Source organism: Triturus cristatus, chromosome 1_2 (genome assembly GCF_964204655.1).
Source record: "Triturus cristatus chromosome 1_2, aTriCri1.1, whole genome shotgun sequence".
In the NCBI taxonomy this organism is placed as follows: Eukaryota; Metazoa; Chordata; class Amphibia; order Caudata; family Salamandridae; genus Triturus; species Triturus cristatus.
Genome location: NC_140580.1, coordinates 1,024,008,666 through 1,025,162,098, shown reverse-complemented (window position 1 = coordinate 1,025,162,098; position 1,153,433 = coordinate 1,024,008,666). Strand labels below are relative to the sequence as shown.

At 45.9% G+C, this 1,153,433-nt stretch overlaps 1 protein-coding gene and 2 pseudogenes across 1 annotated transcript; 1 reads left to right on the top strand and 2 right to left on the bottom strand.

The window, feature by feature from the left end:
* Positions 1–257,807: 257,807 nt before the first annotated feature.
* Positions 257,808–966,986, bottom strand: PAPPA (pappalysin 1). Its single transcript, XM_085612107.1, has 22 exons — positions 966,368–966,986; positions 814,254–815,322; positions 751,094–751,239; positions 691,059–691,352; positions 658,346–658,538; positions 640,585–640,706; positions 624,931–625,438; positions 544,799–544,927; positions 540,130–540,221; positions 468,793–468,989; positions 398,491–398,595; positions 398,259–398,394; positions 389,539–389,752; positions 377,053–377,221; positions 337,142–337,325; positions 326,350–326,560; positions 323,582–323,747; positions 322,085–322,232; positions 314,214–314,323; positions 282,214–282,285; positions 280,609–280,707; positions 257,808–266,582 (listed from the first exon to the last, which is right to left on the bottom strand). Exons 1-22 carry the CDS (start codon positions 966,741–966,743, stop codon positions 266,475–266,477), a joined length of 4,848 nt encoding a protein of 1,615 aa, XP_085468233.1. The 5' UTR covers positions 966,744–966,986; the 3' UTR covers positions 257,808–266,474.
* Positions 350,846–354,343, top strand: LOC146868615 (large ribosomal subunit protein uL24-like; annotated as a pseudogene).
* LOC146868614 (serine/threonine-protein kinase PLK1 pseudogene) lies at positions 729,190–730,874 on the bottom strand (annotated as a pseudogene).
* Positions 966,987–1,153,433: the final 186,447 nt, after the last annotated feature.

Genomic DNA, 1,153,433 nt, shown 5'->3' with positions numbered 1-1,153,433 from the left:
CCTTTGGCCAAGCTGACCAAGGCTTACGGTTTCTCATTGGTATCCTATGCCGACGCCACTCAGATTGTTCTCTCTATGTCTTCGAGTGTGGAAACTGTGGCTGGGAGATTTCACAACTGTCTGAAGCACATTATGGGTGGATGCATCAGAACTACCTTAAATTGAATACAGACAAAACGGAGATCATGGAGTTTGGAAAAGGGCCACCCCTTTGGAATCAATTTTGGTGGCCAGTAGAAGCAGGTCCCTGCCTGAACCCCTCCGTAAAAGTTAGGAACTTAGGTTTCCTGTCTGATGACCATCTAAACTTTGCAGGACAGATTAACCTCTTGGCTTCTTGTTTTTTTTCTATTAAAGACCCTGCACAAAATCATGCCTTTCATTCCCAGGATCTCAGGAAATCTATGGTACTCGCACAAATTCTTTCACGAATTGACTACTGCAATGCGCTTTTCCTAGGCATAGACAAACGCCAATGAGTAAAACTTAAATCCCTTCAGAATGCTGCAGCGCGAGTGTTGCTCAACATTCCCAAATAACATCATATTTCTAGCAGCATCAGGGAGCCTTACTGGCTTCCGGTCAAGCAGCGCATCAAGTTCAACACACTATATGGTGGAGGGTCGTTGGACATGCAGAATATTTGTCAATGGCACTCCCCATGGCGCAATCTAAGACCTGCCAGTAAAGGACTAGTCCAGGTCCCCCAAAATCCAAAAGCCCAGATGGGGGGATGGGGTGAGGTGTAGAAGCCTTTCCGTTCGAGCGGCTAAGCTCTGGAATGAACTGCCGGTCATCATTAGGATACAACCTACTAGACCCCTGTTCAGGAAAACTCGTAAGACCTCGCTATTCTCCTTATAGGTGAGCAGCCAAAATATCGAAACTAAAATATCTACCTACACAAATATCGAGTTTTAAATATCGAAGGGACAGAATATCGATGTCAAAAATATCTATGGACAGAATCTCGATCCTAAGGTAAGTATTTTAATATCGATGTTAGTAATATCAAAGTTAGTAATATCGACATCAAATATATCGATTTTACTAATATTGATGTTACTAATATCGATATTTATATTATTGTTATGTATTTTATTATGTATTTAATATGTATGTGTTATATGTTCTTAGTTAAGTGTTCTACTGGTTTTAACATATATGTATACCATTTTTATATGTTAACAATGGTTTTTTAAGTCAATTTTGTATTTTAGTACCGTAGCGGGTTGTGGGTTTATAGGGGAATAGGGTGGGAAGTAATTTAATTATGTGGAATTAATTATACATTTTTAGGAATTATAAATTAATTTTAATTAATTTTTGCATTTAAGTTCTGTAGCGGGTTGTGGGTTTATAGGGGAATAGGGTGGGAAGTAATTTAATTATATGGAATTAATTATACATTTTTAGGAATTATAAATTAATTTTAATTAATTTTTGCGTTTAAGTTCTGTAGCGGGTTGTGGGTTTATAGTGGAATAGGGTGGAAAGTAATTTAATTGTAATTAATTAATAATTTATTTTCATTTATTGGTATTGATAATTATATTATTGTTAATTAAGTATTAATTGGTAATTAATTTTTATTAATTGGCAATTAGTTTTAATTAGTTGATTAATTGATAATTATGTTAAGTGTATTATTTTATTAGTGGAGTGTGTCGTGCTTTTATAGGGGAATAGTGTTGGAAGTAATTGAAATCTAATTAAGTAATTATTAAATTAGTTGTTGGGTATTGATAATTAATTAATTGGACAATAATTATTAATTGGTAAATATTTTAAATTATAATATTTTGGTTATGAAAAATAATTAATTGTTGATTAATCATTAATTGTGAATTAAATATTATGCATTGATATTTCTAATTAATATATTAATAAGTAATTATTAATTGGTAATTAATGTGTAATATTTATTATTTTGGCGTATGAAAAATATTTAATAGTTCAATATTTTTAATTGGTAATTAATGTTTCATAATTATTATTTTGCGGTATATCTTTTTTTAAATGGTTAAATATATTTTGATTGGTATTTACTTTTTAATAATTCATATGTTTTTGGTTATGAAAAATCTTGTATAGTTTAATATTTATTATTTGGTAATTAATATTTATTAATTATTATTTATTGGTATTTATTATTAATGTATTGTTAATTAATTATTCTTTGGTAGTTATGTTTGTAATAATTATTTATTGGTATTTGTAAATAATTTTGAGTTATTTAATAATTAAATCACTAATTATTTTAAATAATTATTTTATTTATAACTATGGTATTTTTAACTTCTACGCTATCCAACACTTTCCCTACTCTTGCACCCTCTGGAGTTGGAATAGTAAATTTTATCCCTACGCTATCCAACACTTTCCGTACTGTTGCATTCTCTGGAGTTGGAATAGTAATTTTTACCCCTACGCTATCCAACTCTTTCCCTACTGTTGCACTCTCTGGAGTGGGAATAGTAATTTTTACCCCTACGCTATCCAACACTTTCCCTTCTGTTGCAGTCTTTGGAGTTGGAATAGTAATTTTTAACCCTTCGCTATCCAACACTTTCCCTACTGTTGCACTCTGTGGAGTTGGAATAGTAATTTTTACCCCTACACTATCCAACACTTTCCCTACTGTTGCACTCTCTGGAGTGGGAATAGTAATTTTTACCCCTACGCTATCCAACACTTTCCCTACTGTTGCACTCTCTGGAGTTGGAATAGTAATTTTTACCCTTACGCTATCCAACACTTTCCCTACTGTTGCACTCTCTGGAGTTGGAATAGTAATTTGTACCCCTACGCTATCCAACACTTTCCCTACTGTTGCACTCTCTGGAGTTGGAATAGTAATTTGTACCCCTACGCTATCCAACACTTTCCCTACTGTTGCACTCTCTGGAGTTGGAATAGTAATTTTTTCCCCTTCGCTATCCAACATTTTCCCTACTGTTGCACTCTCTGGAGTTGGAATAGTAATTTTTACCCCTACACTATACAACACTTTCCCTACTGTTGCACTCTCTGGAGTGGGAATAGTAATTTTTACCCCTACGCTATCCAACACTTTCCCTACTGTTGCACTCTGTGGAGTTGGAATAGTAATTTTTACCCCTACGCTATTCAACACTTTCCCTACCGTTGCACTCTCTGGAGTGGGAATAGTAATTTTTACCCCTACGCTATCCAACACTTTCCCTACTGTTGCACTCTCTGGAGTGGGAATAGTAATTTTTACCCCTACGCTATCCAACACTTTCCCTACTGTTGCACTCTCTGGAGTGGGAATAGTAATTTTTACCCCTACGCTATCCAACACTTTCCCTACTGTTGCACTCTGTGGAGTTGGAATAGTAATTTTTACCCCTACGCTATCCAACACTTTCCCTACTGTTGCACTCTCTGGAGTTGGAATAGTAATTTTTACCCCTCCGCTATCCAACACTTTCCCTACTGTTGCACTCTCTGGAGTGGGAATAGTAATTTTTACCCCTACGCTATCCAACACTTTCCCTAGTTTTACACTCCCTGGAGTGGAAATAGTAATTTTTAGCTCTACGCTATCCAACATTTTCTTTACTGTTTTGGAGCTGGAGTAGTAGTTTTATTGTCGGTGCTATTTAATATTTTTTGTATTATTTTAGCTAATGTAATATATAATTAATTTTAACAATATTCAAATTAAATGTAATTTTTTAAATGTGTTTTATATAATTATTTAATTTTTATTCATGTTATTGTTTTATGTGTATGATGTATTTGTAATTTATAATAATTTTTAACAAGTTATAAGTTATTAAAATAATTATTAAAATGTATTATTAAGTAAGTATATATATTATATATTATATGTATATGTTTAATTAATGTTTTATTACATTATATATATTAATTATTAATTTTAAACATTATAACATATATTTAATTATGTTTATTTTATTTCTAAATATTATTTGGTTTATTTGACATATTTTCTTTTAACTAAAAAATACTTTATATTTTTAATAACGATATTTTTGACATTCTATATTTTATTTTCGATATTTTTGTACTTACCATGTTGTAGATAGGATCTCGATATTCTTGTCATCGATATTTTTGTGTCGATATTTTTGTAGGTCGATTTTCTGTCCGTCGATATTCTGTCAGACATTCCTCCTTATAGGGACGAAGCTTTCTCACCAGATTCTTTACACATTTCTTTGCTATTCTCAGCGCCAAGACGCCTCGATATTCGTGTGCTCTATACATTTTTTACTTACTTAGGGGCATATTGTCAAGAAACGGCGTTAAAATTATCGCCGCTTTAGTGGCAGAAAACTGCCGCTAAAGCGGCGATAATGGGCTTGATAATATGCCCTTGAGAATTCCCATAGAAGCCCATGTTCTGGTGTCAACATGGGCTTCTATTGGAATTCTCTGCGGCATATTATCAAGCCCATTATCGCCGCTTTAGCGGACGTTTTCTGCCGCTAAAGCGGCGATAATTTTAACGCCGTGTTTGATAATATGCTCCAAACTTACTTACGACTGGCTAATCATAAAATAGAGCAATTCAATGTGTTGCATCACATCGTTCGAATAAACAGTGAGGTGATAAGAGCTCCTCATTGACAGCTCAGCTCCCATGATGCCAGGCTCTTTTCCATGCCACCATGCTCAAACTTTTACTATGAAACCCCCCACCCACCTTCCACTGCCTCCTAATAACTCTGAAACTATCAGCTGCACAGCCACTACAAGTCCCCTATAGACAAGGCCTAATGATATCCATGACCCCACTACTGCCATCTGCTGGGTGTAAGTCACCCTCAATTTTGTGGCCTCAAAATTGGTTGAAGAAAAACTAAATAGAATGATTCCAGGACCTGTTAGTGTCGTCAAGTACATCTCTATCACCTAAACCCCCTTATCTGTAATGTTGCATGCCAATAACTCATCATGTAATGATGCTGCATAACCCGAGGGAACAACAAGGGACACAGTAAATGCTGCAATCAATTTTGTACCCGCTGGTCAACAAAGGTAAGGAAAACAGCATGACAATTTCATTCACCTATGGGAATGTACAACTAGTAGAATGTTTGCTGAATGAATATCAGACTTTAGTCTGCAAGCTTTTGCTCCACATGCCTTAACTCCAGGGATTGTCCTCCTTCATTTAAAATAATGATAACTGCCTTTACAACAATAGCCTTTTTTACTAAATGTTTTCTTTTTTAAAATTATATATAATATATATATATATATTGTGTGAGTGATTTTGTGGGTGTGAATGGCTGAATGGGTCTGTGAGTGGGTGTGTGATTGGCTTTATGAGTCTGTTAATGGGTGTGTGTATGGCTATATGTGTCGGTGACTGGGTGTTTGAGTGCTCTATGTGTCTGTGAGAGGGTGTATCAGTGTCTGTAAGGGTGTATGAGTGGGTGTGTGAGTAGTTTGGAGGGTTTGTGAGTGAATGTGTGGGTAGATTTGTGAGTTGGAGAGTGGGTGTGAGTAACTGTATGGATCTGCGAGTGGATGCATGAGTAGCTGTGTGGGTATGTTGGTCAGTTTTTGAGTGGCTGTATGGGTCTGTGAGTGGGTTGGAGTTGTCAAAACTCCTGCCAAGCAACAGCTATGTCCTGGGGAGATCACCCTGGGATATGGGGAGCCAGTCCTGGGGAATGGCAGTCCCCAGGGCCATTAATGGCTCCAGGAAGCGGACCGCACTGCTCCCCTCCTCTCATTTTCAAGGGCCTGCTCTGAAGAGGTGGTGGTCCCCGGGGCCGAGGGGGTCCACATGGCGGCCCTCCTTCTAAAAATATAAGAAAGCACTGGGGGAGGTGGTTCAGGGGGCCGTGCATGGCCTGGAAGGGGGTCCTTTGGCCCCCTCCCTCTATTATATACTTGGCTCCCGGGAGGACGGATCCATGATTTCATATGATCAGCACTGCCAGTCGCACACTCTCAGTGGACAGCGCCGAGTGGAAACATGTGGAGATATCTGCAAAGCCAGTAATAACTCGCAATTAAATGTCTATGGATCCGCCAAATAAATGTAAATTTATATTCCAATTAAGGGTGCTTATTCCAAGCTCATCAGTCTTCAGGTGCACCTTGTAATTGTACGTTTATGGCACTGTGATCTCATAAAGTCTCACTTCATCTGCGCGAGGCATCTACCAATAGATCAAGTGGACTAGAACTCAAAACGGGCTAATCCATCAGCGCTATGGCTTCCCACTTATTCATGATCACCCTACATTGGAGGGTGAGGGTTATTGTGGACGCTGCCAGAGCACTGTGGTAGGCATCCCCTTGCAGCCCTCCTGTCCCTTCTCCATGCACATGCAGTGCAGTCGCTGCTACATTGCTATGTGCATTTGCTGGACAGACTTCCTGTCCCCTCTCCATGCACACCTATGGTGCTATGTGCATTAATTCTGTACCCACGCAAACCCATGCACATATTTTGTGAGCACTTCCACAGCACTCTGTGCAATCACTCTGCAGACATCCTGCTATTTATTTGTACACGTGTATTGTGGGCGATGCTACCACGTCTTGGGCATCCACTCTTCACACCACCTGTCTTTTTCCTCGCACTTGCATTGCATGCACAGCCACAGCACTGTGTGCATACACTTTGCATAACCCTTATACTCTAAGTGCACATGTATTGTGGGTACTGGTGCAGTGCTCTGTTCATTCATGCTGCATGACCCACTCTCCATGCACATATATTGTGGGTTGTGTAACAACATTGTGTGCATTCACTCTGCAGACCCGTCCCCCCTCCCACGCATATGTGAGGTGGGCACGACTAAATCGCTTTGTGGATCTACTGTGTAAAACGCAAGTCATTTCCCCATGCACATATGTAATGCACACTCCTCCTGCCCTTTGGGCACTAACTGTTCATGCCTCTGTTCCCCTCCCGTGCACATGTGCAGCACAAGGTCATCACTGAGTTAATATTCAACAAACTCCTTATCAATGCTGATGTCTAGGACAGTTAATGTTGCTGTAATTTGGCACACATACCGCCTAACTCGGCCAGATATAAACTATCTTGTCCTAGGGTGAATGGGGTATTTACATCCTCTTTCTTACGCATCATATCTGCACTGATATTCTCCCATACCCCTTAGTACGTGTGTGGCGCGTCTGAGGAAACGTCTTGTTAAAAGAAGGTAGGTACTGTCTTTCGGGCCTCTCTCTAAATGAAGGAGTACGTCATTGGCGGCTGCTGTGACATAAAAGCGGTGAGGCGGCGTATGGGAAAGTGGGGGCAGTGCGGGGGAGGAATACAAAATAAATAAATAAAAAGACACTAACCTACTGTCCGTCCGTTATTAACAACGCTAACCGCCTAGGAGATAAAAAAATCCAGCGACAGCGGCATTTTGGGAGGTTATCACTGGTAATGCAGCAATAAAACTACAAGGATAGGGACATCCTTGTTGATAGCCCATGGTGGATTTAGCCATGTAATCCACCTCCCATTGGATTACATGGCTAAGTCTGAAAATTAGCAGACGTAAAAAAGCAGCGTTAACCGTGGGTAGCGCTGCTTTTTTTGTCTCTAACAGGGTTAGCGTGAAGCTTGATAATAGGAGAAATGTCGCTTAGCGACATGTTTGCATCTCATTAGAGATGCAAAGGGAAGCTTAGTGAAAAAGGCTGCTAACATGCGATTTTGCATGTTAGCACCCTGTTGTTGATAGGGCGATATTTTTATCTCTGCTTCTTGGCTTTTAAAGCCCTTGTTAATATGCCCCTTATTTTCTAAATGAACATAATTGTATCCACTTTTTGTAGTACACTAATAAGAAATGATTTTGAGCAACGTACGCCAATTATCAGTTTGCCATTTCCACGGCAACAACAAGTGTTAATCCCTTTGTCAAATTGGACTCGTTGCCTTTTAAACTAAATTAACAGCCTGAAAAGCAGACATGTTACTGATTTCTGTCCCAGTAGGAATTTTGAGAGACGCCGTGTAGGTAATGCCCTTGCGAATAAGGCCAAATGTATTGATGAAGAATGTTCAGTTCTTTCCGTGTCAACAAACAGGCAGACATATAGGTGCCAATTACGATCCGGTAAAAAATTCCCCCGTGCGACTCGTATCCGGTCTTTTTACCGTACGAATCGTACAAGTGCCGTACGAACTGGCAATCACGATTCGCATGGGAAAAAGTCCATACGAACCGCATTGGGAATCATTCCCCACACGTCCTCGGGTCGGAAAATGTGTCCGACACGTCCTCGGACGATTTACCGTACATACGTGAAAAGTCAAGTCCGACTGAGGAATCACGATCCATCCCGTGCGTCCGAGGTTACAACCGTATGGAAAAAACACAGTCCGCACCGAACTCCTATAGCAACCATGGAGACATGTGCCTGCATACGCGCCCAACACTCCCCCCAGCCCCCATACGTCCGACACGTACCCCCCCGTCCATGTACACCCCAGTACGTTCGAGTCCTACCCCCCACCCCTGTACGTGTCACACCCCCGTGTACCCACACCCCAGTACGTTCGAGTCCTACCCCCACCCCTGTACGTGTCGTACCACCGTCTATGTACACCCCAGTACGTTTGAGTCGTACCCCCACCCCTGTACGTGTCGTACCACCGTGTACCCACACCCCAGTACGTTCGAGTCCTACCCCCACCTCTGTACGAGTCGTACCACCGTCTATGTACACCCCAGTACGTTCGAGTCCTACCCCCACCCCTGTACGTGTCGTACCACCGTCTATGTACACCCCAGTACGTTTGAGTCCTACCCCCACCCCTGTACGTGTCGTACCACCGTGTACCCACACCCCAGTACGTTCGAGTCGTACCCCCACCCCTGTACATGTCATACCCCCGTGTACCTACACCCCAGTACGTTCGAGTCGTACCCCCACCCCTGTACGTGTCGTACCATCGTGTACCTACACCACAGGACGTTCGAGTCCTACCCCCACCCCTGTACGAGTCGTACCACCGTCTATGTACACCCCAGTACGTCCGAGTCGTACCCCCACCCCTGTACGTGTCGTACCATCATGTACCTACACCCCAGTACGATCGAGTCCTACCCCCACCCCTGTACGTCTCACACCCCCATGTACCTACACCCCAGTACGTTCGAGTCCCACCCCCACCCCTGTACGAGTCGTACCATCGTGTACCTACACCCCAGGACGTTCGAGTCCTACCCCCACCCCTGTACGTGTCGTACCATCGTGTACCTACACCCCAGTACGTTCGAGTCCTACCCCCACCCCTGTACGTCTCACACCCCCGTGTACCTACACCCCAGTACGTTCGAGTCCTACCCCCACCTCTGTACGAGTCGTACCACCGTCTATGTACACCCCAGTACATTCGAGTCATACCCCCACCCCTGTACGGGTCGTACCATCGTGTACCTACACCCCAGTACGTTCGAGTCCTACCCCCACCCCTGTACGTCTCACACCCCCGTGTACCTACACCCCAGTACGTTCGAGTCCTACCCCCACCTCTGTACGAGTCGTACCACCGTCTATGTACACCCCAGTACGTTCGAGTCTTACCCCCACCCCTGTACGGGTCGTACCATCGCGTACCTACACCCCAGGACGTTCGAGTCCTACCCCCACCTCTGTACGAGCCGTACCACCGTCTATGTACACCCCAGTACGTTTGAGTCGTACCCCCACCCCTGTACGTGTCGTACCACCGTGTACCCACACCCCAGTACGTTCGAGTCGTACCCCCACCCCTGTACGTGTCATACCCCCGTGTACCTACACCCCAGTACGTTCGAGTCGTACCCCCACCCCTGTACGAGTCGTACCACCGTCTATGTACACCCCAGTACATTCGAGTCATACCCCCACCCCTGTACGGGTCGTACCATCGTGTACCTACACCCCAGTACGTTCGAGTCCTACCCCCACCCCTGTAAGTGTCGTACCATCGTGTACCTACACCCCAGGACGTTCGAGTCCTACCCCCACCCCTGTACGAGTCGTACCACCGTCTATGTACACCCCAGTACGTTCGAGTCGTACCCCCACCCCTGTACGGGTCGTACCATCGTGTACCTACACCCCAGTACGTTCGAGTCCTACCCCCACCCCTGTACGTGTCGTACCATCGTGTACCTACACCCCAGGACGTTCGAGTCCTACCCCCACCCCTGTACGAGTCGTACCACCGTCTATGTACACCCCAGTACGTTCGAGTCCTACCCCCACCCCTGTACGGGTCGTACCATCGTGTACCTACACCCCAGTACGTTCCGGTCCTACCCCCAACACAACCTCCTAAGTACGGAGCGCACCCCAGGCCCCAACATCACAACCGCATGTACGAGTCGTACCAACCCACACACAAGGACAGCACCGTACAACCAAATGGCCCATGTACACACCGTACACACGCTCAAAACGCACGTACGCAACCAGGCCAAAACTAAACAACACAATAATACACCATACGAATGGCACAAAGCCACTAAACATGGCCAACAAACACTAAAAAAACACCTTCACTGACCTGCAACTGCCAAAGACAAACAGAGGCCCAAAACACCACCACTACTTATAACACACCCACCCAAACTTCAAACACTGCCACACCCACCCATGGACCAATAAAAAGGGCTCACACACACAAACCATGAGCCTTTGCAACAGACTCACTGCTGCCAGACACCACAGAACCATACTACAAGCTACACCACACCTTACACTTGTACACCTTCACACAACCACCTTCACAGACACACCCTCATCACATTCACACACACACACACCCACAACCATCCACACCCCCCCAACATCCACACACACACCCCACCATCCACACCCACACCCCTCACCATGCCCACTACCAAGAATCCAAAGTTCAGTAACCGAGAGTTGGAGGTCCTTGTTGATCAAATCCTCAGAGTCGAGCCACAGATCTTTGGAACATTGGTCAGAAACACCAGCCTGGCAGCAAAAACAGCCATGTGGCAGACCATCGTCGATGCTATGAATGCTGTTGCGGACACCAGAAGGACCAGGCAGTAATGCCAGAACAGGTGGTACGATCTGCGGAGGAGGGTCAGAGCCAAGACGCAGGAGGAACACGACCAGGCCAACGCCACCGGAGGAGGGCCCTCCCGCAGACCCGTACAATACCATCCCTGGGAGGAGAGGGTGATGGCCATACTGCCGGTGGAGGCAGTCGAAGGATTAGAAGGACTCCGCGACCCGGGTGAGTACACAAACAACGCACCTCACATGGGGGGAACGGCATCCACAACCAAACCCACAAACAGGCACGCAACCACCACAAGCTATCGCATGACTCAACCACACTCCATGAACACGCACATGCCACTGCTGCCACCATGCCCCATGCACCCAGCTGGACAATGTCAAGTCACAGGCCACAGAAGACAACAACACATGACACGGTAACCCGGATGGCGGGAGGCTGGGCCCCAATAATCACATAGTGCAACTCCGAAGCAGACAACAATGCACTCTGCCCATATGGCCTAGGTCACAGCCAGACAAACAGTGTGTCCCAACACAGGAATGACTTGCCAGCAAATGGCGGATGCCTTGCATCAACACATGGGGGTGAAGGCACTGTTTTGCACATGACAGCAGCTAATGAACAGGCAACATTGTGAAAGAGTGGCAGCACACACCACCACAGCAGCAGCGCACAGACACACATCACACCCAATGGGTGCCTGGAGATCAGAAACAAACTCACATCAACAAGCCAAGGGCCACTCAAAGATCTGCTAACAGTGTGTGCCCAGGAAGCTGGGCTGAGGTGACAGAGGGTGACACACGGAGGGAGGGAGAGGGGGACACAGAGGGAGGGAGAGGGGGACACAGAGGGAGGGAGAGGGGGACAGAGAGGGAGGGAGACGGACAGAGGGAGGAGGCTGACACACGGAGGGAGGGAGAGGGGGACACAGAGGGAGGGAGAGGGGGACACAGAGGGAGGGAGAGGGGGACAGAGAGGGAGGGAGAGGGGGACAGAGAGGGAGGGAGAGGGGGACAGAGAGGGAGGGAGAGGGGGCAGAGAGGGAGGGAGACAGACAGAGGGAGGAGGCTGACACACGGAGGGAGGGAGAGGGGGACAGAGAGGGAGGGAGAGGGGGACAGAGAGGGAGGGAGAAGGACAGAGGGAGGAGGCTGACACACGGAGGGAGGGAGAGGGGGACACAGAGGGAGGGAGAGGGGGACACAGAGGGAGGGAGAGGGGGACACAGAGGGAGGGAGAGGGGGACACAGAGGGAGGGAGAGGGGGACACAGAGGGAGGGAGAGGGGGACAGAGAGGGAGCGAGACACAGGGAGAGCAAATCAGCAGTGTGGCGTGTGCGAATGTCTGCTCGTCAGCAGGTAGACTGCGTGCATGTAGACAAGGGTGGCCAGTGCCAGAACCCCCCCTCTTCACCATGGCAAAACACAGGGCCATGTCACAATCTGTTCACGAGCACAAGGACAGCTACCTGGATCATATAAGTGTGTGGATCCACTCCATGTGCACATGTACAGTGCTACACGGAAGGCGCCAATGCATGGCTCGCCACACCTGCCCACTCCACTGCTGACTGCAGTCACATTTGACGCAGCAAGTAAGACTGTGCCACACATAGTTAAAGGGGCCAAAGTGGTGCCCAAGGGACACACCCATGCACAAGTGCACTGTGAGTGGAATGCAAGACAGATCCTAATTCCAAGAGGAAATGTGCCAACTTTGAAACTGATGAAACATGGATGTTGCATGGACCAAAATTAACATTGTCTCTCTCACACACAGGTCAACGTCGTGGTGCACCCCCCAACACTGGGGGGGAACACTCACAGGACCTGGATCTGCAGGAGCCCGATCCCACCGGCAGCGACCACTCTCACCACTCTGTGGACGACCCCGACCGACCTGGCCCCTCTGGTGTCCAACCACCTGCAGCACCTGCGTCAGGTACAACTGTGCCAACCACCACCCCCACTCCTGCCACATCCCAGGAGACAACCAGGATCCCTGCCCCACCACCACAAAGCAGCCAGGCTGGCCAGGAGGGACACGGTGTCCCGGGCACCCAGGAGGAGGCAGGCGACAACGCCAATGCCACCCCTCAGGGGTCCCGGAGACCCCATGTGCCCACAAGGGCAGGCCATGCGCAAGTGGGCAGGGGTGGTGGGAGTGGAGGACGGCGGAGGCGCGAGCCTGACCAGTTGGCTGGGGATCCGGTATTTTCCCATGTCCGTAACATCCTGGACTCATACCGGGAGGACACCACGGGCATGGCCCAGGTTGTGTCCGTCCTCGAGGGGATCAAGGCACAGCAGGCCCAGCAACATGCCTGTCTACTGCAACACCAACGGAGGATGGAGGACAGACAGGCTGAGCAAGTGACGGCATTCCAGGGGATTCACGCTACACTCCGTCGGATGGCCGACATCATGGCCGACCCTCCCTGTGCCAGAAGGCGAAGAACATCACCACCCACAGGGAGGGTTCAGGAGGAGGAGGAGGAAACATCCGACGGAGCATCCCAGACGTCGGCACGGCCTGCTGCTGAGGTTCCCCGCAGGAGGCCGGGTCGTCCACGGAAAGGACCGTGAGGGTCGGCGCTACATCACCATCTCCCAGGACACCTGGCCTGGCACCTGGCCCACTGGAGCAACAGCATCACAGCATCAAGAGACATTCTCTGCCACATGGCCCTGCTGGTCACTGGCTGACCAATGTTGACAAAGACTGTGGCATGGACTCTGAGGATTTACAATGGCAAGGACACCAACTCCCCTACTGAACTTTGGATTCCAAAATCCCGGAAATACCCTCACTTTGCCCCCCCCCATAATAAATCACATTATGAACAGTAGATGCCTGCTGGTTGCATAATTACCTAACATGTGTCTTGTAAAGTCTAAACATGCCTGAGTCATCTATTGTCTTCAACCATCCACACCCTGGGGCCTGAGTCTGGCACAGGACACATGGGTCACAGTGTATTAGGCAAGACAGACATGGAGCACCATACACACCCGTGATGGGCCCAACCAGCTGAGGGGGTCGCCGAACAACCGCGCTGACACACACATTGAGTACAGCAACAGTCATGCGCAGAGGTCAGGGATCCAGTCCAGTGTCCTGGGGGGCACCCAGGTATGTGTAGTCAGGTGGCAGAACCATGTCCTGCAAGCTTGAGTCCGGTGGATGCAGAGAATGGGGGCCTGGCCAACGTTGGATGCATGGGGATGGCACATGTCACAATACCCACACAGTCATGGACATCATGCCCAATACACAGTCTCAGCCCACACACACAGCTTGCATCTTGCAACTCGACACATTGACACATAGCCACAATCAGGGAATACCATGCCAGACATGCAGGATGCACCGTGGCAACACACCAGCATTGACTGAGAAGAGGCACCTTGGAGGCATAGGCACAGCTTTATTAGTCATGTATTTGGGATTGCAGAGGCAACTCGAAGTACACATGAACACATCATGTTGAGTAACATGTCGGTCCAACACTGGCACCCCCCTTCAGCAGCACACATGCGTGTTTGCCATGGAACTGGCACACAAGCGTCGGCTAACAGCTAAATACCCACAGCTGCACACGGAGAGCCTGCCATACACCATAGATCCGCTGATGTCGAAGTCCCACACCATGTCAAGCCAATGCTAACCGTATGTGGCCGAGGGCAGTGTCACACACATTGATGCCATCATCACTATCCCCTATCCCATCACTGATGCCTGTCAACCAGGCAGACCATCTATTCAGGTGTACACAGCTGCATGTCGTGTCCCATGGGGATGCAACATGGCTGCAGAGGAACAACACATCGACAGGGGCAGTGTGCATACATCGTGAACAACTGCCACACCCAATACACCCCAGATGCATCCCTTACCCCATGGAGACTTCCAAACGTGTCCGTGCCTGTAACGCTGAGTCAGCCCACGATGTCATGTCCATGACGAATAGCAGTGCCACAACAATGCAACCAGCAGACGGCATGCGCAGGTACCTGGGGAAGAGAGACACACAAGAAGTCAGCCACAAAAAGCACAGCCACTTGCATGTGCATTTACTCGACACATGTATGGATGACAACATGCTAGGTCACAATTATGACTGGGGAAATACTACCATCACTGCCACCATCACTCCAGTGACACACCCACACACACCTCTGACTCACGTGCCATACATGCAGGTGGATACACACATCACAACGCATGCCACACGGGGACCAATGCGTGCACACTCAGACACTGGTACTCACCACTAAGCAAAGAAGTCGCGTATGAGCCGAGTCCGGATGTCCTCTTGCGGCTCCACATCCTCCACATCACTAGCCCCATTGCCAAGCCCTTCGTCCTCCACGGGTGGATGGTCCTCGTCATGTTGATTCAGGATGAGTGGCACAGCTCTTTCAACTGCCATGTTGTGCAGCATGCAGCAGACCATGAAGATCTTGCAGACCTTCGCCGGGGCATATGGGAGTGCGCCGCCGGTCTTGTGGAGGCACCTGAATCGGCTCTTCAGCATGCCAAACGTCCTCTCTATCACTCGCCTTGTCCGGCCATGGGCGGTGTTGTAGCGGAGCTGGGCCGGCGTGATGGGGTTGCGGAGAGGTGTCAGCAGCCAAGGCATGTTGGGATAGCCAGCGTCCCCTACATGGGAAGCACATGGTCATTGTTAGAAGTGGTGAAGCGGTCGTGCTGGTAGGCCATACAGAATACAGGACAGACAGACTGTACCCACCAACAACACATGCCCGTTCGTTGCGCAGCTGCATCATCATATCAGGCATCCCGCTACGCCTCATGATGTAGGCATCGTGTGCTGATCCTGGAAAACGAGCACAGACATGTGAAATCACCATGTTGGACAGACACACCACAAGGGCATTGATGGAGTGGTAGTGCTTCCGATTGCGGTACGCCACCTCCCGTGCGTGTGGTGGTACCAAAGCTACATGTGTCCCATCTATGGACCCAATGACATGGGGCATCCCTCCCAGGGCATAGAATCCACGCTTGACCTCAGTCATCTGTTCAGGGGTTGGGAACTTGATGAAGTCATCCAGGTGAATCAACATGGCCTCTAAGAAATCATGCAGCACACCGCTGAACATGCTCTGGGACATGCCACCAACATGAGCTATGGTATTTTGAAAGGTACCCGTGGCAAGAAAATGTAGGGCAGCCATTACCTTCAGCTGGGGTGTCAGTGCCGTGGGATACCTGTGCAGCGGTTGCAGGTGTGGTGCCAGTCTCGCCGTCAACTCCAGAATCAACGGTTGGGTGAAGCGGTAGAGCCAGATGCTGTCATTCTCCAGCATGGCAGCCAAGTCTGGAATTCTTCGGGCAAGAGGCGGCGCTCTGCAGTAATTTGGAAGTGACAAGGAAGAGTGAGTGCACTACGACAACAACTCATGTGTACTGAGCACATGTTAATCTGGCAATACACACATGCTACATAGGGAGTCAGGTATGTGCTACATGCCCAGGACACGTATGGATGCAAGGTGGCACTCCTTCCAAGACCCAGCTACACACGGAGATTGAGAACCTCCCCATGCCACGCCATGGGAATAGCTGTGTCCCAGTGCAAGAGAACAGCCAGACGCAACACAGGAGTGACATACGCCCACACATCAGCAGCAGTAGGATGCCGATTGCAGAGACTGGTAGCGGAACACTGGAGCCACAGGTCACATGACATTACACTAGGACAGCCCACACACCTTGCCATGAAGGTGCACATGTCATGACTCACCACACATTCCTTGTGAGGATGCTGACATGTCCTTGTCACGCTACTCCGTGTCCCATGCATACATGTGCACCTCACATCCGATCCCACATGTGGCATGGTGTGCGGAACAGTGTGCAATGACAAACTACACACAGACACATGTTGGTTGCTGCAACGGCTGCAGCTTTTGAGGGTGCTCCAACATCAACCTGATGGGAAGCCCCCACACATACATGACATAGTCACATTGTGCACCGTGGGTAGTGACAAGTCAGGTGTCATAAACCCTGTACCGGGCATCAGGGGACACTTCCGTGTGTTGTTGTCCGTGCCATGCCAGTGACGCTCACCACAAGTGCGCAGTACGACATGCACACATGTCAAAGGAGTCAAGGGCATGCCTGGCACACATCGCACCATCACACAGTACATCTGTACACATCTCATCATACATCTGGTGCCTTCTCGACTCAGGAGTAATGTTCCACATCACAGGCCGCCACACCTGTGCCCCACACATGTAGTGATGCACAGACGATGCCTCGATGTCAATTAATGGACAAGTATGTCCATCCATGTACAAGTATGTCCGCCCTATCCCTACCTGTGTGCCGCCTGTCACCACTGTGATGTGTGAAAACCGCAGTACTGCTGCCCAGAGGGCCTGTGTACGTTCCCATATCACTATGGGAGTGCTGCCGTATGTGTACCCATCGTGATGGCGAGCGTACAGGCATGTGTACGGCCCGTACCACTATGGGTGGCCTCGCGTATGCGTACTCGTAGTGGTACAGGCCGTACACACGCCTGTACGCTCCCTATCACTATGGGTGTCCTCGCGTATGCGTACACGTTGTGATAGGGAGCGTACAGGCGTGTGTACGGCCCGTACCACTATGGGTGGCCTCGCGTATGCGTACTCGTAGTGGTACAGGCCGTACACACGCCTGTACGCTCCCTATCACTATGAGTACGCATACGCGAGGCCACCCATAGTGATAGGGAGCGTACAGGCGTGTGTACGGCCCGTACCACTACGACTACGCATACGCAAGAACACCCATAGTGGTACGGGCCGTACACACGCCTGTACGCTCCCTATCACAACGTGTACGCATACGCGAGGACACCCATAGTGATAGTGAATGTAGGCACGCGTGTACGGCCCGTTGCAAGGCATTTGGGGTGCCCTAGGGCCCCGGAACGCACCGTACCTGTGTGTGTGAAGCTCCAAATTACATAGGGGACACATGAGGGACAAGTATTAAGGCCTACATGCATGCTGGTTGTCATGGAGACCAAGTTCAAAATTTGAATTTGTTCTGGAAGGTGCACAGCAGAAGTCAGTTGGAATTAATCTACTTTGTTGCAATGTGTTTGTGGGGCTGACATCATGCAGGAGAATGAAACCGATAGAGAACCCACAGACTGCTAGGTTTGAAGGGATTGGAGGACACATAGGATGCAAATGTGAGTGACCAATCACTCTGTACTCCTGTGCATGAGACAGGGCAGAAAGGCAGATATAAGGCAGCCAGGTCCCATGAGGGAGAACTTGCCTGCACATCTTTGAATTCGTCGACCCAACTGCTGCTACTGATTCCCTGGAACCATGTCAAGGGCTGTGGAGAGGTCACAGCCATTCACCCTGGAGGAGAACCTGGCATTGCTGGATGTGATCCTCCCACAGTACCCCCTTCTGTATGGGCGACCAGGGTATCAGGTGAGTGCATAGGCCACTGGCACAGACTGTCCCTTTGTTGTGACTGTGACTTCTGGCATTGTGTCCTGGTGTGACACACATGCTATGTACTGTAGGGGGGGTCCCAGGGGGGGATGCCTGATGTCTCCCAGCCAGAGCATGCTGTGGTGCATGTCTGCTCTCCTCACTTGTATTGTGTTTACTGTGACATTCACTGCATGTGGCATTACACATTGTGCCTGTCTAATCCTCCAGGGTATGGAGCTACTACAGTCCTCCTGTGATTCTGTGGTTACCCTAGTGTGACAGGTGACTGTACCTACAGATGTGTGTTTGTCCACTGTACCTATGCTGAGAGTGTCCACATGATGTGTTCGTCCCCTGGACATCTGTGTGTGTAAGTCCAATGTCATTTGTGTGGGTGCATATGTGTAGTGGACCACCCCAGATGCATGAGGCATGGATATGCCCTGCACATCTCATGTGAGCAGGGAGCAGTGCTGTGTGTCTGACGTGCAGAGCCAGCCCCACACCTGTGAGCCCCCCCGATCTAGTGGCACATGTGCAGTTAGGTTTGTAACTGCATTTGGCAATGCCAGGTGAATGTCCTGTGTCTGTGTACTCTGCTGAGGTGGCGTCAGTGGCCTGTGGCATGTGACTGCTTTGAGGTGCTGGCCAGACACAGGAGGTGTGTGTGCAGAGTCCTCCCAGCAGTGCCCTGAGACAGGAGGGGTGGGTGCAGAGTCCTCCCAGCAGTGCCCTGAGACAGGAGGGGTGGGTGCCTAACACTCCCAGCAGTGCCCTGAGACAGGAGGGGTGGGTGCTGAGTCCTCCCAGCAGTGCCCTGAGACAGGAGGGGTGGGTGCTGAGTCCTCCCAGCAGTGCCCTGAGACAGGAGGGGTGGGTGCTGAGTCCTCCCAGCAGTGCCCTGACACAGGAGGGGTGGGTGCCTAACACTCCCAGCAGTGCCCTGAGACAGGAGGGGTGGGTGTGATGCACAGTGTGAGCCTTGATCATTGATTGTGACATTGCCATCATCCCACCTGTGTACCTACAATGGCACGTACTGCTCTTCCCTCCCCAGAGGATCATGTCCCCATGACAAAGGTGCAATGCATTGGCTGCATGACATGCCTTGTTGTAACCAGCTAATTTTCCCTCATATGTCTCTCTGTGACATGTGGCTGGTGTATTGATGTGGTGTCACTTGTTCTTCCTCACAGGTAGGCGCCACTGCCAAGGAGCAGATCTGGCTGACCGCCGTCAGTGCCGTGAGGGGTGTGGATGGTCGGAGGCGGAGCCTGTCCCAGGTGAGGAAACGCTGGCAGGATATCCGGTGCTGGACGTGGAGGATCGCACGGGTCCTGCTGGGGGACTCACCTGTGAGCCACAAGAACCGCGGGCGCCGCCGTCTGAGCCACCTCCACAGGCGTGTGCTGCCGGTGGTCTTTCCAGACTTGGAGAGGCGCTTACAGGAGATGCAGCAGCTGGAAGGGGGTAGGTACATGTGTGTTTGTTGTGTGTCACCGGCATTTGTAAGGGCACAGTAGCATGAATTCACTGCCAGGGTTTAAAGGTGCTGTGCAGATCCAGTTTGCCCCAGTATAGCGCAGCGCTCCTGCCACCCTTCCCCTCCATGCAATGTGTTCCCTGGTCTGTGTGTGGTCACTCCTTCACAAGGTAATGTAGGCTGGCGCTTTGTCCACGAGAACTATGCCTGTAGCATCATGTGTGGGGGTGGTGTGTAACAGGTTTTGGGACCTTGCCTGTGCCCGTCCAGTTCACTGCATGTGGGTTCCATGTCAGTTGGCACTGATGCTGAGTCCAGACATGGGAGTTAGTCTCTCAAGTGTCATGCCTTACAGCGCGCATGTCCTATGTAGTGGCTTGTGACATGATGTGCATGAGTGTGCGATACGCATAGTGCAGGGATGGTGGCGTGTGTTGCAGTCATTACCATTCAGGAGCATGGAGTTGTGTGGCCACTACTGTCCCCTGGGGCACCTTTTCCTCGGTGTTGTATGTGTCATCCAAAAACGTGGACACTCTCAGTGTCTACAGCGTAGGTTGTGCTCTGTGCCATTGTCCCCTGGCACCATGTATATAGACGTGAAATTTAGTACAGGTGTCCACTGTGCAGCCTGACCTGAATGTCCTTCTTCATACTCACAGTTGCCAGTGCCTGTGTGTCTTGTTATACTCATCTGAGGATGGGCACTGGTACCTCATTATTTGTAAAGGCGCACGTTGGGTGTTTGGCGTCCAATCTTGCATTTTGCCTGCCCCTGTGTTTATCACCCAGACTCTGAGATGTTGGTGCCACCTGTGTCTCAACAATTTGCCTCGTGTAGGGGGTGGTTGGGGCGGGCAAAGCCTATATGTCAAATCCTGATTTCTACTTGCTGGGTCTGGCCAGTGTGTGATGTTTGTCTGGACATACACTCAAGGTGCAATGACCCAGTCATGTTGGGCATGTTTTCAGCATTACCTATGCAGCATGTGTCTCAAGTTCATGGATATGGTCCCAGGTCATCCCTATTTTCGCCAACGCTGTGTGGTGCAGATGCAGTGCTGGATTGTCCCCAGAGCCTGGGTGCTATGTCAGACTCCGTTTCCTGTCATTTGCTATTGTCTCATGCTCTCCATGGTATTTCAGTGGCATGGTGGCTCAACCAACTGTGTGTTTCATGCCCTACATCGGTACCTTGTTTAGTAGATGTTAGGGATCTTCCTTTTCAGGCTATGCAATGTAACCTATGTAGATTGGACTCATGTGACAGATGTGTACAGGTGTCTGATTACTTTCTGTCTCTCCACCCTGCCCACAGCATCGTCGGGGGACACAGAGGGAGACATGGACACAGACCAGGCGGAGGGACCGAGCACCAGTGCCAGCCGTGACATCGAGGCTGGCACATCGAGTGGGACAGAGGCGGAGGAGAGTGTGGCCGAGGACCTGTCGACTGGCACGTGAGAATACGAAGCTGACAGGTCCGAGGAGGATGTCTCCGAGTGGGCGGAGGCTGCACCAGCAGCTGACAGCGGAACAACACCTCGCACCGCCCCCTCCGTTCCCATCAGCCGCCTCCCACTTGCTCGTGTCCCTTCCCAGCGTGCCCGGTCACTGCATGTCTCCTTCATGCCAGGCACCGCACCCCCTGCCCCTGTCTCCACTGATGCCGCCCATGCCGAGTCTGTGGACATCCAGCGGCAGCTGCAGGTTGGTCAGGCTGCGATCCTTAATGTCCTCCATGCCCACGGCCAGACCCTCAACAACATCGAGGCATACTTGGAGGGCATTCATTCATCGCAGGCTGACCAACGCAGCTTGCTTCGGTCGATAGACTCGACACTGACTGCAGCAGTGGGTCTCCTGCAGCGCGACCTCCCACCACCTACCCCTGCCCCATCCACACTTCCCACTCCCATGCCTGTCCCACGTACACCCAGACGTCGGCATGCACCCACATCAACAGACACAGGCACCACACCAGCAGGGAAGGTCCACCGCACTCCTCCTGACACGCACACACAGGGTGAGGTAGGCACACCCACTGGGTCGGGGGGCAAACGTGTGACACGCAGCCAGAGTGGGAGTCCGCATTCCACCCAGTCCACTCCCTCCAAATCCCCTCCCCTCAGCTCTCCTGGCCACCTCTCCCCCAAAGACTCCTTCATGGCCGCTCTGTCCCTGAGCCCCACAGTGACACCACCCCGCAAGCGGTCAAGGAGGTCCCCGGTCAGGGTGCTTGATTCCCCACCCCTGTCTACACCCTCCCACAGTGGCGCTGCGACCCATCCCTCTGACCCCCCCCCCCTCCTTGGGGCCTGTGGATCCTTCGGGTGCAGGGGACTCCCTGGAGGACCTTGCAAAGGTGTGTAGTGCCATCCTGGCCTCCGCCTTTGGCCCTGCCCCACCCCCTGTGGTGGAGTCCTCCATCCCTGCACCCACAACGCCTACCCTTTGCCCTGATGTCCCTGCGGTGCCTGGTGCTTCCCCCCCCCCTGATGCCCTCACCCCTGTGGAAGACGACGGCATGTAACTGTGCAGCAAGCTAGGGGACACGCATCCCACTGTGTCCCCCATCCAGCTGAGACTTATTGACTGCCCTATGGGCTTTGTGAATATTGAACTGCCACGGACACTGTGATCATGCTGAATAAAGCTTTACTTTTGTTTTCATTCTGACACTACTGCTATGCTGGTATTGGTGTTGGTGGGGCTGCTACATGGTTTTGGGTGGTGTTTATGTGTTGGGTGTGTGGGAAATGTAGTAGTGGGCTGCTCATTGGGGGGACCCTGGGATCTGTGTGCCATCACAAGGTGTTAGCTAACTTTCTGTGTTCATGTAAGCAGTTACTGCATGGTGCAATTGTCCCAGGGTGTATTCCTCCCTCTGTGTACCCTGATATCTTCCCTTCAGGGTGTTCCCAATATTTAGCGCAGAGCTGTGTCTACATGAGCTGTGTGTGTGACGGAGCCCTTCTACTTTTGCCATGCATGCAGGGCCATGTCTCCACCTGCAGCATTCGTGGCATCCTTGGTGATCACTGTACATGTGTATGGAGTCTGTTGACATGAGTTCATGGGGACATGTTCCCTTGTAGGCAGTATGCATGTGTGTACTTCCAGCCTCACACACATGTGTTACACCCCTCCTGTCTCAGGGCACTGCTGGGAGGACTCTGCACCCACCCCTCCTGTCTCAGGGCACTGCTGGGAGTGTTAGGCACCCACCCCTCCTGTCTCAGGGCACTGCTGGGAGGACTCTGCACCCACCCCTCCTGTCTCAGGGCACTGCTGGGAGTGTTAGGCACCCACCCCTCCTGTCTCAGGGCACTGCTGGGAGGACTCTGCACCCACCCCTCCTGTCTCAGGGCACTGCTGGGAGGACTCAGCACCCACCCCTCCTGTCTCAGGGCACTGCTGGGAGGACTCAGCACCCACCCCTCCTGTCTCAGGGCACTGCTGGGAGTGTTAGGCACCCACCCCTCCTGTGTCTGGGCACTGCTGGGAGGACTCTGCACCCACCCCTCCTGTCTCAGGGCACTGCTGGGAGGACTCAGCACCCACCCCTCCTGTCTCAGGGCACTGCTGGGAGGACTCAGCACCCACCCCTCCTGTCTCAGGGCACTGCTGGGAGGACTCAGCACCCACCCCTCCTGTCTCAGGGCACTGCTGGGAGTGTTAGGCACCCACCCCTCCTGTCTCAGGGCACTGCTGGGAGGACTCTGCACCCACCCCTCCTGTCTCAGGGCACTGCTGGGAGGACTCAGCACCCACCCCTCCTGTCTCAGGGCACTGCTGGGAGGACTCAGCACCCACCCCTCCTGTCTCAGGGCACTGCTGGGAGTGTTAGGCACCCACCCCTCCTGTGTCTGGGCACTGCTGGGAGGACTCTGCACCCACTTCTCTTGTGACTGGGCACTGCTGGGAGTGTTAGGCACCCACCTCTCCTGTCTCAGGGCACTGCTGGGAGGACTCTGCACCCACCCCTCCTGTCTCAGGGCACTGCTGGGAGGACTCTGCACCCACTTCTCTTGTGACTGGGCACTGCTGGGAGTGTTAGGCACCCACCCCTCCTGTCTCAGGGCACTGCTGGGAGGACTCTGCACCCACTTCTCTTGTGACTGGGCACTGCTGGGAGTGTTAGGCACCCACCCCTCCTGTGTCAGGGCACTGCTGGGAGGACTCAGCACCCACCCCTCCTGTCTCAGGGCACTGCTGGGAGGACTCTGCACCCACCCCTCCTGTCTCAGGGCACTGCTGGGAGGACTCTGCACCCACCCCTCCTGTCTCAGGGCACTGCTGGGAGTGTTAGGCACCCACCCCTCCTGTCTCAGGGCACTGCTGGGAGGACTCTGCACACACACCTCCTATTTCTGGATATGTACGCTTGGAACATACACGGTGGGGGTACGCTCCATGCATTCGAGGTGAGGGTACGAGTCGTACTTACACTGGTGGGGTGGGGGTACGCTCCATGCATACGGGGGTGGGGGTACGTGTCGTACTTACACTGGTGGGGGTGGGGGTACGGTCCGTACGTCCGCGGGTGAGGGTACGAGTCGTACTTACACTGGTGGGGTGGGGGTGGGCTCCATGCCTACGGGGGTGGGGGTACGTGTTGTACTTACACTGGTGGGGGTGGGGGTACGGTCCGTACGTCCGCGGGTGAGGGTACGAGTCGTACTTACACTGTTGGGGTGGGGGTACGCTCCGTGCATACGGGGTGAGGGTACGAGTCGTACCTACACTGGTGGGGTGGGGGTACGCTCCATGCATACGGGGTGAGGGTACGAGTCGTACTTACACTGGTGGGGTGGGGGTACGCTCCGTGCATACGGGGTGAGGGTACGAGTCGTACTTACACTGGTGGGGTGGGGGTGGGCTCCGTGCATACGGGGTGAGGGTACGAGTCGTACTTACACTGGTGGGGTGGGGGTGGGCTCCATGCCTACGGGGGTGGGGGTACGTGTCGTACTTACACTGGTGGGGGTGGGGGTACGGTCCGTACGTCCGCGGGTGAGGGTACGAGTCGTACTTACACTGTTGGGGTGGGGGTACGCTCCGTGCATACGGGGTGAGGGTACGAGTCGTACTTACACTGTTGGGGTGGGGGTACGCTCCGTGCATACGGGGTGAGGGTACGAGTCGTACTTACACTGTTGGGGTGGGGGTACGCTCCATGCATACGGGTGAGGGTACGAGTCGTACTTACACTGGTGGGGTGGGGGTACGCTCCATACGTACGCGGGGGTAGGGTCCGTACATATCCGTCCCCACGCTATGTGATGCTTGTGCGGGCCGTACCCAGGCCTTTGCCACGTGGGTACGATCCGTCCCGCCATTGTTGGGGTGACGTGGGTGTGGGCGTGGTACGTCTCGTACCCACGCTCTTCAGGCGTGGGTACAGGACGTACCGGTCTGGTTGTGTTGCCGGTTCGCGTGGTGACGGACTTCCGTTGTGGCGGTCGCTGGCTTAGCTGGACACGCCCCCACCCCCTCGTAGTGACCAGGGCATGGGTGTCAGGTATGTCCTGGGCATGTGTGGTGTGTGACTTTGGTGGGGGTTTTGTGGCCTGCCCTGGTCCTGCCACCCCCACCCCACTTTCCCCCCTCCCTTAGTTATTCTGACCTTCTGCGGCGTCTGCGTCGTAACCTGTAGAGGAGGTGGACTGCTATGAGGGCCGGGATGACACGTAGGTTCGGGTCCATGTCTGTCCGTCGCGTACGGGTCCTCCTTGTTTGCGTCGTCCTGTGTGTCCGTCGCGTACTGGTCCTCCTTGATCGCGTCGTCCTGTGTGTCCGTCGCGTACTGGTACTCCTTGATCGCGTCGTCCTGTCGCGTACTGGTCCTCCTTGTTCGCGTCGTCCTGTCTGTCCGTCGCGTACTGGTGGTCCTTGTTCGCGTCGTCCTGATTTCCCGGCAGTTTTTGGCAGTCGGAAAATATTCACCGTGCGGGATGACGTCGGTGCGAATCGTGATTCCTGGTTCGTGAATGGCAGGCTGCGAGCGTCCCGACGTCAGGTCGGCGCTTTCCCGGATCGCATTGGTAGGTTTTTTTTGTTCGGTCGGGCTTTTTTACGAATCGTACGGAAATGGTGTTCCGTGCGAATCGTAATTCCTTGTTTGTAAATTTTGACGACCGGGTACGCGTCGGACGGAGAATATGCTCCGTCCGACGGTTCGTACCTGGTTTTTGCCGGATCGTGATCGGCACCTAAGTAGATGAAACTCCCAGTGCTGAAAACCCGAAAACCAAGCAAGAGTGATGTAAACATTTATCCAGGAGATATTTTTCCCCATCTGGACCACTAAACGTGACGGAACGCAAAAAAAAGTCTATTGTGTCCACATAAATACATCACATTTACTTCCCATCCCCTACTCAGTATCTCAGTGATATGAACACCTGCTGCAGGGACTTCAGTGTAGTAATGTGCAGGGCAGGAGTTCCATTCCAGGCTGGCTGGGCTGGTTTTGTCTGTCTGTCATAGTGGTGACAGGCAAACGCGAGACATGCTGAGTTAGGTGGCTGCTGCCCGAATTCAGACTCCAGTTGGCATGTGTATAATGTCAGTGCCATTGTGATTAGTATGTGATATGTGCACTGCTTCCTCACTGTACCTCGGGTGCCCTCTATACACTCTCCCTTTGGTCTGAGGCTCAAGAGAGGTCCCTCGCTCTACCTTCCCCTTGCTAGAGAGGTCTCTGCAGTCTTGTAAAGTGCCATTTCATGACCTTTGGCAGAAAGTGTGAAGCTGGACTCATTAGGGCAATTGGCAATAACCACACTACATGCTGTTGTTGAAGCGTAAAAGACCTTTTTTTGGACAAGGTTGCAAATAAACTACAAGCTTTTATAACTTTAACTGAATCCAACTATAATTCCTGACATCAGACCGTACTGTTTCATTCTTTCTCCTCGTGCCATTCACAACTCACCACCTCATTCGCTTCGCTCCTCCCCCTTTTACTCGCTGACCTCATTCCATATACCCAATCTTCTCTTTCACTTGCCCTCCGAACATCCTACCTTGAAGTTCCTTCCGTTGCTCCTTGCATCCCGCGCACTGCCATCAGTAACCTGTGCACCCTCCCCCCCCAGGGGTGGATCTGCTCAGATGTGACTCACCACCCCTCCAAAGTACCACCTATGCCCTGCAACCTGCCCTAAACTGGCAGCGCTGTAACAGAAACTTTTCCCTTACCCATCTTCCTAAAACATATAGGGTGGGCGGGAGGACTACATTTTTCACAACCCTCCCAGTGGTGCCAGGTATCAGGAAGAGGCTGAATGTCCCTCTCCTGACACCTTTTTTAACCCTAGCTAGCACCCTCCCCTTCCCCTACCTCTCCCTATCCCGACCCTGTTCTTCCGGCCTATGCAAGAAACACCCCTGGAGAAGACTTGTCTGTGACCTTCATTTCCCCCAGAGGCCAGCATCGTGCAATAACCACACTCCACGCTGTTGTTGAAGCGTAAAAGGCCATTTATTAGGATAAGGTTTCATACAAATTACGAACTGTTATAACTTTAACTAAATCCAACTAAAAATCCTGACATCAGACCGCATTGTTTCATTCTCCTCGCGCCATTCGCAACTCACCATCTTATTTGATTCACTCCTCCCTCTTTCACTCGCTTACCTCATTCCATATACCCAATCTCTCTTTCACTTGCCATCCGAACATCTTCCCTTGAAGTTCCTTCCGGTGCTCCTTACATACCGCGCATTGCCATCAGTCACCTGTGCACCCTTCCACCCGAGGGGTGAATCTGCCCATATGTGACTCACTACCCCTCCTAAGTAGTACCGCCAACCAGGAAACCCCAGCAGGGCCGTTTCCTGCCCCACCGGTAACTCCAAAAACCCGTGCACCTTTCACCTCTCAGCAATAAGACCTGCAGCACCAAATGGACTCATTCCACAACTTGCTTGCTGCATCACGCTTTTCCATCATATAATATGCGTTCTCCATTTGCGAAAGGTGCACACCATCATCCCTGAAAAGAGCAGACTCCTCCTCTTTAATCCCCACATGAGCGATCACTTTGATATCCAGTGCCTCTCAAGGCCCCGTTCAACTTCCAACGAGCTTTATTAATTGCCCCATGCTTGAGGGCCCCCGTCCAGACTCTGCGGGGCACAATGGTTAGAGCGGCAGACCTCGATGCAGAGCACTGGTCCGGGACCAGGGTTCGATTCCCGTCACGGCAGGGTCTCGGGCTATAAATTCCTCGGACCTGATATTCTCGCCTCAGTGCCTATTCTAATCATGGGTCCCACGCTGCAACTCTGGGCAATAACTTGCTTAATCTCCACAACGGCCCCAACAGCGCTGGGATGCCTGGCTTCACCATGGGGGTGCCCAGGAGTGGACACTTCACACGGATAGCCAGGAAGGGTTTCTACAGCAGTATGAGTACAGCGCTGAGATACCCCTAGGGGTGATTCGGCGCTATATAAGCACATACACATTTACATTTACACAAACTCAGTCCACACAACGCAAGTTTCTGAGAATTTCCGCTTGATCGCCTTCAAATCCCTTTGCATATGCTGTAGTAGTGTCCGTCCAGACAGCCGCACTAAGGGGCAGATTTACAAGCCCCTTGCGCCACTTTTACATCACTTTTCCCATGTTAAAAGTGATGCAAAAGTGGCGCAAGGGGCTTGTAAATCTGCCCCCAAGTAATTTTCCCCCAGATGGATCAAGAGCATGACCGGGAAACCCCAGTGTGGGACCAACTTTGTCAGCCATGGTAGCAGAGCACCCCACCACGTCCCTCCTTTTCCCTACCAATGCACCTCATGGTGACTGCTCCTCAGTCCCAGGTTATGACCATTCACGTGTTGATCTGCATATTTTGCTGCCCAATGCACAAAGGAATGTCCCACAATTCACGTTACCGTCTCGGTTCCCGTCCCTCTCACGCATGCTGCTGTAGAAAATAATTAGCTTAAGAACAGCTCCTACCCCCACACCCTCTCTCTCCTCCTTGGCTTGACACTCCCCCCTCTATTACGCACATGTCATTCGCAGCACATCGATTTCCATCTACCAATCTGGCGAATTCTTCCCCAAGACCACCCCAATCCCACTGCTGCCGTAGCTGCTCCAATCCTGAAAGAATGAGTACTGAAATTAGCCGGGTCCCAGCCTAGCTTGTGCAATGCCATGTGTAAAACCACCAATAGCTGGAAAGTGGTAATCCTACTGCCCGTTGCATGACAAAAAACCCTTGATCCCTGCCTTCCTGGCAACAAAAGAAAACTCTTCCATTCCCCGATGGGGCACACCTCGCTACACCCACTCTCCACCAGCCATACCCAATGACCCCTGCCCAACTGGTCTGCCTTAGATTGACTCAGCCAGATGCCCAAACTTCCCTGGTCTAAGCGCACCTCCTCATACAAAACCCCCCCTTGACGTGCCGTCCCCAACAGTTCCGAGACCCGAAAGGCCCCAAAAAACTTCCAACTCATGCAAAGTCTAAAAACCGCCACTTCAAATGAATCATCACAACATAAAGGCAAACCCCCCAACAGCTCCTGTAACAATTCAAATGTAATAGCTTCATGTGGTGCTCCCCTCCCCCACACCCTGTTCCCTGCCCCACTCCTTCAACATTTTGCCCCGGGTCATAACTCCAAAACAGCTTACCATAAAAAAAAAAAAATCCTGGGTAATTTGCCCACTATAGTTGTATGTGACAAACTTTTATCAATGCAACTAAGAACAATTCACAAAACTCTCTGTTTGGGGTCCTGTCGCTTAAGGCGCGTTACTTCTGGCCAAAGATTTCCCCAAATTCGTTCCATGCCAACCTGTAGCTCTTCCTGGTAGATTCAGCCAGTGACTTCTCAACCAGATCGATCACTCTCTATTCCCCCAGGCCCAGATGTCCTCTGGCAGCTCTGTCTTGAACTACTCTCCTCCTGGCGCCAAACCACGGAAGCGATGCCACTGCGAATGAGACAAGTAATCAGCTATATCATTGTTGACCCCCGGTATGTTCTTTGCCCTGAAAACCACATTGAGTCACAAGTACACCAGCATAAACCTCCGCAAAAGCCATAACAATCTCAGATCCTTTGCCCTCTGCCTCTTCACCAATTCCACCACAGTCATATTGTCAACATGGAAAAGCACCATCCTGTTTTTTAGCTCAGCTTCACAAACCGTCAAAGCCACCAACAGCGGAATAACTCCAAAAAGGCAATGCGCCAGCCCTGATTCAAACAATGTGGTGGCCATTTCTCTGCACACAATCTCCTATCCAAAAACCTGAGGCTCCTGCCGCATCCGAGAATGTCTGAACTAGTAAGATCATGTTCTCCTCCACAAACTCCAAGGACAACCCGTTGAACTCGTCAAGAAATGTCTGCCACACACTCAAATCCGCCCTGACCCCCAGAGATATTCACACCTTGTGGTGCGGCATCACTGCCCCTGACATGGCCGTGCCAAGATGCCTGCAAAAAGGAAACCCAGCAACTTCTGCACCGCACGTAATTCAGTCTTTAGCTCACCCACCACATGCAGCAGAAGAGCTTGTATTTTGTCTACATTTCCCTTCAGCAAGCGGGCCAACCAATGCACAGAGTCAAGTTCAATCCCCAAGAAAGTCAGCACGCAACTAGGACTGGCCGTTTTCTCAGGCGCCAATGGCACCCTGAACTCCTATATTAAGGCCTGAGATCCATGTAGTGCCTGACCGCATTCACCAGACTCTCTTCTCCCCACAAACAAGATGTCATCAAGGTAGTGTAACACTTCCCAGTGTCCACTGCTTTTGGTGAAGGCCCACTATAGAAATATGCTGACTAGCTCAAATAATGCACATGAAATGGCGCAACCCATCGGCAAGATCTTATCGAGGTAGATGGCACCCCCAAATTGCATCATGAGCAGGTGGAAATCAACTGGGTGAATGGGTAGTAAGCGGAAAGCAGATTTGACATCACATTTTACCATTTCAGCTCCCCCCGCACCCTCGCACGAGGCGGAAAGCATCATCTACTGAGGTGTACAACACGCTGGAATCTTCCTCATCGATAAAGTCATTGACCGACTTGCCCTCGAGCCAGGATAGGTGGTGAATCATCCTGAATTCTCCGGGCTCTTTTTTGGACACCACGCCCAGAGGGGAGATGATCAAATCTGCCAGTGGCCATTTGAAAAACAGACCAGTGATCTGCCCTCTGCCACTTCTTTCTCTAGCTTTGTTGCCACCACTTGTGGAACTTCATTTGCTGACTTCAAATTATCTGCTCATCTGCGCCCAATAGGGCCTTGGTACCCCACCCGAAACCCATCTGTGAAACCCCACTGTAACCACAATGCCGCCTCTTTGTCAGGGTAGATCAAGAGCCATGAACCCAGCACCACAATTGTAATTGGGTTAGGGGTCCTTCGCTCCAGACTGCCCCTGGCCTCTAGAGGCCTTCCATTGCTCTGCGGGGTTGGGCAAAGTGAAGCACTGTGTAATAGGGTGGCGTCCCACGCACCTGGAGCATTCGTGTTTGGACTTGCAGGGATGCCTTGAGCAGAAAACCTTGTTGAAATTCCAACAAGCCCTTGTGTTGGGCCCTGTGAGTTTTTGTGTATATCCAGCACCCCCACCTCTGTGCAGCAGGACGTTACTGAAATTACCGATATGTCATGGGCAGGCCACTCGTTGTGTGTGTGGATGCCGAGGATGGGGTGGACGACATCCACTGCATCCAGAGCTCCGAATTCACTATCCCCCATGGTGTGTCTGGGTTAATGCTGACCCTAAATTCATCATAGCTCAACCAGTTGTATCCCCCAAATGCATCTGTGCCTTGTGAATAATATTCATATATTTCATCAAGGCGAGTGCCTTATCTAAATGGCACTCGCAGTAGATGCCAGCGTAAATCAAGAAGGAAGAAGTTCAATTTTTAATGTTGATAGTCTCCCTCGGCCTCCTGGGCAATTCCCATTGCTCTCCCTTAGAACCCTCTTTGACCTGTATATCCCTATGCAGGAGTTTGAAAACATCAACATATTCATGTTTCCAAACCCTATTTTTAGTCTTTTTTGACAAAGAGACCCTAACAGCATCGCAAAGCCCATGTAGCGCAATTTTTTGTAATGCTTCTCCCCTGCCTTTTCAACTTTCCCTTCTGCTCCCACCGTACTGTCCATATGGACCCCTGTACCTACTAGCTACTTACCAATGTCCCCCTTCTTGCCTTCTTCAGGCGCCGCTGTTGCCCCCACATTTGCGGGCCTTGGCTCCCCCACCAACCCATCGCCCACCCCCACTGACCTGCATGCTTTTCCTTTGTCACCCTCTTCTCCCACATCCCATGCCGTCCACCACTCACCTTTACCAGTCGTCATGTCACTGCCGACGGATCTGTCGACCACCACTGCTCTGTTGCCCCGTGGGCTTGGCATTCCCCTTGGCCGCACCTGCCACCTGAAACACACCAATGTCTCCCTCTGTCTGTGCCGCTGCCCCGGGTCGCCCCACAGCTTCATCTTCATCATCACCCAATTCGCCTTCTTCCCATTCGTCACTCTCATCCTCATAATACAGTACCAGATCTGCCTCAACTTCAAGTGCACCACACACAGGCTCCTGCCCCACTCCTTTCTTCCAATCCACAGATGTATCTTTCCGTGACCGACCGTCTTTAACCCCGATCCTTGTGCACGTGCCCTCGACGGAGGGTAGGCCGCTGCAGACCTCTCTGCTGCTTTGAGCCAACGTCCTGGGGCAGTCTTGCACCTCGCTGGCATCACCACCTTTCTTTTTTTTTTTTTTTTTTTACATTTTTTTATTGAATGTTAGCATCACCACCTTTCTGCCGACCTCAATCACTGGTTACGCTCCCCCCCGGCTGCTCCAACCTGGGGGGTCCCCTGCAACACTGGTCTCCCCAGCGGTGCTGGCTGTCCTCTTCACTCCCTCCCTGGCATGCTCATCTGGTACCCACATCCATTGCCCTCTGTCCCCTGGTCCGCCTACCAAGCCTGTCTTTCGCTGAGTCTCCATGGGTATGGGGGCCCCATCGTTGGAGGGATGGCTGCCACCCTCTCCATGGCCTCACACATGCGGGCCCACCTCTCCTCTGTTTGCTGGATAATGAGGTGCTGTTCTCTTATCTTCACCTACCCTGCCATTTGGTGCCCTGCAGGACTCAGGGCGGCCTCCCCTTCCTCCCTTCTGGGCCCCCTGCCCTACACCCTGATGCCTCAGATGGGGGCCCTCTCCTGTGGCCCTCCCATACCAGGCCCAGGCATGACCCATTTGGATTTTTTGAGTATTGGGCCTTGTGGCCCTGCTCCCTGTGCTGCACCACTCCCAGGGGGGGCCTCACTGACAGGTATAATGGCCCGCTCCCCCTGGGAGGGGTTTGGCATATGAGGCCTTGCCCGCGGCAGCAGCAATCTACCTGCCTCTGCTTAGGCAAGCCCCACCCTCCCTCCATCTTCCCCATCATGTATGTCTCCCAGGGATTCGCTCCCCTGTGTTCGCTTACTGCCCTGCCCACGCCTCCCGTCGTCTTAGATACTGGTGGCGGCTCAGGAAGACAAGCCGCCACTGCTAATGCGACCCGACCCAAGCCTTGTCGAGGACACCCGGCAGCAACAGGTCTGCCCTGCCTGCTTGGCCTAAAGTGATTAAGGCTGCCCGGCCCGCGTCGCTTTCTGATGCAGCCATGACTGCCTCCTGCACTCAATGCACAAAAGAAGATAGGCCTGCAACGTAATCTCCACTGTTATCCCACGGACACAATTTTCAACCACTAAACTTTTCACAACCCTCCCTGTGGTGCCAGGTATCAGGAAGAGGCAGGTTGTTCATCTCCTGACACCTTTATAGCCTTAGCTAGCACCCTTCCCCTACCTTGCCATATCCCCACCCTGTCCTTCCGGTCTATGCCCAAAACACCCCAGGGGAAGACTGGTCTGTGACCTTCACTTCCCCCAGGGGTCAACAAGGGTGTCATTCTCTGTAACAAGTGCACCCCGCGAACTAGCACGGGTGCTGCTAAGCCTGGCCCTAAGAAACGCGCAATGCAGTGCCACGGCAGATCAACTAGCAGACGTGCCGAAAATATCAAACAATGTGAAATGGTGCGTTCAGAAGAGCATGTCAGCATCTACAGTGCTATGGAAGTCATAGCCGAAGGTTCAGGTTAGACTGGGTCAAGTGATCGGCAAACCTGGTGCTTTTAACGGGGTCTGTCCAGCATCTTGGTTTCACACAAACAGGCTGCTTGTTCAAGTCATGTCATACTGGACTTGGGGCAGACTTCTAACAGCCCTGGCACAGATCGGTGTCTGACCGCTGGCTCTCTGTACAGGCCCCATAACTAGGGCAGACCCTTTTTAAAAAAAAAAACACTTGGCCCAGAGGCATAAGTGGATGGCCCTCCTGCCTATCCCCACTAGGCTACAGGCCCGAGAGAGCTGCTATCAGCACAGGATTCCCTAGCTTCACCCACGTATCCACTTTTACTTCAGTCAGCCAGCCCCGGGGAGGTGGCAGTTACCGGGGCCAAGATTGGCCATGGGGAGGGGAGTCTTGTGCACCCTCCTCCCCTATTTAAAATATAAAAAAAGCACACAGGACTTGGTCCAACTGAGGGCCCATGTTTAAACAAGCATGGGATACCATGATTTATTTTTAGAATGATTTTTGCAGCGAGTTCGCCAATATTCGCAATTTCACAGCAACATTTCTTTTTTTAAAAAGAAAATGCTTATTTTGCCATGGAGGAGACCCTGGGGGACCCCAGCACCAGAGTTAGGGGGTCAGGGTATTCCTACCTAGCCCTCTTCTTTTTTTTTGTTTGTGACTCGAGTCCCAAAATGGCAGCCAACACTGCCTGGTTGAAGTGTTGGCAGCCAAACAAATGTCTGCACTAGATCATCATCATTCTCGAAGGCTTAACGACCTTAGATATACAAATTTGGATTTTCTTTAATAGCTCCAAAACTACTGAACAGATTTACAAAAAAATAACAAAAAGGGAGCTTTCTAGACCATGAGCTACCTTTCTGCCACATTTGGTGTAATACAGTTCAGTGGTTTGGACTGTAGTCATGTCTAAAATCTTTATTGGAATTAACACAGGGAACTTTATCCCCCCTGTTCTCGGACCCCGCTTGACAGATCAGCCCAAAACTTCCCATGCACAACTAGAATCAGCGGCGTAATATGTTTGGAAAGGTTTATGAAGATTCATCTAAAGGCACCAAAGTTATCTCTCTCAAAATATATATATATATATATATATATATATATATATATATCTTCACTTAAAAAACCATAGGTTTCACACATGTTATAGTTAGCTGGACATTTCACTCGTAAAAAACCAATGAAATTCCCCCGTTATAGTTAGTGCAGGCAACTATAACTCACGCGACCGCAATCCTCTGCTGATGACGTCAGATATTACATCACTGATGACATATGTGTCTTCATGAAAAATAAATATTTGTAATATATGTATAGCTAAAGATTAATGGAAGAAGACATGGGTAAATAAGTGTCTAAATACAGTGATGTAATATCTGACGTCATCAGCAGAGGATTGCGGTCGAGTGAGTTATAGTTGCCTGCACTAACTATAACGGGGGAATTTCATTGGTTTTTTATGAGTGAAATGTCCAGCTAACTATAACATGTGTGAAACCTATGTTTTTTTAAGTGAATTTGCAAGGTTTTTTAAATGCTAATTCGTAACATTAACGGTTGTGAAACCTATGGTTTTTTCAGTGAATATATAAACATATAAATATAATCTGCACATCTATATAAATATAAATTCATGCAAACATATACATATATGCATACATATGCATGGTATGTACATGAAAGTTTGAAAAACTCTAATACAAGCAAAGCTAAAAAGCCACCTAATTACAAACAGAATTGCTTTAACTTAAACGAGGGCGAGACCTATTGCATTTTCAATGCTTGTTTACTTTGATTCCATCAAGAAGGCATTCAGATGTGTCCCACATGTTCCATAAATTCTGAATGGTAGCACTCTAGTTGCTCATTAGATCACTGTAGTAAAGCTACTGCTCACCAGGGAAGTCTGCTGCTGGTATTGAAAGTGCATGTTTCAGTCTGCATGTCAGAATTTTTTAATGAAATAGAAGAGGATTTGATAAGTCACTCAAAATGTGCCCTCATTTTTCTTTTTTCCTCACTAATCATAATTTCTATGGCAAAATGAACCTCCTCATTGTGTTCCTTTTAAATTAAACTACTCACTCTCTACTACTCACTCGCTACTACTTTCTACTACTCACTCTCTACTACTCACTTTCTACTACTCTTTACTACTCTACTACTCTCTACTACTCACTCTCTACTACTCACTCTCTACTACTCTCTACTACTCTCTACCACTCACTCTCTACTACTCTACTACTCACTCTCTACTACTCTCTACTACTCTCTCTCTACTACTCTCTCTCTCTACTACTCCCTCTCTACTACTCTCTCTACTACTCACTCTCTACTACTCACTCTCTACTACTCACTCTACTACTCTTTACTACTCTCTACTACTCTCTACTACTCACTCTCAACTACTCACTCTACTACTCTCTCTACTACTCACTCTTCTACTCACTCTACTACTCTCTACCACTCACTCTCTACTACTCTCTCTCTCTACTACTCACTCTCTACTACTCACTCTACTACTCTCTACTACTCTCTACTACTCTCTCTGCTACTCACTTTCTACTACTCTCTACTACTCACTCTCTACTACTCACTCTCTACTACTCTACTACTGTCTACTACTCTCTCTACTACTCACTCTCTACTACTCACCCTCTACTACTCTCTAATACTCTCTCTCTACTACACACTCTCTACTACTTGCTCTGTACTACTCACTCTACTACTCACTCTACTACTCACTCTCTACTACTCCCTACTACTCTCTACAACTCACTCTCTACTTCTCCACTACTCTCTACTAATCACTCTCTACTATTCACTCTGTACTACTCTCTACTACTCTCTCTACTACTCTCTACTACTCACTCTCTCTACTACTCTCTCTCTACTACTCTCTCTCTATTACTCACTCTCTACTACTCACTCTCTACTCACTCTCTACTACTCACTCTCTACTACTCTCTCTCTACTACTCTCTACTACTCTCTACTACTCACTCTCTACTACTCTCTACTACTCACTCTCTACTACTCTCTACTACTCACTCTACTACTCATTCTCTACTACTCATTCTCTACTACTCTCTCTCTGCTACTCAGTCTCCACTACTCACTCTCTACTACTCTCTACTACTCACTCTCTAATACTCACTCTCTACTACTCCCTCTACTACTCACTCTCTACTACTCTCTACTACACCCTCTACTACTCACTCTCTACTACTCCCTACTACTCTCTACTTCTCACTCGCTACTACTCTCTACTACTCACTCTCTACTACTCACTACTACTCTCTCCTACTCACTCTCTGCTACTCTCTCCACTACTCTCTACTACTCTCTCTACTACTCTCTCTCTACTCTCTATTACTCATCCTCTACTCTCTACCTCTCTACCTTTCTCTACCTCTCTCTCTACTACTCTCTACCTCTCTACCTCTACCTCTCTACCTCTACCTCTCTACCTCTACCTCTCTACCTCTACCTCTCTACCTCTACATCTCTACCTCTCTACCTCTCTCTACCTCTCTCTACACGCACACACACGCGAGACCTATTGCATTTTCAATGCTTGTTTACTTTGGTTCCATCAAGAAGGCATTCAGATGTGACACATTTGCCATTAATTCTGAATGGTAGCACTCTAGTTCCTCATTAGATCACTGTAGTAAAGCTACTGCTCACCAGGGAATTCTGCTGCTGGTATTCAAAGTGCATGTTTCAGTCTGCATGTCAGAACTTTTTAATGAAATAGAAGAGGATTTGAGAAGTCAAAATGTGCCCTAAGTTTTCTTTCTGCAGCACTAGTCATAATTTCTATGGCAAAATGAACCCCCTCATTTTGTTCCTTTGCAAATTAAATGTTTTAAATGTTACCACTTTATTCCAATCAAGATGGCTGCAGGTGTGCCATACCTTTGTCATAAGTAAGACTGTTAGCGCTCTAGTTGTTCTTTAAAACACTCTGGGATTTCTGTCATTGGCCTATACTTGGGCTACATCTCGGTGATATTTGTGCTACATTTGGGCTCTTTTGTCTCTGGTGGCCATCTTGGGAGACTTGTTATGAAGTTTCCTAATTTCCTCATTTACTGCAGTCTCCTCATTAGGCATACTGTCAGTTTTTTTACTTTGATTCAATGAAGAAGGCATTCAGATGTGTCACACATTTGCCATAAATTCAGAATGTTAGCACTCTAGTTGCTCATTAGATCACTGTAGTAAAGCTACTGCTCACCAGGGAACTCTGCTGCTGGTATTGAAAGTGCATGTTTCAGTCTGCATGTCAGAATTCTTTAATGAAATAGAAGAGGATTTGAGAAGTCACTCAAAATGTGCCCTAATTTTTCTTTCTGCAGCACTAATCATACATTCTATGGCAAAATGAACCCTCTCATTTTGTTCCTTTTTAAATTAAATGTTTTAAATGTTACCACTTTATTCCAATCAAGATGGCTTCAGGTGTGCCATACCTTTGTCATAAGTAAGACTGTTAGCGCTCTAGTTGTTCTTTGGAACACTCTGGGAAGCTGCAGTAGAACACAAAGGAATCAACTGACAGTCTCTGCCCTTGTTGGATGTACATGTTTTACTGAGAATGTCAGACTTCCTTCTGACATGACTGAGAAAGATAATGTGAATTTACAGAAAATATGCTCTCAGTTTTGCTTATAGATCACCTTCCAAACCTCTGTGGGAAAAGCATGTGAAAATAGTTTTCTCTCAAACATGATTCATGATATCCCAGCAGAAGGCTTTTTCACATGGTAAAATCACCTTAGAACATACTACAATTCCTAAAATGAGTATGGTACCATCAACAAATGATTTATAATGTAACTAAAGTCTTAAAACCTTCTATTAACTGCAATGCTTTTTAATGAGGTGCTATCATGTATATTGGTCCCACGATGGCTGCCAACACTTCTTGGATGAAGTGCTGACAGCCAATCAGATCTCACAATGAGATGTGTGGTTAGGCTCCGCCCAGATATGTATATGATTTTACTTTTGATTTTCTCAGGAACTACTGAACGGATTTACACCATATATGCAAAAGTCACATGCCTGACCTGAGGACTACCTCTTTGCCAAATTTCAAGTAATTCTGTTCAGCCGTTCTGGCTGTAGCTGTGTCTAAAGGTCCTACGGAAAAATGCATGGGGAAAATGCGTTTTGGGACCCCCTTTTTTCTCGGCCCCCGCTTGACGAATCACCCCGAGACTTTCAGGGTAGGAGCTGAACGGAGCGCCCCATTAGTTTTGAAAATTTCGCTAGGATTCGTCAACCGGCGCCAAAGTTATTCAAAATAGAATTTTGAGATTTCCTATGGAAACTAGGTTGTAACTATAACTATCTACTGGCGGTCAACAATAGGTTGCCCTTGAAGGAACGCCAACACATAGGGTAAGTAACTCCTTGCTATATTTTCAGACTGCAGGCACACTAATTTTCCGCCAAAAATATCGCCAAATGCATTTCGGGCTCCATGCCCTTGTTCACTGGCTTCTTCACAACAGTCCCGTCAGCCATGTGGACTTTTTAAATCTATGACCCCGCCCCTATGGGTCTTCATGTTCACAATGCCTTCTGGGTATGGAAGTCCTCTAACTGCTCCAATGTGGATGCTGTTCGGTATGTGTGAATAAAACTGCATTCCCCATGTGGGTTACATGGGGGAGACATGCCACGGGCACCTGCAAGTGTCCACATCTGAAAATGCTGGATTTACCCTCTCCTTGCGGCAACCAAGATACCAACTGCCGTAGGTCCGCTGTGTGTGTGCGGCGGGGCGTTCCTGAGACGAGGCGCGCCGCAATTAATATTCCAAACAATAGGTTGCCCTTGAAGGAACGCCAACACAGAGGGTAAGTAACTCCTTGCTATATTTTCAGACTGCAGGCACACTAATTCTCCCCCAAAATATCGCCAAATGCATTTCGGGCTCCATGCCCTTGTTCACTGGCTTCTTCACAACAGTCCCGTCAGCCATGTGGACTTTTTAAATCTATGACCCCGCCCCTATGGGTCTTCATGTTCATAATGCCTTCTGGGTATGGATGTCCTCTAACTGCTCGAATGTGGATGCTGTTCGGTATGTGTGAATAAAACTACATTCCCCATGTGGGTTACATGGGGGAGACACGCCACGGGCACCTGCAAGTGTCCACATCTGAAAATGCTGGATTTACCCTCTCCTTGCGGCAACCAAGATACCAACTACCGTAGGTCCACTGTGTGTGTGTGGCGGGGCGTTCCTGCGACGAGGCGCGCCGCAATTAATAGTCCAAACATGTCATGAGTGATGTCACTGACCATGTCATGAGTGATGTAATATGTGACATCATCAGCAGTGCATTGCGGGCACGAGTTATATTTAGCTGAACTAACAATAACGGGGGAATTTCAATGGTTTTGTACGAGTGAAAAGTCCAGCTAACTATAACGCCCCTGAAACCTATGGTTTCTTCAGTGAATTTCTAAGGTTTTTTAAATGCTAATTCCTAACTATAACGTGCCTGAAACCTATGCTTTTTTCAGTGAATTTCAAAGGTTTTTAAATGCTAATTTCTAACTATGCCTACAGAGATAGGACATGTGAAGAAAGAAGAAAAAACACACAGAAAGAAAAAAAAGAAATGCAGAAAGAAGCAACAGAAGTTCTCAAAGACGAAGAAAAGTGCAGGAAGAAGGATAACGTGCAGAAAGAACAAACAGAAGAGCAGAAAGAAGCCTTGTTGCAAAATTATCCTGTACCCTCAACTTTTTCAGACGGATACTGGTGGTAACTGAGTCTGACTAAACAGTCCTAGAGCCAGTGCTATGTTAAAAGACACTCAGAATACCGTGAAAACACCTACATACACTAGGGAACACTATGCGTTGGGGTCCCCCTGTGGTAAGCCCCTAGTATATAATAGGGCAGGGGATTAAAACTACCTCTTAAAACGCGCCACAGGGCGTGTTTGCACACATCACCTCAGACCCCGTCCCCTCCCTTCCACACTGTGTAAACACGCCCTGTGGCCGTTTTAAATTGGTAGATTAAGTCCCCTTGAATCCTGAGGGTCCCTAGGGTCCAACTAGACCACTAGGTACCTCCAGTAAGCGCCACAGAGCTGCGTTGCAGAGAGATGTAAAAAGGGGCACCACCTAGACCACCTCTCTCCAACGCAGCGCAGTGGCGCTTACTGGAAGCACCTGGTGGGCTAGTTGGCCCCCAGGGTCCCTCAGGATTGAAGGGGAATTATTTCCCCAACTGAAAATGCGCCACAGGGCGTGTTTGCACATGTCACCTCAGGCCCTGTCCCCTCCCTTCCCCACTGTGTAAACACACCCTGTGGCTGTTTTAAGTTGGGAGATTAAGTCCCCTTAAATCCTGAGGGTCCCTAGGGGCAAAATAGCCCACTAGGTACGCCCAGTAAGCGCCATTGCAGAGAGGTGTAAAAAGGGGCACGGCCTGCACCACCTCTCTGCAACACAGAGCAGTGGCGCTTACTGGAAGCACCTGGTGGGCTAGTTGGCCCCCAGGGTCCCTCAGGATTAAAAGGGAATTATTTCCCCAACTTAAAACGCGCCACTGGGCGTGTTTGCACAGGTCACCTCAGGCTCCGTCCCCTCCCTTCACCACTGTGTAAACACGCCCTGTGGCCGTTCTAAGTTGAGAGATTAAGTCCCCTTGAATCCTAAGGGTCCCTAGGGACAAACTAGCCCACTAGGTACCTCCAGTAAGTGCCACAGAGCTGCGTTGCATAGAGGTGTAAAAAGGGGCGTGGCCTCAGAACACCTGTCAGCAACGCAGCTCCCTGGCGCATACTGGAGATACCTGTTGGGCTAGTTGGCCCTCAGGGACCCTCAGAATTGAAGGGGAATTAATTCCCCAATTTACAACTGGCAAGGGGGCGCATTTGCAGAGTGCTGCAAGGAGGGGGTGTGGCCTCCGGCGCGATGCCGGTCTTTTATTTATTTAATTCTTTTAAGAAGGAGGGCTGTGTGGCCCCCCTTCTTTTTCTAATGTATTGGCCCTGGGGACCCCATCCCCCAGGGCCTGCACCCTCATTTTTTTTGTTGGAAAATATATATTTGGAAGGGGGCCGCGTGGCCCCCCTCCCAAGGCCTTAATCGGCCCCGGGGACCCCAACCCCCGGGTCATGGCCTTTTTTTAAAATGTATTCTTTAGGAGGGGGGCTGCATTGCCACCCTCCTCAGGCCACTTATGGCCCCGGGGACCCCATCCCCCGGGGCCGGCCTTTGTTTTTTATTATTTAAAAAAATATATATATTTATAAAAACACCTAGGAAATACTGGACAAACCGTATGTATCTATCACCATGACGATTTGCGTGATATTCATTAAAAGGCGACTGTGCATACAATGAATCCACGTGGAATGTATTTACACCGCTAGTGAAGCTCTGGCTTGTCTGACGCCCTACCATGCCTAATCCCGGCTCCCCCGCCGGTGGGTACTCGCCAAGTAGACACCCTTGTCGTTTATTTATACAAACAAGGGTAGCTATTGACGGGCACATTTAATACACACGCACACCAAGCCATTCAAAGGGTATTCGACAAAAATTCGACCAAACTATGCAAGAAATCCCCCTCACAGTTAATAAAACACACATCCACCGCCGGATGTGTAATACTTTTTATTTTACTCTCTGGAAAGGAGACGAACCTCACTTGAGAGTCACAGCGTGCTCCTGGCTGAGCCCAATGCTGTGTTACACCCACCAGTGCCCGCCGAGTGCCACGCACCTCTGTGTTGTATTCCACCAGCTAGTGCGTATGCTATGACACTCTCTAGCCCATGTGCACTGTAACACCACCCCGTGAATATGTCATGCCACACTTGCGTTTGCACGGGTTATATTGCCCCATCTAACGTGCCTTCCTTGATGCCTATGTTATAACGCACAGCGCTATGCCATACATATTACAATCTGGAATCCATATCTTTGTCATAGTGCATATGCAACGTTACACTCCCCAGCACATATTTTATATTACAACTTTAGAGACTAGTTAGGTTACACAACACTGCCCTGTGCATATTACACTCCAAGGCGCATATCGCATAGCACGCGCTAGTGCCTGTGCTATCTCGCGCTCTCCAATGAATCTGTCATTGCACACAATGTATTGCATATTATATTTCACGCCCCGGTTCATCTTATATCCCACTTTTTGGTGCATAGTTTATACCATATACTATATCTAGTTTTCATTTTCATTATGCTCTCAGGACTATGGTCTATATAACACTGCTTCCACCTACCCTTTTCACGGGCATTACATTTTGCGATGGGGGGTGGAGGGTCAGGGGGTGTTTCTGCCAAGTGAGCCCGGAGTCACAGTCACAAACGTCCTCTTCTTCCTGAATAAAAGTGAGATTATGCTGCATACTTGTTCATATTTTAAGTAGTTCGCACAGACAAACATTTTAAAAACAATAAAGTTCCTAATACCCACCTTCTCTGAACAGTTAGCTTGCTGCCCCATCCACCTCCTCCCTATCCTCTGTTGTCTGAATCCATGGACTAGCCTCCTCCCTCCAGCCATGCATGGTCTGATGTGCTGTCACTGCCCTCCATTTAGCATGATGTACCAGTCCACTCCTCCTGCCCTCCATTGCCCAATTCTATGGCCCATCATTGACCTCCTGCTTAGCCTCTGTGCTTAGCTTGCTGCCCCTATTCTCCTTCCCCCTGCCCTCCGATGTCTTTGTGCATGCCCCTGCTCCATCCTTTTTGGCCACCATGTTCTATGGACCTGCCACTCCTATCTACTCTGAGTGTTCTGTTGAGCTGCCACTCCCCTCCCACCTGCCTAGCATTGTCAGATGACTGTAACCTGTCCCTGCCCCCTCCACCCTGCCTGTCCACATGCCATGCCCCTATCCCCTTCCTCCTGTCCTCCATGGTCCATTTTACTGCCACACCCTTCTGCCCTCCCTGGTCTGTTGTGCTGCAACTGCTCCTCCTGCCTGCCCCGCGCGGTCTGTTGTGAGGCCCCTTCCCCTGAACTCTCTTGTCTGTGCCCAGGTCCTGACCCTCCCTTCTATCCTCCATGGTCATTTGTGCATGCCCCTGCACCCTCTTTCTTGCCCATCATAGCCATTGTGCTGCCACTAACCCTCCCGCTTGCCAAGCTGCCATGGCCCCTCCCACCTTCCCTGTGTGGTCAGCTAGCTGCCCCTGACCCCCTCCCACCTTCCCTCCATGGTCTGTGTGTATGCCATCATAGTCTCACTGTTGCTCTCCATAGTGTGTCTTGTTTCTAGTGCCCATCCTGCCTGACATCCATGGTCATCTTGCTGCTCCTGCCCTGCACCCTTGCCCCCAGCCCTCTGTTTCCATGTGCAGACCCCTATTCTCTCCCTCCTGGTTTGTCTGTTCCATTGTAATGCCCCTGATTCATCCCTCCTGCCCTTTATGGTCTGTTATGCTGCAGCTTTCTCTCCTGTCTATCCATTATGTTCAGCTAGCTACCATTGCCTCTTTCCCCTCTGTTCTCTGTTGTCCATGTGCATGGTCCTGTCCCCTCCCTACTGCTTTCTATGGATTGTTGTGCTGCACTCCCGTCCCGCATGCCCTGTGTGGTGTATTGTGCTTCAGCAAACCCTGATGCCTGCCCTGTAGGGTCAGTTTGGTGCACCTCTCCATGTCCCTCCTGTCCTCTGTTATCGGAATCCATGTCCCTACCCCAATTACTCCTGCCTACCATGATCCAATGTACCATACTTGCGAACATTTTGAACTTGGTAAGAGTGAGATTTTCGAAAAAAAACTGGGTATTGATTTTCCCCTTTGAGTTACATTGAAAAAGAGGAGATTGTAGACAGGAGACAGATCAAATAAAGCCCATTTGAGCTTAAAAACATTGGACGTTTCCTGGCTGAAACGGGTCTGTTGGCATGTATGGTTATACTACCACTGCCTCTTCCTTATGTCCACAATGGTCTATTATATTGCCACAGCCTCTCTTGCCAGTCCTGTATTGTTGGTTTGTTGCCCCTGCCCCCCTTTCCACTGCCCTCCATAGTCTGTTGTGCTGCCACTGCCCTTCCTGCCTGCCCAGTGTGGTCAAATTGTTGCCTCTGCACTCTCCTACCTGCCTTCAATTTTCAGAGTCCGTGCCCCTGGCCTCTGCCTCTCAACAGTATCCCAATGAACAACTACATTGCTAACATTCTATATTTATTACAAAAGTGTGGAATGCCTGATGTCATCTTGATGTAATCAAAACTGTAATACCTAGAGCATTTCCTTTAGAAATTACATATATGAGAGGGTCTTATTTGCATCAAAATTATGGTTAGTGCTCTAAAAACCTAAAATGAGGACATATTTTCTGATTTCTCAAATAGCGACAAAGAACTTTTACATTATTTGTAATCTTTATGTTCTTTTATCCAGTTGACCACTTGATTAAATGTTGCACTTAGGGGAGAGGATGTCGTGTTACTTCCAGAGCTGCAGACTTTGCAACTGGTGAACCAGGTTGGAGTTTCTGCTTCAGCTCAACATTCTGTGATTCTGGTCAAATCACTTAATCTCCCTATGTCTACAACCAAAATGAATTTGATCTTGTGTGATGTAACCAATGCTCATGTAAAGCACTCCAATACCTGACAAGTCTGCACTATATAAAACTGCAAATACACAAAAAATAAGTGTTTTGCACACTTCTGTCATTGGGCTACATGTGGGCTACATCTGGGTGATATTTGTGCTGCATTTGTGCTCTTTTGTCTCTGGTGGCCATCTTGGGAGATTTATTTGTTATGAAGTTTCCTAATTTCCTCATTTACTGCAGTCTCCTCAGTAGGACATGCTTTCAGTTTTTTACTTTGATTCCATCAAGAAGGTATTCAGATATGTCACACATTTGCCATAAATTCTGAATGTTAGCACTCTAGTTGCTCATTAGATCACTGTAGTAAAGCTACTGCTCACCACGGAAGTCTGCTGCTGGTATTAAAAGTGCATGTTTCAGTCTGTTTATCAGAATATTTTAATGAAATAGAATAGGATTTGAGAAGTCACTCAAAATGTGCCCTAATTTTTCTTTCTGCAGCACTAATCATAATTTCTATGGTAAAACAAACCCCCTCATTGTGTTCCTTTGTAAATTAAATGTTTTAAGTGTTACTAGTTTATTCCAATCAAGATGGCTTCAGGTGTGCCATACTTTTGTCATAAGTAAGGCTGTTAGCGCTCTATTTGTTCTTTAGAACACTCTGGGAAGCTGCAGTAGAACACAAAGGAATCAACTAACAGTCTCTGCCCTTGTTGGATGTACCTGTTTTACTGAGAATGTCAGACTTCATTCTCACATGACTGAGAAAGATAATGTGAATTTACAGAAGATATGCTCTCAGTTTAGCTTATAGATCACCTTCCAAACTTCTGCGGGAAAAGCATGAGAAAATAGTTTTCTCTCAAACATGATTCATGATATCACAGCAGAAGGCTTTTTCACATGGTAAAATCACCTTAGAACACACCACAATTCCTAAAATGAGTATGGTACCATCAACAAATGATTTATAATGTAACTAAAGTCTTAAAACCTTCTATTAACTGCAATGCTTTTTAATGAGGTGCTATCATGTATATTGGTCCCAAAATGGCTGCCAACACTTCTTGGATGAAGTGCTAACAGCCAATCAGATCTCAGGATGAGATGTGTGGTTAGGCTCCGCCCAGATATATCTATCTTTTTAACTCACATTTTCTCAGGAACTACTGAACGGATTTACACCATTTAAGCAAAAGGAACGAGTCTGAACTGAGGACTACCTCTTTGCCAAATCTGGTGTAATTCCGTTCAGCAGTTCGGGCTGTAGCTGCGTCAACATGTCCTATGGGAAAATGCATGGGAAAAATGTGTTTTGGGACCCCCCTTTTTTCATGGCCCCCGCTTGACGAAGCACCGTGAAATTTGCAGGATAGGAGCGGACCGGAGCTGGCCAAAAGTTTGTAAAATTTTGTGAAGATTCGTCAATCGGTACCAACGTTATTCCAAATAGAATGTTGCGGATTTCCTATGGAAAGTAGGTCCTAACTATAACTACCTACTGTCGACTGCCAGTAGGTAATATATATATATATATATATATATATATATATATATATATATATATATTTACATACATATATATATATATATATATATATATATATAAATATATATATATATTATTCTGCAACTTCGTGTGTGTGCTCTCTGTCCATCAGGAATGGGAGGTGTTTTGTTATATGGATAGCTGGATAGATAGATAGATAGATAGATAGATAGATAGATAGATAGATAGATAGATAGATAGATAGATAGATAGATAGATAGATAGATAGATAGATAGATAGATAGATAGATAGATAGATAGATAGATAGATAGATAGATAGATAGATAGATAGATAGATAGATAGATATGGGTGTTTCCTCCAAACCACCCTTTTTACAGTGCATTTTTCAGAGGATAACCTCGCAAACCTCTTTTTTTGTAAAAAGAAAAAAACTCCCTTTAGCTCTACCCTAGCGAACCCTTTCCCCTTTTATCTATACCCGTCTCTGAACCCTAAATTCACCCTTTAACCCTAAAATCACACTTGCCTTCCTTTACCTCTACTTAACCATAAAACATAAAATCACCCTTACCCCTTTACCTCTATCCACACCTAAATCCTAAAAATACACCTGCCCCCTTTACCTCTACCCACTCCTTAACTCTAAAAAAGCATTTACCTGCAGAGTAAAAGCATGTGGAGAAAAGGGAGGCAGTGTAAAGTCAGCATATCTATCACTGCGATATATAATCTATTCCTGGACCATGAAAATGAATTCCAGATATAGTGCAGGTCCATTACTTCCATTTACTTTGTAGGCAGGTCGTGAAAGCTAGAAAATTTAAATGAGCTACATAAGATGTCCCAAAATATAGTGTGATGTTTGAGCTTACTATGAGATCTGATAAGCCAATGAGAGGTTCCAGAGTCATGGTTATTACTGTCTTAATTTCAGTTAAATCAATCACGGAAAGTTAGACCCATCCTCCCGGGGGCCCAAAACCTTTCTAGGTTTGGAGCCTGTGCAATTCTGCCTAACCTGTATTTCATTGCAAAAGTCGATCATATGCCTAAAACTGAATCCCACCAACATAATTCATATTCATATCAACTGTAAAAATACGGTGAGGTATAGTTACAAGCCCCTATCACCACAAGAACGCCACTTTTTATGACGTTCCTGTGGCGATAAACCCTTCGCCTTATTTACAAAGCGGCATTAAGCTACGTTAAGTGGCTGAATGCCGCATTGTAAATAAAGCCCCATTTTAGGGTAAAATTAGCGTGAAAGGGGCATGCCATGAGTATTGCGGTGGGCCACAACACCCATTGATTTTGATACTGTCCCCTATTTACAAGGGTGGCATAAATAGGAGGCAGCGCCAAAATTAAGACCAGGAAAAATCTAGTTTTAACATGGTGAAAAGAGGAGAAATGCTTGATTTCTCCTTGTTTTTGCTGTTTCTATGTGTGAGGCCATGTGCAGCACACATAGAAATAACAAATCGCATCAATGATTGTTCATGTGCAGGAAGGTGTCCCTTCCTACACAAGTACTGCGGAAGAGGAAGGGTACAGTCCTCAGTCTGGTTGCTGTGTTATTGGTCATCAAACAGGATATGGCAGTCCATGTCGCTGTCCAAGGTGAGTGCATCGGAGTGCATCGGGGGTCAGTGGAAGGTCATGGGGCCATGTGCGGCACCAAGCAGGAACAGGGCAGGTGGCGGAAATGAATGCTGGTGCCTCCTGAACACAAACCCATCCACGTCCTCGTCCCCGAATGTGTGCTCTGCCCCACCTGTGGGTGTTGCAGTACTGGCTGAGGCACTGTGTGGCAGTGACACATCAGGTGCCGAAGTGGATACGTCTGCCGCACTGTGAGGCAATCGCACACCAGGGGGCAGAGATGTGGATGGTGTGGGGGCAGCAGCATTCATCTCTGCCACGCCTTGTAGCAGCAATGCCATGATGATGATCTGCATGGCATGGTAGATCCCAGCTATATTTCGCTGATGTACAGCGGTGGCAGCAATCCTTTCTGCCTACATCCGCACCATGTCCTCCATGATCCTCCGCATGTGTGCCAGCTCACGGCTGGTATCGCTGGTGCCCCTCTGAGCGAACAGGTGTTCTTCTCTCCGCGTCACAACTCCAACAATGTTAGTCAGGGCTCATTGGAGACCATGGAGCGGGCCTAGACACCCATGGATGGTGTCCAGTTTGGTGGCCATGGGGTGAAATCCCACCCGCATCTGCACAGCCTTCTCTCTCTGGGCCTCAAGCACACGGTGTTGGAAGGCAGTGTGTTGTTCCTGGGAGTCTTAGGAGACTGCTGGGGCCGTGGGTGCCTCCTGCTGGGTGGTTTGGGTGGTGGGTGGGGTCTCCTCGACGCAGCTGGTCGGCCCTGATCCTGGAGGTGAGTCGCGGATGATGTCAATGATGTCTAGGAGGGCTTGTGCGTCGATGCTGGGTTTGTCCTCCTCGTCATCAGTGAAGAGTGTCTGGGACTGCTCTGCAGGGGGTGTTGACGGTGGCCCTGCAATGTGAAGGGGAGATGGTGCATTGCAATGAGTCCACATGTATGTAGCCGCATGGTACATGTTGACATTCAAACAGCATGGCATTGTACATTGTGACAGTCTATAGATCTGGGTGATGACCCAGAGTCATTGAGCGTGTGCACTGTGCTCTGCTTGATTGTGCATGTGTGCCATCGTGGCCATCTCCACCCGTCCCCCCAGTACCTGGTGGTCACTCACCCTGTTGTGGTTGTGTTGTGTCCTGTCGAGCAATGTCCGGTCCCCTGACTCCGGCCACAGTATCCACACTGATGACTGTCGACACCAGCTCCTCCATGTCATCCAGCAAGAGCTGTGGCGCTGGGCCCCCACCTCCATGACTCTGGGTCATCGCCCAGATCCATAGACTGTCAGAATGTAAAATGCCATGCTGTCTGAATGTCAACATGTACCATGCGGCTACATACATGTGGACACATTGCAATACACCATCTCCCCTTCACATTGCAGGGCCAGCATCAACACCCCCTGCAGAGCAGTCCCAGTCACTGATGACGAGGAGGACAACCCCAGCATCAACACCCAAGCCCTCCGAGACATCATTGACATCATCCGCGACTCATCTCCAGGATCAGGGCTGACCAGCTGCATCGAGGAGACCCGACCCACCACCCAAACTACCCAGCAGGAGGCACCTACGGCCCACCAGTCTCCCAAGACCCCCAGGAACAACACACGGCCTCCCAACGCCATGTACTGGAGGCCCAGAGGGAGACGGCTGAGCAGGTGCGGGTGGTGTTCGACCTCATGGCTACCAAACTGGATGCCATCCATGGGTGTCTAGACCCGCTCCATGGCCTCCAACGGGCCCTGACTGACATCGCTCGAGTCCTGACGCAGAGAGACGAACACCTGTCCGCTCAAAGGGGCTTCAGCGATAGCAGCCATGAGTGCTGGCACACATATGGAGGCTCATGGAGGACATGGTGTGTATGGAGGTGGAAAGGATGGCAGCCACCGCTGCACACCAGCAAAATGTAACTGGGATCTACCATGCCCTGCAGATCATCATCATGGAATTGCTGCCACAAGGCGTGGCGCAGATGAATGCTGCTGACCCCACACCATCCACATCTCCGCCCCCTGGTGTGTCAATGCCCCACAGTGCGGCAGACATATCCACTCCGGCACCTGATGTGTCACTGCCACACAGTGCAGCCGACAACCCTCCTCCTGCCCCTGATGTGTCAGTGGCACACAGTGCCCCAGCCGGTACTGAAACACCCACAGGTGGGGCAGAGCACACATCCGAGGACATGGATGGGTTAGTGATCAGGAGGCACCAGCTTTCATTTCCACCACCTGCCCTGTTCCTGCTTGGTGGCGCACATGGCCCCATGACCTTCCACTGGCCCCCCGATACACTCCGATGCACTCACCTTGGACAGCGACATGGACTGCCATATCCTGTTTGATGACCAATGACACGGCGACCAGACTGCGGACTGTACCCTTCCTCTTACGCAGTACTTGTCATCCCCGGATGGACTCTGGCTGGTCCTCCACGGGTCCATATTGTGTAGTGTGCTCGGCATTGCCCTGTACCGCTCCAGCTGCAGGACTGCACTGGATGTGCAATAAACATTCAGTGACGCACTGCTGTGTTATGTCTTTCATCATTCATGTATGAATGTGTGGGTGAATCTAGTGACAGTGATTTCCCTTGCGTCAATGATGCTCATCCTGTGGGATGCCAGTCAGAGGGTGCTACATTGCATATTGTGTACCGGGTCCCATGAACACTACAACAGGGAGACACGCATCAGTCACTTCCATGTCCAGACATAGACTGAACCACGCCCAGATCCCACGAGTCATTGTTGAAAGCCCTGCGCTGGTCCGGCATACGGCAGGTCAGACCACTCCTCTTACGCTCCGAGGGGGGGCCCTCATTGCTACCCGTTGCAGGCATACTCGCTGGTGGTGTACAGGTCACTGGTCTAGTTGTCAGCATGTCACAGCCACTCCCTGAGGGCAGGTTTGCACGCACACCACATGCATCCGGCACAGGCATCACAGGCCATGTGACTCCGCCAACATAAGCGGCCGACGACGTCACATTCCCCTCTGCCATGGAGTAATCAAGACCCAGCACCAAACGTGAGACCTGGTTGCCTGCGGAGCGGGGCTGCATGGTGTGGAGGGTGCCATGTCCACGGGCCCGGGCTTGTGGCTTGCAGCGGCATGTGGTGGGACCTCCTGTCTACACGCCGGTGGTGGAAGGTGAGCAGTAGGGTCTGTGTGTGCATGGGCGGGCATGCTCCGATGGGCGGCGGGAGGGGCTGGGGTGCCTTTGCCTGGGTGTGTATGGGCGGGCAGGCGATGTTGTCTTGTGCAAGTGTGTGTACTGTGCCAATCATGTATCTGGACTCTGTTTCAGATGACGGCTCTGTCTCAGATGAGTGACCTGGTCTACTGCTATACATACCAGCAAGTGGTTGGAGACACACCGGTGGCAGCAGGTGAGCAGTGTGGTCTGGGTGCGCAGGGTTGGCACTCTCTCTCTCTTTCCCCCTCTCTCCTTCTCTCTCTTTCCCCCTCTCTTCTTCTCCTTCTCTCTCTCCCTCTCTTCTTCTCTCTCTCTTCCCCTCTCTTCTTCTCTCTCTCTCCCCCTCTCTTCTTATCTCTCTCTCTCCCCCCTCTCTTCTTCTCTCTCTCTCCTCCTCTCTTCATATATCTCTCTCCCCCCTATCTTCTTATCTCTCTCTCTCCCCCTCACTCCTCTCTCTCTCCCCCTCTCGTCTTACCTCTCTCTCCCCCTCTCTTCTTCTCTCTCTCTCCCCCTATCTTCTTCTCTCTCCCCTTCGCTCTCTCTCTGTACTTTGATGTGCGCAGGACACACCTTCTCATCATGATTTTTGTCTTGCAGGCTGTGACCTATGGATTGTCCCAAGTGGAACCGCCATGTGTCTTCATTTTATTTCAGTGCTCATTTTAATAAAGTTTCATTTGTTGCTTCGAAAGTGAATGTGTGATGCTCATTTTTGTGACGACACATGCATGCCACCAGTTGTGATTGTGCGACTTCAAGCGGATTATTTTGCACATGTTTAGGTGTAGCTGATGTGTCATGTCTTTGGTCGGGGGGGTGCCGGGGAGGGGCGGTGCGGGGAGGTCAGGGGTGGTTTTGTGTGTTGTTGCCCTTTCGGCCCTCCGGGCTGCATGTTCAGTTGCCCGGGTGCATCTGTTGTTCTTTAGGTGTGGGTCTGGACTGGGCTCCCTTTTGTGGTGCAGTTTGCCGTCCAACTTTGCACCAGGTCAGAGCAGGTGTTATTTTCCTGCTGCTAACGCGCCTTGTCACCTGTTTTGTGTTCTTATCGCTGTTCTGGCTGGTCGTTGGGAATGTTGTGGAGTGGTGTTGTCGCGGCTTTTGGCACGGGAACGCCTACTCTGCATCTCATTAGCAATAGTTACGGGGGTCATCTGTGGTGATGTTTTTTGCGGCTGCTATCGCAGGTAAACTGGTGCTGTGGGCTGTTAACACCAGCTTGTGATTGGGGCGATAAGTTTATCGCAACTTTGGCTGCGATAATGTGCCGTTAACTCGGCGATAGTTCCTTGTGAATATCCTCCTGGATAGGGAGGTACAAGGTAGAGAGAGCAGTGAAATGAGGAAGAGTGATAGGTGAGGAACAAAGTAGTGAAGCTAAGAGAGAAGTGAGAGAAAGTTAAAAAGAGAGGTGACGTTTAGGGAATGCGAGAGATAGAGAGGTAAGGTAAAGGGAGAGATGAGGCTGAGAGAGAGGTTAAGTAGATGGAAGAGAGAGCTTGTACCATGAGAGTGAAACAGAGCAGTGTGTTGGCGAGAGAAAAGTGAAATAAAGAAATAGACGTAAAAAGAGAAGTAGAGAGATATAGAAGGTTTTAGAGATATAGAGGAAGGCAGAGCATGGTAGAGGGAGGTAAAATTACTATACAGAGGTGGAAGACGTATTTGAGAGAGATCAAGAAGATGTATTTGAGAGAGGGATCATGTAAACAGGGATGAAATGTGTTGAGACAGTGAGAGAGAGTATAGGTAGGCCATAGAGATGTAGGTATACGAAGGGAAAGAAGTGAAGAGAGAGGAGTGAAATAGAATAGGTGTGGTGCTTTAAAAAGAGAGACAAGAAACATAAAGAGAAGTTATCTAGAGGGCAGTAGAGAGGTGTGACATTGAGATTGACAGAGAAAGGGGTAAATGTAGAAGTGTTGTGGAAAGATGGGTGGGTTTTTAGACAAGTCTGGTAGAAAAGATAGGTTGAGTAGAGAAAGGTGTGAGAGAAAGAGAGGTAGAACTAGACATGCAATGTAGACAGAGGGCTGTGAGGTGAAGATTAAGTCAAAACGATGTAGACCGAAGAGTAGAAAGAGATAAAAGAGAAGAAAAAGATTGGTAGATGAGAGATAGAGAATGGTGAAGTAGTGATAGGTAGAGATAGGTAAAAATAGAAGGAATCAGAGCTGAAGTGAGGTTGAGCGAGAGAAAAAGAGAATGATCACTTTACCAAGTGGTGCCTGAGAAGGTGGGGGCCTTCAAACATTGCGCATTTTGTTCATACTTTAAAGTGGCCTTAATGGCCTGGAGCCCTTCCAAGCAATTTGCAGTTGATTTAAAGGTGAAACCAGAGAATTTGAAAGCACCAGTTTAAATGTGCTTTACATGGGGCCACTTGACATGTGTACTCTACTGGGGTCATTTGGACCCAGCCAGATTGTCTGCCCGTACTCTAAATAGACCTCATGCTCTATTTAGAGATCTCCGCCTGCCTGGCAGGGATCTCACTACTCTGAAGTGGGTTATAGTGGAGTCTCCGTTCCCCGCCCTAAAGGTTTGCTGAGTGGGTGCCATGTTTAAAGCAACTGCTTGGCAAACGTTTTTGTATTGATACATCGCTTTGGAAAGTCGCAGCGGGAAGAATGCTTGTTGCTTTTATAGTGAATGCGTGCCAGAGCATGAAAAAAAATGTGAGGGAAGAAAATTTAAGGAAGAGCTATATAATCGCTTACCGCCAAAAGGAGAAGTGAAGGAACAAGCGTGAGTAGGATGCTAACTGCACTTGTTGGACTCTGCATATCAATATCCAACAAAAATACATGCACCGCTTTGGACCTGGCTTACTACTCGGTGCTCTACATCCAATAATGTATCTAAACAGCACTGATAAGGATAGGATATGGTTCTTTATTCCGGGAATGTATGAATTGAAACAGCCATAATAGGTTAGACATGAGTTTACATTACCACTATGGGTGTGTGGAGGCACAGTGTATGCCATTTTTCTAGACCAGTGCTTACTATGTTTTTTCTTTCTCACTGAACACAAGCACATTGGAAAGAATTCCCTCAGTATGTACTACAATAATCCCACTTGTGTAAGAGATTAAGGGCCATATTTATCATTCTTTCACACAACAGAATGCAGCAAGACACCCGGCTGCCATGCATGAAATAGAGAAGGCAGGATTGTGATATATCTATCAAAATATGGCACATTCTTGCTCTCTCCTTGCGCAGGCGCATATTTGGCTGCATAGCTCCAACACAGGCACACTTGCTCCATGGTGCAAGGGTGCCTCCGTTGCAGGCATTATTGTTTCTGTGCATGAAGGAACATCTTCCTGCACAAAAACAATCCTTTGAGGCTTTCTCCTCTTTCTATGTGTGCCGCAGAATAAAGAGACTTCTTTTAGTTAGGCGTCCCCTGGGCCGGCGTAGCATTTTGATGCATCCCTAGGTCTACCACTCATGGTAAATCTAGGAATGCGCCAAAATCCATTGGTAAATGCACGGGAACACCCACGATCCACCATAGTATGCTTACCTGGGGATGAGTAATGCTAACTGCACTGCCTTGACTTACTTCATATTTACCAATCGCCGCAGGGCCATGCAAGGTGACCTTGCGAGGCTTCTTAAATCTCATCTAGGTTTTGCGTTGCTCTTGCGTTACCTTGCAATGGGCAAGGGTGATGCAAAACTTTAATAACTAGGGCCCTTAATTTGTTTCCCATTTAATATTGATTACTGTATCATTTATGTTTAGTGTACTACCATGAAAACAGGGAGCCACCCTGAGGAAGACATCTATTTAAGATTGTGTCCCACGTTCAGGAGGTCAAAATGCATTGGTGTGTACAACTCTTTGAGGAGGTTAACATCACTGCTGGACATTTCCCCATAAATAAAAGCGTAAAGCCCTTGCACAAATGGGCTTAGAGGACTTTTTGAATGAGAACACCTCTCTTGGGGACGTCATAAACTACAGATAAAGCAGACCCAAATAAGGACTTAACATGTGTGTTAGCTGTTGGACACTTTCATTTATTGTTTGTTTAATTTCTTTTGTGCATCAAGGGGGTTATTTGCAAGCCCAGTGTGCTGCTGAAACATCACTTGAACATCACTTTTCTTGATGTTCCAGCGACGGACTGGGCTTACCCATATCTACAAGGCCACAGGAAGCCACCATGCATGGGTTTTCGTGGCTTCACAGATATGGTGTAAGGTAACACAGCGCAGTCCCTACGATGCCTCACACTGTGTGGGGGAGGCATGCCATCGGAGTTGTGGTGGGTGTTCCAACTCAACACCCATGGTTTTTGGTACATTCCCAAATTTACAGCATAGCTTAAAGTTGGGAATGCATCAAAACTGTGCACCTGCCCACGGCAGGCGCACTGGTTGTTTTTGTGAAGAAAGCTGTCCCTTCCTGCACAAACACAACCTGATTTCGGCGCAGGCAACGCATGGTGCAAGGGTGCCTGCATTGGCGCATGGCAGCTATTTGTCCACCAATGCTGTGAAATAGGACAGGAATGCCGGATTTATCGGGCCGGACTAAGGATGCTTGAATACATCAGGAAGACAACTATTGTGATTATAGGAGAGATTTACACAACATAGACCAGAACAGAGGACTATATTTGGAGGAAACGGTTATATTGAATCTGGTTGACTTTTTATAAAGGAATAGTTTTCTATAAAAGATTGGTTGCCTGACCAAGAATAGGATGATGGTATAAAGACTTCACAGATTAGTGTCCTGATGATGTCCTAAAGGAGGACGAAACGCGTTGGCTGTATTAACATTAATGTTTGTGAAGTTGGATGACATTTGATGGCATGACTCTCATTCAAAATAAAGATCAGAACATGAAGCAGGTATCCTAAGGATCTTCCTTTATTTTCTTTTGGACTTCAATATTTGATTGTTGAATTTATATATATATGTGACATTCCTTCTTGAATATTGAAATCTTTGGATGTTATTGTGGTTTTGACGGTGGGCCACGAGGAGTTGAGCGTTCCCATCCACAATAATATTTGTTTTGATAATAGACTCTCCAGTGCACACAGGGCTTGACCCCTATCGTCTTATTTTTAGTTTATTCTCACAATTTATATTGATTGTACATGTTGTCCTGCCTTGCTTGCATTGGCAGATAAGCAGGGAAATTGAGGGGCATATTTACAAGAACTGACACATCAGCATCAATGTGTCAGATTTCTTTCACCTGCTGCAAATTCCCGAACAACACCATGGATCTGCTGTATTTACAATACAGTGCTCCATGGCGCAAGGATTCATGGATCTGTCAGAAATTCTGACAAATCTTTTGGTGCTAATGTGACGCATTGCTGGGGAAGGTCATAAGACTGACGCAACTCCAGTAATGTGTTAGAACACAGAGGAGAGTCCCATGTTAAAAGCCTTACGTCAACCCTTCCCCTGGTTTCACAAGGCACAGGGATTTTGACACAGACAAGTCATAGAGTGAAAAGCAGTGAAAAGCTGTACATTTCACTGTGTCAGTCCCACGTGGCTTTTAATGTGGGAACGCCTACCCCTCATTCATTGTACCTGGTGCAGGTATAATGTGATGCAGGCCTCTACAAACATTGGGCCCAATGCATCAGTAGTGTAGAGAACTGATTACGCCCCCGCTGCATCACAAGAAATGATGCTGAGGCGGGGGTAGCTCCTTGTAAATATGCCCTGAATGAGGTTCATCCTGTCCTCAGTAGAGCAGGAAAGCGGTCATTGTGACCTGGTGGCTCCATGTGGACAGGTCCCAAAGTTAGACCTTTACACTGGCAGAGCCAGCCAAGGCTCCACTGGTGTGAACACAGCATTTCCCATGCCTCTATGTAGAAGTACAAAAAGTTTCAAACCTGAGATTGAAAGGCACTTGAAGAACAGTAGTTAAAAAGTTTTTTAAAACGTCTCCCAATTACATATGCAAATGATTGGACATGAGTCCTAATATCAGGCAATACATTTTTGAAATACAGCATAAGTGACTTCCAATTGGGAGATCTTCTAACACTTCTTAATTTTAAAAACGCACTTGGGTCTACTTTTGGATCCTGTAGTTCCTCTCTGCTAAAAATGCTGGAATGCAAAGTGATGCTGGATAAATAAAACATAGGACCTCATCTACAAGAGGCCTGCTCCACCGGAGCTTCACTTTTTATGACGTTCCAGAGGTGCAGGCGTCTCAATCATATCTATGAGGCGATGCATGGCCTCTGGATATGGAGTAAGGCAAGGCAGTGCAAGTCCCTGCATTGCCTTACTTCACATCAAGAAGACATTTCATGGGCGTTTCTGTGGGTTTTCCCTCGCAACACCAATAGGTTTTGACACATTCCCAGATTTACATCTTTAAACCTGGGAATGTGTCAAACTGCGCCGCACCAAGGGAGGCGTAACACGGAGAAATATCTTTATTTCTCCTCGTTTGTTCTTCTTTCTATGTGTGTTGCATTCTGCAGCACACTTACAAAGAGGAAAACACCGCCATTGATTTTTTTTGAGCAGGAAGTTCTCCCCTCCTGCACAAAAACAACCATGCCAACAATGCAGACACCTTTGCACCATGGTGCAACAGTGTCTGCATTGGCGTTAGGCACAAATTTGTGAACCCGCACGGGCACAGAGGACGTGACGTGAATTTCATTAATATGGCACATTCCTTCCATTTTCTCTTGAGGAAAGGCAGTGCAGCAATGGAGACTTGCAGCGCTGCCGTGTGTCAAAAAGTAGTAAATGAGTCCAATAATATTTGTAATGTGTGAGTTGGTTTTTGTGGCTGGTTTATTTCATTCTTTGCTTTCTGATAATTGCACTTTTAGATTTTCACCGTACCGGTTCAAAACATAATGCCTTAATTGTGGGGTTATGGCGTAGGGCAGAGCAGCAAGTCCACTTGCTGTGCTGCCTGCGTCAAAGTGAAAGGGCAGGAATGCACTGTATTTATCCAATATGGTGCAATACTGTCTTTTCCCACTGTGCTGCTGCAGATCCCTCAGCCTAGCGCCAATGCATGCACCCTCGCACCATGGTGCAAGGGTGCCTGTGTTGTAAGCAGGATTGTTTTGTGAAGGAAGGGGCACCTTCTTGCACAAAAACAATCCATAAAGGCATTTAAAAAAGGAGAAATAAACACATTTCTCTTCATTACGCCTATTCCTGGGGAGTCGTAAGATTTTGACGCATTCCCAATTTTACAAGTCCTTGTAAATCTGGTAATGTGTCAAAACCCATGGGAGTGTGGTAACACCTACCACAATGCCCATGGAATGCTTTGCTTGTGGAGAGTAAGGTGACACAGCGATTTGTGCTGCGTTGCCTTACTCAAGATTTATTAGGCCACTCACAGTCATGCAATGTGGCTTTGCAAGGCTTCATGAATCTGACTCAGAGCCTTGCGTCAAGCATGTACCAGGCAAGATTAAAATGCATGTACCACTTTTGCACTTTTATCACTTTCGACGTGCAAACGTGACAAGGGTTTCATAAATATGCCCCCATTTGTCTCAGAATGCATTAAAATGTAAAACAGGACTAGATTAGCTTCTCACCACCAGGGTGAGACACCTTAGGCAGCATAAAAACAATACATTTTGAAGCATCTTTGTCCTGCTAATATTTGAAATATTTACAGCACAGAAAATCTGATGCAAAGCATATATCTTGCACCGTTAGACGACAAAAAGACAGACACTAGCCCTGTTCTTATAGCTATATTTCATTTACTGAGCAGCATTTATCCTGGAGAACTTGGTCAGATCCCAACACGAACAGCTTCATAAATTCAAACAAAAATACTAATGCTATAATAGGCTCCGTCAACAGTCAGTCAGCATGTTTCTGTTACTGGCACTCAGTCATAGAAGGTTTACTAAGCAAGCTTTCACAAATCTAAGAAATTTATAACTCAATATTGAATACAAAAATATTTTGGTACACAAACTATTGTGTTAAAAATATTGCTAACCATAATATCGACTTTTCTAAACTCCTGTTGGTAATAACAAAGGATCATCTACGAAATTATCCTAATTCAAAATATCGGAAATCCAACAATATCGAAAATAAAAACATATACTGCCAAAATAAGGATAACACACTAAAACAAATGTAAAACAACAAAACTATTGATAACCAACATATTGACTACTATAATATCAAAATAAATAATAAAACGTTACTTGAAAACAAATTGCTTTAATTAGCATCTTTCATATATGGAATAGCTAAGAAAGAGGGACGCCTAACTACATTTTTAACCAATGAAATTCAAATACAAAATGTTAACAAAAGCGAGCAGAGAGCTAATTACAGAACACGAAAAGCAAACACACTGCTGCACAGCTAGCCCAGCTGCACAGGAAGCCCACAGTAAAGGAGACTGTTACTGCCTGAGTGGAAGCCCTTCAGCACCATCAATCCACATAAGGAAAGGATCTGTATCGTGTCAAAAAGCAAGCTACGAGTTCTATATCTAAAGAACTGTAATCAAAAGAACCTTTTAAAACCAGAAAATAATTATAATCAAAACTAATGATATACATTTTCCTTTTGAATATATTTACAATACAGAACTGCATGTGTGAAACCTTAAAAACAACTTTAACAAAACTGAAAAAACTGTGAATTACAGCACAAACAAAGACAAACGCAGAAAAGAAGAAAATTATTTACCTTATGAAATCATAAAGGGGTTAATTACGATGTTGGTGAGTCCGACACTGACGACACGTCGGTGTTGGACCCACCAACATCTGCCCCTATGGTCCGCCGGCTGCGTTACCATGTGACGGACGGAGGCATCAGGCGAGGGGACCGTCCTCGCCTCTTCCGACAAGCCCGTCGTTGCTTCAGAAAGACACCATAATCCCATAATGACGGTGGCTCCTCCGTCAGGGTTATGATGTCCTTTTCCAAAGACATTTACATGTCGGCTTTTCCGAAAGGCGGGCGGAAAATAACTTTGTGGGCCCTGCTTCCCCCCTGGCCCTCCACTATTTGGCTTGGGGGGCACCTGTGGTGCCTTCCTAAACATCCCTGCACCGTGTGGAAAGCACCATGAGGTGCCTGCCACACGGTGCAGGGATGTTTACAAACATCCATTTGTCAATGGAATCTTGCGCTGTGGGCATTTTCCACCCGCCACACAAGCTTCCAATGACAAATGGATGTTTGTGACCGCCCTATGGGGCATATTTACAAGGCGGCGATAGAAAATTATCGCCGCTTTTGCGGCCGTTTTTGGCCGAAAAGCAGCGATAATTTTATCGCCTAATTAGCAAGGTCACGCTAACGCGTGAAACCTTGCTTTAGCGCACCTATTCTTAACGCCCAGCTTTGCATCTCTAATGAGTAATGAATAATCTTCCTGACCTGACATGACAGGAGAAATGTCGCTAAGCGACATTTCTCCTATCATCAAGCCCCATGCTATGAAGCATAGCGGCAGGAAAAGTAGCAATAAACTCTGTTATCGCTACTTTCCTTACGCCTGCTTCAGGACTGACTTAGCCATGATATCCTATGGAAGGTGGATATCATGGCTAAGTTTGTGAGTCTCTATCAACAAGCTAACGCCACATTTCGTGAGATTATCGCTGGGTTTCCAACGATAATCTCACGTTAGACAGTTAGCGCTAGGATTTTTATCGCTTTTGAGATAAGCACTAATAGCACGCTATCTCAGTGATAAAAATCCACGCTAGCTGGCGATAATTATCCTAGCGCTAAGTGCGCTTAGTGATAATTATCGCCGGTTGTTGCTGATATGCCCCAATGAGCGGTCACATCATAATCCTGTGGAGGAACCGCCAACCTAAGGCTGGGCGGTTCCAGACTGCTACGTCGTCGGGCGGACGTAAGTCCGCCAGACATTGTAATTAGCCCCAAAGTTATTATATGACCTATATTTAATTTAGATTTCACATATTCACATATTTCAAAATGTCCAGTACAATTAGGGAAACCTTCTAATATCATATATGGATTAAAGATGATACCAATAAGAAACTTACTCAAAGTGTATTAAGCACTAAACTAATGGCTGTTATGGTTGATCAGTTGCCAATAATGACACAGATGAGAACCTAAAAGAGATGGGCATGGTTCCTACTCCAAACAGCCAAGCAAAAATCTGTGGTGCATTGTTGATGGCGATCTATCACTGAAACCTCAAAGCAGAGCCATAATCTCATTGAGTTTTGTGATGTTGAAAAAGATAAAAAAAAATATTGCTATGTTCCTTAATCGAGGTGCTCTGAAAACAGCAATAATGGCCTTATTCGTATTCAAACAACAAAAGAAAGTAACCCCTCAAACAAAGGGGACAGGGTCGTTGGACCAATAATACCAAAACTCCCCTAGGTATACTAAAAAAGGCATTTTTCCCTCTTATATTGATTCTAACTCATTCATTCACTCTTTTCCATGCATTCATGAGTCAGATCTAAAATATGAAAATATGAAGATCAAAATATCTACAAAAATATAGACTTTTTATTTCTCATTTTAAATAATTTTCGTTTAAAAAGCATTTTTTAACAAATGTTCATTAGACATCACACCCTATATCACATATACCACATATAACCACAGAAAAAATCATATCTGTCTTTAAAATCAATTGCATCTACCAAAACTATCACTGTCAATTTATAACTCCTACCAATCATATAGAAATGTTCAAAGTAGGTAGAGAATTACACAAAAACTAGTCTATGTGGTTCAGTGGATTAGTTTTGTAGTTTCCTCCTTCTTTAGGACATATAGAATGTGTTATCTTCCATCAGTTAAAAAGGGAATACATATAAAAAATATATAATGAGGATCATAAATTCATATAGTAATTACACATAGTAAGGGCAACATAAAGCTTTTTTGACTCATAATTGTTTTTTAGAACTGTAATTCCAGTCGCAAACCATTGAACAGTTGCCAACTCCCAAGTTGGGATAGTAATTGAGTCCCAAATGTGAATGGGTCCTTTTTGGTCCCTTTTACTTTGGGAAACCGGGTGGTAACTCTGGGAGAAATAGGGTCTCGGGGTCCACTGATAACTCTCATTGCCATTTTTCAAATTAAAAACGTTTTATTTAAAGCAGCCCTCTTTAAGGACATTTTGAAATCCTATCACACGGATGGTGGTCTGCTGTCCATTGCCGGCCACCATCCCTGTGATTGAAGCCAATGGTAGGGGTTGCAACTTGAGACCTGCATGATTAATATTAATTTGGCAGATTATTATCTGACTCCATATTTTGCGAACGTGCCAATTTGTTCATAGGTCGGTTTGCAAATTTAGGGCCAGATGTGTGACTCTTTTTTGTGGCCGCAAATGGGAGAACTTCCCATTTGCGGCCGCAAAAAAGTGTAATAGCTTGAACAAATGCTATTTTGCGAGTCCTTGACCCGCAAAATAACATTTGCAACTGTTACTATTAGGAAGAGCCGTCCCTTCCTTCTTTTAAATGCATCCCGTTTTCCTTTAAGGAAAACAGGCTGCATTAAAAAAAAAAAAGCTGCTTTATTGTTAAAAAGCAGTCCCAGACATTGTGGTCTACTGAGACCAGCATGCCACCATCCCTAGGAGGGCTATCATTCCCAATGGGCTTGCAAATTGCGAGAGACTCATTAATATTAATGAGCCTTGCAATTTGTGACCCCATTAGGAATAACAAACAGTGTGAAATACACTGCTGTACATCGGAAATTGCGCCTCGTAAATTGCGACTCACAAAAGAGTCGCAATTTGCGATGGGCAATTTTCATGGTTGTACATCTGGCCCGTAAATACTTGTTGCAAAGAGCATGACAATTTGCAAATCTGTGCGTGCCTAGTATCTTAGTACATCTAGTCCCATATTCTTAATAGGAGGTAATGGGAAAGTTACACTCAAAACCAAATTCAAAAAGACGAATTACTAGACCAAACAAACCCTAACGCAAGCCACAGGACCCCATAAAAATTTGATGAGATAGATATTCCCAACCTCCTAAAAATAACTCGCAAAAAGGAGGAAACATTCAAATAGGCCTTATTGTTTTCTTGTCAGTAACTAACCTATAAACTCTGATACAATGGACTTCCTGCTTAATGGGTAGTACTTTTTAATCTTGTCCACCACCCTATATACACAATTCACGAGAAGCACCAAAATAACAATATACAACTATTTTATGCACTTTCAAATAAAAACAGCACCATAATAAGAGAAATTAATACCAACTATAACATAAATAATAATAATTACTACCCCCAAAAATTGTTCTTGATTTTGATTTTCAGGAAATGATTCAGTCGATAAAGTATCCTCACACAACAATAGGAGGTCGTTAATACAATTTCAATCAGGCCTTATGGTGAAATATCCAAAAACACATACTAAGAGGGTCATTCTGATGGTGGTCGGACCGCATCCGATGGGTCCAACTTCCATTTGCTGGTGCGGTCTGACCGACGCATTATAGTGCTTGCAATCGGAGGTAGCAGGCGGAGGGACAGTCCAATGTCAGAAGGTCAGTAATCCCTACAATAGGGGCGGTGCCTGCTCAGGCACCACCGTAGGGATTGCAGTGTCCCTTTCTGTCTGCCCTTTCATGGCTGTATGCCCGCCATGAAAAGGCATGCAGAAAGTGACTTTCCTACCTAGCCCCCGCTATGAAGCTTGAGGGATACCAATGATGCCCTCCCTAAACACCTCTGCACCTTGTGGCAGGCACCGCATGTACATTTTCTATAGCGGCTTGTGCTGCACACCTGAGTACAAGCTGCAATCGAAAATATACTACTTATAGTATTACAGTCTACCTCAACACATACAAATAAAAAGCAAAACCAATCAAACAGACAGAACAATCCAAACAACACTACTTTATAATTGAATTTTAAGTACTATTATTTTTAAAACATTTTAACTATTAAAGCACAACTGCAAAGTAAATACCGGAATGATTTAAAATATCTATGTATATTGTTATTATATTATTTATTGCTATTATTTAAAACTAGAAATAATGCATTCAAATTTAAATAAAATGCACAAAATATTTAGAACTTTAAAAACTGAAATCAATTCTTAACAAACTTTTAAATTAGCCTCAACTAAACCATACCAATATTACCGTAAATGACAATATACAAAATAAATAGTAATAGTTAGAACTGCCACATAATAGCAACATAGAAAAAGTCACACAAACTACATAAAATATTTAATCAAGAAAGATAAATCTATCCTAAACAAAATCTAAATTTTGATAAAAGAATTGGAAAGTTATTAACTGAAGATCTCAAATCAGAAATCCAGTTCCAAAGAAATCAAAGGTTAAAAAGTCCCCCATAATACTGATAATAAATTCCATCATATAATAATACTTTGCAAATACCCTCCAAACACTGAAAGTGTTTAAAAAAAAACATTACAGGAAAAGAAAGAAAATGAAATGTAGGACATTGTGTATAAAAAATATACTTTGAATCATTATAAAATAAAGTAATCACAATCATAATATCTTTTTTTCAGAAGTCATTAATTGTAAAAAACAAAATTGAATCCCATCTATAAATTAGTTTCCAAAGTTAAAAACCCAATATTCATAGATACCCTACATATCATCAGTATAATGTTCTATCTAAAAAACGATCATTTACAAATTCACTGCACAGAACACTAGGCCTAGTATCATGATTGCCTTAACCTGAGTAACTGGACCACTTTAACTAAATATTTTAATGAACACTAGCCTTACTTCCAGCCCACTGAAACCGTTCCTAATACTTAAACTTGGAAACGCCCTTACCTGAAATGCAGAGCCACATACCTCAATCAACTGGAAATCTTGCTGCATACTGAAGATGAAATAAAATTCAAAAATGCACTTCCCAGCATAAAAATAATGGCAAAAATTCAAATAAAAAGAAGGAAACCTTTACAATGAAAATGAATGTATAAATTCATTAAAATAAATGTTGAGTAAAATTCAAAGTTTTATAATAATAAATACAGTTTATACAAATGTTAAAAACATTAAACAATGTTTAAAAATGTAAATATATTAACAATACTAATTAAAAATGACAAATTATTTAATACCAGCATTAATTATTTATTCATATGTTATGAAGCAATGCCTATTTTTATGTGATAACTGCTCTCTCCGAAAAATAGTGCTTCATTTTTTCAAATCTATATATGTTTTTTGTTTAACTAAAGAAATATGATAAGATAAAATATTTTGTTTATAACTTTTCTTATTTAAGTATTAATGTTACAAATGGCTTACTGTCTCTGTAATAGTGTACATATATGAGTTAGTTTAATAAAAAAAACTCACAGCAAAGTGTGTCAAATTTTTCATACATGTATAAAGATCCTTTGAAATATTATTGTTTTTTAAAGTTTAATTTACATATATCACAAATTGTGACTATCTTAAAATGTTTTAAATTATAAATATACATTATTTGCACAAAATAAAACCAATAAACCCAAATTTTTTGAACCATATTAAATAAATGCTTATATTTAAAAACACATTAGAGGAGGAGCCAAGCGCCGGAGCAAGATGGCCGCTTGATCTCCGTGCTCCGCCGTCACCACCCCCGGGACCTTACATCCTGCCTGTTATCCTGCCCTGAATGACCCGTGGTAGGGAAATATAAGCAACGTGGTGCCGAGTCCCGAAAAGCCGAAGTCTGTGTCCCGCTCGGAAGCGGAGTTCTAAGCGCCGCTTGTCTGGGCCTGCTCGCAGGACTCGTGCCGGGGGCTGGAGTGCTGGAGAGGCGGCGGAGGTGCAAGGCGGAGTCGGCAACACAGACCGGAAATCGCCGGACGGAGCAGCGCCATTAATCAGCACGTGATCGAAGTAGTGTGGGGCGCTTTGTACCTCCTCCCTCCCCCCCCCCGAAATGTGCAAGGGCCAAGACCTTCCCCTGAGGATGAAGGTAAAATGACACCTGAGGCACCGGATTATACAGAAGGACAGAGTTAAATGCGCAGGGTGCCTCGGGCGGCAGCGCCTCTCTGTGAGGGAGTACATGAGGCTATATGCATTGAGGTCTGCACACTAATTGAGAGTTTCGGACGCACTGTGACCAGGGGGGGCAGCTACGCCCATCCCATTCTGCTACTGGCGGCTGATTGACTGGGCCCGCCTACGAGGCTCACGTGGGGCCGGTGTGCCAGGAAAGTGACTGAGGCGTGTGGCAGAGCCAGAGGCTTGGACCGGAAGTCGCCGGTCGGAGAAGCGCCATCAGGAACGTGGGCGCAGAAAAATAATAGCAATGGCGGGGGGTGCCTGTGCTCCCCCCCTCGCTCCCCTGGGCCGCGGCTGCCCCGAGACATAGAGCTGAAGTACCGGTGAACAGCAGTGGACCACAGCAGACATTGGGCAGCGGTGAGACACGTCGGAGGCGCGGGGGCTACTTCGGCTCCTCTCGCCCCCGTGCGCGAGAGTGTGAAGTATTGATACCGAGCGACCGCAGCTGTCAGCGTGACACAGTAAGGGCATATAGGAGGTGATTTCACTCGGCCAGGGGCACAACCCGAAAGACGAAGCTGCCGGGGGAGTGCGTAGGTAGAGTGAAACCGACCCGCTCAGAAACAGATCCTCCGGCCACAGAAAAGCGGAAACCAGCACCAGCTGGAAAATCCAGAGGCCCGTTGGAGAAATGGCGAGCAAGGCAGAGGCCGAGAAGTCCCAGCCTAGAGTTAATAAGGGGAACAGGCAGGTCCAGACCAACAAATTAGACCGCTACACGCTGCCTAAAGACTCACCAACGGATCAGCGACACTGAAAGCCCGGGGAGGGTACCATGAGCCCCTCTTCGGAGCTGACCCTGCAGGATGTAATGGCCGCCATAGACGGGGTCACGTCCTCCCTGGAGCATAAGCTGGAATCCCTGGAACATAAGCTGGACACTGTCTCCATAGAAGTAAACCTAATACGGACCAAGGTAAACGAGAAAGTCAAATCCTTAGATATTAAGACGGCCAGCCTGACAGACGCGTGCCGCAACTCCAGTGGGAGGTCCGAGATCTTAAGGGTTTCTGCAAAATGGCTGAACGCAAGTTGGACGAATATGAAGGGAGGTCTAGACGGAATAACATCGGCATCTTGGGAGTGGCCGAAAAATCAGAAGGACCCGCGCCTGACCTCTTCGTGGAAGACTTGATTCTGAATCACCTCAAGCCTAAGGGCCTCGGAAAATTCTTCACCATAGAGCGGGCGCACAGGGTCCCGGGTGGACGACCCAAACCCAGAGCGCCCCCGCGCCCACTGATTGCACGAGTCCTCAATTTCAGAGATAGAGATGCTATCTTGCAGTCTGCCTGAACGACATCCCCTTTACGCTATGAGAATGCCGCCCTCTCCTTCTTCCCGGACTTCACTCAGCTGGTGCAGAAACAACGCAGGACCTTCCTTGCAGTCAAGAAAAAGCTCAGGGACAAAGGGATTAAATACGCCATGATGTTCCCGGCGCGTTTGCGAGTAGAGACCGAGGGGAGGGCGTGGTTTTTTAACAACCCCAAAGTGGCAGCGGACTGGCTGGACAGTCGTCACACCCACGGAGCTGGAGGGCGCAACAGAAGCGAGGAAGAAGCGCTGCAGGAACAGGCTTGAAGTCGGCGAGCAGACTTGTGGACAATGTAAACGCGGTCAGGTACGGGGGTCATGGACCCCAGAAAGGGACATAATCGGTTGACATATGGCATCGCAGCAATGGACTGCTGAGAGACATTCAGGGGACAGTTAACTTTAGCGATGGGGGTCCCAGGGGCGGAGGGTGGGCCGCCTCCTCGTTACTACATTTAGTTATTCCTTAGGGATACGGTATAGGGCGACAGGCACTATGCCAGTTTGTTATGGGTGGACCCAATCCGCATGGGTGCAGGGTGGTGGGGAGTTGGGGGGGAAGTGGGATTTGTTTTACAGTTGAGTTTGTTATTGCACAGTGTTTTTCGACTCGGTCAAATTGGTCAGCAGAGCAAGAGCGACTTCCGCAAAGACATGACGATGAGCAATGAACGGGGTTCAGGTGTCAGAGTCCTCAGTTGGAACGTAAACGGGCTGGGAGATAAACTTTTTATTTTTTTATTTTTTTAAATTAAGTTTTAGTAACTCAGTACAACGTTCATACTCATAATGAATTATCAGATACATTACATGACTACTCAGTTAGCAGTACAGATCGTAGGATGACATAATTACATAGAACCTTCAGGCAGATCGTGTTTTTCATCAATAGTCTCATTAACAGTTTTTAAGACAGGCAAATGTGATAGCTGACAATTTTAACGACTTTCAATACCACTTATTCACTTCACATCTCTGAATTAGGGCCAAATATATTCCTACAGTGACAGCCACCCATCGGTCTAAGTAGCTTATGACAGGGAGTTGTTCCGGTAGGTACAGTGTGCATAGAGTAGTTGTGTATAGCCAAAACCTGATATCCAACTATGGCAAAGTGCAGGGGAATCCCCGCAGGGAGGCCCTAAGACGCCGTCGTCTCTGGAGCGTCTCTCTAGGCGTTGCGCGGGTGTGCAAGGAGATAGCTTGTCAGTGGTCCCCATATATCTCTGGGCCGAGAGGCTCCGGGCAACATCTCTGCATAAGTAGAGAGCTGCTCCTGACAGAATATCAAGTCATTAATCCAGTCCTTAAATTTAGGTGCCCTCCCCCTGCCCCAACGACAAGCCACCCGTCTTTTGGCCATCAGCAGTGTGAATGCAATGTATTTGCTGTGTGAGGCCGGCAGCGGTTTGACAAACCCTAGTAAGGCTAGCAATGGTGAGCGCTCTATGTGGATTACTGTCATTAAGTCTAAGGCTTCAAAGACGCTGCTCCAATATTCATGCACTTCCGGGCACTCCCATGCTAGATGAAGAAAATCAGCACCCGGGTTACGGCACCTGTCACACCTGTCCGAATCTCTGAGCTTATACCTATGCATTTTAGCTGGGGTATAATATAGTCGATGAAGGAACTTGTAATGTGTGATACGTAATCTGCTGCTGGCTGAGATTGGGCTGGGAGATAAACTTAAGCGGGGGATGGTCAACCAATTCGTTAGGAGACACGCCCCGGATATAGTCCTCTTACAGGAAACACATCTAGTCGGAAATAAATGCATGGCCCTACGTAGGGGAGGGTACAAACTGGTGGCACACGCGGGATTCACATCTGGGTCCCAGTGTGTGGGCATACTCATTCCCTTTGACAATACAGGCCTCGTGGACGGATGTACGAGGCAGATATGTTCAAGGACCTAGGCTCAATCTTTTTAACATTTCCGCTGGGTATCCTGGTAATGGGGGGGATTTCAACGCGGTGGTGGCCGGAGAGATAGATAGACACCCACCGCGTGAACTTCAACCCGCCCAGAGGTGGCTGTCAAATTTTCTGGAAACGGTGGGGATGGTAGATGGGGGTCGAACTTACAACCCCGACAGGGCACAGTACACACATGTATCGTGTGCACATCACAGTCTGTCGCGCATTGACTACATCCTTGTCCCAGCATCACAGGCCCATACTATCCAAGAGATTTGTCACCTGGGACGGGGTATCTCCGATCACTCTCCTGTGTGGCTTCGAATGGAAAAGGATCGCACAACTGTAGGCAGGGTAGCCCCAATAAACCCATGGTATCTGAAGGATTCAAACATCCATAAGAACACTATCAAGTCCACTGATAACTACTTTCAGGAAAATGGGGGCACGGTTGACTCTGCGCAGACCCTGTGGGAGGCGTACAAAACAGTCATTAGGGGAGAGGTTGTCTCCTTGATAGCCGGGTAAAAGAGGGACAGACAGGCGGATCTGGCGAGAGCGGAGGAGGACGTGTTGAAGTCAGAGGAGGAGATAGCCCAAGGGGTGACCCCTGAAAGCCTTCACCTGTTGAAGTTGAGGCAGGACGAGTTTAATAGCATTGCCAAGGATAGAGCAAAGGAGCAGAGTAGAGAGGTCCAGAGCAGAGTGTATGAAATGGGGGACAAAGCTGGAAAGCTGATAGCGTGGTTAAACAGAAGAGAGTGGGCGTCGCGTCTGGTACTCGAGATACAGGGGGGCGGCTTGACTCCTATTACCGAGCCGCAGGCCTTCGCAGACACATTTGCAGACTATTACCACTCGGTGTATAGTACATCCGGTAGCTACACGGAAGAAGAAAATAGCGAGATGATCAAGGACATACGACTTCTCACACTCTCTGACGAAAATAGGGCCTACATGGAATCCCCACTGACAGACGAGGAGGTGGCGCAGGCGATCAGAGGAGTGAGGTCCGGGAGAGCCACGGGGCCCAACGGTATTCCAGAAGAATTGTACAAGCTAAAACCTAATAAACTCGCCCCTCACATCCGTGCTATGCTGGAGGAGAGCAGAGAGAGAGGAATGCTTCCATACGACCAACGGGTGGCCAACATAGTCGTCATACATAAAGAAGGAAAACTCAGAATGAACTGCGCATCGTACAAGCCGATATCGCTCCTAAATGTGGAGCCCAAAATCCTTGCAAAACTGCTAGCCACGCGACTGATTAAAGTAATCAATACACTTGTCCACCTGGATCAGTCGGGCTTTATGCCACATCGCAACACAGCCCTCAACCTGCGCCGCCTGCATGGAGTACTGAGTAGAACACCTACTATACTGGAACCGGCGGCTCTGGTTTCTTTATATGCTACCATGGCATTTGACATGGTTGAGTGGCCCTATTTGTTTGCGGTGCTGGGCAAATTTGGGCTTGTTCCAGAATTCCTGAGCTGGATCCGTCTCCTATACTCCGACCCTATGGCCGTATTGGTAGTGAACAACCGGAAATCCAAGGACTTCCAGCTGAGCCACTTCTCTTTGCGCTGGCTCTCGAACCGCTGGCAGCCTGGATTAGGCAGGACCGATCTATCCGGGGAATGAGGTGGACTCATGACTGGGAGGACAAGATCTCCCTGTATGCAGACGATATCCTACTCTACGTCACTGCTCCCGGGGCATCCCTGACCTGTCTCTTGGATGTACTAGCTATTTTTGGTAGATATTCGGGTTTCACTGTTAACTGGTCCAAGTCAGTAATATATGTACTAGCGGGTGACCCGCCTGCGATACCACCGAGTTGCCCAATACAGATTGCGCCTGATGGCTTCCGATATCTCAGGTTCTATGTGACGCTGGACTCAAAACTACGTTTCGCCCGTAATTTGGACCCACCCCTGCAACGACTTAAAATTGATGTTGCACGCTGGAGGTCCCTTCCTCTCTCCATGCACGGTCCTCTTTAAGATGAAGGCCCTCCCTCGTTTCTTGTATGCTCTCCAAAATACGATGGATTTGGTCCCAATGTCCTACATCAAGGAAATTGAGAGTCTCCAGAGGAAACTCCTCTAGGATGACAGACCCCGAATAGCGTTCTCAAAGCTGACCCTGAACTGGTACGATGGGGGTATCAATCTCCCCGACCTTAAGAAATACTATTGGGCGTCTCAGCTAGTGGCGGTCAATCACGGGATACATTGCTGCCCAGATGATCCCAGATACGCCATGGATAGGTGGTTGCTCCCGGGGGGAGACTATACCAGGGCTTTGTATGCCAAACCCGGCAGGTTCCCACTGACTGGCCCTACCGCGCACGCTGTCCGGACATGGCATGTTGTCAATAAGCACCTATGGAAGTTGGGGAGCCTCTGAAAATCCAAGGGTTTTGATAAGTGGGATCTTATCGGGATCTCACGACTCAAGGACATTTACCAGGAGGGCACTGTTCTTCCATTTGCACCCCTCAAAACACAATATAGCATGATGGACACTGAATATTACCGTTATCTCCAGGTCCGCTATCCGTTACTTGCACAGATCCCTAGGGACACGACGCTTCCAGAGGCCTCCCCACTGGAGGCTAGAGTTCTAGACGGACACATCCCAGAGAAGCCCATTTCCCTTATTTATAGGAAGTTAATTAACAACATGGATGATCCGCTGCAGATTCTGAAGGGAAAGTGGATCAGTGAAGGCCTAGAGCTGGATGACGAAGACTGGCAAGAGACAGTCTCCTCCCCGAGGGTAGTGGCAACCCAGGCCAGGCTTAGACTAGTGCAGCTTAAAATACTGCATAGGACATATGTAACAGGACCCGGACTGGTTCGCATTGGACGGGCAGAAAGTGGAGAGTGTAGACGGGGGTGTGGAGAATTAGGGACATTTATCCACATACTGTGGAACTGTCAAAGGATAGAAGCATATTGGAGAGACATCCACCACACAATGCGGTCAGTACTAGGGGTCGATATACAGCCAGAGGCGCGGAGATGCCTACTAAATGTCTCGGAGCCTACAGACCTCAACACGTACACTAAGCAGTGGGCTACACTGGCGTTTATGATTGCAAAAAATAAACATTGCACAGTTGTGGGGCGCTGCTCGGCCACCCCTAATGGGGAGGTGGAAGGAAGATTTAGATTGGTGCATGTTTAGGGAAAAATCAGTTTTTGCAGCCAGGGGATGCCCCGGGAAGTGGAGCAAGATATGGGGAGCCTGGAACCAGTATAGAGGTGATATCTGTCCCCCACCTTGTCAGCGAACCGATGAAGAGACTCTCGATGCCCCCTAACCGCAAAGAAATGATAATTGTAACATATTTTGAAATGTATAAATTGCTACCGAGAGATGCTGAAGTCGCCTGCTTGTCTGTAATCGATGTGTCTCAGTCTAAATGGTTTAATAAAAAGAAATATAAAAAAAAACACACATTAGTAGTATATATTTTACAGACTTCTGTTATTTAAAAACATAAATAGCCCCCCAATATGAGTAGCCTCATAATCCATTGAGGCTGGTGTTTAATGGGCCAGTCATAATGAGTTCCTGGAGGCATATTAACAAGGACCAGCGATAAATATCGCAAAGCGCGCTTAGCGCTTGCACATATATCGCCGTCTATCTCTGGAATTTATCGCCCGGTTAGCGCGTTATCAACAACGCGCATCGCCGAGGCGATAAAAATTCCAGAGATAGTGTGGATATCGCCATTTTCCATGGTGGAAAACGGCGATATTCTAAATGACAGGGCCTGTGGTCTTAGCCACATAATCCACTCCCTATGTTAAGTATGCCTTAGTCAGGAATTTAACAGACGTTAAATTCCTGAGTTAAGGCATACTTAACACGATTTAAATAATCGCTACCCTTCCTTGGTAATATCACAAAGCTGCCTTCGCGATATTTTCCTTGGTTGGTTTCACAGCCACGCCTACTTTGCATCTCATTAGCGATGCAAAGTTAGGTGTGCTGGAAACGGGCGCTAAGTCAGCAAAACACGCGATAGCGTGTCTTTGCTGATAAGGCGATAAAATGATGCCGCTTATCGGCCGAAAACGGCCGCAAAAGCGGTGATAGTTTTATAGCGCCGCCTTGTTAATATGCCCCCAAGTACCATAAATGTAATGCCTTTCCAACATCAAATTGCATACCTTCTTACATTAAATGAACAAAATATTTTTAACCAAACCAATAGTCATTATCTAAATTAATTCTGCAAACAGTTATTGCAACTCGAAACACTGAACCCTTAAAAAAATTGTTTAATTTTGGGGTGTGCAAATTTGCTATTTTCACTCCAACCTAACTACCATTGGGGAAAGTGTTTGGCTTTGGGGAGTGCAGATTTACTATTCCAACTCCTACACATCCAACATCTGGAAATTGATTAAATGTGATTGCATTTGGGAGTGCAGATTTAATATTCTATTTCTAACTCCACACCCTGGAAACTTTTGATTTGGGGGATTTAGGATTTAATATTCTCACTCCAACCCAAGAACCACTGAGAAAAGTGTTCGATATTCGGGAGTTCAGACTAACTGTTCTCACTCCAACCCAAATGTAATTCGGCAACGTTTACATTTTGGGGTGCACAAATTTAATATTTAAACTCCACCCAAAATACCATTGGGAAAATATTTCATTTCAGATGTTCTACTACATTTATGTAAAACCCAACAATCACTGGGAAAAGTGTTTGATTTTGAGGAGCTGGGATTTACTGCTGTATCTCCAACCCAACTACCATTGGTGAAAGTGTTTCATTTTGGGAAGTAAAGATTTACCATTCTCACTCCTCCCTAAATTCCAATGAGGAAAGTGTCTAATTTTGCTGAGTGTTTATTTACCTTTTTAATCCAAATCCACACCCATTGTTGAAAATAAGTTTGAAAAAATATTTATTATTTTTTAAAATACCAAAATCGAACAATTATTGCTTTATTAGTAAGCAATAATTATACATACATTATGACCACACGGACACACGCAGATAGTTTGTGAGACTGGCTACAGGCACGTGCGCCCAGCCCCTTTATTGGCAGAGTCACATGTACAGTGACACCTGTGCTGGATGTGTGTGGGTTGAGTGTAAGCCAGCCCGCAAGGAGTGGCTGGTGCTGGCAACAACTACAACAGTGAACACCATTAAAACAGAGACAGAAAACACTAGCATTACTGAGACAACTGCAGAGCATCATGGTGGTAGCCAGAGCAGGTACAGAGGTCACCCAATGAACAAACAGAAGTGTCCATGAGCTGTGGTGCACTGAGTTAGTGGCACCTGCAGTGCTGAGCAGGGTATCAGGCAGATGATGGCATCCACGACAGGGGTGAGCAACTCTGATAGTCTGGCAGTCAGACATTTTCGAATCTGGCAGTTGGCGTTTGGAGGTGGCCCTAGCAGTGGTGGCATGTGCCTCCTGCGGTGATGCAACGTCTGGGCCGGTCAGGGCTCAATTTGATGTGTGAGCCCTGGAGGACCGCTGTTGAGGCCGGAGGCAGCGGACAGCGCGGGGCCACATATACATGGCGTTGATGACCCAAGACCATCGTCTCGGAGGCCATCCAATATCTCAGCAAACAGGGTCCCTGACTTGAGCTGCACAGAGTTAGTGGCCCCGGATGCACTGCGGCCGGCACAGGCACACCGCCACGGGAAGGTGACTTGCGGTGCAGTGAGATAGGGCCATGTGAGCTGAGCGGGTCCTCATCGATGTCGAAGGTGAATGTGGCGGAGGGTTGCGGGGGACAGTGGAAGTTGTCCTGCAGGACATGATGCAGGGGGTAGAAGCTGTCCAGAAGCGGCAAATGGAGGAGTGGAATTCTACTGCCTCGTTTTTGCCACCGAGTCAGTATCACCGACATGATGATGACGACAACCCCCAGTCCATAGACTCAGTCGTCAACAAAGTTCAACCAGAAAGTGTCCATTGATGTCGGGGAACAGACTTAGTGGCACCGGAGCTGAAAGGGGATGCAGTCTGCGATGAGGCCTGTACAATGATATCAAATTTGCCATTAATGAATCAAGACTGAGTTCTGAAAGTGTGACCTACTCGACTGCAGTGTAGGCCCGAGGCAGCGGTCAGCGTGGGCCAACCGCTGTCCAGCGAGCTCCTCCTGGAACTCTATCACACGATGTTGAAATTGCATGTGGGAGTGACTTGGGGTTTACGGAGGTAGAAGCACCAGAGCTGAGCGGGTGTTCAGTCAGCGATGATGCCGTGTCCTGCCTGGTACGGACTGGATTGGTGTGAGGCATGCTGGACCCCAGTGTAGGCCCAAGGCATAGTCATCAAGGGCCCCCAGACATGTGTGGTTAGGATGCTATGCACAGACTTGGTGTCACCACATCGAAGGGAGTATAGTGATTTAAACTCTGCATTAATGTGTGTACTCGGACATTGTATAATCAAGACTCAATCCCAAATGTGTGACCTACTCAACCGCAGTATAGGCCGGAGGCAGCGGTCAGCAGGGGCCCACAAGCACGTGTCGTGACGAGTTAGTGACACCAGGGCAGTTGTTGGTACTGCTCGGTCACCTCCGTTGAGATGATACTTTTTTTCTCCAGACTGAAACGCGTCTTCCTCTTACATCTCTCCTGGCGTGCAATGATATGAACTCTGCCATGATGAAATCAAGACTCAGTTCCAAATGTGTGACTTACTTGAGTGCAGTGTGGGCCAAGGGCAGTAGTCCGCGAGGGCCCACAGACACCTGTGGTTGGAATGCTATGCACAGACTTGGTGGCACCACATCGAAGAGAGTATAGTGACATAAAATCAGCCATAAATATGTACTCTGCCACTGTGTAATCAAGATTCAGTTCCAAATGTGTGACCTACTTATCTGCTGTGTATGCCGGTGGTGTACGTCAACGAGAAAGGAAGACTGCGGGCCTTGCTCGAGGAGGCTGTGATGGTCTGAGCAGGCTGCCAAGGTCACGGGCCTCAGGCTTGGAGGTTGCATCGGCATGTGGTGGGCCCTCCTTGACACACGCCGGTGTCGTCAGGTGAGCAGTGAGGCCTGGCTGCGCAGGGGCGGGCAAGACGGCTCTGGGGACCAGCGGCCTGGGGTGCAGCAGGTGCACAGGATCGCAGGCCCCACCGCACATGGCGTCGGCCTCATGGCGGGGTGAGAGACGCCACCCTGGCAGAGATGTTGGGCATTCCGGAAGAGAACCACGCCCAGGGCTGTGTGCTTTTTATTCACACCCATACGCTGGCCTGGCATATGCCGGGCCAGCCCACTCCGCTCACGCTTACGGGGGGGCGTAACAAGCTACATTCCTGCGATCTTCCCCACTGGCTGGGGTGACATGGTTGCATCCACTGTCCACTACACTCCATACACCAGCAGTGTATGTCGACATGGATATAGGTGTAGTCTGCATACTGCAGTCTGGCCATCATATCCACGCCACACTTGGCATTGTGTACATTCTCATTCATGGGTCACTTGCCTCATTCACACATGATTGATTCCCACCTCTCCCCACAATCTGCTATTGTGTGGCTGATGTGCCATGTCGTTGAAGGCTCATGTACATGGCTAGCCCAGGTTGCCACAGTGAGTTGTGCTGTCGTGTCTGGTGGGTGAGCATGTTGTTGGGCATGTTGTATGTGAGTTTGTAACATGTGCATTCCCAGTGTTGTGAGTTTCATAGTTGTGGAGTTGAGGTGTGTGGTGTGTTCATTTGGTACTTCCCAATGAGCAGTGCATTTCCATGGGTGCCATTCTGGTAGTGCTGGTTGTTGATGGACTGTTGGTAGAAGTGGAATCATGCACACTGCCTGGGTAGTTGGCGACGACGTTGGTGGCGATTCCCCGGTGGTCAACTGTAGCCTGCACAATGATGGAATGCGTGTGCTTTCCGTTGAGGTAATTGTGTGCAGTTTCACCAGGGGGCACAAGTAGGACATGTGTGCTGTCGATTGCCCCCAACGCGTGCAGTAATCCAGCTATGGAGTATAGTCCTTGCTTGGTCTCTAGCTGTTCCTGCGCATTGTGGGGGATGTATAAGTACTGGGGCACCAGGCTGATGATGGCATGCAGGACAGGTGTGAGGGACTTGGATGGGGCTGGCTGTGAGACTCATCCGACTCTGGCGGTTGTTGGTTCGGAGGTACCAGAGGCCAACAGGTGCACCACAGCCAGCAGCTTTGTCTGAGGTGGGATGTTGGTTAGCCGCTGTGTTGGTGCCGTCAGCCTGTTGGGCGATGACGATCAGGATGTGTAGGATGGTTGTCCTTTTGAGCCTGTAGTGGGCAATGACATTGTCTGGTGTTAGGTCTGTGAGGCTGGTGCGTTTCCTGATGCTCCGCTGTCTTTGTCAGCGCTGCCTCTGTGGCGGTCCAGGAGGGTCCGGGGGGGCGGTCCTGGGGGTGGTGGCGGTGGGTATTGAGGCCCTGTTGGGGCTCCGAGCTGCATGATCAGTGGCTCCATGACATCTGTTGGTCTTCAGGTGTGGCTGTGGTCTGGGCTTCCTTGTCTGGTGCCGTTTTTCGTCCAAATTTGCACCAGGTCAGAGCCGGTGTTAATTTACTGCTGCTAATGCGCCTTTTTGCATGTTTTGTGATCTTATCGCCGATCCGGCTTGTCGATGAGAATGTTGAGGTTTGGTGTTGTCGCGGCTTTTTGCTCGGAAACGCCTGCTCTGCATCTCATTAGCGATTGTTGCCGAGGTCATCTGTGGCGATTTCTTTTGAGGATTCTATCGCCGGAAATCTTGTGATATCGGCTGTTTGCTCCAGCTTGTGAATGGGCGAGAAATTTATCGCGACTTTGGCTGCGATATAGTGCCGATAACTCAGCGATACGTCCTTGAGACTATGCCCCCTTGTTTTTCCTTTTTCTATGCATGCTGCATTCTAAAGCAGCATAAAGTGAAACAATAACATAACAATTTAAATAACATACACTTTTTTGCTACATTTGAATAATACAACATATGACTGCATTTTTAGTTTACAAATAGATTTTTTAAAATTAATTAATTATTCTATATTTAAAATCAATGTTAATAAAGAAAATGATTTCACACACTGTTAGATATTTTTATTTAAAACACTTCTCATCATACTATTCTACAATCTCAACAAACCAGAAATAAACAATTACAAATTATTCAAATAATTAATTTATCGAAATCATAAGCCAATACATATATTAATAAATCATTTAAAATATCCATATCACTAATTTATTCTTTAAAAAAAAGACCTTCCTAATGGATTCCTCAATAACAAAAATTAAATCATTCAAATCTAAAAAATACATTATCTACTTAGCGCAGATATTAATCAATTAACAATTAATTAATTAATTAATTAATTAAACACACAACAAAATAATTTTTGTTTTAAAACACTTCCCCCCAAATTGCCCTTCATACCCAACTACCCATAAGAAAATTCAGAAACACATATAGTTCATTTAACATAAAATATAACATAAAATTGGTAGTAAATGAAATTCAACAAATTTAATAGATACAGAAATTAACAAAAGTAAATATAATACTAAGGGGTATATACACAAGAACGTGTGATAACTACCGCAAGAGTAGCCTAACGCAACTCTCAACATCGCAGCCCATCACGGGAAAATTATGCTGCGCCAACCAAGTGCGATAGTCACCAGATAACACGTCAAATGGCGGCACAAAATCCAACGCCACACCGCAGAAATGCAAAACGCGAACGCCAAAAAACATGCGATGAGGCCAATCTCGGTACAAAAAGTAGCGATAACCAGCCACACACCTGCAAATACCACGCGTCTAGCGGGAAAATGCACCATAAGAACCACAGAATCAAGACACCAGAAAAAAGCTAAAGCACGTAGCAACATGGATGCAGCCTGACCCAGCGCAGAGACCAACGCGAACCCCACAACCCCCACAGACCACCAGCAAGGAACAACGGGGTCGGGGGAAGGCTAAGGAGAAGAGGGAGAGGAAGACAGGGTGCAGACCGCAGGAAAACAAGACCAGCGTCACGGAGGTGACAGAACACTACCAGCAACTGACCCACAAGCAGACCACCTGGACTGCAGTCGGAGAGTGTCGAGGAGGCCAATCCAGGAGGCCAAGAGGCGTGGGCATGACATGACAACCTAAACCAGGCACAAACCCGCTGCCAACAGGAAAGCAGCAACGGCGACAGGAGTTGGCAGTCCTGCGACACAGGAGCACATGGAAGAAACCGAGACCACAGTCATCACTGTGGAGACAGTACAAGGAGTAGGGAGTACGGACACAGATCGAGAGGACCTGACCCAACATCAACAGGGAGAGTAACCAACAGGGAGTGGGGGGACCGGGGAGATGGGCACAATGGCACAGATGCACAACGAGGCGTAGCACATTGCACACCCACAATTACCCAGGATCATGTCCCTGATTCCCTTGGCACACACACATAGCAAAAACAGCACACCCACATTGACGACAATGTGGTACAATGCCTGCTACATCTGACAGAGCAGGAAACTGTGAAATGGAAAAGTATGAGTACGACCTCACATCCGTCATGTAGTCCAAATGTACACTATCCCGCAGCAGAATTCAGCACCTCACAAACAGTCACAATGTCCATTGTCATAGAGTCTGCATGAAGACCAGAACAATGCGCAAACATACATGTCAACACAATGTCAACATGCATCTCCCCTTCACATTGCAGAGGGGCACACAACACCTCCAGCAGAGCACAGAAGACAACACATCTGTGATGCCGGAGAGGATTACCAGATCTTCGACAATGATGCCCTACAACAGACCATGGACATCCCACGCAACACAACACCAGGACCCGGGCAGCCAAGCTACTCAGAGGAGGACACAGAGCCTACAACAGACCACACAGCAGGAAGCACCCGCAAGCACAGCTGGCTCACGACACTTCACCCACCCACACATGGCACCCCATTGCCATGTGTCAGCACGCCAAAAGGAGGTGGCCGAACAGGCGTGGGTGGGGTCCAAACCCATGGAAGGAAGGTGAACTAGATCACATACGTTGGTGTCCATTACACTCCAGAGACCACCCACACCCCGCAAAGGAGACCCACACAGCCATAGAGACACATGCAGATGCACATTCACAGTAGAGAACCACGCACAGAGGCACGCAAATAGCAGTCACACACCCACGTTGGCTCTGCCTACGACTGCCCAGCCCATTCCCCTTAGGAATTGAGTGGGTGACGACAAAACTACATGTCCAAGCTCCAATCCGCTGGCTGCGGTGACATGTCTGCATCCGCTGTACACAGCACAATGTAATGCCATAGGGCCCAGGGCCCTCATGCATACAACAAGAACACAGGGATGCACGCAGATATCATGTTGAACTGGCTACGGGCACGTGCACCCGGCCCCTTTATTGGCAGGGCCACATGTACAGTGACGCCTGTGCTGGATGGGTGTGGGGTGAGTGTAAGCCAGCACGCACGGAGTGCTTGGTGCTGGCAACCACTTGAACAGTGGACACCATTGCAACGGGAAGTGACAACACCTGCATAACAAAGTCAACTGCTGAGCAACATGGAGAGAGCCAAAGAAAGTCCAGAGGACACACAACATGCAAACAGAAGTGTCCGTGAGTTGCAGTGCACTGTGTTTGGGGCACTAGAGATGAGCGGGCTCATGTGAAGAAAAAGTCTCGGATTGTGTCCCTTCTAGATATTCCTGATGCAGATGCAGTGAGGTGTGTTAGACCTGCATCAGCTTCCTTGACAACGTCCCAGGTCTCCCACAGTGCTTGAGATGACATTGCTGCGCAGCCTCTCTGCGCAGTTCGGGCTGGACTGTTCCCATGGGGCACAGGGTCAAGACTGATTTGCATATGGCTGGGTTCAAACTGGAATGGCATGGTGAGCAAAAAAACGATGGATTTAGGCCCAGATCTCTGTACTGGGGTGAATGTATGACATTGTTCTGCATTCTGTCCATCAATTGTTGTTTTCGCGCAGCCTCTCCACAGCACAAAACACAATCAGTAACGGATGATAGCTTGCGGTGTACTGAGTTAGTGGCAACTAGAGTTCTGAGCAGGGTATCAGTCTGATAATGGCATCCACGACAGGTGTTTTGCAACTCCGTAGGTCTGTCAGGACCACCGTTTCGACTCTGGCAAATGGCGGTTAAAGGTTGTCCTGGCGGAGGTGGCATGTGCCTCCTGCGGTGATGCGATGTCCGGGCCGGTCAGAAGTCGATTTCATGTGTGAGCCCTGGTGGACCGCCATTGAGGCCGGAGGCAGCGGACAGCGCAGAGGCCACAGACACATGGCGTTGATGACACTAAGGCCATCGCCTCAGAGTCGATCCAGTACCCCAGAAGAAGGGGTCCCGGACATGACCAGCACAGAGTTAGTGGCCCCGGATGCTCAGCGGCCGGCACAGGCACCCTGCCACGGGACGGAGACTTGGGGTCAGATGGGCCATGCGACCTGAGCGGGTCCTCATCAATGTCCGAGGTGTATGTTGCAGAGTGTTGCGGAGGACAGTGGAAGGTATCCTCCAGGGCATGAAGCGAAAGGTCTGATGTTTTCCGAAAGCAGCAAATGGTATATTGGAATACCACAACCACGTTTTCGCCACAAAGTTAGTATCACCGCCATGATGGCGACGACAACCCCAAGTCCATAGGGTCAGTCGCCCCCAAAGTCCAAACAGAAAGTGACCATGGGTCTCGGGGAATAGACATATTGGCACCGGGGCTGAAAGGGATGCAGTCTGCGATGAGGACTGCACAAAGACATAAAGTCTTCCATAAATAAATCGAGGCTGAATTTGAAGGTGTGTGTGACCTATTCAACTGCAGTGTGGGCCGGAGGCAGTGGTCAGCAAGGGCCCACAGCCACCTGTCGTTGGTATGCAATGCACATGGTTGCTGCCACCTGACCAAAGGGAGTATAGTGAAGTGGAATCTTCCTTTTCATGCATACACGGACAATGTAGGATCAAGACTCAGTTCCAAATGTGTGACCTACTTGTCCGTAGTGTAGGCCGAAGGCAGTAGTCAGCAGGGGACCACACACACCTGTCGTTGGCTCGTGATGCACAGAGTTAGTGGCAACAGGGCAGTTGTCGGTAGTGATCGATCACCTCTGTGACGATGATCCTATTCCCTCCGGACAGCAACGTGTCATCCTCTCATGCCTCTCCTTGCATGCAAAGATATGTAATCTACCTTTGAAAAATCGATGTTCAGTTCCAATTCTGCGACCTACTCGTGCGCAGCATAGGCCGAGGGCAATAGTCCGCGTAGGCCCACAGACACGTGTGGTTGTAATGTTATGCACCAAGTTGGTGGCACCACGTCGAAGGGAGTACACTGATGTAAACTCTGCAATGAACATATGTACTCTGCCATCATGTAATCAAGACTCAGTCCCAAATGTGTGACCTGCATGACCGTGGTGTAGGCCGGAGGCGGCAGTAGAGTACGTCAGTGTGAAAGGACTACAGTGGACCTGTGTCGTGGAGGCCGTGATGGTCTGAGAGGCTGCCAAGTACGCGGCCCTCGGGCTTGGAGCTTGCGCAGGCACATAGTGGGCCCTCCTTGACACACGCCAATGTCGGAAGGTGATCAGTGTGGCCTGGCTGCTCAGGGCCTGGCCTGGCGGCTTCGGGGTCCAGTGGGCCAGGGTACGGAAGGCGCACAGGATCGCAGGCAACTCCGCTCAGAGGACGGCGTCAGCCTCGTGGCATGGTGAGTGGCCCCGCCCTCGAAGAGACGTTGGGTTTTCCAGAAGAGGGCCACGCCCAGGGCTACATGCTTTTTATTCACCCCCCTACGCTGGCCTGGCATACGCCGGGCCATCCCACTCCGCTCATGCTTATGGGGGGGACATAACAGGCAACATTTCCATGAACTCTCCCACTGGCTGGGGTGACATGGTTGCGTCCACTGTCCAGTACACTCCATACACCAATGGTGTATGTCGCCATGGATATGGGTGTATTCTGGGTGTATTTTGCATGCTGCAGTCTATCCAGCACATCTCCGCCATTCTTGGTATTGTGTACTTTCCCAATCATGGTTCTCCTGCCTCCTTCACACATGCCTGGTTGCCACCTCTCCCCACATTTGGCTATTGTGTGGCTGTGGTGCTATGCCGTTGATGGCTCATGTTCATGGCTGGCCCAGGTTACCGTTGTGAGTTGTTCTGTCGTGTCTGGTGGGTGGGCATGTTGTTTTGCATGTTGGTTGTGATTTTATGTTGTGTGTATGACCAGTATTGTGAGTTGCATGGTTATGGAGTTGAGATGAGTGGGGTGTTCATTTTGTACTTGCCAAGGGACTGTGCATTTCCCTTGGTGCCATCCTGGGAACGCTGGGCGCTGATGGACTGTCGGAGGATGAAGGTATCATGCACACTGGCGGGGAATTTGGAGGCTACATTGGTGGAGGTTCCACGGTGTTCGGTTGTTGCCTGCACATTGATGTGAGACGTGTGCTTTCTGCTGCGGTGATTGTGTGCTGTGTCACCAGGGGGCACAGGTAGAACATGTGTGCTGTGGATTGCCCCCAACACGTGCGTGCATCCAGCTATGGCGTATGGTCCTTGCTTGGTCTCCAGCGGATCTTGCTCATTATGTTGGATATATGGGGACTGGGGTACCATTCTGATGGTGAAGTCCAGGACAGGTGTGAGGGACTGGGATATGGCTGGCTGTGTGACTCCTCCGACTATGGCGGGTGTTGGTTGGGGGGTACCAGGTGCCAATAGGTGCAGCACAGCCAGCAGCTTTGTGTGGGGTGTGTGTTGGGTTGTCCACTGTGTTGGTGCCGTCGGCCTGTTGGGCGTTGTTGATCATGATGCGTGCAATGGTTGTCCTTTTGAGCCTGTAGTGGACAATGACATTGTCAGGTGTTGGGTCTGTGAGGCTGGTGAGTTTCCTGGGGGTCCGCTGTCTTTGTCTGCGCTCCTCTATGGTGGTGTGGGGGGGTGTTCCGGGTGGTGTACGGAGTCCTGGGGGTGGTGGCGGTGGGTGTTGTGGCCCTCTTGGGTGTCCGGGCCGCATGACCAGTGGCTCCATAGCATCTGTTGCCCTTCCGATGTGGCTGTGGGCTGGGCTCCCTTTTGTGGTGCAGGCTATGGTCCGACTTAGCACCAGGTCAGAGCAGATGTTATTTACCTGGTGCTAATGCGCCTTATCGCCTGTTTTGTGTTCTTATCGCTGTTCTGATTGTTCGTTGTGAATGTTGTGGAGTGGTGTAGTCGCTGCTTTTGGCACGAGAACGCCTACTCTGCATCTCATTAGCGATAGTTGCGGGGGTCATCTGTTTTTTGCGGCTGCTATCGAGTATGTAAACTGGTGCTGTGAGATGTTAACCCCAGCTTGTGATTGGGGCGATACATTTATCGCAACTTTGATTTGTGAGTATGGCCCTAAACATTTTTTTTCTAAACTATACATATAAAAATAAAACAAAGAAGACATTATATACAATAATATTAAAGTAAATTATGTTATAAACATGAGTAATTTTACAAAGTTAAAAAAAAAAAACATTCTTACCTTTGATACTATGTCCTCTGATGTTCTGTACACCATCATACTCTAGAAAAGATAATATTGTCCAACAACATTTTTAAGTCGATTTTAAGGTGGAAATCCGTTCCAAGGCAGGAAAAAAAATGAAAACTCAACAAGTAGCAGGTCATGGTAACCTGGCATCAAATATCAAACGCATTCATACTTTTAGTGAATCTCACATATTCCTAAAAACCCCACAAATGGTTCAACTTTGTGGAGATTGTATTTACATAAGAGTATTTATAAATCTTCACCTGCGAAGGTGTCTGTGAGATGTGATGGACCAACACGTTTCATAGTCCTATGTACGTTCTATTCCTCCATGCCTAAAATAACAAGCATTGGCATAGCCAATAGGTCTCACCTTTGGGACCTTAGAAGTGTTTAGTTATCCAGCACAATATCCTTGGTGCAACAACATCAAGTGTTGCATGGCTAAAGACTTATAAGGTCCCAAAGGCGAGACCTATTGTCTATGCCAATGCTTGTTTAATCTATTTGCGTAGTCACAAAAACATCTCTAGTAGTGTACAAAGCGAACAAAGCATTTTTAGCGGTGGCGACGATATTGCAGTTGCATTTAATGACTGGACGTTTAGATGAAAGAGGCACCCTGACGTAGCAAAATTGGCTAAAACAAGAAATGCTTTGGGGCATATTATCAAGAAACGGCGTTAAAATTATCGCCGCTTTAGCGGCAGAAAACTGCCACTAAAACGGCGATAATGGGCTTGATATTATGCCCTTGAGAATTCCCATAGAAGCCCATGTTCTGGTGTCAACATGGTTTTCTATTGGAATTCTCTGCGGCATATTATCAACGCTGTGCTTGATAATATGCCCCTCTGTTTTTAAATTAACCCGATCCTTAATGAAAGATTGAGTAAGGTAGAGCTCTACTGTCTAGTGTGACTAGTACTTGCTCTGCCACAGTGTAGCAACCACACCCATCCAGCGTTAGAAACATTAAGAAATAGAGGGCCATATTATCAAGGACGTTAAGATTATCGCCGCTTTAGAGGCAGCAAACTGCCGCTAAAACGGCGATAATGGGCTTGATATTATGCCCTTGTGAATTCCCATAGAAGCCCATGTTCCGTGTGCCTTGAACCTCGTGTTCTCCTAATCTGTGGACGCTTTTTCAGAACCATTCGAAATGTAACTGTTTCTAAAACAGTTTTACGTGTCCTTTAGTCCAATTAGGTTGTGTAATCTTGGGCGAGGAAGTCCGTGACTTAAGTGTCTTGTCACGACAGAGGTTGTGATATCTCCACTTAAATCAGATAAGCCCTGCTTTATCATTCGCTTTTCCTCTGGAACTTCTGCATTGCAACAGCTTTATACATGGGGAGTTTTATTGATAGCGCCTCTTTGCAGTTTTTGATAGCGCGAGGGCAGGGGGGATGAAGCGATTTTTCTCAGAATCACACGATGTTGCGGATTCGAGCCTGGTTCCTTCCCAGCGTTCTAAGGTCTCAATCCTTGGCCTTTAAGCCACATCTCCTCCTTTGACTGTCAGGCTGTCCACCGATCGAGGAAAAAACGTGATGGATCTACGTTTAGATGTTACCGATGTCCAAAGAATATCTTCGTTGCTGTTATGAAACGTAATAAATGTCTTAAAAAATCTCTGTCTTGGTGTAAATTTCGGAAAACTGGCTAACAACTCAGTCATCCTTCGATCTTGTTGTTGCTGCTTCTTTAAGGCCCTTAGCTGTCTGTATTTAAAAGGAGAAAAACATTCATGCTATTAGCACCTGAGGGGCAGAGGTTATATGGCCAACTGCCTCCAGGAAGAAGCAACAGAAAACAACATAAACAATTTTGTGATTTTACTTAAAAGGCTTCTAAAATGTTTTTTCGCCGAACAACATAAAGTCTGTTCATGAACTGTAAAACAGCTTTGAAGAAATAGCTTCAACTTGTGGATTTGTGTGCTCGCAATGTAGCGACCGCTTTAACGCGTTCCGTGCTCATGACGGAACCACTCCGTCATGAGCCACAGGCGCCGTGTGCTCATGACGGAGTGGTTCCGTCATGCTGCGGCCGTTGGCGGCCGCTCCGCCCACGCGGCGCTAATTCCCCGCCTGTGCGGGCGATTAGCGCAGTGGGCGGAGTCGTGACGGAACCACTTCGTCATGAGCACAGCTCGCCCATGACTCATGACGGAGTGGTTCCATCACGAGCACGGCGGTGCCGCACTGCCCCCAAACACCCCCAGCGCCGCGGCGGAATTCGTGCCGCGGCGAAGGGGTTACCACAAGGATAAAGGAAAAACCGGTTTAGTGAAATATAAACACTGTCTCATTTGTACAATCTTTTGAACACTCTTCAGCAAAAGTGACAGTTTACCTGCTCTATGTATAAGTGAAGCTTATGGTAAGGGTATGTAGATCGTAGCACCTAGAAAAAACAAGCCTCCCCAGCAGCTGCGGAATTCTAAAAGCACGTGAGTGGTGCACGCACGCCACAAAGAGCGATCTGTTTTCAATTATTGCGCCCGTGTCTGGGCACGATAATTCAAAACAGATGCCGCCCGTGCGAGTACCACAATCAATAGGCCGAGTGCGGAGCAAAGGCGGGACATGCATCCGCCTTTGCCCAATTGCGTGCTGTCTTTCTTAGAAAGACACACGCAAAGCCCAATAGCCTGTGCGAAAAACAAAAACACACGCACAAGCGTGTGGTGAGCTTGGTGAGCTTTCTGAAGCCCCTTACTAAAAGTCTCGCAAGCAGCCCATGCCCGCTGCTCTAGGCTCGGTTTCCTCCTGCTGTACACTTCCTAGAAATACTCCACCCCTTCTTATGCGGGATATTTGATGCTGAATCCATGCTTGCTCAGACTCATTAACCCATTTTAATACATCAAACCCAAGTTCATATTTTTAGACAGCAGTTGAAGTAATATGACAATAGGCAGCTGTATGTTTGGAGAAGCCAACATCATCTCAATAGAAAGGCCATTTCATTCTACATCCACATGCAGTTGTTTCCTCGTTATTCTCCTTTCTCACAGCAACTCCAATAGATACAGATTTTTTTTATTGCTGAATTTTTTATTAGATTTTTGAGCATTTACGTTTTTTGTCAGCAATGCAGTTTTAAGACAGACTAGTATTTTATGCATCATATATCAAAACAGGATGAAGATGAATCGTTCACCTACAGTACCAGTATATTACTCCAGAACACGTATGCCACTTTAAATCATCGAAAGTGTAATGCAGCAAGCCACCTTGCTTTGCTGAGTGAATGGGCAGGAATGCGCCGTATTTGACGTCCTACATCCTCCTTCCTGACCTTTCCTTGTGCTGGCGCACTTTTGGCGTACGGTTGACTGCATTGTGTTTAGTATAGTTTTTGAGAGGCATTTTAATTTTTCTACGTGTGCTGCAAAATTCAGCACATGCAGAAAGAGGAAAAAACAGAGGAGAATTAAAGCTATTTTTCTTGTCCCATTTTGACGCATTCCCAGATCCATGGGTGGATGCGTGGTAACACCCATGCTCCACCACAGGAACGCCTCCCCGGGGCAGAGTAAGGCAAAGCAGCGGTTTGCACTGCTTTGCGTTACTCCAGATTTATCGAGCCATGCAGGGTCTTGCAAGGTGGCATTGCATGGTTGATGAACCTGACTTTAGTGTTGGTTGCTCTTGTGCCCCCTTGCATGGTGCAAGGACGATGCAACACTATGATAAATTCTGGCCTTAAATATGCACGAACTATGCCATCGTGATGACTTTGGGTGAAGTAGTAAATTCCTAGAAAGTATGAAATAGAATGATGGAGAAAACACCAAGCTGAATTATAATTATGGGTACTAGTTACTTTTATAACAAATTACAAAGAAGAGACAAAGAAGAGACGCATGTCAATAGTTGGTTGTAAAAATACAAAGGATACCTGCAGCCTGGTTCAAATTATTCCTGTTCTAAGAAGAAAGAGATTGAGATCGAGATCAGATGCTATACAAAGAGATTAACTCAGTTTGAAGATCCGCACTAAAAACATCAGAAAACAATTTCGGGGCATATTATCAAGAACAACGTTACAATTATCGCCGCTTTAGCGGTAGGAAACTGCAGCTAAAGCGACGATAATGGGCTTGACAATATGCCCTTGAGAATTCCCATAGAAGCCCAGGTTCACACCAGAACCTGGGCTTCTATGGGAATTCACAAGGGCATATTATCAAGCCCATTATCTCCGCTTTAGCAGCAGTTTCCTGCTGCTAAAGCGGCGATAATTTTAACACCGTTCTTGATAATATGCTCCTCGGTTTTGTGCCAAATACTATACTTCACTAAAGTCTGATGACTTGAATTCCAACCCTTATGGTCCTGTAACCTTTGATCCAGCGTGGAGGACAAAATTTACATATTCTCCTTATGTTACAGATTCTTATTCACAACAGCTCATTCATACACTCATTCATTGGTGGGGCCCATAACATAATTACTCTTAGACATAGATTTTAGGAAAATACAGTGAATCATTACCAATTAACAGGTGACGATAGCTTCAGATCAAATGGGGAGTTATCTGCATTCTCAAATGAACGCTCCCTTGCACAGGCAGTCCAACCCTCATCAAAGGATCAAACCATTGTGCGAAATACAGGATGCAGCGTAATAAAGTTCAGAATTTCAGCAAAGTCCGAACATCAATCCGGAGCATGGACCATTTCCACACTCAGAGTGATAGCATAGAATTTATTTAGGAAACACAAAGAAATAACCCAAAGATAAATGCAGCCGCAACTCCAACTTCAATGCAGCCACACCCGCAACCCAACGCCACCAACTCAGCAGCAACGATCGAATGCTGTCAATCCACCAATGCCGTAATGACTGATGAGAGAGTTTTTATACCCTTTTTCGCCTTACTTCATACTAGATATGGCAACTTTAGGGGCAGACCAAATGTTCTGATTGGACAGTTCGGGGTTATCAATAGTTCATTGAATTTTTCCCAGTGCAAACTGGTTCTCCATAGTGACTTTGCACAAAGTTCTCGAATTGTCACTGTACTTTCAGTTCCCAGGCAGGGAACAGTAGTTGTATCTTTTTCAAGGTAAAAGGGTCCGACTGACATGTTCTCTCTTTCTCTCTTCCTTGACTCTCATTTTGTCATCTTCTGGCTTGCGGTCAAGTTCCCAACTCTCTGTCCTTGGCAAAGAACACGATGTCAGGAGTTCAAGCTACCTCGTGATTTCAAGAGCCATCTGGGCATGCGCAGAAGTCATCGAGCGCACATGGTAGCATCTGCTTCAGAGAACGCCATCTTGGGTACTGCGGCCTAATAGACACGAATATCAACTTAAGCAGAAATAGACATAACAGCAATTAAAATATAGAAATGAAAGTTCTGATGTTTATATATATGTATTTTCCTAGCTGTAGCAACATTTAAAGCAATAATACTTACCATTTGATAACTTTTAAGGCACAAAACGATCACAAAGCAACATAAATCATGCAATTTTACTATTTCACCACAATCTAAGGTTAGTCTGCGTACCATAGTTAATTAATTAATTTTGCCATGCAATTCGCATTTTAGTCCCATGTATATTTGTGTTTATCAAGGTGCAAACGTTGATTAGTATTACTTCCACTTCAAACAAGTTATGTAAATTAATTTTAATATGATTACATAATTAATTTCATGCAAATTAGAGGAGGTATACAACATTTTGTTCTACCTGCTCCATCACCTTCATGCAGTGCAGTGATTACCACTATCCCAATCCAAAAACTGTCCAAAATGAAACCCTCAAAAGCGACACATTTCCAGCCACAAAGGGCCCAATTATGAATTTGGCGGTGTAGGGGCAGGACACCACATCACCACCCTGCTTCCACACCACCAAACGGCACCACCGAGCATATTATGACATTTCTCACCACCAGCGGTCTTATGCAGGTTCTTACTCCATGAAACTGCTGGCGGTGAGGAAAGAAAGGGGGCCCTTTAGGGCACCCTCTTGGCCCTGTGCACCTGGGTGCATGCACCCCATTCCTGCACCGTATGGACTGCACAGTGCATGCTGTGCAGGAATGTGCACTGGTAGTCCAGCAGCAGTGCATTTTAAGGCTCACACATGAGCCTTTAAACTGCACTGCCACAGGACTGCCACCCCGCCCGCCCACTAGACCAATATTATACTCAGAATCTAGTGGACAGGCCCTCTTCAATTTTAGATAAAAACCTTGGCTAAAAGCAAAAGAGTTTTTGGTCAAAGAGGCACATACAGTCAATGGTACTGAAGGGAACTACTTTGTGTGGCTACAAAATGGCAGAATGCTATCACTCACAGTTAGGTTAGTCAATGGTTGAAGTTGACTGACCTATTGTCCCATGAATCACACAATTAGAGACCATTGGATGAAGCCCATATAAGTATATTTTTAGTAAAATAAAAAGGTACTCTCTAAAGGCAGACCCAAACATTACAAATACATGTTGGTAAATGAGAGCAATTGCCCCATCTGGCCCTCCTCCCTCCCCCTACTTGTAACGACTCTGTTGAGAAGAAACTATAATTCCTTACTTAGTTGGTTCTAGCTGGACATGAGATCTAGCATTTTCTCAGATGGTTAAAAACAACTTAATGTAAACAGACGTCTGCTAGAGTGCAATTTGTTAAAATGTGGCCAATAGGACTCAGTTGTGCACATTCTTTATTTAAACTTTTACTTTTTGTCTGGAATCTCTAAGTGCAGCAAGGTAGTTCTCACCTCTGCAGAATGAAAGTCATGCCAGCTACTCCTTTTGCCTCCTATGGTGAGCCCCTGAGGTTGCTGAATGTAAGAGCTAGGGGTGCTGGTGATTCCTGTCCTTGCTGCCCTGCGACGGCTGCAGTTAAGAGTGGAAGGGCAACGCCGTACCCCCTTGCTTCGTCACTGAGCCATGCATAGGTTTTGAATTACAGCACGCCTATTGATGCACTCAGTGATACCCCATGCAGGTAAGCGAGTCTGCGATGCAGTGAGCGAAAGGTAAGTGGTTTTATTTATTCATGTAATTTTCACTATTCCGTCGTTTGTCACTTCCACCCCCCAATCACCCCAATTACCTCCACCACCTCACCACACTTATCTGCATGAGCTGCCACTGGATGCAGTATCAAAGGCAGAATAGGTTTTTATACATAAAATTAATTCCTTGTCTCGGTTTCGCTATTAATTATGCCATTCAATTCCCATCCTACTGCTTCTAAAAGAAACAGTATATCATAATCTGATGATGCAACCCAAAGAGACTACAATTATAATCGCACACCTATTAATAAAACCGGCACAAATATGTCATTTTTAATACAAATATAATCAATGAATGCTTGGAGGGAAAGCACAAAAGCTTGTAAATTATAAAGATTTACAAAAGAATAAAACAAAAAATGGTTGCGTATATACACTTCTCTCTTAACAGATAAACCATGAAGTTACTGCTTTTTGTTTCAAACCCTGTAGCAGTGGCGGCTCCTCTATAGGGACGTTGCCCCACTGCTTTCTCGCAGTTCGAGAAGCAGAAACATAAAATGGTAAAACTACCAGAAGTGCCTGGTTGTGGGTGGGCGGTCCTGCTCGAGGTCGGGGGGGGGGTGGCTTTCCCACGGTTGTGGGCCCTGACTGATTTGGTCTAGGGCCGACCAAAGCAGTCATGCGCACTCTCCCTTTTCTGTATGTAGGCTGCATGCAGCCTACATACAGAAAAGGGCCTCCCATTAGGCGCCTCAACAATCACAATGCTGCCATTGCAGCGTTGTGATTAGCGGAGGGGAGGGAGGCTGCCTGTGGCTGCTTCCTGTTGGAAAAATGCATTGGGACCCGGCCAGGAGCATGAGGCAGCATGTAGTGGGCCCCGTTGAGGAAAGTTTTTAATTTTAAAATTTTTAATTTTAACTCCCCCCGCCGCGAACCCCCTGCTCGAGCCCTACCCACGAGTCATGCTGTTTTAAGCCTACACTCTCTCTTCCTCAAAGCCCTCCTTTCTCTCCCTCTCACCGCCTTTGGTCCTGGCATCATCAGAGCATGTGAATCTGACTGTGAAGGGTCCCAAGCTGCAGAACGTTACAGATTTTGTAACGAAGTGCAACACTTTCAGACAACATCAAAAATAAAACACCCGTGGGTGGAATAGCCTACCTCATCGGTTCAGGTGTTGATGGCCCATTTATCTCTTGTATTTTCGTTTAGATGGCTCGAGGTCACGTAGCAGCCTCCTGTTTGTGGCAAGAAACGCTGCTTTTAGTCGCTGCCACATTAGAACGGGAACTCGACGACCAATCTGCCGTCACGTGCAAGGCCCCATGCCGTGCCACAACCCACGATAACCAGCCCCTGTAGGAGGGGATCCGCTCTTTAGCCTGGGGCCCCCTGTTGGGCTTTTGCTCCCCGCCCCCTCTGCCGCACCTCGTCAGGCTCACTGCTGACACTGTGCAAATTAATAAGCAGAGACATTCTTCCCAGGTCGACAGCACCGGGGCCATTTATCGCAATTAAGTAGATTTCTCACAGAGCTCCTTCCCAGGCAGCGGGTGCCGGAGGCCTCTACATCAGCTGTACCTCCTGCTTTATTAACCTTCCTGATTCCTCAAGTTTGCTGGAAAATGCACCATTTGTCCACTCTTTTAAAAAAAAAAATCCCGGGGGGAGAACAACCCTGAACCCCCTGTGGGTTGTTCGGGCTCGCGCGCTATGCTCGCTCGCCGTAGTGTAGTATGACAATTTTACGCCCCTACCACTTTCAAATGTCACCAGCCGCCACTGCCCTGTAGTACTTTCAAACCCTGACACTAATATTAAAAAATATAATATGAAAATACTTGTTGGTCTAGAAGGAGACCCATGTAGTGTATATGATCATTTTACTTTTACTTCCCCCTTTAGTAGCATGGAAACATTTCTACGGAATAAATGATATACTTATGAACAGTAAAGAACATAATGGGTGAATAACATGAAGTAACACTGTTTCCATGAGCTATGAAATCTGTTGTATAAAAAGTGAAGAACATAATGTTTTTAGACTCTCATGTAGTAGTGTAAATTGCAAATGTTTCTAGAAAAGTAATACACTGTGTGGTGAAAGCATAACGTTTAGATGTTTTGTGGACAGTGAAAACTGTAAGTAGAATTATTACAAGCTTGTAAAGGAAAAACAAATGCAACTGATAATAATGACGGAAATTAGATGATTAATTGAACATAATGAATTGAATAAAGTTACAACAATTTGTATTGGTTGGTATACCTAAAAAGGCTTAAAGTTACCTGTTACCATCATTTATGTACACACAAGTACCTTATCATACTACAACCCCCATTTAGAACTTCCCTCAATGAACTGAAAGTAAGGTGGTTCAGTTGGCACACACTGCTAAGGGTTAGTAAATTTCAGAAATGAAATTGAGCCAGAGAGGTTAAAAATGCCAATAAACAATTGTAACGATGTTTTTCTGTATCTTGAACAATCAATATTATTCTGAGGTCTGTGTGTGAACGAACTTTCCAGCAGAATAGCATACTCAGGATCACAGCAAGGTTTTCCAACTTCCAAAAGGATCTGACGGGAAGCTGATTCAACAAATAGGCTTTACGTTGGCTCATGTGTCTTAATCAGTTGGGTATGTGAAATACCGTTAAAGATTTGCAATGTGACATGAAAAGGCTTATTTTATTACTTTTAAATAGATGGAAATAAATGGATTTTAACCCTCATTCTCACACTTGTGACTTAGGGCCTGATTACGAGTTTGGCCCTCCTGGGATCGCCGTGGCGGCAGTGTCAGATTAACCACTGCACCGCTGGCAGTACGACCGCCGTATTATGAGGCATGCGGTTACATAGATGAAAGATGGTCCCCCCACCACCACCAGGAAATACCTAGCACGGCAGGATAGGCCAATGTGCCTGTCAGAGGGCGGACCACCAGCGTTACCGTCGGCCCAAATACGAGGTGCCTTACAGCCGGTGTGAACATGGTGGTCTAACCACCACATGTGAGCTGGCGGAAAGGGAGGGATATAAGGCCGAAACTCACCCGTACTCACCTCAGCACATCCTGTGCCACCATGGATCCAATCGTTCTGCTGCTTCTGTACCTGCCGGATGACGTCCAAAACCATCAGTATCGAGGACACAACCGACGGTAAGTTTTACTCTTACCTGTTTCCATAGACTCCTCAGCAAATAGATGCCCCACCATGGATCTGGCAAGGGGGTTTGGGGTCACTGGGCCAAACAGATTTCGTGGGACCCTGCTAGGATTCGTTTGTAATGTATAACCCAAATACTGATTGATGATGCCCCCTTTGGTCAGGTTTCTAAGAGTGCATAGTCACATACTACACAAATAGACATGTGTTAACATCTCATAATCAGTGATAGTGATGTGTGCATCAAATTGTGTCACACAACAGCACCTTCTCATCAGTATCACACCTATCAATCTCTGTGACACCCTCACATTGCACACATCCTAGGTCCTGTTGTGAGATCAAAGATACATCTGCAGGGATGTGTCATGAAAATCCAACACACCTTCGCTACTACAACTCTGTATCAGTATATGGGATTACAAATAACCAGTGTGAGAAGCATAGAAAGGGCACAATGTAAACACTCTCTGCATATTAGATATGCCTCTACCAGGGGGTAGCCAGAAAGACTGGGGGCCTTGGCCACAGTACATTTTGCACATGGCTTAAAACCTCTATGTGCACAGGACCTGAGGATTGAAGTATATCAGGGACAACCAATAGCATAACCAAGTGCCATGCATGTGTAGGTGATGTGTAAGTGCAAGTCATGAAAGCAAACCCAGCACTAACCCATTTGTCATACATCTAGAGAAAGTAGGTGTAAGGTACACACAGGAAAATGGACACATGTCCATTCAAATGCCCACAAAAATATAACAATTTAACATCCTACATGTATGGATAACCAAATATCTAACTTGAACACATCAAACACATATACAACCTACATCTTGGGAGAAGTGCAACCTAAATGATGTTGACATTGGCAAGGGAAAGCTGAAATACTTGCCATATAATATAACACCCAATGCAATGTCAGCCACAATTGGTTTCATCCCACATAGACATCCATTCAGACATACAGACATCCTGTGGCTGGGTTTACCGGGGTGGGAAGCAGGTTTCTCAGGGGTGGATTGGGATATGGAAGAGATGGGTTGGAGTTTGAGAGAGGTTTTTTTGACTTTCAAAGTGGGGGCATCGGTTGGCACAGGGTAAAGGGCAAGGGCAAACAAGACATTTTCCGGAGAAAAATGGGTAGGATGTTCAGGAGGGAGTTGGGTTTGGGAGGTAGAGGGAGCGGAAGTGTGTGTGCTGTATCATCTGTGTGTTCTATAGGTGTCTGTTGTGTCACTGACTGTGAGCATTTATGTTTTTTTTTGTTTCTGTGAAGTGGACATGTTGAATGTTGTGAAGGGGTCTGTGGGTGTTGGTGTGAAGTCTATGTGAATGATGAGTGTTGTGGAGGGGTCTGCAGCTGTTGTTGTGGTGTTTCTACATGAATGATGGGTGTTGTGAAGGGGGTCTGTGTATGTTGGTGTGGTGTATGAGTGAATGATGGGTGTTTTGGAGGGGTCTGTGGGTGTTGGTGTGGTGTCTGCATGAATGCGGTTGTTGTGGAAGAGTCTGTGGCTGTTCCTGTGGTGTTGGCGTGAATCCTGGGTGTTGTGGTCGGGTCTGTCGCTGTTGCTGTGGTGTCTGCGTGAATGTTGGGGAAGTTCATTGTGCCACTGATGCGTCACTTTCTTTGAAATATTGGCGACGCAGTGTGCCTGCCCATATTTACAAGGCCATGTAAAGCCACCCTGCATGGCTTTTCATGGTCTTGCAAATATGTCCCCATGTCATGCATTACTCTGTGTGAAAGGGGCATTCCATGGGTATTGCTGTGGGTGTCCCCATGCAACATCCATGGAACCTGATTCATTCGCAGATTTACAAGGTTTTGTAAACCTGGGAATGTGTCAGATTCCTACTTCTTCCCAGGAGAGGTGTAAGGGAGACGCAGCGAGGAAAAATACCTTTATTTCTCCTTGTTTTTCCTTTTAAAATGTGTGCTGCATTTTGCAGCACTCATAGAACGAGGAAAACACCTCTTGTGATTGTTTTTGTGCAGGAAGGTGTCCCTTACAGGACAAAAACAATCACCCCTACAAGGCAGACACCATTGCACCATGGCTCAAGGGGGCCAGCGTTGGCGGAAGGTAGCTTATTGTGCACTAGCACAGGGGAAAAGTACAGGAATGTGCTGTATCTTTTAGATACCTTTTCCTTTGATGCACAACAGTGCAGCAGGAAGGCTTGCTGCACTCCTGTGTGTCAAAATATTGTAAATGAGGTCCTTCGTGTTGTGGAGGACTCTCTTGATGTGGTATCTAGTGGTATGTTGGTAGTGGAGATGAGGGGGTGAGTGTCTGGTGAGTGGTTGCATGCCTGCCTTTTTGTATGTGGTTTTTATATGGGTGTGGTGCTTGGGTCTGATGAAGTGTGTGCAGACTGATGTGTGCCTGTGCTTGGGACAGGTATGGGAATGGGGAATTTGGATAGGGAGGGGGCAAGAGGTGGGATGTGTAGGTCAGAAATAGCACAGTGAATGTCTACCAGGTAGGCCACCATCTTTGTCAGCTGACTGCCTTGCACCTGGATGGCATTCGGGAGTGCCATCTGACCCACAGAGGTCAGGGGGTTACCTAAGTCACCATTCCAAATGTAGTCCATGTAAAATTGATCAGGGCTAGTAGTGGTTCAGAAAACTCCTTTTGGGAGCATCCAAGAATCAGCAGGTCTACAGGGAGATTACTCTGTGCATCATCTGTATTGCCACAGTTACTCTGGCCCAGCCTCATTGTCAGGCCTTGCTCTCTGTAGGCTGTGCATATTGGTCCCACATGATCCTCACATTTCAAGCACCTCAAAACATAAATGTACATCATGTGGCCATCCAATAAGTGACCTCAAGGTAGTGTGACACTCTGAAGAGGTCTGTGATGTATAGTTAGCTCCTGCACAGCAGTTTGGAGAGCCCTGATCACGGCTGAGTGAATTCTGGTACTGTACACACAACTAACATCATCTTCTTCTGCGTCTTCCAGTATACATACACAGGTCATGCTGTGAACCCTATACATTTGGATGCACATTTACCATGATCTGATTCGCCAATATATCATAGGTACCATGAAAAATATACATGCATAGTTATGTCAATGCCCTACAAGTGGAATCTAGAGCTTAACTCACACCACACACCACACGCCACAATGCTGATGCTAAGGCCACAAAGTACAATAGATGCACAATTAATTCCATGATTGTCCTATATAGGCATCCAGAATTTTAACAACAGTAATCATAATTCACTCTGGGAATCAGAAGCACACTGTAGCCTGTAGGATTGGAAAGGATGGAGTTGAACAGAGTAAAATATGAATGTAAAATATGAATGTGAGTTAGTTACCTGCTCTTCTGGTGAGCCATAGAGCTGGCCATACAGGGGAAATACCTCTTCTACAAATTTCTCCATCTCCTCTGGAGAGAAGGCAGAGCCCTCTCACCTGCTTGGCCTTGCATGATTGCTCCCCGAGGTGTCAAACAACAGCTAAAATGGAGGAGGTGTTGATAGCAGCAGTGTCGGGAGGCAAGTATGTTGCTTTTTAAACTGCGGCGTACATTTACACCATGTACGCTGTCATCAGCGTAGCCGCGCACAGACATTGGACCGCGACCGTCACAATCACCAAAGTTAGCCTTAGCTTCCAGCTTCCAGGTCCAAACTAAGAAAGAGGCAGGGACTTGTTTTGGTATATTGCGGGGGCTCAAACCGCTGTTGGGTGTTTTCGATCTGTCCATCAGGATAGGGACGTGGCAGAACACTGACTTCAGGTGACACTGCTAGTTGTGCTTGATGTTCTATCTATTGCGCATACTTTTTAAGAATACTTTTGTTTCACCAATTCTTGGAAATTTGCACTGATCTTTTTTATATGTTGATGCTCAAGTTTTAACCAGTACCCTGCACAATTTAAACTTACCTGCACCAGATCACTCCTACGCCCCGGTCTGACGTGGCAAGTGACGTTGAGCGGAGGGCTTCTCTGGAGTCACATTTAGGGCAGGCACTCCCGGTAGCAGTTGGCCCGCTAGTCTTCCGCGCTTCACTACTATTTAAATTCATGCCTGAGAGCACGCGCAGCGGACGCGGCAGAACCCTGACCTCAGGTGACGCTGCTAGCTGTGCTTGATGTTCTATCTAATGCGCATACTTTTTAAGAATGCTTTTGTTCCACCAATTCTTGGAAATTTGCACTGATCTTTTTTATATGTTGATGCTCAAGTTTTAACCAGTACCCTGCATAATTTAAACTTACCTGCACCAGATCACTCCTACGCCCCGGTCCGACGCGGCAAGTGCCGTTGAGCCGAGGGCTTCTCTGGAGTCAAATTTAGGGCAGGCACTTCCGGTAGCAGTTGGTGCGCTAGTCGTCCGCGCTTCACTACCATTTAAATCATGCCTGAGCGCAGGCGCAGCGGACGCGGCAGAACCCTGACCTCAGGTGACGCTGCTAGCTGTGCTTGATGTTCTACCGATTGCGCATACTTTTTAAGAATACTTTTGTTTCACCAACTCTTGGAAATTTGCACTGATCTTTTTTAGGTCTCGCTGAGCCCAGTGCATGCGCTGGCTCGGAGAGACATTTTGTATGTGTGTTTTTTAAGTACTTGTGTGCACGTGAGCGTGCACACGCGCAGCCGCCATGCGCTAGGCCAGCCAGCAGCACTCAGGAACGCCTTTAGCACGTCATCGCGATGACTTTCGCTTTCACAGCAATCGTGATCGCGATGACTTTCGTGTGGCCGTGCGCGCACACAACTCCCGCTTCTCCCCCTCCCCCACCACATATCACGTTTTGCGGCCGCTTGTTTAAAGCGTTTTCAGTATTGCATACAAGCCATAGTTGCTGCTTATTTATCTTACGCAACTACCAAACATTGACAAGCCAATAGTTTTTTGTTTTGTGTAATGTCACATTGCATCGGATTTAACGGGACGCTGGCGGCATTGCCTGGGACTTCCGTAATGTAGTTACTATTTTTAAACGTGCGTGCTGTGCATACAGCATGCTGTAAATGGACTTCCAATGCGTGGCACTGACCACACCAGAGTTCAGAGTCCCAGAGGTAAGCACGTGAATTCTGCAGAGGCATCCAGTGTCGAGAGGGGATTCTCGCCGGGCAGGCCAGGGGCTTGAACGCACACCTGATGTGTTTATTCTTATATACCCATCTCGTCCGATTGGGAGGGACTTAATGCCCGTAGTTATCAAGGAGATGCTGTTTTCTGGACTTTTTTCTAGAGGAGTTTTCTTTCATAGTGGATCGTACAGGCTGCACCACCACAGCCTGTGCGGAAACTCATGGGCACGAAGAAAGCTCAAAGCTTGAGTAACATGACTGACTATAAAGTATCAAAGATGGCATTATCACCAGACCTTCTGCATGCAACGCCAGTGTACAAGAGAATAAACAGACAATTGTCTTCTTTAATAGAAGTGCACGTAAAGTTGTCTCATTTAATAGAAGTACACGTACAAATTGTCTTATTTAATAGAAGCGCACGTACAATTGTCTCTTTTGATGGAAGTGCACGTACAATTGCCCCGTTTTTTTTCTTCAATGTTGAGAACAAAAGGAGCTTATGAGTGGGAAGAAATAATATTCATTCCCCGCCGAGGTGGACAACCCTGAAAATGCATTGGGAAAGCGGAGCCTAAGTGGGATCTTCCTCGGCCCCCAGAGCCAAAACCTTGCTGAGCCATGACGAATCCGCAAAAAAAAGATATAGCAAAGATCGTGTAAAATATGTTTAAGATTCGTTCATTTTAAAAATGGATTATTTCTTGAATTTGTGTTTCACTTGATCAACTCATAGGACCGCATCGGCTTCTTTCAAATCAAACTTTTAAAGTAAAGTAAGTTAAGTAAGTAAAAAAATTTTTTATTGTATCAATTAACAAAAATTGTTACAAAAATATCTCCAATACAATATACAAAAACTTAGTTACTACAATAGACACAGTTAAATACTACAAATCTAGTCAGTTTTAAAGTATGAACGCTTCCCCCAACTCCGGTGCCCGACGGCACTGGTGTAAGTGAACCAATGCATGCAAGCTTGCCGTGTGCCAATATCGTATTATATGAAGAACAAAACTGTCCCATAAACCTACTTACATAATGGGGGTGATCTATACCTCTGATCCTGACCAGAGTTTATCCAAGGTTGCATGTTTGCATCATACCTAAAATCCATCTCAGTTAAGTAAATGGATCTCACAAATTGAAGGTCAAGTGAGGAAGCTGGGTTTTGAACCCAGGTTTCCTGGTTACACATTGCAGAGATAAAATACTATATTATTATCTCCTCTCTCCTGTTTACCACTAAAGGACAATGCTTTGTGTTTAATTATTTCATGACCTAAATAGGTACATCATATTCAATAAATTCATGTTTATTCTGTCTGATAGGATATGTCAATGTCTTTCTTGGGGTGGGGGTGCAACCAACGTTGTGCGAGTGGAATCAGATTGCTACTATAATCTAAAAAATTACTACCTTCCCCTCACTAAACAAATGGTAATGAGGGATAGGGCCAGGCATAGGGTCAGCACCTCAGTGACTGCAATTATAAGGACAAGCAAAACGGAGGACTGACTTCTGTAGGTTGTCAGTGAGATACATGGTAATTGCTGCTAAGCCTACCAGCACACAAATACGCACTCACAGATACATACGCTCGGTCTCCCCACATACCTACCTTTGGAAGATCCTATGCTACGCTTTTGTGCATATTCTGGTTTTTGTCTCTTAAAACTGCTGTAGTGAGTGAATAGGGTAGTGCCAGAGTTGTAGGGCTGGGCGATATCTTAGCTCATGGGTACCTATATTATAATGGCCGAGCCACAGCCAAAAATTCAGCCTGAGTCGGGTAGGAGCACTGCTTTGTTTGCCATTTTTTAATTCCTTAGGTAATATACACATATCCCTGTGGCGTTAATCGTGGGTGCTACACATTGTGTCACTGTATCGGCCTTATTGGAACAACCGAGATCCCAGCTAATGTTCAGAATAATGTCTCAATTCCTACTTCCAGCCCAGAGGTAAGTTTGCTTATGTATTGGTTTGTTTAGGGTACGGCTGGGATGTGCCATAGATGCTTTCTTTTCACTCGCAGGTTGATCTATTCAAGTTCATTAGGAAGCTTCGTCTTCGATACTTTTTTTCCACTATTGAAACTACTCCCAATCCCACTGTGGATGAGGGTTATCTTGAATTCAAACCCAAAAGCTCTTTTCTACCACCTTTTTCACACAAAACCATTGATTTATTTGAGAATTTGGTCAAACAGGATCTAAAACACATTCCATGCTCAAAATCAGGGTCATTCAACTTGTCAAAAGGTGAAAAAATGGCATTGAATTCATTAAGATGTAATACCACTCTTCACTTTACAAAAGCTGATAAGGGAGGGGCACTTGTTGTAATGGATCGTACTCACTATGAAAATAAAGTTGAACTTATGTTACAAGACCGGGATACATACATCCCACTTACTGAAGACCCTACGAGTTCTTTTGTGTCCCTATTGAATTCTATTCTGCAGAACGCTGTGGACATGTGCTGGATCAACAATAAAACCAGGGAATTTCTGTACACGAGATTTCCGCGTAGACCTTCTCTGTACATGTTACCCAAGATCCATAAGAATGTCAACGACCCCCCGTTGAGACCGATCGTCTCCGGGTGTGGGTCAATCCATGATCCACTAGGACGATATTTAGACACTTTTTTTCAACCAATTGTGCAGTCCAGTCCATCATACTTTCAGGATACCACGCATCTATTGAACATCATTGCTGGTATGAGCTTACCGCATTCAGCTGAAGTCTTTTTGTGTACTATTGACGTTGTGTCATTGTATACTTCGATTCCTCATAGTGAGGGTATCGAAGCTGTTGAATGGTCTTTATTGAAGCAGGATTCCATCAGAGCCAACAAAGTGTTTTTACTCGAACTTTTACACTTTTGTTTATTCCACAGTTACTTCCAGTGGAAGGGCGATTTTTTTCTTCAAGCCAATGGCACGTCTATGGGCTTTTCTGGGGCACCTAGCTATGCCAACATTTTCATGCTTAAATTTGAAACAGAGCATATTCTATCTAATACATTGTGGTCATCTAAGCTTCTTCTGTATCGTCGATATATTGATGATATTCTAGTTGTATGGCAGGGGTCCCAAAATGAACTAGTGTCATGTATACAACAGCTCAATGTGATTAACCCTAGAATTCAATTCACATATTCAATTGATTCTCAAAGCATCGCATATCTTGATGTCATCTTAACGAGGATGGGCACTAACATTAAGACTGCGGTGTATAAGAAACAAACTGACCGTAATAATGCTTTGCACTATCAGAGTTTTCATCCTTGGTCTTTAAAAAGACATCTACCTTTTTCTCAACTGCTAAGAATTAGACGTATTTCCTCTGACCCAGAGTCCAGCGTGCAGACCATGCATGAATTCAAAAACAAATTTCTAGCTAGGGGTTATCCCCCCAAAGTGGTGAATGAGGCTGCAAGCCGAGCAATGATGAAGAGTCGTGAATCACTTTTACTTAAGCAAGATAAACCGGTTTCCTCTAGCCGAGAAGTATTTGTATCTACTTTCTCTAGTAACTCCAATTTCATCAAAAAAAGCATCCTACAACGATGGGATCTACTTCAAAATGAAGCTGATTTCCAAAATCTCTTTACTGAGCCACCGCTATTTGCGTATAAGAGATCTAATAACTTAAAAGAGATGCTTAATCAGACCACAGCTAAACCCAGTACGATATTCAAAGGCATGACAACTTGTATGAATTGCTCACATTGTCACAACGCCATCACTGGCAGATATGTAACACATCCATGGACAGGCAAAAAGATCATTCTTAATTTTGATGCCAATTGCAATAGTCATCATGTTATCTATTTCATTAAGTGTCCATGTGAGCTGTATTATGTTGGCAAAACAGAAAGGTCAATACGTGTTCGAATTACCGAACACAAGAGCAGAATTCGTACAAAAACTACAAGTTCACCGCTTGCAGTTCATTGGGCAGAAAAAAAGCATTCTATAGCTCAATTACGTTTTGGTATTTTAGAGTAAGTAACAGTACGTCCTGACAGGGATATCACAAAGTTTCTGCTACAGCGTGAAGCTCATTGGATCTGGTTTATGCAAAGCCTCTTGCCCAAGGGGCTTAATGATAAGTTTGAATTGGCTTGTTTCCTCTAAAACTAACCCTTGGGTAATGTACATCTATCTATGACTGTTCATGCACTGTGTTGACTTTATTTTTTAACATTACCCTGACTTTTTGTAAAGCATTATAGGTTTCTTGCACCAGTGGCTTTTCATTTTTTCGTTTCCTTCTTCTTTCAATTATTTTTTCGTTTCCTTCCTCTTTCATTCATCTTTTCATTCATTTTTTCGTTTCCTTCTTCTTTCCTTCGATTTTGGATGTAATGAGTTTTCAATATCATTTCTAATTGCATTTGCTTGTAGTGTTGGTGGAATTCTCAAAGATGGCGGCTTCGTGTCATCGTATTAGGATAGTGCACTCGCTAGTCCTGTTTCTATGACTATTTTTGTTTTAAACACGCTGACACGGATAGCTTTTCAGAAGCCAGTGTTGGTGGTTGGTTTGGGTGGACTACAGTTGGTTTAGGTAAGCGTTTTTTCTATATTCGGAAACTTTAACTTTAGTGAGTGTTTTTGAGACCAGTATCCTGATATTTGGGTCTCGTTATTTTTACAGCTAGAACGCTGATCATTACTGCAACCGCAGTTCTAAACTTGTTGCGTGTTGTTACTTGTGAGAGTAAATGGAGGCTTACTCGGATAATTTACCCGACATTGAGATATAGTGCTGGTAAGTGGTTTCCACATTGGTTTGATCGGTGTTCATCCATCTGGGACGATGTTCTGAGGTTTCGTTTTTATTTCTTGCAGCGTAACTTCAGGATTTGCTTAGATACACTCAGTCCTTCGTTTTTGATTCTCTAACTGTGTCTTACTCATCGTAGTTTCTCAAGGTATGATTTGTTTCTTTGTAGAGCACATATTGTTTTCCATAATGATCACAGCGCTTTTGCTTTCCTGTTCCCTTTCACTACTTTAGTGGTGGTGGTATTTTGCTTCTGTTGCAAAGACCAGAATGCTATTCCCCAGAACCCTGCCTTTCCTTGAGCAGCATAATTTTACATGTATTGATTATGATAATCTATGATGTTTTTGTGTTAATTGATACAATTATTGTTCGTTCTTATAGATTCCCCTGATGAAGGGCTGAATTGAAAGCCCGAAATGCATTGGGATTTGTCATATGAAATTGGAAGTACAGACTTTTTTGCTGAGAACAAGCAACGTTCTGTCAAGCTTTTTTATCTTCATTGATTGAATTAAAAAGATACATGGATTCAGTTCCACTGAAAACTTGCTTCTGGTGTGGAGAATTATCTATGTCAATGTATTCAATGTTTTTTATTGTGGTGTCTTTGAAAGCAATTGTTCATTTTTGATTGAGACATATGTCACATTTAAGTTATTCGTTCATGTTTAATTACGAATACGCCCCATTTGGGCATTAGTAGTGCATTTGTTTTTCTAGACATCTGTCTAGATTCCTTTGCCGTGTTGGTCTACATAGGTGGCTGGCAGTGCCACTTCTCAGGTGCACACAAAATTAGTTGAATTATTAATCATTTCTGATTAAGATTGAGACAATTATTTGAATTGGGTTTAACTGAGTGCATACCTAGCTGCTTTTGTATAACTAGTTCTTTTCATGTGGGGCAGTATGGGGGTCTGGGTTTGTGAATCCCTTCTGGTGAGAGGTAAACCTAAGCTTAGGCTTTTTGGTGATTTCTCAGCCTCCCATTCAATGCCATTGTCTAAAGGACCTTCCCTTTTGTACTTAGTGAGCGACAGAAGAGTGCTCAAATTATTGAAGGAGCGAATGGAGGTGAGATCACCACTGTAGACAGCAAGGTACCAAAATACCTGATGCTGTGGTGGATTTGTGACCCTAAATAGTCTCATTAGGAACCCACTGGGGACACTTGTTTTCTCATCTTTCGGTGAGGTGCATCAAAGCTAAATAACCCTCAGAGTAAGCTGGTGTTTAACTTTGGGAATGGAAGATTTGGGCACAAGAGTACTATGCTTAGTAATGACTGAACATACGAATTGTGTCCTTTCTATCCATCCTGTAATTAAATTAATCCAAAGGTGATGGGTGTTGCCCGTGGTAACAGTTGGCAGTGTAGGTAATTCCCCGAACTCATGAAACAGTACACAACAATGGGAAACCTTTTTTTTCTTTTATTTCCACTTATGCTGAAGAGGACCTTCTGAAAGCATCGTACCAGTAAGTGAATGCAAGGGCCATTTGAGGAGTGATTGAATGTGATGTAAGGTGCTTCCTCACCCATATTTGTACGTAGGCAAGTCACTCGGAGCAACATACGCTCTTAGTGCATTTCAGTGGCTGTCTTTGGAGTCAGAGCATGGCAATGTGAGTACAACCTATACCAGCCAATATGATCAGGTGTCCCCATGGATTTCTTTCAAGGATTTCTATTGTGGTGTAAATTAGTTTGTCTTATTTATTGTCACCTGTTAGAGTTATCCCATTTGATTATTGGGCAAATATCCATGAAATGGTTACGCAAAATGTGCATAGTGCCAATAGCCCACTGCACACCTACTGCTATGGTTGAATGGATGAATGTACTAAAAGAGTAAAGACGGAGCCAAAAATGGACGAGAATGGAAAAGCAACATTGCAATATGTGCACACCTTGCCCATTCTGTACATCTGAGATCAAGGGTAAGTAATAGGGTGGGTTCACACTGAAAAACCACAGATCAAGTGGAAGCCTTATGGCAGCAAGTACTTATACCTACCCATCCACCCACCACACCCTAGAAGTGACATCACACAACCCAAGGGGTTGGTGGTGAGCTCAACTTCTCCCAGTGCATTACTGAACTCTCCCTGCGGTAGAGGTCTTGGGACAGGGGTGTGTGAAACTGCAGTGGAATACAACATTAAGCCTCTGCCCGCCAAAATGTCATGCTGGCAGCCTTAAATGGGCCTGGTCCCTTTGAAAGATGGGTGACTGAGTCTTTACAGATTTGGCTAACCATTGATGACCCTTTATTCTGTGGTCCAGCGACTGATACTCATTACTCCTTTTTTGTCATCCAAAGGTGTCTATCTGATCCACATTGACATCTCTCACCTTGGCATGGTGCATCTAATGAGGTCTTCTGAGATTTTTTTTCTTATTTTTTTAAGTGGTTGAGGTATGGGTTGCAATAGGTTGTGTGAGCTCCTGGTCTTTGTGAGCCACTGAGTACCGACTCTCTTGAAAAGATAAATGGGTACTGTTCCTCCTCTTTCATGCTGAAGAGACGAGCAGTGTTCTTGTATTTTCTCCTCTTCATGCGTTTGCATTCACCAAGATTGTCTACCACAGTTTTCATTTCTTCTATTACAATGTGTTCTGTGCAAGTTTTTGTCGTTTTCCATCACTTTAGTCTGTGGGGGAGAGAATAGGAAGTGCAGCTGCCATGGAACATGGCTAAGCTGCAAATTGCTCTCGGACATACTTGGCTCCACTGTTTTCTGTGCCCATCTGCAAGAGTCACAGAAGCTAACCCACACCATCGCGGTCAGCCTGATCGTTTGAATTTGTCCTAGTCTTGGTCGACCAGAAATCTTAAACTGTGCTTTCTGTTCTAGGAGCTCTTTTACCTAAAAAGTTGAAATTCAATATCTGAAGTTCTATTTATTGTATTTTTGTTGGTTGCATCATGTATTATTTATTAAAAAAAGGGCTATTTTTTAGGTCTCGCCTGACCCAGCGCATGCGATGGTCTGGCGAGACTTTTTGTTAGGGCTCAAAAAAATGCTACCATGGCCAGCCTAGAGTTACAGTGCATGTGCGCGGGCGCGCGCTTAGGAGAAGAGGCTGGCAAACCTCGTCATGCTCATTAAGCGCCCGCGATCACTTTCACTTGCGCCCGCGATCACTTTCGCGGTGCCCCTTTGATGTTCTCGTTCAAAGAACATCAAACATCAAAGAACATGTTGTGTTAATGCTTTGTTGCGCCCGTTTGACTTACAATGTGCTTTCTCTTTCCACAAACTCGATGTTTGTGTTCCTTTATTTTGAGATGCTTTTAGTATTACTGTTTTGTGACTTAAAGAACATTAAGGAAATGTTACTGTGAAACTGGACAACATTCACAGTGTTTATTTCTGATCGCAGCGGCTGCTTCATGTCCGTTGCACCATTCAGGGAGTCCTTTCGTTGGCGCTTTCATGAGGACATGATGAGAAAGTTGGAAACTTTTGGCACATTCTCTTTAAAAGCACAGCATGTTGGCGACTGGTTAATCGATTAGACCTATGTAGCGCGTTAGATCTCAAAGCGATATGGTGGGTGCAGCAGTTACAACTCATGAAATATGGGGTGCACCTCACAAGGAGGGGGCAGGTTTGAGTGCACATTGGCTGCAATCGAACTCTTAAGATGATGGACTGTATGTATCCATTATCAGCACTCAGTCTTCGCTAAGTCATCTTGTTTGTTTTGTTGTTGTGTTAATGCTTTGCTGCGCCCATTTGACTTACAACATGCTTTCTCTTTCCACAAACTCGGTGTTTGTGTTCCTTTATTTTGAGATGCTTTTAGTCTTACTGTCACACACACAACCACACACACACACACAACCACACACACACAACCACACACACAACCACAACCACACACACAACCACAACCACACGCACAACCACACGCACAACCACACGCACAACCACACACACACAACCACACATGCACAACCACACACACACAACCACACGCACAACCACCCGCACAACCACACACACACAACCACACACAACCACACACACACAGCCACACACAACCACACCCACACAGCCACACACCACCACACACAGCCACACCCACACACACAACCCCAACCACACACAACCCCAACCACACACACCCACAACCACACCCACACACACATCCACACACAACCACACACACAACCACACACACACACAACCACACACACAACCACAACCACACGCACATCCACACACACACATCCAGACACACACATCCACACACACACCCACAACCACACCCACAACCACACCCACTACCACACCCACAACCACACCCACAACCACACCCACAACCACAAACACACACCCACACACACCCACACAACCACACACAACCACACACAACCACACACAACCACAACCACACACACAACCACACCAAGCATTGGCATAGCCAATAGGTCTCGCCTTTGGGACCTTATAGTTGTTTAGCCACGCAACAGTTGATGTGGTTGCACCAAGGATATTGTGCTGCATAACTAAATACTTAGAAGGTCCCAAAAGCGAGACCTATTGGCTATGCCAATGCTTGTTAAATGGTGATGCTCAAGTTTTAACCAGTACCCTGCACAATTTAAACTTACCGGCACAAGATCACCCCTGCGCCCCGGTCCAACGCGGCAAGTGCCGTTGAGCGGAGGGCTTCTCTGGAGTCACATTTAGGGCAGGCACTTCCGGTAGCAGTTGGCACGCTAGTCTTCCGCGCTTCACTACTATTTAAATTTATGCCTGAGTGCACGCGCAGTGGACGCGCACAGCTGGCGCACAAAGCGGGCGCGCCGGTGGCAAGCCCGTCTGCGCCCATCTGCGACTGGATCGGGCCCAGGGTCTCCCCCCAGGTCAAACTTCACCAGCCCTAACCAGCAAGAAAATATCCTACTCAAGCACTCAATTGAAAGACTACCGCCCGGCAATTAAAGTACATACCTGCCCCGCATGAAGATAGATTCGTTACCGAGCTGTCTCCCCTTTATCTGCCCCAAATGTGCTTTTAAATTGGATACTCAGCTCAATCCTGCCCCACCCCAGATTACCTCCATCCATTTTAAACAGGAAAACATTAACGCAGCGCTTATAAACGCACGCTCACTAGCCAAACATAAGTATGAGATATCAGACTTCTTAAAAGATCACAATCTGGATATACTCTTCATTACTGAAACGTGGACTGACCCTTCGTCTGGATCCGACCTTAGCGCTGCCACCGCAGATGGCTATTTAGCCTTTAGACAAGCTAGATCTATTAAAAAAGGAGGTGGATTAGCGATAATTTATCGCAGTAAATTCACAGCTAGGATGGAGACCATCCCCTCTCGGGCCTGTGAAGCCCTTAAGTTTTCCATCATGCTTACCCCTTCTCAATCTTTTTACGGCATTCTGCTATACCTCCCACCAGGCTCCCGGGCAGAGTTTCTTTCCACCTTGGGCAATATGCTGGAGCCCTTAGCAGCCGAATCCACGTCCACCATTTTAGGCGCTTTTAATTTTCACCTTGAAATCTGTTCTGACCCTGGCACCAGGTCGGAGGAAGTAGGCCTCACGCAATTGGTATCCAGCCCTACGCTCTCAGGCGGACACACTCTAGATGGCCTGTTTTCTAATTGCCCATCTATTATCTTGAAGCGCATTCTACCTCTGGTCTGGACAGACCATTGTGCGGTCATATTTGATATCCATATCAACAAGAAATCGATAGTAAACTCCATCTCACACACGCCTGTATTTATTAAAGCCTGGAAGAGCATAGATCCGCAGCTTCTTAAATTACATCTGCTCTCCACGCAACCAGATTCCTCTCCAGACCCGAACCTTGCTTCATCAAATTATTAAAACTGGCTGCACAAGACATTCAATCTCCTGGTCCCACAAAAAAAGTATCTAAAAATCGTTGCACCCCCTCTGCTCCTTGGTTTTCAGAAGTCCTCAGATTACAGAAGCAATTATGTAGAAATCTTGAGAGACATTGGCGAAAAGACTACAACAATAATGAAAAAATCCGCTATAAAGACGCACTCATTAAATACAAATTGCTCATTGTACAGGAGAAAAGTAAATATTATATTGGACACATAGAATCTGTGCAAGACTCTAATAAACATCTATATCAGGTATTAGCTAAACTATCAGGACTTACATCGAATCTCACCCCAACCCCCTCACAGGCCTTATGTGACTCACTTGCCAGCTATTTCTTTGAAAAGGACAATGACATCTATACCAACTTCTCTTCTCAACCCAAGACTGATGGTCAGCCCTCAAATCATGGCATCACTGAACCCTCTCCTTCCTTCTTAGAATTGATAGTACATCATCAGACCAGATCTTAAATCTAATTTCCTCCATCAAATCAGGATCTGCCACTGACCCCTGCCCACCAACCATTCTAAAATCCATAGCCGAGCTCATCGCGCCCAACCTCTCTAACATCTGCAACGCGATGTTTATGACAGGCATATACCCGCGGAACTGGAAAAAAACAATCATTAAACCTCTGCTAAAAAAACATAATCTTGACCCTAATGATACTAAAAATTATAGGTAGTCTGCCATTCCCAGCAAAAATCTTAGAAAAGGTGATGAATACACAACTATCTAAGTACATCGAAGATCATCAGCTCCTGGATGATACACAATTCGGGTTCTGTAAGGGCCACGGAACCGAGACAGCGCTTATTAAAACATCAGAGGATATCAGGATGATACTCGATCGGGTGGTGCCGCTGTTCTTATACTGTTAGACCTTTCAGCGGCATTTGACACGGTTGATCATGCAATCCTGATCGACCGTGTCACAAAAATAGGTATCAGACATACAGCTAGAGCCCTTCTGACCTCTTTCCTAACAAATCGCACGCAATCAGTGAGTCTCGGCACCTTCAACCCTCCTCAATTGGCCCTCCCGTGTGGTGTACCGCAGGGATTCTCACTGAGTCTGACACGATTTAACATCTGTGTGTCGGACTTGGCCAAAGTTATCAAAGCACACGGGATGGGCCTCACGTCTTACGCCGATGACACACAATTGGTGCTGGCAGTGCATAATGATGGTGATGAAGTAGCAGCCAATTTCCAGAAAGGCATGTTGGCCATCAGCAGTTGTATGACCAACAACTGCCTAAAACTTAACTCTGAGAAAACAGAGGTAATGATATTTGGCAAATTACTGCCAAATTGGTCCTCCTCCTGGTGGCCGTCCTCATTGGGTCCCCTTCCACTTCCGGTAACCAAGGTCAGAAACTTGGGCGTTATATTTGACGACAGGCTGTCCTTTGTTCCTCATGCTAATTCTGTGGTCTCATCCTCATTCCATAAACTGAGAATGATAAAAAAGCTCTTACCTTTTCTACCTCTCAGTGCTGGAAAGACACTAGTAAGCACTTTGGTCATGTCTACTATTGATTACTGCAATAATCTCCTCATTAATGCTCAGACCAAAGTCCTCAATAAACTCCAATTGGTCCAAAATTCAGCAGCCAGAATTCTATTGGGAACTCCTAAATACAAATCCATCTCACACATACTTCGACAGTATCACTGGCTCCCAATAAAAAACTTATTAAGTTCAAGGACCTCTGTATTGCAAATAAAGCTTCACGCAACTCTGGACCATTTTTCTTGAATGAGGCCCTAGATGCCTACATTCCTAATCAGGCCTTATGCTCATCCACAGCGAACCTGCTAAGGGTCCCCTGCACAAAGACAGCATCGTGGGGTGACAAGCGATTCACTGTTGCCACAGCCAAGCTGTGGAATTCTCTTCCAATTCATATCAAAGCCAGCCAGTCTTTGCTTGCTTTCAGAAAAATGACAAAAACATGGCCTTTAGCCAATAGTCTATCTGTCTTTGGTTCTTGCTCGTTGTCCCAAGCGCCGAGACACCCACGGGTATTTGCATGGTCTACAAATCGCATAAATAAATAAATAAATTGTTCAGGCCTCCGTTCTGTTGAGACTGGATAACGCTAGCTCGGTCTACCTGGGGACGAACAAGACTGAAATCCTGAGATTGCAGAGGTTCCAAAACGCAGCTGCTAGAACTCTGCTTGGCCTCCCTAGAACCTGCTCCACTACCAGTGCTATTCGTCGGCTACACTGGTTGCCGGTGACCAGATGTGTAGCGTTTAAGTCCCTCTGCATTGCTTTTAAAATTTTGAATTTTTTGCTCTCCTGGCATCTTGGCGAACCTGCTTTCATCGTGTACACCCACCCGCCAACTCCGCTCGATGGGTCATCATCTAGCAGTTGTTCTCCGGGTAAGGAGGGTGCTGGTGGGTGCTCCTGCCGCACACTGGCAGCCAAACTCTGGAATTCTCTTCCAATACATATCCGTAGCATGAACAACTACCTGGAATTCTGTAAGGCTATTAAAACCCACCTCTTCCCTCCACTATAGGCCCTGCTTTTGTTAGTAGCCTCCTAATTTATGCTATTAGCACAGGGACGCCTATTTGCCCTTTGTAATAGTATAACATAACATAACATAACATATGTCTGTGTCTGCCAAGGATGCAACCTTCCACCACAAGGTCAACTTCCGGCCTATGTCCTATATGCGAGGTCAGGCTTCCGCGATTTTAGCGGTGGGAACTACAGTATTGGTGACTGTGAGAAGATGGTTCTGACCATCGGAGCCGCCCAGATTTTTTGCTTATTGAACACCTGATTTTTGAGGTTTTACTGTGGGAGAGACTCATAAGCTGGGACTTACCCACAGTGAACTCATGATAAAATGGACTGCATGTGGATTTCACCGGTGTCCGCCTTGTGAGATAAGGCTGCTGTGCTGCACTGCAGCCAGGGTAAGGGCATCGAACTGGTTACATGTGGACATGTGTAAGGGCTGCGCAGGGGAGATTCCTATTGTGCGCAGCCCAGGAGCTGGTACAGATAGAATAGTGTGGCAGGGATTATGCAGAGTTGGATGGTGACATGGAATAGGCTTTATAATATGGGGAGACACATGTAAGGGAAAGTCAGTGTGCTTTACTGTTTCACTGTAGGAACACTCAATTACTCTCATATGGAGACAGGGACCACATGGGGTAGTTTCAGTTCCCTAGGGCCTACAAACTCCAGACACGCACCAAAGTACACGGTAAGGTGTGTAAAAAGATGTATTCTGCTGAGTCCAAAGCCATATCTGTACTGCCCATGGGTCATCCAGAAATGTCATATTCCTCTGACTCAGCTCATAACCTTAGCCCGGCCGGGTGTGACCCTGCCAGGCTGGATTAATTACCTTCCTTCCAAAGCTGTAGCATCAGAGGCCTAGCCCTTCACTGCAAGCATTCCCAAGGGAGAAGGTCTGCTCTCCAGGAGAGAGAGATGGGGTAAAGCTGCAGGGAATCAATCAGCAGCTATCACCAAGTGCCAGGTACCAGGCCAGCTCCAGGTCCGGGCCATGAAGTCAGCAAGGGGGAACGGGGCTTTTGAGAGATCATGTGGCATGAGACCACTGGACGAGGCCATCTCAAAGTATCCAAGAGGCCAAGTGCAGGAAGGAGGGAGCAGGGGCAGAGAGGTGATGTGTCGCTGCAGGATAGGGCAGAAGTGCCTTCCTGGCAGCCCCCTCCAATTTCTCTTAAAAGGTCTTGCACAGGAAGAGGAGCTCTCTCTGGGGTGTGGTCTTGCTAAGGAACAACTGCGGTCGGTGCATGTAACAGCGGTGGTGCGGTAATAATACATTTTCCCTATGCATCGTCCCTCAAAATCCCCCCCAACATGGCCCTACCGCCCCACCTCTGTTACCTGCACGGACCGCGGCTGCTGAGGAAGACTGGTGCTGGAGCTTGGCGCCAAGGGCAGCTGGAAGGAGGAGCCTCCTGACTGTCCCTGGACTGCGCCTTTTGAGGGAGCCCAGGGCCATTGAGAGGAAGCTTGTGGCCTCTGTGCAAGGAGAAGAGAGGCCCAGAAGGAGAGCCAGGTGAAAGGCTGGCGCAGGGAGCCCGTGAAGATAGCTCCTTGCCGAGTCACCATTTTGAAGGCCAGGAGGGTGGTGAAAAGTGCTCCAGATGGCTAGGGCTGGCCACCAGGAGTGAGAGGAGGCCAAGATTGTTAAAATCCACCCACAGGAGCTGAGATATGCCCCCGAGAAGGTAGGCGACCTTTGGCCTTTTCTGGGACAGGCGACGAAGTGCGCAGGGCTCCACCTCTAGAAGAAGGAGATGGCAGGGAGCACCGTCCTGCCCCTCATGAAGGTGCCTATGGGGTCCAGGCTCTCAAACCTGGATCCCCAATAAATAAAGTAAAATGCCCCCCCAGGGGCCCAGGAGCCTATCCTGGGCCCCGACAAAACCTGAAGCCAGGGAGTGCCATCGCCCCCCGTAAAGAAGTGCCTGGTACCCCCAACTCCAGGCCCTGCTGAAGAGGAAGCTGGGGAGTGCCGTCAGGCCCCCTGTGAAGAGGCTCCAGGGGCCTAGGAACCCCAACTCCGGGCCCCACAGAAGAGAAGCCAGGGAGCACCGTTGCACTCCCCATGAAGGTGGGTGGGTCCCAGCACTCTTCCTCGGGCCCTGGTGTCAGCGGAAGGGAGGGGGGAGTGCCGCTGCACTCCCCCGTGGCAAGAGCAAGGAGAGGGGAGTGCTCTTGCACTCTCCCGAGGCCCCGCCTAACCGGCTGCAGCATCCAAGTCTGCCCGCCAGACCAGAATGAAGAGCCGGCTCCTGCTAAAACATGCAAGGGTGCTGGCCAGTCGGGGAGGTGGAGAGAGCAGCCAGTGGTGGGCTCCCTGAGCTGCTCGCCAACCCACCTGGATGCGGGGTGCCCGGGTGGGACCAGGTCCCCAAAAAGTAGAGATGCGGCGTGAGGCCGCCAGGAAGGCAGCATGGCTCTCCCCGGAGAAGCAGGAGTGCCGCTGCTAGAATATTCACGAGCAGGGGGAAAAGCGCCCCATAGTGCCTTGAAGGGGACGTTTAGGCCTGCAGGAAAACCTGCTTGTTGTGGCGTGTGGTGGCCCCAGGAGGATGGGGTCACCACCATTTGTTGGCAAAGGGGCAGGGGAGCTGCAGGAGAAACGCAGACTCCCCCAGCACAAAAGTAGAAGTCCCCACCCTCAGTCTCTGGGGGACATGAAGGAAAGAACCCCTCAAGGGTTATTCAAGTTACTAAGCCAATCTTAAGCCAATCTATTGCTGGAACTTTTGTTTTGCATCCGGGTGCTAATGTGTAGGGCTGCACTGATGTGTGAAAGGCTGAACATGGATTGTCTTCGTAGAGACATTCCCTGGAGAGGGAAAGGTATAATTGCACAAGTGGTGCATATACAAATGGTGTTCCTTAGGGGGAATGGAAGTCACATGCAATATGTGAAATGATGAGTATTTTGGGAATATGTTGCTAGGCATTCTTGCCAGGGTGCCTGGTTGTAATTGCATAATCATGTATTTATAAATGTGATGACTTTTAGGGGCTTGCCTTATACCTGTTATCAGATATGATACCTGACATTCTAAGTGATGCCTAGACATGTATTCTTGCTACTGAGTTAGTTCAACAACCAGACTGTCATCCACTGTGATTTAAGTGTGTATACTGTATGGCCAGTATGTGATGCTCAGTCAGGGTTATGTGTCACTATGGCAGGTGTTCCCATTATAAATGCTTGTTGAGATAATGGGGTGGGCCGCCACTGGGGTGGTGCCAGTGGGAAGGGCCCTCGCTCCAGGTTATGGTCAACTCACTGCATTTGAGGGCAAGATGATGTTCATACATGTGGATGGTGGTACTCGACCCCTCCTTGAGGGAGGGGTGGGAATGTGTATGCAATGTCAAGAAGTATTTCCAACCTCTTATGTATAATTGTAAATTGATGCATAGTATTGAGTAGTGTGTGTGTAATAAATGTACTCTTCCTTTTATAAAGGAAAGTAAAGACTGGACACTCAATTACTGAGTGTTATTTCTGCGTACCTGTAAATGTCAATTACTAGTCCACACAACCTCCCTTGAGTAAGCCTTAGACTGCTGTACAAGGCTACCCTCTGAGAGTCAGGCACTAGAATGGGGTGTTTGGTTCCCAGTGAAGGACAAATGTAGACCCATTATTTGTGCAGGCTTCACAACTAATGCCTCGTTTTCCAACAGTGACTCTTAAGTGTGTCATCACCACTACAAATGAGGGCTCACCTGTTTCCATTTGAAATACTCCACTTCCATGTAATGTCCAGTACAAAAAATCCTCTGTGTAGTGCATTACTGTGCATTAAGGGAAAATGTGCATGGTGTACTGTACATCACGGTTTAAGGTTTTTGACCTAAAATTTCATGAAATCATCATTATTGTGCACATTTCACATTCCTGAATGGATGATCTACACATTTATGTCACAGACATATGTGAAGCCCACAATCGAGAACATTGTTGTATGTTGAACAGTAGACAATGATCATGTGAAGTATATGTAATGCTTTCTGAAGCAGGTATGTTTAGTCACATGGGTTGTATGATGCAACAATGCATTCCATCGTAACGTATGCAGTTACAACATAGCCATTACAACGCAGTCATGACAACGCTGATGCCTTTACCCCGCATAACCTTTACCATGCATATTTTTACAACGATTATGCCTTTACCACCCATGCCTTTAGAACAAATGTCATTGTAAAAGCATTAACGTTAAAGGCATGCATGGTAAAGGTTTTCCCTGAACCCTGCCCTGAGCCTCAAAACCAGCCCCTGGTGCAACCTCTCCGACCCCATCCCCACCTGGCCACAGCTTTGAGCCCTAAAACCGGACCCTGGCACAACCCCCCTGGCCCCAGCCCAGAAAGAAAAAACACCCGCTTCCCTGGGCCCTAAAAGCAGACCCCTGGCGCAATCGCCCCCCCGGCCCACAGCCCTAAAACAAACCCGTCTCAGCCCTGAACCCTAAAACTGGACCCCGGAGCTACCACCCCTAAGGCCCTCAGCCCTAAAAAATACAGCCCTGAAACCCCCCGCCGCAGGCCATCTTGTGCAATCCCTGTTACCTCCATGGGGACAAAGCAGTTCTTCAATGTGCCGCGCAGGTTTTTTTTTCTAAAGTGGAAGTGGAAAGGGTCTCTTTGTCTTCTTAATGACACTGATTGCCACGCATATGCCCTTATAATTCATACCTTTACAACGTAATTAGTTGCAAAGGCATGCGTGATAAAGGTATATGCATTGCAAAATCATGCGTGGTAAAGGCTATGCGTGGTTAACTGTACACCCGCTAAAGCAACCTCATGATAAAGGCTATGTGTGGTAACAGACGCGTTGCATTGGCTGTTTACCGCCATATGACTTTTGGCTTATGTTTCATATATAAGTTGCTCTGGACCCTAAAACCAATGTTCTAAATTGTTTGCACTCCTCACGTAGGTAGCCTGGGAGAGGGAGGAGATGAACGACTCTAGTGTACCATGCATTTCCAGACCTTCAGACCATGGAAGAAAGGCATGTAATCAGGAAGTTTCATTTAATCAAGCAAACAATACAGGATTTTTGTCATCAGTTGGAGCCTGATCTGCATCCTCAAATCACTTATCCTACATGTATTCCACCTATAGTGAGTCTTATGGCAGTATTACATTTTCTGGCTACAGGTTCCTTCCAGTACAAGGTGGCTATATCGGTGGTATGTCACAACCAAAGGTGTACTCCTAAAACGTGCTTTCAGCAATGATTAATCACATTTACAGCTACATACAGTTCCTCAGACATGAGGATTTAGCACATGTGAAGGAGACTTTCTATGGATTTGGTCACCTCCCACATGTGGTTGGAGCCATTGATGTCACCCATATTGCTTTAGTGGCACGGCAAGCCAGGGAACAAGTGTACCGTATCAGGAAGCACTTCCATTCTATCAATGTGCAAGTTGTCTGTTTACCGGATTTGAATATTTCAGTCATCTGTACCCAGTTCCCAGGATCAGCTCACGATTCCTTCGTACTGTGAAATAGCACCATACCCCAGCTGATGTCACAACTGCTACTGGAGAGGACCTGGCTTATTGGTAAATTTGATCTGTCCTAACTTCGCATGGGTCATGTTAGGTAGTATAATCAGAAAGTGTGTAACGCATTGTCGCACTTCTGCCTGACTTCCATCTAGGAGACTGAAATGCCAAATAATGATGATAGTAGTGAAGAGGAAGGAGTTGACTTGCAGCAAGATCTAATCGGCAACTTCTCATGAGTGTAAAAATGTTGTTATATGTCAAGACTCTTTAAGCAACTCTTATTGTGATGATGTGAGGAGTATGTTTATGGGAAATACTAGGAAGATAAAGCTCTTGCAAAATCTGGTGAACTGTGTTTGTTTTGTTAGTGTTGCTTTGGTTAGCATCACGTTTTGTCTTGGACTGTGTTCTCTAGAAGTTGACTATGTGAATTGTATCATATGTATTGTTTCATAGCAAACCTCTTTGATTTGTTCTAGTTTAGATACCTTCACCATGGCTTCTTCATTTGGACATTTCACACATGTGACATTAGCAGGTATTTGATGCTGTTCTGATGTACGAAGTGGACATGGATTGTTCCTGGAAATGTCTGTCACAGACTTTGGGTGTTCAAAACCTGCACCAAGACAGCTTGTACACCGATAGGATGGACATTAAGAGGGTTCCATTGGACTTGTCCTTCTGGTGTGATGGTCCTAATTCAATACATGTGCCATCATTGTTGTGTTGGGCCCAAATCATGCTATTCTGCCTTCACATTGGCTAAATCCTCATTGTGTATTAACCATGTGTAGCTGTTGAGGTGTCTCCTCATTGTAGGCCAAAGTGCTTGTGGCACATAAGTGACATTTGCTTGTGACATTCCACCAGATGCAGCAACACTGGATTGGAATGTACCTGTGATCAGAAACTGTTTTAGTGCCATGTGTCTGTTTATTGGTTTAAATGATGTGGAATTCCTTTTGTGAGGGAGGCAATATGACTCCAGCTGATGATGTAGACCTAATTTTATGTTGATGATGTAGACCTAATTTTATGTTGTCTATTGTATAGGAAATTGTCTGATGTATCCCCTCCTTCCATGTTGTTAAGGTCTCCAACTTAAAATGCCATCATTGACACAGAATATTTGAGTGATGTCTGATGCGTTTTTGACATGTCAGCCTATGATTGGAACAATGGAATAAAGAGGTTTGGTTTTCAGAGCAGACACTTATAGGTATGTGTTGGTGTGGCATGGTTTGTGATCCTAAGTTAAACATTGTTTACATTCAACATATCTATGCTTGGCATTGTAAAGTTCACATGGAACTATATATACATTGCTAGATGTGAGAGATACTACAGGAGGTAATGGGTTTGTGACTAGTGTATGTATTGCGATGAACAAGTTGTAAATAAACAATGTGCCAAACAAAACAAGGAAAACCAAAAGTGAAGAAGTCAGTAATGGTGGATGAAACCATAGTTGTAGATGCAAAATTGCCTGGAGTCCAAAGTCAAAAATACTACTCCCATCAGAAATGGAAATGTGTCCAGGAATAGCCCACAAAGCGAATGTTTTGCAGACACAGGAGAAGATTAGGTGCGAGGTTTCTTGCTGACAGTGGTGGGTGGCTTGCCATCCACAAGTCCTGGATTTTTTTGTGCACATCCACTCTTTTTGCTGAGGGGGATCAGCTGTTACTAAGATGGGGGCTACAGGTGTGTCTTCCTCTGACAGGACCTCCCTTCCTGTGACTGCCACAGATGTCGATGAGCTGGATGTAGGTTAACCACAGGATTGGGTAGGCAGTGGTGCAAAAGCCCTGCAGAGGGTGATCCTGATGTCCTGCAGCACCCCAATGATCTGGCCCATTTTGGTGTTGTGGGTGGCCAGCTCCTGGTGTATGCCCCTCTCAGCAGCGGCTCCTCCGCAATGGTGGAGGAGTGTCACCTCACTGAGAATGAAAATAAAACAAAAATAAACAATTTTATTGTTTTATTTTTCACTGGCAGCCGATGCTGCTGTGTGTAGGGTGGGCCAGGCAAACCTCTCAACACTAGCGAGGGACTGGGAGGAGGAGTGGAAGGCACTTGTAAGTGTGCATGTCTGTTTGGCCGACTGTCTTAGGCTAGCCAAACAGACATGTGCACTTAGAATTTCTCCACTCATCTGTATTGAACAGCTGGGTGGAGAAATTGCACAGGCTCCCAGTCCCTTTGTGAGCGCCTAACCAGGCTGCTCAGGCCAATTCATGAGCTGCTCTCACAGCATGAGATCAGTGTCTGGATTGGGTGGGGAGTCTGGAAGCCTGTGCCCAGGACTTCAGGAAGAGGAGCACAAAGGCGTCCAGAAGATGGAGCAGCAGCGGGAGAAGCAGGTAAGTGAATTTGTTTTTATTATTTGCCCACGCGCTGCCTCACCATTTTATTTTGTCAGAAGCAGCTGCTGGTCCCTCTGCAGCTGCTTCATCTCTTGGATTTCTGTTAGTACCTGGCCTTGGGAGTCCTGATATGTTCCCAAGACTTGGTGGATCGCGGCCCGAGTGTGAGTGGCCCCAGTGGACTCACTCAGCGGGCCCACAGTCACCCTCCCATGAACCTTAACTGCAAGGCCCTTGCCTCAGGCTTCACCCTCCCACTGGGTCCTGGTTCCTCCGTGACTGGGACACCGCAGAACCCAGGACTGGGGTGCACAAGATGTTACTGACTGTGCTAGGTTGGGGGGGCAGAGGTTGGCTTTGTTGTAGCAACTGATGTGGGAAGTGTTGTTATGGGCACAGTAAGACCCACTGTTGCCATCTGCCCAGGTTAACCAGATGTGCCAGGAAGGTCACCTACCTCCACATCTCCAGCAGTGTTGTCATCCCTGAGGGCTTGATCATGAGCTGGACTGGGAGTCTGCTCAGTGGACAGGCTCTGGCAAGGTTCTCTGCCAGATGGATCTGTTGAGAAATAGAGAACATTGTTATTGGAGGAAATGTGGTATGTACATCCACATAGTTTGTGTCACAGTAAGTAGAGACCTAGGAAAAACCAAAATAAGTAGAGATTACTAATGTGATCAATTTTAGTGGTATTGAACTTGTTAACAAGACATTTGGAGACATTCGATACATGTAGTAGAATTGAGCAACTCATTAGATGTGCAGATATGTAGCATCTTGGAATGATAAATGAACATGTCAGCTCCAGAACATTTCAGCCAACACAGTGTAGAAGTAATGTGTATTTGGCCATTTCAAGCCCTAGTTGTGTAGAATACAGGCCAACACACAACTTGGTTGTACATCTTACATCTAGCATTACTCATCATGTGCCACTTCTTATCAGCTGAGTTACCTTCATGCCTTACATATATTACAGATATACACTTGGCATGATGTCACTCATGCCATCAATAGTTTCAGTTGAGGAGACTAGGACAACATCAAGCAAACTAGTCAGACTCATTGTAGCATTTTAGGTACATTGCACAGTCCATGAGTGGTGAACATCAGTTGTAACAGGGAAGACTAGTGAGAATGGGCAAAATCACTATTGCATCTTGTGTAGAGTTGCAGTAATATGGCTTCATGGTAGTTGTAGTCATTTCAATCTGAACTCCCCTACACTTGGCAAATGGTAACCTACATAATAAGGGAACATCGGTTGTAACAGGGCAGACTAGTGAGAATGGGCAAGATCACTATTGAATCTAGTTTAGAGTCATAGTAACAGGACCTCATGGTAGGTGTAGTCATTTCACTCTCGACTTCCCAACACTTGCTAAATGGTTGGTGTAACATGCCTGTTGGCAACATGCATTTGGGATGGACCATACATTTGCAGATTAACACAAATCATTGGTCCTGGGATTATATATTTTATATTTATACACTTACACACAGCATTCCAACATGTGGCATTTAATGGAGATTGATACATGTGATCTTATATGCAACAATAAACATTTACACTGAAAAACCAACATCTCTGATACTTGTAGGATTGAATGTTAAGAAAGTAGGTAGACAACACAATAGCAAAAGCAAAGTTTGGAGCCCACAGGACATTAAGGTATTGTGAGAGTTAGTGAGGTGTAACTTACCAGACTCCACTCCACCAGCTATTCCTGGCATGCCCTTAGTATGCAGGTTCACCAAGACCACCTCATCCCAAGGAAGGAGTTGTAATGGGGTGCTGGGAGGGCCACCGCCAGTCCTCTGGGCCTTCAGGTGGCGCTTGGAGGCCATGGAACACACCTTGATCCTGAGGCCGTTCCACCTCTTCCTACTTTCCAGCTGTGCGCAGAGCGGTACCAACAGCATTCACTTTGTCAACTATCCTGGTCCACATTTCCATTTTCTTACTGAGGGGAGTATGTTGGACTTTGGCTCCAAACAATTGTGGCTCTTGTCTTATGATCTCATACACCATGACAGACAACTCTGCCTCTGGAAAACATGGATTTTTTTGAGACAAGGCATCACTACCAAATATTAGAGAAAAACACATGAAACAAAAAAGGTGTGGAGAGTAGAAAATAGGATGAGGACAAAATAAGGGCTGTCTTACATAAAAAAAAACACAAAACGGTGGTGGCTGTCTTGTGGGCTGCAGTTGAGAAACAACGGATCATGATCATGGATGTGGTGTGTTTAATAGTGTGATTTGCAGGCATGTCCATTTGGCCAAAGGACATCAGCTCTGTAGTTTTTTAATCCATCCAATAGGCACGGTTGTGGTGCATTACTGCGAGTGTACCGCAGCGGTTGACCGCCATTGAGGAACCGCGCAAGAGGACCGCCAGTGCAACTGCGTTGTCGTAATAGGGTCGGCAGGAAGCCACAGCCCTACGGCGAAGGAGTACGCATTGGCAACATTGCAGACTGCCGCAGCCCAGGTGGGAACCACACTGTCGACGCAGTTAGTGTTTCAGGCTGCATGCCTCGTAGTACAGCAGGCAGAAGATCGATGGTGCAGCCGTCTTCTAGGGGCCGAGGCAGTAGGCAGTCGAACCACCAAACTCGTCATCACGACCTCAATCTGTGTATCATGAGCTCATCCACAATGTCACAAATGTAATGGGTTGCATGGCAAAACCAACTATAAAGATATAAAAATATTTTTGTCAAAATATAAAAAAATAAAAATATTAACTTTACATATATATTATATACAAAGCAAAAATGTAAACTACCAAAATATTATGGCCCAAATTATCGGCATTATATTGGGAGCAATCTGTATTTAATTGTATTTAAAACTATTATGTTTTAAAATGAATGTTAAACATTTCTTTAAACTGTTTAAAATAGTAATAAAATAATTAATATAAAAACCATTAAACTATTCCTGAGTGAACTGTTAAAGAATTCCATTTAAAAACAACTGCAATAAAATGAGTTATTCAATTATATAGTTCAATAAAATTGCTATACAAATAAAAACAACTGTCAAAAGTATATTATTCATGTATATTAAATAATGAAACACAATGTAAATAGATATAATTATAGTTTATACAAAATAGAAGCATATCTGTCGGTTGGAGTTGCCTACCGTTTCAGGGAAGGAATCGCCCAACCACAGGTTGGTGGTACAGACAACCCCATACTTCCATTTTTCAATGAGAGCATGTGCGGCGGGTCGAAACCGCTCACAGCACAAGCACCCATTGAAAAATGTGAGGGGCAGATTTACGTTCTCTGGCGCATCCCTGCAAATGAGCAGGGATGCGCCAAGGAAGATGTGTCGCACAAGCTTGCCCTTGCGCCACCACAGATGTGCCGCATTTACAATGCAGTGCATCGTGGCGCAAGGATCAGCAGATGCGTGACGTATCTGCCGGCGTAAGGTTGGCGCAGTGCTGAAGTTGTGTCGCGAGCGCGACACAACTCCAGCACTGTCCCAAACTGCCCTATCCCTAACATGGTGCGTCACACCCTACGCCTACTTCAAGCAGGCGTAAGGATTTGACGCACCAGCGTCGGAAAAGTGACTGCGTGAAATCCTGTAGATTTCACTGCGTTACTTTTCCAAGGCAATCCTGCGCCGGAACGCCCCCCCCCCACGCCGGAACGCCCACATGAAACCTGACGCAGGTTTCATGTGGTGCAGGGCTTTACAACGTGACGTCACGTTGTAGATGGGGCGCAACGTGGCGCATAGTTTACGCTGCCGCTGTTTCACAAAAGTGACACAATGGCGGCGCAAGGGCATTGTAAATCTGCCCCAAAGTTTGTAAACATCCCTGCACCGTGTAGCAGGCACCTGCAAATGCACAGGGCCAGGTTGAAGGGGGCCCCCAAAGTCAGTTTCCGAAAGTCAATTCATATCAGAAAGGCCGACATGGGTTTGGTTGTCAGAAACCTACATCATAATCCTCACGCCGAAAACGCTATCCTTAAGTGAATATGATGCAGTTCCGACTGACCGACGGGCTCCTTGACCCCGTCACAACCGAGTCGGAGTCCCCCGCTGGTTTAAACTCTGACTGCCATCATCCTATTGCGGCGGTCGGAGTTTAAACCTAGAATGTCGGTCAGTAAGCCTCCGACCAGCAGTCGAAGGCTTTCAGAGCAACATTGGGGCATATTATCAAAAACGTGTGGTAATCATCGCAAAAGTAACTTAACGCAACCTACAACATCGAAGTCCATCACGGGAAATTTACACCGTGTTAATCAAGTATTCACAACACGGCGGTGCCATGAGATAGTCACTAGATAACGCGTCAAATAGCCATGTTAAAAACAAAGCCATGTCACAAAAATGTGAAACACGAACGCTGCGATGAGGCCAAGCGCGATACAAAAAATTGAGAAAACCAGCCACAGGACTGCAAATCCCACGCGTCTGGTGGGAAAATGCACTATAAACGTCCCAGGTCTCCCACTCTGCCTGAGGTGACATTGCTGTGCAACCTTTCCACAGCACAAAACTCAATCAGTAACAGTCCATGGGTTGCGGAGCACTGAATCAGTGGCACCTGCAGTGCTGAGCAGGGGATCGGGGAGATGATGGCATCCACGACAGGTCTGAGCAACTCTGTTAGTATGCCAGTACCATTGTTTCAACTCTGGCAGATGGTGGATGGAGTTGGCCCTTGCGATGGTGGCCTGTGTTTCCTGTGGTGATGCGACGTCTGGGCCGGTCAGGACTCGATTTGATGTGTGAGCCCTGGTGGTCCGCAGTTGAGGCCGGAGGCAGCGGACAGCGCAGGGCCACATGCACATGGCGTCGATGACCCCAGGACCACCGTCACAGAGGTCATCCAATATTCATTCAGACAGGGTCCCTGACGTGAGCTGCACAGAGTTAGTGGCCCCAGAGGCACAGCGGTTGGCACGGGTACACTGCCACAGGACGGTGACTTGAGGTGCACTGAGGTAGGGCCACGCGGACTGGGCGGGTCCTCATTGTTGTCTGAGGTGAATGTGGCAGAGGGTTGCAGGGTACAGAGGAAGGTGTCCTCCAGGGCATGATGCAGAGGTCTGATGTTATCCAGAAGCAGCAAAGGGAGGAGTGGAAAGCCTCGTTGCCACCACCAATTCGGTGACAGACACATGAGGATGAAAACGACCCTCTAGTCCATAGACTCAGACTGCACCAATGTACAACCAGAGAGTGTCCATGAATGTTGGGGAACAGACTTAGTGGCACCGGGGCTGGGAGAGGGTGCAGTCTGCGATGATGCAGGTAATAATAATAATAAAAATAATATAATAATACACATTTGTAAAGCGCGAACAATCACCCGTAAGGGTCTCTAGGCACAGGGGGCTGTCGGGAAGATTAAGCAAGCTATTGCCCAGAGTCACGTGGTGCTGGGCTAATCGGCTGCCGGCTCCGGAGATCAAACTGTGATCCCCAGATTCCGGAGTCAGTCATCCTGGCCGCGGCGCCACACCTCTTCCCTCCCTATGAACTCTGCCATTGCTAAATCAAAACTGTGACCTACTGGACCACAGTGTAGGCCAGAGGCAGCGGTCAGCAGTGGCCCACAGCCACGTGTTGTTGGCTCACGATGCACAGAGTTAGTGACACCAGGGCAGCTGTCGGTAGTGTTCGATCACCTCCGTAATGATGATCCTATTCCCTCGGACTGCAACGCGTCATCCTCTTATGCCTCTCCTTGCGTGCAATGATATGTATTCTGCCTTTGAATAATCGATGTTCAGTTCCAATTCTGCAACCAACTTGTGTGCAGCGTAAGCCGAGGGCAGTAGTCCGCGTAGGCCCACAGACACGTGTGGTTGTAATGCTATGCACAGACTTGGTGGCACCACATCGAAGGGAGTATAGTGACATAAACTCTGCCTTAAATAATGTTCACTGCCATGGTGTAATCACGACTCAGTTCCAAATGTGTGACCTACTTGACCGTAGTGTAGGCTAGATGCAGCAGCAGAGTACATCAACTGGAAAGGAGTAAAGCGGGCATGTGTCGTGGAGGTAGTGATGGTCGGAGGAGGCTGCCATGGTCGCGGGCATCGGGCTTGGAGCTTGCGCTGGCATATGGTGAGTGCTCCCTGACACACGCCGGTGTCGGCAGATGATCAGTGTAGCCTGGCTGCGCAGGGGTGGGCCTGACGGGTTCGGGGTCCAGCGGGCCGGGAGACTGCAGGTGCACAGGATCGCAGACAACTCCGCTCACAAGGATGGCATCGGCCTCATGGCGGGGTGAGACGCTCCGCCCTGGCTGAGATGTTTGGGCATTCCGGAAGAGGACCATGCTGAGGGCTGCGGGCTTTTTGTTCACACCCCTACGCTGGCTTGGCATACGCCGGGCCATCCCACTCCGTTCACGCTTACGGGGGGACCTAACAGGCAACCTTTCCGCAAACTACCCCACTGGGGTGACATGGTTGCATCCACTGTCCACTACACTCCATACACCAGCGGTGTATGTCGCCATGGATATGGGTGTGTTATGCATACTGCGGTTTGTCCAGCACATCGCCGCCACTCTTGGCATTGTGTACTTTCCCAATCATGTTTCACTTGCCTCCTTCACACATGCCTGGTTTCCACCTCTCCCCACATTCAGCTATTGTGTGGCTGAGGTGCCATGCGTTGATAGCTCATGTTCAGGACTTGCCCAGGTTACCATTGTAAGTTGTTCTATCGTGTCTGGTGGGTGGGCATGTGGTTTTTCAAGTTGTATGTGATTTTTTCACATGTGCATTGCCAGAGTTGTGAGTTGCATGGTTGTGGAGTTGAGGTGTGTGGGGTGTTCATTTAGTACTTGACAACAGCCAGTGCATTCCCATTGGTTCCATCCAGGAAGCGCTGGTTGATGATGGACTGTCGGAGGATGAAGGAATCATGCACACTAGTTGGGTATTTGGCGACGACGTTGGTGGAGATTCCATGGTGCTCGGATGTTGCCTGCACATTGATGTGAGACTTGTGCTGTCTGCTGCAGTGATTGTGTGCTGTGTCACCAGGGGGCACAAGTAGGACATGTGAGCTGTGGAATGCCCCATCACATGCGTGCATCCAGCTATGGCGCATGGTCCTTGCTTGGTCTCCAGCGGGTCCTGCGCATTGTGGTGGACGTATGAATACTGGGTTACCAGGCTGATGATGGCATCCAGGACAGGTGTGAGTGTTGGAAAGGCGTCCGCCGGAAGGGGGTTCGAACACGTCTTGCCCACCCCTTTGACCCACCTCTCCCAAGTAAGCCGAACCAGGCGCGCACACCCTGAGCTGCACTGTGAACAGAGGGACACCACACGTATTCTTTGTAGGACGATAAGTTATTTTATCGATGATTTCAGGGATCTTTATGACCCAAAAGGCAAATAGTACAGCAGTGGCACAACGTACCACAATTCAGTCGTGGGGAATGGGGGTAGCGGGACAGTCTTTCAAGATAGTGTCTCTGCGAAATACCCTGCGGAAGCTCACAATCCTCGAGCTGGAGGGTGTCGTGTCTCTGGGCGATCTCTTATCGAGTCGTCCTCAAGGGGAGCGCCGCGAGTCTCTCAGCAGGCACAGGTGGTCGGAGTTCAGGAGCCGCGATTCCGTCAGCAGGCTCAGATGGTTCAATGCTGGGGGCCGCGAGTCGCTCAGCAGGCCTAGGTGGTTCAGTGTTCGGGAGCCGCGACCTCGTCCGCAGGGCTCAGATGGTTCAATAGCAAGAGGCCGCGAGTCACTCAGCAGGCCCAGGTGACTTCAGCGTTCAGGAGCCGCGACAGCGTCAGCAGGCTCAGATGGTTCCAGGTCTTCTTTTCCTTGTTCCTCCGGCACCCCTTGTTATACTCCGCTGGTTCTTTGAAGTCCGGAGTGCTCGCAGAGGGGGGACTGGCATGACGGAGGGGGTTCGGCGGGATTTCCTGCCGCTCACTTCTTGGTCTTTTCAGGTGGGTCTGGGAGGGACCCCAGACGCTCGGTAGGGGAGGCGCCTGCTCCCCAGGGGCCTGGTGGCCGATTGAGTCCTCCCGGGGAAGGCGACCCGAGGTGTGACTGGGCTGGCGCCTCTGGGTCTGGCTCGAGGGTTCCCGCTCCCTCGGTTGGGCATGCGTGGTAGGGTGTTGAGTCTGTCAGGTCTCTGGCCGGCCCGTGGATCGGGGGTGGCTGGGGCGGCCGGAGTCGGGGATGTCGGGTCTTGAGGGTGGTTGCAGGTTGGCGGGATGATGGAGAGGGCCACGCCGTGAGGCCGGTCTCACACGCGTCCCCCCCAGCTGAAAGGCGGGGAGAACTACCCATCCACTGGGGGGGTCTCCTCGCCGAAGCGGAAGAACCGGGACAGGCCGTCGGCGTTGGCATGATCCGTCCCGGGGCGATGTTCGACAGTGAAGTCCATCCCTTGGAGAGAGATGGACCATCGTAGTAGCTTGGGGTTCTCCCCCCTCATCCGCATTAGCCACTGCAAGGGCCGGTGGTCCGTCTGTACTCGAAAATGGGTTCCGAACAAGTAGGGCCGCAGTTTCTTGAGGGCCCAGACTACGGCAAAGGCCTCTCGCTCTATAGTGCTCCAACGCTGCTCTCTCGGCAGCAGCCTTCGGCTGATGAAGGCTATGGGCTGATCAATGCCCTGGTCGTCGAACTGCGAGAGCACGGCCCCGATGCCATGTTCGGATGCATCGGTCTGGACCACGAACTCTCGGGAGTAGTCGGGGGCCTTGAGTACGGGAGCGGTGCACATGGCGGTTTTCAAGGCGTCGAACGCCTGCTGGCACTGGGGGGTCCACTGCACCTTCTGCGGAAGTTTTTTGGAGGTCAACTCTGTGAGGGGCCCTGCGATACTACCATAACTTTTAATGAACCTCCGGTAGTACCCCGTAAGGCCCAGGAAGGCCCGAACCTCTGTCTGCATGGTGGGGGGCTCCCAGGACTTGATGGCATTGATCTTCGGCTGGAGAGGGGCGACCTGGCCGCTGCCCACCTGATGCCCCAGGTAGACCACGGAGCCTTGTCCGAGCTGGCATTTGCTGGCTTTCACTGTCAGGCCCGCTTGGCGCAGGGCCATCAGTACTTGTCGGAGGTGCTGGAGATGCTCGTGCCATTGAGAGCTGAATACGGCGATGTCGTCAAGGTACGCTGCGCTGAACTCCTCGAGTCCGGCCAGGACCTTGTTCACCAACCGCTGGAACGTGGCTGGGGCGTTTTTCATCCCGAACGGCATGACCCTGAAGCGGTAGTGGCCATCTGGCGTGGAGAAGGCAGAGCGCTCTCTCGCCCCTTCCGTGAGAGCGATCTGCCAGTACCCGCAGGTCAGGTCGAAAGTGCTGAGGAACTGGGCGGCCCCCAGGCGGTCGATGAGCTCGTCGGCTCGGGGAATAGGGTGAGCGTCTGCGCGGGTGACCGCATTGAGCCCCCGATAGTCTACACAGAATCTTAGTTCGGGGGCGACCCCTGGGGAGGCAGCCTTCGGGACCAGAACCACCGGGCTGGCCCAGGGGCTGTCGGAGGGCTCGATGACCCCCAGGTTGAGCATTTTCTGTACCTCGGTCTTGATGCAGGTGCGGACCCGGTCAGGCACCCGGTAGGCTCTGTGTCTCACAGGCGGGCAGTCGCCGGTGTCTACGTCGTGGACACACCAGTCGGTCACCCTTGGAATGAGGGAGAAAAGGTCTGCGAATTGTCCGAGCAGCTGGCGGCAGTCGTCGGCCTGCTGGGGAGTGAGGGTGTCCGACAGTTTCACACCCTCCACGGAACCGTCCAGTTCTTTAGTGTACAGGAGATCGGGCAGGGGTTCAGTGTCCTCTTCTGCCCCCTCATCGGTGGCCAGTAGCAAACTCAGTTCTGTCCTTACGAAGTGGGGCTTGAGACGGTTTACGTGGAGGACCCGGAGGGGGTTCCGTGGGGATTGTACGTCGACCAGATACGTGACCTGGCTCTTCCGTTCGACCACCTTGAATGGACCAGTCCATTTGTCTTGTAGGGCGCAGGGTCTCACCGGAGCCATGACCCAAACCTGCTGGCCCGGCTGGAACTCGACCAAGGTTGCGTTCTGGTCATACCAGCGCTTCATTTCTTCTTGGCTGGCCTCGAGGTTAGCCTCTGCAAGTTCCCTAAACTTCCTCGTCTGGTTGCGGAGCGCCAGGATGTAGCGGAACACATCTGGGGGTGTTCCCCGAGGGCTCGTCTCCCAGCCCTCTTTGACCAGGCTTAGGGGCCCCCGAACGGGATGTCCGTACAGCAGTTCGAAGGGGCTGAACCCCAGAGACTTTTGGGGAACCTCCCGGTACGCGAACAGGAGGCAAGGGAGGAGGACGTCCCATTTCCGGCGCAGGGGCTCTTCGAGGCCCAGGATCATTCCCTTCAGAGTTCGGTTGAAGCGTTCCACCAGGCCGTTGCCCTGGGGGTGGTAGGGGGTCGTGAATTTATACGTGACTCCGCACTGCTGCCACAGGGACTTCATGTAGCGGGATATAAAGTTCGTGCCGCGATCACTCACAACCTCGCGGGGAAATCCGACCCGGGAGAAGATCCCCATGAGAGCCCGGCCCACCACGGGAGCCGTCACGGTGCGGAGGGGGATGGCCTCGGGGTAGCGAGTGGCATGGTCCACCAGGACGAGGATGAATCTGTGGCCCTGGGCGGTCTTCGGATCCAGGGGTCCCACGATGTCGATGCCGACCCGCTCGAACGGGGTACTTACAACGGGGAACGGTTGTAAGGGAGCTTTGCGTTTTCCGCCACTCTTCCCACTGCCCTGGCACGTGAGGCAGGACTTGCAGTGTGTTTCTACATTCGCTCGCATCTTGGGCCAATAGAAGTGGGTCACCAATCGCTGGTATGTCTTGTCTTGGCCTAAGTGTCCTGCCAAGGGTACATCGTGGGCCAGGCCCAGGAGGAGGCTCCGGAACCGCAGGGGTACCACCAATACTCGTGCTGCGCCTAGCTCGGCGGACTTTTGCTCGCTGTAGAGGAGGCCATTGTCCCAATAAACCCAATGGGTTCCGGTTTGATCCCCGGCGACCTGGGCTTCGGCTTGTTGTCTAAGTCCCTCGAGGGAGGGGCAAGTGGTCTGTTCCTGGCAGAACTCTTCGCGGGAGGGCCCCCCTTCGCAGTGCCACTGGGCCAACTCGGGCAGTTCTTCGGGTTCCATCGGGGCCTCTGGGGCGGAAGGTTCCGGTCCTTCCCCTGGGTTAGTGTCTCCTACTTCCTCGGAAGGAGGGTTGTCTGCTTCTGGTAGGGGGTCCCTGTTCTCGGGGAAAGTGTTCGGTAAGAGGGCTTCACCGCCCTTGGAGGGGGCCACTCGTGCGGTCATGGAGCGCGTGGTGGCGCAGACCCACTCCGGTAGGCCCATCATCTCTAGGTGGGCTCTTCGTTCCACCTGCCCCCACGGGGAATTTTCCAGGTCGTTGCCCAGGAGGCAGTCTACGGGCTGCGAGGTCCGGACCGCTACCTTCAGTTCTCCGGAGACCCCTCCCCACTCGAAGGGCACCAGGGCCATCTGGCAGAGGCTCTCAGAATTGTCGGAGGATACGACCAGACAGAGGGCCCCGGCTAGGATCTGGTCTTCGGCAATGAGGCTGCGGTGGACCGCGGTGACACTCGCCCCGGTGTCGCGAAGGCCCTCGACTCGGTGGCCGTTGATAGTCACCTGCTGTCGGTATTTCTCTGTGTTGGCGGGCAAGGGTGTCCCGGGGACCATTTCTCGATCCCCAAGGGAGACCAGGGCCATGGCCGCCGGTTCCCATTCCTCGGAGTCTTCCATTTCTTCCCCCAGAGCCACGGAGGCCATCTGCCGGGTCGTGGGGTTGGTCGTTGTGGTTCGCTGATACTGGGGACACTGGGGGTCATTGGCGAAGTGTCCGGGCTGCTGGCAGCGGAAGCAGGTGATCCTAGCTCGTGGACCTGGTCGTCCTGGGGCCCCGGTGCTGGCTGGAGACTGGGCCGAACCCGCCGTTGGTGGGCTGCTGGGGGGGCTGGTGGAGGACCCCCCGGCAAAGTCTCTTGGTCGGCCGTGGTTCCCTCCGCCCCTCTGGCGGGGGGGACCCTGACTGTTGCGGCCGTAGTCCCCCACGGGGCCCCGGGCGGCCCGGGTGTTCACCCAACGATCAGCCTCAGCGGCCAGCTTCCGAGGGTCGGTGAGTTTACTGTCTAGGAGATGCTGGCGCAGTTCTATAAAGCAATTGTTCTTCGAAGGTGGAGACCTTGCTGCCCTTGATCCACCCGTCCAGAGCTCGGCTGTAAAAGTTCACGTATTCGACCCACGTGGTGCCCGGTATCTTTTTGCAATCTCGGAACCGTTGTCGGTACATTTCGGGGGTGAGTCCGTACCGGCCCATGAGGGCTTCCTTCATGTGGCTGTAGGAGTTCATGACCGCGGAGGGCAGATCGAGCAGAGTGTCTCTTCCTTCGCTTAAGAACCGGCCCCATAGGCCAGCCCCCCAATCCTTCTGCGGGACTCGGTGAGAGGTCATGGCGACTTCGTAGGCTTTAAACCACTGCTGGATATCATCGTTCTTATAATACTCCTTGACCATATCCTTGGGGATGTGGACTTTGGTTTCCCCGGCGGGAGCGGGCTGGGGATTCCCGGGCGGCTGTGACTTTTCGTGTCTAGCCCGCCACTCAATTTCCTTCAGGCCGCGTTCATGTTCTAGCTGGAGTTTCTTTTCGTCGTGCTCCCTTTGGAGTCTCTTCTCTTCGAGTTCCCCTTGTAGCCGTAACTGCTCGACGGCTAACTTCTTCTCTGCCAGTTTTATCTCTCCCTCGATTTTTAGTTTTGCCAGTTCCAGTTCGTGGTTGCGGCTTCTCTCTCGGTCCGCTAGTTCCTCGGCGGACAGGTTCCCCTCTGGCCCGTTGTTTCTCGCCGGGGTGCTTGTTTGTTCATGGGTAGAGTCTCTTTCCGTTTGGGTCGGGGGCGCCCCCGTCTCGACCCAGGCTTTCAGTACTTTCTGGTAGTCTTCCTTTGTGCTCAGTCCGGTGGTAGCGATGCCAAGGTCTTTGCAAAACTGTTTTAGTTCTCTATGCGTGTAATAGTCCAATTGATCTTCTCGGAACAGTGAGCTTATTTCGGTACCTGTGGCACCCAGGGAGGTTTCTCCTTCCATTTCTGTTTGGTAGTGCGTCAGTCGTTTACTGCACGCTCTCCTTCGGTGTCGGCTCAGATCCCGTCGTCTGCCACCAAATGTTGGAAAGGCGTCCGCCGGAAGGGGGTTCGAACACGTCTTGCCCACCCCTTTGACCCACCTCTCCCAAGTAAGCCGAACCAGGCGCGCACACCCTGAGCTGCACTGTGAACAGAGGGACACCACACGTATTCTTTGTAGGACGATAAGTTATTTTATCGATGATTTCAGGGATCTTTATGACCCAAAAGGCAAATAGTACAGCAGTGGCACAACGTACCACAATTCAGTCGTGGGGAATGGGGGTAGCGGGACAGTCTTTCAAGATAGTGTCTCTGCGAAATACCCTGCGGAAGCTCACAATCCTCGAGCTGGAGGGTGTCGTGTCTCTGGGCGATCTCTTATCGAGTCGTCCTCAAGGGGAGTGCCGCGAGTCTCTCAGCAGGCACAGGTGGTCGGAGTTCAGGAGCCGCGATTCCGTCAGCAGGCTCAGATGGTTCAATGCTGGGGGCCGCGAGTCGCTCAGCAGGCCTAGGTGGTTCAGTGTTCGGGAGCCGCGACCTCGTCCGCAGGGCTCAGATGGTTCAATAGCAAGAGGCCGCGAGTCACTCAGCAGGCCCAGGTGACTTCAGCGTTCAGGAGCCGCGACAGCGTCAGCAGGCTCAGATGGTTCCAGGTCTTCTTTTCCTTGTTCCTCCGGCACCCCTTGTTATACTCCGCTGGTTCTTTGAAGTCCGGAGTGCTCGCAGAGGGGGGACTGGCATGACGGAGGGGGTTCGGCGGGATTTCCTGCCGCTCACTTCTTGGTCTTTTCAGGTGGGTCTGGGAGGGACCCCAGACGCTCGGTAGGGGAGGCGCCTGCTCCCCAGGGGCCTGGTGGCCGATTGAGTCCTCCCGGGGAAGGCGACCCGAGGTGTGACTGGGCTGGCGCCTCTGGGTCTGGCTCGAGGGTTCCCGCTCCCTCGGTTGGGCATGCGTGGTAGGGTGTTGAGTCTGTCAGGTCTCTGGCCGGCCCGTGGATCGGGGGTGGCTGGGGCGGCCGGAGTCGGGGATGTCGGGTCTTGAGGGTGGTTGCAGGTTGGCGGGATGATGGAGAGGGCCACGCCGTGAGACCGGTCTCACAGTGAGGGACTTGGATGAGGCTGGCTATGAGACTCCTCAGACTCTGGCGGGTGTTGGTTGGGGGGTACCAGAGGCCAACAAATGCAGCACAGCCAGCAGCTTTGTGTGGGGTGGGATGTTGGTTGTCTGCTGTGTTGTTGCCGTGACACTGTTGGGCGATGATGGTCAGGATGCGTAGGATGGTTGTCCTTTTAAGCCTATAATAGGCAACAACATCCTCTGGTGTTAAGTCTGTGAGGCTGGTGTGTTTCCTGTGGGTCCGCTGTCTTTGTCTGTGCTGCCTCTGTGGTGGTCTGGGAGGGGTTTCTGGGGGGGGGGGTTGTGGTCCTTGGGGGGATGGCGGTGGGTGTTGTTGCCCTATTGGGGCTCTGGCCTGCATGTTCAGTTGCTCAGGGGGATATGTTCTTCTTGTTTGGCTTTGGGCTGTGCTCCCTTGGCTGCTGCCGGTTGTCATCTGACTTTACACCAGGCCAGAGCAGGTGTTAGTTTCCTGCAACTAACGCGTCTTATTGCATGTTTCGTGCTCTTTTCGCAGATCTGTCTGCTGGTAGAGAATGTTGAGGAGTGGTGGTGTCGCTGCTTTTTTGCTCGGGAACGCCTACTCTGCATCTCATTAGCAATAGTTGCCGGGGTCATCTGTGGCGATGTTTTATGCGGCTGCTATCGCCGAAAATCTGTTGATGTCGGCTGTTTGCACCAGCTCGGCGATAGCTCCTTGAGAATATGGCCCATTAGTCCAATAGTTTTTTCTACAATATAGCTCAAATTATCTTAAAATGTCCAGGAAAACGAAAGCAGTAGTAACCAAATCCTAAATCACTAAACTTGACAAATAAAATACAATTCAAATCACTATACAAACTACAATTCTACAAACATTGCAAATGCATTTACTGTGTGTGGGAGGGAGTTGTTTGGCATAACCCAATCCTCTCTACTTTACATTAGGGAAAGAGCGTACATTTGGAGGGGGGATTCAGATTTACAATTATAGCTCCAGTCTAAAAAGCACTGTGGGAAGTGCATACTTTGGGGAGTCATACTTCTTATTATAACTCCAGTTTAACTAATGTTAGGCAAAGTGCATACATTGTGGAGGCTGATTTACCATTCTAACTCCCATCTAACAAACATTAAGGAACATGTACACGTGGGATTTGGGGGGTGTCACATTTACTATTTTAACTCCAATCTAACTAACACTGTGGAAATTCATACCTTGGGAGTCAGATTTACCAAACCCAAACTATAAAAATAAATGATCATGAAAAAAGTATTTCAGAAATTTAAATACAAACTTAAAAACACTTTGGGCCTGATTACGACTTTGGCGGTACAGTAATGGGGCCGCACCGCCGCCACACCACCAAAGCTGTGGTCGGGCCGCCTGCCAGATTAGGAGTTTTCTCCTGTCTGGCTGGCTTTTTTGGGGCGTTCCCACAGCGGCACTTCTAAAAAGGGGCACCACAATGAGAACGCCAAAAACAGTTCCTAAACGGAATGGCCTAAAAAGTCAATGCCAGGCAGGAACCGGGGTGCATGCACACAGAGGGGCACGTGTTGTGCCTCCCTGCATGCACCCCAGGGCGCAGATGCACAAGGGGGCCCTGTGGGACCCACTCTGTTTCCTCCATGCCAGGGTTTTCATGTAGGAGGAACCGCCATGAAAACCATGGTGGAGAGGAAATTCCTATTAAGCTTGGTGGGACCGCAGCGGTCCCGCCAAGCATATTGATGCCTCCTGACCACCTCAACAGCACCAGGGAAAGGTGGTTCCCTGGAGGCTGCTGCAGGTAAATGGTGGTTCCACCGCTATAATCATAATAGGGCAGTCGGGAGACGTCATTTGAAGGATATTTAGCTTTTCGAAACAAATAAAACATGTTATTTGTGTTTGACACAGCATTTAGGGGCATATTTACGAAGAAGTAGTGAGTGCAGCATTAGCCTCCTTGGCTTAACGCCGCTCTCCGCCACGTCTGAAATGCAGGGCTGCACCGTATTTACAAAGATACAGTGCAGCCCTCCATTTCTCCCTGCGCTATCGCTAATTTAGCCACCTAGCGCCAACGCAGACACCCTTGCGCCGTAGTGCAAGGGTGCCTGCATTGCAGGGGAAGATTATTAATGTGCAGGAAGGTGTCCTGCACATAAACAATCTGAAATGGCGTTTTGTAACTTCTATGTGTGCTGCATGATACAGCACACATATTTGTTGCAAAACATCATTTTTTTTATTTTATTGTTTATGTGCAGGAAGTGACACCTTCCTGCACATTAACAATCAATGGCCTTTTTCTGTTTCTATGTGTGCTGCACAACGCCGCACACATGGAAACAGCAAAAACAAGGAGAAGTTAAACATTTCTCCTTGTTGTGCCAAGGTAAGACCAGCTTTTCCATGATCCTAATTTTGGTGCTGCCCCATATTTACGCCACCCTTGTAAATATGGGACAGCATCAAAATCAATGGGCGTTGCGGCAGAACACCCACCACAACACCCATTGCCCGCCCCTTTCCTGCTAAGTATAGCGTGAAAGGGTGCCTTGTTTACAAGGCAGCGTTAAGCCACGTTAAATGGCTTAACGCTGCCCTGTAAATAAGGCAAAGCCCCTATCGCTACCACAACGTTAGAAAAAGTGACGCTGTGATGCCAATATGGGCTTGTAAGTATATGGCCCCTAGTCTTTTTTTCAATGCAGTTAAAAAACACACACTTTCACAATGACAGTGCTGCTCTCAGAGCATTAATCAGCATCCCAGACAAGCCTACTTAGGTAGGCCCATATACCTATAAATCTTTCTCATTGTGTGAAAATAAACATTGTAGGATTAGACCCTGCCAACTAAAAGCTATGCTGTTCCACATTTTCCATTATCTATCGGTATATTTGTCTTGTTAAACATACTTTATAGTGTCAATGTGCTACATAAGGAGAGCACATTTTAGAATTCATTCTTTACATTTCCCTACAATATGCTTTATATTTAAAATCCGACATATAATGCTAATCATTGTTGCATTAAACACATTTTGAATATCAGCACATTATTCCCAACAGAAACATATATTTCCCAGAGCATTGACAGGCATATCTGCAGTCTCTGGCAGTAGGAGCCTGTGCATGTTCCCCACCAGGCTGAGCTTTACAGCCTGGTGGAGAACATGCAAAGTGTGCATGACTGTTTGGCCAGCCCAAGACGGCTGGTCAAACAGTCATGCTCACTTATAGTGTGCCACCACTTCTCCCCTAGTGACACCAGCCCTGCCCACCCTAACCCTGCCCCACAATAACATGATAATACGAAGTTATCATTTTATTTTTTCACTGCTCTGAGAGAGCAGTGGGTTTATAGGGGTAAAGGGTGGAAAATAATTTTGGATTAATTAATAATTAGGGGCCGATTCCGATCCTGGAAAAACCGGGTACGAATCGTCGGACGGAGCGTTTTCTCCGTCCGACTCGTACCCAGGAAAAATACCTTACAAACATGCAAGTACGATTCGTACGGAAACACCATTTCCGTACGAATCGTAAAAAACACTGAACGGCTAAAATATACCCACAATTCCGATCTGGGACACCGCGTACAGGACATTCGCATGGAGTCAGGCAGCGTTTTACAGACCAGCAAGTACGATTCGTACCCACAGCACTTCGCACGGCAATATTTTTACGGGACCCAAAAAGTGCCGGAAAAGCTAAGTACGCCACAATGCACGGCAAAAAGGGGGCCCGGTATGCACCGTACCCCCATCCCTACACGTCCGCGCCGTACCTAAGCACCCCCCCATGTCCGCACCGTACCCCCACCCCCGTATGTACGGTGCGTACCCCTCGTATGTACGGTGCGTACCCCCACCTTCCGTATATACGGTGCGTACCCCCACTCCACCCCGTAGGTACAGAGCATACACCCATCCCCCGTATGTACGGTGTGTACCCCTCGTATGTATGGTGCGTACCCCTCACATGTACGGTGCATACCCCCACCCCCCGTATGTATGGTGCGTACCCCTCGTATGTACGGTGCGTACCCCCACCCCACCCCGTAGGTACGGAGCATACCCCACCCCCCGTATGTACGGTGCATACCCCTCGTATGTACGGTGCGTACCCCCACCCCCCGTATGTACGGTGCGTACTTCTCGTATGTATGGTGCGTACCCCCACCCCCCGTATGTACAGTGCGTACCCCTCGTATGTACGGTGTGTACCCCCACACCCCGTATGTACGGTGCGTACCCCCACCCCACCCCGTAGGTACTGAGCTTACCCTCAGCCCCCGTGTGTACGGTGCGTACCCCTCGTATGTACTGTGCGTACCCCCAACCCCCTGGGGGTATGCACCGTACATACGGGGGGTGGGGGTACGCACCGTACATACGAGGGGTACGCACCGTACATACGGGGTGGTGGGGGTACGCTCCGTACCTATGGGGTGGGGGTACGCTCCGTACCTACACGGGGTGGGGGTACGCTCCGTGCCTACGGAGGTGGGGTGGGGGTACGGCGCATACATGGGGGGCTGAGGGTACGGCGCGTACTTGGAGGGGTGGGCTGGGGGGGTGTTCGGCGCGTATGCGGGCACATGTTTGGATGTCTCCATGGTTGCTATGGGAGTTCGCTCCGTACGGTGTTTTTTCCATACGGTTGTGCATTCGGACGGACGGGACGGATCGTACTTGCGCGCTCGGACTTCAGTTTCCCGACTCGTACGTAAATCTGTCCGGGGACGTGTCGGACACTTTTTCCGACCCGAGGACGTGTCGGGGAATTTTCCCAATGCGATTCATATGGATTTTTTAACATACGAGTCGTACTTGCCAGTTTGTACGGGACTTGTACGATTCGTCCGTAAAAAAATCAGGATACGATTCGTACGGGGAATATTTTTAACGGATCGGAATCGGCACCCTAGTTGTTAATTTATATTAATTAATTTATTGAAAATTAATTATGGAAATTTTGTAATTAATTTTAGGTGAGGGTTGTGGGGTTTATAGGGGTAAAGGGTAGGAAGTAATATATTTGTAATTAATTATTAATTAGTTGTTCATTAATATTAATTAATTAATTAAATATTCAGGGGCCGATTCCGATCCTGTAGTTTTTTTTTCCCGTACGGCTCGTATCCGTATTTTTTTACGTACGAATCGTACAAGTACCGTACAAACAGTGAAGTACGATTCGTACAGGAAAATACATGCGAATCGCCTCGGGAAAAGTCTACGAGACGTCCCTGGACAGTTTTCCGTACGAGTCGTAAAACTGAAGTCCGATCCGTACCGGCGTTCCGAATGCACAAGCGTATGGAAAACGTCCCGTACGGAGCGAACTGTGTACGACCCCTACCCTGGGTACACTTGTGCCCGGGGTACGAGTCGTACGGCCCCCCCACCCCAGCCCCGTATGTACGCGCCGTACCCCCAGCCCCGTATGTATGCGCCGTACCCCCACCCCAGCCGCGAATGTACGCGCCGTACCCCCACCCCAGCCCCGTATGTACGTGCCGTACCACCACCCCAGCCCTGTATGTACGCGCCGTACCCCCACCCCAGCTCTGTATGTACGTGCCGTACCCCCACCCCAGCCCCGTATGTACGCGCCAGCGCTACGTACGACCATTTGTACCCGGGTTTTACAGGATCGGAATCGGCACCTAAATATGGGAATTGCGTAATCAATGTTAGGTGTGGGTTGTGGGGTTTATAGGGGTAAAGGGTGGAAATAATGTATGTTTCATCAATTAATAATTAGCTGACCGTTATTATTAATTAATCAATTGATATTTAATTACGGTATTTGTTTATATCGTTGTGTATGGGTTTTACTTTTATAGGGGTAAAGGGAGGGGAGTAAATTAATTTTAGTTACTTTATAATTAGTTGTTGAATACTATTAGTTTTAAAAGTTGAAAAGAAGTTTCAATTTTGTAATTCATTTTTTTACAATTTAATTTGAGCTGTGCGTTGTGGAGATTATAGGGGTAAAGTGTGGAAAGTTAATACATTTTTATGTGTTTTAATTTGTTTTTTAATTAATAATGTTTTTTTATTGGTAATTAATTATGTTAATTATGGAAGAACATTTTGTTTAATTTAGATGTGGTTTCTGAATTGTGTGGTGTTATAGGGTAGAGAATAAAAAAGTATATTCATGTAATAATTAATGTTTTTGTTTCTAAATAATTTGTACTTAAAAATATTTATTTGCTTTAAAATTATTTTTTATTTTATTTAATATAAGATTTGTAGATATTTATCATATGTATTTAACATTATAAAATGTTTTTGAATTATTTTAATATTAAATATATCTGTATTTTAATTTTTAATATAGTTATTTTTTTATTTTATTTTTTGTAAAATATTTTTGTTGTTAATGTTTTGTCTGTTTTTAATTTTGAACTGACTGTAGTTAGAATATTAATTGTTACCCCTCTGCAATCCAACACTTTCCCTACTGTTACAATTATCGGAGTGGGAATAGTAATTTTTACCCATCTGTAATCCCACAATTTCCCTACTGTTGCACTCACTGGATTGGGAATAGTAATTTTTGCCCCTCCGCTATCCAACACTTTCCCTACTGTTACAATTATCGGAGTGGGAATAGTAATTTTTACCCATCCGTAATCCCACAATTTCCCTACTGTTGCACTCACTGGATTGGGAATAGTAATTTTTGCCCCTCCGCTATACAGCACTTTCCCTACTGTTGCACTGACTGGAGTGGGGATTTTTACCTCTCCGCTACCCAACACTTTCCCTACTGTTGCACTCACCGGAGTGGGAATAGTAATTTTACCCTTCTGCTATCCACCATTTCCCTACTGTTATACTCACTGGAGTGGGAATAGTAATTTGTACCCCTCCACTATCCAACACTTTCACTACTGTTGCACTTACTGGAATGGCAATAGTAATTTTTACCCCTCCGCTATCCAACACCTTCTTACTGTTGCACTCACTGGAGGGGGAATAGTAATGTTTACCCCTCCACTTTAACTACTGTTGCGCTTACTGGAGTGGGAATAGAAATGTTGAACCCTTTGCTATTTTAGATTAGATTTTATGTTATTGTTATTGTGTTTTCATCGATTGATCTTAAACACGTGGGCCACATATGGAAATAGGCATTCATGATGTTAATGGTTGCTTGCTTTTATGAATCAAAATTGAGTAATCAAAATCTTTTTATATTTGTATATTGTATAAATTGTAAATGTATTCCCCTCCAAAAATTAGTTAATGCACTTGCACTTTCTGCCATATAAAAGTGACTAAATGTACCTCACAGATAACATAGTTAACAAGCATTGGCATAGCCAATAGGTCTCGCTTTTGGGACCTTATAAGTATTTAGTTATGTAGCACAATATCCTTGGTGCAACAACATCAAATGTTGCATGGCTAAACACTTACAAGGTCCCAAAGGCAAGACCTATTGGCTATGCCAATGCTTGTTTTCTTTGCTTCGTAACACTCCATACAGTGCTCGTGGTTTCAGTTCACTCACTCTGTTCTCCCTCTCTTTTTTTTTAATGCAGTTTTATATCGCGTGAACCCCACCCCAATGTATTATTAAAGCACTTTATATGAGCGCCAGTTACTCTGCACAAGACCATGTTCTTTTTTGTAGGAGAAGGGAGATCAAGTAACTTGCTGAGTTGCCCAAGATCACAGGATGTTGCTCCAATGCCGAAAGAATGCTTTACGTGAGTGCCAGTTACTTTATGCAAAGTACACATTCTTTTTGTATAAACAGGGAGATTAAATGATTTGCCCAAGATCACAGGATGTTGTGCCGACGTCAAGACTTGAACTGGTTTTCTAGCTCTGTAGTCGCCAGATCTGTGCATGCAAGCCACAGAGCATCCTCTGGTGCCATCTGTTGTCTGTGAGATAAGGCTCCCAGGCTTACAAATTAAAAATCGTCTGTCCCCCATTGAAACCCAGCAACGAGTTTTAAAGCTCCACCTCGTGTGTGTGTGACTACATCGAGCAGACTGTGAGGCTGCCACACCTTGTGGTTTCAGTTCTGTACTTCTGTCAGCCGAAAGGCTCACGGATTTGTGGTCCGTGCTTCCACATCCCAAGTGATGCAACCCTCTTTTACTCAGCAATACCACACATGCTACAAACAAAACATTTTCTCCAGCATAACGAGAGACTTCGATGGCTTAATAAATGCAAGGTGAGAAGGAGTGCTCCCTTAAGCAAGAGGTGGCTGAATGAAATCTGTAAATTATGTACTCTCTCCCGCAACTGTAAATATCAAGTTGTGACTGAGATGTGCGCTACTCGTAGCATTGGAAAACAAGACAGGGTGATGTTGAAGAGCAAGAGGAAATGGGAGAAACAGACAGGATGGATTGGGTGAGAAGAGAACACTGGATAGATGAGGCATGCGGAGGAGCAGGAGACACGTGGATAGGGATGGGAGAGACTGGATCTGGGGGCAGAATGAAACTGGAGAGACAGACATGGGAGGGGAAGAAGATGGATACGCAGAAGACTTAAGAAAACAGAGTGAAAACTATGGGGAAAAGGTAAAACTGGAGAGGCTGGAGGTGGGCACGGAAGACACAAATATACGGATGGAGGTGAGGCGAGAGGAAGAAACCCTAGGAATCTGGGGATGCAGGCATTTAGAAGGACACGGACAGGCCACGCGTGGGAGAGAAGGCAAAGTGATCGATAAGGGGACACTGGAGAGATACATGGGGAGGGCTGAGAGAAATAGGGGCGGGGAAAGAAGGAGAGAATACACGTGGGGAAACGAGCTTTGAAGAGACACACGAAAGGGAAAGAGAAAAAGATGCGAGACGCGCTCTGTGGTGGGGGAGGGGCGAGCAAGACAGAGAGGCAGAGCGAGGCATGCGCACGGGTGGTGGAGGAGCATGCTGTAAGGCTTAATGAGCCATGAAAGAAAGGCAGATGGTGGCTGCGCACATGCACACGTTCGTAACCGCAAGCTTGAGGCCAGCAAAAGCCTCTAGTAGCACTGAAAACCCACTAACTAAATGTCTCTCAGAGCACCACATGCGCTGGCTCAGGCGAGACTTAAAAATGGCTGATCAAAATTCACATTGTTTTAATTTGAGGGTTAGCAGTCTAGAATTTGTAAAATAGTAGAAAGCAATAAGGGATCAAAAGCACTTTTGCACTTTAAATGATGCTCTATGGTGTGCTGAATAAACACTTTAAAAAAAAGGAAAATTATCTGTTGAGTTCATTCCTTATGGTGCTGTGAAATACTCACCATGTGTAGATATATATCCCTGTGACTTAAAGTATGTAGGGAGTACTATTCACCCCGCCAAAAAGAGAATTTTAGAGCACATGCGTGCGATAAAGAATCATGATGTTAATTATCCGGTGGCACGCCACTTCAAGGAGTTTCACAAATCCAATCCGAACCTTCTGAGGTTCTTCTGCCTGGATCACGTCCCAAAAGATGAGAGGGGTGGGGACAGAATTAAGAAACTCAGAAAACTCGAATCGAAGTACATATTAGAGATGCAAACCAAAAACCCCTCTGGGTTGAACAACGAGGAAGAACTCTGGGTACACATTACATAGTAATCTGAGAGCAGCAAATATTTACTATATCGGGACTACCCTAATTTCTCCTCTGTGAAAAGGTTTGGCAGGCAACAAAAGGGGTGGAACAGGGGAGACACTGAATAATATGGATATGAGTTTAGATTACAGGGGTTACTAATGATGACTATAAAGCAGCAACGACATTAACCTCTGGTGTGCATGCCCATTCAGGGCTAAAATTCAAAAGGTGTATTTCATGAATTATTATGAATAACTAATGTATATATGTATTATAAGATGTGTAAATACACGGAACTATATATGACATTGAAGCACGTTACAAGATGTCTGCCCATCAAGAGATCTTGCAAAATGATACAATGTTTCCTTCCTCTATTTCAATGACTTAGGAAGTAGCGACCTCCTCTCTCGATGTCAATGAAACTTTATTATTTGATTTAAATGACGAAAAAAATGTAACCTTACCGACATTGACAAAGGCGTGTAGCCGAAACGCGTCTGTCGGGTGTTTTTTGTTCTGTTGCCAAATAAATTCTTATGAAGATATTCCCATGGAGTGCGCCTCATTCATGATCCGGGATAGGATCAACGACTTGGAATATATATATATATATATATATATTTTTATTACCTACTGGCGGTCGCCAGTAGGTAGTTATAGTTAGGACCTATTTTCCATAGGAAATCCGCAACATTCTATTCCCAATAACTTTGGCGCCGATTGACGAAGCTTCGCAAAATTTTCAATACTTTTGGCTAGCTCCGGTCCGCTCCTATCCTGAAAATCTCGGGATGATTCGTGTAGCGGGGGCCGAGAAAAAAGGGGGGCCCCGAAACGTGTTTTCCCAATGCAATTTCCCATAGGAGCTACAGCCCGAACTGCTGAACGGAATTTCACCAAATTTGGCAAAGAGGTCCTCAGTTCAGATTCGTGCCTTTTGCTTAATCTGGATCAGGCTGGATCCGCGCACCCTGAGCGCACCCTCCTGATCACGCGCTGAATGCTAATTGGCTGTCAAGTGGTTGTCAACATTCGAAACTAGGAACTAGGAGCTATTTTGTGCCTCGGTAGAAGCGAGGCTGAAGAAGTCTGTGGAATAAGTGTGCAAAACGTATAAAGGGGCAGGGTAGAAATACCCTGACCCTCTAGACCTGCTTATGGGGTCCCAGAAGGACTCCCAGGGCCCCCCCAATTAGTTATTTTTTTTTAAAAAGCCGCAAAGTGCACGCAGGGTGCGCGGATCCTGCTGTAAAAAAACCAAAAAACTGAGCTTTTTTTATAATTAGCCCCCGGGTGGCCAAATCCCCGGGGCAAAATTATTCAATTTAAAGGGGGCCCAGAGGGGCCCCCCAGCCCCGGGGACCGCCACCTCCCCGGGGCTACAAAATAAATTGGGAGGGGCTCGAAAGCCCCTCCCAGTATAATTTGTGGGGGGGCTCAGCAGCCCCCCAAGCCCCAAGGACCACCACCCCCGGGGCTTTGTGTATTGAGCCCTCGAGGGCCCTGGGGACCGCCACCCCCCAGGGCCAGCTCCTGCAGTGTCCTGGGGTGCCCACCCCCAGGACACTGTTGTTTGCTATGAGAGGGCGGGAGTCTCCCGCCCTCCCACAGCAAACTTGGTTTGGATTTTGAAAGAGAGAGCAGGGAAACCTGCTCTCTCTTTCAAAATCCAAACCATATTGCTTTTCCACACGGGGAGCTGCATGTCAGCAGCTCCCCATGTGGCAAAGCAATGCCTGCTCCCGAAGGACACGGGGAGCCGGCTGGGACCGTGGGGGTGTTGGGGCTCCCCCCACGGTCCCCAACATTTTTTTATAAGCCCCGGGGATGGGGTCCCCGGGGATAATAAAAATTAGTAATAGGGGCTTTTTGGTAAAATTAGGAGACGCGCATCCAGCGCGGCTCTCAGTGCAGCCCCCTGGTGTGCACGCGTGGATGCACAACTACTAACCTGTAGGGTGCGTTACTCCAGCGTGTTTGGTGCATGAATTCTACGTGTCGGATGCACAATTCTAACGCGTTGGGTGCGCGACTCCCAAAAAAAAGAAAAAAAACAATAAAAAAGCATAAGTATATTTAAAAGAATATAAAATGATAAAAATATATATATATTTATTTAAAAAATATATTTAAAAAAAATATGTGGTGTAATTTAAAAACAAAATAAAAAATACGTAGATTCAAAAAATGTAGTTAAAGAATATAAAAAAAATAGAAAAAGAAATACATTTTAAAAATATCATTTAAAAAACCTTTGAAATTCACTGAAAAAACTATAGGTTTCAGACATGTTATAGTTAGGAATTAGCATTTTAAAAACCTTTGAAATTCTCTGAAAAAACCAAAGGTTTCAGACATGTTATAGTTAGGAATTAGCATTTAAAAAACCTTAGAAATTCACTGAAAAAACCATAGGTTTCAGGGGTGGTATAGTTAGCTGGACATTTCACTCGTACAAAACCATTGAAATTCCTCCGTTATAGTTAGTTCTACTAACTGTAACTCGCGCTCCCGCAATCCACTGCTGATGATGTCACATATTACATCATTCAAGACATGGTCAGTGACATCACTGATGACATCACTGAAGACATCACTGATGACATCATCTAGTAGATGTAATTTGTGACATCATCAGCAGTGGATTGCGGGCGCGCGAGTTATAGTTAGTAGAACTAACTATAACAGAGGAATTTCAATGGTTTGGTATGAGTGAAATGTCCAGCTAACTATAACACCCCTGAAACCTATGTTTTTTTCAGTGAATATATATATATTCAGCTCCAAGGTTGTCCACCAGTCGAGCAGCACTCAGGCAACAGCAGCAAGACAACAGCCTTTAATTGGTACGGACGGATTCCTCCAGCGTTTCGAAGTTCCTCAACTTCTCCTCAGAGGCTTTAACAGAACGGATGGGTGCATATGCCAATCCCATTCACATTTGAATATTACACGCCCTTCCATGGGCCCCTCTTATGAGACTGTGCATGATGGGTCTGCAACACCCTGGGAAAAAAAAAGGGGGGCCATGGAACCCAAGAAATTGGCCGTTCATGATGTGGGGTGTGATCATGGATTGAAGGCAGTGGTGATCTCTGGGGCTCATGTGTGAGCCAGAAACCTGCACTTATTGAGGGCGCATCCATTCAGGAATAACGAGGACTACAACTCCCACAAGGCTACGTGGGAAATCAATGCAGCCCATTGGGGCACACCATAATGCCAAATGGAGGGGGATTGGTGGACCTACATGCACCCTTCTGACTTTAAAGCCCAGGAAGAAGATGTTAATCGAAACGCGTTGGCGATGTCAGGTGCTTTGAATTACCAGTGCGCACTGCCTGTACCAAATAAAAGCGTTTGGGGAAAGCTTCTCACACTCAAGTGCGGCTCGCTTCTTGGACATTTCCCCAACAAGTTAGATAGATATATAATTTGCTCGTGACAAGAACGATTACGAACAGGGGCAGGTCTTTACTTTCGCACGAAAATACGACCACGTGAAAAAACAGAAAGTGTTGGCCCAGTCCCAAATTCATCAGGTAGATGTGAATACTGGTAATCTTGCCGCTGCCTCTATCTCAGATGTCAGCAAAATACCCAGTGACACAGAATCCGATCTCAGCAGCAACTCGAAGGGCAACTTAAGACCAAAATGTGGTCCCTTATCATATGCAGAGGAGATGGATTTTATCTAGGAGCAAAGGAAACAGTCCTTACGACCGAGAAATGCGCCAGCACAACCAACAGTCAAAGAAACCGCCGCAGGCGCGAGAGGCGTAAATGTGCAAGGCAGGGGGCAACAGAAAAAGAAAACCTGGCACTCACAACAACGACAGTGAACCAAACAATAGTGAATCTAACAGACATCCAACTCAACGATGCCGAAAAACAACTCTTGGCGTTGGATCTAAGTTTCTGTCCTGAGAGCAACTTCAATTACGTGCAGACAAGAGTTGATGTTTATAAATTCATTCGGAAGCTTAAATTGAGGAAATTTTTCACCATCAAAAATCCTGTCAAAACAAAACCAGTTCCCCTCATGCAAGCCGCAGGCGGCGGCCTCACAGCGGGAGAAATATCTTTACTTACAACACTACATGCTCTTCGAGAGGAAGCCACAGAATCGAGTGGCGAAGAGCCTAGCACACAAGATATTGCCCAAGCAGAAGGCATCAATATTTCGTCTCCAGGCCACAGTCCATTCAAAGCACCGTCTTCTTTTGTGCCAATCATGCCACGAGACGCTTTGGATATCTTCCATGATCGTATCACAGACGAACTGAAAATATTGTATCGGAAGTCTCTAAGGTATAAACATAGTCGGAACAGTAAGACCAATGAATACTTTCAACTCATGGAAAAACTCAAGAACAATGATGCTGTGGTCATTAATAATTCAGACAAGGGAGGCAACATTGTTTTGTGGGACAAGCAGCTCCACAGAGCAGAGTCTTACCGGCACATCAACAATAAACAATGTTAGGAACAATCTAATGCCTCGTTTGTCAGAAAAATTAACAGAGACTTCAAGAGTGACCTTATGTCTTGGCAAAGGAAAGTCTTATATCTAAAGATGAATTCAAATTTCTATTCAAGGAATTCCCGACCTTACCTACGTTTTATCTAATTTCCAATGTGCACAAGGGCATTGATCCGATGCCCGGAAGACCAATAATTTCAGCGAAAAACAGCACATTTGAGTGCACCTCAAGCTATGTAGACTTTTATCTCCAAGAGCATGTTACCAATCTGCCTTCGTACTTACGTGACTCTAGTGACTTTTTATTGAAATTGAATTCAGTGCAATGGTCTAATGAGTATCTGTTTGTAACGTTAGATATCACCACTATATACACAAGCATAAGACATGATGACAGGTTAAAAGCAGTGGACTTTTACCTTAGACAAGGATACATCTCTATGTATAAACATAACGCTATGCTGATAAAAATTATACATTGGTGTCTACAATAACGTGTTCATGTTTGATGGCAAAATCTTCAAACAAAAGCAGGGCGTGGCTATGGGGGCATGCTTCTCCCCCAGCTATGCATGTTTACATGTAGGCTGGTGGGAGGAGCATGTCCTCAAGGTCAAACATAGAGCTTTATTTGACAAACATGTAATGCATATGTGGCGATATATTGATGTCTTCGTTGTGTGGAAGGGAACCCATGCTGAAGCCTGTAACTTTATTAATGTAATCAACACAAATGATCTCAATTTGAATTTTACGGCACACATTGACCCTGTTACCACCAATTTTTTAGACATCACAGTGTTCATTGAGAAAGGGGCCATTGAAACTTGCTTATTCAGGAAACCCACAGCAGGCAATACTATATGACACGCATCAAGTTTCCATCCCCACCATACTATTTCTAGTCTTTCCTACGGAGAATTTTTGCATATTCGTATGGCGTGCAGTTCTAAAACTACACTGACAATTGCACAACAAGCTGCCAAAGTAAGGCTAATAGAACGTGGCTATGATCCTAAAAAATTGGACACTGCTTTGCAGAAAGCCAATGACAAGGACAGACTAGAACTTTTAAAACCTGTGAATAAACGTAAATATGTGGCCACTCCAACATCTGTTAGCACTGATGACACTGTTAGAGAGAGTGGCAGGATGATATGTCTTGCAGATTCATCTCAACCTACAGCAAACAAGCCAATGCTATCAAGAATATCATTAACACATAATGGCCCATAGTACTTACCGATGTCACCTTGCAACAGGTACTTCCCAATAAACCTAATTTCACGTATCGTAAGGCCTACTCGATGCTCAGTGATCTAGTCAAAACCAGTCCAGAACTTAATACCAAAGGCAGTTGGCTCACCCCTAAAAAAGGTTTTTTTAAATGCAGCACTTGCCGTGCATGTAAATTTGGGGTCAACACTACATCGTATTCCACTGCCTTTACGGACATACCTGTCCAATTGACTGGGCACTATACTTGTCGCACAGAGTTCGCGGTATACGTGTTAAGATGTATCTGCGGGTTACAGTATGTCGGCAGCACAAAGCTACAAGTTTTCACACGTATATTGCAACACCTCCGGGCAACTGTCAACTCAGATCCCACCTACCCGGTAGAGAGACACATCAAGCTGGGGCACAATAACAATCTGAATGTGCTCCAATATTTTGTTATTGACAGTGTGCCCATTAACAAACGTGGAGGCAATCGGGAGAAAAAGCTTAGACAGTTAGAAACCAAGTACATCATTGAACTTGACACTAAAGCCCCCCGAGGTCTGAACATCTGCGAAGATTTGCACTACTATCTATAGATACTTGGCCTTTCAAACATCATTTTAACATCTTTTTTTACTTACCTGTTTTTCATGGTTTTACACATAATATGGTTTTTAATGGTTCGGTCTCTGCGATTCGCCCATATTTGAGTCTTTTTACCATCAATTTATTTGTTTTCATGTGTGTTCTTGGTTTTAAGCTATTTATTGGCGTTTTTGCACAGATCGATCATTGAGCCAGTCACTTGAATTAGTTTCGACATGGTACATAAAACAGTGATGCACATTTCATCCATCAGACTCCCTTAGTTCGGGAGTGATTTCTTGTGTTTATCTGGGGGGCTCCCCGGTCTTAGACGTATTTGAAATAAGTTTCAGAAATGACAGACAGTACACATTTGCATTTGAGCATTTATTAAGTTGATGTACATTGGTCATTTGATGCTGCTATTTCATTGAATTTCTTTATTAAATTTGCATTTTTTATTTTTTTCACCAGACAGTATCTTTGCACTGTTTTGCACTTAGCACTTTTCACTTTGACTCTGTCAGCCGCATGCATTCCTACAATGGCACATACAATAATGTTTAACATTGGTGCAGTTTAATTGAAATGCATATGATTCTTTGATATCACATGTTTGCTGCTCAATCGCAAGAAGTATTTGTACTGATATTATTTGTCACATATTTTATTCCTGGTGTTCTCAGAATTTTTTAACATAATATGGTTTTTAAATTCTGGAGTAATTTTGGCATGTATTTTATACTATCTATTTTTCTGTGCATTTTAGATGTTAAGTCAATTTGGGCGATAGAAGATATACCCAAATTCTATGACTCGCTTGTTTTGTTTCATTTAAATTTATTTGGACAAACATCTACGCATTACATGTATTTGGAAAACTGACCTAGTTTTAGCATTTGAGCGGGCACTGTATTTACTTGCTGACATTCTAGACCAAAGTCGCTAGTATTTCACATTCATGTTTACATAGTATTTTTTCTATGTTTATCATAGCAACTGACAGCGCATCACATGGTACTCTCGGACCATACAAAAGTGTTTTGACTCACCCGTCAGGCGCTCATGTGATCAAGGCCACTGCGTTGGCCGAAACGCGTTATGACTGCTTTGCACCATTTATTTATTTAATAAACACAATATCCTGAACAGCAGAATACAGCGTATTCAAGAGTCCGTTTTTCTGTGTGTGGTGCCTGCATGCATCTTGGAGCGTAAACTGATATAAATATATGTATACATATATTTGTACATTTTTATATAATTTTAAAATTAGAAAGTAAATTAATAGTTTATTAATTGTTTCAAAGTAAATATATATATTGATTATGTATGTGTGTTTAACGTTTTTTAATCAAGTTTATTTGTTGTTTGCTAAAATGTATATTTAATCTACTTAATTTTTTATATAATTTTTTTATTTGACATATTTAATATTTATAACTTTATTTTATATATAAAAAAAAAATATTTGGTACAACTATATCTTTTACATCAATATTTTGTTTCTCGATATTTTTGTACTTACCTGTTTAAGTATAGGGAGTCAATATTTTTGCTTTCTATATTTTTTCATCGATATTTTTGATAACTATGGGGCCTATTACAAGGATTACCACTCTGCTTGACTGACTGTTCTAAGGACATGCTTCACTGCTTTGCTGAGCTGCCCTAATGCCTGTTGATCTCTGACCTGCTGGGAATAAGGCTAGACCCATCTCACTTGAGCCCAGAGTGACTCTAAGGGCTTGCTGGATTGCCTCCTATCCTCTGAAGTCTCTGGATCATAAAAGACTTCTTGAAATTCTGCTGGTGCTGCTGTACTCTGCCATCTGTGATTCCTACTTTTGCCTGAGGTGCCCCATACAGTCCTGGGTATCAGAAGTGGGTTTTTGCAGCTCTTTCTACATCAATGTCAGCGCAGCAGCGGCTTTGCTCCGATTGGAACCAACGAATCTCCCTTCGACACCGACGCAGCTGATGCTTGATGACAGTGGCTCTACAGCTGGAGCAGCTCAAAGACAAAAGGCTTGACGAAGACACCATACCTGCATTGTACAGGCGTTTGTCAACAAAGCTTCCATCGATGGCGCGGATCAGCATTGTTGCTCACCTCCATCCACAGGATCAACTCCTCGCCTCGAGTCTTCAACGTCGACACTCTGCCAGTCTGGGTCCTGTCGCTGGCCTTCCCTCCATTGCAGTCAGCCTGAACTTTGGATTTTCCCCAGTCTAGTGCGACTTTAGCGCTATTGACATCTGAGCACTATTTTTGGTTTATTCTTCAAAAATTCATAACTCTGGTTCTACTTATTGGATTTTTGTCGGTTTGGTCTTGTTTTACTCAGATAAATATTCTCTATGCTTCTAAACCTGTGTGGAGTCTTTTTGTGGTGTTTTCACTGTGTTACTGTGTTACTGTGTGTGGGCATTGCACAAATACTGTACACATTGCCTCTTTAGATAAGCCTGCCTGTTCTGTACCAAACGACCATAGTGTGAGCACATGTTATTTTTTAGTTTGTATCTAGCTTACCCTGACTAGAGTGTTGGTTTCTGCTTGGACAGGGTGCATACCTCTGCCAACCAGAAACCCCATTTCTGACAAGAGCTAAGTTCTCTTCAGGCACATCATCAGCATAATACGATAGCACTAAGGTTTACCCCCCACATACCGTCCCCACCAAGAGTGAACTTTTCTGTAGAAGCAGACTAGCGGCTCTACTGCCTGTGCAAAAATTAAAGGCAATATCTGGCACTCGGTGTGTGCCCTTGCAAATAGGTATTAGCCCTGAGTGCAGTCAATCAACTTTAACTCTTGCTTGTAGAGTAGGGTGATAAATTTCAGGAAGTATGCATTGAGGTCCATATAGTGGAGGACATCATGCATAAATGACCACTCAAGAGCTTTTTCTGCACCAAAATATATCCGCACAGATGGGAGTTGTGGGCCTACTTGGTGTAATATAGCCATTAAGATGCAAAGATTGATGGCAGTGGATCGTTGGGGTTTTGCATCTTTGGGGTATAAAACTCTACTTCTCTGTTAATACAAGAAAGTTGGAAGAGTGGAAACAAATGCTGTGCCAGAATTTTAGCAAGATATTCAATAAGCAGTTTATATGAAGAGCATTGGGTAGGGTTCCATCCTGGTTTCAGCCTTATGATGATAGTAGCCTCCATCACTGACTGAAGAAAAACACCTATAGTAATAGCAGCATGGCAAACATCCAATAGCCTAGGAGCCAGGATTTCAGTGTGCCCCCAGTGGGTGTCTGGGCATCTCCAACATCTCGAGTGTGGCAGGAGGCCAGACCTCTGCAACTTTTCCGGGTCCTGTACCACTCGTGGAGTGTCCTAAAAAGGCAGAATTTCAACTGGGCTTCCCGGGCTCCCCTGTCCAGGGCCACAAGCACCTCAGCCCAATCTGCCTCTTCGACAGTGATCTGTAGGCAGCCTTGCCACTTAGCGCTGAGGCCGCTCAAAAGGGGTTGGGAGAAGAGGTGACTTGTGAGCGTGGCGTAGAGCCCCAACATCACTCCCCTATGTCAGCCCTATATGGGCAGATATTCCACTAGCGGCGAGGGCTGTAGAGCCCAAGGACGAGAACCGAGACAGCGCCGCAGGCAGTGATCTAACTGCAGGTACTGCCAATCCTGTTGTGGGTGTTACCCAAATTCCTCCCATAGGTGGTCAAAAGGATTCAAGTCGCCTTCCAATAACACCTGGTCCAGAGTCTGTTTGCCCGCTTCTCTCCATCGCGGCCAGCATAGGTTCTGGGCGTTTACGCGGATGCTGTCATTGCCACACAAGGGCGCCTTGATGTGCAGTCGGTGGTCCACGCCTAGTAAGCAGTGGACATAGTACCAGGCTTTATGCGTGGCTAGTATCACAGGATGCGGAGAAAATAATCGGGGGCATGGTCTCTGTAAAGAGGACCAAGGCCGTTGCCGCAGAAGAGGAGTGAGCGTTCCATTGTAACCTACTGCGGGGGATCCGGAGTCCCCAGTAGCAGATAGGCAAGCTGGTAGAGATGAAGAACCAAAGAGTAGTGCTTCACAGATGGGAGACCCAGGCCATCGCAGGAGGACACGGCCAAGTGGGGTGGGTGGAGCCTCACACAAAGTCCCAAATCTCGGAGTTGATGAGGAGATGAGTAGCATTCCTAACACGTAGGTAAAGCGCAGCTGTATGACCATCCTTACCGCTTGTACTCTGCCCCACATGGAAAATCTCAGAAGGGACCATTTGTCAAAGTCCGTTTTCATCTGCGCGATCAGGTTTGTCAGGTTGTCCATGACCTTCCCTTCTGTTGACCAGGATCCCCAGATATTTGAGCCATGAGGGTTTCCATCGGAAGGAGTAGTGCCTAAGGAGAGCGAGAGGGCCTCACTCTTATCCCAATTCACTTTGTATCCGGAGAGGGGAGCAAAGTCATTAATGACTTCCAGTAATGCCGGCAGGGAGTATTGGAGATCACAAAGGGTAAGCAAAATGTCATCGGCATATAGGTACACTCTGGAAAGGCCTCCCTCGATGGGTACGCCTGCTTTGAGCGGCCAGTGGTGGATGACAGAGAGCAGGGGCTCCTTGGCCAGGAGGAACAAGAGGGAAGAGAGCGGGCAGCCCTGAAAGGTATCCGAGAGGAACCCTCCACAATTGACCTGGACCATGGGGCAGTCGTAAAGTAAGCGCACCTTGGAGATAAATAGATCTCCCAGGTCGATGCATTTCATAGTGGTGAAGAGTTACCCACACTCAATGCGATCAAATGCCTTTTATTTTTTTTCCTGCGTTCAGGGAGAGGGCCACTGCATCCTCTGGTAGGCCCTTCTCAGACCATAGAGTGTATATTTGCACATTCAGGCGCCATGGCTTGCAACCTGGAGAGGACAGGCCCACATCAAGGGATAGCAGGATCGGAGAGTGGTCAGATAGTGTAGCCTCCAAGATGCGGTAGTCCCCGACGAGTGCCACTGCTGAATGAGAAATAAGGAAGTAATTCAGCCTGGACTGGGTACCATGAACCGCGGACAGGAAAGTGTATTCCCTGTCCGTCGGGTGGCAGAGGCGCCAGTGGTCCACGAGGCCGTGATCCGATGCTACATCTCCCAGCAGGGCTCTGTCACGTTGTTCCCCCTGTCCAGGGGTCCCGTCCTGTCTACTACTGTATCTCAGGCAAGATTACAGTCTCCTCCAATGATGTACCGAGATGCACTGATCTCGACGAGCAGGTTCAGTTGAAGAAGGGACATTTGGCCCCTGTCAGAGAATACACTGAGCCCACACATAGGGAACTGTCTCCCACTCTCAGCTTGGCAAACGTGTACCTGGCATCCTAGTCTGACCACGTTTTCCTGATAGTGACGGGTAGCAATTTACAGAGAAGTATCGCCATCCACACTTACGTGACTGGCCGCCCTCAGCAGTGGTTGGTGCTGAGACACTGCTGTGGATCACCCTGCCCACCCAGTTGTGGCGTAGTATGTCTGATTCTAGTTTGCCCAGATGCGTCTCCTGCAAGAGAGCCACATCGGCTATCTTTGCCTGGAGGTAGGAGAGCACCTTCTTCCATTTAATTTAATGTGTGAGGCCATTGACTTTTCAGGAGAGGACACGTGTGGCGGGTGCACACATCTGTGGGCCATGAGTCCGTGAGGGCATCCAGCTGCTTGTAGAGACAGAGTAGGGAAGGAAAACCAGGCAATGAGGGTGGGGAAATAGGGGTATGTGCCGCGGTGCAAAGGATATACAGAAGGGAGTGTGCTGTGAGCAGGCAGAGGGTCTAGGGGGGGAGCAGGCAGGGAAGATGGGGGAAGGGGTGGGTGCGTGACCAGGTGGAGGGTCGGGAGCGGCCAAGCGGGGGTAGGAGAGGGTGGGTAAAGAAAGGGAGGAGAAAAAGAGGAAGAGAAGGGGTGAATGGGGAAAGACAAGAGGGGGGAAATGAGGAATGAACGGACAAGGGAACCGGGCATGCAGGGGAAAGCTACTACCAGTAGGCACTAGTCAGTGCTGAGCACAGCTTAACGGGGAGCACCAAGAAATGTGTCAGAGTGGGAAGTGGGGAGCAAGAAGCAGAGGCAGGTGGGGTGGGCTGCGCACAAGGAAAACGTGGGTCTAGACTTGTGGGCTGTGGCATTCCAAGAAGACCCCTTCAGGAAGCAGGGTAGGCCAAGAGGCGCAAGGGTGCGCAGGTATAACCTTGGCTAAGATCGAAGTCTAAGTCATGTGGAGGGCAGGGGATAAGCGCTAGAGTCCGTCAGAGGAAGGAGGGGGGTAGCGGGGGGCACATCTGATCATGTATCAAAAGGGGAAGGGGAAGCCGAGCCGTTGGAAATCTGAGAGTCCGGGTGTCTGCCTACAGGATTGGGGGCATAGACCCGCTGTTCCCACCGGGGGGGGGTGTTGGCACCCATACCCATATAACGGACATGGCGAGTAAGGGTCAATGTAGAGGGCGAGTCAGGCCTCGTTAGAGGCATAAGAGCAAGCTGCCTCTGCCCGGGCCTGGAAGGGCCTCCAGTGTGGGTCTAGGCGAGGAGGCAGAGTGCCAGTGACAAGGAGCAGGCCCAAGTCACGAGGAAGAAGAAGGGGAGCACATCTATGCCTTGGGTGGGTACAAGACAGGCGGGACATAAAGGAGAGACACACAGCCTAAACCCCCAGGGCCTGGGGAGTGGGTCGGCAGCCTCGCGTGGGTCAAATTTCTTAGAACAGGGTATTCAAATATTAGGAAGTAGTGGCGCTCTGCTGACACACTAACATACGGAATTGATGCCGCCAGGCCGCTCGGACGCTTCGCTTCTATTATAATGGATGTCATTGACTTGTTTTGACGAACACGTTGCCAGACTACTACTAGCGGGAATCTCTCCCTTAAGATATTTTTTATATATATTGGATTTTTACGCGACTGGCGGTACGAAGTTATTTCTGATCGTGGCTGTTTTATTTTGAAGAGACAGTACTAATCTGTGCAGTCCGACTGACCCTGTATTGACCCTACCGGGTTGGAATTATCACCGGTAGTGGGCATCTACTGCTAGTTTGGCATTAGCTTCAGCCCTGAAGATTCGTGGTTCACACTTCCACGATGAAACACGTGTCGGCTGGTTATGCTTATTAAACGGAATTTTCAAATCATATATGAATGTTTTCTTTGTTGCATTGCACTTATCTGTATCGATCAGTGATTATATAATTGTATGTGTGCACAGGACCGGTCTTTAGCCTCGCGTGGGTCGTTGATCACTGCTGAGTTGCAGGAGACGCGGTTCTGTGAGGGGAAATGATGTGGGTAGGGGGAGACGGGGTTGGGGTGGGGCCAGTCCTAGCTGTGGAGCCATTGCAGCTGCGTGCTTGCGCTTGGCAGGCATAGAAGGAGTCAGCTGAGGAGAGGGGAATCCAGGATTAACCAGCCTACAGCACACTTCGCACATAGCAGACAAGATCCATGCATATGGCAATCAAACAATGATAAGGTAAACATTGAAATAAACAAAGAAACAGTCTATAAATGAAGCAAGCTGATACTTAGCCATCCGTCTTCTTCTCCGTGTCTCGGCATTCCTGCCACAGCACTCGTGCCTCGCCATGGTAGGTTCAACTTGTCAGTCCTCAGGGCACGCCCTCCATGGAAATGTGGGTTTCAGGGGGGAGCGTGACTTGTCCCTGTCTTGCTCTTGTGTGAGTGCTGCAACCGCCTGGAGAGCCTGGTTCCTGTCACCCAGGGAGCGGGCCACCCTGTCAGGGTCCCTGCCTCTGTGTCAGGAGCCTCCCGAATTCCACCGGAGCCTGCTGGAAGGGGCAGGGAGGGAGAGCGGCGGCAGGGCGGAGCTGCCCACAGGGGCAGGGGAGACAGTTTCCATGTCCTGTGTGGTGAGTCCTTCCAGGAAGTGGCACAGTTCCTCCGGATTTAAGAATTGCTTAGAGATGCGATTGTTGGTGATCCGGAGGCGTGCAGGTTCAAAAAGACCATATTTAATGTCCAGTTGGTGGAGGAGTGGCTGAAGAGAGAGAAATGCCTTGCGGTGTTAGCTGGTTTCCTTCAAAAAGTCTGCCGCTATCTGAATCTCATGCCCCTCTAATGTGTACAGGCCGTGGGTGCGGGCTGCTGATATGTTTTGTTGGGCTTGTTCGTGGCATAAGAAGCAGGCTATGAGAGGTCCCAGGCGTGCGTCGTGGCGGGCCTATGCGATGGGCCCCCTTCATCTCCAATGGGGTCAAAGAGCAGCCCTGTGAGCTTCGGGAGTGTGACCCCAAGGAAGGATTTGGCATCAGGACCCTCCACGTTCTCTTGGAAGCCGAAAAAGAGGATGTTGACCTGGCAGCTCTGATCCTCCAGGTCTATGACTTTGGTGCACAGAAATAAGAGTTCTTGATCCTGTTCCAGCATGGTGTTGAGGTGGTCTTCTAAGACGGAGACACGCTGGGTCAGGCTGGCCACAAGGTTCTGGAAACCGGCGATGTCTGTACAGATAGACTTGGTCTCAGTGGCCAGGGCAGAGATAATTGCGTCCATGCCCTCCAGCCGTGGGCCCGCGGCTGAGATTTCCTGCAATATTCACTCCATGGTGGCATCTGGGGTACCGGCCGTTGCGGATTGAGGCAGGCTCGGCTCAAGGGTGGGGGGTTGCATTCTGAGGGCCGGTCGTGGAGCGGCCCTGGTTAAGGGCTTCAGTAAAGAGAAGCTGTCGTGCGGGTTTACACATCGTCTTGCCAGGAGGTGTCCTCAATCCACATCCCAGAGATGAGGGCCTCAGCTGTTCCTATTGCAGCCGCGGCATTGGCTTCCGATGGGAGCCCCAACATGAGGGTGGCGGAAACCCGGCGCGCCCCTCGAGGTCAGATCACAGTGTCTCTGGGTGGGTCCCCCTGTAATTCGCCCAATGGCGCCGATGCCTCCACTGCCAGGTGGTAATGGTGGCAGGACTGGGGTCAAGCCTTGCATTGTAGTTGGAGGGTGTGGTGGGGGAACAGGTCACAGCTCCCTCACCAACCCAAGGGAACAGCGACCAAAGAAAGGAAGTACGTCAGGTAGGTTGCCCCGCTGTAGGCAGCCCAGCCGGTCGTCTCTGCTCACCGTAGGCTGCTGCTTCTCCTCACAGTAGAGGCCCACCTGGGATTGGGCCGCAATGTCTAATTGGGTCGCTGGCTTGGAGGGTGCCCTGTCGAGTCGATGCCCTGGCATAGTGGCAGGTCCGGCATCAGGCCTTATGTTGTAGGCATGCTGGGGGGAACAGACCTCAGGACCCGCACCATCCTGTGGAAACAGGAGCCAAGTGACGGGGTTCCATCAGGCGTGGTGCCCCGCTGCAGATCGGTACGACCGGGTGGTTTGGCTTGCTGTGTTTTACGGTCTCTCCCCACAGCGCAGTTTCATTCAAGGTCATCCCGCAATATCTCTGTGGACCGCCGGCCCGTGAGGCACCCGATGGCACTGTTGCCTCCACAGGCTTGGTATCGGAGGTTGCGGATCTGAGATTGGGGCCTTATGGCATGGATGTTGGTTGCGGTGGCAGGAACAGACCTCAGGGCCCCCACCAGCCCGCGGGAGAAGTGACTGAAGAAAGGAGGCCTGCCGTGGTGGGGCACCTCACTGTTGGTCGGCCCGGCCAGGCGTCTTATCTCATTGTGGGCCGCGGCAGTTTGGTTTCTGTGCAGGCCTGGCCCGCTTCAGTTAGTGAGGTACTGGGAAGGAGCCAACATCTCATTCCGCAGCCAGTCGACAAGACAGGGAGGCATAATTGGGAGCCCCCGCTATGCTGGGAATGCAGTAGACACCGCCCGGTCCTGTCTCAGCATGAAGCACCGGCGTTAAGCGGCCTTCTTCATTCGTGGCCAGACAACACCCCCTGTAGCATGTGCAAGGGGTTTGACTCAAGGTCATGCCCTCATCCAATCCCTCATTCGCATGGCTAAAATCCATGCACTGCAGAGGTTCACTGCCAAGTGCAGGCTGGCCAAAGGGCCAGCAGCCAGTCCCTACTGCACAAAGCCAAATTTCCTGGACAATGACTGTAAGCCGTAAACAGAGGCTGAGGTCCAAAAAACAGAAATACACTAAAAAAATGTTTAACGATAAGTATTGGCTAGCTTTGCTTCTAGGAACATAACATATGCTTAAAGAAAACCTCTGAAATTCACAGAGAAACTCACTTCAAGAGCATTTAAGGCTACAAATCAAAAACTTAAAGCCAAAGACTGAAGTTCCCTAGTTATGGCTTGGTGAACTAACCACACCATGCGCCACTATCATGCACTGCTACTCATTGCATATATTATATCGTTCATTACATGCTAAATGACATCACTGCCGACATCTCAACGACATCATTGGTGGCATCACTGGCTATAAACTCTTACTTATCGGTAATTGTAATGTCTAGTTGAATTCATGTCATAACTGATACTCAAAGTCTTGATCCTTGGTGATTTTTTACCTTGAGATTATTAATTTTCCTCTCTTTTTCCCTTTTGCATGCCTGTCTCCATTTCAAATTATTAGATTTCTCTGTGGGTACAAGTGTTTTGTTTCCCACTGTTATTTAGAAACCATGGACAAAATGGGGCAATACTCTGTAGTTTCTGAATATCTTGTATTTCACTGGAGTTGGTCTTGTATGAAATGCATAAACTAACCACAGATTCGTCTTCAGCACTTTAAAATACTTTCTGTAAGAAATGGTTCAGAAAATGCCACATTACCAGGGAGGATTGGTCTGGCTCTGTATCGTCGGATCATAGGGGCTTCCTAAAACAAGGAACAGGGAAAATTAACGCTAAGGGCGCTTAGCATTAATTTTTTTAACGCCCGCTATCGCTGGATAATATTGCCTGGTTATCGCGTTATTAACAACACTAACCGCCTAGGCGATAAAAAATCCAGCGAAAGCGGCATTTTGGGAGGTTATCGCTGGTAATGCAGCGATAAAACTACAAGGATCGGGATATCCTTGTTGATAGCCCATGGTGGACTTAGCCATGTAATCCACCTCCCATTGGATTACATGGCTAAATCTGAAAATTAGCAGACGTAAAAAAGCAGCGTTAACCGTGGTTAACCCTGTTTTTCTTGTCTCTAACAGGTTTAGCGTGAAGCTTGATAATAGGATAAATGTCGCTTAGCGACATTTCTCCTATTATTGTGCTCTGGAACGCCCACTTTGCATCTCATTAGAGATGCAAAGGGAAGCTTAGTGAAAAAGGGTGCTAACATGCGATTTTGCATGTTAGCACCCTGTTGATAATAGGTCGATATTTTTATCTCCGCTTCTTTGGCTCTTAAAGCCAAAAAAGCGGAGATAAAGCCCTTGTTAATATGCCCCTAAATTATTACAGCAGATGCTATTAGTTCCCCTTGAGAGGAAGTAGAGCTAATCCTCAACAAGTCCTTAGAACACTCTTTTAAAAAAAAAAAATATTTCTTTTTTTTAAGTTTATTTATTTTATAAAGAATACAATCGCAACCACTGTTACAGGGTTAGCCAAGAGTGGATAGTCGTTTATACATTGGTGTATATATAGCTAGCCCCTATTGTTTGTTTTTGAGAGCGAAAGAGATGTAAGAGGGAAAGGACAGAAAAATGAGTGGTGAAACAGAAGAGGAATAGGACACTCTTGATTTAAAATATGCCACTATCCCTGAACAACTCAGAATGCAGGTGAAAGACGTCCTTACAGGAGTTATGAAACTATCTAGCAGATACTCTACCCAGCAATACTGTGAGGTGCATCCATGTTCAAATCTTTCCTCTCATGAGCTGGCAGAAGGAAAGGGTATCATTTCTTTAGAAGACCACGGGACACAATCTATGTCTGTTCTGTGTAATTTTGTTTGGGGACATCTCCTCTCTACACATATTCCTTAAAATAGAGGTTTTTAATATCCTACATCATGTCATTTATTTCATCCATGAACGTCTCTGCTTCAGTGTTATAATATCTATCTTCATTCCAACTGTACAATACTGTACTGTGTCACAATATTGGGGTCTATTAACCTCTTTCCTAGTGGACCATGAGTGAGATCTCTTCAAACTGATTGATGCCTAATAATATTTTCTCGTTTTTCATGAGGATTTTATACACCACTGGGGATATTATATACCTAAAGGGGAAAGAGTAATTGGCACTTTCAGTCAGGGAGAAACCTGCACATTTTCTGATCCCTCAGAAGGTTGCAGTGGAAAATATTCCCTTGATACATTGTAAAACTCTCAGCAGACTTCTCTACACATGTTAAGGGCGTGATCAAATGTATGCTGTAAATGTGTCTGAAGTTTCTCCACAAATTCCTTAGGCATATATGTACTTAGAAGAGTCTGCTCTTGAGTTCAGTATAGTAGATGCTGTAAAACTTTCATCTTTCGCCCATTCATGAATTCGAGTGAGATATTTTGGTCACTTATGGGGAGTACTTTACGGGGATATTAGTATTAGCAGAAGTGTAATTCTCAATTAGCATCAGTGAGGCAGAAATGTCTTATGGATGCAATCGATAACATATGAGGGCCCTACAAGCACTTTTACACTGGCGTAACATCACTTTTTTGATGTTACGGTGGTTCAATGTGCCATAGCATATTTATGATGCCACGTAGATCCACTTTACGTGGCTTTTCATGGCCCTATAAATATGTGCCCCTTTTATGCGGAAAACTGTGTGAAAGGGGCGTTCCATGGGTGTTGCTGAGGTTGTTCCGAGGCAACACCCATGGAACCTGACACATTCCCAGATTTACGAGAAATTGTAAACCTGGGAATACGTCAGAAAGTAGCAACACCCCAGGAGTGGCGTTAGGGGTGCGCAACGAGGAGAAATGTTTTTATTTCTCTTCGTGCTTTACTTTCTGCATGTGTACCTCATTCTGCAGCACACATATAAAAATGTAATCACCTCTGGTGATTGATTTTGTGTCCCCTCCTCCACAAAATCAATGTGCCCCGCAATGTAGGCACCCTTGCACCATTTAGCATGAGAAAACTGTGCGCTTTTCAAGTAGGCATACGGAAGGAGAAATGCTTTAATTTCTCCTTCCTTTTCTGACTTTGCATGCATGTTGCATTGTGCAGCACGCATACAAAGTGGGAAAAGCTTTGCATCGTGTCTGGGCATCGTATTTTGTACAGGAAGAGTACCCTTCCTGTCCAAAATCTATGCTAGACTAATGCACACAGCCTAGCGCTATGGCACTAAGGTGTGTGTGTGGTGCACGGGCACTGAAATCAGTGCCGGTGCAAGAGAAAGGAGAGAGCCAAATCTCTGAAGATATGGTGTTCTCCTTCTCCCTCCCTGTCACACATTGCAGTGCAACCTCGCGGGGGGCTGCGCTGCGTGACGTTTTGTTAAATCTCCCCCTTCGAATCTCTGACATCTTGGGCATAACTAGTAAACTAACTTTATCATTTGATTTGAAATATCAGAGTCAAACGGAATCTTGGGGAAATGTGGGCTATTGTCAAGATGGCCGTCTTTCCCGTATTAAAAATCAGGCTGGTGTATGCTTCATTGACTTATTGAAATAAAGGTCAAGGCCAACCAACACTTATTTCCCTTCACTGACCTGATGAAGGGACCTATAAAAAATACCTGCAATTCATATAAAGGTGTGGTCAAGCCCCCCTTCTTCAATGGTGCATGGAGAGCGAGACAGGAATTTGGCACTGCCAATGCACACGTACCTGCCTCATTTGAGGCCAAACTATACTTCCCTTAGAAGTTCAAAGACATAATGGACAGGGGAAGTTATGAGATGAGCTTAGCTATGGAGGGAGCAGAGGAACTTTGAGCAGGTGATATCCAGTGGCAAGTCTCACATCTCATCAGGGGCTAGTGCTGAGAGTGGGGGCAAGAAGCATGGAAAAAGCTCCCGAATGACTAACATTGACCCACTGCTCAAAGCAGCCTACAGTGGTAGCTGAAATGGCTCCTGCTACCATGAATAGCCACTAAAGTTGCCATTTGTTGTCCTCTTTACAAGCTTTGCATTTCACAAAGTTTGTGAACTTTAAACAAAAATAGGTTAAGTTGTGAGCCTGCTGACTTGACAGGTTTGCAGACCTCCAGTGTTATTTAGTCACTTTATAGATACACACACACACACACACACACACACACACACACACACTCTGCCCTCTCCCGTGCTCCCAAACAAAGCATTTACCAAAATCCCACTTGCAATTGGTTTAAGTTGCAAACATAGGGGTATATTCTCAAGAACGTGTGATAACTACCGCAAGAGAAGCTTAACGCAACTCTCAACCTCGCAGCCTATCGCAGGAAAATTACTCCGTGTTCACTAAGTACTCACAACACGGCGGTACCATGCAATAGTCACCAGACAACGCATCAAATGGCCGCAATAAAATCAACGCCACGCCGTAAAAATGCGAGACACGAACGCACAAAAAGCTGCAATGATGCCAATCGCGATACAAAAAGCTGCAAAAACTAGCGGCAGGCCTGCAAATCCCACACGTCTGGCAGGAAAATGCACTATAAAAGCTACAAAAACAACTCACCAGAAACAATCCAAAGTGTGTAGCAACATGGATGCACCCTGACCGAGCGCAGAGGCCAACGCGAACCCCACAACCCCCACAGACCACCAGCAAGGAACAACGAGCTCGGGGAAGGCCAAGGAGCTGAGGGAGAGGAAGACGGGGTGCAGTCTGCAGCAAAAACAGATCAGAACACAACCATCAACTGACCCACAATTCGACCACCGGGAATGCAGTCGGAGAGTCGAGGAGGCCAATGGAGGAGGCCAAGAGGCGCTGGCATGATGTGAAAATCTAAATCAGGCACAAAGCAGCTGCCAACAGGAAGGCAGCAACAGCGACAGAAGGTGGGACTCCTGCGCCACAGGAGGAGCTGGAGGAAACGGAGGCCACTGTCAACAGTGTGGAAACGGTGCAAGTCGGGAGTGCAGACACAGGTCGGGAGGACCTGACACAACAACAACAGAGTGAGTAACGACCAGGGACTGGGGGTACGGGGGAGACGGGCACAATGGTTCACATGCACAATTAAGTATAGCACACTGCACACCCACAATGACCCAGGATCATGTCCCTCATCCCCGTGGCACACTGCAGCACACACACAGCAATAACAGCACATCTGCATTGATGACAATGTTGCACAATGTGCAATCCCGACACTGCAGAACAGAGGACACAACTGGCTCCGGACATGCGCAGAAACAGGCCAACTACATCTGACAGAGCTGGAAACTGTGAAATGGAAATCTACGCATACAACCTCACATCCGTCATGTAGTCCAATTGTACACTGTCCCGCATCTAAATCCTGCACCACCAAAATAGTCACAATGTACATTGTCATACAGTCTGCATGTAAACAAGAACAATGTGCCAATGAAATCCAGATTCTCTGGTCATGGTAATAGGAGAATCGCAATTTCATTACAAGACCGGAGGCTGCCATTATGCATGTTGGTAGTCAAGAAGAACTACGTCAGACATGTGTTCAACAGGTTTGCAGTAGTATTTAACAAAGGTATATGAATTTGACCAGTCTGCTGCTTTGAGGATGTCGTTTAACTTACCTCGGAGCATTGCAACAACAACTGGCGATAATTATCGCTGAGCGCACTTAGCGCCAGGATAATTATCGCCGGCTAGCGCCGATTTTTATCGCTGAGATAGCGTGCTATTAGCAACGCTTATCTCATCAGCGATAAAAATCCTGGCGCTAACTGGCTAACGTGAGATTATCACTGGAAACCCAGCGATAATCTCACGTTATCTTGTTAATAGGGACTCACAAACTTAGCCATGATATCCACCTTCCATAGGATATCATGGCTAAGTCAGAAAAATGCCAGACGTAAAAAAGCAGCGTTAACCACGGTTAGCGCTGCTTTTTTTGTCTCTAACAGGGTTAGCGATATTCTTGATAATAGGAGAAATGTCGCTTAGCGACATTTCTCCTATTATTTTACTCTGGAACGCCCCCTTTGCATCTCATTAGAGATGCAAGGGGAAGCGTAGAGTAAAAGGGTGCTAACATGCGAATTTGCATGTTAGCACCCTGTTGTTGATAGGGTGCTAGTTTTATCTCTGCTTTTTTGGCTTTTAAAGCCAAAAAAGCAGAGATAAAGCCCTTGTTGATATGCCCCCTCCTTTCCAAAAGGATTGACTGGCCATAGCCCCTCTCAAAGAGTGAGCTTGGAATCTATGGAGGTCAATGCCAGCCAATTGCATTGATAGTTTAACCCATCTAGCTATAGTAGAAGAAGAAACAGGTTTGAAGGGTTTAACAAAGGATATAAGGAGTTGGTTAATACCAGTGGTGCGACGTGGGTCCATTCTGGAATCATATTCCTTCATGCAGTCAACTACACACAATTTTTTACAAGCATCAAACCTAGGGTAAAAGATCATGTCAGACATAGTTTTAGTTCTCTTGATTATTTCGAACGTGACGCCGAAAGCATCATAGTACCTGTTGGAAATCTCCTGTGCTTTAACGTCTGAAACTCTACGGCAGGATATTAGGCAAAGGAGTGAAGCTAATTTGATGGAAAGAGACTTATTATCTAACAGGTTATTATTGGGCCACTTACAAAAAAGATCGAGAAGTAATTTAACGTCCCAAAGGGAATCATATTTAGGTTTGGGAGGTCTTTTAAGTCTGATACTCTTCATAATCCTGCAGATTATTGGGTTTTTACCGATAGTTCTACCATTAAGGAGTGAGTGACCCGCAGAAATGGCGGATCTATAACAGTTAATTGATCTATATGAGAGACCTCTTTCAAACTGTTCCACGAGAAAATTCGCTATGTGGACGATAGGAGCCTCCACGGAATCCAGATTCCTTTCCAGGCACCAACGAACCCATCTTTTCCAGATGCCGTTGTATCTATAGTGTGTGCCGGGGGCCCAAGATTCTTTGAGGAGAGAAGAAGCTTGTGACGAAAGACCAGAGACTTCGTTGGATCGCCTGACCCCTTCCAAGCAAGAAGGTTCAAAGTCCCGTTCATAAGAAGTGGGTGATCCGAGTCGTTTATGTCTTTTAGGAGGCCTGGTGAAGCTGGAAGTAGAAAGGGTATTTTGTAAGATAGTTCCAAGGTTGTCGGGAACCAAGCTTGGGACGGCGAAAAGGAGATCACTAGGACTATTGAGGAATGTTCTGATCTCAGCTTCTGAAGGACACGTTGAATCATTGCAAAGGGGGGAAAGGCATATCCCCGAATATTTTTCCAGTCTTGGAGAAAGGCGTTCACTGCCAGAGCACCCGGGTCGGGCATCCAGCGGAAGTAGCTGGGAAGTTGGGAAGTGAGTCTGCTGGCAAAGAGATCAACTTCTAGGGGACCCAGGAGATAGGCGAGACTGTTGAAAACGATGGCGTCTAACTTCCAATCGGTGTGATCTACCAGGAACCTTGAATTCCAGTCCGCATATAAATTTTTTAGACCGGGAAGGTATTCTGCTCTTAGAGAAATTTGGTGTTCCAGGCAGAACAGCCAAAGTTTCTTGGCAAGGTTGGAGAGGTCTGGGGATCTGGTACCGCCTAGGCGATTGATATAGGCGACGGCTGACATGTTGTCCATCTTGAGTAGGACTGATCTCCCTTGGAGGGAGTGTTTGAAGCTCATTAAGGCATAGAGGCCCGCGGTTAGCTCTAGAAAGTTTATGTGGTGTAATCTCTCCGAATAAGACCATAAACCTCCCGTGTTCTGATTTTGAAAACAGGCACCCCAGCCATGAAGGCTCGCATCTGATTCCAGAATATAATCTGGGGAAGTACCGAAAATGGTTTTCCCGTTCCATACATCTAAATTCTCTAGCCACCAAGTCAGTTCCTCTCTGGCTTTCATGTCTAGGTGAATCGTGTCTCCGTACCAAAGCCCGGAGCGGAGGGCCTTCCCCTTGATTCTTTGAAGGGCTCAATAGAATAGAGGGCCCGGGAAGATAGCTTGAATTGAAGAGGAAAGGAGGCCCAAAAGTCTGGCTAGTTCCCTTAAGGTTATGAGATCTAATTTTAGAATGTGACGGATTTCCTTCCTGATTTTTGAAATCTTCTTTCGGGGAAGTAAGAGCATTGATTTTAATGTGTCGACTGTGAAGCCTGGGAATTCTAGAGATCTCGAGGGAATCAGGATGGATTTTTCTCTGTTTATAATAAAACCTGTACTCTCTATTAGATTCATCGTTGTATTCAGATCTTTCAGGATTTGAGAATGGTCTTGGGACATGATGAGAATGTCGTCTAGATAGATTATGAGACGGACACCCCTTTCTTGAAGGGTCGTGGTGATCGCCTTCATTACTTTGGTGAAACACGAAGGAGCTGAGGATAGGCCGAAGGGTAGGGCCTGGAATTGATAGAGTTGGTTGTTCCATGCAAAATGAAGGAAGGATTGGGATTCTTTGGCCATAGGAATGGTGAAGTATGCGTCTTTTAGATCTAGTTTCACTAGCCAATCTTTTTCTAAGAGCATATCTTTGAGGAGATGTATACCTTCCATCTTGAAATGGTTGTAAGTGAGATATTTGTTTAACTCTCTTAGATTTATTACAGGTCTCCACCCTTTGTCCTTTTTTTGGACAAGGAAAATATTGCTCAAAAAATTATTTTGTTGCCAAGGGACTTCTATGATCGCGCCCTTGGTTAGCATAGAATTTATCTCTTCCGTGACTATGGAGTGTTCTAGAGGCAGGTTTAAAACTTGTGGAGTTGCGATCTGAATGGGTAATTCCGAGAAATCTATTCTGAATCCTTGAACGGTTTCTAAAACCCAAGGATCGTGAGTGATTTGTTTCCAAACATGTAGGAAGTGTTTTAGTCGACCCCCTACTCTCTGAATAGAAGAGGAAGGAGGAGGAGGAAATGTACTTACTTGAGGTGTTAGATGGATTGGCTCCTCTGCTCTTAAAACCTCTGAAGCGTGAAGATCGACCTCGTTGAGGGAAGAATGAATTGTTGTTTTGGAATTGGCGGCTGGAACCTCTCTGTCTGAAGAAGGGTCTTTGAAAGAAACAGCCGGCAGAGCGACCCCTTCTGCCGGCCCTTGCAAAAGCACTAGGATTAAAGACTCTTCGGATGTTTGATTGTGCTCTGTCCAGGGCAGTAAAGGTGGAGACATATTTTCCCAGGCTTTTTATCAAATCTTCTCCAAAGAGGAGGCCATTGGGATTAAAAGAGGATTCTTTATCTCCCATGTCGCATAATTTAGGGTTGATTTTTGATAAAACTACCTTCCTTCTCTCGGTATTTAGAGCTGCGTTAGTGTTTCCGAGGAGGATCAGAGTTCTTTGGCTCCATCCTCGAAGGAGGTCGATATTAGGATGAGAGGCATTGGTGTAGCTTTCTTCGATTAGGTCGATAAAGCGACACAATGGTCCCAGCATATCAAGCATGCGGTCTTGGCATGTTTTAAGGGAATGTTCCATGCCTTTCCGAGGGTCCCTGCCCAGTTTAAATAAGAACTTGATGAGTTCGGGGTCTAGGTTGGGAGTTAGGCAAAATTTATCTTCAATGATGGGGCGAGTGCATTCTGCTCTCAGAATATTTCTTGTCTCATTTTCTAAGGGGTTCTTGATCCACCTCTTAATAAACTTAGAGACATGTTTTTGTGGCCACCATTGAGAGCTCCTTGGATGTTGTAAGTTTTCAGGGGAAAACATTTCTCCACCGAGAGGATTCAAAAATTGTATCTTTAGAGGAGGAGGGGTTTTCATCATCGGATAAGTCAAGGTTGATATCGTCGTCAACTTGATCAAGGTCCAAAATGTTTTCATCCAAGGATTCGTTAGAAGTATCTAGATCATCAGGTAAGAGGGGATTTGAAGCACTTAAAGGATGTGAGCCGCTTGGGGCGTCCGAATGAAGTATGTCGTTGTTGGCAGGTAATTTATTTGGGGCGCGTAGGCCTCCCGAATTATTTGGGGCGCGTAGGCCTCCCGTATTATTTGAGGAGCTTAGTCCTCCTTCGTTAGTTGAGGCACGTAGACCTCCCAATATGTTTGAGGTGCTTGGACCTCCGATAGTGCTTATTTTTTCTAGATTGTTAAATTTTTTAATTCTCTTACCTTCAGGTTTGTTTAGTAGGTGGTGAGAGGGGTAGATCGTGGGGTCTGAATGCGATCTCTTCCCTGCAACAATTTTGTTAATAGTTTCTCTCATGCAGGAGTGTAACTCCTTACGAATTATTTTTTTAATACTTTCCTCATTGGAAAAGGAAGGGGGTATTTGGATTTGCGAATCGTTGGAATCAGCGTCAGACATATTAAAGGTTTTTTTTTTTGGGGTATTAAAAATATTTTATAATAATAATATTGTATTGGGTGCTAATCTAGGGAGATTTCTGTCACAGGGCTCAAAAGAAGCAAAAATATGGAGGAAAGGCGAGGAGTAAGTCAATCCACGAGGTAAAACAGCTGTTGAGTGTCTGTTGCTAAGGAACAGGGAGATTAGCTTGAATAAACGTTGGAAGTGTGGTTCCTAAGGGTTTCTCCTCTAATGAGAGCCCTGTAGCCTTTTACTTCCTGGTTCTCCCCTTTTTTAATTTTTTTTTACTCATTTCCGTGATAGACAATGGGGAGGAGCGGCGCGGCCAGCATTGGCCGTGCCGTAATGTGAAAAGAAGCTTGAGGCATAATCGCCGGAGGAAGCGTGAAGGGCGTATGAGCGCCGATCGCTAAAGACAGCGAAGCACTCCGGGGAGCGTGTGGGAATGAGGGCGGGATGATCGCCGGTCGGGGATGAGAGCAGGATGTGCGCCGATCGGGAAAGACGGCAAGGCGTTCCCAGGAGGAAAAAAGTGTAGAAGGAGTTGATAATGAGGTTGTGGTAGAGCCTGAGGGCGTTTTCAAGACTAAACGCCGAAAGGGTAAGGTTCGAAGAATACAGTACGATTATGATATGATGGCGGAAAAGACTGTAGCGTGTATAAGATAATATGAAGGTACAAGGATAGAGAAGGCAGTGGTATTGTCACTAAAGCGTTGAAGGGAAGGCGTGAAGCCTTAGGAGGAGTAAAAGGAGGATTTAGTAGTAAATTGGACTATCATTAGGTATAGATAAATACAGATTATTGATAAAAGGTATTACTTATAATTGTCTAAAGGTAAAACAGAGACAGGAGTAAGGAAAAGTATAACTTATCTGTCTTGAAGCCGCATTTAAAAGAGACTGATCTCTGTATCTATGTTTTCTAGTTACTTGTGTCTTCTAGAACTTTACTTTGTGATGTATCTTTAAAGTGGCTGTACTTGAAGTTGCATTAAAAGATAATGCATAATGGCAGCCTCCGGTCTTGTAATGGTCCGGCATGGCATTTCCGTGGGTGCCATCCTGGTGGCGCAGGTTAATGATGGATTGTCGGAAGGTGTAGGAATCATGCACACTGCCTAGGTGGTTTGCGGCGGCATTGGCGGAGACTCCCCGGTGGTCCACTGTTGCCTGGACATTGGTGGGATACATGCGCTTTCTGTTGCGCTTGTTGTGTGCAGTGTTGCCAGGGGCCACTAGTAGGACATGTGTGCAGTCAATTGTCTCCTGACACGTGCGGAAAGCCAGCTGTGGTGTACACGCCTTGCTTGGTCACTGGCTGTTCCTGTGCAGTGTGTGGGAAGTATAGATAGTGGGGTACCAAGCTTATGATGTCATCCATGACCGTTGTGAGGGACTTGGATTGGCCTGACTATGTGACTCATCCGTCTCAGGCAAATGTTGGTTGGGGGGTACCAGGGGCCAACACGTGCAGCACGGCCAGCATCTTTGTCTGAGGTGGGATGTTGGTCATCCGCTGTGTTAGCACCATCGGCCTCTGGGCAATGGTGGTCAGGATGCGGAGGAGGGTTGTCCCTTTGAGCATGGCAATTACATTCTCTGGTGTTGGGTCTGTGAGGTTGGTGCATTTTCGGATGGACGCTGTCTTTGTCTGCGCTGCCTCAGTGTTGGTCGGAGGGGCGGTGGGTGTCCGGGGGGGTGGGGGTGGTCCTGGGGTTGGTGGCGGTGGGTGTTGTGTCCCTGTTGGCATTCCGAGCTGCATGGTCAGTGGCTCCATGGCATCTGTTGCCCTTCATGTTTGGCTCTGGGCGGGGCTCCCTTGGCTGCTGTCGGTTGTTGTGCGACTTTACACCAGGTCAGAGCAGGTGTTAATTTCCTGCTGCTAACGCGCCTTATCACCTGTTTTGTGATCTTATCACCGATCTGTCTGGTCATTGAGAATGTTGAGGTGTGGTGTTGTTGCGTCTTTTTGCTTGGGAACGCCTACTCTGCATCTCATTAGTGATAGTTGCCAGTGTCATCCGTGGCAATGTTTTTTGAGGCTGCTATTGCGGGTAAACTGGTGATATGGGCTGTTAGCACCAGCTTGTTAATGGGGTGATACATTTATTGCGACTTTGGCTGCGATAAAGTGCCGTTAACTCGGCGATAGCTCCTTGAGAATATGACCCATAACTTTATGGGATTCCACCAGAAGATAAAGTACCTTGCAATCGGAAGGCATGACCTTGCACAAATGCACTGAGGGACAGACTATTTAGTCCACTAAGTGGGTTCAGTAGCCAAACTTGATAGAGGGCGGGTCCCAATGCCCTGATTGCATTTGATTTCTCTGGAACCAGACTTATGGGGCCAAATACAAGTGGGCTGGTCAAGCAGTCACCACTATGTGGTGCCAAGATTATTTCTTGTTGCGGGTGGCAGGGAGAGAGTGGTCTTGTCAAACAGATACATCACCCACACTTATCTGAAGCTTCTGCAGGTCCCACTCAATATTGCTTTTGCTGCAGTGTCAGAGCTGTAGGCAAGGCTTCTGCAAATTGGCTGTGTAAAGTAAATGCAGCAGCCTGGTCTCAGTCTTTGCTATCTCATATGAGGTCAGAGCAGCACTTGAACACAATTCAAAGGCACTGTCTCCGGAGCCCTGTACTCACACACATGTTGGGGCTAGTGAAGGTTTGCAGCTCAAGTTCAGCTACTAGGAGCAAGATCATTAATTCAAATATTTCCAGGCAAACTTGAGAAAGCGTTCTTGCCATGTATGGAATTGTGCATCCCGCCATGACAACTATACGATTCCAGACAGAGAAAAAAAAGCCCACCTATGGTTAGATCCAGGTCAGCGTTATCTCTGGGAGTGATACTGCCCATGCATGGCCTGCTTCTTAAAGGTGAACTACCTACTTACTCACCCGTGATATTTCATGCTTACAGTAATGACCATCATCTATTCTCTGAGGGGAAGAATGTCTGAGAGGCTTCTTGGAATTTAGTGGGGTGGACAGATGTTATCATGCCTGGGGACAACAATCTGTGCTGCTCCCAAGAAAGTCATAAATGCCACCAACCTGGTGACATTCATGCAGCAAGCTAAGTGATGTTGCCCAACTCACAAAGAGGACCTTTGGCTTACCTCAGTTTCACAGCACACACCAAGAATTGCTACCCTGTTGAGTTTAGAACATGCAAGGTAAAGTTAGAACACAGGGAATCAGGTAGGAAGGCGAGAAAAATGTTGAATGTGGTGCCAAGTTTAGAAACTCACGCATTATTCAAATTTCTGCCATAAGGCCAATAATTTTCCCAGATTTCCTATATGGGATCACTATCCAGAGGAAGCTGTAGTTGGGTCTCTTCTTACAAGGGGTTGATTCTTTTTTTTTTTGTTGTTTTTTTTTAGATTTAAACAAACTTTATTGGTTTCCTCAAGATTACAACTTCCGTCATCATCAGTACACTGCATAACATAGCAATATCGACAGATGCTTCGAAGAGGCTCCGACATAGGAAGCCGTGAGACAGATATCTACAGAGTACCAATGGACAAATCTAACACGTGTCACCTGGAAGTGTTCCGGTTGTGGCGGCATCCATAATCCTGTTACTAGGTCTTCATCAATCTTGCCGCACCCCGCTCAACCAGCAGTTCCTTAGTTAGTCCACCTCTATGGAGGCGAGGAAACGCACAGTACCAATATCGAAGAGCAACAATGTGTGGGTGCAACACCTAGGAGAGTCCATTATCTTCAATATTCCCTCCCCCCTTACTGCCGGGTCACTGGAACTGCTTTGCTGTTGTTTGGAGCGCAGAGCAGCGGGACTTGGACTCGAACTACGTGTCCCAGGGGGCTTGGTGTGCCTCACCTGAATCCACTTTCCTGTCGGACCCTTCTTAGCGCCTCGCCGCTCCCGCTGACGCGGGAGCCGCTTTGCTGTTGTTTGGAGCGCAGAGCAGCGGGACTTGGACTCGAACTACGTGTCCCAGGGGGCTTGGTGTGCCTCACCTGAATCCACTTTCCTGTCGGACCCTTCTTAGCGCCTCGCCGCTCCCGCTGACGCGGGAGCCGCTTTGCTGTTGTTTGGAGCGCAGAGCAGCGGGACTTGGACTCGAACTACGTGTCCCAGGGGGCTTGGTGTGCCTCACCTGAATCCACTTTCCTGTCGGACCCTTCTTAGCGCCTCGCCGCTCCCGCTGACGCGGGAGCCGCTTTGCTGTTGTTTGGAGCGCAGAGCAGCGGGACTTGGACTCGAACTACGTGTCCCAGGGGGCTTGGTGTGCCTCACCTGAATCCACTTTCCTGTCGGACCCTTCTTAGCGCCTCGCCGCTCCCGCTGACGCGGGAGCCGCTTTGCTGTTGTTTGGAGCGCAGAGCAGCGGGACTTGGACTCGAACTACGTGTCCCAGGGGGCTTGGTGTGCCTCACCTGAATCCACTTTCCTGTCGGACCCTTTATAGCACATCATCGCCTCCGCAGCGCGGACGCGCGCGGACGTGCGCCGGGCGAAGCCCGGGCAAAGGGCGGGCCCTCTGAGGCCCTCAGAGGACGGAAGAGACTGGACTGGGCCACGGACATTGTATGTATTGCAGACAGTCACGGTGTAGTAATTATTTATAGTTGTGTAACGTGGGTTGAAGATATACTAGAGGGATATATAGTCCCTGGTAAAATAGATAACAAAGCGCTTGGTTCCAAGGATTACTGCGAATATGCATAAGGCCAAGGCGAATAAACCCACTAAGGGGGCCGGCACTATGGATAATTACCTGGTGCAAAAGGTGACCCAAATCAACAACACCCGTAGAGCGTCCCTAGGGCGAGGCAATGATGTTGCAGAACTACCGCCTCCCTTGATAGTGACAGCTCCCATAGATGGCTTGAACGGGGGAAGTGGGGCAGCTATAATTACTACAGCGCAAATACATTTAGATCAGACTGTAGTTGACCCTGAAGGTGTATCTGAATTGATAGAATTAACTGAGGAAGATTCATCACCCTTATCTCCCCTTTCACCAAAGCAAAGACCGATAAGGATGTGCAGGAAGGTACAAGCTAAGCGCACGGGCAACCACTGCAAGAGTAAAACCGGGAGGGGCAATAGAGTCTCTAACAGTGGGGGACAGCAAAAGAATCTAGGGGAGGGTAGTGGCATGGGCGGATCGAGCTCTAATATCGCCCCTGAATCATTAACTCTCCTATTTCACTCTCTGGAGGGAAAATTAGAGGAAAAAATTGTAGAGCTGTTGCAACCACTGCTAGATAAATTAGATACTATGGCCTTAGAAGTTGATAGATTAGGTGGCTTGTTAAAAACCCACTTGGCTGGCGTATCTGGTAAATCAGATGCAGCCATTAACAATCCACTTGTGGCTGACCCGGGATCATCAAAAAGTAGTGTATCTAATATCCCATCAATTAGGCAGATCAACACACAGAATAAAGTGGTTGTGGTTGATCCTGTCTTATCAGGTCCCATGACAATAACATCGCAGAATACCACTAATACGAGATCTCTTGAGGGAAATCTGATCCATACCCACTCAAAGAAAACTCGTCATGTAAACCTTCCTCCTGATTGTGCTCCCTATGTGGCTGTGCTTACAAATGTCCCTCCTATTCAGCCCCAAGCGCATCAGGTGTCTGAAGAAAATCACGACTCTCTAAAGAATAGGACAGTTTTCTGGCTTAACAAGAATTGTGGGTTTCCCGTTAAGTATGCAGATCAAATATTGACAACAAGAAGGGTCAGCTGGATTGGAGAGTCCAGCAAGACAATAAATGGTGACTGCATTATTATTAATTTTAGGCATCCTCAGCATGCTGCTACAGTTCTACTTAGAGCTGCTGCACTAGCCAACACTCCCAGCAGTATCTGCATACGTCCTCTGGGGTTCTTTTATTCCCATTTTATTAGAAATCCACCAACCCCTGGCCCATTTAGAACACGTATACCCTCACAGTCTCTGCCCCTTAATGATGGGTTTGATTATAACGTGGGGCAACAGAGAGGTAATGTCTTCAACATTGCAACTCATAATAGATTTGATGCCCTTTCGGGATTAGAGCTATGTGACTGACAGGCGGTATCGGGCGGGCAGGAAATTCATGGCTCAATGGATACGGAATGTTCGGAACGTAATTCGGCTGTCAATATCTCTAATAATATAATATCTTGGAACATTGCGGGTCTTGGTTCCAAAATGGAGGATTGCAATTGGATTGAGTATATTAAAAAGTACCAAATTATCTGTTTACAGGAAACTTGGTCAATCGATTGTAATTACTTCCTGGAAGGGTTTAAGGCCTACTACGTTCCGGCAGTAGCAACAAATAGGGGCAGAGCTAAGGGGGGCCTGGTTGTGTTTATATCTATAGCCTTATGTTGTAAGGTTCGGAGAATTGCAACTAACCACACTGGTATTATTGGCTTAGTTTTAAATGGAGGAAACTGCACGGCCGGTCTGGTTAATTTTTATAATTCCACTACTTGTAGCACCAATTCTAGCCAGATAGTTACATTGCATTCTTTTATCAGTAACTCCATGAAGGGTTGTTTTCACAACCTCATGGTGGCTGGGGATTTTAATGTTCATCCCTGTGGAGACCCTCTTTTTAAATTGATCACAGAAATTAATTGTCCGGTCTGTGAGAACTTTCACTTTGAGCATACAACTGAGGGGGAACACTTGAATGAGATGCTTAACGAATTAGAATTAACCCCTATGATGGCATTGATGGCCCCAAATAAGCGCTTTGATACCCCAACGTTTAAGGGGAATGACAGGGCAACTTTTATTGATTTTATCATGTTAACTTCTGCTATGCAGACTTTTGTAGGATCCTTCTCTATTGAAGTCAGTGAATTCAGCGACCACAATCCTCTCACTGCTCTTTTGAGGGGTCCACTGATAGCAAAAGAAAGAGTGGAATCTCTCATTGGCAGGGTGAATACCACTGATGGCAGACGCCGTCTGAGATGGTCCATGGTAACTCCTGACCAGTTGTACACCGAAATAAAAACTACCTGTGCTGACGAGATTTCGTTATGCACGCAAGTAGATGCACTCCCAAACATTGTTTTAAACGCCTTCAACCGGTTAGCAATGAAGGTATCTCAATTACTATCAGTTCCTATAAAAAACTCAGACTCCCTAAAAGGTCCAAAGTGGTTTAATAAGGACTGCACTCTAGCAGCTAAAAACCTAAGAGAAGCATTGTCATCTAAGCCTAGGATAAAAGCTGATGTCCAGCAATGTAGAAAGATTTATAAAAATACCATTGCAAGACATAAGGAACTTCTAAGGGAAGAGGCGTGGTTAGCGATCTTAGATCCTGCCACCCTTGGAAGTAGTACAGCCTTCTGGGCCCTGATAAGAAAACCATTTTTGACACAGGACCCGGGAAATGGTACTGAAAGTTATATATCTAAGGAGGAGTGGGAAGAGCACTTTAAAAAATTATATTGCTGTACAGAGGATAAGGATACTAGTACTGACTGTAGTAAAACTAGTGTGCAGATTGTTTTTAACAGAACCGAGGTCTTAGAGGGCATACAGGGAATCACAGGGGGAAAAGCTCCTGGCCCGGACGGGATCCCCCCTGATTTGTATAAATCTGATCCGAGTTTTTGGGCACCGATTTTAGAATCAGTTTTTAACGCAGCTGTAAAAGAAGGATGCCCACGATCTTGGGGTGTTTCTACAATCGTCCCAGTTTTTAAAAAGGGCGACAAGGGCAGCCCACACTGCTATCGCCCGATCTCTTTATTAGATTCTATGGTCAAGATTGTAGGAAGAATTGTACTGCAAAGACTGATTGAGTGGGTGGAGGAAAAGAATATTATGTCTCTTTCGCAGTACGGTTTTTGTAAAGGCCGATCTACAATTACCCAATGCCTTAATCTCTTCCTGATCTTAAGTAAATATACCATAATACAGAAAGGTACCATTCATCTTGCCTTTATGGATTTGTCTTCAGCGTTTGACTGTGTCAATCGGTGTAAGCTGTGGCAATCCATGAGGTCTAAAGGAGTTGATAGCGGTTTGGTTGATTTTTTGGTTGCCCTGCACTATAATACCAGTGCCAATGTGAGATACTCCTTGGATTTGAGTGTATCTAATAATTTTAGTATTGGAAAGGGTGTCCGGCAGGGCTGCATCCTGGCCCCCTTTCTTTTTAACTTTTACATTAACGATTTGGATGGGGTGCTTCAAGATGTTCATGCTGATTGTCCTAGAGTTGGTAGGCGAGGAATTCCAATACTTCTCTATGCAGATGATGCAGTACTTATATCTAGGACCGAGAGGGGTCTGCAATCATTATTAACAGCTTTTAATACATTTATGAGAGATAGAGACCTCTTGGTAAATAACTCTAAATCCTTTGTGTTACAAGTTGGCCAGCAACCAAGAAAACCCTTCCAATTTAGGATTGGCGGAGAAATAATACCTTCAACTAAAACATTTTGTTACCTAGGAGTTCTCTTTGATACAAAACTAAATTGGGAACCCCATCTTGTAAAGAAAAAAGGTGAAATGGTGAGGGTTAATGCATCAATATTTAACTTCGCAACTAAATTGGGAAAAAAGCCTATCTGTGCAATCTTGAAATTGTACAATGCTAAGTCTGTGGCGACTGTATCCTATGGTAGTGAACTTTGAGGGTATGTTAATGGAGAGCATTTACAGATTGTTGAAAATCGTTTTATGAAGCGTTTATTGTGTGTCCCATCTGGTACAGCTAATTTCGCCGTCCATGAGGAGTTGGGGTCCCAATATATATGTGACTTGCTTTCCTTACGCCCTTTGATGTTTTGGCTTAAAATTTGGATAAATGAGAACATACCCCTAACACATTTAATCATTAAGGACTTTATGTCACTGGACAAGGCATTGAGTTCTCCTTGGTTAAGCTATTTAAAAACAAATTTTGACAAACTTGGTCGCCCTGATCTTTTTTCTAATCCACAATCAATTATCAGGGGAGATCTGGAGCAAATAAAACATTCATTTTTGTGTGATAAGAGGACTACAAGAGAAGATATGGAGCTTCAGAAACCAAGTGTGAGAAAATTTGTTATGCTTAAGACTACCTTGGCCATCGAACCATATTTGGAAGGGTCTTTTTCTTCACATGAGAAATTTTTACTGACCAGATTTAGGTTTAACCAATTTCATCATCTGCTTATTAGACCCAAAGGTGACATTTTTAACAAATTGCCAGCGCCCTGCGGCTGCGACGGAAAGTCTCCGCAGGATATGCTGCATTTTATCTTTTTATGTAAATTTTATGAATTTCCTCGCAAATTATATTTAGTGACTCTTTTAAAAAAACTTGATTTTAAACAAATCAGACCGGCTCTTTTGTACTTGCAGCTTTTGCACAGTGACAGTGTTCTCCAAATGAAGGAATTTTTAAAATTATGTATTAGATTAAGAAACTGTCTGGACCAGTGAAACCATGCCCCTTGCTCTGTTTCTATATAGCAATATTTTTCTTGCACTAAAATGGTTGGTGTTTCTGTAATAATGAATTGTTTATTTTATGTATGTCTTTTATGGTTAGCAATAACCGAAATAAAGATTTGAATCTCTCTCTCACACGGGGCCACCTGCGATCACCCTCTCTTGACCTGGGGTTTCCCCCATTCCAATGGACATTCCAGCTGTACTGGATATAGTGACTTGGGAGGCCTGTCCCGCTATTTCCTGCATCATTACCCCCATGCTAGTAGCACCTCAGGCAACTTGGGGTCTCTCCTGGTGTTCCGTATGTGCCCCTCCTCGGCTAGGGCCCATTCCCGTAAATCTGACCTCCACTTTGCCAGTACAGGTCCTTGCTGCGTCAACCAGTGGATTGCTATACGCCTTTTGGCTATCACTAGCCCCAGGACCAGAAACCGCCTGCTTATCTTGCGTTTCGGGTCTCGCGGAATCAAGCCCAGTAAACATACACGGGGATCCAATGCAATCGTCCAACCGGTTATCCTGGTCAGTTGTCCAATAACCGCCCCCCAGTACGTCCGGATCACTGGGCACGTCCAAACCATATGCAGAAAATCTGCTGGTTCACCACGACATCTGGGACAGTGGGGGTCCCTGGAGCCAACAATGGCGTGCAACCTTCTAGGGGATAGGTATGTCATGTGTATTATGTTGTACTGGATTTGCTTAAAGCGATTGCTCACTGCCACCTTCCGCACACTTTCGTGGATTCGCACCCAGTCTCGCGGTGCAAGCTCCTGCGGGCACACCTGCTGCCATTTTTCTTCAATTTTTAGGGGGCCGGTCTTTTTATCATCCCTTAACGCCTTATAGAGGTGAGTAACACAGTTTCGCCCTCCTGCCATGGCTTTCATAGTGACCAAAGTCTGGGTGTGACCTGGGGCCTCCGGAAACGTTGGCAACAATTGTCGTGCTGTTGCTGCTATTTTTGCATAGTGCAGAAACTGCCCTGCTCCCAACTCAAAGGTGGTCATTGCCTCCTGATACGTAATAAATTTATCGTCTGGGTACAGGTCAGCCAACATCAGGCAGCCCCCTGACTTCCATGCCTCCGTTGACATTACTTGTTCAATCTGCGCAAAGGGCGGCATCTGCCAGAGGTCCGCCTCCGTGGCAAAAGGTCTAGCTTGAATAATTTACGTACCACTCGGTTCCAAATTGCAGCCCCAAGCTGCACCAGAGGCGGGTCCAGCCCCCCAGCCCGCCACAACAAAGCCCCGAGCTGTCGGTCCCCGTACGTACCCTCCAGCAGAGACCTCTCCGAAGAGGGATCCGCGTCCAACCAGTCCATTGCATGTTGCAATTGCGATGCAAAGTAGTAGAGCTCTAGATCTCCAAACCCCCTCTACCCCAGCTACATTTCAGGACTTCCAAACTAACCCTGCATCGCTTCCTATTCCATAGCAGTTGGACCAGGAGCGAATCGAGTTCCCGAAAAACCCGGTGTGGAATTTCGAAAAACGACCCTTGCATGGTATAGAGGCATCGGGGCAGGACGACCATCTTTATGAGTGCAATCTTTGCCATCAGGGAAAGGTTAAGAGTATTCCAAAAGGTAATACTACCCTGTAACCCCCGGATGATCCTCCCCATATTATGCTGATAGAACCCTTCCTCGGACCTAGCAAGCCATATCCCTAAGTATCGGATCGTGTCCTCCGCCCAAGGAAGTTCCAGCTCTGGTCGCTGGTCCGCCTCCCAGTCGATCTTGGATTCAATCGAGTAGAGCTGTGACTTTGCTCTGTTAATATAGAGTCCGGAGGCGTCAGCGAATTTGTCCAGCGCTGTTAACAATATCGGCAGTGATTGCGTCGGTCGACTCAAGTATATTAACGCATCGTCGGCGTACAGTGACACCACATGCTCCGTGTTCCCCACCCGTATGCCCCGTCCCTCGAGTATCCTGCACAAGTGGCACGCCAACGGCTCCATTGCCAGGGCAAACAGCAATGGGGAAAGCGGGCAGCCCTGCCGCGTTCCCCTCTCTATGGTAAATGCATCCAACACGTATCGACCCGTACGGACCCGTGCCATCGGCCGAGCATACAATAACTGGATCCAATTAACAAATCCTGCCCCCAAGCCCATCTTAAGCAGAACCTGCCAGAGACAATTCCATCCTAATGAATCAAACGCCTGTTCGATATCAAGGAACACTAAAGTGTTCCGCTGGGCTCGTCCCTCCACAGATTGCATAACGTGCGCCAGGCGTCGGATATTCCTCAGAGTATTTCTACCCGGTATAAAGCCGGACTGATTATCATGGACCAGCCGCCGAAGATAAGGGAGGAGCCTGGACGCCAACTTCTGACTGATAATTTTAAGATCCCCATTCAGCATGGAAATGGGCCTGTAAGAGCCGGGAAGGAGGGGGTCCTTCCCAGGTTTGGGGATCATTACAATCAACGCTTCCCGCATGGAGTCCGGGAGCACACCGCGTGTCCCGGCCTCCAACGTGATTTCTAGTAATTTGGGGACCAGCAGTCCACCGAACTCTTTATAAAGCTCGGCGGATATGCCGTCCATTCCCGGGGATTTTGCAGTTTTTAGGTGGGCGATAGCTGCCCGTATTGCTTCCCCCCTGAGGGGGCCTCCCAGTGCGTCCCGGTCTTCTACGTCTATGCTGGGCAGGTCCATCCCAACCAAATAGGCCTCCACCGCCTCAAGGGCCGAGGGAGATTGCGACTCAGAGTATACTTTACGTAGGTGGGCCACGAATACGCTATTTATTTCATGTTGGGTATACACCATCTGTCCCAGATCGTTTTTAAGGGCCAAAATCGGGCGTGGCTGAGTCTCCGTTCGAATCAGGCGCGCCAACAACCGCCCTGCCTTATCTCCTTCCGTGTACCAACGACGCCTACTCTCAGTTCTAATATATTTGCCCAACGAGTCCCATAGGTCTCCTATCCGCCGCCGCACTTCGTCCCTTTCAGCCAACCTCTCCTTATGCATGGGGAGTTCCGTTTCCAACTCCTCCAACCGTACCTCCTGCCGCCTCAGGTCACGCTCCAACACTTTTTTGACCCCAACCTCCGTGGACCGACATATCCCCCTAACCACCACTTTCATTGCGTCCCATTCAGTCAATCTGGTGCTGGCGGAGCCCCAGTTGATCTCCATATATTCATTTAACCCAGTCAGAATAGCGTCTTTATAAATCGGGTCGCCCAAGGCTTCAGTATTGAGCCTCCAAAGTGGTATCTTCGATCTCGGTCAGGCCAGCGAGTAGGTGACCAGGAGCGGGGAATGATCTGACAGATATCGGGCTAGATATTGCGTCTCCGTTACCCGGTAGATCGCCGTCTGTTGAATGAAGAAGTAGTCCAATCTGCTAAAGGTGTTGGCAGCAGGTGTGTGGCACGAGTACACTCTGCGACTAGGGTTGTGGTGGCGCCACACGTCCAGTAGGCCATAATTAAGTAACATGCAGCTCATAGCCTCTCTGACATGGGGCTTGGCATCCTGCTTGGGGGGGAATCTGTCGAGCTCCCCATCTAGGGCACAATTGAAGTCCCAAGCCACCACCAATTCCGTATCCGGGTCCAGATCCAGCACTCCCAGTGCACGGCTTAGAAACCCCCCATCGTCGCTATTCGGGCGTAAACGTTCACCAGGCCGATATTGCATCCATCAAGGGTCCCCTTCACCGCAACGAATCTACCCTCTCGATCCTGTGTAACATGTAGAGCCTGGAAGGGGACTCCCGGTGCCACCCATATTAGTGCACCCCGGGCAAACCCTGAGTAGGATGTGGCAAAGAGCTGACCCCTCCACCTGCGTTGGACAAATTTAAGACAGTCTCCCCATAAGTGGGTTTCCTGAAGTAGAGCTACACTGACCCCATATCGCCTTAGGTATGATGCTACCCGGATCCGTTTCACCCTATTATTGAGCCCCCGCACGTTCCACGTAATTAGTTTGTAACTCTGCATATCCCCTGCCATAAGTGAACATTTGTCGGCATCCTAGCTCCCCGCCTGTAATGCGTGGACCCCCCTTCAATGCCATACCTTGCCCCCGCCCGAGACCCAAGACTTTGATCCCCTATATGCCAACATGAACCTGACCCGGCAGCAACCCCAACAAACTCCCAACTGTAAATCCCAACTCCCCCCACCCACTGGCAGTAGCCCGTCATTCTCATAACCGATCCCGGTCTGAGGACTCAGAACCCCGCCCCAAAGCTCCTCCCACCCCTCAAGATATCCCTCTCAGCTTAACAGAACAAAAGCAGCTACAACTTCACTTGGTCAACCAAATCCTCTGGACCTTCTCACCCTCCAATAACTCTGTAAATCAGCCGACTGCCTGGCACCGTGCAACCCCGCCCGACCAAGGTCTAGCCAGGCCGCCTCGGCACTCCACAGCCGGCACACCTAACCAACGTGTAGGCGGAATACAGTACCTTCCTCGAGCAAGTCTTGAACCCCCCCCCTCCCACTAGTTCAGAGGGCTCAATGTTCGTGCTTCAACGTCTCCCAGGAAAGCCAAATGCCCGGTGGGCCAAACCCAGTACTCACAGTGTCCATGTTGATCTATCTCAGAGGCACAGCGTCAGGGTTCACCCTCACTTGTGTTCGGAGCCTACCATGTCTGGGCCGGTGGCACCCTTCAGGTCCGACTGTGTTTCCTGAACCAGACAGAGTGGGGAGAACTGGTCCTGCATCTGGATGCCCACTCCCTCCATGCGGAGCGTGCCATCCGGTCCCACCACAATACGCCCCTCATCTGCACGATCGTGGTCGCGCCTCTGTCGTCCGTCCCCGCGGTGTTGCCGGCTCCGCTGTCGATTACTCCGACGTCCCTGCTCCTGCCATCCCTGATTTTGGTCCGGACTGGCCAGACCCAGCGAATCCATCCAGTCGGCAGCTTCCGACGGAGTACCAAAGAAGTGGACTTTGTCAGCGTGTTGGACTCGGAGCCTGGCTGGGAACATCAGGCTGTATTTGATATTATTGCTACGCATCCGTCGTTTGACACTCAGGAAATCGGTCCTTAAGTCTTGCACTTTTTTAGTGTAGTCGGGATAGATGTGAATGTCATGGCCTTCGAATCGAGGAGGGCCTTTAGCCCGAATATACTGTAAAATCATGTCCCGGTCCCTAAAGTTGAACAGCCGGGCGATCAGGGTTCTAGGCGGGGATCCCGGTTTAGGGGGCGGCCCCAGCGACCTATGCGCCCTTTCCACCGCAAACATTTTGGATAGTTTCAGCTGGGGGAACGCTCTACCAATCCAGTCCTCCAAAAAGAGGTCCACAGCCGGTCCTTCTGCCTTTTCGGGAAATCCCAAAAAACGGAGATTGTTTCGCCGCGAGCGGCCTTCGGCGTCTTCCGCCCTGTCCTCCATCCGGGCAGTATGGTCCTGGAGGGCCGTTACCGTCTCCCGCAGCTGCCTGACCTCCGACTACAGCGTAGCCAGATCTCCCTCTGTAGTGGTAACCCTGTCCGCCACCTTCCTGAGATCCAGGCGTAGATGATTGATGTCCATGGCCATCCCATCCATTTTGGTTTCCAACGCCACCCTGGAGTCTCGGATCGCTGCCACTATATCCGCTTTATCCTGTGCGGCCGCCTCCAGGTGGGCTCCTCGGTCCATATCCGCCCGAGGGCGATCCGTCACCGTCTGCCCCGGGACTGTGTATTGGTCAATTTTGTTCGTCTGGGCGCCTCTCAAGGCCCGGTCCTTCTCCATCTTCCGCACGGCCGTCCTCTGGAACACCGTCGCGGCCCCTCCGTCCAACCAAATCAGGGATAGGATTCCCTCAAGCAGGTCACCTTCGCAGTGGGGGTTCCGAGTCGTCTATACCGCCATCCCCCAGGCACTCCGGGCTGGTCCAGTGGGGGTATCCCTGCGAGTTCGACCCTTTCACACACCACTCGAAGGAGGGAGACCTCTCACCCCATCCCCCAGGGGCACCGCTGCCAGGCACACAGCGCACCGCTGCCCAGCCCTCCGTGCCGTCTTCAAGTCTCGGTGCAGAGACCCCCGCGGTTGTGGGGATCAGCCGGACCGCTCCTCCTCAGTCTCAATCTGGGCTTATCTCCGGCCGCGCGTTTCAACGATGCCGGGCTTCCGAGAGGCCGGCCTGTACGGGCAGCGCTCCTCCGTCGCCGAGCTCGAGATGGAGTTGTCAGGTCTCCGGGGTCCACGACCAGCTCCCCAGGCAGTGTTCACTCCTTCTCGGATCCTGCAGGCCTCGGTGTCTCCCTCCTGTCCTGCAACTCTTCCTCACCGGGGGCCTGCAGTGTAAGCGCCGTTACGCCGCCCGTTAGTTAGGGCAGGAGCACCGTCTGTCCTTGTTCACTTCACCAGCCGGGCCAAGCCGATAGGCCCCTCCTGCCCCCTAGGTATAACAGGGCCCAAACGCCCCTGCAGCAGGACACACCTGTGAGTATCCCCGTCGTTGTAGGCACCTCATGTCCCAGGGCTGAACATCCCTCCGGCTGCCGTCCCCTCACCACGAGGCTAGCCAATGTTCTCCCGGGTCTCCGTTTGGGGCCAGCCGTCCGTCTTCCTCAGGCCTCCGGCCGGGCCTCGCCCCTCCCTCTCCTCGCAGGGAGGACCACCAGAAAGCGACGGCCCAGATCGCCGTGTCCGCTGGGTACCCGTGGGGGTGGTTGGTGCACCACCAAACCTTGAGCCCAAGCCCACAATCCGGACTCTGCCTCTCCGTGCAGCCGCCGTAGCTCCGCCGCTATCCCAGGTGATTTCAGGCTCCCACAGCAGGATAGCGAGTGGGCCCTTCGTGGCGTATCTTCGTCACCGGACTTGCGTGGAGCGCACCCCCGGTCTCTGAGTTCAGAGCGGCCAGCAGAGCCGCCGCATATGCTCTCCTCCGATGTCCGCCTCCAGGAGGGTCCCGGGGACAATGGCACCGCCTGGTTCCCCACTTCGGGTCTCCGCCGTAGAAGCCTGTGTAAGCGGCCTCACTGCAACTGTTCCAAACCCCCGGCAGCGGTCGGCACCGCCATCTTGGGCGCAGGCAGCCCGGCGCGTCTCCGGGTTTCTATGAACGTTTCCCCCGACTTCGGACCGGCTTCCCCCGTTTCATCGAGGACCCTCTGGGCCAGGGGGGGTACCGATGTCAGCGGTTCCAAAATTAGTCCGCTTCCGCCAGGATTTCTGCAGGATTTTTACTTACGGGGCAGGAGCTGCGCTGAGATGCGTCTAGCTGGCCATGCTGTCAGGCCACGCCCCCCACAAGGGGTTGATTCTTACTACACACTCCACAACCTGAAATGTACTGCTGAAAAGGGACACTCACATGAGTCTGAGAGACAAATCAACACATAGTGACTCTCAGCAGTTTGCTCTCTGATCTTAACAACACCTTTATTGCTTTCATCTTTGACCATTGAATTTACTCAAACTGCCCTCAAGCTATAAATACCCCACAAGCCCCAGAAAAATAATTTTTACTGATTTCAGCTCTCATGTGGATGTCTATTGGCGCACTGAACCGGTGATGTCCATATTTGGTCTGTGAGGTATTCTGCAGTTTTGTATCAATCAATCAATCAACATTTCTTAAGCATGGCAAACCACCCGTGAGGGTCTCCAGGCACTGGAGAAGTTGGTTGCTGCGCGATTGCTCATTGGAACAACTAGGTCTTGAGTTCTTTACTGAACTGCTAGAGCAATTTTGCAGTCCTGAGGTGCACGGAAAGGTTGTTCCATGCCTTTGCTGCCAAGTGTGAGAAGGAGCGTCCTCTGCTGTTGCCTCAGTGGATCCAAGGGGTGTCAACAAGAGCGAGGGATGCAGATTGTAAGTATCTGGTTGGTTGGTGGAAGGTCAGTCATATGTTGTGCCATGCCTTGTAAGCGTGAGTCAGTATCTTGAACTGGCATCTCTAATGGATCAGAAGCCAGTGAAGTTTCTTTAGGTGGGGTGTGATGTGGGTCCTTCTGGGGAGGTTGAGGGTGAGTCTTGCTGCTGAGTTTTGCATTGTCTGGTACCTCTTCTGGAGCATGTGGTGGTTCCAACATAGAGTGTGTTTCCGTGGTTTAATCTGCTGGTGAGGAGGGCCTGTGTGACGGTCCTTCTAGTGTTGACTGGGAGCCACCTGAAGATCTTGCATAGCATGTGAAGGTCTGTGGAAACAGGCTGATTAGACTGTGTTGCCTTGTTTCTTCATAGATAGTTTATTGTCCAGGACAATTCTGAGGTTGTGGGTGTGATCTGCTGGTGCGGGGGCTGGGGCCGAGTTCCATGGGCTAACTTGCGTCATTCCATGACGAGGTGTTATTGCCAAAGAAGAGGACTATTGTCTTGTCATTGTTAAGTTTGAGATTGTTGTTCTTCATCCAGTCAGCGGCCATTCACCATGCATCTGTGGAAGTTGGCTCTGGTGGTGGAGGGGATGAGCTAGGTGTTGTCCGCATAGGAGATGATGTTGAATTTGTGTGGTCTGACGGTGTCTGTCAGGGGGTGCATGTAGGTTTTGAAGTGGTTGGTGCTGTGGGACGATCCTTGAGGGACTCCACAGAAGATCTTCTTGGGCTCTGAGGAGAGCAAAGTGAGACAGATCCTCTGGGTTCTATGGGTGAGATATGAGGCGATCTCTTTGAGGGCATCTCCCTGGATCCCGATGTGGTGGAGTCTGTTGATCAGGATGTGATGGGAAAAGGTGTTGAATGTGACTGACAGGTCCAGTAGGACAAGGGCTGGCATGTCTCCACATCTAAGAGGGCCCTGATGTCGTTGGTGGCTGCAAGCAGGGCTGTCATGTGCCATGGTTGGCTCAAAATCTGGATTGGGAGGGGACCAGGAGGTTGTGGTCTTCTAGGTGTTGGGTGAGTTGCTGGTTAATTGCTTTCTTGAGGAACTTAGCTGGGTGGGGGAATAGGAAAATGGGCAGGTAGTTCTTCAGTTCAGCTGCGTCAGCAGAAGGTTTCTTCAGGAGGTGCCTCACTTTGGTGTGTTTCCAGTCCTCGGGGAAGGAAACCAAGGTGATGGAGGTGTTCAGGACTTTCCTGAGCTTGTCGCTAACAGTCTTCTTACTGAGGCTGAAGACGTGGTGCGGGCAGGGATCCATGGGTGCTTCAGAGCGCATGGAATTCATGGTTGATATGGTGTCTTGCTTGGTGAGGAGGTCCCAGTAGGTGAGCGGGTGTTCAGGGTTTGTGTTCGTGGGTGTGAGCTAGTTGATGCTGTCGGCAATGGAAGGTTGTCATTTGAAGATCTCTTAGATGGCTGAGGTCTTGTCGTGGAGGAAGTCATCAAGTTTGTCTCACAGTTCCTAGGAGAATGACAGCAGGGTTGGAGAACTCCTTTATGATGGTGAAAAGTCCCTTACTGTAGTTTGTGCTGGTTTTGATGCGGTCTGCAAGGGTATTCTTCTTAGTTTCTTTCAGGAGGCGGTGGTACTGGTGGAGAGCTGTCCTGAAAGCGGTGCGGTCTTCCATCTTTTTGTTGATGCGTTAATTCCTTTCCACTTGCTGGTAGTTGCACTTGCTAGATTGCAGTTCCTCTGTGAACCAGCTGGCTCTTTTGGTTGGTCCTCTGGACTTGGTTGTTTTAGTGGGAGCGCTTGTTTTGAAACATTCTGTGATCCAGTGGGAGACTTTTTTTTGCTTCTTGTACTAGATCGGCTGTGGAGTCTGGGATGTGGGAGCAGAGAGCGTTGTTCCATTGATCTTTTTATATTTTTATTCTACATTCTAATATGTTTATTCTAAAGCTGCTCCTTAGCATTAGCTGTGTACTTTTAACTGCTCCTACTCTCTTGCATTATAAGTCACACTATCTAATCACCTTCCAAAGTCTATCAAGCACCATTATGACAGTTCTGATATTTCATTAGAGAAATTAATCAGCTCTCTAAACAAGCACAGAACTTACACTGAGGCCCAAAGTTAGCTAGGTTTTGGGTCTCCTTGTGCCGTGCAAGCCGACACAAGGGTGATGCAAAACCTAAACGAGGCCCTGTGTGGCTTGATATATCTAGAGTCACGCAAGGCAGTGCACATCCCTGCCCAGCGTTACTCTGCGGCAGAAAGGCGTGCCATGGTGAAGCGTGGGTGTTCCCACGCTTCACAATGGCACGCCTCTTCCTGTACAAAAACAACCCTGCCTACAACAAAGGCCCCCTTGCATCACGGTGCTAGGGTGCCTGCATTGGCTGATTGGTGGGTGAGGGAATTTGTCCTTAAAATGGAATACTTCACATTATTGATTTTAGGTACACCAATTCTCTCTGCTTTTTCGTTCTCTCTCTATTAGACCCACGTGTTTATTTTGCGGTTAATAGTATTTGGGGAGTCATCTCCTGCTGGTCTTTAAATCCCCCGGCCCTTCCTGTGTGTATTGATATGACATAGATTCCTTCATCCTTAACAGAGTGGCCCCCACTGCTTGCAAGAGAGAGCCACCAGCTTACACATGCTCTCCTGACACCTCAAAGAGGGGAAACCCTCCATGGCTGAACTCTATGATAGGGACACACACTAGGGCTGCAATAGAGGAGCCTGCTTGGGCCCCAAGCTGTAACAGTGATTCCTCCCGGACCATGAGCTGTCAATAAAGGGCCCTTTCTGGACCGCCAACCGAAGTGCCCTGCCGTGCGCAAGCTGCAAGCTGCAAGCATATCTGCCTCGAAACTTTTTTTTAAAAAAACTATTTAATGGATTGCAGATTTACGCGCAGAACAAAGCATACACCCTCAGTGGAAGGCAGGGAGAGGTGCAGCTAGGGTCTGCACACTCTCCACATACCAGAGGCCGTGACAGCTTCTGTGGGGATGAGCTGACAGCACCATTCGCAAAGCGCTGTTCTGAGGAGGCGGGCCCTTGGCCTGTCCATCACCGGGCAGTCAGCTCCTGCCAATGGCGGGGGCTCTCATCTTAAGCAGAGTCAATGGTTGCTCGATTCCCATAAGAGCAGCGCAAAGTCGGTTCAGCAATATCTCATAGGTGCCCTCCCACCCCCGCTCCAAAGTGAGAGCATCGCTTATGGAATTGTCCAAATTCCTCTGTCGTTAATTCATTTTCACCCTTGCCTGCTCTTTTATCCCCTTAGCGCATTCTAAACCTTGAAGGTACCACTGAATGCCAAGCTGGAAGTCCGCCTCGCTTCCAAAGAGCGCCTCGCGCCCTCACAGGCCATTGTTTCATTATGAGTCACCGCATTTTAATGAAACGGCAAGAACGTCATATCCTGCCACCCAAAGATGCAAGTATAGATTGCCGGGGTGCATATTGTATAAATGATTCATATTTTATTAAACAGTCTTAGCATATACAGATTAATCAACATTGGTTTAAAAATGTAAGAGGCAGGGTAAGAAAAACGTTTTAATAGGTAGGTTACTTCCTGGGATGATTTCGCCCCTCCGCACAGTTCAGAAGCCCTTATGGCTTCTTGTAGTGTCTGTGAAATGGAACAGCACAGAAACGAACTTTCTTCAGGGGATATTTTCAAGAACGTGTGATAACTACCGTAAAAGTAGCTTAACGCAATTTTTCACATCACAGTCTATCATGGGAAAATAATACCGTGGTAACGTGGTATTCCCAAGCCGGCGGTACCATGGGATAGGCCCACGATAACGTGTCAAATGTCCGCGATAAAGTCAACGCGACGCCGCGAAACTGCGAAACACGAACGCTTAAAATGTTACAATGAGGCCAATCGCGATACAAAACCAGCGAAAACCAGCCACAGGCCTGCAAATCCCACGCGTCATGCGGGAAAATGCACTATCAAAGCAATGGAAAGAAAAGGGAGAAAAAAAACTGCGTAGCACCATGGATGCCCCTGGACCAATGCGAACCCCACAAGCCCCACAGACCACCAGCAAGGAACAACGGGGTTGGGGAAGGCCAAGGAGAAGAGTGAGAGGAAGACGGGGTGCAGTCCGCAGGAAAAGCAGATTAGCGTCACGGAGGTGACAGAACACTGCCATCAACTGACACACAATTAGACCAACATGAATGCAGTTGGAGAGTCGAGAAGGGCAATGGAGGAGGCCACAAGGCGCTGGCATGATGTGAAAAGCCAAGCCAAGCACAAACCTGCTGCCACAGGAAGGCAGCAACGGTGATAGGAGGTTGGGAGTCCTGCGCCACAGGAAGAGCAGGAGGAAACTGGGGCCACAGTCATCCGTGTGGAGACGCTGCAAGAAGGTGGGAGTCCGGACACAGCCTGAGAGGACCTGAAACAATATCAACAGAGTGAGTAACGACCAGGGACTGGGGGGACAGGGGGAGATGGGCACAATGGTACACATGCACAATGATGTGTAGCACACTGCGCACCCACAATGACCCTGGATCATGTCCCTGATCCCCGTGGCACACTGCAGCACACACACATAGCAATCACAGCACAGCCACATTGACAACAATGTGGTACAACGTGCAGACCCAACACCGCTGAAGAGAGGACAAAACTGGCTGCGCTCATGCGCTGTAACAGGCCAACCACATCTCACAGAGCAGGAAACTGTGAGAAGGAAATGTACGGTTACAACCTCACATCTGTCATGTAGTCCAAATGTCCACTGTCTCGAATCAAAATCCAGCACCTCCCAAACAGTCACAATGTACATAGTCATACAGTCTGCATGTAAACAAGAACAATGCGCAAACATACATGTCAACACAATGTCAACATGCATCTCCCCTTCACATTGCAGAGGGACAAACAACACCTCCAGCAGAGCAGACCAGACTACTCATCAGCGATGCTGGAGAGGACCACCACACCACCGACGGCTGACAACAGCTCATGCACATCCCAGGCAATCCACCACCAGGACCAGGGCAGCCAAGCTACATAGAGGAGAACTCAGCCCATGCACAGATCACACAGCAGGAAGCACCCGCCAGCACGGCTGGCTCCCAGCACCTCACCAACTCACACATGGCATTTCAATGCCAGGTGTCAGGATGCCAAATGGAGGTGGCCGAACAGGTGCGGGTGGGGTCAGAACCCATGGATTACAAACTAGATCACATGTGTGGGTGTCTAATTCCCCTCAGGGACCACCTACACCACACAAGGAGACCAACACTGCGACAGAGACACATGCATTTGCACATTTCCAGTACTGAACCACGCCCAGAGGCACGCAATTATCATTCATAAACCCACGCTGGACCTGCGTACGACAGCCCAGTCCACTCCTCTTATGTATTGAGTGGGGCCACCAACTCTGTGCAGCTCAAGTGATGGACCCTTGCTGTTTATACTTTGAACTTCTGATTGTCTGATCACTGTTGTTGTTGTTGCCAGCACCAACCAACCCCTAAGGGGTGGCTTACACTACCCAACACCCATCCAGCACAGGCGTCACTGGATGTGTGACCCTGGTAATAAAAGGTGCCGGGTGCACGTGCCCGTAGCCAGTTCCACAGATTATCTCAGTGTGTCCGTGTGGTCATTATGTATACATGCGTGCCCCGGGACATGCCACATTACATTGTGCTGTGTACAGCGGGCACAGCCTTGTCACCTCAGGCAGTGGGGTAGACTTGGGACATGTAGCTGTATCGGACCGCCCTGTGAGCTTAAGGGAGTGGCCTGGGGTACGGCAGTATGGCGTAGGGGTGTGCTCATTCAACTCGTGACTCTGGGCGTGGTTAAGTTTAGACCTTGCCAAGGAAGTAACTAATGAGTGTGTCTCTGGTGTAGTGTCGGCGCCTCCTGTCACACAATATACAATGTTGCTATGTAGCATGCCCCCGGAGTGCGGGCCGGGCGGAGGTAACTGAGGGTGCGCTACCCGCTTGGGGTCAGGGATCAGACATGGCAACAGTTGTGTGTGTCGCTATTTCCGCAGTGTAAGCAAAAGGTCTAACCTCAATCGCATGGCTAGTTCAGCCAGGCATGAACTCTACATCTGTGTCCGCCCTGTCCTTACCATAGGCCTACACACACGTGGCCGCCCACCTTCAGCGCACAACATCACTGTGTCATAGTCAGGCTTGTGGTCATGTGCAGACAGGCATGACAATGGTTTGCCCTCGGGGTGCAAATGATGCAACCTCACTGCGCACACTAGTGAATAGTCTCGGGGAGAGGGAGGAGCAGCAGTGAGGCTGCGTAATACACATTGATGCTGCTCATTTGCAAAAAGCAGTACATGTTATACAGGAATCACAAAGTCACACATATCACACATATCACACACCAATGAACCAGTGAGCCGGCCAACACATCATGCAGAACCAACTATTGACTCATGTCTCTCTGCACTGTCACAGGTGACCAAGGATATGCACTCTGCGCCTGGATGATGACACCCCTCCGAGCCCCGAACACACAGGCTCAGAGGCAGTACAATGCGGCCCACAAACGCACCAGGGGCATCGAGAAACGCACATTTGGCGTGTTGAAGTCACGTTTCAGGTGGCTGGACGTCACAGGTGGAAGGCTCCTGTACTGCCCAGACATCGTGTGCAAGATGATCGTTGCATGTTGTGTGTTGCACAACATATATGTACGTGTCAATGCACCATGGATACAAGTTCCAGAAGCACCGGACGATGATGATGAAGGTAAGGCAGGTGGACCACACCCCACTGCAGCCGCAGCAGGAATAGCCCGTAGGGACACCCTCATTGCAAATTTCTTCAGATGAGCACGTCACATTGTGACAGTCCTTTGCACTCCTGGGACAGTACAAAATGACCACAGGCACAGCAAGTGCAAATAAATGCATTCCAAAAACACATTCCTGAGTGAATGCCACTCATCTGTACAGGCACAACACTCAGACAAGTGTTAGTGTGACACGTATTGCTAACGATTTTATGATTTGTTCATGGATGGTGGGTGTGTCACCTCTGTGCAGAGAGGCTGTTTGGGGTGTCATGTATTTGAACTGCCAGTTCTGTGTGTCACAGTTAGTAGGGTATCCCACTCTTTGGCGTTTCACATGTGTAGAAGTTCATTCCATTTTGGCTGCCATTTGTGACCTACAGGTGACAACAGGGCTCCTTTTAGGGTCAGATATGTACCACCATGATGCAGGGTTGCCCCCTATGACTCAAGTCCCACAACATGGGCAACATGTACGTAAGCAGGAGTCACTGCCCCTACATTCGCCCACGCTTTTATTATTGATTGATCATGGTCATGACACGTCTGTGTGCAGGAGGGGTTGCTTGTCCCTCTGCAATGTGAAGTGGAGATGCGGTTTCACAGTGTGTTCCATGCATGTGTCAGCATTGGCGCAGTTTACATGCAGACTGCATGTCAATGTACATTGTGGCTGTGAGGAGATGCCTATTTGATGTGGGACTATGGTCATTTGTTCTATGTCACGGATGTGGGGTTGTGCTCGTACATTGTCGTTTCACCGTTTTTACTCTGCTTTTATGGTGTATTTTCCCGCATGATGAGTGGGAATTGCAGGCTTATCGCTGATTTTTGTATCGTGATTGTCCTCATCGCTACTATTTTCGCATTCGTGTTTCGCGGTTTTGCGGCGTCGCCTTGATTTTAACGCGTTCATTTGACGCGTTATTGTGCGACTATCGCATGGTACCGCCGTGTTGAGAATACCATGTTAATACGGCATTCTTTTCCCGCAATAGACTGCGATATGCAAAGTTGCGTTAAGCTAAATTTGCGATGGTTATCACACGTTCTTGAGAATATGCCCCCATGTTGTCTAGCTTGAGTAGCTCCCTTGACCCCATTGCCAGGCACTGGCTATTGGCAGCAATATGTAGCATTTTGGCTGAAGAAAAGCATGTCACCTATTTTGTTGAAGATTCACCTTCTGACAACCACAGGAGCTCCATCAGAAAGACAAGTTGCATCTTTCCTAGCTAGCAGGTATTTATAAATTTTTCTAGCCCCCAAAACCAGACTTTATATGTGTCTGCTACAAGAATATTTGGAAGACTAGTGGTGTCAGAAGATTGGAGATTAGGAGGAGAAGGTAAAACTTTCATTTCTAATAATCAGTTTCATGCATGGTGCTGGGGAGGTCATTCCAGAGATAAATCTCATGCTTCTATATCAATCAATACAGGCACATCATTGATGACTGTGGAGCCCATATGTGAGATCCCGCCACTAAAGACAAGCAATTACTAGTGAAAAATCAGTATCTTCTCAAGATGCTAGAACTAAGAGCTGTTTACCAAGCTTTGAAGTCCTTCCTTCCGTCCATTTCAGCAAATCAGGCCTTCAATTACACTATATCAATGTGCATTTGGCTGCTATTACTACATATAGTAAGAGTTCCTGCCATGTATCCTTTTTTTGCAATCCCCCTCAAATTGTTAAGAATTTCTTTGAGGTCTCAAGAAGATCTTCTCTTTCTCCAGAAAATCCTCCCAAAGTTCAGTATTGTTCTCTCGAAATTAATTGGTCATTCACATGGCAGACATACAACTTGTTTCATGGAAATTAGCTTTATTTCTGGTTAAACATTCTGCCAGAAGGGTGAGTGAGCTTGAATGCCTGGATTTGAAGGAACCGTATGTGGTTTTCCGATGCAACACAGAGGGGCATATTCACTAACCCCGGCGTAGTACTCCGCTTCGCCCACGGAGTGTACGTAGCGCTGCCTGCTTGGCGGTTTACGAAGTAGGCGTAGCAGGCAGCGCTACGCACACGCCAGGGCAAAGCAGAGCTGCCTGGCGCCCGCCGCCCGCCGCCCGCCGCCCGCCTCCCGCCCGCCCTCCTTTTAAAATAATGTAAACTATGATAAAAAAATAAAAAAAAATGCTTTACCTGCAGCGCGGCATCCCGGGGCTCCCTCTTCTTCGTTGACGATAACTTCTTTTCACAAATGCGCATGCGTGGGCGTCTGCGCATGCGCATTTGTGAAAAGAAGTTGTCAACGAGGGAGAGGGAGCCCCGGGACGCCCCGCTGCTGGTAAGGCATTATATTTAATTTTTTTATCATAGTTTACATTATTTTAAAAGGAGGGCGGGTGGGAGGCGGGCGGCGCGTAGTGGGCCTACGCGGAGCACGCGAATGTGTGTAGATTAGGCCACACTACGCGATGCTCCACGTAGCCCCACTACACCCACTACGCCCAGGGTTAATATTCACCAGAAAGTGGCAAAGCGTATCGTTAAGCCAAGAAGGCTAACGACACGCTTCGTCTCTTTAGAAATGCAGGGCTGCACCATATTTATGGTGCAGCCCTGCATTTACCCCTACGCTAGTGCTAAATCTTGCTGCCTAGCGCCAACAAGGCACCCTTGCACTATAGTGCAAGGGTACCTGGGTTGAGAGGGAGATTGTTTATGTGAAGGAAGGTCCCCCTTCCAGCACATAAACAATCTTGAAATGCTGTCTTGTAACTTCTATGGGGGATATTCTCAAGAACGTGTGATAATCATCGCCAACATAGGTTTACGCAATTTCACATATAGCCGTTTATCGCGGTAAAATAACTCCATGTCAACGTCAAATTCTCAAAACGGCGGTAACATGCGATAGTGTCCCGATAACGCATCAAAAGTCCGCAAAAACATTAGAGGGACGCGATAAAAATCAAAACCCGAATGCGAAAAAAGTGGTGATAGGCCCAACCGCGAGGACAAAATCAGCGCTAAGCTGTGCCAGACCTGCAATTCACACACGTCAGGCAGGAAAAATCACTGTAAAAGCAGAAAAAAACCCACAAACAAAAACAAAACAACTGCGGAGCACAATGGAGGTAGCCGGAGCAGGAACAAAGGACGACCAGAACCCCACAAGCCCCCCGGAGGACCAGGCCAGGACCACAGGGTCAGGGAAGGGCAAGGACAAGAAGAAGCAGAAGACGCGGTTCAGTCCGCAGGAAAACAAGATCCTGATAACGGAGGTGATAAAATACCATCAACAACTGTTTATCACCTCCAATCTGTCATTGGTGACAAAAAATGGAATATGGCAGTCCATGGTGGCCAAGGTGAATGCAATTGGAGTGCTGTTGGCCCCCGTCGACTATGCGCCCAGAGGGAACCCTCCCCACACATCACTAATCTCACAACAAACCCATGCACATGTGCTGAACCCAGCAAAGCTGCGGGTCTGTGACCCACACTGACAATGCAAGTGACTGCATGATGATTAGCATGGCTGCAGTCCAATTAACATGACATGGTGCACGCAACAACACTGAGGTGGCTGAGTGTGGACCACATCTGTAAAGGAGCAGGTCACACTCTGACACATCCACGTGCACAAACAACCCCTGACAAACCATGCCCAAGTCTGCAACATCTCAGCACTGTATAAGCACAAAATTAAAAGGCACACCGCCTGAAAGGGATAAGGGCCAGGAAAATCAGAGCTGCAGGGGCGACTCTCTCACAATGCAGCACACACACATAAGAAGCAGAGCACATCAACATTGACAACAATGTGGTACAAACTGCAACACGTTCACAACAAAACAGAGGACACAACTGCTGCCGTTTGTGTGTAGAAACTGGCCAATCACATTTGGCATAGCAGGGAAATGTGAGATGATGATGTACAAGTCCAAACACACATCTGTGATGTTGTTGAAATGTCCACTGTCCCGCATCAAATAGACAGCTCCTCCCAAACAGTCACAATGTACATTGTCATGCAGTCTGTATGTAAACTTGTACAATGCATCAACATACAGGTAACCACAATGTTAAACTGCATCTCCACTTCACATTGCTGAGGGAGAATCAACACCTCCTGCAGAGCAGACTCAACAACTCTTCACTGATGATGAAAAGGACCTCCCCACCTTTGACACCGACGCCCTCCAACAGCTCATGGACACCCTCAGCACCCCACCCACAGGAGCAGGGCAGCCCAGCTGCATCGAGGAGACCTCAACCCATGCACAGACCGCACAGCAGGAAGTATCAACCACCATGGCTGTCTCCCAGGACCCACACAAACAACACATGGCCTTCCAACGACGTGTGTTAGGGTGCCAGGAGAAGATGGCTGATCAGGTGTGGGTGGGGTCCGACCTCATGGCAGCCCTACTAGATGCCATACGTGGGTGTCTAAGTCCCATCAGGGATCACTTACAGTTTCTAACGGACACCCACAGTCCGCTCCATGCTCTCCAACAATCCATGGATGACATCGCTGGAGTCCTGACTCGGAGACAAGGACAACTGTCTAGTCAGAGTGGCTCCAGTGGTGTCATCTGGGAGTTGGGACACATGTGGAGGACCATGGAGAACATGGAGCGGGTGCAGGCGGAAAGAATAGCTGCCACGGCTGTGCACCAGCGTGATGTAGCTGGGATCTACCATGCTCTGCAGATCCTCATCATGGCATTGCTGCCACAAGGCCTGGCACAGATGAATGCTGCTGCTGCTTCGACATCCAACATCTCCGCCCACTGATGTGTCAGTGCCACACAGTGCTGGAGACAGAACACCACCACCCACATGTAATGCACATGAAACATCAGAGGACGAAGATGTGGATGATTCTGCCTTACTGGCAAGAAGGAAGCAGTAGCACTCATCTCCGCAATATGGCCTGTTTCTGCTTGGTTCTGCCCTCTGCATCATCACCTTCCACTGTCCCCCGATGGACTCTCAGACACTCACCTTCGACCTCGACATGGACTGCCATATTCTGTTTGGTCACCAATGACACAGCTATCAGACTGCGGACTGAGCTCTTCCACTTCTGATGTACTTGTCATTCCCAGAAGGACTCTGGCTGGCCCTCCACGGGCCAACAATGTAAAGTGTGGTTTGCATGGCCCCTTACAGCTCCAGCTACAACACTCCACTGAATGTGCATTCAACATTCAAATTCACACAGATGAGTCATGTCTATGATCATTCAAGTGTGAAAGTATGGATGAATGTAGGGTCAGTGATTCCCCCTTACATCAATGTTGGTCATGTTGTGGGACTTGAGTCACAGGGTGCAACATTACCGATTACGGTCCGTGTGGCGCCGACACTACAACAGAGACACACGCATTAGTTACTTTCTTGTCCATCCCAGAACCGAACCACACCCAGAGCCTCGGAGTCATTGTTCACACCCCTACGCTGGACTGGCATACGCCAGGCCATCCCACTCCACTTACGCTTACAGGGGGGACGACAACGCTACATGTCCCAGGTCTTCCCTGTAGTGATCTGCTGATCACAGGTCTATTTGTCAGCATGCCACAGCCACTCCCTCAGGACTGGTTTACACCCACACCACACCCATCCAGCACAGGCATCACAGGACAAGTGACCCTGTCAATAAAATGGGCCGGGCACACATGCTCGAGGCCATTTCCACTATCTATCCGTGCGTGTCCATGTGGTCATTATTTATGCATGAGGGCCTAGGGCGCTACCACATCATACTCCCCACTGCCGGAGTCCCCACCACGAGACTTAATCATAAAGGGCCCATGACTTGCGGTGCGCAGAGTTGGTGGCATTGGGGTTGGTTGCACAGGAACACTACGAATTGGAACTGTTGTGTGGTGCGGATACAGGGGCCCGCCGTTGCTATTGTGGACATGCATCCAAGACATGTGTGAGGAAGTTTGATAGGGCTGGCTGTGGGACTCCTCCAACTCTGGCAGTTGTTGGTTGGGAGGTACCAGGGGCCAACAGGTGCAGCACAGCCAGCAGCTTTGTCTGCGGAGGAATGTTGGTTGTCTGCTGTGTTGGTACCGTCAGCCTGTGGGCAATGTGGGTTGGCATGCGGAGGATGGTTGTCCTTTTGTCCCTGTAGTGGGCAATGACTTCCTTTGACGTTGAGTCTCTGAGGCTGGTGCATGTTAGGAACGTCCGCTGCCCTGTTCTGCGCTGCCTCGGTGGTAGTCCGGGGGGAATGTGGTCTGGGTGGGCATGGGGGTGGTGGCGGTGGGTGTTGTGGACCTCTTGGGCGCCCTTTCATACTGCAGGTAGTCGTCCTGCTTTACACCAGTGAAAGGCTGGTGTTAAATCCCTGCTGCTAACGTGCCTTATTGCCTGTTTTTGGATCGCATCGTAGATCGGGCTGGTCTTTGAGAATATCGTGAAGTGGTGTTTTCTTGTGTTTTTGCACGGGAACGTCTACTCTGCATATCATTAGCGTTAGTTGTCGCTCTCATCCGTGGCGATGTTTTTTGTGGAAGCTATCGCTGGAAAACTGGCGATAACGGCAGTTTGCACCAGCTTGAGAATGGGGGCGATAATTCTTTCACCACTTTTACTGCACTAAAGTGCCAATAACTCGGCGATAAGTCCTTGAGAATATGCCCCTATGTGTGCTGCTTGATGCAGCACACATAGAATTTACAAAACTGCTTTTTTTTTAAATGATTGTTTATGTGCAGGAAGGGGCACATTCATTGGTGTTTTGCTGTACAACGCAGCACACATGGAAACAGCAAAAACGAGGAGAAATAAAGCATTTCTCCTCATTTCGACTGTGTGAGACCAGGTTTTCCCTGATCTTAATTTTGGCGCTGGCTCCTATTTACGCTGTTCTTGTAAATAGGGGGCAGCGTCAAAATCAATGAGTGTTGCGGTGGAACGTCCACCACAACCCTCATTGCCTGTCCCTTTCATGCTTTGGAGCATATTCTCAAGGACCTATCGCCGAGTTATCGGCACTTTATCGCAGCCAAAGTTGCGATAAATTTATCACCCCATTCACAACCTGGTGCAAACAGCCCATAACACCAGTTTACCGGCGATAGCATTCCCAAAAAACATCGCCTCGGATGACCCCGGGAACTATCACTAATGAGATGCAGAGTAGGCGTTCCTGAGCAAAAATCTGCGACAACACCACACCTCAACATTCACAACGACCAGCCAGATCGGCGATAAGATCACAAAACATGCGATAAGGCACGTTAGCTGCAGGAAATTAACACCTGCTCTGACCTGGTGCAAAGCCGGACGACAACCTGCACCTGAAAAGGGAGACCAGCCCAGAACCACACCTGAAGACCAACAGATGCCATATAGCCACTGATCATGCAGCACGGAGCCCCAACAGGGCCACAACACCCACTGCCACCACCCCCAGGTCATCATCAGCTTGGTTCCCCAGTACCTATAGCCCCCCACACTGCGCAGGAACAGCTGGAGACCAATCAAGGCGCCTACCCCATAGCTGGCTTCCCGCATGTGTCAGGGGGCAATTGACTGCACACATGTCCTACTTGTGCCCCCTGGTGACACTGCACACAATTACCTCAACAGAAAGCACACGCATTTCATCAATGTGCAGGCAACAGTGGACCACCTAGGAATCGCCACCAACGTAATCGCCAACTACCCAGGCAGTGTGCATGTTTCTTACTTCTACCAACAGTCCATCACCAACCAGCGCTTCCAGGATGACACCCATGGAAATGCACAGCTCGTTGGCAAGTACCAAATAGACACACCAAACCCACCAACTCCACAATCATGCAACTCACAACTCTAGGAATGCACACATCACAGACTCACATCCATCATGCCAAACAACATGCCCAGCCACCAGACATGACAGCATAACTTACTGTGGCAACCTGGGCCAGCCATGTACATGAGCCATTAACGGCATGGCACCACTGCCACACAATAGCGGAATGTGGGGGGAGGTGGGAACCAGGCATGTGCGACGGAGGCAAGTGACCAATGAATGAGAAGGTACACAATGCCAAGTGTGGCAGAGATGTGCTGGACAGACTTCAGTATGCAGACCACAGACATAGCCATGTCCACATGCACTTCTGGTGTTTGGAGTGTAGTGGACAGTGAACACAACCATGTCACCCCAGCCAGTGGGGAAGATCGCGGAAATGGAGTCTGTGATGTCCCCCCCCCGTAAGCGTGTTGGCATTGGGCTGGCCCGTCGTACGTCAGGCCAGCGTAGGGGTGTGAATAAAAAGCACATAGCTCTGGGCGTGGTTCACTTCCGGAATGCCCAACGTGTCTGCCAGGGCAGTGTCTCCCACCCCGCCACGAGGCCGACGCCGTCACCGTGAGTGGTCCGGCCTGCGATCCTGTGCACCTGCTGTACCCTGGGCCGCTGTTCCCCGAACCCGTCATGCCTGCCCCTGCGCAGCCAGGCCTCACTGCTCAGTTTCATACACCGGCGTATGTCAAAGAGGGCCACCACGTGCCGGCGAAAGCTCGAAGCCCGAGGCACGCGTCCTTGGCAGCCTCCTCAGACCATCACGGCCTCAGCGACACAGGCTCGCTTTGCTCTTTTCTCATTGACGTACTCAACCGCTGCCTCCGGCCCACACTACGGTCAAGTAGGTCACACATTTGGAACTGAGTCTTGATTATGCAATGGCAGAGTACACACTTCATGGCTAAGTTTATATCTGTGTACTCCCTTCGATGTGGTGCCACCAACTCTGTGCACCTGTCTGTGGTCCCTTGCTGACTACTGCCTTCAGCCTATACTGCGGTTGAGTAGGGCACACATTTGGAACTGAGTCTTGATTATAAAATGGCCGCGTACACATATCAATGCAGGGGTTAAATCACTATACTCCCTTCAATGAAGTGACACAAAGTATGTGCATGGCATCCCAACCACATGTGTCTGTGGGCCCATATGGACTGCTGCCTCCGTCATACACTGCGGTTGAGTAGGTCACACATTGGGAACTCAGTCATGATTTATTTATGGCTGACTTGATGTCATTGTACTGGCCTCATCGCAGACTGCATCCCCTTTCAGCTCTGGTTGCACGAAGTCTGTTCCCCGACATACATGGACACTTTCTGGTTAAAGTTTGGTGGTGACTGAGTCTATGGACTGGGGGGTGTCTTCATCATCATCATGTCAGTGATACTGACTTTGTGACAAAAAAGAGGCTGTAGCATTTCACTCCTCCATTTGCCGCTTCCGGACGGCTTCTGCCCTCAGCATCATGCCCTGGAGGACACCTTCCACTGTCCCCCGCAACCCTCCGCTACATCCACCTTCGACATCGACGAGTACACGCTCAGCTAGCGTGGCCCTATCTCACTGAACCGCAAGTCACCATCCCCTGGCAGTGTGCCTGTGCTGGCCGCAGTGCATCTGGGACCACTAACTCTGTCCAGCTCAAGTCATGGCCCCTGTCTGATAGCATATTGGATGGCCTCTGGGTCGATGGACTGGGGGTCATCAAGACCATGTGTCTGTGACCCTGCGCTGTCCGCTACCTCCGGCCTTAACTGCGGTGCACCTTTGCACACATATCATATTGAGTCCAGACCGGCCCGGATTTTGAATCACAGCAGGATGCACCAGCTTGGTACCCTGCTCAGCTCTTCATGTGCCACTAAATCAGTGCACCACAAATCATGGTCCTTGCATGTTGTGTGGACTCTGTACTTTCTCCGGCTACCAACATGATGCTACACAGTTGTTTCTGTTATGCTGGTGTTTACTGTTTCCGCTTTAATTGTGATCACTGTTCAAGTTGTTGCCAGCACCAACAACTCCATTAGGGCCGGCTTACACTCACCCCACACGCATCCAGCACATGCGTCACTGTACATGTGACCATGCCAATCACGGTGTCGAGCGCACGTGCCCGTAGCCAGTTCAACGAACTATCTGAGTGTGTCCATGTGCTCATGATGTATGCATTAAGTCCCCGGGCCCTGCCACATTACATTGTGCTGTGTACAACGGATGCAGCCATGTCAGCGCAGGCAGCGGGTGAGACCTTGCACATGTAGCTTTGTCGTCCCCCACGCAATATGTAAGAGGAGTGAACTGGGCCGGCATATGCCAGTCCAGCGTGGGGGTGTGGATTATTATCCCGTGGCTCTGAGTGTGGTTCAGTACTGGAAATGTGCAAAATCATGTGTCTATGTCGCAGTGTGGGTCTCCGTTGGGGAGTGTAGGTGGTCCCTGATGGGACTTACACACCCACGTGTGTGATCTAGTTACCCCACCCGCACTTGTTCGGCCACCCCCTTCTGGCAGTGTGACACCCTGGCCTTTGAATGTGATGTGTGCTTCGCTGGGCTGCGGGGAGCCAGCCGGGGTGGTGGGTGTGTCCAGCTGTGCTGTCTGTGCAGGAGGTGGGGTATTGTCGATGCAGCAGTGCTGCCCTGCTCCTAGAGGTCGATTACCTAAGATGTCCATGGACTGTTGTAGGGCGTCGGTGTCTGCAGTGTAGAGGTCCTCTTCAGCATCACTGTAGAGTTGTCTGGTCTGCTCTGCTGGAGGTGTTGTTTGTCCCTCTGCAATGTGGAGGGGAGATGCTTGTTGACATGGTGTTGGCATGCATGTTGACGCATTGTTCAAGTTTACATGCAGACTGCATGACAATGTACATTGTGACTGTTTGGGAGGGCGGACTATTTGATGTGGGACAGTGGACATTTGTACTACATGACGTAGATGAGGTTGTACATGTACATTTTCATCTCACAGTTTCCTGCTATGTCAGATGTGATTGGCCATTTCCTATGCACATGCGGACCCAGTTGTGTCCTCTGTTCTGCAGTATAAGTGTTGCACTGTGTACCATATTGTCGAGCATGTGGATGTGCAGTCATTGCTATGTGTGTGTGCTGCATTGTGGGAGAGTCGCCCCTGCAGCTGTGATTTTGCTGCCCCTTATCCCTTGGAGGCGGTGTGCCTTTGGCATTTGTGCTTTTAAGGTGCATTGATGTTGGCGACTTGGGTCATTTGTGCTCTTGGACGGTTTTTATGCTCTTGTGCATTATTTGTCTGGAGATGTCTTGTTGGCGTCAGTGGTTGTTTGTGCACGTGGATGTGTCAGAGTGTGACCTGCTCCTTTCCGGATGTGGTCCACACTCAGCCACCTCAGTGTCATGGCGTGAACAATGTCATGGGGATTGTGCTCCAGCTATGCTGCTCGTCATGTGGTGTCACTTGCATTGTCAGTGTGGCTCTCACATACGCATCTATGCTGTGTTTCACACGGGTGCATGTGTGTGTTGTGGAATTGGCGATGTGTGGGGTTGGTACCCCTTTGGTCACATGGTGGATGAGGGCCTACTTGATGTTTGTATGTGTGCTGCAGTGTGCCACGGGGATTAGGGACATGACCCAGGGTCATTGTGGGTGTGTGCTGTGCTACACGTCATTGTGCATGTGTGCCATTGTGTGCGTCCCCCCAGTCCCTGTTTGTTACTCACCCTGTTGATGTTGTGTCAGGTCATGTTGAGCAGTGTCCGGACTCCCGACTCCTTGCACCGTCTCCACACTGATGACTGTGGCCACCATTTGCTCCTGCTCCTCCTGTGGCGCAGGACTCCCAACCTCCATTCGCAGTTGCTGCCTTCCTGTTCGCAGCGGGTTTCTGCTTGGTTAAGCTTTTCACATCGTGCCTGCGCATCTTGGCTTCCTCGACACTCTGACTGCATGGAATGCCATTTTTCCGTCTGTGTTGCCAATGACACGGTGGAGGTGATGGACAGTTGTTGTTGGTGTTCTGTCGCCTCCATGACGACGATCCTGTTGTGATGCGGACTGTCCCCCGTCTTCCTCTTACTCTTCTCCTTGGCCTCTCCCGACCCCAAGGTTCCTTACAGGTGGTCTGTGGGGCTTGTGGGGTTTGCGTTGACCTGGGCACTTGTTTCGGGTGCATCCAGGTTGCTACGCAGTTTATTTTGTTTATGGTGTGTTTTTCTTGTTCAGCTTTTATAGTGCATTTTCCCGCATGGCGCGTGGGAATTGTAGGCCTGTCGCTGGTTATCTCTGATTTTTGTGTCGCGGTTGGCCTCATTGCAGCTTTATTCTGGTGGGTGTTTCGCATTTTTGCGGCGTCGCGTTGATTTTATTTTTTTTTGTTAAAATTTTTATTAGAAACCGTTGGTACACAATAAAATACAGACAAGGGCCTACAACCACCAGGGCCGGCCGCTATAGAGCCCGAGGGACCGCAGTGCAACGCCACACATTCAACTGATCCAGAGGCAAAGCTCCCGGCAGTTCGTGAGCACATGTAACAGGCCGTGGCCATAGGCCAGGAGCATTCGGAATAAACAGTTTCATTTTTTATTAAATATAAAACACACTCAAGGCAATGAGAGTCTGAAATAGCAGCGTGCCCTTCCCAGGACGGGGAACAACGTACAGTGTCCAAAGCAGGTCTTGTCTGGAAGCGGTAGAGGGGGGCAACGGGAGAGCAAAGCATGGAAGACACCTCACACCATCCCGCGGAATGCGCGGCTAGGGGGACAAAGCAATATCGATCTCTAATGGCAGAGGCGGGGTGGTCGCGTTGATTTTAATGCGGTCATTTGACGCGTTATCATGGGACTATTGCATGGTGCCGCCAGGTTGAGAATACTACGTTAACACGGCGTTGTTTTCCCGCGATAGACTGCGATGTGAAGTGTTGCATTAAGCTAAATTTGATATGGTTATCACATGTTCTTGAGAATATCCCCCTAAGTGTAGCGTGAAAGGGTTCCTTATTTAAAAGGCAGCGTTAAGCCACGTTAAGTGGCTTAACGCTGCCCTGTAAATAAGTTGAAGCCCCTATCGCCACCACAACGTCACTATAAGTGTCGTTGTGGTGGCGATAGGGGCCTGTAAATATGCCCCAGAATCTCTATGAACTCATCTTTCTGCCCAAAGTGATATCAGATTTTCATGTCAACCGGACAATTTCACTACCAACTTTTTCTCAGATCATTCTTTTCCGTCAGAAGGATTTCTCCATAAGAAGAACTATATTGAGCTCTGAAATACTGCTTGAACAGAACCAAAGAAAACAACAGTAAGTTATGAAGAGGTCTAACCTGCCATGGCTTCATCTAAGCAAACCACGGCTAGATCGATATTGCCCTGCATCATTACTTTTTATCAGAAGGCTAACAGACCCTTCCAGGGTACATCTCGGGGGAAAGTGACCACTGTTGCTTTAATGAGAAATGTGTTCAGAAAAGGTCTGTAAAGGATGATCCTGCCAGTGTATTTTCTCTAAAACAAGCTGCCTCATTGACCTTGAAGTAAAGGATAGAAAGGCTATCTGCCTTGGAATTACTTGAAGGTTCTGTGACAATTTAGCACAATTTGTGCTCAGTCTCTTAGAGTTCGCATTTGAATTTACTTCTGGTTTAAAATAGATTATTTCGGTGGCGTGTTACACTTTATATACTATGTTTTTAATTTGGCTAATTGAATTGTTTTTAAAAACAAAAAAATATAAATGCATACGTGGAGATCCACTTGGAAAATGCAAAAGTGGCAGAATGACCTGTCCAGCCCCGGCTTTTGATGTATCAGTGATGATGTCCACTGTCCTCCGTACATACATCTAATTTAGTAACCTATTACAAATGAGGCGCTTCACGTTTTTTTATGAATGTGGATGACCAAAACCTTATTTATTTTTATTTGAAATAAATGTAACAAACAATGGAATTAGTGTGAGAGGAAGACTGATTGTGGTCATCGTCTATGCCTCATGATGGAGGATGGCTACTGACTACAGAGAAACAAAAAGAAAAGAAAAACCCCTTACCTAGGCCCAGTCAGAGCAGAATACAGAGGGGCAGATTTACAACTCCCTTCCGGCACTTTTGCACCGCCGTTGCGTCACTTTCGTGAAGCAGCGGCAGCGTAAACAATGCACCACATTGCGACACATTTACCAATGTGACGCATCTAGGGAGAGGCGTCATATTGTAAAGCCCTGCCTCACATTATACCTGCATCAGTTATAATGTATGCAGGGTGAGAGTTCCGACGCAAGAAAGCCTTGTAGAAGTGGCGCAGTGAAATCCACAAGATTTCACTGCGCCACGTCTATGACGCCACTGCTTCAAAACCTTACACCTGCTTGAAGCAGGCGTAAAGAGTGATGCAGCACAGTAGGTATAGGCCTTCCTGATCATTGCTGGAGTTGCGCTGTGCTTGCAACACGACTCGAGCAATGCGTGGCCGTTGCGCCATGGTGTGGTGCAGTGTAAATGCGACGCAACCATGGTGGCGCAAGGGTTTTTTTGTGCGACGCAAGTAAATTGAAGCATCTCTGCTATGATGCAGATATGTGTCAGTTTCTTGTGAATCTGCCCCAAAAGATCTCTGGCAAAGCATGCCTAAAATAAGGGGCCTAATTTAGATCTTGGCGGACGGGTTACTCTGTCACGAAGGTGATCGATATACCGTCCGTCGAAATATAAATCCCATGGGATATTATGGGATATATATTTCAGCGGATGGGATATTTATCACCATGGTGACGGAGTAGCCCATAGGCCAAGATCTAAATTAGCCCCGTAGGGGCTTATTTACAAGCCCCTTGTGTTGCCAGTGCATCACGTTGCGTGACTCACCGGCAGTGCAACCTGCTGCGTGATATTTACAAGCACACGTAAAGCCACCCTGCTTGGCTTTGCATGTGATGTGAATATTGCCCCTTTTCACGCAACACTTTGCGTGTTAGGGCCATCACATGGGTGTTGTTGTGGGTGGTACCACTCAATACTCATGTCCACTGATGCATTTCCAGATTTACGAGCATTCGTAAACCTGGAAATGCATCAGAATGCTACACCTCCCCAGGGGTGGCATAGCGAGGCGCAACTAAGAGAAATGTTTTCATTTCTTCTCGTTTTTTTCCTCTTTCAATGTGTGCGGCATTCTAGAGCATGCATTGGAAGAGGAACTCACCTCAATTGATAGTTTTTGTGCAGGAACGTGACCCTTCCTGCACAGTAACTATCTCCCCACAACGCAGGTATCCTCACACCAAGGTGCAAAGGTGCCTGTGACGGGACAGAGAAAAGCACATAGATGCAACATATTGTTGTAAATATCTCGCATCCCTGTGCTTTGAAACTAACGCAACGCGGTGCAGCAAAATGACTTGTGGCACCATGCTGCGTTCGTTTCTTGTAAATAGAGCCCTTAGTATCTACCGGGTATCATGTTTGAACTATTGCCAACTGTGTATGCTGCCAGTAGAGCAAGATCTGTTCAAGCCTCTGGGGAGGGGTTGCAGCATGACGGCTAGAGCGATTGCATTCAAAGCTGGGGAACCAGGTTCGAATCTTGACAAGGGACGCTCAACATCCTGTGATTCTGGGCAAATCACGTAATCTTCCTGAGCCTAACATAATAAATGTGTCTGTCTGTAATGCAACTGGTGCTCATGTAAAGCGCTCTAATACCTTTGAGTCAAGTTTGCACTATATAAAACTCCGAGGAAAAAAAAAGCCAGGCATATCTTTGAGGAGAGAAGCCTATTCCTACCTGATTGGTTGGTATACCAGCCTTTGTGAGCGACTGGCATAGATTGACAGTTTGCTGCTGCCTATCCTCTGTAGACAGAACATAAGTGTAAGTCATATTCTAACTTTAAAAAAAAGTTGCATAGGCACAGACCTTCAGGCATCCTGTTGCGGTGCTTCCTTAATGACAGGATAGTTCAAGTTTAATTACGTTACAACATGGATATAAAATCTATACTTCCACAATTTACAAAGTTCGATGGGACAGATTTATGTAAATGTACATTGGATGCTTGCTGAAAGTCATTTAGGGGTCGCTATAAATAGCATTTAAATTCCCTGCGTTCCTGCTTGCAACCTCTGACCTTCCTCTTATGACCCCAGACTTGTTGCTAACCATCCATTAGCTACATATGTTCAGATGTTTTTTTCAACTTGTGCAAACATGAGTAATTAAGGGGAAAAGGGGAATAGCATGTGGCATATGGCCTCAATGCACTATACTAAAATAAGATGTAGGGCCATATTCTCAATGAAGTGGCGGAGAGCGGCGTTGGCATTCTTGGCTTAACGCCTCTCTCCGACACTTCGGAAACGCGAGGCTGAACCCTATTCTCAAGGATATGGTGCAGCCTCGCGTTTCCCCCTGCGATGGCGCTAAGTTTCACAACTTAGCACCAACACAGGCACCCTTGCACCAGAGTGCAAAGGTGTCTGCAAGCAGGGAGGTTTGTTTATGTACAGGAAGGTGTCCCTTCCTGCATTCACAATGTCACGTTGTTGGTTCTGGACAACACATTTAAACACACACAACACATTTAAACAAGCAGAGATAGCTTATTGGCAACAGCTTTTCAACACAGCTGCCCGCAAGCGTGGCATTGTGAGTTAACTGCAACGAACAAAAACAAGTAGATAGTAACCTGACCCACATTCTACATTAAATGTAAAAAAATTACTTTATTTTTGCACCTCTTATGCTGAGGAATATTGGTGCTTTGAAACTAATATTGTTTACATAGCACTTTCAATTAGGGTACATTAACTGGAGTTCATGCAAAATGATATTCCAGTACTACAAATTACTTCCTTATAGTGTCAGATATATGTTTTATGAAAGATGGCTGTCCAGTGCTCTCAGAAAGAGAATGGAGTTCCCCAGTCAAATGATCGCAAGGACTCACTGTTCCTAGGTTACCTACTCTCATCATTCCAAGATGTTTGCTACTCCGACCCCCACATGTGAGCACCGAAAGGGCACAGTGAGCTACTAAAAGACTTATTGGGGGTCTAAGAAGACATTGCTATAGCAGAACGTTGTTGCTTTCCTACTGTTACCACATGCAGAGCTAAAGCATTGTTGCCGTTAGGGTAGCCCCGTCTAGTGAAATTAATGTTTCCGAAAGGGACAACATTTTTGTAATTGTTGAATGTATGTTTTAGGGAAGGGATCTATGTCTCTAAGCCCCCCAAACCATTATTTCACACTTTGAGTTCATGGCTATGACATATATTTGATATTTATTAATTTATATAGCGCCCGAATGTATGAGTTACTTACGTTCGGTAACGATGTATCTGGTAGAGACGATTCTAGCCACAGATTCCTTCACGTAGAATTATCCCCAGGCGTGAGACTGGATCCGGAAACTTTTTACCACAGCATCCCTGCATGCCGGGGGCGGGGTGACATCACGTGACTCCGCACAGGCGTCGTCCGTGTACGTGACGTCAGCGAGGTCACATAAGATCAGCCCCGTCGCGCCCACGTCACTTTTCTTTGGAGAACTTTTCTGCACCACAACGCGGAACCACCAGATAAAAAACTGTGGAAGCATGGAAACAGTGTGCGAAGAGCAGAAAAATTGGAAAGAAACGGTGACTAACAACACCACCAAGGTAGTGCCAACACCGCAGAACCCAAGGGCAGGGATAGAAGAAAGAAGAAAAACAAGCAGAAACCTGTGCAGTCACCCTGCAAGCACATAGACAACCTCCCATCCCTGTGCCCCGGAGGCAAGAACAGGCGTAAAAGTCATGGCACACGTAGGAAGCCCACCCCCCCCATCCTGAGCAAGGAATGGGACCAGTCCCAAGACAGCCAGGGACAACAAACTTCCAAGCCACCCCAACCTAAAGGGCAACCACCCACAAGGGACAAGTGCAAGACAAGGCCAGATGACCCATAATCAGAGGAAAGCAATGGAAGGAAGGGAGGGGAGGGAGGACAGGGATAGAAAGCAATCCCCCCAAAACCTGGAGTAGCCAGAGCAGCAGGGCACTGGAGCACCGGAACCCCATCCTCCAAGGACCAAAGGAGGAATGAACCGCCCCCAGACTGAGTCACCCACAAGAAGAAGGAAGGCACTCACAGGAGACACAGTCCCCCACCGGGAGGCGCGTACCGAAGACCAACCCATGGGGTCCTCGCAGAATAGGGGAGGAAGGGCGGGCCATGAAGGAATCTGCGGCTAGAATCTTCTCTACCAAATACATGGTTACCGAAGGTAAGTAACTCGTACATCTTATATAGACTACTAGCCGCAGATTCCTTCACATAGAATAGATACCCTAGCAATACCCCCTGGGAAGGAGGGTCTACGAAAGGACCCCACGAGTCAATGCAGAACAGAAGGCCCCACAGGGAACCAGAGCTGTGGACCAGGTAGAACCTCGCCCCTGCCAGGCCAAGGGAACCCCCACAAGCAGAACCCCACTGACCCCAAGGGGATTTAGGAGGGAAAGAAGGCTGAAGAGGCCCGTACACTCACAGCAGAGGAACCAAGGGCAAGGACTGAGAGGCTGAAGCACCCCACTCCCCTCACAAGGCAACACCGCTTCCGCCCAATGCCAAGACAGAAAAGCGGAAGAAGAAGAAGAAGCCTAGAGGACCCAAGGAATCTAGGGAAAAGAAGGCGAACCCACTCCAGATGGAAAGCAGCCAGCCAGCCAGAACAGTGCCGGCAGTCAAAGCCAGAAGCAAGAAGAACAGCCTGAGGCCCCAGGAAGGCCAAGTAGGCGATGCCTAGCAAGGGAGAACACTGGATCATCCCAGAACTCAGGACAGGAGCAGGGAGAGGAGGAGATGCCCGGGCCACCACTACGAGTGGCCGCGCGCATGACCTCAGGAAGCAAAAGCAACCTACCTAAACGCCATGAAGAACAGGCACCCGAAGGCGACCAGAACCCTCTAGCAGAGTGCAAGCCAAATGACAGCTACCACTACCCGACATAGGGAACGTTAAGTTCCAAGATATGGGAACCCTCTTTGGAAGAACTTCCGCCGCAGAGGAAAAAACAAAAGAGCCACGGGGAAAGAAACACCCCCGCTGAAGGCTTGACAAGCAGCCCAAACAAAGCAGAAGACCCAATCTTAGAGCCAAGTCTGCGCAACAACTCCTGCAGAACCACACACAATCAACACAAGGGCCGTCCAGCAGCCAACAATGCCAAAGTCTCAAGGAAGGATGTAAACGGCTAGAATACACACTGGACAGTCAGAACAGCCGGCCTAAGAAGGCCCAGAATCAACCCAACTCAGAAGTCACTGAGGAGGGGACGGAGGAGGAGGAGGATAAGGCGGAGGAGGAGGAGGAGGGCGGAGCCCTGCCAAGAGCCTTTGGATGGCGGTGTCGGCCGGGGCATGGAAAAACAGGCTGCCATCAAACGGAAGGTCGATAAGTCGCTCCGAATATTCTCAGGGAATACCCCATCCCGAAGCCAAGCATGGCGACGGAGAGCGACTGAGGAAGCCATGGCCCAGCCCAGCACCTCCGAGATGTCCAGAGCGGAGCGGAGAATAAATGCCGCAAGCTCCCGGCCATCCAATGCATGATGCCGTAAGTCCACCAGGTCAGACTCCTGGGACGCTGCAAATCCCAGAGACTCCGCCGAGTCCCACAAACAGGAGGAGGCCCTAGCCAGCACACACAAGGTGTTAAGGGCCCGCAGGGCCACGCTGGTCGAGGCGAACATGTTGTGTCCCCAAGAGTCCAGCCAGCGGGCCTCTCGGGACGGCGGAGTCAACAGCGGCGGCAGGGAGGGAAAAGCAGTCCACAAAAGGGGGCTAGCGGCTGAGGGGTGAAGGGAAAGACACGCCGGGAGGTGCCGGTGCAGAAGATGCTGAGGCACCGGGTCCCCTGAGGCAGGACGCCTCCAAGCCCCCGTCAGGGAAGAAAGGAGCGAACCTTCAAAGGGAAGTAAGATTTCCCTCCCACCAGAGCCCTGGTGGAGGACCTTCAATAGATGGTCCGCCGGAAAGTGAGCCACCGGATCACCCATGCGCAGGATGCCCACAGCCGTGGACACTGCATGAGCAAAGGCCGCACCCGCCTCCGTAGGGCCCCACGGTGGAGAAATCAGCTCCTCCGTGGGCGACGGCTGCAAACTAAGGTGGCCGTCCCCAATGCCAAGCGGGGCGGGCAAGGTCCAGACCTGGAAGTCAGAAGGAGCTGAAGAATGAGGGACCTGCCGCTCTTCCGATGAACACCTCTGCCCCAGGAAGGGCGGGGAGCCGCCCTTCGACGCCGGTGAAAAAGACACCACACGCCGACCAGTCTCCGGGGAGGACAACACCAATATGCATGCCTCCGGAGAAGAAGGAGCATCCGAAGACGAATCCGCGGTACGACCCCTGCACGGAGCTGTAGAATCCGCTGCCTGAGGTAGGACGTCGGCACCAGCCGGCGTCGCCGGACAAGGGACCTCCAAGTCACCCCGCACCGGGGACCGGAGTGGAGACCGGAGTAGAGCTGGAGCAGCACTGGCTCCGGGGCGGTGCCGGAGTGATGCCGACCCGACCCCCGCCGAGGCAGCCACCTGTGCGTGGGAACGAGACGGGCCTAGGGAGTGCCACAAAGCCCTCCGGCAGCCGCGGCCCAGAATGAGGCGAAGATCGCTCGGCAACCCATGCGGTGGCGCCAGGGACGATTCAACCTCCGACTTGCCCTCCGACGAGGCAGCCACCTGCGTGGAGGGATGAGAGGGGCCCGGAGAGGGACGAGGGGTCTCCCCTCGGCCTCGACCCGGAGCGGTACGAGGAGGATCCACCCACCTCCGTGGCTCCGCACAGTCCAGCTACTGCCGCCGCCGTAGCAGCGTCACCTTGGCCTTAGACAGGACAACCCTGTTAAAGGGCCGAGAGGGGCTCGGGCTTGCAACCCGAGCCCCGGTGAGCTCCCGTGACACCACAGGGACGCCCGCGGGAGTTTGCGGTGAGGCAGAGACGTCGTGGCCTGAAGGAGGTGACCCAGAGGAGTCGCACCCCAAAAGTACCACATCCTCCAAGCCTGGATCCGAACCAGTCGGCGCCGGAGCCACCGGCAGCGCCGAAGAGGGCCCTGCGCAGAGCGAGGGATCTGCCAACGCCCCAGGAGGGGAAGGAGGAGGAGACGCCAGTGAGGCCTGCAAAGCCGCCGCGTATGTCTCCATTTGGACTCTCGACGCCCCAACACCGGGAAACGGTGGATAGGATGACACGCAGGGCCGCATCACCCGCGGAGAGTCCACGCCTCCGGGAGTCCGGAAACCAGACCCCGGGGACAAACTGCGACACTTACCCACTGGGGAGCGACGCTCACGTGACATTGGAGAAAGGCGAGGACGACGACCACGGGCGAGTCTGATGCCGTCCGTAGAAGCAGACCGAGGGGAGGACGTTGACCTGGAGAGACGCGCCGAGAGAAGATTCTTCCGGCGCTCCCGCCGCGACTTCGACTTCAACTGTTGGAACTGCGTACAGTCTGTGGTGCCGTGATCCTCCCCCAAACACCACATACAAATGAGGTGTGGGTCCGTCGCCGACATAAGATGCCCACAAGACGTGCAAGTCTTAAAGCCCAAAGGCATTCGCACACTGTTCCACTAAAAATGGAAGGAAAAAGGGGCCCAATAGGCCCGTAGCAAGGATCGAATCCGCGTTGCACGCGGAAAAGGAAAAAAAACTGAAGTGGGCGCACCGGGGCGGGTCTTATGTGACCTCGCTGACGTCACGTACGCGGACGACGCCTGGGCGGAGTCGCGTGATGTCGCCCCGCTCCCGGCGCGCAGGTATGCTGTGGCAAAAAGTTTCTGGATCCGGTTTCACACCTGGGGATAATTCTACGTGAAGGAATCTGCAGCTAGTAGTCTCTATCAGATCACCCCATCAGGGGTATCTCTGCGCTGGGACAGCATGTTACAGTCAAACAAGTGGATCTTAGAAGAGATAAGTTTTTAACAGTTTCCTGAAAAGGGGAAGGCTCTGGCAGTCGCGTAGTTGGTGGGGGAGTTCGTTCCAGAAGGTCGGTAAATGCTTTGCCACCCGACCGAGCCTTTTTGATTCTTGGAGTACAAAGAAGTAGCTTGGAACCTGATCGAAGGGGCTGGGAAGGGGTATATTGTAATAGTTTGTCCGATAGGTAGGTAGGCCCCAGGCCATTAAGTGCTTTAAAGACTGTGCAGCAAATCTTGAATTTCACCCGCTTTCTCACGGGGAGCCAATGGAGTTTGTTAAGAAAGGAGGTAGAGGCCGTTCTGGGGGAGGGCATTTTCTACTAGTCTGGCCTACCTGCAGCTTGTTTAAGGAAGCCTCACTGGCCGAAGCTAACAGTGCATTGCAGTAGTCCAGACGGCTTAACACTAGAGCTTGCATCAGTGTTTTTCTCGTGGAGGATGGTAGTACGGGAAACACTCTTCTAAGAAGGCTGAGTGTGTGATAGCAGGTACCAGCGGTGGTGCTGGCGTGTGCTTCAAGTGTAAGATTCTGGTCGATCCTGATTCCTAGGTTCTTGACCACTCCTTTTGGAGTGGGAGCCGATCCCAGCTCCTCTGGCCACCAGCTGGGAGACCAGGTTATTGCTGCACCTCCAAACATGACCTACGACTTTTCAGCAGTAAGTTGCAGGAAGTTAGCTCTCATCCAGGCAGCGATGGTCTTCATGCCCTCCGAGAAGGTGAGTTGTATGTTAGGATTAAACTTATCAAAGGTGAGTAGGAGTTGTGTGTCGTCCTCGTAAGAGATGGGACTAAACCCCAGGGTCCTCATTAGTTTTGCCAAGGGAGTAACATAAATGTTAAAGAGGGTAGGGCTCAAGCAGCAGCCCTGGGGTACTCCCTTGGTGACTTTGGCGGTCTTAGATCAAAAAGTACCCAAAGTGACTGTCTGGGTTCTATCTGTTAGAAAGTCTGTCAGCCATTTCATATATGTGTAGGTCAATATACTGGGGTTGATAATGTGACATGCAACCCTACAAGATGGTTGGAAAAATGTATATATTCATATAGAAAATATTATACAAATGGGGCTCACATCTGATGGTTACTTCTTTCAGTAGACTTGTCATTTTATGAAACATCCACATTCACCACACTAAGTCCAGAAGCTTTTCACAGTGTGGTGTCGGGGGGCCATGTGCCACCAGATCCAAAACTGGGTGTTGAACCGGCTGGCATCAAAATGAAGTGATCTATCGACTCCAGAAGGTCATCCCCCCTGATGTGGATTCCTTTTTCAGTACATCACAGATGCTTCGAATTCTGACCAGGGCTCAAATTGTGATTGCAAGTTGAGAATAAATTGTCCCCCATGCAAGAGTTTGCCCATGCCCATATCGGATATGGGAATATATCACGTGCTATTGGTGCACTAGACTTCATTCGAAGGAGTCTCACAGCTGAGCATGAGTCTCAAAACTAGTGATTGTGGGGTGAGTGACAGTACATGCCCCTTTACCACTGATCCCCTGCTTGTGACTGTCACGTGCTTGTAACCGTCACCAGAAGTAAACAGATCTTCTAGCCTGTTCGCGTGCTAATGGTTGGATTAGAGGGTTGGATTAGGTAGTGGCTGGTGGTCGGGTCATCATGGGGGGGTGATTGCGCTAGGGCCAACCCTTGCATGTTGTTGAATAGACGTTCACAGCGTGTTTTGGCTAGGAATCATTATCAGCCTCGGTATGAGGGAGCGCCTTTCAGCTTCGAGTCCCACTAGAAGGCGCGGCCACCTGGGGAGGCGGGAACAGGTGACTAAACACCCTTGTTAGAAGCTGATGCTGAGGGGATCATGTGTCAAAGCCTCACCTGTCCCTTCGTCCTAAAATGGAAGTGAAATGCTCGGCCTCCCAGCTGAAGGCTTAAAACGCATGCATTTAGTGTGGGCGGGTGGGGGGGAGGTTGTGGGGGGGGGCAGCTCAAGCAGTAGGTCTGCAGGTAGGTGAACTATAGCGTCAAAGGTGCGTGCGTTCCAGCGAGCCACGGCCCGGGCGAGTCACGCGCCTGTAAGAGGCAAACAAAGGGACATCCCCTGCATGACTAACCTGAACTGCCCGCTGCTCTGGGGCGGGCCAACGTGGATCCAGAAGGCAACTTACTATTTGGTTTTTATATTAGTGGGGGTATTTGCATATTACAAACAAAACCGGTTCGGTTTAAAAAATCAACCACCCTTGCAGTCTATGATTGACCTCACGGTCACAGGTTCAAGTCAAGTCCTGTTCGGCCTGCGCAGCCTTTCATCCTTATGAGATCGACAAAACGATTACAATAAAATAATAATAAGCATCATTTATTCCGCGGCAAAGGGCGAGCGTGCACTCTATAAATACACTTAGGAGCATATTTACAATCACTGGCGCATCCCTGCATATCAGCAGGGATGCGCCAGTTATTGTGCGCCACAGCTCCGCCACCCTGGATGCGCCGCATTTATAATTCGGCGCACCATGGGGCAAAAATGGCACAGATGCGTGATGCATCTGTGCCGTATAAGTGGCGCATTGCTGGAGTTGCGTCGCAAGCGCGATGCAGCTCCAGCAATGCTCTCGGGGGCCCTATCTTGTTAATGCTGCGTCAATCCTTACGCCTGCTTCAGGCAGGCGCAGGGTTTTGACGCAGCATGGGCCTAAAAGTGACTGAGTGAAATCTTGTAGATTTCACTCAGCCACTTTTCGGAGGCGTTCCTGCTCCGGAACGTCCCCCCTGTGCAGGAACGCCTACATGTGGTGCAGGGCTTTACAACATGACGCATCTCCCAGATGCATCACGTTGTAAGTAACCGCACCATGGCGCAGGATTTGCGCTGCTGCTGCGTCACATAAGTGACGCAGCGGCAGCGTAAATAAGGCGCAAGTGGCTTGTAAATCTGCCTCTTAATGTTATGCTATGTTACAAACCTGGCTACAGAGATCTGCCGAGACTTGTTACAGGGCAAGGGGGATACACAGAACTGGGGTAAGCATGGCAGTCTTTTTTGATTTTATTGAGGATCCACGAGTATACTAAAGGCATGGGATTATACTCAGTTATTCCTCCGGGGAAGGATGCCAATATAAAGGCTTCAAAACTATACAATAATACACACAGAGAGTCACAATTGTTGCGCTATGCTTCAGTGGTTACAATATTTACATTTCAGGTGATCAGCATTCATGTGTGGACTGATGTGAGGATGTGGGCAGAATACACACACTAATGAGTCACATTATGCTATGACTCATAGCTGCATTTTCCAGGATATCTGGGAGCGTGACGTTACTACTTACAAGGAAGTGAGGGCCTGTAGGAAGGTCAGCTTTGTAGACCAGCCTCGGCCACGAAAATAGCAGAATGATAGATTTAACGAAAGCGAGTGCACCACCGTGCGCAAAGAGGCAAACAGGCCAGTGTTTGGATTGCGTCAGTGCGTGCGTCAGCAGGCCAGCGCGAGCGAGTAAGCAATCCAATGGCTGCATGGTTAATGCACGTAAGTGAGCACTGCAGGCCACTCAATGGTGAGTGAGAGCAACGACACGCGATTGCGTATCAATTGTGAGTGAGCCGTGTACGTGAAAAAGCAAGTAAAACAGCGAATGAGTATTCTTGCAAGTGAGTAAGCAACAATGTGTGTAAATATATTACCACGTGACTGCATAGTGCATTTCTTTCAGCAGCCACTGTGCCAACTAATGATTAGATACAACAGGAGGCAAGTGTCCCTGGAAAAAAACCACTTCGGGTGGAGGGAAAGGTCAAAGGCATAAAAAACCTTGAGGGATGGTGACCAGAAGTAGTAGACAAAAGACCAAGCAGGAGAAAAGGAAACCTGTGGACCGAAGATTTTCAATAAACAATGGCAGAACAAGTACTAAATGGTTATGGGTAAAAAATACTGGCTTAGAAAACAAGCCCGGGAGTGGTGTGCACGCGTGCGCTTGTGCCCGCCGCTGCACGCGAAAAACAGATGGCACACTGCGCACCGCTGCGCGTAACCGCAAGCCGTAGGCCGTGGGAGGCTACAATTCCTGGTAAAGGTGGGACATGCACCCCCCGTTGCCCAATTGCTTGCTGCCTTCCCATGCAAAGACCAATAGAAGGAAAGAAAAAAAACACACGCACGAGCATGTGAAAAAAGTACAGATTGATTTCAAGAGGTCGTTTTCCTAGTGCAGCGCATGCGCTACGCTAGGCTCGACCTAAAAAGGTTTATGTACAGGAGGGGACACCTTCCTGTACATAAACAAACCATGGCATTTTCTTTTTCCATGTGTGCTGCCCAAGGCAGGACACATGGAAAAAGCAAAACGAGGAGAAATAGAGCATTTCTCCTCGTTTCGCCACCTTTTTTGCCAGATTTTTCCTGATCTTAAGTTTGGCGCAACCTCCTATTTGCGCTGCCCTTGAGAATAGGAGGTAGCGTCAAACTCAATGGGTGTTGCGGTGGAACGTCCACCGCAACACCCACTGCACGCCCCTTTCACGCTAAAAACAGCGTGAAGGGGGCCCTCTTCACAAGGCAACGTTAAGACGCGTTAAGCCACTTAACGTGGCTTAACGCTGCCTTGTGAATAGTGCTAAGCCCCTATCGCCACCACAACGTCACTGAAAGTGACGTTGTGGTGGCGATAGGGGCTTGAGAATATTCCCTATAGTGTTTCATTTTTGTAAGTCGTACTTGTTTCCAAGCTCAAGTATACTATCAAATATTTAGAGTTGCATTCTCCTGAGGCTTTGCTGTCATCCGCTAATCCATCCACAATTAACATTGAAGAGAAGGATTTACATACACATGCAATATCTAGCTCACTGGCATTTTTGCCCTAAAGTGCACACCAGGCACATTAAAAACGTGCCGAGTGTGAACTTTCACGCACTGACCAAACAAGCATCTGCAATGCAATAGTCCTCGCATTCACACGAGTTTGAGCTATTGGCATTGTAAATGACAATTCCTTTTATTTATGTTTTGGTTTTTTAAACATTAAAAAATGCATTGTCATTTACAATGCCAATAGCTTAAAAACTCTCAAAAGCGATTGCGAGACCTATTCCATTCCAAATGCTTGAAGGCATCGCTGATTTACCCCATTCTGTCTCCCATGGCCCCTGAAGAGCTCCCTGTTCGCTATGAGTTAAATGAACAAGCCGTTGGTCACAACTGCGCAGGAGAAACCCTCCTGCAGTAAGAGAAACTCATTAAAGAAAATAGTGCTTACAGACTAAAGAAGACGTAAAGTGTAACAACCGAAGTAAAAGGGCCAATCCTCATGGGAGGTTACAAATGAAGACAAGGCGGTACTAAGGAGGGACTAACAAGCCTAATAACGAATCTGAAGCCAGCATTTAGGAAGGACAATGACACAAGCCACTGACAAATATGGGTGGAGAGTAGCCGGGGCTTCAAGTACATACTCCAATACAGCATGGCTCGCAGATGGGTCTAAGTGATGCACAGGAGCAAATAACGGATCTTGAAAGGAACCTCTAAACCAATTTACAGTCACACGGTTCCTTTCAACTAATAGCTTTGTGCACTCTAAAAACTCCCTTTTATGCATTGCAATTGAATGCTGAACATGCACTTCTTTACCTTTCACAGACACAAATGTCATTGCACAAAATGTTTTATTGTACAAGCCTTTAAGGTATGTCATGGGTCCCGGTCTTTTATTGTTGCTTCCTAGGAATCATTCGTAGGGCATTCAAAAGGTACCTGATGCCCCTAGTATTTCAGTGTATTAACATAATTGTTCTGCTCATGGAGACCCCACCCACCACACTGCATTGATGTATTTATTAATGTATTTATTCATTTGTTCACTGTGCATTCTGGTTTTTGAGACCTTAGTACACTATCTACTTTGCCGTGTATAACTGAAGAACTGAAAAACTAAATAAGTAAAAAAAGAAATTGTGACATAAACAGAGAAAGAAACATCCAAAGAGTGCATAAGGCCATTTCTCAAATTTACTGTAACATTAAAATCATCCATAGAACAATGAATATATATTTTGACAGAACACCAAACATGCATTTAAATGATTGAGGGGAATATGTACAAGGAAGTGGCAGAGTGTATCGTTAGCCTCCTTGACTTAATAACACACTGCCACTTCTGAAACGCAAGGCTGCACCATATTTACAAGAATGTGGTGCAGCTTTGGGTTTCCCCCTGCGATGGCGCTAAGTTTAGAAACTTAGCTCCAACGCAGGCACCCTTACACAAGAGTGCAAGGGTGTCTGCGAGTACGGGCGGATAGTTTATGTGTAGGAAGGTGCCCTTCCTGCGCACAAACAACCCTAAAATGCAATTCTGTCACTTTCATGTCTGCCGCTAAATGCATCAGACATGAAAGTGACAAAATGGAATTTTTTAAAGGTTTGTTTATGTACAGGAAGGGACACCTTCCTGTACATAAACAATCCATGGCATTTTGCTTTTTCCATGTGTGCTGCACAAGGCAGTACACATGGAAAACGCAAACACGGGGAGAAATAATGCATTTCTTTTCGTTTCGCCAACTAAAGACCAGGATTTTCCTGGTCTTAATTTTGGCGCTGCCTCCTATGTACGCCACCCTTGTACATAGGGGGCAGCGTCAAATACAGTGAGTGTTGCGGTGGAATGCCCACCACAACACCCACTGCACGTCCCTTTCACGCTAACCATAGCGTGAAAGGGGGCCTTATGTACAAGGCAGGGTTGTATAGAAGGCGCAGCCCCTATCGATCGCCATAGTGGCGATAGGAGCTGTACATATGCCCCTGAGTTTGATAGAGCTCTGCAAGGCTGCCAAATGGGCACCTGTGCATTCATTCATACTTGTACCGGGCATCTATTATTCCAGGACTCAAACCAGATTTGGCAAGGTAGTCGAGGCTCATGACAGCAGAACTGGGAGATGACTGGCAGTGCCGGTAGTTTCACCTCTTTATTCTGGACTCAGAGAAGGACTTGAGGCATATAACAGCACTGATTTAGAAGCAAAAGTCATCATCTGTGCCAATGCTTCGGGCACTGGGATGAAGCGCTCTATGAGAAACTACTTGTAATAGGATGCAATCAAGCAAAATGTCTCTACTGGTGAGGGATGTCCTTATGTACAAAGCACCTGCAAACTTTCCTCCTCAACCGAGTAACATAAACTACGAGGGGCATCTTTATTATAACTGATGCAGTGAGGTTAAACAAGAAGTTCATCTTGCTCTTTAGGCCATTGGGTACCAGATCCAATATCCCTCCCTACCGCAGCATCTGCCCAAGTGCTGAGATAATGCAAACACCGCCCGCTTCCCCTGGCTGTAGGTTCCAACGAAGCTCCCAGAAAATTGGAAGACAGTGTGTCAGATTTGAAACGACTTCAGTTGCTTGACAACAAACAAACGCTTTCTTATCTTAGGGATTCAGATAGTGAGCTAACTTCAGGTTTGAAAAAAGATTTCTCTTGAGCTATTTCTTTCATTGTTGGTCTCCTGTTTTCAGTTTATTTAATAACAATTTCACTAGCTGAAAAATATCTTCCCCGACAGCCAAGGGGGAGTAGAGCCTTATTATACCTGTTGTCCTCCATTTGTAATGGCAAATAAAATCTGGAAGTACCAGATTGGACGAAAAACACACAGTTGCCAATAGGAAAATGACCTTTGGGTATATCACTTTGGGGCACAATTCACCACCTTTAAATGTCTTTTTCCGGTTAAGAAGTGCTAAGATCTACCAGTTAAAATGCAACAGCTCTTCTAACAAGTGTAACACATTCTGCCTTTAACCTCAAGCAGAAATGCTGAGTAGCGCCGCAGCTTGAGGGAAGAGCAGGATGCCTCTGACACATCTTATTCTCATTATATGTGTGCAACAAATTAAAGAACATGGACCCAAAACATTCCTATTCCTTCACATATCTTCTAAGACTATCACCAAGTGAATGTGAACATTTCAGATTCACTTTATACTTTTCTTCATGCTGAAAAAAAAAAAAATCTTTTATAAAATCTAATGAGTTGGGTTTGTCAGTATTTGGTAAAGAATGGTGACTTAGCCTCAAAGCTTGTCATCCACTATTTAATTAAAATCATAACAGTGTCTTATGAAAATAGAAGCTATTGCCCACTAGAAAACGTATCATGATCAGATCTAAATTTGAAGAGATTGGTGCAGCTCATAACCGTCAGCTGAATGTTCAGCATCTCTGTGTCATAACGAACTGAGGCAAAGGGGCTTGGGGGAGGCAGAGCTCAGTAGGAATGGCTTCTCACCTGTAATCCTTGTTCTCTCGCAGGGGAATCTCCATCAAAATCAGAGCAGTTCTTTAAAAATGATGTTTTTTTGACTTCCTTAAACCTTTCGTTTTATCTAGGTAGAACGTCAACACCTTCTAAAACCGAAAGCATGGAGAGATCTCTCTGAAGGAGAAGAGGGGATCTGAAAAAATTGAGGTAATGCACGATTGACATGAAAATCTGAGACTGCTTTAGAAAGGAATTTAGGATAGGTCCTCATCACTACCCTTTTACTATGAAAAATTGCGTAAGGTTCATTGGAACATAGGACCTGTATCTCGCTATCTCTAAGAGCAGAACCCACAGCGTTGAAGAAGGAAGCCTTGCAGCATAGGTGTTGGAGAGAAGCCTTATGAATGGGTTCGAAGGGAGGACCCATGAGATGAGATAGGACAATATTTGACTCCCATGGAGGGGAAGGCCCCCTTAGAGGAGGATATATCTTCTTAATGCCCTCTAGAAAATCCTTGATCACAGGTATGCTGAAAAAGGACTTGTTAAGGACATTTTTGATAAGTAGTGATTACTGCGTGATGCACACTAATAGTGAAGAGTTGTTATTTTGCTTTAGCCAAATGAAGTAGGTATGGAAGAACTGCCTCTTCTTGACAAGTGAGAGGGCTGACGTTGCTCTGAGAGCACCAGAAGTAGAATCTCTTCCATTTTAGTAAATTGGAAGTTTCTAGTAGAAGGCTGTTTGGCTTCTCTCAACTCATCAATGTATTCATGAAGGAGGTTCAGTTAACCATATTGTATGAGTTCAGGAGCCAAGCAGCCAAGTTCAACGAGTGAAGGTTGGAGTGTTGAATCTGACCTCCTTACTTCTGAAGAAGATCCGGTCTGCACAGTACCTTCCGTGTGGACACTCTATCTAAAGGGTGAAGGAGATCTGTGAACCACCATTATCGAGGTCAATCCAGAGAAATGTGAATTATTCTGGCATTCAAGTGTGACAGCTTGATGATTACTGTTGGTAGTAGGAGAATTGGGGTAAAGGCAAAAAGATAGTCACCTGATAAAGCGATCCATAGGGTGTTCCCCAGTGTCCCTGGATAGTAAAATGTCAAGCCAAATGTTGGGCATTTTTGTTTTTTTCCATCTCGGAAAAGATCTATTTGGGGAAAACCCTGTCTGAAAAGTTGTCCTGAAGTACAGAATCGTTTAATACTCATTCATGATTTTCTTGAATGATTCTGCTTAGAGTGTCTGCTTGAGCATTCAGGATTCCTCGCTTCCATAGATTGCTGTAATCTAGAGATTCCTGGATATTACCATTTCCGGATTGCTTGTGCTTCCAAGGACAGAGGTCTGGATCTCATCCCTCCATGCTTTTTTTCAGATAATGCATTATTGTTGTATTGTCCTTCTGAACAAGGAGGACTGGAGAAAAGTCTTTTGGGCTGGATGTACTACCCTCAGCTCCAGAATGCTGATGTGGTAAGACTGTTCCTCCTGAGACAATATGCCTTGTATCTGAAGAGGGTCCAAAGGAGCTCCCCAACCTGTTAGGGAGGCGTCTGTCACTATGGTTTGGGTTGGTATATCTTGATGGAAATTCATCCCTTTGAGTAGATTTTTTTAGCAGCCCCCCCCCCCACCTGAGTGATTGTTTTGCATGAGTGGTTAGCATCACTCTGTCTTTTAGCTTCCTGGGAGTTGATCCCATTAATTTTCTAAACATTGTTGGAGAGCTACATGAAGAGACGTGCAAGCGGGACCAGAAAAAGGAATAATGCTATTGAACCCAGGAGAGAGGAGATGTATCTTACCATTGGTCTGACTATTGGCTTCACTTTGCTCCATATCTGAGGGATAGATAATCGTCTCTCCTCCAAAGGAAACACTTTTGTTTGTACGGTGTCTGGGATTGCACCCAAGTAGTGTGGGAATTAAACTGGAATTGAGATTGATTTGTCGTGATTCACATGCAGACCCAGTCAATTGAGAGTCATGACGGCTAGATCATCATGTTGACGTGCTTGTTGGTACAAAGGTGCCTTGATGAGACAATTGTCTAGGTATGGGCAGATGAAAATATTCACTTTCCTGAGGTGAACTGCAACAACCGCCATGTATTTGGAGAAAGTCCGCAGTGCAATTTGAGACCGAAAGGAAGGTCCTTGTATTGGCCCCTTCCTACAGTGAACCAAAGGAATCTTCAATGTTTCTTGACTATCGTGATGTGCAAATAGGCATCTTGTTGGTCTTAGTATTAGAGTTTGAATGTACTGGGTTAATGGCTAAGAGGATAAAATGGTCGTTTGATACGAAGTTATTGCTAAATCAGGACTATTGTAGCTGGATGAAGAAATGGATCCCTGAGTTTATCCAGTTGAATATTGGCTCTGCCAGGACGGAGGTTGATTGGGATGCGCTCAAGGCTGGCATAAGAGGTGAGTAAGGTTCGTAGCAAGGAAGCGGAAAAATGAGCGTTTGAAATCTATAATGACCTAGCGGCCCTCTCCAGGCTCGAGCAAAAGTTAGTCTTCGAGATAAACCGTGCTGGGAGGGTTAGGGAGGCTCAGGCGGAAGTTGCTGCCTTTCGATCAACTATATACCAAGGGTATGCAGATGTAGCAGCCGCCAAGTATCAAGTACATAGAGGCGAGTTTTATGAGTATGGAGAAAAGGTTGGGAGTGTCCTTGCTAAAAGGCTAAGACAAAAAGAGGTCTACTCTAGGATTGCCAAGGTTAAAGATATGGATAGGAATGTATTAGAGACCCCCTCCCTGATTCATGATTCTTTTAAAAAGTACTATGAAAAATTATACATGGCAGAACCGGTTGGAGGAATTGAACAGTATTTAGAGGAAATGGGCTGTGTGGAATTAGAGGAGGTGGATAAAGATGCATTAGCGGAGGGGATCTCCTGGGGAGAGATTGAAACCGCTATGCTGTCACTAGCCTCAGGGAAGGCGATGGGCTCGGACTCGATCCCTTTAGAGTTTTACATCAAGTTTAGGAAGTATTTAGCAGGGCTATTGATCTTGGTATTTCAGGCTGCGTTTAATGGGGCCCCTCCGGCCTCTTGGTCGGAAACAGTTATAATAGTTTTTAGGAAGAAGGGAAAGGATCCCTGTGAGCTCTCCTCATATCGCCCAATCTCTCTTATAAACGCTGACAACAAAATATACTCGAAATGCTTGGCAAGGAGACTGGGAGGAATCATTACCCCTCTAGTCTCATCACGACAACACGGATTTATAGCTGGGAGAGGGACTACGGATCACATTAGGCGTCTTATATCCGTATTTGATTGGGCACAGGCAACGGGGGTTCCTGTGGGGGCGGCCCTGTTGGATGCCGAAAAGGCATTCAACAGGGTCTCCTGGGAGTTTTTATGGGCAGTGATGAGATGGAAGTCATTCCCTAATGGCTTTATACGGGCAATACAGTCAATGTATCTTATGCCAAACGCAATAGTTCGGTTGGGGGGAGAAGAGTCACAGAGGTTCTTGGTTAGCAGAGGCACTCGGCAGGGGTGCCCCTGCTCCCCACTTCTTTTTGCTTTATTTATAGATCCCCTCATTACTAGGTTAGAGGCTGATATGGAAATTTGCCCGGTAAAAGCGTATACACACTCAGTGAAAGTGTTGGCATATGCCGATGACCTTGCGGTACTATCTACGGATATGAACAAGGCTATGAAAAGAATTGTGGTCATCACTAACAATTTTGGTACAGTATCTGGCTATAAATTAAATCTGGATAAGACACAGGTGCTGCACACGGAGGTTGGACTACCATTGGAGGTGGAGGTAGCCACAGAGGCAATGTATTTAGGTGTGATCATCTCTCCTAAAATTCAAGATATTCCAAGGATTAACGCTGAACCACTGATTGTATCATCAAATAATACTCTGGAGCGACTAAATCGGCTGCATCTCTCTCTATATGGAAGGGGTAATGTCCTAAAAATGTCGATTTTCCCGAAATTCTTATATTTGTTTCGGGCCATTCCAATTATGTTCCCCAATCTTATATTCAAGAGAATAGAGCGAATGTGTTCATGGTTTCTTTGGGGTTACCGTCGCTCTAGAAGAGCGATGAAATGGTTATATTTGCCGGTAGAGCGGGGAGGTCTGGCTCTTCCAAATTTTTATTTATATTACTGCGCTACGTTACTCCAATTTATGGGCGTTGGTTTGTGGGAAGATTGCGGTTTTGGACCCCGCTTTTTCTCCATCTATCTATGAGTGGTGTCTGGGAGAATCGGCGCGAGGGTTACTCCTCAAAACCCTGGAGCCAAGTTACTATAAAAAGACTCGGTTTAAAATTATTCAGGCAGCATATGCAGTCTGGAAGAGGCTTAGGAAACAATTATCTATTCCTTGTATTACATGGTACACACCTTTAGACTCGTTTGCTTTGTCATCTGCCGTATTTCACGATTCGGCTATGTGGAGGTGGTCACAGTATGGTATTAGAACAATTGGGGACCTACAAGAGCAGGGCGATATTGTTTCTTTTCTAACATTACAAGAGAAATTCAGGGTTGGAAAGTCTGATTTTTTTAAATATCTGCAACTTAGAAGCTTCTTGCAGGCCGCAATTGTGAGGGGGAGATGTCAGGTCTCACAGATTCGAATGTTGGATTTGTTAAAAGGGAAATGTAAAATAGGCCAGATATATAGGGAAATTATCTTAATAGAATCTGATGATATCTGTAGACATGAAGCAGTATGGGAGGAGAAATTGTCATTAACTAATCTGGATTTTCAGCTAATTTTGAGAACCGCCAGCTCTATTTTGCTCTCTGGCAGTTTAAGAAGTCAATCTTATATGGCCATGTTTAACTTATACTACACGCCAGCAAAGATTGTAAAGTGGAAGGCGGGAAGGGGGACTAAGTATTCCAGATGTGGTCTTTTTGGGGCAGATTCAATACATATGTTTTTTTCCTGCCCTGCACTTCATCAACTTCTATTGGACATTGAATGTTATATGTCAAGTTCTTTGGGTATATCGATGTCTGTAACAGCATCTTTGGTTTTGTTCGGAATAGAATTTGGCACAGACTCGGGGAGGCAACCGAGATCCCACAGAGCTCTTAAGTTTATATGTATGTCGGTCTTGAGGTTATGTATAACATCTCAGTGGCTCGATCCCGAGACTCCGTCATTTGCTAATTGGAGGGCTAAGGTCATTTCAATATATAATTTGGAATCCGCTCTGTATAAACTAAAAGGTAGGGCAAAGAAAAAATTGGGTGCCACAATATGGGAGCCGATAAGAAATTGGGTACAGTAATGTAATGTAATGACTTTTATTTTGTCATATTCCTGCTAAATCATGGACTGTATATTTTGGTTCTCTGTATGTACTTTTTTTTCTGATTTTTGTTTTTACTTTGTATAATATGAATTGTTAATAATTTATTGTGACTTCACTGAATCGCTCAAAATTAATAAAAAAAATAAAATAAAAAAAAAGGAGAGCTACATGAAGAGACGTGCAATCGGGACCAGAAAAAGGAATGATGCTATTGAACCCAGGAGAGAGGAGATGTAGCTTACCATTGGTCTGACTATTGGCTTCACTTTGCTCCATATCTGAGGGATAGATAATCGTCTCTCCTCCAAAGGAAACACTTTTGTTTGTACGGTGTCTGGGATTGCACCCAAGTAGTGTGGGAATTAAACTGGAATTGAGATTGATTTGTCGTGATTCACATGCAGACCCAGTCAATTGAGAGTCATGACGGCTAGATCATCATGTTGACGTGCTTGTTGGTACAAAGGTGCCTTGATGCGACAATTGTCTAGGTATGGGCAGATGAAAATGTTCACTTTCCTGATGTGAACTGCAACAACCGTATTTGGAGAAAGTCCGCAGTGCAATTTGAGACCGAAAGGAAGGTCCTTGTATTGGCCCCTTCCTACAGTGAACCAAAGGAATCTTCAATGTTTCTTGACTATCGTGATGTGCAAATAGGCATCTTGTTGGTCTAAACATAACCAGTCCCCCTAATGGAGTTGAGGGTAGATTTTATAAAGAGCCAAATTACAGAATTTGTCTTCGCGAATGCACTTGTTTGATTTGATTTGATTTGAAGTGTTATTTATAGAGCGCACGAATGCCGTGGCGTCTTGGCGCTAAACTGTGAAACCTGGATATAAGCCCTCTAGATGTGTATTTAAATTTTTCCAAAAAGCCATGTTTTTAGATCCTTCCTGAATCTCACCCGATTCGGTTGACAGCGCAGAAGGTATGGCATCTGGTTCCATAATTTTGCCGCACAGAAGGATAATGTGCGTCCTCCCCATCTAACCTTCCGTGTTTTTGGAACACAGACAAATCCTTCCGAGGACGATCTGAGCGTTCTAGCAGGGAGGTATCTTGTAAACTTATTCTCTTTCTTTAGGTCTAAAATGGATCTCTACTCATTTTTCGGTCATTTAGTTTTCACTAAGAAGAAATGTGAATAAATTCTCATACCTCGCAGGTGAGAAGGGACTTTTTCCACCGCATGCTTCTGCAAGAGGATGGAGACTTCTTGTTGCAGTTTCTCCCAATGGAGTGAGATGAGTTCTTCGTGGAATAGATGGGGGTGGAAACTTGAATCCACTCTTGTAGATACAGGGCCTCATTTATGAAAAGTGACGCATCGCTGCGTGAAAACAACGATACGTCACTTTTCATTGCGCCCTCCTTGCGACATGCTGGATGCGTCATATTCATATGACGCATCATGTCGCAAGGAGTTACAGATAAATCAGTATTTCTGACGTATCTGTAGGCGTAAAAATGACGCATTGCTGGAGTGTGTCACAAAAGTGATGCAACTTCAGAGAGGAGTCATTTAACATGGACAAGTCCCATTTCAATGTGCCTGTGTCAGTCTTACGCCTGCTGTGAGGCAGGTGTAAGATATTGACACATTTGGGTCCTAGAAGTGTTGCAGTGAAATCTCATAGATTTCACTGCGACACTTCTATGAGGCTTACTTACGTCAGAACGCCACCCCCCCTGCATACATTATACCTGGTGCAGGTTTAATGTGGCGCAGGAGTTTACAAAGTGACGCATCTGCCTAGATGCGTCACTTTGTAAATATGACGCAATATGGCGTATTTTTTTACGCTGCTGGTGCGTCACAAAAAGTGAAGCACCAGTGGCGCAAAAGTGACGCAAGGGCTCATAAATAAGCCCCACAATGTTTTACTTCCCCCTGCTGACCTCCTTCTGCCCCTTGACTGACACCACTATTGCTGATGTTTGCGTGGCTGTTCAGATGATTGCTGTTGTTATTGCCCTTGAATCCAATGAGAGGTTGAACCCCCTGCTGGAAGTACCAGCGGTCATAGGACCTACAGGAGTATCTCCTATATTCCCACCTTACGCTTTGATGGAGTTGAGCTCAGATTTCATTTGAGACATATCATCATTAGCCTAAGAGCCAAATAAGGAGTTACCTGAAAATGGCAGGTTCAGAATTTAGTGTTGGGCTTTAGGTATTAAGCCTGTGAGTCTAGCGCCAAAGTGCTAGGCCTTGACAGTAGACATGCGCTGCAAGAGTGTAAGACTCAGCTACAGCACTGATTACCTAGTTTAACACCATCATGCCCTTAATTGACAATTTCTTGGAAGTCCTGACACTTATCCCTGGGAGGATCATCCAAGAATTGTTGAATAGAGTTTCAAAGAAACCTATCATAATGCCCTAGGAGAGCAGTTGCGCTAGTAGCTTTCATAGAAACTGCGGATTTCCAGCAGACTTTCTGCCCACCGAATCCAATTTTTTGCTTTCCTTGTCAAGCGGGACAGTAGATGGTGGAATTGTGGCATGTAGTTTCTGAGCAACTGAGATGATGACAGAATCTAGAATAGGATCTGAGTGAAGAAAAGATGGATCCTGATCCGGTGGTCTATATTTTTTCTGTATGCATGATGGCACAGTCTTTACAGCAGGTGATGAAAAAAAAAAGGTTCCATAGCTGGTTCTAAGAGCCTTGAAACCAAAGGTGATAAGGGTCGATCTGCAGATCTTTGATGAAGTGTCTCAAAAATTATCAATGTGGATGTTGTAGTCGATAAATCAATATTAATTTTGTTAGCACCCATAATAAGTACCCCCTAGAAGGTGTTGATGTCATCCACAGGTGATATTCTCGCTGGAGGAGAATCTGTTAAGGTTGACAAACACAGAGGCATATGTACAAGCCCCTCTCGCCACAGGAACGTCACTTTTTGTGACGTTTGCGTGGCGATAGGGGCTTTCCAATATTTACAAGGCAGCATTAAGCCACTTAACGTGGCTTAATGTTGACTTGTAAATAAGATCCCTTTTCAGGCTATGATTAGTGTGAAAGGAGAGGGCAGTGGGTGTTGCGGTGGGCATTCCACCGCAACACTCATTGAATTTGACACTGGCCCCTATTTAAAAGGGCAACATAAATTGGAGGCAGCGCCAAAATTAAGACCAGGGAAAACCTGGTCTTAAGTTGGCGAAACAAGGAGAAATGCTTTATTTCTCCTCGTTTTTGGTTTTTGCTTTTTCTTGTGTGCTGCCTTGTGCCGCACACATGGAAAGAGAAAAGACATTTTATTGTTTATGCACAGGAAGGTCCCCCTTACTGCACATAAACAATCTTTAAAAGAAATTCATTTTGAGACTTCCATGTTTGCTGCATTAAGTAGCACACATAGAAATGACAAAATGGCATTTCAAGATGGTTTATGTAGAGGAATGGGACCTTCCTGTACATAAACAATCTTTCCTCTGCACGCAGACACCATTGCGCTACGGTGCAAGGGTGACTGCGTTGGTGCTACACTGCTAAGTGTAGCACCAGCGCAGGGGGAAACGCAAGGCTGCACCATATTGTTGTAAATATGGTGCAGCCTTGCATTTCTGACGTGGCAGAGGGAGGTGTTGAGCCATGACGGCTAACTCATCACTCCGCCACTTCTGTTGTACATATCCCCCATAGTCTAGAAGAAGATGTGGTATAATGAGACCATGATGATCTTGGTCTGGATGTTAAATATCTTGTGCGTGAACATCTATGAGATCTTGGACAATGAAGACAGTGGGATCCTGATCTTGACCTATGGCTGCGAGGTCTGGTGTGACGGGAAAAAGATATAGGGTGGTTTGGTGTCTGTGCCACTGGTACAGGAGACTGTGGTGGCCAAGAAGTAGTGGCTGTTGGTATTAGCAGTGGAGCTACCATTGGTATCATTGGTTTAGGACGTGAAGGAGGAAGTTGAGAAGGCGAATGTGGAGGAGTGGATTCCAATGGAGCCTGTTGTAATGTTGGCAAATCTGGACTGGTCACTGGAGAAGTCAGCCTGGATGGAGAATAGGCTTGTGAGTACTCTGAGTCAGGCACTAATGTAAGTCAGTGTGCCTTCATCCATGAAAGCCAATCCGCTAGCTTCATCAGAGGAATTCTATGATGTCTCGACGTTAAACCATGTCTCAAAGTCAAAGTTCTCAACGTTGTATGGTGCTTCAACGTTGATGTAACTCTTGAAGTCGATGGTGGTCACCTCCTAGATGTTGCATATGTCATTGAAGTCGAACTAGCTCCTGCGATAAAGTAGGCACTGTACCTCTTCTCGACGTCGATGTCCTCGACATCAAACTGGAGCAACGTTTTCTGCCAGATCTTCCTCTGCGGGAGTCCTTAGAACGTGGGATAGTGGCACTGGTAGAAGGAACAGTCTCTCCTCGTCCTTCAGAAGTTTCTTTAGCAAGGGAATCTGGTCTTCTGCGGTGCTCCACTTGGGCATAGAGGCAAATCTTTTCTCTCACCCTTAAAGTGTGCCTGGAAAGGGTCTCGCAATGGTGACACATCTTGGGGTCATTAGAATCAGGCAAACATAAGTTACAGATCCTGTGAGGGTCTGTTTTGCCATTTTTCTGCCACAGTCTGGGCAGTTCAAGAAAAGAGATGTGCGAAAAATCTGATGTATTTCTTCTCTAAAATTACTCTACACCCTAAAGGGTGTTGAGTGAATCACTTTATATAGCGATAGATGGAATTTTTTAGAGAAAGAGACCTTACAAAGGCAGAGCTCTGCTTCAAAAGCCTGTCAGTGGGAGTCAGAAAAAAGAAGGGGCATATTTTCAAGGACGGCGTTAAAATTATCGCTGCTTTAGCGGCAGGAAACTGCCGCTAAAAGCGGTGATAATGGGCTTGATAATATGCCGCAGAGAATTCCAAATAGAAGCCCATGTTCTGGTGTGAACATGGGCTTCTATTGGAATTCTCTGTGGCATAATATCAAGCCCATTATCGCCGCTTTAGCAGCAGTTTCCTACCACTAAAGCGGTGATAATTTTAACGCCGTCCTTGATAATATGCCCCGAACTGATTAAACTGCTACCTCCAGGGCACAATGGGACACTGGAGATCAAACTGCCCTTTAAAGGTGCAGTGTCCTATTCTCATTGGGGCAAATCAGCAAGACAATTATCACCGCTTTAGCGGCCGTTTTAGACCGGAAAGTGGCGATAATTGTATCGCCCTATTAGCAAGGTCACGCTATCGTGTGAACCCTTGCCTCAGCGCCCTTTCCCTTAACGTTCAGCTTTGCATCTCTAATGAGATGCAAAGTGGGCGTTCCTCCCCAGAATAACGGGAGAAATGTTGCTATGCGACATTTCTCCTATTATCAAGCCTCACTCTAAACTGCAGAGCGATAGGAAAAGTAGCGCTAACCTCGGTTAGCGCTACTTTCCTTACACCTGCTTTTCATCTGACTTAGCATGATATCCTATGGAAGGTAGATATCATGGCTAAGTCTGTCCCTGCCCTATCAGCAAGCATTCGCCATACGTTGTGCGATTATCGCTGGATTTCCAGAGATAATCGCACATTTGTCAAATTGTGCCTTGATTTTTATCGCTGTTGAGATGAGCTTTGCTGATAGCACGCTATCTCAGTGATAAAAATCAGCGTTAGCCGGCGATAATTATCCTCGCGCTAAGCGCGCTGAGAGATAATAATCTCCGGTTCTTGCTGATATGCCCCACTGTTTTTAATGATGCAGCCTTTACAGCTACATTGTCATATATCTCCCTTTCTCTTACTTTAAAAAAGAAAAATAATTTGTAAAGGATGTTTTAAAAAGGTAATTTTTCAATTTTTCCTAGTGACTTTGAATTCTTAAGCTTTTTTTTTTCTTCAAAGTGTTAAAATAATTTAATATAACGTTTTAGAAGTAAGACAAAGTGAATGTGATTTTAGAAGAACCCCTCCGAGTACTTATGATTATAATTGAAAACCCCCTAAGAGAGAAGGGACAGGACATGGATCATTAAGAGGGATCCATATTTTTTTCACACGTTGGACTATGGATCACAATTATGCCTCACAAAACTCTGAAACAGCCACTTTGTGGCTAGGGGTGAACCTCATTACTCCCACATATCTGATGTTTTAAAAGGGTTTCTTCACTTCTGAAAGAGTTGTACCCCATTAAGGTGCAGACATATGATCACCATTATTAAAACTTGGAGCGGGCCTTGTGCACCACAATCCAATGCAAAATTGACCATTTATTTACTTACTACTCTGAAGGCCTTGGCCTGCAGCTCTAAATCACTTTGATTTGCTTAGGCACTCATGTAAACTTTGCTAAAGATGTGCCTCAGCTTAAAGATATGCAAGTATTTTACAATGTAGTGAAATTAAAATGCGAACAAATCGTCTTCACACTTCAAGCCATTTCAAAAAAAAAAATAAAGGTAGAAGAACATTCTTACAGAGTATAATCCAGTATAGTGTTCTGAATCACCTAATCAATATGCACATAACCTTCATTGAAAATCAATATATACATGTTTGACTCATACATATTCATAGTAGTTATCCAGAAAAACCTGATTGGATTTTACTATACTGTTGGTTTGCAAGTCTAGGTTTAATTGACATGTGTATGTTCAAACAACTGCGGAAGGCAAAGTACCATGGGGCATATTTATGAGAGGCTTGCATCGCGTGTGGTACCCCCACAAAATGGTACATGCATGATGAAAACTTCTAAGTCAGATATTTGAAGTCAAGCATGTCTCTGAGTGGCTTAAAAAATCTGGAGTAACGCGTTACTATGCACTGGGAAGGTGTTCCATGGGCATTGCATGGGTGTTCCTACGCCACTCCTATGGATTTTGGCGCATTCTCAGATTTACAAGAACTTGTAAATCTAGGAATGTACCAAGCTCTTACACCATCCCAAGGGAGGTATAATGAGGAGATATATCTCTAAATTTTCCTGCACAAAAACAATCCTGCATGCAACACAGGAACCCTTTTACCATAATACAAGGGTGCCTGCATTGGCACTAGGTTGCCAAAAGGCTGCTAGCATAGGAGAAATAACAGGAATGCGCTGTATTGCCATAAATACAGCGCATTCCTGCCCTTTCCCTGTGACGCAGTGCAGCGCAACAAGGTGACTTGCTGCGTTGCACTATGTCACCTTCTCATAACTGAGCCCCCCCATGTTTTATTATATTCTTCTCACCTGGTAAAGTAAGTGAAATTCATGTTTATTTATCACAAAGTGTGAATTCAAATTTTAAGGTAAAGTTTGTTCCAACAGACTTCCTTTTATTGGCTTCTATGTTATTCTTTCATCTGTCACTGGGGTTTTAATGAGGGATATAAACATATTTCATGACCCTTCTCCAGACACACTCATTTCAAACATGCCAATTAGCCTTGTCTAACAAGATAGGCCTAAGCTAACATTGGCTGCCCCTTCTATGTGTATTTGTTATACATCACACTTTGTAAAAAAGTTTGTGAAAGCTTGCCAAGGTGAGTTGCCCTGGAGGTCGTTGGGCCTATGTAGAAGGCTGTAATTATCATGAACTGGAAGCAAGTAGGCAGGCATAAAAGTACCCATTAAAAATATACATTAGCCACACAAAATGAATTTTGTATTTGCGCAGTGTAACATTTTGTTCTCCTGATTATAGCCATGTTATGTGATGTTTTGCAGTGTTGCATAAAAGTATTTTAGCAACTTGCATTACTGGCAGGTGACCAAATACAATTTGCTCCAAACTGAAGTTCTGATCCACTGCTAAAGACATGGAACACACTTCACAATGGCCTGATTCACATAGGTAACTTACACTTAAGTGTAAATTTACTATTTTACGCTATTCACAACGAGTTTGGGGCGGAGAATGCCGCACATCATTATACAAAAGCCAAAACTATCTGCCTATTTGACATGAAAGACGAAAAAATAGTCCAAAATCTGTTGGTAACCTGATTATTCACTGGCCAAGTTTTCATTGTTAAAAATACTATTATACACATAAAATGGTTTATAAGCCATAAAAATGTCATATATTCTTTGCAATTGCTTCTCCATCTGTTGCATCCATTTCCGTTCTGGTATAAAAATATTTTCTTAGTATGAACTGGAAGAAAATGCAATTTTTATTTGCATATGATCACTTGTGTTTGTTTTAGAAGGCTGAACTTCTCAGTCATTAAACTAAAACCAAGTTTGCGAGTTCTTGAACATATTTTGTGCCTCACCATTGGATCTTCTAGCACACACTATGCGCATAAACAGAACACTATTTAGTATACATGCTATCATGCAATCTTGCTATGCAGAGATGTGGATGAGTGATTGTTTTAATGTTTGGTGGACAGGTTACTCTGTCAAAAATGTGACAAACATCTCACCTGCCTTATTACACGTGCATTACATCATATGGCACTTGTGAGAAGGCGGACAGGATATCCCTCATGTTGTGATGAAGTCATTCTAAATCAGGCTCTAAGGGGCATGTTATCAAGAACAGCCTTAAAATTATCAACGCTTTAGCGGCAGGAAACTGCTGCTAAAGCGGCGATAATGGGCTTGATAATGTGCCCTTGAGAATTCCAATGGAAGCCCATGTTCTTATCAAGCCCATTATCGCTACTTTAGCGGCAATTTCCTGTCACTAAAGTGGGGATAATTTTAACGCCATTCTTGATAATATGCCCCTAAGTTTTTATTTGAGCAAAAAAAAAAAGTCCTCGACAAAGTTTAACCACGTTCTGTGATACTCTGTAAATGTCTTTCTTTTCCTGTGCCTTGGGTCCCTTACATTCTGCGATACTCTGTAAATGCCTTTCTTTTCCTGTGCCTTGGGTCCCTTACATATGACAAAAATCAGGAGCTCTTAGAAATTTGCTATTGAATGAAATTAGTGCTAACAATATTATCGAGGACGGAATCACTTCAGACCAGAGGCTTCTTCCCAATGTGGAATTTTGGAACGTCTCACGAGGCATCATGTGGAAACAGTATACTTTGGAAAACAATGCAACATAGTTATACCCCGGCACTCTAAAAGTTATATTCCTTCTAATGTGGAACTTTAATACGTTGACTTCACAAAAATATATCACCAATATGTCACAGGCAAACAACAGAGGTGAGTTTGTACAAAATACTTTCTTTTCTTTAATTTATGCAGATATCTTGAAACATAACAATTTCAGTCAAGACTGTAAAAAACCCTGATTCAAAAAACATACATATGGGGAGATATACAAAGAATTCAATGCTACACAGTCTTGATCAAGAGGTCCGAGAACAGCCGACACGTGTTTCGTCACATCCAGTGACTTCCTCAAGGCTTTCTAGAAAAGATTTAGTACTCGTAATAGTGGCCAACCCTGCTTCTTCATGGACTTTGCAGGACGCGAATACAGTGTGAAACCCAACAGTGTTTTTCATATATTTCCCAAAGAAACTGTGACCTGTTTCACAAGCTGTAGCTCTGGAGATCAACCTAATTCATTGTCTTAAATACTTATATCGTAGACCCTAAATGTATCTGATAGCAGGATAAAACGTATATAACAGTTGTCCAGAGCGTGTTGATAATTGGAAGCCCAAAGACAAATTCAAAAGTATGTTTGTTCCTCTGCGCGTGTCGTAGTTCCTATGTTCAGTACTAAAAGGTACGTGTATCCTCCAAATTTTGTTTGTGAAACCGCATCAGTATTCAGAATTCCGGATTGGGCTACAATAGGCCCCTCATAGTTGCTCGAGCGATTGGACAGCGTGGGCTTCCAAATTCCTATTCTTCAAAGAAACATACATACTTTGGAATTTGTCTTTGGGCTTCCAGTTATCAACACGCTCTGGACAACTGTTATATACGTTGTATCCTGCTATCAGATACATTTAGGATCTACGATATAAGTATTTGAGACAACTAATTAGATTGATCTCCGGAACTACAGCTTGTGAAACAGGTCGAAGTTTCTTTGGGAAATATACGAAAAACACTGTTAGGTTTCACACTGTAGTCACGTCCTGCAAAGTCCATGAAGAAGCAGGGTTGGCCACTATTACGAGTACTAAATATTTTCTAGAAAACCTTGAGGAAGTCACTGGATGTGACGAAACACGTGTCGGCTGTTCTCGCACATCTTGATCAAGACTGTGTAGCATTGAATTCTTTGTATAATATCTCCCCATTTGTATGTTTTTTGAAACAGGGGTTTTTACAGTCTTGACTGCAATTGTTGTGTTTCAAGATATCTGCATAAATTAAAGAAAAGAAAGTATTTTGTACAAACTCATCTCTGTTGTTTGCCTGTGACATATTGGTGATATATTTATGTGAAGTCAACGTATTAAGGTTCCACATTATAAGGAATATAACTTTTAGTGTGCCAGGGTATAACTATGTTGCATTGTATCGCACAGTAACTGTTGGCAGTACCTATGTATTTTGGCACCCAAGGTAGTAGGGTACACTTCTTACCCTTAGTGGCACCGTAACGAATTATTCCATTGCTTAGAGTTATGAGGAGAGTTAACCACATTCGCGATTGTCCAGTCTAATTGCATACTTTTCTGAGGTGTGACCCCCTAGACACTACTACCGCCATTTGTATTGCAACTATACTTTTGAAAACGTTTTGCTTAGTGACTTACCTTCTGTATCATTCTATCTGATTGATATGAATCTTCCTGGAAGTGAGAAACTAAACAAACATGTGCAAAATTCGGAACCCCTAGCTTCAATGCACACAAGCAGCCTTTTTCAGTTGCTCGTCGGTTCCTTCAGAGTTAAGACAACCTCTTCTTTGAAATATCAAAATTTAGGAAGGAAGAAACTCTTAAACAATATTTCTTGAGAGCTGCATCAGTGGTGTGGATCTCCATAGGACAGTTCTCCTATCACTGTGGTGTAATCAGATTTTCTGAAAATACAGCTCAGGCCCAGGTATGACTAGAGTTTGGTCAAGTCAAACAGGATTTAGAAAGTAGGAGTGCTTTTTAGGTCTCACGCCTAGCGCTGCAGTGCATAGCACTGCTCGCGCAGCGAGAGACCTCTTGTAGGGGGTTTGAAAACGGCCCTATGAATCGCACACGCTTGTGCGTGTGCTTTTCCTTTTGGGCCACGCTATTGGCCTTTGCGTGTGTCTTTTTTACAAAGACAACACGCAATTGGCCAAAGGCGGGCGCATTGCTCCGCCCATGGCCTATTGGTGTCGGTTACCCGCACTGCCGGCCATATGGTTTCAATTATCGTGCCCAGACACGGGCGCTATAAGTGTAACCACATGTCTTGCTGTGGCGCGCGCATGCGCACCACTTGCGGGCTTTTTATCCATTAGTTTCCGTGGTTACCAGCCTTCTGCTCGTAGAGAGGCCTGTTTGTCAAGGGTGCAAAAATAAAATGTTTGGACTTGAAAACGACACTTGCATGTGCCCCTAATAAAGCACTGCCAGATGGGTTTACGCGATTCTGAAGAAAATAAAGCGAGTATAGGAAACGGACTGTGGGTCATCCCTGTAAAAAACATAAAATGGTTGGCAGGACTTGCATGCAAGGTACAGCTAAATGTTGACCGAGCACAACCCCGGAGACCTTTGGGAGAGGCTGCTCTGTCCTGTCGGCATCTGTCTTCCATCTCGCGAGCACTGCGCGCGGCATCATTGGTTTTCATTTTACGAAACAGGATGGCTCGGTGGATTCAAAGCGTTCATAAAGAACAGGTGCATCTGCAAGGTCCTGCCAGGGGCAGTGGGCAACGCGGTGGCAATGGCAAATGAGCCCTTATGGCCAGTTGGAATCATGCCAATTATGATTTACAAATAGTGGCTCTGCATGAAGTGCAGCAAGGAGGCCTTCATTGAAAAACTCCCAATGCTGAAACTCGCGTATGGGAAAGAAAAGAGAGTGTCATCTGATTAGCATTTGCAAGTGTAGCCTTCCTCATACCAACCAGTTGGCACCATTTCCCCTTCAAGAGAAACAAAGGGGGATCAGTGGGGCGTTTGCAAAGTCCAGCTCTTTAATTAAAGTTACCAGGCGCTGTAAACCCAACCTCAGCTTAGACTGCGCTCGGCAGCAAAACCCCTGGAAAACGGAGGTGTGCGCCCAGAGCTACACATGAAAACCTGCTCAGGCAGGCCTCCCACTGAGTTCTTTGGTTTGGGACACAATCTGCCCTTCCGGTTTTCAGACAGATGCTGACTTTTAGAAGCGCGTGGAGGTAGGCGAGTCACCCACAAGTTAAGCGGGCGGAAGGAGGCTGCTTTCTCAGTATCGCTTGATCAGGAATGTGGGTAATAAAACATTGATGTGCTCTCAGCGGGCCAGCAGGGTTTGGTGAGTTACGGAAGTCAGAGCGGGAGGACAATGTACAATGCATAGTGAGTAGACGTATTACAATTAGGTTTATAAAACATGTCAATTGTGCATTCCTGAGTCAATAATTGGTGTCATGAGTGTTTGGTGACACCTTGAAAAGTTTTCATTGGTCATAGGCAACAATGGTCACAAGAATTGTTTGATTGTTTTCACATTGCCACCAGAAGCCCATAGCCTTACGGCTAGAGCTGCCAACTTTGGAGCTGGGGAACCGGGTTCGAGTCTCAGGTGCGTCGGTTCAGCATCCAGTGATTCTGGGCAAATCACTTAATCTCCCCGCACCTAACAAATAATGAGTGTGTCCTTGCGTAACATAACTGGTGCTCATGTAAAGCGCTCTAATATCTTCGGGTCGAGTTAGCGCTATATAAATCTGCAAAAAAAACATTGAATGGTAATAGTAGTAGGTTAACGCTGTGCAACGTATATAACATAAAGGGATAGGAGTTGGCAAGGTCTCGTGGCTGACATTTTATTTGCTACAGCTGCTTTATAATTTTCTCCGGACGATGGGGCATTTGCGCGAGCCTAACATGGCATGGGCAAGGTGGTATGAGGGCTACAATATCAGCAGCTGTTGTCTGCGAGCAGTCCATTGCAGATCGATAATGGTTGGGATGAGTTGCATTGCGGTTTTGGGGATCAGGTGGTTTCTCATGCAGAAGCAAGGAATATAATTTCTTCTATGGTCCTTAGACCCGGTAGAGTTTGTAGGCATGTTAACACTGTGGGGTGAACATTGTTTTCCCATGATGACCTTTTAAAATTATGAACAAAGCTGCTTGGTAACAGCGGTTTAGGGTTTCTCAGCTCTGCCCTCAGATAGGAGAATAGCGAGCTGTCAAACGCATGCTGCATTAAGGTATGGACGTGAAGCTCTGCGCACTCTTCGCCCAGTTTTTTTATTGGCTTGTTTCACTGTCCATTGTAAACTGTGGCTTTTCATTAGTCAATAGGCTTAGTAGTCCCTCCTTAGTGCAACCTTTTCCCATTTTGTAACCTCCCATGAGGACATCCCCTTTAACGTGTGTTGTTGCTCAGTAGGCTTTAATTACAACCATCGAGCACTATTTTCTCAAAGAGCTTTGTCCTGCCTGCTCTTGTAAGCAAGAAAAGGCAGGACACGCTCTCTCCTAACAGCTTTTGCAATGCGATAGGTCTCGCATTTGCGATAGTTCAAACTATTTGCATTGTATTTACCTGTTTAAAAAAAACCACATAAATAAAAGGCATTGTCATTTACAATGCCAATAGCTCAAACTCTCGTAAATGGGAGACCTGTTGAATTGCAAATGCTTATTTAAAAATGTACCATAGGCTGCATGCAGCTCTTCTAGACACGCTGGACTTCTTATTATGGCAGAAGATGTCTAAGGCAAGCCCCGCTTTACCTCACAAACATTAACTAGAGAAATCTATAAGTTATTTACACGTGAATCACCTCTGATGCTCTGCCAATAACAACAATAAGCTTTAGAAAAAAAAAAGCCCTGAACAAGCTAATATAAACAAAGTCCTATTTAGAAGATAAAGATCTAATAGCAAGAGGAAAGCACGCCTGGCAAATTTTAAACTCTTATACAATCTTATGGCCACAACCACACTGTGACATTAGCATTCCAAAACATTTCAAAAGAAAATTCATATTGCATAGGTTTGGCATTCACTCCGCCTTATCTAGCTCTCCACCCTTGCAGAAACGTAATGTTGACTTGAGTTGCAAGCTATGTGGGGCAACAGAAGAAACACTGATGAATGTCTTATGCATTTGTCTGGCACTTTTAAAAGACTTGCACTTCATACTTTGTCTATTGTTTAATCAGCTCTCAGTCTGGACTTCCAGGCAAGCCGTCGTGGAGATGCTGAATTCTGCAAATGTAGACTAAACTACAATTTCATAAAATGGATGGTCAGAGGACAAAGGTAGGCCTAGTGCAGGACATTTGAGCACACGTTACCAATTTCAGTATACGTGGACTTTTTAATCTTTAGGGGCTTATTTATGAACCCTTGCATCACTTTCGCGCCGCGGATGCGTCACTTTTTGTGACGCACCAGCGGCGTAACAAATGAGCCTTGTTGCACCATATTTACAAAGTGACGCTTCTACCTAGATGCGTCACTTTGTAAACCCCTGCATCACATTATACCTGCGCCAGGTATAATGTATGCAGGGGGGTGTTCCGACGCAAAAAAGGGTCGTAGAAGTGACGCAGTAAAATCTATTAGATTTCACTGCCCCACTTCTAGGATGCAAATGAGTCAATATCTTATGCCTGCCTCATGTCAGACGTAAGACTGACGCAGGTACATTTCACATGGGACTTGCCCATGTGTAATGACCCGTTGCTGGAGTTGCGTCACTTTTGTGACACACTCCAGCAATGTGTCATTTATGCGCCTACAGATACGTCAGAAATACTGACGTATCTGTAACTCCTTGTGACATGATACGTCATACTGTAAATATGACGCATCATTGGTGTCGCAAGGAGGGCGCAATGAAAAGTGACGCATCGCTGTTTTCTTGCAGCGATGCGTCACTTTTCATAAACGAGGCCCTTCATTTTGGCCGAAAACTGCAGCGAAAGCGGCAATAATGGGCTTGATAATATGCCGCAGAGAATTCCCATAGAAGCCCATGTTGACATCAGAACATGGGCTTCTATGGGAATTCTGAAGGGCATATTATCAAGCCCATTATCGCCGCTTTAGCGGCAGTTTTCTGCCGCTAAAGCGGCGATAATTTTAACGCTGTGTCTTGATAATATGCCCCTACTTTTTTATTTTTGTCTAAGCACCCCATGAAAGTGCACGTTTCTCTCTCACCTGTGTGCTTCTCTGCCCCTGTGCTCTGTGTTGTGATCTGTCATCCGTGAGTTACTGTGGTTTCCTCCCGCAATGTTGTGATCTCTCGACAATGTGCTTGTCTGTTTTAGTAGTTTGCTAACACAAAATTTATTTTATAAATGCAACAAAACGTTGTTTTTTCAGACAAGAGCAAAACATTTTCAGAGTGGGAAACTGAAGGTATGATTGCATTGTAGAAGCCACCTTTATACCAGTGGTTAATTTAAAAAAAATAATAATAAGTGCTGCGGCGTTCATCAGGAGGCAGCCTGCACCAGCCCATTGCTCCTATTAGTGCTACCTATAACAGAACTAACTACTAAACCATGAAACCCTACAAGTGAGAAGAGGATGTGGCTTAATGGCCAGAACTGCTGATTTTGGAGCTGGGGAACCAGGTTTGAGTCTCAGAGTAGGCTCAACATGGCGTAGTTCTGGGCAAATCATTTAAGCTCCCACGCCTACAAAAAATGAATGTGTCCTTAGCTTGTGCTCATGAAAAGCGTTTTGGGTCGAGTTCACGCTATCAGCTCTGGTGTTGACGATTGAGTGCCGGTGCCGAACACCAGAAACGGCTGGCTCAAATTAAGCACTGCTTTATACAGTGATTTGTTATTGACTCCAACATTGCATTTTATTTCTCTGCACATATTTGGTGTCGTCTCCTCAGGTTTAAATATGTAAGGACAATTCCGAAGCGTCTTTCAGGCATCCACTGTCTCCCTCCAACAGTCTATTTTACTCCAGCTACTTTTTGAATATGTTCACTATAATAAATCAGAGAATCTATAACTTTGTCTTGACCTGTCACTAATTTCCACATCATGCTCCCCCGCCTTGTCTTTATGTTGTCCAATTGCACAAACTATGTATATGCGAGGAATAAAGTAGAAGTGTAGTTCTCTGTTTAACAAGTTTAACAAGAGTAAAGTGCCTTGATTAGGGGGGCGTGGCTTGGCGCCCGAGACGCATGGCGGCGCTCGGGTGAAGCTCTCCTGTGCGACCTGGTGGCACCGCGTTATTTGTACATCTTCCACAGAGTGAGCATTGACTGAGGACGTCAGAACACCCGCTGACCGATGCACGAATCTTGCCGTTCCTGTTTCATAGCAGGAAATGTTTTTAGCACAGTGAGTTCCTGTTTAGCGGCGACGCGATATCGCGGCCGCCATTTTGTTTTTTCAAGCTTGCATTATGGAGCTTTTTCAGCTGTGGGGATTCTACTTGAGTTGATGAATTTGCCTGGAAGCGCTCAGCCAAATGTTTTTGCACTTTTTTTTCCCACTTCCTCACCAGATGCTGCTGCCTTCATTCCAAGCCATTTACAAAATCACCTGAGGGAAAGCAATTATGGCAGCCATTTTGTAGTTTGCCCCTTGTTTCTGTGGCTTCCACGTGCACTCATTGGGCTGCAATGTTGTTTTTCGTCTCTGCAATAAGGACCATCATCTACAGATAGTTACATTTGGTTACCATTGGCCTCATTCATTCTCATTTCGTGCAGAAGTGGCCCTTTTGCTTGATATAAAGTTGATGTTGGGTGTTTGGTCAGGACTGTTATATTTCTGAACTATGCCTTTTTCTGCGACCGTCTTTCCTGGTCAGTGACTCATATTTTGTTTTGACCACGTTTATGCCCATTTGGTCTAGATCTTGCGCTTGGTTAGAATTCTATGGGTAGAACAAAAGGCACTCGCTCTAAGCAACCCACACCTAAGCATATCTTGGTCAAGAACTCAATTTTTTTTGCTGCCTTTTCCAAATTAGAGGATTCTTCGTTATCTCCACCTCAAGTCTTTGGGACAAACATGGATCCCTCTCACTCGCCAGCACCCTCTGGGAAATCCATTACCAAGCGTTTAAAACAAAATCCTCCTTTTCCACCTAAAACAATTTCACCTGTTTCCATGGAGATGCTATTGGAGGAGATTAGGGCCCTTCAACCCTTTATGGAGGAAACGAATAACAAACTACAAATTCTCACCAATACTTGGTCTCAACTTGACAGAAGAATTACCGCAGTTGAATCCAACATGTCCTCTTATAAAGATACCGCCACCAATGTTTCTCAACTTCAATCTCAAGTATCTGTACTCCAGCGGCAAGTCGAGGACCTCGAAAATCGCAATAGGCGGAATAACCTGCGCATCTATGGATTGGCAGAAGGGGCAGAGGGATCAGATCCTCCTGCCTTCTTTAAATCTTTCCTACCCAAGGTCCTCCATATGCCAGAAAGCACCACACTCAACATTCAGCGAGCCCATAGATTAGGCCGCCCTCCCTCGACTGCTTCATCTTCGCAGAGACCGAGAGGCGTTATTTTGTACTTCTTGGAGTACACGGATTTGTTAAAGGTTCTGTCAGGGGTCAAATCTTCTCAGCGCATCACCTGGTCCAGCTCAACCTTGTTTTTCGCACAAGATTACGCCAAGTCTACTGCCAACAGACGTAAGCCATTTCTTAACATGAGATCTGATCTGATCCATGGGTGCACGCTATGGACTTTTTCACCCATGCCTATTTAAGGTCACGTTTAACAACAAAACATGAACAAAATATGAAGACCCGCTGCAACTACAGATTTTCATAAACTTTAGCAAAACGAATGCTATGGATTCTTCAGGACCTTCGTCTTCAAATATTACCTGACTTTATGTTTTTTCTTACAGATTTTTCATTTGCTACTTCTTCTCTCTAGCATTATTTATCTAACATCTGCTATTTCTCTAGACTTTGCGATGCTTGTAATTTTGAATTGATTCTTCAATGTATTAAGTCGCTCTGTTTCATTTTATTGTTTGCTTTATTCACTATTTGTTACACTAAATGTTTCATCGTTTTCATTCTTTTTCACTTCCGCAGATATCTTACCTTTATGGCGTGTTGCCCCTCGTCCTCCGTTTGGTCAATCCTGGACATGCCGTCTGTGTCATGTGGCCTCACCCCTCCCCCTTGTTTCCTTGAATCTTGTCCTTGTAAGTATGTTTCATGTTCACATGCTCTTTTTGTTTCTTTTTTGTTGTCTTTTTTCACTGTTCCTTCCTTCCTCTTTTCTCTTTTCCCTTCTTTTCCTTCTTTTCTTCTCCCTCACACTTCCCTTGTTCCTTCTTTGTTTTCTTTCTCCTTTTTATCTGTTTATTTGCAATTCTATACTTTTTGTTCACTGCTCTCCTCTCCTATCACGTTTATCAATGTTAGTGGTTTTAGTTTCATTCTCTTTTACCTTCTTGTTGGTACATTTCTGGGTTCTCGCTCATTTACTAATTTTAAACTTACAACTGATTATCTCATTGTATGTTCATGGTTTAATGATTTTATCCATTTCCAGTTAAATTCAGAGTTACCACATGGAATATTAAGGGATTGAATAATCCTATTAAAAGACAACAAGTATTATCCCATTTGGCTAGATTAAAAACTGACGTTGCTTTACTCCAAGAAACCCATCTATCTGACGCTGAAGCATCTAAATTGAAGAAATGTTGGGTAGGCAATGTGTTTTCTTCCCCAGCTTTGGGTAAGAAAAATGGTGTTCTCATTCTTTCTCATAAAAAGTTTAATGTCTCAGTTGTTTCTCAAGAAATTGACTCGCTGGGTTATTGTTAAGTTACTTATAGATAAAATAACGCTAGTTCTCTTTAATGTTTATGCTCCAGTTTCTGTTGACAATACTTTTTGGTTGCAAATTTCCGATAAGTTACTTTCATTTGATGATGATTATATTATTTTTGGTGGTGACTGTAATAAAATTTTTGATCCCATTTTGGATAGGAATTCCCCAGTCAAATTTGTAAATAATAAAATGCACTCACAATTTACTTCTACCATACATCGAAAATGCTTAGTTGATATTTGGAGACTTTGCCATCCAGATCTCTGAGAGTATAGCTATTTCTCCCCCCCCACATAAATCACAATCTCGTATTGACTATCTTTTTTTAAGTAAATCTTTAACTCAACATGTACTCAACTCTGAAATAGGATCCATTTTAATTTCAGACCATGTCCCGGTTTCTGTTGATTTTGACTTAATTCCCTATAACCCGTCCGCTGGAAGATGGCGATTTAATAATTCCTTGCTTGTGGATCCTATTTTCCCTAGCCAATTCTTTTTCACTATAAATACAACTCCCGAATCCCCTCCTACTATGATTTGGGATTCTTTCAAAGCAGCTGCAAGAGGCTTCATTATCAATTTTGTCACTCAGAAGAAAAAAAGTTTTGAAAGACACTTGACTCAATTACTTGCCAAAATCAAAAAACTAGAATATGCTTACTATCATTCTTCCACCAAAACTTCTTTAAAAGGACTTTTTACTGCCAAGATTACTTTTAATAAATTATCCACAGAGGCGGCCTCTTCTTATCTCCTGAAGAGTAGTGCCCGTTATTATGGAGGTCAGAATAAAATGGGGAAATTACTAGCTAATTATCTAAAAGCAAGCAGAGACAGAACTAGAATAGATTCCCTGACTAATTCCAATGGCGACACTCTTCTTAAAGACGAATATATTTTAAATGAATTTGTCTCCTTCTATAAGAATCTTTACACTCCTGAGACCCAACCACTTCAATCTGATCTATCTTCTTATTTTCAATCAATCAACTCCCCCCCTTCACAACATATTGACTTTGATTCGTTACAAGCAGATATTACTTTGACAGAAATTTCCCATGCTGTTTCAGTACTGAGACGAGGTAAAACCCCTGGTCCCGACGGATTTACCATTGAATTTGATGAAATTTTTTCGAAGCTTCTTCTCCCAAAACTTCTCCTCTTATTCAACTTCTTTATTGCGAATGGATCATCTCAAGGTACCTTTCAAGACGCTATGATTTGTTTAATTCCCAGGGATAATAAGAACCCTTCTTTTTGTAAAAATTATTGCCCTATATCTTTAGTTAATACAGATTACAACATTTTTGCAAAAATCCTTGCCTTACGTATCGATCCTATCTTACCTGAACTTATCGGGCCTGATCAGTCGGGCTTTGTAAAAGGTCGATTATCTTCTGATAATTCTAGAGTCTTTTTTAATATTCTTAGCAAGGCCTCTTCCATAGATTACCCACTTGCTGCCATTGCTTTGGACGCTGAAAAAGCCTTTCATAGGATTGGCTGGGACTTTATGTTCCACGCTCTAAAACGGATAGGGTTCCCTCCTAAACTAATTTCTTAGATTTCTTTATTATATTCTGGTCCCAGAGCATCTATTTTTGCTAACGACAAGTTTTCAGACTTCTTTTCTCTTTCTAGAGGAGAGCGTCAGGGTTGTCCCATATCCCCCCATTGTTTGTAGTTGCATTAGAACCTTTTTTAACCAAAATTAGGCAGGATACTCAAATCACAGGTTTCCAACTGGGTTCCCATCAAGTTAAAATGTCTGTTTATGCTGATGATATTCTTTTATACTGTTCCAACCCAGACACTTCTCTTCCTCCCTTCCTTTCTCAGGTTGATGCTTTTTCGAAACTATCGGGTTATCGCCTCAATCGAGATAAGTGTGAAGTTTTGCCCCTCAAGGTCTTGTGTCTCAAACACTATTTCAGTCAAACAGGATTTTCCTGGCAATCCTCTAAATTGAAATACTTAGGATTATGGTTTTCTCCAACTATCTCAGAAACTTTAAAACTAAATTTTGACCATATTACTAAGAAATTAAATGACTCAATTACTAAATGGAACCCCCTTTTTCTCTCTTGGTGGTTTAGGTTAGACTCTATTAAGATGATGCTTTTTCCCCTTATTCTATATTCTCTTTCAATGATTCCTGTACCTATACCGGGATATAATTTCAAGAGAATAGATCGCATTTTATTAAAAAACAAGCCCTCTCGAATAGCCTTATCCATTCTTAAAAAAGATAAACCAAATGGAGGACTTAAGTTTCCTGACTTCAAGTCCTATTACTATGCGTTTTCTCTAAAACAAGCCTCCCGCTGGCTTTCTTCTGACTCCCCTACGCACCCTCCGGTATGGCTGTCCATAGAATAATTCTTCCCTTCCCCCTTTGATTTTCTGGAAACCCTTGCTTTCACCGCTAACACCTCCTCTTTGCGTCCTTCTGTTATTTCTCATACACAAACTTTTGGCTCCTCTCCTGCCATCCTTCTATCCCTCCCTTATCTCACTATTTCAACAACCTATTTGGCACAATAAATTGTTACGCATTAAAAATCGTGCTTTCTGTTGGAAATCATGGAAAGCCAAAGGTCTGATATGGATTTCTCAACTTTTGTCTGATAATAAATCTTTATCTTTTTCGGATCTTCAATATAATTTTGCTTTTCCTAATTCTTTTAAGAAGCAATATGATCTTTTACTCCCTTCTCTCCATCAATATCTTTCATTACTTCCATCTCTTCCAACTCTCCCTATAACATGTTCTACGTTATTCCCTTTATTAATCTCTTTCCCTTCTGCATCTTCTCTTTACAAATGTCTATTATCACCTTCAGGAAGGCTTAAATCATAGACTGAGTTGGCATGGGAAAGAGATCTATCGCAATGTTGGACTGTCTCTGTTTGGGATAAATTATGGTTAAAGATTCACAAAACCTCACGGGTGGCAAACACTACCCAAACTCTTTATTTTGTGTATCAACGTTTATTATACTCACCTGCGACTTTAGCTTGCTTCTCCTCTACTACTCCATCAACATGCTGGTCCTGTCCCGGCTCAAATGCTGATTTAAAACACATGCTATTTGAATTCCCCAATATTGACAAATTTTGGCATTTAGTTTGGTCTCAAATTAACAACATTTTCACAACTAAGGTCCCCCTTTCCTTACCAAATATTTTTCTACGTTCCCTGTCCCCTTCTTGGCCTCAATTCCTATCACATTTTCAGCTGACAGATTTATTACTAGCTATAGCCCTACACTTAATCACCTCCAATTGGAAGCATGCAGATAAAGTCACTTACAAAGCCTGGTGGAACCCCCTGTGCTTCCATCATAGACTCGATACTAATTATGTTACCCCTATTTCTTTAGCAATTAAAAGAGATTTATTATGGCTTCCTCTCACTACATACTTATCTGATTCTGTCTCTTCAAATACTTGTAGTACTACTATTGTGGGTACGTCGGACAATGTCCGTAAACCGCCATGATTGTGTTGCGTCTTTTCATTTAACAACCTAATGCTGTTATTATATCTCACATTTACATGAATATATAATTATATCTTTTTTTAGATTTTTTATTACATACAATGTTTAACTTCATAGTTTCATTTCTCATTGAACCTTTTCTGATGATAGTTATATTGTTTCCCCCCCTATTGTTTCACCCCCTTTCTTTCCACTTTTTCTTTTTCTTTATTCTAGGATACAGTGTTTATTGTAACCATTACACTTCTTATCCTTTAATATGAACTTGATTGTTAATTATGTTTTAACTGTTTTTGATTGTATCATTGTTCTATTTTCTCTGGCTTCAATAAACTCAAACTTAAATATATATTTTTTTTTTCAAAAGTGCCTTGATTAGTATTTGAATCCCTGCTGTAACAAACCAAATAGCTCTCTCTTTAAAGATTGTTTTGTGACAGCTGAAGTTTTTTTTCATATACAGCTTAAAGTGTGCAAGCTTTGAACAGTAAGGGGCAGATCTACAAGAAACTAACGCAGCGCGGTGCTGCAAGTCATTTAGCTGCGCCGCGCTACGTGGGTTTTGAAGCACAGGATGCGACATATTTACAACAGTATGTCGCATCTCTGTGCTTCCCCCTGCGCTGGCGCACAAACTGCTGCCATGCACCAGCGCAGGCACCCTTGCACCATGGTGCAAGGATGCCTGTGTCGTGGGGAGATTGTTTTTGTGCAGGAAGGAGCACCTTCCTGCACAAAATCAATCAATTGAGGTGATTTCCTCTTCCAGTGTGTGCTGTAGAATGCAGCACGCATTCAAAGAGGAAACAATGGGGAGAAATTAAAACATTTCTCCTCGTTGCACCTTGCTACACCACCCCTAGGGTGGCATAGCATTCTGACGCATTTCCAGATTTACGAATTCCCGTAAATCTGGAAATGCATCAGTGGACATGAGTGTTGCATGGGGAGGGGGTGTGGTCCGTCGGCTAGACTGCCGACTTTGGTGCTGGAAACCAGCGTTCGAGCCTCTGGGTCGCATCCACATCCTGTGATTCTGGGCAAATCACTTAAGCTCCCCGTGCCTGAATGTGTAATGTAGATACGGTGCTCATGTAAAGTGCTCCAATACCTTCGGGTCGAGATCGCGCTATATAAATATGCAAAAAAAAAAAAAACAACACCTACAGCAACACCCATGTCACGCCCCTAACACGCAAAGTGTTGCATGAACAGGGGCGATATTTACAAGCACAGGTTAAGTACGCAGGGTGACTTTACCTGTTCTTGTAAATATCACTTAGCAGGCTGCGCCACCGGTGCGTCACGCAACGTGATGCACCGGCAGCATGAGGGGCTTGTAAATCTGCCCCTTCATATTTGAACATTCATTTTTGACGTAACAGTTCTATATTACAGTGCAGGCATACACAATTGGTGTGACACTCGCTCTGTCACTTCCACGCCAATGAGATATGCATTTAACATTTGTGCTTACTTGTGAATTCAGCTAACATGGTCAGCTGTAATACACTGATTTAAGATTCTCTAATACTGGAATACAAAATATGTGGTATACATTTTAGTATTCTGTTATAGCTGAAACAATTACAGTATCCAATTGTAATAGTCGAAATTATTTTGAGGTACACTATTGGTGACAACCTTTGGCAAAGTCGAAACATCAGCTAATGCATTCTGAAAGATGATACCTCTTGGCTTTGCCAATGCCTGTTTCATTTTGAAGTAAGCATTCCCAAGCTGGAGAAGAATGCCCTAAGAGGCGTCCCAGCCTGCTTTATCTTGCAGCTTGTAGATGAGGCCCAATAAGGTTAAGAAATCAGGGGGTGCACGTGTTTCTGTGCAGAGAAATAGCATTGCAGTTTGAACTGAACTTTTCTGTTTGGGCATGTGGCCAAAATTAACTTAGACATGCCCGGCCCCTTTATAAAATGCCACAGACAAGCTAAATATTTTGGAATGGAATGCTACCAAGAGAAATTCTGTAATTAAGATTGTTAAAACGAAGTCATTGATCTCCTTTCTGCTGTCTTGCCATGCAATGTTGAAAATTAGGTGTCACTAGTATTTTCTTTAACTTGGGGCAAATAATGATTTTGTATGACATAACTTTCACTGGTAGTTTTCACAAGAGAATTTCCTAGATATTTCCTCCCACTAAGCACCCCACAGCTTTGTTTCAATTAATGTGCTATGCTTGGGGAAAACGAATGTCTTTGTCCAAAGAGCACACGATTCTTCAGAGCAACAACAGGGAGCAGGAAAATGTGTGTTTGCCAGAGAAAAAGACCATGAACACCGGCTGGTAGGCTCAACCTAAAGTATTCACATTCTCATCAAGTTTTCTCCTCCCCACCAGACCAGTGATTAGAAAAGCATCGTGGCCACCAAACGCCAGACCTTCCTCTTCTCCCAGTATCTTCAATTGGAATTACTCATCACTGGGTACCATAATAACATCACAAAGAAGATGCTCTTATAGAACAGGTTGGTCGTATGCTTCATGAAAGTGTACACATTAATGTTGGAAATGGGTTGGCGTGGAGGTGTGAAGTGAGGGAAATGTTGAGGTGCTAGTGTACCACATATCATTCAGTTTTTATGAAAGAGCATACAATAATTCCTGCTTGGATGGTTGAAAGTGGTAGGGATGTATTTAATTTTGAGTAATAATGAAGAAAGTATAGCTTGGAGAATAGAAATTTAAGAAAAAACATAGAGCTTAAATTGCTTTGCGAAATTACAAAGTGGTTGAATCTGTAGAAATTAAGTTTGGGTTGAAGATCAAAAGGGTAAAACGACATTTTCAAAACCAAAATGTATCGAGAAAGAGATGGTTGATGAGGTGATAGTTGAGGGCAGTGAATTGTGGAATGTGTGTGTTGCGTACGGGATGACTACATCGGAGAGCAACGATACAGGAAAGGAAGATCTCAACGTGAGAAATATAAAACAAAGAGGAATATTTATGAAGAGGAGATTTAGAAGACTCGGGGATTGTATGTAAGTACATGGTGGCGAATTGATATCAAGGCATTTTGCTAACCGCCTTGCACATTTCTTAGAAGGAATATTTTTGTAATGTTATGGAAGAAGCAGAAGGAGCATGTTTCATGGTACCCAGTGAGGCAATTCTGTAGCAGCCCATCAAGCACTGGAATGGTGGATGCTTATCTCATGAGGATCCGCTTTGAAAGAGGAGGGATATTGACATGTAAAGATGTTATGTCAGGCAGAAGGAGGGTTCTTAATTAAGTGGTTGATATCATGCTTTTATTAACACTTCTAAGTAATGCTAGGAGTAGCAAATAAAGGGTTATGCACCATGCTGGCTTATATGTATTTAATAAAGTCATAATTCTGCAGTCATTGGCCTCAGCTTCTTTAATAGTCTAGATTCCCCTATCAGTAAACCTTAGAGAATCTTCATTCGTATTTTGGCAATTATACCACCACAGGTCTCTAGACAGCAGCATATCTCATTCAAATTCTAATCTTAATTAATATGCTTTATTTCACTTCATCTGAGTGTCAATACATAGTTCATTCTTCCTGTAAACATAAAAGATGCTGGGCGCATGACTGAATCTTTGTTGCGGAAAGTGTCATATGTGCGGCAGGCGATTCTGGTCTAATCAGTGTGTCGCGTTACAGGAGTCATGCAAAAATCAAGCAATACACCAAGACGCAATACGGTCACTGTTGAGGTAATTCCCCGGTTGAAATACGAGCAACAAAGAGGAAATTCAGCTGAGAACCTTTTAATACAAGGTAAATAATTGTTAAGTCATCTCCCTCGTTCTTTGTTTGTATACACATACATATATATATATGTATATATATATGTATATATATACACACATTTATAGCTATATACAAAAATCACATAGTTAAATACTTGCGTATACAAGGCATTATATATTTCTATAATATAGATCTTTAGGTATACGTATGAACAATGGCAGATTTTCCAACACATAAGACATTGCAGTGAAATATGACCTGTATCTGAGGAGCAGAGATTGAGTTGGGGGACAAAAACACCACAAATGGGATTGCATGATATCAGGGGTATAAAAAAATGCATGAACAAAACGACAAATTGTTCATAATTGTATTACAAAAACAATAATAACTTAGATGAACACTGTGTCTTTATAAATAAAAGAGGATGACACCATGAGAATAAATTACAGTACCTGCACTATTTACACCTCAGTCTATTGCTTGGAGACGTAGGTTAAAAATGTTTATGTCTTACAAAAGAAATCCCTTAAAACACCAACCCGAGGAGCGGCATTGCGAGAGCCATGGGGGGAAGCGCGCTGGGATCATATTCAATATTTTTGGAGATATTTCACTTTTTGATTGTTTACTTTTTCTTCAAACAATTGTTGTGTTAATTATGCTAGACATGGAAACTTTACAGTATGATGCCTTCACTATAGAACACGGTTTTCTTAAACAGGGGCACCCCGCTCCACAACAAAAAGGCAAAAACACTAAGGCCAATGAGGACAAGTGAACAGTAATTACACAATAAAATGAAATACATCAATACAGACGAGTAGGTGCTAAATAGTAACATGTTGCTTTACAAGATCACAGTTTTATTTGTAGATATTACTTTTAAATAAATATATATAAAAATATATATACATGTATACGTGTATACAGCATGTGTGAGTGTGAATAAACACATATGTGAACAAAATTAGGATTGATATTTACCACGGTGGCAAAATATCATTTCTAATTTGTTGTGTCTGTGTCTGCGTATGCATGCATAAATATATGTGCATTAACACACACATATATGCATATTATATAAATATATATATATATATGTGTGTATATATATATATATATCTCTACACACACACACACACACATGCTCAAACACACACACACACACTTGCATTACCCTCTATGCAGACAGGCAAATGTCAACTGAACAGAAACAGAGCAGTGTCCAGCCGTTCCTATTCCTCACCCCTTTGAAGGCTGGTGTGAAATGTATTTGATCAAGTATTGGCTCTTTGAGCTCAGAACCAGTTTGTAGATGAATTGTGACCTCACAGTTTGTCATGTGCGTATTTCTCTCTCCCTCTAACCACCCAACAACAATTTGATTATGAAAAATGTCCATACTCTATTTTAGCTTTGATGTGGCCTTGTGCATTAATTAATTTTTTTCAAACAGACTCTCTGGCTCTGCAATCTGATTCCCAGACAGTTCTTCCTACCCTGGAGAAGGTTTTGGGACAAATTTAGACCCTGGCGAACAGGCCACCAGGTCTGAGGTTTACACCACTGGAGGCTAAATCTGTGGAGCTCAGCCTTCAACATATATGGAGCGGGGAACTACATGTTTGGAGAGCAGGCAGTACCACCGATTAAGAGTGAGTCTAAGTAAAGCCCACTTGGACATTTACATTATGTCACATTCACAAAGCCAACTAATCAGCCCAAAACCAAAACGGGTAGGGAACCAGTAACAAAGTAAAAAAAAAAAAGAAGTTATTGGCAAGTAGAAGAGAACAGTGACCCTAGACTGCCGCAAGCCTAAGTTTTCACTACCACTGCCTGAAGCTAATGTAATTTATCGAGCTATAGATGGTTAAAAGGACTCTGTTGAACGTTGCCATGGGGGAAGAAACAGCACAGATATTACAAAACACAGGGGCTTATTTACAAACCCCTTGTGCTGCCGGTACCTCACTTTTTCCCATATTAAAAGTGACACACTGGCGGCGCAAGGGGCTGGTAAAACAAGCCCCACACACTGTCCTGTTCTCACAGGTCTTAACATATCTTCTATTTGGCATTATCGATGAACGAATAGGTTATCATCCCATACATGCAGATGTCAAGCCGCCCGATTGACTTGAGCTCCCATCTTCTCCAGGGCAAGATATCATGCCCAGTCTACTAATGCTCTCAAAATTTCACAGATATGGGGAACTGATGGGCATCACACCCTACGCTGATTTACTACATATATACTATTGGTGTTTCTTTCCATCACCAAAACCGTGTCCCACGTTTCAGGATAAACCCTTCCGGCCTTTACTCCCCAGACAGAAAAATGGAGTCTTGGGAGAGCTCTGCTCTGCCTCAGCAAGCCAAAGAGGAGCAGACCCTACTGAGCACTGTCTCCCAGGAAGACATTCTAGGTGTGCAGGCTCAGTGGGCATGGAGCACACTCAGGATTGTACCCTCCCAACACTGACTCAGGTATGGCAAATGAAACCGGATGTTCCCTCCATCTCGAGTGCCATGAAAATAGACAGTACAGCAGCAAAGATGTGATGCCCAGCCACCTAAAGACAACATCTCCTTCGAAGAAAATTGGAAGGCTTAGATTGGGGGATCACATCTATAATTTCAACAGATTCTCCTCACTATCAGTCACAGCCACAGCTGATTCCTTGGTCTCCAATGAGTCTAAAGAAAATCAGCTCTCAGACCTACAAGTCCAGAGCTATTGACAGGCTTTATGGATGATCTTCTACTGGTAGTGGTCAGAGAGGGAGAGAAAGACTGAGAACCCCCCACGCCACTCGTTGTGTGAGAGAGGGGGCAATCTGTCTGACCAGTTAGCAGCTTTTCAGAGATTGTTGTGTATATGGCTGTACAGAGTGTAGTGAATACTAAGTAAATACAGGAAGTACATGTTTATCATGTAAAAAGCACAAATAAACGAATTTCAAATCAACAAAATAATCAGTCACTGCATTAAAAAAAATGTCGCCTTCCACCCTGGACAGAAAATAAGCACACATATAAACAGACAAGGGTCCATTTGGAAGGCAAATTATACCCACTGTCTCTGGTTTGACTTTGCTGGAAGAAGATGTATTTATCCTTCCTTCAGAACAAACACTGTAGTCTGTGCTTGCGTTTTTTATACCATGCACGTTTATTTTCTTTATTTTTTTCTTTCCTGTTTGTTCGGCCTCCTCTTTGTTTCTTCCATGAACCAGTTGCAAAAGAGAAATTATTTCAACACAGGTAAAACCTATAACACACCGACAGTTACAACCAAGTGAAACGGAAACCGGAAAGGGAGGTAGCTGAAGTCTGCCTGAGAGCGTCCCACGCACAGCATTGAAGATTCCAAGTTACAGGATGGAGGGCAGCAGGAGAAAGTCTAGCAGCTGATGGGGCACAATCCTCCCTGGGCTCGGCATGGAAATATTGTGAAGGGAGCACGGAGAGTCAATGTCACTGAGGAGGGGGGTAGCAGCTCATGGGATATAAGCTGTGAATGGAAATAATCCTTCATTGTGGAAAGAGGAGGAAAAAGAACCAAAAAATGGTTCGGCAGTGCAGGGGCCCACTGATTGATGGGGCAACAGAACCACTTAGAGAACTCATTCTAAACATTGAAATGAGAGCCGAACCCATGGCATTAGTTGGTGCAGCAGCAGACGTTGACATTGATGGGAATAGGTATAATGTGTAAATAAACTTTTCCCTGCAGGCAGGGTATGAAGGGCATACATATGATTGAAGGGACAGTGGAGACAGGCAAGTGATGTGGGATCTGCTTCATCTCTGAATGCCTTATGCTTATATCCCTATAGAACACTGCTTGCAAGATCCCCAGACAAGACAAGTCATTTGTAATGGAATGGTCCCAGTATAAACTGGTCAGACACCCTTTACTCTCAATGAAATTTTTCTTTAAGTGCTATAACCTTTAAGAAGCAAATGTCAGTGCTATTGAAAGGACTAATTCAGGTGTCACTATAATAAAAACATGTCAGCACTCTAGGTACTTGAGGTATTTGTGGGTTCTAGAGTATGAGAGAGCCCATCCTACACTACAATCTTCAGTGCTAAAACAAACAGGTCTTGATCGGTAGAGGCTAAATCCTGATGAAAGATGGAAGTATCAAGATGCTGGAATCTAATTTGGGCTAACATGGACCATAAAATTGGAGGCAGAATGGTGCAATAGAGAGAGGTTATGAAATGATCACCCACAAGGCAGCAGATAAAGCTTCAGATTGTCACCTGTAGGTTGGGAGAGAGAGCTAGATGGACACCTAAAGGTTTGTATAGAGAGCCTACGATGAGTCCAGGTGGTTCACAAGGAGATCAAATCAGATGGGCCATTGGAGGGCGGCAGCGAGAGAAAGGTTCTGAAGGAGATTGGCAGACAAAACTGAATGGACACCTGAAAGGTGGCAGAGGAGAAGAACATCAGATGAGCACCTGGAATTTGGTAAAGAGAAAGAGTGCTTCAAATAGTAGCATCCTGGCGGTTGGCAGAGAAAGACAGGATCAAATAGGCACCAGAATGGTGGAAGTGAGAGAGAGGGAGAGAGAGACAGATGTGCATATATATATATATATATATATATATAGAGAGAGAGAGAGAGAGAGAGAGAGAGAAATTCAGATGGGCACCTGGAGGGTAGGAGAGAGCCAGAGTTTCAGATAGGCACCTGGCGTTGGTCAGACAGCTAGGTCACCGAGAGCATAAATTGGAGGTTGGTAGAGATTATGACTCCTAGAGTACACACAAGGGAGTTGGATAAAGAGAAAGACTCCATCATATGGTAGTTGAGCAGGATACTTTAGTCTAATAATATTGTGTAGAGAGCATAAACATAACTTTCAAGTTATGGAAATTGAAGATTGCTTTAACTATCAACCAAAATGTAAATTATATTCTAGCTTTTATCACAACAGGGATCAGGAAAATAAAAGGTTTCTTCACACAGCGCCAGGACTGCTTGTATAGATATACAATGGAGGAGGAGTAGCCACATGAGATCCTGGAGATTTGAGTGTATGCCTGGGTGAAGGTAGGAATAACATTTTTATGTTTTATTCATGAGGATTCACTCAATGGTTGCGAGTCATCTAGATACTAGGGGTATCACTATGTTGTCGTATCCCACTCCTACAATCCTAGAAATAGGATGCTGGCATATTGGAGGTGGCATACAAATGAGAATTGTGCCTTACTCTAGACCTGTAGACTTTCTTTTCAACTCTGTTGGCACAGATCAGAGTTTTCAAACAAAAGACCTGAGATTAGTAGATGTAGCACCAGTCAGGAGCAGAAAACCAGCCTGTTTTAGTTTTCAGCAGTCTTATTTCTTCTTCTATACAGAAGAAGGGAAATATTGAAAACAAATAACACTTGGATGGTGCAGTTTCTGACAGAAGAGGGACGTTCACTCATATATATATCAAACTAGTCCTAAATTAGAATGGATTGCCTTGGATTACATGACAGCGAGGGGCAAGGAGTTTGTGTAAGAGCTCAAATATAGGGGCCAATTCACAAGGGCAATTATGAGCATGTTAAATAGTACTTCCATAGTTCTATTTCACATACTCTATAATGCCTTTGTGAATTGACCCTAAAACATCTAAAATGGGAATATCCAGTCAGTGAGTACACAATTAGAAAAAGAGATGGGAACGTGTCCCTATTTGCAATTTAATAACAGAGTTGGACATTTTGGGGCCAACTAACAAAGGTATGACTGTGTGAAGTACCATTCCTGTAATACTATTTTACATACTCATACATGCCTTTATGATTGGCCCCACAGTTACTTCTAGCAAAAGGTCCAATGGTTGTAGTGAACATATTTTTGGTGGGTGTTGGCGTTGAACATGCATAGTACACCATGCAGAGGAGGTGAATTGCACCATTCCTAGGAATGAAGTGTCAGTACTAGCACATTTCTCGCTAAGGAGATGTAAACATTTAAATATGCCATTGTTGATATCGGGGGACATATCAAAGTCTTCTGCTGAAGGCAAGACACGATCTAACGTTTTTAAAGGTGCTATTGCTGAAGGTAGAGTGGGGAACATGGGAGAGGTAAAATCTTTAATCCCTTCAATTATATGGTGAAGAATAAAGGCTGTGGAAACAACATTTGTATGGTAGTGAGAAGTGGATATAATGACTTGCATGTACTATTTCCAGGACATGAAATGGAGCACTAAAACCTTCACAAGTAAAATATTTGCAAGCGAGGGTAATAAAAATAGCATGTACTACTACTCAGGGGCATGAATTCATCCAACCATGTGAATGCATTTTTTCCTGGAAACATGAACTTTATACATTTAAAATCTGGAATGGGTGGAGAGAATCAGGAATGTCCTGGTCCTGGAAGTGAGAGCTCTTTAAAAACGTTGATGCACTATCACTTTGGGTAGGGTAATACCGAACACCTAATATGTGAAATATACTACACCTAGAAGACAGATGGTTATTAAAAGCATGGAATGTACTTTTGCTGGAATGGAAATATTATAGAAGGAGCCCGAGAGAAGCTATTGCGTAAGATAAATTTCAGCCGGGTTTAGAAAGAGTTGACAGCACTGGTGAGGATGCCCATGGGTCCTGAAATGAGATCATGACAACTGACTTCCCTCAAACCTAGGTCGACAGGCTAATACTGTGTTTGCAGTGCTCACTCTTTCACAATCCAACTTTTCGCTAATGAATGCCCCTATTATTTCATGTGTTCCACTAGACACAAAAATAAAACCCTTTTTATGTTATGTTAAGTTGCCTACTTGTATATAGCTTTGCACTATGACTGGATGAATATTTTCCTGTGTTTCATGAGATGTTTGCAATAGACTGGCACGAGTATAAAACACCTCGCGTGAACTGAGAGTCTGGATGTGAGTCGAGATCACATGTGCTGCACTAACAACATTTGCCACGTGACCTTAGAAATGTTTGAAAAATACATTGAGCAGGTACCTTATGTGACTTGTGAGTGGAAGGGCATACGTGCTGTACAATTTTCAACAGAAAACTACCCTATTGTCTTTTACATAACATGGGTTATTTTTTGCAAAATATGCTTATTACGTGTGAAACAAAAATCGCATACCCCTACTTTGCACCACAATAAGGTCACCTGAAGGTGGAAAAAAATATGCAAAATGTCCCATCAGGAGCTGTCTGTTGGAGCCAAGCCCTGTGACTTGGCCAATGCAGAGGAGGGAGCCCGAGGATGAGGAAGGCAGGCTGTTGGTGAGCTTTAAGGCAGACTGTTTGGTAGTTTGGTGGTTGATTCCACCCTGTCCTGACACAGTAAGGAAGTTGTTTGTATTGAACATAGCAGCAGGAGTAGCAGCAGTAGACATGCTCGAGCGACGAGGTTTGGAATTTGCCTCACTTTTTTCTTCCCTTGGGCGACCAACATCATTGGTTTGTCTCCCACCAAAAGGCGATGTCATCACCTAGGCCACGTCTCATCACTTTCTAACTCTGCACCATTCCAAATCCATGGCCTTATCCATTTGCTGTAGCTTGGTGCTAAACTGTTTGCAGGTAGAAGGAAGAGGCACAGCCACAGACAAGGAGCATGCCATGGTGTCCTTCAAGGCCCAGGAAGCCATCATCTTTGACTGTTCCACAAAACTGTGAATGCTTACTTCATCAGCACTCTCAACAGTTTCCAGGTAATGTACCACAGCAGCAGAAGGTAATGTCCCTGTGCCATAGATATGAGTCTTTTGTCCAAAATGCCCGTGGTTGATAAAACTGAAGTATTGGGTACCACTCCTGGTTTCACCATGCTTTATTTATGAGGTCCACCTTCCATTTTTATCCAGGTCGAGAGCATTGGTGAGAGGGTATTGTCGTGTTCCAATCTTTATCCCTAGTTATCTATATAAATACATACATATGGCTTGTTTCTTGCCTTCTTCTGTACACAAACTGCTCTAATGAGGTGGGATGCATCAGCACAACGCATGCAGTTTGTACTTCTTCGTGGCCTTCGGCTGTTGTTACTTGATTCTTGCATTATTTAGATAGTATTTAATACGTTATCTCAATCCAAGTTCTTCCTGGTTATGAAGAAGGCAGACTGGCTGTGTTCTGACAGTTCCTGGTGTAGAAATGCCATCCGGCGGAGCAGCTACTATCGACCAAGTATTACCAGAAGGAATGTGGAGCGTCGACCAGTCTGCCTTTGGCGGTATGGTTTGTTTGTCCTCTTTCGTTAACTCTACCCGAGATTAAAGTGACTGGAATCCTTCCGGCTGTTCTCCCGTGCACTGGGATCGAGGCATGCGCACTCCCCCTGGAGGTCACAGTTCAGGGGGAAAGGGGTGACCTGGAAAGAAGGGAAAGCATGGTCAGAAAGATATCCTTTAAGAAAGCGCACCTGTCACACAAACACACAAGTCAAAATTGAAATGCCCATATTTTAACCCTTATGAAGAACGCTTTGAGAGAATAAAGCATATAAATTATCAAAAAAGAAAACACAGAATATTGATAGGTTGAGGATGAGACATTGGCAAAGAAATAGGAAGTGGTTAAAAATCACTTCCTGACAGCGTCTGAACAGATATGATAGAATAGAAGCATATGAATTCGAAGTTTAAATAGCAGCTTTTTTGCCGTAAACACAATAAAGGAAAACATGCAAAGAGCAAAGAGTGCAATTTCCATGGGCTGCTGGAGCCCCTGAATAACCAACACATAAAAAAATCTACAAATATGTCAAGTACACCCAGCTACGCTTTCGGCTGTACAACCCGAATGTGTAGCTTGAATACCCTCAGACAAAACTCATTCATTCTAAAGATGCAAGTCGCAGCATTGTTTGAGTAACGGTAAAAGAATAACAACACGGTTACAAAGATGTGAAATAGCTCAGAAAATATACACATGAATCCGGCCTGCCAAAACAGGACAACTGATGTTCTGACACACAGTTGAGTCTCTAAATGCACCCTGGCAGCAGAGTGGGGAAGGAAGGCGAGCCTACAAGACGAGCCCTGCAACCAATGTAGAACTATAACTCATGGGAAATACCCCGTAGGCCCAAGTTATCTGATGTAGTGATGAATGGATGGATGTTTGTACCCGATTCGATTGTTGTTACATTACATTTTACCCTGCTGCATCGGGGGAATAAACTTCTGTGTGTGACACCCAGACAGATAGAGAGAGTCTTTCATTTGGAAGTCAAATAGTGGAGACTTTTTTGTGGACTCAAACATCGAGAAAGGAGGCACAAGGGGCAGATTTACAAGTCCCTTGCGACATGTTTACGACACCGTTGCATCACTTATGTGACGCAGCGATGTCGTAAACAATGCGCAGCTATGCGAAAGATTTACAACGTGACGCATCTAGTGAGATGCGTCACGATGTAATGCCCTGCGCTACATTATACCTGCGTCAGGTATAATGTATGCAGGGTGGGCGTTCCGTCGCAAGGAAGCCCCATCACTTTTACGTTCCCGCTGCGTCAAATCCTTACGCCAGCTTAAAGCAGGCGTAAGGAGTGACGCAGCATGTTAAGTATAGGGCGCCCCTGAGCATTGCTGGAGTTGCGTTGCGCTTGCGACACGACTCCAGCAATGCGCTGCCCTTACGACATAAGATGCAACACGCATCTGACTATCCTTGCGCCACGGTGCGTCGCACTGTAACTGCGGCACATCTGTGGTGGCGCTAGGGTATTCCTACGTGTTGCATCTTTACTGGCACATCCCTGCTGATAGGCAGGGATGCGCCAGTCCTTGTAGATCTGCCCCACAGAGGAGGTGGAGAACTCACTCGTGCACAGGTTGAAGGTAGGTGGCAGGTGAAGGTAGGTGCCCCTAGAGAATGTTCAATGGAAGCTTTCTCAAGTGAACCCTACCTTCATGTGGGCCTCATTATAGCCCTGTGGTGAAAAAGAAATTAGGTCCAAACAATGTTTGCAGCTAATGTCACAGGCGCACAATTTGCTTGGGTCGCGGGTTTCCCTCATGAAAATCACTCAAAGTGTTACATGCGGGAATATCCTTGGAAAACATTATGGTAAAATCAAAAACACACGATACCCCCCATGATGAGCTTGGAAACCCGGAATCACTCAGTAAAACTGCCAAGGTAATTGCGCAATGTTCTTTACCTCGTTGGTTCTACCTGAGATATCGCCCACAGTATTAAGAACACGCTCCTCCAACCAGTGGGTCGTGCGCTACTGGTAGCTCTTCGGCTAACTGCGAGTAGCTCTACCGTGTGTAGCCCCATCCACTAAATTCGAAACATTTGTGCATCTGAGATGAAAAAATGTGTGTGTTTTCCGACCTCATAAGTTGCTGTAAGAGAAAAAAAGTTGCATTTCCCCAAAAATATTTAAAACTGATATTTAAGTGATAAATTATGTGGCATTATGAGGGTATTATTAATATTATTATTACCTTGGCACCAGGAGTATTGCAACTATGGCTATTATGTATTACCCACGTAAAGGCATTCTATTTTGATAAAGTCTTTTTTACATTGCCCTGTTTTATGCGCTTAGGGGGTCACTGCTGATAATCTCACAGAATATAGTGGCCACAAATTTAGCCCTTGTCACTGTTGCAAGACTAATGCTACCAGTTGCTTGGGATGATTATCATTGAATATGAGGAGCTCTTATTACAGAAAGGTTTGTAGACCCCAGATTTGGAATGAGCCTCTTAAAGGGGAAAACCAGGCTACAAATGCTCCACTGTTTTTGGTCTTTTTTAATTCACAGCATTAATAAAGTGTATATCACAAACCTAGTGTCAAATGTAAATGTCAAGCAACTCTTCTAACATCATTCTCCAACTTGGAGGCAAACTTGTGGAGAAAGCAGTGATTCATTACCAAAAAGATCCTAAAAGAAGTGCAAAACGTATGTTTGTAAATCGAGGGCCATCTCTTTCAGACTTTTGATGATGAAAATAGTTTCCATTTGACTGAAACAGGATCTCTCTGTTCATGGGCATTCTATAATCAAATCAAGCTTTGAAAGAGTAAGGCAAACCATTATGATGCTTGGAAGTTGGTGCATGAAGGAGAGGACAGCTAACTATCAAAATGGGGCCATAGTGGGGGTTCATTCTGAAGTCACCCTGGGGGAGAATATAGAGTTTCTACGCAAGATTGGTGATGACAGTGCCATAGCTATGGTATAGAGCACGACATCGAGTTGTATATCATCCAAAAGGGGTGGATTACCCGACTCACAATCCACTCTCCCACTGTAGCATTCCAAGTCATGGGTTGTTGCCTTGCCAACAGTGTAATGGATGATTAGCCACACACTATCCTTAGTACCAAAAAATGGTGAAACACTTAGGACGGTTTTGTGGCTCTCACAGTGTCTTCTACCCTAAAACACGCATGGTGGGTTGCCCACTTCACAATCCTTATACCTATAATGTAACTGGATACACGCTGTGCAAGTAAATGTTTCATAGTAGTGGCAAAGTATATCAGGTGGCCGAACAATACACGATCTCATGTAAGTGCACTTACCAGAGTGTTGTGTACAAATTTAAAAGAGAACTAGAGAAAGTACATGTACAACATGACCTACTACCAATGCTAGGGATGAAAATGAAAGGATGCCTTAGTGAATGCATTAGGGGCCATTTTTATGAGGTTTGTGGGGCAGGGTAGCTCAACAATTCACCTTGCTGCGCTGCCCTGTGTCACAGGAAAAGGGCAGGGATGTGCCTATTAATCCAATATGGAGCGTTCCTGTCCTTTTCCCTTGCGCTGGCACTGTTCTGGCAGCTTAGAGCCAACGCAGGCACCCTTGAGTGGTGCAAGGGTGCCCTTGTTGTAGGTAGGATTGTTTTTGTGCAGGCACACCTTCATGCACAGAAACAATCCTGAGTGAATTTTTCCTCTTTCTATGTGTGCTGCATAATGCTGAAGTTCGCCTGCTGGTAAACAGACCTGGAACTTTCAACCAAAACTTATTGCAGTAGCCACACTAATCTAGCATGGAACATTCCCATTCCTGCTACTGATGGATCTTCTCTAAAAGCAGAATCAGACTCCGGTCTGTTGTAGAAACCACTAACCATTTAGCAGTCATTCACTAACTGCATAGACTTCTCTGATACCACAATGGTGGCAGACTAACAGACATACAAAGTCCAATAATAATACTAGTTTGGGGTCTATAAACGTCTATGGTAGCCTGAAGACAATGATGGAGTTCCCATAATGATCCATGGAACTATAAGGAAGTGCACCAATGCTTAGGGAACTCCCTATGCCTCAGTACATGGAGATCTAATTCAGAGGCTGGACACACAAGTGGGGTATGTCCTTGCTTGGCATCTCAGGGTAGTAGGAACCATTAAGGTTCAGAGTAGACCCTCGCCCTGACATTGGTAAAGGCCAGAGACTGTATGGTTGGACTTGTGACCTGGTCAAAGATTTTGGCAAAACAGAGTTAGCCACCTCTGCCAAAGGTTGAGGTGTGGTTCGCTGCATGGGCCAAGTGTGGCAAAACCATTGTGTGCATGCAGAATAAATGTGATAGGACCTGGATCAACCAGCACTTTGAGGTGCTTGGAAATCTGCACGTCTCTGGCAGGGTATATTACCTTCGCAGAATGCACTCAAGTACATTGCTTAATACATGCAGCAATCATAAATTCACATTGTTCCGACCTCCATTATCGTTTCAGCACAAGTTTCCAGTGAGGATGGAACTGACGGGGCTTCAAAACTGAGCCAAGTTGTGGTTTCACAAAATCGCTGAATGCTCACTGGAGCCTGGACATCTCATCTCCTGGGACACATTCAGATGGCGCAGGGTCAATGTTTAACCTTTGCTTCCTGGAGGTAATGATTCTGGTTTGGTTAACAATGCCACTCAAGTTCCCTCATCTACCAGGAATGTCACTTGTAATAGATGCAAGAATACTGAGATCTTGCAACACACATTTTTTCCTAGCAGGGGTGACCTTCATAGCTCTGTATGCATAACCTTCGCATCTCCCTACTTGGAAAGAGTGTGCATGGCAAGAAAAACGCTCAGACTGCTGACCCACCATACAGAGACAAAGCGGCACGAGTAGCACACAAAATCCTTCACAAGGGCACACCCTGGTGAAAAACTGGGAACTTAAGGAGGGCAATGCTGCTTTCGTGATGCTGGAACCCTTCTATTGGAGCCTCCTGCATTCAAGAACACTGGGTCAATCTTCTTATGTTATGTTTTATAAGCTTGCATTTACGTCTGAGGTTCTCGATGCTAAGAGGACTTGCCGAAACACAACACAAATTAAATTGCTAGGTGCGTGATCAAATTGCTAGAAGAGCTGAAAAGCCAGGTTTCAGCATTTTATTCTAAAAATTGAGGGGATCTGTGTCTAATCAGAGGAAAAGTATACCACCAAAATGTTGCTGCATCGAACAAGAAAGCTGCACCTCCCATTTTTATTTATCTGGTCTGTGTGGCGATTAGTCAATGTTGATTGGTCGAGCTAAGCAAAACATTTGCTTTGTTTGATGATGTATGATGGGGTTTTGACATGTATTGTGACATCTTTCACTGGATGGTCTCTTTAGAAAAGCCAAAGAGTGTCTTGCTTTTGAATATGTTTATAAACCTCACCATCTTCTTCACACTGCATAAATCAGGACTTGTGAACAATCGTCATCAAAGGAAATCAATCTAAAATTTACTACATGACCCTCTAACATCACCCTAAATAAACATGTTAGTACCCTATCCTTCACAAACTTCTGTTTTGAACGTTCTGTTACTATTAACTGATTTACCCTATCAAGCATTTTATTCTTATATTTGCAGATTCATACATTGTGGCCTCATCTACAAGAAAATGGAGCTGCGCAGCGCCGCAAGCCGTTTAGCTGCGCCGTGCTACGTCATTTTCAAAGCACAGGGATGCATTGTATTAACAACAATACAATGCATCCCTGTGTTTTCCCCTGCGCTGGCACACTATTGATTGCCATGCGCTAGCACAGGCACCCTTGCATTATTTTCCAAGGGTGCCTGCGCTGCGGGTATGATTGTTTTTGTGCAGGAATGCACACCTTCCTGCACAAAAACAATCTTTAATGGCATTTTCCTCTATGTATGCATGTTGAAGAATGCAGCATGCATAGGAAGAGGAAAAAAAGAGGAGAAATACATGTATTTCTTCTCGTTGCACCATTCCAACGCCTCTCCTGGGGAGGCGTAGGATTTTGACGCATACACAGTTTCACAAAATTTTGTAAATCTGGGAATGCGGTAAGTTCCATGGATGTTGCATGGGAACATTCACAGCAACACCCATGGAACGTCCCTTTCATGAATAATAATGCGTGAAAGGGGAAAATACCAGGCCATGAAAAGTCATGCAGGGTGACTTAACGTGGCCTTGTGAATATGGGCAAGCCCATTGTGCCACCGGTGCGTCAAAAAAAGTGACGCACCTGTGGCGCAATGGGCTTGTTAATAAGAATATTTCTCTTTAATTTCCAACGTTCTACCTGTACTAATTACCACGCATTGTGCACTTTTCTCTATTTTAGCACAGTAATGGGTTATCAGTATATGCTGTCTTTCATTTCTCTTGTGTTCTATCAATTTGTATCTTTCCTCTCCCTGTTATCCCTACTTTAACCCTTTTGTTTTATCTTGTAAACACTTATGTCGTTCCATAATACTCTGTAAAGCACTCTCACACCGCCGGGCCTTGTTGATCTATATAAGACAACATATACACAAATAAAATAGAGACTTCAATGCATCAGTGCTTTATTTTAAGGAATAACCAGGTTCAAATGGGGTGCCACACTTAATGCCTCGCTGTCACACTCATGAGACTGGAGCCTGATAGGAACTACTCGAAACGTATCCGTTTTTTCTGGAAGTCATGTAAGTTCACATTCTTTCTGTTAGTAACAGTAGGGTTCTCCTCGGCAGCCTAGAAGAGTTCATATTGCTGCCATCTGTGAGGCCAGTGGTACAGCAATGAAAAGGGAAGGGCAGTGGGGGACTCTTTAATGTGTCTTAAAATGTTTCCTGGAGAATCGGAGTTGAGATATTTGCGAGTACAGATTTCACCCGGAACTACGAGAATTCTTCAACTAATAACAAGGCACCTACTCCTCACCTCTCCTACTGGTTGCTATAACAGAGAAAATTTAACCCCTTCCCAGCTTGCATCCATCCTCTCAAGCGGACAGACCCGCGACATGCTCCCGAGCTGTTAAACCCCACTCCACGCAAACACCCCAGAAACCCTCGGGTACAACCATGCCTGGCAATGGATTCCATCTGTGCGCTAATGACTGCAACAACAGGAACGTGATTAGCTGTGCGGATCTGAGAGGATTTCACCTAGGACCACCCAGCCTGACCGCAGAAAGCACACTCTGCTAAGTGTCGCAATCACTCACTGGCGGCCACACCCACTCTGCCATTGGCTGTAGGGTGGAGTAAATACTCAGTCAAACCTTACTCGCCCCATGGAGCCTTGTGTTGTCCTGGAAGTCAACCTCATTTGAGGCAGAAGGCATTTTTCGCACACTAATAACTTGTTACTTCTCGTTCAACCCCGTAAGAAAAGTAACCGATTAGTCAAACCAGGAGGGGTCGGAGAGCATCGGTGGAGGGAAGCCCAGCAGTGGGCCTTGCCCTTGAAACATTAAGGGCCTCATTTATGAGAAGTGACGCATGGCTGCGTGAAAGCAGCGATGGGTCACTTCTCAGTGCGCCCTCCTTGCGACATGATGGATGCGTCATATTTACTGTATGATGCATCATGTCGCAAGGAGTTACAGATACGCCAGTATTTCTGATGTATCTGTAGGCGCAAAAGTGATGGATTGCTGGAGTGTGTCACGAAAGTGACACAACTCCAGCAATGTGTCCTTTCACATGGGGCAAGCCCCATGTGAAAGGGCCTGCGTCAGTCTTACGCCTGCTGTGAGGCCGACATAAGATATTGACACATTTGCACCCTAGAAGTGGCGCAGTGGAATCTGGTAGATTTCACTGCGTCACTTCTACGAGGCTTACTTACGTGAGAACACCCACCCTGCATACATTATACCTGACGCAGGTATAATGTAGCGCAGGGGTTTACAAAGTGACGCAGCTGCTAGATGCTTCACTTTGTAAATAGGGCGTACCAGGAGGCATGTTTTACGCCACCGATGCATCACAAAAAGTGATGCAACAGAAGCGCAAAACTGTCGCAAGCCCTCATAAATAAGGCCCTGAGTGCCTAGAAGAAAGGTCACACCACAGGCTGGACCAATCGCACATGGGCAGTTGTTATTCCAGCACAGTATCTGCTGGCCATAAAAGCTAGCGCATTGTCTATCTTAGGAATGGTGAATCCTCCACACCTTAGACCTTGGTGTTGCTCGATCTGTCCATGCACAAATAACCATGGACTCTATCCACGGTAGGGAACTAGAGGCTGTGGGGCCTCAAGGGTGAGCTGGCCTCCCTATGTCAACGTATGTCCTTAGTGGTTGCTTTCACATCAGGGGGCAGATTAATGTTGCCTGGCGCATCTCTGCAAATCAGCAGGGATGCGCCAGGAAATATGCGGCACGCAAGTTTACTCTTGCGCCACCCATGATGCGCCGCATTTACAATGTGCCGCATCATGGCGCAGGAATAAACAGATGCATGTCGCATCCGTGGCGTAAAGTTGGCGCAGTACTGAAGTAGTGTTGCGTGCCACACGCAACTCCAGCACTCTTCCAACTTGCCCTATCTGTAACGTGGTGCGTCAAGCCTTACGCCTGCTTCAAGCAGGCGCATGATTTTGACACATCAGCGTTGGAAAAGTGACTCAGTGAAATCTTGTAGATTTCACTGAGTCACTTTTCAGGGGCGTTCCTGCGACGGAACACCCCCCCTGCGTAGAAATGCCCACATGAAACCTGACGCAGGTTTCATGTGACGCAGGGCTTTACACAGTGACGCATCTCCATAGATGCGTCACGATGTAAAAAGGGCGCAACGTGGCGCAGGGTTTACACCGCCGCTGCGTCACAAAAGTGACGCAACGGCGGCGTAAAAGTGGCGCAAGTCCAACATAAATCTGCCCCCAGGTTGTTAGCTGATGGATTGTGGTTTACTGCGCATTTTTTTTAATTGAATTAGAATACAAGAGAATGTGACCTAAGACACTGAAAGTGGTTATGGTATTTTTATTTGTCGTTTAGCTTGTTGAATTGTCTTTGGTTCTGGCAATTTGGCACATTGATTAGTTATCGGAATTCAATGTATTTATTAAGTGTTATGAACTACAGAAAAGCTCGCACATCACGAAAGTCTCCAGATTGTAGTAAACCCTCCAGAGCCTCCAAAGGGGAGTGAAGATGGAAGAGTTCTAGGTGTGCCTGCTATACGTTTTGCTCAACATTATCTTTGGCTTGCAATTGCACATTCGGGGGAATTAACTTTGTGAGGCTTCCAGTACCCTTGGGCCCAGATTTAGTAAGGGCTACTCATGTCATTAAGTCAGATTTACTATGCCACTTAGAGCCACCTTGCGTGGCTTTGCGTGGCATGATAAATCTAGGCTAACACAAGGCAGCACAAGTCACTGCCTTGCCTTACTCTGAGCTGGGAAGGAGTTCCACTGGTGGAGCGTGGGTGTTCCCACGCATCCACCTTTGGTTTTTGGTGCATTCCCACGTTTACTAACATCAGTAAACTTAGGAATACATCAAAATGCCATGCCTTCCCAGGTGGGGCTTAGCGAGAAATATGTTTATTTCTCCTCCTTTTTTTCTCTCTCTACGTGTGTTGCATTCTGCACCAGACGTAGAAAGAGGACAAAGCCTCAGAGGCGTGTGTGTGTGTGGCATTCCCAGAAGTTATGGCACTCGCGGGGCTACAGAAAAGTACTCCTATCCATATCATTGCATATTGAGTTTATAACGTAACCGGGTGCTGTGGATGGATACACAATACTGTACAATAGGTGAAATTGCAAGCCATAATAACATATCTGTGCCCACACTCTACATCTAGAGGATATAGCATGATATTTGTGGCAGCGTAATCGCACACCAGCAGAATATCCATTAGGTATAATGGCAGCCAATGGTTTAAAGCAGAGGTATGGCAGAGTCCACAGGAGCGAAAACAGAGTATCTCTGGGAACAGAATAGCACACTTGCGATATAATATAACGTCTGTGCCAGTATAGTGCCAGGTCAGAGGTCCAGAGCAGAACGCTTTTGTCAGTGTAATTCATTCCTGGCTCTATTACAGAATGTCGGCGTGGGAGTGTCGGTCATATCTAGGAAAAGGAGTAAAAAGTCTGTCATATAATGTCACGCCCGGATGGCAACAGCCGAATTTCTGGGCTAGCTGAATCCTTGCAATATGTTATTACAAATATAACAACATGTTTGGCCTCTACAGCTGTATTTCTGTATCAATATAGCTGCAGAGAATGAACACAATGCCTGTCTCAATATATTGCCAGGTGGACCTTTGCAGAATCGATGTGCCAATATAATAGCAACAGCAGACCTTAGCATGCTTCTCAGTGTAGGAGAGTAGGATCTGCCTCTTATGGTTACCCCCACTTTTGCTGACGTATCACTGTTTTAGACTTAGTCTGACTGGGATTCTGCTATACAGGACCCCAGTCTAGCTGATTTCTCCTCTAAATTGATTGCAAGTACTTTAGGTACACTCCAGATTGGATTCTGGGGTGCACTTACCAGTCCCTAGTATATGGTATACTATGGACCCAGGGCATAGGTACCCCAGAGGCCTCACAGGGGTTGTAGCATGTATTATGCTACCCCTGAGAGACCATTCAAACTGACACCCCAGGTCTGCTACTGCAGCCTGTTTACTTAGATATAGGTTCACTATATCTATTCTAAATCACTGCACATGTAAACCTATCAGTCACCCCTATGGCAGGCCTTATCAATCCTGGAGGCAGGGTGCTGGGTTTTATGTGAGAGGGTGCACCTGCATGAGCAGAGCCCCTCTGCAGCCTTCGGAACCTATTTTCCGGGGTTGTTTGTGATGCAGCCAACCATATATATTTAAGTGCATTATAACCTCGCGGTAAATGCTAACTTTAAAACGGCTGCTAAGAAACATGTTGTGTTTGGTGTCAAACACCTTGGAATCATACCGCCGCGCCAGTAACTGGCGGGGGAGGTATGATTCCACCCTTCTAGAGGGACTTATATGACACACCCGAACACCAGCTTTCTTGACCTGGGCATCACAAAATGGATGCTGCCAGCCACAGACATGAGTCTGCCCTCCTGCTGCTGAGCTAAGCTCGAGCAGGGGAAGGCCTGACAATAGGTTTCCTGGAACAGGGAGGTGGGACCACCTCCCAGACAGGCTTTAGTGCATTGGGGCTGGATGGGTGCACTCTTGAGAGTGCTTTGAAGTCTGCACTGGGGGCACATTTGGTGTCCCTGTGCATAGTCCAGTTCAATCCGCTGGCTCCTGCTCTGGTGCGAAACTGGACAAAGGACATGGGTGTAGCCACCCCTCTGTCCTGACCCTCCGATAGAGTTTGTCCCACTCCTTCCTTGGGTATAAAGTAGGAACCCCAGACTACAGAACTTTAGATTTTACCTGGACTAAACTCTGCTACAGAAACCAAGTATTTCGACGGTCTACACTATGCTGGATGACTGAAGAATCTCCCTTGGAGTAAAGGAGTTACTCCCCTGCAACAGCAGGCACCTAAACGCATCTGAGCGGTTTGCATTTCCCGAGCTCCTGAGGACTCCAAAGATTTCTGCAACACAGGAGGTGGGTTCCCAATGTCTCTGAGGTCGATCTGCTCTCTCAGCAATTCTGAGACCAGAATCCCTCGTGGGGACCGTGCAACCTGTACCCCTGTGCACCGTGTTCTTTTGCAGCAGCATATGCTTTTCGGCGACCCCTGAGGCTGTGCTTTGGGCTACTTGTAGTCCTGACCCTGAGCAGTATTTCCACTGAAGATTTCTGGCCTACACTCCACGAGTGTTCTGTGGGCTGGTATTTCGTGATTCAGCTTGAGGTCCCTTCGCGATCCCTGGTCCGTTGGCTGGTGGGTCCCTGTGAAGGTAACTTTGACTTTCTGTGGGCTTTTCTGGTTGCTCCAGACGTGCCCTGAGTTAAGCATCGCATCTTCTCACCTGAAGCACCCGACATCGGTGGGCATTCGTTTATCGTGCCCCTGGTCACTCTGAAGTGAAACAGACTCTATGCCCTTTGCTTTCAGGTTCTTCTCATCTCAGATCCAGGCTTGGATCCTACCGGACACTTTTCATCTTCCCGGCAGCAGCACTTTTTCACATCACGCCATTGAAAACGATGAAGGTTTCCGACATCACTTGACCCCTATGCACCCAGCTCCTCTGGGATAGGTAACACGAGTATCTCGGTACTCACAAGGGTGCTGGCCTTCTATGTTTGAAAAGGTTTGCTTAAAGTCCTCTCCGAAGTGTCCTTAAACTCTAATATTCTAACCGCGTCTTTCCAATAGAGTTGTACGGAGATCGCGCCTGCGTTCACACACTGCACCCATCCTCCGTGGGTCCCCTGTGTCACTACTTTGGGTGGTCCCAGCGATTCTACGTGCTCTAGGCACTGTGTCTAGTTAAGTCATGGTTGTTATACCTCTTTCTTAGTATATGGTTCGGTCTCCCCCTGGAGCCCGCTGTGTATAGTGCTATTTACTGTCGTTCTAGTGGTTTAATTTTGTGTGCTTTGTGCTCTAATCTCATAAGGAAATTAGTAGAGAGTGTTTAGTAATAAATACATATATTTTATATATCTCTTGTGCGGTTCTCCTTTCATTTGGTCATTCGGGTGGTTCTGATCTGGTAAAACAAGCTGCTTTACATTCCATCGAGACTTAGCCTGAAGACTGCTCTCCATAGCTACCACTAGGATAGCTTTCAGTAAAGGTTGTCTTTAACCTAATCATCAATAAGGGTTGTTTGGACTGGTACACATTAATTAGGGGACAACATATACCAGGCCAACTTCTCACACTCAGTATCATATCATATGGAGTAACCCCTGTCATATGAAAGCTTACCAAGAATATCTGGTAACCATGTAATAAGATGTATCAGCATTGTAGGCAGTGAGGTATGTCTGTCGCAAAATACCTCTGAGTCTTGCGCCTTCAGCAGATATGACTGATTTGCAAACGTTTTTATTAACAAGAAGTTCACCTCGTGGAGTTCCTGATTGGTGCCTTACCCATATTGCACAGAGTTTTCCTGCATTTTCTACAGCTACTCACTTGTCTAGTTTTCTCTGGTGTAAGCTAGCACAGTCAAATCACATTCATTTTGTATGCGAGTGTGTAGCTCGCTTACCTCTTACTCATTAATACTCAGAAACTGCGCTGTGGCAGTAACTCAAAAATGTTGTATACAATTCAATCCCTTATTTAGCTTTTTCATTTGGGCGGCTTAATGCCAACCAACCTTGTGTACAAAATAAATGCGAAAGTCATTATTTTCACACGGATGCCCAATTCATTTGGAACGCTGTGATATTTGTGTACTCTCTGGTACTTTTTGCGAGGCATACCTGATGTCTGTAAGAAAAAATACTTTCTAAAATCATAGACCAGTACATAACACCTTACCATAGGATCTGCAGCAGAATACTTGAGTAAGAAAAGCCCCACCTGTCATTAGAAAGCCAAAGAACCTGGTCTGACTAGTCTTTCCTGCCTCAACCATCAATGTGCAAAGCCCACAAGAGCCTCCTTTTCACTCTGAATGAGACACGTCACATTAAAGGTAATTTTTACTGTGCAATGGCATTATGACACTGGCACTTCATCCTATATTCCAGAGCATCCAGTGGTCCCCCTCACAGCAGTTCGCTCTCACAGAAAGCAGCATTATATGAGATCCTGGCAAGTAGAGTCTCCTGAATGTTGGGTTCAGTGAACAGTAGAAACCAACCTCCGACAGTCTGCACCATTCCTCCTGCAAGCTGGCAAGGCGGCCCTTGCCCTTAGCTATCAAATCCGACCAAAGTCAACCATACATTCAATCTTTCTGAGGTCAGCAAATTGAGTACCATTAAATTGGCAAAAATGCAGCACCAAACGCAGCATTTTAGAGATAGAGTAATATTATTATGAAGAGTTTTCCATTCAAATGCAATCCTGCTCTCTCTCTCCTCCTGTGTATCAGTGACCTGAAGTGAAAGGCAATTAAAGGTGGCACCATTAATATCAATCATTATTCGTCTTTCATGTCCTTGTTCCTCTCCTCTTCTGCATTGCCTTAGCCCTTTCTTGTGATATTCTTAAGCGTTCTCCAATGACATCCCATTCCCCTCCCTGCCCCTTACATGTCCCATATGAGAGGAGTTTTACCTTTTTGGTCTTGACAGTTGAGGCGCAGCAGTCTCCCCCATCATAGTTGCAGAATGCCCAGTTGTTCATGCCATCGCAGTAGGAGTCCGACATGAAGTGCTAAAGAGACAATGAAGAAGTATCAAGACAAATGGACCGGGGCATCAATGGCCAAAGACCTACCATCGGAGTGACAGACCTACGCAGAGGCCAGCCTTCAATAGAACCTCCCTACCTTGCCTTAAGAGTCAAGTTGCTCTCTAAAGCAATAACTAAACACAGAGTAATAAGTGGAGTCTATTGGTAGACCAAATGCACTTCATCAATATGATATAAATAAAGACCCAACCGGTCTCTCAAATTAATAAGTCAAGGGAGTCGCCGCTGGTGCATGGGAACAGTAGACCTTAAGTACTGCATAACTGCTGCCATTACTCGCATTCTGCTACAATGTCAGTTTTTATTGGGCAGCTTCCCTCATCGTCTTCATTTCCAGTTCATTTTTCGCCGCAGTCCTGGCTCATGGTCTTTCTCATCGATATTTCTTCGCTGCCGGTTCCCGCAGGGGCTGCCTGTAAGTGTCTCATCCAACATTTTACCATTCTCTCTTTCACCATTATACTCTGATTGGAAAGTGGGGGCTTTTTTCATTATGCCAGGGCAGGTCACTAATGGGGCATGCTGATTGCACTGAAAACTGAGCCTGGGCTTCGGTGTGTGTGCACGTGCGTGTGTGTGTATGTGTGACTGTGTGTATGGGGGGGTGCTTCTCTCCAGTTTCAATTTAAGTTGAAACAAGCTTCGTTGCAGAGGTTTATGTGATCTGCTTCAAAGTTGTAATTGTGCTGATGTCACTAAAAGTAGCAATGGATGGAGGGCACTACTGTTTTAAAAGATATATATTACCGTGTATTTATTGAGTGATGTGATTTACATGGCTTTCCTGTTATGTGCATTTCCTCCACACTGATGTTTATCTCAATCGTGTCAAGAGATGTTCCTCAAACTGAGTGCAAAGAACAAACCTTTAAAATGTTCTGCTTGTGAAGCGGGAGTGGGATTCTGGTGGAGCAGGAGCGGATTAATGAAAGAACTGGAATTGAGAGTAAAATAACGGGGATAAAAAAAAGTAGTTAAGAAAACGGGGTGAAAGGTAGTCTGCGGGTTTGCAAGCAGCAACAACGCACGCATTACTTCCACGGATACTTGAGGGCTAACCTGGTTTGGGAAGTTTTAACAATATATTGATTTGGGACAGATGTCATTCATAAAGGAGAAAATATCAATGACTCTATGGTAACTAACAAAGAAAACGCTGAGAATGGGGTGGTTTTGTCGATCCGCCTTTATCTGCTGGTGTGAGTTGGCCCTGGAGTGTGATTTGGGGTGAAAGCTCTAGGAAGAGCTGAGCACTGTGCAACATTTATCCGATGGGGCTATCCAGAATACCTGGCATGGTTTCAGCACTCATGGACCAACTTAGGGGATCCCTGTATGATGTGCAAGTATGGGCTGAGGACACATGTATGATGCTCCACAGTACTGTACAGTTCAATGCCATGAATATTTTGCAGGATGCTGGTGCTCGATCAAAACGTATAGCATAGATTATCTTAAACTGCTTACCTCACAGCCTTTAATACAATGAATTGTTTGTGGGTGTGGATACCATTTTCGCTCAGCTGTGCAGACAATTTTCTGGTGAATGACAAAAAAGAGGTGTCAAGAAAGGGATACATGGGGTGAGTGAAATGGTGCATGTCATGATTCACTTTCAAGAGGAAGGGAGAAAGAGGGTAAAGAAAATACAACTCTAGACAACTTGCACACAAAGGCCAATATAAGGTACATTTGTGACAAATGTGGAAGAAAAACACAACACAGAAGCAAAGCAATCAAAATAAATAAAGAGTATTAACAGGGAGAGCTATGAGACAGAGAAGGGGAGATAAAGAAGGACGAGAAAGAAAAAGGAGAACTACAAAAGAAAGGAATAAGCGAATGCTGGAAGAGGTGTTAGTCGAAGGAAGAGACAAAAACGATTTAGGGAAGTGAACCGTACACAGCAAAATACAAAAAACGTATGAGAGAACGACGAGACAGAGAAGTATGTAGGCAAGAATAACGAGTGGGATAGACAGAATAGTAAAAATAAAAATGCCAGGAAAAGACAGAGAATGAGATCAGCGAAGAGGGTCCCTTGTGTGAATTCTGCCTTTTTAAAATTGTTTCTTTTATCCTGCCCTCTCCGTCTTTAGGAAATAGGAGAAAGAGAGCAAGGGGAGGAGGCGTATGAGGGATAAAGAGTGAACGAGGGGGAGAAAGTGAAAGACGGAGTGAACGAGAGAGAATTAGAGAGAGAAAGGAAGGGACAGGCCTTTAACTTCTAGATACTGTGCAGTTCACAAGGCTGCAATCTTACTAAAAAGAGACTAGAGCCCCTCCTAGTCTGTGGAGAAGAAAGCCTCAAACTAGATACAGCTTTTACAGATAAACAAAAAAAAACTACTTCCTAAATCTGCTACTGAAAGCAGCTATCGTAAGTCCTAATACATACATAAACCACTCAAAATCAAGTGTAGCAAACTGCTTGCCAGTCACAAGCCCGAAAAATGTCCGGTGAAATTTAAGAACCCGAAAAACTGCCAACTTATGATCACATAAAAGGTTAATGACTAGGGGCTGTAGATTGAAGACTGGTGGCAGGGACGGGTCTGTGAAGCAGAGCAAGAGTGGCCCTATCAGATATCTCACCTGTGCCACATGTACGAACAGATCCGCTGCACAGAGCTGGCATGTCACCTGTGCCATATGTATCAACAGATCTGCAGCACAGAGCTGATATGCCACCTGTGCCATATGAACGATCAGATCCGCTGCACAGAGTTGGCATGTCACCTGTGCCATATGTACGAACAGATCCGCTGCACAGAGCTGATATGCCACCTGTGCCATATGAACGATCAGATCCGCTGCACAGAGTTGGCATGTCACCTGTGCCATATGTACGAACAGATCCGCTGCACAGAGCTGATATGCCACCTGTGCCATATGTATCAACAGATCTGCAGCACAGAGCTGATATGCCACCTGTGCCATATGAACGATCAGATCCGTTGCACAGAGCTGGCATGTCACCTGTGCCATATGTATGAACAGATCCGCTGCACAGAGCTGGCATGTCACATGTGCCATATGTACGAACAGATCCGCTGCACAGAGCTGATATCACTTGTGATATGTCACCTGTGCCAGGGCTGACATGTCACCTCTTTAAGGTGGACAAACAGATCCACTGCACAGAGCTGATATGTCACCTGTGCCATATGTACGAACAGATCCGCTGCACAGAGCTGATATGTCACCTGTGCCATGTGTAGGAACAGATCCGCTGCACAGAGCTAGCATGTCACCTGTGCCATATGTAGAAACAGATCCTCTGCACAGAGCTATGCCGCCTGTGCCAGATGTATGAACAGATCTGCTGCACAGAACTGGCATGTCACCTGTGCCATATGTATGAACAGATCCGCTGCACAGAGCTGATATGTCACCTGTGCCATATGTATCAACAGATCTGCAGCACACAGCTGATATGCCACCTGTGCCATATGTACGAACAGATCCGCTGCACAGAGCTGGCATGTCACCTGTGTCATATGTACGAACAGATCCGCTGCACAGAGCTGATATGTCACCTGTGCCATATGTACGAACAGATCCGCTGCACAGAGCTATGTCGCCTGTGCCATATGTACGAACACATCCGCTGCACAGAGCTGATATGTCACCTGTGCCATATATACGAACAGATCCGCTGCACAGAGCTGATATGTCACCTGTGCCATATGTATGAACAGATCCGCTGCACAGAGCTGATATGTCACCTCCACCAGGACGACAAACAGATCTGCAGCACACAGCTGATATGTGAACTGTGCTAGGTGGATGAACAGATCTACTCCACACAGCTGATATGTGAACTGTGCCAGGTGGACGAACAGATCTGCTCCACACAGCTGATATGTCAACTGTGCTAGGTGGACGAACAGATCCGCTGCACAGAGCTGATATGTCACTTCCACCAGGTGGACAAACAGATCTGATGCACAGAACTGATATGTTACCCGTGCCAGATGTACAAACAGATCTGCTGCACAGAGCTATGTTGCCTGTGCCAGATGTATGAACCGATCTGCTGCACAGAGCTGATATGTTAACCGTGCCAGATGTATGAACAGATCTGTTGCACAGACCTATGTCGCATGTGCCAGATGTACGAACCGATCTGCTGCACAGAGCTGATATGTCACTTCCACCAGGTGGACGAACAGATCTGATGCACAGAACTGATGTTATCCGTGCCAGATGTACGAACAGATCTGCTGCACAGAGCTATGTCGCCTGTGCCAGATGTATGAACCGATCTGCTGCACAGAGCTGATATGTTAACCATGCCAGATGTATGAACAGATCTGCTGTGCAGACCTATGTTGCATGTGCCAGATGTACAAACCGATTTGCTGCAGAGAGCTGATATGTTAACCATGCCAGATGTTTGAATAGATCTGCTGCACAGACCTATGTTGCATGTGCCAGATGTACGAACCGATCTGCTGCACGGAGCTGATGTGTTACCTCTGCATGTGGAAAAACAGATCCACTGCACATAGGTGATCTGACAGGGAGATATCACTGATGCCAGAGATGTGATACAGGAATACAAGATCTAAATTCAGGGTCACGTCATGGGACAGACAATATATGCGGTAGCTTTTGCGGAATAATGCTGGGGGCATCACAGTCACACCATCCTGCGCTCTCTAGGGCTTGCAATGTCAACTTTATACATTCTGAAGTGTCCACCAAATGTTTCATTGCTGGCAGTTGGACACCTCTCACGCTCCCATACAGCTCAATAAACATTAAGGCGCTCATTTACGAGTTTTTGTTTTTGGAGTAGGGCACCCAAGCAAGGCACCTTGCCCTGCTGCCCTACTCCAAAATGAAAAAGCAGGAATGCACTGTATGCATGCAATATGGTGCATTCCTGTCCTTCCTCCCTGTGCTGGTGCCATTTTGGCAGACTTGTGCCAATTTAGGCACCCTTGCAGCATGGTGCAAGGGTGCCTCTGTTGAATGCAGGATTGTATTTGTGCAGAAAGGGGTACCTTCCTGCACAAAACAAATCCTAAGAGGCGTTTTCCTCTATGTCTGCTGCACACATAGAAAGAGGAAAAACAAGAAGAAATAAAGATATTTCTTCTCGTTATGCCTCACCTCAGGAGGCGTAAGGATTTGGCACTTCCACAGGTTTTTCTGATTTTGTTGATCTGAGGCAGCTTCACAATCCATGAGTGTTGCATGGAAAAACCCACCACAACGCCCATGGAACACCTCCAGGGTGCACAGTAAGCAGATGCAGCAATTTGTGCTGCGATCTATGAGGCCGCTCAAAGCCATGCAGGGAGGCTTTGCGTGGCTTCATAAATCTGATTGACAGCCCTGTGTCATGCATGTATTACTTTATGTGGTGTAAAAATGACATTGGGCTCTCAAAAATAAGCCCCTAATTTTTATTATTTTCATATTTCGTGCATTTAGAATTTTGCATGAATGCTAATCCTGATAGCTCCATGTCACCTTTGACATCTTCAGTCCTGGCTTTTTTGACAACAGCACTTCGACATGCTGGGATTTTTTAGACCATAACTATAATTAGAACATTGGAACGTTGGCAGCTCCATTGAAGACAATGGAGCGCTCCGGGCTAATACTGGCCGGTATAAGCCCGGAGCTCCAACATTCCAATGATTGTCTTTGTTCACAGCTCTGGCTGTGAACAAAGACTTCAGGGAGCCTGAGGGGATTTCAATCCCCTCGCGCTCCCTGAAGGGCTTTGTTTTGGTAGAACATTCTGCCCTCTAGTGGCAGAATGTTCTAATAGCCTTATAACCCTTCGTAGCAGGGCTATACCGCTGTTAATGGCCCGCTGCTGTTGTTAAAGTCCCTCGCCTTCGGCTCGGGCCTTTAACGCTGCAGCGGGCCATTAACAGCCGGTATAGCCCGCTACGGCGGGCTATAAGGCTATATTATAAACACAGAACTACGAGTCCCACCATGCGAAGCCCTGTTTACTAAAAGGCTAAGTGAAAAGGTCACACATGTCATGAGTCCGTTTGGTAGCTAAGCAAAAATAAAATGGTACCAAAAGTGATAGGATTCTCGTATTGTATCAGAGAGCTAATCATAGCTTTCAACAATTCAGGTTCATCTGGTATTCAAATGTTGGTCCAACTTGTTCTGGACTGAATGTAAACTTTGGACCTCTGGTCCTGGCGTGTCTGTGCATTTTCCAGGCTGTGATTGCAAAAGAATAGTTACAGTTGGAAGGGCTAAAAACTAGCCTCTGGGGCCGGCAGGTACTTTTCAGCTGATAGCTTTAAATCGAGGGGCGGCTCCTTCCAGCAATAGTGGAGAGGCATTGCCCCACTGGCGCAGAGCCAGCAGCTGAAACACAAAACAATATTTTAATATTATTTTACTTTTCAGCTGCTGGCTCTGAGCTAGCGCTGTAGGGAGGAGCAGTGCCTGGGCCATGAGAGGAGGGTTGGTTCCTGCACTGTAAATGTGCATGTGTGTTTGGCCAGCCGCTTCAGGCCGTCCAAACACACATGCGCCCTTATGTTCCTCCAACCCGGCTGTATTGAACAGCTGGGCTGGAGAAACAGCACAGACTCCCTGTGCCGAGCGGAACATCAAAGCAGCACGGTCAGGCCGATCCCCATGCTGCTCTCATAGCATGAGAGCAGCGCGGGGATTGCACAGGGAGTCTGATGCTGCCCCAGTGCCTGCTGGGACAAGGAAGTAGGCAGAAGACCACAGAGAAGCGACGTGGGAGGCCGCCAGCAGCTTCAGGCAAGTCTTTTTTTTTATTATTTTAATTATTATTAACCCCCGCGCTATTCCACCTGAGCTCCCCACTATGCCTCCTTCACCCTCCCCACCACTTTTTGTATGTGGCGGCCGCCAGTGTTTAAACAACGTAACTGATGACCTTTTAACTTTGATGGGAAGAACAGTCCACCACAGCCCATATGAAGTGTGTCTTTGAATTCAATTTACTGAATATACTTATAATTTACACAAACCATTTTCGTAACTCTTATTTACTAATCCCATTCTGAAAAAAATCTTTGATTTCCCAGAACATTCTAACCAATATCACAGGCCTAAAGTGCGTAAATAATCACCTTTTGCACTAAATTAACCCAGTGACATGGTGCATAAATCTAATCAGCTTTCGACCCATGCTGATGCCTAATGTGTGCCATTTGCAGCTATAGTTGCCAACAATTCACTGTCGGAGAACACCCAAATTCCCTTGCTTGGCATGTGGTGCATATAAAACAATTCACTTGTTTTCATGCAACTCTTAATACCGCAGTTAAGTAATGTCTTGGGTCTATAAACAGCTGTGAATACTAAGATGAAAGCCCCAGCCTTTCATCACTCAGATATGCTGCATTGACTCATCCTACAGGAAACGGGTATGGGCTCAAGATTCTATATCTTTTTTGGACCAATAAACAGGTGCAAACCCAGCCGGCCTCAAAGGAACGCGTTTTATCAGTCATTGCTACAATGAAGACATCTTCGCAGCAATGTACCCCTTCCAGCACACCGAACGCACAGTGCAACAACATTGACACATGCAAAAAACAGTACACAGGTAGATGAAATTATTCCATAAGCGAGCACTATAAGTGCTTATCTTGGAATGGGCACATAGCGAGAACAAGGTGAAAATAACGTGTTTGTGCCCTACTTTCACGCCCAACACAGAATGAGAGTCTTGGTGCTCGCTACGTCCAGAGTTGGATTGGCCTATGGGGCAGTCAGGCAGCACGTGAAGGCTGGGCTCATAGGTCAATGTGTGGGACTGTGTTTGGCTACTCATGGGCCTATTTTATGATCTGCAGGCTGGGATTTCTGTTGATTTCCCTGATATTGGCACAAACATTGTCAACAAGAAGCACACATGCATGCAGTCTTCCATACCTTGCAAAACACTTATCAATGTGTCTTCCCAAGATCAAAACGGCCCCAATTTGCAAACATGAAGCACTGTCTTAGCTTTCTAATTCACTGAAGGGGTCCCTTTTATTTTGGTGCCGGGGCCTGTTTTCTGTCCCAGTCCGACCCTAGCCACGTCCTACAAAAGTGTGTATGCTATGCATTTTTCGTCGCTGCATCGTCCCTCGTTCATCTTCATGCCTTCAAACATAATGAAACGAAAGAAATAAAAGAGCAACGTGCAGACAAAGGATGCTTATGGTAAAGACAAAAGAGATGGAAGGGCGCGTGTTGGGAACATTGTACAGGGAAGGTGAAAATCAGCATTAACAGAAAGTAATAAGAGGCGAGGGAAAATTGTGAGAACGAGGGGCCCAGGACCGAGAAGCAGATGAAGAAATGGGCGGGGAAGGTTGAGGCGACGGGGCTCGAGGGCTACCCAAGGACTGCTTCCACAGCCAGCACACGTCCCTCTCTATATGTTATTTGCCAGCAGGCCCTGTTTGACATTGTGCAACGCAGGAAGGTCAGAGAATAAAATAATATTTGATATTTCTCGTGAGGCGTCGCATTCAGACGTTCTTTCTGTGACGGGGAAACACTAGCCGCGTTTTGAGCTGAGCCAGGGGTGGCCGAGTTACGGCGAGGCGGGGAGAGGGGCGCAAGGAACCTTGGGAGGCTTCAAATGCGTGCCGCTGCTGGAGGAAATGAGCTGTGCCTTTTTCCGAGTCCCGCCTGGGGACGTATACCGAGGCCGCCGTGTCAGGGAGGCCCATTCAAAGCCTGCCCTTGGTCTCCTGGGGAGGGAAGGGTCAAAGGCTTCCCCTACTGAATGGACCGTGCGCATTGACACGAGCGCCGGCCGCTCTGTTGAAGCCATTGAAGATGACGTCAACAGCTTTTACCAGTGCTGCCCAGGGAATTCTAGCGCTGAGTTTTAGGAAACCCCGTGCCTGATATTTGATGTCTCCTGACGCACAAGCCGTGTTTATCCGGGGGTTAATTTAATCCGTCTGCTGGGGAACCAGCACATGTTTTTACAGTCCTTGTTAAGTAGGCTGCTGCGAGGCTTACCTGACGTGTTAAATGGACTTCTATACTATCTGCATGGAACTGTTTATCTTTCCAGTGCTTTCATTTTTTTCGCTCCTATTAGTCAGGGCTGGCCTGCTCCACCTGTCTCACAACAGGGCGAGTCTGTGTGTGAGGAGAAAAGGGGAGGGACGAGGCCCAATGATGTTAGCCCCATAAGTGGTCACGGGCCTCAAATGTCAAATATACGGCCTTTTCCCTGACAGACAGATGGAAATTTAATAACTGTCTTTAGCTAGATTCTGTTTACTGTTGAGTGTCAGGATTGGACCAATTTCCAAATAAACAGGGAGGCAAACTGATGGTACTGGGGCTAGGGGTTGCAGCCCTTCAGGCTTGAGAATGAGAAGCATCCCGGGTACCTCCTGAACAAGACTCTGGGCCTGATTACGACTTTGGTGGTTTCCCTGTAGGACCGCCGCTGCAGCAGTCCCAGGATGACGGCCAAGCCGTTGGCAATTCCACACTCCGGATTACAACAGTAATCCAGGGCTGGTGGTGCGGCGGTGGTGTCACAACGACGGGAATGTCTGGCTCATAGAGAGCCTAAACAGCAAACCACCGCCGTTACAGTCCCTAGGCACGTCCGTGCATGGTGTGGTATGCACCATGTCGTGCATGCCACACAGTGCACGCATAACTGTGCAATTTTGGGGGGCACATCATGTGCTCCCTCTATGCAACCCATGAGAAGATTTATCGGGCGGTCCTGTTGGGGGCCACTTTACATGCCTTTCCGCCAAGCCTTTCATTGCGGAATCCCCACCATAAAAGGCTTGGTGGAAAGGCAGGTAGTAATCTGCTTGGCGGTGCCAGCATCGGCACCACCGCAATTTTGGCCTGCTTTCCTCACAGCTGCCGCAGTGGGATCCTGACAGTGGCAGCGGTCTTCTGGGAGTCCCACCGCCACCATCATAATCGGGCGGGAGGCCTGATGCGATGGTGGCGGTCAGACTACCATCCACGGGTACAGCGGACGCAGGATCGCCGTACTCGTAGATAGGCCCTCTGTGTTCTGGGATCCATCAAACCTAGGCAGATGTACCAGTGCAAGAGACTACATGCAAAGAGAACGGTATTACACACTACAGGCTCACTTCAATGGAAGAAAGGACCTGAGAGGCCAGAGGAAGAGTAAGGGACCAAGAACCAAAGAGAAAGTGGGCAACAAGAGACTAAGTCCCATGATCAGGGCCACTGGAATTATGCGACTCTGTGCAGCAATGATTTTTGCATGATTATGCATTTGCTGCGTTTGCCACATTCTCCATCATCTGCTGCATAATCTGCAGATTTTAACAAATAAAATGTTGTTTCTACCTCAAACGATTCAAAAGTTACTCAAAATGCCTCACCTTGGGTTGCCGTACGGTGTAAGGCCCCTTTGCAAAGCTCGACCGGTCACCTTTCTGTAGCTTATTGTTATATTTGGGAGTTAAACTAGAACTAGTGAGATGCAACCAATGCCCAGTGTTACCAAGGTAAAAAGTTACAAAATAATGAAGTATACTATTACCAAATGTAGCACATTATTCAGCATAATTTGCCTTTCTTTGCTGCATAATTTATCAATCCTGCCACCTAATTTGGCACTCTCTTGCCGCATAATTCCAGTGGACTTGATTAAGATATAGCTTCTTTCAAATTATTTTCCTTTGTTGGGACCTGAAACAGAAAGGTGTGACATCGCTAGTTCGTGAGGTAAATGCTTTCCATTTTCACCCTTTCTTAGACCAGCCGAAAATCGATACAATTCCAAGTCTGGGTAGCTGACCTCTTCACATTCATTTCTTAAACAGAATCTTTGCTCAGACCAATGCCATCCAGTGGCCAGGTAGCAGACCTCTTCCCATTACTTCCGTTTCCCGACCCTGTTTTAATTATCCGTGTTAGCAATGGAGAGACTTCCCATACCTTCCCTTTCCTGTGCCGATCCCATAAAGAATTGACATCCCTTGCCCATGAAGTACATCTCTGTACATCCCTTCTTTTCCTTGGAACTGCACCAATAGGGAGTTAAATCGCTATTTTGGGAAGCAGGTGTCCTTGGGTTTGAATGCTTACCTGGATTGTGCCAATAAGCAATGACATCCCAGGTCCTCAAAGCAGATTTCTCACATTTCTCTACATCCCTGACCTGTGCCAGAAGCAGAAATCATCACATTTCTTCCAGTGCTTGCCCAGGGATAATAGTGAGAATCTTGTTTCGATAATGAGATCTTGTCAAATTCCTTTGCCTTTCTAGACATGCGCACATTCCCAGTGAGATGCCTATTCCAGAAAACAGATCTCTTCACACTCCTCCTGCTCATTGACTGGCCTGTGCCAATAAAACGTGCCACTCCAAGTTCATGAAGCAGATCTCTTCTGATTGCTTCCCTTTACCTGACCTGTACTAATAAACAGTGGCATTTTTAGGCCACAAAGGATGTCTCTACACGTTACTCTGGTTCTTTGGACTTGTACAAACATGCAGTTACATTCATAATCTGGCAAACAGATCCCTTCACATGCCATCACTCCAGATCCCTTCACGTGCCAGCACTTCAGATCCCTTCACATGCCATCACTTCAGATCCCTTCATGTGCCATCCCTCTCCCTTACCTATGCCAATAAGCAGTGACACCCCAAGTCGAAGCAGCCTATCACTTCATCATCTTTCTTTTCTGGACTTGCTAATAAATAAGTGCATGCCTACTCTGAAAAGCAAACCACATCATATTCCCTCCCCTTGTTGGAACCCAACCAATTGGATTTGCTTATTATATAGTGTGATGCCGATCCCATCAAATGTTTTCTTTTCTTAGATCAGTGCCAATAAAACGAGAGATTCCAAGCGTAGGATGCAGTTTCCTTTAAATTCTTTCCCTGCACAGACACCCTTCACATCTCTAGTCCTTTTCCTGGCCCATTTGTTAAGTCAGTTGAATAATTTAGAATTGTGTGCTTAGGCCATTGTACTCCCTCTTTGCAGCTCATCCCTTAAGCCTGAGGGCGCTAATTGTTTATTATCCCAGATAGATGAGGGGCGCACTGCTTCTGTTTGTAGTTGGTGGTTGAGAGAGTTTGCAGGTTAGTGTTCCAATGTTACCCAGTTACTGAAAGTACAGTTTAAAAACAGAAGCCTGCTTTTTTGCATTTCTTGATTTTGACTCTAAGCATGGCATGGCTCAGTGGCATCTCCAAATGGGAGAGGGAGTTTTTCTGTCACATTGGTTGATCTTGTGGTTGTTGCTACCTTGGAGATGATGCACAAGGTCCTGAAGAAGGTGAGTGCATGGACATCAAGTTTGTACCTAATAGGGCGAGTAATGAGTATTAGTTCCTTTCAGATGTACATCAATGATGGATCTTCTTGAGATGTAGTAGGAAGTGCTTCCAAATCGTTGGAGCATAGCTTGTTAACGTTTGTCTTCTATTCTGCTGCTTCTATGCGTTTCATGACGTCGGCTGCGATGGAGCCATAGCTTCATGTCATGCCATGTCCAGCCAGTTAAGATGGGGATTGTTTTCTGTCATGTTGGTTGCATTGATTGATGTTAGAACTTGTTACTTTGGCAGTTGTGCTGTAGTTACTGAAGACTGTATATGTATGGAGCAGCAGCCCATGCATATATATTTTTGGGGGAGTTTTATATAGTGTGATTTAGACCCGTAGGGATCAGAGAGCTTTACATGCACACCAGTTGTGTTACAGACGGTCACATTCATGTTTTTTTGTTAGCCGCGGGGAGATGAAGTGATTTGCCCAGAATCACAGGATGTTGATTGTCCCTGCCAAGAATCGAATCTGGTTCCTCAGCTTCAAGGAAGACCGTTATAGCCGTTAGACCACATTGTCTCATATGTATCGAGCCGCTCGGAATCTGTCTTGGTCCACGAACTTTGTTACCAGCATTCAACTCACCGGAGGTATCTGTTGGGCGGAGAAGTGCGGGAGTGGTGACTTTCTTCTTCCACACGGGTCCCCGGGACTGCGAGTACCAGCAGCCCTACTGCCTTGCTGATTATTTGCTGCAGCTGCTGGCTCTTCCCGGCCCCTCCCTCCCACTATAAAGCGCCTCGCGGCCCCCGCTTCGCGGGAGCCGCTCGGAATCTGTCTTGGTCCACGAACTTTGTTACCAGCATTCAACTCACCGGAGGTATCTGTTGGGCGGAGAAGTGCGGGAGTGGTGACTTTCTTCTTCCACACGGGTCCCCGGGACTGCGAGTACCAGCAGCCCTACTGCCTTGCTGATTATTTGCTGCAGCTGCTGGCTCTTCCCGGCCACTCCCTCCTCGATTACTATAACTGTCTCCCCGCCTACGCGTAAGCGGGACGCGTGCGGGGCGTACCCCGGGGCGAAGACCGGGCAAAGAGCGGGCCGTTTGAGGCCGTTCGAGGTCTGTGAGGTCCGGTCTGGGCTACCCCCTTTTGTATTGTTCAAACTAGTCTGTGCGAGTGTAATTGTTATACAATTTATTATTATCATATCCACACAGTAAGGTTGGGGGTTGCCCCTGTTGGTTGTTGAGCTATGTCTAGCAGGTTAACACGGAGCAAGGCCCCAATTGGTGGTCTTCCTATCAATGGTCCTATGGACGATTTTATTACTCGTACCAATACAGCTATAGACCATGAAATTTCCAAACTCCAGACTCGTGTTTCCCTGGAATTGGCGTCCGCTAGGAGATTGTCCCAGGTAATCGATTTGTCGAAAAAATCTTCCCTGGGCAATATAGCCACAGCGGTTACCCCGCCACGTCCAGCTATCCCCCATTGTGTAGTTACACATGTTGATGTCCACCACACTCCGGCTTTCTCTGTACTACCCCCCACATTGGAGCCACTGATTCAGGATAGTGCTGCGAACCTGTCCATAACCCCTCTCAAGCAAGATACTGGTTCTAATAATCCTACCTCGGCAATGTTCTCCTCTAGGCACACTCTTAGTAGAGCCCATCAAGCTAAAAGAAAATGCACCTCTCGGTCTGCTTACCGTCGTAAGAAGGCCAAAATTGTGATTACTGAACATCTGAATGCGACTAGTGCTCCGGTCTCAAATCCTATAGGAGGGGGTGTGACCGGGGAACATTCACATTTTGAGGGGGTTAAAGATGAGCCAGCTCCTGCTTCCTTGACCACCTCCTTGGTTATTGAGGCAGGAGAAGAGGGCATACATGTTGAGAGTGGGGACAGGAACGAAGGGGAATTTATAAGTTTAGTTTGGGAAACCCTTAAGAAACTTCTTTCTCCTCTTGATCTTAGACTCTCACGCATTGAGAACCATTTACTCGAGATGGAAAAGAGCATTATTGCTCTGGCCACTCTCGGTCTGAGAAGTCTAGAAAACCAGGGTTTTCCTGTTGCTGAGCCTCTTCCCCATGATATGATCCCTCAAGTTCCACAACCTTCCCCTCCTTTACCAGTTATCGCACGATCGGTGCCTACATCGGGGCCTGCGGCTGGGCATCATAGCTCAACCGCCTCTATACCTAAAGCTCCTAAATGTCCCACCCCCCAACCAGTAGTTAAACCTAATATAGGTGTGTTGCATAGACCCCCTCCTAGGGAAGCGGTGCTCCAATCAACCAAGAGCCCTCCTGCTAAGAATAACTTTAGAGGGGGTTTTATCGATCTCCCTCCAGAGGCTAATGATTATGTGGTTGTGCTGACGAATGTCCCCCAGTTAGGAAATGGCCAATACGAGAACCATTGGTCTCTGAAGAATAAGACAATCCATTGGCTCAATGCGAATAGACCAATCCCTAATGGTCAGAGAAGTAGAATTTTAATGGTACGTAGAACCCCCTGGGTGGGCCCCTCAAGGAAATCTAGCGCTGGGGATTGCATAGTGGTGACCTTTGAAGATCCTTTCATGGTACACCACATCTGTTCCTGGCCCATTGGCGAAGGTTCTCTCGTTATACCTAGGCCTTTGTCCTTCTTTTATCCACCGTGTCTTAGATCTACACGTGATGAGGACTGGTCTCTAGTACACCACCGCAACTGGAGGAGCCACCCCAAAAAATCCCAAGTTTTCCCCATAAATTGGAATGTCTTTTCCACTTCTAATCGGTTTACTGGGCTTGAGGAGGTAGATTGACTGGCATGTCAACCTGTTCCCCAGGATCCTTTACCACTGGTACTAGGGCATAATGAACCATCTTCCTCTCCTTGTGTGACCGAACCCTCGGCTGTTAGCCCACCAACTTCAGAGGGAATGCTGTCTGTTCCATCTATGGAGGCGGCCTCGATTACGCTGTATTCTTCTGATTCTCAACCTGTAATGGACCAACTGGCCCTACCTTGCCCGTTTCCCACAATCTCAATCCAGCATGTTCCTTTAGCTAGGAAGCTGACTGATGTAACAATGGCTCCCTATTACCATCAGATTGAGCCATTATCTAGGCCAAATAGATCTGCTGCGGGGGGGGCAGGTCCTGTGATTAAATTGGCCACATTAGATGACCCTCCAAGACAGACTACCTCTGCCGACCCCTTGATAAAGATCATATGTTGGAATGTGGCAGGGCTCGCCCGTAACTTCGAAATTCCAGAATGGAATGCCTTTCTGGCCCCCTACAACATCTGTCTTTTGCAGGAAACCTGGTGTCTTGAGCCTAGGCATAGAGTGGGCTTCACGACTTACTTTGTTCCAGCTTCCCACCAAAATGGAGGTAAAGGTCGCCCGTCAGGTGGCCTTCTCATATGGGTTAACATTGCTCTAGGTCTAAGTGTCACTCAAAAGCCCACGCATTCTCCTGATCTCCAGAGGATAACCATTCTATGCCCAGGGGGTAGGAAGTTGGAAGTCTTTAACCTTTATCTAAGGGGGGCCAGGGGCGGGTCATCCACATTATCCTCTACAGGTCTGGGCAGCGATTTAGCCGCCTGCAGTATCGACTCTTATGTTCTTCTGGCAGGCGACTTTAATTGCTGTTTTGAGCCATTGGCTGTGGAGGATATACTGGATACTTGGGATGAGGACACAAGGAGAGGTATTCCCATCCTGACCCTAGATCCGATTCCCAAGTGGACCCAGAGTGCGGTAGACATCAACGCGCTCTGTATGGAACATGACTTAAGACCAACTAACGGCCGATCTAAATCGGATATCCTGGGTGCGCACACTTACAACCGGATAGGCCGTACCTCCAGAATAGACTATGTTGTGCTGAATTATAATTTGTGGGCATTCCATTATGATATGGAGGTCATTGCGTCTTGTGATAGTGACCACAATCCTCTCTCCTTATCATTGATTCCGCCCTGGCAGGTGGGAAGTCAAAATAAGATTCCCTACAAGTGGAAAACCTCCCATGAGCTTGTCCCCTCGGCCTGTGGTAGGCGCCTAAAATGGGCTAAAGTAGAAGCGGATGAGGGAAGGATGGCACAGGCAGGGACCGCAATGTTAGCGGCAGGGCAGCGCCTGGATGCCCTGGGTGTCTCCAGCCAATCTGTTTTACCTTTATTCACAGAAACCATTGTGGTGCTAAGCGATTTGTTTATTATACCTCAATCCAGCGCAAAGGTTTCTGTGAAGGGTGCTCCCAGGGCAAGAAATAAATGGTATTCTTCAAAATGTCGGGTTGCCAAGGGGGAACTTATTACCGCAGTTAAAAACAAGGATCCAGGCACCATCAGATTGGCGAGGAATCTCTATAAAAAAGTTGTGGCAGAGGCGAAGGAGGCCCATGACTTTAGCTTTTGGTGGGATTTAGCGGAGGCAAGTACCAGAAAAGACTCCAAAGGGTTCTGGGATCTGCTAAGAGCCAGGGACAAACCCCTTGATTCGCAGTTCACTTGTAATATTTCTGGCGATCTCTGGTTTGCCCACTTTTCCAAATTGTACTCTGTTCAAAGTGGGGTACCCATCCTTAAAACGGGCCTTCATGCCAGCCTACCACCTGAGATTTCTACCAATGCCTCCCCCTTCAGCATAGAGGAAGTTGAAGGGGCAATCAGTCGTATTGTTTCTAGTAAGGCTGCTGGTCCCGATGGAATTCCGGGGGACTTGTTGAAGAAATATCCATCATTGTGGAGTAGATTAATTGCCGCTCTTCTGAATGAGGCGGTGTTGGGTGGTTCTCTTCCTGACTCATGGAGTGGTGCTGAGGTCGTCCCCATTTTTAAGAAAGGCAGTCGGGACGACCCAGCTAACTATCGCCCTATTAGCCTGCTTGATTCAACGCAAAAGGTTGCGGGCAAAGTGGTTCTAGGTAGGATCCTGCAGTGGGTTGAAGAAAACCAGGTTTTGTCAGATTTCCAGGCAGGTTTCAGATCTGGGATGGGTACTATCGAGCAGACGTTCCGTCTTTTAATGATTTACTGGAAGGTGGTTGTGCTGGGTGGGGGCAGCTTGTACTTGGTCTTTATAGACTTGCGAACTGCCTTCGACCTGGTCCCTCGAGCCCAACTATGGAATGTCTTAGATAGGTTGGGCATACCTCCCTATTTGCTGGCCTTGCTTATAAAGTTTCATGAAAGCAACTTTGCCCAGATTAGATGGGGTACCCAGGGGGATAAAACATCTCGTATCTCCGTAGACAGGGGCGTCCGCCAGGGTTGCGTGCTCGCCCCCACTCTGTTTTCTCTATACGTTAACGGAGTGGTGGAGCATCTGCTTCAACAGCCGTCAGATGCACCATCCTTGGCTGGTAGGAAAGTTCCTACGCTCCTGTTTGCGGATGATACCCTCCTAATTTCCAAGTCACCAGTAGGTATCCAAAAGTTGCTTTCTAGCTTTAAGGCCTTTTGTGATACCAAGGGCCTGTCTATAAACATAAGCAAGACCAAATTCCTCGTTCTTAATCCTCCCAGGAAAACGGTTGTTCCCCCTACCTTGGACTCTGTTCCTTTGGATAGAGTCAATGAATTTGACTACCTTGGTATTCGTTTGTGTGCCAATATGAGTTGGAAGGCGCACCACCAGAAGGTGTTTCTGACACACAAGAGAGTTTCAGGGGCCCTGCTCAAGGAACATCGTGCCTCAGCTTTAAAACCTATAGGGGCACTGCTTGATATCTATAGGGCAAGGGTGGTGAGTGCAGCATTGTATGGTGCTGAACTGTGGGGTATACAGAGTGTTGACACCTTGACATACCTCGAAAATAATTTCCACAAAGATCTTATGAGGTTACCCCATAGCACCCCTACTATTCCTCTTTTGTTAGACGCAGGCACACGCCCAATTTGTGAGCAAGCTAGGCTACGTCCTCTCTTATTATGGGCCAGGATATGGAATGTCCCTGAACTGAGTAGTTATGCAGATGCCCTTAGCGAAATTCTATCCTTATCTGGCTGGCATAAGGTTACCTGGCTCAGGGAGGTTAAGCGTCTCCTTTTGGACCTGGGATTAGGAGATGCCTGGGCAAATAGAACAGCACCCTCAAAACAATTGCTTAAGAAGATCTATTGGCTCTGGGTGGATAATGAGAGGTTGTGTAACCCTAACCATTGTAAATCTGTCGCCCAGTTTTTCTTGGTTAAGGAGATCCCTTGCAGAGAACCCTACTTGGATTCAATCCTTAAATCGGGTGACAGAGCATTATACTTTAAATTTAGGGTGGGCGTTCTTCCATTAGGTCTGTTCACGTCTACTTGGAAACCTCCATACCAAACTATACCCTATTGCCCCTTTTGTGATTCTAGGGTCGAGTCTACAGCCCATTTGTTATTTGAGTGCTATGCTTATTCTGTGCCCAGGTCGAGATGGTTAAAGCCCTTATGTAGGTGTCTAGGCACAAGATCCTGTCTGGAAGCTTTACGCATATTACGTTCAGACGCCCGTCCCTTCTATGCCTGTTGCTTGGCTAAATTTTTGGGCTGGGCTTGGAGGATAAGATCTGTAAGAAAACAGTTGTTACAGTAATGTACTCTTCTTAATTTTTTTAGATATTAGACAGTCATCAAATTTAATAACTTTTTACCTTGTAATTGTATATGTGTTATTTATTGATTGTTATGTGTTGTATTGTTGTGCTTTTATGACAAACTGTCGAAATAAAGCTTTGTGAACAATGAACATATGTATCGTCATGAAGAAAACAAGTTACTTACCTGTAACTTTGGTTCTCCAGTATTGGTAACTTTCATAGATTCCCATTGCTTGTATCATTCCCCGTTGTCGAGATGGGAGTCCCCGGTATACATAAAATAGCCATAGAAATAAGTACAAAAAAAGAATTAGGCCTAGGCCCCTTCTAGTTTTGTAGCATAGCCACCTCTTTTTGTAAAAGAGACCAAATAAAATGAACAGCCAGTCAGAATATCCTCACCCCAACCTTCCTGAGAGAGCCTCAGAGCCTCAGATTTCGTAGCCGTTGTGTACCAGTACAACAGAAGATGCTGAAGGCTGAGTTTTCCTAGGGGAGGAGGGTGGGCGCATGGGAATCTATGAAAGTTACCAATACTGGAAAACCAAAGTTACAGGTAAGTAACTTGTTTTCTTACTCCAGTATTGGAACTTTCATAGATTCCCATTGCTTGTATTAGAATAGCTAGCAGTAAGAACTCACATTTTGTGAAGCAATACCATCTTATAAAGCATTGCAAGATGTATTCTGTTCAGTATATATATTTAACCTACACAGTCAAAGGGCAATAGAACAGTACTCAATCATTAGAGAAGAAACATAAAAAGCATTTAGACTTGCAAAATGTGCGAAGCATAAGTAAACAACAGGAAGGAGGGTTAGATGGGAAAGCTCACCACTCATTGGAAGAGGTTCCTCAGGACTGCCTGTCCCACTGCAGCGTCACTACGTATTGAGGAATCCAAGCAGTAATGCCTTGTGAAGGTATAGGTGCTGCTCCAGGTCGCTGCTCTGCAAATGTCCCTGACAGGAACTCCGGCGAAGAGAGCCTCTGAAGAAGACATAGCTCTCGTAGAAGGCTCCCGGACCCGCCCCTCAAGGGGCTTGCCCGCTGCTTGGTGACAATATTGGATAGCACGGGCAATCCAACGAGCAATCCCTTGCTTTGAAAGATGAAAGCCTTTGCGAGGAGCACTGAGGCCACAAAGAGCTGTGTTGACCTCCTGAAGTCTTTGGTACGTTGTAGATAAAACTTCACACAGCGTTGAATGTCCAGAGAGTGGAGAGCCCTCTCTGCTGGAGTAGTAGGCCGAGGAAAAAAGGCCTTGAGAATCACTGGTTCAGTCAAGTGAAAATCTGAAGGTACCTTTGGAATAAATTTAGGATTAGTTCTCAGTATCAAAGTCTCTTTTTTAAACTGCAAGAAAGGTTCCTGAATAGTGAGAGCGTGCTGTTCACCCACTCTTCTGGCAGATGTTAAGGCAAGAAGGAGGGCCACCTTCCATGAGAGGAATTTAATATCCGCCCTATGAATTGGTTCAAAAGGATGTCTCATGAGCTGAGTAAGAACCAAGTTGAGCTGCCACAGAGGCGGTGGAGGCTTAACTGGAGGGCAAACCCTAAAAAGACCTTTAAGAAATAGTTTCACAATTCTTGTCGACCAGAGGGAAGGCCCAGAGGAAGTCCGTCTAAATCTAGAGATGGCCGCAAGATGTTCTTTGAGGGAAAAATGAGCTAAACCTGATTTTGCCAATGCCAGAATGTACGGCAAGATTTGATGAGGTGCAGAAGAGTAGGGATGAATGTTTTCTTGTAGGCACCAAAGGCAGAAACGCTTCCACTTCAAGCGATATGTTTTATTTGTACTTGGGGCTCGAGCCTGAGCAAGTACCTCTCTACATTCTGACGAGATATCTAGATTTAGAAATTCTCGGTGCTCAGGAGCCACACCAATAACTGAAGAGAGCTCGGGTCCGGATGTACCACTTGGCCCTGGGACATCGTCAGCAGGGAAGGAATCGGCTGCAGATGAACTGGACGGTCCAGGGAGAGTAGAAGAAGCTCCGTAAACCAAAACTGGCGGGGCCACGCTGGGGCCACGCCGGGGCCACCAGAATTATTTTGCAGGGTTCCGCTTTGAGCTTCTGAAGAAGTCTGGGAATCAATGGGATTGGAGGAAAAGCATAAACAAAGGCGCCTGACCAGGCCATCGAAAGCGCATTCCCCAACGATCCTGGATGGTGATGCCTGCTTACGTAGAGTCTGCATTTTTTGTTCTCGGGAATGGCAAAGAGATCTATGGGTGGAGTGCCCCAGAGTCGGAAAATCTCCAGAGTGGCGTGGTCTAACTCCCACTCGTGGCTTACAGATTTCAGGCGACTGAGCGTGTCCGCTATCTTGTTGGGGACACCTGGAAGATGCTCCGCTGAGAGCGATATCTCCTGTTGGATTGCCCATTCCCAAATTGCCTGAGCCTCTTTCGATAATCGACTAGACTTTGTACCTCCCTGCTTGTTTACACAGTGCATGGCCGTCATGTTGTCCGTTCGGACCAGGACGGATGACTGTCGTATCCGCGGAAGGAAGGTCTGCAAGGCGAGACAAATCGCCCGGAGCTCCAACAGGTTGATGTGAAGTAGACGATGCTGGGGCAACCAGTGGCCGCTTACTTGAAGGTCTTGTAAGACCGCTCCCCAGCCTTCCAGTGAGGTGTCTGTTGTAATTATTAGAGGAGCTGGGGTGACCCTGAAGGTGAGACCCTGGGAGATGTTGTCCTTGTTCGTCCACCATGCTGCCGCCTCTCTCATAGGCTGAGTGACTAGGATCTTGTCCTGGAAAGATCCGTCTGCCTGCAAATCCAGTTGCTCCTGGACGGGGCGCATTCGTAACCTGCAATGGTGAATTAGAGGAATGCAGGACGATATTGACCCGAGGAGGGACTTGTAGAGGCGAACTGAAAGTGACCCTCTTCATTGCAATCGACGAGCTGAGGTTATCAGCTTTGTCCGTCTTTCCTTTGAAGGGAATGCTTTGCAACGAGATGTGTCCAGAATGGCCCCCAAGAACCAGGCTGATCTGGACGGGCACAGGACTGACTTTTCTGTATTGAGTTGAAGCCCCAATTGACTGAAGAACTGTGTGCAGGTCCTGACAGCGTTTTCTGCTGCGTGATGAGACTGAGCTTTTAGCAACCAGTCGTCCAGGTAAGGGAAGAGCTGGAGCTTCTGCTTCCTGAGAAACGCTGCCACAGGGGCTAGTACCTTTGGACCGAAGTCTGAAAGGCAGATCCTTGAACTGAAAGTGGCTCTTGGCTACTGTGAAGCATAAGAACTTCCTGTGGGCTGGGTAGATGGGTACATGAAAGTATGCGTCCTCGAGGTCCAGAGTGGCCATTTAATCTCCCGGATTGAGGAGCCGCAAAATGTCCTGTAATGAGACCATCTGAAATGAGAGCTTGATGAGATAGGTATTTAGCTCCCTCAGATCTAATATAGGGCGCCATTTGTCTACGGTCTTCTGAACTAGAAAGAACCGGGAGTAGAATCCTTCTCCTCATTGAGATCAAGGGGCCAGTTCTATCGCTCCTTTGAGGAGTAGTTGGTGCACTTCTAGACGTAGAAGATGAAGATGTCTGGATTCAGTGGCGCGAGAGGGCTTGGATGGTGGTTGATGTTGAAATTCCAGAGTATGGCCCGATTGAACTATATTTAGAACCCATCGATATGATGTTATCAGTTGCCAGCTTTGGAAGCATTGGGATATCCTGCCCCCCACTGGTGTTACAGGGGACAAAGGAACAGTAGAAAGAGCCAACAAGCCGCTACTGGTGCTTAGAGGAATCCCTCCCTTGGTGCCCTTGTCGTCCACTAGAGGTTGAACGAGAGAAAGAAGACGATTGGCCTTGCCGTTGAGTATATTGCAGCCGGTATGATTGGGAGGGCTGCGAGTAGGAGGAATAACGCTGTTGTTGAAATCCGCCTCTGTAGGAGGGGAGGCTTCTACTCCTAGCCCCCTGGAAGGTGACCTTGCGGTATTGTAAAGTCCTGAGGGATTTAGCAGTTTCCGTATCCTTTTTTATGTCCTGAAGCGCATCATCAATATGCTTCCCAAAGAGCGCCTCGCCATTAAAGGGAAGGTCCAAGATCTTATTTTGGACTTCAGGCCGAAACCAAGTAGCACGAAGCCAGCCTTGGCATCGAAGGACCACTGCCCCCGCTAGGGAACGGAAAGCTGTTGTGGCAATATCCATTGCGCAGTCTATTATTTTAGAAGAAGTTCTCTCTCCCTCTTGGAGGATTTTCTTCCACCTTAGAATCTTCTGGCAACTGGTACAGATAAGGGGACAGATTGCACCACATCTGGCGATCATACTGACCAAGAATTGCCAAGGCGTTGGCTGCTCTGACAAGAAGGCTAGACATTGAAGAAAACCTCTTTCCGGCATTATCCAAACGCCTACCCTCTTAATCCGGAGGTGTAGTGAGAGGGGACGCCGGATTCTTAGATGTTCTTTGGGCCGCCTGAGAAATTACCGAATCCGGTTTAGGTTGACTGACCAGGCAAGCTGGGCTGTCCTCGGGGGCCTTATATTTCTCCTTATATTTCTTGTTGAATCATTTAGACGCTCTTTCCATTAGATTATGGAAACCCCCAATATCTGCGGGGGGAATCCGGCTTCGGAACAGGAGAGGCGGGACCTGGAAGGATGTAATCATTCCACTCCCTGTCGGGATCCGGAACAGTTGTTGTCCCCTGGTCGTCGTCCGATGTATCATCCTGGACATTAACTACTGGCTGCGGTTCTGGTAACTCCGACAATGAAGTTTGCGGAGGAAATTGGGGTGGAACCGGATGAGCAAGCGGAGTAACTGGTACTTGCACTGTATCCTGGGCATGAGATAGTGTAGGAAATCTCCGCCTATAATCAGACAGCATGAATTATAAGTCTGTGATGAGGGAGGATGGCATACAGACCATATCCTGCGGATAATCTTCCTGAGACCTTAACGGGGGCTCATATTGTTGCTGATACATAAAGTACTCTTCCGAGTCAGAGTCCTGGTATTTCAGCTGTGATGGGCTAACTGCAGCACCGTAAGGCCCATCATCGTCATCAGAAACCTCCTCTTCCAGAAGGAGAGCAGGAGGCAGAGGTGTCACCTTCCTGGGAGAAGTCATCTCTGGTGTAATGCGGCGTCTCTGAATTGAATTTGCCACATTTTGTATCGTCGACGAAGCCGTCGACGACGATGTTAAAGCCGTCGACGGAGCGAGAGTCACCGTAGACTGGATCGTCGTCGAGACCGTCGTCATAATCATGGTCGAAGCCGTCGTCGCCGTCGATGTTGTCGCCGTCGACACCATCACAGTCGTCATTCTCGTCGACGTGGAAGTGGTCAGTGTGGACATTGACGACAGAGTGAACAGGGCATCTGAGCCTGGCGTCGTCGTCGAAGCCGATCCTTTTATCACCGGTGGAGACGAGGAAACTCTTGTCGACGAGCCTGTCGACGGAGCCAAAGAAGACGCTGGCAAAGTCTTGGAAGTTGTCGTCGACAGAATAGATGTTACCGTCGTCGACGAGCGTACTTTTTTCTCAGCTTTTCCATCAGATGGGACAGAAGCTGTTTTTTTAAAAGTCTTCAACTTTTTAGGAAGAGGAGAAGAAGGCACAAAGCTCGCCTTCTTTTCTAGCGCCACTCCTGGGACAAGTCAAGAAGAAGTAGAAGGAGAAGACCTACCCCTTTTTAGAGACCTCCTGGATGAAGTAGCAGAGGAAGCGTCATCACTGTCTCTGGAGACAGGATCCTTTCTTGACTTAAGTCTCTGGAGCCAAGTTAACAGACGCCCCTAACGGTCCCGCAAGGTCTTTGTCGAGAAGGTCCAACAGATTTTGCAGTCAGCCACCTTATGGTCAGGATACAAACAATAAATACAGTCTTTATGTTTGTCCTCTACATAAAGCCTCTTCTTGGAGCAGGTGGCACAAGCCTTGAAGAGAGCCTTCTTCTCCTTGTCTGACATGTTGACCACGTAGTGTAGATTGTAGAAGGAAAACAAAACAGGTTCAAGGTAAGGGTAAATAGGAAAAAACTGAGCAGAGCTCAGTGGAGACTCCCTTGCACAACGTGCGGTAGAAAATATGAGGCTCTGAGGCTCTCTCAGGAAGGTTAAATGGGGTGAGGCTATTCTGATTGGCTGTTCATTTTATTTGGTCTCTTTTACAAAAAGAGGTGGATATGCTACAAAACTAGAAGGGGCCTAGGCCTAATTCTTTTTTTGTACTTATTCCTATGGCTATTTTATGTATACCGGGGACTCCCATCTCGACGACGGGGAATGATGCAAGCAATGGGAATCTATGAAAGTTCTAATACTGTAGTAAATCATGTTCCTCTTGAACCCTTTAATGAGTAAAGAAACCACGTTCGGGACACTCTTTAACAAAGGTACAAAGGAGTTGGGATGACAATGAGTAAGGCATTGCAACCATACAGACAGCACAAGGCCAGAGTTTGTGCAGTGCTCAGAAGATCACCTCACAAAAGGTAACAGTTTTCTCTGTGGAGAAGTGATGGGCTGTACGAGGATCCTTTTTGATTTTCGTTTGCTGCATGTGCTTTGAAAGAGAGGTCGCTATACACGATGCACCCATGTGATGTTGTGCTTCTGTTGGCGTGTCACTCTCTACAGGTTCATGTGAGTCAGTTGGTTTCAGATATGGGCATGCTGTAAGTGGTCTTGGTTGGAAACAGTTTGAGAAAGCCACGTAACAACAAGGCTCGTATGAGGGTGTGGAAATCTTTAAGCCAGTTTGTTGATATTTTCCCAAAGATTTTTATTATCGTCAGCATATTGCTAAATCTGGCTTCTATGGCTGGCAGAAGGACTTTGAGAGGTTCAATATATAAAGACTTCCTGAGAAGGATAAGTCCCTTGGGTGGGTCAGAGCACACTGTTAGCCACTATTAGCAGATGTATTCACCTGGAAGCATTGATATTTGTTAGGGAACTAAGAGGATAAAGAGCTTAGTGTCCTGCGACCAAATACCATACAGGATGTTTAACAGGACTTAATGGTTGATGATGGGTTAGTTGCCAAAATAATTTGCAGGCCCAAGAGACATGGCCCACCATAAGAATTTATAGGAGCAGGATACACAAACATTGAGACACGTACAACTCAACCACTGCATACTAAATTACAGGGAAGCAACAGAGTAATTTTGGACATAACTCAGCAAATGCTAGAGAATTGATCACATGGACCGCTAACTGGGGAGTAGGGAAGACATTGGAGATTCTTTTTTTTTTTTTAGGTAAATTACTATTCAGATACTAAGAGAAAAACAGGAAGACCAGTTACAGAGACAACTCGAGGACAACGGGTAGGACTTGATTGGGAGGACCACAAAGAAGGAATTAAGGAGGCCTGGCTGAAGATTGCCCAATATAAACTAACACCGGCTAAGCACTGGAGCCATACAAATGCGCTATAAAAAGTGGAAAAAAAAGAAACGAGTTGGTAGAGGTGTGCTGCCAAAACACAAGCGTAAGATACTGGAGAACTGCAAATGTGAGCACAACCCTGATGTTCCTATGCAAACTATTAAGTCTTGATTTCATTCTTGATGGTCACTAAGAGTTGGATATCGGAGAAATATGAATCATTAACCGGACTCACCAGTGAGGCAGGAAATTGTCAAAACAACAAGGACATGACCTGAAAAGGGAGCACTTGTAAGTATGAAGATAAGAGCCCACAGAAACCATAAGCTGGAGGTAATACATCATATTTGGAAGATTATGGTGAGAGAATTGGTTGTCACTATCGTGAAATCCCCAATTCAAGCCGTGTGTCTTGCGGTCACCTACTAAGAGGTTAATAAGGTGACTCACCAGTCCTCCAACAGTCATATGACACTTTACAGGCTCATGGCTGGGTGAAATAAAGACAGAAAGCTAGGGACCAAATAGTTTAGATAGACTGATTATACATGAATAAATGTAGAATGTAAAAATCACGACGTTCTGTGACCGTGATGTGACAGGCATGAGCCATGGAGAAATTACTAGTGAATACAAAAGTATCAGATTCTAAATCAACAATGAATGTGACCAACATTTTGCTTTAAATAATTTTTTTAAAGGGTTTACAGGCTTAGTTCTCTGTGAGTGCTTTCAGCTTCACCACAGTGCAGGCACTTTTGTTTTCGGGAAATGCTCAGGGGTATTATGTTCAAAATACGATATGACAGTTACCAAGATGAATATATAAAATAAATGTATTGCATGCACTTGTGTATTGGTGAGCAGGGTGAGTATCACTCAATTATGTTGTGCTCTTGGCATTTGTATAGTACACATATGCCAATGGGATGGCATCATTCCTCCCCTTTCGGTAGACCAAGGGTGACGATCCAAATGGTTCTGAGGTTTTCATTACACAACAGCATGTGTTTCAGATTGTGAAAACGTGCCAAGAGTGATTTGAATGGCATGGTCATGTTTCTATGCTATCTCCATGGGTGCTCTTCTATGAGTTGTGGGTGAATATCCTTGGTGCTTGATAGGTGGGACAAAAGGGCTGTGTTGAAATTCTTAGGCATCATATGGGAGTGTACTGTATTGTATTGTTTTTGATACAGTGATTTCCATATCCACTGCAAACTATAAAGCAACTTCCTCCTCTGTCTTTTCTGCAATATTTATATAGTGCGTTGTATCTCTGGCAATGTCAGACAGTAGGCATGCTCAGTTGCTCGAATAAGGATATGTCCTTAAGGCCATTTTTAATATCCATTGCTGTTGGGTGCCATAATAGCCAGCTAACCGCATATTTTGTCCATGATTTGGTTGATGTAAACCAAGTTCTCAGTGTTCTCTTAATTGCTACTGCATGTTGTGTCCTGGAGGAGATTCTTGTGACCATGGTAATACCCAGCTATGTGGTATAGCTGCACTGTGCCAGAAGTATGCGAGATGTTCTACCTATAGCGTTGTGTTGAATTTTGTGTATGATATATATTTTGCCCGTCATTAGCATGGTGATACCTAATTACATGGTATACCTGTAGAGAGTTGGAAGTGTTCTGCTTATAATGTCATGTTGAGAGTTTGTATATGTGTTATCAATGCCCACAGTGATCTGAACAATTAGGACCAGAGGAGATAACCCATAAACCCAGCTGAGATCTGGGTAGATCAAGTATAGCAATTAACAATGGCTCAACAGGTAACATAGAAATAGGCAGATTTACAAAGTAAAAAATGTAAATTACTGTTGCATGGTAAGAAGGGAAGACACTCAAGATTTATATGAAACATATATATAGCTGTCTATGTTTAGAAAACTATATATACAGCAGTAGTTATATCAGCACTATTTACAATGTATGAGGGTGTGACCCAAACAATCGTGTGCACATACGTGCTCATGCAAGAAGTGATCGGTGCAAGTGACACATGAAATAATGTGAAGAACAATAGAAAAACGACACAGAAGATTTGGAAAATCGGTTATAAAACAGTATATTAGTAAAAATCAATCCACTGATTTAAGGAACGACGAAAACCACAAAAAGTGCACTGAATGGTCGATGGCGTTTTGACTTCAGGTCATCATCAGGACTGGCATACAAGGGATTTGGTCAGTGCTGTTAGGAAAGACTCCACAAGAGGTAGAAATAAGTTCCTATGGCCAGGGTAAGTCTGTCAAGGTGTCAAGGTGTGCCAACACGTCCAAGTATGGTTGTAGGGCATCGCATCAAATCCAAGTTAACAGCTGCATTGCGAGAAACGCAAGCAGGAATCAGTCAAGGTCGAGCCGATGTGTGGTTCCGACTTCAAAAGTGGAGCATCCTGCCAGTGGAAGCTTGGTAAATCAGGACGGCAAACTGGGAAAAATTGGTTCGGCATAAGGGTGACGGTAGTCTGGGCAGCGGGGTCAATGACGCACCTGCCGAGTACGACACGAATTTGCCGCACCAGCCCCGTCGGGTTGAAGACTAACGCTGGATTCACCTACCCAGGCTCCACTCCTGAAGCAGGTGTGGCATTTACCCCGCTGCTCTGACTACTGTCACCTTTACGCTGTGTACTCGTAAAAATACATGCATTACGATAACAAACTGGTTAAAACTTTCAGTTCTCTGGTGAATGGTGGTATGTCTAAGAAAACTTACACTGCTTAAACCCAAGAAGAGTACAACATGCATTTGCAATGCAATAGGTCTCGCATTTGCGAGAGTTTGAGCTATTTTTATTGTAAATGACATTGCCTTTTATTTATGTTTTGGTTTTTGAAACATAAATAAAAGCCATTGTCATTTAAATTGCCAATAGGTCAAACTCGCGTAAATGCGAGACCTATTGCATTGCAAATGCTTGTTATTAAAAGGTCATGATCATTTTCTTATCAGTTCCAAGGCAGCGGGTAATATTATGGGGGCTGATTCTATTTTCCGTGATACGTGACAAAATGATGCACTGTTTGTGAGCCTCACATATGAGGAAGATTACTGTTCTCTGCGACACCAGAATGGTTAAAATGAGAGAATCCTAGCATTTTCTGTGACACGAATAATAGAGTCCCTGCGTTTTCTTTAACCTTGCTTAAGGGGTTGGTATTCTCTGCCACACCTGCAACGGGGAAGGCGGGTCATGGTGGTGTTCGGATCGTTTCCTTAAGGAAACTACAGCCATCTGAATATTCCTTTGCCGGTATCGGAAGGCCCCTCCTTCCCGGTTTTCTCTGGCTTTGAAGGGAAACATGCAGGCTCCAGCCGCCGTTAGAGCGCGCGCTGGTCCTGCCTCTGGGCAGTACACCGAGTCCGGCTGCAAGAGACCCCTTCCCCCACCGCTTCAGTGTTTCTCGCGCGCGCCTTCCCCTCCAGTATTGTTTCTCTCGCGCGGCCTTGACGCTCATGGTGCCCGTATCGCCCCCGTAAGGCTGCGCTGTGCGACGGTGGCGCCTACCCCCCCCACCAATCCAGTTCACACCTTTTCCAGTCACCACGTATCATCTGCCCTTGAGCACCCCCCGCTGCTTGCGCCTCCCCTGGGTAGGAAATGCCAGTGTGACCAGCAGTCTCCACAGAAGAAGCTGGACTAACGCTGGCGGGGCGCCGGGACCTAGTGGTTGTGGCGGGTGGGGCGGAATCCGATGCCCCACCTGGGCCGGGAGGAGAAAGCGCGACGCCCAGTTGCAAGCCCCAGGTGAGTGTCAGACTACCCGTACCCAAAGCACAGGTATTTATTATCAGGTTTCAAATCTGTCGCCATCTTGGTTTCTTTTCTGTCTGTCCTCTCTGCTAAGGTTGGCATACTTTATTTAAGTGATTGAGAAGACCCTTGGCGTTCTACAGGCACTGTTCTATACACTGTCGCCCCCAATGAGTAATCAGTTTACGCTGTGTTTCTTTTCCTGGATAGTCAGTGTGGCGGGCTCAACAGCCTGTGTCCTGTTTTTGTCCCTCACCCCACTTTAGTTCCTTTGGCCTCTGCCTGCACTTCTGGTCTTTAATCCGCTGTTGGGAGTATAAGGAAGGCTCAGTAGTCCTCCTCTGTTTAGTCCGCTTTTATCCTACTTGCAAGGGAGTGGAGTGACATTTACATGCCTGTAATTGTTGTCAGTAGCATGGGTCTCAGCACATTAATATGGCGATGTTATGGCTACTTCCTGTAGCGCTGCCCATACGTCTGTGTCATCCGGGTTGTAACAGTTGTTTCCTGCTATGATTGTGTGTCGCCCGGCTGCTAGGGCCTTGCCTCCAGGGATTACACAGCTCGGTTTGCAGCTGCAGCTCTGGAGCTGACTAGCCCGCCCTTCGAGTCACAAGCTGGCAGCCGGTATCGGGTATAAGTGTGTTCTGACTTTCGTGCCCCCAAAGAGAACAAGCGTGTGTGCTGCGCGCAGTGAGTTCCCGTGAGGTAGCATGCTATGCGTCTGGGGAGGGGGAAAAAGAAAGCATGCCATGGTGCACTGTGTTCACGCGGGGATAGGAGATGTGCACGCCTACGGAGTAGGGGACTGGAGATGTGCACATTACGTGTCTGTACATGCGTGTTCAGGGGCGCATTCACAGTTTTTTATTAATTTTGCATCTTTTATATAGCGCGAACTCGACCCGAATTACATTACATATTCAGGCACGGGGAGATTAAGTGATTTGCCCAGAATCACAGGATATGGACGCGGCCTCGAGGCTTGAACCCTGGTTTCCTGCACCAAAGTCGTCAGTTTAAGCCGACGGACCACATCCTCTCCCACATTTCCAGTCCGGCCTGCACGTGCACATCTCTTGTCTCCCTTCCGAAGCAAGTCAGTAACAATAGATCTCACTAGCGACAGCGCTTTCGCGCTGCGTCGCTAGGCGAGACCTAAAAAGGGAAGTAACTGGACAACTAGTCAATACCTTTTGTAAATATTTTTTTGCTTTGCTCAAATTATCAGTTAATCTGCACATAGGGGGGCTCTTGGATTGCTAAAACAGGATGGCAAAAACAGGGCCCCTAAATCTCTCAAGGGTCAATTTAATTTCAAGCTGATGTATACAACATCTTTAGGCTGAAGGCTCAGGAGAGACGGCTAAGAAGGTCTTCCCGTAACACAGATAGTATAGAACAGGGCTCGAGTCGGGGACCACGTGGGTGGACGGCGTCCCCTACTTATTTTACCAGGAGCTTGATAACTGGACCGAATGGAGTCACACATTCACTCTTTGGCCTCTCTGGGGCGAGATCGGAGCTCATTCAGAACGCTGCTCACACGCTGGCTTCTCTGATGCAATTGCATCTAAGGGGTGAGCGAGGGGAGGCAATGAGTCTGATGGTGCAAGCCACCTTTCGTGGCGTCACTTCCTGTTGTGACGTCAGCATCCCCCCACTTCTTTGTTTAGGACTTGTGCCCTGGTATAGAATATATGATGTTTGCCACCTGACTTCCACCAGCTAGGCTGGAAACGTGATCAGAGAATGTGGGGAAGTGAGATGTCCAGGGAGACCGAGAAGGCCTGACCTGGCCATATCTTCTTTCTCAAGGACGCTTTCTATTACGCTCTATTTGACAAGCAGCACAGCACGTGGGGGGCGGGGCAGAGTCTTGAGGATGAGGCCGGGAGGCGAGCCCCTCCCCCGCCTGAAATGGACAATGAGCTGATCCAGTAACACCAAGGGACGCAACAGGATCATTCATCTCGACTGTTGTGAAAATGATACACTTTCTGTATCAATTTCTTCCGATATATGTGCGCTGATCAGAGGAAAACAGATATAAAATCTTACTTAAAAGTGAAGAGCAGGGAAATATGAAACTCGGACATAAACGTTTGCTCCTTTGACATCCGGCTTAACTTGCTGCTCCCGTCTAACTCTCTTTTCACTAGGTTGTGGTAAAGCAGGGACTAAAATGTGTCATCGGTAGTCAGAGAAGCTTTCAACTGTGGAACAGGCAAAAATAATTCTGACTGTTTAGTAACTGTGTCCTAGAAGGTGACAGAGACAACGACTTGGGTCCTGGAACAAAGAAGCTGCAGCCTGAAATGCAGAACCTCTTCACGCTCGGGCGATGACTCCACAACCAATGGGCTGATAAGCATATCTCCCAAGCACATCCCAACTCGTCCCTTCCTCTAGAACCTGTGTTCTACAGTGGGATTCCGACATCATGGTTTTTGCCGGTATTAGGTTTCCTCATCAAGGAAGAGCTTGAAGAGCAGGCCCTTTTGTAAATAGTGGAGTAAGAGATGAGAAATCAAAACTCTGGGGATCAGATGTACAGAGGAATTCATTAATCTGAACACGAGCGTCCATGAGCTTGCATGGGTGCACATATACAACATTGAATTCACATTGTCCAGATTACACATGGAGATTGTGCCGTTCACTGCTTTTGCAGGAATCATGGAAAAATATTGTAAATTCATTTTATTTTGGATTTGGTCGCAGCATTTCTCTAGTGTATAGCTGTAAAATTTTACAATGACATGTGGAAAAATGCAAGCACTTTTGTTCAATGGATTTCTTTTTTAAATCGCTAAATAAAAGTGATTTTTCTTAGTGAGCTACGGGACACACATCTGGGTGAAACAGAAAAGAATGTGTGGAATGCCTTCATTAGTCTCAGCTACTGGTAAGTCTGCAATTTCGTAGCTCCATGTACTACTCCGGAAGGACCACACGCTTGAAAATCACTCTTAGCCCTGTTTGTTTATGTATAGCATCCTTACATAAGCACTAATGGCTTTTTGGACCAAGTCCTATTAGACCCTGGAGGTGAATCCTGGCAGCAGGGGTAGCTTGTAAAGCTCAGTAAAAATACATTTTCCACGATAAATTCGTAGAGTTCCAGAACCAAGATCCACCTTAAGGAGGTCAATTCCCAACCCCATTACTGATTGTCGTACTTCACTCACTCACTCACTCACTCACTCACTCACTCACTCACAGATGAGAGACATGAAACTGACGGTGAGTGCTAAACAACCGTGTTCTGGAACCAGAGCTCAAATTAAGGAAACATTCTCACTGGGCATTGATGGGGGAAGGGTCACTAACTAGCAACAAATGGAACAGTGGGTTAAATCAGTGCAGTGAGATGAACTGTCACTATGTCTGCATGCATGCAGGCATACTAAAATAGGCCCCGCCCAGAACTGACCTTGATTCTGGGAGGATCCATCCAGTACTGGAGGTCTCGTTCTGTCATGTTTAAAGGCAGCATCACGGAATCCTTGTTGGGAACCACACAGGAGAGCGTGCACTCAGCTCCTTCACAATATATGAGGAAAAAAGAAACAGACCACTGTTACTCTTCACACGAGTGACGTGAAGCACATGCAGTGCCACTGGTACAAAAACACCTCCTCAAAGCACTTCGACCAAACACCGTGGCCTTGCTCGAGATAGAGAACCAACAACTTTACAATGCACATTATTCTAATCTGAGATTTACAGCACATTTTATCTCAATTACAAACCACAACTATGAGTCAAAAGATACAAGCCTTGCTAAGGTAGGTCAATGAGATGGAAATCCACTATGTATCTGTTAGCGATAGTTACCTGCTGGGATCTCAACTAAAAACAGAGGGGCAGATTTACAAGCCCTTTCCATAATGTTTGTGCCGCCGTTGCGTCACTTTTTGTGATGCAGCGGCAGTGCAAAAATGTGGCCCATATACAACATGACCTGTCTGGAGAGATGCGTCACGTTGTAAAGCCCTGCGTCACATTATGCCTGCGTCAGGTATAATGTATGCAGGGTGGACGTTCATACGCAAAAACCCTCGTAGAAGTGGCGCAGTGAAATTTACAAGATTTTACTGCGCCACTTCTAGGGCGCCACTATGTCAAAACCTTACACCTGTTCCAAGCAGGAATGACGCAGCACAGTGAGGATGGGCATCTCCATGCATTGCTGGAGTTGCGTCGTGCTTGCGACATGACTCGAGCAATGCGTGACTTTTGTGCCAACAGATGCGTCAGAATTTCTGATGCATCTGTCAATCCTTGCACTATGAGGCGCCGTATTGTATATACGCCGCATCCATGGTGGCGCAAGCATTTCTCAAGGTGGCGCAGGGAAAGTGACGCAACTATACAGATGCGTCACTTTCTTGTAAATCTGCCCCAGAGGTTTTTAAAAGTCTTGGAATTCCCAGGTGTGCGATTCCTAAGGTCGCAATATTCTTTAGAAGAGTCTTTGTGAAATGGACTGCCCTAGCATATCATTCGTGTGTGGTGAATATCATAGCGTAACGTTTATGAGGTGAGCAGGTCCTACACATCTATTTTTAAGAAAATGCCTTTTAGAGAAAAAGTCTTAGTGTACCCTGCATCTTAGCAGTTCAATACCCCAGAATTTCGTTCCTGGTGAGAAGAAAAATCCCTCTTACACCCTGCATCTTGGGGTTTAATGCCCCTGTCTATCAGTGCTAGTGTTCGGTATTGCCCATTTGTAACAGACTGTGTGATGTAAAATGCACTCGCATCCAACAAGGAGACCAGGGTCAGTTCTCATATTCGTGAAATGTGAATGGCTGCATCTGCGGCAATTCCCTTACCCTCAATAGATGCACACCCCCAGAGATCCAACTTTGCAGAGCTACTGCACATCTATTGCAGGTGCATGTAGTCAAAGCAATTATCCAAAACCCACTTCTTCTATATAACAGGACCCGGGAGAATATTCGACTGCATGTGGGCCAGATAGGGATGAGGTATTTATCAGACTCAGTGAATTTCATTACCCCGGAGAGAGGAATTTACCACTTATGGTAAATACCCTGGAATCCGATTATTTTACTTTGAAATAAGGCATGACAAGTGGAATCGGAGTTAAAAGCACCAAATTCCACAAGTCTTGCATCTTTCCCAGGCCTCTTTCCCAGATAAATTTCTCCAGGCATCTCCTGCAGAAAGCTGTCAGAGAAAACTGCGGCTGGGGGATATTATTTATCACAAAACGTGGGTCTCTATCTCTTTGCAAACAGGAATCGAAATGTAATCTCTTGATTTAATCAAGTCTCTTTTCTCTGGTACTGTCCTGAAAGTAAGCCAGTGAAAGTCCGAAATACGAGTTCTTCTTCAAAATGTATATGAATTAAACGGAAAAAGCACAATAAATGTCTATACTATCGTTGACTTTATAATCATCTTTATTGATCGAGAGACATATTAACTAGCAAATGCCATTTCAGAAGTTTTTCTGAGACCACAGTTCGATTGTGGAAGAACAATAATGTTGTCAAGATTCAGCTAAAGTGTTTAATTGGCAATCACCATTACAGTTTTATGAAAAACACAATAGTTCGCGTAAAACATAGATTTGACCCAGACCTTGAAATTTCATGAGTCTTATTCCTTGGAGGGTGAATGGCGGTGTGGTATTTCAGTCCCGCTAATGTGAAATACATTTCTTCTGTCTACTTCATTTTGCTTCTTCCTGCTTTTTACATCTCCAAAGGACTCTGGCCAGTCCCCCTGGGGCATTTCCGACAGAAGCCTTGTGCTGATACCAACCTATTACGTCAAAAACATGGGTGTAGCCTTAACCTTTGCCCTCCCCCCTTTGTAAAACAGTATGTGCGAATGAATGATTTATGATTGCAAAACAAACTCTACTTATCATCATGATATCCAAACAGGATGCAATGTGCCAAGGTTCAAATCTCCCATCTGTCTTTCTCGGAACTGGCTCTGAACTCATTGCCCTTTAAAAGCTTTGCTCAAGGACCAGGAAGACTAACAAAGAAGGCGAACATTCATTGGTCGAAGTGCCCGACCTTGTCCTCCACGTGCTTCAAAGCCCATCAAGCTCAAACCTTGTTGTGACTATTGAGGGGTGTCTGACTCTGGTCGGCCAAGGCTTCATTCCCATCACCACTGTCTATGACGATGAATCGCAATGAGAATCATTGCACGTAAGGTTCTCCCATCTGGAAAGCTGGCATGGCTCCAGTCCTCAAGGACCAGTGCTTGACACTTCAAGTCCTTCTCCCATCTGCAACCTTTGCGCTATGTCTAGTGATGACTTAAGGACTGACATTTCCGTGTGAGTGTCACGATTGTGCATCATGTATTTATAACTATTTAGAAAGTAAGAACTGCCAACTCCTGCCTATAGAAGGGCTTTAATGTGAGTCGGGTAGCATAAACATTCCTCGGATAGACTGAAGAGGGTTCTATTTTTTAAAAGAAATATAGATTTTGGGCCCTGTTGGGAATCAAAGTGTTAGTTTCGTTTTCCTAGTGCTGCTGTTAAAAACAAAAGTCGTGCTTGTACTCAGTGCAGAGCTTTAAACGTTCATCCAAAGTTGGAGTACTGAAAAGGAGGTGCCACCAATAGATGTTTTTTGGACTCTCTTATGACTTGGGTGTGACGGTAACCGTAAGACCACAGTTGTAAACTGTGAGTATATTACTGTCTTTGCATTTTTCCATGTGTGATTCACCCTGCGTAGACCCTGAGGGATTTGACTCCCAGAAATCAGACACGTTGTCAATTTATGATGTGTACCCTGGAGTGTCCAGGCTAAGGCTGAATGTGTGTTCCCCCACCTAGCTGTTTGTATGGCGATGACATGGTTGGCGACAGATTGTGGTTGCAGCACTGTGTGACACATCTAAGGGAGGTGGTGATACCTTTCTGCTACCTCACTGAATTCCAGGAATCCCAGGTCATCAAGACCTGATCCCCCCTTGAAGGTATGCCTGGGGGATGTCTTCTCTGAATTATTTTACAGAGCTATGTAGTGTGTTCAACTAGCTCCTTCTCAACACAAGGAAGACTGGACATGTCATTCCTGAGTATGAAACCCCCTTTGTGCCCATTCTCCTACAATGAAACAAAGCAGTTGCCTTCACTGAATAAGGAGCATTTTTTCTCTACCTCGAATTACTCAGGTAGTGTAGCTGCATACACAAACTATTCACCAGGAAACCCCTGCCCAGTTTGCCCAGGAGAGTATAAATGAGGTCTGTCATGATCCGGCTCCTTGAATTTAAAATAATACAGTTGCAATCACTTCCTAACTCCACATTTCTTTACAGTAGTAGACTTTTGAGTCCCTTTAAACATGCTTGGGAAGCCTCTATAATGCCTGGTCAGAAATGACAATCCTGGACATGGCGTACTGCCATATTTCCCTGAACTCTCCGATCCCTCTTGACCGGAAGAGGCTGCTTCTGACTGCCTGTCTGCTCTGTGAACTGACCAGCCCAGTGACAAGACAGCCCACTGTAAAGTTCAGCCAACATAAAGCACTGTGGAGATGGACCCTGACATTGAGACCCTGTATGAGCCGCGGCAGAGACTGGACAGCTGTAAAATTGAGTCCTCTTCAAACTCAAAGGTCAGCGTTGGATGCCATCTTTGAATGATGACATCATCCAATCACCTGCACTGCTGAAAAATACTGCACACATGAGTGCATCAGAGTGAAAACTTACGATATGTAATAGTGCAATCTCAGGGAATCGGAGCCACTGCACCAGCTTCCTCCTGCCAGTGCTGTCCCCCACCACACTGAGTAGTTGCCTAGCTGCTTTAGAGTGTTCAACCCACATGCACAATGTGAGTACCCCCAGAAGAACTGGCCATAAATTCAGAGTGCACATGCACTGTGGCTCTCACTAGATTCCCGTATTCACAAAGAGAGAAATTGCTCAGCAGCATCAGTGTCAATAGCCCTGATTTAGAGTTTGGTGGATAGATACTCCGCCACAAACATGACAGACATCCCTTCCCCATTATTACAAGTGTCACAGGCCCCATTTGTGACAGAATATCCTATACACCAATTTCTAAATCAGGCCCAACGTCTGCAAAGTGGACTACGTTGTGCACCGGCTCTGCACTGCGAACAATGTCTGTTGGAACCATACAATCGTTGTGCATCCCTATTTTCCAGTTTGACAACCCCAGACTTTAAAGAACTTGGAGACTTCTTTCCAATGGACTTGGATGTATTCCGTCATTGGATAATGTGAGACCCAGGACTGCTTTGGTTCCTGTCTTCTTAGTTCATCAACCATAATGGTTGTATGACACAATAACAAGGTCATTAACATTGAAGTGCAAATTATTTCATTCACTACCTCGTCAGAGTATGTATAACTCTAACTCCACATCTAGCTATACCAACTATACTTTCCTTGTGATGTAGTGGTTAGATTAATGGAATGGAGGATATATTTTGGGCAAACGATATATCATATGCACTATATTGACGTATCTCCTGGGACTGGTTTCGGGGTAACACCCCTCATCAGTCAGGCTAGCTTGAATCCAGGGGCTAAGTGAGCAAGGGACCCACTTCTGGGCATGTATTTGCTTTGTTTGCCCTAAGATGGCAGGATATGCCCAGACAGGGGCCCCCTGCTCTCTTTGCCACTGGTTTCAAGCTATCCTGGCTTATGAGGGGTGCTACCTCGAATCCGGTCCAAGGATGCTTGTTTCCGGTCCAGGAAAGATCTGGCTTGGCAGTTCAGGTCAGACTGTTCCGGGTCAAGATTGATTTGCATATGGCTGGGTCTGAACTGGGATGGCAAAGTGAGCTAAAGAATGATGATGGATTCAACCCAGATCTGTGACTGGGGGTGAGTGTCTGAAAAGTTTCAGAGCTCCATCCATCATCTCCTTGTGTTTACCAAATAGAGAATTGGCATTACTGTTCCTGCCATAGAAAACACTGAGAGCTCTAGATAAGATTGGCTAAATGGTTATCTAGGGTCGAAGAAAGCATCACCTTGTCACATATGTTTTTGGGGTCAGATTTTTGGAGTAGTTAGAGTAAGGGCCTTCTGTTTTTTTCTTCCAAGTGTCTAAATTTAACTTTAAAATCTTTTTGCTATGCAACAAATGATATATTTACTTTTAAGGTAAATAGCTCTGACAGTCCATTCTTACTTAATGATTTTGGTAATAAATCTGGTATACTGCATTTAGTACCAACTCCATAAATCGTCTACAAAGCTCATGTCCTGATTTCCCAACCACTGCTACCTCAATGAGCCAATAAAGCAAAGCAATTCCAATGTAACTTTTCCACTTCTAGTAACAATTATCATCCAGCCCAGTATGGAGTGCAAGGAAAGATACATTTGCGACCGCTAAGCACTCCAAACTAGCTACCACACTCTTGGGAGCAGTCAGAGAGTAATGTTTGAATCTTTCCTTACAGAATTTGATGACTTAGGTGGGATTTGTATTATGGATCACAGTAGTTGTCTTGAAGGTAACCCTAGCCTTGATGAGCAACCATTGTGGTTTGACAAGAGCGATGTGGACAAATTTGTTTACTTCCCCAGTGGTCTTGCTGCAGCTTTCTGCAGCTTTTGAAGTCAAAAGCATTTTTTCAGAAAGCCAAGGCAGAGAATTGTGCAAAAATCCAGCTCTGATGAAAATATAGCTGTGTTTACTGTACATCGTTTTTTGTTGACGTTGAAATCCTTGTATCTCGAATATATATCTTCAAGATACACAAATGTGATTGTGCTGCATCATATATTTTATCCATTTAATAATGATTGCAACTTCCTTTGAGTATTGGTACGTTACCAATATAAGGCGTAATCTGAGAAAATGGAAGGCATGTGATGTAACTGAACTAGCGCACTTTTCAGTCATTTCCACAGCAAGGAAAGATGTCCCTATTATTGGAAAGTAGAACTTGAAATTAGAAATAATGATGAAAACCAAAGTGCCTAGCACTTGCTTTTTTGAAGATATGACGCAAAATAGGTTTTAAATTGTACAGACAAACATGAAAGAAATCGCGGAATACCCTCTTTACTTCTAATAAGTCTGCGCTCATTTATATACAGGCTTCACAATCACCCAGATGCACTCAAATCACAATCACTAAAAAATCAACCTTCTTCGGTAAATCACTACAATGTTTACATGCTCTGAAATATTCAATTGATTCCACAACGGCCAGAGCAGTATAGCACAGCACTTTCTGTTTATGTCTGGTATGGATTTATAAGGCAGCTCAGTACGTTTTCCTATTGCTGTGTTTCGCCCAGACAAAATTTAAATAATGTTGACATAATTTGTGGAATTTTGGTCATTTCTCATTACTTTTGTTACGCAAAATTACCCAGATTACACCATTACGTCTCATAATTATCAGCCACTAAACAACACGAATAAAAAAAAACGCTCATGGCTGCAGCTCAGTGCACTTTGTTTTTCAAGCAATGTATTTATTTTTGCCCACAATGGGTTCTATTGTCTGAAACGGATATGAGGACACATTTCAAGCTAAAATATAGTGTTAAGTGCTGGCTTTGTGTGTAATGACATGTAATTTCACGTTCAAAATTCAGTATATTTACGTGAAAGCGAATTACAAAAAATTCCTCACACCTCTAATTATGAGTGCCCCAGAGAGTTAGATGCTATTTTTGGGACCTGATAATATCTGGACTCTGGCTATGGTTATGAGTGGGCCAGAGAGTTCCAAACCCTGCAAAAACTCTTGTTTGTGCAGTGATCGGAACTCCAAGTTTTGTAAGTTTACAGCACCCAGTAAGTATCAGGTGCGATGAAGTTCTAGATTATGCATCAGAACAAAATTAAGGAAAAAACAAAAGGGTTTGTTTGAAGAATGGGGGATTTGGAGTTTTTGCAGTTAGGTTTATATATGTTATATTGGTGCCTCACAGTTTCACATGTCTCGGTGTTTCCAGCTCAGTTTACCAGGTGATGCAAAGTGGGAAATATCTTGGAACTGGCTAACAGCTATCACATTTTTCTTGTGGCCCTTGGATTCTGGGAGGACAGGATTGTGAATTACCTATATTTTTGTTATTTAACTTCTTACTCACTGCCTATGAGCATTTATAATCTTACATATTTCAACAGCACTAGATTTCAAAACAGGTTATTTGATTAGTAGGCAATCTGTTACTTCTTATAGAATGCAGCCTTGTAGGGCCACTGCGTAAAAGAACAGTACTGATCCTATGCAGAGAGTTAAATACAATCATTTAGTGATTTCAGAGGAAGGCTGTGAACCTTACCAATTTCAAATCCTTCTGAGCAGTGCATCCTTAGGTTGCTGTTTAGCCCGTTGGGAGGATCACATTCACCAATCATGGTCGGGCACAGCTGGAAGCTGCCACTCCATGTGCCATCTTTCCTGCACTGGATTACATTGTTGTGTGGTCCCTGAAAAAAGGATTCAGAGTAAATTGAAGACATAGCAGGACTGGTCTTCCTGGGTTGCCAAGATACTCTATACAACAGCTCACTGTCAGCTTTTATCCCAATATTGAAGCCATAATTGAGATACAAAACATGAGGGAATGAGAGAGGGAGAATGGACTAGGCATCAAGCCATCTTTAAATAAACAGACATAAAACAACTTTTGGGCAGTGATGAATCTTGAGAAAAGCAGGCAGTTCAAGGTGTTTACAGATTGATCTCTTATGCAAAGTATAAAGGTACCCCTTTTCCTCCATAAAGACAAGACAAGCAGGCGTAAGCAAGGGAACTGACCTGCTCCAAATCGATGTAGAGATCTATTTAAATTCAGGGCAGCAACAGAGAAATTAATACACATGGAAACAAACTTGCCATTGATCCATCAAGTGGCCCAAAGGGACAAAGAATAAATGAACAAAGAGACTGAACTGCTTCTAACCCATTGTTTGTGACCATTTCCCCTTCACAGAGAGGACACAAATGAGTGAGTATGGAGAATTCTCAAATAATCATAGATTAATCCCCAAGAAATGATCGAATATGGATACTGACCTACTCTCTGAAAAATAGAGTATCCACTCCCGGTTAAGACAGGAATGAATGAGAATTGCCAAGGTACAGAAAACACCATCTCATTCTTGAGGTGATGCTTCCAAACTGCAGGCAGGAAATCATAATGTGGAACAGTGTACTTCCTTTAACATATAAAAGTGATTAAACCAAAGCTAAGACAGGACTGGATGGATACGGAGACTAAACTATATTTAAGCCATGGCGACAAAACAAGAATGAATGCACTTTCAGACTAAGTTCTAATCTAGCCCATGGAGGGGTCCTGTCTTTAGCTCATTCTTTAGAGACAGAAATCAGAAATGAAAATATATGAACATGGAGGTTGAGTCTCCTCAGACCCATAGAAGAGATCACTCCAGTCACAATATGACTGAATAAGCTGAGAACCCCATATCACCGGCACCCATAGAGAAACATCCAGGGAGAGGAAATAATGACTAAGCACAGGGATTGAACTCACTTTGACCCACAGAAGAACCCCCATCAGACAGAGACTGAATGCCCACAAAGAATTAGCTTGTCACATAATCCTAGAGGTGACCCATCTGAAAAGAGAACCTACAGTTTGAATGAGTACTTCAAATAACCTCACGTACAACCCTTTTCCAAAGAGAGTTGATGAACTCAACAAGCATTACCCCTCATGATGAAGGGATGGGAGGAACTGTAGTCTTCCCTGCTCTCCCCACTTCTGCCTCCGCTATGTCACACTCGTTTAAATATAGGAGGAGATACTTACGGATTTGCTGTCCTCACACTTGATCCTGCATTCACTTTTGAAGCGGAACTCATTGGTACATTGGTACAGGCCATGGAATTTAGCAGGTGGTGGGCTACAGGTGATGGGGACACAGGAACCTTCCTGCCAACTTCCATCTTCCATGCACTGAGTCTTAAAGGCCTTTCTTTAGTAGAGACAATAAAGACAACAAATAAAAGATGTAAGTACCTATTGCTGCTGGCTAGGTAAATATTTTGTCTAATAAGATCATCTTATTTTCTATGCAGTTGTGCTTTAAAGTGAGTTTTGTCCATTACACAAACCTTTACAAACTATGTGAAGAAGTGTTTCTCTATGATGCTATAATAGCTATTTAAAGGTCTCTCTTAAACGTATTCCATGACAGATATCAGGAAGTCCTCTCTTTTCTGAATTGCATTTTGGGTATCCAAGAGGTCTCTCTCTCTCTATATGGGAATGATTAGATAAGTCTGGAGTACTCTATGCCAGTCCTTAAAGCGATGTCTCTTCTGAGTTCTCTGTGCCTGATCTTAGTGAGACTCTAGGTAGTAGTCTGCAACTGCTACTGAATTGATTTTTCTCTAGAGTACTGTATGTCAACTAAAAAAGAAGTCTACCTCTGGAATACTCTGTGGCAGATGTCAAAAGTGTTTCTCTCTGAAGTACTCTATGTGGTTGTGAGAGGTTCTATTCTGAGGTACTCCATGAAAGGTATGAGAGACATCTCTCTATGAAGCAGGTCCCTCTGATTAGGAGTAAGCCAAGGCAAAATGTAAATTACGCCATTATAATATACGGAATTTTGGTAAGTTCTCATAACCCTTGTTAAGCAAAATTCCCAAAATGACGTCATAACGTCATGTCTCATAATTATTAGCGCTGTAATGACTCAAATTTAAAAAAGGCTCATCTCTGCACCTCAGGGCACCTTTTTTTCAAGCTTTTTATTTTTGTACCCAAAATGGGTTCTCTTGTCTAAAACGGACACGAGGACACATTTCGAGCTAAAATATAGTGTTAAATGCTGGCTTTGCCTTATGTGTAATTACACATAATTTTGTGTATGAAATTTAGTACATTTACGTGAAAGCGAATTACACAAATTCCTCATACCTCTAATTAGAAGTTCCCAACATAGGTAAATGCTATTATGTGGACCTGATAATATCTGGAGATTTGCCATGGTTATGAGTGGGCCAGAGAGTTCCAACCCCTGCACAAGCGCCGGCTTGCATAGTGATCGGAACTCCAAGTTGTGGAAGTTTAAATCACCTAGTAATTACCAGGTGCTATGAAGTCTGCACCATTTGCAAAATTTTGCATGTCAAACCTGCTGAAATTTTATAGATGAAAAGAAAATATGGGGGCATATCAGCAACACCCGGCGATAATTATCGCTCAGCGCTCTTAGCGTGAGGATAACTATCGCCGGGTAACGTGGATTTTTATCGCTGAGATAGCGTGCTATTAGCAACGCCTATCTCCTCAGCGATAAAAATCCTCACGCTAACTGCCTAACGTGAGATTATCGCTGGAAACCCTGCGATAATCTCACGTAGTGTGGCGTTAGCTTGCTGATAGGGACTCACAAACTTAGCCATATATCCACCTTCCATAGGATATCATGGCTAAGTCAGTCCTGAAGCAGGCGTAAGGGAAGTAGTGATAACAGGGGTTATCGCTTCTTTTCCTGCCGCTATGCTTCATAGCGTGGGGCTTGATGATAGGAGAAATGCCGCTTAGCGACATTTCTCCTGTCATGTTAGGTCAGGAACGCCCACTTTGCATCTCATTAGAGATGCAAAGCTGGGCGTTAGGAATCCCCACGCTAAAGCAAGGTTTCACGTGTTAGCGTGGCCTTGCTAATTAGGCGATAAAATTATCGCCGCTTTTCGGCCGAAAACGGCCACAAAAGCGGCGATAATTTTTTATTGCCAGCTTGTATATATGCCCCATGGTACTTACAGTGACTTGAATATTTTGGCACACCAAAATCCTCATGTTATTCCCCAAAAACTCAGGACTGGTGCAATTTATTGCACATGATAAAGTCTGAACCTAAGGAAGTCAGGTTTTATCTGGCTAGATAAATAGTTCATATGGGTTATTTGCCCAGCTACAAACTCTAAATAGGGTAGACAGCATATGTGCCAATTTTTGGTAGATATCCCCCATCCTCCTAACTCTAAGCAACCCCTTCAGGAGAAACACTCATTGAAATGAACTAATATAAAAGGATGTTGAACCTATAGGCAAGCTGTATCAATGTATCTCGTTAATCACAAATTGATCTTACTGGGAATGGAATGAATCACACAATGGGGACATCACATTTCACAAGGTGCTACCATAGCAATCTCATTGTTTAGATACTTGTATCTTAGAGGTATTCAACATTTGTAAACATTACCACAAGTATCCTATTCCACATGCAGATATCGATTCTACTGTGTTTCACTTCTTGCTCGTCAAGGTGAAAATTTAGGTCCACATTGACCTGATCTGAATCTCTGCCCAACTTCGGTGAGTGCCACACCAGCCCTGTACCAAATGTATCATATGTCTAGAGAAAACTACCATAATGCCAATGCCATTAATGTAACCCTTTCTGTAGTACAGAGAGCGGGTTGTGTTCACAGGTGCTAGATGGAAGTGCTGCAAAACCACATATTTTAGGAAAAGAACCCATGGAGAAGACAAGAGATGCCCATCTCTTAACCATAATATCTGTCTGTGAAATCACTTTGACGTTCCATTTTACTTACTTTCTTGTCTTCTTCAAAGGGTCTGGAACATAATACCCCAGTAAGCATTTATATTTGCAGAAGGCTCCCACTTTATGCCCGTCAGCACGACAACGGCCTGTCTGAAGAATCGCATTCGGTACCATGGGTGGCGCTGGACACCTCAGCTCACAGAGGGCTTCGGGGAAGGACCAGAGCCCATCCTCCATGCAAGTCAGCACATTGATGTTGCCTGGTGAGAACAAAGAGTCGCTGTTTGAACCAGCACCTTAAGGCTAGTGAGGGGACACACTTTTATTATTGGAAAACAAACAGCCTCAGCTTAGTGTCTCTTCTAATATACTTCATTAGGACGAACCTTAGAAAAGAAATCCAGATAATTGGTGCATAATTAATCTATGATGCAAATCCTAAACATATACATGATTTATAAAAAACACAAATTCAGCCATCTCTGTGAACAGAAGCTCTGCTTCCATTCACTCTCAGCTAGCAACCTGAGATTGATTGAATGACACATTTCCCCGACCTGAACATATTGGGCCCGATTCACAGAACTAACTTAAGACAAAATCCTAAACTTACTACCATTTTGGTATTCACAGAAGGCACTTACTCATTTTGGTATTCACAGAAGGCACTTACTCATTTCGGTATTCACAGAAGTTAGGAGTCCTAACTTTAGGACTCCTAAATGCCTTCTGTGAATACCGAAAGTCTTAAAATTAGGATTTTTCTTAGTTTAGTAGTAGTAAAGTTAAGACTCCTAACTTTAGGACTCCTAAATGCCTTCTCTGAATACCGAAAGTCTTAAAATTAGGATTTTTCTCAATTAAGTAGTAGTAAAGTTAGGACTCCTAACTTTAGGACTCCTAAATGCCTTCTGTGAATACCAAAATGGTAGTAAGTTTAGGATTTTGTCTTAAGTTAGTTCTGTGAATCGGGCCCACATTCATTTGTTGTGGCAGGTTTGATAGAGTTGCGACCCCACTGTCTCTACTTTTGACATTTCATAGTTAGTTATGGTTTATAACTGATTGCTCAACCCTATCAAGAGTCCTCACAGAATCTTTCGTCCTGAACAAGGACATTGAAAGTGGGTCTGAAAAAGATGCACTGTTTTCCCCGTATGCTCCCAAGATGTTTGTGAACACCACTAGTATTGGCAAATAAAGGAACGTAATCGTTTTGTTATACACACATATTCACAATGTCATGGTTCTAACTATTTTGACATGCATCACCAACCCTATGCAAGGATGTCCGTTAACAGAGCTCTGCGTGGAAAACACAACTAATTGTATGTAGATATTCTATTATTAACTCTGTTTTCTACTATTAACTCTAAAGGCGCTAAGTGTTTGGAGACAATGGGGCATATTATCAAGAAACGGCGTTAAAATTATCGCCGCTTTAGCAGCAGTTTTCTGCCGCTAAAGCGGCGATAATTTTAACGCAGTGCTTGATAATATGCCACAATATTCTAGTGCAGTACGCACCTAGGGGCAGATTTACAAGCCCTTTGCGCCTCTTTTACGCCGCCGTTGCGTCACTTTTGTGACGCAGCAGCGGCGCAAAACCAGAGCCATGCTGCGGGGTATTTACAACGTGATGAATCTGGGAGATGCGTCACGTTGTAAAGCCCTGCGCCAGAAGTAGGCGTTCCTGCGAATGGGGGGCGTTCCGTCGCAGGAACGCCTCTTAAAAGTGGCTGAGTGAAATCTACAAGATTTCACTCAGTCACGTAAATACATTGGCATCTGCACCTAATACAGTACCATTAAAACTGCTCACCATCTCCAAACTTGCAGAGTACTATCACAGGAGGGTGTTCCTATTGTAGCCTAAGGCGGCATGTTGCACATTGGGAAGTTGCAGAGGTTTTGATGCAGGTTTGCTGGAAGTGTGAGGGTGATCCCATTCTAGCCTAAGGTGGCATGTTGCACGTTGGGAGGTTGTAAATGTTTTGATGTAGGGTTGCTGGCAGTGTGAGGGTGTTCCTATTATAGCCTTAGGTGGCATGTTGCACATTGGGAAGTTGCAGAGGTTTTGATGCAGGTGTGCTGGAAGTGTGAGGGTGATCCCATTCTAGCCTAAGATGGCATGTTGCACGTTGGGAGGTTATACATGTTTTGATCTAGGGTTGCTGGCAGTGTGAGGGTGTTCCTATTGTAGCCTAAGGTAGCATGTTGCACATTGGGAGGTTGTAGAGGTTTTGATTCAGGTTTGCTGGCAGTGCAAGGCTGATTCCATTGTAGCCTAGGTGGCATGTTGCACATTGGGATGTTGCAGAGGTTTTGATGCAGGTTTGCGGGCAGTGCAAGGGTGATCCCATTCAAGCCTCTGGTGGCATGTTGCACGTTGGGAGGTTGTAAAGGTTTTGATGTAGGGTTGCCGGCAGTGCAAGAGTGATCCCATTGTAGCTTAAGGTGGCATAATGCACGGTGAGAAGTTGTAGAGGTTATTATGCAGGTTTGCCGGCTGTGCAAGGGTGATCCTATTGTAGCCTAAGGTGGCATGTTGCACATTGGGAGGTTGTAGAGGATTTGATGCAGGTTTGCTGGCAGTGCAAGGATGATCCCATTGTAGCCTAAGGTCGCATGTTACATATTCGTTAGTTGCAGAGGTTTGATGCAGGTTGGATGGCACTGGAAGGGTGATCCCATTCAAGCCTCTGGTGGCATGTTGCACATTGAGAAGTTGCAGAGGTTTTGATGCAGGTTTGCGGGCAGTGCGAGGGTGATCCCATTGTAGCCTAAGGTGGCATGTTGCACGTTTGGAAGTTGTAGAGGTTTTGATGCAGGTTTATTGGCAGTGCGAGGGTGATCCCATTGTAGCCTAAGGTGGCATGTTGCACGTTTGGAAGTTAAGAGGATTTGATGCAGGTTTGCTGGCAGTGCGAGGGTGATCCCATTCAAGACTCTGGTGGCATGTTGCACGTTGGAAGGTTGAAGAGTTTTTGATGCAGGTTTGCGGGCAGTGGAAGGTGATCCCATTGTAGCCTAAGGTTGCATGTTGCACGTTGAGAGGTTGTAGAGGTTTGGATGCAGGTATGCTGGCAGTTCAGGGGTGATCCCATTCTAGCCTAAGGTGGCATGTTGCACGTTTCGAGGTTGCGGAGGATTTGATGCAGGTTTACTGGCAGTGCAAGGGTGATCCCATTGTAGCCTAAGGTGGCATGTTGCACACTGGGGGGTTGCAGAGATTTTGATGCAGGTTTGCCGGCAGTGCGAGGGTGATCCCATTCAAGCCTCTGGTGGCATGTTGCACGTTGGGAGGTTGAAGAGTTTTTGATGCAGGTTTGCGGGCAGTGGAAGGTGATCCCATTGTAGCCTAAGGTTGCATGTTGCACGTTGAGAGGTTGTAGAGGTTTGGATGCAGGTATGCTGGCAGTTCTGGGGTGATCCCATTCTAGCCTAAGGTGGCATGTTGCACGTTTCGAGGTTGCGGAGGATTTGATGCAGGTTTACTGGCAGTGCAAGGGTGATCCCATTGTAGCCTAAGGTGGCATGTTGCACACTAGGGGGTTGCAGAGATTTTGATGCAGGTTTGCTAGCAGTGCGAGGGTGATATAATTTTTTAAAAGAACCCTCACTCACCAACCTAGTTGGTGACATGCTTCATCATTGGGTTCCCACCGGAGAGACCGAATGTCTCCCCGGTGTGCTGCGACGCCTGAAGTACAGCGGAGCTGTTTTTTTTGTGTGTGAATGCAGTGCAAATGGTGATAGTGTAGGTTAAAATATGTCACAGTTTGAACCAATAAGTAATTTTAATAGTGGTAAACCGGACACAATTAAAAACAATGTGGTGGACGTTAGAACTCTGGGGATAATTGGGCCAGCTACGTTCTAAATCTGGTGGAAAGTGATCAAAGTGGTCGACATGTTTCAGCTTCTGGCGTTATTACATGAAGCATTCTTCAGGACCTAGTGTAAGGCCACCACGGCGGTATATGCTCGCTAAGGCGTACCCTGACCTGTCACACTTACTCCAAGGTCACCAGCAGGAGGGCTGAGTAGGTTTGCAGAGGGCTGGTGACCTTGGAGTAAGTGTGACTATAGGTCCCGCCACCCACCCGGCCTCATGTAGTGAAGTTGATTCGAACATCACAACTAAAGCTCTCAGAATTCCTGAAGGGTTACCTTATTTTGACCGTAAGTCTCTAGCGGTTCTAGACCCCACAGGTCAGGGTACGCCTTAGCGAGCGTATACCGCCGTGGTGGCCTTACACTAGGTCCTGAAGAATGCTTCATGTAATAACGCCAGAAGCTGAAACATGTCGACCACTTTGATCACTTTCCACCAGATTTAGAACGTAGCTGGCCCAATTATCACCAGAGTTCTAACGTCCACCACATTGTTTTTAATTGTGTCCGGTTTACCACTATTAAAATTACTTATTGGTTCAAACTGTGACATATTTTAACCTACACTGTCACCATTTGCACTGCATTCACACACAAAAAAAACAGCTCCGCTGTACTTCAGGCGTCGCAGCACACCGGGGAGACATTCGGTCTCTCCGGTGGGAACCCAATGATGAAGCATGTCACCAACTAGGTTGGTGAGTGAGGGTTCTTTTAAAACATAGTGATTCACGTTTTTTATATCTTTCAGCACTTGTTCATACCTGATGGACACACTCTTCCATTGTTTATTTATACCAGCCCTGGGGGACTAAGAGTGGCTCCAAATAATTCCCTCCCTCTCTTGTTGTTAATTTATAGTGCGAGGGTGATCCCATTCAAGCCTCTGGTGGCATGTTGCACGGTGAGAAGTTGTAGAGGTTTTGATGCAGGTTTGCTGGCAGTGCGAGGGCGATCGCATTGTAGCCTAAGGTGGTATGTTGCACGTTGGGAAGTTGCAGAGGATTTGATGCATGTTTGTTAGTAGTGCGAGGGTGATCCCATTCAAGTCTCTGATGGCATGTTGCACGTTGGGAAGTTGCAGAGGTTTTGATGTAGGTTTGCTGGCAGTGCGAGGGTGATCCCATTCAAGCCTCTGGTGGCATGTTGCACGTTGGAAGGTTGTAGAGGTTTTGATGTAGGTTTGCTGGCAGTGCAAGGGTGATCCCATTCAAGCCTCTGGTGGCATGTTGCACGATGAGAAGTTGTAGAGGTTTTGATGCAGGTTTGCGGGCAGTGCAAGGGTGATCCCATTGTAGCCTAAGATGGCATGGTGCACATTGGGAAGTTGTAGAGGTTTTGATGCAGGTTTGCTGGCAGTGCGAGGGCGATCGTATTGCAGTCTAAGGTGGCATGTTGCACGTTGGGAAGTTGCAGAGGTTTTGATGCAGGTTTGCGGGCAGCAGGCGCGCAACACCCATTGGACTCAAAGGGCTTCAGCCCCCCCCGTCGTGTGTGGCAGCCCGGGATGAGACAGCTTCCCGGCACACACACAGCCGCACCCGAGCACTTCACAGGTCTTTAAAAGACCATTTGCATGTTAATGAGGCCTTGCTGTTGTTTCACCCCTTCTAAGAGCCCATGCAGCTCCACTCTGCCTATTTCTTAAAGATTCAGCCCCCCCCGAAATTTTTTCTTAGCTGCCCCCGAAATTTGGCTCTAGTTGCGCCTCAGGCGGGCAGTGCAAGGGTGATCCCATTGAAGCCCACAGTGGCTTGTTGCACATTGGGAGGGTGAAAAGGATTTGATTCAGGCATGACGGCAAGGTCATGCTACTAAAGTTGAATGTTGGATGGGGGAAAGAAGGATTCGTTCCAGGTTTGCTGGCAGAAATAGAGTGATCATATAGGATGTGTGAGACCCGGTAGATGATGATACGGTGATAGGCATGCAGCTGCAGGACAGACGGAAGAGCATAGGTCTTTCAGCAGCTCTGTGCTTCTTTACTCTCTTCTATAAAACAGGCACAGAAACACCCCCCTTGTAGTCCTGGATAAGAAGAAAGGAATCCGATACTGGGTTTGATCAGAGATGACATGAAAGCTGTGTTGATTTTTTCCTTCCCTTTGGACCAGACCTCAAGTCAAGGTCATGGCGAGGTGAAGCTGGCTGGGGTCATTACCATGCGGACGGACGCTGTATATTCCCTTTTGAAAGACATTTCACTGCGGCCCCCCAAGGCCTTTTTTGCTGACATTATCTGCACGGCCTGGTTTTCGTCACTCCAGAAGGGAAGAACACTAAACAAACTCAGGCAGCAAAGAAAAAAAGAGGGAATTAACCTCTAAGGTAAATACAGCTTTTGTGGCATTCCTAAAACCACTCTACATTAACTATATCTTGCCCCTTCTACGTGCACTATCTGTACCCTTGGATATTACCTAAGTTGTAGCATGTGACATCATTGTAGTAAATAAAACACTTATGACATCAGAAATGATATTATTTGCCACAACATAGTGCATGGTACAGTGGCGAGTTATAGTTAATGTAGGGTGGCGAGTGAGGTGACAAGACTGTGTACGGAAGTGTGCGAATGATATTATTTAAAGGTGGTGCCCAAGTATAAACGTGACTTATACGTCTGACTCCTAGTAATGGGAAAGCAGTGCGCAAATGATAATTTCAGCAGATAAGGATAAGTTTTGAATTTGTTATGGTAGTGTCATTTAAGGTGTGCTTAGCACAAATAAGATAGAAATAAGCGTATAAGTGTCATAAATCATACAATTAAGAGATAACTATAACTGTAGAATTTCTACTATTTGTGGAGTTTAATGTGGATTTCTATACCCAATCTAAATAAAGCTTTCCTAACTATAACTTATGTTTAACCTTTGTTTATTGTCTGAATTTCAATGGTTTTTACAATGTTAGTAGCACGTAGAGTGGAGTGTTATCAAGTGTAGTGTGGTCAAATATAGTAAAGTGTACTCTAGTATAGTATATTGTGGTATAGTGGAGTGGAATAAAGTGGAATGAGGTATACCGGAGTAGCGGATCGTGCAATGACATACAGCGGAGTGGCGTAGAGTGGAGTGGCATACAGTGAACTCGGATACAATAGAGTGGTATAAAGTGGAGTGACAGAGTGTAGAGGTGTATAGTGCAGTGGTATAGAGTGGGATAGCATACTATGAAGTGCAGTAATGGGGATTTAAGTGCTGTAAATATTGTAGAGCATATGCATGTTCAGTGTAGTGGCGTTGAGTGGAGTGCTCTACAGTGTAGGGGCCAATATTGGAATATCGTGTACTGAAATAGCTTACAGCGGAGTGGTGTACAGTGGAGTGCGGTACAGTTGAGTGGTGTAAACTGAAATAGAGTACACTGTAGTGGGGCATACTGAAGTGCTATAGAGTAGAGTGGGGTATAGTTGAATGTTTACAGTGAGCTTACATAAAGTGTAGTGTTGTAAAGTTAAATTGTGTAAAATGGAGTGGCATATATTGGAGCGGTGCTGAGTGGTATAGTGTAGACTACAGTGGGGTAAGTGTAATAAGGTATAGTACAATAGCAGAGAGTGGAGTAGCATAAAGTGTAGTGTGATGTAGTAGAGTACTATAAAATGTAGTAGTGTTCAGTATAGTAACGTTGAGTTTAGGTGCGTTAACTGTTCAGATGTACATTCGAGTGCCATATACTGGAGTAGCATACAGTAGAGAGGCGTACAACTCAATAGTGTTCATCATAGAAGCATAGACTGCAAGTCACGTACAGTGAAGTGTGATTTAGTGGAATGGTGTAATATGTAGTCTTGTAAAGTGAAATAGCATATAGTCGATTGCGGTACAGTCCAATGGTGCATAGTGCATTTCAGTACCATGGAGTAGCGTAGAGAGCTGTAGCAGACACTGGAATAGCGTACACTACAGTAGTGTACCATCAAGTGGGCCATAGTGGAATAGTGTACATTGGGTTAGGGTACAGGAGAATAGCATAGAGTTGCAAGTAGTACAGTTTAGGGATGTCCAGTAAAGTAGCATACACAAAAGTGTAATAGAATACTTTGTGGTACAGTTTAATAGCATAGAGTATAATGTTGTATATTGCAATGGGGTACAGTCCAGTTGGGTCGAGTAGAGTGGAGTAACATACAGTTGATTACCGTAGAATGTAGTAGCGTATACTTTAGTGTCATGAACTGGAGTAGCCTCCTGTAAACTGTGTACAGTGGAGTGTCGTAAAGTAAACAGCTAGTGGAGTGGCATAAACTGAACTTTGTAAATTAAAGGAAATGTAGCTTTAAAGTGTATCAAAAGATGTAAGCATTTCTCTCCAAAATATAAATTGTAATATGTAAATGTTGTGGAGGTCCGAAAATGTGCTTAATTTAATGTATTTGACATAAATAGTTTTACTGTGTGTACTGTGAAATCCGTCATTTGGATTTTGTTAAAACTTGCCTGGATTAGATATTATGGTGTGCAGATGCTTATGTTGGGTAGAGCAGATAAGTAGTGTAACTATTTTTTCATTTATTTAAACCTTGTGAGATCTGTTTGTGCGGTATGTTTATGAAATATGGATGTATTTCGCTGAACTACCCCAGTACATAGTGATGCCAAAACATCAGCTGATTGGCTAATGACTGCCTCTACAGAAGTTAAAGGCACTCGTGTTGCTTATAGGTCCACTTTGACCATGTTCTGTGTTATCTCTTCGGATACAGGTAAGTATTTGGTTTGGTATTTTTGCCCTACCTATTACTTACTACTAAAGTGGTAATAGGTTTTGCAGAAAATTTATGTTTCTTTCAATTTTTTTGGATAAATAGGGAGTAGAGCTTTACTACCACTGTACCTCAAATTAATTTTGTGAGGTTACCATTTTTATTTGTAAATTTCTCTATATTTTTGTAGCATTCAACAGGCAATGGCATTTTTTTAAAGTAGAGCAGCCATTTTTAGAAATGTACGCGCTACTCTGTACACTTTATAAAATATATTTAAATATGTAAAAATTGAAAAAAACACTTTAGCACACTATATTTAGCAAACATACTGTCATAGTGTGTTTCCAATTTTTTTTAAATTGTGTTTTTTAAATTTTGTTTGGAACCACTGTACTCAGTAATTAAAAAAGTGTATATATATATATACTTATTAATGTTTTTCCCTACCTATTACCACTTTAAAAAAGGGAGAGTAGGTATAAGAAAACTCCAGCTGAAATCAACTGGCTGCCTTTAACTTTTGTAAAGGCAGTCATTAGCCAACTAGCTAAAGACTTGTCATCTCAATATTCTGCAGTAGTACCAGATACTACAGCGGCCACAGATATAGCCAAGTTTAAACCCATGAAACCTAAAAAATTGTTGCCCTACATACAAGCACTACCCCACAGAATCATCTGCACACCATAATATATAATCCTGCCAAATTCGTAGAAATCCAATGAAATTGAAGAGTCTATGTAAAATGCATTGGATACACGTACAAAATACAGACAGCACTCAGAAGGATCATATGTAAGGTCCATAGAAGTGCCCTCACTAATGTAGGTCAAAAGAAGGTTGAAAGATGTCCACTCTTACTACCCCTGTATATTGGCAAACCCACACTTCGCAGGTCATATCTTGCACTCTGAGATTCCTACGAGGACAAGAAATTGGAACATGCTGCCATGTCCAAAATCATATGACTAACAGAACAAGTTCCTATGTTACTCTGCCACACTACTTGGGCTTAGTGGCACAGCTGTGTTACATTCCTTTTTGATGAGACGATGGTGCTGTACTACTCTGTGCAACACAATGGTGTTGTACAAGTTGGCTCAGTGGGTGAAGTTGTACTTGTCTGTCACAGTGGGTGGTGCTGTGCTACCCATGCTCTGGCCATAGTGGTATATTGCTTTGGTGAGGGGTTATTGCCCTGGCTCTGTAGACAGTGAAGTAGGGATAGAGCTCAGCGAAGTGCTGTACTATTATCCATCTGCGGATGGTGAGGTCCATGCTGGGCTCAGCCGATGGCACTGTACCCCACTGACTCTAGGGTCTGTCTCAGTGGGTGGTGCTCTGCTGCTCGGCTCAGCGAGTGTTGCTGTACCCCTCTGGCTCTGCAGAAGGTGAGGTGCTGGCCTGGCTCATTGGTTGGTTGGGTACTCCTCTGGTTCAGAGGATAGTGCTGAACTACTCTGGCTCAGGGGATAGTGCTTTATTACTCACTGGAAGGTTCTATACACTTTGGGTCAGTGGGCAGTCCTTACAGTTTTTGCTCAGTGGCTGTGGTGGCTCAGAGGATGGTTCCATATAACTCTGTTTCGGAGGCAGACACTGCACTACTCTGGCTCAGGGGAAGGTGCTTTATTACTCACTGGAAGGTTCTATGCACTTTGAGTCAGTGAAGCCTGAGGTACTGCTCTGGCTCAGTGGGCAGTCCTTACAGTTTTGGCTCAGTGGCTATTCTGGCTCAGAGGGTGGTTCCACAGGACTCCGATAGGATACTGTACTTCTCTGGCTCTGCGGGCAATTACATACACCGTTGAGTGAGTGAACGGCGAGGGACTGCTCGGGCTCAGCAGATGGCTTCATATGGTTGTACTCAATATCCGACCCCTCATGGTACAGGGAGAATACGGGACAGGAATAATAGACAACGTGAGCATTGATTCAGATCGGTATGACATATTTAAAGAGCGCAGCAAGTTGTTTGTAGTTGGTTCAATGGTATTCAACTAATTACAATGTATAGATTACTATTGTTTATTTCAAAGTTAGAACTTTTCTGGCCTTGTTTTTCACCGCTGACTCTAAATATTTTACTGTATCACAAGCTTTTTCATTCCAAATGTGTAAAACATACAAAAAGGTGTGCCAGCCAGGTGTTGCACTAGTCATTAACTAATGACATAGAGCCAGACAAGTCGCTGTTTTTGCTTTGCCTAGGGGCATAGGGTTGGCATACCTCTAAGCTGGGCTGGAGGCTGGCACTGGAAGAAGCACTGCTTGTTGAAGGTGGTGCCAAGGGGGCAGGAGAAGGTGGCTGGGTAGACGTGGTATTGATCTGGAATGCCGCAATCCACAGGTTCACAGGTCACCTGCTTGTTCCATTTGCCATCCATGCAGGTAATAGTGACACTCGACCCAGGCTGAAAGACCGAAAGGCAAAGGAAGCAGTCAGCAAGCGTAAGTAGACAGAAGATTATAGACCTCAGAGGAGCATGAGTGTGAGCTCAGGTGTGGTGCAAAGATGGACACTCAAGCGAGCCTGCATCATGCATACTGGGCATTTTTCAGAAGATGAGAGATGTTTTTATCCAGAAAGGGCACACGTGTATCTGAAAGGCTCACAAAAATACAGTTATGGGGACGCATTCAGATGGATATTCACTATATTATGACAGGACGATATTTGGCAAACAGCAATGGGGTGCAACAGCCCCGAAGGGCTTACTTTGTAAATGAGTGAGGGCCGGGTCTTATATACTCCAGGTGATGGCTCTAAACACGTGAAGGCGGTGTTTATACACTGGTTGTGAGTATATACAGTGTATTAAACACCAGGGGGTAATTTGGGGAATTACCGAAGTGTGGTTTGCACTGTGAGGTGGTCATGTCTGTGAATGTGTGAGGTGTCATAGACAACAATGGTCCTTGCTAGAGATTGCGTGATGTATCATACACAATCCATATTTCAATTCCTCTACAATTAATGTGTTTACGAGGAGGATTTAATGAAATCTGACGTGTAGTTCAGCCCTTTAAAACAAGAGTGTGTGATATTTGGGACGTACTGACAGCGGGAAATAAGTGAAACCGGTATACTTTTGACATCAGAATGAGAGCGACATCATCAATCACTATCGCTTTGATGCAACAGCTCTGCTCTGCCTTCATAACACTCTGACATGACTATGCTCTAGTAGACGTCATAATACTACTTGCCTTTGTCTTACCAAGTGATGACATAAAAGAGGCTCTCAATGGGTTCAATGTGCTTCCATGGATGGAAATGCTCTCAGTAAGTTGTCTACCAGGCTCAAAACATTTTTGCTTTGCAGCCATTTTGAGTACTGCAGATTCATGGCCCACTCTGAATGTTAATACTCATTACCACCTTTATATTATACAAGTTGGATAAAGGTTATTGCTTCTGCTTTTTTAAAAAACATTTAACACATTACAATATACAATTATATTATATCCGTTCCATGAGTATAGGCAATATAATTTACATTATATCAATCAGAGGGACAAGCGCAGCACATATTTTTTAAAAAACCATTGAAGCTCAACCTATTACTGATATCTGTAGCATGGGAATATCATTACTCACAGCAATTGAAGACAACAACTTCACCCATAAATGTTTCTAGACAACAGCTCATGATATATTTGGATAGTGTTCATATAAGAGACCTGTCATCTGAGGCTCCTTGATTGAAGTAAGTCCTTTGTGGCGCCCAGATGTCTTGTGGTCTAGAGTTCAAAGAGTGCATGTCTGCATTTACATTACATATAGCTACGCTCCTGCGCCACATTGTTTTTGTCGGTAGGGGGCCTTTCGACCAATGCAACACGCTTTCCCTCTTATTCAATAGTAGCGCTATTGTCCTCAGTCTATGTACCCCCGTATATATTTTTTCAACATATCCTAATAGGGCCACATCTCGGTGTCTCGCAACTGTCTATCCCACTATTAGCGTAATTGAAGCTAATACCTCCTACCAAAATGTTTTCATACGTAGGCAATCCCAGGCTTAGTGTATGAAACCAGTCTGTCTGATGTGGCATTTTGTGCAATCTTGTTGTCTGGTCGGGTCCAGATTGTCGAGCAGGGCAGGTGTGTATTTTAAACCAATATAGTTGATTGAAATAGACCAGTTAATATCTGTAATTCATTGCTATAGTTTGTATTTGTGCAAAGCATTAGGATCACTTTTGTATGTCCCAGAGCTCTCCCAATTGCCCCTCACAGATTCGCATTGCCAGAATATTCACCAAAAGTCTAGTGCCCATGGATATGTTGTATAGATGTGAAACCCAGCACTTGCTATGTTCTAATATCACAACTTTAGAGAACAACTTCTGTAGTTCCTGTGGGAATATGAGGCATTGGGATTATGGTATTAAACACATCAAGCGTGTTTGTTGGTCTCTTATCTGTAAATTATGCAGATGTTTTAAAAAGTCCATTGTCATAGCGATGTCCAATTTCCGGCATCCCATGCCTATTCTATGTGTCTTGTCCCACTTATTCAGCTGTTGGGGTAGCGCAGGGCATGTGGTGAATATAGTATTGGTATTCCGGCCGGTTTACTTAGATTCCACCATTCCTTATTTGTTATTGCAACAGTGTGCATTTCGTTCTGAGGGTGTCTAATAGGGCAAACAAACACATCTTCTGTGTATCCCATTCCATTATCTCTGATTCCACCACAATATGGGGTGGCTGGGGTAGGTACCAGTAGAGAGCAAAGAATGCTTGAACAATCAGGTAATAGCTCACTGGACTGGGCACCGTCAGCACACCATTGGCTATCGACAAGGTCATAATATCCCATCTCAGACTGATCAGTCTCTGAAACTCTGCCCTTAACACCCAGAAAAACTTGCTTTGTTAGGGGATACGAGACATTTATGAACAGATAAAGGAGTTCGGGCCTGATTAGCTTTTTAAATATGGCTATTCTGCCAGTCACAGCCAGGGGGAGTTTGAGCAATCTTGTAATTTGTGCCTGTAGCTTTACCATCATTGGCCCATGATTTTCTCTGATTACAGTTTCTTTGTCTCTATGGATCTTTCTTCTCAAATACCTTACAGATTCCTCCTTTCAGAGCAGGGGATACTCTAATACCATGTATTGAGCGGTCTTCATTAGTGGGCACATTGCCGACTTAAAACAGTTCACTTTTCTTCCTGAGATGGCCCCAATCTTAAGGTAAATCTCTGGATATTTTATAAAAAGCTGGATATCGTCTGCATGTATGCAAGCTAATACATTTCTATTTAGATGGGAAAGACCCTGTGGTGGACCTGGCACGGATGAACCCTGTTTGGGCAGGCAGCAGTAACCCTTTAATTACAAGAGAGAGACTGTTCACTATCGCCTTAGCTAGAACTACAATCTGAATTTGAAAGTGAGAGTGGTCTGTAAGGTTTGGTCAAGTAAGGATCCTTTCCAGGTTTTAGCAGTGTGATCCTACTGGCCTCAATGGTCGTCTTCGGTAGCTCTTGCAATGCCAGGTTTTCATTATGGAACTCCAGTTGTTGACGCACCAGTAATCCCGCATACGTTTTATAAAATTCTGCAGTTAGGCCATTAGCACTTGGGGCCTTTCTGTTGGCAACACTATTGATGGTTATTTTAATATCCTCAACTACAGTGGTTCATTTAGAGGTGTCCTGCCCTGTCTTTTCAGCAAGGCCATCGTTATATCATTCCATTCAGAGTGTTCTCTAACTGTTATCATATGAACAGAGTATAGTTCTTTAGAATGTGTTGTGAGGTCGCCCTGCTGATTTCCCACACTAGCTATTACATTACTCTTGGAACAGTCTCTAAGCAACCACTCAAGTGTTTAGGGTGCTGTCCTTCTCCACTTTTGTCTAGCCTGTGCCTTTTTACAAAGGTACCACACTTCTCTCCTCTGTATCTCTAAATGAAAACATGGTTAAGTTAAATGTGGATCTTAATGGAGGATCACCATTTCTGTCAGCCTCCCTTCTAGGTCACTAAGTTGTTTCTCCAGTTTAAATAATTGGGTCCTTAATGCTTTTAATATATTTGCTTGTTTAGATAGATACAACCCTCTTTTCACTGCCTTAAAACTTCCCATAATGTAGTGTGCATTTCCACTGTGTCACAGTTTAGTGCCAAATACTCCTTTATGGCTTGGACGACTTCAGTTCTGAAGGCTGCATCCCTCAAGGCTTGCAATGTGAATGGCCATGGTTTTGTCCAGTCCTCCAGGAAAAGTCACTGCATCAGAACTCAGTAATGGTCTGACAAAGTATGAGGGAGATACACCTGCTCCTGTACCGACCCCATATTCATAAGTAGGTTGAAGTCTCCACCCCAGATCAAAACTCTGTCCTGGTAGGGATGGCACAAGCCAATGATCTTATTAAATGTGTCTTGTATTGTGGTTTGGGGACCGCATTTTTCTTATGATAATTGTGTGATCATACATGACTCCCATCATTGCAACATACCAAACCTCAGGGTGTCTTATTGCTGTTTCATGTTTATAGACCACCGATTTACACATCCTGCGATGACCTCTGCTTGCCACATGGGCATCTCTTATTTCTTCATATTTCAATTCATGTTGGAGAGCCGCCTTGGCATCCATAAAATTCTGCGACTTCCCATCCAGCATATAATATAGGTGTGCCAGGTACAACATGGCATATGGTATGTTTAATCCATGGAGTTTCTTCTGTACCAGCAGGAAGGATAATCTGGCGTCTTGTACTTGTGCTGTCAAATACAGGTAAAAGAACAATCTAGAGAATACATGAGTTACATCACTTTGTTCATGGGCTAGTCCAGGGACTGTGCCCCTGTCGAAGTAATTTATGATGTGAGCTATGATCGGGCGCAATATGCACCAGGAACTGGCTTGAATGCGAGGGATCTGTGAGCTCTTTCAACAAGAAAGTCTGGGGAAACAAAGTCTCTCTGCCACATATAGTCTCTAGCAGGGTTTCAATAAAAGCCATAATTTGCCAGTGTTTGTCGACTCTACTACTCTTACCATGCATACATTGTTGCACATGGAGTGTGACTCAATGTCTTCTACTCATTTCTGTGTGATTTTTGCATTTCAGATATATTTGTTGTCAAGTTGGCTGTTGTGCCCATCATATCTGATATGCGCTGCTCTGCTTGATCCACCCTTGTGACTAGCATATCCAGCATTTTGCTCACTAGATCCATGCTAAAGATCAGACTATTAATTTTGTCATCAATTGAGCAAAGTGGGCGACACCTACTTTGCAAAATACTTCTGGCATCTGCTTCCTGTTTCCTTTCTGTGTCATCACAGCTTCTCGTCACTTCTTTTTAAGCAAGCCGGCTAGATACCAAGCCTCTCTGTAAGCCATTCTCTAGTCTGTAGCTTCTCCACTGCCAACTCCGAAGAGCCCTCTCACAGTTTGTTAGGTTCCCTTACAGTAGAAATAAGCCAGTCCCATTAGTTTATGGCACCCTCATGGCCTTAAGAGTTTTAAGCTACTTCCGTGAAGCCCGCATGGCTTACCCATTCTTAGCGGCACTCTGGTATGTTATGGGCAGGTGCACGGGGTTGTAAGCCCCCCCCCCCCGTCGGTTGCCTCCTGGAGGATTTGCTCACCTGATCACAACAGCCCTACCCGCGGCCAGTAACTCAGTTTCCAGGTTTGTCTCCACCACCTGGCCCACTACTCTCCCATAAGTTGTCTGCCCTCCATCAGCTCCCTACATTCCTCTGCATTGCAGTGTCCAGCTGGGAAAGCCTTGGTCCTCATCAGAGGCCCCCAAAATAGAATTTGCAGGAAGCACGATCAAATATCCAGGCAGTGTTTTGTTTCCTTGCTCAAGATTGCTTTATTTTACCTGTAAAGCCCTCCAGCTTCTTGTAGATTTTGTTAAATATTTACAAGTGCCACCTGAGCTTTTTTTAAGGTGTGGCCATCTTGTAGTGCCGTTGGTTCTGCCCCCAAATTGATTCTGTATAATGATATAATTGGTAAAATGGTTATAAACCAAACAAGATCATAAGGTGTACTGCTTTTTGTATTTCTTCTGTTGTAGGATTACATATATGTATGAAGGACTTTAGATTTGTGTTTAATGTTTTTAATAGGCAAAAATATTATTAGTATGAATGTAATACATTATATATTTTATACATAAAAGGACACTGTCTTTTGCTTTTGTTTTAAACAGTTTTCACGGCATTAAAATAATTGTTCTTGGCACATGCATCTGTTATTCTTGGATGTAACCTTGGGGAGCTCTTTATTGTTGTTTATACAAAGTGACACTGTTCCCTTGATTTAGATGAGTTGGTCTCTTTTTCTGTGTGACCAATCTGTGATCCTTGTCATGATGGGGCAGGGTTGACAAACATGGGGTTTTGGATAAGCCTGGGTAGTGAACTTCGCTCCATTTGTGTAGTTTGTCGCACTCCGCGTAGCTTGCAGAGTTCTGAAAAACTCATGTAGCGGAGTTTTTTCCTCCCTCGTGCTCGCCAATGGTAAGTTGGTGAGCGTGAGTGAGGAAAATCCAATGCTTGACCACTTCCCAGCAAGATTTCTCAATGCTGGCGGTCGCGCATGGTCACTACCGTTTGCCTTGAGAAACCTTCCATTCATGTTGATGAAGCTGCCGCTCAAGTAGATCTTCTACTCGAGTGGCAGAAAGAAGCAGCACCCTCTTGCACTGTGCAAGATGCCATTCGTACTGATTTTAAAGCATGGGACAAACACCCGGTGCTAAACAGCAGTGCAAATGGTGCAAGGTTACCCACATGGAACGCCCTGTAGCCTGGCAGACTTTTTTTGTCACGTGGCGGATTTAACTCCGCCCAGGCTTACTTTTGGGGGCAATACAGGCGGTATGAAAATGCTTCTCTTTTTAAAACATATGAATTTAAAATAAAATACTTTTCATGCAGTTTCTGGTCCACAAACCAAATATGCATATTTTTGAAGTCACTCTTCAAAATTCTGAAGGAGTTTGCCACCCCCCACGCCGAACAGCACATTCTCCCCCTCACGCAAGAATGGGTTGATACAATGCCCTTCTTTGATGAAAAGGTCAATGTCATATATAGCTCTTTCACTCAAGATAACCATACGAACACATCTTCACCCAGCCGGAAATGCCAATTTCTTTGTGGCAGGGTTTAAAAAAATGTATTCTAGGCCCAGATTTTGCTTCAGGATTGCGCCACTTTTTTGGCACAACCTCGACTCCAAATCTCATTTGTTAAGTATCATAATGCACTTAAATGTACTCATGATGCATCTGATAAACATATGTGTGAGATCTTAGTATCTGATGTCACTTCTTATGATGTCACTTCCAGTTAGGTCACTTCCTATGATGCCACATGGAATGTCACACGTCGTGACGTCATGTGCTTTGATGGCACATGTCATGATGTCACTTGCATACTGCCTAACTTGGTCAGTCCCCCCATTTCTTTTTTTAGAACTTGTGCCCTGTGACAGGGTGTGACTATGCCCCATGGTTGCTGTAGTATCTCAATTCCTCAGGTGCATCTTCTCCTTAGCTGCTCAGCCAAGTTAAATATGATGTCTGCGTGGAATGTTGGAATGCTTGATGACAGAGAGACTGGAATGTTGGTGTGCCTGCTTGTGTGGTGAGACTGGCAGTTGGAGAGAGTGGGCTGAGCGGCAGAGATGCTGCTCCTGGTGGGTCCTGTAACATACTTCTACTAAACCAACCAATAAACCTACTACTTCTGTTATACCTCCTGGCTACCTCTGGTCATCATTGAATCCAACATCTTTAACATTGCAACAATGGCGACGATCTGGAAGAAACCCTGCGTGCTTTGGCCACAAGACTACAGCAAGACTACAGCAAGTGAGGAAACTTACACATTTTACAGAACTTTATTTTACAAGAAACTACTCAAAGCTTAGCAACTTTAAAAAGAAAGGAAAAGAACGCCCCCAAGGTCCCACCAGTGTCCTTCACCATCTGGACAGCCTACCCAGGGCGCTTCACATTCCTCATACTTATGGATTTATACTTCAAAAGAAATTAGATACAGCGTTGATTAATATTTGTTTAAGACTGGCTTACTTTCAGAATCCTGCTTACCGAACCGTGAACTTTAAAAAAAAAAGAAAGAAAATGTTCCACGATTTTTAAACTACTGGCTTCAGCAGTGCCTAGCTACGTGTCAAACATTTTGAGAAACTTGATGTTATTTATCTGATGTCAGAAGACACCGTTTATTTTGCTCTAGCAAGGCTGCGGATATCACCATGGACATTAGTGGGGCATTAGATAATTATTTTACGGTGTTGGAGACAGGCGCTCTTTAACTGACTGACGCGATGGGCTACTGGACAAGTGTTACGTGACCAAGTATGGTGCTCTACCTATGTCTGGGGTGAGTTGTTGTCCGTGTTGACTTTCAAACTTTGAGCCTGGTCAAGGGTGGACTGTTTAGCAGTGCGCGTTGATGTTCACGATTTGAAAATGTGGCGCGTGGTTTCCTCAGCGCGTCCGAACTCACCTGTGTTCTCCGTGAGGCGAGTCTGCTTCCATGCCTGTCAGAGCTGTTCCTTGACGCCTGTGTGCACAGACGTACTGTGAGCCATCCGGCTTGGCGTCATCAAGCGTGCCGCCATATTGAGTTTCCACAAGAGCCACCTAAGCCATGCTGTTTCCCGGTGTTCATTCAGTGTTGCTCTTTCTGCCAGTAAAGTTTTGTTTTCAAAATACACCAGGACATCGGATTCTGCTGTTTCTTCAAATGCCTGCCTGTTCAGATGCTCGGTGATAATCGAGTAGTGTAGCTTGATGAACTGACGCATTCAAAAAAAAAAAAAAAAAAACTATCTTGCAACGAATGAAGAGAAGAATACTTAAAAAAGGATCTACGGTGACAACGTTATTTATTTTAGTTTATTGTGTTATAATGGACATCGTATGCTATATTACAATGTTAGTGACATCTTACAGTTGTGTGTTGCTCACCCTTCATAATTTTTACATGATTATTACTGTTGATATTTACGTTTTTCCTTATTTGTTTTTACTGACTTAGATACTTTCAGGGTATTAGGCATTTTCTTCAGGGTATTTGATATTGGGAGCTGGTCTCCTTACTCTAGTTACATTCTTCAGTGGGGGTAGTGCGCACACCCTTCACACTGATTTGACCCTACACAGTGTTACGCTTGCATTACCCTCTACATTGTTATCTTTCAGTGATTACTTGCGCAGTGGGCTGTGTACCCATCTTTTGTTAAAAGGCGCAGTGGGCAGTGTACCCACATTTTTCTTTAGAAACTAGTAACGGGCAGTGTACCCACCTTTAGTTTTAATGCGCGATGGGCTGTGTACCCATCTTTTGTTTTAATGCGCAATGGGCAGTGTACCCATCTTAAGTTTAAGGCGCAATGGGCAGTGTACCCATCTTTTGTTTTAATGCGCAATGGGCAGTGTACCCATACTTTATTTAAAAATGTGTAATGGGCAGTGTTCCCATCTTTAGTTACAATGCGAAATGGACAGTGTATCCATACTTTATTTTGAGATCCATAAGGGGCAGTGTACCCATCTTTAGTTTTTACGCACAAGGGCGCTGCACCATACGCAGTGAAACCTATATGTTCAATATTTTGTGACGCTTTTTCTATCGCCTTGCACCTTTCTCTTACATCAATTTTTCTGCTTTCTCTTACTTCTATATCACACTTTTAATTCCTTTATTTTCTATTTCTCTTCTCTCTTTACTTTTATGATGCTATAATCGAGTGTTTAACGCGCAGGTTTTACATGCAACGTTTTACATGCAATGCTTGAATTATTTCTATTAATTGTTTTCCCAAGGGAAGGGGATGTGCTATATCTTGAAGCTTTTCACACTGTTTCACCCTCCTTTCATTCTAGTCACTTTCTACTACTTATTCACATCTTTCTAACCTGTCACTAGACTTTCATTCTTCCTCTAATGTTTATTGTGCGCAACGATGCAAGTACCATCATTCATACTTTCATGCTGCAAGGTTGCAAATTATTGTTGTTTATTCTTCTCCAAAGAAAGGGGATGTGTAGTATCTCAATTCCTCAGGTGCATCTTCTCCTTAGCTGCTCAGCCAAGTTAAATATGATGTCTGCGTGGAATGTTGGAATGCTTGATGACAGAGAGACTGGAATGTTGGTGTGCCTGCTTGTGTGGTGAGACTGGCAGTTGGAGAGAGTGGGCTGAGCGGCAGAGATGCTGCTCCTGGTGGGTCCTGTAACATACTTCTACTAAACCAACCAATAAACCTGCTACTTCTGTTATACCTCCTGGCTACCTCTGGTCATCATTGAATCCAACATCTTTAACATTGCAACAGTTGCACACACCCCAATGCCAAAATGATGCCCGATATTCCCTGTGCCACTGTACGAAGAAGGTACAGACCATGGCCATGAATACAAGTGTGTTCTATGACTTTGAAAGTAACAAGAACAAGCTGTGCCTTGTATAAGCACACACTGGGCATAGACACAGATAATATATGGTCCATGTCCTTGTATTCAGTGACCTATGTGAATTAGATACAAGGCTCACCTGCACACCATGTCCATTGTGCCCTATACTACTGTAAGTTGCAAGCGTGTGCTATGTTAAAAGGCGGCATTCCGAGTGTGCTGCATAGTGTGCATGGCGACAGGCCTCCCTGACAGCCCTATTCCCGCCTAAAGCACTGACGGCTGTGGTGAGAGATGTCATTAATAACGAGGTCGAGCACAGTTGTGTGTGGGGTGGGTTATATAAATTCGTAGCTTCCACTGCGCACGTGAATCCTCTTTCTTACAGGCAGCATCGAGTTTGCACGAGATGTTACACAAATCCGTGTTATCCCTTCGTGCCGCGGTGACGCACAGCTCGTGCTCTCACGTGCTCCAAGGCCACAACAGGGGTTTTTTCTATTTTATCTTACACCTCTCTTATGTCAAAGAGGGAAACGCTGCGGTCAAACCCTGGAAACGTGATAGGAAATATTTATTTTCCTTAGAATATAAAGAACAATGTGTGACCTGTGCTGCAGCACAAGGCTGTGCTTCATTCTCAGAGCTCTTCCAGGGCACAGATTACTCAATTGGTGATTATGGCAGCGCAGCTTATCAACTAAAATACAGAAATATGTTGGAGGGCAAACCATGCAATATTAAATATTATTACACCACATGTTAAATTAATATTCTAATTAAATTTAAAAAAACAATAAAATCAAGATATGCTGATATAAAGTGACGTAGTCCATTCCATTTTATTTATTAATGATTTATAACTCATCATACACATCTTTATAAACTGCAGGTATGATAACACATAGTCCATTTTATCCCAAAACAGACTCTTCAAGCTTGTAATGTTTTTTTGGGAAGTTTAACTTGAGTGTTGCTTAAACTGTATTTCTTTCCATTATTGCACAGACGGGTTTCTTCTGGTAATCCTGCCTGTGTTGAGCTATTTCCAGTAATTTTTTTTTTTATTTGAAGCACATTGTTCTAGATGTGGTGGCTGCGCGATTCTGTAGCAGACGCATTAACTACAGGGCCAAATTCACTCTCAGGATCAGGGATCAGAAAGGCATTTTATTTTCTGCTAGATTTTTTTCCATTACTCACTAAGGACTATTTCTGATATTGTTTGCAAAGTGTATTTCCAAAACTACCACGGTTGTTTGAATTCTGATTTTGTACTTATTATGTGCTGACCCTCAGAACTATTCCTACTTTTATATGTGTTTTTTGACCCTCAGTGAAAGAACCAAGCCCAGAGAAAGAGAGAGATAGAGAGAGTCATGTGTATGTTCTCACGTATGTAGTGTGTGTGCATGGGGGAACAACCTTTACAACGCAACTTTTACAACGCACTACACTTACAACACATTTTTTACAACGCACAATCCATTACAACGCATGACACTACAACGCATTTTTAAAAACTACCTTTACAACGCATTCCATTACAACGCATACTACCATTACAACGCATACCATTACAACGCATAATATAGTAATTTTTACCCCTATACTATCCAACACTTACCCTACTGTTGCACCCCCTGGAGTTAGAATAGTAATTTTTACCCCTATACTATCCAACACTTACCCTACTGTTGCACCCCCTGGAGTTAGAATAGTAATTTTTACCCCTATACTATCCAACACTTTCCCTACTGTTGCACCCCCTGGAGTTAGAATAGTAATTTTTACCCCTATAGTATCCAACACTTACCCTACTGTTGCACCCCCTGGAGTTAGAATAGTAATTTTTACCCCTATACTATCCAACACTTACCCTACTGTTGCACCCCCTGGAGTTAGAATAGTAATTTTTACCCCTATACTATCCAACACTTACCCTACTGTTGCACCCCCTGGAGCTAGAATAGTAATTTTTACCCCTATACTATCCAACACTTACCCTACTGTTGCACCCCCTGGAGTTAGAATAGTAATTTTTACCCCTATAATATCCAACACTTTCCCTACTGTTGCACCCCCTGGAGTTAGAATAGTAATTTTTACCCCTATACTATCCAACACTTTCCCTACTGTTGCACCCCCTGGAGTTAGAATAGTAATTTTTACCCCTATAGTATCCAACACTTACCCTACTGTTGCACCCCCTGGAGTTAGAATAGTAATTTTTACCCCTATACTATCCAACACTTACCCTACTGTTGCACCCCCTGGAGTTAGAATAGTAATTTTTACCCCTATACTATCCAACACTTACCCTACTGTTGCACCCCCTGGAGTTAGAATAGTAATTTTTACCCCTATACTATCCAACACTTACCCTACTGTTGCACCCCCTGGAGCTAGAATAGTAATTTTTACCCCTATACTATCCAACACTTACCCTACTGTTGCACCCCCTGGAGTTAGAATAGTAATTTTTACCCCTATACTATCCAACACTTTCCCTACTGTTGCACCCCCTGGAGTTAGAATAGTAATTTTTACCCCTATACTATCCAACATTTACCCTACTGTTGCACCCCCTGGAGTTAGAATAGTAATTTTTAACCCTATACTATCCAACACTTACCCTACTGTTGCACCCCCTGGAGTTAGAATAGTAATTTTTACCCCTATAGTATCCAACCCTTACCCTACTTTTGCACCCCCTGGAGTTAGAATAGTAATTTTTACCCCTATACTATCCAACACTTACCCTACTGTTGCACCCCCTGGAGTTAGAATAGTAATTTTTACCCCTATACTATCCAACACTTACCCTACTGTTGCACCCCCTGGAGTTAGAATAGTAATTTTTACCCCTATACTATCCAACACTTACCCTACTGTTGCACCCCCTGGAGCTAGAATAGTAATTTTTACCCCTATACTATCCAACACTTACCCTACTGTTGCACCCCCTGGAGTTAGAATAGTAATTTTTACCCCTATACTATCCAACACTTTCCCTACTGTTGCACCCCCTGGAGTTAGAATAGTAATTTTTACCCCTATACTATCCAACATTTACCCTACTGTTGCACCCCCTGGAGTTAGAATAGTAATTTTTAACCCTATACTATCCAACACTTACCCTACTGTTGCACCCCCTGGAGTTAGAATAGTAATTTTTACCCCTATACGATCTAATACTTACGTTAAATGCAATTTAATATTATGCGTTGTAATGGTATGCGTTGTAAAGGTAGTATGCGTTGTAATGGAAATGCGTTGTAAAGGTAGTTTTTAAAAATGCGTTGTAGTGTCCTGCGTTGTAATGTCATGCGTTGTAATGGATTGTGCGTTGTAAAAAATGCGTTGTAAGTGCATGCGTTGTAAAAGTGTGCGTTGTAACGACATACATCCATGTGCATGTGTTTGTGTGCATGTGGAGAAGTTATAATAGGTACATTTTCCGGCGGCCATTGTCGGCTGTGCAGCTGACCATCATGAAGTTCAGTTCCTTTGTAAACTCTGACCACAAGAGACACTTCAAAGCGCCGTCCCATGTGCGCAGGAAGATAATGTCCTCTCCTCTGTCCAAGGAGTTGAGGCAAAAGTATGATGTCCGTTCCATGACAATCCGCAAGGATGATGATGTCCAGGTCGTACAAAGGTCAGCAGATTGGCAAAGTAATTCAGGTTTACAGAAAAAAGTATGTCATTTACATTGAGCGCGTACAGCGTGAAGTACGAGTTACTTACCTTCGGTGACGATGTATCTGGTAGAGACGTTGTCTAGCCGCAGATTCCTTAACTTAGAATATCCCCAGGCGTCAGACTGGATCCGGAAAAACTTTGCAGCAGCAGCTCTGCGCGCCGGGGGACAGCCCCACATACCCCGTCCTGACGTCGTCCACGGACGTGACGTCAGCGAGGTCATATAAGTCCCTCCCGGCGCGCTGACGTCAGTCTGCTTTCCCCTCCCTGCCTCCTCTAATGCTTCCTCCCTCTCGGGAGTCCTGATGGCTAGAGTCATGGGCAGGAACGTATTTGCCTTCACTAGTGCGGCCCTAAGATCCTTAAATACAATGTGTGTTTTAGCACGGGCTACTTCTGCACTGTGGGGCTCTGCAGAGTCTTTGCTTTCGGCCACTTCTGAAGGTGCTCGGGTTGATCTCCTTCGCCTCCTCCGGGATGACCGCGACCTTGCCGAATTCACAATCCGCTCAGCTTTAGATACTGCGGATTCTTTGGGACGTGCTATGGCGTGCTCTGTTTCCTTAAGGCGTCACGCTTGGTTATGCGACAGTGTCTTCCCCGAAAATATCCGGGAGCGACTGGTTGACTTACCCTTTAATGGGGTTTTGCTGTTTGATGCTCACGCCGAGTTGGCGGTTCATCGGCTCCTTGCAGGCTTTCGTCCCCCCGCTTAGGTCGTCTTAGACCTTTCTTCCTTGGTGATACTTTTTCATGTCACATCCTTTAGCTGCACCCTGTGTTTTACATGGGCGGTGAGCCTTATGTCTTCTTTTCCTGTGGTCAAGGGTAATTACCCTTTTATTGACATCCCTTGGATGCGTTTTGCTTTGGGCTGCCAGTTGGTCCGTATTCCACAGATTACTGTGTCTGGTCCTCTGACTGTGGTATTGAGCCAGTGGCTCAGCTCGGTAATGTCATACGGCTCGGAACTCATGTTCACGGGTTCGGTTCATTACTGCGCTCTTTTGGCTAGGCTTATTACCCATAAGAGGTGTTCCCCGTTGTTTGGGGTATGTATACTCCATGTGGGGTACTGGTATGCTATTATATAGCCTTGCTTATCCCACCTGGGCCTGGAGATCCTGCGTGCTCCATGCGTCGATTGGTGATCCGTTATACGGCATTCTCTGTTTTTCCCTGGTGCCATATTCTTGCGCCATGGTTATCCTGCCTGTTGCCCATTCCACCTTCTTGGAAAGTTTCTTGCTCTCCTCTTCAAAGACGGCTCCTACCTTAGTGTACTAGGTATGCTCCAGTATGGACATGTTCATGCTCCTGGCTTGTTCTGTCTCTACACATTAATACATTTATACATTTATGTACACGTGCAGGTTGCTTTGGTATTCCTCTTCCTACATCGCCACCTCTTTTCAGGGTTGCAATGTGTGGGGGAGCTTTTCTGACTTGTTGCAAGTTGCCCATAGGGTCCTCCTTGCTTCAGCTTACTGGGGTGATTTCCCCTTTAAGGCTCCTTCCTTTTGTTAAAGCTACACCTGTGGGACAGCTCTTATGATGGCCGTGGTCCTTGACTACTGCCTGCAAGTCTATAGTGTGGGTTGTCTATATTGTGGGTTGTTTCTCGCTTTGGCTTCATACTACCCGGTCGGGCACTCTTAAGCTTTTTGTGCAAGCCACTTTAAGGTCTCTGTGGCCTTTTGCCTGCTGCGTGTTTCTACCTGCTTCAGCGGGTTTAACATTAATGCAATTTGCCCCTATTTCCCCTTTCAGGGATAGGGTGTGCACTTGGCGTGTTTCTTGTCCCGCTGTCTGTTCCAATCACATTGCTCAGGTTCTAGCTCTTGCTTTTGAGATTTTGGCACCTGCTCCTTCAGCCTTCCTTCTATGGGCTGGTCTGTTAGGCTCTGGTTGCATCTCTCTGGTTCTTTTGAACTGAAGTTGGTGTTCTGATTGTGCGCCATTAAGCAGACAGTGTTCTTTCTTTCTGTCTCTCTTTCTTTGCTCTGGTATATGGCTCAAGCCAAGCTACCTGCCCCCCTTTTTTATGTGGGTACGGTGTAGCGCCATTCAGCATTTTTAGGATATCTACCATGCCATTATTTCTGCTCTTCGGAGCTGCTTGGGTTGCTGTCGGGCTGTTCCGCCACAGCCTCCCCCTTTATCCGTCACTCTGTTGCCAGATTGGATGCTTGGCGCAGTCTGTTAATCTGCCGCAGACCCACCTCCCCTTTGGGGTATGGCTGTGGTATCTATTCTAAGTTAAGGAATCTGCGGCGAGATGTCTCTATCAGATGTACGAGTTACTTACCTTCGGTAACGATGTATCTGGTAGAGACGTTGCCTAGCCGTAGATTCCTTAAATGCCCACCCAGCCTCCCCGTTCTGCGAGGGCCTTGCCAAGTGGGGTTCTCCGCTGGTCCCCCTGTTATGGGTGGCATTGGTTTTTTCTCTCATAGGTGCTTACATTGTTGCGTCCCTTTGAGACTTGCCATAATTCCATTGACTCCCTCTCAAGGGTTTCTGTCACAATTCTACCGTTGCCTCCCTCTCGGAGGTTTCTTATCTGTAGAATGAGGCCATTTCGATTGTCCTTCACCAGGAGATTCCTCTTCCTTTTCTTCTCCTCCTGCTGTCTTGCGCTTTCTCTGTTGGCTCAGGGTTCTGGACTGCTCTACGGTAGTCTTCTTTGGGACTCTGTTCGCCTCTGTTTAAGCCCTCCGTTACCACAGGGGCAGTGCTAGACTTTTCATTCCTGCGGTGGACTGTTGTTCTCTCTGTGCTCCGTTCTTGCTGGACGGCACGGTTCTGCAAGGTACTGACAGTCTATTTTTGTCTGATATTCTGCATGGTACTAACAGTCCATTTCTGTCTGTTGAGATGTTCTTCCCTTCTTACACTAGGGAAGGGTCTTTGCTTAGCTTGCAAGGTTCTTTCTCACAGCTCTTTCACCTGATGTAGGTAGTGTGTAATTCTGCCCTTTACGATGGTGTCTGCACCATCCTCCTTATTTATTCACGGATTTTCAACCATCGCACACTGTTCCCATACTTTCATAGTTTTTTTATTGGTGGCTCCGCGTTGTGTCGCGGAAAAGTTTCTCCAAAGAAAACTGACATCAGCGCGCCGGGAGGGATTTATATGACCTCGCTGACGTCATGGTGGTGATCACCAGACTGAAGTTGGACATGGATCGCAAAAGGATCTTGCAACGCAAATCCAAGTCTCGCCAAGTTGGCAAGGAGGGCGGCAAATATAAGGAGGAAACCATTGAAAAAATGCAAGAGTAAAATCGTCTGCGGTATAGAATCAATAAAAAATAGGTAAATTGAAATAGATGGTACAGTGATTAATGTTCATTCTTTTTTCAATTCTTTACTCTCTCTCGCTTTCAATTCCTTCCCTCTGTTTCCCATTTTCCTCTCATTCCTTTCTTGTGATCATCTTTTTAGGTAAAATGTGCTGACAAGGATGCTGGCATTTGGACTATACAAAATACATACAGAAACAGTACAATTAGCAAATAGCCTTAGAGGCTGATTTAGAATGTTGTTGATTGAATTTCCATTTACCAGTGTGGTGGATTTAAGTTCTCTGCTGCTGTGATGGTGGAAGCCCACTACATTTAGAGGTACCTCTCAAGACAACAAATTCTTCTCCAGCAGCAAGTGGGTGTCTCCTCTGCTGGAGGACCCACTTTGGGGCAGTGAGACCTCTGGTGGAAATTCTACCATCTGTTGTGTTGAATAATAGATTGGAAACAAACAGATTGAAGCGATGCTTCCTGATTCGACCAGAGCACATGTTATCACCTCTCATCACGCCATCTCACATCTTGTCATGTCTCATCACATCTCATCTATGGACAATCGCATGCTACTGAATCCATTTTATCTAGCGATCTAAAGGTGAATAGACCTACAATAACGTTTAAAATATATAAAAAAAGACACCGAAATCATAAATCCAGATTACCATCTCAGAAAAGACAGGAGATTTAAAAGCCGGAGTTTAAAGATCCAGAGCTCTGAACCTAAGAACCAGCTGTCACAGAAAAAGGTCCCTTCCAAAGATCACAAAAGTGGATCTGAAGTTCTAAAATGTTATAAAGATAAACAGGTGGAAATCAAAGTGGTGTCTCTGTTAATTTCATATTGCTATTGTGATTGGGGCACTACCCGGGATCGCCCCACAGATGGAGAAGCATCTAGCCTGCAGATGTGCGCTGCATCTCTATCCCGGGATCCACTGGCCCCACAGGGCAGCATAGCCACGCATGGGAAGAATGAGCAAGTGAGGAGAACGAGAAACGAACCATGAAGGAAGCAGAACGAAAGGCCGTGCTTGTGGCTGAAAGAGGCTTGAGGTGGGAGGGAAACGGTGGTGGGTGGTCAGGATACCTGCGCGAGTTGGGACACAACACCAGCAGCTGCCTCTCTGTGCCTCAGTGCTTGCACTGGGCAGAGGAAGCATTGATTTGCACATTTGTCTATCAAGCATCAAAGGGTCGAGAGCTAAAAACATGCTAATGGTTTCTGCAGAAGCTTCAAGCTGTCCATGACTGTGATATACTGGGATCTGTGGAATGGTAAAAACGGTGGGCGGCCCACCCTGTCGCTGAGGGGAGGGGGGGCACACAGCAAAGACTTTCACACTGTGGTCTTCATTGACTCCAGAAGTGAGGCCCATCTTGCACTTCCATTCCCCTCCACATTGCATGGTCAATATGTTTTTTATTGTAGCGAGGCTGCTCAGAGGTGGAAAAATAAGACCAATGATGGGACCTATTTTTAGTTCAATTTAAGATGTTTTAAAGTGAATAGTTGGAAAGGGGAATACTTCTAAAACCATCATTTCAAAGACCTGGAATAAAAACTTGTAATGAGGCAATAGAAAAATATATTAATTGCAAGCCAAAAGGCTTTTGCAGGAATGTCGGCTACGGGGTCATACAAAGAATTCCAAATTAGGCTCATGTATAGTTTGAGGCGAACTCTCTGCAGGATGAGCCACGGCTCTAATCAATGATTTTGCCGAATCTTGCACACCAGAATTTGAGGCGGTATCCTGGTGCCAATCTGTTTTTAGGGCTATCTGGGATAAACGAGAACTACTACTGGATTCACAAACATCCACATAGTAGGTAAAACTGTTGGAAATGCACGTATTCTAATACAGCTCACTAGCTTCTGTACGAAGGAGCGGTTTTCTGTGAAAAGATCCGGTTTTTTATTGGTAAATGAAAGTTTAAAGTATTTTTGTTTTTTTCAATTAATTTTCCTCATCTACTCTGAGTATTCAAATAGAAGTGATGAACTATTCAGTATTTTATTTCCTCTTTTCTGCTGCCCACTGATCATAATGAACATGTCACTTGTTTAAGACTGTTGTTTTTGCAATTATAATCGGGGTGATTTTAATTACCCAGAGAATAAATATTTGTTTATTATTACTAAAGTCTTTGGCACCTTAATTCGAGCTGTCATTCGGTATTGCATTCCTTCCAACAAAAGGGTAAATATTGTCTCAGAACCTGTGACAGAGATACATGTCCTAGAAGAGGATGAGGATGTAACTGGGAGCTGGTCCTATAGCTAAGAGTCCTGTTTGGTCCAGCGAAAAGCATCAACCACGCTGGACACAGTACTGTAAATCCATACTCATGATGGGAAATGTGAAGGTACCAGTACCAGCATGCTTAGTATTGTTGCTGCAAAATAAGAACTAGCTGCGTGTCACCCTAATGTCTTGACAGTTATGTCTGTCAGGCTCAGCAGAACCACACCTGGCTGCAAACCCTCGAGTTTGAAGAGAGTGGCCTGCCCAGGTCTTCACGGTCTTGGTCTGCCAGAGGTTTTGGTGATCCCTTCCTGTAGCCACAACGCTACTCACATTAGCAAGTGCTTAAGCAGATAGTTCCTTCCAGAAAAAGTCCCTGACTGGAGATAAAAAAGACAACTTGGAAAAAACTTCCAGAATCTGTTACCGCAGGCGAAGGCAGCCTGGCATACAGGCAGAAGCAGAAACAGAAGCAGGATGAATTTAGCAGAATAACAGGATAGGAATCAGTACCAGGAAAGCAACAGGAAGCATAGAACCCTTGACAGGACTGAAGAAGCGTTGCAACGCAAGGGCAAGGCAGTTCTGATCTCCTTTTATACACAAAACCGAGGAAATTACATCAGGGGAAAAGGAAACCATGACTGGTTGGGAAAAGACTATAGGGGAGCTAAGGATGACCGCCAGATTGGATAGGGCGAGTATACTTTCTTCCCAAGAAATTCTGGGAGGAAGAAACACCAAAACTATGGCGGTATGCAAGGTACCTCCTTGCAGCAAACCCCCCACGATCAGTATGGAGGCGCTGAGGAAAACAGCGGCGGGCCGGGCGCTGTGAGGTAAGCAGACAAGACGAGATCGGCAGCCCGCCAGAGCTCTCTGCATCCTTACCACAGGAGAAGCACTGCTTGTTGTGCCCACCCGAGTCTGTGTATAAAACCTGTGTCAGGCACAACCATGGCGCTACAGTGTCATGCTAATATTAGTTGTGATGAAAGTCATCAGACAGCATGGAAAAGGTGTGCCAGACTGGGCCACTCGCTCTGAGGACCTGGGAATCTGTGACATCACCGGGGAAGCGCCACGATTTTTCTGATATTCACCAATAGAGGATTAGGGTCCACTGGAAAGAAAGGGGAAGGGGACCAAGCTATACTTCAACCCATGGTCATAGCCATCTTCTGTACTTTATAAGCAGCTGTAGAGAGAGTGGAAGGCTGATAGCATCTGATTCTGTTTCAGGGCCACAGACCTTTGTACTGATGCGGCTTGACAGGCACGGCCCGTGCAGGTAAGAGCAGTGGGGCCGGGGTGGATCTGGGGGGATTTCTGCAGTTGAGGGAAAACTAAATAAAGAATTAATTTTCCCTAGCCGTCGTCTGTCGAAATCCCCTCCCCCCCACCCGGCCCTACCGCTCTTACCTGCATGGGCCATGGCTGCGCCTGAAGGGGACCATATGGTGTGTTGGCTGTGTGCTCCTTGTAGCATCTTACAAGTTTATGACTGGGAGACCTTCTGCCTCCAAACTATGTAATGTCAGTAGTTATCAAACGAGGGGCTTGGTAAACTCCACTTGCACATTGACAGTGGCGAGCACGCCTTAGAAAACACACAAAGATTTTCTTCTCACTCTGTTACAGTATCTCGCTTTCAGATCCTTTGCCTCCTTTGTTGTTCGAGTCCAGAGCCCCAGGACCACTCTTGACCTTCTCCCCAACAAGGTCATTCTGAGATAGCTTCTGTCACGCTCATGCTGTTGGGATGTCTTCAAACTATTGGCCAAGTTACCAGCTGAGCCTGACCCCTTTATGTTGGCTAACCACTTTTCAGTGTTACGAACAACTGTTTGCTATTTTTTTGCACAGTTAAGCCCTCATTACGGGAATCTATACCAGGAGCTTCATTTAAAACCTTTCTTCAATATGATCAAAACAGAGGCTTCATTACAGTTGAGCAGCAATTGTCCACGTATAGGCAATTGTAATTTCTAAGTATAGCTTCAGTGGGTAACACAGCTGATGATATGATAGGGCAATAATTTGTCCAGATCATTCCTTCTACTACATATTTACTTCATGCTAGCCGTTCATTTGATTAGTACTGCGACTTGACCATTAGGTCAACTTAGTATCACTTCAGCTTGGCATTATTCCTAGTATTACTTCAACCTGAATATTATTTCGGCTGAGTGTTAGTTACTTCAACCTATTACTTCATCTCAGTATCCCTTCAAGTAGACATTATTCCGAGGATTACTTCAATATGTTGACTATTACTTCGACCTAACTATTACTTCAACTCACTTTTACTCCAGCCTGACATTATTCTGAGTATTACTCCAACCTGAATTTTATTTCGACTGAGTATTACTTCAGCCTCATCATTAATTCGACTAAATATCATTTTGACCTGACTCTTACTCTGAGTATTTTTTCATACTGATCTTTATTTCAACTGAGTATTACTTTCACTTGATAACCTTAAAATTATTTCAACCAACCCATCATTATGGAAAAATATTCCTTCAACATGACTTCACCAACTAAATATGCTATCCACCTTGAGATTAAATTAATTACAATAACAATAGGCTGCTTTTATACAGTAATTTATACCATATTTTTTTATGTTTGTAAGCACTGTAAATTGTAAGTGTTACTATTAACCAATGTATTGGTAACTCAACCTAAAATCTTCAATAAGAAGAATGGTTGACTTGGCCTAGTCATGAAGCGCATTGGTTGGAAATTACTTTAGCCGTTAGCGGCGGAGGCTTATCTCATTGAGCGAAAGTGCCTAATTAGTGATGATGACACTAACCTGAGCTGGTGCCCTGCATGCTATAGTACATTATCAAAGTTCAGAATGAAAATAAAACCTCACACACGAGGAATCCTTTTGTGATATTTATCATATCAGGATTCAAACTTTTTTTTTAAAATCTCTTTATTGGATTTATGCAAAACTGAAGTACAATAACAAACATCTGAGGATTAAAACGTAACTTGCTTTCGGACCTTTACTGCTGAAAAAATCAGTGAAGCCGGGTCTGGAGGTTCGGTGGGCTACTGCATCAACTCCATAAACATTTGTTTGACCTGATAGCCACAGCCTCACATGCCAGCGGGTTATCTCAGACTTTTATCCTTCCAAGGTCATTAAAATGAGTACCATTGAGTTAGGTAACAACAACCACGTGCTATTCAGTGCCAATAGGACATAAGGAGTGCATGTATGCTTTACCAATAAATGTGTTATGCGAAGGTAATGACCCATATTGCTGGTCGCAAATAGAATATTGGCTTGAAGCATGTATGATCAATAAAGGCAGAAGAGCCTAAGAGAGTTATGCATAAGCATGATCTTAGAGTGCGTAGGCATGTACCACCTTTGTGTAATGAACGCCATTGCTACCATATGGACACTGTCGTAGGCTTTACACGTATATCAATAATAATTTCTTTAGGGTAGTTCAGCATTGCTAGAAATGGCCTAGGCCCACTTCCCAAAGCACTTCATTTACAACTGGATGAACATGGTTTTAATAGGGCAAAAAATAAAGCTAAAAAGCAGCAACGAGTCTCGTGATTGCATCAGGACACCCATTTGAAACGGACCCTACTTCACAGTTTGTTGATGGGCCCCACTGCTGGCTGAACTGCAATTAAGAAGTCTAAACCACATTACTGATAACTCCCTCCCTTCCCTTCGCAGCAGCCAGAAAGCTGCCAAAATATCTGGGTGGGAAACTATCACAGCGCACAGTAGTAGAACTTCCTTGTACCAAGGTAATTCCCCATTTGTCAGGTACCGTCCTGTATTCAACATGGAATACCACATTATTCACTCACCTTGAAAATACCTCTACTAGGCATGGGTAGGGAAACTGACCATGTTTTACAGTGCATACCTTACACCAAGCAGTAAGGAAACGTATGTGAATCACATAAATGTCTTAATTCATGCACCAATATAGTAACTTATGCTACTATTTTCTCTGCGATCCATTGAGAGCTCTCCAAAAGTTCTAGAGTTTGACAGAATTTCTTTTCTGTAAGGCAGTCCTCACATGGCAGAGAAAACCATGTAGCATTCATGACGGATATCAATATTAGGCAGCGCGCGCTAGAAGCCTTTCTTGCTTCTAGATTAGGTGTTTCTGCTACTAAACCTCAGGAGCGCTGAGAGAGGCTCAGACTTTCTTTGGGGCCGCTTCCAATAAAGCTGAGTTCCAGCACCCCACTCCAATTGGGGGGAGCAAGAAAAAATGGACTTTAGGCGGCTGCTATTTTTCCGCGGTCCCTCTACAAACCATCTGAAACCCCCGTGTCGGGATTCTGGAAGGGAATCCCCCTGCGGTGCTCAACCCCATTGCTGTGGGGCACCGTGGGGATCCTGTGAATGTAGGAAATGGGTCATAGGAAAATGACTCACTCTTTTCCTGTGTTTTGGCAGCTGCATACAAAGTGGCGACTGTATCATGGCTGTCATCGTCCAGGTTCAATCCGCAAACACAAGCTTTGGCTACTGCTTGACTGATGCACTTTTATATGCTAAACATTGAAATAGGTGGGGTTAAGGCTATGTGCCTGATGTACTAAGCCACTTAGCGGTCACAAGACCTGCGATTCACTGATAACAGGGTTTGTGGCCACAATATAGCCTTTCACTATGTACTACACCCATTTTGTGATTCAGGAAATGGTTACCGAATTGCAAAATGGTTTTAGAAATGGATAAAGAATTGCAATTTAGAGGGTATGGATTTAGGTAGTCTCTTCCAAATTGTTTGTCGTTGACAGCGGCTGCAGGATTGGTCAACTCCTTCAAGATGGCGAAGAGTTCTTTGCTGTGGTTTGCGCTGACTTCGATCCAGTCTGCTCGGGTGTTCTTCTTTGTTTCTTTCAGGAAGCGGTGGTACTGGTTGAGAGTGGTCCTGTAGGCGGTGTGGTCTTCTGCGTTGTAGCTGATATGCCACTTCCTTTTGAGATGTCAGCAGTTGCATTTGGTGGAGTGCAGTCCCTCGGTGAACCAGCATGTTCTTTTGCTTTTTGTTCTGGGCCTTGCTTGTCTTGGCTGGTGCGATGGCGTTGGAGCACTTTGTGACCCAATTGGTAAAGTTCTTTGCTGCTTGTTCGTGGTCTTGGGTAGAGTCGAGGAGGTGGGAGCGGAGTGTGTCATTCCACTGGTCTTCTGATACCTTTTTTTCTAGTTTCTATGCATGGATCTGAGGGGCCTGGTGCCGGGGTAGTTGGGTCCTGCTATGGTGAAGTGTACACTGTGGTGGTCTTGTGGCGAGTGGTGTGGTGTGCATGTATCTGACTCTGTTGCTGGAGGTGAAGATGGGGTTAAGCGTGTGTCCTGCAATCTTGGCCGGGTCGGTGACAAGCTGCTTCTTAACGATGTTTGCTCATGCTTTCCAGGAGCATGGTGGGGTCGGCATAGCTGAAGTCATCAGAATGGAAGTCGAGGTCTCCTGGGAAGATGTAGTGCTCTGAGTCGATTGCGAGTGGGGCAATGATTTCCCGGGTGGTGTTGCATGGCCGTGGTGGTCTGTAGACGAGGGTATTTCTGATGGTGCCTTTCCGGTCTGTGTGGAGTAGAAAGTTGAGGTGATCCATTACCGGTGTTGGGTCATCGGGGTATGTTGTGCTGCAAATGGTGTCTCTGTAGATGATGGCGATTCCAACTCCATGCTTGTTGGTTTGCTCCTGGTGTGCTATCTTGCAACCTTAAGGGATGGCCGTAGCGATGTCTGGTGCGACCTGGGGTGAAGACAGGTTTCTGTGAGGTAGTTGGTGTACAGGGTGAGGGAGGAGATCGTGTCATAGATCTCCTTTACCCTTACGTGCACTGAGTAGGAAGCACTGGAGAGTCGTCGTGGTGGCTCTCAGTCGATGTAGCGGTGACGTTGGTTGCTTCCATGCTGAAGGTGCGGCATTAATGTCAGCAGAAGAATGGTCCTTTGGTGGTCCATGTGGATGTGCGGCAGTAGAGAATGCTGGTGCGCCCAGGGCTCGGAGATCTGTGGCAGTGTATCTTCGTGGGGTGAAAGAGCTAGGGGTCCTAACCTTGCTCACGGTCCAGTCACGGACGGGCACAGGCCGGCTTGCTTTTGACTTTGTTATCACCCAGCTCATTTGAGCTCATTTCATAATTTCTAGTTAAAAGGCTGAGCCAGCTTGTGACCGAAAGGATACACACAAATTCGTCAACACAGAATTATATTGGCAGCTTAGATTGGGCTTTGCTTGATGTCCAGAGAATTTTCTAGAAACCAGACCTGTACATCAATAGAAAATGCGATATGAATGTCAATTTATCAAAACACCTTTGACACTCAGTGACATCACAGGCTTGACTTCTACTGACACATTTAGCCATTTAACAGATTTCACTTTGCCTCTGAGGGAAAAGGGCAAGGGCATAGATTGGGACTTACAGAAATAAAACTCTGTTTACCTTCTTTTCCTGTTGCTGCCTTAATGACACTTGTGCCAGTAATGTGCTTTTCCAGAGGAACCTAGGCGCAAGTTAGAGGAGGCAACAACAACTGCTGAACACCTCTAATTGTCAACCTATTAAGTCCTTCTATAAATGCTTTGATGAGTGCCACGCTGGATAGTGAAGAGTGTCCCCTGTTTTGTAAATATGCTGCCACTACATTTATTGTAAACAAATGGATGTGTAACATAGTTCCGAGCGTTGCAAATGCAGCAGATCGCATACAATCTCCTGCACTGTTCGCTTTGGAGGGTCAATGGGTTTGGATAGGCAGTAGTGGACACATATTTTCCACTTCCCTGCATAGCATGCTCTAGTGGTGAGATGACGAGCCTCCTTGGGATGCACATACATTGAGAAGGCAAATTGAGAGAACCAAACTCTAAGACCTCAGAAGCCAGATCATCCGGTTGAGCTGCTTGGGTTTGGGTGAAAAGGTCCAGCCTGCTGGGATGAGTCTCGTGAGGAACTACAGACAGCACAAGGTGGGCTGTGAACCATAGCTGCCTGGCCCACGTAGGAGCCACTAGGACGAGGGTGAGGTACATATCCAGAAGTTTCCGAATCACATATGGAAGGAGTGGGAGAGGCGGAAAAGCGTAGGCAAATATCCTTGAACAATTCCTACATAAAGCATTGCCCATCGACTGTTTATGGAAACCTGGAGGTGAAGCTTTGGCATTTGGCATTTTCTGTGGTTGTGAACAGATATATGTTGAGATACTCCCAACATTGGAAGTAGGGGAACAGGACTTTGTGTTGCAGTTCCCACTTGTAGACTTGTTGCTGTATCCTGCTGAGCAGCTCTGCAGCATCAATGTGAACTCCTGGAAGGTACTCCTCTAGCAGGTGTAATCTATAGTGGATCGCCCAATGACAAATGTTCTGCGCTAACGCCAAGCAGTAGGGAGAAGGTTGGGAAAGTGCGTGCCTCACAGTTTCTGCAGGCAGTACATGGCAGTCTTGCTGTCTGTTTTGATAAATACTGTCTTCTGAAATACAAAAGAAGGATTTCCGAGCCAATTGAACTGCCAGCAATTCCAGGTAGTTGATGTTGAAGGACAGCTGAAGGAGTATTCACAGATACTGAATAGTCATGGGCTGTACATTTGCCTCCCCTCCTGGGGGAGAGGCATCTGTGGTAATTGTCACTTGGGGAGCCAGGTCTAAAAAGGGCCTGACCCGCAACAAATTGTTGCTGTTCCACCACTGCAGAGAGCGATGGGTGCTGCCCCAAATCAAAACTCGGTCTCCCCAAAGACCCTCCACTTATGATCAGTGTGCCACTAGGCACTTTTGAAGCAGAAACATGTGTAATCAGGAATGAGGAACATTGACTATGCAGCAGGCCATCATGCCTAGTAGGAGCATCACTGTGCTGACTGTTAGCTAACGATTTGGCTGAAAAGAGGCAGCAGTAACTGAAAGGCTTGGACACTTGTGGGACTGGACACTTGTGGGACTGGGATAAGCTTTCCCAGTGACTGAATTGAGTATTGCCCCTATGAAGTGTTGTACCTGTGAGGGTTGAAGGGGGATTATTCCCACATTGATAGTGATACCCAGATCATGTTGGAGATCTAATGTGATCTGTATGAGAGCCAGACACTGAGGCTTGCTTGCACTCTTTATCATCCACTTGGCCAGATATGAGAGACCGTGGATGCCACTCCTCCTTCGATGAGTGACTTCCACTGCAAGGCATTTGGTGAATACTCTTGGGGCAGCAGGGATGCCGAAAGGCAGAACTTTGAATTGAAAGTGCTGTCCTCATACCATGCACCTGAGATAGCAGTGATGTGCACGATGGATTGGGGTAAGGAAATAGGCGTCCTTCAGCTCGACAGCACTCATGAAGTCACCTTGTTGCAGTAGTGGAATGACATCCTGGAGCGTAACAATGTGGAAATGCTCCGACAGGATGCACTTGTTAAAAGGCCAGAAATCTAGAATGGGCCGAAGACACCCGTCTTTTTGGGGTATTAGAAATTACACAGAGTAGGCCCCTTTACCATGCTGATGTGGCACTGGTTCTATAGCTCCCTTGAGTACATGTACTTCCTCTTAGAGGAGCCTTCGGTGTTATAGTGAAAGAGAATGTGTGCATGGGGGATGTTTGGTGGTGGGGCAGTAAGCTTCAGGCAATAACCTTGCTCTACAAGGGACAGGACCCCTTTGTCTGTGGTGATGTTTCGCCATTGTGGAAGGAACCCCTGCAGATGTTCCCCAATCAGTACAGTGTGGTCGGAGGGAGAGCAAACCACTGTTTAGGGGATGCAGCTCACTTAGTCTACTATTAGCATTGTTTTCCCTGAGGGTAGCCCTGGAATATTCTCAGGAGTCTTGTGATTGTTGTTGCCTCTGGTATGAGGACGAGGCATCTGTGCAGGTATTCTTGGCGCTGCCATGAAATTTAAAGCGACAAGTTGCACGGGACGATGGAGACTAGAGAACCCTCATTGCTTTAGCTGTGTCCATATCTATTTTTATTTTTTCCAGCATCTGATCAACTTGAGGCCCAAAAAAGGTGTTCCCCATCAAATGCTATGTTGATCAGTTGCTACTGGAGCTCTGGCTTAATGGCAGAGATACCGAGCCCAGCATGCCTGCGGATCAACACACTGGAATTTATGCCCATGGCAGCGGTGTCGTACATATCAAGAACACAACTGATGGTCGTGTTAGAGAGTGTTTGACCTTCAACTACAATCACCTGTGCCCTCTGTTTATATTGGTCTGGGAGATGTTGGATTTGATTCCCATTGGTCCCATTCAGCCGGGTTATATCTTGCCAGCAACTCTACGGAGTAGGCCATATGCCAGTGAGTTGCCAATTTTTAGGTAACCTGTATTCCTGCCAAATCAATCTTTTTGATGTCTTTTTCATGCAGCAGGGTATCACCAGTTCCCTGAACATTTGTTAATTTACGAGAGGCATGCACCACCAAAGAGTTTGACAGCAGCTGACTTCTGGCCGGGTCTGGAAGCTCAGTGGAATAATGCGTCCATTGCAGGGGTCTGTGTTCGACCTCTTGGTCACAGGTTAAAATCCCGGTGGGTCCACTCAGCCTTTCATCCATCTGAGGTCGTTAAAATGAGTACCATTGAGTGTGGTAACAATGAACATCTGTTATTCAGCGCCAAGAGACCTCTGGGTGAACGTGCGCTTTACAAATACACATGTTATGTTATAATGTATAGAAGGTCAGAGAGCAGGGCTTGTACTTTTTATCAACCCTTTGGGTGAGAACTCTGGCTGAGTTGGATCTTTAAATACCACTTGCTTTGGTTTAAGAATTCCCTTAAGCATAGATAAAAAATGGGTGACACGCTGAATGTTGGAAAGTGTTTTTACTGAGAAATCCCTTTGGCATAGTATGTAGGCCCACATTGTGAAAGGTGGCTGCCCTGAAAAAAGCCTTGTGATACAAAGTGGAATAATCAGGAGGAGAAGGTTTGGCGGGGACCTCGGCCCAACGTCGAGCCTCCAGAGTTCGCTGATGGAGCTGTTGGCATCGACATTGGCTAGATCTTGTGCAGCTTGCATCACGCTGGGGTTGGAACTGAGATTGACTCTGAAGCCTTAGATCTGTGCTGTTCATGGCTGGGAGGCAGTGGTGTCCTGGAAGGTAGTCTCCTCGATTGTAGGCTGGGCGCCCGTCTTCTGCAGGGGTGGTGAGTAGCTTGATGTGTAGTAGTACTCACAGAAGTCGACGTCTGGTGCTGGCCTGGCGTGAGCTGCAGGTCTTGAGTCCTTCAGAGTCTGAAGGTGATTTGGGTTTCGGGCTGAAGAAAACGATCTGTCAGAAAGGGGCAAACAGCAGTCTGAGGTGGACGGGACGACACAGCGAGGCCCAAGGATCTGGCTTAACTCGAGAATCCTTAAAGCGCTCCAGCGGCGAGTCTGCTTTGTTGCTGAAAAGGCAACGGCCATCGAAGTGCATATCCAACAAAGTTGACTGGACATCCCCCCAAAAGCCAGACGTCTTCAACCAGGCGTAGCGTCTAAGGGCTACCGACATGGTAATCGTTCTGCCCCATGAGTCAGTGGTATACAGTCCACAGCGATTCGTGAATTTTGCTGTGTCCCTCCCATCTACCACTGCTTGGGAGAGAATGGCCGGGGCCTCCTCCGGGCACTGAGGCAGCACCTGCACAACCGTATCCTAAATGGTATGGGAGTATCGGCCCAAGAGGCAGATGGTATTCACGGACCGCAGTGGCAAGATGGAGGAAGAGAACATGCACTTCCCAAGATGATCCAGCTTCTTGGATTTCCTGTCTGGGGGAGCAGAAGGGAATGTGCCCTTGGACGACGAGGATTGGACCTCCAAGCTCTAGGGGGAAGGGTGTTGGTGAGGAAAACTGGGCCACCCGAAGCTGGGCGGTGGCGGCGGGCAACGTCTGTTCCACAGGATCCCCTGTGCAGGCTTGGACCAGGTACCCAGAAGGACATCAGTGAGGGCTTAGTTGAATCGCAAAAGGGGTTCAGAGGAGGTGGCCGCCTGTTGAAGCACCTCTGTCAGGAGGTTAGTGCTGACCACCACTGAAGGGAGCTCCAGGCCCAGAGCCTCGGCTGCCCTTCGCACCACCACAGCATAAGATGCTCCCTCCTCCGTAGCCGCGGCAGGGGGAGAAAGCATGCCAAGTTCTGAAGAAGTGTCCAGACCACTGGCATCACCCAGGTCCTCTCTCCAGTCCGGCTCTTCAAGCTGGTCTGCTAAAGGGTCTAATGACCCCTCCCAATCCTCATCACCACCTTCTGGGCGATAGGGAACACCAGAGATGAACAAGAGAACAAACGTACCCTCCGGCGTCAGATTCGATGTCGGTCCAGCTCTGCGTCCATCTCGGGGGTGAGGTTGAGGACGGCACTGGTCGGGGGCACGACCGACGCCAGGGGAGTCGTCACCAGGATCAGAGCCGGGGAAGGTCGACCAGCATTTATCCGGATCCAGGCCTGGGTCCGCGGAGGTTCTCTGGTGCCGGGGCCGCCGGCATCAAAGGCCCAGGACCCCCAACCGACTCCGAGAGCCCAAGGCCTGGCGGCGGAGTCGGGCTGCCCAAAGATGGAATGGAGGGCTTCGTAAACTGCATGTAGCTGGGAAGGGGATGCTCCGCTCCCAGAAACAGAGGGAGGCGTGGAGTCGTCCCAGAAGGAGGCACCGAAGACGGATCCTTTGATCGACGATGCTCCGGGTCCCGCGTTGGGTCAGCTGACCGACGAGGAGAAGGCGAAGAGCACGGGTGCTTCTTCGCCTTCTTCTTGTGCTTCGACTTACCTGAGGATTTCGAAGACTTGGAGTGGGACGAGGTGTGGGGGCTCCGCTATGGTCTTGAGACCGTCCTCTAGAGCACGACTGGGAATGACGCGGAACCGACTGCCGGGCCTCCAAGAGCTTTCGGGGTCACTCCCGCAAAGAATTAGGATTTATGGCCTGGCAGTCGGAGCATGACTTTGGATTGTGGTCGCGCTTCAGACACCAGAGGCACACGAGGGGCAGGTCCGTCACAGACATCAGTTTGTGACAGGCCTCGCAGGGCTTGAAGCTGGTCCGACGATGGGACATCCCTTGCGCACCAGGAGTCGAAAACACAAAAGTCGAAAAAAGCTTAGTCAAAAAGTGACTAAAGGGGTAGCTCTCTCCGGATCTGCGCTAGGCTGGCTTGGAAAAAGAAAGAACTGACGTCATTGCGCAGGGGCGGCGCCTAAGTAGGCACCGCGACGTCATCCCAGAGAACATGATGGCAACGACGGATGAGGAATCGATGATGCCACCTACCGATGCGCAGGGGTACTGCTAAGAAAAAATTCTCCTGACGCCTGGGGGGAATTCTAAGGTAAATATACGTAACTGTCTCTTTCAGATTGGGAATAATACTTTCTTATTCCTTATTAGCATAGCAAAAAAGGGGGGAAAGATAGGAAGGGTGAGCCTCCACTAAATCCTGTTTACTCCTTTGCTCTCCAGTCTGTTTATTACTATTGTCTATTTCCAGCTACATGGGTTATCAAGACTTTGGTATTACAATATTACACCATACAATGGGAAGGCCCAATCAGTTCAATCACTTAAGCTGCAAAGAATCTGCATGGTCCAATGAATATGAGGAGTTCGGTTTAAAGTATCTCCACCTCAGACAACAAGTTTTTAGAAGGTGCTATTGATTGAGTTCCCGGTTTTGCCATCTAAAGAGCCACCTTGACAAGTATGGGGTACTCATGCTGCACCCATCCCTACTTAATTTTTTAGGTCTTGCCTGACCCAGCTCATGCACTGGTCTGGCGAGACTTTTTGAGAGGGCTCCAAAAAGTGCTACCAGGCCAGCCTAGAGCTACAGTGCATGTGCGCGGGTGCGCGCGCCACGCTTGACCGCGATTACTTTCACTTTCGCGGCCGCACGACCGCTTGGCATAGCCAATAGGTCTCGCTTTTGGGACCTTATAAGTATTTAGTTATGCAACTGTTGCATGGCTAAACACTTATAAGGTCCCTAAGGCGAGACCTATTGGCTATGCCAATGCTTCTTTAACTTGTACCTGTGGCATTCCAGCATGCCCCTCATTCTCCCATGACATCCCATTGCCACCTTGGGAAGAGCAGCATTTCCACAAAAACCATGATACAAACACAGACTTTCCATGCCCATCACGAAGGAGCCTGGTTGAAGCTCTTAAAAGCCATGTCAGTCATTGTGAATATAAACAATTGAGACCACAAAAAGAAGACAGAATTTATAAATACCAACATGACCGGAAATGTGACTACATACTAATCCCAGGGGAATTCCAGGCATTTTCCTCACCCAAGTTATACTTATTGTGGCCATGTCCATGAAAGGGGCCACGAGTAAAAGTGTGGATTAGTATTGCTGTTCTCTTTATACTGTGAACCGCACAACACAACGCATTGATCCTTTTATTCTCCCATCAATCTCATCGTATTTTTTCAGTGAATGTAAGCACTATCCATACCTGTCAATTTATACAGTCACATAGGACTCGACTCCTTACTCACATCACGCCTTTCATAGCGTTCCAGCATGGCCTATTACCATTTTACAACAGTAAGTTTAAATAATATATGCGCAGGAGGGCAAAACAAAAAACATTGGCAAAGACAATTAGTTGACACACTCCTTTTAAAGATGAGAAATATTGGTATTGCCAATACTTGTTTTGTAATTCTAGAAAAAACGTAAAAACTTGACTTTTGCAAAGTAAAGATGTTAAGTTGTAAAGATGGTCCAAAGAGACAGGTTGCCTGCCGAGTACCTAAGTGCACAGTTGCAATGAAAAGGGCACTTAAAAAATACATCAATGGTATTAAACATTGCATATCACCCCATATTTCTCTTAACCAGATCAACGACCGGAAAATGGTCACATCTTCAGTAGCGGTCCGTGGAGGGAGTGACGGTGGGGCAGTGAGGCGGGGCGGGGGAGGGGCAGGGTGGGGAAATGTAACACCGGAATATGGATGAACGGACGTAAGTACACATTTAAATAAATAAAACAAATTCCTTTGCGCGCGATGCATCGCAAAATGCGATGCAGCGCACGTAACGAAATTCGTTTTACTTATTTAAAAAGAGCTTCAGTGGTGGCTCACCAACATGGAAGCTTGGAACGGGAGGGCGATCTTTGGGTCCACACCCGACATCGTTATGGAATCCGACTCCAGCACGTCCGGTTGGGGCGTGAGATGTGGAAAGTTCACCACGGGCAGTGTGTGGTCACCACCCGAACAACAATTTCTTATCAATTGTCTACAGCTCTTGGTGAGCTCGTTCGCGATCCAGTGGTGGACCAAGGACTCGATCCAGTCCTGTGTCCTACTCACGATGGACAACATCTCGGCGGTCCGATACATAAATCACCTTGGTGGCACGAGGTCAAGGGCCCTCTTGTTTCTAGAGGCCAATTTTTGGCAATATCGCCTGGACCATCAGGTCTCTGTCACAGCGGAATATCTTCCCGGGCAGGACAATCAGGTGGCGGACTTCCATTCACGCCATTTCCACGATGTGAGCCTTTGGAAGCTGCACCCGAGGGTGTTCGCGGACCTCCAGAGAGTCTGGGGCCCGTTCTCAGTGGATCTCTGTGCTTTCCGGCTGGACCACCAGTTTCCCTGCTTCTTCAGCTGGAGGCCAGATCCCCTGGTGGAGAAGATGGATGCGTTCCTTCAGGACTGGCGAGTAGAGGCGGGTTACGCCTTTCCCCCATTCGCAATGATAACGAGGGTCTCGGCCCAAGTTCGGCAACAGGGGGCGAGCGTGGTGATAGTGACCCCAATTTGGAGATTTCAAGTGTGATTTCCAGATGGAATTTTCTTGGGATTCTCCAATCCCACTCCCCCGCTTTCCAGCCCTTCTGCTCAATCCAGACAAGGATCCTCACCCGCTAATTGTGCAAGGCTCCCTAGCCCTGATGGCGTGGCAAATTACCGGGACGATGGACGGTCCCAGGCCCTTTGGTAGCAGCTGCGAAGGTTTATACCCAAGGCCTGGGCCGACAGTACCGTTAAACGTTACCGATCCACCTGGAGAAGGTGGTACCATTGGTGTCTGTGCCAGGGTTTCGATCCCGTGACAGCGGATGTAACATCCGTTCTGAATTTCTTGGCTAGTCTGGCAGAGGAGGACTTAGCCTATCGAACGATTAACACCTTCCGCTCTATTTCAGCAGGACACATCATGGTGGATGGCTCCCCCGTTGGGGAACATCCCCTAGTTTGCCGTCTACTACATGGTATACGTCTCTCCTTGCCCCCGAAACCAAGGTACTCTGTTATTTGGGACGTGAATCAGGTCTTGAACCTGTTCCTGTCATGGCAACCGAACAGATTCCTCTTGCGCAAGGAACTTTCAGCGAAGTTGGCCATGCTCCTTTGCCTAGTCTCGTGCAGACGTGTGTCGGATGTCCAGGTGAGCGTCAGCTGCTCATTCCCATCAAAAAGCCTCATAAAGCTGTCTCTTCCCCAACGATAGCCCGTTGTGTGATGCAGGAGGCTGGCATAGATCTCCGGGCCTTCAGTGCCCACTCTACCAGAGGGGCGATGGCCTCTAAAGCGTTTACCCTGGGAGCTCGTCTGGAAGACATTTTGAATGCAGCAGACTGGTCTTCAGACTCTACCTTCAAGCGGTTTTACTTCAAACTGGTGATTGATATTGCTCACTTGGTGGTGAGTAAGCCTTAAACTAGCATAATCCTCGCCTCTGGTCCTGACATAGAAGTAAAAATATCATCATCAAACAAATGGAGGGAAGAGAGGGCTTAAAGTAATAACAATGAATTTTATTGTTATCAAGGTCCAGCATACATGCCCATGAATAAGTGAAAACAGAAGGTATGCAGTTCCTGACGTGAATGCAAGGTGTGACAGAATAACTAAGGGGTACCAAGGTGGTAACAGGGAACTGAAGTGAATAGCAGGAGTGAAAGTAACTCCTTATTTGGAAAAGAATACCCTCACACACCCAACAAGCGGGTGTCTTGCTTCATCACCGGGTCTTTGCTCCTTATCGGGCCGGCGAGTGCAATGCCCGATCAGGCACCTAATAGGGCCTTCCTAGCGGAGATCTTTTATTCCAACGCCGGTGAGTGATGTGTGTGTGGGGGGGGGGGGGAAACAATTTTAAGACATAAGTGAGTGTAGGTGCATATGAGGTTAAAGTGAAGAAATTAAAACAGGGGTAGGTGATCCACTAAATATTTTAATACAGTGTGGTCACCATCCTGGTTAAAAGATGTATAATCCGCACATATGACACCAGTAGTTATGTGAGTGTATGTGCTAACGTGATCAATAGGTCAACATGTTTCTTGCCTTTGTATATAATAAATGGCAATTCATCAGGACCGGGGAATTAATGCGGCTACCTACACCTCTTTGGTGGTGCCCAACGTCTATAAGAGATTAAGTGGTGGGCACGCATACAGCACCCTAAAAAAGTGTGGTACCGTAGCTAAAAAGCACACCCGCTGTAGACTGGACCAGTCTACAGCGGCTGGCGCGTTACTAGGTGGACGGCGTCTTCGGAGTCACGGAACCGACACTAAAATTTAGTGTGTACTCCCCCCCGGCCCTGTATGCAGCACAGCCCAGGAGGGTGTGCTTTTTAGCTACGGTACCACACTTTTTTAGGGTGCTGTATGCGTGCCCACCACTTAATCTCTTATAGACGTTGGGCACCACCAAAAAGGTGTAGGTAGCCGCATTAATTCCCCGGTCCTGATGAATTGCCATTTATTATATACAAAGGCAAGAAACATGTTGACCTATTGATCACGTTAGCACATACACTCACATAACTACTGGTGTCATATGTGCGGATTATACATCTTTTAACCAGGATGGTGACCACACTGTATTAAAATTATTTAGTGGATCACCTACACCTGTTTTAATTTCTTCACTTTAACCTCATATGCACCTACACTCACTTATGTCTTAAAATTGTTTCCCCCCCCCCCCCCCACACACACATCACTCACCGGCGTTGGAATAAAAGATCTCCGCTAGGAAGGCCCTATTAGGTGCCTGATCGGGCATTGCACTCGCCGGCCCGATAAGGAGCAAAGACCCGGTGATGAAGCAAGACACCCGCTTGTTGGGTGTGTGAGGGTCTTCTTTTCCAAATAAGGAGTTACTTTCACTCCTGCTATTCACTTCAGTTCCCTGTTACCACCTTGGTACCCCTTAGTTATTCTGTCACACCTTGCATTCACGTCAGGAACTGCATACCTTCTGTTTTCACATAGAAGTAAAAATGTCCTAGCTATCGTGACGGAAAGTTTCAATTCTATTAAGGACTCGGAGGCAAGGATTATCACACCCAGGGTACAATTTCTTGTAGCTACCTACCCTCGTATCAGGATAAGTAAACTATTTAGCCTACTCAGCTTAAATTTGGTTGTATATACTGTGAATTGCAGTTTTCTTTTGTCTTCTCCCTACAGGGCTAATCCTTAGCCAAGGCTGTTGCCTAATTGTTTTGTTTGCTTCCAGCAGGGGACTCCAACACACAGGATTCATGAGACATTCAAGCTGGCTGGCCACGGGCGACGAAAGAGGGGGACTTGAAGTGGAGAGAGGACTGTGATGTGACTGGAGCCCTGTGATTGGTGGTTTCACATGGACACTCTGTACATGGACTCTATTGTTAAAAACTTTGTGTCATTCCCAATGGTTCATGGGAATTGTAGTTTTTTGCCAATTACTTTAAATGGCTGCTGTTAATAAAGTGGAGAAAGAAGAGCATAATCCTCACCTCCGAGACCTTAAAAGAATTGAAACTTTCCATTACGATAGCTAGGAAATTTTTCATTCCAAACTGCTTAATAATATTTTACCCACACAAAAACCACTTTCCACCATTCCTTTCTGCACCTTCCAAGATTACTTCACTCAAAAATATACTACATCCCAAGGTGAGTCATTGAACAACGCCAAACTACACCATTCAGCACACACCACGCTATATTCAGTGCTTTTTACCATATCGTACCACACTATCAACCACCACATAGCATTCCCCACAATAGATCACATTAATACACACAAATATTGTATAGCTTAGTGGGAAAGGGGTTAAGAATGCCCATACTTGATGAATGTTTTTGTTTAAGCTAGAAAAAATCACAAGTCCATTGAGGGATCACGTGTAGGATGTGCCACTACCAGAGGAGGATGAAATACACATATACCTAACCTGACAACTTCATTGAAAGAACAGTGAATGCTACCGAAGAAACCGAGCGCCATGTCCAAACAACAAAGCCAATAGTGGAACAGGCATCTCCATCCCCACACATGCAAGCTCTCGAATGGTTGCAAGGCAGTACCACAAGGGATGACACAAAACAAATGTTGAACAGTAAAGGAGAAGAGCACATGTCAAATGAAAGCGATAATACATAACCCCTAATAATGCTTGGAACAACAGGGGCAAGAAACAAAACTAGACTAATAGGGTGAAATGCTTCCAGGACAAGGCAGCACGCTTAAAGCAGAGCACTGATACTGACTGAGAAAGAAGGTCACAGGACCCCATACTCCGCACGAGCAGCCAGACATCTGTCCGAGCAAACCCATGACTCGATAGACAAAGCACCAACACCACTGAATGGTTGATTACAATTGTGACAGTTGTGCTGTGTAAGCATCTTGTAACAATGGATAGCATAGCACGGCATGGCTTAACATGGTGCCGTATAATCTACAAAAGCAAAAAAGCAACAAGTCGCATCATTTCTCTCAAACACACATTTCGTGACAACTCACAATTACGCATTTATGTACTTGCTCTTCTATTATTGGCATGCATGCTGATCGACATCTCCCAACGCACTACATAAACAATCAATTCATTCTAGTAACTGTAATTCATAGCTTAATTCTGTGGCCCGTCAGTCAACACAAAACTCCTCTACTACCTTCAGTCAATCACACTCACTTGGATCGTGGATGTGCTCCGTCACTGCTCCACAAACCTGTTCTTGGTGCACTTTCATTGACTATTTGTACCCAGCGACAGCAGATCTCATTACAGTCCAGCAATGGTTTCAAATAACACAAAACCTGCTGAAATACCCAACACTCATGCTAAAGCAACCTACATGCACAACAACCTAAATCCATAGTGCCGCTGGGCGAAATAACATCCAGATATGTCTAGAGGTTCCTGTGTTCGCTAGATCTTGCAATGTCCGTGCTCTCTAAGGGGCAGATTCACAAGCCCCGTGCGCCACTTTTGCTTCACTTTTCCCAATGACGCAAAAGTGGCGCAACGGGCTTGTAAATCTGCCCCTAAGTGCGTCTGAGTGTAATCTCTGCTTTTGCCTAGTAGGTGTTTTTCCTGAAGTCATGTCCACTGGAGTGCTTGAAGGTGTGATCTTTCACCAGATCTGAGCGAGTGTGTTCAGTGGGTTTTGTGTTTTGGATGGGGAGGCACATGCCAGTGTCTCGTTGTCCCATTGTGTGATGCATGTGTATTCTCTTCCTCAGTGTCAATGATTTCTTGTCCCATTGAGCCTCAACACCAACCAGCCCCTCTGTAGCCCACTCAGGGGAGTCCTCTATCGCAGCCTCACTCATTGGTGTAGGATCACCAAGGGACATTAATGCGAATGCTAGTGTCAGTCCCTCTATTTGAAATGTGAATGGCACAACCACAGCCATGGAGCGCTTATGTCATTAAATCCTCTCCTCAAACTCTTTTCGACAGAAATGATGGGGAAGCTCAGGCCATTCCGGGTGCGAGCATGGTGTGTTTTTGGAGTGTGATAGTGCAACAGGAAACAGATCCAACTGAATTGTTCTTCGACGAGAATTCAACAACTGCTTGTATAAATATTTTCATTCTACTAATTCTTGACAATTCAAAGTCAAAGGCCTAGTGCAGTACCAGAGCGTCATTGTCATAGTATGGCCTCACATAAATATGTGTCTTAAGTATTGTCTTTATAAATAGCCGCCAGCTGGAGTTAATAATAGATGCATACACCCTATGCAACCATCTTTTTCTAGATGATAATGAGGTTAACATATTAATGTCAGATGCTATATCTGCAGATGAAATTCTGACACACTACCGGTCTTTACCGAATACGCTATTCCTGTGCTATTACTAGTTTTCCTGCTAGAACTGAGGGATAACCTTTACTTTTTCAGTTTGTGCAATTGCAGGTTTTCTTCTCCTTCTGAGCAGATTTTGCCAACGTCAAAGTGCCAATGGGGACATGTTGGACAAGTCATAAATTCTGTACAACTCTTAATTCCAATTTGGGCGCAAACACCTCTTTGCTCCTGCTCCAATACGAGTGCGCCACTTCAAATGAGGGTCATAGTCTAAATACAGGTTAAGACAATATACAGATTTTGGACATGTATGCAAAGTGTTCTGGGCTGATGATACCTCCGCCTGACGTACCTGGCTTTTGATGAGATCATCGTCTCGATGTATCTGCAGAACGTATCCCAGCTTGCATGTGATGACATACTGGCCTCCATTAAAGTGCCCGTTGCTATTTAGGTTCATGACAGCATTCTCGATCTGCAGTTCCTGGCACTCTGTTGCTTCACACGAATACTGAACGCAGCTGAGGAGATCAAGAGACAGAACTTTTAGTGTGAAACATAAGTGTTGTCTGTGCTAAGGGTTTAGTAAAACCAGGGGTTGGTGAGGCTTGAGGAACAGAAAATGTCTTTCCTTTCTTCACAGCAATGTTTCTGGTGTGATCGCTGTAGAAACAGTCTCAGAGCCCGTTATCTGCCGAAGATCTCATCTCTCTAGTACGGGTTCTGTATGCAGCTCTCCCTATGTGCTCCCCCATACTTTAATATCCTCTGTCTCTAACTTCACGTCTCTTAAACCTGTGGTGAGTAAGTTGCCAGGAGAATGTAGGGAAACCACTTATGTCAAAAGCTAAGATAGGATTGAAAAAGCACTCCGTAAATGGACGCTCAGGTGAGGCGGCTTGATTTGAAAATGGTGTTGAACCCACATAGTGCTGAACCATGCATTTACTCTCAAACGTGACAATGAAACGGTTGGAATTCTTCTTTATATGCCAAAGAAGCATTGTTCCCATGAGCCCAGGTGGCTTTCACATCAGAGTGGATTCATGTTATGTTATGTTATGTTATGTTATGTTATATGACTTTTATATAGCGCAAATCACCTACAGGTCTCTAAGCGCTTCTAGAGAAGAGTGAGCAAGTCACAGGGGCAGAAATAGGATAGTAGCGGGGGAGGCAGAAGATTACGCGGTTAACGCCTCTCTAAATAGAAAAGTTTTTAAACGCTTCCTAAAGATGAGCAGAGCCGGTTCCCTGCGTAGGTACTCCGGCAGATCATTCCAGATCTGTGGGAGAAGAACAGAGAATGCTCTACCCCCTTTGGATTTAGAGATGTACCTGGGGGGAGCTAGCCTGCAAGCCTCAGAAGATCGCAGAGTCCGGCCAGGAACATATTTCTCCAAGCGATCTTTTATATACTTGGGTACCTGACCGTAGATTGCCTTGTGGGCTATACATAGGCCCTTGAACTGCGCTCTCTGTTTGATAGGGAGCCAATGTTTCTTTATGTAAGAGTGGGGTAGCCTGTGTCTTTCTAGGAAGTCTAAAAATAAGCCTGGCCGCATCGTTCTGCACCACCTGCAATCTCCCAATAAGTTTCTGGGGGAGGCCGATGTAAAGGACATTCCCGTAAACCAGCCTGGAGATGACAGTGGCGGAGACAATTGACTGTAGTGAAGATGTTGACAAGAGAGGAGCAAGTTTCCGTAGCTGCCTGAGTAAGCCAGTACAGGTTCCCACTACCGTGGTTCATTGATTACTTTGAGAGCATTTGGAAAGGGCATACTGCAAAAAAGTCACGTCTATGTACTGTTTGACTTGCCGGTCTAGTCACAATTACATTGATGATCAATGCCTGCATTTGTCTCCTCACTTTAGATTTATGGTACTTGGGGCCTCATGTAGGTAGCCAAATACCGGTCGGTAACGGCCGATTTTCGGTAATTATACCGTTACCGACCGGTATTTTGGCTATTGGTATGTAGGGGGACAAGTTTTGGCTTCGGAATTTACCGAATCGGTAAAATTACCGATTCGGTAATAATACCGAATCGGTAATGTTACCGAATCGGTAACTATTCCGAATCGGTAATTTTACCGATTCGGTAAATTCCGAAGCCAAAATCGAGATGTAGGGGGAGTGTGTGGGTGTGTTTTAGAGTCGGTATTTACCACCAACTTATAGTTGGTGGTAAATAATTAATGTATGTGTTTAAGCATTTTTACGCGCGTAGCAGTGTGCAATGTGGCATACATACATGCCCTAAGGGCATGTATGTGTGCCACATGTGCACACATGGCCGAATCAGGGGTGCAACAGGGTGTCAATGTGACACCCTGCCACCCTTTCATGTGTTCCCCCCATTACCGAATCGGTATTTACCGATTCGGTAATGAGGCATACCTTCCCATCAATGGGAAGGTATGCCTCATTACCGAATCGGTAAATACCGATTCGGTAATTACCGACTTGTAACGAATCGGTAAAAAATACCGACTCATTACCTACATACGAGTTACCACTTCTAAAATACCGATTCGGTATCGTTCGGTATTTTAGAAGTGGTAACTGGTATGCTACCTACATGAGGCCCATGGTGAGGAATTGTGGTAAACAAAAGTGGTATGAAGACACATATAAAGGTAAATAAACATTTGTTTTGTATAGCATTCCATGCCACATATCTGCTTTGTCTATGTAAATAACGGATGTTACTCAATTTAAAGCCAATTTAATTACCCAGTTTAATTGCACTTTATGTATTGATCTTGGAAATATGGACGGCTGAGTTGTCCTTACTGGGATGTGTAGATTGTTGCATGATTTGTTGGCGACAGTACAACTCAATGGGCTATTTTCTCAGCTGCAGCCCAACACCCTACAATATCCTGGACATTTATTCTCGGCTTATACACCTGAGATTTGACAATAGTCCCTGTTTTTGATTAGAAATTTTCAGAAATACTTTCAAACAAGTTAGATCATCATTCACTCCCCTGGAGGCTGCTCATTCTGAGATTGAACAAGGAAGCGGAAGGGTGGCTGGTTGTCTTGTCTAACCCCTTCACTCCAGAGCTCACTTCTACAGAAGTGCAGTTAATTAACGAACAAGAACTTCTTTTAAAAAATTAACATTTTAATATTTTCGTCTTTAGCTCACTAACCGGCCACAGTACTGCAACAATACAATTTACCTATTAGCAAAAAGTGCCACACAACTATTCATTTGAGACATTCTCTTGAAATCTTGCAGCGTCATGTAAAGTAACAGATGGGCACTTGCATACATACCACGAAGACCCATTGTAGGTCCTGAAGGCCCAGACAAAGGCAGGAATGTAAGGATAAATTTGTATACAAATCATTTAAATGGACCCCATAAATGTATATCGAGAAGTTAAAATGAAACTTTGGTATGCTTCCTTTCCCCCTGGACTTTCCGTGGAAGCCCCTGGCATGCCATAACATGGCACGGCATACCGTAATGTGATAATAAGCAGTTCCAGTGAAGCATCTTGAACATTCTAAATCCTCTAATTCTGGGGAAGTTCAGCAGGATCGTCGCAGATGGACGTCCACTTTTTTCTACCTCCAGCTTTCTAATACTTGGATTGCATTTCCAGGAACAGGGCTGTGGTTAAGCCTTGTGGTGAGCACACTCAATCTCTGGTTTCCTATGGCCTTTGCTTAACCTTGATCCGCTGCACTCTGCAGCCATGAGAGGTGGCTCTTATCTTACTCTCGCAGTGCCCCGTGGTGTATGTTAACACTGTCTCTTCTCATTGCAGCACAGCAAAGACCTGAGCAGATAGAAACCTCTGCAGGTTTTGCGTATTCTAAAGACCGACTGCAGTGTGTGTGTCTTTTTGGTGCCAGAGAGATTGCTGAACTAAAGGTAAGATAAGATGTTACTGGATGTTTGTACAACTCAGCATACAGAATTTACACACCCAGTAAGTCCCGGTATTATGGCTGGTTTGACTAGTTGAAGCTGCTCTTATGGAGGCATCAGGGGCCTGTAGTTCTAACCTTCAACCAATCCGACGCGTGTGGGACACCAGCATTAGTGTTAGTATTGTCTTTGACCTTGCTTTGCGTGTTGCTTTCCTAGAGTCATGTTTAACCTAACACCGTAGGTTTTCATAAGGAGTGATGTGTTCCTTCTTCATCTTGCATTAGTCCTCTGTTCGCAGTGGCGTTGCCCTCTATTCTGTGGGTTACACTACTGGTCCCTGCATAGTGAATGTTGTGGGTGTGCGTCCTTCCACCAGCCCATGCTGCCACTTGCCCACACTCATACTCACTTGTCATTTCTGTGCAGATAAAAAGTTTGTCCTTTTGAGGGCCTCAAAAATGCCCCGACTACTATCTACATAATATGCCCCATTGGAATTAACAGAGAATGTACACCCACTGAGACGACAAACCAAACACCATGCATAGTGTAACCTGCTACCTGTGTGGGCAAGCATTTCACTGAGCGCATGGGAATAATACGTGCTTAATTAATGCTACAATACAATTTTTAAAACAATATACAGGACACCATTTTTATATGTCTGTGTATGGAGAAGTGTGGCTCAATGGTTAGAGCAGCAGACCTTGATGCAGAGCTCTGGTCCGGGACCAGGGTTCGATTCCTGCCTCGGTGGGGTCTCGGGCTAAATAATTCCTCGGACCTGATATTCCCGCCTCAGTGCCTATTCTAATCATGGGTCCCACGCTGCAACTCTGGGCAATAGCTTGCTTAATCTCCACAACGGCCCCAACAGTGCTGGGATGCCTGGCTTCACCATGGGGGTGCCCAGGAGTGGACACTTCACAGGGAAAGCCAGGAAGGGTTCCTACAGTGGTATGAGTACAAGCGCTGAGATGCCTCAGTGGTGAGTCGTGCGCTATACAAGTACCAAGTTTACAGTTTATGATATTCTGACATACAACCTTCTCTGGCATTAACAGACAGGCTGCGTCCAGTTACAGTCCCACAGACTAACACTAGGATATAGTTAGGAAAAGGATGGTCTTAACACTGGCTTTTGGCACCCTAGGAAAAGAAAAAGTGCTATACTTCTGTCAAATTCTATCTCATTGAAAGCCTGGCTCAGCATAAAACCCATCTTGGATGGACATAACTGCTTCAGTGTGTTTACAATACTCTATAATGGACAAAACACCTACTCACACTTGTGCTTTAATTGTCTGGTCTGGTAGAGTCTAAACCTATAGAATTATTTGCATCTTATTAGGATCCAGCCTTAGCTGTGTGCCTCTGCTTCCTAATCTGCTGGGTGACAGACACCTTAAAACAACGACCTCGTAATGACAAAAATACTAAGAGCAACACAGAGGTCATAGCTAATAAAAAACATGTGAGCACACCGCAGGAAGAACTGAAAAGAGAAGCTGAAAGGCAGGGGAAGGGGGCCTGTGTGAGGAAAATGGAACCCAATGGAACCTCCCTCCATATACGCTCAAAAGAGGGAGGTGGCATGATTACTAGGGCAGCAGGCCTCTTGAATACCACTGTCTAGGGAACTCAATGGCTTGCACCTTAGGAGAGGGTCTGGTGAAGTTCTAAAAAATAAGGAAAGGGAAAAATACAACGCGGGTCAGAACAGATTCTCAAAAGAATCATAAATCTGGGCCGGCCCTCACAAGGTTCAGATTTATGACTATTTGGAATTCAGAAATGTTTTCCACTTTACAGTTGAAACCTGTGGCAGTCATAGGTTTCCAAGAGAAACTTTTCTTAATTCACTTTTTTCTTGAGAAAGTTTCCCTGTACGTACACCAATTTTGGAGGTGTTCCCTTCCCAACTGGGATAAGGAGTTACTCCTGCTCTGAACATGAGTACATTTTTTAAATCTTTTCCATAATAGGAATGGGTAGGAGAGAAGTTTGTGAATACCTGAAATTGTATGTTTTTGGAGAATATTAAAGGGCATTCCCACCCTCTAATGACCACTACACTTCCACCATCCCTGCTCTTGATTATGCTCCTACCAAAGTCTAAACACCCCTAAAAAAGGATGGCTGTATGTGCAAGTCAAACTTGTACGCGCAACAAAACTTTGGGATTCACGGCCAATATTTGTACAAACATCTGAAACGAAGGAAACAATCTAACAGGAGGACCACAGAAGAGATGGGAGCATACACACACCTCAATTCAGGTGGAAATGAAAACTACAAAGACAAACAGACAGAGCTCATTACAGTTGAGAACATGTACTAACAATCCCGAAGAAATTACAGATGAGAACAGTCTACACCAATAGAGAGAGCACATTATGTATCCAAACGGATACTGACCTAACAACTCATTGCAGAAGAGAATTGAGATTCTATAAACGGACAGAGCTCATCACAGACAAAAACAGAGGCAAACAGTGTTCAAGACAGATAAAAAGGAATATTCCAAGACCTCTTTACAGAAAAAGTGCGACTGTCTACATCTCGGATTATGGGACAGATAGAACAGGTACTACCCGAAGGGACAGCACTCAGGATACGAGGACTCTGACCCAACACATAGTGTTGTGCAAAGTAGAAAACAGAGCCTACTCTAACAAACAGAGAACTAACTGGGCAAGTGAAAAAGTAACATTTTAACTAAACATGCAGAGCTTCAGACACAGGCAATAAGAGACTACTCCAACAGGGGATAAATGGTACACTGAGAAAGTACACTGCAGATGAACATAATGGCTGTTAAACATATAGGGCCCGATTCCCAGAACTAACTTAAGACAAAATCCTAAACTTACTACCATTTTCGTATTCACAGAAGACACTTACTCATTTCGGTATTCACAGAAGTTAGGACTCCTAACTTTAGGACTCCTAAAGGCCTTCTGTGAATACCGAAAGTCTTAAAATTAGGATGTTTCTCAGTTTAGGAGTCCTAAAGTTAGGACTCCTAACTTTACTACTACTAAACTGAGAAAAATCCTAATTTTAAGACTTTCGGTATTCACAGAAGGCCTTTAGGAGTCCTAAAGTTAGGAGTCCTAACTTTACTACTACTAAATTGAGAAAAATCCTAATTTTAAGACTTTCGGTATTCACAGAAGGCATTTAGCAGTCCTAAAGTTAGGAGTCCTAACTATACTACTACTAAACTGAGAAAAATCCTAATTTTAAGACTTTTGGTATTAAAGTTAGGACTCCTAACTTCTGTGAATACCTAAATGAGTAAGTGCCTTCTGTGAATACCAAAATGAGTAAGTGCCTTCTGTGAATACCAAAATGGTAGTAAGTTTAGGATTTTGTCTTAAGTTAGTTCTGTGAATCGGGCCCATAGTGCCTAATGTCAAGTATAAACTTACACGTTTGTGTAAGTTTATGATTTTTCAGCCAGGCTCATCTTTTTATGTGCTGATTTCTCCGCCCCAACTGCTGAGTCTCGGTGCTTGTAAATTTACTATTAAAATGCAGTTTATCTTTGTGAAACAGGCCCACAAAGCTGAAAACAGACACAACTCGACACAACCCTCACAAACAGTGCTCAGGAGAGATGAGAAGATCATCCGAATTAGGAGAGAGCAGATTATGTAATTAAGTCTACCCCTAAGGAGTTCATGACAAGCGTGCACAGGAACTATTCAAAAAGATAGGGTTGAGGACTCGTGAAAACAACAGGACAAGAGCAGGACAGCACTGACATGAGATTTAATTCTGCTTCCACCTCACTTCAGAACAAAGAAACTGACACACTCTAGTTATAGATGATGCTTTCCACATTTCAGATATAGGTGACCACTGATCTTCACCTTGGTCAAGCTCTCAGCAATGTTTAACATTGATACCAACACCAGGAGTGTGGGAAATTATGTAATTTATTTTCACAAAATGGTACAAAATTCATTAAAACTGTCATGCAATTATTTGCAATTACGCTTTCTGGGTGCAATGTGGTTTACCAGTATTTCTTGTGATTTATTTTTCATCGTGTATGCATGTGGCATAAAAAAGACTCACAAGGCACTAGCAGAGGGCTGGTTCGATCAAAATGTATCTCTTGGTGGAACCCTTTCTGCTTGGACCAGTCTCCCACTTGTATCTTGTTAGATTTTTTTTTTTTTTTACAAAACACATGCTCTCACTTAAAAACAAAGTCACGCAAAAATTAGTAATGCAAAATGTTGCGAAATTTTGCATATTTCTCGAAATGTAAATGTCAGGAATATCACCATTTTTGCAACATCTGAAACCCTCAAAACCTGACCACCATCCTTTTGCAACTGAATTCACTGAAACAGTACTCCAATGGTTTGCATCCTATCTACCCGATCAACAAATGTCCATTTAGATGCACAGTCCAAGCGCCTACCTTTTGCCAGTTACCTGTCCTGCCAGGAATCATCTCCTTCCTTCTCTACTTCAGCCTGTACCAGGACTTCTCCAAGTTCTCCTTGCCCACTATCGGCTCATGGTTCACTTGTATGTTGATGATACGCAACTGTATCTAAATGTCGCAACACACAAAGGCACAGCTCCTGGGAGATCTTGCCTATCATCCATCAACCATGAATGCCATGTGTCTCACAGAAATGAAACACCACCAAAATAGAGTTCACCCGCATCATTAAAGACGGGAAAGAAGTCCAAGTCAAATACTGTCTCAATGAAGTGCAATGAAACGGATTATCTGCTCTATTCAACGCAAACACAGCTCAAAGGTGGCAAGAAGAGCTTCCTCACTAAGAGGTAAGCTTGCTCCGACACAAATAAGATGGCTGTATCTTTACATTTTAATGTTGCTTAATATTTCCATTTATATTCAGCAAGAAAGAAGCTCTGCGGGAGTGAAGGCCACCAAGGGAAAGCTGTACAGACAGGGTAACACGGCTGAAAAGATTGGAGAAGTGTTAAAGTGACCTTCATTGATTGTTGGCTTGAATTAGTCCCACATATGCAAAAGTTTGCATCATTTCTTGGTCCACTGCGTCACAAATGAAATGAGCTATTTGTTTCGGTACAGATTCCAGAAAAAAACACTGTCCCGACTGACTTTCAGCAAAACTTTGTTGTTGGCCAACCTAGAAGCCAATGACTGACGGAGACCGATCTGTGATCTACGGTCTGCAAGTCCCATTGAAGCAAATGTTTTGTGAGTTGGTCGGAAGCATGGGCACGTGCTGTTTTGGAGGAAAGGCTGCGCTGCTTTCCGATTCTATTCACTTGCGTTACTTCCACACCATTAAGTAATGGCAGAGGCACCTTGAAACAGTTTCAGTTAGCATTATGCGCTACAATGAAAACTCGCTTGTGCATTTACTCCTGCATAAGAGTGTCAAGAGAAGAATCAGCCGCCATCCCGGCAGAAGGTAGTTACACAAGAGCATGCGATGTAATACATGCTCCCTTACCAACTCACTTGGTCTCGAGCGCCCAGTCATGCAAACCACTTTACAACAGTTTACATTAAGACACAAATCTGAACATACATTAAAACGAAAAAGTGCCTGTTTGTCTATAGTTGATTGGACTGGGTGGCCTTGAGAGATGAGAGTGAACTGTGGTGAACCTGCTGGGTTTGTGTACGCGAGGGGGGCCATAGAAGAGGAGCCGAAAGTGTGACAGGACTTCTGGGTGTGGCCGAACGAGCTGGGAAGACCTGGCTCAAGAGTGGAGGAACGGTAGGATCTGAGGGTTGGAGTGGCCTACTGGGATGGGATGACGGGTTTCCAGATGGATGCATTGAGACAGAGTTTACACTTATACAGTCTGGGCTGCCTGCCTCTCACGTTCAGATAAGTGGGCACAGGTCCTGCAGAGGCCCCTCACGGGGTTGCGTTACGCAGACACATAGCCTCAGACCGTGCATGCACTCCAGTATCCGTGGGTGTCCATGATGTGATTATCCGTGTCAGGGATGATTCACACAGGCCCAACTCCCTCCCCACTTTTGGTAGCCCGTTTCATGAAATGTTCACCCCACTGCAGATATTTCCATTTTCCTGTGCTCATTCCTGTTTCGCTACCTCCTTCTCCTATTCTGCTGCTAAGTCATTTTTCCTACCTCACCTCTCTTCTTATAATCTCTTCTGTTCTCTGAACACTTCAGCAATTCAGTTTCTCCTCTCTGTCTCATTCTCTTTCCCATTTCCTCCCTCTGAATCATTGATCTGCCACTTTCTTTCAAATTGTCTTTCTCAGACTCTTTCAGTCATTTTCCCTGTTCTTTTCCTACATTTTCCCCACACTTTTCATTTTTTTCATAAGCAGCTTTTGTCTTCGTCTGTCCTTTCTGTTTACCCCCACATCTTTCCTCTATCTCGTTTGAATCCTCCTTCCCACTTAGCTAATAGTTCTCAGATTCCCCCACCAATATTTCAGTTGGTGCAGGCTCAAATGGGATGGCACAGTGAAGGTCGCGTTGGCTCTCATTTACTAACACTTTGTGCCAGCTTTGTGTCACAAAAATGATGCAAACCAACACTGGTTTGGTTATCATTTTCCTGCGCTGGAAAGTAACCCTACACTACTTTGCCCTACTGCATAAAGGGAGCGTTCCTATGCAACCACCCATGTTTTTTATGCAAATCCCTATCTACTAAAAAGGTTGACGGGAATATCTGTCAAAAAATGGCCTTAAGGCATGAGAAAAATTTTCTGTTCTGAAACAATCATCTGTTTCCATATGCGCTGCAAAGTACAGTACAAATGTTAAAAAACATTTTAACTATGTTTAAGCATAGCATTTTGTACTAGAATGGTACCCTTCCAGTATCAAACCTATGCTTGACATCACACAAGCTCTTGCACTATTGGGTTCAAGGATGTGTGTGTTGGTGCAAAGCAGCATAAAGTGTGCCAGCCCAGAAGAGAGAGAAACTATGCATATCGTAGTAGGTAAGGTGCTGGTCTGCTCTTTCTAAGAAACTCTGGTCCCTGTGCTTTGTGAAAGCTTTGTAAATCTGCCAGTTGTCTCAGTGAGTTAAACACTCGCTGCTGAGAAATGCGGTTATCTGCAGGTCACAGAAAAACCAGCACCACCTGAGCACCTCTAATTTGGGCAATAGTAAGCCCTGTTAAATATAGTGCTTATAAACTGCAGAAATATGGTGTGAAGCTCTATACAAGTAACAAGATATTATTACTGTTCTAATTATGAGATCGTCATTACTCTCTTGGTACTCTCCAACCACATCTTCCATGATGTGTTAACACGTGTTGTCTCAACAACTTCACCTAGCTAGAGGTGGGTGATCCACTGGAAGCCAGGCTTGAGCCTGAAGCCTGGCTCTGGCTGAGCTCGAGGTCCTGCTGGAACCTCGAGCCCATAATGAGCCGAGCTTTCCTGTTGCTTCTGTCCGTCTGCCTCCCTCTACCCCGGGGGTGGCATTACAGCCTGAACTGTCCACAAGGTTGGAGCCTCAGCGTTGCTTAGCATCATGTGTTTCTGAACAAATCACTTAAAATCCCACTGCCTATGAGCAATTAATTGGACCTTCTGTTATTTAACTGACACTCATGTAAAGCGCTCCACTATCTTAGGGGTCCAGTTCATGCGATATAAAAACTGCAGAAAAATGCACAAAGAGATAAAAGCAAAGCCTTAACATAAGGAAAGACAAATAAATACAGATTTCCTGGCTGATTTGTACATAGTGAAACCAGAAACCTGGAAAAAACGTGGCTTCTCTGCTCAAATTGTATGATCTTGTGCAAATATTTCATTTCAACAAAACTTCTTTTCTTCATTAACGCCTATGAGAGCACTTTCACATATGCAAGCTCAGAATACCAGCTGTCTAAAAACCGACTGTGCTTGATTTCATAGACTATAATGTTGCTCTATAATAATCTGGGTCCTGTGCAGTGTTTGCGTGACAGTTATCTTGCCGCTTAGTGCACTATTGGCTCATGTTTAAAAATGTTCACTTTTAATAAGTGCTTTTCAGTGCATTGCTATAATGTGATGTATTAATGTCAAAGCTTCACAGGTTAAGGAAATACACATTCTTGAATTTTGAAGCAGCTTAATCCTATTTTGTGTGATGTTTGTTGTGTGATTTACATACCAAACATGTTCAGGGCTCGGCTCGTGCACAGGCTCTAAGATCCAAGCCAGACCCTTGGCTCAGTTCTTCCTGTAAATCTGTTGGCTCGCCCACCTCTAAGCCTCGCCTTCTCTGGTCCCTCTCAGTGAGCCAAAGACTGTTAAATATTGTGTTAATCCGCGTCTCGACCCCCCCCCCCCTCTTCGTTATCTCTCTCTTTCATGTATCTCTCTCCTTCAAGGTACTTCTTTCATCCACTCGAACGTTTCTATATCGATCCTTCTTTCACTCTCGCAGTCTCGTGTTCACTCTTTTCCTCCGTCTCTTACTGCTTCCATTCCCCTACAGCTCCTCCTCTGTTGCTCTTTTGCTCAGGTCTATTCTCCCCCTACTCTCTCGCCTGTCTGCTCTCTCACCTCTCATCTCCTCCCTTCCCCACCAACTCTTCTTCTCTCAGCTCCTTCTCCTTGCTTTCACATGCGCCGCTCTTTCTCTCCAGAGACTATCTCCATTTTCTCTGTCGTTCCTTAGGTCTCTCTCTCGTATTCCCTCCCCTCACCATGCCTGCCCCCCCCCCCCCCCCCCCCAGCCCCCTCCCTCCCTGCAATGCCTCATCTTATAAAGAGGCGGGTAAAGTGGTGGGTGACAACAGGGGAATATACACTAATATACAGCAGTGCCACTTTACATTCTTTGATTTCCGAAAGGGACTTGGGGATATCCGGGGTCATCAGAGGTCAAGCCCCTCTCAGTAACGACTCCATCGGCTCCTGTGTGAGCTGGCCGTGTGGGTGGCGCAACAGCAGGGAAACCACTTGCAAACCTCACCTCTGCTCCGCCCGGCTGTACATCTCGCCCCTCTGACAGCTGCCCACGGTGATGGGGTCGAAGTTATTGAAGGAGCGGAGGGCCACCCCGGAGATGGCCAGCAGCGGGGAGGTGAAGGAGATCAGCACGGCCTGGCTGTGGTAGAAGGGGTGGCTCAGGTCGTGGATAACCGGGATCACCAGGGGGTTGTTCCTGCAGCTTAGAGTATGGATACCTGCGGAGAAGATACAAGAACAGCAGGTCACACATGTGGAGCTCACAGAGGCGTCAGCAAAGCCTTCGGCGTCCATCACGGAGCCCTGCACTCCAAAAAGACCATAGCAACATGATTTTTCTTAGCAGATATGTCCCTCAGTATCATACACACAGAGTGGACTGGGACATAAAATAACTCTGGGCACCAAAATAAAAGTGGCCTCATTGAAGAACAAGATATCTAAGAAAAAAGTGCCCTCCTCTTGCAAACCGGAGCATTTTTGAGCTTTGAAACGCAGGCTGTATACTTGTTCTTCAAGGTATGGGATACTATATGCATTTGTGCTTGTTGCAGGCAATGTTTGTGGTAATATCAGGGAAATCAACTGAAAAACATTGGACCATCAGAACATAAAAGAGGCCCACAAACCCCTATAAATCGGCCCACACAGTAACCTGTCAGACCAGACCTTCTGACACTGACCCGTATAGGCCAATCTGGCCCTGCCTGCACCCTGACAGCCGAAAGTACTGTCTTTGATCACAGAACAAGTACTGACGTCAAGACCCAGCCCATGCAACCTGTGAGCTGGCAGCACTGTCAATGACCACAGAAGAAATACTTAACATCGAAGCCTGGATGCTGAACCCTGTCAGCTGATAGATAGCACCACTACAGACCACGGGAGAAGGACTGATGGAAAAGCCTGCACTGTGAGCACTGAAAGCTGATAGCACTACTACTGACCACAGAAGAGGTACTGATATCAAAGCGTGGACTCTGAAACCGGAGAGCTGATAGCACCACCACTGACCACAGAATAGGCACTGAGGTCAAAGCCTGAACCATGATAGGTGGTGGCACAGAAAAGGTACTGGTGGAAAAATCAGGCCAAGAAACCCTGAGAGATGACATAACTGCCGATGATCATAAAACATCTACTGAAGGCAATGCCAAAGGACAGCAGCCTGAGACCTGACAGTGTTTTTTTTACATCAAGGCTCTGATATCAGAGCTCTGGCACTGCACCCCAAGGGGTAACCAGACATTTATTCTTTATAGCAGAACTACTGTTCACCCAACCTAGGTGTGGAACCCTCAGAGCTGATGGCACTTTCCGTGCTATTAGAAGTGTTACTGACATTCAAAGCCAAAACCCTGAGGGTTAATAGCAGCTTCTGCATTTGACTCCACAGCCCGACAATTGAACCCTGAGAGGCGGAAGCACTCTCAGGGGTCGCAGATGATCTTCTGAACATACCTCTGAGCCTTGCATACCTAGATCTGATGGCAATGTTTTTGTTGTGGTAAAACGTCTGAAGTCAAAACCCTGAGGGTTAATGCACTTCTGCATTTGACTCCACAGCCCGACAATTGAACCCTGAGAGGCGGAAGCACTCTAAGGGGTCGCAGATGATCTTCTGAACATACCTCTGAGCCTTGCATACCTAGATCTGATGGCAATGTTTTTGTTGTGGTAAAACTTCTGAAGTCAAAACCCTGGGTCCTGCACTTTCAGAGCAGGAGGATAGTCATCGATCATCCACCCTATGAACAGCACCTCAAAGAGCTGATATCAGAATCGGAGAGCTTCTGACATCATACTTGGGGCTTGCAACCCAATAATCCAATGTTGATGGTGTTGAACACCAGACCCTTCGCCCTAGGAGTAGGACATGTTCATTATTAAAGTCCAGATGCCTTCAGAACACACATGGCTTTAACTCTGAGAGATAATATAGCATTTATTTTCCAATGTATGGCAGCTCACATTAAAACTATCACAAAATTGCATTTGCTATTCACAGCATGGTTTCTAAAAAAGCTACTGATCATGGTGGTGCTATCTCTGCCTTGGTCCCTGACAAAGATCTGAGGATCAGAAGCAGACCTGACTAGCCCATTCACTTGGAACCGAAGATCCCCTTCTTTAAAGAATATCTAGTCTATAGCGAAGCAGCCCTAGTCTCTAAAAGCAAAAGACACACAGATGATGGACAGGAATGCAGAGCAAATCAAACATTCAACCCAGTCAAGAGATCAAGGTTAAATCCATCGTTCTTTCGCTCACCATGCCACCCCAGTTTAGACCCAGCCATATGCAAATCAGTCTTGACCCTGTGCCTCATGGGAACAGTCCAGCCCGAACTGCCAAGCCGGGTCCTCCCTGGACCGGAAACAAGCATCCTGTTACCGGTTTGATATTGTTCTGCATTCTGTCCATCAATTGTTCTTTTTGCACTACTCTCCAAAAGCCAGACAATATACAAATAGAGTTGACACCCTCAGTCCATAATCTACACCTGCCCTTCTCTCTGGGATCTCTCTCCCTCTACAAGGCAGCTTTACAGCTAGGCTCGTGCTGTACAAACACACCTCAATCATGCAGCACTCATCGCCTTTATTGATCGTGGCAGGGCTACACTATGATTTCTTTCATTTACACGTCTATTTGCCGCGAGACTATAAGACCACATGGCAAGAGAATGAGATGTATGTAGATTTGTGCTCTTCTCTCAAATTATACGACTGCGTATAAGTTTGAAAATTAGAATCAACTTTTTGAGAGATGCACAGCGAGTTCGAATTTCCATTTGTCACTAGCGTATTTACGGATGATCACAGGAGGTTACGTGGTACCTTATTCTACCACTCTCCAACGCTGTAAAGCCACCAGTAGGGGAATGTTGAGCTGTATCGGGTAGGTCTGTATCCCTGAAATGCCAATGACTAGGAGGACCAGATGGGGGTGAGTTACGTGCTAGGCAAGGCACGTGAAAGACTTTTCCTCATCTCACCTGGCCTATCAATACCCCTGCTTGTCTGTGAAATTTCCAAAATTCCTTATCTGCTAATCAGGCTCTAACATCGTCTCCTTTGCAAACTCGCATGCCCAAACACAATTCAATGTGTGTCCAGAGCTTGTCCCTTTGTCTAAAACCCTGTTATATGTCGTGCGTTATTTCTCATGACAATTGAGTTGCTTCCACTATTCAACATACCAGTACACTGCAAGGTAAGCAAAGCTGCGTGCAATAGGTGAATTCACAGTTATAGCACTAGGATGCTGAAGTAAAGTTAACATAATAATATGGTTACTACGATGATGTAGTGGGATGCACAATAATTATAGTCTAATAGGATTGACCTCAATATAATGTTATAAAGCTCTCTTTGTGAAAGCCCTGACACTGAAAGTCGTCCAGATCTCGCGTTAGCTCCCACACGCACCTGTGTCTTCTCTTTAAGGATTTCCCCTTTTTTTTAGCGTCTACTCTCGTGAAAACTAGCCTTCTCCATAAGGCTGACCCTGGAGTCACCCTGCGTCTTTGTTTACCTCCCACGGGCCCTTTTGATAGGTCGGTAACAGGTACCCCTTGGATGGGCAACGCTGGGCTCCCAGAGCCCCACATACCACAGATGTTTTCATCCCCCTGGTCTGACGTCCAGCCTTTCTTTCATCTTCCGCTCCACATTCCTCCATTCCTTTCATGGCGGCTCAGCGATAAGGGCGTGTGACGCCCATGTCAGCTGAGGTCCTCTGAAAGCAGGGTCGGGGCAGGGGTCGGGGCGCTGTCCCTCACTGCCTGACAGGCCGGCCGCCCTGACACAGAAGCTGGCAGACAGAAGGGCTCCGGGGCCCTATAAGCCGTCCATACTCGGCCGGCACCGTCGTGGGAGGCTCTGATCCGCGCACATTCACGAAGGAAAGCTTAGTGACGTTTCAAGGGGACAAACGGTTACTGCGGGAATGAGGAGGGAATAAGGGGCTTCCAGTGGTTGAGCGTGTGAACGAGCCCCTCAAAGGATCGTTTCCTCAGATGGCGCCTACAATGTGGCGCGCCCTCCCAAGTGTCATCTTTAATTGTCAGTGTGTTGGGAAATGGGAGGGGTGAAGGAGGACAAGAGAAAGGAGAAAACAGACTTCAGGACAGTGTTTAGAGCCAGGTTGTAGGGAGGCTGCTGCAGGTTGCTCCTGCACCCTTCCTTAGGTCAGCGCCCCTGGTGTGGGCCCAGCTCACCCATGCCCCCCACTCTCCAGATACAGTCAGGAGCCCTCAGCCCATGCACAGTGGGGGGCCCCTCCGCACAGTGGGGGGCCCCTCCGCACCGTGGGGGCTATTGTTACACCACTGGCCCTGCTGCTGCCACACCAGATGAGCTCCTGACTTCATGGGAGACTTTTAAAGAAAGGTACATTACCTGTGAACCTGTGCTTAATTTGTAAAAAAAAAAAAAAAAAATAAGTGCCAGGGCTGTCATCAGGAAGCCTCTGAAGCCTGCACCACCCATTGCCCCTGCCATTGCTGCTGGTGGCAGTACAAACACACCTACGAACATCTCACGCCTTCAAGTGTGGCACTGCAGACTATCCCAGGCCCCCACAGCTATAAGAATGGCTTGGGTGACCGGTATTAGCCAGTGTAATGTATATTGAATTAATAAACAACAGTGTTTTAGCACAACAACAATTAGCGCCAAAAGGCCCAGAGACCTTTATGGCCGAGTGAGGAGCTGGGAGTAAAAAGCACAAAGCCAGGAGTGCCAATTATCAACATTTTCACAGGCTGTAGGGGGGTCACGGAGAGGTACTGAGAAGCAAACTACCTTATGAACTTTTGTTCCAGTGCTTCCAATTATTAGCAATACCCACAAGAATTGATGTGGCCAAACAGGCCCACCATCTATTGAAGGAAATAACACCTCATCGTTAGGCTATCAAAATCCCAACCACATCTCAGTGTCACTATGGACACCCCTGAGAACTAAAATACCAACCTGCTGATAGAAGGAAATGTTCACTACCTCTTCGTCCATCTTCCTCGTCCTAGTCCTAACAGAGTTAACTCCTTCATGGGACATTAACATTCCCCACCCACATGCATGGCTTACTCAAGCCACACCCAATCACAGAGCCAGTAACTGTAATTTCATAATGCTTTGGCACTAATACAGCAAAACATTCATAAACTAGAGCATGCATAAACCTGGGTGTAGAACACGCTTCGTTCAGTAAAGGGCGTGAACATTTACTTCTAACTCAAAGAACAACTCATTAAGGAACTGCAGCATCTCCATGCACTGGCAGACTGACTCTCCAGAGACAGATACCATAAGTAAATGAAATAACAAATCCCAGGAACTGCACTACCATACATTCAAGCTCTGGAACATGAAAATCTGACTCAGGCTTTTACCAGCTGAGGTCAGATTGCATGAGATCTTTTCTGACCAGAATGGTCTGTAATGAGTATGCCTCAAGGACCTCCAAAGCCTCCTTGAACCTGCAGGGTATCTTGGTGGAGCAGACCAGACCTACCTACGCCTACTTCATGGAAGGTGGTGTTTGAGCCCAGAAACACCATGACACAATTATTGCAATCTCAGCCAGGTGGAGGCTCAAATCAAGGTGCCTGCTTGTGAGATGTGAGAATAGTCTCTGTCCATAATATCAAGATACTATTGTTGCTCAAGGACACACCTTTTAACCACCAGTCCAAAGACTGTTGATGGATCAGTGCTCACACCATGGCTTACCGAAGTTTGTTGGGGAGGGAGGGCTGACCCACAATAACAGAGCAACACATTTCTGCCAAGGAAAAGCTAGATAGACAGTCACTATTCTTGGTTGTCTCTCAGCTTGATGTGTACATTCACCCTCCATCTCTAATTATTTGCCTGAAAGGTTTCTGGGCTTCTTAGGTCAGTTTCTATAGATTTCCTGGTCTCACTGGAAAGTACCTGGATACGCCCTCGGGTGATTAGTATGCTATACAAATCAATATAACATAACATAACACAACTGGATTTCTCCCGATAGACAGGTCAGCAGCAGACAAGCCAACTCGTCCTCAGGCAGAGCTTCAGGCTAAGGGAGATGAGCAGTTAGCATGTACAGACGAGAGTGGGGCTTCATGCTTATATTTACTTTCTCTGGCAGCAGAGCAGCAGTCCACAAGCAATCAGATCAAAAGACGTGATTTAACTTTTTGACACCAGCCAATTAGGATGTGGACTGAATTTGTGGGTTGCCTCGTCTGAGGATGGGATACAGATGTTAGGGCTGACTCCAAAACCATCTGATCTGATGAGGACTTCTGCTGGACAGAGCAGGCTCGATTGGCTACCAGAATGCACTGTGGTTTTGTTAATGATGGTCATACATGGATACAGAGAAACTGTGCACCTGAAAAGAAACAAAAACATGCCGGAGAACTTCTAGGGCCCAAGTGAAAAATGGTGCGATAAGACAGCTTGACAATAAAGCTCCAGATCTTTTACCTTATACTCAAGAACTGTTTATCTGTCAACACCAATACATAGAAGCACCAGCAGGAGGAACTCTAAGCAAATTTTTTACGTGTTGGGAATTAAACATTCTTACTTCTAAGGAATATGGCTTCTTTGATATAATTGAGCATTTGCAAAACCATGCTCAGAAAAAACTAACCTCCCTTGGGGCTGGCCAGTCAACATCATCAAGGACTGAAGGCCCAGACCCAATATGCACGTGACTGGAAAACCAAAAATGAATGAAAGGCAATACCCCAAAGGAATACATTTTCAATAACTCTGTAGTTCAGTTCTACCAAAGTTTATTTAGACCATTTGGACCTTAAACCACAACTCATATACATTGTCATTTAAAACGTTTACACATTATAAAATCTTATTCCTAACATTAAAAATCATATTTTCCTTAAAATGTCATTCCAAACAGTTTTAAAACACAATAATATTTCATTTTAGATTGCAATACTCTTTTCTGCACTTAAGCCTCTAATGAAGTAGGGAACTTATATACACCCTGCATATATTTCCCAATGGCTATCGCGATATCTAGATTTTCCATATCCGCAAGAAGCTCCCACGCTTGCAAGCGCGCCTTTACATCATACTTTAAAAAGATTGGGCGAAGAAATAATTTACGTAAATCTAAACATTTTCGACAATCCAATAAAATGTGTAGAATGTTACATTTCATCCCCATCTTACACATGCATTTACCATCAGGTTGCATTAGTTCATATTTTATTGCACTATTTGTTACAGCCGGATGAATACCAACTCTGTAGAGTGAAATGTAGGGTCACACCGAGATCTGCAGTCAGAAGCACCACTACACAAGGATTGTAGCAGCCATGATCTCTGGAGTGTTGATCTCTCCCAGGTAGGAAATGGCCTTAACACCACAGGCTCAGCCACTCATACCATTTCCCTGCAAGCCGAACCACGCTTGCCTTAACCACGCATGTGCCTTAACACCACATATGTGTGGTTAAGGTATTGCGCAGTCTAGATGCCGAGTGGAGGGCGGGAGAGGAAGACCGGAAGAGAAAAGATGATCGGGAGAGGACGCGGTGAGGTAAGGCAGCTTGGCCTGGTCTTGGGGCGTAGCTTTTCCGGTGGGGGTAGGTTTTAGGGCTCAGGAGGGGGCTTGGGTTGTCTGTAGGGCAGGGAGCAGTTTTAATGCTCGGGACAGGGAGGGCTGGGTCGGGATACCTAGCAGGTGTAGGGGACAGTTTTTAGGGCTCAGGGCGGGGGCTGTGGTCGGGGTAGTTTTTGGGGCATGGGTTAATTTTTAGGGCTCTGGGCAGGAGGGGAAAAGTGACAGCTTACAAGGCAGGGTACAGTCTTAGGCCTCAGGGAGGGGGAAGGGGGCTGGGTTGGACTACTTTAGGGATGTAGGGGATAGTTTTTAGGGCTGGGGTCGAGGTCGTTTTTGGGGTGTGGGGTTAATTTTTAGGGCTCAAGGCAGGGGGAGAGGGGACAGTTTACAGGGCAGGGGTAGGATCTGTAGCACACATGTCCATTTACCCATCATGTCTTTACTACGAAATTGTGTGGTAAAGGTATGCATGGTAAAGACGCAGTTGTGCTAGAGACTGTGTAGTACATGCATGTGTTGTACCACCATACAACCCACCAAGGTATCCTCAAACAGGTAGTCTTAGGACATTTACATTTATTAAACTAACAAACCAACATGTAGAACCACTCAGAGTACTGTACAGAGATATGATGAAGGACATTTAGTCCTATGACCCAAATGATTGGAATAACATTGGCCCCATTACGTGCAAAACCATCTCCAGTAGAAAATCAAACACTGAAACACAGAATGCCTATAATTCAGACACTCGCAGTCAACCCTTGACATTTAAAATCCAACACACCAGAAACAAAACACACCCATGAAGTGAACCACCTATATTGTAAGGTATTTCAGCACAGATTCCAAAGAGATAGAAACCTGCCTTTTGTGCTTGTAGGAAAGGGACAATGGACATATCCAGGGAATGGAACACCAAAATAATTCAGACAGAGAACGAGTTACCCAAACAAAACCCTTTTCCATCGATGTTACCCCCCATTAGTTTGCATTGAGGTAAACCACGAACAAGGGAACCCTGTGCTTCGAAAGGAAATTCCAACAATGGATATGGGTTACATCAACGACGTTCAGAAGTCAGCTATCCACGTCTAGATTTGGAGATAGGGAAGTGAGCATGGGGCTTCCTACCGATATCGTGGCTTTGGTCCTTGGTGTCAAACAGCTGCACCCGGATTGTCTCCTGCTGCTGATCCGCGTAATAGGTGCCATCACTGACCAGATGGACGATGACAGCAGCAGCCACCATTGGCCGGGAGAAATATGTCTACAAAGACAAGACAGCACGGGTGAAAAAGAAGAAAGCATACTGCTGAGCTGGTCCTTAGCTTCATAACTCTATTTTGATGTGCTACTTCCTTACCTTTAGCCAGAAGTGCCCATGGTTTCCATGTGCAGGGACGGTACAAGGGAACCAGGCATACTGAGCCACTCCGTCGTTCAGATCTGTTACCTTGGTCCGGCACACCTGCGAGTCACAGAGCAGCATCAAGTTAAGGCAAGAAACAACTGGACGGACCCACATGCGATTGACAATTCACAATACATTCTGCACCTCCAGGGTTAGAGGTGCAGTGAATGGGATGCATGTCGAATAGGAACAACTGAACAAGATGCTAAATGCATTGTGGACAATATCTGCCTCAGTGTACATTTACAAAACAAAACTCTATAGACTGAAAAATGTACATGGTTCTTTGGAACTCTCTAGTGAGAAATGATGTACACGTGGATACACAGTGTCTGACGGGTAGCAGGGAGGGGGTAGCCGGAGCAGGTAGCTTTGTAGAGTGGGATGCATTTAGTGTAAACGAGTTGTCTAGTAAGGAACAGGTGACTGTGAAAAGTTCTCACAGATAGAACACGCGTACTGAAGAATCCTGAACCAGTGCAACTGAGATAAGCTTATATATATACTTACAGTTTACATGAAGAACACGCGCTTCCCTGGAGAAGGTGTTTACAGAAATCTCCTGATTAAGGAACATATCCTGCCCCAGTGAAGTGTGCAGCTAAGTACAGTTTACAGTATACAAAGACGAACACATGCTGCACCAATGGGGGCGTCTATAGAGCGTTTCCCCATTTTAGGTGGACATTGATCCCCGTCCGTGCACATAAAATCCTTGCGATATTAACTGATTTAAGTCTGCTAAATGTGCAAAGTGCAAGGACAGGGCACAAGTCACGAGGTAGAGGCTGGTAGACGGCGTCCACCCACTATTTTCGCAGGGTAGACACCGTCCACCCTGCCAAGAAGTTGAGCGCCACTGAAATATGCTGAACTTGTCCCGATATAATTTTCAGACACCAGGACACGTTCATCAGCACCTGCTCTCCATACCCTTCTTTCACAGAGATAGAGCAAGAGAGTAGGAGACCTAGTTGTGTCCTCCCTAGCTCAATCACATACACATACCGCCAACTAGGCTGGATTTACAAAGAGAGATCCTAGGGGAATTCCAAAAATGTTGCATTAGACACCTCACCCACTATATAGTGGCATGCTTCATCATTAGCACCTATCCACACAATGGTACCACCAAGGCGGACTCAACCAAAGTTAGGAGTTCTTATATAAACTGTTACTAGATTTTAAGTAGGGATCCAGAAGAAAAGTAGTAAAGTGACTCGGAAACTTCCTTCATGAGTTGGGTATCTTAGATATGGTTAAAAGCAGGTCATTAGTTGGGTACCTTAGATATGGTTAAAAGCAGGTTGTGAGTTGGGTACCTTAGATATGGTTAAAAGCAGGTCGTGAGTTGGGTACCTTAGATATGGTTAAAAGCAGGCTGTGGGGTTTATCTGAGTGACAATGACTCAATTACCCCTGTATAAGCCAACATGTTTTGGCCAACATTTAAAGCCCATACAAGGCCTGACTGTCTAACGAGTCTTACCATGCGTAGATATGAGGCTATGGCTTTCACCTCCTATTGGAACTCCTACTGGAGATAAGCAAAGAACGGATGCACCAAAGAGTTATTTTAGTGTATGAGCGTAGGTGGCAATTAAAAATAATTAAATAGCTTGTACCAGTGGGGGGACGCCATGTGTTATTGGCCCCCGACTGGCATCAACCACCTATCCACATCCATATCAAACTTGTGCACATTTAAAAACGTTTTCATTTGGCGTGATATACAACAATGCTATAAAGTGAAGCACAGCAAACCACTGCAAAATTACACTGCACACTTGAGCATGCACATCACTCCATTCTGAAAAACATGAGGCTACAATCACACTTCTTACCCTAATTACGAGGGGTTCAGGAATCATGCGCATCTGGCGGGCGGCACGCTCCTATAGTCAAACACTTGTGATAGAAGCATAACATAGTCAGTGGTACTGCTCAGCTATGGGGGGCTGCATGCCTTATGCATTAATATCAAAAGCATGAGTCTTTTTTTCGCTGAATACCCCTGACACACTGGTTGAGGTAATAATCCAGAGGTTTTTGTTAGAACAAGTGTAAAATGCTGGATTATCCTATGGCATCTATTTACATGGTAGTCGAGCTGAAAAAAAGTGATTCCAGGGTTTTAGATGGAAAGTAGTACTCTGAAATCTATTCTGGTGTATGTTAGCACTATGAAAATGTACCTGTTAATTTACATGATGGGTTAGGTGTGGTCACACGCTCCAGGAATTAGCGTTGACAGTCATCTGCCACTGTATAGGAATGACCATATGTGGCAGACAGCCCATGGTACACTGCCTACAGGTTTACTCCGGGTTACAATGATAAACACATCATAGTTGCTTTTTAGTGAACCGGCCCCCAGGGGTGCGCGCCTTAACTGAAATGCATCTAGAAATGCTTTGTGCTGGGTGAGTCACCCTAAAGATAACAAGCATTGGCATAGCCAATAGGTCTCGCTTTTGGGACCTTATAAGTATTTAGTTATGCAGCACAATATCCTTGGTGTAACAACATAAACTGTTGCATGGCTAAACACTTATAAGGTCCCAAGGCGAGACCTGTTGGCTATGCCCATGCTTGTTTTTTTTTTGTTGCAGAGAGCCCATGGTGGAGGGGAAGTGCAAGGTGCTGTTTGGGCAGAAGCTAACTGTGAATGACAGTTAAACAGATCAGTGGATGATGAGTGCTGACTCAGATCTCCTCAATCAATTTATGGTTATGTGTGTATTTTCCATTTATGATTTTTTTAAATTACCTAGGGTCGGTGATACAGCAAATTCTGTGTCTAGTCCTAAGCTAACACGTTATGTAAGAGGAACATAATAGAAGTGTTAAAAAAAAAAGTCTGTTTTGTTTGAGCTTGTAAATTATTTATAGTTAAAAAAAACAAAAGTAGTTGTACTGCTATTATTGGCAGCTAAGAGCACCATGTCCTACACACCTAAGTACCAGCTTACAAAGTGATGGGGACCTTTTGTGAAACTAAACTCCACCACTGATACATGCGTGCATTGTGGCACCCCTGCTCCTCAGATATTAGGCCTCAGTTTGACCACACGCCATGTAGTAACATTGGCAGAGGTGAAAGGTCGAATATTATGTGCGCACTCTGCAAAGTCAAAACTCGTCTCTTAGTCAAGCCGCTGCGGTTAGTTCCTCTGTATTTACTATAAACCTAGTTTTTCCTGTCATTTTAGACCCCTCAGTTGTTTCCCTGCCTCTTCTGCAAGGTCCCACAAGGGGTTGTCAGTGTTCGTTTGTTGCTCTACAAAATAGATAATAATTCTCAGGGTGAGTGGAAGGCTGGTAGGTCTTGAGAGTGGCTTATCGGCTAGAGCGGCTTACTTTGAAGCTGGGGTACCAGATTCGTGTCTGGTGGGAGGCTCAAATATCCTGTGATTCTTGGTAAACTCTTATTCTCCCGTGCCTAGAAATGAATGGGTCCGTCTGTAATGCACCTGGTGCTCATGTAAAGCGATGTGAGACCTTCAGGTCGAGTTCGCGCTATATAAAACTGCAACAACAAAAAAAAAAAATATCCATGTGTCAGGTCTTCCAGTTTTATCATCGCCAGTCTACCTTGTGCCCTATTCCTCGCTTTACCCACCGTGCGGTATTGTACATGGAGCGGCCATTTTAAAAATCCTTTAGAGCCTGCCTAAAATCACATACCCCTCTAAACACACATGTAGTTATTGTATCAGCCCCAAACGCAGGGCGAATATTCAGTATATGTAGATATGTGTTTTTGTAAAGGGTGAACCCAGCTAAAAAGCAGTAAAACACACTATAGGATCCAAGGCAAAGAACACATCAAGGTGTGATTGGAGGGCTAGGTGGTTGTTAAGAGCGAAAGTGTGGTGTTACTCAGTGCTTGAAATTGAAAAATAGAAGTGCAGGTACCAGAGTACCTGCTTGTTTCAGAGAAGTGCCGGTTCTCTCCAATTAAAAGTATAGCATTTCTCTTGAGAAGTGCCGGTACTCTCCCTTTCAAAATAAAAAGGTGCCGGTACGTCGTACCGGACAGTACCGGCCCTTTTAAAGCACTGGTGTTACTGCATCATGCTGTAGTGCTTTTAAAGAGATGGGTGCTCAGAGCTTTCCCAAACTGGTGCATGGGCAGGCAGACGTCGTTCAAGACCCCGTGTGCACAAACAGAGAGGACTGCTGCGTTGTGGATTCCTTGGCACTTCTTTGTTTGCTGGCGGGGTCCATGCTGCGTGGGTGCCGAGAGCCACCAGTCACGGGGAGCTTGTCAGATAGGCAAGGGTGCAGGCTGTTATGGCCCCCTAGCTACGTTAGCTAGTTTTGAAAACACAGTTGGCTAGCAAGGGCAGCTGACTGAGTTCTATCAGGGCGTATTGCATAAAAGACTACGGGTTGGAAAATTAAAAACTTATGGGGTTTAAAAAGTACTATGCTGAATTCGTGATTCTCTGCAGGAAACGTAAGCAGTCAATGAATTTACTGATCGGTGCTAATCTGTTGCAGATTTCCATAATACTGCAAACAGACACTTGCAGGCTTTCGTTCAAATTTGCGCGCAGAATTCTTTGAAAAGCCAGATGGATTATTTTCAAATTTTCGCGAAATTGCATACATGACGGACTTCCTTCCCTGGCTGCACTGAGGCATCCAAATGGGGAAAGAGTCGGGGTTTGGACAGAATTCGGCATGTCCAAGATGGCATTGACCACCAAAAAGAGGGGGCAGATTTATGAGCCCCTTGCGCCACTTTTGCGTCACTTTTCCCATGTTAAAAGTGAAACAAAAGTGGCGCAAGGGGCTCATAAATCTGCCCCGAGATGTTTATATTGCCAGTGAAACGTACCAATTTTTGATTTTCTTCCCTGAACTTTTTTTTCCAGCTCGTAAAACAAATACATTGTTCCAATAAGCAGATTTTAAACTCTCACGCACAGGCTTCTTGCAATTAAAGGTGCACTCCTTTTATTCTGTCTCACTTGAACTGGCCTTCCCCTTGTAGTGTCGCAATCAGCACACAGACAACACTATTTATGTATTCAGTGGGAGCTTTATTTTCACAGCGTCCTCACTCTTTCATTCCCTGCTTCTATCTGACCCCTGACTCCTCCCTTTCACTTTTCCATTCCCCTCCCACTTTCAGATCCCTGGTGCCGGTCCTAGTGCCCGGCCCAGCTACAACATTACATCTCCCCCCTTCTTAAACAACTAGAAACATTTCAGAGGTGTCCATGCATGTCAGAGTAAACCATAAGGAAAACAACATAGTTACAGTTCCTCAATGAGGCGAACGGGTCTTCGATGAGTTCGCTGCGGCCGGTGAGCTACTTCCTGAATCACCTGTTCATTTTCACCAGGAGAAGTGGGAGCCCGATGATCACTTGCTAACTCAGGTGCGTTCCCTGTCAAAGCATTGTTAGGCACAGTCAGTGCATCTCGGACAGTGGACGTGCATTTCTGGAAGTGCGCCGCATTCCTAGTGATCCTTTTGTCTTCTGACTCAGCTGTGATCATGGTCCCTTTTTGTTTTGTTACTAACAGCGGGCAAGGATGATATTGACAGTCTGCTTTTCTCTGTTGTTCTTGCCGCACCAGCACCCAGTCTCCTTCCTGGATGGATGACTGTGGAGCTTTTCTCCGACTGTCGGCGTATTCTTTAATTTTCTCCTTTTTCAGTCTGTCTCGTGCCACTAATTCTTTGTGATCAGAGTCTTGATGAATACCACTAGCACTGTTTTCCCAGGCCGGTATTCTAGTGCGCGCTGTGCGACCCAACATTAAGGTTGTGGGACATTTACCCGTGGTGGTATGAGGTGTGGTTCGATGGGCTCGTAACACCTCATTTAAAGCCACTTTGAAAGTTCTGCTTGCTGGATGGTTTTCTTTAGAGTGGCCATAAATCTTTCTACCATTCCATTTGCCTGTGGCCACAGGGGGGTGATCTTCCTGTGTCTGAAATTCAAGTGGTTGACAAAAGCAGCAAAGTCTTGCCCACTGAACGGTGGGCCATTGTCTGTTTTCACTACTTTCGGTATGCCCCATGCTGCAAAGACCTCATCCAACACAGGTATAGAGGTGGCAGCTTTGGTTGACGCTGTGAGATGTGCAATGGGGAAACGTGAGTACTCGTCCATGATGACCAGGATATACTTGCCAGATTGCAACGGGCCCAAAAAATCTAACGCAACATGTTGCCAGACGCCGTCTGGCAATTCTGACATTTGTAGAGGCGCAGGAGGATACTCTCGACTTACTAGCTGACACTGCGGGCAGTCTTTCAGGGTGAGTTCAACCATCTGGTCCAGTGCAGGGAACCAGACTCGCTCCCGCAGCGCTCTCTTCGTGGCTACGATATCTCTGTGCCCTTCATGCGCTAAGTTGATGACTCCTTGGCGCAGTTGTTTCGGAATGATGATCCATTTGTCTCGTAGTAGAAGACCATTGGATGTGATGGACAGTTCATCCTTCACATGTCTAAAGGAGGACAGTTCCTGACTGTCAACCTGTTCATTTTGTCCGGATTCTTCTAGGTGTCTCCAGCTATTTGTCTGGATGCGCTGCTTCACATTTTGTAAGGTGACATCCTCATTGGTGGCGTCCAGGATGGCCTTCAGAGGGTCTGCCGGTGGTTTGGCTTGGGCCACTACAAAGTGAATGTACTCCTCCGCTAGTGATGGATTTGATCTGGACGTTGCTTTAGGATGCCTAAACATATAGTCAGCTGGATTTGCCGCTTTTCCAGGTTTGTGGACGATAGTATATGTATACTCTTGAAGGCGGATGCCCCACCGCTCTATTCTGGATGGCATTTTGGCTCGGGGATTTCCAAAAATAGTTAACAAGGCCTGGTGGTCCGTGATAAGCGTGAAATGTTTTCCATAAATGAAGATGTGGAAATGTTCGCAGGCCCATAGTACCGCCAAGCTTTCCTTTTCGGGCTGGGAGTACGCTTTCTCTGTGCCAGTGAGACTCCGACTTGCATAGGCTATGATGTATCGTTGATCACCCTTCCTGTCATATTGAGCTAATATGGCTCCAAGTTCCACGGGACTCGCATCCACAGTGATTTCAGTTTTTCGTTGAGGATTGAAATAAGCGAGGTTGTTGGCTGATTCCACGGAAGCTTTGATCGCGTGGAAGGCTTGATCACATCTTGTGGTCCATTGGAATGGGTGACCCTGCTTGGTTAGTTTTCTCAGCGGATAACTGATGGTGGCGTAATCCTTGATATACCGTGCACAGTAGCTTGCCATTCCTAGAAACGAGCGCACATCCCCAGCGTCTCTTGGTCTGGGAGTATCGTTTAAGGTTGCAATCTTTTCCGGATCCGTTCTCATACCTGCACCTGAAAAAATGTGTTCAAAGAACTTTAAGGTAGATTTGTGAAATTCGCACTTGTCTTTATTTAATGTGAGGTTGGCATCCAGTAGGGCATGACAAACTCGGTCTAGCGCCTTGTCGTGTTCTTGCATTGTTGCTCCATATACAAGAATATCATCACTGTAGTTTAGAGCATTAGGGATATGATGTATTACTTTCCTGATGGCCTCTTGAAAGATTTCAGCGGCAGATGAGACCCCAAAGCTGAGCCTTTTGTATCTGAACAGGCCTTGGTGAGTCAAGAACTTGGTGATGTATCTCGATTTTTCGTGAAGTTCCAGCTAGTGATAACCCTTGTTGAGGTCTAGTTTGGAGAATATTTGTGCTCCATTGAGTGACGCAATCATGTCGCTGATGTGAGGTCCCGGGTGTCTCTCTCTTTCAATAGCGGTTTTGGGTGCTCTCATATCTACGCAGAGACGCACTTTGCCCGGTGAGCCCTTTTTTGGTACTACGACCACTGGAGAGACCCAGGGAGTGGGTCCTGATATTCTCTCAATGATGTCAGCCCTGAGAAGATCCTGCAGCTCCTCTTCCACGGACTGTTGAAGGTGAAATGGAATTTTCCTGTGATGTTGTGCAATGGGTGTCACCCGTTCATTTATGTGCAGTCGAACTTGATAATGAGCCATTTTTCCAAATCCATTAAATAATTTTGGAAATTTGTGAACTATATCAGGTTCATCATCAACTCGATATAGTATTTCTACTAGTCGCAGTTGTTCCACCATGGGCAAACTGAGGAGACAATCTGCTTCAAGACCGTCAATGACATGAATGCGGGCGGGAATAGTCCTGTCCTTGTATGTGAGATTAGTCTGAAATTGTCCTAAACACGGAAGGGGTTCCTTTGACATCCATGTGTAGACCCGCACAGCAGTTTTGCGCCGGCGTGGTTGTGGGTCCATTTGATTGTATTCTGCCACGGAAATGTAGTTGAGAGATGCCCCACTATCCAGTACGAACTTGGACATGTGGGTGTCCATTTGAAGATGTAGTCGTGGGTATTTCTTCAGTTGATCAGGATCCACGACCATGCAGACATATTCATCACTGTCTTGAGATACTGGGGACAGCGACCTCGACTCACGACATAGTGATCGCCGTGAGTTGTATGTGCCATGAGACTGACGGCTGGGCCTTGAAGAGCCAGTAGAAGAATCTCTGCGGTCTCGCACTGCCTTGGCATAATGGCGAACGGTGGATTGTCTGGATTGTCTGTAAGTATCTCTGTGAGAGTCTTTGCGAGGTGCTCTGCAGACGTTTTCAAAATGATTGTCCCGGCCACACTTCCTACATGCAGGGCAAGGCTCAGTGTGAGGGAAGTCATATCCACAGCGATAGCATTTGAGTTGGCGCTCCTGACGTTTGTCAGTCCGACTGTGGCTACGACGATGACGGCTTGTATGATGAGACTGCACTTTGGGTCTCGATGACCGTTGTTTTGCAGGGGAAGACCTGTCAATATTGCGAGATTGGAGCCTAAATGCCTGTTCTCGTTTTTCGCCTCTTCCAGCTTCCATTCGCTTTGCATGTTCGTCCGCTTGATCATGTACCCGCGTCATTTCTTCAATCTCATCAAGGGAGTAGCTTTTCTTCAATAGACGTCTACGTAAAGACTCAGACTGGCATCCTTATATGATTCGCAGGCGAAGGGCGTCTTCTGTCGTGAAAGTGTCAAATTCACAGTAATGGGCCAAACGTCTGAGGCGCGTGATGAATGTGCTCATGGATTCATCTTTCTCTTGGGATGCCAGATTGAAAGCGTATCTTTCATACTCGATGTTTCTTTTGTGTAGAAATGTTCGATTTAGAGCGTCACGCACAATAGTATAGGACGACGCAGCATCAGTTGGCAGTTCCTTTATGATCTGCCCAACATCTTTCCCAATTAAATTGCGTAGCGCAATCAGTTGCTGATCCTCCTCAGTCACATGGGACCCTTTCATGAAATCTTCAAAGTCCTCTAACCATTCCTGCCAGCGAAGACCCATGCCTCCCCCAGATATGAGGACTGGGGGTTCCGGTGGATGTAGAAACGGGACTCCAAGCATGCCAAGACCATGGCCTCTAGTCTGTGATGTAGACGTAGGGGACTCCGGCCTATTACTGGTGCCAACGGAAGTGTGACGCTGTCTGGACATTGGGGACCCAGACATGATGCCTGAATATGGGAAGTGTAATTGAGTGGAGGGTTGTCAGAACGGGTCTAGACACTGGGACTCTCACAGCGCCCGTCACGTGGCGCAATTGCAGTAATGTAGACAATGGCAGCACTTGAGGTAGTATGCACAATTCGCAATAAGTAGACTCAGGAATGCAGCAGTCACTTAAGGTATACTTTCCACTATTATCATTGATTACTTATAAAGGCTGCTGCAGCAAGGAAAACTTGTGGCCCCCTCCTCCAGTTTAGAATGGCCAGAAATTCCACTCCAGAATATGTATAGGATGCCCTTGGCAGTGTCATTGACTGAGAGCCATAAATAACAGTCCACAACATGTGTTTACAGCGTTTGTAGGGGTCGTTAAATGCTTTCTCGGCACTTGCCTGACTTAAATATGGCCGCCGGGCAATCCTCGAAGGGGATTCCCTGAGGTGCCTGATTCCACAATGGCCGCCGGTGAGATCTCGCTCCTCGCCAGAGTGCAGCCAGAAGCAAAGGCTCCACAACACGGGAGCAGGCGGGCATTCACACGCGTCGGTACTTTAGCGCGTAAGCAGGCAGGCGCTGAGATTTACCAGCGCTTGTAGCAGATCAGTCACCGGGCCCAGGACTCTTCGTCACGCAGCTCCGCCGGCACTCTTGGGACGACCAGCACATCGGGCACTACGCAGCCCGGATCCCACGTGACCGGGGTGGGCTCCCGGGTCGCAGCAACCACCGACACAGCAGGATACACACGCGACCGGGGTGGGCTCCCGGGTCGCAGCACACATCCACAGCTCCTAGTCAATGGAGCGTATGGCAGGACGGCAGGCACAGCAGGTGCACGACGCGACTGGAGTGGTCGCCCCAGGTCACAGCACGGTACAGTTCCACAGGATACTACTGCACCAGGTAAGAGCAGCGATGGTTCAGGACCATCCTCGTCGCCAGCTGTAGTGTCGCAATCAGCACACAGACAACACTATTTATGTATTGAGTGGGAGCTTTATTTTCACAGCGTAATCACTCTTTTATTCCCTGCTTCTCTCTGACCCCTGACTCCTCCCTTTCACTTTTCCATTCCCCTCCCACTTTCAGATCCCTGATGCTTTTGTGTGTGTACGTTTACATAAGTATATATTTATTTTTAATATTAAATGTTCATTAAATGTATGTAATATACATTGTATTATAGATATGTATTAAAATATTTAGGTGTGCTCTGAACCCCTCTGTTATCTGCCTCCATCTACCCTCAATGGCCTTGCTTTTTACGGTGCAGTTCTTCCACCTCTACGACGCGACCCATCCCCGGATTACGGCTGGGAGCACTGAAATCGGCCCTCTTACTCTAGATGGCGGCCTCGGAATGATTGTCGGCCGGTCGCCCCCTTCTGAGGCTTGACAGCAGGGACGCCTGGGCTAGACTTGATCAGACATCCCAGGGAACGACCCACATTGGGGCCGAGTCACAGACGACCTCATTCTGCCCATTAGAGGTGAGGGAGAGGAGCCACGAGGAGGGAGCTTGCTCCTGCTGATATGGCTCGTGTGGTGTGGAGAGACTGCAGCTGGCTCGGGCCTGTATGGGGTGCTTGCATTTGTAGAGCTGCCCTCTAAGTGAGTGCCGTCAGATGCGCTGAAATCAGCCTTGGGGGAGGGGTGCCGCCACTGGCACCGTTCCTAATCCAAAATGGTGGCCCGCTGTGACTGTCAGTGAGAGATGCAGAAGAGGAGCCCGGAGGAGAATGAATGCTTGCACCTGCTGCAGCGCTTCACGTGATACTGAGAGGCTGTACGTTGGTTAGGCAGACCATTTGGGGCCGTTACAGGTGTGCCTGAGACCACGGAACTGACCTTCATGTGATTGCTACCCTCCCTACCGGGTTGGATCTGTATCCGTCGCATGGTATGTGGGCGTGGAGGCCTGCTTGTCTGTGGTGGAGCCGCCCTTACAGGCAAGTTTAAATTGGAGTGCGGAGCTCAGAGACTGGGGGTGTCCCCTCTCCCCCTCTGGTGACATAGGTTGCCTGTACTTCCAACATGCATTGGGCATGATTACGAATGACTACTCCGGTGGCAGTCCTACCAGCATTATAATCAGGCCCTGTGTTTCAGAGGTTATTGTTTTGTTACCTAACATTGTGTTACATTCCTTTTCATTCAGGTCGTCACATCACACTCACACAACTGTATCCTAGGTTCTCTAATCACACCTTCTTAATAGCGAACTGCACCTCAGAGCCAACTGCTTCGACTCTCTCACAGAGACCACGAATTCCATCCCTACTGCCTGATTCAACATGGCATTTTATCACATTATGTTGGGGAATGTTAAGGGCCTTCTAGACCATCTTAAGCACTCTGCAGTGCTGCATTACGCTGCACCGCTTCCTGTCCTCTGTCCTGATGCTGCAGGAGATGCATCTGATGAGTGCAAAGTGCCAGTTCCGGCCGCACCCGGGCTATGATCGCATCGATCATGCTGGTCATGCTAGAGGGTCCCGTGGAGTGGCATTCCTCCTACGCTGTGCGTTCCCTATGTTGGTTTGCCAGTCCTGGTCTGACTCCTAGGGTAGATACCTCGCACACACTGGCGTAATCCAGAGTCAACCAATGAACCTCCGATGCCTGTATGCTCCTTCCAAGATGCTCGACTCTTTTCTTGGTGCACTCACTGAGGTGAAATTGCAGTTACCTGCAGGTCTTACACTAATAGCGACTGACTTCACCGCGGTCCTTGACCCAGCAGCTTATTCCAGTGGCCCTCCATCAGACCACCTCAACACTGGTGATCGACACTTGTGCAACTGGGTAAACACTTTAGGTTTGTGCGACAGTTGGAGACTCTTGCACCCTAACCAATGACGTCTGCGGCCCAACACACCCACATGAGCTTTGAAACCATTATCATGCCTGCTGTCGCAGGTGCATGAGTGGGGAGATAAAAATGTAAATTGCTTTATTTGTTGGCCTCCAGGGCCCTGGCTGGTAGAATTGTGCCAGAAATAATGTACCAAAATGGCCACCTCCACCATATGTTTCATGCCACTATGCAGACATTTGCTGCATATTACACTTGATTATACACCGCGGTCCCTTGCCCTCTGGTCAAGACCACGTGCCCCCTCAATGAGGTGCCTCTCTCGCAGCTCTCTCCAATGGAGATAGGACCTAGAACAACCCTTCATGATCGAAGAACTCAGGGCTGATATTTTGGCTATGGCAGCTGGTAAGACACCAGGCCCAAGATGGTTATCCTATGGAGTTTTATTCCAAATACAGGGAGATCCTTGCGCCTTACTTACTAAATCAAAAAATGAAGTGGGAAAGACTGGCTCCTTCCCATGGGAGGTTGACCAGGCCATCATTGCGGTCATACTAAAAGTACACCCTCGATGCGTCTCGTGTACAGACGATTGAACCATCTCCCTCTTTAATAGGGAGTTTGGAATCTATGCAACTATCCTGGCCTCACACCTTAGACGTGGCCTTCAGATACTAATACAACCGGTCCAATGTGGATCTATGCCAATAAGGAGCACAAGATACTGCAGCGTCTACACGTGGCCCTCGCTCGTTGTCATCTCCTCACACCCCAATTGGCATTGCTTTTCATTGATTTTGAGAAAGCATTTGACATGTTGGCTGAGGGTATCTCTCACAGGTCCTACAAACGGCCGGGATGGTCCCCGATTCCACAACCTTGTCCAAGTTCATTACTCTAACCCAATCACCCACATGCAGATTAAGGGGTGGTCTTACACAAGATCCCCATCTGTCAGGGGGTTCGACAGGGATGTCCCTTGTTTCTTCTCCTTTTTGAGCTAGTGATCAAGCCCATTACTCAACACATAGGGTGTGACGCACAGGTCAGCGGATAGGAATGGGAAACAGGTCACAAGCACCAGTATTGTGTTATACCTGATGATGTTGTATTGTACCTCTCGAATGCCGTTAGAAGTGGGCCCCATTGTCTCAAGGAGTTGTATGGAATGGCAGGCTACAATTCCAGTGAGTAGTCTGAGTTTTCATTACCTAGGCATACAGGAGGCGCTCCACCCTGAACTGACATGGTCCCTTTAACAATACTCCCTTGACCTGCCAAATTAAGGGAGACCTTAAGAAGTGGCAGTGCCTTCTATTGAATGTAATGGGCAGGATAACCCTATATGAAATGATGGTACTGCCACAATTTTTTTTATCTTTTTCAATAACATTCCACAGATACTGCACTGCCACTGGTTTCATGAGATGGACTCAGTAGCTATCTCCTTTCTCTGGTGCAAATCTACACCACACCTGGTCTATGTCAACTGTCAATTAGCTCCATATGATGAGGTCTTTGCATGGCTTACTGGTACCTATATTATCTAGCATCACAGCTCCTGGTAATCAATGACTGGCTTATTGGGGTTTGGTCTGATCTGGCCTATAGAGTGGAGCTCACCTAGCTAGGATTCCAACGAATCATGGTGAGGCTGTATTGTACCACCAAACCTACTGTGCTAGCGGAGGTGAACCACGTGGTCTTTCTAGGGTGGAGAGCTGCGCTTCACCATACCAGGTGGAGCTCTACGCTCACTTAGAAGATTCCCTTGTGGCAGGGCATGTAGCTGAGGGAGGTGGCGGCACTGAAAGGATTTCATTGTTGGGTCACCGTCTGCATCACACAATTGGGAGATGTTTAGTCAGGTACACATTTGTGGTTATTTCAGGCACTCCAAATGGAATATGCTTTGTCCACAACACAATTTCATAAATATCTATAAATACGGCATGCGCTACACACGCACATCTCCCAGGGCACAACACTCCCGGAATTCAGACCAGTTGAGGCAAAGCATATGATGGGTGCATTCGGGAGAGGTAGTGTCTTGCAGATATATCATGCATTAATCATCAATGCCCTGGATATAGAGAGTCACCTGGGAACCAGGTGGGAGGGCTGGCTGGGACCCTTAGAAGATGCGGATTGGTGGGATGCTCTGATGGTCGTCTAGAGACATCACAATATCCTCTAGACTCCAACTAATGCAAACGTACTACCTTTACTGTGCTTATCTCACTCTCGACCATCTATTTAAGGCAGCTCTCCTTGCAAACCCTGAATGCCCTTGTTGCTCCCAGGCCCCTGCATATTTCTATCATATGGTTTGATCATGTTCGCTTTTAATGCGATACTGGGAAGCAGTGGTCAGAGAGCTATCAGAACTGCTGGGATGAGAAGTGGAACTTTCCCTGCTGCCAATACTGCTGGGGGTACTTGATGGATTAGGAGGCACACAAGCAGACCAAGCTTTAATCGGTCCAGCTCTTATGGTGACCAAACGAGATATTGCATCACACTGGAGGGCTTCAAGGCCTCTTACATTGTCCCAATGAAGGGGTGGGGTGAACTGGTGTGCCAATCAGGAGAGGCTGGTATAAGAGGCCGGAGGTTGTCCTGCTAAATATTACAAAATATGGAACAAGTGATGGAGGGTGGCGGGAGTAGACCTGTTGTACTGAAAATTATACTGAAATGGTTCTTGGGCGTTATGTAGATGCCTTGAATGCTAAATTACACGCTTTGTTCAATACAATGATAGTGACTGTACCATACTACTTTCCCTGAATGTGACCTTTTGTAATGTGCTAAAACCAATAAAATTGTTTATTAAAAAAAATTGTGTTACTATGTTAAACTGTGTATTTATTGAAAACTGTATTTTTTGTCGTATTTTTAATGATATTAGTGTATACAAAAACATTTTCCTCAATATATGTTGTACCTTTATAAGTATAGGAAATCGATTTTGTGTCAACGATTTTTTTGACACAATAGTTCTGTGTCACAATATTTGTGTGGTCGATATTCTGTCACTAATCCTGAATCTCATGGTACTTTTTTCAGTAAAGTTTCTAGAACTCTGAAGGAAGCTTCTCGGGGAATACTTGTGTACAAGGAATCCATGTCAAGGGTTGCGAATAAATCAGTGTTGTAATCAAAATCAATGTTTTGGATTACATCAGGCATGTTTTTGGTGTCTTTATGTATGAAAGAATCAGGGTTACTAATGGTCTCAGAAAATGGTCAGTGAATTTGGAGAGTGGCTCGAGGAAGGATCCAATACCGGATACTGTTGTCCTGCCTGGGGGCGGTGGGTGTACTTTTGCGTATTTTTGGTAAAATGTACAAAATACGGTACTTTGGGATTTTTTTCATAAAGTAAGTAATTCTCCTATACTCTGACCCGCCCATTCTCTTTCTCTTGGGTAACCATAAACTGTATGTTCTCCTTGATTTTTTTGTGGGGTATCTGTCTAGCCGTTTATAGTATATGCGTTCATGCAGAAGCCTTTAGCATTTTGCGCGGTACATTTCTTTGGTAAGGATCACTTTGACCCCACCTTTATTAGCTGGGTTTATGATGATGTTGTCTAGAGTGTCAATTTCTCCCAACACCTTCTGTTCCCTTTTGTTGAAGTTATGGTAAGAATAAGTGTTGCACTCTCTTAAACCATCCATGTTGTGGGCTACTGCCTTTTCAAAGGCCAAGACCTCACAAGGCATTGCACTCAAAGGTGGATAGAATGGGATTTATTTCTGAAACCTGTGTGTTTTTAAGTGTCACTTGTTATGGTGGGCTGGGCAGAAACTTTAGTGCTGGTCCATTCCCAGCACCAAAGTGCAGGCAGGGAGTGGGCTTTAATTTTTTTATTTTCACCTCCAGCTGGGCCAAAGACAAAAGCCAAATGAAAGGGCCATCAGGCCTTCCTTTTGTTCCAATTAAGTGTGGTGTGAAGCCTCGCACTTAGATGCAAATGCTCTGAGGAGAAACAAAGGCACACAGCTTGTTATCACTTCACAGGTACTTAAGAGGCAGCTTTTGACTTTGTTCAGTCCCTGTATATGAGATATGCATGCGCTGTAAGAATGTCAGATGTGTTGGTGTGTCCTGGTATTTACACAAAGAACTTTTATTTCTTTGATAGCTCTACTCATTTCAATGTAGGGTGTCGGAATGCTTTATGTAACATACACATACTTTGACAATAAATCAAGTAAGTGTGTAAATTAATGTACAAGATGTGTTACATAAGACAGTGGGGGTTACAAGGTGCAGGAGTGACATGTCCTTCATAGCTCACTGTGCTATATTAGAAGGATTACAGTTTATGAATTGCAAGTAACAAAAGAAACGTTGTATTAAAAGCAGTAACCCACTTACCTATCTACATAAAATACAAATCTGTCATCTGCTTATTATATGATGTGCTTTGCAGGAGACATATTAACTTTCTATACTACTTTGATTGAAATCTGGGACTAGACCAAACACAGATCTCTCCAGCACTTGCCTTAACCTCCAGAGTTATTTTACCATTATTATTATTCCCTGAGATTTACTTGGCACACATATATCTCTACAGCAGGTGCCTTAACCCCATAAGAGATTTTAAAATGCAGACTTTACAACCAATTAAGCAGAAAATATCTACTGCCATGTTTCTCCTTGTAGTAGATTTCTTTGCGGTAGAGTTTTAAAAAAAAATGTGTTACTTGAGACCAAGGTTTTGCACCAGGGTTGCGACACTTTTTTGGCACAACCCTGACGCAAAATCTAATTTGTTAAATCGCTCAATGCGCTCATGATAGACCTGCTAAACATATGTGAGAGGTCTTAATATATGATGTCACTTCTTGTGATGCCACCTCCTGTAAGGTCACATCCTGTGATGCCATGAGCGATGTCGCACACCGTGACATCATGCACTATGACGTCGCGTGCCATGATGTCGCTTGCATACTGTCTAACTTGGTTAGTCCTCCCACTTCTGTATTTTAGGACGTGTGCCTTGTGTAAGAAGAACTCTAGCAATTGCATTGTTGTCCCATCCTACTCCCCCACCCCCTAAAACGCAGCGCATGCACCACCAACTTGCTGTGTTTCTTTTGAGTCAGGGTGTTTTGTGACCTGGCTCTTGAATGCATACATCCCCTGATAGCCTACTTGTTAAGACCCTCAGAGCTCCTACACTACTTAATTCAGAGGTTCCGAACTGAGCGGCACGCTAGATTGGTCTGGTGGCTCAGTGGACTAATGCGTCTGCTGCAGGGGCCTGTGTTCGACCTCATGGTCACAGGTTCAAATCCCGGCGGGTCCACTCAGCCTTTCATCCATCTGAGGTCGATAAAATGAGTACCATTGAGTTGGGTAACAATAAACATCTGTTATTCAGCGCCAAGATACCCGTAGTGGTGAACGTGCGCTTTACAAATACATGTGTTATGTTATGTTATTGGTGCACTGTCATTACAATGAACTACGGAACCGGAAGCTCGTCGTGAAAAAGCTGGACTGCGGTTTCCGTAGTACATCTGGTAAACTGTGGGAATTGGGGGTCTAATGAGGTAGCCCCCAGTGCAGTCACAAACACCGTACAGCAGTACCGCCGATGGGGTACGTGGGCTTCCCCAGCTGATCGTAAACTGAGCAGGAGGCATAATCACAGAGACGCTTTAACAAACGGTAAACTGCGCTTGAAAGTTCATGCAAGCGCGTCTCTCCCTAGTACACAGCAAGGAGAAGAGGCTTCCTGTCTCTGGAGATTCATAATGCCGCCCTTAACTCATGGCAGAATGGCACGTCGTCCCCGTGGCACACTTGCACAACCCCGGATGTCATTTTGTAGAGCGCGGTGCCCCCCGGGGTGGCCTCTCTCGCAAAGGATGAAGTGCCCCTCAATAAAGTACCCTCCGCTGCCCGTCTGATGTGCCGCCAAGCCACTGGGCCGTGGCATGGTTCGGCTTCAGTTGCCACCTCCCTAAAGAAGACCACGTCAAACGAGAGGCTTCCACGAGGGCTCCCGTTCAAAGGCTTTTCAGGCCCATTCTGTTTCAGCCACCCATAGAATGCCTCAAAAGGCGGGAGAATGCTGCCTACAAGGGGGGCCCCTTTGTACTCCCACTGCACAGTAAAAGACGTTGGGTTTGAATTGAGCCCAGTTCGCCCCCATTGACAGATCAATAAAGGGCTTTGTCAGGTCCTGAGGCGGGGGCAGGCGAGAGTGGAAGAAAAGGTGGTCGCAGCCTTTATGCAGCTCTCTGGCCTCCCTCCCTAATTTCCTTCTCCCACCCAGAACTTCAAATACGAGCCACACATATAGATAGAAAGAAGAAAATACCGAGGCAACTACGGATCCATCCCCCAGGGGCTAAAACAACTTGCATTCCACTCTAGGGCCAACAAAGATTGGTATAAAGATAGCATTTCCACAAGGTAAATCATTTCTCCAAACCACAGGTGTTACCTAGGGTCCCAGTCAGGGCTTTAAGTGGGATGAAAACACTGTGGGGGGTCGCTCAAAGGGGCGTGGCCACTGTAATTATGGGCGTGGCTTGAAAACACTCAAGTTAAAAATCTGTGCTTAGCATAGTGTGCCGCCCGACTTGTATTTTGCTGTTTCTGTCATTGCATCCAGATATATGATACAAAACGTAACATCATACCTACAACAAGTCAGGACTATTGGCTTTGTCAATGGTTGTTGCATAAGATAAATAAGCAACAACTATGGCTTGTACATAATATAGAAAAAGCTTCCACTTAAAGCCCTGATGACACCACGACAATGTTGCTGCTCCTGAGTTTCAAAAAGAGAAGGGAAATCCAGAGAGAAAAACACTCTCTTTAAAGGATTTCCCTTCCCCTACAACGCTCATCTGGCATGACGTCATGCTATAACTTCTCCACTAGTGAGAAGTGAGCAGCGTGAGCAGGCGCACATCGATGTGCCTGCTGTCACAGCACTCTGGGAAAAAAATGACCACCTGTGCCAGGGACCCGTTCCGAGGCCCCCTTTAAAAAACTGCCGATGCTCAGCACGGGTGAGACCCGGACCACTTAAAGCCCTGGTCCCAGCATGTTCGCTCTCTGGTGTCAGCTCAGACTGGTGTCTATAGCAGGCGTAGAAACGATCTATATTGAAGCTTCTACAACTGGAGTAGATTTGTGTTCATGTAATAAGAATGTAGGTGCACAATTGAGTGATTGACAGCTTGTACCATGTGCAATGCCTCGGAAGTACATTTGCCACATATTCCATCATCAGCTGCATAATCTGAAGATATTAACAAAAAATTGTTTCTAGCTCAAACAGTTGAAAAGTTACTAAAGAGCAGAGTCACGTGTTACCACGCAGCGGATGGCCATTTGCAAAGGTTGAGTGGTCACCTTTCTGTTGCTTTTTGCTATGTTTGGGTGTTAACCTGGTCCTAAGGAGGACCAACCTTTGCCCAGACAGTGTTAACAAGTGTAAAAATGACAAAATAATTAACGAATCCTATCAGAAGATATGCTGCATGACGCAGCATAATTTGTCTTTTCTTGCAGCATAATTTATTTAACGATGCTGCGTAATTTTGCCCTCCGCTGCCGCATAATTCCAGTGGCCCTGACTATATAATGTGTACTTAAATAGTACAGTTGTATGCAAGGGGTAATACTTAAACATAGCAAAAAAGTGAAAGTAGGTTTATGTCTGTACAATACATTTTTGTTACAGGTGGTGTCTATAATTAATGTTGCATGAGTATGCTCGTATTTGTGTTGTAAAGCTGACGTTTTTTTTCTTTATAGTGGCATATAGATTGTAGTTCGTGCTCTGTGTATCAATGCTACAGGGACAGATTTGCGTTTATATAGTAAAGCAGGGGGTGCATGTTTATGTCTAAATTGTGACACACTAAAACAGAGTTGCTTTCATTGGTGTCTTATATGAGTAGTCACTTTTATTCTACCTGAAACTCACGAATACTGTTTTTGAAGACAAAATGGTGGCTGCATACTTGCGAAGTTTTACAGATTCATGCTATTATCTCCCACTAATGGCTTTCAGTGGCGGCTCCTTCGCTATGGTGGGGGAGCGTAGCCTCCCCCCCCGCCCCCCGCCAGCACTTCAAAAAATGTGAAAAATAAAACAGGCTTAAAACCCATTTTATCATCGTTTTATTTTTCCTTCCGCTGAGGCTTGGGGGCGGAGCTAGGGTGGTGACAGGCTGGTTGGGGAGTGCTCGGTACTGCCTTCACTGCGCATGTGGGTTTGGCCGGCTGTCCCAAACCCACATGCACAGTGAAGCTCTCTCCAGCCCAGCTGCATTGCTGGGTTGGAGAGAGAGCAGGCACAGACTCACAGTCTGTCCTGGAGCGCAAATTCTCGGCGCTCAGACAAATGCTGAAGCTGCTCTACCATATGGCAATTGCCGGCGAGTATTGGAGGTGAGGACCCTTTGGGTGCATGAATCTGCGCCACCAAGTGTACATCACCATCATCTGAGTCGTCTCGAGCCAGGTACGGATGGAAAGGTCGGACAGCAGGGTGTAGATGCCCAAGCCGTTCAATACCGCTCAGACAAGGGGTAGCTCCAGGCAGGCAGCGATACACAGCCAGGTCATTGCAGCGGCACTGCTGCGTAGTAAAGTTGAAAACAGGGGACCCCGAGTCTGCCCTCCATCAGCAGACACTGGATCATGGTAAATGCAACACGATGACAGTCGCTGCTCCATATCAGTTCAAGTCGGAGGCCATTAAGCATAGGAAAGAAACTCAGCTGAAGCACGATTGGCAAGGCTACAAAAAAGTATAGCAATCTAGGCAGCACCAGCATTTTGGATATGGCCACCCGATCCAGATGAGACAGAGATAACGACCGCCAAAAGTGTATGGATCAGTGGAAAGAGCAAACCGCCCTGTCAAAGTTACCCTCTCAAAGATCCTTCTGCATGTGATAAATCTGCAATCCCAGATATTTAAAGGATTCAAAGCACCACTGAAGGCGCATGCTTATCACCTCTGTCGTATGTTTTGCCAGTCGCAGCGCCAGGGGGAACAGGCAAGATTTGGGCCAGTTCACCCGCAGGCCCGTGTCCTCAAACTCGTCCAGCAGGCGCATGAGATCGGGGAGAGTAGCCACAACGTCCAGAAGGTAAACCAAGGTGTCATTTGCATACAGGGATATAATGTGACCGGTGCCCCATCCAGGCATGCCCCACCGTTGTGCGCTACCCCACAGGTGACACGCAAGAGGCTCCATTGCTAGCACAACAAGCATTGGCATAGCCAATAGGTCTCGCCTTTGGGACCTTATAAGTGCATAACTAAATACTTATAAGTTCCCAAAAGCTAGACCTATTGGCTATGCCAAGCGGCCGTGCGGCTGCGAAAGTTAAAGTGATCGCGATCGCGATCATGCTCAAACATCAAAGCGGCCATGCGGCCGCTAAAGTGAAAGTAATCGCGGTAAAGCGTGGCACGCGCACTCGCGCACATGCACTGTAGCTCTAGGCTGGCCTGGTAGCACTTTTTGGAGCCCTCTCAATAAGTCTCGCCAGACCAGCACATGCGCTGGGTCAGGTGAGACCTAAAAATGTGTAGGAACAGCAGAAAACCCTGGCAGGTACCCCACTGAATATCAAACTCATCTAATATCATCTGGCCAGTCTTCCCCTGTGCGGATGGGTCCTTGTATATGGTGCGTACCCATCGCAGGAACCTCAGCCCAACCTCCATGGCGGTGAGGGTCGAAAAGAGAAACTTCTACCCCAGAGTATCAAAGGCCTTTTCAATGTCCAGTGATACGGCCTCTTGGTTTTAAGCCGCCAGGTGGTGGGGGGTGGGGTTGTTGTGTATGAGGCGTAGTAACCGACATATGTTAACAAATGTGCTGCGACCCGGTATAAAACCGGACTGGTCGTCATGAACAAAAGAGTGAATGATGGGGAGCAAGTGTTTCACCAGGACTTTTCCCAAAATCTTGCAGTCCAGGTTCAGAAGTGAAAGGGGCAATGCCACCTGGCATCCAACGGGTCACAGGCCGGGCTTAGGTAGGATAAAGATCGAGGCCCCATGGAGGGAGTATGGAAGTGAACCACGGTCTTTGGCCTTATTAACCATAGCCAGTAAGTGCTTTAAAGAAATAGTAGAAAGAAGACATTGCGGGTGGGGCACTCATAGCTGAAGTGCATAGCAGGGGTTGGCTGCAGGGATTGCTGTGAACCCCTGCTGCACACAGCAGAAATTCGTGTGCAGCAGGGTTGCCTGCATGAAAAAAAAGGCAAAAGTTGAAGTGGCATTATAGTTAGGTGTTGGAATGAAACACAAACTAATGTTAAAAAAAAGAAAAAACATGGAAAATCACCAGTTACAGTTTAGTGAAAAATGTATAACTATTCCAAGACTTGACTACAATGTCACTTTAACATTAGAATATCTATCTATCTATCTATCTATCTATCTATCTATCTATCTATCTATCTATCTATCTATCTATCTATCTATCTATCTATCTATCTATCTATCTATCTATCTAATACACATATTTATGTATAATATATATTATATATATAAAATATATGCACATATAATGTAGACATATATACTATTTATCAAATCCATATATAATATATAATGTATATGTTATATATGTGTATATATAGACAGACAGACAGCTGGACTGAGACAGACCTGACAGCTCGACAGACAGATAGATAGCTACAGAGCTAGATAGATAGATGGACCCCTCCTGCATGTTACTAAGAACAAGGCATTGGTTACTCTAGAGGAGGGGATTACTTGAAATGTTGGGAAATTACATAAAAGAATCAGAAATCAATGCTTCACACTGATGTTCACATGTTTCCTCTGTTTCGCCCTGGTAATTCTCACCGCAATTACCAGGGCACGCGAAACGAGGCCCATTACGCTTCGCTTCTTTCATTACCTTTCGCTACTTTGGCTCTCCTTTTCTTCTCCAGCTGTTTTGAAGATCGTAAAGTAAATTTCTGTCCAATGAACATACACATGTTCTATAGAAGTCCGTTAGATAACAGTAATCAGTAGTAACTTTCCGAGAATTAAAACCTCCTATCAATTTATGTTTTAATGTTTTAATGTTCATGACGAGGAGGACTTGGTTGACCAAGCCGGACATCACTATCCGCGGTAGGTTTTCTAAATGTACGATCATGCTGCCAACAATCTTCTCAGTTCACTACTACTTTACTTACTAAATGTAATTATACGTTTTTTATTGATGTGTTGCCTTTAAAAATCATAGTCATCATCGCGGTAGAGCTGCCATCTTAACTATGAATGTATTGTGAACCGTAGAAACAGAAAATGAGCTGCCATCATCAATGGACTCGTTTGTCGTCTCATAGCATCCGTGGGAAGGGCATTATGCCTTCGACCCAGACCCTAAATGTAACATTTCTGGCTATCTATGAAACCACAACACCACCTTCCACAATATACTTTTCATCACCTTGCGTGTGGTTTCAAACAGGACGTCACAACTGTGGTGTGTTGTGGTCTGCCAGTGTGGAGTATTGCATGTCGTTCTGTTGCACTGTGCTCAATTGCTCATTGAAGATGTTACTTTATTGTGTGTTGCTGAGTTGCATGGTGTGTTGCACGTTGGGAATGTGCAGGTGTTCCATGTTGTTGTGATTAGTGGGCTAGCTTATGTGATCTTAATTTTTGTGTCCTTTCCTCTTGGGGTTTGTTATGTGTTGTGTTGGCAAGCGATACTCGGTTGTGTAATGTTTGGTGATATGCAGTGTTAGGCTTTAATATTTAGATTATACATCTGATGATACAATACAACGTTGAGAGTGAGCTGTCGATAAATTGTCAAATTAATATCGGTATTTTCCGATATCGTAGACTTTTGTGGCATTTTTCTATACATTTGTGATAAAACAGGTACTGGCCTATAGTTGCACTTGCATCTGATTGTATGTGAACAACGGACAGCTTTTGGGTGCCAAAAAGGGTATAAAGACTGCCTACGCTGAAGGCATAAAGAAAGCCCTGCCTGGAGTTTGACACAAGAGTGTAACCTGATTGGAAAAGGTGGCCAAATTCCTTATGTTTTCACAAAATTGGGGAGAGGTCTGACGGAAGTGGTGACGTGAGCCTCTGACTGCCAGAGATCTGCCACCTCAGCGGAACCGCCTAAATCACGGAAAGGCAAGTCATTCAGGTTGTCACACGTGGCAGCTGGTTAAGGGTGTTTACATTCTGAGGGATCCAACTCGTGTGTGAGAGACAACAGATTACATAAACTGCCAGAGTCGGCACCTGTTCTTAATATTCTCTTTAAAGAAGGAATAGAGCAGACTTGTATGCACTCTTTGTCAGCAGGCTGCAGTTAGGGTGCCCAGGGTAGATTGGCAACCATGTCCATTGCAGAGATTGCTAAACCCATCGGCATTTGCATTCTTTGGAGGAACGTGCGAACCTCCGAGCATCTACTGCTCACATATTTTTTTTTATTGAATTACTGTTTAATGGCTGCCTGACAACTTTTTATTCCAGTCTCTAAATCTGTAAAACAGTCCTTGCAAAAATCCATATGAAGTGTAGCGATCCATGCCTCGCCATTTGATATCCTTGTGAAGATTCGCGCTCTGTAGATGCTTGCCCATCCAAACATTTATTTATCCAACTAGAGATCAGCCTCTCCACTTATTTCTGACTCCCTTTCTTCCACCTAGCCGTCTGTCTGTCAACATTTCAACCATCTTCCTAACGCTGAAGGTATCCGCCCACCACCTGATCCATCGAATTGATTTCCAATGTCAGAAGATGATAAAGTTACAAAAAAAGCAAAGGGGTGAAAAATGGGCCCTGTGAGACAGCAGAACACATTTTTGCTGTTGCCCTATGGTGTCTTCCACTTGGCAGGTACTTTCTGTCAGCTCCTCTGCTGGTTTAGCTCCCCTTTGAACTGCTGTGCAGCGGGGCATGTGATGTGCATGGCTGCTGAGGGGTGGATTGTGTGTTTCCCCCCTCAAGCTCAGATTAGGTTGAAGTAGGAGCGAGTTAAACGGCAAAGCAGCAAACTGCCTACCTGCTTCACTTCCATCCATTTGGGGCAATAAATCAGCTACAGGAAATAGGGACTGGTCAAAACAAAACTTAGCCTCTACTAATGCTCACCCACACCTGGGTACAAGATGGAATTCAATGCGGCACTTTACAGACTATCGTGAACCATAGATGCATGGTGTGTTGGCGCTTATCCGTCGTCCAACGTGAGTGCTATCAGAGACTGTGCTGCTCTGTCTGGCCACCTGCAATGAGATTCTGTCTTAATGGCAATAACTTACCCACTTTATCCGTGGTGCTCAGATGGAATTGGCCTACAGTGCTCAGAATTTCTGAATGAGTACAAACCAAGAGGCAAATTGAACAGGAGTTGCCCCAGCAGATGCCATTCTACCCAGTACCCTTTAGCCCCTGCCCAATATGGCATGAGCATGTACCCATCAGATGCTATTGGTATGGCTGTCAGAAGAGTGTTGCCAGTTTCCATCATGGGAACCCAGACTGCACGGGTCTGTGCAGAGGTCAGCACCCATCGGATCTAGCACCCCAAAATCAAGAGCTCTTGGACTGATGTCAAAGTCTATTTAGGATTCTGGCCAATTTGGGTTTGGCAATGTTTGAGGTTTACATTTTCAAACAGCTCCATCCAAGAGGAACTGCCTAGGAACACATCACGGTTGATGAGGGGTGCCTATCAGCTATAATGCAACATTACTAATATCTTTCATCAAGTTTTTGAGTATGCAAAAGGTATCCCAGAAATGTCCCATAGCTTATAGAGTAGACCTATATACATCTAAATAAATGGTGCAATACCAATCCAAAAAAGAAGACAGTCACTCATTCTCAGTCTCAACGAAGGGCATCATATAGCCAAAATCACTGTGCTCATGAGTTCACTACACTAATCCCTGGATGACATGCCAATAAGTAATAGTGCAGTATTTGAACCTTATTATCACCTCAGATATTATAGCAGCCTCTCTATGGGTTCTATTGCAATCTGGCAATCCACGGACTGCCAGACTCGTGGGGGCACGGCGGTGGCAGTCTCCCAACCACCCTATTATGATTCAGGCTGTCAGACCGCCACAGCCCCGCTGCAGCAGTGTTGTGGCGGTGTAGAGGCAATTATATGCTTGGCGGGATCGCTGCGGTCCCGCCAAGCATATTACAAGTTTCCTCTCTGCTATGGTGGAACCGCCATGAAAAACGTGGCAGAGAATCAACAAAGGTAGCCATACAGGGCCCCCTGGGACCTCAAGCCCTCAGGATGCACACAGGGGGGCCAACATATGCCCCCCTGTGTGCATGCACAACAGTTCTTGGAAGGCATGGACTTTATAGTCCACGCCTAGCAGGAACTGTTTTTGCTGTTCTCATTGCGGTGCTCATTTTCAGGGCACCACCGTGGAAATGTCAAAAACAGAGCCAGACAGACAGTAGTAAACTCCTAATCTGGAAGGTGGCCTGATTACGGTTTTGGTGGTGCGGTGGTGGGGCGGACCCGACGCAGCACCACCAAAGTCGGAATTGGGCCCTAAGAGTCTTACTTGGCAAATGGTTTAAAATATTCTGTTAGAAAACTATTTCGTATGAAATTGTTACTTTTAAACAAATTGACAGACAAAACTGTGTTTACATCGATTAAAGTTTGACAATTACTTCGACTAAACATCACCACAATTTGGCTGTAGCCCACAAATTTATATAAAGCTGGAGCTTCAATAATAAACCTACCCAACTGGAGTAATGGCAAGATAAGGAAATTACAAATTTCCCAGTTATGTCTAGGTTGAGATGGCAACAAAAAATGTAATAATTCTTTATAAATATTTTCAAACTAAATGTTTTTTGCTAAATGTTTCACACTAAATGCACTTCACACTAAAGGTTTCGAACTATCCGCCTAGATTTGTTAGTATAATTTCAAACACAGTTGAAACACCTCAGAATTTGGTTAAATTGGAGCACTATTGGTTTGTGGAAGAATTGAAGGAAGTTTTATTCTAATGGCATAATGTAAGTTTTATGTGAATGAGGGTGGAAAAAACAAGACCTAATATATAGAAACTGGCAGCGAGGAAGACTGACATGAAGGAAAAGCACGTGGTTGAATTTAATCTCCATGTGGAGACACATAGGAAAAATGCTTTGAGCTTCACTTTGGAAACTGGCAAATACTTACAAATATCTATATGAAAAAGTGAAATAAAACCTATTGAAAAACATATTTCTTCGCACTTGACATAAATATGCACTTTTAGACACGATTTCTCCCACAATAAGATTATGAAAAGAGTACTTTTAACAATTGAGATCAGTATGATCGCAAATAAAGATTACACATTAATTTAAATAGTAAATGTAGGAGAGTAGGATCTGCACTTATGTTGCCCACACTTTTTTTCTGATGTATACACTGGTTTCTGGCTATAGTCTGGCTGGGTCCCTGCTAATCCGGGCCCCAGTCTCTCTGTTCTCTCTAAACGACTTGGTGTGCATATTAGATGCACTAGTGATTGGATACTGTGGTACCTTATGAGCCCCTAGTATATGGTACCTTAGGTACCTAGGGCATAGGCACTTCACAGGCCTACCAGGGGCTGAAGCATGTATCATGCCACCCCTGGGAAGCAGACTCAATCTAACACCACAGGCCTGCTACTGCAGCCTGGGTGAGGTAGTGTTAACACTCCTCACTGAGGTATAGGTTCCTATATCTCACCATACACACACACATAAACCTATCAGCCACCCCTATGGCAGGCCCTATGAATCCTGAGGGCAGGGTGCTTGGTTTACAATGTGAGGGGGTGTCTCTGCATGAGCAGGATCCCTCTGCAGCTGGCAGAGTCTATTCCCTGTGGCTGTTTGTGGATGCGGTTAAACCATATACCCTTAAGTGCATTATAACCTACCGGTAAATGCTAACTTTGGAATGACTGCATCAAAACATGTCCTGTTTGGTGTCAAACAACTTGGAATCATACCCCCTCACCAGTAACTGGTGTGGGAGTATGATCCCACCCTTCTAGAGGGGACGACATTTACCTACTGTGGTAACACGGTAGAAATCTGAAAGAGCCCTGGCATCACAAAATGGATGCCACCAGAACAGACACTGGGCTGCCCTCCTGCTGCTGACTGAAACTCGCAGTGGAGGAGGCCCAACAATAGACATCCTGTCACAGGGAGATGTTACTACCTTCCAGACAGGATTTAGTGTATTGGAGCTGGGTGGGTGCACTTCTAGAGTGCTTTGAAGTCCTGCATTGGGGGAGCAGTAGGCTCCTCTGTGCATATGCCAGCTCAAACCGGTTCAGGGGCAACCTGTCCCTGCTCTGGCGTGAAACTGGACAAAGGGAAGTGGGTGTAACCACCCACTACCCTGACCCTCCCAGAGGAGTGGTCCTAGAGCTAGTCCCTCCCCTATCTTCAGTATAAGATAGGAAACCTTGCCATTGCAAAGTAGATAACCCTGGATGACGCTCTACAAAGAAGAATCCTGGCCCTTCGACGTTCCCTACCTTTGGAAGACAGAAGAATCTCCCTTGGAGTCAAGGAGTGACTCCCCTGCTTGGCAGGCACCAAAAACTCTAATCAATGGTCGCAAACTTTCCCACTCCCGCCGCAGTCCGAAGTCCCTGCAGCCCGGGAAGTAAATTTTCTGACTTCTCGACGGCCATTGTGAGTCCCCAGCAGAGCTGAGATGAGTGGACCCCACGAGTGACGAGGAACAGCAATACCCGGGTACCATGCACTATTGTCGAGTGCAACCCCTTCACGACGTTCTATGAACTTGTGCATTGGACAATTTGTGGCCCAAGCCTCCTTCAGGTTTTGCAGCGAAAATCAGAGGCCTACCCCATCCCAAGTGACCGTGGGCTCCTGTGAAGCATTTCCTCAAGAGGCGTCTTCGTGATCCCTTGCCTCAAAGGGCTCCCCTGGTTGCTCCAGACCTGCCCTCACTCACCCTCGCTGGTTGAGTCCCTCAGACCTTGCTGGTCTGCAACGCTGACTTTATTCTTTTCTCACAAGACTTGCTGTTGCCAAGGCTTGTTGGCTCCAATCCAGTTGCCGACACCTCAGTAAGCTGCAGACGTCGTGAGACACTCCGAATCCAGCTGCTGGTCATAGTCGATGCCTCCTGGTCCTCGTGAGCGAAGAGTCAAAATACCCTTGATCACCTGAAATCACCCGACATCCGTGGGCATCCATCTTCCTGGCCCCGGGTCACTGGCAAGTGACTGTGAACACTGTCCCTTCAATTTTCAGTCATCTTCATCTTGAATCCAGCCTTGGATACCACCGGACACTTATTCAGTCTTCGCAAGCAGCAAATCTTCTTTGGTCTCCATAGAAAACAGCGACGCGACTCGACACCAAAAGACACATATGCACCCGGCTTCCCTGGGTGAGGTAACTCGTGAACTCCGGTGCCCTAGTGTGTGTTGGCCCTCGAATTACTTACCTTGTAAGTGGCTTGCTTGTAGACTTCCTCGAAGTACCCTAAAACTTTAAAAATCAAACCGCGACTTGCTCCATTGTAATCAATAGGGAACCCGCGGCTGTGTTCACACACTGCATGCGTCTTCCGTGGGTCTGTTACTTACCTGCTTTTTCTGCATTAGTGAAGCCCCAGCGATTCTACAGGCCCTAGGCCTTGTCATTCTGCAAGTCGACTTTCCTAAACCTCTTTTTTAGTATATGGTCTAGTATGCCCCTTGGGCCCCAGCCATATTTGTGCTTAACTTATTGTGAAACGTTGATATGTGAATGTGTTCCTGACTTCTAATCTCATAAAGAGATTAGTAGAGTGTGTCTAGAAATAAATACATATATATTTGATATATATACCTGTGTGGTGTCCTTTCATTTGGTAATTCAAGAGATTATAAGGTAAAACAAGCTGCTTTACATTCCTCAGAGACTTAGCCTGAAGGCTGCTCTCCACAGCTACCACTAGGATAGCTTTCTTTAAAAGGTTGCCTTAAACCTATCTACTATAAGAGTAGAATTGGACTGGTGCAAGGTGGCCACTACAACTAGTGACCAGCATATGCCAGGCCAACTTCTCACCGTAAAGTTGTGGCACATCATAACCACAACATCAATTTTGATGACTGTTACATAAACTTTCAAGTGCCACACTAATTCACCAAGCACAGTGCATGATTTATTGAGCCAGAATTTTTAACTATATTGTTTAGACACATTTATGCATTAAAATAGGCAATATTTCACAAATATACCAAAAAATGTTAGACAAAAGTTACATTAACCCCTTCAGCGCGGCGCGGAGTTCCGCGCCACGCTGAAGGTTCCGTGCGCGGGCGGGGCCATGATGGAACGGTTCCGTCATGCGCACAGCGCAACCGACGTGCATGACGGAACCGTTCCGTCATGCGCGTCGAAGGGGTTAAGGAAATAGGTTAGAAAGATTGTATTCTATAACTAGTCTTATATTTGAATTGGAACCACGCATATATGGCTGTAATACAAACTACTACAACAATATATTAAAAACACTAATTATATAAACTGCGTTATTTGTCAAACAAGTACTCTATTGGCAAGAACACATGGAATTCAATGAAAGCCAATTAAGGACATTCCATTCCCCTACATTTTCACTGTGATGTTGATTATTATGTGTCATTTTATGTTTGAAACTAAAATTATTCTTTTATGGAACCTCAATGGAAATAGTTTGTAAGCCTGAGACGTGGCCCTTCAAGTTCTCGACATCAGACAGTTGTGCAATGATCAGTTTAAAATATTTTACCCATAAGAACATTCCATTAGGGATGAAAACAGAAGACCAACAGAGCATATTTAGTTGTTGTGGGTTCTTTTAGCTTTTTGACCACAGCTGCGTGAGAAAGCTTTTGATCTCAGCCTGGATGCAAAGATTCTTATGTCATGCTGTGATCTCGGCTGCCTTGGACCCTGCAAAGCCTTCTGGGAGGTTCCTAGGAGGACCTTGAAGACACTCACAATAGAGAGTCTGCAGGCCCACCTGGTTATCATTTCCATGTTCTCACATGAAAGAAAAATAGTCAAAAACGCTAACATCTGGTAATCCCCGCAATTACAAAATGTAGCGCATAAAATGGAATCCCCAAACAGATGGTGTGTGGGTGAATTAACGACACATGCTCTGTGTCAGGCTGCAAAAGATAGTTTGGAAAACTGCCATCCTGCTTATGAGATGCAATGTCACGCCTTTCAAGCTAAGAGCTGCTGCTCTAGTCAAGTTGGACCAACTTTCATTCATGAACACTTATGTCACACCTGCTGCAGGCCTCCCCTATAAGCACCAATTCTATGGGTGCACCCTTTCTAGATGCTCAGACTATGAACAGAGATTCATTTCCTTTGCCACCAAATGCGAGTTAACATCATTGCCCAATACATGACCGTGACAGTAAATCTTTTCACATATTTACTGAAAAACGCCCTTTGAACCTTACTGATTCAAGATTGTTTTTACCTAGCAGATGACTTTTTAAAGACCGACTAGGCCTGTACCCAGCTATTGAAGCGATCTATTGCCAAAGGTACATAAACTGTTGTATGTTGACAGAGCTACACATTTGGCACCTGGAAAACCATCACATACACTCTTGTCACAAGCAAGCTGGACTACGGGAACACCTTCTATGCCAGGATCAACAAAAGACTCACCAGAAGGCTGTGGACCATTCATAACTCAGCGGCCAGAATCACTCTTAATCTCAGACGCCGCATTCAGGCCACACCACATCTGAAGGAGCTTCACTGGCTACCCATTCACAAACAAGCACAATTCATTCTCCTCAACCACATTTTTAAGGCACCATATACCATAGACCCAGCATTCCTCAACAATCACATCCGTTTTCACAAACCTTCCAAACATTTGCACTCATTTTGACTCCTCTTGCACAAATCTCAAGCACATCAAAACCAGGTATGTAGATCAAGCCTTCTCCTACATTGCTCCTAAAGTGTGGAATGACATGCTGTTACACATAAGAGCCTCTTGCTCACTTCTTGAGTTTTGTAAGAAGCTGAAAACCTAGCTTTTCGAGTAGTCCAGCTCGGCCCCTGGTGTGGCTAGACACACACCTGCTCAGAGCCAGGATACCCTCTTGGGTAATAGTGCGCTCTACAAATCTGCATAACATAACAGATGGAAAGAATATTGTTCAAATATGTCAGCTTCCACAAAGCATGAGACTTGAAGTTGGTGTGGAGAGAAATATCATAGCTCTCTATGATAACCTCAGTGAGAACCACTTTGGAACCCTACTTTAGTGTGAATGCACCAATTTGGGAAACTCCGGGTGCTCCAAGCTGGACTAACGATGCCCTGGCAACGACCTTAAAATCAGAGGGTCCTCAGAAATGGGGGGAGTTATTTGTTGATGGCTGTTTGCTGCCATGGTCTGAATGCGATTTATGTTGGGGTCCTAAGTTTTCTAAATTTAAATATCTTCAAATTCAAAGCTGGGCTATTGGAAAAAACCATCTTATTGGTCGCTATAATGACTTTGAGGCAAAACTGGCAGTGGAAGCTTGTTTTAAAAAAGAAGTGGCAACATGGTACTGGGCTATAATTGATTTGGAAGACGGCCCTTTTCTACTGCCGGAGAAACTCTGGGGAGAGAGCTTGCCAAGGATCGCGACAGAAGATCAATGGCAAGTAACTATGTCGATACTATATAAGTTGGTTAAACCTGCAAATTTAAGTAGAAACCACTTGTTCACTCTCCACAGGGCATATTGGACTCCAAAGCGGCTGGCAAAATTTAAAGAAGGCGGTAATGTAAGATGCCCCAAGTGTAATAGCCCAAATGAAGATGATATTCACATGTTTGCAACATGCCCGGTGATCAAGATCTTTTGGGACACTGTAAGCAAATGCTTGTCAGTCATTCTCAAGCAAAAGATCGAGGTAAGCCCTGAGAATATTATTACAGGTAGAATGGATCTACAAGGTAATGGCTTGGACGACAGAGCAAAATTGGTGTTTTATGCTATATTGTTGGGCCGTAGGGAAATCTGTAAACTTTGGGTTTCTCCTGACTCCCCTACAGATTTGACGTGGATTAGAGCTATGAGAGACATTGGTAAATTGGACATGGTAGTTCCCCTGAAAAAGAAGCACAGATTCTGGATGTTATTTTTTGATTATTATGGGTGATGGGTTGGGGGAGGATCTTTTCAGTAATGAAGTATTGTATTGTTGGAAACTTCCAGTCCTATGATTAAGTTGCTTTTTATCTTTTGGAGAATTTTGCGGTGGAAAGTTGGAGTGAGGATCTTGTATCCTCGTTTCTCCAGCTTTCTGTTTAGCAGACCTCCTTAAATATAAGATAATCTACACCCTTGGGCGTTACACAGATAGAACGGGTGGAAAGCAGCACATGAGGACAAAAAAAAACAAAAAAAAACCACTTTGGAACATAGGTATTATAAGGACAACATTCTGACCATATTTGGTAATCAATAAGTCAATACATTCTCTATAAAATCTCTTAGTACATCACCTCCTAACATCAGCTAACATTTCTGATCAATGTTAGGGCTAATTCAACTAAGATATACATATAGAGTGACCCGATGACAGATGGCATTTATGAACTGAATAAAACACAGCAAGTTCAGACTCTGGAAGTAGTGTTTACCATTGAACTAAAATACTCCTGCGGGATGAAGGGGTGGATTGCTCTAGCATTATCTGTACACTTAGTTTCACATTATCACAGCCTCCAGCTCAAGGGAGAGATATGACTATAGTTCCTTTGGGCATCCCCATTCAAAGTGTTCCTCTTGGCACCATTTTAGTGAAAATCATAGAGGTGTAGCAGGTGTCTTTTCATTTCCTATGACAGTAACATTGCTAGTCTACAGAAGAGCATCCACTCCAAAGGCATGCAATGTATCTGATACCAACAACAAAATGGAGCATATCTGGCTTACCATCCGCTAGTCATGGACACAAAGAAAGATGTCCTATGTCTGCCACTCAATAAACTACTGATTTCACTTCTACTGCTACTAAGGGCTTTTATAAAGTCCACTAATGCTATCTGTCAGTACCTATGTACACAATGTCAAGGTCATTTTACTTTCCATGCATGATTTTTGTACTATGCTTTCTGGTGCTAACATGCCACAGGACTGAGTTTTCCATGCCCATATCCCAGTAAATTGTCATACTTGTAAACAGTGCTTAAGGTGCCTTGTGAAACGAAGTATGCTGGTAATTGTGTGCATACACTTTCAGCATCCTCAGATTGTGTAAAATCTCTAAAAGTCTCCTTCTACCTTTAAACCCTGCATGTAAATTAATCCAGCCGCGGCCGGTGCAGGTAAGAGGTAAGAGCGGTGGGGTAGGGTGCAGGACGTGGGGGGATGGGGGGGGGGGGGGGAAATTGCAACGGATGATGATGAGGGAAAATTAATTATTTATACATTTTTCCCTCGTCATCGTCTGTCAAAACCCCCACCCAGCCCCACGGCTTTTACCTGCACTGCCCGTGGCGGACTTAATAATGAACTACATATACATCTCCTTCCTTTGTGTCAAAGGGTCCTCTCCTTACCCTCCAAAGTCTGCATGTATCATTCTCTCTGAACGTGGACTAGTCTGTCGCATACCTGTCTGCTTCAGTTTGTACTGCATTTCTGCAAGCTAGTCACTCAGAAATCACAAACTCTCCTATGCGTAACCATTCAATGCAATCTAGCAAATTGCCAATGACCTATAGCCTATCTATTCATCCCACCTTATATTTGCATGAGTTCACACTAACGACCTCACCTCACTTCTATTACCGTAATCTACCACAAAAGAATTTTGAGGAAACAGTTTCCTGAGAGCACAACACTAATCCCAAAGGACCAACATTAACTATTAGTAACTAATAACAGCTGGAGTAACCAATAACCTTGGATTCTGGAGCAGCATGCTGCCTGTCATAAAGTGCTTCAATACCTCGTTAAGGGTTTTACATTCTGTGTATTAAAATAAAATAAGTAGCAAAGGGTGTCTGTTCACCTGGGGTGTTGTTACTATACTTGCATCAAATACCTCACACAGCTGTGTATTTGTCATGTACTGGGTAGCCTATATGTCTTCTTGTATCGCTGGGATGATTTTGTGCTTTTACTATACACAATGGCATACTCCAGAAGGTTGAGAGATGTGTACAAAGATAGAGTTGCTTGCGTCAATGTCACAGTGTTGTGTGATGTTCTTGTAGAGATGGCAAACGATGGTATGTACAACGAGCTCTGTGTGCTACATAAGTACATGATTCAATACTATCTTTCTCTGCCAAGAATTCCAAATCATACAAAAAACTTTGGCATTCAGCAATATAAGACAGCAGACACAAGGTAATTATGGAGGTTTTCTTATTTGCAGTCAGTAAGGATAAGTTACTTACCTGTAATCCTAGTTCTCTTCCAGGGGTATCATCATCAAAGTCATAAGCACTGAATATTCCCGCCCATGTGTGGGGACCACAGAAATAATAAAAAATATATATGAAAAAAATATATATACATATCTATAAATATAAACATATATCATTTTTTCCCATATCAATGCAGTCTCATATAGGAGCCTAAACAATGCAATATAAATAATATAAATAAATGAATGCATTTGCAGATACACAATGTAAATATATACCACAGGAGTACAAGTGCACTTGAACTCTTTTTAATGAGTAAACTCATGAAAAACTGCGTAAAAATGCAAGCATTGTTAGCCTATAGGCTGCATTGTAAAGCAAAAGCATAGAAACTGAAAGCCATTCTACAGAAAACTGGCACCGTGCCTTTGAGGCAGCCATGACCCCTAACTTCCCATCATGCCTCAGGGGAGATAATTTGGTCAGTTGTTCTTTGCGGAGACCCGAAAGTCAGGGCTCAAAGATAAATCTTAGCCATAAAGAACCATCTCATTTGCCTGGGGAGGTGGGTGGGTTGCTAATGACTTTGATGAAAATACCCCTGGAAGAGAACTAGGATTACAGGTAAGTAACTTATCCTTCTCTTCCAGGGGATCCTCATCAATAGTCCTAAGCACTGAATAGAATAGCAAGCCCAACTTCCACCTGCAGGCAAATGAGAAACAAAGTGACCCAATTAACAACAACTGAAATAATCAGCTGTTGAACAGATTCCTCAAGGAGGCTTGGCCTACTTGGGTGTCCGCTCTGGTATCTGAGTCAAGACAATCGTAACTTGTAAATGTATGCACTGATCTCCTAGTGGCTGCTTTGCATATCTCGGAGAGTGGAACATTATTGAGAAAAGCAGTCGTAGCTGCTTTTCCTCTTGTGGAATGAGCTGTGGGAGCAGGACAAAGAGGCTTCTGTGCTAACTGGTAAACCAACTTGATGCATGAAACTATCCATCTGGAGGTGGACCGCTTTGATGCTGGAAAACCTGTACTGATCGAGCCATAATTAATAAATAGATGATCAGACTTTCTAATTGACTTCGACCTGTCTAGATAAAACTTCAAAACCCTTTTAGGTCTAACGAGTGTAGAGCCCTCTCAGCTGGAGTGGAGGGATTAGGAAAAAAGGTCGGAAGAGAAATGGATTGGTTTACATGAAAATCGGACACCACCTTCGGAAGGAAGGAGGGGTGTGTTCTCAGGACCACTCTATCGAGGTGAAAGACTGTGTAGGGTTCCTTTGAGCAGAGAGCCTGTATCTCGCTCACCCTACGCACTGAGGTTATAGCCACCAGGAAAGCTACCTTCCACGTAAGGTGTTGTAAGGTTGCTTTGTGGATAGGCTCAAAAGGTGGACCTATTAATTTTGAGAGTACCAAGTTCAGTTCCCAAGGAGGTGAAGGAGGTCGGACCAGAGGCTAGACCTTTTTGAGACCCTGCAGGAAGTCCTTCACCTCCTGCAACTGGAAGAACGGGGACTGAGAAGGAGAACGCCTGTATGCACTAATGGCAGCTAGGTGTACCTTAATGGAAGAGAATTTCAAACCTGCTCTGGCTAAATGAAGCAGGTATGGCAAAATTACTTCCTCCTGCCCCTTGGAAGGACTACAATTATTTTGCACACACCATATATAAAAACGCTTCCATTTGCAAGCATAAGAGTGTCTTGTGGGGGTCTCCTCGCTTCTTTCAATATGGTCATGCAGTCCTGTGGTAGCCCTAAATGACCATACTGGAGGACCTCAGGAGCCATGCTGCCAAGTTCAGTGAGAGAAGGTTGGGGTGATGAATCCTCCCGTTTATCTTGGACAGCAGATCCGGTCTGTACAGCAGCCTCTTGTGTGGCCGTATTGACAGATGCAGAAGGTCCAGGTAAAACCACTGCCTCGGCCAGTCCGGAGCAATCAGGATCATCGTAGTGTCTGAATGCGATAGCTTGGTCACCACCTTCGGGATGAGGGGAAGGGGTGGAAAGGCGTACACAAATGCCACTGACCAGACGATCAAAAGGGCATTCCCCTATGATGCTGTCCGATAGTACCTTGAGGCGAAGTCTCGGCATTTTGTGTTTTCGTTGTCCGCAAACAAGTCGACATCTGGACGGCCCCAAGCCTGGAAAATGTCTTCGACCACCTCGCCGTTGAGAACTCAGTCCTGCTGGTCCTCGAAGTGCCTGCTAAGTGCATCTGCTTAAGAGTTCTGCTCTCCCGGCAGATGAACCGCTGTGATGGAAAGATTCCTTGCCAGGAGCCAGTGCCACAGCGTTTGAGCCTCCAAAGATAGTGTCCTCGAGCGAGTTCCCCCCTGCTTGTTCAGGTAGTACATGGTGGTGGTATTGTCCGTCTGTACTAGGATGGAACTTGTCTGAATCGAAGGGAGGAAAGCCTTGAGAGACAGATGAACGGCTCTTAACTCCAACAAATTTATGTGGTACAATTGTTCTTTTGAGGACCATAGGCCTTGCGTCTGCAGAGGTCCCATGTGAGCCCCCCAGCCTTGGAGGGATGCGTCTGTGATCAGAGTCTGAGACGGAGGAGTTTGATGGAACGAACCCCTACCCTCAGGTTGTCCTTCTTCATCCACCACAGAATGGATGCTCTGGCTTTGCGTAATAGACAGATTTTGTCCTCCCAGCGAGATGTCCGCTGATCCCATTTGTCCTCCAGATCCTGCTGTAGAGGACGCATTCTCAACCTGGCATTGGGAACCAGAAAGATGCAGGATGCCATCGACCCTAGCAGGGAGGCGATCTGACGCACTGAAGACAGGTTGCTGTTTAAAATCTGTCTGCCTTTCTGTGTGATGGATAATTGTCTCTCCTCCGAAGGAAACACTTTTCTTAGCTCATAGTCTATCATATCCCCCCAGGTAGTAGATTCTCGGTGTGGGCTGCTGTGTTGACTTCTCGAAGTTCACATGACGACCCGGTTGTTGACAAAGATGTAGGCACTGCCGGAAGTGGTTCCTCACACTCTGGGGGGCGGGACCTTTCAGTAGCCAATCGTCCAGGTAAGAATAGACGAAGATGCCTCTGCGTCGCAGAGCAGCTGCCACTACCGCCATGCACTTCGTGAACACTCGCGGAGCTGATTACAGTCCGAAGGGCAGCACTTTGAATTGATAGTGGGACGATCCGACTATGAATCGTAGGTATTGCCGGTGATGCTGACTTATCGGGATGTGAAAGTAAGCATCTTGTAGGTCCAGCGAACACATCCAATCCCCTTGCCGGAGATGAGGATATATTTGGTGGAGAGCCAACATGTGAAATTTCTCCCGTGCAATGGACTTGTTGAGTGCTCGTAGATCCAGAATGGGCCTGTATTCGGATTTTCGACCTTTTTTCTTTACCAAGAAATATCTCAAATTAACTCCTTGACCTCTTTGTGATCTTGGCACCTTCTCTATGGCTGTCTTGCGAAGAAGGATTGCCACTTCCCTTTGCAGCATGCTGATCTGGTGGCACGATGATGGCACCGGAGGGAGTGAGGGAGAAGATGTCGAAAACGTAGAGAGTACCCATTCTGCAGCGTAGCTAACACCCACTGGTCCTTTGTGATAGCTAGCCACTCTTGCAGATGGTTCGCAATACTTCCCCCCACTGGAGTGGTGAACGGTGATGGAGGAAGCGGGCACTCATTGCTTGGCTGGAGTCTTCGTAGAGGTAGAGGACTGTCAGTTTGCTCCTCTTCCCCTGGAGGATCGACGTCCTTGATACTGGGATCTCTGTTGGCCCTGCTGGTTTTGGTGCCTTTGCCAATGAGGGGTTTGAACCCTCTGTTGGAAGGAGTGTCGTTCATTAGTGCGGTAGCGGCGACTACATTCTTTTTTCTTCTCCAGCCCCACCGCTTTTATGGTATCCAGCTCAGTCTTCATCCGGGCCATTTCCTCATAAGTATGAGTACCGAATAAGGATGAGCCGGAGAATGGAAGATTGAGTATTCGGGACTGCGCTTCTGGCTTCAGTGCTGTGAGACGAAGCCAGGATGATCTTCTGGCGCAAATCCCGTGGGCCTAGGAGTGGGCTGAAAGTGTAGCCACATCCACTGCAGCACTGATTACTTGGTTTGCCACCCAGCTGCCCTCCTGTAATATTTCTTCCTTGGGCAATTTTTCTGAGAAGTGCTGGAGAGAGTCCCACAGAGATCTATCGTAGCACCCCAAGAGCGCTCATGCACTGGAGACCTTAAGCATGGATGCAGACGTGCCACATACTTTTCTCCCCCACGAATCCTGCGTCTTGCTCTCCTTGTCTGGTGGCACTGTAGACGAGGAGGCCACAGAGTGGGTCTTCCTGGCCACAGCTATAATCACCGAATCCAGAGGAGGATCGGACTTTAGGAAGAAAGGGTCTCCCTCCGGTGGGCAATATTTCTTTACGATCCTCGCCGGTGCGGTTTTAAGAGTTGCCGGTTTAAGGAGCCCCGGAACCAATGGAAGTAACGGTCAAGAAGCCGTCTTCTGGTTTAAGGTTTCGAAGATTACCGACGAAGTGCTCTGTGGAGCTGGCATAGGAATGTTCAGCTTGCTAGCACCCCTGGAAAGCACGTCTTGAAATGTGCTAATCGTCCTCCGGAGAGATCCTCGGCGGTGGACTGTCAGTAAGTGTGGGAGAATAATCCCTCTTGGAGGAGTGTGTTGAGGAGGTGGAAAGCGTTGGAGATCTGCGCCTCCTCCTTCTGCTGCGTGATCTAGCTCTGTCCCTGGAGGGAGGTGTAGGTGAGCGAGTGCGAGCTCAACCTCTTGGCGGAGAGAGATCTGCCTCTTGCACCAGGCGAGCCAGAGGGGACCTGCGGGGAGGACTCAGATCCTGCCGAACGCCTGCTGTTTGCGTGGGAACAGCCCAGCGGTGTAGTGGTCGCATCCATCTGGGTGAGAGGTGAATAGATGATGTCCTCTCTGCTCTAACAGGAGAGCGACGTGTGGAGGGAGATTTCTGCCCCTCCGACTGAGCCCTTTCCACTGAAGGCTGATGTCCAGAAGGAGACGTCTGGTTACTGGAGGACGAGATGACCATCCCTGGAGATCCGGACCTGGAGATGGAACGGTAGGAGCCTGCTCTCGACGTTGATGATGGGGACGAAGAGAAACTTAAAGGAATTGCCACCGACTGAGACTTCTGCCTCGACGTCGTACGCAACGGAGATCTTTGCCTCGACATCGACCTTCTTGTTCTCGGCAGAGACCTGTGCCTCAACGCCGACTGCCTTGACGGAGATTGGTGTCTCGACATCAAGTGTCTTCTCCTTGATCTTCTTTTCTTCGACGGAGGGCTCTGCCTCGACGTCGAGCATGCTGACGTCGATGGAATCCTCTGCTTCGACATCGATCGTTGTTGATCCGACAACCTGTGCTTCGACGTCGACCTGCGGTGAGACGTCGACGGAATCTTTGGTCTCGACGCCGACGATGGTGACTTATGTCTAGGCTTTGAAGAGCTCTGCTTCGATGTCGATCGTCGCTGAAGACTCGACGGCGGAGGATCTTGTCTCGATGCCGGACGCTTTCTAACGTCAGTGGAGACTTGGCCCTCGAAGTTGAAGAGTGACGCTCCTGCGCCATTAAAGTCTTCGGCGACGATTGTTTTTCCACCGCCGGTACCTTCGCCGTCGAGCCCGACGCCGAAGGAGAACATATCGGGACCTTGCTCCTCGACGTTGATCGTGTTCTCTTCTTTCTCCTCACTGGAGACCTACCTCTTTCAGAGAGGCCATAAAAACGTATTCTCTCCCTGTCATTGATAGTTCTTTTGGATAACTTCCTGCAGTATTGACAGGAGGCAGGAGAGTGAGATTCAGGGAAGCAGATGATGCACACCTCATGTGTGTCTGACTTGGCCTTCTTTTTGCCACAGGCTGGGCAAGAGTCGAACAAAGAAGGCATTTTTGACAGGAAAAATATCTTTCAGTCACAAACAAATGGATTAAACCTCACCCTAAGGTCAAAAGACGTCGAGTGAAGTTAAAAAACCCAAAAAAATTCAAGGAGTTTTTGACAGAAAAGTCAAAAAAAGAGAGCTGTGAATCCAGGTTCCTGACAGAAGGAGCCGGAAAGAACAACTGACCTAACTGGCTCCCCTGAGGCATGATGGGAAGCTAGAGGTCATGGCTGCCTTAAAGCGACAGTGCCAGTTTTCTGTACAATGGCTTTCGGTTTCTATGCTATTGCTTTACAATGTTGCCTGTAGGCTAATAATGCTTGCATTTTTACACAGTTTTTCATGAGTTTACTCATTAAAAAGAGTTCAAGTGCACTTGTACTCCTGTGGTATATAGTTACATTGTGTATCTGCAAATGCATTCATTTATTTATATTATTAATATTGCATTGTTTAGCCTCCTATATGGGGCTGCATTGATATGGGGAAAATTATATATGTTTATATATATATAGAGCTGTATATAAATATATATGTTTTTCATATATATTTTTGATTACTTCCAGGGTCCCCGCACATGGGCGGGAACATTCAGTGCTTATGACTATTGATGAGGATCCCCTGGAAGAGAACACCATGATGTGATGTGTAACGGCCATCAATGTCAAGAGGAGAAGAAAATAAAAGAGAATTGAGGAACGGTATAGAAATTCAGGGCCTGGTTTAGAAAGCCACTTGTGCTCATCAATCAGGTTTTACAAACACAAATGGAAGTATGTACGGCTGCCAGGTATTCACAATAATGAACCCTACATCCCTAAGTCTATTTACTATTGTGTAATTTTACGCGACAACTGCATACAGTTTCACACACACACGTACATCCTACACAAGTGGTGCATAGTAGCCAAATAAAGGATTATTTTGATTTGTAGGTTGGTGGACATTCCGAAACTCCTCTTTGACCTTTCCCACCCTGCAAATGATTGGAGGTTTACAACAGCCAATGGCAAAAGTAATTACCCTGCAAGATGGTGAATGGGAACAGAGCACCCTCAAACAGGTCGAGGATGTAGGGTAAGGGTCTTTTCCAGGAAGAGAACGATTTCCACATGGAAAAAACAAAACAAAAGAAAAAATGTGGAATTGCACTTTGGGATTGCCATTTCCCTGCATGTGTTTGTGCTCTATATCCCATTTCTCATTCAGTAAATAAGTTACATGACCTTCCAAGCCTGCTGATGGCATCCGGGTGTACTATTCTAAATGTCATGTGTGTAAGAATACTTTTAGAGGTGCAGATTTACGATTGTCTGTATGATTTGAGGTCCTCAGACTCAGCATCAAAGACACGTCAGCATAGTGAGTACATTTGTGCTGAATTTGAAATGGATAAAATCAGCGATCTCTTGAGGAACATTTATGCAGACCTTGAGCAAGTAGCAAGAAAAGATTCAATGAGTTGAGTAGTATGAACTAAGGAAATTAACCCATTACAGAAAGATCCTTGCCAATGGAACTTTATAAAGCATGCCCCCAATCTCACCCATCTTTACTTGAATTTGCACGATTGTTGGGACTCACTTGAACCTCAGCTAATTTACCTTTTATGTCCGGTTTGACTATGCAGGTGTCTGCATACCTACTGTTACCGATTGTTTAAAATATGCACAGAGTGGGCTTTAGCTCCACCCACGGAAGTATTTCTCTCTCATTTCATGCTAGTAGCTGTTCACTGTATCATCTCACCTCATGCACTAGCATAGTGTATCATACCGCTTCCTATTGAGTCCTTGCACTGTAGAGAATGAGGGACTATTTTACATATTAAAGGTACTCTGAATACTAACATAATATATTGTGTATTTCATAAATGCATTCTACAAAGAAAGCAATCACTTTTGTTTTGTTTTGTCACTGCACCATGTTTTTTTCTAATATTTTAGTCAGGACTAAAAATTCAAGCAAGACCAGAGGATCTGGCAATGCTCGTTTTTGTTGTTAGGTCTCGCCTGACCCAGCGCATGCGCTGGTCTGGCGAGACTTATTGAGGGGGCTCCAAAAAGTGCTACCAGGCCAGCCTAGACCTACAGTGGATGTGCGCAGGCGCGCGCGCCGCGCTTGACCGCGATAACTTTCACTTTCGCGGCCGCACGGCCGCTTTGATGTTTGATGACGATCACTTTCACGGCCGCACGGCCACTTGGCATAGCCAATAGGTCTCGCTTTTGGGACCTTATAAGTATTTAGTTATGCCACTGTTGCATGGCTAAACACTTATAAGGTCCCAAAGGCGATATTGGCTATGCCAATGCTTGTTAGAGTTAGAGATGGATCAATCCCCATGTCTGCCTACAAAGGTTTGGATTTTTTTAAAACACTTATTTTCTTTGTTCAGCCGCAGTCCGTGCAGGTAACAGCGGCGGGGCGGTTGGGCAGGGTAAGGGGGGATTTCCAAGGACAATGCTGAGGGAAAATTAATTATTTATTTACTTTTTCACCACCCCACTGCTGTTACCTGCAGGGACCGCGGCTTTCTTTGTTACATGCACTCTTGGGAAGGCAGATTTATAAGTCGACCTACCTGAAATTATATAATACAGTAAAGTAATATATTACTCCACAAATGCATTTGGAGTTATCTGACGTATGAGTGACATTGAGGGTCATTTAGGTTTCAGCAGAACGGGAGAACTGCTTTCAATCAGCAGTTCTCCACTCCACCAAACTTGATATTCTCTCCCCTTATTTACAGTCGGAGCATCTGCCATGTTTCGAATGCAGAGTAGGACCATTTACTTTGTTTGCATTTCTAAAATAAATCCCACTTTCTGAAATTGTTTCCCAAGTACAAAGAAAATGCTGACTGCACAGCATGACATGTCAGCCTCTGGCTGTCGACCTTTTAGTTTTAACTAAAGTGAGCCTGCCAAACTTAAAACGAGCCTCCGTTTGAGACCCATCAAATTTTTTGAATCACATCAATAGATTCATCATGTCCCACAAACCAATAAAAATGATTCTCCAAGGGCTCATCACACACATAAAGTGAAGCACAGGCATTAAAGAATTAACCTATTTATAATCTGAAAAAGTCGTTGTCAGAACCCCGTTCAGAGAGCCACAAGGCAAGCAGGAGTCACTGGGCCCAAACTGTGGGGGTTGAGGCCTTTTACTCCTTATGTCCCGGGACCTGACCTACTATTGATACTGAGCAGATGTGCCATGTACCACTTCAGCACAGGACACTCAATGGTAGCACGGGATGAGTAGCTCAGTGTTTCTCGGGAAGAGGTAGACACAGGGGGTGAACACAGAATAACAGCTCAAAATACACGCAGCAATAAATGTTGACATTAAGGGGTGATGGGGCCGAGCACCACCAAGAAAACAGGTCATTTATAAATACCCTAGAGCATAATGAGGCGTTCTTTGCCAGAGCAGCAAATAATAACAGCTCCTCAGCCAGCACCCATTGTGTGTGCTGGCAGGAGGTGGCAATTTTGTGTTAAGTGGGTGCCTGGGTGCTCACCTGGCGCACTCACAACTCCCTTTTCCATGGGGATTGTGGGGGAAGAACCAGACCCTCCATGGCCCCTGATGGCTCCCTTGGTTGGAGCCAGTCACTTTTATTACTGGTGGTTGCCCCGGTGCCCACCCAGGGCCCTTGCAATGTGTCTGACGCTGAGGGTTGCAGTGGGAGCCCGGTGGCCCCAGCCAGCACCATACTGTGTGCTCATGGGAGCCAGCTCCATTACTTTGCCCTGCCCAGGCTTAGAGCAAAGATGTTCTGCCTGCCTGGAGAGTGCAGGGAAGGAATGAATTTCTATTCCCTACCAGCACTCTCCTGGGCAGGAAATCAAAGTATCCCTGGGGATGTTGTTACCCGGATACTGTGATCAAGCTTTGAGAAGGGGGAGGGGGTCCCCGGAGCTGATCTTGGGGAGGGGGACCGTTCACACCCCTCCCCATTACAGAAATACCAGCCGAGGGAATGGTGTCTCGGGAGCCTCAAGCAGGATCAGGGAGGGGGTGCACACCCCTTAACTAAGGTTAATTTACCAGCCCTGGGATATGGGGTCCAGAAATCGGGAGAATTTCTTTTAAAAAAGGACGGGAGATAACTGTTTTTTTTAATTGGCGCCGCAGATCCTCTACCTATCTACAGCCTCATTAAAAAATTCAGTTTTTGGCACCCAGGGGGGGCTTCTGGGACTGCCCCACCAGGCCTAAGGGGTCAGGGTATCCCTACCCTGCCCCCATATGTTTTATTTTGCTTTTGCCTAGAACATGGGACTGAGACCTCAAGCCCTAGAATGGCTGCCGCCAAATCTTTGTTCATGTGGTGGCAGACAATCAGATCTCATCTTGAAATCTGTTGGCTCCATAGATCCTCCAATGCATGAAATAAACATTTTTTAACCATAATATTTCAAAAACTATTGACTGGAAAAAGAACTCTTTCTGGACCAAGATCTAGCTTTCTGCCAAATTTGGTGTAATTGCATTCAGGAGGTTTTATTATATAATTGTTAAACTTTTCTAATGAAAAATGAATGGGGAAAACATGTTTTAACCCCCCCCCCCTTCTCACCCCTGCCTTGACAGACCACATCAAAACTTTCCAGCTTTCCAGGAAGGAGCTGAGGTGGATGAAACTATTTTAGGTCATTTCCATGAACATTCGTCAAACTGTGCAAAGTTATTAGCAAACCAACAAAATAATTTTCCTATGGAAACCTGGTCCTAACTATAACTACCCAGTAGTAGTATATCAAGAAAGAAATGTATTCCCAAAGGTAATTATGTTGAATGTTGTATGATTGAATCACAATGTCCAGCATCTTATCCTGACGCATTTGGCTACAACAGGCCTTACCCTGTGAACAAGACGCTAGCATTGACTCATAAAGAAGTCAGTTTGGAGGAGAAAAGATGAGATTTTTGAAGTTTCTGACATTTGATAAGACAGGTTTTAGCACAGAGGTTTGAGGGCAGGCATTCAAAGCATTGTTTGTAAGAAGGCTTGCCCTACCTTCATAAGAACCTTCCAAAATTTAAAGGTGTGACATGGTGAGAAGAACCGGAGGAAAGAGACCTAGTAGTAAGGGCTTACAGTGCAAGAAGAGAAGTCCATAAATTGTTTGAAGACGAACAGTAGAGAGCTTTATGGCAAAAGCATGGGGCTTTAATGAGATAGCATTAATGCATAGGGGGCCAGTGAAATTGAATGAGAGAAGAAAACATGCTGGTCTTTTTACCATGTGAGATGCACAACTCTGGTTCATTTTAATTTATTAAGAAGGTAGGAGGGCAGCAGCCAAAAAGTGAATTACAGTAAGAATTGGCAGCATTAAGCCTTTGGAAGCCTAACACATCTAATCATTGTAGGAATGGAAAGACTGAGACCATCATTCTGATTACATTGGATAACAGTAGTTACCAGTTGAATCATAATTAGAATTAACATGGTATAGCATCGCTCCCAGAGCCCAGCAGGCATGTGCATCCACTTTATGCCCTGTCAGGGTACTTGGTATTGCAAAAGGGACCACAGGTGCTTGTAAATTGATACTTGTATAGCGCACTACTCACCCGCAAGGGTCTCAAGGCGCTTGTACGAATACCACTGTGGAACCCATCCTAGCTTTCCCTGTGAGGCATCCACTCCTGGGCACCCCCAAGGTGGAGGCCAGGCATCCTTAGCGTTGTGGGGGCCGTTGTGGAGATTAGGCAAGCTATTGCCCAGAGTTGCAGAGTGGGACTCCATGAATGGAATGGCACTGAGGCGAGAATTATCAGGTCTGTGGAATTTTTGAGCCCAAGACCCGCCAAGGCGGGGAATTGAACCCTGGTCCCAGGCTAGACCTCTGCATCAGGGTCTGCCGCTCTAATCATTGAGCCACACTTCTCCACATGTCTTGTGCAACGTCAAAGGGCACAGAGTCAAAGGTGCTGGCAGGATGCACACTAATTGTGTGCCGCAAACAGGAGAGGTCCCCGCAGCGTCCCTTGGAAGGGGAACAAGTGGGTCCTAGGAACGAACCAGACTTCCACCTGCAGGTAGGTGCATCGACTCACTGTACCCACCTACAGGTAGAACTCTTTCTCCTCCTGCTTGCAAAGTGTAAGCCGGGTCAGCAGTTTAAAGCAGCCAGTATGACTTCCACTTATGCACTGCCACCAGTGCAGACACGTGTTCGTGACTATGTTGGGGTCAGTGCCTTCACTCTGAAAGAGTAAACCGAGCCACCATGCGTCAGCGAACCCAGTTAAAGGTGTGCTGCGGCGCACACCACTGCAGTGCGTCTCATTTATGACTTGGGCCCTGATGTGCTGCCCTGGACATTTCAGCAGCAAAAAAGCAGGTGAAAGATGCAGATGGAAAACGGCCATGATAATGAGAAATTGCTGTTAAAATGGAATTAGAAAACATTGATTTCAACGGTAATTCTTCTATTTCAAGGGGCCAGGACCGGGTATCCCGTTGCAAGATTCCTGGGTTTTTCAGAACGAGTACCTAACTGTTTAGAAAAGGAACGACAGTATACACTATAAAGAAATGAAAATGCATTTGAGGGCTTTATTACAGCACCCCACAGCTTCAAACGTCCGAACAGCCATAACAAAATGGTGCAAGAAAAATGTAATGTGTTTGTCCACGTGTAAAAAGCATGCTTGCAAAAATTCTGGCGTGCTGCATAAGATTTTTTTCCCTTTTGGTTCTGTCAATGGCCCCCACACGGATCGATTTGAGCTCGGACCACGGGCACGCGCTCAAAGCCGAGAGGAAGGATTTTTTCGCTTAAAAACATCTGTGTATCCAAACAACAAAACATACTGGTGTCCAGAAATCTGTCAATTTCCATTTTTTTCCTCCAACTAGGCTGAAATCTTGTTTTCTTGGGTGATGGGGAGTGAGGTGAAGGTGGGGGCGCTGAGGTCTGTAAGGACCGCAACAACCTCTGCTGCCTGCAAAGCACATAGACTACCAGGAGGCCTGGGAAGCATTACTTGATGTTTAGTATAAATCAGGTGACTGGGAAGGGCCACGACTACATTACAGCTCTCCACAGCCTTGCCAGAAATAGCCCGCTATCCTGGCGCATTAGTATCAACGTACATAGATAGTGCATTGCATAGCTGAACTTAATGGCATGAACAAGAAACGCTACTTAGAAGGGTATGCAAGATTCGAGTAATTTGGTTTTACATAATTAAGAGAAGCTTTGTAAAAATTAAGCGAAATAGAGACCAGCAATTGTTGCCACATTTTAGAGGAAAATGCGTCCTTGGGTCCATTTTGGATTCAAAAACGCATTTTATGTACAATATAGTGCAAAAAACACAAGCCTGCAAACTTCAGGCACTCCCGTTCTAGTTGTTTGCTTTGTTCTTGTGTGCTCTATAATTTTTTACCGCGAAAGGCGCGTAATTTAGGCAACGTGGGAAAATAGTGGGAAAATTGCCAATTTCACATTAAAGGTATATCATATTATTACTGAAATTATGCGAGATTACGCATACGTAATGGAAATCTTGCAAAAATAACTACTGATGGACAGAATTATGAGTGCCAAACATTCACCCCCAGTACAGGGCTCGGGACCTAAATCCATCGTGTGTTTTTGCCCACCATGCCATTCCAATTTAAACCCAGCCATATGTAAATCAGTCTTGACCCTGCTCCCCATGGGAACAGTCCAGCCTGAGCTGCTAAACCAGGTACTCCCTGGACTGGAAACATGCACCTGGGACCAGTTTTGGGATATCACCCCTCAACTAGGGGTGGCAGCTCCTTTAGAGCAGAGGAGCGCCACTCCACCCCCTCCACCACAAGCAGAAAATAAAACGATAATAAAACAGGTTTTAAACCCGATTTATAATCGTTTTATTTTAATACCCTGGAGCCTCCCTCAGACTCTGAAGAGTCTTGTGGGGCGGGTCCAGGGGATGAAACTGCAGGTGGGGAAGTGGTGGGCACTCCCTTCACTGCGCATGAGGTTTTAGACCGGCCATTTCAGGCTGGCCAAACTCCTCATACGGGGTGCAGCTCTCTCCAGCCTCAGCTGCGTGGCTGGAGAGCACAGGCACAGGCTCACAGTCTGCCTGGGAGTGCAAGTTGCCGGCACTCCAGCCAATCCTGAAGCTGCTCTCATGCGAAAGCAGCTTCAGGATTGGCCGCAGGGCAGGCTGGGAGCCTGTGCCCAGGGCCAGAAGAAGGACGAGGCGATGCGCGGGAGACTGTGGCGACAAGGTAAGATTATTTTCTTTTTTTGCCCCCCAAACCCTCCCCACCTCCTTCCTCTCCACCTCCATCCTCCGTTCTGGCCCACCCCCTTACTTTGGCAGGGGACGGGCCTCTATTGCCCTCATCAGCCAGGCTAGCTTGAAACCATTGGTATGGTGAGCACAGGACCCACGCCTGGGCATATCCGTCCCACTCAGGGTGGCAAATGAAAAAAGTAATTGATGGACTATTCTCAAGAGGAGCAGGGGCAAGACTTATTTGCATATGGCTTGGTCAAAACTGGGGTAGCATGGTGAGCAAAAGAATGATGGATTTAACCAAGATCACTTGACGGGGAGTAAATGTTTGTTTTGTTCTGTATTCTGTTCACCATTTGTGTCTCTTTTGCTTTCTCGCCCTAAGTGCGCCGGGTATGCCCAGGCGTGGGTCTGGGGCTCACTGTGCCACTGGATTCAAACTAGCCTGGGTGATTAGGGGAGGAGGAAACTGAGATGCTTGTCTGCTCTTCCGTGGCTTAGTATGGAAGAAGAAGAGGAACAGAGCAGTCTACTGATGTACAATGGGAATGATTTTGTGAGCACCTTCAATTTTGCCCAATCTCATACACATGTGAAAGGTGAGCATGAGGCAACTGTGAGGTCAGGCAGGCATTGTCAACAGCTGCAGTTTGTCTAGGGAGTTTAATTGGCTCTCCTTTAACCCTGACATGAGTTGAGGTCCCTGCCTCCTCAGGGGGTCGGAGTGAGAGTAGGCGGTGAGATCTGGAAAGAACAGAGCATGAGGTATCCATTGATGTCTATTCACATCCCTGCCTAGACCGCAGCTAGATACCTCTCAAATCTTGCTACCATTTGCCCCTTCACCCGTTAGTCCGTCCTCAACCCTAGTCCCCATCCACCTTCTTGTTGATATTTGGCCTCCTCGGGTTTCAGGCGTTGGATGGGCTCTTTTGAGGAACTCTCCATTGCCTGGGCCCTGATGACATTGTATATCATATGAAAGCTAACATCAGAGCCTATATCCCCCTCCTCCTACCACCTCTCTGTTGCCACCTGCAGCAGATAGGATTTTGTTGGCTTCGAGGAAAACCTCTGCCAAAAATCAGATTCACCTCCAGTGCCCAGAGGGGAATGGGGAGGGGAGGCTAGTTGTAGGCATGGATCTAATTTGTCTGGGTGCATATGACAGAGTGTTAGGACAATGGGTTGTAAGCTGAGAAAACCTTACATTTTCTACTTTTTGACCTCAAATATCTGTTCCTCTGATGTGGTGTGAGCCTCACCCACTGCAAGCCCTGTTAAAACTGGAGTTTGATTTTTCACCTATATTGTCCATCTTTAAATCTATACCAAGCCACCCATAAAGCTTGGGTAAGGGGCTTTGCGTAGTTTGCAGGGGACATGCATAAAGACTGTGCATGTTGTGTGTCGATGTGAAGTTTGTCTGTTGTGCTTTATTTTTGGGGGCCAGGAACACATCTTGGATCTCCTGTGTGTGGATGTCACTCCCCATGACACGAGGAGTATTTCCTGGCTGTGCCTGTGCCCAAAAGCAGAGAAGAAGTGGAGCAGGCAGGTAGATGATAACGCAGTCTGGTCTTGCAACAAATAGAGTGTCCCTCATGCTAAACTGCCAGTGGGCGGCCAAGAGAGAGCATGGACTGACTGCAGTTAAAGGCAGCAGGTGGCACTAGAAAGCATTGTGGTAGCTACAACAACCCCCACAGCATGGAAAAAATGGTTTTGATACCCTCATAGATGTCCCTGAGTGACAAAGGATACAGAGGAACACCCAAGACTGCTCCATGACTGCAGGAATCTCTCTCTGTGTCCTTGGAATAATCTGGCCATCTATAGGGGGACTCTTAACAACATTTGGCTATCCTTGTTATAATATGGCTGTGTATTGAGGACATTCAGACAGTCCACTGATAACATGCACTCAGCATGCAAGGCTACATTTTGACTATCCCATGCTTAATGGGGGGCATCTTTGACATAATGCTGGCATTCAGGAATAAACAAAATAGATATACCATGCATAAGAGTCCCATCAATGGCATGCTGTCTGCATTCAAACTGAAGGCATAACCGGGCCCATTCATGGCATACTGTGGATATTCAGGGCAACCTTATTGCTCTCGTCGATACAAAGCAGATCAACAACTGAAATATTGTGAACACTGAGAGAGACATTCCAGCAATCCCTTATATATTCGACGCATTTCCATGGGGCACTATGGACCTTTCTGGTAACAGTCTGGCAGTCCTTGCTTAACAGTGGGCATTCAGGGTGACATTTTGGCTATCCCAGGCATATTATCAACATATAGAACACAGACTCTATGTTCATGGTAACTTTCTGGCTATCCTGGGCATAATAGTGAACTTTCCTCGACATACTGAGGGAATTCGCTGTAATGTTCTCTCTGTCCGTCTCATAATACTGTGCACATACAGAGTGGGGTTCTGGCTATCTCAGCTATAGTAGTAGCCCTCCCATGACATATTCTGGTCATTTAGGGAGGCATTCTGATTATAGCTGGTTTAACCATGACTTTGTGTGGCTATTATTGACAACATTCTAGCTATCCCTGGCATATTATAGGCAAAACATGTATGTTGTATAATGAAAATACCTGGTATTTGATAATAATACAAAATGGACATGAAAGGCAGAATCTGTTCAAGCGTGACAAGTGTACATGTTAGTTCTGGGTGAAAACAACTTGCTGATGTTTGAAGGCCAAACATGCACAATGCACCCTGTCTCTGCACTGTACGGTTCCTCTAGCAGCTCTGACTTCTCTCTCGAAAGCGCTAAGAGACCTGCCGGTGTATATGCGCTATACAATTACCAGTTAACATTAACATTAACATTAAATCTGATATTTTGGGACAAAAAAAGTCTATATGCTTTTTTAGGTAAATGAAAGTCTTGTGTTTGGGTTAATTTAGCTTATTCATAAGATTGCAGTACACTGTGTTATGTCTGTATTGCTAGAAACTAGCAAATTGATCTTTCAGACAAAAATACTGTTTCATAAAATGTACTTAAGGTTTATCTTTGTGAGAACATTCATTATGAGTTTGAGAGGCTTATCGCTTTTTCTGTTTTTGGTGCTATATGGTAGCTACTGCTCTAGCTATTATTTAGTCGCTTCTTTAGAGGAATTTGATCATCTATAATGATAAATTGTTCTTGATATTATTACTACTCCATAAGGCAAAACGATGTGAGATTGTTGCATTGTCACCTTCCATGATGCTATAAGTGCAACCTATTTACCAGTTGCATTAGTGCCTGATCGTGTAGGATTTTCATCGAAATGCTGCCTACGGGCTGTTACTGTCAGCTTTGGATAATTTCCCATTCTCCACCCAGCCTCTTCCAAGTAGAATGCTTTCCATAACATATAACTGAAAATCTAGTTGGAAGAGGCAGGATGTAAAATCAAGTACAATTATTTGAATAATGAGCCAAAATTGGACAAGTAACATTGCATAACCAAATTTTGTTTTCTACCTCCTTTGTTACACATAGCTCTATAGCCAATCTTTAGGGAGATATTGCGGGAAAATCCACTGTTTTGCGATAATTCTTTCAAAGTTTTTCAAAGTTTTCTTTTCCTCCCAACCCCTGAAGTATCCTAAGAAAATTAGGGTTCACTCACTTGGCCAGCTTGCTCTGTAATTGTCACACGGCATTTAAATCTCATCATTTTCAAAGTTCAACCATCGCAACTGCTGAAGACTGTGGAATCAGGGCATCCAACCACACTAATTCTCTTGGAACACTCGCACTGTTTTATTATTCCTCAATTAAATTTTCAGTTTACTAGAATCTTCCTTGGAGACGGGAGCCATTTTCTTCCTCCATGGGTGAGCTATCCTACTGGGGTCCTCAAAGTATCAACTCTTTTGCCTCTTCAATATTTGATTTAAATTGCTTCTATACTTCCTAAGAAATCCAAGGCTACATTTTCAATCTTATAACCTTGATAAGGAAATTGGCCAAAAACAATGGAAGACCAGAACAATGTGATGAGTTTCTTTGTATCAAATCTTTGAAGCTTTAAAGCTTCAAGTTGTGACTTCATGCCAAAAACAAACGGAGACAATAAACTTAGTCACGAAATTGCATGTTGCCAAAACATCTCCCCTTGATTCCGTGCTTAAATTCTTCAATCATGAAAATACACTGTTGCAGGGATTTACAAAAAAAATCTTCACAGCTTTCTAGATGAAACATTCTTATCAATGAACCAAAGATGCCATCAAACAACTAGACTGACTAATACTGGTAATCCATGTGATGGTTCACAGCATCTGCCAGAGCATCTCTGGCTCCCTAGTTGAGTGGCGTTGCAAACTTTTTTTTATTTTGGTAAATCTAAAAAGTATATATTACAATAACACCAGGCTCAAAATGCTACGGTTCTCCTTTCAGCTGATGTGTGTAAAAGGGTTTATGCCTTCAATGCGAAGAATAACCTGCACTGGTTCTCTACTAAGAGCCTGATTTCGATGTCGGTCAGAAAGCCTCGACCGACATCGTAGGTTTAAACTCTGACCACCGTAGTACAATGATGGCGGTCGGAGTTTAAACTGGCCAGATAATCCGACTCGGTTCAGACGAGCTCAAGGAGCCCTTCGGCCAGTCGGAAGGGCCTCATAATCCCTAACAGAGGCGTTTCCGCCGTCGGGATTATGATGGCACTTTCAGACAGCAGTTCCATGTCAGCCTTTCTGACATGAAACTGCTGTTGGAAAGTGTCTTTGGGGGCCCCTAGCAGTACCCCCTTCCCCCCCAGCCCTCCGGTTGTGGACCTGGAGGGCACCAACAGTGCCCCCCTTCACATCACTGCACCGTGTGGCAGGCACCGCCATGTGCCTGCCACACAGTGCAGGGACGTGCAAAAACTTCCCTTCTTCAATGGGAGCTTGTGCAGGCAGTTTCAGGCCGCCGCATAAGCTCCCATTGAGAAATGGAAGTGTGCGATGGTGCGGGCACATCCGATTTGCCTGAGGTCAGTCTGTTCCATATCAGTTCCACATCCGCAGTGATGTTACCGACATCGAAATTAGGCACTAAGAGTTTTATTTAAGTGCTTCTGTGCTATCCATATACAACAGACAAAAGCTGTACCATGTATCTGCATGAGGTGAGGAAATGTGACCCTACAGACACAATGCACCGTGAGATCGTCTGAGAAAATCTGTAGAGGTACCTAAAACATTCTGCTTTGCTAACTTAGAAAGTGGCTCTTTCACCACAATATTTTCCCAAGATTTGGAATTCACATCACAGGTCTTCTCTGATCAGAGACCGCATGCTTAACATTTCAGGTACGCATTGAACTTCATCTGTTCGCAGCTTAATTCTTGAATGTTTTAGCCCCCAAATAAGGAGGAAATTGGCACATCAGTGGATAGAGACTGATTCTGAATAGTGATCTTTATAAAGGACACAATTCATGCATTTGTTCACTCCCTCACTCTTCGTTATTACTGTAAAGCTATTCCAGGTACCTGGTGATTGAAAGTAGCTGTGACCATCTGTTATTTTTTATGGTCCACCCTTGGGGAATATTTTGGGATCTCAGCCCATTGGGCCAAAGTAGTTACACTAGTCAACCCTTCACACTTAAAAATACTTTGTGTAAGGATTTCCAAGTTCTAGCTAAACATGGATGCATATAATAAAAGCCAATGGAATCATACAGCAATGGAGCAACAGATTATCGGCACGGTTCAGTAAATTATACGGCAAAACAGTAAAATTACAGGCATAAAGTGCCATACTCTCTACCAATATTATTTTGCGATTTTAACACACATTAATTTTGTTTAGGTAAAAGGTACACCTCATTAGTACCAGTTTAACAGCTAAATACAGTATTTAGCAATTGAAAGGTGCCTTATCAGCTGTTTAGTAATTTTTGGGCCGTTTGAGACAGAAACAATTCCTTAATTATGCAGTGAATGCTGCACCCGCAGAATTACAGAATTACATTGGCCTTTATTTTCTTGAACGTTGGCGCTCCTCTCCTAAGTTAAAAAGTCTGCTCTTTTGTATGGATGAACTGTCACTGTTTCTATTCTTATTGTAAAATTAAGTGTCGGTCTACAAAGCCCAGATGGATCAATGTTGGACAAAGCTGTTGTCCATGGTTTGTGAAAGCCTGGAGGTTCTGTGTCTGGTGCAGTCGAATGAAAACTTTTGCAAACACATAGGCCTAGATTTATCAAAAAGTCATGCAACACAGGGCAATAAGTACAGTTGCTGTGCTGTGTTACGTGAGAGGGAGAGAGTAGAACAGCGCCATGGCTACTAAAATGTGGCGCTGTTCTGCTCTCTCCCTGGACTGGCGCACTTTAGGTAGCCGTGTGCCAACGCAGACACCCTCAGTCTCTACGTTGTCTCTACGTTGTCTGTAGCATAGGTTTTGTACCCCAAGGGGTCCCTTCCAGTACAAAACCTATGCTTTAAGGCTTTTCCCACTATGTATGTCTGCTGTACCATTCAGCGTACATGGAATGGGGACAAATGAGGAGAAATAAAAACATCTCTCCTCGTTGTACCTGCCTTGAGAAGGTGTAGGATTTGAGTGCAAATCTCTGTCTATAATTTGTTGTATATAGAGATCTGCATCAAAATCCATGGGTGTTTACATGGCGACGCCCATGCACCACAGATGGAATGCCCCCTTGACGCAAAGTAACTCAAGGAAGTGCATTGACCAACTTTGTGGTACTTTGATTTACTATCCAAAGCAAATAATGATCTGCATTGGATAGTAAATCCCACCTCAACACTTTGTGTCAGGTATACATTAGAAGAGTAACTCCAAGCAAACATTTGTAAATCTGGGTCTAAATGTGCTACATTAAAAGACAACAAAGAATAATAAAGAACTGCTGGTAAATGAGTTTGGGCAGGGTGGTAGTTCTCTGGGCTGTCCTGGCTTCCCGACACCAGCTGAATTAGGAAAATGTGTGCTTCTCTCCTTTACAACTTGGGCAACAATGGATATTTAAATAATCTGCTGATCCACAGGCTGATCTCATTAATGAGGTGACCTTTCTGGTTGACAACCCTGAGAAATCCTTCTCTCATCTGCATAACAAAGTATGGAGGGGGTACCAAAGAAGACGCATTCCTCTTTAGGCCCTGGGCTTGACCTGGGTATTTTCATGCGTTGCCACAAGGAGGCCCAGTGCCTTCTTGTTGTGAAGGGTTCAAAGCAGTGACCATCATGCACTTCTCAACACATTAAGATGGGTCGGATCATAGGGGCACACTGTTGGACGCTGTAGAGACTCACATTGTGTAGAATGCCAATTCTTCACAGTTAGTGCACTGTAAGCACCAGTGGGGTGTGCAGGGATGCTAAAAGGGCCATTGTTGCTGGGATTCAAGGCCCTCATACCAGATATTTTTGTGGGAAATGCTTAAAAAAGCCAGAATGTGGGAGCTCGGAGATACATATATTATCGGTGTTTACAGCTGGTATGGCCCGGCGTACAAAGTCATTTTGCAGTTGCAATCTCTGAGATTTGCAAAATCCCAGGGTTTGCATTTTGCAATGTGCTAAACTCATTTTTCTAGTCAGAAAACCATTGAGGACTTGAAAAATGGCTCTACAGACCCATTACAGAATTATGAAGGAGGTGTGAAAAAGGCATCAACTCCCACTTGCAATTTGGAATGTTATGATTTGCGACGGCAATAGCGTTTGCAAACCATCGAAAATCTTCTGATTCCTATTGCATTCGCTTAACTCTGGATGCCTGTGGCGACTGACAGCAAAAGTCAGTGACGGAGGGGATACTTAAAGAACTGTGGGAGCAAAAGCCAGTAAAACAATCTCTGGAATATTGCAGACGGAATGTCAAGTGGCCACAATATTGTCACCTAAATATCAAAATATATTGAGAAGGTAAGGGCACACAGGGAGGTACAGATCTACCATTTTCAATTCAACATCTACGTACCTGAAAGATGTATAAATCATCAAGGTACGTAGATTGGGGTATAGAACATCCGTACTAACCAGTCGTTGTTTTGGTCTTCAATACTCTAGTAACAATAGTGTGACCACTTGACATTCGTTTCGTGAAAATCCGGACACACATCAGGAGCGTAACACAGGCCCCCGCATCCCCCCGCAGTGCTGGGGGGGGGGGGCAAGCTCCAGGGGGCACCCTCTGCACTGCACTTCGGGCGGGGAGCTCCTGATAGAGTTCGGAGGGGGCCCCTCCACATACCTTGCAGGGGGGGGGCTCGCAGGGCCGGACTGGGAACCAAAACCGGCCCTGGCAAAGTGCTCGGCCGGCCCCCTGGGGTTTGGGGGTTCCGCCGAGCTCTTTACCAGGGCCGGTGTTCGGCCGATTTTGTTACAGGGCCGATTTTGCAGCTATGCTGCAAAAACGACCCTGTAACAAAATCGGTCCCCTGGGGCCCAAAACCGGCCCCCACCCGTGTGGCGCACCGGGGGATTGCCCGGTGCCCGCTACGGCCAGTCCGGCCCTGGGGGCTCGACTATCGTGACGCCACTAGCACACATCCCATCCAACATGATTCTGCTACAGCGATCAGGAGATACTTACATTTGCTTAGCTGCAGTTAACCCGCTAACAAGAGTTCCGCGTGTATCAAGAACAGCAGCAGACTGGCCAACTCTATTAAAGAATCCCCCGAGGGGCAGAAGTGAGGGGCAGCTGGCTGTATATGAAGAACCCTGCCGTGCAGGCGCGTTCAGTGCTGGGCTGCAAGGCCCTCGGTGCACGCGCAGGCCGCTCCGTCCCTACGTGCTCATTAAACCATCAGGAGCCCTCATGAAATGCCGGCTAAGTGACAGCCATGCTGCGGTGGTTTGATGCCGGCGGCCCCGCAGGACTTACTTCCCCTGGTTTTGTTGCATCCCTTCTGTGTTTATAAGAGAAAGTTTACTTCCCGGCTGCGAACAATGAGCATGTGGTCGACGCTGGCACGCCTCTCCGTGCAGACACAGCACCCTGTATTTCTCGGTATTCCTGCGGCTTGCTAATGACATTAAAAACGTGAATTACTCCGTTTACATTTTTTACATGCTTTCTGGTTGAAACACACAAAACCAAATGATAGAGTGCTGCGCTTTGGCTTCCCTCTTCAATCGAGTGCAGTTCACCCACACATCGCGCGCATAGTGCAGATGAATGGGCTGGAAGTGGTCACACGCCCCCGCCCGCGAGGGGCTTTCTCTGTCATGTGGTGAGACCATGCAGACTTGACACGAGGGTAACCCCTGCTCCCTCCTTCCAAGAAGGAATGACCAGGCAGGCGCTGCGCAGTATCTACTCACCACACAGGCGGCAGCGTAGAAGGGTTGGCAAACCCAACCAGCTACCTTTCAGGCACGAATCAAGGCCTCTCGAGCCCCAGCACTGCAAAGGGGAGACACTGAATCTAATCTCTTTGCATACATCTCCAGTGCTTTATTTCTAATAAAAGTATTTCCTGGGGCAGGAAGGTTTTATCTGAAACCTGCTACTTGTCCTGCCAAACGTCTGAGTTGCTAAATACCAATGTTGATGTCTCGTCTTGATTTCAACACGTCTCTTTTATGCAACTACATATGCTCTCTGCCCTTTTCCTCCAGTGCTTAATTTGTAAAGCAATAAGGGGCATATTATCAAGCACGGCGTTAAAATTATCGCCGCTTTATCGGCAGAAAACTCATGTTCTGGTGTGAACATGGGGCTTCTATGGGAATTCTCTACGACATATTATCAAGCCCATTATCGCCGTTTTAGCTGCAGTTTTCTGCCGATAAAGCGGCGATAATTTTAACGCCGGACCTTGATAATATGCCCCTAAGTGTCGGGCCCAAAGGTTTGCTCAGAAGTCCGTGGCCTGGGCTGCTGAATGTCGGTGTGACGAATACTCAGGCTGCGTAGTCTTGAATCCACCTCACACATCTTTAATCCACCATCAGATGCTCTCTTATCCTCTAATCTCACTCTCACAAGTTCCTGCTTTCTTCTTTTATCTCTTTTTTTCCGTCAACATCCCCCCCCCCCACCCCCAATTGTGTCTTTCTCTCTCCTGCTCTGGGTGTGAGGAGAACAGTTTATGGGAATGAGAGAGAATGTTTCTTGTTTTACTCGGGGTGCATAGAGGTGAAGTTGGGAATAGTAAGTCTATACTGCGCTAGAAATACCTTCTTTCACACTATTGTGGTAGCTAATATTCTGGCTGCAATACTTATGTATGACAATATCTCGGTGGAAGACCGTCGTGTAGAATCCTAGGAAGTGCAGTACACACCCCTAATATAGCACATCTTAATTTGGTTGGCTACCGCCGATATCATATTGCCAGACTAATAATTGGTGCAGGATTTGCTATGCCCACTTTGAGCATCACAAAGATAACCTATAATACATTGAAGTGCCCACAATTGGCATACTGATAGCTTCACAAAGCTTCAGGGACACATTTATCAAACTTTCACGCAACGCAGCAAACCACCTGGCTGCGCTGCCTGAAAGGGACAGGGCAGAATATGTGTCGTATTTAACATTATACAGCGCATTCCTGCCCTTTACCTTGTGTTGGAGCACAATGTGCTGCCTAACGCCAACGCAAGCTCCCATGCAAGGGTGCCTGCATTGTAAGCAGGATTGTTTTCGTGCAGGAAGGAACACCTTCCTGCACAAAAACATTCCTCTGAGGCATTTTCCTCTTTCTAAGTGTGCTGCAGAGTCAAGCACACATAGAAAGAAGAAAATAACGAGGAAAAATAAAGATATTTCTCCTTGTTTCGCCTCACCTGGGGAGGCTTAATATTTTGACTCATTCCCCGGTCTACTAGTAATGGTAAATCTGGGAATGCACCAAATTCCGTGGGAAAACTCACGCTCCGCCCAAGGAACGCCTCCCTTGAGTAGAGTAATGCAACACAGGGCTTTGTCCTCCATTGTGTTACTCTACATTTATCAGGCCATGCAGGGCCACGCAAGGTGGCCTTACTTAGCTTGATAAATCTGACATTGTTGTTGTGTTGCCCTTGCACACCCTTGCATGGTGCAAGAGGACGCAATAACAATGAGAACTATGCCCCTCAATCTGCTTTGTAACCGGGATGCTGCATGAACCAAGATACCAGCCTCACCATTCAACCAATTGCTCAAATGTATTGCAGTGCTTCTTGCTAATGCCAACATGCCAGCTTGAGAAAGAAAGTTAGGATATCGAGAATATAGAATAAAACTGCACTTCCCTTTAGATATTATATTATTATATTATATTTAGTCCTTATATAGCGCAAACTGACACCCTACGGGTATCCTGGCGCTTAGACTTAGATATGACCAACATATGAGCAGGCCAGAGTAACAATAGGGAAACTAGGATCAGTCCTTAGGAAACAGCCAGGTTTTCAGACTGTTTTTGAACTCAATCAGAGAATTGGCTTGTCTGATGCTCTGGGGCAACTCGTTCCATAAATGTGCAGCATCCACATTAAAGGCTCTTCCCCCCATCCTAGAGCGCTTGAAGCTGGTAGTTGTCATCAGATTTGCGCTGGAGGAGCGAAGCTGCCTCTTGGGATTGTACCAGGTAAACTTCTCCTGCAGTGGGACTGGGCCCAGATCGTGTGCTACTCTGAATACAATACAGAGCGATTTGAAGCAAATCCTTTCCTTAATAGGCAACCAGTGGAGATCTCTCAAGGCCAGAGTAGTAGAAGACCTACGTTGCCCATTTAGCACCAGCTTTGCTGCCATGGACTGGACTCTCTGCAATCCCTGAAGAATGTATTGTGGAGCTCCCAAATACAAGGAATTGCAGTAGTCCAGCCTACTCAGCACTGTGTTCCTGACAACAAGGGAGCGCGAATCCTTTGGGAGTAGCGGGAGAATCTGCCGCAGCATGTGCATCAAAGCGAAGCACACGCCAGTGGTTTTGTTGACCTGTGACTCCATCTGGAGATTGTTATCTATCAAGACCCCCAAATTGCATACCGAGTTGACTGGAGCCAGGGTTTCCTCCTCGGGAGTTAGTTTAAATTCCAGTGGTAGGTGCTGGGGCATTCTAGCAGCAGAGCAGTATAGCACCTCTGTTTTCCCCCCATTAAATTGTAATTAATTTTTCTTGAGCCATCCAGCAGTCTGACGCATGCACTCTTGGAATGTATCCATGGATACCGCTTGTTTTCCTTCCAAGGAAAACACCAATTGAGTGTCGTCAGCGTAGTTGACCAAGTCAATACCAAAAGATTTAATAATGGGGAACAGAGGCAGTAAATAGATATTAAAAAGAATAGGGCTGATCGTAGACCACTGCGGTACGCTGTGGTGTACTGGAGACTTGCTGGAGGTGAACGGTATCATGGTCACCACCTGTTGTCTTCCTGATAGATAGGACTGTAACCATTGTAAAGCCCGTCCCTTCAACCCTATCTTCTCCAGTCTTCCCACCAGTACTGTATGGCTCACCGTATCGAATGCGGCCGACATATCTAATAGCACTAGAACGGTAGCATTCCCGGTGCCGGCTCGCATTCGTAAGTTGCCATTACGGTTGCCAGAGCAGTCTCGGTGCCATGACCTGGGCAAAACCCAAATGGATGGTGTGACGTCATGAGCAAGGGGAGTAGTCAAACTACGTGGACAAGCCAGAGGACTAGATCCAATACATTTGAAAACAAGCTATACTTCCAAATTTGGAAATGCTCAAAAACACATTACGCAACACTCTTTTTTCAGAAAACAAGAAGACCAAATGACTTGCAGTATCAGCATCATAGAGCAGGCTTCAGAATGCACAGGATTATTGTTTAAATTATACGCGAATGCACACTTTTTGTATAGCGCATAACATAGCTGTCTACACTATTAATTTTTAGCAGAAATAGATATTATAGAACAGAGAGCAGAACACGCATGAATTGCTTATTCCCCATGATCTGTACAGGGTTAACTGGCATCAGAAAGGGTAGCCTGGAATTTGACCTCAGGATCGAAAACCTAGCCCTTTGATCAGGCTACCTCCATTCAAATGAGCTGCAAAGAAGGTATTGTAGTTGTCAACATTAACAAATATATTCTACTATAAAGTGGCACTGTGCAGGCTCAGACAAGGTGATGGAAGAAAATTAAGTACAGTTTTTGGAAGAGGATCCTAATGAGCGATTTGATAAATTGCGATTTTAGACATTCTGCATAGTTACCAGAAATGCTGGAAGGCCTCATTTGGATTGGTTATCCGGCTGCATGTGCTTGACACAAAATTCTCTAATACTGTCATATGGCAGGCCTATTTTGACCACAGCCCAAATTCCCTTTATAAGCATAGCATAGTAGACTGTTAAAGCTAGGGAAGAGTATGAAACTGGCATACCTGTAACTGCAGTTCTCCAGTATCTTTCATAGATTCACATGCTTGAATCACTCCCTGGTGTCGCAGTGGGAGTCCCACGGTACCATAGTAAAGCTGTATGTATGAGTATAATAGGTTACACTGGCTATGAAAAGTCTTTCTATGTCATTTAAAAAAAAAGACCAAACTTGATGTATAACCGATCAGTCGACAGCACTCTCTAGAATACTCCCAGCAGAGGCTGAGTACCTCAGATTTCCCCACAAAGTGGTGATAAATAATCCCGATCTGTAAGGGGACCCTCTGAGAAGAGGAGAGTGGGTTGCATGTGAGTCTATGAAATAAACCAATACTGGAGAACTGCAGTTACAGGTAATTAATTAATTTTCTTCTCTAGTATTGGATCTTTCATAGATTCACAGGCGTGAATCAGAATAGGAAGCAATTTTGTAGGTAAACATAGCAGCAATAGAAGTACCCTTGAGGATGGTGGGTAACAGTCTAAAACATATTTGTATATATTCATCTATGCATTACTCTGCATAAATTATACATATATGAGAGTAGAATCATATAGTATATAACTGTATCAATACTTCAGCGGAGACATATCAATAATCATTTTAAGTTACAGAGGCTCTCCTTACTGAAATAAATGATATCAAACCACCTGTCCTACAGCTGAATCACTTTTCTGCACCGATTCCATGCAATAGGGCTATGTGAAAGTGTGGGCACTCTTCCACGTCGCAGCATGACATATCTTCTGCAAACAGAGCAGCCGAAGTGGACATTGCCCTCATTGAGTGCGCTTTCGTCTTTGCTGAGAGTAGTTTGCCAGTTTTGTTATTTCAAAGGTGAATGGTAGCCAAAATCCATCTTGTGACTGTTGCTTTCATGACAGCAGTATTTTGGCGAGACTGTGCATAAGAGACAAGCAGTTGATCTGTTTTCCAGACATCTTTAGTGTGATGAAGATATAATTTAAGACATCACTTTATATCCAAGGTATGGAGAGAGACCTTTCTGCTGGAGATGCTGGATTAGGGGAAAAAGTACAAAGTAGGAGAGATGAAATTGCGATGGGAACTCGGGGATACATTTTGGATTTGCCTTTAGAAGCACATATGCAGGAACGCAGGAAAGGTTCCTGCGTCGTGAAAGAGAGAATCTCACTTACTCTTCTGGTGGAAGTGAGAGCCAAGAGTAAAGCACACTTCCACGTGAGATACTTCAGGTCTGCTTTGTGAATGGGTTCGAATGGAGACTCCATAAGTTGAGTGAGAACCACATTGAGAAGGCATTCTGGGGGAGGAGCTCGTACTGTGGGAAAAGCTCGGAACAGCCCCTTCATAAACTGTTTGACTATTCCTGAGGAGTAGAGAGAAAGAGAATGTGCAGATCGTCTGTAACTAGAAATTGGGGCAAGCTGAACTTTAACAGAGGCATGCACCAAACCTAATCTGGCTATCAACAGGAGGTAAGGTAGAAACTGTTCAGGTGACACTTTCAAGGGACACACGTTAGATTTCAGATACCATGAGCAGAATCTTTTACACTTTAACCTGTACATCTTGTTTGTAGATTCAGCTTTTGCTTAAGCCAAAATTACTCTACAGTCTTGAGAGATATCTACATCTCGAAACTCGTTGAATTCAGGAGCCATGCATTTAATTGGAGAGAGGCTGGCTCCGGATGCAGGAATTGGTTGCTGTCCCTCATTAAGAGCGTTTGAATTGTCAGAAAGCTAATTGGATTGGTCTCCGACATCAGTAGAATCTCCGGAAACCAATGCTGCCTGGGCCATTTGGGAGCTATTACAATAAGGCTGCAGTGCTCCATCTTTATTTTGTTGAAAATCCTGGGTAAGACATGAAAGGAGGGAAAAGCGTATACATAAATCCCGTGCCATCTAATTGAAAGGGCATTTCACCACGACCCTGGTAGCGGGTAGAGACTGGCGTAGAACTGGCATTTGGTGTTCCTGTCTGTCGCAAATAGAATCAATGCTGGCTTGCCTCACTGGAAGAAAATGTTGTCCAGTTCTGCTTCATCCAGTTACCACTCGTGGCAACTGTCTCTGGTTCTGCTGAGCATATCTACTAAGGTATTGTTTACGCCCGATACATGCTCGGCTTTCAGCGATATCTTGTGGGTTGTAAGCCATTTTCAAAGTTCTTGGGCTTCCTAAGATAGCATTATTGACCTTGTACCTCCTTGCTTGGGAATGTAGTACATGCTAGTCGTATCGTCCGTACAAACCAGCATGGAGATTCCTGCTTTTCGTGGAAGAAAAGCTTGGAGTGTCAGAGATGTCACCTTTAGTACCAACCGATTGACATGGATTGTCTTTTGAAATATTGACCATTTTTCTACCTGTAGATCCTGTAAGTGACCGCCCCAGGATGCATCAGTGGGGATGATGAAGTCAGGTAGTGAAGTCAAGAAAATGAGGCCTTGAGATATATGAGATATCTGAGACCACCACACTAACATCTCTACCATCCTTGGGGTGATGCTTATCTAGTTGTCAAACGATCCCTCCAACTGTATCCATTGCGCTTGTAGCTCCTCCTGCAATGGCCTCATCTTGAGCCATGCCACCGGAACCGGATTGATTGCGGAAGAGATCATGCCCAGTAATGACTTGTACAGCCATACTGAAACAGACTTTCTTTTGGGGATCTTTAGTGCTACGTTTGTTAGTCTTAGCTGTCTGTCTTGGGAGAGAAAAACTTTGTTTTGCTTTGTATCCAGATTGGCTCCCAGAAACATTATAGTTTGACTTGGAATAGTTGAGGATTTTGGGTAGTTCACAGAAAAACAGTCTGTGAAACAGAGAGAGGCAAACGTTGGTAGCTGTGGAAACTTGCTGAGGGGTTGAAGCTTTTAGCAGCCAGTCGTCTAGGTAGGAGAATACCTGATGACCTTGTTTTCTGAGTGTGGCTACTACCGGGGTGAGACATTTGGTGAAAATGCATGGAGCTGACTTGAGGCTGAAGGGAAGAATTTAGAACTGGTAATGTGTACTGGATACGGTGAAGCGGAGATATTTGCAGTGCTTGGGATTATATGGATGTGAAAATATGCTTCTTGTAGGTACAAAGAGGTCATGTAGTCTCCGTTATTTAGCAGGTGTGGGATATAGGAGAGAGTAATCATACATAAGGATTGTTTGCGCAAGTATTTGTTCAGCTTTCTGAGATCATGGATGGTCTCCAACCCCTGTTTTCTTTCGTATAAGGAAAAAACAGGAGTAGAATCCCATGCCTCTCTGGGAGTAGGGGACCAATTCTATCACGCCCTTGGCCAACATTATAAGTGATTCGTTTTTCAATAATTGAAACAGGTGGGTGCGCTCCCTTTGGAGTGTTGTTTGGTGGCCTATGTACAAACTCCAGTGTATGTCCATAACTTACTAGGTCAAAAAACTAATTTGTACAATATTACCTCTCTACATTGAAGGAGGTAGTTGGAAATATTCGCACCCACAGGATGGGAAGGAGTGAATGTAGCCAGTACCTGATTTAGGTCACTGCTTGCGACCTGCATCCCAATCCTGGGGGTCCCGGGCTGGCCTTGTTTGTTATAGGCTGCTGAGGGTGGTTGACAGTAAGCCTGAGGTTGGTAGGAGGATCTATATTGAGATGCTGATATTGATGGGAGCACTAATAACCTCCTCTGCAATTATAGAAACCTCATCCTCGAGCCCCCCGAAAGGGCAACTTCTTAAATTGAAGGGTACCTAGAAACCTAGCTGTATCTGTGTCCAATTTTATTGCAAGAAGTGCCACATCTATATGCTTCCAAATAGCTTTTCTCCGCCATCAGTAATGTCCAATATTTTCGATTGTACCTCTGGTCTGAACAACGTGGTTTTACTCCATCCTAGGGGTTTCAAGACCGCTGCTTCGGCTAATTGGCGAAAGCCTGTGGAGGCAATGTCCATTGCGCAGTCGATAATCTCCAAGTAAGTGTGCTCCCCTTCCTGGAGAATCTATCTTGCTGCTGCCTTTCTGTCCTCAGGTACTAAATCAATGAGGTTGCTGACATCAGACCACATCTGCCGATCATAGTGTCCTAGGATAGCCTGCGAGTTGGCTGCTCGAATGGTGATGGTAGACATTAGGGAGCACCTCTTCCTTATGTTGTCTAAGTGCCTGCCTTCCTTGACTGGTGGCGCAAAGATGGGGGTGGAAGGGTTTTTGGCTACTCTGTGACCAGCTTGTGAGATTACAGTATCAAGTTTGGGATGACCTGTGAGGCAAACAGGGGAATCCTAAGTAGCTTTATACTTTTTGTCAATGTGGGGTGGTACTACTATAGCAGGGTTTTTCATTATTTTAATCCCCACCTCCTAGTTAGAGTCAATGATGGGGATGGCTCTTATTGACTACCTGCTTGTTCTTTGAAGTCATAAAGAAAACAGTCTGAGTGTTGAATAGAGGTTAGGAGATGAAAACATATTAGAGCCCGATCCATTAGGTTATGGAAATCCTGTATGTCCTCTGAGGGACAATCTGAAAGATGAGGTGGTGGAGACGATGGAGAATGGACAAGGAAGTTGTCCCACTCATCCTATGAGGGTTGCAGTTCAGGGAGCTCGCCTTCCTCCCTTTCATCATCAGAAGATATTGGATCATCTCTAGGTGGCACCGCTATATTTGACGCAGGTTTTATCCTAGGCGTCATAGGTGGTGGAGTGCTTATTGGCGTAGCAGGAGAGGTAGGTTGAGGTGGTACTATTGGCTGGTCCTGTGGAGGGTCAGGAAACCTCCTCCTGTAATCCTGCAGCATGGACTACAGATCTTGAATCAGGGACATAGGCATCTGCACTTCATCATACCTGGGCTGTGGGTGAGGATTGTGTTGATAATACTGATAATGCCTCTTGGAAGGAGCATTATACTGATGGTAATAATGTTTGTCCTGTTAATTGTCATTATCCTCCTGGTATTTGACCTGGAGTCCTGATGGGCTGTGCACAGCCCCAAAAGGCCTGTCTTCATCTGATTCCTCTATATGTAAGAGGTGACTTGGTAGCAGAAGTGAGACCTTAGTAGGGCATGTCAACTCAGGTCTTAGTGCAGTTTTTGTAAATTTTGTAATATTTATCATCATCGAGGCTGCAGTCGATGATGTTGTCGTCAGGATACATTTCTGTGTCGACTGTAGGAATTTTGATGCCACCGTCGTTGGTGTTGTCGTCGACGACAGTGTCTCCGCCGACAGTGTTGTCATTGATGGTGTCTTTGTCGACAGTGTCTTTGTCGACTGTGTCTTTATCGATGGTATCTCCGATGATGATATTACTCTTGTCAACGAAATGGGCACTTCAATAGCAGTCGTCATCGTTTTCATCGACAATGATCTGGTGGAAGAGACTGTGGTGACCGTCGTTGTGGATACTGTCATTGATGGCGAAGTTGTCATCGACAGGGTTCTGAGAGGATTTTTAGTCTTTGACATTGACAGTTCTGGGGAGGAAGAGGGAGGCCATTCCCCAGTATTTAAAGATGGAGTATCGGGCTATGAGGAGGCCTCCTATGTGGAAATTAGTTTTGTTTTTTCCTTTTTCAGAGGGTCTTTATGGCAAATGTTTTAGGACTTCCTGCTCTCCTCAGATGTCCCTAGGTCAGAAAATCTTGACCTTTTGTGGGCTCTCAGAGACGAATCACTGTCTTCCTGAGAAGTGGTGGATTTTTAAGCTTTGGACTTCTGCAGCCAATTGAATTAGCCTTCCCTCTCTGTCCATTAAAGTCTAGAGAAAAATGTGCAACATATTTTGCACTCCTTTACTTGATGTTGAGGGTAGAGACAATAAAGACAGTCCTTTTGTGGATCATCCACATGTAGCCTTTTCATTCCACAGGGTTTGCAGTATCTGAAGAGGTCTTTCTTAGAAATATCCAACATAGTAGCTGTAGATAAATCTGCTACTCTAAAGAAGAAAAAACTGAGCAGAGCTCAGGGAGACTTCCTTCACTCAACGTGCGTTAGAAAATCTGAGGGACTCAGCCTCTGTTGGGAGTATTCTAGAGGGTGATCTAGCTTGATTGGTTATAGTTCAAGTTTGGTCCATATTTAAAAAGGACATAGCTAGACTATTAAACTGACTTTTCATTGCTATTATAGCCTATTATACTGATCCATACTGCTTTACTATGGTACCGTGGGACTCCCACTTCCATGACGTGGAATGATTCAAGCATGCGAATCAATGAAAGATCCAATACTGGAGAAAGTAAATCTACCTGTTGTTTTGTCACATCAGTCCTTCATCTAGGTATCTCCTACTTACAAAACCTTTTGCCCCACAGTGTTTTCTATAATACACTAACTATTCTACTGTAGCTTTAAGCATCTGGAATAAAATAACTTTAAAATGCAGCTTCCTTGCACCAAGTCCCCCTGTCTTGCTCCCTTTTTCTGGTCTGCAAGATGCCACTTTTCTCTTCTCCTTCTCTTGTCTCCTGTTTATGATTCTAACCTTTTCTTATGCTCTCTTTTATTTTGCTTTTAAATAATAATCATATTTACTGTAAAACGAAATATGCTGAAGAGCAAAGTGGAAAGGCTTTAAAGCAGTGGTCCCCGTTGAACAATAGGTGTGTTTGGCAAATATGGGGTCTGTGTGTTGATTTATGTTGTATCATCTTCCAGCATCTAATGGCTAATTTGTTTTTATGGTGCTTGGTAAAGCTGTAAGAATTGTAATAGAATTAAAAAAAAGGTCTATCACTAGCATCTGGCAGCAAAGTCTGCTTCATCAATAACGTTTAAAGTTGTGAGAAAAACATAACACAAGGCAGAGTAAAAGATACGGAAGAGAACATGAACAGAAGTAGTATGAAAGATGACGTAGAGAATGAGATGTAAGTATACTGACCTCAGATGCTGCCGGTTTACCAATGACCACTGATGCTGGGCAAAGATGGTAGCCTGGGTGAGAGACGGACACATTGGAAGCCCACTGGTCCATGTAGCCTTGAGGTGTGTAAACGCCACAATCTTTGATGCTTGTCATTCTCTCAAACTCCTCACAAACACCGTCTCCATCATGAAAGTAGCATCGGCTGGGCTCGTCTGCAAAGACACAACGTTCCACATCAACTGCTGTTACCGTCATTCTAAAAGCATAACTTTTGTGGATGTAGCAATGCTCAAGTGTCCATTGTGAAAAAGTGTACAATAAATCACATCCTACAACAATGCACAGAAAGTCATACCTGGACTTCAGCACACCCAGTTGCAAGCACAAATCACAAACATCTTTTACAATGTACTTGTAAGGGCTCCTACATACACCTCAAGAAAACTATAAATGTATGAACCACTAAAAATAAAGCAGCGAGAAAATCCACAAAACCCCTGGCTTTCTGGAAATTTTTTGTGGGTAGAAAACGTGAAAACAATACAATAGCTACAAGTAGAGTGAAAAAGTGTTGTCGAACACTGACCCAGGAGTCCAGATTTATGAAAGCTTTTCGAGATAGTCATTGACTTTGGGGCTGATTACGATGAGTTAGGAAACGGCTCCGACTGTCAGTCAGAGCTGTTCCTAACGTATTGTTATCAGACGGTTGGATTCCTTTCCGACCATCCCATTATGATGGTGTCGGTCGGATAGGAATCCGACCGGTCATTCCGACTGGCTTCGGCCAGCAGTAATGATTTCAGTAATAAAAAGGGCGGCTCTTTCCGCCCGAGAGATTACAATGTCAGATTCCGAAAGCCTTTCTGTGCCGGCCTTTACTACACAGAAAGGCTGTCGGAAGTCGACTTTGGAGGCCCCCAGCAGGGTCCCCATGTGTGCACAGCCTCCAGTTGGAGGCCGAGGGGGCACCTTGTGGTGCCTGCCAAGGAGTGCAGGGATGAACAGCACCTCTTTGTTTTATAATGAGAGAATGTACTCCGGTCGGAATGCATGCTCCCATTGTAAAGAATAGGAGGGTGACCGAACAGTGTTCGGTCGCATCCTAATTGGTTGATCAGGACCGCCGACAGGATGTCGGTCGGCCCCAGTACTGAAACGATGTTGGGACATCGTAATTAGGCCCTTTGTAAATACATTTTTTATTAAGAGTCGTTTTAAGTTGATGTAGAATATTTGGAAATCTTGAAAATGTGGCATGGACCTAGCCTTTGTAGATGTAAGATGGATATTCCTGATGTATTTTTATTTCATTTAGGTAATTGTTTGAAATTGTACCTCATGTAAATGTTTGAAAATATTGCATGTTCTAGCCATCATGATACACATTTGGACATAAGTGTACTAAATCTTACTTGTGCTCTGAGCAAAAGATGTTGTCAGAGTGTCAAGCACTTGCACATTATCTGCGCATCCATGACTAAAATGGTAGGAAATATTTATGTAGCCATATATCTTTTGTTACCTTCTACATAAACACAAACAATTCACTGAGCTTTTATCAAGGAGTAAGTCACACCTGCTTGCAGAAAACATATTTGTACCTAAGCCCATGGAACCCATGCATACAGAACATACAGTCCGTGGTACTAAAACCTAAAACGTAAGGTAACAAAAAAGAAACAGGTAGTACTTTATAAAACATAAAAACAAATAAATAATATGCACACCTCTCTAAGCTCATGCATATTGGAATGTGGAGCACACACACATATGTCAATGTTTGCAGTTATTTCTAATTAGTTGTAATGCATATGTACAAAAGAGGACAAAAGAAAAACAGAAACATGTGAAACCCAGTGATTGCAGAAGAGTAAATTAAAAGGTTTGACAGAAATGGTCCTTATGTTTACTGTTGCTTTACTTAACTAGCACTTCAGCATACGGGTGCTTAACACTAAATGAATTATAGGTAGCAGTTCCTTTCCAGTAGATGTTCGCCCCAGCAAATGCCCATATTATTCATTTTGCTAAAATGGAAAACATTCCTGATGCATTATATATATATATGGCAAAAGACATTGTCCCTTTCATCTCGGCGTTGATGGCACTGTGCTAATCCTATGCTTAAAGACTTTGAGAGAATAGCAGACATTTGAGGTGAGCAAAGTTAGAGTGTCGCTGGTGTTGAGAGTGCTCTATACTGGAGCTGCTTTCCACCTAAACTTGAGAACTACCCAGAGTTCTCTGCTTCTTTTTTTTGCATAATTTACGCATCACTGTATGCTGAAAGGGTGTTTTTTTAACTTATACTTGGTGCTCCCTTGTATCTGGACCAAGCTATACCTCTCTGAAGAGCTCTAATGAGAGTAAAACAGGGGTCAGGGGTTGCTTTCATTCATTTCATGTTGGTTTGGGTGGTATTTAACCAATCCAAAGCTGTAATACTGTGCCTGGAGTGGTAAAATACTTTGGTCATTTTACAGCTCAGCATGGATAGCACTGTGCTAATCTTAAACTTAAGGACTTTGCTTAAGACTTTGCTGTGGAAATGGCAGAAGACTTTGTCCCTTTCTATCTCGGCGTGGATGGCACTGTGCTAATCCTATGCTTAAAGGCTTTGATAGAAAAGCAGACATTTGAGGTGAGCAAATTTAGAGTGTCTCTGGTGTTGAGAGTGCTCTATATTGGAGCTACTTTCCACCTAAACTTGAGAACTACCCAGAGTTCTCTGCTTCCTTTTTTGCATAATTTATGTGTCACTCTATGCGTGAAAAGGTATTGTTTTAATATATATAAATATATACACCCAGGTAGTGATTTCTCTCTCACTGCCTTTTTCTGCTCCTCTCTCTCCTCGGCTTTCTCTTAATTTCAACATATACACACACATTACCTCAATCTTTCTGCAAGGACAAGTATACACACATTCTCTCTCTCTTCTTTCTGCTAGAATATATACACCTTTTCTGCACCTCTCACCTTCCAGCCCTCTCTCTCCTTATCTCTCACTCTCTCTTTCACCTCTCCCCCACAATAAGTACCCTCTTTGCTCTATTTTTCTGCTTGGACAAGTGCCCATTCACTGTTTTTCTTTGTCTCTTGTTTTTTGTTAAGATAAAGGCTCATGTACTTGACTCCTTCTCTACATATAAGTAGGCTGATATGCTCATTCGCCTCCCTCCCTCTCTCTCTCTCTCTCTAAATATATATATATTCACTTAAAAAACCATAGGTTTCACACGTTATAGTTAGCTGGACATTTCACTCGTAAAAAAACATTGAAATTCCCCCGTTATAGTTAGTTCAGATAACTATAACTCGCGCGCCCGTAATCCACTGCTCATGACGTCACATATTACATCACTCATGACATGGTCAGTGGCATCACTCATGACATCACTGATGACATCATCCTTGTGATAGAGTGGCGGTCGTGCAAGTTATAGTTATTTGAACTAACTATAACGGGGGAATTTCAATGGTTTTTTTACGAGTGAAATGTCCAGCTAACTATAACATGTGTGAAACCTATGGTTTTTTAAGTGAATTTGCAAAGTTTTTTAAATGCTAATTCCTAACTATAACGTGTGTGAACCCTATGGGTTTTTAAGTGATTTTGTACGGTTTTTTAAATGCTAAGTTATGTATGTTTTATTATATTTTTTATATATTTATTTTACAATAAGCTACCTATGTATATAGTTATAGATTGAATGTATCCTGTAATATGGAATGGCTCGTTTAAAATATTATTTTTTTTTAAGGTTTTTCACGGTGCGCGCACCCCGCGATTTTTTGAAAAAAAAATAAAACGTTTTTTTCACCCTTCGGGGTCCTTCAGGGACCCCCTGACAAAGGCTAGGGGGTCAGGAACTCTCTACCCTGCCCCCTTTTTACGTTCTCCACCTTTCTTTTTCACCTTCACACACACAACACACAAAATGGCGGCCGACACTTCCTGATTTCGACCGATTCGAATGTTGACTGACATGTAACCACCAATCAGAATTACGCTCGCGCACGTTATGGTGCGCGCAAGGTGCGCGCCTATAGATATTTATGTACTTTTAACTGCAATTTTCTCAGGAACTACTGAACAGATTGACACCATATATGCAAAAGGCACATGCCTGACCTGAGGACTACCTCTTTGCCAAATTTCAAGTAATTCTGTTGAGCCGTTCGGGCTGTACCTTCGACTAAAGGTCCTATGGAAAATGCATGGGGAAAATGCGTTTTGGGACCCCCCTTTTTTCTCGGCCCCCGCTTGACGAATCACCCCAAGACTTTCAGGGTAGGAGCTGAGCGGAGCGCCCCATTAGTTTTGAAAATTTCGCGAGGATTCGTCAAACGGCGCCAAAGTTATTCAAAATAGAATTTTCAGATTTCCTATGGAAACTCGGTCCTAACTATAACTATCTACTGGCGACCGCCAGTAGATAATATATATACATATATATGTGTGTATATATATATATATTACCTACTGGCGGTCGCCAGTAGGTAGTTATAGTTAGGACCACGTTTCCATAGGAAATCCGCAACATTCTATTTTGAATAACTTTGGCGCCGGTCGACGAATCCTCGCAAATTTTTCTAAATAGGTGGGGCGCTACGCTCCGCTCCTACCCTGAAAGTCTCGGGGGGATTCGTCAAGCGGGGGCTTAGATAAAAGGGGGGTCCCAAAACACGTTTTTCCCATGCATTTTTCCATAGGACCTTTAGACAGGGCTACAGCCCGAACGGCTGAACAGAATTACTAGAAATTTGGCAGAGAGGTAGTCCTCAGGTCAAGGAAGTGCCTTTTGTAGGTTTGGTGTAAATCTGTTCAGTAGATTCTGAGAAAATAGCCTTTAAATCAATATATATATCTGAGCCAGCTTACGGTGTGCTTACGGTACGCTTACCGTGCGCGTACGGTGGCGTGCGCAAGCGCGATTCTGATTGGCTCTTAGATCTAAGTAAACATTCGAATCGGCCGAAACCAGGAAGCGGCGGCCGCCATTTTCTCTCTCGCACTGAGAGTGATTTTTAAAATATAAAGCCCAAAAACATGTAAAGGGGCTGTTTAGACAGCTCCCACACACATAGCCATGTTGAGGGAGTCCCCAAAGATCCCCCAAGGCCAAAAACGGAATTTTTTTTTTTTCGGTAATTTCGCCGATTACGCTTACGGTAAAAAAAATAAAAAATAAAAAATTATCCACACTCTCTCCACCCCGTGTGCAATTGGTGCCCGAAGGGCACCGATTGTGCATGGCTTATTACACATGAGATAAACTAAAATATTTAAAAAAAAATAATAAAAAAAAAAATTATCCACACTCTCTCCACCCCGTGTGCAAATGGTGCCCAAAGGGCACCATTTGTGCATGGCTTATAAAATATACGAAAAATTACAATATTACCTTTCAAAACTAAGTGCATCATATGTCCTCCATGTGCGCACGGTGCGCGAAGCGCATCGTGCGTACATGGCCCATCTAGCGTAACGTGGGCACGCGGTGCGCGTAGCGCACCGCGTGCCCACCGTGCGTGCACGGCACTAACTGCGTAAAGTGGGCGCGCGGTGCGCGAAGCGCACCGTGCGCGCACGGAACGAACTGCGTTAAGTGGGCGCGCACGCCACGAATGGCGTAAAGTAACTTAGCATTTAAAAAACCGTACAAATTCACTGAAAAAAACGTAGGTTTCACACACGTTATAGTTAGGAATTAGCATTTAAAAAACCTTGCAAATTCACTGAAAAAACCATAGGTTTCACACATGTTATAGTTAGCGGAAATTTTACTGATAAAAAACCAATGAAATTCCCCCGTTATAGTTAGTGCAGGCAACTATAACTCACGCGACCGCAATCTTCTGCTGATGACATATATGTCTTTATGAAAAAAAAATATTTGTAATATATGTATAGCTAAAAATGTATGGAAGAAGACATGGGCAAATAAGTGTCTAAATACAGTATTAGCATCAGCAGAGGATTGCGGTCGCGTGAGTTATAGTTGCCTGCACTAACTATAACGGGGGAATTTCATTGGTTTTTTATCAGTAAAATTTCCGCTAACTATAACATGTGTGAAACCTATGGTTTTTTCAGTGAATATATATATATATACACACACACATATATGAATGTGTGTGGGTGTGTGTATAACTGCAGTTTCCACTTTGCTTTGACCAAATTCATCTCAGATTAATCTGTCTCTGATGACAATCTCACTTTCTTTACATTTACAGGTTTCAGGAAACTCTTTCAGGTAGAGCTTGATACAGGTCAACCTACCCAGTGGTAATTTCGTACCAACTCTTTTTTTCTGTCCATGGACCTCTTGGGCCATAAGTGCAGAAACATGTAGACGACTTTAATCACTACGGTGATGGGGTACTAATTCGCCTAATCACCATTTGTTCCATTTTTAATATCATTTTTTTTGGCAATTATATTGGTTTTTAACATGGGAAATCAATATTTTGGGACCCCAGATTTTTCTTGCCTCCTGCTTGACAGATTAGTACAAAACAAAATTTTCCATGAAGAAGCCAAGGTGGATGAGAGGTTTTTCTGGAAAGTTTCACGCAACTTCATCAAACAGCGTTAAAGTTATTAGCAAAACAAAAAACACTCCTCCTATGAAAACTTTGACCTAACTATAACTGCAGAGTAGCAACTTCCAGTGTATAGTAAAAAAAAATCTATACACACACACATATATACATATATATATATGTATATGTAGAGAGGTGGATACATAACTGGCGGCTGCATTTTATGGCTGTATATTGCTAAGGAGTTCTGGAGCCATCTAAACAACAAGTCCAAAGGGCAATTGGTTTGTAAATGTCGCCTGAATCCTGAGATGGCAATACATGTTACACATTACCAATTATGCATTTTTATACTATGTTTATTTGGTCGTTTGATTGAAAACGGTGTTTTTCCAAACATGAAAATATTTATTCAAAATAGTAAGCGAAACGCTGGACTACACCGTTTACCTGTCTACAGTAAAAAGAAGAGAAAGATACTTAATTATGTTGTAGATGTTTAGGAAAAATACGTCCTTCGCGTTGTTGCAAAACACAGTTTGACTCTCAGAGGGAGGGATTGTTCAAGATTTTGCCTGCAGGGTGCAGCTGAGAGTGAGCAGTGATTGGAATGAGAACGTTCAGGTTTTGTGCGCATTTCATGAACAGACTGTGGACTAGGCCGTTGCGTTGAACACAAATGTTCACAAGTTCTCTGTCTGGCAGTATGCAAAGAAAAAAACCCACTGATCCTTTAAACAGAGGTAAAATCAACAAGACATCAAATTTGCCAAGCAAAGTCTTCAGAAGACAGCTGACCTCGTTGTTGAGAGTGCCACGGTGTAAAGATCAAGTGCGGGACCTTACAAGGAGCGGGGTGGCTCCGCCCCGGCTCCACCTATTTACTGCCCTGTCTCGTAATTCTTTCTAAAGTTTTATCACAGGCAGTGACACGTCATTACTCTGAAACGAGGGTCAGGCAGTTTCATGCCACTTTTCATAGGACCGTGTGTATGTATGTGTCCCTGTCGCTGGTTTTGCCAGGCTTAGGGGTCGCCAATGGTCATAGCTGAGACCCCCAGCTTTCCCCGTGCAACCCCTGGCACTCCCTTTGCGACCCCTGACCTAAGAGGGGGCAATATCAGTGCCAGGAGCACAGGGGCAGTTCATCATTATGAACATCGGTTGGGCCTCTCCTTGCTTTGTTTTCTCTCAACTTTTTATTACACCAATAGTGAAAAATGTTACATTATTCAGTATTTGTGTAATAAAAAATGGAGTACAATTAACTGGAGTATGCTATTCCCTGGCATTTAAGTAAGTATAAACAAGCATTGGCATAGCCAATAGGTCTCGCCTTTGGGACCTTATAAGTGTTTAGCCATGCAACAGTTGCATTACTAAACACTTATAAGGTCCCAAAAGCGAGACCTATTGGCTATGCCAAGCGGCCACAAAAGTGAAAGTGAACGCGATAGCGATCAAACATCAAAGCGGCCGCTAAAGTGAAAGTAATCGCGGTAAAAGTGGCGCGCGCGCCCGCGCACATGCACTGTAGCTCTAGGCTGGCCTGGTAGCACTTTTTGGAGCCCTCTCAATAAGTCTCGCCAGACCAGCGCATGAGCTGGGTGAGGCGAGACCTGAAAATGCTTTTAAATGTATGCTGAGTGCGAGCCTGCGGGTGAGTGTGAGTTTATGTAAGAGAGTGGATGTAATTGTGTATGTAAGCACGTGTGTGTGTGCAGGTGCGCAACGCCCATTTCGCTCAAAGTGCTTCAGCCTTCCTCCGCCCCTCACCCCCCCCCGTTGTGTGTGTCAGCCCGGGCGGAGACAGCTTCCCGGGAACACACACTGCCGCACCGAGTACTTCAAAGGTCTTTAAAAGACCATTTACTTGTTAATGAGGCTTTGTTGTTCTTTCACCCCTTCTTAGAGTCCCTGCATCTCCACTCTGCCGATTGCTGGAAGAATTACCCCCCCCCCCGCCGACATTTTCACTCTAGTTGCACCTCTGTGTTTTTGTGTGTGACTGATATTGAAGGTCAAAGGGCATGTGATGTCACTTCCGCAACCCCAGGCATTTTGGTGAATTGACATTCATGTCTGGCCCCATGCAGCTTGCGACGCTGTAGGACCACATCCACTTGTGGCTCACAGCCCCCTCGCTGATTGAACACAGCCAGGGCGCTTTAGGCGTCAGTTGTGTGTTTTCCAAGACCGTGTGTTTATCAGCGAGGGTACACCTTTCCCTTCTTGGCAATCTTCACTGACCACACTACACCCCTTAATAAGCTAGGAAAGAGGTAGGCTCACACAGCCCCTGGGGCAGCCTCTTACTGGACTCCCAGGTTGAAGATGCTTCTCGTCAGGTTAAGGGGGAAGGATCAAGACTAGCCTGCACACTCTGCACTTTCGCTGACTGGCACAGTACTTCCCAGGAGCTGCTAGAGGTGCACAGACAGCAGTAGCGGCATGCACAGGTAAGAGCGGTAGGGCAGGATGGGAGGCGGTGGAAGTCGACAGACAACGGGATAAGCAATATTAAACAAATAAATTAATAAAACCACTTACTTTGCGCTTGCCCCATTGCTGTGTTGGCGATGCAGTGAGTGCAAAGTAAGTGGTTTTATTAATTAAATATTACTTATCCCGTCGTCTGGCGACTTCCAGAACCCCCCACCCCATCGCTCTTACCTGTGCGAGCTGCTACTGATAGACAGGTAAATTAAAGTGGGAGGGTGTCACTGTGCAATATTTTGATTTTACTGCGAGCTAGTAAGAAGCATGCTAGTGCAGGCGATCGAGCACCTGCCGTAATAATCTCATGCTATAACTAGGGTGACCAACTGTCCGTAAATTTCACGGGCTGCCCGTTATTTGGGCCTCTTGTCCGTTGTCCGTCAGGAAATCTTTCACGGACGCCTTTTGTCCGTAATTCTGGGCGTTGGTGCAAGCTGTCCGCGGTTAGCGCTGCTTTTATTGTCTCTAACAGGGTTAGCGACATTCTTGATAATAGGAGAAATGTCGCTTAGCGACATTTCTCCTATTATTTTACTCTGGAACGCCCCCTTTGCATCTCATTAGAGATGCAAGGGGAAGCGTAGAGTAAAAGGGTGCTAACATGCACATTTGCATGTTAGCACCCTGTTGTTGATAGGGCGCTAGTTTTATCTCTCCTTTTTTGGCTTTTAAAGCCAAAAAAGCAGAGATAAAGCCCTTGTTGATATGCCCCTTAGAATCTGGGGTCAGTTTTTCATTATTCGCCATAGTCCTTTCCCGATGCTGCAAAAGTGCTCCATTTTCCAAAGTCTTTTGCCTTCATTTTATTAGGGACTTTTGCCGAAGTGTACACCACACCCAAAGCGGGGAAGGTGTCTTATTTTTTTTTTTAGACTAGGTGGGATGCCTGCTCTTCTGCAAATGCTGACTCAGCAAATATAGGAGTCAATAACAAAGGTTTTCCAAACATTTCCCATTTTCACATGTTTTAAGCATATATGATTTTAATTTATGGTTTGCGACAGTGAGAGGTATGCATGTTTGTGTTATTTTAGCAACTTGTGATGTCATTGGATTTATGTGAGTTCCTACTCTGTGCATATGATGTGGCATGTGTGCGTGATGGTCTGTGTGTGTATGTGAGGGTGCATCTTTATGTGATTATGTATGATGTAGGGTGACTAACCATCCATAAATTTCACGGTCCGCCCGTAATTTGGACCTCACGGCCGTTGTCCGTGAGGATCCCTTTTACGGACGCCTTTTGTCCGTAATTTTGGGCATTGCATGGAACAGCTCTGTTCCCTGCATGAAGCCTCAACTCCCTGTTGGGGCCGCCTTGCACTCCTCCTCGGAGCACAAGAGCAGCCCCACCTGCCCATTGTCATTCTGTATGCTGGCTGATTGCCACATACAGAATGACAATGGTCCAGTCTAGGCTGGTAAAGCATGTGGTGGGCCTCCCACAGGCTCTGTCTAGGGCAGGGCATTCTGTCAGACAGAAGAAATGTGCAAAAACCCCAATGTTGCTACATGAGAATCCAGCTCAACAAAAGGAGCTGGTGAAAGAAGTTAAAAAGAAGGGGCTAGAGTTCCTTCACTGTCTCGTCATTTTAGAACTAATGCATTTTCAATATTATATTCAAGGAAGCCATGATTGCTACTTTTTTATTTTATGCAACAAGCAACCATTGACAAAGCCAATAGTTCTGGCTTGTTACAGGTGTAACATTACTTGTTGTTATATATCTGGATACAATGACAGAAGGGGCAAAATACCAGTCAGGCAGCACACTATACTAAGCACAGATTTTTAGATTACGTGTTTTAAGCCACGCCCTTAATTACATCGAACACTCCCTCTGGCGAGACCCCCCGGTATTTTCATCCCACTTAAAGCCCTATGTAAAAGTCACCTCAGGGCCTGGCACTGTGCATCATGCATGACCCATGAATTTCATGTTTTCAGATTCCCTATGTGCCGGGGCATAGGGAACCCTACCCCCACCCATTGCCTTAGGAACTACAGCAAGGGTGAAATTCTTGATGGGTCTCTTCTGTCTGCAATTCTGCAGACAAAGGCTCAGCTCATAATTAATATGAAAAGGTGGGCGAGTGAGTAAATGAAGGGATGGGTGGATGGCTGGATAGATTAGTGAAAGGGTGAATGGATGAATGAAAGGGTGAATGGATGGATAATGAGAGAAAGGATGTATGGATGAGTGAGTGGAAGGATGGATGAGAAAAACTGTAAAAAGATGTATGTATGGGTGGAAGGGTAGATCGATGGGTAAAAGGGTGGATGGAAGAGTGAAAGGATGGATGGACGAGTGAATGGGTGGGTGATGGGTGGGTTAATGTGTGGATGGATGAGTGAAATGATGGATGGATGGATAAATTGATAAGTAAAAGGGTGAATGGCTGGGCAGATGAGTGGGCGGGTAGATTTAAGGATGGATGAGGGAGTGAAAGGGAGGGTAGATGGACAAATGGATGGCTAGATGATGGAAGGAGTGAAAGAGTGGATGGATGACTGATAGGGTCAATGGATGGATTAATGAGTGGATGAGTAGATGGATGGGTGGAAGGAAGGAAGGATGGCTAAGTGAAAGGGTCGATGGAGACAGAAAGGGAGGATGGATTGATGACTGAAAGGGTGAATGGGTGGAAGGATGAGTGACTGGGTGGATGGATGAGTGAGTGAAATGATGGCTGGATGGGTGAAAGGATAAAAGGCTGGATGGATGAGTGAATGGATGGGTGGAAGAGTGGATGGATGAGTGTACTGATGGATAGTGTGAAAGGATGAATGGATGCATAATGGATGGATGAGTGAAAGGGTGGGTGTAGGGATGGATGAGTGAAATGATGGATAAAAGGATACATGATGGATAGGTTTGCAAATGATGAAATATGTTTTGATATGGATGGGCTTAATTATATTCTATTGCGCGACCTCCTTTGATGTGTCTGTAAAACGTACCTTTTGTCCCGAAGTTTTGTCCTGAATTTTTGTCCGGAATTTTGACCCTTTGTCCTGAATTTTTACACTCACCGTCCTGAATTTGCACCCATGTCAGTTAGTCACCCTAGCTATAACCTGCTCCAAGACATCGGTTAGAATCATCCTGTGAAAACTAGTGTGTTTTTTTTAACTAGGGCTTATTGTTGCTGCACATTGAAGAGTTTCCCTTTCTGTTCATCTGAGGCCCAACACTGGCCCCAAGTGACGGGTTAAGTTTTTGTCTTTGGCTTTAAAATCAATTTCCGTGCTTTCGTTTCTGTTTCCCTGCTAGACATCAGGTGGAAAACTTTGTCATGGCCTGCGGTACTCATAGACCCTGTGGTGACGATTATGTGTCAAGAAAAGGAAAATCGTTAGGCGCAACAGGGCACATTTTGTGATAGTATTAATGACTTTATTATTTCGCCATTTTAAAACTTGTGAGCACTGTTTAAGCATTGGTTTCACCCCTTTAGTACTAGTATAACCCCTAAATATGCCAACAAGCATCAGAAAGGTGGACAGTTAACCTTTGCAAATTCGTTTTTGTTGAAATCTACAGATTTTGCCACAGGTGATGAATTACATGGCTTTATCAGGCCGATCCATAATTATGTGAGAAACACAGCTGCTTTAAAGTTGCATAATTCCAGTGCCTCTGACCTATGCAGAGGAAATGCATTTCTCCTAGTTTTACGGTTTAAACTACATGCCATCGGATAAAACATCCAAGGGCAGTGCAGCTCAAACAGAAACAGGGAAGTGAACGCTCATTGGTCGATGCCAGATGACGTTCAACTTCACGAACCAGTGGCTTTGCGCCTAGATGCAAACTGCAGGTGATTGATTTTTTTTAAAAACCTGTCCTTAGACATCTATCCCCTACTACGCCTTGCTACTTTCAAAGTTTACCAGCCGTCACTTTCACAGTTTACCAGCCGCCACTGGAAGATAGACCAGGGACAGTGGGCGAAGACAGCGAGATTCCATGACCCACAGCCAGGTTCCCGGCTCACTTTCCAAAACATGCTTTTTTTAAGTGCGGATTAACGTCCTAGGGCCCTGCTGATAGCATCAGTTACAGAAGGTTCACAAAAACCTCGGAGCGTCTCCAAGACAATGGCTTCATTCCTCTGTCACAAGCAAAGAGAGCAGCCTCTAAGGCGCTGCGATCCGGGAAAGTGCGTGATCCTCGCAGGGGCTAATCTCGTCCTAATTGTGCAAGAGACCCCAATAAATGTGCGCGCCAGAGCCCACGAGACCCGGGGGAGGATCATGGTGGAGAGGCACGCGGCGCTTGGGAACACGCTGAGGCCGCCTGGCCGGTGGCCAGGGTGCTGGTACACAGTGCTGCCGCGTCCGGCTCCCAACAAGAACCCCTGTGGGTCTGTTGTTCTTGACATCCTCTGCGGTACAGTCCGCTCAAGAACATCTCATGCTATGTCAAAAGAAGATGAGGACGCTGATGAACTTTTCGTAGTCTTTAAAAAAAACGAGGCTGAAAAGCCTAATTTGGTGGGGAAAACTATTACTGAAGGGGGCCTGAGAAAGGGGGGGGGGAGGTGTTTTGTGTGTGAGTAGGATAGAGGGCAAACTGCAGCAGGCCCTCCAACTGATAGGATACGGCTCTTCTTCCAATTCAGAGCCAATGGTGGGTGTTGCAGTTAGCGCTCTAGCGTCGGACGCTAGAGCGCTGCGCCAGCCCCCCCAGAGGCCCCGAAGTCCTCCACGTAGCCCTCGTCTGCCCTTCGCCACGCTGGTCCTCTAGCAGCTGCCCTGCTTCCCAGCGCCACGCCTTCCCTGCCGCACCATGGGAGATGACGGAGCCCAGGCGCCTGCCCACCCGTTTCACCCTCCGACCGGTGTCCTGCCACCCTTCAGCGAGACGGCTGACCCCGCCACGGCCCTCCCACGCTGGCAGACGTGGATCGGCAGGCTTAACAACTACTTCAGCGGTTCTCGGGAGACGGACGTGGCGGTGAAGCGCTCGCTCCTTCTTCACTACGCGGGGGAGGAAGTCTACCTGTTGTTTAAGCACCTTCCCAACACCGGTAATGCGGACAACTACGACGCGGCCGTGACGGCCCTCAATACTCACTTTGACCCCCAGATGAACCCGGATTTCGAGAACTTCAAGATGCGTCAGGCGAAGCAGAAAGAGGGGGAGTCAGTGGATGCTTTTCATGCACGGCTGAGGGTGCTCGCAGACACTCACCTGGTTGGTGACCGAGCTAAAGAAGAGATCAGGGCGCAGATCATCTATGGCATCCGAAGCAAGAAACTGCGGAGCCTCATCCTCCGCCAACCAAACATCCCGATGGCTGACATTCTGGTGCTGGCACGGTCCCACGACCTGTCCGACGCACGTGCGGAGGAGATGGAACAAGCACTCACACGAGGCACGGGGCCAGGAGTGACCGTCAAGACAGAGCGCGCAGACGCAGTGAGGACGCGCGAACAGACGCGCCGACCAACACCCAGGAGGTCGCCCCCAGCGCAGTGTGACTACTGCGGGTATGAAGAACACCAAGGCAAGACGTGCCCTGCGAAAGGTAAAACGTGCACCAGCTGTGGCACCCTGAACCACTTTGCCTCCGTCTGCCGGAAGCGCGCCCCGCGGAAGGATCACAGGGGCAAGAGGCCTGCGAAAGGCATGGTGAGACAGCTATCCCAACTGTCCCTCTCCTCACGTACTGACGCTGAACCCAGACACACGCGAGCCCTGCAGGAGGACGACTCGGAGTCTGATGATGGAGAGGAGACATACGTGATCTCGTTCACCAGAGCCCTAAAAAGCACAAGACGGCCACAACCCCGGTGCGACGTCAGAGTCACAGGGTCAAAGGTGAACGCAGTGATCGACACGGGAGCATCAGTCACCGTCATGGGGGTGCAGCAGTACAACCGACTCCGACCGAAGCCAGAACTAAAGGCATCGAAGGCCCGCATATATGCATATGGCAGCGACGTCCCACTACCCCTTCTGGGAAAAATGACAGTACCAGTGGGAACAGAGGACGCCGAGATCACCATTGATGTACACATCATCAACCAAGAGGTAGATACGCTCCTAAGTGGACACGCCGCCGAGGACCTAGGACTCCTAGTGTTCATCCGGAAGGTTCAAGATAATCAAACGGCCAACCTGCTGGACCAGTTCCCTGAACTGTTCACGGGCCTGGGGAAAATCAAGCGCCCGCCGGTCAGACTCCACATCGACCGCTCTATCACACCCACGGCACTGAAGCACAGACGGATCCCCTTTCAGCTACGCCCTCTGGTGGAAGAAGAACTCAAGAAGCTGGAAGAACAAGGGGTCATAGAGACAGTCACTGGCCCCACCCCATGGGTGTCCCCAATGGTAATCGCGGAGAAGCCTCGCCAACCAGGCAAGATCCGGGTGTGCATTGATATGCGGTTCTCTAACAAAGCCATCAAGAGGGAGAGACACATCACACCCACCATGGACGACATCATTGTGGACCTCAACGGGGCACGGTGGTTTTCCAAGTTGGACTTAAACGCCGGCTACCACCAGCTAACACTAACCAAAGAGAGTAGGTACATCACCACTTTCAGTACACACCTTGGGCTGAGAAGATACAGGCGGCTCAATTTCGGGATATCGTCTGCGGCAGAGATCTTCCAGAACACGATCAGGGACATACTACAAGGCCTGCCAGGAGTTATGAATGTGAGTGATGACATACTGATCCACTCCACCACCATAGATGAGCACTATCGGAGAGTCAGAGCCACACTGACACGCCTCAGGGACTACGGAGTCACACTCCACAAGGACAAGTGCCAGCTTTTCCAGCAGCAGATAGAATTCTTCGGGTACAAGTTCACCAACAACGGCATTCAGGTGGACCCCCGGAAGTCCCAAGCCATCAAGGATGCCCCAGCACCCACATCTGCCTCAGAGGTACGCAGCTTTCTGGTAATGGCCACGTACTGCGGCCGATTCATTCCGAACCTAGCGACGCTTGCCGAGCCCCTCAGACAACTGACGAAGAAGGACGCACCGTGGCAGTGGGGGCCCCAGGAAGACACCGCGTTCCAAGCCATCAAGACAGCGCTCCTCGACCACGCTACTCTGGTTTACTTCGACCCCACACGAAGAACGGAGCTACTAGTCGATGCCAGCCCGGTGGGACTCGGGGCAGTCCTCACGCAGGAACAAGAGCCAGGGCGGTGGGCCACATTGGCTTATGCGAGCAAAGCACTCACAGCAACTGAACAAAGGTATTCCCAGATCGAGCGGGAGGCGTTGGCCATAAGGTGGGGCTGTCGACACTTCCACCTATACGTCTGTGGGAATCCGTTCACGGTCGTGACGGACCACCAGCCCCTGGTACCCCTTTTTAAAGGGACAGCACCACACCCCCCGCCACGAATTGAACGATGGGCCATTGGACTCCAACAATACCACATGGACATAACCTACCGGCCAGGCGCCAAGAACCCGGCCGACTTCCTGTCCAGACACCCGGACACAAGAGAACCCCCACAAGCCGGGAAGGACGAGGAAGACGCAGCTGAAGCGCATCTAGACTTTGTCGCGGCCTTAACCTGCCCGCAGGTACTGACACTCCAAGAGATCTTGCAAGCTGCGGAGCGCGACACCGTAATGACCAGAACTCGGGAAGCCCTCCAACAGGGGTCGTGGACCAACTTCCTACAGTCTGCCAACACGTGGACAGAGGACGAGAGGGCTGACCTGCAGCAGATCTGGCGCGTACGGAATGAGCTCAGTGCCACCAGAGATGGAATAGTCCTGAGAGGAGCGAGGATCGTCATGCCAGCAGCGCTTCGCCACCAAGCCACCCTCCTGGCCCACAGAGGTCATCAAGGAACGGAGAGGATGAAGGCCAGAATGAGAGAAAAGGTGTGGTTTCCGGGAATGGACGCATTGGTGGAAAACATCGTAAGGAACTGCCCGGCATGTCAGATGACTAGCAGACCTGAACCTCCAGCCCCCATCATGACTGAAGAGCCCGGGAGACACCCCTGGGACAAAGTCAGCGTGGACTTTGGGACCCTCCCAGACGGGAGAGTAACGCTGGTAGTCGTGGACAACTTCTCCAAATACCCCCTAGTGGAGGCGCTGCCATCCACCGCCTTCACGTTTGTAGGGCCAGCACTAGAGAAGATATTCCACATGTTCGGGCGCCCCTCAGAACTGAAGAGCGATAACGGGCCACCGTTCCAGGGCCATGAATTCCGCGAATTCCTCGCACATCACGGCGTACGCCACAGGCGGATCACCCCACAGTGGCCCCAAGCCAACGGCGAGGTTGAACGCTTCATGCGGACACTAAACAAAGGTCTGTGAATAGCCAGCGCCGAACATCTGGACCCGGAACGAGAAATCCAACGGTTCCTTGGGGAGTATCGCAGCACACCCCACTGCTCCACCAGACAAGCCCCCTGGGCCCTCATGCTAAAAGGGACACGCCGCGATGGCCTACCCACAGTCCCCGGGTGGGCCCCCCCGCCGTTTGCAGCGGAGCAGGCTCTGCAACGACGAGAGCGGCGGAACCAGCAAGCAAGCCGGGCCAGGGGAAGCCGGGAGCGCGCCCTAGGGCCGGGAGACAATGTCCTCATAAAGACCCGGAGACCCGGGGGGAAATTCAAGCCACCGTACGAGCCCAGGAGCTGGACAGTGGAACGCCGCCACGGGACAATGATCACGGCCCGAAGAGGGCTGAGTCAGCCACACGTAACATTTCGTGGTTCAAGCGCATACCCTCGGCCACAGAACACCGGCCAGAGGCTGCGGAGGAAGAGGAGGAGGACACCAGGATTCCCGAAAGAGAACTTTCATCACCTCTGACCCAACCCGAGTCGACAACAGACCCGGGAGCGGGCCCAGCTCTGCAGCCGACCGGGCGGAACGCGACTGCCCGCCAGATGCCAACACCCGAGCGACGACCAGGTATGGGCTGAGAGGGAACCCTCCACCAAGTAGCCGCCTCAGAGACTTTGCCTGCCAAGTAAGTGACTGAGTGGGGAGTTCGAGTCGGAGTTTCGTCATCCAAGTTGGAGAGGGATGTTGCAGTTAGCGCTCTAGCGTCGGACGCTAGAGCGCACATGTAAGCTACGTGATGCGTACGCCACGACGGTGGCATACGCGTCGAGTTAAATAAAGAGGGGCGTGCCCCGAGTTCGGCAGTTCGCGCCGAGAGACCCAACTGTGTGTGGTCTATTTTATTGCGCGGCGCAGCGGCTGGTACTTACTAGTGACCGATACGCAACAGTGGGGTCGAGAGTGCACGGATGTCATTGTGAAGGGATGGAGTAAATCGTCACAAGTCTGGAAACGTCACAACGCCAGGCTTGCTGGTAACCAATGGGAGTTTGTAGTATAGTTAGATTCTTAGACTACTTCGCTATTTATAGCAGAAATACTGACATGCAGAACTGACTGATGTGTGCACAATCGAGTTGTGTCACATGGCTTGAAAACCACAGGGCAAATGTATCAACAGTTTGTGCTGTTGCAAAGTCATAAATAGTAACGCAAACAGGGGCAGTGTTGAGAAACTATTTTCCAACACAAAACTTTATTTGTGCTGGAAAGTAGCCTGTAATGTAAAGAAAAAAGCTATTTGTGTTACTTTGTGTCAAGGGGCATTCCATGGGTAGAATATGGGTGTTCCCTTGCCACCCCCAATGGTTTTAAATGCAAAGCACTGATAGACAGGGCTCTAGAGGCAGGCGTTAAGTTGGAAACATCTTTTAATTCTCCTAATTTTTCAAATATTGCACGTATACACAACACCTCCTGCCTTGTAAAACACCCTTTAGTATAGCACACATTCTGTCAAAGACCACACCCCTTTGTTGTTCCATATCTCCTGGGTTATATCACATCCCTCCAGTATATGCCCCCCTACCATATACCACACCCCTTTAGTGTACCACACCTTCTGTCCTGACAATGACAACACAGCCTGAAAAATGCCTCAAGATGGAACAGATTATCCACGTCAAAAACAGAGAACTTGAAGCACCCTGAAGGCACAACAACATCAGGATAATAGGTATTATGGAATCTACGAATGTAGGGAACATGGAGGTCTTTGTTGAATGTCTCCTGGCAGATGTGTTAAATAGAGGCAGCTTTTCCTCAGCATTTATATTGGAGAAAGCACATTGGGTGGGTAATAGGTCATCATCTGGCGGTTGTTCCCCGGGTATTAGGGTGCGTGCTGGTGGGCGCTCTTTCCGCACACTGGCAGCTAAACTCTTGAACCTACTTCCTATACACATTCGCAGCATTGATAACTACCTGGCTATTCATAAGGCTATTAAGACCCACCTCTTCCCTCCACGATAGGCCCTCTTTCTGTCGGTAGCCTCTCTTTCTGTTTGCTATTAGCGCTGGGACGCCCCTTTGCTGGGGCAGCTGTGCGCTCTATAAAACACCATAATATAAGAGCGAGTCTGTTGAAATGCAGAGAGCCAGACATGGTACTGTAGCTGACCAGGGAGAAGTTGGACCTCCGCTATGCTGGTTCATCCATTTGACTGATTGGAAATTTTACAGTCACTGTCCAAGAGGCCCGAAGACCCTTCAGCACTGTTGAAAATAAACTGCATACAATGAATGTGCCATATGCCATATTATATCTTACCTTGCTGAGTTTGCTATTGCAATCAACACATATTTTCAGTGACCATCACCAGCACATTCACAGGACAAAGAAAAAAACAGTCTCATCTTATAGTCAACAAAAGGATAGAGAAGCCGGATGCTTGGATAAGGCCAAATGAATGCAGCCTAGCACTAGTTGGGAGGTACTCACAATTGTTGGGGGTTGACTCACAGTTGGGACCCAGATCTCTGCTCCAATGTTCAAGTCAGTCTCTTGCATCTATTATATGTCTTATTTAAATGATTATAATGCTTCTTTGAAGAGTGAAAATCTTCTGCTTGTTGAAGGGTGAGTACATTAGGTTGATGCATTGCACATATATATATATATGTGCATGCTGTTGAAGTGGAGGACAGTCCGGGGCTACTTGCCTGTGAATACACTGGAGCGACCACCTTCACCTCAAAGCAGCAGGAAATTAGCCTTTTCTCACTGTACCCTCGGGGTGTTTCATTCATACAACTCACTAAAGAGAGAGGTCATGCCCCGAGTTTATGAGGTATAGAAAAGGGTAGCATGAACTGATATTTGTAACGGGCAGTGTGTGGAGGGGGGTAATGCTATTTTTTATCATCACGGTGGCTCCCTAGATACCTGTGCTGATTACAGGAGCTGCACATTGACATTGCAACAGTACACTTTGGCCTACATTACTGACACAACTTCTATACAAAAAGACTAATAGACTGTTGGAAAATGGATAACACTCCTTGGCACACGTATATCAATTATTGGGGTAACTTAGGTACGTAATGTGTTCAGTCAGTACAAACATAAATAATGGACAAGAAATAGTTCTTCTTTCTTCTAAATCGCTTGATTTAATACATGCAAGTCTTCACAAGTTGTCCTCTACAGCCAACACGTGTTTTGTCGCAACCAGGAGGTCGTCCCGCGACTTTCTCAAGGCTGTATGATTGTAAAAACACAGAAAAACCAATATCTGTTTAGAGAAACTAACCCTTTCAAAATTCAAAATATTTTGCTACACAAGACGGTCATCGGTGCCTCATGCAAATTAGGCCTGGGCAAAAATTTCGTTCCGTTCGCGGAAATTGCGATAATTTGACATTTTTGCGTTCCGCGGAGAGCGCGAAAATGTCAAAAATTCCGGTTTCCGCAGCTTGGCGATAATTTGTTTCTTGCTCGCGCTGTAAAATGATACATTCTCGCGCGCGCGCGATCGCCTTACCTGAATCCCTGCGTTCGCCGACAAGTTTTCTTGATCCGGTCGCGTTCTCCATGAGATGTTGTATTGTTTTTAGCCATTTGCGCTGTCTCGCGACAGTTCGCGCCCGCAGTGACGTCATGCGTCGCGCGATCACGTCTTTCTTCTCGCGATCATGCACCGCGAGAACAACTCAAAACAAGATGGCCGCGCCCGCAAGCAACCACATGGGTAAGTTGGCGACCCGCAACCATGCAGAAAATCTCGCGAACATGCCGGAAAAAAACTTCCGCATCTTTGCGATATTTCTGCTTGTTTGCGATAATTTTAAACATTCTCGCGATAATTTGCGAAGGTTAATTCCGCAAATTCCGCCCACCCCTAATGCAAATGGTGGGATAGAAGTGAACCATTTCCAATACGGATCAAATCATACAGAAAGTACCACTGTGTGAAAACAGTGAGTCTATGACTCAAAACCAGATGGAGAGACCTAGTCTAAGTGTGTGACGGTTCGGAAAAGATTTCCGGTGTGAGTAGTCTTAGATGTTATCGTTGTGTGTGTGTTTGCAATAAGAGCAAAATTAAAAGTAAGGATTGAGGGTATAGTTAGTAATGTGTTGGGCGTGCAAGGAAATAAATAAATAATAAGAGTGATATAGGGTGTATATGGTTGGATAGTAGTTATAAGTCTTGATAAACCTCATAAATACCTAATTGGTGTGAAGCATATATTTATTTATGTGGTGATAATTCCGACCCACTAAGGGAAGCGTACTCTGCACCCAGACTGAGCGGTGGCGTCGGGAAAGTGAAAATTTACAACACCACGAGCTCTGAGAAGATTTTAACACGAAGACTTATATACCCATTTAACATATTGAACAGTGACGCCACCACCTCAGAAACCCTTTGTGGGTCAGAATTATCACAGGAATCAACAGTGCATGACAGCCACTCCCAAACAGATTACTAGCTGGCGTGGCGGGACGTGTGTGGTGTCATGATAGTCTATATCTCCTGAAAATGTTGCCAGACCATGCCTCAAGAGTACTTGGGCTCTGACTACCTGCTAGGGAACTGAGCTCTCATCTGGCGATTCCCATTGGAGGCCCTACTAGGCAAAGCATTCAAAGAAGAAGTAAGAACTAAATTTATTGATTTCCTCAAAATTCATTCTGGCTCGGTCGTGAGCTATGACACACTCTGTGAGGCATTCAAGTTCTAACTCCAAGGCCTGTGCATGGCCAAGCAATCCAGAATCGTTACAGCCGTCTGGGGTAGCTTAGACACACTAGAAGTAGACCTTCAGAGACTTGAATCTGTCCATGTTGTTGTAGCAAATGGCTAGGTACTTCTTGAAATACACATGAAGCTATATGAGGTTTGAGAAATAGCAGAGCACTAGGGGGCATATGTATCAAAGAATGCATTTGCGAATCTCAAATAGCGATTTTTAGAGAATCGCTATTTGAGAATGGCAAAACAATGAGAAAATAAATATTAGCAATTTTTGCGAATCTTTGGCATTCCTGAATTGCGACTCACAAATTGCAAGTTGCAATTAAGGAATGGCTTCCCATTCATTTCTATGGGCCAAGAGGCCCATAGGAATGAATGGGAATGGCATGCTCAATTTGCGAGTACCCAATAGGTACTCACAAATTGCGCATGCAATTTCAAGGGTGCAAGGGTTCCAAAAGGACACCCTGTTGCACCCCTGAAATGTGCATGTGTGCACATGTGGCACACATACATGCCCTGAGGGCATGTATGTGTGAAACATGGCACTTTAAAAAAAGCAAAAAAGTGCTTTTTTCAAAGAAATCGCAATTTACCACCAACTTGAAGTTTGTGGTAATTTGTGATTTCTTATGCCAAAGTCGCACAACTTGGGTGCTTCATGCATCGCATTTAAGGAATCGCAATTTGTGATTCCTTAAATGCTATTGCAAAATAGCGAATCGCAAATGATACATCCCAAATGGCCTTTTTCCGTTCGCGAATGGGCCGATTCTGAGAATCGGCCCGTTTGCGAACAGGAAAAGGGCTTGATACATATGCCCCTAGGTCAAGTAGCTTGGTAAATACACAACTGCTAAGAGCCATAGTGAAGGTGAGTGACCAGAAAGAGCATTTGTGAGGCTAATCCAACCTGCATGGTCTGAAGATAATATAACTGTCATTGATGACAGCAATGCCCACATAAAGTATGACTCAACAAGCATTGTACAATGTTGCAGCAGCCTCCCTGAGTAATTACACTCACTGCTTCTCTCCTACTCTGTGACTGGGGTCCCGGACTAACTTGAACCATTAACATTAGCATGGATTGAGAACTTGGATAGACAGATATCAGTGCCACCTCTATCAATAGAGGACATAAAGATGATGAATAGGGCTATGCCTATTGGTCGGGCACCAGATACTGAAGGCCTAACGGCAGACTTCTATTGTAATTATGTGGCTATTCTGGCTCCACACATTCTTGAAATGTTTGCTGAGGTGCATGAGCGAGGCAGTCTGCCTTGCTCCCTCAGGGTTGTGGTTATCATTGCTCTCCTAAAGCCAGGCACATCTGGCACTTCTTGCAAGTCGTACAAGCTCTCTCGCTATTAAATACAGACACTAAAATTCACACCAAAATCATTACAAAGAAAATGAGTTCTTACCTGTAACTGTAGTTCTCCAGTATTCATAAATTCACTTTCTTGAATCATTCCCCATCGTCGAACTGGGAGTCCCACAGTACTATAATAAAGCAATCTTTATTACTATAATAGACTTTAATGGCAATAAAACATAGGTTTTATAGCCTGTCTATGTCCTTTTTAAAAACGGACCAAATTATGAACTTCCTCTAGAATACTCCCAAGAGAAGCTGACTGCCTCAGATTTGTGGAATGGTTTAGCATTAGATACAAGGGGAGCCTCTCAGGGGAGGAGGGTGGGTCTCATTTGAATTTATGAAAGATACCAATACATGGAAGAACTACAGTTACAGTTAAGTAACTAATTTTCTTCTCCAGTATTGGATCTTTCGTAGACTCACATGCTCGAATCAGAATAGTTAGCAATAAACCAAGTCAACAACATAAACATTATAGATTGGCGAAGGGTGGGAGAGAAAGGTATGAAAGGGCTCACCTTATTGAAACAGATGTCGCAACACTGCTTGGCCCACAGCTGCATCAGTCTTGTCAGCTGCATCCAAGCAATAATGCCTAGTAAAGGTGCGCCTGCTGGACCATGTCACTGCTCAGCAGATGTGTTGGATGGGCACACCAGCAATGAGAGCTGTAGTGGTGGAGACCGCTCTGGTAGAGTGGGCTTTAACCTTATCTTGCAATGGTTTTCATGCTTACCTGTGACAAAATTAGACGGTGGATGCAATCCATCAGGCAATGGTCTGTTTAGAAACTGGGAGACCTATCTTGAAAACCCCACATGCCACAAATAACTGATCCGCCTTGCGGATTTGATGGGTCCAGGATCGTCTAAATCTGGAAATTGCTGTCAGATGCTCTCTGATGGAAGAATGAGTAAAAGCTGGATCTTGTCAGGTGGTGACTTTGCTCTAGCGGTGATGTGAAAGGGTGGACCTTAGATCCAACACACCAGATGCAGAAGCATTTCCATTTTAGTTTAAAAGTTCTGCTCATGGTGTATGCGATTGCTTTCGCATGTATTTCCCTGTAGTCTGAAGGAATATCTAACCTGGCTAACTCATTGAACTCAGGAGCCGGGCAATAAATGTAGCGATGTCAGGTTTGATGATGGGTGTGGCCTTAGTTCATGGTCAGTAGCATTGGTATCGGTCAGAACAGAATGTGAGGTTGTTCTGACAGGAGCAGGAGCTCCATGAACCAGAACTGCCTCTGCCACTTGGGAGTAATGAGGAGAACCTGGTAAGGCTCTCTCTTCAGTTTGTTGTGCAACCTTGGGATCAATGGGATTGTGGGAAAAGTATAAGCATAAATTCCTGACCATCTCATCGAAAAAGCGTTCCCCCTATTGGGGATGCCAACTTACGAAGAATTGTCATTTTTTTATTCTCCTTTGTCACAATTAAGTCTATGTTTGGCTTGCCCCAATGGTGAAAAAGGTTGTCTAGGATGTGTTGGTCGAGCTCCCATTTGTGGCAGGTGATATAGGTCCTGCTTAGCAAGTCTACAAGGATATTGGAAACTCCTGGCACTTGTCCTGCTCCGAGTGTTATCATATAGAGCTAATGCGCCCTCTTTGAAATTAGAGAGCAACTGAACCCAGCCACTGCAGTCTTTTTGGACACAGAAAAGGCATTTGATTCTCTTGAATAGGGTTACGTGTTGGCAGTCTTGAAGAGAATGGGCCATGGGCTTATGTTGCGGTCCTAAATGTCTCTACTTTACCACAAACCCACTGCCACTGTTAGAATCAATGTTTTAACCATTTACTTTTGGCAGAGACACACGCAAGTGCTGACCACTGTCTTCTTTGCTTTACGCACTTTCACTGGAGCCCTTGGGATGCAGGCTGCAGAATACCATGCGCAGAGGCATCTACGATCTGCGGGCTAGTACATAATTGCCTCATTACATGCAGATGACCAACTGCTATATGTCAGAGAGCCTTCTCCACTATACTACGTAGATAATCAGATTTGGTGGGATATCTGGCCTCACAATCAATTGCAGTAAACATTTGATCTACCCTCTGAATAGCAACACAAATGAATATACATTGGGCACCCCCAGAGGAGTTAGGCTTTGGGGCCAGACTGCATCGCCTGTTTTGCAGAAGCAAGCATTACACTCCTGCCTTTCAGGTGCAGGCCTAGAGACATACGGCCACCACTTACAGGATACGAGTGCCCGAGGTCCCAGCCCGGGGCATGTGCCTTGAGAGACAGAAGAGTGCACCATCCTCCACCCATTCAGCTATGGCTGCCCTGATGAAGTGCAGACGGAAGTAACCAAGATTTATGAATTGCAATGTGCTGCATTCTTGTAAAAGTATACAGTCGCAAAATTATAATTATGTAATGATGTAATGTAGTACTGTTTGCTGATTTGTTTACTCTTGAAAAGAAATGAGAGGCAGAATACTAAGGTTTTGCACCGGATTTGTGTCACAAAAGTGATGTAAACCCATGCAAGATGTTTATTTGTAATTTACTTTCCAGTGCAAGACTTGTTTTGCGATGGAAAGTTGCCTGAAAGTAACGCAAAGCCTTGCCTAGCGCTGCTTTGTATTACTTTGCGTCAGACAAAACCACCCATGGAGAACTGTCGCAAAGCCCTATCTATTAACAATTATAGTCGTAGACAGGGTTTTGCACCAAAAAATAATGCCTCTTTGAGAACAATGTTAATTTGGAGAAATGGTTTTACTTCTCTAAACTATTCTGACTTTGCATGTGTGCTGCACTGTACAGCACACATGCAAAGTGGGAAAGGTTTTAAAGCATAGTAATGTATTCTGCCCCAGCAGCACGAGTTTTGGGGGCGGCGCAATACCCCAAGGTCCCCCCCCTCTCACATTCTCACATTGCAGGCTCCACCAAGGGTGTAGGGTGATCAGGCATCCCTGATTTTCCTGACGGTCCCAGTTTTCACCAGCTGGCCTGGCACATTTGTTGAAATGTAATTCATGTCCCACTTTTTAGAGAGGGTAGCCTGGAAACGGTGGGAGGTGCCTTTTAATATTTTCCAAAGCAAGGATAGTTAGCAGCTGTTACAAGAAAGCAATTTAAATAAACAGGCCTACTACTGGCTTTAAAAGTTGCATTTTATTTATGTTCTTACTGCCTCTTCTGTAATTCTCTGTTGAGGAACGCTGTCACCCTGTGTGCTCGGTTAAAGTACAATTGTAGTCCTTCTTCTATTTTGGTGAAAATTCTGGTCACCGTACACGGGCAGCATAAGGCCTAGCTACGCCACTGCTGCAAGACCATACTAATGACCATGAAGCTCAATACAAATGCCTAGATTAACGTAACATAGCACATTTCTAACACTCTTAGCGCTTTGATGCACATACTGCATATAATAGCGCCAAGTAGACATTTCAGTGCTCCGTTTGAAGCCATTCTCTGGGAGGCCTATACGACGGACCCTTTCATCTGAGACCACGACCAGCTCAGATGGCTTGGAGTCTCCAGTGCGCTACATGCCGTTCCCATTTGAGACACCCCTTGCTCAAAATAGGATATTTCAGCAGCGAGAGTCAAATCTCTGCTGCTCCACAGAAAACAATTGTTCCTCTAACATGCGGAAAACATTTCCTTTTCCCAAAATCAACAACCACCTCGCTTCCCAGATGTGAACTTTTGGGCTCCGTCTGGTTCGCAGGGAAGGACGGAAAATTACAAAAATGTCTTGTACTAACGAATATGTGAATTGACTGGGGAGCTTGAAAAAAGTTACCATAATAATTTCATTCCTATACTAGGAGTACGGAATTTTAGTCATAATCCCTTGCATGTGTATTTATTCTTCAGAAGGTTCCCTGTTTGAACGTCACTGGGTGCCGGGCGAAAGCCTTTCCAAGCTCCAGGGTTCCCAGTGTGGACTACTATGTGAGGACGCCATGGAGGCAGCCCCACTCGTTCTGCCTCCTACACAGACTTCCTCATGGGTGGGCTATTTCTAGTACCATTCACCCACAGCACTGTGAAGCAAGATTGAATTTAGGTGCAAGCTTCAATGGTATTTACAGACCTTAGGTGACTCCAGGGCTGGACGAGTCACATTGATAGTACGTCTTTAGGGCACTGATATCACAGCTCTCTACAGCTGAATGAGAGATGCTTATATCACACTTCTTACAGCTTGTGAGGACAGAGATATCACACCTTTAAAGCTGGATGAGGGACAAAAGTATCACATCTCGAGAGTGCTGAGCAAGCGAAATTGATAGTGTACCCGTCTGAAGCCGACTTAGGGTTCAGATATGACAGGTTTTACATCTAGAAACTGGTCTCGCGCCAGCCTAGAGCCTGATGCTGGGCACAGGATTTACAGCTCTCTAGGTGTGCATGAGGGTCACAGATCTCCCCCCTTGGCAGGATAGTGTTTGTTTTGTCAACAAGAACAAGTTCACATCACAGTCCCTGTGTTTTCAAGGTCTTGCCTACATGCAGTTTTTAGCTGTTTGTTGTCGAGGACCTATTGTGTACAACACAAATCGTTCAAGAGGTATTGCTTGTTGTTGGTTGGCTTTCTTGTCAATCTCATTTGCTTGATTCTTATTTGGTGGTTTACTTCCTCTTCTTGTCTTTGTCCCTCCTCGAGAGCATAGCACTAAACCATCTATTTGATTGGCTGACTTATATACTCCAACAATAGGATACTGCTTCTTTTCTTTGAACACTCCTTGGGAGTGCATATGTTATTTTTCACTCTCTCCCACGTGATACTTTTCGCTCACATCACTAACCCACTGTTTTCTCAGCGTTTCTCCACACCACTCCCACCTTGTCCCTAACCAGTACACTTTGCGAGGTTTGACTAAAGGGCAGAATTTATGGGGTTGCCTTTCTTTTATATCCTACCTTCCACATGTTGTATGAAAGCCCCTGCCTTGCAACACAAATGCAGCATTTATGGCACGGGGAGTGATAGGTTCCTGCACTAACTTAGACTTTTTCCCCAGAAGGAATACTTAGAGTGGCTGAACGTTGTCACTTCCCAGGAAGGTCCATAAATCTGCTTCTTGCATTTAGGCATTGTACCAGCAAGCACTCCACCAACAACCACAGTAAAGTGTCTGCCTGTAAGATGTAACACGTTCTACTGTCAGTGATAGCACCATACTGTGAAGGCACAGGGTGTATCAGACCAAAAACACTTGTTTTGGAGAAGACATTTCAAAATGATAACAAAGAACATGAAACAAAAGCACACGCAGGACTCCTGCCTCTCTGGCCTCAACAGAGGCCCCCAGCACTCAAGTAAAGAAGGGCAATTCGCAGGAGGGCACTGTAAGAAGACTCCATGCCCACTTGAACATATTGCTGAGAGCCAGTGCAGAATGAGGCGGGCCCAAACACAGCGTGTTTCAATGCCCCATCAGGGGTAACAGGCGCTATATAAATACAAACCTTTTTTTTCTCCCCCTCTTCTATCCTTCTGCTATCTTTCCGAATTCAAATAACTGACTAACCTATCCACCACTTAAAATTTACTTGCATGTTTCACTATACTAATTCAACACTAATCATCTATGGGTCCCGGAGTAGCATGCTACTAGCCGAAAAAGCGCTTCGACGCCTCGTCAGGGGTACTAAGCGCTATATAAATGCAATTATAATACAATACAATTAGTGAAGAGAAGAATGCAGCCTGAAGCCTCGGAGAACAGAGAAACACTGAAAGAAGTGAGAGCGTCAATACCTGTCCCAAGGGTGCCAAGACAGAGAATGCCCTGTGAGCTGGCTTTTGCAAACCTGGCTTTTTGACTATGATATATGTACCCTCACATGGTGGCCTCAACTAACTCATGAAACGCCTTTGCTTCTGTGAATTAAATCTTCTACTCATTGCATAGGCAAAGGCTATGAAGAAGGCTCTCTCCAAGTTTGTGGATATGAACAACATTAAAAAGCTCTACATGCTAGCTACAAACATCCGATACTCCCCAAACTTCCTATTCTTCAATATGGCAAACCTTATCTGCAACACCCAAAACACATTCACTAGACTCAACCAATTTTTCACTAGCTTCATTTTTTTTTTTAGCCAACCAGCAATGTCAACTTAAGTCATCAAAGCACCTGATTAGGTCATTTACGAACTTGCATGTCAGTGCGCTCTAGGACGGCCTCTCACTGTTGTGCTTTTACTGCTCCATTGAGATATGTTTCTGCTCATAATAGTTTCCCGTGGGCAAAAATTATGTGAAATTGAAAGACTGCATAATGTAAGAAATCTTCACGAAATTCTTATTACTGCAAATTTCGCAACAATGGCTACTTATTAAGTAATTCGTCCAAGCCAAATGGGGACCTTGATTTTATCGTCCTATTTCACTGCTTCCAGGGATTACGAAAATTGCATAAAAGCACGTTAACTCCATTTTGTCCACCTTTTTGGAGGAGAATGACTGCCTTCATCCAACGCAAACTGGATTTAGACCCCATCAGGGCACAGAAACAGCTCTGATTGTAGTTGTCGAGGAGGCTAGTAAAATCTTGGACTCCGGAGGCTCGGCGGCAATTGTCCTCCTAGACCTGAGTGTGGCTTTCGATACCATCAACCATCAACTGCTGATCTCTAGGACTAGAGAAGCAGGGGTATCCGGAACTGCACTAATGTGGCTGGAGTCTTTAATAGATGTCCGCTCATTTCAGGTCTTTGAGGACAATTTCATTTCTTAGAGTATGCCATTGAGCTGTGGGGTTCCGCAGGGCTCATCCCTGAGCCCCACCCTCTTTAACATTTATATGAGCCCCCTAGCCAGAATTGTTAAACCCTTTGGCATACAGATAATTACATACGCTGACGATAATCAATTGATTGTTTCCCTTAATCAATGTGGGAATAGGGAAAATAATTTGGCCAATTGTTTGGAAAAAGTATCGGCGTGGATGGAGGGCTCTTATCTACAACTAAATGGAGCAAAAACGGATCTGATGTTTTTGGGAAAACCTTCCCTATTAGGTCCCACCTCTCTATGGCCTAAATGCCTGGGCAGCATACCCCTCCCAAAGAACAAATAAAAAGCCTGGGAGTCTGGCTCGATCATAAGCTTGACATGAAGAAGCAATCCCAGAAGGTAGCAGGGTGCTGTTATGGAACACTTAAGATGGTTAGGGAATTTCTCCCTTTGCTGCTGTTTAATGTGAAGAAACTACTGGTCCAAGCACTAATTCTCTCTCGCTTGGACTATGCAAATGCCCTTTATTTGGGCTCCCCACAATCCACGATAAAGAAACTTCAGACGGTGCAGAATTGTGCAGCTCGATTGCTTCTACATACCCACCTCAGAGAATCTGCACGAGCCTCTATAGTATCTCTACATTGGCTTCCAATTGCTGAGAGGATTCAGTTGAAATCTCTTTGCATCACTCATAAGATTATGTCTTCTAAGGGTCTGCCCATTCTACAGTCCATCATTTCTCCTTATTTTCCCAGTAGAGCTTTGCACTCAGGAAATAAACGGATGGCAACAGTCCCTAGAATATATAGATCAAGGAGTGGGGGCAGACTTTTTTTCATATAGTACCTCCAAGAGATGGAACGCCTTTCCAAATCACATACGGCTAGAGGAGGACCATCTGTCCTTTCGCAGACAGCTGAAAACGTTTTTGTTCCCGGCCATCTAAAGCCGCTCACTGGGTGGGTTCAGTTCCTAGCGCTGGGAGGCCTTCAGGTAGCCATGCGTTTTATAAATGCCATTTTCATTTCATTTCATTTTGAAGGTGTGAGTAGGGTGCTGGCACTTCTAGTAAAACAATACAACCAGCACTTTGCATAAGGCTGCAGGCACTATCAGATTATCAATAATTCCCATTCAAGCAGCGAAAATGTTTGTCCTCCGGATGCGGATCTTTGACCGCAAATTTCAACTACGTGACGTAAATGCTGGTCGCCCACAGGTTGGTTCCATGCCTACGAGGGGATTGTAGGTATGAAGTTTAGAGCCTCTTTTCACAGAAAGGACAATCCACAAATCTGACCACTTTCAGCTGAGTGGCTTGCAGGGATCCCTGTCCAGTACAACTGACTAGGTTGATGAAAGTGAGGGTGTGGGGGGCTAGGGAGTGGAGGGGTAGCACCGAAAGTATCCCTTTAATGTCGGACCTTATCTAGGAGCCAGGCGTCCGTTGCATGAAGCGCATCACATTATAGGCTACACAGAGAGGCCAAAATGCTGCTTTCCGACACTCAGGCCGACTTCCTGTTTTCAACTGCTTCTTTCATTTTGCAGAGAATAATATTTATATATAGAATGATTTTTATCTCAAGAGCTAGAGCATAAAAATTGTATTTTTAGGCATGCCTGTTTTCTTAGGGAGGCTTCCAAGGACAACATGCTTCCTGTCCCCACCGTCTTCCTCCTAGAAAGGGAGCAAACTGCTTTGGGCGCTGCACTGTAGTCTGGCTTTAATAGAAAGATGTGGGGGCATATTATCAAGAAACGGCGTTAAAATTATCGCCGCTTTCGCGGCAGAAAACTGCCGCTAAAGCGGCGATAATGGGCTTGATAATATGCCCTTGAGAATTCCAATAGAAGCCCATGTTCTGGTGTCAACATGGGCTTCTATTGGAATTCTCACGGGCATATTATCAAGCCAATTATCGCCGCTTTAATGGCAGTTTTCTGACGCTAAAGCGGCGATAATTTTAACGCCATGCTTGATAATATGCCCAGTGGGATGCCCAATACATCGGCCCCATGAGTTGGCAGGCATAGGACCGGGCTGATTTGTGTGAGGGATAAGAATTATCCTCGGGCGGACCCTCATAAAAGATACCCTCCTTGTCCACTCCCTCCCTCATCCCTGCATCACCCCCCATTCTTCATCCCTCCTCCGATCACACTTCCAGTGCCTCCTCCCCTACAGCTCCACTACCCCACTTTCACAAATCTTATTTTACACGACCTGCACTTTTCACTCCTCCTACCCTCTCCTTCGATTTATACTGACCCTTGGATTCCCTATCCAACTGCACACTGTGTTCTCTTCACCACATCCACACCTACTTTGCTCCGTTGCTTTGCACCCCAAGACCGTCAAGAAATGAGTTCAGTTTAGGAGGCTACTTCGAGATAGCCCATTCCATGCCAGCCGCCACTGAGTCTTCTTCATAGTTAGATTAACAGTTGTTGTCTCACATACCCTATCTCACTCCAGCATGCTCTGCATGAGACGCACCTTCATACTGCAGAGTCTGTACATATGCTGTCATTGAGAGTTTGACAATGGTTTAGCTGAGCTCAGGGGTGGTAGAGATTAAATAAAACTTGCAAAAGGTCGAGAGCCAGGGAAATATGCATAGGACGAGGTAGTGGATCAGAAGGGTTAAGGAGACAGAAAGACTGCAAAACAGAACAAGAGAGATGGCTGAGAAGTGTGATGACGGAGTCGTAAAGAAAGAGAGTAAAGGTGACCAAAATTAAATGCACTGAAGTCGAAAGATTGTCAGTATTGGTGGGAGAAAATACAGAAGGAAGAAAAGAAGAAAAAAGATTAAAGTTGGAAACAAGCGAAAGAGACAAGGAGGAAATGGAGGTAAAAGGGAGTACAAGGACAACGACGCTAGAGAACAATGAAGTAGATAGAAAGGAGGACGAAAAGGAGAGAAAGGAATACACGAGAAAGGAAAAAGAATAGCAGAAAGCAGAGAGAGGGGGATCAACAGAAAGAATGGAGAGATACAGAAGGGAGAAAAAGAAAGAACAATTGATGAAAGAGGGAGAACAAGAAAAAGACAAATTAGGAGTAACAGGCAACAAGTTAGAGAGGAATTAAAAATTCAAATAGGGTTACCTTGGGATGGTAAGGAAGATAGACAAACATGTGAGAAAGAAAACACTGAAGAATAGATTACAGAACCAGAAAGAGGGAAGAGAGGCATGGTTAGGAATGATGGACAAAATGGAGAAAAAGCGAGAGAAGAAAACATATGAAGTAAAACAGGTTCGAGAAATCCACAATAGATCAGTGAAGGTGAATTTATGCATTCATCTCTGTTGTTTGTACAGAGCTTGAACATACAACTTATAGGCTACCCTATTCTCTAGTAAAGCGGGCATACAATCTTTTCGAGTTTCCTCCATTGTTGCAGGTACAATGTGCTTTAATGTACTTGGAGCATACTTTGCAAATTGGTAACTACAGACATTGGCATTGGAATAGAAGGTTCCTGTTGGTCTTGTATTGAATATTCGTGTTGGAATGGTTCTGAGTGCAATCTCGCAGAGTAACAGTCCTCCTGATACTAATCGTCATCATCTTCAAAGTACTGGCATTCGACATGTAGTTGGAACGGACTATGAGCCACCCCAAAGAGACCTTCATCATCGGAGTCATCGACCTCATCTAAGAGGTGTTGCAAAAGATGTATCCCTTTATCAAAGACAATGAAGGAAATGCCATCTTAGCAGTGGTCTTTGCTGTTGGCATCGACTGGTCCATCGTCTATGGTTTCTTCGTCGCCTGTATGGTCGTCGTTAACAGTATCATCGTGGACGGCATCATCGATGGTGTCATTGTCGCCGAGCCCATTGTCAACGATATTGCTGTTGTTTACGGTGTTCGATGGCAACGTGGGTTGCGCTGGTGAGGACTGCGTCATCAACGGGATCTTCGTCGTAAACGATACGATGAGTAGGGATGCCATCGAAGGAATCTTCATCGAGGGGCATTTTAATATCCTCGTCGTTAAAATCGTCGTTGATGACAGTGGTGAAGAGGAGATGATCAAAGTATATGATGACGTTGATGTCATCGTTGTTACCGAAAACACTCCTGTTTTGAAATGTCCTGAAAATGTTGTGCAAGTGAATCTTCAAATTTCCCCTCAAGATATGTAAACGTTTATCAGGCTTGTATTATTATCACTATCCCAATATGCCCATTTCTTATGTCTGACTACAAACAACAATAGTTGTTTGGCAGAAGCTTTGTTACTAATTCTTAACAAGCACTGACACAGCCGATCAGTCTGGCTTGCATTTTGAGTCCTGACTACAACATTACAAAAAACTGCTGCTGTGAAAAAACAAAACAAGGAACGAGTTCTTTCTGAACACACTGCATCTATGACACAAATAATGTAATATATGCTAATACAGAGTACTTTTGATAACTAATATATCTCCCGATATATTGTGATTGCAGGACACCATACAGCCAATATCATGAGGTGAGAAAGTTACTACTCTGGGCTTAGAAAAAGCAGACTCAACAAATAGTTTAAACAATTGGCAGCAATGTATGTGCAGGCAGCAACGCTGTGAAATCAGAACTAAAATGTTCATTTAAAGGGCTTGTGGTCCCACTAACAGTAGTATTACTCTCTCATCTTATGCCACTGGCTGGTTTGTGTATTACTCTATATCTACCATGGAGTGCTTGCATTGTAATGGAAGAGGGCCTATTTTACATGTAAATAGTACAGTCATCACACATTCAATTATTTATGGCATACGTGCATTGTATAAGTAAATAATTCCTTTTTCTTTTTTTCACTGCAGCAGACTCTTTCTAAATGTTTTTGTCAGGCCTCATGTGTGGACCTGACCTTAATTTTGCCACCGATTTTTATTTTCCATTTCCAAATGATGACAGCTGACCACAGGATTTTGAGTGGCAATCTTGTGCTCAGAATTCCTATCAGCAAACACCAGTTCCTTCATCCCTCTGCTATTGCATCTTTTTTCTTCTCACTCCACCTACTCTCCCCTGCAAAGGATCTCACACCTCCTTACTAAGTTTGTGAAGCTCTGTATGTATGCAGATATCCTACACCCAGGCATCATCCCGCAGGGCATGAGATCTTCATACCCATAGTCTTTTGAAAATCCCCCCTCCTTTTTGGGAGAAGGAAAAAGCAGCTGCACTCCGTATGTAAAAAAAAAGAAAACTAAACGATTAAGGAATTGGCAAACCCACATATAATCATAATTTATAAACGACTTTCTTTGTATACATTATCACATAAAAGTCAGATCTCTTGGCTATGCCAAAGCTTTTTTTGAAATGTAATAAAAGGAGAACACACTAACTCGCCTGTAAGTTCCAATATTCAGAGAAATCTTTTTGAATAGTTAACCATGTTCCGGGATTATAACCCCCAAAACAGAAGGGGTGGTTCTTAACATGCTTGGAACACATATTTAACCAGTGGTGGCTGCTCCATACGGGTGTGGGGCATAGCGCCACTGCTTTCTCGCAGTGCGAGAAGCAGAAACATAAAAACGAGAAAGCAGAAGTGCCTGGAGTGCCTGGTTGGGGTCGGGCGGGTGGGCGGTCCTTCTCGAGGGCAGGGGGAAGTGGCTTACCCACTTTTGTGGGTACTGACTGTTTGGTCGGCCCCAGGGCCGAACAAAGCAGTCGTGCGCACTCCCCCTTTTTCTCTATGTAGGCTGCTGCATGTAGCCTACATAGAGAAAATGGCCCGGCTGGGGCGCTCTCGGCTGCGCCTCACCAATCACAACGCTGCCATTGCAGCGTTGTGATTGGCTTAAGGGAGGGGAGGGATGCTGCCTGTGGCTGCTTCCTGTTGGGACCCCGCCACTGCCAGAAGCTGAGGCGGCGCGGGACTCCGGACCCGGACCGGTAAGTTTTCAAAAATGTATAACCATCTCCCTCCCCCACCCCCCCACCCCCTGTGACCCCTACCCGTGACTGCCATGTTCCACCGGCGCGACTGCAGAAATGTAGATTTAATGCTGCTGCATTTTTTAATAATATGCGTCCATAATAACGTCAGCTATAACTGACACATAAAGGGCCAGGGCCTAATGGGGATCCGCCAGGGGTGACCCGGCGTTTGCAAACAGATAGAGAGTTGAGTTGTGCCACTTCCAAATGCCCCCCAACCCCAACGCACCCCAGTAAGAGAACAATCCGGCTATTACAGCCTAAGAGCTGTGTGCGAGCAGTGGTGCACCAAGGGTGCCCTGGGCCCCTCCTGCAGCAGCAGCGAGAAAAGCCCTTTCTTGCTCTGGCAGCAGCTCACGTGTTATGTGGAGACATTCCATTAGTTGCATAGTTCATGTAGCAAAAGCATGCCACGCTAAGGAATGACGATTTGTATTTTACTGGCATTTGCTGATCTAAAATATAGTTCAGGAGCATGTTGAACTTGCGCAATAAGGGAAAAGGATTTCAAAAGTATTTGCTTTATCATGATTTTTCTAATTTATTAATGTTTTACAATGATGTATACGCTGTGTACGTGTTTTTGTTGGTATATGGATGACCTTAGGCACCTAAATAATCTAGTGTTCATATGCAGCGCTGCCAAGTTTGAAAGATAGTGATTTCAGACGCTAAACTCCAGGCCTTTACTATGGATGGCACATTTCGGTTTCTGAAGAGGAGTTTGGGATGTTAATCCTTGTAGGTCGGCACTGCTGTTTATGAGCTGGAGTATTATTTTCATCTCATCAACGTTATTTGAACATTCCTGGGGTTATACAAAAATAGTTTGTAGGAAGAAGATTGCAGCTGGAGTCATTAACAAGGAAGAAAAAAAATTATGACTTGCTGTTTAAATATTATTACTCTTTCGGTACAGCGTATGGCAGATCCTCTCCCTGGATGAGGCTCTAGTTGAATAGATACAAATACTTTCTACTGTTCCTAGCGTTACCACTATTGATCGAAATTAATTCACAGTTATATTTTAATTTTGCAATGACCACGCTTGGTATGAGATCATCAATATGACATGAAGGTCCATGAAACCCATCCGAATTGCACTTTGGTCCTCGTGCAATAATACTCCTCCCCAACTTTACCGCCTCACCTCTTTCAAATGTCACCAGCTGCCACTGTATTTAACAGGCGCATACACAGTGTCAACTGCACAAATAAATCAAGCACCCGTGTGTGTTTGCAGCCACTGAAAGCACGTATGACAGTGACAAACCCAGAAGGCCTAATTTATTTACTGCTAAACATTATTACAAGGGCGGCAAGGAATAATCATTTTGGCACATCCGCAAACAGTAGTCACAGAACCAAGCAGCTATATTATTGGTGCTCGCGGAAAAGGAGGTGCTAAGCTATCAAACACGTTGCTACCAGTGATGTATTAGATGAATTTTAATACAACCAAAAACTCAAAGTACAAATAGAAATGGTAGCACGCACCTGCGTTTAAAGGCTATTAGGTAATGCAAAAGTCAATACTTAAGTGTTTCTGTTAATACAAGTGGCTATTGTGTTTACACTAATCATATCTTAACAATGTGACAACAATCCCCAGTAGGGAGTGAACATTAGTTGTACAGAAATCATATCATGGTAAATGTTGCTCAAATAGTTCGACTGGGAAACAGCCAGCCAAATCTTTTCATACCTGAAAGGACCTTTTCAAGGCCCTGGTAGCTGATTCACAGGCAGTGAAGCTGGAGTGTCTCAAAGAAGTGCACATAACTATTGGGTTAATCTGGTGGCATAAAATGTACAAATATGGAGTATAGAATTGGCACTGAAATTGAGGTTCTGGAAGAGATTTACAGGTAGTAGATATCAAAATGTACTTATCAATAGCTCACTATATTCGGACTTTGGAGTACCGAGGTCACTACTTGTCCTCCCAGACCCTATATTTAAATTCTCTTACATTGCATTAATGGTGGGAGTGTGATTTTGGGCCTAAGGAGATAGCTTGCTCTTTGGCGACTGGGTCAGGTCAGAGAACCCCAATTTTTGACTCTTCTGGTTTGGGCCAGCCATGTGGACTATGGTTTATGCCCAATATTATGCGGTTTTCTCCAGCATTAAACTGGAAGGATTAGGCTTTGGTTGCCCCTTGGTAGGGGGAACCCAGCGGCATGCCTCATGTCACCCAGCCAGTAACAGCAGGATCCTATAACTGTAAAGAGGACTTCTATGCTCATACTTTCAGCACATCATGCCAATTCCATAGCCTCGCCCTATACTAGGAAAACGCCCACTCAAGCAACTCTTACAATTGCACTAAAAACTGACAGCTCTTTATTTCAAAACATTCCTCACAAATTACAGATTTAGATTCCTCACAATTTAGAGCAACCAGATTTGAACCGCTTTCGGTCTACTGAATTGTGCTAGGTTTGAGGTGGTTTCCAGACCATACACAACAAAAGCCCCCTTACCTGTATGTAGTTCCCCACGATTACCAAATTGTTGCCTATTCACTCTTAACTTCTCAAGTCATCAAATCAATTGCTATCACTGTGGACTAACTAAATGAATCTGGTTGACACTGTTGTCAGGCCTTTTCCCTGATCCTTGAAGTCGTACGGATGGGTATCTCATAACAGAATCAAAGACGGGACTGCTAGTATTAACTGTGAAACCAGGATGTTGGGAAATATGTCTGATGGAGAAAGCAAGGCTTTCAAATCTTGTCATTCTAGATTGGCTACGCAGCCAACGCCCAGCTCCTTCAAGGTAGCGTGAAGGTGAAGTCAGATTCAAGCTATATAATACTATAATAATAATATGATATAACAACATCATATATTAAAATATATCAATATATAATATAATAAAAGGTATTGCAATCAAAATAAAGATGAATGGCCATCCTGATAATTAACTGAAATAATAACTATTTATTACAAACATTAAAACGTCAGGAATGTAAACAAAGAAAAATAATGGTGCTAGTCTTCTCTCACTGAACATTCACACGATACAGTCAATATCAGCTTATAAACGGATTCATTGGTCTGATGTTCACGGACTGGTTTTGGCACAGTTCCATGATTTGAGTCGGAGTAGCATTTGTGTTATCAGGGACTCTATGGGGATTTGGAGTGCTGAATCTAGAGCTCCCTTAGAAGAAAAATGTGAGGGTAGTGGATCTTCTGAAAGAGATGCCTTGTTAGGAACGGCAACTTCTCCAAAGTTAAGCTTCTGATCAGTGCCCTGGGAAACAAAGGACAAATATCGTGTAGAACAGCGAAAATAGACTTCTTTAATTAGGCTGCTGAGGTTTTTGGCTCATGATACAGATCAAAATATCAAATGGACAATTTGTGTTTGGTCACAGCTAAGGGCTATACTCTTCTGTTATTGTGACCTTGATCACTTGAAGTTTCACGGCTGGCTTCTCGCTGCAGAACCTGTTAAGCTCCCTAACCCCTTGCTGGTTAACCCTGGATGAGGTAAAACTCTAAAGCAGAATTGATTATGTCAATAAACACTAGTCAAGGGGAGGTAGGTGCTACTTGTGGTCTGGCTCTTGGCACCACTGGAGTGCTTTCGATACAGCTTGTCTCAGGACCATTGAATCATATGCGGGATAGGTTAAAAAAAAACCGAAAAGGGTTTCCCTTGCTTTTCAGTTGACCACTGAACATGAATGAATGAATGAAAGACGATTTATACAGCGCAGACTAAGCCCAAATGCATCAAGGCGCCTAAAGCAGAAGCAGAAAGCTGTTAAGCTTGGTACTAGTAGACAATATTATTGTATAATTGGTTATCCGAACGTGCATTAATTTACTTTAGCTACTCATAGTTTTTTCGGTGATTTGGTGTCCATTTGTAGAACCAACCATTAACATTACACATTTTAGGGCCTGATTGGACAAGTAATGCTCTCCCTGGGCCATTTCTAAAACCCAAACTACAGAACATGGGCTGTTGCACTTCAGAGTGCAGGCGGGTCTGCAGCTGTGTCTGCAGGTCAGGCTCAGGCACGCGATGCCTAATGAGCGCCCTTAGATCTCATTCATTTGGCCACATTTCAGTCAGATGGACGTTTCATTTAGTCAGTAATCAGCTTTGAAATCAAGGAAAGATGCTTGAGCTAGTGGCTCATATTGTAAGACGGAGTATTTTATTAGAATGCCCGCTGCGCATGAGTCTTGCAACCCACTTTGTGGCCGCCTGGCGCGTAGCTGTGGGCACCATCGCCTTCAGCTGCTCTGATTGCAGTAGGAACCCTCAAGTCAGGCATTTCCGGCTCATTAGAGGACGTCTGAGTTACGAGCCGGAGGCAAACCAATCTCTCCCAGCTGGTCATTAACTGTCGGGGAATGCCCTTGTTGCTGGTCGTCAGTCCGTAACTGTTATTGAACTTGGTTACCAACACCAAAGAGGATCGTCTCTTCAGCTGGGGTTGTCTCTACCACGTGTCAGGAGGTGTTTGTGCAGCCTAGTAAGGGAGGCTGCCGCACATCTGCATAGTAATTCCACTTGCTTGGTGGATGCTCTTATTCTCCTCACACTAAAAGATTGTTTGTGCCAATTCCCACGTACACGGGTTGGTTTGCCCCACACATAGGGCCATCTTTACTAATATTTCATGCACCGCGGTGCAGCAAAGGGTACTTGCTGTGCTTTGTTACATAAAAGGGAGAGAGCAGAAATGCTCCATATTTACAAAGATTAGGGGCATTCCAGCTCTCTCCTTCTGCCGGCGCACTGTGTGCTGCCTAGTGCTGACGAAGGGGCTTTTGCACCATACAGCAAGGGTGCCTGTGTCAGGGGCAGTATAGCTTTTGAGCAGGAAGGATTACTTTCCTTGCCCAGAAACAATACTAAGAGATATATTCTTCTTTCCATGTGTGCTGCGGAATGCAGCACACATGGAAAGAGTAACTTGGAGAAATAAAGATATCTCTTCTTGTTGCACCTCTGTCAGGAAGGCACACCATTTTGGAGGAAACCCAGGTTTACAAGTCTTTGTAAATCTGGGTTTGCATCAAAATACATGGGACGTTGGAACGCCCATGCTTTACACATGTAACACCTACCCAAAGCATAGTACTTTGGGGCAGATTTACAAGAACTGACGCATCTCTGCATATTAGCAGGGATGCGTCAGTTAATTTGCGTCACGTAAAAAAAACCCTTGCGCCACCATGGATGCATCACATTTACAATGTGGCGCACCATGGCACAAGGATTGACAGATGTGTGACGCATCTATTAGCGTAAAGGCAATGCATTGCTGGAGTCATGTCGCAAGCACGACGCAACTCCAGCAATGCTTCGGAATGCATATTTCTATTATGCTATGTCACTCCTTACGTCTGCTTTAAGCAGGCGCAAGGTTTTGATGCAGTGGCGTCGTAAAAGTGACTCAGTGAAATCTTGTAGACTTCACTGCGTCACTTTTCCGAGGCTTTATTGCGTCAGAACGCCCACCCTGCATACATTATACCTGACGCAGGTATAATGTGACACAGGGCTTTACAACGCGACGCATCTCCATTGATGCGTCACATTGTAAATGTGTCGCAAAGTGGTGCATTATTTACAACGTCGCTGCGTCACAAAAGTGACGCAACAGTGGCGTAAAAGTGCCGCAAGGGGCTTGTAAATCTGCCCCTTTGTTTTTCCTAACCATGCTGAGTGGCTTTGCATGGCTTAGTAAATGCCACACAGGATTTCACAATGGGGCTGCGCAAAACACAAAGCACAAAACTGACGCAAACCCAAAGCAAAATCATAGTAAATCTGAGCTATAGGTTTTTCAGACATGTAGTTAAAAGTATGATGCTGTCTTTCTTTTATAGTACCTATTGTCACTGTTTTGTGTTTATCAAATTGTCGTTAGCAGAGGCTAGGCCTGATATGATAGTTTTGCTTCTGTGTTAGTACCACCATTGGAGATAGATTAAATGTAGTCACATGTGGGGACTTCCAAAGCGAAACTATAACAGGTGAATTTCAGTGTTTAAAACGTTACATTGTCACAGAATATTTCATCTAACTATAAGGTCACTTTAATCTTTGTTTTTTCCAGTGAATTTCTAGGATGTCTTTTTTAATGCAAAGTGATATTGTATTACCATACATAAAGCCAACTCCCACACACACGCACTTAGGCAGTGTGAGGGAAAGGGTGGTTGGCAGCAGGACCTGGCCAGCATCCAGGCCTGCGGCGAATCCCTCACAGGTAAACAACCCCACATCACGCACAGTCTCTGGCCCTGCAAAGCATGTGTGCAGGCCCATGTGTTCAACTCCCTGCACACTGCCAGCCCCCGCAGCGCATGGCCTTTTGCTGTGCACAGCATGGGGTTGGCTGCAGGGCCTACAACCAACCACCTAAGGCAGCCAACTACACGCCAGGGAGAGGGTCGTGCATCCACCCTGCCCAAGACACTGTTGGTCCGTGGATCCAATCCTCCTGGGCCTTTTGTTTTATAAAAAGGGAAGGGGGTGCACGTGGTCACCCTCGCTGAGCCTCTAGTGGCCCTGGAAAACACATCCCGGGGCCTTTTTTTTAAATAAAGGGGAGAGGGGACATGCTCACCCTACCCAAGGCAGTATTAGCTCCTGGGACCACATGTCCAAGGCCTTTAAAAAAAGAACAGGGAGGGGTGCGTAGCCTCCTCCACAGGCCACTCTTGTCACCAGGAGCCAAAAAGTATATTATTAGGGGAGGGGGGCATGTGGCCCCCTCCCTGAGCCTGTAGAGGCCCCAGGGACCCCATGCTATTTTTATTAGGTAGGCGAGGAGGGCACACAACCCCTGTCCCCAAGTTTAAATAGGCCCCAGAGACTCCATCCAGGGGGACTTGCACTAATTATCAAGGAGTGGGTGAGTGGCTGCCCTTCCTGAACCTGAAGGGGCCCAGGGACCTAAAGCCCTGGGGACAAACACTAACAATATAGGAGAGGGGTGTGTGACCCCCATTCCGGAGCCTTAAGGAGCCCAGGACCTTTTTCAATCTAAGTGGCTGCGGGGTGGGAAGTGGAGTCCCAGGACCCCCACATCCTTAGCCAGCTCCCGCTTGGTAGGAGCAGTTATTTCTGCAGGAGCAATCACAGTTTCACTGCGAGTAAGAGCGTGGACAGGGAAACAGCAGTGTGCTCCCATTCAGCTGGAGCATTTTTAAAACATCAGCTGGGTGGGAAGCACACTTCTTTCCCTACTCACGGTCCTGCAGGCAGGAAAATGCACTGTGTTTAGGAGTGGGCTCTCCGTGGCACAGGCAAAGTGCCAGCCCCGGAGGATGGGGTCTCTGGGGCCTTGTACGTCTTGGGGAGGAGGGCCACGTGCCCCTCTCCCATCCAATTATTGTTTGGCACCGGGAGATGGGCTTAGAGAGGAGGTCTGCATGCCCCCTCGCCTTAATCTAATGTGTTTGGTCTCAGAGGATGGAGTGCCCATGGCCGCTACAGGTATGGGGAGGGGCCGTGCATCTCTCCACCAATCATACATTTTTGGCCCCAGGGGATGGGGTCCCTGGGCCATCCTAAGACTTGGAGAGGGAGGATTCGCACCCTCTCCCCTATAATTATCATTCATCCATGGGCGATGGGGTCCCGGGGCCCATCTGTGGCTAGGGGAGGGAGGTCACATGCACATCTCCCCCCAAAAAATGCATATATATATATTACATATATCCTACTGGCAGGGGCCAGTAGGTAGTTATAGTTAGGACCAAAGCTTTCATAGGAAAATCGTTTTTTGTTTTGCCAATAGCTTTGGCGCCTCTTGACAAATCTTCACAACATTTTTAAAAAAGTCCCCTTTTTGACTCAGTTGCAGAGTTGAAAGTTTCAGGTGATCTGTCAAGAGGGAGCTGAAAAAAAGGGGGTCCCAAAACACGTTTTCCCAATGTAATGTCTCTGGGGATTTTCATTTTTTGAACACGACTGCAGCCTGAATCACAAAACGGAATGAAACCAAATTTAGCCGAAAGCCAGATGTTGGTCCAGAAAGTGAGCTTTATGTGATTTGATGTAAATCCATGCAGTAGTTTCAGAGATATGTAATTTAAAAAAATATTGATATCTGGGGATGTGAGTCCTTGCAGTGGACTCTCAGATCCTACTGAAATTTGATTGGCTGCCAAATCTTCAACCAGGAAGTGTTATCAGCCATCTCGGGACTCAGACTGAAGCAGAGTCCAAAAAAATGCAAACAAACAAGTAAAGGGGGCAGGGTAGGAATACGCTGATCCCCCCAGATATGGGGGTGGCGGGTCCACAAGGACCCCGCAGGGTGTTATAACACTTTTTTAAATCAATTTTGTCACAAATTTGCATGTGGACCCGTGGCAAACATGAAAAAAAAAATCACGAGCTCCTGCGCTTCGTTACTAATTGGCCCCCGGGTGGGCCAGTTCCTAGAGGCATTGCATATTAAAGGAGGATGGACACATGGGACCCCTTCTGGGGCTTACTAGTGTTCCGGGGACCATCACCACCCCAGGACTTCTTTTAAAATAAATATGGGGAGGCCCATATGGTTTCACCGCTACCCTGGGGACCCCCACCTCCCTGGGGCTTATTTTTTTTTTAAAAAAGGGGGGCCACTTGGACAACCCCAGCCCGGGAACCACATGGGGCTTTATCTTTCTATCAAAGTGGGGGCCACGTGGAACCCCTGCAGCCTAGGGGACCACCACCTCCCTGAGGCTTTTGTCAAACTAAATGCGGGGGGACCGCACAGACCCCCTGCAGCACCGGGGACTGCTTGAGTGAATGTTGGGTCGCATATTGGACTTGCTTAACCTCAAGAAGTTCACTTTCAATTGCACGCGAACTAGCATCAATTGCATGCCATGTAGTAGCCCATTTTGCATATTCAAAATTTTATATTCAGGGATGTAATAAGCGTCTAATCACTATTTTGCTCAAGTGAATCCCTGCTTTGGAGCAGCTTTAGATAGCAAAATGCCGAAATGCACTCTTATAGTCTCCAGAAAAAAGGACAGTGTATACCTTGCAGATTTTGCACATTGAATTGACATTTCTGTTTTAAGGTGTAATAAGCATCATGTCTCATTAGCATACTCATAATTAATAGTAGAGATGTTAACAGTATTGAATTCTTAAATTTTGCAGATTGAACCTAAGCTTTGTCGAAGCTTCAGACAGCACAGTGCACTTTTATAATCATCAGAAAAAATAACAGTGTAAACTCTACATATTTAGCACACAGAATCAACTTTGCTGTTTTTAGAAGCTTTAGATGTTATATGTATAAGTACCCACATTTGTGGATTATTTTAATACAAGGAATAAATGGGTTACACGAGGTTACTTCAGCCTAATTTTTTAATCAAGAAATCTGTTGCCTTTGGCTTATTTTATGTTGAATTGTAATGGTTTTAATTAACTACACAATAAAAATTAAATTGATTTCATGTTTGGTTAAGTGAGTTGGTGTGTGAGTGGCTGTATTGGAGAGTACATGTCTGTGTGAATAACTGTATGGGTGAGGGAGCAGATATGTGAGTGCTTGTATGGATCTGTGAATGGGTATGAAAGTGGTTGTGTGGGTGTGTTAGTGAGTGTGTGAGTGCTTGTATGGGGGAGTGAGTGGCTGTGCTGAAAGACTGTATGGGTGAGTGAGTGACTATATATATAAATGAGAGGGTGTGTGAGTAGCTGTATGGGTGAGTGTGTGGTTGTGAGTGGCTGTATGGGTGAATGACTAGTTGTATGAGTAGCTGTATGGGTGAGTGAATGGTTGTGATAGTGGCTGTACGAGTGAGTGAGAGGGTGTGTGAGTGCCTCTGTGGAGCAGTGAGTGGGTATGTGAGTACTGGTATGGGTCTGTGAATGGGTATGTGAGTGGGCATACAAGAGGTTGTATGGGGTATGATTGGGTGTCTGAGTGGTTCTGTGGATGAAGTCATTAGTGATGTCACTGACCATGTCATGAGTGGTGCAATATGTGAGGTCTTAAGCATTGCACTTTGGGGTTGTAAGTTATGTTAGCTCAGGTAACTATAAATGCTGACATTCACTGGTTTTGTAAGAGGGAAATTTGAGCCCAACTATGATGTTCCCGTAATCATTGTTTTTTTCAGGGAATTTCTAAGTTTTTTTTTAATTCTATCTCCTAGCTATTATGACCCTGTAACTTTTGTTTTTTTCAAGTGAAATTCTATTTCCTAACTATAACGTTCCTGTAACCAAATATATAAATATCCTAATCGGTGGTGGCCTTTTTTTAGGTCTCGCCTGACCCAGCGCATGTGCTGGTCTGGCGAGACTTATTGAGAGGGCTCCAAAAAGTGCTACCAGGCCAGCCTAGAGCTACAGTGCATGTGCGCGGGCGTGCGTGCCGCGCTTGACCACGATTACTTTCACTTTTGCGGGCGCACGGCCACTTGGCAAAGCCAATAGGTCTCGCTTTTGGGACCTTATAAGTATTTAGTTATGCAACTGTTGCATGGCTAAACACTTATAAGGTCCCAAAGGCGAGACCTATTGGCTATGCCAATGCTTGTTTTAATTTAGACGCGATCCCACGGGAGTCCTTCAAGTCTCGTGGCAGTTGCGCTGAATCATAACTTTTAAAAAAAATATATATATTTTGGCTCAAGGGGAGGTCCTTCTGCCCCCCTCAACTGTCCTGGGAATCCCTACCCAGCCTTCTTATATTACTTTTCTACCTTAACTTCAGGACAGGGGACTAGGTCACCGAATCCTGTAATGGCTGCCTGCAAACTTTTTCCTCATTTTGCAGGCAGCCAATCAGAGCCTTGCTCCCGCGGGTGCATTGTTCATGTGGGAGCAAGATGCCCCAAGGGCAAAAAAATCTCTGGGCCAGTCAGAATAGTCGAAAACACCATGTATGGAGGTGCGCAAGTTATAATAATTCGAAGGTGTTGCATAATTTATAAAGTGGTGCGAGCACAACGCAACTTAAAAATGAGTGGGCTTATTTACAAGAAACTGACGCATTGGCATAGATGCATCAGTTATCCTGCGGTACCAAGGATGAACCGTATTTACAATTTGGTGCACCATGGCACAAGGATAGACAGATGCGCCAGAAATTCTGACGTATCTGTCAGTGCAAATAGGTGTGCATTGCTGGAGTTGTGTCGCAAGCACGAATGCAACTCCAGCAATGCATGGGGAGGCCTATTCTTAAAACACTTTGTAACTCCTTATGCCTGCTTCATGCAGGCGTAGGGCTTTGACACTGTGGTGTCCTAGAAGTGGCCAGTGAAATCTTGTAGATTTCACTGCATCACTTCTACAAAGTTTTCTCACGTGGGAAAGCAGGTATAATGTAGTGCAGCGCTTTAAAAGGTGACCCATCTCACTAGAGGCGTCACGTCGTAAATGGGCCACAACGTGGAGCATTGTTTACACCGCCACTGTGTCACAAAACGTGACGCAACGGAGGCGCAAAAGTGTTGCATGGGGCTTGTAACTAAGCCCCGAGATTTATGAAGCCATGCAAGGAAACTGCATCGAACTGAGTAGCTCCATAAATTGAAGTAAAGCAAATCGCTGTGTTACCTTACTCTGCGCTAGGGAGACATTCCATGAGCATTGTGTGGGTGTTCCCAAACAACTTCCATGGTTTTTGATGCATTCCCAGATTTACCAAAACTGCCAAAAAGATACGCCTTCCCATGAGAAGCGTAATAAGGAGAAATATCTATATATCTTTATTTCTCTTTGCTACTTCCTCTTTATATGTATGCTGCATTCTGCAGCACATATAGATTAAGGAATATGCCTCTCAGGATTGTTTTTTGTGAGGGTAAGTCCCCCTTCTACGGTGCAAGAGTGCCTGTGTTGGCGCTAGGCAGTCAACAGGGTGCCAGCAAGGCAGGAATGCACCGTATCAACTTAAATACAGCACATTCCTGCCCTTTCCCTGTCACACAGTGCAGCGAAGCAAGGTGACTTGCTGAGCTGCACTGTGCGACAAGCTCATAAATATAACCTTTGTTATTTTCATTGAATATGAATATATATATATATGCACACACACACACACATATATATATATATATATATATATATATATATATACACACACACACACACATAATTAGCTATGCTTGTTTGGATTATAAAATATGTAATTGCTTTTTCAAGTTTGGCCGCTGTAGATTACCAATTCTCCTTTGATAGAATAGTTTCATCAGTTTGGTAATTTAGAGTCTACACTTTTAATTGGGTCCTACTGACATATAAGGAAGAAATCTATGCATGGAAGCATTTTTCCTGGCACCAATTCCTCCAGGCTTGTCCAACCGACTTTTTAATTAGAGAGCACGAGGGTATCGCCAAATGAGGGGAGCACTAGTAATGCCATTTTATTCTGAAACCTTTGTTTCTGCCTAAGATGGTGCTGAGGTCGCTTATAATAAGGGCTGGAGTCCACTCTTTCAGGAAAAAAATTTAAGGGGCTTATTAATGAGCCCCTTGCCCCGTCGGTGCGTCATGTTTCGTGACGCACCGGCGGCCCAACCTACTCCGTGAAATTTACAACCACATGTAAAGCTACCTTGCGTGGCTTTACCTGTGCTCGTAAATATCACCCCCATTTGATGCAACACGTTGCGTGTTAGGGGCATGACATGGGTGTTGCTGTGGGTGTTGTCACATAACACCCATGTCCACTGATACATCTCCAAAGTTACGAGCAATCATAAACCTGGAAATGCGGCAGAATCCTACGCCACTCCCAGGGGTGGCATATGGCGTAGCGAGGCGCAACGAGGACAAATGTTTTCATTTCTCCTCGTTTTTTACTCTTTCAATGCAGCACACATTGGAAGAGAAAATCACCTCAAATGATTGTTTTTGTGTAGTGAGGTGCCCTTTCCTGCACAAAACAAAATTCCCATGATGCAGGGATCCTGAAACAATGGTGCAAGGGTGCCTGCGCCGGCGCATGGCAGCAGTTTGTGAGCCAGCGCAGGGAAAAGCACAGAGATGCAACATGTTGCTGTACATATCTTGCATCTCTGTGCCTCGAAACTAACAGCGCAGCAAAGTGACTTGCGGGAACCAGTCTGCACTAGTTTCTCATAAATAAGCCCATAAGTGTGCACATGGGGTGGAAAATTCATAGGGAATGCCTGTCAATATCTTCAAAAGTACAACTGTGAGGTTTCCCAGTTGGTGCTTCTTCACCCTTCCTTGAAAACATCTATTTTTCCCACCTTGGTACTACATCCCCTGCTATGGAAAATTCTGCCATTGGGGGAGACCTTCTGCTGGAGTAAATGGAGGAAAAGTCTCGAAATCCTGATTCTGTGACTCAAATGTGAGATTTGCAGCCTTAGGGTCTGCCTTTTGCAGTAGTCTGTTACACTTATGATTGTGAAAACTTTAGTGACTCATAGCCTTGGCATCTGTTTACAATCTGCTGTTTTACTCCCATTTGACAACACCTGTAACCATGCCGTGAACCCGATTCGTCATCAGCCTAGCATGTTATAAATAATGAACCAAGATAAAATACTATCAGGCGCCCTGAAGGTCACAGGCTCCATCTCCCTTTAAATTTGTCCCTGCATGCCAACGTTCATTCGCAGCTGCCGACAGGTGTTCTTTGGGGAAATAAAAATATTTCCTCAATTTGTTCATATTAGAATTTAACAGTGCCTGGTCTTATCTTCCTGGCATATAGCACCCACCTTTTATGCGTGTTGTGAGCAAACTAAGAATTGCAGCTGTCTGCCCAAGGTGAGAGAGCTTAACATAACTTGTTTTCTGGCTCCATCTCATTAAAAGTCACTAGAGATGCAAACACTAGAGTCTAGAAGATATTTAATGGCCCGTGTAATGCTCAGTGTCCAATCCCACTGGCCTCTGCATCTTAGCAATGACCTACAACGATAAGCATTTGAACACTTGTTGTCAGTTTCAGCACAGATGCCATGGAGTGAATGGGCATTATATCAGATTATTACATTCAGCTTTCAGTGCAGCTAGGTCAGATTAATATGAATCCATTGAGAACATTTGGCTACTGTGGTCTGTGTCTCTTCTGGGTGTGCACGAGTTAAATTTATAGAAGAGTGGATTTGGTGTTAATTGGTGTGTGTGTATGGGGTTTTAGAGTGCTGTGTTGTAGATCTTTCATAGTCACATAGGAGTCAGTTCTGCTGAACCGTGCGTATTGTTGATTGTATAAGGATTTGTGTGCTTGGATGGGATTTGCAAAACAGACACCATGGGGGTGAATTTATAGGTAATCCGAGACTGGATCTTAATTCAACTCTGCACTATTATGCCCTTCTCAAACTAGGATAGCAGCTCCAAAATATCATCTTTAAATATCTAAATGAAGAGCCTGTAAGAAGCAAAGATACCAGAATCGGACAAGGTAGCTGCATAAGAATTCCTTATGATCAGTAGTTGCCTGTGAGTCCACATCTTCCTGATTGAAGACAAAGCATAAAAAGAGGCATATTTGCAAACCCCTATCGCCAACACAAAGTCACTTTTGGTGACGTTGTGGTGGCGATAGGTGCTTCGCCTTAACGTGGCTTAATGATGCCTTGTAAATAAAGTCCCCTTTCACGTTACACCTAGCGTGAAAGTGGCGGGCAATGGGTGTTGTAGTGGGCTTTCCACCGCAACACTCGTTGATTTTGCCGCTGCCCCCTATTTATGAGAGCAGTGTGTATATGAGGAATCGTAAAAAATTAAGACCAGGGAAAATCTGGTCTTAAACAGGCGAAATGAGGAGAAATGTTTTATTTCTCCTCGTTTTTTCTCTTTCCATGTGTGCTGTGTTGAGCCCCGGGACAATAGAAGTAAAAGGCCTCAACCACCACAGTTCGGCCTTGTAGCTCCTGCATGCCCTGTAGCCCTCTGAAAGGACTTTTGACAGTATCGGATCTGACCTAAATGTCTGGGGGGCACCCTCAGGTCTACAATCAAATTTTCCATGTTTAAGCAAGTTGATGGGTTTGCATCATGACTAGTAAAGTGCACTGTTGCTTATTTGCCCCACATCTAGAACACTGAGTTATTGTTTCAAAAGATGGTCAAACAGTGTTATGTTATGTTATAAGAAGATTTATTGACTCCGCACCAGGCATCTAAATGCTATTTCAGAGTGCCTGGATCAAATAATTTAAAAGGTTGTTTAAAGCAGGGACACAAAATCACATCTCTTTCTTTCCCAGTAGGGCAGGTAAGCTATACGTTTACAAGAGACTGAAACAGGGTGACAAAATGTACAGGGTCACACGCTTAACGGGGTTCAGATGTGGTAGAGAAAGAAAGGCATCTCTATGTCCTGTAAAAGACAAGTGGAACTCCTACACAGTCGTGTACAATCAAGGTAAAACACTCACACAGACAACCACACCTATTTTTCTACTCAATATTTAGGCCACATGATAATCTGCCCAAGAAATTCTGGTCCAAAACCATCCTGGTGAGCTATTTCAACAGATTTGTTACACGTAGAGAAATACTTCACCTACAGGTAGAAACAGGTTACTTGTTCTGAGAGGGCACAAGTTGTAGGATTTCCCACCTATAGACAGGTAATAGGATAAGCTTTGGTAATGGACCTAAAGTCAGGAAATGTCTCTTTAAACATAACAAATTTAAGGATGTGGTGTTTTGAGGCTACATACAAGGTATGTGGTATTCACGAACATACAGCAGGGTAACGTTGTGGCCAGGATATCCCCAGGTTTGCTTAAATGCAATCTGGAAATAATTAAGAAGTGTCTTTTGTTTTCGCACAAGGACGGTTGTTACATTGAGGGTGACCTGATGTCACAACTGGCAGATGGATGTCTGTTAAAGTGGTACATCTTGTCCGCCCTACTGGCGGATGGCAGCGCTGTCTGTGTGTGTGTCTGTGTGTGTGTGGGGGGCGTTCAAGGAGCGCTCTGAGCCAGAGTCAGACTCTGCATGGACTTGGCAGAAACCCATCGGTCATCCATCAATTTATTTTAAGCACATTAGCGATCTGCCAGAAAGGAACATAATTATAAAATCAGATTTCTTTCTGTCACTCAATTAGCATTTTGTCTCTCCAGAGGACAGTTCTCTGAGCAGACATTACAGCTTATGAATGTTGATTTTTTTATCAGAACACCATGCAACCTGTACACAGAATTCGTGCATGACAGACACATAGAGGGACAGACCGAGAGCTGTGCATGGACACAGGGCGTGGTGACAAAACACTCGAGGGCCACAAACCATCACAGTACAGAAATAACAAAAGTGTACTGATTCCAGAGCCATAAACAGAAGCAGACCTATGGCCATGCCCTACAGACAGTCGGAACTTCCTGCCACAGTAGCTAGTGCTAGAAGGTAAACACCCTCCGAGCAATGCTCCACACAGCACCGTGCACTTCTCGCAGCACCCACCCTGCTAGCGATCTCGAACTCCATTGGTGTGAGCGTCCTCCCAGCAGCGCCCTGTCAGTGCTTTGGAACCCCAGCAGTGAGAGCGTGTTTCTAGCAGTACTATCTCTGTAGCAGTCTAGCAGCATGATCCTCGACTAGCAGTATTGTCGGACTCCAGAAACTTCAGCTTAGTCCACCAAAGGGCGAATCCACTGAGCACAGCTGCGTCCCTGTGCTTCCTCTTAGTAGAGTCATGCCGGTGGTATAAGACCCTAGCAGCTCAAACCCCAGCACTGCAAGCAATCTTAATGCACTATCCTATCAGTGTTTGTTACTCAGGAAGCCGTGCTTCATTTGAGTAGTGTCAATCCAGTGCTTAAACTGGTTTTTGAGTACACCATGTCAATGCTGCAGTACTGCAGCAGTGCAAGCTACCTAAATGCAGTATCTCGTCTGTGTTTATGACTCAGGAGGTCTGTGCTTCATCTTAGTAGAGTCTATCCAGTGCTGCAGAGCCCTGGCACTTTAAAGTTCTTCCCATTACTAACTGTTGCTTTGCAAGAGGCCTTTGAGCAGTATCCTATCAGTGTATATTACTCTGGAACTCTGTACTTTCTCTTAGTAGTGTCGTAACGGTGCTACGCAGTGTTGCAGTGTAAACTACATCCCATTAGTACCTGTCAGTGTTTCAGTGCTCCAGTATTGTAAGCTATCTTGATGCAGTTTCCTATAAGGTTATATTAGTCTGGAAGACAGTGATTCCTCTTAGTAGTGTAATGTCAGTGTTATAGGGACCATCACAGTTTAAACTTCCTCCCCGTGGTACCTGTCAGTGTTGTAGGAACTGAATGGTGTGCGATTGTCATCAGCATTGTAGGCTCCTGGCTGCATGAGTCTCTCCATTGGCTCCCAGTCAGAGAAAGAGTTAAGGCTCTCTGTCTGGCCCACAAAACCCTGAACAACAATGGCCCTCCCCTCCTCAAGGAATTCATTATCCCTTACAAAGCAGAAAGGGCCCTCCGGTCCAGTGGAGAAAATCTCATCACAGTCCCCAGAGTCAAAAAAGCCAGGACCGGTGGCCGCCGCTTCTCGGTCCACACGGCCAAACGCTGGAACAACCTCCCAAAACGATTGAGATTAGAACCCAATCTCCTTCAGTTTAGAAAATCACTGAAGACCCTCCTCTTTCCTCATCCATAAAACTCCCCCACTGGTGATACCCTCGGAATTTCAGGTTTAGCGCTGGGATGCTCTAGGGTTACTACGCGCTCTACAAAACCTTTAAATAAATAAATAAATAAATGAGTTTCCTCTACACTGTGCCTGGCAGCCATGCTACTGTAGGGCCCAGTCAGTTTGAGGTTTGGGTCAGCATTCTCCTCTCAGTTCTGTAGGAATCCAGCAGTTGCAGTTTCCACCAGCAGTGGCCCATCAATAATGTAGGATGGTGACAGCATGGGATTCCTCGGCTGCACCAGGAATGAACAGTCGGTGCTGTTGCGGGCTTGCAATGTGAGATTCCACCCGCTGTGAGCTGTCACTGTTGGTGCTCCCAGCAGTGTGAGTTCTTCCAGCAGTGGCCTGTGAGTGTTGTCAGATGCACAGTGTGGCCTCTTACTGCACCTCTGTGGCAGTGTGTAAAAAGGAGCAGAGTGAGCATCCTTCTGAAGGGCACCTTTAATGTTGTATGACCTGGCTATTTGCGAATCCTCCGGCCGTGGAATGTCAATAATGTAGGACAAAGCAGTAGTGCTGGATTCCACCATCAATTGTTGGTCAATGTTTCTGGACCCAGAGCTACCTCCAGCATTGCATTGCCAGTGTTGTTGGCCCGTGCCAATGTGAGAGCCTTCCAGCTGTGGCATGTCAATGATTTCCGACCCAGCACTGTGGTAGTCCTCCATCTATTGCAAATGTGTGCTTAGACAGAAGAATCCGCTTTTTCAGCACTGCCTTGAGCGATGGGCATCCTTCAGCAAAGCTCGTTCAGTGCAGTAGCAAGGTGCAGTGAGCAGCCTTCAGCAGAGCCACAAGTATTGCAGTAAAATTCGTTAGCAGAGCCCTGTTAGTGCTGCAGGAAGACTCGATGGGCAGCCTTCAGCAGAGCCCTGTCTATGTCACAGGAAGTCACGGGCAGATTGTGGAACATTGGAGTGGGTAGATGAGAGTAGAGTGAGGTAGACTGGAGTGGAATGGGGTGGGGTAGATGGGAGTGGGATGGGGTACATTGGAGTGGGGTACATTGGGGTTGAGTGGGGTAGATTGGAGTCGAGTGGGGTAGAGTGGAGTTGGTTAGATTGAAATAGAGTGGAGATTGGAGTGGAAAGGGGTAGATTGGAATGGTGTGGAGTGGGGTAGATTGGAGAGGGGTGTGGTAGATTGGAGTGAGGTAGATTGGGGTGGAGTGGAGTACATTGGAATGGAGTAGGGTACATTGGAGTGGAGTGCAGTAGACTTGGGTAGAGTGGAGTGGAGTGGTGTAGAGTGGGTTGGAGTCAGGTGGATTGCAGTACATTAGAGTGGAGTGGGATAGATTGGAGTGGAGTAGATTTGGGTGGGGTAGATTTGGGTGGGTTGGAGAGGAGTGGAGATGGGTAGATTGGGGTAGACTAGAATGAAGTGAGGTAGACTGAAGTGGAGTGGGGTAGATTGGATTGGGGTAGACTGGAGTGGGGTGGAGTGGAATAGAATGGAGTGAAGTGGGATAGATTGGAGTGAAGTGATGTGAATTAGAATGTAGTGGGGGCAATTTATGGTAGATTGGAGTGGAGTGGGGTGGAGTGGGGTGGAGTGGGATAGCTTGGAGTGGGGAAGATAGAAGTGACGTGATGTGAATTAGAATGGGGTGGGGCAATTTATGGTAGAATGGAGTAGAGTGGGATAGATTGTGGTAGACTGAAGTGGAGTGGAGTAGATTGGAGTGGATTGAGGTAGCCTGGAATGGAGTTGGGTGGACTGGGGTAGATTGGAGTGTAGTGTAGTGAGGTAAATTGGAGTAAGGTGGGGTAGATTGGAGAGGAGAGGGTAGAATGGGATAGACTGGAGTGGATTGGGACAGAGTCAGTTAGAGTGGAGTGGAGTTGAGTGATGTGGGGTAGATTGGAGAAGTTTGGAGTGAGGTAGATTGGGTGGATTGGAGGGAGTGGGGTGAGGTGAGGTAGAAAGTGGAGTGGGGCAGAGTGGAGTGTGGTACAGTGGAGTGAAGTAGAATGGAGTAGATAGAAGTGGAGTGGATTTGGATAGACTGGAGTAGAGTGGGATAGATTTGGGTGGAGTGTTGTATATTGGAGCGGGGGGGAGTGGGGTACTTTGGGGTAGAATGAAGTGGAGCAACGCTTGAACCTGTCACCAGGCAGGTCGCTCCCCTAGCCGCCTCACAGCACCATCTGTGTGCCCTGAGCCCGCTGCTGCCGCTCGCATTTGTTCGTGCCTCGCATATTCTTCACTGCTTGCATTATGCTCTGCTATTTGTTTAGTACTGTATTTAGCACTGTTGTCTTTGCCCGTTTTTTAACTTACATTAGCGCTGTTGTCATTCTCCCTCTGTGCCCTCTATTTTGCCTTCTGTAACCCCCGCCCACTCCCCCCTTCGTTTTCCTGCCACTGCGTCCCCTGCGGCCCGCCCCACTGCTCTCCCATTCGCCGCCCCGCTCCCGCTTCCCAGCTGCTCCTTCCTCCCATATCCCCTCTTATGGAGGCCGAAGGCGCGTCTAAGACAAGTCCGTCTGCGCCCGTCCGTGCCTGGACTGCGCCCAGCGCCAGGACTCCTGGCCCCCGCAAACGCCACGACGCCCGCCTCCGCTACGACTCCAGCATCCTCCACGCACTCAACGCTGGATGATCACGCACCTGCTGCCTGGCCGCCCCGAAGCGCAAGGACCCTTATCCTGCCGGAACTGCAGCTTCACCAGCACCCGGCCCACCAACCCACCTACCAAAGAACCCAACCACCTCAGATGCATCCTTCTCAACACCCGCTCCGCACGCAAACACGCCATTTAACTCTGGGACCTACTCGACTCTAACACCCCAGACGTCCCCTTCCTGACGGAGACCTGGCTGAACCCCTCGTCAGCACCCAACATCGCCATAGCCTTCCCGGAAGGCTACAAGATCACCCGCAAAGACCGCACCAACGGAGTAGGAGGAGGAATCACCATCGTCCACAGGAACACTCTGAAAGTTTTAACAAACACTGACAACACCCTCAACATCGCCGAACACCTGCACTTTCAGATCCACACCAACCCCAACACCACCCTCAGAGGAACCCTTGTCTACAGACCCCGACCACAGTTCAGCGACTCCCTCACCGATTTCGTCTGCACACATGCCCTCGCCTCCACAGACTACATCCTCCTCGAGGACCTGAAATTCCACCTCGATAACAACAACGACTCCAACTCTTCCACCCTGATCGACAACCTCACCAACCTCGGACTCAGACAACTCGTCACAACACCCACCCACTCCGTCGGCCACATGCTGGACCCCATCTTCTCCTCAAGCCCCCACGTCTCCTTCACCCACACCAACGAGCTCCACTGGACCGGCCACCGTTGCATCCACTTCACCTTCCAGAGACCCACCACGCACCACCGCACCCAACAGATGCCTCGCCACTACTGGAGCAAAGTCACCGAAGATCAACTAACCACCACCATCGCCTGGATCCCACCCGCGGACCCGACCGACCCCGACACCGCCGCCCGCAACCTCAGACAGTGGATCAACGACTGCGCCAACACCCTCGCCCCGCTCAAGAAACCCTCCGACAGCCACACCAGAAAGAAAGCCAGCTGGTTCACTGAAGACCTCCAGGCCTCCAAGCAAACCTGCCGAATGCTATAGAAGAACTGGATCGGTGAATGAACACCGGAAAGCTACGCAGCCCACAAGAATGCCACCAGCTGACACCACCACCTCATCAGATCCGCCAAAAGGGCCTCCTTCAAAGACCGCCTAGACAACAACGCACACAACAGCAAAGAGCTCTTCAACATCGTGAAGGAACTCTCCAACACGAACGACATCCCACCTTTGCAAGACCTGTGCGACTCACTGGCCACCTTCTTCCACCGCAAGATCGCAGACATCCACGACAGCTTCGACATCGCGACCGCCCCAGCAACCACCGAGGTCCCCACAACCACCACCCGCACCAACCGCCTGCTCTCCTGGACCAACATCAATGACGACGACACCATCAAGATCATGAACACCGTCCACTCCGGATCCCCGTCAGACCCATACCCACACCACATCTTCAACAGAGCCAGCACCACCATCGCACCCCATCTCCGGAAAAGCATCAACATCTCCTTCGAGACAGTAACCTTTCCAGAGAGCTGGAAGTACGCCGAGATCAACGCCTTATTCAAGAAACCCAAGGCGGACCTCAAGAACTTCCGACCCATCTCCCTGCTCCCATTCCCGTCGAAGGTCATCGAGAAGGCCGTCAACAAACAACTGACCAGCTTCCTCGAGGAGAACAGCATCCTGGACCCATCCCAGACCGGGTTCTGCAGCAACCACAGCACCGAAACCGCCCTCATCGCTGCCACTGACGACATCAGGACCCTGCTAGATAACGGAGAAACCGCGGCCCTCATGCTCCTGGACCTGTCAGCCGCCTTTGACACAGTCTGCCACCGCACACTACGAACACACCTCCACAACGCCGGGATCCAAGAGAAGGCCCTGGACTGGACCACCTCCTTCCTCTCCAGCAGAAAACAGAGCGCCCGCCTCCCCCCCTTCTGCTCCAAAGCCACGAGATCATCTGCAGCATACCCCAGGGCTCATCCCTCAGCCCAACACTGTTCAACATCTACATGGCACCGCTCGCCCACGTCGCCCGTGTACACAACCTCAACATCATCTCTTACGCCGATGACACCCATCTGATCCTCTCCCTCACCAAGGACCCCCACACCGCCAAAACCAACCTCCAAGAAGGAATGAAGGCCGTCGCCGACTGGATGAGAAACAGCCGACTGAAGCTGAACTCGGACAAGACGGAGGTCCTCATCCTCGGATCCACTCCTTCGGCCTGGGACGACTCCTGGTGGCCGACCGCACTAGGAACAGCGCCAACACCCACCAACCACGCACGCAACCTAGGGGTCATCCTCGACTCCATCCTCTCCATGACGAAGCAGGTCAATGCCGTCTCTTCCTCCTACTTCCATACTCTCCGCATGCTCCGCAGGATCTACAAGTGGATCCCCACCGAAACAAGAAGGGCGGTCACCCAGGCCCTAGTCAGCAGCAGAATGGACTACGGAAACGCCCTCTATGCAGGAGCTCAGGCCAAACTCCTGAAACGGCTCCAACGCATCCAGAACGCCTCCGCACGCCTGATCCTCGACATCCCTCGCCGCAGCCACATCACACCCCACCTGAGAAAACTGCACTGGCTCCCTGTCAACAAGAGGATAACCTTCAAGCTCCTCACTCACGCACATAAAGCACTCCACAACACTGGACCAGCGTACCTCAACAGCCGACTCAGCTTCTACACCCCCACCCGCCAACTCCGCTCCGCCGACCATGCCCTCGCCACTGTCCCCTGCATCCGAAGAGTGACCACCGGCGGCAGATCATTCTCCCACCTCGCCGCCAAGACATGGAACACCCTCACCATCCGCCTACGGCAGACCCAAGACCTACTGACCTTCAGAAGACTCCTCAAGACCTGGCTCTTCGAACAGTAACGACACGCCCCACCCCTCAGCGCCTTGAGACCCTCAAAGGTAAGTAGCGCGCTTTACATATGAAATGATTGATTGATTAATTGAGTGGAGTGGGATAGATTAAAGTAGAATGGTGTAGACTGGGGTAGAGTGGAGTTGATCGGAGTGAAGTGGGGCAGAGTGGGGTGCAGTGGGCCAGGTTGGCATAGATTGGAGTGAAGACGGAGTAGATTGAAGTGGAGTATGGGGTAGACTGGAATGGGGTGGGGTAGATTGGAGGGGAGTGAGGTATACTGGGCTAGATTGGAATGGATTGGAGGGGGCTGATTGGAGTGGAGTGCGGTAAATTCGATGAAGTGGGGTAGATAGGAATGGAGTGGAGAAGATTGGAGTCGAGTGTGATATATTGGAGAGGAGTGGATTGAAGTAGACTGAAGTGGGCTAGATTGGAGTGGGGTAGATTGGAGTACAGTGAGATACAGTGGAGTGGAGTGGGGTAGTTTGGGGTAGATCGGAGTGGAATGGAATAGATTGGAGTAGATTGCAGTGGAGTGGGGTAGATTGGAGTGGGGTAGATTGGAGTGGGGTAGATTGGGGTAGACAAGAGAGGAGTGTAGTGGGATAGATGGGGTGGAGTGGAGAGAGGTAGATTGGAGTTAGTTGCTGCACTGCACGAAACTGAAGAGCCTTAAATTGGCACATACTTTGCATGTGCAGCGAAGAGGTGGAATACAACTGAAGCACTAGAATAAGCCACATACTTTGTGTTTGAAAAGGCACTGATGTGCCCAAAATGTTTATGTTGCTTAGTGATAGCCTGGCTAGGCCTGGAAGATGAACTTCGCTCCGTTCACGGAGTTTTCTGCACTCCGTAGAGTTCGCGGAGTGCAGAAAACTCTGCTTCGCGAAGTGCAGCTGAGTGTTTTCCCCGCTCGCGATCATGAACGGTAAGGTTGCGATCACGAACAGTAAGTTCGCGAGTGCGAGCTACCGCTCGGTAAGGATTTCTACCCGAGCGGCAGGAATACCAGCACAAACTGCAGTTCGCACTGCACTCCGCCACTCGCGGAACTTCGCAGTGTTTTTGTAACTTTGCGGTGTTCCGCGTAGCACAACTCCCCGAACTACGCCTAGGCCTAAGCCTGGCCTGAAGCATGTGACTGGACAGCTTGTCTGGAAAGACTATGGGAGGTAGGTTACACTAAAACCAGTGGCAGACAGCATGGTTCGGGGTGGGGATGCTCGTAGAGGTTGTGCAGTGGGAGGGAGGATCACGCGCATGCCGGAGAAGGAAGTGCGCATAGTAAAAAAAAAACGTACCTTGCTGTCGCGTCCTGCTTTGCTGCTCCTGCTCTCCTGGAACTCGAGGAACAGGAAGCAGGCCCCACTGACCAATCACAAAGCAGCAATGCAGCATTGTAATTGGTAAGCCCCCAGGCTCCCTGACCAATCACAATGCTGCAGTGCAGTGTTGTGAGTCTGAGCGTCCTGGTTGGACGCTCAGCCAAGGAATGGGAGCCATAGCGTAGGAGCCGCCACTGACTAAAACAGATACATATTTTGTATGGGCAGAGAAGATGAAGCCTACAAGCACATGCAATCTTACAGACTTCTTTAATACTCGTGGCATTGGTCTGGTGTTATAAAAGGAAGCGCCAAACTAAAACAAAGTCACAAACTGCTTTAAAAGTCTGTGCCATTTGTTTGGTGATGTAACAGAAACCCCCCAATTCCAAAACAAATTTAGGCAACAACAAACAAACCTGTAGGATGGAAGCTAAGACCAACCCAAAGGTGTAGCATGGTAGTGGAAATTGGCAGGCTCCAAGCCCTTTACAGTACACAATGCCCCTCACAGCACCAACGCTGGCGCGCTGTTAGGCGGGACATAAAAATGCATTGATTTCCTGTAAATGCATAATAATAGCACAAAACATAATAGATGGAGAACCAGCTCAATGGGTTGCTGGTCTGCTGCTGAGACCTGGGTACAAGATGTTTGTTACAGGTCCGACTTCCGCGAGGACTGACTCTGAGAGGTTAGCAACATGCGTACCGTAAAGTTGGCTGCTATTAACGCGACTTGCTTAAGCGCCACGAGACAATTTATGTTCTGGGCTCCACGAACGGTCATTCACTATTGTGAGTGCTGCCCAACGAGTAGAGCACGTTAGCCAGGCACACAGTGTACCTGGCAGCCGGACTGGAGGCAGGGAAGGCAGAGAGAGCATCCTCAGGCTGTCTGTAGCCGGGCCAGGAAGGGGGCCGGCTGAGAGTAAAGGGACAGATGTATCCATCTTCTGCAGGCGCGTTTCCACTCCTCTCCCGCCTCGTGTTCACTATTCTGGGTAATGACAGCATCACAGCCCTGGGGGAATATGCCACCGCCACCTCCTCCTCCCCCGGAGTCCGTGTGAGTGAGAGATGATCTCACTGTTTACCTCAGCCGCTGTCACTCCCAACACCCCCCACCTCCCGTGACAGCACGTGCCGGGGGACCCAGCCCAGCCACTGCCTGCCCGAGTGCCCGCCCACAAAGCGTGAGGAGCATCCTCCCGCGGGAAAGGGGGGATGGGGGGAGGGGTGCAGCAGCAGCACAGCGCGCGGCTCAGCAAGAGAGTGGGGTCGCTGCAGCGCGAGCGCACGACTCTGCTCAAAGGCGTCTTTATCCTCCCAAGCGTCGCTCTCAGAGAGATTAAGTCAACGCCAAAGGTTTATTAGGGTGCCAGCTTTACTGTGCTTCAGGGTGGTACAACATTGCGATTCTCGTTTGAGAGACCTGCAATACAGCCATACGCCATTAAGTATGGTAATAGGACGAATGGAGTGCCTTATAATCAAGCTTCTCACACTGGGCATCCATAATGGCTAATGTATAAGAACTGACAAATCAACTGTAGCTGTCGTCTCCAGAGCTATGCATAGCAGTGGTGATAACTTGTATTTGTAATGTATACAATTAAGTTGTAAATAGCAAATGTCACCTAATGTTATGGTACTCAATTAACAGACCACACATGGGCCCTGAAAGTAGGGGGTTCGGGCGTACTGCAACGCCCCAAATATAACCAACCATACTGGAGTTCAGAAGAGGAATTAGCAATAAAGATGCCTGTAAAATTTGTTTTTTTCTTGTCTCGTTTGCTGAGCCTTAGAAGATGGGTATAATGTCTGATTATATTTTCTGACAATTTGCCACTCATTTCTCTAACTCTGCACATTTAAGAGGATTTTGGATAGTGAACTATCTGACAGTCTTGCTGGGGTACAGGGAGTGTGAAAAGAATGGCTGTAGGTAACACACAAAAATATTTTAATACCTATAAATTAAATATAAATATAATATAAATTATATAAACATAGCAGTTAGGGAAGCACAAACAAAACACTTTAAAAAAATAAAGTATTATCAAAACAAATCAGGACAATTTACTTGGCAATGTGCAAATGATAAATATTCAACACATTTCCACTCTCTTGCTGAATGGGCAGGACCCAATTGCTACACTTGTTCCTTGTGTGACACTTGGATTTTTCACAATCTTTACAAGTTCAGTGATGTAACACTGATGGCAGCACCAGGGCCGGACTGGGACCCCAAAGCAGCCTTGTCAAATTTTGTCAGACCAGCCCCCATATATTGCATAGTGAGAGCAGCAAGCGAGCAAGCCTGACGACATCAAGGATAGTTTGGGAGGGAGTGGGGTGTTCTGCCCCCAAGAAAATTTGGGCAAAAGTGTTGCATTCTACAATCCATATTTAACTATATATTCAATTGTATTTGCCTTTAAAGTACAGCAAATGATGACCTTACAGTGCACCAGGACAGGACAATCTTTCTTGGGGGCCTTCAATCATTTCCTCGCTATCACTCTCCAAAAGTGCCCCTCATCTGTCCATAGCCTCTCTCACATGTATTTCATTTGTTTTATAGGGGCACATGCATCAAAGGTTTTTGCGATCGCAAACGGTGCGATTCACAGAAATCGTCCGTTTGCGATCGCAAATTAGCTTTTGGAGATGCATGAAAGTGTTTCCTATGCGCAATTTAAGAATTCGCAATTATTTGTGAATTTCTAAATTGCAATTGCATTTAAGAAATCGCAATTTGCGATTCCTTAAATGGAATGCTAGAAGTACTTTCAAATAGCGATTTCGCTATTTGAGACCGCAAATTACAGACAAATCAAACTTGTCTGTAATCTGCAAAAACTTTGAAAAATGCACTAAAATGCATTTTTTAAGTTTTAGGTTACACACACATATGTCCTTGGGGCATGTGTGTGCGCAACATGGGTGCACATCACAATTTCAGGGGTGCAACAGGGTGTCATTTTGACACCCTTGCACCCTTGAAATTGCATGAGCAATTTGCGAGTACCTACTGGTACTCGCAAATTGCGCATGCAATCTCCCATTCATTATGAATAGGAAGGAGTTGCTTAATTGTGACTCACAATTTGCGAGTCGCAATTAAGGAATGTTTAGGAATCGCTATTTTTATAGCGATTCCTACATGCATAGGCTTTTGCGATTCCTTAATTGCGATTCCTTAATAATCGCAATTAAGGAATCGCAAAAGCCTTCCTTGATGCATGTGCCAGATAGTGCCTCTCAAACTCAGGACTCAGAACGCAACACAGTGGTTAGGGTTGGTTTTACTAATAAGAATTTATTTCAACCCAAACCAACCCTTTTTTGCAACATTAAGAAAATGAAAGAGTAAGAAAAAAATATAACTTTGTAACCTGTACCATGTAGTTTGTATGCAGCTCTCTGATGACACTTCATAGCTCACTGTGCTACATTATGAATATAACTTATGACCTGCACAGCAACAAAAGAGTCTCTGTGACAAAAGCAGTAACCCACTAAGCTATGCACATAAAATACTGTTCTGTGATCTGGATGGTACATGTCCTGTGCAGCTGGCACATTGACCCTCTATGCTACCTTAGATGAGTCAAAACTGACACTAGACAAAACTTTGATCTCTCTCCAGCGGGTACATTACTCACCAGAGTTTTTTTGACACTTTTAGTGCTGCCTCAAAACTACTAGATATACAAGAACCTCTGCAGTGGATGCTTTCAAAACTGCTGCACTGCCACAAAACCAGCCCCCCATCCTTCCGGTCTCCCAGGGAAACGCCCGATTCATGGTCCGGCCATGGGCAGCACCCCCACTCTGAAAATTGTTCGTGCACCACTAAGGCATAGAAGGATGAGAGGCTAAATTAGCTGACCTTGCAGGATGTGAATTTATGATTGACATGTAAAATCTGGTGTCAGGAGTGGCTTAGCCATTTTGACAATTTACAACTGTTCCTGATTCATAAAAGTGTGAGCACATAAGCGAACATTACAATTTTCATAACTTCTCTGGTGTAAGCTTTAATGCACAAGTGTGGATTCTCTGCATTGTGGAAGGTCTGCTTAGGTAAGGAGTAGAATACTGAAAAAAATCACTAAAAGATTTTTCTCACTTTTTCATTTACATGGAAAACATGTCTTGTACATAAAGGATTGCCTTTCCTCACATACAGTTGAAATATGTGGATTTTTTGTGCACTTTCCCCACAAGTACTGCGTGACTTATAATTTAATAAAAAAGGACATATAATTGTGTGAGGAGCATTGCAGACGTTTGCGAATACCCAATGTCATGACTGTCGGTGTTCTCAAGAACTGCCTTGTCTGCTTACTGGCAGCATCTGCTTCTCCTCTCCAAGTATCCCTAATGACTGTATATATGTGTAAAAATAAGAATTGCCAAAGCCAATAGGTCTCACCTTTTTGACCAATTGGCTTTGCTCTTTTTTTATATTGTGCTGATGTGGTGCAACATTGGCAAAAAAAAGAAACGAAATGAAAAAGAGCAAAATAATGTGTGCACAAGTATGCAAATGTATGAATCATGATGCTATGGTGGAGCAGCACAATGACGTAATTGTGCCCCTGCATCGACATTCCAGGGCTCGCATATGACATGATACGGCTATTATTTAAATTATTCTTGTATTTACCATTTAAAGATGGTGGACGCCATTTGTAGTAATACATTTTAAAATATAATTAAAGGTGCAAAAAAGTACATTAAAAAAGGAGCAACCCCATAGCACATAGCACCTGCAGGCCCTCCAAAAAATGACAATTTTATTTTAAGGATTGTACGCATCAATAACACCTGTTAAAGCAATTAAAAACAATATTCTTCATGTTAACCATATTTTATTCATATGGAACATGGAATCTCATGTGTACAATACGTGACATTAGTTAAGCACAATTGTAAAGAGGTGCCCCAAAAGGGAAGGAGGGGTAAGTGCACCAATGTACAGATGTCGGGGTAAGTGAAGGAAGGAGGGCAGTGAACAATATAAACATCTAAATCATGAAAGAAGCCAATCCAGCCTTATCAAAGGCTTACTCTATTTACAACACCATGACACAGGGTCGAAACATCGACAGCTTCACTATTTGTTTACCTTTGTGGACAACAGTGATTGATTCACCGTTTCCCCTCAATCTGTTTTTCACATTATGGTGTTGTAAATAGAGTAAGCCTTTGAGTAGGCTGGATTGGCTTCTTTCATGATTTAGATGTTTATATTGTTCACTGCCCTCCTTCCTTCACTTACCCCGACATCTGTACATTGGTGCACTTACCCCTCCTTCCCTTTTGGGGCACCTCTTTACAATTGTGCTTAACTAATGTCACGTATTGTAAACATGATATTCCATGTTCCATATGAATAAAATATGGTTAACATGAATAATATTGTTTGTAATTGCTTTAACAGGTGTTGTTGATGTGTACAATTCTTCCCTTTGATTAAAATTTGTGTCCACTGGGGCCATTTTTCCTGTACCGTTCCTTACCCAGGTCCTAATGACATGTCTGGGACAACCCCTTTTTCTTGTAACTCAATTTTATTTTAAGAACAGCGATGGTCATGGTGGGGACCAATAAAAGAGCCGGTGACGGCAGAAGGGAGAAGTAAAGATCTTCCGCCCGATTTCCCTACTCCCTGTGTTTTCTAAGATCCTAGAAAAACACGTGAACCAGCAGCTCACACGGTTTGTGGAATCCAATAACATCTTACATGGATCCCAATCAGGCTTTAGAGCTGGTTATTCCACAGAGTCTACTCTCCTAGGAGTTACTGAAACAATACGCCTGCTTTTGGATAAAGGGGAAACGGTGGCACTCATTCTATTAGACCTCAGTGCCGCCTTCGACATGGTATCTCATCCTACCCTTCTAAAAGCACTCCAGTCCCTGGGAATTGTTGGCTCAGCTTTGGAGTGGATTAAAAACTTCCTCACCAACAGGACTTTTCAGGTCTTCTCTCCTTCGGCCTGCTCCAAGACCTTTGCATCTCCTTATGGAGTGCCACAAGGATCGATACTTAGTCCCATGCTATTCAATCTTTACGTCAGCCCTTTAGCTACCATCGCGGAAGAGGCTGGGTTGTCAATCTTCTCTTACGCAGATGACACTCAGCTTCTCTTTTCACTATCCGCCAAGGACAAATCCAGTGTTTCATCCCTACAGGTAGGGCTTTATAAAATCGCCAGCTGGATGCACACTAACTGGTTAAAGCTAAATGGAGGAAAGACGGAGGTCTTGATCATGGAGAAGGATAAGGTTCTTTGGGGCCCACATCACTGGCCGTCTGAAATGGGTGCACTTCCTAAACCGGCACAAACTGTACATAATTGAGGCATAGTGATTGATGATCAGCTGACTATGAAACAGCAAATAGATTCTTAAATGGCTCCGTAAGATACTATGGATGCTGCCTGAATCTACTCAAAGAATGGTTATCCAGGCCCTAATCATGTCGAGGCTTGATTATGGCAACGTCCTTTATCTAGGAGCAAATAGGGAGTTAGTACGCAAGCTGCAGGTGATGCAGAATTCTGCGGCCAGGTTACTTCGTCATGTACCGAAAACATCCTCCATCACAGGCACTTTACATGATCTCCACTTGCTCAGGATTGAGCACCAGATGAAATTTAAAGCCTTATGCTATATGCCTAAGATTAAGCTAGGTACAGCTCCCCACTATCTATGCTCCCTAGCCCAGACATATCTTCCGACCCGTCTACTTTGCTCCTCATCTCAAGCCAACTTCATAGTCCCTAGATTCAAACATTCACGTATGGGCGGACGCTCATTCTCGTATCTGGCCCCAGTGTTGTGGAACTCACTGCCTTCCTTACTCCGCCACGAGGTTTGCCATAAAAGCTTCCGCAAAGGCCTCAAAACCTGGCTATTCAACCAGTAAAAAGCTGTGTGCTCTGTCTACAATCTGTCCTGGGCGCCGGGAAACCTCCAGGTAGCTGTGCGCCTTATACATTTAATATAATAAGAATAAAGATGGGTGTCTGCAACAGGGAGTGAGTGGGGCTTAGAGTAGTCCAAAGCCCATTATTCATCTACGAGTTCCTCGGTTGGTACCTGATAACCGCAAACCATTTACAAAGGATGCCTCTTGCCTGCAGTTTCCCAACCATCCACATAGTCTTGTGACTGAGTGTTGAGTCCCAATATATCATGCATAGATTTGTTCTTGCTGTCCCTAATACTAATCACCTGGATTCATGTAACCCCTGAATGTTTGGGAACTTAAAAATGGCGATAACCTTGGGGGTACCCAGCATAGATAAGCATTATCAGGCAACTTTGATCTACTTACCCTATTTGTCTCCCCAGTAGCCCTACTACATTTCTGAGAGTGAAAAGGACTTTGGGACATGGAATAATATCTAACAACCGTCCAATGTGCTATCTTGACCATGTTGAAATTTGCCCCAGTACACTGACCTTGAGTACTTTCCTGACCTCTTAGATTAAGATAGGTTTGTACTTGGGAGTGTGGCATATCTCACAACCATGAATTCTAAGCCATTTGAGTTTTCATGGTTGATCTATGCAGCATTTCTGTTATTTCATTGTTGTATAATAATTTGTTTATTTTCAAATATCAGTGGCAGGAAAGTAGTAAGTTGTGTGCACCACTGTATCTCAACCTAATCCCCTGTCTGCTATGGTACACATTGAATACTTCATTCACAGCTGCCAACAGAGTCAAGAAAAGCGAGGATGTCTTGCCTAGCTCTGGCAAAGACCAGCACCCAGGATGACGAAAAGTAATAACAGAACCAATATTTCTGAACCTGCCTCACGACTTCCAAAAATAGATTGACAGACCAATACGTTTTCATGATCAGTCATTGCGTACATTCCACAAAGGATTTTGAGAACAACTCTTAAAAATATGTATTCATTGTAAATTCGCTTCTTTGAGAAAACATCAATAAATAAAATAACATTTGTGGCTGGCCAAATACTGTGACATTATGGAACATACAATGAAAACAAGAAAGGTTCCCCCTATTTTGATTTTAGGTCCAAGAGGAAGGGGACAGAGGCCAAAAAAAAATTTTAAAAAGACCTCTAGCTGACCTATATTTCTTTTGGTTGTAGCCAATAGCTTAAAGGTTCCCCACAAAAAGATAACATTTTGTTACTTAATAGAAGTAAAATACATATAACAATATGTAGAGATCTCCAGCCAGGAGATGTCATGGACTGTTACCTAGTTACTTGTAGAATAACATGGGGAAGATTCTAAGTGGGGACAGATGAAGAGAGCCATTGGATGTATGAGAAGTTGCTCTCTGCTGGGATGCTGTACCATTAATAAATCTACAAGAAAACCTTAAAGAAACCTGTGAAGGCTCTTCTTTTCATGGCGACGAGGATGGGATTTTTTATTTTAATTTTTTGTATGTATGTTTTATTTTTAAAGCTAGAGGTCTTTTTTCAATTATGGAACATACATTCATTCTCCAGTATTTTGTGTAGCCAGATCCTATACCCTTTTTCTCAGCCTGAAAAAGAGCTGCAGGTACGGTAGGATAAGGTTACCATGACAGTCAACCGAGGACACATTAGTGCTGTTGGTACTCTTATACCATTCAGCAGTCCCTGATAGGACTGACTGTACACATTTTTTTACACGGCATTGAACGGTATGCACGATCATATCCAGACTCCATACGCTGGTTACAGTTGATGCCAGGAAGAGTTCACTCCGGGACATTTTACAACCACACACCACTAAGGCTGCAAACCTAACCTTTAGAGCACCACAGGAATGCCATCTCTCCGACATTCTATTTAAAATCTGTCAGATCTTTTACTTAACCTAGTTTCCTTCAGTGGCCTCTAAATTGCATCTTATATCTTTATTTAGGTTTCTTTATTTAGTGCTCTCACTGCCAAGGCATGGTGCTGGCAGGCTTATGGACTGAAGTCTGCAATACATGATCAAAACGAACCACACCTTCTCTTCTGGACGGCTTGTAGAATTTTGGCTGTCAAAAATGGTGTTGATATGCCTGCTCGTGCCAATGATTCCTCTTGTTCAGTAAGCAGTGTAAGATGAGATGTGTCCAGGGCCGGCTCTGGGCTGGCGTGACGGGTACCATCGCACTGGGTGCTGACTTCAGATGGGGATAGGGATGGGGGAGTGGGGGGTGTTGGTGACTTTCCCTCAAATATGCTATGGAATTAAAGGCACCTGCTGCAGCTACTTTGCCTACAGCAATTGTCCGGCAACAATAAAAATGTTAAGATTACTCTGGAGATTAATGAAGTGTCTGGAGAGAGATAGAACTTTGTCTGGTGGAGATTTTGACTACTCATACGGTAGGGCAGAGGGTTTATGCTGCAAAGCACGTGTACCCTGCAGATCACAATGTGCATATAACGTAAATAGTTCAGTGGGTTGCTGTTTTTTGTGAAAGAGAGCCTTTTGTTACTTGCAGTTTATAAGGTAAATTCCTAACAATGAGCTCATTACCAGTCATCAAAGATCTGCATGGGAAAATGCATGTGAGAGCGCATGGTTATAGAGACTTGAGGAATGCTGTTAAAGGGTGGTAGTGAGGAAACCCGTGGAGAAGGAGGTCATTGGGGGGTGCCTAGAAGCATTGCCGCACCGGGCACCACCAGCACTAACGCCAGCCCTTGATCTGCCTCTCATGTGTCGGTCTCCCCGTAGGCCTGGCACATAGCTGTGTAGGTGCAGGAAGTGAAAGACGTTGTCTATTTTCTGTTGGGACAGGGAGCCCCATGAATAGCGGTGCTATGGCTCACAGAGGTACCCGACAGCGAGGTCTTCAGGTCTTTCTTCATCACAGGTAGGTTTTGTGAGGATTCCAGGGCGGTGTGGAAGTCGTTTCATAGAAGGTGACATTGCGATGTAATTACTTCGCACTCACGTTTGACCCAATATGCAGACATTGCATTACTTTATATGGCAGTTAATGGGAACAAACCGGTGCACTATCCTTGTTGAGAATCTTAATCAGATAGTGGCCAGGATGCAAGAGTGTTGTTTTCAGTAAAAAATAAACCAAACCAACAACATTATGGACATAAGTAAACATTATTAAAAAACACTATTGATATTATTAGATCCAAAATCCAGGGCCTGCTCTAAGATTTATCAACATATGGGTAGCTTTGATAGCTCTCACCGTCTTGCACACGTAAATTTGTGGCACGCCATCACTTGTGTTGTACTCTGCTGCTAACACTCTCAGAGCTGTCACTTCTCCACTACATGGAAACCTCTCTAAATTTACTCCACTACTCATGCTAGAACTTTACCTTATCTGGGTCCATTAGTACTCGGTGATGCATTGCATCAGCGGTTGGCCTGTGTGTTTTAGCACCTAATGATTCCAAGAAACGTTTATTATTCTGAATCTTTAACTTTTTAGAGCCCTGACACCACTAACATCTTAGATCTGGCTTCACTCACTCTGCTTGCAGCTCTCATGTGAAGCGATTTCTGAAATGTGAAGTGCCCCTTTGGCACTTATATTCCTACAAATGTAACATTTGTGGATTCTGAGCAAACTTTTGGCTCACATGCTCAAAATACGTAGTTGATGGTTCAGTGTATGTGCCCAAATAAAACTCTTTTATTTGTATTTTAGAAATTATGATTGATTAACATAAAAATTGTCTCTGACCATCTATGCAGTGACATCAACACTCACCAATGCAATTGAATGATAACTCCTGCTGGCAAGAGAAGGAGCAGCCATCTCCATTGATCTTGTTCATGTCATCACATTCTTCAGCCAGATCTCTGTAGAAAAGACATATGTTTATGTAATAATATGTTTGAGTTTAGTGCACAGTGATGACAGTATGGGGGTTGCTGATATCCCAATGTGCAACTGGGGGTGTAGAAAACTGCCCATGCAGAAATAACTGTCTTTAGACTTCTCCAAAACTAGGCAGCACAACCTCTAGAAATGCTCACCTTCAGATTATTTTCCATATTGAGAAAATAATATCTATAATAACCTGTAAATAAAGAGGACGCCGTCTTTAGATATCAGCGTTGCTGTGTATCAATGTATTTGTATGTATTGTATTGTATTTTAATTGCATTTATATAACACTTACTACCCTTAAAAATGTGGGATATTTGGCTGAAACTCTGGAATACACATCTTCCAGTGAATGTATCTCTAAATATACCAAGATTTGGTATAACATGCCTAATTGTAAACATCTGCATAACATAAACACCTTTAGCTATAATCAGTTTTAATGTAATCTAATATAAGTTTGATTATATCTCGGTATAAGAATTGGATCAGAGTTGGCATAAATATTCCTCACTGAGAATCCACATCTGTAGAATACAACACCTTTAAACTTCCCATCTTGTATAATACACCACCTCTCTTTATATGTAACTGTTTCTGGCTCACTACATTAATCATCTGCCATGGTTGGTAGAAACCTCTCTTGTTTCTCTGGAAAGTACCAAAATGCACAGTATTTGTTTACTGCCGTTTTAAAAACCACTGTTTTGAATTGTCAAGTATTCTGGTGGATAGTGAAGTGATTGCAATCATCGGATATAGATATCCCCAACCATCGCAGAATGATTATTGGACAAGACGATCTGGTTATGCACACATGCCAGAAGACATATCCATCTTCAGTCCATGGGATATAAATGATGACATTACTATTAGTTTTCGCTTTGTGATATCTCAATACTGGTGATGCTATCACTATGATCAATGCTGATCACTGCACTGGGATACCTAATTCCCGAGGATATTACCACTATCATCAGTATTGGTTACTACACTGGAATACTTCAGTTCTGGGGATATTACCACAACATCAATGTTGGTTACTACACTGGGATACTCCAGTCTTGGGGATATTACCGATACCATCAATGTTAGTCACTGACAGCAAGCTAGTGCTCCTGCCGACCACAGACACTCCTGGACATATTACCTTTATCAGCAATGTTGGTTATTACACTGGAATACTCCAGTCCTGGGGACATCACCGCTACTATTAATGCTAGTCACTACACTAGAACACTTCACTCCGGGGGATGTTAACACTATTATTAGTATTGGTTACTGAACAGGGATACTCCAGTCATGGGGATATTACCACTGTCATCAATGCTGGTCACTGAACTGGGATACTCCACTGAGGGGGATATTACCCCTATCATCAATATTGGTTACTACATAGGATACTCCAATTATGGGATATTGCCACTGTCATCAATGCTGGTCACTGCACTGGGATACTTCACTCTGGGGGGTATTACCACTATCATCAGTATTGGTCACTACATTGGGCTACTCCAGTCCTGGGGATGATACCACAATCATCAATACTGGTCACTCCACTGGGATACTTCACTGAGGGGGAGCTTACCACTATTATCAGTATTGGCCACTACATTGGGATACTCCAGTCCTGGGGATATTACCACTATCATCAATACTGGTCACTGCACTGGGATACTTCACTCCGGAAGATATTACCACTATCATCCGTACTGGTCACTACTTTGGGATACTATAGTCCAGGGAATATCATCAAAACTGGTCACTCCACTGGGATACTTCACTGAGGGGGATATTACCACTATCATCAGTATTGGTCCCTATATTGGGATACTCCAGTCCTAGGGATGTTACCACTACCATCAATGCTGGTCACTGCACTGGGATACTTCACTTAGGGGGATATTACCACTATCATCAGTATTGGTCACTGCATTGTAATACTCCAATCCTGGGAATGTTACCACAATCATCAATACTTGTCACTCCACTGGGATACTTCACTGAGGGGGATATTACCACCTTCATCATTTGTGGTTACTTCACTGGAATACTCCAATCCTGGGATTCTTACCACTCTCATCAATACTGATCAGTGTAATGGGATACTTCACTCCAGGGGATATTACCACTATCATCAGTATTGGTTACTACATTCGGATACTATAGTCCAGGGAATATCAACACTATCATCAATACTGGTCACTGCACTGGGATACTTCACTGAGGGATATTACCATTATCATCAATACTGGTCACTGCACTGGGATATTTCACTGAGGGATATTACCATTATCATCAGTATTGTTTATTGCACTGGGATACTCCAGTCCTGGGGATATTATCATTGTCATCAATACTGGTCACTGCACTGGGGCACTTAGTTCCCAAGGATGTTACCACTATCATCAGTATTGGTTACTACATTGGGATACTCCAGTCCTGGGGATATTACCAATATCATCAGTACTCATCACTGCACTGGGATACTTCACTAAGGGGATATTTCCACTATCATCAGTATTAGTTACTACCTTGGGGTACTCCAGTCCTGGGGATGTTACCACTACCATCAATGCTGGTCACTGCACTCGGATACCTGACTGAGGGGGATATTATCACTATCATCAGTTTTGGTTACTCCACTGGGATACTCCAATCCTGGGGTTCTTACCACTCGCATCAATACTGATCAGTGTAATGGGATACTTCACTCCAGGGGATAATACCACTATCATCCGTATTGGTTACTACATTGCGATACTCCAGTCCTGAGGATATTACCACTCTCATCAATACTGATCAGTGTAATGGAATACTTCACTCCAGGGGATATTACCACTATCATCAGTATTGGTTACTACATTGGGATGCTATAGTCCAGGGAATATCAACACTATCATCAATACTGGTCATTGCACTGGGTGCTTCACTGACTGATATTACCATTATCATCAGTATTGGTTACTGCATTGGGATTCTCCAGTCCTGGGGATATTACCACTACTACCAATGCTGGTCACTGCACTGGGATACTTAACTCCGGGTCATATTACCACTATCATCAGTGTTCATTACTACATTGGGGTACTCCAATCCTGGCGATATTACTGCTACCATCAATGTTGGTCACTGCACTGGGATACCTACTGAGTGGAATATTACTACTATCATCAGTACTGGTCACTACATTGGGATACTCCAATCCTGGGGATGTTACCACTATGATCAGTTTTGGTCACTATATTGGGATACTCCAGTCCTGGGTATATTACCACTATCATCAAAACTGGTCAATGTACTGGAATTTGTCACTGAGGGGGATAGTACCACTATCATCATTATTGGTCACTACATTGGGATAATGGAGTCCTGGCGATATTACCACTCTCATTAATACTTGTCACTGCACTGGGATACAACCCTGAGGCGGATATTAACATTTTCATCAGTATTGGTCACTAAATTGGGATGCTGCAGTCTGGGTGATTTTACCACTACCATCAATGGTTGTCACTGCGCTGGGATACTTTACTCACAGGGGTATTATCACTATCATCAGTTTTGGTCACTACATTGTCATACTCCAATCCTGGGGATGTTCTCACTATCATCAATACTGGTCACTGCACTGGGATACTTCACTTCGGGGGATATTACCACTATCAACAGTATTGTTCACTACATTGAGATACTCCAGTCCTGGGGATGTTACCACTATCATCAACACTTATCAATGTACTGGGATATTTCACTGAGGGGAATATTACCACTATCATCAGTATTGGTTAATACATCCAGTCCTGGCGATTTTACCGCTCTCATTAATACTGTCACTGCGCTGGGGTACAACCCTGAGGGGAATATTATCACTATCATCCGTATTGCTCACTTACTTGGGATAATACCACTATCATCAACAACAGTCTCCCAATTGCTTTCTGCAATGTGTTTATTTCCATGTGGATGTTTTCCATGATTCATCTGCTTTTTTCCAAGTGCCCATTACCAGTGTCTTTCTTCTAAATAAAACACAATGTTGTATGATTTATGCACCCTGTGGTTACTGTCTATTATAAGAATGTTTTTAAAGGCTGTGAACATCTTCATCCTGAATATGCTGTTTGTGCAGTACTGTATGTGTCTTATGTAACAATGTGACCAAAGTTATAACCTTGGCTGTGTTCCTTACTGGCTCCTCCTATGGCCAATGTATAGTGCACTTACATACATACATAGTGTATATATTTCCAAGCACAAGTATATGGATATATAGCAATCCTTCATCAAAACCATCTTGTTAGGTAGACATCATTCTTCCTACTCCACGAGCAGCTTATGCTAACCCTCTCTTTAGCTCTCTAATTGGTATGCTCCTTGTCTATTCAGATGCTTTAGATTTGCGTAGAAACGCCTAAAGAAATATTTTTGTAAAACTCAGTTTAATACAACAAAACATATCATCTACGAAGTTATTTATCATTCGTAATATTTTGCACTGGACAATCTTACTGTGACACCAGGAAGTAATTATTCAGTTTCCACTGACCTTTGGATGATTCCATCACCGCAGTACCCACCTCCATGGACGTAGGTGAGTGGAGGCGATGGTATGCTTTCTTCACCCGCAGACACAGTAATGACCTGGTATGTATATGTGCTGCCGTGGATCACGTTCCTAGAAAGTAGGACACATATATAAGATAGGAGGTGACCAGACGCAGTAAAGTATGTCAAGATGCCAATTGGCTACAATGTATTGCTTTATTCTTTCCCACTGCAAATCTCTAAAAAGTGACTCCTTCACACTGCATTTTTTCAGTGTTGGTGAGAAAGCCCTTCCTTGCCTGACCATGTCTAAAAAAGCATTGGCAAAGCGCTATAACAAGGCCAGTGTTGACTGCATCATAGTGTTATTTTTACCTTTAAGCCATGTTGCACAGCAGCCCACGCTACTGTGTAACTTATATGATATAAATAAAACAGCACGGGGTGTTTAGGGCGAATCAATGGAGGAAGAAAAGTTACTTTTGGTGCAGGACGGGGACGTGGATGAAGGAGAGGGACTACAGAGCATGCACTCTATGAGTTCATGTCGGTAAGTAAAAAAAAAAAGTGTACCTGCTGGCCGTTGGAATGACACTGGCCAAAGGAAAAGAACTTGGTCGATGCTCCATGACAAGGACAAAGACCTCGAAGACTCTGAGGCCCACGAGTAAGCTAGACACTAGGAGGAGCAGCTGACCAATGGTAAGCAAGGAAACAAGAGTGATTTGGGAGCTAACCAACTGTAAGTAAATGTAAGTAAAGGGGGAGGTGCTGAGCCCCCTTAATGATTTTTTTTAAGGGCAATAACTTTTGCCGATATCGCATATGCGTTGTAGGTGAAACCTAAAAATAAGGTAGGCTAATGCCAATGATTTCTTTAAAAGGATACAGATATGAAGATATGTGCGAACACTGCTCTTTCCTCTATTTGCTCCTACCGCAAGAATCTATCCACCCTTCTCCATTTGCTTACTTCAAAAACCTGCATCTGAGTCATTCAACATGTGTTCCAAGTGCATTTCTGCACAGTGCTAGTCAAGGTTCACGGAAGCAAACGTTTCTTTTACAGTATTGATCGTCTACATCCATGTCTTGATGATCCCTTTAATTAGCATAAAAAAGTAGCAAAGAAGGAAACTGGGCCTGGTATGTTATTGATTGCTTGGCATTCGGATGAACAACATAAAATGTTCAGTGAAAAGATAATGTTATTCTCTTTTGGACCCACCAGCCGTGTTCAGAACACTCTTTGGTGAGGAATCATATGCAGGGCATGGTGGTCTGTCAGCGCAAAGGCTGTTTGGGTGGCCACAGTGAGCGAATGAGGGAAATTTGAAAAGTGCAGTAAGATGTGTAAGGAATTCCATCTGGAGAAAAAGATTAGCAAAATAAAGCTCTGTAGACATGCAGAATTACTTTGTAAAACAGGCATCCCAATGATTATTGGGTGGAGCGAAATGGGGCAATGAGAACAGATGTTAGGCCAAAGCATTGAGAACACAGAGGGATGGGCAAGGAGGGAATGTGCAGTGCCAGATAGGTGAGCCGAGGAGGCTAGCTGCTGGAGTGGCTTAGAGGGCACGCTGTGCCACCTGAGGCAGAAGCTGCACCTTGGATGCTGCATCTATCCGTTGCCAGGGAATGTTTACGCATCGTGTCTGGGACAATGGCAGGCAGACTGTTGTCCTTCGAAGTGTGCGTTTGTTTAAACAGCCACTGGGGCTGGGAGAGGTTTGGAGCTGCAGGCTGCCTCCGCCATGTGGAACGCATCAGACGCCAGCTGCCTTCCATCAGGCCGCCAGCGCTCCCAGTGTGGTATTGGGACGGGCGGGGAGGGGCATTGACGTCTTCAAGAACCTGAGTCAGTCACCGGGCACCACTTGTCCAGACCCTCCGAGTGATCCTGAGATTTTCAGTAATTTGATGGTTTTGCAAATTATGCTTTCTGAGAAAGTCGAAGCCCGCTGCAAGCTGCCTCATGTGTCTGACACCAGATACTCCTGCGGGGAAAGACCACTTAAGTGAAAACAATGGCTCCCTTTCTTCCTCTCGTGCGTACTTCACGTCTGTAGCGTGGACGCCAAGTGATTGAAGTGGATTGCTTGACTGGCGAACAACACTACCACTTTCAGGTCCTGGGTGTCCGATGTCCCAGTCACCTACAAGCTGGGGGTCGCTCGAACTATACTCTGTCGACAGGCGGCACCCTCGTGAGGCCATGGCGAGCATGGAAGGGCGCTGAGCTTGCCAGTGGGCCACGGCGTTGCAAAATTGGCTTTCAAGGTGAAGGAAACTGGAACAGGAGTGAGGGGTGTTACAGAGTGGACCGGCCATCTGTCTTTTAGTCTCAGGCTTGTGTTGTCGGTTAACATCGTGGGGATATGAATGGAGTTACTGTCCTCACTCGACAATGTCTGGGATCAGTATAACCTAAAATACGTCACACTTTCATGTATATTGTTTCCCGAGGGTTCTTATATAATGCCTAGTTGATATAAATACCTTACTCTGAAATTCCTAGATAAACAGTAGAAAAAGACCATACTAAGTTGTTATGGGATACCCGTGTCGTGACTGTGGTTGACATAAAAATCCAGACTTAAAAGGCACAGACCAAGGTACGCATTATGCTCCAATGTGGACTTTTTCTAAGAGATGCCTTTACATTGAGTCCGGGCATAGTGCTGTGTCTTCCATGGCTTCCGTGTGGCAGTGATCCTACTTGTTGATGCAGTGGGCCAATGAACTCTATGGCACCTTGATGTGCAGTTTCGCGGGGACCAACCTACAACTGATCAGTCCTAAAGTAAGCAGAGTGTGTGTGCATTCCACATGTGCATGGGTTCATTTGGCTAGACTGTGCAGATAATACCACTGCCACTGGACTGGGAGCGAGGATCCGGCTTGAGGCACATCACCTCACCTGGACGTCACTGGCGTACTTTTTGAACGTAGCCTCCCACTGCACATCGCCTACCCTACACTGTAGTTATGATGAAACATGCAGCAAGTATCTTCTGAGTCTTACTAATTTTTACTAAAGCAAATAATGTGTCATCGTACCGTTCACTCCATCGAGCGACCCACAATTTGTTGTTGGTTGCTTTTCTGGTCATTGCATGCACAATTTATCCTGCAAAATCACTGGATATATTGTCCAACACCAATAGCTGCGTCCCTGCCAGTTGGATACCACGGAAAGCACTCCATGCCCCAATGCAGCCCTGAAATTACATTCACGAACTCTAGGGGTGTCTTCTGATCGTAAGGTTAACCAACGGCAATGACTCCTCCCAGGATCCACTGCTCTTGGCTTTGAATTTTTAAATTATTTGATTCTTCGTTACATTCTAAACCTTACGTTTTAGTAGCACGCGCCTGTGGAACCAGTCCCCTTTGCTCTATGTATCCACTTCTGACTACTCAGTGTTTCATACCTTGTGAATGTGCCACAGTCATGCACAAGGATGCCTGTGACCAAGCATAGCGTCCGGCACTACTGTTGGTTGTGTAGTGTGGAAAGGGGCACTGAATAATAAGTGCAAGGTGGATAACAGAAAATAGAAAGCTGGTGAGATAGATAAGTAGGTTTAATAATAGAAGTACGAAAGATTGCATCCTTTTTTCACGCTACTCTGTGTAAAATATGCAACGTATGTGAAATGTGGATTGATATTTATAAGGATAGAGAGAGACCCCTTTTCCCCTGACAGACCATTTTTTAAAGTTGAACCACGACTGTAATCAAATCAAGTGGTTCATCTTTAAAAAAATCTTTATCTGTGGGAGAGAAGGAAACCTGGATTCTTTAAGGAAAAAAGGTGAACAATGGTTCATGTGTTACCTTGACACTATTGATAAGGGGTTAAATTCACGAGAAGACTGGGTGAAAATTGTGACAAATTAAAAAACGAGGGGGCATATTTACTAGGACGGCGATAAATAAACGGCGATAATTATGTCACCAGCCCTTGATGATATGCCCCTAAATTATTGTCACCCAATTACATCCGTATAACCAGTCTTACGAACACTACATTAGATAGAGTATTAGTGATGTCTTGTGAGGAGCGAGTAAAAACAGACCAGACTGATAATTGTATGGACTGTTTGTACTCTATCATAACTATAGAAATTAATAAATCAATTAAATATAGCGGATTATCTGCAACTTGGAACATAAATATAATTAGTATAACAGCCACGTGAGATATGCAGGACATGCGTAGAATAGAGTGAGAGTCTGATACATGTGAGGCATGAAGTAATCAATATTATAGAAATGTAGATGTCAGTAAATATTAATAAGAAATATCAAGGTCAGTCCAATGGGGGAGTGGTATTTACCGGGAGAATTGTAACGCCGAAATATGCAAAGCGCATGATTTACAACTAAATTACGTTTTATAGGCAAAAAACCATACTTGTTGAAAGTTGATTCGGCGCGCCATCACTTCCGGGTTAAAAATGGCAATGTCCGCTTAAGATAATAATATTATAACTCAAGCAAGACGAGCGCGGCAAATGGCAAGATAATCTGAGCGCTGAGATATATAAAGTGTAAATCCTTTAACCGCAATTAAGCTCTTAAGTATATGTAGTGATCAAAGGAGGCAGGTATATTTAAAAGATTTATTCCAATAATTGAAATACAGATAACAGGCAAGCACCAGGCAGCACGGCCTCCAGCCCCGGGCACCAATTCCAACAGAATGCCCCAGGTTAGAACCCCAATAACACAATTGTATGTTCTATGCCTCGCACTACCCACGAGACATTTAAAGGAATACAATGCATATTAAGGAAATGAATAAATATAAGAACTGCAAAAGTAAATACAACACAACACATCCCCCCTCCTAGGAATACGCAAAATGGTGCGGGCTAATCCAAAAAGGAAGGATAAAATACACTGGGGAAGGGTGCAGGTACAAAAGAGAAATAGGGGGAGAAGGAAGGTGTAAAATAGGAACACTTGAGAATAAATATTAAGATAATCAAATTGCATTAAGTTCCATCACATATTCCTTCAGCCATGCAGGAAGGACTCTTCTCCTCTTGTTATAGTCGCTCTTAACAGCACTATAGTTTGTAGGTTCAACAACCTCCATAGAATTATCACCAGAAGACCCTTCTCCACCCCTCAAGGAAAAGGTAGAAACACCCGGGGTGATATTTGCGGTTGAAAGATTAGGGTCCATTGTGGGACTGCCATGAGTGACTTCATAAGCTCGGTATCCATCCGAACCCAATTGAGATTGTAGAGCACTATTATCAAAATAATCTTCCACCCATTCAAAATTGGAAGAACGTTCATGCTCCTGTGTACCTTCTACACAATGATGATTAAAATCAATAGCAACATTCTTAAGGTTCCACACTCTACCATCACTAAGTCTGACAGAATTCCGTAGAACCTCCACCACTTGTTGTGGTGTATCAAATTTGCTTTCACCTTTGGGGACTTTAATTGTTTTTTTTATACAAACCCAGTCACCCACCTTAACAGAAACCTCTTTTGTGCCATGACATGCATCATAATATTCTTTGCTCTTCATATGTACAAATTCCAGATCATTTTTCAAATCAGTAGGGGACCACTGTTGTACTTTGCCTTTCAGAAGCCAGCCAGGGTTGAATTTACATCTGGGTGTCCTCCCCCTCATCACGATAACAGGGGACAACCCTGTAGTGGTCTGTGTAGTAACTCTGTAAGCCCAAACTGCTTTCTGTATCTCTAGTTTCCAATCCAATCTCTTGCTCATAGCCGCTTGAATTACACCTTTAATCAATCTATTAAAGCGCTCCACAGTGCCGTTGCTACTTGGATTATATAATGATGTCGTTTTGTGCTTCACTCCACACTTCTCAAAATAATCCTTTACCATGTTTGACATAAATTGAACTCCATTATCACTTAACACGCAAACAGGTAACCCTTCCCACACAAATATTTTGTCCAGAAATGCTAAGACCACATGCGTGTCTACTATTTTAGTGAAAATATCAATTGCAACCAGGCCATACTCCTTTAAATCTCCCACAGATCCAAAAATGTAAACCGCAACCGTCTCCCAAGGCAGACTGGGAATTAACCCCTCACTCATTGGAGGTCTCAATGTTTTTAAAGATTTATCTGCAGAGCAGCAAACTAAGCACCCTTTCACAAATCTTTCAACGTCTTTATCGACCCCAGGCCACCAAAAGATGCCTTTAACCACCAATTTGGTCCTAATGATCCCAAAGTGGCCTTCGTGACACAATTGTAACACTTTAATGCAAAAAGTTTTAGGAGGAATAATCCTGTCTCCTCGCATTAACAATTCATTGTCTAGGGACAAATCAAAACGAACGTCCCATAAGGCTTTCAAATCCGCACTAATATTCTGTTTTCTAGGCCATCCTTTACAAATGTAAGTCGAAACCATTTCTAAATCATTGTCCTTATGTTGTTCATCCACTCACTCAGCTTTGGTGATGGCAGGTGCACCAGAATCATGAATGTAGGCTATACTGAAGTTTCGCCAAGGGTCATCCACACATTCTTCCAAAGGAGTAGGTAGTCTAGACAGACAATCGGCCGCCACATTGTCTCTACCTTGTACGTAAATGATCTTTAAATATACTCTTTCATCCTCATAGATATCCTGGCTAACCTGGCCGAAGCCCCCACACTATCTTCAGTGGTCAAAATTTGTACCAGAGGTCGATGGTCAGTGTGAACAACCACAAGCTTACCCCAGACAAAGGCACAAAAATGTTCCAGGGCCCAAGCACAAGCCAGTGCTTCCCTTTCAATGATAGGGTACTTGCTTTCTGCAGGGGATAAAGCTCTCGAGGCAAATAAAATGATTTTTTCCTTACCATCTTTCCCTTTTTGTGAAAGAACTGCACCCAATCCTTTGTCACTAGCATCTGTGGTTAACAAGCATTCTAAATTGGGGTCAAAGCTACTTAGAGCGTTCACACGTTGTAAATCAATCTTAATCAACGAAAATTCTTTCTCACACTCTGCTGACCAATCAAACTTCACATTCTTCTTCAGAAGAGAACGTATATTGTAAACTTTGGCAGCAAAATTTGGTATGAATTTAGCGCAATATTCTGCCATACCTAGAAAAGATCGGACTTCTTCCTTAGAAGTAGGAGCGGTTTATCCAAGATTAGTGTTTATAAGTGAAGGCTTTGGCTTGACATCTTCCTCACTTATGATATGCCCTAGGTATGAAACACTTCTTTGTGCAAACTTACATTTGGAAAGTTCAACAGTCAAACCAGAAACCTGCAGTGTCCCCAACACCTTGTTCAAAACAGAATCATGTTCCTCTTTCCCACTAGCAGCGATTAAGATGTCATCTTGGAAAAAACGTACACCCTTTATTTCACCAAAAAGCCTGTGCATCAAACGCTGAAAAACAGCAGCGGCCGACGCCAGGCCAAAAGGCATGCGCCTAAATTGGTAGCACCCAAAAGGCGTAATGAAAGCTGTGAGCTTCCTTGATTCAGGTTCAAGCATGACCTGATGATAAGCTGTGGAAAGGTCTATGGTGGAAAACCAGGTTCCACCCCTTAGAGAAGAAACAATCTCATTAATTCTTGGCAGAGGAAATCTCTCAATAACAATATTATTATTGAGATGGCGCAAATCAATACATAAACAGATTTTTCCATTGAGTTTTCGTGCGACCACAACCGGAGAAATCCATTCTCAAGTATCAATCTCTTCAATAACTCCCTTAGACAATAAACCCTGTAATTACTTGTTAACTTCATCTCTTATTAGCATAGGAATGGGTCTCACCTTATGCACCTTTGGTTCAGCATTTTTTTTAAGTACAATTCTATGTTCGAATCCCTTAAGTGGCCCTAATTCCTTCCCAAAGACAACTGCAAATTTGTTCATTAAGACTTCTCCTACTTTAGTGGTCTCATCCATTATCAGTACTTTGTCATCACAATTTGGATCCAGTATAATGTGCAAATTTTTCTGATCAAACCAGCCAAGGACAGAAGGTCCAAGTTTGGCAACATATAGTTTACCTCTGGCTGACCTCCCTTTAAAAAGGAAAGTGAGCCATCTGAATCCCAGCATGTCTATCTTTTCTCCAGTAAAACTTTCCGGGTTTACATCAGAAGCATTCAAGTGATGCCCAATTTTGCCCACAAACTTTGTTTTCCAAACCTCTTCATTTACGATAGTGTATGGTGATCCTGAATCAGCATAGGCATTTACAGTAACACCACCTAAAGATATCTTGCATATAGGTTTACCTTTCAATGAATCCTCATTAATATTCAAAAGAAAATTTCCTTGTAAATTCTTAATACAACTCTCTTCCACACCAAGGTCCTCTACAGTGCCCTCCTCATTATGCCATACATACTTCACATTATTTCGCCTACGGCACATTTTGCTAAAATGACCTAGAAGACCACATATACCACATTTTTTTTAAGGCAGGGCATTGTTTGCTGAAGGCCAAATGTTCTTTGCTGTCACATCGATTTCCTGTCTCTGCCTATGTTCCATTGGGGTTGGCTCAACCAACGTCCCAAAGCTTGTTGAATTTAAGTTTTAGCTGGAATTTGTAATTTAAAAACACCCCCATAAGTTTTTACAGTTTCTTTCTCAGATTCTTTGATTACAGTTGCGCATCTTCCTGACATTTCAGACTTCCTCATTATGGCGAATACATCCTCTAGTGGTGCATCTCCGTTCACCCACAACCTGTCCTGTATAGGTGAATTGTTATTATGCATGACTAACTGGTCACGTATCAAATCATCGTGGAGATCCCCAAACTTGCAGTCTATTGCCAATTTCTTTAGGTCATCAAGCCATTCATCTACCATTTCTTCCTTATTTTGCTTCCTCTGGAAGAACTTATGTCTGATTACACCTATACATACTTTAGGAGCAAAATATGTATCCATGTCCTTTAGTGCGCATTCAAAAACATCCAAGTCAGCATCTGTAATCTTTGGCATATGAGAGTATGTTTTTAACCCTACAGGGCCTAAAGAGTGGAGAAGTATTCTTTTCTTCTGTTCTGTTTTTCTTTTCCCTGCCTCATCAATAGCACAAACGTAGTTAACAAAATACTCCTTCCACTCCAACCACACAAGCTCGGTTGAGCACCAACAGCCCAGAATGGATGAGGGGAACTGCTTGCAAAATTCTGTTGTGCTATAGTTTGTTCCTCTCGTGTAGCACTTTGATCCCCTTTTATCCATAAGTGGAAATGTTAAAGAGTATAGATAACAAGAAACAAAATGAATATGTCCAATCAAAAAGTGACAGTACACAAAATGGCACAAAAGAGAATATATATATATATATATATATATATATATAAACTTTTCCCAAAGAAATTAGTTCAGTGAACGTAAGGTAGTTGTGTCCCGACTCTCTCACCTGTTTCTGCTCAATAATGTGAATGTAAACGCTGTCCCCCCCAAAAAAATGATCCCACGTTGCAAGAGTTGTATGCGAGCTCCGATCCAGCTGCGAGCTTGAATAACCTCTTGTTTGTTTAGCTATCTGAATTAAAATGGCCGCTATGCAAGCTCACGCAGCGTGACCTTGCGTGATGACATCGCATCGTGCGTGCTGCTACCGCGCATGCTCCCTGATGTCACGATACAGCATTTGAGCCGGGAATGCCGTCCCGGCTCGAAAGATGCAGCCGATGGCGGTTCCCCCAACAGTCACGAATGCAACAAATGCGATAACAGGTATTATTTTACCTTATCAAGGATTTCGAAATACACTGGGAGTCAAGCGGAGGCTGTCGGACGCAATCCAAACATTAGATGATTCCTCCAAAGGTATTTCAGCCAATAGGGATAAGAAATTGCAGTGCGATGATAATGTCAATCTTCTGAAAATGACCAAATTATGGATCCGTGGTTCCGTTTCTGGGATCGTCGCCAATTGTAGTGATCAAAGGAGGCAGGTATATTTAAAAGGTTTATTCCAATAAGTGAAATACAGATAACAGGCAAGCGCCAGGCAGCACGGCTTCTAGCCCCGGGCACCAACTCCAACTGAATGCCCCAGGTTAGAACCCCAGGAACACATTTGTATGTTCTATGCCTCGCACTGCCCACGAGTCATTTAAAGGAATACAATGCATATAAAGGAACTGAATAAACATAAGGAGAACTACAAAAGTAAATACGACACAACAGTATAGAACAATCAGTGTATGAGACTGACAGAATATACGACTGCTACCGGGTATAAGAGGGTAGCATCAGCACAAAAAGAAAAACATGCAGGAAATTAACATATGAAAGCCGAGAACTAGGGAGGAATTTCCTTATCCAATCAGGACACGCGTATACCAATTTAAATTTGGCGTGTTCCCGGGATTCCTCTGAACCAACATTCGGAAGGGATTACGTGTATGGCCCCGACACTGCTGATTTTAAGGGGAGAGACTCAGGGAGCTTTAGAGAGAGCTGGGCGAGGAGGGTAGAAATATTATGTTACCTAGCAATGCCCTGAGTGTAATACGTTACATATATTGCTCCTTTCTCTCTCCATTAGCTAATATGTGCTACAAGCTCGAGGAGGCTCGTAACCATTGGTCCCTCAGCTGTTGTAAGGGAGGTGTATGGGAGCGCATTTATATGGTGCATGTCTGCCGAGCATCAAGGTAAGGTAGGATATTTCCCGTAAGCATCCAAAGTTAAATTATAACATATGTAGGAATGAGGATAGTAAATGGTTCTCGTTCATTTCAGATTTATGATGGTAAAGGGGCCACGACGTCCTCTCACTACAAGTGCTGTACAAATTAGTTTAACTGCGAGAGCTAACAGTGAGCCCCAACCTGAAAAAGAGGTAGGAATTGTCTCGGGAAATGACAGAGACACTACATAATTATAAAGCGACAAGTCTAATGAACTGAAACTTTTTTACTTCAGGTATATTGAATCTAAAGAATACACACCAGTAGAAAGAAGGGGTGAAGGAACTGTCCTAATAATATAGCTGAACAACAGTAGGGGAAACCCACAAAGTCAAGCCCGTAAGAATATTACATAGTAAGGGGGTGACAAATAAGAAAAAAATGAGGGTAGCCTTTTATTAAGCTCGCAAGCAGACAGACGATGCAAATAGATGAAAAAATGATTTAAATGTTTTTGGAGAATTTTCCGCCATGATAATAAATTCTCAATATGGCCTCAAGTGTTGCAACAATGGTATTGGCCTAGTACATAGTGGATAGATTTGGGCCCAGTCGCAAAGGCTAGCGAAAAAGGATTGGTTGTGAAGGTGTAATAATGAAGTACTGCTAAGCAGAAGTCTGATTTAAAAATGGCAACAAGTACTCTAAATTGAGCCACTATGAGAACACTATAATATTTATGAATTCTAGGATATGATGCTTTCATGGTAAGGGACAATTTCAAATATCAAATGGAATGTATGTGAAGTGAACATGACAATGCTGTAATATTTATAACAGGGTGACATACATTTTTGTATTAAATGGGACAAATATTATGAGACATTACATAGGTTACTGTGATAAAAAAAAGGATGTTTCTAAACGGAATATTTTTTTGTATACATTTGTTTCACACAGGATGTGTACAGTGAATATATAACGAGGTGCAGAGAGAGATTTGAATTATTTATGGTCTTGAAAAAGATGGAAAAGTAACAGAAACCATCGAAACGCGTTGACGCAATTTGTGGCATAATCCGCGGGAATACTTGGCTTTATAGTTGTTGTAAGATTGAGTGCATCAAAGCGAAGTGATTAAATTGTCCCAACGGAGATGCTATACGAAGACAAAGTATATTGTCAAAAATGTTCTCTTCTACTCTCTCCTCTTATGAAATTCTGCATTGTGTAATGTTTTAATTGGATTGTATCTTATGTAAATTGTGTCTTTTTATAAAAAGGATTGTGTCACATACAGTTTGTGATTTTTAAAGATTTGAAAATTGTATTCAAATGTTTTAAATAAAAGCTGTATTTGTGATAAATTTGGAGTGGTATAACAAATATTTCTGAGGAATATAGAAGGGTGTTGAATACATGTGTAGAAACCATTGAATGATGTAAAGGTTTGCTGTACTATTGTACTATTTGTCCTAATTATATTCTAAGGGATAATGTTCTTGTAAACCTACTAAATGTGTATTGATGCCATCTCGAGTAAAATGCTGGAAGTACACTGCTTTCGAGCAGACAGTGCCTTCTAGCAAGATAGTTTCTCGTGAATCATCTATGTAAAATTTCAGAAAATGTTGTGAGTTGCACATAATGTGAAGTTTGCAAATGTGACTGGTTTAATTACATTTGTTCCCAGGCCTAGTAAACACTGTTACTGAGATTTGGCTGCATCGACAATCCATAGAGACCCATGTGGGAAGCCCACTGACCCTCTGAGGCTTCTTAGTTGCTTCTTAGTTTGTTAAAAGTGAGTAAGCACTGTTGATTGAGTTCATACTGATCTTTAGACACAAAAGTGCTTTTAACAGTGTGGTAGCTATTATTATTTTTATTATTATTAATGTTGTTGTAATTGTCATTAGAATATTAGAAAGTTAGGAGCTCCACTGAAAACAATGGAGCGGCAGTGAGCTTATAATGATATGTTAGTATCCATTTGTCCCCAGAGTCCATTGCTAGCTCTGTTTGAGCTCTCCCAAAATAAACAGTAAGACCCTCAATTCAAATGCAGTAAGTTCAAACCCAAAATGACCAGGGTTACAAATTAGGTTACTGGTTGACTGGCGTGTGAGTTTTGGTCAAGCAGCAACCACAATTCTAATCAGTGTAAGGCACAAGCTAACCTCAAATTAACCTGTGCTCAACACCCTGGTAGCTTTGCACAGAGCAGTCAGGTTTAACTTAGAGTCAATGTGTAAAGTATTTGTGTAACACTTCAAAGAGTAAAACAGTAAAAACGCCACACAAAAAGGTCTCACACCAGGTTTGAAAAGTAGAGCTTAATTTAATAAATAAAACATGACCAAAAATAACAGAAATCCAATCAGTAGAACTGGAGTTATGAATTTTTAAAGAATAAACCATATAATAGCACCTAAAAGCGCTAACTGCAGCTATCTGGTCGTGCTGGACCGGGTCAAAGTCAAAGGTTCAGGCCAACTGCGATGGAGCGTGGGTTGGAAACAGTCCCAGATTATTTCTGCTGAAGGTTTATTTTCTTTAAGACTTGTGCCAGGGTTCCCATTCGCCTGGCAGAGGGTCGCAAGGAGCACTGAGAGCGTGGGGGAGAAGCTTCTAGAGGAATGACCTTGCAGTGTACAGATGTCCTGTTTTCCATGCCCTGGCTCCAGACTAACGACAGAGGGTAGACAGCCCTTTGTTTGGAGATAGGACACAGCCTATTCACGTGTAAGTGGGGCTGTACCCAGCTCCTCCCTCCTATCCTGCCAGTGATTGCCCATCCAGTCACAAAGTCTAACTGCCAACTACACCCAGCCATGTGACCAGAGTCAGGCTGCAGGCACCAAATGGCTAAAGCAAGAAAATGACACCTTTCTAAAAGTGGCATTTTCAGTGTGCTATTTAAAATCCGGCTTCACCATTAGTTAGGATTTTAAATTGTGATACCAGAGACACAAAATATGGACTTGTCATTTCTTCCCATTTGGAAACTACACTTACGAAATGTAATAAGGTAACTCTAATGTTATCCTATAGGAGAGATAGGCCTTGCAGTAGTGAAAAACAAATTTAATAGTTTTTCACTACAAGGAGACGTAAAACTTAAAAGTACATATCTAACTTTTAAGTTACATTGCTCCCTGCCCTCCAGGCTGTTCTGTGCCCACCCAAATAGTAACTTATATGTTATAAAAAGGGCGGTTATGGCTTGGTGAAAGGTTTATTTTGCCACTTTGAAATGGCAGTTTAACACTGTACACACAGGCTCTACAGTGGCAGGCTTGGAACATGCTTACAGAGTTACTTAAGTGAGTGGCACAATCAGTGCTACAGTCCGGAGGAGGGTGTCCACCTGACTATACCAAAAAATCTTGCAGAACAGAACATGCAAAATGGCCATCCTCCTAACCTCAGAATTCAAGCAGTAATGCTTTGCAAAGGTGTGGAGGGAGGCCCTATTTGCTGCCTTACAAATATCAACAACAGGAACACCTCTAGCCAAAGCAGAAGAAGATGATTTAGCTCTGGTGGAATGAGCTCTAATACCTTCAGGCGGCTCCTTCTTGGCCAGGGTGTAGCAGATCTTAATACACAAGATGATCTACCTGGAGAGTGTTCGTTTGTGGACAGCTTTTCCTTTCATCCGTCCAATGTAGCCCACGAAGAGCTGATCATCCAGCCTTAGTTCCCTGGTCCTGTCCAGGTAAAAACTGAGGCCCTCTTAGGGTCCAGGCGATGATGTCTCTCCTCCTCCTTGGAAGGGTGAGGGGGAGGATAGAAGGAAGGTAAGGTAACAGACTGACCTATCTGGAAAGGAGTAACCACCTTAGACAGGTAAGCAGCCCTGGTCCTGAGAACCTTCTTTTCTGCATGGTTTCTGAGGTTTTGAACTAAGAGCCTGAAGCTCACATACCCTCCTGGCTGAGGTAATAGCAATCAAAAAGACCGTCTTGAAAGAAAGAAGCCTCAAAGGGCAACTATGAAGAGGTTCAAAAGGAGAACCCATCCGAAATGTAAGAACAAGATTCAAATCCCACTGAGGTATAATGAAGGGAGTGGAGGAAACTTATTGGTTAGGCCCTTAATGAACCTCATAACAACTGAAGATTTAAACAAAGACGGCTGGTCCGGCAAACAAAGGAAAGCCGGCAAATATCCTTTAACTGTAGCTATAGCACAACCCTGCTGAGCCAAAGAAAGAGAAAACGTAGCAAATCGGACAAACGGGCCTTCAAAGGATCAATGGACCTCTCTCCACACCATTTCTCAAATTTGGACCACCTGGAGATATACATATATTTGGTGGAGTGTCTCCTGGATGATAAAATAACATCCATCACATCCGGTGAGAGAGAGAAGGAATGCAGGTTGCCCCGTTCAATCTCCAAGCATGAAGGTGTAGGCTCTGTAGGTGGAGGTGTAGAACCTGCCCCTGCGACTGCGAGAGGAGATCTGCCCGGAGAGGGAGACAGAGCGGAGGGTGCGATGAGAGGTAAAGTAGATCTGTGTACCACACCCTTCTTGGCCAATCCGGGGTGAGCAATATGACTTGGGCCCGGTCTTGACGAATCTTCCACAAAATTCGAGGAATCAAGGGTATGGCGGAAATGTGTAAAGGAGCTGCGAGCTCCAATCCAACTGAAACGCGTCCCCCAACGCTTCCTGCATCGGAAACTGAAGACTGCAGAGCGACGGGCAGTGCGTGTTCTTGCGAGTGGCAAAGAGGTCCAACTGAGGAAATCTCCACATCTTGAAGATGAGATGGACCACCTCCGGATGAAGCGGCCACTCGTGATCGGCCGAGTAATGCCGACTGAGACTGTCTGCACATACATTTAACACACCGGCCAGATGATTTGCCATTACACAAATCTGATGGCCCTGAGCCCAGGACCAGAGTCACAAAGCCCCCCTGCAGAGACGATACGACCCTACACCTCCCTGTTTGTTGATGTACCACATCGTGGTAGTGTTGTCCGTCAGGACCTGAACTGACTGACCGCAAAAGGAAGGAAGGAAGACCTTCAGAGCCAAACGTATTGCCCGCAATTCCAAAAGGTTGATGTGAAGCAATCTTTCCTTTGGAGACCAAAGACCTTTGACCTCCAGATCCTCCAGATGAGCACCCCACCCTAGAGTGGAGGTATCCATGATCACTGTGGCCACAGGTGGAGGAGGCTGAAAAGGCTTTCCTTGAGACAGGTTGCTCTGCACACTCCACCAAGACAGCTCCGCTGCAGTGTCTCTAGAGATTCCGACCTTCTCCCTAAGATCTCCATTGTGCTGATACCACTGGAGTGCCCTCATGTGCCAGCATGCATGGCTGACCAACAGTATGCAGGAAGCGAACAGACCGAGCAGGCATAGGACCTTCAGGACTGGAACAACCGCTCCATCGTGAAACAAAGGAATCCTCTCCTGTATGTTGAGAATCCTCTGCAGAGGCGGGAAAGCTCGACACACTGTAGTGTCCTGTACTGCCCCTATGAACAGGCTGCGCTGAGAAGGCACCAGGTGAGATTTGGGTACATTTATGTAGAAACCCGAGTTGAACAACAATTGCAAGTGGCGCAACACCATCTCTGGAGACTTGGCTTTTAGCAGCCAGTCATCCAGATAAGGGAAAACAGGAACCCGACCTTCTGAGATGTGCTGCCCTCACCGCCATCAACTTTGTGAAGACCCGTGGTGCGGAAGTGAGACCGAACGGAAGGACCGCAAACTGGTAGTGTTGCTACCTTACAATAAACCTGATATACTTCCGTTGCGACTTCAGGATGGGAAGATGAAAATAAGCATCCTGCAAATCGATCGACACCATCCAGTCTTCCTGTTGCAGCGCTAGAAGAACCTGACCCAAGGTCAACATTTTGAACTTTTCTTGCCCAACGTAAAAATTCTAAATCCTGAGGTCCAGGATCGGCCTCAATCAGCCGTCCTTCTTGAGAATCAGGAAATAACGGGAGTTACATCCCTGACTCCTTTCCTGCTCTGGAACCACTTCTATCGCCCCTTTTTGCAACAAGACAAGAACCTCCTGTTGTAAGAGTAGTAAATGGTCCTCTGAACACCAATCCTGGTGAGGAAGGTCAGGAGGTGGAAACTCTAGAAAAGGGAGGGCGTACCCATTTTCCACAAGATTCAAAACCCAACGGTCTGAGGTAACCGATTTCCAATCTTGTAGAAAATGGGACACCCGACCTGCTACAGGACCAACATGCTCCAAGATGGGGGATCTAGAACTGCTTTCCCGTGGTACCAGTGGGGCAGACAGGAGAAGAGGAGGAGTACTGCTGTCGAGAGTCTCCTTGAAGACGGCCTCTATTTTTTACCCTGTATGACCTGTACAGAGGATTTTGCTTTTGTTGTTGCTGAGGCTGCTGACGACCTCAAAAGGAAGCCGCCTTCCCAAAGCCTCGATACCTCTTGCAGCCATACCGTCTAGGCTGAGACTGCAGGCCCAAAGATCTTTCAGTAGCCCTACTGTCTTTAAAACGCTGCAAAGCAGAGCCCGCTTTGGTACCAAACAATCTTGAACCAGCGAAAGGAAGATCCAGTAGAGTAGACTGAACATCTGGCGAAAAACCTGAAGATCTGAGCAGATCAGAACATGCAAAATGGCCATCCCCAGGCATGTCTTCTCGTAGCAACTGAAGAACCCATTATCCGGGAAACCGAGTCTGCAGTGTCCAGACCCGACTGAATGACCTGTTGGGCAGCTGCTTGAGAATCTGAAAGAGCCTCAAGAAAATGAACTCAATCTTCCTCAGGACTCAGGAAGTTTAGGGGCCAATTGCTTAACAGAGTCCATAAGGGCATGAATGTACCTCCCAAGTAAGCAAATGGCGATTGTAGACTTAAGCGCCATACTTGCTGAGGAAAACACCTTCTTGGCCGACTGTTCTTTCTTTTTTGATTCCCTATCCCCCGAGGTGGTAGGGAAGGACCCAGACGACTGCTTGGAGCAAGAAGCCTGAACCACCAAGCTTTCTGGAGTTGGAGGGGCAGAAAGAAAAGCTGGATCACCAGGAGCAGGTCTATATCTTCTTGCTACTGATCTGGAAACGGCAGGAGCAGACAAGGGCTTCTGCCACACCTCCATAATTGGCTCCGTCAACGCCTCATTGAAAGGCAGTAGAGGCTCACTAGTTGAAGAAGAAATATTAAGCACTTCAGTCAAAATATTTGACTTAACTTCAGCTGAAGGCAACTGAAGATCTAACATCTCAGCAGATTTCCTAATCACCACATGATGAGGGGCGACATCCTGAGAGGAAATAGCCTTTGGTGAAGAGAGCTCCCACTCCGGGGAAGTTTCTAAACCACCAGCCTCACTCAGACCTTCAAATTCGTCTACGGAGTCGAGAACCTCCCCTTCCTCTTGCTCTTGCCAGTACTCATCTTTCTCTAGCAACCTTTGTGTTTCCCGCCTGGATCACTGCTTCGGGATCTGTGTTTGCGGCATTAAAGGGGGACCTTCCAAAACAGGCAGCGGTGCCGATCGATTCCGAGACGGTGCCGATTCGACACCAGACAGGTATTGAGATTTCGGAGTCGAAAACCTCAGCACCGGAAACGGCCAAGATGGAGCCGTTGGCATAAAAGGCACAAAGGGTGCCCCGGCATACTTGCTGGGGGATGCCCAAGTTAAAGGCAAGCAGACCCACGGGGCCAGAAGGCGCACCAGAAAGGTTGGATGCCCTGGCAAACATGCTCAACATTGCATTTAGGAAATGCAAAGTATTACCGCTACTGGTCCTGTGAAAGGAGGGTAAGGATCTGAACCTCCTTGGTCTGGATCCATCTGAGGCCGAACTGGAGGCTAGGGCTGCGGAGCCGGTGAGATTGGCGCCTGCACAGGCAAATCCCCAGGTACAGGAGAAGACTCTCTGGAAGCCGAAGAAACCCTGGGTGCCAAAGAACCACTGGGCGTTGAAGAGCCTCTGGACACCGGCGAACCCCTCGGAGTCGGTGAGTGGATCGGAGTCACCTGAGGAGAAGGAGAAGGCGACAGAGAAAAAAAGTCCTTTTCTCAGTGCCGCTGAACAGGTGAGGCTGACCTCAAAGCCTTGACCTTCGAAGAGCGACGTCGAGAACTGTGTCTCCTCTTCGACTTCTAATGATTTTTAGACTTAGAAGTATGCGAGGTTGACGACTTCGAGCGCTTACGACCCCTCCTCTCTTTTTTTGCCCTTGCCATGAAGAGTTTTGTTTCATGCTCCTTCAGCGCCTTTGGGTTCATCTTTCGACAGTAGGAACACCCTTCGACAGAGTTGTCCGAAGAAAGACACCAAAGGCAGTAATCGTGAGGGTCTGTAATAGACATATGGCCCCCTCACTCCCTGCAGCGCTTGAAACCCGACTTCTTCAAAGTAGCCATTCCTACAGAATCACGAAGAAGGTGAGAAGAAATAAAGTAATCTAAGAGAAATGGAGAGTCCCAGAAAAAAACGTATGCGTCGACAGCACGGAAAAAAGGGAACTGACGTCACCATGCCGACGAGGTCTTCTTATGGCTCCAGTGACATCATACAGAGTCGCGAGAGGAGCCGTGCTATTATGACGTCCTTGTCGACGTGGGAGAGCTAAGCGAAGAATTTCTGTGGAATGCTGGCAAAGGGGTTATTTAAAATGTGAGGAATCCAAAGGTGAGGAATCCACAGGCAGGTGTATCCATCAGAAGGTAAGTGCATATAGGTATGTATAGATTTGCCATTTCTAAATTCCCATGTATGTACCTTAAAGATATGCGGACATTCAAAGTACATAGATGTGGAGTTAATATAGTACCTGTCAATATTTTGGTCCTTGATATTTTGGATACGATATTGAAGCATCTTAAAATTCCCTACTTCTCTAACTCTCTTGAAAAAGGTACACAATCAGTCCTTCCTCAATTATATCAGCCTAGAGGATACAAGCTAAGAAAAAGAAACTTTAAAAACAAAATGCTGGGGTGTTCGACATTAAAACCGCTATCAGCCTTCGCTGAAGTCTCATCCTGAAGAAAACTCATGGCTTTACACTGGCTAACACTGATAATCTGATGTACATCAAGCCAACTGATCCACAAGCCCCTTGTATAGTCTGAGAAATCTTTATCACACAACTCCTGGCATACAGGTGGCAACTGGCTGTCTGTAAAACAACCTAGACATCTAGGCCAAGATTTACATAGAAGTCACGCAAGGCAGGGCTGCAAGTAAAGCCATGTTCCAACGCAGAGCGCCATAGTGAAAGGGTGTCTGCTTTGTCTGATTTGTACGGCTTCTACTGGAAGTGATCCCAGTACAAAAACTATGTTTTACGGGTTTTCCCACTTTGTATGTGTGCTTTACAATACATCAGGTTAGTGTTAGAAACGTAATCCAAACCCACGCAAACTATCTGTAAATCTGTGCCCTTCTCTCAGTCTACAGACTCCAATGCAACAATCTCACACAGAAGTAAAATGGTGGAAAGAAAGCAACAAAAGACTCTAAAAAAAGACACTTCTTGAATGTACAAGTTTGATCCTATCTCCAGCAGTTTCCAGGAAAATGTCAACCTCACACTGATGTGCAGTTGTCTCTTAACACACCACTCAATGAAACTATGACACTAAAAGACAACACAACCCAACTCAAGAAAATCCAAAAAGATATTTCAGGCCCAACAATAGGAGAAGTGCATGCCGAAACATGAATTAGCGATATAGAAGAAGCCATAAAAATAGAGATCCTGTCCTGCAATAAAACAAGACCCGACACAAGTAAAAAAGAATAACTTTGAGAACCACAAAGAAAACAACAACTGAGGATTGTTGGAATTCATAAAGGTGCCAAAAGAGATGGTTGCCATGATTTGTTTAAAACATTTCTCCCTAGAGTATTAAATCTCAATTTACCCAGCAATTCAGAATAAAGTGTGCCACTAGAGTTTAGACTAGAGAAAGATCCCAGCATCAGGAAAACCAAATGGATTATTATTTAATATGCTAAAGTATCCCAATCAGGATTCCGCAGCAACCACAGCACCGAGACTGCCCTCATCGCCGCCACAGACGACATCAGGATCCTTCTAGACAACGGCGAGATGGTGGCCCTCATCCTCCTGGATCTCTCCGCCGCCTTCGACACCGTCTGCCACCGCACACTACGCTCGCGCCTCCACGACGCAGGGATTCGAGAGAAGGCCTTGGACTGGACCACCTCCTTCCTCACCGGCATAACTCAGAGAGTCCGCCTCCCCCCATTCCGTTCCGAAGCCACCGAGATCATCTGCGGCGTCCCACAGGGATCCTCCCTCAGCCCGACGCTGTTCAACGTCTACATGGCACCACTAGCACGCATCGCCCGACAGCACGACCTCAACATAATCTCCTACGCTGACGACACGCAGCTGGTCCTCTCCCTAACCAAGGAACCTCTCACCGCCAAATCCAACCTCCACCAGGGAATGAAGGCCGTCGCCGACTGGATGAAGGAAAGCCAACTTAAGCTGAACTCAGACAAGATGGAGATCCTCATCCTCGGGCCCAACCCCTCAGCATGTGACGACTCCTGGTGGCCCGCATCACTGGGGACCCCCCCCCGGCCCCTACCGACCACGCACGCAACCTGGGAGTCATCCTCGACTCAAAACTCACCATGACCAAACAAGTCAACGCAGTCTCCTTCACCTGCTTCAACACCCTCCTCATGCTCCGCAAGATCTAAAGATGGATCCCGACAAACACAAGGAAAATAGTCACCCAGGCCCTAGTCAGCAGCAGACTAGACTACGGAAACGCCCTCTACGCCGGAGCCTCGTCCAAGCTCATCAACAGACTACAAAGAATCCAGAACGCCTCTGCACGCCTAATCCTCGACGTCCCGTGCCGTGACCACATCACCCCCCACCTGAGGAACCTGCAATGGCTCCCCGTCGAAAGAAGAATCTCCTTCAATCTCCTGGTCCACGCACACAAGGCAGTCCACAAAACGGGCCCAGCCTATCTCAACAGTCGACTCTCCTTCTACGTACCCAACAGGAAACTCCGCACCGCTGACCACGCCTTGGCCACGATCCCGCGCATCCGTAGAACCACATCCGGAGGCAGGTCCTTCTCCCACCGCACCGCCAAGACCTGGAACACCCTCCCCCTCAACCTACAACAAACCGAAGACCTGCTGACCTTCAGGAGACGATTAAAGACCTGGCTCTTCGACCAGTAGCATCAGCACCCCCCCCCCCCCCCACTCAGCGCTTTGAAACCCTCACGGGTATGTAGTGTGCTTTACAAATAATTGATTGATTGATTGAAAGTGCCCACATGTTGCAGACATCAGGAAAGCTGTAAAATCTATATGATTGATCAAGTAATCTGGATGTATGCACAAACGCACCAGGACTGCAGAAATTATAGTCAATGTGGGGAAAAAAAAACAGGAATCCAGACCCAGACAACAACTGCCTGGAGACAAGTAGGATCTCTTAGACCAGGCTTCGTTTCTCTGAATCTAAAATCAGACCTTGCTTCTGCGAATTATTAGTAAGACCCTTCTATCATGAATCTTATTCCAAACCAGCCTTCCTTCTTTGAGTTTTGGTACCTTTGACCAGGTTCTCTAATTCCAAGCACTAGATGAAATTTAGCTTCTCTTGAAATTTATGTTGGATGAGCTGGATTGAACTCACACTAGGGCACCTAAAATATCCAAAGTTTCTCCAAAGTCATGACTACAAGTGGACTATGAAAAGGCGGGTTGCTCATCATACGCTGGAAATATTGATACACTTGTGGTGCGGAATCTACATAGTGGAGTACATTTCTCATATTCTGAAGAATTCCAGGTGTATCAGAGTATTACCAGATGATTTAACCAGCTGAAATAAGACAGGGGTCAACTGTGAGTATACAGTGTTTACTGCAAAAACGTCGAATTCTGAGTTGGGGCAAGTTTTGATCTTGGGGCCGAGATCAGAATTTACCCCCAACTCAGAATCAGGGCTTTAGTGTGCATCAAAAGTTCATCTGTTGCCCTTAGTTTTTCAGATTTATATTCTTGATGGGCGCAACACCGTTTGTCGAGGACCCTGCTTTGTGCCTTTTCACAGTGACTGAGTACCAGGGTCATGCAGAGTTAGCCTAATAGGAGAGTAAAATACTCTGATGTGATGCTGCATGTCAGTTAATGGTTTCCTCTTAAAGTGGGAGTCTACTAATACTCCAAGAGTGCATATTTTTGTTTTACATATTTATTGCAAAACAGATCCCAAAGAAGATCTCGAAGTAGTTTGATTTGTATTAAGTTAAAATCGACGCCATAACAATCTCCTGAAATGCAGCAATTTCACGTTTTTGCATACACTAGTGTTCAGATGGCAGCAGAAATGACAATTTATCTAGAAATTTAGCTATAATTTTTTTTAATAGCTAAAAATAACTACAGTAAGATTCTTAACCATTGCTCCAATTTGCAGCTAGTCAACCATTGCTCCTTCAGTCAAATGTACTACTATTTCCAATAAAGTCTTGTCTAAAAATCTACCATATGTTTGCTTCCTCCGCTCGTCATGTGTAAGCCCTTTCCAGATTGGACTGGTCTCAGTGCAATCAAGGCTTGAGCTGCTGTGGCTGAGGGCAAGCTCTGCTGAGTCCCGCTGGGAGCTAGGCGAGTTCATGCTACCTTGCATTCACAAACTCCTATTTCACTTGGCTCAGGGTCATTTTAGGACATGATCCAACCTCAATTTTTTTCTCCTGAACTGCCAGATCCACAGAGAACTGTTTATCTTTCTTGCGTTTTTTAATAAAAAAAGGTTATGAGAAAAAAAATCAGAAAACACAAAAGATAATAAAGAGAATTCCTGTCTGGCTCTGGAGTTTGGGGGAGGGGAAGGAGGGGGGAAGTGGAGGGATTTTGTAAATAAAAGAGCAGAGGCAGAAATCTCAAGTTCTTAGGTTCATCTGTTATTTCAGCTGTACTGAGATCTGAGGCTGTTTGTACAAACCCAGTGAGCAGGCAGGTGTAGGTTGGAAACACACCGTATTCTCTGTCTCCATAAGGCTGGCTGGCCTGCCATGCCCCAAAGGACTGCAACTGAAAACATTCTTTCTAAGAAAGATGGGACACTGTCCCAATGGGGGATGGCTCAAGACGTTGCTCTGGTTGCATCTAACTTGCACTAATACTAACAAGAGATAAAGAAACACAAGGATACAGTGCCAAAGTTAGCACTGCACATCAAGCGGAGCTCGGTGGGGTGGAGATGCAACTGGCAGACACAATGGCTGTCCTCAGAGTAGAGGGATCTATGCCAATCATTGTCTGTCGATCACTCCAGGCAAGAGACAGAAACAATAGATGGATTCATGGAGACAGACAGAGCCAGCATCCTGCCTAGGGGAATCAGAGCACAGAGACTGAGGAACAGCACGCTCTCTTCACATCAGGGCAGGGCTTGTGCAAAACAACTATGGTGCTGGCCCAGCCTGAACCAGGAACGTGCTCTACGGGAAGTCAAGTGTGGCCCTCCATGAAATAGGCAGCATGGATCAACTGGCAAAACTCCAGCTGTACTGGGAAATGGAGACCTTGCGAGAAAAGTAATTAAAACATGCCAAGGTAGGTTCCTGTACCGATGTCCATCAGTGTCTAAAGATCCCATGCTAGAGAGACACTCATAGAGGAAGATGCCCCACCGAAAAAGCTTTGATGACCTAGAAGCCACACTGGATTGATGTGATAACTTGAGAACTGCAGACCCACCATGTATAGCTGGAAAAACTACCACCATATTTAACTCAACCCCTTGAAAATAGAGTTTCTCCTAATCGTTGCCAAACACCCCTCCTTGAGCCCATATCTAGGCTCTTAGATCTGCCAAGAATACAGAACTCATACTCCTAGGTCTCACTGGCTAAACCACAGGTTCCACTACTGACTTTAACCCATCCTAAACGACCACATCAACAGTGACCTCGGAATTGGAGTTAAAGACCTGTTGATCACCAGGCTGAAATGTGGAATTGCCAACTTGCTGGCATCCGAACATAGAGAATCGCAAATTGAGAATGCAATTACAAGGGTGCCAGGGTGTCAAAAGGACACCCTGTGGCACCCCTGAAATGTGTATGTGTGGCACTTTAAAAAATGCATAATAGTGCATTTTTAAGTGAAATCGCAATTTACCACCAACCTGAAGTTGGTGGTAATTTGCGATTCCTTAAGGCCAAATCGCACTTTCTTTTGTGCTTCTTACATTGCATTTGAGGAATCGCAATTTGCAATTCCTTAAATGCAATCGCAAAATAGGGAATCGCAAAATTTGCGATTCCTTATTTTGCGAGGGGGTTTTTGTGTGATACATTGCACACTGCTATTTTGCGATCACAAACGATGAAATTCTGCGAATTTCAGCGTTTGCGATCGCAAATTGGCTTCATACATATGGCCCTTATTTTCTTATCCAATATTGGGGTATCTTTTATAGATTCACATGCTTGAATCAGAATAGCAAGCAGCACTCTAAAGATTGTACTGCCGGTCGTTGATTGAGGGAGACATGTAAGATATGAATACATAAAGTCAGTGTATCAAAAACAGAGACATTTGCAAATATCCATATACCCTTCTAATTCTATCAAATTCTTCACTTGTATGAAATAAGGGATGAGACACCTATACCATGCTACGTACATGAGGAATTCAATGGAATGCTTACAAACATTATTAGAAAGAATTAGGTTACCGTTGCAAACAAGAATCTTGGTTAAAATTCTTACTTCCTTTCTATGTCAAACGTTTTAAAAATAAAGTCTATGAAATTAAAATCAAGCAATGCTATGCAATTTCAACAAATTCGAATGTATAAAAGTCCTCTTGACTTGAAAGAGGCCCACCTTAAACGAAGAGATGATGCAGTACCGCTTGGTCCACAGCTGCATAAATTGCAGACAGTAGTGCTGCGTGAAAGTGTAGAAACTTTTCCACATTGCAGCACGGAAAATCTTGTCTAGGGTTCCTCCAGAGAAAAGAGCTGCAGGTGTGGACACTGCTCTGGTGGAATGTGCTTTAACCCCTTGTGTGCTTCGGACGGCCCCTGGCCGTCTGACGTCATGGTGGGCGTATGTGGAGGATGGCTGGGGCTGTCTGAACCCCGCCCACTCATTAAAAAACGCCCCCACAGCGCGAAAATTCGCACAGCGCGTAAGGGGTTAATTCTTCTTGTTAAAGGCTTGTTAGCGTTGTTGTGGCAGAATTGGATCACTGTCGAGACTCATTTAGCAACAGTGGCCTCAGTAACAGCTGTCCCTTAAGCCACCAGTAGCTGATCAGTCCTTCATATGTCCTTAGTCTTCTGCAAGTAGAATTTGAGACATCTTATTACGTCTAGCGTATGCAACGCTTGCTCTGCTGGGAAGATGGATATGGAAAAAATATTGGAGTATGACCGGTTCGTTAAGATGGAGCTATGTCGGAACTTTTGGAATAAAAGCTGGGTTTGTAGGCAGAGCCACATAATTGTCTGTGAAAAGCAGAAATGGTTCTTTGATGGTAAAAGCCTGGATTTCGCTAACTAGCCTCAATGAAGTGAGAGCCAGGAGGAGAGCTACTTTAAAGTAAGAAATTTTAGCTCAGCTTTGGGAATTGATTCAAAAGGCTGCCTCATCAATTGCGTGAGGACTAAGTTAAGTTAAGACTCGAGGCACAGAGAGACAGAGCTTGAGGAGATCTTCTGTAGCGGGAAATAGACGCGAGGTGCACCTTGACTGAAGAGAATGTGATACTTGATTTTGCTAAGGAGAGGAGATATGGCAAAATCTGTCTGGCAGATGCTTGAAAGGGGTGTAAGTGGTTCCTTTGGCACCAGCAGCAGAACCGTTTCCACTTTAGACTGTACTTCTTATTAGTGCTTTTGGCTCTGGATCTTGCAATGATATCTCTGCATTCCTGTGAGATATTCATGTCCCTGAACCCCAATAACTCAGGAGCCAAGCATGCAAATGAAAAGACTCCGGGTCTGGGTGACATATTTGCTTCTTGTCTCTGGTCAGGAGCGATGGTGACGGTTGTAGGCATATGGGTTTCGATATTGACAACAAAGATGTACTGGGAACCAGTGTTGCCTGGGCCGTTGTGGTGCATTCAGGATGAGACAAAAGCATTGCATTTTCATTTTTGTCAGCACCCTGGGAATTAATGGGATGGGGGAAAGATGTAAGCATATATCCCTGACCATCGCATTAAAGAGGTATTACCCCACGACCCTGGGAGAGGAAACCTGCTGGCATAGGACTTGCATTTGGCATTCTCCCTCATGGCAAAGAGGTCTAAAGCTGGCTTTCCCCATATATCTGAAACGCCTTGTCAAGCTGGCAATGTTCCAATTGTGTTCTGCTTACGGTATCCGCTAGAGTGTTGTGTAGCCCTCAGACATGCCCGGCTCCGAGAGAGATCTTTTGTTGCGTTGTCCAGTCCCAAAGCTCCTGTACTTCCTGTGATATCATGAAGGATTTGGTTCCCGCTTGCATGCTGGTCGTACTGTCCACACGAACCAGCACGGAGGAACCTGCTATCCTTAACAGGAAAGCTTGAAGAGAGAGAAAGACGGCCTTGATCTCTAGCCTATTGATGTGCTGCAACCTTTGCACACTGGACCATTTTGCCCTGGATCTGTAGCTCCTCCAGATTTCCCACCCCCCCTAGACATTCATGGCACTGGTGTAACGAAACTAGAGGGGGCTCCCCTGCAAGGCACGAGGAGGGGCCCCCTCCAGACTCAATCAGGAAATCTCTAGCCAGAGTACTGTGCTGAGGGGGCCCCTCGGAGCTTGGGGGCCCCCCAAACCGAGGGGGCCTGTGGTACGTGACTGATTCATAGAGACATCTGTCATTAAAATGAAATCTAGGATGATTTGAAGGAAAGTAAGGCCCTCTGAAAGATTTGGTCTGTTAAACCACCATTGTAGGGTTTCCTTCATGGGGGTTGTGATCTGTATTATATCCTCGAAGGATCCCGAGGCTTGTAGCCATTGTATCTGTAGTTCTTCCTGAAGAGGTCTCATCCTTAGCCTGATTAGAGGTACCAGATATATCGCTGATAAGCACATTCCCAGGAGCGACTTGTATGTTTGTACTAAAACTGACCCTTCGTTGACATGTTCTGTGCTAGCTGCTGCAATCAGATTTGCCTCTCTTCTGAGAGGAAGGCTTTGCACTGGATGGTATCTGTTGTAGTTCCCAGAAACTATATGACTTGACTGGGAAGGAGGTAAGATGTTTCTTTGTTAACAGTGAGGCCTACAGTCCGAAACAATTTAAGGCAAACGATTGTAGTTTGAGTGGCCTTCCGTGCCATTGGTGCTTTGAGCAGCCAGTCGTCCAGGTATGGAAATACCTGGAGACCTTGAGATTGTAGGACTGCAGTTACCGGGGCCAGGCACTTGGTAAAGATTCTTGGCACTGATTTGAGGCCAAACGGAAGTACGTTAAATTGGTAGTGGGTACCAGCTAACATAAATCTTAAACATTTCTGATGCTTCTGATGGATAGAGATGTGAAAATATGCATCTGCCATGTCGAGTGCGGTCATCAAGTCTCCTCTGTTGAGATGACGAAGAATCTCGGAGAGTGTTACCATTCCGAACATCTGTTTTCTGAGGAATTTGTTGAGATTCCTGAGATCCAGCATTGGTCTACATTCCCCTGATTTCTTCTTTATCAAGAAAAAAACAGAAATAGAAACCTCTTCTCCTTTGAGATAGGGGAACCTCTTCTATCCTTTGAAGAGCCTCACTTGAGCTTCCTTGTGTAGTAAGTAAAGACGGGGAAGCACCCCTGGGTGGTCGTGGAGTGAATTCTAGGGTATGTCCAAAGGTGGCAAGGTCTAACGCCTACTGATCTGTTGGTATATTGTGCCACTGATGCATATAGTTGGAAATCTTCGCACCCACAGCCTGGGAGGGGAGGGAACCTGGTACCGGGACGTGATAATTGTTTTCTCTTAGAGTCATGACCTTGGGAAGACGTTCTTTTGCGGCCTCTTTGGTGAGAGAAACCAGCTGCACAAGACTGGCGGTATGCTGCAGGGTTATAATTTTGCCGGTACTGAGATTGGTAGGGTTTATACTGTGGTGTTCTCTGGTAACCTCCTTTGCATGAGGTAAAACCTCATCCTTTAGCCCCTCTCAATGGCACCTTCCGATACTGTAAAGTGCCTAAGGATTTTGCAGTGTCTGTATTTGTCTTTATACCTAAAAGTGCCTCGTCTATGTGCTTTCCAAACAGGGAATCACCATCAAAAGTCATATCCAAGACCTTTGTTTGCACCTCTGGCTTGAAGGTGGTAGGCTTCAACCATCCTTGCCTTCTCAGTACGGCGGCACCAGCCAATTGTCTAAACCCAGTATTGGCTGCATCCAGAGCTCAGTCGATGGTTTCCAAGGGCGCACATTTTCCCTCCAATAGGATCTTTCTAGCTTCCTGCCTTCTTTCCTCTGGTCTGAGATCCACCAAAGCTCCCATGTCTGACCACATCTGGCGTCATAACAGCCGATGATGACTAAGGCATTAGCCTCTCTGATTGTGACTGCGGCCATCGAGGAGAAGTGCTATCGTAGAATGTCCATCTTGCGCCCCTCCTTTTCAGGTGGAGTAGTGATTGGGGTGGCAGGGTTCTTGGATCGTCTCTGTTCCGCTTGAGAAATGACTGAATCTGGTCTGGGGTGTACTGTGAGAAATGATGGAGCATCCTCTGGAGCTCTATACTTCTTTTCAATCCACAGAAGTACCGGAGGTATGGTTGCCGGTCTTCTCATACTTTTTATACCTTCTTGCGATATGTAGTCGATAATGGGTATGGAGCACACCAACGTCCTATTGTCCTCTTTGAAATCATTCAGTAAGCAGTCACTGCTTAACTGTCATTGGCAAGTGGAACCTGGTGGATTCTCTCTCCATAAAATTTTGGAAACCTCCAATATCCTCTAGGGGAGAATCTGATGGGACGATCATCGCCCTCTTGACATTTTACGTGTAGCTCTGATGAACTATGAGCTACACCATAAATACCATAATCGTCAGAGTCCTGTATGTCCAAGAGATGTGATGAGATTAAAGCAAAAGACACACAATTGATGGACAGAATGCAGAACAAATCAAAACATTCACCCCCAGTCAAGAGATCTGGGTTAAATCCATCATTCTTTTGCTCACCATGCCACCCCAGTTTAAACCTGGCTATATGCAAATCAGTCTTGACCCTGTGCCTCATGGGAACAGTCCAGCCCGAACTGCCAAGCCAGGTCCTCCCTGGACCAGAAACATGCATCCTAGGACCGGTTTCGGGGTTTCACTCCTCTTCAGCCAGGATAGCTTGATTCCAGTGGCACAGTGAGCCCAGGACTCACGTCTGAGCATACCTGGCGCACTTAGGGCGAGAAAGCAAAAGACACAAAATTGATGGACGGAATACAGAACAAATCAAAACATTCACCCCCAGTCAAGAGATCTGGGTTAAATCCATCATTCTTTTGCTCACCATGCCACCCCAGTTTAGACCTGGCTATATGCAAATCAGTCTTGAGATTAAAGGCAACACTTTACTGTACTCTGACATGGCTGGGCATAGAAATGTTTTGGTTACCCTTGTAATATGAGTAACCCTCGTCAATGGTGTCGTCGATGGTAGAGACACAGCTGGAAGAGCTGATTCCATCGTCGACTGTGTCATTGTCGACGTTGTTGCCGCCAACGGTAGTGTAGTTGACGTGGTCTTTGACGGACCACTCGCTGAAGAATCAGTCATAGACTTATCCTCATCGACAGTAATATCTTCGTCGATGATATCTTTGTTGGCGGAAGTGTGTCGACAGCCCTCGACGATGCTGCCGTCGACGGTGATCTAACATCGGCGGGCTCTTAGAGACCAAGACTCTAGTTGACAGTATAGGGCACAATATTACCGTCGTCATCACAGTTCCGATGGTGGCGACAATGTAATGCTTGTCATTGACGACAAATGTGGCAATAGCGATGGGTTTTTTCCAGATTTATGCCTCAAAGGGACTGAGGAGGAGGCTCTGGGACAGTCTTTGTCTTTCTGGAAGGTGTAAAGGGCACAGACAATGTAGACTCTGAGGAGTGTTTCACTCCATACCCCTTTTTTGAGTCCTTGGTCCCATGAGAAGGTTTGTGGTGTTTCCTACCTTCTCTAGAGGAAGTGTCTTGCGATCTGGCCCTCTTGTGGGTCTTGGAGGATACATCATTCTCCTCATCTGAGGAAATTGCCTGTTGTTTAGTGGCTTGGAGCCACAATAACAGCTTCCCCTTTCCATCCTTGAGAGACTCTAGGGAAAAAGTATGGCAGATTTTTCATTCCTTTACCTCATGTTTAGGATGGAGGCAATATATACAATCCTTGTGAGGATCATCCACATGGACTCTTTTTCTGCGACAGGTCTTACATGGGCAGAAAAGGCCTCTTTTGTCAGACATGGTGTCAAGACTGTAGAAAATACAGAAGTTGTAGGAAAAAAAACTGACTTGAAGTGAAAATCTGAGGGAATCTATCTTTGCTTGGAGTGTTCTATAGGTGCTGACAACATATTGGCTGTGTTCAACATTTGTTCCTTTTTTAAAAGGGCATACATAGGCTATCTATAAATGGCCTAGGGCCATTATAGCCTATAATGTTTCTTTAATACTGCTTGATTATTTTACCATGGGACTCCCATTTCGAACAGGGAATGATATAAGCTAGTGAATCTATGAAAGATACCCCAATAATGGATCAAAATAAATAAATAACTCTACCGCAGAGAGCAAACACTAGAATGCAACCCAAATGGTGGGGAAAGGAATATAGCTATAAGTCTTAAATGTGAGCTGAGTAATGCAACGCGGTCATTGCGAACTTCTTGTTTGACTCTAGCCATGCTCAATTCAGAGGTTAGTACTCGGGCACAAAGAGTAAAGAATGGCTGGTAGAATGTGCCTGTGCTCTTTAACTGATAGCAAGCTGACCGTAATGCTTGTTTTCAAAGGTATCAGGCAGGACCAATAAAATAAGCAAAGTAGTTAATCATTGAAAAGAAACAATAATCTTTGACCCAGACAGTTCTATTAATTCTTTTAGGATATTTCTGCCTATGTGTGTTACTACTTTTCTTGTACCCACACGATAATGGAGAGAGCTCAATGAGTGCAGTCTGACCTTTTCCCAAACAAGGAGCATGCATCATGAGGTCCAACATGTGTGGATCTTTAGTCGCCAGGGAAGTGGTATGTGGATTGCAATGACGATCTTGCCGCAATCACCAGCGCTCGGAGGTGGCTACATATCACAAGTTAACACATTACAAAACAATAAATGTTTGAGACACAGTGGAAAATGCCTGCACACTGTCTCAATACACCAGATGAAAGAGGGAAACGACTTTTACAACGTGGTCAAAGCCACGCATGCCATTTCCCCGCAAGCTCAACCATGCGTATGTGTGGTAGTGCGGTCTAGATGCTGGGATGGGCGGGACCAGGAACAGGAAGGATTGGGAGAGGATTCAGTGAGGTATGTGGGGCTGGGGCAGGGTTTTGGGTGGGTGGAGGGCAGTTTAGACGTATTTGCTATTGGGGTCCCGTAGTAGAGGCATTTATGGTTAAGCCATGTGCCCCTCTGTCATACACCAATGGAAGACTCTGCATAAATAGGGAACATTGCACTAGAGGGAAACCTATATCCATACTGGATACGCCATGGGAGAGACCAAGCATTCTTTACCTAAATTTCAAGGACAGAAATGTGGTATGATCACAGCCAGAGTCCAAACTAAAACAGACAAAGACAATGATTACTATGTGAGACTAAATATGTGATAATACTTAAAAAGAAGAAGTAGACAATCAAGGCAAGACCTGGTTAGCATAGAAATAAATCTCTGAACCTGGACACACTCAGTGGCCACTCAGAAGAGAGACAAATACAGTCAGAGGTCCTTCCAGAATTTACACTGGCACTTAAACACAAGTAGCGATGCAACACAAGAGGGAGATTCCTAGGTAGGGGGAAAGTGGGAAACCCTTCATGTGTGCAAGAGAAAGGGTCTAGAAAAGAAGCAACCAGCAGTAGTGCTTTTAGATGTTTCACGTTTTAAACGTAATCTTATCCTGGGATATCAAGCAGCTGTGCATGAATTTACATATACTGTATTTTTTTGCTGTTTTGCATGAAAAAGCCACGCACAGAAGTTCTGATGCAGATGGACGACCATGCGGTCGTGGTCATGTTGATGACTGTGGACACGTATTAGGGGAACACATATGCCACGCCCAGCAGCATTGCAGCTAATTATAACTTAACGCTAAGGAAAGGGAACGGTTGAGTTTGAGTGTGAGTGCATGCGTAAGAGCTTGGCGATCTCGCACCATCAAAGTCACTGAGCAAGCTGCAGGCTGAAACAAAGTTAAAAGAGTCAGACATAGACAAGCACAGAGAGACAGACCATTCAGCCGATAACATCGATCAGTGAAGTGTCCACTGCAGGTATATCTGTGAAACCTGCAAGACCTGTTTGGCTCATGGTATGGCCCATACAACCTTTCATTCTTCAAACCTTTGTCATGAGGATGATGGAAGCTGGAAAGATGGCGAGAGGGTAAGGCTATGAGACAGGGAAACCGCGATGAAACAACTCTTCTTTGATGAGTACCGCATGGGCCATAAATCCAAATGTTTGTGAAGATTGCGCTTGGTGCATTCAATCCACCCTGAGGGTAGACGGCTGGAGCCTCGGAAATCCTTCAGTATCCGAGCAAAGAGAGGAGAAGGGAAGGAACTGGATTTGAACTACTTCATTAGAAGCTGCTGGTTTGTTCTTGAGCTGAGTAAACTCACACCATATGAGATCTTTCCATAAGAAAATAATTTCTTAAACTAAACCCTATTGTTATGCCAGCTAAATTCAAGATTCTGAGTTGTTCATCTAATGCTTGAGAATGGTGCCAAGCTCACAGCTGGCAGATGTACACCAGCTTGCATCTTAAGAGCAGAAAGTATAGAGGCGCAGCAGGGTGGGCTGCGATAGAGCACACATCCTTCGCCAACACCAATTAAAGAGCACAGGCTACAGCAAAGAAAGTTGGCACCACAGAGAAAGGTCCATTCACATCGACCACTTATACAGTATGGACATCTTTGGAAACAGGGTTCCTTTGAGACATGATATTGTTAGCCACAAGTACACCTAGGGACAGACTTTAACACAACGCAGGAAGACACATTGCTTGTCGGCTGTGTGCGAAAAGGAGAGGGCAGGAATGTGACATATTTAACTTATATGGCGCATTCCTGTCCTCTTCTTGTACTGGTGCACGTGCTGCCTTGCACCAACATAGGCACCCTTGCGCCATAGTGCAAGGGTACCTGCGTTGAAGGCAGGATTGGTTTTGTGCACAAAAAAACAATTCTCTAGGGCTTTTTCCTCTTTCTATGTGTGCTGCAGAATGCCTCCTCTGGGAAGGCGTAGCATTTTGATGCATCCCAGGTCTCCCACTCATGGTAAATCTGGGAATGAGCCAAAATCCATGGGTGGATGCATGGGAACACCCACGGTCCAACCATGGACTGCCTCTTTTGCGCAGAGTAATGGAAGGCAGTGATTTGCACTGCCTGCTGTTGCTCAGGATTTACCAAGCACCACAGGGCCACAAGGTGGCCTTGCGTTGCTTTCTGACTTTAGTGTTGCATTGCCCTTGCATTACCTTGTGTGACTCAAAAGCAACACAGAATATGATAAATCTGCCCCCAATTGTCCTCGATGAACAGTGGAGCAATCTTCACTCAGGTATACAACAAAGGCAGTAAAACATCAATCTTTGCATTTTGTTTCCAGAGTTATATAGCACAAACTTGACCCGAAGGTATCAGAGTGCTATACATGAGCTCCAGTTGCATTACAGAGGGACACATTCATTTTGTTAGGCATAGGGAGATTAAGTGATTTTCCCAGAAGCACAGGATGTTGAGCGTCTCTTGCTGAGACTCAAACCTGGTTTCCCAGCTTCAAAGGCCAATGCTCTAGCCATCAGGTTGCATCCTCTCCCCATTTGTATTATTTGTTGTAGGCTGCACACATGAACTATGCACCGGAGGCAGCAGTGGAGCAGACTTCCCTCAGATATACAACAAAGCCAGGAAAAAGAGTTAGCTAAAATTACAAGTCCCATATTTATCAAGGTTTTGCAGTGCATTCACATGCAACTGAAACACAGCATGCAACAGGCTTTCATCCGAGATGCATCATAGGAGCAACAGAGCAAGCTCCTTACAAAGAAAATATTTGAACTTAGCTGTAACTGAGCCAGCATCCTTCACATACATTGTGTAAACAATATGGCTTCAATCAGAGACACGAGGTAGGCAACAATAGAACAGCCAGATTCACATACTCTAAAGACACAACATTCAAAGTAGTTTCTCTTAAAGGGTCTCCGTCACTCAAAAAGTTTCTTCAGGGCAGACCCTGTGTGGCTCATGTGGAGTTTCCTGGGTTTTGCGGAGCACTTGGTAGAAATCGCCCCAGAATACAAATCCTTTGTTGTTTTATCAAAACTGGGAACAGCTACCAACCAGGTGACATCTAAGTCGCCATGTGTGTATGGAAACTTACACGAGAAAGAGGTCACTTTGAGTAGTGCAGCTATGAATGTTCTATGGTGTCTGTTGCACAAAAAAATAACTTTTAGTATTGTCAGTCAGTGTACTCCTTACTACTAATAATTTTTCTGTGAGTTAGTCATTCTCAAATAGATTGTAGGTAGGATAGCTGAGTGCCATATTTAGAATTTGGGGAAGAGGGTACTCTGACAAAAGGTGCAAAAAACTGCTTTATTTTAAGCTAGGCTCTGCCATGTTTCTGTCAGAAACCTTTGCAATTAACAATGGGCTGTCAGTCAATGGACGTGTAAATGTTTGGATCATCATTGTTAGGTAATTAACCATCTTCTTCCAGGTCAAAGTAAGGTGAATCAGAAGAGTCTTCGTCCTATAATTAGGAGTTGGTGGGACTAGTTTTAGTGAAACTGTATTCCCTTGGAGGTGAAGAGGGTGAAGGTGGCGTGGGTGGTGGTGGTGGGGGGGGGAGGGTGCTGCCTCTGGTGGTGATGGGGAAGACAGAGGAGGAGGAGGAACAGATTTGTGCTGCCCAGCTGGCTGCTGAGGAAGAAGTCTTTGAAATGTATCCCTCATCTGTTGCATTGCCATCAAAAAGGTGACAGGTACTCATTATAAGTCTGTGGCGGATCGTCATAGTCTTGAAAAGTATCCTCCTCATCCATTGTGTCTCATTCAAATTCTGATAAATAGAGGACATCCAACAATAAGCAGTCTGTGAAGAATTCTGGTCACTGCATTCACCCTCCAATTCTGAGTCCATTGACTGTGTTTTTGTGAACAGGTTTGATGTTGATGTAAGCGATGACAGGGTCGATGGAGTCAACTTTGGGAGCAAGGAAATTCTTGGTGTCAGCGTCAGTGGTGTTATGATCAACAATGATCTAGTCTTCAAGTGTTTATGACCGTGACACTAGAATTTTCGACTTCAAAGTCGCCAACAACATCCTCGATGACTGTGGATGTTTTTACATTGATGACGACAAATACTTCGATTGAGTCTGGAAATAAGTTGGGTGTCCTGCAAGCCTGACATTTGGGCAGTTTTTGTGCAGGCTGGTAGTCATCACGTTTGGAGCATTTTTCTGTGGACGCTCCATACTTCTTCCATGAAGAGGTGCCTGCAGGCACCTTAAGATAAAGATTAGGCTCAGGAAAATGTGTAAGTTTCCTTTTCAATGCTGCCTTTCTAGAACTGCTTGGAGGAGCAATTTTCACAGAATCATCCCCAGAGGAGGGGGCGTCCTGCTTAAAAGAAGAGCATTTTTTCCTCTCCTGTAAATAGAAGAGCAACCTCCTCTCTCTGTCTTTTAGTGTTTTAGATGGAAAAGTACTCAAAATGTTACAGTAAAAAGGGTTGTGCACTGGATGAGGGCAATAAATACATTTATCATGCGGGTCATCAGTCTAAATTAACCACAAGATGAACAGGACTTAAATAGAGATGTATTCTCTCTGTCAGCTATGGTGACTGCTGGTGACAGTTGAGCTTAGATGACAGGTTTTCCGAGGTCAAAAAAAAAACTTTCCCTAAAAACACCTTACAAGGCTCTGAAAACTAAAGGTAGGGCTGGCTCAGTCCCAGACTAGAAAAAGCATCAGGATACAGGATAAGGTCACGAAAGGTTAGAGCAGGGCTCTGCCTGGGGACTTCCTCAGACATTATGAGGTGGTAAACCTCTGAGCTATGGCGACCTCTAGGCAGAGTTGGAGAGCTGCCACTTCCACCTCATTGGGTGATGTTCAGGTTTCTTCAGATGGGGTCGACGTGCTGCAAAACAAACACTGTTGTTGAAGCCTATGGCCATTTTAACACTCTTTACTTCTATTTAAGATTACTGAGGATTCCCAGCCGAACGACGAGAAATGATTCAGGGATGTGAATATATAAAAGATCCAATGCTGCAGAAGCCCTTTTTTGGTGCCCAGTCTATTGGAAGTTATTTAGGATGCATGTGAAGATAATGAATGCTGGTTTAACCCCTTCGCCGCGGCGCAAATTCCGCCGCGGCGCTGGGGGGGTGCGGGGTGAGCGCGGCGCCGCCATGATCGTGACGGAACCACGCCGTCATGAGTCACGGGCGAGCTGTGCTCATGACGGAGTGGTTCCGTCACGACTCCGCCCACTCGTTAATTCGCCCGCACAGGCGGGGAATCAGCGACGCGTGGGCGCAGCGGCCGCAGCATGACGGAACCACTCCGTCATGAGCACACGCCGCCCGTGGCTCATGACGGCGTGGTTCCGTCATGAGCACGCAAGGGGTTAATGTAGGTTAAAGGTTACAGCATTTAGTACAACCTGTATGTATCTGACTTCCATTTAAGGCAGGGTATAAGCTCGATTTGCAGGTAGCAGTAAATATCCAACGCTCCTAACTATGAAGCTAAGGGAAAGAAAAAATTCACACTACTTGACTAATATTTCTTTGATAGCCTAACATGCATCTTGGGAGAAACAATGGCGCCACAGAGGGCAGCCACTTCATATTTACCTGTCTTATGTTAAGGATACCATTCTTCACCCAACTCTAAAAAGCTTAGGTGCACCAGTTCTCCATAATTACAAAACATTTTAAATAGAAGTGTGTGAAATTCACATCACTTTCCTTTTGAATGACTACATGAAATTTCAAAAAGATTAACACCGACTTACATGATGTTATGAGAAATGGAAATCTGGCAGGGAGCACTATATCAGAGTGAAATGCATCCTCGCATCCATATGGGCATGAGGATGCATTCCGGAAAAAAGAAATTGCGCAAAGGAGACAAGCGCCTCAAACAACAGCCGCTCACGTTTAGTAATCTGATTTGTTCCTGCGCTCCTGTGATGGGATTTTTAAATGAATGGTCCTCAAGGGATCAGGCATAATAGTGTATGCTCAGGAATATCATTTAACCCCTTGAGTGCCCCGCCCTTTCCACGCCCTGTGCCGGGCGTTTCATTAGCGGGCGGGACTCATGACGAGATAGTCTCGTCATGGGCACAGCGCAACCGCGGCCCATGACGAGACCATCTCGTCATGGGCACTCAAGAGGTTAACAAGCATAAGCAATGCCAGATACTACACCAGTGTAATGAAAACTTCACCTGGGCTTAATTGTATAATTCTTTTTGGTCTCCAAGGGTATGCATATGCACCTTAGAACATCTACTTTCAAATGGCATAGTGACGGAGCAATCAGGTACGGTTCATGAGAGAGTAAAAACATATGAGTAGAATTGACAAGATGGCCAGACATCCTGATGTACCAACAGCAGGCAAACTATATTCTCAATATAAAACAAACCGCGGATCTGTTTAAATAACCAAGAGGTGAATGGGCCGAATAATAACACCAATCAGGTGCTCTAGATGTGAAGTGCTCCCAGATCCTGTGCCAATGAGCAAAGCCACGCAGTTCACTAAGAGATGGTATACTCCTACCATTGCCCCAGATTTAAGAACCACTAAGATAACCTACAGATGAAAACTTCCTCCCCTGTCCTATAAAACAAATATTATGTCTTTGGTTCTGCCTTGACAAGAAGCCAATTGACTCTGGGAATGATTCTGTATCTTTAATCAATTTACTCCACCAACATCTAGGGCCAAGCAAGGTTTCCCCAGTAATGATCACCTAAAATACAGCCAGATCATTAATACAATGCTGTGACATCCCAATTCTCTTGCTAATTTGTGCCACACAATGGACCAAACCAGGTGACTTAAAGGTGAAGGGCTTAATAGCTCTGTGTGAAAAATGCTGGAGCCATGAAAGGATGGCACTCTCTAACCTTGTGGCAAATAAGTGTACAAGCAAACTAAGGCCCATATGTATCATGGTGTTGTGTCGCCCTTGTGCCACGCAAGGAGGTGCAGGGGCGACGCAATACTAATGTCAGATTTATCAAGCCACGCAAAGCCATCTTGCACGGCCCTTCATGGCATGATAAATCTGGAGTAACGCAAGTCAGTGCAAATCGCTGCCATACGTAACTCAGCCCTAGCGAGGCATTCCATGGGTGGAGGGTGGGTGTTCTTACGCATCCATCCATGGATTTCTGTTCATTCCCAGATTTACCATTAGCGATAGTCCTAGGGATGCTTCAAAATGCTATGCCTCCCCAGGGAGAGATAACTTTATTTCTACTCGCTTTTTCCTCTTTCTATGTGTGCTGCATTCTGCACAAAAAACAATCCTGCTTACAACGCACAAAACAATCCTGCTTACAACACAGGCACCCTTGCACCCTGCTGCAAAGGTGCCCGCGTTGGCGCTAGGCAGCCCAAAGTATAAGGAAAGGACAAGAATGAGAAATATGGTGCATTCCTGCCCTTTCTCTCTCATGCCGCGCTGCAAGATGGCTTGCTGCGTTGTGCGGCGTTAAAGTATGATAAACATGACAACAGTGATAGGCTTGCTGAAACTATTGAGAATAATGGTGAAAATGAGGAGACCCCTAATGAAAAAAGGATTGTGCATCCTGTGCCTACTCTCAAGGCCATCCAGGTGAGATAGAGTTGGCAAGCTGCATTTAATTCCCCTACCGGCCAAAGCTACCTTATTCTTGCAACAAACCAAGGGGCGAAAGACTGCATAAACAAGTGATAATCCCTACTCACTTGCATCACCTAGAGGTGAAAGGTTCTCTACCCTTGCAACAAACCATTGAGCAATTTAAGGGACATATAGTTAAAAGTCTCCATAACCCTGTATTAAATCCACAGAACCCTTCCAGTGACCTCCCTTTCCCTGTGGTAAACGATCAATCCACTTCATTGTTCTAGGGGTTTCCTATACGTGTCATAAACTATTAAGCCATTTGAGTAACCAAATATGAACGTTCTCTAACCTTTTGATAAAAAACTCAGCCCTTCCACTGACCTAGAAGTGAAAGGTTCCTGGACTTTGTGACAAACTATGACCAAGGTGAAAGGCTCCTGATCCATAGTGTCTCGACCTAGAGTCATCTTTCTTCTTCGCACACTAAGAGGACAACCTTCCGCCTCTGCGTACTGCTGCAACATCAGGCTATTTGAATGCAGGGCTTTTGGAATGCGCATGCCGCGTCTATATGTAACTAATAAACTGTAGCAGACTTTGATATAATCTCCCAAGCATTTGCACTGGGACCAATTTGAGACACAGTAGCAAATTTAATAAAAGACAAACTGTTTGCAGCCAGTCTTAAATGTATTTAATTATTTTTTTAACAACTTTCAGCTCTGTGGAACGTGAATCTGCGTTTACTAGTGGAAAAGTGTGGAAAAAGGAGAAAATTAGGCTAGGGATGGAAGCTGTAAATATGAAGAAGTGGCAGAAGACCAAGACCCGAGCTAGAGAGAACTTGCATCAGATGTCCAACTCAGTGCTCTGCCTGCGATAGAGTGTGTCTGCTAGAGCCTGCTGTGCATGGTGTTAAACACAGTCACTCACTCATTCGCTAACACATTCACCGCAAGGGGGATCTTGGTGATGAATAACAGATTATTTCTAGTGGCCAACCCAATGCTATCATCTTATAGACCTCGGAAATGTCAAAGTCTGATGGTTCCTTGGTGTTCAAACCTGACATCGTGAGGTCAAACACTAGGTCCCTGGAGCCCACAGCCATAGCCACACAGCCACAATGTCCTACTGAAGGGTTCAGGTAGTGATGTAGGTAAGAGCTGTGTCGGGCTGTTAATCATTGGTACATACACTTGTCTCCTAAACGGTGGAGAGGATCAAGCCTCTTACACACAATGTCCTGCTCAAAGGAAAAGACAGATCCTGTACTTAAAGCTTGGTCCCGGTCTGCGATAAGTGGGCATATAGAGTCTATTATATTTAATGTCAGACTCAGCACTATAGGTCAGAGAAGAATCTGATTGAAAAGCTTGCTACTGACTGCTATAGCAGAATGCATAAGGCCTGTTGCGCCCAAAGTCCCGCTCAATGGTTCAGGCACTGGGAAGTTTTGACTGTTAAAGTTTTTCACACACATTGGGTTGCTGTAGGGGAGCAAATGGATCTAGTTGGATGTCATATCCCATTGAAGGGTATAGCCCGTGACACAGTCTAGACTAATATAGTTTGCGACCCACATTGTCATGGTGTAGGCTACAGGCAGTTCACGTCTTTTACACACAAGGCCTTGCTTGAGGATACAGGTGGAGAAGAGCCTGATGACTCTTGCCTGGGCCACACATGGACTCCTGCAGGGTACAGGCAGTAGCTGAGTCTGACAGTTGACACCTGCTTCATCCTGCTCTGTAATAGAGGCTAGGTCTGGCTGTAACTGTTATAATCTGTTACTTACAATGTCCTACTCTAGAATCAAGGCAGTAGCGGTTTTTCACTATGATAGCCTTCTAGACACATGCCCAGCTCAGTGCTACAGGCTGAGACAGAGAGTGACACGTAGCACTATTTAGACACAAGATAACACTCTACACTGCTGATCATAGAGTATAGAGTACACACTGTCCTGCGCAAGAGCATAAGATGGTACAAAGTATGGCTGCTAAGTAAACAGCCATCAGTACACGACTTTTACTCCGCACACCATTACAACACAAGCGTAAAAACGCATGTGCTGTAACAACGCGTAGCCTTTACTATGCATGTTATTACATCGCATGCGCTGTTACAACACAAGCGTTGTAATGCGATCCACATCTTTGTGAGGAAACTGAGGCTCTTCCGTTTCCTCACAACGACGTACACCCAGCACCGCCCCTCTGACAACGCTGGAAGGAGAAGAGAGGAACCACGAGGAGAGAGAGGTAGGAGGGGCTGTGTAGTTTTAAAGAGTTTAGGGTAGGGGGTGGGTCGAGCAGGGGGTAATCTTTTAGGATTAAGGGCAGTGTTATTGTGTTTGAGGAGTAGTGTTTTGGGGTTTAGGGTAGTGTTGTGGGTCGTGCAGGGTAGTGTTGGTGTGTAGGGACAGGAGTGGGGGTTGGGGGAGGGTTGTGCAGGGGGTAGTGTTTTAGGGATTAGGGTAGTGTTGTGGTGTTTGTGTAGTGCAGGGTAGTGTTTTAAGGTTTAGGGTAGTGTCAAGGGTGTCGTGCAGGGTAGTGCTGGAGTGTAGGGAGCGGACTGAGGGAAGGGGGAGGGTTGTGCAGGGGGTATTGTTTTAGGGTTTAGGGTTGTGTTGTGGTGTTTGTGTAGTGTAGGGTAGTGTTTGAGGGTTTAGGGTGCTGTCAGGTGGGTCGTGCAGGTAGTGTTAGAGTGTAGGGACAGGACTGGGGGTGGGGGAAGGTCATGCAGGGTGTGGTGTTTTAGGGTTTTGGGTAGTGTCAGGTGGGTCGTGCAGGGTAGTACTGGGGGAAGGAGTAGTGTCGTGGTCGGGGTAGTGTTTGAGGGATTAGGGTAGTGTTGTTGAGTTTGTGTTGTGTAGGGTAGTGTATTTGGATGTAGAATTTAGCGTAGTGTAGGGGTTGTTTTAATACATAAAATGCGTGGAAAAAGTATGCAGAGTAAAGGGATCCGTTGTAATGACATATTAAAAGCATTTCCAGCAACGTGCTATCTAATGGTATGCGTAGAAAAGAATTGAGTTGTAATGGGACTGTAATGGAACTAATAACTTCGTGGTAAAAGTATAGGTTGTTTTGCATTGCTGCTAGACCCTGATAAACACAACGGCAGCCAGATGTAGTCTTGGACAGTATGATTGCAACAACCTGTCACACCCTATGTTCTCATGCAGGATACAGGTGGATGCAAGTGACAGATCTGTTTCAGCGTTGCAGAGTGTAGCCAGGTGGGGGACAGAATCTGTCAGATAAAACATCTGTTTCCAGTTTAAAAGTAGCCTTTTGTTGCTGTAAGATACTGGCAGTAATGACTGGCATGTATTCCCAAGATTCTCCCAGCATGTTCAAAATACAGTGAAAATGGCTGCTGTCAATATTAAGATTAATTTTTCAGACGTGTTATACATCAGGCCCAAGCGCAGCAAAATATTATTTTATTTGATGGGTGGCTCTAATTGTAGGACCTAAGCATCAATTCTATAGTACACCAGCCAAAGATAATCACCCTAAAACTATTAGCCTCAATGAGTATTCCTGTCAAACGCTGAAGTCTGTCACTTGAAAGCTCGGGCTCTTGTTATAAACCCATCCTTCTTTAACAAACTATCCAGAAAGCTCAACCTCTAATGAAAGATCCTGTGGACTAGTTAGAGACACACCACTCCCACTTGAAGGGGAGGTCTGTTATGAACGATTCCAATACTGGAGAACTGAAGTTACAGGTAAGTAACTTATTTTCTTACTCTAATATTGTAACTTTCATAGATTCACATGCTTAAATCAGAGTAGGTAGCAGTTAGGAGCACATCTTCGTTCTAATTTTCTCTGAATAAAATAAACACAGTAAAGAGTAAAAGGAAAAAGCAAACTTTCCAGTTTAAACTCTTAATTCATGTTAAAACAAAGCATTTAATGATGGGCATCGAAATACAGATAGATATGAATATCCATAACTATATAAATAGGTATCAAGAAGTATTCTTAATGTGGATATTAGAAAAGATAAAGAATAGAGTATGAAAAATATTACAAACGAATGTGCGAGGTTCTTAGAAAGGAAAGGAAGGAGGGATGAGACAGAAAGCTCACCGTCATTAAAACAGGTCGGCAGGACCGCTTGGCCCACTGCCATATCACTGCGAATCAAAGAATCCAAGCAGCAGTGCTTGGTAAAGTGTGGCTACTCCTTCAGGTTGCTGCCCTGCAGATCTCCTGGATAGGTACCTCAGCAAAAAGGGCAGTTGAGGCACAGACTGCTCTAGTGGAATGTGCATGGACTCTTCCCTGGAGGGGCATTCCAGCCACCTGGTGACTGTTAGATGGCACTAGAAATCTAACGTGTAATGCCTCGTTTAGAGAGGGGATAGCACTTATGAGGAGCACTATATGCCACAAAGAGTTGGGGTGACATTCAGAAGGGTTTAGTTCTGTGGAGATAGAATTTCAAACAGTGCTGAATGTCTGGAGAATGAAGGGCTCTCTCCGCCGGCGTTATAGGTTGCGGGAAAAAAGTCTTAAGAACCAGAGTTTCGTTCAAATGAAAGTCCAAAGGAACTATAGGGATGAACTTGGGGTTGGTACGTAACATTACACTGTCATCCTTGAACTGAAGAAAAGGTTCCTGGATAGGGAGGGCCTGCATTTCACCAACCCTTTCAGCAGAGGTTAACGCCAGAAGAAGCGCCACTTTCAATTACAGAAATTTTAACTCCTCCTTTTGGATAGGTTGGAAGGGAAGCTTTTTGAGTTGAGCCAAGGCCACATTAAGGTGGTGGAGGAGGTTTGACCAGAGGAAAAACTCTAAAAAGTCCTTTCATGAACTGTTTGGTTATTATCGCTGACCTTAAAGAAGGGCCTGAAGATGTTCTTCTGAAACGTGAAAAATCTGCGAGATGAACCTGATGAGATACGTGAGCTAGGCAAGCTTTAGCCAATTAAAGGATGTAAGGAAGAATCTCATGAACAGAAGAAGAGAAAGGGTAACGCCCGATTCCTGGCACCAGAGACAAAACCTCTTCCATTTCATTTGATGTTTGTTAGTACTCTGAACCCGGGCGTGAGAAAAAATTTCTTTATACTCCGTAGATAGACTCTTGTGATCGAACTCCCTGTGTTCAGGAGCCTAGCCATTAATCGAAGTGATTTGGGATCCGGATGCAGCACTTGCCCCTGGGACATCGTCAGTAGCAATGGAATGGGATCCAAGAGAATCGGTTGTCTCTCCGAGAGAAGAAGGAGCTCTATGTCCCCATACTGGGGTGGCCAAGCTGGAGCTATGAGTATCATCCTGCAAGGCTTCGGCTTCAGCTTAATGAGAATTCTTGGCAGGAGAGGAATGGGAGGAAAAGCTTAGGCAAAGGTGCCTGACCATGCCATCGAAAACAAATTCCCCCAGGATCCCGGATGGTGATGCCAACTTGCGAAGTACCGGCATTTCCTGTTCTCTGGCATTGCAAATAGGTCTATAGATGGCTTGCCACTCAGCCGAAAAATGCAGTCCAGAGTTTCCTGATGCAGTTCCAATTCGTGGCATGTAGACTTGAGCCTGCTGAGAGTTTCCACTGTTGCGTTGAGATTCCCAGGAAGATGTTCTGCGTTTAGAGAAACCCCATTCTGGATCACCCACTCCCAGATGCATTGAGCTTCCAATGACAACAGAGGGGACCTTGTGCCCCCCTGCTTGTTGACACAATGTATCGCCGTTGTATTGTCCGTCGTAATGAGAACTGATGAGTTTCTAATCCTTGGAAGAAATGCTTGCAGTGCTAAACAAATTGCTCATAGTTCCAGCAGATTGATGTGGAGCAGAGAATAATACTGCTGCCAGCGGTCACTGATTTGAAGATTTTGTAGAAAAGCTCCCCATCCCTCCGGAGATGCATCTGTGGTAAATACTCATGGAGCCGGGATGCCAGAAAAGAGAGACCCTTGGAATGTTTTTCTGGTGAGTACACCAAGAAATGGCTTGTAGCATAAGTAGCGTTACCTTGATGATATCCTAAAATAACCTGCTCACCTGGTGCCATTGTAAGTCCAGTTGTTCCTGAAGGGGGTGCATCCGTAGGCCTCTGAAGGGAATCAGGGGGATGCAGGATGACATTGACCCCAGGAGCGGCTTTTAATGGCAAACTGAAAGTGACTTTTTTCCTAGGAAGTGCTGAGCCATAGACATTAGTTTGGTCTGCTTTTCTAGCGATGGAAAGGCTTTGTTGAGAGACGTTTCCAGTATGGCCCCCAGAGAAGTAGTGCTTTTGGACAGGTGTAAGTTTGATTTCTTCTTGCTTAGGGTGAGCCCTAGACTTTCGAAAAGACCTGTGCAGGCTGTGGTGGAAGCTCGGCCTGCCGCCATGGAAGGAGCTTTTATCAGCCAATCATCGAAGTAAGGAAACACCTGGTGATGTTGCCTTCTGAGGAAAGCCGCCACTGGGGCCAGTCACTTTGTAAATATCCTTGGCACTGATCTTGTGATGGTGGACAAAGACCTGCATGATATGCTGCCGAATCATCATTATTGTCTTCACAACCTAGCTAGGCTAAGGTCAGTCTCAGTTTTCTCAGATAGAAAACCTTACCTCCAATAACGAGCTTTTAGTGACTGCCTAGAACTTTGTTCAGTAACTGCAGCAGTGATATTTCCCTGTGAGATTCCTAGCTCTCAGTCATCCCTCTAAGCTTCAGGTGAAAGCTTAAGTCTTACCTTTGTGTAGGCAGTGTTAAGACAAGAACCAACAGACCACTTTGGGGTGTAGTGTGCTATGTAAATGCTGTACCTTAGTCAGTCACCTTACATGCATAGATGCGGCACCCTTTTCCTGAGGACATCTGCCGGTGTTCAACAATGTGTGGCTGAAGCTATGATCACTTTGTAAAAAACATAAGTGCCAGGGCTCTCGTAAGGAGGCCACTGCAGCTTGCACCACACATTAGCACTGCCATGCTGTCAATGATAGTAACAACTCAACTACTAACCCTCACATTCCGACAAGTGTGACAATTCAGACTCTTTCAGGCCTCCAAAGCTGTAAGTATGGCTTGGGCAGCAGGTAATAGTCATTTTAATGTATATTAAATTAATCATGTCCTGTTGTTGTGATCCTCTCTAAATTAGCGAGACAGCGCCACCTTGTGGCAGAGTGTCACAAGCCCCAGTGTTGATAATTAAGTGCCGCTGCTGAGCACAGGAACCCACCGGCTAAAATTAAGCACTGGTCTGAGCAGGACCAGAGGTGCAATATGACTACAATCTATACTCACAACTTGCACCGCTTAAAGCTGAAACTGAAAAGAAACATTCATGATCCCCAGCTCAGCTTCTGCTCGACTCGCTGTTTTCAATGCGTGACCTAAAGATGCTCATAAGTAGAAGGCTGCCATGGTGACCCACACTATGCTTTCAGCACCAGAATCCTTGGCAGGGTGGCACTGAGAGAGAAAATAGGCTCAGGCACCACAAATAAAAGTGGCCCATATTAGTGAATTGGAAAGCTAAAAAAGTGTCCTATGTTTCCAAATTGGGCAGTTTTGAACTTGCAAAGACCGCTGCATAAGTGTTTTCCAATGTGTGGAAGACATGGAAACGAGCTTGCTGCACGCAATGTTTTCTTTTAATACCAGGAAAATCAACACTAGAAACCAACACAGTAGACTATAAAACAGGCCCACAAACAACCGAAAAACAACCCACACTCTGATGTGTCAGATCAGTCCATCTGACACTAACTGATTGCCCAATAGGCCTGTCTGGCCCTGATCCTTGAGATCCAAATGAGAACATCCCAGTTATCCCAGGGTAGTCTTCCCATGTATTAACCTTTACTCCAGATTCACCGCTGTCCATGCAAAGCCAGTTCTGGGGCTTCCAAATGATTTTGTTAAAGAAGAAGTACATGGTTTAAATTGACAGTTCTTGGCTGCTACCCTACGTGGCAGGGAGCAAGCATGACTCGCCGGTTGTCACGGTTAGATTGTATTATTCAAGATTTTCAGGTTAACACTGATACAAATCTTCAAAAATAAGTGACATTAGTTACATAACTGGTATACTAACAGTGCTTACTTACGAACATTCTCATTTAAATGCACTTTATCCGAATGCATTATCTAATAAAAAATGTCTTATGCCCCCGAGTCTCGGCATATTGGCAAGAGGTCTGTGCAATCATTTCCGAAATCACCGTTTCACCACTTCAGCCTGACCCTGTGATCTGCCTCTTGGGCTTCGTTAAGTTTTGTCCGGACGCCTCCCGCCGTTTGACTGCCATGCTGTTGGTTCTGGTGCGGCGCACGGTCTCCATGTGTTAGGCCCGCGCCCAAGGTGCCTCTCTGGCTAGAAGACGCGTCCCGCTGTCAAACCCTCCTGTCTGAGTTCTGGGATCTCCTGCCAGCCAAGTCCAGTCCACTGGATATATGGGCCCCACTCGTTACATACCTCGCAAGTCGTGACCCTCAGCAATCTGCGACCTCTCCCGCGCTCCACGCCGACTCTCCGTCCGCGGTGGCCACTGGTGTTGGTCCATAAGCTGTCCCCATTCTGTCCATGGCCCTCCCACTCTGTCTGCCCCCTCTATGTTTGGTGCTCCCCCCAAGATCATTCGGCCCTGCTCCCTTACAAAAAGGTTATGTAAACTCTTCATGGCACGGTCTCTAATGTTATACAAATGTGCAACTGCTGTGCTGCAATGTCTTGGTGTGCCTAATATTTTGTATTTGTGGAACTATGTAATTGTACTGTGCATTCTTCTCAAATAAAGGTTTTTGAAACCCCCCTCAAAAAAAAAAAAATCTAATTACAAATGTCAAGTTTAGTTGTATGGTAGTGCCCAGAAACTGGCCCTAGAAGTAAAGAGCTTTACTTGTTGCTTCCACGCTACCTGAGAATGAACCACCACCACAGGATCTGTCCGAGTGGTGTATTTCACTCGTAAACTGTCACTGTGTTCCTTCCTGTGGGTACAGCTGGGCACCAGGCAAGATGCCAGTAGGGAGGAGAGGGTCTTTCTGGCGAATGCCTGACATCAGCGACACCTTCGCTCTGCATGCTTTCCACACATGGCCTGCCAAACCCAAGGAGGAATTCCAACACAGCATGTATAGCAGATGCAAGGGGGTGCATGGCGTCCTTAGATGACTCCGTAAAGGATCCTATCTCTGTAGCACCACAGCTGTAGCGCGTGTGCAGTGCAACCGCCCTGAGGCGCTTTCGTACTCAACACCCCATCTGGCATGCACCGGGTCTCCTACTGACGGAGTGAGGCCAGCAAGGGACACAGCACAAAGCCAGAGCAGAGTGTAAAAGCACCTATATCTCCCTAGCTCACCAAAGTATGTAACAGGGATTGTAAAGGGAGCCTTGAACTCTTTAAGAAAAAACACGGTTGGAGTGGGGCAAGGTAAATATACTCAATATAGCTAAATCCAGCAGGGATAGTAGGTGCTGTGTAAATGCCATTTGAATAGAAAACAATTTTCAGAATGCACAAATCCATTTCTTATTAGTGGCCCTGATTGACATATTGTGGAACAGTGCTACAGAAGACAGGAATGTGACCACACAGTGTGAAATCACAGAGGGAAATCCCAAATTAAGAATAAAGCTCATAATCTGGCTGCAAGAAAGGAACCACTTATTCGCCATTACATTGAGGGTCAATTAGAGCCTTCAAGGATTGATCTTTGGAAGGAAAATGTCTCTTAATAGAGTTACACAACGTATGTACTAATACAATACATTGCACTCATTTCTAGTAATTGCTGGAGCTTGCATTGGGACACGTTGTACCGTACACCTATTGTAAAGTATCATAAATATCAATTGTGGTAGGGAATACCAAGGACCGAATATCAAAGGGTCACAATATCATGATCAAAATATAGACGGAACAAAATATCTAGGGCTGGGAGGAACTTGCGGAATTAGACTCCTCAGAATTCCACGGAGTTACACAAAAACTCTGTGAGATTCTGCAGAGTTTTGCCATTGACTGGAAAATGGCACTTTGCGATACTTACACTGTAATGTAGCACCGGTGAACAATCACAGCAAACAGTACTACATGGTGTGCCATATAGTGCAGCTGCTCAAGTTCATTTTGATGCCGCTTGAGGAGATTTTCTACTCAAGCGGCAGCCTTCTGACCATGAACAGTCGCAACCGCCCACGTTAGAAATAAATCTCCCTGAAATTGCGCTATGGGACCCCAAATCTTGCGCAGTAAGTAGTAGAGAGTGAGTAGAGAGTAGTAGAGAGTAGTAGAGAGTAGTAGAGAGAGTAGTAGAGAGTGAGTAGTAGAGAGAGAGTAGTAGAGAGAGAGTAGTAGAGAGTAGAAGAGAGTGAGTAGTAGAGAGTAGTAGAGTGAGTAGTAGAGCATAGTAGAGAGTAAGCATAGTAGAGAGTAGTAGAAAGAGAGTAGTAGAGAGTAGAGAGTAGTAGAGAGTAGGTAGAGAGTAGAGTGTAGTAGAGAGTGAGTAGTAGAGAGTGAGTAGTAGAGAGTGAGTGGTAGAGAGTGAGTAATAGAGAGTAGGTAGTGGAGAGTAGTAGAGAGTGAGTAGTAGAGTAGAGAGTAGTAGAGAGTGAGTAGTACAGAGTAGAGAGTAGTAGAGAGTGAGTAGTAGAGAGTAGAGAGCAGTAGAGAGAGAGTCGTAGAGAGTGAGTAGAGAGTAGAGTGGAGAGTAGAGTAGAGAGTAGTAGAGAGTGCGTAGTAGAGAGTGAGTAGTAGAGAGTGAGTAGTACAGAGTAGAGAGTAGTAGAGAGTGAGTAGTATAGAGTAGAGAGTAGTAGAGAGAGAGTCGTAGAGTGAATAGTAGAGAGAGAGTAGTAGAGCATGAGTAGTAGAGAGTAGAGAGTAGTAGAGAGTGAGTAGAGAGTAGAGAGTAGTAGAGAGTGAGTAGAAGAGTGAGTAGTAGAGAGTGAGTAGTAGAGAGTGATTAGTAGAGAGTAGTAGAGAGTGAGTAGTAGACGGTAGTAGAGAAAGAGTAGTAGAGAGTGAGTAGTAGAGAGTAGAGAGTAGTAGAGGGTAGAGTGCAGTAGAGAGTAGAGTAGAGAGTGGTAGAGAGTGAGTAGTATAGAGTAGTAGAGAGAGTAGTAGAGAGTGAGTAGTAGACAGTAGTAGAGAGTGAGTAGTAGAGGGTAAGTAGTAGAGAGTGAGTAGTAGAGAGTAGTAGAGAGTGAGCAGTAGAGAGTGACTAGAGAGTAGAGAGTAGTAGAGAGTAGTAGATAGTGAGTAGTAGAGAGTAGTAGAGAGTGAGCAGTAGAGTAAAGAGTAGAGAGTGAGTAGGAGAGGGTAAGTAGTAGAGAGTGAGCAGGAGAGAGCAGTAGAGAGTGAGTAGTAGAGAGTGACTAGAGAGTAGAGAGTAGTAGAGAGTGAGTAGTAGATAGTATAGAGTAGAGAGTAGTAGAGAGTGAGTAGTAGAGAGTGAGTAGTAGAGAGTAGTAGAGAGTGACTAGTAGAGAGTAGTAGAGAGAGAGTGGGAAGTAGAGAGTAGAGAGTAGTAGAGAGTAGTAGCGAGTGAGTAATAGAGAGTGATAGAGAGAGAAAGTAGTAGAACGTGAGTAGTAGAGAGAAGTAGAGAGTGAGTAGTATAGGGTGAGTAGTAGAGAGTGAGTAGTAGAGAGTAGTAGAGAGTGACTAGAGAGTAGAGAGTAGTAGAGAGCAGTAGCGAGTGAGTAGTAGCGACTGAGTAGTAGAGAGTAATAGAGAGTGAGTAGTAGAGAGTGAGTTGTAGAGAGAGTAGTAGAGAGTGAGTAGTAAAGTAGAGAGTAGTACAGAGTGAGTAGTAGAGAGTAGGGAGTAGTAGAGAGTGAGTAGTAGAGAGGGGAGAGGAGAGAGGAGTAGAGAGTAGTAGAGAGTGAGTAGTAGACTAGAGAGTGAGTAGTAGAGGGTGAATAGTAGAGAGTGAGTAGTAGAGAGTAGTAGAGAGTGAGAAGGAATGAGTGAGTAGTAGAGAGTAGAGAGTGGTAGAGAGAGAGTAGTAGAGAGTGAGTAGTAGAGCGTGAGTAGTAGAGAGTAGTAGAGAGTGAGTAGTAGAGAGTAGTAGAGAGTAAAAGAGAGTGAGTAGTAGAGAGTAGTAGAGAGAGAGTAGTAGACAGTGAGTAGTAGAGAGAGAGTAGTAGAGAGTAGAGAGTAGTAGAGAGTGATGAGTAGAGAGTATTGACAAGGTATTCCTGTGCTCATTAGCGCGTAACAGGACTCGCGTGTCTAGCGCTGTGGAAGGCGCGCTCTGCCTACTTTATATTTTAAAAAAGGCGCGCTCTGCCTACTTTATATTTTAAAATTCCCTCGTTTTGTATTTCTGTTCATTATTTATTTATTTTTCCCCCTGTTTTTATTGTTGGGGGGTCGCCCTCTTACCTGCATTCTAATCTGTCATCTCACCGCTGTTAGAGCGGGTCCTGTCCTAGGGGTATGATAACCAGGGTGAATTGGCGGCCATATTGCACTGGGAGCTGTGGTGACGCTTTTTGGGTGCCATCTTTAGCGTACCAGCGGTGCTGCCTATACGCTGCCAACCTATTTAAGGCGGTTTTTCAAGGGGGTCAGCCTTGACAAAGTATTCCTGTGCTCATTAGCGCGTAACAGGACTCGCGTGTCTAGCGCTGTGGAAGGCGCGCTCTGCCTACTTTATATTTTAAAATTCCCTCGTTTTGTATTTCTGTTCATTAATTATTTATTTTTTCCCCTGTTTTTATTGTTGGGGGGTCGCCCTCTTACCTGCATTCTAATCTGTCGTCTCACCGCTGTTAGAGCGGGTCCTGTCCTAGGGGTTTGATAACCGGGGTGAATTGGCAGCCATATTGCACTGGGAGCTGTGGTGACGCTTTTTGGGCGCCATCTTTAGCGTACCAACGGTGCTGCCTATACGCTGCCAACCTATTTAACCCAGTTCCTCAAGCGTGCAGCGGTGACGCGCAGCGGGAGCGCCTTCCCTGCGCCTGAGTCATGCCAGAGTCTTGCCCGTCTGCGCTCGTCCGCGCCGAGGCAGGGCTCGAGCAGGGCCTCAGAGCTCGGTTAGTTGGTGCAGTGACAAGACTGGTCATCACGAATGTATTCGCGAGCGGAGCTCCTGAGTCATCGCGATTCTTCGCGCTGTACTCAGGTACGGCTACACCCTCTCTCCGGTCCTTTTCAGTGCCAGGAGTGCGGTTTTGAGCTTACATCTCCTGCTCTTATTTCTGCCCATAGGATAGCCCCCCCTGAGTGCCCAGATTGTCCAGCTCCACCGCTAGTAAAACTACAGGCCCCTTACGATTTCAAGGTTTGTCATCTTAATGTGAGATCGCTGGTCAAACATCATTTGGACATTCACACTTTACTCATGGAGGAAAGTCCTGACATTCTTTTTATGTCAGAGACATGGCTGCATGAGGAAGCTTTAGCTGCAGTCAACCTAGCTCTTCCCTCTGAGTATGCGATATATACTTATAATCGCAACTCGCGAGGTGGCGGTATTGCGGCCGCTGTCAAATCCTGTTACCCATGCTTATGGACGGTCTTGGATATAGTTGGCTGTGAAAGTGCCCATTTTCGTATCTCTGTTAGTCCGCACTTTACTTTTTCTGGACTACTTATTTATCGGCCACCGGGGCCGGATGTTGCTTTTAGATCTGCCCTTCCTGAAATTGTCAGCGCTTTAGCTTTAAGGGCTGCTAATTTTAGCATCATTGGTGATTTAAACCTTCATCTTGATGCTTCCCTTTCTCCTGCGGCAAGTAGTATTCTCACCGATCTGGAAGCTCTTCAGCTACCCCAGTTGGTTAAACATTGCACTCATATTGGCGGGCACATTCCAGACCCTATTTTCACCAACTTAACTATGGTGAAAGTGCTGCCCCCCAGGCCTATGGCCTGGACTGATCACCATCTCATAGAGTTGCACCTTCGGATCGAGGACTCTCCTCTTAGAGCAGCCGTGCCTGTGTCCCTCAGACGCCCTTGGAAAAAACTAAAGTTAGCCGATTTTCATCGGCTTCTTAGTCTATATCCTTTGGGCCCCTTTACTGATGCTGAGGCGGGCTATGATCTTTTCTGCAGATGGCTGACGGGAGCCTTAGACTGCCTGATCCCAATGACTGAGAGTAAGCGCCACCGCGCCGGACCTAGTCCCTGGTATGATGACTCACTTCTGCTCTTAAGGAAATCCTGTAAACAAGCTGAAAGAGCCTGGCGTAAGTCTTATCTGCCTGATAAAAAACTACTGTATCTTGCCAGGATAAAATCATATCATAGAGCGATCTGTCAAGCCCGTGCCGCCTACTTCTCCCGTGAAATTAATACTAGCACCAATCCTACTAAATTAATATTTAAGGTTCTTAAGGATCTTACAGCCAGTAGAGCCCCAGTCGCGGATATTTGCTCTGCCACTCATTGTGAGGGCCTGGCAGCCTTTTTTGTGGAAAAGGTGGAAACCATTTATCGTTCTTTCCCTGGTTCATCTGCATCTCTGGAGAAGTTGGATTCCGGCCCGAAGACAACTATGTCTTTGCGCTCATTTCCTGAGCTTTCGATGGAGGAATTTAACAAAATCGCGGCGAAAATTAAATCAGGTTTTCCTATGGATCCTCTACGACCCGCCCAATTCAGAGAATCTGCGACATTTTGCTTTCCTCCTCTATGCGATCTTGTCAACTTATCTTTGATGTCAGGCTCTGTTCCTGACAGTTGGAAACAAGCGCAGGTGATGCCTATTTTAAAAAAGCCCGCTCTGGATCCTTTAAAATTTGAGAACTATCGTCCCATCTCCTTCCTTCCTTGGGTGGCAAAACTGACCGAGGCCCATGTTAACACCATTCTATGTAACCATCTTCATTCTGCTAATATCTTAGATCCCTATTAGAATGGTTTTCGACCCGGCCATAGCACTGAGACCGCGCTTCTTTCTATGGTTGAGTACCTGCGAACTTTGGTGGACTCTGGTCAAACGGCGGCTTTAGTGCTTTTAGACCTCAGTGCCGCGTTCGACACCGTCTCCCACGCAATTTTACTACAGCGTTTGGTTGAGGCTGGTGTCGATCACGTGGCACTTGAATGGTTTCGATCATTCCTATCTGGCCGCACATTTAGGGTCGTTACCCCTACCTTTCAGTCTAAACCCTATTCTATCACACAGGGTGTTCCGCAGGGGTCGGCTCTCAGCCCCACACTTTTCAATATCTATGTGCAGCCGCTGGCTGCTGTCGCCAAGCGCTGTAACCTGACTATGGTGTCCTATGCTGACGACACGCAGCTGGCGGTTGCAATAAGTGGGGCGTCCAACCTAGAGGCCACCAAGTTCCGTGAGGGAATCAGATCAGTGTCCTGTTGGATGACAGACAATTGCTTGCAACTGAATGCAAAAAAAAACGAGGTGCTTATTGTTGGCAAACAGAGCCATTTGTGGGGTGATCATTGGTGGCCATCTGAGCTTGGCCCTACCCCTCTTCCTGTCACCGAGGTAAAAAACCAAGGCATTTGGCTAGACTCCAATCTTAGTTTTGTTTCTCATACTAAGAAAATCGCTGCCATGTGCTTCGGGATTCTTCACAGGCTCAGACCTATTTTCAAATTCTTTGATGCTCCAACCAGACAGCTTATTGTACAAGCTACTATCCTGTCTCGGTTGGACTATGCGAGTTCCCTTTTGCTCGGAGCTAATCAGGCCGAACTTTGCAGACTCCAACGCGTTCAAAACGCTGCCGCCAGGACTCTGGTTGGTTTGCCGTGATTTTGTTCGGCAAAAAAACCATCTACGGACTTCATTGGCTCCCCGTTTCTCAGAGGATTAAGTTTAAGTCTCTCTGCCTTTCGTTTAAAATTCTGAAGCACTCTTCCCCTCAGATTTTGGAACACCTTATTTCGCCGTATGTACCAGCACGGTCCTTAAGATCTTCAGGGCTTCATTTGGCTACAATTCCACGCTTTAAGAGGGTTAGGGCTGGGGGCCGCTCTTTTAGTGTGCTTGCTGCCAAGCTCTGGAACTCACTTCCCGCCCATATCCGCGCCATCGATGAACTTCTGACTTTCAGGAAGGCCATCAAAACCTTCCTTTTTCCCCTAGATGCCTAGCACTGTCATGGCCTGTCCATTGGTTTGCTTGTGTGCCGGTTCCTTGCTCATGGAGCGCCGGGACGCCCCTTTGCTGGGGCAGCTGTGCGCTATACAAATCCGGTTAACATAACATAACATAACATATTAGAGAGTGAGTAGTAGAGAGTAGCAGAGAGTGAGTAGTAGAGGGTGAGTCGTAGAGAGGGAGTAGTAGAGAGTAGTTCAAGGCATCCCGGCAATTTACTCCACCAGGGAGTGTTTCCGTGCTGAGGGATAAGTGTGCTGTCTCTGTAGTGCAAGGGAAGTCGTACGGTCCAGAAAGCACCGACTGGGAAGACCTCACAGACTACTACTTACTACATGGCCCAGATTACACTAAAGAGGTGCAGCATGCTTGTCCATGTTGCATACCAGTGCATATGGCTCCTGTTCAACGAACAATACACAGCCCCTATTAAAACCAAATACTGAATGTTTGCCACGTAGCAAACACGCTACCAATGAAAGAAATGGGTCAAGCGCCCTAGAAAAGGATGACGCCACAATCCCAATTGAAGGAATCGAGAACGGGCCATATTAGATAGATAATGCCTAGTTTTTGCTCCACGGACAGTGCACGGCCCAAACTAAATGCAAATTACACTGCCCTGATTTGACTGTGGCGCAGTGTTTCTACTATTCTACGCAGGTCCCCATTGCATATTAGTCACCTGTCCCAAGTAAATGACAATATACGGTCTGTATGCTGGAGCATTCTATTCGGACAAATAGTGAATGGTCCCTAATACATGAACACCGCACAGTCCCCTCCATAGTAACAGGACGAGAACAGAGCAGGGTCCATGTAAACAGATGGCTCACAGAAATATATATAGAGAACGGCGCCGAGTAGTGAACAGTGTAGCGGCAAGATGCTGCTTTCATTGCAATGAAGAGCCGTGCAGGAGCATCATGAAGGAGTAGTTGCATGGGTATTCGATGTGCAACATGATGGAGGGGCAATATGTGCATACCTTGTGATGGGGCTTTGAACGTGGGTAATCAATGAAAAGTATTGTGCAGGGGCACCGTTTAGGTGGACTGAAGAGGGCTGTTGTGCATTAGGCGGAGTGCAGGTGTATTTTTCCGTGAGCATAGCGAATGGGGCAATGCGCAGGTTTGTGATGGGCATTGTGCAGATATTTTTCAGGTGCGTTGTATGGGGGAAATGTGCCGAGGCATTTTTACAAGGACATTGGTGAAGTGGCATTGTGCAGGTGGCATTGCACAGGCTGGATAACACACAAGGAGTTATACTCAAAGAGCAATACATTGGTGCTGGTGCTGGCGGAAAGTGGGAAACTTCTCGAAATTGGTTTTGACATGTTTGAAACTGAGTGATATAGAAAATATATACATTTCCTGCAAGGCCTGTGATGGTTAGAAGGGGCAGTCGGGGACAAGGGAGGAAGCTACAAATAGAGTGCTGTGGGGTGGCAGCTCACACCACCTCAGAGCAGCCCTGGGCTGTGATTGCTGGTTTCTACTTCATGGTTTGAAATCCCAATACCCTAAGCACTGGGTGGGGGTGGGGAGAGAGGTTGGGGAGGGCTGTGCCAGAGAGGCTGGGGGGTGACACGGATGGGGAAGCTCCAATAATGATTCTGTTCTTTATGCCCAGGCCCCATGAGAGCTGCAGAGCTCGTACAACCCTGCAGAGTGAGCGCACTTGACGTGCACTGGATTCAGTTTGCACTTCCCTGCAGCCCTGCAATGAGTGCCAGAGATGTGGGATGCGGACATGTCCTGCAGGTGTGACAGCACCCTTACTGATCAGTCAAGTGTCAGGACAGTGAGGGGCACTGCATGGGCCCTGGCGGGGAACTCAACAAGCTGATCGCAGCAAAAAGACAGAGGTGGATGCCTGCTTGTTTTTGCTGTCAGTTCCCCCGGGGCACAAGCAGGCATCCACTTCTGTCTTTTTGCTGCGATCAGCTGTCCTGCAGTTCCCCCGGGGCACAAGCAGGCATCCACTTCTGTCAGGACAGCTGATCGCAGCAAAAAGACAGAAGTGGATGCCTGCTTGTGCCCCGGGGTAACTGACAGCAAAAATAAAAGCAAAGCACACGCGAAGCGTCATTTTCGTTGCTATGGCAGCAAAATGGCGTGGGACTGTCCACAGTCGCTACGGACACGCGCATGCTGTCTGCTATGGAAAAATGGCAAGAGCAGCCATGTTTGTCCATGCAGACGCATGCACGAAAGCCCTCGGCAGAATCGATTCCAAAAGGTACTCGCAATAGCGAGAGTAGCGCATGCGTTTCTTTCGCCAGGCGAGACCTAAAAAGGTGGCATAGTGAAATAAAATATTTGGCTATCATCACACAATTTGGTCAAGTGAAGTAGCTTGGATTGATCCCAGGTTTTCAGGGTTCACACTGTGTAGTTCAGCCACTAGGGCATCTCTTTCTCTCTCTCCTTTTTTTTTACAAAGGCTATTGCTTTGTCTTTATTTCTTGGCAGATGACATTACAGCAGGTAGAAAACACATGAAGGCTTGGTTCGTTTTGGGCTCGAGGGTCCAAGAGAGACTTGAGCTTAGCCAAAACCAGGCATCTGGATCACGTTTTCAGCTGTTTGCTTACCACTCCTATGCCATTGTTTATTTGTATTGATACGTTGAGCAGCACCGTAAGTTTAACAATGTCCAACCAACCACCACTGCTTGTGTGATCCTCTGACAACACTCAGGCTCCCCCGCCAAGATCAGACCATTCCGGCAATGCTGTGGGCGCCTCAGGTTCTGTTCTGAATTTCATGTCCAGACCGAATTTGTTTGTGCCGCGCCAGCTTCTCATCACTCCTTCACCCATGAGGTCACTTCCTTTTCAACCGCAGGTCTTGCATGTGTTTGAGATGGACAGCCTGCCCAGTCCCCTTATTGCATTTGATTTTAGGGTGCAAGAGATCCAGGGTAATTACTGAGGAGAGTGTTGCTGAGCCTGTTTTACGAGGCCAGTTCTTGCGCTGTTAAGAGCGTTTAATGCAACCTTTGTTCGCCGTGGCTGGGATTTTCAGGTCGCTGTACCTCAATTAAGTGGTGTTGCTTGACAGGAAGGTTATTTTTGAGGTGAGCTAACTTATTAATTACCCGTGGTGAGAGCGCACACATGGACTGGACGGTGAAACTAAGACCTCCCGTCTCACCTGCCGCCAGGGGAGAGATTATGTGTTTTCCATTTCCAGCTTCTTAAAGTTTTCCATTTTAAGAATGAGGGAATGCAGGTCTTTGTTCCATTAAGCATGTAAATGTGGCAAGGTGTTGTGAAAAAAGGGTGACAAGTACAATCTCCATGTATATAACTTGGTATCGATTTACAAAGAAAATACGGATTCAAAAAAAAAAAAATCACAGGTTTACACCAACATAAATGAGTGTCTATTTTTTATTTTCTGGGAATCACAAATATTTTCAGCAATCGGCATGGAAATCTGCACGAGGTACAGATTTCCATGCGTATTCCTAGAAAGGTCATATGACATTGCCAAGGGAAACCCTATTTTGTTGTGTGGAGTTTTCCACAGTAGGAAATCGGCACAATCGGAACATGATCCCCTGTTTTTTTTTCTCTACTAGGAACATATTTTTATCCATGGAGAAGAAATAAATGTGTGCTGGCAAATCCGTAATCATGCAGTAAAAACTGCAAACACAGAATTGCATGAATCCACTGATCCTCACCACTGTCCAATGTATTATGCAATTATTTACAAGAAAGGTGAACCAATGTTCTGACTCCTGTCTTTGCCTATTGGTACTATACTTCATAAAAACAGTGTTATCAAGCTAAATACACCAAAAATAAATATGTAATATAAGAATACATGATGGGTAACAAGTGTAATTTAGTACTATTGTGCGTCTTTTGGGTAGTGGTGACATTAGAAGACAACCTGTCCTTTGCTCTCGTGGTTTATGATGCCACCAGAACCCCTTGGTGGAAATATTTGACTATGTTATTCGATTACCCATCATGTACCACCTCTCACTCTTTCTGTCTCTATAGCAACATTGGCACGAGATAAACACTTTTCACTTCCTCTGGGATTGCATATAGTAATTATTGAGGGAAGGGCATATAATTTACTTGAGGCTTTGCCTCTTGTGAGTCATGGTCATGGCCCAATCCTCAATAGATTAGAATATTACACTCTGTCCATCTGTGTGTGTGTGTGTGTATATATATATATATAATATATATATATATATATATATATATATATATATATGTTATGTTATGTTATGTTATGTTATGTTAATGGTTTTTGTACCGCGCACAGCTGCCCCAGCAAAGGGGCGTCCTGGCGCCAAGAAAGGTGAACACAACATCACAAAATGCAGAAAAGTCAGTTAATGTTATTAAAAAGGAGCGTTTTGATGACACGTCTGAACCTGGTTAAGTCTTCCAAAGCACGGATGTCATTAGGGAGGGAGTTCCAGAGCTTGGCGGCTACTACTCGAAAGGAGCGGCCTCCAGTCCTGCTCAACAGAAAACGGGGAACAACAGCTAAATTCTGGCCCATCGATCTCAAAGAGCGAGAGGGGATATATGAAGTCAGGAGATTCATGAGAATAGGTGGAGCCAGGCCTTTCAAGATTTTAAAGGCCAGGCAAAGCACCTTAAACTCGATCCGCCGCGCAACAGGCAACCAATGGAGTGTTTGCAGTGTTCCGGACACTGAGCAACGCTTGGGCAACCCAAATATCGCTCTTGCGGCGGCATTCTGCACTCGTTGTAACCGCAAAAGTTCAGCCTTGTTCGTGCCTGCAAGCAGAGCACTGGCATAGTCTATCCTGGATAGTACCGATGCCTGGACCACGAGCTGTCTAGTGCTGGCATCAAAAAATTTAAGCACCGGCCTGATGCTCCTAATAATGCCAAAGCAAGACGCAGCCACCTTCTTAGTATGGCAAATAAAACTAAGTGAAGGGTCCAGCCAGACCCCGAGGTGTTTTAACTCCATAGCAGGAGAGGGGATCATTCCTAACTCGGGGGGCCACCAGCTGTCATTCCAACATCCAGGTTGCTTCCCAAACACCATCACCTCTGTCTTCTTTGTGTTCAATTGGAGACAATTCTGGTTCATCCAATTGGCCACCGAGCGCAACCCCTCACAGAAGTTGAGGGCGTCCAAAGCTGAGCCCCCACTTAGTGTGACCGCCAGCTGCGTGTCATCAGCATAGGACACCATTGTCAAGCCCCAGCCTTTGACTACCGCAGCCAGCGGCCTCACGTAAAGATTGAAGAGAGTGGGGCTCAGAGATGAACCCTGTGGGACCCCCAGGGTGAGCGGGTGAGAGGTGGATTTACCGGGAGGTATCGCAACCTGAAAGGATCTGTTGGAAAGGAAGGAGCGGAACCAGCCTAATGCCGACCCCCTAACCCCAGCTTCCTCTAAGCGCCGCAACAGAATATCGTGTGACACCGTATCAAAGGCGGCACTCAGATCTAACAGCAAGAGTGCCGCTGTTTGTCCGGTGTCCAGCACGGAGCGCAGATGTTCAACCATGTATAACAAGGCAGTCTCCGTGCTGTGGGCTTTACGAAAACCATTTTGCGTGGGATCCAAGATGTTAGCTTTATCGAGATGGTCAGCCAGGATCCCATTCACGTGGGCTTCGATGACTTTAGCAGCCCACGGCAGCAAAGAGATGGGACGATAGTTTTCAGGTTTTGTGGGGTCGAGGGTAGGCTTTTTTAGGATGGGGGTGACTACCGCTTGCTTCCACTTGGTGGGTACAGTCCCTGAACCCAGTGACATATTGATAAGGGCAAGCAAGGGTGCACGACATATGGCCTGCATGTTTTTAAATAGGGCCGGTTTGAGGGGGTCTGCAGGGGAGCCAGATTTAATTTTTTGGCTCAGAAAGTCAAAGCCCTCCTCAGATAGGGGGGCCAAAAAATCCAGGATCCTATCATTGAACTTAGGACAATCAAGTGAGTCCAAGCAGTGCACGGTAGTTGGAAAAGAGTGGTAAATTGCTTGCACCTTATGAACAAAAAACAGAGCCAGACTCTCGCAATGAGAGTCAGTGCAGATTTCAGCCGCGGAGGCCCTCTTAGTTATAAGGTCCTTTAGGACCTTAAAGATTAATTTGGAGGGATTAGGGCTGTTCCCGAAACTCCTGCGCATAAAATGCGGCACGTGTTCGACACACCGCCCTGTGATATGCCTTGGATAGAGTGAGGTAGCAGGTCTTAAGCGCGGGATCATAGGCTTTCCTCCATCGCCTTTCCGCTTGCCTACACTCTCTCTTAAGAGACGCCAAGGTCTCATCATACCACGGGCTATGTGCCTTGGTCCGGCACTTAGAACGTACGAAAGGAATAAAGACGTCCAAGGCCGTGCCAATCCAAGTGCAGAATGACTCATACCCACCGTCAACATCAGCGAGGAGAGGTAGGGGTGTTTTTCTTAATAAGAGGTAGAAGTCTTCAAGTTTTAGTTTACTCCACTGGCGGGAAACAGACGTTTTGTTCAGTGCCACAAAAAGAGGATCTACCACAGTGAGAGCTGCTTTCACCAGCATATGGTCTGTCCAAGTCAGCTGAACAGGTTGGCATAAGGTAATCTCCTCTAAGGAGGAAAAAAACGGGTCCAGAATATGCCCACCCGAGTGGGAGGGGGACGTCACTCTCTGTGTGAGCTGCAAGGCTTCTAGATCTGCTAAGCAGCTCTTAATGGAGGATTGGGAAGGACAGTCGAAGTGCAGGTTGAGATCACCTACCACATTAAAATTTGCACAGCCAAGAGCTTCTATACTAATGACGTCCGGGAGAGCGGCCCTAAAGGCCGCATCGCAGCCCGGAGGCCGGTATATTAGAAGACCTGAGAAGCTAAGGCAATGAGACAGAGAGATTCTAAAACGAGCACATTCACAACCTGGGAGTTTTAGGGGGGAAGGCGAGGTTTAAAATCGCAGTATCAGCATCTTGAAGCCATGTCTCGGTCATAAAAAACACATCAGGGGAGTCATTGGTGGCAATATCAAAAATCTCCGTCTGATGTTTGACCAGAGATCTGACATTAAGGCTATATATACTGACAATATTCACCCCCGACACGTTAATCTGCCGGGATGAAATTTGCATAGAGCGGGCGCGAGACGGGGGAGGCAGGCGCCAGCAGCAACAGGTGCACCGATAAGGGCCCCTTAGCGGTGCTACAAGTGGAAGTGGACAGATGGAAAAATGGTCACGTACGGCCAGTAAGTCTGCTCTACCGTACCTGAGAGAGAAAGTAGCCATAGTGGTGATGTAAGAGTCTGCCGCACCCCGCACTTCCTTAGCGCTGACGGGCGCAGACGGGCAGACTCTGGCTTGACTCAGGCGAGAGTCAGGCGCTACCGCTGCGCGTCACCGCTGCGCGGCCCGTACGAGCATTAAGTACCGGCTCACCTGGAGTCCTGGCAAGCGCTAGAGCGCTCGAGCCGATGGCCCAGTAAACAAAGCACCCCCCAAGATGGCGGCCAAGCGCCACGCGAAGGAGCACAGGAGCTACCAGAGGAGGACTACAGACTCCGCAAAATGCGGTGAGAGCACAATTTAAATGCAAGAGTGTGGGCAGAGTAGTTGCAGTATTGCAGTTGCAATATTTAAAAGCAAAAAAAACGTTTTACAGAAAACAAAAAAAACGCTGTCTAAAATGTAAATTAAAAGCGCACCACGCTTCACTAACTAGCAGCAGAAAGCGCGAGCATGCACCTTTCGCCAAGAGCGAGCTAACCGAGTGCTATATATATATATATTTATAGAGAGAGATATATGTGTGTGTGTATTACCTACTGGCAGTCGCCAGTAGGTAGTTATAGTTAGGACCCTGTTTCCATAGGAAAACCGCAACATTCTATTTGGAATAACTTTGGCGCCGGTCGACGAACCCTTGCGAAATTTTCAAAACTAATGGGGCGCTACGCTCCGCTCCTACCCTGAAAGTCTCGGGGGGATTCGTCAGGCGGGGGCTGAGATAAAAGGGGGGTCCCAAAACGCGTTTTTCCCATGCATTTTTCCATAGGACCTTTAGACACAGCTACAGCCCGAACGGCTGAACAGAGTTCCTTGAAATTTGGCAGAGAGGTAGTCTACAGGTCAAGTAAGTGCCTTTTGTAGGTTTGGTGTAAATCTGTTCAGTAGATTCTGAGAAAATAGCCTTTAAATCAATATATATATCTGAGCCAGCTTACGGTGCGCTTACGGTGCGCTTACCGTACGCGCACGCCGCCGTGCGCGAGCGCGATTCTGATTGGCTGTTAGATCTTAGTAAACATTCGAATCGGTCGAAACCAGGAAGCGGCGGCCGCCATTTTCTCTCTCGCAGTCTGAGAGGGGGTTAAAAAACAAAGGCCAAAAACATGTAAAGGGGCTGTTTAGACAGCTCCTAAGCACCCAGCCATGTTGAGGGAGTCCTCAAAGACCCCCCAAGGCCAAAAACGGAATTTTAATTTTTTCGATAATTTCGCCGATTACGCTTACCGTACGCGTACAGTAAAAATTAATTAAAAAAAATTATACATACTCTCCCCACCCCATGTGCAAATGGTGCCCGAAGGGCACCAATTGTGCATGGCATATAAATGATGTGAAAAATTAAAATTTTACCTTTCACAACGAAGCGCATCATATGTCCTCCATGTGCGCACGGTGCACGGTGCACCGCGTGCCCACCGTGCGCACCGCGTGCCCACCGTGCGTGCACGGCACTAACTGTGTAAAGTGGGCGCGCACGCCACGAATGGCGTAAAGTAACTTAGCATTTAAAAAACCGTACAAATTCACTGAAAAAAACATAGGTTTCACACACGTTATAGTTAGGAATTAGCATTTAAAAAACCTTGCAAATTCAGTGAAAAAACCATAGGTTTCACACATGTTATAGTTAGCTGGAAATTTTACTGATAAAAAACCAATGAAATTCCCCCGTTATAGTTAGTGCAGGCAACTATAACTCACGCGACCGCAATCTTCTGCTTATGCTAATACTGTATTTAGAGACTTATTTGCCCATATCTTCTTCCATTAAATTTTAGCTATACATATATTACAAATATTTTTTTTTCATAAAGACACATATGTCATCAGCAGAGGATTGCGGTCGCGTGAGTTATAGTTGCCTGCACTAACTATAACGGGGGAATTTCATTGGTTTTTTATCAGTAAAATTTCCAGCTAACTATAACATGTGTGAAACCTATGGTTTTTTCACTGAATATATATATGTGTGTGTGTGTGTATATATATATGTATCCAAACCCTCCAAAAGAAGAAGTCCAGGGTCGCACTCCGCAAAGGTTTGTGATGTAAAAATTCTTTTATTTCATTTCTTTGCCCATTGGTGATCACAGAAAATCCACAAAATCAACGTGTTTCGGTCTTGACCCAAGACCTTGATCACGATAATGTTCCCCCACTTAACTCTCAACATATAACAATTCTTACAGAGCCTACGGCACTTCCTGTCATGTGATCGGAGGAGCATTGTGGGATTTGTAGTTCTCCAAATTCACTTCAAACACATTGAAACAAGTCATCGATAAATAATGAATACATGGTTTACACAAGTACGAATACTGTTTGAAAAAATACAAATCATCATTAAACTAGTTGTATCAAGTTCCAAATATTTTTTGATGCCCATCATTAAATTCAATAACAGTATTACTCATCCTGTTCTGTTTCCATTATTACAAAAATAGTCCAGAAATAGTCCAGAAAAGAAAGAGTACGACCCTGGACTTCTTCTTTTGGAGGGTTTGGATACATATGGAAACGGTCTGGCTCGACCGTAAGGACACCGCACGGGTGTGCAGCGCCAGAATTTCGACAAAGTGAGCCATATGCTGGGATATATATATATATATACATATATATATGTCTGTGTGTGTGTGTATATATACATATTACCTACTGGCGGTCGCCAGTAGGTAGTTATAGTTAGGACCCCTTTTCCATAGGAAATCCGCAACATTCTATTTTGAATAACTTTGGCGCCGGTCGACGAATCCTCGCGAATTTCTCAAAATAGGTGGGGCGCTACGCTCCGCTCCTACCCTGAAAGTCTCGGGGGGATTCGTGAAGCGGGGGCTGAGATAAAAGGGGGGTCCCAAAACGCGTTTTTCCCATGCATTTTTCCATAGGACCTTTAGACAGGGCTACAGCCCGAACGGCTGAACAGAATTACTAGAAATTTGGCAGAGAGGTAGTCCTCAGGTCAAGGAAGTGCCTTTTGTAGGTTTGGTGTAAATCTGTTCAGTAGATTCTGAGAAAATAGCCTTTAAATCAATATATATATCTGAGCCAGCTTACGGTACGTTTCCGTAAGCTTACCGTACGCGTACGGTGGCGTGCGCGAGCGCGATTCTGATTGGCTCTTAGATCTTAGTAAACATTCCAAACAATCGAAACCAGGAAGCGGCGGCCGCCATTTTCTCTCTCGCACTGAGAGCTAGGTTGTTAAATAAAACCAATAAACATGTAAAGGGGCTGTTTAGACAGCTCCCACACACATAGCCATGTTGAGGGAGTCCCCAAAGACCCCCCAAGGCCAAAAATGCAATTTTTATTTTTTCGCTAATTTCGCCGATTACGCTTACCGTACGCGTACGGTAAAAAATGTAAAAAAAAAACACTATCCACACTCACCCCACCCCCTGTGATTTTGGTGGGCGTAGGCCACCAAATGTGCAGGGCTTATTAGAGGTGTGAAAAACCACAATATTTTAAACAAAAATAATAAAAGAAAAAATTAACAACACTCTCTCCACCCCACTTATAAAAATTACGAAAAATTAAAATATTACCTTTCAAAACGAAGTGCATCATATGTCCTCCATGTGCGCACGGTGCGCGAAGCGCATCGTGCATACATGGCCCATCTAGCGTAACGTGGGCACGCGGTGCGCGTAGCGCACCACGTGCCCACCGTGCGTGCACGGCACTAACTGCGTAAAGTGGGCGCGCGGTGCGCGAAGCGCACCGCGTGCTTACTGTGCGCGCACGGTGCGCGAAGCGCACCGTGCGCGCACGGAACGAACTGCGTTAAGTGGGCGCGCACGCCACGAATGGCGTAAAGTAACTTAGCATTTAAAAAAACGTACAAATTCACTGAAAAAACCATAGGTTTCACACACGTTATAGTTAGGAATTAGCATTTAAAAAACCTTGCAAATTCACTGAAAAAACCATAGGTTTCACACATGTTATAGTTAGCGGAAATTTTACTGATAAAAAACCAGTGAAATTCCCCCGTTATAGTTAGTGTAGGCAACTATAACTCACGCGACCGCAATCTTCTGCTGATGACATATGTGTCTTTATGAAAAAAAAAATATTTGAAATATATGTATAGCTAAAAATGTATGGAAGAAGACATGGGCAAATAAGTGTCTAAATACAGTATTAGCATCAGCAGAGGATTGCGGTCGCGTGAGTTATAGTTGCCTACACTAACTATAACGGGGGAATTTCACTGGTTTTTTATCAGTAAAATTTCCGCTAACTATAACATGTGTGAAACCTATGGTTTTTTCAGTGAATCTATATATATATATATATTCACTGAAAAAAACATAGGTTTTACAGACGTTATAGTTAGGAATTAGCATTAAAAAAACCTTTGAAATTCATAAAAAAACCATAGGTTTCAGGGACTTTATAGTTAGTTGGACATTTGACTCATATAAAACCAGAGAAATTCGCCCGTTATAGTTAGTTGAGATAACTATAACTCGCGCGCGCGCAATGCACTGCTGATGACGTCACATATTACATCACTCATGACATGGTCAGTGACATCACTGATGACATCACTGATGACATCTCAAATGACATCCCTGATGACATCACCGATGACATCATCCACGTGATAATTTGATGCACATATTGCACAATTATTCACACCCCTACGCTGGCCTGGTGTAGGCAAGCCCATCCCACTTTGCGTATCTATAAATAGGATAATGACAAAGCCACATGTCCCAGTTGTTCCACATTGCCTCAGGTGAAATGGCCGCATCCACCTCGCATATCACAATGCGCAATATAAAAAAGGGATCCATGAGGTGTACAACATCCTGGCATTCAAAACTCGATTTGAATTGTGAACCCTGCTGGCCGTCGTGTTTGGACACACAACAATGACAGCAGGTGAGCAGTGAGGCCTGGGTGCACAGGGGCTGCAATTGAGCGCGGTGCGGCGGGAGGGGTGGGGTGCATCAGCCTGGGTGCGCAGGTGCGAACAAGCGATGTTGCCGTGCGTAATGATGTGATCTCTGACCTCATTCAGTCACATCTCTATCTTACTTTAAGGACCTGCTGGACCGTACTATAGGCCTGAGCTCGCAGGCAGCGCTTTCCTACAGACACGTGGCGTTGGAGCTGATTACTAAGTGTACATGCACACAGGCTTGAGCCACTGCATTACACGTTAAATATGTGAATGTTGGCATAACATATTATTATTTAACCTTGTGTATTGTGTATTCTCGTGCACTCCAACTCCTCTTTGAACCACGATTACCACTAACAGTTGGCAGATCGTACTTCAAGAAGGAAGGATGCACTCAACTGGTGTTCTCTATTAAGCTTGAACTAAACCTTCATTTACCTCAAGACGTTTCCAGCATTATATAATTTCTCCCTTTTCAGACACTGAGTTGGTTGCGCCAAAGTGGTCAGAGTGGGTGCTCAGCCCCTGATGATGCCCTGAGCATTCTGACGCCTTCCATCGTGGTATCAAGACACTGTCCCCGACCGGAGACCTGCTGTGCCACCCTGAGAGAGGCACTCCGGAGTCGGAGCTCGCACCGGCACGTCATTGGACACACCGGTGGTGGCAGGTGAGCAGTGAAGCCTCGGTGCGCAGGAGCTGCATTTGAGCACAGTGCGGGGAAAGGGGCTGGGGTGCAGCAGCCTGGGTGCACAGGTGCAGGCAAGCGATGTTGCCGTAGATAATAATATAGGGCCCGATTCACAGGACTAACTTAAGACAAAAACCTAAACTTACTACCATTTTGGTATTCACAGAAGTCACTTACTCATTTTGGTATTCACAGAAGTCACTTACTCATTTCGGTATTCACAGAAGTTAGGAGTCCTAACTTTAGGACTCCTAAATGCCTTCTGTGAATACCGAAAGTCTTAAAATTAGGATTTTTCTCAGTTTAGGAGCAGTAAAGATAGGACTCTTAACTTTAGGACTCCTAAATGCATTCTGTGAATACCAAAAGTCTTAAAATTAGGATTTTTCTCAGTTTAGTAGTAGTAAAGTTAGGACTACTAACTGCGTAAAGTGGGCGCGCGGTGCGCGAAGCGCACCGCGTGCTTACTGTGCGCGCACGGTGCGCGAAGCGCACCGTGCGCGCACGGAACGAACTGCGTTAAGTGGGCGCGCACGCCACGAATGGCGTAAAGTAACTTAGCATTTAAAAAAACGTACAAATTCACTGAAAAAACCATAGGTTTCACACACGTTATAGTTAGGAATTAGCATTTAAAAAACCTTGCAAATTCACTGAAAAAACCATAGGTTTCACACATGTTATAGTTAGCGGAAATTTTACTGATAAAAAACCAGTGAAATTCCCCCGTTATAGTTAGTGTAGGCAACTATAACTCACGCGACCGCAATCTTCTGCTGATGACATATGTGTCTTTATGAAAAAAAAATATTTGAAATATATGTATAGCTAAAAATGTATGGAAGAAGACATGGGCAAATAAGTGTCTAAATACAGTATTAGCATCAGCAGAGGATTGCGGTCGCGTGAGTTATAGTTGCCTACACTAACTATAACGGGGGAATTTCACTGGTTTTTTATCAGTAAAATTTCCGCTAACTATAACATGTGTGAAACCTATGGTTTTTTCAGTGAATCTATATATATATATATATATTCACTGAAAAAAACATAGGTTTTACAGACGTTATAGTTAGGAATTAGCATTAAAAAAACCTTTGAAATTCATTAAAAAACCATAGGTTTCAGGGACTTTATAGTTAGTTGGACATTTGACTCATATAAAACCAGAGAAATTCGCCCGTTATAGTTAGTTGAGATAACTATAACTCGCGCGCGCGCAATGCACTGCTGATGACGTCACATATTACATCACTCATGACATGGTCAGTGACATCACTGATGACATCACTGATGACATCTCAAATGACATCCCTGATGACATCACCGATGACATCATCCACGTGATAATTTGATGCACATATTGCACAATTATTCACACCCCTACGCTGGCCTGGTGTAGGCAAGCCCATCCCACTTTGCGTATCTATAAATAGGATAATGACAAAGCCACATGTCCCAGTTGTTCCACATTGCCTCAGGTGAAATGGCCGCATCCACCTCGCATATCACAATGCGCAATATAAAAAAGGGATCCATGAGGTGTACAACATCCTGGCATTCAAAACTCGATTTGAATTGTGAACCCTGCTGGCCGTCGTGTTTGGACACACAACAATGACAGCAGGTGAGCAGTGAGGCCTGGGTGCACAGGGGCTGCAATTGAGCGCGGTGCGGCGGGAGGGGTGGGGTGCATCAGCCTGGGTGCGCAGGTGCGAACAAGCGATGTTGCCGTGCGTAATGATGTGATCTCTGACCTCATTCAGTCACATCTCTATCTTACTTTAAGGACCTGCTGGACCGTACTATAGGCCTGAGCTCGCAGGCAGCGCTTTCCTACAGACACGTGGCGTTGGAGCTGATTACTAAGTGTACATGCACACAGGCTTGAGCCACTGCATTACACGTTAAATATGTGAATGTTGGCATAACATATTATTATTTAACCTTGTGTATTGTGTATTCTCGTGCACTCCAACTCCTCTTTGAACCACGATTACCACTAACAGTTGGCAGATCGTACTTCAAGAAGGAAGGATGCACTCAACTGGTGTTCTCTATTAAGCTTGAACTAAACCTTCATTTACCTCAAGACGTTTCCAGCATTATATAATTTCTCCCTTTTCAGACACTGAGTTGGTTGCGCCAAAGTGGTCAGAGTGGGTGCTCAGCCCCTGATGATGCCCTGAGCATTCTGACGCCTTCCATCGTGGTATCAAGACACTGTCCCCGACCGGAGACCTGCTGTGCCACCCTGAGAGAGGCACTCCGGAGTCGGAGCTCGCACCGGCACGTCATTGGACACACCGGTGGTGGCAGGTGAGCAGTGAAGCCTCGGTGCGCAGGAGCTGCATTTGAGCACAGTGCGGGGAAAGGGGCTGGGGTGCAGCAGCCTGGGTGCACAGGTGCAGGCAAGCGATGTTGCCGTAGATAATAATATAGGGCCCGATTCACAGGACTAACTTAAGACAAAAACCTAAACTTACTACCATTTTGGTATTCACAGAAGTCACTTACTCATTTTGGTATTCACAGAAGTCACTTACTCATTTCGGTATTCACAGAAGTTAGGAGTCCTAACTTTAGGACTCCTAAATGCCTTCTGTGAATACCGAAAGTCTTAAAATTAGGATTTTTCTCAGTTTAGGAGCAGTAAAGATAGGACTCTTAACTTTAGGACTCCTAAATGCATTCTGTGAATACCAAAAGTCTTAAAATTAGGATTTTTCTCAGTTTAGTAGTAGTAAAGTTAGGACTCCTAACTTTACTACTCCTAAACTGAGAAAAATCCTAACATTATGACTTTAGGTAAGTGCCTTCTGTGAATACCAAAATGGTAGTAAGTTTAGGATTTTGTCTTAAGTTAGTTCTGTGAATCGGGCCCGTAATCTCTGGCCTCATTCATATCTCTGTTTCATTTTAAGGACTTGCTGGACCGCACTCTTTCTCGCAGACCCCAGCGTCCTAGACACATGGGGACGGGAAGTGAACAGTGAGGGCTGGGTGCAGTAGGCCGACGCTCTGTCTCCTCCTCCCTCTGTTCTGTTGACTCTCCCTCCCCTTCCCCCTTCCACACACTCGCTCTCTGTCCCATTCTCACTTTCTTCCTTTCATTCTGACTACCTTTCTTTTTCTCTTGGACATGGCACACATACTTATGTTTCTTTTTGTCTTGCAGGTTTTGTACGCTGCTTCCGGAGGAATCCCACCCACTTATTTCATGTTATACTGTTTGTTCAAATAAAGTTGCGTTTCCATTTATTTGTGTTGTTTTAATAAAGGTTATTTTTTTACCAATAAATAAGTGAGTGTAGGGGTCTTCTTTTTCTGACAACACTTGTCTGTAGCTTATTGTGAAAATCGGCGGTTGATAGGAGGTTATGAGGGAAAACATTTGTAATTTTGCGGTGCACCTACCAAATATAAACCAACAGACTATTACATAAATGAAGCCTGGGTAATTCTACAACTGCAAGGGTTCTATGAGTGTATCACTTTATAACACCATGAGTACAGCTCGTGTGATTACAGAACCAATAAGGCACTGCCTAGGGCTAGGGCCACCGAGGCTTCAGGGACTGGTGAGGCACACCTTGCATATTTAAGTAAAGCCCCGGAGGGTGGCGATCCCCGGACTTGAGTTGGCCTCAAAGCCCCTCGAACAATTACTAAACAATACCCAGGAAGGTGGCGATCCCCTAGGCTGCGAAACGTCTCTGTGCCCTCCCGCGCCTAATATACATGTGAGATTAAGGTCCCCAGTTCTGAAGAGACCCCGCAATATAATAGTAGGATTGGCCCCAGAACATTACCCACCAGGGGGCTCATTTAAATGAACGGGTGAGACCCCGCTTCATTTTTTATTTTTAGCATCCGGATCCGCTTTATTGAAGCGATACAATGTTTTCCTCCTCTCGCTTCAACGAAGCAAACAAGGATTTGCTATCACAGGGTGGAAGCCATGCTCCTGCCCTGTAATAGCAAACATAAATGTCCCGCGGATGCACACCCCGGGACATTGTATGAGCTGCGCCTGGAGGGTGGCGCTCTATAGGGCCATGATGCATTGGTTACTGCATACTAACAGAATTAGTATAAACGAATACTAACACTACTTGCACACGTGTAGTACAGCGTCCAGAGTGTAGTGAAGAGGTAGAGGAAGCCCAAAATCAAAAAGTATATATTCTACCAGAGGTCGGATGACATAGTTCGATGAGCCGACGACCCTGGGATGAGTAGAAACAGCTTCACGAAGAAAACGGGTCTTCAGCAGAACGCAAGGAAGCTCAAAATATTGGTGAGTGCAGCCTTCTTTTTACCTTCTCCCGCTCGTTGCCAAATTTATGTAGTGAAGAGGCAGACAGCAGTGGATCCGATAAGTAGATTTATTGCAGGAAAAGAAGACAGCTTAAACAGCCACCAACAGGAGCAGACAGCAAGGCAACCGTCTTCTCCAGCACCGTGTACAAACTCCCCAAGATTCCCCTCATGACAACATTGCATGCTTACATTCTAGTAGCATTACATACTAACATTCTACTATGACTTACATTGGAATACTACACAGAGCACATGACTTTACAGCAATGAGCTCATGGTTTCATCCACGGGTCTTGAGACTGGTAGGGGTGAGTAGTTCGCTTCCCACTCCCTGTATTGTATAAACGCAAACTAACACTACTTCCACAGGTGTGCTACAGCGCCCAGAGCACATCAATTTACAGCAATGAGCTCACGGTTTAATACCGAGTCTTCAGACCAGTAGGCGTGAGTAATTCGCTTCCCACTCCCTGTATAGTATAAACGCATACTAACACTACTTACACAGTTATACTACAGCGGCCAGTATGCTACAGCGCCCAGAGCCCATCACTTTACAGCAATCAGCTCGGTTTGATCCCCGAGTCTTCACACCGGTAGACGTGAGTACTTCGCTCCCCACTTCCGGTATAGTATAAACGCACGGTAGAGGTCAGTGGTTCACTTCCCACTCCCTGTATGGTATAAACGCCTACTAACACTACTTGCACCGGTATGCTACAAAGACCAGAGCACATCACTTTACAGCAATGAGCTCACAGTTTAGGCTCTTGGTTTCATACCCGTGTAGCAGCATCTCATCTCAGCACCATGTCACTCTGAGCAACACCGCACTGTCAGACCGGTAGGAGTGACTACTTCGCTTCACACTCCCCCACAGAGGTTACAGTGCTCCTATCCTCCTGTTTCCTACTCTTTTTGCCCTTTTTTCCCCTTACTCGTTTCAACGGAATCACAAAATGGCTGCCAACACTTCCTAGTTGCAACAGCTCGCAGCCAATAAGCAGCAAGCTCGTGCTCGTAACGCCTCAGCCAATCAGATGGCAGAATTCCAAAATATCGATATCTGCAAATTTCGATATTTCTCCAAAACTACTGAACGGATTTACACCAAATAAACAAAAGCGTGCTTTCTAGACCAAGACCCTTCTCCCTGCCAACTTTGGGGTAATTCTGTTCACCCGTTCGACCTGTAGCCTTGTCTAAAGTTTCCTATTGAAATTAACATGGAGAAAACACGTTTTGGGACCCCCCTTTTTTCTCGGTCCCCCCTTGACGAATCACCCCCAAACTTCAACATAGGAGCTGATATGAACAAAGAATTTGTTTGGAAAATTTCATGAAGATTCATCAAATGACCCCAAAGTTATAAGCAAAACAATAAATGCTCTTCCTATGGAAACTTGGTCCTAACTATAACTACCTACTGGCGACCGACAGTAGGTAATATATATATATATTCACTTAGAAAACACAGGTAAATACTTGAACACCACTGAAATTCACTAGTTGTGGTTACCTCAGGAATCCATAACTTGCCCAACATCCATCCACGCATACCAAAATTCGCACACCAAATTCAATGCTCATGACGTCCCTCTTAAAGTACCAGATGCAAATACAAATAATATTAACAGTATTACAGGTAAGACTAAAGAGCACATTAGCATTTACACAATCAATGAGACAACACTGAATATACTAATGTATACTGAATATGTGGTGTTGTGTAATGGTGTTGTGCTTGTAGGTGTTGGTTACTTACTAGTATACATTCTGTAAGGTCATAGGCACTTTATTTGGTATGTGAGATATGGTTTGCATGGCTGTTGTGCATGTTTTACATGGCAGACCTAACTACTTTGACCTACTTCATCTTTCTTGAATTATGGCCCTTCACACACTCAACAATATTAATAAATAGTGTATTACGCTCTGTATATCTGTGTATATGGCTCATTTGACTGCCACCAGAATCCTATTACATGTTATATATTTTTATATATTATATGTTTATTTTAGCAAAGCTAACCAGAAAATCTTTATTTCAAAACAGTAGGTCATATACTGAACAATACTGTTTGGTTGTTTGCAATAAAAAAAAGAACAATATTAAATTGCACAGTTTACATTTTAGATTTGGTTTGTTAAATAACCCTTTCTTTGTCTAAAAACAGAGTCTGGTCTGAAAGATTGTAGAAGCTGTTCTCTTCATTGTTCAAATAACAATGGCTGCTAGTTGTATAACTGGAAAAAAAGTTTTGGCTTTATTTAGTCTTCATTAATAGATTATTTATAAAACAATAGCCAATCGTCAGGGTATGGAAATATGTTAATCTGATGCTGTGGAAGTTCCCCACAATTATGGATTTCCTTGCCACATAACTTATACATTAATTGTAGTTTTCAATAAAAAAATATTTGCAGCTCAAATGCATCCAAATAATATTACAAGAGAAAGTGCTATTTAATGCCTCACAGTTTGCTTTTTATTGCTGCATTCTTAAGGTAACACCGCCGCATAATGTGCTCTCTCATTGCCACCTAATTATTGTGTCCCTGACAATGATGAAGGTCTTCACAGTGGTTTGAGAACTATCATGATCATAAACCAAATATTTTACAGGGGCCTACAACATATTTTACGGTTGTCTATGTGTGTCTGGTAAATTACAGTAGATAGAAGTGGCTACTCTAAAGATGACCAGGATTCCCATCTGGGACATTTCTGTACCTCATTGTGTTGCATAAGTTAACACTTGGCGTAACTCTGCAAAGTGTGCTTTCCCAACCATGGGTGGCACAGGTTAACTTAGTTCAATGAACCAGCGATGAAATTATTTGAGCCCCGAACAACACTATTCAATGTGTAATTGATACAGAAGTATTGCTTTTGAGGTTACTAAGAATCCCATAAGGGGATTAAGGACAGCATGGAGACAGCAACAACCTTATTTTGTTATTCAAAGTATTACACACTGTACTTAAAAGAATGAACACTTTAAAGCTAAAAGTATTTATTACTACTGGATCAATCTGTTTCTCAGTACACCTAAAACAATTACACAGAATATTATAAAAACAGCAACAAGACACGTTATAAATAACAAAAATAGAATGAAAATTTCCAGCATTATTAAAATGTCACTTAAAATGTTATCGAAAGCCTAACACCCTTACGCCCACTTCTATGCTCTATACTATGAGAGTAAGAAAAGCAGAGCAACTTGCAAGCTAGAGATGTTTAGGGAGAAGAACAGCAAAGGCTGTCTATATCAGAGGAGGTGTGAAGACAGTGTTCCCCACGAAGGGTAAACACCCACTGCGGTAGCAGATAGTCGGTCTTCCTCTGGGACTTAGCTTTATCAGCTTCAGGGGAGATGTATCATCTGCGTAGTGTGAAGTGTACTGGCAGTCGGCCAGATTCTCTCTGGCAGAATCTCTGGTGATAATCTGGCTGAAGGACCTCTCCTGACAAGTGGTTAAGTGGAAGTCCTTATATACTAAATTTTATCCGAAATTGGAATGTCTGACATACGTTTAGGAATGTCTGACATAGATTAAGTATATCAAGGTAAGCATCCCAGACGTTTCCTTATGAACATATAAGGTAAAATGACGTCAATTCAGACTACGTATTTAATTAATATGGTGGTGTGTGTTCTTATTTGACCTTGATATGGTAAGGAGTAGACATTTGACCCAGACAAATGTCTCATTTGATGTTGTATCTATGTAATTAATCGAAGAACTTGATGCTATTATAGTTTCTAGAAAGAGAAGGTCTGGCAGCATCTGCATTTAAATGCAGACATGACAATGATTCTGCATAAATCAGGGAATATGGCGACTTCCATTGTCTAAGTTAAGGAAGATGGCGGCCTCCATGAACTAAGATGGAATCAGGACCTACATAAGATGGAATCGGAACCTAGGGACTTTACGTTAACTGGTAACCTACTGTAGGTGAACAAACAAGAATAGCTCCTGTTGGAAAATAACATATTCACTTACCTCATGCAGTACAGAATTAGTGCAGGGATGAAATTCTTCACAAGGTTTAAAAATAGCTCCACATTAAGCTCAAACCTACCCGAGAAGAACTCCCAAAGTCACTACAGAGAAGGATTTGTCAGGTAAATGTTAGAGATTTCCCGAAGGGTGTGCACCACAAACGTCAGAAATCGATTGCCTTTCCTTATGTTTGACAAGGAAAGCTCTGCTGTGGACTTTAAAGTGTCTGATTCAGGGGCGCTAGGAAGGATTTGCATTGGTTATCCAGACAAGTAGATTCTTTTCTCTGCTGCAATGATCTATAGGCAGTTTATAGTTCACTAACTAGAATCTCCTATTGTATTGCAACATTTTTATATAACGCTTGCTAAGCCTATGGGGGGCACAGAGTAGAGAAGAGATCAACATTGAATTCTTCCTGTTTCTATCTTATGGATATGAGATTAGCTCTTTTGGGCAGTAGTAACTTTGCTCTGAAGTTGTACGCTTGAAGTGTTTTTTGTGCTGCATTACATTTGTAGGAAAGCAATATTTTCGAGAAATGTATTCCTTGTTTCCAAGAAAGTTTAATCTGAAATGAAAAAGCTGCTTTTTTTGCATGATGTGATTCTGATTAATTTCGCCCTTACGAAACACAATTTACATAAAATAAAACTGAAGGCAAAGCTGACTAACGATAATTGTAATATAATATAGTTGTAAAGATGAAAGTGAATAATTGAATGTCCTAGGATGGGTATGAATAAATGTGTTTTTCATCAAGATCCGTTCATACAAATACACAAAACCTGCTGCTGGCATTGTATTTGCCCCAAGTCTACTCACTGTAACGTAGGAGTCACTTTGCTACTTGTAATTCAAAGCCGACACGCTGGCCAATGCGCGACTAGCTCGGAATCATTTAACCATAAATTACTACCACAGAATGGATTATAACGAGCAGTAACGTAACTAAAATAATGAGACTAGTGCCAAATACATAGGTTATCTTTTCTACCTGCATCCTTCATTTTTTGTTCATCCACGTGCCCCAATGTCCCTACAGCATTACATTTTAGCCCCGGGCTTTACATTTGAGAAAGCACTCTAAGCATCCACTTTGATTCTATTGTTGATATGTTTTTAACTCAGATTACATTCTCTTAATGCATTAGTTTGAAAAATGAAAGACCAGGATTGGAAAAATGGCTTGGCGCCATACATCACCTCCTCAACCTCACCTTTTTGCTCTTTTCCTTTCTTTGCAGAGCAAGCCAGCCAGGGCTTTAAGTGGGCTGGATCCTGCCAGTGCTGAGCCCTGGCAGTTCTAAAAAGCAGGTGCTAAGATGGGTCCCCTTTTGGGATCTCCATTTTTGCCCTCACCCTCAAGGTGAAAAATAAATCTTAACTCTGCAGCTATGCCACCCTTTACTGCCTTTGTTGTAACTTCAAAGAGTCTCATTCTAGTTCTTTCACAGTCTCATCATGTCAGAACTGAAGAATTTTCAATGTTATATATAACGGAGCCGTAGTAGTTGTTTATTTATCTTAAGCAACTAACAACCATTGACAAAGCCAACAGTCCTGAATTATTGTAGGTGCAAACTTACTTGCTATATTATATATCTGGATTCAAGGACAGAAGCAGCAAAATATCAGTGGGGCGGCACACTATGCTAAACACATATGCTAAACACAGATTTTTATCTTTTGTGTTTTTAAGCCACGCCCTTAATTACATCGGCATGACCCCTTTGAGAGATCTCCCATTTTTTTCATACCACTTATAGCCCTGAGGTCAGCTGTTCACACTCTGTGCTTCAGAAGTGATTCCATGCTTTTAATGTCTCGCCTAGGCAGCATTTGCGCTGTCTCTTCGAGACATGCTAAATTTAGGATATGGGAATAAAGTTCCGCCCCTATTTTTAATTGGCTCCTGTCCCTGTCCTTTGTAAATAGTGGCTTTTCATTGGTCAATTGGGTTAGTAGTCCCTCCTTAGTACCGCCTTGTCTCTTCTTGTAACCTCCTATGAGGACACCCCCTGTTACATGTGTTGTTACTCCATAGGTTTTAATTACAGCCTCAGAGTACTTTTCTTAAAGGGCTTCAGGCAGGACACACACTTGGTCTTAAGCAAGGCTGGCAGTGGTTACTTTACTCACTAGCACATCTCACATTTATATGAGACCTTCTTTACATTTCCATTCATCAGGTCCACACAGAGTACAACCTAATCCGGAATTATTATAATAATTATTTTGTCACATTTCCAAGCTACTGATTGTATATATGGACATAGCTATTTGAATGCACTTGTGGTACTGTCTTGTATGCAATGCATTATGGGTAGGATGGATTTACCATATCTTCTCTAGGGTGCAGTACCATATGTGACCAAAAGAGGTCCATAGGACCTGTGGAAGAGGCGTGGCGCAGCAGCCAGTGCAACTGATTCCGGAACCCGGGGGCTCACGGTTCGATCCCCTGTGCCGGCTGCAGATCAGCCCAGCACCATGTGACTTTGGGCAACAGCTCGCTTAATCTTCCCGACGGCCCCCAGCACCTTGACGCCTTCGGGTAATTGTTTGAGCTTTACAAATACTGGACTGCTACATATGGTACTGCACCCTGCAACAAGGTAGGTAATAAACATTGGCATTTATAATGCCAATAACTCCAGCTTTGCAGGGTACAGTACTATATGTGGCCAAAAGAGGTCCCATTGGATCTCTTTTGGCCAAATATGTTACTGCACCCTGCAACATGGCTTAGGTAAAAAACATTGGCATTTATAATGCCAATAACTCCACCTCCAACGAATGCGAGACCGATTGCATTTCCAATGCAATAGGTCTCACATTTTTTAAAGCTAGAGCTGTTGGCGTTGAAAATGACAATGTTTTTTACTTTTGCTTTTTTATACCATGGCAATAGTGCTGTGCAAATATAATAACTCAATTGCAAATAAAAAAACAAAAGTATAAAACATTGTTATTTTCAATGCCAACAGTTCTAACTTTGACAAATGCGAGACCTATTGCATTACAAATGCTTGTTGTATTTTGCTTGGTAGACTAGCATTCACTCTTTGAGGATGTGTTGTACTCACGTGTCTGTGAATCGTCTGTTGAGGTCTGAGAAGCTAGCCGCCTCTCCAGCGCTGAATGGCGGGTCTCGGACAATGCGGTAGCTGACAGGGTGGCAGTTGGCACACAGGGGGCTGTCGGGGACAGAGATGAGCATTGCAGCGTCAATCTCGAGATACTGGTCCAAGGTGTATATCTGAACGCTGCTCACCTCCTCCGTGATGCTCTTCGAGTCTATCTTGATGGTGAGTGGGATGTCACAGAAGACATCCTGGGGACCTAGAGAGATGTGCTTCCCGCTTACTGTCACCAGCCGGACATCATTCACGGCCCCCGTGGAGTCCAGATCTGTGGCAATAAGGGTCACCCAGATAGTGAGGTACTCTGGAATTAATGGGTATTGAAACTCCAGCTCCAGGTGGCAACCCTGTGGCTCTGGGCAGATGGGTGGCACCCTCCGTTGGACTACAGCAGTGCTTGGGCTCCAGGTACGTACACTTGACTTGCATGGCTGTTCCACATCTGGATGACCTGCAGGAAATGAAGACCAGAAGTAATTAAGGAGGTCACGCATCAATTTCCCTAAACTGATGGCTGCAGTACACGGTCCGACATTTTATCTTGCCGGATGATGTCTCCAGTACATCATCTGTGAGTCACACTAGCCTGGTGTTGCCTACAGTACATCAGTTACCAATTTCAAAAGCCTAATGTGGTCTTCAGTGCAGCGGTTATCAGTGTCATTAAACTGTTGCCTTCAGTACACAATCAGTCTGAATCAAAAGCCGGATTTCTTCCGTAGTACTGTATGTGTAAATCGGACTGTTGTTCCCTGCAGTAATCTGCCAGCTTTACATTTCCCTGCAGTAATCTGCAAGCTTTACTTATTTTACAGTTGTTGCCTTTTAGGCAATATTTATCAGTGTTCACACACTTTATGGTGCCAGTGATGAAATCTCTGCGAATGTAAACATTGTTCAATGGCAGCTTGCACGTTGGGGGTTAGAGATAAAAAAAAACACCTGTGCACTTAGTGGACCGTTTCTTCCATCACAGATGCAGTTCAAGCATTTCAGTAAATCAGGACCCCTTAGGGCTCTGCCATACATCTGGGAGCATCTACTTGGCTCTCACTTGTCTAACAGAACACTTTGCTCCCCTGCCCAAAAGGTCGGCTTCCCACTTGTGCCGTTTGTTGGTACATGGAAATAGATGTGGCTAGTGGATAAGCTGCTGAGTGTGGAACCTGGATTCCACTCCCAGCTCTGGCACCAGACTAAAAATCTTGTGAATCTTGTCTAAAAAGTAATGATTGTGAAATGGTTTCGATTTGATAACCTACATTGCCTAAAGTGTTCTTCTTTCCAATGTAAAGTTAATATAAATATGTATTTATTATAAACCAGCTTCTGCAATACTCATCAGCGCCTCTAACTTAGAGTGAAGTAGAGGTTCTTAACCTTTTGACTCCTGTGACCCCCTCCATTGAATCTTTACTGTAATTTGGGACCCCTACTGAGTCATTACTACAAGCTGGGGACTTCCGTCTAAGCAATTTCTATTATTTGAACCTCAAAACAATACACAAAATACAGAAAAAAACATACATCAAAAAAATTATACAATTGTTGAAATTGTTTTTTTAATTCACAAACATACAAAAAAACATTCAATTTTAATGGGAAAGTTGAAGATGTTCTAAATTGTTTTTTAAGTTATACACAATGAAGTAATATGCTAAACTCGAGTAAATCACTATGCCTTTTTTGCTTCTAATCCAAGCTGTCTTTTTGTTGGCGCTTCAGTTGAGGCAAGCCATCTTCCATACTGTATCCTGTTTGCTGAACTTGTGCTGCTCACACAAATCAAGCGAGGGATCTCACTTTAGGGGCATGTTCATATGAAGGTCATGCAGCGCAGAAAGTCATCTTTCTGCGCTGCACCGCGTGACATGGAAAGGGAAGGCATTTGCCATATTTAAAAGAATACAGCGAATTTCTGCCTTTATCCCTGTGCTGGTGTCGTTTTGGCTGCCTAGTGCCAACGCAGGCACCCATGAACCATGGTGCGAGGGTGCCTGCGTTGTAAGGAGGATTGTTTTTGTGCAGGATAGGGCATTTTCCTGCACAAAAATAATCCCCTCAGGGATTTTCCTCTTTCTATGTGTGCAGCGGAATGCATAACACATAGAAAGAGGAAGTAATGAGGAGAATAAGGATATTTCTCCTTGTTACGCTTCCCCTGGGAAGGCGTAGCATTTTGGTGTATTCAGATGTCCACCACTTTTGATAAATCTGGAAATGCGTCAAAATCCATGAAACAGTTCCCTGGAGCAGAGTAACACAATGCAGCGATCTGGACTGTGTTGCATTGCTCCACAGACCATCCTTGTCTGCGGAGAACAGCCACTCCCGCAAGTTGCCTGAATCCAGTAGAAGAGAAATCAATGGCGCAGTCGATTCTCTCTACTGATATTCTTTCACACTACTGTAGAAATTTTCGAGCTTCCAGCTTGGCATTTTCTGTTAGCTAGTCAATGTAAGTGAACATATTGTCTGGAGGGGAGGAAATTAGTGTGGACGGGTTCTTAGAGCAATGTTGCGTCACTTGGGATATCATCGAATCTGGTTTCGGCCCCCCAATCAGTTGGAGAGTGACTGCTGAATGAAACCGGAGCCAGGTTCTTCATGGCTTTAAGTATTTCTTGCCAAATAGAATCAATAGTCAGGATAGCCCTCATCGATGTCTTGGTAGGTTCTTTAAAATCATAGAGGAAACAGTCTGTTTGGTGAGCAGTGGAAGTTAAAATTGTTTGGCTGCCCTCTCTATTAAATTATCAAAGTCGCCAATGTCCCCTGGAGGAGAGTCTACTGGTGCCACCACTTGTGGGGAAGAGGTGGGGATAAGATAGGCATTCCACTCATTGGAAACTGAAGTGTCGACTTGTATTTTGCCCTCTTCCCTGTCTTCGTCCATAGATGGAGCATCGTCAACTGGGGAGTCAGCCAAGGTAACCGCCAACTCTGGTAGAGGGACAACGGGTGCCTCAAGCAATCATGATGGTTGCGGTAACGGTGTAGGAGTTTGCAGCAACTGCACCGGCCTTGGTGCTTGTGGCATAGGAGCCGAAGGTGCAGATCGTGAGAACCTGAAATTGTCTTGGACTTGGAGCATACTTTGCAAATTGGTAACCAGAGACATTTGCATTGCAATAGAAGGTTCCTGTTGGTCTTGTATTGAAAATTGTGCTGGAATGGTTCTGAGTGCAATCTCGCAGAGTAACAGTCCTCCTGGTACTACTCGTCATCATCCTCAAAGTCCTGGCATTTGACATGTAGTTGAGATGGACTGTGAGCCACCCCAAAGAGGTGTGCAGAAGATTTATCCCTTTATCACTTCATCAAAGACAATGAAGGAAATACCATCTTTACAGTGGTCTTTGATGTTGGCGTTGACAGGTCCATCGTCTATGGTTTCTTCGTCGCCTGTAAGGTCGTCGTCAGCGGTATCATCATCGACGGCATCATTGATGGTGTCATTGTCGCTAAGCCCATCGTCATTGATATTGTCATCGATTGAGACGTCGATGGCAACTGGGATTGTGCCGGTGAGGACTGTGTCACTAACGGGATCTTCGTCGTCGATGGTAAGTTGAGGAGGGATACCATCGATGGTCGTTTTAATATCCTCATCGTTATGATCATCGTTGATGACAGCAGTGAAGAGGAGATGATCATAGGAGATTGTGACATTGATGTAATCATTGTTACCGTAGACACGGTCGTCGAGGAAGTCAGCATCGAGGAAGCCGTCATCGACAGCGCCGTCATTGACAAGAATACAACTGAAGAGCTTGACGCTTTCTTCATGGATTTTTTCGTCAATGGCAAACACTGCAAAGCATGTTTGGGAAGTGCTTCTTTAGGGGAAGGAGTGGTAGGTTCGTAGTTTACCTTTTCTGGGGCAATTTTACCTTTTTTGGAGGAAGACGGCAGGTCCTCATGCCTCTTTTTGTGCCAAGTGGTGGTATTTTTAGAATTCTCAATGGCCTTTGAAAGTGGCTCTGAGGCAATTTTTCTTTAGATTTCTGTCTTTTGCAAGAAGATGAAGTCTGTGAAGACTGATTACTAGTTTTCTCAGATAAAGGGCACCCTTTAGTTTTCAGCTTTTAGAGCCACAGCAAAAGTCTACCTTCCCTGTCTTTCAGAGTCTTCTGAGAAAAGATGCGACAAATCTTGCAGTCTCTCACCTTATGCTTCGGTTAGAGGCAAAATATACATTCCTTATGTGGGTCATCCAAATTAAGCCTCTTCTTCCTACAAGTGTCACAGGATTTGAAAATCTCTTTTTCGGTAAGTTGGGATATGTGTCCATTCAGAGTAAGTGATGATCTTTGGAAGTGAAATTTTCTAAAAACTGAGCAAAAAGAAGTAATTTGAGTAGTGCTCAAACAGACTCGCATCACACGACGTGTGGTAGAAAATAATAGAGATTCAGCCAATCTTGGGAGTGTTCTAGAGAGTTCTGCTGCCTGATTGGCTAAAGTTTGTAGTTTGGTCCTCTTTTAAAAATGACATAGATAGGCTATAAAACCTATGGTTCATTGCCATTTTATCTTTTGTAGTAATACACATTGCTTTACTATAGTACTGTGGGACTCCCACTTCGACAATGGAGAATGATTCAAGCTTTGAATCTATTAAAGATCCAATACTGGCAAAATAAGGGTTTTTTGAAAATTGAAGACACCTTACCATATTCTAACATGACGTTTGTTGTATGATTTGCAAATGTTTTCAGGGAGCGGCTCACACACGGACTCTCTGAGCCAGGGCCAACCCTCTGGCTCAGCTCTCTGTTATATGTGTAGTATTTCATTTAGTATATGTAGTATTTAGATCTGGGCTGTAAGCTATGATGTGTACTCAACTTTTGCTGTGCTTGCTGTACTGTCAGTGGGTTCTGAGTTCTATCTTCCCTGATAATTTGTTTCTGTGCAAACCTCTATGCTAAATGTGTATGGTTTGTAAATACTGTTCTGGTGTCCATTACTCAGAGACACACAGAGAGGGTCACGCTGACAAATGCTGAAAGTGGATAAGTCATACATGCCAACAGACCCGATTCAGGCAGGTGTTTTCTAAAATTGTTTCCCACCTAAAATGTTAGAAGTCAGTGAGGAAAATATATTCCCCCTGTTTTTTCCCCAAATCTCCCAGTTTCTACTTGTAAAATGTTGGCACATAGGGCTAACCCTCTCCTTGTACCACTGACTAAGGATGCAGCCGAATGCCATCTATTATACCTCACTGCGCCCTTCATCTTGGCCTGGAAATGCCCTCTAGGGGTGTAGTCCAAAATAAGTTGATCACCAACAGAAGGAATGGGCCCCAGGACTGCAGTCCCCATTAACCAGCGGTGCATCATGTTGCCAGTTATGAGCAAACCAAGCCAGGGCTGTAAAGTTTTTCCTTTCCCAAAAAAGTATTTCATGAAGTTGCCAATATTTCTTTAGAGCTTAGAGGAAGCTGCAAATAAACACTTTGCACACCATACCCTGTTTTGTTTTTTGGAGAAAGAAAGAAAGAAAGAAAGAAAGAAAGAAAGAAAGAAAGAAAGAAAGAAAGAAAGAAAGAAAGAAAGAAAGAAAGAAAGAAAGAAAGAAAGAAAGAAAGAAAGATGAGAGAGCTATAGAGAAAGTTGACAGACAGACAGAAAGAGAGAGAGAGAGAGAGAGAGAGCTAGATAGATAGATAGATAAGACATACAGACCCTGTTTTGGTTTAGAAAGAAAGAAAGAAAGAAAGAAAGAGAAAGAGAGAAAGAAAGAAAGAAAGAAAGAAAGAAAGAAAGAAAGAAAGAAAGAAAGAAAGAAAGAAAGAAAGAAAGAAAGAAAGAAAGAAAGAAAGATGAGAGAGCTATAGAGAAAGTTGACAGACAGACAGAAAGAGAGAGAGAGAGAGAGAGAGAGAGAGAGAGCTAGATAGATAGATAGACACGCAGTGTCTATGATTCAATGCCACCTAACAGCACAGTAGTCCTGAGGGGACAGTTCACTGAATACCCTAATGTTATGCTTCACCAGTTTAATGAGGTGTCTTGTTTGTGACATCTTCTATCCCTCTCCGTTAGAGCCGTTCTCCTCGCTGATGCTGCCTGCAGGCTGTCTTCCAGACAACCCTCATCTCTGGGCTGGGTCCTGCTCCAAGCAACGGAGAGGAAATGGCACGACACCATGCTAAATGTCTTGGTTCCTTTCCATTGTCAATGAGTGAGGTTAGTTTAAAAAAGCCCATTGTGATTCTGGCTGCTCTGTTTTTAGCCTGGCGTTGTTCACATCCTTGGACATATTATTAAGGGGGCGTGTCATTACTTGGCAGTCATGGCCTCTGGACCACCAGAAGCTTGATTCAAGTCCCGGGTGAGGGAGCTAGGGAGACTGCTGGAAGATCGTTGGTAAGTCAGTCCCATGCAAACACATGCCTATTACCAGCCTCCAAAACCTGGGTGAGTCCTCAGACCGTGATCCAAGGATCTCACTCTCCCCATCAGCTCCCCAGCAGCTCAGCGGTGCTCTGCGCCGCCTTGCGTCCAGCCAGCCCTCCTGTGCAGGGTTCGAGCCTGCCCTGGTCTCCTCTCCCTGAGGGCCGATCACCGCGTGATCACTGCTTTTTGCCCGGTCCTGTCTCTGCTGGTCTCCTGCCTGGTACTGCCTTCTGTTATCTGTCATTGTTATCTGTTTCTGTTATCTGGTTATTTTAACTCCCTGACTGCCACTGTACTTTTGTCTTGATTTTGCTCTGTTCCCCCTCGTATTATTCACACCGTTTCCCGCCGCTATCCCTGACCCTTCTCCTCCCGCCCCGCTCCCGCCTCCCAGCTGCTCGTCCCTCCCCCCTCCCCGTCAAATGACGACCGGTGCGCGGGCGCGCCTAAGGAAAGCCCGTCTGTGCCCGTTCGTGCCTGGACCACGCCCAGCACCAGAACCCCTGGCCCCCGCGAATGCCACGACGCCTGTCTCCGCTACGATGCCAGCACCCTCTACGCACTCAACACCGGACGATCACACACCTGCTTCCTGGCCGCCCCAAAGCGCACCCAAGGACCCTTCTCCTGCCGGAACTACAGCTTCACCAGCATCCGTTCCGCCAACCCACCCACCATGAAAGAACGCAACCACCTCAGATGCATTCTTCTCAACACCCGCTCCACCCGCAAACACGCCGTTGAACTCTGGGACCTACTCGACTCAACCTCCCCAGACATCGCCTTCCTGACGGAGACCTGGATGAACCCCTCCTCAGCACCCTGGGATGCCTACTGGTAGCCATGCGCTATACAAATACGTATTCATTCATTCACCCGACATTGCCATAGCCATCCCGGACGGCTACAAGATCATCCGCAGGGACCGCACCAACGGAACAGGAGGAGGAATTGCCATCATCCACAGGAACACTCTCAGAGTCTCGACCAACACCGACGACACCCTCAGCACCGCCGGACACCTGCACTTCCAGATCCACACCGATCCCAACACCACCCTAAGAGGAACCCTCGTCTATAGATCCCCCCCGGACCCCGGCCACAGTTCAGCGACTCCATCGCCGAATTTGTCAGTACATACGCCCTCGCCTCCACAGACTACATCCTTCTTGGGGACATGAACTTCCACCTTGAGAACAACAACGACACCACCCTGATCGACAACCTCGCCAACCTCGGACTCAGACAGCTCATCACAACACCCACCCACTCTGCCAGCCACACGCTTGACCCCATCTTCTCCGCAAGCACCCACGTCTCCTTCAGCCACACCACCGAACTCCATTGGACCGACCATCGCAGCATCCACTTCACCTTCTGGAAACCCACCACACACCACCGCACCCAACAGATCCCTCGCCGCTGCTGGAGCAAAGTCACAAAAGACCAGCTAACCACCACCCTCGCCCGGAGCCCACCCCCCCCGACCCCACCGACCCCGACATCGCTGCCCACAACCACAGACAGTGGATCGACGACTGCGCCAACACCCTCGCCTTGATCAAGAAACCCTCCAACAGACACACCAGCAAGAAAGCCAGCTGGTTCAACAATGACCTCCAGGCCACCAAGCAAACTTGCAGAAAACTAGAGAAGAAATAACACCGTGAACCGACACCGGACAACTACGCAGCCCACAAAAACGGCACCCGCAGACACCATCACCTCATCAGATCCGCCAAAAGGGCCTCCTTCAAAGAGCACCTAGATGACAACGCACACAGCAGCAAAGAGCTCTTCAACATCGTGAAGGAACTCTCCAACCCCAGCTCCAACACCAACGACATCCCACCCTCACAAGACCTGTGCGACTCCCTTGCCACCTTCTTCCATCACAAGATCGCAGACATCCATGACAGCTTCAACGTCACGACGGCCCCGACAGCCACTGAGCCCTCCATCCCCACAGCCACCATCCGCACCGATCCCCTGCTCTCCTGGACCAACATAAGCGACAACGACACCATCAAAATCATGAACACCATCCAGTCCGGATCTCCATCAGACTCATGACCACACCACATCTTCAACAAAGCCAGCACCACCATCACACCCCATCTCCGGAAAGCCATCAACATCTCCTTCGAAACAGCGACCTTCCCGAAGAGCTGAAAGCACACCGAGATCAACGCCTTACTCAAAAAACCCAAGGCTGACCCTAAGGACCTCAAGACCTTACCGCCCATCTCCCTGCTCCCGTTCCCGGCGAAGGTAATCGAGAAGACCGTCAACAGACAACTGACCCGCTACCTCGAGGAGAACAGCATCCTGGATTCCGCAGCAACCACAGCACGGAAACTGCCCTCATCGCCGCCACCGATGACATCAGGGTCCTGTTGGACAACGGCAAAACCGCGGCCCTCATCCTCCTGGACCTGTCAGCCGCCTTCGACACTATCTGCCACCACACCCTACGCACATGCCTCCACGACGCTGGGATCCGAGACAAGGCTCTGGACTGGACCACCTCCTTTCTCTCCGGCTGAACCCAGAGCATCTGCCTCCCCCTTTTCCGCTCCGAAGCCACCAAGATCATCTGTGGCGTACCCCAGGGCTCATCCCTCAGCCCGACACTGTTCAACATCTACATGGCACCGCTTGCCCACGTCGCCCGACTACATGACTTCAACATCATCTCCTATGCCGACGACACCCAGCTGATTCTATCCCTCACCAAGGACCCCCTCACCGCCAAAACCAACCTCCACGAAGGAATGGAAGCCGTCGCCGAGTGGATGAAGAACTGCCGTCTGAAGCTAAACTCGGACAAGACTGAAGTCCTCATCCTCTGCTCCACGTCCTCGGCCTGGGATGACTCCTGGTGGCCAACCGCACTGGGAACAGCATCAACACCTACCGACCACGCACGCAACCTGGGGTTCATCCTCAACTCTACTCTCTCCATGACAAAGCAGGTCAACGCCGTCTCGTCCTCCTGGAAAACCCTCCACATCCTCCTACGGCAGACCCAGGACCTTCTAGCCTTCAGAAGACTACTCAAGACCTGGCTATTCGAGCAGTAGCATCATCCCCCCCAAAGCGCCTTGAGAACCTCACAGGTGAGTAGTGCGCTTTACAAATGTTCTGATTGATTGATTGAAAAGGCCGAAAAGGAAGAGAGTAGAATAAATGGGTAGAGAGCAAGAGGGCGTGGAAGGGAGCCAAAAGCAAAGGGCTAGAGAGGAGTGAGCAAGAGTAGAGGGCGAAAAGAAAATGAATGGATTGACAAACACTGAGCATAAAGATGGAGAGAATTATAAAAAAAATCATATGAGAGACAAATGGGTATTAAGAATAAGGAGAAACAAAGAGAAGTTGCAGGAAAAGAGAGGTGCCAGGATTTGTCGTATTTAACCTCTTCTATGCCCATGACGAGATAGTCTCGTCATGGAGCACGGTTGCGCTGTGCCCAGGACGAGACTATCTCGTCATGAACCCTGCCCGCTAATATAACGCCCGGCACAGGAGGGGGAAAGGGCGGGGCACTGAAGGGGTTAAGTGAATTTTTATATAGCGCAGACTACATGTATGAGACATTGGACTGCTTTACCATTGATCAAGACAGTAAAAAACATATAGCATCTGCAGCAGCCCATCTGCCATTGTATAACAAAACTCGAACCTTTACATTGATCGTAGATATATTCAAGATGCAAAGGACACAATATCTGGACCACCTAGCTGCTTGGAACATGAGGAAGAAGTAGAAATTAGTTGTTCCACCCTGCATTTTTTGTTTTCCTTTGCACGTTCCAGTTGCTTTAAGAGGGACACTCTGAGAGTTCCCAGCAGAGCTCTACCTGCTGCTGTTATCGAGATATGATTCCAAACCTATTCCCGTGCCATTCTACAAGGATAAAACATAGATTAGGTTTAGGCTATTATAGTAGCAGCTGCCTCAGAACAAGGGTGGTGAGGCGGGGGAGATGAAAAGAAATACAAAAATAAACATACCATCACCGCTGCAGGCCTCTCCTCTGTCCTCCTCTGCAGACCTCTCCTCCTTCCTCACTCTGCTGCACACCGGAAGCACCCTGGCTCTCCCAGCCAATAACGACGCTGCATCAGCAGCATTATGATTGGTCTGAGCGGCCTGTTTGCCCGCCCAGGCAGTGCCTGGGAGCCTGGGCATGTTCTCCACCAGGCTGTGTAACACAGCCAAGTGGAAAACATGCAAAGTGCGCATGACTGTTTGGCTGGCACAAGAGGGCAAACCACTCCTGCTCCCTCTGACGGCGGCGAGCAAAGCCCGCCCTGCCCCGCCCTAACATTGCTTTGAGTGGCACAGAAAAGAAATTGATAATAACGTCTTGTAAAGAGCAGTGTGGCATTGCTCCTCCTCCTTAGCGGAGCAGCCGCCACTGGACAATTATACAGGGTTTGGCGGAACATGAGAAAACCGTAAACCAGCAGTTTGCTGAGCTGCTAATTTGAGCGTTTCTCAGTTCCATTTAGAGGTGTGGGGGATTGCTGCATATACTAGCAGCAAGGCCTCTGCTGGCTGATTTGACAGTAAACCCTGACCCACCGGTCCATCAGCCACAGCACTTGTAGATCATAGTCACTGTTGCCCTGCCCAATTGAGGGTAGGGTGGCCATCACAAATTATTTGTCTCCATGGTTGTCATGTAACCCCCGATGCAAAATTCTTCAGCAGGTTCCAGAAATAATATCTGCTCACTTAGTTGATATCTTTCATTAAATGTTCCGCTCAGGTTACTTTCATAAGGCATAAAAAAAGCCTCTATCTAGCACTCAGTTAAATAGGCCAGTCTCTCTTCTGCAGATCGAATCAACAAGATAGTAAAAAAAAAACATGAATTTGGAATTGGCTTCCTTTATAAATACAAACAATCAGCTTGATTATACTCAGTTTGTCTTTAGACGTGAACATAGCACGGAATCTGCTCTAATCGTGGCAGCTGAAGATATAAGATCCATTCTTGATAATGGAGGTAATGCGGCAATGATACTCTTAGAGCTCTCGGTGGCATTTGACATGGCCAGGTATGATCTTCTGATTGGCCGTCTCCACTCCTTAGAGATTAGGGGAGCAGCTTTAGCTCTTCTAAAAAAAATTCTGCCTGAACGGGAACAACTTGTAGATCTTGAAAAATGTGTATCTGATCTCTTTGTGCTCCCCTGGGGAGTGCTACATGGATCCTCATTAAGCCCCACTCTTTTTAACTTATATGTCACCCCAGAGGCGAGGCTTATAAAATCGTTTGGGTTCTCAGTGATATCATGCGCTGATGATACCAAGATTGTGGTTGCAGTGTCCACCCATCCTGACAACACTGCAGCCAGGATTCACGATAGGATGTGGCACATAGGCAACTGGATGAACAATAATTGCCTAAAATAGAACTTGGGAAAAGCAGAATTGCTTTTGTTTGGCAAAGACTCTCCCTGTTGGTCTCCCAGCTGGTGGCCTCGGGAACGGGGTGCATTGCTAACACCTGTCGAGAACGCGAGACACCTAGGAATTTTTATTGACAATAAGTTGACATTTGATTTCCATATCAATTAGGTAACATCGTCTGCTTTTTACATTCTTAAAATGCTCAGGAAGATATTTCTTTACATCCCAAGGAATCAGCAAAAGGCAGATGTTAAGGCCCTAGTCTTGTCTAAATTGGACTACTGCAATGTGCTATATGCTAACTTGCAGTTTAAAGCTTCATAACAAATTGCTGACACTGCAAAATGCGGCAGCCCAGCTTTTATATGGGGTTACCAAACATCTTCGGCACTCAAAGAGCAGCATGGGTTACCCCTAAGGAAGTGCATCGCTTTTAAGGATCTGTGCATTGCCTTTCAAGCACTCAATAATTCAGGCTCTCAATTTTTTAAACACAGCTTCTCTTGGTACATCTGCAGCCAAGAATGAAGTTGTTTCCCAGTCCAAAAAACCTCCTGGGGAGGTAGACATTTTGTCACCTGTACGCCAAGTTATGGAATACTCTTCCTTTCAAACTAAAGGAAATGACAAATCTCCTTCATTTCAGGAAAGCCCTTAAAACCTGGTTGTTAAGCCAATAATTTGGCCTTGCTGAACAGTAACCCCCTTCATTAAGCTGATCATTTTATTTGACTAAGCAATAGCCAGCGCCAAGACGCCTCCGGGCATTCGAGTGCATTATAAATATAATTTTCATTTATCTCATTACATTTATGTATGACACAAGCAAAAAAATTGTATAAAGGCCCTCATGTGCAGGGAGAAAAGCTCCCTGTATGCAAGGGGCCATTTCTTTTTTTATTTAGAGAAAACAACCTCCTGCTATGGAAAGTTTTTTTTTTCTAAACAAAAAGGTTTGCAGACGAGGTCCTTTAAACATGATGCAATTTCAACAGTCCTTCAGTACTGGCAAGGGAGAAGCTGCAGCCCCCATTTCAGCAGTTAGAACCCTGTGATCTTGGCTCTCATTGTTCTAAAAATCACTATCATGAAATATGGGCTCCCATAGGCAGCATTTTACATGTAAATGTAAATGTGGGTGTACTTGTAAAGCGCACTGTGACTCCATGGAGTATCCTGGCGCTGAAGACCGCTGGGGAACCCGTCCTGGTTTTCCCTGTGAGATGGTCCCTTTCTGGGTATGTCCAAGGTGAAACCAGGCATCCCCGGCGTCTGTGGGGGGCCGTTGTAGAGATGAGGCAAGCTTAATGCCCAGAGTTGCCGAGTGTGTTCCTGGTTAGAGTAGGTACCGAGGCGAGAATTTTCGAGTCCGTTTTGACCCTGGTCCACGACCTGTACATGATCCTGATAATCCACATCCTTTACACCCAGTGCACTGGCCCCTAAATGTCTGCAGATGAAAGACATATATAACTGAAAGTTGAGGGAAGATCTGTGGACCTTCAGAAAGTGACCAGATGAGGGAAAAATGTCCACAACTAGATGAGACTCAATTGGCTGTGCCTTGATCAACAGAGAACAGAGTCTGCTCCTTGGTAAATGGACCCCTTACCTTAATATTTACATGGCTACACAAAATAGCCACTTCCCCATATGAAAATAGAAACACACCCAACATGCATGTGTTGCTTGATACTAAAATGAATTCCCAGCCTAAATAGTTAGGACAACAATGGTGACAGTCATTCTTTAACTTTAGCACACTACATTGTGATAGTGCCATTGTAATCCAGTGTATGTAGCACACTTAGGTGCAATAATCCTGTGATAAGTCTAAAACTATTGCACATTGCAGTGCACCCTGCCAACAATTACTCTCAGGACTGAGCACACTACAGTGCAGTGGTTGCAGCCGTATAGTATTGCTACAGCTGCTATGAGCCCCATAGAAACGTATAATCAGGCACATCAAACTTTTTCAAACACTTCCAGACGGAATAAACATGGAGAAAGACTGCTGGAAGTCTAGGGGCTAAAATTTAAATTTTCTTTGAACCCAGGCCTCATTGTGGAATCAAAGAAAAACAGTTTCTGCAGCTGGCCACGTCATCCATAGGCCGACATGGAGGAAACACCATCCTAGTCTTGCTCCCTTGCTAAATAGGATGCAGCTTTGAGCAATGAAGGTAACCACAGGTTGGGAGGGCTGCATCCACTCTGTGTATTGCCCTGTGGTGTCTGTCATAAGGGGTCGAGTTAGGCCAGAAGGGGGTCTTATAAGGGTCAGCTGACAGGGATGGGCCTCTTTGTGGTCCACAAATGAGCTGTCAGTGTCATTTATTGTGTCGCATGCATGATATTATTATGAGTTCTCAATTGTCTGAACATCCTCCAAGGGGCAGGGGTGGCAATGCTAAGTAAATACCTAAACTGTTTCATCATGCTTTTAACTAAACCCACATCTCCGGGGGTATGGCATATCAGACTGAGAAACCTGCCTTCACCATTTGTCTATAACACCACCATTCTGTATATCAACTCGCACTCTGAAGTAACGCAAAAAGATACATAGCTCTCGTTGAAAACCCTAAGCAAATGAATAGCCATTTCCCGAAGGCAGCATATTACAGGGTAATACTCCTGTAGAAAAATCTCTAAATTTGCTCCAGATATCGATGCAGCAAAACTGACAGCCACTCTCTGGATTCGCCACAAACCGATGTGGATTTCCAATATTGACAGTCAGAATATATATAGCATTTAAGAGAAGTCCTTCTAAAACAATTCATCCTGTAATGCACAATATTTCGAACCCCGTCCTTCCAAATTGGTTTTAAACAAAAAAGTGAAACATTCCTACAGCAATTTGCTGCTTGCAAATGTCGCTGGCGACATGTTACATCAGTAATGGATTTGGTATTATGCACTGGACAATTACTAGTGGTGGGCATAAATCGGGTAATTCCATGTGGAGTAATTACGCAGAATTAACTAAGAATCATGTGAGATTAAGCGAAATTATGCAATAAGAGTAAGTCAGTGTTTAGTGCTAATTCGTAGTGCAAAAATGCTCCCTCGCATCTCTAATGGACATAGGGATTCATTTTGTGCTAAGGAATAGTGTAAAAAGCAACAGAACACGAATAGTGAGTAGCCGCTCACGATTGCTAAATGTACTCTTGAGGAAGGATTTTTCCCAACTTATTCCAGGCATTTAGTGCTATTTTCTTAGTGCAAAGTGCGCCCTCGCATCCAAAATGGAAGCGAGGATGCATTTTGTGCTAAGAAATAGCGCTAAGTGCAGCAGGACACGAATAGCTAAATGTTCTGGCATGGTAGGATTTTTCCCCAATTTACGCAAGCAGGAGTAATCAAGTAATTATCTGATATTCTGCATCAAAGAGTAACGCAGAATGACTGAAATGACTCCAATTACTCTGGCATAATTGAAATTCCACCCAGGCCTAACAATTACCAAGTACAAGTCATGCATTTGTCAAATGGTGGCATCACATGCTTTCGGCAATGCTGAGACTTTGGCACGGTACACATGAAGGATGGTAGGCAATTCTCGGAATTTGGAATATTATTGTGCTATTTTAAGGCAGTAGATGGAATTAGGAAATGTCTCACATTGGGCTGTTTGGGGTTTCTTCTTGGTTGCATACTCTGAAGTCTGGTCGTGCAGCAACTAGTTCAATAAGATTTCCATTCAACTTTATTGCTCCTGGTCTTTTTTAAATCCCTACATCTCTCATCTCGCTCTTACCTTCTGCTTCACGAGGGCTCCAATGCCCAGATGGGTTGCAAGGCAACGGGGATGAGGCGTTGATGGCATACTGTACCAGGACCCGTCCCTCCAGACATAGATCGCATGCTGATCCCACTTCTCTAGGAAGCCAGGAAAACAGGAGAAGACATCACCTTAGTAACAGCAAAGGAAATGCAGGGAACGCCACTGACAGAAGAACATTACCACAACTAAACACCACAGGCAATACAATTTCAAACATGCCCTACATTTTTCTCAGTTATTGCTTAAATAGTTGGGCATATTCAACCTGAAGTTGCAGGGTCCCCTGAAAAAATGTTGTTAAATATAGACATTTTTGCTGCTCACTGAAATCATGCCAAATCATTCTTTCACTCTCTGGAGTTTAGGATAAAGTCTCAGAAGGTACATTTCAAATGGTTTCCAAACCTTTAGTAAGACACAATGCCTCTTATTGATGGAAAATCCATCATGTTTATACCCACTCTCTGCTGTCTCACCTGGACATGCGCACTGGCTGGAGAAGCGTCCTACAGACCAATTGCTGGACACTTTTCACACAGAACTCTAGGAGGCAGAAGGCATCATTGCGTGGTTTCGATTGAGATCTCAAGTGCGAAATTTGCACAAAAAAAGACAACCTACTCCTTCAAAGAGCGTTCAGACGAAAGGAAAGAATAGCCTGACTCTATGCGTGTCAATTGTGATGCTACCACAGTACTGTAAAACACTACTGATAGGTGTCGGGTAGTGGTGATGTACTGGCAAGCATCAATCAGATTTTAAAAAGTTGAAAGTTTTAAGACAATGACAACATTATCACACATACTGGCCACTCTTCCATTGATGGACTCAATATTAGCATTCGCACACACAAATAAGCACGGGAGCCAGAGGTGTGACATTTAACCCCTTCGCCGCGGCAGGAATTCCGCCGCGGCGCTGGGGTGGGTTTTGGGGGCAGCGCGGTGGCGCTGTGCTCGTGACGGAACCGCTCCGTCACGAACATGGTTGAGCTGTGCTCATGACGGAGTGGTTCCGTCACGTCTCCGCCCACTGCGCTAATCGCCCGCACAGGCGGGGAATTAGCGCCGCGTGGGCGGAGCGGCGGCCAACGGCCGCAGCATGACGGAACCACTCCGTCATGAGCACAGCGCAACCGTGGCTCATGACGGAGTGGTTCCGTCATGAGCAGGGAAGGGGTTAACATGCATTCAGTGGCGCACTACCCAAAAAGGAGATTCAGAAACATGCCTTTTAGCCCCTCACTTCGATAAGCACAGAAGCCATCTCTTCTTTACGTTAAAGACATTTCCCAGATTTTTTGGACAAGTGTATTACCTGAAGTTATAATTCAAAGAGATGAAATAGCTAGAGGCTTGCCGGAGAATCGCCGCGTCCATTTTCCCTGCCTCCGATAGGTAGTGTGGGAATCTCAAAGGTGCTGTACATGGATATTTGGAGTACATTTACTAATCTTCGACCCAATGCAGGGAGGCAAGCAAAGTTGCTGCGCTGCGTGAATGAGAGAGAGCAGAAATGCTCCAAATTTACAAAGATATGGAGCATATGTCCTCTCTCCTTGCGCTGGTGCACTCTCACCTTATTCCTGCGCAAAAACAATCTTTAGTGGCATTTTCCAGTTTCTGTGTGTGCTGCAGAATGCAGCACATGCAGAAAGAGGAACTATCAAGGAGAAATAAAGATATTTCTCTCTGTTATGCCTCACTGGGGAAGGCATAGCATTTTGACCCATTAAGGCGCATTCCCAGGTTTACTAGCTTTTGTAAATCTGGAAATGTGCCAAAATCCATAGGTGGGTGCATGAGGATTGACGTGAGTCAAGGAAGGATAGAGTAGGGGACAGTCTAGAAAGGGTTATATGGGAGATCATAGTAATAGGCAGCGGCGGCTCCTCCATAAAGGCGGAGGAGCAGCACCCCACTGCAGAATGAAAAATAAAATAAAAAGATAATAAAAACGTATAATCGTTTTATTTTTCACTAGCAGACGATGCTGCTGAGTCGGGACCACGCAATCCTCTCTTTACACTAGCACAAGGATTTGGGAGGAGGAGTGGAGGGCACTTGTAAGTGCGCATGTTAGTTTAGCCAGCCTTCTCAGGCCGGCCAAACCAACATGCGCACTTAGATTTCTCAAACGCAGCTGTATTGTGCAGCTGGGTGGAGAAATGGCACAGGCTCCCAGTCCCTTAGCGAGCACCTAACCAGGCCACTCGACCAATCCAGGAGCTGCTTTCACAGCATGAGAGCAGCATCTGGATTGGGTTGGGAGTCTGGGAGTGTGTGTTGGCCCAGGGATTTCCGGAAGAGAGGAGCACCGAGGCAACGGGCAGCGGGAGAAGCAGGTATGTGCATTTTTAAAAATTATTTGCCCCCGCTGACTCACCACTTTATTTGGGCAGCAGCTGCTGATGGCAATAGAATGGGGTTTAGGGTGAGTCAAGAAGGGATAGAGAATATATTGAAAGAGGTATAGAATGAGACATAGAGTAGTGCAGGAAGTTTTTTCTTTCTTTCTTTGTTTATTTCCTTCTTTCTTTCTTTCTTTCTTTCTCTTTTTCTTTCTTTCTTTCTTCAGCAGGAGTAAAGTAATAAATATATAGATACATAACTACATAGAAAGGGTATACATGTATTAGAAAAAAAACTAAGAGAAATAAAATGGTATTGTATAAAGTTCCATATATACATTATGGGTGTAGATACGTAGACATTCAGACTTTCAGGTGTTGCGGTATGTTGCTGCTCTGGCAGCCCCATTCTGATCAATGCTGTGCAACATTTGTCCATTGTGGGAGGGCAAGATGAGGATTTTTTTAACAGATTGTCCTCCCTGTGTCCCAACAGATGACCAGCTCTCTCCCTCTCTTCAGGAACAATCTCAAAACGTACCTATTTTAATCAGGCACCTGATGTGCTCACTATAAAACCACCCAACGTAGCCAAGCATAACGGTCATTCATCTACAATATCGAGAAAACACTCCCATGTAGTGTTAGTGAATGTAACACTAGCTCATGTGAAGAAGAATACCTACCATAAATCAGCTCTTCAAAGCAACGTTGGGCATAACTTAGGGTGGGGCAATGAGTGATCCCTTTTATAAGCACCTTTTTAACATCTGATTTAAATAGTAGTATGGGGTGGGTGATTCTGTTATTCATAACCTTGTTCTGAGAATATTAGAGGACCTTCTTAAACACTAGGCATCATGTTTACACCATATGAGTGGACCTAAGAGTCAGGAAAATTCAGACCATGGCAGTAACGTACCTTGCCAGCTTCTTGCTCAGATATTAATGGAGATATTACTGCGGGCTGGCATAAGCCATTGCTAAATTAAAGATAGAAGAAGAGGACACAGAGTAGGTACCTGGACACCTAGCTTGCCATTTGCGTGTGGCCTCCAGTTCCTCCTTATTCCATATTGATCCAATGACACGGTAGCTGCCTGGGTTTTCCTAACCTGGTTTTCCTACTTGCTGTTCTTCCCACTACCAGAAGCCCCGCCCATCCCAGGACATACTTAATGTAGGCCGCAGCATGACCACATCGGTAGGCACCTGGACACCTAGCTTGCCACTTGCTTCTGGCCTCCAGTTCCTGCTTTTTCCAGACTGATCCAGTGACAACACAGATGTCCTGGTTTTCCTGCTGGGGTTTTTCCGACCGTGTTTTCCCACTCACGGTTCTTCCCTACGTAAGAACTTCATGTGACTTCCCCTAAACATGAGACCCACCGTGACACAAGTGCTCATCACCAGCCGACTGGACTACGGCAATGCCCTCTACGTAGGAATGACCGCACACATTCTACAGAGACTTCAGACCATACAGAACGCCGCAGCCAAACTCATCCTCAGCCTTCCCCAACAAACCCACATCACACCCCACCTCAGGAAACTCCCCTAGCTCCCCACAGAGAAGAGATGCTAATTCAAGCTGCTGACCCATACACACAAAAGGCCATACACAACCAACCACTGCCTGAACTCCCACCAACCATTGAGAAAACTACGCTGCACCTCCCTTTCACTTGCCCCTACTCCCCGCATCTACTGAAGCAGAAGTAGAGGATGCTCCTTCTCCCACATCATAGCAAAGACGTAGAACGGCATCCCTTATGCACCTTCAGACGATCACCTCACTTTCGGAATTCCGAATGGCCCTCAAGACATGTCTGTTCAAATAAGCCTCTGGGGCCTGCAAGCGCCTGAAATACCCTATTGGGTGATTAGCCATGCTTTATAAATCCTAAAGTGATTGATTGGTTGACAGCAATCAGTCATACTTCCCGAGAGGCAGAGTGTAATTTCATCAGTCAGATCCCATTTCAGATCGTAAGGCGGGAAGTCCGGGGTTATGTTTGTAGGAAGCAAAGTCAAAACTTCTCTTTTGCAGCTAATCATATGAGAAGAATCCAAAGCTGAGATGTTTGAACTTAAAATCAGTATGCAAAAGCCATTTGAAATGGCAAATAGTGAGCTGAAAGCTATAGAGTAATTATTGGCTAGTGTAAAACTCAAATAAGTAGAAGGCCTCACAATTAGGACAGGGTTTGGAGCAAGACAAGAGATCACTATTCATCCAACAGCTTACTGAAATCGAATGGCAATAATTCTAATGGAATCACGAGTGACCTGCAGGTGAGAGAGCTGGACATGAGCTGAAGCAGCACCTGCTCCAAACCACAGTCTCTGCTCTAGGCACCATGGCAGCCGCACTGCGTAGCTTGGGTGACTCTTAACCCCTTGGGTGCCAGGCATTTTCCCCCTCCTGTGCCGGGCGTTTCCTTAGTGGGCGGGTTTCATGACGAGATAGTCTCGTCATGGGCACAGCGCGACTGTGCTCTATGACGAGACCATCTCGCCATGGGCACAGAAGAGGTTAAGCAGGATTTGGTAGATGAGAAGTTGCACAGGAGCTGCACTGGTGGGGCCTTGTGCTGATCAAGACAGAGGTCGAGGAGGATCGTGTCTGACCAGGACTGGAGAAGTTGCTTCATGTGACAGTTTGGTTCATGACCGGCCCCGGTACCTGCCGGCACATACTAATACGGGCCCTGAGAAGTGTAGGGGGTCAAGAGGCAAGACCCGCTGCTGCTCCTGATGTTGACCAGGGGGGTGGAAAGGCCAGGTGAGAGCGAGCTGGCGTAGTGGGCAGTCCAGCTCCAATGGAATTGGTGGGTGAGCGGCAAGAGCTTTATGGAGCCTGGTGGACCTCTGTGGATACAAATAGACGCATGCTGTCCAGTGGCTGCTTCACATGCATAAAGAAGGTGAATAACAGCTTACAATATATGTAGCACTGCACAGCTAGAAAATATTAAGAATTAAATTGACTGTTTGCCATATTGGTGAAAACACTGCTCAAACTGAACTGGGCCACAGAAGATATGAGTTCTCTCTAATGAGCTTGGGGCCTCGAGTAGTTTTTTACCATTTCCATCATGTACAGAGCCAGCTGGCAGGTGTGGAATAAGTTTGATAAATGAATGGGGAGGTGTGTGTGCCAAGTGCTAGGACAGCGGCCCTTGGGGAGAAACAGTTGGGGATGTTCTCTGTTTGATGTTATAGAGTTGGTGTATTCAGGTTATTTTTGAAGAGGAAGCAACACACAGAGCGGCTACAATGTGGGAACAAGGAAGATGCTGGGTAGGAGTATAGGCACAGAATGTTGCTTTGAGGCTTGCCCTGATTTGAGAGTTGACGCTATAGCTCTGTGTTTTTTGATGCTATATGATGACTGATACCTTCAAATATAGTTTGATGTATTGGAATGTTCAATGGTTCGGGAGTCTGATTAAGCAACATAGAATGTATGCCTACATTAAAAGGAGATATCAAAATTGCGTTTCTACAGGACACACACCTTAACAGGGATGAGCTCGAACAATTATGTTGTAGGTAGAGAGGCCAACTATTCAGCGCTACACATTCTTCCTGTGCAAACAGTACACTCACATAGCTAGACTCCTGGCTAATATTTGAAATAATGAAACACATAAGCGATAGGAAGGGATAGTATACAATACTGGATGGCAAACTGGATGTTCAGTTACTTAAGCTAATAAATGTTTACACCCCGAATTGACCTTCTCAATGGGTTGGCCAAACTAACTCTGGATGACCTAAACTACCCAACATTCTCGGGGGAGATTTTAATTGGGACCATTAACATTGATGTGGATTGATCGCTGGCAGTACTCAAGCTGCCCAGCTGATGCGGAATGCATCTTGGAGAACAAATGAATTATTTCGACTCAAGTGTACACTCATTGTACACAGGAGTGTATTTATCTTTATGTCACCCGGAACTATTGGGAACAATTATTCACTGTGAGTGTCTGTGTGAAATGATCTCGTCTCATGGCCTATTAAAAGTGGTGTCAAAATGGAGTACACGTATAGGCAGACATCCGTAATGGCAGCTTCAGCCAGAGGATGTGCTCGACACACCATACGGAACAAATCTCCGCACTGAGATAATGCAGTATTTTCAAGACAATGAGGGCAGCACAGGATGTTGATGGCCATCAAGGACTCAGTACACTTTTGGACTAGATTTCCCGTCTCAGAGTTAGGTAGGCTGACCCTTTCAAAGATGGTTGTCCTGCCTCAACTTATTCACAAATTTGACAGTGGTGGACCGAGCAGGATCCCTAGGGAAATAAACAGTGGGACCTGATATAGGGTGCCTGAAGGAACAACGTGGAGCTTCATAAGGTGCAACTGCCGATAGCAGCTGCTCCTTCCGTTGAGGCCTACTATTTAGCGCACAGTTGTAGCGGGTGGACATATGGATGGGGAGCTCACAGACGTATTACAGGGGAGGTATTGAGCTTAGAGACAAATTGGTAATTAAAACACTGAATACTAGAGCTAAGACGACAACTGACTAGAATCCAGTTTAGTGTGTTTATCTAAATATTGCTTGGGCATAAACATCTTGCTCTCACAAAGACTGAAACAGCATATGCATCTGGGCTCTCATTATGGCTGCACACTAGATTGTTTGAAAAAGGAACAACATTAAGTAGGGAGAGCTGGAAAAGCACCAATATCGGGGACTTGTTTGACAATCATAAGTCGCTGACCTGAACAATGACAGAGTGCGCAAGTGTCATTAGGACGATTTTTATGAAATGGTACATTCGGGAGACAAATGCTATCTAGTTGTCAACAAGTACATACAGAACCGACCATACACGAAACCATGAAACATATCCTTACACAGGGTTGAGCCAAGAGAGCTGTGATATCAGTGTATTAACAGATCTAAAAAGACAAAGGGTGCCTATTTAAGAGCCAGTTTGGGTCACTCTTGCACCACGCAACGTGCTGCAAGAGCAACAGAAACCATATGTCAGATTTACGAAGCCATGCAAGGCCACTTTGTGTGGCCTTGAGTGGCACCATACATCTCGAGTAAGGCAACTAAGCACAAATCGATGCGTTGCCTTACTCTACCCTGGGAAGATGTTCCTTGTGCGTGGCGTGGGTGTTCCCACACAACTCCCATGGTTTTTGACGTATTCCCAGATTTACCAGAACAGGTAAACCTGGGAATGCGCCAACAAGATACGTGTTCCCAGGAGAGATGTGACGTGAGATATGTCTTTATTTCTCCTTGTTACTTGTTGCAACACTCATTGTACCTGCTGGTGTATCCTCGCTCCTGTTGGCTCCTTGACTCTTATTTTGGTGACCCCTTCCTTCCGTTGGCGTTCCTGGTAACCTTGCGACTTCTGCTCCAGCTTGACTTTCAGCTTTCTCCCGATTCTTTTTGGGCTCCTGGTCTTCCAGTGTTTTATGGCTCCTTGTCTTCACCTTCATTCCTGGAGTCTCATCATCAGAGGTTTTTTCCCTCTGGGGTTTTCCTCTTGGGACTCCTTCTGGAGGGCACTGGCTGCTTAGGCTTTCATTGTCGACAGCACCGTGGCTACTGGAAGGGGTCGCCCCTATCTCGGACCAACCAGGACTTACAAGAACCAAAGCCGGGAACCGTCCCAATGCCTCAAGACTGAGGCATCCCCCTGATGAAGGATTGTTTTGGTCCAGAATGCATTGGGGTCTTTGACAGGGGTCAGTAGTATGTGCATTGTGAAAAGGCGAGCATTCTTCTAAAGGATTGACACCACTGCTGGAGGCTACACCTTACCTGGATCTCTCCCTGATTCTTGGCCCGCGCACGCTGTCTGTTTCCCTCCCGCCGCCGCAATACAAACGCGGCCGCTGTGCGGAGGGGAACTACGCTTCCCAGCATCCTCAGCGCTGGAACAGGAAGCGGAACAGGAACCCGCCCACCGCAGTTTCGCGCTTGGAGCCCTTTAAAATCAAACTGTGTCACCGCCACGCGGGGACCGCACGCGGGACTGCGCCGGGAGAAGCCCGGGACAAGGGCGGGACCGTCTGAGGCCGTCCGAGGTTGGACTAGGTTGGGTTGGGCCAGGGACCTTGCCTGAAAATCTATTTGTACTATTCTTGTACATACGAGCAGTTTGGTCTAATTAGGGTAATTATAACATCTATTTGAATCTTGTGTTCCAAGTGTATTGATTACCTTAGCCACCTTATTGACCTTACTCATGCCTGGGAAAAAACAAACCCCAGCTAATAATACTATAGATAATTATCTTATCCAAGTTGTGGCTAAAATTAACAGCGACAGGAGATCCTCACTGGGATTAGATTCATCTAACCAATCCCATATGGCCGATAAAGAGTATGGGGATTCCTCGGCTTTACACAATATTAGTACATCTTGTGTGGCTCATGACCCTCTTTACGATACAAACCCCATTTTGCCTAGTGGCGTAGTTGTTCTTACTGAAGCCAACAGTGATAGCGAAGGGGTGTCAGTGACATCCACCAACATCGAGTCCCCTTTTTCTACTACCCCTGTTCCAGCTCCGAGGGTTACTAGGGGTAAAAGCAAGGTTATCCCAAAACGAGGGGGTCTAAGATCTGGCAGAAACAAAATTGCAACCCCTTCGAGGAAAATATCAGAGGACGAGGAGGAGGAGGTTGATCTGCTTAGTGAAGCTCACGTTACCCTTTCTAACGCTCAACTTACTAAACTATGGAGTATGATGGACACAAAAATTAAAGGTATAGTCAAACCCCTGGTTAGTAAAATTGATAAATTAACCGCCGAGGTCAATAGACTAGGTGGTTTACTAGAGAAAACTTTGGTGAAGACAGGAAATATTACTGAAGTTGTTGTATCTAGGGTAGAGCCAGTAATGAGTAAAACAACACTTGTTGAGAATAGTGGTTCTGTCTCTAATCCTGTACCACTGCCTAATGTCTCTAGTGGTGCCCTTGTAGATACACCCCCTGTCTCTGCCACTAATAATTCTAACATGGGGAAAGGGTCTTTCGAGCTCGTAGTTGAAGCCTCTCCATTAGTTCTTGTCCTTGCAAATGTCCCCCCTTTGGCTTCTGGGGAGGTCGAATCTGCCCCCTCTTTATTAAATAAATCTTTATCGTGGCTTACTAACAACATGGTAATATCACCTTGGGGGAAGCAACAATTATCTGTAGAACTTGTTAATGCCAGAAGGGTTGAGTGGATTGGTAACAGCGTTAAGAGGTTCAGAGGGGATTGTGTTATTCTTACCTTCACTGACCCCGAGGTTTTATCAAACATCTTGCCTAACATCTTGCCTCCACAGCGAAGGTCAACTTCAATTGTACCACTGACCCTGGACTTTTTTTATCCTCGGAAAGGAAGAGGTCCGAATCCTAGCATTCTAAGAACTAAATGGAATGTTGTGACCAATAGGAGTAGTAATGATGCTGGATTTCGCGAATGGGGTCTATGTGTGGAAAATAGGTTTTCTGCCCTGTCAAACCTGGATGCTTGTGATTGACAACCATCCCACCATTCATCTGAGTCACACTGTATTGATGAGCTAGGTCAACGAGTAGGTACTCGTCCTGAGATTGTTAACATGGAGGCCATAGCTGGTTTAATTACTGAAAATGTAAAATACAATGGTTTAAACGATACCGTGATGAATGGGCTTGTCTCTAGCCCCAAACCTGTAATGGCACATGATATTGGGAACTTATTATCCTGGAATGTGGCTGGGCTATGCTCAAAGCTGGATTGTGGTGATTGGTTTAGGTTTGTTAGCAATTTTGACGTTTGTATTTTTCAGGAAACATGGGCTTGTGACCCCGCTTTAGCTTTGGGGTACCTAAATTTTTATGTACCAGCTTCTAAGGGCCCTAAAGGGCGTCCGATGGGGGGCCTTACTATATGGGTCAAACAATCTTTAAAGGTTGTTGTAAAAAATGTGGAGACTGGTCAAAAAGATATTCAGCTCATTAGACTCATGAGTAATTTATCCTTATCCATCGATATTTATAACATTTATGCCAGAGGTGGAAATGTAGGAAAATCTGAGGTTCTTCTTACCCTGTATAATCTCCTTGAGACACATTCTGGTGGGAAAAACATAATAATTGCAGGGGACTTAAACCGTACGTTTGAACCTCTAGACACAGGCGAAGCCTTTTTAGGTGCAGATGAAGACAAACAATGGGACATCCCCTTACTAGATACTATCCCAGTAACTCGTTGGACAGAGGATATTCTGGGTTTGAATGCAATGTGCCTTGAACAAGGGTTAAGAGCTTTGAATGGAAGGACAAAGTCAGATAGAGTACCAGCTATGACCTTTAACAATGGGAGAAGCAAAAGTCGTATCGACTATATTATCTGTAGCTTTTCCCTTTGGCCAACTGTTAGAGATATGGTTGTAACAGAAATGCCAGAGAGTGACCATAATCCGCTATGTGTTACTCATAAATGGTGGCTGTCTGAATCCAATGCTTCTATTCCTCTGGATGATTGCCTACCCCCGCTTATTGTACCAACAAATGATATGCGTAGGCTAAGATGGACAAGTGTTAGGACGGACCAGCAAGCTATAGAAAATATAGGAGTTGCGACCGATAAGGCCATTATGGCTCTAGACGGTGAAGCAGGGATCACTTCAGGTCAAGTCAACACTATTGAAGTACATGAGTCTCTATTCCAAGAAATTAAAAGCTACTTTCTGAAACCAGTAAACTCTAAGGTGACCCGTGTTCATAGAGCAGCTAAATGGTATAACCATGCTTGCAAGGTGGCACGAATTTCTTTGGGAGTTGCAATTAAGAGCAAAAACCTGGGGGCCATCCGCTCTGCCAGAAAGTCATACAAAATTTGTATTGCCAAAGCAAAAAAAGATTGGGACGAAGCCCATTGGGATAAGTTGAAGTGTGCTAGTGATCGAAAAGATTCAAGATTATTTTGGCATATTGTCAAATGGGGGAAGAAAGGTCTGAAGAGGCTTGTAATAATTATGTCCCGCAGGATGCCTGGATAAACTTTTTTAGTGATCAGTATGCTACCAGGGATCAGATTGTAAATAACATCAGCCCTATCTATACAACTTCTGAGGACAATGTCTTCACGAAGGGTGAAATTCTGTTGGCCCTCAAAACTGTACATAGTGGACGTGCTCCTGGCATTGATGGAGTTCCAGCAGACGTTTTCTTAAACGACACTGGAAGGTGGTGTAAATATATTCACTTGTTAATAAACCAAATAGCTAGGGGTGCAGCTATCCCGGTATCATGGCGGGGTGCTGTTATTATCCCTGTGTACAAAAAGGGTGATCGTTCCCAGCCTTGTAATTACCGCCCGATTAGCCTAATCGATACAGTGCAAAAAATCGTTGGGCGAGTGATTGTTAATCGATTGCTCGATTGGGCGGAAGAATTTAATATTCTATCTCCCTTTCAGGCTGGGTTTCGTAAGGCCACTAGTACTGCGGACCAAGTTTTTTGGTTCCAGCTGATCCAGTGGAGGACTGTGGTGCTAGGTGGGGCAGTCTTTATGCGGCTTTTGTCGATTTGCGGGCTGCCTTCGACCTGGTACCAAGGGCGAAACTGTGGGAAGTACTTGTGGCCTTAGGGGTCCCAGGAGTCTTGTTGACTATGATCATGAGATTACACGAAGGCACCTATGCTAAAATCCAATGGGGTGGGTACGGTAAAGACACAGCCGAATTTCCTGTTGAGCGTGGGGTTCGGCAAGGGTGCTCAATGGCACCAACTTTGTTCACCCTTTTTATTAATGGCATTGTCCCCCGCATTCAATCACAGGCAGTGGATGCTCCCTCTCTTGCAGGTGTAAAAGTTCCGATTTTAATGTTCGCCGATGACACGTTAATTTTATCCAAAACTCCAAGTGGACTGCAAAAAGCATTGGACATCTTTGATAAGTTTTGTGGGGATCACGGACTGGAGGTGAACCCGTCTAAAACAAAACTCATGGTTTTTAATCCGTATCAAAATTTTAAATCTAACATTACCATGAGTGGACGCACTCTTGAGGTTGTATCATCATTTACATACCTGGGGATCCTTATTTCTAATGATAATAGGTGGAACCAGCATTTAAATATTGCAATTTTAAGGCATAAGCAATTAGCTGGAACCATTATAAAGGAGCATAGGAAATCATTGACTAAACCAATCAAACCACCCCTGATCATATATGAGGCAAAAGCAATTGGGTCTGCATTATACGGGGCTGAGTTATGGGGGCATGATAACCTACAGGAGTTACAAATCTCAGAGAACAAATTTTTTAGGAAACTAACGGGTACTCCACAGAGTAGTCCGCTATTGCCTCTGAGATACGAGCTTGGTAGGAAAGAAATCTCGGAAATGGGCAAACTACGACCAATTTTATATTGGCGTAGGTTATGGACCACACCTGAGCTCACTCACTATGCGGCCGGGTTCACTGACGTTATTAAAGCAGATTGCTTTAATAGAATTAGATGGTTCAAATTATTAAAACTAGCACTATCTGAACTAGGCCTGAATGCACTATGGTCCGACCCAGCTGGGGCATCATTTCCTAATAAGACAACCCTAAAAAATATTTTTTGGGAAAATGTTGCTAATAAAAATTTGCTCAGTATTAACTGTGGGTCCATGACTGCTAGTTTTCTTGAGGTTAAACTGTACCCCATGTATGAACTGTATTGGGATTATATATCCAAACCTTTGGATAGGAAATTGCTTTTTCAACTAAGGGCGGGCTCTCTTCCTCTTCGTTACCTAACATCTAAGTGGAGGGAAGGAGGCCCTGCTACATGCCCAGCTTGTGGGGAAGGTAATGAAACACTTGGACATTTTTTGTTCTCCTGCAAACCATACTCTACTCCAAGGTGTGTTTGGTTGGCACCTATGTGTAGGAACCTGGGTACTAAAAGTAGTATGGTGGCTTTGCGCATAGTCAGATCGACTACTTTAACTTGGATTATAATTGCCACCGCTAAGTATCTGGGGTGGGCATGGATAATCAGGCAGAGATTGCTAGTCCGGTGACTACTCTCTGCCTAGACGTCCAGAGACTGCTAGAGTACTGTCTATTCTCTGTTCAGTGTAATCTATCGTGTCATCTGGAAAAAAAATTTAAACGATTCTTTTTAGTACAAAGACTTTACAAATTATACTTAATTGTATCATCAATATCAATGAACTTTACACCTGTGAAATGAAATTCTAAATGGTTCTTTTATTAGTACAAAGATTTTACTAACTGTACTTAATTGTATTATCAATATTAATGAATTTTATTCTTGTGATTATGTATATTTCTTTTCCGAAAATAATTTGTATTCTTTTTAGCAATGTGCGTATGTCAATATGACATCTCAGATTTAATTGTTTTTTATTATATGTTTGTACGTTTGCTTTTATGAGTAACACTCGAATAAAGCACTTTTTTGACTTGTTACTTCCTCTTTCTATGTGTGCTGCATTGTGCAGCACACATAACACATAGACAGAGGAATATGCCGCTCAGGATTGTTTTGTGCAGGAAGGTGTCTCTTCCTTAGGGTGACCAGGTGTCCGGATTTGCCAGGACCGTTCCATTTTTTTAATAGTTGTCTCGGCAGATTTCACTAAAAGTGGCTCATGTCCCTGTTTTTTGAGAGGGTAAACTGAAAATAATGAGAGGCACGTTTTAGGTGTTCCAAAGCAAGGCTAGTAAGCAGCTGTTATGAGTAAGCAATTTTATTAACATGTATCATGCTGATTTTTAAAATCACATTTTATTTATTTTCTTAGTGCTTCTTCTGTGTTTCTATGAGGATAAGGGCTGTCATTCTTTGCCACATTATTGATGCAAATGTGTAGTCCTTTCTCTATTTTTGCGAAATGTCCCAGTTTTTGGGTCGCACAATCTGGTCACCCTACCCTTCCTGCACAAAACCAATCCTGCATGTAACGCAGGCACCCTTGCACTATGGTGCGCCGTAGTGCGATGTCATGCCTTAACACAGCGCATTCCTGCTTTTTCCCTGTCGTGCGCGATGACTATGACTATATATTCACACACAGAGTTGGGCATGTAGCCCGAAACGCGTCGGCCAGAAAAGACAGTTGGTGGTTCTTTGTTCCTCATGCTGACAAACCTCCAATAAACAGAAGAAAGTTATCCACTTGTGCGGGCTCTTTCTTTGGGGGCAACTCTGAGAGATGGATTTATGACGGCTGGCCCAGCCGTAAAAGAGCCCCGCCACATCTCAACGGACCTGAGTGACGGCAACCGGCGTGCAATCATTGAGACAGTGGTTTTCTAATTGTGGAGAAGTTATTTTTGGCAACATGAGTAGCGGAGAGGTCCTCCAACCCACTTGGGATTTAACAACTTTTTCTATATGGAATACCAAGACAACTCACACGTGTAAAAATTTAGCGGCACCACAAGTACCAGAAGGCTGTGCAGACGGCCACGCCCACGAGGGCAGGTACTAGAAGGAGCATTCAGGTGCGCTTTCATGTTTGGGACTCCAGTTATGCCTGTGACAAAGGGCGTGTAGCCCGAAAAGCGTCGGCCAGAAAAGACTGGTGGTTCTTTGTTCCTCACGCTGGCAAACCTCCAATAAACAGGAGAAAGCTATCCACTTGTGCGGGCTCTTTCTTTGGGGGCAACTCTGAGAGATGTATATATATATATCAGACAGCTATAGCTTGAAAGCAGGAGTGTCATGGACCCCTCACTTTAGTAGAATGAGACGCGGGTAGGAGCACTAGGACAGTATGTGCTACATAATCCTTTCACATTATTTTCATGGCTCTTTGTCTTTTATTGTAAGCATTAGTATATAAACAGAAGCTCATTAATTCCATTGCAAGTGAATAGTACGATGGAGCTGTAGTTGAGAGACCACAAGAGCACAGAGAGAAGGGAGGTAGAGCGGAATGGAGAGAAATATATATGATGGATGAATGTGGAAAATGATGGAAGGATGGATGGCAGCAAAGATGGTGAGATGGATGGATGAGAAAATGTTAGAAAGAATGACGGATGGTGACAAAGAAGGAAAGATGGTGGATGGAGAGAATAAATTATAAAAGGATAGAAAGAAGGAAAGATGAGCAGCGGGAAAAAATGAAGGAAAGAAAGATAAAAAACAAGGATGAAAGTAGGAAAGAAAGACAAAAAATGATGGAGAGAAGGAAAGAGAGGACATATAGTGTAAAAGGGGAGAGACGGAATAAAGGGAGGCAAGAGAAGAAGAGAAATAAATAAGGTGGAGGAAATTAAGGGAATGAATAAATGAAGTAAAGAGGAAGATAAGGTGTAAACGGAGAAAAACACATGAAAAACGTAGACACGAAAATTGGAATAAAAGATGGAAGGAAAGAAAAAATGATAAAAACAAACGAAGATGAAATAGAACAAGTACCTAACTCGTTTGCATGCTTGCTCACTATGTGCCATTGGGATATGGTGCAAGTGGGGAGTGATAGATTTTTCTGAATCTTCCTTGCTTGGAAGTGTCTTTCCGCCACAGAGCCAAAGTCTTGGGTTGGAGAACTGTTGAAAAGGGCTGAGACAGCGAATGATGCCATAACTATGTTGCAGAAACAAGCTCGGGGAATGGTGATCGTTCCTAAGTGGGATACAATGATCGTTCCACTAAGAAATAAAATGCCTAACCGACCTTCGTAGAAAGCTACAGTGCAAGATTCCCACTTTAATATGGTCGGAAACTATTGTAGTAGGTGAGCCAGCATTGGCCAACTCGTTGCTCTCTGTAGATGCTACTGTATGAGATACAATACAAATGTTTACTTGAGGTATCAGTTGAGAAGGAACCTAGAGGTGCACTTAACGGGTTTGTAATTGTTCCCCACACTGCATTTGTTTGCTGACACAATATGTATAACTGGAACTCCTCCCCTCTGAATATATTTTTCTTCCTTTCAAATTATCCTGATGTTTATTACTGAGGAAACCTAGTTATGTTGTAAGATGGGATTTTTGCTTATGTGCTGTACCTGAAAATATGCGGTTATTGACTATTCTGAACAAAGTATATATAAGCATTAAGCATGTGTATTCATGTTACTGAAAGCTGAAAAAAATTGAAAAAAGAATTCAAGTGCAAGATAATGATTTTGGAATTAGGGACACAAAGTCCTTAGCCAGTGCCCTGCTTAGAATCTAAACAGTAAACCCAGGTGCTGGCACATGCTTTAAACCAGCGGAGAGGTGGCTTAGACAGCAAGTTTAAATTGCAATGATCTGACCAAATAGTCATGACTTCAGGTAAAAGATCCTTGAGAGATACCAGCAGGCAAGTGGTTCGACCAGACAGTGTCTATCAGCAAGACATGTTCTCTACAAGCGAGTCTGCTATAGGCAAAATGAATGTGAAATTGCACAAAGCAAAATTTTCAGAAATCTCGCAACTTTTGTAAAATTTAGGAATTACACGAATGTCCCTGGTAGTCAAAATTTCACCCAGACGTACTCACAAGCTACTAACCTTTTGAGCAACATGAAATAATTAATTTCCTGAAATCAGACTAAATTTCGGCAAAACTATGTGGAATTATGGATAAATTACACACAATGCACTATGAGGTGCCGCAAATGAATATTAAACGTGCTAGCATACCAGGCATTCAGAAGTTTCTAAAGATATATGCATTATATGCTTTGCAGATAAAATGTTTATTGCTGGCATCATTTCTAACAATTTACATAATTGATATAACGTAAAAATGCACAAATTCCGCAAGCATCTTGCGATCATGTCAGGAGCACTGCTTAGCAAGGATATGCATTACAGAAAAGAAGTGATGTAATACCTAGTAGGTGGCCATATCAGAAAGTAAAGGGACTTCCTAATACCCTAGCCCTGATTGGAGTCATGAGTGTGTGTACTAAACCTGTGTCCTATTCCGAAAACAAAGAGCGGCCCAGTCTATAGATTGGCTGAATCAAGGTCAATCACTTGTTTCCATTTACACTACATGTGGGAGGACAGGACTGAAGGAAAATGGGTATGCTTGTGGTCAAGGGTGTTCCAATTAGTTGTTTTCACGATCAGACTATACAGGGAGGACCCAAAAAGCTTGGACCTGGGAGTGATATTGATATGAGGCTAAACACCTTAAAGTTATTTGTTAGTTGCAGAACACCCTTCTCAGTGTTTTTGACCAATTCTCTAATGTATTAAAGCATGAAAGACAAACTGGCCGGCTGCAACCAACATGGTAGATACCCACAGCTCGCTGACAGGTCTGTATCTTGTCACACCTCGCTGATTCCCAGCTGCGAGTTGTCCAACAAGTGTTGACCACAAAACTGACCTCAGAGCCCTTTGCCACACACTCACAATGGAAAATGAGTACCATGCTCACCTTTCAAAGAAGCGTCCATCGATAGGGGGAAACCACTCCAGGGTGACAGAGGTAGAGATGTGGCCCACCACCTGTGGGGCCAGTGCCACCAGAGAAGGTGCTTTGGTAGGCTGCCAGTTGTGGTACACAAGATCCAGGTAGCAGTGCATTCTCGCAACTTGATTGGGCGTGAAGGAGTTGGTGCAGTCATCATCTGATAGAAAGAAAGAGGAAAGGAAAGAGAGAGACAGGGTGATGAAGAGAGAGAGAGGGGTGACGAGAGAAGAGGGTCAAGAAACAGGAGTGTGAGTGAGAGAGATAAAGAGACAGAAACATGCAGCAGAAGAGGAGGAAGAGAAGTAACAAAGAAAAGATGGAAACAAATGCAAATAGAGAGCAAGAAAATTAAGGAAAGCATACGTGAAAGAAAGAAAAAAAGGTGAGCAACGAGAAAGGGAGGCAAAGAGACAGAAAAATTAGGCAAAAAAACAGAGTGAGGAGGCAAAAGATAGAGGGTGGAAGAAAGCATGAGTGAGGCAAAAAGAGCAGTAGAGATTTAAACACAGGGAGAGAAAGAGAGAGATAGGTGGGTGGTGAAATGAAAGTAAAGTGGGCCAGAGTGGGTGGGGAAGATGTAAGAAAGAGAGAGAGAGGAGCAAGGAAGGGGAGGCCGTAGGGAAAACAGAGATATCAATAAAAGAGATGGCAGAAAGAAAGGTAAAGCCACAGAGATGTGGAGACAGGTAAAGAAAGAGAGAAGAGAGATGAAGTGAGAGGCACAGAAAGAGAGGAAGAATGAGGAAGAGATAACAAAAGAGGGTAAGAGTGAGTGAGAAACAGAGAAAGAAAACAGAGAGAGGAGCAAAACAATGAGCGTAAAAGAGAGAGAGGAAATTAAAGCGGGAGGAAAAGAGAGCGAGACGAGAGACCATGGCAAGGGAAAAAGCCGGAGACACCGAGAGAGAGAGAGAGAGAGAGAGACAGATAGAGGGAGGAGAGGGGGAGAAGGGGAGAGAGAAAAGGAGAAAAAGGAGAGGAGAGAGTGAGGGATGAAGAGAAAGAGAGAGAGAGGTGGGGAGACAGAAAGAGAGGAAGAATGATAGAGAGGGAGAGAGAGAGAGAGAGAGAGAATTACGACACGGCATTGCACACCCAGGGCTACCCAGCACGCCCGCAGTTAATGGACTGTGAACACATTAGCACACTCATCACATTTAAAAGCAGGCGGAAAAGGGAAGCAGAAGTAAAAGTTTCCTTTTGACTAGACCTGGAGGTCAGAGCAAGGTTGGCCGCCACAGACACAAATTGAATGAGCCTCAGGGCACTGGCGCAACGCAGCAAGATGCCTCCCCACCGCAGAATGGAATGAGGGGGCTCCCGTATCTCATACATATCCATAGGCTTTATTTAGAATGAACGCGGGCCCCTGAGGGATGGGGCCCCTGGCCCCCCAGATACTACAAGGGTCTGTGTTACGCCCCTGCCTGGGAGGCTGGAGGTAATCAACATATAGAGGACAGCTCAGCATCGCCTGATATTCACGGCCCAGACTCACCTGTTGGTCTGGCCAAGTGTTAAGGCAAGTCCCAGACTCCCATTACAACACTGCAGGCACCCTGTGGCACTGCTTGCTATAGTTTTCCATCTCTTACCTCATGCCGCACCTGTCCTCACTTTTAGTCACATTCTTGCAGCTTCTACCTCATGCAGCTCCTGCCCACGGCACTTCTTACATTTGGCATCTCCTACCTCGCACTGCTCCTTCTGCCCACACTCCCATGCAGCTCCTATCACAAACTGTTCCTTCTGCTCACGTTAGTAAGGTCATGCAGCTGCAGGGCCGGCTTTAGAGTAGTGCGACTGGTGCAGCCGCAGTGGGCGCTGACCTGTGGAGGAGGCGCCGAACTCGGAGGGGGGAGGGGGGGGGGGGGACGCTGTGATTATCAATAGCTTATGATTGGGGAGATGAGCGGCACTTTTGCCCCGTGGTATTGAGAGTGTCCTAGGAGGCGGTCATGGGGTACAGGGGCGCCAAAAAAGATTGTCGCACCAACCGCCACCAGCTCTAGAACCGGCCCTGTGCAGCTGTTACTGCCTCGTAGCTCCTACCTCGCGCTGCTTCTGGCCAGACAGGATTTTACAATCATGCAGCTCCCACCCACACGGCTTGCTACTGCCCTGTAGCTCGCATCTTACACTGCTTTCCTGCCCACCTTGCATGGTACCGTTCACACTGCTGCTGCCTTTACTGTTCCTTGCTATCTTGTAGCACCCACCAGGCACTGCTGGGATGCTCAAGTTGCCACACAGCTCCTCCCTCACACTGCTCCTCCCTCACACTGCTCCTGCTCACACAGCTCCTCCCTCACACTGCTCCTGCTCACACAGCTCCTCCCTCACACTGCTCCTGCTCACACAGCTCCTCCCTCACACTGCTCCTCCCTCACACTGCTCCTGCTCACACAGCTCCTGCCTCACACTGCTCCTGCTCACACAGCTCCTCCCTCACACTGCTCCTGCTCACACAGCTCCTGCCTCACACTGCTCCTGCTCACACAGCTCCTGCCTCACACTGCTCCTGCTCACACAGCTCCTGCTCACACAGCTCCTGCCTCACACTGCTCCTGCTCACACAGCTCCTGCTCACACAGCTCCTGCTCACACAGCTCCTGCTCACACAGCTCCTGCCTCACACTGCTCCTGCTCACACAGCTCCTGCTCACACAGCTCCTCCCTCACACTGCTCCTGCTCACACAGCTCCTCCCTCACACTGTTCCTGCTCCCACTGCGTGTGACAGTCTTGCAGCGCCTGTTCCACTGCTTGTTACTTCCAACTGTGCACGGCTCCTGTCCATGCTGCTTGTTTGTTTCTGTCTTGTAGCTCCTACCTCAAGAGCTCCTCCTCCCACGCTGCATGTTGCTGTCATCCAGCTCCTACCCACTTGACGAGTCGCTGCTTTGTCGTCCCTACCTTACACTGTTCCACAGTGTTTACCTTGTATAATAATAAGGGCTGGTGCCCAAAGTTCTTTCTCAGAAGCCCGCCCGCTGCTATAAAAGATCGGGGAGCAGAATACCAAGGCTGCATAGTCGTGCTCAAGTACCAATCCACAACAATGAGTACCAGTCAGTGCTTAATTTGAACCAGTGGTTTATGGTGCTCAACACTGGCACTTAATTGTCATTACCGGCTCCAGTGACAGTCCACCACATGGTGGCACTGTCATTTTATTTAAGAGATGAGCACAACAACCCTGTTTATTAAGTCAAATCTGTATTGAAAATAAATAATACCAACCACTCACACCGTTATTGAAGCTTTGAGTGGCCTGAAATAGTCTAAATTGTCACACTTATAGGTGTGCAATGGTTAGGTATTATGTTGGTACTGTCATTGGCAGCGATGCCAGGGGCAATGCACGGAGCAGACTGCAGTGACCTTCCGAGAACGGCCCTGGCACTTAATTTTTGTACAAATAAAGAACTGGTGCCAGCGGGCACTACCGGCAAAGACCAGCTTAAATTAAGCCCTGCTGTTCCTGCCAACGCGGCTTTAACTGCGGCTATCCATGTTCACGGAGTCTCCCTGGGCTCTGTTTTAACACAGGGATTATTTCCACAAGGACTATAGGCAGTCAAAGCTTGCTGTAAAAGTCCATAAATATTTCTTAAGGAAGTCAGACAGCGCCTAACATCGTTTAATGGCCACCATAATGGAATAATAAGGTAGAGCCAGCCCAGACCACCGGGAAATGGAAGGAGGCTAACATGACCGGGACAGTGCGTACAGATCAGCTATCTGGGATCACCGAGACCCTGGCTCAGCCTTTCCCAGTCACGTATGGTCTGTGCGGGAGGGGTGACGTGGGGAGCATGTCGCGGTGGGTACCTTGTGCTTACAGCAGAGCAAGAGAACATGGCACTTCAGACATACATAGAGTATACGCACTTTTGTTTTCTCCAATACCCCCAACCAATGTACCAGAGCTCTCCTCAAGCGCCTCTCCACCCGACCCCCGGCTCACAGACCACCTCTAGTAAAACTAACCCAGACACACACGGGGTATCTGGATTCTCTCAGAATCTGAGCCCTACATGATCATGTCCTTCTTAAGTGCAGAGGCCAATGAAGAGACAGAAAGAGGCAGGCATGAGGGGTCAGTGGAACGTCTCATATTATTTCACTGGTATGAAAATAGTCGGTATGAGTGTCGGTGCCCAAACCTATTCTCAGAAGCCGGCAGTAAATACTGCCGGATTTGGACGAATGCCAAGTCTGCAGACTTTATATCACCTTTATTCCACCTCATGCCTCTTTCACCCACCATCATGCACTTCCTATCCCTCCAGCTAACTCTTGCAGGATTTTTCATCCTTGCTTTTACAGTTTGTCGCTGTTTTGCGTCTTTCGGTTCCTCCTTCTTTTCCCAGTGTATGTTTTTCACTCTCTGGGTCAGTAATCGTGCAAAAAAAGGTTCTGGTTCTAAAGAAGACAGCTTGTGGGCCCACCTGCACCCACAAACTCAAATTAAGCCCTGTATATAGTGCATATTTTGCCATGCGTTTGGTCTCGCGCGCTATCGGTGGCCTGTACCTTCTTGCCCTGGTGATTTCGAGCATTTTGAAATAGGCAGTATTCTGGTTGTGTCAATGACATGTAGTGTCAGTAAGATATTTAGGGGCAGATTTACAAGCCCCTTGCGCCACTTTTGCGTCACTTTTAACATGGGAAAAGTGACGCAAAAGTGGCGCAAAGGTCTTGTAAATCTGCCCCTTGCTGTTCTGTTTTTTTTTCTTTTTCTTTTTTACAGTAGGTGTGTTTTAATAGTTGATTTGCCAATGTGTTATTGTGGTTAGTGGGTGTGGCTGGAGGTTTTGATTGAGTGTTTAAGTGCTGTCTGTGATATATCATTTGTATATGATAATAGCAGCGTTGGAGGAGCTGCGACATGACATCCCTCCACTGAATATCGATTAGAGAATATTGTTATTTGCTATTGCTAACTCAATCTCTGGGTCCCTCCCCCAATACCCCATTGGAAATCTGTCTGATCATCTTGCCTCTCCATCACTATCTATGGCTGTTATACACCCAGAAAGCCAAGCGCAGAGCAGCTCCCTTGAGTATTTTTATGACCAATCTCCCTCTTGCTCTTTCTGGGAAAGATCTTGAAACAACATGTCAACAAGATATAGGAATTTATTGAACATCATCACCTGCTGGACCCTGCACAGCCAGGCTCCCTCCCCAATCACTGAAGTGAACCAGCTTTAGTAGAGGATCTGGATGATCTCAGAATGGGAGTGGAAAAGGGCCAGGTGGTGGCTCTTGACCTGCTGGATCTTTCAACCACCTTTAAAATTCTCAGACAGAACATCTTGATCACCAGATTAATAAAATGGGGTGTGGCAGGCGTGGCTTTGAACTGGTGCAACTCCTTCCTATCAGGGGTTAACACATCTCTAAAACAACATAAAACAATGGTGGAGACTCTAGTGCCTTCTTGGTTGCAGTTGACAAAAGGATACTGTCTCTCCAGATGCTAGCCAAGTTTAGTACAGCAGTTTGGTTTCTCTTCAGCTCAAGGAAGCTGGACTGGCTTCAAAATCCTATCCTTAGTATTTGGAAAAGGTGCAGACTCTGTGCTATGGTATAAGTAGTGATAGTATGGGTAAAATAAAACTGTGCCCATCAGAAAACTGCCCTTTGCCAGCAGCGGCTCCTCTGCAATGGTGGAGAAGCGTCGCCCCACTGCCTGGCTCAGAGCCAGAACATAAAAAATAAAACGATGTTCTAACATCCTTTTATTTTTCATTTGCCGGCTCAGAGCCAGCGCTGTAGGGAGGGGCGGGCCAGGCATAGGAGGGGGGAGGCGTAGTGCTATGTGTACTCCCTAAGTGCGCTTATGTGTTGGCTGTCCGTCGCAGGCCGGCCAAACCACACATGCGTATGTAGGTTTCTCCAGCCTGACTGCATTAAACAGTCGGGCTGGAGAAACCCTACAGACGCCCCGGTCTGACCGGAGCGTCTTTCTAGCCTGCTCAGGCCAATCCCGGCGCTGCTCTGATGCACGGGGATTTTATGAGAGTCTGTCACAGGGGCTGCTGGGACCACGAAGAGTAGAGGACGCACAGCGTGACATAACACGGGAGGGGGTCGTGGCTACAGGAAAGTGCTTTCTTTTGTTTAATATAGTATGACTCCCCCCTGCGTGCCCCCCCCCCACCGGGACCCCTCCCTCGATCCCTCCATCTGCCCCACACCCCTTTGTTTGTGGCGGCTGCCACTGCACTTTGCGAGAGTTCATAAAAGACTGAGGGCATCATTTACAAGAAACTGACTCATCAGCATCTATGCGTCAGTTTCCTTGTACCTTGATCAAATGCCCTTGCAACACTATGAATGCGCTGTATATCTAATACAGGGCTCCATGGCACAAGGATTAACACATGCGTCAGAACTTCTGATGCATCCGTTGGCGCAAAAGTGGTGTAGCCCCTTGCGTTGCCGATGCGTCAAAAAAAGTGACGCTGAGGCAGTGCAAGGCACTTGTAAATGAGGCCCAAAGTTAAGTTGCATTTTATCTCTATCCCCTCTTCTAGAATATCCTTCTTGATATAAATAAGCCACAGAAAGGAATACCACCTTAAACCAATGTGTCGAGAAAAGATGCGGACACAAGCAAGCCAAGACAGAAAAGTGAACAATCGTATGACAGGGAAGGTGCAAAGAAGAGACACATGAAGAGTACAGCTTAGGGATGTTATGAGAAACAGAGGGAGATATGAAAGAGAACAGGGCAGGGGAAGATAGAAGAAAGGCAAGAGATGTGATAAAGCTCAGGACAGGGTTTTAATGACCTCAGGGAGTGTCATGATCTCGTGCGGGGGGACTTTCTCTTGCACGCGGCCCTGACAGCGGCTATCAGAAAGCACTGGTGAAAGGGACTATTGGAGCCAGATACGTCTCTCGCTTGTCAATATGTCGTGATGGCAGCGGGCACCTTTAAAGCGGTGACTTGCCTCTACCGCCGGATCACCCGGGATCTGCGGCAGCCCCTCACGGCATTGCGACTCAAGTGGGAGGCGGATCTGGGGGAGCCCGTTGCAGAAAAACCTTGGGAGGTGATTGTAGAGCGGCCGTGGAAATGTTCTCGGAATGCGCGTTTCCAGCTCATTCAATTCTATGTTTTCAAAAGGGCCTACCTCACGCCTGGTAAAATTACTGAATACTTTGGGGTGGCGGCCACTTGTCCCCGTTGTGCCCAGGTTGGGGCGAGTTTTTTCCACATGTTCTGGGAATGTCTGCAGGTGGGAGACTTCTGGAGAGGGGTGACGACTGCTCTGATGGCTGTGACAGAGAGGGAGATAGCCTTGACACCGGGATCTGCTTGTTGCATTGGTTCCCCACACTGCCAAGACTAAGATTACCGGCAAGTTCATTGACCTCGGGTTGGTCTTGGCTAAGAGAGAACTTACTTCCCACGGGAAAGCGAGGCAGGGGCCTAGCCTAGTGCACTGGAATAAGGAGCAGGTGAAATGGGCAGAAAGTGAAGGGAACTATTGGTTATGTATGGCTCAGCGTAATGGGAGTGAGAAGTCACTGGAAATTGCCCGGGCATGGGTGGCACTCCTGGAACTGGCCAAGCATCCGGCTATAGAAGATGAGGATACCCTTGATGAGAGGGATGTGGCATGGGTCCCGTGAGCGACCTTTCCCGCCTGTGGGAGGACAGTGTGGGCTGAGACCCCTGCGATCATGATGCGAAGCTTCCCCCTGTGTCTCTGATCCCCTCACTACCTCGGCCTGAGGGATAGGGAGACTGATAGGTGATATGGGAGACTTATTTGCCTTCCTGCATATCTAAGTAACTGGAGACATGCTTGGGGGGGTGGTTCGGGTGGGGGTTCCTGTTGGGGGTATTTCAGACGTGGGAGGGGAGGGAGGGGGTCGGGGGTTCTATATGTAGCTTCATATCATTGGACAGGATCAAGCATGCAGACGGACTGCGCTGTACCACGAGTGCCTTGTAGGGGGTTGGGTGAGATTTTGTAATCAGCTTGTCATGATATCTATTGCACTGCATGCTGACTTCCTCCCTTGAGCAGGCCAAGGATTGCAGGATTGAATGTATGTTTCTGAAACTCAATAAAAATCTGTTAAAATAAATAAATAAATAAATAAAGCTCGGGACAGGGAAGGCGGATCAAAAGGAGAGAAAGAGATCTGATGTGGCTCACCATGGGGGCCGTGGAAGAAAGGGTGAGAGATTTGAGAGCGAACAGGGATGCCGGCAAAAGGGGGAGTTGTGAGAGAGAACTGGACAGAGAAAATTGGGGAAAGGAACAGAAGAGCAGCCGCGGTCCATGCAGGTAACAGCGGTGAGGCGGTGGAGCCGGGTAAGGGGGGATTTCGAGGGACGATGCTGAGGGAAAATGAAATAAATAATTAATTTCTCCTCTGCATCGTCCCTCGAAATCCCCCCTAACCCGGCCCCACCGCTGCTACCTACACGGACCGCGTTTGCAGAAGAGTGAGAGAGGACAGGACGTAGAAAGCTGGAGAAAGAGATAGAGATGTGAGAAAACAAAGGACAGGTTTAGGTGGAATAGAGAGAGAGAGAGAGAGAGAGAGGTGAGATAGTACGCCGTATGTATGGGAACAGGTTTATGACGGCAAGGACAGGGAATGCGATAGAAAGGAAGAGTTATAAGAGTACCGGAAAGGTATAGTGGAGTAAAGAGAGAGAGGATAATGTAAAAAAGTACAAACCTAGTAGAAAGTGAGAGAGATTTATGAGGGCACAGGACAGAGGTCAAAAGAAAGGGAAATTTGTGAGAGAATATAAGACAGGGAAGGCTAGTGGAAGGGAGAGAAATGTGAGGGAATGGAGGATAAAGAAGGCTGAAGAAAGAGAGAAATATGAGAGAGAGCAGGGAAGATGGACAAGAAATGCAGAGAGATAAGAGAGACTATATCACAAGGAAGTCGGGATAAATAAGCACAGCATTAGAGAGGAGAGGGTGGAGAAAGGAAAAAAGTTGAAAGCAAGTACATTAGATGGACCACTGAAGAAATATTTCTGAGGGAGCATGAGTCGGGCCTGGCCACTCAACAAGAGAAACAGATACAGATACAGAAAATTTAAGTGTGAGACAGCAAGCGTGAGAGAGAGATACAGACAGACAGAACTGAGGGAAAGTCATCGTGAGGCAGAAACAAGTGAAGAATCAGACACATGATATATATATATATATATATATATATATAGAGAGAGAGAGAGAGAGAGAGAGAGATATATATATATACACAGAAAGAGAGAGATAGAGAGAGAGAGAGAGAGAGAGAGAGAGAGAGAGATCATCTCCTTTTTCAGTAGGCTTGAGATACAGAGCAGTCGCTATAAAAGATCCCAGGACAGTGAGGGCTTCATCGAGAGCTCGGTGACCTTAACCAAGATGTTCACAAGTTATGTCCTACGATTAATATCTCACTTGGATTTCTATTCCACTGAGAACTAACAGTAAGCAAACAGAGTAACGCATGGCCGCAAGAGATACAGATCAAGTGGCTTCACTTTTTAGAATAATAATATTGTTCTTCCTAACACCAGCACATCTCATGTTCCCATTCGGTGATAGCATCTTTGTTTTTAAATCTTTGTGCCAAAGTTCTTGCGAAAACTGGCAAAACAGGGTTGCTGCACTTCAGCTTCTCAACATGTCGAACACCACACCTTTCTATATGCTGTGCACTGTCATAAGTTAGATGACGAATACCCCTTCCTGCGTCTGCTTCACACCCACTTCCTCTGGATCTCCTGATCTACACATAGCATTGTAGGGATGAAAGGAATCTCACTTCAGCCCCCTGTACAAGAATGGAAACTCAACCAAACCATGGTGCAAAAACCTTTCCTGGAATCTCTCGTGTACACTAACAGAAACCAAGCACAACCACATTAACTATGACAACTCTATCCAGAGCACAAATAACTTCACTTAGACCACGTTTATTGCAACAGAAAAAGAATACAGTCACAACAGAGTGACTTACCTTGGATATTCTGCACACCAACTCCACTAAAACCACTGCAAAAATGACCTCTCATGGCTCGCTTGTACACAAATAGTATTAATCTAAGTCTGATTTTCATAAACTGCTACATGCCACTTTTCAACACTCTAAATTCCTAGGAAAGCAAGGAAGAAGAATGAGTAATTGACAATGTCCACGTTCCAGAGCTGAGCAGTGAGTATGTTGTTCTGTTTTACTGCACGGGCCTGTCACCCCTAGGTTTAATACAGTGATGTTCTACCAGCTGCCAGTGTCTGATCCCTTCAGTGCAGATGAAAATAAGTTACTTATCTGTAATTGCAGATCTCCGGGCTGCGTGGGTGGCATCATCCGCACCCTCAGCAGCGTCGCGCAACGGGCGAGGGGAAGTCGAAGAGCGACGACGCTTCTTCGACTTTTTTTCAGACTGCTTCGACTTACCTGACCCCGAGTGCGAAGACTTAGATCAAGACGAACGATGGTGACGGCTCTGCGACCAGTCCCTCGACCTCGCACTGGACCAGAACCTTGAGCGGCGCGGAGCCGACTGCCGGACTTCCAGCAACTTTCGGGAACGCTCCCGCAAAGTCTTTGGCGCCATGGCCTGGCAGTCGGGGCACGACTTGGAGCCGTGGTCGCGCCTCAGGCAGTAGAGATACACGTGGTGGGGGTCCGTCATCGACATCATACAGTCCCCGCAGTTCTTAAAACTGGGCATCCCTATGACACCAGGAGTCGATCGACTCAGAAGAACTGAGGTAAAAGGCCTCGAAAAAACTCAGTAAAAAAGTGACTGGGGGTACTTGCTCTTTCCGGATCTGCGCTTGCTGGCGCGGAAAAAGAAAGAACTGACACCAGCGTGCGAGGGCAGCATCTAAGTAGCTGCCGCAACATCATCTTGGCGACTACGACGCCAGCGACGGACGCAAAGCCGCACGACGCCATCTCCCGACGCGCAGGGGTACTGCTGACGAAAAGTTTCCGGATCCAGCCGGACGCCTGGGGGTAATTCTAAGGTAAGGAATCTATCACTATGTGTTTCTTTCAGATATATATATATATATATTTATATGTATTTATTTATTTATTTATTTATTTATCTATAAAACAATCCAATCTCCAGTACCCTGGGGCAGTTGTGCGGCAGTCTGAGCTGAGGCCCGGCAGCCTGTAAAATTCAGCATAAAGTGTCACAGAAAGAAAGGACATGCTCAGACACCCTTGCATGTTAAGTTGTGTTGTTTATTTACAAAGAGGCTCTCCCAAGCCTTTTTCACGGGGCCTGGCTGTTTCGAAATGCGTCGGGAGAGCCTCTTTGGAAATTAACGACACAAATTAACACGCATGGTTGTCTGATGAGCGTGTCCATGTCTTTCTATGACACTTTATGCAGAATATATATATATTTTTTCTATATATTTATATATATTCCTAGTCGTTGACCCTATCCCGGATCATGAATGAGGCGCACTCCCTGGGATATCTTCTTTAAGATTTATTCAGCAACAAAACAAGAAAAACATCCGACAGACGCGTTTCGGCTACACGCCTTTGTCAATGTCGGTAAGGTTACATTTTTTTCGTCATTTTAGACAAATAATAAAGTTTCATTGGCATCGAGAGAGGAGATCGCTACTTTCTATATCATTGAAATAGAGGAGGGAAACATTGTATCACTTTTCAAGATCTCTTAATGGGCAGACATCTTGTAACATGCTTTGATATCATGTATGGTTCCATGTATTTACACAGTTTATAATACATATATACATTCGATGTTCATAATAATTCATGAGATACACCTTTTTAAATTTTAGCCCTGAATGGGCATACACAGCCAGAGGTTAATGTCGTTGCTACTATATAGTCATCATCAATAACCCCTGTTGTCTAAACTCATCTCTTTGTTAATCAGTGTCTCCCCTGTTCCATCCCCTTTGTTGCCTGCCAAACCTTTCACAGAGAAGAAGTTAGGGTAATACCGATATAGTAAATATTTGCTGCTCTCAGGTTACTATGTAATGTGTACCCAGAGCTCTTCCTCGTTGTTCAACCCAGAGGAGCTTTTGGTTTGCATCTCTAATATATATTTGGATTCGAGTCTTCTAAGTTTCTTAATTCTGTCCCCACCCCTCTCATCTTTTGGGACGTGATCCAGGCAGAAGAACCTCAAAAGGTTCGGATTGGACTTGTGAAACTCCTTGAAGTGGCGTGCCACCGGATAATTGACATCATGATTTTTTATAGCACGCATGTGCTCCAGAATTCTCTTTTTGGCGGGGTGAATAGTACTCCCTATATACTTTAAATCACAGGGACAGGACAGGCAGTATACAACAAATTCGGTATTGCAATTTATTGATTTGTTGATTTTTCTTTTTGTGGTTCTGCCTGGAATCGAGAATTCTTTCACCTTGGTTCCATTCTTGCAGGCCTTGCAATTCATGCACGGGAAAAACCCTGTTATTAAATCTTTTCTCTTGGGGTTCGTGGGAAAGTGGCTCCTTACGAGGTGATCCTTTAGGGCAGGTCCTTTCCTATACGTGATCTGTGGGGTCTTTGGGATATGTGGCCCTATAACTACATCTGTTTTTAATATTTTCCAATTTCTTCGGAAAATCTGTACGACCTCTGATGACTGGGCCGAATATTCGATTATCATCCTCACTACATTACTGTTGTCTGTGTTCCGGGGCTTACGTTCTCCCATTATCAAATCCTGTCTTATCAGGTGTTCCCCTTTCTTCTCTGCCCTGTTCAATGTTCTTTCTTTGTACCCTCTTTTCCTTAACCTGCTGAATGCTTCATCTTTTGCCTTAATAAAATCCTTGTCAACGGTACAATTTCTCCTTATTCTGACAAGTTCCCCACATGGGACCCCTTCTATTACACTACTCGGATGGAAACTCTTTGCATGAAGTGTGCTGTTTCCAGCTGTAGGTTTCCGATACAGTGTTGTTTGAATCTTATCGTCTTCAATATAGACTGTTAAATCTAAATAGTGTACCTGGGTCTTACTGATACATTCAGTGAACTTTAAATTGCAATCATTTTTGTTCATAGAGAGTCACCTCCTCATATGACCCCTTCCATATAATGAAGAGGTCATCTATGTAGCGGACCCATAATGCAATTTTGTCTAGCCATTTTTCGTTCTCCCCTGCCCAGGCCACGTGCTTCTCCCACCAGCCTACGAATAAATTCGCATAGCTGGGGGCGAAGCACGTGCCCATCGCAGTCCCCTGCTGTTGATGGTACAATTCTCCTGCAAACATGAAAATATTGTTTTTCAAACAAAATTCTGCAAATTCCATGATCATTGCATTATGCTCATAATACTTTGCATGTCGTTTTTTTAGAAAGAACTCAATTGCCTTCAGTCCCTTATGACGTTCGATACTTGTATACAAGCTGGTGACATCTAGGGTCACAAGCCACATGTCCTGTTCCCATTGAATATTCGAGATTGCACGTAGAAAGTCTTTTGTATCTTTAATGTATGCACTTAAGTCCCGGACTAGTGGATTCAGAAAGCAGTCAATATAAATAGATACATTTTCCAATAGACTGTTCAGAAAAGATACTATCGGTCTTCCTGGTGGATGTTTGTGACACTTATGCACCTTTGGCAAGTGATAAAAGGTGGGAATTTCCGGTGCTTCGCACAAAATGAATTTATAGTCTGTGTCCCTTAAAATCCCTTTGTCATGCCATTTTTTCAGAATCGTATGAAAGTTGGTTATACTCTGCTCATAAGTTGACCGAGTCACAATCTTGTAACATTCTTTATCTGAAAGTTGTCTCCATGCTTCCTTTTGGTATAGCTCCCTATCCATTAGTACAATGTTACCTCCCTTATCCGAGGGTTTAATGATTAGATTCTCATCATTTTTCAGCTCCGTTATTATCTTCCATTGGGCTTGTGTAATATTCTCTTTGCTTAAATTTGGTCCCTTCGTTTGTAATTTTTTGAGGTCACTGATCATTGAGTCATGGAAGGCATCTATCGTATCATATGCCATTTGTGGAATGAATCGCGATTTTATTTCTAGATTGCTGGAGGCACCTACTTGCGTGATTCCTGCTTCCTGCAGTGTCTTAACAATGTCGTGCTGGCTCATCATTGTGCTTTCACATTCGAGTTCATGTAGGGCTTGTTCCAAATCTATTTCCATACTCGTAATGATCTCTTCTCCTTCCAATTCTACATTGTCGGCTGCCGGTTGAGGTCTCGCTGGGTGTAGGAGATGCATTTTCATCAATTTTAGTTTTCTTATATACTTATACAAGTCAATACGCACATTTGCGTAATCAAATTGAGTCGTGGGGCAGAATGAGAGTCCCAATTCCAATACTTTTTCTTCCTCCATTTTTAGTTTCTTTGATGATAGATTAATGATTGTTTGTTTATTCAATGTTACTTCCTTTTCCCCCCACGTCTGCTCCTTGTCACCATATATCCTGATGTTCCGGCTTTTCCCTTTCCCGCTTCTTCTTGTTCTCCGTCTCCTTTTGCTTTTTGCGGTGGGTGTGTCCTTGCAGCCGGTCTCTGCTTCGCCTGTCTTAACAGTTGGTATTCGTGAAAAAAAGAAGGGATTACTTCCTTTTCTATGCATGTTGGTTGCTCGCCTTCAGATAGCTCAGATTCCAATGTCTCTCTGGAGGAGGTTATCTGTGATCCTTGTTGCATTAACAGTTTTCTTGGGCCTTCAAATTTTCTTGCAAAGGTCAATACCCTCCCCGACGCATAGTCTTCCTCATCCCGGAGGTATTTGGTTTGCTTGCGATGTTTAATTATACTCTCATAGTCCATTAAACGTTTTTTCATCCGTTGTTGCAGCTCTTCTTTTAATTTTTCATCCGTTTCTGCTGCTATCTCGCCTTCAATGTTTTTTATTTCCTCCTGTACTTTTAGCCGATCGCTCCACGCATATTTTATCAATATCTTGACCATTCCACTAGATGATGCATGTGTATATTCAATTATGACGTAACAAGCATGCTTTATATGATAATATTGTATGAATGTAAATATAACTATCAATAACATTAAATGAATATCCATAAATACCTCAGAAATAGAGGATCACCTTACTGGAACAGATGCCATTACACCGCCTGTCCTACAGCTCCATCATTGCAGTGTGATGACTCCGGGCAGTAGTGCTGTGTGAGGGACGATGCAGAGGGGGAATTAATTATTTATTTAATTTTTCCTTAGCATTGGTATTCACAGAAGGCATTTAGTAGTAGTAAAATTAGTAGTCCAAACTTTACTACTACTGAATGCCTTCTGTGAATACCAAAAGCAGTAAGTTTAGGATTTTGGCTCAGATTAGTTCTGTGAATCAGCCCCTTAGTGATTTTGCAAAACCTCCAGGGTCTTTCTCCAATGTATCATTACCTGCCTAGTTTAAAGATTATTACAAGTCTTGATTTAAATGTCATTTTATCTAATTGTTGTGCATATTTGTTATAACTCTTCATTTCTGTAAAAGGGGGGAGATGATGTAGTGGTTTAATATTTCCTTCATATCTATTGTTCTTTGCTCGTGCATGCTGGCTGTTAGCTAGCATGCATGCTGTGTTTATCTTTGCACATAGATCCGTATTCTGTGTTCCTTCCCCCTATATTTGCCAACTCCCACTAAGCCAGTTGGAGTTGGGAATTGATGGAGAAAGGATCATCAGGACTTGGGCTCCTAATATTCAATAAAGAAAACTTATTTTTTGCTCGCCATGAGATGTGGAACCCCACTGTATCGTCCGGAGGCAAGTCCACTGGCTGTGAAACTGGTGGGGATAGAGTAGGAGCTAGGCAGTCTTCCCATTACAGGTTTAATGGATCATCAGCAACTTGACCCTTTGAGACTGCACAATGTCATATGGAGGTGTCATCCTAGGAGTTACCAGTGGTGGGATTGGTCTCAGTGTTCTTGGTGATGGGGGTGGCGGAACACTAGGCTGTGCTGGCTGCAGGGCTGTAACTGGCTCCAGGAAACATCTTTAGTAGTTGTGGAGCATACCTTGTAGACCTTGCAGTAAGGATAGTGGCATCTGCACAACAGCTTCTTGTGAAGGCGAGTGTGCATGATGTCTCAGCCTTTCAGAGTATCTTGGTGCATAGTAACCTTGATAATATGTTCCTTCCTCCTCATAGTCGTTTTTATTCTGACACTTAACACGCAATTCTGAGGGACTAGGGGCTGCCCCAAGTTTGTCTGTCACCCTCAGATTCTTCAATGTCCAATAGGTGGCTTAGAGGAAGAGGGGACAACTTACTGGGAAAGGTGTGTTCTGGAAGTAGAAATGTTTTTGCAACTGTAATAATCGTTGACAGTGCGTCTTTCCATATTGACAATGTCACCTTCAACGACAAGGTTGTCATCAACAGCGTAGTCATCGACAGGATGTTCGTCAACAGAGCCATCGTCGACAGAAATGTATGCGCTGTCATCGACTAAACTCTTGTCGACGGGATGGGCAAAGTCGACGGTCTAGAAGGCGTCGTCGATGTTGTTGTTGTCGACGCCGTCGCCAACATCTTGTAAAGGTGGTCATCGTCGTCAACGATGGCTTTGTCGACGGAGAGGTGGTGTTCATCGAAGCTGCGGAGGCCTTAGTTTGGGGCCTTGATGCCGACAGATCGGTGGAGGATTTTAAAGAGCGAACTGCATGTTTTACAGCAGGAGTTGTAGGCTTAGACATAGAAGTACCTGAGGAGATTTATTTGTGTTTCTCCTTTTTTGAACTGTCCTTTCACGACTCATGATGAGACTTTTTTAAGGACTTCCTGGGAGCATCTTTTTTGTGACCTAATGTGAGAGGCCAATAAAGTGTCACTATTCTCTTCAGAGGTAGTCGTTCTGTTTGCTTTTTGAAGCCATAAAAGTAGTCTCACCTCTCTACCTTTTAATGATTTAGTAGAAAAAGTGCGACAGATTCAACAGTCTATCACCTTATGATGAGGGTAGAGGCAATAAATACAATCCTGTGGGGATCATCTGTATGAAGATGTTTCCTCCCACAACTGCCACAGGGTCTAAAGAGCCCTTTTTAGGCATTTCAGAAATGGTAGTTATAATAATGAAGTTTTACAATATCAGTTAATAGGTAACTGAGCAGAGCTCATGGAGACTCCCTTCACACTATGCGCAGTGGAAAATCTGAGAAAACTAGCATCTCTTAGGAGAATTATAGCAGGTGCTGTAGCCTGGTTATGGTTTAAAATTAGTCCGTTTTTAAAAAAGGACATAGATGGGCAACTGAGGTGTCTATACATTGCTAGTATAGCCTATGTGAATGATACATACTGCTTTATTATGGTACCCGGGGACTTCCACTTCGACAACGGGGAATGATTCAAGCATGTGAATCTATGAATGACCCAATACTGGAGAACTAGTCTCTTCTCTTTATTCCACTCACTCACTTATATCCACATCAACAAATTAAGTAAGGGCCTTATTTAGAGTTTAACAGACAGGCTGCTCTATCACAAGCCTTACTGCATTGCATGATAACCGATGGCATGTTGTGACAGTATAGCCCATCCTTCAAACTCTAAATGAAGTTCTAAGCCATATAATGTTCACCTTGAAGATCAGATAATTACTCTCACCCGTCCAACTAGGAATATCTCTCCGTGCCTATTATTTATCACACGGGGGTTTGAATAGCCATAATAGTTGGTGTTCGTCAGTCTTCCCTTGATCTTATTAAGGATGTTTTCCATTCACTGCCAGACTCATTTCATCAACAAGAAAATTCAATTATATCATTCCAATCTTGAGAGACCTACACTGGGCATCCATGAAAACAGACATAATGTTAAAAATCTGCTTTCTGTACATGCATTTGATAGCATTAGCTGGAGTTTTGTGAACAAGACTTTGACTAGGCAGGCCCTAAGATGTGTAATTGGATAACAGCCAATTACAATGCACCTTCAGTGAGGATATAAATAAATGGTAACAAATCTGACACGGTGGCATTATAGAGAGACGAGATAGGGTGCCGTATCTCACCGCTGCTCTTTGCACTTTAAAAAGATAGCATGATTTTATTTCAATACTGAAAAGTCTGAAATTCTTATTATACCGTTTACACAAGAAGAGGTTATTAAATTGTTGGGGGAGTTTACTTTCATATGGGCCACCTCCCGTATCAAATATGTAGGCATAAACAACACCACTTCTCCATCAAAAATTATATATTTCAACTGGTCAGTAAAAAGAGAGACAGAAAACAAGATATGGTTAGATGGGGTGCCCTCCCAGTATCTTGGGTGGGAAGGATCACCATAGTTCTAATGAACATTCTACTGAGACACCTTTAATTATTCCAGGCGAGGACTTACTCCATACCGAAAGAACAAATAACTTCCCTGCAAAAGCAAACAAAACCTTAATACGGAATAAGGAAAAGGCTAGGATTTCGAGGAAAATAATGATGCCACCTATATATACAGAAGGACTGTCATTAACTGACCTTTGGAGATACTGCTGGGCAGCACAGCTATGACTCCTTCAGGCCTAGACCACCAGAGAAACATACACAAAAGGGTGATCATGGAAATAGCAGTGATGGTAGGCCACCCTGAGATGTTTTTGATAGGGCCCAAAAAAAACTTCTCCTAGTGCAATACTGATTTCAAAAGAAATGAAAAAGACAGATTAACATAGCTGCAGCCACACCATTAGACATTACAACCGATGATTAAAGAAGGAGCAAAGAAGGATCTCACAGATTTAGAAAAATATATTAGGACAGGCCCAGAATCCAGGGGAGTCACATCCATTTTTATAGATTACTAAGGCGAGGCCAAAGAAAAGGACATTGGGGTTTTCAGAAAATGTGAGAGGATATCCTTGGAAGAGAAACACTGGATGTAGATTTGGAAAAACCATGATAATGGAGGAACACAAAACTGTGCTACACAGAGAACACAGGTACAAATTGTTCTACCCTTAGTACCTTATTACTCAACAACTTAAACATGTCTACCTGAACATAGAGGGTATGTGTTGGAGATCAGGTGAGGGCCCGGGGTAGGGATCTACCATTCACATTAGGTGATCTTATAATAATGACACTTTTGGAAAGAAATCCTTATTTGAATCAAACGCATCATTGGCCTGATGCCAATCTGGTATCCGATGTATCTGGTATCAGAATAGATACGCTGGAGACCCTCCTGTTAGGGCTGAGAGAAAATTTAAGGTACGTACGAAATACACAAGAACACCTGTGCATCATTTAACAACAGCTGCTATACAGTTAATTGCGTCAGACTGGAAAAAGAAAGGGAAACAAGCATTGGCATAGCCAATAGGTCTCGCCTTTGGGACCTCATAAGTATTTAGCGATGCAACAGTTGCATAACTAAATACTTATAAGGTCCCAAAAGCGAGACCTATTGGCTATGCCAAGCGGCCGTGCGGCCGCGAAAGTGAAAGTAATCGCGGTAAAGCGCGGCACGCACGCCCGCGCACATGCACTGTAGCTCTAGGCTGGCCAGGTAGCACTTGTTGGAGCCCTCTCAATAAGTCTCGCCAGACCAGCGCATGCGCTGGGTCAGGGGAGACCTAAAAACTGATGCATGACCTGAGCAACCAGCGCAAACAGTTTAAAAAGATTCAGCAAATTGAGAATTTTTGGGCATCAGAGTATGCTGGACTAGAAAATATAGACTAAGAGCGTTAGATTTGATTTAGAGTTACTAACTTTGTCGAGGCGAATAAGATGTAAAAGAAAACATGGTCATGGGGAGGGGAGGGGAGGAGTCAAAGCGTGACGAACTTTCTCACACGGACATGACATGGACTCGTGTGTGGAGGGGACAGTTGTGGTGTGGAGGTGGGGTGGGGGGTTGGGTTAGTAGGGAAAACATAAAATAGAATAATTTTGGGGTTTCTTGGACTAAACTGGAATATGTACCAAACAGGATTGCCTCTTCTCTTTGCAATAAAAGTTGTTGTTTTTTAATCTTTTGTGTCAACGTGAAAAATAACCTTTAACTAAATTAACCTTCATTTCTGGCTAACCTTTCTTACCATCTCAGGGTGAAAAACAGATCCCAGCAGCAAAAACTCTTCATATTTTGAGTCATGGACAGTCATTACTTCCCAAGAGCTAACCCAAAGTTTTAAAGGCATCCCAACAATCAGTCAGAACTCTCTTCCAAGCCACACACGAAGACAACTCACTCTGCCCACATTCAGAAAACTGCTAAAAACTAGCCTTGTCTGCCCTTTCTTTAAAAAACAACTTGATATTCTAATATGTATTTTCTTTGTATCTGTTATTAACCTTGAAGCTTCGGTTTACTTTGATAACAGCAATAGTACCATCTGGTGAAGATATGCTGTACAAAACAGATAAATGAGTAAATACAAACATGGCGTCCTCTAGTCTGGAAGTTTTCTCTCACTGCCTTAGTACAAGGTACCATAGCTCATCTCCCCCTCATCCTTTACTTCCGGTATATGATAGATCATTTCTGTCTGTAGAGACAGTTGCCTCTTACTTTAATGTTCGTCAAGAAACCCTTTTCCAAAGAGCACAGCTGTAATTTGTACCAGCAATGAAAATGGCATGGAGTCTGCTGATGATTCCACACTTGCCTTGAAGGTAGGTCTATGCATCCACTATGTTAATGTGAGGAAATATTTTCTTTTGTTACTTTTGACACTCAGGCAGTGGTATTTTCAGACTCCTAGATATAGAAATATTTATGTTTAAAAAAACTTTTTCTGTACAGTGTTCAACTGCTTAAATATTTCACTGTCTTTAATGTGCCCATGTATCCCTGTTCCTTACATCTACAAAATTGGTTTCGATTTTTGGCTGGCTTTTTATTGAACTAGAGTTTAAACAGTGCACATTTCTTCACTTGCTACAAGATTTGTGCGTATTAGGCTTTTAAGATAGTTATGCCATGGAAACATGTAAGATTTGCGTGGTGTATTAAGCTTTCGGGATATACATGCTGCAGAAGAAAACAAGTTAATTACCTGTAACTGTAGTTCTCCAGTATTGGAAACTTTCATAGATTCACATGCCTGAATCATTCCCCGTCGTTGAGACGGGAGTCTCCGGTATATAAAAAAGCAATGCTTAGTTGGATAGCAAACTGAAAAGAGGCCTAGGCCCATTTCCCTTTTGAAACCCATAACCTTAGTTATGTAAAAGAGACCAAACTTGTCCCTAAACCAATCAGAGCTCCTCACCCTCTAGAACCCTCCTGAGAGAACCTTCTGCCCCTCGGATTTTCGTGCACTTGTGCCGTACACACCTTTTGTGCTAAATCCGAGGTGAGCCTCTCAGGGGAGAAGGGTGGGTCGCATGTGAATGTTATGTTATGTTAAATGATATTTATATAGCGCACTGACACCAAGGGTTTCCTGGCGCTTAACCACAGAAGAGTGATAACGGCAACAAATGAAAAATAACAGTAAGCTGACTAACAAGGAAGAGGGAAAAGGGAAGTTTTTAGCAGTTTCCTAAAGTTGAGTAGGGAGGGACTCGACTTGATAGAGAGAGACAATGAATTCCAGAGGGATGGGGCCAGAAGAGCAAAGCAACGGTCACCGAATCTATGAAAGCTTCCAATACTGGAGAACTACAGTTACAGGTAAGTAACTTGTTTTCTTACTCCAGTATTGGAGCTTTCATAGATTCACATGCCTGAATCAGAATAGCGAGCAGTAAAACATAGCACATTTTTTGTTACCCAAGACCTGGAACAAGGGAACATATGTAGCTCGATAAAAGCGGTCTTCACATACCAATACACACAGAAAACACTTTCCAAATTGCATATAATACAATATACAACAAAAAAATGTGCATATGTAACCAACAGGGCCGGACTGGGAACCAAAACCGGCCCTGGCAAAGTGCTCGGCCGCCCCCCTCTCTACACCCCGTTGGGGGTGCCGCCGAGCTCTTTGCCAGGGCCGTTTTTCGGCCGATTTTGTTACAGGGCCGAGTTTGCAGCTATGCTGCAAAAACGGCCCTGTAACAAAAACGGCCCCCAGGGGCCAAAAACCGGCCCCCACCCATGCGGCGCACCGGGGGATTGCCCGGTGCCCGCTAGGGCCAGTCCGTCCCTGGTAACCAATAAAAGGAAGGAGGGATGGTAAAGAGGGCTCACTGTCACTGGAGAAGGTTCCTCAGTACTGCTTGTCCTACTGCCACATCTTTTTCTGCAGGTGCATCGAGGAAGTAATGTCTGGTGAAAGTATGCATACTCTTCCAGGTAGCAGCCCTGCAGATATCCTGGATAGGTACTCCTGCAAATAAAGCAGTGGAGGTGGACACTGCTCTTGTAGAATGAGCACGGACACGTGCATTCAACGGCTTCCCTGCCGCCTGATGACAAAACTGTATTGCAGTTGAAATCCATCGGGCAATTCACGTCTTTGACAAAGGGAACCCCTTCCTGGGGGCACAAACAATTGAGTAGACTTGCGGAATGGCCTTGTTTTCTGCAAGTAAAACTTCAGACAACGTTGAACATCCAATGAATGAAGAGCTCTCTCCGCTGCTGTTGACCGATGAGGGAAAAAACCTTAAGGACCAGCGGTTCATTCATATGAAAGTCTGTAGGCACTTTCGGAATGAATTTTGGATTAGTCCTGAGAACAAACCTGTCCTCTTTGAACTGCAAAAATGGTTCTTGTATCGTGAGAGCCTGTATTTCCCCAACTCTTCTGGCTGAAGTGAGAGCTATTAGAAGAGCTACCTTCCAGGATAAGAACTTTAGATCCGCCCTGTGAATTGGTTCGAAGGGCTGCTTCATCAATTGAGATAGAACAATGTTCAACTGCCAGAGAGGTGGAGGAGGTCTTATGGGAGGAAAAGTCCGAAACAATCCTTTCATGAACTGTTTGATAATCCTTTCAGACCACAGTGATGGACCCGAGGAAGTTCTTCTATATCGAGAAATCGCAGCAAGATGCACTTTAGTAGAAGCATGGGCCAAAGCAGACTTTGCTAACATTAAAATATATGAAATAATCTCATGTGCCGCTGAGCTTAGAGGATGAATATCACGTTCTTGGCACCACAAACAGAATCTCTTCCATTTCATCCTATATGTCTTGTTTGTACTTTTCGCTATGGCATTTGCTAGTATATCTCTGCATTCTGATGAAATATCTAGGTGTTGAAATTCGCACTGTTCAGGAGCCAGGCCGCTAAGCGTAGCGATTTCGGGTCTGGATGAAGCACTTGTACCCGGGACATTGTCAAGAGTGATGGTATTGGTTGCAGACGAATCGGATGATCCTCCGACAGCAGGAGCAACACTGTGAACCAGTGATGCCTGGGCCACCACGGAGCTATCAGTATCACTTTGCACTGTTCTTTCTTTATCTTTGTGAGAACCCGTGGCAGGAGGGGAATCGGAGGAAAGGCGTAGGCAAAGACGCCTGACCATACCATCAAAAACGCATTCCCCCAAGAACCCCTTTGGTGATGCCAACTTGCAAAGAACCGTCATTTTTTGTTCTGAGCTGTCGCAAACAGATCCACTGTCAGAACTCCCCATTTGAAGCAGATGCTTTGTAAAATCTCCTGGTTGATTTCCCACTCATGGCAAGTGGACTTCAGTCTTCTGAGAGTGTCCGCTTTGACATTCTGATCTCCTGGAAGATGTTCCGCTTTTAGAAACACCTTGTGGGACACCCCCGCGCCGCACGGCCACCAGCTGCTGTGTGTGCCCCCTCGCCTTGCCCTCTGCCTCGCTGCCTGCCTCGCTGCCGGCTGACGCCGCTCGTGTCTGTTTTTGCTTGTTTTGTCTAGCATTTGTGCTTGTTTGAACTGCATTTTCCTCCCGTGTTAGCAGCTTTTGTCTGACTTTGTGCTTGTTTTGTCTAGCATTTGTGCTTGTTTGAACTGCATTTTCCTCCCGTGTTAGCAGCTTTTGTCTGACTTTGTGCCTGTATTTTTTCTAGTCAGTTTCTGCATTTTCCTCCCGTGTTAGCAGCTTTTGTCTGACTTTTGTGCCTGTATTTTTTTCTAGTCAGTTTCAGCCCTTTGCGTTCTCCTGCCTGTCTGCCCGCCCACCTCGCCGCCCTCCGCCTTCCCTCCCCGCTCCCCGCTTCCCGCCACCACCGCTGACCACGCCCCTTTTTCCTTTCTGTTCCCTCCCCGCTCCCGCCTCCCAGCTGCCCCGCCCACCCGCGCACTTCGCCTTATATGGCGACCGTGCGAACGCGCAGCGGTCACGCGCAGCGGGCGTGCCGATTGTGCGCCGAAGGCGCGCCAAAGGTAAGCCCGTCTGCGCCCGTCCGCGCCCAGCGCCAGGACCCCTGGCCAACGAAGATCCCGACCGACCCGCCTGACGTACTCCGCCACCACCCTCACCGCACTCAACACCGGCCGACTCCCAGAATGCCATCAAGCCACTCCACGACGTACCCACGGACCTTTCAGCTGCCACGCCTGCAAGTTCACCTGCATCCGGACCAGCCTCGCACCAGCACCCACCAAGTCGAACACCAGCAGCACCCACCTCAAGTGCATCCTGCTCAACACCCGCTCCGTCCACAGACACGCCATCGAACTCTGGAACCTTCTAGACGCCACAGCCCCTGACGTCGCCTTCCTCACGGAGACCTGGATGAACGCCTCTTCAGCTCCCGACATCGCCATCGCTATCCCAGAGGGCTACAAGGTCGTCCGGAGGGACCGAAACGCCAACCAGATGGGAGGAGGCATCGCCATCATCCACAGGAACACCATCCGTCTCACGACCAGCGCCGAACACCTGCATTTCCAGATCCACACCAACCCGAACACTACCCTCAGAGGCACCCTGATCTACCGACCCCCTGGACCACGCACACAATTCAGCGAGGACATCGCCGACTTCGTCAGCCCGCATGCCCTCCCCTCCGCCGACTACATCCTCCTGGGAGACCTCAACTTCCATCTGGAGAACAACAACGACCGCAACACCAGCACCCTGCTCGACAACCTCGCCAACCTGGGACTCAAGCAACTGGTGTCCACCCCCACCCACCTCGCCGGACACACACTCGACGCAGTCTTCTCATCCAGCACAGACATCGCCTTCAGCCACGCCACAGAGCTTCAATGGACGGACCACAGCTGCGTCCACTTCACCTTCAAGAGAACGACGACCCACCAACACCAGCAACAGGCAGCCCGCAGAAGCTGGAACAAGATCACAGCAGACCAGCTCACCACCTCCCTGAACCAGCACCCTCCTGCCAGCTCAGCGAACCCCAGCCAAGCCGCCGACAACCTCACGAAGTGGATCAGCAACTGCGCGGACGAACTCGCCCCACTGAGGACCCCGCCTAGCAGACCCGGCAGCAAGAAGGCCCCATGGTTCACCGACGAACTCAAGAGCTCCAAGAAGAACTGCCGAGCCCTCGAGAAAGTCTGGAGAAGGGAACCGACACCAGACAACAGGACCTCCTTCAAACTTGCCACCCGGAAACACCACCAGCTGATCCGCGCCGCCAAGAAAACAGCATTCAAAGACCGGTTGGACAACAACGCACACAACTGCAAGGAACTCTTCAACATCGTGAAAGAGCTTTCCAACCCCAGCGCAGGAAACAACGACATCACCCCATCGCAAGACCTCTGCAACTCCCTCGCTTCATACTTCCACAACAAGATCGCGGACATACATAACAGCTTCAACAACCAACCAACGCACACCATGACCGAACAACCACCCCCCACCACCACCCTCCACGCCTGGACCCCGATCAGCACCGAAGACACCATCCGCACGATGAACTCCATCCACTCCGGATCACCGACCGACCCCTGCCCTCACCACGTCTTCAACAAGGCCGACGCTGTCATCGCACCCCACCTGCGAGACATCATCAACACTTCCTTCGACACCACCATCTTCCCTGAGAGCTGGAAGCACGCCGAACTCAGCGCCCTACTAAAGAAACCTACAGCGGACCCCACCGACCTCAAGAATTACCGCCCCATCTCGCTCCTCCCGTTTCCAGCCAAAGTCATCGAGAAGACCGTCAACAAGCAGATGGCCGCCTTCCTCGAGACAAACGGATCCCTCGACCCCTCACAGTCCGGCTTCCGAGCCAATCACAGCACCGAGACCGCCCTCATCGCCGCCACCGATGACATCCGAGCCCTGATGGACAATGGAGAAACAGCGGCCCTCATCCTCCTAGACCTCTCTGCGGCATTCGACACGGTCTGCCACCGCACCCTAGTACGGCGCCTCAGCAACATCGGAATCCAGGACAAGGCGCTGGACTGGATCATCTCCTTCCTCGACGGAAGAACACAGAGAGTCCGCCTACCACCGTACAAGTCAGAGGCCTCCGAAGTCACCTGCGGCGTCCCTCAAGGATCATCTCTGAGCCCCACCCTCTTCAACGTCTACATGAGCCCCCTCGCGGCCATCGTACGCAAACACAACCTCAGCATAATCTCCTACGCCGACGACACCCAACTGATCCTCTCCCTGACCAACGACCCCGCCGCCGCCAGATCCAACCTGCACGAAGGGATGAAAGAGGTAGCCGAGTGGATGACGACCAGCCGCCTGAAACTGAACTCGGACAAGACGGAGGTCCTCATCCTGGGCTCCTCACCCTCCGCCTGGGACGACTCCTGGTGGCCTCCCGCCCTGGGCACCGCACCCAAACCGACAGACCATGCACGCAACCTGGGCTTCCTCCTGGACTCCTCCCTCTCCATGACCAGGCAAGTCAACAACGTCTCCTCGGCGTGCTTCAACATCCTACGCATGCTACGGAAGATCTTCTGGTGGATCCCCACCGAGACCAGGAAGACCGTCACCCAGGCCCTCGTCACCAGCCGACTGGACTACGGCAACGCCCTCTACGCCGGTACCACCGCCAAGCTCCAGAAGAGACTCCAGCGGATCCAGAACGCCTCAGCCAGACTCATCCTCGACATCCCACGAACCAGCCACATCTCCGGACATCTGAGAGACCTTCACTGGCTCCCCGTCAACAAAAGAATCACCTTCCGCCTCCTCACCCACGCACACAAAGCCCTACACGACCAAGGCCCGAGCTACCTCAACAGCCGAGTCAACTTCCACGCTCCCAAACGCCACCTCCGATCAGCCAACCACGCCCTCGCCGCCGTCCCCCGCATCCGAAGAGCGACTACAGGAGGAAGGTCCTTCTCCTACCTGGCCGCCAAGACCTGGAACTCCCTCCCGACCGACCTGCGCCTGACCCAAGACCACCTCTCCTTCAGGAAGAAGCTGAAGACCTGGCTGTTCGAGCAGTAGCGGCACCCCCCCCTCGCCCCCCCCCCAGCGCCTTGAGACCCTACGGGTATGTAGCGCGCTTTACAAGTGTCACTGATTGATTGATTGACCTTGTGTTGAACAGCCCACTTCCATATCTTTTGTGCTTCCTGCGACAGGGAGAGTGATCTTGTACCTCCCTGCTTGTTGATATAGTGCATTGCAGTTGTGTTGTCTGTTCTTATCAGAACAGATGCTCCCTGAATTCTTGATAGGAAAGCCTATCGCTTTGAGCTCCAGCAAGTTGATATGGAGCTGCTGTTCCTGCAATCTCCACCGACGGCTGACCTGTGGATCCTGAAGGAACGCCCCCATCCTTCCAGGGATGCATCAGTGGTAATTACCAATGGAGCTGGTTCGGTCAGGAAGGAAAGGTCCACCGAAATGTTCCTTTTGTGGGTCCACCATGTTAGGGCTTGCCCCACAGCAGGCGTGATCTTCACCTTGTCGTCGAAGGATCCCTCTGCCTGGTGCCATTGCCGGTCCAGTTCCTCCTGTAATGGACGCATCTTTAGTCGGCATAAAGGAATCAGAGGTATGCAAGAGGACATTGTCCCTAGTAGTGACTTGTATGTGCATACTGAAAGACACATTTTTCTAGTGAAATTCTTGGCAATCGTCATGAGACCCAGTTGCCTCTCTGTGGAGGGAAATGCCTTGTTTACAGAGGTGTCCAGAATCGCTCCCAGGAATGTGATCTTCCTTGAAGGTTGAAGGGATGATTTCTCTATATTCAAAACCAGTCCTAGTTTGGCAAATAATTGTATGCATGCCATAGTTGACACCTGGGCTGAAGTTTCTGATGGTGCTTTTATCAACCAGTCGTCCAGGTATGGAAACACCTGGTGTCTTAGCTTTCTGAGAAAAGCTGCCACTGGCGCCAGACACTTTGTAAAAACTCTCTGGGCTGATTTGAGGCCAAATGGTAGTACTTTGAACTGGTAATGGTCTCCGGCTACAGCAAACCGAAGATACCGTCTATGAGAAGGATGAATGGGGATGTGAAAATGTGCATCCTTTAAGTCTAGAGTGGTCATATGATCCCCTGGGTTTAAGAGCAGCAGAATGTCTTGTAGGGTCACCATCCAGAAAGACTGCTTCTTGAGATAAGTATTCAGCGACCTCCGGTCTAGAATAGGACGCCATTGGAGAGCATTCCTCCGGACTAGGAAGGAACTGGAGTAAAACCCTTTTCCTTTTTGGGAGATCGGCACCGGTTCGATTGCTCCCTTTCGGAGCATTGTCCGAATCTCCCGACGCATCTGAGATAGACGTTTGATCTCTTGACTTGTCGGTGGTGTGCAAGGAGGGGATTGAAGAAATTCTAAAGTGTGTCCGAATTGTATTATATTGAGGACCCATCTGTCCGTCGTTATTTTCTGCCAATGATGCGGATGTGAAGTAACTCTTCCACCCAGGGGAACTTGTGGAAGGGAAGAAATACATGTAGCCGCATCCAGGAGGTTGTCATTGTCTTCTGCCATTGTACTTTCCTTGACGGCCCCCTCGTCCTCTAGGAGCAGACTTTGTATAGTTCCCTGATTGTTTTTGACCATATTGCTGTCGGTATGGTTGTGATGATGAGGAATAAGAGGGGTATCGCCCCTGCTGGTAACCCCCTCTATAGGATGATTGGCCTCTCCCTCTGGCACCCCGAAAGGGCACTTCACGGTATTGTAGTGAACCTAGGGCTTCTGCAGTATCCGTATCTTTTTTGATACCTTGAAGTGCGTCATCCACTTGTTTTCCAAACAAATCTTCTCAGTCGAAAGGGAGATCTAGAATCTTATTTTTCACCTCTGGTATAAAGGCAGTCGCCCTCAACCACCCCTGACGCCGTAGCACCGCCACTCCTCCAAGCGACTAGAAGGCTGTCGATATCCATCGCACAGTCAATGACTTCAGCCGAAGCCCTTTCTCCTTCCTGAAGGATCTTTTTCGCCTCCTCTCTATTGTCCTCTGGGATGAGGTCCATGTAAGGTGCCATATCGCCCCACATCTGCCTATCGTATCTGCCCAGAATGGCAAGGGCATTTGCAGCTTTAACTAGGAGAGCAGACATGGATGGGAACCTCTTTCCTGCCTTGTCTAATCATCTCCCCTCTCTGTCAGGAGGTGCTGATATAGGCGCAGAGGGATTCTTAGATTTTGGTTGCGCCGCTTGCGAAATCACAGAATCAGGTTTTGGATGGCCCAGTAAACACACTGGTGCGTTCAAAGGAGCTTTATATTTTTTCTCCAATCTAGCAAGCACAGGTGTAACTGTTGCCGGTGTCTTCATCACTTTTAAACCTTCTTCCCACACATGGCTCACAATTGGGATAGACCGGACTGACTTGTGGTATGGTTCCTTAAAATCGTATAGGAAGCATTCCGTTTTTGTTGTAGCCATAGGAAGCTGGAATCCCTTTGCAGCTCTTTCCATCAGATTATGGAATCCGGCGATATCCACCGACGGAGAATCCACAGGTACTGGTGAGGGAGATGCCGGAGATGGAATCTGATAATCATCCCATTCTTTGTTGTGATCTGTTATCACTCCCTCTTCCTGGTCATCATCGTCCGTGGTTACAGGATCTTGGTGGTGTATTGTTTGAGGAGATGTAGGCATAACTTCTTGTAGTGATTCCCTGCTTCTAACTGTAGTAACAGGGATGGAATGGGGATGCAAGACCGGGATTTCCTGAGAAGCTGGTGTCGGCGAAAATGTCCTTTTATAGTATGCTAGCATAAACTGCAGATCCATCATCATGGAAGATGGCATACCCACAATCTCTTTTTGGTACCCTTGGTGATAATGTTGTTGCGGAGGATATTGGTACTCCCCACATCCCTCTTTGTAGTCATCATCCTGACACTTCACATGCAATTGTGAGGGACTACTGGCGTATCCAAAGGGTCCGTCGTCCTCCTCCTCTGAATCCTGCTCCTCTAGCAGGTGTGATGGCACCAGAGGAGTGATCTTGCTTGGGGAGGTGACTTCTGGTGTAATTCTCCTCTTCCTAATGATTTCTGGTTGATCTGGAATTTCCCTCGTCGACGAGCCCATCGACGAGATTGCCGTCGACACCCTCGTCGACACCAGGCGTAAAGAACTATCCGTCATCGACGACATTGTCGTCGTCGATGTTCCCGTTTATGACCCCGTCGTCGTCACCGTCGATGACGATCCCGTCATAGACACTGTCGTCGACGCTGTCGTCTTTAATGCCGCCGAAGTAACCGGCGTCGACGCCACCGTCGACGATGACGTCGTCGACGGAGAGGCTGTAATAGTCAATGATGGTGTCTTTGATATGAGCTTAACCTCAATCTTCATCGTCTACGACGATGGTTTCTTCGTCGGCGATCCCGTCGACGATGCCTGTTTCTTAGATTTTACCTCAGGAGGCATCAAAGACAGCTTCCTGAAGGGTTCCTTGACCTGAGGAGGTGACTTTGACGGTTCAGAACTCATCTTTTTTGATTGTTTTTCTCCAGAAGCATGTCCCTTACTCTCTTTTTCCACAGATTTAGGAGATTTTGAAGGACTGCGCCCAGAAGACCCATGAGTGGTCTTTTTTAGGGCCGTCTCAGGACATTTCCCTGAGGAATGAGTTTGAGGAGATTTTCTTATCTTTTGAGATCTCCTAGATGTTGAGGAGGACTCTTCCTCACTGTCACTGGAGATAACCTCCTTTCTGGCCGCCCTTCACGATCTCTCAGAGTTTTACTTGAGAAAGTGCGACATACCTTACAGTCTTTGGCCTGGTGATCCGGGTATGGACAGTACATGCAGTCAGAATGAGGGTCATCAGTGTAGAGCCTCTTCTTAGAACAAGTTGCACAGACCCGAAATAAACCTTTCTTCTCCTTTCCAGACATTCTCTAAAGAATGTATTTGAAGACAATCCAGCGTAGTACAAAATACAGTTGAATTTCTAAGAACAAAGTTCTTGAAAGAAGTTGAAAAAACAAAATTTGAGCAGAGCTCAAAGGAGACTCCCTAGCACAACATGCGGTAGAAAATCTGAGGGGCAGAAGGTTCTCTCAGCAGGCTTCTAGAGGGTGAGGAGCTCTGATTGGTTCAGGGACAAGTTTGGTCTCTTTTACATAACAAAGGTTATGGGTTGCAAAAGGGAAATGGGCCTAGGCCTCTTTTCAGTTTGCTATCCAACTAAGCATTGCTTTTTTATATACCGGAGATTCCCGACTCAACGACAGGGAATGATTCAGGCATGTGAATCTATGAAAGCTCCAATACTGGAGTAAATATGTGTGTTTATATCAGGCCTCATTAATGATGTCTTAGTTACCACAACATCATTTTTGCGGCTGCGTGGAACCTTTTCACTAGGTATACCAGTATTTCTCTTAAAGACATATGCACTTTTTAAGCCCCTTAGAGGTCATTGACATTTTCTTTATGATTTAATGGTCCGGGATTGGGTAACCAGAATAAGAACTTCTAGAATCCTGACCTACTGTGGCAGTGAACATTTCAACCCAACTCATGAAGCAAATGATAATATTCTGGTATATAAATGCATGACTTCTCACTTGACTGTATTAAATATACATTAAATGCTTCATGTAGGATTCACTCACTTTAAATCTTTAGCGTCATTATATATTTTTCATTATATGGCGGATCATTATGTCCCCCCATAATAGGTCTTTCTTTCATCATCTTTGCATTATTAATTAGCCAGTTATGGAAGGACAGCTCTTCTACCAGGGAAAACATGACAGTCTTAATAGTAAAACAAAAAATACTGGGTGTAAGACCCCATGATAGGCAATTAGCCTTTTACACTATAGAAGAGTCACATTGCACATCAAGGAATGCGACTCTTTCACAGTGAGACATAATATGTCCAAAACAACAGTGACCGCCCAATGGGAATTTCAGGATGAGATTTGGGTTTGTAGTAATTAAATCCAGCCCAACACAATCAAATTCTATAGAATGCTAATCATTCCAGTGAGAAGTGACTATGTGCTGACTCAGACAGTGCCATGGAGAATTACGCACATAAATGTGTTTATAGAAACATTAGAAATGCTCCTACGGTTGTTCAGGAAGGAGTTCCAAAACAAGCAGTCCAGTGCAAAAAAAAAAGATTTCCCTCCAGCCTTTTTCCTCCAATTTTGAGGGATAGAGGGTACCAAAAGGGGTTTACCTGTGGATCTCAACCCTCTTTTAGGACAGTGCCATATGAGGCTCTGTTTCACGTAATTCAGAGCAATGCCAAAAGTGCTTTTAAGTTAACAAAATTGATTTGTGCATCGGCTGCAACCTGAAGCCAGTACATCCATGATCTTATGTAGGTTCACATCAGATTTTATGGAAAGAGCAAATAAATACGAAAATGCAATAGCAGAATACCTGCATAGCTCATGTAGTTGTTGAAAGGAGTATTCACAAAATGCTGGTAGCCACATGTGTCATTCCCAGGGCTTGGGTCGCCACACATTTTATGCTTGGGAGCTGGATTGGTGTCACCACAGAGGTCTCCAGTTTCAAAGGATGGTTCCGTCTCCATGCACGGGTCACTGCAGGATAGAATCTCAGAGATGCCACGAAAGACATGGTAAAGGCCAAGGCTGTGCCCAATCTCATGGATCATCGTGTGTGTGTGACCTGGGATGCCATAAAAAGATGGGTTCAGAACAATTCCACCTGCAAACAAAACAAACATAACGGAAAATTAATTAGAAAAGACATAGGAGACATGGAAATCATTGCCTGGAGAGACTATCAAGAGGAGACGTGTGGCTTAACAACAATAAACACAAAGCAACAACCTGTCAAGGAAAGAAGACAGTTGCATCCAAAATACTGTAGAATTAAGCCACCTCCCAAGTAGTGAATCCATGTCTTAATAAAGACAGAAATGTGCTGAGAGTAGAAAATGGAACAGCTGGTCTGAAAGGAAAAGAAAGGTAGTAACAGAAGTTTCAAAGTCCTAGTGTTCACAGGAGTTAGAGGTATGTTTCTAAGATCAAACCTTAATGTTTTATAAGGGAAATTTTGATACCAAGGTCGATTGATAATAGAAAGAGCGAGATTATTTGAACCATCCAAGCTCACACCTAATGAATGAGGTTTGAAGTATCAGATAGATTGGTGCCCAAAAAGTAGTAGAGGAGAGCCAAAACTGTATGGAAAGTAAACAATAAGGATACATGACATTGTGTAAGAAGCTGTGTTTGCTAAATTGTAAAGAGAAACAGGGGTTAAAAAGAACATGGAACCTGTGTCATTCCGTAGGTGGGAAACATGCATGCATACACGTCACCACATATGTGCGCACCTACAGACATGCATGCTAGCGACTGCTGCATGAGCGTGCCTCTTTTTATTTTCTTCCTCTTTTTAGCTAATAGGTCAGAAAGGCGAGACCTACTGGCTATCACAACGCTTGTTCGTTGGCTAGTTGAATAAATTGCTATGACTCTTGCTTATTATCTTACCTATGTAAATATCTACATTCACTCAGGGAGCGTAAGCGCTGGAAGAAGGAGTGCGGAGGGTGCTGTAGCACCCCCAGAGTTACCATGCTTGGGTTTAGAAGGTGAATGAGGAAGGAATAAATATGCCTTTAAATTTTGTTTTATTTTGTCATGTTTGCTGTGCATTCAAAGACAGTGGTCAAATGCCAGGATATCTCGTCTGTAAACTGCTGCTTATTCCTTTAATATGTAGATTGGTGTTTATGTTTCATTCTCTGACTACAATGTGAGAGGATTTTTTAATCTGAACTATGTGACAATCTTGTTGGGTGTTATTTATTCTCACAACAAAACTTAAATAACCTGTAAACGGACTATACGAATATTCAAAAATATATCAGCAAATAAGAAAGAATAAAGTAGCACTTTTTTATAATTCTGAAGCGAGGTGTAAACAAGCATTTTAATAGGATCAAAACAAATGAAGACACTGAATTTAGTGATGTGCAAGTGATAATTATTCAGTGAAATCCGATTTCCTCACTGTCGTTTGTGAGCTATGTAGTTTTATCAGTAAAATTGCAGGTCTGTGCACATTTAGTGCCCATTTCAATGAGAAATGTGCTGTCTGTAAATGACAGTGCACTACCTCACCATGCTTTAGTAATATATCTGGTAAAGGGTACTCCAAAATGCACCTCCGAACACATTCTACACTCTTACCCCTCTTCTGCTGAATCGGCGTGGCTCATTTACTACACTTTTTCTCGTTGTGACGCTTGGATTTTTCACAATTCCTATCACTTCAGTGATCTAACGCTGATGGCAGCACCCCCACTCTGAAAACTGTTCCAGCACCAGTGTTAGGGAGTCACTTATGTGTTGATTGACGGGCTGCCAAACTACTGATGTGGCAGAAGTCAATTCTCGACACGTCAGCTACAGTCCCTCCGCCAAATGTAGATTTAGCAGTAGGGGTGGCCGGAAATTGCAGAGTTTCACGCTGCAGAATTCTGCGGAGTTATATAAAACCTCCGCGAGATTCCACGGAGTTCTGCGAGTGGGCGGAATATGGCATGTTGTGCTGCTCGTGTTGATTTTGAGTGCAGGGAAATTATTCCACACAGTAAAATCAAAGTGAATGGCACCATACGGCGTGCCAGAGGATACTGCTTCTTTCTGCTACTCGAGTAGATTTTCTACTCGAGCAGCAGCTTTCTCAACCTGAACAGTCACATCCAGCTGCGACGGTCCTCGTTGAAAAATCTCACCGGGAGGGGTTCTTGCACCCGATAAACAAGCTAGGGGATGCCAATTTTCAATTGCACTCACCAACTTAGGGTCTGCGAGTCACGCGCTAGCAAAAAACTCTGCCATGCACTGGTTGGCAGAGTTTTGCCAGAACTCTAAGTTTCAAGCGGAACGCGGAGTGTGCAAAACTTTCCGAACTTCGCTATCTGAGAGGAATGTTTCACCCACCCCTAATTTAAAGTTGCTGCAACAGGTAATATCATCAACAGTTGATGCAGAAGCACTTCTGGTGGCGCTACAGAATGGCATTTTGCTCGCCACATCATATTGGGATGGTGGACGGGTTAACATTTTTTGTTTTTGTTTTCCAAAAACAAACCCTCAAAGTGATGTTTTCTTTTGAAAAGAAAAAATAAGAATACATCTGGTGCACTCAAAGTTTGTCCGAGTGCGCTGGGGGTGTTGTTTCTTTCCTGGCTGGGACTGCCAGATTGTTCAAGAGATAGTAGAAAAACAACTTCACTGTAAATAGAGAAGGCTCTCCAACACTAGTGAGCTGGTGGATCTAACGTAGCTAACTCACAGTCAAGGTGTTTGTCTGACAGCAGAATCGGGTGAGGCATTGTCATCGGAACCATGGCAATTTTTTTAAGATGCCTCATAATCGTCCACCTAAAAAGGAGGTCTTTAATTCAGAAATCCTGCAATAATGCTGTTGCATTTTTATTTATTTTTTACAATTTTTGCAAAATCAGTTTTCTGAACTCATTTTCCCATGTTCCTTCCCATTCTAGAGTTATGGGGACAAGCAGTTGATGTTCGGGATACTAGATCCTTAAATGTTGTATTATGGCATGGGAGTTTGAGCACAGGCATTCATTTTGTGCAGAGATTATGATTGGATACCACGGCCAACAGCGTGCAAAAGGCACCATCTATGTGTTCGATGAGCGCACTAACAGCAAGGCCAAACACCGGCCATCTGGGCCCTGGGTTGAAACACTTTTGTGCGGAGTATGCAAAGCACACTCAAAGCCTTGGAGCGGGATCACATTTTAGAACGCATTCACCACAATTCTTTCTACAGAAACTCAATGATCCCCACCAGGGGAGCGGACTCGCTTTCCCCTTCTCTCTTTTCTTTTGTTAACTTGATTGCCAAAGCATTCTTTTGAATCCAGGACTTCCTGTAAGTCCATGCTTCACATTTACTATTTCAGCAATGTAATTCTCAGCTCTCCTTGCGGCTACGCGCAGAGCTGTCACAACCACCAATGTTTGGCAAGGGGAATTATTTTATTGTATTCAGACACATCCAAATGTTCTACCCCTTCCCTGCCTCACTATTTTGGATTCGTTTCATATTGGTTTGAAAGACGCAGACCGCCTTCCCTCTTGAGGGTCTCCGATTATTTCCCCAGTACCAAAGGGGCCTGAGTCAAGGTTGTGCATTCCCCAGATTCAAATCTTTTGGCTTTCGCTCCAGCCTGAATACCTCAGTGTGGAGGCGTGTGGAGAGCTTGAAAGGCTAAGATGTTTACGTCCTGAATGTTCTTAGTACTGCTCTCGTTGTGGGCCATAGAGGGGATCAGAAACCTCACGTATGTGTCAATGACTAGAAATGATTCATGCATGACCATGGGGTCTGGGGTCTCTGCTGAAGATGTGTGTTACCTGATCTGTTTTCTGGAGAATTTCGGACACTGAGCTTGCAAATTCCATCGTTACAATGAGGCAGGTGTGTGACAAGCATGAGAAACATAAGACCACCATTCTCTCAAAGCTCAGGTCGACAAGGTGGAACATTCTCTTGTAAAGTTGAGAAAGAAATGAGGCGTATTGAGGACCCATCAAGGAAGAGCAAGTAATGGTCACGAACAGTCAAATCATCAAAACCCATGCTTAAAGTGCAAACGGCAGTGATCTCGTGTTCATTGCAAGAATAAGCAGCGCAAAAAGATGATTCATTGATTTGCCAGGAGAAATGTAAAACTGTGTGTGACCTGCTGAAGTGCAGCGAGGAAACTAGAGGAACGGGGCAAAGCGCTACCAAAAATCGAGTACTAGATCGCCAATGATAATAAATAAGATGGTCTTATGAAAATCACAAATAAACCATAAAAATACAAATTAGAACCGTCAGGAAGTGCAAGGGCACGATGAAAGAGTTTATTTAAGATGTGGCAAAAGTTATGCAGGGGGGCAAAAGCACAGTTTATTCATGTGTAATACTCTGTGCAATACACATTGGGGCATATTCACAAGAACGTGTGATAACTACCGCAAGAGTAGTTTAACGCAACTCTCCACATCGCAGCCCATCGCGGGAACATAAACCCTTGTCAACGTGGAATTCACATCAAGGCGGTACCATGCGATAGTCTGCTGAAACCGCGGACAATGTCCGCAATACAACCACCCTGATGGAGATAAAAGCACAAACCACAACACCAAAAAACCTGCGATGGGACAAAGCACGATGAGGAAATCAGCGATAAGCAGTGCCAGGCCTGCAACACACACCTGGCAGGCGGGAAAAATCTCCATAAAAGTAGAAAAAAAAACACAAACACAAACTGACCAACACCTAAGCACCATGTAGGCAGCCGGAGCAGGCGCAGAGGACGAGTGCAACCCCACAAGCACCCTGGACGACCAGCCCGGGGCCTCAGACACAGGGAAGGGCAAGGACAAGAAGAAGAGGAAGAAAAAAGTTCAGTCCGCAGGCGAACAGGATCATAGTCGCGGAGGTGATGGAACACCATCAACAACTGTTCGTCACCTCCAACGTGTCATTGGGCACCAAAACTGGAATATGGCGGGACATCGTGGACAAGGTGAATGCCGTCGGAGAGCACAAGAGGACAATGGACGAGGTCAAGAGGCGATGGAATGACATCAAGCAGAAGACCAAGGAGAAACTCGCTGCCAACCAGAAGGCAGCAATGCAGACTGGAGGTGGGGGCCCAGCGCCACAGCTCGAGCTGGATGACATGGAGGAGCTGGTGTCGACAGTCATCAGTGTGGATACTGTGGCCGGAGTCGGGGGACCAGACACTGCTCGACAGGACACAACACAACCGCAACAGGGTGAGTGGCCACCAGGTACTGGGGGGATGGGTGGAGATGGCCACGATGGCTCACATGCACAATCAAGCACAGCACAGCGCACACCCTCAATGACTGGGTCATCGCCCAGATCCACAGACTGTCACAATGTACAATGCCATGCTGTCTGAATGTCTACATGTACCATGAAGCTACATACATGTGGACACATTGCAATACACCATCATCCCTTCCATCATCCCTTCACATTGCAGGGACACCGTCAATACCCCCTGCAGAGTAGTCCCAGCCACTCTTCACTGATGACAAGGAGGACAACTCCAGCATCGACACCCAAGCCCTCCTAGACATCATTGACATCTTCCGCGACTCACCTCCAGGATCAGGGCTGACCAGCTGCATCGACCCACCACCGAAACCACCCAGCAGGAGGCACCCACGGCCCGCCAGTCTCCCAAACCCCCCAGGAACAATACATGGCCTTCCAATGCCGTGTGCTGGAGGCCCAGAGGGAGACAGCTGAGCAGGTGCGGGTGGGGTTCGTCATGACTACCAAACTGTACGCAATCCATGGCCTCCCACGAGCCCTGACTGACATTGCTGAAGTCCTGACGTGGAGAGAAGAACACCTGTCCACTCAGAGGGGCTCCAGCGATGGCAGCCGTGAGCTGGCACACATGCGGAGGCTCATGGAGGACATGGTGCGGATGGAGGCGGAAAGGATGGCAGCCACCGCTGTACATCAGCAAAATGTAGCTGGGATCTACCATGCCCTGCAGACCACCATCATGGCATTGCTTCCACAAGGCGTGGCTCTGATGAATGCTGCTGACCCTACACCATCCACATCTATGCCCCCTGGTGTGTCAGTGCCCCACAGTGCGGCAGGCGTATCCACTCCAGGCACCTGATGTGTCACTGCCACACAGTGCGGCCGACAACCATCCTCAGGCCCATGATGTGTCAATGGCACACAGTGCCCCAGCCAGTACTGCAACACCCACAGGTGGGGCAGTGCACACATCCGGGGACAAGGACGTTGATGGGTTTGTGATCAGGAGGCACTAGCATTCATTTCCGCCACCTGGCCTGTTCCTGCTTGGTGTCGCACATGGCCCCATGACCTACCACTGACCCCCGATACACTCCGATGCACTCACCTTGGACAGCGACATGGCCTGCCATATCCTGTTTTATGACCAATGACACGGCGACCACACTGCGGACTGTACCCTACCTCTTCCACAGGACTTGTCATCCCCGTATGGACTCTGGCTGGCCCTCCACGGGCCCATATTGTGTAGTGTGCTCAGCATTGCCCTGTACCGCTCCAGCTGCAGGACTGCACTGGATGTGCAATAAACATCCAGTGATGCACTGTTGTGTTATGTCGTTCATCATCCATGTATGAATGTGTGGGTGAATGGAGGGACAGTGATGTCCCTTGCGTCAATGATGCCCATCCTGTGGGATGCCATTCAGAGGGTGCTACATAGCATATTGGGTACCGGGTACCGTGAACACTACAACAGGGGCACACGCATCAGTCATTTCCATGTCCGGAAATTAACTTAACCACGCGCAGATCCCACGTGTTATTGTTGCAAGCCCTGCACTGGTCCGGAGTACGGCAGGCCTGACCACTCCTCTTACGTTCCGAGGGGGTCCCTCATTGCTACCCGTCGCAGGCGTACTCGCTGGTGGTGTGCAGGTCACTGGTCTAGTTGTCAGCATGTCACAGCCACTCCCTGAGGGCAGGTTTGCACGCACACCACACCCATCCGGCACAGGCGTCACAGGCCATGTGACTCCGCCAACATAAGGGGCCGACGACGTCACATTTCCCTCTTCCGGTGGTGACTGGATGACGGACGCCCCACGGTTCTTAGTCATAAAGCACCCGAGGTCTTGCGGCCGTCACGGGCCTGCCACCACATGGCGCTGACTGGGCTTGCACAGGGTTAGTGGCACCCGAGGTGAGCAGTGCAGCCTTGGTGTGCATGGACTGGCATGCTCCAATGGGCGGCGGGGGGGTCTGGGGTGCCTCTGTCTGGGTATGCATGGGCGGGCAGGCGACGTTGTCATGTGCGATTGTGTGTATTGTGCCAAATATGTATCTGGACTCTGTTTCAGATGACAGGTCTGTCTCAGATGTGTGCGACATGCCAGCAAGTGGTTGGAAACACACTGGTGGCAGCAGGTGAGCAGTGTGGCCTGGGTGCGCATGGGCGGCGCTCTCTCTCTCTCTCTCTCTCTCCCTCTCTCTTCTTCTTCTCTCTCTCTCTCCCCCTCTTCCTCTCTCTCTCTCCCACTCTCTTCTTCTCTCTCTCTCTCTCTCTCTCTCCCCCTCTTCCTCTTTCTCTCTCCCCCACTCTCTTTTTCTCTCTCTCTCTCTCACGCTCCCCCTCTTCTTCTCTCTCTCTCTCTCTCTCCCACTCTCTTCTTCTCTCTCCCCTCTTCCTCTTGCTCTCTCTCCCACTCTCTTCTTCTTCTCCCTCTCTCTCCCTCTCTTCCTCTTTCTCTCCTTCGCTCTCTCTCTGCCCTTTGATGTACGCACGACACACCTTCTCATCATGATTTTTGTCTTGCAGGCTGTGACCTACGGATTGGCCCAAGGGGAGCCGCAATGTGTCTTCATTTCATTTCTGTGTTCATTTTAATAAATTTTGATTTGTTGCTTCGGAAATGAATGTGTGATGCTCATTTTTGTGATGACACATGCATGTCACCAGTTGTGATTCTGTGACATCATGCGGATAATATTGTGCGTGATTGGGTGTAGCTTATGTGGCATGTGTTTGGTCGGGGGAGCCGGGGAGGGGGGTCCTAGGGGTGGTGGCGGAGGGTGTTGTTGCCCTTTCGGCCCTCCGGGCTGCATGTTCAGTTGCCCGGGTGCATCTGTTGCTCTTCCGATGTGGCTGTGGGCTGTTCTCCCTTTTGTGGTGCAGGCTGTGGTCCGACTTAGCACCAGGTCAGAGCAGGTGTTATTTTCCTGCTGCTAACGCGCCTTATCGCCTGTTATGTGTTCTTATCGCAGTTCTGTCTGGTCGCTGTGAATGTTGTGGAGTGGAGTTGTCGCAGCTTTTGACACAGGAATGCCTATTCTGCATCTCATTAGCGATAGTTGCGGGGGTCATCCGTGGCGATGTTTTTTGCAGCTGATATCGCAGGTAAACTGGTGCTGTGGGCTGTTAACACCAGCTTGTGAATGGGGCGATACATTTATCGCAACTTTGGCTGTGATAAAGTGCCGTTAACTCGGTGATAGACCCTTGTGAATATGCCCCATTATGTATTAGTGACACCTCGTTATGAAAGTGTATGTTGTGCATAAATATATTGGCATGTGAATGTGTATTTGGTTTTCTGCCTGTAGGTGCATGTGTGTGTGTGTGTGTGCGTGTGGGAGCATCTGAGTTTCTATGTGTTATGGTATCTGGATTTCCAAATTGCCACTAATCACCCTAGCGGCACCCAGGCGCTGGAGCTGGTGTGAAGGTCGTTTGTAAGTTCTAGTTAATGTGGGAGGTCTTCAGCTTCTAGCGGAATCCCGGTGGCAAAATGGAGGCCCATTTGAGTAGCGGCAGGTCGTTCCATGTCTTTGGTAGACGGTATGAGGAAGGTAATAAGGCTAGTCCTCCTGTTCTGCTTTTGCGGGTGCAGGGTGTGAGTGCATGCATGAGAGAAAGAGCGAGGCAGAGCGAAGGTGTCTGGTGGGCTGGTGGAAGTGGAGGCGGAGTTGAGGTATGCCGGCCCAATATTGTGTAGTGCCTTGTATGCGTGTGAGGAGCTTTAATTGGCAGTGTTTGTATATGTGTGAACGTGTGTACACCTGAAAATGTATTTGGTTTTCTGTGTGAGTGTATGTGAGAGAGAGAGGGAAAGGTAGAAAGAAAGAGAGAAAGAGCATTAACAATGGGATTGAGAAATGCAGAGGAGGCCCTTGGACAGAAGATATGTTCCTTCCTGAGGCGCACATTAATCACGTCTGTCAAAGCCTTAAATCAAAAGCAATTGAAAACATGTCCTCCTTTCAGCCAATCTCAGCGCCTAGACCTGGCTTCCAGTCCTAAACATTTCTTTATTAAATGCATATTTGTTTTCTGAAAAAATCCCCACAGAAAACGAAGGGGGGGGAGAACAGAGGCATAATAGGACACAAATAGGATAGCAGGGAGTAGAAGGGAAAAGGAGGGCTGCAAAAGAGAGGAACAAAGATGCATAAAAAGAGAGAGAGACAGACAGGCCTATCAGTAAATGCAAATTCAGTCGTAAGCAAATTTAAAGAACTCAATGTACCTTATCTATGCCTGTAAGGAATTCACAAGCAGATTCATGGCAGGCATAAGCCAATTTATCTGTGTGTCTGCCACAAGGGCGGAGTTATCCGGGCTTGTAGAGCAAGTTACTTACTTACCTTCGGTAACGCCTTATCTGGTAAAGACAGGATCTGGCCGCATATTCCTTACCTTTGAATTATCCACAGGCGCCAGACTGAATCCTGGAAGGTTTTTCAGCAGCACCTCTGCGCGTCAGGAGAGGGCATCATGCGGCTCTGTAGTGAAGTTGACAGCCGGATGTGATGTCGATGGGGTCCATATATACCCCTTCCCAACACTCAGACATCAGTTTCTTTGGTGACTACATTCTGCGCCAAAAACGTGGAGCCACTTACATGAACTGGCCAAGGAAACAGTGCCCGAATAAAGAGATACCCCTGTCTCTGTCAATACAGACTTATCTGCGATAAGGAGTATCCCAGTATCAAGCCGGAGCAATATCCCAATATCAAGCAGGATATGAAAATAGGAATGAGTCAGTTCGCAGAGCGGGGAGGAGGGTGCATAAGGAATCTGCGGCTAGATCCTGGTAGGTAACATCATCTGACAGAGACATCTAGCTTCAGATTCCTTACCTTGGAATTAGATACCAAATCAAAAACATCTCTGGATGTAAACTGATAGTATCAAAATCCTTGATTAGAACTAGCCGATGTCTAGCTGGAGCATAAAGAAGGCAGAAGAGAACCACCGCTCTAAGGCAGGAGGGCTCGGAAGGAATGTTCTGCAGCTCAAGAACTGTGGTAGGGACTAGGGGTACCAAAAGCAGAAAAAAGCATGGAGCTTTGCTCCTGGCAGTGGAATAGAATTGTGTCTGAAGACAACATATGTCATGGAGCTAAAATTAGTGCATTGGCACAGCATAACCAGGGTCAGACGAGGAACTAAGTGTACATCTACACGAACAGTAATTCTGATGTTTGTTGCCATGAAGAACCTACTCTGTTAATTGGTAGCTAGAAATTATAGTTGCGCTCAGGTGTATAATGGTGTATAAGTACAAGTGAAGAATTGACTAATGCTAGAACAGCTTTGTATGGTGGATTTTGTTGAAAAATAGTAATTTTTAATCCAAACCATTAGACTAGCTGATGGTTTCTTTTCTTTATATTTTAACCACAGGGGGAAAGGAAGGGGCCGACTCCAGAAGTGACCTTTTCTTCCCGTCACAGATTAAGTGATTAAGACGGCACGCGTTTTAGAATACAGATAAGAGAACTTTTCTATTTAGAATATTACATTTATGGTATATATTTCTGTAGAAATATTCTTTTACACAGAAGTGAATTAGGGAATTGGGGTATCACTAACATAATTTGTTTATCATTCACAATATTTTCAGTTTGACTTTAAACACCATGTGGAATTTTTTAGAAATGGAGAATATCAGACTTTGTGGCGTAGACAGACCTATGAAGGGCTACTCTAAATGGAACATACAGGCACTATGTCGAGAATGAATAAGTGTAGCATTTTGCATTTATTAACAAACCAACTATTGGAATTGCGCATTATATCAATAGATTCTGAGGCATTAAACTGATAATTTCTACTATACTGTTTGCGCACATATTCTACGGTTTAACAAGTATTCATTGAGTGCAATTTGCTGAACTGAATACTGTTCCAATATGGCCGCCATATGGCACTATGTCGAGAGCAGGTAAATGTTTATAAGAAAAGTAATTTACACTTAACATAAAGTTGATTGAAATTGAAATTGCACATTGTATCAATAGATTGTGGGGAATTATGTCGATAATTTCTAATATACTATTTTGCGCATACATTTCAAATGTTCATTTAGTATTCACAGAGTGCAATTTTAAGGACTGTGTACTGTACCAATATGGCCGCTGTAGAAACTACCAAGGTAGTAGTATTCAAACAAAGTCCTATTTCTATGTTGCGTACTCTACATTATTTCTACAGTATATGTGTAATTCTGTCTCACACCTTAGTGTGTGAACAAGCCTGCTGTGACAGGCGAAACACGTTACTGGGAATTAAAGATCTGGTGGTGATAACTATCTCGTGGGGATCGTCTAATTTGGGAAAAAGGACAGTATATATATTTATATATATATATATGTATATATATATACACACATGCATAGATACATACATATATATACATGCATAGATACATACATATATACACATATATATATATATATACACATATATATACATGCAGAGATACATACATATATATACACGAAAATGAGTACAAAAACATGTCATATGTATACACTCACACATATATACAATATATAGACATATTCTATATTATATATACATCTATATATCTATACATATACATATATCTATATCTATATACATCTATATCTATATTCACTTAAAAAACCATAGGTTTCACACACGTTATAGTTAGTAATTAGCATTTTAAAAACCTTGCAAATTCACTGAAAAAACCATAGGTTTCACGCATGTTATAGTTAGCTGGACATTTCACTCGTAAAAAAACATTGAAATTCCCCCGTTATAGTTAGTTCAGCTAAATATAACTCGCGCGACCGCAATCCACTGCTGATGACGTCACATATTACATCACTCATGACATGGTCAGTGACATCACTCATGACATCACTGATGACATCTCAAATGACATCACTGATGACATCATCCAGTGAATATGTGTCTTTCTGAAAAATAAATATTTTTTATATATGTATATCTAAAGGTTAATGGAAGAATAAATGGGTAAATAAGCGTCTAAATGGATGGTCTTTTTTGTAAAATTAATTGTATAACTGACTTATTAACAGTATCTTAGTGAATACAGTGATGTAATATGTGACATCATCAGCAGTGGATTGCGGTCGCGCGAGTTATATTTAGCTGAACTAACTATAACGGGGGAATTTCAATGGTTTTTTACGAGTGAAATGTCCAGCTAACTATAACTTGTGTGAAACCTATGGTTTTTTCAGTGAATTTGCAAGGTTTTTAAAATGCTAATTCCTAACTATAACGTGTGTGAAACCTATGGTTTTTTAAGTGAATTTGCAAGGTTTTTTAAATGCTAATTTCTAACTATAACGTGTGTGAAACCTATGTTTTTTTAGTGAATTTGTAAGGTTTTTTAAATGCTAATTTATGTATGTATTATTATATTTTTTATATATTTATTTTACAATAAACTACCTATGTATATAGTTATAGATTGACTGTATCCTGTAATATGGAATGGCTCGTTAAAAATGTTTTTTTTTTTTAAGGGTTTTTCACCATGCGCGCACCGTGCGCACACCCCGCGATTTTTCGCGACAAAGGCTAGGGGGTCAGGAACTCTCTACCCTGCCCCCTTTTCACGTTCTCCACCTTTGTTTTTCACTGCCACACACAAAATGGCGTCCGACACTTCCTGATTTCGACCGATTCGAATGTTGACTGACATCTAACCACCAATCAGAATTACGCTCGCGCACGGCACAGTGCGCGCACGGTGCGCGCATATCGATATTTATGTACTTTTAACTGCAATTTTCTCAGGAACTACTGAACAGATTGACACCATATATGCAAAAGGCACATCCCTGACCTGAGGACTACCTCTTTGCCAAATTTCAAGTAATTCTGTTCAGCCGTTCGGGCTGTACCTTCGACTAAAGGTCCTATGGGAAAATGCATGGGGAAAATGCGTTTTGGGACCCCCTTTTTTCTCAGCCCCCGCTTGACGAATCACCCCGAGACTTTCAGGGTAGGAGCTGAGCGGAGCGTCCCATTAGTTTTGAAAATTTCACAAAGATTAGTGAACCGGCGACAAAGTTATTCAAAATAGAATTTTCAGATTTCCTATGGGAACTCGGTCCTAACTATAACTATCTACTGGCGACCGCCAGTAGATAATATCTATATGTCTATATCTATATCTATATCTATATCTATATCTTATATCTTATATATATATATATATATATATATATCTCCAAAATCCAATAACGTACGCTCTCTGGCAAACAGGCAGTGAATTTCAAAGGTTTTTTAAATGCTAAATTTTAACTATAACGTCCCTGAAACCTATGGTTTTTTTCAGTGAATTTCAAAGGTTTATTAAATGCTAATTTCTAACTATGTCTACAGAGGTAGGAAATGTGCAGAAAGAGGAAGAAAGGAGCAAAAATAAGCAAGAGAAATCGATCAGGGAATTGTAAGCGCGCTACTCACCTGTGAGTGTCTAATGGCACCGAGGGGGGGGGAGGGTATCCGCAGGTCTGTTTAGCCGAAGAGCCAGGTCTTGAGGGTCTTCCTGAAGGTGTTCAGGTAGGTGGCGCGTCTGATGTCTGCCGGTAGCTCGCTCCTGGTCTTGGCTGCAATGTGAGAGAAGGATCTTCTGCCTGCTCTGGCTCTGTGGATGCGCAGGGTTTCGGCCAGTGCGAGGTTGAAAGATCGGAGGTTTCTTTTGGGTACGTGGAAGTTGATTCTGTCGATGAGGTATTTGGGCCTGTTGTTGTGTAGGAATTTGTAGGGGTGAGTGAGGAGTTTGAAAGTGATTCTTTTCTCCACGGGGAGCCAGTAGAGACTTCGTAGGTGTTGGCTGATGTGTTCATGTCGGGGGATATCGAGGACGAGTCTGGCGGCAGTGTTCTGTATTGTCTGGAGTTTGCGGAGTTGGGACTTGTTGATGCCGGCGTAGAGTGCGTTTCCATAGTCCAGTCTGCTGGTGATGAGTGCGTGGTTGACTGTCTTCCTTGACTCAGGGTGTCTGGATTACACGGTCCTGCCTAGCATTGAGTCCGTAAACCGTTGGAAAACTACATTTCCCATGAGCCTCCTGCTAGAGACTCATGGGATAAATTAGGGCGTCACGCCGAGAATTACTTGTGTAATTCTGGCTTCCTGTGCTTCCGGGTTTTCCCTCGGGTAGCCTTTCTTCAGACCTTGTTGAGAAGAACTAATCTGGTGTTTGAACTTTGCAACCTTGGAGGAGGTGCTCGCTTGGCCCCCAGGGAGCCATCAATCTTTCCGGAGGTAGGACAGCCTCAGTGGTTCCGGTGATCTGTTTCTGTCCTTGTTTCCAGGACTGGTGCTCTATAGTAATAACTGGATGTTAGGAACTGAGTAGTGTGGCCAGTTTCAGGATTGTTATAATTTTGCTTGTTTCTGATCTGTGGTGTTCTTCGCTCTGCCATATGCAGGAAACATTTTTCTTCCTCGAAGAGAGAGAGGGTGAAAAAGAGTTATTTTCTTTGTTACTATGAACCAGGCTTACCAGGATGTGCTTTTAACATTCTAGGAAGTAAAACTTATTGGAATTGTTCTTTTTCCACGTTTTTTTTCCTTATCTTTTCTTCACTGAATTAGCGTTCAGTGTGAACGTAAAGAGCTGCATCATCTTCAAAAGACTTTATACATATCACAAAACCAAGAGTTCTTGATCTCTGTATTTCTTTATGAATTATGAGGTTTGCATGGAGAATGGTGACTCGCTGGATATACAGACCGATCGTAGTGATAGCAAAGGAGTGAATGACATATTCTGTGTTATTTTATTATCATGGTTACAGGTCTTTCAGCAGGTATTAGATTCCTTGAGAAAAGCAGTTCACATATTGCGGACTTCTAAAGAGTCGTGAGCTGTTTGAGATATATCCAGGTATATTTATTTCTGCTAGCGAGAATTACATGAGAGTAGCCTGTAGTGCCTTGCTAATATGTGTTTTCTTTATTCCTTTCAGATGTCTAATTCCCTGCTGTTCCTCTCCCCTATACCCTTTCCCTCGCCTGCTCTCCCTTCACTCTGTGTTAGATAATTCTCAGAGTCAGGGTTAACAGGAGGTGGACCCCTTTGTGCATCACATCATTCTGGAGAGTGTTCGTCTGAGGATCTGGTCGATCCGACACAGGGGGATCGACTTGAAGGACTTGCAAAGGATGCAGAGGGTGTTGAAGCAGCTGGAGGTGATGGCGTTGACCTGTCGGTTCATGGTGAGTGATGAGTCAAGTACGATGCCGATATTCTTGGTGGGGTCTGAGGGGGTAGGTGGGCTTCCGAGGGCAGTCGGCCATGCAGAATGGGTGGTACCGAGGACGTCTGTCTTCTCGGCAATGAGCTTCAGGCAACTGTTGGTCATCCAGACTGCGACGTCTTGCATTCCTTTCTGAAAGTTGACTTTGAAGTGGTGGTGTCTTTGGTGAGGAAGAGGGTGAGCTGGGTGTCGTCAGCGTAGGACATGATGTTGAGGCCATATTGCCGGACGATGGCTGCGAGGGGGGCCATGTAGATGTTGAAGAGGGTGGGGCTCAGTGATGAACCCTGTGGGACTCCGCAGGTGATTTTCGTGGGGTGGGAGAGGAAGGGTTTGAGTCTAATCCTTTGGCTTCTTCCGGTGAGGAATGATCGGATCCATCCAGGGCTGTTCCTTGTATGCCTGCGTCATATAGTCTGACGAACAGTGTGCGGTGGGAGACGGTGTTGAAGGCCGCTGATAGGTTGAGTAGGATGAGGGCTGAGGAGTGGCCTTGGTCCAGGAGGGTGCAGATGTCGTCTGTGGTGGCGAGTAGGGCGGTTTCTGTGCTGTGGTTGCTTCAGAGACCAGATTGGGACGAGTTGAGGACGGCGGTCTCTTCAATGAATCGTGTCAGTTTCCCGTTGACTCTTTTTTCTGCAACTTTGACTGAGAAGGGGAGGAGCGAGATGGGCTGATAGTTCTTGAGGTTGGTGGGGACTGATGTGGGCTTCCTGAGCAGGGGTCTGACTTCTCCGCGCTTCCAGTCTGGGAAGGTGCCTGTTTTTAATGTGGTGGTGATGGTGCATTGTAGTTCGGGTACGATGGCGGCCGCGATTCTGTGGTAGATGTGAGGGGGGCAGAGGTCAGTGGGGGCCCCGAGTTGATGCTTTTGATGGTCGAGGCGGTGTCTTCGGCCGTGATTGGTGTCCAGTTGAAGATGGTGGGCTGGCTGGTGTTTCTGGGGTGCGGGGGCCGTATATGGCGCCTGGTGGATGGTCGATGAAGTTGTCGTAGAGGTTTTTGATCTTGAGGTGGAAATAGGTTCCAAGCTTGTCACAGAGGTCTTGGGATGGAGCGATGTCTGTGGCTTCGCTGCGTGGGTTGGTGAATTCTTGAATGACACTGAAAAGTTCCTTGGAGTTGGTGGAGTCGACCAGGATTTTGTTGTGGATGAAGTGATCTTGGTGACTCTGATCTGGTTGTGGTAGTCCGTCATGGCGTCCTTGTAGGTGGTGTGGTTTTCGGTTGTCTTGGTGTTTCTCCAGTTCTTCTCTAGGCGTCTGCAGGTGCGTCTGGCTTCTTGTAGAGTGGTGGTAAACCAGGCGACTTTCCTGGGGCATTGTCTGTCGTGGTTAGGTAGCGGGGCGAGCTCGTTTGTGCAGTTGGAGATCCAGGTGTGGAGTTCTCTGGCTGAGTCATTTGCGTCATTTGCATTGGGTGCCCAGGTGTGGTTGTCTCGGGTGAGGGTGGAGTTAAGTTGCTCGTCGGTAACCTTGCTCCAGGGTGTGGGGCTGGTTTGGGTGCCTTGGGTTTGTTGATGGCGAAGTGTACGCAGTGGTGGGTGGTCCATGGCGGCTGCGTTGTGTGGCTGAATTGGACGCTGTTTCCTGCCGCGAAGATGGGGTCGAGGATGTGTCCTGCTATGTGGGTCAGTGTGTTGACGAATTGTTTAAGTCTGATGCTGGCATGGTTGTCACGAAGGATAGTGGAGTTGGGATCGCTGGGGTTGTCGAGGTGGAAGTTCAGGTCTCCAATGAATATGTAGTTTGTTGAGGCGATGGCGTGGGGTGCGATGAAGTCGGTGATGGTGGTGGCGAAAGATGTTCGTGCCGGGGGTCTATAGATGAGGGTTCCTTGGAATGTGGCTTTGGGAGTGGTCTGGATCTGGAAGTGCAGATGTTCAGCGGAGGGAAAGGTTTCGTTGGAGGTGGTGAGGCGGAGGGTGCTATTATGGGCGATGGCAAGGCCCCCTCCTGGGTGGTTGGGTGGTCTCTCCTCTGGATCTTGTATCCGTCTGGGATGGCGGTGCTGATGTCAGGGTTGGAGGATGCGTTGGTCCAGGTCTCTGTGAAGAAGGCGATGTCAGGCAAGAGAGAATCGAGTAGGTTCCAGATTTCCATGGTGTGTTTGTGTACGGAGCGTACATTGATGAGGATGCATTTTAGGGTATCACCGGTGCCGGCGTCTGCGGTGTTGGAGGCCAGGGTGGTGGTGAGGGTCTGGCGGCAGTGGAGGCAGGAGAACTGGCCATGGGTCATGTTCGGCGAGGTCTGTTGGCATTCTCTAAGTCTTCCAGGGTTGAGTGCGAGGAGGGTGGTGGCGTCGTGGTAGTGGGAGGTCCAGGCTTCCTGGTGCTGGCTGCGTTCGAGTCATGGACGGGCTTGCTTTTTGCATGCCGGCGGCGTGACCGCTCAGTGGCTGTCATTAAGTTAGGGAAGGGGGAGGGAGGAGAGGCTGGGAGGTGGGAGCAGGGGAATTCCGGGGGGGAGGGTCCGCAGGGCCAGCAGTGGCAAAAGGCAAAAGGAACAGGCAGGCATGAGAAAATAACAACAGTGGTGGAATTAGAGCAAGACACAGATGGGCACAATAACAGTGGCACAACAGGGACAAATTAAGGCGCAAGAGCGGACAGCAGCCTCGAACCTCCAAAGGAGGAGGTTGGGGTCTGGAGGCAAGAGAGGGCACGGCGGAGCTGCGGGGAGAAAGTGGACCATGACCGAGGGTCAGAGGTCTTACAGAGAAATGCAGAAAGAGGCAACAGAAGTTCAGAAAGACAAAGAAAGGTGCAGAAAGAAGCAAGAGATAATGAATGAATGAAGGAATATTTGTAGAGCGCATGGTTACCCTGAGGCATCTCAGCGCTAAAGGCACCCGGTAAGCTACAAAGTAGTTACTGGAAGAGGAAGGTTTTCACTAATTTTCGGAACTTAAGATGGTCAGGTTCAGAGCGTATATGCAATGGAATACTGTTCCAGAGTCTGGCCCCATTATATGAAAACATTCGGCCTCCACTGCGAGCATGTTTGATCTTGGGCACACAGATTAAACCTTTTCTCCCTGACCTAAGGTTTCGATTGGGAACGTACAGTTGATTCCAGGTGCGGATCAAGGGCGGGCCCGTTCCTGCCAATGATTTATGAATAATACAAAGAGCTTTAAATTGTACTCTTTGCTGGACAGGGAGCCAATGAAGAATGTCAAGGGACGGCCTAGCCGAGGAACGTTTAGGAATGTTCATCAGCATACGTGCCGCACAATTCTGTATGATTTGTAGTCTTCTGATAGTGGCCAGGGGGGCTCCCAGATATATCACGTTGGCGTAGTCAAGCCGCGACAGTACAACGGGAACATTGGAAGTAACTTTCTAAACCTTCTGTGCAATCCGTAACAGTTTGCTGCCACAATACGCGATTGCTCTCTAAAATCCAAGTTGCAATCGATCCAGACTCCTAAACTCTTGACTCGATTTTTGGGAACCGGGGGGGCGCCTAGGCAGTTAGGCCACAGATGGTCAATGTTGGACCTGGCCCTCCCGGGGGCTTAACAATAACGAAGCACGGTAGTCTGTGCTTCGTTTTTTTTTTTCTCGGCAGGCTTCGAGCACCCAGGGCGAATTCTGACATTTTAAAAAAAAAATGTTTTTTGGGCTTTGGAGCTCCCTGTGGGACCCCCTCAGCAGGCCCAGGGGGTCAGGGTGTATCTGCCCTGCCCCCTTTTCTTGTGTTTAGGTCTCGCCTGACTCAGCACATGCGCTTGTCTGGCAAGACTTATTGAGAGGGCTCCAAAAAGTGCTACCAGGCCAGCCTAGAGCTACAGAGCATGTGCTCGCTCGCGCGCGCACCGCGCTTTACCTCGATGAATTTCGCATAGCCAATAGGTCTCGCTTTTGGGACCTTATAAGTATTTAGTTATGCAACTGTTGCATGGCTAAATACTTATAAGGTCCCAAAGGCGAGACCTATTGGCTATGCCAATGCTTGTTTAATGTTTTTTTCACTGTTTACTTGTGACTTATTTACCGATTCCCAAGATGGCTGCCAACACTTCCTGGTTTGGAGTGTTGGCAGCCAATCAGAAGTCAAAACTTGTTCGGGAGGAATCGCGTCTTCTCCTCAGTGCTCAGATATCGAAACCTTTCTTCTTCTAATTTCTCAGGAACTACTGAGCGGATTTACACCATTTATAAATAGGTCGCTTTCTGAAACAAGAGCTACCTTTTTGCCAAATTTGGTGTAATTCCGTTCAGCAGTTCGGGCTGTAGCCGTGTCTAAAGTTTCCTATGGAAATTAACATGGGGAAAATGCATTTTGGGACCCCCCTTTTTTCTCGGCCCCCGCTTGATGAATCTCCCCAAAACTTTGGACCAGAGTGGGCCATTAGTTTTGAAAATTTCGCGAAGATTCATCAAACAGTGCCAAAGATATTGGCAAAAGAAAAAATGCTTTTTGAGTAGAAACAAGGTCCTAACTATAACTACCTACTGGCTACCGCAAGTAGGTAATATATATATATATATATATATATATATATATATATATATATATATATATATATATATGTATATATATATATATATATATATATATATATTATCTACTGGCGGTCGCCAGTAGATAGTTATAGTTAGGACCGTGTTTCCATAGGAAATCTCAAAATTCTATTTTGAATAACTTTGACGCCGGTTGACGAATCTTCGTGAAATTTTCAAAACTAATGAGACGCTCCGCTCAGCTCCTACCCTGAAAGTCTCGGGGTGATTCATCAAGCGGGGGCCGAGAAAAAAGGGGGGTCCCAAAACGCGTTGTCCCCATGCATTTTTCCATAGGACCTGAACAGAATTACTTGAAATTTGGCAGAGAGGTAGTCCTCAGGTCAGGGAAGTGCCATTTGCAGGTCTGGTGTCAATCTGTTCAGTATTTCCTGAGAAAATAGCATTTAAAAGCATATAAATGTCTATACGCGCGCACCGTGCGCGCACCGTGCGCGCACGGTGAAATACCTTAAAAAGAAATATATATGTTAATAAATACCTAACTTGGCATTTAAAAAACCGTACAAATTCACAGAAAAAACCATAGGTTTCACACACGTTATAGTTAGGAATTAGCATTTAAAAAACCTTGCAAATTCACTTAAAAAACCATAGGTTTCACACAGGTTATAGTTAGGTGGATATTTCACTCGTAAAAAACCAATGAAATTCCCCCGTTATAGTTAGTTCAGATAACTATAACTCGCGCGACCGCCACTCTATCACAAGGATGATGTCATCAGTGATGTCATGAGTAATGCCACTGACCATGTCATGAGTGATTTAATATGTGACGTCATGAGCAGTGGATTGCGGGCGCGCGAGTTATAGTTATCTGAACTAACTATAACGGGGGAATTTCAATGGTTTTTTACGAGTAAAATGTCCACCTAACTATAACCTGTGTGAAACCTATGTTTTTTTAAGTGAATATATATATATATATATATATATATATATATATATATATATATATATATATATATATATATATATATATATTATATATATATATATATAAAACCACCTGTGTCAAAATTGTTCCTGCTTTTGCTGTGAAAGAAGGTTATTGTTGCAGCGACCCATTTCAAAATACCTTCTTTTGTTACAGGCAAGCGTTTACGTGGTGCCGAAAAGATCGTAAAAGTTAATTGGACTATGTATGTGTTTAGTTAAGTCCAGATCGAAAGTTAATCACATATTTCCAGTTCACTGGTGGCATTTGAGATGGTGGGAAAACGCTGAATGTAACTTTCAGAAACTCCTTGACTACACTGTGCGACCATATAGATGGCTTGTTAAGTGTACATTTGAAACATGATATGGCTGCAAAATGAACTCTAATTGAGGCATCCTTAAGTCCTGACGTTTCCAGATGTAAAAGGTAAAGAAGTATCTGATGGGTCTGGGTTTTAAAGGGATGGAATTCACTGGTGTCACACCATGCACAAAATATTTTTCTTTTAGCAGTGTATATTCTATTTGCTGGTACAGCTCTGGGCTATCCCAAGATGTTCTTGCAATCCTGCGAGATATATAACTGTCCAAATTCATGGTGCTTAGGAGCCAGACTTTCAATTTGAGAGATTTCTGAGATTTCTGAGAAGGTTGGAGTATCTGACCCCGGCATCTAGAGAGAAGATTTGTTGACAATGCCAGTAGAAGGGACTGGTCTTGCCCTAGTTGCATTAGGTGCGAGAACCAATATTTTCTTAGCCAATAGGGTCTATGAGAATCATCATGCATGGTTCACTTTTCATTGTTGCTATTATTTGTGTAGGAGGGGCAGTGGTGGAAAAGTGTAGACAAACATCTTGTACATCCCTATTAAAAGAGTTACCCCCAGGAATGTAGTTGTGAGTGACTGCTTGCGTAATAGCAGCATGTTGTTTATCATTGCACACAGGTCTATGTTTGGTTTGCCATAGGTCAGGAATATACAATGTTTTTCAACTCCCACTTATGTGAATCGGGCAGGGTTCTCCTGAAATAATTAGCTTGATGGTTATTGGTGGCCAGTAGGTGTTTCGCTGTAAGGGTGATTCTGTTGTGAATCGCCCACTGTCATAGTTTTTGTGTTGCGTTGATAGGATCTCGGAGTGTGTTCCTTCTTGTTTGTGTATGTAGAACATTGTTGTGGTGTTGTATGTTTAGACCAGCACTTTTGAGTTGGAGATGTGTGGGAGAAAAGACCATAATACACTCAAGACTACTCTCATCTTGAGTACACTCATATGAAGGCTCTTCTCTTGCGGGTTCAGAGTATTCTTGTTGATAACTCTTGGAGATGTGCTACTCATCCTTACATTGAGGCATTGCTGGTGTTCACTATCTGCCATTTTTGTTGAATGAAGGTAAGACATATTTTCTTGTGCTGACCACCAGGGAAGTGCTTTAACCATTAGATTTTTGTTGCGTTACCTCCATCCTGTTCTTGAAGTGCCTGGTTATATGTGCCCATTGTCTGTCAAACTCTTCTTGTATTGGCCTCATGTGCAGTCTGCAGAATAGTATTAGCACTATAGAGGAAGACATTGGGGCAGATTTATGAGCCCCTTGCGCCACTTTTGCGTCACTTTTAACATGGGAAAAGTGACGCAAAAGTGGCGCAAGGGGCTCATAAATCTGCCCCATTATGCTTAGTAGTCTTTTTGGGAGACGTACTTTTGCCCCTTTCTGTTTCAGTATTTGCTTTGCTAATGCTGAAAGTGCTATTGCCTCTCCATTGATGGAAATGCTTTCTCACTTGTCTTATCTATTCTGCCCCTAGAAAATTAATTATTCTTGATGGGATCAAGTATGACTTGTTTTCATTCAACTGGAGGTCTCAGTACTTGAAAAGTTGAATACAGGCACTGATTGAGTAGAATTTATGGACGAGCTTTTATCATCGAGTCATCTAGGTAAGTGTAGAATTGATGTCCTAGATGTCGAAAGTGGTCTGCCACTGGAGCTATACATTTAGTAAAGATTCTGGGTGAGAATTGAAGGTGAAAGGAAAGTACTCAAAATTGGTAGTCGCAACTTACTGCCTTGAATTGTAGGAATTTGTGAGGCTTTTTGCCAAAGGTAGATATGGAAATACATCCCTTTGAGTTCCAATGATACCATGCACCTATTTCTCATTAGAAGTGGTAGAACATCTTGGAGTCTGAAGATCCTGAATGTTTGCTTTCTCAGATAGCTTGATCATCAAAGTCTTTGGATTCGAGGTAACATTCTATGCAGATGACACACAGCTCCTGTGATGAAGATCTAGACAAAACTAAAGAAAGTTTTTTTGCCGGTATGATAGCAATTGCTGACTCGATGACAGTTAGCCTTCAGTTGAAGGCTGGCAAAACTGAAATCATGCTGTTTGGTAAGGCCTAACAGCTTTGGCCCTCTGACTCGTGGCCGCCGGAACTTGGCATAGCCCCAAGTCCGAAACTAGCGGTCAAAAACCTGGGTGACCAACTGGACCACACTCTCTTTATGAAGGAGCAGGTTTCATCTATGAGCGGCATATGTTGCTATACAATGATCCTGTTGAGGAGAGTGTTCACCTTCCTCCCCCTTTCTACAAGGAGACCCTTGGTACAGGCATTGTTCATCAGTCGTTTGGATTGTTGAATGTAAGTGTAAAACAGAAAACCTAATAAAAATGGTTTTAAAAAAAATCACTTGTTTGGATTATGGCAATGCCCTATTGGCCTTGACAAATGAGACATTGCTCTCTAAACTCCAAGTGGTGCTAAATTCCACTGCCAGTCTCATCTGCAATCTTCCATCCAGAGCTGCTTTCTTCCCTCTTTAGCGTTCACTACACCTGTTACCAGTCCATAAAAGGACTATTTTTTAAATCTGTGGCCTGACACACAATTCCTTGCTTGGAAAATATGCCAGCTATCTATCTTTTAGACGTTCTCATTACTGCCCTCCCTGGCTGCTTAGATGTAGTGACAAAACATTGCTGACAGTCCCAAGGGTCAGAAAGGCCCGTGCAGGAGGCAGATCTTTGTCTTATCTAGCCCCTCTGAACTGGAATAGGTTACCTTTGCACATTCACATGTGTACACATAATCTCCAATTTAGAAAATGCTCGAAGACAGTGATTCGTGTGCCATATAAATTATATTAACATAACAAAACATAACATAACAATGGGTCTCCACTCCTTTACAGTAATTTTTTTTTTTACCAAGAGGTAACTGGAGTATAACCCCACATTTTGATGTTGCTTAGGGACTATTTCTATGGCTCCCTTATGGATCATAGATCACATTCCTGCCCTCAACAAATACATGTGTTTGTTTTCATTCTGGAAGGTGGAATTGTTTGAGGATATTGAATGAACTTCATTGTATGACTATATGGATAATGTCCTACACCCATTGGTCTCATTGCCTCACACAGTGCCTGATGTTCTGGCTCTACATTTTATGGTATCCAGTGATTGGATACTGTCAATGTAGTCTATAGCCCTGGCCCTGTTGATGAAGCTTATGCTTCAGTGGACACCGTCAAATAGGGCAGCTGCAGTTGTCTACAGAAGTATGGTTGATGTTGGCATGGTGTATAGTCCTGACAGTAGTGTGGAAATTTATAGGCAGGATGATATTGTGTTTACCTGCAACTTTGCAATTAACCTCACTATGGTTGTGCTCTACTTCTTCCTCGAAGGAACGGAGGCCTACATTGCCTGGACCCAGCACCGCTCCTGATCAGAAGCCTACGAACACCCGATGTATACTGTCCATCGCCTGCGCCCTCTGCAAAGATGCCACAGAGATCTGGGATACAAACCCACCCTCTTCCCATACATTGCCTTCATCACCGAAACGTGGCTCAGCCACTTCTCAAAGTCTGACATTGCCACTGCCACTCCCAACGGCTATAAGATCTTACACAGAGACTACACCAACAAGCACAGCAGAGGCATTGCCATCATCTTCAAGGAAACTATCCGATGCACTGTCACCAACAACAACCTGATGCCTCTCATGGAACACCTCAACTTCCGCTTACAGACTGACGCAAATAATAAGCATCCTCTCTTACAGGCCCCTGGGACCCTGACCAGCATTTTGCGACAGCATCTCCAACCTCATCTTCCCCCTAGCCATCGACTCTGACCACTACATCTTGCTTGCCGACCTCTATTTAGACGTCGATGACCCCAACAACGCCAACTCCATCACCATCCTGGAGAGCATAAACAACATTGGCCTCACTCAACTGGTCAATGAAATTACACACAAAGCTGGACGCACACTCAACGCCATATTTACCTCCAATTACAGAGTCAAATTCACCCAAGTCACTGAATTCATCTGGACCGACCACACCATCGTCCACTTTCCCATCTATGACCTCAAGCACACCACCGTCAACCACCACTGTCCCTCCACCGCTGCTTGGGCAAGGTAACCGAGATGCAGTTGACACAGGCCCTGAGCACCACCCATCCCGAAATGTCAACGGACCTTGACCCGGCTGTCTTTGCGCTTTGATCTCCAAAGCCAGTTGGTACACCCCAGAGCTCAGAACCACCAAGCGCAGCTGCTACCGAATAAATAAGCTATGGTGCGCTACTAAAGACCCCAGCCCCCGACAGAGCTGCTCACAAAGCAGCCCTCAGCAACTACCACCTCCACCCCATGGAAGCCAAAGGAGCAGCCATCACGGCCCGCACAGATACCCCGGCCAACCACAAGAAGAAGCACTTCAAAATTAGTCAAAGAATTCTCCGACTCGACTGTCACGGAGTACACCATCTACCACTCCCAAGAACTCTGCGACATTCTCTCGAACTACTTCCACAGCAAAATAGCCACCATCTACAACAACTTCTACACCCAACCCACTTCTTTCAGCCTCGACAACGTCAACCTCCTAGAGAACACCAGCAGAACTATCACCACCCGGTCTCAACTTACCACTCAGAACACCACAGCCATCATCTCATCAATCTACTCCGGGGTGCCCTCCAACCCCTGCTCCCACCATCTTGTCAACCTCAGGATCAATCAATCAGCACCTCCATCTCCACAGCAACCTTCCCGGAAAGATGAGAACATGCAGAGGTCAGTACCCTCCTAAACAAACCCTTCGCTGACACCAGTGACCTCAAAAACTACCGACCGTTCTCCCTGCTCCCCTACCCAGCCCAAGTACTTGAGAAAGCCATCAACTAACAGCTCCCTGAATAACTGGAACACAGCCTCCTCCTTGATGCCTCACAGTCAGGATTCTGTGACAACCACTGCACTGAGACCGCGTTGATTGTTGTCACAAATTACATCAGAATTCTCCTCAACGCAGGAGAAACTGTGGCTCTGATCCTCCAAAACCTCTCTGCAAGATCAACACAGTCTCCCACTACACCCTCATTGACAGACTTTACAAGATCGGCATACAGCAAAACGCCATCAAGTTGATCGCCTACTTCCTTACAGGACGCACACTGAGCATCCATCTGCCTACTTTCACCTCTGCACACAAGGACATCATATATGGCGTACCACAAGGATCATCCCTCAGCCCCACCCAGTTCAACATCTAAATTACCCCCCCCCCCTTGCAGACATCGTCATATCCCATGGACTTAACATAATCCCCTATGCAGACGACACTCAACTAATCCTCTCGCTCACTGAGGACCCCTCAACGGAAAAACCGACTCCTGCAATGCTGTGACTAACATAGAGAAATCGATGAGAGACAACTGCCTCAAACTCAACTCCGACAAAACAATAGTCCTGATCTTCGGGAAGAACACGTCTGCATGGGATGACATCTGGAAAGAGCAGTCAGTGCAGTCACCTCCCTCTGCTTCCACACCCTTTGCATGCTCAGCAAAATCTTCAGATGGTTCCCAATCAACACCAGAAAAACCATTGTGCAGGCTCTTGTCACCAGCCGCCTGAATCATGCAATGCTCTCTACGTTGGAATCTCCACCCAGCTCCTCAGAAGACTCCAGACCTGAAGGGACACTGCAGTCAGACTAATCCTGGACCTCCCCAAATGGACCCACGTTACCCCTCACCTCAGAAACCTCCACTGGTGTCCATCCAGAAAAGATGCCAGTTCAAGATCCTCACACAAGCCTACATACTCTTCACAACCAAGGACCATTCTACATCAGCTACCAACTAAACTCCATCTGCCTTCAAGACACCTGCACTCTACATCACTCACCCTCATGCAAACCATCTGCAGAGGGGGACACAACTTCTCCTCCATCACCGCCAAGACCTGGAGCGACCTGCCCCTTCAGCTCCGAATAGCACACACCCAAGCGGACTTCAGAAAGAAACTCAATATCTGGCTTTTTGACAGAGACTCAGCACCATCAGTGCCAAGATACCCATGATTGATTGCTGCAGAACTCCTAACGATCTGGCAGTTTCTGCATCTGTTTTAATAAAAGGGCATTATCTGCATGCTTCCTTAATAGCAATTTGGTATTGAAAGACATGTCCATGATTTTATTTTGGACCTCTGGTCTGTAAGAGGTAATCTTTGACAAGATGACATTCATGGCAAGAGCCATCCTTGCTGGTGAAACACCTCTTCTCCGGCCAATAGTCTGAAACCTATGCTTGGCACGCCCATTACTGAATTTATTGATGATGCTGAAGCTTTTTCTCCCTCATTGAGGATAGCTTTTACTTCTTGACTTTTCTGCTCCAGTAGCAATTTCACATGCAGAGCTTTGCCAGACCACATCTATTGGTCACGTTTCCCTATGATGGCCATGGCATTAGCAGATCTTATAAACATAGCAGCCACAGAGGAAAATCTTGTCTTCTTCATATTCATTCTGCTGCCTTTCAGATCTGGTTGTGCTGCACACAGTGCCATTGGTTTGCTAGATCTCCTCTGCGTCACATGCAGGATAACTAAATCTGCGTTAGAGTAACTTAGAAGGCATATTGGTAAGTTTTCAATGGTTTTATATGCATTTTCTATTTGCGGCACTACTGCGGCCATGGTAGTCAGAGTCAGCATAAGCTTGAAACCTACTTGCCATATGTGATCCACTAATGGGATTGATTTGACTGACATCTTATCTGATTCCTTAAATTCATATAGGAAACAATCAGTTTCCTTGACTGTCACTGGAAGGTTGGCTGCTCCATCGACAAAAGAATGAAATCTGCCAATGCCATCAGGCAGTGAATCCCACTAGTGATGGAGTTGTTGGGTTTGCAATTGGAAAAATGTAATTGTACCATTAGTCTCCCTTGATTTGAAGAGGGTGAAATACGTTAGTTGAGTATTTCACTTCTTTAACATCAGAAATATCTACCTGGATGGGTTATTGAGGCACATCCAGGAACTGATGCACGGATTGTGGATCTTGAGGCAGATGCTGATCCATCTCCTGAAATTTTTGACATGCAGATGCTGGAGTAGTAGGAGCTTGCTGAAGGGGAGTAGGTGAAGGTAGCTTTTAGATCTAGCCAGGTAGTTCATTATAATGTGTCTTAGGTCTGTAACCAGATCTGGTGGTATTCACCGCATAGTCCTTTGCTCATAATCTTCTTATACAGATTTCTACAGATCATAGTGGGGGTCATAACAGCCTCTATCTTCCTGTCGTCGGGAAGTGAACTGTGAATGGTGTATCTGAGAATGCATTTGTCATCAATACACTTGTTCCTCCTATGCATCTTGGCATTCTATACGATCTTGTCCTGGGTTGTACGCCGTTCCAAAGGGATCATACAGGTCTGAATTTTTCTCTGCTCTTGTGTCCAGAAGCTTTGTCATAAAGTGGTGTTTTACTTGGAGATGCATGTTCTAGGCTTAATGGAGTAGTAGACTGTATTAGAGATGACGTCTGCATCATCAACGGTAGTGCCACTGATGAGAGTGCCATAAGTTTGTGTGTCACTAACAGGATCCTTGTCGACGGAGTGACATCGATAGAAGTGTAGGCGCCGAAGTCTTGGATGCGATCGTCGCTGAAAACATCATCAATGTCATAGGCTTCATTGTTGACAGATCCATTGTTGATGGGTCCAGTATCTTCCCTTAGCACAGACTTCTCATCTTTATCATCGCAGAGGAGGATTCTCCAATGGGGTTGTCAACGACTTTGTCAATGTGGCCACCATTGACAGAAAATTTACATTCAGCTTTTTGGTCAGTGGTTTTGACAGTACGGGCACAGACGTTTGAGAATACATCTTTTTCCTATCTTTCACAGGTGGAGACAATACCTGATGAGTTTTTTTTGTGCCCTTTTTGCCTTTTTTCCTCATGCTCTCCTGAGGTGGAGTCCCCTTAGGTCTGGTCTTGGAGGATCCTGCTTCATCAGGCTTTCTTTTTCTCTAAGATTTAGAGGATCTAGCCTCAGATTCATTCCTTGAAAGAGGTGTTCGGAAGCCTTATTCTTCTTGGCAGAAGAAGTGCTGCATATATTGAAGTCTTTTGCCCTGTGGCCAGAATAGAGGCAGTATATGCATCTCTTGTGAGGATCATCAGAAATTAACTAATTTTCCCATAAGAATAAGATGTCTTAAACAGGTTGCTTTTGCATTTCTCTATAGTTGCCATTTTACAGAGGCAAGAGGCTGAAAATGACACCTAAAGAAAAATAGGATAAAAGTTAACTTCTCTATTCTTGAAGAAGATTAAACCTATTTCATTCCCTTCCACAGGACATATGATAGAAATCTGAGGTGAGATCCCCTCTGGGATGGATGAGTCACACAGCACTCTCACCTTATTGGCTGAAGTTTGAGCCTTTTAAAATGAGGTAAATGTGCTACAAAAGTGGGCCTGCCTACGACCTTTTCAGCAGTCAGTGCATTATACTGCTATTTTAAAGCTAATGAGGGTCTACCACATCAACAACGGGTAATGATTCAAGCATGTGACTGTATGAAAGATCCACTGCTGGAGAATGTCAAATAACCTTGCAAGGAATATGCATGGAAACCAGCTGGAGGAAGTGAGAGAGGGAGAGCAGAAGAAAGAGAGAAAGGAATAGCGAGAGGAATCGTGAGAGGAAAGGAAGCAATTGAAGAAGTGAGGCAAGCAAGTACGGAAATAAGAAAGAATGTTAGAAGGATGGATGATAGGGAGGAAGGTAAGACACAAAGATGGAATAAAGGAAAAGAAAAGGAAGAAAGGCGAGGGAGGAAGATAGAAAGAAGAAAAAATTTAAGACAAAAAAGGAGATAACTGATACAGACAGAATCCAAAGGGTCAGTGTTGTATTGATTAAACTGAAATTTACAGTTTGATAAAACTTAAACAACTTTTTTTCTTTCTTGGCTATAAGTTTAGTAGCGAAGTAGACTCATTAGAGAGTCAGTTATGTTCGCTGAGAGATGTCGCTGAGAGATGTCGCAGTGAGGGTGGAGCTTGCTTTGTTGTGTTGTATCTGCTAATGAAATAATTTCCCTTCAAAGAAACAAGCTCAGCACCCTTCTGCTCCTGACATCCTGCCTTTGCAAGTTGATGGTATTCCCTGACTGGTGTATTGCTATGACACTTTAAACGTACCTTCTGCCCCTCAAAGATCCCCTTTAATGACCTCACTGGTGTCTCCACATTGGGCATGTTGGCTGTTGTCCTGATGCTTGCTGGGGGCATCCAGCATCGCTCCTCCACTTCCTGCCACTTGTCAGCTCTGTACAAGTTCTTGCTGCTGAGGCAGAAGCACCACAAGTGGACATGATTATTAACCTTAAGGGGAAACATCTGTGGTGCAGTTTCCTGCTCTTATGACGTCTGCTGTGTCCAAGATATTCGGAGCCTTGTGAGGCCCTGCTGCACAGTAGGAATGGTGCACGTGATGCAATGTCCCTGACGAGTTTTATGTAAGGCTCCTGGCTTTATGGTATTTCTTTTTTGAAATATTTATGTTTTTTACCATCCTATTGGTATTTCTCCAAGCCATAACTCGTATAGTTTCACATTTATTTAATCACAGGAAATGTCCTAATGAGTGTGCCAGGCTGCTCGCTGTAGGGGAGGCTCTGTAGTTAGCGATGTATGAATGTTGGCTATGGGTGGCGGTGTTTTGAGTGACGTAAAAGTGCTGCCATTGGGTTGTAGCAGACCTGCCTTTTTTAATATCTTTTTTATTAGTTTTCATTAGAAACTGTAAATTACAATCATCAAACAAGCACCAAAAGAGGAGGGCCTCATTATTTTCAGTTCCATGTCACCATCCCATTGTGCAATCATGCAAAGTGTATTGTCTTACTTTATTTGCTATGGGCTGTTTCTTAATCAGTACACTCACTCCTTTCATTGCTTGTCCGGACTTTTGGTTCCGTCCAACTGTTTAATTGTTTATGCACAAAATGTGGATGATCGTCCAATAGGAACTGCAAGATTCTAGACAGTGGCTGCCGCATTTTCAAGTCTTCAAGGGTCTTTCGTCTTTCCCAGTTACTTTCATGATGTTCATCAGCCACACACCATTCCCTCACATATCTCAACCAGTTGGGTACATTCAGGATTTTAGGGCTTAGCTAAAGTATTGTCAATCGCCTCCTTGCCCAAAAAATTCAAAATGTATGAACATTCTCTTTATCTTATTTTTGGGGAAACTTGTCCCTATGCCTAACAGGCATACCTGTGGGTTTGCCTGCAACTCCACTTTGAATCCCTTCATGGTAATGACTTACCACTTGTTCCCATATAGGAGCTTATCTTGATGTCGGGCAGATTTGCGTCTGCCCGACAGAGTCGCAGAAACAGGATCGACCGACCTCTGGTAGGCGGTCCCGAGCGCCTAATCAAGATGCAACCGCACATGGTGCGATTGCATACTCCCATTCCTCTATAGAATCTCGTGTTACAGCCGTTACACAAGCTCCCATAGGGGAATGGAAGTCTGTGTTCATCCCTGCACCCCACCTCAAGGTGCCTGCCACAAGGTGTAGGGATCAACAGGGAGGCACCTATGGCGCCAGCTCGGCACCCAACCTGAGGCTGAATACAGAAGGTATCCCTGCTAGGGGCCCCCAAACATGCTTTCCGACAGGGTTCCCATGTTGGAAAAGCCGGCATGGAAACCCTGCCGGAAACCATGCATCGTAATCCAGAAGGCGGAAACACCTTCCATTTGGATTACAGGCCAGTCTCTGACTGGCAGACAGGCTCCTGAAACCTGTTGGAAGCCAGTCAGAATGACTGGCTGGTTTCAGTTCCGACCGGCTGTATCATAATCAGCCGGTCAGAGTTGAAACCAAAGATGAGTGTCAGGTCGGAGGCATTCCGACACTCATCGTAATAGGCCCCTAAATGTCAGACCTGCCATCTTTAACAACGTTTTACTGTGGGATGGAGACGGTAGGGTCGAGTGACAGGGCAGGGCCCGTGCCAGATACTTTTCATCCAGTTGTGGAGGAGTTTCTGGGGTTTCTGCCCATGGAAAGGGGCCATGGAAAGGGGTGTTGCTTTGTGCTGAGCACTGCCTAAGCATAACTTATTTTCCCTTTCAAAAAATTCAAAAGTTTCTACAGCTGCTGCCGGTGTCCTGGGGAGATTGCAACACCCAAGTGGACATTAGCTGTGTGGATTCGCCTCACATCAGCTGGAAACCCTCTCTGTGCAGAGGGCACCAGTCCACCTTGAGTTCCACTATGCAATACAGGGTATCCACAAGGTGAATGTTTGAAGGGAGTATGAATTGTGTGACACACGGAGGGAGTGAGTTGGCAGGTCTGTTTTAAAGAGTGATGTAAGAGTGTTGACACTGAGTGGAAATGTAATGTGTGACATAACTTTGCTGACATTGTGTGGCAATATAATGAGTGAAGCAGGACTGCTGACTGAGGTGGCAATATGAGTGATGCAAGATTGCTGAAATTGAGTGGCAGATGTGAATAAGGTGGCATTGTATTGAGTGCTGGTTGCATGGGTGACACTGTAGTGAGGGCAGTTTTACAAACCTATTTGATATAAAAAATGCAACTTAAGCCAGTATTTTCAAAGAAGCATGTTTAAAAGAACAGATTAAACAGAGGAAGACCAGGATCTCAACATAAACATGACATACAGGACAGGGGGAAAGTCTCCATAACTGAAATGTAGAGTTCAGCAAGTAAATTCTTGATTAGATGCTGTTTCGGAGGTTAGAGTAGAAAGAAGCAGATGTGCAGCTTAAAGTCACATATACAATTGTGCATAATTAAATTTGAGTGGCCAGCATTAGAAATTCACCAAGACTCACTCCCCACAGTGGTAGGACACCAGTGGAGACAGCATTAAGCTACCATTTGTTGTAGCTTTAGTCCCTGTATTATCTGTCCAGGAAATGGCCCCCTGATCCAGCATGTCAAAGAAGTGATCTGGGGAAATGGAGGTATACCAGTACCTGTTCAAAGTCAGTTGTTGTGTAGCAGAGTGAGACAGTCAACCATGAGAGTAAATATTCTGCCACCTTTACATGAATTAGGACACATCTATATTGCCTGACTGAGAGTTGACCCCCCACTTAATTCATAAAAATACAACTAAATGTTTTTTTAAAAATCTCTTTAATTGAATTTATGCAGTTTTTTAAATTTACATACATATACTATGTCAGTTCCACAACAGGTGCATTTGATACAATGCTTACACTGTAGCAGACCATCAGTATATGACAGAGTATAATGCTGTCAGCTTAGTGCTTACAATATCTATCTGGTGCCTCTTAACAGCAGTTTCAAGTTTAGAAGCAATTACTTTATTTTTTAGTCATCGATGTATATTATGTAAGGCCTACTTAAGTGCAATTATAGTAGTGGTGAATTTATGCAAGAGTCCGATTAATTCTAACACATGTAACATAGAAAAGAATACAACTAAAAACATTGACCCCGCCCGTTATACCTTTTCCGTTTCCCCGCATATTCTCATGTAGTGTTGCCCTGTTGATTTATTTCTCAGGGTCTTCCGTCTGTGGTGCACGCGCCTGTGCAGTCTCATGATTGACACATAGTTGCTCATGGACTACCGCAGGATACGCTCAAGTGATATGCCCATTTATGCCACCTGCCCACATGTCACTCAGTCGGGAAGTCTCTGAGATCCCCACCCACATTTTGCTGCAGCTCGATTAAACAAGCATTTGCAATGCAATAGGTCTCGCATTTGCAAAAGTTTAAGCTATTGGCATTGTTCATGACAATGCCTTTTTTAATCTATTTTATAAAACAAACACATAATGGCATTTATTTATCATTTACAAAGCCAATAGCTAGTGTTGCATTATTATTAGCAATGCCAGCTGCTCACACTTTTATAATGCGAGACCTATTGCATTGCAAATGCTTGTTTACATCTGCCTTTCTTTCTTGATTTAACTCCCTCTACGCTGTATCGTGGCTTAGACTTGTACACAGGGTCTCCAGGTTCACAGATAGCTTAGATGCCACCAGGAATTGTAGTTGTCAAGGTGGCCTTGGTGGACCTGTTTGACCTTCTGATGTAGTTTAAAGGTGTGGTTAAAAAAGGTGTGCTATCTTAACAGACCCAGGTTGCATCATCTGTTTCAAATACCCTGGTTGTCCCAAATATATCCAAGCAACCGCTACTGCTTTTAGCTTCCCTGGAACATTCATATGATAGCGTATATGTGTAGGCATTATTACAGGTCACCGTTATTTGGGCACGGTCCCGATGGTGGTGATAAATTTGTCTGCAGCTTTCCATCTACTCATGGAATCTGAGTGTAAAATGTGCAGAAACCAAATGATAAGGGGGGGTCAAACCCTACTTTTCTTCAGCTAGAGCTCTTCAATCACTTTGACAGATGCAGCTTACCATTCTAGCATCAATGATATTCTGATTGTCCTTTCCCTGTTGGTTGGCAAAGCACAATGCTTTCACCACCTTTGGACCTTGATACATAAAGACTCTTCGGTGTTGGCATTTGTAAAATAAGGCTAGAAACGTAAAGTACCAGAATGCTGCTTTCTCTTTCCTCCTCTGACTAAGAGCATTTTTGCACTTCTTGATGTATAAGTACTCTTGACAATCACGTGCATCGGTCGTTAACTCAAAAATCTTTGAGTGGTGGGTTTGTACCTGTGATATTTCGGGTTTATGTAAATAAACAGATTAGGCCCATTCAGTATTTATATTTGTTAATGTCAATCTGTACCTACTGCCATTTATTAAAATTTAAAAAGGAGACAGTGCTGTGAATTTGGCAGGAGTACTCATTTTGTACTTTCATGTGGGCGAGAGGAGCATCTGCCTCTGTTAACACTTTAGAAGCAGCAGGCTGGCTTGGATTCCCACTACTAAGGTATTACCCAGGGTGGATTAATGTCCCTGCTGCCCTGAGAGAATGGTACAGCACACCAGCTTTTTTCTAAAGCTAGTCTTCAAGTAGACCGTGTCTGACGTCTGCACATGCAAACCATTTTTGTGGTGAAAGATGAGATTTTGCAATCTATTGCATTCATGTTGTACTGCATGCCAGAATCTAAATAAGAGTTCAATTTGCGCTCCGCTTTAGATTAGAAAGAAGAGCCTCAGTCCAGGTGTGTTATGATGAATCCAGTAGTTTCTGGGTGTGGTCTGGGTTTAGCATAGACAGAACATATTATAAGGGTGTCTGCTTGATATCAAAGAGGCACTTCTGAGACGCTTTATTTCAACGGTCTTTCAGAGTCTCATTAGAAGAGAACTAAGGGCCTGATGTACAAAGCCATTTTGCATTTTTTTCAGAATCGCAGAGTTTGTGCCAACAATTCATTAAAGCATTTCCAGACTGTAAAATGGTTTTACTGACTTTCTGAATTGCCGATAGCAATGGGCATCAAAGGGGCTTCCCTCGCAATTGTGAAACACGATGTATCAATGGCTTGGTTTGTAACACCAGTTGGTGTTGCAAAACATTGATAAGTTACTGAATTATCAAAAAAAGCATTTACAATGCAATGGGCTCGCCTTTTGCATAAATTGGAGCTATTGCTATTGTAAATGACAAACTTTTTTATTTACGGGTTGGTTTTGAAAACAGATAAATAAATGGCATAGTCATTTACAATGCCAATAGCTTTAGCTCTCGCAAAGGCGAGACCTATTGCATCTATATATATATATATATATATATATATACACACACACGCACACACACACACACACACACACACACCCCCCACACACACACACACACACACACACACACACACTCCTTTGGTGAATATGTAGTGTTGGAAGGGGTCCACAGGGGGCACAGCGGTGGGGAAACGAGTGGGACAGAGGGCAAAAGGGAAAAAAAACGAGTGGCGCAGAAGGGCACAGAAAAACGAAAGGAACAGAGGGCAGAAAGGCACAAAAAACGAGGAAAAACGAGTGGCACAGAGGGCAGAAGGGCACAAATAAACGAGTGGAACAGAGGGCAGAAAGGCACAAAAAAAAAGAGGGAAACGAGTGGAACAGAGGACAGAAAGGCACAAAAAAAGAGTGGAAAACGAGTGGAACAGAGGGCAGAAAGGCACAAAAAAGAGTGGAAAACGAGTGGCACAGAGGGCAGAAAGGCACTAAAAAAGAGTGGCGCAGAAGGGCACAAAAGACGAGAGGAGCAGAGGGCAGAAAGGCACACAAAAAACGAGTGGAACAGAGGGCAGAAGGGCACAAAAACGAGTGGAACAGAGAGCAGAAGGGCACAAAAACGAGTGGAACAGAGGGCAGAAGGGCACAAAAACGAGAGGAGCAGAGGGCAGAAAGGAACAAAAAAAGAGGGAAAACGAGTGTAACAGAGGACAGAAAGGCACAAAAAGAGGGAAAACGAGTGGAACAGAGGGCAGAAAGGCACAAAAAACGAGGAAAAACGAGTGGCACAGAACAAGAGCGCACTGAAGCTGACGAGGAGGGAGTGGGAGGGGGGAGTGGGGGCGGGCGCAGTGGTGCGGGCTGCAGTTGTAAAAGGCAGGGAGAGGGTGAGATTGAGGAAGGGAAAGATAGGGATCAAAGGAAAAAACAAGGGGGTGGCAAATGGTGTGTACTTTGATGTCCTCAGTGGCCGCGCGGCTCACTGAGGACATCAAAGCAAGTGATCAGGCAGTGCTTTTCAGGCTGCCAAATGGTGCGCGCGCCCAGGGCACATGCACTGTATTTGGAGGCCTGAAAAGCCACTGTTTGCACTTCTAAAACTCGCTTACTATAAGTCTCGCCAGAGCAGCGCTAAAGCGCTGTCTCAGACGAGACCTAAAAAGCATCCCAATAGGTTGCTATGGAATCCTGGCGTAGGCCCAATGTTTCCTCACATCTTATGGTGATACTTTCTGCCTTGGCCCATGCTACCAATGAATGACGCCACGCCTGCGCAAGTGGTGGATCTGTTGCTTTCCACCTTTTAGTTAGCAATCTCTTAGCTACCACCATCCCTAAATCTAGGAACTTAGACGTTACCTCGGTGGCTGACGTTCTCCTGATTTTGTCCAATAAGTATACTGGCCATTCAAAAGGCAGTTTGTGGCCTGTGCAGGTATGTAACATACTGGCTACCTCGCTCCAATATACACCTATCCAGGGGCAGCTCCATAACATGTGTAGTAGATCAGCTCCCAACTCAGCACATCTCGGACACGCTGCATCTGCTCGATTGAAATACCTATTGATCTTAGCAGGTGTGAGGTAGACTCTGTGGATTATATACAACTGAATTTGCCTGAACCGCATGTTTCTGGGTATATGAATTGGGCTTACTAATATCTGAGCCCATTCCTTGTCTACGAGTTGGCGCCCCAGGTCTAGCTCCCACTTGCAGTGGAGGGAATCCAGGCTTATCGCTGCATGGGTCCTAAACGACGCAGCGAACCAGCGTATGAAATGACTGCCGCGTCCCAGGACGTGTAAATACTGTATGGTAAGGTGTGGCTGCAACTCCGAAAATACAACTAAATGTTTTTACAAGTGCAAACTGTACTCACAGGTGAGACAAGGTCTAGGCAGAAGGCTTGTCACATGCAGATCAAGATTGTGTCATTTTGTGCTTATTCACCATGGTATATGCATATCTCAATCGACTAGCTAGCTCCTTGCAGCAACCATGCTCCTCTATCAAGCTTAGCTTGAAGGTGCAGAAGTGCCACTTCTCATCAATGTTGGTGACAGCAGCCATAAGGGGACAGAGTTATATTTGTTGTGATTCTGGAGGAAGTTGATATGTACAGTGCCATTACTCGCATGAAGAATGATTGCACTTCAGGTGCGGAACCAGGTTTGGAGGTAGGCAGTCAAACCAGCTCATCGCCCTCACATGGTGAGATGTTGGCACCATGCCTCAACAAATGCCCACTCATGTAGTTCCTGAGGCACTTCAGCAATGTGATCTTCTTAGTCAGGACTGCGGGTAGGATCTGACATTTGGATAAAACTCTGCCTTATTCCACTCAACATACTGTAGGCTATCACCATCATTGTACATGCTCAACCGGGTGGAATCATTGAACAATACACCAACACTATTATCAGACAACTGGTAGCCCAATCTAATACTTGTCAGAATAATCAAGGCATTGACACTGGTGAGCAGCTGGACCATTTCAGAGAGGTAGCAGTCAATGGCTCTGCAATCACCTCATCATCCTTTCCAGAAACAGCTTGTTTCTGCACCATGGGACTCACAAGACCTTTGTTGAGAACAGATAGAGGTTTATGACTCCTCTCAGTCCTGCTTGGGGCAATGGAAAATTGGGGAGACACAATCAGACAGGTGGTGGGAAGCCGGACAAGGATATATCCAGATGTTAAGAAATCATCTGTCAGCAGATCAACAGCGTGTGTTTGGATCAGACTGTAGCATTTTCTAAATCAGATGAGCAGCTACTGGTTTAATGTGCTTCAGTATAGTGTATTCATTCTTTTCAATTCACATATATGTTTCCTTGAGACAGGTTGTTTCAAATGGCAACTTTCTTACGAGGAGTGTGTACAAAATGCAGCCAAGAGACCAGATGTCCACCTGAAAACTGTAACCCTTTTTTCCGAAAACTTCAGAAGCGATGTAGTTTAGAGTCCCACACAGCGTTTTCTTGTGTTCACCATCAAATTAATTTTTTTTCGCCAAACCAAAATTGCCTATTTTCACCTCTACTTCATTATTGAGGAACAGGTTACTGAGCTTTAGATCCTGGTGGATGATCCTGTTACGGTGTAAATACTGGCAGCCCAGGATGGTTTGTTGCATGTGGTATCTGGCCTCAAGTTCAGTCACTACTTTCCTCTCCTCGTGCACCTCCAGTAAAGACTTTTATCGGCCTAGTTCTAGCACCATGTAGACAGAGTCCTGGTCCTCAAAGAAGCTGCTGAAGCCCACCACCTGCCCATGGCTCAGACTGCGGTGGATGGAAATCTCCATGCTCATCTTCTCCTTCTGGTGCAGTTTCAGCATCATGCTCTTGGGCACAATTTTCTCCTCCAGCACTTCCTAAGTCTCCATGTCCATGATCTCGAAGCACTTGGCGAAGCCATCCTTGTCCAGGAAGCGGTCATGCTTGTAGCACCACTAGGTGCAGTGGTCCACTAGTATTTTGGGGACCTCCTTGTGTGCCGGGGCAAGGGTCTACGGTGACAAGGCTACTTTAACATGGCCAGCGGGACTCCTGCCTTCCCGGGGATGGCTTACATAGCAAGGTGAGGAATTTGGGTTTAAGGATCCAGATGGGGGCTGTCCGCAGGGAGGCAATGAGTGCCCACGCTATGGGAAAAAATGAGGGACCACAAGAGGACATGAGGACTTTTTCAGTTGAGTTAAAAATGTACATGGGTTCGGGCAAACCCTCAGACTTTGCTTCCCAAAACCTTCCTCCTCTCATTTCCCTGTACCTCTCTCTATGACTTCGTTCCAAACTTATTAAACCAGGGCCCTAGAATGGCAATGGTTAGAAAGAACTGCATAGAGCTGTAGTAGCAACTCATTTGAAGGCCCACAGTTCTCATCGAGACAAGTGGAGATCTTCAAATATGGCAGACTGTTGTTCACAGGTAGATCCGCCTGAGGACTACCTGTGAAAAAGAATCCAACCCAAGGATGGGCACAGCGGTCTGGACAGGCATATAACATGGCCCTCTTTTACTGAGTGTGATGACCCAGGCGGTAGTGCACTGAGAGTGGTACCAGCAAGAAATTAAAGTAGCAGAACATGCATTTGTATGTGTCACAGGGCTGAGAGCGATGTTTCCTCCCTCTCCAGTTGTGTTAATGTAATGACCAGTCACTTACAACTGGGTATTTTGCGAGGGCCTCCTTGATAAGGGCCAGTGTGCTGTAAAATCTGAGCCGTCCGCTCCGATGGAAGGTGAGATCACCTTCCATCAGAGCGGACGGCTGCTTTACTTTTGCTCACTCAGATTTTGCAGCACACTGGCCCTTATCAAGGAGGCCCTCGCAGCTGTTTAGCTTATGATCACTACAAGAAGAAGTTCATTGTTATGAACGAAACGCGTTGGCTGAAATTTTCTACATTTGGATCTTCGTAATAAAAGACTGTTTAAAAGACTAATACCAAAAGGCTATGAGACTTATTGGAAACAAATCCATTCACACCTAACAGGTGGTGCACCACTCCAACTTTGGGCTCAACAGGAAAGCAGTTTTGAAGAAGAAGGCCCTTCCCAGCGAACCCAAAGAAATCCTGTGGAAGACAGAAGGTTGGAGTGTCACCTCACCCGTGGATATTCTAGGAACCAGAATATCTACACCAGGGAATCCGGGTGCATAGGTGAGAAGTGACATTGGAAATCGCCGTAGACCACAGTGGAGGACTTCGAAGAAGATGACGCTGGAGTAGACTGTGCAAGAGTCCGGTGGAATTCAAGAGTGGATTCTTGAAGAGGAGAACCTGTAAGCAGAGGGGACAGAGTCAATGCCACTAGGACTCTGAGGAAGACCAGGAGTCGTGCACGAGCTGTCCCACATGGGATGTTGAGAACCAGTGGGTGGTGTCTAGCGGAAGCAACAACATGCCTTGGCACCTGCAACCGGCATGGAGATTGAAGAAGGAAGAAGGAGTAACGTAGGGACCAGCAAGGTCCAATGGACTCACCAAAAGCAGGAGAGTCAGAGCAGGCCCCAAGCAAGTAGGGGAGCCCACTGAAGCAGGAGAAGACACTCAGGAGGACCGACAGGCCAAAGGAACAAGAGTCGCAAGAGGACCTCGTGCAGCTCACCAAGAAGGAAGGCTCGCGGTGCAGAAGATGCGGAGAAGACACTGCACTTAGCAGGAAGAGATGCTGGAGGCATGAGCTTCTTGAAGCCCGAAGAGTGGCAACAGCAAGTTTATGCGGTGCACAGAGGTTCGGTCCCATTGGTTCCAAAGAGGTATATTGGCCTCAAAATTGCGGAGAGGACAGGACAGGCCTCGCCGGAGTTGCAGAACCAACACCTGTGTTGCCGAGCCTTTTGAAGTACGCGGGACGTCAGGAGCAGCAGACCGTTCAGCTCTGTTGCGGTGACTGCAGATGCAGGGGAGTGACCTCTTCACTCTAAAGGAGATTACTTCAGGGTGTCCTTGATGCCCACAGTTCTGGTAAAGATCCTGGAAGAATTACAGCCATGCACAACGCAGAACAGCGATACTAAGAGCAGCAGGAGTCTTACTTGATACAGTCTCGATTCCAGGCAAAATCCAGAAAAGTTTAAGTGTCCAGATGGTCGAAGAGTGACATGGTTTCAGGCTTGAGTCTCGTCCCACGATGAATCTGTAGAGCCACCCACAGGTAAGCCCTTAAGTACCCTAGGGAGGGGCTGGACAGAGGGGAGGATATTCCCATGTCCTTTGTCCAGTTTTCCACCCGGAATCCTGGAAGAGAAGGCGGCAGGGACCAATGCTCCATGAATTCAGAACCGCAACAATTTTGAAGGACAGTGCTAGAATTGGATACATTGTTAAAAAAAAGTGAGACCAACTGATGCGGAATGCGTGGAGGAAGAACTGGTGCTAGACTTGTGGTACAGTGTGCCAGTGATCTTACTTAATAGGCATGATACTCTTGTGAAGACTGTCTTGAATATGTAGACCTCGCCCTAGATACATTTCATTGCCCGTGGGGGGCATTGTTGTTCCTTATACCCTTGTCCTGATGAGGCCGGATGAAAAAGGGCTGAAACGCGTCGACTGTTGGTGCATGGAGGAATCCATTAAATTAAGAAAGAGTTGTATTAAATTGGATATACACAATGCAAAATGTTTTTAGAGGTGTAGCCTTGACCTCATGTGTATATAGGATTACCTCGCAGTGGGTTGCTGTTATTTAGAGCGCAAACACAGAAACTGAAAATTGGGGGGTAGGAAACAATATCTGACTAAATGAGAATATGCAAGTGTTTGTGTAAAAAGTTTTTTTATTTATGTTTTGTTTTGAATTTTCATCAATTTAAGAACAATTAAATGAAGATAATAATTGTTCCGATCAGGAATAAATATTGGTATGTGGTCTTTGATCAATATAAGTAATTGGGATGGGATGATGTACTATTGAATAGGGTAATTTGATGTATCCTATGGTTACTATGAATGTATCTATTCTTCCACATCATTATTTTGTATAGTGTGATTGTGATATTTCTTAGCCCAGGCAGTGGAGGGTGATTAGGGCAAACCCCAGTGATTCTTTACAGTTTTGCACGTCAGCAGCAGGAACCAAGGGCTCCCTGAAATGGCTCAAACTGAAGTATGCAAGGAGGGCACCAAATGTGCCCCTCAAAGCAGTCTGGCGGTGCTGTAAAGCCCCCTACCCCAGCCCACTACACTAAGTCCTGTCTGGGAGTTGGTCACACCTCCCTGTGACAGGAAACCTAATGTTCTACTTTCCCCTGCTTGAGCTTGACTCAGCAACAGAAGGGCAGAATCGTGTCTGTGGTCGGCAGCAGCACTAGCTTGCTGTCAGACCTTGAAAGGCTGTTACCGGTAGTACACGGGGGGTACTCCAAGGGAGCCCCTCAGTGCATGGGATCATACTTCCAATACTGGAATAAGAGTTGGGGTATGATTCCAACATGTTTGATACCGAACATGACTGGGTTCGGTGCAGCTACTATAAATGACTGATGTCCACTTTATGTATTAAAATGGCTGACCACACTTACAAAGCCTGGAGAATCGACTCTGGGGTTTTTAGGGGTGTCCTGCTCATGCAGGGGCACCTTCACACTAATAACCAAGCACCCTTTCCTCTGTACTGAAGAGCCTGCCATATTGGTAAATTATAGGTTTTAAGTATAGTGACCCCTGATATAAGGAAACTTATATCTGTTGTGAGAGGAGCAAGCAGCAACTCACATGGGCTGTAATGGCAAGCCTGGCTCGTAATAACAAGGAGGACACCGTGCTGTTCAGCTGGCTGATCGACCCGTGGACACCTATCAAAGTGCACACAACAGGGTGGTCAATTTTCCACCCATTCTAAGGCCACTTATCATTAGAAGCATGATTTAAGGAACTGGGATCTTTCCAGGAGTTTTCTAGCTGCATGGGTTGTAGTCTCTCTTAATTCTGCTTGAGTTCTACTTGACCTGGACACTGCAACACAATTCTTTACACTTGGTGAGAACATACAGATACCAATCTTTGACGTCATATTTCAAGGAATGTTTTCTGACCTTTGGAAGTTTTTGTCACTAATACATTAAATTATTTCTGCCCTTAAGAAGTCCAAGGTTTTACTGGACAAAGCGCATTGGCTGATGTTTTATGAATTTCAAATGATTCTACAACAAAGTGAAGAAACGCAACTGGATTTGCCAGAGGTTGTCATTTACAAATTGTCTTATACATTGCCTTTTTACTTCGTATGTGGTGCAGCTCTGTTTTTGCTTTAATGGCAAGCCTGTACTTGCTGTGATAAAAACTGAGAAAACCAAACATTAAACAATATTGAATGATAAAGCTAATATTCCAACTCTCCCCAACTCCCCCAACCCTATTCGTCCTCTCAAGAAGTATTAGTTGCCCTAGTCCCAACATTCAAGGCTTTACCTCAGCAACCTAACTCATGGGGTGCGCATGGTCACTTTTCCCTCGCAGCCGGTCCAAAACATCTGAAAAAGTCGCAGTAATAGTGCTGTTAACTATACTGGAGGTACATGTTCCTGCTGTGGTTTTCCCCACGGAATAGTTTATTACGGCATGGCAAACTAGGCAAGCAAACCCACAATCAACAGCAGTGCATTATGATGTCTAAAGGTCCCCCATCACTTTAGTTAGAAATGAATCTCAAGATTCTGGGAGGGGGGATTGGAGGTGGGGCACAATCTGCATGGCCCAGCTTGGCTCTTGCATCTTGACCTGCTGAGTTGCTTGCTTCTCCACCATTACTGTCCCCCATGGGGTAGTCCTCTTCCCTCCCCCTGTGTCACTGAGAACACAGTTTAGTGCAGGACTCTATCGTCATGACAGAGCCTTACACCAAACAGAAAATTCCAGGCCGGATTTTCTTTTTTCAAAATAAACAATAAAATGCATTCAGCAGTTTTTACTGGCCCTTACCACCGGGGACTTCCTGGCATTGACGGGCAATGAAGACTGAGCTCTAATTTCTACCCATCCAAATCAGGTTGGTGGAATTAGTGGTCGGCCTCCAACGTCCCTTAAACAACAGGTCCATCCAAGAGGTTTAATCTCGTGGAGACTGAGTAGTCTCTGCCATGATTAAAACTATGTTGGCGGGGAGGGAACACTTTTACCCTTGTGGAGAACATATACATTAGCCCCTTAGTGTTATCAAGTGTGGCCACTGTGGAAGAGGAGGGTGACATGCAGGCAGCAGAGGTGGTGGTGGGGAGGCTGCTCCACTGTATTGCCCTGTCCAGGCTGCATGCTTCATTCCTGAGTCCGGAAAGCATCCAGACCTGCGAGAACTATGCACTTCAGTCTGCAGCATACCCATCCTGTGCGTAGGCCTGGGCAAAATATACATTGCGATGGTTTAGTTCATGTAATTTCAGAAATTTCGCATTACGCTTGTTACAGGAAATTCCTGAAATTACATTATGCCACTTTGTGTAATTACACGCTATGCACGGTAAAAATTCATTGCAAACACACCATATGCAGTAAACATTTATTGTAAATCAGGATAACAACTGAATGCAAGCATAATAATGAATTTCGCACTAAAATATATCGCAAAATGATGGATTCGGATTTTATTTAATTACACATAAATTCACCGAAATTCCACATAATTATGCAAGAGTAAATTGCACAAATTTTGCTCACTGGCGGGCCCATGATTCTTCCCTTGCATTTTCACGCTTCCTCCTAATCGGCCATACTCCGCCCCTTAAAGTGCTCTGTACTGTGCCAATTGAGTACCTACTATACTGCTGATTATCCCCGCCCCGTGGTCCAGCAGTCCAGACCTGGTGCGTCCTATGGATGTTCAGCTACGCCTCGAGCCTGGTGGAGTCAGGCCTCACATCACATGGCCGGACCCCTGAAGACTCCACAGCACTCTGGCCCATTATCAAGGGGTAGGATGAAGGTGAAGATACTCGTGTTCTGTATGTGTGGAGTCGGGGGAGAAGCCCAAGGCACTCATCAACCTGGTGCGGCACACCCCATTCCCGTTTGCAACTTTTGCATGGTCGGCACCATCTCAGGGCCCTGGCACTGGCTCCGACCCCACAGTTGCCATAGTTCAAGTACTCTAGCACCCACCCGGCTCTCCCCTGTAAGGGAGAACACATGCACGGCACCGGCATTAATCCTCAGTCTCTGTTCCGGTGTTCTAGCCAGCCACCTTGCAGCCCATTTTTCTCTTTTTCAGTCACTTGACGCCTCACAGACTTGATCGTCAGCTCCAGGAGTGTTCCACGACCGCTCTGCCTTGGGATACATAGTTTTTCACCCTTCAGGTGCAAGCAACATCAGGATGATAATGGATGGCGGCGGACAGTAGGGAGATGCCGGATCAAGAATCCAGCATGTTGGGCCACTGGCCACAGGCCTCCCAACCCTCTTGTTTACCCACCCTTTGAGTGATCCCGCTGAATACAACTGAAGCATTTCAGTACACAACCCCAAAACCCAATGCAATTGTCCATGAAGCTTATGGGTATAGATTGATACACAGTGTTGAACGCTGAAGAGTGGTCAAGGAGCATAACTTGGAAAGCCTTTAAGCTGCCCAGACTGGACAAATCATCATCAATGACTGCATTGTCTAAGCCGATACAAATTATCACTTTTTACTTTGTTTGCCTACATTAGTTTATGCATTTATGCAATAGAGGACTGACAGGTCTCCGGTTTCTCTTGGAAGGTGAGACCTGTGGTGTGGTGAAAATTGGCGAAGTCCTGACGGCAGAATCCAGCTTGTTAAAGTAATTGCTATTGCAGTTTTGAAGAGTATGCAATCATTCTAAATTAATAAACACATCTAAATGTTGTTTTAGAAATGTTCCTCGTCACAAAAAGGAGTTGATAGACTGCCGCCAGTACTGGAAGGCAAATTTAATAGCCATCTATCAAAAATGTAAACCAAAATCATTCAGCAGCCATAATGTTAATGTTAATGTTAGGGTTTTGTAGCGCGCACAGCTACTCAATAGAGTGTCCCGGCGTGAGCCCAAGAGTCAAAGGGAACCAAAGCGTAGAAGAACTAAAAACAGGCTAATTGAACAAGAATGTTTTGAGCTTTTTTCTAAACTGAGAAGGATTCTTAAGATTACGCAGATCGAGAGGCAGGGAATTCCAATAAGTTGCTGCAAGGTAGGACAAGGAGCTGCCACCCTTACGAACAGATGTTAGAAGCATATTCGAGGAACGAAGTCACCTGCCGGGGGCGTAGAACTGAAAACGTTTCCTGAGATAGGCAGGGCCATACTCGTAAAGTGCAGCATGAGCAATGGTCACAGCCTTGAACATTATCCTAGCTTTAACTGGCAGCCAGTGTAAGTTACGCAAATGTTGCCCAACACTGAAGCGCTTAGGAAGATCCAGTAGAAGACGAGCGGCAGCATTCTGAACAACCTGTAATTTGTCCAAAAGGTAACACGGCAGACCGACGTAAAGTGCATTCGCATAGTCTATGCGAGAGGTAACCAAAGCACGGATAACCGTTTCTTTAGCAGAGAGAGGCAATAATGGCAAGAATCTGCAGAGGAGTTTTAAAATACCAAAGCAGGTGCCCGTGACTTTGCCAATCTGGTTACCAAAACTGAGTTTCTCATCAAACCAGATGCCAAGATTTTTCACAGGATGGCCAGAAGGAGAAGGACCAGGGGGATTCAGTCGGCCAGAAATTATGCCAAAACAATGGGGGGAACTCCCCAAAGAAAATAATCTCTGTTTTGTCTGCGTTACATTTTTACTGAGCCGACACAAGCCAGCTAAATACCGCAGACAGGCAAACCTTGACATGAGATATGGCGGCCTCGTGTTTCTTCCAGGTAAACAAAAGCTGCGTATCATCGGCGTAGGCAACCACTTTGGCACCCAGGTCCTCAGCCAGCTGAATAAGAGGGGTCATATAGAGATTAAATAGCAAAGGACTAAGCATTAGCAAGCTTATCATTTTGCATGGGCATGTATGCAAAAAACGTAATGCAATGTGGAGACACCTAACACTAGGAGAGACAGCCCAAGTGATATATGTGGGGCAACCTATTTCAGCACCTTCATTTTTTCTCGCTAATTGAGGATGTTCAGATTGCAATTATGCAAAAGGTCTCACAGCGCAATATAAGGACTTTACTATAAGCTACAAAGGCATTGTCTACAACAAGTAAGATGATGTGGAGAGCACATACTCTAGAAGCTATATTGTTCCAGAATCACTGTGAAGGGTTATGTGTAAAAAAAGCACCGTAGAGGGACACAGACAGTCCCAATAAGAGTCAAAAGGGTTGGACCACAAAAATGTGTTTTTTAGCCATATTTTATAATGATCTGTTTAAAGTTTTAGGTGAATATAAAAAATAAGTACAGGTGACAGGGCCTGAAATATAGAAATTTTCAAAGGGAGAAGAAGATATTAATTAAGGAAGATTATTTGTGGAATGTATACAGCACGCCTCAACTGGAAAAGTGTTAGGACAGAAAATAACAGGTACATCAAGATGGGGTACGGATTGAAATGGTGAACAAGCACTGCAGCAGTTGCAATGCAATATAAATAATCTAACTTGGATCTAGACTGACCATTTGTATTTGAACTTATGAAATACCTAAACGGTAGACTTAGAGGTGTTGTCTAAAGGCAGTGCGTGGGGGGTACGTTTTCTTAGTTAAAGCAGAAGAGAGTCCTGTGAGGAAGCAGCAGGCCCTTAGATTTCAGTTATCATGTTTTTTTATTGTTGAGTGCATCAAGCCACACAAACAGAGCACAATGGAACCTGGTTAAGCATTACTGGTTGGTGAATCTCATCATAGTTATCTTTGTAGACTTTTACTGACAACGCAGCCAGGTGTCCCCAGTAGCAGATGATGATCGAGGTGACTCTATGACTCGCTCTTCAACCTAAAGCTACAATACCACTTTAGCTAAGAAGTAGAAGCCATAACCAAGATGGCTGTTCTTGCACTGCCAGATCCTTCAGAAACTGATGCAAGCAATCTTCAGCAGACAATAGTTCACTTACCAAAGTAATGTTGAGCAATTGTCCAGGATGTCGACTCTTTGGCCTACTTTCAAGATGACCCCTGAATTTTAATTTTATTTAGATTCATTGTAAGTAAATTTATCTGATGTGGGTTTCCGGAAAATTTGGCATGACTGTAGAACTCGTCAACAGTATTAGACACTCCTGTGAAACACGTTGATGGTGAGACCTCTAATGGCCGTTCTGCTAAATTAAGTTTGAAGGATGCAGAGAGAGAATTTGGAGAAGCATCTGAATCCAGCAAAGAAGTGGGGCCTGTATTCCGAACTGGAGCCAGGAAATGTTCACAAACTTGGCTCTGGCAAGGCCTGAACAATTCACAGAACTCATGGCATGTATTTTGCGTCTGTAGAGAATATTGCATGGCCTGCCTGGAGATTGATTGTTTATACAGAAACCACTGCAGACCTTCATCGGCCAAGAGTGGAGGATGGTAGGATGGAGTTACCGCAACAGCAGGGCAATAAGCCAAGAAAAGTATCTTCTTCAGTCGACCTGCGTGATATAATATTTATTAATGTCTTTTATTTTTCCTCTGCGTTTTGTTTGTGCCAGACCAGCAGTTTTCTTTTGCTAACTTGCATGTTTTTCCTGCACGGGTAGAAAGAAGAAACTCGAGACTAGAAGCTTCCACTATTCTGTGGAAGTGTCCGGACACAGTGGTTGTACAGGAGCAAAATGCAGCCTTTGAAGAACTCTAAGGACGTGTTTGGATAGTTGTGCAAATGTTCCTAAATAAACATTTGAATGTGCTTAAATACATGTAAGAAAGTGTTCAAACAACATGAAAAGAAGTTCAACAAACACTTGAAGGTGTGGAGGCCAATATGGCCAAACATTCGTATAAATGTGTGAACATGGTGAGATAATAGCCAAAGTGTTCAAGTACAGTGAGAAGGCAATTAGAAAAGTGAGAGAAAGTCTGTGGCCAGGCGTGAAAAGGGCTCGAGTAATGCAAAGTGTCTAAACGACTGATTTAAGATTGGGTGGTAAGAGATAATCTCAGATTTAAGTTGGAAGAGCTAAATCGGAAGAGAATTCACCAGTGCAATTTCCCCTCACTATAGAAAAACATCTGCGGCTATCAATCAATAACTTATATGCTCTCTCCTATGAAAGCCCAAAAAGAATGTGCACATTTATTTCAAAAGTGCCCTCAGCTCTACAAGCATCATATGTAATCCAGTCATTTTAGAAAGTTAAAGAGCCCTTGAACCAAAGCTAGCTCAGAAACTGAAGCCCAACCTTGTACTCCTTTGACTCCCAAAGGGTGCTATTTTAGATCACAACATACATCAGAATCCAAATTCTTTCCATGAAAGTGCAGCACTTGAAGTAAAAGAAAGGCAGCACAACCACAGAAAAACACAACTTCCACAAGAAGCCACAAGCAGGTAACGACGGCTTTTACACAGGTGGGAGGAAACATGTAGTCTGAAATCCACAAGAAAAATATTGATCCAAACACATCTAATGCATTCTCACATGAAGTTGATTACTGTTCTGGCAAAAAACACAGAGACCTCCAAAAACCCACAAGTGATGATATGTACTAGTGTTTCTGTGAATAAGCACAACACAGTCTAACAATGTGAGATGACACTCATGTTGGGGCATTGACCGATGGAGATGTGAAGACAACAGAAGAAACTAGTTACTTACCTGTACACTATGGTTCTCCAGTATGGATATCTTTCATAGATTCACATGCTTGTATCTTCCCCGTCGTCATGGAGGGAGTCTCACAGTAAATGAATAACAACAGCAGGAAAAGAAAAAACTGCATAGAAAACCCATAGGGAAGTATAGTGTTTGGTAACCTATCATCATTATTATGTGGTCCAAAACTCAGCCAATCAGCTGTCAGCGCTGACATCACACTCCCCAGGAGAGCCACCATACCCCAGATTTCCAGCCCAGAGTGAGAGCCAAGGATGTATCTAGAGATAAAAAATGGTCTACCTGAGAAACGGGGAGGCGGGCGGGCCGCATGTGAATCTATGAAAGATATCAATACTGGAGAGCCATAGTGTACAGGTAAGTAACTAGTTTCTTCTCCAGTATTCAATCTTTCATAGATTCACATGCTTGTATCAGAATAGAGAGCAGTATGTATACCATATTGCGTTTCCAGGATAGAACCCCTTTTTTTTCTGAGCTCTGCTCCTTATTACTAGGATATAATAAGTACCTTGAACCAAGAACAAATTAACGACCATGCATTGAAAAAATTATCCAATGAAAGCATCTATATATATATATACATATATAACACAAAATTGTAACAAGAAAAGAATATAGTTACACAATTTATGGTCTGAGAAATACCTTATTGAAACAAGTGTCGTAGAACTGTTTGTCCCACCGCTGTATCCTCTTTCCACACTGTGTCTAGACAGTAGTGTCTAGTAAAGGTGTGCACATTTGTCCATGTTGCTGCTCTGCCGATTTCTGGGAGCGATACTCCCGCGAACAAGGCCGCTGAAGTTGCCAACTTTCTCGTGGAATGAGCACGAACTCTGTCTCGCAGAGGTTTTCCAGCTTTCTCATTGCATAAAGAAATGGTAGAAGCTATCCATCTTGAAATACTAGATCTGGACAGAGCTAAGCCTTTTCTAGGCCCAGAAAAGGCTACAAATAATTGGTTTGTCTTTCGAAATGATTTCGTTTTGTCGATATAGAATTTTAGGCATCTTTTGATGTCCAGAGTATGCAGAGACTTTTCCGCTGCAGAAGAGGGATCCTTAAAGTATGTAGGTAACACCACGAGTTCATTGAGATGAAAAACAGAAGGGACTTTGGGAATCAACTTAGGATTTGTCCTGAGAATGGCTTTATCTTGTCTGAAATGAAGAAATGGTTCTGCAATAGAGAAAGCCTAGATCTCACTGACCCTCCTAGCTGGAGTGAGGGCTAGTAGCAAGGCCGCCTTCCAAGAAATGAACTATAATTCGGCTTTATGCACTGGTTCAAATGGAGGCTTCATGAGTTGCGTCAGGACTGTGTTGAACTGCTATGGGACTAGCAGATGCTGAACTGGAGGGAACACTCTGAAGAGCCCTCTCAGAAATTCCTTTATCACCCTCTGTGACCAAAGAGATGGACGATTAGGTGTTCTGCAATATCTTGTAATAGCTGCAAGATGCACTTTGACTGATGCATGTGAGAGTCCTGCCTTGGCCAAATGTAAAAGGTAAGGAAGAATTTGCTCATGAGGTTCCATGCTGACAAGTTCAGCGATGTCAATTGTGGATGGAGAACTTGTCCGTCGTTCATAGAGATTAGGTCTTGAATCAGGGGAAACTGAACTCTGGGGGCCACTGACAACTGGAGGAGCTCCGAGAACCAGAACTGTCTCGGCAGTGCCGGGGCTATCAGAATTAAATGTCATGGTTCCGATCTCATTATCCGTAAGACCCTCGGTATCAGAGGAAACGGTGGGAACACGTACGCAAACATTCCTGTCCAGCGTAGATGTAGAGCATTTCCCCAAGATCCCGCTTGAGGGAACCTGCTTGCAAAGTGTTTGCATTTTTTGTTGTAGTGGTTTGCAAACAGATCCAGAGATGGGGTGCCCCATAGGCGAAACACTCTTAGTAGATGATTTTGAGATAATTCCCAGTAGTGGGAATCACCGGCTGATCTGCTCAGGATGTCTGCCTGTGTGTTGTGAATTCCCGGGACGTGCTGAATCTGGAGAGAGATGTTGTGCAGCAGGAGCCATTTCCAAATCTCTTGGCTTGCCGATAAGAGCTTTGACCTTGTACCCCCTTGCTTTAACAGATAAAACATCGTCGTCGTCGTACTGTCCGTCCTGACTAGTACCGGTGAATCGTGGATTCTGGGGAGGAACGCCTGAAATCCCAAGAATACTGCTTTTAGCTCTAACAAGTTGATATGAAGTTGATCCTCCTGAGTGGTCCAATGTCCTTGTATTTCGAGGTCTTGGAGGTGTGCTCCCCAACCTTGAAGTGATGCGTCTGTCGTCATGACATAACTGGGGCATTGAGGTTCGAAGAGTAGTCATTTTGTTAAATGTTTCCTGACCCACCACCATGACAGAGCTGCCTGTATTTGAGGAGTGATGGTGATTCGATTCTCTAAGGACCCTTGGGATTGCACCCATTGCATGTCGAGAAGCTCTTGGAGAGGCCGTATGTGTAACCGGCAATTGGGAACTAAGGGGATGCAGGAAGATATAATCCCCAACAATGATTTGAAGATTCTCACTGAAGTGGACCTGTTTGTTTGTAATTGTGACACCAGACTTAGGATTTTTTGAGTGCGCTCCTCTGAAGGAAACGCTTTTGCTTCCTTCGTGTGTAGCCTGGCTCCTAGAAATTGAAGGGACTGCGATCGAATGAAAGAAGATTTTTCCATGTTGATCCGTAGTCCTAGGCAATGGAATCGATCCATGCAGCATTGTAGAGAGTGTAGAGAGTCCTGGTATGGTGCGCCTTTTATGAGCCAGTCGTCCAGATACGGATAAATCTGGTGGCCTTGTTGTCTCATTGCGCTGCTACTGGTTCCATGCACTTTGTGAAAACCCTTGGTGCAGATTTGAGACCGAATGGTAGGAATTTGAATTGGTAGCGATGCCCTGCCACCGCGATACTGCCTGTGTTTGATGTGAATCGGGATATGAAAATAGGCATCTAAGATATCTAGGGATGCCATGTAATCTCCTCTGGATTTCCTGGTGAGACAGCATACGAAACGATATTTTTCTGATGAATTTGTTCAGGCCTCTCAGGTCCATTACCTGCCTCCATTTGGAAGACTGCTTTTTCATTAGCAGGAAGAAATGCGGGTAAAATCCTTTCCCTCGCTGTTGAGGCGGAACTTTCTCTATCACCCCTTTAACAATAAGAGACAACATTTCTGCCTTGAGGGCAGATAGATGTTGTTGTGTCCTGTGAACAGGTGGTTGATTCGGGGGCTTCTGTATGAATTCTAAGGTAGGGCCTTGATGTATTACGTCCAGTACCCATCTGTCAGTTGTTATTGACAGCCACTGATGATAAAAAAGAGAGAGGTAATGGTCTCGCTTGAGGTATGATGAGGTGTTAGGCGCCTTGGTAAAGTCACTGGGCCCGATTCACAGAATTAACTTAAGACTAAATCCTAAACTTACTACTTTGTGGTATTCACAGAATGCACTTACTACTTTTGGTATTCACAGACTGCACTTACTACTTTTGGAATTCACAGAATGGATTTACGACTATTAACTTTATGTCCGCACTCGGGCCGGAAATTCCGGCCCGGAGGCGGAGCTTCTGGCCCGGCGGCGGAGCTTCTGGCCCGGAGGTGGAGATTTCGGGCATGGCTCTGGCCGGAATCCCCATCTCCGGCCCGGAAGCTCCGCCTCCGGCCCGGAAGCCCCGCCTCCGGGCCGGAAGCTCCGCCTCCAGGCCGGAAGCTCCGCCTCCAGGCCAGAATTTCCGGCCCGAGTGCAGACGTAAAGTTAGTAGTCGTAAATCCATTCTGTGAATACCAAAAGTAGTAAGTGCAGTCTGTGAATACCAAAAGTAGTAAGTGCATTCTGTGAATACCACAAAGTAGTAAGTTTAGGATTTAGTCTTAAGTTAATTCTGTGAATCGGGCCCACTGTCTTCTATTGGAGTGCTGTGAGTTTCCTCGTGCAGCAGACTTCCCTCTGGACTGATGCTGGTAGGGCGTGTTTGAAGAATGAAACTGCTGGTTGTTTGAAAACTGACGGTACCCCTGCTAATTGTAAGGTTGGTACCTGTTAGACTGGTAAGCAGATCTCGGATTGTACTGGCCTATAGATCCTCTTCTTCGAAAGGACTGGAACCTATTTTGTTGCAGAGAGCCTTGCGCTCACGCTGTGTCTGTGTCTGATTTGATTCCTTGAAGAGCATTATCTACATGTTTGCCGAAGAGATTCTCCTCATCAAAAGGCATATCCACAATGTTTGCCGGGACTTCTGGGCTTAATGCAGTGGCCTTTAGCCAGCCTTGTCTTCGGCCATCTTTCTAAACGCCACAGACAAAATGTCCATGGCAATATCAATAGATTCGGAGGCTGCCCTAGCTCCATCCTGTACAATAGTGGTCGCTTCTTCCTTTTTGTCATCTGGGAGATGAGCAAATAATGGTGCAATGTCCGACCACATTTGCCTATTGTAACGACTGATAAGAGCTAGAGCGTTTGAGGCTCTAATCGAAGCCGCTGCGATCACTGCAAAGCGCTCCCCCGCGCCATCCATCCTTCTTCCTTATTTGTCGGGAGGAGCTGAAATAGCCGAGACTGGGTGTCTGGAGTGCCTCTGCGCCGCCTGCATTACCACCGATTCTGAACATGGATGCCCAATTAGTCATGCTGGTGAAGACTCTGGGGCTCGATATTTTTTCTCTATTCTGGGTACCGACTACCGAGGCTGCAACCGAGGCTGGATTCTTCATGATCTTTAAACCCTCATCCCAGATATGACTGATCATTGGAATTGTTCTAATAGACTTTCTAGATGATTCTTTGAAGTCATAGAGGAAACAATCCGTTTCCTGTACTGGCAGTGGAAGATCGAATCTCTTGGAGGCCCTTGCCATGATGTCGTGGAAACCTCCAATGTCCTCCGGCGGAGAGTTTGCCGGGGATGGATACGGAGACGGTGTGGTAGGTAATATATATTGATCCCATTCGTCGCTCGCTGGATCCTCCTGAATCCTCCTGAAGAAGTTCCCCTTCTTCTGGCTGTTCTTCTCCATCACTCTCTGCGAAATTATCTCTAATAGTAATTATTGGAGGGGTGCGTACATTTTGCACCATAGGCGGAGGCTGAACCACCAAAGTTTGGGCTGCAGGTTGAGATCTGCCGGAGGTATCCGTGGCAGGGGCGCAAGCATCCGGAAAACAGCGATAGTAGTCATTGATCATGTGTCGTAAATCAGACACTAGAGAAATAGGCATAGACATTGACTCTTCCTTCAGATTAGGATGTGCATCTTCTTCCTCCTCATACTCATATGACTCATATCTTTTAGAGCCAGATACTGGACTGTCTTTAAAAGAAAAATCCCCCTGCCCTTCCTGGCATTCCTCTTAGTCTGTATCCTGGCTTTTAATCTGAAGTTCTGAGGAGCTATAGGCCACTCTATATGATCCTTCATCTTCCGACTCTTGCATATCCAGAAGATTTGAGGGAGAAAGCGGTAAATTCTGTGTTTTTCTTGTCCGTCGACAAGCCCATCGACGGTGGAAAACTCTTGATCGAGATTATCGACATTGATCTTGCCATCGGCGACTTAAAGGTTGTCGTCGTCGACGGAGCTCCCGTCGTCGACGGTGCTCCCGTCGACGAGGTCGTCGATGGAGAAACAAGAATAGTCGCTGATGAGAACATATGCACACTCGTCGTCGACGATCTTCCCATCTACGGTGTTGTCGGCAAACCTCTCTTCGATGGCGTTGTCTTTGTAGATGCCGTCGACGACTGTCGTCTTCGAGATTGTCATCGTCGACAATGTACTCATCGACGAAGTCATCGACGTCTTCACAGAACCAAGCGCCGGAGACGCTCCAGTTTTTGTCGACGGTGCTGAAGACACCACTCTCATCTCTGAAGACTTTTTTAGGGGTGTATGTGGCAGAGAAGATGAAGATAGACTCCTTGTCTTTTATTTTCTGCTTTTTTGCATCCCCTTTCTCCTCAGATGGATATGGAATTTTGAACCATCCTCTGACTCAGTCTCTGAGGTGGCCTTCTTTTTCTGAAGCCACAACAGCAAACAAGCTTCTCTGTCCTTCAAAGTCTTGGCAGAGAAAGTTCTACAGTGCTTGCACTCCTTAGGCACATGTTTTGGAGGAAGATAATATAAACAATCTATGTGGGGGTCTTCAGACTATATTCTGACCTTCCCACAAGATCTGCACAGCCTTAAAAGCCTCTTTTTAGAGCCTTCAGACATTTTGTGATAATAGGTGAAAAAAACAGTACCTCCAATCCAGATGAAAACACTGTAGATAGAAAGTTCAGAAGTTCACCAAAAAACAAACTGAGCAAGGCTCAAGGAGACTCCTTCTCACACGACGGCGGTTGGAAATCTGAGGTATGGTGGCTCTGCTGGGGAGTGTGATGTCAGGGCTGGCAGCTGATTGTCTGAGTTTTGGACCACATAATAATGATGATAGGTTACCAAACACTATACTTTCCTATGGGTTTCCTATGCAGCTTTTTCTTTTACTGCTGTTGTTATTCATTTACTGTGAGACTCCCACCATGACGACGGGGAAGATACAGGCATGTGAATCTATGAAAGATTCAATACTGGAGAAATGAGTAAGTAGGCTATTGGGAATGACATCTAATCTGCCGGTTCCCGTTAAGGATGCAGAATTTCACTGATCATAGATTTAGAGAGTCAAATATATGATGTGGGGGTGTTAGAAACCACCAACACTTCTGTAGGGGAAACATAGTGAGGACGATTGCATGCCTGCGGAAAAGACATGGAGAAAGGTGAAGCTCTGAGTGGGTAACAGTTACAAGAGCCAGGCAGAGGTTGCATGCGATATCACGCAAAGAAAGGGTGCTGAGCCCCATAATTAACTGACAGGTAGTAGTCAGTGTGTTGGGTAGAATACCTTGCTGTTTTTGTCGACCGCCTCTGGTGTTACTGTGTGCACTATTGCTCAAATTACAGCCTCTACGGCATAAAAGCATGTTCCCTCTTGCCCGTCCATCTATCACACTGTCAGTACCTGGCATTCATAGTAATCTTTCAGCCACTTCATCAGGCCTTGTTCCACCTCCACTCTCGATGCATGGTTTATCTGGATAAGGTTGTGGCTTCATTTCCCCTCTCAGTGCAGGTCTGCAGAGATCCACTCTGACAGGGGTGGTAGGGGATTGGTGCAGCAACAGAGATAATCGAATTCTGTGATCTTCATCAGCTAAATGGAGTCCTGGGAGAGGCAGGAGAAGGCAGACGAGACCACCAACTGCCATTAGGCTGCAGCGCTCAAGTCTCCAGCGACGTAGGCAAGGCGGCAAAGCAGAAGGGAAGTAAGGGCTTCCCCATGTGATTAATGGCAGTGATTAACCACTTTGGTTATCCACTATTGCAACATCTCAGCAATGAATTACCGGATTCTGATCTGATTATTTACGCTAATGGCTTTCTATGGAAGCCATATACTACAATGTTGGTATGGTCTTCAGTGGTGGCTGGTAGGGAATGGTGGCAGGGGGATGAGAGGGTGGAGGAATAGTGGGTAGCAGCAGCTAGAAAAGCTGGTCACCAGTCGCCAGCCGCTGCCACTCTTTTGTCCCACACAGCAAACAGGAAGCACCCAGGCTTCCACATTCCCCTAGGCAAGCATGACGCTGCTGTCTCCAGCATGACAGCAGTGACAGCAGCGTCGTGATTGGTCTGAATGCCGAGGTACAGCGCTCTGACAGGGAATGAGAGGCTGTGCATGTTCTCCACCCGGGCTGTGCTGTACAGCCAATGGAGAACATGCTAAGTGCACATGACGGTTTGGCTGGCCCAAGACTTCCGGCCAAACCGTCATGCGCATTTATGGTGCAGCAACCTTTCCTCTTCCCTATGACATCACGGGAGCCCAGCCCCTCCCCGTCCTAACCTGGCTGCAAGCTCAATACTAAAAATAAAATGATGATAACGTTGAGTTATCCTCATTTTCTTTTCTTTGCACTGCTCTTGGAGCAGTGGGGCGGTGCTCCGCCACCTCAGAGGAGGAGCCTCGGCTGATGGTCTTGTTTATTGGTAAGCTGCGCAATCACTGATCCCTATTGTTAGGGGAAAGACAAAGGTGTCATAAATGTTTTTCTTTGCTTATTGTATTAACTCTGGTGTCCATGGGAAGGTAACGCGATGTTGATGTAATAGTGTTAAACAGTGGGACCTAAAAGTGGTCTGATAGGTGTGTAAATTAATAGTATTAACATACATTAAAAAGGGTATTTTACATGAGCCTTTAATGTTTTTCAAAATTATGTGCAAAAGTATTGGTAGGAAAGTAATTGTTTCAAGCTTGTGCGTAAATGTTTTGTTATAGACTTTTATGAAAATGTTCATGTACTTTCTAAAGACTGTAAGACGGTATTCTTTCATGTGTTTATATGGGTATATCCCAATGGGCCTGCAAGCATTCAAATATGCAAGTTGAAGTGTTGAAACAGGCGTACAAAAGTGACCAGATAGTTGTTTTCACAAGTCTGTAAAAGAGTTTTATAGTAATGTAAAAGTCTTCAGAAAAAAGCTATAAATTGTAGATAGCTGTGTAAATCGTGCCCATAAGAGTGCATAGAAGCGTCCACATTGGTAAGAGAAAAGATAGAGATAGAAGCATTTAAAAGGTGTGTACAATTACTCAGATCTGCGTGCAAAAATGTGAAAGCCATGTATAATAAACAATTCGTGGGTAGAAATGCTTAAGTTAAATGTGCTTGTAAACTTGGAAATAGACGCGTCATAAACCGTCTTGATAAAACAGCAAAGAAGATGTGTTTGCTAAAGTGTGTGGTGGATGTGCAAATATTTTCAGCTTATGTGTTAAGGGAAGTGTACATAAGCGTTCTGCTGTATTAAAAATATTCAGATAGATTTATACAAACGTTCAAGAAAGCGTGAAAAAAGTTCAGAAAAGTTTGTAAAGCTTCAAATAACTTGAAAGATTTCATATAGATGTGTAGAAAGTTTCAGAGAGGTATACACTGTTAATGATAAAGAAACTAAAAATTACATAATTCATATATGTGCAAAATGTACAATGTGAGGAAAGGCTTGGGTAGTTTGGAGAAACGGATTTGACCGACGAGAACAGATTTGAACAGATAGTATGATTTCATAGTCTTTGGAAAGTTATCCAAATGCAATTCAAATTACAAAATGAGAATCCCTCCTACAAGACACGTGCTGATGAAGGTACCAAACTAAGAAGCTCATTCCCATTTAGAGAAAGTAGACCTATGGTGCCGCTTGCCCCCACCTCCATAGCTTCATTTGCCTCCTTTGTTGTACCTTAAGCACAAAGTAAAAAAAATAAGTGCACTGAAACATATGAAATACTTTCAGCCTGCCATCAGGAACAATATACTTCGAGCTTGGAACCTAATATTTTCCTGACTGGGAGCCAGGAAATGGGTCTCGTGCAATCTCGTTTCCATGCTTGAAATACAACTCTAGGAGAGATAAGGCAGATACTGAGCTGTTAGCTCACAATGAAGCATTCACCATTATTTTTCCCACTCACCTAGATGCGTCAGAGCTTCCTTGTCCCAGGGCCAAGTAGCCACTCCAGCCAGCTCCTCTTCGGAGGAGTTTGCGAAGAAGATGTTAAGGTGTGTTGATCCATCTAGCTTGAGAATTGTCTTAAGTTCATTGACATCCAAATACGCCCTGAAAAAGAGAAACAGACTTGGTTAGAGTTTGCAGATGGTGCTCTGTATCAGAATGCATTGATGTCTTCCTGTGACCACCATATGGGCAATGTGATTCCCCTTCTCTGACAAACATAGTGCACACAGAACACCAGATACAATCTGTCCAGACTACTTGTTGTTCGACACAGCAAATCACCACCATAAACGAGCAATTCCATGCTAGGCTCCCGCTATCAACAGAAGGTAAATGATACCTGCGAACCTCTCATCACCCAAGACACAATTCAGGACTCACTTGTTTGTACAACAGCCCAACATAAAATCTCCAATACTCCCAATCACAAAGTTTTTGGTGTCTTCTTGTGAATTTAGCACCACATCATTGCACAAACCCTTCTACCATCTGATTCTACAGACAAGAATTTTATCAGTAATGCACGGTCCCAGATCTCTCACATATGCATAGGTAATGCTCAGAGGCACACAGGCCCCAACCCAGCTAAGCCTTATAAATGAATTACAGAATTACATATTTTAGGGTCACAAGTATATAGAATTCCCACATTTGCCTGGGAAATCTCTCCTGAGAGCACGTATGTGTGATAAGGACAATGGATGAATGTCAGTAGTCTCAAGTCAGTTCTCAATAGGGTGAAGGTGGTAGGGTTAAGACACTAGTATATCACTACCAATTTAACCGAGGCACCTACCATCAATGTCAGCATATGGTCAGTGATAGGACTCATATTGTACCAACTTGTGTGATGCAATACCATTCCTTCTGTGCTTGTTGTTTTTAGTGAGTAAGGGGAGTGGGTCCCACTCAGTAGCCAATCAAACAAGAATTTGCAATGCAACGGTCTCGCCTTTAGGATCTTAAAAGTATTTTGCCCTGCAGCACATTATCCTGGCTGTTATATTAAGTCTTGTCATTTAGCCTTACACAACTGCTATAACCGGATGAAAAGAGCATTTGTTTTCAGTAGGGCGCCATGCAAAGGGGTTAAGGTAACTGTTAGTCTCAAACAATAAGGTTTTACAAAAACCAACTTGCATTGACAAAGCTAATGCATTGACAAAGTCAAAAGGCTGGCAGCATAAGTCTGACCAGCTAGACCAAAATGCACAATGCGGCCCTTGTTCCACGCAGACATTGTAGCAAGGAGGGCGGAAAAGAAGCGGGTAGTTGGCATTTTTTTGTTTTAGGCGGAGGAAAAGAAAGAAATAATGAAGCAAAACAACGACAGTGACGTGCACTTACTAGTTGGTTAGGAAGAACGGGGGGTGCAGAGGGAGCTTAGAGGGCTTGAACCGAAGGACGAGGGCGAACACAGTGACGCAGATGCCGACAGACGGCTCATGTGGTCAAACCGAGAAACCTTTTAGAGTATATTAGTTTGTGTTCTAACAGCTGTGATCTTCCAACAAAGAAATCTTGGAGCAAGTGCCAGACAAACAACCCACCCTGCTTAGAACCCGTGATAGTAGCGCCGCGATTTTTGAAGAGAACACCTCCACACAAAACACGCTTGTGGCCAAGCTGAACAAAGACTTTGAGCCTCAAGCTGAGGTATTCACACCAAGTTATCGCACTTCCAGTAAAAAAAAAAGCACTTTCACGTAATAACCAACCCCTCTAAAAAACAGAAAACATGTCCTGTCCCCTCGCCCCAACCCGTACACTATCTGTCAGCCTCCTTCCCAAACAGCCTGATTCCCCTGCAGGGATCATAGGGGCCTTTTGTTATGAACGGGTGACTGCGTGGCTGCTCCCCGGGCCGCAAAGCCCCTCTCCTTTTCATTACTCCCCCCCACACACAAGCGCACCCTGCCCAAGTCAACTACTGAGAGCTGATCCGAGTCCCCGCCCTGTGATGTAGGTTGCTTGCCACGTACATTGTTGTTTTCTTTTTTTTTGCAGTTGTTTTTTTATATAGCGTGAACTCGACCCGCAGATATCGGGGCGCTCTATGTGATCACCAGTTGCATTGCAGACACATTCATTTTCAGGCATGGAGCGATTTGTCCAGCTTCACAGGATGTTGAGCCTCGCGCCGAGACACGGACCCGGTTCCTTGGCTTCAAAGTCGGCCGCTTTAGCCGATAACGCCTCTATTAAAAGCCTCTGCTAGAGACGCTAGAAACGATTGCGGGAAACTATCCGTAAGTGCTTCGAACTGACATTCATGATTTGGAGGAGCTGCATTAATAGGAATTTGAAGAAAGGTACACCCCTGCCCACGTACTAAAAAGAATAATAGGGCAGAGTTTACTACTGATTTCACTCAAAGGTGTAGAAAGTGGACACAGACACAACCCAACCAAACCGCTCACGAAGACATCACCACACACGGGTACACGCAAATACAGCTGCATGTGCGCGTGCCCACACACGTACGTTCTACTAGATAGTCAGATACCTAAATATATTGAAGTACATGGCCCTTACAAATGTTCATACAAGGCATAACTATGGCAAAACATAGGCAAAAGCACAGTCAGAGAGGCAGTGAAGGCACTGCACACAGTCAAACACGCATACAGACAGATGCAGGCAAACAGGTGCGGGCACGTAAGTAGACAATCACTTGCAAAAGTGGCACTTGGGCAGATGAGCGTGCGAACCCACAAGGCACACAAAGACCCCACACGCACACACACCCTGCCCAAGTCAACTTCTCAGGGCTGATCCGAGCCCCCGCCCTGTGATGTAGATTTGATTGCCACGTACATTGTTGTTGGTTTTTTTTTTGCAGTTGTTTTTTATATAGCGAGAACTCGACCCGCAGAAATCGGTGTGCTCTATGTGATCGCCAGTTGCGTTGCAGACACATTCATTATTAGGCATGGAGAGATTTGTCCAGCTTCACAGGATGTTGTGCCTCGTGCCGAGACACGGACCCGGTTCCTCAGCTTCAAAGTCGGCCGATCTAGCCGATAACACCTCTATTAAAAGCCTCTGCTAGAGACGCTAGAAACTATTGTGGGAAACTATCTGCAAGTGCTTCGAGCTGACATTCGTGATTTGGAGGAGCTGCATTAATAGGAATTTGAAGAAAGGTACACCCCCTGCCCACGTACTAAAAAAGAATAATAGGGCAGAGTTTACTACCTACTGATTTCACTCAAAGGTGTAAAAAGTGGAAACAGACACAACACAACCAAACCGCTCACAAAGACATCACCACACACGGGTACACGCAAACACACCTGCACGTGCGCACACACACACACACACACACACATCGTGTGTTCTACTAGATAGTCAGATACCTAAATATATTGAAGTACAAGGCATAACTATGGCAAAAACATAGGCAAACGCACAGTCAGAGAGGCACGGAAGGCACTGCACACAGTCAAACACGCATACAAACAGACGCAGGTAAACAGGTGCGGGCGCGCAAGTAGACAATCACTTGCAAAAGTGGCACTTGGGCAGATGAGCGTGCGCACCCACAAGGCACACATAGACCCTCCCACCCAACTCACATATACTCAAACACACAGATACAATACACAGAGGCGAGGAAGCAAAAAGACAAACAAACACGCTGCGAGGCACACAGATGAATACAAACACAGAAATGCACATAGACAAGCAAGAAGAAACATAGAGACTGACACACACAAATGCACGCACACACAGACACCCCCATACAGACACAGGCACAGCCCATCAACAGTCAACGCCTATCAATCAGACGCATGCCGCGTCTGCCCTCGGCCCTCGCCTTTTCTCCTGAAGTGCCCAGAAGCCAAATGAGAATCGTGCACCCCGGAGGACGTGTCTATTTAGCCAACAACAAGGTCAAGGTATAATTGAACGAGACTGGCTGAGCCAAAAAAACACAACTGTTGTGTAAATTCTGCAGCGACATCTCTCACCTGGCTGAAGCTTCAAACACGTGCTTTAATACGAGCATGGTGTTGTAGAAGCAACAGTGACACGCTGACTTCATTCATTCCCTTTCACCTGCACAATCTTTTAATTATGGCTTGTTTTACAGAGCACGACTTCTCCGGGTGCCCTGGAGCTGTCTAATAACGAGTCAATAGATCGACACAGGGTTGGACCTGTCCTGTGGGAATGCAGTCCTGTGACCTACGGGTCACTCAAAGATCTCTGCAGAGCAAGCATTAACCTACTGAACTGCCTTCCAAATTATCACTTTGAGTTGAAACAAAGCGCGGTGTCTCTGAAGCAGGCACCACGTTTATCTTTAAAGTAAAGGAGCGCTCTGCCCTCAGCAGAACAGCTGCAACGCTCTAGTGAACACAAAAACACCAAATACAATCAAACACGCCCAGAAAGAAAAGAAAAGCTTTACGGCAAACGGAAAGCAGGCGAGCCAGTCCAAGTGGGACGGCTTAAAAAGCCAAAAGGAGGCAACATACATAGCTCATTTTCAATGGCTGGCCACTGTTTAGCATAAACGGTGACGCCAGCCAATGGAAATGAGGGGCGAGGCTTAAAGCCCTTTTGTTAAAGTACTCATCTGCATTAAATCTCTCCGAGCGAGCTGCGCATGTGCGCAGCAACGCTAGGCGAGACCTAAACACATTAAACAGCCTCAAAACTACAAAGACCACACAGCTGAAAACCTATGACTCCCCCAACAAGAGAAGGGTGAATGAAAGCAATGATCTGTTCTGATTCTTTTAAATACTAACTTGGCATGCTCCTGCTCAGGAATAAGGTTTATGCTTGCTGCTGCCGACATGCAAGCACAACATGCAACCCTACCTGGACCACTAATCTAGAGAGACGACTAAACCAAACACCACTTCCTTGCAATTCAGTCAGACAAACATAAAAGAACAGGGCATATACAATCCCAGTCCTGCTGTGTGTGGCACTGTAGAAGAGGGTGAGAAAGATGGAGCGTTTGGTGATGTGTGTTATACACTCCATGGAGGTAAACACCTGTAAAATTAGGGCATGAATGATGCTGGTAATGATGTTGGCAATGGAGATGTCTTCAATGAAGAAATGACTCCTGTTCTGGGTGGGCAAGTGAGTGATTTAGAAAAATATGAATGTTGTGCTGTGTGAGCAGGCTAATGGAATGTGCAATGTATCAGAAATGATTTTGGGCGATGCGTCACTTTTCACTGCGCCCTCACTGCGACTCCAGTGATGCGTCATATTTACAGTATGACGCATCATGTCGCAAGGAGTCACAGATACGTCAGTATTTCTGACGTATCTGTAGGCGCAAAAGTGACGCATTGCTGGAGTGTGTCACAAAAGTGACGCAACTCCAGCAATGTGTCCTTTCACATGGGGCAAGCCCCATGTGATAGGGCCTGCGTCAGTCTTACGCCTGTGAGGCAGGCGTAAGATATTGACGCATTTGCACCCTAGAAGTGGCGCAGTGAAATCTCGTAGATTTCACTGCGTCACTTCTACGATGCTTACTTACGTGGGAACGCCCACCCTGCATACATTATACCTGACGCAGGTATAATGTAGCGCAGGGGTTTGCAAAGTGACGCATCTAGGTAGATGCGTCACTTTGTAAATATGGCGCATCATGGCGCATATTTTACGCCACTGGTGCGTCACAAACAGTAACGCACCGGTGGCGCAAAAGTGACGCTGGGGCTCATAAATGAGCCCCATGGTATTTTGGGTGTCTGGGTGGGTGCTACCGAATGTTATAACGCATGTTGTTCTGGGTGGGAATGTGGGTGCTGTAGATTGAGTAGATGAGTACTGTTGAGCGAGGGACTGATGCTATTCTGGGTGACCAATGAGCAGCTACAGAGGGCATTAACGGGTTGGAGAATGAGTGCTATAGAATGAAGAGATGAATACTGTTCTGGGTATCAAGATGGTGGCTTCACAAAGAGGTTGGGAGTTAATGTATTGGGGGCCTGGTGCATATTCTAAAATGAGGTGGTGAATGCTGTTCTCAGTGGGTAGGTGGGTGTTGTAGAATGTGGATATAAATGATGATCAGGTGGGAAGATGTGTGAGATGAAATAATGAATTTTAGTCTAGGTTGTCAGGTGCCACGACCCTATTTTTTAATGACCAGCTTTTGAGACCCACCTAGTTTTAATGGACATACGATTTTTTAATGTAACTAAAGCATCGTTTGGTAGCTGTCATTAAACAGATAGCACATTTTAAATTGAAAAGGCCACTAAACTTGCACTGATTTACAAGTTTACTGATAAAACTATATTGCACAAAAATGATAATGTGTGGTAGTTGGGTTTCGGTGAATATTTATCATTTGTACAGTGTCTTGATTTGTTTTGATCCTAAAAATCTTTATTTCCATCACAAATCAGAATTATAAGCAAATACACTTCATTTGTGCTTTCCTAATTGCTGAATATGTACAATTCATTTACAGGTAATTAGATTCTGGTGTTTTTCACAAAATAACATCCTACAGACTTTCCTTTCATACAGCTGTACCCCAGCAAGATTATCACTTAAATCAATTCATTTTTCCTTCTCTGACTGCAAAGTGAGAGGAGTTTGCAAACACCAATCCCCTTGTTAAAATCTGTCAGAAGACATAGCCTGACATTTGACCTCTGTCTTTGAAGAAGAGCACATCCGACAAAATAAATACAGATTTTAAAAGCATCATTATTTATTCCTTAGATTTTCACGACCCACCAAAAATCCCACACTTTGGGAAACACTGCTCTAAAGTGTGGTGAGGAACTTGTTTCTGGGTGAGCATCTGTATGCTCTAGACTGAAGTAATGGATGCTCTTCTGAAAGGGAAGATAGGTTTTGTTCATGTGGGACTTAACATTGTTTTCGGTGGGCAGATGGCTGCTGAAGAATTTGGAAATTAATATGTTCTGGATTGGAAGATGGGTGCTGTGCTATGAGGTGTAGAAAGGTGCTTTGGGTGGGCAGGTGGGTGCTGCATGATGAATACTGTTCTGACTAGGCAACTGGCTGGGGCTTTGTTGCTCCATGTTTCTGGGGATTGGTGGAAGAGTTCAATTCAGGACTTGCTTCCTGATCTCTGTTCACCAGGCAAAGCTCCGCCTAAGCTGATGATACACAGCACAGGTATTTGGTTGACCGTAAGAGCACCTCAGACATTGATAATGCCTCTACGCATGCAGGTGTTCAACTTGATCCTTTTGTGAACCAGAAGTGAATGTTGAGTCAGAGCTCCCAGGGGTCATTGGAAAACGAAAGGTCTGATTTAGAGTTCAGCGTCCGGGTTACTCCGTCACAAATGGGACGGATAGCCCGTCCACTGTATTACAAGTTCCATTGGAACTAATGCATTTGTGATAGGGTGGACATGATATCGGTAACATTGGTGATAGAGTAACCCGTCCACCAAACTTTAAATCAGGCCCTAAGTTAGTTAGTTGAAGGGAACTCTTATACATTGGCATAGCCAGGTGAGGCATGGGACCTAATAAATGTACCCCCTATCCAGGTTTCCAAAAATGATCCCTAATTGGGCTGCCGTGTACTGCTCCTATCCATTGGACCATTGAACCCTAGATTCCTGGGCGCAAATGTGCTTCAGCTAACAGGCCTAACAAACATGAATTCGTCAGGGCACAAGACAAGGAGCACAGCAAGTTTTAATCAGAAGAAAGGGGAATGGAGGGGGAGAAAGCATCAAGGACCCAGGGTGCACGCAGCTGCTGTTCTGCCATCGATCGCAGCGCCTAACACATTAAAAAAATAGGGCTGAGTGATGAGTCGAAAAGGAAACGAGAGCGGGCCCACAGAGGTCAAGGGTAATGGGTAAGAACAAAGGCACAGGGATCTAGAGATCCAAGTCATAATCCTGATTCCCTTCAGGGAAATGTTGCGGGGCTCCATACATGAGGACTGACAGAAGGAACTGCCACAGATCACAAATAACAGAGAGGGAACGATGCTCCTAACACAAAGCAGCTGTCTCCTGCGGAAAGGTCTGCAGTGCAGGCACAGGAATTCCAGCATAGCCCAGGCAAAGCAAACTTATCATGTTAATAATTCAAGCTGTCTGCAGCACAGCAGCATACAGAGGTTTCATCTCATCCCGAGCACTCTACACAGAGAAATGCCCTGATCTCTGGGAAGGAACTGTCAGGCACACATGTGGTGTTCCTTTGAAGGCCATGGCACCTTCAGACACTCAATTCTACCTAGAATGAAAGATGCACATCTTTTTGCAAAGGGAACACTTATAAACTGCATTGAGCAGAATACAAACACTTTTCTGCATAAAACATCAATGGAGTAGTTATTCAATCCCCTCTCCTTTACACGCTCCTCCCTCTCCTTTACACGCTCATCCCTCACCTTGTGGAGCAATGTCATAGTACCTTTGCTGTCCGGGTTGCAGTTCGTGAAGATCCTGCCAACCTTCTGCACCTGTGGATATCACTCTCAGCAGAGGCGGAACTGCAACAATAGTGTGCATTCCGCATGGCCCACCAAGCAGGCACGCCAGAGTCTTACCACGACCCAGAAGACAGAGATAGCGCCTTACACTTACAGTCAGCGCCCACAACCTCAAGTAAGTCATGGCAGCCCGAGTCAGTTGAAGGAGCACTGGGGCTTGCAGAGGTCCTGGTCACAAAGATCTTGACGCTTGGGTCTTCCTCGGACCAAGTCACAAGTTCCCTCTCACAGAATGGAGTTCACCTCCGTTGAATTAAGAGACATCCTCAGCCAGAGGTGTCAACAGCTCCTTTCCTATACTCCTTCCGAGCAGTGTCTTTTTGGTTCAAGGGCTCCTGCAGGGCCATCCTCAGAGCAGTCAGTCAGCTCTCTTCCTTGAAGCAGGATGTAGGCAGCCTCTCCAGGCAGGCTTGTTATATCTTTCCCAGGTTACTGGTTCCGAACCTGGGAAGGGGAGTTGGCAGTCCATACCCTAGCCGTGGTTCGCTACGGAATCTCCCGGGCATCGCTGAGCTTCCGGTCAGGAAATCGTGACACTCTGACTGGAAGCTTCTGATGCCATCACTCACAGCGAAGTTAGCCAATGGCTGACCTGTTGCTTTATACTGTATGCTTTTATTGGGTGGAAGCAAAATGTGAATGACACAGTAACAGACCAATGAAGGAGCAGAGGGCTGGCTGAAAGCCACTATAAAGTACATTATACATATAATGTTGGTAAAATTATAAAGCCACATAGCCCGGCTCTCGGTCACCTTCTTTATCATGAAAAGACATCAGCAAACAGGTATAATCGTTTTGTGTGCTCAGGTGGCGGTCAGAAACAATACAGCTTGTCAAGGCAGGGTTGCATGCTGCCCAGAACAATGCCATCACTACAGAACATATCTTCGAACTTCATGCATGGCAACATGCACACTTCTCGTAGGCTACAACTCGAGCCAACACTCTAACATTCCTGCTTAACAAACAGCATAACTACTTACTCGACCACCCAGAAAGCGACTTGAGGCCTCTTTAGGGGCAGGAAAGCAGTATGTAAATGTTACAGTACCAGCAAGGAAGATTTTGGGCATTGATAAGCTTCTGAATGTAAAAGGCTGCTGGGTGCTGCCAGCTGTTTGCTTAGACTGCTCAGCACTTCACACACTGTTAGCCTCGTCTCTGAGTGATCCACTTGAAAGGATGGCCTTTTCGTGGATGATTTATGCCATTTCTGAGCAATTATTTGGTTAAGCGAATAAAACTTGTCTTTGTACAGCGGCCATCTGGTTGATGCTGTTGCCAACTCAGCCCAAGCCCGGCCATCACTCTTCAGGCTGAAGCGACGCAGTTTAAATCTCTTCCAGCAACAGAAAACCTGTTGTGTTCAATGCTTGCTGCTGTTCACCTTCACACTTGTGGTTTACTCGGGTCTCCAGCTTATTATTTGTGCAACAGGTTTAACAGGTACCATTCTGTCATCTTTGCATTTCAGACCTGTTCTCAAGCTTTCTCACGTCAGGCAGGAGGATCGCAGGGCTTACTTCACTGAAGATTTTCCCTCACAAATCTGTAAGTGCAAAAGTGCAAAAGTCCAGAACTGTCACGGGTGCCATCTTTGAGGGCCCTTGCGTTTAATCCCCTCCCTGTTATGGCTGTGAGAACACCACCTAGTGGGTGTCAGCTTTTAGTTAAAAGGACAGTCTTCTAATTGACCTAAAGGACTTTTTCTTTCACACAAAATGGCAAGATAGCTCAGTGAGTTACATGTTCGCTTCTTTAACATGCAGTAATGTGCAGATTACGAGACTGTATACCGGTAAGGTAGATTTCACCGTTGATCACTTATTGATGTATATATGAGTGCCATTAAAATGAGTATTAGAACCAACCAATGTTTATAGCACTAGAGAAAACGGAACTGTGCTATTAAGTGCCATAACACTTAACCGCCTTTGGGACCAATTGGCTTTGGCAATGGAGTGCAGCATGGCTAAAGTATTTAAAAATAAAAAATTCTGACCAGACTGCTGTGTCATTCTGTAGACATGCACACCATGCAAGTAGGTACTTACAAAGTGATATACCCATTTTTCCATTCTTTTAGTTACCCATCTGTGCTGGGTCAGTCAATTAAAAAAAAGAAACACATGCAAAAGTGTATTTTTTAAGCAGAGGTATGCTACACGGTGAGCAAAAGCAACAAAGGCAGAAGCACCACGGGGGATACCAATGGGGTGGAAGCAACACGAGGGAGTGGGTAACAGTGGCGGCTTGTGACATTTGAAAGAGGTGTGGCATAAAAGTCACTGGCAGCTCAATGTGGCGAGCGAGCACAGCAAGCGAGCTTAACCCTATGAAGAAGGGTTCCGGGGGGGTTCTCCCCCAAAATATTTTGAAAAAAGAGAGGGCAAATGGTGCATTTTCAATCACATTTCAAAAAGCAAGAAAGTTAATAAACCATTCTATATATTCGCACCTTTCATCTTCTCCCTTATTATCTTTCATTCTTTCCGTCATCACGCTAACTCCTACTCCAACGCGCGCGCGGTACAGGAGAATCCCACAAACAGGCATGCACGCTTAGGAGACAAGGGGTACACACGTTGTTCCCTTGAAGTATATGCAATGGACCGACCTGGCAGGTTGTCGTGGTAATGGGGCAGTAAATGTGCCGGAACCCTCGCCGAGCATGATTAGATGTAAAGTATTGGTTGCTTGTCACAGTAACTTTCTATGTATGTGCTGCTTTCGGCTGAAAATATTGCAACATGTGCTGCTTTCGGCTAGAAATATTGCAACAAGTGCTGATAGTTCTAAAATAAACAACTAAGCATAACACACACAAAGCAACATAACACCACAATTCAAATATAAGGTGGTGCAAAAAAACAAAACACACTCGGAACACAACGGGACACAAAAATTCGGTAGTACAATTAGACAAAATCACATTGCAGCCCAAAAAGACAGCTGCACAAGAAAAAACAGAACACATCACCGCAAAACAAAATGCTGCACAGTAAAGGGTGCACAAACGTTACTGTCACATTATAAATTCCTGAAGCGTGTTTCTTTTCATACTTTGGTAAAACTGCGGGTTTAAACCAAGCACTACCTTGATAGCATCAGACAAAAATGTTTTGTGATCGGTCCCAGATCTTAATAGTGACTTTCTTAAGTTAACTTATTTTTTTTAACATATTTTTAGATCCACACCCCTTTGAAGAAGGCACTGAGCACTCGCTTTCAAAGCACACATGGCCAGCCGCCACACCCCACGTCCCTTTACATATATGTGATCAAAGCATGATTTTCCATAGCATTTTACATAAAACAATACTTTGCTCAGGGAGGCAGGCAGTATGTAAAGAGAGACCACTCTCCCGCCCAGTACCGAGGTGAGCAAAGACAGGGGGAGACCCTATAAAACACGCTCCCGCCCGGTACCGGGAGACAGTGTCAGCTTAGACAGGGAAGAGACCCGGGGAAACACTTGCCCGCCTGGTACCGAGAGCCAGAGGGAGATCGGAGGACTGACTCTCAGACTGTAATAGACCGAAGAAGGGTATAAATGAGGGAGACCTCTGACTCAGGGGAAAATAAACAAACTCACCAATAGAATTGTTTAAAACAAGGTAGCACAGCTTTGGGGAACTTATACACCGCTCTTACTGCACCAGCCACGGGTGCTATTTAGAAATACTATGTTCAATGAAATCGCAAATGTTCAATTCGCCCTTTTTTCAAAATGAATATTAATTAGGTAAAAACACAAACTTCTGTTGTGTTTACAATTAATGAGCCTGCACCCGGCAAGGGTCTGTGTTGTGGAATGTCAAGAAAGGTGAAGTGATCCGTGTGACTGCCTTTTCAGGGATCTAGAACAGTAAACATTGGTGTTTATCTTTACCTCGTCTTGTGAGCCAGGAAGTTCACAGTTCCAATGTTATCTTGTTCTCTAGAGCTGGCTGCTTGTTTTCAGGCCTCTTTTCCAGGAGACCATCTGCACTCGGCTTAAAAGCTGCGTCTTGGATTTGGTTTCCAAAAATAAATAAAATAAAAATAATCTTATCTGGTCCGCCCCGCCTCGGGTCCGTTGGCACCTTCAACAGCCGCAGTGCTGGCAAGTGAGTGGCAACCCCTCTCAGCCAATCCTGGCACTGGAGCAGCGCCAGGATTGGCTTAGGGCACGGTTACTACTCACCCGCCTGCCCATTAGGAGACCGAGATTTGAGCCTTTGCTCAACCCTCGCTCTCCTAATGGGCATGCGCCAGCCTGAACAGACACCAGTGCGCATGACTGGGCACGGGTGAAAAATTCACAGACCTGATCCACTCATGCGCACTTGTGCTGCTGCCTGCCCCTGACAATGCCTGTCAGTCAACATGATGCCGGACCGCCCACCCCTTCAGACTCTAGACTCTGAAGGGGGTGGGCGGTCAACCGTCATGCTGACTGACATGCATAGTCAGTTCTCCCTCGGCGTCTCGGAACGTAAGTAAACTGAGAGTTTACTTAAGTTCAGAGACACCGAGGGAGCTGCAGGCGGCTGGTGGGGCAACGCCCCAGCACCCTAATGAACGCACCGCTGCTGGTGGGTGAGTGGTGCAAACCCACAGGGGACAGGGCAGAAGTGACATGGGGCATGAGGTAAACCAAAATGTGGACTGTGGGTTGGTGGAAGTAACACAGATGGCATGGGTGAGGGTAAGCAGCACAGAGCAAATGGGCAACAGTCAAATGTGCAGCTGGCAGGCGTACCAGAAAGCAATGCAGAAGGAGTGGGGAGAAGCACACAGGCAAGAGAGAGGAACAAGGAGCAGGGTAAAGGGAGGATGAGAGAAGTGCAAGAGGGAGACAATAGAAAACACAATCTTTTGGAGTGCTTAAACAAAAAGAAAAAGTTGTGCTTCAAAAGCAAGCAGTATAAAAACAAAAGCAATGTATCCATGCTCCAAGGCAGGAATAAACACACAAAGAGGAAGGAGAGCCTAAACAATCTAGCTAATAAGAAACAAGCAAACCAGAGTAACAATAAAGCCAACCAAGGGTAAGCAATGGGCGGGCTATAAACCCATTGTAAGCTAAAAATATGTCTCGCACCAGACAGCGTATGCACCGTCTCAGCCGTTGAGACCTAAAAATAAGTGTATCAAGACTTCAAAAACGTATATCCTGGCCTTAGGAATCTCTGAGTGAACTTTTTGTGACTCCTAGAACCAATTCTTAAAATCGTGCACGTCTAAATACAAAGTTGTTTCATATGAGTGTAGCTTAGTAGACAAAATGCACATCCTGTTAACTAAGAGAAAATTGCCCTAGATTGCCTAGCAGGGGAGTTGAAGAAAAGTGCCACTCTCCCTCCGTGGACAGCTACACAAATGTTCAAATAACACTCTTTCCATAACTCTATTGGAAGCAAAGAAAGGTGGAACCGCAGTAGAGAAGCAGATTCAGTGAACCATGTACAGGGCTACTCTGCTTTTTGGCTAGGTTGGCACTATAAAAAGACCATATACATACATACAGCAGAACAATGCTGCTATGCAGGATGGTAGTCTAGAGTAGTAACTCTGCTCTGTCAGCATAGAACTCTGTAAAAGTAGGCGACCTTTAACCCTCTCCATTTAGCCTACCAGGACAACAGCATATGCGCCACCCTACTGCCATTGAATCGGGTCCTACACTAACTTCCCCACGCTTTGGTGGCTGTGACAGTGTCTGGAGATTTTTGGGGTCTCTGTTGTAACTTATGTTTCCCTGCTGCATGGGAAAAAATGCGACACATACTTATTCTTACACTTCGTAGCATAGGCGTACTCGTCGTCGCTACTACATCGCCCACAGTTCCATGGGGCAACTTGCTGGTATGACGAGCAGTGTGCGGCCATTTATACCTAATTCATTACGGCTCCCCTGAGCTACCGGACTGACGAGTCTTTGACCGGCACCTGCGCGCCTTGAAAGGTACTTTACCTATTTTTAATTGCAGGCAGTCTACACGGCACCCCTCTACACTTACCTACTCCCTGCTGACGAGAGGCAACTACCTCGAAACACGTGTCCAGGGATGGCTAATGCGACACATACTTATTCTTACACTTCGTAGCATAGGCGTACTCGCCGTCGCTACTACATCGCCCACAGTTCCATGGGGCAACTTGCTGGTATGACGAGCAGTGTGCGGCCATTTATACCTAATTCATTACGGCTCTCCTGAGCTACCGGACTGACGAGTCTTTGACCGGCACCTGCGCGCCTTGAAAGGTACTTTACCTATTTTTAATTGCAGGCAGTCTACACGGCACCCCTCTACACTTACCTACTCCCTGCTGACGAGAGGCAACTACCTCGAAACACGTGTCCAGGGATGGCTAATGCGACACATACTTATTCTTACACTTCGTAGCATAGGCGTACTCGCCGTCGCTACTACATCGCCCACAGTTCCATGGGGCAACTTGCTGGTATGACGAGCAGTGTGCGGCCATTTATACCTAATTCATTACGGCTCTCCTGAGCTACCGGACTGACGAGTCTTTGACCGGCACCTGCGCGCCTTGAAAGGTACTTTACCTATTTTTAATTGCAGGCAGTCTACACGGCACCCCTCTACACTTACCTACTCCCTGCTGACGAGAGGCAACTACCTCGAAACACGTGTCCAGGGATGGCTAATGCGACACATACTTATTCTTACATTTCGTAGCATAGGCGTACTCGCCGTCGCTACTACATCGCCCACAGTTCCATGGGGCAACTTGCTGGTATGACGAGCAGTGTGCGGCCATTTATACCTAATTCCTCACGGAGACTGTCGGTGTCACCATGACACCACCATCCCTTTTGTGACGAGTCTCCACTCCAACCTGCCTGCGTCAGTACTCCTGTGTGGCGATTTTGGATACATGTCCTTGCCGAGAACCACCCGGTTCTACGTTAATATGCGTGCCTCCATTTTAGGTGAATAATCCAGATGCACACTGTTTACGGGATCAGGTATTGACGACAATGTCAATGGAGTGTTTCGGATTACCAGGAACTTTACTACGCAGAGATCGGCAGTGAGCCAGAGAGATATGTGGATATATTTTATCAGTTAATTTTCCTGCTTTTGCTGATGGGTATATATCGTTTTTTATTAAGAGCTGAACATTTCTGGTAAATTGCTGTGAGATTATCGACAGCGTGTCCTTGAACTCAAAATGATTAAAACTAGAACACAAGTGAGAGGAATAGAGCAAGCTCTCCTGCCTTTGTCATGATGTGTGATGTGATCTTAGAACCGGGACAAGAGTGAGTCAGACAGCATAAAATAGGGACAATATTCCAGAACTGGAAGCGGTGGATCAGTGAGTCCATAATGGGGACAAATGTCCCAGAAACCAAGTCAGAGTGTGTGAATAAAAACAGTGATAAGTGGCAGAGAGCCCAGAACTGGGACAACGATTCTAGAAGTTAGAGTCAAGTGTGAGCCTGGAACAGGGATAGTAATCCCAGACGTCGGTCATTGAGATAGGATTTTGGAGGGGATAAAGGTCCCAAAACTTGAACCACGACTGCTCAAAAAACGGGGACAAAGAGCCCATGTTGGGGACAAAGGTCCCAGAAATTGAACCACAACAGTTAGCTCTAAATGGGGACAAGGGTCTCAGAAGTGGAAGATTGTTGTGCATGAGTTGGCGTTGAGGTGTTAGGCCACTCATTGGTATGAGTTGTGTATGAGATGGCTGTGTTATATTAAGTCACTCATTATTACAAGTTTGTTGTTGTTTGATTGTATGTGAATAAGTCATCCATTGACTTTGTGAATGAATTTGAACCACGACGGAGAGCCATGTCCCATAATAGGTATGGGGAAGGGACATTTGTCCCAGAATTTTGAAACACTGTTGATGTGGTGTATGTGGTGGTCGTTAATGATTGGGCCACTCATTGGTTTGAGTTGTGCATGAGATGGCTGTGTTATGTTAAGTCACTCATTAGTAGGTACTATTTGTTGTATAATGGTACGTGAATGAGACTCAGTGTCTCAGTGTTTGAGATTTGTGGTAAGGGAGAGTAGTAGTTTTATTGGGAGTGTGAAGTAGAAGTGTTATTAGGGTGTTTGTTTACTGACCTGGGGTGTACACGTTGTTTCCTGATATATATGTATTGTTTTAAGGTTTGTTCCCCGTATGTTGCTCGTCGTACCGGTCTGGCCAACTGGTGTGATCTATGGCATATGGGTTTTGGTGTATGTGGTAGGATGGTGGTTTAATTCAGGAAGTGTTGTGATACTTAGGTCAGAATGTGATGTGGTGTGAAATCTGTGTGCGAGATGAGATGTAGTATGATGTGATATGACGTTTCTTTTATGTGAGTTTGATGAGACGTGGTATGGTGTGACAGGGTATGATGTGGGATGTTTATATTGTAATGCATTATTTTCTTACTATTGGTGCATTGTATTCAATTTCGTGACTATTTGTTATTTGCCATATTGTCATTGTTTTATTGTTTCATCTAATTTATTTTACGATGCACTTGTTCCCCGTAAAGAAGGGAGATATGTTGTAACTTATGTTTCCCTGCTGCTCAGCTAGAATGACTGTGGTGTGGAATGTTGGATGGATGGAATGTTGGATGTCTGTGAATGTCAGTTGGGTGTGGGCTGAGCAGCAGGACAGCTGCTCCTGGTGGGGTTTCTCTTGATTACTTAACAACTTGAATAAAGATCTTAACCAATCTACTTAAGAAGAACGGACCATCTTTCTTTTGGATTACAACAGTCTCCTATGAACATCATAAAAACAGCTGAAAGCTCAAACTTACCAGCGTCCTTCAGCCAAAACGTGCCAAAAGAAAGTATGAACAAGCACTGATAAAGAAATTTTTGTCTAGCAACGATATTTAATGTAGAATTCTGTGTCAAGCAATGCTTTTCCCCCCACCATAGGCGGTAAATGTAGGGCTGGGCGGAGTTCGCGGAGTCGCGCTCTGGGAAGCTCCGTGAAGTGACCAAAAAAGCTCTGCAGTGCTACACGGAGTTCCACGAGCAGGCGGAGTAAGGTCACAGACATAAACCCCTTCACCCTGTGTAGCTGAATGTCACACTTCTGAGCTCGGATGGCGGCAACACACTTACCAATGATGGTGTGAACTGCACTGCAGGCTGCAGCCTATGCCAGCCGGAGCAGCCTGCTCCATCTTCCGCTCCAAATCTTCTGCAGGCTCCGCTCCGATCGGCGTCAGTTAAGAGTCATTTTGATATTATAACACGGTGAAACTCTGGCCTCCCCAAATCCCCTTGGTAAATCTGAGGTCTGCTCTACCGTACCAAAGCCCTCTCTTGCGATGCCCTCCCACTTCCCGCGATGCCACTAGGATAACTGTTCTCGGTTGTAAGCACTCAGAGCCTTCTGAAGTTCTTGGGCTTGGACCTACTGAGTGTGATGTTGGGGTAATGTAGATGGAAGAAGAGAACGGGATCTGTAGGGTCCCTGACACACGTCAACCCATGAATCACAATATCTGAATGCCTCCCCCTTCTCCTCCCCCCAGCTGAACAGTTGGCCCTGACTTACCCGAGGCCTTGAAGTAACATCATCTTTTAATCACAGATCACAAAGAGTGTCGGTAGAGCAGCCGCATCTCAAGCGCAGAAAGCTCACATCACAATGATAGTGGACTTCCAGCCTCTTGCGCGTTTCAGCGGGTGCTCTAACAAGGTGTAAGTGTTGCTGGCAGGGCCCAGGTAGTGTCCTCTGTCCCAACCTCCGCGGAGGTTCCCTCAGTCCAGGAATCCGCCCTGTGATGGATTGTCCACATCAGTCTTCATTAATCCTAGTGAGGAGAGGCAGGCAGCCTAGGCTTTTCCTGGGCCTTGGCTCTATTGGTGCAGTTTGTCTTCGCGACGGTTCGGGAGATCGGCAAGATGGATTGCGTGATATTTCCCATCTATGGATCACCCATCAGATATTGATGAAGCAATCTGTACAGCGGTTGTGTTATGGACCCATGCATGCATTTATAACGCATGCCGGTTCCACGCAGTCTGTACAACGCAAGTCTTAACCACAAATATGCCGTAACCACATATGCCTTTACAACAATTTATGCGTTGTCAAAGCATGCATAGTAAACACATTTCCGTGGTTAAGACTTGACCCCCGCAACCCCTGCGCCTGCCCTGAGTTCTAAAGCTACCCCGCTCCCTTGCCTTCAAGCTCTAAAAACGTCCCTGCCTCCAGTCCTAAATACTACCCCGTCCACCCTACTACTCCACCCTCCCCTAAGCCCTAAAAATTACCCTGAACCCCCGCTCAAAACTACCATGAACTCCCCCACCCCTGAAAAGAACCTGAATTTGCACCTCTGATAATACCACCAACCCCCACCCCTGAAAACTACCCTGAACCCCCACCCCTGAAAGCTACCCCGAACCCCTGAAAACTACCCCGAACCCCCACACCTGTGAAAACGACCCCGAACCCCTACCACCCCTGAAAACTACCCCTCACCCCTAAAAAGTACCCATACCCCTACCCCTAAAAACGACCCCAAACTCCCACTGAAAACTACCACGAACCCCCACCACCCCTGAAAATTACACCAAACCCCCTCACCCCTAAAAACTACTCCGAACACCCCAAAAATTAAACCCAAACCCCCTCATCCCTGAAAACTACAACAAAGCCCCCGAACCCCTGAAATCTACCCCAGGCCCGGCCCCAGCCCCACTTACCTGTCCATGTCCGCTTCCCGTCCCAACGCTCCTCTTTGAAGTCCCGCCCATTCCGAACACTAGAGCGCATTTGCTTTAACCACGCATATGAGTGGTTAAGGCAAATTCGTTGTTACACTTGCGGGCTTCCGGAACTCGTAGCTCTGTCTCCCACCAGCCCACAAGACTCCTCCTCATCCTGTCCCGGGAAGGAAGACAACATATTATTTTCTGTCCCCAGATATTCAATCCGAACTATCACTCTGATCCGCCGGTGGTTGGCGAAGTTTTTGGCTGAATGTCGCGTTTCTTATTGGAGCGCGGAGTTGAAAAACTAGGTAATTCTGACTTGGTGGATGTTTAGTGGACTATTGCATAATAAAATAAGACCTATACTCATAGCACTTTAGTTTGTAGCTTTATTTTCTGGAAATTCATATTCACAAATGTATCCCTGCTGCAAAAGCGAAAATCAAACTAGTGCCTCAAGGATTTTAACCACTAGACTAGATAGATACCTCTGGCTCTACTAAAAGAAGTTGGATGAGTTGGAAGACAAGAGAAGGGTTGAGAGGTAAATGTAACAGTATATTAAGTGAACTGAAGTAGAGGGAAAGGGAAAGTAGTGACAGAAATGAGGTAGAGAGGCAAGGGAGGCAGGGAAAGAAACACAAGGTAAAAGGAAAAAATAAGGTAGCCAGATATAAAAAATAAACAGGTAGCACGAGGTTGAGAGAAAGAATGTAGACTGATAGGTAAGATTTAGAATGATGGAGAAAGGGAGAGAAAGCTAGAGATAGGGAGAAGAGAAATTAAAGAGAGAGAGAGGTTAGTGACACAAAGGTAAGGTAAAGACAGAAGTAGGGTATAACGAGATGTGAGATAGAGAGTAGTAGTGGAAGAGTGCGGTAGAGGTATAAAGGTAAAGAGGTGAATTAGTGAGAGAACAATAGAGAGATGTATTGAAGAGAGAATGGTGAGGTAGAAAGCGTGGCAAAGAGAAGAGACGTACAGTATAGGAAGACCGGTAAAATTAAAGAGAGTAGTTATTCAGATAGAAAGATGCCATAAGAGGGATGAAGTGAAGAAAGTAAAGCTGTGAGAGAGTTGAGAAAGGAAGAGAAAGCAAGATGAGATTGAAAAAGAGAGGGAGTCAAAGAGATGAGGTAGAGAGAGGTAGAGAGGTGAAACGGAGAGCATGAATTGAAATATATTAGGATGTGGGAGAGACTGATGTAGGCAAACATAGAGAAAAATAGATATAGTTAAACAGAAAGATGGTAGGAAAGAGTGAGGTGCGCCAGACATAAGATAGAGGGAATAGAGTAAGAAAGAAAGAAGGGTATGAGGAAAAGGTACTGAATGTATGGATAGGTAAATCGAGATATTGGGTATAAAGAGAAAGAGGTTGGGTAGACATGAGAGGTGTGAGATAGACACAGTACTGAGATAGAGGGTAGTGAGATAGAGAGAGGGGTTACACAGAGGTAGAGAGAACGAGAGATGTAGTATAGAGAGATGAAGAGGTGAGGTGAAAGAGAGAGGAGGCAGATGGAGGAGAGATGCAGTGAGATGGAAAAAGGGCAGGGAGGTATTGGGGATAAGGTAGTGAGCGAGTTAGGGTAGAGAAAGGGGGATTGCAGACAGGGGTAAAGAGTCAGAGGTTCACAGAGAGAGCAAGGGCGTACTGCAGGCCTTCTGCTGCCCCTATGGTACGCGGGGACCCAGCCATTAACGGGCCCCCAGTTCAACCGAGAGGCCCTCACCACATCTTGTAAAGGGGCCACATGATCTTGCGCTATGCCACTGACAAATAGACTGGGAGAGTGTTATGGTCACTTTACCTGGTGACCCATGCAAGATGCTGGCGCAGGACAAATGCCTACTTTGCGCCAGTCTTAAAATGGCTTTGGCTCTCACACTAAACAGCAGCAACAACCGTCCTTCAGCAATGATGAACGCCCTTCAAACATTCATATAGCTCACAATAGATAGCAACAAGGATCCCCATACAGCAATAATCCTTTCCTTTCAGAGACTCGTGCCTCTCACTGTAGACACCGGCTGACAGGGGTGCCAGAAATAAAGCATGCCCTCATATTGTATCTGTCACATTAGACTGAAACAAAGAGTGCCAGAAATATATCATGCCCTCATACTGTACCTGTCACATAAACCAGCAGCAAGGAGTTCCAGAAACAAAGCATGCCCTCATATTGTACCTGCCACATTAGACAGCAGCAAGGAGTGCCAGAAATAAAGAATGCCTTTATATTGTACCTGCCACATTAGACAGCAGCAAGGAGTGCCAGAAATAAAGCATGCCCTTATATTGTACTTTTCACATTAGTCAGCAGCAAGGACGACTACAAAGAATGCATGCCCTCATATTATAAATCTCAGATTGGACAGCAGCAAGGAGGACTAAACATAATGCATGCCCTCAGATTGTACATGTCAGATTGGACAGAAGCAAGGAGGACTACAAATAATGCATGCCCTCATATTGTAAATGTCAGATTGGACAGCAGCATGAAGGACTACAAATAATGCATCCCCTCATACTATAAATGTCACATTAGACAGCAGCAAGGAGGACCAGAAATAAAGCATGCCCTTATATTGTAAATGTCAGATTGGACAGCAGCATGGAGGACTACAAATAATGCATCCCCTCATACTATAAATGTCACATTAGACAGCAGCAAGGAGGACCAGAAATAAAGCATGCCCTTATATTGTAAATGTCAGATTGGACAGAAGCAAGGAGGACTACAAATAATGCATGCCCTCATATTATAAATGTCACATTAGACACCAGCAAAGAGGGCTACAAATAATGCATGCCCTCATATTATAAATGTCACAAGGAGCAGCAAGGAGGACCAGAAATAAAGCATGCCCTTATATTGTACCTGCAAAACACACAAGATGATGGACGGAATGTTGCACATTGGCAAAACATTCACCCCCAGTCACAGATCTGGGTTTAATCCATCGTTATTTTGTTCACCACGCCACCCCAGTTCAGACATGGCCATATGCAAATCAGTCTTGACCCTGTGCCTCATGGGAACAGTCCAGCCTGAAATGCCAAGCCATGTCTTCCCTGGACCGGAATCAAGCATTCTAGGACCGGTTTCGGGGTTTCACCCCTCTTCAGCCAGGATAGCTTGACTCCAGTGGCGTAGTGAGCACGGGACCCACGTTGGGCATACCCTTCCCACATAGGGCGAACAGCAAAACACACAAGATGATGGACGGAATGTTGCACATTGGCAAAACATTCACCCCCAGTCACAGATCTGGGTTTAATCCATCGTTATTTTGCTCACCACGCCACCCCAGTTCAGACATGGCCATATGCAAATCAGTCTTGACCCTGTGCCTCATGGGAACAGTCCAGCCTGTACCGCCAAGCCATGTCTTCCCTGGACCGGAATCAAGCATCCTAGGACCGGTTTCGGGGTTTCACCCCTCTTCAGCCAGGATAGCTTGACTATATTGTACCTGCCACATTGGACAGAAGCAAGGACGACTACAGATAATGCGTGCCGTCATACTTTACCTGCCACAATAGACTGCAGCAGCGAGGAGCAGCAGACAATAATACATGTCATCTTATTGGCCCTGTATTATTAGACTGCAGCAGCGAGGATCTGAAATAATGCCCACCCTAATATTGTACCTGCTGCATTAGACAGCAGCAGCGAGGAGTACCATGCCCCTGGGGTCCTGTTACATGAAATGATCAGCAATGAAGAGTATCTGTGCAATGTTGGGGGACCCCATCCTGACAAAAATATCGACAGCAAGAATGTCGTGGTAAAGAATATCGACTTTAAGATAAAAAATATCGATTAAAAAAAATATAGAAGTCATTAATATCGTTTGCAAAAATATAGTTGTTTAACATATATATTTTTTAATTAGTGTTATGTATTTTAGTATATATTTTAAATGTATATGATGTATTTTTTGTATAAGTACTGTTTTAGGTTTTTAAATACATGAGTTAAATTCTTAGTAATTATTAATTTTATTTTAATTAAATGTTACATTTTTCAGTTTCGTAGTGGGTTGTGGGTTTTAGGGGAATAGGGTGGGAAGTAATTTAATTATAATAAATTGATTAATATATTTTTTTATTTGGGATTTTATATTGTTAATTGTGTTTTTAATTTTTTTTGGGTACACTTTAGGTGTGGGTTGTGGGGTTTATAGGGGTAAAGGATGGGAAGCAATTTATTTTTAATTAATTAATAATTAGCTGTTAATTAATTAACTGACAATTAGTTATAGCAAATGTGTTATTAAATTTAGGTGCGGGTTGTGGGGTTTATAGGGGTAAAGGGTGGCAAGTAATTAATTTTTAATTAATGAACAATTGGGTGCCGATTCCGATCCTGTAAAACCCGGGTATGAACCGTCGGACGGAGCGTTTTCTCCGTCCGACTCGTACCCGGGAAAAACACCTTCCAAACCCGCAAGTACGATTCGTACGGAAACACCATTTCCGTACGAATCGTAAAAAACACCGACCGGCTAAAATATACCCACAATTCGGATCCGGGACACCGCATACGCGACATTCGCACGGAGTCGGGCAGCGTTTTACGGATCAGCAAGTACGATTCGTACCCACAGCACTTCGCACGGCAATATTTTTACGGGACACAAAAAGTGCCAGAAAAGCTAAGTACGCCGCGATGCATGACGAAAAGGGGCCCGGTACGCACCGTACCCCCATCCCTACATGTCCGCACCGAACCCCCAGGCCCCCCCATGTACGCACCGTACCCCAGCACCCATACATGTACGCACCGTACCCCACCTCTGTACCACAGCCCCGTACCTGTATGCACCGTACCCCCACCCCACCCCCGCATGTACGGTGCGTACCCCCGTATGTACGGTGCGTACCCCCACCACCGTAGGTACGGAGCGTACCACCACCCCCATAGGTACGGAGCGTACCCCCACCACCCCCGTAGGTACGGAGCGTACCCCCACCACCCCCGTATGTACGGAGCGTACCACCACCCCCGCAGGTACGGAGCGTACCCCCACCCCCGTAGGTACGGTGCGGACCCCCAGCGCATACCTAAGGGGGTGGGGGTACGCTCCGTACCTACGGGGTGGGGGTACGCTCCGTACCTATGGGGGTGGGGTGGGGGTACGGCGCGTACATGGGGGGACTAGGGGTTCAGCATGTACTTGAGGGGGTGAGCTGGGGGGGTGTTCGGCGCGTATGCGGGCACATGTTTGGACGTCTCCATGGTTGCTATGGGAGTTCGCTCCGTACGGTGTTTTTTCCATACGATTGTGCATTCGGACGGACGGGACGGATCGTACTTGCGCGCTCGGATTTCAGTTTACCGATTCGTACGTAAAACTGTCCGGGGACGTGTCGGACACTTTTTCCGACCCGAGGAATTTTCCCAATGCGATTCATATGGATTTTTTAACAGACGAATCGTACTTGCCAGTTTGTACGGGACTTGTACGATTCGTACGTAAAAAAATCCGGATACGATTCATACGGGGAATTTTTTTAACGGATCGGAATCGGCACCTTAGTTGTTAATTTATATTAATGAATTAATTGACAATAAATTATGGTAATTGTATAATTGTGTAATTAATTTCAAGTGCGGGTTGTGGAATTTATAGGGGTAAATGGTGGGAAGTCATTTATTTTAAATTTTTAATAATTAGTTGTTAATCAACATTAATTAATTGTGTAATTAATTATAGGTGCTGGTTGTGGGTTGTTTAGGGGTAATGGGGTAAAGGGTGGGAAGTAATTTATTTTTAAGTAATTTATGATCAGTTCAAAATTAATATTAATTAATTGATAATTAATTTGTGTAATTGTTGAATTATTTTTGGGTGTGTGTGGGTTTATAGAGGTAAAATTAATTTTACTTTATTTTGTAATTAGTTGTTAAATACTATTAGTTATTTAATTGAAACCTTTTTTTACTTGTGTAATCATTTTTTTACAGTTTCATTTTAGGTGTGGATTGTGGGGATTATAGGTGTAGAGAGTGGGAAGTTAATTACATTTTATGGGTTTTAATTAGTTTTTTAATTCATAATATTTGTTTAATTGATCATTAATTATGTTAATTATGCAAATACATGTTTTGTATGTGAGTTGTGTAGTGTCATATGGTAGGAGATAAATAGACTACATTTATGTAATAATCTTTTTGTTAATAAATAATTTCTACATACAAAGATGTATTTGACAATATTTTTTTATTTTATTTAATATAATATTTGTAGGTATTTGTGATATATATTTAACATTATAATATGTTTTTTTAATATTAAATGTATTTCTATTTTTATTTTTAACGTATTTATATATTTTTATTTACTTTTTTAAATAATATTTTTATTTTGTTGCTGATATTTTGTTACCCCTCCATAATCCAGCACTTACCCTAATGATGTACTAACTGGATTGGAAATTGTAAACTTTGTCCCTCCGCTATCCAACACTTTCCCTATTGATGCACTCACTGCAGTGGGAATAGTACATTTTATCCCTCCGCTATCCAACACTTTCCCTACTTTTGCACTCACTGGAGTGTGAATAGTACATTGTATCCCTCCCCTATCTAACACTTTACCTACTGTTGCCCTCACTGGAGTGGAAATAGTAATTTTTACCCCTCCTCTATCAAAAACTTTACCAACTGTTGCACTCATTCGAGTGGGAACAGTAAATGTTATCCCCCTGCTATCCAACACTTTCCCTACTGTTTCACTCACTGGAGTGGGAATAGTAAACTTTACCCCTCCGCTATCCAACACTTTCCCTACTGTTGCACTGACTGGAGTGGGAATAGTAAATGTTATCTCTTTGCTATGCAACACTTTCCCTACTGTTGCACTCACTGGAGTGGGAATAGTAATTTTTACCCCTCCGCTATCCAAAACATTCCCAACTGTTGCACTCATTTGAGTGGGAATAGTAACTTTCACCCCTCTTCTATCCAACACTTTCCCTACTGTTGCACTCACTGGAGTAGGAAATTTAAGTTTAAACATTTTTAAATATTTTGATGTTTTACTATATATGGAATTAATTTTTAAATAGAGTTTATGTTATTGGTATATGTATATACATATATATTTATTTGCTAAATTTCTATATAATTGTAAAAGTATAAAATACATTAAAAATATTAGCTTAATAATTGTTTCAAAGTAAATGTATATATATATATATATATATATATATATATATATATATAAATTATTATTTATGTGTGTTTTAAAATTAAGTTTATTTGTTATATTTGTCAAAATGTATATTAAATCAAAAAAATAATTTAAAATAAATATTTAATATTTATTAAATTAATTTTAATATGTAAAAAAAACGATCTTTTATACAACTATATTTATGACGGATATTTTGGTCACAATATTTTTATACGGGGATATTTTGGGTGTCGATAATTTGTCAGTGTACCACTGCATGTCACTCAACACAGCTAATGTCACATGGTGTCCCAACAGCCAATAAGAACAATTGCAGCAACATCAATCAAAAATTTCGAAGTATAGCTACAGCTCAGTAGTATAATGCAGCATAGAGCAAGGCGTGACAGGGCCTGGAGTGGCACTTCTAGGGCAGGACAAACGCACCTCAATCATGTGGATTTTGATTTGCACAGGAAGTGAAACCTCACAAGTATTAATTGAGGTAATTGCTTTTGAGAGGAGAGGAACAATAGGGCCATAAAGCATGACTGACATGCCCTCAAATAACCTCAAACAAACAAGGAAAGATAACCAGCTCAGCCATGCAGAAAAGTAAATAAAAAAGAAATGTGCTCATTGATAAAATCAATGCAAACAAAAAAACTGCTGGAACAAGTACCCTGCATGGCGTTGTTTATTGATTATAGTTAGATTGGAAGTTGAATGACTTTGGTTGCTTTAGGATGTGTATTATTATGTCAGTTTGGAACTCTTGAGTGGGATGAATCCATAGACGGTTGATGAAGAGAGGTTGGTTGGTAGAGGAACCAACCTGTATTGGCGTGCCAGGTATCTACAATAAAACTTCATTTTAATCTGAATTACATCAGAGAAGTTACTTCACGTGACAATTCTAGGGATGGATGTTAATGATTTCACTCACGCCTTCTCAAATACTCCCAGGATAATACTTGTTCTCAGGTAAATGCTAGGAAGCACGAGCATCACCAGAACTCATTTATGAACATGACACCAGACATTGTACACCTTGCATTTAGGGTATATACAGGACCACTGGGATATTGAGGCCAGGGAGGACCAAATTATGTGACACGTTTGACTAAATTATGCTGCCACAAAAGTCAAATTATGTGGTGTAATACAGCACATTATGTGATTGTATTATGTAATTATTTTGACATTTTTACACATTAACTCTTAGTAGGCAAACTTTTCACATTGTTTGTATCAAGTTAATTTCTAAATACAACAATCAGCAATTAAAATGTGACAGTTAACCTCTGCAAAGCGCCTTCTGCTGTGTGACAGTACATGTGGCAGAGTTTTAGTAACCTTTGATCTTTTTAAGCTAGAAACTATTTTAAAATCTGCAAATTATGCAGCAGATGATGGATTATGTGACATGTGTGGCAAACCCATAGTTATGTGGAAAATCCTGTGGGCACAAAATCACATAATTACGGCGACCCTGGGTAAATGCAAGAAAAGGGACCGCTGCTTTTGGTAGGTCAGACAATTTTAACTAACACTTCTGGAATGGTGTGGGAGGACCCTGCTAACACCATTGCCAGTGTGACAGCTCGTCGCTAGGAAACTTGACTGGTTCCACGAGCACACGTAGCGGCTTGTTAAGTGTATGGCGGGTGTCCTGTCAGCTCACCATGTCGGTGCAGACCATCACCTTCCATTACAGTTGAAGTTTTCCCACCATACTTTAAGATTTTGACCAAAGTCAACAGTGATGATTTTGGCAATTAGTGCAGTGGAAGCACTTCTGGCAAAATGGAAATGCCAGCTGGCCACCATGTCATGATGGCTAGTTGGCATTATTGTTTGTTAGCAGAAGCAAACCCTAATGTGGGGATTTGTTTTGCAAAAACAAATACAAAATCTATGACCCTGAAAAGATGAAAAATGTTACACTGCACATTGAGGTCATAGATTTCTTCTGTCTATGACAACTACTAGTTTTTGAGGCCCTGCAATAATTAGGGGGCAGGAGGGGGGTCATTTCACTACTCTGAAACCAGTGGTCTTGGGTGGATGGGCTGCTGATGGAGAGTTTACCACTGCAGAGCATGCTCCTCCATGAGAACCTCAGTGATTCCACCATATCTAAATAAGAACCTGGACTCGGGTATGGAGAGGCAGGAGAACCAATGGTTTTTTATCTGTTTTCCCGTCCTACCACATATCTAGACTCTAGAACAGCAGGACAGGAATTTGAGTGACAGCAGCATTTCATGATGTTCACAATACCTCATATTGATTACAGCAGCGCACCTGAGATGACAAAAGGCTCTGAATGAAACAAATCATTCTTGCACGCTGAAATTAAAAATAAATTAATCCTTTGGCACTATGTCATTGGTGATAGAACTGTGTGCCTCTAAAACATTTGAGAGCCACGAATGCCACATGGGTGTACAAAGTCTTGCAAAGTGTTGTGAAGTTGTTTACTATCCAATGCAAAACAGGATTTGCATTAGAAAATTCCTCAAAGTAAGACAATGTTGCACTATGGGCTACTTACCGCTAATTTGCATCAAAGGGCCGTTCCATGGGTGGTACATAGGTTTTGACACATTTTCCCTATCTACTAATATTTGTAGTACCTCGCCAGCGAAGTATAACAAGGACAAATGTTTTCATTTCTCCTTATTTTCCAAATTTGCATGTGTGATGCATTGTACAGCACACAAACAATGTGGGAAAAGTTATAAAGGATAGTTTTTGTTCTGGAAGGGTCGAATTCCAGTACAAAAAAATCCATGCTTTGGAGAATGCACACACCCTTGCACTATAGTGCAAGGTTCTTTGTTGGTGCATGGCAGCCAGAAGTGTGCCAGCGCTGGAGGAGAGAGTCCTTGTGCCATACTGGAGTAGATACGGCACATTTTCTCCCTCTCTCTGGGGCATATAATCAAGGACTGGCGGTAACTAACACTAAGCTAGCTTGGCGCTAGTTTTTCTATCGCCGTCTATCCCCTGTTTCTTCCGCCCTGTTATCACTCTATAATCAACACGGCGCTAACATGCGATAGCTTCCGCGAAAACTGCCGCTAACGGCTGCGAGATGGCGATAGGAAAACTGGCGATAGTGGACAGAAACAAGCGATAAGCTCTTACCGATAAAAAGACGCACGCTAACCCGCAAGTGTGCACTTTGAATAAATTTCTTATCAGTCCACCTACCATAGAAAAGATGTACAATAACAGTTAAATGCAGATTTGAGCACCCAGGGCCAAGTGCAGCACACATCAACAACCCCCCTCAAGCCCCCCAACATCCAGGATTACCATGATGAGATCCTGGATGCCCCGCTGGACTTGCGCCCGTGACGTTTGCGCAGTACCCGCTGTCTTCTTTGTTCCTGCCTCGGGGGTGGTCCTGGGGGGGATGTCATTGGCAGTGGTTGTTGTTGCCTTCGTCGGACCCCTAAACTGCATGATCACCACCTCCATGGCATCTGTGGCTCTTCTGATGGAGCTCTGGTCTAGTCTTTCCTATGTAGCTCCATTCATCACCACAATGTAAGTCATGTTTTTATCTGGTGTTAAATCCCTGGTGCTAACGGAGCTTAGCGCGACTTTTCTTGTCGCTTCGCGGGTCCCGGGGCATCATTGATAATAGTACGATGTTGTGTTAGTGACTTTTTCCGTGAAGTTTTGGGAAGCAACGCCTACTTTGCATGTCATTAGAGATAAATATCGCTGGCATGCAAAGCGATAAAGAATCCGGCTGCTATCGCCTGTAAGCTGTCGCTAAAGCCTGTTAGCGCCAGCTTAATGGCACGATAAGAAAAACGCGTTAGCGGCACGAAATTGCCACTGAAGCGGCAATATCTCGCTTGATAATATGGCCCTCTCTCTCTTTCCCTCTGTCTCTGTGACTCAAGGCAGCACAGCAACTTTGTTTGCTGCACTGCATCAAATATTAGTAAATCTGGGCATTGATTTTTATACTTTATGAAGTATATGTGATTTTGTGGTTTCAATTTACCTTTGCCCATTTAAAGTTTTTCTGTGCTTTGCAAGATAATATACATAGCATTGAGGGATTGTCCTCACAGTAATCAAACTCAACAAAACGGGAAATGCATGTACACTTTTCCTTCCACAAGCTTATTTTTTACAGAGCTGGTATCTGCAAAATGGCAAATACATGGAAAAAAAATTCTACAAATGCACCTTTTGCAACATAAATTGCTGCTCAAGTCACGATTTTAAGTGAAATGTAGAAAGGTGTAAAACACTGCATATTTATTAAGTTAATAAACTTCTCCAAAGAAACCATAACATTTGTAAAAGAAAAATGTAATTTTTTTTTGCAAGTTCACACATTCCTAATATTGAGAAATGCGACTTGATGAAGGCTGCCGTGATAAACATACATTATTTAAATATTTTTTTCTCAACATGAATTTTATACGGCAAGGGAAAACCCTGTGAATTTAACACTCCTCATCTCTCCTATTATTGTTTTGTTTGTCAGTGCAATTCTCCTCTTTTAAGGTGTCTGAAACCTACCCAGCCTTCTCATGTTCAGAATGTTGTCACTTTCCATCTCGATTGTTCGAAATAGAAGAAATACTTTGCTGTGCAAAACCTCTATAGGTAAAACATACCAAAATGGCACTGGATGGCAAAAGAAATACAGCTCTGTGGTTGGCTGGCTTGATTTCTAACACTTTGAGCTAAATCTTATATCATTGTGGCACTTCAGCAACAAGCTTAGGGGCATATTATCAAGACAGGCGATAGAATTATCGCCGCTTTAGTGGCAGAAGACTGCCGCTAAAATGGCGATAATGGGCTTGATAATATGCTCTATGGAATTCCAATTGAAGCCCATGTTAGATGTCATTCACATCTAACATGGGCTTCAATTGGAATTCCATAGAGCATATTATCAAGCCCATTATCGCTGTTTTAGCGGCAGTTTTCTGCCGCTAAAGCGGCGATAATTTTATCGCCTGGCTTGATAATATGCCCCTAATTTCTTTGTTTCTGAGCTCTAAACTTGCCTAGTTCCACCCCGGAGTAGCTCATCCTCTACAGACTTCTGCTTGGCATTCTAGATAGTCGTGACCAACCATCCATAAATTTCACGGACTGCCCGTTATTTGGGCCCCTGGTCCGTTGTCCGTGAGCATTTCTTTTACGGACGCCTTTTGTCGTAATTTTGGGGATGGCACAAAGATGTGCGGTTCCCCTGTGACCATCGGAGCCAGCTCGCACTTCTCTGAGGCTGCAGCAGTCCTTTCCCGACCTCGCTCAGTCTTTGACCAGGCCCATTGTCATTCAGATGTGACTGATTATCACCTAAAGAATGGCAATGGGCTAAAGGTGTAGGGAAGCACCCAGAGTCAGATAAGTGTTTCATGGCCCTTCCTAACTTTGATCTGTGACTCGTAGATCAGCACAGGACAGAATAACAACCAAATGAAATAAAGTTAAATAAAGCAAGAATAATCACTGTCATGCAGCTGTGAGTGTGAGTGTGGGGGAGGAGGGAAGTCGGGGTGTAGAGGGTGCAGAAGTAGCGAAACGCGGGACAGAAAGCGAAATTATGATAATGGCAAATCAAAAAGAAGCACAAGGCAAATGGACTGAGAAAGTGAAGGAAGAATAGAATGCAAATTATGAAAGAAAGCTGGAAAGATAGAGACAGATTTAGATGTAACATTGGAAGGAAGGACAAGAGGATGATCAAATGGAAAAAAAAGGAACACAAAATGAATGTTAAAGTGGAATATGGAAATATGAAAAGAATATTAAATATAAATTTAAAGAATAGTGAGAGAATGAGAGACGAAATGAAAGGATGCACAGAAAGAAGAATAAATGGAGAATGTAAAGAAGAAGGTAGAGAACAAAGGAGGATAGAAAGAAGGACATAAGGAAAGAAAGAAAATGAAAAGACGGAAAGAATAAAAGACAAACATCAATATAGGAAAATGAAGTTTTTGACCATTCTTTCCTGCTGTAAAAAGCATAATTTTGCATTAATTTTGCAAATTTTCATCAGGGGAACAATTTTCACAGACTTCAAAAGGAAAGACCAGGATAGTTCACTTTGCTCCTCTATTTAGTGCCATATAAAGTGGGGGGTATTTTATTTTTCTTGCTACTCAATTGCAATGGGCCCTAGTGTAGTTACAGCATGTGGCGTGCCGTCCTCTGCATAGGCCTAGGGCACAGCATGCTGCTTTTGTGGAGGGGCCGTGCTGGAGGACCAAGCTACATTTTGAAATATCCGACAGGATGAAAGGCAAAGACTTCTGAGTGCTTTGCGCGCCTGCAATTTTTGGGCCATAACAAAAATGTCTATTTAACTCTGGTGATTAATGAATCTCTTGGAGAGATCTGAGGTTTCACTACTCCCGGTTTTGACTCATCATAAAGAACCATAGAGTCATAATGCGCCTCTTGTACAGCACAAAGTGTAACATGCAGAGCAAAGTATTCATTTGTATAATAATTGTAAAGACAACCTCAACCACTATGTTATGTGTTATGGCCTCAGTTTGTATTTCGGTGTCACTGGAATTATGCGATTGTGCAGCTTCGACAGTTTTCGCATGATTATGAATTTGTCGCATATGTCACATAATCCATCATTAGCGGAATATATCTGAAGATTCTAATTTAAAAACAGTTTCTACCTCAAATGGTTAAAAAATAACTAAAAAGGCAGTGACGTGTTGCAAAGGCCCTTGGTAAAGGTTGACTGGTCACCTTCCTTTGCATAATACTATATTTGGGTGTTATACGGGCACTAATAAGGTGCAACCTATGACCAGAAAGTGTTAAAATGTGCATAAAGTAGAAAAAAATATGGTAATACTATGACACAATTTGCAGCATTACGCTGCATAAATTCCCTTTTCTTGAAAAAATAATGTAATCAACCCTGCAGCATAATTTGACCCTCCCTGCTGCATAATTCCAGTGGCTCTGCAGTTAGTACCTAACAGTATGGATGCCTTGTGACGGAAGACAGCCTTTACAACGAAACTGTTACAACGCATGCCTTTACATCACATGTCGTTGCAACGCAAAAGGTTTGCAGCAGTGGGTAGAAGTTGTTGGATTTAACTCCAACACCTTCCCTACTGTTGCACACACTGGAGTTGGAATAGAAAATTTATATATTCCAACTTCCAGCAATCCCTGACAGAAAGTCGGAGTAAAAGTTTGCGTTGCAACGGCATGCGATGTATTAGCATGTGCTGTAACGCCACATATTCCCTTGTGACTCCTACACCTTGTAACCCTCCTTGCCTTAAGTAACATTTCCTATACATTGGTTTACATACTTATATGAGTCATTGTCTCTGAACTATAAGTGTGTGAGCTAAAGCGCTCAACACCCTACATTGGGCTGAGCAGCACTGTAAAATAAATGACATACACATGAGCGAGGGTCTATATAGAGATGAGGGGCACCATGGGAGGTTGATAGTGAGGGTATTTGTGCAGAAGGAGGTCTTTGGTGAAGGGGTGTCATTAAGGTTGATGGCCTCTGCATCCCCTGCAGCATGGGTGGGACAACATTTCAAAGGAACCCCAAACTGCAAACAAAATATCATATGAAATACCACAAAAAGACCTGCACAGTTGCTCAAAGCTGTGCACATACCAAAACGGTGAGGTGCACGATTGTCTCAACATAACATAAACTTATTTTGACGTGTACTTATGTTGGGTGTCTATTTACTTACTTATACACTATTGTACGACCTCCTCTGATGTGTCTGAAAACGTACCTTTTGTCCCAAATTTCTGTCCTGAATTTTGACCCTTTGTCCTGAATTTTTACACTCACTATCCTGAATTTGCACCTATGCTAGTTGGTCACCCTAGTTCTAGAACTTATACTTTTAATCATCCATGAAACTAATACACGTCTCAGAATGCAAGCCTAAACCTAGACTGGATGGCGGATCTGTTGTTTTTGTTTCCTTTATGGAAAATGTGTGAGAATATTACTAGGCCATTTTGTTTAATTTTGGCATTTTCTTTTTACGGACCATTATCATCCGGCAGTTTTAGCTAAATTAGGCAAACAGAAATTACCTAAACTCCTGCTCCCAGACTGCATTAGTTTGGAAGGTGGAAAGCCTCAAATTTTCACCAATAAAGAATGGTGTTACTTCTCCTATGGTCTTCGAAAAGGGTAATTCTAGCATTTAAAAAAAATGCCTTCTGGGCTAACCTTTCGTGCCACACTTGACCTAAAAATGAGCTCCTACGTTCATGTTTATGAGCTCCGAATTCATCTTCCGGTGCCTTAGTCTAACCCTCCCGACTAACCCTTCAATGGAAAGATTTTCTCCTTCGAGGTCCTTTCCCAGGCGCCCCAGCAGTAAATGCAAGAAGGAAACAAAGCGAGCAATAGAAGAGGCATTGTGTCCAGAAATGAAAGAACAGGTTTATTTGGAAACTTCGGGCAAGGCATCGAGTATCACAGCAATGAATGAGTTCACACGTTTCCGCCGCAGTTCAGAGTGAGCCAGCAAAAAGTACATCTAGTACCTTTCAGCAATCCTGGGCTCAGGGAAAGCTGCCAGGAGGCCCTGGTGTAGCCTTCAATGATGTAGAACGGCTGCCGGGCAATGGCAACAGATGGGCCATTGGCAGATGCCTGGGCTTTGAGTAAAGATGCACGTGTTTTGTAATGGACCAGTGCTTAATTTGAGCAGGTGACCGGCACTTATTTTCTTTTTTTCGCATCAGACATTTACCGTGAGCAAAAGGCAAAAAGATACAAAGCAGTACAAGCATTTCCCTTGCAATAGGTCTCGCATTTGCGAGAGTTTAAGCTATTGTAAATGACAATGCCTTTTATTTAACTGTTTTGAAAACCAACACATAAGTAAAAGGCATTGTCATTATAATGCTAATAGCTCAATCTCTCACAAATGCGAGGGCTCACTCTGAGCACACTGAAAGAAAGGGGGGGGGGGGGGGAATGCTGTGGTGGGGAAGGCCTGTGTGTTAAAGGGCGGTGCTCAGCTGTGTAGCAGTGCTGAGAAAGTAAACATGACGCCGCGTCTAAGGAAAGGGGCGCGGCCGCCATTAAAGTGAAGCATTGGGCGTTTTCACAAAAAAGCATTTGTTACAGTGCTTTAAATGTGCCGGTACTCACCGGTACTGAGTACCGGCACTTCCAAATTTTCTAGCCCTCAGTGCCAGCACTTATTTTTAGTCAGGGAGAGTACCGGTACCCTGATTGATCGCACGGCAGGTTCAGGTTCCATATCCCTTCCAACGCTGGACAGATGCCACTCTGCTTCCGGATCTCGCAATCACACTGAGCCTCTGAAGTAGACGCTGCTAAAGTCCAGAGGCGCCCCTTTGAATTTCCCCACACTGCAGGGGTTGGGAGGGCTTGCATCACGCTGTGATTAACAGGCAGACCCTGCACTGTTAATTAGGCATGCAACGAGCAATCAGGTGAAAGTGCTAACTGCCAGCATGAGGTCTACACCTTCCATGTCTAGAAGCGCCTGGCTCAGCTAACTGGCGTCTCCCTGGTGCCTGGGCACCGTGGAAGCCTACGCGGAAGGGTGAGGTTTGGTCGGATGTTCATTTGTTTGTTCACTGGCCTCCTTCGATCCCGTACTTGTGAGCTTCACAAATGCTATTTTGTATGCTGCTTTTCGCAGTGGGACATTGAGACATTTTGGCATTTCCCCTGAAAACGTCAGAGTTGTGAGTTGCCGTTTTTCCTGCTATGATTGCTTGCCAATTACCGGCATAAGGAATTCAATGAGACAATTATGTTTACTGAGGAAATGCGGTTTAGCATTCGGCTTCTACTGAGTTATTTCTATGATAAAATTGCCCTGTACATAAGGCTTATGTTAATTTGCAGTAGGTTATGCCTCATATTTGACTTTTTTTCAGGTCGAGACTTACATAATTTACATAACTTAACCTGGGGCATTATGGGACTAGTAGTCCCGGTCGTGTTATGAATGTTATCATGCAGGCCGACAATTTGGTCTGTTAAGATTACACAATTTGTGTTTTTCAGCCTCTTGCATGTTGTTCATTAAGCTTAATATTAGACTGACCCTACCTGTAGAGTGAGAATGTGTAGTATCTTGTGGCACGCTGTTTATTGGGAGCTTCAGAATATCGCTTCCCTCTACAATGCATTAATAAGAGAGTAAGTCTTATTGGTATGTCATTTTCAGATTTAATCCCAAATGAAATACTGTCTCCTCTTAATTGGTCTAAATATATCAGCAGCATGTTTTTACTATATGTTTTAACACGTTTTTTTACTGAGGTTACATTCACTGAAGGGGTCAGCGCCATTTTATGAGTCCATTCATAAACATTTTTGTGTTTTTAATAGTATATGCCCAACCCTTTGGCAGGCAATTTGGTCATTCATGCGCTCTTTCATATTCACTGGTAATGTGGACTGATTAGTCCCACGCAGTCAAATGTATTTTATAATTTTGCAGTTTGCTTAATTATGTTATTGGCGATTTTTCATCTAAATAGCCACACTATTTGAGTGCCGAGTTGTGAATTGTTCACTTCATTTGTCTGAAGCACTACGGAACGTCTCATTTCTGTTTACCATGCCTAACAGTGGGGGAAGGGCTATTTAAGCTCACATGTGTATGGCGCAGGCTAGATTGAGAGAGGCTGCATTGGTAGCCTAAACGTTTCTCTTCAATTGTAGGGTCGAGGGAGACCCGAGAAAATAAATAGTGCCATTTACCTTCAATCCTGGAGTTCGTGCCTTCTTCTGATGAGAGCGGGATGGATCGTGGATATATATATATATATATATATATATATATATATATATATCCTTTGTGTAATGAGGTAACCTGTTTTGTTTACATAAACACATTTCTCGTGTTTTAATATGTACTGCAACTTGCATAGAGGTTATTATGTATAATTATGTGTTGCCCTTAGCCCCGCCCCTAGCACCGCCCACCTGCCACACCTCTAGCTCATTTTAATGAGTACCTGCACTTATTTTTTCCCATTTAAAGCACTGTTTGTGAACTTCACAAACAAATGCTATTTTTTGTAAAGGCGCCCCATGTTGCGCTTTCACTTTAATGGTGGCTGCGCCCCTTTCTTTAGACGCTGCTCGCTGTATTGAGCTTGACAATAAGCTGAATAAGGTGAGCAGCGTTGAAAGAAAGGGGTTCAGCCACCACTGTAGCGAAAGCGTGCAATGGTGTGCTGTAAAACAAAAAATGTTAAATAGACGAACCCGCATAAAGAAAGGCCCAAGCAATAAAAAGGCGTGTGGCTGCTGTAGTAAAAGCGTGTCTTGCTGCAAAAAAATAATAATAAATTAACGTAGATACAAAGGTGCAATTTTGCCGCCATTGATAATATAAATGTAAAAGTGGGCACCTTGCTGAGGGCGATTGAGCTTGACGAAAGTTTGACAATAGCCAACGCCCCCCGACGGGATCCATGGAGAAGGATATACCTTTGTCCCATATAAGAATTACTTTTCAGAGAACACTGAGAAGGTAAAACTGTAAGTTTGCGGTTTCAATGTGACACAGGGACAGGTGCACCTTAGGGTTTGCATACCTCTCGTGTCATTGTTGGTCCTGAAGAAAGCCGCGCGAATATGCATACTGAGGCTGAAACACGTAGACCGTACTTTTGGCACTTATTTCATCCATTGAATGTCACGGACCAAATTATACCTGACAGGACATCCTCCTTGGTTTTAAACATGCCTTATTACTTCATTATAAAGGTTTAGGGATTAATAAAGGCAATCTTAAGTTTTTTTCACCATTATTCACGTTGCAATATCTAAAAACCAGCTCCGCTGTAATCAGGCGTCGTAGCACACTGGTGGTGACCCTATGATGAAGCATGTCACCAACTAGGTAGGGATTGAGGGTTCTTTTTAAAGAAAATGTTTTCTTTTCTTTTCCTCCTTTCATCCAATGCACCTTTTGCATCAGGTGGAATAACTCCCTCTATTGTTGATTACCTTGCTGAAACCCAAAGCGCGGCGCCCAGACGCAAAGTGGGCACCATTGCAGGGAAGAATGTCGTGCCTACAATAGGAGAAAATCATTAAAGTAAATAGTGCTCACAGACTGTAAATAACACACACCGTGTAACTACACAAGTAAAAGGGCCAGTCCTCATGGGAGGTTACAAATGTAGAAAAGGTGTAACTAAACAGGGACTACTAAGCATATTCATGAATCAAAAGCAACCCTTTAGAAAGGACAGTACCAGAAGCCAATTGAAAAGAAGGGCTGAGAGTGGGCGGAGCTTCAAGTCCATACCTGAATACTGCATGCCTGGCAGAGCAGTGCATGCGCTGACCAGGCTCAACCTAAAAACGGAGGAAGAGAAACGGAAAAAACATCCCAAACTGAGAAATTAGGAACCTGCAAGAGTGGGATAAATGGGCAGTGAATGTCCGGTGGTGGATTAAAGAGGCCTGAGGTGAATTCAGGCTTGCGCAGCCTTGGTATTCGGCACCCAGACACTTAATAACGCTGACAACGGGTTTCTGAGCTATGCTCTGGACAACAACACTCATTATTTTACACATTAAGTACTCGTAATGTAGTTTCCCCACACAAACTACTAATGTTTTCTCTGGAGTGATAGGTGGTGCTAGTAATTTATTTTCTGTTATCTTGCTAGTTACTTTTAAAACCCCTTTCTTAATGATCCTGATTCTAGTTGGTTGTTGTCCTTCTTTCATTTCTTTCATTTCTTGAAGCAACTTAACAGGTGCACGAAATTCCTGGTTTTAACATGAATACCCATTTGCTGGAAAGTTTACAAATCATGGATAGTATACGTGTGACTTGTGAAGTTTACAAGGGAAAATTTGCGAGCTTCACTGATAAATACAAGCTTTAAGAAGATCGAGTTCTGTGCTATTAGAAACATAGCCCTGGTACTGTCCAATTAGCACTAAAGCAGTTCTCTAAGAAGTTCTTTTACTGTCCCAATACATGGATAGTAAATAGGCTGAGATGTATGGGTACTGTTACTTTAGAAATAATGGAGGTCCGCTAAAATGTTCTGGTTCACTATAAACCTAACAGACATTCCTAACTGTGGTATGAGAAGTACAGCTGATCTTGTAAGGGGTCTGGCATTTTTCTAATAGTGCCCCTCCGGAAGTACATCAAAAAAGTTCTATTGTTTCCCCGTTAGACCTACCAGTTGCTCTGAGAGACATCTGGTACTGTCCTACCGGAAGTTTATCTGCAAGTAAAGCGCTATGCTGCAATCCTTTCAGATGTGCAATAGGCGCTGTAAGGAGTCTGGTACTGTCCTAAGGGAATTGTAGCATAACCAAAACATTTTTCTGCTTACTTAGAAGGTACTGAACCCGAACAGTGCTACAACTCCACACCAGAATGAACACCCCAAATATATATAATATAAAAAAACATACTGGACAACTTGCTGACTCTCTGAGAAATAAACTCTGTCACTCTAAGATTAGAAGTAGGTCAGGCATACATATAAATGAGAGTGTTGCACCTTGATTACGAGGTGGTCAGAACTGGCGAAGCTGCCATAAAGTGCCCTGGGCCTCATACACAATCCTCACTCATTCTTGTGAATATGCTTGTTGCTTCTGTGGCTAATCTCGAAGCCTCATGGCCAGAGAGGCGGGTTGGCGACCTGTGAGGGTGGTAGCCTAGAGCCACCCTTGGCTCGATCAAGCTCATTCAGGACGATATGCAGTCCATTAAAGATCCCGAAGCAACGAAAACCAAAGCAACCAGGCTGTCCAGTCCTGCCAACAACACATTTCAAAGACATGAGTGGAGTCTTGGCGGCAGATCAAAGGGCTCGCTCGAGAGAATCCACCCTTTATGCATGGGTCAGCCAGTGCCAGCCGCATACTGCGGGGCAGCTGATGGTCCGTGCTTTGGCCTCAGATGGCGTTCATACAGAAATGTGAATGGGAATCTGTCAAAACGAGCTCGCATTGAGGCAAAAAAAAATAACATTTTTAAACAACATATGCTGCTTCTGGAGTAGTGGAACCCTCTGGGAAAGTGTGATAGTGTTGCTAGCACATCCCAAGAAACTGATGACGCAATCCACACCCGCAGCGCTCTAGCCCATTTGACATGTTTCAGACTGAGGGACCGCTCCCAAAAAGGCGCTGGGGATAATGCTGAATTCAAGAAGAAATCAATTTAAAGTCCCCTGGACTTTCAAGATGGTGTGCGAAATTTGCTGAATTGGCCAGGTGATTGAGCCGTGCATGCATTCATTATGGGCCCCTCTTCGAATACCCATCGCATTGATACAGGGTTGAAACAATTTGAATGGCCACCAATTTATCTGTTACCACACCTGCTGCTGAGACCGCGTGCTCTATCGGACTCATAGATCGGATTGAATGGGCTTACAAGTGTGCAGTGTTTTAAAGCAGGAACGGCGTACTTTAAAGTACATGAGCGTACTCTTGTGTATTCTTTGGCCAACAATATCATGTCCGTCCTTGTCTTGTGCTAGACTTGGTTATAGTAAAAAAACTGTCCTGCTGAACCGTGACGCTGTTCATGCCTAGTGACATGTGTTGGACTTGCAATATCACTGGAATCTCACAAGCTTTTTGTGCATGAGTGCATACCTCCCACATCAATGGTTGATACCGTGTGGTATGGGGACCCCTGCAGGCCGGCGACACCTACTCAGGGGGTCCGCGACTTCTTAGAAAAGAAAATGCTATTAACAGAAATGTATATTAATAAAGAAGTAAAATGTAAAATTGAAAATTTTAAAAAGCTCTGCAGATGTGAAAGAACTGGAAACTGAAGACTACATTTCAAGTAGGTCCCCTCAGATTGATCCGTGGGAGCAGCGCAAGTGTATGAAATAGAATATAGTACAATGTACGGCCTCAAGTGAATTTAGAAAAGCTCCAACCTTCTGGAATTAAATAAAAAAAAATAATCATTTGTGTATTTGTTTGCTGAATGCTTGTTTCCATAATTTTGTGTTTGTGGTTAAAATAATGGAAATTGCTTAGACCTGGGTCCCCAAACTTCAATAATAACTCAGTGTGGGACCCAGAAATCCAGTAATTATTCAGTTAGGGTCCGCAAATTCCAGAAACGAATGTGAAGGGGTCAGCAGAATTCAAACGATTAAGAACCACTGTCCCACATGATGTTCTATCAGATGTCCTCCTTTGTGCAATTAGCAATAATCCATCATTCTGGCAAGAATTACAAGTATTATGCAAGTTAAAAATACATAGATTTTACCACCTTAATTTAAGTCAACAGAACAACAATTCACACTGTTGTTGAGTTTTTGGACCAAGGACAATAGGGAAAGGGCATGTCATAGCAGATTTGCAATACACTATCATGACCCCCATGTTATTTGGTTGCATTATAAAGATCTGCACTGCATGAGGTGGTCAAGCCCTGTCAAATAAAAGGTGAAGATTATTGTCAATGTGTGTTTTCATTGTTTAATCTTTTTAATTTACACTTACTACGGGCATGATTTGGTGCTCCTTAATGTGACATATACATTTTTCATTATCCCCCCCATTGCAGTATCACTTTGCTTTTTATTCAGGAAACAGTGTACCCACGTCAGAGGATCAAGTTTGGCTCAGAATGTATGGTTGGATCTTAGAATAGATTGATTATTTGGTCAGCGGGAAAGTTCTACGGTGCCACATTTCATCTTATACAGCCACACTATCAATACATTCTAAACAAATCCTGTCCCGGCACTCATCGCTTGCTTTTAACTTCATCCCTTGAGGCTGTTCAGTGCCTTGCTATCTTTTCAACCTAGCCATCCAAATCCATGTAACCATACTCTCTCAATACAAATGACTTTACCACCTTCTGTACAGAGATCCAGATGCTCAGACCTCTTGATTGTTCCTTTCATCCACCAAAACATGGCCTCCTTAGGAGATCCGTATTTTTCTCTTCTTTCATTCTCACCACCACAGTTGAACCTATGGCTCATTCTTCTGTCTCTGCAGCTTCCTGTGGCTTCTTACGCCCCCTTTGTCCCAAATCATAAAACCTTTCACCCATTTACACCTATAACACTTTCCCAACCTGTTCTTTCTCTGTGAGGTTCGACTCTCCTGCCTTAGAAGAACCTGTGAATCTTTATCCTAGAAAACACAAGTCGTCTATCCACTCCCCTCAATCTCACCTACTTTACATCCCTGTCTCCTTTTGAAAATTCTTAAAAAGTTGCAGCATCAATTGACTAACATAGTATCTCGCTAAGGACATCATCAACCTCTATTTAACTAGGAAGCCAACAAACATTTAGCCTCTAACCAAATCCTTAACATCTTTGTAGTCTTTGGCACAGTCAGGCACAACAGACGTTTGTCAGCAATGTCAGTTTAAGGCTCTTCGTACATAGCTGACCAATCATAGTGAGTCTCCAGGCAAAGGGCAACACGTAAGCCTATATCCATACCCCCCCTATCTTCTCTCTAGCACAAAATCTGTATTTGGTATCTTAAATAACCGGTTTCAGGATATCATTCAGATTTTTTACTCTCTCCCTGAATACTTAACACACTCACTTCAAATTTAAGTCATGCATGCGCTTTTTGCCGGACCTCATTAAAGCTGAGTTTATCTACTTTCAACTGGATTGAAAACCCATTTCCCTTTTATCCATATTCCTTATAGACACACTCAAAACAGCGGTGGCTACTCTGTTAAGGCGGAAAAGTGTCGCTCCACTGCTCACTCAGCAGTGCAAACATGAAAAAATAAAGGGGCATATTATCAAGCACGGCGTTAAAATTGTCGCCGCTTTAGCGGCAGAAAACTACCGCTAAAGCGACGATAATGGGCTTGATAAAATGCCGCACAGAATTCCAATAGAAGCCCATGTTGACACCAGAACATGGGCCTCTATGGGAATTCTTGAGGGCATATTATCAAGCCCATTATCGCCGCTTTAGCGGCAGTTTTCTGCCTGCTAAAGCGGCGATAATTTTAATGCCGTTTCTTGATAATATGCCCCTAAATGATAAAACAAAGTTACTATCATTTTTTCTTTTGTCTCTCTGAGCTGAGTCTAGGGTTGGGCGGGGCCACCCTGATGGATAGCAGCTGTAGCAGGTAGGAGGAGTGGTGAGCACTGTAAGTGCGCGTGCTGGTTTGGCTAGCTGTCTTAAGACAACCAAACCGAACTCACCTTCTACACCCAGAATCGCCAGCTTCGCTCCGCTGACCTTGGCCTCGCCACCGTTCCCCACATCCGATGAGCGACCACCGGCGGCAGATCATTATCCCACCCCGTTACCAAGACTTGGAACACCCTCCCCTTCCGCCTAAGAAAGACCCAGGACCTGCTGACCTTCAGGAGACTTCTCAAGACCTGGCTGTTCGAGCAGTAGCAGCACCCGCCCACCAGCGCCTTGAGACCCTCACAGGTGAGTAGTGCGCTCTACAAATGGATTGATTGATTGTGTGTGCGTGCGCTCAACTGATGTTATCTTTGATGAAAGTATGCTGTGGACAAAAGGGAAGCTTTCAATGCGCTAGCTATGCTAATACTCTTCTGAGTTACACAAGACAATTATTCTGGATTCCAATGCTGCTCCATCTTTCAGGATTGAGGTCATCTATCTACTACAGGGCTGGTTACCACAGAATTTATGAATACTAGAACTCCACAGACAGAACAGCACCCATGCTCAGGCACTACACCCACACGGGGAAGGGATAGAGTCTTAATGAATGAAACACTGAACTCTATGTGTCAGCACATGTTCCATCACTTTGGACTGATACATATAATTTTTCTCAACACCAATGTATTGGTACTGTCCTCAGTATCCCCTCTCTGAGAGAAACCTACTACATGATGGCAGCTAAGGACCTCCAGATCCATTCAGTTAATCAATTTTGTGTGTCTCGTGCAACACAAGCAACGTTTCTAACTTCACCCTTGATTCCAAAAGCTCTCCTGTGTGTTCACCCATTATTTTGGTAATCGCATTCACTCTTTCTGTCAAAGACGATACCATGGGCCATTGCTTCTGAAACTCTTTCCTCTGCTGGCCCCTGACCTATATATACAGATACAGATATATTTACAAACCAGACTATTGCACACACTATTGATTCAATAGTGTGTGCAATCGTCTGGTTCTCCTCACCCCAATTTATGGCATAGTGCTCAGAGTTCCCCAAGTTCCATTCTTGTGCTCATGCAGAACATTGTGTGGGTATTGCAATTGATCACAACGTTTCATGACTATATAGAAGAACAATACCAAACGCTTAGTTCTTTTAGAAGGTCGTGGTGCTCCGAGGTGAGTGTATGACAGGAGAATATTCTACTCCTCACAATACATGGTTCAACCATCGCCCTTTTCTCAAACATCTCAAGTTCCTGGGCCTGTGGTCATTTATAGGCAGGAGATAGTATGATTGCAGGTGTTTTTTGAGGGACAATACTAACATTTGTAGTTAGTATATTGTTATAAGAACATATATTAAGCATTTAAATGAATGTCACTTTCAAAAATTGAAGATAAATTCTTGCTTTCCTGCAATGAACTAGGGGTGGGCGGAATTTGCGAAATTCACTTTCGCAAATTATCTCGAAAATGTTAAAAATCTCCGCAAACATGCGGAAATATCGCGAAGATGCGGAAGTTTTTTTCCCGCCTGTTCACGGTATTTTCTGCGTGGTCGCGGCTCGCCAACTTACCCATGCGGTTGCTCACGGGCGCGGCCATCTTGTTTTCACTTGTCTCGCGGTGCATGATCGCGAGAAGAAAGAAGTGATCGCGCGACGAATGACGTTACTGCGGGCGCGAACTGTCGCGAGACAGCGCAAATGGCTACCAACAATCCAACATCTTGTGGAGAACGCGACCGGATCGGGAAAACTTGTCGGCGAACGCGGGGATTAAGCTAAGGCTATCGCGCGCACGCGAGAATGTATTATTTTACAGCTCAAGCAAAAAAATTCCAGTAAAATGCGGATTGCGGAAATTTTGACATTTTCGCGCTCTCCGCGGAACGCGAAAATGTCAAATTATCACAATTTCCGCGAGCGAACGGATTTTTAGCCCAGGCCTATAATTAACTGCATCAATTAAAGAACACACACTAGCTAAACTGTCTCCTTATCACTTTTTATTTTCAGGAAAAATGTTCAGGAGAGCGGTAAAGCTGAATCTTCCTTTGACTGTTTAAACTGCAGTTATACTTCTACTCTTCGCCCTGCCTTTCACTTCCCTGCTGCCACTGACAAAGGCTGGCAAAGGCATTAGATGTCACAACTCAACAGTAACTACATTTTACAGTGGAGTAGCCTTGTCATTTTATTATTACCAATGAGTTGACTAGCAAATTAGACACAGGTTTATTGAAGACATCAATGTGTTATTTAATATTACCTCCCATAAACTATTTCTGCCTTCACCACCTTTGCTGGAAGCATGTTCTCAAAGCAACACAAACAATTTTGTGACAATCATATTTACCAAATTTGCTCCTTTTGGGCCAGGGAGAATGCTAAATTACACTAGTGCTGGGCACATTTGTTTTACATTTTGCATCAATTGTGTGAGATTTTCGCTTGAGAGACTGCTTTGCACAGAAAGACTTTTGCCAAGAAGCGTTTTCTGTTTGAACCACTCTTCTGTCAATATCTTGCATTATTTTATTTACACCAGGTATGGTATAGTGTGAACAAACTCACACAAGATACTAACAATCTACATTTCACTCTGAAAGCACAATATCCTGTAATTTGACAAAAGTTTCAAGAAACTTTGCAACAAAAAAGTATATTCAATTTCACACACCCCTTCTCATGATCTGCTTTCTCCTATTTCATATTATGCACCCAATTCTAGAAATACTCTTATGTGTGAACTGTGTCCTCTCTCCAGTGTGTACCATGGACTGGTGTTGAAATTACAGCTTTGCACCATACCTCTCTGTACTTACCGAGAAATCAGAGTCCCTTCCATGGACTTGCAGTTTAAACCATCTGCCTTTTGCTAGCCGGGCTCCGGCAGCGTCCGGTGGCGGGTGATTGGCACAGCAGTGTGATTCCGTCCCACACAGCATGTTCACTCTCTTTAATAGGTCTTTAAAGATGGTCCGTGTTGCACATTAACAGTTTTGAATGAATTTATAGAGTGCTTCCAGGATTCTCACAATTCAATTACAGGCTGCCCGGTGAGAGCATTTGACTGAGAATACAGGGCAAGGCGGACCCTATTAAAGTGATCCCGGGCAGACTGTCAACAAGAAATCTCAAAATGCAATAAATCCCACCCTGGGGAATCCCACCTCCCTTATTAAAAAGAAAAAGCAGCGTATTTGCCGAAGTGACAGTCGTAATGAAAGGTTTCACGTTATGTTTCAGGCTAGGGGCCGCTCTCAATGTGTCACTCTGCATCAGAATACAAAGGCCCCACAGTGCGACTGGAGCTCTGCAGAGAAAGTATCAAGTGAGATGTGCTCCAACATTTATCGAGGGCACGCCATTACAGGGCAGTGCCATGTGGAAATACTTTTCCTGGCTTGTACCATAATTTTGGCTGCACTTGATGACATGTCTACCCACTGCAAACCCAGCAAGATTACCCAGAAATCATAATGGCAGTTGCAGAGACAGCACACATTGGTCCCTCCCTGATTACATCCCAGGAATTAGAATGAATATACACACACCATGAACTTTGAACTTCCTCAAGAACATGACATGACATTTAACCAGGAAGTAGATACACATCGTACTGCAAAGGGTAAACTGTTAAGTGGCTTAAAAAATCCCAGAGAAGCAGAAAAAGACCATCATAGGGGTGGTAAGGAATGCACTTAGGTGACAGATATACCCCAAGGCGCCCCCTTAATATTCCTTTGCCATTTCATGTGATGGCGTGAAGCACTACATTTCTTGGAGCTTTGCACCTCTGAGCGTGAGAACCAGAGGAGCATGGATGAAGCTAGGAATCCCATAGGGGTTGTAAGCGTGACCATTCATTACCTCTACGTCCCTCGTCCTCGACCCAGTCATCACTAATGAGGTATTCCACAAGACAGGAAACAAAACAGGAAACGCTTTTGTAGGCTCCACCCACCCTCCCGTCAGGGGCTATAAGAACCCAGCCAACCAAAAGCACATCCTGTTTTGTTTCCTGTCAGTGGACCTGACGGGGACGCTGGGGTAGGTGCCGGGCACTTACCTGCTGCAAGTTGCTGTTGTCCTGTGGTCTCCTCCTCTGCTGGGCTTTGGGGGCGCTGCTGGACCTCCGTGGGACATCTTGAGTCGGGCTGCTGGGCTTCCTGGACTCTTCAGGTTCCTGGTTGCTGATCCTGCTGGGCTGTGTTGGCTTCCTTTGGTTCCTGCTCCTGCTGCACCGGATTTGCCTCCAGGTTTGTTGTCCAGGGCGGGTCCTTTTGTTGCCTTGGGCCCGCCTTCTGTTTTGAGCGCCCGGGTTGGGGTCCGGGCGCTCGTGTCTCTCTGGCCGCTTTCAGTCTCGGGCGCCCGGGTTGGGATCCGGGCGCTCGTGTATGTCCAGGACCGGCTTCTGTTGGGCGCCCGGGTTGGCTCCGGGCGCTCGTGTTTTCCTGTGCCTGCTTTTGGATGCGAGCGCCCGGGATGGGGTCCGGGCGCTCGTTTATTCTTGCGCCTGCTTCTGTTGCGAGCGCCCGGGATGGGGTCCGGACGCTCGTGCCTTCTGGGCCCGCCTTTTTCGTGTTGAGCGCCCGGGATGGGGTCCGGGCGCTCGGTGCTCTTCCGGGCTTGTTTTTTCTTTTGGAGCGACCTGGTTGGGGTCCGGGCGCTCGCTTTTCCTGGGTCCGAGTTCCCGTATCTTGGATGACGACGGGTGGGCTCCGGTTGAGTTGCTGGCTTGTTCTGCCTTCGGCGGCCGAACTCAGCGTTGTTTTCTGTTCTCCTGGGCTGGCCACGCCCCCTTTTACCTCTCTTTCGGTTCTGCTGGGGGGGGGCGGGGTTTGTCTTGGATTCTTCAAAAGGTGTCCTTTCTCATTGTCTATGCTGCGTGTTGGTCTTACCTTCGGTTGCTGCTCCTGGTTTGCTGCTGTTTGTAATGGGGAAACATCATAGAAAGCGGAGGCATGTGTCTCCTATGTCCTCTTCTTCTTCTCCTCCGGATAGTGAGGATCCTGCGCCTGCGGTGAAGCGTCCCAGGTTGGATGAGGACCGGTTGAAGCTTCTGATACTGAAGACTTTGTCTGACATCCAATCCTCCAAACACTCTGCTGCTGGTCGTTCTGGTGGGGGTGTGGCCATTTATTCTGACATTTCATCTTCTGGGTCCTCTGATGATGCTTCTTTGAGTGCGGTGGATCTTAAGGGGAAGTATGTCTCCAGGGAGTTGTTGCCGGACCTACTTTCTCATGTTCGTGAGAACATGGGGTTTCCAGAGGACGCTGTGGCCAGTACTTCGTCGGATGCTGTTCTGCCGCAGTTTCGGAAACCTGTTGCGACTTCACTTCCTATTCATCCGTTTGTGATGGATGTGCTCTTGAATGAGTGGAAGGACCCTGATCATATTATGTTGCCGCGCTTCATGTCAAAGCTTTACCCGTTGCAGGGCATGGAGGATTCTTTTCCTGAGTCTGTGCAGGTGGACTCCATTGTCGCTAGTTTGGTTGGCCGTCCTTCCATGGCTGATGATAACATTCTTCTCGATGGGGTGGATAAGAAGATTGACTCTGCTTTGCGTAAATCCTATGCTGGTTCTCACCTTGCCATACGTTCCGGTATCTACGGTGCTTATGTGGCTCAATCACTCCTGACTGACTTTAAGACTTTGTTTTCAACTATGCAGGAGGGTGGCTGCTGTCCTGATTTGCTGGAATCTATGGAGCGTCAGACTGAATTCCTTTCGGATATTGCTTTTGATTCTGTGCGTGCTTCTGCTCTGTCTTGTGGTTCCTCTATCGCTGCCCGTAGGAATCTACTGTTGAAGGGTTGGAATACTGATGCCGCCCAGAGGTCCATGGCCTTACGTTTACCTTTTACTGGCCCTCGTCTCTTTGGGGATGCCTTGGAAGACAAACTGCATAAAGTGTTTAAAGAACGTAAACATTCCTTTTCCTTCCGGAGGCAACCTTCCCGTAAAGATTTTTCCTCTTCGCAGGCCAAGTCTTTTCGTCAACCTTCCCGGTTTCAGCAATCCTCCTTTAAAGGTTCTCGTGGAGCCGGTCGTGGTTTCCCTCGGAAGTTCCAGAAGAAGCCTCCTCGAGATGCTGGTCCTGGACCGCAGCGTTCCTGACTATGCCCCTCCGTTCGTGGATCCCACTGGAGTGACGCCCGTGGTTGGTGGGAGATTGAGGTTGTTCCTTCCAGCCTGGCGTCTGTCGACCTCGGATCAGTGGGTGCTGGATGTCCTGGACCGGGGGTATCGGATCGAGTTTCTGTCCCCTCCGCCTCCCTCGGGTGTGGTGCGGACTCCGACTCCCTTGTGCCACTCCCGTCGCCGATCCTTGAGGGACGGTGTTCGTGCCCTGTTTTTCAAGAACGCTATTGTTCCCGTTCCCAGGTTGGAGTGGGGTCTGGGGACCTATTCGATTGTTTTCCTGGTGCCGAAGGTCACGGGGGGGTTCCGGCTTGTCATCAATCTCCGGAGTCTGAACCTATTTGTGAAGAAGATCCCGTTCAAAATGGAGACCTTGCAGCGAGTGGTCCCGCTGATTCAGGCCGGTTGGGTGTTTACTACTCTGGATCTCCAGGACGCCTACCTTCATGTGCCGGTGGCCCGGGAGGATCAGATGTTCCTGCGTTTCTGCCTGGAGGGTCATCATTGGCAGTTCTGTGTCCTTCCGTTTGGTCTCCGGTCCGCTCCCCGGGTGTTCACCAAGGTGGTTGCTCCTTTGGTGGCTCTTCTTCACAGCCGGGGGGTGTCTGTGTTCCCCTACCTGGACGATTGGCTGCTCCAGGCTCCCTCCCCAGAGGTCATGTCTCAGCACCTTTCATTGACCATCCTTACGCTAGAAAGTCATGGTTTTCTGGTGAACTTTCCAAAGTGCCAGCTTCTTCCTGCCACTCGACGGACTTTCATTGGGGCCATCTTCGACTCCGTCCTGGGCAAGGTGTTCCTGCCGGATTCTCGGATTCAACGTCTTCAGTCCCTGTTGCGGATCTTGTTGTCCCAGGCTGCGGCCCCCCTTCTTCAGTGGCTCGAGGTTCAGGGTCATATGGCCGCTACTGTCTTCACGGTGCCCTGGGCCAGGGTTCATCTGCGGCCTCTACTGTGGCATGTTCAGCGTTGGGTGCCGTTTCCAGTTCTGGACTATGCTCTGTCTGTGCCTGTGTCCTTGGGGGTGGTGTCGGATCTCCAGTGGTGGCTGGATTCCGCGAATCTCTCGAAGGGGATGTGGATTCACCTGCCGCCCCCTTTGGTGTTGACGACGGATGCCAGTGCGGCCGGTTGGGGGGCCACGTTGGGTCAGTGGTCTGTTCAGGCTCGCTGGCTCCGGATGGAGTCCCGTCGCTCGTCCAATTGGAGGGAACTGTCTGCTGTGGCCAGGGCTCTTCGTTTCTTCCATTCCCGTCTGCTGGGGTGCAATGTCCTGGTGAGGTCGGACAACACCGTGACTGTGGCTTACATCAACCACCAGGGCAGTACTCGCAGCCCTTCCTTGAATTTGGTGGCTTGTGCGATTGCAGGTTGGGCGGAGCGTCATCTTCTGGCTCTCTCGGCTCAGCATATCCGGGGGGTGGACAATGTGGTGGCGGACGCCTTGAGTCGCAGGTTTCCTTCTTCCCTCTCCCTGTGTCTCTCCCCCGGGGTGTTCAGGTTGATCTGTCGGAGGTTCGGGACTCCCCTGCTGGACTTGTTTGCCTCCCGGGCGAATGCTCAACTCCCCCTGTTTTGTTCTCGAGCCCCGGAGTTGGGTGCTTGGGGGGTGGAGGCGTTGTCTCTTCAGTGGCCCCCTTGGTTGCTGTACGCTTTCCCCCCCTTCCCCCTGATTCCTGCCTTCTTGCTGAAGGTCCAGCAGTTGGGTGCCCAGGTGGTGGCGGTCTTGCCTCACTGGCCACGGAGGTCCTGGTTCCCTTTGTTGTTGAGCCTGGCGGTGGGCCCTCCTTGGATTCTGCCACGTTATCCGTCTCCCCTGAGGTCCCCCTCCCCTTCCCTCCTGGTCCCTCTCACCTTGGCGGTTTGGAGGTTGAACGGCTGTCGCTTGGAGTCCGGGGTTTGCCTGATCACCTCATCACTGTGATGCAAGGGTCTCGTAGGGGTTCCACTTTGTCCTCCTACTCTAAACATTGGGCTTCTTTCTCCTCTTGGTGTGCGGGGCTTGGTCTCTCTCCTGTCTCTTGTCCTATCGCTTCCGTTCTGCAGTTTTTCTTGGATGGTTTTCAGAAGAAGTATGCCTTGTCTACTCTGAGGGGCCAGTGGGCTGCTCTTCGGGCTTTCCGGGATCCGGCTTCTCTTCCTCTTGCGGATGGTTTGTTGGTTTCCCGTTTGTTCCGGAGTTTCTCTCTGTCATCTCCTTCTTCACGCTCTCCGGTTCCTCCTTGGGATCTCTCTTTGGTCTTGGGTGCTCTGCAGTCTGCTCCTTTTGAGCCGTTGGAGTCGGTGGACCTTAAGTTTCTCTCTTTTAAAGTGGCGTTTTTGGTTGCTGTGACTTCTGCCAGACGGTTGGGTGAACTCACTGCTTTGCGTTGTTCTCCTCCCTTTTTGCGTTTCTTGGATGACGCGGTGATCCTTTCTTTGGATCCTGGTTTTGTTCCCAAGATTCGTTCTAAGTTTCATTGCTCTCAGGAGTTGATTCTTCCTTCTTTCTGTCCTTCTCCTTCTTCCCCTGCTGAGTTGTTGCTTCACTCTTTGGATATGCGGCGTGCTTTGTCCCTTTATGTTGCACGGTCTGCGGGGTTCCGTTCCTCGGACTCCCTTTTTGTGACTTTTGGTTTGGCTGGTCAGGGTAAAGCTGCGTCTCGGCTTACTCTTGGTCACTGGATTAAGTCTGTTATCTCTTTGGCTTATCAGGGATCTGGTTTGCCTTGCCCTTCTGGTGTTCAGGCCCGTTCCACTAGGGGTGTTTCTGCTTCCTGGGCTGCTTTTCATGGGGTTTCCCTTGATGAAATCTGTCGGGCTGGGACGTGGGCCTCTGAGTCTACCTTTGTGAGGCACTATCGCTTGAATTGTGCTCTGTCTGACCGACCCAATTTCGGTAGTGGTGTGTTGCGTGCTGTGGAGGTTGTTCCGCCTCCCTGATTCTGTGGTTTTTTTTTTCATTAAACTATTTTTGCTGCACGCCTCTTTGTGTTCGGTCTCTGTTTTCTGTGTGGTTTGCCAAAGGCCTGTTGTTGGGGGTGCTTTGGTATGCCTCATTAGTGATGACTGGGTCGAGGACGAGGGACGTAGAGGTAATGCTATGATTACTTACCGGTAATCCCCATTACTCTTAGTCCTACTCGTCCTCGACCCAGTCATACTTCCCGCCCGCCCTCCCTTTCCAGGCCTTTGTTGCTTGGTATGTCAGGATGTGCTTTTGGTTGGCTGGGTTCTTATAGCCCCTGACGGGAGGGTGGGTGGAGCCTACAAAAGCGTTTCCTGTTTTGTTTCCTGTCTTGTGGAATACCTCATTAGTGATGACTGGGTCGAGGACGAGTAGGACTAAGAGTAATGGGGATTACCGGTAAGTAATCATAGCATTGTAAACCTATGTTTGTAGCTTAGGATTTGGAATTCTCATTAAAACTTAGTCATCCGAGGCAGGCACAATGGGGGTCGTGAAACCTTGCAAGCACAGAAGTCTTTTTTCAAGATATCCAGTCACTTACTAACTTGTGTAAACATTCAGATAATTTTACTAGCCATATTTTGCTGAACAATTGGAATTTATGGCCAAACAAATGTGTGTAAATCGATAGTCTGTTGCATTTTGAACTGTGTTGAATATAGTCACCCATGGCCAACAGAGTGCTAACGTACACCTATCTTCAAAAATAATGTGTATTACTTTAGTAACAATAGTGGGCCTTCTACTTTAGCCCCTCCTCCCAGGTGATCTAGTGAGTATTATCAAGTATGATTGGTGCTGAATTTGGACTTTCGGTGGACCAGATCAGAAAGACTGCCAAACCCCTCACAGTGCTAAAATCAGGTGGTGGCTCTCACCAGCAGATTTTGTTGTCTCCTTGTGAAGTAAAAGAATGGTGCCCAAGGGGTGGTGCGACCTGGTAACAAATAGATCCACAGGGATTTCTCCACTGACCTTCTGCATACGCACTGTAGGCTGAGATGAATATCTGGTAATTCCCTCATCCTGATGGTGCTGCAGATGGCTCCCATGTACTTTGGTAATCCCAAGGATTACCTTCCCACAGAGACGGCTTTAGGGCAGTGCGACCGATGCGGCAGCACTGGGTGCTGACCTGTGGCGGGTGCGCTGACCTCAGGGGGTGGCGTTGTGTTTAACAATAACTTATGATTGGAAAGATGATGGGCACTTTGTCCCCCCAGTGGTAGTGAGAGAATCCGAGGAGATATCATGGGGTGTAGGGGGGAGGGGCAAAAATGATTTTTGCACTGGGTGCCATCAGCTCTAAAGCTGACCCTGCCTTTCCATGACAAAAAGGATCTTTTGTACCGCACATCTGTCATAATATCATGAAGAATTGTAAATAATTCCCAAACTTCCTACATAACATAACATTCATTCCTATTTAAACTGCAAGAATATTAACAAAATTGTACATTTTTAACATTTACACCAAATAGTATGGCTTTGTATTAAAACGTAAACTAGCCACAGATTATATATCCATTCTAAACTAATGTAGGGTAGAGTATTTAAAATATTAATCTTTTACACTATATGAAAAGATTTCGAATCTTAAAAATACAATTGTTATATATCACATAACTCAAACAGTATTCACAGACAAATGTTTTGGTCATATCTAGATGAAGAACACACAGAGGTAAGTTATTCTCTATGTGTGATCTTTTCTGTAATGAGTGAACAAGTATTATATTTCCTTTTTGTTTACCATATTTAGAAAACCTGAGAGGATCCCATTTAAGGCCTTTACTGAAAGGGCGAAGAATCAGCAGCACACGTGCGATTTATCGTTTTTATGCTCGGATTGAAACAATTAAAGAATAACCTTTGTGGTTTCCTAACTTACAAACTTTGCATTATAGGTTGGAATAAAACGACCGACCAATATGATGGAAATGTGAAATGTAGAAATGCAACCAAAATCCAAGGAGATATAGGCCAATGTAGCAAGCTTGACAATGGACCTCCCTAAGGCTTTTCATTATCCACTCCACCCCTCAATGCCAATGTGAGACTATTTGCAGAGGTCACCTAGAGTCTTTCCTTCAAATATAAAATGGTTATTGACACACCCGACTGCTGGACAGTTCGTGCAAACTATGGCTTATTTGGATATTGGGTGACCCTCTACCGCTCCCTACATCTCTGCTTCTCGCTAACCACCTTAGTCTGGACGATCCACCTCAATCTGACAAGTGACAGGACCTCTTTTTTAACAACCAACTCCTGTCTTGAGAGTGGCCACCGTCTCATAACTAGGCAACAATAACTCTCACATCAGACCACTGATATCATGAAAGTGAGACACATCTCCAAAATGGGACATCGTGATCACATCAATGTATTGAAAAATCTCCACTGGCAACAGACAGGATGGAATAGAACTAGAGCCATTATACATCAGTCACAAAACTCTGTAAAGCAAAGCCTTCACATATACTAAGTTCAACTCAACCTCCACAGACGTTCCAGATACCAATTTTTGTCCATTGCAAAACCTATTCTTGTGCCGATATTCCTAAAAAGGCATCATGGCGGACAACGTTTCTTAGCACTGGCCCCAGCCTTCTTCAGCATGTTACATATGAGCCTAACATTAGAGGAGAACATCCCGCAATTCTACCAAAACTGAAAATACACTTATTTTACAAAACCTATCTGTGGCCTTTCTTCCCCTTCATTCTGGGACCTTAGCTTTCTGGTAGTGCAAGTCAAGAAAATAATAATTGGAATTGGAAGGTGTAGATTTCTGAAGTTAGTTAGGGTGCAGTATGGTTACACTGTGTACTTAGATAAATGTGAGCACTTCTGAAGTTGGTATGTTTTTTTCCCCCAAGAATATACCATCTGTGTGATTTGCAAGCTAGTGTCACGTAGTAGTTTAAAGGTTCAATTTTGACCGCTGTCAAAACAGAGTCATAATGGGTTTAATAGTCTACCTCATTACTCAGGTTGTGTAAATTGATCAGTTTTTTGTGAAATTCCATGAAACCATGAAAAGTTTGCAAAACTATGTGAATGAAATATGTTTTGCCATTATCTCTCAGGACTTTTGCTTGAGCTAGCTTGCACCTCGTGTAAAAAGCCTTGTGAAATACTTTCAAGAGACTTGTTCGAACAGAAAATATCTCTTGGTGAAATGTTTTCTGTATGGACCAGTCTCCCACTGGTATATCACATTACTTTCTTAAGTGAGGTATGCGGTCGCTAAAAAAATTGCTCAATGCTGAATTTTGAGAAATGTTGTACATAGCTAAATTGGCAAATGTTATAGATTTTGCAGGCATAATTAAAATTTCACCAAGACATACTCATAACCAAGTTTTTGGCCACCATTTGCTGAACTCAGAGGTCCTGTGCATGCTCAGCATCAATAAAACAAGCACATTTCTGATGGGACATGCTGAATGATAAAGTGGACCTTGAACGTATTACTGTACCCTACCACGTGACAAAGAAGTCAAGTTTTCAAGTCAGACTGGCAGAGATATGGGAAATTTGTACTAATTGATGAACGACAAACCAATGTGTAATTGATTTATGTAGATTGTTGGTATTCAAGGATAGTAAAGGGACCTGGAGCAAGAGGTAGATTCATATTAAGTGATGAATGTGATCGATAATGTACAAATGAACGAGTTAACTGGGCGCGAGAGAGGTCAGATTGGGTAGCTAGGCAAGGAGGTTCACGGCATGCAGGTGCACCAAGAATTATCCTGAGGATAGCATTTGAGGGACTCGTGAGCTTAGGATGCTAACAATTTTTGTCAGTGCCCAGGGAATCTGTTATTTTTCTTGGCTCACAGTTCGTTCCTGTGCCTAGGAAGAAGCCTACTCCCCTGTGAGCTGCTCAATAGTTGAAGTTGCACATAGAAAGCATGATGGGATCTGGTTGATTCGCGTTGTCTATGGTTATCAGGCCGTTCGAGTGCTCCTTACTGATAAGAAACCTGATAGTGGGGATCCACTGGTCCTCTATCATCATTACCTGAGCGAATATTACCGCTCCTGTATTGGCTACTTACTCAGTACCGTATTCCCCCTTTATTAAGGGGTTCTCGTATGCCATAGATGCCTCTGCCTTTCCTTGATTGATAGGAACGCTTGCTTGATTTGAGCTGAATACTTTCTTTCACTGGTTTATTTTCCAGGAACTTCACTTGATTGGTCATATCGGACTTTCTGTATTAGTGCTTTCACACGCCACAAGCACTGAAATGGAATCTTGATGCGTATTCTGAAAGTGTTTGGTTACCTTTAGTGAGCTCTGATGAAGTTCCCGTGGCACTAGGGGACGAAACGCGTTGGCTGTGTGCCGTTTTTAGTAAAACAACTACGAATAAAAGAAGAATCGTTTTGGACTTCCAGTGTATTTCCTATTCTTGACTTTCATTATAGTGCACCTTCCATTTCTGTTTTGGACTGTTCTATTGATTGGCATCTCTCAACAGCGGATGCGGGGACTTGTTGCACTTAATTTGTGATATACAATATTATTGGAATTGAGGTGCTTGACCTTGGTCAGCTGTTGTTTTCTTATTTGCTTGGATCTGGTTGAAGGGTTTAAATGTCTGTTAATGTCTGAGATCACGCTTGTGAGTTAGTTTTTTCATGATGAAACCTGAAGTTTAGAGGGAGGCCACTCTCTACGTTTGTGTTCTTTTGGACTATGGCAATGTGCAGCAAAAGGACACTCTGGAGCAAGAAGAGATGCTAATAGGGTTTCTATTTTGTCTGGTTTAAATAACAATAATAAAAATAATAACAACAACAATCAGAAGAAGAAGAAGAAGAGGAAAAAAAAACGTGCTTTTATACAGTACCTCAGAAAACGTACTGCTCTTCCCTTCTAACAGCTGTACATAACAAGTGTCACTGTTCCCAATTTAAAGGTACCCAATGCATTTCATTTCATTCCACTCTAGAAATAAGTATAGTTTGTTCACATACACAAAGTTCTCTTTAACAAGGACAAGGATCTAAAAAATGTTCAGGCGAGGATTTGCCACCGCACCGAAAGAAAAGAGCATGGCAGTCACTTTAAATAAAAATCTCTACTATTGTAGTTATAGTTTTTGAAAAACAGCTAAGAATGGTTGAAGTGTAATCATAATGATGGATGTGCACAGGAAGAAAGTTATTTTCTTCAATTCACCCACACTTAATGAGATGGACAGGTCTTTCTTTGAAACAAAATCTGTATTGGCTCAATTTTCTGCCCATGGGATCATCTGAGGTGAGGGGTTTAATCATGTATTGGAGGATATACGGAACGCCTTCACTGTAAGGGTGAGAGAGGAATTGATCTTTATGGGTAATTATCCTTTGGCTAACAGACCTGTTGGGACTACTGGCTGGTGGCTGAACTCTCTAAGTTATATTTCAGTTCCTATGATACGTCCACCAGATTTTAACTTTTGCAAAATGTGCCGTGTTTGAAAATTTACCAATTAAGTCCACTCAGGCTAATGAAATTTGGTATCACCTGGTGCAATTGTTCACAATTTTTATAGGGCAAAACAGTCAGATGTTTTGGGCTGAAACTTTGTTGTTATACAGTGTGAGGTTAGCCACAGTAATACACCGTAAATTGTATAAGTATTATGTGCATGCCAAAAACAACCTTTTCAACCATCTTGGAGTTAATAGTTTTACCGTCCACCTGCCTCCACCGGGCAACCCACTTCGTTTTTGACTGTGCTACACTTCGAAATGTTATGATTTGTTATTGTGAGTACTGCCAAGAGCTACATAAAGATCTTATACACTCTTTACACATACATAACAGTTCTATAGAAGGGGCTCTGCTGTTTTAGGGTGAAAGGCCTGACCTATATAAATTACCCTAAATTAAAAAGGGGAAAAAAAGAGGAGGATAAATATAGGAAAACAGTTACATAGGGAGAAATCAGTGATAAAAACCTGTAGAATTAACTAAAAAGAAAATGAGCTTAGGACGGTGAAAGATGGAGGCATAAGGCAGAATCAAAGCAATGTAGCCACTGTATTCGGCAAATCGGTGGAACTTATTTTTGTTTTTCACAATACGTAATGCCCACTTCCCGAATTGCACAGTGCTTTGGTTCTCACATCCCCAGTGGAATGAAATACAAATATATGCTCAAATGCATTAGGATTTCCACGTTGTCTTTAGGACTTTGACAGCCGTATTTATTATTTATCTGAAAGGGCAGAACACCTGGCACTGTAAAGGCCTGGCTATCATTGGATACTCCTTGGCTATCCTGGTCTCCTCTCAAAAGAGGTCAATCCACCCATTCAATCCCCGTTTCAGTGTGTTTCTTTACTGTTATGACATTTTAGCATCATCAAGGAATGGAATCGCACACATCCCTGTCTCGTAATGCATATCATATATCTATTGCTGTCGCTGCCTTTACCATTATAGTGCAGGATGTATGTTTATTTCCACACCACTTTCAATCCAGTGAAGGGGTAGCCACCAGGGGCAATGCCTACACTAGTACCATTGGCTAGCCCTTCACTTTGGAAATGTCTTTAGACCCATACTTGCTAATACACACATATCCCTAGAGGCATGCCAGTTCCATTGTAATTCCTGCAGATATGTTCCGCCAAATCTATGTTGCTCTGAAATATCAATGCACCCGCTCTAGTCTTGACCTACTATTACACTTTATAAAAATATATATTTACATACCTGCCAGCTATCCTCCTGGCATTGCTGCACAGGAATAGTGCAGTTTCCCATCTATTCTCACTTTCTTTGACAGGCATTACTATATCAAAACACTTTACTTTAGAAACATAATTAAAATGCATGTACCTTGGACTAGCCATACACATAATCTTTTCTTTCTCTCTTAAATTAGAGTACACAAATCCATGTACATCTACATGCCTCAGAACAGATCTAAGTCTGTATGTGCATGCCTATCTCAAGTGAAATAACTGTACACCAGTCACTTTAACCTTGGAACAACTGGGCAAACACACGGTTCTCTCTGACCACTCTCTCGGGCAATTAATGGTTCCTTATGTATCCCTTCAATATTGAAGAATCAATCAGTTCTCATGCCAGTGAAAGGGACCTTACCAATTCCATTCCAATAAAATATAAGCACCTCCCTCTTTATCCCTTTACAATGATCGGTCACTTCTTTCGATTAAATTGGATTACTGCACCTCTTTCCTTGTTTCCAGCTAAATACCCAAAAGGTATCCCTACCTTCTAACTACTAGAACACCCATCCCTATTCTTGGAATTGTAAAGACTTCTGCTACACTGAATTCAGCTCTTCCATCCGTGCATTTTGAGCTTAAATACATTATCATGAAATGCTTAACTGGAAAAATGATGTGGTCACTGTTCAGCTTATAAATGAATTTGTCAAAGAATGACCATTTGAGGCATGTGGAAAAAAGAGAGAAATGCATACCAGCAAATAAAAATGAACATATAAATGTTTGAGGATTCACCAATCGGAGCATTACAGGGATAGCCTTATTTTGTGCCAACCCCCAATTGAACTACTATTCAATTTCAATGTGTTGTCTTTATTCGATCTTCCAAAGGCAGATCATAACAGATACACAAAATAAATCATACAGTGAAAACAGAAATGTTAAAAGAATCTACAATAAAAAATCCTTTGATACCTTACCTTCAAAGGAATAACAGTGCTCAGATTTTAGTTCAAAAACTCGAGGTGAGAATAGCAGCATGTTATACGAATAAATTCATATCCCCCAGCAACAGCTTTAAGGGATTTAAAGTGCATAGGTCAAAATTCCAATCATGGTAAGAGACCAAAAACACATGATACAAATAAATATATATACATTACTGTTAAAACGTCATACACATTCTTTGTGCTAAGATGCTCTTCACAAAGCTAGCAACTGAATAGCATGTGTCACAATCATTGAGTTGCAAAAACAAGAATAGAGCAGCTTTGCACTTAGAGAATGTATATCTACACAACAAAGGTAAAAAAAAACTCCTTGTAGATGGCAAATAATATCAACCGAAAAATACAAAATGTGATAGAGTTTGGCTAGATTGCTCATCACATGGGCAGGTACCAACAGTTACTGAGGTGTACTGACCTAATGGAAAACATATCAGCCTGACCTAAATCTAGCCAATAAAGTTCCCTCATACACAGTTGTCACATACAATAAATAAGGGGCAATTGCTGGCACCGTCTGGATAATGCAATAATCTCTAACCAGGGGTTTGGCTACTTCTGTTAATTCCCTGGTGGCCTGTCCATGCTTCCAGAAATTGTCCTGGACCCAATAGTTATTCTTTTTCATGATAGTTTCAGGGTGCTCAAACAAATGTACACAACCAAGAGCTAGAAAGCAGTCTTTGGTATATTTTAAGCATGGAATTGACAAGCCAAAAGTGCTAGACAAACAATCTCTAATTACTGCCCAGTTGAGTTCAGCTTCCTTATTAACCCAAATGGAGCACCAGAGAACAAAAGCGGCAGTATTAATAGTATGCTGCACATACTCTATACCTAACTCCTGGTGCAGGGGGAAATGCGGGATGGAGGAGGGAACGCCTAATAACCAACGGCAAAATCTATTCTCCTCCATCTGCATAGCACCAACATCCCTGAATCCCCAAATGCCAATTCCATAAGTTAAAATTGGCAGACCTTTCCGATTATAAATCTCCAGGATCGGTGCAATAGGTTTTCTGCCAATGGACATGGTGAGCGAGGAAGTAGTGCTGCTCCTTGAGTATAGCGAGTTGCCCTATTTTTGATACAAGCTGACCAGGTGCACCTTTCATCAAACTCCAAGCCAAGGTATGAAAATGAACTTACCCTATCTAATTTTTTACCATCAATATTTAAGGTTTTTGTATTTCTAGGGCCACATGCCATTGTAAATGTTTTCATAAGATTAGTCTCCAAGTCCAGGTCTCTCATAAATCTAGCATAGCTAAAAATTAGGCTCTTAAGGTCATTGGCTGCCCTTGCCAGTAGAAAAGCGTCATCAGCTTGTAAGAGCGCGGACAAGGCCTTTTGCTCAACGTAAGGAACGTTGGCCCATCAGATACCAATGTTCTATCGAAATCATTTGTATACAGTAAAAATGTATCAGGCAAGGACACATCCCTGGCGCACCGCACGCTCAACTCTGAAATGCTTTGTGCAGTCACAAGCATTGTAAAATCTTACAGATGCTGTGGGATCATAGAGTGGGAGTCTTAAGAATTAAACCAACCCCCCATCAACACCTCTGCTCTTTAAAATAGACCACAGCTTAGATCTATATACATAAAGGATCTCGACAAGTCCATAAACGCCAGATGAGTAAAGACACCCTTTTATTTTGCCACAATTAGATGGAGATTGGGGCACTGTTCAATAGTCCCAAGCCCCTCTTTGAACCCATACTGAGTTGGGGAGAGTATGTTATTTGTATTTATTCAGACGAGAAGACAGTCCAAAACTACTCTACCAATGATTTTGGCTGCGGAGTCTAAGAAGAGATATTGGGCGATAACACTTTACATCATGTATGTTTCTTTTTTTTAAAATAGGAACAATTGTTGAGGTGCACCATGACATAAACACACCCGAACAACAAACAGAAATTGAATACACAGGTCACACAGGGGTCCAAAACACCGGGTCCTCCCCGAATAGATCACAGGGGACACCATTCGGAACCCAGAGCCTTCTTATACAGGCTGTCAACAATTGCGTTAAGCACCTCTTGCTCTCTAAAATCAAGTCTTAGATAAGAGGAATTAACCATCTCCACTTCTTCAACGACCCTGAAGTCAATAGCATACATCCCAGAGAAATGCGCTAGCCAAGCCTCTACCCTAATATAAACTGTTACTTTTTCTTGGGACATCGGGGGAGATAAAACTGACAGCACTGCCTTCCAGAAGGCTCGACAATCTTTACGTTGATAAGCTCTAACTCTAGACTCCCATTTCTCCTTCTTCATGGCCAATTTCCTTTTGTTTAATGCCTGTTGATAAATCTTTCTGCTGGCTACAATAACACACTGGTCTCTAGAGGATTGCTTTAGAACCCAACGTAGGAATTCAGTTGCCGCTCTACCCTCTTTGTCAAACCGAGATTTACCATGGGGAAGTGACGGGGCAGTGGGTCTAGATAGTTCACTTTCTCAGCACTGACTTTCAAACACAGAATCCTCCATAATACAAGATGATCACATCTTTGTGGATTTTCAGAAACATCATCTTAAATATGTGATTATAGCCAGAGGGAAGTAGGAAACACATTGGAATCTGGACTACACATTCCTGAATTTATAGAAACAATGTTTAGAGTATGGCTATTTTTATTATGCCACGTGGAGCCCCTTGACAGAGAAAATCCTTAATGTTTTGTAAGTGACTTAGTATACCTTTAAATGGACCTACCTGTGAGGAGAAGAAGGGTTGAAGCATGTCTTGGTGACATCAGTAATGTCTGGATTGCAACAGTCTCCTCCATCAAAGAAGTATTTCTCATTGTTACAATCCATATCGCAGACACCATTTTGCTTTTTTTTGAGGTAATTCCTTCCAGGTAACCTACGGCAGTCCCCACCGTCAAAACCAGTTAGGCTGTGGTTACATTCGCGGTCACAAATCTCATCACCAATCTTGCTGATGTCACAATTGGCCAAAATAAGCCGGCCGCGGAGGGAGGTGTTCTTTACCTCCAACACTTCTAGTTCCCAGGTGATGTTGTACTTACTAAAGGCTTCCATCAGGTGATGGTGCTGTATTTCCACCTGCTCTTTGCTGACCATCGGGTTTTGTTTGTTGTCATCAAAGATGTTCACCACCCGATAGCGTACAACCTTCTGTTGACGAAAGCTTGGGAATTTATTGTAGCTTTGAATGACTTCTACATTGTCACAGACGGTTTGCCCACAAGGCGGGAGGTTGAGACTAGTGTCCAATAAGAAGCCTTGGTGGTAAATGTATTCCATTTCAGGTAGAGTGCCATTTTTCATGGGAGACCAGGAATTTGTCACATTCTCGAAACTGTCCTGTAGCACTAACTGAGGTAGAAGGGTGTCTAGTCTAACTTTCGTCTGCCCCATGTCAAATAATATCTCTTTTTGGGTGCGAGCTGTCCTCCAGAGACGTAGATGCTCAATATAACCCCGAAAGTTCTGGTTTTGGACATTCCCACCAACCATGAGAACTTTGCATTTCCGCGTCAGAAAGCTGTAGATGCCACCCACTTGTTCACCACTTGTTCCCACCTGTGCACCGTTGACATAGAGCTTGAGCAGGCGCTGGTCGTAAGTGGCAGTCAGATGCACCCATTGGTTGGGGAGGTAGCTACGGTGAGCAGTGATGGTGGTCACCTTCCGGGCACGATCTGTCTTGAGCGAGAAGAAGTAGCGTGGATCTCTGTCTCCCATATCACTAACTGTCTGAATTCCCAGGACCCATCCTCGGTCACGTGAAGCATACGAGCATTTGTCGTAAAACCCTAAATTCAATGAAAAAACAAAATAGATGTTAACGAAAATGGATAAAGAAAATAATTGTTAAGTAACTGCATTAAGTATACCATATTAGTATACAAGTACCCATTAACAATACGCATAACAAATATACATCAGTTGCCATATTGCTGCAATTTTTAGGAAATTTGTTAAGGGAAAAACCTGCAGAATATTATTTTACAATTCAAATTTCGCAAATCATTGTATTACTATGCCCACCAAGGGAAAAATGACATCAATATTTCATCCATGGGTCTTGGTCTGACTAGTGAGCCTTCAGGAATGTTCTATGAGCGACCAGAAATCAGACATTCTCTTCAGATCCTGAAGTGAAGCTTCAATTTTTCCATAGTCTAAGGCACGGAATAACATGATTCCTTTAGCTGACTATTTCCTATCTCAAAGTTTCAGATAAATCAAGACCAAAAATGATTTCACAAAACACAAATACCACTTAACAACTGCTTTTGCATACTGAATGTGTTTTATGTTTTATTAAGGACATTTATTGAGTGCACGTACAGCAAGGGGCCTCTTGGTGATAACTGTAGGGTGTGACTGAGCAAAAGTAAGTTAAAGAATGAAGGGGAAGCTCAGCTTTTTCTTAAAAAGGATAGGGCAGGAATCACAATCAATTTTTGCAGAAGCTTATTCCATTGACAACCTGCCAAATAAGAAAATGACTCCCTGCCAGAAAAGCTTTCCAGATACGTAGAACAGCCAAAAGACTGGAATTAAAAGTACAAAGTGGCAGCTTCACTGGACATATTGCAATTTAAAGCACGATTTCCAGAGTAGTACAGCATCTCCAGGGGGGTATTTGTACACAATGCACATGGGTTTCAGAACAAGCCTTTTAAAAATGGGAAGACAGTGGAGTTTAAGCAAAATCAGCTTTGCTGAAGCGAACCGCGGAACTTGAACGAAGACTCAGGCCGCTTGATTTTGTACAGTCTGCAGTCTAAAATGCTGCTGTTTAGATGCCACACCATATAAGGAGTTGCAATTGTCTAAGCGAGATCCAGGTAACACTGAGACAAAGTTTCTCCAAGAGTTAATCAATTGAAGGGGAGGGATCAGCCTAAGACTGTACAATATCATCGGGCAGGCTGGTACAACAGAAGATGGTTGAGAATTAAATTTGTTTTCATTAACTAGCTGGATAAGCACTCTGATGTTCAAAGGCAAGACTGTATGCCTAATCTTAAAACTTAATACACAATCTCAACATTTAGTGGAGTCATACTATGCTCAAATCAGGACGCAACCTTGCTAAACCTGACAACAAACATACAAGCATCAAGGCTGGGTCTAATGGCACAGTGAACCAAAGCATTTACTAGAGTTTTACCCCAGAGTTACAGGAAAAAGGCACAAGGGTTCTAATCAGTGCTTCATCCGCTTGAGACTGATAAAATAGGAATCATTGAGTTGGGTATCAATAAACATTTTTATTAGTGCATCAGCATGAACATACACTTTCGGGCTCATTATGTCGGGCGGAATCACTTCCACTCGACACCGACTCGTTCATGGGACCGACCGACACCCGGTCAGTGGTGCTGGCCGCCCCATTAGGTTGCGAACCAACACTGTTCGGTCACAATCCTATATTTTCGGTTGGGAGTATGCATTACTGCAGTAAAGCGGCCGTAATGCATGCTCCCATAGTGAAATGGGAGGTGCAGTTCATCCCTGCAACCCTTGGCAGGCACCTTAAAGTGCCTGCCACAAGGTGCAGGGATCAACAGGGTGGCACCATAGGTGCCCCCTCGGCCTCCAACCGGAGGCTGTGCACCAAAGTGGGCCCTGTTGGGGGCCCCCTACCACGCTTTCCGGCATGGTCTCCATTTCAGACAGACCGGCATGGAAAATGACAGAAAGCGTGATTGTAATCTTAAGGGCGGAAAGAGCCGCCCTTGAGATTATAGGACGGATTCCGACTGGCAGTCAGAAGCCAGCGAGAAGGACTGGTCGGTTTCCTTTCCGACCGCCTCAATCATAATGAGGCGGTCGGAAAGGAAACCGACCAGCCCATTACAATGCGGCCCTAAAAGCTCTGACCAAAGGTCAGAGCCTTTACGGGCCGTATCGTAATTGGCCCCTTTTGATACAGCATTATGATAGTTTATAGTGAGGTTTGCAGAAAAAAGTGACTGAATAATACAGAGCTGGGTTTTCAAAGGAGGGTAGTATAGGCAAATGTCCAAGGATTTGGGATATTGCTTGCGAAATATACAACAGACTGGTAGTGCAGATTTTAGTGACCTTCGCCACTCATAGTAAATAGTTTTGATGTTACATTATAGGCAGACTTTATTCTGCAAGTACTCTTATGCCATTGTGCCTATGTTGTTGAACATTTATTAGTATAGCAGAAGGCATTTATCGGATTTAATGGTATTTATATAGCGCTTTCAAGATCCCTTTCCAGTCCAAAATGGCTTTTTTGAATTTTGAGTAAGTAGTTACTCCATAGCTACCATTTATATAGAACATGCACTTTCAGGAGAGGAGTACTTCAAACCCTACTCCGTCAACAGCCAGAGTAGTTTCATAGGAAACATTATTGTGGTATCCATTCCTTAAGTGGCATGATACCATTATAGTTTGGTTGCATTGTCTCATCTTTAGAACTAGATGACTTTGGCCATTATAGAACAGCTCTCAACACTCAACAAATGAAATTCAACCACTTAATGTTTTTGCAGACATTCCCCGGTTATTACTTCATTTTAAGGAGGTGGGGATGTATGGCCCTATAGGGTATAGCAAATGTACTTCAGAGATTCATCTTCAATCTATGAAATGATCCTAATCCAGCCCAGTGCATCATACTTGACAGCGCCGAAACGCTCCATGCTGCAGTTTATTCATTCTCTTTTGTTTTGTAAACAGCCTAGCCGATGAATGATGTCACTGTAGGTTTCTTAACCCAAGAAGACAACATTAACCCAAGTAACATTCTAGAATGCCTGCTGGCGGGGATTGTTAGTGATGCACGGTAGAATGCCTGCTGGCGGGGATTGTTAGTGATGCACGGTAGAATGCCTGCTGGCGGGGATTGTTAGTGATGCACGGTAGAATGCCTGCTGGCGGGGATTGTTAGTGATGCACGGTAGAATGCCTGCTGGCGGGGATTGTTAGTGATGCACGGTAGAATGCCTGCTGGCGGGGATTGTTAGTGATGCACGGTAGAATGCCTGCTGGCGGGGATTGTTAGTGATGCACGGTAGAATGCCTGCTGGCGGGGATTGTTAGTGATGCACGGTAGAATGCCTGCTGGCGGGGATTGTTAGTGATGCACGGCTGGGTGAAGAGGGTTTTTTTTCCCTTTTCAGTAGATGGCTTCTTCAAATACGTCACTAATTGAATTAAGGAGCCAGGCCCCTGCTCCTCGCACACCCAGGTGGAGCCTTGGCTTTTGCAGTGTGGGTCGGTGAGCCCGGGTGGAGCGGGCACTTGCTTCCACACTTTAGTGATCTCCCTGCAGGCCGGCAGGGCTGGGGACACACCAGAAAGGGCACCCTGCTGTCCTCAACCACGGTGCCAAGTGGAGATGGTAAGTCTGTGGCTGTGTGCTTTCTTCTAAAACTCTCCTCGGCCGGATGTTTCAATATTGGGTTAATGGTCACAGTAAGAATGTAATAGTTTAACATTGATGTCACACATGCAAGGTTGTACACTGATGTTTACATGTAACCAAACAAGGTTGCTTTATTGTGCTTGTGAGCCCATTTATTGCAGCAAAATCGTTGACTTACAGCAACATTTAAAACTAAAACACACAGTGTGCTAATCGCCGAAAAACGCTTCAACGCCTCGTCAGGGGTAGTAAGTTCTATATAAATACACTTACTATACTATACGGTATTTTTACAAGAGTTGTATATGTCCAGCCCCACTACAATGATAGTGGAAGAGACGCCTCGATACATGTATGGAAAGAAAGGTGCAGGTGAGTGCCAGGGATGTCTGATTATATCATGCTGATCTTGTAACTACAGCTGCAAGAGGCACAAAAAGGTGTGCTTCGCAGAAGTGAAGCTCACATCCCAGGCAGGTGGAACTCTGCGGAATCGCACAGTTTTTATTTAACTCCAGGAGCCCCACCCACCCTTACCAACAGTGCCAATCTGGACTTTATTCCATTGGGCATTTCCCCGGAGAGGCTGGCGTCAGTGAAGGTCGGGTTCTGAAAGCCCAGTGCCACTACTTGTGCCTCTGTTACCTTTCACAGGTCACCAAGGTTCATTGCAGAAGGCAAAGGGGGACTTCAAGAGAGAGAGAGTGGGGCAAGTTTGGAGAGAGAGAAAGAGTGAGGCATGGATGGGATGCATGGATGGAGAGAGAGAGACATAGATGGAACCCAGGCAGTGGGCAGGTATGAGCAGTTTTGGTAGGACTGCTTTTGGGTTCCTGTCTGGCAATAAGGGTGAGGCTAGATTAAACAAAATGAGGAGGAATTGAGCAAGACTAGACAGATTTGTTAATGGCAGTACATCTTTTCACAGAACAGGAGAGCCTCAGGACCGACCCTGACAGCATCACGTCAAAGTTGCTCCTTCAAGCAGAGCAGATTTCAGCTTTTGCTGGTAAAATCGATTCCCAGGGCAGACATTCTCTTCAGGGTGGAGCCATGTGTTCATTTAACTATGGTACCTCCCCGTGGGGGTAGCACATTGTTTCACATGGTCTGGCTGAACGTTGGCAGCTTAAAACATCAAACAGTGCAGTGTTTCCTGGATTTGTGTTTCAAACTGCCCTATTTACGTTTAAAACTGCACCTTCATATTTAATACTGCATTGGACTGTTTAAAAAAGACTCCTACAAAAGTAGGTTTTGGTGAAGGAATCTTACTTTATGTGAAAGGTCAATTAACTTTTGAAAACTTTGCTAGTAGATGTTTTTTTTCTTCTCATGCCGCTAGTTATGTTTAAATACTTTCATGTCTACGCAAATGATTGGGTTTTCAGAGAGCAGAGCGTAAGAGTATATGGCTTGAATGGCTCTGAGTGACAATGCCAGAGATTAAATTATTATGTATGAGACTGTCTGAGTATGCATAACGGCTGAAAAGAATGTGCAAGTTCGGGTCGCCGAATGACGGCGGACCCAGAGTGATTAATATGGGACGTGGTTGATAAGGACGTCTGGCCCTGAAGAATGCGCCGAAAGAATTGCTTTACAGTTGTATCTAACCCTGTGAAAACTCTGAAATCTTGTTTGTGGAGGGCCCTGACTCCCAAGAATTTGCACAACCAGCCTGGGAACACATTTTAAAAAAAGAGGTCATCAGCCACAGGAGTCTCTACAAACAGATTTTGTTTGATGGCTTCCAAGTCATAGGTGCACCTAAATGGCAAACGCAGAACGCAGAGCACACAGGTGCTGAAGTCCAGGTCTTTCCGATTAAACTCTATCTTTTCCAATGCCTTCAGGGAACATCTGACCTGACTTGAATGAGGGTTTAAATTAGGGCACTGACTGGCATAAAGCAAAATGGCCGGAAGCCCTGACAAATTGTGATGAGAGGGAACTGAGATTTACACCAACCACAATGCAACTGCTAGCCATGATCAGTGATTCAGGCTATCCCACAGATTCACAGAACCCTATGGCAGAATAGCCCTCTGATAACGAACAGGGAGTCATACCCAGCAATAATACATTGTGCTGGTCCGTGTTACGCCCTTAAAGACACCAAGTGCACAGTGGCCCAGAAATGCAAACCGCGGAGTTGCAAAATGTGGTTCCACAAACTTGAGAAGGAAAATAAGTCCACAGCCGCCTCCAGAGCTCTCCATCTGCTTGAACTTCCCATACTTGGGATTGGAAAGAAAACAGGGTATCATCCCCGTTTTCGATGTGTATCGCTAGAACTTAGTGCTAAGACAGAACTGGCTAACGGGCCACTGCAGTAGGCATATCGCATTACCATGAACAAGCCACGGAACATAGGGGCATGTTACCAAGCCAGGCGATAAAATGATCGCCGCTTTAGCGGCACAAAACTGCCGCTAAAACTGCGATAATGGGCTTGACAATATGCTCTATGGAATTCCAATTGAAGCCCATGTTAGATGTGAAGGACGTCTTACCTGAGCTTCAATTGGAATTCCATAGAGCATATTATCAAGCCCATTATCGCCGTTTTAGCGGCAGTTTTCTGCCACTAAAGCAGCGATAATTTTATCGCCTGGCTTGATAATATGCCCCTTGGTGTGATAAGTTGAGGAGACACTGGAAATTTGATGCAATTCAAAGGATATCGTGGCCAGAGGCGTGATTGTTGCAAGGTTTTGTAGACATAGGCTGGATTCCAGTAAGTAGCGAGCCTGCTTGTATATATATCCCCATGGAACTACTGAAGCTTTCCCTCTATATCAACAAAACACGTCAACCACTTCCTAGGAAAAAGGAGTGCACGGTATGAATGTTATACTGCAAGGGAATTCTGTTCTTAATAAATTATTGGTAGGACACTAATTATGCAATGTTCATATCCCTCTATTTAGAAGAACCCTAGCGTATCCTTTCTGAGGGACAGCAGCTGCAGGAGGGATCTTGAGAGTCAGCGACTCCATGTGTATGATTTTACTCCTTGACTTCTTTTTCTCTATTAATGGATTAAACTCACGACGACATTCAAGGATTCAGAACTAAATGTTTGGACTTTGGATTTCGAGCCTGCTACAGATGAATGAGATGTTATTCCCATACATATCTATATGGGGATGACATCTCATTCGTTTTTAGTGCTATCTGGGAGTGGTCCATACTTGGACGTGCCGTACTGGTTGATAACTGTCAACAGCTCACTATTAAATATATTGTCACATGTACTATATGGTCCATGGTCTTTCTTGTCTATTTCGGTCAGAGTGGGCAACAGGAAATTATTAGTGGAATCGCTACACAACTAAGGAAGAACCTGAGAAACACAGCACGCATTGCTTGACGCCTAGCAGCCTAATTAAGTGTAAGCATTAATACCCTCTAGCTAGTAAAGCAATAGAAGAGAGTCCTCAAACATCCACAACAATCAAAATTCCAAATGTTACAGAGAAAAAAGTGCAACTGAGTTTAAGAAGTGCTTTCAATGAGGGATAAGTTTAGGTCTCTGCAAGACTACCTGCATTTGTGGCCCACAGCACGTAATCAGCCACTAAACATTTTTAACGTTGTTCGCACAGCTTATGGACATGATTAGCAGGTGGGGCATTCCTACCAGTGGGAATTTAGAAGGGTTGGAAAAAACATGTATTAACAACCATGATTCAACCATCTTGACAAAAAATATACAGAACCAGCATGTGCTGTTATCAGACCTGTAGCCTTTACCCCCTTATTGCAACAGAAACAGAAATGCAGTACTTGCTTGTGTGCAGCCTTCATATCGGGCATAGAACAGTGTGCCACCAATTACGTGATGTCCAAATACTTCTCATGCTTGTCCATGACTGCCAGAAATCCATGTTAGGAATCATATGGTGTTAAAAAAGGAATGATGTGGGCAGTTGTCTTTCTTCATTACGGGAAACATCCTTCACAGCAATGTTTTTATCACACATGCCTTTACCATGTAGCCTTTACTACGTATGCCTTTACCACACATGCAATGTTTTGTGCCTTTAGCACATGTTAGGTGTAGTTAAGGTAAGTATATGTGTGTATGTATATATACACCACCGCCACTAGGTAGTTATAGTTAGGCCAGCTGTTTCATAGGAAAAACATTTTTGTGGTGCTAATAACTTTGACACTGTTTAGTGAATCTTCACAAATCTTTCCAAAAAGGTGTTACTTTTTGACTAGTTTGAGGACAGAAATTTTCAGGGTGATCCGTCAAGGGGGAGGGGCAGAGCAAAAAAGGGGGTATAAAGCAAAATCTTCATGCATTTTCCACAGACTTTTTTAGACAAGGCTACAGCAAAAGATTCTGAACAGAATTACACCAAATTTGGCAAGAAGCTAAATCTTGGCCCACAGGTTGAGCTTTTTGTAATTTGGTATAAATCCGTTTCATAGTTTTTCTTGAGAAATCAAGGTTAAAAAATGATTGTATATCTGGACTGTTGGGTCCGCGAGAGTCTCGACAGACTCTCCCGGGAGAGCCAGTTTAAAAATAGAGCTTTCTGATTGGCCCAGGGAGCTTTATTACCCTTAGGACATCTCGCTCCTGCGGGAGTCAGACTCCCATGGGAGCGAGCACTCTGACTGGCTATGAGCAACATGAGAAAAATGTTGCTAGGCCGTTAGAGGACTATAGGACTCAGTCCCTCTGTCCAGAACTTGTAGATAAAAAAATTTATAAGGGGCAGGGAAGGGATTCACGACACCTCTAGGGCCAATGGGGGACCCAGAAGGACGTCCCCTGGGCCAAAAAGATAAAAAAATGGGATTGAAAAAAACAAAAACAAAATAGCATCTTGAACATATTGTTTAAGGTTATGCCCTGGGGAGCCCACCCCTGCAGCTGTATTCATAAAGCGGAGGGGGCTGCATGACCACCCCCAAGCCTCAACAGCCCTGGGAAGCCCACCCCCAGGGCCAAAATGTGTTCATATGGAAAGGGACGACACACGGCCCCCCTCACCGAGCCTCCAGAGACCACAGGGAGCCCACCCCAGGGCCAGGCGTTGCGGCCAACCCCTCACCACGCACGGCCATAGGCGTGTGTAGAGTGGGTTTGGCTGCAAGTTCTGTTGTTATCCCCGCCGTGCACGACTGAAGGCCATTTTCAGTGTGGGGTTGGCTACCCTTATTGGGGTTGGCCACGAAGCTTGGCTGCCTGGTGTTGTGCGTAGTGGGGGGTTGGCTGCATGCAGGGGGTTGGTTGCAGCGCCTGGCGGGGGTTGGATTTAATTATTGTGATTAGGTATTACTCTACATTAAGAATACTTAGACTTTCACTGAAAAACACACATGTTAAAGTAACGTTATAGGTATTTGTGATAAAAAGATCTGTCTTTGTTTAAAAAACAATCTTACATATTCATTGAAAAAAATAAACGTTAAAGTTACGTTATAGTTAGATACATTTTTCATTGACAACATTAACGTTTTGAACTAATAAAATCACAGAAATTCACTAGTTACCGGAGCTAACTATAACTTGCACCCCTGCCATGCACTGCTTATGACCTCAAATATTACATCACTCATGACATGTTCTATGACATCATTTATGCCATCACTGGTGACATCTCAAATGGCGTCATTAATGATAGTGGAATGTTATAAATAAACAAATTTGATGAAATCAACCGCTGGAGCGCGGAGTTGAAATTTTTGGAGGTAATTAGATGCGAGGCTTGGTTCTGCCTAGTACTCCAGCACCGGTCAAGTTACGCGCTGTATCTGGAGCCAATTGATGGTATATATATATGTCCCCAATTTTTCGTTCCAGCAGCCACACCCACTGGAGGGCATGAAAATGAAGGCCAAAAACTACGAATCCCAGCGTGCCTTGCAGAACGAGGAGTTCCGTCATGGTGGCACACCGGAAGCCAAGTACTTTTGAGCAGCGCAGGGGATGGTGGTAGCTGGCCGATCCTGAAAGGGCTGCAGCAACGGGCCTCTGAAGAGAAGCAAAAAGCTTTGAAACGCGTCAGGCCAGGGACGATATATAAGGATGGAAAGCGGCATGGCTTCAAAATAAAAGAAAGTGGACACTTTATCCTGATGTGGAGTGCCGTCTCAAGTCAAGGGAAACCTTTTGGTGAATCTATTTAACGGCAGTTCCCAGGCCGTAAGGGACTACGCACCACCGATAAATGATCGGCCTGCATGAGTGAATTAGTTACTCGTGAGAGGACACTTTAGGAATACAACTGTAGCCATGCAGTCTTCGACTCCAAAGCCCAATAGAGGGTGATTAATTGTGTCCCCAATTTTTCGTTCCAGCAGCCACACCCACTGGAGGGCATGAAAATGAAGGCCAAAAACTACGAATCCCAGCGTGCCTTGCAGAACGAGGAGTTCCGTCATGGTGGCACACCGGAAGCCAAGTACTTTTGAGCAGCGCAGGGGATGGTGGTAGCTGGCCGATTCTGAAAGGGCTGCAGCAACGGGCCTCTGAAGAGAAGCAAAAAGCTTTGAAACGCGTCAGGCCAGGGACGATATATAAGGATGGAAAGCGGCATGGCTTCAAAATAAAAGAAAGTGGACACTTTATCCTGATGTGGAGTGCGGTCTCAAGTCAAGGGAAACCTTTTGGTGAATCTATTTAACGGCAGTTCCCAGGCCGTAAGGGACTACGCACCACCGATAAATGATCGGCCTGCATGAGTGAATTAGTTACTCGTGAGAGGACACTTTAGGAATACAACTGTAGCCATGCAGTCTTCGACTCCAAAGCCCAATAGAGGGTGATTAATTGTGTCCCCAATTTTTCATTCCAGCAGCCACACCCACTGGAGGGCATGAAAATGAAGGCCAAAAACTACGAATCCCAGCGTGCCTTGCAGAACGAGGAGTTCCTTCATGGTGGCACACCGGAAGCCAAGTACTTTTGAGCAGCGCAGGGGATGGTGGTAGCTGGCCGATCCTGAAAGGGCTGCAGCAACGGGCCTCTGAAGAGAAGCAAAAAGCTTTGAAACGCGTCAGGCCAGGGACGATATATAAGGATGGAAAGCGGCATGGCTTCAAAATAAAAGAAAGTGGACACTTTATCCTGATGTGGAGTGCGGTCTCAAGTCAAGGGAAACCTTTTGGTGAATATACATATATATATATATATATAAGTGTGTGTGTGTGTGTGTTCACTAAAAACAAAGGTTATAGTAACGTTATAGTTAGGGGAATTTGTCAGTGACAACATTAACAAATATCAAATATATACATATTCACTAAAAATCCAAAGATTACAGGTACGATAAAGTTAGGTTCACGTTTTACACACACAAAACCACAGGAATTTAGAAGTTATGATTATGGGTATTTCAAGTATGTCTAACTCATGCACTAAGGCAGGGTTCCTTATAGTACGGCCCGCGGGCCGCTGGCGGCCCGCCCGGCCTTCATTGGCGGCCCGCGGATCTTGATCGATGACAGTACATTTCCTTGGAGGGAGTAAGCAGGGAATATGGCTGCAGGAGCAAACATTGTGAATACGCTACGTATTCACAACGTTTCCTCCTGCGGCCATCGTCTCTGCTTACTGCTTGCATCTGATTGGCCTGTCTGCCTCTGACGTCACACGAAGCTCACGCCCTTTAAAAGTCAGCTGTAACTAGCGCTAGTTACAGCTGACTTTTAAAGAACCTTTTGGTGAGCTGCCTGTGTCCCTCTTCACGACGTCCATCCTGTCCGCAGCCACGGAGAACCTTCACAGCAGCGCCTGCATAGGTATGTTTATTTTCTTTAATCGTTTGTGCGCGAGACCTGGGATACGAGCGTGCTTTTTAATATAGCGAAGCCATGCGACCAGGAAAATTTGTCATGTATATTTTCCTACATTTAGTCCATATGGCTCCTGCGCGCAGCCTCCCCAAGTCCCTATAACTGTGAGCGCATGCCCCGGTGACGGCCTCTAAGCCTCTGAGTCTTCCCTCTCTTTCGGTCTCGCTCCTCAGTTAGGGAAAACCAAGACTTCAGGAAACCGGTATTACCTTCTCTTTCCTCCTTTCCTTTATTTGCTCCCCTGTGAAATGGATCCAAAAAGAAAACATTTTTGCTGGAAACGTCTTTTTCTGACAGCAGTGCAGCCTCGGGGTGGAGAGGAATAAAACATTCCAAATGTCAAAAATAAATAACTAATTAAAGCAAGACAGTGGTTGCAAGGTGGCCAGATTGATTTATTTACACCTAAACACATCAGTGCCACGTTACAGTGTTTGCCAGTGAAGTGATACTTGTGTTTTCTCCCCTCTTTGAACAACATTGCTTTCCCTGTGTGGGAAAGTGCACCTTGCCTGGAGGTACTGAATGGGAATTGGAATTGGAAAACGAAATGTATACAGCGTCTGTGTGTTTACGAATGTGGTCTTTTTAAGCCATACCGCCTATGTTTTGAAAGGTTTTTTTTTTACTCTAGCTCCTCCCCCCACTGATCCCGCCCCCACAGACTCCACCCCTATCAGTGCGGCCCTCGGGCACTAACCACACTGTAATTTTGGCCCCCGACAGAAAGTTTGTGAGTACCCCTGCACTAAGGTAACAATAACTATCGCCCCACCATGCACAGTTTTCTTATTAATAATTTTACAGCAAATGTTGCAGTGATATAATCTATAATGTCATAGAAGATGTCATGAGAGATGTAGTATGTGTGGTAATTAGCAGTACACTAGCCCCAATCCACCCGAGGCCCCAACTGGCTCCCTTCCTCCTTCGGGTGCCGGTATTTCTTCCGCCTGCAAGGAGCAGCTTAAATGCTGCTCCCTGCTGGTGGGAACAGTTTTTTCCTCTGTTTACAGCTGAAAGGCTGCTCCCAGCCGGTGGGAACATTTTGCGTGCTACCATCCACTGGGAGTGGACTTACTGTATGCTCTTGCTTGGTGGGAGCTTTCAAATAGCTCCTGGCAAACGAGAGGAAACAGAAGTTGGGCACTGCGGGCAGGGAAACCACTATGTCCACAGTGTGGACTCCTCAGGACACAGCAAGAGCTGGCCTTGCGGTGTGAAGGTCTCCAGGGCCAATAATGGCTCCAGGAGGGGGACTGTGTGGCCGCCCCACCTTTTCCTTGTGCACAACCATGCCCCTGGAGGGCTGGTGTTCCCCGGGGCCCAAAACAGCCCGGGATGTGGGCTGAATGGCCCTCCTCCCCTGTTTCTTTATTGGGCTGGCCCAGAGGAGCAGGTGGTCTCCAGGGCTGAAATCGGCCTGGGGAGGAGGCACACACTCCCCCCTCCTCAAATTATATAAATAGCCCCTGCCCCCAGGACCTACCCCACTGGGGGGACATATACTAAACAACAAGCTTTTTTAAATTTTATAATGGATTCACGGATCCTCCGCATATTTGCAGTAATATTTCTTTTAATGTTATTGCCGCCCCAGTGGACCCCACCACCGGGCCTAGGGTGTCAGGCTATTCCTTCCCTACCCCCTTCTTTTTGTTCAACTTTTACTTGGGACTTGGATGAGTTCGAGTCCCAAGATGCCTGCCAACACTTCCAGGTTGAAATGCTTGCAGCTGATCAGATCTCAGCATGAGATCTGTCAGATCCGCGGAGGATTTGCGCCCCTAGATAGACAGATTTTTTTTTCTTTAATATCTCCAAAACTACTGAACAGATTTACTCTTTCTGGACCAAGAACTAGTTTTCTGCCAAATTTGGTGTTATTCCATTCAGGGGTTTAGGTTGTAGGCGTGTTTATAATCCCTGTGGGAAATTACATGGGGACCCCCCCCTTTTTCTCAGCCCCCGCTTCACGGATGACCCCAAAACTTTCTCCTGTGCTTGTTTTTTTTATGCCACCCGGGGGGGACAGGTCATGGATGGGATTAATTTATATATTTAGGGAGAGAGAGGTACCTGTGGCCACCCACTCCCCCTTTGGATATTGACTGGGTCCGAGGGGATGTGGTCCTTGGGTCTGAATCGTCCCAGGGCAGGAGACCTTGCAGCCCCCACCCACCCTTGGATATTGACTCATGCTCTAAGCTAACTATAACTCACGCCCTCGCCATACACTGCTAATGTCCCCACATATTACATCACTCATTAAATTTTCTTTGGCATCACTAACATTTGCTGTAAAATTATTGATGAGAAAACTGTGCATGGCGGAGGTTACTTAAGATAACTATAACTGCTTAATTTCTATGTTTTTGTGTGTGTAAAGTATGAACCTAACTGTAACAGCCATGTAACCTTTGGTTTTTTAGTGAATTTCTAGAGTTTTTTAATACTGTTTCCTAACTATAAAGTCCCTGTAACCTGTAGCTTCCTCCTCAGCCCGGAAGCATGCAAAGGACAACGCCACACACAGAGCTCTGGTTTGCATGTCTTTATGCAAGTGCCTGCAACCCATAACTGAAAGTACTGTATAATTAACTTTATTGACCACACCCAGAAACCTGCCAATCAATTACATAATGCTTGTAAGGAGTCCGCTGAGGACCACAAGAGTCCTCGTGCACATAAGCACACAACACATCTCCTCTTTTGTAAAATAAAAAGTGCAGACATATATACATTAGATCTCCTCAATGAGGTGTCGAGGAGCTTGCATCGTCTTCAAGATCGAGTTGTATGAGGTAGAGGAGGGGCACCCTCATCTTGCATCTCTGGATGAGGAACCAGATGCTTAACTTACACACTCAGATGGAATTGCCTCAATGGTGAGGTCTGGAGCTGATGAACATTGAGGCTGTTGATTAAAGTGTTACAACTCTCTGGTTATGGTCTTTCCAGGTTGCTGAGCGTTCACCATGTTTCCTTTACTGGCCGCATCTTTCAGTGGCTCAGCTTCATATGGAGAATCAGTTTTACGGGTCATTTTTTGCTTGACAAGAATCTGGTCTCCTTTTTCAAAAACAGTGTCCATGGCACATTGGCACTTATCGGCAGAAGCCTTGATCTTGCTCTTGTTGGAAGTATCAGTGACCAGAACCTCTTCCAGGTTGATTGACCGGCTAGTGGTCCATTGTGGAAGCTTTGTTCCAAGGGTTCTCCTGAACAACAAGGTGTCAGGACTGTCTCCGGTTATAGAATGAGGTGTGGACCTGTAAACACGGGGGGCTGGACACAGCCATTGCCGGACTCGTCCCTCTGCGGGGGTTGACATGTGTAAAACACTGCAGCTGCTTTTGTTACAGTAAGCCAATATTGCAGGCCCCCGGTAACAAAAACGGCCCTTTAGGGTCCAAAACTGACCCAAACCCTGGTGGCCCACCAGGGTAAGGCCTTGGTGCCCGCTACGGCCAGTCCAGCACAGGACACAGTGGTTACTTGAGATCAATTCCTCTAGCTCAGCACACTGAATTACTTTCTTTAAGGTCGACCACACCATTTCCCTGGGGCCCAAGAGGCATGCTTTTCTTATGCTTAATGTTCAAACGACCCAGAACATCTTTAATTTCTCTACTATTGAACGGTGGGACATTGTCAGATTTAAGAACGTAAGAAACTCCCCACGCTGTGAAAATATCATCCAGCCTCTCAATAACTCTGTCATGGGTTGTTGACGATAATATCTTCCACTAGGGAACAATGTGAGTACTCCTTTATAACTACCATGAGATGATGCCCATCACTCAGGGGCCCAAAGAAGTCAACTGCAAGTCTCTCCCATGCCTGTTTAGGAAGGTCAGACATACTTAGCGGATGCTGGGTCGTCTTGGGTGAAAGGCAGTTACATAGATGGCATATTTTCAGTTCGATTTCAACTAGTTCATCGAGGACCAGAAACCACACTCAATCCCTCAGGACTCTCTTGGTGGCAGCAATACCACTGTGTCCTTCGTATGCTAGTTCAATTACTTGTTGCTTCAGGCTCTCGGGCATAACTATTCGTAACCCTCTCAGTACGATCCCATCTTGCGTGATGGAAAGTTATTCCCAAAAGTTCTTAAGCTTTTGGTATTCAGCATCATCTGTGAGGGGCCGAGTTTGCTTTCTCAATGACTACATTGCAATAATGTCTTTGAGTGTGAGCATGTTTTGATCAGTATTGGTGGCAGTGGTGATTTGTTCAATAGATGAATCTGTAGGTGTGCAGCCTGTACTATGAAGTTAACACACGCTTCTGCTGCCTTAGATGTTGTACTGCGACATTATAACGGCACTCGTGAAAAGTAGTCTGCGAAGTTCTGATCCATCTCTGGCTTATGCACAATGGGTTAGTCATGCTCCCACAGTCGCAACCCCCACCTCTCAATGCGAGGGGGCATCTTGGCCTTCAGATTCCCAAAAATAGTGAGCAAATAGTGAGCAAAGCCTGGTGGTCTGTAATAAGGGTGAAATGCTTTCCATACAGAAACAGGAGGAAGTTTTCACAGGCCCATACTACTGCTAAGCTCTCCTTTACAGGTTGAGAGTAAGGACCTTCAGTGTGAGATAGACTCCTGCTAGCATAGGCCACAATATGTCTCTGTGCATCTGGACGTCCATCGTGTTGGGCAAGGATCGTACCCAATCCAACCAGGCTTGCATCTACTATAATCTCAGTGTGTAGTTTAGAATCAAAATAGGCCATTTCAGTCTCATTTTCAATTGCATGTTTAATTTTCTTGATGCTTTGGTCACACTCAGAAGATCACTTTAGACAGAACATTCTATTTGGAATAACTTTGGCTATAAGCGGGGCACTCACTGTGGCAAAGTCACAAATGTATCTGGAAAAGTAACTGGCCATGCCTAAAAAGAATTGACGCATGAACACATCTTCTGGGGGGCAAGTGAATGACAATGGCACACTTGTGTGAGTGTTTTGTCATGCTCCTTGTGAGTAGCTCCAAATACCAGCATATCATCACTGTAGTTGAAAGCATATGTGACAGTTTGAATCAGTTGACGAATGACATCCTGAAACATTTCTGCAGTTGAGAACACATTAACCTCTTCTGTGCCCATGACGAGATAGTCTCGTCATGGAGCACGGTCGCGCTGTGCCCATGACGAGACTATCTCGTCATGAACCCCACCCACTAATGAAACGCCCGGCACAGGAGGGGGAAAGGGCGTGGCACTGAAGGGGTTAAAACTTAGTAGTTTACATCTGAACAAACCAACATGAGTTGAAAAAGTTGTAATATACCAACAGTTTTCTTCCAGCTAAAGTTGATTGTAGCCTTTGTTCAAATCAAGATGAGAAAAGACTTTGGCGTCATTTAGTTGTGCAATCAAATCCGCAATGTGTGGCTCTGGATGTATCTCTCTCTCGATTGCTATGTTAACCTGGCGCATATCACCATGGATGCACACTGAACCTCCACTGTCCTTTTTGACACCCCCACATTGAGTAGGACCAGTTGAGCATTTGATGATGTCATGCTTTTTTATTCTGGAGGGGAGGGCCGCGTGCTCCACCCTTCCAAGGACCGAGTTCAGCCCCTGGAAACTCCATCGCCCGAGGCTGGACTTTTTAGGATAAAGGAAGGGGGGCCGGGTGGCCACACTCCCGGGCCGATTTCGGCTATGGGGACTCCAGGCCCAACCTCTAGTGTAGGTGCCTGGTCTTACCCAGGGCACCCACTCACCAAAGATGGGGACCGCGGAGTGCCTGAAGGCCCTCACGGTCCCTGAGGGAGCCGGCATTGCTTTTACACACAGGGTGCTGCTAATATGCAGCTCCCTGTGTGTAAAAGCAATTTTTCTCTGCTTTGAGCGAGTGAGAGCAAAATCCTCTCGCTTGCTCAAAGCGGAGCACAGTTTGCTATGGCTTGGTGGGAGCGGTAAAGCTCCCGCCAAGGCTATGTTCTGGGGGTTTGCACTCTGGGACATAGCCGGAGCCAGCCCTGGGAGGTGGCGGCACGCAAGGCCATCTATGGCTCCAGGAGGGGGCTCTTTTGCACTACACTGCCCAGGGGCAGTGGTGGTCACCGGGCCGGTGGGGGGCGCGCGGCCCCCATCTTTAATTATAAAGAGTTGCCCTGGGGAGATGGCAGTGCCCAGGGCTGCAGGTGTGCCCCATGGGCCCGCCACATTCATTTTATTTCAGTCCCCGGGTGACGGCGGTCTGTGGGGCTGCGGGGGAGGCCAAGCGCCAGGGAGGTGGCAGTCTCTGGGGCTGCAGGGGGCCCGCATCCCTCACACATTAACTTCACATTTGCCCTGGGGAGGTGGCGGTCCCCAGGGCACTGGGGGAACTGCTAAATTCTTATTAAAATGAAGACCCGGGGGCGTGGTGATCCTGGGGCATAATAAGCCCTAGGATGGGGGACTCCAGCATGACTCCCATCAATTATTTTTTTAATTGCTTTTTGAGACCTGTGGGACCCCCCACCCCCCAAGAGGCCCAGTGGGTAGAGTGTTTCTACCCTGACCCATGACAAATTTCTCTGTGTCACAAGATGGCTGCCAACACTTCCTGATTTGACATGTTGGCAGCCAATCAGATAGCACGAGCTCGGTGAGGAGTCGCGGACCATTCGAGTCCCCAGTTTTAGATCTGAAAAACCTTTAAATAACTCTGCAGCTACTGAATGGATTTACACCAATTCCAAAAAATGTTGCTTTCTAGACCAACAGATACCTTTCTGCCAAATTTGGTGTAATTCTGCTCAGCAGTACTGGCTGTAGCCTTGTCTTAAGTTTCCTATGGAAAGTAACATGGGGAAAATGCATTTTGTGAACCCCCTTTTTCTCTGCCCCTGCTTGATGGATTATCCTTAAAATGTCAAAAAAACAGCCGCTGAAGTGAGCGTCGAACTAGTTTTGAAAATTTCACAGGAATTTGTCAAACGACACCAAAGTTATTGGCAAATGAAAAAATACTCTTCCTAGGGAAACAACATCCTAACCATAACTACCTACTGGCGAACGCCAATAGATTTTATATATATATATATTCACTGAAAAAACCATAGGTTTCACACATGTTATAGTTAGCAGGACATTTCACTCGTGAAAAACCAATGAAATTCCCCCGTTATAGTTAGTGCAGGCAACTATAACTCAGGCGACCGCAATCCTCTGCTGATGATGTCAAATATTACATCACTGTATTTAGACACTTATTTACCCATGTCTTCTTCCATTAATTTTCAGCTATACATATATTACAAATATTTTTTTTTCAGAAAGACACATATGTCATCAGTGATGTAATATTTGACATCATCAGCAGAGGATTGCGGTCGCGTGAGTTATAGTTGCCTGCACTAACTATAACGGGGGAATTTCATTGGTTTTTCACGAGTGAAATGTCCTGCTAACTATAACATGTGTGAAACCTATGGTTTTTTCAGTGAATTTGCAAGGTTTTTTAAATGCTAATTCCTAACTATAACGTGTGTGAAACCTATGGTTTTTTCAGTGAATTTGTACGGTTTTTTAAATGCAAATTTTTTTTTGAGATTTTTGGTAAAAAATAATATCCAACCTATGTATAAAATAATATATGTACTATATCCTGCATTATGGAATTGTTAATTTTTTTTAAATTAATGTTTACATACAGTTGTACATCACAGTTATTATCTTCTACAAGTCTTGAAACTTGTATTTTTTTTTTTATGCATTTTTTGCCATGCGCGTACGGTAAGCTGACGCTACGCGCTCCGTACGTCATAAGTACGGTGCGCTTACGTGATACGATGCGCGTACGGTAAGCTGACGCTACACGCTCCGTACGTCATAAGTACAGTGCGCTTACGTGATACCTACGTGACGTACGCGTACACGCATGCGCGTTGCGCGGAAGCAACATCGCGGTTACGCAGGGGCGTGTAATGCGCATGCGCGAGTGCGTCTTACGTACGCGCTCCGTAAGCGTCACGTTTGCGCATGCGTACTTGTTTACGAGCGCGTACCGTAAGCTTACGGAGCGCGCACGGTAGGTCATGTGATCCACAAAGAACACTTTTCATTGGTTGAAACTACTTTCAGTTCCAGAAACTTCCCACACCACACCCATTCCCCTCATTACTGCTTGAGATCCCCTAGGAGAAGGAGCTGAATTGTCATTGAGATACAATGGCAGAGCAGCAGACCTCTTCTGAGAGTGAGCCTAGCAGCACCATCATCAGACAGAGAAGGAGGAAACAAAAGGATTCTTTTGTGTGGGAGTATTTTACTTTTCCAGAGGGGCAGAAAAAGGTCAATGCTCCATTGGTCACTTGCACACTTTGTGACCGTGGTTTATCTAGAGGAGATCCAAGGAAGAAGTATTCCTTTGGAAATCACTCTATGATGAGACACCTTAGGGATAAACATCCCGGGACCTTTGCTCGACATACTGAAGAAAACTCTTCAGTAAGTCACCGGAGCCCAACCTCAGAAGCTCAGCCGAGTACATCATCGGCAGCTCAGCTGAGCCCTTCCTCTGAGGTGGGAGCATCACCTTCTTCAGCTCCTCTGGACATTAACCCTCGATTTCGGAGGGTTTCAATGTGGTGTACAACGTGTTGTGGTCTTATTGTTTTTGGGGAGACCAGTGTTTCTCTTATTAACAATAAGATAGACCAGCACGTTTGTAGACGTTCATAATATTCCCATTCTTTCTTTCCTCTATCCCTGTATTAACCCAACGGCTCTTTTAAGAGCCAACCTTACCTCACAATTTTTTTTATTTTTTTTTAAGCTTTCCTTTTTAAAAACTTTTTTTTTGCTGTGCGCGCACGGTACGCGTAATCGCGGAATAGTTACGTGAAGTTCGCGGAATTTTTCCGTTTACGCCGTGCGCGTACGCTACGCGCATTCCGCGATTTTTTGAAAAAAATTAAAATTAATTTTTGCCCTTGGGGGTCCTTCTGGGACCCCCTGACAAAGGCTAGGGGGTCAGGAACTGTCCACCCTGCCCCCTTTTCACGTTCTCCACCTTTGTTTTTCACCCCCTCAGACTGCGAGAGACAAAATGGCGGCCGACACTTCCTGGTTTCGACCGATTCGAATGTTTACTGACATCTAACAACCAATCAGAATTGCGCTCACGCACGGCGGCGTGCGCGTACGGTAAGCTTACGGTACGCGCTCGGAGCGCGCCTATAGATATATATATTGATTTAAATGCTATTTTCTCAGCAAATACTGAACAGATTTACACAAGACCTTCAAAAGGCACATCCCTGACCTGAGGGCTACCTCTCTGCCAAATTTCAAGTAATTCTGTTCAGCCATTCGGGCTGTAGCTCGGACTAAAGCTCCTATGGAAAAATGCATGTGGAAAACGTGTTTTGGGACCCCCCCTTTTTCTCAGCCCCCGCTTGACGAATCCCCCCGAGACTTTCAGGGAAGGAGCGGAGCGGAGCGCCCCACCTATTTTGAGAATTTCGCGAGGATTCGTCAATCGGCGCCAAAGTTATTCCAAATAGAATGTTGCGGATTTCCTATGGAAACACGGTCCTAACTATAACTATCTACTGGCGACTGCCAGTAGATAATATATATATATATATATATATATATATATATATATATATATATATATATATATATACCAACCTCGCACTGGCTGAAACCCCGCGCATCCACAGAGTTTAGAGCAGGCGGAAGATCCTTCTCTCACATTACAGCCAAGACCTGGAACGAGTTACCAGAAGACATCAGACGCACCCCCTCCCTGAACACCTTCAGGAAGACCCTCACAACCTGGCTCTTCGGCTAAACAGATCGGCAGACCCCCCACCCGCGCCTTGAGACCCTCGCGGGTGAGTAGCGTGCTTACAATTACCTGATATTGTTTTGTAAGGCTGTTTTTAGCTTTTAGGGGTGGACGTGTAAGGGTATAGGGTGGTAAGGGAATTTTAAGGCTTTAGGGGTGGGTAGGGTATAGGGTGGTAAGGGTATTTTTAGGGTTATGGGGTGAGTAGGAATATAGGGTGTTAAGGGTATTTTTTAGGGTTTTAAGGTGGGTAGGGTTATAGAGTGGTATGGGTGTTTTTAGAGTTCAAGAGTGGGAAGGGGTATATGGTGATAATGGCAATTAATTAAGCAGGGCTGGGGGGGTTGCCCCACAATAAAAATAAAATTACTTTTTTTTAATTTAGGGGTGTTGAGGGTCTCCCAAAAAAGAAAACAAAACCTCAATTTAATGTGTATATATATATATATTCACTGAAAAAACCATAGGTTTCAGGGGTGTTATAGTTAGCTGGACTTTTCACTTGTACAAAACCATTGAAATTCCCCCGTTATAGTTAGTTCAGCTAACTATAACTCGCGCGCCCGCAATGCACTGCTGATGATGTCACATATTACATCACTCATGACATGGTCAGTGACATCACTCATGACATCACTGATGACATCTCAAATGACATCACTGATGACATCACTGATGACATCATCCAGTGAATGTGTGTTTTTCTGAAAATTAAATATGTTTTATATATGTATATCTCAAGGTCGATGGAAGAATAAATGGGTATATAAGTGTCTAAATGGATGATTTGTTTTTGAAAAATTGAACGTGTAACTGACTGATTAAGTGTATCATAGTGAATACATGGCTTAGTGAGTAATGTTTAAATATGTAAATATCTGTATCAGTCTCTCACTTTGTGTATAAGTGGCTGCATGGGTTGGTGAGTAGCTACATGGGTGTCTATATAGGTTATTAGTTGGTTTTTTGAGTATCAGTCTGAGTGTCTGCATGGTTCGGTGGGGGGGTATTACGTAGTGCATAGGTGCATGAATGAGTGACTCACTGTTTGTATGTGTTGAACACAGCATGTGTGCAGGACTGTATGGGTGGATGAGTGTGTGTATGGGTGTGTTAGTGAGTAAATGACTGTCTCAATAGTGTCTTTATGAGTAACTACATATGTTTTAAACTAGTATATGTGACTATTGGTGTATATATGTGAGTATATGTGAGAGTGAGAGATTGAAAGAGTTCCTGTATGAATAAGTATGTGTTTCTATAAGTGATTGTTTAAAAGACTAAGTATGTGTAAGTTTCCGTAGAAGTAAGTGTGGTGGTGTGTGTATAACTGTATATGCAAGTAAATGTATGTTTGATTCCTTATTAGCATGAGTGACTATGTGTGTGAGTAACTCTATGGATGAGTGGCATTGTGTAACAGGATGTATAGGTGTATGAGTACATATGATGAGTGAGTACATGTATGAGTGACTGTATAGGACTGTTGGTGAATGAGTGGATGTGTATGTGGATCTTAGAATTACTGAAGAGGTTGTTGTAACTGGTATTGGTATGTCCATTGTTTTGAAAAGTTTAGTCTCTATTTTTGAATGTATGTATCAAAGGTTATATTAGGGTGAGAGGAGGTCTGCCACTCTATCACAAGGATGATGTCATCAGTGATGTCATCAGTGATGTCATTTGAGATGTCATCAGTGATGTCATGAGTGATGTCACTGACCATGTCATGAGTGATGTAATATGTGACGTCATCAGCAGTGCATTGCGGGCGCGCGAGTTATAGTGAGTACACCAGACCTGCAAAAGGCACTTCCTTGACCTTATGGCTACCTCTCTGCCAATTTTCAAGTAATTCTGTTCAGCCGTTCGGGCTGTAGCTGTGTCTAAAGGTCCTATGGAAAAATGCATGGGGAAAATGTGTTTTGGGACCCCCCTTTTTTCTCGGCCCCTGCTTGATGAATCACCTCGAGACTTTCAGGGTAGGAGCTGAACGGAGCGCCCCATTAGTTTTGAAAATTTCGCGAGGATTCGTCAACCGGCGCCAACGTTATTCAAAATAGAATTTTGAGATTTCCTATGGAAACTAGGTTGTAACTATAACTATCTACTGGCGACCGCCAGTAGATAATATATATATATATATATATATATATATATATATATATATATATATTTATAGAGAGAGAGAGAGAGAGAGAGAGAGAGAGAGGGAGAGAGAGAGAGAGAGAGAGAGAGAGAGAGAGAGGTTTAACTTACCTTATTTATAGTTATCTGTGTGGCAAAAGCATATGCATGGTGAAGGCATGCATTGTAAAAAAAAGCATGATAAAGGCAAATGTTGTAAAGTTGTACAACCTTCATTACCACTCAGCCAATGATTATGTATGCCAACGTTAAACTTTCTGAACCACTAATGAAAGTGTGAGCCTGAAGTTGTGAGTTGATGTAAAACGCTGTACCATTGAAGCATCCTCGTATTTGTCTGACTCCTAGAAACAGTCGTTTTTCAATGTTCCCCCTTAAAAGCGGAGGGGAGGCATAAGAATACGTCCAATATTTGAAGACGGTACAATAATATACTACACTTTTGTCTTCTACGTGATTAGTAGAAGTGATAGAGAAAGATATGTAGTTTCAATTGAACACCTTCATTCTTCATTAGGGCGCACTGTGCTCCTGGCAAATTGCTTTCACTGTGCGCTCTGGTCACTGAACTGTCACCTACGCGCCAATCAACATCGTGTCCTTGTCCTGACATGCCCTGGCTCCGGAGTGAGGTTTATTCTTTTCACACTACAACTGTTCGAAAACGTCACCGTCCTTGGAGACATCCACCCCAAGAGAAGTCATTAAAGGTTATGCGCATACAGTCTCCTCTCCATGTGGATTAGTAATTGGCTTTTTTAGAGTGCCGTACACCGCTCAAGTACGATGACTAGACTGTGGATGTGGGTGGAGGGGGGTGGAGATCATGCAGAAGGAACCTCTTGTCCTCAAATTACTTTTTAATGGATAGAAATAATGAGGTTTTATTTGTTTGGAGGCACAAACAACTTTCAAACCAGGTTGTCGCACAATATCACCCTAAATTGTGTCACTAGAGTTTATTAATGGAGCAAATATAGTGACACAAGTGTGAGGACCCGTGGCGGATTTTACCTGTCCAACCATGGATCAGGGCATCTCACTTCCCTTGTTTGCATTAGGGCCCAGGACACCCTTCATCCAGGTCCCATGCACCCCCATATTTCAAAGACATGATTTCCAACTGCCCCATGCCATAGAGACTGAATCTAGGATTAGTGTTGTGAAGACCCACGCCCAACTTCTACCTTGCCTTCAAACTGCACACGCTGCCCCCATCTTTTTCCATACGGGGCAAGGTACAAACAACATTCTTTCAATCGCACACACAAATGACATCGAGAAACCCAATAAAAATCAGAAGCAAAACATGACCACATAAAGGCTAGGAAGTGCTATCTAAATGAAACATACAAGGTAGCTATGGCAGCTACTTATGCAGCAATCCAGAAATCACGTAAGACTTTTTTCCCTGCACAAAAAAAAGTAAGACATGCAGAAGTAATTAAAGCAAAAAGGGAGCAAAAATGTTGGTGGATATTGCTCAGTGGATTTTTTTTTAAACTATCAAATGTATATTGTGCATGACAACACACCTGAAAAGTGACACAAATGTAAATTGCAGATGAGTGTTCATGGACCTGGAATTCACACCAACTTGTAAATAGGCACAAAAAGCAATCGCCAATCAGAGTTCGCCAATGGGCGCTATAAACACTTAAAGCCTCTTTAGTATTTTGATGGGAAGCCACTTTTCATGAGATTATCACTTAGGAAATCATGTTTCTTCTATTAAAAAGATGTTAGATTGCCGTCACAGCCCTTAAACGTCTCTCCTGTGGACTACTGTCTAGGTATTTAAATACCAACAGCACAAAAATTCATCTTATCAAACAATTTTTGGACAAATATCGTTTGTGTTTTCGATTTAGGCTTACACTTTTCTGCAAACTGTAATTTGTGCATTTTTTTGGAACACTTTTTGTGGTGCATTATAAACAAAAGTTTTTACTTTTCGTATGGCCTGTAAGTGCATAGGCAAAACGTCAGTAACAGAATAGTTTTCTGCCCTTAATAGGAGTGAACGCTGAAACAGATGCCATTGAACTTCTCAATCTCTGCAACTAGGCATGTGTCACGGATGTCAACTTAACATGGTGTACTTGGCAACTAGGACGACACTATGAGCTACAACACATTGGCTTTCAACCAACAGCAGTAAGTATGTTCAGATGTGTACACTCCCAGATATAAATGGAAAGTGAAAATATAAAACTCAGCATACTTAGGGTGGTTGGTTGGAAAAACAGTACTGGCAGATAGTCACTCCCGTGGCGAGGAGTTAGTTGGCAACTATATAATGGAATAAAACCCTCAAGTCTCACCCACTCTTTTTGGGCTCTGCATCTTATGATGTCAATAGCAATATGACAGGTAAACTCCACATAAGGTAGCGCATGGCTTAGTGCACCCTCCCGCTACTTGGTAGACTCAATGGAGCGTACCTCCGCTACTTGTAAAATGAGTACTCTTTGTTCCGTTTAGCAGGTCTCACTGACCCCTATGGACCGTCCTATGCCATGACACCTTCCGCTAGTACAAGAGTTATTCAGTACAGTCTGTCTTAACTATATTGTATGTAGCATTTCCAACCACTGGTGAGGCACTAAAATTATGTGCAGTCCTAATGGACATACAGAGAGAGTAGCTCCCAAAACCGAAGTGCACTTGGTTGACAACAATTCCAGGAATTGTAGGGCCACTTGGAAGATGTGCTGACAGTCGAACGCACGCACACCTTGTAAGCTCCCATGTGCTAAACTATGTATGAAAGTTGCATAAAAGCCCTCAAATCTCACACTGGGACTTTGTGCATATTCCCGGGGGCCAACGGGTTGACTTCGCCTGGCTTGTCACGGCTCCACGCGCACAAAAATAGCAACCAGGAGGAGGCCTGCATCTGTACCATTAGAGAAAAAACACACAAACACTGCAACCGTGGGCTGGGGCTCCCGCCCGGCCCCCGCCTTCCTCCTGCCTCAGGCCCAGCTTTGAAATCTCCCAATCTGTGTCAGTGTAACCCAAACGTGATTAACATTAGCAGGCTAATATATATTGAAACCTGGTGTCCTGTCCTTGGCACGTCGAAAACACTGCTCTCGGCCTGATTCTGCGCGAGGCCCTACCGCGGCCATGTGCTAACAATCACTCAGCAGCGGCGCGGCCTAGCCTCAACGGGCCGCCGGTTATACTCCGCGCCCCCGGGCCTTTCTTCTCCATTTCGTCTTTTTTCACATTTCCCCCAAAACAGGCTCCGCTGATGGGAACGCTGAAGGTTTTCAAACAGGCTGTGTGTTTTTTCTCCACATTTGTGTTTAGCCAGGGGCTCCGCGCTCCCTCTTTTCCTGTTTCCTTTGGAAGAGAGATCCCAGCGTTAGGAAGGTAATGTGTTTATATTCCTCGTCAGTAGGGCACACTCAGTTCAAAAGCAGACCCAAGCTAACTCTGCTCCTTATGAATGGGGCGGAGTGGGGGGGAGGGGTGCTTCAGAGTTTTTTGGACAGTGCTTAATTTGTTAACAAATAAATTAATACCTTCAGGGTTCTCAACATTTTTCTTAGGAGCCTGCATCCAGTGGAATACCTCAGCCGCCTTGTCTGGATTTTCTTTTGTGCCTTTTTCTTTCACCACTCTGTGCGCCTTCTGTATCTTTATCTCGCTTTTGGAGTCTTTTTTTGATCTCTTCATTCTCCCATTGACACTGTTTTCCTATCTTTCACTTCATTCTTTCTCCTGGGTTTGCCTTTCTCTCTCTTGTACAAGGCTTAATGGGTAAAATAATAAGTGCTGATGCCCAAGATTTCTCTGCAGCCCGCCGTTAGCACTGTTGTATGTCAGCCTTGCGGAATACCAAGAATGCACACTCTTAATGCCACCACGAGACACCCCATGCCCCTCTATCCAACTCTTGCATCTTCTTTTTTATCCTCACTTTCAACACTTCAACCAGGAAGTGTTGGCAGTCCTCTTGGGACTCAGCTTCAGCCGAGTCCCACAAAAAAATCTACAACAAGCATTGGCAAAGCCAATAGGTCTCGCCTTTGGGACCTTATAAGTGTTTAGTCAGAGCTCTTGGTTTTGCTAATGTGTTTCAGCTATAGTGTGGAGCAGCGTGACTGCTGTGCAGCATGTTGGAAAGTTATAATTAAAAAAGTGTTATAAGCATTTTTTTGTTACCTTCTATATAATTAAAATGAGATTATGTCTAATTGAATGGCCTTATTAAAATAAAAATGTATATAAAAAAATGTTTAGTGTTGGCAACTTTTTCCTGTCTGTTCTAATGTTTGTTATAGTTTTTTTGTGTGAGTGGGGCAGATATAAATAACGGAAGAGTAGAGATTGGGACACGGTAGGTGAATTATAATTTGAGTAACAGACAGATATTAGGGGAGAATTAACAGATGCCAGATTTTGAGGGTACTATGGAGCTATAGCAAGAGGCAGCCCTTACCAGCGCTACAAGGCCATGAAAGTCACAGAAGTGCGTTATGCAAAAAGTGATTAACATAGCCAGCAGTGCACTTTTACCCCCTTCTTTACTCTTTTATAGACCCCGCCCTCCGCTTTGTATCCAACTTAGAGCTCCGTCATCACCACTGAACACGAAAACATGAAAAGGGAAAATAAAGAATGGGGGAAAGAAGGAAGAACAGAACGCTAAGATAAATAAGAACAGAGCAAGAAAAGAACAGAGGATGAGAAAATAAAAAAAAACTGACTAGAGCCAGTAATGGCAGGAACAAGAGAAGGAGATTAAAAGTGCCAAGAGGAAGAATAAATAAATAAGAAAGGGGGGGGGCAGAAGAGAAGAGGAAGGGGGAAAGGGCACTATGAGGAAGATAAAGGCAGAAATTAATACAAAGGTTAAGAAGAAAGAAAACAGTGAATACACCACCATCAGACAAAAATGCCCCTCATCTCTCCATAGCCCCTTTCTCACATCCATTTCATTTGTTTTAAAGCGCTGGTAAAGGCTGGCTTTACTAATCCACTCAGCTATCCACATAAAATACAGACCTGTTCTTTGCAGCAGGCATGTTAACCATCTACGCCACTTTAGAGCAAGTCAAAAGTGCCACAAGACATAACTTCCATCTCTCTCTCTCTCTCTCTCTCTCTCTCTCTCTCTGTGTCTAGCAGGAACATTAATCACAAGAGTTATCTTGACATTTTTGTTGCTGCCTGAAACCTGGACGCCCAAGAAACTCTGCGGCAGGTGCTTTTAAATCTTAAATTATGCTAAACACAACACGCCCCCTCAGGTCAGCGCCCAGTGCAGCTGCACTGGTTGCATTTCCCTAAAGCTAGCCCTGGAATGTGACCTCTGTAGTTTGCATAAGGGCACTATTTGGGCCCCTGCGCTCTGCACTAAAGTTGAGTCTTCCATGAAGTGTGGGGTGAAGGTTGGTCTCAGCTGCTGTTTGAGGATGAGCCCTCCGTAGTGTGCTTGAGTGTAATTAATGTTTAGACTCTGCAGTGCGAGGTGAGCTTGAGTCCTGGCAGCAGTCTGGGGTGAGTGTTGGTCCCAGCTGCTGTTTGAGGTGAGTGTGAGGATGAGACCCCTGCAGTTTCCAATAGTGTACTAAGGTTTGTACTCTTCAGTGTGCGGTGCACTTGAGTCCTTCATGCAGTGCTGGGTGAATGCTGATGCCACCTACATTTTGGGCTGAGTGTGAGACTGAGACCCCTGCAGCTTCCATGAGTGTGAGATTTGCACCTGTGCAGTGTGAGGATGAGCACGCTGTAGTTTGCGTTAGTGTGATGAATGTTTGAACTCTGCAGTGTGAGGTGGGCTTCAATCCTAGCTGTAGTTTGGAGATTGTTGTGTGACTGAAACAAGCAATGGTTTCAGTAATCCGACGTCTGTGATTGAGACGGAGAGGGCGGAGCGAGTGAGTGGCCAGGACGTGTGGGCGAGGAGAGAGGCGCGTGCGCGCGCTTTTGGGAGAGCAGTCTGCTCATTTGCAAGCACTGCACTCGTGCTTGTGGCGCGCCTCTGCTCCTTCCCGCAAGGTGGATGCTGCCACAAGCACGAGTGAGTGCTTGAAAATGACTAGAGCGACGGCTAAAGGCCCTCCTATGCAGCGCAAGTGCACTGCGTAGGCGAGACCTAAAAAAGAAAAGGGGGCGGATAGGAATACCTCAACCCCTTCGCTCAGGTCAGGGGTCCCAGAGGGACACCGCCAGGGCAAATAAGTATTTTTTTTAATGCAGAATCGTGCCGCACCCACGAATCCGTGGCAAAATATTTTTTTAAAACAAACGCAGACTCCCGTGCTTGTTTTGAATTGAGCACCTGGGTGGGCCAGGTCCCGGGGCATTTTTTTTAAAAAGGAGGGGGGGCGTGCATGGCCCCCCTCAGAAGGCTCATTGATCCCAGCGGACCACCACCCTCCCAGGACAATCATACCTTGTTGGGGGGGCTGTACAGACCCCCACAGGCCCCAGGGACCACCACCTCCCTGGTGCCAAATATTGTTTGCAACAATGGGAGAGGGGGTGCGCGACCCACCTCCCGAACCATTCCCGGCCCCAGGGACAACCACCTCCCCAGGCGGCCTGTGCAAACAGAAGGAGGGGGGCTGCGGGGACCCACTCCTCGAGCCATACATGGCCCTGGGGTCCGCCAACCCCCAGGGATGTGTGCTGTAGTGTCAAAATTACTGACATTACAGCTCATGGAGTGTGGCCCAATTTGTTGGCCTTGTGCAAAAATATCGCTGCACCAATAGGAGATTGGCAAAGTAATCATGAGAGAATACAGTATCTATGGTACTTCTGATTTACAAAATGTCGAACTTTGGTATAACATTCGCCACCATTTGCTTTTTACAGTTGTGTGCACCCTCGTCACAACATATGCAAGCTTTTAAATACAGCAAATACCCATCAGTGGAGCAATTGTACACCCAATATTCAATGACAGACCTGCCCATGGTAACTCATGCTGCATGTTCACACATGACCAAGACCTGGCAGGCACATCAAGATGTGTAGGTGCAGGCACACACAAGCACTTAGCTTGCCCAGAACATCAGATCTAGATTTCAACCTGAAGACTGAACTCACTTTAACTGTGTTGCCATAAAATGTGGCTAAGCCATCATTTCAGAACATTAATCCTATCAGCAAACAACGGGTCCAGATCATTGGAACATGCCCTCACCCTAAATCGCAGGGATCCCAAGAGAGTAATTCAGAGCACACGTCGAAGGTTCGACTGCTTTTAGTCACATGTCTCTAATAACATGGTAATGGGAGGTAAATGCAGCAACCGAGATTCATTTCGTTATCACAGTCCTGTCATGACACAAGGCCCTCTTTGTAACCGATATCTTCAATCGGACACGGACAATAGGTTATGAGAAATAAATAAATAAAAGAACCAAGGGGCATGTGATCATTGTTCCTAAGATCATATCAACGATTGTGGGAGGACTGCAGCATGTCACTTAAAAAAGAAACGCATTTCATCAGGGTGTAAGTCTTGTACTTTTAAATCACAACTCCACAATAACCTCGAGTATGGAGTCATGTAACTATAAAAACATCTATAATACACTAGAAGACGGGAACATTAAGCCCTTCCCACAAACTCGCGTCTGCTATCAGAGGCATGCAGCTGGGGAATGAAAAGCGCACCTTGCCACATGTACCACAGCAATCACTGACCTCTCACTGTTGAAATCAGGCCCGATGCAGAGGCTTACTGCACGCTGACATCCTACCCCAGGCCTGACAAGTTAAAGAATCGATGCAGAATATTGCAGCACATCATTTTCTTCTACAATTCAAAGGTCCAACGCAGTGAATTGACCTAGGGCATGCATAAGTTAATGTACGTTCATAGCTGGTCAGCGCAGCTCATCGTTCCTACAACAATCCTCGGATCTAAAAAAAACGAATAGCAGGTCAATCTTTATAAGGTATGCACTACAGTACACTTGCACAAGTAAACAGTATACCTTAAATTACAGGTGAATACCGTTAGTGGAATGTACTTATTAAAGTTCAGCATGCCATTTCTAAATGGTCAGTCAATTAGGTCTATAGTTTAACTGAATATGTATGCCATGTAATTTTATTATTTTACAGAGTTTTATATAGCGTGAACTTGACCTGACAATTGTAATTGTTTCTAAACTATAGATCTACAAAAGTAGACATTATGCAGCCTAAACCCAATGAATTGCAGTATGCAGCCAAGATTCCAAAATGGAAGTTTGACTAAGTTACTTTGTTTGATGTAGACTGAAAATATGAAGAGAAAAAAATGTGAGCGAACGGCGATATCTCGTCGTACCTAATGGTTTAAGTGTAGTTTGATCGTGACCAACGTTTGACAAGATGATGAAAGTGCTGTGTACTGTGTTCATAATTTAAGATGTTTGTTTTTTAGCTTAAATAATAAATAAAAAATGCCCATTTGGTAGGACACAAAATAAGCACGTAAATTGATATGGGACAGCAGTCAAGCGTTGTAGTCCACTAGATGCGTCCAAATTCAGAAATAAATAGCACCCAAATTCTTTTTTGGGCGGTGTTACAATTCTAAAAGGAGAAGATTAAAAAACTGACGGGAGGAAAAGTGGGTGCATGGGGTGGTTTGCTCAATGTGGGGATATCCTGAGAAAATGCTTATTGTTAAAGAACACCAGCTGTGGCAAACTGAATCCGTTTGGGACAAGACATGTGCCACAAAAGTATGCTGGTAAAAACAAACAAGCACACAAGTGGTGCGTGTGCACGCGCCACAGCGAGACATCTGTTTTGCATTATCGGCACGATAATGCAAAACAAATGTCAGACGTGCTGGTAACAGACACCAATAGGCCATGGGCGGGGCAAATGCGGGACATGCGCCCGCATTTGCCCAATTGCGTGCTGTCTTTCTTAGAAAGACACATGCAGTGCCCAATAGCCTGCAACGATAACAAAACCACACGCACGAGCGTGTGGTCAGCTTTCAGAAGCCCCTACATAAAGTCTCGCTGCGCGAGCAGTGCTGCGCACTACAACACTAGGCACGAGACATAAAAAGGGGTATGTGAGAAGCCAGTAATAGAGAAGGTACTTGCAAAAGACAGATTTGTTTATAAGATATACTGCTGTATTTCACCATATAAAAGAATGTGCTTTTGCAGTCCCTTGTCTCTCATAATGCAGATGTTGCAGATGTTCATATGGTTGGATAATGCCTCCAGGATTGGGTTATATAAATGAATATTCGGGCATCAGCTATACATGCATGTGTGTTCCATACAGTCCTTGAGCATCAGTACATTAATAGATGAATAAAGTGGAAGTGCGTGTGACTATGAGGAAAATGTATCTAATTAAAAACCCTGAAGTAACACTAGAGATCATGGACTGAGGGATAGCCAAATAAAAAGACAGAAAGAGAGAGGAGTAGGGAATGAAAGCACAAGTGTGAACAGAGAAAGGGATACAGATAGAGATGAGATGAGATGTAATGAGAAACGTGTTAAAACAAAGATAAGAAAATATTAGGGGAAGTATGAAGGCCTGAGGGAGAAATTAGATAAAAAGTGTAGCATCAAGAACACGAGAGGACAGGAATTGACATGGTGAGAGCAGTCATTCAAAGGAATATAGAGATTCGGAAGAATAGTTGGTGACAGTGAGCGAGCCATATCAAGAAATTAATTTTGAGGAGGGCAAGACGGGAAACCATGCTCCATTCCATCTGTAAGTTCGCCCCACTCTCTATAGTTCCGTCTCTTCTCCCCTGTACTTGCTCTAGGGCTGGGCACTTTGTTACAGGGCGAAGGAGGGCTCTGGTGTCTCCTTGCTGACTTCTCCCTCCAAATTGTGACGCGTGGGTCCTTTAACCCCAATCTGTCTGCTCTCATTACACTCCTGCAGAGAGATAGAAAACTTTCTATAGGTTCCTGGCGCATATCTGGGCTGCGCAGCATTCCTCCGCTTCTTTGATACTAAACGAGGAAAGCATGGAAAGCAAGAGGCGGCTGCGGTCCAGCGCTCCCCACTCCCGGCCCCCCTAGTGCCAGCGTTTGATTGCTGACCTAAATTCCCCTCTCGGCGCCGAATCCTTTCACCTTGGCTTCTGTTCTCTAGCCCAGCAAACACACGCTGCTCGCACGAGGCCTGCCCTTTCTGCGCGCGCTAGAGCCTTCCTGTGCTTCGGAGACGCGCGTCTCTGAAATCTGGATATAAACACTAATTCGGATTTTAATTGCGCCTCGTTTTCTTAATTTTGCTTTTTGCAGAAACTAGCGACGTTCGAGCCAGGCGGAATGTTGGGCTTCAGGGTGGATGGCGCTGTGCAGTCTCAAAAGACATTCCATGTAACAGTTTGCAAGAAAGTTTTCAAAATGTGTGGTAATGTCATGCTGAGAGAGCTAGCGCTCGAGGCTGTATTCAGTGCGCCCGAAAGGTCCCTTAACAAAGTAGAGTAAACTACCTTATAATTATTGTTCAGACAGTGGAATCAAAGGTGGTTGGAAGTTGAGCCTAGTCCCTAAACTAACATAGCCTGGTCACTTTTTAAGCCATGTGTGGGAGAAGTAATCAGGGCACAAGTCAACCAAGCATTTGCAATGCAATCGGTCTCGCCTTTGAGACCTTATATGTATGTAGCAATGCAGCACATTAGCCTGGGTGCTGAAACTTCTACTGTTCTTTAACATGGAGGGAAAGTAAGCACCAAACTGCGTGGCACACCAGGTAAGGGAACACATGGGGAGAAATATCGCCTTTCTGTGGGAAATGCTATAGTCCAAAGCTCGGTTTTTAATATAAAATCAGGGCCGTCAGTGATCACATCACTGAAAATACAAGATTTGAAAAAAATATTATTGTCTATGGCTGCTCGTGGAAGACAATTTCTATTGACTGGAATCTAGGGAATGCTAAAGTGATTCTGGTATTTTACTGACTTCTGCTGGTCGTTTTCTATCAAGAAAGTTAAATAGAGGCAGTTGCCAGAAAAATTAAAAAAAGAAAGTCCCTCAGCAGAAAGCAATTCTGGTATTTAACTGACCTCTGCTGGTCGTTTTCTATCAAGTCAGTTGAACAGACAAAAAGCCCCTAAGCGGAAGCAGACAAACCCACAAAGTACATACACATATAAGTATATAATAAGTATATACTAAAGTATATACAAGAGGTCTCGATGCTCGACCTAAAAAAGAAGTGGGGGATCTAACCTAGTTAGGCAGTATGCAAGTGACATCACAGCGTGTGAAATCACGGCGCGCGTTATCGCAGCACACAACATCACAGCGCATGACATCACACATGGCATCACAGGAATTGACATTATAGAAAGTTGCATCACATGTCACGACTTTACAGGAAGTGGCATCACAAAAAGTGACATCAGGTCTAAAGCCCTCACATATATGTTTAGCAGGTCTATCATGTGTACGTTTGAGTGCATTGCGAGGATAATAGTACAGTGAGCTATGTAAGATGAAATGTGATTTCTTTACCTTGTAATCCCCCAGTTTTATGTACACATCCTGTACATTCATTTACAAATGTATATAATTTATTATATATGTAATATGCACGTCTGATGTTAAGCGCTCTGACAAACTGCATTGGGATGAGTAGGGCTATACAAGAAAAAAAAATGGCCCTTAAATTATTTCAACGCCTCCTCGGGCAGTAAGCTCTATATGAAGGAAATTTGTTTTGTGTAAATACTGGAAAAGACCAACACATCTGACATTCTTACAGTGCATGCATATCTCTTAAACAGGGATTGAACAAATTGAAAAGCTGCCTCTTTAAAGTATGTGTAAAGTGCTAACAAGGTGTGAACCTTTGTTTCCCCTCTGCTTCATTTGCATCAGGTGTGAGGCTCCTGACTGCTCCCAGCCAAGAGACTTGAACAAAAGGAGGCCTTATGACCCCTCAAACTTGGCCTTTGTTATGGGCCCAGCAGAGAGTCTTAAATCAGAAAGCCCCGTCCCCGCCTGCATCTTGTTGCCTGTTACAGATGGAAAGCAGACAATGTGCAGGCGGAGCTAAAAGTGTCCCGGTGTTTGGAAATTACATCGGGACGAGTTCAGTGGGGCCCAAATTCTTGGCAGGGTGGACGGCGTTCACCCAGTGAAAATAGTGGGCGGACGCCGTCCACCCGTATTTACCCCCGACTCGTGGCCTGGAAGTAATGCTTACTGTGTAGTGACCAAGTGTGAGAAATCAAGGGCAGAAGTCACAGACGGCATGCGCCAGGTGAAGTGTTTCTTAAGGGGGCGTGGCCAAGGAATCCTTACTATAAATCCATTCCGAGAGGCGTAACCTATGTAAATTAAAGGTGTGGAGTTAAGCATGAAATTAAAGTCCCGTGCTTCACTCAGCATGCCAACTGACTAGTGTTTGTGTGCCACTCTGGGAGCTTTCAGTTGTCGCATACAGAAACATCACACAATCAAGTGCATACCCAAACTAAGTAAAGTATTTGAAATGTAAACTGGAGTAGCGTCACTCACACAGATTACCTTAATGGTTTTTACAGTCATGTTTGAGTTATTGTTGAGATATCAGTCAGTGTTTTCCATGTAAAGGTCATCAATTTAGGGCATGAGGGGAGCCCGTTTCCAAAGCAGATTTAAACTACTGCTGGGTCAAAGACCTATAGGGGACAACCCCACTTGAAGCCTGCACCAGGGGATGTCAGCACAGAAAGTGTGCCAGGCCTGTCACTACAACAGTCGAAAATGTTGACTATATTTTCAGATTTGCTCCAGGCACTGTGATTTGATCACATCATGATCTCAGATTGCGCCTGCACCTGTGCCCAGGCACAGAAGTGAAAAAGTGTTCAAGGATTTGCCATGTCTTCAGAAAAATGGCTGGACAGCTGTTTCCGCACCTGTGCGCAGCCTCATGTATCCAGCCCTCTGTAATCATATACGTCACGGCTCTCTGGGAGTTACGGTAACTGTTTACAAGCACACAGAATAGGGATTTATAAATCACTATTGCCCAAGTCAATGCCATCACCTCCTCATGCTTCAATACCCTGAGATGCTGAGGAAGATTTTCAAATGGCTCCAAATCAGCACCCAGTGAACTGTCACACACTCCCTGGTCACATGCTAGCTGGGCAGATGCACTATGGGAACACCCTCTATGCCGGGATCAACAAAACTCACCAGAAGGCTACAGACCTTTCATAACTCGGTGGAAAGCATCACTCTCAACCTCCCATGCTGCACTCACATTACACACCACCTGAAGGAGCTCTTCTGACTCCCCATTTACAGACAAGCACAGTTCAAACTCCTCACCTACACTTTCAAGGCACTACATAACACTGGACCAGCACACATCAACAATCACATCTGCTTTCACAAACCTTCTGGAGACCTCTGCTCCTCCGGTTTACTGCTTGCAGAAAACTCATGCATATAAAAAATAGTTCTGGCTGTCGATCCTTCTCTTACATCGCCCCTAAAGCATAGAACGACCTGCCCCCCCCCCCCCCACATGAGAGCCTCTGCCTCACTTCTTGAATTCTGCAAGAAGCTGAAGACCTGACTTTTTGAGTGGTCTCACTAGGCCCTGGTTGTGCCTAGACTCACACCCGCTCAGCGCCAGGATACCCTCCCTGGTGATAGTGCACTCTACAAAACTAGCGAAACATAACAGCCATATGGAGGATACTCAATCCTGTCTGGAACAGGCTGATAACCCTTGCTATGCCTGGTGTGTGCATCAGTATTAATGAGGTGTATCTGCCTGGAGATAGTGAAGTTAATGACAGTGCACTAACGTGTCAGATTTGGGGTAAAAATTGTAACTTTTTCTGCTACAGTCAAGGTGTGGAGTGTCTTGAACCATGGGTCGAGGGAAGGGTACTTGAGACCAGTGGGATGTCGAAAATGTGAACCTAAATGCACCTGATTCTGCAATATTGTTGATTCTGCTCCTGGTGAAATGAGATACCTAAAATACCCAAGACAAACAGTGGGAAAGTGTGAAAGCAGTGAGGGTTTCTAGGAATGGAAAGTACGAGGAGTCTTGGATGGCCAGTAACACATCTGTGGAATAATTTCTTCTGTTGACTATGCTAGCCATTGGCCACTATCCTCTGTCTCACTGTTGTAGAGAGCCTGCCTCCCACTGGCGTGGGGTCGAGAAACCCTCTGATGTTTTGACTGACTTGGATGGAAACAGAAAGTGAATGAAAGACTGTAGGATGAATTTAGGACGCTCCTGGTCGTCAGGGCACCATTTCTCCAGGCCTCGGCTTTCTGTTACAAATTATTGTCAGTTCATTTGGTTCAATGAGAGCCACGAATGGCATTAAAAGAGGAAAACAACATCATTAATTGATATATCAAAATAGTTCCATGCAAAATAAATACCGTTCTGTTCAGTTCGAAGTAACTACAGATATTTTGTATTTAGCATTTTTATTTGTTGCTCTGCCTACTCAACGGACATTGAATACTCATGAAAGGTTTGGCCAACATTTCTTAAATGTACCTTCTCAAAAAGGACTTCAACTTAAAGGATGCCAAGGAAAAAGCTGGAGACCACACAGGAGTTTTAGGTGGCAGGATGAGGCCAGCAGTTGATTTTGCCATCTCTTCCTTGGACCCTCTGTAGGTTGCCAATAGAAGGTAGGGTGCTGGTGCTCAGGAAGGAAGAGGGAGTCCATTGATTGTATAAAGTCTGTCTGTGAATTGTCAGACAGACTTACTACACTGAAACAGTAGAGAGTCCAAGGCATCTGGATGCAGGCTGGAAAGACTGGGAAGAAACAGTCTACAATCCAGAGTGTGATTAACTCTACTACTGCGCTACTGCCTTTCGGACCTCTAAGAACTCTCCCAATTCCCGCATGCAGAAAGAGCTACCGCGTTTGTGGGCACTCAGGAAACACCACGGACATCCAGATGCTTTTGGACAAGCCTCAGCTCATTACCACGAATAAACGCAGTGACCCAGCAGCTCCTGCACTTGAAGAAAGTCTTATCTGTGATGCCATTGTGAGAAATGTGTCAAAATCACGTGATAGTATAAACTTCATTGTATTCAGTTTAATTTAAAAGTGCACTTAACTTTATCCCAAAAAAGTGCACTTAACATCACCCAGTCGGTTCTATAGTTGTCACTTTCATCTAAATTAAAATCATCTAAAATTCTATAGCTAACCTTTTATTAATCTTAAAATGAATCGTTCAAATATCGATAATTCATATTTTCATACACAGCCACAGCTCCTTATTTGGTAGAAGATACCCCTACAGTCCACATCAATTTTCTGTTTCTGCCTGCTACCATGTTCATGCACTGCAATGATGTTGTAATATTTGTTCGTCTTTTAGGCAGATCTATAGCTTATGAAATTGGGATTCCCTCCAAAACATCTCTCAGTTGTTCAAACATCCAGGTTGCAAAAATGGGTGCAATTTGCAACCCGACTTCTTTCAACCAGAATCTAATTTTGCGAAGCGACCTATTTACTAACAGGTCAGTCCACAAGATATCAGATTCTAGTGGGCTACAGAACAACCTGCATATTTAATATTCATTAGGAAGGGTGCAAATTGTGACTCCCTCCGTTTGGCTGCCAAGATGGGAACTTAATTTAATGTTAGAAATGCATACAGCACAGGGCTACCCAAATCAGGTATCCAAGCGCTAAGGAAGAAACCCCAAAAAATATATAGCCAGGTCTTCAGCTGTTACGAAATAGTGCCTCTGTTGGATTGAGGCGGTGGTTGAAAGGGTGGAAGCTCCATAGTTTTAGTGCCAAATATCTAAACGAACGCACTCCGTGTGCGGCACAACAGATCTGCGGTATCCAAAGCAGTCTGAGGTTAGAAGAGTGCCGGCATCTAGATTCCTCAGACAGTATGGTCGGGATTGTAAAAGTGCTCTATGGACAAAGCAAAGCAAAGGATTGGATGCATTTGCCACAGGCTGCCAGTAGAGGTCCCTCAGCTCAGTGGAAAGAGGAGCCTATCTAGGAACATGGCCCAAGAGACTTGCTGCTGCATTCTGGGTCGTTTGGAATATTTGAATTGAGACCTGTGAAGCTCCAAAGTACACGATATTGCCATAGTCCAGGTGCAATACGATTAATACCAGGACAGTGCTTGTTTAAGTGGACACATGCATAAGCCAAAGAATCTTCCTGAGGCACCTCAGCGTGCCAAAGCAGTACCCAGTCACAGTGTTGTTCTTATGGTCAAGCCACAGTTACGCGTCCAGCCACATTCCCGAGTTCTCCACTACCTTTTTAGTCTCCAGCATGAATGGGAATGTAGCCAGTGGGAAACAGCAGACGACTATGCATGTCTTTGCATTTCAGAACTATAAACTATTTTTCTGAAGCATCCTGATTTGAAAAGTGTTCAGTTTTGCATAAACTTCATTGAAAAATGGCAGTGGTCCAGAAACCTCTGCCAACTCCACCTGAAGCTGACACCCCAATTTCGAAAGTAGACCCTTTTTCCTTTGCAAATAAGTCGCCACCCTTACTTTGGAGGTGGTAACTTACCAAAAGTTTGATACTTAGGCTACAGGCTTGGAATTCGAAAGGGACTCCCTGTTATGAAGCAGCCACAGCCATTAGATGATTAGAGTAAAGTAGACAAAAGTATTTTGTCTACAGATTTAACAGGTATAAAGGGCCTAGGAGATCTACTTCAACTGACACCACGTTGAATAATCATAGAAGAACATTCACAACAGAACATTATAACAACCAATGGGAACACTGATGAGAAATGCATCATATACACAATTAGTAATGAGTAGGAAATAGAAAAGGGAAATCAGCAATTGCCACACACCGCTAATATGCCCCTTCCAAATTGAAAATCGGTATCAGTTTCTAAACTATTTTAACAAGTCGGTAAAGCTTTTATAAATCAGTTTAGTGCATTCCAAAAATGTTTTTAGCCATCGCAAACCCTACGATTTAGCGGCTTGGACGGATTGCGATTGTTAAAAACATTAGTACATACGGCCGTTGATACCTTCATTTATTTATGCCATACACTACAGTCATTTTCTAAATATGATTCTAATTCTGTGTACAGCATTTAGACGCGTTTGTGTTTAGAATCTGATACATTTTCAACCATTAATTTACATTTCGTTTTTTTTTCCAAAATGAATTTGATACGAACAGAGGAAACATGTGCTTCTGCAGCCATGAAAGATGGCATGTATGTCCAAAGCTCGTGCTCATTCCACGGCTGAAATAAATGCTCTGACGTCACACACCCGAGACGAGGTGCTTCAATGTCCTGTTCCTTCAGTGTTCTTGCCTCTATGTCGATTCATAGTTCACTGCTTCCCTGCAGTTCGTCTGAAATTGCTCACAGGCATCCTATAATTTACCACTGGGAGTTCCAGGGCAGGTGACATGAACATGCAACTGTTGCATTGAGAGGCTGACAATTGTTTCAAATTCTGTGAATGCACTGAATATTTAGTTCCACTACTCTCCAATATCCCTGCTATGGTCCAAGGTTCTCCTGACCTTCAGAGCACTGGTGTAACAAACCTTAAGGGGGCCTCCCTGCAAGGCACCTTGGGGGCCCCCTCCCGGGTCAATCAGGAGCCCTGCAGCCAGAGTGCTGTGCTGAGGGGGCCCCCTGGAGCTTGGGGCCCCCCCCCCCGCACTGCGGGGGCTGCGGGGGCCTGTGTTACGCCCCTCAGAGGCAGCCCAAGGCCAACAATTTTGCATTTGTTTATTTTAACATTGCAGTGGGCAACCGCTCATCACCAGGCTTCAGGATGAATCACCCAAGGTTTATTCTGTGCCAAGAAATCCACTGGGCAGGTTGGTGAGGTGATATTTATCATGTTTGTGGGCAATCCCCTCCGTTTGAGAATCTTTTCTCTCCAAAGTGAAACAAAGTTACCAGATAATCCTGACAAGGCAGGCGTAGTTCGAGCCAGCGCTCACTCCTGCGGCCATTACTGAGAGCTAGCACTTCTGGGCAGATTCACTTACCAGAGTCACTTTTTTTTGTTTTTATTAATTAGAAAGGTAAACATAAAAAAGTAAGTGAAAAAATGTATTTCGTGAATACATGGGTGATTGGGGGTCCTTCATGCCCTGCATTAACTATTTCCATGTAATTTTGTTTTACCAGTTTGTTTACATTGAGTTTCATTTCAAGTACGTTTTGTGGATTCCAGAATACTTTTTATGAATTATTTAGCTTTATTGTTTTGTGCTTCTCTTGTGTATTATTTAAAACGCACGAAAAGGAGCTTAAGCCAGGGAATACCCTCTATAAAATGAAGAAACGTTTGTTGCGCAAAGTAAGGTATAGCGGCCTCGTTAAAGCTCTTAGTAATGGTAGTCCCTACAGTGACTTACTTCCAAAAGGCCCTTCTTTCCCAGTGGTTTACTGTCAGTGCTGCATAGCAGTGGGGTGTGCCTTTGGGGTCAGAGCCTCAGTTTTCCTCTGCAATAACAAATGACTCTGCCAAGAAGAACCAGTCACTTGAACTCCAAGAGAAGACTGGAAGACCTCTTCTGATCTGCCTGTGGATCTAAGGTAACTGAGCAGTTCTTCAGCCTTGTCCACCTCTCCCTCCCTTCTACGGTGCTTAGAAGTGACCTTTCAGCGGCATAAATACAATAAAAAAAAATGAATACATTTTGCTTGGGCATTGTCCTATTTTGATTACTGCTATTGTAAGCAGCAGGAGATTGTGGATAAACCTCAACATCTCAAAGTCAAAGAGGGTTTGTAAATGAACAGGGTTGTTCCCAGATAGCTGAAGAATTCCATAAGTGCCTGCTCATGTCTTTCCACAAGTTTTTTCTTCAAGTGGGAGCATAGAAAGTCCCCCACCAAACAACCAATCAACACACATACAAATGAAGGGAAAGACTGTGATTTGTATTTCCACATATTCTAATCCAGAAATCTGGGGAAAATGAGCTTTAATAATCAAGGTTCTCTCACTTATTTGTTGACGCGCGTGGATAGCCTGGTCCTAGAGTGAGTACGCAACTGAGCATGTTGATTTGGTAATTTGCTTGTTGATTGGTAATCCCTGGGGACAGGAGAAGTACTGGATGAGCATGTTCAATCTTGGTGCCTTTTTAGCAGAACCGCATTAGGATATACAGCTAAGGGATGTTCTTTGAATGTTCCTTGAACAGGGCTGATAGTAGCTCAAAAGCACTTCTTTGGTGGTCTTATCAAATACAGTCATTGCATGTCCTGTTACGACTTATGGAGTTTACCCCATGATCAACTCCGATTTTCATTGATAGGTGAAATGGGAGCTACTGTTCAAACCCCCTTACCATTTCTCCACTTGGGAACTGCATCACAAAGCTCTTTGACTCTGGGTTTTGTAGAGCAGCCCAGATCTGTTGCCTTTCTACTGTAGTCATGGTTGACTAATGGTGCATGACTTTGTTTGCGGCCTCATCTTCCAACTTCTAAAACACCCATGGGTCACACTGGCCAAGTTTTTTTTGGCCTGTCTTCTTGAACAGTTACCCTAAAACGTCTGCCGTTAAGCACAGTAAGGACTGCCAAGCCATTTAGGCTTCAGGTAGGCGCATGGAAAAGTGAGAGCATTCACTCTTGCAGAATAAATGAAATTCTAATAAAGAAACTGAGGATATCATCACATTTGCACTTTATATACAAATATCAGAAGAAAAGAATCAACAAATATGTTTTACAGGGTAAATAATGCAGTGTGCATTTTTGGTTTTCTTTTCCAGAAAAAAGCAGAGCTTCCATAGTTTCTTTCCCTTTTGTTGCAAAAAGATCAACAAATAATTTATTTTGCCATTTACCAGAAAATGATCCAATATAAAAGAAACAACCAGTATAAGAATTGGGCAAAACATATGATTTTAGAATTTCGTTTAGCGCATCCTATACTTGGCTCCTTCTCAAAGTCTATCTCACCTACAGCAATGGCTTCCTGAGTCGGGTCTTAAGGTCAGTTATTCAAGGGCTACCTGTCACTTTTCTGGAATCCTGGTTTGTTACGAGTTATTTATTTTGGTTCAACAATTTCCCTGGTTATTCCAGTATGTCAGGTCGTGTGTAATCACTTAGCATCCTACATTCATTGTTTCCAGCACACATCATCAGCTAACCTGCTGAAGACATAAGCATCCATAACCCAAACCGATGCCCACAGCTTCGCATGTCAGCAAGAGTCTACATTTGTGTGCAATGGAATTGTGGGTGAAATTTGTACATTAGGATTGCAAAAAGGAGAGTACTCCCATTGAGTTGTAAATCTCAGATGCATTAGGTGCCCTACGGAGCTGTAACTAGAAAGTTCGCCAATTTAAAAAGTGATTTTATGCACTAAACTCTCTTGAACGATAACATGTTTTTATGGACCGTGTTTCTCAAAAAAATCCCAGACCCCCTTCTGCCATTTCTTGGCCCTATAAAAGCAGATGGACAGCTTTACTAAAAGAAAAAGTGCTCAATTTACTACTAACAGAAGAAGGGAGGGCTGACCTGGCCTTGCTGCGATTATAATTTGGAACCCATAGGTCAGAGCTGTGAGCGTGCAACATAGTGCACCATCTTATTGGTGGCAGCTATTCTATGGACCCATGAGGTCAGCTCCAAATACAGGAGAGAGAGAGGAGAGGCCACCTCCAGAGACCTCCAATCACATCAAAAAGAGTAATGACAGTTGAGTATGGGACACTGTGGCAACAGCAGAACTGTTCTTGTAGTTCAAGGGGAGAATCAAGGTGCGATTCAAGGCAGGGAAAGGTGTATGGCTTTAGATCACGAAAGGAAAGACAGAAGGCTGGTGGTACCTGTCCGGCATAAATATCTATAAATCTGGATATTATTTACCAAACAGAAGTGTGTTTAGAAGACATAATTTATAAGGAAGGTAGAGTTCTTTTGTCTGATTACCCCATCTCACAGTTCTGGAGATGTTTATGAACCACTTTTCCTTTATTTTCCATCATTCAAAGATGTCATCAGCAGGTAGACAGCAAGCTTGGCTAAATTGACTAAAGGTTAAAACTAATCATTCGGAGCCTTTGGGGAAGTCTGAAGCATCGCAAAGTTCAATCATGCAGTAGCGGTCCGTGGAGGGAGTTCGGTGGGGCAGTGAGGTGGGGCGGGGAAATGTAAACACCGGAATATGGATGAACGGAGGTAAGTACACATTTAAATAAATAAAACGAATTTCGTTGCGCGCGCTGCATCGCATTTTGCAATGCAGCACGCGCAAAGGAATTCGTTTTATTTATTTAAATGTGTACTTACCTCCGTTCATCCATATTCCGGTGTTTACATTTCCCCACCCTGCCCCTCCCTGGCCCGCCTCACTGCCCCACCGAACTCTCTCCACGGACCGCTACTGCAAACACGCAATTCATATAACCTTTACAAAGTCCCAGAAACGATATGTCTCAGTCTGACACCATGGCAAGGCTGTACCAGCATTATACTCGTGCCTCACTTCCAAAAACTCCAGAGGTAATGGGATGCGCAGCTTGAATAAATAGTCCCCCAAACGTGCGAGAAATATGCAAGAAAAAACTGTCTGGAGTTGCAACAGAGAATATTAGCGATCATCAAAGTTCTACTATCACCGTCACGTTGATGTGATGCAATATGAACCAACATCAGTGAAACATAACAGAAATGAAATAAAGGCGCGTGGTGAGTGCATAAGAAAGAGGAATAGAGGCAGATGGGAAGAACCGGGCATCAGAGATGTTTTAAGGATTTTGGGGGCCCTGGGCCAGATGTATTTTGGGGGGCCCTGTTCGGAACAGCTTTGATTTTATGACTCAGTTTCACCTCTTTCATGCCCTCTTTGGTCATATTCTAAGTGTGCTTATATCTAATATTCAGAGATAGTGATGTGTATTTTCAATATTGTAACATCAGCAGTTCATATTGTAAATAATTTCTGTAGCACCCTCCCATTTCTCATAAGATAGGCTCTGTATAGATCTAAAAGAAACTTTTCATATGGATGTTGCATCAATCATAAACACATTCTGTCTGCAAAATATCTGTAATAGACTCTCACACCTTAAAAATAAATAATAGAAACACGCTGTTTACAACAATCTGTATAAAAATTAGTCCAGGTCACCAGGGCAAGACTCTCTGCAGAACAGGGCTGGCTCTATCAGGGGCCCCCTGAAAGGCTGGGGCCCTGGGCCAGAGCCCACTTTGCCCATGCCTTAAAACTTCTCTGCCGGGGATCGATAAAAAGGTGATGTTTGTAAGGTAGAGAATGAAAGACGTTAAAGGAAAAGAGTGAAAAGAAAAGCAACAGAGACCTAAAACGGAAGAACAAGAAAAAACTAAATGAAAAGGAAAGAGAGGGGCAAAAACAACGCAATAAAAAAATGAGATAAAAAAACAAAACAAAAGAAAATAAAACGAAACGGCCAGAAAGGAGACGGAAAGGGTACAGTGACGGTCAGCACACCAGAGTTTACCGCTGGTGCGCGCTAACCCAGGACCGCCCTTGCGCTCACGCCGGCTAGCGTGAGCGCGCATATAAAATAAAAATGGGCGGAGCTGCGGGTCTGTCCGCGCCACAGAGTAATACCGAGTGTGTGCCACTTATTTCACGTGGCGCGCTAATTAGGCCCAGCGCGAACCCTGGTATCGGAAGGGAGGCCTCCCAGATCATAACATTGGCGACGAAGGTGGGGAGAAACACACACTGCTCCTGCCCGGCCCCAGAGGGCTGCATAAGCTGTTTCCAGAAGGCAACAGGCCCACACCCTGTTTCGTCTCAGCCCCTCACAGGCAGCCCTCCCTGGCCACAGATTCAAACACGGCTGCTCCCATGCCAAGCAACAACTGCCACAGAAGCACAGAAGTCCCCAGAAATCTCTGGCCCCACACCACGAGAGGATAATTGCAGGAATCCGGGGGGAGCCAAAGGACAGAACTGGCCCACGCCAGACCAGTGAGTGGAATAGCACTGGAAGCGCACAAGCCATCACGACTCCCACGTTGTGCGCCAACTTCTACGCGCCTAGGACCACCACAAGGCATCAGCATCCTTAGCTAGACGTTTCCCTGCACCTACATCTGGTACAATGGGAGATCAGGATAAGGCCGCCCAGGCCCCTGCGCCGTCAGATCCCCACCACCCGCCCTCAGGAGTCCTGCCTCCATTCAGCGAGTCGGCAGACCTCTCCACGGTTGTGCCACGTTGGCAAACCTGGCTAGGTTGCCTGGAGAATTACTTGATCGCCACAAGGGAAAAGGATGGCGCAGTGAAACGCTCATTGCTACTTCACTACGCGAGGGAGGAAATCTACCTTTTATTCAAGCACCTACTGAACACAGGACTCCCTGACGACTACAAGGCAGCTGTCACCACCCTAAATGCCCCCTTTGACCTGCAAATGAACCCGGCTTTCGAACACTTTAAGCTCAGGCAAGCCAAGCAGAGAGAGGGCGAGTCAGTAGATGCTTTTCACGCACGATTCCAGGAACTAGCCGCCACCCACCTTGCGGGAGACAGGGCCGCAGAGGAGATCAGAGCCCAGCTGATCCTTGGAATTCGCAGCAAGTGCTACGTGGCCTCATACTCAGGCAACCGAACATCCTGAAAAATGACATCCTAGTACTGGCGCGATCTCACGATCTGTCGGCAGCGTGAGGAGAAGAAATGGATATGGCGCTAGTGAGAGGGACGGAGAAAGGCGTCACAGTCAAAACGGAGAAAGCCGACGCAGTCAAGACATGACACAGGACTTACAAACCTCATGATCGCCAACCACAACCCCCAAAGAATCAATGTGGGTACTGTGGATATGAAGACCACCCTACACAGGCATGCCTGCACAAGGAAAGACCTGCACCAACTGCGGCATTGCGAACCACTTCGTGTCAGTATGCAGAAAGAAAACGCAGGGCAGAGAGGGGAACAGACCAAAGCACATGAGGAAGATGGTCAGGCAGCTATCACAGGATTCGCTTGCATCACACCCCGGAGGGAGGAAGAACGAACCACCAACCTACCAACAAGATGAGTCCACATCAGAGGATGATGGAGAAACCTACCTGATCTCGTTCACCCGAGCCCTAAAGAGCCGGAGGCGACCCCAACCTCGCTGCACAGTACAGGTTGCTGGGACATACGTCAACGCGGTAATCGACACCGGTGCCTCAGTAACAGTAATGGGAATCCAGCAATACAACAAGTTAAGACCCAAGCCAGAGCTGAGACCGTCAAAGGCACAGATCTTTGCATATGGAAGCGACTAACCACTACACCTCCAATGTAAAATGACCATGCCAGTGCGGTCATAAGACATCGAGATCACCATTGACATTCACGTCATTAACCAGGAGGCGGACACGCGCCTCAGCAGCCATGCAGCTGAAGACCTAGGCCTGGTAATGTTTGCCTAAAGGATACAAGCAGACCAAATGGAAGAACTACTGAGCCAGTTTGAAGACCTGTTCAAAGGACTAGGGAAGATCTGCCTGCACTTAGACCCTACCGTCCCGCCAACGGCCCTACGACACCGAAGGATCCCGTTCCACCTACGACTGCTGGTAGAGGAAGAATTGCAGAAACTTGAAGACCAAGGGGTCATAGAGAAGGTATCCGGGCCCATGCCGTGGGTATTACCTATGGTGATTGCCGAAAAGCCTCGCCAACCAGGGAAGATCAGACTCTTGACATGCGCCTTCCCAACAAGGCCATTCAGCGGTAACGCCACATCACGCCGACCATGGACGACATCGTAGCCGACCTGAATGGATCCCGGTGGTTTTCGAAGCTGGACCTGAACTCGGGCTATCACCAACTAGCCCTTGCCAAAGACAGCCAGTACATCACCACGTTCAGCACGCACCTAGGTCTCCGGAGGTACAAACAACAGAATTTCGGAATATCCTCTGCCGCGGAACTATTCCAGAACGCTGTCAAAGAGATCCTGGTAGGGCTACCTGGCGTCCTCAACGTAAGTGATGACATACTCATCTACTCCAAGACAGCGGAAGAACACTACCGGCACGTGAGAGCTACCCTCACAAGACTCCTGGATCACGGCGTCACCCTCCACAGAGAGAAGTGTCTGCTGTTCCAACAAAAGATCAAATTCTTCGGATACAGTTTCACCCAAGAAGGCATACAGGTCGACCCACGGAAATCCCAAGCGATCAAGACCTCAGCTGCCCCTCTCTCCGTGGCGGAAGTACGCAGCTTCCTGTGAATGACCACATACTGTGGATGCTTCATTCCGGACCTAGCAACTCTTGCAGGACCGCTCCAAAACCTCACCAGGGCAGACACCATGTGGCAGTGGGGTCCGGCTGAAAAGACAGCGTTCCAAGCAGTAAAGAAAGCCCTCCTCGACCACACCACATTGGTATACTTCGACCCAGCAAAGTAGACACCAGCCCCGTAGGCCTAGGGGCCGTCCTCACACAGGAGCAAGAGGCAGACTATGGGCTGCCTTAGCGTACGCCAGCAAAGCGTTATCCCCGACTGAAAAGCGATAGATACTCTCAAATCGAGAGAGAAACCCTTGTCATCCGATGGGGATGTAGACATTTCCACCTCTACATATGCGGACACCCTTTCACTGTGGTCACAGATCACCAACCACTAGTACTACTCTCCAAAGGCTCAGCACCTCAACCGCAGCCACGCATTGAAAGATGGGCCATTGGGCTCCAGCACTACGACATGGATGTGGTGTACCGTCCCGGTGCCAAGAACCTGGCCGACTTCCTGTCCCGACACCCAGATACGACGGGAGAGAGCGATGAAGAACACAGCAACAACGACACGGAGGCACACCTAGACATGATCGTGACACTGACGTGTCCCCGAGCACTGACGCTCGAAGAAGTGGCTACCGCCGCGGAACAAGACCCCGTTATAATCAAAGTCCAAGAAACAATCCAAGGAGGGCTGTGGCGCCAATTTCTACATGCTGCAAACACTTGGTTAAACCCCGAGAAAAAGAGGTTGATGGACATGTGGCGGGTCCAAAATGAACTAAGCCTCACCCAAGGGGGCATTCTCCTCAGAGGACCTCGCATTGTCATCCCGGCATCCCTACAGGTACGCGCAACGCAACTCGCCCACGGGGGACATCAAGGAATGGAGAAAATTAAGGCGCAAATGAGAGAGAAGGTCTGGTTCCCAGGGATGGACACTCTAGTAGAAGAGACAGTCCAGAGGTGCCCATCCTGCCAACTCACGAGTAGACCAGAAGACCAGCACCCATACTCACTGAGGAGCACAGTCGGAAACAATGGGAAAAAGTAAGCGTGGATTTTGGGAGCTTCCCTGACGGGCGTGTCACACTAGCTCTAATTGACAGCTACTCAAAGTACTCAGTGGTAGAAGTTGTACCGACAACCGCCTTTCTGCATGTCGGCCCAGCTCTAGAGAAGATATTCAGCCTATTCGGGTGTCCAGATGAACTCTGTAGTGACAATTGGCCTCCATTTCAAGGACACGAGTTCCGTGAATTCATGCACCACCACGGCATCCAGCACCGGCGCATCACCCCACAATGGCCCCAAGCCAACGGGGAGGTTGAACGCCTTATGAGGACAAAACCAAAACCCTCTGCATTGCTTTGGCAGAGCAAAGCAACCCAGAAGATGAACTGCAAAGGTTCCTGCGGGAATACCGAAGCACGCCACACTGCTCAACGCGCCAAGCGCCCTGGGCGCTAATGTTTCACGGCACCTGCCAAGACGGCCTCTCCACTGCTCCCGGTTGGTCTCCCCCCCATTTGACGAAAGGGGCGCATTCTGGATGAGGGAACAGCACAACAACGCTGCCAGCCAAGCTCGAAGAGCTGCATTTCGCCAACTACAGCAAGGAGACACCGTCATCATGAAGGACAGGAGGCCAGGCGGGAAATTCCGGAAATCCTCTGCTGAGCACCCGCCTGAGAGACTTTGCCTGCCAAGTAAGTGGACCATGAGACTTTTAAGATCCAGTCAAGGACTGAGTTGAGATGGGATGTGACGGTCAGCGCACCAGCGTTTACCGCTGACACGCGCTAACACAGGTCTGCCCTTGCGCTCACGCCGGCCGGCGTGAGCGCGCATATAAAATAAAAATGGGTGGAGCTGTGGGTCAGTCCGCGCCACACAGTAATACCGAGTGTGTGCCAGTTATCTCACGCGGCGCGCTAATTAGGCCCAGCGCGAAACCTGGTATTGGGAGGGAGTTCCCCCTGATCATAACATGTACCACAGGAAGATGTTCAACGAAGTAGAAACGAACACTGGCTGCAAAAGATACTAAAGAGCCATCCGACTAGTACTTCCTAAGATTTCACCCTGGGGGAGGGGGTGGCACATCCATTCTTAGGGAATTTATAAAGTTCCATTGAATTGTGCAATCTCACCCACCTGCCACCCAAACACATGAGCAGTACTGTGGGAATTTCCTAGCATGAGCGTGTGTTCCCTGTTCTAGTCCAATATATGTGAACACTACCTTCGTCAAACTGAAGGAGGCGTCCATGAAAATTCATTACGGTTGAAACTAGTGTGTAATTTCAATAAAACCACAATGCTAATGGAAGGCACCTCACATGATTTTTGACTACCCGACGACAAAGCAGAATGTGACGTAATACGTACGATCTTTGATTCCAGTTATGTTTACTTGCACTTTTTTTTCAACAGTATGTTTAAACATCTAGACTGCAGCGAACAAGCAAATCGTGAATGATAACAGATACATACATTTATAAAAACAATACAAGTTTAACACATTCAAAATCAGTAGTTAGATTGCTAATATTACAGACAGCGCGCCAAAGCTACTGTCAAATAAAACCCAGAAACAATGCTTTTCTTCTTAAACGAGAGTTCGGTTGTGCAAAGTAGGTCTAATGGATCTGCTTTTCCAAACCGGACCCCAGTGCCACCTTTCATCTAAACAAGCATTGGCAAAGCAACTAGGCCGTGTCGTAGCAAGCTGGTGCAATAGTTCTTTTTTCTTATTGGAAGCGTGCGCCACAAAAATAAAAATAAAATATGCCACTGCCTAAATATGGCAGCCATATACTTGCAATGTACTTTTTACATTATAAAAAATATACCATTGCATATCATTTTAATAGAACATCACGTGGGCTTCCTAGCAGATAGATATGCTTTCAATAAATACGGTAAAAATGCTTTTTAGGTTTAATATCAGGAAAGTATGATTCTTACTGCGCAAAGAAAAGTGCTATTGACTTTTAATTACTATAGATTGAAGACACTGTTTAAACACACAAGAATAGTGAAAATAAAAGGGTAAGCAATGAAAAGAAAATAATAAAGAAGAGGTGAAAACACATCAGTAAAATGTTGGCCCAGCAGCTCTAGTATTGATGTGCACTTCTCTTTAGGCGAATGTGCACATGTGTTCTGGAAATTGCCCCATGTAGTGTTCCTATAGTTGATTCAGAAGAGCTGAGACATTTAAAGAAGTTACTTCACTATAGGAAATCTGATCCGTGAAAGATCCACTATGACATACCACAAGGGAAGTTCCCTCAGAGAGTACACAGTGGCATTACAGTGACAGATGGAAGTATGGAGCAGACACTTCAGGGCTTCTTTCCCAGCGGCTTGGGCAAGGCATGCACGAACAGCAAGAGCAAAAGGGACTATGAGAACCCCTATGGGAGAGGAAGTAAGAGTATAACCAATTCCTTACATGTAGCTCACAATTCATCATCTATATACTTAAATGTCCATGCAACCAAAGATACATGGGCAGCACCATTCATGCATTTAAGAAACATATTTTGGAACATATGCAGGCTATAGATAACTGAGATCCCCATTATCCTGTGCAAGACATTTCAATTAAATGCATTTTGGTGATAGGAATAAACTGATATATTTTGCAATTGAGCAGGTGCCATTCAACAGGAGAAGAAGGAACAGAACACTAATAAGAAAATAATCTAGACACATAATAGATTCGGACGTGGAAGTCCTAAAGGTCTATACATGGAGGAGGAACTTAGGGTACACCGATGGGAGGACGAACCTTGACTTTGTTTGTTCTTTTAGTCCTCTTCATTGTATTTAATACTGTAGGTTTCCCATTTTGTTGATTTATGTTTTTATCCTGTACATGCGTCTCTTCTTTTTTTGTCGGAAGAAGGGAACGGGACCTCCATATGCTGAGGTGGATTTGTCTACTGGGATTCCCCTACCCTTTTCTTCTTGGAGACTGGATGGTGTTCTGCACAACGATTTTGAGATAACAGTTTTGGTGCCTTTGTTTAATGCTGTTCATACACAATGCGATTAGTTGGACTGAAGACCTCTACAATGCACAACTTCTGAAATTTTGGGAGGAATCCTTCATACGGCTGCACACTTGGGCTGGATATATAATAACTTCAAATATTTTTGTTTTCTTAAAATATGTAGGATTGGAAGATCTCCACGACTCACATTATGTATATATGTCTATATATTTTGAGCCCTGGATATAGGAACATTATATGGTTGCCCACTTGGGCTGTATTATTCAATTTTCCTTTCCGGTACACATATCTCTAGGCCATTTTGGATATACTTAGTTTGTCATATGCAAAGAACCCCTTCGTATAGTTTTCCTCTTGGGATATTCACAAATATTTGAAGTCATTCATTATGTTATCCATACATGTCATACACACATGCACCTTTCTAAGATGGCGCCCACTGAAGGCATCTCCGTGAGGCCCCCTCCCTATGCTTTATTTCCTATGTACCTCGGGTGCAAGGTCCATCGGATATTGAATCCTTTATTTATAGATTTGGGGTTTTACTTATATTTCCACTTTGCTAGTTTCGGGGTATATTTATATACAATTTATTGTCATGTGATCATCAATCTTGTTTGCATATTTAATCACCTTTCTGCAAGCCAAAACCCTGAGTTAGCGCCTTCTTTGGTATGGATATGACATTTCATTGCTGGTGTGCTTTGCCATACATATATATCTATATATATATTCACTGAAAAAACCATAGGTTTCACACATGTTATAGTTAGCGGAAATTTTACTGATAAAAAACCAATGAAATTGCCCCGTTATAGTTAGTGCTGGCAACTATAACTCACGCGACCGCAATCCTCTGCTGATGCTAATACTGTATTTAGACACTTATTTGCCCATGTCTTCTTCCATACATTTTTAGCTATACATATATTACAAATATTTTTTTTTATAAAGACACATATGTCATCAGCAGAAGATTGCGGTCGCGTGAGTTATAGTTGCCAGCACTAACTATAACGGGGCAATTTCATTGGTTTTTTATCAGTAAAATTTCCGCTAACTATAACATGTGTGAAACCTATGGTTTTTTCAGTGAATTTGCAAGGTTTTTTAAATGCTAATTCCTAACTATAACGTGTGTGAAACCTATGGTTTTTTCAGTGAATTTGTACGTTTTTTTAAATGCTAAGTTACTTTACGCCATTCGAGGCGTGCGCGCCCACTTAATGCAGTGCGTTCCGTGCACGGTTTTTATCAACTTTAATAAGCCCTGTACATTTGGTGGCCTTCGGCCACCAAAAGCACAGGGGGTGGGGTCAATGTGGATAGTGTTTTTTTTATTTCGATTTTATAATTTCATGTTGCCAAAATATAGTTTTTTTACTGATGTAATAAGCCCTGTACATTTGGTGGCCTACGGCCACCAAAAGCACAGGGGGTGGGGTAAGTGTGGATAGTGTTTTTTTTATTTCTATTTTTTACCGTACGCTTACGGTAAGCGTACGGTAAGCGTACTCGGCGAAATTGCCGAAAAAAAAATAAAACCGTTTTTGCTCTTGGGGGATGTTTGGGGACTCCCTCAACATGTCTATGTGGGAGGGAGTTGTCAAAACAGCCGCCTTACCTTGTTTTTGGGCATCATGTTTGATAAATAACACTCAGTGCGAGAGACAAAATGGCGGACGCCGCTTCCTGGTTTCGGCCGATTCGAATGTTTACTAAGATCTAAGAGCCAATCAGAATCGCGCTCGCGCACGCCACCGTACGCGTACGGTAAGCGTACGGTAAGCGTACCGTAAGCGGGCTCAGATATATATATTGATTTAAAGGCTATTTTCTCAGAATCTACTGAACAGATTTACACCAAACCTACAAAAGGCACTTCCTTGACCTACGGACTACCTCTCTGCCAAATTTCTAGTAATTCTGTTCAGCCGTTCGGGCTGTAGCTCGTTCTAAAGGTCCTATGGAAAAATGCATGGGAAAAACGCGTTTTGGGACCCCCCTTTTATCTCAGCCCCCGCTTGACGAATCCCCCCGAAACTTTCAGGGTAGGAGCGGAGCGTAGCGCCCCACCTATTTTGAGAAATTCGCGAGGATTCATCGACCGGCGCCAAAGTTATTCAAAATAGAATGTTGCGGATTTCCTATGGAAAAGGGGTCCTAACTATAACTACCTACTGGCGACCGCCAGTAGGTAATATATCTATATCCATACCCCCTGTGCTTTTGGTGGCCGTAGGCCACCAAATGTACAGGGCTTATTAATAGGTAAAAAAAACTAAATTTTGGCAACATGAAATTATAAAATCGAAATAAAAAAAACACTATCCACATTGACCCCACCCCCTGTGCTTTTGGTGGCCGAAGGCCACCAAATGTACAGGGCTTATTAAAGTTGATAAAAACCGTGCACGGAACGAACTGCGTTAAGTGGGCGCGCACGCCTCGAATGGCGTAAAGTAACTTAGCATTTAAAAAAACGTACAAATTCACTGAAAAAACCATAGGTTTCACACACGTTATAGTTAGGAATTAGCATTTAAAAAACCTTGCAAATTCACTGAAAAAACCATAGGTTTCACACATGTTATAGTTAGCGGAAATTTTACTGATAAAAAACCAGTGAAATTGCCCCGTTATAGTTAGTGCTGGCAACTATAACTCACGCGACCGCAATCTTCTGCTGATGACATATGTGTCTTTATGAAAAAAAAATATTTGTAATATATGTATAGCTAAAAATGTATGGAAGAAGACATGGGCAAATAAGTGTCTAAATACAGTATTAGCATCAGCAGAGGATTGCGGTCGCGTGAGTTATAGTTGCCAGCACTAACTATAACGGGGCAATTTCACTGGTTTTTTATCAGTAAAATTTCCGCTAACTATAACATGTGTGAAACCTATGGTTTTTTCAGTGAATATATATATATGTATATATGTATATATATATCCCAAAGTTGCCCTGTTAGTAGAGACACACTCACAGTGGATGAATCGCCAGGATACTTTTATTCAAAATCGGCATTCCTTCCCCAATGTAATTCCGTTGCCTGACGCGTTTCGGAGCGGGCTGCTCCTTCCTCATAGGCTCTGAGATGCAAACCACAGTTCAAGTGAATCAACCCTTTCTTCCTTTTCTGATATATAACGCACGGCAGTCCGGCCGTGGGAGACTGCACCGCCGGGAGAATGGAGTCTGGGGCTGCTGGTTTTGAATGTCGGAGCCAAGGCAGCGCAGTGGATGCATAATTGGAATCGGCCGTCTTTCCCTGGGGCCCACTGGAGGGTTCAAATTAAAGAAACAAAGACTGTGGCAAAATCACGGACTCCAATCGAGGAGATGAATTGAAGTGAAGCGGACTCCGATTCCCAGCATGCAAAGGCATCACTCACCTGAGAGGCCCACCAGAGGGCAATTACCGCGAGCATGCAGAAAAGGAAGAAAGGGTTGATTCACTTGAACTGTGGTTTGCATCTCAGAGCCTATGAGGAAGGAGCAGCCCGCTCCGAAACGCATCAGGCAACGGAATTACATTGGGGAAGGAATGCCGATTTTGAATAAAAGTATCCTGGCGATTCATCCACTGTGAGTGTGTCTCTACTAACAGGGCAACTTTGGGATATATGTATATATATATATATATATATTTATATATATATGTATATGAGAAGAAAAGGGTGCCCCCGTTTTGAGAAGCACTCACAGGAGGCACTCGTAGTTCAGGGAAGGCTTCTGCATTCACCGCGCCACCTTACGCGTTTCGGGCAACGCCCTTCGTCAGAGGTATGCTGTGCGCAGCTCACCAAACACATGACTCCAGGTATTTTCCCTCTTTTATTTCATTTACAGAACACGACTCAGGTGAGTGTATCCAGAGCATTATGGGACTTGAAGTTCAATCACATTCAAACCCAAGTGGGCTGTTGGTGAGATACGAGTCACAGTTCTTTACAGCACGATGATCGCACTTTTGGATCCTTCTCCCTCCTCCTGCTCCTTGCCGCTATCATTTCCAATGCCGGCAGAACCAAACTGCATGGCGGTGCTCCTCCCGACCTGGGCTTGGCCGTATATGTGAGAAGAAAAGGGTGCCCCCGTTTTGAGAAGCACTCACAGGAGGCACTCGTAGTTCAGGGAAGGCTTCTGCATTCACCACGCCACCTTACGCGTTTTGGGCAACGCCCTTCGTCAGAGGCATGCTGTGCGAGGCTCACCAAACACATGACTCCAGGTATTTTCCCTCTTTTATTTCATTTACAAAACACGACTCAGGTGAGTGTATCCAGAGCATTATGGGACTTGGAGTTCAATCACATTCAAACCCAAGTGGGCTGTTGGTGAGATACGAGTCACAGTTCTTTACAGCACGATGATCGCACTTTTGGATCCTTCTCCCTCCTCCTGCTCCTTGCCACTATTGTTTCCAATGCCGGCGGAACCAAACTGCATGGCGGTGCTCCTCCTGACCTGGGCTTGGCCGTATATGTGAGAAGAAAAGGGGGCCCCCGTTTTGAGAAGCACTCACAGGAGGCACTCGTAGTTCAGGGAAGGCTTCTGCATTCACCGCGCCACCTTACGCGTTTCGGGCAACGCCCTTCGTCAGAGGTATGCTGTGCGCGGCTCACCAAACACATGACTCCAGGTATTTTCCCTCTTTTATTTCATTTACAGAACACGACTCAGGTGAGTGTATCCAGAGCATTATGGGACTTGGAGTTCAATCACATTCAAATAAAAGAGGGAAAATACCTGGAGTCATGTGTTTGGTGAGCCGCGCACAGCATACCTCTGATGAAGGGCGTTGCCTGAAACGCGTAAGGTGGCGCGGTGAATGCAGAAGCCTTCCCTGAACTACGAGTGCTTCCTGTGAGTGCTTCTCAAAACGGGGGCACCCTTTTCTTCTCATATAAATGTATATATATATATTATTTACTGGCGGTCGCCAGTAGATAGTTATAGTTAGGACCGTGTTTCCATAGGAAATCTCAAAATTCTATTTTGAATAACTTTGGCGCCGGTTGACGAATCCTCACGAAATTTTCAAAACTAATGGGGCGCTCCGTTCAGCTCCTACCCTGAAAGTCTCGGGGTGATTCGTCAAGCGGGGGCCGAGAAAAAAGGGGGGTCCCAAAACGCGTTTTCCCCATGCATTTTTCCATAGGACCTTTAGACGCAGCTACAGCCCGAACGGCTGAACAGAATTACTTGATATTTGGCAGAGAGGTAGCCATAAGGTCAAGGAAGTGCCTTTTGCAGGTCTGGTGTAAATCTGTTCAGTAGTTCCTGAGAAAATAGCATTTAAAAGCATATCAATATCTATACGCGCGCAGGGTGCGCGCACCGTGCGAGCACCGTGCGAGCACCCTAACGTGCACGAGCGTAATTCTGATTGGTGGTTACATGTTAGTCAACGTTCGAATCGGTCGAAATCAGGAAGTGTCGGCTGCCATTTTGTTTGTTTTCAGTGCGAGAGTGAAAAAGGAAGGTGGCGAACGTGAAAAGGGGGCAGGGTAGAGAGTTCCTGACCCCCTAGCCTTTGTCAGGGGGTCCCTGAAGGACCCCGAAGGCAGAATTTTTTTTTAAATAGCGGTGGTACGCGCACGGTGAAAAAAATAAAATTGATACGTAGTTTATTGTAAAATAAATATATAAAAAAAATAATAATACATAAATAAATTAGCATTTAAAAAACCGTACAAATTCACTGAAAAAACCATAGGTTTCACACACGTTATAGTTAGGAATTAGCATTTAAAAAACCTTGCAAATTCACTTAAAAAACCATAGGTTTCACACGTTATAGTTAGGTGGATATTTCACTCGTAAAAAAAACAATGAAATTCCCCCGTTATAGTTAGTTCAGATAACTATAACTCGCGCGACCGCCACTCTATCACAAGGATGATGTCATCAGTGATGTCATGAGTGATGCCACTGACCATGTCATGAGTGATGTAATATGTGACGTCATGAGCAGTGGATTGCGGGCGCGCGAGTTATAGTTATCTGAACTAACTATAACGGGGGAATTTCATTGGTTTTTTTACGAGTGAAATATCCACCTAACTATAACATGTGTGAAACCTATGGTTTTTTAAGTAACTATATATATGTATATATATATATATATATATATATATGAATGAGCAAAGTGTCCTTGCGGGGGGAGCGCTTCAAGCTGGTGCCGGCCGTGAGGTAGGACAGCCTCACAAGTATTTTAAAAAGCAAAGAAAAGCCGCACTCTTTCTGGATCTTCGTTTAGTAAATTTTAATGACCATCTCTATTACCAACGCGTTTCGAACTCCACTGGTTCCTGATCACGGTATTGACCAGTGGAGTTCGAAACGCGTTGGTAATAGAGATGGTCATTAAAATTTACTAAACGAAGATCCAGAAAGAGTGCGGCTTTTCTTTGCTTTTGAATATATATATATATATATATATATATATATATATATATATAATATCAATATGTTAGGTTATATTTATACTTGTAAAGCTCACTGAGCAGGTGTGTGTGGCCAGCACTGTCTATAGTAGGTTGGCTAATTAAAAAGCCAGGTCTTCAGCCTGTTTCGGAATTCAGGAAGAGAGGAGGAGGCTCGGAGGTGTGATGGTTCTTCGCTTTAGAAGTAGTGTTAGAGAATGTTGGTCCTCCGGATCTGGTTCTGTGCAAGCATGGGGTATGTGTGAGTAGGCGTCCTGCAGAGCAGAGGTTTCTATGTGGTTGGTGGAAGGAAATGCAACTGTTCAAATAGGCACAATCTGAGCTGTGTAGTGTCTTAAATGTGTGTGAGTTTCAATTGAGCGTGTTTGTGTACCAGTCACATTGAACTTGTTTGTGTATCGGGAGTCAGTGGAGCTCCCTGGGGTGTGGTGTGATGTTAGTTCTGTGTGAGAGGTTGCGGATGAGTCTGGCTGCCGAGTTTTGGATGGTTTGTAGTCATCTAGTGAGTTGCTTGGTGATCCCGGTGTAGAGGGTGTCATAGTCCTACTTGCCAAAAACTAGGGTGAGTGACAGTTTTTCTAGTGTTGCTGGGAGCAATTTGAAGATCTTCCTCAGCATCTTAATGGTGTAGAAGCAGGATGCAGATATGGTGTTAATTTTTGCAGTCATGCCCCGTTTGCTGTTCATGATTATTTCGAGGTTCCTGGCATGAATGCTGGGTATGGGTCCAAGTTCAGTTGGTGTCCTTTTGTGAGGTGTTCTTGCCAAAAATCACTAGTTCTGTGTTGTCTGTACTGAGCTTTAGACAGTTGGCTTTCATCCAGTTAGTGACTTCAGTCATGCATGGCGGTGAACTTGTTTCTTAAACAGTTCATTTTAACCTGCTGCTGTTCTTATGACATCTGACTATTTTGTGAGTGAGACATCATCAAGGCTAGTTGTTATCATGTCAGAAAACCCCTATGTTAAAAAGTCATAAAATATTGCAGAAATGGCACACCCAATATTGACCTTACTGGCAATATGTTCACCCTCTCTGTTAATTTATTTTTTAGGACTAGTCGGAGGAAACTTTGGAGGAAACTTTGCTTCAACGCGTGGTTACTGCAAAACGTCCCCAGCAGAAAAAGGTTTTCTGGAGAGACCAAAAACATGTACAGAAATGAAGATGAGGTGTGAGGTAATTTCCGGAAACGTTGTTATAGCTCCAGAGAGGGAAATATTGCCAGTAAACCAAATATGGGTCATTTCTGCCTTTACATCTTATTACGGGTATGGTAAAAAAAAAAGATGAACACCATGCTCTCTTTGGGAGCTTGTTGTGAACAACCAACACCGTGCACCACACTGCATCGCCTGCGCTTGTCTTGTTGATATGCTCGGAGGGCGGTGGGACCCAGAAATGACTTGGCAAATGACCAGAGAGGCCGCGTTCCTATACACTTGGAAATGCCTCCACACCTAAGGTTTTTCCGGACCAAATACAAACAGAAGTCAAGGGCTCTTTTTAAACTGTATTTTATTAGCACGTCAGACGTATTTCAGCTGTTTTTGTACATCTGATTTAACAAATACAAGAGTGTTCAGTTAGACCTGAATGGAATTATCCCCTCCAATAACAGGAAGCGCTAACTGTACATAGTACGTCAACTTTTCGCTCAGCACATTCCTTGAACTGTCACAATTAGTGAGTGTGCAAAGTCTTGTGGACTGATCCGTGTGTGTGCGCAATTAGTGGGCGTATTAAAACTGCACATGTACAGAAAGTAAAACTGCTGATGATCAGTACTAATTAATGTTATGTTACAACAAAGTTTTAACCATATTGCAGGTGGAGAAAGACACTCCTAAGCGATTTGATATTCGCCAACATGTGGCAAAAGGGTCATGAACAAAAATTACTGCTGGAGTAAGAAGGGTGAGATTTCACACCTTAAAATGAGATTGTGATGCAAATTTAGGACCTTACATTCTAAGGACACCACACTCCAGACCATTTCCTTGAAACTACCCATCACAGCAAAAAGTAAAGCAGGGCGGCCAAGAATTGTATCAAGCGTCTCCTAGGACACCACACTATCCACCCATCTGATAAATGTTTTTCTGTCATCCACTTTATAGACAAGGTGAATTAAATCACACAGTATGTCAAAGACACCAAACAGTCTACCTCAGTTTGCACATTCGAATATGTAATATTCAAAGATAATCAATTTTTATGGAATGCTCCATTACATATTCAATGGACATCTTCACTTCCCTCAAGACCACCTGACAGGAAGACCACAAAACACTTCCAGTATGGTGAAGTCAGTCACCCAGGATACACTCAAGCACATTCTAAGCACCACACACATCTTACTCAGGTAGGCAAAACCCACAATGCGTTCATTGCAAGACAAACCCTCCCAATCATGAGAAAAGCAAATGCAGCCCCAAATAACCTTGCCAACTAACAGAACATCAGATGCCTAACCTTTTTCAACAAGATAATTGAGAAAGCAGTTAGTTTACAACTGCAGGAGCAAATCAATACCAATCACATTGTAAATGCCTACTAGTCAGGCTCCAGACTACAGTGTAGACAACAATTAATAAAGTAATATGCAATGCCCTACCAAGACAGAAAATAATGACACCTACTCCTATATTCTACTACATCTTCTCAGGATGGTGTCAGCATGCATGGGATTTGTGAACACTGCAATTCATGTGGTCATCTTGACATGTTGTGTTTGTTCGAATCTGTACAGTTCCACAATCACCTCCAATTTCTTCAAGGACCACCTACAAGATCTTCATGTCAATCAAACAATAAACGTCCAGCAGTTAAATAAGGACAGTACTTGAGGGGGTTTTCCATCCAAAACTTCCACTGACTCTGAGACTGGTTGTCCTACATCCAAGATTGTATGTCCATCAGTTGCCTCAGGCTAAAAACAACACTAACTGAATTCCTGCTCAGCTTCAGCAATTCAATGAAAGCTCAAATGTGAGCCATGTACAATAAACTAGATGACTTGATGGCCACATTATCTGGATTCACTATTTTTATGACCATAATTCTCACACTACCAAGACCCCCAGAAGACCAAGTTTCTGCTCTTTATCCTTTGCATGACTGACTTATTCTGCCTTGAAAAATACTTTAAAACTGTTACATCACTTGGCTGGTGCCTCCTGAATTAAGACAAAGTTGTAGTAGACATCCTCCATGATTCCACCCACTTTAATTCTGTCGCTCATGGAGTGAATTCACCTGATAACCCACACAGCAGCAGACGTTTGGGCCAAGCAAATACTTGTTGAGGACAAGCACTCTTTAGCTTGAGAGATTCTAGGACAAATGTGAAACAGGTATCTTAAGGCAATGCCATTACAGACAAATATCTCTTAGAGATGTGCAACAATCACAGGGATAATCCCACATGTGAGAGATTCATATAAGCAGTGCATTGGGAATTTTTGGAAGTAATAATGCTCAGGTGGCACCCACTAGAAGAGACAGTCAAACGAATGATTACTAAAAGAAACCACCCGACTCAGCCAACTGGTGGGCATGTCATAAATATGGTATCAGCCAAAGATCAACCCTAATGATGCATGACACACGTACGGGACCCTGAAAACAACTGGCACAATCTGTACAGCCAGAACTGTACTTCAATGAAGGAAAGAATGAGTGGGGAGCTTCTCTATGTACAAAGAATGAAATCTTTCCCACTTCGCTTCCTAGTGCATAGCTTGCCTCCTTTCCAGCATTATCATTTCTGTTATCTGCAGAATTCCCAATGATATCTCACACAAAAAAGGGAGAGAGGTAATAAATGCTAAACCCTTCTCCTCCCATCACAAGGGAACACATATCAAAGGGTTCCACAACTATCACAAATATTGCCTGTACATCCTAGTGGGGTTTTTTGTTAATTGACTGACCAGAGACTTTAGGTCCTGAAGAAGGCCACTAACCTTGTTAGACATAATTAGGATGGCTGAAACATGTTCATGATGGGATGACAGGGTTACCAATTTCTCCAATTTTCACCCCTTGTTTATGTTTTAAACCTATCAGTGCATCCACTAGCAAAACTAATAGGTTAAGATAACTCTAGGTAGTTTTCACATCTTTGGTTGACCTGGAGGATATTCTCCACTTTAAAAGCACTTTCTAAAAAATCTTTAAAAAACCGTTGCGCCCACCTTGGACTCATTTAGGAACAGGGTGTGTGAAACACTGTTGGACTTGGCCCTGCTTGCAGGGTCATCCCGAAACTTTTTGCCTTCCCCTAGCCTTTTTGCTGTGATAGAATTGGTGGGTTTCAGGGTTCTGGACACTTTAGCGCTGGTTAGCAGTGCAAAGTGTGTGTGTTGTCTGCCTCACACAGGCTTATATTAGGAACCCCCCCTCTTTAGGGGATATCTCCACATGGTAGAGAATATGTATGCCATGTGTGGTGTGAGATGAAAATGACGAATGCTGCGCAATGGTGTACGCATGTATTTTCAATGCTTTAGAAATGTCACTTTTAACCCTTTCACCGCGGCGGGAATTCCGCCGCGGTGCTGGGGGGTGCGGGGGGGGCAGCGCGGTGGCGCTGTGCTCATGACGGAGCCGCTCCGTCATGAGCCACGGTTGGGCTGTGCTTATGACGGAACGGTTCCGTCATGACTCCGCCCATTTGCGTTGTCCCCCCATACAGGCGGGGAAACAGCGCCGCGCAGGCGGAGCGGCCGCCAACGGGCGTGTCATGACGGAACCGTTCCGTCATGAGCACACGGCAACCGTGGCTCATGACGGAACGGTTCCGTCATGAGCAGGGAAGGGGTTAAAATGTCACCCTGTCTGTGCGCTTGTGCCTGCTTGAAGTGGGTTGCAGGTCTAGTGTTCGAAGTGACCAAGGCACCTCCCCTGGGGTGTTTTTCCTTTAGAGTTTTGAAACATTTGCAAGTGAAAAATTTTCTGGAAAGTTGGCAAAGAAACAGCTACATCCATTACCAAGAGGTCTCTCGCTGCGCGAGCAGTGCCGTGCACTGCAACGCAGGCGCGAGACCTAAAAACGACCTGTAGGGACACCTTCCTGCACAAAACAATCCTCTGAGGCTGCAGCACATGCAGAAAGAGGAAAACACAAAGAGAAATAAAGATATTTCTCCTCATTGCTCCTGTCCTGGGAAGGCGTAGCATGTTGACACATTCACAGGTTTACAAGAGTTAGTAAATCTGGGAATGCATCAAAAACCATAGGTGGATGTGTGGGAACACCCATGATCCACCCATGGAACGCATTTCCAGTGCAGAGTAACTCAAGGCAGCGACTTACAATACTTTGGATTTACTATGCTGTGCAGGGCTACACAAGGTGGCTCTGCGTGGCATAGTAAATCTCACTTACGGGCTTGCGTTGCCCTTGCATCACCTTGCGTGACGCAAGGGCGACGCAAAGGCAACGCAAGCCCTTGATAAACCTGGCCCCTAGAATTACCCGCAGGTGAAAACTCAGAACCAGCAGGCCAGATTCAAAATGTAACAGTGATATCTTACTTGTTGAATAGTGCTTGGATAATTTTTGGTGTTCGCAGCGCTTTAAAACCTGCTGTTGGCAATACTCTCAGTGTGTCACATTTAGCTGTGCTTAATTGTCTAACGGGACAAAGAGGAGTAACAATTTGGATGCTTAAGTTTATGTGATGCAAGTGTGAACATGATGGCGGCTGCTCCACGCCCAAACATTTGCCCAGTTCCACACACGCGAACACACACACACGTACGACATGGTGATGCAAACATAAAGCGGGAAGCATGTTTCTTCTCACCAAGAATAAACACAGGGTTGATGAGTATGATGCATTCCACCCAGCCATGAGGGAGATATCCCCAAGTGGACCAGTCACGGTGCATCGCTCAGAGCCATAAATCACTTCCGCCACATGCTACAGGGAAGGCGGCAGCAAAGAGTTAGCTGGATTCCCATGTCCACAGAGAGCACAGGTCGGCACCTGCCCTGAACTGAGCTCTTTGAGAGCCGCCTGGCAATCGAGAAGATGACGGTGGATATTGTGCCTGGGCAGAGTGCGTATCTCACCAGTTCAGGGATGCTCTCTGTGTCAGCTGACTAATAGGACTGACCCGAGGAGTCAAGGGATGTTAGCTTCACGCATGATGCAAGCTCGGCTAATGACAGGGCGTATGCGCACAAGGTGGAAGATGCAAATGATGGGGGTGCGGGGGGGGGGGGAGCGAACTAATAGATTTCGAAGGCACCGGCGTAATTTCATTTGGTGCTTTCAGTGTTCAGATACCAGAATGCGTGGGTTCTGGGGGCCCTAAGCTGCTTACTGTGATTTAGGATGGGCGAGACGAGTTCTTAATAGAATCACCCCCGTTTCCACTCCACTTACTGTTTGTCTTGATGAACTTTTCTGGAGTATAGGAATGGGATATGCTGATAAGGAGTAAATAGTAATCAACAAGGCAAAAGCTATAGTGCAACAAATAGGTAAACAAAACCAAGGCCTGTGATATCTCTCCCTGCGGTCAAATGCACTTCACCCGCCTTGAAAGCAAATATCGCCAAAGTCAATGGGTCTGGGCTGTATCTGTTAAAGAGTGTTTTGTGACGAACGAGACGATGTGGCTTATCTTCTTAACATTATGAGATTTTGACGTAGTTATTTGCAAATGTCTGGTTGTGCACATGCATGCTTTTGTCTGTTGGAGTGTGCATGCATGTGTGCGCGACAGTGTGTGTACCTGTGAGTGTGTGCATTGTATTGCATTATCACGCATGTGCTATTTATTTTCCCTGAAGAGGCCCAAAAAGTTGAGGTCCGGCTAAAAGCTGTGCAGAAATAAATTTTTTGCTTCTAATGAAATTATGACAGGATAGCCGCAACAAATGAGGGCGAAAGATGAACTGTAGTAGACCACGCTTGGTAATGGACGTAGCTGTTTCTTTGCCAACTTTCCAGAAAATATTTAACTTGCAAATGTTTCATAACTCTAAAGGAAAAACTGTTTCAAACACACCTTTCCACCCACAGTGGCTGGTTGCACTATTTTTATACACTTTCTTTCATTAAAGTGCGTATGAAAAATTACACACTCTTTTCCATTAACACATGCACAGCATAGTGAGGCACTTTACTGATGGAGGAACACAGCTGGAATACATAGACCAAACTCCAAATCCTTGTCTTATTTTAGTATATTATCGAAAGGTTTGTGGCAACAGTTACGTAACACTCCTTTAGCCAGACCAAAAAAGTGAACATTTTATGAAATGCACTGCACAGAGACTAGGGTTGGGCGGAATTTGCGAAATTCACTTTTGCAAATTATCGCGAAAATGTTAAAAATCTCCGCAAACACGCGGAAATATCGCAAAGATGCGGAAGTTTTTTTCCCGCCCATTCGCGGTATTTTCTACGTGGTCACGGCTCGCCAACTTACCCATGCGGTTGCTCACGGGCGCGGCCATCTTATTTTCACTTGTCTCGCGGTGCATGATCGCGAGAAGAAAGACATGATCGCGCGACATGCTTTTGTCTGTTGGAGTGTGCATGCATGTGTGCGCGACAGTGTGTGTACCTGTGAGTGTGTGCATTGTATTGCATTATCACGCATGTGCTATTTATTTTCCCTGAAGAGGCCCAAAAAGTTGAGGTCCGGCTAAAGCTGTGCAGAAATACATTTTTTGCTTCTAATGAAATTATGACAGGATAGCCGCAACAAATGAGGGCGAAAGATGAACTGTAGTAGACCACGCTTGGTAATGGACGTAGCTGTTTCTTTGCCAACTTTCCAGAAAATATTTAACTTGCAAATGTTTCATAACTCTAAAGGAAAAACTGTTTCAAACACACCTTTCCACCCACAGTGGCTGGTTGCACTATTTTTATACACTTTCTTTCATTAAAGTGCGTATGAAAAATTACACACTCTTTTCCATTAACACATGCACAGCATAGTGAGGCACTTTACTGATGGAGGAACACAGCTGGAATACATAGACCAAACTCCAAATCCTTGTCTTATTTTAGTATATTATCGAAAGGTTTGTGGCAACAGTTACGTAACACTCCTTTAGCCAGACCAAAAAAGTGAACATTTTATGAAATGCACTGCACAGAGACTAGGGTTGGGCGGAATTTGCGAAATTCACTTTTGCAAATTATCGCGAAAATGTTAAAAATCTCCGCAAACACGCGGAAATATCGCAAAGATGCGGAAGTTTTTTTCCCGCCCATTCGCGGTATTTTCTGCGTGGTCACGGCTCGCCAACTTACCCATGCGGTTGCTCACGGGCGCGGCCATCTTATTTTCACTTGTCTCGCGGTGCATGATCGCGAGAAGAAAGACATGATCGCGCGACGAATGACGTTACTGCGGGCGCGAACTGTCGCGAGACAGCACAAATGGCAACCAACAATCCAACATCTCGTGGAGAACGCGACCGGATCGGGAAAACTTGTCGGCGAACGCGGGGATTCAGGTAAGACAATCGCGCGCACGCGAGAATGTATTATTTTACAGCGCGAGCAAGTAAAAAGTTTCCGGTAAAATGCGGATTGCGGAAATTTTGACATTTTTGCGCTCTCCGCGGAGCGCGAAAATGTCAAATTATCGCAATTTCCGCGAGCGGAACGGAATTTTAGCCCAGGCCTAACAGAGACACAAATCTCTTAATTTAGCGGTTTCCAATGGCGGCTTTCAATCTAGCCACAGTTGGAATTATGGTTCAAACTGCAAATACGGAGAGGTACTGTATGTATCAGAGGGTCAAATCAGAATCAAATTCAACTTTAGAGAAACTTGTCTCTCCTAACCTTTTACCTAGAGTTAGGTATAACAGACTATTTAGAAGTGCTGTTTGCAGGAATAATACAATATTAGTCTGATGCACACTAGTTATTTAATCTATAAACAGACTTCACATTCGGAAAGTTGTGAAAACTACGTAGATGCAGGCACATGTTCCTTAACGGTGGAAAACAAGCCATAAATGATCCATTTGTCGTACATCAAAGTGTATCATGAGACCAAGTCCATCCACACCCACATTAGATCATCATCATCTGAACACAAAGCTGAAGAGTGTGGTTGGTGCAAATGAGAAAAAACCTAAAGGGTGTGCCCTTGGTGATGAGCCTGTTTTCCCATCCCGTGGCCTCCAATCCGGCCTGTGCTTCCTCCTATCCCGTGGGGAATGCACTAAACCATTCGCTTTTTGGATTGAAGCTTGCAATGCATGGAACATGTCTTGAACACATTATGCTTGGAAAGTCCGATGTCACAGATTTCCAGTCCAGCAGTGCGCCCACTCCCAAAATGCGAAAATGCTCCATATTAGCGAAACAGCGAGAATGCTCGATATTAGCAAAACAGGCACCATTCAACTCTGACTGCTGCCCTAAATCCATTCAGATTCTTAGACTGGAGAATAAAACGAAATTGTCTTAAGTTTTAGGGACTTAAGTGTTTTATGAAATTCATGTAAATTTGGACTTTCTGTTTTTAATTAGTAACACAGCAACAGGACAGCTGCTCTACAAAGCAGAGAAATATATCTATTATTCTGCTCTCGCATATTTAGAACTTGTCTGATCAACCACATTTCTTGCATCCTACAGGTGAAATTTGTTTTTGCTTTTAAATGGTGGTTCAAATTGCAAGACTGTTTTGTGTGGGTATGTGGTCAGGGCACGGTGCAGTACAGGCTGTGGTCTGGACTTACCGACACTTAATTAAACCTATCATGTGGCCTCAAGTCAACGTGTATCTTTACAGTAGGACATTTGACATGTGCTTGTTTTTAGTGCTAATGTAATGCATCTGATAGAGCATCACAAGATTCTGAAATTTGTAGGGGTGCATCATATTCACCGTTAGTCAGCACCCGCATATTAATCAATGTATGTTTAGAAGAGTCATAGAAATGTATTGATGTAATCATTTAACCTAGAGGTGATTAGAAATGTAATAATGCTTTTGTGAGGATTAACGTTGCAGGTTATTGCAAATGTGTTCAACAAAACGAATAATCATTAGTTTTCGTACAATGCAATTTATTAGGCTAAACGTGTGCCATGTTAAAGTTTTACGCGTAGGTTGAAAATAGTGAGCTAATGTTTAGAGTGCGATTTAATAGAGTGTTTAATGTGTAAAGGCCTGATCACATATATGCCAAAGAGAAGGTCTGTTCATTCCTTATGTTAGCTAATGTTGTAGGCCGAAAATGATTCCCTTGGTAAAGGATTTGGGTTGCAGAGAAATGTAAAATCTTAAAGATGTGAAATGGCTTTTCTCGTTCCCATGTTTCTGTTGCAGGTGCAAGGACATGTAGCTCGTTAGAGAGAATAAATCTTTGTTTTAGGAATTAGGATGCTGTGAGAAGCCAACAGGGGAGTGCATTGGAATGTGAGATAGATACATTTGCTGCACAAGGTGCCTGGGACCCAAGGTCAAGCTAACCGTGGTTGGATGCAAGACAACTTTGTGGAAAACTACAGAGAGAAGACCTGGCTGAAGAGGTGTGCCGAAGGGCGTGTTCTATGATTTTGAGGTTTTTGTATTAGGGACAGTGCCCCGTGGGTTGAGCAGATGAGGTTTAGACGGGAAGCTAGAAGGAGCATCTTAGAAAGAGCTCTAAGTGAAGGTACTTCTTGAGGGAGTCTTCACTTCTGACACCTTTTACTTGATTCTCTTGCCTGGGATGGGAGTGCTAAGTAGGGATGTCACCTTAGAGGTAGAGTAGGGACAGACTATTGTTTTCCTTTTTGACTAATGATCCCCAATTTAGACATTGGTCTTACAATCGCCTTTTTGATGATTTTAGAATCTGTAATTCTTTTCGTCAGATGAGAATCCTACGTAGGCTTGCGTTTGTATTAGTGCCCATTTACCTTTTACACCTTGTTTTGAGGTGTTTGTATGTTCAGTTATTTTTGGTTGTAATAAAATCTTACAAATTTTAGACTCGGAGTCAGTGGTCCTCTCCAAATGAAGTCCAATTGTGGTAGATATATTTTGATAATTGTGTTCATCCCCTCCATGCTATCTGGCAAATAAAATGATCCTGACGACCGGTGAGGATTCTTGGAGATAACCAGGTAGGCAATAATCCGGCCTTATCACATCTCGCTCTGAATTAAACGTCTTCTGGCTGTTATTTCCATGTATTGAAGGGCATGACCAAGGTGTTATTGAAAGTGACCTCAATGTCTGCGTTTCCAAGGCAATACTATAAAATAAGGCCTAAGCAAATTGTTTTTTAACACCCGTTTATTTAGTGTAATTTTTACAAATGACATGAAAATTTGCAAATTCCACCAGCGTGAAATTTTTCACAACTTTCTACTGCAGAGGACTCGTTTGAGTAGAAAATTCTCTTGGGAGACAGATTCAAGCAGAAAAAGTATACTTTTTGGATAATTAAGATGTCAGTCGGAAAGCCTCTAACCGCTAGTCGGAAGCTTTCCAACCGCGGGCAGAGGCTTTCTGACTGACACAGTCGGTTTGCAGTCTGACCACCGAATTACGATGTTGGCAGTCGGAGCGTAAACTGACCAGTCATTCCAATGCGGTTCCGACCGGTCGGGGCTGGACCGTAATTCCCTACGGACGGCGTTTCCGCTGTCGTTTTCCCACAGCCTTTCCATGCTTTACTTTCCGACACGGAAAGGCTGTCGGAAAGCGACTTTGGGGGCCCCTACCAGGGCCCCTTTGCCTCCGGGCCTACAGTTGGTGACCGAGTGGGTACTTAGGGTGCCTCCCTGTAAATCACTGCACTTTGTGGCAGGCACCATAGGGTGCCTGACACAGGGTGTAGGGTTTTAAACACATCCCCATTTCTCTATGGGAGTCTGTATTACAGCCAGTTTACAGCCGTAACACAAGCTCCCATAGAGAAATGGGAGTATCCGACCAAACAGTGTACGGTCACATTGTAATCAGGCGGTCGGAACCGCCGACCGGAGGTCGGTCGGTCCCGGGACGGTGTCGGTTGGAGGCAACTCCGACTGACATCGTAATAAGCCCCATAATGTGTAATCTCAGGTAATTTTCTCAATTTCACACACCTTTTGAATGTTCTACAAGCTGTGCTATGCCTCTATTTATTGGTTGGAACAGCATTCAGGAGTTGGTACGAAGTGTAACACAAATTATCTGAATGCCTGGCGCCAGTCATTAAGACTATATAATGCACATATATGTGCATGTTCTGTGAAATGTTCAGAACTGAAGCAGAAGATAATACACCAGGATTATATGAAAGAATTTGATAGAATATCTGGAACAAAAATATTGACTGACATGAATATCATGTCAAAAATATCTTTTACCAAAATATCGTGTTTGTATATTTAGAATGTAAATAGTGAAAACCTTGTGTCAAAAGTAAAGCAGAAAAGAGTCTTGCCAAAAAAAGGCAACCATATTGGTTTTGATTTAAAAGTAATCAATTTAAAATATAACCTTATAAAAATATAAAATAACTTAACATAAATAAGTACTTACTCCTATAAAATATAACTATATATCTAATTTAGAAAAATATATTTTTTAACAAATAAAATTCAGAAAAACAACAATATAGTAGAAGTAAAAATGAGCAAATAACAATATTACCCCCCAAAAATTAAAACAATAAAATTAACATACAAAACTCTATCTATATATATATATATATATATATATCGCTTCGCAGCAACTCGTGATGCAATCCCGCTTAAGCACGGAAATCACCAGTACAGACCAACTTTTGCAGCATTATTTTTTATTTTCTATCTCCTCATGTGTCAGGACGCGTTTTGGCCGTCCAAGCGGCCTTGATCACCTGATCGCACGTCACAGAGTAACCCATTTTTAAAGTGCAAGTGCAATCTTCAACAATAAACATAGATGACATACTATGGTCTCATTATTGCAAATCACGGCAAATTTTAGCCATCATTATTCACAAAACATGTTTTTTTAAAATCACAATCATGTTGAGAAAGTCCCCCATTGTTAAAATAATATAACACATACGATAAAAGCCTAAATGCCTCATGTATTTTACATATAAATATGTATATCTCAATAATGTGCTTGTTAGGGGAAATATATAATGAGAGTATCATCGATATGTTAAAATTATTCATAAGTTGATATGTTGCACAATGAACATAAGATATAAAGTGCTCACCGAAATAAAGTGCTATAGTATTATCATTTCAAAGTATACACAATACCTAAAAGCTGAATATACTATAATACAAATAAAAACCATTAAATGTACAGTGTTTGCAACAAAAATCAGGGACATGAATAAGAAAAGAACACTCAACTGAGGATAGCCAGATATAAATTATACTTCATCTTATGAGGAGCTATGGTATACCAATCAATCCTGAAGATTAAAATTATAAATTCAATAAGAATAGCCGGGTGACACGTTTAAAACAACCAATATATAAAAAAAACCATAGATAAAACTACCCATGAAATTCCTTTAAAATTGATTGCTAAAAAACAGCGTCCCCACAAATACAGCCAAATGATGTACAAATATCCACCCAGTATGGGGCACCCTTTGTTTCTTAATATATTTCATAGTAGGGTATGCAAATCTTCCGTTGTATTTAAACCACCTGGCCATATATATATATATATTCACTGAAAAAACCATAGGTTTCACACATGTTATAGTTAGCTGGACATTTTACTGATAAAAAACCAATGAAATTCCCCCGTTATAGTTACTGTAGGCAACTATAACTCACGCGACCGCAATCCTCTGCTGATGCTAATACTGTATTTAGACACTTATTTGCCCATGTCTTCTTCCATTAAATTTTAGCTATACATATATTACAAATATTTTTTTTTCATAAAGACACATATGTCATCAGCAGAGGATTACGGTCGCGTGAGTTATAGTTGCCTACAGTAACTATAACGGGGGAATTTCATTGGTTTTTTATCAGTAAAATGTCCAGCTAACTATAACATGTGTGAAACCTATGGTTTTTTCAGTGAATTAGCAAGGTTTTTTAAATGCTAATTCCTAACTATAACGTGTGTGAAACCTATGGTTTTTTCAGTGAATTTGTACGGTTTTTTAAATGCTAATTTATTTATGTATTATTTTTTATATATTTATTTTACAATAAACTACGTATTAAAAATTATTATTATTTTTTTTTTTGGTTTTCACCCTGCGAATTATTTTTTTTTTTTTGCAAAAAAAAAAATTTTTTTTTTGTGTTTTTCAGGGTGCGCGCACTGTGCGCGCACCCCCGCGATTTTTAAAAAAAAAAAAATTTTTTTTTTGCCTTCGGGGTCCTTCAGGGACCCCCTGACAAAGGCTAGGGGGTCAGGAACTCTCTACCCTGCCCCCTTTTCACGTTCGCCACCTTCCTTTTTCACTCTCGCACTGAAAACAAACAAAATGGCGGCCGACACTTCCTGATTTCGACCGATTCGAACGTTGACTAACATGTAACCACCAATCAGAATTACGCTCGCGCACGTTAGGGTGCTCGCACGGTGCTCGCACGGTGCGCGCACCCTGCGCGCATATATATATATATATGCTTTTAAATGCTATTTTCTCCGGAAATACTGAACAGATTTACACCAGACCTACAAAAGGCACTTCCTTGACCTAGGGACTACCTCTCTGCCAAATTTTGAGTAATTCTGTTCAGCCGTTCGGGCTGTAGCTCGTTCTAAAGGTCCTATGGAAAAATGCATGGGAAAAACGCGTTTTGGGACCCCCCTTTTATCTCAGCCCCCGCTTGACGGATCCCCCCGAGACTTTCAGGGTAGGAGCGGAGCGTAGCGCCCCACCTATTTTGAGAAATTCGCGAGGATTCGTCGACCGGCGCCAAAGTTATTCAAAATAGAATGTTGAGGTTTTCCTATGGAAACGTGGTCCTAACTATAACTACCTACTGGCGACCGCCAGTAGGTAATATAGCTATATGTACATGTGTGCTTGTGTAAAAAAACATATATATATATATATATAATATCACCAATAACTAAATATTTCAATAAAAAAAAAACTCATTGCAACTAAAACATATTCAACAATTATTTTAACAAATGCAATCCATACAATTAAAAAAAAAAATTACATCAAAATATAAATATTAAATATATTTTAAAAAAGAAAACAATTTTAAACAAACAACGATACGCATAATTAATAATGTTAGATTACATTTAAACTAAAAGAGGAAAAGTGTTACACCTTCCACAAATTACTTTTCCTGTTCCCACTTCAATCTAGGCAACAATTGTGAAGGAGTTGGACTTTGGAGGGGTTAAATCAACTATTCCCACTCCAATTTAAGCAACAGTAGGTCAAGTGCTGGATTTTGGAGGGGTTGGAGTTACATACCTATATGTTCTAGGGCTCCAGAACACAATCGGTCTACAATAACCTTTTGTTTGATTTATTTAAATGTATGTTTTTTTATTGACTGTGTTTTAGTTGTCTTGAAAACTGTTATTGATATAAACCTTAAACAAGCATCTCCCTCTATTATAGACACAGATTTGATCTTGACAAAGATGCTGCCTCATGTGTCATACTATCAATGTTTTGAAATGTGAGATTTAAAAATGTTGTCCTCTAGGCTGCACTTGTTGACCACTTTCACTTTCTAGTTTGCATTGTTCACCTTTACCAAAAGTAAAATTGATAAATTACTACCCATCTATGAGACGATACATTTAGTAAACTGTAAAGTGCATTGTAAACATATATGCTGCTCAGATGATCGCCATCTGTGACATTCCCACATTCCCCGTTCTCGATTTCACATAGTTCTGGGGCTCCGAAATAGGGCGAGCATAGACCAATTACCGCGGCATCGCCAAGTTGGAAGAAGACTCGTCCCTACGCTACATTGGTGTGCACGCTCACGCCGCGCTGTAGAATTTCCTTTATCTACCTAACTCGGGTCAGCCTGCATTCAGTGTGTTTGTAACAAGGCAGGATTCTCCACACCATGCAAGGGTAAGAAGTTTGTACTCTCCGCTTGTTCTATTGTTTTAGAACAGATTTCTTTGCATTAGTTAGTGCCTTACATTACCATATCTTATATCTTAAGCCCATTCTTGATGACAATGGAAGGGTCTGTTTACTCGCAAGAGACTTAGGAAGTACTCTCTTTCATTTTTGTGTGGTTGAGATTTTCTTAGACTTCCATACTTTCTATACCTAGACCTACATTGCTGAGGTTGCCAGCCTACAGAAGAGCAGACCCGCAGTCAACATATGACAATGGCTTGTATGACAACGAATATTACTGAAACCAGGAAACACACCAGATATGGTTTTTAATTTAGCCATGTATCCTAACACAGGTTGCCCCACACACACGTCCTGAGGAAGACCCACCAAGAACGTTCCAAGCAACTGCGCTATTTTGGGTCGAAACGTCGACAATCTGATCTCTGGCCTCTACTGAGTCGTCACCCCTTAAGGGCATTTAAGGAGAATTAAGGGTTGCCCTTAAATTATGGGAATATACAGTCAGAATATTCCAGACAGGCCTTGTGGAGGCATCTGTTGTATTGCAATTTTCTTTTTTTTTATGTTCTATGTTCTCAGTCACAATGTTTTCACTTGTTATGCTGCACAAGCACCTTTTGACCCAATAGAGCAACTGACATTATTATGTACTTATATTTCTAAAGTACGATTGGTTTAATGCATGCAAATAATATAAATTCACGTTCTAGTTGTGTATTTCTTGAATACAGTACATTCATTTTTGGATGTGCTTTCTGCAGTTTTCAAAGAATTGCTACTGTTTGTGTAAATCATTTTGTCCTGACAGGACCACATGTTATTTGTACTAAAATATACTCAGGTCCTGAGGTTTACTGGATTACCCTATTGTAGTTTAAGGAACCACTACAATATCAGCAATAGTAGAGAAAGTGTAGAATATAGGACAGGTTAAAATTCCTATTCCCACTATAGTCTAGCCAAAAGTGGGGAAAGAGTTGAAATTCGGGGAGGTAAATATTTACTATTCCTACTCCAGTCTAAGCAACAGTAGGGAAAGTGCTGACCGTCAGACAGGTAACATACATCTTTTCAACATATGACCACTTTTATAACAAATTTAAAAACCTGACAACATCAAAATAATGAATAGCTATTTAAAAAATTAAATACTATATAAATTGATCCTAGCACAAAAAAATGAATACATATTTAAATTATAAAATACTATGTAAAGTTAAAAAATGACAACTTTTTTAAAGGAAAAATGTAGGTCATCCTTTTTTTAAAATTCTAATTACATCCCTCCCTATTATGTGCAAAGAAATCTTAAACCAAATAAATGAATATGAATAAAACAATAACACAATTAAATTACTATTTAAACAAAAACATTTAACACAATAATAAATATCAACTGCAGGTTTCAAAAAATTATTAAACACATTTAACAATTAATAATTAATTCAATTTGAAAAATAATTTATGCAACACATAATCAATTACAAACGTAGAATAACTAACAATCATTTTTATATTCAATTAACATAAAAATAAAGAATTAAAATATAAATTAAATAACTTCCCAACCCAGTCCAACAACCTGATACCAAAATATAAATCACTAATTAAACTTTATAATTAATACATTTTCGCAACTAATAATCAATTAAATTAGATTTAAATATATGTTACATTCAAATATATGTTAATTAATTTAACAACTTCCAACCATATTGCCCTACAAACCCAGTAGCCCGCTATCAAAATATAAATAACTAATTAATCTTACAAAATTAATCATTAAATAAAATAATTTACATAATTCATATATATACACAAATTAATTACAGTAAAAATAAATAATACTTTGATTAATTACCGAACCTATTAACCTTCAAACCCAACAACCCGCAGCTACATTATGAATTTGTAATTAAATAAAATAATTCAAACTACACATTTAAAATGACAAACTATTAGAAATATTATAATAATTTATCTAACAACACCTACAAGTAAATTAAAAATAATAACTAATATCAACTAAATCAATTAAAAAACAAAACTTATTACCACTAAATTACAGTAAAATAATACAAAACACAACAATATTCTTTACAGGACAAGTTACTTACCTTTGGTAACACTCTTCTGGTAGAGAATCTATATAGCTGCAAAATCCTCACCTTTTGAATATTCCCCAGGTGTTAGATTGGATCCGGACACTTTTTTCGTAGTGTCTCTGCACGCCAGAAGGTGGTGCCATGCAGCTCCACAATTACGCCGTTCCGCTACTGAAGTTATGTGTGGGGCCTATAATGGCGCCACTTCCGCACACTGACAAGACTGTCAATGCCTCCAGACGTAGAGCTCCAAAAAGAAATTGGTATATAAGTGTGCATATTCCTAGACTTGGGATCTTATTAAGAGGGGAGTCCAATTACAGAATGGGGAAGATGGAAGGGTCAGTTAGTTAGAGTCTCCACCAGAAAAAGCATTACCAGAAGTAAGTGACTGGTTCTTCGTAAAGCCTTTTAGCCGCAGATTCCTCTACTTTTGAATGAATATGAAAGTAGTACCTATTTAGAGGTGGGTTTGTGAATAGACTCAATACAGAATGCCCTGCAGGAGCAAGTTGACAAAATCCTCCTCTCTGCAAACCTGACTGTCCAGACAATAATGCTTCATAAACATATGGACGGATACCAACTTATCTGCCTGACAGATGTCTCGTACAGGGACACTGTGTGCTACCACAGCGGTGGCAGCTTTGGCTCTGGTGGAGTGGGCTGGTGAAGGCCTGCACTACAGGCCCTCTGGAGAAAAGTTCTGCGACAGGAAGAGTGATGGCGTCTGGCAATTCACCAGGTAACCGGAGGGTCAGAACAAGGCTTAGCTCAAGCCCCTTGTAGGGGATCAGTCAAGACCTCATTTAAAGATAGGAGAGGCTCAAAGGCAGTCTGGCCAGGCTGCATGACCTCCATCAGGACATTGGTTCCCCTCCATAGTGGAGAGCCAGAGACCAAGGACTCCGACCACCCAACACAAAATCATGGCATTGGAAGCAGATTCTTCAGTGGTCGGGCCAATAGGGGAGAAAAGGGTTGACTCCGGGGAAGTGTCCAGACCACTAGCATCTTGTAAATCCTCATACTAATTGCCATCATCATAGGGCTGAGCTAACTCATCACCTTGGTCAGGATCATTGTCAGAGTCTGTACCAAAAAGACAATACAAAGAGTGTTGCCTGCCTGGTGATAAGGCAAGTGCAGAAACGGTCGTATTCGGTTGGGACATTGGTCAAATTCGGGCTGGTTTCGAGTCAGCATCTGAAAGCACAATCATAGCCACCTCTTCAGCTACCAAAGTTGGCATCGGCATAGACATACTCAGGCCTGAATTGAATATGGGTACCGGTGGAAGCATCGGTACTGGAGCTGAGGGTGCAAGCAGTTCAGAAGATCCAGTTGGTGCCGAGCGGAACCCACCAGTTGTCATCCAGGTGGTAGGCCTCTTCACTCCATGGGGCACAAAGGCATGCCAGAAGGAGTCAGTAGAAATCTGAAGAGCCAGACTATATCTGAGCAAAGCTCTTTGTTTTGACACATTCTGGCTTCAGGCACCAGACACTTGGGTTGTGCCGGACTGAACTGTGGAATCAGCTCTGACGTCAGCCGACTTTGGGAGTGGAATCGGAACGTTGGTGCCGCCCTTGTGCCTCATCAGGTGACTGATAATAGCGTGAAGGATCAGAACTCCATTTCAATTTCTTATGTTTCTTGTGCTTACCTGAGGATTTGGAGCATTGCGAAGAATGGCCTTGAGAGCAGCTCTGTCGAATCTGGGAATGTGACCAGGAACGAGGTTTCGGCTTGGAGCAGTCCTGACACTGTGTCTTTTTATACCTCATGGCGTAGTGTTTTCTCTTGCATTCCCTGATGGGCTTAGGGTTCATCAATGTGCAGTCTCCACAGGCAAGCCTGAAGGGGATCTGTCAAGGACATCTGTTTGTGACAGTCCTTACAGGGCTTTAAATCTGCCTTCTTAGGGTGGACATCCCTAGCATACTGTTGAAAATGTTAGAGAAAAATGCCTTACAGAAAGTAGTCTCCGAGAGACAACAGAAGCTCCGGATCCATGTCTTGGGGCATGTAAAGAAAGGAACTGACGTCAGCACACAGGAGTGGTGCTTCTATATGCCCTGCACATCACTTCTAGAGTGGAACGGAGTCAGTACGGAGGTGCACGTCACCACCTTCTGTTGTGCAGAGGCACTATGAAAAAGGTTTCCAGATCCAGTCTTACGCCTTGGGAATATTCAAAAGGTGAGAAATCTGTGGCTAGAAGTTCTCTACCAGAAATATATTACATAAGGAAAAAACAATATTTTAGACTTCGATGTTGCGCTGCATGATATTTTTGTAGTGACAATATTTTTGACATGATATTCATAGTATGCAATATTTAGGATTCCATATTTGGGTCATTCACCCATACCAGTGACCTGGAGAGCCTGGAAAAGCCCCTGTGATAACTTGGGAATACTTGTTAGTAATTATAACCTCTTGATCTTGCTAATGCTGGGTTCCCCTATGCTTTTCTCTTACACTCGTGAAACACTATCACAATTTTTTTTGATATCGGTGGATTTGTGAAAAGTTTTTTTCATCCACAAAAGTGCTGTAACGTTCCTGATTTTCCCCTTTCCTGGTTTGCCTTTGCAAAGTATTTTTTCCACACTGAGAGATATATTTCACCACACAACGAGATAACATTCACAATACTGGCAAATGTGTGCATCTTTACTGTTCCTATTGAACTAGAATATGGCCCTCAGTAATTACGAGTGGCTGAGGGCGCGCAGACTTTGGCCTGCGTTTATTATGCCAATGGACATTTCGACGCCTGCACTGCAGCGCGTAATTAAATGCCTGTGGGTACAGTGGAGAGGGCGGTGTGTGGGGGAAGGGGGGTGAGAGACACACCACTCCTATAAAGAGAAAAAAAAATGTAGTCACTGCATGGCATACACCAGGATCCAGAGTGTGTAGGTGTTGTCCAGCGATGAAATGCCCGCAAATCGTGGCAAGTAAGCATTCCGTCCATTATATTTTTGTTTCCTCAGTGTGATGCCTTAATGATGCCTTAAGCTTGATGCCACTGGAATCATCCTCTTTTTTACTAACTAGAATGACACTGGTTTGCGGTTGCTTGTGTTCCCGTTTAGATGGGACCTTGTCTGGTTTGGTTCGATTGTTGCTACTGATGCAACTGGTTTGATATTGAAGCAAAACTGATTTGCATATGACTGGCCTTTGTTTGGAGTGGCAGAGTGCACTTAAAATGATGGACTGAAATGCAGACCAGACAAGGTACCAGTGGTCAATTTTAATTCAAGCATTACATACATATCCTTTTTAGGTCTCGCCTGACCCAGCACATGCGCTGGTCTAGCGAGATATTTTGTGAGGGCTCCAAAAAGTGCCACCAGGCCAGCCTAGAGCTACGTGCATGTGTGCGGGCGCACGCGCCGCGCTTGACCGGTATTACTTTCACTTTCGCGGCCGCACGGCCGCTTTGATGTTAGATCGCGATCACTTTCGCTTTGATGTTCTCCGTTAAGCTTCAATAGATTGCAGCAGTTAAAACAAGCATTGGCATAGCCAATAGGTCTCGCTTTTGGGACCTTATAAGTGTTTAGTTATGCAACTGATGCATGGCTAAACACTTATAAGGTCCCAAAGGCGAGACCTATTGGCTATGCCAATGCTTGTTCCTTTACTCAGTGCGAAGCACTATGTGTGAAGGATATGCCAATGTATGGGTCTCTTGCTCTCTGCAGGGGACCTGACCTGAAAGTATTGGTTGGATCAGGAGTAAGACTGAGTTGCACGTGGTTAGTCTCTGTGTTCCGGGGCATAGTGTGCAAAAAACAATGGTCTGATATGCAAGCCTGAGTGATCACACCAGTGGCTAGGATTAATTGAAGTATTCCTTTCATTGCTTTGTTGTTTGCCATCCCCTTGATGAGGCCGCAAAGCACTTCACAATGGATGTGTTAGAGACTGCTTCGTTGTGGTTGGTTCCCAGACTGTGGTGGCTTTGTAAGCTGGCCTACGCGGGAAGAGCTTTGGTGTGGATTGCAAGGTCCAGAAAGGTCGCCAGACTATGGGGCATATCTACAACGCGGCGATAGAAAATTATCGCCGCTTTTGCGGCCGTTTTCGGCTGAAAAGCGGCAATAATTTAATCGCCTAATTAGCAAGCTCACGCTAACACGTGAAACCTTGCGTTAGCGCAGGAATTCCTAACGCCCAGCTTTGCATCTCTAATGAGATGCAAAGTGGGCGTTCCTGACCTGACATGACAGGAGAAATGTCGCTAAGCGACATTTCTCCTATCATCAAGCCCCATGCCATGAAGCATAGCGGCAAGAAAAGTAGCGATAACCCCTGTTATCGCTACTTTCCTTGCGCCTGCTTCAGGACTGACGTAGCCATGATATTCTATGGAAGGTGGATATCATGGCTAAGTTTGTGAGGCCCTATCAACAAGCTAACGCCACATTTCGTGAGATTATCGCTGGGTTTCCAGCAATAATCTCACGTTAGGCAGTTAGCGCTAGGATTTTTATCGCTTTTGAGATAAGCGATGCTAATAGCACGCTATCTCAGCGATAAAAATCCACGCTAGCCGGCGATAATTATCCTAGCGCTAAGTGCGCTTAGCGATAATTATCGACGGTTGTTGCTGATATGCCCCTATGTTTTGATGAACTTGTAGCTGAGCTTACATTTGGAGTAAAGCAAATAGAAGTAAGAGATACAGTCAAATTTTGCTTTTGAAGACAGTGGGCAGATTCATTAAAAAGCATGAAAGAATGTGTGGAGATGTACATCTATTCATCATACTTTCATCGTTTTTAAATTCACAAACACCCTCAAACAGAAGCCTGGAAAGATGCACCAGGCGCATGATTCCAGGAGTATTTTTGGCAATGTCATGTGATATTACCCTTGTACTCTTCATCCGCCTGTGTGAAAATCTACAGAGCATTAATGGATATAGCCTGCTGTGCAAATACACATTTTTTTCTTTTTAATTCCTGTGAGGAAAAGTTATTTCCCTGTGCAGAAGGGTCATTTCTCTCAGCCTCGCAGATTATGAACATAACATGTGTAAAGCACAGGTTCACCAGGAGGCATCTTGGCAGTTAATAACAGATGTTTATTGTTACCCAAGAGTACTCATTTTATCGACCTGCCGGGACTGGAACCTATGAACATGCAATAAAACCCAGGCCCCTGCAGGGGGCGAGTCCACAGAGCCACCAGAACCGGCTAATACGTGGGTGTGCCATTCTTCCTTCCTTTCTGGAGAAGGAGTTACTCCAGTCCTTCCCAACTATTTCCAGGCTGGGAAAGTTGCAGGTAGACGTTGATAACGCAAACAAATGTACCATTTTGTGAGCATTCATAAACTTACAAGGCAAACCATGCCCCGTAACGCTCACTTCCCATCCCCTGCGTAGGATTTACTACTGCTGATTGCTCTGCACTCTCAGGTTTATGAAATTCCAAGTCCTTGCTTGGTACGGTTGGGAAAGATGCATAAATGTATGTATTTGCAGAGCGGGTCACAATTTGCACTGTGGCTCTCTCCTCCAGTTCACAGAGGCGGGCAACAATGCCATGTAAACGCGGAGGCTTGAAGCTTTAAGTGTACCGCCACTCCTTGCTTCCACCCGGCGCCTGAATAACAAGAGAGGGGAATTAACACAAACAGGTGGAACCGTTCTCCCGAGGATAAGCCAAATGTCATGTTTAACTGAAGCAAAAAAAAAAAGAAGCCTGTGGTAGAGTGGTGTAACACGACCAACCTGCAGGAAGGTTGCGGTGCAGTTACGCTCTGTTGTTCACATTCATCATTTTGACAGGAAATATGCGATAGTATTGAGTGTGGGATCCGAAGTTTAAAATGTTTAACCACATTGAAGATGTGTGTCTGTACTTGGGGGTACAGCTCTTCCATGTATCCATGATGTTCCCTGGCAGCGTAAAACAGGGCTGCACAGCTGGATTCCTCAATCCCCCCCTCCCTAGTTCTGCCTCTTTGCCCTGTCAGTAACCCTCCGAGGGATTCCAACACACGCCAACACATTTCGGAAAACAAAACACTCCTCTCGTGGAGAGTACGTGTGCAACACAGGAGGCCTACTCTGAGAACAGCAATTGGTGTAGCCCCTTCAGTCGGCACTCCTTCTTTTACACAGCAATTTAGAGCCTTATTTATAAAGGCTTGCACCAGTTTTACGGCCCAATTGCATCACTTTTTAGGACACAGCGGCGGCGTAAATAATGCACCACACTGCGCCATAATTAAAAGTGACGTATATAAGCAGATGCGTCACTTTGTAAATGCCTGGGCTGCATTATATATTGCGTCAGGTATAATGTATGGAGGGTGGGCGTTCCCACGTGAAAAAGCGAAAAAGCCTTGTAGAAGTGGAGCAGTGAAATCTATCAGATTTCACTGTGCCACTTTTAGGACGCTATTGTGTCACAACCTTACGCCTGCTCGCCTGCCTGACAGCAGGCGTAAGGGTGATGCAGTGCAGGTGTAAGGGTGACGCAGTGCAATGGGAATAGGGCTCCCCATGCATTGCTGGAGTTGCATCATGCTTTTGACACAACTCCTGCAATGCATGTGTTTCACACCAACAGATACGTCAGGACTCCTGACGTATCTGCCATTCCTTGCAACAAGGTGCACTGTACAATAAATATGGCGCATCCATCATGTCGCAAGGAGGGCACACTGAAAAGTGTTGCTTCGCAGCTTTCATGCAGCGATGCAACACTTTTCATAAATGAGGCCGTTGGAGATTACGGCCCAGATTCTCAAAGGTTTATTTTTATCGTGGGAAGAGGGTTCATTTTGTGATGCTAAACCGATGCTAAACGTTGGTTTGTATGGAAAATTGACGCAAAGCAGCGCAAAACATTGCTTTGCATTACTTTGCGTCAAGGGCGTGTTACTTGGGTGGTACATGTGCGTACCTGTGCTACCACTTATGCTTTTTGACGCTAAACCCTATTCTCAAACATCGGTAGAAAGAGTTTAGTGTCAAAAAGTGATGCTGCTGTAAAGCAGGCAATAAACAGAGAAATGTTTTCATTTCTGTGTGCTCTTCCGACTTTGCATGTGTGCTGCACTGTGCAGAACACATAGAGAGTAGGAAAACCTTTACACTTGTCTAAGCATAGCGTCGCCCCACTGCTTTCTCGCGGTGCGAGAAGCCAAAGCATAAAATGGTAATAACATTTAGTTATTACCATTTTATGTATGCTTTACGGGGGCTGCTCTGCTCTCAGAGCAGGGCGGTAGAGGAGTGGCTTGGCCCCTCCTGAGTGCGCAAAGACTGTTTGGTCGTCCCTCTCGGGCCACCCAAACAAGTCATGCGCACCTTGCCCATCTCCATGGAGGCTGCATTGCAGCCTGCATGGAGAACATGCACACCCCTCTAGCCCCTGGCTGAGCGCCATGTCACGGCGCTCAGACCAATCACAACGCTGCATGCAGTGTTGTGATTGGCTTAGGGGAGAGAGCCTGGCTGCCTGCTTCCTGTTCTTGTCGGAAGCAGCAGAGCAGGAGCAGTGAAGACGTGGGACCCGGCAGAAAGTTAGGTTTTACATTTTATTTATTTTTAATTATGACCCCCCCCATGCCTGCCCCCACCCCTTTTCCCCCAACCCATACCCCCCCCCGCAAGCCATGCCGGCCACTACTGATGTAGAGAATGGAAAACATAGTTGAATTCAGAATGTACAGACAGTAGAAGGAAACACAAGGGGCATGCGAAAGCAATGTAAAAGCAATTAGGGACTCATTACAAGCGCCCCCTATATTCCGATAGCAGCGTTTCACTCAAAGATCTCAGCTACTCAAACCAGCTGAAAATGTCTAACTGAAGTACCAGAGGAACATTAGGAATCGGCAGAAAAACACAGATGCGCTCATATAAGTCCCAAATTCTCAAAAAAGAAGAATTTCACCACCTTGGAGCTATCAATCGCCCTGGTATCTATAACTGGTAGGGAAGATGTTTCAGGCCAGATTACACCTGCTTCAGAATCCTGCCGTTTGTGCTTAATTCTTGTGCAGACACAGTGCAAAAAAAGCCACGAATCAGGTCTGACTATATATTGTCTGGCGTAAGAGAGAAAAATCAGTAGCCTTTTTGTTTTCATGGGGTGATGCTTAGGAACATCATCTACACTCATGAATGCTCTTTACACACCTTCAGCTGCTCCTGCTTCCAACCACACTTGATGCATTAAGGGACCCGCCTCTTCACGGGCTCTTTGCTGGAATATGGCACCCTACGGCTGGTGTCATTTCAGGATACTTGTTGTAGTGCCTTAAAACTGGCTTGGTTTGGGGCTGTGGTGACCTAGCATGAATCGGTGGGAGCCGATCTGGTAATGAAGCATGGTGCAGTCCTACAACTGCTTGTGATTTGTGTTCATAGATGAGGTGATGGCCCCGTGCTCACCTGAGATTTCCTGGTCGGAATCAGCTGTGTTTTCCTATTATCACCAGGGCTCCAGGGTGGAAGCAGTGGCACTTGAGTGGCCACCAGGGATCACTGGCTGAAAGTGAGAATGAGGCATGGTTTCTAGAAGAACTCATAGGCTCTTGACTTCAGTCTGCTTCTATGAATGTACGTGACTCAGGGCTGCAAATAGAGATGCATGCTTAGAGAGCAGTGGCATGCTGCAGCCAAGCCTAGGGCTCGGGTATGGCTGGCTGAATTAGTTAACTTGGGCTCAGTTCATACGTGACTGCTTTTTCCTTCTTTTAAACCCTTCAAGATGGAGGATACATCAATGGACCCAGGTGCGCATTTACGGACACTCTTATTAAAACACCCAGTGCGGCTTAGGCATACAGTGCTTAGTTATTGAAAAAACATACATGCAGGGAAGGACACAAGGTTTTTCTTAAGAGCTCCCATCCAGTGCTGTAGGATTCTGGGATTGGAGAATACAAAAGCTGCCTAATCATGTATCCTAGTAATACCATTTTCTTCCTTCACCACACACTTCTTGCCCCTTTATCTTCCTCTCATAACCTCTTTGTCATCACTACTTTCTCACTTTGCCACAGTTTTCCTTTCTTTTCCTACTTTCTTTTCCCTTTCATGCCTTTCTCTCTCTCTCTCTCTCTCTCTCTCTCTCGATGTGGGTCTAAGTGTGGTGATGACAAGTATGTTGCAATCCTCAACCATGCGTGCCACTGCTCACTGCCTGCTATCACCAGATTAGGCAGAATAGGAACTTCAAAGTTTTGCAAATGAGAGAACGCCGGAACTCTTTTGGTTCACACTGTACACCTTAGGCCTGTAACGTAAGCGTTGGAGAGATGAGTTGAAGGCAGGCTTAGAATGTTGAGTTCTGACTTACTCGTGTAAAATTACTCTCCGTGTGTGGCATGGTTATTGGTGAGTACCTGAGCTGGCAGGACGCTACAGGAAAAACCAAAATTCTTCTCTACTGTGTGCGGTTTATGTTTTACAGGAGCTACTTGTAAAAATGAAGCTCGAATGCCTCACTGCAAGAATAAATCATTAATTGTGTGGGAATAACATTTTGAATAGGTTTTGCAAAAAGTGAAGAAACTTGTGAGTTCTATAGTACTATGGTGCCTTTTGTGTCCACTTAAAAATGCACAATTGGCCTATCAATTTGTCAAATTTGCAAACTAATCTGGTACTCCATTAGCACATAATTTCAGTAGCCCAACAATGAATGACAGCTGCTAATGAGGGAGACATTGGATTGACATTATAGTGCGTAAATAGTACCTGTGTGGGTTATACCTCTCCTTGTCAATCACTGACCCAGTGAACATCCTTACAAGTGCTTTCTCCCAATCTGGTTTATGTACCATTACCCAGTTGCTATGCACACTGTTTCTTGAACCTTGTGCCTCCCATCTCCTACGTATGGTCTCTTGCACCATCCCGCTCCAGAGAGACTCACAGGGAACTCCCACATCCTCCATGGGGTTTATAATGCAGCATAGAAGAATATTTTTAAAAAGCAGCTTACACCCTGGCATGTTTTGGCACGGATTTTTCATTTTTTTTAAAGTGTAAAACACTTGCCAAGGATGATGAATTGTTAGCCTAAATTGTCGTTTTATGAGCTGGAATTGCATTTTGCCATTATTTGCAACGGTAAATCTGCTCTTGTCTATTTGTGCTTGTTCCCGAATCCCATCCCTGGTTTTCTTTATAGACACATCCTATTTGGAAGATTTTCCTCTTATGCCTTAATTGGCCTTGCTAGCCCACTCATCTGTCAGTGAATGATCAGTGGACATTGGCAGATTGAGGGGTCCTGTGAGCTCCAGCTACCACTCACTTAACCTCTCCTCCCAGATTTTCCAGCTTGATTTTCCAGTTAAAGGTAAGAGAGGTTAAACGTGACATCCTCTGGCGACTTCCTGTTTTAGACCTGTAAGGGCCAGGTAAGGCTTTAGGCCAGAAACCCTGCTCTTTTCTTTCTAACCATTGTCTTTGCACCTTTTTTCTTTCCTCCCACCAATGTTATCTTAACCTAAAGCCCCTTTCTTGCAGATATCCTTAACCGACCACAGAAGTCACCTGCTTACTGTTCAAGCCAAATAGTTCTATTTCTCCTGATTTCTGTAGCCAGTCTGGGATGGAGAGCAGACCCTTTATGTGGCAGCTTCACTGCTCCTCAGTTCCCTTTAAAGACCCTCTCACAATATATCATTATATCATCAGTGCCTCCAAGGATTGGGCTTCTGCCTCTCTTCAGCAGACTCCATGCAGCAGTTACTGGTGACTTCATATTGTCTCCAGAGCAAAGGCTTTTAGGTTCTCTCACATGTAGGTGGACCTTTACTGTATCTGCTGGGGTCTTGACAGTGCCAATAGGGGCTGGGCTCCTGTTTTTCTTGACTGGATCCGTGCAGTATGTCCTGGTGGCTTATAAGTGCTTCCACAGGTTGAGCACCTGTCACTCCAGAGTGGATACCATGCATCATTTACCAGTGGGTTAACAGTGCCTCCAAACATTGGGCTTTTGTCTCTCCTAGGTGAACCCATCCAGTATTTACTGGTGAGTTAACATTACCTCCAGTGGTTGGGCTTTGGTCACTCCTAGGTGGGCCTATACAGGATCTGCTGGTGGCATAACAATGGTCACAGGATTTGGGCTGCTGTCAATTCTAGGTGGACCCGTACATAAGTACTAGTGGCTTATAAGTGCCTCTGGGGGGGGGGGTTCCAGCACCATTTACTGTTGGGTTAACAGAGCTTCCAGGCATTAAGTTTCTTTTGTTTCTACGTGAACTCATACATTATCCACAGGCCTGGGCTTCTCTTGCTCCTAGGTGAACCACCCGGGATCCATGGGTACATTAGGGAGGCTGTGTTTCCATAAAGGAGCTGGGATGTATTGCTGCATGCAGCAGTGGATGTAGTTCCATAAGCACGCTGGCTTGATATCTGCATGCAGTGGTGAATTTCCATAAACTCCTGGGATCCACGGATACAAGCAGTGGTGTGTTTCCATAAACATCTGAGATTATTAGATATATCTAGTCGTGTGTTTCCATAAAAACCTGGGATCCAACGGATACATGCAGTGGTGTGTTTCCATAAACTCCTGAGATCCGTGGATACATGCAGTGGTGAGTTTCCATAAACTCCTGGGATCTATTGATACATGCAGTGGTGTGTTTCCATAAACTCCTGGGATCTATTGATACATGCAGTGGTGTGTTTCCATAAACTCCTGGGATCTATTGATACATGCAGTGGTGAGTTTCCATAAACTCCTGGGATCTATTGATACATGCAGTGGTGTGTTTCCATAAACTCCTGGGATCTATTGATACATGCAGTGGTGTGTTTCCATAAACTCTTGAGATCTATTGATACATGCAGTGGTTTGTTTCCATAAACTCCTGGGATCTATTGATACATGCAGTGGTGTGTTTCCATAAACTCTTGGGATCTATTGATACATGCAGTGGTGTGTTTCCATAAACTCGTGGGATCCGTGGATACATGCAGTGGTGTGTTTCCATAAACTCCTGGGATCTATTGATACATGCAGTGGTGAGTTTCCATAAACTCCTGGGATCTGTTGATACATGCAGTGGTGTGTTTCCATAAACTCCTGGGATCTATTGATACATGCAGTGGTGAGTTTCCATAAACTCCTGGGATCTATTGATACATGCAGTGGTGTGTTTCCATAAACTCCTGGGATCTATTGATACATGCAGTGGTGTGTTTCCATAAACTCCTGGGATCTATTGATACATGCAGTGGTGCGTTTCCATAAACTCGTGGGATCCGTGGATACATGCAGTGGTGCGTTTCCAAAACACCTGGTATTCATGGGTACATGCAGGGTGGCTGTATTTCCATAAAGAAGCTGAGATCTACGGCTGCATGTTGTTAAGTTTACTGAACACTTTGGATCCTTGGTTGCGTGCTGCTGCGTATTCTATACACACTTGGGCTCCATGGCTGAAAGCACTGGTCGGTGTAATAAATAAACACTTAGAATGCATGGCTTTATTCAGGACTGTGCTTCTCATAAATACCTGGAACATTTGTCTGCAAGCCGCACTGACTGTTTTTCCATAAATATCTGGTAATAAAGGATTTACAAAGCAGTTTTATGTTCATACGATGCATGGAGCATGAAACAATGAGCATGAATATAAAGATGCCAGGGCTCCTTGGTTGAATGAATCAGTTGTTTTCCATATGTACCTGGAATCTATAGTTGGATGCTACGTTTGATGCGTTTTCATAAACACCTGGATCCATGGGTACATGTAGGATGGTTGTGTTTCCCTAAAGGACCTGGGTTCCATGAATGCATGCACCTGTCCTTCCATGGACACATGGAATTTATAGTGGAACACAGAACCGGACTGGGAACCAAAACCAGCCCTGGCAAAGTGCTCGACCGGCCCCCGGGGGGTTGGGGGTGCCGCCGAGCTCTTTGCCAGGGCCGGTTTTCGGCCTATTTTGTTACAGGGACGATTTTGAAGCTATGCTGCAAAAACGGCCCTGTAACAAAAACGGCCCCCCGGGGCCAAAAACGGGCCCCCACCCATGCGGCGCACCGGGGGATTGCCCGGTGCCCGCTACGGCCATTCCGGGCCTGGTGGAACACAAGTGTTTCCATTAACGAACAAGTTGCTTACCTTCGGTAATGATACATCTGTATGAAACATTAGTTAGTTATAGATTCCTTACCTTAGAATTACCCCAGGCATCAGACTGGATTCGGAAAGGTTTTCATCAGCAGTACCTCTGCGCGCCGGAAGGTGGCTTCAGTCGGTTCCGCGTCTGTTGCTGGAGTTGTGGTCGCAGGGATTACGCTGCCCTCACTCGCGGTTGTCAGTTCTGTACACGACTTTCCGTGCCAGAAACGCAGGGCCATGCAAGATACTGACCACTGGTGCACAAAACTAGGGCCCTGAAAGGATGACCTTAACCCTAGAAATCAGTTCGCAGAACGGGGAGAATGGGTGGGGCGGTAAGGAATCGATAACTAACTAATGTTTCTTACATATATATCGTTACCGAAGGTAAGTAACTTGTTCATCTGAAAGAAACACGTTAGTTATAGATTCCGTATCTTAGAATAGATACCCCAGCAATAGAAACCCCGGTGGTGGGTCTGCGAACCAAGATCACACCAGAAAGTCCTGGAGAATAGAACGGCCGAAGAAGCTGTCTCTACATTGGATCTACGGCTGTATGCAGTGACTGGTGAATATATTTCTTACACATCCATAGTGCTTGTCTGCTGCAGCAGTGCTTGTAGGACCATAAACACATAGGAAACGTACCTCAAGCAGCAATGTTTTTCCATAAGCACATGGATCTCTGGCTGCATAGAGCAGTGTGTTTCTATTAACAGTTGGGATATGTGGCTGTGTTGAAAGGACTCATGTTCAGTGGGCTGCCAGCTTTCTATTATTTCTCTTGGACCTCAAGGTCGCACAGAACCACTTTCATGAATACATTTCTTCACGCCATTGGCCCACATAGGGGACTAAATTCAAATATTTACCCAAAGCTCTGCCTATCCCAAGATGCTTCTGAGTAATTTTGAGATCCTGCTTTCGAGTAGTTTCATTTCTTAATGTTATTTTTCGGGAGGACAGAGGGAGGGGATTCATTCTCAACCAGGTGGATAATCAGAAACAAGCAACACTTGTGCAAAGATAATTTGACTCACGGGAAAAGTAACTGGGGGGGGGGGGGGGCGTCGTTTAAGAAAATGCCATTTGATATTGTGATATCAGGTGTAGTCCACAACAGCCTAAGGCTTGAAAAGAGGGGTTTGCTGCTTCTATCACTGGAGTTGGCCGTTCCTGTGCTTATCATATCAATCTTGCAAAGCTTGCCTCACAACTCAGGCAGCCATAGGATGGGGCACTCCTCAAATTAATCAGTTTAGATATTATGGTTTTTGTACAGCTGCAGTCAGTTTGGGAGTTGGGGGAAAAGCTAATAGAAAATATTTCGAAATACATTAAAGCTGTGAGCTGTTTGGCTGCTCAGAGGCAGCCCCTTGAAATTCCAAGATCAGACACAAATCTTGCAGCTGGATTTAATGAGTTCTTGTAGGTAAGGATCTCTTTTTTATAGTATCATTTGGGGAGGCGACCTAAGTGGAAGCAGCATTCCAAGTGAGATAAATGGGCATATTTACAAGGATTTATCTCATAGTCATCGGCACTTTATTGCAGCCAAAGTGGCGATAAATTTACCTCTCCATTCACAAGCTGGTGCTAACAGCCCACAGCACCAGATTACCCGTGATAGCAGCCGCAAAAAACATCGCCACAGAGGAACACCGCGACTATCGCTAATGAGATGCAGAGTGGGCGTTCCCGTGCCAAAAGCCACAACCACACCACACCTCAACATTCTCAACGACTAGACAGATCGGCGATAAAACCACAAAACAGGCGATAAGGCGCGTTAGCATCAGGAAATCTACACCTGCGCTCACCTTCTGCCACCGGTGTGTCTCCAACCACGTGCCGGTATTTAGAGCAGTAGACCAGGACACACATCTGAGTCAGAGCCGTCATCTGAAACAGAGTCCATATACATGACTGGCACAGTACACACACTTGCACAAGATAACATCGCCTACCTGCCCATGCACACCCAGACAGAGGCATCCGCCGCCCACGGAGCATACCCGCCCATGCACACCCAGGCCGCACTGCTCACTTTCCACCACCGGCGTGTAGACTGAATGTCTCACCACATCCCGCTCAAGCCACAAGCCCGGGGTCCACGGATATGGAACCCACCACAACATGCAGCCACGCACCGCAGGCCACCAAGCCTCACGTTTGGTGCTGGGTCTTGAATACTCCATGACAGAGGACATACCAGTGCACCCGGCAACACCGCAGGCTGCACACCCACCCAGTTTTGATTTGTTCAGCATTACGTACATCAATTGTGTGTCTTTTGCACACCCGATAAGCCCAATGGGTGCCACTAAGTCTGTGACCCGGAAGCGAGGCCACGTGGCGGTAGGCCTGCGCTGCCTGCAGGCTCTGGCCTACACTGCGGTCCAGCAGGGCACACAAAACCTGAGTTGTCCGGACCGCCGGGAGGGGGCATCATCGCAGGGTGCCCACCCGCTCAGCAGCCTAAGGTGCCACTGACTCAGTGCATCCAAAGTCACCGTCCTGTAGCCGGGTTCCTGTGCCTGCCACAATGCGCAGGGTGCGACTAACCCTGTGCAACCCCAGTCAGCGCCACGTGGTGGTCGGCCTGTGCGCAACAAAACTCTTGGGCCCTTTCTGATTGGGAACCCTTAGCATCCATCATCCAGTCGCCACGAGCAGAGGAGAATGTGACGGCCCCTTATTTTGGCGGAGTCACATGGCCTGTGACGCCTGTGCCGGATGCGTGTGGTGTGCATGCAAACCTGCCGCCAGGGAGTGGCTGTGATATGCTGACAACTAGACCAGTGACCTACACACCACCAGCGAATGATGCCCCCCCCCCCTCTGAGCGTAAGCGGCGTGGTCTGGCCTGCCGTATGCCAGACCAGCGCAGGGATTGCCACCATGACACGTGGGCTCTGGGCGTGGTTCAGTCCATGTCCAGACATGGAAGTGAGTGATGCATGTGTTCCTGTTGTAGTGTCCACGGGACCCAGTACACAAAATGCAATGTAGCGCCCTCTGACTGGCATCCCACAGGATGAGCATCATTGACGCAAGGGTAATCACTGCCCCTACATTTATCCACACATCCATAGATGACTGATGAAAGACGTGACACAGCAGTGCGTCAATGGATGTTTATTGCACATCCAGTGCACTTCTGCAGCTGGAACGGTTCAGGGCAATGACCAGCACACTACACAATATGAGCCCGTGGAGGGCCAGCCAGAGTTCATCCGGGGATGACAAGTCCTGCTGAAGGGAAGGGTACAGTCCGCAGCCTAGTCGACGTGTCATTGGTCACCAATCCGGAAGTGGCAGTCCATGTCGCTGTCCAAGGTGAGTGCACCGGAGTGTGTTGCGGGTCAGTTTAAGGTCATGAGGCCATGTGCGAGACCAAGCAGAAACAGGCCAGGTGGCAGTAATGAATGCTAGTGCCTGGTCCTTCTGACCACAGTACCATCCGCATCCTCGTCCCCAGGTGTGTGCCCTGCCCCACCAGTGGATGTGGCAGAACCGGCTGCTGCACTGTGTGCCACTGACACATCAGGGGCCTGAGTGGATCCGGCTGCCGCCCTGTGTGCCACTGACACATCAGGGGCCTGAGTGGATCCGGCTGCCGCACTGTATGTCACTGACACATCCGGGGCCTGAGTGGATCTGGCTGCCGCACTGTGTGCCACTGACACATCAGGGGCCTGAGTGGATCCGGCTGCCGCACTGTGTGCCACTGACACATCAGGGGGCGGGTATGTGGATGGTGTGGGGCCAGCAGCATTCATCTGCGCCACGCCTTGTGGCGGCAATGCCATGGTGGAGGTCAGTAGGGTATGATAGATCCCAGCAACATTTCGATGATGTGCAGCGGTGGCTGCCATCCTTTCCGCCTCCATACACACCATGTCCACCATGAGCCTCCGCATGTGTGCCAGCTCACGGCTGGCATCGTTGGAGCCACTCTGCAAAGACAGGTGTTCTGATCTCTGCGTCATGACTCCAGCGATGTCAGTCAAGGCTCGTTGGAGACCATGGGGTGGACATAGACACCCAAGGATGGTGTCCAGTTTGGCAGCCATGATGCCGAAGCCCACCCGCACCTGCTCTGCCGTCTCCATCTGGCACTCCAGCACACGGCGTTGGAAGGCCATGTGTTGTTCCTGGAGGTCTTGGGAGGGTGCCGGGGCTGTGGGTGCCTCCTGCTGGGTGGTTTGGGTGGTGGGTGGGGTCTCATCAATGTAGCTGGGCTGCCCTGAGCCTGGAGGTGAGTGGCGGATGAGGTCAATGATGTCTTGGATGGTTTGGGTGTCGATGCTGGCGTTGTCCTCCTCGTCATCTGTGAAGAGTGGCTGGGGCTGCTCCACAGGAGGTGTTGATGGTGCCCCTGCAATGTGAAGGGGAGATGGTGTATTACAATGTGTCCTCATGTGTGTAGACACATGGCACATGTTGACATTCAGACAACCTGGCATTGTACATTGTGACAGTCTGTAGATCTGGGTGATGACCCAGAGTCATTGTGGGTGTGCACTGTTCTGTGCTTGATTGTGCATGTGTGCCATTGTGGCTGTCTCCACCCGTCCCCCCAGTACCTGGTGGTCACTCACCCTGTTGCAGTTGTGTCCTGTCAAGCAGTGTCCGGTCCCCCGACTCCGGCCACAGTCTCCACGCTGATCACTGTCAACACCATCTCCTCCATGTCATCCAGCTCCAGCTGTGGCGCTGGGCCCCCACCACCAGTCTTCCCCTTGATGTCATTCCATTGCCTCTTGACCTCGTCCAATGTCCTCTTGTGCTCTCCGGCGGCATTCACCTTGTCGACGATGTCCCGCCATATTGCAGTTTTGGTTCCCAGTGACACGTTGGAGGTGACAAAGAGTTGTTGATGGTGTTCCATCACCTCCATGACTATGATCCTGTTTGCCTGAGGACTGAACTTCCTCGTCTTTTTGTCCTTGCCCTTCCCTGTCCCCGTGGTCCCAGGCTGGTCATCCGGGGTGCTTGTGGGATTGCGCTTGTCCTCTGCGACTGCTCCGGCTGCCTCCATGGTGCTTGGGTGTAGGTCAGTTTGTGTGTGGGTGTTTTTTCTGCTTTTATGGGGGTTTTCCCACCCGCCAGGTGTGTGTTGCAGGCCTGGTGCTGCTTATCGCTGATTTCCTCATCGCGCTTTGGCCCATCGCAAGTTTTTTGGTGTTGTGTTTTTATCTCCATCGAGGTGGTTTTATCGCAGACATTGTCCGCGTTTCGGCAGACTATCGCATGCTACCGCCTTGTTGTGAATCCCACGTTGTCACGGGGTTATTTTCCCGCGATGGGCTGCAATATTGAAAGTTACGTTACACTACTCTTGCGGTATTTATCACACGTTCTTGTGAATATACCCCAAAGTCTTACTACCATGTTTTAAAGTGTTAACACAATCTGCTCTTATGCTGGTTTTATCTCACTCACCCTCTCTCTGTGTGCCTCACACTCCTCTTGCCTGGAAAGTACTAAGAGGCAGATTTACAAGGTCTGGCGCATCTCTGCAAATCAGCAGGGATGCGCCAGAATACTTGTGACCCGCAAAACCACCCCTGCGCCACCACTGAAGCGCCGCATTTACAATGCGGCGCGCCCTGGCGCATGGATGGGCAGATGCGTGTCGCATCCCCCGGTGGAAATGCGGCACAATGCTGGAGTCGCGTCGCAAGCACGACACGGCTCCAGCAAGGCTCAGGGGTGCTAACATGGCTAACATGCTGCGTCAATCCTTACGCCTGCTTCAAGCAGGCGCAGGGTTTTGACGCAGCATGGCCGTAAAAGTGACTCAGTAAAATCTTGTAGATTTCACTGAGTCACTTTTACAAGGCGTACCTACGAGGGAATGCGCACCCTGCGCTGGAACGCCCACATTAAACCTGAAGCAGGTTTCATGTGGCGCAGGGGTTTACAACGTGACGCATCTCCCTAGATGCGTCACATTGTAAATACGGCGCAACATGGCGCATGATTTATGCTGCTGCTGCGTCACAGAAGTGACGCAACGGCGGCGTAAATGTGTCGCAAGGGGCTTGTAAATCTGCCCCTAAGTTATTTCATCTTTATAAGACTTTATAGCAGGATAACTTTTAGGTGACAAACGTCTGCAGCTGTATGTCCACCTGTCTCACCTCTATATTGAACAGGTTTTTCCACCAAAGTTCTTCTCTATATTTTCACCTCTATATTTTTCAGCTTTAAGTGTTCATCAATAGAGCTTTATGTACAGTGACTATTTTAATCTCAGGCGCAACACAAACTCCACCTCCCTCCTTGAATTACTATGGGACAACTGCCCGATTGATGGAAAGCTTTCAACTATTTAGGGGTACAGCTATTTTCCTGAAAATGCACAGATACCCTATGATGAATCCATGCAGTTTCCAATAACTGAACGTCTTTCTCATTTCACCTCAGTGTCAATATTGGGATAATGAATTGAGGCCTGCTTGCTATACTGCGGGTCTCCCCTAGTGGGACAAACGTTTGGTTGTCACCCTCTTTATCTTTAAATGACTAATAGAAGATGTTATAGCATACGGAGTTGTTCTCGAGATGTCTGGCTTTGGGTTTGAATGTCAAATCTATATTGCTTTCGGACCAAGCCACTTTCCCCAACTCGCCCAGGAAGAACCTGGTGAAAATGCTCTCTCCCCTTAGTCTCTGGCTGCTTAAAATGTCAAATAAATCTTCTTGATGACAGGAAGATAGGTTTACCATTTAATGGCCCTGGACTGTGGCGCAGTGGCACCTGTAACCAGCACATTGTAGAATAAAACCCTAATAACCTCCATACACCTGACCAGTGCTACTTGTATGTGGAAGCAGCAGCATGACCACAGGCTCCCTCCAGCAGGAAGCAAGTCTTTCCCTTGACTAGGTCCTAAAGTGGATGCTTGCATGAAAATGGAGCATCGCCCAGAGAAGAAGGACATCAGTCCCTGCCCAGAACCAGCCTGTCTGCCTTAAAAGAGATCTTGGAGCTCCCTAAAAGCCTAATATATGGGGTTTTAGCATTAGACATCACAGCAAGTCACCTTGCTGCGCTGCCCAACGTCAAAGCGAAAGGGCAGGAATGCACCGACTTTATCCAATGCGGTGCATTCCTGTCCTTTCCCCTATTTGGAGCCGTTTCAGCAACCTAGCGCGATGCTGCGCGCGCTACGAAATTCGTTTTATTTATTTAATTGTTTACTTACCTCCAATTATCCATATTCCGGTTTTTAGTACCCCACACCCTGCCCCTCCCCTGCCCCGCCTTTCCGCCCCACAGAACACCCTCCACGGGCCGCGGCTGTAGGGAACTATCAAACACTTTAGGCTATGCTGGAATGATGCAGTGAACTCATGATCACAGCACAGTGAACCAATATACAGGGTAAAAAACAAGCACTTACCTGTACACTGTGGTTCTTCAGTATTGTTGTTTTTTATAGATTCACATGCTTGAATCTTCCCCGTCGTCATAGTGGGAGTCTCACGGTAACAGTAAAATAGCAGTATTAAAACCTACCATTTAAATGGCATAGGAATTCACTGGCCTTTAGCGCAACCTATTACCATTGTTTTAAAACATCTAAACTCCAGCCAATCAGAGCGTAGATCATGGAGTCTCCATCCCCTGCAGGGCCACCCTACCTCCCATTTCGAGCACAAGTACAATTAGAGGAACAAGAGAGGTATGGAAGGTGAACGTTAATCTATAAAAGATATTGATACTGGAGAATCACAGTGTACAGGTAAGTAACTTGTCTTTTCTCCAGTATTGTATCTTTTATAGATTCACATGAATCAGAATAGCAAGCAGTTATCAAAGGGTCAACAGCGCCGGGTAAGGTAAACCATCCCTCTGTGCGTCCCAGAGATGAAAATACAAACAATAATCATAAAGAGCATACATCCTCAGCTCACATCAATATATACATACAAACATATACTTAATTTAGGAAATATTCGAAACAATAGCACATACAGAGATCATAGCTTTTGCGAACAGTGGTCGCAGAGCAACTTGTTCAACTGCTACATCTGCCTTCTGTCAAGCATCCAGGCAGTAATGATTTGTGAAAGTATGGATGTTCGTCCATGTTGCCACCCTGCACATGTCAGGCAAGGACACTCCAGCAAACAGGGTAAATGGAGCTTCCACTTTGCGTGTTGAATGAGCTGCAACTTTGGAAACGAGAGGGCGGCCAGCCCTCTCATGACAGAAGAGAATAGTCGATGAGATCCAGTAAGCAATTGATGCCCGCGTCAAAGCCTGACCCTTCCTGGGGGCAGAGAAGGCAATGAGCAGCTGAGCATATAATTTCGGAGAGACTAAGAGGCATATTAACATGGGCCAGCGATAATTAACATAGCGGTAGAAATATTATCGCCGGCTATCGCTGAAAATTATCGCCATGATGACGCTATATTAACAATACATAGCGCTATGGCAATAATATTTCAGCCATAGCGGTGTTTACCAAGGAACATCGCTGGTTTTCCAGCGATGTTCCATGGAAAACAGCGATAACATTGCTGATACGACCCTGTGGTCGTATCAGCATAATCCAACTACCATTATTAGTATGCCTTTGTCTGGAATTTAATAGATGTTAAATTCCAGCGTTAAGGCCGAGATAACGCGATTCTATTTATCGCTGCACCTCCTTGTTAATATCACGAAGCTGCCTTTGCGATATTTTCATGTGTTGTTTTCACAGCCACGCCATCTTTGCATCTCATTAGCGATGCGAGGCAAGGCGAGGCTGTGAAAAAACGGGCTCTACATCTAAGAAACACGTGATAGCGTGTCCTTGATGATATTGCGATATAATTATCGTCGCTTATCGCCCGAAAACGGACGCTAAAGCAGCGATAATTATATCGCCAGCCCTTGCTAATATGCCCCTGAGTCCTTTGCAAGTAGAACTTTAAATATTGTTTAATGTCCAGTGAATGGAGGGCTCTCTCAGTTGGGACGATGGAGATGAAAAGAAGGAGGTCAAAACCACTGGCTCATTTAGATGAAATGTAGAAGGTAGTTTAGGAATAAAAACGGATTGGTGTGAAGAATTACTTTATCCTGATGAAACTGCAGGTAAGGTTCCGTTGTTGTAAAGGCCTGAATTTCACTAATGCATCTAGCTGACGTAATGGCCAACAGGACAGCCACCTTCCAGGACAGGTACTTCAAATTGCACTTGTGAATTGGTTCAAAGGGTGGCTTCATAAGCTGTGACAGGACAATGTTCAATTGCTTTAGCACTGTAGGAAGTCATATGAGAGGGTAAGCTCTGAAAAGTCCCTTGATGAACTTCTTTACCAGTCTGTTAGACCACAAAGACAAGTGACCAGAACATCGTCTGTATCTGGATATTGCCACCAAGTGCACCTTGATGGACGTATGTTGCCAGACCAGCTTTGGCGAGAGACAGGAGATAGGGCAAAACCTTCTCAGGAAGCAATGAGAGAGGATCACAAGATTGCCGGGCACACCATGAGCAAAATCTTTTCCACTTGGCCGAGTAGCATTTGATTATAGAAGGAGCTTGGGCTTTCTGCAGTATTGCTTGACATTCTTCAGAAATTGCTATCTCCCAGAATTCTATGCGATGAGGAGCCAAGCCGACATGTGCAGCGTGTGAATTTGAGGATGAACCACTTGGCACTGGTTAATGGAGAGGAGATTCTCCCTTGGCTGGAACAGGATTGGAGAAGACCCTTAGAGGTGATACAGCTCTGTGAACCAGTACTGTCACGCCCACACCGGGGTAATTAGGATGATGCAGCAAGGCTCCTGTGTGATCTTCTGTAGAAACCTTGGGATGAGAGGAAATGGAGGGAATGCATAAGCAAACATTCCCTTCCAAGAGAAGTGGAGGCATTTCCTAGAGAGCCTGGTTGAAGAAATCTGCTGGCGTAGAACCTGCATTTTTAGTTGAGAGGCGTAGCAAACAGATCTAGGACTGGACAGCCCCAACATCAAAAAACCCTATGTAGTTGATCCTCATTTAGCTCCCACTCGTGGCACTGCTTGGCGTCCCTGCTGAGAGAATGGGCCCAATTGTTTTGGACTCCCCGCATGTATTGATATCTCGTGGGCTATTAGCCATTTCAAGATCTGCAGAGCTAGGATTGAGAGGGCATGAGATCTTGTAACACCTTGATTCAGCAGATAGAACATAGTGGTGGTGCTGTCAGTGCAAATTAGGATTAACTACTTTTTGATTCTTGGCAGGAATGCTTGGAAGCCCAGAAAAATTGCTTTTAGTTCCAAGAGATTTATGTGACTGACCAGCTCCTGTGAATCTGTAATTCCTGCAGGGGGGCACCCCACCCGCCCATAGAAGAGTCCGACATAATTACCAACTTTGGATTTGTCGTGAGGAAGGAAAGACCTTGGAAAAGGTTGTCTCTGACTGCCCACAAGGACATTGCTGGTCCGGTGTGATTGAAATTATTTCTTCGAATTGAGCATTGAGCTGCTCCTGAAGAGGCCTCATTCGAGGGCGACAGTGCGGAATCAGCGGATGCAGGATGACATCATTCCTAGTATTGATTTTCATGTCCTCACTGAAACACACTTTTTTGCGGACAGGCATAGCACCGTTTTCTAGAGGCGTAAGATCCTTTCTTTTGTGGGGAAGGCTTTTGAAAGAGTGGTATCCAGAGTTGCTCCTAGGAATACTATCGACCTGGAAGGAGCTAGAGAGGACTTCTGCCGGTTGATTCTGAGACCCAGGGAGCGAAAGAGCCAAACACAGGCATTTGTAGTTCATCTGGTGGCCTGAAGTGATGGAGACTTAACTAACTAGTCTTCAAGGTAAGGGAATACCTGGTGACCGGGTTGCCTCAGTAAAGCAGCCACTTGGGCCAAGCATTTGGTGAAGTCTCTAGGAGCCGACTTTAACTTGAAGGACAACACCTTAAATTGATAATGGCAGCCTGCCACCTCAACCCTGAGAAAACGACGATGTTTTGGATGTATGGGAACATGAAAATACACGTCCAGAAGATCTAGGGAGGACATACAATACCCCACATCCATGAGAAGGAAGATCTCCTGGAGCAACAACATCCTGAAGGGTTGAAATTTGATGAACTTGTTCAATGACCTGAGGTCCATTAGCTGCGTCCAGTTTCCTGTCTTTTTCTTTATTAGGAAGAATTGAGAATAGAATCCCAGATTGCGCTGATCAGGCGGCACCTCTCCAATAGCCTGCTTGGAGAGGAGAAATCTGATTTCCTTCTTGAGAACTTGCAGATGACAATGGGAAGTTCTTTGCTGATGCAAATTCGGGGGCGGTTGAACAAATTCCAGGGTGAGACTATGGTGGAATACGTCTAATACCCATTTGTCGGAAGATATGAGGTTCCATTGATATATGAATTTGGAGCAAGCAGGACGAATTATAATGGGACTATGGTAGCAGCGGCTTTTGGGTCCTCATTGCCTTTTGTTGATGTTGTGAGTCTTTCCCCCGGACGGTGGGCGTTGTCATGATGTTGCTCTAGTGTAGGTTGGTGTTGAGGTTTGTCAAGAAGTGTACTGAGATCGAAACATATGCTGATAATAGACTTGAAAATGTTGCTCGAGTTGAGGTCGAGAGAGATATTGACCTCTGCGTCTTCCCTGAAAGGAAGCAAACTTTTTCTGATGCAGATTCGTCAATGATTTAGCCATTTTCGTATCCGATTTGATCAACAGCAGCGCTTCATTTACATGCTTGCCAAAGAGAAATTCCCAGTCGAAAGTCATATCTAATGCCTTGGCCTGAACTCAGGGCGGAACGTTGCAGCTTTTAGCCACCCTTGCCGTCTCAACATCGCTGCTCCCGCCATCTGCCTAAAGGCAGTCGATGAAATATGAAGAGCCACATCAATCATCTCGGAAGAGGCTCTCGCTCCTTCTGATAGCACCTCCTTTGCCTCCTTCTTTTTGTCCTCGGACCACATCTGCCAGTCATTGTAGGCCCTAATGGCGGTGGCTGCCAATGCAGAGAACATTTTGCCAATGTTGTTTAGTCGGCGCCCTTCCTTGTCAGGCGGAGCTGCACACGGAGAAGAAGGATTTTTAGATCTCCTCTGTGCAGCCTGCATAATAAGCGAATCAGACCTTGGGTGGCCAAATAGGCATGCAGGAGAGTCCTCGGGCGCCGTGTATTTTTTGTCTAATTTCGGTTCCACAGCAGGGATAGAAGCTGGCGTCTTCATCAACTTTAGACCCTCTTGCCATAAGTAGTCTACAATGGGACTGGACCTATTGTAGGTTTAAAATCATATAAGAAACACTCAGTCTGATTGGCAGGCATAGGTAGGTCAAAGCGCCTAGAAGCGTGTTCCAGCAGATTGTGGAACACACAGATATCTGCAGGAGGGGAGTGGGCTAGAGGCAAAGTAGGCAAAGGTAGGAGCCACGTAGTTGTCCAACTCATCATGGACATCCGGGTCCAATTACAATTTACCTTCCTATAGTTCCTGGTCGTCATCATCCTGTATTTGTGAAAGAATTTCCACAGGTGGAGGAATGGTTTTGCTTTTTGGCAACGGGGACTCACCCAGCGACAGGAAAAACCATGGGAGCTTCAAGAGCAGGAGGTGGCTGCAGAGTACAGTTGCCACAGGAAATCTTTTGTAGTAATCATTGAGCATCAACCTAAGGTCAGTGACTAATGAAACAGGAATATTAATGGAGGGTTCCTGAACGTGTTGCTCCTGATCCTCGTAAGGTTAGTGCTCCTGAAATGCGTCTAAGCATTAAACACTGGGACGCCCTGTATCAGAGAAAGATTAGTCCCCCTCCAAATAAGTAGATGGATCATCCATTGCCTCTTCTTCCTCCAAGTCGTGGAACTTAACTCTGAGTTGTGAGGGACTATATGGAGGGCCATATGGACCATCATCTTTAAATTCCCGAAAATTCAGGAGACAAATAGGAGGTAACTGATTTATTTTTAAAAAACGCCTTCAGCAGGGGAGGAATCAGCTTTGAAAGCAAACTGTCCTTTTCAGGGCCGAACTGGGAACAGCAACTAGCCCTAGGCAGGTTGCTGCTCGACTGGCCCTGGGAGCGGGCAGGAGGGAGTGGGAGAATGTGGGAGGGGGTGGTAGCAAAGAGCACCGCTCCTGCTTTTCTTACAGAGGGTCCGATATTGTAGCACTGCTGCAAAACCAGCCCCCAGTAAGAAAAGCAGCCCCGCGGGCACAAAACCGCCCCCACTCCTCTGGCCCACCGGTGAAATGCCCAGTGCCTGCTATGGCCAGTCTGGCCCTGATCTTTTTCGCTCAACGACGAAGTCGTCGACGGAATTGTCAACAGGATCATTGACAGTATAACCGTCTGTGGCAGTTGAAGAGTTGCTGATGGTGATCGAACTTGCTGGACCATCGAGGGTGAAGCCCTCTTTGATGGAAACGATCTAACTGCAGCCGACGATGACCACCACTTCCGTCGTCGATGAAGCAGCTGTCGTCTTGACTGTCGGTGTAGTAGCAGTTGCTGACAAAACCGTTGACGGAGAGACAGATCCTGTGGAGATGGAGGCTGTAGACAGTGATTTCTTCGTCGATGGGATCGTCGACGAGCGGGTTTTCTAAGCTGAGGATTCCCTGGAAGGAGTATGAGGCGTCAGCAGTGGAGAAGAACCAGCTCTCTGGTGAGAAGAAGAGGGACTGGAATGATCTTTTTTTGCTCTTTTTTCCTCAGCCCTCTCTTTACTCTGAGACCTGGATTTCTGAGGGTCTTTAAGCGAAGAGGAAGACCATTCTTCCTTTCTTTTCCCAGAGGAGATATGGGGCTTCTCCTCACTCTGAGAGTCAGCCTTTTTCCGCTTTTTTCCTTTGCAACCAGAGAACCAGCCTACCCTCATTGTGTTTGAGGGTTTTTGTGGAGAAAGATCGACAGTACTTGCATTCTCTGGGCTTGTGGACTGGATACAGGCAATAAAGGCACCCCTTATGTGGGTCCTCAGAATACAGTCTGGACTTTCCACAAGTCTTACAGGGCCTAAACAACTCTTTTTTATTATTATTATTATGAAGAAAAAATAGGCACTCCCACTCCTGGACTGTACCTCAGAAGAAGATATGAAGTGAAGAAATGAACTGCTAGCTGGAAGTTTAAAAGAGTAACAGTAGAAACACTGACTGAGCAGAGCTCAGGGAGACTCCCCAACACACGACGTGTGGTAAGAAATCTGAGGTATGGTGGCCCTGCAGGGGATGGAGACTCTATGGTCTACGCTCTGATTGGCTGGAGTTTGGATGTTTTAAAACAATGGGAATAGGTTGCTAAAGGCTAGTGAATTCCTATAGCATTTGAATATTAAGTTTTAAGAGTGCTATTTTACTGTTACCATGAAACTCCCACTACGATGACGGAGAAGATTCAAGCATGTGAATCTATAAAAGATAAAATACTGTAGAAATAATGCAAGCATTGGAAGGGGATTCTGCAAATGGTGAAGCCATGTTTTCTGGTGTTTACCCTTAGATTTGTCTCACAAAAGCTTTGCCTCAGTATGAAAGGAAAGCGTTTGGAAGCCCCTGGTTTAGCAATGATACAAGATGGAGATGAGAATAGCTTCCCAGACAGTGGAAGTTCATTGCCTGCATTCCTATAGCTTGAGGGAGGAGACTCAGACATTAAAGTTAGGAGGGAGGGACTGGGCTACCTTAAAAAACCAATGATACCTTTGCTGGGGCAGCTGTGCGCCTAATAAAAGTTATTAACATAACATAACATAACATTTAAAAAGGAGATGCAACCTGAGCAATGCAGCACGCGCAATGTAATTCGTTTCATTTATTTATTTATTTACTACACTCCGTTCAGCTGTATGACGGAGTTTACTATCCTCCACCCTGCCCCTCCCCCGCCCCGCAGCACTCCCTCCAGGAGCCACCACTGCACCAAATACATTCTATTTTTAGCATGCAGTGCATAGTCTGTATTAATATCAACCCGGCAGTTGCAGCAGAAAGCCTATTAAAAGTTTCCAATCCACTCAATTCAGCAAACTTGTCCCATAGCAAATGTAAATAGCTCCGTTAGTCCTGGTGTTTTCGTGATATTTAGGTGCGTGTTATTTGCTTATCTCGTATTAAATGTACTCTGCAAAACAACACTGTGCAAGTTACACACAACTGACACATACAAATGAGCTCCTTGGAACATACTGTCCACTTGTGCATGAGCTGAGGGTTGCCAGGGCAGCACTATTCCATTTGCATGTGGAGAAAAACTGCAATGGCTTTATGTATGCCTCAAACTCAGCCAGTAAACATTTAGAATCATTCAACCAGCATCTATTTGTTTTTAAATGATTATTAATATAATGCAGGAGCAACTTTGCTTATCAGTAAAGTACACACACAGATCTATTTGCAGACTAGCGGTTATAAAGTTCCCTCTCCCATTACAAACGTGGTGTGTCTTTATGTTCTTAGGAAGGAATAGTCTAACATTATATTTAAAAAAATTTGAAGATAATCGAAATTTGTACATTTTAATGAAATACACACTCACAACATTTAAGGCACACCTCAGTTTTAAAACCTGTCGTAGAGGGAAAAAGTAATTAATCGAATAGGGAAAAAAAATGCAAATTGGCAGTTACTCGCCTTTCCAAGGAAGACTGGCAGTTGTCTCCTAGTAGGAGCCACAAAGTCCTGCCGGCAAACTGGACAATATGGTGAAAGAGAAAGGGAGTTGCTTGGCTCTTTGGCTTAAAGGGCCCGATTCACAGAACTAACTTAAGACAAAATCCTAAACTTACTACCATTTTGGTATTCACAGAAGGCACTTACTCATTTTGATATTCACAGAAGGCACTTACTCATTTCGGTATTGACAGAAGTTAGGAGTCCTAACTTTAGGACACCTAAATGCCTTCTGTGAATACCGAAAGTCTTAAAATTTGGATTTTTCTCAGTTTAGTAGTAGTATAGTTAGGACTCCTAACTTTAGGACTCCTAAATGCCTTCTGTGAATACCAAAAGTCTTAAAATTAGGATTTTTCTCAATTTAGTAGTAGTAAAGTTAGGACTCCTAACTTTAGGACTCCTAAATGCCTTCTGAGAATACCGAAAGCCTTAAAATTTGGATTTTTCTCAGTTTAGTAGTAGTATAGTAAGGACTCCTAACTTTAGGACTCCTAAATGCCTTCTGTGAATACCGAAAGTCTTAAAATTAGGATTTTTCTCAATTTAGTAGTAGTAAAGTTAGGACTCCTAACTTTAAGACTCCTAAATGCTTTCTGTGAATACCGAAAGCCTTAAAATTAGGATTTTTCTCAGTTTCGTAGTAGTAAGGTTGGGAGTCCTAACTTTAGGACTCCTAAACTGAGAAAAATCCTAATTTTAAGACTTTCGGTATTCACAGAATGCAGTTAGGAGTCCTAAAGTTAGGACTCCTAACTTCTGTGAATACTGAAGTGAGTAAGCGTCTTCTGTGAATACCAAAATGAGTAAGTGCCTTCTGTGAATACCAAAATGGTAGTAAGTTTAGGATCTTGTCTTAAGTTAGTTCTGTGAATCAGGCCCCTAGCCTTTAGCACTACACCAGACTCAACTGTTGCTTGGAAACATATGGAAACGCAACAACTTCAAAAAGTAAATACTATTAAATGAAAAAGGTGAAGTGAAATAGAATGCAAGGCTGACGTGGATTACTTTTGGGATCTGAAAGGGATTCTAAAAGTGTAAAGTGCATCTACTTTACACCAGCAGGGGAGCAGACGGCAATGCAGACAGCCTCCTGCTTCTGAAGCCACATTTTCCCCTTCCAGCGGCCCCCATCAAGGTTGTTGTGGAAGAGCAGGAGCAGTCGCCCAGTTCCCTTGGCGCGGAGGGAAGTCTTTCTCTTGATGCGTGCTCCAGCAGAGACCCTGAGTACCTGAAAAGAGTATGGTGCGCACACATGTGCACCATACAGGCAACATAGCACACAGGCTACACATCTCAGCCGAAGGCACATTGGCACCATGCTTCTTACTGCCATTGGAACCTGCCACATGGAGGGTTTGCAGACATTCGAAAGTAGGTTACACAGACATCTGCTGTAATTTTATTACCCTGGGCTGCTGTACCACAAGGATCAAATTGTACAACCTGGCAGCTACACATAGGCACATATAAGCAGCGCGTGCTTTAGCCTACTTTGTAACATTACTCCTATCGAAGCCTCTGCTATCTATTTTATACAGAAGAGTCTGTGGCATGTGTACATCTCCCTGAGCTGTGTTATTGAGATTTATTTAACTTGTAACCTGCAGGTCAATTCCCTAAGGGCCTTATTTACAGTTTGTCGGATGGGATACTTTGTCACAAATGTGACTGCTATCCCGTCCGCCGCATTACAGGTGCCATAGGCTTTAATGCACGTGTAATACGACAGATGTGATTTCTGTTTCATTTCAATGGAGTATCCAATCCTTAAATTCTAAATAAGACCCTAAGTGACCATTAGTTTAGCTTCTGCTGTCAGTGGAGGGATAGGGGATTGTTATCCATGTCTGAGAACTATGCTATCATAGTAGGGTGCAGATTAAGCTCCGGGAATATTAATGCACAGTGCATGTTTGGATTGACTTGTAATATGCTGACCTTTGGCGTTGTACATGCGCAATGCAAGTCATACTATATGTGTGTTATGTAATATTTAATTACTGGGATATCACTGCATTGTAAAAGACAAATAAACAGGCCTTTTGTGAAACTGATGGACTTTTTGTGAAAGTCAATGTAGAGGTGCACAGGAAGAGCCTTTCAAAGATCTCACTAGTAGTATAGAAAAGATATGTGTAGAGATGCATTGTGCGAACAAAGTGAATGCTTCCGTACGGGGGTATTATTGCATAATGCAGGTCTAAACTGAGGTGTATTTTGGGAGCTCTCAAAATTCCTCAGTACTGGTGTATCAGTGTCTGCTGCAGGTCAGTGTACTGGTGCACCAGAAAAGCAATGAGAACACTTCTGTACTGAGATGTGCTTGCATGATACAGATCATTTTAGGGGTACCTTACAAGAACCCCATAAATGTCTTAGTACTGCAATATGAATGTGAGATGCAAGACAAAACTCATGGTTACTGAGAGCTAACTGGATTTCTCATTAGCAGCATGCCAGTACATACAACAGTGTACTGTGCAAGCGTGGTGGAAATGTCATGCTCGATAACCAATGCTCAGTAAAGGTCGAAATAAAGGTGCTTTGTAAGAGCTCTGTGGATGTTTCGATAATGGAAGAACGGTTTATGATTGGTCAATAAATAGTTGCATTTGCAGACCTCTTTGGATACTTCGGTGCTGGTATGCAGTGTTTCAGGTTAAGCTCTGAAGTCAACAAAGTGATGATATGAATGCTTAAATTACCTCACCAACTGGCAATCCCTTGGATCGCGTTCATCGTTTTTCGTCCATTAAGCTACTCAAGACTGAAACCAGCCACACCCACATCAGTTTTGTACCTGCTTCTATAGAAGCAATCCAGCCTAAACTGCAAGGACAGATCTCCCCTAGACAGCAACACAAGAAGTCCCAACTCGGTTTCAATCTTTTTTGGCCTCATGAGTAAGGTTCAGCTTGACTCCTTTGGAATGGTCAGCAGCAGGGTCCTCGCCTGGCACACCCGTTGCATATAAGTGATACACTGCAACAAACAACAGAGTGAGGGATAGAATGCTTAAATATGAGTCACTGGCTATCCTTCAGGAAGCATTCCAGTCCATTGTTTTTCAGCTACTCTACCCCTCCAGACAGACACCAACAATATGTAAATCAGTCTTGGTACTGCTTTGGTAGGAAGGGCCAAGTTAAACGACCATGCTAGTTCCCCTACAGACAGGGACACAATCAGTCCTGGACCAGTTTTGGCCTATGTGGACCTCACAGTGATGTACAGCTTAAGTTCCATAGCAGAGTGAGCATGGGTCACTATGCAGGTCAGCACTAGCATGTCAAGGCATGAAGTGACATAGAGAATAGAGATGTATTGAACATTTTTTTACACTGTTTGTATTGGCAGCTAACCGGGCTGATCCCAGTGTGTGCCTTTGCATGGAGGTTCATGAATGATCGGTGGACCCTGTATGCCTCCCAAGCATTTTAGATTTTACCCAATTTCTTAGGGCAGCCTCTGCCTTTGTAAATTGTTTTCAGCCAACATGCACCAGTCCACGTCTTTATTCCTTTCTTCAAGAGCTTGAAATTCCCCCATCCCTCCCACAATTTGTGGGCGATATTTTTTTTGCTACAATCAGGCATAGTGCAATCAAGTTTTTTTTATATTTCCTGACTGATTCTTCATCCCATATATCGAGGAGGGCCCTTTTGGGTGAGTCTGCTAGAGGCAATCCCGATATTCCAGCCATGCACCCGAGACTCCCTTCCAATAGTTTTGTATATATGGACACTCCCAAATAATGTAGAAGAAAGACTAAAACAACCCACATCTTCTCAGACATCTGTCAGAGGGGCTCCTCCCCATCTTTTATTGTGCGAACTCTTGGACTCAAATTTACTAAGATTTGGAATTGGGGTTACATCACTTTTCTGACGCAGCCCCTACACAAAATCTATTTTGACATTTACGAAATCATGCAAAATCTAAATTGCTTGGCTTTGTAAAAAAATGTATTGTGGTGGATAACGCATAGCGCCACCTTGCGTCAGGAAGGCATTAAATGGTGTCAGCACAAGCATTCTGAAAACTTGCAAACAAAGGTTTACACCAAAATGGTGTGCCTAGCTGAGACTGGTGCAACAAGGAAAAATATCTTTATTTCTGCTTGTTACTTCCTCTTTGCATATGTGCTGCATTCTGCAATACATATACAAAGAGAAATAAGCCTCAAAGTCTAGATTTTATGTAGGAAGGGACCCCTTCCAGCATAAAAACTATCCTAACCTTAATGCGGGAACCCTCGCGTCATGGTGCAAGGGTGACTGTGTTGGCACTAGGCAGCCGAAATTGCACCAGTGCAAGGAAAGAGCTGAATTGTGTCATTTCTTTGTAAATATGGAACAGTTCTGCTCTCCCTTTTTCACGCAACGGAGTGCAGCAACTTTGTGTGAAATCGTAGGAAATCTGTGCCTTGATGTCTGAGTAGTAAAGTAGGCTTTTTTGTTGCAGGTCAAATAGAAGCACTCTGTAAGAGCTTTGTGAATGTCTCAATTCTGGGATGTCCGTGTGCATGAAGAAGAAATAAAGAGGCTGTATGCATCTGTTCAATTGATTTAATTTGTTAAATAATTTCGGTGTGTATGGTCTGGCCATAGATTAATTGTAGCATGGTTTACATTTCTATATTCTTCCACTTTATAGTACGCAATTAAAACCGAAAGCTTAATGTTAAATGGACTGAACTTTGGAAATGAATAAAAAACAATCTACACCCTGCAATTTCTTATGTTTTTTCCCGTGTTTATATAGATTATTGCGACCAAAAATGCTATTTGCTTTACAGAATATTTCCATACTCCCGCATCTCCTGCCTTCTGGCTATCCCCTCTGATAGTCCCCGATTCTAGTAGTTTTCAGTTTAGTACTCTCTGAGCTCAGCTTGTTTCACAGAGGCAAGTACTTTAAGGCTCTTAATAGAAGCACTTATATTCTTTCGAATGTCGGGAGATGTATTCCCTTGGAGGACTGCAGACGTTTTAATTTGTCGGCATAGGCATTTCTCAAGAGGCAGCACGTTCTCCGATATGGGGAGAGCACTTTAATGCATTTATTCCACGTTTTACTCTTCCCCCTTCCCCGAAAAACAAACTCTTTAACGCATGCGAGGAAGTCTTATCTCCAGTCTACGTACAAAGCTCTCTGCTGCTATTTCCCCCTTTGAAGACATTGATTGAAGTCAATTGAATTTAAATCAGCTGGGGTTAAATGAGGTCAGAAGAGAGGCATGCGGACAACGCTGCTGGCGTCACTCAAAGCGTAAGGCTATTCGGTTTACGCAAAGCAGACAACCATCCAAACACGCTCACGCACTAATACACAAAGGGCCACAGACGCTTGAAACAACAAAGCTTAACTAAGGGCAAGCATGCCACAGTTTAAATCAATAAACAGACATTTAAAAGCAGTGGAGTGGAGCAATTTTCAGAAAGGAGGCTACTTCACTGAAGTCATAGGGTTGTGAAAAATTCAAAAAGCACGCAAAAACCAAGTATAGCAAATGTGCCATGCCCATTCCGCAGGACAGTGGCAAGGCTGTGGTAGGTAGCCTGTTGTGCATTTTGGAGCACTGCTAAGGTAGCGCACTGTCATTTACAAATAGCACATTTTCTGTCGAAATTGCCACTAAATATACATAGAGATTCAGTTTTACTGATTAAACCTTATGTCGTACAGATGATAAGGTATGGAAATCATGTTTTAGCCAATATTTATAAGTTGTTCATCACCAAGTAAAGTGTCTTGATTTGTTTTGATCCTATGAAAATATTTGTTCCCATCACATTTCAGCAGTGCAAAACAATATGCCCCATTTTTGCTTTCTCAAGTGCTGTTATATTTTCAAATATGAGTATAGTTCATTTAGAGGAATTTAAATGTGTGTTAGGAAAAAAAACCTGACATCCTACAGCCTTTCCTTTCACATCCTGTACCCCAGCAAGATTGTCACCTAGATCACTTTTACAAAATCGTCTTACTTTGCAGTCAGAGAAATAAAAGTAAACACCAGTTTCTACATATCAATTTGTCAGAAGACATAGCCTGACATTTGACCTTTGCCTTTGAATGGGCAGCAAGTGACAAGATAAACACAAAATGCAAAGACATCATTATTCCTCATTCACCTTCTGAACTCTTGCATGGTTATTCTGCACAGGCAAAGGAGGTTTGAATTGCGGGCCACGAGCTGTGAAGAATGTGTGACTAAAAGCCGGCCCCCCTCCCGGGACTCATGATGTTTCTCTCTAACAATATCAATCAGAGTACGAAACTAGAGGAAATCATCCTCTTTCATATATCGCACCTTAGCGGGTGCGTCACTTAGTTGGCTAAACACATTTTGTGAACCACCTTTTTAATCCACCCTTCACATAAGGTCCTGATGAAAGCCAGATTTAATGAAAGGCCTGGCTGAAACATGCTGACCACACTGGATGTGGGAGCCCATAGTTACCTCCACACATATCCGCTGCCTTGCTTTTAACACTGCCAGGGGCCCATTATTATTAAAATTACCCTGGGGGACACTAGGACCCTTAGGACAGTTTGTAAACATACACGCTTAACACCATCACCACACACTCACTTAACAAAATCCACTCCGCTTTAAGCAGACATTGCAGCACACCCGAGGCACACTCAGTGCCCTGGGTGGGGCCTGATGATGAAGCATGCCACCAACTAGGTTGATGGGTGAGGGCCTTCATAAAAAACAAATGTTTTTTCTTTGCTTCTGAAACACACACCTTGAACTCCCAACCAATAGCTAGCTCTTCTTTTATTTCTACATATAACAAGTGGAAAGTGAACTAGCTCTTTTCATTCTGCTCTCTCTTATTGATACTCATTATTCTGCAGAACCCCCCCTCGCGCTTCTTCTTAGGGCTTTTACACTTACAAAGACATAGATTCTTGCTAAAATCCTTTCACACGCCTGCACTGGGGCAATTCGAGCGCTTGTGTGACACCATTCAAGCACCATTACACCCATTCATAGGCAGATATCTTCTTACATGAGAATAACCATGTGAAATATGGCACTTGCACAATCCATTCGTAGTATTAGGTCTGGGTTTTGACAGTGCAGGTGCCAAACAGAACTGAGTATTGATAATTATATAAAATAAAAGAGGGGACTCGGGGGCCTCCCCTTTCAACTATGGGCTTTTTTCTACCAGGGATATTCAGCCATTGGCTTGAGACCTTGTCATTTATGGCTTAGTTCAGCCCAGTGACGGATTCATCTCACACCAAATACTATTGGCTGTTTGTTGTATCATTCCACCTCCAATTGAGTGCTTGCATTGAAATGTAGAAGGGACTAACACTTATACCCCTCTCTGACCACTCCTGGTGACTCCAACCTGTTTATTTTGTGGTAATAAACTAACAGGCTTTGCCTTTGCACATTAAACCCAGACCTATTTGCTTTGCCAATGCTTTTTATGAATTTCGATACATTTACATGCAGACATCTACTTACATACAGTAGGAACCGTAAACCACACATATCAAAACACGCTTGCATACAATCATCCGTGTTCACACACATACACATTTAAAATTATAAAACCCCCTTTTTAAACATCTGGGGCCTCATGTAGGTAGCTAAATACCGGTCGGTAACGGGCGAAATTCGGTAAATATCCCGTTACCGACCGGTATTTAGCTATTTGAGATGTAGGAGGCATAATTTCAGGATTCGGTAAATTACCGAATCAGTAAATACCGAATCCTGAAATCATATGTAGGGAGCACTCTAAAGAGTGAAAATTAGTATTAAGAATTCGTTATTTACCACCAAATACAGGTTGGTGATAAATAACGAATACCTTGCAAAAAGTAATATTTTGCAGATTTAAGAGTGCCATGTGGCAGACATACATGCCCTTAGGGCATGTATGTGCGCCACATGTGCACACATGCAAGATTCAGGGGTGCAACAGGGTGTCAATGTGACACCCTGCCACCCTTGAATATGCTCCCTCCATTACCGAATCGGTATTTACCGAATCGGTAATGGTGAATGGCTTCCCTTTGATTCCTATGGGCCTCCAGGCCCATAGGAATCAATGGGAAGGTATGCCTCATTACCAAATCGGTAAATACCAATTCATAATTACCGAATTTTTCCGATTCGGTAACATTTACCGAATTATTACCTACATCACATTTACCGATTCATAAATACCGAATCGGTAAAATTCGGTATTTATGAGTCGGTAAATGTGATGCTACCTACATATGGCCCCTAGTGTGCTCTAATTTAGAACTTATCAGTAAATACAGTGGCTATGCTTTTGGTAGTAAAACATATAACAGCAGCCATTACAAGCTAAATGGAAATATTTGTGACTAACTCATATTAATGTAGGTGCATTTACACATTCTGATGTCATTCTGACATCCTTATTTGGGCAGCCAACGTTTTCTGTGTGTGTGTGTTCAGTATTACTGTCACAACATACAGTAGTACTGTTAAAATGCATTTTTACAGCCACAGATCCTGTGTTTTCCACACAACATAAGTGCTTGCCTAACTGAGTCGTAGTCTTGCAGTGTTTGTGACTTTCTTGCCTGGGTTAGATAATTCCTCAGGTGCTACTGGGCCCAATGTTGCCTGGTTTCTTCATTCTCCTGCCTGTAGTTGGCAAAGACGTCTTCTCTTCTTGGACTGGTTATATTTGATTATTCTTCTCAAATGCATTGTCCCTGGGTCCTTGTTTCTTTAGATTCCTGGCCCAATATCACTGTTTGTGAGAGTCCCTTTGACTTATTATGCACCACTACCACTGACTATAAAACCCAATGGACCTCTACAGCTCTTCTGGTCCAAGTTCCAACGATACGGAAGAAATGAGTATGAGCTTGCTCCACTAAGACTATAATATATTCACCTCCACTTGGAAAGACTTTGGAAATGGCTGTTTCTATCCTATTCTGCACACATGATGCTATTGCATATTATGCATAGGACTATGTGTAATTTTTAAAATGCAAGTATAATTTCATATCTACCTCAAACAATTGCATAATGCAAAATTATGTCACCACTGCTTTGTAGAATGTGATGAGGGGGCCTGAGTCTCGCATGTCTCATAGATATTCTTTGGACGAATGGGGGCCACTGAACGGTTTGTGGTCCCTTGAAGGGTCGAGGCCTCCTCTCACCGTAGGGGCTGCAGAGGCCTGTGTAAGACCCCATCCCAAGGTTTGAGCTTCCCATGGCTCGCGTAGTGCCCTGTTATTAGGTCTCGCCTGAGCCAGCGCATGCGCTGCCCTGCGAGACATTTAGTAAGCGGGTTTTGAAAGTGCTACCACAGGCTTTTGGTGGCCTCAAGCTTGCGGTTACGCGCACGTGCACACGCGCAGCCGCCATCTCTCTTTCCTCCGTCATGGGTCATTAAAACGCGGTGCTCTCACTTTCGCTGCGGCGGGCGCTCGTGCGTGCACCACTTTTGAGGCCGCGCTTGTCTTGTCTTTTACTTTCACGGCCGCACGAGCATTCCTCGCACCGCTCGCGGGCTTGCTCTCCCAAGCTTGTGCTTCAACTTTCACCGTGGCGGGCGCTCACGCGTGCACCACTTTTGAGGCCGGGCTTGTCTTTTACTTTCCCGGCCGCACGCGCATTCCTCGCATCGCTCACGGGCTTGCTCTCCCAAGCGCGCGCTTCAACACAGTCGCTGACCGGACATGACCCCCTCGCTACACATGCGCAATATCCTTAATTTTTCCCCCCACTAGCAGATCGAGCCTGGCAACACCTCTATCCTTCTGAATGGCAACCAAACCGCACAACCATGCGCGCTGCTGCAAGGTTCGTCAGGTGGCCCTGGGCCCAGCCTCGGGTGCAGCCGCACCCTACCTCCCCTTGGAAACCGCACACCCTCTGCCCCACTCCCCCCAAGTTCCCCCCAGCCAGGCTCTATTACCTCCCACCTTTGAGGGTGACAGTCTGCCTGGCACCCCTGCACCCATCACCCTCGACCCTCCCCACATCCTCCCTTGCAATACACCCCTTCACCCCTCCCATGACCATGCCTGGCCCCCCGCCATGTCTCCTGAGCGCCCGCAGAAACTGTAACCAACCACACCGGGCTCAGAAGTATGAAAGGCTATGGCATGAAGGCTACCCAACTCATGCATACGTCCCCTCCTGCAAGCCCCCCCCTGTTGCTCCTGCGCTCTGCCGCTTTCCCACCCGGCATTCCCAGTGTTCTCCTTAACTTCGCAATGAAACCCCTCGCTGCCCCTTCCTCAGACTGTCCAATCAAAGTGTCCCCTCCTTGCCCCCTTCCAGCTGATCCCACCGACGAGACCAATCACCCTGCCCAGGAACCCAGGACGTTTAACCACGCTGAGACTCAAACCCAGCCCCTACCCCCCTCCAAGATCGGCAGCTCCAAGCATAAGCTCACACCCGCCCCGGAAACCACACCATCCCCACTGTCTTGTTACGCCATCCTGTGCTCCCGAGCCCCACCATCTACTCTTCTGCAACCCTCAACTGAGCATCCCACAGCCCGAGACCCACCCCCTTTCTCGAGCGCCCTTTCCTGCACCCAAGCATTCCCGTGTGCACCCCGGAGACCACCCATCCAAAACTTCGCCCCCAACCTCACTGCGGTCCTCCTCATCCCTCTGTCACACTTTATCCCTGAACGATTGCATTCATACACCACATCCAAGCACCACGACCACCCACACCCACAGTCCCCCGCAACCAGATGCGCACACTCCACACCCGACTCCTCCGACCGGCAGAGGCGGCCGCGGATGCAACCCATCAGAGAGTAAACCACATTGTCGCTAGGAGCCGTGTATTCGTTCATTATTCATTGGTAATACCAAATCTTGCAAAAGCTGCTATCATCTGCTAATGGAATGAGGACGCTATTTGTGTATTGCGCTCAGCCGCACCATTGTTCAGCAAGACACCGCGTCTGTTCCAATCACCGTTTACAAATGCATTTGTCGTAATCAAATGCAAGGTGGCATCCGGGCGAAACCGGGGGTGGAGCCCCAGTATGCTGCTCCGCGCTGACCATCTGGCCCACCCCCACAAACCACCTTCGCCTTCCCCAGCATTATTCCCCTTCCAGTGTTATAAGTGTACACTTATAAGTGTTTAACCATGCATCAGTTGGTGCTGTTGCACCAAGGATATTCTGCTGCATAACTAATTACTTATAAGGTCCCAAAAGCGAGACCTATTGGCTATGCCAATGCTTGTTCTTTCGCCTACTCTGACCGTGAAGCTTTCTCTCGAGGGAGAGTTAGTCAAGCATAAATGTCTTATGACAGAGGATAGTCGCGGGGATAAGATATATGAGACCATTTATTCTCACAAACAGATGGTGAAAATGTGAACGACAAGATGAAAAGCGCTGCAAACCCCCTCACTCTCACGCAACCACCCCAACATGCGTAAAAGCTAAAGTCCTCATGAGAATCACGCGTGGCATGTGAAAAAGAAACAGTGCAACTTCGCCTAATGATGCAGGGGTCCTCGCTAGCACAAGGGCCTCTTATGGTGATCTACGCAACGTCACATAACATTTTATTAAGTACACATCCAGGAGACCCCTTGTGGGTAGCTGCGCGCCCTATAAATTCAACACCAAATACCAAGGGCAATCATCTGGAGTGTATAAAACGCGTTGACTGGGTCTAAAGTGTTTTTCAACAAAAAAATGCTTCATTTTGCGAAAGATGCATAACATGCTGGTGCTAATCAACTACATCAATTTACGTGTGCAAACCAATTTCAAGATAGAAAACTGCTGCCGCACTGACTTTTTAACATTCAAATCATAGCGAGGTCACATTCCCCCATAAAAATGACGTGTTAAGAAGCCTTGGTAGGGCGATAAAGGCCAATTATTGAAAAATAATATGACGTGATATCGTTAACGTGACGTAGTATGACAACCAAGTAATATGTGAAAGTGACTTGCTGCATCAGAATCGACAGTGAAGGCCCCTGTCCACACACCGAGATGCGCTGATGGTTGGGATGCAGGAGTCAGCTCTACCCATGGGATATTCTTGAGATAACTCAGTCAAAAGCCGTAGTCATTAGTAATGGGGTGAGGAATAAAGTACTCCGATGGCTAGAAATCAAGGTTCAGATTTACATATGGCCAGGGAGTCGCAATGTCCCATGGGTACTTAACATTCCATACAAATATCCATGAGCCGTCTCTCTTTGGGTCAGGGGTCGTATTTATCATTTACACATCTGAACATTTTTGTCAACAAAATGTGCACAGTAACCACATTAATTACATCTACATTACATTTACAGCATATTTGGGCAGGACTGATGGAAAAGCCTTACATTTTGGCAACTCCTGTGCCGGTGCCTACATGTAGGAATGCATAGTGAAGGGTGAACCACCATAGGCAGCACAGAGTCACCTTTGCATCAAAGCACTAGATGCTGTGTGAAACACAACAGGCAGGTTTAGGGCAAGCACACTGATGATGTCCCAGACAGGTGACTCTTACTAAATAAGCTGCAGAGCTATTTTTAGTACTTGTCTCAAACCAACGTTGCAAATATTCATGTAGCGCTCCCTTGCTTGAAGGGCAGATTATTGGGCTCAACACTAGAACAAGAACGCATAGCAATGAGATCAGGAAGATACCTGTAGACAGACATGGAGAACGTAGTGAAATGCATGTCCTGGTACAGCCAGTGAGGACACACACCTATAAGTTAGTTCTAATACCGCATCCAACACAGGTGCTTTTCCTCTGGCATAATTCACATCTATCAGACTACAGAATGCACATGAGACTTCTAACAGCACCAATCTTTGTGCAATGCAATAACTGAGGGGGTAGTTAAGAGTCTAGCCAACATGGTATGTCAGCCAAACGCACTCCACATTTATAGACCGTGAACCGTCAGTTTTTTGCCGGCCGAGCCCCCGTGGCTCCATGAATGGACACAACCTCAGAAATCCCAACGGAGAAGGGGCCGTTAAAGTAAAGCTATTACACCAACTACTCTATGTAGAGTGTACTGTCAGGTGTTTTTTCTGCCCGTCACTGCCAGGAAAAACCTGGTGGTGAAGTTCAGAAAACAACCTAAATGCCCCTACACCCTTGGAGTTAACTCCCAGGGTTTGGGATCATTATTTTTTTGTTTTCCATCAATAACAAACTCACACTTGGGAAGTTTGTTTCTGAACAACAAAAAAATGTTAACATTTTGTGGACAGCAGTCAAACCATACATTGCCTGTACAGATAGACACAGATCACGTTACTTCGTACCATTAGCACACAAAAATCCTTTTCAAGCTGAGACAGTCCAATCCCTTCATATACAGTGTTGTGATGGAAATTTTCCCTGCATGGCTGTGACAGCATACATTCCAGTCCAATGTTGGTCCGATCACTGGTATATCATTACAGGCTTTTTTATTTTTATCCCAGTGAACATGACAGTCACAAATATTAACTATTCGCCTCTCTGTAACCACTCAGAAACGTAAGCGTGGCTCTGAGGTTGTGAAGTGCACCCAAAGAGTGCCCTTCATAGAGAGTAACTACTGTCCTCTCATTGGCCTGAGAGAGGCTGGCAATGGTAGAGGCATTGATGTATGATGGATGGGGTTGGCATTGTTTACCAATACCCATTGAGAAGTGTGTCTACTGGTCTCCCCCTGCACCAGTCATGCTTAGCTGGGAGCTTTGCTCTATCTGTGTGGGAGATGGTGGAGCATGCATGTACATTTTATATGCCTGAGGTATGATAAAACTTGAGCCTGAGTGTGTGCTAGCCTGGGTGCAGTAAGAATCCATTTTGGGACTGGAATTCCTTTGTGTGCGTGGCAACTCGAAATGGAGGGCTTAGATATGAAACTGCTCAGGTCCTTTGCTTGACCTGAAAGCTTGACCTGGGATATTGCGCCCCCACCATGAATGTTTCTCCATTGCAGAGTTAGTACCTGAAGGGTGGAAGTGTCACGTGCTCTCATCAGAGTCTACTTCCTCTGCCAGAGTGCACCTTGTTCTGGCCCTCTTCCTGCTTGTATTTATCGGGCAAAGGATTTGACTGGCTGATTGGATCCAATATGTAAAGGTCCATGAACTGGCTGAAATCAGCCCTGCGGAGCTCCTTTTGAACACCGTGGCACGAAATGATCATGCAGAATGTGTACAAGCCCAAACTGGAGAAGACCCCGAAAATCTATACAACGCACAGTCCATGATTGGTCAGCTCGTGAACAAATACCGAGCAATTGCCCTTCGTGGTGTGCCAGGTATTAGGTATTCTCACTGACTAGAGGAAGGAATCTCTCAATCAAGTCAGGTTGGGGAGACTACTAAGCGCCAAGGCCAGACTTTCTGTCTGCTAGCTCCCCTGCAGGTTAGGAACTGATCCTTTTGTCCTGCATCCTGCTAGAAGTGTTGGCTAAATGAACGAAGCCAACCTGCTGAAGGGGAGTACGGGAGTTCACACCTGATGAACGAAGCTATCTAGCAAAAGAATCTACTACCCAAATGCGAGGAAGGAAGGCGCATGGCAAGTTCTAGAAACCATAGACATCCTCAAAGACTGTTTTCCAGGGAGAGGGCCACGATGCAAGCACTAAGTTGCGAGCCTCATTTCTCCCTGACCCCATCATTGTGCCCTTAGTCTTAAATCACCAGGGCCTTGGTGTCTAATGTCAACCCTTACTCCTGGCCTGGAGAATACCCATAAGGTTGTTAGGTCAGGTTGGGCAGAGCCCAAGTCTGCAAACCACACACAATTCAATGCAGCAATCAGAGATAGTAGCTTGACAGGTTCCAGCTCATGTGAGACTTTGATCTCTCCCACCTCAGTCCAGATGCAGGCACCCACCAACATGGGAAAAGTAAGTTGATCATGAATGGTGCTTCATTAGCATTAAGCAGCCTTTTGTCTCAGGGACAGCAAACTCATATTAAAATTGACAGTTTTACATATATCCCTTTTACGTTAGTGTGTGCTTTCATTTTCACAATTCTCGTGGCCCAAAAATAGTGTGGAATGGGTAATGGGTAACATCTTTAGTCCTCCATCAGACTCAATTGGGTGCCCCATGGAACCCCTAATTCCTAAGATCAGTATGCTCTGTGAGGGAGGGCACTCCTGTTCCTTTTTGGTGGTGAATGTCTAGGCTACGGCCAGTTCCGGATTACCAAATAGGCAAAGTAGGCACCGGCCTATGGGCCCCACTCCTTTTAGGGGCTACATGACAACAGATCAAAATAAAATTCATTTGATCTTGAAGGACAATTATAATCAAGCTTTCTTAAATATTGTATCCAAAAGATAGAAAAAAATGAATCAACTCAAAGAGACGAAAACTTTACATTAAATACTCTATTGAGAACATACTGTATTACTATATTTTACCCATTAACAACTTAAGGGACATAAACCAGAGACATCAGATTCACATAACCCCCGCACTCTGCCCCACTCCCCCCATATGCAACATTCCCATACTGTATTCCTCATCATGCAAAAAACCAACGTACACGTTTGTCTTGTGGTGGTCATTTGTTGGCCGCAGTTTATTAGGAATACAATGAAAACATGATGTACATACTTTGCATCCTCTGTCATTATTCTTTCCTTGGCAAAATATCGTACTGGCGCATAGTCTCTCTTGGCCCTTCCGGGTCGTTTTCTTTGGTAGGTTGGGTTTGTGCTCTCTTTGCGCGCGAAGGGAGTAGCTTCTGTCCCCGGAGTTAGGCTACGACTCACTACCTTGTCCGATTCTTGTTGTGCCCTGCTGTCCGGCGAGGGCTGGGCTGTGAGCGCCATCTCCGTTTGCTACCCCCCCTCTTTGGTAGGCCACCTCACCCAGCCATGAGGCATCCCAAAGTGAGTGGTCCTACACGCTGCCCTTAGGCCAAATCACCCAGCCGTGAGGCATCCCAAGGTGAGTGGTCCTATTCTGGCACACCGCCCTCCGGTGTGTCTCCTTACCAACCATTATCCACGTAGTTCTTTGCCAAGTCCTATCTGCTCCTCAGCCCTGCGACATTGCTGCCCCTTAGGTGTGGGTGGGTGGGACAAAAAAGGTTCCTGTGTCGGTGCTGCTCCTCGCTCCGTGAAGATAGGAGCTTACCTGGGGGAGCAGCCCTTATATCCCCCCCTTTGCTTTCCCGCCTCGTTGGGTGCCTTCCCCTATTGGGGGGTTCATATGCCGCCTGGGCCCCCATTGGCCGGGGGAGCCGGCGCCTCTTCAGCGGGCACCGCGGGGGGGGAGGGGGGAGGGGGGAGGCAAGGTTGTTTTCGTACCTGGGAGCTTTGCGTGCCAAAAACTGGCTGAAAACTGGTTTGGTCCGGGGGCATGGCGATCATTATGGTGCCGGCTCTCTAGCCCCCTTCGGGGGCAGCCTCTGCAATAACCCCTGCACTCTGACCCACTCCCCCCATGTGCAACATTCCCATACTGTATTCCTCATCATGCAAAAAACCAAAGTACACTTTTGTCTTGTGGTGGTCATTTGTTGGCCGCAGTTTATTAGGAATACAATAAAAACATGATGTATATACTTTGCATCCTCTGTCATTATTCTTTCCTCGGCGAAATATCGTACTGGCGCATAGTCTCTCTTGGCCCTTCCTGGTCGTTTTCTTTGGTAGGTTGGGTTTGTGCTCTCTTTGCGGGCAAAGGGAGTAGCTTCTGTCCCCGGAGTTAGGCCACGACTCACTACCTTGTCCGATTCTTGTTGTGCCCTGCCGTCCGGCGGGGGCTGGGCTGCGAGCGCCGTCTCCGTTTGCTACCCCCCCCCCTTTGGTAGGCCACCTCACCCAGCTGTGAGGCATCCCAAAGTGAGTGGTCCTACACGCTTCCCTTAGGCCAACTCACCCAGCCGTGAGGCATCCCAAGGCGAGTGGTCCTACTCTGGCACACCGCACTCCGATGTGTCTCCGTACCAACCATTATCCACGTAGTTCTTTGCCACGCCGTCCGGGAGGCTTCAGTCTCCCAGTGGCTCCCCCAACACGTCCTACGCTTTGTCACGTACAACCTGCTAAACCATGGCGCCCCAAAGGATGCTCCAAAAAACACCCATGCCTTCATCTGACAGGTGCACTCCATCTTTGGCATAGAATTCCGGGCGACCTGTGTGGATGAGCCCGTGCCTGACAGTTGCTAGACCATTTGTTCTGCAGCATTTGCTCACTGTGGTTCAGCTCCTTACGGGAATTCTCGAGTCTGCCCGCGCCATTCGTGTCTGCTGATCAGCTCTGACCAGACAATTGCGGTATTTCCAAATGCCCTCGCTGTCTCCGTGAGGTCTCTCTGTATATCGTGGAGGAGTGCTTTCCTCCCGAGTCGGGTTAAATCGTTACACCCTAGGTGGATGATCAACACATCCGGATGCCATGCCGTGTCTGCCCGCAAGTCTCTGAGGGTCGCCGGTAGCTGTTCCCATCTCATTCCAGGTTGCCCGAACCACCGTATGCAGGTGTCCCCTGGTCGTCCTTTCTTCGTGTGGCCCCCCTGCCGCCACCAGGCTTGCATCCGAGTCACAAACGAGTGCCCCACCACCCACACCAGGCGTGGTCTCCTTCCTGTCAAAGCAATGAAACAAGTCACTCCCATGCTAAACCTTGGGCGGAGCACTGCCTTTTCCCCACCTGGTGTATCTTGTGGGTCAAAGCAGCTTGGGCCTCACATAGGTCTTGTATGCCCATGACCTCCACCTTCCCACTGCCTGTATTCCTGCTTCGCTCATCCCGTGCTGTTCGTCAGTCGTAGCCGCCCCTATCCGGAATGAATGGGACCCGAAACCTGCTGGGGGCAACCCCGCCTTGCTAAGTGCGAGGCGCATGACTGCAGTAAACTTGAATTTGCTCAGTTGCGTCCCATCCCTGTGTTTGAACATGGGGCCCCCCAGCCGGTCGCACCGCCATAAAGGCGAGCAGGCAGCACACCGCGCAGCAGCTCTGGTCCTCAATGCATTGTAGCCGTATCCTTGCTCCTCTCCCTGCTTGGTCTGTCTTCTACTGCCTTAGTAGAATCTCTACTCCTGTCGCTGAGGGGGTCACATCGCCTGCCTGTAAATATTGCTCTGCCGGGCTCACCTTTGAGGGTGCTACTAGTTCGCTAAGGCGGAATGCCCCAAAGAAAGCGGTGGCAAAAGTGGCCCTAAACAGTAGACGCTCAAAATCGTCCGTTATTACACCCCTCTAGTGTCCCGAGCACTAAACGAAGCCTCATGAAGTCTATTGGGCGTCTGGTATCCTCCTTTGGGCCCTCTTTTCGTCTCCACCCCTTCATAGCTGCCTTGATGTAGTGCGACGCCACTGGATCCTGCCCTGTCTCCAGTTTTGCAAAATGTGCCACAGTGGCTAGGTGGGCCTTCGCCCATGATCTGGACTTTTTGGACTTAAATGCCCACTGTATGAATTGCTCGGAGGCCCTGCGCGTGGCCCCCATATCGCTCAGCGACTGTATCCCCCATTACTGTTTCCATGTATTTCTTATATCTCCTGGCTGCTTCGGGGGTGAGTGCGTGGCGTACCAGCTCCGATAAGTCTACCCCGCCAGGTCCCACAGTTGGCCCGGGAAAGGAGTCATGGTCTGTTCTGCCCTGGGCGCCAACTCCCTGAACTTGTCTGTCTGGGCTCTGGACAGGGCGTCTGACGCCTCGTTCTCCACCCCAGGGACGTTGCATGCTCGTAGGTCTATGTTGCCTTCCAGCTGTAATGTAACCAGTCGGCACATTGGTCGTAGAGTGTCTAGGCATCTAGCCGATCCCGTATTAATGGCCTGTACTACACCCTTGTTGTCTGACCATAGTGTTAGTTTCATGTTCTGCAAATGATTCCTCCAGATTCTCAGTGCCACTATGATGGGGAACAGCTCTAGGAAGGTAATATTGCTGGTTATGCCCTGTCTGTGCCACTTGCCGGTCCACTGTCCTGCGCACCATTTGTCTTCCAGGATCGCCCCGAACCCTGTGCTGCCTGATGCGTCTGTGTACAGCTCGATTTGATTGTTAGACACCCAACCTTCCCTCCAGACCAGTAGGCCATTGAAATCTGCCAGAAAGGTGTCCCACATTGCCAAGTCTTTCTTGACTTCCGTCCCGAGCCTGACGTGGTGGTGCTTCTGTGTGAGCCCGCGTGTCAGTTGTGTCAGTCGCCTGGCGAATACCCTGCCTGCTGGGATCACCCTGGTTGCAAAGTTCAGTTTACCTATTAGCCTCTGGAGGTCCCTCAACGTCATCTTTTCTCGCCCACATAGGCTCCTAATGTCCCATCTGAAGTCCTCTACTTTCTCTGGGGGGAGCCTGGATGTACCGGCAATGGAATCCAGCTCTATACCTAGGAATGTGATTCTCGTTGCCGGACCCTCTGTCTTTTCCCTTGAAAGGGGGATCCCCAGCTCCCCCGTCAATTTCTGGAATGCCATTAGAGTGTTCCCGCACTCGGCTGATGCTGCCGGGCCTGGGAAAAGGAAGTCGTCCAGATAATGGAGCTTCCCGCCCGCCGGATGCCTATTGTGCAGTGCCCATTCAACAAAGGTGCTGAACATTCCAAAGTATGCACATGATACTGAGCACCCCATCGGCATTGCCTTATCTATGTAGAATTTCCCCTCCCACTGGAAAGCCAACAGGTTAAAGCTACAGGGGTGTACTGGTAGTAGGCAAAAGGCGGACTCAATGTCCGCTTTCGCCATGAGGGTCCCTCGGCCAGTTGCCCTAACCAGATCTATGGCATCGTCTATTGTGGTGTAACTCACTGAACAGACTTCTGAGCTAATCCCATCATTCACTAACGTCCCCTCCGGGAATGATAAGTGGTGGATTAGATGGTATTGCCCTTGCTCCTTCTTGGGGACCACCCCTAAAGGCGAGATCACCAACCCTGTGCTCAACAGGGCGGGGAGGGGGCCCTCAATTCTACCTAGTCTCTTCTCCTTCTCTATTTTCTTTGTCACTACCCCCGGGTGCTGCAGTGCGGAGTTTAAGTTTGTCTTGCTGCCTGGGGCGGAGGGGGCCCGTGAACGGGATGGGGAAACCTTCCTCGAATCCGAGTACCAAAGTCTCTGCGTCTGCCTTGTTATGGTATCTGTTGACTAGCCTGCGCAATGCATGTGTATTAATGGGGGACCAAGCTAGCCTGAAACTTTGATGTCTTGTTATACCCCTGGTGCCCCCTTTGTCTGCTTCCCTACTTCTTCCTCTCTTTTTTGTCCCCTTTGTGTTCCCTCTTGCGCTGGCATCCTGTTGCTGGGTGCCCTCCCCTACACGAGGAGCATATGTGCTGGAATTTACATGCTGCCCCGTATGTGCATTTGTTCGCCTCGAATTTCAAGCATATTGCCGGTGGCCCGCTATTGTGCGTTGTTTTCCTTGTGCTAAATTGTTTGGGTATTTGAAGCGGCCTTCCCTTTCCTCTGTGGGAGTGCCCGCGAAAGGACTGCTCGCTCCTGCCTACCCATGTTTTTGCCTGCCTCCCTCGCTACCATCATCTTGTGGATGAAACCGGAGACATTCTCCTCATTCCACTCCATCTCCGGGTGGGTCTGCATCTTTACCCTGAACCCTTTGTCGTACTCTAGCCACGCGTCGCCTGGAAACTGCCTTTGTGCATTGTGGATATTGGCTTCATAAAGCCATAGGTCAGCTGCGCAGCGCGGGAACTTCTCAACTATTATACAAGCCATAATTCGAAATGCATCCAACCATTTGTCAAAGTTCCGCTCTTTATGCTCCTTCCGCCTCTCCCTTTTCTCCTCATCCATTTTATCGCAGGTAGTCAGGTCCAGCCCCTCTAACTGTATTTCTAGCAGCGAGAAGACGTCAATGAACTCTTTTCTCCAGATTCTTTCTTTGACTGCTAGAGGTATAAGGCTTGTTAGCCCTGTGGCCCTGGTGGTCATTGATGCTGGCCCGGGCGAGGGCCGTGCATATGGTTCTGGTGTATGTGCTGCGGTGAGGGGGTTGCTTGCAGTGGTCGCGCCCCATGCTGCTATCGGTGACCCTTCTTCTCACCTGACCTCTGTCGTGGCTTGGCCCTATAAGGAGGCCCGGCACGCCTGCCCTGGGTCTATTAGATACCATGGCAACCCAGACGACCCTTCTTCCGCTAATTCCCCTGTCGCCCCCGTTTCTCCTATGCCATCCTGCCGGGTCTGCGGGCAGGGAGGTGGTAAGTATGGTATCTCACCGGTGTGCTACCCCAGGCGGTGGGAGCGAGCTCTTGAGCCTCCCGCTTCCTTTGTACACTGGGTGGGCTCCGGTTGTTCCTCTACGGAACCTCCCGCTTCCTTTGTGCACCGGGTGAGCTTCAGTAGTCCGTCTACAGCAGCCGCAGACCTCCGCCGCCCGCTCACGCACCAGGAGCTCCCCGCGCTGGATTCCGGCACCAAACTCAGCCTCCTTTGGAGAGCACCGGGATGGCTACCTGGACGTTCTCTTCTCCCTGATGCAGCACGGACAGAGCTTTGCCTTCTGTTGTCGTCACGGCAGGATCGTCCCCAGGTAAAAAAAACAAAAAAGGTTCCTGCGTCGGTGCTGCTCCCCGCTTCGTGAAGATAGGAGGTTAGCTGGGGGAGCAGCCCTTATATCCCCCCCCTTCGCTTTCCCGCCTTGTTGGGTGCCTTCCCCTATTGGGGGGTTCGTATGCCGCCTGGGCCCCCATTGGCCGGGGGGCAGTGCCTCTTCGGCGGGCACCGCTGGGGGGGAGGCAAGGTTGTTTTCGTACCTGGGCGCTTTGCGTGCCAATAACTGTCTGAAAACTGGTGTGGTCCGGGGGCATGGCGATCGTTATTGCACTGGATCTCTAGCCCTGGGGCAGCCTCTGGAAGAACAGTTTGTCTCCTAAAAGCTCATATTCAGGCAGCTGTCAGTTTGTAAACATATACAGTGCATTGGATATTAGGAGATAATTTGTGAAGGGGGGAATTTCGACTGCCTAGGGGCCTCCACAGGGTTTCATCCGGCACGGGTTACTCCAGTGCTGCTTTCGCGAGATCAAGCAGAAGCCACAGAATAATCCTCCTAAATACTCTCAGCAGTGTGCTGTTCTCTGGAGCAATGTCACTTATGAGGGAAATCCACCCTGTATTCAACTGAGACTATTCTGTATTACGACATGGCTTTCTCTGAAAGCGACAGTAACCGCAGGGACACGTGATCAACGGAGAGTGCAAAAACAAAAGTTCAGAGGACTTCTAATGATAGTCTCCACTGCCTCCACGCAGAGCACAGTGTAACTGCAACAAATGTTGGACGGAATGCTGAAGATTTCAAACATTCTCCCCCAGTCAAGAGATCTGGATTAAATCCATTGTTCTTTTGCCACTAGGCCACCCCAGTTTGGATCCAGCCATATGCAAATCAGTCTTGACCCTGTGCCTCAACAGTCCAGACCGAACTACCAATCCAGGTCCACCTTGGACCGGAAACAAGCCTCCTGGGACCGGTTTCGGGGTATGCCACCCTTCATCAGCCAGGCTAGCTTGAATCCAGTGGCACAGTGAGCAAAGGACCCACGTCTGGGCATACATACCCGTCCCACTTAGGGCAAAAAGTGGACGGAATGCTGAACGATTCAAACATTCTTCCCCAGTCAAGTGATCTGGGTTAAATCCATCGTTCTTTTGCCCACTACGCCACCCCAGTTTGGACGCAGCTATATGCAAATCAGTCTTGATCCTGTTCCTAAAGGGAACAGTCCAGACCGAACTACCAAGCCAGGTCCTCCCTGTACCGGAAACAAGCATCCTGGGACAGGTTTCGGGGTATGTCACCCTTCATCAGCCAGGCTAGCTTGAATCCAGTAGCACAGTGAGCAAGGGACCCACGTCTGGGCATACCCGTCCCACTTAGGGCAAAAATTGTAACTGCAACAGCACAGCGCCTGTTTTATGCACCTACAGTGCACAAAGCCAACTAATTTAACCCTATAGTTCTCTGAGTTAGAGCTTCCATTTGAGACAGTATACATTGGAAACAGTGAGCAAGGTTTGCCTCCTTCTATTTCTGACTTCTACTGTATAAAATAATGTACTAACTCCGAGGCAAATGAATTGATTTTAGCACTGCAGGTGCATCAAAACAGGCATTCGCATCAAAACAGGCATTCGGCTCTGGGCTGAAGCACTGCAGTTCATCATTTATTTATTTATTTATTGCGAGTTTTTTAACGTGCGAATATGACCCAAGGGTGAGAGAGCGATGTGCACGAAAAAACATGCAAACAAAAACAAACAAGTTACAAAAGGGTTAGTTGGGCTGGAGCAACCATCACCCAAAAGCAGGTTACAGCGGGCTGGTTACAACTGTTAGAGCAGATTCCAGATTGCCATAGCGTCCATAACTGTTCTTTTTATAAAGTCAAATGAATCACTGCAGTGTGCAGCTTTCGAATGCTAGAGACTTTACACTCTTCTTGATAGCCAGAGGAGGGGGTTGTGTGTATCTCCAGCGGTACAGAGTTCCACTCTTGGGTGAACTACCAGTGAAGGAGTGAGTAGGATCTTGCTTACTTGCAAGCCTGAGGGTCTAAGAGTAGAGACGTTGAGCTTCTCAGCGGGCGGCAACCTACAGAGCTGGTGGGCTTCTATGCTATGTATTTAGCTGTCCCACACTATAAACCTTTGTGTGTGATACATGCTATCTTTAGGATGCAGGGTGATTCAATAGGTAGACACTTGAGTGTGGTCAGAGAGAGTGATGAGGAATCATGACACAGCCCCTGGTCTGCAAAAGTAGTGTTGGTCATGGACACCACAGAATTGCTGTGAACACATGGTCAGGTACAGTAGGCAGGAGCCGGTACATTATGTAAAGCCTGTGATAAATGTAGTAGGCAAGGGATTATATATTGGGTAGAGTGTCCACTGGACTGTTAACAGCAAGATAATGAAGAACGTTGCGTGTAGCTGGGAAACTTCTATTCGGTGAAGAAGGCATAGGTGACTGGATTTGTTCAAGGAATAAGTAAACCCAAATAGCCAGCTGGGGCACCGAACTTCCTGGCATGGGACCTCCTGTGGGTTGTACAGCGTGTGCCAGGAAATGTTGCAGGAAGTAGCTACAGTCCATCCATCCCCTTACAGACAAGAGGTGAAGGGATGGGTGGGCAAAGGAGGCAGATTTGGAGGTGTGGGGTGGTTTCACTGCACATAAGGGGCAGCTCGGGTGGTGGTGACAGGGAGTTGGGGCTAATGATGCTGCAAGCACAGACAGTTCTGAAGGTGACATTTTCCCACAGGTGGAGGGGGGGCCTGGAACATGGTCGGGGAGAGCCCTGCCCTTTGCGGCCCTTCAGAGCAGTGGGAACGGGTTTCCACTGCCAGGAAGGGTCGCTAATGCTCCCCCTTTTGCTTTTTTTTTCACGGCTCAAGTTACACATGACATCACAAATGTCATCAACAATGGATCACATCGAAACTGACCCACTGCATCAGCCATGAAGCCACAACCAGTTGAGCTTTTTCAACTATGTGTGATAATTGGATGAATGTACCGTTTTCCGTGCATGCAATCACTGACAGAGGTACTGCAGATTTACAACTGCATTAAGCATTTTAAGAATGTAAACTTTGTGAGCATAGATGTAAAGGACTTTAATACCGACATGACTTTGACATATTGACAGTGGTGAGCACAACCCCCCAAAAAGCCTTTCTGTTTTATATCTTTCATCTGTGCACACATACAGATTTTGAAAACTGTACTGCAGCATTACAGCTGTGCTTAATGTATGCATGAACTGGGGGAGAAACTGAAGCATCTTTCATCTCCATATAATGTAAAATGTTTTGCCACATCCTACATTGGCACAGGCACTGGTGATGGAGCACAGGGACAGCTGGCAGCTGGCGGATGTCCTGAAATGTGCTACATCAAAACATCCTCTCCAGCAACCCTCCCTCCCCCACCAAGAGAAATAATTAAGTAATAAATAAACAGCAAGTACCCGTATGGATGTACCCCGCCTAAGGGGTGAAAAAGAAAAGCTTTGCATGGGTCAGCTATCCCCCAAGAGGTAACTTCCACATGAGCACTAGCATAAATAATATCACTAAACCCACAAATTATTGGTCTTTTCCACATCTGGCTGTTTAGTGTTGAAATACAGCTTAGTTCCTATTTATTTCCTGCATGTTCAAATAAGTACTGCAGCTTTTCTGCTGCAAGTAAAGTCTATAAGGAAACGGATTGGTAGAGTACTTACAGCTGCCTTTATTGTTTTTACCCATACGCAGATGACATCACAGATTATATCTCGATGATGTCACTGTTGAAACTACTTATGAAGTCATCATCGGCATTTTTAGTGATTTTTAGTGATATCACAAAAGTTTTTTCTTAGGGCGTATTATACCCTCTCACACTTTCAATTTATTTCTGCACGTTTTCCACACTATTTCTTTGTGGTTTTGGAGGCTGCCAATGATGAAAATAAGAGCACACTGATGAGAACCTATCAGTAGCTCCCATGGTGGTGTTTCCGTGAGGTGCCTCCATCACCTTCACACATTTTTTTGGGGTTGTGATGTGCAAAAAGTTCTGGTGTGAGAAATATACAAGTCCATCTGTGTGCTGGGGACAGACACGTATCAGAAATGTTTTAACTAGGGATAGGAGCACCCAGAGTGCGCAGCATCAGATAGCTGGCACTTAACTATTCGAGCCATGATATGGCTTTGGGAATGCTCACGAAGGATGTCCCATTTTAGAGCAGGTCTTTGTTTGTGATGATATTTTGAGTGGAGGGCAAACTGCGCTATATCCCCCTGCAGCTCCTTTTGTGAATGATAACATAATTGATAACATCATGGATGCCATAATATCACTTCAACATTGATGTCATCAATTACATCAATGATGCCACAAGGAATCATGGGTTTATTTCTAAGTGCCTCTATTGTGAGTGTGTCTGAATGTTGAAAATGGCACATCAGCCTTCCATCTGCAATTAGTGTCAATTTAGCGGATGTTTTGTATTAGTGTGTAGTGTAGAAACCTGTATTGTCTATTTGGACAGACAACTTGTGAATTGACTTTGAAATTAGCATCAATCACATTGCTAGAGGTGTTCTGCATCACATCATCAAATCCCACTGTCAATGGTGAGATCTGTGGTTTACTTTAAGTGCCTTTGCTGAAAGTGTGAATGCAGCCTTGAAACCTATATGTAACTATTCCAAGTACAGCTGTATATTAAAAGTACTACTGCAGCCTTATAACTACAATTTATATGTGTGAAGGAAGTTATTACTAGTTGGAATATAAGATTTCCTCATATAGATCGCCTAGAGAGTGAGCCACTGTCACCAACTAGAAGTCCTCACAGAGTTTCTACAGTTAAAAAGACTGCTGAACTTCTCACTTGTAACATGTCTTCCTTTCAATGCAGATGTAAGCCTTCAATGCTAGTGTTACTATATGGATGTCCTGGCAGAGTTTATGTATCAATGAAAGGCTATTGCATTTACATTGTCATGGGATGGACACCCTGACATACTTGAAAAGGAGACGGAAGGCTGCAAAAATACAAGCAGCAACTAGATAGCATGACAGAAATTAAACAGGTAACAAAGTCTGTTTAAATCACGCTCACACGGCATAAATAACTCGGGTGGGCAAAATTAAGAATTAATTAATTCCAACATTTAATGGAAATCGCACGCATTTTTGAGAAATGCACTTTGCTGGCATTTCACACAAAAACTGAATGTAAAGACATAACTCACGTTCCAAATTCAGGTAGGGTACCAGCAAGGACATATCTCTCAAGAACAGCTTTTGTTTCCTTGCGCAACATTTTCTGCTCAAACCGGTCTCTCAGAGACAAATCTTCTCCAAATTCACAAAACTCGTTTAATACTAGAGTTGTTAAATCCGCTTAATTTTACCAGTGTAAAACAAAGCAGTGCGGGCTTTTAAATATTCGTAAACACACTAAATGCATTTGTATGGATGCAGTACCGTTGTCAACTTCAAGATGTCACAGCAGAGATCATTTACAGAAATGGCGCTCCATTTCCTATTTAGCAGGCAGATCTGGAAAAAAGCTATTGTTTTAGGCTATTGTGACGTTGTAAGTGATGGAAGTGATAAAGCTCTATGGGATGTCACAATCATAATTTGTTATGCCATTTCTGGCACCATTTATGAGTTTATGTGCAGTATATTGGGTCTAGTGCAATTTTGAAGCTAAGAACTGAATAATTTGAAACTTTCAGAGGATGTAGTATAACCACACTGTCCTATGAACTGGGTTTATTTTCAGGTTGTTTTTTTACATTGATTAACAGGAAAACCCGTTTCCTTATATTTTTCCAGTGACATTTTTTAATAGGTTTTATAAAGAGATTCTTTGAAAACTGTCCAGACGTCATGCCTAGAAGACACTTAACACTATGGGGCTCATTTATGAGGTCCTAGTAGCGCGTTTGAGCAGGTGGTGCGTCACTTTTTTGACGCTCCAGTGGCACAATATGCTGCAGTATATTTACAAGGCCACGCGAAGCCACTTTACGTGGCTTTTCATGGCCTTGTAAATATGTGTCCCTTTCACGCGGAAAGGGCGTTCCATTCGTGAAACTGTAGGTATTTTCACAAAGCACCAATAGAATCTGAAGCATTACGCGGATTTAATAGGAGTCGTAAACCTGGGAACGTGTCAGATTCCTGTGGCGCAACAAGGATAAATACTTTTATTTCTCCCTATTTTCTTCCTCTTTCTAGGTGTGCTGCTTTCTGCAGCACGCATAGGAGGAAAGAAAATGGCACCAGTGATTGTTTTTTTGCAGGAAGGACCTAAAAGCTGGAAACCATTCTTGCTGTGGCTCTTCATTTGGATGAAAGAAGAAACTAGGTATACCAAACTGATTATACTTAATTGTTTAAAACTGGATTATGCTTTTGGCATTCCATGGCTGGCCTATATAGTTTCCACGTTTCGGTCTATGTTTAATTTGGCAATTTCGGGGAGGAGCCAGAACAGGTTTTGGCATTAACCAAGAGTAACCTTAAGGCCACATAGGTCTATAGCTAGACTTCGTGTAGAGTCACAGAAAACAATGGTTGCCATATATATATGTCCTTGGAGCCAAGGGAGGAGTGTCGGGAGTATTTGATGTGTGTTAAAAACAACCATCACCAATGTGTCCTAACTAGATTTAGATGTGGGATGGTGCACCATTTGGTTGCATTTCCAAAGATGAATGCCTATACTCCTGGCAAAACCCCTGTCCTGTGATGAAATGAGTAAGCAAAGCAGACAACACTTAATGTTATTCTGTATGTTTTATAAGGAGTTGCATTGTCAATATTTGAACCTCCTTTTTATTGTGCAGCATACAAGAAACTATAAAGATGCACTGACATTTCTGCTTGCACTAAACAATTTGTGTGTTTTAGTGGTGCCCTTTTTATTTTAAAAGAAATGTATTTAAGTATTTAAGGAAATGTATTGTGTTTCTGTCCAGAGTTTATGATTGTTATATGATGATATCTTAAAGAATTGTAAGTTCTATTAATTATATTGCTCGAATTGCTTTTTAATTGTATGTAATTTTATGACAGTTTTTACTTATCAGAATAAAGTTCTTGAATTGAATTGACCTCTGTCTCTGAATGCACAGAAAATGTGACAAGATAAGAACTAGATTCACAAGCCTGTTTGAAGAAATAAGCACTCATGGAAGAATACAAGGAGAGGTAGAGTGAAAAGGATTTGCTATTTCAGAGGGATGAACTCCCACTGGACAGCCTAAATCAAATAAAGCCAGCAAATAGAAAGTCAGAAAAGGTGAGTTACAAACCAGAAAGCCAATGGTAAGGAACTCGCAGAATGCAATCCCAGAAAAGCTTTCTGAATGTCCCCAAGACGCCTTTAGCAAACCAGACAGCTGCACTGTCTGGTAGGCATTGACCTTAAAGCCGGCCCCCAGACAGTGAACCAGCCCCTCAACCCTTCCAGCCAGTTAAACCTTGCATATACCTCAGTATTTCTCCTAATCAGTGCATGAACTTTGTACAGTACAAGTAGGAAACAGAGAGAGGCAATCTCTGCTGACTTTCTACGACTTGTTCTGTTTGAAGTTTGTGAATTTGTTCAGAGAAGTGAGACTTATATGTCTGAACGTTTGACAACTCACACACCAAAAAACAGGCGCTCATCTCGGCCCATCATGATACTGTCTCCAGCTCTCTGTCCTAACGGATATCATTGATTATATAGCGGCATTCAGTAAATAAGCATAGTCGACTCTACATGGTAATTAGCAAAACTAAACTAAGGACTGAGGGGCAGATTTATATTTCCTGGCGCATCCCTGCAAATCAGCATGGATGCGCCAGGAAATATGCGTCACGCAAGTTTGCCCTTGCGCCACCGCAGATGCGCCGCATTTACAATGCGGTGCATCGTGGCGCAAGGATAAGCAGATGCGTGACGCATCTGCCGGCATAAGGTTGGCGCATTGCTGGAGTTGCGTCGCAACCGCGACGCAGCTCCAGCAAGGCTCGGGGTGCCCCTATCCCTAACATGCTGCGTCAATCCTTACGCCTGCTTCAAGCAGGCGCAGGGATTTGACGCAGCATGGCCGGAAAAGTGACTGAGTGAAATCTTGTAGATTTCACTCATCCACTTTTCGGAGGCGTTCCTGCGCCGGAACGCCCCCCCCTGTGCAGGTACGCCCACATGTGGCGCAAGCTTTACAACGTGACGCATCTCCCTAGACGCTTCACGTTGTAAATCTGCCGCAGCATGGCGCTGGCTTTGCGCCGCCGCTGCGTCACAAAAGTGACGCAACGGTGGAGCAAAAGTGACGCACAGGGCTTATAAATCTGCCCCTATGTTTTGGTTCGATTTTGGCATATCAGTGTTTCAATTTGTGGATGTCAATGTGGTATCATCTATTAACTAAAAACTTTGTGGAATCTCTGGGTGATGTTGTTGGAATGAAAACCGAATTGGGAAACAGATTCCTCCTAGTAGTTTAGGAAGCAAAAAACAATGTAGCTAATCTACTACAAAGGTTTAGTAATATTCACCTGTTTTGCCTGACTTTCAGTGGAATACCAGTTCTGAAATCTGGTTCTTGACTGCGCCTCAATCACAACAGTGATGTTGTGATGTCAGTCTGGGAAAGTTTCACTTACCTGGCCTTTTGGTTACACCTGAAGGATGCAGAAGAATGTGGGTGGTGGTCTAGTGCCTCAACCACTGTCGTTTCTGTCCTCCATGGGTCTAAACAAACTAACTGCTCTGATGGGATTAGATGCTGGCAGCAGCTCTCTGACAGCATGGAGTCTGTTCACTCACACATTGACTGCACAGATCACATCTTAGTTGGGAGAGTACAGGAGGGTGCCAAGATGGTGTTTGTTTGGGGGAGAGTGTCAGGTCGCCTTGTATTTTAAAATATTCAGAATAAGGTATGGTTCTAGCATCGGGGAAGGGTGGTAGGATGCCAGGTAGTTTGTTTTTCAATTTAGGGCTGGTGTTAGGCAAGAACTTTTGACTATATATTTATAAAATACTTACATTCAACCAGCCCTCTTCATTCATTGGCCTGTTGATGTGTCATTCACGTTTTGTTTGCACTGGCGGCTAATAACTTTTAGGAATATTAGGAAGGCTTGTGATATCAAGGAATATCGGGGCAGGCCACTTAGAACCATCCACTAACAAGCACACACACACACCCATTCACATTTGAGCAAATACATATACATTCAAACATACAAGCATGCACCTAAACATTCAAAAAGTGCTGATTGGGCAGTGACGGCAGGACCAGGGGATGGTAGGAGTGACACAAGCACAAAGGCATCGGAAGGAGCTGGAGGCTTCAGGGAAGGGAAAAAAAGCCCTCTCATTGGCTAACCTTGTCATGGGACCTTCATCACAGAGTGGGAAGGGGTCACTAAGACTTACTGACAGCACCCCACTGTAGAGTCCTTGCTGATTGACAGTAAGCTCTGGGCACTTCAGGACTTAAACCTGGGGCCCTGAGGGCTGACTCTATTGGTGACGCTCCCTCCAGGGCTTTGTCGGGCGGATGCGGTCACTGCCCTCGGGGCTGTGAGATCTTTAGCCTAGCAAACCTTGGCTCAGACAGCCACTCACCTGCGAAGTAGACTTGTAAAACACCTCGTTGACTGACATAGACATAGTGAGTGTCTGTAAGGCTGACCTTTGCTCGGCCTGCAGATATCATCATGCTCTGAACAATGGCGTGGGCGGAGCCACGCCACTGGTAACAGCAGGCCAAACTATTTGTTTACACACACTACAGCATACTGCACGTGGCAACAGGTCAGCCCACTTCAGCCACTGGTTAACTTCACTGTGAGTGATGGCATTCTTCCCTTTCACAAAGTACAAAGTAGTTCCATTCAGTGCCAGAGACTACAAGGACATGTGCTTTTAACACCAAAACTATTTCTGACAAGCAAACGAAGCACTGACAAAGCCAAAAGCCTGGCGGCACTTGTCAGGCCTACTGGCTTTGCCAATGCTTGCTTTACCTGAACAGGATCAGTAGACCATGCTTCTGTTGTTCAGTAAAATGGGCTGTAATTACAAACATAGCAGTCCCTGCCACCAATCAGTCAACCATTGTATAAGTAGGATAAAGGAGGGTCCTTCCTCAAAGATGGTGGATGGCCATTGAGGGCCTCATTACGATGTTGGGCGGAAAGCCTCCTCCCGACAGTCAGAATCTCCTTGAACGTGTCGGAACGCCTCTGACCGACTCGGTCAGTTTACAATCCCCCGACCGATTACAATGTTCGCGGTCGGATTGTAACCCGCACTGTCTTTCAGAATCGGTTCCTACCGGCTCTTGGAGAATTTGTGTCGATAGGAAATGCATTGTACAGCTCTATGGACAGCGTTTCTAACCGAGTGATTATGATGACGATTTCCAACAGCCTTTACGAGTCGGTCTGTCCAACACGAAAAGGCAGGTCCCCCTTTATCCTGCGGCCTCCGCTTTGGGCCCGAGGGGGTACCTAAGGGACCCCCCTGTAAAACCCGACACTGTGTGGCAGGCACAATAATGAACAGATGGACCGAGGGTCACACAGCAAAACGAGGACGAATTGAACACTTCTATCCAGTTCTAAGAGAAATTTTATAACTGGATCTACTACAACAGCTACAAATTATAACAGTAGCTTTTTAATCCAAGAGTGGGCAGTACCTATGGCATAGAGAGCCACTATAGTAAAAAAGAATTGGAAAATTTCAAGATTATATCCTAGTTGGAAGGTATATGACACAGGAGAATATGCCCGAATAATCTCAGAGGCATCTAGACCGGACTGTCGGTCCCATCATTGATTACTATGTAACTGACTAGATTATATTTTACTGATCCCTTTCATTACCTCCGCTGCTCTAAGCTAAAGAAACTAAGCGGTCCTGATGAAGGTGGGCTAAAGTTTAATAATCCACAGAAACGTGAGTCAGTCCGATCGATTTCCAGCTGGCTGCATAAACTTGGAAAATATAGAAGGATTCTGACCGGAAGTTTTTCTGTACAAGCCATTTTAGCTGGAACATTATGAATGTGATGTGTGTATGTGTACGACTGGGATGTGGTGACTGGATGTGAGGTTAGTTTATGTATGTTTATGGAAGGGATCATTTTTCAACATGAAAATTTACATGTTTTATGTTGCACAATTATGCCTTTTTTTTGCACATTTTAGGAATGTTTCCCTTTGCTGAATTATGTATGATTTGCACTGTATATTAGAACACAAACATTTTATGGTTTTATACTCTAAAAAAATATATAAATGAAAATAAATGGCTTATAATTAGCGCATTAGAATTACAAAAAAACAAATACAAATAATAAAGTATATGAATTAATGAATTGTATTTGTATTTAGTCAAATCCACAACAAAGGGACAGCCCGCATAAGCTATTGCTAGTTAATTTGAAAATATTTGTTGGTCGAGTGGAAGGTTCTTTGTATATTATTGCGTGCCTGCAACAGGGTGCAAGGTTTTCCACAAACACTCCATTTCCCCATAGGCGCCAGTGTTGTTGGGTGGAACACGGGCACCTATAGAAGTTAATGGGACTCCGACCGAACAGTTTCGGTCACATCGTAATCGGTTGGGCAGAACCGCCGTCTGCAAGTCGATCCCTTCCCGAATCCGAGATGGTGTTGGACGGAAAGTTTCCACCTGACATCGTAAAGAGGCTCCTAATGTCTATCAACCCGTTTTACAAGCAACAGCTTAACGATCTACTTGCAGACCTAGTGGATGGACCAACAGAGCTGCAAAATAGGGAAGAACTCTCAAGGGAAGTTACCAAAAATAGTGGGAGGGTGAGCTGCAATTACAGCTGTGGACTTTTATACCTACTATTAGAAGGCATAAATTAAGCCTATTTCTGAGCAAGGAGTGTGACATACTGAGAATATTCAACTAGTTGCTAATTGGTATGACAAACTGGGTAGAAGCCCCCAACGTGTGAGGAGGTTGAATGATCCCTGCAGTCAAATAAGAATGACGAAGCAGTGTGACCAATTCACAACAAAATAGGATGATTCATATTAACTGAAGATAGTTCAGGATGGGGAGGCAATTTGACTAGTGCCAAAAGAGAAACAAAGGTGAGGGAGAAGGAAAGCGAGATGATGCCAATAAACTCCACAGCAAGAGGCTAAGGTGATATAGAGTGCTTATATATTCCTTAATTAGGAGGGAGATGCGTATCACAACAGTAGAGTAAGGAGGAGTAAAGAGTGATAATAAATCTCACATCAAGGCAGGTGAAGCAGTGCGCATACAATCACAGAATAGGATAATGTGGCAACGTGGTTAAACTCTACAAATTAAGGGCAGTGGGGTAATGGGGAATAAAATCCGCAGAGTAAGGTGCTTGTGTTTGTGGGTATTTACAACTCTCGATTTCTGAGAATAAGGCAGAGTGAATGATTACCACGAGGTGAGACGGGTGGCAGGTGAGTTCCTGTGCACACAAATACCACAGTTCGGCAAGCAGGGTCAGAAAATGATAATGATTGAGAAACAGAAAGAGGGGGGACTCTACTCTCGAGTTGTGAGGTGCTGTGGACAGCGCCCACATTCAATTTAGGAAGATTAAAGCACTTGAAAGGAGTCCTAGGAGTTCGAAATCCCTGGGAGTGAGTGAGCTTGCTGTCCTGGCCATGCGATATCTGGCAGCCAGAGTTACACATCAGGCTGCAGAGGAAACCACTCTTGTAAAAAGGCTCAGTGGAAACACCATAACTGTCTGCTGACAAGTTCCTGTTTTGGAACAGCTGTACTAAAGTGAATTTCCATTGTAAAGACCTGGTCAGGACATACCCAAAGATCTAACTCTTCCCAGGAGAACAATCCCACATCCCATGTCTATACCCAAACTCACCAGCCCTTCGCTCCTCTCCTCAGTCATCCAATGCCTCAACCCTTGCCCTGGACATGTTTGTGCCCGAATTCCTCGCTCCGTTACAACTTTGAGATCCCTTGCTTGCTGGGATCTAGGGTGACCAGACGTCCCCGTTTTCCCAGGACGGTCCCCGTTTTTGGGGAAGTGTCCCCGTGTCCCGACACTTTTCTCCAAGTGACTCAAATGTCCCTGTTTTCAAACAGTGTCCCCGTTAAACACAGAAATGTCCCTGTTTTTCATTGTTGCGGTTGAGCATGCGCGTGCATGCATGCTCTCTTTGCACTGTTTACGGCATGTGTCGTCACTGAGGTGAGCGCTGTAGCAAGAAGGGAAATCCTTTGAAGAGAGACATTTTACACGCAGCGCCACCTACGTCATCGTGCCAGCCAAAGTTTCTTCTTTGGATAAAACAATATTTCTTCATCCTGTAGCTTGTATTCATAGTCATACAAACTTTTCAGTAGCCCTTATGCATACCGTGCAAGGATTAATGCATTGCTCATTGCATGTTTTATTCATAACCAATTGATGCATGCTTTGTGTTCTCCATATCAAAGCTATGACTTGACCTTTTAAATGAACTTTCAGATCACGCAAACTGTTTAGCTGGAAAGGACTTAAAGGAGCAGGGTTAACGCCTGTGGAAGAGGCGAGCAGCGCTGCTCGAGCTTTTTGCTCAGGTCTTCACACTATTGCACTATGAGATGATACCAATGGCTAGAGTGCACTATACATACCCCAGTAAGGTAACATGACATCCCAGCAGTGACTACGCAAATGTGGGAGGACTGTGTGGTCGGCCAGCCTTTGCCACCCTTAAGACCCTAAGGCAGTAATACCTGGAGAGAAGTTTTTTGTTGTATATTGGTCCATGGCTGCCATTTGGCAATTTAGCATTCCGCAGTTTACCTCCCATGCTTTTCTGTCATGAGCAACTAAGCAACATTGGTGAGTTGTACTTTGTGTGGTGGTGACGTGCAGCTATAGAAACGAGCATTGATAAAGCTAGTAAATCTGGCGTTTGCTAGCCTGTGATGTTTTATTGATTTTTGGCAAATATATGCTATAGTCCTTAAAAGTGTAAATGTAATAAAAAGTACTAATGCTGCTGTGTGAAGGAGAGGGTTGCCAATAAAAGAAAGCGGATTTGTTGTCTGTAATGCTTCATCTCGGTCTGTGGAGTGAGCTGTAATTGTAGTCCTTTTTCTATGTCTATGACAGCTGTCAAATAGTCCTACTTTTATGTCGATGGTTACTGCAAACCGTAGTCCTACTTCTATGTCTATGACCTGTCCCCGTTTTTTGTTTTGAGAATCTGGTCACCCTAGCTGGGATCACACCTAAATCCTGTTGAAAAATTCCACCCTAATCAAACTTCCCGTCCTAAACCAGCCCTTTGTGTCACAGCGTGACCTTAGAATACCTCCCACTGCCCAGGGAGACACCAATAATGTCCCCACTGTCCGAGACACACTGGCGTTCCCCAGAACAGCCTCAGCTTACACCTCACTGTAACACCAAAGCAGCCATTCACTTCTTACCTCCGCCATAGTTTATCATAACATTTTTCATTTTCGCCTACCTGCCCATATAATGTTTAAAGCCTTTCATGTGACAAAAAAAGAATTGCATTCAGTTTTTCTGTTGTTTAGCAGATGCTCTAGGGGGGTACTCGTTCAAGGACACACACCTGACTGTTCCATTGATTAAGCCCCGGAGACGTCCTAACGCACAATAACATCACAGAGTAGACAATGCAGCCCCCCCCCTCAGAATGCTAGTGACATTATAGACCCATGGCAATCATGTTGCAGGCACATCAAGAAAGGACATCTCGGCAGCAGAGGATGCCAACGATGAAAGATGAAGATAAAGGCGCACAGAAGAGCTAAGTCTCACAAAATCTTGCAAGTACAGCAGCGAGAAGGGGGCAGAGATAGAGGCATCATTTTTGCTGGGGGGGGGGGCTCTTGTTGGAACGATGGAAAGAAGTGATCGAAAAACCGCGTACAGGAAGAGAGTATGGGGTTAATGTGTTTCATTGTGTCCAAACTCCCCCTAGGGATACACCACCCCAAGGAGCAGAAGAGCGCCCACACTTTATGAAGCCCTTTGCTGCCAGGCAAAGCAGCTGGTGCTAAGCAAGACCTCAGACTACCTGGTACTGCGAGCCGTATAAACTACCGTAGGAACCCGGATGGCATGAAGATACTCAAAGAAAGTAGGAGGCAAGCAGGGTACCAAGGACCACATACAAGAAGCTAGGATGGCTCGACACCTGTCAGACATGGTGCGCCTGGAATACAAGGAAGCTAGTTTGTAGCTACATTAGCAAAGTATGGGGGTGGCAATATCACTACAGAGTCCTCTTTTAGTGTGAAAACTATTTTTATTGAGCCACAACACAAAATACAATGGAGCATACATGACATAGGCAAATTGGTTCTACCACAGGTGATTAGGAATTGAGAGAGAATCTCATGAATCGAAAATAAACAACTGGTCTATGCTTAAAAAAGAGGCGAGGTTGCAGCATGATAAATAGTGCACTCCTCATCTCCCCAAAACAAAGGCTTGTGAGACTCTCTGGTCCCACTTATATCATTGTATCATCTAGTCAGGCGATCCACCTGTACCTTACCGTCCTAGTGAATTGAGACCACTATGTTGTTCTAATGGTATCATCAAGACAGGTTATATATCTGTGCATCACATACCTTTGTGAGCGTAGACTCCCCATGCACTACCAGTGTACCAGCATGTCAGGGCATGTATCCACACCTTACACTCCTAGCCCCTGATTTTCTGAAGACTTGTGTTGTCGTTGCATGACACAAGCCGTCACAAGGCAATGCAATTCCTTGGGATTGAGACAAAGTCACGCAAGGGGGCGATTTGCACCATCCTGCGTCGCAGTGTAAAGAAAAAGTAATGCAGCACAGCCCCTTGCACTGAGTTGCATTACACTGTGTCTGAGGAATTCCGCGGGTGGAGCTTGGGCGTTCACATGCATCCACCCATGGATTTTGGTGAATTCTCAAATTTGCTAAAGCTAGTAAACCTAAGAATGTGTTAAAATGCAATGCTTTCCACAGTGAGGTGTAACAAGGAGAAATATCTTAATTTGTCCTCATTACTTCCTCATTATATACGTGATGCATTCTACATCACGCACAGCCCATACACTAGAAGCACTGTCTAAGCTGGCACTGCCCTTTTAGCTGTACGTACCCAGCGTGAGTACAGCCCCCATACCTTCAGTGCCATCCTAGAAGCATTGTCGAGGCAGGCACTGAATCTTTAGATGTAAGCACCTAGTGTGAGTGGAGCCCCCCTACCTTCAGTGCCATCCTAGATGAATCATCTAGTCAGACACTGCTCTTCCAGTTGCACACGCCTAGTGTGAGTTGAGTACCGATACCTTCCGTGTCATCCTAGAAGCATTGTTGAGGCAGGCACTGCACTATCAGAATCCCATGCCCAGTGTGAGTTGAGCCCATATCCATTTACTGACTTCTGGAAGCATCATCTAATCAGACATGGCACTTTCAGGTTGTCTATGGTGGAGACAAGTCAGCGCTCAAAGGAAGGGCCCACGGATGGTTCATGCTGCAGAGCTACGCCAGGCCTCTTCCACGGTCCCATTTAGGCGCAGGATTCAACGAAGGAAAAATATTTACGCTTCTGAATGGGCATCTTCCCAATCTTGCCGCAGCTCCCTCCTTGGAAGCGTCTATCGACAGCGACTAAGTGCCGCTTATGTGGGAAAGTGGAAGCGAGTGTCCTACATCTATTATGTATCTGCTGAGAACTGCAACATGAACGCCGACTGCTTCTGAAACCCATCTTTAAAAACAAGAGGATAAGATCCTGTAGAGAAGCAGTGAAGGCAAGCCTTGGCGGTGGAGACATACAGCTGCTGTGTCGTTTTGTACCATTCATGGAGGCGGCGGGGAAAAAAATCAGAGATCTGGCGTACAGCAACCAGAGCTTTAAACCTGGTTTTGTCACTTACCGAAACCGGCCCCTACCCACAATATTGCCTTTTTTCCTCCTTTTTACGGTAATCACACAATGTTAAAATTTAGAACTCATCGGTAGGCTGTTTAACAAATCAAGAGACCCAAAGGCATTGATCTCCAAGCACAAGGCACCAGGCACTTTATGAGATTGCAATACGCAAACTTGTCAAAACACGTTTAAGGTTAATAACGAAACGGTAAACACACGATGTTAAACTTTTAAAATTCATCCGTATGGCTGTTTAACAAATACAGAGTCCTACAGCTATTTATCTGCAAGCACAATGCACCAAGCACTTTACGAGATAGCAATATGCAAACTTGCCAAAACCTGTTTATGGTTAATAACTCTGCTTGTTACCTTAAACTAAGAAAGCATCCAGGATTCAAGTCTAATATCTTAGAACCCAAGTAACTTGTTTTGCACATTGAATGAACTGTCATTCCACTGAAATTTTTATTCTCAATTAGCTCGAGTGGAATGTTTTATGCTTGATCGCAAATTCGAAGCTTTGCCTTTTTTATTGTCTGACATTAACCAGGAATCAATTGTTTTAAGTTATGCGCTTTGATCCTGTACTTACAGATTTTGCTGTATTTTTCTCTTTTATGTGAAAAAAATCGCGAGACTTAGAATCATTTACCTGCATGAACAATGTACTATGCACTTTATGAGATCGCAATTCGCAAACTTGCGAAAACCCGTTTAAGGTTAACATAGAGGTTTGTGCTTACCTTGTCATCCTCTTTACATTGGACTAGCCTTTAGAGGACGCATTTGCTGAGCTACTAAGTAAAACTGTTAATCTAAGCTAATAACGTACACAGGATTTCAGTCTAACAGCCAAGAAACCAAGTATTTTTTGTTGCACACTGAATGAACTGTCCTTCTGCTTAAGTTTTGTACACTTAATTAGCTGGAGTGGAATATTTTATTGCTTGATCGGAAAATCGAAGCCCTAGCTTTTTATTGTCTGACATTGACCAGGAATCAGTTGTTTTAAGTTATGCTCTTCGAGCTTGTAATAACGGATTTGCTGTGCCATGTCGTTTATGTGAATATTGTAAAGGTTTTTATTAACTTATACAAATAAACGTACTTACTTACTAGTGTGGGTTGAGTACCGATACCTTCAGTGTCATCCTAAGAGCATTGTTGAGGCACGCACTTCACTATCAGAAGCACATGCCCAGTGTGAGTGGAGCCCATATCCATTTAGCGACTCCTAGAAGCATCATCTAGTCAGACATTGCACTTTCATCGGACACGCCAAGCTTGAAGTAGAGTCCCCATCCCTTTAGAGCCTCCTAGAAGCGTCATCTAGTCAGACATTCCACTTTCAGCCAGACACGCCTAGTGTGAAGTAGAGTCCCCATCCCTATAGTCCCTCCTAGAAGCATCATCTAGTCAGACATTGCACTTTCATCCGGACACGCCAAGCTTGAAGTAGAGTCCCCATCCCTTTAGAGACTCCTAGAAGCATCATCTAGTCAGACATTCCACTTTCAGCCAGACACGCCTACTGTGAAGTTGAGTCACCATCCCTTTAGTGCCTCCTAGAAGCATCACCTAGTCAGACATTCCACTTTCAGGCAGACACGCCTACTGTGAAGTTGAGACCCCATCCATTTAGTACCTCCTAGAAGCATCATCTGGTCAGACATTGCACTTTCAGCCGGACACGCCTATTGTGAAGTAGAATCCCCATCTCTTTTGTGCCTCCTAGAAGCATCATCTAGTCAGATGTTACACTTTGAGCCAGACACGTCGACTGTGAAGTAGAGCCCCCATCCCTTTAGTGCCTCCTAGAAGCATCATCTAGTCAGACAATGCACTTTCAGCCGCACATGCCTTGTGTGAAAGGGGCGCCCATCTCCTTAGTGCCTCCTAGGAGTATCATCTGGTCAAACACTACACTTTCAGCCAAACACGCCTAGAGTGAAGAAGAGTCCCCATACCTTTAGTGATTCCTAGAGGAATCATCTAGTCAAACACTGCTTTTTCAGCCGCACATGCCTGGTGTGAAGTAGAGTCTGCATCCATTTAGTGTCTCCTAGAAGCATTAACTAGTCAGATGCTGCAATTTCAGCCACACACGACTAGTGTGAAGTAGAGTCCCCATCCATTTAGTTTCTCTTAGAGGCATCATCTAGTCAGACACTGCTCTTTCAGCTGCACCCGCCTTGTTTGAGTTGAGCCCCCATCACTTTAGTGTCTCCTAGAGGCATCATCTAGTCAGACACTACTCTTTCTGCCACACACGCCTACTGTGAAGTAGAGATCCCATCCCTTTAGTGCCTCCTAGAGGCATCATCTAATCAGACACTGCACTTTCAGCCGCACACGCCTACTGTGAAGTAAGGTCTCTATCCCTTTAGTGCCTCCTAGAGGCATCATCTAGTCAGACACTGCTCTTTCAGCTGCACCCACCCTTCTTTGAGTTGAGCCCCCATCACTTTAGTGTCTCCTAGAGGCATCATCTAGTCAGACACTGCACTTTCAGCCGCACACGCCTACTGTGAAGTAGAGATCCCGTCCCTTTAGTGCCTCCTAGAGGCATCATCTAATCAGACACTGCACTTTCAGCCGCACACGCCTATTGTGAAGTAAGGTCCCTATCCCTTTACTGCCTCCTAGAGGCATGATCTAGTCAGACACTGCTCTTTCAGCTGCACCCACCTTGTTTGAGTTGAGCCCCCATCACTTTAGTGTCTCCTGGAACCATCATCTAGTCAGACACTGCACTTTCAGCCGCACACGCCTAATGTGAAGTAAGGTCCCTATCCCTTTAGTGCCTCCTAGAGGCATCATCTAGTCAGACAGTGCTCTTTCAGCTGCACCCGCCTAGTCCGAGTTGAGTCCCCATCCCTTTAGTGTTTCCTAGAAGCATTATCTAGTCAGACACTACACTCTCAGCTGCACACGTCTAGTTTGAGTTAAATCCCCATCCATTTAGTGCCTCCTAGAGGCATCATCTAGTCAGACACTGCTCTTTCAGCTGCACCCGCCTAGTTTGAGTTGAGCCCCTATCCTCTTTAGTGTTTCCCAGAGGCATCACCTTGTCAGACACTGAACTCTTAACCACACACGCCTAGTTTGACTTGAGTCCTCATCCCTTTAGTGCCTCCTAGAAGCATCAACAAGTTAGACACTGCATTTTCAGCTGCACATGCCTACTGTGAAGTAGAGTCCCCATCCTTAAGTGACTCCTAGAAGCATCATCTAGTCAGACATTGCACTTTTAGCCAGACACTCCTACTGTGAAGTAGAGTCCCCATCCCTTTTGGGCCTCCTAGAAGCATCATCTAGTCAGACAATGCACCTTCAGCTGCACATGACTAGTGTGAGAGGGGCCCCCCAACTCTTTAGTGCCTCCTAGGAGCATCATCTGGTCAAACACTACTCTTCCAGCCGCACACACCTAGTGTGAAGTAGAGTCCCCATCTCTTTAGTGCCTCCTAGAGGCATCATCGAGTTAGGCACTGCTCTTTCAGCTGCACACACCTTGTGTGAGTTGAGGCCCCCATCCCTTTATTGCCTCCTAGAGGCATCATCTAGTCAGACACTACTCTCTCAGCTGAACATGCCTAGTGTGATGTGTAAAGTCCCCATCACTTTAGTACCTCCTAGAGGCATGATCTAATCAGACACTGCTCTTTCAGCCACACACTTCTAATATGAAGTAGAGTCCTAATCCCTTTAGTGCCTCCTAGAGGCATCATCTAGTCAGACACTGCTCTTTCAGCTGCACCCGCCTGGTCTGAGTTGAGCCCCCCTACCATGTGTTACCTAGAAGCATCATCTAGTAAGACACTGCACTCTCAGCCACACACGCCTACTGTAAAGTAGAGTTCTCTTCCCTTTAGAGCCTCCTAGAGGCATCATCTAATCAGACACTCTTTCAGCTGCATACACCTAGTGTGTGTTGAGCCTCCATCCCTTTAGTTCCTCCTAGAAGCATCATCTACTCAGACACTGCTCTTTCAGCCGCACATGCCTAGTGTGAAGTAAAGTCCCCATCCCTTTAGGGCCTCCTAGAGGCATCATCGAATCAGATACTGCTCTTTCAGCCGCACACGCCTAATATGAAGTAGAGTCCTAATCCCTTTAGTGCCTCCTAGAAGCATCATCTTGTCAGACACTGCTCTTTCAGCCGCACATGCCTAGTGTGAAGTAAAGTCCCCATCCCTTTAGTGCCTCCTAGAAGCATCATCGAATCAGATACTGCTCTTTCAGCTGCACCCGCCTGGTCTGAGTTGAGCCCCCATCCATTTAGTGTTACCTAGAAGCATCATCTAGTCAGACTCTGCACTCTCAACCACACAGGCCTACTGTGAAGTAGAGTTCCCATCCCTTTAGTGCACCCTAGAGGCATCATCTAATCAGACATTGCTCTTTCAGCTGCACCCGCCTAGTCTGAGTTGAGCCCCCATCCCTTTAGTGTTTCCTAGAAGCATCGTCGTGTCAGACGCTGCACTCGCAACCACACACGCCTAGTTTGAGTTGAGTCCTCATCTCTTTAGTGCCTCCTAGGGGCATCATCTAGTCAGACACTGCTCTCACCTGGTCTGAGTTGAGCTCCCATCACTTTAGTGCCTCCTAGAGGCATCAGCTAGTCAGACACTCCTCTTTCAGCTGCAAACACCTAGTGTGTGTTGAGGCACCCTTCCCTTTAGTGCCTCCAAGAAGCATCAACTAGTCAGACCCTGCTCTTTAAGCCGCACACGCCTAGCTGAAGTGGAGTCCCCGCCCCTTCTGTGTCATGCTACTGATAGCCTTTAGTAAGGCATTGTATTTACGATGGTGCTATGAGCCATTACTCCTTCAGCTGTGCACACCCAGTAGGTGTTAGCTAAGTCCACGCCCATGCATTGCCCTCTTCATCTCGTCAGTCGTTAAAACGGCATTGGTTCCCTCCAAGTGTAAGCAGGGTGACCTTCCGCTCAGTGTCCTCGTGGGTATATCTTGTGATGTATTGGACTTGCACCTGCTCATACCTAGTGAAGCAGACATCCATAAAGTGCCTTGCAAATTGCATATCAAGCCATGAGATTGCACCTGCTCACAGGAACAGTGACATAACGAAACTTGTCGCCCCCCTGCAAAGTACACGAAGGGGACCCCCCCACACACACACACACACACTCCGGACCCAGTCAGGACCTCTCAGGCCAGCGGTCTGCTACCCACGCACAGTGTCGAAGGGGCCCCCTTGGGGCTCGCTACCCCTCACCCCGCACCGCGGGGGCTATTGCTACGCCAGTCTTGTGCCCTGCAAGCTGTACTGAAGACAGGGAAGTGTACCAACTGCACATAGTGAGAGCAGCGCGTGCCGCCTGTGCCTGGGGCAGGCTGTCCTATGCACTGTGACTGCGCAGGGGTTCTCGGACTCCCGCTTCCACACTACGCAAGCTCTCGCGCTTCCAGCTGATGCGTGATTTACTACATCAATGTATTCAATCTTCTCAGGTCAAGACCAAAAGAAGACTGTAAGAGATTCGAGCGTGAAACGGAACTTTCCCAAGGTGCATATACAACATGCGCTTTGAAGCGGGCATGAGGCGCCATAACAAGTAGAGGCGACACATTAGAGAACATCCCTTTAACTGGATATGAAGTCTGCAGCCCTCAACATTCCTCAAAGCAGTGCCGAAGAATTCTGCATTAGGACACACGAGAATAGTGCACACTCACATTCACAAGCTAACACAAGTCTAGTGAACGCCCCATGCACTGACCATAAATCCGCCAAACATACGTCTCTCTTGAACACATACAAGTCACCTGACCGTGCTCCTTATAAGCAACTTTCATTTGACCATATATCCATTAAACGTACGCATACGCAATGAACCTAGTGTTGAAAGTATTCTAGCCACTCAACATGTATGTTTGACACAGAACTATTCAACGTGTATGAGTCAAACGTGTATCTATTAGACAGCCATGTATCAGGAACACACTATTAAATGCTTATCTCCCTGGCCCACATCTACAGAGCAAGGCGCTATCTATTGAATGCAACGTATCTATTCATTAAACATATATATTCTGGACATGCATGTCCTGTGCGTGCAAGTAACAGACACGTATCTGTTATGCGCGCATGCTCCGAGGATATGTCGAGCACAGGAACTTGCATGCGAGCATTAAACGGGGATACTTCCAGCGCATGTCTGTGTGCCTTCCGCAGGACGGCGCATTCCTGAACATGCACCTGTCAGGCGGGCGCTTTTTAGGAATGTTTCGACTGCACCCTTGTAGGGTGATACGGCACAGGCTCCACTGATGTGTTTTATATACAGCTATTTTGCGTGCATTGTTTTTTAATATACTCCTCCTAGGGATGTATGAGTTATGCATGCACGCTCTGAACACGTTGGAGCTGAAATGGCATGTAATAGACATGTATACATTATTCATGCAAGCACTGGGAATGTATTAAAAATGCATCTGTTGAGCATACGTTTATGAAGCATGCATTGCACACAAGATGGAACTATTACAAATGCTGTATATGGCATACTACAACTGGTGCCCATATATGCCAGCATCATGTGCCCACCCGGTGGCACCTACCTGCTATGACGGCCGGTGATCTCTGCCCTCCGTCGGGTCGTAGCCAGACTTGCAAGGTGAAGCTGTCCCTGGGCAGCTCGTAGCCAGCTCGGAGCCGAAGCTGCCCTCCGTGCCCATTGAAGTAGAGCGCCCTCTGCTCCGGAGCGCCCCGAGGCGGTCGTGGTCGGCGATGACTGTGCCGGTGCTCCAGGCCACCGGTGGAGCGACGGCCCCGAGCGAGGCTGGTGGCGCACCCGTCCCGTGGGGCGCTGCTTGGTCGCGGGCGCCGGGTGTCCCGGCGCGCCCGCAGGGACCGCTCGTCCATCCCGCAGCGGTGCCCGGCTGCCAGCGCTGCGCACAGGAGCCCGAGCGGCAGAAGCAGGGCGCAGAGCCGCATCCCGGAGCTTCCCCTCCCCCGATCCCTCCCGACCGGCCAGCTTTGGAGCCTCCCCTGCCCCCGTGACCCTGTGCTGCTCTCGGGGCTCCTAACCGGGTTTCCGTCCCCACGTGCCCCTGTGCCCGCTGCGCCCCCTTGCTGCTCCGTGGGCTTCAGAGCGCACGTACCTCCCGCGCCCCGTTCCTCCTCTCCGTACCCCTGTCCTGTCCTGCCGATTCCCCTATCCTTCTTCTCTGAACTCCCCTCTGCACCCCTCCGTGCTCTCTGTGCTCCCCACCCTACCCCTGTACTCCTCTCCGCGCTCCCCGTGCCCCTGTAGCGCTGGGCTCCCCTGGGGGATCTCGCCCTCATTCACCTGTGCTGCTCCCCGTATCCCGCTGCTCCTGCGGGGCTCTGTCCCCTGGCTCCCTCCCTGCCTCTTGCCTCTCAGTCGAGGCAGCTCCCTCGCGTCCCCTCTCCTCACTACTTGATTTGAATTTCCTCCCTGATGTATTCGCCTCTCCTGGAAGTACAGGTCTCGGAGTCTCTCGCTCTTTCAGTCCCCCATCCCAAAACTAGATGCCCCCTTCCACTTCTTGTGGGGTATTCGCCCCTTTCTTTTTAATATAAGCCACCCCTACTTTTCCCCAGAGCCCACTCCCTCACAGAAGGGAGGGGGGAGCCCCCCTAGGAGGGTGAGTGAAGAAGGGCTTGCTATTCTTCCCGGGTGGCTGGGGCCCCATCACAGTCCACTCACACCAGCCAAATCAAGAAGGATGGAGCGGGCAGCTGTCCTGACAGAGACTAACCACGGACAATCAGACGTCCCAGGGGATCCCCGCCCCCCGCACTGCCCAGGCAGGAGTAACGCGATGATGATGCGGCTAACACTCCGTGCCCCGCTCACAGACCTCCACAAACACAGGCACCGAGAGATCTCAGCACTGCCCTCCCCTGCTCCTCCACAACCCGGGGACGGATGAGGTGATGATGTCAACGGTGGTGAGGCTGGCAAACGGCGCCCCCTTCCTTGCCTTCCAGCCGCCCTTGGACACAAATTGCAGTCCAGACACCCACACTATAGATGCCCCCCAACCCGCGGGGCGCCTCGAGACAGCCTGCTCGGGAACGAGGCGTTGCAGCCAGCTGTGATGCAGTCGAGGCAGGCACTCTGCGCCCCTCTTCTTTCACTTTTTCAAACGTCCCTCAAACAGATGTGATAATAAGTCCGACTTCTTGAGCTACAGCTGCCCCCCCACACCGCCCCGCCACTAATACTGCAGGGGGTCCTCGCACAGCCGCAGCGAGACTGTGGTAGTGATGATGAGGGTAATGATGAAGCCGTCACCTCTCCTTTGATTTCCAGCCTTCCGAGCAGGAGCTGTTCAGGCAGTTAGGCAATGCCTGCCCCTCCCCCCGCTGCTCCACGGGATACCCACGCCTGCACGAGCCAGGGAGCGACGAGGTGTTTGTGGGGAGGGCACCGACACACTTCAGACCCACGTGCCCTTTTTCAACCTTACCCTCAAGCTTTCACGGGCTATACCCCGTCCCCTCCCCCACGCCCTTGCTGCCTCCCGTTACGGGGGTACCCCTACAACAACCCAGGTATGACATACACTTATCTGTCAGGATATCTGCCCGGGGCTCTTAGCCACTCTGGTTCATATCACACCTCCAAGCTTCTTTCAAAACCACAGAAAAGGACGCCGGACGCCTCCCGGTAGCCCCTCTGAACTCTAACCTCTGCACCCCCAACCCGCGAGGCTCGCGAACACTTGCACCTCAACCTGCCTTGAATGCCCTTCACCGACAAAAGCCCGTCCCTTCTTTATCCCCTCCCTGAGCGTGATGCAATCTCGAAAAGAGGTCCCCCTGCTCGGGTGCCCCTCAATGCTTCTGAGCGGCGCTAATCCAAGTGTTCCAGCGTGTCCGGGGCCCCCATCCAAGCGCAGGGAGAGTAGTTTCTGCAGGAGCCTCTGTAGCAGCAGGGCACAAAGTAGAGGGACTGGGAGGGAGCAGAGGGGCCTGGGAAAGGAGCTTCCCTGCCGGGGCTGGGCAGGGACAGGGACAGAGAGCAGAGAGAGGGAGCCTGCTGTAGCAGTGGGGGCAAGGAAGAAGCAAGGGAAGGGAAAGGAACTTATCTGCCGGAGCTGGGCAAGGAAAGGGGTAGAACGCAGAGGGATGGAGGGAGCTGTAGCAGAGGGGGTAAGGAGGGTGCAGGAATAGGAGCTTCTCTGCCGGGGCTGGGCAGGGAGAGGGGCAGAAAGCAGAGGTAGGGAGCCCTCTGTAGCAGAGGAGGTAAGGAGGGAGCAGGGAAAGGGAAAGGAACTTCTCTGCCGGAGCTGGGCAGGGGAAGGGGTAGAAAGCAGAGGGAGGGAGGGAGCTGTAGCAGAGTGGGTAAGGAGGGTGCAGGGAAAGGAGCTTCTCTTCCAGGGTTGGGCAGAGAGAGGGGCAGAAAGCAGAGGGAGAGAGCCCTCTGTAGCAGAGGAGGTAAGGAGGGAGCAGGGAAAGGAGCTTCTGTGCCGGGGCTGGGTAGGGAAAGGGGTAGAACGCAGAGGGAGGGAGGGAGGGAGCTGTAGCAGAGGGGGTAAGGAGGGTGCAGGAATAGGAGCTTCTCTGCCGGGGCTGGGCAGGGAGAGGGGCAGCAAGCAGAGGGAGAGAGCCCTCTGTAGCAGAGGAGGTAAGGAGGGAGCAGGGAAAGGGAAAGGAACTTCTCTGCCGGAGCTGGGCAGGGAGAGGGGCAGAAAGCAGAGGGAGAGAGCCCTCTGTAGCAGAGGAGGTAAGGAGGGAGCAGGGAAAGGAGCTTCTGTGCCGGGGCTGGGTAGGTAAAGGGGCAGAAAGCAGAGGGAGGGAGCCCACTGTAGCAGAGGGGGTAAGGAGGGTGCAGGGAAACAAGCTTCTCTGCCTGGGCTGGGCAGGGAAAGGGGCAGAAAGCAGAGGGAGGGAGCCCCCTGTAGCAGCGGAGGTAAGGAGGAAGCAGGGAAAGGAGCTTCTCTGCTGGGACAGGGAAAGGGGCAGAAAGCAGAGAGAGGGAGCCCACTGTAGCACCGGAGGTAAGGAGGAAGCAGGGAAAGGAGCTTCTCTGCTGGGACAGGGAAAGGGGCAGAAAGCAGAGAGAGGGAGCCCACTGTAGCAGCGGAGGTAAGGCGGGAGCAGGGGAAGGAAAGGAGGTAAGGAGGGTGCTGGAAAAAGGAATTTAAAGCCCCAGATCTCAGGGGTGCAAAGAGGGCGTTCTCTTTCGGGGAAAGGCAGGAAGTGCAAGGAGAGGGTCAGGGAGTTCAGCGAAGGGTCTGCTCCAGCCGAGAGATGTATAGGGTGCGTAGGGAGACATGTAGGGTGCGCAGGGAGACGTATAGGGTGCGTAAGGAGAGGTATAAGGTGCGCAGGGAGAGGTATAGGGTGCGCAGAGAGAAGTATGAGAGGCGCAGGGAGAGGTATAAGGGACGCAGGCAGAAGTATAGGGTGCGCAGGGAAAGTAGATTTTGAAGCATCAAAGTAAAGGAATGCAGGGAGGAGGGCTTTTCTGTGGTGAGGGGTGGGATGAGAGGTGCAGGGGATATAGACTCCGAGGCGTTAGATCCAAGGGTGTTCTTTGCCCGGTGCGGGGAGAGAGGCGGGCGTGCAGGGAGGGTTCTGGTGCAGCAGGGGTTGGAGTTGGGTGCATTTTGAAGAATGAAAATGGCAGGGTTGCAGGCAGAGGAGTTTCTCTGCTGGACCACAACAGATAGAGGGACATCTTCAGTTGAAGGGAGGGCAGCGTAAGGAAGGGTCTACTTAGCAGAGGGGTTTGAAAGGGTGGCGGGAATATGGATTTTGAGGCATTATGTGGAGGGGTTGCAGTGAGAGGACCTCTCTGCTGGAGCAGGGCAGAGAGAGAGAGGCCTTTAATTGAAAGGAGGGCAGAGGACGGGAGGGGGTAAGGAGGGTGCAGGTTCAGTGGACTCTGAAGATTCATAAGGAGGGGTTGCAGGGAGAGGTTCTTCCCTGGCTGGGCTGTACAGGAAGGAATGCCATTTCAGCAGCAAGGAGGGCAATTCAGGTGGGGGGGGGGGGGGTGAGGCTACTATAGACAGGACCACTGGATTTTACCAAATTATGCTGCAAAGAAAGGCAAATTATGCGACCTAATGCGGCACATTTTGAAGCAGTATTCACTACTTTCTCTATTTTACACGTCAACATTGTACCTGCAAAGGTTTCGCCTCATTAATATCAGTTTAACGTCTAAATACAGCAGTCAGCAGCTGAAAAGTGACCTGCCTGAAGAAAGGCCACTCACTGCGGCAACGAGTGGGTGCGTTTATTAAAACTTTTAATCCGTTGAAACTAAATACACATTTTTTTGTTAATTTCTGCAAATTATGCAGAGGACGATGGATTGTGGACGAAATGCGCCAATACCTAAATATGCGTAAAACATTACGGCCGCATAATCAAATAATTCCAGTGGCCTTGACCATGGCACACTGGTAGGATAAGGGCGAGAGGCTGCACCGTGGGGAGTGGGGGCTCTTCATCAGGGAGGAGGGCAGTGCAGGGATTGGGGGCACTGTAAGGGAAGGGTGAGGATGGTGCAGAGTGGTCTTTGAAGCATCATAGCGAGGGGATACTGGGCCTGGGTATTCTGTAGGAGATGGGCAAGGAGTGCACTGTGCAGGGAGAGGGTCGTATGCACAGCAACACAGGTACTTCCTTCAGGATGGACTCACGTGCGGGAGGGTGCAGGGAGTGCGGGGGGAGGATGGTCATCTGCAAGAGCAGGCCAATGGGAGAAAATCCTTCAGGAGCAGGTGTTTCAGGCACAGGGGTGGGAGTGGACATTTTGCAGGACTAAGAGAAAAAGGTATGTAGATAGGCAGACCGAGAGTGGCCGGGCAGACAAGGTGGGGGCAACGCCCGCAGAAGAAAGGCAGTGCATCGCCAAGCCAAGCGCTCCTTCGAGCGCTGCGCATAAACTGCCGGAAGAGCTGGCGGTGAGCAGTCTGGGCATGTCACGCCGCGACAAAGGCACTCGGCAGGAGCCTCGGGCAGTGCACTAGGACTGAGGCTTGCCAGGCTTTCCACGGAGCCAATTGAAAAGCATACAATCTGTTCACTGGAACGCACGCCCTTGAAGGCACGTGTATGTACACTGGACTACACACGCACTCTCAAAAGCACATCTCTATTCGCTACAATGGAGCAGACCCTCGCGCACATGCACGCGTGGTCACACGTAAACACGCACATGTCGTGAAAATATATAAACGTCCAGGACCTATATGTTTTTTAGTAAATTAACTCAAATGAAGTCTGAAAAGCCAATACGCGTTAAGCTGCTGACCCGTCGAGACGCCAGTGAGTGCACCCCGTTATCTGCTGCCGCCCCACGGGCAGAGCTCTCCCAACGTTCTCCTCTCGCTTGGGAACAGAGGACAGCTACACACTATCAAGCTGCTCCGTTGCATGCGCATCTTTCTGAGCCGGGACCTTTGGTTTCTTTCTACGTTTTCCTCTCACTGTCTTATTTCCACTCTCACGGCCTCTGGCGCTCCCCCTCCTGGTCCTACTAGGGAAATTATTATCCGACTGTGAGTCAAGAAGAAATGCTCGCTACTGCACGGTCCCTAATAAAGAAAACCTTGTGGCTCGCGCTCACCTTGCGTACTTAGCCCCAAGGCCAGCCGCCGTTGTCCAGGCCTTTGTATTCTGTACACATCTGAGCCCCGTAAACAGCCACACCGAGAAGCAGGAGCAGCAAGCACACTTTCCAACACAGGAGCTCAGACTGAACCTCAGGAACTCAGGGGCATTCAGCAAGGCGAGGCGATAGAATTATCGCCGTTTTTGCGGCCGTTTTTGGACGAAAAGCGGCGATAATTTTATCACCTAATTAGCAAGCTCACGCTAACGCGTGAAAACTTGCGTTAGTGTAGGAATTCCTAACGCCCAGCTTTGCATCTCTAATGAGATGCAAAGTGGGCGTTCCTGACCTGACATGACAGGACATTTCTCGCATCATCAAGCGCCACGCTATGAAGCATAGCGGCAAGAAAAGTAGCGATAACCCCTGTTATCGCTACTTTCCTTACGCCTGCTTCAGGACTGACTTAGCCATGATATCCTATGGAAGGTGGATATCATGGCTAAGTTTATGGGTCCCTATCAACAAGCTAACGCCACATTGTGTGAGATTATCGCTGGGTTTCCAGCGATAATCTCATGTTAGGCAGTTAGCGTGAGGATTTTTATCGCTTTTGAGATAAGCGTTGCTAATAGCATGCTATCTCAGCGATAAAAATAAACGCTAGCCGGCGATAATTATCCTAGTGCTAAGTGCGTTTAGCGATAATTTTCGCCGGTTGTTGCTGATATGCCCCTCAGTTTTAGCCACACTGATTTTAAATAAATCATTTTTATGAGGTGCTGCGTTTTGGAAAACCAACCTTATTTTTAAGCAATGAGAAAACACCTAAGTTCAGATTGTCAACGAATCGATCTTGAGAAAATAAAAGATGCCAGGGCACCTGATAATCACATCGCACCACTTTGATGGTATTCACCCTGCTACACACTGGCTGGATGCAATCGGTCGCCAGACTGTCTGAAGAGCATTCTGAAGATGCCAAAAGCATCCATCAGCTCACAGGGCGTCCCTAGATCTGGTCCAGTGACTTCCTTTCAGGGGCGTCACCCCAACAGCGCATCGCCTGGCCCTAGGAGTCCTGAGTCAGTCCTCTGATGTCATGGGCTTCCCTCGTCCTGCCAGGGTATCCACCCCAGCCCCCACTCTGGTTCTGCAGGCAAGAAGACAGAGGGACATCCAGTCCTGCTGTAAATTATTCATGTCGTTCACAGCTACACATTTGGAATTTTGGATGATTATTGATCGGACTAAGGGCCAGCTGCCAATCTATGCTTACGTTGGCCTGCGGCGAGGACACCCATCTGCCTGGTAAAGTGTTCTCGAAAAGGGATTTATTTGACTGTGTCGGATTTCAGGTGGTGGTGTGATCAGTCTCTTTAAATCTGACCAACAGTCCATTTTCATCTAAACGAATAATAATTGATTCGTTTTCTATTCTTCTCCAAATTTAAATCAAAGATCGAGGGCAGATTCGTCCGACCGCCCTTCAACACTTCGCGTTGTTTGTGAACCGATAGCTCTTCAGCACTTTAAAACAAGCATTGGCATGGCCAATCGGTCTCGCTTTTGGGAACCTATAAGTATTTAGTTATGCAGCACAATATCCTTGGTGCAACAACATCAACTGTTGCATGGCTAAACACTTATAAGGTCCCAAAGTCGAGACCTATTAGCTATGCCAATGCTTGTTTGCTTTTGTTGCTGTTTTGATTAACTTGTCAGATCTACAATAGCTGGACATTGTTTTTGTTAACAGTTCTTTGCATCAAATGAACTTGTTTTCATAGCTCTGAATGTTGTTTCCATTCTGGTTGTAGGAAGCAGTCATTCCCGGGGGGTGGGGCGGCCTAGCTGATCGCATGCGCAGAACTTTGCACATTAGAAAATGCCTGGTGCAGGCACAATTTGCGAGTGTGGAGTGAGTGAACCCCAGGCAGCGTGACTCACTCACACAGGAGTTCACGCACTGCACCTGCATACTCTGCATGTTTTAAGGAAACTCAACCTACTCCCTCCCAGGCACCGGACACATATTTACCGAGAAACTCTGAGTAGAGCCTGCCTGCTGCACTGACTGCTGGTGGTGTGTGTGCCTGGTGGAAGCGTGCACTGACGGCTGGTGGTGTGTGTGCCTGGTGAAAGCGTGCACTGATGATACCAGTACTGCGCCTGTGTTTGTGAGAAGCAGGGGGTCGTTGCTGGAGCTACATTTCGACCCTGCTTGCCTTGTGGCTGGTGGGCCCTGGGGAGGGTGCATGGCTGGGCCTCTTTTCCAAATGTCCTCCTTTCATATGCAGACTGTGACCAGGCACTTACACACTGTCACACGCAAAAAAAACTTGTAAATTGTAACTGAAAGCAAAAGAGACACCCCATAAAGCATAGATTGTTCCCGGCCCCGCCCCCATAAACCCACAAATCAAGACTTGATGACCAGAGCTGTGGGTAAAAGAGGCCATGTTTATTATAAACCATCACATATAAACATGAGAATATATATCATCAATTAAGCTTCAAAATTACATACGATATAGATTCATCATCTTTAATCACTGTATGATATTTCATATTTATGTTTCTCATAAATTCATAATTTATCCGTAGAAATGACAGATCTTATTTTTATCGACAAAGAATGTTCTCTATCTCTCCAGCACTAAGGGGCCTTCTGGCTCGCACCACCCCAACTGAGACCCACGCAAGGCGCAACCCACCTGCGTCCTTGAGAGGTGTGCCCCTGCCCTCTGGTCCTTGTCCGCCACCTGAGGGGCCCACCCCTCCACCACCAGGCTGCCCATCGGAGCTCGTAGGGAATAACCAGGGGCGGATGCCCCATGCCCTAGATTGTAAACTGGCGCCCTTGCCCCCAGCCGGTGTCTCCATACTCTCTGGGGTGAGCTTACCGTATCTCCCCCTCAGTGCTGGCCTAGGGTGTATGCAGGCGGACAATGTAAGGCAATTTATGTGGCCTCATTATCGCCACAAGGGCGACCAGGGCTAATCGCCCTTCGCCCTCCCCACCACCAGGCCACTCCGGAACCACCAAGTTCCAACGATCTATAGGCTCAGAGCCATGTCCTAACTCAAATGCCCAGATCCATCAGTCTGGGTCCCAGGTAGACATGTGCCAACCATTGCAGTGAACTATACAATTCCCATGCCCAATTTGTGGGCGCATTACCAGGCGGGCCCCTGCCACGGGCACCGCTTAGGCCATTTCGGCATTCCAGCGGAACACTAAAGGAGGGATATGACATTAGCCTTGGCCCCCCAAATTCTCCCAGGGAATATGAGACCACGCTATTCTGGAAACGTCCTATCCCAGCCTTCCACGCGGCCGGGTGACCCAGTCTCAACCTAACGTTACCTCTTAAATGTAGGATAAACATTCTCAGGGAACTGTAGTCCCCCACGGCACATGACGTCTGCCACGAGGTGTTCATGTTAGAGGCATTCCCACAGCCCCCAGAGTCAACTCAGGCCACATCTGCCAACGAGCGATACGGGCCCAATATACGGGCAAGTGATCCAGCACCTACACCACTTTGGCCAATATAATACCTCCCTCCTGCCTGGTGAAACATCTGGCTGGCTGTGTATGACACAGCCCCAATTCTGATTGGAGTGACCAACTACTTCGATCCCCCGGCTGCGGTAGGTAGACCCACATGTGCTACGCACCTACTATGCACAAGGCTGCACCTGATGACGGGTGGGCATGTATGCCCCCATGAGCCGAGTTGTGCTCCACTCGCATCCCCATCCCAGTAGGCTCAGGTTAGAACCTCCTATGGGGAGTGAACTTATCTGCCCACAAACCCAGAGTCCAGGGAATGCAGACCCTCCACCGCCTTGAGTCTCAGTGCCCCTACAAGTTGCCGCTCAGAACAAGTCAACAAAATTGCGGGTGTAGCTGAAAGTGTCCCAGTGAGCACCAGCTATACACAGACACGCATGTTCAGCCTCTCCCCGTGTGCCCTCCCTCCTCTTGGCTGGGTGGACCGCCTCCACCCTACGCAAGGAATCTACCCGCGTGCTCCCTACTTGTGCCCTAGAACCGACTAGCACCCGCAAATCTGTCTTATAGGCAGAAAAAAACAGAGACCCAACCACACAAATGATAAGCTACATAAGTGTGCATCGCGTGCCCTGTTAAATTAAAGGGGGGAATTCTGTCTCGGCCATAGTAAACTACATCAATGCACAAATCCCTAACATGCATGGTCCTTTAGTAAGCTGGGTTAAGCCCTGCAAATTCTGAACCCAGAAGAGGTGTGGCTAATCACAACAGGATCAACTGATGCCTAGGTGAGTGACATCGCAGGAGACTCTACACCCCCCCACCCGAATATCCAATGAAAGGTACCTGACCGACTGGCATTCAGAAGGTGATAGTGAAGGAATCCTGTAACCAGAAAGCACCCTTTATTAGCAAGTATGCTACCTGTCTGTATTCTGCCAATCCTGGAACGCGTAGCGGACCCTGTGATAAGGGCACCTCTGACTCATGAAAGAAAAGGGGGGGGGCAAAGAACGTTCCCTGCCAGCAAGCGTGCCTGCATAAATTAAGCAGCACCACCCTTAGCCCATGAACGCTCTCCCTGGAAGGAGTAGTGGAGCAGAGGGGGCAGGGGACCACGGGATGAACGTGGGCAGTGAAAAGTAAGCCCCCCAAAGTGGGGGCTTACATCCGTCTAGGACAGTATCGCTCATTCAACCCTCCTCGGGCTGTGGTCCCCCGCACAAAGTTTCTGACGCCCTTACTACTTAAACCTACTCATCTCTTGCTGCCACCTTATGTGCCCCTACTGCCCTTTCTTCCCACCTATGCAATAGATGCCATCCTGATGCTGGTGCCGCCCCCTCCCCGAGGCCTAAGACACAAATTGCACCACCATCCCTTCGGAACGTGCACTAGAGCTACTTATTGCACTAACAGTCTTCAGATGAATTTATCACCAACCACTTCGCACAAATTGCTAGATTACAACTGATTGCCAATGAGAGAATCGGAGCACCAGCATCCGCCTCTTGCGTTACCGACCGACACAACACCAGCGATAGCCAAGTGCTTTTGCCCAACCCCACCATGCTGAGCGGACCTGTCGAGCTCTACCACCCAAAATTAGGTTCACCCCTATTCCATTTGTGTGCCAACCCTGTCGTCTTCACTAGCAACGTCACCATGCAAAAATTAAGTGAGTTCCCCCGATTTGCAAGATATTGCGTGCCCCCGTCCAAACTTAAAACCCAATCCGGGGCCCACTACAATCTCGACAATGTTACAAATCGAATTTCCTCACTAGCCCCATTGTCATAATATTACCACCCACCGGTTAGCCATGTGGTATCCGAACCCCTCTCACGAGCTCCAGTGCGTTACAGAACGGCACTCCAAAATCGTGGGACTAAGTGAATTGCACAATGTCGAGCGCTTCCGCCGAAATTCAAGCCCGGCTCCTCAGCAACGCTGACGACCGCCATCACCGAAGGCCCCACCGTCTGCCCTTCAAACCTATGCAAATAACTACCTCTGTCTACATTCATCTCGAACTGCCTAGTGGGGTGGTGTAGTGGGCAAAAGAACGATGGATTTAACCCAGATCTCTTGACTGGGGGAGAATGTATGCATTGTCAGCATTCCGTCCATCATTTGTTTGTTGAAACGCTTTTCGCCCTAAGTGGGATGGGTATTCCCAGACGTGGGACCCGTGCTCACTACGCCACTGGAGTCAAGCTATCCTGGCTGATGACGGCTGATAGTAATATGCAATAAAACTCCTCTGTGACCTACATTCCTTTTATACAAAATTTAATTTATACATGGGCTGATCAACAATTATAAGCCTAAATGCTACACATGTTAAATCATATTCACAAAGACTTTTTTGTTTTTTTATAAAAATATATTTTTTTATTCATTTCACAATGTCATTTTTGTAGTACATAAATCTTCATTATTTTCTAGCATGTGAATAATCATTTTCTATTGAAATCAACATAAACAACAATTTTTTAGAAATTGTACAGAATCTATAAGACCTCAGACAACCTACTCAGCAAATAACCAATCAATGTTCAGAACCACACTCATAACTCAAGTACACTCTCATTCATACTATACACTTATACTTTGTTGGTATAGGGAGTATCAGAATGACAAGACATCTCCAGTAATAGGTATGGATGGAAATAACCTAAATAGGTCAGGGCGCACGTGGTCTACGCGCGTTTCGGTGGGATTACAGGAAGGAAACCACCTTCATCAGGACCTCGCCCAACTAAGGTACAGTGTCGTTGGATTTATACCGAGTAGGGAGACCTAAAAACATGACAAACAAATATATATTATTTTATATTCAGCCCATGTTTGATGCAATAATCATTTTCAAAGACCGGTGATGAGTGGTGTATTACACCCAATGAGTTGTAGTACCCTGAAATAAAAGAAAAAGACACCCTACATATGTGCACTCTAATTCCTATTACAAGTGATCAGCATTAATATAGAACAAGAAATAGTATAGGCCCAAATGCACCCAGTGGTGACCATCCATATGTTAAAGAAAGGATGGCTGGGAATATGATGTACACAGTGCATATAGAAAAATAAAAACTTGTACGATCTATGATCTATACCAAGATGTTCTCAGTTTCTATCCCTTACTGTTAGAGAGCAGGTAGAAATTTCATTCTTCAGATTTCTACTGGAGCAATAGGGCACGTGGCTTCTATTGTGATCAAGGCAAACGCAAATTCTAAGAACAAACGAACAATGGAATCAGTCGGTATGGTGTCTGCTTATTTCGAAGGTCAGTTTGATATGTGACCCTTCTGGAAAGAGGGAAGTCAAATAATAATGGTTGTAATACCTGATAGGTACGTTAGACTAGATTCCACTAATCTGACGCGGTGTTAAAAAGAGAGACGACAATATGTTGTACATCATGGCATTCTACAGGCATAAGGTAGAAGAAAAAAGCTATTTAAGACAAGTGCATTGTGTGTTATCCTTTAAACTGTTTTTAGCGCTAGGCAATGCTCTATTATACAATGGTACTGATGCTGAAAGTTGTCACATTCTCACTGCATGCCAGCTGGATCCTAGGATATGACGACCGGAAAACTGTTCCTTAAACAGATTTTGCGGGGTGTGCAGCAATGGCTGATATTTCTTGGAAGTGCGCAAGTAAAAACCTCCTAGGGATGGAACATACGGAAGTAGAAATTGGCAAGAGTATATTGGGGCATTAGAGGGATGAATGTCGATCTTAGTCTATCATTAAAATACATTGGAAACTGTTGGAAAGGCGTTCGCCGGAGGGGGGTTCGATGCCCGTCTTGCCCACCCCTTTGACCCACCTCTCCCACGTAGGCCGAACTAGGCGCGCACACCCTGATATACACTACGAACAGAGTGACACCACACGTATTCTTTGTAGGACGATAGGTTCTTTTATCGATGATTTTCAAGGGATCTTTATGATCCAAGATGCAAGTAGTACAGCAGTGGCACAAAGTACCACAAATCGGTCGTGGGGAATGGGGGTAGCGGGACAGTCTTTCAAGATAGTGTCTCTGCGAAATACCCTGTGGATAGCTCACAATCCTCGAGCTGGAGGGTGTCAAGTCTCTGGGCGATCTCTTACCGAGTCGTCCTCAAGGGGGAGCGCCGCGAGTCTCTCAGCAGGCACAGGTGGTCGGAGTTCGGGAGCCGCGATTCCGCCAGCAAGGCTCAGATGGTTCAATACCTGGGGGCCGCGAGTCACTCAGCAGGCCCAGGTGGTTCAGTGCTCGGGAGCCGCGACCTCCTCAGCAGGGCTCAGATGGTTCAATAGCAAGAGGCCGCGAGTCACTCAGCAGGCCCAGGTGACTTCAGCGTTCAGGAGCCGCGACAGCGTCAGCAGGCTCGGATGGTTCCAGGTCTTCTCTACCTTCGTTTCTCCGGCACCCCTTGTTATACTCCGCTTGCTCTTTGAAGTCCGGGGTCCTCGCAGAGGGGGGACTGGGGTGACGGAGGGGGTTCGGCGGGATTTCCTGCCGCTCACTTCTTTGGTCTTTTCAGGTGGGTCTGGGAGGGACCCCAGACGCTCGGCAGGGGAGGCGTCTGCTCCCCAGGGGCCTGGTGGCCGATCGAGTCTTCCCGGGGAAGGCGACCTGAGGTGTGACTGGGCTGGCGCCTTTGGGTCTGGCTCGAGGGTTCCCGCTCCCTCGGTCGGACATGCGTGGTAGGGTGTCGAGTCTGTCAGGGCTCTGGCCGGCCCTCGGATCTGGGTGGCTGGGGCGGCCGGAGTCGGAGATGTCGTGTCTTGAGGGTGGTTGCAGGTTGGCTGGATGATTGGGAGGGCAACGCCGTGAGGCCGGTCTCACACGCGTCCCCCCCAGCTGAAAGGCGTGGAGAACTACCCATCCACTGGGGGATTCTCCTCGCCGAAGCGGAAGAACCGGGACAGGCCGTCGGCGTTGGCATGATCCGCCCCGGGGCGATGTTCGACAGTGAAATCCATCCCTTGGAGAGAGATGGACCATCGTAGTAGCTTGGGGTTCTCCCCCCTCATCTGCATTAGCCACCGCAAGGGCCGGTGGTCCGTCTGTACTCGGAAATGGGTTCCGAACAAGTAGGGCCGTAGTTTCTTGAGGGCCCAGACTACGGCAAAGGTCTCTCGTTCTATAGTACTCCAACGCTGCTCTCGCGGCAGCAGCCTTCGGCTGATGAAGGCTATGGGCTGATCGATGCCCTTGTCGTCGAACTGCGAGAGGACGGCCCGATGCCGTGTTCGGATGCGTCGGTCTGGACCACAAACTCTTGGGAGTAGTCGGGGGCCTTGAGTACGGGGGCGGTGCACATGGCGGTTTTCAAGGCGTCGAACGCCTGCTGGCACGGGGTGGTCCACTGCACCTTCTTCGGAAGCTTTTTGGAGGTCAACTCCATGAGGGGTCCGCGATACTACCATAGTTTTTAATGAACCTCCGGTAGTACCCTGTAAGGCCCAGGAAGGCCCGGACCTCCGTCTGCGTGGTGGGGGGCTCCCAGGACTTGATGGCGTCGATCTTCGGTTGGAGGGGGGCGACCTGGCCGCTGCCCACCTGATGCCCCAGGTAGACCACGGAGCCTTGCCCGAGCTGGCATTTGCTGGCTTTCACTGTTAGGCCGGCTTGGCGCAGGGCCATGTGTACTTGTCGGAGGTGCTGGAGATGCTCGTGCCATTGAGAGCTGAATACGGCGATGTCGTCAAGGTATGCTGCGCTGAACTCCTCGAGTCCGGCCAGGACCTTGTTCACCAACCGCTGGAACGTGGCCGGGGCGTTCTTCATCCCGAACGGCATGACCCTGAAGCGGTAGTGGCCATCTGGTGTGGAGAAGGCAGAGCGTTCTTTCGCTCCCTCCGTGAGAGCAATCTGCCAGTATCCGCAGGTCAGGTCAAAAGTGCTGAGGAACCGGGCGGCCCCCAGGCGGTCGATGAGCTCGTCGGCGCGGGGGATAGGGTGAGCGTCTGCTCGGGTGACCGCATTGAGCCCCCGGTAGTCCACACAGAATCTTAGTTCGGGGGCGACCCCCGGGGAAGCCGCCTTCGGGACCAGGACCACCGGGCTGGCCCAGGGGCTGTCGGAGGGTTCGATTACTCCAAGGGTGAGCATCTTCTGTACCTCGGTCTTGATGCAGGTGCGGACCCGGTCAGGCACCCGGTAGGCTCGGTGTCTCACAGGCGGGCTGTCGCCGGTGTCCACGCCGTGGACACACCAGTCGGTGACCCTTGGAATGAGGGAGAAGAGGTCTGCGAATTGTCTGAGCAGCTGGCGGCAGTCGTCGGACTGTTGGGGAGTGAGGGTGGTTGAAAGTCTTACTCCCTCCACGGAGCCATCCAGGTCTTTAGCGCACAGGGGGTCGGGCAGGGGTTCGGTGTCTTCTTCCGCCCCATCATCGGTGGCCAGTAGCAAACTTAATTCCGTTCTCACAAAATGGGGCTTGAGACGGTTCACGTGGAGGACCCGGAGGGGGTTCCGTGGGGACTGTACATCGACCAGGTACGTGACCTGGCTCTTCCGCTCGATCACCTTGAAGGGACCAGTCCATTTGTCTTGTAGGGCGCAGGGCTTCACCGGGGCCATGACCCAAACCTGCTGGCCCGGCTGGAACTCGACCAGGGTTGCGTTCTGGTCATACCAGCGCTTCATTTCTTCTTGGCTGGCCTCGAGGTTAGCCTCTGCGAGTTCTCTGAACTTCCTCGTCTGGTTGCGGAGCGCCAGGATGTAGCGGAACACATCAGGGGGTGTCCCCCGGGGGCTTGTCTCCCAGCCCTCTTTGACCAGGCTCAGGGGCCCTCGGACGGGGTGTTCGTATAGCAGTTCGAAGGGGCTGAACCCCAGAGACTTTTGGGGAACTTCTCGGTATGCGAACAGGAGGCAAGGGAGGAGGACGTCCCATTTCGGGCGCAGGGGCTCTTCGAGGCCCAGGATCATTCCCTTTAGGGTTCGGTTGAAGCGTTCCACTAGGCCGTTGCCCTGGGGGTGGTAGGGGGTCGTGAACTTATACGTGACTCCGCACTGCTGCCACAGGGACTTCATAGTGCCGCGATCACTCACAACCTCGCGGGGAAATCCGACATGGGAGAAGATCCCCATGAGAGCTCGGCCCACCACGGGAGCCGTCACGGTGCGGAGGGGGATGGCCTCGGGGTAGCGGGTGGCATGGTCCACCAGGACAAGGATGAATCTGTGGCCCTGGGCGGTCTTCGGATCCAGGGGTCCCACGATATCGATGCCGACCCGCTCGAACGGGGTACTCACAACGGGGAACGGTTGTAAGGGAGCTTTGCGTTTTCCGCCACTCTTCCCACTGCCCTGGCACGTGAGGCAGGATTTGCAGTGTACTTCTACATTCGCTCGCATCTTGGGCCAATAGAAGTGGGTACCCAATCGCTGATATGTCTTGTCTTGGCCTAAGTGTCCTGCCAAGGGTACATCGTGGGCCAGGCCCAGGAGGAGGCTCCGGAAACGCAGGGGTACCACCAGTACCCGGGCTGCGCCTAGCTCGGCGGACTTTTGCTCGCTGTATAGGAGGCCATTGTCCCAATAGATCCAATGGGTTCCGGTTCGGTCACCGGCGGCCTGGGCTTCGGCTTGTTGTTTGAGTCCCACGAGGGAGGGGCAAGTGGCCTGTTCCTGGCAGAACTCTTCCCGGGAGGGCCCCCCCTCACAGCGCCACTGGCCCATCTCGGGCAGTTCTCCGAGCTCAGTCAGGGCCTCCGGGGCGGAAGGTTCTGGCCCTTCTCCCGGGTTAGTGTCTTCTTCTCCCTCCGAAGGAGGGTTGTCCGCTTCTGGTAGAGTGTCCCGGCTCTCGGGGATAGTGTTCGGTAGGAGGGCCTCACTGCCCTCGGAGAGAGGCAATCGCGCGGTCATGGAGCGCGTGGTGGCGCAGACCCATTCTGGTAGGCCCATCATCTCCAGATGGGCTCTTCGTTCTACTTGCCCCCACGGGGAACTCTCCAGGTCGTTGCCCAGGAGGCAGTCTACGGGCTGTGATGTCCGGACCGCTACCTTCAGTTCTCCGGAGACCCCTCCCCACTCGAAGGGCACCAGCGCCATCTGGCAGAGGCTCTCAGAATTGTCGGAGGATACGACCGGACAGAGGGCACCGGTTAGGATCTGGTCTTCTGAAATTAGGCTGCGGTGGACCGCGGTGACACTCGCCCTGGTGTCGCGGAGGCCCTCGACTCGGTGGCCGTTGATGGTCACCTGCTGTCGGTATTTCTTTGTGTTGGCGGGCAAGGGTGTCCCGGGGACCATTTCTCGATCACCAAGGGAGACCAGGGCCATGGCCGCCGGTTCCCATTCTTCGGAGTCCTCCATCTCTTCCCCCAGAGCCACGGAGGCCATCTGCCGGGCCGGGGGGTTGGTTGTTGTGGTTCGCTGATACTGGGGACACTGGGGGTCATTGGCGTAGTGTCCGGGCCGTTGGCAGCGGAAGCAGGTGATCCTAGCTCGTGGACCTAGCCGTCCTGCGACTCCGGTGCTTGCTGGAGACGGGGCTGAACCCGCCGCTGGTGGGCTGCTGGGGGGGCTGGTTGAGGACCCCCCGGGGAAGTCTCTTGGTCGGCCGTGGTTCCCTCCACCCCTCTGGCGGGGGGGCCTTGACTGTGGCGGCCGTAGTCCCCCACGGGGCCTCGGGTGGCTCGGGTATTCACCCAACGATCAGCCTCAGCGGCCAGCTTCCGAGGGTCGGTGAGTTTACTGTCCAGGAGATGCTGGCGCAGTTCTACAAAGCAATTGGCCGCTAAATGTTCCCAGGCAATCAGATCAAACAGTTCTTCGAAGGTGGAGACCTTGCTGCCCTTGATCCACCCGTCCAAGGCTCGGCTGTAAAAGTTCACGTATTCTACCCACGTGGTGCCCGGTATCTTCTTACAATCTCGGAACCGTTGTCGGTACATTTCGGGGTGAGTCCATACCGGCCCACGAGGGCTTCCTTCATGTGGCTGTAGGAGTTCATGACCGTGGAGGGCAGATCTAGCAGGGTGTCTCTTCCTTCGCTTAAGAACCGGCCCCATAGGCCAGCCCCCCAATCCTTCTGCGGGACTCGGTGAGATGTCATGGCGACTTCGTAGGCCTTAAACCACTGCTGGATATCGTCGTTCTTGTAATACTCTTTTACCACATCCTTGGGGATGTGGACTTTGGTTTCCCCGGTGGGAGCGGGCGGTGGATTCCCGGGTGGCTGTGACTTTTCGTTTTTAGCCCGCCACTCGATCTCCTTCAGGCTGCGTTCATGTTCTAGCTGGAGCTTCTTTTCGTCGTGCTCTCTTTGGCGTCTCTTCTCTTCGAGTTCCCCTTGTAGCCGTAACTGCTCGACGGCCAACTTTTTCTCTGCTAGTTTTATTTCTCCCTCGATTTTTAGTTTTGCCAGTTCAAGTTCGTGGTTGCGGCTTCTCTCTCTGTCCGCTAGCTCCTCGGGGGACAGGTTCCCCTCTGGCCCGTTGTTTCTCGCCGGGATGCTTTGTGGTTCATCGGCAGAGTCTCCTTCCGTTTGGGTCGGGGGCGCCCCCGTCTCGACCCAGGTTTTCAATACCTTCTGGAAGTCTTCCTTTGTGCTTAATCCGGTTGTAGCGATGCCAAGGTCTTTGCAAAACTGTTTTAATTCTCTATGTGTGTAATAGTCCAATTGATCCTCTCGGAACGGTGAGCTTATTTCGGTACCTGCGGCACCCAGGGAGGTTTCTCCTTCCATCTCTGTTTGGTAGTGTGTCAGTCGTTTACTGCACGCTCTCTTTCGGTGTCGGCTCGGATCCCGTCGTCTGCCACCAAATGTTGGAAAGGCGTTCGCTGGAGGGGGGTTCGATGCCCGTCTTGCCCACCCCTTTGACCCACCTCTCCCACGTTGGCCGAACTAGGCGCGCACACCCTGATATACACTACGAACAGAGTGACACCACACGTATTCTTTGTAGGACGATAGGTTCTTTTATCGATGATTTTCAAGGGATCTTTATGATCCAAGATGCAAGTGGTACAGCAGTGGCACAAAGTACCACAAATCGGTCGTGGGGAATGGGGGTAGCGGGACAGTCTTTCAAGATAGTGTCTCTGCGAAATACCCTGCGGATAGCTCACAATCCTCGAGCTGGAGGGTGTCGAGTCTCTGGGCGATCTCTTACCGAGTCGTCCTCAAGGGGGAGCGCCGCGAGTCTCTCAGCAGGCACAGGTGGTCGGAGTTCGGGAGCCGCGATTCCGTCAGCAAGGCTCAGATGGTTCAATAGCTGGGGGCCGCGAGTCACTCAGCAGGCCCAGGTGGTTCGGTGCTCGGGAGCCGCGACCTCGTCAGCAGGGCTCAGATGGTTCAATAGCAAGAGGCCGCGAGTCACTCAGCAGGCCCAGGTGACTTCAGCGTTCAGGAGCCGCGACAGCGTCAGTAGGCTCGGATGGTTCCAGGTCTTCTCTACCTTCGTTTCTCCGGCACCCCTTGTTATACTCCGCTTGCTCTTTGAAGTCCGGGGTCCTCGCAGAGGGGGGACTGGGGTGACGGAGGGGGTTCGGCGGGATTTCCTGCCGCTCACTTCTTTGGTCTTTTCAGGTGGGTCTGGGAGGGACCCCAGACGCTCGGCAGGGGAGGCGCCTGCTCCCCAGGGGCCTGGTGGCCGATCGAGTCTTCCCGGGGAAGGCGACCCGAGGTGTGACTGGGCTGGCGCCTTTGGGTCTGGCTCGAGGGTTCCCGCTCCCTCGGTCGGACATGCGTGGTAGGGTGTCGAGTCTGTCAGGGCTCTGGCCGGCCCTCGGATCTGGGTGGCTGGGGCAGCCGGAGTCGGAGATGTCGTGTCTTGAGGGTGGTTGCAGGTTGGCTGGATGATTGGGAGGGCAACGCCGTGAGGCCGGTCTCACAGAAACTAAGACCAAAAATGTACAGCAAACTGCTTTTTGTAGTTTCCAATGTATTTTAATGATAGACTAAGATCGGCATTCATCCCTCTAATGCCCCAATATACTCTTGCCAATTTCTACTTCCGTATGTTCCATCCCTAGGAGGTTTTTACTTGCGCACTTCCAAGAAATATCAGCCATTGCTGCACACCCCGCAAAATCTGTTTAAGGAACAGTTTTCCGGTCGTCATATCCTAGGATCCAGCTGGCATGCAGTGAGTATGTGACAACTTTCAGCATCAGTACCATTGTATAATAGAGCAGTGCCTAGCGCTAAAAACAGTTTAAAGGATAACACACAATGCACTTGTCTTAAATAGCTTTTTTCTTCTACCTTATGCCTGTAGAATGCCATGATGTACAACATATTGTCGTCTCTCTTTTTAACACCGCGTCAGATTAGTGGAATCTAGTCTAACGTACCTATCAGGTATTACAACCATTATTATTTGACTTCCCTCTTTCCAGAAGGGTCACATATCAAACTGACCTTCGAAATAAGCAGACACCATACCGACTGATTCCATTGTTCGTTTGTTCTTAGAATTTGCGTTTGCCTTGATCACAATAGAAGCCACGTGCCCTATTGCTCCAGTAGAAATCTGAAGAATGAAATTTCTACCTGCTCTCTAACAGTAAGGGATAGAAACTGAGAACATCTTGGTATAGATCATAGATCGTACAAGTTTTTATTTTTCTATATGCACTGTGTACATCATATTCCCAGCCATCCTTTCTTTAACATATGGATGGTCACCACTGGGTGCATTTGGGCCTATACTATTTCTTGTTCTATATTAATGCTGATCACTTGTAATAGGAATTAGAGTGCACATATGTAGGGTGTCTTTTTCTTTTATTTCAGGGTACTACAACTCATTGGGTGTAATACACCACTCATCACCGGTCTTTGAAAATGATTATTGCATCAAACATGGGCTGAATATAAAATAATATATATTTGTTTGTCATGTTTTTAGGTCTCCCTACTCGGTATAAATCCAACGACACTGTACCTTAGTTGGGCGAGGTCCTGATGAAGGTGGTTTCCTTCCTGTAATCCCACCGAAACGCGCGTAGACCACGTGCGCCCTGACCTATTTAGGTTATTTCCATCCATACCTATTACTGGAGATGTCTTGTCATTCTGATACTCCCTATACCAACAAAGTATAAGTGTATAGTATGAATGAGAGTGTACTTGAGTTATGAGTGTGGTTCTGAACATTGATTGGTTATTTGCTGAGTAGGTTGTCTGAGGTCTTATAGATTCTGTACAATTTCTAAAAAATTGTTGTTTATGTTGATTTCAATAGAAAATGATTATTCACATGCTAGAAAATAATGAAGATTTATGTACTACAAAAATGACATTGTGAAATGAATAAAAAAATATATTTTTATAAAAAAACAAAAAAGTCTTTGTGAATATGATTGAACATGTGTAGCATTTAGGCTTATAATTGTTGATCAGCCCATGTAAAAATTAAATTTTGTATAAAAGGAATGTAGGTCACAGAGGAGTTTTATTGCATATTACTGTTTACTTTCCCCTTAAGCTCCTAGACCTTAATTAATCGTGAGGGGGTCCCTTTATTTACAAGTGATGACGGCTGATAGCCAGAAACCGGTCCTAGGATGCTTGATTCCGGTCCAGGGAAGACATGGCTTGGCAGTTCGGGCTGGACTGTTCCCATGAGGCACAGGGTCAAGACTGATTTGCATATGGCCATGTCTAAACTGGGGTGGTGTAGTGGGCAAAAGAACGATGGATTTAACCCAGATCTCTTGCCTGGGGGAGAATGTATGCATTGTCAGCATTCCGTCCATCATTTGTTTGTTGAAACGCTTTTCGCCCTAAGTGGGATGGGTATTCCCAGACGTGGGACCCGTGCTCACTACGCCACTGGAGTCAAGCTATCCTGGCTGATGACGGCTGATAGCCAGAAACCGGTCCTAGGATGCTTGATTCCGGTCCAGGGAAGACATGGCTTGGCAGTTCGGGCTGGACTGTTCCCATGAGGCACAGGGTCAAGACTGATTTGCATATGGCCATGTCTAAACTGGGGTGGTGTAGTGGGCAAAAGAACGATGGATTTAACCCAGATCTCATGACTGGGGGAGAATGTATGCATTGTCAGCATTCCGTCCATCATTTGTTTGTTGAAACGCTTTTCGCCCTAAGTGGGATGGGTATTCCCAGACGTGGGACCCGTGCTCACTACGCCACTGGAGTCAAGCTATCCTGGCTGATGACGGCTGATAGCCAGAAACCGGTCCTAGGATGCTTGATTCCGGTCCAGGGAAGACATGGCTTGGCAGTTCGGGCTGGACTGTTCCCATGAGGCACAGGGTCAAGACTGATTTGCATATGGCCATGTCTAAACTGGGGTGGTGTAGTGGGCAAAAGAACGATGGATTTAACCCAGATCTCTTGACTGTGGGAGAATGTATGCATTGTCAGCATTCGGTCCATCATTTGTTTGTTGAAACGCTTTTCGCCCTAAGTGGGATGGGTATTCCCAGACGTGGGACCCGTGCTCACTACGCCACTGGAGTCAAGCTATCCTGGCTGATGACGGCTGATAGCCAGAAACCGGTCCTAGGATGCTTGATTCCGGTCCAGGGAAGACATGGCTTGGCAGTTCGGGCTGGACTGTTCCCATGAGGCACAGGGTCAAGACTGATTTGCATATGGCCATGTCTAAACTGGGGTGGTGTAGTGGGCAAAAGAACGATGGATTTAACCCAGATCTCATGACTGGGGGAGAATGTATGCATTGTCAGCATTCCGTCCATCATTTGTTTGTTGAAACGCTAGTTCTTGATGCCCACAGTTGTAACCACAAATTAGCGTAAACACCAGTTTTCGGCCTATCAATCTTTTCGCTACATCAGGGTTCCCTCCCCATCTATTCGCAAACACAAGATAGGGTTTCCCAAGCAAGATTTAAGTACCTGCAGCATCCTCAAGAAACACAAGCAGCTGCGAGGAAATCTTGCAGATTTATGAAATAAAGTGCCCCAGAGCCCCGGCTCGGTGGCTGCACTACGAGCAAGCCAGTCACCGTCTGCTGGAAACAACACAGAAACAACTGAAGCATCCCCCCCCCCCCATTCAGTAAGACATTTATTAAGACATCCGGTTCTCCTGACACCCAACCTGCCTGTCACATGGCTGCACTCTGGCCAGCCTCGTCCCTGCATTGCCCTGCCAGGTTAATATTGCTGAAGCTCTCCCTAGTTGATACCCTCTCTGCAATACCCTGTATTCCTAGGACTGACCACAAAAACGCAGTAAAGGGCAGCTGGCCACCCCTGAACCACTCCTAGAAAAATCAATATGACATCGTAGTGAATTATAAATGCGCTGCTCTAACCACACCGATCCCTGATCAACAAGACCCACATTGCTGCGTCTTCTCAGGGCCGCCCCGGTACCGATAAAGGCTGATTCACAGTACACCATCAGTGGAGGAGACGCTGCCAAAATGACACCGATCCCCGTTCGGTCCACCAGAACCTACATAGCTGGGACCCCTCAAGAGTGCTAAGGCTTTCTTCGTGGTATCGTCGCACACCCAACTCGAAAGCTGGGATCCTTATACAAGCAGAAAACTGCTCAGGCTTTCTACGAGGTATCCGCACACACACACCACTCAGAAGCAGGGATCGCTATACCAAAAGGAAACTGCTCGGGCTTTCTACGAGGTATCCGCACACACACGCCACTCAGAAGCAGGGATCGCTATACCAAAAGGAAACTGCTCGGGCTTTCAAGATATCGGCGCACACACAACTCGGAAGCAGGGATCGTTATACCAAAAGGAAACTGCTCGGGCTTTCTACGAGGTATCAGCGCACACACAACTCGGAAGCTGAAACAAAAGGAACCTGCTCAGGTTTCCTTCGCGGTAACAGCGGGCACACAACTCACAAGCTGGGATCCATATACAAAAGGAAACGGCGTTTCAGAAAATCGGCGCGCAAAGCCACTCACTATGGAATCATGAGTGCCCGGAACCCTTCTACTTCGTTGTAATTTGCATTGTACAACACCACCTGCTACTTAAAAACCGTATTAGCCCAATTGGAGCCAGCCTCTCGCCACTGAATCAGTGACCCACCAATTCTTCCAAAATAGCATTGCGCGAAAACGAACACCCTACAACTGATTCGCAGATCACCATTCCCTAGGCGTCGGTACTGCTCCCTGCGACATAGGCCTATACGACAACACCCGATATTTAAACCTTCATTCGCACCCTTGGAGCCTACATCTCGCCACTCAAGTCCGAGTGCGCTCAACAACACTCGCTGTCGTAATCAGTGCACACCCTAATGCCAAATTAAAAGAGAATGCTGGTTATCCCCGTTTATTCTTCACCAAGGATGTATTACCACCCGGAAGAAGTATTGGCAAACCTCGGAACCATCCTCTTCGAACATGCAGCCTATGCTCATGAACTTGGGCCTGCAACCACTCGCCCAGCAATCAGGCATCAGCATGCCCCAAACAAGACCCCGGCGCAATCAGTCCATCTCCCTGCCTTACAACCACAAAGGCGGGAGGGGGTGGCTTACCCGTGCCCAATGCAATGCAGTCCCCCCACGCCTAATCAGCTAAACCTGACCCATGTTACAGAACGCTGCCAACGGCCGCCACCATCGCACTCACCGATAAACTTTGGCAAACCGGGCCAACCTGCCCCCGCATGGAGCCACCGCTGGGCACTTCACTCAAGCAGGGCGAGTGCCACTCAAACCCATGCGGCCCACGATCAACGGGCGGAGCGGGGCGGGGCGCCCCCCCCAACAGATTCTAACCGCCGTGCGTCCGGATGTTCAATGCCCTGTAAGGAGATAATAACCAGAAAAAGAGAAACTCTGGCTTCAGGATACTCTGCTGACCTCTTCAAGACTGCTTCAGACCTCTTTGCATGACATCTCTGCTCCCGCGTTGATCTTCCCGAAGATTCAAGCAGTCTATAGCACACAGGGGCCGGCGCAGTAAGGAAGAGAGGGCAAGGGGCAGGGCAAAGTGCCCTAAATAGGCCTGCCGCCCCCTCCTCCCCCCCATTACCGGCCCCAGCAGAAAGTGATGTTGGGGTTGACCCGGAAGTACTTCTTGTTGATCGCTGCGACCTATCACTGTTCCAGGAGCCACGGGGCGTGACCGGGATCCCGGGGGCCCCGGATCCTAATGGCGCGCTGCCTTATAGTCCGTGCTTTTCCAATTACAGCTGCCCTGGGGGTTCACCTGGCCCTGTCCACCCCTGAAAAACAATCTAAACATCTCACCTCTGCATCTACTGCGGCTGTTAGCATACATTAGCTGCTGAGAACGCATTCCTAGCAGAAGGACCCCGGTGTGTTTGTACAAGAGAAGAAATACGCAAAACAGTAATTACGGACAACGGTGTCTGTGCAGAGCGACAATATACGTCAAAACCACCAGCATCACGTATTTCACCCCCGCATGCGCCGCGGCAGTGGAAATAAACATCACCCAATAATGCATGCTATTGAGAGCAATTGGACAAATCAACGCACATTCACAGATTTATTACACCAGTGGGAAGGTCAGATTCCCGTTTATCACCACAGTTCAATGACATTAACATGAGAAAACAAGCGTGCATGGCCGAGACAAGTGGGAGGGGTGGGGGAGTGCGGCCGAGAGCAGGGACACACAGCGTTTACCTTACAGGAGCGAGTGCGATAATTGCTAACACATGGCGCCACTGCTCGCCCCCACGAGGGAAATGCCAAACATGCATGCGTTGCAATTGAAAGCAATGCAAAGCGGGCACGTTTTTGGGCGAAAAAGCGAATCGATTCCAAGAGGTCCCATCCTTATCAGCGCATGCGTGCTGCATAGGCGAGACCCACAAACACATCTAGGTTTCAAGGTTTCAGGTCGGTCCAATCAGAGGCGTAGCTACCGTTAGTGCAGCAGGTGGAGTGGCAACGGAGCTTCTCGGTGTGTGATGGCCCACTGCAGGCGATTTAATACTCTGTACAACTACGCTAGAAGAGGCTAAGGGGGCCCTTTTCATTGCTTGTGCTGTGGCCCCTGGCTACGCCATTGAATACATTCCTGAAACTCTGACTTCAAGCTTTATGGATTGCATTGTAATTCTATTTATATATCCCGGATGAAGAATTGAGTGCTTAGTGGTGAGTGGCACATTACTCCAGAACTCAAGGTTAGTTGTAAATTTAGTGGATGGATCTTGGTTATTGTTGGTTATTTGGATTAGTTTTGTGTGCTCAAGAACACAATTCCATGCATTTACTACAGTATTTTATGGTAGCAGGAATTAACAAGAGTTTGGTGTGATCATAAGTGGGTGCTATGTGAACTCATGCAGATGTTTGGTAGTATGAATAGCTAGATAGCTTAGGTGAGATTAACCGTTATGTTGCAGGGGAATGGTTTCATAGATGGAAAAGTTGTGATCTACGAAATGATGCGTGGGCAATTTGAAGATATACAATAATAAAGAATAGGGCAGACAGTCATGCAAATAGAGTAAGCTATACTCAGGAAGAGGAAGCATGCAGCAAATAGAATGTAATTGGCAGACTATTTAATAGAAAGAAAAGGGAAACAAATGATGGTTTTACGTCAAGGGCTATATTCATGCAGGGTTTTAGGAATATATGGGGGACTTTTTGAGATACTATGCAATCTGAGGATGGAAATCTGTGTAGATAAACAAAGAAAGGTTGCATATAATATTAGTTTTCTGCTAGGTGGATCCTCATCACAGTCATAAGCACTGAAAAGTATACAAAATGGACCCACAGTACTCGACAAGCTGGTTGCACCCACTATTCAACACATGCCATTTCACTGGCCTAATAGCTCTATCCTTTAGGGCTCTATCCTCTTACCCATAAATAATAAAGGGCTTACATCAACGTCCAGCCAACTATAGGATAATAGATAGATAGAACAGTATACCAGCATTGGAAATACCCATATTTTACATTGTATTCCCCCAGATTTTTTGCCTTCACCATCCTATTTTTGCTGAAAATCACAGCGTCGAGACCCTGAGCACTTTACCCCTGCTAACCAGTGGTAAATTACTTGTGCTCTCCCTCCCAAATGTGGGAAAATAAATGTACCCCTGATTAGCATATTTAATTTAGCTATAAGTCCCCAGTAAATGGTTCTTTATATACCCAGTGGCTGTACATTAAATGCTACAAAGTGGGCTGCATAACTCTTTGTGGCACCCACAAAACAAAGGCTGTAAAACATGTCTCGGGCCTGCCACTGCATCCTATAGCGTAGGTTTAAACCAGCATTTTAGCCTGGCAAAAAAAAAACTTTTGCCAGGCCTAAACCTTCCTTTTTAATACTTATAAGTCATCCCTAAGTAGGCTTTAAAGGCTCATAGTGAAGGGTTCTTGGTATTTAAAAAGGAGGACATTTGTACTTAAGTTTTACCCCCAAAGTCGTTTTCCACTGCAGCAAGGCTAGCTCTCCCATAAACTAACACCAGGTTACCTTATTACATGTAACGAGAGATATATTAGTTTGGGAACAGCTAGAAAAAAAACTTCTTCCATGCATTTGAATTGTAATATAAAATGATTTTTAATGGTAAAGTAGCATATTAAATTACTATTTTGGAAATGGCACTTTTGGCAGTTTTCTGCCTAAACCAAATATATCTTTACGTCAGTGTCGGCCAAGTTACTTACCTTCGGTAACAACGTATCTGATAGAAGCATAGTCTAGCCACAGATTCCTTACCTTTGAACTTCTAGGCGTCAGACTGGATCCGGAAGATTTTTCTTAGCAATACCCCTGTGCGCCATTGAATGGCGTCGGTCAACTCTGCGTGACATTATTGGGGTCGTGTTCATCATCGTTGTGACGTACTCATCGTCAATATAATCACCACTCCTGCGCACTGACGTCAGTACTTTTCACTACTTTCAACACCAGAAGTCCAGAGCCATGAAGTGACTGACCATGGTTCAATAAAAAAGACAATTAGGGCCCTGAAGGGGTACAGCCCTGACACTCAAAACAATTCTGCAGTGCGGTGAGGATGGGAGGGTTGGTAAGGAATCTGTGGGTAGATTATATGTCTACCCGTTAAGGCGTTACCGAAGGTAAGTAAGGATTAGTTACTTACCTGTAATCCTAGTTCTCTTCCAGGGGTATACTCATCAAAGTCATAAGCACTGAATAATCCCCGCCCACATGCGGGATCCCGGAGCAGATAAAAAATATACATATATATGTGTATGTTGGGGGCAGAAGTGCCTAGCAGTTCCAAGACATACATATATACATGTTGAGTTGGACCCTTGCCAGGCTTGCGCCGGGACACTCCTCGGAGTATCCGTGCGCGGTACAAGTGTATATAACATAACATAACATAACATAACATAAATACCTAAATATGCAGCCTAACATAGTTCCAATGGGGCAAAATGCCAAAACTACATAGGTTTTTCTTGTACACAAATAATCTCCTACCAACACCTTGAATAAACATCACAGTACAGTAAAAAACTGGCACCTTGCCTTTAAGGCTTCCAAGACCCTGGACACCGTGCCTTTAAGGCCTCCAGGAGCCCCTCTGCTCCCCTCATGCACCACAGGTGACAGTAAGGTCAGTTCTTTTTTACGGCGTACTAACTTGAAATAACCTTAGTATAAGATGCAAACACCACATTAACATATTACAACAGCTCGTCCGGGGAGGCGGAGGGTTGCTTATGACTTTGATGAGTATACCCCTGGAAGAGAACTAGGATTACAGGTAAGGATAAGTTACTTACCAGTAATCCTAGTTCTCTTCCAGGGGTATCCTCATCAAAGTCATAAGCACTGAATATTCACGCCCATGTGCGGGGACCCCGGAAATAATATAACATTTATATATGGAAACCATATATGTACAGCTCTACATATATATGTATTCATTGAAAAAACCATTGGTTTCAGGCACGTTATAGTTAGGAATTAGCATTTAAAAAACCTTAGAAATTCACTGAAAAAAACATAGGTTTCAGGTGCGTTATAGTTAGCTGGACTTTTCACTCATACAAAACCATTGAAATTCCCCCGTTATAGTTAGTTCAGCTAACTATAACTCGCGCGCCCGCAATGCACTGCTGATGACATCACATATTACATCACTCATGACATGGTCAGTGACATCACTCATGACATCACTGATGACATCTCAAATGACATCACTGATGACAATACAGTCCTGTATTGTTGGTTTGTTGCCCCTGCCCCCCTTTCCACTGCCCTCCATAGTCTGTTGTGCTGCCACTGTTCTTCCTGCCTGCCCAGTGTGGTCAAATTGTTGCCTCTGCACTCTCCTACATGCCTTCAATTTGTGCCCCTAGCCTCTGCCTCTCAACAGTATCCCAATGAACAACTAGATTGCTAATATTCTATATTTATTACAAAAGTGTGGAACGCCTGACGTCATCGTGATGTAATCAAAACTGTAATACCGAGATCATTTCCTTTAGAAATTACATATATGAGGGTCTTATTTGCATCAAAATTATGGTTAGTGCTCTAAAAAACTAAAATGAGGACATCTTTTCTGAGTTTTCAAATAGCGACAAAGAACTTTTAAATTATTTGTAATCTTTATGTTTTTTTATCCAGTTGACCACTTGATTAAATGTTGCACCTAGGGGAGAGGATGTGGTGTTACTTCCAGAGCTGCAGACTTTGCAACTGGGGAACCAGGTTGGAGTTTCTGCTTCAGCTCAACATTCTGTGATTCTGGTCAAATCACTTAATCTCCCCATGTCTACAACCAAAATGAATTTGATCTTGTGTGATATAACCAATGCTCATGTAAAGTACTCCAATACCTGACAAGTCTGCACTATATAAAACTGCAAATACACAAAAAATAACACTTCTGTCATTGGGCTACATGTGGGCTACATCTGGGTGATATTTGTGCTGCATTTGGGCTCTTTTGTCTCTGGTGGCCATCTTGGGAGATTTATTTGTTATGAAGTTTCCTAATTTCCTCATTTACTGCAGTCTCCTCAGTAGGACATGCTTTCAGTTTTTTACTTTGATTCCATCAAGAAGGTATTCAGATATGTCACACATTTGCCATAAATTCTGAATGTTAGCACTCTAGTTGCACATTAGATCACTGTAGTAAAGCTACTGCTCACCACGGAAGTCTGCTGCTGGTATTAAAAGTGCATGTTTCAGTCTGCATATCAGAATTTTTTAATGAAATAGAAGAGGATTTGAGAAGTCACTCAAAATGTGTCCTAATTTTTCTTTCTTCGCACTAATCATAATTTCTATGGCAAAATGAACCCCCTCATTGTGTTCCTTTTTAAATTAAATGTTTTAAGTGTTACCAGTTTATTACAATCAAGATGGCTTCAGGTGTGCTATACTTATGTCATAAGTAAGACAGTAAGCGCTCTAGTTGTTCTTAAGAACACTCTGGGACATTCTGTCATTGGGCTATACTTGGGCTACATCTGGGTGATATTTGGGCTACATTTGGGCCCTTTTGTCTCTGGTGGCCATCTTGGGAGATTTATTTGTTATGAAGTTTCCTAATTTCCTCATTTACTGCAGTCTCCTCAGTAGGAAATACTTTCAGTTTTTTATTTTGGTTCCATCAAGAAGGCATTCAGATGTGTCACACATTTGCAATACATTCTGAATGTTAGCATTGTAGTTCCTCATTAGATCACTGTAGTAAAGCTACTGCTCACCAGGGAAGTCTGCTGCTGGTATTCAAAGTGCATGTTTCAGTCTGCATGTCAGAATTTTTTTATGAAATAGAAGAGGATTTGAGAAGTCAAAATGTGCCCTAATTTTTCTTTCTGCAGCACTAATCATAATTTCTATGGCAAAATGAACCCCCTCATGTTGTTCCTTTGTAAATTAAATGTTTTAAGTGTTACCACTTTATTCCAATGAAGATGGCTTCAGTTGTGCCATACTTTTGTCATAAGTAAGACTGTTAGCGCTCTGGTTGTTCATTAGAACACTCTGGGACATTCTGTCATTGGGCTATACTTGGGCTACATCTGGGTGATATTTGGGCTACATTTGGGCTCTTTTGTCTCTAGTGGCCATCTTGGGAGATTTATTTGTTATGAAGTTTCCTAATTTCCTCATTTACTGCAGTCTCCTCAGTAGGAAATACTTTCAGTTTTTTACTTTGGTTCCATCAAGAAGGCATTCAGATGTGTAACACATTTGCCATAAATTCTGAATGTTAGCACTCTAGTTGCTCATTAGATCACTGTAGTAAAGCTACTGCTCACCAGGGATCTGCTGCTGGTATTCAAAGTGCATGTTTCAGTCTGCATGTCCGAATTTTTTTATGAAATAGAAGAGGATTTGAGAAGTCAAAATGTGTCCTAATTTTTCTTTCTGCAGCACTAATCATAATTTCTATGGCAAAATGAACCCCCTCATTTTGTTCCTTTTTAAATTAAATGTTTTAAGAGTTACCACTTTATTCCAATCAAGATGGCTTCAGGTGTGCAATACGTTTGTCATAAGTAGGACTGTTAGCGCTCTAGTTGTTCTTTAGAGCACCCTGGGAAGCTGCAGTAGAACACAAAGGAATCAACTGACAGTCTCTGCCCTTGTTGGATGTACATGTTGTACTGAGAATGTCAGACTTCATTCTCACATGACTGAGAAAGATAATGTGAATTTACAGAAAATATGCTCTCAGTTTAGCTTATAGATCACGTTCCAAACTTCTGTGGGAAAAGCATGAGAAAATAGTTTTCTCTCAAACATGATTCATGATATCACAGCAGAAGGCTTTTTCACATGGTAAAATCACCTTAGAACACACCACAATTCCTAAAATGAGTATGGTACCATCAACAAATGATTTATAATGTAACTAAAGTCTTAAAACCTTCTATTAACTGCAATGCTTTTTAATGAGGTGCTATCATGCATATTGGTCCCAAGATGCCTACCAACACTTCTTGGATGAAGTACTGACAGCCAATCAGATCTCACGATGAGATGTGTGGTTAGGCTCCGCCCAGATATATCTATCTTTTTAACTCTAATTTTCTCAGGAACTACTGAACGGATTTACACCATTTAAGCAAAAGGCACGAGTCTGAACTGAGGACTACCTCTTTGCCAAATTTGGTGTAATTCCGTTCAGCAGTTCGGGCTGTAGCTGCGTCAACAGGTCCTATGGGAAAATGCATGGGGAAAATGAGTTTTGGGACCCCCCTTTTTTCTTGGCCCCCGCTTGACGAATCACCCTGAAATTTTCAGGATAGGAGCGGACCAGAGCTGGCCAAAAGTTTGGAAGATTTCGCGAAGATTCGTCAATTGGCGCAAACGTTATTCCAAATAGAATGTTGCGGATTTCGTATGGAAAATAGGTCCTAACTACAACTACCTACTGGCGACTGCCAGTAGGTAATATACATATATAATTTTTTCTCATACTAATGCAGCTCCCAAATGGAGGCTAAACAATGTAATTGCACACATGAAGACTGTATTTCCCAATACATAAAAACACAAGAGGGAAAGTAGCACTTGAACTCTGTTTTTTAATGAGTAAAACACTCATAAAGAATAAAAACTGCAAATAAAGTAGACATTGTTAGCCTACAGGCTGCATTTTAAACCAATATTATAGAAAATGAAAGCATTTTCAACAAAAACTGGCACCGTGCTTTTAAGGCAGCCATGACCCCTAGCTTCCCATCATGCCTCAGGCGTGACAGGTCAGTTGTTCTTTGCATAACCCTGACGGTCAGGGCACAAAGATATCCTTTAACACTTCAGAAACAATCTCATTTGCCTGGGGAGGCGGGTGGGCTGCTTATGACTTTGATGAGGATACCCCTGGAAGAGAACTAGGATTACAGGTAAGTAATTTATCCTTCTTTTCCAGGGGATCCTCATCAATAGTCGTAAGCACTGAATAGAATAGCAAGCCCATCAACCACCTGCAGGCAAATGAGAAAATCAAAAGTGACCCAATTAACAACAACAAAAAAAATCAGCTGTTGAACATATTCCTCAAGGAGGCTTGACCTACTTGAGTGTCTGCTCTAGTATCTGAGTCAAGTCAGTAGTGTCTTGTAAATGTGTGTACTGATCTCCAAGTGGCCACTTTACAGATCTCGGAGAGCGGTACATTATTGAGAAAAGCAGTCGTAGCTGCTTTTCCTCTCGTGGAATGAGCTTTGGGAGCGGACAAAAGAGGGTTCTCTGCTAGCTGGTAAGCCAGTTTAATGCATGAGACTATCCATCTGGAGATGGACCGTTTTGTTGTTGGGAAACCTGTCCTGACTGAACCATAATTAATAAAAAGGTGATCAGACTTTCTCAATGGCTTCAACCTGTCTAGATAAAACTTTAAGACCCTTTTAAGGTCCAATGAATGCAGCGCCCTCTCCGCTGGAGTGGAGGGGTTGGGAAAAAAGGTCGTAAGAGAAATGGTTTGATTTACATGGAAATCGGACACCACCTTTGGAAGGAAGGAAGGATGCGTTCTGAGGACTACCCTATTGATATGGAAGACCAAGTAGGGCTGTTTGTCATGGTTTGATGCGCCGTATGCCTGCCTAGGGACCTCAACCCCCAGGGAGCCTTGTGAGGAAAAAGGGGTGGAATCACGACCTTAAATCGGGACGACGCACGCCTGATGGGTGTGCGTTATTCTTGTATGCGACCCTGTCGCATTTACCGAAGAAAGTCTTTGTTTCTTTCGTGAGCAGACGCGCAGACGCGTCTGCCCTGTGCCCTCACAACCTGGTTTTCCTTCCTTGTTGGAAACCGGCAGCAGGCGCTGCAACGCCAGCACAAGGACCCGATCGGAGAAAAAAGCCGGAGCGAACGCCCGGCATCTCTACAGGAGGTAAACGCGGTGGCGCTTCTAATTAGTGGACTCAGCGGCCTGCATCGTACCATGCCATTCAGGCCCCCCAACGCTCGTAGGTAAGAGCGCAAGACATTGCCAGACAGCGCTGGCAGGAACAGCTCTTCCTTAGGAGCACGAGACATTGCCTCACAGCGCTGGCAGATACTGTTCATATTTAGGAGCACAAGACATTGCCTCACAGCGCTGGCAGATACTGTTCATATTTAGGAGCACAAGACATTGCCTAACAGTGCTGGTATACACTACCAAGACCGTGACTTAACCCTTGGTGGTGTAACTCCTCTGTTCCTCTCCAATCACAGTGAGTTGGCTAGCACTTTGTACCTTGGTGTTCTACCTGCTGGAAGTTGACTCCAACGTGGGAGCGTGTTTTTTTTTTTGCTGAATCCAGACCTTACTTGTTGAAGGAAACAGGGAGACACTCGTGACCTTCAACGAGTGGATTCCCCATTGGTCTAGTGGAATCAAGACTATGTGTTAGGACACAAAGAACCATTTCTGTTTCCCAATTGATCCAATACAGGGTGGTCTGAGACTTCTGGTATTTGACCACTCAGTGGGTATGCTGTAATACCGCACTTCGGAGCTTAGGAGAAGCTTGGTGGTTGTTTGTGAGACAGGTCAGCAGTGATACCTACTAGCGAGGCTCATTTGAGAGTAGTGTTGCATGCACTTGTATTCTTTCAATGTTCTGTTCTTTGTTGTTACAGGTTCTACTCCCTGCTGTTCCCTTCCCTTTCCCTTCCCATACTTGATCGCCCTAATACTCTGTGCCTTCAGTGTAGGAGTTGGGGATGTCAAGGAGTGGAACCCTTATTGCCTCGCACGAACCCTGGGAAGTACCCGTCTTTGGACAGGATCGTTACACTCTTTGGAACAGAGGGCCTGTATCTCACTCGCCCTACGAGCTGAGGTGATAGCCACCAAGAAAGCTACCTTCCACGTAAGGTGTTGCAAGGTTGCTTTGTGGATAGGCTCAAAGGGTGGACCCATTAATTTTGACAGTACCAAGATCGTCTCCCAAGGAGGTAAAGGAGGCCGGACCGGAGTGTGGAAATTTAGCTCGCAAACTGAACATTATCTGCGCCATCTTGCCCCTCCCCAGCACCACGCACAAGCGAACGCACGGCTGCCATTTTAGGCACCCCACTCTCTCCCCGCTCACTCTCGACCGCCAGCGCTTTCCCCTGGCGCTGCGAGCATTCCCCCGCGCGCCGGCCACCCCCGCTCTCTCATACAGGCCATAAACCCTCTCCTTCTGCGCGACCCTGCTACGGAACCACTTCCGACCGACAACCCATACATGGTCATGCCTCTCCTTTGATAACCCCCTTCCTCTGCGCCCCATTGTCTGAACTGGTCCCAGGCCATCACCTAGCCCTGCGGATGCAGTTTATTGCCCCTACTGTAAGGGAAACACCCCACATCAAAGGGATTACAGTAGATCAAAGCCCCTACCCTCTGAGACCCGGCCGGCTGCACACACCCCCGGGAATTAGCGGAATTCCCTGCTGCGCGATAGCCATCTCCCACTGCGGGTAGGGTGGGAACTTCTACTGTATCTATGTGTGGGATCGGATCTGAGCCGGGGCTTCAGGGGATGTTCTTTCGGGCATCAAGGGAATCTCAAGAATATACTATGTGTAATAAAGCAATAAACCAGTGTATAAGAGACCAGGTCTCAGAGATGCAGTTAGAGCACCTCGTGACGATACCTTGCTGTCTGATCTGATGTGTTCTGCTCCGACGGAATAAAACTTTGTTTCCTGCCTTCCAGTCTCCAGCGCCTGCCTCTTTTATTGGTAAATTATCGAGTGGTATGAGAGGCGATTACTGCCGGGCAAATACTTGAAAGATTATCGACTGAAACTGCCGCTACCATTTAACAATTGGCGTCCCAAACGTGGGGCCCATCAGCGACACGTGGATCCAGTGGGAGAGGTCCCGACGACAGAGTGAACGACTGCAACGATCGGGAGAGCTCCTGCCCAATAGACCCTCGTCTGGCAGCCGATCATCCGAACTTCACTGGTTCCGAGCAGACCTCTCTCGAGTGATCTACGGTCCTGACTGGGAACCATCAGGAGTGCCGCGGCAAATACGGAGAATAGAGGACGATCGGGCGCTGGAGGCGGAAGACGAGAAACTGTCCACGCGGTCCGGGTAAGGTCGTGAAATACGACAAAAGTGCGAAATAATTGGTTGATTGTTTGAATACTAGTATTGCTCATTGATTGTTCTCTTTGAGATATTCGCTGTCTACAAACGGGGAGGAGTAGAAATACTCTCTCTCTCTCTCCCTTTGCAGATAGTGAAGGGTAGGTAACGCAGACTTTTGTCCCCGTTGAAACCCGTCGTGCCTATCTTTATCTCCCCATTGATTGATTGTCCGAACATTGATTGTTTTGAAGAATAGTGCTTTTTGAGATATTCTCTGTTTGCAAATAACGTAGAATAGGAATATTCTGTCTAGTCTTTGCAAATAGTGAAGGGTAGGTAACGCAGACTTTTGTCCCCGTTGAAACCCGTCGTGCCTATCTTTATCTCCCCATTGATTGATTGATTGATTGTCCGAACACCAGTTGTTCGATATTGGTTCTTTGGAGGTATTCTCTGCTTACAAATAACGAAGAATAGAGATATTCTGTCTAGTCTTTGCAAGCAGTGAAAAGATAGGTAGTGCTGACTTTTGTCCCCGTTGAAACCCGTCATGCCTATCTTCTCCCCACTGATTGGTAGTTGGTTCTGCCCGGACCGCTTATTAGAGGTGAACCACCCGGCTCCACTGGAAGGCACCCCTAATAAGGACATGTTCACTAAATATGGACTAGTCGCCGTAGCTTATAGCAAGCTGTGGCATAAATATACCAAGAAGGACCCCGAAAGTCAGTGGCCACTGATGGGATCCTTCGACGACCATAAGATAGAAGCGCTAGAAATAGCTCTGCGTAGCAATAAGACGACGCCTACTATGCTTGACAGTATCGGCATGTGGCGCAAAGAAGCAACGCAACGGAAAAAGAGGGAAGAAGTAAAAGCAGAAAAGGAATTACGAAAGGCAGCTCACCTTGCCGCTAGAAAGTTAGAAGAAGACATAAAAGAGAGAAGGGAAACTAAACTAAGACAGGAACCCGAAACCTCAGGCCAGTACGCTGTTAGGACCCCTTCTTTGCTCTACCCTGAGTTGTCCTCCAAGCAGCGAACGAATGACGAGTTACTGTTAGGTCCTCCGATCATTTACATGCCCCCTCCGTATGCACCCTCCCAATCAATAGTACAACACCCACAACCCCCGAACACGAGCGAAAGCAGTACAAGGGCCTCGGCCCTCACGGCCTCCGCGCCGGCTGAGCCTCTTGTGCCGAACCCAACGTCGACTACAACGCTAGACGACCATGAGATAGGAAAGAAAGAGTCCACCAGAATGAATCGATTAACTAAGGATGAACGAACAGGAATCGACAAGATAGTAAAGGCACTGGTAGGATCCTTTTTGACCTTACAAAAACTAAAATAACGCTAGGAGTTAGCCCTTTGTGGGACATATGAAACCAAGGGAACGAGTCAAGCTCACGGTCGAGACGACCGCGAGGTAGCCCGACTCCATTACTCTCGCTACCTAAACATGTCTGCCCTACTGCCCACCCCGCCCAATAAGCATGACAAAATCCCGCACAAACGGAAGCCTGCTGACACCCACCATCGACGTCACCAAACTAGGGCTAGATCGCGCACAATTGGGCTATGTTAATTTTCCGATTGCACAGTAACCTCCTTGTGCTCGTCATCAAACTACAAATATGTACAAACACTCCAACGAAGTAATGTAGTTATAACATTTTAATAACTTATAGGATATAACAAACACACCAACAGGGTAAACAGGTTAAAACACGTTTTAAAACAACTATTTACATGACAGTCTGCTGCAACCTCCATCCCAAAGCCTTAACGTCCACGTGACACCGTCCTCGCCTCTCCTTCCTCGAAATTGCAACATTGGCCTGTTTTGGGCGGTCCCTCTTAGTTGACTTTGGGCTATAAAAGCCATGCAAAAATCCATTGACATCAGTGGCGAGCGATTGTGCGAATAGGCCGGAGGCTATACGAAGCGCCGAAGTTCTGGCAACACCAAGGCGGAGCCCGCCATGCTGTGCGGCCCTTTCCGCTTTCTCTTCTTCTTTCTTTAATGAGGGCTGGTGCCCTGGCGGGGGGAAGCGACGCGGACGGGCCTCCCCCACCTCCCCAGGTGGAGGCTCGCCGGGCACCCCAACCGTCTTTAACTCTCCGGCCAGCTTAGCTGCACCCAACCGTCTTTAATTCGCCGACCAGCTAAGCTGCACCCAACCGTCTTTCACTCACCGGCCAGCTAAGCTGCACCCAGCCATCTTTTTCATCGGCCTGCTGAATTTCACCCTGGCACGCTGTGCGGATCTTCCCAGTCACTTCTTCCTTCAATAACGGAGGGTGCCCTGGCGGGGGGAGGCGACGCGGACGGACCTCCCCCACCTCCCCAGGTGGAGGCTCGCCAGCAGATGAGGGCACCCCAAACCACACCTTTCACACGTCGGCCAGCTGAGTTGCGCCCTGCCACTTCATTCGCCGTTCGGCTGAGCCGGCACCCCTGCACGCGGCCGCCAGGCAACCACCCAAGCACCGGGTTCACCAGGACTGCCGCTAGCGCCCGACGTGAGGAGTGGGCCCCCGCAGCAAGGTAATCGGGGACCCACCCCGGTGGTGATACCATCCAAACTGCTGTCGTCACTGCTACTGGAATCACCCCGGTGGCAGCACCACCCGAACTGCTGCTGTTACTGCTGCTGGCTCCTCTCCGGTGACTGTACCGAAGAGCTGCTGCTACTGCTGCCCTTGAACTCCGGCGGTTGACCCCTCCGGTTCCAGGCCTGGCCCACCGTGAGACAATTCAGGACTCGAAAGCTTGTTTGCTAGGGCATGGGCCCCACCCTTGACAGAACGCTCCCCTCAGCCTTGCAGAATTGGTTGGAGTCATTTGACGTTCGACTCCTGCGGACTTCCGGTAAGGACCAAACCACCACCATTGCTCTTTTTGCCCCCGGGCGGCAGCCACCTTGCCTCCGCTTGATACAGTGAGACAGTAAAGCGTCGGCGGAAGAACCCGCCTGCTGCCCCGCCCTAAGAACAAACCGTGGCATTGCTACAAGGTTGCAGTGACGCCATGCTGACGCAAAGTTGACGCTAACGAAAGTTCTCGAACTGCCGAAAGGAATTCTGGTTCAACTGCTAATTCATGGAAAGACTTAGACTGTGCACTGACCCGACCCCGCCCTAAGATGGCGCTGATGTAGGAGTGGCCTACAACTCCTTGTGGCGTTCCAGTCACGTGACATTTGTGTTAAAAAAAAGAGAGATATATATATATATATATATATGCGATGCTTACACACATGATGGTGGGAAAAAAAAGGGGGGGGGGACCGATTTTTATGTTAATCCAGTGTTGCTCATGTTGCTCGACGCCTCTCACACCGTGGCCGGTCTATGGCGGCTGTAGGCCCGTACTTCCATACTGACATTGTTTTAAATAAAGGGCTTCTTAAAAGGGAATTACGAAATCAGTGTCATGACTAATCATCTGGGTTGTTGAAAGTTTTTTTCTTTTAAATAAATGATTGTTACTCCTAAGCGAAAGCATACAGATAACACAGACACAATTTGCCTAAAAATCTTTTTGTTTAACGGAATTTGTACCCATCACGCCTGCCCTTTTTCCAAGAATTGTCAAATCAATAATGAACTATAACTTAAGGTATATGTCGCATGCAAGGTATGGTATCCTGCACCATAATACACGACCAATTGAGAAATACATGCACGACCAGGGAACGCGAATTTAGGAGATGAATGAACTAGAGCATCTTTGCCTCAAACTAAAGAATAATGGGTCCGTGGTATTACCCAACCCTGCGGCTAGCCTGGTACATGGTAGGTAGAACCTTTCGTGTCTGCGCGCGCTGGGGTATTTTGAATACTGCACCTCCCCTCCCCTCCCCTCTTATTTTCCCCTCTATAGGTCACGACGAAGTTCCGACTGAAGAGTGGAGTGGACATGGACCGAACCAAGTTCAATATCAGGGAAAACATAGACAAACGTTGTGAGATAGTGCGTAAAATTACAGACCACCATTGGGAACATGAAAAACTGTATGATATGATTGTGCGTGTGTACTACGATTATACGATATGAATGTGTATGCATTTCATGTTCGGGTCACTTGAAGAGAGCGTCATCGTATGATTGAGGTGCTCGTCCACCGATCAAAGGGAGGAAGAATAAAGGGTCAGACAACCCATAAGATAAACTACAAAATGCTAAAGGTACGCAGCATACATAGGAATAGAGGACAGGAAAGGAGAAGTCCCCGTGCTCGACGCAGCCCTGAGTCTCCGTCTTGATGCATGTACTGTCACACCCTATCTGGCATTTGTGTGTACGTGGTCACCGAATTTATGTCTTTTCCCCTCTTGTGTTTTCTTATATGGAACAGACCCATGCTACTCCATGTTGTGTGTGCACCAAGTGGCCTATTATCTTACCCATCTCTCTCTCTCTCTCTTGTTTTGTGTCGTATGTACGCCAAAGTAGCCTACTTGATGCACACGTCTCTCTCTCTCTCTCTCTCTCTCTCTCTCTCTCTCTCTCTCTCTCTCTCTCTCTCTCTCTCTCTCTCTCTGCACACGTCTCTCTCTCTCTCTCTCTCTCTCTCTCTCTCTCTCCCTCTCTCTCCCCCTCCCTCGCAAAAGGCTCTTTCTTGTCCTCCTTCTTCTTGAATAAATTAACGACATACACCTCTTTGGTAAGTGTATAATTGGCCCGAACACGGTGTTGTTCGAACAAAATTGACAGAAACAAAAACAACCATACTTTACCACGATTACTACCTCTCCTTTCTGCAAACGTTAAGCCTAATCGGCTGAGAAAGAAAGGACAGGTAAGACGACTGATGTCTCCCAATTTGACCCTCGACACGGGGACTATATGTCAGTGGTTTTTGTTCTTAAAGGACACCATCTCCACCACCCAGAATCACTCCTGACCAATTAGCCCGAAATAGAATGTCTAAAGCACCCTGTTCTCCCAGAAATAACTCCAGCCCTATACTAAGCCGTCTCAGAGTATCCCGAACGAAACAACTGATGGCCCTGTTTTAAGCTAATAAAGGGTCACCTACTGTATGAAAAGGATACTCATGAACGCATGACAGTAGCACCTCGCACTTACGGGTACTACCAAACCTTGTATTATAAGGCGCAGGAACCGACACCTAGAAGGCCAGACGATGGACAGGGACACCCACAGAACCCTGCACCACAGCAGTAATTAATAGATTAGTAACACGCACATTAACATCAGAGTTAATAGGCACCAATCATGTAGTAACAGATAAGAGCATTTCCGCAACTACTCAGTGGTTGGGAGAGAGAATGAAGTATGTAAATGTCTTCCCTGCCAAGATCTCTAAGACTTTCGTTTCTTATAACCTATTCAAGGATAACCCGCAGCCATCGGAAGAGAGGGGTCGGATGTGACGCACAGTCTGGCTGCGGATCATAAAACATCTATGACATCGACCAAGGGGGAAGCGACGAAGCAACAAGAGTGTGAGACGAGGCACCATTATCAGAACGATGAGCGCGAAGGGCTACATCGAGGCCCCTGCTCACTGACCAGCGTGCCTGAAGTCTTAACCCGTCGGGCCCGATTGATGGGCCCAGTGCTGAAAAGATTCTGCTCTCCTTGGTCCGCATTTTTGATCCGATCCCATGCCACCCCATTCTCTCTTCCTCTTTCATTTGGACTATGACTTTGACCTACTACCGAGGAACAAAAGGCCGGCACCCTGTCTCAAAAGTACCTGTGGTGAACTGTGTTAAGGAACAGGACTGTGATCAAAGAACAGTGAGTGGTCACACCCTGCCACGTGAAGAAATCGGATTTGAGCTGGACCTTAGTTCCACCGCCGGTGCTCAACAGTGCCAACGAAAGAAGAACAACAATGAGAGCTTACCAGTGATAGCTCTTTATAAACAAGGACACTGGAAAGAAGAACCCATGTCAAAGTTGAAAATCCTCTCCCAACCACCTTATTATATTAACTATCTTCTTATCAAGTTTTCATGATGTTGCATCAATCACTTCCGACTGTACACTGAGAAGTTAAGAAAATGTAACTTTGTATAGTAACATTCATACAACACCAGCCATGTACACAACTATACTGCAACTTTGAATGTACTTCCTCCTCGCCTACTTTATCAAACTGTATGAGACAATGTACAAATGTGTCAGATTACTCCTGCCTACCCTAAAACGACTCTGTATCTTTAAAATGTGTGACGAACATTGACGATACTGTAACTGAAAGGCTAACAAAGGCGAATATTGGCCGGACAAGCTGGCGAGATATGTTAAAAGGGAGGACTGTGGAAATTTAGCTCGCAAACTGAACATTATCTGCGCCATCTTGCCCCTCCCCAGCACCACGCACAAGCGAACGCACGGCTGCCATTTTAGGCACCCCACTCTCTCCCCGCTCACTCTCGACCGCCAGCGCTTTCCCCTGGCGCTGCGAGCATTCCCCCGCGCGCCGGCCACCCCCGCTCTCTCATACAGGCCATAAACCCTCTCCTTCTGCGCGACCCTGCTACGGAACCACTTCCGACCGACAACCCATACATGGTCATGCCTCTCCTTTGATAACCCCCTTCCTCTGCGCCCCATTGTCTGAACTGGTCCCAGGCCATCACCTAGCCCTGCGGATGCAGTTTATTGCCCCTACTGTAAGGGAAACACCCCACATCAAAGGGATTACAGTAGATCAAAGCCCCTACCCTCTGAGACCCGGCCGGCTGCACACACCCCCGGGAATTAGCGGAATTCCCTGCTGCGCGATAGCCATCTCCCACTGCGGGTAGGGTGGGAACTTCTACTGTATCTATGTGTGGGATCGGATCTGAGCCGGGGCTTCAGGGGATGTTCTTTCGGGCATCAAGGGAATCTCAAGAATATACTATGTGTAATAAAGCAATAAACCAGTGTATAAGAGACCAGGTCTCAGAGATGCAGTTAGAGCACCTCGTGACGATACCTTGCTGTCTGATCTGATGTGTTCTGCTCCGACGGAATAAAACTTTGTTTCCTGCCTTCCAGTCTCCGGCGCCTGCCTCTTTTATTGGTAAATTATCGAGTGGTATGAGAGGCGATTACCGCCGGGCAAATACTTGAAAGATTATCGACTGAAACTGCCGCTACCATTTAACAGGAGGGTAGACCTTCTTAAGACCTTGCAGGAAATCCTTCTCAACTTGTAACTGAAAGAATGAGGGTTGAGAAGGAGAACACCTGTACGCCGTAATGGCAGCCAGGTGCACCTTAATGGACGAGAATTGTAAACCTGTTCTGGCTAGGTGAAGCAGATAGGGCAAGATTACATCCTCCTGCCCCTTGGTGTGACTACAATTATTTTGCACACACCATATGTAAAAACTCTTCCATTTGCAAGCATAAGAGTGCCTTGTCGAAGGTCTCCTTACCTCTTTCAATATGGACATGGAGTCTTGAGGTAGACCTAGATGTCCATACTGGAGGACCTCAGGAGCCATGCTGCCAAGTTCAGTGATGGAAGGTTGAGGTGATGAATCCTCCCGTTCATCTTGGACAGTAGGTCCGGTCTGCACGGCAGCCTCTTGTGTGGCTTCACTGACATATGTAGAAGGTCCGGGTACCACCACTGCCTTGGCCAGTCTGGAGCAATCAGTATCATCGTGGTGTTCGAGTGTGACAGTTTGGTCACCACCTTCGGGATGAGAGGCAGGGGTTGAAATGCGTACACAAATGCCCCTGACCAGCTGATCAAAAGGGCAGTCCACCTCGATCCTGGTCGGTAGTACCTTGAGGCGAAGTCTCGGCATTTTGTGTTTTCTTCGTCCGCGAACAGATCTATGCTTGGACGGCCCCAAGCCTGGAAGATGTCGTCGACCACTTCGACGTTGAGAACCCAGTCCTGCTGCTCCTCGAAGTGGCAACTGAGGGCATCCGCTTGAGAATTCTGCTCTCCCGGCAGGTGAACTGCTGTGATGGATAGCTTCCTCGTAGTAGCGAGTGCCAAAGGGAATGTGCTTCCAACGACCGAGTCCTCGATCGAGATCCCCCCTGCTTGTTCAGGTAGTATATTGTGGTGGTATTGTCCGTCTGTACTAGGATGGAACTCGCCTGAATCAAAGGGAGAAAAGCCTTGAGAGCAAGATGAAAAGCCCTGAGTTCCAGCATGTTTATATGGTACAATTGCTCTTTTGAGGACCATAGGCCTTAAGTCTGGACAGAACCCATGTGGGCTCCCCATCCTTGTAGTGATGCGTCTATGATCAGAGTCTGAGAGGGAGGAGTTTGATGGAACAAAACTCCTACTTCCAGGTTGCCCCTCTTCATCCACCACTGAATGGATGCTTTGGCTGCGTGTGATAGACAGATCTTGTCTTCCCAGCAAGAAGACCGTTGATCCCATTTGTCCTCCAGATCTTGCTGTAGAGGACGCATTTTTAATCTGGCATTGGGTGCCAGAAAAATGCAGGATGCCATAGATCCGAGCAAAGAGGCGATCTGACGTACCGACAACTGACTGCTCTTTAAAATCTGTCTGCGTTTCTGAATGAGGGATAATTGTCTCTCCTCCGAAGGAAACACCTTTCTTCGCTCGGAGTCTATCAGCGCCCACAGGTAGTGGATTGTTTGAGTGGGTTGCTGTGACGACTTCTGGTAGTTCACGTGTAGGCCCAGTTTTTGACAGAGCAATAGACACTGTTGGAAATGGTTCCTCACACTCTGGGGAGAGGAGCCCTTCAGCAACCAATCGTCCAGATAAGGGTAGAAGAAGATGCCTCTGCGCCGCAGAGCAGCTGCCACCACTGCCATTTACTTCGTGAATACCCGGGGAGCTGATTTCAGTCCGAAGGGCAGCCCTTTAAATTGATAGTGGAATGTTCTGACTATGAATCGTAGATATTGCCGGTGATGCTGATTTATCGGTATATGAAAAGAGGCATCTTGCAGATCCAGCGAACACATCCAATCCCCTTTGCAGAGGTGAGGATATATTTGGTGGAGAGCCAGCATGCAACATTTTTCTCGTTTGATGGACTTGTTGAGTGCTCGCAGATCCAAAATGGGCCACAGGCATTGACCATGGACTGCACACGACCGTGGCATCCCTGTGCTCCCTGAATTGTGGATTTATTCCAGCATCCAGAATTATTCTGATCCTTTGACCCGCTAAATAGGCATTGTCCTGAAGCTCCAAATCACGATCAGGGTTATATCCCTGCAACTGCCTCGATCCACATCTCAAAGCGATATTTAGCGCTTGATTCAATGCGCTTCAGAGCACTCCACGAATGGGCGACCCAGGTCCTGAGGAGGATCCTAATTAAATAGGATCGAAACGCCATCGACCATTGCCCACCAGCTCAAACGCCTTAGGCGCACTTTGACCCTTGGTTCTTTAACATAACGGAAATTACTAATTGTATAATTGAACAAGTTGATGTTTGAACCTTTTAACCTGTATATATATTGTAAATTCTCTTGCGCCGTATGCTGTGGTGTTTTTTACGTTGTCACCTGCGCCGTTACTTCACTGTCACGAGCACTTTGTACACATTCCACTAGGGTTGCCTTGGTATTTATACCCAACAGTGCTTTAACAACTGTTTTGTGTATTTGTTAATCTTATAATATATGACGCCTACGGGCGCATTGATTGAATTATTTGAAGCCTCCTCTCTTGTGTTCACCTATTGTAATGTCTTGCACATACAAGTTTAAGTAATCACAATAACTCCTGCTGAGATATTGTTGCATTTATACTGTACTTACCCAGATCTCAGTTTGGTTTATGAGTTAAACTCCTGTGGTTTTTCTGAACCGGTATTTATGGCACCATAGTTAACAAACAACCGGTCCGTCTTTCTCAAGGACTTGGTTTTGTCTAGATAAAATTTCAGTACCCTCTTGAGGTCCAAAGAATGGAGGGACCTCCCCGGAGGAATAGAGGGATTGGGAAAAAAAGTGGGAAAAGTGTTAGTCTGAGTGATGTGGAAATCCAAGACCACCTTAGGTAGAAAGCTCGGATGTGTTCTCAAAACCACCCTGTTTGCATGAAAAACAGTATAAGGCTCTCTACAACACAAGGCCTGGATTTCACTAACCCTGCGGGCAGAAGTGATGGCAACTAAAAAGGCAGCTTTCCATGATAAATGCTGCAGAGAAGCCTTGTGAATCGGCTCAAAAGGAGCACCCATACGTTTTGTAAGGACTATGTTGAGCTCCCAAGGAGGAGATGGAGATCTCACTGGGGGGTAAACCTTTTTTATCCCTTCAAGGAAATCTTTTACCACTGGCAATTGGAAGAAAGAGACTTGTGTAGGTGACTTTCTGTATGCAATGATGGCTGCTAGATGCACTCTAATCGAAGAGAACTGCATCCCAGACTTGGGCAAATGTAATAAGTATGGCAAAAGTACCTGAATAGAAGCAAGAAAAACTCCCCTATGACCTATATTTATTTTCCAAAGATTGAATCCAGTATGGGTATAAGTGCATATAAAACATCAAATATTTACAACATACAGAAAAACATTTTACTTTTTGTTTGTTTTTATTTATTATTCTTATTAACTTCTTCTTTTCTTAACCAATGCATTGAATGACATGTTTTTGAAAAGATAAAAACCTTTATTCCTTTTTTTAAATATATGCACATTCTAACAATTTATCATACAAAAATAAATAAATAAATACAAATTTGTTAACCCCCAATTAAACAATCAATCTTCTATCCAACTCAATCATTCCTCACAGTCGTTCACATTCATACAAGACACATATACATATCTAGATTTAAAGGGAAACACAAAGATGTAGACCGTTTCCACACAGGTGACAAGAAAACACAAAAAGGTCTGGACACACGAGGTCGACGCGCATTTCGTTGGGTTAACACTACACATGAACCACCTTCATCAGGACCATGTAGAGTACAGTGTCACACAGGCAGCAGGAACAGGGGGAACCTGAAGAGCAATAAATATGTGTTTATTAACCCATACACTGTAAAACATATACACAAACTATATACTTGGTCAGATTTATTCGTTGCACGGAAGTGTCAACAACAAATAAATAAATAAACAAACAAAGTAAACTAAGACCCCATCACCGTGATAGTGCCAATGTGCTGTATAGACTACATTTTAATTGGTGCGAGCTCTACCATCTTCTTGGAGCCTCTCATACTTACTTAGAAGGGGCTTAAAGTGGTGACACAGAATGTATTGTGCAGTGAAATAGCAAAAAAGCGATCAGTATAACCAACTAAGAAAACCAGCATGCTGTGCCTGCAAGGCTCCCGTAGTGTGATACCACATCTTATTACACGTATGTAATAGAGCAAAGAAAGGGCTGGACTTACAAGATTACTACGTGTTATATTTCAACTCGAAGGATAATACACAAGTTGAAATGATGCAACAAAGTCTCTCTCACGGATGGCTGTCAGTACACTACGATTTCGATAGTAGGTAGAATGACAAGTGTGATGTTACTATAGGCTCATCTTGGTGATAGACCTGTCCTAAATGTTGACATTGTTAATTTGACCTTACCATATTGTTAAATGTGTTTATGGACTTCAACGTTTCTTGTTCTTGTCAGGAAAGGGCCATTGCAGGAATTTAATAAAACATATTTTAAAGAAAAGAATATACATAGTTATAAAAATAGTTTCCTTATACTGCGCTAACCTGCAATGATGATAAGCCGCTTTGCTGTCATACTCACATGAGTGCAAATATTGCTGGATCTACCTCTGTATGCTTTGTGATCTCAAAAGAACGTAGTCAGCTTCAACAAAGGGTCGAACCCCCGCAATGTGGCCCAAGATATAAAACTGGGGGTAGCCTTCAATAAAAAAGTCCTAGAGACCAGATAATCAATAAGACATAGGTAGCAGCATATAGATATAAACACTCATAATTAGTAACATGTAAGTATAAGCCTAAGCGGGTGAATCCTATGATTTAAAAGCTAACACAGATCAAGGATGCCTCATGCGCAATCTCCGACGAGCTCACAAACTATAAAATATCTTAGTCAGAGATAAAATTACAGAGGTTCCCTCTTCTGTATGATAGAAATATACATGCTGCACATGTTTAAACTAAGCGGTAGGTGTAGGAGAGTAGGATCTGCTTCTTATGGTTTACCCCACTTTTTGCTGATGTTTCACTGTTTTTCGACTTTAGTCTGGCTGGGGTCCTGTTATTCAGGACCCCAGCCTAGCTGCTTTCTCTCTGAATTGATTCCTAGTACCTTAGGTACACCACAGATTGGATTCTGGGGTACCCATCTAAGTCCCTAGTATATGGTATACTATGTACCCTGGGCATAGGTACCCCAGAGGCCTACCAGGGGCTGGAGCATATATTATGCCACCCCTGGGAAGCCCTCCAAAATGACACCTCAGGTCTGCTACTGCAGCCTGGGTAAGGTGATGCATGCACCCCTTACAGAGATATATGTTCACTATATCTCACCCTATCACTGCACAGATAAACCTATCAGCCACGTGTATGGCAGGCCTTATCAATCCTAAAGGCAGTGTGCTTGGTTTTGTGTGAGAGGGTGCCCATGCATGAGCTGAGCCCCTCTGCAGCCTTCGGAATATCTTCTCCGGGGTTGTCTGTGATGCAGCCTGACCATATACTCTTAAGTGCATTATAACCAAACGGTAAATGCTAACTTTGGACTGGCTGCACGGAAACATACCCCCACACCAGTAAATGGGGTGGGTGTATGATCCCACCCTTCGAGAGGGAGAGACATGACAGCACCGGTATACCCGGTACCAGCTAACAGAGCCCTGACATCACAAAATGGATGCTGCCAGCCACAGACAGGGGTCTGGCCTCCTGCTGCTGACCGAAACTCCGGCAGGGGAGGCCTGGAGAATAGGTTTCCTGTCACAAGAGGTGTTACCACCAGGGCCGGACTGGGAACCAAAACCGGCCCTGGCAAAGTGCTCGGCTGTCCCCCCTCCCCACGGGTGTTGGGGGTGCAGCCGAGCTCGTTGCCAGGGCCGGTTTTCGGCCAATTTTGTTACAGGGCCGATTTTGCAAAAAACGGCACAGTAACAAAACGGCCCCCAGGGGCACAAAACTGGCCCCCACCCATGCAGCCTACCGGGGGATTGCCCGGTGCCCTCTATGGGCAGTCCGGCCCTGGTTACCACTTCCCAGACAGGCCTTAGTGGATTGGGGCTGGGTGGCAGCACTCCAGGAGTGCTTTGAAGTCTGCACTGGGGGCACATTTGGTGTCCCTGTGCATAGTCCAGCTCAAACCAGTTGCAGGGGCTACCAGCCCCTGCTCTGGTGCGAAACTGGACAAAAGAAATGGGTGTAGCCACCCCTCTTTCCAAACCCTCCCATAGGTAGGTCCCCAGAGTAAGTCCAACCCCTTCCTTGGGTATAAAGAAGGAACCCCTGGCTACAGGACTTTAGATTACACCTGGATGAAACTCTGCTACAGAAATCCCAGAACTTCAATGATCTACACGGCTAGATGACTAAAGAATCTCCCTTGGAGTAAAGGAGTTACTCCCCTGCTTGGCAGGCACCAAAGATGCATCTGTCCGGTCTGCATCTCCGAAGCACCCGCCGAATGCCGAAGACTTTGCAACTCAGGAGGTGGGTTTCCAGACTTCTCAGAGGCTGACCCGAGTCCCCAGCAAAGCTGAGACTCGTAGCCCTCGTGGGTACCGTGGAACCGGAACCCTTGGACACCGTGCACATTTGCAAGTGCATCAGTTTCTCGACGTCCTATGAGGCTGTGCATTGGGTTACTTGTAGCCCAGACCCTGAGCACCTTTTGCACTGAAGATTGCTGCCCTACACTCCACGAGTGTTCGGTGAGCCCACCCTTTGTGTTTTCGCTCGAGGTACCTTCGCGATCCCTGGTCCGTTGACTGGTGGGTCCCGGTGAAGGCAACTCTTATTTCCATTGGGCTTCCCTGGTTGCTCCAGACGTGCCCTGACTTTCCATCACTTGGGGCTTCCACAGGACCTTGCTTGTCCGCAACGAAGCATTTCTTCTCTTCCTGCGTGGGTTGCTGTTGCCAAAGCTTGTTGTGTCCAATCCGGGCACCGACACTGCAGCACTCGACATCCTTCGTGGGACAGCTCGAATCCAGCTCCTGGTCATCCTCGACACCTCCTGGTCCTCGTGACTGAAGAGTCAAGCTTTCCCTCTTTGCACCCAACGCACCCGACATCGGTGGGCATTCGTCATAGTGCCTCTGGTCACTGGTAAGTGACCCAGACTCTGTACCCTCTGCTTTCAGGTTCTTCACATCTTCGATCCAGGCTTGGATCTCTTCGGACACTTCTCTTCACGGCATCAGCACTTTTCAGTCTCCTGACATGGAAACGACAACGCGACCCAACACCATTTGACACCTATGCATCCGGCTTCCCAGGGTGAGGTAACACGATTACTCCGGTGCTCCCGTGGGTGTTGGCCCTAGAACCATCTATGTCCAAAAGGGTTTGTTCCTAGTCCACTTCTAAGTGTCCTTAAAATTTAAAATTCTAACCGCGACTTTCCCCATAGAAGCTAACGGGAGCCCCAGGCTGTGTTCTCACACTGCACACGGCCCCCGTGGGTCCCCTGTGTCACTACCTTGGGTGGTTCCTTGGGGTCCCAGTGATTCTACAGGCTCTAGGCCTTGTGTCAAGTCAAGTCGTGGTTCTTATACCACTTTCTTAATATATGGTTTGGTCCGCCCCTAGGGCCTAACGTGTATTGTGCTAATTTACTGTAATATTTGAAGTGTAACATACATGCTTTTACCTCTAGCCTCATAAAGAGACTAGTAGGGTGTGTTTAGGAATAAATACATATATTTTATATATATACCTGGTGGGATCTCCTTTCATTTAGCCACTCAAGAGATTATAGACTGGTAAAATAAGCAGCTTTACATTCATTCAAGACATAGCCTGAAGGCAGCGATCCATAGCTGAGTAGGGAAGAAGGTTAAGACTCACTGTAGTTTGTCTGCAGTGCCAAGGAATCCTTGGATTGTTTTAAAAGACCCCTCACACACCAACCTAGTTGGTGTCATGCTTCATCATTGGGGTCCCAACCGGGTGGCCGAATGCCGCCCAGTTGTGCTATGACGCCTGATTCCAGCGGAGCAGGTGTGGTGCAGGGGTGTGATGAAGTGAAGTGTGTGTTAAAAATATCTCTGGGAATCCTTACTGTGTAAATTTTATTCGTGGTGACCCAGGGTATGTTAAAAAATGACGGAGGACAACTGACGGAGTAATTGGTCTCGTAGTTGTCGGAATAGGTCCACATGTTTCAGCCCACATGGAAAGGTATGTGGGGCTTTCGTCAGGACCTTGTGAAAGGAGTGAAAAACTGAGTGGCAAAATTACGCCACATTTATAGGATGGCCACAGCACACTCGCTAAGGTGTGTTGGGAAAAAGGAGTGCCTGGTTGGCACTGAGAGCCGATGTATCGGTACCTGAAAAAGAAATGAATCGGTACCTGAAAAAGAAATGACAAGACAAAACACATATGGCAATTTTAAAAGCAACATGAAAAGAGCAATCTTTGGTGTGGGCAAAAAGTGCCTGTCTATTCAGAGTGGGCACTGAGGTGAGTCCAGGAGGTTATAGCCGAGTGATCAGGTGCTATGATGGTACAATGGCATATGGCAAGTAGCCGGCTTATTAAATTGTAAGACATGCCTGTGATATAAGCGGTACGGTTAGCATGCTGGATAGTGAGCCAAATATGGTGGCAAAAGGCTTAGGTTAGATTGCTGAGCCAAGGGGGCATACCTCCTATATGAGTGGGGTAGCTGGGGTGGTATTGTACGGTGTGCATAGTACCAGGTGCCTAATGAGGTTGATGATAGGCTGAGGTAGCTGTGAACTGTGAAATAAATAAAATCAAGTAATAAAGGAACATAGTTACACTAAATTGTAGTGTGAGGGAGTGGATTGGGGGCCTGGGAGAGGAACCGCCTCTGGTCCCACTCTATGAGGAGGGGTGAAAATGAGAGATAGAAAGTAAGGCTGAGAGGTCAGGTGGACCGAGGTGATAGAGCTCCACTTGTTGAGAGAAGCCTAACTAGTACTGAGATAAATATCTCCGCCGCGCCGCGTGGTAGCAGTGCAGCGTAAGTTGTAGAAAAAGCACTGTGAATTCTAAGGCTGGTTCGAGGCTGACCTGGTTGACTATCGATGGTGTAAAGTCTCAAAGATAACGGACGTGGAGACCATCGGGACTGACATACTGATGTTGAGTGTTTTGGCCCCTCTGCAGAGAAGGTTCCGATGTCGTCAATCGGGGACACTCTGGATGGTGGTGTTGCTGACAGAGTTGGTGAATAGTCCTTGATCAACGATCTGGTGGATGTGGACCATGTTGCTGATCTTCGTCTCATCCTCTTGGGAGAGGAAACATCTTGTGTAGCGGAAGGATGGGGACCTTGACCTTCTCGGTGTTCTTTTCGGAGAGACCCTCAATGATGCCTTTGGAGGAGGACCCCTGGAAACTCTCGACGGAGAGTAGGTGCGAGAATACTCAGAATCCGTACTTCCCTGATCAGCACCAGTACCTTCCAGCCATCTTGGTGAAAGATTGAAAGGATGAGACTTCTTCGCCGCAACCGGAGAGCCCTCCGGTGAAATCTGGACAATGTTAATGCCCGGTGATGATGAAGTTCTTCTCGACGTCGAAGATCTTGACGTTGACCTCGCCCTTTCCGTCACCTCCTCCGAGACGACTGCAGGGTTTCTGTTTCTCGACATCGACCGATGCCTCGACGACGACACCAACTGTGCCTTCTCCGACGTCGATCTTATTCGCGGCGAGAGAATGGCAGATTCTTGTCTCCACGAAGATTTCGACGGTGTCCTCGATGTCGAAAGCCCACGCGGGCGAGTGGGAGATTTCAACGTCGATCGTCTGTGGCGCTTCTTCGACATCGACTATTTCGACAGTGAGTGCCTCGACTGCGATGGTGATCTTGACGTCGTCAGTCCGTAAGGTCTCGGCAGAGTCTTCACTGGCGAACCCCTCGACACCGACCTCCAAGAAGGCGGCGGAGTGTTCCTCGCCGCCAACGAATGTTTCGACGTCGACGGGTGCTTGTCAGGTCTCTCAGGATCAGCATATTTCGAGCCTAAAGTATGTCTCGACATTGACTTACTTTTGTGCGACGGAGAGTCTCGTCATCTCGACGGCCATCTGTCCCTCGACGCTGAAGAGCGTTGTGTTTGCATCTTCGATGGCGATCTCGACACTGACGGCGAACAGTTAGGGATTTGTTTCTTTATGGACTCTGGAGAGGTAGATCTTCGCCTTTTTCGATGTTCATGATGAGAGGAGGGTTCTTGGGAGCCCCAAAGACCGCTTTTGTGATGACTTTTACCTCTCTCCAGCAAGGCATGGAGCCTAATCTTCTCTCTGTCACGAAGAGTCCTTTTAGAAAATCGCTGACAATAATTACAAGTATCAGGTTCGTGTGAAGATGCCAAACACACGATGCACACAGAGTGCGGGTTTGATTTTGCCATCTTTTTCCCACATGAAGGACATTTGTTAAATAATGCTAGCATTCTGACAGACAAAGTATGGTGAATTGTCAGAAATGTTTAGGAAAAGACACCCAGCAGTCAAAAAATGTCCAAAAACAAGAGAAAAAAACAATTTCTGACTAAAGATAATCAAAAACTGTCGAGCTCATGCTCCAGGATCCTCACAAAAGGAGCCGGAAAAAAGAACTGACCAAACTGTCACCTGTGGTGCATGATGGGAGCGGAGGGGCTCCTGGAGATCTTAAAGGCACGGTGTCCAGGGTCTTGGAAGCCTTAAAGCCAAGGTGCCAGTTTTTTACTGTACTGTGATGTTTATTCATCTATGCAGCCTATGGGCCGCCTGCCTGCCTTTACCTGTTTTCTGTGTTGAAAATAAAGGTTTTCTTGTATGACACTATTATAGTGTATGTTCTCTATTACAAGGTGTATGTAGGAGATTATTTTTGTACGAAAAAAATCTATGTAGTTTTGGTGTTTTGCCCCATTGGAACTATGTTAGGCTGCATATTTAGGTATTTATATACATGTATATATATGTATGTGGCGGAAGTGCTAGACACTTGTTTCCCCAACATATACATATATATATATGTATATTTTTTATATGCTCCGGGTTCCCGCACTTGAGCGGGGATTATTCAGTGCTTATGACTTTGATGAGTATACCCTGGAAGAGAACTTGTCCATCTGATAGAGACATCTAGCCACAGATTCCTTACCTTTCAACAGATACCAGAGCAATACCTTTCCACGAGGTTGGACTGAGGAAAAGCTTTAGACCAGAAAGCCCTGCAAGACAGAGCGTCCAAACAGGCCCTCCCTGTGAACCTGAGAATCCAGGGAAATAGTGTCTGGTGAACATGTGCAGGGACGCCCACGTGGCTGCTTGGCAGATATAATCAATTGGAACACCATGCTGAAGGGCTGTGGTGGCTGCCTTTGCCCTGGTGGAATGGGCCCTAAGGTCTTTCAGGAGGGTGCTTCTTCGCGAAGGTGTAACATATTTTAATACAGAGGATAACCCAGCGTGAGATAGTCCTCTTTTGAACAGCACGTACCCCAGAAAGAGTTGGTCATCCACCCGGAACTCTTTGGTGCGATCAAGGTAGAACGATCACGCTCTTTTTGGGTCCACATGGTGGAGACACTCCTCTTCTTTAGAAGGGTGCAGAGGTGCATAGAAAGTGGGCAAAGTAATAGACTGTCCCAAATGGAAGGGTGTTACAACAGTGAGCAGAAATGATGCCCTAGTTCAGAGTACCACTTTGTCTGGAAAGACGGTCAGGCAAGGAGGTTGTGATGACAGTGCCTGCAGTTTACTCACCATCCTGGAAAAGGTAATTGCCACCAAAAATACTGTTTTGATACTGAGCAACCTCAGAGGCAAGTTGTGCAGCGGCTCAAACAGTGTGCACATCAAGAAAGTAAGGATCAAATTAAGGTCCCACTGTGGTATAATAAAAGGGGAAGGGGGAAACAAGTTGGTTAGCCCCTTCAAAAATCTCTGAACCAGAGGGAATTTAAAAGTGAAGGCTGATCTGGCAGTCGAAGAAAACCTGAGAGGGCCGAAAAGTAGCCCTTTAGATTGCCCAGAGCAGAGTCCTGCTCGGCCAAGGAAAGGATGAACAGGAGAACATCTGACAGAGAGGTAGATAAGAGGACAATAGTCCTTTCTGCAGAATATTTACCAAATTTGTGCCATCTGCAGGAATATACTGATTTCGTGGAGGGACGCCTGGCTGCCAGAATAACGTCGCAAACTTCGGGAGGAAGGTCAAAAGCTGTCAGCCGTCGCCACTCAATCTCCATGCAAGGAGGCGAAGAGTAGACAGGTTTGGGTGGAGGACCCTCCCCTGCTGCTGCAACAGAAGATTCCCCGGAAGGGGCAGCCTGATCAGAGGATCGATGCTCATTGGCAGAAGCTTGGGATACCGGACTCTCCATGCCCAGCCCGGAGCCACAAGAACGACTTGTGCCCGGTCGCTCCTGATCATCTTGAGCACTCTGGGGCAGGAGTGGTATGGGTGGAAAGGAGGACAGGAGGCCTGAGCTCTGCTCACAACGAAAAGTGTCGCCCAGCGAGAGTCACATTGGACACACAACTAACCAAGTCTCTCCCCACTGCTGAAAGAGACCTTGTATCACCTCCGGATGGAGACACCACTTGTGATTTACAAGGCATTGTTGGCTAAGTTCATCCACTCTGGCGTTCAGAGATCCAGCCAGATGTTGAATCACCAGGGAAATGCCCTGTTGTTCCAGCCAAGTCCAGAGGCGCAGGGCATCTTGACAGAGAGTCCTACCCCACACCGTCCTGCTTGTTGCAGTACCACATGGCGGTAGTGTTGTCCGTGAACGCTTGAATCAGACTTCCCTTGATGGACAATAAAAAAGGCTTTCAGTGCCAATAGGATCGCCCGAAGCTCCAATAGGTTGATATGGAGTCTGGCTTCTGCCGGAGACCAGAGTCCTCTGATGTCCACCTCCCCCAGATGGCCGCCCTATCCCAGAAGAGACACATCCATAACTACTGTGAGATCTGGGAGGGAAGGGAGAGGGGTGTGCCTCTGATCTAATTGCGGTTCGTCAGCCACCACTGCAGGTCTTTTGCAGTTCCCTCCGATATCTGAACCAGGTCGGTGAGATTTCCCAGGTACTGTGCCCATTGGAACTTCAGGTCCCACCACAGAGCCTGCAAGTGCCATCTGGCATGGTCCACTAGCAGGATGCAGGAGGCCATCATGCCCAACTGACTCAGAGTCATTCTCACCGAAATCCAGGATAGAGGCTGAAACATCGGTATCATCGCCTGAATATCCTGGACTCGCTGTTCGGGAGGATAGGCCCAAAACTGCACCGGGTCCAGAACAGCTCCGATGAAAGGGAGTGTATGAGAGGGAATCAGGTGTGACTTCGGCAGGTTGATAGTTAACCCCAGCGAATACAGGAGGTTCACCGTAGTCTGGAGGTGGGAGGCAACTGCTTGGGATGCACCTGCCTTCAACAATCTATCGTCAAGATAGGGGAAGACTGGAAACGCTGATATCCACTGATGGGCTGCGACCACTACCATCCTATTGGTGAACACCGGAGGGGCACTGGTGAGGCCAAAGAAGAGCACAGCAAACTGAAAGTGCTCCTGGCCCAACGTGAACCGCAGGTTGCGATGATGGGCAGGCAGGACAGTGATATGAAAATAGGGGTCCAGCAAGTCCAGCGCTACCATCCAGTTTTCCGCATCCAGGGCAGACAGGACCTGAGCAAGGGTGAGCATGTTGAACTTCTCCTTTTTTAGGAAGTAGTTGAGGGTTCTGAGGTCGAGGATGGGACAAAGGCCTCTGTCCTTCTTTGGAACCAGAAAATAGCGGGAATACAACCACAGCCTATTTCTGGCATGGGAACCTTTTCAATAGCTCCCTTGGCCAAGAGAGGTTTGACTTTCTCGTGGAGTAGGACAACGTGATCCTCCATCAGCTGACCATGAACTGGAGGCATCAATGAAGGAGTAGTCTCGAAGGGGAGGGAGTAGCCCCTTTGGATCATTTGCAACACCCACCTGTCCGAGGTGATCTTCCACCAGTGTTGAAGATGATGGCATATTCTGCCACCAACTGTGCATGAATGATCCTGGGGGATCAGATTAGGAGGGTTTTGCGGTGGAGGAGGGTATTGTGGCTTGACACGACTTCTGGCCTCCCAATCCTCGGGGTCGGGTGAACCGTGTCCACAGCCAGGGAGAGGTTGCTGAACTTGCGTGGTCCTCTGGCTGGAATAGGGTTGGTGCGGTTGGTAGCCCCTTCTGTAGCCACGAAAGGAGTGAAAAGCAAACACAGGCTGGAATGTTGTGGTGAGGCCCAAGGACTTGGCCGTACCCTGCGAGTTCTTAAAACGCTCAAGTGCTGCATATGCTTTGTCTCCGAAGAGACCGGAGACATCAAAGGGCATGTCCATACGATTAGCCTGAACATACCCTGAAAAACAAGATGTCCTCAGCCATGTGTGGCGACGTATGGCCACTATCGTTGAAATCACTCTACCCAGCGAGTCTGTCATGTCCAAGCCACATCTGGTGGCAACCTTTGCTGCATCTGTACCGTCTGAAATAGCTTGAGATCAGAATCCAGTCCTCCTCCGAGACTCTGGGCAGCACCTGCGCAACCGTATCCCATATCGAATGAGCATAACGTCCCAAAAAGACGTGTTCACTTATCGAAATGGTAGACTGGCGGAAGAGAAATTTTTCTTCCCAAAGCTTTCCAATCTTTTTGATTCCCTGTCCGGGGGTGTGGAAGGAAACGCGCCATGGTAGTGGAAGCTTGAACCACCAAGGTTTGTGGGGTGGAGTGGGGTGGGCGGTGAGGAAAGCTGGGTCGCCCAGTGCAGGGTGATGACGGCGGGCAATCGTTCTGTTCACAGGAGCCCCTGTGCTGGGCTTGGACTAGGTGCCCAGAAGAACCTCCGTCAAGGCCTCATTGCAAGGCATCAAGAGTACAGAGGTGGAAAAACCAGGCTGCAGGACCTCTGTCAAGATGTTAGTCACCCAGTTCCTCATACCAGTCCATTTCTTGAGGTTGCAGGATTTCTAAGGGATCCAGCTCCCCCCATATCCTACTCATCCATTCCTAACTCTTCAGAATAGAGCAGGTTCGGCTCCGTTGGTATTCATATACACAGGACTGGGTCTAGGAAGGTATAGTCACAATAAACTGTGGTTCAAATCCCTATGTCTTAGGGTATTTTGTACTCCTCTCCTTTCTCAATCTGAGGTAGTCACCAACAGCCGTTCACCTTCAATTTTTAATTTTTTAATTTTTATAAACCAACTTACTAAAAAGTTTTACTTATGGCAATCCCCTCTGATGACCTTCTCAGTGTAAAACCCCCCACGTCAATTTCACCAGGTGTTTTTACAATCCTTTGAAAAAATGTGAGAGAATAAGATGACACCTCACGTGCGCAACACCAATTGAGCTTGCTGATTGGTACTCACCAGCTCTGCCCACTTTTATCATCATCGGTTGTCATCTTGCCCCAAAAAAATAAATACAGTGTCCACAAGGTTAACCCCAAAATGTGAAGGTAAATAGTGAAATAATCACATACCAAGATGCGACTGAAAAGTGAAGTTAAAAAATGAAAGGGATGCACTTTCTATAGGACCAACTTTATTCCTACTTATATGTGCACCCAATTCAAAACTTAAAAAGGTTGCTTAATATGCATACCATAGTATTATGCCAACATGTTTCATCGCCAAAATATTTGTAGCGATTTCTTCAGGGCAAATACAGTCGCTTGGCACCAGTCGGGGACACCTCTTAGCCTTTCATTCGGGGACCTTATTGAGCCATAGATCCATGTACCAGCTCACTTGTACAGGTCACAACACAAGCTCCATATGTGAGTCCTCGCAGTAGATCCGCATTCAGCTGTAATGCAAATCACCCCAGGTCTCACGGAGCTCTTTCTCTCCACCGGTGAGCTGGTACATGGATCTATGGCTCAATAAGGTCCCCGAATGAAAGGCTAAGAGGTGTCCCCGACTGGTGCCAAGCGACTGTATTTGCCCTGAAGAAATCGCTACAAATATTTTGTCGATGAAACATGTTGGCATAATACTATGGTATGCATATTAAGCAACCTTTTTAAGTTTTGAATTGGGTGCACATATAAGGAGGAATAAAGTTGGTTCTATAGAAAGTGCATCCCTTTCATTTTTTATCTTCACTTTTCAGTCGCATCTTGGTATGTGATTATTTCACTATTTACCTTCACATTTTGGGTTTAACCTTGTGGACACTGTATTTATTTTTTTGGGGCAAGATGACAACCGATGATGATAAAAGCGGGCAGAGCTGGTGAGTACCAATCAGCAAGCTCAATTGGTGTTGCACACGTGAGGTGTCATCTTGTTCTCTCACATTTTTTCAAAGGATTGTAAAAACACCTGGTGTAATTGACGTGGGGGTTTTTACACTGAGAAGGTCATTAGTGGGGATTGCCATAAGTAAAACTTTTTAGTAAGTTGGTTTATAAAAATTAAAAAATTAAAAATTGAAGGTGAACGGCTGTTGGTGACTACCTCAGATTGAGAAAGGAGAGGAGTACAAAATACTCTAAGACATAGGGATTTGAACCACAGTTTATTGTGACTATACCTTCCTAGACCCAGTCCTGTGTATATGAATACTGATTGAGAAGAGGGCGACTTGGGTTTATTTCCCTCTGTAGCTCCTTATTGTTTGCATATCGGCTCTGTTGGTGCCAGTCTCGGCATCGGCAGATGCCTGACCAGCTCAGTGTCATAAGGAATGGGGAGGCACCACCGTTGGGCACCGGTGACACCGAAGACCTCGGCGCCAGACGCTTCACCAGGGAAGGTCGCTGTGGAGGCGCTGTGGAGGTGCGACCTGGGACTGGGTCCAGTAGGAGGCCGGGCCAGAGCAGAAGGCCCAGAACCCACATGCACTCCTCCTTTATCCGAGCCTGTGGGGCCCGAGGGCAGGCGAGCAGTGTCAGGCTACCCAAATATGGTGCACATGGCATCATAAAACTCTTTGAGTTGGGTGGGGGGGCCGCTCCTGGCCCCGGAAAATGAGGAAAATGCGGAGCTGACCCAGGCACCCGCTCCGCGGAGCAGGGGCTCAAACGCCGGGATTTCCCCGTCTCATCACACGACAGACGGGTCAAAGTCGAAGCACATGTCGACTTCTTGTGCTTCTTGTGATGCCTCTTACCTGACCGCAAAGACTTGGAAGAAGAGGACTTCGGTCCTCTGGAGCTGTGCTCGGAACTTCATCTCGAACAAGACCGACGGGGCGACCTCCGAGGCGCCGGGCCATGAGTAGCTTTAGGAACTGCTCCCTCAAAGCTTTTGGTGCCATGTCCTGGCAATCGGAGCACGACTTCATATCCACGCTCCAGGCATCAGAGACATACCAACGCAAAGTGCCAACTGAGGCCTGACACTTCAGCAACCTGCCATCGACAAGCTCCTCATTAGATCCACCTTCCAGCCTCACCACAGGAGACCTCATTGACAAGTGCTTCTCAAGTGAAAACTGGACTAAGTTAGAAAGGAAGGCCTTATTTACATCGAAATGATGCAGGGTAGCGCTGCAAGCCATTTTGCTGCACAGAGCTGCCTCATTTTAAAAGCACAGGGGTGCGCCATATTTACAACAATATGATGCATCCCTTTGCTTATCCCTGCACTGGCACACAATTGGCTGCCATTGCGCAAGGGTGTCTGCATTGTGGGTATGATTGTTTTTTTGCAGGAAGGTGCCTCTTCCTGCACAAAAACAAACACTGATGGTATTTTTCTCTTTCTATGTGTGCTGCAGAATGCAGCATGCATAGAAAGAGGAACAAATAAGGAGAAATAAAAGTATTTCTCCTCGTTGCGCCTCCTTACGCCCCTTAGGGAGGCGTAGGATTCTGACGCATTCCCAGGTTTACGAAATGTTGGAAACCTGGGAATGTTGCATAATCCATGGGTGTTGCGTAGGAACACCCACAGCAACACCCACGCCACGTTCACGCAAAGTGATGTGTGAAATGAGACCGTAGTTACAAGGCCATGAAAAGCCACACAGAGTGGCTTTGTGTGGCCTTGTATAAATAGGCCAGCACACTGCACCACCAGTGTGTCAAAGAAAGTGACGCACCAATGGTCAATCAATCAATCAGAGGTTTATAAAGCGTGCTACTTACCCGTGTGGGTCTCAAGGCGCTGGGGATGAGGGGGTCGGGAGGGAGCATCGGAGGTAGACTGGGAGCTCGTTCCAGGTCTTTGCTGCGACGTAGGAGAAGGCTCTTCCGCCGGCTATGGTTCTGCAGATGCGTGGAGTTTCTGCCAGGGAGAGGTCGGCTGAGCGGTGGTTCCTTTTGGGTACGTGGAAGGAGACTCTCATTGAGGTATTTGGGCCCGATGTTGTGGAGGGCTTTGTAGGCATGGGTGAGTAGCTTGAAGGTTACGGTGCAAGGGTTTTGTAAATAAGCCCCAAAGCACAAGTACATTTAGTGACTTCTGTGGTTCAGCCTCAGAAGAATTGTGTTTATTATTTGAGTGGGACTCTCATCCCTCTCAACTAATGACCGAATTTCTTACAGCCACTCTTCTACTAAAGGATCTAAAAAAAAAGGTGTATGAACTAAACCTTATCCCGTGGGGGCCAAACAGGCTTTAGAGACAGTTATAATACACTCAACAACATCATGAGGCCCTCTGTGGAACCCAAAAAGCACCTGCATCCTACATCCACAAGCATATTTGTGTGTTTTACAGACGTTTGAACTACATTCAAGACAATTAACTACAACAAGGTATGATATAAACTGGCGCAATGGGGCATTAATAGCACCTTGCTGAGACCCAACCAGGTTACTACATACTGATACAAGGGTCTGAGTTAAAAATGGGCAATGGCTCCTTCCTAATCTGTAAAATCCTTACAACTGGAGGTTAAAAGAACAAGTTACTTCCTTCGGTAATGCCTTATTTTGTAGAGACTCTATCTAGCCATAGATTCCTTACATTAGAAGATCCCCAGGCATCAGCCTGGATCCAGAAATGTTTGGTGAACAGTACCCCTGCAATGCTCGTTTTCAGTCCAGCCGATGGAGTCTCTCTTCTTCTTTAGAAGGGTGAGGTGAAGGGTAGAACGTAGGCAGTGATAGACTGGCCTACGTGCAAGGGCATTACCACCTTCGGTAGAAAAGAAGCTCTCGTTTGAAGGGCCATTTTTTCTGGGAAGATTGTAGTGCAGTCCTGAAGAATTTGGATGTTGGAATGAAAAATGTTGGCAGAGGCTGTAATTATTCTAAATTATATGGAATTATTATTGTGGAAGAAAAATATAGAAAATACTAGAATCGTTCAACTATTTCCATTGGAAAAGTTTCCTTTTGGGTGCACCTCTATGCTTGTAACCTTTTATCAGGGTAGATGTTCAAGTACGGAGGATGTGTTGATAGTGCTAACCAAGTGTCTCCAAACTCTTGTAAGAGTTCTTGTGCCACCTCTTGGGATGTCATTCATGATCTGCTAGACATTGATGGCTGAGTTTGTCCGCTTTGTCGTTCAGAGAGCCCACCGGGTGTTGAACCACCAGGGATATGCCCTGGTGGTCCAGTCAAGTCCAGAGGCACAAGGCCTCTTGTCAAGGGGGCCAGAATCCCTCACCACCCTGTTGGTTGTAATACCACCTGGTGGTGGTGATGTTTGCGAACACCTGTACCAGCCTTCCCCAAATGAAGGAAGAAAGGCTTTCACTGCCAATCGGATTGCCTGAAGCTCCAGTAGATTGATGTGGAGAACGGATTATGCTGGAGACCTCTGATCTACACCTCTCTCAGATGACAGTCCCAGTCTTGAAGTAGCGCATCAGTCACTACCGTCAGTTCTGGTTGGGGAAGGGAGAGGGCTCTGCCACTAACTCAATCACGGTGGTTCGTTGGCCACCACCACAGGTCTTTTGCAGTTCCCTCAGAGACGTGGACCTGTCGGAGAGATTCCCCTGATGCTGCGCCCACTGGAACTTCAAGTCCCACTGCAGAGCCCACATATGCCAGCAGGCATGTGTTTCTAGCAGGATGCAGGAGGCCAGGGGGCCCACCAGCCTCAGAGTCAGTCTCATTGAAATTCAGGATGGAGGTTGAAACATCAGTATCATAGCCTGAATATCCTAAACTCATCTCTCAGAAGCATAAGCCCGAAACTGAACCATGTCCAGAACACCTCCTATGAAATGAGGCTTCTGAGAGGAAGTCAAGTGTGACTTCGGCACATTGATAGTGAACCCCTGTGAATGCAGAAGGTTTGCCATAGTCTGGAGGTGGGACAGGAGGGCATGCAGTGAGCTTGCCTTCAACAGCTAATCGTAGAGGTAGGGGAAGACTTGGGAGTGGAACCAGTGACCTCCATAGATGAGCTGCGACCACTGCCATCACTTTTGTGAACATCTGAGGGGCGCTGGTAAGGCAAAAGGGTAGCAAGACCAACTGAATGTGCTCCTGGCCAACCATGAACCACAGGTAGTGATTGTGGACCTGAAAGACAGGGATGTGAAAATAAGTATCCTGCAAGTCCAACAATACCATCCAGTCCTCTGGGTCCAGAGCAGACAGGACTTATGCAAGCGAGAGCCTCTTGAATTTCTCTTTTTTCAAGAAGAGACTGAAAAGGCGCAGGTCTAGAATAGGACAAACATCTCCAACCTTCTTGGGTAACGGAAAGTAGCGGGAATAACAACCATGTTCTACTTCAAATGCTGGCCCCTTCCTAATAGCTCCCTTGGCCAAGAGAGCTAACACCTCCTGACGGAGCAAGGAGAGGTGACCCTATGTCAGCTTCTCGCAAGTAGGTGGCATGGATGGGGGATTTTCACAAAGGGGAGGGAGTAGCCCCTTTGGACGAGCTGCAAAACCCAACGGATGGGTGTGACTGACCTTCAGTGGTGCATGCAATGCCATATCATGCCTTCCACTGGATACCCATGATGGTCAGAGGGAAAGCAACAGGGGATTGAAGACTGCCGGGACGTGTTGGATTGGTCCAATTTTTGGCTACCTGGCTCACGAGATCTATGGGAACTGCATACTCGGACATGAAAAATTGAACAATTGGTAGGCTGGGATCACTGGGTATGTAAAGACATGGTTGCAATCCTCTGCCCTGGCCACAAAAGTGAAAGAAGGCAGACTGGAGTTGACGAGGGGACATGGAAATACCCAAGGACCTAGCCATAGCCCTGCTGTCCTTTAAGCACCCCAGCGCGGAGTCTACCTTCTCTCCAAACAGACGGGAGCCATTAAAGATCATATCCATGAGCAAGGCCTAGACATCCCCCAAAAAGCGATTCTCAACCAGGCATGGCGCCTAGGGAGCACCGACGATTAAGGAGCCCCTGTGCAGAGCTTGACCCAGGCCCCAAGTTGGAATGCAGTCAGGGTTTTATAGAATGGAAGTACTGGGTCATTGGGGACACCACTGGGCTGAAGCACGGCTGTCTTGACTGCCACTGAGTTAGGTCCAGGACCTCAGCAGCTCTCCACCAGACCCTGTGGCCAACCACCCCCGTCAGGTAGCCAACTCTGCGCTGCCCAAAGTCTTTGGCAGTGCACAGCATAGGATTGACCACAGAGCCTGCCATGTGGTCAACCCACCTGAAGGCAGCCAACTCCCCCAGCAGGCTTCAAACCCCATGCCACATACAGCCTTTGGTGATGTGGGGTAGAGTTGTCCTTTGGGCCCTGAGGACTCCATCCCTGGGGCCAAAACACATATATTAAGCGGAGGGGGAGTGCAGCATAATAGGTCCTGGCATCCCATCCCCAGGGCCAAATTCTGCAAATAAATGGAGGGAGCCATGTGGACTTCTTTGCTGAGCCTCACTCGGCCCCTGAAACTCCATCCCCAGGGCTAAATTCAATTTAAAAAGGGGAGAGGGCCATAGACCTCTCTCCAAGCCTCATTAGGCCCTGGGGACCCCATCCACAAGGACAAATACAATTAAGCAGTGGAGGGGGGTGTGCGGTACCCCTTCCCAAGTTTTCTTGGGGCCCGGGGACCCTAATCCCGGAGCAAAATCCTAAAGGGCAGGGGGCACGAGCCCCCCTCCTTTAGGCTTAATAGGCCAACAGGACCCCAATGCCCAAATACAATACAAAAGGGGGCTGGGCCCTGCATAAATTATAAGTGGGTGCCCTGGGGTCCACATGGGGCATTTACCAGCCAAAAGAGGTGCCGGGGAGAGCCCCAGGGCACCCGCTGCCCTAGCCAGCACCCCGCATGGTGAGGGAGCCGACATTGCTCCCACATGGTGGGAGCAGCTATCTATGCTTGCTCCCTCTTGGCAGGAGTAATATGTGCAGAAGTGCAGGCGTGGAAACAGAACACAAGTCTGCTCCTATTTGGCAGGAGATTTTAAAATGCTCCCACCCGATGGGTACAAACACTTTTCCCTGCCTGAAGAAGATGGGAAACTACTGCGTCCCAGGGTGGGTTCCCCAGGACACAGTCACTGAGCCGGCCCTGGGGAGATGGGGTCCACAGGGCCTAATTAAGCTCAGGGCGGGGGGGCCATGCCTTGCCCTTCATGTAATTACCTGGCCCCAGGGTATGGGGTCTCTGGGGCCTTTTCAGGCTCAGTAAGGAGGCCAGCGTTCTCCCATCTCCTTTATTAAAATGATGGTCACATGGGATGGAGTCCTGGTCTCTTATTAGGCTAGAAGAGGGGGCCAAGCGCCCTCCTCCCCTTATGTATGAGCTGTGCCGCCTCCTCGTCCCCTGGCCCACCCCGGGTTATTTTTTAGGAAATGCAAATGCTTTTAAAAAATATTTTGCTCGGAATCGCATATCCTCTGCAAATTTGCTGAAAAATTACAAACGTTTTCGGCTCCAGACAGGCTACTTCTGGGATCCCATCACCAGGCCTAGGAGGTCAGGGTATCCCCACCCTGTCCCCTATGTCATTTATGTGCTTTTTGTAGGACTCAGGATTGAGTCCCAAATTCTAAGATGGCTGCCACCACTTCCAGATTGATATAGTGGCAGCCAATCAGATTTAACCAGGAGGTCAGTCGGCTCCGTAGATCCTCCTTGGCGGAAATTTACAATGTTTTTGAGCATTAATTGCTCTAAAACTGCTGAACAGATTTACACCAAATCGCAAAAAACACTCTTTCTGGAACAGGTCTAACTTTCCGCAATTTTTAGTGTAAATCCATTCAGCAGTTTGAGCTGTAGATGTCTAAAGTTCCTATAGAAAAATGAATGGGGATAACACATCTCCTTTCCTCTGAGCTCCCGCTTGACTGACCACTACAAAACTTTCCACGTGCAAACTAGTCAAAGAGTAGCACTTTTTTCGAACGTCTTGTGGAGATTCATCAAACGTGTCATAGTTATTAGCAATACAAAAAAAGGCATTTCCTATGGAAACACATTCTAACTATAACTACCCAGCAACTGCCACTGGGTAAAAAAAAAGAAATTCTATCATATATATATATAGATATATATATATATGTATTACCTACTGGGGGTCGCCAGTAGGTAGTTATAGTTACAACCTAGTTTCCATAGGAAAAGTATATTTTGATTTGCTAATAACTTTGGCGTCGTTTTACGAATCTTTGCGAAATTCTCCCCAAAAAAAGGCAATCCAGGTCAGCTCCTATCCTGAAAGTTTGGTAGCAGGGGCTGAGAAAAAAGGGGGTCCCAAAACGCGTTTTCCCATGTTAATTTTCGTAGGAAATTTTGCGACGAGCTACAGCCCGAACTGCTGAACGGAATTAGCCCAAATTTGGCAGAAAGGTAGAGCTTGGTTCAGAAAGCAAAATTTTTTTAAATGGTGTAAATCCGTTCAGTAGTTTTTGAGAAATTCTAAGAATAAGAGTCAAAAGATCAATTTCCCATAGGAAACTTTGTGCAAGGCTAGAGCCGAAACTACTGAACGGAATTACCTCAAATTTAGCAAAAAGGTAGTGCTTGGATCAGAAAGTGACCTTTTTTTAAATGGTGTAAATCCATTCAGTGGTTGCTGAGAAATTAGAAAAATAAAAGTTTCAATATCTGAACGGAGCCTAAGTCCCGTGCACGAGCTTCACTGTGATTGGCTGTCAACACTCCAAACCAGGAAGTGTTGGCAGCCATCTTGTGACTCGGTAGAAGCGAGTCACCAGAAAACATAGAAACAAAGGTATAAAACAAGAGAAGGGGGCAGGGTAGAAACACCCTGAACCCCTGAGCCTGCTTCGGGGGTCCCAGAGGACCCTCAGGGCCAAAGAAAGCATTAAAAAAAATATATATATATCGGCACAATTCACGCTGGGGTCGCGGGTTCCCGCGTTTTATTTTAATGAGACCTCAGGGTGGGCTAGGTCCCGGGGGCATTTCTTAAAAAATAATAGCGGGGGCTCGCTGGCATCCCCGCAGACCCGGGACTTCTCTCATGTTGGGAGGGGGGTTTCATGCCCCCCCTCCAGGAGTCCTCCATGTGTTTATAACTTTGGCGTCGTTTGACGAATCTTTACTAAATTTTCCAAAAAGTTTCTCTTTTTTGATCAGCTCCTATCTTGAAAGTTTAGGGGTGCATTGAGGACGGACAAGGTTGGTTGTTGATTGAAAGCAAGTTTATTGCGAGATATTTGCACCCAACCAGCTGCGAAGACACATTACAGGGTGATTGGTCAAAGGGGGGCTGAGAATAAAGGGGGGTCCGAAAAAGGGTTTTCTCAATGCATTTTCCATAGGAAACTTTAGACAAGGCTACAGGTCAAACTGCTGAACAGAATTATGCCAAATTTGGCAAGGAGAAAGGTCTTGGTCCAGAAAGCGCGCTTTTGTTGAAATGGTGTAAATACGTTCAGTAGCTTTTTAGATATTAAAGGGAAAAAATATATATATATATATCTGGACGGTGCCTAACTCCCGAGCACGAGCTTGCCTCTGATTGGCTGTTAACGCTTCAAACCAGGAAGTGTTCTCTGATTGGCTGCTAACACTTCAAACCAGGAAGTGTTAGCAGCCATCTTGTATCTCACATTGAGTGAAAATATAAAAGAAAGATCCCGGGGCAATTTAATATACCGGAGCTCTGTCTGTGCGAGATACCCCTCTCACGCTGCGTCCCCCTACATCAGCAGGTAACGTACCCTTTTCCCCCCATCAACAGCATACCTCCAACAACATTCTTGGGTTCGCAAGTCTCCCTCTGCAAACCACTTGTCAGCTCACAGCTCTTCGGGTGCGAGTTCTCGGGCCCGCAGTTGTATCTGTGAAGCCAAGAGTGGAAATATATTGCAGGTCACTCTCTGCGAGATACGTTCTTCACGGTCCCTCTCCCCACATCACTGTTCCGCAGCTATCTCTTTGGAAGCCGAAGGCCCGCACCTTTCCCTATACCAGTCGGCCCACAGCTGGCTCGCAGCTCTTTATCTACGAGCCAGCCCGCCGGCTCGTAAGTCTCTGAGAACAGATGCAATGGAGGCAACAATCATGCAGGTCGGATACCCAACACTTCTCCGACATCCCCCATCAGGAGCTCCTTGTGCGCCATCCCCCCTCACCCCCACCCCCCACAAACAAACGTTAGGGAATCTGGAACGTAAAAAATTGGGTAATGTTGTTTAATTATTAATAAGAAGATGCTTGTGAGGTTGGATATAAGAATCTTAGTCATGTATGGATTTACATATAAAACATTTTATGAAAACAAAACAACAACAAATAAAACTATGTACAGCCATGTCGTGTCATCGTTGGACCATTTGTGAATCACAGCCTGCAAAACCAAAAGAAAGATAAGATGGTGTGTCATGGGTCCAGCAAAGGAGAAAAAAAAGAGAGAAAGAGTGAGAGAGAGGGAGAGAGAGAGAGAGAAACAAAGAAAGAGTGAGAGAGAGAGGAAGACAAAGAAAGAGAGAAATAATGAGAGAGAGAAAGAGAGAAAGAGTGAGATACAAGGAAGAGAGAAAGAGAGAAACAGTGTGAGAGAGAGGAAGAGAGAGAAAGAGTGAGAGAGAGGAGAGAAAGAGAGAGAGGAAGACAAAGAGAGGAAGACAGAGAAAGAGCGAGAGAGAGAAAGAGTAAGATACAAGGAAAAGAGAGAGAGAGAGAGAAACAGTGTGAGAGAGAGGAAGAGAGAGAGAAAAAGAGTGAGAGAGAGGAAGAAAGAGAAAAAGAGTGAGAGAGAGGAAGAGAGAGAAAGAAAGAATGAGAGAGAGGAAGAGACAGAGATAGAGAGAAAGTGAGAGAGAGAGAAAGTAAGAGATGGAGAGGGAGAGGGAGTGTTGACACTGGAGAAAATCTTCGCAGCTCACCTTTGTGCCACCGGTGTGTCTCCAACCACGTGCCGGGACATCGTGCACCCTCAAGTTTAATCATCTGAAAGATAGTATAGAATTAGTAATTGCAAAGTACATACACCTGCACACGCCTAATTCTCTGTTTCGCCAATGCGCACTCAGGCTGCTACAGCCCATCCACTCCCACTGCTCGGAGGTGTCTGTGTGCTCTTGCGCACCCAGGCTGCTGTACACTATCCGCTCCCACCGCCCAGAGGTGACTGCCCGCTGCTGCGGAAAGAAGCCTCTCTGCTCACCTGCCACTGACATGTGTGTAAGAGGGTCCACCACATGCCGAAGCAACTTTCTCAGGCATTGTCAGGATGACCACGCATCATCGCAGGATCTACACACGTTCAGCTGTGGTGGTGTTGGGGGGGACGTCGATTTGTGAATCACAGTCTAGTAGAAAAAAGCAAGATAAGATTGTGCGCCATGCGTACATCAAAGGACAGAGAAAGAGAGGAGAAAGAAAGAGTGAGGGGAAGACAGAGAGAAAAATAAAGAAAGAGTGAGAGGAAGACAGAGAGAAAGAGAGAAACTGTGGGAGTGAGAGGAAGAGAGAGAGAAAAAGAAAGAAAGAGTGAGAGGAAGACAGAGAGAAAGAGTGAGAGAGACAAAGAGAGAGAGAAACAGTGAGAGAGAGGAAGAGAGAGCGAGAAAGAGAGAGAGGGGAAGAGAGAGAACGAGAGAGAGAGAGGAAGAGAGAGAAAGAAAGTGAGGAAGAGAGAGAGAAAGTGAGAGAGAGGAAGACAGAGAAAGAGAGAAAGAGTGAGATACAAGGAAGAGGGAAAGAGAGAAACAGTGTAATAGAGGAAGAGAGACAGAGAGACACTGTGAGAGAGAGAGAGAAAGAGTGAGAGAGAGGAAGAGAGAGAAAGAATGAATGAGAGAGAGGAAGAGACAGAGAAAGAGAGAAAGAGTGTGAAAGAGAGAAAGGAAGAGAGAGAGAGTGAGAGAGAAAGAATGTGAGTGACAGAAAGGAAGAAATGGAGAGGGAGAGTAAGTGTTGACACTGTGGAGAAAATCCTCACAGCTCACCTTTCTGCCACCGATGTGTCTCAAACCACGTGCCGTGATATAGGGCAGCCCTCAAGCTTAGTCATCTGAAACATAGTATGGAATCAGTAATGGATGACTACATAGAACTGCGCACGCCTAAATCGCTGTCCCACCTTTGTGTATCCAGGCTAGTGTACCCCATCCACTTCCACTGCCCAGAGGTGTCTACCCGCTACTGTACACGCAGGCTGCTGCACCTCATCCACTCCCACTGTCCATAAGTGTTTGCCCACCGCTGTGCACCCAGGCTGCTGCACCCCATCCACTCCCACTGCCCAGAGGTGTATGACAGCCGCTGCGTACCCAGGTTGCTGTACCCATGCACTCCCACTGCCTGGAGGTGACTGCCTGCCCCTGTGCACCCAGGCTGCTGCACCCCATCCACTTCCACTGCCCGGAGGTGACTATCCGCCGCTGCGCAAACAAGCCTCTCTGCTCACCTTCCGCCACCGGCGTGTGTGTCGGAGAGGGTCCACCATGTGCCGAAGCAACCTCTTAACCCATTGTGTACACGTGGCGAAGCCGAGCTCACAATTCAGGTTGAGTGTTGATTGCAGGATGACCACGCATCATCGCAGGCCTGCTAGACAAAAAGCAAGATAAGATTGTGCGTCGTGCGTCCATCAAAGGAGAGAGAAAGAGAGATAGAGAGAGAAAGAAAGAGTGAGAGGAAGACAGAGAAGAAAAGAAAGAAAGTGTGAGAGGAAGACAGGGAGAAAGAGAGAAAGAGTGAGAGAGATGAAGAGAGAGAAACAGTGAGAAAGAGGAAGAGAAAGAGAAAGAGAGAAACAGTGTGAGAGGAAGAGAGAGAGAAAGAGTGTGAAGGAGAGAAAGGAAGAGATGAAGAGGGACAGTGAGTGCCCATACTGTAGACAAAACCCTCACAGCTCACCTTTACACCACAGCTGTGTCCCCAACCACGTGCTGGGACCTAGTGGAGCCCTCAAGCTCCCACATCTGAAACATAGTACAGAATTAGTAATGGCAGAGTATATATGACTGCGTATGCCTAAATCGCTGTGCCGCCTTTGTGCATCCAGGCTGCTGCACCCCATTCACTCCCGCCGCCCAAGACGTATTTGCCCACCGCTGCGCACCCAGGCCTCACTGCTCACTTTTTCGTGGACAGGGCACCCTCCACATCATGCAGCCCCGCTCCGCAGGCCAACAGGTCTCACATTTGGTGCTGCGTCTTGATTTTGCCATGGCCGAGGACATACCAGTGCACCCATCATCATCGCAGGTTGCACACCCGCCCAGCACTTGCGCTGCCACTAACTCTGTGACCAGTGAGGCCACGCTGTTCGATGGCTCAGGCCTACACTGAAATGGAAATGGCGTCGAGCACTGTCGCCTGGTCTTTTTTATTGGGAGGGTCACGTGTCCTGTGACACCTGCGCTGGATGGGTGTGGTGTGGGTGTATACTAGCCCTGAGGGAGTGGCTGTGGCGTACTGACAACTAGTGTGTGACTAGCAGATCACTGCAATGCAAATCTGGGCCATGTAGCGTTGTTGTTCCATGTAAGCGTAAGTAGAGTGGGCTGGCCTGGCGTATGCCAGTCCTGCATGAGGCTGTGAAGAATGACTCCGGAGCTATGGGCGTGGCTCCATCGTGAGCTGTATGAGGAATCAACTGATGCAGCACTGTTGCCATATTGGGCTAGTCACGCACTGTCGCCCGGTATTTTTCATTGGGAGGGTCACGTGTCCTGTGACACCTGTGCTGGATGGGTGTGGTGTGGGTGTATACTAGCCCTGAGGGAGTGGCTGTGGCGTACTGACAACTAGTGTGTGACCAGCAGATCACTGCAATGCAAATCTGGGCCATGTAGCGTTGTTGTTCCATGTAAGCGTAAGTAGAGTGGGCTGGCCTGGCGTATGCCAGTCCTGCATGAGGCTGTGAAGAATGACTCCGGAGCTATGGGCGTGGCTCCATCGTGAGCTGTATGAGGAATCAACTGATGCGGCACTGTTGCCATATTGGGCTAGATCACGCACCATTGGGCTATATTTTTCCCAGTTGTGCGGTAAAATTTTGGTTTGTGCTAGTTGCCACATTATAAATATATATAGAGCGCTCTAGCAAAGTAGTATGTTAAAGCGCTTTATTAGACAAATATTTACTTGGCAGCCTGCTGCAACATCAATTCCAATGCATTCACCGCCTGCTTGATGATGTCCCTGCCCCTCCTTCCTTGAAGTAGCAATATTGGGCTACTTTGGGCTACTTTTTGGCTGGCTTTGGGCCAGAGAATGCTTAGAAAATCTGTTAACACTGGCATGCGGGTGTTCTTGTTGTAGCGCTGCTGTCACCCGGGTCGCAAGCGTCAATGTGTCACACTGTGAGCCAAGTTCCACAACATGGCCAACATGGAAGGTACGGGGAATCACTGACCCTACATTCATTCATAGTTCCACACAAGAAAGATGGTGGACATGACACATCTGTGTGGACGTGAATGTTTATTGCACATTCAGTGGAGTATTGCAGCTGTAGCAATACAGGGCCATGCAAAGCCCAAATTTCAGTTTTTGGGACATGGAGGGCAGCCAATTAGAGACAAGCTCGTTGTCGGAGTTAGGTTGCGCCAACATATGTACTTATACATTCACTCCGCCAATCCTCACGCACTTATAAATTCACTATACACTCTCCTTGCAGTACTCTAATCATCCAGTCTCTACGTAAGTACTTGTACAATGACCGAGACAAAGTTACATAACCAGAGTTTTCTCCCACTGTCAAAGGTAAGTTGTTGCATACGCCGTCCAGATCACAATGTAATGTGGTAGGTCCGAGGGGCAGCATGTTGCATACATAATGAACACACGGACACAGATAGATAGTGGAACTGTGTACGGGCACGTGCGCTTGACATGTCCAGTGACGTCTGTGCTGGATGCGTGTGGAGTGAGTGTAAGCCAGCCCTCCAGGAATGGTTGGTGCTGGTAACAAGTACAACAGTAATCATTGGAACACACATAGAGATTCAATCATAAAGGGTCTATGACTTGTGCTGCACTAAGTTAGGGGCACCAAATGTGAAATAATACACAAAAGATTCTATCGTAAAGGGTTCATGACTTGTGGTACACTGAGGTAGAGGTAGCAGATCTGAAATCATACACAAAAGATTCTATCATAAAGGGTCCATGAGTTGTGGTGCACTGAGGTAGGGGCATCAGAAGCATTCCGCGTGTGCACAGCTAGCGATGATGCGTGGTCCGGGAGGGCCGCACTGGTAGCAATGTCTGTTGCCTACTGGACTGCATCATCTGCAATCACAACTAAATCTGAATTGTGAGCCACACAGTCCGCAATGTAGATGGAAGGCAGTAGTCAGCACAGACATCGAGGAATGATTTTTGTCACTTCCTCCTGACAAAATCCGAGGACATAGAGTACAATTCTGTCTGCAATTATTAAATCATGTCTCAAAGTAAAGCTCTGCTGACCGCAGTGCAGGTAACAAAAGATGAAATATGTATGGAATACATTGTCGAAATGTGTAGGTTTCGGGGACATTATAGTTAGTTGCCTACTGGACTCCAAAATTAATGAAACAAGACTGAATTTGAATTGTGAGCCCTGCTGACCACAGTGTAGGCCAGAGGCAGTGGTCAGCAAAGGCCTACAGCCACGTGGCGTTGACTTTAGCTGCACAGATTGGGAGCATTTCGTTTTCTTAACCGATTATAGTCTCTTACACAATTTGCATCGGTACTAATCTTGAATTGTGAGCCCTGCTGTCCGCAGTGTAGGCCGGAGGCAGTGGTCAGGAAGGGCCCACAGCCACGTGACGTTGACTTGAGCTGTATAGAGTTAGTGGTAGGTGTGGTAGAAATTCACTGAAAAACCATAGGTTTCAGGGACGTTATAGTTATAGATATATAGATATATATTTATACCTCTGCCTCCCCACTCCAAGGACTTGTAGACAGTGGCACCAATCACCACAGGATTCCACTGCAGGTGCTCACGAAAGTTTACTTAAACAGTGCACATGGAGCCCTGTCGGGTGTCTCCAAACATTAGCAAAAGTGCAAAGGTAAAAAGAAAACAGTTCATGGCTGACGCGTTTAGGCGTGATGCCTTGAACTAGGCCTATCAAACCATTATGGCGTTCCAACTTCAATTATATGGTCCTTTCTCTATTCCACTACCACAGAGAACACTAGAGAGTGTATTTTGCCTGACATGACAGCAACATTTGTACGCCATTGGCGTATTGTAACCACAGTTGTTTATTATAGCTCATTGTCCCATTACAATTGCGTAGGAGCTCACAATATGCGCACTCGTCCAATCGCGGCCCCTACATCATACATATCTTATTAATTGCTCACATTGCCAAACAAACATAATCAATTAATTTTGGTTTCGCAATCAGAAAATCTAGCTCCATTACGATATGTATGCCATCAATTCTAATTCTAGGCAAGAAAAAAGTACCCCTAGTCCATATCTTTTTTTGCTCAATTATGTAAACATTTCCCATTAAACATGAGGATAACACCTCAGAGTGGCAGGGGATGGTTGCAACCAAGAATAACCTTGAACATTATAGGCAATCCAAATTTTTCTTACTCGAATGAGAACTTGTGTGATGCAGAGTTGATGGATAGGATTGAAGTGTCACATGCATTGTGCAAATCCCATGCTGGTCCAATGCATAGACCATAGGTGCATTAGGAACATGCGGTTTCGTAGAAGGCATACCATAAAGTGATAGATGCCAACAACTCTTAATATTATGGATTCTAATGCCAAAGGGACCATGGTAGCCCAAGCTATAAACATACTACCAAAGTGACACTTGTGTGTGCAAAATAACATAATTTGTATTAACAGTATCCAGATTGGCAATAATACAAAAAAACTCTTCATTAATTTAAAAAAGAGAGATGGTGGTATTTATCAAAGCATGTTCGCTACATTAGAACAACCCCTTAACCAGAGAAACACTCAAATGCATGTGCTAATACAATATCAATGATAATTACTTGATGGTTACAGTGTAACATGCTCTGGGCAAAAATATCCACTTTACTGGTAAATGTAAACATGATCCTAATAACTGAATAAATAATATAATGGTTAAAAGCTGGCATACCTCACATTACAACATATGGTAGACTTCCATATCCAGTATCACAAAGATATCTACCCAATCAAGATCAATGATGGAACCATTCCTTATCTCTTCCTAAGCACAGAATGACAATCCAGAAACAAATAATATTGGTAATTTGCATTATCAATGATAATATGTGGTCACTCAATGCGCCCGTCTTTATGTACAAAATAGAAAGAGCATATTAGAGAAAATACATACTATCCAAAATTAAAATTCCAATTCATCATATGTACATTGAGGGACCATGATTTAAAACACGATTCAGAATACACAATGCCATGATTCAATTAAAAAGCTGTAAACACTGACAGTACATTTTATAATAGTTGACCACATCATACAACAGTTTCATACAGGTCACTCGGGATTGTTGTAATATTGTTCATTCCAAATAGGATTATAGCACATGGAGTTCCGCATCCATCTTGTGTCCTCAGGGGGTTTCTGTACCCAACATTATAATTAGTCTGGACTCCTCGCTTCTCAATTCTTGTTCCCAGTCAGCCCTAAATTGTTCTTCTTCATATGTTTAATCCTGTATAATTGAAAACATGTTAACGACAATTCATGATATTTCTCAAAATTGCAAGCCATAGAATAGCTCTTGTCCCCATTTTTTTATTGCCCTCATCTGCTGTAATATTCTGATTTTTTGTTTGTTAATCATGTTCTCAATGTACAGCTTTTCACACTCACATTTCAAGTCATACACTACAGGGTCTGTATCACAAGTTATACGATCCTGAATAGTGATTATAAGACCGTCATATGTCTGATAGCTGTTCTGATTTGGTCCATAATGGCAAGATTTACAGGAGCTGCATTTTACAAATCCCATCACTCTTATGGACTGCCAATTCCTTCCTTTGTATCATAATTGCGTGTGAGCTTATCACCCAAGAATTGAGTTTTTTGGAGGTTATGCATGGTCCTGAACTTGTGACATATTTAATATGTTCATCACTTTTAAGGATGTGGTCGTTTTTACGCATAATCTTCTTAATACTTGATTGGGCCTGCGCAACTTCCCAAAACAATCTCTTTATTTTTGATTTCTGGTGGAATTAATTTTTTGTTGTTGGTACAAAACCTCCTCTCCTGTTCTTTAACCTACTCTTTTATTGCATCCATAAATTATTCAGGGGATAACTTAGTTAAGTAAATCTGCCCATCATCATAGTAATCTCTTTCTCGTACTTTTCCTTAGTTGAGCAGATTCTCTTTTCTCTCAACATCTGACTAAGAGGAATACTCCACTTCAATACAGCTGGATGACCACTATTGGCATGAAGGATTGCATTTGTGGTGGTTGCTTTTCTGTGCATTCTCGTTTTTAGCTCACTATTATTGGCTTCTCTATATCTAAAAAATCACAATGTACTTGACTATGTGTGCTGGTAAATTGTACATTTATTTGGTTGGTGTTCAGTTTAGCAATGAACATAATAAATTGTAATATTTCTCCTTCCCAAACAATAGGTAGATTGTCTATAAATCTGGTCCATAAAACAACAGTTTGCATATACTCATCACTGTCTTCGGCCCAGGCCACCTCCTTCTCCCACAACCTCATGAACAAGTTCACATAGGTGGGGGTGAAGGAGTTGACCGAGACGGCCTTGATCACATGGCGCCACTGCATTGTGGGACAAACATATTTAAAGTGACAAGTGATTCATTACGGCATAGGTACTATAAACAGACTACTAACATAAATCAGTCCGAGGAATTTGAATATAATTTCAATAAAAGACATAATAATAAATATTAAATACAATTTCAATTCAATGCCTAAATGCATATCATATAAAAGTATTCTGTATGGTTGTCAGCCTTGACTGTTATATTACATAGACAGGCATAAAATATCCTTTGTAATTACTCATATCCAGAAGGAAAACATAAGCATATATGCTTAAAATGCATTTAAGGAGATTTCACTATAAAAGATGATAACTTTTCCTTCAATCTTTTACGCAATTTTTGTTCCTGATTTACATATATATTCTATTTTGAATAACTTTGGCGCTGGTTGACTTATCTTCGTGAAATTTTCAAAACTAATGGGGTGCTCCACTCGGCTCCTACCCTGAAAGTCTCGGGGTGATTCGTCAAGCGGGGGCTGAGAAAAAAGGGGGGTCCCAAAACGCGTTTTCCCTGTGCATTTTCCCATAGGACCTTTAGTCGAAGGTACAGCACGAACGGCAGAACAGAATTACTTGAAATTTGGCAAAGAGGTAGTCCTCAGGTCAGGCATGTGCCTTTTGCTTAAATGGTGTAAATCCGTTCAGTAGTTCCTGAGAAAATCAAAAGTAAAATCACATATATATCTGGGCGGAGCCTAACCACACATCTCATCGTGAGATCTGATTGGCTGTCAGCACTTCATCCAAGAAGTGTTGGCAGCCATCTTGGGACCAATATACATGATAGCACCTCATTAAAAAGCGTTGCAGTTAATAGAAGGTTTTAAGACTTTAGTTACATTATAAATCATTTGTTGATGGTACCATACTTATTTTAGGAATTGTGGTGTGTTGTAAGGTGATTTTACCATGTGAAAAAGCCTTCTGCTGTGATATCATGAATCATGTTTGAGAGAAAACTATTTTCTCATGCTATTCCCACAGAGGTTTGGAAGGTGATCTATAAGCTAACTGAGAGCATATTTTCTGTAAATTCACATTATCTTTCTCAGTCATGTGAGAATGAAGTCTGACATTCTCAGTAAAACATGTACATCCAACAAGGGCAGTTGATTCCTTTGTGTTCTACTGCAGCTTCCCAGAGTGTTCTAAAGAACAACTAGAGCGCTAACAGTCCTACTTATGACAAACGTATGGCACACCTGAAGCCATCTTGGTTGGAATAAAGTGGTAATTCTTAAAACATTTAATTTAAAAAGGAACAAAATGAGGGGGTTCATTTTGCCATAGAAAGTATGATTAGTGCTGCAGAAAGAAAAATTAGGGCACATTTTGACTTCTCAAATCCTCTTCTATGTCATAAAAAAATTCTGACATGCAGACTGAAACATGCACTTTCAATACCAGCAGCAGACTTCCCTGGTGAGCAGTAGCTTTACTACAGTGATCTAATGAGCAACTAGAGTGCTGACTTTCAGAATTTATGGCAAATGTGTGACACATCTGAATGCCTTCTTGATGGAACCAAGTAAAAAACTGAAAGTATTTCCCACTGAGGAGACTGCAGTAAATGAGGAAATTAGGAAACTTCATAACAAATACATCTCCCAAGATGGCCACCAGAGACAAAAGAGCCCAAATGTAGCCCAAATATCACCCAGATGTAGCCCAAGTATAGCCCAATGACAGAATGTCCCAGAGTGTTCTAACAAACAACTAGAGCGCTAACAGTCTTACTTATGACAAAAGTATGGCACACCTGAAGCCATCTTGATTGGAATAAAGTGATAACACTTAAAACATTTAATTTACAAAGGAACAAAATGAGGGGGTTCATTTTGCCATAGAAATTATGATTAGTTCTGCAGAAAGAAAAATTAGGGCACATTTTGACCTCTCAAATCCTCTACTATTTCATAAACAAATTCTGACATGCAGACTGAAACATGCACTTTGAATACCAGCAGCAGACTTCCCTGGTGAGCAGTAGTTTTACTACAGTGATCTAATGAGCAACTAGAGTGCTAACATTCAGAATTTATGGCAAATGTGTGACACATCTGAATGCCTTCTTGATGGAACCAAAATAAAAAAACTGAAAGTATTCCCACTGAGGAGACTGCAGTAAATGAGGAAATTAGGAAACTTCATAACAAATAAATCTCCCAAAATGGCCACCAGAGACAAAAGAGCCCAAATGTAGCCCAAATATCACCCAGATGTAGCCCAAGTATAGCCTAATGACAGAATGTCCCAGAGTGTTCTTAAGAACAACTAGAGCGCTTACTGTCGTACTTATGACAAAAGTATGGCACACCTGAAGCCATCTTGATGGGAATAAACTGGTAACACTTAAAACATTTAATTTAAAAAGGAACACAATGAGGGGGTTCATTTTGCCATAGAAATTATGATTAGTGCTGAAGAAAGAAAAATTACGGCACATTTTGAGTGACTTCTCAAATCCTCTTCTATTTCATTAAAAAATTCTGATATGCAGACTGAAACATGCACTTTTAATACCAGCAGTAGACTTCCGTGGTGAGCAGTAGCTTTACTACAGTGATCTAATGAGCAACTAGAGTGCTAACATTCAGAATTTATGGCAAATGTGTGACATATCTGAATACCTTCTTGATAGAATCAAAGTAAAAAACTGAAAGCATTTCCTACTGAGGAGACTGCAGTAAATGAGGAAATTAGAAAACTTCATAACAAATAAATCTCCCAAGATGGCCACCAGACACAAAAGAGCCTAAATGTAGCACAAATATCACCCAGATGTAGCCCACATGTAGACCAATGACAGAAGTGTGCAAAACACTTATTTTTTGTGTATTTGCAGTTTTATATAGTGCAGACTTGTCAGGTATTGGAATGCTTTACATGAGCATTGGTTACATCACACAAGATCAAATTCATTTTGGTTGTAGACATGGGGAGATTAAGGGCCATATGTAGGTAGCTAAATACCGGTCGGTAACTGCCGAAATTCGGTAAATATCCCGTTACCGACCGGTATTTAGGCATTTGAGATGTAGGAGGCATGATTTAAGGATTCGGTAATTTACAGAATCGGTAAGGGATCGGGAAAATACCGAATCGGTAAAATACAGATTCGGTAAATTACCGAATCCTTAAATCATATGTAGGGAGCACTCAAGTGAGTGAATTTCAGTAGTGAGGATTCGGTATTTAACACCAACTACAGGTTGATGTTAAATAACGAATACCTTTCAAAAAGCTAAATTTGGTTGCTTTGTGGCAGACATACATGCCCTTAGGGCATGTATGTGCGCCACATGTGCACATATGCACGAATCAGGGGTGCAACAGGGTGTCAATGTGACACCCTGCCACCCATGATTATGCTTCCCCTATTACCGATTCGGTATTTACCGAATCGGTAATAGTAAATGGCTTCCCATTCATTCCTATGGGCCTCCAGGCCCATAGGAATGAATTGGAAGGGATGCATTATTACCGATTCGGTCAATACCTATTCATAAATACCGATATTTACCGAATCGGTAATAATTACCGATTGTTTACCTACATACTATTTACCGATTCATAAATACCGAATCGGTAAAATTCGGTATTTATGAATAGGTAAATATAATTTATCTACATATGGCCCTAAGTGATTTGACCACAATCACAGAATGTTGAGCTGAAGCAGAAACTCCAACCTGGTTCCCCAGTTGCAAAGTCTGCAGCTCTGGAAGTAACACCACATCCTCTCGCCAAGGTGCAACATTTAATTAAGTGGTCAACTAGATAAAAAAAACTAAAGATTACAAATAATTTAAAATTTCTTTGTCGCTATTTGAAAACTCAGAAAATATGTCCTCATTTTAGTTTTTTAGAGCACTAACCATAATTTTGATGCAAATAAGACCCTCTCATATATGTAATTTCTAAAGGAAATACTCTAGGTATTACAGTTTTGATTACATCAAGATGACGTCAGGCGTTCCACACTTTTGTAATAAATATAGAATGTTAGCAATCTAGTTGTTCATTGGGATACTGTTGAGAGGCAAAGGCCAGGAGCACGGACTCTGAAAATTGAAGGCAGGTAGGAGACTGAAGAGGCAACAATTTGACCACACTGGGCAGGCAGGAAGGGCAGTGGCAGCACAACAGACTATGGAGGGCAGTGGAAAGGGGGGCAGGGGCAACAAACCAACAATACAGGACTGGCAAGAGAGGCTGTGGCAATATAATAGACCATTGTGGGCAGAAGGAAGAGGCAGTACTAGTACAACCATACATGCCAACAGACCCATTTCAGCCAGGAAACGTCCAAAGTTTTTAAGCTCAAATGGGCTTTATTTGATCTGTCTCCTGTCTACAATCTCCTCTTTTTCAATGTAACTCAAAGGGGAAAATCAATACCCCAGTTTTTTTTCAAAATCTCCCTCTTACCAAGTTCAAAATGTTTGCAAGTATGGTACATTGAATCATGGTAGGCAGGAGGAATTGGGGTAGGGACATGGACTCGGATAACAGAGGACAGGAGGGACATGGAGAGGTGCACCAAACTGACCCTACAGGGCAGGCATCAGGGTTTGCAGCAGCACAATACACCACACAGCGCATGCGGGACGGGAGTGCAGCACAACAATCCATAGAAAGCAATAGGGAGAGGACAGGACCATGCACATGGACAACAGAGAACAGATGGGAAAGAGGCAATGGTAGCTAGCTGACCATAATGAACAGACAGGAGAGAAAGCTGCAGCATAACAGACCATAAAGGGCAGGAGGGACGGATCGGGGGCATTACAATGGAACAGACAAGCCAGGAGGGAGGGAATAGGGGGTCTGTACATGGAAACAGAGGGCTGGGGGCAAGGTGGCAGAGCAGGAGCAGCAAGATGACCATGGAGGTCAGGCAGGATGGGCACTAGAAACAAGACACACCATGGAGAGCAACAATGAGACTATGGTGGCATACACACAGACCATGGAGGGAAGGTGGGAGGGGGTCAGGAGCAGCAAGCTGACCACACAGGGAAGGTGGGAGGGGCCATGGCAGCACAGAAGACCATGCATGGCAAGCGGGAGTGTTAGTGGCAGCACAATGGCTATGATGGGCAAGAAGGAGGGTGCAGGGGCATGCACAAAGGACCAAGGAGGATAGAAGGGAGGGTTAGGACCTGGGCACAGACAAGAGAGTTCAGGGGAAGGGGCCTCACAACAGACCGCGCGGGGCAGGCAGGAGGAGCAGTTGCAGCACAACAGATCAGGGAGAGCAGAAGGGTGTGGCAGTAAAATGGACCATGGAGGACAGGGGGAAGAGGATAGGGGCATGGCATGTGGACAGGCAGGGTGGAGGTGGCAGGGACTAGTTACAGTCATCTGACAATGCTAGGCAGGTGGGAGGGGAGTGGCAGCTCAACAGAACACTCAGAGTAGTTAGGAGTGGCAGGTCCTTGGAACATAGTGGGCAAAAAGGATGGAGCAGGGGCATGCACAAAGACATCGGAGGGCAGGGGGAAGGAGAATAGGGGCAGCAAGCTAAGCACAGAGGCTAAGCAGGAGGTCAATGATGGGCCATAGAATTGGGCAACGGAGGGCAGGAGGAGTGGACTGGTACATCATGCTAAATGGAGGGCAGTGGCAGCACATCAGACCATGCATGGCAGGCGGGAGGAGGCTTGTCCATGGATTCAGACAACAGAGGATAGGGAGGAGGTGGATGGGGCAGCAAGCTAACTGTTCAGAGAAGGTGGGTTTTAGGAACTTTATTGTTTTTAAAATGTGTGTCCGTGCGAACTACTTAAAATATGAACAAGTATGCAGCATAATCTCACTTTTATTCAGGAAGAAGAGGACGTTTGTGACTGTGACTCCGGGCTCCCTTGGCAGAAACACCCCCTGACCCTCCACCCCCATCGCAAAATGTAATGCCCGTGAAAAGGGTAGGTGGACGCAGTGTTATATAGAACATAGTCCTGAGAGCACGATTGAAAATGAAAACTAGATGTAGTATATGGTATAAACTATGCACCAAAAAGTGTGATATAAGATGAACCGGGTGTGAAATATAATATGCAATACATTGTGCGCTATGACAGATTCATTGGAGAGCGCGAGATAGCACAGGCACTAGCGCGTGCTATGCGATATGCGCCTTGGAGTGTAATATGCACAGGGCAGTGTTGTATAACATAACTAGTCTCTAAAGTTGTAATATAAAATATGTGCTGGGGAGTGTAACGTTGCATATGCACTGTGACAAAGATATGGATCCCAGATTGTAATATGTATGGCATAGCGCTGTGCATTATAACATACACATCGAGGAAGGCACGTTAGATGGTGCAATATAACCCGTGCGAAGGCAAGTGTGACATGAAATATTCACGGGGTGGTGTTACAGTGCACATGGGCTAGAGAGAGTCATAGCATACGCACTAGCTGGTGGAATACAACACAGAGGTGTGAGGCAATCAGCGGGCACTTGTGGGTGTAACACAGCATTGGGCTCAGCCAGGAGCACGCTGTGACTCTCAAGTGAGGTTCGTCTCCTTTCCAGAGAGTAAAATAAAAAGTATTACACATCCAGCGGTGGATGTGTTTTTTATTAACCGTGAGGGGGGTTTCTTGCATAGTTTGGTCGAATTTTTGTCGAATCCCCTTTGAATGGCTTGGTGTGCGTGTATATTAAATGTGCCCGTCAATAGCTACCCATGTTTGTATAAATAAACGACAAGGGTGTCTACTTGGAGAGTACCCACCGGTGGGGGCGCCGGGATTAGGCACGGTAGGGCGTCAGACACGTCAGAGCTTCACTAGCGTTGTAAATACATTCCATGTGGATTCATTCTATGCATAGTCGCCTTTTAATGAATATCACGCAAATCGTCATGGTGATAGGTACATACGGTTTGTCCAGCATGTCCTAGGTGTTTCTATAAATATATATATTTTTAAAATAATAAAAAACAAAGGCCGGCCCCGGGGGATGGGGTCCCCGGAGCCATAAGTGGCCTGAGGAGGGGGGCAACGCAGCCCCCTCCTAAAGAATTTAAATAAAAAAAAGCCCATTACTCGGGGGTTGAGGTCCCCGGGGCCGATTAAGGCCTTGGGAGGGCCAAATTTATTTTTTTCAACAAAAAAATTTAGGGTGCAGGCCCTGGGGGATGGGGTTCCCAGGGCCAGTAAATTAGAAAAAGAAGAGGGGCCACACAGCCCTCCTTCTTAAAAAAATTAAATAAATAAAAGACCGGCATCGCGCTGGAGGCCACGCCCCCTCCTTGCAGCACTCTGCAAACGCGCCCCCTGGCCAGTTGTAAGTTGGGGAATTAATTCCCCTTCAATACTGAGGGTCCCTGAGGGCCAACTAGCCCAACAGGTATCTCCAGTGTGCGCCAGGGAGCTGCGTTGCAGACAGGTGTTCTGAGGCCACGCCCCTTTTTACACCTTTATGCAACGCAGCTCTGTTGCGCTTACTTGAGGTACCTAGTGGGCTAGTTTGACCCTAGGGACCCTTAGGATTCAAGGGGACTTAATCTCTCAACTTAGAACGGCCACAGGGCGCATTTACACAGTGGTGAAGGGAGGGGACGGGGCCTGAGGTGACGTGTGCAAACACGCCCTGTGGCGCGTTTTAAGTTGGGGAAATAATTCCCTTTCAATCCTGAGGGACCCTGGGGGCCAACTAGCCCACCAGGTGCTTCCAGTAAGTGCCACTGCTCTGCGTTGCAGAGAGGTGGTGCAGGCCATGCCCCTTTTTACACCTCTATGCAATGGCGCTTACTGGACATACCTAGTGGGCTATTTTGCCCCTAGGGATCCTCAGGATTCAAGGGGACTTAATCTCCCAACTTAAAAAACGGCCACAGGGCATGTTTACACAGTGGGGAAGGAAGGGAACGGGGCCTGAGGTGACGTGTGCAAACACGCCCTATGGCGCGTTTTAAGTTGGGGAAATAATTCCCCTTCAATCCTGAGAGGTGGTCCAGGCCGTGCCACTTTTTACACCTCTCTGCAACGCAGCTCTGTGGCGCATACTGGAGGTACCTAGTGGGCTAGTTGGACCCTAGGGGCCCTCAGGATTCAAATTAACTTAATCTCCCAACTAAAAACGGCCACAGGGCTTGTTTACACAGTGGTGAAGGGAGGTGACGGGTCCTGAGTTAACGTGTGCAAACAAGCCCTGTGGCGCGTTTTAAGTTGGGGAAATAATTCCCCTTCAATCCTGAGGGCCCCTGGGGGCTAACTAGCCCACCAGGTGCTTCCAGTAAGCGCCACTGAGCTGCGTTGCAGAGAGGTGGTCCAGGCCGTGCCACTTTTTACACCTCTCTGCAACGCAGCTCTGTGGAGCATACTGGAGGTACCTAGTGGGCTAGTTGGACCCTAGGGACCCTCAGGATTCAAATGAACTTAATCTCCCAACTAAAAACGGCCACAGGGCGTGTTTACACAGTGGTGAAGGGAGGGGACAGGGCCTGAGTTAACGTGTGCAAACAAGCCCTGTGGCGCGTTTTAAGTTGGGGAAATAATTCCCCTTCAATCCTGAGGGATCCTGGGGGCCAACTAGCCCACCAGGTGCTTCCAGTAAGCACCACTCCGCTGAGTTGCAGAGAGGTGGTCTAGGCCGTGCACCTTTTTACATCTCTCTGCAATGCAGCTCTGTGGCGCTTACTGGAGGTACCTAGTGGTCTAGTTGGACCCTAGGGACCCTCAGGATTCAAGGGGACGTAATCTCCCAACTTAAAATGGCCACATGGCGTGTTTGCACAGTGGGGAAGGAAGGGAACGGGGCCTGAGGTGACGTGTGCAAACACGCCCTATGGCGCGTTTTAAGTTGGGGAAATAATTCCCCTTCAATCCTGAGAGGTGGTCCAGGCCGTGCCACTTTTTACACCTCTCTGCAACGCAGCTCTGTGGCGCATACTGGAGGTACCTAGTGGGCTAGTTGGACCCTAGGGGCCCTCAGGATTCAAATTAACTTAATCTCCCAACTAAAAACGGCCACAGGGCTTGTTTACACAGTGGTGAAGGGAGGTGACGGGTCCTGAGTTAACGTGTGCAAACAAGCCCTGTGGCGCGTTTTAAGTTGGGGAAATAATTCCCCTTCAATCCTGAGGGCCCCTGGGGGCTAACTAGCCCACCAGGTGCTTCCAGTAAGCGCCACTGAGCTGCGTTGCAGAGAGGTGGTCCAGGCCGTGCCACTTTTTACACCTCTCTGCAACGCAGCTCTGTGGAGCATACTGGAGGTACCTAGTGGGCTAGTTGGACCCTAGGGACCCTCAGGATTCAAATGAACTTAATCTCCCAACTAAAAACGGCCACAGGGCGTGTTTACACAGTGGTGAAGGGAGGGGACAGGGCCTGAGTTAACGTGTGCAAACAAGCCCTGTGGCGCGTTTTAAGTTGGGGAAATAATTCCCCTTCAATCCTGAGGGCCCCTGGGGGCTAACTAGCCCACCAGGTGCTTCCAGTAAGCGCCACTGAGCTGCGTTGCAGAGAGGTGGTCCAGGCCGTGCCACTTTTTACACCTCTCTGCAACGCAGCTCTGTGGAGCATACTGGAGGTACCTAGTGGGCTAGTTGGACCCTAGGGACCCTCAGGATTCAAATGAACTTAATCTCCCAACTAAAAACGGCCACAGGGCGTGTTTACACAGTGGTGAAGGGAGGGGACAGGGCCTGAGTTAACGTGTGCAAACAAGCCCTGTGGCGCGTTTTAAGTTGGGGAAATAATTCCCCTTCAATCCTGAGGGATCCTGGGGGCCAACTAGCCCACCAGGTGCTTCCAGTAAGCACCACTCCGCTGAGTTGCAGAGAGGTGGTCTAGGCCGTGCACCTTTTTACATCTCTCTGCAATGCAGCTCTGTGGCGCTTACTGGAGGTACCTAGTGGTCTAGTTGGACCCTAGGGACCCTCAGGATTCAAGGGGACGTAATCTCCCAACTTAAAATGGCCACATGGCGTGTTTGCACAGTGGGGAAGTGAGGGGACGGGGCCTGAGGTGACGTGTGCAAACACGCCCTGTGGCACGTTTTAATAGGTAGTTTTAATCCCCTGCCCTATTATATACTAGGGGCTTACAGAGGAGGTCATGCTGATCACAGGGGGACCCCAACGCATAGTGTTCCCTAGTGTATGTAGGTGTTTTCACGGTATTCTGAGTGTCTTTTAACATAGCACTGGCTCTAGGACGTCAGACTCAGTTACCACCAGTATCCGTCTGAAAAAGTTGAGGGTACAGGATGATTTTGCAACAAGGCTTCTTTCTGCTCCTCTGTTTGTTCTTTCTGCATGTTATCCTTCTTCCTGCACTTTTCTTCGTCTTTGAGGACTTCTGTTGCTTCTTTCTGCATTTCTTTTTTTTCTTTCTGTGCATTTTTTCTTCTTTCTTCACATGTCCTATCTCTGTAGGCATAGTTAGAAATTAGCATTTAAAAAACCTTTGAAATTCACTGAAAAAAACATAGGTTTCAGGCACGTTATAGTTAGAAATTAAAATTTAAAAAACCTTAGAAATTCACTGAAAAAACCATAGGTTTCAGGGGCGTTGTAGTTAGCTGGACTTTTCACTCGTACAAAACCATTGAAATTCCCCCGTTATAGTTAGTTCAGCTAACTATAACTCACGGGCCCGCAATGCACTGCTGATGACGTCACATATTACATCACTCATGACATGGTCAGTGACATCACTCATGACATCACTGATGACATCTCAAATGACATCACTAATGACATCACTGATGACATCATCCTTGTGATAGAGTGGCAGACCTCCTCTTCCCCTAATATAACCTTTGATACACACATTCAAAAATAGAAACTACAATGTTCAAAACAATGGACATACCAATACCAGTTACAACAACCTATTCAGTAATTCTAAGATCCACATACACATCCACTCATTCACCAACAGTCCTATACAGTCACTCATACATGTACTCACTCATCATATGTACTCACACACCTATACATCCTGTTACACAACGCAACTCATCCATAGAGTTACTCACACACATAGTCATTCATGCTAATAAAGAATCAAACATCCATTTACTTGCATATACAGTTATACACACACCACCACACTTACTTCTACAGAAACTTACACATACTTAGTCTTTTAAACAATCACTTATAGAAACACATACTTATTCATACAGGAACTCTTTCAATCTCTCACTCTCACATATACTCACTTATATACACCAATAGTCACATATACTAGTTTAAAACATATGTAGTTACTCATAAAGACACTATTGAGACAGTCTATCACTCACTAACACACCCATGCACACACTCATCCACCCATACAGTCCTGCACACATGCTGTCTTCAACACATACAAACAGTGAGTCACTCATTCATGCACCTATGCACTACATAATACCCCCCACCGAACCATACAGACACTCAGACACTCATACTGATACTCAAAAAAACAACTAATAACCTATATAGACACTCATGTAGCTACTCACCAACCCATGCAGCCACTTATACACAAAGTGAGAGACTGATACAGATATTTACACATTTAAACATTACTCACTAAGCCATGTATTCACTAAGATACACTTAATCAGTCAGTTATACAATCAATTTTTCAAAAACAAATCATCCATTTAGACACTTATATACCCATTTATTCTAACATCGACCTTGAGATATACATATATAAAACATATGTAATTTTCAGAAAAACACACACTCACTGGATGATGTCATCAGTGATGTCATTTAAGATGTCATCAGTGATGTCATGAGTGATGTCACTGACCATGTCATGAGTGATGTAATATGTGACGTCATCAGCAGTGCATTGCGGGCGCGCGAGTTATAGTTAGCTGAACTAACTATAACGGGGGAATTTCAATGGTTTTGAAGGAGTGAAAAGTCCAGCTAACTATAACGCCCCTGAAACCTATGGTTTTTTCAGTGAATTTCTAAGGTTTTTTTAAATGCTAATTCCTAACTATAATGTGCCTGAAACCTATGGTTTTTTCAGTGAAATATATATATATATATATATATATATATATATATATATATATATATATATATATATATTATCTACTGGCGGTCGCCAGTAGATAGTTATAGTTAGGACCCTGTTTCCATAGGAAATCCGCAACATTCTATTTGGAATAACTTTGGCGCCGGTCGACGAATGCTCGCGAAATTTTCAAAACTAATGGGGCGCTCCGCTCCGCTCCTACCCTGAAAGTCTCGGGAGGATTCGTCAAGCTGAGAAAAAAGGGGGGTCCCAAAACGCGTTTTCCCCATGCATTTTTCCATAGCACCTTTAGACACAGCTACAGCCCGAACGGCTGAACAGATTTACTTGAAATTTGGCAGAGAGGTAGTCCTCAGGTCAAGGAAGTGCCTTTTGTAGGTCTGGTGTAAATCTGTTCAGTAGGTCCTGAGAAAATAGCATTTAAATCAATATATATATCTGTAAGCGTGCTCCGTGCGCTTACCGTAAGCTTACCGTACGCGTACGGTGCCGTGCGCGAGCTCAATTCTGATTGGTGGTTACATGACTGTAAACATTCGAATCGGTCGAAATCAGGAAGTGTCGGCCGCCATTTTATGTCTCTCGCACTGAGAAACAAAGGTGGGGAACGTGAAACGGGGGCAACGAAGAGAGTTGCAGACCCCCTAGTGTTTGTCAGGGGGTCCAAGAAGGACCCAAAAGTACGAAAAATAAATTTTAAAAATTTTTAAAAAAATCGCGGGGTACGCGTACGGTAAGCTTACCGTACGCGCACGGCAAAAAAAAAAAAATAAAGAAGTAACAATCACATTTATTAAATAAATTAAAGGACCCATAAGGGAGAAAAAAACAAATGTTACTGCGTAAAAATATGCGAGGCGCGCACGGCATGGACTGCGCAATGTGGGCGCTCGGTGCGCGAAGTGCACCGTGCGCGCAGGGTGTGCGCATAGTGAAAAACCAGAAAAAAAAATAAAAAAATAAAATAAAAAAAATAAAAAATAAATACATAACTTAGCATTTAAAAAACGGTAAAAATTCACTGAAAAAACCATAGGTTTCACACACGTTATAGTTAGGAATTATCATTTACAAAACCTTGCAAATTCACTTAAAAAACCATAGGTTTCACACAAGTTATAGTTAGCTGTACATTTCACTCGTAAAAAACCAATGAAATTCCACGTTATAGTTAGATCAGGTAACTATAACTTGCGCGACCGCAATGCACAATGTGTCATTTGAGATGTCATCATTGATGTGATGAGTGATGTCACTGACCATGTCATGAGTGATGTAATATGTGACGTCATCAGCAGTGGATTGCGGTCGCGCAAGTTATAGTTACCTGATCTAACTATAACGTGGAATTTCATTGGTTTTTTACGAGTGAAATGTACAGCTAACTATAACTTGTGTGAAAGCTATGGTTTTTTAAGTGAATTTGCAAGGTTTTGTAAATGATAATTCCTAACTATAACGTGTGTGAAACCTATGGTTTTTTCAGTGAATATATATATATATATATAATATATATATATATATATATATATATATATATATATATATATATATATATATATATATATATTCCCCGAATAGATGGCTGTTCCTGAGCCTCTTGATTACGGCGGGCACACGGCAGGGGTAGCCACCCCCAATAGTCACAATAAATCCACTGCGTCTTACTTTCCAGGTGCTGGATGAAAGAACGAACACTAGAGCCGTGGCCACAATACAGAAGTGTGTTTATTTAACCTCTTCTGTGCCCATGACGAGATAGTCTCGTCATGGAGCACGGTCGCGCTGTGCCCATGACGAGACTATCTCGTCATGAACCCCACCCACTAATGCAACGCCCGGCACAGGAGGGGGAAAGGGCGTGGCACTGAAGGGGTTAAACATTAGGTCTGACGCGTTTCGGAGTTTACTGGCACTCCTTTTTCACGGGCAACAGACTGTGTTTGTATCGTAATTTTTAAAGTGCAAGTGCCGGCCACGTGCTATAAACATAGTGGAAATACTTCAACGTGTTCTTTACACACATCAATAACATTCAGATGATATAACATTCAATTAAATGTAAACAATGATTGTTGAATAACTCAATACATAGTGGCATGTCGCTATCCGTGCGCTACACAATATTGTGCCACCTCGTAATATTCCATGTTGGAACATCAACAAATAAAACTTTATCGAGTTGCATATACACGAGCAGACAACGTGGAATACCTTTGTGAATCACTGTGGTTCCCTGAGATACAACTCTAATTCTAGCTAGTGCATTATATAATACATGATAGCGTTTGTCGTCGAGCCCAAGTGGGCTTAATCATCAATCCAGTTATATTCATAAACAGACGAGATTGTAGTAATCATAACCTTAAAGTATTGCGTTGTTGTACCTTGATGGTATATAAGAAAATGATAAAAGTTCAAACAATTGTCTGCAAGAAATTTTCCTCAATCAACTCAGAAAGGTCTTAGCATTTTACATATTTTATCATCATTCCATTACGTCACCTGAAAAAAATGGATAGAAAAGATTTGTTGTAAAAACCATAAAGAGTGCACAAACCAAATTACTAAACTTAGCACAAAATGTTAAAAAACAATCAGGAGAACACTACCTCGATAAGATATTGTATGGCTTACAAATGTACAGATAACTCCTCATCAAGATTCAAACCCATAGGGGCCATGGTATTATATTTGATTATTGTTTTCGATTCCAATCTTCTGACTTCCCTCGTTCTATTGCCACCCCTACATCTCAGTGGGATGTGATCAAGAACAACAAATTTCAGAAGATTTGAATTCTGGCCGTGAAACTCATTGAAGTGTCGAGCAATTGGGTACGTTTTGTCATTTTTGTTTATAGCTCTACGGTGTTCAAGTATTCTTATTTTGCATTTGTGAATAGTGCTGCCTACATAAAATTTATTGCAGGGGCATCTTAGGGCGTAAACAGCATATTCCGTATTGCAACTCATATGTTTCTGGATGACAAAGGGAGCCAAATCATTTGATAATTTGATGGATTTGCAAATATTGCTAAATTTGCACACTTTACAATTGTTACACGTGAATAATCCCTTAATATCACTCTTTTTGTTATCTGATAACATGCTCTTGCATAAAATATCTCCAAGTGATTTAGGTTTCTTGAAAGTGAGTGAAGGGTATTCACCCACATGTTCTTTTAGGTCATCATCATTTCTCAATACTTCCCAAAACTTTTTGAGGCTTTTCCTGACTTCCCAAGACTGGTTGTTAAAAGTAGTAATATATCTTAAGGGTTCTTTTTGTTCATTATTGCTGTTCGTTCCAGCTGGAGATAACAGCTCTTGTCTCTTCAATTTGTCAACTTTGTCAGAAGCCTCCTTAATTAAAGTTGTACCATATCCCCGTGCTAGGAATCTCTCAGTCATAACTGCTTTCTCTGTCAAATACTTTTCCTCACTACTGCAATTCCTGCGGGCTCTTAATAGTTCTCCATAGGGGATACTACGGATAAGGTTTTTGGGATGACAACTCCTTGCATGTAGTAAACTGTTACCAGAAGTGGCCTTCCTGAACAGTTTGGTGCTCAATTTGTTATCCTTGATTTCAAGTTGTAAATCAAGGAATTCGATGTTGGTAGTGTCAATGGTGCTGGTAAACTGCAAGTTGAGATCATTCTGGTTAAGAACATTGACGAACTCTCATGCCAAGTCCTCTGTACCTTTCCAGATACAGAAGATGTCGTCAATGTGCCTCAGCCAGAGGACGACGTGGTCTTTGAATAGTCTGATTTTATTGACTACCTGCTCCTCCCACCAGCCGAGGTATAGTCCTGCAAAGCTGGGGGCGAAGCAGGTTCCCATCGCCGTTCCTTGGATTTGTTTAAACATCTGGTTATCAAAAAGAAAAAAATTATTGCTGAGATATAATCGAATCATGTCTATTAGCATCTCAGTGTGAAAAAGGAATGATAGTGATCTATTTTTAAGAAATAATCTGCATGCCTGAATCCCCAGTCCTTGTGGGATGCAGGTATAGAGGCTACTGACATCCATACTCATCAACATATAATTGACATCCCAGTCAATATTGTTGATGAGTCTCAAAAAATCACTGGTATCCTTCACGTACGATGGAAGTGATTGAACCAACGCTGTAAAAAGTGGTCAATATATTTCGATGTATTTTCCAAAAGACTGTCACGTGAGGACACAATCGGTCTTCCTGGTGGCTGCGTGGCATTCTTATGTATTTTTGGAAGGAGCTAGAGGACAGGGATTTTGGGGTTTTTGCAGTGTAAAAATTTGTACTCTTCGTCACTAATCAGCCCTCTGTCTCTCCATTTAGTTAGTTTGTTGGCAACTTCAATAACAGCTCTGTCATATTCAGTTTTTTTGGAAATATTGTATCTGGCTTTATCAGACAATTGTAGTCTGCCTTCCTCAATATACATGGTTTGTGGCCATATCACCACATTCCCTCCCTTATCAGATTTTTTGATAACTATGTTGGTGTTGGCTTCGAGCTCGCTTATGGCTAATTTTTGATTTTTAGTCAAATTAGACCTTACAGTATATATATATAATCTACTGACGGTCGCCAGTAGATAGTTATAGTTAGGACTTATTTTCCATAGGAAATCCGCAACATTCTATTTGGAATAACTTTGGTGCCGATTGACGAATCTTCGTGAAATTTGCAAAACTTTTGGCCAGCTCCGGTCCGCTCCTATTCTGAAAGTATCAGGATGATTCGTGTAGCGGGGGCCGAGAAAAAAGGGGGGTCCCAAAACGTGTTTTCCCCATGCAGTTTCCCATAGGACCTTTAGCCGCAGCTACAGCCCGAACTGCTGAACGGAATTACACCAAATTTGGCAAAGAGGTAGTCCTTAGTTCAGACTCATGCCTTTTGCCTTTTGGTGTAAATCCGTTCAGTAGTTCCTGAGAAAATGACATTTAAAAGTACATATATATCTAGGGCCGCGGATCCTCCCGTGCACGAGCTGTATGCTAATTGGCTGTCAACACTTCAAACCAGGAAGTGTTGGCAGCCACCTTGTGCCTCGGTAGAACTAAGGCATAAGTAAGCAGAAAACAAATGTGCAAAACACGCAAAGGGGGCAGGATAGGCACACCCTGACCCCCTAGGCCTGCTCAGGGGGTCCCACAAGAACCCCCAAGGCCCAATTTAAAAAAAAAAAAAAAAATTTTAAAAATTCGGGATGCGCCTAGGATCCGCACATCCCACTGCTGATGAAAAAAATAACCCAGCCCCAGGGACCACCACCCCCGGGGCTTTGGAAAAGGTGGGAGGGGGGCCGCGTGGCCCCCCTCCTGCAGCCCTTGATGGCCCTGGGGACGGCCACCCCCCAGGGCTGGCTCCTGCAGTGTGCCGGGGAAACTGCTGTTTGCAATGGCAGGGCGGGAGCCTCTCGGCTCCCACCCTGCCATTGCAAACTGCTTTGCTTCATTGAAGCGAGAGCAGGGAAACCTGCTCTCGCTTCAATGAAGCAAAGCAGATTGCTTTGCATATGGGGAGCAGCATGTTAGCTGCTCCCCATGTGGAAAAGCTATGTTGGCTCCCGCAGGAGGCGGGGAGCCGGCTGGGACCATGGGGGGATTGGGGACCCCCCACAGTCCCCAACGAGAGGCCAGGCCCCGGGGGATGGAGTCCCCGGTGCCATAAGTGGCCCGGGAGGGGGGCCACGTGACCCCCCTCCCCATTAAGAAAAAAATAAATCAATATTAAATAAAACAGGGGATGGGGTCCCCGGGGCCTTAAGTGGCCTGAGGAGGGGGGGCTACGCAGCCCCCTACATAAAAATATTTTAAAATGTGGCCATGCCCTGGTGAATGGGGTCCCCGGGGCCCGGAATTGGCCATGGGAGGGGGGCCACGCACCCTCTTCCCGTAAATAATTTTTAAAAAATGTAATTTGGGGGCGAGGCCCTGGGGGATGGGGTCCCCAGGGCCCCAAAAAAGTAAAAGGAAAGGGGGCCACACAGCCACCCTTTAAAAAAAAGGAAAAAAAAGACACGATCGTCTCTAGGCCCCGCGCCCTCACAAACACACTCTGCAAACGCGCCCTGTGGCACGTTTTAAGTTGGGGAATTAATTCCTCTTCAATACTGGGGGTCCCTGGGGGCCAACTAGCCCACCAGGTATCTCCAGTGAGCGCCACAGGGCTGCGTTGCAGAGAGGTGCTCCAGGCCACGCCCCTTTTTACGGCTCTCTGCAACGCAGCATTGTGGCGCTTACTGGAGGTTCCTGGTGGGCTAGCTGGACCCCAGGGTCCCTCAGGATTCAAAGGGACTTAATCCCCCAACTTAAAACGCACCACGGGGCGCGTTTGCACAGTGGTGAAGGTAGGGGGCGGGGCCTGAGGTGATATGTGTGCAAACACGCCCTGTGGCACCTTTTAAGTTGGGGAATTAATTCCTCTTCAATCCTGAGGTCCCCTGGGGGCCAACTAGCCCAACAGGTACCTCCAGTAAGCGCCACGGTGCTGCGTTGCAGAGCGTTGTAAAAGGGGTGTGGCCTCTGAACACCTCTCTGCAATGCAGCTCCCTGGTGCATACTGGAGGTACCTGGTGGGCTAGTTGGACTCCAGCGGACCTCAGGATTGAAGAGGAATGAATTCCCAAACTTAAAACGTGCCACAGGGTGTGTTTGCAGACATGTCACCTCAGGCCCCGCCCCCTTCCTTCACCATTGTGCAAACGCGCCCTGTGGTGCGTTTTAAGTTGAGGAATTAATTCCTCTTCAATCTTGAGGGTCCCAGGGGGCCAACTAGCCCACCAGGTACCTCCAGTATGCGCCAGGGAGCTGCGTTGCAGAGAGGTGTTCAGAGGCCATGCCCCTTTTTAGACCTGTCTGCAACGCAGATCGGTGGCGCTTACTGGAGGTACTTAGTGGGCTAGTTTGACCCTAGGGACCCTCAGGATTCAAGGGGACTTAATCTCCCATCTTAAAACGCACCATGGGGCGCGTTTACACACTGGTAAAGGGAGGGGACGGGGCCTGAGGTGACGTGTGCAAACACACCCTGCAACGCGTTTTAAGTTGGGGAAAAAATTCCTCTTCAATCCTGAGGGACCCTGGGGGCCAAGTAGCCCACCAGGTGCTTCCAGGAAGTGCCACTGCGCTGCGTTGCAGAGAGGTGGTGCAGGCTGTGCGCCTTTTTACATCTCTCTGCTACGCAGCTCTGTGGTGCTTACTGGATGTACCTAGTGGGCTAGTTGGACTCTACGGACCCTCAGGATTGAAGGGGAATTATTTCCCCAATTTAAAACACACCACAGGGCGTGTTTGCACAGTGGTGAAGGGAGGGGATGGTGTAGGAAAGTGGCTCTATATATACTGGACCGAAGTAAAATCAGCCGAACTACGAATTCCGATTTACTCACCAGTTATCAGGAGAGACCTCAGTGCTGCATCTTTAAGCCCAGTACTGATCCTGAAAAGTAATTCTAACAGTACTTACCAGTAACTTGAATTTCCTTCCATAGGCTAACATTGACTGGTTTCACTTGGAAATTCTTCTAAGTGTGGAATTTTAGAACTTTAAAATATTCATCTAAAATCAGCCGAACTACGAATTCCGATTTACTCACCTGTTATCAGGAGAGACCTCAGTGCTGTATCTTTGAGCACAGTACTGATCCTGAAAAGGAAGTCTAACCGTACTTACCATTAACTTCAATTTCCTCCCATAGGATATCATTGCTTGCTTTTTGCTGAAAAAGTTTCGATTTTTTAAACTTACAAATATTCCTCTAAAATCAGCCGAACTACGAATTCCGATTTACTCACCTGTTATGAGGAGAGACCTCAGTGCTGCATTTTTAAGGCCAGTACTGATCATGAAAAGTAATTCTAACTGTATACCAGTAACTTGAATTTCCTAACATACGCTAACATTGACTGGTTTCACTTGGAAATTCTTCTAAGTGTGGAGTTTTGGAACTTACAAATATTCCTCTAAAATTAGCCGAACTACGAATTCCGATTTACTCACCTGTTATCAGGAGAGACCTCAGTGCTGCATCTTTGAGCCCAGTACTGATTCTGAAAAGAAATTCTAACCGTACTTACCAGTAACTTGAATTTCCTTCCACAGGCTAACATTGACTGGTTTCACTTGGAAATTCTTCTAAGTGTGGAGTTTTGGAACTTACAAATATTCCTCTAAAATAAGCCCAACTACGAATTCCGATTTACTCACCTGTTATCAGGAGAGACCTCAGTGCTGCATCTTTGAGCCCAGTACTGATCCTGCAAAGTAATTCTAACCGTGCTTACCAGTAACTTGAATTTCCTTCCATTGGATATCATTGCCTCCCACCCCTGTTCCTGTTAAATAGTTTAATAGTACTCCCGTGAGTAATTGAGCTGACGAGCTCGTGGATAAAGCACCCGCATGCCTGTGAGAGGTACCTGACCTGAGAAAGATGTTGGCAGCCTACTCAGCAAACCCCACATTTGAAAGACTGCAATTTCTACTGATGACGGTTAAAGAACCAGAAACATGTGTCTAGAGATCAGCACTATCTACGCCAACTGTGGCGAAACACTCGAACACTCTTGAAGCAAGCAAGAAATTGAAACTGCATTTACCACAATGCCAGGGGCGAACCTTGCTGGGAGGTGAAGCGGTGTGTTCCCACCCCTGTTCCTGTTTAATAGTACACCCGTGAGTCATTGAGTTGACGAACTCGTGGATGAAGCACTCGCATGCCTGTGAGAGGTACCTGACCTTAGAAAGATGTTGGCAGCATACTCAGCAAACCCCACATTTAAAGACTGTAATCTCTACTGATGACGGTTAAAGAACCAGAAACACGTGTCTAGAGATCAGCACTATCCGCGCCAACTGTGGCGAAACACTCGAACACTCTTGAAGCAAGCAAGTAACTGAAACTGCATTTACCACAATGCCAGGGGCGAACCTTGCTGGGAGGTGAAGCGGTGTACTCTCACTCCTGTTCCTGTTTAATAGTACTCCCTTGAGTCATTGAGCTGACGAGCTTGTGGAAGAAGCACCCGTGTGCCTGTGAGAGGTACCTGACCTGAGAAAGATGTTGGCAGCCTACTCAGCAAACCCCAAATTTCAAACACTGTAATCTCTACTGATGATGGTTAAAGAACCAGAAACACGTGTCTAGAGATCAGCACTATCTGTGCCAACTGTGGCGAAACACTCGAATACTTTTGAAGCAAGCAAGTAACTGAAACTGCATTTACCACAATGCCAGGGGCGAACCTTGCTGGGAGGTGAAGCGGTGTGCTCCCACCCCTGTTCCTGCTTAATAGTACTCCCGTGAGTCATTGAGATGACGAGCTCGTGGATGAAGCACCCGCATGCCTTTGAGAGGTACCTGACCTGAGAAAGATGTTGGCAGCCTACTCAGCAAACCCCACATTTGAAAGTCTGTAATCTCTACTGATGGCGGTTAAAGAACCAGAAACACGTGTCTAGAGATCAGCACTATCTGCGCCAACTGTGGTGAAACATTCAAACACTCTTGAAGCAATCAAGTAACTGAAAATGCATTTACCACAATGCCAGGGGCGAACCTTGCTGGGAGGTGAAGCATTGTGCGCCCACCCCTGTTCCTACTTAATAGTACTCCTGTGAACATGGAGAGACCTCAGTGCTCCATCTTTGAGCCCAGTACTGATTCTGAAAAGTGATTCTAACACATATAAATTCACCCAGGCACTCTCCTTGCAGTACTCTAATCATTCAGTCAGTATCCAAGTACTCATGCAGCAAGCCAGGCATTAGCACATGGACTTCCTCAAACCCCTATCCACTATGCATGCAGTATCCTAACTAACCAACACATTTATAGTTCTGCACTTATACATTCAACAAAAAAAAACATTTCAGTTTCAATATTTTAAAAAACATTTTTATTTCCATTTATATTAAAAATATATAATGTAATTTAAAAAATAAATTATGTAAAAATAAACAGTTGAAAATTAGTATAAAAAAATACATAGAACTATTATTACATTTAAAAATTATCATTTAAAAAACCTGCGGAATTCACAGAAAAAAACCATAGGTTTCAGACATGTTATAGTTAGGAATTAACATTTAAAAAACCTTAGAAATTCACTGAAAATACCATAGGTTTCAGGGCTGTTATAGTTAGCTGTACATTTCATTCATACAAAACCATTGAAATTCCTCTGTTATAATTAGTTGTACTCACTATAACTCGTGCGCCCGCAATCCACTACTGATGATGTCACATATTACATAATTTATGACATGGTCAGTGACATCACTGATGACATCACTGATGACATCTCAAATGATATCACTGATGACATCACTGATGACATCATCCATTTGACAATCAGGTACACCTCATCATACCCTAGTATAACCTTTCATCACTCACTGTAAAATAGAGTACCATATTTTAATCCATTGACACACCAATACAAGTTTCTAAAAACCCACTCAGTGATTCCTAGATCTACACACACATCTAATCGCTTACCTATAGATTCACTCATACATGTTGTCAATGATCAATAGGACACTATCAAATATACTTATACACCTATATCGACATTACATACCAGCACACATCCTATTCACTTATGCAGTCATCCTACTTATTTATGCAAACAATGAATCATACTTACATTTACTCAGCTACACACTTATACAAACACCACTTCATTTATTCATATAGATAGTAACTCATACTTAGTGTGTTATAAAATCACTATTACAAGTATACAGTTATCCATACAGTCACTCATACAATCACTGAGTCTTATGTATACCTCATATACCTACTGAATCAACTATTCACACATCTTCCGGCAGTCACACCCCCCCCACAGAACCACACACACATTCATTCTCCCATAGAAATAATCAGTTAACTAATCAATAACTAATATAGACTTTCACATAGCCTCCAGGCTGAGGAGGTCTAAGGAGACGATCACTCGGCGTGTAGCACCCATCGCATCCGGCATTTCCCTTTCTTGTGTCATCTCTCCACCGTTATTGAGCCCACAACACCAATCTACCACGCAGGATAGTGTCATCCTGCTTGCCTCATTACTTCCTTTGCTCGTAAGCTCCAAGGCTGGAAGTCCGATTTATTTATTTATTTTTTGTAAAAGTGTATTGCACTTTGATCGTCTCTGATCTGCCGGTGGGCAGTACAATTTCACCATTTTAGGACGGCTCATTCAGCTTCACTACGGACCTCTCTGCAAAATGGCAGAATAATTCAAACTGAGATAGGACTACACCCTCATCACTGAAGTGGGGAAAGAGACAAAAGACTACAATTCTAAGCACCTATGTGAGTTAGAATACAAAGAGAAATAGGACTATGCAACAGAGAAGCCTGGGTCAGTAAAAGAGTTATAGGACTACTCCCCTGTCTGGTGCTCCATGGCAGCCATCTTGGCTGGGGCATATATATATATATATATATATATATATATATATATATATATATATATTTCTTTTTCCTTTTCTCTCTGGCACCTTCTTGTATCAACATATTATAGTAAAGTTTTGAGTAAAGACTGCAGACACGCATGACAGCCTGGACCTAATCATCGGCGCCGCTTCTAAATACAGGGATCTTGACCCTTCCCCGACCCATTCATTCATTCATGCAAGCATCACCAAGGTGAGCAGTTAACATTTAAAAAGTTTATCTTGCCTCACCAACTATGTTTCCTTCGGCATCATCACAGCACGCTCATACCTAGTAGACAGCTCATCACCTGACCCTAAATTGGCTACAGTTTAAGACAACACATTCCCCTCTACGGCCTGACCTCTTAAGGATGAAAATCTGATAGACAACCTTACTATCCTCTCCCTCACTAGTTATTTTCCGATAGCTGCTAGCCACTCTGCGCCCTCCCCCGATACTGACACCCCCCTATTCCTGTTCTCTGCACGGTGAGCACCCCACCTCTATACACGACTGTCTCTACTGATCCTCGAGTTGCCCACCCGAGCCAACATGGCAAATCCTGGCCTCTCCGCTACAGGGGCTAATTCTTACACTCTACTCTACCCCCCCAACCTCTCCAAAACCGCCACTAAACACTTCAAACACTCCACCCTTAAAAGACACCCTGAGACTTTGGTCACTGACCTTCGCTATAGCGTGGACAACGGTATAATCACTAATGACCTCATTTTTTACTCTAGAAGGACTTCTGCTTGGCGCAAAACCTTTACCCTCCTCCTCAATGTATGCACAACAAAAAACATCCCATATGGCACTAAGCTAACAGTAGCACCGTCCCCCACACTGCGCGCTGACCTCACCATCACCCTTTACAAAAATGGCATTATCCTGATCCAAGCCTCAGCCAAAAACTTGGACAAATTTGCCAACCTGTTCACCCTCCTTCGTAACCACGCACATGACGCAGGCAGGGGATCCATGCCACGTCCCGACAAGCCCTCATCTAGCCTACCCAACGTAGCTAACCACTCACAAACTCCCCAAAGGTCTTCCAACACAGACCCCCTCACTCTCCCCAACATGGTGCCCGGCCTTACCCCTAGAATCTCCCCTAGACCCCTGATCCCCCCCCCACTATCCCCCCACGTAGACTATGCCACTGATATGTCCCCAACGCCCGCTGACACCAGTCGGGTTTCCCCTCCAAGCACGCAATTCATCCCACAGAGGAGCCCTAGTTCTGATCCTACGACCCATAACACAGGCCGTACTAGTCCTCCCCCCTTTTCTCCTTCTCATACTGACTTAACTGCCCCGGCACCATTGCCCTTCCGTCCTCTATCGCCCCCACTAGATAGGGACTCCCGCCCTCTATCGCCCCCACTAGATAGGGACATGGCCTCTCTGTTCTCCAGAGCTACCAAACTTACCCAGAACATTCACATCTCTATCTCGGAATTAACGAACCTCCTCCACCTCGCTGTACTTGCCCTAGCTAACCTCACGTCCCCGCCTGTCTGCACATCCCTGCACTTAACTGAGCACCCGAAACAGCCTCTTCCTCTAGTCTTGAGACAGCTTCGTCTCCGTAAACAACCTTGCCACCTCTCAGAGGAAGAATGCCTCGCTCTGGCCCTCTCCTACACCGCTTCTCCAATTCTAAGTCCACTAGACCTCACTGAAACTGAAATACTGGCCATCCTCCGAGATCATAACCCCACCACAGCTACCCCTCTTCCCTTTGACCGGAATTTCGAACATCCCATCCGCTTGGTCACTATCAACCCCAACAGGCCAGCCACCGTCCACAACAGAGCTGTGATCATGAGCAATCTAGCACCTGTCCACCAGTCTGCCCAAACTCCCGAAATCCCACCAAAATCCTCCCTGTCTGGTCTCTTAATCAACTGCCGATCGGCAGCTAAGCATGCTGCTGATATTGCTGATCTCATCCTTTGCAAAAAACTCGACTTAGCAATCCTAACAGAATCATGGCTCAATGATTCCTCATCCCCATACCTGGACCTCCTAGTCCCCCCTAACTACAATATCGCAAGACTGGATAGACAATCTAACAAGAAAGGAGGAGGCATCGCCTGCATCTATAGCTCCAACCTCCGCGTCACCGAACTTCTGGCGGACTCTACCGAATCCTGCGAATACCTCGCTCTCGCTATTTGCAACAACTCCACCCTACTATGTAATCTTCACATCTTCTACCACCCCCAGGTACGAACGACTCTTTCACCGACCACCTCATGGAAATCATCTCAGCTAAGACTCCCACCAACTCCAAAGATATCTTCTTAGGCGATTTTAACCTACACTGGAACGATCCCAAGGACCCACATGTCAACGCCATCAAAGACCTCCTGGCAGATCAAGCCCTGACCCAGGCCTGCTCACTACCTACTCATTCAAAAGGGGCAACCCTTGACTGGATCATCTCCAAAGAATCATCTGTCCAGCTCATCTCTATTGACCCATGCGACTGGTCTGACCACCACGCCATCACCTTCCATCTACCTGGCACCATCAAGACAAAAGCACCGCAACCAACGATTCCTAAACGCTGGATCAGAGACACCAAGAACTTGGACCGAAATGAACTGGTGGCCCGCTGTAAATCCAACCTCCCACCCCCTTCGCATCTCTCATCAGTCAGTGACCTCAATGATCACTACTCTGCGACGATCTCAAACATCCTGGACGATCTAGCCCCACTAAAACTGAAAAGAACCCAAATCAAAGACAGAAACCCCTGGTTCACGGGTTCCCTTAATGACGAGAGGAGAGCCCTCCGGCAAGCTGAAAGAGCCTGGAGGCAACACCCCTCTACTGCACACCTACAACTCCTCCGCCAGGCCAGAAATACCTACAACAGGAACATTCTCAACTCAAAAAAGACTTCTTCAGAACAGAACTTGAGAAAGCTAAGAACAGACCCCACAAGCTCTTCGAATTGGTCAAACACCAATCTAACAAACTGGCCAAATCTTCTAAAGAAACCCCCAAATCTCTTATATCCTCTGAAGAATTCTCCTCTTTCTTCACTGACAAAATCTTGGCCCTTGGAAACGAACTCAACACCATCACATACCCCCAACCCCCACCTGACCCGTCTCCTCCCACATCGACACTCCCACAGGCCACTCCCAAAAATCACGCTCACTGGTCCGTCTTCAAAGACTATGATGAAGACTCCATCTCCAAAATCCTCTCTACCTTAAAACCGAACAACCATTTCAATGACCCGCTCCCTGCCAACTGCCTTACAGTCGTCGCCCAATCCATTATTCCCAGCTGGACTTCAATAATCAATGCCTCCCTTCAGCAGGGAATAATGCCAGACTCTCTAAAAGCCGGCCAAGTCCTCCCCATCCTGAAAAAGCCATCGCTGGACCCAGCCTCCCCAGACAACTTCAGGCCCATCTCCAACATCCCCCTCTTAGCCAAAGTGTTGGAGAAATGTGTGCAACAGCAGCTTAGTCACCACATCAACAACTTCCACCTCCTTGATGACTTTCAATCCGGATTTAGACCGGGGCACAGCACAGAAACCACCATGCTTCACATAGTCGATGATGCCCTCCAAGCCCTCGACCAAGGCAAAACCTGTCTCCTAATCCTCCTGGACTTATCCTCGGCCTTCGACACAGTCAACCATGAAAAATTACTCGAACGCCTCAAACTCAGAATGGGCTTAGATGGCACTGTTCTAGATTGGTTTAGTTCCTTCCTCCATAACCGGTCACAGAGATTCCTGATTGATGGCAACCTTTCTTCACCATCGCCGGTCACAGTTGGAGTCCCCCAAGGATCAACCCTGTCCCCCACCCTCTTTAACCTCTACCTAGAACCGCTTACCGAAGTATTGCGCGCAGCTAACATCTCCTATCATATGTATGCCGATGACACCCAGATCTACATCAAAACCTCTTCTCTCGAAGAGATTATCTCCCTGAACGAAGCCCTGATACTCACCGTACAATGGCTCGCATCCAACCAACTTAAACTCAATGCAAAGAAAACAGAATTTCTCCTGATCTCCCCTCCCAATGCCAACTTAGAGATTCAATCATGGATCAAGGCTATTACAGCCTTAAACTGCCCACCGACCATTGTGAATTCGGCTAAATCCCTGGGCATTACCCTTGACACAAACCTTAACATGAGGGACCACATAAATTCTATGGCTAAAACAGCCAGATTCCATCTGAGCTACCTTAGGAAATTGAAACCCTTCCTTGATGCCCCTGACCTAAAAATGGCAGTTCAAGCACTCGTCATCTCTAGACTGGAATATGGCTGCTCAACCCTCTCGGGCTTACCCAAGATCTCCCTGGCACCTCTAAAAGCCTGCCTCAACGCGGCTGCCAGACTACTGACTGGCACTAGGAAATATGATCATATTTCCCCACTCCTGAAAGCTCTCAACTGGCTTCCCTTGGAGGCAAGAATACAGCTCAAACTAGCATGCATCACGCACAAAGCTTTACACTCTAACTCCCCCGCATACCTGACACAGAAACTCATGATCTCCGGAGGAACCAGAAACTCCAGATCCGCCAGGGATTTCCTGCTCCAACCTGCACGTTTTCGGAAAAATAAAACGTACAATCGGGCCTTCTCAGGGGCTGCTCCACGAATATGGAACTCTCTCCCACCCCACATCAGAAGAATCCCCTCACTGTCTCACTTCAAAAAGGATGACAAAATCTTCCTTATGGGCAAATTTCTCGTCTAACACTACCTCAACTACTTCTTTGGCATAGCCTATGACGGCCCACTACCTCCCCCCTACCTACCGGGTCTCCCGAAACACCAGAATCTTGGGACCGGGTTAGAATTATTGAAAATGAACTCTGTAAATATGGTTTGTCGCTCTTTGTAATCGGTTATGTAAAATGTAAATACATACTTTGTGTATATATATTCCTGCACTATACTGCTACTTGAGCTGTAACTGGTTGACTCTAAATCTGTCTGTATATTGCTTTGCTCCCCTGTAAAGCGCTCTGATACCCTAACGGGTCAAGTTCGCGCTCTATAAAACACATAAATAAATAAATAAATAAATAAGTAACCAACTGGTACAGCAGTTTACACAACTGACAAAGTGATACAGATATTCACACAGTTTAGTAACTATGCAATATATTTAGTGAAACACTATAAACTAGTCAAGTAAACAGTCAATCACACTGCTACTAAATCCTCCATCCAGATATTTATATTTAGATATCCACTCATTCTTCAATGCAGATTGCTATATATATAATACATATTTAACTAACGAACCAAACCACATTCACTGGATGATGTCATCAGTGATGTCATCAGTGATGTCATTTGAGATGTCATCAGTGATGTCATCAGTGATGTCACTGACCATGTCATGAATGATGTAATATGTGACGTCATCAGCCCTGAAACCTAAGGTTTTTTTCAGTGAATTTCTAAGGTTTTTTTAAATGCTAATTCCTAACTATAACATGTCTGAAATCTACGGTAATATATATATATATATATATACCTACTGGCGGTCGCCAGTAGGTAGTTATAGTTAGGACCTATTTTCCATAGGCAATCCGCAACATTCTATTCCCAATAAGTCTGGCGCCGGTTGACGAATCTTCGCAAAATTTTCCAAACTTTTGGCCAGCTCGGGTCCACTCCTATCCTATTCACGGTGATTCGTCAAGCGGGGGCCGAGAAAAAAGGCGGGTCCCAAAACGCGTTTTCCCCATGCATTTTCCCATAGGACCTGTTGACGCAGCTACAGCCCGAACTGCTGAACGGAATTACACCAAATTTGGCAAAGAGGTAGTCCTCAGTTCAGACTCGTGCCTTTTGCTTAAATGGTGTAAATCCGTTTAGTAGTTCCTGAGAAAATTAGAGTTAAAAGTACATATATATCTAGGCCTCGGAGGATCTGCTCACCCTCCCCACACCCTAAGCGCACCCTCTGCGAACCGTGCGCGCACCCTCCTGATCACGCGCTGAATGCTAATTGGCTGTCGAGTGTCTGTCTACATTCGAAACCAGGAACTGTTGGCAGCCAATTTGTGCATCGGTAGAAGCGAGGCTGAAGAAGTAAAGGGAATAAGTGTTTAAAACATATAAAGGGGGCAGGGTAGAAATACCTCCTGGGGCCCCCATTTTAAAAAAAATAAAAATCGGCGAAATGCACGCTGGGTGCGTGGATCCGGACGAAAAAATTAAAAAAACCCGAAGCGCGGGCTTCCGCGCTTCGTTAATAATTACCCCCCGGGTTGGCCAAATCCCTGGGGCAAAATGTTTATATATTAATAGGGGAGGGGGGCTGCGTGGCCCCCCTCCTGGAGCCCTTGAGGGCCCTGGGGACCGCCACCCCCCAGGGCCGGCTCCTACAGTGTCCTGGGGTGCCCGCCCCCAGGACACTGTTGTTTGCTATGAGAGGGCGGGAGTCTCCTGCCCTCCCATAGCAAACTTTGTTAGGATTTTGGTCCTGCTCTCTCTTTCAAAATCCAAACGATATTGCTTTTCCACACGGGGAGCTGCATGTCAGCAGCTCCCCATGTGGAAAAGCAATGCCGGCTCCCGAAGGACGCGGGGAGCTGGCTGGGACTGTGGGGGCGTTGGGGCTCCCCCCACGGTCTCCAATGTTTTTTTATAAGCCCCGGGGGATGGGGTCCCCGGGGATAATAAAAATTAGTGATAGGGGCTATATTATTTTATTTAGGGGCTATTTTTTTTTTTTGCTGTAAAATTAGGAGTCGTGCATCCTAACGCGTTGGGTGCACGGTTCCTCTCGCGTAGGGTGCGCTGTTCCTAACGCGTTGGACGCGTTGGATGCGCGGATCCAAGGGAAAAAAACGGAAGTTTTTGGGAGATAAACATCTAGCTTAAGTGTTTTGTTCTTGAGTGGCTCTAAAAAGAGCTGTTGTGTTCATTGAGAGTTTTTGGTACTTATAAGTAAGTATCTATACAGAGTCTAAAGTTGTTGAGGAAGACTCTGTTTCCTTCATCAGTAAAGTGTACTCCATCTCTCCTATACATCTCTTGCATATGAAAGCGCAGATTTTTATTGTAAATGGACCCCATTCTATAGTCTCGGAGAAAAGCAGAAACAGATTTATTCACGTTTCCTAGCTTTCTCAATCTGTGGACAAAAATTATTGGAGCAGTTCCACTTCTGCCTTTGGCATATGTTAGAATACACAAAAAGTGAAAACAATTCTGCAAAGGTGTCCTTCATAAGCATTTCCAGACCTACCCCAGTCAAAGTGCCTAGGTCATTGCCACCACAGTGCACTATTATGAGGTCAGGGTGTTGGATATGCATAAAGGTTTTTACCAATGGCATCAATTGGTGCCACTTTAACCCTCTCTGTCCAATCCATTTAATGTCTACATTTGGCAAACCTAGGTCTTTGTGAATGCCTTTGTTTTCTGCATACCTTTGGCTCCAGAAAATATAGCTGTGTCCCACAATCCACACTCTAGGCATCTTGAAGGGAGGTCTGGATGCACTCAGATGGTCTCTGTAAATGAAATGGCAGTTTGAAAAGTAAGATTTTTCTAAAATGATGGCTAAAATGCAGTTTTGAAAAAAGACAAGAAATCATTGGTTGTTTGACAACCTTCTACACTGAAAGTTAGGGTGCATGTTTCTGTTTTTTAAACGCATGATTCTTATTGGTTAACAAAAAGTGTGTGAAAGGAACATTATATATGATAAGCTGATATGTTGAAAAGTCAAGCACACTTGCTGTTTTGATTAGCAACATTGTGTGCTGAACTTGTGACCTGTGTGCTCAGTTCAGTGTTCCAAGACCTGTTGCTATGGTAACAGGCAGAAGCCAGAATGGGGGTAGGGTTCAAAAGTATGTGATTTGGAAAGGGTTGAAATGTTTAACCAATAGAAATGTGTGTTTGCTTTTGAATTTATGTGGGAAGGAATGTGATTTGATGTTTACATGTATATGTATGGAAAATGAGAGGGAAACTTTGCCATTCTTTGGTTTTGCTGAGAGGTGCACAGTGCAGAGATTCTGTATAAGAAAATCTGGTGTGTGACTGATATCTGGTGTGTGACTGATATACTTCTTAATCTACAAAACAACTTGAAAGGTGAGTTATTTAATTGTGAGGGGATGCATGTAGACTATTTTGATTTTAATCAGACTAATGTATTTCTCCTGCTAAAGTGTAGGGAGTACTTGTTTTTGTCTACAATCTTATTGACAGTGTGTGTGCATGTAGAAACCATTCTGTGATAAGCATTTGTGTTTTTCATATGTTTGCAGAGAGATAACTGTGCTGTTTTTATATTTTGGTACAATTAGAAACCAGTCATTGTTTATGAATTTGCAAAATGAGTCATGCTTTGACACTAAAGTGCAGTACTTAGATGTGTAGATTGTGTGCAGTCCCCTTACCCCTTGCACAGTAGTGAATGAGGTTTGGTAAACTCCTAGGGATAGTGTTGCTTGTCTAGAATCACACACAGTAAGTAAGATAAGTAAGTGTTTTAAGACCTGTCATGTTGTCAAGTTTTAGTAGCATTAGAAGCCAGTCATGGCTTATGCTTTGATTAAATGAGTCAGGCATTGACACTAAAGTGGAATCCTGAAATATGTGCAGTCCTCTTACCTCTTCCATAGTAGTGAATGAGTTTTGGTAAACTCCTAGGGATAGTGTTGCTTGTATAGAATCACACTGTGAGTCTGTGTGCATTTGGGAACTACTGTGAGAGAAGCATTTGGGAACATCATGTATTTGCTGACAGATAACTGTTTTAAAACCTGCCATGTTGTCAAGTTTTAGTAGCATTAGAAGCCAGTCTTTGCATATGCATTGATAAAATGAGTCAGGCTTTGACACTAAAGTGCAGTACTTAAATATGTAGATTGTGTGCAGTACCCTTACCTCTTCTAGACTAGTGAATGAGTTTTGGTAAACTCCTAGCATAGTGTTGCTTGTCTAAAATCACACTGTGAGTCTGTGTGCATTTGGGTAAGGATTGTGAGACAAGGATTTGGTAACATCGTGTATTTGCTGACAGATAACTGTTTTAAAACCTGTCATGTTGTCAAGTTTTAGTAGCATTAGAAGCCAGTCATGGCTTATGCTTTGATTAAATGAGTCAGGCATTGACACTAAAGTGGAGTCCTGAAATATGTAGATTGTGTGCAGTCCCCTTAGCCCTTGCACAGTAGTGAATGAGTTTTGGAAAACTTTTAGGAATAGTGGTGCTTGTCTAGAATCACACTGTGAGTCTGTGTGCATTTGGGAACCACTGTGAGAGAAGCATTTGGTAACATCATGTATTTGCTGACAGATAACTGTTTTAAAACCTGTCATGTTGTCAAGTTTTAGTAGGATTAGAAGCCAGTGTTTGCTTATGGATTGATAAAATGAGTCAGGCTTTGACACTAAAGTGCAGTACTTAAATATGTAGATTGTGTACAGTACTCTTACGCCTTCTACACTACTGAATGAGTTTTGGTAAACTCCTATGATAGTGTTGCTTGCCTAAAATCACACTGTGAGTCTGTGTGCATTTGGGTAAGGATTGTGAGACAAGGATTTGGTAACATCGTGTATTTGCTGACAGATAACTGTTTTAAAACCTGCCATTTTGTCAAGTTTTAGTACCATTAGAAGCTAGTCTTTGCTTATGCTTTGATCAAATGAGTTAGGCTTTGACACTAAAGTGCAGTACTTAAATATGTAGATTGTGTGTAGTCCCCTTAGCCCTTGCACAGTAGTGAATGAGTTTTGGAAAACTCTTAGGAATAGTGGTGCTTGTCTAGAATCACACTGTGAGTCTGTGTGCATTTGGGAACCACTGTGAGAGAAGCATTTGGTAACATCATGTATTTGCTGACAGATAACTGTTTTAAAACCTGTCATGTTGTCAAGTTTTAGTAGGATTAGAAGCCAGTGTTTGCTTATGGATTGATAAAATGAGTCAGGCTTTGACACTAAAGTGCAGTACATAAATATGTAGATTGTGTACAGTACTCTTACGCCTTCTACACTACTGAATGAGTTTTGGTAAACTCCTATGATAGTGTTGCTTGCCTAAAATCACACTGTGAGTCTGTGTGCATTTGGGTAAGGATTGTGAGACAAGGATTTGGTAACATCGTGTATTTGCTGACAGATAACTGTTTTAAAACCTACTATTTTGTCAAGTTTTAGTAGCATTAGAAGCTAGTCTTTGCTTATGCTTTGATAAAATGAGTTAGGCTTTGACACTAAAGTGCAGTACTTAAATATGTAGATTGTGTGTAGTCCCCTTAGCCCTTGCACAGTAGTGAATGAGTTTTGGAAAACTCTTAGGAATAGTGGTGCTTGTCTAGAATCACACTGTGAGTCTGTGTGCATTTGGGAACCACTGTGAGAGAAGCATTTGGTAACATCATATGTTTGAATATGCATAACTGCTTAAAAACATTCCTGTTCTCAGGTTTTGTTAGAATTAGAAGGCAGGTATTGCTTATGTAATCACCCAGGAAGTGTCCTTGCAATACTGTAAACATTCAGTTAATATTCAAGTAGTAACTAAGTGAGGCAGGCCTTAGCATATGCTTTGATTTAAATGCTTATCCAGTATGCATGCAGTCCTCTAACCATCTACACAGTTCTCTTTCACACCTTTAATTCCACAGTCAGTATTCATACACTTCAAGCAAACACTCTGTTACTCCCCATGTACTCCTCTAGTGACCCATTCAGTAGCATATACTAAACCATTCACTTTGCCAAAACCCAAACACTTATAAATTCACTCAGGCACTCTCTTTTTAGTACTCTTATCATTCAAGTCAGTATCCAAGTGCTCATGCAGCGAGCCAGGCCTTACAACATGGACTGCTTGAAACCTCTATGCATACAGGCCTCTAGTCACCTACACATTTGTCTTTCACTTCTTTAATTAACTAGTCAGTTTCTATATGCTTCAATAAACATCTTGTCACTCATCTTGCACTCATCCAGTGACTGATCCAGTACCATGTACTAATCTTTTTACTGTGCCTAAACTGAAAAACCTAACAGTTTTACCCAGGCACTCTTCTAGCAGTAGTCTAATGATTCAGTCAGTTTCCAGGTACTCATGTAGTGAACCACGCATTACCACATAGAGGGCTACAAATGTCTATGCAGTATGCATGCAGTCTTGTAACACACTATACACTTGTCCTTAACAGCTTCAATTCCCCAATCAGTATCCATGTACTTTCAGCAAACATCCTGTCTCTCCCCTTGCAGTGTTCCAGTGACTTATTCAGCACCATGTAGTAATGCATTCACTGTGCCAAAACTGAAACACTTGTAAATTCACCCAGGTACGCTTCTTGCAATAGTCTAATCATTCAGTCAGTACCTAAGTACTAATGGAGTGAGGCAGGCCTTAGCACATGGATTCATTCAAATGTGTTTCCAGTATGCATGGAGGCCTGTAAGTACCAACACAATTGCCTTTGAGACGTTCAATTTTTCTGTCAGTATCTATAAACTGCAACAAACACTCTGTCACTTTAATTGCACACCTCCACTGACTCATTTGGCAGTAAGTACTAACCTATTCACTGCACTAGAATCCAAAATCTTAAAAAGATTCACTGAGTCACTTTTTTTTGTAGTACTCTAATGATTCAGTCAGTAGTCAGGTAGTTTTGCAGTGATCCAAGTGTTACTCTATGGACTGTTTCAAACGTCTATCCATTATGGATGTAGGTCTCTAGCCACCTACATACTTGTCTTTCACACCTTCAATTTCCCAGACAGTATTCATACAGTTCCTGCGAATACTCTCTCACTCTCCTTATACTACTCCAGTGACCCATTCAGCACCATGTACTAATCCATTCACTGCACTGAAAGGCAACCACTTATAAATTCACCCAAGTAGTCTCCTTGCAGTTTTTTAATCATTCAGTCAGTATCCAAGTACTCGTGCAGTGAGCCAGCCCTTAGCACATGAATTGCTTCAAGCGTCTATCCAGTATGCATGCAGTCTTCTAACCGCCTACACACTTGTCTTTCACATCTTTAATTCCCCACTCAGTATACATATAGTGCAGCAAACATGCTATCACTCCTTTTGTAGTCCTCCAGTGACCCATTCAGCACCATGTACTAATCCATTCAGTGCGCCAAAACCCAAATACTTATAAATTCACCCAGGCACTCTCTTTGCAGTACTCTAATCATTCAGTCAGTACCCAAGTACTCATGCAGTGAGCCAGGCCTTAGTACATGAATTGCTTCAAATGCCTATCCACTATGCATGCAGTCCTCTAACCACCTACACACTTGTGTTTAACACCTTCAATTCCCTAGTCAGTATTCATACACTTCTAGCAAATACTCTGTCACTCCTCTTGGAGTCCTCTAGTGACCCATTCAACACCATGGAGTAATCCATTCACTGTGCCAAAACCCGAACACTTATAAACTCACCTAGGCATTCTTCTTGCAGTACTCTAATCATTTAGTCAGTATCCAAATAGTATTGGAGTGAGACAGGCCTTAACGTATGAATGGATTGAAACATGTGTCCAGTATGCATGTAGGTCTCTAATCACCTTCACACTTGTCTTTCACACCATCAATAATCATGTCAGTATTCATACACTTCTAGGAAATACCCTGTCACACACCCAGTTTGTTTCCTAATAGTATTGTAATCATTCAGTAAGTTGGCATGTACTCTTTTAGTGAGGTAGGCTTTAGGGCCTACACTGTTTCAAAGTAGTATGCACTATGCTTGTAGTGTTTTAACCATCGTCACACTTGTGCTTCATGGCTATAGTTTCTTAGTCAGTTTTTATATAAAATGTGTTTTTACAGTAATAGAATAGTGTGAATTTGAAAGTTATTAATATACTTTTATTTGTGATTCTTTTTTACAGATACTGTTTTTCAACGTTAAAATTGAGAAATCATGCCTGAAAAAAAAAGAAAAAGAAAAGAACAGAGACAGGAGAATTACTTGAAGAAAAGTCAACCACAAGTATTGATTGTACAAGATAATATGGCTAAAAAGAAAAAAATCTTCTGGTAAGATCACAAAGTCATTTATTAAAAATGTTTGTAGGAGGAAACAGAATGTACAGAACGCTGAATCCACTGTGAATGTTTCAACTAGAAAAAAAATTCAAAATAAGAGGAAAAGCAAAAAAACAAATTCAGGTGCCGATTACGATCCGGGAAAAAAATAGCCCGTACGACTCGTATCCGGTCTTTTTACCGTACGAATCGTACAAGTGCCGTACAAACTGGCAATCACGATTCGCATGGTAAAAAGTCCATACGAACCGCATTCGGAATATTTCCCCACACGTCCTCGGGTCGGAAAATGTGTCCGACACGTCCTCGGACGATTTACCGTACAAATGTGAAAAGTCAAGTCCGACCGAGGAATCACGATCCAACCCGTGCGTCCGATCTCACAACCGTATGGTAAAAACACCATCCGCACCGAACTCCCATTGCAACCATGGAGACATGTCCCCGCATACGCGCCCAACACTCCCCCCAGCACCCATACGTTCGAGTCGCACTCCCCGTTAATGTACACCCCCCCTGTATGTACACCCGTGTACGTGTCAAACCCCCACCCGTGCATGTACACCCCAGTACGTTCGCGTCGTACCCCCACCCCTGCACGTGTCCTACCCCCGTGCATGTACACCCCTGTACGTCCGAGTCGTACCCCCACCCCTGTACGTGTCGTACCACCGTGTATGTACACCCCAGTACGTCCGAGTCGTACCCCCACCCCTGTACGTGTCGTACCACCGTGTATGTACACCCCAGTACGTCCGAGTCGTACCCTCACCCCTGTACGTGTCGTACCCCCGTGTATGTACACCCCAGTACGTCCGAGTCGTACCCCCACCCCTGTACGTGTCGTACCACCGTGTATGTACACCCCAGTACGTCCGAGTCGTACCCCCACCCCTGTACGTGTCGTACCACCGTGTATGTACCCCCCTGTACGTTCGCGTCGTACCCCCACCCCTGTACGTGTCGAACCCCCACCCGTGCATGTACACCCCAGTACGTTTGCGTCGTACCCTCACCCCTGTACGTGTCGAACCCCCACCCGTGCATGTATACCCCAGTTCGTTCGCGTCGTACCCCCACCCCTGTACGTGTCCTACCCCCGTGCATGTACACCCCTGTACGTCCGAGTCGTACCCCCACCCCTGTACGTGTCGTACCACCGTGTATGTACACCCCAGTACGTCCGAGTCGTACCCCCACCCCTGTACGTGTCGTACCACCGTGTATGTACACCCCAGTACGTCCGAGTCGTACCCCCACCCCTGTACGTGTCGTACCCCCGTGTATGTACACCCCAGTACGTCCGAGTCGTATCCCCCACCCCTGTACGTGTCGTACCCCCACCCGTGCATGTACACTCCAGTACGTTTGCGTCGTACCCCCACCCCTGTACGTGTCGTACCACCGTGTATGTACACCCCAGTACGTCAGAGTCGCACACCCACCACAACCTCCTAAGTACGTAGCGCACCCCAGGCCCCAACATCACAACCGCATGTACGAGTCGTACCAAGCCACACACAAGGACAGCACCGTACAACCAAATGGCCCACACACCGTACACATGCTCCAAACGCACGTACACAACCAGGACAAAACAAAACAACACAAGAATACACTATTTGAATGGCACAAAGCCACTAAACATGGCCAACAAACACTAAAAAAACACCTTCACTGACCTGCAACTGCCAAAAACAAACAGAGGCCCAAAACACCACCACTCCTTATAACACACCCACCCAAACTTCAAACACAGCCACACCCACCAATGGACCAATATAAAGGGCCCACACACACAAACCATGAGCCTTTGCAACAGACTCACTGCTGCCAGACACCACAGAACCATACTACAAGCTTCACCACACCTTACACTTGCACACCTTCACACAACCACCTTCACAAACACCCCCTCATCACATTCACACACACACACCTGCACAACCACACCCACAACCATCCACACCCCCCCCCCCACCATCCACACCCCTCACCATGCCCACAACCAAGAATCCAAAGTTCAGTAACCGAGAGTTGGAGGTTCTTGTCGATGAAATCCTCAGAGTCGAGCCACAGCTCTTTGGAACATTGGTCAGACAGACCAGCATGGCAGCAAAAACAGCCATGTGGCAGACCATCATCGATGCTGTGAATGCTGTTGGGGACACCAGAAGGACCAGGCAGGAATGCCAATCCAGGTGGTACGATCTGCGGAGGAGGGTCCGAGCCAAGATGCTGGAGGAACACAACCAGGCCAACGCCACTGGAGGAGGGCCCTCCCGCAGACCCGTACACTACCAGCCCTGGGAGGAGAGGGTGATGGCCATACAGCCGGTGGAGGCAGTCGAAGGATTAGGAGGACTCCAAGACCCGGGTGAGTACACAAACAACGCACCTCACATGGGGGAACGTCATCCACAACCAAAATCACTAACAGGCACGCAACCACCCCAAGCTATCGCATGACTCAACCACACTCCATGAACACGCACATGCCACTGCCGCCACCATGCCCCATGCACCCAGCTGGACAATGTCAAGTCACAGGCCACAGAAGACACCAACACATGACACGGTAACCCGGATGGCGGGAGGGTGGGCCCCAAAAATCACATAGTGCAACTCAGAAGCAGACAACAATGCCCTCTGCCCATATGGCCCAGGTCACAGCCAGACAAACACTGTGTCCCCACACAGGAAAGACTCGTCAGCAAATGGCGGACGCCTTGCATCAACACATGGGGGTGAAGGCACTGTTTTGCACATGACAGCAGCTAATGAACAGCCAACACTGTGAAAGAGTGGCAGCACACACAACCACAGCAGCAGCGCACACACAGACACTACACCCAATGGGTGCCTGGAGATCAGAAACAAACTCACATCAACAAGCCAAGGGCCATTCAAAGGACTGGAATAAGTGTGTGTCTAGGAAGCTGGGCTGAGGTGACAGAGGGTGACACACAGAGGGAGCGAGAGGGGGATAGAGAGGGAGGGAGAGGGGGACAGAGAGGGAGGGAGACACAGGGAGACGGACAGAGGGAGGAGGCTGACACACAGAGGGAGGGAGAGGGGGACAGAGAGGGAGGGAGAGGGGGACAGAGAGGGAGGGAGACACAGGAAGACGGACAGAGGGAGGAGGCTGACACACAGAGGGAGGGAGAGGGGGACAGAGAGGGAGGGAGACACAGGAAGACGGACAGAGGGAGGAGGCTGACACACAGAGGGAGGGAGAGGGGGACAGAGAGGGAGGGAGACACAGGGAGAGCAAATCAGCCGTGTGGTGTGTGGGAATGTCTGCTCGTCAGCATGTAGACTGCGTGCATGTAGCCAAGGGTGGCCAGTGCCTTTATTAATCATGTTTTCGTGATTGCAGAGGCAACTTGAAGTACACATGAACACTTCTTGTGGAGTAACATGTGGGTCCAACACTGGCACCCCCCTTCTGCAGCACAAATGCGTGTTAGCCATGGAACTGGCACACAATTGTCGGCTAACAGCTAAACACACACAGCTGCTCACGGAGAGACTGCCATACACCATTGATCCGCTGATGTGGAAGTCCCACACCATGTCAAGCCAATGCTAACCGTATGTGTCCGAGGGCAGTGTCACACACATTGATGCCATCATCACAATCCACTATCCCATCACTGATGACTGTCAACCAGTCAGACCATCTATTCAGGTGTACACAGCTGCATGTCGTGTCCCATGGTGATGCAACATGGCTGCAAAGGAACCAAACATCAACAGGGGCAGTGTGCATACATCGTGAACAACTGCTACACCCAATACACCCCTGATGCATCCCTTACCCTAAGGAGACTTCCAAACGTGTCCGTGCCTGTAACACTGAGTCAGCCCACGATGACGTGTCCATGAGGAATAGCAGTGCCACAACAATGCAAGCAGCAGACGGCATGCGCAAGTACCTGGGGAAGAGAGACACACAAGAAGTCAACCACAAAAAGCACAGCCACTTGCATGTGCATGTACTCGACACATGTATGGATGACAACATGCTAGGTCACAATTATGACTGGGGAAATACAACCATCACTGGCACCATCACTCCAGTGACACACCCACACACACCTCTGACTCACGTGCCATACATGCAGGTGGAGACACACATCACAACACATGCCACACGGGGACCAATGCGTGCACACTCAGACACTGGTACTCACCACTAAGCAAAGAAGTCGCGTATGAGCCGAGTCCGGATGTCCTCTTGCGGCTCCACATCACTAGCCCCATTGCCAAGCCCTTCGTCCTCCACGGGTGGATGGTCCTCGTCATGTTGATCCAGGATGAGTGGCACAGCTTTCTCAACTGCCATGTTGTGCAGCATGCAGCAGACCATGAAGATTTTGCAGACCTTCGCAGGCGCATATGGGAGTGCGCCGCCGGTCTTGTGGAGGCACCGAAATCGTCTCTTCAGCAGGCCAAACGTCCTCTCTATCACTCGCCTTGTCCGGCCATGGGCGGTGTTGTAGCGGAGCTGGGCCGGCGTGATGGGGTTGCGGAGAGGTGTGAGCAGCCATGGCATGTTGGAATAGCCAGCGTCCCCTACATGGGAAGCACATGGACATCGTTAGAAATGGTGAAGCGGTCGTGCTGGTAGGCTATGCAAAATACAGGACAGACAGACTGTACCCACCAACAACACATGCTCGTTCGTTGCGCAGCTGCATCATCATTTCAGGCATCCTGCTACGCCTCATGATGTAGGCATCGTGTGCTGATCCTGGAAAACGAGCACAGACATGTGAAATCACCATGTTGGACAGACACACCACAAGGGCATTGATGGAGTGGTAGTGCTTCCGATTGCGGTACGCTACCTCCCGTGCGTGTGGTGGTACCAAAGCTACATGTGTCCCATCTATGGACCCAATGACATGGGGCATCCCTCCCAGGGCATAGAATCCATGCTTGACCCCAGTCATCTGTTCAGGGGTTGGGAACTTGATGAAGTCATCCAGGTGAATCAACATGGCCTCTAAGAAATCATGCAGCACACGGCAGAACATGCTCTGGGACATGCCACCAACATGAGCTATGGTATTTTGAAAGGTACCCGTGGCTAGAAAATGTAGGGCTGCCATTACCTTCAGCTTGGGTGTCAGTGCCGTAGGATACCTGTGCAGCGGTTGCAGGTGTGGTGCCAGTCTCGCCGTCAACTCCAGAATCAACCGTCGTGGGAAGCGGTAGCACCGGATCCGATCATTCTCCCGCATGGCAGCCAAGTCCGGCATTGCTCGGGGAAGAGGCGGCGCTCTGCAGTAATTTGGAAGTGACAAGGAAGAGTGAGTGCACCACAACAACAAATCATTTGTACTGAGCACATGTTATTCTGTCTATACACATATGCTACATACAGAGTGAGGTATGTGCCACATGCCCTGGACACGTATGCCTGCCAGGTGACACTCCTACCAAGAGCCAGCTACACACGGAGATTGAGAACCCCCCCATGCCATGCCATGGGATTAGCTGTGTCCCAGTGCAAGTGAACAGCCAGACGCAAGACAGGAGTGACATACACCCACACATCAGCAGAAGTAGGAGGCCGATTGCAGAGACTGGTAGCGGAACACTAGAGCCACAGGTCACATGACATTACACTAGGACAGCCCACACACCTTGCCATGAAGGTGCACATGTCATGACTCACCACACATTCATTGAGAGGATGCAGACATGTCCTTGTCACGCTACTCCGTGTCCCATGCATACATGCGCACCTCACATCCAAAACCACATGTGGCATGGTGTGCTGAACAGTGTGCGATGTCAATCTACACACAGACACATGTTGGTTGCTGCAACAGCTGCAGCTTTTGAGGGTGCTCCAACATCAACCAAATGGGAAGCCCCCACACATACATGACATAGTCACATCGAGCACCGTGGGTAGTGACAAGTCAGGTGTGGTAACCCCTGTAACGGGCATCAGGGGACACTTCCGTGTGTTGGTGTCCGTGCTATGCCAGTGTCGGTCATCCCAAGTGTGCAGTACGACATGCACACATGTCCAAGGAGTCAAGGGCATGCCTGGCACACATTGCACCGTCACACATTACATCTGTACACATCTCATCATACATCTGGTGCCTTCTCGACTCAGGAGTAATGTGCCAGATCACAGCCTGTCACACCTGTGCCCCACACATGTAGTAATGCACAGACAATGCCTTGATGTCCATTCATGGACAAGTATGTCCATCCATGGACAAGTATGTCCGCCCTATTCCTTCCTGTGTGCTGCCTGTCACCACTGTGATGTGTGAAAACCATTACTGCTGCTAAGGGGCCTGTGTACGTTCCCATATCACTATGGGAGTGCTGCCGTATGTGTACCCATCGTGATGGCGAGCGTACAGGCATGTGTACGGTCCGTACCACTACGAGTACGCATACGCAAGAGCACCCATAGTGGTACGGGCCGTACACACGCCTGTACTCTCCCTATCACTATGGGTGTCCTCGCGTATGCGTACACGTATTTGTACGGGCCGTACACACGCCTGTACTCTCCCTATCACTTTGGGTGTCCTCGCGTATGCGTACACGTAGTTGTACGGGCCGTACACACGCCTGTACTCTCCCTATCACTATGGGTGTCCTCGCGTATGCGTACACGTAGTGATAGTGAGCGTACAGGCGTGTGTACAGCCCGTACCACTACGAGTACGCATACGCGAGGACACCCATAGTGATAGTGAGCGTACAGGCGTGTGTACGGTCCGTACCACTACGAGTATGCATACGCGAGGACACCCATAGTGATAGTGAGCGTACAGGCGTGTGTACGGCCTGTACCACTACGAGTACGCATACGCGAGGACACCCATAGTGATAGTGAGCGTACAGGCGTGTGTACGGCCCGTACCACTACGAGTACGCATACGCGAGGACACCCATAGTGATAGTGAACATAGGCACGCGTGTACGGGCCGTTGCTATGCATTTGGGGTGCCCTAGGACCCCGGAACGCACCGTACCTATGTGTGAAGCTCCAAATTACATAGGGGACACATGAGGGACAAGTATTAAGGCCTACATGCATGCTGGTTGTCATGGAGACCAAGTTCAAATTTTGATTTTGTTCAGGAAGGTGCACAGCAGAAGTCAGTTCGAATGAATCTACATTGTTGCAATGTGTTTGTGGGGCTGACATCATGCAGGAGAAAAAAACTGATTGAGAACCCACAGACTGCTAGGTTTGAAGGGATTGGAGGAAACATAGGATGCATATGTGAGTGACCAATCACTCTGTACTCCTGTGCATGAGATGGGCTAGCAAGGCAGATATAAGGCAGCCAGGTCCCATGAGGGAGCACTTGCCTGCACATCTCTGTATTCCACGACCCAGCTGCTGCTACTGATTCCCTGGAACCATGTCAAGGGCTGTGGAGAGGTCACAGCCATTCACCCTGGAGGAGAACATGGCTTTGGTGGATGTGATCCTCCCACGGTACCCCATGCTGTATGGGCGACCAGGTTATCAGGTGAGTTCAGTGTCCACTGGCACAGACTGTGTCCCTTTTTTGTGACTGTGACTTCTGCCATTGTGTCCAGGTGTGACACACATGCTATGTACTGTAGGGGGGGTCCCGGGGGGGGAATGCCTGATGTCTCCCAGCAGTGCCCAGAGACAGGAGGGGTGTGTGCAGAGTCCTCCCAGCAGTGCCCTGAGACAGGAGGGGTGGGGGCCTATCACTCCCAGCAGTGCCCTGAGACAGGAGGGGTGTGTGCAGAGTCCTCCCAGCAGTGCCCAGAGACAGGAGGGGTGGGTGTGATGCACAGTGTGAGCCTGGAGCATTGCTTGTGTAGTTGCCCTCATTCCACCTGTGTCCTTTAAATGGCACGTACTGCTTTTGGCCTTCCCCCAGAGGATCATGTCCCTATGACAAAGGTGCAATGCGTTGGATGCATACTATGCCTTGTTGGAAACAGCTAATGTGTTATGATCTGTGTCCCTGTGACATGTGCCAGGTGTATTGAGGTAGTGTCACTTGTCCATCCTCACAGGTAGACGCCTCTGCCAAGGAGAAGATATGGCGGACGCCGTCAGCGCCGTGAGGAGTGCGGATGGTCGGAAGCGGCGCCTGCCCCAGGTGAGGAAACGCTGGCAGGATATCCGGTGCTGGACGCAGAGGATCGCACGGGTCCTGCTGGGGGACTCACCTGAGAGCCATAAGAACCGCGGGCGCCGCCGTCTCTCCCACATCCAGAAACGTGTGCTGGCGGTGGTCTTTCCTGACTTGGACAGGCGCCTACAGGAGATGCAGCAGCCGGAAGGGGTAGGTACATGTGTGTGTTTGTTGTGTTTCACCAGCATTTGTAAGTGCACTGTTCCATGGATACACTTCCAGGGTTTATGGTGCTGTGCAGATCCTGTTACCCACAGTGTTGCAGGCCTCTCCTGCCTCCCTTCCCCACCTTGCAATGTGTTAACTGGTCTCTGTGTAGTCACTCCATCACAAAGTTATGTAGCCTGACACATTCTCCAAGTGTACAATGCCTGCAGCATCATGTGTGGGGGTGGTATGTAACAGGTTTAGTGACCTTGCCTGTGCCCTGTCCAGTTCTGGACTTGTGGGTTCCATGTCAGTTGGCACTAATGCTGATTTCAGACATGGGAGTTAATCTCTTGAGTGCGAGGCCTTCCAGCAGGCATGTCCCATGTGGTGGCCTGTGACATGATGTGCATGAGTGTGCGTTACACATAGTGCAGGGATGTTAGCGTGTGTTGCAGTCATTTCCATTCAGGAGCATGGAGTTGTGTGGCCACTACTGTCCCCAGGGGCATCTTTTCCTAGGTATCATGTGTGTAATCCGAGAATGTCGACAATCTCTGTGTCTACAGCATAGTTTGTGCTCTGTGCCATTGTCCCCTGGCACCATGTTTATTGACGTGAGATGTATTACAAGTGTCCACTGTCCAGCCTGACCTAATTTTCCAAGTACATACTCACGGTGGCCATTGCCTGTGTGTCTTGTAGCAATCATCTGATGATGCCCATTTGTACATGATTCTTTGGACAGGCGCACCTTGGGTATTTGGTGTGCAATCTTGAATTATTGCATCCCATGTGTATTTCACCCAGACTAAGAGATGTAAGTGCTTCCTGTGTCTCCACAGATTTGTCTCATGTAGGGGGTGGGTGGGGCGGCCATGGCCTACATGTCAAGACCTGTCATCTCCTTGCTCGGACTGGCCAGTGTGTGATGTTTGTCTGGACATACACTCAAGGTGCAGCATGCCAGTCAGGGTGGGCATGTTATCAGTATTACCTATCGTGCATGTGCCTCTAGTTCCTGGATTTGGTCCCTGCTCATCCCAATTTCCTGCCACACTGTGTGGTGCAGATGCAGTGCTGTATTGTCCCCAGGGCCTTGCTCCTCAGTCAGAATACCATGTCATCTCATTTGCTATTGTGTCATGCTCTCCATAGTTTTTCCATGGCATGGTGGGTCACACAACTGTGTCTTGCAGGGCCTACATATGTACCTTGTTTTGTAGTTGTAACTCATCCTTTGTTTCAGGCTATGCACTGTAACCTACGTAGATTTGACTCATGTGACAAATGTATACAGGTGTATGATTAATTTCTGTCTCTTCACCCTGCCCACAGCATCGTCGGGGGACACGGAGGGAGACATGGACACAGACGGCGCGGAGGGACCGAGCACCAGTGCCAGCGGTGACATCGGGGCTGGCACTTCGAGTGGGACTGAGGCGGAGGAGAGTGAACCCGAGGACCTGTCGACTGGCACAACAGAGTATGAAGCTGACGGGTCCGAGGATGATCTCTCCGAGTGGGCGGTGGCTGCTCCACCATCTGACAGCAGCCCTACATCTGGCACAGCCCCCTCCATTGGCATCAGCCGCCTCCCACGTGCTCGTGTCCCTTCCCAACGTGCCCGGTCACCACATGTCTCCTTCCTGCCAGGCACCGCACCACCTGCCCCTGTCTCCACTGCTGCCGCCAATGCTGAGTCTGTGGACATCCAGCGGCAGTTGCAGATTGGTCAGACTGCGATCCTTAATGTCCTCCATGGCCACAGCCAGGTCCTCAACAACATGGAGGCATACTTGGAGGACATTCATTCATCGCAGGCTGACCAACGCAACTTGCTGAGGTCCATAGACTCCACACTGACTGCAGCAGTGGGTCTCCTGCAGCGCTACGTCCCACCCCCTACCCCTGCTCCTTCCACAATTCCCACTCCCATGCCTGTCCCACATACACCCAGACGTAAGCATGCACCCACCACAACAGACACAGGCACCACACTAGCAGGGAAGGTCCGCCGCACACCTCCTGACACGCACACACAGGGTGCAGTAGGCACACCCACTGGGTCGGGGGGCAAACGTGTGACACGCAGCCAGAGTGGGAGTCCGCATTCCACCCAATCCACTCCCTCCAAATCCCCTCCCCTCAGCTCTCCTGGCCACATCTCCCCCAAAGACTCCTTCATGGCCGCTCTGTCCCTGAGCCCCACAGTGACACCACCCCGCAAGCGGTCAAGGAGGTCCCCGGTCAGGGTGCTTGAGTCCCCCCCCTGTCCACACCCTACCCCAGTGGCGCTGCGACCCATCCCTCTGACACCCCCCCTCCTTGGGGCCTGTGGTTCCTTTGGGTGCAGGGGAGTCCCTGGAGGACCTTGCTAAGGTGTGCAGCGAGATCCTGGCCTCCGCCTTTGGCCCTGCCCCACCCCCTGTGGTGGAGTCCTCCATCCCTGCACCCACGACGCCTACCCTTCACCCTCCTGTCCCTGCGGTGCCTGTTTCTTCCCCCCCACATGATGCCCTCACCCCTGTGGAAGACAACGGATTGTAACTGTGCAGGCAAGCTAGGGGACACGCATCCCACTGTGTCCCCCATCCAGCTGGGACTCCTGGACTGCCCTATGGCCTTTGTTAATATTGGACTTACGTCATACTAGTTTTTTGCTCATGCTGAATAAAGCTATTTATTTTTTGCCCTTGGAACACTCCTGCATTGCTGGCATTGCTGTTGGTGGGGCTGCTACATGGTTGTGGGTGTTGGTCATGTGTTGGGTGTGTGGGAAATGTAGTAGTGTGCTGCTCATAGGGGGACCCTGGGATCTGTGTGCCATCAGACGGTGTTAGCTACCTTTCTCCATTCATGTAAGCAGTTGCTGCATGTTGCAATTGTCCCAAGGTGTATTCCTTCCTCTGTGTACCCTGACTTCTTCCCTGCAGGGTGTCCCCTGACTTTAGCGCAGAGCTGTGTATCCATTAGCTGGGTGTGTGACGTAGTCCTTCACCTTTGCACATGCATGCTGAGCGATGTCTCCACCTGCATCATTCGTGGCATCCTTGGTAGTCATTGTACTTGTGTATGTGGCCTATTGACATGACTTCATGTGTACATGTTTTCTTTTCTGCGCTATGCATGCATATACTCCCGCCTCGCACACATGTGGTACATGTACTGCAGGGTCTTTGTGCACCTGACTGACATTTGTGGGCATGGTATCTGTGGCTACTCCACCCTTTGCGTTCCATGGGCACTGCTGGGAGTGATGGGCACCCACCCCTCCTGTCTCTGGGCACTGCTGGGAGGACTCTGCACACACCCCTCCTGTCTCTGGGCACTGCTGGGAGGACTCTGCACACACCCCTCCTGTCTCTGGGCACTGCTGGGAGGACTCTGCACACACCCCTCCTGTCTCTGGGCACTGCTGGGAGTGATGGGCACCCACCCCTCCTGTGTCTGGGCACTGCTGGGAGGACTCTGCACACACCCCTCCTGTCTCTGGGCACTGCTGGGAGGACTCTGCACACACCCCTCCTGTCTTTGGGCACTGCTGGGAGGACTCTGCACACACCACTCTTGTGACTGGGCACTGCTGGGAGGACTCTGCACACACCCCTCCTGTCTCTGGGCAATGCTGGGAGGACTCTGCACACACCCCTCCTGTCTCTGGGCACTGCTGGGAGTGATGGGCACCCACCCCTCCTGTGTCTGGGCACTGCTGGGAGGACTCTGCACACACCCCTCCTGCGTCTGGGCACTGCTGGGAGGACTCTGCACACACCACTCTTGTGACTGGGCACTGCTGGGAGGACTCTGCACACACCCCTCCTGCGTCTGGGCACTGCTGGGAGTGATGGGCACCCACCCCTCCTGTCTCTGGGCACTGCTGGGAGGACTCTGCACACACCACTCTTGTGACTGGGCACTGCTGGGAGGACTCTGCACACACCACTCTTGTGACTGGGCACTGCTGGGAGGACTCTGCACACCCCTCCTGTCTCTGGGCACTGCTGGGAGGACTCTGCACACACCCCTCCTGTCTCTGGGCACTGCTGGGAGGACTCTGCACACACCCCTCCTGTCTCTGGGCACTGCTGGGAGTGATGGGCACCCACCCCTCCTGTGTCTGGGCACTGCTGGGAGGACTCTGCACACACCCCTCCTGTCTCTGGGCACTGCTGGGAGGACTCTGCACCCACCCCTCCTGTCTCTGGGCACTGCTGGGAGGACTCTGCACACACCACTCTTGTGACTGGGCACTGCTGGGAGGACTCTGCACACACCCCTCCTGTCTCTGGGCAATGCTGGGAGGACTCTGCACACACCCCTCCTGTCTCTGGGCACTGCTGGGAGTGATGGGCACCCACCCCTCCTGTGTCTGGGCACTGCTGGGAGGACTCTGCACACACCCCTCCTGCGTCTGGGCACTGCTGGGAGGACTCTGCACACACCACTCTTGTGACTGGGCACTGCTGGGAGGACTCTGCACACACCCCTCCTGCGTCTGGGCACTGCTGGGAGTGATGGGCACCCACCCCTCCTGTCTCTGGGCACTGCTGGGAGGACTCTGCACACACCACTCTTGTGACTGGGCACTGCTGGGAGGACTCTGCACACACCACTCTTGTGACTGGGCACTGCTGGGAGGACTCTGCACACACCCCTCCTGTCTCTGGGCACTGCTGGGAGGACTCTGCACACACCACTCTTGTGACTGGGCACTGCTGGGTGGACTCTGCACACACCCCTCCTGCGTCTGGGCACTGCTGGGAGGACTCTGCACACACCACTCTTGTGACTGGGTACTGCTGGGAGGACTCTGCACCCACCCCTCCTGTCTCTGGGACTGCTGGGAGGACTCTGCACACACCCCTCCTGTCTCTGGGCACTGCTGGGAGCGTTAGGCCCCCACCCCTCCTGTCTCTGGGCACTGCTGGGAGGACTCTGCACACACCACTCTTGTGACTGGGCACTGCTGGGAGGACTCTGCACACACCCCTCCTGTCTCTGGGCACTGCTGGGAGGACTCTGCACACACCCCTCCTGTCTCTGGGCACTGCTGGGAGGACTCTGCACACACCCCTCCTGTCTCTGGGCACTGCTGGGAGTGTTAGGCCCCCACCCCTCCTGTCTCTGGGCACTGCTGGGAGGACTCTGCACACACCACTCTTGTGACTGGGCACTGCTGGGAGGACTCTGCACACACCCCTCCTGTCTCTGGGCACTGCTGGGAGTGTTAGGCCCCCACCCCTCCTGTCTCTGGGCACTGCTGGGAGGACTCTGCACACACCACTCTTGTGACTGGGCACTGCTGGGAGTGATGGGCACCCACCCCTCCTGTCTCTGGGCACTGCTGGGAGGACTCTGCACACACCACTCTTGTGACTGGGCACTGCTGGGAGTGTTAGGCCCCCACCCCTCCTGTCTCTGGGCACTGCTGGGAGGACTCTGCACACACCACTCTTGTGACTGGGCACTGCTGGGAGGACTCTGCACACACCCCTCCTGTCTCTGGGCACTGCTGGGAGGACTCTGCACACACCACTCTTGTGACTGGGCACTGCTGGGAGGACTCTGCACACACCCCTCCTATTTCACAATATGTACGCTCATGACATACACGGATGTGGGTATGCTCCATGCATTCGAGGTGGGGGTACGTGTCTTACTTACACTGTTGGGGTGGGGGTACGCTCCATACATACACGGGTGGGGGTACGGGTCGTACTTACACTGTTGGGGTGGGGGGTACGCTCCATACATACGCGGGTGGGGGTACGTGTCGTACTTACACTGTTGGGGTGGGGGTACCCTCCATACGTACGCAGGTGGGGGTACGGGTCGTACATACACTGTTGGGGTGGGGGTACGCTCTATACGTACGCGGGTGGGGGTACGTGTCATACTTACACTGTTGGGGGGGGGGTACGCTCCATGCATACGGGGTGGGGGTAGGGTCCGTACATATATTCGTCCCCACGCTATGTGATGCTTGTGCGGCCCATACCCAGGCCTTTGCCACGTGGGTACGAGCCGTCCCGCCATTGTTGGGGTGACGTGGGTGTGGACGTGGTACGACTCGTACCCACGCTCTTCAGGCGTGGGTACGGGACGTACCAGTCTGGTTGTGTTGCCGGTTCGCGTCGTGACGGACTTCTGTTGTGGCGGTCGCTGGCTTAGCTGGACACGCCCCCACCCCCACCCCCTCGTAGTGACCAGGGCCTGGGAGTCAGGTATGTCCAGGGCATGTGTGCTGTGTGACTTTGTTGGGGGGTTTGTGGCCTGCCCTGGTCCTGCCACCCCCACCCCACCCCACTTTCCCCCCTCCCTTAGTTGTTCTGACCTTCTGCGGCGTCTGCGTCCGAACCTGTAGAGGATGTCGACTGCTATGAGGGCCGGGATGACACGTAGGTTCGGGTCCATGTCTGTCCGTCGCGTACAGGTCCTCCTTGTTCGCGTCGTCCTGTCTGTCCGTCGCGTACTGGTACTCCTTGTTCGCGTCGTCCTGTCTGTCCGTCGCGTACTGGTACTCCTTGTTCGCGTCGTCCTGATTTCCTGGCAGTTTTTGGCACCCGGAAAATATTCACCGTGCGGGATGACGTCGGTGCGAATCGTAATTCCTGGTTCGTGAATGGCAGGCTGCGAGCGTCCCGACGTCAGGTCGGCGCTTTCCCGGATCGCATTTGTAGGTTTATTTTGTTCGGTCGGGGTTTTTTACGATTCGTACGGAAATGGTGTTTCCGTGCGAATCGTAATTCCATGTTTGTATATTTTGACGACCGGGTACGCGTCGGACGGAGAATATGCTCCGTCCGACGGTTCGTACCCGGTTTTTACAGGATCGTGATCGGCACCTCAGTCAAAAGAGACAAAATGTGTTAAAGAAGGCAAAATCAGTATAAGGAATTACGAAAAAAAATATATTACAAGAGAGTAGTACGTAATTTGCTGAAAGATGTGAAGAAATATAAAAAGAGAGCTGTATTTTATAAAAAGAAGAAGCATATTGAAAACATTGTTGAAAAGGCTTTTGAAGTAAAAAGGAAACTATTCATTTCAGTATTAAACAGAATTCGATCACTAGATAAACCAATCAATTTAATGAAGGCCAAAAGTAGGAGGAAAAGAGTAATTAATAGAAAAAAAATGTGTGATATTTTTTGGGGAGAATGGAAACATAGTTCCAGTTCAGAGGCTTTCTTTAATGAAGAGAGTTATTTACTGAGCAAAAAATTACTGTTTGCAGTTGAGAGATGGTTGTCCAATTGAGAAAGAGAAAATGGTTGAAAGAAATGCAGAAGAAGTGATAGCTGATGAAGTTCTAGGGAGACGTGCCAAACACCCTGTGTATGCATGGGATTTCAGTAGTATTTGTAGTGTACGACAGGAATCTATTGATAAATTATGTAGTTTTTTACGAGCATATACTAAAAAAAGTGTTAAACAAAAGATTAAGGTTTTGCAAGGACAAGACCCTTGCAGAGTGAGAAAAAATACTGGTTTGCAAGGTCATTCTCTGGCTTGTCTTTCTAGGAAAGTTTGTGAAAGTGTTTTTCACCATTTCAGGATGCTGGCAGTACATCATACTCAAATGCGGAAGTTAGTGAGAAGATTGTATTATGCGAAAAGTCCAGCACTAAAGTTAAATGAGTTGAACAGTGCTCTTTTACGTGGCTCAGTATCAGATGTGAAGAAGGTTTTGAGGATATTGAGTTTTGTTACTTTGGTCCTCATTAAGAGAGTGGAGAAACTGTGACATTAGTAGAAGAAAATGTTGAAGACAATGTAGAACCTGTGATTATAAAACATTTTTAGAATGAAATCACAAAGTTTAAGGTAATTTCAGGTGAAAGACCAAATGTTTCTTGCATTTGTTGTCGGCGAACTCACTATAAAAATCAGACTGGGGGTGTCAATCTGTATTTAAAAAGTGAAATAGAAGATAATGATAAGTGGATGGAATTTGCAACTTATTTGCTGTTAGAGGATTGGTTTGATTTGGGATCTGAGCAGCGTATTTGCAAATATTGTTATAACAAATTAGATGACAATAAAATGCCTGCTAGAGCAGTTCATAATAATCTAGAGTTGGTTGCTATTCCTCCAGAGCTGATAGATTTAAATACGTATGAGTCTATTCTCATTCAATGTGTTCACCCGTTTCAGGCTATTGTTCGCATGGAGCCTAAAACAGGTAAATTACCTCCATCAGGGTTCCAAAGAGGTTTGAAAGTAAGAGTTGTGTATTTACCGTTATATTTAAGGAAAAATATTGAAACTATTGGTGTTGACCATGCAGAAAATGAGCCACTAGTCACTCTAGTTAATGGTGTTCCTACTAAGAATAAGAAAATCAGGCAAGAGTTAGTGGATGTTAGAAAAGTGCAAAAGGCACCATTGTATCTGTTAAAAAATAATGAGTACTATAGAAATGTGTTTGTAGGAGAAGAAGAAATACATTTAGCAGAAGATACTGAAACATTAAGTGGACAAATTGAAAAAGTGGACATGTCCAGATGTGAAGTAATCTATGAACATTATAGTGTACATCCACTTCATTCCAAAGAGGTGATGGGGAATACGATTGAGTTGTTCCAAATGAAAAAAGCAACAGGAAGTCTCATGAGTGTATGGGAAGAGATTTTGGAAGCTCGTTGTTTCCAGCAGTTGTTTCAAACAGGAAAAGGTGGACGATATGATGAACGTCCTGTGCAGATTTTTGCATCTGAATATCGGACAACAAGATTATATGCAGAAGATCCAAGATTTCGACAATGTATCCCTTATATGTTTCATTTTCTGTTTGAAAGTGACTTGTCTGGACTTTCATATGCAGTAAATCACATTTTAAAAACTGGAATGCATATGCAAAATGTAACTGCTAAGGATTTTATTGATAAAGTGCATCAGAGAGATGATCATTTAGAATCTCAGTTGATTAATCTGATGGCATGTCAGCGAGGGACTAATGAATATTGGTACAGTCGTCATGGAGAACTGAAATGTATGCTACGTAACTTGGGAACTCCTACATGGTTTGTTACACTAAGCTGTGCTGAGTATGCTTGGGATGATTTACTTGAATTTCTTCGAGAGGCAAATTGTAATATAAAAAATATTGAATACAAGACACCTAGAGAATTGTGCTCATTGGATCCTGTTAATGTATGCAGATATTTCAATCATAGATTTGAAGCAATGATGTCTTTCATCTGCAATAAAAAGAATCCTCCTCTTGGAGAAGTTGTGGATTTCTTTTGGAGAAATGAGTATCAAGCAAGAGGTGCTCCTCATATACATATGTTGTTATGGATCAAGGACGCCCCCAAATTTGAAACAGATTCAGATGAAACTGTTTTGTCTTTCATTGAAGATTATGCCACATGTGCTGTACCCAATAGCAAAGAACATAAAAACTTAAAACAACAAGTCTTACGATTCCAAAGCCATCGATGTGGAAAATACTGTCGACGAAAGTATAAGTCAAAGGATAAGTTCTATATCAAATGTCGTTTTGGATTTCCACGTCCTGTATTATCCAAAGGAAGAGTGAACAGTTTTATGTCGGCTGTGCGACATACTAGCACAAGGAAGTCTCAGAAAAATACCTACAACTTAAAAAGAAGTGAAGAATCAAAATACATAAATGACTACAATCCAGTTATTTTATCCATGTGGAATGCTAACATGGATATTCAGTATGTTGTGGACAATTCCATTGCTCTCGCTCGGTATGTAACGTCCTACATTACTAAATCAGAAAAGACGGAATTGAAAGAAATGTGGGAAGAGATTTCTCACGAGAAGACTCTAAGTAAGAAATTATACAGTTTCAGTTTGAAGATGTTATCGCATCGTGAAATTGGAGCATATGAATGTTCAGATCAGTTATCATATGCAAGTCTATATTCAAAAAGTAGAAGAATCATTTGGGTGAGTCTAGGTCTTGCAGGAATGCAAAATCGGGTACTGAAATCTGTTCAAGAAATTGAATATTTAGCAGAAAAAGAACCAGAAAGTACAGATATTTTGAAAACGAATATGTTGGACACATATTTCCCGAACAGAAGTCATCATCTTGAGAGCATGTGTCTCTATGAAGTGCTGCAAAACTACACTTTTACACGGAATACTACAGAGAACATCAATGATGGAAAAAATGCAGTTATTGGTTCTGAAGGATGTCTGGTGAAACAGAGGAAAGGAAATTTAATTAATCACAGGAGACTGAGTTGCGACACTGCTGATAAAAGGGAATTTTACTATTTAGCCCTTTTGCAAATGTTCAAACCATGGCGTTCAGAACTGGAATTACTTGGAGAATTTCAGAGCTATGAAGATTCATTTAATGCTTGTAAAGATAGCATACAATGCAGTGCTTTTGCAAATTATGTGAACATGTTGAATGACTATCTTTAATAAATATTAAAAGTGATGTCTAGAATTAGGTTAAACGTATTTTAATAAATTAATGTTACATTATATATTCATGGACTCATAAATTCCCCAGAGGTTGTTAATATATTTGATATTTAAATAACAAATATAATTTATTTTTAGATTTGATATTAAATTATGTTCGTTTATATTTGTAACAATTTTAAGTAGTTAAATTGGAGTTTTATTTTAAGTCCCTACCTCCATTAGTTTTTATTGGAGGGTGTTGCAGTACAAGTAGTTGGCCATGCGTGGTGCTGGACTTATTACAGCTCTGAGCTAGAATAATTTACTACTGCTTTCCGCAACTTTTTCGCTGCGGTAAAAATTTAGAAGTGCAGTTTATGAACAGTAATGGGCTTACTTTTTTATGGGTGCAAGTCCCTTTCTAAAACCCTCCTTATACCTCCCTAAACCCCTCTTATTTAGTTGTAAGATTAACCCTTTTTCCAGCAACTCCCAAGGTCTCTCCCACATTTACTTCTATGTAGTAAACTTACATGTGTGAGGATTTCCCCATAGAAAAGGTAATAGAGGTGGAGGTGGAGATTTACTCTTGTGGGTTTGTGATTATCTTTGTGTAGTACTATTGTAGTACTATTAAAAGTACAAAACAATGCAGCTTGTGAATAGGCCCGCAGTTGTTTAAACAATATGTTTAATAATACAACATTTCTATGCTACAATCTACTAATTGAAACCTATAATTCTTTAACAGGGTTTATTTACTAATCCTAATCTAAAATAATCTATATTGGGGTAGGTGTTGAGGGAGACGAATTTAGTATTTCCACTCTAATTAAACAAATATTAGGAAACGCATTTGACAATAATGGGGTAAAATTAACTATTTCTGCTCCAATTTACAATTCAGTGGGAAAGGTGATGGACTTCATTAGGGTTACATTTATTATTCCTATTCTATTCTAAGCTACATTGGGCTAACTTTGGACATGTAATGGGTTAAGTATATTATTGCAACTCCAATCTAACCTACATTGGCGAAAGGCTTGGACATTGAAGGGGACATATTTACTATCCCCACTCCAATCTAAGCTCCATTAAGAAAATTGTTAAACATCAAAGGGGATAAATGTACTTTTCCCACTCGTATCTCAGGTATATTGTGAGAAAGCGTTGGACATTAAAAGGGGTAGATTTACTATTCCGCTTCCAGTTTAAGGAACATTGGGGAAGATACAATGGGGGAAACATTGGAATCTAAGGGGGGGGTTACATTTACTATTCCAACTACAGTTTAAGCTACATTGGGAAAGTGTTGGATATTGAAGGGGACACAATTACTATTTACACTTCAATTTGAGCTTTATTGGGGAAGGTGTTGGACATTGAAGGGGTTAAATTTATTATTACCACTCCAATCTAAAGTACCCCAACATTGCTACCGCCGGGGATCCACAATCCCTGGCGGTCTTGCAGCAGTGTGAGGATGGTAATATACTGGTGGTGCCACTGCACCACCACCATGCCTTTTTACTATTTTTCTGACCGCCACAGTTTTCATAGCGGTACGACCACCATGAAAAGTGTGGCGGTGAGGAAACTAATGGGGCCTGCGCCAGGGGATGCATGCAGGGGGGTACATGGTGTGCCTCCCTCTATGCATGCATCTCCAGTTCCTGCAAGGCATGGACTTATCAGTCCATGCCCAGCAGAAATGTGCAGTGGCATTCCCATTGTCATACCTTGCTAAGGCTCACACATGAGCGCTAGGACGGCACCGCTGTGGGCCAGCCGCCGCAGGACCGTTCAACCTAGATTCCAGTTGGAATCCGGCAGGCGGTCTCATTATGGGTTGGTCAGTCTTGGAGCAGCTTGGAGCTGGCATGGCATGCCCGCCCCATGGCCGCCAAACTCATAATACGGCCCATAATCTCCCTGTGCCTAGAAGAAATCTGACCTTGTGTAATATAACTATGCTTTCCTGTTTTCAGTTTCTATTTTTGGTAAATTCTTGTGGGGTTTTTTCAGAGTTTTCAAGTGATTTCCATGCCTTAAAAAAACAGTGGTTATCAGTGGTCACACATTTTCACGCCATTAAAATCAACAGAAACAGTGTTTTTCTGATGTTTATGGAACGTATTGCTTTTATTATTGCTTGCTTTCTATACTGATAATGCATGGTATATATATATATATTCACTGAAAAAACCATGGGTTTCACACACGTTATAGTTAGGAATTAGCATTTAAAAAACCTTAGAAATTCAATGAAAAAACCAAAGGTTTCACACATGTTATAGTTAGCTGGACATTTCACTCGTAAAAAACCAATGAAATTCCACCGTTATAGTTAGTTCAGCTAACTATAACTCGCGCGCCCGCAATGCACTACTGATGACGTCACATATTACATCACTCATGACATGGTCAGTGACATCACTCATGACATCACTGATGACATCTCAAATGACATCACTGATGACATCATCCAGTGAATGTGTGTTTTTCTGAAAATTAAATATGTTTTATATATGTATATCTCAAGGTCGATGGAAGAATAAATGAGTATATAAGTGTCTAAATTGATGATTTGTTTCTGAAAAATTGATTGTATAACTGACTGATTAAGTGTATCTTTTTGAATACATGGCTTAGTGAGTAATGTTTAAATGTGTAAATACCTGTATCAGTCTCTCACTTTGTATATAAGTGGCTGCATGGGTTGGTGAGTAGCTACATGAGTGTCTATATAGGTTAATAGTTGGTTTTTTGAGTATCAGTATGAGTGTCTGAGTGTCTTCATGGTGCGGTGGGGGGTATTACGTAGTGCATAGATGCATGAATGAGTGACTCACTGTTTGTATGTGTTGAAGACAGCATGTGTGCAGGACTGTATGGGTGGATGAGTGTGTGCATGGGTGTGTTAGTGAGTGAATGACTGTCTCAATAGTGTCTTCATAAGTAACTACATATGTTTTAAACTAGTATATGTGAGTAATGGTGTTTATAAGTGAGTATATGTGAGAGTGAGAGATTGGAAGAGTTCCTGTATGAATAAGTATGTGTTTCTATAAGTGATTGTTTAAAAGACTAAGTATGTGTAAGTTTCTGTAAAAGTAAGTGTGGTGGTGTGTGTATAACTGTATATGCAAGTAAATGGATGTTTGATTCTTTATTAGCATGAGTGACTATGTGTGAGTAACTCTATGGATGAGTGGCATTGTGTTACAGGATGTTTAGGTGTATGAGTACATATGATGTGTGAGTACATGTATGAGTGACTGTATAGGACTGTTGGTGAATGAGTGGATGTGTATGTGGATCTTAGAATTACTGAATAGGTTGTTGTAACTGTTATTGGTATGTCCATTTTTTTGAAAATTTTAGTCTCTATTTTTGAATGTTTGTATCAAAGGTTATATTAGGGTGAGAGGAGGTCTACCACTCTGTCACAAGGATAATGTCATCAGTGATGTCATTTGAGATGTCATCAGTGATGTCATGAGTGATGTCACTGACCATGTCATGAGTGATGTAATATGTGACGTCATCAGTAGTGCATTGCGGGCGCGCGAGTTATAGTTAGCTGAACTAACTATAACGGGGGAATTTCATTGGTTTTTTACGAGTGAAATGTCCAGCTAACTATAACATGTGTGAAACCTTTGGTTTTTTCATTGAATTTCTAAGGTTTTTTAAATGCTAATTCCTAACTATAACGTGTGTGAAACCCATGGTTTTTTCAGTGAATTTCAAAGGTTTTTTAAATGCTAATTCCTAACTATAACGTGTGTGAAACCCATGGTTTTTTCAGTGAATTTGCAAGGTTTTTTAAATGCTAATTTTTTTTTTTTCTTCTTTTATTTTTACATATTTTTATTTTAATTTTCTATCCTTTTTTAAAGACTATGGTTAAATTTTTAAAATTCTACAATATGTTTTTTTTACATTTTTTATAAAATAAACAGGTAAAATTTATTAGCAATACATTTTTTCCTTTTTTTTAAATTTTTTTTTAGTGCGCGTACGGTAAGCTTACGGTAAGCGTACGGTTTACGCAATGTCCGTAATTTATCTACGCTGTTTGCGTATAGTTACGCAATTTGCGTAGCCGCGCGTACTCCGCGTGGGGCGCGTACGCGTGTACGCTACACGCGCACGTTACGCGGAAGTGTCGGGGAGTGACTGTTATGCGCATGCGCGCGAGCGCGTGTCTTTTTTACGCGCATGCGTACTTTTGCCGTAAGCGCACCGTAAGCGTACGGTAGGTCATGTGATCATGAAACACAACTTTTGATTGGTTGAAACTACTTTCAGTTCTAGAACTCTCCTACACCACACCCATTCCCCTCATTTCTGCTTGTGATCCCTTAGGAGAAGGAGCTGGGTTGTCTTTGTGATACGATGGCAGAACAGCAGAGCTCTTCTGAGAGTGAGGCTAGCAGCACTACCTTGAGGCAGAGAGCGAGGAAACAAAAGACCTCTTACGTATGGGAGTATTTTACTTTTCCAGAAGGCAAGCAAAAGGTAAATGCACCCTTAGTGACTTGCAAGCTGTGTAAGCGTGTACTTTCAAGAGGTAATCCTGACAGGAAGTATTCCTTTGGGAATCACACCATGATGAGACACCTTAAGGATGTACACAGAAGGACACATGCTCGACTTACTGAAGGTAACCCTTCAGTAAATCAACCAAGCACATCCACAGCAGCTCAGCCTGGACCATCATCTGCAGGGCCGAGTCCTTCTTCTGCAGGTCAGGTGAGCCCTTCATCTGTGGGGAAGGCATCTCCTTTTTCTGGTCCTCTGGAAATTAACCCTCGGTTTGCGAGGGTTGAAGTACGGTGCGCCACTTGTCACGATCTAATTACTTATAGGGAGACCAGTATTTCCCTAGTGAACAGTAAAATAGATCAGCACACTTGTCGTACCGTCTAATATTCCCAATCTTTCTTTCCTCTGTCCCTGCATGAACACAACGGCTCTTTTAAGAGCCAACCTTACCTTTCATCTATTTTTTATATCTTTTTTAAAAACTTTTTTTTTTCTTTTTTTTTTACCGTACGCGTACGGTACACGTAATTTTTTTTTTTTTTTAAAAAAACACTAAAAATCAATTATCACATTACAAGGTCCTTGAGAGACTACAATTAAAAACTGAAAATGTGATTGTAGAGAAGTGGAAAAAAGGGACCATGACATTATTGACTTACCATACCCACTCAAAAAAAGATTTATTCATTTAATTTTTTTTTTAATTGCTTTAAAAATGGTTCTAGTTTTCGAAAATTTTCTATCTCAATCTGAAAAAAAAGAAAAAAGTATTAATATTTAATAAAACATTTAATAATACAGTACACATATTTACATATTTTTCAAAAAATATTTTTGCCTTTTTTTTGCTGTTTTCAGAAAATATTGCATTTCACTATAAATTGTGAAAGCAATTGCATTCATCATTTAACAGCGGGCAAAAAAAAAATTAACAATCTCAAAGATTGTTTTAAAAAAGCCCACAATCTCTTTTTGCATAAACATAACTTTATAGAAATGCATAATATTCTTAAAAAATATCATCTAATATCAATACTTATTTCTTTAAAATACCGTCTGATATTTTTGTTTCAGAAGTATAATCACAATAATATATGTCAAATAACTCCACAATACATCTGGTTCCATTTCCTTTAGGCCAAATAGTAATTTTAAAATTCTATTTTGATTAAATTTCCAATGGTAATCCAATAAAAAACTAAAGTTTAAATTGTACAGATCACACCGATTCACCAGAGCAATACGCAATAAATCTCTGCCTATAATTCCTCTTTGCACACAGAGTCATGTTTTCACATTAGTCACAAAACGAAATTTCTTTGCCAATTTAAAAGCACACTTACTGCTCTTTTTTTTGGCAAGTGATAAACACTTTTACAGACTGACACATTATGAATCCACTTTTCAGATTTTTTAAAAAGCACATGTCCAAACTGCTTTTTCAGACCAGCACCATTTGTAACCTGGGTGACTGCCTACACTCCAGCAAGGGCAACCAGCCTTAGTGATGCTGAATGTATTTGCATTACTGACTGAAACCTCAAACCCCACTCGCTTGTGAATACTGTGCATGATTCCACATGGTAAGCAGCTGGGTGTGTGCTAAGAGTCTGCTTCTGCACCAAAAAATGGCTCCCCCTTTCCATCTAATGCAACTGTGAAATCACCAGAGCAATACGCAATAAATCTCTGCCTGTAATTCCTATTTGCACACAGAGTCATGTTTTCACATTAGTCACAAAACGAAATTTCTTTGCCAATTTGAAAGCACACTTACTGCTCTTTTTTTTGGCAAGTGATAAACACTTTTACAGACTGACACATTATGAATCCACTTTTCAGATTTTTTAAAAAGCACATGTCCAAACTGCTTTTTCAGACCAGCACCATTTGTAACCTGGGTGACTGCCTACACTCCAGCAAGGGCAACCAGCCTTAGTGATGCTGAATGTATTTGCATTACTGACTGAAACCTCAAACCCCACTCGCTTGTGAATACTGTGCATGATTCCACATAGTAAGCAGCTAGGTGTGTGCTAAGAGTCTGCTTCTGCACCAAAAAATGGCTCCCCCTTTCCATCTAATGCAACTGTGAAATCACCAGAGCAATACGCAATAAATCTCTGCCTATAATTTCTCTTTGCACACAGAGTCATGTTTTCACATTAGTCACAAAACGAAATTTCTTTGCCAATTTGAAAGCACACTTACTGCTCTTTTTTTTTGCAAGTGATAAACATTTTTACAGACTGACACATTATGAATCCACTTTTCAGATTTTTTAAAAAGCACATGTCCAAACTGCTTTTTCAGACCAGCACCATTTGTAACCTGGGTGACTGCCTACACTCCAGCAAGGGCAACCAGCCTTAGTGATACTGAATGTATTTGCATTACTGACTGAAACCTCAAACCCCACTCGCTTGTGAATACTGTGCATGATTCCACATGGTAAGCAGCTGGGTGTGTGCTAAGAGTCTGCTTCTGCACCAAAAAATGGCTCCCCCTTTCCATCTAATGCAACTGTGAAATCACCAGAGCAATACGCAATAAATCTCTGCCTGTAATTCCTATTTGCACACAGAGTCATGTTTTCACATTAGTCACAAACAAAATTTCTTTGCCAATTTGAAAGCACACTTACTGCTCTTTTTTTTGGCAAGTGATAAACACTTTTACAGACTGACACATTATGAATCCACTTTTCAGATTTTTTAAAAAGCACATGTCCAAACTGCTTTTTCAGACCAGCACCATTTGTAACCTGGGTGACTGCCTACACTCCAGCAAGGGCAACCAGCCTTAGTGATGCTGAATGTATTTGCATTACTGACTGAAATCTCAAACCCCACTCGCTTGTGAATACTGTGCATGATTCCACATAGTAAGCAGCTAGGTGTGTGCTAAGAGTCTGCTTCTGCACCAAAAAATGGCTCCCCCTTTCCATCTAATGCAACTGTGAAATCACCAGAGCAATACGCAATAAATCTCTGCCTATAATTCCTCTTTGCACACAGAGTCATGTTTTCACATTAGTCACAAAACGAAATTTCTTTGCCAATTTGAAAGCACACTTACTGCTCTTTTTTTTTGCAAGTGATAAACATTTTTACAGACTGACACATTATGAATCCACTTTTCAGATTTTTTAAAAAGCACATGTCCAAACTGCTTTTTCAGACCAGCACCATTTGTAACCTGGGTGACTGCCTACACTCCAGCAAGGGCAACCAGCCTTAGTGATGCTGAATGTATTTGCATTACTGAGTCCAACCTCAAACCCTTAAACTATTCTTTTTTTATACCAGTACACCTTAATTTATTGTGAAAACATAGTCCATATTATTTTACTTGTTCCTCACATTTAAATTTCTCCCAAAACAGAAAATAATAAACACAACTTCAACAAAAAGAATTGCATTTCTATTATTCATTTCTTAATTTACCTTATACATCCCCTCTCAAACTCTAAACTCACCTTTAAAATTAGTTAGTTGTGAAAGAAATGTGGCACTCAAACAGCAGATTATCAGAGCCAGGATCTCTGTTCTTTACACCTCTCTCCTCTCAGCAGAACCAGATAATGGCAAACTTTCCCTCTCTTTTTCCACACATATACATGTTAGTTTCAAATCTCAGTGCTTGCCCCTTTTTTTCAAATGTAATCACACATTTCTATTGGTTGAAAACCAACCCTTTTCCAAAAGTACCCTTCCCCCAACTTGACTTCTGCCTAGTACCCTTCCCCCAACTTGACTTCTGCCTGCTACCATAGCAACAGCTCATGGAACACTGCTGTGTGGAGTTAGGTCAGAAGTTCACCAAACAATGTTTCAATTCCACAGAGCAAGAGTGCTTGACTTTTCAAACCTAACAGCAAATCCATAGTACTGTTCTTTGGTAACACATTTTTCTGTACCAATACAAAACATGCTTCTATTAATTTACACATACAGCCTAGTTTTTATTCTAGAATGGTATGAAACAGCCAATCAGTTCTTTTAAAAAAAAAAAAAATATGTATGCCTCCATTTCCAAACTGTCTTTCTTTTCATATTGCCATTCTACTGAAAGACACCTCCTGAGTGCATCCAGTTCTCCTTTGAAGATGTTCACAGTGTGGATTGTAGGGCACAGCTATGTCTTCTGGAGTGAAAAGTATGCAGAGAAAACAGATATGGTGAGAGACCTTGCTTTGCCAAATGTAGACATTAAATGGATTGGTCAGAGAGGGTTAAAGTGGCACCAATTGATGCCATTGGTGAAATCCTTCATGCACATCCAACACCCTGACCTCATAATAGTGCACTGTGGTGGCAATGACCTAGGCACTTTGACTGGGGTAGGTCTGGAAATGCTTATGAAGGACACCTTTGCACAACTGTTTTCACTTTTCCCTAAAACTGCCTTTGTGTTTTCTAACATATGCCAAAGGCAAAAATGGAACTGGTCCAATCATTTCTGTCCGCAGATTGACAAAGCAAGAAAACACGTCAACAAATCTGTTTCTGCTTTCCTCCGTGACTATGGTATGGGTTCCATTTACCACAACAACTTGCGTTACGACATGCAAGACATTTATAGAGGAGATGGTGTGCACTTCAATGATGAAGGGAACAGAGTCTTCCTCTTGAACCTTAGACTCTGCATCGGTACTTACTTGTAGGTACCACTAAAAAATCACTTCATAAACACAACGGCTCTTTTTAGAGCCCCCTAATATCTAAACACTTAAATCTGATTTTCATTTCTTTTTTTTTTTTTTTTTTACCGTACGCTTACCGTACGCGTACCCCGTGATTTTTTTTTAAAATCAATAAATGTTTTCTTTGTACTTTTCTGTCCTTCTTTGACCCCCTTACAAATGTTATGGGGTCTGTAACTCTCCTCCTTGCCCCCTTTTCAAGATATCACTCTTTTTTTTCTGAGTGAAACACACGAAATGGCGGCCGCCGCTTCCTGGTTTCGACCGATTCGAATGTTTACTAAGATCTAAGAGCCAATCAGAATCGCACTCGCGCACGCCACCGTACGCGTACGGTAAGCGTACCGTAAGCGCACCGTAAGCTGGCTCAGATATATATATTGATTTAAAGGCTATTTTCTCAGAATCTACTGAACAGATTTACACCAAACCTACAAAAGGCACTTCCTTGACCTGAGGACTACCTCTCTGCCAAATTTCTAGTAATTCTGTTCAGCCGTTCGGGCTGTAGCCCTGTCTAAAGGTCCTATGGAAAAATGCATGGGAAAAACGTGTTTTGGGACCCCCCTTTTATCTCAGCCCCCGCTTGACGAATCCCCCCGAGACTTTCAGGGAAGGAGCGGAGCGTAGCGCCCCACCTATTTTGAAACATTCGCGAGGATTCGTCGACCGGCGCCAAAGTTATTCAAAATAGAATGTTGCGGATTTCCTATGGAAACGTGGTCCTAACTATAACTACCTACTGGCGACCGCCAGTAGGTAATATATATATATATATATATATATATATATATATATATATAATGTACGTACAGTGTATATGAGGTCCAAATACGTTTTTGCAAATCAAACTTATTGTAGTACACCATACAATACTTCTTCAGTGAGTCTTTGGTCATGTGCGCTCGCTTTTTCCTTCCCATGTAAACTTTTTTCTGTGAAAAGGCCCTCTCAACATTGGCACTTGAGACGAGCAACATCAAAACAGCCAGTACACAATTTGCTAACTCTAGCCACTGACATAGCTTTCCATGCCAATACTGGTGCACTTGAAGTTTTTTGGGCAGGTTCTGCAACATTTGCGTTGAACTGAGCTCTTATTCCCAAGGACTTATTGTAGTGGTCAAAAGGAAGCAGTACTTTTAAAACTACAGAGAAAATTCCCTTTACTGAAGGGATCTAGAATTTGTACAGAGTACCACACTGAGGTTTCATTGACTTTAAATGCTGTTGTTGGTGAAGGGACATTTCTATGCATAATTGCAAGCAATTTCTCATACATTGTAAAATAAAAGTTCCTGAATTGCTCTTCAACATTGCTTTGTTTACCAAGTGGCAAGCAATCTAACATAGAACATGTTGCAGTGCCAAAGCCACTAAAGGTGTCACCCAGCCTACTCTCAAGGAGTTATGTTTTCCTGTAAAAATCTAAGATGCAGTAGAGCGTACTTTTTTCACACCACTAGCAATATGCGACCAAAGATCCTCACATTTCTTGCCTTTGGCATCATCAATCAGCAAAAATTCTGTAAACTGTTGCCACATGTGTGGTAAATATTTAAATTACCTGTACTATTTTTTATGCGGTAAAGTCTAGTAAGAATAACTCAGTCAAAATAAGAGGCAGAATCCGTGGTATTAGAGGTTCTGAAAAGGGCTTTATTCCTTACAAAGGAATTATGGTTCGAACCAGGCAATCTTATTCCATCACCACGAAGGTTCAGGAAGGGATAGGCAATACATTATTGACAAGTAACAATATATATATGAAAAGCATTGCATTAAGACAGATGCAGGAGGCGTAACAGCTGATAATACAGATAAGAATACACATACGTAATGAAAATAGGCGTAAATACAGGCGTATACTAGAAACGTCATTTAAAATGATGTCACAAGTGGGTGGATCCATAAGAGAATCCTGCAGTGTCAGCAGAAATATTTGGCAGAGATGTGCGCGCAGCCGCATGACGTGTGATTGACGTGCAACTAGAGGGTGAAGGGGAATTGACATTTAGCTCTACATGTGGAGACAGAAGTCTGGGGGGTCAGGTCAACCTAATCCCAAATCGTATCTAATATCTTTGTTTAAGGAACTGTTTTATCCAAAAGGAAAGGTCTCTCGGACGGAATCTATTCTATACTGACTGTTAGTGCATGTACAAGCGTCTATGTGTCTACATGAGATGCGAGGGGGCAGGAATCTTCCATGGTAACAGGGGCTATGAATTACTTGCATAAAGACAGCGAGGCCGAGCCCTTTGCTCGGTAGCTGGAAGGATGTTTACCTAAACTACTAGACAGGAATGCATTGGATGAGGAGCGGAGCAGATAACTTGAAGGCTGAATACAGTTTTTGGCAGGCAACAGGCCGCATCAGGCACCGTTAGCCGCGCAGGGAGTAGGACAAAGTTCATGGATACGGATGCAGGTCCAAGCTGGAGCATTTCAGAGGCAGAAGCAGGAAAAGGCTTGATGGCAGAATTCAGGGCCTACTCGCCTGAACTGTAAAACTAGAAAAGTGAACCATATAAAGTCGGTGGCCAATCATACTTAGGAATGGAATATTCAACCCATTCATGGCGGATCTGAAAGAGGACATGTTGATGTTGGACGCACATGTATTTGCGTCTTCATAGCTGGAACTGGAGGGAACATACATGTACTTGTAGCATGTACATGGAGCCGTTGGGGTCTAAGATAGGGGACACAATTGACCATGAAAATTCATATTTCCTCATTCCCTCCTTGTCCCCTACGGACCCTCATGAAATATCCATCTTCATCAATCCATCAATCTGTTCATATAGCATCATTTGTTCTTCTTTCTTCTTCCGGGATCTTGAATGAAAATTTGAAGGCGGGATACACGATGTGGCACACAGACCACAAATCGCTGGCCCACATTGTAGACACAAGCAGCAACTGAATAGTATGAGAAAGCCAATACCTAGGAAGGATAGGATCCTCCATCCCCAGGCTGACAACACGCTCCAGAACCAACCGGACCAAGTCCAGGTGCCTGGATTCTGGTGTATCTGGCTTACGATCTTATGAAGTCGAGTTATGGCTTTATATACTGACGGCGCGTTTTCTGGTATGAAAACACAGCAACTTGATCCGATGACCCTACAAGCTCCGCCCCTATCGGCCAGAATGACGTCAAGGACAAGACGATTTTGGAGAACAACAATCCGCATCGCAGACTGCTCCTCTGTTAAGTTGCCCAAGGCGGAAGTAGTTTCATTCACTACTGCTTCAAGGGTTCTAGTTAATCTACGTATCAGCTTACTATTAGTGACTGTACCTATGTAGGGAAAGAAACCTTTATTGAAATCTGTTTATTGCTCCCATGCAGTTTCAGTGTAGTCGACAATCGGGAGATCTCTCTGCTGTCTATTGTGTACTAAATGGGTATTCCTATGGTAATCAGGCGGGGCTAGGAAAACAGGTGGCAGAAGGAATGCAATGTAACAGGTACCATCCCAATCTAGGGGTAGGCGTATGTATGCGGTGTGACCACAAATGAAGTAGGAGTGACGAGAAGCTCTAAATGTAGACTTGCCTTTATCACTGAATTCTATTACAGTGGTACATTTACTATGGCCCATGTGTATTGAACCATTCTTTCTTACACATAATTCGCCTCTAACTGGAAATACTGACATAGCGGGCAAGATTGGTGTAGCTTCGGATTCAACATTCAGGATCATGAGATTAAGTGTAAAGTTACCTAATCCATATACTTCATTTTCTAGATCAGTTCCTGTTCTTTTGGGAAGTCCCTCCTTGTTAGGGTAGCAGACTTTAAGTAAAACTAGGTTCAGGTTTCCCCATACCCAGTTGTCTTGATAAACTACTGTATTTGAATCTAGGGAATTAATCAAACTAAACCATGCTCCACAGGAGCCATTGTGTGTGAATGGATACGGAAAGAGGGGCAGAACTCCCTTGTATTTCTGATAGGGAGGGAGTCGGCCACATATCCAACAATTTGTAGCATTGCTGGTCTGATGAGAATGATGTAACATACTAATGAATGTGTTGTTGCGCAGCGCAAATCTATAGGACAACTCATGCGGGGGTAATTCGCTAAAAGAATGTTCGGCAGTAGCATTGAAAGCACGCTTGGAGATAGGGTAATACATGTGTAATAATATACTGGAAATAATAATCAGAAGACTTAGAAAAAACATAATTAACAATGTCACTATGCAGTGACTACGAAGTGATTTACAGTACGCATGTTTCTTGAGCTGTTTCTGTCTATTTCTCTCTCTATTTCGGTCTAGAGGATACATGTCAGAGACAAATTCAACCGATTCACCTTGGAGAGGACTTAAACAATCAAATTGTCTGACTTGCTAGACCTTAGTTTCAGTTTATAGTTTTCCTTTTCTGGCTTGTCAACCAGGGGGAGTTTTGAGTCAGTCTGTGAGGGAATGCAGGGCTGAAAATTCAAGTCGGATGATAGTCCATGAAACTTTTTGATATGGCTCGAGTGCAACCACCCTTTACGTCCCTCAATCTTCACAGCTGTCCTTGTGGTCAATAAGACGAGTTTAGGCGACTGCCAGCGAGGCTCCAGCGGGTTCCTTCTGTCGAAGTTCCTTATAAGTACAAGATCTCCCGGAACCACGTCATGGGGCTTCACCTCAGTGTTATCGGGAAAAGCTGCAGCTACCTGTGAACGACAAGATTGTAGTGCAGACATCAAGGAAGCCAGGTAATCTGTCAGCATATTACAATCAACATCAGTGATTTTACGAGGTATAGGCGTCCCCCACATATTTGGTGGTCTACCGAAGATCACCTCATACGGGGATAGCCCTGTTCGAGAGTGTGCTACCATTCTCATGTAAAAGAGCGCAACTGGTAAAGCTACTATCCAGTCGACACCTTTTTCTCTACATACTTTGGACAGTCTAATTTTCAAAGTTTGATTATGCCGCTCCACGAGACCTGCTGCCTCGGGATGTCGGACACAGTGGAATTTCCATTGATAGCCTAACAGAAGTGAAACATGTTTCATTAGCTCGGATGAGAATGGCTGGCCATTATCTGAGTACACGACACGGGGCAAACCATACCGTGGGAAGAATTCTCGAACTAACTGTTTGGCAGTAGTCGGGGCAGTGTAATCTGAGACGGGATACGCCTCTGTCCACCGGGAAAGAGCGCATACAACTACGAGGACATATTTGAATCCTCGACAACGTTCCATCTGGATATAATCCATCTGGAGGACTTCAAAAGGGTGATCGGGGGGTTGAAATCCACCCTGGTCTACAGGTACGCCTTTTCCTGGATTGAACTGACAATAAATCATACAGGTACGTACTTTCTGTTTAGCTGCCGCTCGCAAGTGTTTATTGAACCAAATGTGTTGAATACTGTCTAGCATAGCTTTCTCTCCTAGGTGCGCTGGACTATGTATTGTGTTAATGATGACCTGAACCATTGAGTCGGGGAGAAACCATATAGATTTTCCCTTCGTCATCCATCCTTGATCTGTTTGGATCCCTCCTAATTCAGTCCATCTCTTTATTTCTTCTGGTGTAGCATGTGTCTGTATGTCAATTACATCAAGGGCGGGATCCTTAACTGTCATGCAGTGTGTTGGTGTCGGAACTATTGTCTTTGTCGTGTCAGTTGGATGAGTCTGATTCTGAGCAGTCTGTTTAGCTGTTCTGTCAGCAAGGTCGTTACCCTGAGAAATAATGTCAGTCACTTTTGTATGGGCTTTACACTTCATAATCGATATTGCCGTCGGCAGATGTATTGCATCTAACAGAGCTTGAATAAGGGGACCGTGCTGGATGTGGGCACCGTGAGAAGTTAAATAACCTCTCTCTCGCCAAAGTACGCCGAAGTCATGGACGACTCCGAATGCATAACGTGAATCTGTGTATATGTTGACTTTCTTCTTTTTGGCTTGGATACAGGCTTGTGTCAGAGCGATGAGCTCTGCTGCTTGAGCTGACAAGGTATCTATACAATTTGTTTCAATAACTTCAGTGTCTGTTGTGACTGCATAAGCGGCCACTAACTCTCCTGTACTTGTTCTCATGCATGAACCATCTACATACAATGTCAGGTCTGGATCTGATAGTGGAATATCTGTCAAGTCTTGTCTGGGTTTCGTTGTAATATTAATAACTTCAATACAATCATGTGCCAATGGGTCTGTTCCACTTAATGGCAAAAGTGTGGCAGGATTTAATGTACTACAACGTCTGATTTCTATGTGTGGCTGGAACAATGTCAATTCATAACCCGTCAGTCTTGCTATAGTCAAGTGTTGTGTTTGGGTCCGGTTCAAGAGAACCTCTACTGCGTGTGGTACTTGTACTGTCAATTGATGTCCTAACACTATGGCATCTCTTTGTCTGATTGCTAAAGTTGTTGCTGCGACTGATTTCAGGCACGCAGGAAGAGCCTGAGCTACGGGATCTAATGTACTAGAAAAATAAGCACATGGCTTGTGTGATCCTGCTTGTTCCTGCGTGAGTACTGACAAAGCAGTACCTTCACGTTCTGTAACAAAAAGTGTAAAACGTTTGCTGTAACATGGTGTTGCTAAAACAGGTGCTTGACATAAAGCTTTCTTTAAGCTTTCAAAAGCTTGCGTATGTTCCTGAGTCCAAGGGAGGACAGTCGGTGTCGCTGCCTCCTGTGTTGTCAACTGAATGAGTGGTTTTGCTAGAAATGCATATTGAGGGATCCACTGCCTACAATACGAAGTGAGGCCTATGAATGCTCGCACCTCCTTTTGTGTCTTGGGTGGCGGCATGTTAACAATTAACTGGATACGGTCGGGTGTAAGCTGTCTTCCCCCCTTGGACAGCAAGTGCCCAAGGTACACAACTTGCTGGACACAGAATTGCAGCTTTGAAGGGGACACTTTGTGCCCCTTGTCGGCTAAGAAATGTAAAACCGTCAGTGATGCTTTTTCACATTCAGGTTCGCTTCGGGTGGTGATCAGCAGATCATCGACGTATTGAAGCAGGGCAGTGTTAGCTGGCATGTGGATATTGTCAAGTTCTCTTTTAAGTGCTTGGCTATAGATGCTGGGGCTTTCTGTGAATCCTTGAGGTGCGCGTGCGAATTTAAAACTTCGTCCATTTAAACTGAATCCGAACAAATATTGGCTTTCCGGATCGATTGGGACGCTAAAGAAAGCGTTCTTGAGATCAATTACAGTAAAGAACGTTGCTTCTGAATCTATGGCTGTTAGCAATGAAGAGATATCTGGGACCACGGGGTATTGTGGTACAATGCACTTATTTAATTCTCGCAGATCAATAACTAATCGATATACGGGTGGTGCTTTTGGATCAGTTCGTTTAAGAATCGGAATTATCGGGGAATTACATACATTGGAGTCGGTTTCCACAACCACTCCTTGTGCAATGAGCTCGTCAATGATTTGCAGCAAAGCCACAACAGCATCTGGTGGTAATTTGTATTGTCGCATTCGTGGTAGTACCACTCCTGTTTTGAGTGTGACTCGATATGGTGTAATGTGCATACAACCTACATCTGTGGGGCCTTGCGCCCATAAATGTGCAGGTAGATTCCGTAACCGGTGATCCATGTCTCTAGACACGTAGTGACCTTTAAAGTCACGCAAGAACAGTCGTACTCCTTCCGGAGAACAACATATTACAGCTCCTAGAGCCTTCAATGTTTTTATACCTAACAAGTTTTCTGGACATGATTTAGTAAGCAATAGATCTGTAGTCCGTGTTAATGGACCGACTGTGAATGCAAGTGGTTGCGATACTTCGTTAATAGTAGGCTTTCCTGAGAATCCAAGGGAAATATTTTGTGAGCCTGAGAGGGGTGCCCCTGGGACTTCGCTGTGACTGATAGTGGTTCTGCTTGCCCCTGTATCGAGTAGAAACTTTCTGTCTTTCCCTAATACTTGACTCTGTACGTAAGGACCCTCTTGATCTACGGGAACCTCAATAAGGGGTAGGCCAACTTCCCTCTCTAGGCTATTTCATGTGTAGCGCTGATACTCTGGATAGTCATTTTGTGCATACTGGTACATTTCTTGTGTCGTGTTTTGTATTGCAGCAATAGGCTGTGGCTGTTGTTGTAGTTGTTGTTGTTGTTGTGGTGCGGTCTGTTGTACAGCTGGCATAGGCTGTATATTCTGAGGTACTTGTTGTTGGATCTGATCCTGTCTAGGCGGACGTGGTCTCTCTTTCGTTATACCCGTAGAGATATTATGTTTCAGAACTGCACAATCGTGTATATAATGACCTGGCTGTTTACAATAGTTGCATGTCCCTCTAACAGGACCTACTGAATCATTGGACTGTGTCGTACCCTTTTTATGACCGTCAGCTGGAACTGACTGAGCAACAAGCATTTTCATTTTCGTGTCTTTCATACGTCTTTGTTCATGTTCTTGTTCTTCTCTAATTCTGTTGTGATGATATTGTAACATTTGTAACATCTGTGACGGTGTGTTACCTTGCCAAGTACTCTCAAATTTTAATACTCTATTCTTAACTTGGGGCAGGGAATTCTCAACTAATTTTGTCACAAACAGATGTGGATACGACTCACTACTTGCTTTTATGCCACTATTAATACCAAAACATTTTTCAAATCGGGAATAGAAATCACTAGTGTCTTCATCTTGTTTTTGTTTACAGGCTGAGATTGCACCCCAGTCTTCCTTTTTCGTAGTTAATAAACGTGGTAGTACCTGCACTAATAATCCTGGTAATGCTGTAGTCTTTTCCCCAAGCCCTGAACCTGCAGCTCGGGCCTTTTCTTCATTTTCTAATGCTGTCCAATCTATCTTTTGGTCTCCCACCTCCCATTCCTTTTCTTTGAGTTTCTCGTAAATACCGGCAGGCAATAAAACTTTCAATATTTTCATGATGTCAGGATAAGTATACTCTCCCATGAGTAACATGTCTTTTATCTCACGGTGGAAACCTGCTGGGTCTTTGTCATGGCTAGGTACTACTTTCTTCATCTCTAATAATTCAATTTTAGTTATGGGCGTTTACACAAACACGCGTTTAAAAGTATTGTCCTCACCTCTGATTGGGTGCACTTCGCGTAAGGGATTCTGCCTATCTATGTGATACGTTTTTCTTTCCTTGGGGGGAACTGAAACATGTTCTGGGCATACGAAGACAATGTACTGGTGTCGATATTCTAGAATTTCTTTAATTAAATCAGTACCTGAACCTCTCCATTTATTCGTGAGTAATTCTATCAGTATATCAGGTAGGGGACCAGGATCGGAGTGTTGGCTTCTATATAATATAACGAGGTGTTGTATCATGTATATACCAGCTAAACGCTGTTCGTCTGGGGTAAGATTCGTATTTTTCAGAACTGTCAGCCCATTGTACTGCTGACCTGGCTAATTCTTGTTCATCCATAGAATCGAGCATATGATACCCCCTTCGGTCTCGGAGTAATTTATCAGCAGCCTGGAATAAGTGTTCAGGGGACTTCGTATTTAGCATAGGGGCTTGAAAATGTCTGTTACATTCTGGACGTATCGGACGTATCGGGTCATTAAAGTATCTGGTATTGTTACAAGGTCTTCCCCTACCTACATAAGCTATCGTTTCTAATTGTCCTGTGGGCATTTCTGATTCTTCCTCCTCCTCTCCCTCTGATTCAGTTTTGTCTGCCTCCAATCTGGCTTTATGTACTCGTTCTACTTCTTTGCGGATCTTTCGGCACATAGCTACTATACACGTCTGTTTATCATGTTTTCCCTCTGATATATTCTGACCCCATCTGGTAAGTACTTGCATTTCATCCTGGTCTACCTCGGACCTATCTCTGTCTCTGATCAAGCAGTTTATGAAGAAGCGTAACAGTAGTCTCTGTATATCCACTTTCTGGTATTCCATGGCTTCGTCAATACTTTCAGGGCCTTGCCCTGTTTGGACAAAGCGATATATATTGTCTAAATGTTTAATCATTCCTGGTAGCGTCGTTAAATATATTGAAGCTCGTCGTATACGTAGTGATGATAGCAGCATTCTGTCATTTTTACCGGGCACTGGATCATATCTACAATCTACAAGATGTTCTTTAAACATGTCGGACGTTGCTATTTGGGGTGTACGTTGGTTTGCTAAATCTCTAAGAGACGATTTACTTCGTGATGGTGGCGTGGCAAAAATTGCTGCCGCACCTCCTGTCGCACCTTCTGAGGTGCTAGGCATAAAAGGATTTGTGGGATGTAAGGTAGAAACTGTGGATGCAGGAAAAGCGATGGAAACAGATGGACCTATTGGAATATGCGGAGGAGTTTGTGGTTGCGGAGTTGGGGGCTGATGATCTCGGGGTTGAGCACCATCGACAGGTGGCGTGTGTGGTGGAACATTAACATATTCGTGAGCTACATCGTCTAAATAGGAAGAAAGAAAAATATCTTTTGCGGTCTTGGGATGTGCTTTAATCGGGAGTAATGGGGGTGGCAAATCTTTCGGTATTTCCGGGGTGGCTTTAGGCAAACCTTCGGCCAAAAGAGGATACATACCATTCATAAGAATGTTTCGTTGTCGGTCTACTTGTTCTGTTTTTACTCGGATACCTTCCTCAACTAATACGTTTTCTCGAGCTTTATTTGAGTTCTCCCTACTTTTCTCTTCCTGTCTGAGCGCTTTCTCTGTGCGCCTATGCGATTCATTACGCCATAACTCAATGGCATCTTTCTGTGACTGTCTGGCTTTCTTTTTCCATAATTCTTCTTCTACTCTCATGATGCAATCTGCATCCCATGTCCCAGCTGCGGGCCACCTCTGACTTTCTGCTAGATCCTTGGTGTAGTCCACCCATAAGTCAAGATATAGTATGGCATCTAGGCCATGTTTATGATACATGAAATACCCTGGAGTGTCCCTAGGTGGAATGGGAACAGCTTCTTCGAGTACTCCTTTTCTAGTTTTGATCTGTCTTAATTTTGAAAAGAACGGCATCTTTAAACCTTGCTACTTGATTCTTACTTGAACTGGACTTGAACACAATTGATACAATAAACACAATAAGGAACACTCATTCATACCACAATTTTAAAACCTATTAAAACATTTAACATTTAACATTTAACGAACAATGATAATTAGAAGAAAACTAGTCACTGACATAATACTAATACTAGATAGTACTGAATTATATACAAAACATACTGGATATACTGCTAAACAGTACAGATACACTGCTAAAACAGTGCAGACCGGATCTGTGTACCCAAACCCGTCAGGACCGGCACAAATTAATGTGCACGTCTAACTGCCTCCCCAGCAACGGTACTCACCGGGTAGCACGGAACGGAAGGCCTCGGAACTGAACTGAACTGGATCGGACTGGACTCGACTCGACTCGGAACTTCGGAACCTGGTGGGCCTCTGTATACCTCGGATCTTGCTCTCTCAGCTAGGCTCTGGTCGGGATACTTCGCACTTCTCACCGCCTCGTCTGGGTGTTGATCGCAGCCTCAGTCACCCCCGCTTGGCCGGAGGGAGATACAGGAAATCCTGCGGGTACGCGTTTTTGTCTGTCCAGCTGTGGCAGGAGACCGGGCCTGCAACGCACCTCCGGCGCGTGAGATGAGAAAGTGTCCCTGTTCGGGCGCCAATTTATGTGGTAAATATTTAAATTACCTGTACTATTTTTTATGCGGTAAAGTCTAGTAAGAATAACTCAGTCAAAATAAGAGGCAGAATCCGTGGTATTAGAGGTTCTGAAAAGGGCTTTATTCCTTACAAAGGAATTATGGTTCGAACCAGGCAATCTTATTCCATCACCACGAAGGTTCAGGAAGGGATAGGCAATACATTATTGACAAGTAACAATATATATATGAAAAGCATTGCATTAAGACAGATGCAGGAGGCGTAACAGCTGATAATACAGATAAGAATACACATACGTAATGAAAATAGGCGTAAATACAGGCGTATACTAGAAACGTCATTTAAAATGATGTCACAAGTGGGTGGATCCATAAGAGAATCCTGCAGTGTCAGCAGAAATATTTGGCAGAGATGTGCGCGCAGCCGCATGACGTGTGATTGACGTGCAACTAGAGGGTGAAGGGGAATTGACATTTAGCTCTACATGTGGAGACAGAAGTCTGGGGGGTCAGGTCAACCTAATCCCAAATCGTATCTAATATCTTTGTTTAAGGAACTGTTTTATCCAAAAGGAAAGGTCTCTCGGACGGAATCTATTCTATACTGACTGTTAGTGCATGTACAAGCGTCTATGTGTCTACATGAGATGCGAGGGGGCAGGAATCTTCCATGGTAACAGGGGCTATGAATTACTTGCATAAAGACAGCGAGGCCGAGCCCTTTGCTCGGTAGCTGGAAGGATGTTTACCTAAACTACTAGACAGGAATGCATTGGATGAGGAGCGGAGCAGATAACTTGAAGGCTGAATACAGTTTTTGGCAGGCAACAGGCCGCGTCAGGCACCGTTAGCCGCGCAGGGAGTAGGACAAAGTTCATGGATACGGATGCAGGTCCAAGCTGGAGCATTTCAGAGGCAGAAGCAGGAAAAGGCTTGATGGCAGAATTCAGGGCCTACTCGCCTGAACTGTAAAACTAGAAGAGTGAACCATATAAAGTCGGTGGCCAATCATACTTAGGAATGGAATATTCGACCCATTCATGGCGGATCTGAAAGAGGACATGTTGATGTTGGACGCACATGTATTTGCGTCTTCATAGCTGGAACTGGAGGGAACATACATGTACTTGTAGCATGTACATGGAGCCGTTGGGGTCTAAGATAGGGGACACAATTGACCATGAAAATTCATATTTCCTCACATGGATAATATAGCTTTCACAGCCCCTTGGACTGAGAACCATCAGCTAAGTGACACAGTTGGGATGACTCTTGATGCCACACAAAGCACAAAATGAGAAATGTTTGCATTTTAGTTTCCGTGCATAAAAAGCCAGTGCACCAGAATTAATGAAAAAGCCAATAGCATTCTTCAATAACTCTGAAGATTGTAAAGATCCTTTTAGCAGACCATCTAATAAGTGGTGAGGATCTCTTACAGGGAAGCACTTCAGCTCAAGTATCGATTTTGACAGGTCATCACACAAGTTTTTCATATTCGTAGCTGAATCACTGCAAATACAAACAATTTCACTCCAATCTTTGTTGAACATGGAAAGAGCCTTTTTTGCAGCAGCATTCCAAGTGACACTGCGTTCCATGTTCCATCCTGTTAAGTTTTTACCACTATCCCAGATGCTTGGTGATAGCGCTCTTTTCACATATACTTGTCCCTATTCCTTGCATTGAATGTTTACAGCCTGAGGTGTTTCAATTCACCTACTATCAATACTGACTCACTAGAAACTGGGGGCTGATATATCAAGGGTTTTTACCCATTCTCTGTGGGTAAATGTGATGGCACATATTGAGAAAGTTTCTTATGAAACCAGCCATTTTACCTATCAGTGAATGAATCAAACACAGCTAAAATATCAAATATGATTTTGATTTTTCCTGATTCTCTACAGTTTATGAAATGATTTAAACAAGACCTAAAACATGCTTCTAAACCCTGCATCTTTAGACCAAAGACCACAAAACTGAAAAAAGAAAAAGGAAGAAGAAACAATATTTTAGTGACATCCTTAAACAACAAAACTCAAGCGGATTAATTTTAGCCCAGTCTTTCTTGCTGCTAGCTCGTATAACAAAGTTACATTGTATTGGCCCCTTCAGGAAGAAAAAAAAATACTCTTTCACTCTCCTTTTCCTTTCTTTGAATGGCATTTAGTTTGTGGTTATGCAGGTGTTTTTTCAGTGTTTATATGTTTACACTGGTGAGGGCTATTTCCCTTTTGGTGGGGTTTTATCAGTTATTATAGGTTTAAACCTAAAACCAGACAGCCTAAATATAACCTTGAGCTCATTTAAAAGATTTAAAGTGCTACAGTGCTCTTGAACCCAGTTCCCACTATGGGGCCGATTCCGATCCTGTATTTTTTTTCCTGTACGACTCGTATCCGTATTTTTTTCCGTACGAATCTTACAAGTCACATCCGACCCGTGAGGTACGATCCGTACGGGAAAAAGTACATACGGATCAGCCCGATCCGTACAAATCGTAGCGGGAAAAGTTGTACGAGACGGACCCGGACACTTTTCCGTACGAATCGTAAAAATACAGTCCGAGCGTACAAGTACGATCCGGACCGGCTTTCCGATTTACGATTCGTACGGAAAACGTCCCGTACACGGCGAATGACTTGTACATATGCAATGTCGGTGTACGCACCGTACATACGCAATGTCGGTGTACGCACCGTACATACGCAATGTCGGTGTACGTACCGTACATACGCAATGTCGGTGTACGCACCGTACATACACAATGTCGGTGTATGTACTGTACATTCGCAATGTCGGTGTACGCAACGTACATAGCAATGGCGGTGTACACACCGTACATACGCAATGGCAGTGTACGCACCGTACCTAGCAATGGCGGTGTACGCACAGTACATATGCAATGGCGGTGTACGCACCGTACATATGTAATGGCGGTATACGCACCGTACATAGCAATGGCGGTGTACACACCGTACATACGCAATGGCAGTGTACGCACCGTACCTAGCAATGGCGGTGTATGCACCGTACATATGCAATGGCGGTGTACGAACCATACATAGCAATGGCGGTGTACGCACCGTACATACACAACATACACAATGCATGGGGGTTGTGTGCCTGTACGACTCGTACCCCTGTACCGTACTGAACCACGGACACTGTAAAACAGCACAAGGAGGGTCTATTCGACTCACACAACACCGCAAAACACGTCTACAGTGCTCCAAAAATGGAAATGACTGACCTGAACACATCCAAACAAGCAAACAGAGGGGCAAACTCACAACCACCCCTTATAACACACCCACCAAAAATTCAAACTGAGGCCCACCCACAAAGGGACCAATAAAAAGGGCCCACACACACAAACCATGAGCCTTTGCAACAGACTCATTGCAGCTAGAGAGCACACACCAACAACTACACCCATCCACCTTAACATATACACCTTCACACAACCTCCTTCACACATACCCCCTCTTCACATTCACACCCACACCATCACATTCAGACCCACACACCCACAACCATCCACACCCTCACCCCACACCATGCCCACAGACAAGAATCCAAAGTTCACAAGCGAGGAGCTGGACATCCTTGTCAATGAAGTCATCAGAGTCGAGCCACAGCTGTTTGGAACATTGGTCAGACAGACCAGCATAGCCGAAAAAACACACCTGTGGCAGAGGATCGTCGATAGGGTGAATGCTGTTGCACCCATCAGAAGGACCAGGAATGAATGCCAAGCCAGGTGGTACGATCTGCGGAGGGCGGTCAAGCGCAAAATGAATGATGACTACGCCCAGAGCAGCATCACTGGAGGTGGTGGGCCCCGTAGACCAGTACATTTACATCCCTGGGAGGAGAAGGTGATGGCCCTGCTTCCGCCGGTGGGAGTACATGGACTGCAAGGACTTCCAGAGCCTGGTGAGTACACAAAGAACTTATGTAACATGGTGGTAATGGCATCCACACCCCAACTACACCAAATGCACGCAACTACCCCCAAGCCCTCTCCAGCCACAACCACAGTCAAAAACAACACAAATGCCACTAACATGTGTATGCTCCATTGAGAAAGCAAGGCCATGCTATGTCCCATGCTACACGAAGCAGCAACCCAAGAATGGACGTCCGGTATGCTGGGAGGGTGGGTGGCACAAAACACATTGGTGAGCTCCACATCAGACACAATTGCCCTCACCCCATATGGCCCAGGTACATACCCATGCACTATGCGCAATGCACAGAGATTGGGAAAGTACTGACAAGATACCTCACACTCGGCCCGGGTGTAGGCAGCACAAGGCCCTCCTGTGACCAGTGCAAACACAAACACCAAGACAACAAGGTCAGATATCTAGGACAGGAACTCACACTCACTGTCAGGGCAGCATGCTCCATGGGGGGACAGCTACATCACCTGGGAGCCCCACTGCCAAATCACACTACACCCACCAGCAGGCCCTGTCACACACACCCCTTACACAAGCAGACACCCCCGGGACAGGCAATGGATTTACCCACTGTCACAATGGACATGTAACACAACAACTCCAATACACAGCCGAAGAAGCATCCAAGCCAAAAATCTACATGTCAAAGACTCAGGACAACATATCAATCTGTCCCCGCAACATACCCATCCACAAGTGAACATGGAGGAGAATGCTAGGCACATACAACTACCTGGAGGAACAGTGCCAACTTGAATGTGTATGATACATGCATGTTGCATGAAACAGCATTAACATTGTATGTCTCTCACACACAGGGCAACGAGATGAATCTACCCCCAACAATGGGGGTGAAGATTCACAGTCCCTGGCCCGGGAGGAACCTGATCCCACCGGCAGCGACGCCTCTCAACATTCTGCGGATGACCCCGACCAACCTGGACCCTCTGGTGTCCAAGCCCCTGCAGAACCTGGTTTAGGACCATCTGTGCCAACCACCACCCCCATTCCTGCCACATCCCAGGAAACACCGAGGAGCCCTGCCCGCAGTGAACAACTGAGCCAGTCTGACCAGGAGGGACAAGGAGCGCCGCACACCCAGGAGGAGGCAGACAACACTGCCACTGCCATCCCTCAGGGGTCCCGTAGACCCGATGTGCCCACAATGGCAGGCCAGGCTTGTGTGGGCAGGGGTTGTGGGAGTGGAGGCAGGTGGAGGCGCGAACCTGACCAGCCAGCTGAAGGGACCGGTATGTCCCACATACACAACATCATGGAGGCATAACGGCGTGACACCAGGGAGTTCAGCCAGGTAGTGGTGAGCCTCACAGAGATCAAGAACCAGCAGGCTGAGCAACACGCCAGTCAACAAGAACACCAAGGACGGATGAAGGCAAGACTGGCTGAGCTCCTGGCGGTGCAAAGGGACATAAGCCATTCACTCCGTCGGATCGCCAACAACATGAGCAACCCTCCCTGTGCCACCAGGCGAAGACCACCACCAGCCACAAGGAGGGAGGAGGAGGAGGATTCGTCCGACGGAGCATCCCAAGCATCATCAAGGCCTGCATCTGAGGGTCCCCCGATGAAGGTGGGTCGTCCACGGAAAAGACCGTGAGAGGCAGCGGCACATCCACATCTCCCAGGTCACCTGGCCTGGCACCTGGCCTTCATGTGCGACAGCATCACCTCATTGACTGACATCATCTGCCACATGGACCTGCTGGTCACAGTCTGACTAATGATGCCAAACACTGTGGTCTGGACTCTGATGTGAACTTTGGATTCTATGGTCCCTGCATTGCACCTTTTTCAGTGCACAAATCACGCCACAGAGCTATAATTAAATAATTAATACATGAAATTTTATGTTGCAGTCATTTAGCATGAGTCCACAACATACGTGTGGGGATATGTCAAAGTATGCCTGAGTGTGGAACTAACTCCAGCCATCCATACACTTGGATCTGAGTCCGGTCGAGGACACACATGTGTCTCAATGTATCACCAAATACAGACATGGAGCCCAATACTCACCCGTGATGGCCTCAAGCTGCTGAGGGGGGGCTTGCAATACTGCTCAGACAGACCAATGTGGAAGAGTATCATGAAGGTGTAGAGGTCATGGGTCATGTTGATGTGCCCGGGGAGGGAGTCCCAGGTCTGTTTGGCGATGTGGGAGAACTATCTCCTGCATGCAGTTTTAATGTGGATGTGATGAATGGTGGCCAGGGCAAGGTGGGCTGCATGGAGTTGGGCCAACGGGGTGTTGGATGACAGACGTCCAAGGTTTGTTTTGGGTCTGGGGTTGTGGACTGCCTCCTGAGTGTAGTTGAGGAGTCTGAAGGTGATCCTGCAGCAGACAGTGAGCCATTCGAGCTATCTCAGGTGGACAGTGATGTGGCTGGGGCTGGGGATGTTGAAGATGAGGTGTGCGGATGCACCCTGGATGTGGACAAGTTCTCCTGCAGTTTTGCTGTTGTTCTACATAGAGGCCGGTGCTGTAGTGGAGCCGGCTGGTGTCATGGACCTGGGGGACGGTCTGTCTTGCCTTGTAGTGGATCTATCTGTGGATCATTTGCAGCATGCGGAGGGTGTTGCAGCATGAGGTACAGATGGTGGTGAGTTGCATGGTAATTGTGAGCAATGGGTCCATGATGAACACCAGCTTGCGTGCGTGGCCACTGGGTGCTGGTGCAGTGCCCAGACCAGTGGGATACAAGGAGTTGACCCAGCCGTAAGGGGACAATCCTCAGATGATGACCTCAGTCCTGTCCAAGTCCAGCCTCAGGTGGCTGATGTTCAGCCATTCGTCAGCGGATCTCATGCCTTCTTGAAATTTGGATCTGGCAATGGCTGGCTCTTTGGTGAGTTTGAGGAGCAGCTGGGTGTCAATGGCATACGAGATGATGAGGTCGTGTGTGCATGTGATGGTGGAGAGGGGGGTCATGGAGACATTGAAGATCGTCACACGGAGAGAAGAGCCCTGGGGCATGTGCCACATGACCCCAGTGTACTACATGCTGCAGGGTGGAGGCCGACTCCCTGGGCCTTGCTGGTGAGCTACTTTCTGATTTAATCCTGGGCCCTCCTCTGGATACCAGTGTTGGAGATGTGTGAGCTGACAGTGTGGTAGCACATGGTGTACAATGCCGTTGAGAGGTCAAGGGGGGTGGGCTCACCATTGTTGAGAAGGGCAAAGTTGTCGTTGGTGGTGGCAATGATGACGGTTGCAGTGGTGTGATTACTGTGGAATATGGTCTGGTGCCGGTTGCCTGGAGCTGGTTGCGTGGAGGAAATTTGTCAGTTGCTTGTTGAGTGTCTTCCGGATGACATTTGCTGGGTAGGGAAGCAGGGTGATGTTCCAGGAGATCCTGCGGTACTGCCGTCCATTGTTTAAGAAGGGCCTGGGTCTCTGCATGCCTCCAGCACCCATGGAATGTAGCTAACTCAAAGGAGACATTCAGGACGCGCTGGACGTGGGCTTCAAGGATGGGGAATGATGTGGTTGAGATGTTGGGCCCGATTCACAGAACAAACTTAAGACAAAATCCTAAACTTAGTACCATTTTGGTATTCACAGAATGCACTTACTACTTCTGGTATTCACAGAATGAACTTACTACTTTTGCGATTCACAGAATAAACTTACTACTTTTGCTATTCACAGAATGGATTTAAGACTACTAACTTTACGTCCGCACTCGGGCCGGAAATTCCGGCCCGGAGGCGGAGCTTCCGGCCCGGAGGTGGGGCTTCCGGGCCGGAGGCGGAGCTTCCGGCCTGGAGGTGGGGATTCCGGCCAGTGGCGGAGATTTAAAATCTCCACCTCTGGGCCGGAAGCTCCGCCTCCGGCCTGGAAGCCCCGCCTGCGGCCCGGAAGCCCCGCCTCCTGCCCGGAAGCTCCGCCTCCGGGCCGGAATTTCCGGCCCGAGTGCGGACGTAAAGTTAGTAGTCTTAAATCCATTCTGTGAATAGCAAAAGTAGTAAATTTATTCTGTGAATCGCAAAAGTAGTAAGTTCATTCTGTGAATACCAGAAGTAGTAAGTGCATTCTGTGAATACCAAAATGGTACTAAGTTTAGGATTTTGTCTTAAGTTTGTTCTGTGAATCGGGCCCGTTGTGTTTTAAGGGGCCTGATGGAGAGCCAGAGTGGATGGTGCACATGAGCCGGGTGGTGTACTTGCTGCTGACGGGAGTCCAGAACCTGAGGGGGATTTGTCCTGCGGATAATAGTGCTGTCTGCCTCTGTGTGCCAAGGCTGTTGTGTATGGCCATGAGCTAGCAGTGGTACAAAGTTGCAAGGGATGTGATCTGCCTTGCAAGGGTGGGGTGTTTTGGATGGAGATCTGCTGTCAGTTCACTCACAATGCTGATGAGCTCCTTGATGTCGTGTGTTTTGGTGTCTCAGCACTATCTGAAGGATCTCCACTTGTCCTTGCTGATGATGTGGTGATGTCTGTGTGTGGTCTTTTCCAGGCCTGTAGGGTAAATGATGGCTCTTTGTGCACAAGAATCCGGCTAGGTCTGTAGGAGTCCAGTAGGTCTGCCTTGTCCCAGGTGCCTTAACTGTTGTTGTGCTTCACAGGAAAGTCCGTCAATGTGGCAAGATTGTTGGATCAGTTGCTGATCCAGTGCGTGAGGTTTCAGGGTGTTGTGTTGATATTGTTTTGAGTGTCCCACACAGCTTGTCTGTGGTGACTTACATCAAGCATCTTTGGGGGATCGTTAGCAGGGTGTGGGGCAGTGTGTTGCTTGTCGGATAAGTCAATAAAATGTTGATGGACCAATGATGGATGGTGGTGTGGTTCTCCTCCAGCCAGAAGTTACTGGCCCCCAGCCACATGTAGCCTGTGGAGGTGAGGGCGTGCGTGCAGATGTACGTGTTGATGGCTTAGCGCAATTGTGGATGTAGGCCTGGATATCTGTAGATGAGTGTTACTCTGAGGGTTGCCAGGGAGTTGCTGCAAACCCGGATTTGTGACTCTGAGGGTGTACTTGTGAATACATTGCAATTCATCCTCCGGGATTGTTGGTGCCGTCCCTGCGGGTGATCTTGTATCCGTCTGAGATGGCAATGAAGAAGTCGCGTGCTGAGGATGCTTATGTCCAGGTTACTGTCATGAAGGTGATGTGTGGGGCTGTTGTGTTGAGGAGGTAACAGAGTCAAATGGCGTGCTGGTGGACGGAGCGGGTGTGGAGTAGGAGGCACATGACTTGGTTGTTCTGACAGGGTCTGGTAGTCTGGGCAGCGCTATGTAGGCAGTTGGAGTTGCACACTCAGCATGCGAAGGTGTTGTGTGTGCGCTTAGGGGTTGCCTGCTAGCAGGCGGATGATTGTCTGGAGGACATTGCTTGGAGGTTGGCTGCAGCATGAGCCTGTTGTGTGACGTGGGTCATGCAAAGACCAGAGGCTCGTGCACTGTGCATGTTGCAGGCGCAGACGGTCCTGCCTTTGGCACGGCGTTGGCGCAACAGTGGCACAGACAAGCTGCTTGCTGCATTAAGAATGGATGGAGGGGGAAGGGAGGAGCATTTTGGAGGCGTGTGGGTTGCAGAATCAGGGCACTCGGCGGGGCGGTGCCGCAGGTGAGGCAGCAGCAGGCGGAAGGGCTGAGAAACTAGGCAAAAAGTAGCACACAAAGACAAGGAGGTCAGAAAGGCACAGTGCAACAGGTGTATGTAAAGGAAGGAGTGTCAGGTAACTCATGGGTCACTACGAGAAAATGTATGACCAATCACCGAAAATGACGGTCACAGGGTCAGGTAACAAAATGCGGAGCTGCGCACAGGAGACACACCATCAGCATGTGTTCCAGTCCCGTTGTGGGGAGCAACCTGCACAAATACATACACAACCAGGGACTTCATGCACAATAGATATTATTAGCCATGAAGAACTGCATGCATGTTGCCGAAGTACACATACGCATATGCTCAATATTTGACAAGTATGCCATAGATGACGCATGCAAACTGGCAAGAGAGCTGCAGTGACAGAGATGAGGCACTTTGGATTGTGCTGAACACCTTTATTCCACATACACACACAAAGGGAAATGCATCCATGTGAACAGACTCACAGGTCAGTTGACAGAACATGTGGGACATACGCTGGACCCCCCCTTCACGACACGGATGATGTCAATCCCAATGAACTGGCACACAAGTCAAGGGGATGAGCCAAACACATCCTGCTGCACACGGAGAGGCTGCAATTCCCCATAGAGCCTGTTGTTGTGATGTCCCACACTATGTCCACCCGTAGCATGCGCAATGTTTCAGGGGCAAGGTTTACACACATTGATGCCTTCATCAGACGCCACACTCCACTACAGACGACAGTCAAGAACGGTGACTATCATGTCATGAGAGTGATGTTACATGTTATATGCTCCATGGTGAGAAGACATGTATGCATGGAACCACAACATGCACAGAAGCAGGCACACACATTCCCAACCCGTACCACCACCAAAATGCCTTGCTGCAATCCTTACCCAAACTGACATTTCCACATGTCCGTGCATGGAACGCTGATTCAGCACACGTTGCAATCCTCATGAGAAATGGCAGGAGGACAACGATGACACGAGCAGACAACATGCGCAAAAACCTGGGAATGACAGACACACAAGAATTCACCTAAAACAATTCTCGCCGCACATATGGACATTTGCAAAACAAGAACAATGTTGGACACATTTCAAAGAAAGTCTCTCCGCAAAACTGTGAGGCATGACATCATCACTCGAGTGACACATCAGAACACACATCAAAGTCACTTTGCATTCAGTCAGCTGGACACACACATTGCAACACATGCCACTCAATGCTACAAGCTTGCACACTCATACCCAGTGACTCACCATTATGAGAGAAAGTTGCGTATGAGCTAACTCCGGATATCATCCTCCTCATCACTAGCCTTGTGAGCAAGCCCTTGATCCTCCACGGGTGGATGTTCCTGCTCATCCGGATCCAGGATGAGTGGCACTGCCTTCTCAACTGCCATGTTGTGCAGCATGCAGCACATGAGGAAGATTCGGCAGACCTTCTCCGGGGCATAAGGGAGGGACCCGCCTGTCTTGTCCAGGCACCAGAATCGGATCTTCAGGAGTCCAAACGTCCTCTCAATCACTCACCTGGTCTGCCCGTGTGCATTGTTGTACCGGTGATCTGCAGCTGTTCTTGGGTTGTGGAGAGGTGTCAACAGCCATGGCATGTTGGGATAGCCAGAGTCCCCAACATGGAAACATCATGTAAAAAAGTGGGTCAGGAGATGCCGTAAGAGCCAAAAATACCGCAACACACAGGACAAACAGAGTATACCCACCAAAAAGACATGCTCGTTCGTTGTGCAGCCACAGCATCATTTGTGGCACCCTGCTACGCCTCATGATGTAGGCATCGTGTGCTGATCCTGGAAAATGTGCACAGACATGGCAAATCAGCATGTTAGCAAGACACACCACAAGGGCATTTATCGAGTGGTAATGTTTTCTATTGTGATAGGCTTGTTCCTGTGCCTTTGGTGGTACCAAAGCCACATGTGTACCATCAATGGACCCAATTACATGGGGCATCCCTCCCACGGCATAGAAATCACCCTTGACATCTGTCAACTCCTCAGGAGTAGGAAATGTGATGAATTCATCAAGATGCTCCAACATGGCTGCTAAAAACATCACGCAGGATACGGCTGAACATTGTCTGTGACATGCCACCAACATCAGCTATGGTGAATTGAAACGTACCTGTGGCAAAAAAATGTAGGGCTGCCATCACCTTTATCTTTAGGGTCAGCGCAGTAGGATACCTGTGTCGCGGTTGGAGGCGGGGTGCCAGCCTGTCGGTCAAGTCCTCAATCAACTGTTGAGTGAATCTGTAACGTCGGATGCAGGCACGTTCCCTCATGGCACCCAAGTCTGGCATTGTTCTTGGGACAGGCAGTGCCCTGCAAGACATTGTTTGTAAGAATGAAGATTGAGAGTCTGCCAATATCAATGTCAATGAACATAGCACATGCTACACTGCTAATACACATCAGGTAACTATGGAGTCGGGTGTGTGCAATACATACAGGACACATATGCCAGCTTGCTGGCACTCCTACAAAAAGCCAGATACACCGTTGATTGTCAAGTCTACATGACATGCCCTGAAATGAGTTGGTGGCCAGTCTGAGTGAAGAGCCATAGATATCACCGGAGTGACACACAACCACATAGCTGCATTGGAAGGATGTCATCTCATCCACACAGCTGACTGCAAGGAACACGCACAGGTCACATGGAATGTCAAATATACATATCAAACACATTGCAATGAAGGGGTACACGTGACAAGAGAAAGACACAGCCGTTGAGACAACACAGACATGTATGGGAAAATATGATGTCCGATGCACACAGACCCTACAGTGGTGGAAATCCACATGTGGCATGGTGTGCGTAGGTGTGTTCCATGCCCATCTCCACACAGACCCATGTTGGATGCACCAACAGCAGATGCAGTTGACGGAACACTGACATCCAGCTCATGGGAACACATGACACACACCTGACATAGTCACAAAGGGGCACGCTGATCGTGACATGTCAGTTGATAGAGTGTCTCTGTCCCTGGCATCAGGAGACAGGTGTGTGTGTTGATGACTGTGCCATCCCACTGCTGCTGTGCATGACACAGTTGGACTACAGACACATATGTGGCAAGTGTCAAGGTGATGTGTGCCACATAGTGCCCCATCACACATGACATGTTTCCACAGGTCATCACACATCAATTGTTCAACTAGATGTGATGACCTGTGCAATATCACTGGCTGCCACACCTAGGGCCTGCACATGACAGTATGCAATGACAAGTACTTGATGGACATCCTTGTACGACTCATTCCTGGCATGTGTGCGCCTGTATTACCATTGTAAGCGTTTGAAATGCGTACCCGTACGTGTGAACTAGTGCGTACCCGTACATGTCAAACGCACTTTACTACTAGTGCGTACCCGTACGTGTGAACTAGTGCGTACCCGTACGTGTCAAACGCACTTTACTACTAGTGCGTACCCGTACGTGTCAAACGCACTTTACTACTAGTACGTACCCGTACGTGTGTACTAGTGCGTACCCGTACATGTCAAACGCACTTTACTACTAATGCGTACCCGTACGTGTGAACTAGTGCGTACCCGTACATGTCAAACGCACTTTACTACTAGTGCGTACGGGTGAACTAGTACGTACCCGTACGTGTCAAACGCACTTTACTACTAGTGCGTACCCGTACATGTCAAGCTATCATCGCGTGTGTACGCTTCGTTTCACCATTGTACTTGTGCCGTAGGGGTACGTGTGAAACGCACCGTACACCCGCTATCATCGCGTGTGTACGCTTCGTTTCACCATTGTACTTGTGCCGTAGGGGTACGTGTGAAACGCACTGTACCTGTGTGTGGATTTAAAAATTACATAGGGGACACATAAGGGACAACTATTAGGCCCTCAATGCATGCTGGTTGTCATGGAGACAGAGTGTTCAGTTGAAAAGTGTCGATCATGTGTCCTGGAACAGTCAGTTTGCCACAAAATACAATGTTGCAAAGTGGTTATTGACTTGACATGATGCTCAAAATTTGAACGATGCGAATGCTGTCATTGGTGTATGTTTAAAGTCATTGGTGTATGTTTAAAGGGATTGTAGTAAACGTAGGATGCGAATGAGTCTGACCAATCACTATGTACTCCTCTAAATGAATGCCCCTCAGCAAGACAGATATAAGGCAGCCAGAACCCAAAAAAAGGGCACTTGCCTGAACAACTTTCCAGTTGACCACACTGCTGCTGTCTCTGCTTCCTCTGGACCATGTCACGTACTGTGGAGAGGGCCCAGCCATTCACCCAGGAGGAGAATGAGGCCTTGCTGGACGCCCTCCTCCCACAGTACACCAAGCTGTATGGGAGACCAGAGGAGCAGGCGAGTGCTAAGTCCACTACCTTTGCCTATGCACCTGTTGTGTGACTGTCAATATTGTGTCCAGGTGGGACAGACATGCAATGTTGTCTAGAGTGGGTCCCAGGGGGAGACATGCTGATGTCTCTCGTGCAGAGCATGATGTAGTTCCTGTGTGCACTCCTCACTTGCATTGTGCTTACTGTGACTTTCCCTGCATAGTGCATGACACTTTCAGCCTGGCAAATCCTTGGTGGCTTTTTTTCCTATTGTCCTGAGGTGATTCAGTGGTCCCCCCGGTGTGACAGGTGACTGTACCCACAGATGTGTATGAGTTGAGTGGTCCCGCTTCGTCTTTGGCAGCCCTTTGGATATTCCTGCAACATTGTATCCAGCAGTGTTGATCTTCGTGGTTCCTTGCTCACGCCGAGCCTCCGCTGCCGGTTCTAGCCGTTGCTGTGGGGAAGGGAGGTAGACTACATCACCCAGGCGCCCTCTGCTGTCTCCACCTGTGCCTAGGGCCGCCCACCCGATCCTCCCGCCCACTGCTCCTACAAGACACCTCGCGGAACCCGCTGGCGCGGGTCCCGCTTCATCTTTGGCAGCCCTTTGGATATTCCTGCAACATTGTATCCAGCAGTGTTGATCTTCGTGGTTCCTTGCTCACGCCGAGCCTCCGCTGCCGGTTCTAGCCGTTGCTGTGGGGAAGGGAGGTAGACTACATCACCCAGGCGCCCTCTGCTGTCTCCATCTGTGCCTAGGGCCGCCCACCCGATCCTCCCGCCCACTGCTCCTACAAGAAACCTCGCGGAACCCGCTGGCGCGGGTCCCGCTTCGTCTTTGGCAGCCCTTTGGATATTCCTGCAACATTGTATCCAGCAGTGTTGATCTTCGTGGTTCCTTGCACACGCCGAGCCTCCGCTGCCGGTTCTAGCCATTGCTGTGGGGAAGGGAGATAGACTACATCACCCAGGCGCCCTCTGCTGTCTCCACCTGTGCCTAGGGCCGCCCACCCGATCCTCCCGCCCACTGCTCCTACAAGAAACCTCGCGGAACCCGCTGGCGCGGGTCCCGCTTCGTCTTTGGCAGCCCTTTGGATATTCCTGCAACATTGTATCCAGCAGTGTTGATCTTCGTGGTTCCTTGCTCACGCCGAGCCTCCGCTGCCGGTTCTAGCCGTTGCTGTGGGGAAGGGAGGTAGACTACATCACCCAGGCGCCCTCTGCTGTCTCCACCTGTGCCTAGGGCCGCCCACCCGATCCTCCCGCCCACTGCTCCTACAAGAAACCTCGCGGAACCCGCTGGCGCGGGTCCCGCTTCGTCTTTGGCAGCCCTTTGGATATTCCTGCAACATTGTATCCAGCAGTGTTGATCTTCGTGGTTCCTTGCTCACGCCGAGCCTCCGCTGCCGGTTCTAGCCATTGCTGTGGGGAAGGGAGGTAGACTACATCACCCAGGCGCCCTCTGCTGTCTCCACCTGTGCCTAGGGCCGCCCACCCGATCCTCCCGCCCACTGCTCCTACAAGAAACCTCGCGGAACCCGCTGGCGCGGGTCCCGCTTCGTCTTTGGCAGCCCTTTGGATATTCCTGCAACATTGTATCCAGCAGTGTTGATCTTCGTGGTTCCTTGCTCACGCCGAGCCTCCGCTGCCGGTTCTAGCCATTGCTGTGGGGAAGGGAGGTAGACTACATCACCCAGGCGCCCTCTGCTGTCTCCACCTGTGCCTAGGGCCGCCCACCTGATCCTCCCGCCCACTGCTCCTACAAGAAACCTCGCGGAACCCGCTGGCGCGGGTCCCGCTTCGTCTTTGGCAGCCCTTTGGATATTCCTGCAACATTGTATCCAGCAGTGTTGATCTTCGTGGTTCCTTGCTCACGCCGAGCCTCCGCTGCCGGTTCTAGCCGTTGCTGTGGGGAAGGGAGGTAGACTACATCACCCAGGCGCCCTCTGCTGTCTCCACCTGTGCCTAGGGCCGCCCACCCGATCCTCCCGCCCACTGCTCCTACAAGAAACCTCGCGGAACCCGCTGGCGCGGGTCCCGCTTCGTCTTTGGCAGCCCTTTGGATATTCCTGCAACATTGTATCCAGCAGTGTTGATCTTCGTGGTTCCTTGCTCACGCCGAGCCTCCGCTGCCGGTTCTAGCCGTTGCTGTGGGGAAGGGAGGTAGACTACATCACCCAGGCGCCCTCTGCTGTCTCCACCTGTGCCTAGGGCCGCCCACCCGATCCTCCCGCCCACTGGTTGTATAACTATCCATTATTGCTTCCGCAGCGCAGAACGCGCGCGGGAACGAGCCCGGGCGAAGCCCGGGACAAGGGCGGGACCGTCTGTGGCCGTCAGAGGCCGAAGGAGGCCGGGCTGGGCCACCCCCCTGATGCTCACCTTTTGTTGGAGTTAGTTACAAAGGTACTGTGATTAATCTCAGAGGCCGTGAACCATCCTATGTTACTTATGCTCTACACGTGAGGCGGACCGACATTTCCTGCTTAAGGTTGCCTGTGCAGGGTGTGTAGTTGTCCGTGTAAGACGTCTACGACGGCTCCTGATTTTATGGTCAGCTCATAACCTGTTTTGTTCTATGGGACCCTATTCTTTCTTTTTTCTTTATTATTTCATGTATTATTATAGGGTTAATTTTAATTCTGCTATATAGATATTGTTGTGTGTCTACATAGCTGGACTCATTTCATTATAAGTGCTTTTTAATTGGCTGTGTTTTCTCACTGTATATATTTTAATATTCGGTAACATGTCTAGGTCTACAGGTACACCTAGGCCTTCTGTCTCTAAGCTTGATAACTATTTAGTCAAGGTCGTAGATAAGATCAATAAGGAACGCAGATTATCCCTGGGTTTGACTAGTAATGAAGGCCCTGAATGTCTGAGCCATCTAGTTTCTGTTGACATTTATTCTTCCGAGGACAGCCAGGCACAGACTCAAACAGACTCTCTAGTGAGGACTGATGCATGTGTTATTGAACCAACTCAGGTTTCTCCACTCGACACTGATCCTCCTGAAGTTTTTGAGATTAGTAGGTCTCCTAAGGTTGTCGCAGGTTCGACCCCTGTGGCCCCTAAAATGCATAGAGTGTTAAGATCAGGGACGCACTTTAATAGAACTGCACCGCCAAAAAAGCTAGTCCGTAAAAGTAAGAAGATTGTGGTCTCTGATCCTAAGAAAGGCACATCTGATCATACCTGTTCTAATAATACTGTTAATACCAGCCAAATGATATTGGCCCCAGATCAGCTAGAGTTGTTAATTGGTATTATTGATAGTAGGTTTGGCAAAATGATCACACCTCTTTTAGACAAACTTGAGGCTGTGTCGAGGGAAATGAACAGATTAAGTGAATTGGTGCAAATCACCACTGAACCCCATAAATAGTTCTCATTCGCACACTACGGCTGGTGAAACAGTGGGGCTAATCGGTAATAGGGTACTACACTCCAAGGAAGTATCCGATATCGGGCAATCACGTGCTGATACCACCAGCCCCTTACAGTCTGTAAATGGGACTAATTTAGTTAACGACAGGCAGGGACATGATGGTAACATAATACAACCTACTCCTTGGGATATATCTACTGTGATTTCATCTAAGCCTCCCTGTCCTAATAACATTCCCGATAATGTAGCTATCCAAGTCTTGGGGACTGCGGCAAGGTCCGCTGGTAGGGGGAATTTTAATAACCCAGGTCTCCCCCAACCTAATTTGCCACCCGATTGTGCACCATACGTGGCAGTATTAACCAATGTGCCACCTATCAGAGAGGACGGCCTCTATCCCCATACTGAATCTCACGACTCTCTCAAAAATAAAACTGTGGCATGGCTCAATCGTGAATGTGGCTTTCCTGTGGCTCTGGCGGACCAGATTTTGTCTACCACCAGAACCAATTGGATTGGAATGTCCCCTAAAGTCATCTCTGGTGATTGTGTTATTATTAATTTTGGTAATCCCCATCTTGCCACGACAGCTCTGATCCATGCCTCGTCCCGCCCCAGCACTGGTCAGGGCATTTCACTCCGCCCTTTGGGGTATTTCTATAGCCATCATAGGGAACACCTCCCAGTGCACCAGGGGGGTGCGAGATTGAGGAGAGAAGAGATGTCTAGTTGGATAAACAGCCCCCAGATCCCTACTGCCAATTGATTTCAATGTCTGAGTGGGCTGGACCAAAATGATTGACAGGAGACGGATGAAGCCCTAGAGTCAAATAAAAATTCCCCCACTATGGATAAAATGGCCGTTCCCATTATAAACACGGAATTTCGTACGGAGGAGGAGGTAACCCCTCAGGAAAGTGGCATAATAGGTTATCCGGTATTAGACGGAGAGTTCTGTAATATTGCCACCCCCGTACAGGCTAATAATATTACTGATCCAGGGATGGACGTATTTGGTCTATCCGGTTGCTATATTGTAAGTTGGAACATCGCCGGAATTAGATCCAAAGCTGAGAGTCTAGGGTGGTTTGAATTTTTAAATCTTTTTGATATAATTTGTTTGCAGGAAACATGGTGCACCGATTTTAAAGGATTTTGTGGTTTTAACTCTTACCAGTTACCTGCACTGGGGTCGGTATCAGGAAGAGCAAAGGGGGGCTTACTTGTTTTGATCTCAGTTAAAGCCCCCTTGTCAGTTATTAAATATATCCCAGTTGGGAATAACTCACAAATTTTATGGTTGCATATAAATGGAGGCAGAAATATTCTTTTAATCAATTTTTACAATATTTTTTTTACAGATTTTAGGGACCAGCCCGTAAAGCATCTTACCAATGCATTGGAGGATCTTCTTAGGGATACAAATGAAGTTTTTGATTTGCTTATGGCTGGGGATTTTAACATCACTACATGCCCCTTCTCAGAGACCAATGTATGTGGGCTGGTGGATGGTCAAGAGGACGGGTTTCTTCACTTTCCACATAATTACTATGGAGATGCCTTAAATAAGTTCCTTGCATCATATAATATGTATATTATGGAAAACGAAAAAAACGCTAAGGGGGAGATTTGTCCTACCTTTACAGGTCGGGGTTCGAATTCAGTTATAGATTTTATTTGTATTTCCCCGGGCCTAGAGGCCTGGATTATGGCCCCAAAAATAATAGATATCCAACTTAGTGACCATAATTGCCTGGTAGTAAAGGCCATGTTGTGGGAAAATGTTGATGCTCATACCCCGGCCCGTATTATCAATTGTATTGAGGCTGAGCGCCCCAATGGCACAAGACTCAGATGGAAGGGAGATAAGGCCGACATTATGTCGGATTTTATTATATCCAGCTGTCTGGCAGATATTACTATGATCCTAGAAGGCAAAATAGGTACTTTTTGCTCTATCGAGCATTTTATCAGTATTAATGCGGTCATCAACTCTAAATTTACATGTACACGCAAACACAAGGAGGACAGATTACGGGGTTGGTTTAATTCTGCCTGTACCCAGGCTCTGAGGCAGTTGAAATCTGCCTTATCTGCCAAACCTAGAGATAAGAGTCTGGTTGTAGATTTAAGAGGTAGATATAAAGAAACCCTTAACCAGAGGAAAATAGAACTTCGTCAGGAGGCATGGGACAATTTGACTAAGGCAGCCGAATTGAATAATTGTTCCTTGTTCTGGAAAACTGTTAATTCTCCTTTTCTTAAAAATGATAACACTCCGGAACTTACCTCCAATGTATTACAGACAGAATGGGTTTCGCATTTCTCTAAAATCTTTCAATCAGATGTTGTTCCCAATGTTATAGAGAATAGATGGCCGCATATACCTTTCGATTTTACGGTTCAAGAGGTTTTAGTTAGTATACGGGATAGCAAAGGGGGTAAAGCACAAGGCCCTGATGGGGTACCAATTGATGTGTACAAATTGGTCCCGGAAATATGGGGGCCTCTGCTTACTAATATTTTTAATGCAGCAGTTAACAGTGAAGTGCCCCCAACTTGGGAAGAATCTATTCTAGTCCCAATTTTTAAGAAGCGTAATCGAGGGGAAGCCAAAAACTATCGACCAATCTCCCTGCTAGATTCCTCGGTAAAAATTATGAGCCGAGTACTCTTGGTAAGACTGGAGGAATGGGTGGAAGAACACGGTATTTTGGCCGAGAGCCAGTTTGGTTTCAGGAAGGGCCGTGGTACGATTGAGCAGTGTTTAAACTTAGAACTGCTCATCGGCAAATATACCTTGGCCAAGACGGGCACTATTTATCTCTGCTTTGCGGATTTAAGCAGTGCATTTGATTTGGTGGATCATGGTATTCTCTGGGCAAAGTTGTTGGAAATGGGGGCCCCAGAGGGTATCATTTTCTTTTTAGCACGTCTATACACCAAACTGAGAGCTTGTGTCCGATATGGGCCGCAAGGTGAATGCACACCCATGTTTAAGATTGGTCGTGGAATACGTCAGGGTTGTGTCCTAGCCCCACTGCTTTTTATACTTTTTATTAATGAGATTGATTCTTTCCTTAAATCCCTGGCAGTGGACGCCCCCAAAATTAATAATGAATATATCCCAGTATTACTTTATGCGGATGATGCGGTTTTAATTTCTCGCACACCATATGGTCTTCAAAAGCTATTGGAAGGTTTTATGCAGTTTATTAAAGGCAGAAAGTTAGTTTTAAATAAAACTAAAACTTTTACTATGGAATATGGGCGTAGACCAGGAAAGAAACAGCCTGCCTTCTTTATAGAGGGCCAAAAGGTTCAGGCAGTTGACAATTTTTCTTATTTGGGGGTTACTTTTTCAAATAATAATTCCTGGGTTAACGAACATAAGAATGTACGGTCTAAAATGGCCAGGAGCGCTTATGGAATTTTTACCATGGCAAGCAAATTAGGAGACAGACGGGTAAAGGACATGCTTAAAATCTTTCAATCACGGTGTGTTTCTATTGCCCTATACGGAGCTGGTATATGGGGCTATGCCCCGGCAGGATCTCTCCAGGTTGAGGAGAATATATTTTTGAAGAAACTTTTGTGCCTACCAAGCTCTGTGTCTAATGTCTTAGTGCATAATGAATTGGGTATGCATTATCTCTCCGACTTGATTTCTCTAAGACCACTGCTTTTATGGCGTTCAATATGGATCAAAGACGAGACGTCTTTGTGTAGAGCCATTATTTCTGATTGTCTTGCCTTGGATTATCACACAAGGATCCCTTGGTTGAAGTATGTTATTGATAATTTCAGAGAGATTCTTAACATCGACATTATTTTGGATCACCATGGGGTAGATGTGGTATCCAAATCACACCTTAAACAATGTAATTTAAATCAGATTGCCATTAAGAGACATTATAGCAGTTCTAATCTTTCATCCTATGTTTTTTACCAGGATCTAAACAAAGTTATGGGTTTTCAACCCTATTTGTCTCAAGTAACCTGGAAGGCACATCGGTTTGTGTTAACTAGACTTAGAATGGGAGTAGTCCACAACCTTGTTGCCTTCCCCTCTTTGAACAAACATCCAGATGGCCCATGTCCCTGCGATAACTGCACCCCACAAAGTACCATGCATTTTCTTCTACTCTGTCAATTGTATAAATTCATCCGAATAGCTTACCTAAAACCCATGTTTGTTAAGTATGGGGTTAGATCGTTAAAAGACTGTATGAGTTTACTTTTTAACTTGCATTATCCGGATGTATGTTTTTATACAGCTACTTTCCTACTCAAATCTATTAATGGTAGGAAAAGTATGCTTTTTTAACCATTTTGTTGCTGATCAATTTTTCCGTCTCTGTATTCAATTTAGTGTATATGCCATATTTATGTTGTTTAATGTGTGCTTTTATGAACTTGTTTTATGTTCGAATAAAGCCTTATGAAATGAAAAAATGAGTGGACCTGTGGTGAGAGTGTCCAAATGATGTGTACGACCTCATGGACATTGATGTGTGTGAATGTTCCTTGTCATGTGGGTGAGTGTCTATGTGAAGTGTAGCACCACAGCTGCATGGAGGAGGCAACAGATCAACCCATCTGATGTGACAAGTAAGCTGTGCTGTGTGTCTGACTTGCAGAGCTAGCATGACACCTGTGACACCCCACTGGCAAGTGGCACATGTGCAGAGTGAGGGTTGTATCCGCTGTTGTCAATGACAGGCGAGTGATCTGTGCTTGGGTGTGTCTGTCTAGTATGCTGATGGTGCGTCAGTGGAGTGGGACATGTGACTGCTTGGCACGTGCTGCACTTCAGCCTGCTGTTGTATGTGCTGTACAGTGTGTGGCATGATCAGTGAGTGTGTCGCACCCCTCATGCCAACCTGTTGACTTTCAATGCCATGTAGTGCATTGGGGCTTGCACACAGGCCAATTTCTTATTGTGTATGATGTAATTCCTGTCTGCATCCTATGCCCTGTTCAACATTTCAATGATGTTCAAATGTGTGTCTCTGGGACATGGAGCAGGTGTATTGATGTTGTGTCACTTAGTCATCCTGACAGGTAACTGTCTACTAGAAGGGGGTGATCTGGAAAAACATCGTCAGGGCCGTGAGATCTGAGGGAGAGCGTAGTCGGCAGCTGCCACAGGTCTGCAAAAGGGGGCAGAACATCCGATGCTGGACCCGGCGGATCGCCCGGGTCCAGCTGGGGTTCGACAGTCCTCTCCCCCACGGCGCCCGCCGACGTCTGACCCCCACATGAAACGTGTCCTGGCTGTGATATTCCCTGAGCTCGATAGGCAGTTACAGGAGAGACTGCAGCAAGGAGGGGGTAGGTACATGGCTCTTTGTCGTGTTATGTGTCGCCAGCTTTTGGAAGTGCTCTGTAGCCTGGATACACTCCCAGAGGTTATATGTGCAGTGCATTTTCGGTTCCCCAATGTCACCTGGTGCTCTTTTTCATCCCTTCCCCTCCTTGACATGTGTCCCCTGGTCTGTGTGTAATCACATTTGTACATGGTCATCTAAGGTGCCAGTAAATCTAAGTGCACATTGTTTTCTGCATCATGTGGGAGGGTGGTCTGTGACTTGTGTTGGTACCTTGCCTGTGCCATGACCTGTTCACTATGTTGGGGGTCCATATTTGTTGTCACTGATGATGATTCTCAACATAGGAGTGTGAGCTTTCAACTGAATACCCTTGCAGCATGCATGACCAATGTTATGGCCTCAGACATGATGTGCATGAGTGGGAGATATGCATATTGCCAAGACGGTTGAACATGGTACAGTCAGCTCATTCCAGGACCACGGAGCAGTGTGCCCACTACAGTCCCTTGAGACACCCTGGCCTCCTAATCATGTGTGTCATCCAACACTGTGCACATTCTCTGTGGGTTCAGCATAGGTCTGCCTCTGTGGCATTGTTCCCTGGCCTAGTTAGTATTTTGAAAATGTGTGCTACATGTGTCCACTGGACAGGGATACACCATTTTGCTTGTGTAAACGCACACTGGGCAGTGCCTGTGTGGCTATTCACAACAATCTTTTTATGGTTGTTTGTCACAAATATGTGTTGCCAGCCCCACGAGGTGATGTTGTGTAAATGAAGCTATTTTTCCAGCACAGTTTGTAACCCTGAATAAGAGGTGTCACTTCTTGATCTGTATCAATCACATTGACTCAGGTATGGGGTGGGGTGTGCGGGAGAGGCATACATATGCAACCCTGATTTTTCATTGCCAGGTCTGACTTGTGTGTGAGACTTGGCTGTACAAAAATCACCGTGCAGCGCCCCAGTGATGGTGGCCAGTGCTTAATGTTCATGCTTTGCAGCCTGTGTCATGATTCCTGCTCATATATTTTTTGCACCTGTGTGTGGTTGAGATGCAACGCAGTTTGGGCTATGTGTGCTGACATCTGTGTGTACGTTCTGGCTTGCCATGACGGTGTCCCCACAGTACAGCTAGGCTTTTTTTCAACCCAATTGCAGGCCCATTATCTTATGCATTGTCCTGGGTGTGGACATGTGTGCCACTCAAGATGACAGGCAGTAGGTCATATGTATAGCCAACTGTGTAATCAGGTGACGGATGGCCATGTGACAACTGACATAATTCAAGTGATTGTACCTTGGCACTCACAGCACTTGTCAACAGTTCTTCATGTTTCAAATGTGGAAATTTGATGATTTGTGTTAAGAACACTGATGTGCCTGCATGAAAAAAGTCTCACAAGGAAGTGCACACCAAATGACATTTCCACTTTCATGGAACACACTAGCACATTTTCTAAGAAGCCACTGTTAGAATTAAATGGTGTTGCAGAATCTCCATGTACATGTTGCCACAGTGGTCTTGATTTTGTGAGACTCCTTTGTTGTTGGTGATACAAACTGACGAGTCTCAAGACATCAAGACCTCCGTGGGCCCATGTATATGTACTTTCTGCAACACCATTAATTTCTAACTGTGGCTTCTTAGAAAAGGTGCCAGCTTCTTCAATGACAGTGTAAATGTACTTTTGTGTGCACTGCCTTGTGCGACATATTTCATGCAGGCACATGAGTGTTTTTTTCACGAAATGGCAAATTGGCACATTCAAAACATGCAGATTGTGTACAGTATTGTGAGTCCCAAGGTAGCAACATTTTTCCGTTTTGTGTTCCAAAGTACTTACAGGTCCCTTAGTGTGGTGACACTTTGAGTATTGAGGTGTGTCAGTTTACGTTGTGTGCACCACTACTGTTTCTTTCAGGGTAAACAAGAGGTGGCATGACTTCATTGTATTGCTGTGCTCACCGGTTCACAGACACTAGCTTTTCAGTGTATTTCTCATTCAAGTTGTGGCCTCTTGTGTTCTTTTTTTCCTGGTGTCCAAGTGGCATAGTGGGTCTACAAACTCGGCAGTACAGGGCTTACATATGTGCGGAGTTATGTAGCTGTTACTCATGATGCATTGCCTGATATGCACTGTGACCAATTGTTCTTGTGCTCATGTGTCAGATGTGGTGGTTAGTCAAAATATCGAGTTTTTAATATCGACCTACAATAATATCGAGTTGTTAATATCATAGGGACAGAATATCGAAGTCAAGAATATCGATGGACAGAATATCGACCCCAAGGTAAGTAATATCGATGTAAATAATATCGAAGTACTTAATATCGATGTAAGTAATATCGTAAGCAAAAATATCGATGTCAATAATATCGATATTTATATGTATTTTATTTGTATGTTAAAGATTTTGTAATGTATTTTAATACATTTAAAAATAAATGTTTAGAGATTAATAATTATTTTAAAGTAAATTTAGCGTTTTACTATCAGAGCGGGTTGTGGGTTTATAGGGGAATAGGGTGGGAAGTAATTTAATTATAATTAATTAATATGTTTTGTTTAATTGGTATTTATGATTAATTAATTGTTAATTCAATTATTAATTGTAAATTAATTTTATTAATTGGTTAATTATATTAGTTATATTTAGTTTATTATTAATTTTTATGTATTGTGATTGTTAATTTATTTATCGTTAATTAATAATTAATTGGTGATTTATTTTTATTAAGTGATTAATTGATAATTAAATTAATTATGTGAATTTATATGTGTAGTGGGTTGTGGGTTTATAGGGGAATAGGGTGGGATGTAATTAAATTAAAATAATTAATGATATTGTTTTTTTATTTGTATTTATTATTAATTAATAGTTAATTAATTATTAATTGGTAATTAATTGTTATTAGTTAGTTAAATATAGTAAATATAAATAATTTATTATTTCATTTTATTTGTTGTTATTGCTAATTAATGTATTGTTAATTAATAATTAATTTGTGATTAATTGTAATTTGGTAGTTAATATGTATTAACTAGTAAATTAATAACTATATTGATTATAAAGAATGTATTATTAATTGTAAATAATAGATAAATTGATAGTTAAATTTATTGTGTTTTTTGTATGTGTAGTGTGTTGTGTGTTAAAGGGGGAATTGTGTGGGATGTAATTTAATGTTATTTATTAAAATATTTAGTTTAAATTATTTGCATTTATTAATAATTATTTTGTAAAGTAATTATTAATATGCAATTTTTTTTTTATTTTTTATTTTTTTAAAACCTTTATTTTCAAAAGTGAGGACACAGCTATTCAGCCGACAACCCGGAGGTTCGGCAGCATCGATATATAGAAACAGAGATGCGTCCCCAGTAGCATGACAGGAGAAGTGCAAAGGTTCAATTTTAAGTAAACACAAAACACACAACAAACCCCAGCAAGGCAAGAACAGTGAAAGCCCATGGTGAAAGCCCCCCAGGGGAGGCCGGACCCCACTCATCTACCAGTTACAGTACAGTGTAAAGAGGAAGAAGGGGGGAGAGCAGAGGCCAAAAAAGGGTCCATTAACCATACTGAGCTGGAAAGAAGGTCAGGAGGAAAGCTGTTCATCGGGAGGATCCAGATCCGGGGCAACACATATTCCCCCCCTGTATTGATTCCACCGCCCCCAGATGGCGTGCCACTTCCGGGGGCGGCCTCTAGCGCAATATACCGTCTTCTCCCTTAGCATACTCCAGTCCATATTTTCTTTCCACGCGGTCAACGTGGGGGGCCCCGCGGAGCCCCACAGTCGCGCGATATCTCTCTTAGCGACCATGTTGCCCAGAGTCACCCATTGGGTCTGTGCCGCATCGTGGTCAGTGGGCCCCCAGACATTCAGGAGGCAACACCGCGCTTCCGGCTGCATAGCAACGCCCGTCACATCCCCCATCACTGCATGGACTCTCCTCCAGAATTCCGTAATGACACCACATTCCCAAATGATATGCAGGAAAGTACCCACCATACCACATCCCCTCCTACATAGGCCGTCCTCCGAGAATCCCATGTGAACCAGCCTTGGCCCCGTCACATACACTCGATGCAGTATTTTAAGCTGCACCAGCCTCAGACGCGACGGGATCGCAACCTCCTTAGGAGAGGAAACAGCAGACTGCCAATCCTCATCATCCAACTCGAGGCCATCCCTAGTCCACTGGTCCCTCAGCCCCAGAAGCATGTCTGCCCGGACGTTGATCAGTTTCTTATAGATGAGCGAGATCGTGCTTTCGGGCATATGGCCATCAAGGACCCGGTCCTCCAAAGGAGAGGACTCACGCACCTTCTCACCCTCTACGAGGACTGATCGGAGGGCGTGACGCACCTGAATATATCGGAAACACTCGGAAGGCCCCAGCTCATACTCCATCTGCAACTCTTCAAAGGACTTTACCTTCCCCTTATTCAGCACATCTCCCACCCTGGAGATGCCGATCAGGTCCCATTTATCAAAACCTTTTGTGTGCCAAAGCCTTCCCAGCATCTCCGATTCAAACAGCGGGGTAGCGAGGGTGTGCCTACCCTTCCAGCCCAGCGAGTCAGTTGCCATCTTCCACACACGCACTGCCACACCAGTGGGCCCTGTGAGGGACGAGTCTAGGGACCGCGAGTACAATGCCCTGTAGTAGTTACCACCACGCAGCAGCCACCTGTCCATGGCATACCCAGGGCTGAGGGCAGGGCCATACAACCCATGATTAATCGCGCTCAGCTGGGTGGCCCAATAGTACCGTCGGATGTCTGGGAGCGCAATGCCCCTGTCGTACCATGGAAGCGTCAACTTTGCAATAGCTATTCGCGGCCGCCCATCCCACAGCAACGTTCGTTGGAGGCCTTCGACCTCCCGAAAGTATTTGGCCGGTACCCAGTCCAAAGTATTCTGCAGTGCGTAGAGGAAGCGGGGAAGAGACATCATTTTGAACAGGGCCGCACGCCCAACGAGGGAGAGCGGCAGCCTCCGCCAGCCTTCAACATCCCGCCTCAGGCGTGCCAGGGGGGGGAGCAGGTACTTCTCATATCGCACAGCAGGGTCCATGGAGATAAAGATCCCCAAGTACACGAAGCCCTGCTGAGCGACCTGTATCGAGCATGTTCTAGGGATCGGTGGTACCTCGCCACTAAGAACATACAAATACGATTTACTCCAGTTGATAACGAGACCCGAGTTCCTACCAAATGATGTGAGTACGTCACAGACCACTATAAGTGATTTCTTGGGTGAGGCAAGATACAGCAGGATATCATCAGCATAGAGCGAAATACGGTCCTCGTGTTCAGGCGACCATCTAAGGCCCCGTATATCCGGGTGCCAACGTATCCACGCAGCCAGCGGCTCAAGGGCGAGGGCGAACAACAAAGGCGACAAGGGACAACCCTGCCGAGTACCCCTCCCAAGCTGAAACGGAGTCGACGCCCGACCATTCACCACCACACTCGCAAGAGGCCCCTCATACAGCAACCTCACCCAGCTCACAAAACCGTGGCCAAAGCCGAACTTGGTCAGCACGGCCCACAAATATGCCCATTCGACCGTGTCAAAGGCCATCGTGGCGTCGATAGACGCCACAATAGCTGGTTCACGCAGCGTGCCCGCCCTGGCGATTACGCCATGGAGGCGCCGAAGATTTAACGCTGTGTTTCGGTGCGGGATGAAGCCGGATTGATCCGGGTGGACCAAGTCACCGAGTACCCTAATCAATCAGGTCGCCAGGATTTTGGCCAGAATTTTCGGCTCTGCGTTAAGGAGTGAGATAGGCCTATATGAGGCGCACTTATCTCGGGGTTTGCCCTCTTTGTGTATAACCACAATCGTCGCCAGTCGCTGGTCCAACGGGAGGGTCCCACTCCCCCGCGCCTCCACAAACATGGCGCGCAGGTGAGGGGCGACCCTATCCGGAAACAGCTTGTACAGATCGATCGGCAAGCCGTTCGGTCCCGAGGCCTTGCCCGAGTTTAACGCGCGGATGGCCCCCGCCACCTCGTCAACCGTTATGTCACCGTCTAGATCGTCCCTATCTATATCGGAGAGGCAGGGCAACTCGATATCACGGAGGAGGTCACACGAGTCCTCGGGCGGCCTGTCCGACACTGAAGCATAAACCCTACAGAAATAGTCCGAGAAACACTTTACAATCCTCTCAGGTTCCACAATCGCCTCTCCCCTCTCTCCCGTCAACTCTGGCACAACTCTATTGACCCGTTCTTTTCTGTCCAGCCAAGCCAGGAGCTTCCCTGCCTTGTCACCTACATCATACAAACGGCCCTGCTGTTCCCTACTGAGGGTCTTAGCGGCGTTCATCACCAGGTCCTTATACTCAGTTTGCTTCAAGCAAAGCTCATGCAGTGAGGCCTCTGTAACCTCCTCCTCTAGCGCTCCCTCCAGAGCCGCGATCTCCTCCTCAACCTGCAGAACCTCGCCATCTCTCCGCCGCTTGGCAGCTACTACAAGGGAGAGGGCTTCCCCTCGGAGCACGGTCTTAAATGCTTCCCACAGCGACACTGCCGAGTCCACGGAGCCCTGATTGTCCTTGAAGAAATTATCTACTTTCTTTACTAGCGCGCTGCGCATCTTGGGGTCTCGGAAATACCACGGGTTGATAGGGGCCACCCTTCCTCCTCCCTCCCGACCTAGATCCAGCCGGATCCATACTGGCGAATGGTCCGATATACCACGCGCCATGTGCCTCTCCTCGGAGACCAATGAGGCATGCGCAGCCAGAGTGAGTAGGTAATCAATCCTGGAAAGGCTACCATGTGCCCCGGAGTGGAACGTGTATTGGCTCTGTGTGGGGTGCCGGAGCCTCCAGCAGTCTATCAGGCCAAGCGTGTCTAGGAAGTCTGGAAGCCACTTCTGAGCCCCCCCTGTGTCTCTGGGCGGGTGTCTATCCAGCAGACCGGAGCCAACAGCGTTGAAATCACCTCCCACCACAAGCATACCCCCCGGGAGATCCAGCAAGGCCCTACCCAGATCTGTGAACGTGGAGGCCTGCAGGGCCGGCGGGACATAAACCGAAACCAAAATCAAAGTTCTTCCTTCCCACCGCCCCGCCACCGCCACAAACCTCCCCCTATCATCAACAATGGTGGAGTCCACCTCAAATGGCAGCGAGGCTCTGACTAGGATGCCCACACCCCTGGACCCGGAAGAGAATCCCGAATGTGCTATGAATTTATAACCCTTCCTATTCAGAGCATAGCACGTATTACCTATAAGATGCGTCTCCTGCAGCAGGGCAACATCCGGCATTGACCGTTTCAAGAATTGCAAAACAATCCCACGCTTAATGCGATCCCCCAAACCATTAACATTCCAGCTTATAACACTTAAACCCCTACCCCCCATCCTCAAACGTAAAGAGGCCCACCCCACACCCGAAGAGCCACCATGGAACAGTCCTGAAAATAATCACCATGCCTTGCAGTAATAAACCCCCCAACAACAAACCCAAAATCCCAGAAACCCCCCCCACCCTGCACCCCTGCTGCAGCTTACAAAGCCCCCCCAACTTGCAGTGTGCCTGTCGCCCTACAAAAACCCAAAATCTACAAAAAGTACCCTAAGGGAGGAAAAGAGCACCCCTCGTCCTCCCGCAACCCTCCGCATTTACTGCACTCTATTCAAGTCTTCAAATATAGCCAAATCGAGTCAGACCGGCTCCGAGAAATCAGCCCTGCCCATCCCGGCCACTGTCTCCATCCTCGGCAGTGTCCGCCCCCGTCCGTCGTCGGGGCAAAGCGTCCAGCCATTCATCGGCCATAACAGGAGAGTCAAAGAAGAATGTCCGATCTTCGTGCACCACACGTAATCTGGCAGGGAAGAGCATGGCATACTTCAGATCCCTCTCCCGGAGCCGCCTCTTCACCCCCAGAAAGCCCTGTCTCTGCCTCTGCACCTGCTGGGTGAAGTCCGGATAGAAATTCACCGACGCGTTCTGGAAGGGGACCGGGCCCGTCACCCTCGATGCTTGCAGGATAGCGTCCCGATCTCGAAAATGAAAGAGCCGGGCGACGATCGGCCTCGGCGGGGCACCCGCCTTGGGCCTCCCACCCGGCACTCTATGGGCCCTTTCAACCGCAAAGAACTTTCCAAGACCCTTAGGCTGCAGATGATTAAGCACCAAGTCCTCGACAAGCAGGTCAACCGAAGCCTCATCCGAGGACTCCGGGACCCCGATGACGCGCACGTTGTTGCGCCTGGCCCGGCTCTCAAAGTCCTCCAGCCGGCGGGCGGCGAGATCACTCTCGGTCCTCAGCTTACGAACCTCGGTCTGCAGTTCTGTGACATCATCGGTGAGGCCCGTGGTCTTGAGGTCCAGGTTCTTAACCCGTTCATTCGTTTTGCCCAAGTCCGCACGGATCAGGTTGACATCCACCAAGATGGCGTCCACCTTATGCGCCAGGGCATCAAACTGTCTCCCAATCGAAGTCTGCATCCCTTCGAGCGCGCCCATGACATCCTGTAGTGAGAGCTCCGGGGCCAAAGGCGAGGCCGCCTTCTGGGTATCCAGCGACTGGCTCGACCCACTCGGTGATCCCTTCTGCAGAGCATAGCGATCCATGCTATTGACTTGGGTATAGGCTCCCCGCCTGGTAGACTTAGCCTTCAGCCGATCCACCTCTGCTTTGCCCGACATGGTTGACACCAGGCAGGTCGGTTCAGATAAGACGGGTCCCTCTCAACGAAAGGAATCAGGAGTGATCAGTTCTGCAGTGGGCTGCCAGAGTAGCCTGCAGAGCGTCCATAGGGTAATAAAGCCACCAAGAGCTCTCCAGGGGCAGGGCTGACAAAGGGAGAGAAAGCGAAAGTGAAAGGACGGGGACCTCCGTCCGACCGTTCACACCTCGCCTGGCCGTTGTTGTTCAACTAGGAGTCGGGCATCCTGCCAACTCTAGCCCCTGGCATCCCCCGGAGATAGGCCGCAATCTTCCGCCAGGCATAAGTCCGGTTCCCGGTGGGCGATCCGACCGCGGGTAGCATCAATCGCCTCCCTGACAGGTCATCCACACGATGCCATGCATACAGACAGGATTAAAGACAGGATAGTCGACGGAGGGCGCGAGGGTCTCGGGAGCTCTGAGCTCACGCGGCCATCTTGGTCAAGCGCTAGGCTCCTCCCAATTTTTTAATAACAAATTATTTAATTGGTTATTATGTTCATTGAACCCCTACGCTATCCAGTGCTTTCCCAACTGTTTCACTATCTGGAGGGGGAATAGTAATTTGCACCCCTACGCTATCCAGCGCTTTCCCTACTGTTGCACTCTCTGGAGTGGGAATAGTAATTTTTACCCCTACGCTATCCAGCGCTTTCCCTACTGTTTCACTTACTGGAGTGGGAATAGTAATTTGTACCCCTACGCTATCCAGCGCTTTCCCTACTGTTGCACTCTCTGGAGTGGGAATAGTAATTTTTACCCCTACGCTATGCTATGCTTTCCCTACTGTTGCACTCACTGGAGTGGGAATAGTAATTTTTACCCCTACGCTATCCAACGCTTTCCCTACTGTTGGACTCACTGGAGTGGGAATAGTAATTTTTACCCCTATGCTATCCACTGGTTTCCCTACTGTTGCATTCTCTGGAGTTGGAATAGTAATTTTTTCCCCTACGCTATCCAATGCTTTCCCTACTGTTGCCCTCTCTGGAGTGGGAATAGTAATTTTTACCCTTACGCTATCCAACACTTTCCCTACTGTTGCACTCTCTGGAGTTGGAATAGTAATTTTTACCCCTACGCTATCCAACGCTTTCCCTACTGTTGCACCCTTTGGAGTTGAAATAGTAATTTTTACCCTTACGCTATCCAACGCTTTCCCTACTGTTGCACTCTCTGGAGTTGGAATAGTTATTTTTACCCCTATGCTATCCAACACTTTCCCTACTGTTACACTCCCTGTAGTGGAAATAGTAATTTTTAGCCCTACCCTATCCAACATTTTCCTTACTGTTTTTTTTGTTGGAGTTGGAGTAGTAGTTTTATTTTCTCTGATATTTAATATGTTTTATATTATTTCAGCTAATGTAATATATCATTAATAATAAAAAATATTTAAATTAAAAATATATTTTTTATTTGCTATATGTAATTATTTAATATTTATTAATGTTATTGTTTTATGTGTATAGATGTATTGGTAATTTTTTTACAAAATTAATAATTTATACGTTACTAAAATAATAATTAAAACTAATTATTAAGTAAGTATATATATTATATATTATATGTATATGTTTAATTAATGTTTTTATTAAATTATATATATTAATTATTAATTTTAAATATTATAAAATATATTTAATTATGTTTATTTTATTTATAAGTATTATTTGGTTTATTTTACATATATTTTTAAACTAAAAAAAACCGATATTTTTTACTAACGATATTTTAGTACTTACCATGTTGTAGATAGGATGTCGATATTCTTGATATCGATATTTTTGTTCCGATATTTTTGTAGGTCGATATTTTGACCTTCGATATTTAGTCAGTGATCCGTCAGATGTATACAG

Excerpts from the sequence above, each read along its gene's own strand:
- PAPPA (XM_085612107.1), bottom strand. The coding sequence starts at position 966,743 with ATGCGGCTCTGCGCCCTGCTTCTGCCGCTCGGGCTCCTGTGCGCAGCG. Across the intron at positions 658,539-691,058 it reads CAACTACATGAGCTATGCAG|ATGATGACTGCACCAACTCC; the intron begins GTATTCTGCTAT and ends TCTTTCTATCAG. Across the intron at positions 468,990-540,129 it reads GTTATCATTCAATTGCATTG|ACGAGCCCAGCCGATGCTAC; the intron begins GTGAGTGTTGAT and ends GTGTCTTTGCAG.